Genomic DNA, 1,143,466 nt, shown 5'->3' with positions numbered 1-1,143,466 from the left:
CAACCATCTCTTTAATTGTAATGTGGAATCAACGCCTCTAACACCCCTTTCCTTATGGTCCACCCCTGTTGAAACAACAAGTTTCCTTGGACTCCCGTTAGAGGATATTGAATACAATTTGTGATCGGTCGCGGCTGTTAGGTGGGGCGAAGCATTGCTACAACAACAACAACATGTATTTGAGTCTACTTATAGATGATATCTTCAGCCTACTATCTTATTGGTTTTTAATTTTTGAATATATACAATTATATTAGCTATCATCCGGTGGCAAAATCCTGAGCGAGATAAATAAATTTGCATGTAAATGCAACAACAACGATTTGAGCCAGATAAATCCAGATAGAAGTCTGGTTCAATTTGTGAGCCAGATAATTTGTTAATTACTTCTTTTTAGGTTGGCAACGCGGCCTTTAATATACCTAGTTTTTCAAAAATAGATGTCGCTGCTTAGTCTTTCGCCGTATGAGTTAAATGAAAAACAGCGGCGACATCTGCCTATCACATTTCACGTGTGCGAAAATTTCACATCTGCTTCTCAAGTCTCTCAATGATCCAGAGCATTCCCGTGAGAATTGAGCGTGAGCCGGAGCTGTAAAACTCACTGAAAGACGGCAATTGTTTTGGTCATAATGGGAGGGAGGAGTCCAAAAATAAATTTTTTGCCCGGGCGCAAGAAAACCTCACTACGCCACTTGCATACGTTAACATGAGTAAAAATGTAATATTTAATTATGTATCAATAAAGCTGGAGTCATTGGTGCCGTATGTCGTATCGCTGTATCCGTATCCCTAACGTAATCAGCTGTTTATCGTTACGACGGTAAAGCTGGAGTCATTGGTGCCGTATGTCGTATCGCTGTATCCGTATCCCTAACGTAATCAGCTGTTTATCGTTACGACGATAAACCAAAACCCAATTGGTTGGCTACGATACGGTTACGACCTTAAGCCGGAGTCATTGGTGCCGTATGTCGTATCGCTGTATCCGTATCCCTAACGTAATCAGCTGTTTATCGTTACGACGGTAAACCAAAACCCAATTGGTTGGCTACGATACGGTTACGATCTTAGCGGCACCAATAATCGATTGCATTGATTCTCATAAGGTTGGTCGAATCAGCTGTTAAAAGGTTACCGATACGGTTACCGATAAAGCACCAATGTCTCCAGCTTTAGCGGCACCAATAATCCATTGTTATAATAGTACCAGCACAAACGAAATTGCTGGAAGACTCTTAAACCAAGACCTCCGCCTCCAGGGCCAGCAGTCCGCTGCGGCGTAATACAACGAACGCCAAATTAGCACTAAATCATCCAGGTCGTAAAAGTCAACACGAAGTTTTATTGCCACCAGGTTCACTCGATCACCTCGTACCAGAGCGCAACAACCACCAACAGTACCAACACAGCGCGCCCAAGACCGCGCACCACAACCAACAACAACGTTTGAAACCGGGTGAGTCCGTTCCAACTCGGGGAAATTATATTATGTATTTATATGAAGTGATAATATTCGTCACTTACAGACTATCGTTTAAAATTTTGTAATTCACTCCAAACACACTTAATGAACCTAAAGACCCTTTTCTGTAACTCGATTCGAAAATACGGTATATGAATTCGGACATTTTGGTGCTCTTAACTCTATTGACCCGTCGGATATGTGCAATGTAAAACCAGTTCTGTAATCTTGCGAGTAAGAAACATTGTTCTGTAAAGCTTGTGAAAAGTCAATACAGTCAAGAAATCGAAAACCAAAATTATAAAAGTTCGAGTTCTGCGAATTATTTTATTCAAGTTCAGTTGCAGAATAGTGTCGCCGGTATATATATAGTAATTTACATATTTAAATGTGCCACTTTGAAACATAATTTTTTTTTATATACATGTGAAAGCCATGGAAATACGGTATATGAATTCGGACATATTGGTGTTCTTAACTCTATTGACCCATGGGGTATGTGCAATGTAAAGCCGAACACCGTAATCTTGCGAGTAAGAAGCATTGTTCTGTAAAGCTCGCGAAAAGTCAATACAGTCAAGAAGTAGAAAGCCAAAATTATAAAAGTTCGAGTTCTGCGAATTATTTTATTCAAGTCAAGTTACAGAATAGTGTCACCATTATATATAGTACTTTACATATTTGAATGTGTCACTCTGAACCATATTTTTTTATATATACATATATATATATACATGCGAAAGCCATTTGAATGGGTAATGCATTACACATTAGCGACATATGCCTTTCCGCGAGAAATTAGAATCTAGTCGCAACAAGGGATAGAGGATTTATGCCTTTGTGATCATGGACCAATAAACTATAATTTTTTTTAAATATTTTTTTACTGCTCCACTGTTGCGACTGAAACGTTACCTAAAAATTCATAAACTGCATGATCTCTATATGATCACACGGCGCAAGTTGGTATGTACTAGAGATATACGCCGCCGATAAACGCCGCCGCCGCCGCCGATTTTCGTCGTTTTCGCACGCCGCCGCCGAATGTCAAAAATATCGGCGTGGCGGCGCGGCGTCCGGCGCGTTACTATATTTTCTACTCGCTTAAGACTGTTTAGGCCATTTATTGTTCATGTCGAAAATTGTTCGGATATGGTCGAAAGTGGTATCAACGGATGCGCATCACTGCCAGTTATAAGAAACTAATTACGAAATTTAACTCTTTATAACTATTCAAAAGTTATTTAAAATAACAAGCGCTTTCGATGTCACGGACTTTCCATCATCCAATTCACCAAGTTATTAAAACAAAATACTAAAAGAAAAGTTATATAATAAATTTATATGCTCACTTTGCATTTTTGAAAAAATTAGTAATGAACAATTAATTCAAATAAAATGACTCAAGGCGAACATGTTTTTAAACTGTCCTCAAGAATAAGCGAAATCAGTGATGCAAAATCCTTTAGTAGGTTCTACGGGCATAAACACTCCTTTGAAATTATTCTTAACTCATACTTAAGTTGAGGATATATGTACTTATGAGAAGGGTTTGAAAAATCACTTGGGCTTACATTCAAACATCTGTTGTTTATTTGCGAAACTATACAATAGCGTCTGAAATGTTAATTTTGATTTTCACACTTCATCCTTCAACACCCAAGTCTCCCGGAGAAGATACACAAGACATAGCCGCGACTTACTTATTATGCCTATGACACAGATAATTAGTTTTAGTTTGACAAGTTTACCATATAGTGATGGTAGCATTTAATTAATTTTTTGTAAAGTAATAATAAAATCGTTTTTTAAATACCAATGTGAGTGAATATAAATAATTGTTTATGAAGTAATATTTCATGTAAAATTCAAATTTATAATTGTGAAAAACTTTGTTTGAAACTATGTAATTTAGATCGTTTAATTTTATTTCTAATGTTGTTTTTGTCTTTTGTATTTTGTTATAAACAAATATAGACCGCCCCTGAAGAAGATAAGGATAATTATCGAAACGTTGGGCTAAATGGTGGAATAAATAACATTTTATTTGCACTTGACCCTAATAGATCAGTAAAGCTGAAAAACTACATAAAAATGAATTTAATCCAATTGTACTTGCAAAAAGACAAAGTATGTATTACATTCAGAACATAGAACATTGGTATGCAATTTAAATGCAATCATAGAAGTTCCAGATAATATTCTAAGATTAGGTTAGACCACTAAAATTTGTAAGTTGTACCTAAACATTTAGTTAAGAAGTTTCGCATTCCAAGGGGTTGGGTTCCTTTTATTTTCCTTCCACTTGGGCTTCAGTAACCCTTACTTCTAGTTTTGCTACCTTCGGAATTGTCTTTATATATATATATATAAATAGTGCGTACAAATTTGATGCACACGGGCGGGCGTTGTCGCATTTAGGACACTGCAGTCTAACTACTGGAGCGTAGTTCCAGTTGACTTATTTAATTAAAGGCAATTTTTTTTTGCATTCTCTTACGTATTAGCGAAATGAAATGGAATTTATTGTAACCAAATTAAATACGTCAACATAAGGATAGAAAATAAAACGAGCTCCATATTGAAACGACATACTTATGTTCGAAACAGTATATTATATTTGGTAATGCCTTGAATTTAAAGATGTATAAATAAATAAAGTGTAATTAAAATGGGAATGCTGGCGTCTACATTCTTTTAGAAGGCACTTAGGTAAATCAGGTAAGGGGCCACCGAAAAATAGGTGCATCGGTGGCCATGGATTTGAGGGTGGGCAATGCACCGGGCGTCGCAACAACACCCGCGGCGCCCCCTATATATATTCGGCCCTCTTTGTTTATTTTCCTTTAATTTTTCAGCAGTTTTTTTTTTATTTTGATTTTGAGCTTGTGGTAACTGGTCATGTCCGGTTCGGTAATTTTTTTTGCGTTTAGTTTTTTTGAACTTTTAAATTTTGAATTTAACGGTCTGTCCGTGGCTTCCGGTTCGACCGGATGTTGTTTTAGTCCATTTGAGCGTTTTGAATTTAGTTCTGCGCTTTTTTGTCAGTTTTTTTTTAAAGGCATGATAGGAACTTTTTTCTGATTATGGCGCAGGAACAGTAAGGTTAGCAAGGACCCGCCCCAGCCGACAATGACTAGCCACTGTGCACCACCACATCATGCCGACCACCTTCCTTACTGCTTCCATCATAGATGCGATTCCATAACAGATGGCGTCCAACGTGGCACCTGAGGCGCTGGCCGCGAGGGTCAGTCGGGTTAACCTGTGAAGTTGACCATCCCACCAGTCTGAGTGAGCAGCCACAGGAGCTGCCACCTACGTTGCGATGGGATGGTTGACAGATCATGTTGTCCGGGCTGGTCATCGGGGGCAGTAGGCGCCATGTGACTACACGTCGTGTCCTCCGGATTTTTGTATTCACCCGATGAGGCAGTGCTGAACGCACTTAGTTTTTTTTGTAATTGGGGTTTTTTTTTTGTTTTCCCGGAAGTTGTCCGTAGTCGGCTTTGGAAATATTTTGTCAGCTAAATTGGGTTTTTTTTTTGTCTAATTTTTATAGTTTTTTTTTTAAGTTCTCAGCCGAATTTGTGTCGCCAGGTATGACTGTGTGCGTGAATTGTAAGGACCCCAGCTCATTCCACGTCTCAGGTGGTAGCACCGAATACCACCTGGATTGTGACGGGTTGCGCTGGAATTCAAAGTGGCACTCCTTCCTGTCCCACCAGACTGGGGGAGCGGCTCCGAAACCGCTCCACCCACAGCGGCGGAGGCAGGAGGGGTGTCCAGTGAGAATGGACGGGAGGCCTCAACACCCCCAGCCACTCCCAGGGGCGAGCCCCTGAAAACAGCCCCTGCGTTGCGGCTGGGCGTGTTGAGACCAACCCGTGTGTGCCTGGAACCGACCCTAGTGGCCGCAGCCAGTCTCGGAGGGGGGCCTTAAGACCCCCTCGCATTGCGGTTGGGAGCACTAGGGACATGTATGAATGTATCTGTGTGTTTATTTTTTTATTCTGTAGAACTATTGCCTTCTAATGATGGGATGTCAGCATTCCCATCACCGCCTATATTGTATATTTTACTAACTACTTTTTTCAGCTCTGAACTTTGTCGATACGACAGTCGAACAAAGGACAATAGTATTTGTTCGCGCGATTTTTTTCCCACACAAAATTTTTTTTTCGCATTTGTATATATATATACACATTTTTTTTAAACAAATCATCGTCTAAAATATAAGGTGAAGGGGGAATTCTGATCTTTTTTTTTTGACCCCTAACCGCGTTACGCGGCAAAAGTTTTTTTTCTCTCCAAAACTACCACACAACTAGTTACATTTTTTTTTTATTTTTTTTCACCGGACTATGTCGCGCGAGCAGTCGTACGGCCAACCGGGCCGAAATACTCCGTTCGGGAGTGCGGGAAGCTTTCGGGGGAGCCAGAATCGGGGCGGTAATAATAGGGGGGCTTTCTCCAAGGCCAGGCGTCCCTTGGTGGTGCACACCCCAGTAGGTGGACCATATGGAGATCCCGCGGGACCGAATATGGGCTCGGACCTGAATGACCCTCGCGATAAACTGGACAGACCTGGAAGCACTAGTAATCCGAATGCGCCCCTATTAAACGCGCATGATATCTCGGGGCTAATGACCAATGTGTCGACCTACGCACCAGATGGGGCTGGTGCTTTACCACCAAATTATGGAATGGGAAATATAAGAGAAGCTGCAGGTGACCGGGCGAATACCCCAGGAATGCAGGACGAAGCTACTCGTGGAGGCTCGTGGTTGGACGTGCTACACCAGCTGTTCCAGGCTTCCCAGGAGGAAATGCAGAGAGAGATGGGGTCAATCAGAAACAATATGGACCAGCTGAACGCCGCTCTCTAATCTGCGCAGCAATCAGCGAATCAGAACCGGAACGCGAATAGGATGGACCGTAACCCACTTCCAACAGTAATACCACCAATGTACCCTGCTCCGAGCAGCATAGTAGTGAAACCGCAGCAGTGGAAAATCTCGTTCGACGGCACTGGGAGCGTAGCAGATTTCCTTTTTAAGCTGAACACCTTGTGTGAGCGCACACAATGCACGGACGAACAAATAATGGCTAGTTTCCACCTGTTTCTTTCCGGGCGGGCCGAAGAATGGTACTGGCTTTTCACGAAACAAAACCCAAATGCGACATATGCCTTTTTGTGCTACTCATTGAAAAGAGAGTTCGGTACTTTGAAAACGGACCACGAGATCATGATGGAGATCTCCATGCGCAAGCAGAAAGCAAGCGAGTGCTATGACGTGTTCCAAACGGACATAATTTCCTTGAACGCGCGCTTAAGAGAACCCATGTCGGAGGTTCTACTGATTGACATAATAAAAAGAAACGTCAACAGTAGCCTTAAGCTGATGCTTTTCAACGCAGATGTAAGGACCCTTCATGATCTACGCGATGTAGCACGCAGAGGTGAACAAGTGCTGAAAGAAAGGAAGCTGTTGGGAGCCACTTACCCAGGACGGCATGTAAACGAAGCACGCGTGACAACCCCGGACATGAGGATGGAAGGCGAGGATTGCGAATTGGATCCGCAGATAGAGGCGCTGGAATATCGACGCAACAGGAGACCGGACTATTCGGGAATCCAATGCTGGAATTGCCAGGCAATGGGCCATTCATACATATACTGCGAGGAACCCATTAGGAATCCTTTTTGTTTCAAATGCGGCCATAGAGGAGTGTTAACTCCAAAATGCCCTAGGGACCATCGCAGGCAGGGAAACCAGTACCCGAGCGAGAAGGCGGGGGAACCTTGTTCGGCTTCATAGCTCCCACACCAGCCGGTGCTCGAGATGTCGTCCCGTGCACCGAACCAGAGGGTGAATCTCTGCATGGAGGTGGTGAGCTTCCGAGGTGCAGTAGTACCCTGGCAGAAGAACCCTCAAACGTGATAATAACTTACCCTGACAGTACGGACAATTCGAATAATTCTGAATCCGAGAGTCAAACGTCCTCATGCGCGATGGGCGAACCGACCAGAACGCCAGCATAGGGATGTCGCTTGCCAGACGCATTTTTCACCAAGTCTAGAAGAAAGGGAACCTAGGTATGAGCGAATAAGACATACCATTTTTGAACAATACCCGGTTTCGGACAATATTTTGAAGTGCAGGAAGAGATACCACAGGAGAGTACAGGAGCGTAGACTACTGCAAGCCACCACGTTAACGCTTACAGAGGATGAAAAGCCCCTCGTAAAGGCTAAGATTAAGGATAGTTTTCTTGTAGGGCGGTTGGACTCGGGAGCCAACGTCTCCATCTTAGGAAAAATTGATTAGAATTCCTAGAGGATAACGGCTTCGATTATCAGCCCTTACATGCGTTCGTATATACCGCGGGCGGCAACAAGCAAAACATTTTAGGCTCAGTATCTCTACCGGTCACCTTTAAAAATATCACAAAGGTTATTCGTTTTTACCTTGTCCCTTCACTTCTCCAAGAAGCCTACTTCGGGGTAGATTTTTGGGGCGCATTTGCGTTAGCTCCCGAAATATTTCCAAGCGTAGAGTGCATAGAGATTAGATCTGAAAAGGAAGAAGAACTTAACCTCCATGAATTGTCACCAGCCCGGAAATTAGAATTACAAAAGGTCATCGAGACGTTTCCTTCGTACCAGAAGTTAGGCCTAGGGCAAACTAAATTAGTAGAGCATCACATTGACACCGGTGATGCCGTTCCCATAAAAAGCAAACATTTCCCTCTTTCGCCACCGAGGCAAGCCGAAGCTTTCAGCGAACTAGACAGGTTACTCGAATTAGGAGTTATAGAAGAATCAAACTCCCCGTGGTGTAGTCCTGTGGTACTGGTTCGAAAACCAGGCAAAGTTAAGCTGTGCATAGATTCCGGGAAGGTCAACGCGGTGACTAAGAAAGACTCATACCCCCTGCCTCATATCAACGGCTTATTGAGCAGACTGAAAGATACGAATTTTATTAGTGGCATTGATCTGAAGGGCGCGTTCTTCCAGATCAAACTGACAGAGTCCTCCAAGGAAAAAACAGCATTCGCAGTTCCGGGGAGGCCTCTGTACCACTTCAAGGTAATTCCCTTTGGTCTGTGCAATGGACCGCAGACTATGAGTAGGCTGATGGACAAGGCAATCCCCTCGCGCCTGCGGGATAATGTCTTCGTCTACCTGGACGACCTGATGGTATGTAGTACAAATTTTGAAGACCACCTGAAATTGCTGGCGGAAGTGGCAAAATGTTTGACAGACGCAGGTCTGACAATAAACGTAAAGAAAAGCAAATTCGTTACTTAGGGTACTTGATAGGCAGCGGGTGTTTGAAGGTGGATCCAGGAAAAATAGAAGCGATGCAAAGCTTCCCGATCCCTAAAGCCCCTCGGCAGGTGCGGAGGTTTGTGGGCATGGCGAATTGGTACAGGGCATTTATTACCAATTTTGCTGACTTGGCAGGTCCCTTGACCGACTGTCTCCGTAAATCATCAGGCCCGTTCAAGCTTACCTCTGAAGCTATAGAGGCCTTCGAAAAACTAAAAGTAGCCTTGAGCTCCGCTCCTGTCTTGACCCAGCCAGAATTTTCCAAAGAATTTGTAATACAATGCGACGCTTCCAAAATAGGTGTTGGCGGAGTGTTGTTCCAGGTCGATGATGAGGGCGCTGAGCATCCAATCGCGTTCGTGTCGAAAAAGCTGAATAATGCTCAACGCAATTATTCAGTAACCGAGCTGGAATGTCTCGCCGCCATAATCAGCGTGAAGCGTTTCCGACCCTATGTTGAAGGATTACCGTTTCGGATTATCACGGACAACTCCAGCCTCAAGTGGCTGATGACGCAGAAGGACTTGAGCGGGAGGTTGGCGAGGTGGTCACTTCTGCTGCAAAGATACGATTTTAAAATGGAACATCGTAAAGGCACCCTGAATGTATTACCCGATGCGCTTTCGCGGTTTGATGCTGATGAGTTAACTTTCACTACCACACCCATGGAAATAGATTTAGTCTCTCCCGAATTTAGCAGTAACGAATATTTAGACTTGATTCGGACCCTCGCCGAAAACGAGAAATCACTTCCGGATTTACGAGTGGTGGAAGGGGTAATTTTCAAAATTTCGTCAGGGGGTGGAAGGGGAAGAAGACTCGCTGTGGCGATTATGGTTGCCGAAAGGGTTGACTGAGGAAGCAGTGAGATTAGCACATGACGCTAACCCGAGTTACCATGGCGGGTGGCAGAAAACCTTAGAACGTGTTAGGCAAAAGTACTTCTAGCCACAGCAGGCTAAGGACGTCGGGGACTACGTCCAGCGTTGTGATACCTGCAAAGTTGTAAAACCCACTAATCAACAGTCGAGACCACCTATAGGGAATACCTTTGCATCAGAGGCAATTTCAGCGATTATATTGCGATTTCCTAGGGCCGTATCCGAGATCTAAGCGGCGAAATCAATTTCTTTTTATAGTACTAGACCATCTTTCAAAATACGTTTGGCTAAAGCCCATGCAGAGAGCCACCACTGTTAACGTTATAAATTACTTCGCCTCAGAAATTTGTCCAGCTGTAGGGGTCCCTGAGTTTATTCATAGCGACAATGGTAAACAGTTTATCTCGAAGGAAATGAATCAATTTTTAGTAAACTACGGGGTGACGCACGTGAGGACGGGGTTATATTCTACTCAAGCGATCGCATCCGAACGCGTTAATAGAGAAATTGTTTCGAAGATTAGAATTTTCCTGAAGGATAAACCTCACCATACCGATTGGGATAAGCATATACCCGGGATTTTATCAGTTTTGAGAAGTGATTTTCATACGGCGATTCAGTGCTCTCCATACTTTGCATTATATGGCCAAAATATGGTCCAACATGCCTCAGCGTACAGTATATTAGAGAAACTCGGCAGACTTCGGGAAGACCAGGTTACGATAGTGAGCAGAACGGACAAGTTGACTAATATTCGCGAGCAGATCCGCAGAAATTTAGATCAGGCCAAGGATAGGGGGATAAACACCTATAACAAGCGCTCTAGGCAAGTCAACTACAAGGAAGGCCAAGAAGTTTTCCCGAAAAACTTTGCCTTAAGTAACTTCAAATAGGGCATTAACGCCAAATTCTTGCCAAAATACCTTAAGTGTCGCGTGCTTCGAAAAATAGGCAATGCACTGTATGATCTCGAGGACCTAAACGGGAAATTGATAGGTCGCTTCCATGCTTCGGATATACGTCCACAATGAACCAACAAGAACTTTTTTTTTGCTAAATTACAAATTAACCTTTTTTATATAAACCTACCAATCGGACTTTTTTTGTCTGGGCGTCTTGGCGGTCGGGGACATCTCACCAAGTATTCTCCCCGAGCAATGACCTCATAGGATGTTCACACGCGTACTCACCGAGAACCGTGAACATAACAAATGTCTAACTGCCGCAAAGCCTTAAACTAAGAAACAAAATTAATTCTCTACTTGACTTAACTTTTTTTTTGATGGACCTATGTTGCCCGGCTAGCTTCGCGGTAGAACTTTGAGACTCTTATCTTAGGGGTGAGTCGTGCCCCACGTTGCTTGTCGTCGGAGGTTCCTGGCAGAGGCTTCCCACAGATCATCCGGTTTCCTGTTCGCTTCATCGTCAGGTCTTCAAAGCGAAGCAGGTTTGTTATGGTCCGCTTGGGATAGTCACCTTTGGAACGCACCTAGTGGCTAGTGATGGCAAAGGAAAGAACCCATGGCAATTTTAATCGAAAGTGGACACTAGAGGTCGCCACGGCCGCGAAAATGAGGATCTCTAAGAGGAAGCACGCTGTTTCCGGGAAGAAGAAAAAAAAATCGACAGCGCCGGCAGGCAGAGGAAAATCGCGGCAAGGAAACAATTAAACATTCCTGCCGAAAAAATCATATATTCTCATTTCACATGTGCTACGGATACTGAAAATATTAGATTCGTGTTTGCAGCTGTTAAGGATACAATCCTTCAATAAAATCTGAAGGAATATAATTTGGTCTGAAGTGTATTCAGATGTACGGACAATTTTTGTGATTTTATTATATTCACGATTCCCTTTTCGTATAATAAATTAACTAATTAGGTGCTGGCAGCAGATTTTATGAGCCAAATTAACGAAAACAAACAAGCACTAAGTTATTAGTGAACCGGCTTGGTACTGCTGTGGCTTTGGTCTTTTTACGCTAAACAACGTGTATTGCGGAGTCCCATTCCGACACAGGAAAAGTTGAGAATCAGTCATAAGAAGACAACAGCAAACCGAAGTAGCCAAAAAGTAACACGACCGAGAGAAAATTAAAAATCAACCACTTTGTATATGCTTGGAATTGTCAAGAGCAAAGTTTAATCGAGGAAATCGGCAATTGGAATAAATGTTTGTCCAATCGTGTTAAATTATCACTTTCACGATTGAGTGTATACGGATGTAGGTAATCCCTGTGAACTGCGCCCACTTTGCGCCCCCTACACGGCATACAGTATCTTTGTTAACCTATGAATACATATATGAGCACTTTTGCAATCAGTGTATAACACCTAAACAGCGCACAGTGTTTCGTGTAGAACAAGCTAGCTGTACAAAATTATTTCATGAGATTTTCCGTTTCATATGCAGTCATTTATTACAACTACGTCATTTTTTTCAGCCATATTTTCTTTTTTTTATTTTTTTCCAAAATTTTACTTCTATGCATACATTTGCTTATTTCATATACAGTAACTCATGTGAGTAAGTGACATAGGTCCAACAAAATTTAAAGGACTTAAGAATATTACTTTATTGCACTTAAACTGAATGGACTAAAAATCTCAATACTCTAAAAAAATTTAAAAATTCCGAAAAAAAATTAAATTTTTTTATGAAAATTCGTCGAATTTTTCAAACATTTTTTAAATATAATTTAGTTTTTGTTATAGATCGTGACACATTTTCTTATGGGAAATTAGTTAAAATAAATTTGCGAAAGCGAAAATTGTAAGAATTGTCCAAAAAGGGGTGTCTACTTATTTATGTGAGTGACTGTACATATGTACATACATATTTTTTATTTATTTGAGTATTTATCCTGGCACTACAATTTTTACAAAATTATTTTATAGTACCTGTCAGGAATGTAAAAGTGAATTACAATAACAATAATAATAACAATGTAAATAATTAAATTAATTATGTGAAAATTACTTATTACAAAAACTTAAAAGTAAAGTATCATACAAAGTAGAAAAGACAATAGATTTAAATTAAATAAAACCTGATCCAACAAAAAGTTATAGGGTAGGTTATCTTTTATAATTATGTTATTATTCGCTATCATCACTTTCATTCGATGAGTTACTTGTGGAATAGTCATGAGCATCAGCAACACTATTGTGAAACAACTGGGGTATTTTTTGACTCCTCAACATTATCGGGGGACAGTAAATTTAAAACTTCTGAAGTCAGACATTTAAATTTTTTCTTAGGTATCTCCCAAAAAATGTTAACTAAAGGATCCGATATTATAACATATTCATAAGATCTCTATTCGTGGCTTCACGCGACTGCTTTTGTGTGTTATCGTCCCTGAATCGTCTCAAATCTTTGTTACGGGCTTCCTCAGAAAGTTGACCAATAGGTAAAATTGCTGATTGTATAATATCAGTACTATGCACTAAGATTTTATGAACTGTAACAGGCATATTAAACCATGGATATAGATCTATATATAGTTTTTTAGTCTCGACCGCAAATTTTTCAAATCTTTGGATATTTATATTGTACGCAGATGCTAATGCGCGAAGGAGAGTGTCGAATCTTTTGATGAGCGTTACATCCAATCCCGTATCCTCAGCACTAGCTTCAGAATTTTCGAACAACATACGAGCAGTGTTGCCGTCATCGGTATTTCCGAAACCTGGTTTTGGTTTATCTACTATCAATCCAAGTACACTTTTAAATTTATTCTGGATTTCGTTGGAACGTAGCTTTACACTCTCTTTATCTGCCTCATCCTAAGCTGCCATTTTTTTACTTCAAGGCGATAACTTATGTGAAGCAAGCATTCAAAACATATTATCCATGCATGGAGAGTAGACAAACCAAAACCAAGATTATCTAGGTTAGGCGTAAAGTCCCGTAACTCATTGTTCATCTCTTTTGGAGTGGCACCACAAATATAACACTTTTGTGCGGAAGAAGTTTCAGTCAAAGCATTGCAAACTTTTCCGTCAATCATTGTTAGAAGCATATTGTGATTTACGGAAACTTCGTATTCTTCGAGCATGTACTTTGTTGGCAACAACGCATTTATCTCCTCAAAAACTTTGTTCGTTTCAAAAACAATAAAATCTTTTGTTTCTTTAGAAAAAATAAATTTAATTGGTAGAAGAAGGTCGAGGATTCTTCCAAACAGTGTTACCTTTTTCATCCTGTAATTGAAGAGGAACGAAAGAAAATATAAACAAAAACTCATCAGTGTCAGAACTGCACGTAAACTTTTGCTTATATGTGCTATGGCCAGAGCTTCCATCGCAACCCCACTTGCTGATTAAAGTATACGTCAAGTTTGTAGGTAATAAACTAACAAAAACTTCTTGATTTGCTAAAACTAAACGCTCAAAAGTTTTATCTAATACGGACTGGACTTTAATTTCCGCACGTGTTTCACCCACATCAATTTCATTTGGATAGCATTCTGCCTTAGCTTTTCTTAGACTATAAAATGATGGATAAACCTTATGGCCTGCCTTGATGCTCCACTTCCAAGTCGTTTTGTACCCATGAGTCGTCGACTTGCTATCTACGTAGTATGCTAAAGCTTCTACATTGCTCAATTATCTTGCATCTGGCTCACATGTCATCTCTTTGCCGGATATTTGAGTGGTTTCCTGTGATTTTTTTTATAATGTTAGCAACATTTCTGTTGCCGGACATACGCGTTGATACTTCTGCCGCATAAAGTAACTCACCAGGACTTCTAGATTGCAAGAGGTCATCCACTCGACGCCGTTTGGTTTTTTCACTGCAGCTAACAAAGTCCTTCTTTCGTTTCCGGAGTGGGGGTTACCTGAAGAAGTGGTGGGTTGGTCTGATGGCAACTTTGAATCCACCGGTATTGTAAATGTGAAGTCTGGACTCGAAAGCCACTCCGAGTTTTTATTCAAAAATCGCTCCTTACGTCTTCCAGAAGTGTTCCACTTTTGATCCAGCTTCGACGAATATGCCGATATTTGTAAGCTTAAACTTTTTATCGAATACTCGGCTGCTTCGCTTAAATCGTACTTAAGTACAACAAAACTCAATAATTCTTTATATCTGGTTTCCTTCGAATGTTGAACGCAAATGTCAAAAAACTCCGTTCTTGGTACGGTTATAACTAAACTGCTTTGTGTTGTTGATTTTCCGACAGGGTAAATAGCTGATGATTATTGTGCTGCCATCTTAAGTGTCGTTGATCGTTCTGATTTGTTATCAGTTGTGCAGTATTTATATTACATTCAGGTATTGGCGTAGATGCTACCAAATGGGGTTGTTTTGTATGTACCTGTTTTTATGCCTTGGTGACTGGTGCGGTAGGTTGTAGCAGGTTGAAGTCAGTGATCTTCGCCTTTTTACTTTTGGTGTGCTCTGGTTGACCTTGCGCGTTTATTTTTGTGTGTTTTATGGCTACGTGTGTGTTCCCTGTACCTGGGAATTGGTTTTGCCGTTTGTAGATCAGCTTTAAAGGTTCAAATATCTCGTCGGAGCTGGTACGTACATACATCCTATTGTATATGTGGAGATAACAAAATCTACAAAAAAAAAAAAAAAATTATAAATAGATGTGCAAAGAATTCGCAATGGGTTTTTCTTTCTACTATTAGAGAATACTTCCGACTATAACATATGTAAAATTTAGCCCGGATGTCCGCGGATGTATGTAACTTTTTTGTCCCTAAATTTAAAAATATAGAGAAAAAATACCTTTTCTTATTAATAACGGAATGTTAAATATATTGAAAATACTCTTATTGCAAAAGAATTACTATTAAACAATTTTACTTACCTTCGGGCTTAGAATGCATCAAAAAAATTATATAAAAGTGTTCACTTAAAAGAAATATGAAGCTTAATATTCAACAAGAATTTTGCAAATTAATCAATGCATTTTACGGTCACTCCTGCCTTCTTACTTCAATTACTCAATATATATGAGCAAAAATATCAAAAAAAAGCAGAAATCCCGTTATTTTGTTTATTTTCTTTCATTTCTCATTACACTTTTCTTGGAATAAGAACTTTGTTTTTGTCCAGCTAGCTTGTTCTACACGAAACACTGTGCAGCGGTGGGGAAAATGATAGGTGTTCCACGTTGAAACTCATACCAGCAAGACGTCGTATCGAGCACGACAGCAATTGAGCATAAACAACTTAAGATACCTATACTGCTGCACTCACCACCCTAGAGCGCAACCACCACCAACCGCGCGTTAACACCATCATTGCGTGCAACACCGCGCCAGCGATAGCACTAGCAACCAAGCGCGCTACCATCCGCTATAGCGCCAACGAAAGCACCGGACGTACCACCAATAACATCTACGTTGGTAGCAACCACCAGCGGGGCCGACCCATACAGGCCGCTATAACATCGACTGTGACCACAACAACCAGCAGGGCCGACGCATTTAAGCCGGCCGTAACAGCCACTGGGGCAACAGCAACCAGCAGACCCAGCCGTGACACCAAGACCAGCACGAAAGCGGTGAGTTCGTTCCGGATACGGAAAACCAAGTTTTTTTACCTACCTTTAAATTTGATAACGTATGTTAGATTCAGTAGATAATACTATTTAAATTATGCTTAAAATTATGTATATACTTGAGATGTAAAGGGTGGGGGGGGGGGGGGGGGGGGATTACGTATCGTCGGGAGAAGGGTGTACCCTGGATGGGATTATTCTTGACTAATCAGTCGCAAGCCACATTTTCTTTTCCCCTTTATTCGTTTCATCACCATATGTGATATGTCATTTTATTAGCTTTCACAATTTTTTTTTTTATCGTATTTAACAACAATTATCAATCATATAAAGTCATGTTGTGGAATCATTTGTGAATACGATTACGATTCATTTTTCCATCCTATTTAGTGCGTAATTCAATACTATATTATAAACATATAATTACCAGCGGTTTCAACACATCGGAGCTTCCGAACAACGGTTTCATATACTGTAACCTGGTTTTTTTTGAAAGACGTGTCGGCAGAAATGCTATCGGACATCGTAGTCTAGGAACAGCATCCACATTTCCTTAGGTCTCGAACATATTCTTCTATAGTCATAATTTTTTTTTTGTGAATTTATTTATCGAGAGGTGTGAGCATAGGAAGGCAATCGGATTTTCAATGAATAGTTGGTTCAATTGTTTAACAAAATCGATATTTAGTTGCAAGGAATAATCAAGGCGTATTGATACGGAAGTAAATTCGTCATCCAGATGCTGGGTCATTATAGAAGAATTACGGCATACCCAATTTTAAATCTCGGATTATTAAATTTTAAACTAAGGTTAACATAGTTAAAGAATTAATGTCAACAGCTGAAGCATGATAAGCCTATTAGTATGTAAATACATACGAACTTCAAACGTAAATTATGAGTAAAAAGAGTACTTAAATGTTTTTGAGAAACGTAAGAAGCGTTAATAAGCTTAAAATCTATAGCACCTGCGTTGTTCGCATATATACGGATATGCATACATACATGAAATTACATACATAAAAGTGAATATGTTCATAGACATGCAAACCTTATTATACATAATAGTAAAAGTAGGCAATTTAAAAACAGTTTCTGAAACTTCCAAACACAGCAACTATATACAATCAAAATAAATTAGTCATATATGTTCAGACACATTTTCTTAAAGGCGAATAAAATAAGATAAAATAACATAAAACAAAATTAAATTAAATCAAAAGGAAATAAAATGAAATTAAATTAAATAAAACTAAGATAATATAACATACCACAAATTACAATAAAATTAAACCAAATATACCCAAAAATCACAGAATCGATAGTAAAACACAATATAATGGGATAACTAAGACTATAAATAACAATAATAAAACCTTTATATCTTGGCTTACCAATTATCTGTTGGTTATCTACGTATTAAACTATTTTTACATTTTCACCCTGTTCTCTGTCACGGTTCTGACTATTAATGTAAACTACTTTTGCTAAATTGTTGTGTTAGGAAGAATTTAATAAATACAAAACACAAATACCAATCAAAGGTAGATTACACTAAAATACCATAAGATAGCTTAATATTCCTCCTAATTGATTATTGCTAGGAATTAAGTCGTACCCTAAGTTTTGTAACCTTGGATTTTTATATAATGAGTTGTAAATAAAATATAGTAATAATGGGAATGCTGACTTCCTTATTCATTTAGAAGGCATAGGGTAATACAGGTAAGGGGCCACCGAAATTTTAGGTGCGACGGTGGCCATGGTTTTGAGGGTGGGAATAGCACCGGGCGTCGCAACAACATCCGCGGCGCCCCTATATATATTCGGCCTTTCCCTTCCTTTCTATTTTCAGCTTTTTTTTATTTGTATTTTAAATTTTAGCAGTTAGAAACCGGTAATTTCCGGTTCGGTTAGTTTCGTCTTCTTTTGCGTTAGATTGTTTTTTTTTGAATTTCCCTTTTTTTAATTTCAAATTTTGAATGTTTAACGGTCTGTCCGTGGCATCCGGTTCTGCCGGATGTCGTTGTAGTTTGAATTTATAAGCGTTTTGAGTCGGCTCTGCGCTTCTGTCAGTTTTTTTGAATTTGACAGCTGTTAGTTTTGAAAGGCATGATATGATTTTTTTTTGTTATGGCGCACGAACAGTAAGGTTGGCCAGGACCCCACCCAGCCGACATGACTAGCCACTGTGCACCACCAGATCATGCCGACTGCCTTCCTTACTGCTCCATCAAAGATGCGAAACCATAACAAATCCTTTGATCTTCTGCGTGCACTTCCATTTGAAGATACGCTTTCGTGAGGTTGATTTTCGTGAATTTCTCACCACCAGACATTTGTGAAAACAATTCTTCGATAGACGGCAATGGATGTTCGTCGATGAGAATGAAAGGGTTTATGGTGATCTTATAATCGCCGCAAATTCTAACTTTGTCGTTACTTTTAGGTACTGGAACAATTGGTGTTGCCCATTCGCTGGTGTCAACTTTTTTTAATACGCCATTTTGTACCAAGTCGTCAATTTCTTTTTCGATTCGTGCTCGCATTGAGAACGCTGGTCGCCTTGCTTTCTTGAAAATTGGTGTTACGGTTAGCTTGCCCATTGATGTTGTGTCGACCACTCGTGGATACTTGTGCCTCAATGTTTCTAAAAATATTTTGGCATCGATTTTCGCGAGTGTAGGCTCGCCACGAAAAACTTTGTTCCAGTCCAACGGCAATAGGTTTAGCCACTCACGCCCCAATAATGGATGGCGTTTTGATTCGACAATGTATAATCGTAGCTCATACGTTTTCCCCTTAGAAGCGACTTTGACATACACGAAACCGAATACTTTCATATTATTTCCAGTGTAGCTGACCAGGTCTATGTCCGGTTCGTGTAGTTGTTGTTCTTCAATGCGTCCAATTTGCTGATTGTAATCGAGTTTTCTCATAATTGCGACCGGTGCGCCGCTGTCAATTTCAAAATCTATAAAGAAAGAGTTTACTTGCATTGTAATCCAAAATTATTTCCGTGGTGTGTGCTTAGCTTTGTTTCCAATGATATGGCAGATCTCCTCCACTTCACGATGCTCAGCGTAGTTAGCCTCCGTTTGGTCCTTCTGCTTCCGCTTCGTTTTGATGCAAACTTTTTTTTGTGTGTCCGGATATGCGACATTCCGTACAGTATAAATTTTTTTCTGTACATTGTCGCGAAATATGCGCCACAACGATAACAGCTTTTTTTGATTCTTTTCCTAAGTTTTTTATTTTATTGGTATTCTTCGACCGTTGCACGTTTTGTTTTTTCCTTGAGTGATACTTGCCCAACATCTTTGAGGTTATGTGTCATTTCGGCATTATTTTTTCAGACAGTTCCATTGCACGTGCTGTCTTTAATGTGTTTTCGAGTGTTAAATCCGTTTTTTCTAGCAACCGATTTCGCATAACTTTGCTTTTCAACCCGAAAACTATTTGATTTCTTAAGGCTGTCTCGAGAAATGAACCGAAATTGCAATTCGTAGCTATTTTCTTCAGTTCAATCAAAAATTCGTCCACCGACTGATGGTCATGTTGCCGGCTTAGGTGGAAACGATAATTTTCCACGATTTCTAGCGACTTTGGCTCAAATATTTCAGGCAGCGTTTTACAAATTTCGTCGTATTTTTTTCTTTTCAGGTTCGGCCGGCGCTAACTTGTCGTACAATGTATTGTACGTTGCATAGCCGATGTGATGTAGCAGCAAATGAACTTTTTTGTTTTCCTGCGTTTCATTTATAGCAAACGCGCTTTCTAAGCGTTTTTGCCAACTAATCCATTGTATTTTTTTCCTTGTCAAATTCCTCGAGTTGTCACCATTTATAGGACTTTGCTGTGATTGAGTCATTTTAATTTTGTATAATGATTGAGGACATAATTTTTGATTTGTCCGAGTAGCGGTGGTTAGACAAAAATGGACAACAGTTGGATATATCCACGTGTAATTCTACCGTCCTCGTCGCCACTTTGTTGTAATGCTGTAGAATCACTTACTTTATTTCAATAAAGTAAGGTAAGCAAGGTAATTGAAAACTTAGTATCTTGAAGAAGAAGCACAAGAAATATTTTAACTCGAAGACAGAAGGAAGCAAATGCTAAAGATATTTGATTTCGGAAGAAATGTTTTGTATAAAATTATTCCCGTAGGTGCTAGAAGAACCCCTGAGGCCTGAGATCAAAACTCACACTTACTGAATCTAGGCTCTGATATGAAGTTTAAACGTTAAGGGAAAAAGTAAGCATCTATAAAAATAGCACTTAATAATTAAGATTTAAATTTATAAGAAAATGAAATATGTAAAAAATAATGTTTTTAGTTTGAAGTAAGCCGTTACTATTTTTTAAAATGTATGCTTATTATTAAATTGAGTAAAATATATATATTTATTAAGTAGTTCAATTTAACATCTAAATTTTGTAGATTAGGCCCTATTAAAAATTAACATTAATAGTTTGTTTAGTTTGGCCTTCATTGGCATGTTCTTAAAGTAGGTTTATATTTAAAGATTATTTTCGGCTATCAATATAATTAATTTTTTGTATACTCTATGGTTCCTTTCAACAGTACCAACAGTTCCGTGGTGATAAGCTGTTGAGAAATCATGATTAATTTTTAAAAGTTGTGTTAATTCCGATAATAATTCATTTTTGTATTCCGTACCTAAATCGGATCTAATGGCTTTCATTGTACCATATGTTAATATAAAGGTTTCAAAAATAGTACATCCCTACAAGACAGGTACCCGTTACCTAATCGATTACTTAATCGTTACCAATAACTGGGTCACCAATTATCGTCTAACGCCCCGATTCTAGTGTGGTAACAACATTCTTTACCACGGTAACGAAATCATGTGGAAACTTTTACACCCTTTTGGTATTCTATCCGCGAAAGTAGCCGGATAATTTTTTACCCACAAAAGTAGGTGGTTACATCGAAATAACCAAACAACAGCTGTTGTTTAGAAAAAGGCAAAACTGAAAAATAAAGAATTGTAAGCGCAAATAAGTAAAGATAATAGTAAAATAGTGTTGCCTCTTGCTATATATTATATATTTGTTTACATTATGTACTTTCACAGAATAAATTACAATATAACTACGTAAAATCTTATGCATGTATGTACATATATACACATCGTTTCGTTTATTTGTTAACCTCGTATCTACGAGTGACACATTTTCGGTAAAGCCATGGCGGAACCATACAAGGTGACTGCATGGTGACATACCTACAAACATAAATAAAAATTCCATGTACTTTGTTTTTGTAAATTCGATGGACGAATGTCAAAATCTAACTGCGCCGGAAGTTGATGTATCAAATCAAATAAAAAAGTTTATATTCAGCTGTCGCATGCTCCCATTTTGTATCGTTCCGCCATGGATAAAGCGAAGAAAACCAACTTTTAAATTTCGCCACAGACATTGGTGAGTTTTTCGATGATGACAGCGTTACCACTTTGGCCAGAATCGCGAATAAAAGAACTGGAAACGATTTTCGGTTACATAATGTTCTGGGGACTATTTTACCGGTAACGCTCAGAATCGGCCCGTTAATGACTTTTACATTGCTGTCGTGAAAAAGGTAACGCATGCGCTCTCTCAAAATAGTGTACGTGTGACTCGCTTTCTCGCTCTTACCTATTGTGTTTTCGACATTCCTTCTCGCTCGATGTTATTTACATTTTTAAGTTACTTCACAGGTTATGTTTTCGTTGTCGCTAACCAAAACATATGCAACAACAACAACACGGCTAACTGGCCTATGGGTTACCCGTATCGGTTACCTTCTGTCAAATCGTTTTTTCCATGAATGGAACGCGTCCTTTTTGTTCAGATAATATTTAATTATAAATAATTCATATATACAACGTTTTTTTACAATTTAAATTATTCCCTTATTACTCTAGTGTACTTTACATATGTGTATATTGATATGTACAAGCTAATTAAGTACAATAACGTCTATTAATAGCTGTGCCCTCTCTGAAACTTTCGAAGCTCAGTGATGACGCCCAATTTTTCCTGCGCTGGTGGTGTTGGTCAACATCAGTTTGCAGAGCCATATGAGTTTTGTAGGGATAATACCGGAAGCCCCAATTCGTGCTATCAAAGTCGATTTATACATAGGTGATATTGATCCTTTGGTCTTGACCCTTTCCCATAGTATGCTTGTTAGCGCCTTATCTGTGGTACTAAAAAGGCGGGGGGTAGTTGTCGCAGTTTTCTTATAATTTGAGCAAATTTATGTTCTTCCTTCAGCTACAGCTGGCATATTTGGAATATTGCTATGCGCACATCGTCAAAATCTAATTACCTAGAATGAGAAAGAAACTAATATCAGTAATGATAGATTAAAGTTTTTAATATATTTAACCCGGAAAGTGTTCTATAAATAGGGCTCCACAATTAGCTCTTTTCTGAGAGGCCAAAGGCACAAGGGACTCAAGGAGATTTCAGATAACGCGAATCAGGGGTACCCGAAGATACTTCGCTGTTGCATTCATAGAGAACACAACATAACAAGGGTTTATTGATTGATGTTACGAAGGAAATTAGACGTGCTACAAAAACAAACAAATGCAGATGACTGTTTAATTCAACAACAACAACAGCAACAACAACAACAACAACTGTTTAATTCATTATCCGAAGTTCTTGTATGGACGTGCAGTATGAAAAGTGCAAAGTACTGCTAAAACTGATTTCCCCGAGTAATCCGGGAACGAATGGATGTGACTACGCCTATCCTTATTTAGCAGCAGGGTCTAGAACCAGTTCCCTGTTAGACAGGAAAGTAAATGTTTGGTTATCTCCAAGCTGATCATATGCTATTACAGAATATACTCGTTTGCTGCATCCGACCAGTACATCCAACTTTCCCAGATTTTCTGGGCTCAGCAAGGGTATCCTCCTGAATGGTGCATTTGTTGCACGCTGCTTCCTGGCCGCTCACCCAACAACACAAGACACGACGGAACTTTCCTTGGGACACCTAAGGTCACTAACGCTTCTCATGCCTCCAGCGGGTTAGGGGGTTTAGAGTATACCCGCGGTAGGCATGCCTGCGTAAGAGGCGATTAAAATACCAAATTGGTTCAGGGGGCTGTGTAGCGCAACCCGTTCAATGGGTTGCCAGCGCAATATATAGCTTCTCCAACCCAATTGTGAACCTCACCTACCCGTGGCGAATCCTGTTCTTTAACAGCCGAGGCTCTGGCGACCCCATGTTCCTTATGGATCTACATTTGCAGGCGCTTAGTTAGCTGACATCGCTTACTTAAACGGTTGATTCTAAAGTAAAAACCAAAACAAAATATAGATTAGGTTGAACTGGCGGGTTCATGGCGACCTCAAATAGACTGAATGAGTCCGTAGTGTTACCAGAAGTTTGTTTTAACGACCAAGCTAAAAACCCTATCAACAACCAGGACATGTTTTAAAATAACCTCGTCCTCTTGACAAATACCAGAAGCTTCCTAGAACTTAAGCCACTTGCTGCTTCTAGATCTGACAGCTGTCACCTGGAGTCTTAGCCTGGCAAGCGCAGGGCACGAGCACAGAACGTAATCGATCGTTTCCTCCTCCAACCCGCACTTCCTACATCTGCTATCACTAACCAAGCCTAATTTAAAGGCATGTGACGCCAGAAGGCAGTGTCCAGTAAGAATACCCGTCATGAGTCTACAGTCTACAGTTTAATGATAATGAAAATATAAGAATCAGTGTTTATGAATAACATATTTTAATTAATCTCTTACAACAACGTGATCGGTGGCTAAATCGCCATGTAGATAGTGTGGTGTTCCACCTTGTATAAACGTAGGTACTGTATGTGCTCAACCGTGCAAATGGACATAAGCAGTAACATTATTCACATAAAAATAGCTTGGTATTTGTGCAGGTATCAATATAGCATACATTGGTCCAGTTCGGTGTTCACCAGCCACTGGTACAAACACTTTTGAATGCATAGCTATATATAGCATATAGATTGGATGTCCAGCAGTGCTCCGGTTGTGCCAAAATGTAATGGGCTGCTCAGTCTCTTGGTACGGCTGTATAGGTATGGGCGGGTGCAATGTATTACTAGTCTGCTCAAGATCGTATGGTACATAGATGGCTCGAAGACGCCAGAGGGGATTGGAGCCAGAGTTTTCGGACCCAGAGCCAAAATATCAGTAATCAAGTATCAGTAATGAGCAGGCGGACTCAGTGGTTAAGTTATTGCGTCCCTCCCACAAATTGTCATCCTCCCAGCAGATCCTTGCTGCGGGTCTGCGCCATACTCTCCTCTTCCGGGAAGGTATCGACCCCAATCCGGGTCCTTCTCCTGACCCCGGTCCTGAGAAATGAGTTTGCTGCGTTTGCTGGAAAAGAATCTTTTTAGGACGGTCATATATATCAGGGCCTGAAATATTTCAATGAACTTCCTAATCACATAAAATGTAGTAATAACTTCAATACTTTTAAAAAAAAGTTTATTGGAGCATTGTAAAACCCTTCTAATAAGATAAAGTTTTTCTCCTCTTATTTTTTACATGATATAATGAATGGTAATATTGGAAGCAGCAAAATACAATGCATCCGGCCCTAAGGAAAAGAAAATCGGTCGCCACCTGTAACTGCAGACATTTCCAACAACTAATTTCGCTGGAATTCGGTATTTCCAGCTGGTATTTACTGTTGCTGATCGGAATCACTCGCATTCCGACAGCATTAATATAACAATAAAATTATATAATGTGTAACAAAAATAACGAAAATAAGGCCAAATAAAAGTTGGAGCAGGGGGGATTGGAAACATGTCCTTTTCAACCTCCCATTATATGTTGAGCTGTTCTAATCGGAATCTTCATGCATTCCGACAGCGTCTTTACTAAACAAAGTTGAGGGGTGATTGGATACACGTTATTATCAATTTCCAACATCCAAAGACATGTTTAGATGTGTTGATCGGAGACGAATACATTCCGACAACTTAAAATACACATATAATTGAAAAATATAAGTTCCAAATTTTGTTGCCTTAAGCTGGGAGCAGTGGAGGATTGGAAACGCGTCCTTTCCAACCTTCCTAAAATGAGTGGCTCCCAGACTCGTCCCTTTGTCACGCTAGTAAATATGCTGATCGGAATCACATGGCATTCCAACAGCATATTCAATAGAAATAAGTGATTATAAAAATGAATTGTACTTAGTAGTTTAAGTTTTAGGCCTAAACAGCCGTAATAATAAATAAATTAAATTAAAAAAAAAAAACTGTAGTCAGTGTTTCACGTGCAAGGGATGGATGCATCGGACAGGTTGCTCTGGGCTAGATTCCAAAATCCAGCGTCCTCGTAACTTTTATAAATCTTTTGTGGCTCTTGTTGTTCACGGCCTCATTACATTATGAGGAAACACGGCACCTGAGAACACAGCCGTATGAAGCTTAAAAACACAAGCATGTCTTCAGTGAACTCCACAAACAGGCGTCGGACCTCTATGCCGGTGATTCCTGTACTCAAAGAACAAAACTAGCAGAGGAGGAACGCACTCTCCCTAGGGAAACGAGAGTAGTCACTCTAGCTCAACTTCGAGCTGGATAATGTAACAGGTTAAACTCTTACCTATCCAGAATCAACCCCGACATACAAAACATTGTCCTGCTTGTAATGTGTCCCCACATGACACCAACCATCTCTTTAACTGTATTGTGGAACAAACGCCTCTAACACTCCTCTCATTATGGTCCACCCCTGTTGAAACAGAAAGTTTCTTTGGACTCCCGTTAGAGGACATTGATGACAATTTGTGATCGGTCGCACCTATTAGATGGGGCGAAGCACTGCTACAACAACAACAGCAGGCGAACAACACGAAAAGAGAGGCAGCAACTGCATGACCCATCGATCTCGAGCCGTTCCTGCCAGTTGGCCCACAGGGGCATTTATTAGCAGAAGGGTGGGAAAAGAGAGAACACTGGCGCAATATGCCAGGCCTGAGTCAATCTAAGTTACTGTTAGGGGGTTACAGCACAACTCGATATAGGGTATTAATAGGCCTCTCAAAAAGATAACCTAAGAACCCTAACGGCTATTCTTACAAGACACTGTAGGCTGAACAGTCACATGCAAAAGCTGGGTATAATATCGAACAACACATACCGATTTTGTGATGGATCAGCAGACGGTGGACCATATCCTTCTAGATTGCGGCGCAATTTCAAGACGTAGGGCTAAGTTTATGGGCTCACCATGGCCAGAGCATTCCCACATTTAATCCCTCAAGCTAAGAACACTGCTGGGGTTCATCAAGGAAGTCGGCTAGGATGAGGTGCTGTGAAGGAGATGTGCAAGTCACTGTGCAATCCTCAATAAATTATCTATCTATCTACGTTCCGGTAACAAGCACCATTGTGGTACTAGCCCCACCATCTCGGGAACTATTGATATGACTACATTAAACCTTCTAGGGATTGAATATTAATAATGCCGGAAATGCGAAAGTCTGCTAAAATGTACCATTCTCCATGGAATGCTCGATATATAACTTTCCACGTTTTGAAACAGTGATGAAAAGAGCAAAATTTACTAAAATTTTAACTAGCTGTGGGTAGTAAGGTGTTGATGTCCTCTCTTAACGCAATGTAATGACAACTGCGATGCAGGGAAAATGACAAAACTCTTGCAAGTCTACTGATAATAATTAATTTTTCCTCCCTTCTATGCAGTTCTATGCATACATATGTGTTTTTCTCCCAGACGCTAATTAAAAAAATTAATTGGTTTTCACATGAACTTCGAACTCTGTCGTATTTGCATTCTTCAGTTGATTATCAACAAAAGCATGACAAATTATCACTAAAAAATTCATACATGTTCCTTATATATTTAATATGGTAGCCAATTTACTTACCCTTTCTGGTGCGATGATTCCTGGACAATCGGGCCTGACTAGACACGATTTTTTTTTTGCCTTAAGAGAGCGTGCTTAACGCGAACCATATCATGTTATGGCACACCTTTGGTGATGCAAAAAATCAAAGACATTTCTGCTTCTAATACTTCTAGGATAGCAGCAGCAGCTCCCGCTGGCGCCACATAAATACCAGTTGCATGCCGATCAGTTGCCTTTTTTGCTCCGGCTACCTATTCAATTTTAATTCACATTACATTATCTACTATTGCAATTTTAATCACTACAAATCAATATAAATTACCGAAGCAAATACTGGCAAACCAAGATGCGTAGTTCCACCCTTTTTTAGGGAAATACATCCAACCAGTTTGGTACCGTATTCCAAAGCATGTTGCTTGTAAAGTACCTTGTATCCTTGGCAAATGACACGTGAATCTGCATTTAATTGTAGATTTCCTCTGATTTTGGCATATTCTGAGCTGAATCGCAACCCGGCGGAGATGCTATCTATTAGAATAATATAACATTTTTTTATTATTTAAAAATGCACATATGTACGTATTGTAAGGAATTTGCTTGCAAATCCTCTTATTTGCAATCCTCTGCTAAGTTCGAATCACTAAACTGTTGAATAAATAACTCCAATTTGTAATAATGCAAAATGGCCTTTATTAAAGTACTTCACAAACTGTGCAACGAATAGCTTGCTTAATAACCACACTGATTGATAGCTCAATGAAACTCTACTATTCAAAATAACACTGCTATTGCTCGCTAGATATCGTCTTAATCAAACTGCTTGACAACTCAAATCAAACTGAATTACATTTTACTCGCTTGTGCCGCTTTTATAGTTTACGCTGCATACATCTAGGCTCTTCTATTTCCAGAACTTACCAACTATTTCGAGTGTTTATAGTTCTCATATAGTTTCTACTTGTTTACAATTTTCTACTTTTCAGCGTCTCTCAGATGTATGTGAGTTTGTAGTTTACAGTCTCTCGCACACACATAGGCGTATAAGTAAATGCATCTGTGTGTGACATCGCTCGGCTGCCTTATATATGTGTATACATGATTTGATTATTGACGTAAACATCGCTTAGCATCGCCTTAGTGATGGTATAGCTTAGGGATGCTAATATCCGTGACACTGCCCTCCACCTAAGTCTGATCGTCCCGATCAGACAGATCTCTCGATCTAAACGCTGCTAGCATCGCCAAATGTACCACTCTTTTACTCCGTGGTTTCTCAATGCTTTGTATGCGGTAGATGGTATCACTGATCTTCTTCACAACCTTGTACGGGCCTTCCCAACTGCACCGAAATTTGGATGGAACACCTTTCCGCCGGTGAGGGTTGTATAACAGTACCAAATCTCCCGCCAAGAAACCTTTCGAATTATTTTCCTTGTCGTACCTGTGTTTCATCTTACTACTCATTATCCTGGATCGTTCCCTCGCACTCTGTTGCTTGACCAATGAAGAACTACTTCGCAGAGCTTGCGCTGGACGGATTTCCTTTGCATAATCAGTATCGTTCCGACGCTTCACAACAGTAGTGTGCCTTGGCTTGAAACCACCCTTGCATTCTTTCTTCGTTTCAGTACGTCCGTTAGGGCTTTTCAATGCCAGTGTTTCTCTCACAGGTACCTTCGGTTTTGATTTGTTTGGCCCATTTGTTCCATCAACCTTTACCTTTGAATTTCGTGGCCTTCGTCGAGTCTTCTCCACCAGTACCCGATTACTGCTGAACCCTTTTTCCAAACTAAAGTTAAGTGGCACATCTTGGTTCTCATAACACATCACCCTTCTCTGCATATCGATCTTGATGTCATGGTCAACCAAGAAATCCACTCCCAATATAACTTCATCAACAATCTCCGCCACAACAAATTTGTGTAGAACCATGACCTTCCCAATCAATACTTCACATATCACTTCTCCCTGAACTTGGTTATACTCGCCAGTGACCGTACGCAACTTTGCTCCAGGTAACGGTTTTACTCTCCTGTTGACCAAGTCAGATCGGATCAAGGAATGAGATGCGCCCGTATCTACAGTCAGTACTCGTTCTTTGCCATCCACATTCCCTCTGACGGTAAGACTGCTCGATTTTCTACCAATTTGCGACACAGATATCACAGGGCATTCAATAGCTGGATCTAGCTCTCTACCTCTTACTCGCTCTTGCTCATCTCCTCCAGCTTTGCGTTTACGGCCACCCACATTGTTGGAACTATTAAGACCAAGATCGCAATGACGTGCTATGTGACCGGACTTCCCGCATTTGAAGCATTTGATAACTTTTTCACTTCGCTTTTGAGATCCTTTCAGTGCCTCCAATATTGCGTCTACCCACTCTGGCCTTTCTACTTCCACACGGCGTGCTTTGAAAACTGGCTTACACAGAAGCGACGCCGTTTCCTGAATCAGAGCTTGTGACACCGTTTCTGCGAATGTTGGCTTTGGGTTCGCGTATGTGGCTCGCTTCGTTTCGACGTCCCGTATGCCATTTATAAAGCTCTGACTCTTCAATCTTTCCGTGTATTCCACGGGTGCATCCGCATTTGCAAGATGAGCCAATCTTTCAATGTCCGAAGCAAACTCCTGCAAAGTCTCGTTAGCTTTTTGGTAGCGGTTTTGCAATTCTATTTGAAATATCTGTTTCCTGTGTTCGCTTCCGTATCGCCGTTCTACAGCAGCCATCAATGCGTCATAACTGTTCCGTTCGTACTCTGGAATAGTCTGTAAGATTTCGGCAGCTGGTCCTTTCAATGCTACGAAGAGCGCGGCAACTTTATCTTCCACATTCCAGTTGTTCACTGCTGCGGTCTTCTCAAACTGTAGCTTAAAGACCTGGAAAGGAACAGAACCGTCAAAGGATGGTGTTTTTACCTTTGAATTACTCGCTGAAACTGCTGGACGATTTAATTGTAACTGCTCCATACGACCCTTCAAATCATCGACTTCTGCCTGAAATTGAGCGATTTTTGCATCCTGCGCTTCCAGCTTTGATGTTACCCTTGCTTCCTGTGCTTCTAACTGTGAAGACATTTGTGCCACCTATAATGATAAGCGCTCTTCTTGTTCTTCCATCTTTGATGTTATGCGTGTCTCCTGCGATTCCAGTTGGGATGCCATATATGTCTTCTGTTCTTCCATCTTTGATGTTATGCGTGTCTCCTGCGATTCCAGTTGGGATGCCATATATGTCTTCTGTTCTTCCAATTGCGTTTCCATCTTGGATGTAATCTGTGTCGACATTTCTGACATTCGCGTTTCTTGTGCTTCAATTTTCGATGTTACTGTCGACGTTTGTGCAGATATTGCAGCCAATATCACGTTCAAGTCTGTGCTGGTAACCGTTTGCGATGTTTCGTTTTTCTCTTCAATTTTTGTTGTCTCCTCGCCATCAAGATGAAAGACATGCTCTTCCACATCAATTCTTTCTGCTTCCATTGCCTTTCGTAGCCGTGCCTGAAGTTCAAGTTTAACGCCGCTTGCATTCAATCCACGGGTCTCCAACTCCTTCTTTAGTTGCTGGATCTTCAATTCACTGAACTTTGCCATGTCCTTGTTGTCCTTTGGAATTTATTCAACAATTCCTCTTCTGACACCAATTGTAACGAATTTGCTTGCAAATCCTCTTATTTGCAATCCTCTGCTAAGTTCGAATCACTAAACTGTTGAATAAATAACTCCAATTTGTAATAATGCAAAATGGCCTTTATTAAAGTACTTCACAAACTGTGCAACGAATGGCTTGCTTAATAACCACACTGATTGATAGCTCAATGAAACTCTACTATTCAAAATAACACTGCTATTGCTCGCTAGATATCGTCTTAATCAAACTGCTTGACAACTCAAATAAAACTGAATTACATTTTACTCGCTTGTGCCGCTTTTATAGTTTACGCTGCATACATCTAGGTTCTTCTATTTCCAGAACTTACCAACTATTTCGAGTGTTTATAGTTCTCATATAGTTTCTACTTGTTTACAATTTTCTACTTTTCAGCGTCTCTCAGATGTATGTGAGTTTGTAGTTTACAGTCTCTCGCACACACATAGGCGTATAAGTAAATGCATCTGTGTGTGACATCTCTCGGCTGCCTTATATATGTGTATACATGATTTGATTATTGACGTGAACATCGCTAAGCATCGCCTTAGTGATGGTATAGCTTAGGGATGCTAATATCCGTGACAGTATGAATGAAAATCAGAAAGTAAATAATGTTGTTGTTGTTGTAGCGATAAGGACACTCCCCGTTATCGACTTTGTTGGTCCTTTGCCGGATGCAGATCGAGTACGTTCCGGGAACCATTAAAGTACTAGCCCGACCATATCGGGAGCGATTTAGTTGACATGACCTTGTAGGCCATCCCGTCGATTCTATACAACTTAATATGGTAACGATTTAAAAGACGGTGCACCACCTAATTTTTATCAAAAATTATCAAACGTGGAATCAAAAGACGCGCCTCGAGCTCCGTTTTTATTATTTGATGTTTTTAAATTGGTGGTGTACCGTCTTGTAAAACGTTACCCTTAATATTATTTTGGGCGAAGGCCGCCAACGCAAAGATGGTCTCTGCAGCAAAAATTTTTAATTTCCGTCACATGTCACAACTAAAATTAACTTAATGTTATTTTGAGCGAAGGCCGCCAACGCAAAAAGGTGTTCTCTGCAACAAAATTTTTAATTTCCGTCACATGTCACAACTAAAAGCACAAGATATTTTTCGTTGTAAACAAATATATTTTTTTTTGTGTTTCAATGTTTTCCGGAATAATTAATGGACTGTCGTTTCGATGACAGCATGAAACGTCGATGGGTTAGTGGAGAGCGAAAAAAGCTTTGAATGTGTGGGTGAACTGGTTACCTCCGTCTTGTAGGGATGCGATAGTTTTTGCTGATTTATCTGGTACAGCTACTGTTACCAGGTATTTAGAAAAGTCACAAATCATAGTAACAGCGAACTTGTTACCATAGTTTGATTCTGGAAGTGGACCTATTGTATCGATAATTACTATGTCAAATGGTTTACAGGGTGTTGGATTTTCTTTTGTTTTGGGTCTCACTTTATTTAAAAGACATTTATTGCAATTTTTCACAAATTTCGCTATATCACGTGTGATGTGTTTCCAGTAATATTTAGTTCTTAATTTGGCATATAACCTTTTTGTTCCGCAATGACCTCCTAACACTGGATCTTCGTGATAAATTGTCATAAGTTTTTGTTTCTGTTCATTGTCTGTTACGGTCTCTACAGGGTCCGTCAATATTATTTGTAATGATTTAAAAATTTCATTTCCGCGGATTTAAAAATTTGTAATTGTATAATTATTGAAAAATATATCGCTTTTTGGCCATTCTAATTGTTTAATATTGTGATTGCCGGCTGCTTTTTCCAGCCTCGAAAGTAACTCATCTAAATTCGTTATTTCGTTAACAGTCACGAGATTAAGTAAATTATATTTTTTATGTTTTAAATGCCCATAAATTTTTAAATTGGAGATCTCCTTATTTTTATTATATTGTATATTTCTGTGGCAACAAATCATAACAACTTAAGTCGAGTTAAGAAATTATACCAGTTGAAATTTCCTCCAGCGATTTTTTAAAAGAAAACTGCTTCATAAATTAGCCAAAGGTATTAGATTTAATGGTCTAGAAAGCAAATAATATAAAACCGTTAAAGTTCTACAAAACTAAGCTTTTTTGTTACTAAAAACCGTCAGAAGAAATTCTGATTGGTCTAATTTCTTAACTCGACTTAAGTTATTATGATTTGTTGCCACAGATTTGATTTTACTCGCGGTATCTTTTTTGAAAAATCGTATGAAAATTTATCATATACTTGTACTTTATTATCATTAGAAGTCGTATCATTTAAACTTATTTTTTCGTTTTGTAATTCTTGTTTAGTCTGTGATCGCGTTTTAACGGCTAAAACGTGTTTTGTCGAATCTTTAATCGCGTCTATACTTATACGGGAAAGAGCATCAGCCACGACATTCGATTTTCCTTTAATATATTCAATTGTAAAATTGTATTCTGATAAATCTGATTATAGAGAGTTTCGACGAAGGATCTTTCATATTAAATAGATAAACTAATGGTCTGTGGTCTGATTTTACAATGAAATGTGTACCGTAAACATACGGCCGAAAATGTTTTATAGCAAAATGTATTGCTAAAAGTCTAATTCTATGATTGCCTTTTTCTGTTCGGCTTTGTTGAAAGATTTTGATGCAAAGCAAATCGGTAAATCATTATCTCCATGCTTTTGGCTTAATATAGCCCCACAACCACTCTTAGATGCATCTACAGTGATGATAAATTCTTTTGAAAAATCAGGGTATTGTAATAGTTGAGGAGACATTAATGATAATCTTAATTTTTCGAAAGCATTTTCGCAAACATCATCCCAAACAAATTCAATTTGTTTTCGATTTAGACGATTTAAAGGGGCTGCCAGTGACGCAAAGTTAGGTATAAAACGCCTATAATAATTTGCAAATGCAACGAATCGCCTAACAGCGTCTTTGTCTTTAGGCTTATTGTATTTTTTAATTGCGTCTATTTTTGAGTCATCTGGCAGTAGGCCTTTTGAGTTGCATTTATGGCCTAAAAAAGTTACTTCAGAACGAAGGAAATTCCATTTGTTGGGGTTTAATTTTAAATTGAATTTCCTACATGTTTCGAAAACTTTTTCTAAATTTTTGAGGTGATGTGTCTCGCTACATCCGATGACGATAACATCGTCAATGTACATAAAAGCTTGATTTGGCGAAATGCCTGAAAATGCTAATGACATCATACGTGAAAAAGAGTTTGGTGCTATATTTAAACCGAAAGGTAAAACTTTCCAACGAAAAGCTCCTCGATCTGTACTGAAAGATGTAACTTCTCTAGAATTAACATGAAGTGGTATTTGGTGAAAACCAGAAAAAAGATCTAAAGTCGAAAAATATTTGGTCATACGATCAGTTTTTAAAGCGAATACATCGGCATATTTTAAGCATAAATCTAGTAATTGTTTTTGAGCATAACCCGGCATTTGATTTTTCAAAATTTTCGTTAATTCCTCTAAGCGTTTTTGATCTTTTGAAGTTTCATTGATTTTGTAGACATTGTAGTTGGTGATATCTTCCGTTACGATATTGCAATTGTTGACATGTTTTACTTCGTCGGTAACATTTAAAATTTTTAGAACTGGATTATTCGTGTCAACAATGCACTTTGCCGTAAAAACACCACTACAGATTTCTTGCTAGTCTACTAAAACAGGATTATCGCATTTTGGTAATTTAAATAACCGATAAACTTCACATCTCGGAGGAATAACTAAAGAATCGGTACTTGTGCCGTGTAAAATTGGTATATTTGCATTATCTAAGCCGGTATTAATAGTTATGCTATCGCTTGCATAATTAATAATGCATTTATTTAATTTTAAAAAGTCTTTGCCGAGTATTCCGTCTGAAGGTATATTGAAATCGTCGTTAACTACATGTAAGGTATGCGGTATTAAAAATTTATATGCAATTAATTTGGTTTTTAAGGTTCCTAAAGTTGAAATTGTTTCTGCTGTTACGCCTGTTATATTAATAATTTCATTACTATTAAAGTTACAATTTTGAGATAAACTTTTTTAAATTTTGATTAAAGAAATATCTGCTTGAGAATCTACTAGAAAAGTACATGGTTTGTAGGAATCGCTACATTGAAGTTCAATAAAATCTGAATAATTAAGGTTCAAGCAGTAGATGGATTTTAATATTTTTGGAAAGGATTCGTTTAATTGTCTAAATCGTGATCCCCATTCCCCAGCGAACGCTCCTGAGGGTCGTTCACGTTTAAAGCGCGTACATTGGCATTACTTCGCGAATTTGAACGTCTATCATTATTATTAGCATTATTGTTACTACTACTAGGCTGATTGTTTCTATTAGTGCTATATCTGTCATTATTACCTCTATTAGATTTATTGTACCCGTAATTATTATTGTTATAGTTATTTCTATTGTTGTTGTTGAATCTTGCATTTGGATTGTTATACCTATTATTGAAATTATTACCCCTATAATTTCCTCGAAAATTATTTTGCCAATTACCACGAGTACGGAATGCTAGTACTTGTCTTTCTTTTACCTCATTATTACGTTCGACTATCATTTTTGCAACTACGTCTTTTAAATCACTGAAGGTAGTTGAAGCCAGGATGGATTTGACCAATTCTGAACGAGTGTTCAACCTGCACACATTCACTGTTTGCTCTACGGCCATTTCATGTGCCTTGGCTTGTGTCATACCTTCAATAATCAAAGAACGTTCCAATGCGTCGGATAGTTCTTCAACGCGCTTAGCAAAGTCTGAGTAGTTATTATTGATGACATGCAAAGACGCGATTTTACCAGAAACAACTTTCGAGTTGTCGGGTTTTATTCTATTTCTCAAGGCAGTCTTTATGTCATCGACTGAATTTATTACGGTTGGTAGTGCTTCGCGTGCTTTTCCCTCAAGTTTGGATTTCAAAAATGCAATAAAAGTGCTATTTAAATTTTCATCTGAAAAGACTTCAATTAATTTTATTTTGTCGATAAAAGATTCTAATGCCAGTGGATCGCCGCTGTAGTTGTCCCTAATAATTGAGGCGCAACTGGTAATGAACACCTTTTTCTGTTCTGAGGTTGCCATGATTGAAATATTGTTATTCGATTGTAAATCTGAAGAATTATTTGTTGAAGGCAAAGCAGAAGAATTTGAAGTAGAGTGAGAATTGGAAAAGTCAGCTCCTGGCTGAAAATTGGAAGTGCTAGTTAGTAGGTTGTCTGAATTATTAGACGACTTTGCTGAAGGCTGAGTGTTTATAATATTAGTTACTGACTGAAAATTTGAATTATTATTTTCTGCGATATCTGAGTCATTAAATCCTAAAAAATCTTCTTGACGAGGTAGTGAACACCTTCCTTTAGACCTTGATTTATCGCTGGAATTGCCCTCAGAATCGGACATGTGTTTGAAACAGGGTAATTTTATTGAAAATTATTTTAAAAGAAAAAATTTTGTAAATCAGGTAAATATTTTGTAAATCCGAGTATTATTTGAAAATCCGGTTAATATTTGTCGCTTTTGGTATAAATTTTATAAAATGGTAAGTCTGGTTAAGAAAATTATATAATTTGTTTTTTTTTTTTTTTGAAAACAAAGGAACATCCGGTCTGCGGATTTTCTATAAATTATAGGCTAGAGAAATGCCTACCCCCTTCCGTGCCGAACTTAGTCGGACTTACCGACTGTCCCCCACTAGGTTAGCCCCGCTAGCTAACCAATGGACAGGCTGTCCTAAAAAGGACACTTGGTCTGTGGTTTCTCGCCCCCCAGAATGGGCTTTGCAAAAGGAAATAGGCAAGCGTGTTCCGGTTTTCTTTTATTTTGTGAAAAACCGAAACAGGCTGGTATATTTTTTTTCCGTATTGGAAAAAAATATAAAAAAAACCGCACTTGTTTTCACAAGCCCAACCAAAATGTTTCCGAATATACGGCGATGTTTACGACCACATCGCTTTATATTGAAGGTATGAAAAGTATAACGTATATTATATCATGGACGCACCGCTTTCTATCAAAAAAAGTCTATTATATCACGGACGCACCGCTTTTGAAAAAAAATTTCCAAACTGTTTCACGAGAACATATATATCACATTTCTACAGCAAACGAATTGCTTTGTTTAAAGTGCAGTTAATGAAAATATTTTAATTTTTTTCATATTAAATTCACGTGTTTTATGTATACGAAGGCAAAAATTTCATTTTATGGCATTCATATTTAAGAAAAGAGGGGAGCTCAAGATTTTGTGCAAATGGTCATTGAATTTACAAACTGGTGTAGTAGTGTTACACCAAAACGCGAAAAATGTATGTGGCTATGCATTAGCAACATCATGGCAAAAACGCAACATCAAAACCGAAGTAAATGCACAAAACTCTGAACTGCCTAATGTGTTTTAATTAATATATATATATTTTTTTTTTTCTCACAAAATATGTTACATTTCAGTAGTAATATCTCAAAATATTTTTAAAAGACACCAAGGAAACTCTGTGATATATCATAAATTCAGTAAATTCAATTTTGATATATTTAAATTTAAATGTAATTTAAATGTTTATAAGTATTTAATCTGTGCAATGTAAATTGTAAATGTTTACAAAAATTACGAAAACTATTTTCCAACTTTTTCTGACGGAAACTTCTAAAACGTGGAAATGGCACTAATTGAATTAACTACAAAAATGCATTATTTAAAAAAGCATTAGAGAAATATTTGCATAAAACTGTAGAAAAAGCTTTATTTTAGCAAAAAAAATTTTCAAGAGAACGAGAAATTCAATATTAAATTTTTAATATATTTTGATTTTTTCCAAAAGCATTTTGTATTGAGGGTAAATGTACAAATAGGAAAGTTTATCGCTTTGAAAAGCATGCGAAAAATATGTATATAAAAAAATCTTTATTTTAGCAAAATTTTTTTCGCTTACCATTAAAATAAGATATGTTTTTAAAATAGAATACATACTTTACATTCACGTCGCCAGTTGTGTTGGTATGAGATGTGCTGCGTGCTGGTTAAAAATTTGGTCGATGATAGGTCTGGTCTCAAATTATTCGTGGTTCATCTCCCAATTGTTATCTTCACCCATACCTGTTTCTAATTCTAACATAGCTAACGCTGTTGTCCACGCTGTTCACAGTGCGATGATATTTAAACATTTAATTTGCATTCCACATGATGTATTTTATTTGATTCATATTTTTCGCAGGCTAAATTATTTATAATGGGCGTAGTTTGATGCACCCATAATATAACAATAGCGTCGATTTTGCAAAATTTTTTGTAATTGTAATTTTTCAATCAATTCATAATGCGAACGCGTCGGCTTTATAACAAATGTTGTTGTAAGCCGCAAAATGTTTGAAAATGTTTTAGCCGTAAGTAGGAAATTAGCACGTGGCACCCGTCTAATCGTTCCAATTCCTCTCGTGCATTTTCCGGTTTGATGGCATCTGCTAGAGCTGGATTTCGATCCATTTCTTAAAAAAAGATTGATTAAATCGATTATCTTTTTAGACACATTCGATTTTTGGCCTCCAAAGTTTTGACCAAGTATTTATTGAAAAAAACGTTCAGAAAATATGTTTGGTGTAATTTTTATATAAATTTGGCTCTTTTGCTCCGGTCGCCATGTAAAGTGGCATACCGAGGCCACTCGTTTTTGGCAATTAGCCCAACGCACGCCCACACAAACGCACAATAAAAACTATTTTAATTTTTAACTTTAGTTTCTTTTTATTTAGGTTCACTTTTAAGTTTTTTCGTACGATTAATGTCTTTAGGTTTTTATTCTAACAATTTAGTTTTGGTCCTTCTTATTTGTACCAATTACAAATTTAGTTTCACTTTTTCGTTTTTTTCTAATTTGCGCGTCGGCCGGTTTACTTCAAACTCCACTCAATACTGAAAAACTGCTGACGCTTCACAAAGTGCATAACGGGAAAATCGTTTGATGCTATAGCTAGTAACGGGAGATTCAGCCAATGGGGTTGAATCTCCGCGTCATTCCTCTCTAACATTTTAAGTGATGCCAAGTGTTAATATGAGTGTTGCATCTTTTTATTTATTAGAGGGGGAGTTGCCAGACTTAAAAGCAGTAACCCAATTTGACACTACAGGGACGTCCATGTTGTAAATAAGGTCGCCGATGATTTAGTCGGTGATCATGTCAGGTTTCGCGAGGTGAAAAAACTGGAGAGATCAGGGAGGTAGCCGTTTATTTTGTTGCAAAGCTCATCGATCTGTGGGCCTGAGCCTGTGGCCATTATTGTGCAGTCATCGGCGTAGGAAACGATAGTAACTCCTTCTGGTGGCGAAGGTAGCTTTGATATGTAGAAGTTAAACAAAAGTGGGGATAGGACACCACCCTGTGGCACCTCTTGTTTAATTCTTATTGGTTTTGACGTTGCGTTTCTAAATTGCACCGATGCCTGCCGGCCACCCAGATAATTTGCGGTCCACCTTTTAAGACTTGGGGGAAGGGTAGACCCTTCCAGGTCTTGGAGTAACTTGCCATGGTAGACCGTATCAAAAGCTTTTGATAGGTCTAGCTCAACGGGTTGTTGTTGTAGCAATGTTTCGCCCCACCTAATAGCTGCGACCGATCACAAATTGTCATCAATATCCTCTAACGGGAGTCCAAGGAAACTTGCTGTTTCGACAGGTGTAGACCATAATGAAAGGGGTGTTAGAGGCGTTGGTTCCACATTAAAGAGATGGTTGGTGTCATGTGGGGACACATTGCAAGCGGGGAATACACTTTGTATGTCGGGGTTGATTCTGGATATGTAAGAGTTTAACCTGTTACAGTATCCAGAACGAAGTTGAGCCAGAGTGACTCGCGATTCCCTGGGGAGTATGCGTTCCTCTTCCGCAAGTTTTGGGTATCGTTCCCCGAGTACTGGATTCACCGGGCAATTCCCGGCATAAAGGTCCGACGCCTGTTTGCGGAGTTCACCAAGGACCTGCTTGTGTTTTTTTGCTTCATACGACTGAGTTCTCAGGTGCCGTATTTCCTCAAAATGCTTACGGAGATGACTCCTTAAGTCCCTAGGCAGTGCTGGCTCATCAATCAGATGTCTGTTGTGATGCCCAGGTTTCTGGGTATTCAACAGGAACTGTTTGGTTAGCATCTCATTTCTCTCCCTGATGGGGAGTATTCTCGCCTCATTATGTAGATGGTGTTCTGGGGACATAAGAAGACAGCCCGTGGTGGTTCTGAGCGCAGTATTTTGCAGGCCTGTAGCTTCTTCCAGTGGGTAGTTTTTAGGCTTGGCGACCATATAGGGGACGCGTAGCACGCAAACGGCTGGCCAATTGTTTTGTATGTGGTAATGAGCGTTTCTTTGTATTTTCCCCAAGTACTGCCAGCAAGGGATTTGAGGATTTTATTACGGCTCTGGATTTTCGGAAAAATTGCGGCTGCGTGCTCACCAAAACGTAGCTCCTGTTCAAACGTCACACCCAAGATTTTGGGGTGTAGGACAGTCGGTAGCGTAGTGCCATAGACGTGGATATTCAAAGTGGTCGACATTTGGGACGTCCAAGGTATAAATAGGGTCGCGGATGATTTAGTCGGTGATAATGCCAGATTTTGCGAGGCGAAAAGACTGGAGAGATCAGGGAGGTAGCCGTTTACTTTGTTGCAAAGCTCATCGATCTTTGGGCCCGGGCCTGTGACCATTATTGTGCAGTCATCGGCGTAAGAAACGATAGTAACTCCTTCTGGTGGCGAAGGTAGTTTTGATATGTAAAAATTTAACAAAAGTGGGGATAGGACACCACCCTGAGGCACCCCTTGTTTAATTCTTCTTGGCTTTGATATTTCGTTTCGGAATTGCACAGATGCCTGCCGACCACTCAGATAATTTGCGGTCCACCTTTTAAGACATGGGGGGAAGGGTAGACCCTTCCAAGTCTTTCAGTAACGTGCCATGATTGACTGTATGAAAAGTTTTTGATAGGTCTAGCGCTACGAGTACTGTTCTATGGTGGGGCTTCTGATTTAAACCACAATTTATCTGGGTGCTATTAGCATTCAGCGCGGTGGTGGAGTTTTCTAAAGCCATGCTGATGATAGGCTAGCTGCAAATTTGCTTTAAAGTGGGGGAGCAAAATGGCTTCAAGCGTCTTGGCTACTGGCGATAGGAGAGATATCGGGCAATATGACTCTCTTATGTTAGCTGGTTTCCCAGGCTTTAGTAGCGGTACCATCTAGGCCATTTTTTTTTCCATTTTTCGGGTATGACAAAGGTGGAAAGAGACAGGTTGAAGACATGTGCTAAATATTTGAAACCCTCTTTCCCTAGGCTTTTAAGCATCGGCATGGCTATGCCGTCTCGGCCCACTGCTTTAGATGGTTTAGCATGACCGACGGCATCCTCAACTTCTTTGGCGGTGATGGTAATTGGTGACGCGCTGAAATTATGTTTACGTGCGTGTCTGTTGGCCCTCCGTCTATTTTTGTCGACCGTAGAATGCATTATGTATTGTCGGCAGAAAGCGCTCGCGCATTTTTTTGCATCCAACAGCACTTTGTCGCCAAAGGCGATGGAAACTTTATCATTGTGCCTAGACGGATTCGATAGGGACTTTACAGTGGCCCAAAGTTTACCTACACGGGCAGAGAGGTTACAACCGCTTAGGTGCTCCTCCCATTTCGCCCGCTTGTGTTCATCCACAAGCAATATGATGCGTTGGTTTATATCCCTTATTTGGGGGTCGCCAGGATCGAGCTGTCTTATAAGGTAACGTTCTCTCGCTAAACTTGCGGCCTCCGCCGGGAAGTGGGCCGAATTTCGGAAATTCCACCGGCGGGAATGAAACGAGCCGAGGCGGATTCAATGACCTTGCGGAAAGCACGCTCCCCTTGGCGGACATCAGTTGGGATAGGGGGGGGGGGGGGGCAGCAAAGCGGCTGTCTGTAAAGGATTTGTATTCGTCCCACTTTCCTTTTTTAAAGTTAATGAAAGTGCGTTTTTCTGCTACCATGAAGTAGGCGGGACGCTCGAGCGAAATAAGTATAGGCAGGTGGTCGGGTGCCATCGGCTGCCAGTTGACGCAGTTTACGAGTTCTGGGCTCACGATTGAAATATCCGGCGAACTGTGACAGCTTCCTACCATACGTGTGGGGGCGTCTCCGTTTATAGTGCAGAACGTCGTTTCTTCTATTTGATCTGCTAACATCTCACCCCTACTGTCCACCCGCAAGTTTGAATGCCATAGATCGTGATGGGCATTGAAATCGCCTAAGATAATGCGATTGTTTCCAGTGAGTACGCCGCTGATATCAGGGCGGTATCCACTGGCGCAACAGGTGACGTTCCTTGACGTTCTAAGACACTGTCCCTGCGGTCGATGTCGGGATCAAATATATGATATTGCACAGTGTGGTATATGATAAACGTGAGGCCGCCTCCATTTGCGCTCTCGCGATCTTTTCTGTGGACATTATACCCAGAACAGGTCTGCAATGCAGATCTTGCTGTGAGTTTAGTCTCTTGAATCGCAGCAATGCGGATGTTGTGCCGCTTCATGAAGTCGACTATCTCCGTGATCTTCCCAGTTAATCCATTACAGTTTAACTGCAGAATTCTGAAGTACATAGGAGGAGACGTCGTCACTCTGGGAGTAAGTGACGGGTGACTACGCCTGGGTTGTGGAAGGCCAGAACGCCATTGCTGTTGAGGCCCTGGGACTGGACGTCGTTGGGTAGGCCTTGGGGTACCCGGTGTATTTGGGTATGCGGCCTGGCAACATGGCGCAATGAAACCCGTCGGGGCATAAAGCGAGCGGAGGCGGATTTAATGACCTTGCGGAAAGCACGCTCCCCTTGGCGAGCATCAGTCGGCCTTTATATTCCGGCCTTGACTTTGACAGAAGATTTCAGCTTTTGTGCGGTCTTGCTACACAGGGAGTAATTCACCATTTTATTCTGAAATTTCGGAAAGCTCTTTTACGTTAAGTATTCACTGAAGTGTTCCGGATAAAATGTTAATTTAGAATATTCGGAACACGTTCGTTTGATACTACCTCACGAGGTCCGAATATATAAAATAATTATATACATAATATTCCAAAAATAAACCAATTCCCCAAATTCGGAAATAGAGATGAATGTTCCGAACATATGGAATGAATAAGTTAACATGCTAAAGGGCTAATTAATGGTGACTTATAACCATAAAGCTATAACCAGATAAAACAGCTGATCGAACCTACCGATTAGTGGTGCCATACCATAACGTGGTGCCATACCATAACGCTAACTCGATTACATTGATTTCCATAAGGTAGGTGTCATCAGCTGTTTTATATGGTTATGGTTTACGGTTATAAAGTCTGAGCATTACCGGTAAAATAGTACCCAGAACATTATGTAACCGAATATCGTTACCAGTTCTTTTGTCCGCGATTTCGGCCCAAGTGGTAACGCTGTCATCACCGAAAAACTCACCAGTGTCTGTGGAGAAATTTGAAAGGTAGTTTTCTTCGCTTTCATGGTAGCCACTTTGGTCCATTTGGACCAAAATGGTTCCTTCCAACCCCATTTGGTCCGCGTCCCTTTTCTTCAATTTTGGTCTTTTCTAGGCAGTAGCCACGATTGGTACTTTTCTTTCTTTTTCACTCAGGTAAAAATTCACAATATTATCAATGGAACTCTCACCATAAAAAATTGCTCAGTCAATAAAATGAACCAGAACAATAACATTTCACCTGGAATATAATTTATGCCAGGCATTAAAAAGAAAAGTGTTGGCAAACACATTGTCGTTAATTGTTGATGAAAAACCGACTAATCAAAAAAAAATCTTGTTTTATAATAATATTAATAACGCCTAAATATTTCGAACGGTTATACAACGCTATGTAAAATATATGAAAATAAAAATTGCTTCTCGACGAGCATAGCTTATAGCGAGCACTCTGCCGTGAGCCTAACACTTTCAAAACTTATCCAAAGAAATTCGTAGCATTACTTCTCGTTTGGCACGTTGATATTTAAATCTATCTCACCCAGCTCAAGGAATTCCAGGACTATTGTGGTGTTAAGAAATATTTTAACTCGAAGACAGAAGGAAGCAAATATCAAAGAGATTTGATTTCGGAAGAAATGTTTTGTATAAAATTATTCCCGTAAGTGCTAGCAGAACCCCTGAGGCCTTGGATCAAAACTCACAATTACTGAATCTAGGCTCTGATATGAAGTTTATACGTTAAGGGAAAAGTAAGCATCTATAAAAATAGCACTAACAAAATTGCCTAGTTTCATTTATGATTTACTGAGTTTTCCACATACCTAGTTCGGCAACACCAGAACGCAAATTTTACCGTTTCTTACTAAAACCAAACTGCACTATACATTTTATTTCATTGCAATCAACAACATAATGCTAGAACCAAGAGCTTTGTGACCAAAACTAGGTTGACAACGTTTGGTTGGTGGAAGACATAGACTTATCCTATGTCAAAATATAGTACCATTTTTGGTTGCATGCACATATATTTGTTTGTTCAGTTTGAATTAAAGGAAAGTCTTCACTATGTTCAGTAAAATTTTATATGGAAACATCCTAAAATTTTGTATTTTATACTAATAAAATAAAACAAAAATTGGTCCTTTTTTCGATGAATTTTAGTCCCAAATGAAAACATGGTGTGGCAACCGTGTTCGCTTAACCGGAAATGTCTCACTTGTAGATACGAGGTTAACGAATAAACGGGACGATGTGTATATGCATATTATGCATGATAAGTTTCTACATAGGTATATTGTAATTTATTCTGTAAAAGTACATAATGTAAACAAATATGTATAGCAAGAGGCATCACTTTTTTACTAGTATCTTTATTTATTTGCGCTTACAATTCTTTATTTTTCAGTTTTGCCTTTTTCTAAACAACAGCTGTTGTGTGGTTATTTCGATGTAACCACCTACTTTTGTGGGTAAAAAATTATCCGGCTACTTTCGCTGGTAGAATACCAAAAGGGTGTAAAAGTTGCCGCATGATTTCGTTACCGTGGTGAAGAATGTTGTTACCACACTAGAATCGGGGCGTAAATTAGTACATTTCGTTATGGCATCTCCATTATTTACTAATGACATTTTTACGTGAATGGAATTACTACCATGTGAAAATGCTCCACGTCATTTGACTAGTCGTTTTACGGCCATTGTGACTTTTGCCAGCGGCTATATTCATAGTCACATTTGCATGGGCGTGATTAGGTTTTGTGGCCAAATTTTCCGTTTCTTTCCTATTAATGTGATCGTGCATTCCGCTCCCACCTATAGGATGTGAGCATAGTATTGTGCTGCTCACACACGTCACAATCCTCGTCAAATGGCGGTCATTTCTCCGTCATTTCACTCTACATTTTCGAGTCATTTGACAATCAATTTTACTGCGGTTTTACCATTTATATAACCGCCATATAACATGAATTTTACCTTCAGATTTACTTTACCTGGAGCAGCCATATGATTAAAATTATTTTCAATAATATTATATATGTACATGAAATTGGAACTTATATTAATATAGTTCATATAAAAAAGAAGTAAGTACTTTAATAATAGCCGTGTTTTTTAACACGCGTATATCCGTTTACGCTTAAACTTTATATTGACTGCTAAGCGACAAACTATAAATACACCTCTGAAATTGCTGCGCATAAATTTTGTCCTACTAAATTTCAATACGCATTATACTCAGATGTAACTGAAATATGTGGCTTTGTTTCACCCTCTACACTAATTCTATGTATTCTATGTGTGTCCACAATTCATCGCAACTGATTCAGCTATATGTTATACCCTATGGCCATCAGAGCGTTGCGTCTCCGCTTTTCGGTACACCCTGTTGCTGTAGCTAGTTGTTTAACCACAGCCGCTAGATGGGTCTCCTAAGCATTATCTAAGCGAAGATAGGCGTTTTTTTACACGCGAAAACGAAACGTATATGCGCGTGTTAAAAAACACGGCTAATAAATAAACTCGCTTAATTGGTTTTTGTTTTTCAATTGAAATCTTTTCCAAGCGAGCAGAAAATAATTTTAAGCTTTAGAAAAAACTCCAATTATTTGAATAATATACAACTTAAAGCTTAGTAGAAATTCAGATTAGGTTTACTTTTTTTTTCAGATCAAGAATATTCAAAGGTGTCGTGGAATCAGATTGCTGTCGTAATTGGTGAACTTAAAAATGTACGACTAGTAATTGAGTCAGACTTATTATTGTTCTAAATCTAACCATTCCAGCAATAATTCTACAACGCTTAGCAGAAGTATTAATTGGTTTCAAATCTAATTCCAACAGCAATCGTACCACGACATACTTTATTATATATGTACATGAAATTGTAACTTAAATTAATACAGTTCATATAAAGAAAAGTAAGTATTTTAATAATAAATAAACTCGCTTAATTGGTTTTCGTTTTCCAATTGAAATCTTTTCCAAGCGAACAGAAAAATTTTTAAGCTTTAGAAAAAACTCCAATTATTTGAATCAATTTAAATCTACAACTTAAAGCTAATTAGAAGTTCAGATTAGATTTACTCTTTTTTTTCTGATCAAGAATATTCAAAGGTGTCGTGGAATCCGATTGCTGTCGTAATTGAATTTGAAAGTAATAAAGTAAAGTAAAGTAAAATATGAATTTAAAAATGTAGGACTAGTAATTGAGTCAGACTTATAATTGTTCTAAATCTAAGTATTCCAGCAATAATTCTGCTACCCTTAGCAGAAGTATTGATTGGTTTCAAATATAATTCCAACAGCAATCGTACCACGACATCCCTTATTATATATGTACATGAAATTGTAACTTAAATTAATACAGTTCATATAAAAAAGAAGTAAGTACTTTAATAATAACATAAACTCGCTTAATTCGGTTTCGTTTTCCAATTGAAATCTTTTCCTGTGCAAGCACATCGGTAACCTGTGTTGGCAAAAGATATGATTATACTGTCTTCGATAGATAGTCGGACGAGCCGCTACTCGGCGAAGTAGAGATGACCGTTGTGTCGGTGGCAGCAGTTTCAACAGCAGTTTCTAACTTTGCACCATCCGTACAGTGTGATGAATGCTTCACTGCCTTTTCCAATTGCTTGGCGCCAGCAATTTTTGCTGTTTGTAAAGCTTTAGCTGTAATGCAAATATATAGATGGGTTAAAGTGGTTTTCGTATGGTATTGTCACGGATATTAGCATCACTAAGCTATACCATCACTAAGGCGATGCTAAGGCCATGCCAAGCAGTATTTACGTCAATAATCAAATCATGTATACACATATATAAGGCAGCCGAAAGAGATGTCACACACAGATGCATTTACTTATACGCCTATGTGTACTCGAGAGACTGTAAACTACAAACATTCACATCAATAATTCAATCATTAGGTATCTACATAAACGAATAAATAATTGCGTCTACACATATGTACGTATACGAGCATCGGAGCGGCAATGCACAAACACATGCATATATCTTATCTGAGTTGTCACAAGAGAGGGCAATAATTTGTGCACGTAGTTGTGGCTGGCGATTTTGTAGCCGAAACTAACTAGTAACTTCTGGAAATAGAAGAGCCTAGATGTATGCAGCGTAAACTATAAAAGTGGCGCAAGCGAGTAAGAAGTAATTCAGTTTGATTTGAGTTGTCAAGCAGTTGCGATTAAGACGATATCTAGCGAGCAATAGCAGTATTATTTTGAATAGTAGAGTTTCATTGAGCTATCAATCAGCGTGGTTATTAAGCAAGCTATTCCTTGCACAGTTTGAGTGTTATTGTGAAGTACTTTAATAAAGGCCATTTTGCATTATTACAAATTGGAGTTATTTATTCAACAGTTTAGTGATTCGAACTTAGCAGAGGATTGCAAATAAGAGGATTTGCAAGCAAATTCGTTACAGTATTCAACAACTCACCCTTTACCATCATCACAGCCTTCTCATCGATTTTGAATATGTGAACTGTTTCAGTATTCAGACCTAGTTCGTTTGGTGCAATATTTTCGATTTAATTATGTATACTATCCGTTAGGCAGACAATTAGTTGTGTTCGATTCATTCATATACTGTGGGTATTTGAGCCGTAGACGCAATGGCAGATATTTTGATTCTTTTTGAAGTGTAACATTTATAAACAGTTGGGTTTCTCTGCTGCCACCATCACCGCTAGAGAGCTATTGAAGAGACGCTCCGAGGCACGCTGTGGCCACCTTGTCACAGTTACTGATGGAGATAATGCGAAGCCATCTTTACCATTTAATAAGTAAATTGAGCTGTAGAGGAAGAAACATTTTATAAAATTTAATAAAATCAAAAAATGATAGCTGTGTCAAAACGGGGTAAATTATTGTATGTTAAAGTATAGCGAAGTTTGAATAGGTTTTATTCTTCATTCTTAGAAACATGTACGAAGGTACCTGATAAGATATTAAAAATCCTCAACGTTTTTTTTTTGCAATAACTTAAAAAAACTCATATTCAAACTACTGCTTAACTTCTACATATCAATAGCTACCTTTACCACCAGGAGTCACTATTGCTTCTACGCCTATGCTATTTTTTCCTACACCGATGAGCTTTGTAATAAAATAAACAGCTATCTCCCCAATCTCTCTAGTTTTGTCGCCTCGCGAAACCTGATATTGTAACCAACCAAATCATCGGTGATCTTATTTAAAACATGGCCGCGCCAAATGTCGACCATATGACATTACCCTACCTACTGTCTTACACCTTAAAATTTTGGGTGTGACTTTTGATCAGGATCTACATCTTGGAGAGCATGCACTAGCACGAATACTAGTAACGAAAATCCAGAGCTGTAACAAACATTTAATATAATTCGATAAATCGGCAGTACTTTGGGTAAATATAAATAGACGTTTGCATGGTACGCGTCTCCGATATGGATCCAAGCCTAAAGGTTACTCACTGGAAGAAAATACAGGCCTGCCAAAATGCTGCCCCACAAACAGGCGTCGGACCTTTATGCTAGGAATTGCCCGGTGAATCCAGTACTCAAAGAACAGTACCCAAAACTTGCGGAAGATCGCGTACTCCCCAGAGAAAAGCGAGTCACTCTAGCTCAACTTCGTTCTGGATACTGTAACAGGTTAAAATCTTACCTATCCAGAATCAACCCCGACATACAAAATGTATGCCCCGCTTGCAATGTGTCCCCACATGACACCAACCATCTCAATTGTAATGTGGAACCAACGCCTCTAACACCCCTTTCCTTATGGTCCACCCCTGTTGAAACAGCAAGTTTCCTTGGACTCCCGTTAGAGGATATTGATGACAATTTGTGATTAGTCAGACCTATTGGATGGGGCGAAGCACTGTTACAACAACAACAACAACCAGTGCTAAAGTTGATTTTATTTTAATTACTTGCAGTTGGGGTATGCCCTCATTCTCTACTGTGCTCAAAACTATCGCCTCCAAATGGCAATCCAATCAAGATGAGCTAAAAGTAACAGGCAAACATGTTATAGCAGCATGAAACCTTCAAGGCCATTCCGCCCTCTCACCCCAAAAGCTATGAGGTCGCCAGAGCTCCAGTTGTTAAAGAAACAGGATGCACCATGCTTAGGGGAAGTTGACAATTGGTTATAGTATCTATATATTGCGCTGGCAACCCCTTGAACCAATTTGGTATTTTAGTCGCCTCCTCCAACAGGCACACCTACCGCGTCTATATTCTAAGCCCCCTAATGCACTGGGGATAATAGTGCTTGTTACCGGAGTGTACGCATCTATATCCGAAAAAGGACCATCTACATCGTTAACACTGCCTAAAACCTTCGAGTGTCTTTATCGTACAACATCAACATCTTTAATGAGATATGGTATGACTTCACAAGGTCTTTAGGATTATTCCAACAAATGATTATAAAAATAAAAGCTCTTGCCTGCATACCTTTAGTGCCTGTTACAACAGCTGTAGGTTTTCCATTGATAAACTTTTTAGCTGGCGAGCCACAGTTGCTTTTTGCTTTTTTCGGCGAATACGTAAATGTTTTTTCACGTTCCTGTAATGGTTTCACCACCATTTGGGTTTCATTTACGGTTGGCGATAGATTACCCAGTTTTGTTGTAGGTTCAGCGGCTTGCATATACTGCATACCTTTTTTCATCATGTACTCAACTTCTTCCATGGTATCATTGACGTGCAATGATTTTTCGGTACTCTCATTGAACAAACTACGATTTTCTTTATCATTTTCAAATGATTCTTCAAAGTCAATAGAACTCTTGTTATGGTAATTACTGAGCATGCTTTCCGCATTTCGTGCTATTGGCTCTATTGCAATTTCCTTCTGTTGTTGTTCTTTCTCCTCTTTAATAAAGACACTTTTGTTTAAATTTCCGCCCGTTTCATCTGACTCATCATCCGACAACTCAATTGCTCCTAAAGAATCATCAAAGGACGCGCTGGAAGATAGTTTTTCACTGCCATGCATATTTTTATTATCATTGGTGATAAGTTCAGTCACAGTTGCATGCTCATTTGCTGGCGGCTCTAGTGTGTTATCTAGGTTTATCAATATTATACTTTTTTCCTGTTCATGCGATTCTTCGGAGGACTCGCTTTGGGTATAATGTGAAACTTTCCTGGGTGCGCTTGCACCTGTGGTGTCATGTGCTGTTTCATAACAGCTTGTTGTCGCTGAAGTTTCACTGCCTTTTTGAGCGCTTTGAAAGCTTATGTGTGATGATACATCATCACCACCCAAAGAACTATTAGACTGATCTTCGCAATTTTCCCCAGTATAGTAGATGGTCTGAGAAGTCTCACCATTTTCGAAGGTGAAGTTTGTAAAGTGGTATCGCCCACTATTGTGGAGTCCCACATTTTAGATGGCGCTTCAATATCTTCTAGGAGTGTTACATCAATACTTTTTAAAGGAGTTTCACTATTCAATTGATGCTGCTCCTGTACGCATAAGTAATGCAATAGACGTTGCAATGATTGTGCTTTGTTATGGTAACGCATCTTTGGTGGAAGCAGTAAGGAAGGCGGTCGGCATGATGTTGTGGTGCACAGTGGCTAGTCATTGTCGGCTGGGGCGGGTCCTTGCCAACCTTACTGTTCCTGCGCTATAAACAGAAAAAAGTTCCTATCATGCATATTCAAAACTCAACTGTCAAATTCAAAAAACCTGACATAAGCGCAGAGACCGACTCAAAACGCTTATCAATTCAAATTAAAACGACATCCGGTCGAACCGGATGCCACGGACAGACCGTTAACATATTCAAAAATTTAAAATTCTAAATTCTAAAAAAAATCTAACGCAACAATAATTACCGAACCGGAGACGACCGGTTACTAACTCTGAAAATAAAAAAAAAACGCTGAAAATTTAAAAGAAAAAAGAACAGGGCCGAATATATATAGGGGGCGCCGCAGGTGGTGTTGCGACGCCCGGTGCTTTTCCCACCCTCAAAATCCATGGCCACCGACGCACCTAAATTTCGGTGGCCCCTTACCTGCTTTACCCTATGACTTCTAAATAAAGGGCGACGTCAGCATTCCCATTATAAATACAATTTTTATTCAATACTCATTATTAATGCCTTAAACCTTTTCTCTGAAAAGTCATTGAATTATTAGTTAAATTCTAATATAAACCATACTCTCTAACAACAAAGGATTTAAATAATTTGCTTATATTTTGTTAACAAAAATATATATATAAAGTTCTGTTTTGGTTATTGTCATAAGGGGTTGCTCTTAAAGTACATTGTTACGATAATCACTTATTATCTGTTTTTGTTTTTTTTTTTCACTTACAAAAATTATTATTATGTTAGAGTAGAACTTATTTTGCGGGTAACCTAATATCAAATTGGTATAATGCTAGTGCGCATAGTATAATGATAATAATATCTAATATGTACTAAGAAGAGTGTTTACAAAAGCAATAAAGATGAAATTGCGATAGCAATATGTATTACGTGCACGTAGATTACTTTCGTCTTGTTGTTCGAAAGATATTGCCCGCAATATGGGTCATATGTATATTAAAAAATATATATGTATATATATATTGCATTTGTAAGATGTAAGAAAAAAAAATTTTATTCAAAATCCTTTTGCCAATTCGTGCATAATCGACGAATGGCTGCTGTCGCAAAAAAAAATTCTTTAAATTTATGGTTGAGCTCCCAAAATGAATCGCTAAAATGTTTCACGTGATAGCGACGGCTTATTATCAATAAAATTTATAGAGCTAACTTCAAACATTTTAAAGCGACAAAATATATTCTTAAAATGATAAAAAAAAAATGTATGCCTTTTGTTTTTTTTGTAAAGCTAATGCTTAGGTAGGTATTAGGTAAACGGAATTATACTCGTAAATTGCTGAATACAATTTTAGTTACATTTAAAGAGTTTTGTTCAATATAATGTATATAAGATGCATTCTCAAATAAACGGCGTATGTTGGAATTAGTGTTGAGCGTTCTAACACGTAAGTGCTGCTTGACCTGACTGAGACAAAGCTGCCTGTTTATTTGGGAACAACCCTTTTAAAATGTGTAAATAATTTTGCATATTAAACTGTTGTTGCATTCTTTAATAGGACTCATGAAAGCATATAAACTTATAAGGTGTAAAATTATATCCATTTACACACGCTGTTATATGAACGCACCTAGTAATACTCTTGATAAACTTGATTATTTATCAGCTGTATTATTGCCAAACAAATTTATTTTGATTGTTATACAAATTAAAAAATGCCAAGATTAAGTGAAAAATCAAAACTAAAACGCATTTACTTGCTGATGTTGGAGATTTCTGATGAAAATGCCTGCTGTAATATCTGCAAGGTTGCATTCCTTTGAGTTTATCTCGTTTCCACAATGAAATGTGCGCGTAAATTTATACAAATTGTGTAAATGATTTTTCATACAAAATTTGACAGCTGGTTTACGCACTAGATAAATTTATACGTTTACACACTTTATAAGGCATTTATACGGTTACATGAGTCCCCCTAATATCTTGTCAAGTTGAAAAACATAAGTGTTCATGTAGTAATTCTTTTGGTTAGATAATTAATACAAGCTAAACTTAAATAGTGGAAATCATTTATGTGTAACTTTTTTTTTCTATAATAAGTTAAACTGTCCCTTCGTCGTTTATGTTGATAATTATTAAAAAATGCCGTAATTTTGACAAAAAAAAAAGATCGATCCTTGTCGAATGGTTTACCCGGGCTGTATAAAACCCTCTAAGTACCACTTGGAAGTTCCTTTAACTACCCTGCAAAAATGCTCTCGTCATTCCACGCCGTTTGACTAGTTATTATACAGTCATAGGTTATATTCCTAGTCACATTTGCATGGGCGTGGGTAAGTTTCGTGACCAGAATTTTTTGTAGGGTAATCATATCTAAAGTTATACCTTGCTGGTACTTACATGGCCGACAGAGTACGTACCATGGGTCTCTGCCGGCGTGTTGTCGCTGGTGAAGGTGACTTTGCCGGTGAAGCCGACGCTGTTGTTGGTTGTGGTGCGCGGTCTCGGGCGCGCCGTGTTGGTACTGTTGGCGGTTGTTGCGCTCTGGTCCGAGGTAATCGAATGAACCTGGTGGCGATAAAGCTTCGTGCTAGCCTTTACGATCTGGATGACTTGGCCACTTTGACGTTAGTTGTGTTACGCGGCAGCGTACTGCTGGCCCTGGAGGCGGAATTGGGGGTCAGAAGCTTTTCCGAAGGTGGTAGGGTACTTCGTAACGTAGAGAAAGGGGTTTATCTTCGGATTGCAATGGTTCTCATCAACATTTAGCTCAGTGCCGTCCGAATCCGTATCGGAATCACTAACACCTTCCTCACTAAGTGTGGCTGTGAAACGCCTAGATATTATATACGTTGCGCTTGTGTCAACACGACACCACCGTGATAAGGTTTATTACCACTTGTTTGTTCTTCTGTTGTTGTTGTTGTTGTTGTTGTAGCGATTAGGTTACTCCCCGAAGGCTTAGGGGAGTGTTATCGATGTGATGGTCCTTTGTCGGATACAAATCCGATACGCTCCGGTAACACAGCACCATTAAGGTGCTGGCCCGACCATCTCGGGAACGATTTATATGGCCATATTAAACCTTCAGGCCGTCCCTCCCTCCCCATACCCAAGTTCCATGAGGAGCTTGGGGTCGCCAGAGCCTCGTCTGTTAGTGAAACGGGATTCGCCGCTCGAAGGTGAGGTTGACAATTGGGTTGGAGAAGCTATATATTGCGCTACACAACCCCTTGAATCCCGGTTTATTCTTCTAGTAGTTGGGCCTGCAATTCCTCGTTGCAGTCTTTTGGTTCTTCCACAATGCTCGTTTGAATACGTGCACAGCCGGCTAGGGTGTTTGGCGATTCGTTAAAAATAAGTGGGAATGTGCAGTTGACGAAGCAATATGGTTAATAAAGCAGTTGGCACCTTGCTATTGAAGTTGTGTCAACCGATGTTACACGATCCCTTTTTTTTTATATCGCCAGGCCGTCACAATTTTAGCTGCAGCCAATCACACTTTTTTCCGGAAACTCATTCCCAATCTTTTCTCTAGTGATGGCCGGTCTGTTTTTTCCTTGTTTTCCGATACTTTTTATCGCAAATTTCGCCCCATCACTTGGTGTGTTCGCGCTAACACGCTCCCAAGTGGACCGTAACCGTAGACCGTAGCAGCAGACCCTAGCAGCTTCTTCATCTATTTCTTGTAGTTCTAAAATTATATTATTAAATTTAAACCACACAATCTTATCAACTTTCAATATGTTGTATATTCACTTAACTTGTTTACAAGGGGTTTTAATATCGTTTCCATCGGCGCTGCGCTTTTTAGCATCTTCTATAACCATATCCTTGTTCTCGCTATGTATGTACTTAAATAGTGTGCTGTCAGGATCGGATGCTGTTTTATCACACATTTTTTCCAAAGCCATACAACTTTCATCAGACGTACATTGCTGTTGGCATTCGAATATAGTTTCGTCACAAGATGCCTTCGTTGAAAAATTATAAGGAATCTTCTTTATAGTGTTTGCATTGTTGGATTTATTTTCATCATCCTCCATTTCAAATATTTTGTTCATTGCATTTCCGCTAACAGCAACGTTACTTTCGTGTTGATCCATATTCGCTACACGAGGAGCTGCGCGTGCTTCTAGCAAAGTTTGTAGATCCTCCTCTAAATCCAAGCTAAAGCGTTGGCAAGATACCGGCTCTTTAGCAGGCGTTGTAGCCTTTCTAAATGTGTTCGTAAATCGAGAAAAAATTGTTGAAAATATTGTTTGTATTAATTTTTAATAATAGGTATATATTACCGCATATATACCGCATTTTACTTCCGCATTGCCTTTATCTGAGATCTTGCTTTTAACAATACCCATAGGCTGTAGCATATAGGTATCACAACCAGAGCATTGAAATATCATTGATTGTTTGCTGTGTTCATAATATAAAGATATGGTACGTAATTGGATTGTGGTAAAAGGCCAAAATACTGTATACCAACCTCATGCTATATTTACACTTCGCTTGACTACTATGCACACGCACAAATACGCGTATATAAACATCGGCAGAAATGCTCAAAAGTGGCTCAATATATTTTCCATAACGATTAGCGTGCGTTTCAATGCAATGCAATAGTATACGCAATCCCATCTCATGGCAGCATTTCATACGCAAAGGCACAGAACTACATTTGGCATAGCAGGCTTCAGGCGTATTGCCAGCCAGCACAGCCATATCAGTCGCAGTTACAAGTAATAAACCCCCACTCGTCAGTGATTGTATAGCGCCATCCAGAAAGCGATTCGGACAACCATAAGGATCTAGGTCTATAACATCGAAACGCTTCTCATATGAAGTTGAAAGGTACATGAGAGTCCTATTGCGAATTTTATTATTATTACAGTTAAATCACTAGCTATTGATTCGTATATCAAACCTACATTGCATACCCTTCGCTTGGCACAATTAAATGTTCCACTCCATTGTGTCGCATATTTACGCTAATGGAATCTACTGCCACCTTAGATAGATCGTTTGCAACAATTTCACGCACGCCTGCTACTTCTTTTGCATAACGTAGGCTACGTAAACCTGTTGTAGCAAGCGCTTCCAATATTCGCAGTCCATCGTCGTATTTTACATCAGCCGTGTATGGTTTCTTGTCATTAGCATTGCTTTCGTTTGTATTTTGTGCATTTTTATGCGCCGCCGCTTCCCGCTCTCTTATCAACCGCTTTGAGTACATTAAGTACCGAAATACTTAAATCACGATTAAATTCTTGTACTGGATTGTAGAATACGGCCCCGCCGGCAATAAATTCTGTAGTGCTTTCTTTGATCACACGTTCGGGTGCTTTGTCGTTCGTAGCGATCTGTTAATTCATAAAATTTAGGGCGATTTTGTTAATAACGCGAAACATATATTTACCTTATTTTCAGCTATTTCCCCAACTTCCACTTTGGCCTTTAACTGCTGTGCATGCACGTTTTTGTTATCAGCTGTTCGGTGTTGGCATACGCTGATCTGCTGCTTTCGTTGAACAGTGAATCGTGGAAACTGTTTCAACAGACGAATATATTTAAGGATTACAGATGCATGACACTGTTTTTTTTATAAATCAACCATGATAGCCAGCCTGGGGAGGTTGTTGCTGCTGCTATCGTGGCATTGCATTACCTGGTTGCTGTTGTGGTATATACCTTGGTATAACTGGATGTGGCGTCATTACCCCACCTGGTCCAGTTGATGCGGACCACGAACAACAACATTGTAAACTTTACCAAGTAGCGCAACTAACAGCTGATCGCTCAAAATTTGCACACCCACACAAACATCACTAATGGCCATATTACGGAAATCTTAGGGAAATTGAAGTTAAATTTGAAAACAGACATAAAATGTTATAATTTAGGAATATATAGTATCTAGGACACCTTAATTGCAGTAATTGAAAGAAAATGTTTGCTTATTCTCAAGTATTTAATTCTTTTTTCTAAATTTATCTTTAATATTGATGCAATGATTGATCCAATGCAACTCTGGTCTTCCTACTGTTCTTCATTCCACTCCATTCGAGTGCCTATTTTCACGGCCTGCGAGTGCATTCCACTCTATTCGCAACATAACCTCGAATTAAGCTGCCAAACTATATAGTAAACAATGAACAACACCACCACGACCTACACTGTTTGGGTTCACTTTGTTGCTGCAAACACACCTCCGTCACAATAATTAATGGAGACCATGGATGGGTATCTCAACAAGAGAGGCTATTTTATTGCACACATAGTCGTTTTTTACACCGAATTTTCTAATAATTTTTTTCAATTTTGGATAATAAATCTTAATGGTATGTATTTTGTAAGTAGATCCATATAGGCACTGTACCAAGAATTTTTTTCTTGTATGTATGTGGAAATCAAAATTTACTATTCTGCATTAGAATTGCTCACGATTATTTATACTATGCAATTACATATTTCACTTTCTTTCTTTATAAACATGCACACATTGATATGAGTTTTTTTGCTAAAACACACTTTAGTAGACCAAAAAATATTAAAGAATGCGTATATTAATTTCTGCAAAATGTAGTAAATACAGGTTGAAAAAATTAACCAAAAAATCGATTTGCCTTGCTGTCTGCTGAATTAGAAATGGCGGATTTTTTTGCACGTAAAAATTACGTATTTTGCTATCCCTATGAAAATAATAGGTGCGAGAGCGCACGATACATCGTGGGAAAGCAAAATTTGTCAGCATGCTATTTCATCTGCACAATTTTTCATTCCAAATCGTCACCCGTGTCACAAATTCGTGTGGCTGTGTGCGTTTTTGGTCACACGATTTTTGCAGGGTACCACCTACTTATCCACAATGATCGATAATGCCATCGATAGCTACAACAACGTAGTTTTGAAGCTCTAAAGTCTCTATTACCGGCAAGTAGTGATGGACGATATGGCTTTTTTGAGCTATCAGTGAAAATAGATATGGCTATTTTTGAATCACGGCTATTTTTTATAGCTATAGCGATCGCTTTATTTTAACAAGCTATTCTATACAGAAGATGTGATGGGCGATACAGCGATTTTGAGCTATCAGTGAATATAGATATGGCTATTTTTTACAGCTATGGCGATCGCTTTCATTTATCTTTGATAAGCGAATCTGCAATTATTTGTATACTTGGATATAAAAATTGAATGTTTAAGTTTGTTTACCGGAGTAGATTGAATGTTATACATTAATTTAATTTAGTATACAGAATATATGACAAAATTGGAATAAAAAGACGAAAATATGTACCTTTTATAGTAAACTGTTGTAATGTGAAATTCTTATATGTTCAGTCTCGTATTACACTCAATGAGATGAAACTAGCTGAAATAGATATCTATGCATCTTTGTTTTATAAATTTTGCTAATTGAAAATGCTTTGATTTTTAAATGTAAGATGAATCAACCCGAAATAAATCTGTATATGTAACACCATAAAAACATGATTTATTTACTATATTATACTACACCGATGTATTCAGAAATACTCCGTATGAATTTATTCTGAAAGTTGTATTTGGTTGCATAATATTTGTATAGTAAAGTGAATCAATTTTTAATGAAAAATACAGAATAAAAATATAGCAAATTCTTCAAACTATTATAAAAATATTCTTTAGCAGAAAATTAGCCACCCACTTCAGTGCCCTAGAAATTAGCCGGAGAATTCAACCATATACAAACCATATGACAAAGCTTAAATTGCATTCTCCCAAAAAACTTAAATTTTGAGTTAATCTGTTTACAATAAGACGAGTGATATATGTTTCTATAATTCTTTTATTATTCCATCAAGAACAATTTTATAAAACTGTTAACGGCTACAGCCTAGAAGTATTAACTTATGAATAACACATGCATCAGTTTCATGTCCGAATCAGTTTTAGCAAGCGAAAAAATGCTATTGTTTCTTTGTTTAGGCCAACGTCCCATCTTATTTCTATACCCTCCTGTGTATTTGTTTGCGATCCTTTTAAATTTGTATCGTATTCTGTTTCTAGGCGCACAAGTGGTCCAAAAACTATCTCGTATTGATAACCATCTTCATAACGCAATAGCACTTGTGATGGTTCAGTGTCTATATCTGGCTTCTCTAAATCCTGAAATGTTGCATCGATATTTTATTTGTATTTATTAGGCAATTCATCCTAGCACAACAATTTGGCAAAAATTATTTTATTGTGCTAGTCGGTAAAAGGCATAAAATAGGAACAATTTAAACTTGAAACTTAAAGCTAATGACTATGGCTAAGAAAAGGTTACAATAAATAATATATTTAATAAATAGTAAATAAATAAAATAAACGAATGATAGAGAACATTTGCTTAGAAAAATCAGTATTTTAATTGTCTAGGTTATTATAGAAACTTGTTAAATCTTTATTGAAGAGCAGAGCATTGCTTATAAGCCTAAGTCTAGAAGGGAGCGAGTTCCTTCCATAATTCCTCTACTCACCGAAATTTGGGCCAAAATTTTCGAGTGAGGTATGAAAAGACGCGTATTCACGTCTAGATCAAGAATCCGAAAGCGGAAGTTAACTTTTTTTTACCGGTTCTAAAGGTATTAACGAAAACCCGAAAAAAGACCCGCGATTCCCTCCGAAACCGGGGGTGGGATCCATAGTATTTTTGCGCAGAACACCTTTATGCGTTGGCGGCCTTCGGCCACGCTTATAAAAAATAACCCTGGGCTACGCCATGCCAAGTCCGGGTGTGTGGTATAACCGTGGCTACCGCCACGGTGATGCACAATTTTTTTTAAAATCGCCAACTTCAACTGCAAATATCTCCGGACAGAGATAAAATGGTAATAGTCTAGTTGAGGGGTCGACTGCTAATACGCCACCAAAAATATTAAAAGACGTGTATTAATCTCGAGAACAATAATCCGATGGCGGAAAAGAAAAATTTTATCTATGTCAGGAGATATTTGCAGTTGAAGTTGGCGATTTGCATGTGGTTGTTGTTTTGTTTGTACCCACAAAAAAATGTGTGCATCACCGTGGCGGTAGCCACGGTTATACCACACACCCGGACTTGGCACGGCGTAGCCCAGGGTTGTTTTTTATAAGCGCGGCCGAAGGCCGCCAACATAGAAAGCTGTTCTGCGCAAAAATACTATGGATCCCACACCCGGTTTCGGAGGTACCCGCGGGTCTTTTTCGGTTTTTCGTTAATATATTTTGAACGAATTAATATTTTAATTTTCCGCCTTCGAATTATTAATAGTGATATCAAGGCGCGTCGTCTGACACGTCTCTCGATATTTTTGGTAGCGTATTAGCAGTCGACCCCTCAACTAGACTATTACCGATAAAATTTTTTTCCGCCTTCGGATTATTGTTCTCGAGATTAATACGCGTGTTTTAATACCTCACTCGAAAATCTCGGCCCAACTTAGAGTGGGTACCGTAAACTGCACTACTACCATTTGTGCTGCTGATATTTGTCGTGCACGCCGCTGCTCTAGCTCGGTAGGCACCTTAACCAAACACGGCAAAAACGAACGATCAGTTATAAGTGGCTTCCATTGTTCTTGATCCCAATTCGTATACATTACGTACGCCACAAGAGTAAAATTTTAGTACTGTTTCTCGAAGTGGACCTTCAGAATCTAGGGTGACTTCCCTATGTTTAGCCCTCACCGAAAGTTTAACAATTTGGGATCCAGATGTGCTTCCACGCCCATTGCAAAACCATTTTTTGCAATTATTGCACATCACTTCGTCGTCGAAATTGTTGTTGCACAAGTTTGCTTTGTTCCGTCCGTAGTAAATAAATAAAATAAACGAATGATAGAGAACATTTGCTTAGAAAAATCAGTATTTTAATTGTCTAGGTTATTATAGAAACTTGTTAAATCTTTATTGAAGAGCAGAGCATTGCTTATAAGCCTAAGTCTAGAAGGGAGCGAGTTCCTTCCATAATTCCTCTACCCACCGAAATTTGGGCCAAAATTTTCGAGTGAGGTATGAAAAGACGCGTATTCACGTCTAGATCAAGAATCCGAAAGCGGAAGTTAACTTTTTTTTACCGGTTCTAAAGGTATTAACGAAAACCCGAAAAAAGACCCGCGATTCCCTCCGAAACCGGGGGTGGGATCCATAGTATTTTTGCGCAGAACACCTTTATGCGTTGGCGGCCTTCGGCCACGCTTATAAAAAATAACCCTGGGCTACGCCATGCCAAGTCCGGGTGTGTGGTATAACCGTGGCTACCGCCACGGTGATGCACAATTTTTTTTAAAATCGCCAACTTCAACTGCAAATATCTCCGGACAGAGATAAAATGGTAATAGTCTAGTTGAGGGGTCGACTGCTAATACGCCACCAAAAATATTAAAAGACGTGTATTAATCTCGAGAACAATAATCCGATGGCGGAAAAGAAAAATTTTATCTATGTCAGGAGATATTTGCAGTTGAAATTGGCGATTTGCATGTGGTTGTTGTTTTGTTTGTACCCACAAAAAAATGTGTGCATCACCGTGGCGGTAGCCACGGTTATACCACACACCCGGACTTGGCACGGCGTAGCCCAGGGTTGTTTTTTATAAGCGCGGCCGAAGGCCGCCAACATAGAAAGCTGTTCTGCGCAAAAATACTATGGATCCCACACCCGGTTTCGGAGGTACCCGCGGGTCTTTTTCGGTTTTTCGTTAATATATTTTGAACGAATTAATATTTTAATTTTCCGCCTTCGAATTATTAATAGTGATATCAAGGCGCGTCGTCTGACACGTCTCTCGATATTTTTGGTAGCGTATTAGCAGTCGACCCCTCAACTAGACTATTACCGATAAAATTTTTTTCCGCCTTCGGATTATTGTTCTCGAGATTAATACGCGTGTTTTAATACCTCACTCGAAAATCTCGGCCCAACTTAGAGTGGGTACCGTAAACTGCACTACTACCATTTGTGCTGCTGATATTTGTCGTGCACGCCGCTGCTCTAGCTCGGTAGGCACCTTAACCAAACACGGCAAAAACGAACGATCAGATATAAATGGCTTCCATTGTTCTTGATCCCAATTCGTATACATTACGTACGCCACAAGAGTAAAATTTTAGTACTGTTTCTCGAAGTGGACCTTCAGAATCTAGGGTGACTTCCCTATGTTTAGCCCTCACCGAAAGTTTAACAATTTGGGATCCAGATGTGCTTCCACGCCCATTGCAAAACCATTTTTTGCAATTATTGCACATCACTTCGTCGTCGAAATTGTTGTTGCACAAGTTTGCTTTGTTCCGTTCGCCGTTTCCACAATTTCTCTGCACAAAAAGCATACTTTTTCGCCCTTATTTACCACTAACTGTTGAGAAATTTTTTTCGTTGTGCAGTTCTTAAGACAACTATCCCCATTTCTCGTTAATAGCTGGCAAACTTTTGTAAAAGTATATTTTTTCTAATTTTCGAGAAAATTATTCCCTTTTGTCGCCAATAAAATTTTTTACTCAGTCGGAAAGCAAAGCACACAGATGAGTAGTGATGAACGATATTTCACTATCGATGATTGCATCCATTGTACAGGTTTACAAGTATGATATGTATGAGAGGGAAACAATTTCTTTCCCTTTCTAACACACGGCAGTTTGACACTTCGGTCAGTGTCAAACTAGCGTGGAACCCAGTGGAACCTGCGTGGAACATGAGTTTTGACACTGAACGAAGTGTCAAAATTACCGGGGTTGCTTCGTCGAAAGCGACACAGGGAAGCAAAAAAGGGATCGGAATATCAGATATGGGTTGCTGTGATGGTAAATTTCTTATAACGAATTTAGTAGGAAATTTTAAGTGCACCCATGTGGGTCCTTCAGAAAATTATAAAAGTCTTCAATTGGGGTATCTGAGGACGCGTAGTTATTTCAGTATTAAGAATACAAACACGGGAGTTTAGTTTTTCTACCCGTTCAAAAGTTCTCCGCGAAAAACAGTTTGAAACCGAGGTCGACTGCAATAACCCGTCCAAAAAAGCGGAAAGAAAAATGAATAGTCGCGTTTTGTCCTGTTGTCAATAGTCCGAAGAGAAAAAGTATTCGAATTATTGGAAGCGAGGCAAAAACGCGTCTATTAATACCTCCCCCGACGGTTTTGGTCGTGTTTTAGCAATCGTCCCCGTAAAAAAGTATCACAATTTGTTAATTAAAATTGTCCAAAATATATGGTTATTAAAGAGAGATGTAATTAAGTGCTCGTTTGAAAGTAAATAAGTATATTTCTTTGTAATATAAGAAAAAAAAATTTTAAGCAGTTTTCGATAGCAGCTACTAAACTTTGTTTGGTCCTAAGAAGTACAACAGTGCCAAATAGCATCCACAAAAAAAACGAACAAGAACAAGCATTTTATCAGGTGAGCGTGGCTGTGTATGTGCGTGCTGCTACATATCCTACTTGTAGACCTGTACAATGGATTGCATCCCCACTATCAATATTAGTATTAGAATTTCATGCTAAAGGAAATTCGCCAATTGCTATAATCGCTATTGGCGATATTCTGCCAGAGGCATTGTACAGGTCTACAAGTAGGATATGTAGCAGCACGCACATACACAGCCACGCTCACCTGATAAAATGCTTGTTCTTGTTCGTTTTTTTTGTGGATGCTATTTGGCACTGTTGTACTTCTTAGGACCAAACAAAGTTTAGTAGCTGCTATCGAAAACTGCTTAAAATTTTTTTTTCTTATATTACAAAGAAATATACTTATTTACTTTCAAACGAGCACTTAATTACATCTCTCTTTAATAACCATATATTTTGGACAATTTTAATTAACAAATTGTGATACTTTTTTACGGGGACGATTGCTAAAACACGACCAAAACCGTCGGGGGAGGTATTAATAGACGCGTTTTTGCCTCGCTTCCAATAATTCGAATACTTTTTCTCTTCGGACTATTGACAACAGGACAAAACGCGACTATTCATTTTTCTTTCCGCTTTTTTGGACGGGTTATTGCAGTCGACCTCGGTTTCAAACTGTTTTTCGCGGAGAACTTTTGAACGGGTAGAAAAACTAAACTCCCGTGTTTGTATTCTTAATACTGAAATAACTACGCGTCCTCAGATACCCCAAGTGAAGACTTTTATAATTTTCTGAAGGACCCACATGGGTGCACTTAAAATTTCCTACTAAATTCGTTATAAGAAATTTACCATCACAGCAACCCATATCTGATATTCCGATCCCTTTTTTGCTTCCCTGTGTCGCTTTCGACGAAGCAACCCCGGTAATTTTGACACTGCGTTCAGTGTCAAAACTCATGTTCCACGCAGGTTCCACTGGGTTCCACGCTAGTTTGACACTGACCGAAGTGTCAAACTGCCGTGTGTTAGAAAGGGAAAGAAATTGTTTCCCTCTCATACATATCATACTTGTAAACCTGTACAATGGCCAGAGGTGATTGCCATTCAAAAGAATCGAATGAAGGAAAATCGCCAATCACTGATATTTTTGGATTGCAAGAGTTATAGCTATCAGCGATTTGTCAATAGCGGCGATGCAACCACCAATAGCGAAATATCGTTCCATCACTACCGGCAAGGAAGACATTACCGGCCTGCAAACTTGGAAATTTTACTGATTTCTGTAAAAAAAAAAAATCAACAACGCACCTAAAAATAAGAAACCATGCCAACATCTGCAATACTTCCAATTGTTTTTTTATTACCAATCAGTATACGCTGCAGTGATGTGCCTGTGAAACCAATTGTGGGCATGCACCTGACCGATACTGGCCTGCATCGGTAATTATTTATTAATCAATACTAAATTGGTTTGAACTCAAGTTAATCCCTTGCATTTTCAGTGAATTATCCTATTCTGTGCAATTCTCTGATATTTTGCACGGCAAGGATTGTGAGTACATTCTTGAGCAGCTGTTGCCAGCTGGAGTCTACATAAGTGTTGATCAATTGAATGATCTAAAACGTTTAAAGAAAGTATTAATGATATTTTTTTAACAAAGCTTTAATTGACTTCTCTTTTACTAGTTAAATGCTATGTATCCGCCATTCGTGGATATTGAATTGCCGACCGAAAAATCAAAAGCCTTTACTATACTTTTGAAGGGTATCCCACAACATTTGGAAGTTATAAAATTACCATTGCACTATCGGTACCATGCGCCAAGCAAGAAGAGCAAGTATGATGGAGCAATTAAATGCATATATATTGGTCCTTTTAATTCGAATAATTATTATTTCAGTAAACTTGTCCCTGTTGAAATACCAATTCCAAAACTATACATTAAATGTGTTGCGCAGGAAGCTGATTCTATTGAAGATTTATTGGAAACAGCGTCTAAATATAAATTTTGCTTAAATGTACGTGATATAAACTTTGTACAACAATCAAACGAAAATGATAGTAGCTCTACTATAAAATCTACTTACTCAGAAAGTTTTGAAAACTGCGAATGGTACCTCACTGATGTTCATTTCCAGCTCAAAAGTGATCTGCGTGCGGATATACCTATCGGATATGAAACATCTTTTCCACCAGTTCTTTATGCTACGATCATTATAAGTTGGGTTGTATCTTTATATACGGTATATCGCACAAACGCGAATCCACGACGAATTAATTACAAACTAGAAGAACAACGAATATTACAAAATAAAATTAAATAATAATGCTAGTTAATATATATGTAATATTGTACATTTCAGTAAAAAAACAAGAAATTCGACTGGTTAGTATGAAAAAAAATTTAAGAAGCATTTAAAGCTTTAAAGCGAAGTGGGTAAAAGTGCCAAAGCCTTCGGGGAGTAACTTTATCTCTACAACAACAACAACAACGCTTTAGATAAATTATGTGGTACTAGCGTACCCTTATAGTGAAGTGGCGCTGCCCACTTTTCCAAAATATAGTTATATAGGAAAGGGTTTTCAAATGATCCAAGAATAATTCCGAAATAACAACGACCCGCTCCTAGACGGATCCAGAGAACCACACAAAAATGATCCCTGAAGGGTTTCCAAATAATCCCGAAAAAGTTCCGAAATGTTCCTGACGGCTTCCCGAACACCATCCAGAAAATATTTCGGAAGGGTCCCCAAATGATGTTGAATTAGTCCTGAAGAAAATACCGAAACGACCGTTACGGGATCCCGGACGAATTCCGAAAATGATCCCGGAAAGGTAACCAAATATTCCAGCAAGTCATGAAGTGACCCCGAAGGGATCGCGGAAACTATTCCGAAATGATCCCGAAAAAGTCCCGTTTGCTATACTGGCAATAAATACAGTGAATCAAATTTCAGTAATGGAAAGTCTAGAACAGGCAAACATTTTTGAAGATAAAGGTGTTGCATGCGCGAACTTCAGTGGAAAGCAGCGGAGCTTCACAAAATTCTAGTAGGTCACTTCCACCACACCACAAGTTTTAACACGATTTTTAACATAATTTAAGCACACAAAATACACCGGTTGTAGTTTTTGAGTGTAAAAATGTGAATTCTGAACACATTAGCTGAATAAAGTGTTCAAAAAATTGTTAAATAATAAATACAGACAGTGGTAGTTTAACAAATTCTGCTGTGGTAAGTGGTGAACGTGACCTACTAGAATTTTTTGAAGCTTGCTTTACACTATTTTTCGTCCCTGCAATGTCTCTATGTTAAAATTCTCTCTGGAACAGGTGTCGACTGCTAATACGCCTCCAAAAATATCGTCAGAGGTGTCAAACGACGGGTCTTGATATCAGTAATAATAATCCGAGAGCGGAAAATAAAAATTTTAACTCGCTCAAAATGTATTAACGAAAAAGGTTAAAATGAACCGGTGTCCCTACGAAACCGGGGCTGGGATCCATAATCATAGTACAGGGGCCCTATTCGCTAACTGTGAGTTTTAAGGTGTACACAAGAAATTGTGTAAACTTTGAAAGTCTGATTCTGTAAAGCAAAACTGTGAACCATTGTTTACTATATAGTTTGGCAGCTTAATTCGAGGTTATGTTGCGAATAGAGTGGAAGTCACTCGCAGGCCGTGAAAATAGGCACTCGAATGGGGTTGAATGAAGACCAGAGTTGCATTGGATCAATCATTGCATCAATATTAATGATAAATTTAGAAAATATAATTAAATACTTGAGTATAAGCAAATATTTTCTTTCAATTACTGCAATTAAGGTGTACTAGATGCTATATATTCCAAAGTTATAACATTTTATGTCTGTTTAAAAATTTAACTTCAATTTTCCTAAGATTTCCGTAATATGGCCATTAGTGATGTTTGTGTGTGTGTTACAATGCTGTGAACAAAAGAACACTGATAAAAACTTTGTGAGTTTTCTTGGCAGCCAGCATGGTTCAATTATGTACAGGTTGGCTCATCTCATCAGCTGATTTTATTTATGTCATTGCATGGTCGAAGGGATTGTCAAAAGGAGATGGCAAACTCAAAATGAAACCAACCCATTGGCAACATTTTACTTAAGCCCCCATTACTGATACTTAGCATAGACTTGACTTGACTTGGCGTAAACTTGGCAACTTAGCCACGATTATACTCCACTTGGCGCATAAAATCTGGCATCATAATCAGCGTTGAAATTTATTTTTAAATAAATGTCAATTTGTATGACAAAATGTTAAAATGAAATGGAAACAAACAAATGGCATCTCAAAATGTAACCGTCACTTAGAACTTACATAGAAAATCAAAATTCAACAGACTTCTAAGTCAAGTTAAGTTTTGAGTAATCAGAAACATGCAATGTTAATTTAACAGAACTGTAAGTGACAGTTCGCAAGCCAAGTCAAGCCTATGCTTTATGACAATTTGAACAGACATATTTTGTTGCTTTACAGATGAGCCAACCTGTATATAGTTGAACCATGGCAGCCAGTGAACACTTTTATGACATTCAAAACTCATATGCACTGTTACAGAATGACATTTTTGTTTTCATGGCGTTTGATGAATATTTTCTCACTGACATACATTCAGCGCTCATTCAGCAAAACAATGTGCACAATAGTTTACAGAATCGCATGAAAATTTAAAGTGTAAATTGTGTGTGCAAATGAGTTTTCAATGAGTGTACATTTTTCAGTTTTTCACAGTTAGAGAATTGACCCCCAGGTCTATGTCCATAATCTTTTTGCGCAGAACACCTTTCTGCGTTGGCGGCCTTCGGCCACGCTTAAGGTGTAGATAATGGTGACATAACCATAACCAGTTAAAACAGCTGATCGAACCTACCTTATGGAAATCAATGAAATCGATTCATGGTGCCATGCCATATCATAGCCAACCAATTGGTTTTTGGTTTCTCGCCATATCCATGACCTAAAAATGTTTGAGTTGGTGAATTTAATAACTTTTTGTAGATTTTATTCATTGTTTTGGATACGTTATGACTAAAAGACTTATTTTTTGTGGAATTTGTTAGTAATTTTTTGCGTTTTCTTCATTTTTATGAAATTTTCACGATTTTTAGGTTAAGGCACTATTAATCGATCACATTGGAGATGGTTATGGATGTAGGTAGGTATGGTTATGTCTATGGCGTTAGGGTTAAGGAAGTTTAATTAGCGCTTTAACCCTAACGCCATAGTCGTAACCATACCCAAATGCATACCCATCTGCAATGTGATCGATTAACGGTGCCTTAACCTAAAAATCGTGCAAATTTCATAAAAATGAAGAAAACGCAAAAAATTACAAACATATTCTACAAAAAATAAGTTTCTTAGTCATAACGTATCCAAAACAATGAATAAAATCTACAAAAAGTTATTAAATTCACCAACTCAAATATTTTTAGGTTATGGATATGGCGAAAAACCAAAAACCAATTGGTTGGCTATGGCGTTAGCGTTATGGTATGGCGCCATTAATTGATTACATTGATTTCCATAAGGTAGGTTCGATCAGCTGTTATATATGGTTATGGTTTTATGGTTATAAGCCACCATTAATTAGCCCTTTAAGCTGCCAAACTATATAGTAAACAATGCTGGGCATTAAGCAATAATCGGCTGGCAAGTTTTTTACTGTGAAATTTCGGTATTTTGTTGACACGTCATTCGACAAGGAAACGAATGCAATTGTAATAAAAATAAGAAAAGGGAAATTTAAGCAAACTATCACATAAAGTAAATTTCCGTAAAATAGAAGGCTTCTTAAATATATAATGGCGGTAAGAACAAAACCAAATAAACATTTACACTTATAAATTATAAAACTTGTTTCATTGTTGTTCGATAGCCAACGCAAAAAGGCAAACAAGGTTCAAAAGGAGCTAAACAGATCGTTGAAGAAAACAAGGCCACATTGAAATTTTACAAGACCATGGCAATAGGATGCTCTGCAGGCGCTACACTTTTAAATGTGATATTTTTTGGATTAAGCCAAGTATCAGTGGTATTGTCTGGCATATTTATTTTGGTAAACCTCTAGAACAGGGTTAGACTGCTAATACGCGTCCAAAAATATCAAACGACGCGTATTGATCTCGACAGTAATCTGAAGGGGCGATTCGCGTTTTCGTTGTTGGTGTTGTTGTTGTTATTATTGTTGTTGTTGTTGTCGTTATTATTGTTGTTGTTGTTGTTGTTATTGTTGTTGTAGCAATGCTTCGCCCCACCTAACAGCCGCGACCGATCACAAATTGTCATCAATATCCTCTAACGGGAGTCCAAGGAAACTTGCTGTTTCGACAGGGGTGGACCATAATGAAAGGGGTGTTAGAGGCGTTGGTTCCACATTACAATTAAACAGATGGTTGGTGTCATGTGGGGACACATTGCAAGCGGGCATACATTTTGTATGTTGTTGTTGTTGTTGTTGTTGTTGTTGTTGTTGTTGTTGTTGTTGTAGGTTAGGTTAGGTTACTCCCCGAAGGCTTTGGGGAGTGTTATCGATGTGATCGTCCTTTGTCGGATACAGATCCCATACGGTCCGGTAACAGCACCATTAAGGTGCTAGCCCGACCATCTCGGGAACGATTTATATGGCCACATTAAACCTTCAGGCCATCCCTCCCTCCCCAACCCCAAGTTCCATGAGGAGCTTGGGGTCGCCAGAGCCTCGTCTGTTAGTGAAACGGGATTCGCCGCTCGAAGGTAAGGTTGACAATTTGTATGTCGGGGTTGATTCTGGATAGGTAAGAGTTTAACCTTTTACAGTATCCAGAACGATGTTGAGCAAGAGTGACACGCGTTTCCCTGGGGAGTATGCGTTCCTCTTCCGCGAGTTTTGGTTACTTTTTTTTAGTACTGGATTCACCGGGCAATTCCCGGCATAAAGGTCCGACGCCTGTTTATGGAGTTCACCAAGGACCTGCTTGTGTTTTTTCGCTTCATACGGCTGGGTTCTCAGGTGCCGTATTTCCTCAAAATGCTTACGGAGATGACTCCTTAGGCCCCTAGGCGGTGCTGGTTCATCAATCAGATGTCTGTTGGGATGCTCAGGTTTCTGGGTATTCAACAGGAACTGTTAGGTCAGCATCTCATTTCTCTCCCTGATGGGGAGTATTCTCGCCTCATTATGCAGATGGTGTTCTGGGGACATAAGAAGACAGCCCGTGGCAATTCTGAGAGCAGTATTTTGGCAGGCCTGTAGCTTCTTCCAGTGGGTAGTTTTTAGGCTTGGCGACCATATGGGTGACGCGTAGCACGTAATCGGTTGGCTAATTGCTTTGTATGTAGTCATGAGCGTTTCTTTATCTTTTCCCCAGGTACTGCCAGCGAGGGATTTGAGGATTTTGTTACGGCTCTGAATTCTCGGAACAATTGCGGCTGCGTGCTCACCAAAATGTAGATCCTGATCGAACGTCACACCCAAGATTTTGGGGTGTAGGACAGTCGGTAGCGTAGTGCCATCGACGTGGATGTTCAAAATGGTCGACCTTTGGGACGTCCATGTTGTAAATAAGGTCGCGGAAGATTTAGTCGGTGATAATGCCAGGTTTCGCGAGGCGGAAAAACTGGAGAGATCAGGGAGATAGCCGTTTATTTTATTGCATAGCGCATCGATCTTTGGGCCTGGGCCTGTGGCCATTATTGTGCAGTCATCGGCGTAGGAAACGATTGTGACTCCTTCCGGTGGTGAAGGTAGCTTAGATATGTAGAAATTAAACAAAAGTGGGGATAGGACACCACCCTGTAGCACCCCTTGTTTAATTCTCCTTGGTTTTGATGTTTCGTTTCTAAATTGCACCGATGCCTGCCGACCACCCAGATAATTTGCGGTCCACCTTTTAAGACATGGGAGAAGGGTAGACCCTTCCAGGTCTTGCAGTAACGAGCCATAGTTGACCGTATCAAAAGCTTTTGATTTAAACCGCAATTTATCTGGGTGCTAATGGCATTTAGCGCGATGGTAGTGCTATGGAGTTTTCTGAAGCCATGCTGATGAGGGGCTAGCTGCAAATTTGCTTGGAAATAAGGGAGCAAAATTGATTCAAGCGTCTTTGCCACTGGCGATAGGAGAGATATCGGACGATACGACTCACCTATGTTAGCTGGTTTCCCAGGCTTTAGTAGCGGGACCACCTTGGCCATTTTCCATTTCTCGGGTATGACAAAGGTGGAAAGAGACAGGTTGAAGACATGCGCTAAATATTTGAAACCCTCTTTCCCTAGGCTTTTAAGCATCGGCATGGCTATGCCGTCTGGGCCCACTGCTTTGGATGGTTTAGCGCGACCAATGGCGTCCTCAACCTCTTTAGCGGTGATGGTGATTGATGACGCGCTGAATTTGTGTTTGTGTGCGTGTTTATTGGCTCTCCGTCTATCTTTGTCGACCGTAGGATGCATTATATATTGTCGGCAGAAAGCGCTCGCGCATTTTTTCGCCTCCGACAGCACTTTGTCGCCAAAGGCGATGGAAACTTTGTCTTTGTGCTTAGTCGGATTCGATAGGGACTTTACGGTGGACCAAAGTTTACCCAAACCGGTAGAGAGGTTACAACCTCTTAGGTGCTCCTCCCATTTCGCCGCTTGTGTTCGTCCACAAGCAATCTGATGCGTTGGTTTATATCCCTTATTTGGGTGTCGACTGGATCAAGCTGTCTTATGTATTTAATTTTAATTTTTAATTTATTTATTATTACGGCCGTTTAGGCCTAAAACTTAAACTACTAAGAACAATTCATTATTATATCATTTATTTCTATTGAATATGCTGTTGGAATGCCATGTGATTCCGATCAGCATATTTACTGGCGTAACAAACGGACGAGTCTGGGAGCCAGTCATTTAAGGAAGGTTGGAAAGGACGCGTTTCCAATCCTCCAGGGCTCCCAGCTTAAGGCAACAAAATTTGGAACTTATAGTTTTCAATTATATTTGTATATTAAGCTGTCGGAATGTATTGGTCTCCGATCAACACAGCTAAACATGTCTTTGTATGTTGGAAATTGAAGTGTACCCAATCACCCCTCTACTTTGTTTAGTAAAGACGCTGTCGGAACGCATGAAGATTCCGATCAGCACAGCTCAAAATATATTGGGAGGTTGAAAAGGACGTGTTTCCTATCCCCCCTGCTCCAACTTTTGTTTGACCTTATTTTGGTTACACATCATATAATTTTATTGTTATATTAATGCTGTCGGAATGCGAGTGATCCCGATCAGCAACAGTAAATATAGGCTGAGAATACCGAATTCCAGCGAAATTTGTTGTTGGAACTGTCTGGAGTTACAGGTGGCGACTGATTTTCTTTTCCTTAGGGCCGGGTGCATTGTATTTTGCTGCTACCAGTATTACCATTCCCTTTTCGCGCTCCAGTATCGGTATGTCATGTAAAAAATAAAATAAAAATAAAAAAAAAAAACTTAACTTATTGAAAGGGTTTTACAATGCTCCAATAAACTTTTTTTAAAAGTATTGAAGTTATTACTACTTTTTATGTGATTAGGAAGTTCATTGAAATATTTCAGGCCCTTATAAAATATATTTTGCTTGTTCTGTTTTGAAAAGAGGTAATCTAAAATTATTGTTTTCTCTGATTACGTATGAATGTGCATCATTTACATATCTAAGCTTTTTGCTGAGGTATGTTGGTAATTTACCGTGCTTAATATTAAATACAAATTTCATACTGTGGTAGAATATGAGCTGTTTTATACTCAACCAGTTTAGTGCTTCTATCGCTTCCCAAGGCAGTCGGTTCTATGTACCGGAGCGACTCGGGATTTTTCTCGACCAAGGACTGTCATTTCAGTGTGACCCCATTTAATTTGTTTCGTCCCTCCCACAAATTGTCATCCTCCCAGCAGCTCCTTGCAGCAGGACTGCTACATATTCTCTTACTCCGGGAAGGTATCGAACCCAATCCGGGTCCGTCTCCTGACCCCGGTCCTGAGAAATGGTTTTGCTGCATTTGCCAGAAAAGAATCTTTTTAGGACGGTCATACTCTGTTCAGTGTGTCTCGTGCAAGGGATGGTTGCATCGGACAGGTTGTTCTGGGCTTGATCCCAAAACCCGACGTCCACGTAACTTTTATAAATCTTTTGTGGCTCCTTGCTGCTCACGCCCAAGGGCGTCCCGTAGTCTACGCCTAAGCGCCCCTCCACTACCTTCCAGCAGCCTCGCTGCTCAGCAAGCCACAACAAGTACCCGCTGCTGCTCGCGCCCCACGGCGCCAACAACTCAAACAGCTGATACCACTCATAACTACTACCTTCGTAGTAGAGCTGGTAGCAATGCTGAGCATCAGCCCCTGCCCCCGTCTTCTTCTCCCCCCACCCCCCCCCCCCCCCCCCTCTTTTCTGGCAGCAATCGTGCAGGTCAGGGAAACAGACTCTTAGTCCCTACCTCCGTTTGCACCGTCTGCCAGCACAGAATATATAGGTTTGCGACATCCGCTCAATGCAGCTCCTGCCTTGGGTGGTGCCACTTTCCTAGATGTTCTGGTCTCCGCGACGGCAACCCCTCGACGGGTTTCATCGCGCCATGTTGCCAGGTCGCAAACCCAAATCATCCGGGTACCCCAATGCTTGCCCAAGGGCGCCCAGTCCCAAGGCCACAACAGCAATTGCGTCCTGGCCTTCCACAACCTAGGCGTAGTCACCCGTCACTTACCCCTAGAGTGGCGGCGTCACCCCTCATGCACTTCAGAATTCTGCAGTTAAACTGTAATGGACTAACTGGGAAGATTACGGAGATAGTCGATTTCATAAAGCAACATCCGCATTGCTGCGATTCAAGAGACTAAACTCACAGTAAGATCTGCATTGCAGACCTGCTCTGGGTATAATGTCCACAGGAAGAACCGCGAGAGCGGAAATGGAGTCGGCCTCGCGTTTATTATACACCACTCTGTGCAATATCATATATTTGATCCTGGCATCGAGCGCAGGGACAATGTCTTAGAACGTCAAGGCCTATCTGTCCGGTCAGGCGATGCAAATCTAGAAATCATCAACATCTACATCCCTCCTGTCACCTGTTGCCCCAGTGGATACCGCCCTAAAATCGAGGCCTTACTCACTGGCAACAATTGCATTATCTTAGGCGATTTCAATGCCCATCACGACCTATGGCATTCAAACTTGCGGGCGGACAGTAGGGGTGAGATGTTGGCGGATCAAATAGAAGAAACGACGTTCTGCACAATAAACGGAGACGACCCCACACGTATGGTAGGAAGCTGTCATAGCTCGGCAGATATCTCAATCGTGAGCGCAGAACTCGTAAACTGCGTCAACTGGCAGCCGATGGTAACATTGGCATCCGACCACCTGCCCATACTTATTTCGTTCGAGCGTACCGCCGACTTCATCGTCACCGAAAAACGCACTTTCATAAACTTCAAAAAAAGGAAAGTGGGAAGAATATAAATCTGCAACAGACAGCAACTTTGCTGCCCTTCCTATCCCGACTGATGCCGCCAAGGGGAGCGTGCCTTCCGTAAGGTCATTGAATCCGCCTCGGCACATTTCATTCCCGCCGGGAGAATTCCCGAAATCCGGCCCCACTTCCCGGCGGAGGCCGCGAGCTTAGCGAGGGAACGCGACCTTATAAGACAGCTTGATCCAGGCGACCCCCAAATAAGGGATATAAACCAACGCATCAGATTGCTTGTGGACGAACACAAGCGGGCGAAATGGGAAGAGCACCTAAGAGGTTGTAACCTCTCTACCGGTGTAGGTAAACTTTGGTCCACCGTAAAGTCCCTATCCAATCCGACTAAGCACAAAGACAGGTGGCAGGAGGGATGTAGATGTTGATGATTTCTAAGACATTGTCCCTGCGGTCGATGCCAGGATCAAATATATAATATTGCACAGAGTGTTGTATGATAAACGCGAGGCCGCCTCCATTTCCCCTCTCGGGGTCTTTCCTCTGGACATTATACCCAGAGCAGGTCTGCAATGCAGATCTTGCTGTGAGTTTAGTTTCTGGAATCGCAGCAATGCGGATGTTGTGCCGCTTCATGAAATCGACTATCTCCGTAATCTTCTGAAGTGCATAAGGGGAGACGCCACCACTCTGGGGGTAAGTGACGGGTGACTACGCCTGGGTTTTGGAAGATCAGGACGCAATTGCTGTTGTGGCCCTGGAACTGGGCGTCCTTGGGCAAGCATTGGGGTACCCGGATGATTTGGGTTTGCGACCTGGCAACATGGCGCGATGAATCCCCTCGGGGGGTTGCCGTCGCGGGGACCAGAACATCTACGAAAGTGGCACCACCCAAGGCAGGAGCTGCATTGGGCGGATGTCGCAAACATATTTATTCTGTGCTGGCAAACGGTGCAAACGGAGGTAGGGACTAAGAGTCAGTTTCCCTGACCTGCACGATTGCTGCCGGAAAAGGGGGGGGGGGGGAGAAGACGGGGGCAGGGGCTGATGCTCAGCATTGCTACCGACTCTACAACGAAGGTAGTAGTTATGAGTGGTAGCAGCTGTTTGAGTTGTTGGCGCCGTGGGGCGCGAGCAGCAGCGGGTTCTTGTTGTGGCTTGCAGAGCAGCGGGGCTGCAGGAAGGTAGTGGGGGGGGGGGGGCGCTTAGGCGTAGACTACGGGACGTCCTTGGGCTTGAACAGCAAGAGCCACAAAAGATTTATAAAAGTTACGTGGACGTCGGATTTTGGGATCAAGCCCAGAACTACCTGTCCGATGCAACCATCCCTTACACGAGACACACTGAACATAGTATGACCGTCCTAAAAAGATTCTTTTCCGGCAGATGCAGCAAAACCATTTCTCAGGACCGGGGTCAGGAGACAGACCTGGATTGGATTCGATGCCTTCCCGGAGTAAGAGAATATGGAGCAGTCCTGCTGCAAGGAGCTGCTGGGAGGATGACAATTTGTGGGAGGGACGCAACAAATTAAATGGGGTTACACTGAAATGACAGTCCTTGGTCGGGAAAAATCCCGAGTCGCTCCGGTACATAGAACCGACTGCCTTGGGAAGCGCAAGTCCCTAGGCGGTGCTGTCTCATCAATCAGATTTCTGTTGGGATTCCCAGGTTTCTGGGTATTCAACAGGAACTGTTTGGTTAGCATCTCATTTCTCTCCCTGATGGGGAGTATTCTCGCCTCATTATGTAGATTGTGTTCTGGGGACATAAGAAGACAGCCCGTGGTGGTTCTGAGCGCAGTATTTTGGCAGGCCTGTAGCTTCTTCCAGTGGGTAGTTTTTAGGCTTGGCGACCATATAGGGGACGCGTGGCACGCAAACGGCTGACCAATTGCTTTGTATGTGGTAATGAGCCTTTATTTGTCTTTTCCCCAAGTACTGCCAGCAAGGGATTTGAGGATTTTAATACGGCTCTGGATTTTCGGAACAATTGCGGCTGCGTGCTCACCAAAATGTAGATCCTGATCAAACGTCACACCCAAGATTTTGGGGTGTAGGACAGTCGGTAGCGTAGTGCCATCGACGTGGATGTTCAAAATGGTCGACATTTGGGACGTCCATGTTGTAAATAGGGTCGCTTCCCAAGGCTGCCGGTGGTATGGAGTTTTCTGAAGCCATGCTGATGAGGGGCTAGCTGCAAATTTGCTTGGAAATAAGGGAGCAAAATGGCTTCAAGCGTGTTGGCTACTGACGATAGGAGAGATATCGGGCGATATGACTCTCCTATGTTAGCTGGTTTCCCAGGCTTTAGTAGCGGGACCACCTTGGCCATTTTCCATTTTTCGGGTATGACAAAGGTGGAAAGAGATAGGTTGAAGACATGTGCTAAATATTTGAAACCCTCTTTCCCTAGGCTTTTAAGCATCGGCATGGCTATGCCGTCTGGGCCCACTGCTTTGGATGGTTTAGTATGACCGATGGTATCCTCAACCTCTTTGGCGGTGATGGTAATTGGTGACGCGCTGAACTTATGTTTACGTGCGCGTCTGTTGGCCCTCCGTCTATGTTTGTCGACCGTAGAATGCATTATGTATTGTCGGCAGAAAGCGCTCGCGCATTTTTTCGCATCCGACAGCACTTTGTCGACAAAGGCGATGGAAACTTTGTCATTGTGCCTAGACGGATTCGATAGGGACTTTACAGTGGACCAAAGTTTACCTATACCGGCGGAGAGGTTACAACCGCTTAGATGCTCCTCCCATTTCGCCCGCTTGTGTTCATCCACAAGCAATCTGATGCGTTGGTTTATGTCCCTTATTTGGGGGTCGCCGGGATCGAGCTGTCTTATAAGGTCACGTTCTCTCGCTAAACTTGCGGCCTCTGCCGGGAAGTGGCCGAGTTTCGGGAATTCTACGAGTCGGAATAATGACCTTGCGGAAAGCACGCTCCCCTTGGCGGGCATCAGTTGGGATAGGGAGGGCAGCAAAGCGGTTGTCTGTATAGGATTTGTATTCGTCCCACTTTCCTGTTTTAAAGTTAATGAAAGTGCGTTTTTCTGCGACGATGAAGTCGGCGGGACGCTCAAACGAAATAAGTATAGGCAGGTGTTCGGATGCCAATGTTACCATCGGCTGCCAGTTGATTTGCTTTTGGCTTCAATATGACAGGTGCTTTTCCCGCCACTCCACCTTTTAATTTGTCTGCGTAAATCGCTCTTACTTCGACCCGGCTCTCTTTATTTTGGAGTGTGATTATCTTTTTAATTTGCTTTACAGTTTCATTTTGTATTTTGTATTTTATTAAATTTTTCCTAACACAACAATTTGACAAAAGTATTTTATAGTGCTAGTCAGAACAATGGCGAAAATTCAAAAAATGTTTCAATAACTTAGATAAACAATAGATAATTTGTAAAATAAGACTTAATGGTTACAATAAATTTTAAAGAGCTTAGCCTAGGGACACAGAAAAGAAATAAGAATAGAGGGGACATTGCAAGGGTAGGTAGTACAGTAATAATATTAGGTTCTATCCTTTGAGGAAATAGGAGGTGGCAAGAAAAACGGATAGAAGATCAGTAAAGAGAGTCAGTTGAAGAAGGAGAGGTGAGTCAATTAAAGAACAAGATTAATTCTTTTTTGAAATGCAGTGCATTACTTATTTGTCTTATTCTGGCTGGAAGGGAGTTCCAAAGAGGGATCGAAGTAACGAAGAATTGGCGTTCAGAAATTAGCATACGGTGCTTAACAAGTGCAAGAACTATTGTCCTCGTAGAATGAAGAAATTGAAGCCTTCGATATAGGTAATAACGCTCCTTCGTGTAGATTATCTTATGCAAGGTAATAAGTTTTCTAAACTTTAAAAGATTGTCAAAAGAAATGTCTAGCAACTTTGCAGAATAACAGGAAACGTGATCAAGTCTATTCAGCCCGTAAACGTATCTAGCAATGTTATTGTAGGCAACATTAAGCTTCTTTTTACTCACAGCGTCACAGTTAGAAAAAATCTCACAGCCGTAGAGGAGCGTAGGTATTAAGTACGCTTTGGATAAAAGTAGTCGAATATAATATGTAGCGGAGTGAAATACTGTGTCAACCACAGTGTACGGAGCATACCGTACACTTTTCCTACGGTTCTAAAGATATGGTCTCTCCAGGACAATCTTTTGTTAAAAACTATGCCAAGATTTCTTGCCGTGTCAACATATTCTATAACAGAATTTTCAAAAATAATATTGTTTAAGCCATTTGTAGCTAGCGGCTTTCTACGGATAACAATGCACTTCGACTTTCTAGGATTTAGACATAAACCATTCATGGAAGCCCATACACCTATTTGACTAAGGTCTTGATTCAAGTTACTTATACATAAACTCATACAATCGACAGGACAGCACGTATACAATTGAACATCGTCAGCATAGATGTGGACGTCACAATACTTAAGAACACAAGGCAGGTCGTTAATGTACAATACAAAAAACAAAGGACCAAGGATTGACCCTTGGGGTACACCACGCGAAACGTCTAACAAGTTTGACTTTATATTATCTACACATACTGCCTGCGTTCTGCCGTCTAGATAAGATCTGATTAGGTTGGTTGCATGACTGGAAAAATTAAACATGTTTTCCAACTTTTTACATAGTAGGGTATGGTCAACAGAGTCAAAGGCTTTAGAGTGGTCAAGAAGGGTTAGGAATGCCGTAAAGTTATCATCTATGCGTTCCCGTATATCTTCTACCACAGAAATAAGTACAGCTCCTTTTTGGTCTGAAACCGGACTGATGATCCGTTAAAAGTTTATTTGCATGCACATATGTAGCGATCTGCCCATGTAGGATGCGCTCAACGACCTTCGAAAGAAAAGGCAGTATGGCTATCGGCCTGTACTCTTTGTTTTGTTTGGGGATGGGGATAACTTTAACAGCTTTCCAACATGTTGGAAATACATAGGTGGTTAGGATAGAGTTTATTAAAGAGGTTATATGGGGCAGGATTACGGGTAGAATAATTTTCAGAAATCTTGCACATATTCCGTCTAAGCCTATAGCGGTGGACTTCACAGAAAGTATGGCTTTCACAACATCACAGTCATCGACACGAACAAACTCGAGAGGACTAGCATCAACATTTACACGATCACCGTAGTTGTCAATACATACATTAGCAGCCGAGGGAAGTAACTTTAAAAAACTATCATTGATATCGTTAACATCTACATCAGGGGGGGCAGAGAGATCGGCCTTGGATTTGCCAATTCCAATTTTCTTGATCCTATTCCAAGTTTCTTTTGAATTTAAAGCGGTGCTGAACTTATTTTCGTAGAAATGTACTTTAGCCGATCTTATGGCTTTATTGGCAGTGACTCGTGCAGCTTTGAAGCGCATGTGCATTTCCACAGTTCTGTATCTTTTCCACCGGGAATAAGCTAGATTACGCAAGTGAATTAGATGCATAATACTGGCGTCAAACCATGGATTGCTATTGTGTTTCGTCACCTTAAGTTTCGTAGGAACGTGGTCGTCGAAGAGCTTATTTATACTGTCTTGAAGGAATTTAGCTTGCCCATCCACCGATGCCATCGTCCGAATCAATCTCCAGTCGACAGACTCCACTGCTTCAGCAAGTGCACTATAATTTATACTTTTAAAGTCACGATATGTAAACGAGCTCGGTGTAAACAACGTTTGAAAGTTGTAAGTAATGAATAGGAGGTCGTGTTTAGAAAAATTGGGAGCAGACAGCTGATCGTAAAGAAGTACTTTCTCTGAGTCGTTTACAAAGAAGAGGTCTAGCAGCGAGGAACTAGTGTTGGTAAAATGCGTTGGTATGGTAATGTTAGCCGAGAAGAGTCCCAGAGATTCCGTACTTAGCTTAAGACTTGAATCTGTGAGCAGGTTGCTATTGAAGTCACCAGCTAGGACTATATTTTCGTAACTTAAGAGTAGAGGTTGCAGAAAATCAGTAAAGTCAGCAAAATTTACTTGGCGATTAGGTCTATATGCGCAGCCGACAAGGAGCTTATCACCCTTTGATGAAAAAACATCAACGAACACAAATTCTTCAGAATCACCGGTACAAGAACTACAACGTAATTTACAGGACAAACTACTTTTAACATATATAGCGACACCACCACCGTGACCACTTCTGTCAGCTCTGAAAAGTCGATAGCCATTTAGTTTCACCATCTCATCGTTATGGCGTGAAGAAAACCAGGTCTCGGAGATGCAGATAATATCTATATCGGAGGCCTCGCAAAGATATCTTAACTCATCAAGTTTTCTACAGAGGCTTTGCGCGTTAATGTGTATGATATTTATACCTTTCGCACGCCTGCTAAGTATGCGCAGCAACGTTCGAGAGCAGTCTTTGAAACTTGGGGACTTATAATAATTTAGCACCAGAGATATAAAAAGGTTTGGCAATAAGCTTTGCACTGCTTTTGGTTAAATGCAATTTGCTATGGCATATGAAGGTGAAAGAGGAAAAGAGACAGAAAGGAAAGAAATGACTTATACGTAATATACTTATTACACTAAATACGTGGAAGCCCGTTCTGTGCATTAGTAGATCGATTAATGGATTCGTCTCGAAAGGAGCTACCATCATCTGGGCTTGAATTCTCAAGGTCCTTGAGTGACTCCAAGCTAGGGATTTTATCGGGGTTATCGTTGGCTTTACGCTTTATGTGAACTATGCCTCTGATTGTGAAGACGGCGGCTACTTTTTTCCTTCTTTTAAGGCGGATCGCTGGCTTGAATATTTCATAATTCCGTTTCGTCAGCGATGAACGGAGCTTCGGAGTTTATACCCACATCTACTAGACGGAGCCCTCGTTTACTTTTATTTTCAGGGTCCGGACGCCTGAAGCTCGAAATTGTTTTTAGGAGGGTATTTCTATCGGATGGAGACTTGAACCTTATGACGATGGTTGGATCAGTGACACTGTCGCGTAATTTCCGAGACCGAAAGATGCTGTTTATGGGGGGGAGGGGGGGGGGGGGGGCTGCAAGTTCAATGTGAAACACAAATGGTGGAAAATGCTTTGGAGATTTTCCCCTTCCTCAGCTGGGATACCATGAACCCGGACGCCGCAAGCAGCTACTTGGTTTTCTATTTCGCTCTCTTGTGTGGTCAGCTCTACCTTTAGGACGGATATTTCATCCTCCAGATGCCCAATGCGCACGAGTGCTGTCTCCAGACGAGAAACTTCTTCCTCGAGATGTCCTAAACGATCAAATACAGCGTCCAGACGGGATACTTTATCGTTCAGCTCATTTAAATCCTGCTTTAAGCCCACAAATTTGTCCTCTAACTTTAAGCTTTCAAATTTGTCTTCTATCTTTTTACCGACAAACTAAATAAGTCTTTTTTCAGAGTCTAGAATTTGTTTCGTTATAAACTCGTTATTTTTAAGGATGCGCTGATCAATGCTTTGGATGAGGCTCGGGGAGGATTCACTGATGCGAGGAGCTTTGATAACTTCCATCTCATTATTCATTGCTTCACCGCGACGCTTAGTGGAGGTCAGAGCCATTTTCAATAAGGACCAAAAAAGAAACTATCCAAAAATACTACAATAGAAACAGTTTCTTACTGACTGGCAGCACGGAAAAAATGAGTGACGTTTAGCAAAAACACAAACCACGTTATGTGTGCGCGGGCAATGCAGTAGTTGTTGTGGCTTTTACCGGCAGCAAGAACAACAAACACAGGTCACTGCTGTGGTTCCAATTTATTGGCTTTTTGTTCACGAGCAAAAGTATATGTACGTTCACCTGATCGAGTGATTCCCTGATGTGACACAGATTGTATGGCACTTGTTTTAAATGTTTATAAATGATTCATTCACTTTACTTATTTTTTCCTCCACGATACTTTCACATTTTTTTCATTATCTTTAATTAAACTTATCAACTCTTTGTAAAATTTATGCGCACCATCAATATAATCAATGCATGCATCACATAAAAATTTTAAGTTTGAATGCTTTAACAAGGCATCCGTCTCATACTTGGAAAAACCAATACATTTAATGTGAAATACGCCTCCACATACACCATTGCACGGAATAGTGGCCTCCCGCGACCCACATTTACACTTTCCGCACCTCAAATCCATGTCAGTGCCTCACTTATAATTGTCAAATCACAAAATGCGTCCTTTTCGCTTTATTTTTATTTTTATTTTCGAGTGTATTTATTTTTCTTTCCGCTCACAAAACACGTCTAACCTCTACGACATTCTTCTTCTGATATCAGGGCGGTATCCACTGGGGCAACAGGTGACAGGAGGGATGTAAATGTTGATGATTTCTAGATTTACATCGCCCGACCGGACAGACAATCCTTGACGTTCTAAGACACTGTCCCTGCGGTCGATGTCGGAATCAAATATATGATATTGCACAGTGTGGTGTATGATAAACGCGAGGCCACCTTCATTTCCGCTCTCGCGATCTTTTCTGCGGACATTATACCCAGAACAGGTCTGCAGTGCAGATCTTGCTGTGGGTTTAGTCTCTTGAATCGCAGCAATGCGGATGTTGTGCCGCTTCATGAAGTCGACTATCTCCGTGATCTTCCCAGTTAATCCATTACAGTTTAACTGCAGAATTCTGAAGTGCATAGGAGGAGACGTCGTCACTCTGGAAGTAAGTGACGGATGACTACGCCTGGGTTGTGGAAGACCAGAACGCGATTGCTGTTGAGGCCCTGCGACTAGACGTCCTTGGGTAGGATTGGGGTACCCGGTGTATTTGGGTATGCGGCCTGGCAGCATGGCGCAATGAAACCCGTCGGGGGGTTTCCGTCGCGGAGACCAGAACATCTAGGAAAGTGGCACCGTCCATGGCAGGAGCTGCATTGGGCGGATGCCGCAAACGTATATATTCTGTGCTGGCAAACGGTGCAAAGGGAGGTGGGGACTAAGAGTCTGTTTCCCTGACCTACACTGCTGCCGGAAAAGAGGGGGAAGAAGACGGGGGCAGGGGCTGATGCTCGGCATTGCTCCCGGCTCTACTACGGAGATTGTAGGTATGAGTGGGAGCAGCCGTGTGAGTTGGTGGCGCCGTGGGGCGCGAGAAACAGCGGGTACTTCTGGCTTGCTGAGCAGCGGGGCTGCTGGAAGGTAGCGGGGGGGGGGGGCGCGCTAAGGCGCATTCTACGGGACGTCCTAGGACGTGAACAGCAAGGAGCCACAAAAGATTTATAGAAGTTACGTGGACGTCTGGTTTTGGGGTCTAGCCCAGAACGACCTGTCCGATGCAACCATCTCTTACACGAGACACACTGACAAGAGTATGACCGTCCTAAAAAGATTCTTTTCCGGCAGATGCAGCAAACCATTTCTCAGGACCGGGGTCAGAAGACGGACCCGGATTGGGTTCGATACCTTCCCGGAGTAAGAGAATATGGAGCAGTCCCGCTGCAAGGAGCTGCTGTTAGGATGACAGTTTGTGGGAGGGACGCAACAAATTAAATGGGGTTACACTGAAATGCCAGTCCTTGGTCGGGAAAAATCGCTGAGGTACATAGAACCGACGGCCTTGGGAAGCGCTGAGAGTTTAACCTGTTACAGTATCCAGATCGAAGTTGGGCTATAGTGACTCGCGTTTCCCTAGGGATTATGCGTTCCTCTTCTGCAAGTTTAGGGTATTGTTTTTTGAGTACTGGATTCACCGGGCAATTCCTGTTGCTGTTGTTGTTGTTGTGGTAGTAGCGATAAGGACACTCCCCGAAGACCTTGGGGAGTGTTATCTGTGTTGATGGTCCTTTGCCGGAAGCAGATTCGGTACGTTCCAGTACCAAGCCCGACCATCACTTTTATCATGTTAGGAGTTCTTTTATCATTACAAAAACCACAAGGCCTGTTCTAGACTTTTACCTTTATTTTTACCATTTTTATATACGTTTTAATATAAATTAGTCCATTTTTTTCTGATGATTTTGTTATTTTAAAGATTATGGGCATTATTGCTGTGCTGTCCCTTGCTGCTGCTGTTCAGTTTATGGTTTTTATGTCACGACCGAGATACTCAGAAAATGGCGCGATACTCGATTCTGGCAATGATTTAAACATGGAAGGTGGAATAGCGGAGTAAATAAAAATTTACCTAATTAAAATATTGAAGTGTTTTTTATAAAAAATTTTCAATGCAGAAATGTTAAAGATCTAATAATTCTCACATCGGGCACATTAATATTATCTTTATTATCCAATTACTTTTGGTTCCTTTTACTATTAGCACCATTGCGTGCAATCTGGATGTTATGGGGTAGCATTATAAAGCCTTGGCTGGCTCAACGCAACTCAGGCGAACATGAGCCCGAAATAGACGAAAAGAAACAACGCAAAATGGAACGTAAAATGCGTCGTATGAGGTGAATATTTTAATGTAATAACTTAAAAGGTCAGGCCATTCAAAAGTAGCTAATAAGTCAAAGCTTAAAACGAAGCAAAATGTATTAAGAATGCCGATAATAAAATTAAATCCAATGCTCATACGGCAGGCGTTTGGAGAGGGTTTTATAAATAATGTTTTCATATTTTTACATTTGTATTTTATTTGCGTTTTAAGCATTTTTTCCCAAATGTTAAATAGGGTGGTTTTTGTTTTACATGTAAGCATTGGTAAGAACCATTTGCAGAACGGCAAGTTTTCTTTTTTACGCAGTGTTTGTGAAAAATGTATGAGTTTAACCCCTCATTTCAGGTTAATTCTGATTTAAAAAGATAACTTTGCCGTTCTGCAAGTGGGCCTAAGAGATTTTTTTGTATATAAAAAAGAGATTTATTTGTAAAAAATTAAAATTAAAAGACATATGTATATAAAAAGAAACGCTAAAATTTGTTATTTTTTAGTAGGCCTCTACATAACGATATAAACGAAAAAATTTCATTTTGTTGATTATCAAAAAATATTTCATTAAAAATTTGCTGACCAGTTTGGAATTTATTTGAATTTTATTAGGTTTTGCTGGTCTAGTATATTTAGTCCAAGTAAAAACTCGTACTTTTTCTCCAATATCACCCAACGTTTCGTCAAGCTCTTTGGCATCCTCAGGGGTATAATCTGTATTTTAAACAAAAGTAACAAAAAGGCAAAACAAAAACAAACAGAAAATCAATTTTTGAAAACACATAAATCACTATAAGAATATTTGACAAACTTACATAAAAAGTATTAAATTAACGTGTAAACAGCACACAACATCAAACAACAAACACTTAAAACTAAAAACAACAATGGGCATTGGGTACTTTTGTCATACTAAAATGTCATAAACAAGCCAAATAGCTAGCAGTAATAAACTTGGTGTCTTCTTTTCTGTTCGTCGTTCTCTCCCTTCATTGTAATGTGTGTAAGCTTTCCAATGTGTATCTCGTCTATTCTCTCTTCTCCCCGTCTATTATTGTTGCATTTTTTAGATCAGGTGTGTGTCCGTGTGTTTGTGCGTGTTGAGCAAGTGCAGTGCTGGTCTTCTTCATTCTTATATCGACGTCGTGCTCTGCCAATCGAGTTCCTAGTGCCCTTTTCGTTGTTCCAACGTAGATTTTGTTGAAGTTCTCGTTATCTCCACCTTTGCATTGAATTTCGTAAACCACGTTGTTTTGTTGGTATAGTTCTATACGGCCTTTTGTACGTGTAAAAATGGTAGAGTGTGCAGTTCGATTTGTATGCGAGAGATATGTTCCGTTTTTATTTTTTTCATATCTTGATTGAAGTTTTCCGTAAGCTTGAGAATCCCTGCAAAAATCGCGAGTACTCCATGCATGCATGTATGGAGTACTCGCTATGGACCAAGCGAGTGCTCCAAAATTAACCACAATTCATACAAAAAATATGGTCCAATTAACATCGTGATGTCCTAGGACTGGACCATATACTCCAGCTCCGCATTACATCAGAGTAATCCATGGAGTACCCACAGTCCAGTAAACATCGTGTAGTGATTACCCTGCAAAAATCGTTGGATCATGTGGTCCACTGGAGTACTTACCATTATACTCCACTATAATGCAGCAATGTGTTGTACCCTGCAAAAATCCCGAGTACTCCATGCTCGAATCGAACCTTGAACCGTAAATATTTTGTGTATGAGGCTTTTTGGTGTATTTAATTTGTATTTTGTGGGCTGCGATGATAGAAAGTTTATTATTCTGCCGGAGGATATGGGTTTAGAATACCATTCCAGCACTATTTCGTTGTTTTTCCTGTGAATAAGGACATCCAAAAACGGAATCATCACCAGCAAAGCCTAATAAAATTCAAAAAATATTTCGTTTCGTTACAGCGTTATTACTACCCTGCAAAAATCGTTGGATCATGTGGTCCACTGGAGTACATACCATTATACTCCACTGTAATGCAGCAATGGACCAACTCATGTTTCTACACGAACATATTCCCTGCAAAAATCGCGAGTACTGCATGCATGCATGTATGGAGTACTCGCTATGGACCAACCGAGTGCTCCAAAACTAACCACAATTCATACAAAAAATTGGGTCCAATTAACATTGCGATGTCCTAGGACTGGACCATATACTCCAGCTCCGCATTACATCAGAGTAAAACATGGAGTACCATTGCTCGTTTTTAACAATTGTAATCACTACACGATGCTTATTGGACTGTGGGTACTCCATGGATTACTCTGATGTAATATGGAGCTGGAGTATATGGTCCAGTCCTAGGACATCGCAATGCTAATTGGACCATATTTTTTGTATGAATTGTGGTTAATTTTGGAGCAGTCGCTTGGTCCATAGCGAGTACTCCATACATGCATGCATGGAGTATTTGCGATTTTTACAGGGTAATGTTAAATTATGTACATATATCGCGTGCTGATTGGAAAATTAACTTATCTCGGCCTCCGTTTTGAAAGCAACCTATCTCTGAAAACTTTTGAATAACGTCATTTTTCAGAATTTGTTTTAAAAACGGTATAGCCATGGCTCAATTATATGTTTGGCTCATCTCATCAGCTGATTTTATTTATTTCATTGCATGGTCGATTGGATTGTCAAACGGAGATGGCAAACTCAAAATGAAACCAACACATTGGCGACATTTTCTTACACATACAAAAACTGCTAAGTTTTATGTCTACATTCCATACCATTCGCACCAACACCAATACACAGATTTTGACAATTTGAACAGACATATTTTGTTATTGTACAGATGAGCCAACCATATAGTTGAAACATGGGTCTAGCTCAGAATTCGGTTGAAGAACTCTCTACCTCAATATTTTTTTCACAAACACCCAATTTTCTGTATAAAATATTGAGTTTAATCTCAAATAGGTAGAGATGGGAAAGAAGTAAATACTGAAATGGTAAATACCCGGCAAATTGGTTATATATGGAAAAAATGGGTAAATACCCATATATTTACCCAATAGAAGGGTAAAAATAATCTTTTGGGAAATATGGGAAACAAACACACAAATTAAATCCAAATTGTCCTATATTGGTGGGTAGTTATCCATTACGCTATCGGTTGAATTAGTTTTAATCAGTAATCCAGCGTTTTTCAAAAATATTCAGCCAATAATGCATGCCGTTGCAAAAATTTAAGTTTACCCAGTAAACATTTTAAGTCAAAAAAGAGTCGGAAAAACATCTAAATTGGAGCGTTGACAGTCGGTATGTGCTCATTTGGGAGGCCGAAACCAATGTATTTCCTTCTTGCAATGGTCGTCTTATATGAGCCTATTAACGTATGTATATCATTTGAGCCTACATAAGAGTCTGACATAAGTCTTAAAAGACATTTAAACAGCTCATATTATACTCTACTGGAACTCTCCGGCGTCATTTTTAACTCTAATAAACTGTTATTATCTGACACCTTTATAGCCTATTTATTAGGCATCATCAGCGCTTATTGGGGTCATATATAGTTCGACACACCTGGACAGAGCGTGGCAGCGTTGCGGTCACTTACAACAATGTCGAGAAGCGTCCATGAGCGGAAAAACGTCGATACGAACATAAATAGTTGATAAATGATAATTTTTGCATGCTAGGTTAGGAGCTTTTAGGCCGTTAAATAAAAGACAAAAATTAAATTTTCTTTTAACCTCCTACGCGTTTCGACGCTTTTCTGATTCCTACATTGCCCGCTTATTTTGGACTCGTTTCCGATTCTTAAATTATGAGCGATGTGAGCATGTTTGGTGGTAGCTGTGTTTGCGTAAATATGTGTACCCTATAAACACTCTCTTACAGTTCTGGAGTTCAATAGGCACAGAACTTTGACATCTGAACGTCAATTCTTTATTAATGCGGTACGTCTTTGGAACTCACTCCAAGTTAGTTTAAGACTTCTCTCGAACACACTGCAATTTAAAAATAAGGTCACTACAGCTCTTTTAGTTATATATACTTTTCTCGAACCTGCCACGACTTATGTAATCGTGTTCTCATATTGTTGTTATTATTATTATTAAATACTGTACTCTACTCTCCCTTGTACTTCCTCTTCCCTTTGTTACATTCCTCTGTTTGTCTTTCCCTTCTCTTTCCTTGCTAATACTACATTAACTACTCGTAAATCTAAGGAAATGTATTTATGTTATAAGCGACTGACACTGTAAAATAATTTTTGTTAAATTGTTGTGCCAAGATAAACCATATTAATAATAAAATGACAAAAAAAAATTACAATATGGGTCCGAAAAATATCAGCTATCACCTTAGGGGGTTTTATGACTCCAATTTGATGAAATTATGAACAAACGAAAAATATTAAAATCAGTAAACTAGGCAGCTCCGGAATAAAAACTCAGACATTTTTCTGTGACAATTTATTCTAAATAAATAATTAATTCAACTAATACTTATTTCATTTCTATCTTATTTCATTTCTATCATTGGAGTTTTATCACGATAATTTGCTCCCCTATGTTTTCCGCTTCCGATATATGTCAAAAATTCTTCCTAAAAGCCCTGAAGTAGTGCCATTAAAAGACTCAAAATTAGCAGTATACATAAGGCTCATATATGATATCGGAAGGACGCCTGTATAAGACTTATGTAAGAGGCAAAATATGAGCATATACAATTCGCTTCAGGCTCCTAAATGAGTTCAAAACGAGTGCAAACGATCCAAAGTTTGTACTCCTTTCAGACTAATTGTTAACTCCGAGTGTTTGCTGGGTTGTTTGTTTAAAATCAAAACGAAAATTTTTTAATTTCAAATGACGTATAAATTTAATTAATGAATTGTAATTCCAAGCAGCCTCGATTCAAATGACTTTTAAATACCCAAAAAAAAGATACAAAAAAAGGAATATACCCGGTATTTTCCTGGTATTTACCCATAAAAATGGTAAATACCCGATAGAATCCCAACTCTACAAATAGGGCATTTTGAAAACAAATTCTAGATAAAGCGATCTTTAACCGAATTATGAGATAGTCTTCTGAGATATAGCTATTGCGAAACGCCAGACGAGATAGGGTGATATTCCATTAAGCAGTCTATATAGAGTATGTAGAATGCTATATAAGCTATAAATTATAATTGTTAATTATTAGTTATAAATAGCAAATACAAATTCTATAAGGAAAACGATGGATGATGGAGTTTATCAAAGGCTTTCCACATCTTTGATCTCACCTAATTGCCCTATTGGGGAATTTTTATACGATCCAATCGACATACTCCTGGATACTAAATTACAACCATTGGCCTATAGATAAGCTATAGAATGTACAAACCTTTTGCAAGGTTTCCAAAGTAATTTTTTTAATTAATATTTTTCTTAATCTTCCCGTTAAGCTCTTGTTCCCTTTACTTTTCCGACTTCCCACCAAACTTCCTCTACTTTTCCTTCTCCCTTTTCCGTTTTTTCTTTTCTCTTTTCTACTGATTTCCTTTTTCCTATTTATAGATATACTCAATTTGGCCTTTTCTGCACATTTCATTCCTAATGTAGTAACAAAAATTTCTTTGTGTATTACCTTAAAATTCATGGCCGGATTATGATGGCCGTATAATTTTTGTTGCTGCTCTGATAACTAGCGTTTTCCTAGCGGAATTTGCAGCGATTAAGGATGCAGAGGATGAAACACTACCCAGTGCTACTTCGGCTGGGGAATTTAACAACTACTCGAATTTAACACCTAGCGATCGAAGATGGTCTTTTTCGAACTTTTCTGGATCCCCGGGCAACTGCCAAACGGATGTCTTAGCCCGCATCGGTACAATTGAACCGGATGAAGATGGCTTTAAAGATTTCAGGATTCCGCTGGCCAACCAATCACACATCACGTTATCATCAACTAAGAGCAGAAGCTGTTCGCTTCCCAAGGCAGCCGGTTCTATGTACCGGAGCGAGTCGGGATTTTTCTCGACCAAGGGCAGTCATTTCAGTGTAACCCCATTTAATTTGTTGCGTTCCTCCCAAAAATTGTAATCCTCCCGGCAGATCCTCGCAGCGGATTGCGACATATTTTCCTGCTCCGGAAGGTATCGAACTCAATCCGGGACCCCCATCTAACCCCGGTCCAGAGAAATGGTTTTGCTGCATATGTCGGAAACGAATTTTTTAGTCCGCTCCTACTCATAACTACAACCTCCGTAGTTGTAGCAGTGAGAGTTGTTGTAGCAGTGAGAGTTGGTAGCATCAGCCCTATCCCCCGCCTTTTTCTCCCCCTCTTTCCGGCACTAGCATTCGAGTAGGTCCTTACCACATTTTGCACCATTTGCCAGGACAGAATATATGTATATGTTTGCGACATTTGCGCAACGCAGCTCTTGGCTTGGACGGTGCCACTATCCTACATGTTCTGGTCTCAGCGACGGCAACCCCCCGACGGGTTTCATTGCGCCATGCTGCCAGGCCGCAAACCCAACTACACCGAGTACCCATATGCTTACTCCTGGCCTTCCTCAACACACGCGTAGTCACCCGTCACTTACCTCCAGAGTGACTACGTCTCCCCCGTTGCACTTAAGAACTCTGCAGTTAAACTGTAATGGGTTAACTGTCAAGATCACGGAGATAGTAGATTTATTGAAGCGGCATAACATCCGCATTTCTGAGATCCAAGATTAAAACTTAGAAATCATTAACATCTACATCCCTCCTGTCACCTGTGGCGCCAGTGGATACCGCCCTGACATCAGCGCACTACTCACTGGTGACAATCGCATTATCTTAGGCGATTTTAATGCTGACCACGATCTATGGCATTCTAACCTACAGGCGGACAGCAGGGGTGAGATGTTGGCGGACCACATAGAGGAACACAATAAACGGAGGTGCCCCCAGTCGTATGGTAGGAAACTGTTACAGTTCGCCAGATCTATCCATCGTGAGCGCAGGACTCGTAAACTGCGTAAACTGGCAGCCGATGGCAACATTGGCGTCTGACCACCTGCTCATACTCCTTTCGCTCGAGCGATCTGTCGACTTCATCACCACTGAGAACCGCACTTTCAACAACTTTAAGAAAGGATTGATGCCCGTCAAGGGGAACGTGCTTTCCGCAGGGCCATCGAATCCGCCTCAGCCCGTTTTATTCGCGCCGGAAGAATTCCGGAAATGTGGCCACATTTTCCGGCGGAGGTCGCAAATTTAGCAAGAGAACGTGACCTTATAGGACAGCACGACCACCAAATAAGGGATATAAACCAACGCATCAGACTGCTTGTGGAGAAACACAAGCGGGCGAAATGGGAGAAGCATTTAAAGAATTGTAACCTATCTGCCGGTGTGGGTAAGCTTTGGTCCACCGTAAAGTCCCTATCGAGTCCGTCTAAGCACAATGACCATCGCCTTTGGCGATAAAGTGCTCTCGGATGCGAAAAAATGCGCGAACGCTTTCTGCCGTCTACGGTTGACAAAGTTAGACGGCGGGCCAACAGACGCGCACACAAGCATAAATACAGCGCGTCCCCAATTACCATCACCGCCAAGGAGGTTGAGGATGCCATCATTCATGCTAAACCATCTAAAGCAGTGGGCCCAGACGGCATAGTCATGCCGATGCTTAAAAGCCTAGGGAAAGAGGGTTTCAAATATTTAGCACATGTCTTCAACCTGTCTCATTCCACCTTTGTCATTCACGAAAAATGGAAAATGGCCAAGGTGGTACCGCTACTAAAGCCTGGAAAACCAGCTAACTTAGAAGAGTAGACTGGGTCGAAAAAAAATTTGCCAATGTCCGCCGCTAAATTTGAAGATTATGTTGAGAGGGTTTCGGAAAAATTTTTTTTTAATTTTTTGGATCATTCGAAATACAGCCGAAGAGGTTTTTTCGTTGTAACTTGGTTATTTGACGTCCCATTTTTAAAATTGATGTCATTATTTTGGCCTTGAGAAGCTTCACGTTTCCGTTTAATGTCCTTTTAAGCTATGAAGTCGTTTTCACATGAATAGGTCAGCTAACAAAATAAGAAGAGGAAGAGACTTCCGTTTTGGCGATTAATTAGGAACGACGTGTTTTATTCAAAGCAAGATTCAATCTAGTAGCATCGCCTTCGCAAGTACACTACGCCAATAGTCGCTAACCTGGACGATGAAGTGATGGCCCCGAAGAAATGATTAGAGGTTTTAAAGCTTATGAAGCAGATAGAAGAGCTCGAATGTAGAGGTTCCATGAAGATCAGACTCCGCCTAGACTTCAGTGACATCGAGCACGCTCTGCCTAAATTTAACGGGGATGATGTATCTTATCCAGTGCATCATTTTCTTTGTGACTTTGAAGAAATTATGGACTCGTCAGGAGCAGACGACAACTTCAAGTTGCTTGCCCTCCGATGGTCCTTAACAGGGACGGCACGTATCTTTTTATCAACTATGACAGCGTTAAATTATGACGCATTAAGACGGGCGCTTGTAGCCGAGTTCGACATCGCGGTTTCACGCCAAAAAATTTATAAAATGCTCTCGCAGCGCCGATGGAAGAAAAAAGAGGAGTATATGCACTGCTACGTATTACATATGCAAGCGTTGGCAAAGCGTGCCAATATCTCTGAGACTGAAGTAATAGACCTTAATTCCCAACGTTCAAATTTTATTGACGGCACGTACACTGGACGAATTGAAAAAGTTGATAAGCCGATATCAAAACAAATACTTTGGCGCCAATATCACTGGCACGCACGCTGGACAATCAACAACGACCGCAAAAGAGCCGACAACAACAAATCCGAAGCAATCCACCACAAAGCCAAAGAAAAACCCAATGCTTTGTTATAATTGTTCGCGCAATGGGCATACGAAACCCAACTGCCCATATCCAATACGTCCAGATGGATCCTGTTTTCGGTGCTGGGGAATGGGACACGACGATCGCTCCTGCCCGAACCCGCCGAAGGTACTCAAACCACGAGACGAGGTAGGTTTGGTCCGAGAACGCAGCATATGAGCAAGATGCCATAGGAGCGAGTTAGTATCTAACACTTTTTTTCTCTCTTTGACACCGGCAGCCCGGTTAGCTTTATAAAGGCGTCACCTGTCCCAAAACAGTTGGTTGGCCAAAAGATCAGCGGATCCATATCTAAATACAAAAGTATCGGAGGAAAAAATTTGTTCATTATTAACAATGTAAAGTGTAAAATTAAATTTAGAAACAAAACAAATGAAATCGAATTAAATATCTTGCCAGATAAGAGCATGACCATACCTATTATTTTGGGACGTGACTTCCTCAGAGTTTTTAATATTAAATTGAGAGATCTTGGTGAAAAACACCTCAAAGAAAAATTAATAGGTTTAAGATGTGAGCCTGGTATTCCCAGAGGGACACAATCCGTTACTGGTCCCGATGCACATTCTGTTGTTGTTAGCCCGACGCACCTTAATCAAGAATATAAAGAAAGTGAACCTAATGCCGTGGAATCCTGGGAGCCTAAGAATCCCACTGCCGCTGACATGCCTGAAATATTTAGAATAGATGTTTCTCATGACGAAGAAGATGTTGACATTAGTTTTAAGTTAGCTGAAGGCCAGCGTGATGATCTAAGACGACTCATTAACAATACCTATATTAACCCTGACATTGAATCTGAATCATATAAGTACGAAATGAAGATACATGTAACCAGCGATGTTGCATTCCATTGCGCTCCTCGGAGACTTTCATACGCTGAGCGCAGCCAAGCGCAATCGATTGTAGAGGAACTGAAACAAGAACACTGCCTCGAATACGTAGAAAATAAAAAGTTCTTCTCTGTCCTTGATTTAAAAAGTGGATACCACCATGTACAAATGGCCCCTGAGTCAGTCAAATTCACTGCGTTCGTAACTCCTAACGGTCAATATGAATACCTAAAAATACCTTTCGGTCTAAAAAACTCACCTGCGGTATTCCAACGTTTTATTAATAACATTTTTCGAGATATGATTGACGATGGGAAAATAATAATCTACATGGATGATATCCTTGTTGCTACAGCCGGATTTGAAGAGCACAAGAACCTTCTAAAATCAGTACTAGAACGACTTACCCTACGAGTTCTGAAATTAAATCTGGGTAAATGTAGATTCGGGATACACTGTTACCCGTGCAGGGATATTGCCGAATAATTCCCACATCAAAGCCATTCAAAAGTTCCCAATACCAACTAACCAAAGACAACTGCAGTCATATCTTGGGTTATTTTCATACTTTCGCCGATTTGTGCCCTCCTTCTCCCAAATTGCAACACCTCTACAGAATCTGCTTAAGAGAAAATCACAATTCGATTTCGATGAAAAATGTCTCGACGCTTTTCATGAGTTAAAGTCCAGATTAGTGAAAAGCCCTTTCCTAGCCGTATATAGTCCAAGACGAGAGACAGAAATTTCTTTGTGACGCCAGCAGCATAGGTTTCGGTTCGGTGCTCCTACAGCGCCAGGATGATAATAAGTTCCACCCCGTCTCATATTTCTCCAAAACTGCTTCGAGCGCTGAATCGAAATATCACAGTTTCGAACTGGAGACCCTATCCATCATATATGCTCTTAGAAGATTTAGACACTACTTGGAAGGTATCCCGTTCACGATAATTACAGATTGTAATTCGTTAACGATGACTCTTCGGCCGAAAACAGTTAAATCCCCGAATAGCCAGATGGGCACTGAAACTCGAGAATTATAACTACAAGATACGGCACAGGAAAGGAACATCTATGGGTCATGTCGATGCTTTGAGCAGGAGGGAAATTGCCTCAATCATAAATACGGACGACGTGGAGTTTCAATTGCAGATTGCTCAGGAGCGTGATAAGAATATTGAATCAATACGAAGTCGCCTGGAGAATGAAGACGTACCAGAGTACGAACTAACGGACGGGCTTGTTTACAAAAAGAAATCAAATGGTAAAAGAGCATTGTGTGTTCCTTGTGAAATGGAACACAACGTAATACAGGTGATACACGAGAAGTTGAGCCACTTGTCGGTGGATAAAACCCTCGACAAGCTTTCCCTTTATTATTGGTTCCCGAATATGAGAATGAAGGTAGAGAAGTACATCAGGAATTGCCTGAAATGTATCATGTACGCGACACCCCCACAAGCCAAGGAAAGGACCTTGTACACTATCCCAAAAGAACCACTGCCGTTTCATACTATCCACATTGACCACTTCGGGCCGTTTCCATCGATTAGGTCTAAATGAAAACACGTTCTTGTGGTGGTGGATGCTTTCACGAAGTATGTCAAACTTTATTCAACTAACTCTACGAGCACTCCGGAAGTGATTGCCTCCCTTGAAAAATACTTTAATTATAACAGCCGACCAAATAGAATCATAAGTGATAGAGGGACTTGCTTCACCTCCTTGGAATTTGGTGCCTTTCCAAAGAAGAAAAACATAAGTCACATAAAGGTTGCAGTTGCTTCTCCGCAAGCTAACGGCCAAGTCGAAAGGGTAAATAGGGTGTTGAAAGCCATGTTAGGTAAGCTAACTAATGAAATAAACCATAACGACTGGGTCAAGAAGCTGCTTGAAGTGGAATATGCAATTAACAATTCAAAGCACAGTACTTCTCGCGATACACCGAGTCGGCTCCTTTTTGGTGTTGAACAAAAGGGTGTGATCGTGGATGAATTCACCGAGTTTTTCCACGACAACATATGCCCTGATGACGGACGAGATTTAGCCCAAATACGTAAACATGCATCTGACTCTATCTTAGCTAGGCAGGCGTGTGACGCTAAGCGGTTATCGAGTGATTATCCCCGGACCAAGACCTACAGCGTAGGTGACTACGTTGTAATCAGAAATGTTGACACCACAGTGGGTAGTAATAAAAAACTAATACCACGCTACAAGGGCCCCTATGTTATTCATAAAGCATTAGCGAATGATAGGTATGTCGTCAGAGACATTAACAATTGCCAACTGACCCAACTCCCTTATGATGGAGTGGTGGAGGCTCATCGTATCAGGATGTGGCGGCAACAACTCGAAGGATGTGCTGACGAACTGGAATGCGATTCTCTGGGATGAATTAAATAAGTTCCTCCTTCATGATCGGGGTCGATCCTTTATCAGGATTGGCCGAGCTATAAACCAGCGCCATCTAGATTTTAAGTTAAGGTGCGACATAAACACAACTATGTACAAACCACAGCTAACTATAAGATGTAAAATAAACACAACCATGCATAAACCACAGCTAACTTTAAGATGTAAGGAAATGACTAATGAATAAAGAAGAGGAAGAGACTTCCGTTTTGGCGATTAATTAGGAACGACGTGTTTTATTCAAAGCAAGATTCAATCTAGTAGCATCGCCTTCGCAAGTACATTTTTGTTGAAATTTAAAAAACAAAGAAATTATAGCACTTTCAATATTTATTGCAGCTGTTATTTTACCTGATTCTTATTATACTTAGACCTGAAACTCATGATATTTTTGGAGGAAAAATTGCAGGGTTTGCTTTGAAAAGTTAATAAAGCTATGCCAAATATCATGAATAGGGGAAGTCAAAGTAAATAAGTGAGTCAAACCTGTTGTTTCGTATTTATAATAATAACGCTATGCGACAAAATCAACTTTTTTTCAGGGTATTGGACAAAACCCACTTTTTTGTAGAGATTGAGGCTTAAGTAAACAAAGTACTATCTCCGTTTTTCGAACTTAGCCTCCAAAAAATAGATATCGGCTTACGAAGCTCGAAGTTCGAAATTCTACATTTCGAAATTTTATTTTTTTGTTAACGCGTTCAGCGTTCGACCATTTTGAACATCCACCTCGATGGCACTACGCTACCGACTGTCCTACACCCCAAAATCTTGGGTGTGACGTTTGATCAGGATCTACATTTTGGTAAGCACGCAGCTGCCATTGTACCGAAAGACAAAGAAACGCTCATGGGATTTCTGTTCTTTTGAAATTGCCAGTGAAAACTGTTAAGTTAACAGACAGCGAAATCTGTAGAAATGACAGAGATTTTTGTTCATTCGAAATAACCAGCGTAAACTGTCAAATTAACAGAGTTTATTGTGGAAATGACACCACCAGTGAAATCTATTGAAATAACAGATATTTCTATTTTTTCTAGATTAATATCGTAAACTTTTACATCAACAGAGTTTTCTGTTCATATGACATTAATACATATATGTATGTAATACTCCTATCATATATGCATTAATACCTGTGGAAAAAATAAAAGCCGGATAAATATATATTTAAACTTCCGTAGTTTTTGGTTATTTGTATAAATTGCAGATAGGTTAGGATAGGTTGAACTGGCCGGTCCATGAGGACCTCACATAGACCCAATGAGTCCGTAGTGTTACCAGAAGTTTGTTTTAACGACCGAACTGAAAAACCCTATCCAAAACCAGGACCTATGTTATAAAATAAATCCGTCATCTTGGAAAATATTAGAAACTTCCTAGGACGTAAGTCACTTGCTGCTTCTATATCTGACAGCTGTATCACTCTTAATAGCTGGAGTCTTAGCCTGGCAAGCGCAGGGCACGAGCACATAACGTGCTCGATCGTTTACTCCTCCAGCTCGCACTTCCTACATCTTCTATCACTGACCAAGCCTAATTTAAAGGCATGTGACGCCAGAAGGCAGTGTCCTGTCAGAATACCCGTCATCAGTCTACAGTCCTCTCTTTTTAATAATAGAACCAACTTTGTTAGTCTAAGGTTGTAAGACCTACACATAATATTCGACACTTTACAGCCCCGCGCTTGAACGTACGCCTTTCCTGCTTCGTCGATCATGTGCACCTCTCGCCTTCGCTTAATCTCGCCCAGTCTAATTGGGACGTCTACGGAGCAAGCTTCAAGGGATGCGCCCTTTTCAGCTAGTTCATCCGCTTTTTCATTCCCATCTATTCCCATATGCCCTGGGACCCAATATAGATGTATGCTTCTCCCTGTCCCGATTATCTCCAGGGACTGCTTACACTCTAACACGCACTTAGATGCTGTGCTATGCGGGATTGTTGCCTTAATTTCTGCTTGACTTCCAATACAAAAGTTAACACGGTTGCAGCTTAAGCTATTCTCTTCCAGGGTTTCTACCGCTTTGGTTACGGCTACTATTTCCGCTTGGAAAACGTTACAGTAATCCGGCAGCCTGTAGGATCTGTTTATTTCCGGATCAGCACAGTATACCCCAGACCCCACTCCTTCTGTGTACACATGTATCGCCTAGTCCGCCATTTGAGCACCCTTGCGCCAACCGTCCACCTATAATGTGGCTTTAAGATCGCACACGAAGCGCAGATAGGGAATCAGGTAGTCTGTTCGCCTTGTGATTGATGACGCTATAATACTATGGCCGTATGGTCGGCGCTCAAGCTCTCCCGAGGCACCGAGCCTGGTTGCAGTTGTTAACGCTATGTTCTTTGCTACCAGGTCTACAGGTGGAATGTGCAGAATGGCATACAGTGCAGCCGTCGTATTTTTTTTCAGGGCTCCCGTAATGCTAAGCATTGATAGTCTGCATACCCCCTCTAATTTTTTGGGGTAGGTTGTTTTTTGTGTGGCTTTCCACCAAACAAGAAATCCATAGTATAGAATAGGGCTTACAATCGCTGTAAAGACCCAATGAAAAAGAGAGGGCGATAAGCCCCATGTACACTCCAGCATTCTTTTACATGTATAAAGTGCCGTTGAAGCCTCCTTCACTGCCTAGAATGATTCCTAGATATTTTGTGCAAGGTTTCTCCTGTAGGGTCACCCCTCCTAACTTAGGCCAGATCCAATTTGGGACCTTGTACCCATTTGTAAACAAGACCATATACGTATTCTACGCGTTGACTTTAAACCCGACACTTGATGCCCAGGTATGAATATTCTGAAGCGCCCTATCCATCAAAGAGCTTATCGTTGTAAGACACTTTCCACTTATGACAATTGCAACGTCATCTGCGTAAGACGAAAGTTTTACGGGTCCTCATCGAATCGCCTGAGCAGTTGGTTGATGACCAGCGTCCACAGCAGAGGTGATAGCACCCCTCCCTGCGGCATACCACTCGCCCATTTAGAAATAGTATTGAAAGCTCCGGCAATGTCTAAGAAGACTCCTAGAGCATATTCCTTATATTCCAGGGCTTTCTCTATGCTTATTACCACCCTATGCAATGCGGTGTCTACCGACTTGCCTTTGGTGTACGCATGTTGTATTGTGGATAGCAGCTTTTCATTCACGTTGGACTTTATGTACACATCATTCAGCCTCCCAAAGGTTTTCAGCAGAAATGATGTTAAGCTAATGGGTCTATAGTATTTGGAATACACGTGACCGATCTTCCCCGCCTTTGGTAGGAAAGCTACATGAGCATTCTCCAAGAGTGCGGTATATGATTCAGTCTTATGTACCCATCGAATATTATTTTAAGCCATTCCACCACCGCTCTACTTGAAACTTGTAGCACGGCCAGGAATATACCACCTGGGCCCGGCGATTTAAACTTAGAAAACGTCTTCTGCCCATTCGATCTTGGTATCAGTCACAAATACCGGCACTACCCGCTCCGTGATCGAAGTGTGAGTGCTGTCTGACGGCTCTTCTAAACCATCTCCCGATGGGAAATGTGTATCGAGATCCTCACTATTACGTGACCATTCCCCGTTTTCTTTCTTTATCAGTCCCTGGACTATTCGCTGGAGCACTCTATGTCCATACAGAAACTTTTCCATGGGATTCTCTTCGCCGCTTGTAGATCCTATGTAGATCCCTGTACTCGTCCCGACACGCTTCGCTTTCCGCGGAGCCGGAGTCTACGCGTTATCTGCCTTTGGGTTATCTCCTACTTCCGAAGTTGGAACTTCCCTCTGACTCGCAGCTTTCGAGATAGTTGCTACCTCGCTATTGGGGCCCATCTGTCTTACAGCTTTGGGCCTACTTGCCTTGTCTATGCGACTGTGGGGGAAATGGTTGGGATAAATAAAGAAAAATCCATTCGCAGAACTTAAAGGGACTAAGTTTCGTGTCAAGGTGACATGCGATTTTCTTTTTCTTTAACTAAATAGCGTAAGTTATTTCGGAAGGTTGCGCCTCTTTAAAGCAATAACGCCGTAACACGCGAAACTCGTTTTTAATAATTTTTTTTTAGTCAAGGGTATATCCTCGCTTCAGGCATCTTTCATATTGTTACGAATATTAGCAACACTAAGGGGTACTGTCATCTCTAAGCGATACTAAGCAGTGACTTGTATGCACATCAACAAATGAATAATTATGTCTACCCATATGTCCATACAAGCAGCGGAGAGAAAACGCACAAACACATGTATATATCTGAGATGCTCACAAAAGTAGGCAATGGTTGTGCAAGTATCACTCTCAAATACACGGGCATATGAGAAGCTAGAAAGGTAGTAATTTTGTAGCAGAAAACTAACTAGTAAATTCTAGAATAGAAAAGCCCAGAACTATGCAACGAGGAAACCAGACAGTATAAAAGGCAGCAACAGTATAGGCACGACAATCAGTTTGATTTAAGACGCTATCTGGCGAGCAATAGTAGTGTTATAGTGAAGAACTTTAATAAAGGCCATTTTGCATTATTGAATAGTGGAGTTATATATTCAACAGTTTAGTGATTCGAACGTTTGCAGAAGGTTGCAAATAAGCGGAATTTCAGTAAATTCGTTACAATTGGTGTCAGAAGGGGAATTGTTGAATAAATTCCGAAGATTGTGAATATAATTTGGACATGGCAAAGTTGTGTGAATTAAAGATCCAGCAACTGAAAAAGGAGTTGGAGAACCGTGGATTGAATACAGTCGGCAATACGATCGAACTTTAAGCACGGCTACGAGAGGTAATGGAGTCGCAAGGAATTGATGTGGACGAGTGTGTCTTTTATCCTGATGGGGACGAGACAACAACAAAAATTGAAGAGAAAAACGAAACATCGCAGACAGTTACGAGCACAGACTTGAACATGATTTTGGCTGCAATATCTGCACAAACATCGACAGTAACATCAATGTCGTCGCAAATGTCATCTCAACTGGAAGAACAGAAGACACACATCGACAGAAATAATATCGAAGATTGAAGCACAAGAAACACGTATTTCATAAATGTCGACACAGATAACATCCAAGATGGAAACTCAACTGGAAGAACAGAAGACATATATGGCATCACAACTGAAAGAACAGAAGACATATATGACATCTCAGTTGGCTGAGCAGTTGAAAGCACAGGAGGATCGCACATCCTCGCAGCTGGAGGCACAGGAAACAAAATTATCATCGCAGCTGGTGGTTTTTAGTGAAAGACAAGATAAAATGGAGGCCGAGATGGATGCTTGGAAAAATCGGATTCAGGAGTTACAATTGAACCGTTCAATCATTTCAACGTCTACTCTGAAGGTAAAATCCCCAACGTTTGATGGTTCTGTTCCTTTCCAGGTATTTAAGCTTCAATTTGAGAAGACGTCAGCAGCGAACAACTGGAATGCCGAAGATAAAGTTGCTGCATTGTTCGTGGCTCTAAAAGGACCAGCTGCAGAGATATTACAGACCATCCCAGAGTACGAACGTAACAGTTATGAAGCATTGATGGCCGCTGTAAACGACGGTACGGAAGCGAGCATAGAAAACAGATATATCAAATTGAGTTTCAAAACCGTTGCCAAAAAGCAAATGAGACATTGCAGGAGTTTGCTTCGGATGTTGAAAAGTTGGCTCATTTGGCAAATGCGGACGCACCCGTGGAATACACTGAAAGGGTAAAGATTCAGAGCTTTATAAATGGCATACGGGACGACGAAACAAAGCGAGCTACATACGCAAACCCAAAGCCAACATTCGCAGAAACGGTATCACATGCTCTGATTCAGGAAACAGCGTCGCTTCTGTGTAAGCCAATTTTCAAAGCACGCCGTGTGGAAGTAGAAAGGCCAGAGTGGGTAGACGCAATTTTAGAAGCTTGAAAAGGAACGCAGCAGAAGAATAATGGTGCAAACAAATGTTTCAAGTGCGGTAACCCAGGTCACATTGCTCGTCATTGCAGCACCGGTCCTGGTAGTTCCAACTTGGGTGGCCGTAAACGCAAAGCTGGGGGAGATAAGCAAGAGCGAGTCAGATGTAAAGATCGAAGAAGATTGCTCCAGCTATTGAATGTCCTGTGATATCCGTGTCGCAAATTGGAAGGAAATCAAGCAGTCTTACCACCGGAGGGAATGTGGATGGCAAAGAACGTGTACTGAGTGTAGATACGGGCGCATCTCATTCCTTAATCCGATCTGACTTGTTCAACAGGAGAGTAAAACCGTTACCTGGAGCAAGGTTGCGTACGGTCACTGGCGAGTATAACCAAGTCCAGGGAGAAGCGATATGTAAAGTCTTAATTGGAAAGGTCACAGTTCTTCACAAATTCGTTGTGGCGGAGATCGTTGATGAAGTCATATTGGGAGTAGACTTCTTAATTGACCATGACATCAAGATCGATATGCAGAGAAGGGTGATGTGCTATGAGAACTAAGATATACCACTTAACTTTAGTTTGGAGAAAGGGTTCAGTAGTAAACGGGTAATGATGGAGAAGACTCGACAAAGACCATGAAAGTCAAAGGAAAAGGTTCATGGATCGAATGAGCCAAATAAAGCGAAATCAAAAGTACCTGCGAGAAAACACCGGAATTGACAAACCCTAATGGACGCACTAAAACGACTGAAAGAATTTTTCAGAAATAATGCAAGGGTGGTTTCAAGCCAGCGCGCACTACTGTTGTGAAAAGTCAAGACGATAATGATGATGCAAAGTCGATCCGTCAAGCGCAAGCTCTGCGAAGTAGTTCATTCGCCAAGCAACAGAGTGCGAGGGAACGATCAAGGATAATGAGTAGTAAGATGAAACGCAGGTACGATGAGAACATTACTTCGGAAGGTTTCTTGGAGGGAGATTTGGTACAGTTATACAACCCTCACCGGCGGAAAGGTGTTCCAGCCAAATTTCAGTGCAGTTGGGAAGGCCCGTACAAAGTTGTGAAGAAGATCAGTGATACCATCTACTGTGCTGTGTAAACATCTTTTTGGTGTTTATAACTTTGTTGTTGATAATTTCATTCATTTATTAATATTTTTTCTATTTTCACAACGGCATTTCCTTAACAATTTCGCCTTGTTGCACAAAACTGTGACAATAAATTTTTTTCTGCACAGAAGAAGAGTACCGTGAAGAGTAAACATACAATGGAAAAAGTAAGATCTAAAAATTTCTGTTAAACGCAAATAAACTTTATTATTGGTTTAATATAATACAAATGCATAAATATGGAACACCGAGTAATATCTCCCATTTCTTACTGAAAATAGTCAAAACCACATTTCATTCGTGGACTGGCGCTTAACCGTCCAGACGAAAGCGCGTCAATCATTCCTTTTTCGCTATAGCTCTTTCTGAAAATGCCAATAGATGCTATTTTCCACTTTACTTGATAGAATTTGACATTTCTTTGCCTAGAACAGCCGTCCATAGGCATCGCATACAGCTCTATAAGTCTTTCAGATTTGTATTTTTTGGCCCAACCACTTTTTCCATCTGGAACAGTTGCAGAAGAATCACGAATCGGGCTTTCCTTCCAATTTAACCCTAGCTATTTTAAAATTTTTCCGATAGATTGTCGGTGCTTCGAATAGCATCCGCAAGGCAGATGAGTTTTTCACCGTTGGAGGTGTTCAAATTATCCTTCTTGAGACGGCCCAAGAAAGTTCGCCTTATTAGTAGACAGTACCTCGATCCCTCTAAAAAACTGTATTTATGACCACAATACATCCCGGAATATTGAACGTGAAAGGAGTATGTACTTCAGAGCTCTGCAATCGGAAGAAACTAGAGTTGTGGTGCAAGGAGCAGCTTACCAGTGTTAGGACATCAAATGACTAGTGGCGTTTAGCGAGTTCTATTAAAAAAGTTCACCTCAAAGTTAATAATAACCATTATTTATTCAAACTGGTTCTAGGTCAATAAATTAAACACGTTGCTGTTGTTTTTATTCCAATATATTTCTATCTCCAACGGATATCGTCATCGGGGAATGAGTTCAGATCTCGAACTGATTAGACCCTGTCCACCTAACATCTCATAATTAATTGGAAAAAAAAGAACAACAACGTGTTTAATTTATTGACATAGAGCCAGTTTGAGGAAATAATTATTAAATTTAATCTCGCCAAAAATCAAAATTTGTTAATAATAACCTCAAAATTACCAGTTCTATTTGCGTTGGCGGCCGACGTGGTGTGTTGGTAGAGCACGCTTCCACACCGAAAATCCCGGGTTCACGCCCCGTGCAAAGCAACTTCAAAATTTTAGAAACAAGGTTTTTCAATTAGAAGAACATTTTTCTAAGCAGGGTCGCCCTCGTCAGTGTTTGGCAAGCCCTCCGAGTGTATTTCTGCCATGAAAAGCTCTCAATGAAAACCCATCTGCCTTGCAGATGCCGTTCGGAGTCGGCATAGAACGAGTAGGTCCGGCTCCGCCAATTTGTAGGAAAAATTGAAATGGAGCACGACACAAATTGAAAGAGAAGCTCGGCCCAAAATCGCTTCGGATGTTATCGCGCCTGACACTTTTTTATTTTTATTTGCATTATAAAGATCTAAGATACGACTCCACGTAACACTTTCTTTACAAGCTAGCCTCTTATGATCACTCAACTCATGTAATTGAATTTATATATTTGATCAACGCGAATACGTCTAGCAAAGTTCTGGTCGATAGCAAAATGTAATAGTCTTCTCCTGTAAACCACGGAGTTCGTCAAAACTGTCTTCGAAGTAATTTTTTGTTCTCATTACACTTAAATGGCCTAAATGACAATCTGTGCGAATGTGTTAGGGTTGATAACAGAAATGTGAAGCTACTCATGCACATTGATCATCGGATCTTACTTTCTGATTCCCTGAAAAGCTACAGTAAATGATAAACTCCGTTCGCAACTACTCTAGGGAATGGGCACTACTAACATTCAACTTGAACCAACCAAAAATCTTGATGGAAAGTGGTAGATGTGCTTGCTACTGGAAGTGGGTTTATTGAAGGTAAGTTATTGAAGTTGTTAAGGAATACAAATACTTGGGTGTTACCAGGGCCGTAGAGAGAAAATCCTGGCCCGGGAATAAACAATTTATAGGGGGCCCCCCTATAAAAAATCCACTAATACATTTGATTAATTTGAATTAATGACGTCTCATTCGTGAATAATTATTAATGGATTACATCAAAAAATGTTTGCCACATCAACTAAATGATTTTTGGACTAAGAGCTGAAAATAAAATTAACACAGAATATTTACTAAGTACTACTAAGAGGTGAACCTCTAACTGTACCTGAAGACCCTTACCATCCTTCCCTGGAAATAGTATACGAATTCGAAACAAATTCTCTGAGTAGCGCTGTCTCTAAATACGACTCTAGTTTCAGATTTGACTTGGCGAAGGCTAATTTTAGCAAACTTAATCAAACCTTATCTACAGTGGCTTGGCCCAAATACGGTGGAGATATTGACCAAAATGTTTCTGACTTTTATACCATCGTTTACGGTATTTTGGAAAAACACGTACCTAAGCGAAAACGTGTGCCTACCGAACCAGTCCAAATATGGTTCACTAAAGAGCTGAGGTCGTTAAAAACAGAAAATCGCGCTTCTTCAAATTATTCAAAAGGTCGGGCTCTCACTCTGATTACTTGCAGTACTCTATTTTGCGTCATAAATATTTTAAATTAAACAAAAAGTGCTATAATACGCACATTTGTAAGATGAAAAGGAAAATAACGTGCAATTCGAAAGCCTTCTATGGTTTCGTGAATTCTAAACGAAGGGTTAAAGGGTTTCCGTCTGCATTAAAATACCAGGAAGATTTTTCTAGCGACGACCCAGATATTGCTAATCTCTTTGCACAATTTTTCAAGTCCAGCTATTCCGCTGAACTTAACTCTTTTTCAAATGAATATCCATTTCAACTTAACTCACTTAACACTCCTCCCCTCATGAAGTTTTTTCATATTTAACGTCTTTGAAGGAGTCTTACAAGTACGGTCTTGATTTAATTCCCACTTGCTTTCTTAAAAAATGTGCTGAACACGTTTATCAGCCCCTAACTGATTTATTCAATCTGTCCCTAAAACGTGGAAATTTTCCTTCTGTTTGGAAGGAATCTTTTCTCATACCCCTCCACAAAAGTGGCAGTAGGTCGTGTGTTGAAAACTATCGAGGAATTGCAAAGTTGTCGGCCATCCCAAAGTTGTTTGAGGCTATAGTCACCAACCAGCTAACTTTTTCCATTTCTACTTTGATTGCAGAACAGCAACATGTATTCTGTAAAGGCAAATCTACCATTACTAATCTACTTGAATTCACAACTCATGTTTCTAATGGATTTAGAGAAAATCTTCACACCGATGTTATTTATACCGATTTTAGTAAAGCATTTGACAAAATATCCCACTCGTTACTTATCTACAAGCTTAATCGGCTTGGTTTCAAATCTGGTCAAGTGGATCTCGTCGTATCTCTGCGCTCGAACGCAAAAAGTTATTTTTAAAAATACTCTTTCTAATGTCATTGGTGTTCCCTCTGGCGTCCCACAGGGCAGTCATCTAGGTCCAATTCTGTTCTTGCTATTTATTAATGATATTTGTACCACAATAAAATATTCCAAAATCTTAATGTATGCCGATGATGTAAAACTTTTTAGGTCTTATGCGTCTATCGAAGAACGTCCCTTGCTTCAAGCGGATCGTGAATTCAATGCCGCTTAACCTCAATAAATGTAAATTCATGTCCCTCTCTCGGAGTTCTTTGCCAGCAGCCTCTTATGTAATTAATAATTTTTGTCTTCTATCAGTAAACTATTTTGTGGACTTGGGAGTCACGATAGATACTAAACTTAGTTTCAACCTTCATATTAATGGCACTGCCAATAAGGCTAGAGGTGTTCTTTCATTCGTGAAACGGTGGTCCAAAGAATTTAGTGACCCTTATGTAACTAAAGCACTTTTCACCACTTTAGTTAGACCAATACTAGAATACGGATCAATAGTCTGGAATCCTAAATATCGAGTTCATGCAGATAGACTTGAATCAATACAAAAGCAATTTCTACTTTTCTCTTTAAGAAATTTTCAGTGGGACTCTGCGTATAATCTTCCCATTTATACTAGTCGGTTGAAGCTTATCAATCTTCCAACTCTTGCAAGTCGTAGAGAAATGCTAGGCGTAATATTTATGGCTAAACTACTGAATGGATTGATTTCTAGCCCAATTCTCTTAAACGAAGTAAACTTTAACGTCCCATCACGAGTGTCAAGACATTACAAACCTCTTCTTTTGAGGCAGTGTAGAACTAATTGCGAAATAAATGAACCTTTTCGGTGTTTGTGTCATGATTTCAACGCTCATCCTAGTTCTTTTGATATAACGGATTCACTTTTTACCATAAAGAAACCTGTCAACCACAAAAATAAAAAAAAATAAAAATTTTACGTACTAAAGAGTTCACTTACTTAACAATGTAGTATATGCATAATTTCTAACTGTTATTTATAATACTCAGCTGATGATTTTTATTCTGTAGCTGAGCAGTTTTAGATATCAACGCTTAACAAACCTCCGCTTATCAACAACTCGGCAAAAACAAATCCGCGCGTCATGCGGATGCGCCCCTCGCGTCGGCTGGGCGGGCTTTGGAGGGTATTAATCCGTTGGGTATTATTATTATTATTATTTATACTATTTTATTGTAACGTAGAAATAAACAGCCACATATTGTTTCAAATAATCTTTTCTAGTTATTTGGTAACATTTTAATACATTTCTGATAAATTTAATAATGATTATAAATTTTAATTATTCAATATAGAAATTTCGGATATCAAAGAGTGGCTCTCTTGCTTTTTTCGCTGCAAAATTTTTTATAATAATATCAAGATGTAACTGGCTTGCCAAAACGGATTCAAAACAAAGCATGGCAAGTCCTGAAACTCGCTCTTGAGATGAACACGATCGATGAAAGTTTTTGATCCTTGAAAGGACGCTGAAGGAAAGTTCTGCACTAGCTACAGTGACAGGTATAGTGCAGAAGATACGTAAAGCAACACAAACGTTGGGGAAAATTGTATACAGATTTTGAACATATTGTAACGAATTTACTGAAATTCCGCTTATTCCAAATTCTCTGCTAACGTTCGAATCACTAAACTGTTGAATAAATAACTCCAATATTTAATAATGCAAACTGGCCTTTATTCAAGTACTTTCAAAATAACACTTCTATTGCTGGACAGATAGCGTGCTTAATTGAAACTGATTCTCGCGCCTCTACTGTTGTCGCCTTTTAAACTGTCTGATTTCCTCGTTGCATACTTCTAGGCTTTTCCATTCCAGAACTTACTAGTTAGTTATCAGCTACCAAATCATTGTAAATTTTACCAAGTAGCGCAACTAACAGCTGATCGGTGAAAATTCGCACATTCACACGCACAGTTCTCGACTCAGTTTCAAAAAAAAACTAGATTATTTAATTCAAATTTTAAAGTGAGATAAACCTTACAAATTTATGTATACAGAATATATATGGCGTTTTTGTTGTTTCTAAAACAATAGTTTTTTTTATATTAAAGCTTTTATCATTTTTTTTTTTAACTTTGAAAAATCTCCGAACACCATTCCTTCATTATATGACATTCGACTGCCTAGTCCACTGCCTTCCACTCTATTCGCAACATAACCTCTACTTAAGCTGCCAAACTATATAGTAAACAATGTACTAAATCACCAGCCACAACTACATTTATAGCTTCTAATATGCGCGTGAGTAATACTTGCACACATTATTGCCCTCTCTTGTGAGCACCTCAGATAAGATATATGCATGTTTTTGTGCGTTGCTTCTCCGCTGCGTGTACGTACATATGTGTAGACATAATGATTGAATTATTGATGTGCATCAAATCACTGCTTAGCATCGGCCTAGAGATGGCAGTACCCCTTAGTGTTGCTAATATTCGTAACAATATGTATGCAGATTAGACTGGGCCGATTTACTAACCGATATCGCGCCATCGATTTTTCGATTGGATTTGGGCTCAGGAAAAAAAGTTGCACTACGCGTACCCAAAAAAATAATTTTCGAGCCTGCGAAATGGCGAAAGGGTAAATTTTTCGACCAAACCACTCCCCAAAACCCAAAAAATATTTTTTTTTTCAAAAAACTTTTATCGCCAATGTTTTTACAACAGTTTTTTGAAATAAAAAACATATTTTTTGTGTTTTGGGGAGTGTTTTGGTAGAAAAATTTAGCCTTTCGCCATTTTTTTTTTTGCAGGCTCCAAAATTATTTTTTTGCGTATGCGTAGTGGAACTTTTTTCCTGAACACAAATCCTATCGAAACGTCGATGGCGCGATATCGGTTGACCTTCTTCCATACAAATCGACCCAGGTTAATGTAGATGGCATTTAGCAGTTCCAATGGTGACAGACCTTTATCAAAATTTGCTTCGTAGATGTGTTCCAAGTGAATTATTTCGCATTCTAAGCTTTGAGAAATGTCCGACTTGTATTTTGCGACACATTTTGCTGCGCTCGCCCGAACCGTAGTTGCATCCATGTCTTCAAATTGCCACAAAAAGGAAAACGTCTCGCTCAAATTTCTCATAGCTGCAAAACGTTCAGTAATGCCAGTGACTACCGAATCAACGATCACCAGGAATGTATTGTTTTTAAAATCAGACTGAATCATCCGTAATCATCTCATTTAAATTATCTTCAGAACGTCTTTTGGGCTTTCTCTTTCGAATGTCCGGAAACTTTGGCGAGATGTTCAATTGAATAGCAACTGTTTCGCATTCGTTTAAAGTTGTTTCCCATTGGTTCCTGATCAACTTCAAATCAGCTAATAAGGCATCTAGATGTCGGACCTCAACATCCATGGTGGCGTCTCTAGCTTGGAGAACCCCGTTTCTTTCATTAATGGTAACCAGCATTTTGAACCAAATTAAGGACAGCAAGATACATTCGAAATTGTTGATGTACTTGAGAATGCCGGTAACATCTCCGTATGCTTACGCAGTCAAATTTGGCTTTTGTCTCAAAGACTATGAAGAGAGCTCAGCTCATTTTTTTTAAGGATGTCTCATCGTTATGGACTGCTGCTGAAAATAGTAAAACATTTTTATACAACTCCGAAGAAAGTAATTGCAGCCGTACAACATTCTGCAGCATCAAGACCAAATAAATTCAGACTGTAGGTTGCACAAGGCGAGTAATCAGCATTCGAGTTTTTGTCGGGAATATGAAGTTGTGCTCCGTTGTAAGCTCCTTTCATATTGTCGCCCTTATCGTATCCGTGTGCACGACAATCTTTTAATGGGATTTCATGTTTGTCTAGAGTATGGCAAATTAAATCAGTGATTTCGTATTGTAATTGTAACAATTCACGAAAGCCAAAACCCGTTCTTGAATTGTAAAATTTGTTGCTTTCGAATTGAAATAGAGTTAGCGCAAAATGAACGTAGTCAACGTGACTAGCATCAGGCATAGCATCAACGATATTAGCACAATTCTAGGTCTTATTGCGTTAATCTAATATAGTTTCCCTCATGTGTTTTGCACTAATTTCTATAAACTCGTTCTGAATGTTTGGGGAAAGATAGTGAACTTGTAAACGTTTGTGCTGCTGTTGTGAAATCATAACTTTCTCCAAATGATCTCTAAGTATCGGATCATAATGGCTTATGAGATCTTAGATGCCCAAAAAATGTCCATTGTTTCGTTCACCAAGATATATACTTTCGCCTTTGAAAGCAAGGCCTCTTTCATTATTCACGGTACTGATATCGAAGTCGTTTAAATAATCTCGATTTTGATACAGAGTTGGTGGTATTGTTGGAAGACTCTTTGAAGATGAACCTTCATCAGTGTCACCACGAAAACTTTACGATTTCCGATTCATGTAAACATACATTTTTGTTTAATGTTTTTATTGCCTCCTCACTGTTCGAAGGCCCAGCAAAAATCATTATCAATATTCGTTGCTTTTGAAATTCGGCTTAAAATTTGCACATGGAACAACTAAAGACTCTCCTGAATTAAAAAAATGTTTTAGTACCTCTAAATCGCGGGACCCCTGAGAAACCCCGGGCCCGGGGGAATCCCCCCATTCCCACTCCCCTCTCGTTGGGCCTGGGTGTTACCCTCATTTGTCAGTTACCTTTTATTAAGCTCTTAGATTCAAAGTTGTCTCATGCGAAAAACGCCATTAACGCAACCTGGTTGAGCTATGCCAACAACCCTCGTAATTGATTGTGGCAGAAAATAAATATTTTTAATGCTGTATCTAGGCCCATCATGTTTTCCGGCGCACAGGTTTGGGGAATTAAATAGTTCGATTAAATTGAAAAACTCCCTATCAAGAATATTTGAAGTGCCACTCGCAAGTTTGGAAAAACATCTTCTCCCATACGAGATTATGAAAGTAAGATATTCTAACGGAGTTTTAGGTTCAATTTCTTTTATACGGGGAAGTAATATTTTGCAGTTACATTTTTCGATACAAAGTTCTGTTCCATCGAAATCTGTATTATAAAATTCACCCAAGTTCTTACAATTTCTAACATGCCAACCTAATAAAACCGCACTGCGTTTTTTTAGCGCACGCAAAAAACCGGCGTTTTTTACCCTAACCCAAATAAGCATGCGTTGCGACAATGTAAAGCATGTGTGCAAACGTCAAATCTAAATGTCACGCAGAACATAAATTGGAAATCGAGTTAGGTTTTCATGCAGCAAATTCAATTTTGGTTGCTCTCATACAAGTTGTATGTGCATGAGACATTTTTGACAGAAAATGACTTGCGTCGTTTATATTAGGTTGGCATGTAAGGCGTTACTATCCTTGTTTAACAAATTTCCAACGTCTATGAGAAATCCAAATATAAAATTAAGGTAATTTAGTCGTGTAAATATTGTGCGTATTTCTTGTTGGAGAAGATCAAGAAAACTTTTCATAACGCGAGAAAGTTCACATTCTGCGGAAAGACCAATATCTCTAGCCGATTCTCCGGGCATTTTGCGGCGCCTTCTTACACGTTTAACTAGATCAATATCCCATTTTTCACAAAGAGACTTCGCTTTTTCTAGAGTGTCTCGAATTTCGGATAGTTCAGTCACTAATGATTTAAGATCATGATACGCTTCTCTAGAATTCATCCCCGAATCTTGTAATCGGAGCTGCACACGATTAATCCTACTTAAGATTTCATTCCAGAAATGAACTAATGTTATGAAACTAATGGTGTTTTCTTTTCTACACGAAAATGTCGCCTTCACGCCAACCCACAGTGTTCCTTGTTGATCAAGCTAGCTGGACAAAAATATTTGCTTAGGTTTTCCGTTCCCTTTGGAGTTATTTATTGTAATTATGTAATTTGTTTTTGCCCTGTGCTTTATTTGTTGGTGTTTTTCTAAGGTTTAATTTGTTTACATATTAATGAATATTTCTGTATATGATGAATTTCATATCAAAACTGATTGAATTGGCCCCCTCATATGCTGATGAAATTTTGCATAGAGATCCATTTTACCTATCCAGACACAGCCTCATTTTTAGAAATTGCATTTTTGGAAAATTGTGGGAGTGGCAAAGTATCGGATTTTTTGAAAAATTCCGTAATATGTACTTTTAAGCTGTGATAATTACGGAATGGCCCAACCGATTTCAAATATCTTTGTACCATTGGAAAGGTATACAAATCGGCTTTCGAAAGCATACACTGTACATTTTTTTTTACACTGAAACTTTTTTTCAAAAGTAAAACTTTATATTTACTTTTTTTTTTTATTTCAAAACCTAAACTTATCCTTATAGTTAGTCATCATCAGAGTCTTCTGAAAATCTGCAGCTGGGTAAATAATATTCAGTTTCACCCAAACTTAGAGGTAGAATTGTTTATTTTATTTTTTAATCAAAAACGAAGAACAAAATTTTATTTCAAAATCTTAACTTATCCTTATAGTTAGTCATCATCAAAATCTTCTGAAAATCTGCAGCTTGGTATATAATATTCAGTTTCACCCAAACTTAGATGTTCTTACATGTTTATCCTATTTTTTAATAAAAATCGAAAAACAGAAAATTTTATTTCAAAACCTTAATTTAGCCTAACAGTTAATAATCATCAGAGTCATCTGATGAGTATTATCGTCACCATTTTGTGGTATTGTGCTAAAATATGATGACGATTCTTCTGTACTAGGTCTGACAATTATCTTTAATACTTGTGTACATACATATTTTATCCGGTTTTTTTGGGAATTACTTGAAGGCTATTGATCAAAGATCGGATGTTATAATTAACGTGGATAGCAAGTCTCTGTTCGGGGCAACACGAGAGCATTTGGGAGTATTGTATTCCCGAACTCTGCGGCAATCTTTGTTCCGTACTTCCTGAGCCTCTTCGGAAAGCTGCCCAATTGGAAGCAATGCCGCTTTGATGACCTCTGTACTGTGAATCAATATTTTATGTACAGTAGCTGGAATATTGTACTTCGAATAGAGACTAAGATAATGTCATCTGATTTCAAGTCCAAATTTATTGAATTCTTCCAAGCTTATCTCGAATCCAGAAGATAATGTCCTCAAAATAACATGAATTTTTTTTATTATTTCAACATAATCTGAGCACTCATCTCAGTATTCTTGAAAAAGTGACGGGCTGTATTTCCGTCATTTGAAGAGCCGAATCCTGGCTTTGGTTTATCTACAATGAGTCCCATCTCAGTTTTAAATTTCAGCTTGATTCCGTCGGTACGAATACTGATATTTTCTTTATCTTCGTCGCTTCTAGCCTGCCATTTCTTAATATTTAACTTATTATAGCTGATATGTAAGAGGCATTCCAAGCAACGAATCCAAGCATGAAGTGTACATAAACCAAAGCCAAAAGTTCCTTGGTTGCTATTAAACTTCGCGGGGTCATCGTTCATGGTCTTGGGGGTGGAGCCACAGATGAAACACTTCTGAGATGAACGAGTTTCGGTTAATGCGTTACACACCTTTCCGTCTGTCATTGTAAGCAAAAGTTCATGTTTCAAAGAGATTTGAGAATCACCAACGTTAATAAGTGTTGGAAGAAGAGCACTGATTTCGTCCAACACTTTATTTGTATCCGCTAATTTTAAGCCGGCCGTTTCTTTAGCAAATATAAATTTTATTGGACGGCAGTACAAAGTTGATGAAGGCCGAGGATTTTGCCAAATGATTTTGAAACCATCAAATAACCTAAGGGGAACTAAAGAAAATACGAAAAGAAATTCATCCGTGCCGTCAGTGTTCTCAAATCTCTGTTTGCATGTGCTGTACCCAGAACTTCCATCACATCCCCATATAGTTACAAGTATGAACGATGAAATTGTTGGAAGCACACTGCTGATAACTTTATTCTTTCTTTCTAATATGACGGAAACACATTATGTCCTGCCTTCATTGCCCATTTCTTAGTTTGTTGGTATGAATGCGTTGATGACTAACTTTAGACTTAACAATATTTTGTTGAGTCTCACCAATACCTCTAATTTCATTTGCAATTTTTCTTTGCCCTGCGGAACGCGCAGCAATTTCGGCAGCAGTTATTAACTCACTGACACTCCGAGATTCTACTAAATTCGCGACGCGACGTTTCTTCGTTTTACACAGCAGCACTTGATGTCGAAGGTTGTGGCACAAAAGTACTCACAGTGAATTGTATGTCCTTTTCATCCAGCTGAGCTTTATTATTAAATAAGAAACGCTCCTTCTAGTTGCACGAAGCCAATCATTTGTCACCAATGTTGTAAAGTTGGATATCTTTCAGTAATGTAACGAAAGTGATATTTTGTAGACAAATAGTCATATTTGTGCGATTTTTTTGTGTTTTTCTTGTGTTTAACCACTCCTCGAAAAAATCTACTCTTGAAATAGAGTATACGTGTTCTGAAAGAAATATTAAAATAAAATCTTGTACTGAAGAGTGCTGAACCACGCATGTATTTTTACAAAGAATTTAGATACCCCTACGATATTGAAACTTTGTATTTTAAAATAATACGATTGATAATTTATTTTAAGATTTTATTTTCGCTGTAGATTATTTTTCGACCATTCTCTTTGATGTTCACCGGAAGAAGAAGGAACCAGAACAAAAGCGAAGTTGGTTGCATTTCCGGCAACAAGTGACATTTACCATCTGTCAGAAATGCATGGTATAATAAGCATGGCATAATAAAAGGGTGACATGACAGAATAAATATAAGGACATTACATCTCGGCCAATCTGAATTATTGATTGACTTCAATCAGTTTACAATTCATTCAGGTGGTGTGGCCTTAAGCTGTTGATGACTGCGGAGATTCGGTTACAATATAAGTTGGCAAGCACCACTTTCGAATTTTAATGGCTTCGACAACGCCGTCGTATGGCAAATGTGTCAGTTGGCAATTTTCTATATCTCTTATAACATAGCGGTCGTTGGGCAACACTTTATGTATAAATAAGTTTCTTGTTAGTTCCTACCGTTGTGTATACGTGTTTTATTACAACAAAATCTCCTATCGAATATGACTTGGCAGGTACACTGTGTTAAGAAGTACTGACGATTATACTCTTGCGATCGTTCTATATTTCCTAGTGCGCGCTGTCGGATTCCATCAAGGTCCCTAGTAGTTTCAGTGGACAGCTTATCTTCTAAAAGTTCCGTAAACTCATCGACGATACATCCCCGTTGGGTTACGCCAAAGAGCAGTTCACTTGGTGCAAGCTTCGTTGTGGAGTGGACACTGTTGTTCATGGCATATTCTATCTGGGACAAATGTAAAGTTCAGTCAGCATGTTCGGTGGACTCAGTAAGTTTACTCAACATGGCCACGATTCACTCTCTCGACCTGACCATTGGCTTGTGGCGATGCCACTGCTACCTTCACATAGCCTATGTTCCTCTTCAGCAGATAGACACTAAATTCGAGAGAGGTGAAGCAAGTACCTCGATCGGTTATGACACGCCTGGGGCGGCTATAATAACTTAAGTATTTATCTAGAGAACAACACACTTCTTGAGTACGAGTAGAATTTATGGGGTACAACCTGAAAAACTTCGTGAAAGCATCGATAACAACGAGTATGTGCTTGCGTTTCGACTTAATTGCCGGCAGGAGGCCAAAGTGGTTCAAATGAAGAGTGTCAAAAGGTATATGCTTTTTGGGTATATATTAAACATATTATGCTCATTAGAACGAGCTGGTGCAGAGTAGACAATGCATTTTATATAATATTGTATAAATTTGTTTATCTTATCTTTCATGTTTTCGAACCAATAAGTTTTACGTATCTGATTATAGCACTTTTCTGTACCTAAGTGACCTATTTTTTCATGCATGGTACGAATTACGTTTATCTGCATTTCTGTAGGAACGCAAAGCATAACCGTCTCGTCCACCTTACGACATACCAATCCGTCTACGAGTTCATATCCCGCAACCACACCCTTCTCTAACTTATTCATAAGTTCTTTGAGCTTCTCGTCCCTATTCTGCGCGATCCGGATCTGAATGTCAATATCGTCCAAATCTACGACAGCAATTTGTTTATTTTCGCCTTTATAATCACTATTACCTTTATAGTTGGGCAATGACTCAGGTTTTATAGTATGGGTGTTGATGCACTCGCATTCTTTTCCTGACAATGGGCTCCTGCTGAGGGCATCTACGTGCCCAAGACTAGTTCCGCTCCTATGGTGTATAGAATAGCTAAAGTTTTCCAATTCCAGTGCCCAACTGGCGATTCGGGGGTTAATTTGTTTTTTTGTTTAAGGTCATAGTTAGTGAATTACAGTCCGTGATAATTTTGAATGGCACACCCTCTAAATATATTCTGAATCTACGGAGGGCATAAATGATTGACAAAGTATCCAGCTCGAAGCTATGATACCTGGACTCGGCCGGCGTAGTTGTCTTCGAAAAATATGCAATTGGATGGAACCTTCCATCACCCTGCTTTTGTAGTAGAACAGACCCAAAACCTAAGCTGCTTGCATCACAGTGAAGTTGTGTTTCACGATGGCGATCATAAATCGCCAATAACGGTGTACTAAATAAGATTTCCTTTAAATCCCTAAAGGCTTTTCAACAGTATTCCGAAAATCTTCGACCTTCGAAAAGGATGGCACAAATGTTTGGAAGTATGAAAACAATCCGATGCAGGAACGAAGCTCTTTTTGATTCCTAGGGATTGGATAGTTCGCAACTGCTTTAATGTGGGACTCTGAAGGTTGTATTCCCGATGAGGTAACCCGATAACCTAAGTATTCAACTATGTTGTAACAAAACTTGCACTTTCTAAGCTTTAGCTCTAGATTTTTATCATAAATTCTCCTCAGGACTTTCCTAAAGGTCTCGATATGGCTTTCAAGGTCACGGAAAGTGATTAATATGTCATCAATGTAAACGCAGATTTCCTTAGCATTGATCAGATCCCGAAAGATATTATAAACGAATCTCTGAAAATTGGCTGGCGCATTCTTAAGCCCGAATGGCATTCTAAGATACTCAAATTGCCCGTGTGGCGTCATGAAAGAAGTCAGTGGAATAGAACTCTCCTCCATTGCTAGTTGATTAAACCCATCCTTTAAATCAAGAAGTGTAAACCACGTTTTCCCTGACATATAATCAATGCAGTCTTCTATCAGGGGTAGTGGGAAATTATTCCTAATTGTTTTCTTATTGAGAGCCCTATAATCTATACACATACGGGTTTCTATACACATAGGGTTTCTTATCAACCGAGGTGGGGGACAAATAATCGCTAACTAGGATCTGCGCTACGGTGTCACGTTCACATTTATTTAAACCTGGTCCTATGTCTACCTCTGACTGGACTACACTTTCCTCGATGGCACCCATATCCCTCACGGCTAAATCAAACAAATCATATTCGTTATCTGAACAATCTTTAAATTTTCCTACGTCCCTATTCTCATCGTATTCCTGATCGAATTTCTCACACACATTGTTTAATATTTCCTTATTATCAACCGATACTTTACCACAATTATCATCAGCTTTACAATTAATCGAATCAGATGCATAGGGTTTACATTTCTCTTTATTAAATTCATTTATTTTCAATACATTATTTTCCCCTTTATTAAATTCAGAGCTGGGGAGATTTACTTTTATTAAGTGAATATTAAATTGTGTCAAAAAGTTTCGACCAAGAATTAAAGGTATAGTTAATGTTTCATCTGGAACTGCAAGTATGTTGATGTGTTTAATAGTTTCTTGAAATTTTACTGCACACAGTATAGTGCCAAAAGAATGAATTCTGCTTCTACCGACTCCAACTAACTTCGTAGGCTTTGCAATATTTGATAGCTTCAGAAATAGTTCAGCAATCGATTTCCGTACAATACTAATTGAACTGCCGGAATCAAAAAGAGAAATAGTATTTGTAAACCCTGACCATCTACCTCGATTTTGTTCATAAAAGGCCATACTTGCCTCTTGCTTAAATTCTAGATAATCATATTCATCACTGGAAATAGCTGCAACACTGGTCGTCTGGCTCTTTCTTCGGGCAATCGGTGCATATGTCCAAGCTGGTGACAGGTAAAGCACGATCCGACTGGCCGCTGTGGTTTCGGGCAGCTGCTTTGGTAGTGCCCGAAACGTGAACAGTTAAAACAGCGTACCGCAGAGAGATCTTCCGAAGCATCCACTTTTGTTTCGGTACGTATCGAAGAAGTATTCGATGGCCTACCCAAAGTAGCATTCTGCCGCCGTTGTTGTCCGGGATCCCGTCAATGATTAAATCGACTAACTCCTGCTCTGCTATGTCTGATTGTGCGGCGATTGACTGCATTGCAACGACGAAACTCACGCAAGATTCTGGCGATTTTAATTTACGGGCTCGTAGCTGGCGGTAAACCTCTTGCCGGGAGCAATTGCGTTTGAACATAGCACATATTAACGTTTTTAGTGTTGGATAATCTGCAAGCCCTTGATTCAATACGAACTCTTTAGCTGTGCCAGACATACATCGAATCAGAGCTAAGCACTTATGTCGTTCGTTAAAATTATTAGCGTCGGCGTAGTCCTCAAATAGCAAAAACCACTTATATATGTCGTAATGGTTGTCACCACTGAATTTAGGGACCGCTGCATCGAGCTCATCAAAATGATTAAATTTATGGAGGCGTATGTCAGAATGAATGTCTGGTTGTGGCAGAGATTGCAGCTCTGCTAATTCGCGTTTTAGTTTCAAAATTTTTAGCTGCTCCTGAAGGTGGTTTACCTCGTCGGACGGGACCATTTGGGGTGCATTGTAGCTAACAGCGGGCACTGAAATGCCAGGAGTGACACGGTCGACGTTAAACATAAATGAGCCATCACCAACGTCGATTTCAGGGCTAGCAGCTACAATAGCCCTATTCATTTGGCATTTGGAATAGCATTGGTGGTGATCGTACTGACAGCAGCGGAATTTGTAGTGGTAGCGGTGGTGGTTGTACTAATATCGGGTAGCAACAGCGGCAAAATTGATAATATTGGCAGCGGTGGTGGTTGTAGCGACAGCGGCAGAGTTGGTAGTGATAGCGGTATGAACAGAAGTGGAATCGGTGGGGGCTGAAGCACTGGGTGCACCAGGAACTCTGTAAACGGAGGCAGCAGTTACATTTTTCACATCTGCAGGTTTTTGGCCAGCTTTATTGCTTTGAATAGCACTACCGCTGACTGCTGCTTTCATATTGGAACGTGTATTATGAATTTTTTTCATAGGTTAAGTTTTTTTTTTCTTACAAAATCTTCAAATAGCGAAATTATAATGTGGGAGCAGTAGGTAAACACCCCACACCTGAGGCTGAAATCTTGTCTTTTAAAATAATACGATTGATAATTTATTTTAAGATTTTATTGTCGCTGTCGATTATTTTTCGACTTTTCTCTTTGATGTTCACCGGAAGAAGAAGGAACCAGGGCAAAAGCGAAGTTGACTGCATTTCCGCCAGCAAGTGACATTTACCATCTGTCAGAAATGCATGGTATAATAAGCATGGTATAATAAAAGGGTGACATGACAGAATTAATATAAGGACATTACAATATATTTAAAAACTAGCCCAGACAGAGGTGAATATCTGTATTTTTTGAACTATCAAGCTTATTTTTACTAGAAAAAATACACTCAATTTTTTATTATTTTGAAAAAAATTACTGAGGAATCATTTTAAAGGGTTTAGACTTGAAAAATATATTAAAACATAATGATTACCCTCAAAAATAATATCCATCACAAAAACTTTTACAATATTACTAATAAGTCACTAAGAACCCGTACGGTAGTGTCGATAAATTGCAATTTTTTTCTTCACTTTTTTCATTAAACCTAATTATCTCACTTCTGAACTCTATGTATGACACGTTAATTAAGAATTTGACAAGCAAATAAATCTCGGAATTATGAGTTTGGGGATGGTGTTGACTTTTACGATTAAAATCTTTTGAAAATAATAACATGAATTGTGTCCACCTAGCACGTTCTAAACGAAACACTGTGGAACCCTTCAAAAAGTTGTGCTCTGTTATAAAATCAGCTTAGCCTCAATAGAGGGCATCATTATCTTTTCTCAACAACCTTGCCAAAAATGCAACATTACTTGCCCTCGCTGGCATTGACGGTGCAGAAAACAGCCCTGTCAATTAGCTGATTAATCACACGAAGCTGAAGCGAATGCTATATATGTACGTATGTGTCGCATCATGCCTCACTCAAAAGCATTTTGCGATCACAGCTGACAGCGAACAACCACATGAACTGCATTTTTTTGTAAAAACGGTTACAATTTTTGTTCTTTTCAAGTCATGAAGGGGGGCACTGACCATTTTAAATGACTACAATTTCACAGGGCGAAGTGAGAATCTTAAAAATGTTTGCCCCTGAAAGTGGCGACATTTTCATGTAGAAAAGAAATCACCATAAAATTCAGTATATTTTGCAACAGGAATTTAGCTTCGCTTCTGGTGTCACTTGTGGTGTTAGTGTCCTCTGCTAATTTTTTTAAGTGTTCTACTACATTCTCTAGCCCATCGACGATAACGCTAAGCACTTTGCATTCTGGCGCTCCATCGTGTTTCAGATTCACGTTTGACAGTTTTTGTTAAAGCATTTTTTAATAATTCCCATCGTAACGTTGAACGTGAAAAAAAGATATATGCTTTCAATTATTCCACATCCTGTCGCAAGTGTTCCGCATATATGCATGCATTTTATAGTATAGAAAATTTTTTCCAGAAATCAATATTTTCCAAAAATCTGTTATAATAAAAATACAAATTATTCAGGAAGCTCTGCTTTGCGGACCATTTGGCACCCCCTCACTACGCCTCTTTTCGATTATTTAAAAAGAAACCTAATGGCAAATAAAAATACTTTAAAAAGTTGTCAAATTTAAATAAATAATTTTCTTTTATATAAAAAATAATACTCAAATTAAAACAACGAGAAGCGAACCATCTCCAAGAATGGAGGCTAAGCCAGAAGAAATGCATTTTTACATGCCCAGTATAACCAATATGGAACGTGACTTCGGTTACATTTCGACTATGCTGAGATGGAAGGATATTCGATTTTTCGGACCTCCACCGAGAGATTACTATCAAGCCGCCGACTTTTTCACGGAGAACGCCACTCAGCGTATTATGGTGCGCCAACGCGAAGCCGATGTTACGGTTATTGCTTATGCCGAGTTCAGTTTCTATCCATTAATAGGAGCGCTACCAGCCGATTGTTGGATACATTGGTTAAAGCAACATTTTTGGTACGTACCGGAGTGCATATTATACTCTCATACATTGCATGTAAACCGTCTTCTACTTAATGTAATAGCACCAGCGATAAATATCCTTTGACTTGGGGTGACACAATGTTCTTTACACGCTTCATATTCTTCCCGAAATATAATCCAACGCTTTTGAATCGCATACTTGAAGAATTCTTTCATCGTGAGTTCAAAATTCGGTATGTTGTGGTTTTGCAAATGCCTGACGATGACAGCTTGCTACCAGAAGGTAAGTGGACTAAATATGCTACAGGACATAGGAATATAAAAAATTACTTACAGATACACCATGCTATGATATGTTAGAAGGCCTGAGTACGGTTTTATACCCGCGTAATTTTAGCGTACAACAATGTCACAACGTTCAGCGGTTACACATAATCCATCGTAATAAAGTTATAGAAAGCATGCGCTTCCGAAAAGCTTTGTAAGTATTTTAGGATCAAAAACTAAGAGAACTTCATTCAGATATCTATTGCCTAGTTATTTTGGTTGGGCATAAAATAAAGTTATTACTGATCGGTAGATGCCCGCACTTGTGGGTAAACAGTAGGAGTTCTACTCAGCTCCGCTTCTTGCGAACTCGTTTGCACCCTCTGGGCAACATAAGCAACATATGTTCGTGACTAACCTTGAACGAAGGCCGAAAGAGAGGGAGCCACCTGCACGTCAGTTGATTAACTCATGTGGGGCTGCAATCGTGGGCCTGTCTTAGATCAATTGTTTCGCTGCATAAATGTTTATCGTTTTGCCCGGACGGTAGGACGGGTTTGGGTCCACAGGGTTAAAAACACTGGTCCTGAAAGAATCTTAAAACCATCTTGTGAGGCCAAGCTTTTTTGATGTGGTACCGGCTGTCACGGAAAAACAAACTCTTCTTCGAAAGAAAATATGCGGCCTACAGTGCTACGTTAAAGGGAGAGCAACAAGAAGAGTGTGGGAGGCGAGCCTCCTTTACAGGAAGGAAAAAGCAGACACAAAGGCGTGAGTCCCCTTGAGGTGGTAGCATCAGAAAAAACGCCCGCAAATTTTACGACAGACGGAAGGTCTTAAGTCCGGGGCAAACTCTTTTAACTGATGTCCAGACAGTTCTTAGATTACGGAGGGAACACTTCCCTGCTCTCCTAAATGTAGACACCGATATAGCACACGGAGGATGAAGCGGATCACGCAATCGAATACGATCGAATTAATGTCTCCCATCCGATTATGATGAAGTCAGAATAGCAATAACCAGATAAAAAACAAGGCCGCGGTAATGTAAGCCACATGCATCAGCTTCTTTCCAAAATATGGTCGGACGCAGGCCTGACGAGAGGGGGGAGGGGATTCCCCCCGGGCCCGGGGTTTCTCAGGAGGCCCGCGATTTAGAGGTTAGGTTAGGTTGAACTGGCCGGTCCATGAGGACCTCACATAGACTGATTGAGTCCGTAGTGTTACCAGAAGTTTGTTTTAACGACCAAACTGAAAATCCCTATCAAAAACCAGGACCTATGTTATAAAATAACTCCGTCCTCTTGGCAAATACTAGAAGCTTCCTAGGACTTAACCCACTTGCTGCTTCTAGATCTGACAGCTGTATCATTCCTAATAGCTGGAGTCTTAAGCCTGGCAAGTGCAGGGCACGAGCACAGAAGGTGCTCGATCGTTTCCTCCTCCAACTCGCACTTCCTACTTCTGCTATCACTGACCGAGCCTAATTTAAAGGCATGTGACGCCAGAAGGCAATGTCCAGTCAGAATACCCGTCATGAGTCTACAGTCCTCTCTTTTTAATGAAAGAAGCAACTTTGTTAATCTAAGGTTGTAAGATCTACACATAATCTTCGACACTTTACAGCCCCGCGCTTGAACCCACGCCTTTCCCGCTTGGTCGATCATGTCACCTCTCGCCTTCGTTTAATCTCGCCCAGTACAATTGGGACGTCTACGGAGCAAGCTTCAAGGGATGAGCCCTTTTTAGCTAGTTCGTCCGCTTTTTCATTCTCATCTATTCCCATATGCCCTGGGACCCAATATAGATGTATCCTTCTCCCTGTCCCGATTCTCTCCAGAGACTGCTTACACTCTAACACGCATTTAGATGCTGTGCTATGCGAGATTATTGCCTTAATTGCTGCTTGACTGTCAATATAAAAGTTAACACGGTTGCAGCTTAAGCTATTCTCTTCCAGGGTTTCTACTGCTTTGGTTACGGCTAATATTTCCGCTTGGAAAACGCTACAGTAATCCGTCAGCCTGTTTGTTCTGCTTATTTCCGGATCAGCACAGTATACCGCAGACCCTACTCCTTGCACTACTTTGGAACCATCTGTGTACACATGTATCGCCTCGTCCGCCATTTGCGCACCCTTGCGCCAACCGTCCACCTCTATTGTGGCCTTAAGAGCTCCCTCAAAGCACAGATAGGGAATCAGGTAGTCTGTTTGTCTTGTAATGATGATATGATAATGATGACGATATACAACTATGGCCATATGGTCGGCGCTCAAGCTGCCCCGAGGCACCGAGCCTAGTTGCGGTTGTTAATGCTATGTTCTTTGCTACCAGGTCTACAGGTGGAGTGTGCAGAATGGCATACAGTGCAGCCGTCGGGGTTGTCTTCAGGGCTCCCGTAATGCTAAGCATCTATAGTCTGCATACCCCCTCTAATTTTTTGAGGTATGTTGTTTTTTGTGTGGCTTTCCACCAAACAAGAGCTCCATAGCATAGAATAGGGCTTACAATCGCTGTAAAAACCCAATGAGAAAGAGAGGGCGATAAGCCCCACGTACACCCCAGCATTCTTTTACATGCATAGAGTGCCGTTGAGGCCTTCGTAACCCTCTCCTCCACGTTGAGCTTCCATGACAGCTTACTGTCTAGAATGATTCCTAGATATTTTGTGCAAGGTTTCTCCTGTAAGGTCACCCCTCCTAACTTAGGCCTGGTCCAATTTGGGACCTTGTACCTCTTTCTAAATAAGACCATATCCGTCTTCTCCGCATTGACTTTCAACCCGACATTAGATGTCCTGGTATGAATAACCCGAAGCGCCCGATCCATCAAAGAACTAATCGTTGGAAGGCACTTTCCACTTATGACAATTGCAACGTCATCTGCGTAAGCCGTAAGTTTTACAGGCCCCTCATCGAATCACCTGAGAAGTTGGCTGATGACCAGCGGCCACAGCAGAAGTGATAGCACCCCTCCCTGCGGCGTGCCCCTGTCCACTGATTTCGTGGCCTCGTACAGTCTCCATTGTGATGTAATCTTTCTGCAATTTAACATGCAGCCGAACCATCTGATTACGGCAGGATGTACTTTAATGTAATTAAGACCAGTCATAATCGCCCATTTTGAAACATTATTGAAAGCCCCGGCAATGTCCAAGAAGACTCCTGTATACTCCTTATATTCCAGGGATTTCTCTATGCTTATTACGACCCTATGCAATGCGGTGTCTACCGACTTGTCTTTGGTATACGCATGCTGTGTTGTGGATAGCAGCTTTTCATCCACGTTGGACTTTATGTACACATCTATCAGCCTCTCAAAGGTTTTGAGCTGAAATGATGTTAAGCTAAGGGGTCTATAGTCTTTGGGATACACGTGACCGATCTTCCCCGCCTTTGGTAGGAAAGCTACACGAGCAGTTCTCCAAGAGTGCGGTACATGATTCAGCCTTATGCACCCATTGAATATTATTTTAAGCGATTCCACGACCGCCATACTTGAAACTTGTAGCATGGCCGGGAATATACCGTCTGGGACCGGCGATTTAAACATAGAAAACGTTTTCACTGCCCATTCTATCTTGGTATCGGTCACCAAGCCCGGCACTACTAGCTCCGTGATCGAAGTGTGAGTGATGTCTGCTGGCTCTTCTAAACCGTCTCCCTATGGGAAATGTGTGTCGTGAAGCACCTCAAGGGATTCCTCACTATTACGTGACCATTCCCCGGTCTCTTTCTTTATTAGTCCCTGGACTATATTTCCCCTTTCTAGGACTTTTTTCAACCGTGCTGTTTCGCTGGAGCACTCTATGTCCGTACAGAAACTTTTCCATGAATTTCTCTTCGCCCAGGTAATTTCACGCTTGTAGATCCTCAGTAAATCCCTGTACTCGTCCCGACACGATTCGCTTTCCGCGGTCCTTGCGAGCTTAAACATTTCTCTTACCTGTCCTCTTAGAAGACTCAGCTCATTGCTCCACCATGGCGGCTTTGCTTTTCCTCTGAATCTTCTTAGAGGGCAAGCTTTGTTATACGCAGTCGTAACGTCCTTGTTAGGAATTCATTCGATTCCTCCAGTTTCTCCACATTGGCATCCTCTTTGGGTTGTCCCAGTTTTGTTTCTACATGTTTCTGGAATTTAGTCCAGTTCGTTGACCTAGGGTTTCTAAAGGTTCCTCCCTTCTCTACCCTCTTTAGGGGGATGCTGAAGCTGATATACGCATGGTCGGAGAAGGATGGTCTATCAAGAAACATCCAATCATACCTTGATATATCACGCTCGGAGCTCAATGTAATATCCAGAACATTGCTGGATGTTGGACCAATGTATGTAGGGACATTTCCCCTGTTGGCTATCTGCAAATTGGTTTGCAGGATGTAACAAAACAGAGATTCGCCTCTCTCGTTCGTATCTGCTCTTCCCCACGCATTGTGGTGCGCATTTGAATCTGCGCCTATGACCAACGGCCCTTTGCGCCCTTCCTCCTGTAATAGCCTTTTTCACTCCATCGGTGGAACCTCCGCAGCTTGGGCCATGTAGCGGGACGCCAGGATAAATGCCTGCTTATTCTTTTGGTCAACGGCCACCGATACGAAGTCCTCAGTTTTGTAATTAGGCAGCATATATGAATGCAGCTGTTTCCTTACCATTACTAAAGCTCGCACCCGTCCTTCCGTTTGCGCGTAGTAAACGTCAAACCCGCGCGCGCTCAAGGGTTAGGAGGAGTTCGCTCGATGCCACTTTACTGTGTTGGATGTTTATCTGTAGGACTCGCAGCACCATTGGGCTGTTTGTCCCCCTCCAGCACCTTCGTCGTGACATCGTCGTCCTCCACTTGCCCTTTTTGTTTAGAGTATTCGAGGCCCCCTTCAGCCTCTCGTTACTGTTGTGCCGGGTGTTCCTCTGTGCGAGTCACAGCACCATTTGGCAGTTGGTGCTCTTCTGACACCTTCGTGGTGACGTCGGGGACCTCCACCTGTCTTTTTTCCCTTAGGCTTTTGAGTTCCTTTTCGACTTCGCCCACCTCTAGCGTGTTAGGGTTTTTATCCGCGGGACTTCTTTTCCTGAGTCGCATGTAAATTTTGCCAGTGTCAAAGTACATTTTGCCAAGCTGCGTGTACAAAATATCCTCCGCCTGCTCGTTTATTTGGAAGATGTAACTGACCATCCCCGGTAGGCCGAGATACAGTAAGTACCTTCCAATCCTGTGTCGATATGTTTGGATTCTGATTCTGCAAAAGTCGCAGTGTGTCCTCCGACTTCAGCACGCATGGTATCCATACCTTAACTTTTGGTACCGTGGGGATTTGCGCTTTATCCACCACCTCAAACCGGGCGTTCGGGCTTTGCCTTTGGAGGTTTGGAACCACTTCCTCCAGCCACAGCAAGCTCCCGATGTTGTCACACGCTACCATCTTCACACCATTATGCCATCCCCCCGAATCAAAGGTTGGAAGGGGCTTACTTGGTTGTTCCCGCATCATCTTAAGCATTAAGCTAATAAGCTCCCTTTCCACAGATCTCCATCTTTGAGTAGTAATTTGTACGATCAACCAGCGCCACAGTCAATGACTGCTTTGCCACATCACTCACCTTCTCGGGAAAAGCCGGAGTCTTAGTGTTATCTCCCTTTGGCACCTCCGAGAAAGCCGGAGTCTTAGCGTTAACTACCTTTAACATCTCCGAGAAAGCCGGAGTCTTAGCGTTATCACCCTTTGGCTTATCTCCTATTTCCGTAGTTGGAACTTCCCTCTGACTAGCAGCTTTAGATGTACTTGCTACCTCGATATTGGGGCCTACTTGTCCTGTCTATGCGACTGCTCTGCCGGTTCTAGGACTGGGTCCTCTCTGCCTCTTGCAGACTTGTCGCCTTCCGCCGAACATTGCATCTTCATTCTGCATCTTCATTCTGCTTCCTCCTCGTACCGGTTGCAGAACCGAGGGTTTCTCACAGCAAACCCTTTGAACTGCCTTCGATCTACTTCTACCGCCTTATGGGCCTATTCCCAGCGCTCGATCTCCACTTCTGTTGGATCGACCACTACTCCAAAGCGTTGTACATTCTTAGTGCTATACGATACTGCGAGAGAGCTCTTTTACTTCCTCTGCTTCGTACCCTTCTCCACTCTTCTACTCCGTTTTCATTTGTGTGCTTCTCCAATACGGAGTTCATTGAATCAGCACTACTCTCGCTCCCCGAGTCCGACGCATCGCTTAATTCGTATTTGTCGCCCTTGGATTGCGACTCAGTCCTCCTCTTTACATCGTCTTTCATCTTGGTCGTACGAGCACCTGCCCGACAAGGCAGGCTCAGCGGTCCAGTATTATATACGGGGAAAGAATTGTCCGCCACAGCAGCGCCCCTTACTGTGGTAAGGCCATAAATACTTCCCGAGGTGACCCGGTAGCGGGAATACAGCCGAATTTATCCCCTGGCTGCAAATCGTCCAATAGGCACGGTCGCATAACACCCTGGATTAGGGGGTTGGCAGTTCTTGCTCACCAACATCCCGCCGCCCTCCTATGAGGCGAAACGGCGTAGATGTCAGTCCTAAACAGCTCCGCCTCATAGTCGGGCGTTATGGAGTTCGGCTAAGCCCTCACACCAACGACAAGGTGCATACCCTAGTGGGGGGCGATTTAGAGGTACTAAGAAATTTTTTTTTTCACGGCGGTCACTGTGGTGTGATGGTAGCGTGCTCCGTCTACCACACCGTATGCCCTGGGTTCACACCCCGGGCAAAGCAACTTCAAAATTTTATAAATAAGGTTTTTCAATTAGACAATTTTTCTAAGCGGGGTCGCCCCTCGGCAGTGTTTGGCAAGCGCTCGGGGTGTATTTCTGCCATGAAAAGCTCTCAGTGAAAACTCATCTGCCTGGCAGATGCCGTTCGGAGTCGGCATAAAACATGTAGGTCCCGTCCGGCCAATTTGTAGGGAAAATCAAGAGGAGCACGACGCAAATTGGAAGAGAAGCTCGGCCTTAGATCTCTTCGGAGGTTATCGCGCCTTACATTTGTTTTATTTATTTATAAGACATTTTTTTTTAATTCAGGAGATTCTTTAGTTGTTCCATGTGCAAATTTTAAGCCGAATTTCAAAAGCAACGAACATTGATAATGATTTTTTGCCTGGGCCTGAGGAGACAATAAAAACATCAAACAAAAATGTATGTTTACATGAATCCGAAATCGTAATTTTTCGTGGTGACACTGATGAAGGTTCATCTTCAAAAAGTCTTCCAACAATACCACCAACTCTGTATCAGAATCCAGATTATTTAAACGACTTCGATATCGGTACACTGAATAATGAAAGAGGCTTAGCTTTCAAAGGCGAAAGTATATATCTTGGTGAACGAAACAATGGACATTTTTTGGGCATCTAAGATCTCATAAGCCACTATGATCCGATACTTAGAAATCATTTGGAGAAAGTTATGATTTCACAACAGCAGCACAAACGTTTACAAGTTCACTATCTTTCCCCAGACATTCAGAACGAGTTTAAGCAAATTTGTGCAAGACACGTGAGCGAAACTATATTAGATCAACGCAAGAAGGCCAAGAACTTTGCTATTATCGTTGATGCTACGCCTGATTCTAGTCACGTTGAACATACTACGTTCATTTTGCTCTACCTCCATTTCAATTCGAAAGCAACAAATTTTACAATTCAAGAACGGGTTTTTGGCTTTCGTGGATTGTAACCAAAAAACTGGTCAGGAAATCGGTGATTTAATTTGCCATACTCTAGGTAAACATGAAATCCCATTAAAAGATTGTCTTGCACAAGGGTACTATAACGACGCCATTATGAAAGGAGCTTACAACGGAGCACAACGTCACATTCTCGACAAAAACTCGAATGCTGATTACTTGCCTTGTGCAACCCACAGTCTCAATTTATGTGGTGTTGATGCTGCAGAATGTTGTACGGCTGCAATTACTTTCTTCGGAATTGTGCAAAAATGTTTTACTATTTTCAGCAGCAGTCCACAACGATGGGACATCCTCAAAAAAAATGTACCGAGCTCTCTTCACAGTCTTTCAGACACTAAGTAGGCGGCTAGAATTGAGGCAATTAGACCATTCGCAAACCATGTTCCAGGATTAACACAAGCACCAAACGCATTACTTAAGCTAAATTTGACTGCACACGCATGCAGAGATGTTACCGGCATTCTCAAGTACATCAACAAGTGCGAATGTATCTTGCTGTCCTCAATTTGGTTCAAAATACTTACTACCGTTAATGAAAGAAACGTCGTACTCCAAGCTAGAGACGCCACCATAGATGTTGAGGTCCGACATCTAGATGCCTTATTGGCTGATTTGAAGTTGATCAGGAACCAATGGGAAACAATTTTAAACGAATGCAAAACAGTTGCCACTCAATTGAACATCTCGCCAAAGTTTCCAGACATTCGAAAGAGAAAACCCAATAGACGTTTTGGAGATAATGGAAATGAGATGATTACGGATGACTCAGAGTCTGATTTTAAAAACAATATATTCTTGGTGATCGTTGATTTGGTAATCACTGGCATTATTGAACGATTTGCAGCTATGAGAAATATGAATGAAACGTTTTCCTTTTTGTGGCAATTTGAAGGCATGGATGAAACTACGTTTCGGGCGAGCGCAGCAAAATTTGTCGAAAAACCGGTTAGTTTGGCAAAAAATCCGGCTATACGTATATCCGGATTCACAAATGGGAAATAATACGTAAACGCAAAATCTGGATATCCGTATGTCCGGATACTGGAATATAAAAGTTGAATATCTGCGTATCAGAATTGAACGAAGCAAACATCGAAAAATTATTCACAAAATATGTTTGTAGATTATTAAATTAACGTCAAAAATTAAAAAGCTACAATTTTACAAACAAGTGAAAATAGGAACAGTGCCATTTGTTTATATTGTGAAAAAACTCTGTTAATTGATTTAAATGCCCCACGAATTTATTGTTATTAATGTTAAATGCCTTGAGCTCGCACCTGGACTATGATATTTTTGTTCTCGTTGAGACGTGGCTAAACGAGAGTTCTTTGATAATGTACATATATTTCGATTCGAATTTTTACAGTGTGTTTCGAAAGGGCCGTGAGTATATTAAAATTGGTCACAGTAGAGGCGGAGGTGTTCTTATAGCAGTTAATCGGAAATTTCGCTCGTCACTCGTGACATTGAAGAATTATGATATACTATTGGATCAGCTCTGCGTGGCAGTAAAAGGCGTTTCAAACATTTTAATCTGCGCTTCTTATATTCCTCCGACAAGCAACGATATACTATACCGAGCACATGTGAACAATATTTTAGCATTAGCATCTAGTCATAATAATATATGTGTCATGGGTGACTTCAACTTGGGCAATATTGTTTGGTCTTATATTGATGATAGTAATGAGCTATATGCAAATAACGTAAATAGTATATCTGAATCCTACTTGGTTGATAACTTATCCAGTTGCGGCCTTTCTCAGATAAATTGTTTTCGAAATCTGCTTTCTCGCATTTTAGACTTAATTTTTGTCAACGATAATGTATATTTTTCTTTATTTGAATGCATTGATCCTTTATCTACTCTTGGTATTCATCATATACCATTCGTTTTAAAGGTCGAATTCTATTAGTTTAATTCGGCTCATTATGACGAAGAAGTTACTAGTTTCTGCTTCAGTCGAATGGATGCCGATATGGTTAACATTGCAGTTGATGCAATTGATTGCAATTCAATATTTTCCAACGTTGATGTTGCCAACTGCTTTGAAATCTTTAAATATAAGTTAGGTGAGATCTGCGTTGATCATATCCCAATCCTTAAGAAACCCAGATATAAAATACCTTGGTATACAAAACGATTGTTAAAACTTAAAAATTTAAGAAACAAATATTTCAAGAAATTTAAATTATCCAAATCTGTTATATATAAATAGAAATTTCTGCTTTATTCAAGTAAATTTAAATCCATGAACAGGGACTTGAAGCGTAATTATACTCGTAAGTTCGCATCGGATATAAAGCAAAACTCGAAATCATTTTGGAGATATGTCAATTCCAGAAAATCGTGTTCGTGTATACCTTCTGATGTCTATCTCAACGGGACCAAAGCGCACTCCACTATTGAAACTGTTAATCTCTTTGCTCATTTCTTCAAGTCAAACTTCGAAGCTGGCACTGACTTTGATCAGGTGTGTTACACGAACATAAATTCCCCGATAAATTTTGGATCGCTAACCCTAACACTCGCTGATATTGAAGAAAGAATCCGAAAACTGAAGATGTCTACTAAAACTGATGTGGGTGGGTTGTCTTCATACCTATAAAATAAAATAATTAAAAATAATTTTTAAGGTTAACGGTTTTATTGAAAACAATACTTACATAAAGTAATAATAATACTAAAAGCTAGAAAATAATTAGGTAGGTCCTAGGTACTAGTCATCACACTCCTCATCAATCTAGGGCGTTGATCAGACAATTAAATAAAAGCATTAGGCGCGTGAAATTTCTAAAAATGTGAGGCGTAGCATAACCTGATTAAAGTTCAGTTGGTCTTATATATGATTATCAATAGAAATTTGACGCGTCCAACGCTTTTATTTAATTGTCTGATCAACGCCCTAGATTGATGAGGAGTGTGATGACTAGTACCTAGAACCTACCTAATTATTTTCTAGCTTTTAGTATTATTATTACTTTATGTAATGTTTTCAATAAAACCGTTTAACTTAACAATTTTTTTTAATTATTTTATTTTCAAGTTTTTAGTCTTTATTTAATTGCCTATTATTTCTTATTCTATTTAGTTCATTTATTGACTCATTATTATAGGGACTCTTTCCTGACAATTTTTTACAATATAAGTCCTCAGTACATAATCTTTCCAAAGACTTTACTCGACTCTGCGCCACGTATGCTTGTCCCTCCTTCAACTCCAAAATATTTTGATGTCACTTCTATCGGACTGTATGTAATATTTGTTCCACATATGGACCAAATCGGACCACAAAATATCTCGATCTTTGCGCCACCTAGCGGCGATTTTTTTCATAGGTCGCTTTCTATTTTTGTATGTATTATGTGTTCCAAATATGAGCCAAATCGGACCACAAACACGATTTTTGTGAATATCTCGATCCTTGCGCCACCTAGCGGCCATTTTTTCATAGGTCGCTTTCTATTCTTGTATGTATTATGTGTTCCAAATATGAGCCAATTCGGACCACAAATACGATGTTTGTGTATATCTCGATCCTTGCGCCACCTAGCGGCGATTTTTTTCATAGGCCGCTTTCTATTCTTGTATGTATTATGTGTTCCAAATATGAGCCAAATCGGACCACAAATACGATTTTCGTGAATATCTCGATCCTTGCGCCACCTAGCGGCGATTTTTTTCTTATTATTGCATTGTCATCGGGTTCAAATTTCAACCTTGTAGCTTATCGGGAAGTTACTTAAATTTCAATTACAAAATTCGTGCCAGCCAGCCATCCAACCAACCAGTCTGTCAAGTCAAGCTAAATAAAACCGTTTAAAAAATGTTCTGCCCTTGCTTCCCCATTGTTGGTTCTGCTCAATAAATCACTTGAACGAGGAGCGTTTATTGATGCGTGGAAAGTCAGTTCTATCACTACCATGGTTCAACTATACATGGTTGGCTCATCTGTAAAGCAACAAAATATGTCTGTTCAAATTGTCAAAATCTGTGTATTGGGGTTGGTGCAAATGGTATGGAATGGAAACATAAAACTTAGCAGTTTTTGTATGTGTAAGTAAAATGTTGCCAATGTATTGGTTTCATTTTGAGTTTGCGATCTCCTTTTGACAATCCCTTCGACCATGTATCACTACAGTGTTTAAAAAAAGAACGATATTGCGAATTATCGGCCAATTTCAAAGATATCCTCAGTCTCAAAACTATTTGAGGCTATAGTTAAAAATAAAATTTATTTTGCGGTAAATCGCTTGATCTCCGCTCCGCTTGTTAAAGGTCGCTCAGCAGTTTCAAACATCGCCGTATTTTCGGAATACTGCATTTCTGCGTTTCAAAATCGCCTTCAAGTTGATTCAGTTTACACAGACTTTTCAAAAGCTTTTGAAAAGGTGACCCACACAATTTTATTATTGAAACTGAGAGATCTGGGATTTTATTCCACTCTTTTAAAATGGCTTGAATCCTATCTCTCCTCTCGTAAATGTGTGGTTACTGTTGATGGGACATCATCGGATCCTTTCATTGCGACTTTTTGGGGTTACACAGGGTAGCATACTGGGCCCGCTTCTATTCGTAATTTTCATCAATGATATAACCAGCTGTTTAAATTACGCAAATTTTCTGTTATACGCTGATGATCTTAAGATTTTTTCGACAATTACCAGCAATGAAGAAATGGTAAGGCTCAATCTTATATAGAGATAATGTTCCCGACTGGTGTCAACGTAATAAGTTGAATCTTAATATAAAAAGTGCTCACATGTTTGCTACTAAAAGTCTCGCTATCCGTTACCCACATGGTATACAATCGATGGTCTTCGATTATCCACTTTAAGTGAAATTACTGATCTTGGTGTTGTATTCGATTGTAAATTTCTGTTTCAAACCCATTTGAATTACATAATTGCGAAGGCATATTCAACACTTGCCTTCATTAAACATTTTAGCTCGGATCTTACCGATCCTTACAAATTAAAATTGCTATACACCTCTCTTGTGTGGTCTAAATTAGAATACGCTGTCTTTATCTGAAGGCCATTCTATAATTGTCACATTACCAGGCTTGAACGTGTGCAAAAAGTTTTTGTTCGCTTTGCCCTACGGTCGTTGTACTTCAATGACCCGATTACTTCTTACAGTAGTCGCTGTTTGCTTATAAAGCTGCAGACATTGGTGCTTTATCGGTAACCGTATAGGTAACCTTATAACAGCTGATTCGACCAACCTTATGAGAATCAATTCAATCGATTATTGGTGTCGTTAAAGTCGTAACCGTATCGTAGCCAACCAATTGGTTTTTGGTTTAGACGGCCCATACATGACACAAAAGCCATGCGCAAATATAAAGCGACGGAATTTGTACAAATGAAAATTTTGACATACACGGCTCAAAAACACTGCGCAATATTCATTTTTAATGTAGTGCAACAAATGAAAGATGTGTTTTAATTGTGTAAAAAGGCACTAATTTTATAAAAAAAACACTATTTTTTTTCCACAGTGCTGGTAATTTACAGTATAAGTCGAAAAACTCGCACCAGAAGCGTTTATTTTCCATTGTATTAATAATATATATTTTTTAGTTGCAAGACCAGCTCAACTCATTGCAGCACTGCGCATAATTCATTTTTCAACTAGCGTAACAAAAGAAACATATGTTCTAATTGTATAAAAAATTATTATGTATTATTGAATTTATGTGAATTCCTGTTACAAGCTAGAGATGGTCCTTACGCCTTCGATATTAACATTTTTAAGCAACAATTACTGATGTTATATTATCAGAAGCCACAGGTAAACTGTATAACATTCACCACACACGAAGAAAAAAGCATGTGCAATATTTGCAGACATGCGTAAATATCAAAATCGTTTTGATTTTAGCGCAGTTCTCTGCGCAAATAGCGCAACCAGTGCACACACCGGGCAAATCCTTGTGCAAATTGGTAATTGGCACAAGGATACTTGAGCCGTGTAATTGGCGTATTACCGTCGTAACGATGAACAGCTGATTACGTTAGGGATACGACTACAGCGATACGACAAACGGCACCAATGACTACAGCTTTAGCCTAAAATCGTTAAACAGCAGACGTTCTATTCTGTCTCTCACCTTTGTTTTCGACTTGATAAGTGGAGCGATTGACTGCCCATTTCTGATAGCCAGAATTTGTTTCAACATCCCACAGAGGAGTTTACGCAATCACGATACTTTCTGGCTGGACACGGTTAGAACAAATTACGCATCTAATGCTCCAATTTCAAGAGCTTTAAAAGAGTTTAATATGCTTTCAAATCCTGTGGATCTTGACTTTTCCTCCACAAAACATATGTTTAAATCAATATTAAATGACTTATATACGTAAACTTTTAGTTAATTTTTGGTTTTTACGATTAAATAACTGTGTGTCTATTTTTTTTTCTCTTGTAATCTGTATGAAAATGTTCACATTTTCTAGATTAATACGAGATAAATAAATAAATAAATAAATAAATATACATATATGGTACATCAATTTGTTGATTTCACTGGATATCCAAAAATACGGTTCTTAACAGGATCTTCATAAATCCGGATAGTTTCACAAACAAATATTAACCGCATATCCATGTCGACGGATTTTATCCGTGTCAACGGATATCCGTTTGGATATCCGAATATTCGAATATGCGGATAGTCACAGCTCTAATAAATAGTAAATATTCTGTGCTAATTTTATTTTCAGCTCTTAGTCCAAAAATCATTTAGTTTGTGTGGCAAACATTTTGTTTCATGTAATCCAATTTAATCAAATGTGTTGGTGGATTTTATATAGGGGGCCCTGTCAAGCGTATTGTGCTAAGATTGAGTCCCAGCGAGAATCGGCTGATTAATCAGTGCGGCTTCAGACCTGGTAAATCTACAATCGATCACGATATTCTCTCATAACGTATACGGCTGTGCAAAATGACGTTGAGCAACACCATCAGCTCAGTAAAAATTGGAATGACCTCTCGGAGCCGTTCGAAGCTAAACGAGGTTTTAGACAGGGTAACCTGCTATCGTGCGGTTACTTTAATTTGATGATGGAGAAAATTTACTAGCTGCAGAACTTAACCGCTATGGAACAATATTCTATAAAAGCATCCGCGTCGTAAGTTCTGCTTACTCCAAACTGGAAAAAGAAGCGGAAAAGGTGGGCTTGATGGGGAATGAGGACAAAACGAAATACCTGATGTCGTCAAGAAAGGAGTCAGCCATTATTTCGAAGTAGTAAAAGACTTCGTTTACTTGAGAACCAGCGTTAACACCAACAATATCAGCTCTGAAATCCAACGAAGAATCACTCTTGCCAATAAATGCTACTACTAGGTTGGCAATTGAAAAGTAAAGTCCTCCCCCGGCAAACGCAAATGATGCTCTACAAGTCACTTATCCTAGCCGCCCTGCTGTATGGTGCAGAAACATGGACCCTGGCAACATCAAATAAATCGGCTCTGGGAGTGTTGGAAAAGTTCTTCGAAAGACTTATGTGCCTCTACGCGTTGGAGATGGCGAGTATCGAAGATGATTTAATTATGACATCAACAAAGTTCAACGAGTTAAACGCAGCGATCCCGCTGGCTTGTCCATGTTTTGCGAATGAAAGTTGATGATCCGGCCAAGAAAGTATTTTTATTGGAACCCGCCAATGGAAGCAGAGCTGCAGGGCGGCCCCCACTCCGCGCGTCTGTTTGGATGGTCATAGCCGTTTAAACGGGAAAGCGCCAACTAAGTAAGTAACATATAAACGAGAAATTGAAGCGACAAAGGAAAAGAAGTAAATGTAAAAATGATGAAACAGAAGAATAAGAGGAAGAAAAAGGGCAGTATACATAATTATAATGTCGATAATGATGTGTCACGATGTCGATAATGAATGACACGGTTGGGAAGGCAAGACATGGCAAGAAAAGACAAGGAAAGGAAAAGGAAGAAAAGGAATGAAGAGTCAAGGAAAAGAAAAGAAAGACAAAGTAAATTAAGGGAAAAGGGCAGAAAAGGAGGTGAGATGAGAGGAAGAAAACAATTATCGACAGGATATATGCGTGTTATCCATTCCTTACCTACGAGCTATTGGTGTGCTATAGAGTGGATATAGACGTGTTATCGAAAGCAAGTGTATAACACTTCGATAACACGTCTATATCCATTTATTATTTGTTATAGTTTTCTATTATTTATCGAAAATTTGTCGATTAATCATCGATAAGCTATCGATATGTCACCCAAAGAGTTATCGATTATTATCGAAGTATTGCAGAAATGTGTTGAATTATTATCGAAACTTTATCAGTTATTTACCGCCATTTATCATTAGCTTTCAAAGAAGATATTGATTTGCTATTTAAAAATTACTGATTTGATAACGAAAGATTATTAAAATGTTACCAATATGTTATCCGTGTGGTATCGCTTTGAAAATATTCTGAATGTGGCTTTTCGGAACTGCCTGTATGCTAAGAATGTGGGAAAATCTCAGATGCTATATAACCGCTCAAAATATTGTTATCTTCACCCCATGTTTTTCAAAAACGTTTACATCTAAGGAACGTGAGAACGCCCTGAATCGGAACTGTTCCCTATCAAAAAGTGACCTATCTTGAAACGAGTGTTTTGTAAAATACTTTTGATCACTCGATCTTCGCATAACACCCCACTCTCCTTATTTCGATGTATGCGTCTCTCATCCTTCCTTTCCGTACTTTAACACTCCTTCATACTCCGTGTTATACAAAACCGGCATCAGTGCACGGACTTTATCACTTTATTGGTAGATCTACCAACTTTTTAGCCCATTTTCATTTTCTACCACTTCTACCACCAAAGCCCAAAAATCTACCAACATTTGCCTTTGTAAGGAAATTAAGAAACGATTGTTCCCGTACTTAAAGTTTTTCCATTCCATAAGACTTCCATGGAAATTCTTAATAACGAATGGCGATCATTAATGTTATATGATAAGGAAAAAATAGAAAAGATATTTTCCGAAGATATTCTTAAAGGATGGATAAAATTGGGAACTGAAAAGGGTCTTCTAGAAGAAAGTTTGTTTGAAAATTTGAGTGAATAAATGTGCTCCTTAGCAATATTACCTCATAGTAGTGCAGCCGCAGAAAGGTCGTTCTCTATAATGAACGACATAAAAACCGCCAAGCGTAATGGATTAAAAATTTCAAGCATTTCCAATCAAATATTAATGAAAGAGTATTGTATCGGACGGACTTTATTTCAGCCTCCAATTGAATTAATAAGATTTTGTAAAAAATTTTAATTTTTAGAAGGTGATTTTGTTCCTTGTATTTAACAACACCCATGTGGCAATCCATTTTTCTTTTGTTTTTTTCTGACATTTTTTTTGTTGTTGAAAATTTGGTTTTTATTTTGAAAAATTTGTGCACAAATACAATACAAGAAATAAATACTCGCAAATATTTTCCTGCGCTATTTTCATCAGTTTTTTACAAGGCGAATCTATAACAGGTGGTGGCAAAGCGAATTCAATCAATTCGCCGTGCAGATGAATGTCAAGTCAAAAGAAAATTTTCATAGATTTCGATTAACTGACATTTTGTTGTACAAGGCTTTGTATGGAAAATTATCAAGAAGAAGCAATCAGCTGATGGGATAACAACACTTGGTTCTGAATTCCCCTTGGTTTTTTATGAATAATTTTGAACGAAAATAGAAATAAGAAAAATACTGTTACATTTGACAATTGTTGTTGTAATTAGAGGAATCAGCAAAGTTTACATGTTTTTTTTTAAGCGTTATTTCCGTGAAATTTGCTTTATTTGTTTTACAATAAAATATGAATTGTTTTGTACAAATATAAAGTGCAGCTATTGTTTTCTTGGGAAAAAATCTACCAACTTCTACCACTATTTAAATTTTTCATCTACCAACATTCTCTTTTTAAAGTTCCGTGCATTGGCCGACATCCTTCCTTTTCAAAACAGTGGAGTATTCATTATCGTGTCAGATTTTCGCCCGAGCTTGCTGAAAGCCAACGGAATTCGGTCTATTTTAACTTGCGTAATCCATTCCTCGACGTTAAGTATTCCTTGTAATCCCGAAGATGTTCCTGACATTGATCGCAATGTGACTAATTCGTTTTCCCCTTTTTTAATTATTTTTTTCACGCTGATACCTGGTAAAGACGGTTCAGGCACCATAAAATTGCCTTTATCATCAGTGAAAATTGACCTTTCGTTCGTTTTTTGTTGTCGTACAATGTATTAAATATAAATTGATTTTTTTAGACCCGAAGATAATGATGACATCGTAGAAGTAATTGACGTGGAACGTCCAGATTTACGAGAGGAATATGGCGATTTTTACATAGCCGAAGAACTGCAAAAAGAAATTGATGAAAATGATACACACAATACATTTATAGCATGCGAGGTAAATATTGAAAGGCATTCACCTAGGACCTCCCTGTAGTTTTGGGATCATTTTTGGACTATTCGGGGAGAGTTTTCAGCTTCTTTTTGGATTGGTATCGAGGTAATTTCGGGACTATTTTGAGGTAATTTTCAGGAATACTATTTAGTTATGTTTCGGCACTACTCGAAATCGTTTAAGGACTAGGTATTTCGGAATCTTTTCGCGATAGTGAGTGTTTAAAGCTTTTTCTGGGGCTATTTAAGGACTATTATGGGACCGTTTAAGAATTGTGTTAAGGCTTTTTTCGAGACTGAATGATTTCGGTTTCTTAATTGTTCCCGAAATAATATCGCAATCATTATGAAATTTTTTCGATACTATTCGCAGATAATTTCGGAATTATTTTCGGAGCCATTTCGAGATTGTTTTCAACATAATTTTAAGATACTTTAAAATTATAGCCGGATGATAATTTTGAGATTGCTTTCGAAACTATTTCAAGATGATTTCAGAACTATCAAAGGCTATTTGGGATTGTTGTCTGGATAATTTCGGATCATTTTGAGATCGTTTCGGAACCATCTATAGATTATTTCGCAATTGCTTGCCTTAATAATTTATGACTGTTTCAAGAGTATTGAGTGATGACTTCGAAATTGATTTAGGGACCTTATCCAAGCTATGTTGCAATAATTTTTGTTTGTTTGTAAATCCTAGTACTTTATATTTTCAAAGTATTTGCTTTTTCATGTAGTTACAACATCAAACGGTCGGTTTTATTTGGCTAAATGATGATGTCAGTATCCAAACACTGGTGGAGAATTTCGATTGTGAAGGCTATGGAAATATGATACGATTTTCACACGACAAACCATATCTAGAGAAGCGTATGACAGTTTCGTAAGTATGATAAGTAAAAGCGAAAAGTACCTTGACATATTGGAAACCAAAGATCTACCGGTGATGCACTGGCAGTTTTACTAAAAACACAGCTGTGATAACGACTTATTCCAAAATTATTTATTTGAGTGACAAAATTCTAATTGTTATAAAGTTAAGTGGAGAAATAAAGTCGGTGAGGGAGGTTATGTATCAGTATGGTTATGGTTTGCAATAGTTAATTTTTTTATCGATTTATATACATATCTGTATTATAAACTTTTTTGTTTAGCGGCATCGAGAAAAAGCCTTACCACAAACTCTTCACACCAGAAGTAGTCAATGAAATATATGATGAAGATTTGGAGAGACTAATTATCAAAACTCTTAAGGGACATACAAAGTAAATCAGATATTTAAATTAATAAACGATAATTGGATTTCTGTAATCATACATTTTTTATATTAGAGATTTTACATGCACACGTCCTACGTGTCCGGGAGTACAAGCCAAACTGCAAATGGGTTGCGGAGCAGGCGATACGGATGATAAATACTTTCTTTTGCGAGAAGAATTTCTACGAAAAATGCAGCTGATAGAAACTTGTATGTACATACTATAATGCTAGAATTTACACTACTTTTTGTTCAATCATTCCGACTTTTTGATGACTTTCTATGCAGATTTTGCTAGTCCGGAACACTACCAAGTAGGCTTCCGTAAGCGTCTGCGTATTCTATACAACGTGCCACAATCGTATAACCACGCTGAAGATGGTGAATTCCCATTTGATACATATTCCAATGTATTCGCCATAAAATTGTTGGGATTGAATGAAACTACAGATATGCGATATGCATCTCGCCTAATAGCGACTGCTTTCACAGCACATCCAGAGCGAGATTACTGCATCATATCCATACCGAATAAGGTTCAAATATCGAGAAGTGTTGCAATGTTGCTTGGCATTTTTGTGGTGAGTTTGAATCTTGATGATGTGGTTGTTGTTGTTGTTGTAGCGATAAAGACACTCCTAGGAGGTTGGAGTGTTATCGATGTTGATGGTCATGTATTGCGTTTATCAACCCCTTGAACCCCTTGCTTTCGACAACAAACATAAACTTATGAAACTTAACATTTTATTTTTAAATTCTTCAATTTAGAGTCTCGTTCCACGTCCTGGTTCTAAAATCGATGATAATGTTTATATAATTAATCGGAGCACAATTTTCGGGTACATGGGCGCTATGAATATATTGCCGGAGGACGTCGCCTATGTTGAAAAAATACTGGAAAAATCAAATGCTATGCTTAATAAACGTGCCTCAACTTACTCGGTAACAATCTCGCATCATATTATTTTATCGCCGGAAGCAATGGCTGAAACTAGGCTCGTGCAAGCCGTATTAGCCGATGTATTTGATAATCCAAACAGTGACTATCATTTCTTAACAATACGTTGTGGTGATTCGATGCGTTCTATGGAATCAACTACCATTGTAGGATTTGTTATAATTCGGTAAAACTCCAGCTAAATTTGAGGAAATGCAGATATCTTATTAGAAAATTTATAATTCTTTTTTTTCATATTACAGACCCTTCTATAGACAAGTTGAGCTTGGATATAAATATTATTTTATGCTCAATGAGTTGAGTTTTAAACGCACTCCAGGTGAAATTGTTTTATTAAGATTACATCCAAATTTCATGTGGGAATCCGATGCAATTTTTCGCCACATATCCTGCGCTACGGGTTACTGGGAATTTTATTACTTGGCACCAACATTGGTAAGTATTTAAAACCAAACGAAACGACGTTTATATTCAAATGTACAGTATGAGACGCTGTGGCCTATAACGCCATGCCCATGAACTTTTGCAATTTGTATATTGTCACTGGTCCTTTAGTGGTCTACAATGTTTAACTTACATGTTACAGCATCAAAAGATAATTATTAACGGCATTGTTTGCTTTATAAAAGATTATTTTAATTTATTTAATAATTTGGGAAAAATTTAAACAACGTGACATCAGGACGGACAAGGCGACAGATGTTTCGATTATACCTTGTAAATCTCTTCAAAGCCTTTTCTCCCGAGAGTGGGAGTCGAACCCGCACTCCTACGATAGTTGAAAATGGTTACAAACGCATTCAGCTACGTCATGCCTTAGTTGTTGTAAAGTTTTTCCCAATTGCTTTCTTTCGCATATATTATCTTCTACACATCACATAATTCGTATGTAGTTATGTGTTGAAGTTATGCATGTTTTTAAGGCAGTTTTCAGAGAAACTTGGTATTTGTTGTTGGTTTCGTTCTATTTATAGAACTACGACGAATTAACCAAATGTTGTCTACTTATATGAGTTAACCGGGGACAAACTTTACAACAACTAAGCAAACTCATATAAAAAATATTATTTTATTTTGCTGAGAACGCCATGATTCTCAAGTTAAGCCACTGTTTCTAAACAACTCTTGAGACTAAAAGCTTCCCAAGGCAGTCGGTTCTATGTACCGGAGGGACTCGGGATTTTTCCCGACCAAGGACTGTTATTTCAGTGTAACCCCATTGAATTTGCTGCGTCCCTACCACAAATTATCATCCTCCCAGCAGCCCCTTGCAGCGGAACTGCTCTGCATTCTCTTGCTCCGGGAAGGTATCGAACCCAATCCGGGTCCGCACTTTCATAAACTTCAATACAGGAAAGCGGGATGGACACAAATCTTTTACAGACAACCGCTTTGCTGCCTTCCGTATCCCGACTGATGCTCGCCAAGGGGAACGTGCTTTCCGCAAGGTCATTGAATTCGCCTCGGCTCGCTTCATTCCCGCTGGTAGAATTCCCGAAATTCGGCCTCACTTTCCGGCGGAGGCCGCAAATTTAGCGGGAGAACGTGACCTTATAAGACAGCTCGATCCCGGCGACCCCCAAATAAGGGATATAATCAAATGCATCAGATCGCTTGTGGATGAACACAAGCGGGCGAAATGGGAGGAGCACCTAAGCGGTTGTAACCTCTCTGCCGGTTGTTGTTGTTGTTGTTGTAGCGATAAGGTTGCTCCCCGAAGGCTTTGGGGAGTGTTATCGATGTGATGGGCCTTTGCCGGATACAGATCCGGTACGCTCCGGTACCACAGCACCATTAAGGTGCTAGCCCGACCATTTCGGGAACGATTTATGTGGCCACATTAAGCCTTCAGGCCATCCCCTCCCTCTCCACCCCCAAGTTCCATGAGGAGCTTGGGGTCGCCAGAGCCTCGCCTGTTAGTGAAACAGGATTCGCCGCGGATAGGTGAGGTTGACAATTGGGTTTGGAGAAGCTATATTTTGCGCTGGCAACCTGAAGGGTTGCGCTACACAGCCCCTTGAATCTGGTATTTTAGTCTCCTCTTACGACAGGCATACCTACCGCGGGTATATTCTGACCCCCTAACCCGCTGGGGCCCTATCTGCCGGTGCGGTGCGACACCTCCCATTTGAAAAGGTTGGCCGCATCCCTTAATTGTGGCAACACAAGTCTGAGATTACAGAAGGATTGAAGAAACTGCCTCTTTGCCGGTGTAGGTAAGCTTTGGAACTCACTCCGGGTCCGCACTTTCATAAACTTTAATACAGGAAAGTGGGATGGATACAAATCCTTTACAGACAACCGCTTTGCTGCCCTCCGTATCCCGACTGATGCTCGCCAAGGGGAACGTGCTTTCCGCAAGGTCATTGAATTCGCCTCGGCTCGCTTCATTCCCGTCGGTAGAATTCCCTAAATTCGGCCTCACTTTCCGGCGGAGGCCGCAAATTTAGCGAGAGAACGTGACCTTATAAGACAGCTCGATCCCGGCGACCCCCAAATAAGGGATATAATCAAATGCATCAGATTGCTTGTGGATGAACACAAGCGGGCGAAATGGGAGGAGCACCTAAGCGGTTGTAACCTCTCTGCCGGTTGTTGTTGTTGTAGCGATAAGGTTGCTCCCCGAAGGTTTTGGGGAGTGTTATCGATGTGATGGTCCTTTGCGTGATACAGATCCGGTACGCTCCGGTACCACAGCACCATTAAGGTGCTAGCCCGACCATCTCGGGAACGATTTATGTGGCCACATTAAGCCTGCAGGCCATCCCCTCCCTCTCCACCCCCAAGTTCCATGAGGAGCTCCCAGTTGAAAAGGTTGGCCGCATCCCTTAATTGTGGCAACACAAGTCTGAGATTACAGAAGGATTGAAGAAACTGCCTCTCTGCCGGTGTAGGTAAGCTTTGGTCCACCGTCAAGTCCCTATCGAATCCGTCTAAGCACAATGAAAAATTTTCATCGCCTTTGGCGATAAAGTGCTGTCGGGTGCGAAAAAATGTGGGAACGCTTTCTGCCGGCAATATGTAATGCATTTTACGGTGGACAAAGTTAGACGGCGGGCCAACAGACGCGCACACAAGCATAAATACAACGCGTCCCCAATTACCATCACCGCCAAGGAGGTTGAGGATGCCATCATCCTTAGCGCCCAGCTTTGCTCAAAATACAATCTATTTTTGTAGAGCGAGTTAAAACCACTTGCCAATGATTTGGTCAAACAAATGCAGCCCATTGAACCCCGCCACATTGCACAAATACACCGTAAGGACTACACGAAACCTCCACCCGCCGCCATTGAAGACCTCCAAGTTGACGAAAATATAACCTATAGCATCTATTATCACAACTTATTGCCATCGAAAACATTCGGTAATTCTGATCCCATCATAATAATTGGCTTCAATAATTTGACGCGCGCTCTTCTCCGTAAACTTCTTTTCAACTTTACAAATTCAAGGTAAAATTTAATACAAACGTTAATATGAATATATGTATTTAATTAGCGAGACATGCTCATATTGCTTTATATAATTGTTTTTGTTATTGATAATAGAGAAAAATTACAAAGTTTACAAACGGCTATGGTTACTAGGTCATGTTTCTGAATTTCACTCCTTCATCAGCTAGCTTTTCGGGATCTGAGTATTGAACTTAAAATCCCCAACATTCATAATTTATACTACTGTAAAGGCTCTGGAGGGTGCGCATATAATTATTCCACACAATTAGGATTAAAAAAGTATAAAATTAGTATGTACCCAATGGTGTATAAAGGAATAGCAAAAATAGGCAATACTTAGAGGCCAATTGCAAAGCGAGCAACGGGAAATTCATATGGCTGAGTGATTAAAGGCATCTGATTTACACTAGTATATAAAGTATGAATGTTGGAGATTTCAAGTTCCATACTCAGCTCCCGAAAAGCTAGCTGATGAAGAAGTGAAATTCAGCAAGAAAGTCCTAGTAACCATCGCCGTTTGTAAACTTTGTAATTTTTCTCTAATATCAATAACAATGTTAATATTAATAGTTTGATATATTTTTTTTCTCATTGGAATTTCTCAGCGTCAGAAAAGGCCATTGTTGCCTGCCACGACTCCGTGTTATCGTCATTGCAGCGGTTGGACTGCTAGAAGGGGCGTATGACAGTAATTTTAGATGCGGTGTATGTGATAATCAGGACGATTGTTATATTAATTTTGAAAATAGTCATAGTTATGTGCGGGATACCACGCGTTGTATGGATTTTCGTAAATTTTTCTCTTTTGTCAGTTCGAGCGTGGAGGAAATTAAAAGGTAAGGGAGCCTTAAGATATTTATTATATTACTCTGAAAGACTACAGACTTCCTTGTCCACAAATGGCCCACAAAGTCAAGTAGAGCGAACGCACGTTGAGAAAGTCGAAGCCGAAGATCACATAAGTCAGTTTCCGAAAAAACTTTGCTTAATGATAATTCTATGCCCAGCCCACAAGGAGGGGGATCCTGCAAACTGCGCCAACTATCGCGGAATCAGTCTCCTTAATATCGCATATAAAGTCTTATCAAGCATCTCGTGCGAGAGACTGAAGCCCACCGTGAATCGGCTGATTGAAACTTATCAGTGCGGCTTCGAACCTGGTAAATCTTCCATGGACCAGAGCGCTAAATCTTGGAAAACCACCGAAAAAAAGAATTGACACACATCAACTCTTCGTCGATTTTAAAGCCGTCATCGACAGCACGAAAAGGAGCTACCTATATGCCGCTATGTGTGAATGTGGTTTCGCCGCAAAACTTTTACGGCTGTGCAAAATGACGCCGAGCAACACCATCAGCTCAGTCATAATTGGGAAGGACCTTTCCGAGCCATTCGAAGCTAAACGAGGTCTTAGAGAAGGTGAGCTCCTATCGTGCAGTTTCTTCAATTTGATGCTGGATAAAATAATACAAGCTGAATATTTTTTTGCGCTATGGAACACCATCCTATGAAACCGTGTAACTACTGGCGTATGCTGACGACATTTATATCGTCATTCTGCCTAATTCAAACTAGAAAGAGAAGCGGAAAAGATGGGTTTGACGATGAATGAGGACAAAACAAAATACCTGCTGTCATCAAGCAAAGACTCAGTGCATTTGCGCCTTGGCAACTACGCCACTTTTGGCAGCCATAATTTCGAAATAGTAAAAGACTTCGTTTATTTGGGCACCAGTATTAACACAAACAACAATATCAGCTTTGAAAACCAACGAATAATCACTCTTGCCAATAAATGCTAGGTAGGCAATTGAAAAGTAAAGTCCTTTCTCTGCAAACGAAAATCATTCTCTACAAGTCGCTTGTCGTACCCGTCCTACTATGTGGTACAGAAGCATGGACCATGACAACATCAGATGAAGCGGCTCTAGGAGTGTTCGAGAGAAAAGTTCTTCGAAAGAATTACGGACCTCTACGCGTTGGCGACGGCTAGTTACGAAGAAGGTTTAATGATGAGGTGTACGAGCTTTACGCAGACATCAACATAGTCCAGCGAATTAAAGCGCAGCGGCTACGCTGGCTAGGCCATGTTATGCTAATGAAAGACAACGCTCCGGCTAAGAAAGTGTTTCTATCAGAACCCGGAAGGAAAAAAAAGATCCGTTAGGGGGCGCACGGTTCGAAATAATTAGATAAGAATTTGAAAATTTTCAAACAGCTTTTAAGTAACTTCTCGATGAGCTAGAGGGTTGAAATTTTAATTCAGAGGTCGATGACACGATACAGAAAGATTCACTAGGGGGCGCACGGTATGAGATATTTAGAAAAATCGTACGAAACGGAGGGAATTTTGGGATTGATTTTTATGTAAGTTCTCATTGAGCTACAACTGCAAAACTTCACAGATAGGATAAGACCCCGAGAAAATTTAAGAAAAGGAGTAAAAAACTCCGTTAGGTGGCACACGGATCGAAATATTTAGATAACAATTCGGAAGTTTTGTGTTTTGAGATCGATTTTAAAGTAACTTCTCATTGAGCTACAAACATGAAACCTCAGAGACAGTTTAAGACACCGTGACAAAGGAACAAAAGGAGCAAAAATTCCGTGAGGTGGCGCACGGATCGAAAAAATTAGATAATAATTTGGAAATTTGAAACCGGGTTTTAAGAAACTTCTCGATGAACTAGAGGCTAAAAATTTAGAGCTTAATTCAGAGATCGATGATAGCGGATGACACGATACAAAAAGTTTCGCTAGGGGGCGCACGGACTGAGATATTTAGAAAAATCAAACGTAACGGAGCGAATTTTGGGATTGATTTTTATGTAATTTCTCATTGAGCTACAAGCGTAAAATTTAATAGATAGGTTAAGACACCGAGAAAATGTAAGAAAAGGAGAAAATAAAAATAAAATAAAAAAATTGTAAGCACTTCTTTTATATAAATGGACAAAAATCAGTGAGCATATTCTTGCTAAACTTTGATTTTAAAATTTTGACATAGAAATTGCAAAAATATTTATGAGAAGTAAAAATATTGTAACGAATTTGCTGCAAATCCTCTTATTTGCAATCCTCTGCTAAGTTCGTATCGCTAAACTGTTGAATAAATAACTCCAATATTGAATGATGGAAAAATGGCCTTTATTAAAGTACTTCACAATAACACTTATACTTTGCTACTCGCTGGCTTAATAACCAAACTGATTGATAACTCAAATGAAACTCTACTATTGGCCGCCAGATCGCGTGCTTAATCAAACTGATTGATAGCTCAACTCAAACTGAATTACTTTTTACTCGCTTGTGCCGCTTTTATAGTTTACGCTGCATACATCTAGGCTCTTCTATTTCCAGAACTTACCAACTATTTCGAGTATTTATAGTTCTCATATAATTTCTACTTGTTTACAATTTTCTACTTTCCAGCGTCTCTCAGATGTATGTGAGTTTGTAGTTTACAGTCTCTCGCACACACATAGGCGTATAAGTAAATGCATCTGTGTGTGACATCTCTCGACTGCCTTATATATGTGTATACATGATTTGATTATTGACGTAAACACCGCTTAGCATGGCCTTAGTGATGGTATAGCTTAGTGATGCTAATATCCGTGACACTGCCCTCCACCTAAGTCTAATCGTCCCGATCAGACAAATCTCTCGATCTAAAGGCTGCTAATCTCTCCAAATGAACCACCCTTCTATTTCGTGGTTTCCCAATTGTTTGTATGCGGTAGATGGCATCACTGATCCTTTTTACAACTTTGTACGGACCTTCCCAAATGCACCGAAATTTGGCTGGAACACTTTTCCGCCCGTGAGGGTTGTTTAACAGTACCAAGTCTCCCTCCAAGAACCCTTCCGATTTATTGTTCTCATTGTACCTGCGTTTGATCTTACTACTCATTATCCTTAGTCGTTCCCTCGCACTATGTTGTTTGACCAATGAACTACTTCGCAGAGCTTGCGCTTGACGGATTGGCTTGACAGTATCCTTCCGCCGTTTCCCAACAGAAGTGCGCGATGGCTTGAAACCACCCTTGCATACTTCCTGCAAAATTCTTGCAGTCGTTTTAGTGCGTCCATTAGGGTTTGTGAATGCCGGTGTTTTTCTCGCAGGTACTTTTGATTTCGCTTTGTTTGGCCCATTCGTTTCATCAACCTTTACCTTTGACTTTCGTGGCCTTTGTCGACTTTTCTCCACCAGTACTCGATTACTGCTGAAACCTTTTTCCAAACTGAAGTTAATTGGCACATCCTGGTACTTATAATGCATAATCCTTTTCTGCATGTCGATCCTGATGTCAGAGTCAAATAGGAAATCCACTCCCAATATGACTTCATCAACGATTTCTGCCACAACGAATTTGTGAAGAACCATGACCTCCCCAATTAAGACCTCACATACCACTTCTCCCTGGACTTGGTTATACTCGCCAGTAATCGTACGCAATCTTGCTCCAGGTAATGGCTTTACTTTCCTGTTGACCAAATCAGATCGGATCAATGAATGAGATGCGCCCGTATCTACAGTCAGTACACGCTCCTTGCCATCTACATTTCCTTTGACGGTAAGACTGCTCGATTTCCTTCCAGTTTGCGAGATAGGTATCACACGACATTCCATAGATGGGGCAAGTCCTCGATTTTTACATTTGACTCGCTCTTGTTTATCTCCTCCAGCTTTGCGTTTACGACCAGCCAAGTTGGAACTACCATGACCGGTTCTGCAATGACGTGCAATGTGACTTGGATTACCGCACTTCAAACACTTCATAACTCCGGCATTATTTTGTTGTAATCCCTTCAGTGCTTCCAAAATTGTGTCTACCCAATCGGGCCTTTCCACTTCCACGCGATGAGCTTTGTATGCGGGCTTACTCAAAAGTGACGCTGTTTCCTGAGTCAGTGCATAGGATACCGTTTCAGCAAATGTTGACTTTGGGTTCGCGTATGTGGCTCGCTTCGTTTCGACGTCCCGTATGCCGTTAATAAAGCTCTGAATCTTTACCCTTTCTGTGTATTCCACGGGTGCGTCCGCATTTGCAAGATGAGCCAACCTTTCAACATCCGAACCAAACTTCTGTAACGTCTCGTTTGCTTTTTGGTAACGGTTTTGCAACTCAATTTGGTATATCTGTTTTCTATGCTCGCTTTTATAACGTCTCTCGACAGCGGCCATCAATGCTTCATAGTTGTTCCGCTCTTCTTCGGGAATCGTCTGTAGGATTTCGGCTGCTGGCCCCTTCAATGCTACGAATAGAGCAGCCACTTTATCTTCAGCATTCCAGTTGTTCACTGCTGACGTCTTCTCAAATTGAAGCTTGAATACCTCGAAAGGAACAGAGCCGTCAAAAGATGGAGTTTTTATCTTCAGATTGCTCGCTGGAACAGCTGAGCGATTTAGTTGTAACTGTTGCATAAGACCTTTCAACGCTTCTATCTCGGCATCAATTTTGTCCTCGAGTTGTAAAATTTTTGCATCCTGCTCGTCCAGTTTCGCAAAGAGCTGCGATGATACCTGTTTCGAAATGTTTGTCGACATTCCAGATATACGTGCCTCTTGCGCTTCCAAATGAGATGACATATATGTCCTCTGTTCTTCCAATTGAGATGACATTTGCGACGCCATTTCGGAAATGCGTGCCTCCTGTGACTCCAGCTGAGATGCTATTGCCGATGTTTGTACAGATACTGTGTTCGTCACTGTCTGCGGTGTTTCGTTTTTTTCTTCCATTTTTGTTGTTGTTTTGTCGCTATCATAATGAAAGTCATACTCCTCAGCATTGTAGATTCCTTCAAATACCATAGCTACATTTAGTCGTTTTTGTAGCTGGGATTTATCGCCAAAAGTAGCCACTCCACGGACTTCCAACTCCTCCTTCAGTTGCTGGATCGTCAATTCACTCAACTTTGGCATGTCCAAGTTTATTCGAAGTCTTCGGAATTTATTCAACAATTCCTCTTCTGACACCAATTGTAACGAATTTGCTGCAAATCCTCTTATTTGCAATCCTCCGCTAAGTTCGTATCGCTAAACTGTTGAATAAATAACTCCAATATTGAATGATGGAAAAATGGCCTTTATTAAAGTACTTCACAATAACACTTATACTTTGCTACTCGCTGGCTTAATAACCAAACTGATTGATAACTCAAATGAAACTCTACTATTGGACGCCAGATCGCGTGCTTAATCAAACTGATTGCTGATTGATAGCTCAACTCAAACTGAATTACTTTTTACTCGCTTGTGCCGCTTTTATACTTTACGCTGCATATATCTAGGCTCTTTTATTTCCAGAACTTACCAACTATTTCGAGTGTTTATAGTTCTCATATAATTTCTACTTGTTTACAATTTTCTACTTTTCAGCGTCTCTCAGATGTATGTGAGTTTGTAGTTTACAGTCTCTCGCACACACATAGGTGTATAAGTAAATACATAAGTAAATACATCTGTGTGTGACATCTCTCGGCTGCCTTATATATGTGTATACATGATTTCATTATTGACGTAAACACCGCTTAGCATGGCCTTAGCATCGCCTTAGTGAGGGTATAGCTTAGTGATGCTAATATCCGTGACAATATAAATATAGCACAATTGATTGACTAATAATATCTCCTTTCCTACCAACTTTCCAATCCAAGTAATGTGCGCTCCACTTTTATATTTTTACTCCTCATAAATATTTTTGCAATTTCTATGTCAAAATTTAAAAATCAAAGTTTAGCAAGAATATGTCCTTATATAAGGAGACATTTTTCGCTGATTTTTGTCCATTTATATAAAGGAAGTGCTTAAACTGTTTTTATTTTATTTTTATTCAAATTAAATATGGCAAGATTAGTCGTATGGAATACAAACAATTAGACTTCAAAAAATTTAGGTTTCCGTCAAAAATTCCCAAAGGAGTTTACCTTGAAATTATTATTAGCCGTGTTTTTTAACACGCGCGTATACGTTTCGTTTGCGCGTGTTAAAAAACGCCTATCTTCGCTTAGATAATGCTTAGGAGACCCATCTAGCGGCTGTGGTTAAACAACTAGCTACAGCAACACGGTGTACCGAAAAGCGGAGACGCAACGCTCTGATGGCCATAGGGTATAACATATAGCTGAATCAGTTGCGATGAATTGTGGACACACATAGAATACATAGAATTAGTGTAGAGGGTGACACAAAGACACATATTTCAGTTACATCTGAGTATAATGCGTATTGAAATTTAGTAGGACAAAATTTATGCGCAGCAATTTCAGAGGTGTATTTATAGTTTGTCCCTTAGCAGTCAATATAAAGTTTAAGCGTAAACGGATATACGCGTGTTAAAAAACACGGCTATTATTACCATGCAGTGGTAAAACACTGGTCTTAAAAGTGTCGTAGAAACAGGTTTATTTATCGGGCCGACCTTTTATTCGATATCTTCGATACGGGTTGAGGAGTCCAATAGGTAAACACTACGCACTGCAGTACTCTATAGCGTCTTTTGTTTCATACTTATATTGTAGAAACAGCCTTAGGGCCTCAAAGGGACAAGCTTTTGGTCAATAACTTGTAATATCGAAATTGGCCTTAGGAACTGAACTCTTTGGTGACATCTTTCAGGTTGGTCGTTTATTTCGCTCGAGCCCCTGAATTTTGAAAAGGTATTCTATGGTTTCGTATCACGATTTGTTGAATAATATGTCCGCAAGTACTGTCTACAATGATTCGATATATTCGCAAGTTATAATAGTAGCACAACTTCACGCTTTAAGGTATTTCGCCGTAATTTACTTACAGCAACAGCAAGTTAACATCGAACTGATCATCCTGCGTTGGTTGAATGCCGCTTGTGGGTATACGCTGTGAGTTGCCTCACGCCTTGTTTGTGCTTTGTAGTCTGTCCTTTCATGCGTAACATTCTCTTATTCGGTCGTTTTTTATACTCAGTTGAGCAGAGCTCACAGAGCATAGATGAATGGATTTGCAACTCTTTGTTTCGAGAGAGCGCTGTCAAAATGCACATTTTTTATAACATTTATCAATGATGCCACTCCAAACAAAAATGAATAGATCTGAAAATGGGGATTTTTGACATACATTTCGGCGATTATAGTTTCAATCATTTAATAAAATGATAGTCGTAAAATATTTATTTCCTTAAAGTTATTTTACAATAATACGACTAGTTAGAGTTAAATATAAACAAATCTAAGTAAAATTTACATTTCGATTAAATTAATTAGTCAAATAATGTAACGCATTTAACTCGCAGTGGAAACCATATATTCTTTTGAAATTGCAGTAAATCGGACCTATGATATAATAGTTAACATTATTTAATGGATAGGGCTTATCCTACATGTCTGGCGTTCCAGGTTCTGTGATCAAAATGGACTGGTTGCATCGGAAGTTCATATTTACAAAACCTATTTTTAGTGATAACTTTTGAATGGAAAATAATATTTACCCTCCGCCTTCGAGCTAATAATACTTACACTAAAACAAGTACATATTTTAATCCTTTTTTCCATAATTTTTGAACGCTATTCTACAGTTGTAGATCAAACTAAAGTGTACCAAAATTTTTGGCACGTTTTTCGTTTTGGTTGGCACATTTTTTGTTCTGGCACCCGCTTCAGCTGGCGCGAGGGATTTATCTGTGATTGTTGCCAGCAACAACTAGAAGATAAATCCCTCGTGAGAGCGAAAATATGAGAGCGTAAGCAAAAGATTCGTATCAATCTAATCTATGTCACAGAGTATATAAACTTTGATTGGATAACGGTTGGTTGTACATGTATAAAGGAATCGAGATAGATATAGGCTTCCATATATCAAAATCATCAGTATCGAAAAAAAATTTGATGGAGCCATGTCCGTCCGTCCGTCCGTCCTTTAACACGATAACTTGAGTAAATTTTGAGGTATCTTGATGAAATTTGGTATGTATGTTCCTGGGCACTCATCTCAGATCGCTATTTAAAATGAACAATATCGGACTATAACCACGCCCACTTTTTCGATATCGAAAATTTCGAAAAACCGAAAAAGTGCGATAATTCATTACCAAAGACGGATAAAGCGATGAAACTTGGTAGGTGAGTAGAAATAATGACGCAGAATAGAAAATTTGTAAATTTTTGGACAATGGGCGTGGCACCGCCCACTTTTAAAAGAAGGTAATTTAAAAGTTTAGCAAGCTGTAATTTGGCAGTCGTTGAAGATATCATGATGAAATTTGGCAGGAACGTTACTACTATTACTACATGTATGCTTAATAAAAATTAGCAAAATCGGAGAATGACCACGCCCACTTTTTAAAAAATTTTTTTTTAAAGTCAAATTTTAACAAAAAATTTAATATCTTTACAGTATATAAGTAAATTATGTCAACATTCAACTCCAGTAATGATATGGTGCAAGAAAATACAAAAATAAAAGAAAATTTCAAAATGGGCGTGGCTCCGCCCTTTTTCCTTTCATTTGTCTAGGATACTTTTAACGCCATAAGTCGAACAAAAATTTACCAATCCATGTGAAATTTGGTAGGGGCTTAGACTCTAGGACGATAATTGTCTTCTGTGAAAAAGGGCGAAATCGGTTGAAGTCACGCCCAGTTTTTATACACAGTCGACCGTCTGTCCTTCCGCTCGGCCGTTAACACGATAACTTGAGCAAAAATCGATATATCTTTACTAAACTCAGTTCACATAATTATCTGAACTCACTTTGTATTGGTATAAAAAATGGCGGAAATCCGACTATGACCACGCCCACTTTTTCGATATCGAAAATTAGGAAAAATGAAAAAAATGCCATACTTCTATACCAGATACGAAAAAAGGGATGAAACATAGTAATTGCATTGTTTTATTGACGTAAAATATAACTTTAGAAAAAAACCTTTGTAAAATGGGTGTGACACCTACCATATTAAGTAGAAGAAAATGAAAAATTCCTGCAGGGCGAAATCAAAAGCCCTTGGAATCTTGGCAGGAATACTATTCGTGGTATTGCATATATAAATAAATTAGCGGTACCCTACAGATGATGTTCTGGGTCACCCTGGTCCACATTTTGGTCAATATTTCGAAAACGCCTTCACATATACAACTAAGGGCCACTCCCTTTTAAAAACCTTTATTCCTTTAATTTGATACCCATATCGTACAAACACATTCTAGAGTCACCCCTGGTGCGCCTTTATGGCGATATCACGAAAAGGCGTCCACCTATAGAACTAAGGCCCACTCCCTTTTAAAATACTAATTAACACCTTTCATTTGATACCCATATCATACAAACATATTATAGAGTCAGCCCTTGACCACCTTAATGGCGATATCTCGAAAAGGCGTCCACCTAGAGAACTAAGGCGAACTCCCTTTAAAAATACTTTTTATACCCAGCTGTACTTGTACACAGGGTATTATAACTTTGAGTGGATAACGGTTGGTTATTAATCATAAATCTGAAATCACCTATCATAACAAAATTCGGCAGAGAAATTGCCTTTACTATAAGGAATGCTTTGAAAAAAAAATTAACAAAATCGGTTAAGGATCACGCCCACTTTTATATAAAAGATTTTTAAAAGGGTCGACGAAAATAATAAGCTATATCTTAGCGAAAGAGAGCTTTATATCAATAACATTTGACTTTCTAAATTGAATTATTACATTAAATTGGAAAACACTAAAATTTTAGAAAATGGGTGTGACATCGCTCCTTTTTTGTCTAAGCACTTTTCAATTTTTCAGGAGCCATAACTCGAAGAAAAATAAACATATCCTAACAAAATTGGGTACGCATATTTTCCTAATAGGAGGAAATATTTCTAGTAAAAATGGATAAGATTGGTTAAAGACCACGCCCACTTTTATATAAATGACTTTAAAAAGGGTCGTAGGCAAAAATAATATGTTTAATCTTAGCGAAAAATAGTCAATATAAGAAGAAATGAGACAAAATTTAAATCTTGAAAAATGGACGTGACACTGCCCCCTTTTTATAATGCATTTCCCAATGTTTCTGGAGCCATAGCTCGACGAAAAATTTGGTGCACATGTATGCCTTTTAACAGGAAATATTTTCAGTAAAAATCTACTAAATCGGCTAAATCGCCTACTTTTATATAAAAGATTTTGTAAAAGTGCGTAGATGCAGGTAATAGGCTATTTCTAGTAAAAGTTGGAATTTTCGTTAATTATCCTGCCCACTTTTTTGTAATTATTTGTTCCATCCTAAATCCCCTGCTCAAGCAAAATGATTTATTGAAAGTAATAACAACACATATTTATATCCCCGCCAATACAATAAGTGTCAAACGCCTATTCTATGGTAAAAATGTAGGCCAATATCCCCAAACCTAAGTGGGTTTTTGAAATAATAACCCTCCCATATTGATAACCTCTTCAATACCTTTTGATTGATATCCACAGTGTCGAAACTGCGTTTTTCACAGATTTGATATGGGTGCAATTTAAAGACGAAATATAGATAAAAGCTTCATAAAAACTTTAAATTGCCGACTAAAGAAAGTTTGAGAGTTAGTAATGAGTCGGATAAAAACTATACTCATTAAAAAATTCAAAATTTTATTGATATTGAACAATGAAATTACATTACACAATATTAAAATGGAAAAAAAGTCGAATCACAACTAGACCTTCCCTTCCTTATTAATAGGAACAGAAAATATTTTACCTCTGAAAGCAGTCGAGGTTCATGTGTATATATAATGATTAACCTTGATGTATTAGATGACCTGCAAAGAAAAGAAACATTTGGACCAATTTATGTATGTAAGTCAGCACACATGCTAATTTCATCACTGCGATGTTTATTAAATCTTATTATGAAAGTCAACCTTTTGTATGTTGTAATCACTAGTTAGTACATTTTTTATTTTTTTATTTTCAATACAATACACTTAAAGCTTTAATTTCGATTAAAAAGTTTATATTTACTTAAAACTAAGGCTTCTCTTATTTGTGTAAATTAATAATATTGATAATATAATAAATCTTAAGAATCAGAAAAATATGTACCGAATTAGCTCCAGTATATAAATATCTTAATCTATCTTAGTTAGTTTCACTATTTTCATAAAAAGAGGCGCATATGCTATCGTGGTAGCTATATACCGTTTCATAAGTGGTAGCTTTAACATGGGTTGTATTAATATTTGAAAATGCCCAGTCAATTTGTGTACCTGCAGGTGTGGTGAAATACTGGGGGTCTAGCAGTGAATTAAAGTTATTATCTCTCAGCAGATGTTGAATTATATTATCTCCAGACTTAAGGCATAGATTAAAGTCACCCAAAATTAAGAAATTTTTTTCATGCAGATCTGTCGTGAGAATTTCTCGCAGTTCTGATTCAAAATGCCTGATATGAAATGTGGAATTCCTATAAAGCACCAATATGTGATAATCTTTGCATTTGAATACAACGATTTCTAAAACCTTGCGACCAGAGCAAATTTTTTTCACCTTACATAATTCGATTGCGGAAGCAATGTTAGGTCTCGCATACACTACAACGCCTCGCTTATTTCTGTTTTCCGTTTCGGTGCTGTCTATACGTAAAGCATTTAGTGAAATAAACCCAGGAATTTCAAAGTGTTCAGATGGATAACTCCATGTCTCGACAAAGCACAGGATATCCGAAGATAGCATCAAGATGTCATTATTTATATCATTTATGTGGGCATGAAGACTCTGGACGTTATGAAATATAATTTGAAGGCTCGATGTTCGAGAAAGCATAAAGTTGAATGTTGGGGCCAAAGCTTTTGTTGTGGTCAAATCAGTCAACTGCCTAAAAACAGGATCAGATTCACAAAAGGGATTTGGTGGAATGAAGTTACCTAATATAAATAGACCATCAGCACTAGTAGCTCGACTGCAGGCTACTTATAAAGATGATCTAGGCATTCTAGGTCGGGTGTGAACAACCACTTTGTTATACGTAGCACCCTAACTTTTGTGAATTGTTATTCCCTCAGCGGGGACAATTGGAAACTGGTTTCTTTCAATTGTTATCTGCTCATTTCTTTTATACTGAAATGCTCTAACAGTCTTATCAATGGGTGTCCACGAAGGTTCGTTGGGATGGGTCTTTTTCGATCTAGCCATCAAACCAACAGAAGGCTCCAAAAATTTTATCCACAATGTTATTGGAACTGATGAATCTAAATCTATCTGCATAAGCTGGCCAGTTGCACCATTGGCCAAACCGTCGCCTGTGTTGATATTCACTGTCATCATATATTTGGCCGTGGTTTTTAGTGTTAAGCTATACATAAGACCCTGCGTTTCCGAAGTTTTGAATAACTTGACCCGTTCTAAGATATTAGCATTTTGGCCACTAACGGCAATTCCTTTAACGACATCTTACGCAGTTGAGAAAATTGCTGTAGAAGGAATTTGACCCAATTTAAGGGCATTATAGTTGGCAGATTCCTCATTTGACCAAAATAAGTGAATTGCTTCTTCAGGAACCTGGTCAGAGTTAACGACCCTACTTGCAATCAAAGATATGTCATTGCTGGTCATAGTCCCGGAGGCCATATTATTCAAAGCAATAGCAAACGGTTGATCTCCACGCTGTCTCATTATTTCATTCAATTCATAATATTTAAAGAGCTCCCATAATGGCGAACCGACTAAGACGCTGTAATTATCGCTCGGATTTGGTGAAAAAATCCATCTATCGCCTACAGGAGACAAATGTTTCAAGTCTCCAAAAACAATAACAGGTATACCATCAAATGGAATATTACTTCTGAAAATCTGCTTTAGTCTGGCGTCAATAAAGCTAAATATTCGAGCGCCAACCATTGAAATTTCATCTATAATTATCAACTTCAAATCACATAGTCTAGTATACATTGAGTTGATAATATCGTTGCTAAGCGGCCGGAGTTCTCTATTGGACTGATTCACAGGTAGTGAAAATATAGAATGCAGTGTCAAGCCGCCTATCCCAAAAGCTGCTTTTCCCGTAGGAGCACAAAGAAGTACCTTCAAAGAGCTTGGATTTGATCCAGGTATGCAATTAAAACGGTAATTGAGAGTCTGATATATTGATGATATAAGCCGGCTTTTTCCAACGCCTGCCCCACCACCTACAAAGTCATAAAATGGCTGATCCTTTTTGAAATTGTGTAGCAAATGAGTTAAGTACATTCTCTGCCTCATATTCAGCATCCGAACGGATGCAAGCAGGTCCTCAACGGGAACTAAGGGAGGAAGTTTAATGAGCCTATGAGTGCCATTGGAGTCATTCTCATTTATTTCGGGATCACTATCGTGAAGGTTTAATAAATTTATATCAGGGTTTATTTCGGGAAGGGCCAGGACCCTGAATTCATTGTCAACAATATCCGGCCTATCCATTTCAGCTGGTATGAAAACTTCCTCCTCCCTTAATCTATTCAGAACATTTTCGAGCTCCCTCTGTTCAAACACGTCATATTTTTTTCGATTTTCCTCTATAGGAACTCGATTTTCTACGCAGGTTTGCTCATTATTATCTATAATATCCCGTTGTTCATCCCGCCGCGGTTGGTAGAGCATCACCATTTCTCTGAAATAATCATCTCTGGCAGTGTCTGGACTAAACCTTCTTGACCGAACTACACACGGTCTGGTACGTTTCCTTACATAACCACTACCATCCCTCAATGGAATTGCTACTCGTCTAACTAAAGAATTATCGTCTTCTATATCTTCTTCATTATCGGAGTCACCTTGTGCCGTTCTAGCTGATTTTACAAATGTAAACATAGCTGCGAAATCAGCTAGACAAACATTCTCGAGAAGAGAAGGTCTTTCAGCATAATGCTCTAACAAATCCGCCACAAAAATATCGGTAGAACCTTCAGAAAGATTCTGAAGTTATGCCCTGGGTTTCACTATTCGCACTCGTTCTTCAGGTCGAGAGGTATTAATAAATATTTCTGCATTGCTAGCTTCCGAAAGATGAAGACCAATGCAGCAATAAACTGCCTCTTGGGCGGAAATTTCTGTTCCGGAAATAAATTTGTGACCTATATGCTGAAGTTTCTGCTTGACAGTGTAGTTTCCTGCATTAACTTCTATCATTGCCTCATTTAAAAGCATAGAGATACCCCTATTTGACTTATTTATATAATTTATTATGTAGGAACAGCAAGCGTATGCATCCAATATGAACTGAATATCCATATTGGCCCTATGTAGTTCTAAGATAACGGGGTTATAAGCATTAATTGAGCGGCCTTGGAACTTTCTTTTAAGAAAAACTTTAGGTTTGGTTAAACTTGATCTGAGAGCAAGTAAATATACATCGAAAGACAAATTTATTCTCGTATCAGAGAGAAAAGCCTCAAAATCATTTAAACAGGAAATATCTGAAGATGTTAAATTAGCATTTAAGAGATTTTGAATCTTTGAATAGTTTTCCCTATATGTTTCTAAATTTTCAATATCATCTGGAAGTGGCAATAATATTTGGGTGGAAGGCATGGGCGGATATGGGATACCAAATCGGCAAACTTGCTGTCCTCTTATTTCCCTGGTACAGGACCGACTATGGTTATGTCTTTGGTACTCAATGAAGTTTTCTAAATGACTTGTGGATCCATCTGTAGAGACATATTTGTCAATGAAGCTAATAGCATTTGGAAAAGACTCAGGTTCGCTAAGATCGATCTTAGGAGCATTCTTGAGCCAATGCATGCCATGCACGCGAGGTGAGCCCCTTTGTTGGAATTCAATTCGCCAGTAAAAGTGCTCAACAAAATGCTCGTCGAAAATACCTCCATTTTCTTTAAAAAGCTTTAGCAACTGACGGTAACGATAGTCGAAATATCTAGCGCATGTGACTGCATCTGATCGAATCAGACGATATTTTTCTTGTGTAGGTAAATTACTGGCCTCTTCTTCAGAAATACTTCTTGAGTCCACAGTTTTAGCCAAAATAACCAGTAATTCTATCCAATGAGATTCAGCAGCAGATAACGTTATAACAAAGGTTGGAAGACCGAATTGGCGAATCATGGCAATTGCTTTTTTTTTCTGCCTCCCAGTGAGCTGGGGAAGATCTTACACCTTTAAGAACCTTATATCCATCGTCATGCTGTATCAAATTTTGAACAAAATTTTCATTTAAAATATTTTGGGCCGTAACTCGATTACTTCCAGAAAATTTTCGTAGACAAATCGATGTACTATTCTTAATCTGAAGCAGTTCTAACTTCTTGTACTTATAGAAAATCTTAGGAATAGTACAAGCCCTTCTATCGTAGCGACGAATCTCAGAGCGAACAATCTTGCCATATGTCTCTTTACAAGTTCGCTTCTGCCCAGCGTAAATGATTGCGAAAGAGAGTTCCTCAGAGTTGTTATCTTGAATGATATCCAGGGGTCTTTGGCCTTCACCTGGTGCAATAATCAAGCGATTAATGTCAAAATTTTCTACTGGAACAGGTTCTAGGGGGGGGGGGGGGGGGGATTATTCTCTCCTGCACAATTTTGAAAATTTTGAAGAACGGGTACATCTTCAATAGATGCAATAAACGGAATTTCTTCATTATCACTAAAACCTGCAACCCACTCTTCGTTAATTTGAATATTGTGCTCTTGATATAATGGGGTATTCACTAAATATCGCAAGGCTTCCATAATTTTCACAGGGCGTATGGTATCAGTCATATAATCATGATTATACTCCATACGTCTTCTTAAATGGATTTGAATCACATGCGCTTGATCGAATGATCTTGGGAGAGAACAATTTCGTTAACCGAAATAGGAATGCTTACTACCGCCCCCCTTAATGATCTCTGTCCTTGGTATCCCAAAGGTCGAATAGTCATAAAAGGTAATCTGGGCATTATTAAGCGTTCCTCTAAAGGCGTGAGATCTTTTAGGCATTCTGGGAGCTCGGGAAAATCTAAACCATTAACCAAGCATATCTTTGGAAGAGTATTTCTTTTAACTGCGTTTCGGCAAGTAACACAGAATTTATAGCTACCATCTTCAGCGGGAAATTTATCAGATAAATAAAAGGCAGATGCAACGTCTGGATGACTTTGAGAAATTAAATTGAAATTTAAGGACTGTAGTTGGTACGGAAACCATAGCCCACCACAGCAAACGCAAATCTCTGTCGGTCCCTTCTTAATATTCCTAAAATATATTTGTCGAAAATCTGGTAGTCCTAATTCATTTACTATATCTTCGTTCTCCCGACCCTCATTTTCTCTCATTGAGCGATTTCTCACAGCTTGCCTTTCATTTTCATTTCATCTATTTTGTAAATTTACTCTATGGCGATGTATTCGGAATTGACTTTGACGTCTTTGTCTAGAATTTTCTACATGAGCTCTTCTACGGACTGTTTACGAGCAAGAGTATTTCTAAGTTGTTCTCGATGTCTATTCCCTGGATTTCTACGGCGGGATCGGTGCTCACAAGTATTTTTACTTTGCTCGATAGAGCGATTGGAGGAGTTCTCGCGACGTGATCTATGTTGCCGTGTATTGATTATTCGCTCAGCTGACCGAACCTCTGGATTTTCACGGCGAGACCTATGTTCAGAAGTATTTCTACTTTGCTCTATAGAGCGAATTTCTGGGTTTTCGCGACGGACTATGTTGCCGTGTATTGATTATTCGCTCAGCGGTGCGAATCTCGGGATTGTCACGGCGAGCCCTATGTTCGGAGGTATTACGACTTTGCTCTGCAGAGCGAATTTCTGAGTTTTCGCGACGGACTCTATGTTGCCGTGTATTGTTTATTCGCTCAGCGGCGCGAATCTCGGGATTGTCACGGCGAGACCTATGTTCGGAGGTATTACGACTTTGCTCTGCAGAGCGAATTTCTAAATTTTCGCGACGGACTCTATGTTGCCATGTATTGGTTATTTGCTCAGCGGCGCGAATCTCGGGATTGTCACGACGAGACCTATGTTCGGAAGTATTTCGAATTTGCTCTGCAGAGCGAATTTCTGAGTTTTCGCGACGGACTCTATGTTGCCGTGTATTGGTTATTCACTCAGCGACGCGAATCTCGGGATTGTCACGGCGAGACCTATGTTCGGAGGTATTACGACTTTGCTCTGCAGAGCGAATTTTTGAGTTTTCGCGACGGACTCTATGTTGCCGTGTATTGGTTATTCGCTCAGCGGCGCGAATCTCGGGATTGTCACGGCGAGACCTATGTTCGGAGGTATTACGACTTTGCTCTGCAGAGCGAATTTCTAAGTTTTCGCGACGGACTCTATGTTGCCGTGTATTGATTATTCGCTCAGCGGCGCGAATCTCGGGATTGTCACGGCGAGACCTATGTTCGGAGGTATTACGACTTTGCTCTGCAGAGCGTATTTGGGAATTTTCGCGGCGGGTTCTGTGGTCTTACGTATTTTGGGTTTGTGACTGTTGTCTATATTCTTCGTCTCCACGAAGAACATGCATTCCCCTCCTAGCTGCGACTCGTCTCAGATTACCAGATTTTCTACTTAGCCTAGGCATGGTTTATGAAAAATATTTATATATATGGTTTAATGTCACTAAATATAAACTGTATGTATTTAAAATATTTATTAATAAATTTTGTTTTACTTAATTCAAAATTTCTGGTGATGGTGGTAAATCCGTTCTTCCTTTTGCCTTCTTCCTCACGATGTTGATAATAACGCACAAATATATTTATTAATTATTTTTGGTTTTTATACGTTTTGAAAAAAAAAACGCATTTGATTTATTATTTTATTTAACTATTAACCGTTCTTCCTTTTGCCTTCTTCCTCACGATGTTGATAATAACGCACAAATATATTTATTAAATAATTTTTGGTTTTTATATGTTTTGAAAAAAACGTATTAGATTTATTATTTTCTTTAACTATTAACCGTAACTACTAAGCGATCAAACAATACTAAACTAAAATTTTACTTTTCACTCAAACAACTGCGTCGCTCGTCACACATTTCCATAAACATTTAACAGGTCAATGGCTACCAACAATTTCAATTCCTCAGTTAACAAAAGCCAAAATTGTTCACTACCTGCTACTATGAAACACACAGTACTATTGCAGCGATGCTGTTTTAGTAAGTGCAGAGCTAGGTAAAAAACAACCCTTAGGGAGCAATAACGCTTTTTAGTACAATGACACTAGTGTGTTTATGTTTATTGTTCTCTTATATCTTTATTTTAAAATAAACAGTAGGGAAATCCCAATATCTGAAGGAAAACTGCATTATTACCCGCTCAAGGTCATTGGTGGTAGCCTCTGTATCATTTTTGCTTCTTTTAAGCGAAAATTTGTTCAGAAAAGAATCATATACATATGTATTATTGCGCAGGCTTGTAATTCTATTAAGCATACAAAACGAACAACAACAGCATTTAAAGTGTAGAGATGGGTATGTAATGTTCTTCACCAGAACTTAGACTTCCTTACTTGTTATTACATATATTTAAAAAAAAAGAAAAATTAAAAATTAGTAAAAATCCGTTTGTGTTAAGAAACTACTATGTAGATTAGTATTATATACCTCATTACAGTCAATACAAAAAAGGCCCCCCCCCCCCCCCCCCCCCCCCCTTATTTTGTCTCCATAGCTCTGAACTGAGTATGTAATGTTCGGTTACACCCGAACTTAGCCTTCCTTACTTGTTTAACTCTGATTCTTTTGTTCCTCCTATTCGTATATGTGGGAGTGTGTGTTTGTCTTTTCGGGCCGTCTTATGCTGGCTGTTACTTAATTTGCGCTTACCCGTTTAAAGGGCTATGGTCGTCCAACAAGGTGTGCCAGTCGCTTCTTCATTGGGTTAATTGGCGCCATTTGGTCACAACAAGGAAATTGAAATCTTTCTCCTCTGCATCCATATGCGGGTTCCGATAAAAATACTCTCATTCGCAAAACATAGCCCAGCCAGCGTAGACGCTTTGTTTTTTTTGCAAAATGTTGGTGTTGCGTAAAGCTCGCTAATTCTTCCTCGGTACACGCCGTCGCTAACGCGTAGTTCTTTCGAAGAACTTTTTGCTCGACTACACCCAGAGCCGCTTCATCTGATGTTGTCGGGTACGATAAGTGAATCGTAGAGCATGATTTCTTCGAGAGAGGACTTTGCTTTTCAATTGCCTACATATGTAGTTCAAAGTAGCATTTATTGGCAAATGTGTTTCTTCGCTGGATTTCAAAGCTGGTGTTGTTGTTTGTGTTAATGCTGTTAAATATAGATAATGATATAAGTAGATGTCGCCGACTTTGAAGTAGTTTGTCTTCTCCTGCGCCTTGTTTCAAACATGGCCTAACTTAGATCTCCAAATGCAGTTGAAGAACGAGCTTTATACAAGTCTCCTGTGTTATGGCAAAAAATTCATAATAGCTCGACAAAGCTTTTTGGTATATTGAGGCGCTGTGTGTACAGATATATCATTGAAGCAGTGCGGATTAAAATCCAACTTGTTAGAATTTATGAATGCCTTATCTAAAAACAAATTTAACCGATTTTTAGCCGAATGTGTCTTTTAAACAAATTCTTAGATAAGGTGACGATGTTTAATAAATTTACGAATCGAAAGCTTAGAAATGGCAATATTCTAACTCAGTGGTCGTAATGTATATGGAATAATTTAACAAGTATTATTTAAATTTTCATTCGCAGAGATGAGCATACTGTGGTGTTGGCCAACGGATGTGAACTTTACTATAGTAAATTGATCCTTTCTTTAAATCAGCGTTTTGGTCTACCACCAGCAGTACATGATAATTCATATCCAACAAATTATGCACAAATTAATCATCGCGTCGATAAAATTAAAATGTATTATAAACTGGAAGCTATTGTAAATGACCGTATTGCCAATGATATTAACATCATTGTCTTTGGGGCACATATACAATCATTTGAATTTATCGATTTCCTACTTAAACACAAAATTTCACCTCACGCCATTACAATGATTATACCTTGGAATCCGCAAGTCACAGAAAATTCTATGAAATATAATATTAGTCATATTGATTTGAATATTGAATTGATACTCCAACAGATGATCGAAGATTTAGGCATAAAGGTACAAACTCAATGGATATTGAAAAATTATATATTTTATCATAATGAATATATAATATCGCACGTAACCTTTGAACGTTACCCCGATGGGGACTTAATGACATTACCTTGCGATTTATTTGTTAGTTTTACTTTAAAGGATACCGTATTGCCAACACAAGGATGTAAGCATATTAATTATTATATTTATATTTATTTTATACAGAGTATCACCCTATTGAAAGCGCCCCCGCCTCAGCATTTTTTTTGTAAAATTCCCTGTATCAGAAATTGTTTGATGAACGGCCCACCTCAGAAATTGTTTCGTACTGTGCGTCGTATCACTTTTGTCATCCTCAGAGCAGCCTAACCGAAATGTCTTATGTATATAGACATTGGGGTTGAGTGGGACTAAAACACGCCATGAAGGCATTTTTGGAACAAATTCTGATATATGATATATTATTATATATACACATACGCCAATTGTAACCCAGCGGGTCAGGGGGTTAGAATATACCCGCGGTAGGTATGCCTGTCGTAAGAGGCGACTAAAATACCGGATTGGCCTGAAGGTTTAATGTGGCCATATAAATCGTTCCCGAGATGGTCGGGCCAGCACCTTAATGATGCTGTGTTACCGGAGCGTACCGGATCTGTAAACGGCAAAGGACCATCACATCGATCACTCCCTAAACCTTCGGGGAGCAACCGTATCGCTACAACAACAACAACAACATATGCCAAATGTAACGAAGCTTTTTCGTGCCCCGTTGCTTCTTTGATATTTGCTGGGGTATACTCGCCGTGCCCAGGGTTCGTTTACAATAAATTTGTATTAAAGGGGCACCTTGCAAATCGATTTCATATAAAATTCACTTTATTGCTTTAACTCTATATACTACAACTGTAAAAATATAATAAAAGAAAGATTTGTGTATACTCTTCACTTCGCTTTATGCTTGCTCCGTGATTGGTGGTGGGCTAACGGTCCTCGCGTCCCGTTAGGATCGTTCCGTTAGGACGCCCTGCTGGGTATGTGTAAATGTATCTCAGTGACGCCGTGCGTCGGCGTGTTTCTCTTACGGTTAGCGACTGCGTATCTCTGCTGCGGCCAACGTCGTATGTTAGTGTTGCGCTGCTGCGACCAGCGTCGTATGTTAACGTATCTCTACTGCGGCCAACGTCGTATGTTAGCGTTGCGCTGCTGCGACCAGTGTCTTATGCTCGTACAATTCTGCTGCGGTGCTCTGTCGCGCCTTACGTCGGCGTCTACTTGTGTTGCTGAGGCGATGCTCTGTCGCCGTGTTCCGTTAGACGGGTTCCGTTAGTATGTGGCGTCGGTGCCTTGACACGCCTTACGTCGGCGTCTCTCTCTTCTGCGGTGCTCTGTCGCGCCTTACGTCGTTGCCGCTCTGTTGCGGCCTCTGCCGGCGTACTTCTACTGACGGAGGTGATCGGGTGACACCTGTCGCGGTTGCGCGTTACTGTGGCGGGGCCTTTGGTCTTTGGAGGGTGATGCGTAGAGAAGGTCAACCGCAATCACCATTCCACGACTCGCTCCTATGAAGTGGATTCCTATTGCATAGAGTAGGTCAACTGCAATAGGGATATACTTCGCTAGTAGCTCTGGTCACGACCACAGCTCCGTGCTGACTTGAAGCGTTTACTTGTATTACTCTGCTGGTGTACCTCTACTGACGGAGGTGAGCGGGTGTCACCTGTCGCGGTTGCGCGTTACTGTGGCGGGGCATTTGGTCTCTGGGGGGTGATGCGTAGAGAAGGTCAACCGCAATCACCATTCCACGACTCGCTCCTATGAAGTGGATTCCTATTGCATAGAGTAGGTCAACTGCGATAGGGATCTACTTCGCTAGTAGCTCTGGTCACGACCACAGCTCCGTGTCTGATATATGATATATTATTATATATGATATTATTATATATGATATATGATACATTATATATATATGATATTCAAATAAACTCTAACATAGAAAGCTGTTAAAAAGACCGCCGAGACAGAGTAATGTGGAAGCGAATTCTTGTTCTGTGAAAAGCAGAAGTGAAACAAAAAGTTTCGTACGTTTTTATAAACATTTTTTTCATTTCGCCACATCACAGAACAAGAATCCCCCCTGGTAGTGCAAAATAAGTAAACAAGTTGATTGATTTTTATGTTTTTTTTTTTATTTTTTGGAGTGATGTTGAAAACGGGTCTAGAAATGGAGGATAATTGCGTATTAGTTGACGAAAGCTTTTGTACAACCGATCCAGACATTTACGCAATAGGAAATTTCACGAGATTGCGAAATGAAGTAAACCATCAATATTTAAATGTATCAAACGAAGAAATTGCATCTAAGGTATGGTATATAAAATACTGTTTTTTTTTTAACAGTCGACAAATAAAAAAAAAAAAAATTTAGAACCCTGTCTAAGACCAGGCGTTACTGTAGAGTTTTCTGTAGGAAAACTTTACAGATAAATGACCACAAGCTGAAGGCAATGGGAGTAAAATTCAATTTTCTCTTGAAATAGTACTACGCATTATTCCAGGATAAAAGAAAGTCAGTACTTACAATTCCGAATCACGTTAGAAAGAATTTATGTAGTATAAACTTCGAACAAGTACTTTGGTTTGCAATGAGTTATTGCTTTCCTTCATGCGGACAAGAAAATATAGTCTAAAATTATATATCCGGCTGAAGAGCTGGTTCGTTAATTTTGCGAAAACTTGCTTTGCTATGGCTACGACGTTCCACAAAACGAACTGTGTACTGGGAATGTAACAGAGCTTCGGTTCCGTTTACGATTGATACGTACTTCCTATTCCGATTTAAGTTAAACTTTTACTTATCTGGAATCTACCCCGATATACCAAATGTATGTACCGCTTGTAACGTGTCACATATGACAACAACTACCTTTTCAATTGAATTTTGAAACCAACGTCTCGCGCAACCAACACCTCTTTTTGTCCAACCCTGTTGAACTACAAGCTACAAGTTTCCTCGGACTCCCGTTAGAATAACAATTTGTGAGTGATCGCACGTGTTAATTGGGCGAAGCACTGCTAAAACAGCGAAAATAACAAAAACATAGGTATTGTACTCCATTTCGCCTCTGAAATACGTTTCAGAGTTCAAATCTTTAGCTCCTCGGGAAGTTACTTAAACTAATCTTGTATGAATTTTCTTTTTAGCGCAATTTTGTCTCCTTTTGTTGGATTGTCACGGTGCCCAGAAGTGTGAAGTTTCAATTTTCTAGCTCAATGAGAAGTTATGTATATAAAATTCGAACGCAATAATCTGTCTGTTTTACATTGCTTTTCTAAAAATCTCCTAATATATCCATCCCTGCTCCATCTAATAGGATTTATGTATGTACTGAATATTGCAATATAACAGGGCTCTAAGTTATGTTTCAAGTTGCATATCGCTTGACTGCTAAATTTTCTAACTCGAGTTTTTATATCACGTTTTCGGCCCCACATAGGGACAGTGGATTCCAGCTCTACGGGAAGTTACTCAAAAATCTATTAGAAGATTTCCCGAGTTTGTACTGAAATTTGCGAACAGACATGAAAGTGTCTAATATTAAGGGACAAGGCGTAAAATACGACAAAATATATATGGGGTATTCCATCCCATTTCGACCAATTTTGAATCCGACTCCTTTAGAATTGGCTGAAAGTTTTTCTTCTTTTTCTAGCTTACGAAAGACGTTTTGCAGAAGTTTTTCAAATTTTTTCATCCAACTCAAAAAAAGTTATGAATTTAAAAAAAAAACCGTTTTTGTTTTCAAAATGCTATAACTTTTTCAAAAATTGACCGTTTGGTATCTTTTTTTTTTTTAAAAAATTTGTTTTTAAATGTACTTTTCGGAAAAAATTCAAAAAAATGTTTAAGGTTTTTTTTTGTAATTTTTCAGTTTTTCGAGATTTTTCGAATTTCGCCCCTTTTTTTATCATAAAAAACTCCAATCAATTCTGCAATCATCCCCACTAATCCCGGAGTGGGCCGAGAATTTTTTTTTTTTATTTAATTGAAAAAAAAAATTTTTAATTTTTTTTGTATTTTTTCCGAAAAGTACATTTAAAAACATATTAAAAAAAAAATGATCCGAAACGGTCAATTTTTGAAAAAGTTATAGCATTTTGGAAAAAACACCGTTTTCCAACTCAAAATAAGTTTTAAATATTTTGAAAAAACCGTGATTTTTTCGGAATGCTATAGCTTTTTCAAAAATTGACCCTTTGGGATCATTATTATTTTTTTTAATATGTTTTTAAATGGACTTTTCGGAAAAAATACAAAAAAAATTAATTTTTTTTTTTCAATTAAATAAAAATCAAAAAAATTCTCGGCCCACTCCGGGATTAGTGTGGATGATTGCAGAATATATTGAAGTTTTTTATGAGAAAAAAAGGGCGAAATTCGAAAAATCTCGAAAAACTGAAAAATTACAAAAAAAAAATTAAAAATTGTTTTTGAATTTTTTCCGAAAAGCACATTTAAAAAAAATTTAAAAAAAAAAAAGATCCCAAACGATGAATTTTTGAAAAAGTTATAGCATTTTGAAAACAAAAACGGTGTTTTTTTAAAAATTCATAACTTTTTTTGAGTTGGATGAAATACTTCTGAAAAACGTCTTTCGTAAGCTAGAAAAAGAAGAAAAACTTTCAGCCAATTCTAAAGGGGTCGGGTTCAAAATTGGTCGAAATGGGATGGAATACCCCATATATGTATAAGAATTTGACTGTGTACTACATAGCTCTTAGCAAATGTAAATATTTCACTTACATTTTATAAAACAAAGTTTTCTCCCTTTTTCAGCTAATTTATTGTCTTAAATTAAATGAAGACGTAGATACAGAGTACTCACTGAAATATTCAAGACCAATTTTTTTCCAAGCTCAATTACCTAAAGGCTATTATATGGCCAAGGTAGTTCTGCCAAAACGATATATAGCTAATCATCTAGATAACACTTATTCAGTCTCGCTAACTACATACGATGGAAATTTCTCACGTGTACGGCTCAATGAGCATGGAATCGTGGAAGAAGTAGTCTGTGTTACGCAAACTGTAGGTTTATTTTAATATATTTGAGTTACAATTAGCCTAGGAGCCAGCTGCTTTTTGGTAATTAATTAGAGAAGTAAACCACGCACAAATTTTAGCTTTAACAACAACAAATCTCGCAGCTGCCTGCTGGGTCCTTTCGACGGCTGAGTGGAGTAATAAGGCATACTCGAACCTACATTCGAGTGAAACAATCATCCACACAGTCATCGATATATATGTACATTAGGGCGGGTCGATTTAAAATCGCTCATTGCTCTATGAAAATCGTATTCTAGGGATCAAAATAAGAAACTTTACCGAAGGAACCATACCTCTAAAACGAATTCTGATGTCCTCCCCTCCCCCCTTTGGGCCGAACTTTTGGGTAGCGGCAATTTCAATTCTACCTGCTGTGTCTTGTGGTGGCTTAAAAAAACAACACAAGCAATTTTAAGATCTGCAATTGTGTCACAGTGATACCTTCATTTTTTAAAACGGTTGAATAAAAAACCAACACAACTATGTTTACGACATGCAAATGCATCACAGTGATGCCTTGGTTTTAAAAGTGGGTTGTAAAAACGCTAATTTCTAATAATTTTTTTTTAATTTCTTTTCTATTACTAAGTTAAATTCATTTTTTCATTTACATATGTTCTGACTAAATAAATTTCTAAAGAGAAAAATAAACTCCAAAAAGAAAAAACATAGGCATTTCAAAGTGGGATTTTTCAAAATTTGCCCCTACGACCCAAAGAGGGAGACATCAGAATTCGTTTTAGAGGTATGGTTCCTTCGGCAAAGTTTCTTATTTTGATCCCTAGAATATGATTTTCACAGAGCATTGGGCGATTTTTTTGCCTCCCCACAAATCGACCCGGCCTAATGCATGTACATATATTTATATCCAGCTGTACTTGTACATAATTTTGATTGGGTTGGTTGTACAGGTATAAAGGAATCGAGATGGATATAGACTTATATACATAAAAACCATAAGTGTGGAAAAAAAATTTTTTTGATTAAGCCATGTCCGTCCGCCTGTCTAATAACTTGAGCAACTATTGAGATATCTTCACCAAATTCGGTATACGGGTTTATCTGTACCCAGAAGAGATTGATATTGAAAATGAGCGAAATCGGACTATAACCACGCCCACTTTTTTGATATCGAATAGTTAGAAAAATGGAATAAATGAGATAATTGTCAAACTAATACCGTTAAGCTAATGAAATTTAGTAGGTGGGTTGGCTTTATGATGCAAAACATAAATTTCAAAAAAATTTGGAATATGGGAGTGGCACCACCTAAATTTAGAAGAAGAAATTTGGAAGTTTAACAACCCGTATATCAAAATCCGTTAAAGATATTACATTGAAATTTGGCAGAGACACTATCCTTGCCAAATCATAAAGACTGAGTGGAGATAATCAAAACCGGTTAAAGACCACGCCCACTTTTCCTAAGGTCTAACCTTAACATAGTTTGCAATAACTTTATGGTATTTGACTGATATTCTACCTCAGTAGTGGTATGATTGAGCTAAGAATAAAACTTAAAAAATTTTTTAGAATGGGCGTGGCCCGCCCCTTTTTTCTTACTCTTTCCTAAATACTTTTAATGTCATAAATCGAACAAAAATCTCCCAATCCGAACAAAATTTGGAGTAAACATTTTTTTCATAGCTAGAACTGTTTTCTGTGAAAATGAGCGAAGCCACTCCTGAAAGCCTTGCACAGCCTTTTAACACTATTAATCACAACACAAAACAACCAACAATAGCGTCTCAAGTGCACAGCTGGGTATGTAGTGTTCGGTTTTACCCGAAATTGGACTTTCTTACTTGTTTTTAATATATTCAGGGCTGTCATGGAGTCCAATGGTTGTCGGAATTAGATTTGAAAACGAAAAACAAATTGCTTTGATGTCTTGAAATATAATGTTATCGGTTTTATGTTCGAATCGGAAATAGTGTCGGTTTTAAGTGTCAAAGAATCCAATAATATTGATTTTTGTATCGGAAATAATCCAGTTATTGGACATTGTGGATAAAACAAGTGTGATATCTTATCCGTCAAGTGCCTGACAGGATGTTCAAGATGGCTACTTTTTGGCGCTTTGGCAGCGCTGTGATAGGATGATCAATATGGCGGCGCATACGGTCGCTGGTGATAGAAAGAAATACACTATAGTCTCCTTGAAAATCAGGTGATCCATTCTATTTGTAATTTTGACGTCTACTCAGAAGTATATATATATATATATAACTTACAGTTCTCGAAAGGGGAACTGTTAAAAAATTAAAGTTGCGGTGAACTCACTGTTCACCGACCAAAGGAAATACACAAATTTAGTTAAGTTGATACTGAGCTAGATTTATTGTGCACTCGTTGCACTCACTAACACGACTAATCTTAAACATATTCTTTTGTTACCAACTAACTTTCAAGTCTAACTTACTTATGCCTACGTTGCAGATCCCACCACCAGCCGACATTTCATAATCGATGAGTTGAGTGTATAGGCCAATGCTGCTTATGCTGCACTTCTCACGCCTTATTGGTTGTATTGTGTTACCGATCGCTTGCGCGTGTACTGAGTCAGCGAACGTGCTATTTGAGGCAATGAAGAAGTCACATGCACGGCAACGTGAGTAAAGGGTGCGCCATTAGTTAGTATTGGGATTACAGGTGTGATAACTCCTCCCCCTTTAAAGATCTGCGTCTCGCAGATCAAATGAAAAACATGAGGGGGTTATGGTATGTACCGAATGGCTATTACTTTCTGCTGGTACGCTAACTTCTGGGTAATCAATTTTATATGTGGATATGCCCTTCGTGATCTTATTGGTGTTCGTGCCACAGCTCCAATGTTCAGATTTCTGGGAGGTCTGGTTTTCTAATGTACCATCTCCATAGGATAGCAGCGGCCACGATTATTGCGCATATTGTTAGGGCTTCTGTAACGATAGAAAAATTGATCTTCTCATTAACGTATCCTAGATACTTAACATTCTCCATCGTGATGTCGTGCACATATTCTAGGTTGACCTTCATTTTGTGATTCCTGACATTCGGAAGGACGGCTGGCAACGCCTGCGCTGTCATTACCTCGTTGCTGGAAAATACTTGGTCACCTATCTTGACTGTTTCGTTGCTTAGTTGGATGATGTAGGTGCCATTAATAGTGCTTGAGGCATTGCTGCTACTGATCATGCCTTGGTAGTATGAGAGGAATATTGTGTTGTCGTTTACCAATTCTATAATTGATCCGTTTCGTCTGGTGAACTGGCAGCTAGCGTCTCCACCTTTTAGTAGTCGTGGAATGCAGCTGTCCTCTTCCAATTTCGACAAGGATTCTGACTTACATATTGTAGATGAACTGATTACCATGCAATTTCCCGTCACTCCGTACACTCCTCTTGGTTTACGAGCATCCTGTCAAACGGTAGATCAAGTTGCTTATGTTCGTAGATGCCAGCGCGAGTGATCAGAAAATTATATTTGTTAGCTGTTACTTTTGGCATCGAGAGCACGTAGAGGAGAAATGTCCCATTCGTGTATACTGATGGTTGACCGTATTCAATAGCCTCGATTACGTTCTGGTATGGAAGGGTCTCTACTTCTGACAGTACCTGGTTGACCTCATCTGTGTCAAGTAGATTCGTGTTGACAATGCCCCGTTTTGCCAGTTGACATGCCCGCACAATTTCGTTTACCTCTTCGCGAATGAGCAGGATGTTGTGTAGTGCATTTCGATCAAATTCCGTCGCCTCATTTTCTTTCGCTATGTAGTTAGTGCGATTCACCACCTCGTCGATTTTCTTTAGGACTTCCTGGGTGGCGGCTAAGAGTTTTTCATTGATCTTATATTGGTGGTTATTGCTTTGAATGACTTCATTTTGGCTGTGGAGAATGTAGTTCCAGTCGGTTGCATCTGGTGATCCTACTAACCATTTCCATGCTGAGCCTATCCAGTCTATAGAGCGACTGACCCTTGCTTTACCTGTGCTACCCGTAAGTTCTTCAAGTCGTTCCAATGTTTGGTTGATGTAGAGATGCGCTAAAATCTGGTCGTCAGCGGTTTTCATTAAACGGTTTGCCAAACTTTCCATTTGCGTCATAATTGTAACATATTGCTGTAGATTAATAACGTGAACCAGCTTGAAGGATCCACCAATGATCCATCCATTCCCGTTTTGGATAGTTATGATTGGGGTTTTATAGTGAAATATATGGAGGGCGCTGATGGCTGATGCCAGCAGTGGGAATCTGGAAGGATGTTATTAGTGTTAGTGTGTTAGTAATTGTTAGCTTAATCACAAATATTTGTTTTACAAGATTGTTTGTATTTTTTCTTTTTTCTTCTAAGTTTAAAATTGAAGTTAATTTCAAAGGAATATGTTTGTTTCGGAATTTTAGTGTTATGACATTGCAAGAGAGGAACAATTTTATGTTCATTTATTCTTGATTATACTTTACATTTTATGATTGTTAATTGCTTTAGTTTCGGTTAGTGTGTTAGTGTTAATTTAAATAAAAAGAAGGAAAAAACATTTTTTTAGTTAGATGCAAATAACTAAATAAAAGGTGAAAAATTAAATAAAATATAGTGAAGTGAAAATAAGTAAATCAAAAGCAAGAAAAAAAATTTTTTTTTTTCTTGCGGATTAGGCGCAAGGAGTATCAATATGCGTTTTGCGGATTATATTTATCTTTTTGCTTAGCGGATTAGGCGCATAAGCTTAATATTTTTTTCTTTCTTTCACTCAACGGATTAGGTGAAGAGGATAATTTTTATCTTTCTTTCACTCAACGGATTAGGCGAAGAGGATAATTTTTTTTTTTTAGGCGCAAGCTTGCAAATACAATTATTCTTTCATTGCTTTCTTTTTTATCAGTATTTTTTATAACATTTGCTTTTTTCATCGCAAGGATTAAGTACCAATATATGTTATGCGGATTAGGCGCAAAGCTATTTTCTCTTTTTTCGTGCGGATTAGGCGCAACTTTGTATAAATTCGGTTTAAATTCTTTTGTAGGATAGAGGTCCATACTGTTCTCGAACTAGCTATGGGGGATCGTGTGATCCGTTTTGAAGGCAGCGTAGCCATTTGTCAAATTCGATGGCGCCACCCGCTACTAAGGTACGATTTGTCCCACTAATAAGCCGGGCTCTTGTAGTAATGAACATGTCCTTTGTTTCAATAAAAAAAGGTTTTTCTGAGAATTAATTTATCTCTGTATCTTTGGTTTTTTTAATGTTTTTTTTGTTTTCTTTATTTTTTATTCAAACAAATAAATATCATTTTCAGTTTCAAGTGCTAGGATGTGTATTCCTGCGTTTGACATTTCTAATGTGGGTTTTGTGGATTTTTTTCCCACTAACTGTGGTTACGGACACCTTGTTGTCTTTTGCGACAATTTCTTTTTTGTATATTGGTTTTTGTTTTCCCTTGATCTGTTTGTCCTTCACGTATATGATATCATTTTCATCATAACGCTCCGGTAGAGATCTTCTTTTATTGTGCCGTTCAATATACTCTAGTTGTTTCTGAGTTAGTAAGGTTTTTAAATAATCATTTGTTTTCTTGCTTTTTTGGAGGAGTTCCTGGTAATTAGCCGCTTTTGCGCGATTGAAAAATACCTCAGTGGGTTTCCGGTTTATAACGGAACGAATGGAGTTATTATAGCGATCTACTGCTATATTTACTAGCTCTTTGATTTTTAACCTGTGGCTATCTATCTTCAGGCATCTGATAATTTCGATTAAGGTGGAATGAAGCCTTTCGACTTGACCGTTCACCTCGCTTCTCTGAGAAGGTGTACGATACAACATAACTCCCAATGACTCTAAAAGATTTTTTATTATTGGGCTAATAAGACCGCGCTCGTTGTCGGTCACGAGGATATCTGGGGTCGTAAAGTAGTGCAAGAGTTTGACTATTTTGTCCTTGAGGTGCAAAGTGGACTTATTCTTAGGTGAAAGAGTTTTGCGAACTTAGAAAATTTGTCAATGCAGCTCAGAAATTTTTCTCCTTGTATTTCGAATATATCGACGTGAATTATTTCGCAAGGACGCGATGGTATAGGTGTGTTTTGTAACTCCGGTTTATTGGGACGTCTGTCATATTTACTGATTTTACAAGTTTCGCAAGACGAGACATAGCCCCTTATTATGCTGCTCATTCTTGGAAAGTAGTACCTCTCTAGAATTTGTTTTTTATTCTCATTGGCGTTGCGATGAGCTCTTTTGTGCTCCGCCCATACTACTTCACAGATTCTGTCGGGATCTCTTAGATCCTCTACAATGCACTGAGCTACTCGGATCTTATATTGCATGAAATTTTCCAGGTATACTTTCTGAAGAAGTGCTAATTTACTCTCTGGATTTTAATTCCGTTAATAACGTTTGGCCTAAGTTTTTCCTTCAGAACATTATTGAGCTCATCTTCGCCGACTCCATCTATCTTTAAATAATGTATCGAGTAACCTGGATGGGGTTCTTCAAATATTTCTAGCCTACCCCCAAATAAAATCTGCTTTCTAAATACGTTTATGGGAACTTCAACGAAGGGTATAAGGTTGGAGTTGTCCCGTTCTGCACTATGTACGGTATCACCGTCCTCGCTTCCAGAATCCGCTGTTGACCCTGTGGTTGCATTTTGACTAGCGGCATCGTATGTGGACGTTGTAAGGGGGTTTGCATGAGGTTTGAGTCGGGACAGTGCGTCAGCCACGACGTTAGATTTGCCAGGTTTATAAATTATTTCGTAATTATATTCGTCGATCCTGGCCTTCCAACGTTTTAGCTTGGCGTTGTAGTTTCGGTTACTTAAAGAGAAGGTTAGGGGTTGGTGATCTGTAAATATTCGTATTTTTTTTGCTCCATACAGGTAGTTCCGAAGGTTATCCAAAGCCCACACGATAGCAAGCATTTCTTTTTCTTCTGTAGTGGTTAGGCTTCTTGATATGAATGCTATGGGCTTGTCTTTGCCATCATAGTCCTGTGATAGCACCGCTCCAATAGCGAAATCGGAGGCATCGGTCGTAAGGTTAAAAGATTTGTCGAAGTTAGGGAAAGTCATGACCTCGGAGGTCGTCAGTATCTCTTTGAGATTCGCGAATGCTTCCTGTGCTTCCTTGTTCAAGTTAATGGGTACCTTTTTCGATTGTGTTGCCCTTACCTGTGCGTGTTCTCCTCGTGTGAGGTTGGTAAGAGGTTTTGCAATTTTTGCATAATCTCGAATGAATTTACGATAATACGATGTTAGTCCTAGGAAGCTCTTAAGCTCCTTTAAGTTAGACGGAGGCAGCATGTTTTTAATGGAATTTACTTTCTTTGGGTCAGGAAGTATTCCCTCAGAGGTCACAATATAGCCAAGAAATTCTACGCTTGTTTTTAGGAAGTGCGTCTTCTCAAGGTTAACCTTGAGACCCGCGGCTAGGAGCCTGGCAAGGATAGTCTCAATGTCCTTTAGATGAGTGGTTTCATCCTTACTAAAGATTATAATGTCGTCGATGTATACAAAGCAAATACGACCTATAAATTCTTTTAACACGTCGTCTATCATGCGCTGGAAGATAGAGGGTGCATTTTTGAGACCGAAAGGAAGCCGCAAAAATTCGTATTTTCCATTCATGGTGGAAAATGCCGTTTTTGGTATATCACTTTCTTTCATTGGGATCTGGTGAAATCCCGAAGTTAGGTCAAGTGTCGTAAAATACTTTGCACTACCGAGACTCGCAATGGTGCCATTAATGTCAGGTATGGGATAGGTGTCAGGGATGGTTACGGCATTTAGCCGTTTGAAGTCTATCACCATTCTATACTTTTTTTCCCCATCTGCCTGAGATTTCTTTGGGACAATCCATATGGGTGAGTTGTAGGGACTTTTTGAAGGACGAATTATGCCTTCTGCTAGTAAGTCTCGGATTTGCTTTTCCACCTCCTCGCGCATATTAACGGGGTAGGGGTAGCTTTTAGTGTAAATGGGGTTTTCGGTTGTGGTTCTGATTTCTGCCTGGACATTGGTTTGGATTTCCATGCCTCGGTCAACTGGGCGGAATAATTTTTCATATCGATGTAGGATCTCGTAGAGTTTATTTTTTGTAAGGTTCGTGATATCATTGCCGAAAGTAATGTTTAAGGTAATGCTGTTGACCTGCTGCGCCTCCTTCCGCTTAAGGGGCAACACAATATCTGGTTTTAAAATGAGAGTGTTGAGCTCTCTGTCTAGGACTGCTTAAATTTCCGACAGCGTGTCATCCCCTATTATCCCATCAAATGATCTAAGCCCTGGAAGAACAAAAAATGTGGTGGGAATATCTATGCCTACGAATTTTAAAAAATGTCCGCATATTTTCCTGTCTACATTTATAGTTCCTCCTGCGGAAGTTACCTTAAACGGTTTTTCTACTGGCGTAGTATTTTGGGCTACGCGTTCGCTTATATAATTTTTGTTCGCCCCTGTATCCACTAGAAATTCTAAAATACCTAAATCCTGCGTTGCGTACTCTAGATAAGGTACGCCGGACACGAGGCTCCCATGGTAAAATTTACTTGGTCCCCCGTGGTTTGTTCTTTGTTGGTTTCGATTTGTTCTTCATCAACCGGTACTAGATGGAAAAGTTTCTGTTGCTTGCTAGCGTTTCTGTCTGAATATCCTGGGGAACTTGTACCCCTCTTGGCGCTGTCATATCTGGAAAATCGAGTGCCACCTGTCTGGCGGGTTTGAGTTGATGATTCTGCTTCTGCTCTTACCACCGCCAATTGGGTGCTGTTGCTTCTCCAATTTTGGGTAGACTGATTGCTTATTCGGGTTTGCGCTGATCCTGAGTAGGAAGGTCTAGGCCTTTGTTGGTTGCCATTCTGCCACACGCGGTTGCCATTTGGTTGAACTGGATTTCTTTGAGCGGGATAACCCTGGTCGTGGTTGGAATAATTCCTTTTAAAAAATTTTGGGGCTGAAGGTTGGTAGTTGTCATTAAAATTTGTATTATCCCTGTGGAAGGGTGGGCGGTAAATAGAGTTCCTGCGGTCTACATTTAAAATTTTCAGACATGCCGAATATGCTTCGGGTAGTGTTTTCAAGTTCTGAACTAGGAGAAGGGCAGGCAGATCCCCGTTTAGGCCCCTAATGAAGACATCTAATGCTCTTCGACGATGTGCCTCTGCCAATGCCTCTACTGTTTCCCCGTGTGCATACTTTTCGGCCTTTATGGTATTAATCATTAGGGACAGTTGGTTTTGAACCTGCGCATAAAAGTCGGACATCTTCTGACGTCCTTGTGACATTAACGTCAATTGCTGCTCCAACGTTTCTATATCCCTTATATCAGCGTAATGCAGAGAAAGAATTTCCTTTACCCTGCCCCAGTCGGAATGTAGTATATTGTGCGCAAGTAATGCAGAGTCTGCTGCGCCCCTAATCTTCCCCCTAATGTGCCTCAAGATGGCTGCGTAAATCGGCTTATGCCGCACTATTTCGTAATCCTGTATTACCTGTTCTACACTATGGACCCAGGAGCCGTAGTGCTCCCGTGATCCATCGAATACCTGCAACTCTTTTACGCAGTCCGGCAGTTTAGCCACCTCCGCTATCTCGACCTCCGTCCGAGGACTAACTAGCGGTTCTACAGCCGGTTCTGGCCTGCTATCCGATGACTGCCTGCGCACTTCCTCTACTTGGGCTTCTAGCCTCTCCAGATTACTACTGAGCCCTGACAAAGACTCATCGTTATTTTTCGACTCGACACTTTTGAGCCTTTGGTCCATTTTCTTCAGTTGGGAGAGAATGGCATTGATAGCCCCATTCGTCTCCGTTAGCGACTTCCTGATTTCCTCAGAGTCCATGATTTTATTACTGTAAAAATAGGAGAAGAAAAGAGAAATATAATGTGATTAGATTATACTCACAAAAACCAGTTTCTCATTGGATTAAAACTATTTGCTTTTTTATATTTCTCTTCTTGAAGGGCTTTTGTCCCTTTTTTCTAAAATAGTTCACTTAATTACTGGGCTTTTAATTTCTTTGCCCTTTTTTTTCTCCACTTAAACGCTTTTTTGAAAAAAATTTTTTTTTTGAATACTTCACTTAGTTTTTTTGGGATTAAATTTTTTGTCTATTCTCGACTAAACACTTAAACACTTTTTGTCCACTTTGCACCCGCTGTCTCGGGCGCCACTTACAGTTCTCGAAAGGGGAACCGTTAAAAAAGTAAAGTTGCGGTGAACTCACTGTTCACCGACCAAAGGAAACACACAAATTTAGTTAAGTTGATACTGAGCTAGATTTATTGTGCACTCGTTGCACTCACTAACACGACTAATCTAAAACATATTCTTTTGTTACCAACTAACTTTTAAGTCTAACTTACTTATGCCTACGTTGCAGATCCCACCACCAGCCGACATTTCATAATCGATGAGTTGAGTGTATAGGCCAATGCTGCTTATGCTGCACTTCTCACACCTTATTGGTTGTATTGTGTTACCGATCGCTTGCGCGTGTACTGAGTCAGCGAACGTGCTATTTGAGGCAATGAAGAAGTCACATGCACGGCAACGTGAGTAAAGGGTGCGCCATTAGTTAGTATTGGGATTACAGGTGTGATAACTTATATATATATATATATATATATATATATATATACTTCAGTTTGAACGCCAATTGTTCCCTCCCTGTACTATTTTACATTGCATCCTTATGCTTTTCTTTTTTAATAAATAAAAATATAAATGCATTAATATTTATTTTTATAAAATAAACCTGCATTTACTCACATTTTCACAAAAAACTAACTGCTTTTAGAAAACAACTATATATATATACTAGAAGACCCGGCAGACGTTGTTCTGCCCTAAATTTGGCCTATCTGCATACATTTTAATAAGCTATCTCTATCTATCTATCTCTTTCTCAATCTCCTTCTCTCTTCTCTCATTCTTCTGCATCCCTTATTGCCTGTCCCAGAGGGTGGTATGTATTTTATTCCAGTCCCATTCCCAAACCCACTCCGAGTCTCAGTCCCAGTCCTAGTCCTAATCCAAGTCCCAGTCCGTCTCTGGATAATATATTAATCTGTACTACAGCCCTCATCAACAGCTTTCATTTGATATCCATATTGTATAAACACTCTCTAGGCATTCACTGGCCCACGTTTTGGCCTATATCTCAAGACCCTAGTCACCCAGGGGTATGAAAATTACCCTCTACTAAAGCTTTCATTTGTTATCCATATTCTATAAACACATTCTAGAAGTACTCGGGTCCACGTTTCGGCCTATATCTCGAGACTCTGTGCGTCGATCGCAACCAAACCTATGTAGTAACCACCACGTAAGGTTTACGCAACTTGTGTGAAAGTATGAACAAAATCGACCGACGCATCTCTTCAAACACCGGCGACCAACTAACACACATTTTAGCCTTTCTTTCTATATAAATAGATTTTTATTTTTCACACTTCACTATAATATTAAAAAGAAATGCAGATTTTCGTTGCTTTTGAAATTAGGCTTAAAAATTGCACATGGAACAACTAAAGACTCTCCTGAATTAAAGAAAATGTCATATTACTTCTAAATCGCGGGCCCCCTCAGAAAGTTTTCGTCAATACTCAGTTTGATGATTTTAATGTGGGTTCCTTCTATGCAACCAACTGTTAAGGAAATTTTATATTTTGAATGGAAATAGTCTCTTGATCTACGTTGTAAGTTGCAGTCCATTTCCAGTTTTATACACTGTGGACAAATGAACTGATCTAACATGGTTAATACTGGGCGTCTGCCTACGCTAGTGCGTCTGAAAACTAGAAACTCAACTAAAAATTGCAACGAAGCTGAAAGCGGGAGCACTGGTGGGAGAACATGTCTAGCACCCTGTAATGATGTCAAGTACCATTCGAAAATCCTCTTTATTTAGGCGATAATATGCTATGCACCTGCAAGCTCTCTATAAACTTTTATAAACGCACATTAAAAAAAAAATTTTATCACGCTGTCTCGAGCAGCTCAAATGTGTTACTGCAATCTCGCAACTGGGTAGTAACGATTACTTTAGGTATTCAATTACCGCCCAATTCCTTAAAAAAAAAAAAAAAAAAAATAAAATACCAAAAGTAATTTCGTTTTTTTGAGGCTCGAGTACACAAAGATTTTTGTGTGCAATTGAAAATAAATACTTTGCTCAAATGTAATTTCTGCCCCAGTACAGTTTTCCAATTATATTAAAAGGAATGCCAAAAGTAATTAATAATTTGCCATTCCTCAAAGGAATTGCAAAAGTAATTGAAAAATTCTTAGTATAAAAATATTTTAGCGATTCAAGCGGTGATTTTATGAGGTCATAGTAACTTATTGGACCATAAGAAAACTTTTGTACAACATAAGCACTGTCTTCTATGATTGGCAATTCATTTCTCATCGCCACAAATGAGAACAGGTATGGTAAGATTGTATCATCGTAGTTAAGTTTTGCTGTTGAGCAGCCAGCCAATTGCTTTGTACGTGGCTAGCAACGTTTCTTTATCTTTTTCCCAAGTGCTACCGGCAAGCTACTTAAGGATTTTGTTGCAGCTATGCACTTTAGATACAACTTCGATGGCATACGCCGATAGTACGGAGTAGAGTGCCGTGGTTTGATAGCGCTGGTAGTGCTATGCATTTTGCGGAGGCAATGCTGAGTAGCAAGGCGAAGATTCGGAGTAAGCTGAGGGAGCAAGAAGGTTTCCAATGTCTTCGCTAGTGGCGAAAAGAGTGATACCGGCCGTTATGACTTGCCTTCGTTAGCGGGTTTTCTAGGCTTGAAAACGCGCGCCAGGTAGCTTACTCCCTCAGCGCTAAGATGAATTGGATTGGGCCTATTGATTAAGAGGGTTTGGCTCTTTTCATGGCTTCTTCAACCTCTGTAGGGGTGGTGATAACGGTTCACACGAGTTTCTCAAATAATAAGCTGGTCAAGGAAGTACCCCGTACCAAATTTCAAGGAAATCTCACCATAAATAAATTTTATTTAGAATATGTCCCTGGTCCCTGGTTCATATCCGGGAAAAATAAGAAAGAAAACGGATAAAGCTATGAATCTAAAGCATCTGCAGTTCCCCTGGCAGGATCGCCAATATATAGTATAACTATATTTTTAAGCAAAACTTTATTTATAAATTTAATAATACCATTCACATTTAAAATCTAAAATTAACTTTTTGAACCATTATTCAAAATAAATTAAATATATTATATTTAAATAAAGTAGATAACCCTACACAGACAAAACAGCTGATTCGAACATCGGCATTGTTGACATTCGAAAAGAACAAAACCAATATGGTTTCTTGACACCAAGTGAAATCAATATTATCAATATTATTAAGCGTCAAACTTTAAATACACCCCTGAAATTGCTGCGCGTAAAATGTGTACTACTAAATTTCAATACGCATTATACTCAGATGTAACTGAAATATTTGTCTATGCTTCACCCTCTACACCAATTCTATGTATTCTATGTGTGTCAACAATTCATCGCAACTGATTCAGCTATATGTTATACCCTATGGCCATCAGAGGGTTGTGTCTCCGCTTTTCGGTACACCCTGTGGCTAGTTATTTAACCACTGCCGCTAGATGGGTCTCCTAAGCGTTATCTAAGTGAGGATAGGCGTTTTTTTTACGCGCAAACGTAAACGTATACGCGTGTATAAAAAAACACGGCTATTAATTTTTAATTCCGACAAAGCGCCAAACCGACTTATGCTGGCTGGCAACAGAACAAAAAATGCTGCTGGTAACCATCAACGGGTGGTTGTGTGCGTATCGGGTGATTGTCGCTTGCCCGGCCACCACACAAGCAGAAAGCATCAAGCGCCATTTGTATTGAAAATTCGTAGCGTGCGGACGTAAACATGTCATCGGATGACGATTTTTTATTGCTTGTAACTGCAGTTGTTTTGGCGGAAAAAAAGAAAGATGAAAACTTTGTATGCAAAACGTAAACAGTTTACGCATGTTGTTGCATTGGGGTATCTTTGTTTATACAATTCGAGCAGAATATCATATTGTTTATTTTTTTCATCACGGTTGGAATATGCTTCACACTTTACATTCCACAATGCTGGTAAGCATTCGTAGGTTTCAATAAACCGCAACGTAAAATCTTTTTCTTCTGCGAACTTGCTCATTTCACGTTCTCACAAAACTAACACACTAATACTTGTCAATCACGTTGGCCACGATCAAATAAAGTCAAGCGAAAAAATCTAAAAATACTGATTTTCATCAACGCGAAGCGGACAACAAACAAGTACGTGTGAGACGACTAGCGCCGATTGCTATGGTAACCACCCGTTGCTATGGTTACCAGCAGCATTTTGTGCTCTTGCCAGCCAGCATTAGATTTCATGATAGCCCTGACTAATGAAAGTGTAATTAATTACTAATTTTTCCCTCAACAGCGCCGCAAATTCGACCATCTTCAATATTTTGTGGGCCAACATGAGTCATTATTGAATGATTTGCATTCACGTTGGTATTTAAATGAGATCCCAAGTATCGTTGATTTCTTTGAGGAACCTTGGACTGAGCTGATTATGCATCCGAATTATAATGATTTACGACGTAGAATTCGTACGTTTACCATAGACTCGGCGAGGGAAATAATGCGCGAGGTAAAGTCTATCCAAATATTAAAATATTAAGATATTCTTGAATTTATTTGTGTACCTTTTGCACAGCATCCTCACATGGATCGCAAATCACGTAAGGAATACATGAAGCATTATATGACACATTTTCAACATACTACTGAAATCGAGAAAACATTATTACGTTTCTTACGAAGACATCGTGATGATTTTGTCTATCCTTTTGCACTACCCGAAGACTTTCAACTCAATTTAGCTGGAAAATTGAACATGTAATATTTTGTATTTGTGTACTTATGTGTGTTTATATGTATATTTTGAATTTTTTAGTTAATAATTTACATATTTACTTTACTATACTTACCTATGCTGCCGTTCATAACAAAAAGGAAGTAGAGTTCACTTAATGCCTTTTGGGAATTTTGATCCCAATAAGTAAGTTTCTGCGATATAATTTGGTTTGAGTTCCCGATCTTTAATTTTAACAAAAATATAAATAAAGTTTGGGTTACAGAATGTGTGATTGCATTTCCCAAAGATGTAGTAAGCAACGAGCTTATTTTTGATATACTTTCCCAAGAAAACCCAGTCATAGCTTTTACTTGCTCCTTGGACATATCGTGTTCGTTCACTCTACAGAATAACGACAACTGTGATTTCTTTGACGTTGTATTAAGGAATAACATAAGTTCTGTTTTTTTCTATTTCACTAGTACAAGAAACAATCCGAAGCTGCGCTAAATCTTCTTCATAAAAATAATTTCCCATTAAATGCTCGGACAACGCCGGTAACCTTTTGGTATAAATATTTGCCTTTTAATAAATAATTGTATTCGTGCTTGTAATAGTATTAACGTAGTACCATTGGCTTTTTGAAATATTACGCAATATTTTTGAATAGATGCAACTCTTTGGAAGGGAATTTCAATATAATCATCATTACTTTGGTGTTTATATTCAATTTCACTCCACTGGTATCAAAATCCTCCATTCTCACATTGGTTTCTTCTGTGCTTGAACAATATTCAGCAGGTGATGTACATTTCGCATTAGAGACTGTTTTATTCAAATATGGCAAAAGTCGACACTTGTAACATAACAGAAATTACAATATTTGCACTTGTCCGCCATTATTAGCTAATATATTGTAACGAATTTACTTGCAAATCCTCTTATTTGCCCTTTTGCTAGGTTCGTATTGCTAAACTGTTGAATAAATAACTCCAATATTGAATAATGGAAAAATGGTCTTTATTAAAGTACGTCACAATAACACTTATACTTTGCAACTAGCTTGCTTAACAACCAAACTGATTGATAGTTCAAATGAAACTCTACTATTGCCCGCCAGATTGCGTGCTTTATCAATAACTGCTTGATAGCTCAACTCAAACTGAATTCCAGCGCCTCTACATTTGCTGCCTTTTATACTCTCTGATTTCAACGTTCGCATCTTCCAGGCGCTTTCAGAATCTACTAGTTGCCATCAGCTCTCAAACTTCTCAGCTGTAACTACAATTGCACGATTTTATAGCTTCTCTCATTGCATACTTTCAGGAGTATCTCAGATATATGCAAGTTAACAGTACACTTCCCACAGTGCCCTTATGGCAATCATAAACAAATATTCCATTTCTCAAGCCACTGGCGTTTCAGTAAGCAGACTAAACAATTATTGTATTCTCAAGCCACTGGAATTTCAGTAAGCAGACTAAACAAAGATCATATTTCTCAAGCCACTGGCATTTCAGTAAGCAGACTAAACAAATATTATATTTCTCAAGCCACTGGCATTTCATTGAATAAACATTCCATTTCTCCCGCATCGGTTTTCAAGGGCAAATCCGATGCAACGCTTATATTGTAAATATTGAATTAAGTTATAAATAAGAGCAATTGTGGAAAATAAAGTCAGTTTGGATTCTGAGTTTGGTGTCAATGTTACATTCTGTAACTAACCATACAAAATTCTTATTATTTTTTAAAAACCCCTCCTAAAGTAGGAGGACGATAATTGGCGCCCAACGTGGGGCACGCGTTGTAAAAATAAGTATCGTCAAAGGACGAGAAAAAATAAAAAAACACAAAAGTTAAACAACAAAGTTTTTTAAAAAAAGTATCGTCAAAGGACGAGAAAGAACAAAAAAAAAACCCAAAAGTTAAACAACAAAAATTTTTAAATAAGTATCGTCAAAGGACGAGAAAGAACAAAAAAAAAAATACAAAAGTTAAACAACAAAATTTTTTAAATAAGTATCGTCGCTGGACGAGAAAGAACCAAAAACACAAAAGTAAAACAACAAAAAATTGTTTTCAAAACTTTAACAAACTACCATTGTGAATTCATACAAGTGGTTTGAAAAAAACATTAACAATAGTAAACAGCTTCAATCATCTGTTGAATCGCTGTTCGAATACTTAAATCATTTAATGTGAAGTTCGTGGGTTGAAATTTGAAAATTGACAAGAAAAATACAAGTGAGCAGCTAACAGCAAAATAAGTCCATGGAGAAATAAATTTAATAGAGTGTGCAAAAACAAAAACAAATTTAAAAACGTAATTCTTGAATTACTCGTATCACAACAACAACAAAACAAACATACAACCATAACGTTGAATAAGAGGAAGAAGTAAACGAGAGGAGAAGAGCAGTTCAAAAAGGAGCAGAGAAAAAAAGGAAGCTGTATATAAATTTGATGTTACAGGACCAGTGAGAGCAGCAGTAACAAAAACAATTACTAAAAATATTTAAGTGTGGATTTGTTGATACAAGTATTTAGAAATATGCACCCAGAAGAGATTAATATTGAAAATGAGCGAAATCGGACTATAACCACGCCCACTTTTTCGATATCGAATAGTTAGAAAAATTGAATAAATGAGATAATTGCCAAACTAATACCGTTTAGCTAATGAAATTTAGTAGGTGGGTTGGCTTTATGATGCAAAACATAAATTGCAAAAAAATTTGGAATATGGGAGTGGCACCACCTAAATTTGGAAGTTTAACAACCCGTATATCAAAATCCGTTAAAGATATTACATTGAAATTTGGCAGAGACACTATCCTTGCCAAATCATAAAGACTGAGTGAAGATAATCAAAACCGGTTAAAGAACACGCCCACTTTTCCTAAGGTCTAACCTTAACATAGTTTGCAATAACTTTATGGTATTTGATTGATATTCTACCTCAGTATAGATATATGATAGATGTGTACATAAAGTCCAACGTGGATGAAAAGCTGCTCTCCACAACACAGCATGCGTACACCAAAGGCAAGTCGGTAGACACCGCATTGCATAGGGTGGTAATAAGCATAGAGAAATCCCTGGAATATAAGGAGTATGCTCTAGGAGTCTTCTTGGACATTGCCGGGGCTTTCAATAATGTTGCAAAATGGGCGATTACGGATGGTCTTAATTACATTAAAGTACATCCTGCCTTAATCAGATGGATCGGCTGCATGTTAAATTGCAGAAAGATTACATCACAATGGGGATTGTACGAGGCCACGAAATCAGTGGACAGGGGCACGCCGCAGGGAGGGGTGCTATCACCTCTGCTGTGGACACTGGTCATCAACCAACTGCTCAGGCAATTCGATGAGGGACCCGTAAAACTTACGGCTAACGCAGATGACGTTGCAATTGTCATAAGTGGAAAATGCCTTCCAACGATTACTTCTTTGATGGATCGGGCGCTTCGGGATATTCATACCTGGGCATCTAATGTCGGGCTGAAAGTCAATGCGGAGAAGACGGATATGGTCTTGTTTACAAAGAGGTACAAGGTCCCAAATTGGACCAGGCCTAAGTTAGGAGCGGTGACCTTACAGGAGAAACCTTGCACAAAATATCTAGGAATCATCCTAGACAGTAAGCTGTCATGGAAGCTCAACGTGGAGGAGAGGGTCAAGAAGGCCTCAACGGCACTCTATGCATGTAAAAGTATGCTGGGGTGTACGTGGGGCCTATCGCCCTCTCTTTCTCATTGGGTTTTTACAGCGATTGTAAGCCCTATTCTATACTATGGAGTTCTTGTTTGGTGGAAAGCCACACAAAAAACAACATACCTCAAAAAATTAGAGGGGGTATGCAGACTATCGATGCTTTGCATTACGGGAGCCCTGAAAACAACCCCGACGGCTGCACTGTATGCCATTCTGCACATTCCACCTGTAGACCTGGTAGCAAAGAACAAAGCGTTAACGACCGCAACCAGGCTCGATGCTTCGGGGCAGCTTGAGCGCCGACCATATGGCCATAGTAGTATAGCGTCATCAGTCACAAGACGAACAGACTACATGATTCCCTACCTGCACTTTGAGGGAGATCTTAAGGCCACAATAGAGGTGGACGGTTGGCGCAAGGGTGCGCAAATGGCGGACGAGGTGATACATGTGTACACCGATGGTTCCAAAATAGTGGAAGGAGTAGGGTCTGCGGTATACTGCGCTGATCCGGAATTAAGCAGATCCTACAGGCTGCCGGATTACTGTAGCGTTTTCTAAGCGGAAATATTAGCCGTAACCAAAGCAGTAGAAACCCTGGAAGAGAATAGCTTAAGCTGCAACCGTGTTAACTTTTATATTGACAGTCAAGCAGCAATTAAGGCAATAATCTCGCATAGCACAGCATCTAAATGCGTGTTAGAGTGTAAGCAGTCTCTGGAGAGAATCGGGACAGGGAGAAGCATACATCTATATTGGGTCCCAGGGCATATGGAAATAGATGGGAATGAAAAAGCGGACGAATTAGCTAAAAAGGGCGCATCCCTTGAAGCTTGCTCCGTAGACGTCCCAATTAGATTGGGCGAGATTAAGCGAAGGCGAGAGGTGCACATGATCGACCAAGCAGAAAAGACGTGGGTTCAAGCGCGGGGCTGTAAAGTGTCGAAGATTATGTGTAGGTCTTATAACCTTAGACTAATACAGTTGCTTCTATCATTAAAAAGAGAGGACTGTAGACTCATGACGGGTTTTCTGACTGGACACTGCCTTCTGGCGTCACATGCCTTTAAATTAGGCTTGGTCAGTGATAGCAGGTGTAGGAAGTGCGGGTTGGAGGAGGAAACAACCGAGCGCGTTCTATGCTCGTGCCATGCACTTGCCAGGCTAAGACTCCAGCTATTAGGAGTGATACAGCTGTCAGATCTAGAAGCAGCAAGTGGCTTAAGTCCTAGGAAGCTTCTAGTATTTGCCAAGAGGACGGAGTTATTTTATAACATAGGTCCTGGTTTTTGATAGGGTTTTTCAGTTTGGTCGTTAAAACAAACTTCTGGTAACACTACGGACTCAATCAGTCTATGTGAGGTCCTCATGGACCGGCCAGTTCAACCTACCTACCTACTTACCTCAGTAGTGGTATGATTGAGCTAAGAATAAAACTTAAAAAATTCTTTAGAATGGACGTGGCCCGCCCCTTTTTTCTTACTCTTTCCTAAATACTTTTAATGTCATAAATCGAACAAAAATCTCCCAATCCGAACAAAATTTGGAGTAAACATTTTTTTCATAGCTAGAACTGTTTTCTCTGAAAATGAGCGAAGCCACTCTTGAAAGCCTTGCACAGCCTTTTAACACTATTAATCACAACACAAAACAACCAACAATAGCGTCTCAAGTGCACAGCTGGGTATGTAATGTTCGGTTTCACCCGAAATTGGACTTTCTTACTTGTTTTTAATATATTCAGGGCTGTCATGGAGTCCAATGGTTGTCGGAATTAGATTTGAAAACGACAAACAAATTGCTTTGGTGTCTTGAAATATAATGTTATCGGTTTTATGTTCGAATCGGAAATAGTGTCAGTTTTAAGTGTCAAAGAATCCAATAATATTGATTTTTGTATCGGAAATAATCCAGTTATTGGACATTGTGGATAAAACAAGTGTGATATCTTATCCGTAAAGTGCCTGACAGGATGTTCAAGATGGCTACTTTTTGGCGTTTTGGCAGCGCTGTGATAGGATGATCAATATGGCGGCGCATACGGTCGCTGGTGATAGAAAGAAATACACTATAGTCTCCTTGAAAATCAGGCGATCCATTCTATTTGTAAATTTGACGTCTACTCAGAAGTATATATATATATATATATAGTTTGAACGCCAATTGTTCCCTCCCTGTACTATTTTACATTGCATCCTTATGCTTTTCTTTTTTAATAAATAAAAATATAAATGCATTAATATTTATTTTTATAAAATAAACCTGCATTTACTCACATTTTCACAAAAAACTAACTGCTTTTAGAAAACAACTATATATATATATAAATACTAGAAGACCCGGCAGACGTTGTTCTGCCCTAAATTTGGCCTATCTGCATACATTTTAATAAGCTATCTCTATCTATCTATCTCTTTCTCAATCTCCTCTCTTCTCTCAATTTCTTCTCATTCTTCTGCATCCCTTATTGCCTGTCCCAGAGGGTGGTATTTATTTTATTCCAGTCCCATTCCCAAACCCACTCCGAGTCTCAGTCCCAGTCCTAGTCCTAATCCAAGTCCAGGCCGTCTCTGGATAATATATTAATCTGTACTAAAGCCCTCATCAACAGCTTTCATTTGATATCCATATTGTATAAACACTCTCTAGGCATTCACTGGCCCACGTTTTGGCCTATATCTCAAGACCCTAGTCACCCAGGGGTATGAAACTTACCCTCTACTAAAGCTTTAATTTGTTATCCATATTCTATAAACACATTCTAGAGGTACTAGGGTCCACGTTTCGGCCTATATCTCGAGACTCTGTGCGTCGATCGCAACCAAACCTATGTAGTAACCACCACGTGAGGTTTACGCAACTTGTGTGAAAGTTTGAACAAAATCGACCGACGCATCTCTTCAAACTCCGGCGACCAACTAACACACATTTTAGCCTTTCTTTCTATATATAGATTTTTATTTTTCACACTTCACTATAATATTAAAAAGAAATGCAAATGAAGATTTTCGTTGCTTTTGAAATTAGTCTTAAAAATTGCACATGGAACAACTAAAGACTCTCCTGAATTAAAGAAAATGTCATATTACTTCTAAATCGCGGGCCCCCTCAGAAAGTTTTCGTCAATACTCAGTTTGATGATTTTAATGTGGGTTCCTTCTATGCAACCAACTGTTAAGGAAATTTTATATTTTGAATGGAAATAATCTCTTGATCTACGTTGTAAGTTGCAGTCCATTTCCAGTTTTATACACTGTGGACAAATGAACTGATCTAACATGGTTAATACTGGGCGTCTGCCTACGCTAGTGCGTCTGAAAACTAAAAACTCAACTAAAAATTGCAACGAAGCTGAAAGCGGGAGCACTGGTGGGAGAACATGTCTAGCACCCTGTAATGATGTCAAGTACCATTCGAAAATCCTATTTATTTAGGCGATAATATGCTATGCACCTGCAAGCTCTCTATAAACTTTTATAAACGCACATTAAAAAAAAATTTTTATCACGCTGTCTCGGGCAGCTCAAATGGGTTACTGCAATCTCGCACCTGGGTACTAACGATTACTTTAGGTATTCAATTACCGCCCAATTCCTCCAAAAAAAAAAAAAAAAAAAAAAAAAAAATACCAAATATCAAAGGAATTGCAAAAGTAATTGAAAAATTCTTAGTATAAAAATATTTTAGCGATTCAAGCGGTGATTTTATGAGGTCATAGTAACTTATTGGACCATAAGAAAACTTTTGTACAACATAAGCACTGTCGTCTATGATTGGCAATTCATTTCTCCTCGCCACAAATGAGAACAGGTATGGTAAGATTGTATCATCGTAGTTAAGTTTTGCTGTTGAGCGGCCAGCCAATTGCTTTGTACGTGGCTAGCAACGTTTCTTTATCTTTTTCCCAAGTGCTACCGGCAAGCTACTTAAGGATTTTGTTGCAGCTATGCACTTTAGATACAACTTCGATGGCATACGCCTTGAAGGTGAAAGTGTTACCGAATTTTACCCCTAACAACTTTATGTGACTGACAGTCGGTAGCGTAACATCATCGACGTGAACGTCCAATATTCCACGTCATAAACAGAGTAGCCATGGATTTGGTCGGCTAAGTGCAGATAATTTGACAGGGTGAACCTTCTATAGCTTGGAGTAGAGTGCCGTGGTTTGATAGCGCTGGTAGTGCTATGCATTTTGCGGAGGCAATGCTGAGTGGCAAGGCGAAGATTCGGAGTAAGCTGAGGGAGCAAGAAGGTTTCCAATGTCTTCGCTAGTGGCGAAAAGAGTGATACCGGCCGTTATGACTTGCCTTCGTTAGCGGGTTTTCTAGGCTTGAAAACGCGCGCCAGGTAGCTTACTCCCTCAGCGCTAAGATGAATTGGATTGGGCCTATTGATTAAGAGGGTTTGGCTCTTTTCATGACTTCTTCAACCTCTATAGGGGTGGTGATAACGGTTCACACGAGTTTCTCAAATAATAAGCTGGTCAAGGAAGTACCCCGTACCAAATTTCAAGGAAATCTCACCATAAATAAATTTTATTTAGAATATGTCCCTGGTCCCTGGTTCATATCCGGGAAAAATAAGAAAGAAAACGGATAAAGCTATGAATCTAAAGCATCTGCAATTCCCCTGGCAGGATCGCCAATATATAGTATAACTATATTTTTAAGCAAAACTTTATTTATAAATTTAATAATACCATTCACATTTAAAATCTAAAATTAACTTTTTGAACCATTATTCAAAATAAATTAAATATAGTATATTTAAATAAAGTAGATAACCCTACACAGACAAAACAGCTGATTCGAACATCGGCATTGTTGACATTCGAAAAGAACAAAACCAATATGATTTCTTGACACCAAGTGAAATCAATATTAGCCGTGTTTTTTAACACGCGCGTATACGTTTCGTTTGCGCGTGTTAAAAAACGCCTATCTTCGCTTAGATAATGCTTAGGAGACCCATCTAGCGGCTGTGGTAAAACAACTAGCTACAGCAACAGGGTGTACCGAAAAGCGGAGACGCAACGCTCTGATGGCCATAGGGTATAACATATAGCTGAATCAGTTGCGATGAATTGTGGACACACATATAATACATAGAATTAGTGTACAGGGTGAAACAAAGACACATATTTCAGTTACATCTGAGTATAATGCGTATTGAAATTTAGTAGGACAAAATTTATGCGCAGCAATTTCAGAGGTGTATTTATAGTTTGTCTCTTAGCAGTCAATATAAAGTTTAAGCGTAAACGGATATACGCGTGTTAAAAAACACGGCTATTGTCAATATTATTAAGCGTCAAACTTTAAATACACCCCTGAAATTGCTGCGCGTAAAATGTGTACTACTAAATTTCAATACGCATTATACTCAGATGTAACTGAAATATTTGTCTATGCTTCACCCTCTACACCAATTCTATGTGTGTCAACAATTCATCGCAACTGATTCAGCTATGTATATGTTATACCATATGGCCATCAGAGGGTTGTGTCTCCGCTTTTCGGTACACCCTGTGGCTGTGGCTAGTTATTTAACCACTTCCGCTAGATGGGTCTCCTAAGCGTTATCTAAGTGAGGATAGGCGTTTTTTTTACGCGCAAACGTAAACGTATACGCGTGTATAAAAAAACACGGCTATTAATTTTTAATTCCGACAAAGCGCCAAACCGACTTATGCTGGCTGGCAACAGAACAAAAAATGCTGCTGGTAACCATCAACGGGTGGTTGTGTGCGTATCGGGTGATTGTCGCTTGCCCGGCCACCACACAAGCAGAAAGCATCAAGCGCCATTTGTATTGAAAATTCGTAGCGTGCGGACGTAAACATGTCATCGGATGACGATTTTTTATTGCTTGTAACTGCAGTTGTTTTGGCGGAAAAAAAGAAAGATGAAAACTTTGTATGCAAAACGTAAACACTTTACGCATGTTGTTGCATTGGGGTATCTTTGTTTATACAATTCGAGCAGAATATCATATTGTTTATTTTTTTCATCACGGTTGGAATATGCTTCACACTTTACATTCCACAATGCTGGTAAGCATTTGTAGGTTTCAATAAACCGCAACGTAAAATCTTTTTCTTCCGCGAACTTGCTCATTTCACGTTCTCACAAAACTAACACACTAATGCTTGTCAATCACGTTGGCCACAATCAAATAAAGTCAAGCGAAAAAATCTAAAAATATTGATTTTCATCAACGCGAAGCGGACAACAAACAAGTACGTGTGAGACGACTAGCGCCGATTGCTATGGTAACCACCCGTTGCTATGGTTACCAGCAGCATTTTTGTGCTCTTGCCAGCCAGCATTAGATTTCATGATAGCCCTGACTAATGAAAGTGTAATTAATTACTAATTTTTCACTCAACAGCGCCGCAAATTCGACCATCTTCAATATTTCGTGGGCCAACATGAGTCATTATTGAATGATTTGCATTCACGTTGGTATTTAAATGAGATCCCAAGTATCGTTGATTTCTTTGAGGAACCTTGGACTGAGCTAATTATGCATCCGAATTATAATGATTTACGACGTAGAGTTCGTACGTTTACCATAGACTCGGCGAGGGAAATAATGCGCGAGGTAAAGTCTATCCAAATATTAAAATATTCTTGAATTTATTTGTGTACGTTTTGCACAGCATCCTCACATGGATCGCAAATCACGTAAGGAATACATGAAGCATTATATGACACATTTTCAACATACTACTGAAATCGAGAAAACATTATTACGTTTCTTACGAAGACATCGTGATTATTTGTCTATCCTTTTGTACTACCCGAAGACTTTCAACTCAATTTAGCTGGAAAATTGAACATGTTTGTATTTGTGTACTTATGTGTGTTTATATGTATATTTTGAATTTTTTAGTTAATAATTTACATATTTACTTTACTATACTTACCTATGCTGCCGTTCATAACAAAAAGGAAGTTGAGTTCACTTAATGCCTTTTGGGAATTTTGATCCCAATAAGTAAGTTTCTGCGATTATAATTTGGTTTGAGCTCCCGATCTTTAATTTTAACAAAAATATAAATAAAGTTTGGGTTACAGAATGTGTGATTGCATTTCCCAAAGATGTAGTAAGCAACGAGCTTATTTTTGATATACTTTCCCAAGAAAACCCAGTCATAGCTTTTACTTGCTCCTTGGACATATCGTGTTCGTTCACTCTACAGAATAACGACAACTGTGATTTCTTTGACGTTGTATTAAGGAATAACATAAGTTCTGTTTTTTCTATTTCACTAGTATAAGAAACAATCCGAAGCTGCGCTAAATCTTCTTCATAAAAATAATTTCCCATTAAATGCTCGGACAACGCCGGTAACCTTTTGGTATAAATGATTGCCTTTTAATAAATAATTGTATTCGTGCTTGTAATAGTATTAACGTAGTACCATTGGCTTTTTGAAATATTACGCAATATTTTTGAATAGATGCAACCCGTTGAAAGGGAATTTCAATATAATCATCATTACTTTGGTGTTTATATTCAATTTCACTCCACTGGTATCAAAATCCTCCATTCTCACATTGGTTTCTTCTGTGCTTGAACAATATTCAGGTGATGTACATTTCGCATTAGAGACTGTTTTATTCAAATATGGCAAAATTCGACACTTGTAACATAACAGAAATTACAATATTTGCACTTGTCCGCCATTATTAGCTAATATATTGTAACGAATTTACTTGCAAATCCTCTTATTTGCCCTTTTGCTAGGTTCGTATCGCTAAACTGTTGAATAAATAACTCCAATATTGAATAATGGAAAAATGGTCTTTATTAAAGTACTCCACAATAACACTTATACTTTGCAACTAGCTTGCTTAACAACCAAACTGATTGATAGTTCAAATGAAACTCTACTATTTCCCGCCAGATTGCGTGCTTAATGCTTGATAGCTCAACTCAAACTGAATTCCAGCGCCTCTACATTTGCTGCCTTTTATACTCTCTGATTTCAACGTTCGCATCTTCCAGGCGCTTCCAGAATCTACTAGTTGCCATCAGCTCTCAAACTTCTCAGCTGTAACTACAATTGCACGATTTTATAGCTTCTCTCATTGCATACTTTCAGGAGTATCTCAGATATATGCAAGTTAACAGTACACTTCCCACAGTGCCCTTATGGCAATCATAAACAAATATTCCATTTCTCAAGCCACTGGCATTTCAGTAAGCAGACTAAGCAATTATTGTATTCTCAAGCCACTGGCATTTCAGTAAGCAGACTAAACAAAGATTATATTTCTCAAGCCACTGGCATTTCAGTAAGCAGACTAAACAAATATTATATTTCTCAAGCCACTGGCATTTCATTGAATAAACATTCCATTTCTCACGCATCGGTTTTCAAGGGCAAATCCGATGCAACGCTTATATTGTAAATATTGAATTAAGTTATAAATAAGAGCAATTGTGGAAAATAAAGTCAGTTTGGATTCTGAGTTTGGTGTCAATGTTACATTCTGTAACTAACCATACAAAATTCTGATTATTTTTTAAAAACCCCTCCTAAAGTAGGAGGACGATAATTGGCGCCCAACGTGGGGCACGCGTTGTAAAAATAAGTATCGTCAAAGGACGAGAAAAAATAAAAAAACCCAAAAGTTAAACAACAAAGTTTTTTAAAAAAAGTATCGTCAAAGGACGAGAAAGAACAAAAAAAAAAACCCAAAAGTTAAACAACAAAATTTTTTAAATAAGTATCGTCAAAGGACGAGAAAGAACAAAAAAAATACAAAAGTTAAACAACAAAATTTTTTAAATAAGTATCGTCGCTGGACGAGAAAAAACCAAAAACACAAAAGTAAAACAACAAAAAATTGTTTTCAAAACTTTAACAAACTACCATTGTGAATTCATACAAGTGGTTTGAAAAAAACATTAACAATAGTAAACAGCTTCAATCATCTGTTGAATCGCTGTTCGAATACTTAAATCATTTAATGTGAAGTTCGTGGGTTGAAATTTGAAAATTGACAAGAAAAATACAAGTGAACAGCTAACAGCAAAATAAGTCCATGGAGAAATAAATTTAATAGAGTGTGCAAAAACAAAAACAAATTTAAAAACGTAATTCTTGAATTACTCGTATCACAACAACAACAAAACAAACATACAACCATAACGTTGAATAAGAGGAAGAAGTAAACGAGAGGGGAAGAGCAGTTCAAAAAGGAGCAGAGAAAAAAAGGAAGCTGTATATAAATTTGATGTTACAGGACCAGTGAGAGCAGCAGTAAAAAAAACAATTACTAAAAATATTTAAGTGTGGATTTGTTGATACAAGTATTTAGAAATATGTCGTTAGAAAGTGAAAATGAAGCCCTAGTGTCTAGGTTAATAGCCGCGACTAACGCTTAGCGGAATTGCGCAGGCAAATCGAGGGGATGACTCAGGCAGCTACCATTGCGGAGTACAAGCCTGAGATCATCAACCAGCAAATAAAGTGCGAGGAGTCTTTAGAGATAATAAAGTCTTTGCCCGAATTCACGGGAAAGCAAAATAAATATGTTAGTTGGAGGGAATCCGCTAATAACACAATGAGTTTATACGTTAGAGGCAGCCGTAGGTATTTCGCTGCACTAACTATATTAAGAAATAAGATTACCCAGGAAGCCAATGATTTGCTATCAAATCATGGGACAGTGCTAAATTTTGATGCCATTTTGGCACGATTAGATTTCGCATACGCCGACAAGAGGCCAGCCCACATTATTGAACAGGAGATGAGCATTTTGAGACAAGGCTCTAATTCAATAATTGATTATTATAATAAGGTTAACGATAAATTAACGTTGTTGATAAATAAAACGATCATGACCTACGGTACTGACAGTTCAGTCACTAGGGAACTTAATGCCAAGAATAGGCGAGATGCTTTACGCATATTTATAACCGGATTGAATGGGAATTTATCAAATATCCTGTTTTCACTGTCACCAAGTGATCTGCCGAACGCTTTGGCAAAGGCCCAAGAATTGGAGTCTAACAATATGCGAGCAAATTTTGCTTTACAATTCGGTAGGCCGAACCATTTTTCGCCTTCAGCAAATAATGGGCAAAATAATTATAACCATAGAAGAAACTTCAATAATAATCTGAGGTTTGCACAAGAACAGCCTCAAAGAAATGTCGACCAAAGAATTGATAGGGTGCAACCACGATCGACCCCAATGGATGTTGATTCCAGCATCAGGGTACAAAATCGGCCGCAGCTAAAACCTACTTATAATTACCAAAATAATAATCAAAGTGGTAATATAGAAAAAAGACCACATGGAAGCACGCAGCAGACCGTGCAACCCCCCAATAAGGCATTACGTGTCAATAATATAAATGAGGATCATTTTTTAGACCAAAATTAGCTTTGGCATACATTTTCTTGTAAGACAGGGCAATAGGTAAAAATTTTAAAATATTAGTTGACACAGGTGCAACTAGCTGTTATATAAAGTCAGGTATTTACAAGAATAGAAATGAGTTGGCTATACAAAAAAGAGTTAAAACAATTAACGGCTATTCAATAATACGTTACTATCATTTTATAACTTTGTTCGGTAAAAAGCAAATTTTTTATGAAATTGAAAATTTAGAAGCAGATTTGCTGATCGGATATAAGTTCTTTAGAGATATAAAAGCGGTAATTAATCTTGAAAAGAGGAGGTTGATAATAAATAACGATAAAGAAGCAGAAATATTTAGCTTGGGAAGTGAATCCGAGCGACAGGAAAATTTAGGAAATGAAAATACTTTGGGAGCAAGGACTTCTAAAGTGCCAGCCGATGGTAATATCGGCAAAAGAAAGGAAGATAAAGAGGAAAACACTCGGGACAAAGAAATCCTGAGACGCCAGCCGAAGAGAATTCCGGCAAGTTTTAAAATAAAACACGTTAATAAAAATAATTTGAATATAAAAAATTCGGGAGAAGATCCTGAAAAGCCAGTCGTTGAATTATCCGACAAGATACATAGTGAAAAGGGAGCGTTGAATACAATTACTTTGGAGGAAGAATCCTTTGAAGCACCAGCCGATGTATGTTCCGGCAATGCAGAAGATAATTACAAACCCTGTAGTAGGAAAGGGTCAAATAAATTTATTGTTATGGAAAAGGAAAACGAAATAATAGCGGAAATTAAGAAAATTCATTCTGGAATAGATATGAATTTACCGTTTAGGACAGATGTTAGAGCGGAGATTCGTACTACGACTAATACTCCGGTTTGGAGTAAGCAGTATCAATATCCGCTAGGTGCAAATAGCTTTGTTAATGAGGAGATCAGGGCTTTGTTACAAGATGGTGTGGTTCGTCCAAGTAAAAGCCCATACAATTCACCCATCTGGGTTGTACCAAAAAAAGGCATAAATGAAGATGGTACACAAAAGTTGAGGATGGTTGTGGACTTCAAAAAATTAAATGAAGTAACAGTTTCGGATAAATATCCAATTCCAGACAGCAATGTCATACTGTCTAATTTGGGGGGTTCTAAATACTTTTCTACAATTGACCTTGAGTCGGGATTTCATCAAATTTTGATGAAGGATAGTGATGTGGAAAAAAATAGCATTTTCAGTTAATAACGGCAAATATGAATTTCTAGGAATGCCTTTTGGACTGAAAAACGCACCTAGTATTTTTCAGAGAGCTATGGATAACGTTCTTAGGGATTACATTGGCAAATTTTGTCACGTATATATAGATGATATCATTGGGTTTTCCAAAACATTTGCGGAGCACACGGAGCATTTAAAGACGGTTGTTGATACGTTGAAGAAAGCAAATATGAAAATTTCATTGGAAAAATCGAAATTTTACAGAAAGAAAGCAGAATTTTCAGGGTATATTGTAGCTAACAATATTATTAAAACCGATCCGGAAAAGATTGAAACGATTTCGAGGTATCCATTACCTAAAACAGTGAGACAACTTCGTAGTTTTCTGGGGATGACAGGTTATTATAGAAAGTTTATTAAAGATTATGCAGCGATAGCAAAACCATTGACGAAGCATTTATCAGGGAAAAATGGCCATGTGTCACAGCACATGTCTAAAAAAATCGAGGTTATATTAGAACAAGACGCAATTATGGCTTTTGAAAGATTAAAGAAATTACTCGCAAACCAAGTCAAACTAACTCAGCCGGATTTTACAAAAAAATTTATATTGGCAACAGATGCCTCAAATGACGCATTGGGAGGAGTATTAAGTCAGGAAGGAAAGCCCATTACTTTTATATCGAAAACATTAAATTCAACAGAAAGAAATTATGCGACAAACGAAAAGGAGCTTTATGCCATAGTTTGGGCATTAAAAACTTTAAGAAATTACCTTTATGGGGTATCAGATCTGGAAATTCACACAGATCATCAACCATTATCTTTTTCGGTTTCTCCAAGAAACCCTAATGTTAAAATGAAAAGATGGCACACTATAATCGAGGAATATGCTCCAAAAATAATTTATAAGCCAGGTAAAGTGAATATAGTAGCAGATGCGTTATCTAGGCAATATTTAAATCAGGTATCTGATGACTCATCGGATCGTGCTACGCAGCATTCCGCGGAAAGCTCAGATAATGTGGAGATTCCGTAGACAAAAAAACCGTTGGATCAGTTTAAACAGCAGATATTGCTGAGTAAAGGACGTTTTACCATACATGAGTCAGTGATAAACTTTGGTAGGACAAGACATCTTATTGAATACGACACGGTGGAAAATTTGAATAACAATTTTAAAGGAATTTATACAACCCAGTCTTGTGACTGCAATTCACTGTACACTAGAAGATCTCTATGAGATTAAAACTAAGTTAAAGGAAACGTTTACAAATAAATTTTTGTATGCCAGGAATTTTCCTATAGATGTAACAAACAGGGAGGACCAAGGTGCGATAATACAGCAAACACATAACAGAGCACACAGAAGTTTTTAAGAAAATATAAAGCAAATTTGTAAGATGTACTATTGGCCTGAAATGCATAAGCAATTCAGAGAGTATATTAGAAGCTGCGATATTTGCAATGGAAATAAATATGATAGGCACCCGAAGAAAATACCGATTGGAGAGGCCCCTGTACCTAATGAGGAAGGAATACAGATTCATATGGATATATTTTATGCTCAATCTTTGAAATTTATTACATGTATTGACGCATATTCAAAGTTTTTGATTATTAAACGAATTAAGGATAAGACTGAATTGGAAGATAAAGTATTGGAGATGTTACAGGGTTTCCCTAATGTAAAGATGATAACACTAGATAATGAACCAGGATTTACTACTGTGCAATTTAAAACATTGATGGAGAGACTTCATATTGAGATTTATTTTTGTAACCCAAATCACAGTACTACAAATGGACAGGTGGAGAAGGTTCATTCAACGATAATTGAGATTGCGAGATGTATGAAGCAGGAATATGAGTTGATCAGTTTTTCTGAATCGGTATAAAGAGCGGTTCAGCAATATAATAAACCAATACACTCCGTGATTGAGAATAAACCTTTTGAGGTACTGTATAATAAGATTAAACATGATACTGTGCCACAAAAATTAGTACTGGCGCAAGCAAAAATGTTAGACAGACAAAATAAAAACAGGAAAATAAAAACGTATTCATGTGGTGATATTATACATGAAAAAATTATAGATAAGACCTAGGTATAGGAAACAGATAGTAAAGGAGGATTTAGGTAATAGGGTTAGGATTAATCAAAGAAATAGAATAGTGCATAAAGATAATATAAAATCTTAATTATACATTTTTAGATGATACCAGTAATAATTGTATCACTAATTGCTCTAGCGATATCAGACATAGTAGACTATACACGGGAGGATTATGTACTGATAGAAGATGGTGATGTTGCTCTATACCGCAGCTTTGGAACAATTTTCCACATAACCAATTTGACTTATTTTGAAAATCTCATAATGGCAGATAAAAAATTGTACAACAAAAAATTCAGATACAATAATATAGAGGAAACGTCTGAATCACCAGATATTAAGAACTCAGACAGAATTTGAAACCGGTTTAATAGAAACCTTATTGGGGCAACTACAAAGAAAGAGTGGAAGAAATAAAAGGGGTATTAATGAATTAGGGACAATATGGAAATGGATAGCGGGATCACCAGACCATGATGATTTGGTGTTAGTAAATAACAAATTGAACGAATTAACGGATAATAATAATAAACAGTACACTACAAACTCTGAAATTTTTAAAGAAATTTATAGATTAACTGAAACAATAAAAAGCTTAAATGGAGACGAATATGTTAAATTACTTATAAAACGAAGAAATGAATTTTTAATGTCGGAATTACAAAATCTCGTTAATACTATAGCAATGGAAAAAGTAGGAATTTTAAATCCAGTAATTTTACATTTTGATGAAATATAGAAGATAACCGAAAATGAGCACGGACGACTGTCTATATCAGATATAATAGACGTATCTACTTTTAAAATATTGCAAAATGAAGATGTAATAGTTATTTACATAAAATATCCAAAACTTATATTTGATTGTAAATTGCTTGAAGTAAGGCCAATTGCCCAAATAGATGGTAAGCTACTAATTGCAAAAGAAATTGCAAAATGTAACGACAAATATGTTAATGTTGAAAATTGTAAAAAAGAATTAATAAACACCTATTGTAAAATTAATAATACAAATAGTTGCTTGTCAGATATTTTAACTGGAAATAAAGCTAAATGTAAAAAAATTAAAGAAGGCAATAAAAAAATAGATGAAATAAAACATGGTGCTATATTAGTTTCAGTGAAGCATATTATCAATAATCAGGAATTAGATGGAATTTATTTAGTTACATTTGAAAATCAAACAAATATTGATAATGTTACATATGAAAATATAGATTCAAAAATATGGCAGTACGTCAGGAATAGTAAAGTAATTTTGAAATTGTAGATTACATTGAGTCAAAAGAAATGAAATACAATCACATCCTGTATATTGGATTGTCATTGTATTAACATGTATTATAATTATAATATATATATTTTTTAAGATCAACAAAGTGGTTGAGAGATGGAAAACAAATAGACAGTCAATAAAACAAGAGGAAATTTTTAATGAATTAACCGTTAAAATTAATCAACTTACAAACAAAATTACAGAATCGGGGCGATTCTTTTAAAGAAAGGGGAGAGTTAACAGTACACTTCCCACAGTGCCCTTATGGCAATCATAAACAAATATTCCATTTCTCAAGCCACTGGCATTTCAGTAAGCAGACTAAACAATTATTGTATTCTCAAGCCACTGGCATTTCAGTAAGCAGACTAAACAAAGATTATATTTCTCAAGCCACTGGCATTTCAGTAAACAAACTAAACAAATATTATATTTCTCAAGCCACTGGCATTTCATTGAATAAACATTCCATTTCTCACGCATCGGTTTTAAAGGGCAAATCCGATTCAACGCTTATATTGTAAATATTGAATTAAGTTATAAATAAGAGCAATTGTGGAAAATAAAGTCAGTTTGGATTCTGAGTTTGGTGTCAATGTTACATTCTGTAACTAACCATACAAAATTCTTATTATTTTTTAAAAACCCCTCCTAAAGTAGGAGGACGATAATTTGCATGTGTTTGTGCATTGACTCTCCGCTGCTCGTATACGTACATGGTACATATGTGTAGACGCAATTATTGTTTCATTTATGTAGATACATAATGATTGAATTATTGATGTGCATGATATCACTGTTTCGCATCGGCTTAGAGATAGCAGCACCCCTTAGTTTTGCTAATATTCGTAACAATATGTTAAATTAGAAACTAACTAAGACGACTAACATATATTTTTTCGTCATTGTAACTCTCAGAGATCGTGAAAAAAAATAGTTTTATAGTTTTGTCTTTTAACATTTTTAATGAAAAATATATTCCTAAAATAAAAAAAAATCGGTAACATGCCTCGTTAAATGACCTAAAGCCCCGCGTTTATTTGAACCCTCTAGCAATTTCAGTTTCCGATATATAATTTTTTGAAAAAAAGTTACTCATACGCATATTTTGCTTAATATCACATCACCAGGTAAAAGGGCAAGCCGGTCCTGAAAAGTACATGGATAGAGTTTGTTCGTCGAGTAGTTTTTGAAACATAACCTCCGATATAGGTTACTATCTTGGGGCACACTTCTGCTATACCCTTTAATGTTTACTTGAAAAATCTAAATATTTCGAGCAAAAATTAAATTTTTTGTGTTTTAGTTAACCCTGAAATATCATGAGCTATGGACCCAAGACCAGATTAGGGCAGACGGTGTCTAAGACGAGATAATCAGCTTTCGGAAACAATGAGGCGGACGATTGAACCCGGAAAACTGAAGGCGGCCAAAGGTCGTAGTAGGGAACTGACCAACCGCGACTCTGAAGTGACAGAGCACGTACCAATAGCGGAACTGGATGGATTGGGGCGATAAAGGTGGGATTTTGAAGACCGGTCTTTAACTATTAGCTGTGGCCGTTCATCCAAAGATAGTCGTCGGTGTTAGATACCGTTCAGTGAGGTGGTTGTCTTTATAAAGAACTGCAAATACACATGTTAGTGCTGACTTACACGCGGGACACCACCGAAAGAAGCCTTGTCGCGTAGTCAAGCAAGTCCTCTCACTTAACCAGGTTGCGAGATAGAAGAAGTCCGAGTCGATAAATACCTCGAAAAATGGGCTTATCCAGAATGAGTTCTTCGTTTTTACAAATGTACCATGGTTTATTTGTGCGTCTTAATTTTACGAATTGATTATATAGCTATGTATGTACATATGTATGCATGGTTTTGTGTATGTGTTAGGCACCCAAGGAGCATTGTGTTACAAATTGTTTTGCCAATGCACATTGCTCATTCTCAGTCCAGTGATGTGCTGGACAATTCTTAAAATACTCCAAATAGGTGCACCCAAGCATCATTCCTGAGAATGGACTGCATCCACGCCCAAATGCAGCAGCACCACCAAGTGGAATTTTTTGGAGGATTTTTATCTTTTCATGAACCACTGGTTCACAACAGTGATACGCATTCATTATGGTGTCAACATAGACGGTGTCATTGCTGTGTTTGGCCTGTAATTGTGTTTGTATTGATTCGAAGTTAAGCTTCTCCGGTTCTTCCATATATTTCGGCGGTTTGAGAAAGCACTGAAAAGAAATAATGTTTGTTGAATTTATATCGTCGGTCCAATGCCAAAGTCACGAATGTGCATATTTGATATTTTGAGAAAAACGCATTTGAAACATTGTAGACATTGTTAAAAATTGAGATTTAATTTTGTATTTTTCAACCACTATTGGAAGGTTTACTTTTGTAAACCACTGACTAATGTTAATTGAAAAATGTTGATTTTTAATTTTTTCCAAAAAATGCACATTCGTTGTTTTGGCTTTGCAAAATTTGACATATATAATATTTCGTTAAAACAAAAATGGCACATTCGTGACTTTGGCGTTGTACCGACGATATGTTCGAGGTATTTCTATTAGGATGTCCGTTACGCATTCACCAAGTGGCCTTTTTTCGCTTCAGTAAATGAGCTCTAGTGTGGCCAAGTGCGGTAAACACAATTTTAATTTTTAGGACGTACAATTCACGTAACTACTTTTTGGTATTTAAAGTACCAACACGGAAATAATGGACACCCTAATGATCATATTTAGTACCTATGTTGACGTCTGGCATAATATAACCATACATATCTAGGCTGGCAGTTCGAAAAACCTCTATCTAAAAATTTTTTTGAAGGAAATTTTATTCGAGTTTTTTTCTTGAAACTCCTCAGGTTTGACTTAACCCAAATACGTACGTAGCTATTTTCAGTGCTTTGCAGTTATATTTAGTAACAATTACGATGAAGAGATATTGTTCTTATGGATTTCGAAAAATCTTTGTGAAAAAAACAAGTAAGAAAGTCTAAGTTCGGGTGAAACCGAACATTCCGTACCCAGCTGTGCACTTGAAACCAGTGGCGTAGTGATGTTTTCTTGCGCCCGGGCAAAATATTATATATTAGTAAATACATATGTCAAAATCAGTTTTAATTTGCTGAATGAACGTTCGTAGCTAGTAATTGATACTGGGATTGTTCAGGGTATTTGAAGTGCCACTCGCAAGTTTGGAAAAACATCTTCTCCATATGAGATTATAAAAGTAAGTAATTCTAACGGAGTATTAGATTAAATTTTTTCTACTGAGAAGTAATATTTTGTAGTCAAATATTTCAATAAAAAGTTCTGTTTCATCGAAATCTGTATTGTAAAATTCACCAAGTTCTTACAATTTCTTTCCAAGTCGTTATTATCCTTGTTTAACCAATTTCAAATGTCTACGAGAAATCCAAACTTAAAATTAAGGTAATTTAGACGTGTGAATCTTGTACGTATTTCTTGTTGGCGACGATCGAGTTTACTATATCAATATCCCATTTTTCACAAAAAGACTTCGCTTTTTCTATAGCTTCCTCACAGTGAGTGTCACGAATTTCGGATAGTTCAGTCGCCAATGATTTGAGCTCATGACACGCTTCTCGAAAATTCATTCCGGGATCTTGTAGCTGTTTACGATCAATCCTCTTTAAGATTTCATACCAGAAATGAACTAATGTTATGAAACTAAAATTTAGTATATTTTGCAACAGAATTATAGCTTCGCTTCTGGTGTCACTTGTGGTGTTAGTGTCCTTTGCTAATTGTTCTAAGTGTTCTACTACATTCTCTAGCCTATCGACTGTTAATGCTCACCACTTGTATTCTGGCGCTCCATGGTGTTTTAGATTCACGTTTGACAGTTCTTGATAATTCCCATCGTAACGATGAACGTGAGAAAAAAAGATATATGCTTTCAATAATTCCACAACCTGTCGCAAATATTCCCGATATATGCATGCATTTTTTAGTATAGAACAGTTTTTCCAGAAATCAGTTATAATAAAAATACAAATTATCCAGGAAGTTCTGCTTTGTGGACCATTTGGCGCCCCCTGCGAGTAGCGCCCGGAGCAAGAAGGAGTAACAAAATTTGTTTAAGTTTTGTTCTTAGATCAACCATACCGCTACTGAGGTTGAATATCACTTAAATTAAATACCATAGAGTTATTGCAAACTTTGTTAAGGTTAGACCTATAGGAAAAGTGGGCGTGATCTTTAACCGATTCTGATTATCTTCACTCAGTCTAGGGTAGTGTCTCTGCCAAATTTCAATGTAATATCTTTAACGGCTTTTATCATATGTATTTAATTAGCGAGACTTGCTCATATTGCTTTTACTGTAATATCAATTAACGGCTTTTGATTTACGGCCTGTTATACTTCCAAATTTTCTTCTAAATGTGGGTGGTTCCACGCCCATATTCCAAATTTTTTTAGGAATTTAAGTTTTGCGCCATAAAACCAATCCACTTACCAATTTTCATTAGCTTAGCGGTGTTTGTTTTTGAATTATCTCATTTTTCTAAATATTCGATATCGTCCGATTACGCTCATTTTAAATGTCAATCTATTCTGGGTCCAGAAAAGCCCGTATACCGAATTTAGTGAAGATATCTCAATATTTGCGTAAGTTAACGGACGGATGGACAGATGGACGGACATGGTGTAATAAATTTTTTTTCGATACTGATATATGGAAGTCTATATCTATCTCGATTCATTTATACGTGTACAATCAACCCTTATCCAATCAAAGTTATAATACCCTGTGTATAAGTACAGCTGGGTATAATAAAAATCTTGCGGACATAGCATATTGTCAACCGGTTTCAGAAAATTTATCAGAGGAATACAATTTTTATTGAATATGAGTAAAATTCATATTAGAAAGCAACAAGAAGTAAAACAACATGTTAAATAATTATAAGTTGTACAACAGCTAACAATATTAAAGTATGTAGTTTGTGTTTGCATTAATTAGTACTAGCTAACTAGTCAAGCGAAAAGTCCGTCATTGATTGCCTTCTAGGACTATAAACAATGCCTGTTAAGGAAAATAAACGCTCTACTGGGGCGGAGGAAGCTAAGGGCGTATTCATTTTGAGTGATAGGTCCTTCATAAGACGATAACTCTGAAGCATATTGAAATCTGTTGATGTAGATACCTTTAAAACTCTTCCTCAACAGTTTTGTTAAAGTAAGGTGATCGTAAGGTTGCTGGTTTCTTCGAATAGCTCATCTATTTTAACAAATTGAGGGTTAGTAAACATATAATTTTCACAAATGCATACGAAGGTAAAGAATAAGTTATTAATACCTAGAGTTTTTTATTGATGATAAGCTCATGGGAAAATGCGTATTTTGTGATGCACGCCTAAAAGACAAAAAAAATTCGTCGAATTTTTGAAGCACCTGCGTATAAAACACCCGGTTGAGAATGCGGGGCTTTAGCACTCAAGCCGTACAACAATTTCATTAGGTGGGAAGAAGTTTGCTGACGGAGTGATGAGCTTCACCACTCTGAAATGTAGAAATGAAATCATTCCAACAAATGTTGAAAGGAACTTCGCTAAAGGTGATTATACGTTCAAATTAATGACTAAATTAGCTAACGATTTACAAAATTTTTTAGTATTGTCACGGATATTAGCATCACTAAATTATCCCATCACTAAGGCGATGCTAAGGCCATGCCAAGCAGTATTTACGTTAATAATCAAATCAAGTATACACATATATAAGGCAGCCCAGAGAGATGTCACACACAGATGCATTTACTTATATGCCGATGTGCGCGCGAGAGACTGTAAACTACAAACATTCACATCAATAATTCAATCTTTATGTATCTACATAAACGAATAAATAATTGCGTCTACACATATGTACGTATACGAGCAGCGGAGCGGCAATGCACAAACACATGCATATTTCTTATCTGAGTTGTCACAAGAGAGAGGAATAATTTGTGCACGTAGTTGTGGCTGGCGATTTTGTAGCCGAAAAAACTAGTAAGTTCTGGAAATCGAAGAGCCTAGAAGTATGCAGCGTAAACTATAAAAGCGGGGCAAGCGAGTAAGAAGTAATTCAGTTTGAGGTGAGCAATCAATCAGTTATTGATTAAGCACGCGATCTGGCGGCCAATAGTAGAGTTCAATTTGAGTTATCAATCAGTTTGGTTATTAAGCCTGCGAGTAGCAAAGTATAAGTGTCATTGTGAAGTACTTTAATAAAGGCTATTTTTACATTATTCAATATTGGAGTTATTTATTCAACATTTTAGTGATTCGAACTTAGCAGAGGATTGCAAATAAGAGGATTTGCAGAAAATTCGTTACAGTATCATAAAAGGATCTCATAGTTGTGGAAAATACCGTTTCGATCAGTAGTTGAGCTGATTGTAAAAAAATATTATTTGACCCGCTTCAAAACCGTTCAATGCTTGTCAAAGTACTTCGAAATTACTTACAAGTACTTTACTTGTACTTCAACAATTCAAGTACAAGTACTTTGATACTTAGGTAAGGTTAGGTTAGGTCAGATTAGAGTGGCCACCGGTGCGAGCACCAGTGCACTTAGGCCCAAAAAGGTCCCATTGTGATACCATGTGGATCTCTCACCCTACTCAAACCAACAGCTCCATACAGCAAATGTCAGGAGTTTCTTAGGTTCCAACTTAGTCAGATCACAAAGATCGTGAAAGAAGGGAGATCCCAGAGATTTCTTCCCCTTGCGCCAAAACGCGGAACATTTTGTCCTATTTCTATCTCCTCTTCGTATTTGCAGCTCCGGCAGTACTCCTTATAGGGAGCACCCAGCCGTTTTGCGTGCCTCCCGTTTGCTATGTGGCCGGTTATAAGTCCAACCACCAGAGATATGGCCCCTACCAAGAAGAAGGAGACTTTTTGTGCGTCTCGCGTCCCATTCAGGCCACACAAGCTTGCAGTGGTAGCAGGATTCAAGATTGCTCCATCTCACACCCGCTTCCCTAAGGAAAATCCTTTTCAAAATGAGCTTACAGGTAGCGAGCGGCATGCTCAATCCCTTTCAGGACGACGAAAGCGGAACGGATGTGCCCCCTCTTGCAAGTTCGTCAGCCATCTCATTGTCCGGTATATTCGAGTGTACAGGCACCCATACCAGACTGAGGGAAGTTTGCTCAGCGATCTCGTTAAGAGATTACCGGCACTTCTGTACTATCCTGGACTTACATGTGACCGATCCAAGTGCTTTTAGTGCAGCCTGGCTGTCAGAATAAATACAAATTTGGTTATAACCGTGAGCAGCCTTTCCCAGGTGATCAGCGGCTTCATTTATAGCAGCCACCTCCGTCTGAAAGACGCTGTAATGATCGGGCAGGCTAAATGATAGATTCCACCCTAGTTGAGGTGCAAAGACACCGCTACCCACCTTATAATCAAGTTTGGAGCTGTTAGTATATATCTGCAGCCTATCGCTCAGGCGGCTCCTTCAACCAATGATCCCTATCCGGGATAATAACCTCGTACTTCATATTGAAAAATACAGTCGGAGCGCAATAGTCCGACGAAGGCGAATTCAGATATTTAAGGATAGCTGCATGGCCATCCACATTGTCTCTCCATCCGGATAACTCTCGCAGCCGCAGAGCAGAAAAGGCCGCACATTGCTTGGCCATTAGATCTATTGGCAACACATTAAAAATAGGGTCGATCGACTCCGCAGGGGTGGTGCGCAGGGACCCCCACGTAGATTAGAGCACTACTTTGTACCTTCTGGAATACCCTTAGGTTTGATGTAAGCTCGTCCACCAGACCACTGCCCCGCATAAGAGAATTGGTCTAACCACAGTGGTGTAGAGCCACAGGGTAATAAAAAAAAAAATAAATGTAAGGCGCGATAACCTCCGAAGAGATCTAAGGCTGAGCTTCTCTTATCCGGTGATAATCCCCATCTTCGCGAAATAGCTCTCCTACAGCTGTACAGTGCCACCATTGCTTTTTTACACGCTCCTGAGCGTTTTCCCTCCTGGATATTTTCCTATCCAAAATTACTCATTTGTATTTGGCAGAGTCCCTCAGCATCAGGGTAATACCCGCTAGCACCGGCAACTGATACTTGTACTTGGACTGGTACTTTTTTTTACAGGTCTGCTAGCTGCAGAACTTAACCACTCTGGGATAATATTCTATAAAATCGTGCAATTATTGGCCTATGTATTCTGATGACATTGATATCATCGACCTGAGTTTTGCTTACTCCAATCTGAAAAAAAGCGGTAAAGATGGGTTTGATAGTGAATGACGACAAAACAAAGTACCTGCTGCCATCGAGCATATGCGCCTTGGCAACCACGCTACTATTGGTAGTCAAAATTTCGAAATAGTAACATACTTCGTTTACTTGGGAACCAGTGTTAACACTAATAACAACATCAGCTCTGAAATCCAGCGAAGAATCACTTTGCTACTTTGGACTAGGTAGGCAATTGAAAAGTAAAGTACTCTCGGCAAACGAAAATTATGTTCTACAAGTCACTTATCGTACCCGTCCTGTTATATGGTGCAGAAGCATGGACCATGACAACATGAGATGAAGCGGCTCTAGGAGTTATCGAGATAAAAGTTTTTCCGCATGATATATGGACCTTTAAGTGTTGGCGATTGCGAGTACCGAAGAAGATTTAACTATGAGCTATATGAGCTTTACGCAGACATCAATATAGTCTAGCGAATTATAACGGAGCGGCTACGCTGGCTAGGCCATGTTATGCGAATGAAAGTTGACGCTCCGGTTAAGAATGGTTTTTTTATCCGAACTCCATATGGAAGCATAGGAAGAGGGCGGCCCCCACTCCGCTGGAAGGATCAGGTGGAACACGATTTAAACTCTCTTGGTGTGACCAATTGGCGCCAGTTGACAGAGCGAAGAAGCAACTGGAGCGCCATTTTGGACGGCCATAACCTTTTAAACGGTTAGCCGCTAATTAAGTAAGTAATGTCCTCAGATTTATCTGAAAAAAAGCACTATTGTTTCAGCTATTATATATTAAACTATTTCACATTTAAATACTATTAAGTTTTATCAAACCAACAAATGCAACTCAGCTTAAAGAGATTTGCATCAGGTGAGCGAGGCTGTTGACAATTTCGAAATTATCCCTTAGTTGAAACTTTTTGAAGTTTATCTAAATTGGATCACTACTTAACTGTGGGTGGGCCGGCCACAAAGTGTATATCATTATCTTCAAACATTTATTCGCCAGATGTCAGTTGGAGTTCGCGTTAAACACTTACCTCAAAAACTTGAAATAAATAGAGTTTCTCCGACAGCGAGAAAAATGGGATTTACGCCTTTAATAGATTTTTGAAACGATAATAATTAGATTTATTTATTGAAATACGTTTTATCGGTGTTCTATTTTTCAAATAAAAAGAAAATCCAATTTCCTTAGAAACTAGACTATAGTCAGGCTTTATTTATCTTATATCCCCTTTAAGTTTCGGTAATGTTTATTTTTATTTACCTTAGGGATAAGACTTATTTTTAGTTTAAATAAACCTAAAATAAGGCGTTATCATAAGGCTTATGGTGTACCCTATTCTAAGGTGCAACTGTTAGGAGTGAAACCATTATTCCTTATTGCTAACAAGAGCTGTTGCTAGTTTTTGCTGGGAATTCTAAAGATTGCATAAACTAAGGCCCAGTTTTTCAGTAGTTTGTTAGGCTAAGCTTAAACTGTAGTCAAATTTAAACTCCACTTAAACTACTCAATAGTTTTTATACTCAGTGTGCTTTGCCCACAGAGTATATTAACTTTGATTGGATAACGGTTGGTTGTACAGGTATAAAGGAATCGAGATAGATATAGACTTCCATATACCAAAATCATCAGTATCGAAAAAAAATTTGATTGAGCCATGTCTGTCCTTCGTCCGTCTGTCCGTTAACACGATAACTTGAGTAAAAGTGATATCTTCACCAAATTTGGTACACGAGCTTATCTGGACCCCGAATAGATTGGTATTGAAAATGGGCGAAATCGGATGATAACCACGCCTACTTTTTATATATATAACATTTTGGAAAATACAAAAAACCTGATTATTTAGTAAATAATACACCTAGAATGTTGAGATTTGACGTGTGGACGGATATTGAGACTCTTGATAAAAATTTTAAAAAAATGTTTAAAACGGGCGTGGCACCGCCCACTTGTGATAAACTAAATTTTACAAATAATATTAATCATAAATAACAAAATTCGGCAAAGAGGTAGCCTTTACTATAAGGAATGCTTTGAAGAAAAATTAACGAAATCGGTTAAGGACCACGACCACTTTTATAAGAAAGATTTTTAAAAGGGACGTGGACGAATAAAATAAGCTATATCTTTGCAAAAAAGAGCTTTACATCAATGGTATTTCATTTCCCAAGTGGATTTATAAAAATAAAAAGGAAAAACTTCAAATCTAAAAAATTGGCGTGACACCGCCCCTTTTACGACTAAGCAATTTTCTATATTTCGGGAGCCATAACTCGAAGAAAAATTAACATATCGTAATGAAATTGTGTACATATGTATATTTTCCTTATAGCAGAAAACTACTTGGATATAAAACAAGTTTCAACCCTTTTAAACTAGACTAGAAAATAACTTAGCAAAAAATAGTTTTGGATCAATGATATTTCACTTATCAAGTTTTATTGCAAGAAGTAATGGAGAGAAATATTTTTTTTAACGGGCGGTGCCACGTGTTATATAGAAAAGTAATTTATCTGAAATGAAATGTACAATTAAAGTCTACGCTGAGTATATAATGTTCGGTTACACCCGAACTTAGACACCTTTACTTGTTCAGTCACTGTTTAAGGCCTCCTTTAGGTAGGCTTTTTTGTGCGGTAACATTGGTTTTTTATTAGCTAGATAATTTGTAGATACGGCAACAGCTGGATTTTGTTTACCCAACAAACATGGAAAAACATTTCTTCGGCAAAATATATCTAGTTCCAGAGGTGATATCCAATACATCATTATTTAATTATTCTTAAACCATATTGTTCTCTAGTTGATATCCAACTTCATTCTCCAAACACTATCCAACCTTTGAGAAATTTTGTAAAATGTATAGTTCTCGAATCTCCAACGTCGAAACCTTCCTTAAGACGTCGTTCTTAGATTATTTTCCGACCTTTGAGAGATTTTGAGAAATGTGCAGTTTTTAAATGAATATTCAACACATTTCTCCAGTAGATGTCCTACATTGGATATCGAGTTGAGGTTAAGTTGAAAACAAAATCTCCAAGGAAGTACATACCACCAAAACCAAAAACTGTTTATTGTGAGAAATAAACACCTGGTTAATAGCAGTAACGAAGCGTGATTAATCTAAAATAAATTATATATACATAGCTATTTTATTTTATTTTCGTGAAAATATTGTGGAATGGAATCTTACATTCGAGTCCAGTTAGAGAGCCACAAGTTGGGAATTACATTTTTTCATCTAAGTCATACCATTTTTTATTATATAAAAAATTCCTCTTTTGCTGAGTACGCTATGATTATCAAGTTGAGCCACTGTTTCGAAACAACTCTTTATATTTTAGAAGTATGTCTAGTTTTCAACATGAGTCTAATGGTACTCAAGCCCAAACTAGAGTTTAACCCTGTCCGATCGGCCGCTTAAGCTCAGTTAAAGTAGACTGAAAAACTGCAGAATGAGGTTAAGCGTAGTTTAACTCACAAACTGAGTCAAACTTGTACTGAAAAACCGGGCCTAAATGCGGCAAATAAGAGATATTATCACAGCACTATCCGCATTTATCTCTTCATACAACATTTCCGCACAAACTTAAATGCGCGAAACAAACACAAATAAGTACAAAATCTTAATTCATTTGAACTCGCCTCTGAATTTTTCTAATTGATTTTCCCATGCTTTAAACAATGCATATTTAGAACAAGAACAATAATATTTACAGTGTTTTTGGCAAATAAATTTCATAATACCTTGCTGAAATTTTCATATTTGTGATCTGCCCCGGCCCACCTCACAAATTAGTGACCGATTTTGCTAGATTGGAGATGCGAGACAGATTACAAAATAGCAAATTGTCTCAAAACTGAGTTTCACCCGAAAATGTTTCTAATAGTGACTAGAGACGGCTCAATGAAATCAGCTAAAAATCTCTAACAAATTAACATCACTAACAATTTACACAAGAAGTTAATTATACTTCCGGGTCTAGATAGATCTAAATAAATCAACTGTCTGTATTGAGTTTTAAGAGTACAGTTATTGTACAAATATTACGCAACATTTCTCAGCTTAATACAAAAACTCAACTGTACAAATAAATCAATAAACAGTTATAAAGAAATGCTCTTTTGAAAAGAATAACTAAATATTTTTCCAAAGCCACGCTCATATCATTTGGCTGAGATATATGTATGTACGCAAAGGCCTTGAATTTGTTTATTTGGTAGAGCTAAAATTTTCTAACTACAGTAGACCGAGCGAATGAAAAAATTTACATTTACCTTTTATAGCTTAAACTTAATCTGGGTGCGAGTTTGCTCAAATTGTAGGTACCTAAACTAATATTTCTTACTTACTTACTTTATTGGCGCTTAACCGTTTAAACGGCTATGGCTGTCCAACAAGGCGCGCCAGTCGCTTCTTTTCTCTGCCAACCGGAGCCAGTTGGTCAGACCAAGGGAGTTTAAATATTTTTCCACCTGGTCATTCCAGCGCAGTGGGGGCCGCCCTCCACCTCTGTTTCAATAGGCGGGTTCCGATAGAAACACACAGGCAAAATTTACATGCGACTCAGGAAAAGAAGTCCCGAGGATAACAATCCTAACACGGAATTTGTTCAAAGCAACAGCCTTTGAGCCAAATATGCGCAAATGACCAAATAAGGTTTTCTTCCGTTCCAAATTTCATACGGGGTTTTGTTACCAATAGCTTTTGATGGACACATGTTTCTAATATATGCTGCAGTCGCAACTGCTTCCGCCCACAACTTCGGGCTGAGGCCAGCATGAACCAGCATTGAACGCGCTGGCGACACCATTTTGTTGCGGTGTATATGGAACCGACAACTCCCGACGAATACCGTGTTGCTGCAAATAATCTGTAAACTCTGGGCGAAGTCGAAAAGGACCTCAAAAGCCTAAGAGAAAAGAGACAGGTGGAGGTGCCGACGTCAGCACGAAGGTGTTAAAAGAGGACCAACAGCCAAATGGTGCTGCGAGTCGCAGAGAGGAACACTCGGCACAGCATTTACGACCAGAGAAAAGAAGTTCCGAGGATACCAATCCCAATTTGCAAGAAGTGGGAGAGGCTGAGGAGGGCCTCGAAAACTCTAAACCAAAAGGGCAAGGGGAGGACGAAGACGTCATGATGAAGGCGCTGGAGGGGGAAAAATAGCCCAATGGTGCTGCTGGTCTTACAGATAAACCTCCAATACAGTAAACCGGCATCGAGTGAACTTCTCCCGCCCTTGAGGTGGGCTCGTTTGACGTGGCACCGATCCAGGAGCCGTGGCTCTCATCAGGAGGAAAGGTTTCTGGACTCAGCGCGCGCGAATTTGGCGTTTACTACGCGCAACCGATGGAAGCTCCTAGTATTTGCCAAGGGGACGGAATTATTTTATAACATAGGTCCGGGTTTTTGATGGGGTTTTTTAGTTTGGTCATTAAAATAAACTTCTGGTAACACTACGGACTCATTCAGTCCATGTGAGGTCTTCATGGACCGGCCAGTTCAACCTAACCTAACAGAAGCTCTCGCGTATGAGGTTGACAATTGGGTTGCAGAAGCTCTGAAGCTATAAAGGTTTGTATTGCGCTTATCAATTCCTTGATTCCCAGCTAATGATAGGAAATTTGAGGCATTTAAAATTGAAAAGGCATATCTATCGGTATAAATGGAATCCTTGGTTTTGAACTTTTTTTTTGGCCCTTTCTCGAAGCCATTTATAGTTTGTAAAGATGCATTCAATATTTGGAAAAAACATTAGCTATTAAAGCTTCAGGTGATGTCATAATTTCGCAAAAACTTTCAGGAAAAGAAATCAAATCTGATAGTAAAGAAATAAGAATAATGCCATAATCAATTTCAAGAAGTAGTTTAGCAAAAGCTGCTGCTGAAGTGGTTCCGCCAAAATGCGCTTTCATATTTCTAAAGAGAATACATTTTTGTACGTAAAACCATCGATAGACGAAAAAGCACGCATTTACTTCATCTGCGGCTGTTCCAACAAGTAAGAGGAAAGCACCACCCTTGGGATAATCATTACACCTGAAATCCTTAATGGTTCAGTGTATAACTTGCAGCGACTGTTTATGAGTCATGGTGCACTCATCCCACACACTCACTTTTTCCCGACCGTTTGCTTATGTTGCACATCGGTGTATCAGATGTTTGCTGACAGTGGTAATTTAAATGCGGAGTGAGCTGTATGTGCACCACACAAAGGGTGTCCGCGGTACCTGAGGAAGCAACTGTCATAGTGATTTCTTTTTTTTGCTCTTACATCAATTAATATCAAATATAGCCGAAATGTTTTTTTCCGGTTCCTCCAGGCGCATCCAAAAATACTAACCCTAAAGATAACAAACCCCAAAATAATACTAAAGTAATAATAGCCAAATCCAGCTCTGCAAACAAACATTACGTGGTGGAATATTCTAAGTTTTTACGGCGCCCAGAGTTTTGAAAAATTCCATTTATCTTCTTTTTCTCAATTCCATACAATACTGGTGCTGTTAGGACTTAACGCCATATAGCTCCATACCAATTTTCATTATTCTACCATTACCAAATCCACATATGTATATGCAGTATGAATTATTCCATTTGTATGGGTGGTGTTAGGGATTGATCTCATTACTGAATTTCAATGTTCTTGCAGGAACCCTTCCAGAGTTATGCTGTATCTAACATCCCATTTGTATGGTAGGTGCCACGGTTTCTTGTGGGTGATTCATATTTGGTTGTGATCGGCCGATCCGTTTAAGGCGCAACCCGATTTATACCTACATACAAACATACATAATTTGAATTTTATATATACGAGCCGGACCCGTGCGCATCTTGCGCAACAAATATAAAAGTCTCATATCAAATATAAACAGAAATCAGCTGTTCTATCAATCAAACATCTATAAATTTACATCCGCTTGCGCTGCCATCTGGCGAATGCTAGCAACTGTCGGTAATGCAGTGTTAGTTCTAATCAAATATTCACAATAGTGCCATAGTACAAATAGATTTCTTTGTGTGCTCACAATCGTTTATTTTTAACAAATTATTCTAATAAAATAAAGCTAAACCAAAGCACTACGACTAATAATACCCAAAGCTCGCTAATAGCACAATCCCCCATCTTTACAACCAACACTTTATTTATAGATTTGCATTCCAAATAAGAGCGAAAAAGGACCTGCACATAAAAACTGCAAAAACAGGTTTCACCCCACGTTTCTATAAAAATATGCAAAATAAATAACACAAATTTTAAGGTTGTGTTTTTCGAAATTAGGTACAGGTGAAGCCATAGGATATACAATGTTTTTTTAAATATTAGTTGGAGTATAAATAAAAAGATTTTTCGATGCGCCAACTCTGGAGCAGGCTACGTATAATTGGCCATGGGTGAAACATGAGTCGGTAAGATTGAATCCTAATATAGCTAATGACTGTACTTAAACTTTATTGATAGACATTGCGAAAGCCAACCTAATAGGAAATTGGAGGCGTTTAAAATTGAAAGTGTTGATACCGACTGTTTTGTTTTTATTTATAATTTTCTATATTCGGGTTTTCAGTCAAAATAATTGGAAAAACGCCTTTATTATTTAGTTGCCGACGTTTCCACCGTTTATTGTGGTCTTCTTTAGGGCCTAGTTCCAATTTATAAGGAAATTAAAATAACTTAATTTAGTTTAGCAGTTCTATAGAGTTAAAGTTACATATATAGATATACTAGCAGACCCGTCAGACGTTGTTCTGCCCTAAATTTGGTCTATCTCCATACATTTTAATAAGCTGTTTTCCGTATAGCTCTGCCCCCCCCCCCCCCCTCCTAACTTTTTCTTAATCATTTTATTCACTCCTCCCTTCTTCTTCATCCCTTATTGCCAGGAAAATCGAATAGGACGTACGTAAATAGTTATGTGGGTATTATTAATTCATGTCTTTATTTCGGCTTCGCATGCACATTTATCAGTTTTGCCAGGTTAATGCAACTAAATCGAATATCACAATGAAAATTACTTTAAAGCTCTCAGCCACAACTTTCATTTGATATCCATATTACACACACATTCTAGGGGTATCCGGGTCCAGGTTTTGCCCATATCTTGAGACCCTAGTCACCCAGCGGTTTAAAAATTACTCTGTACTAAAGCACTCATCAACAGCTACAATTTGATACCCATAATGTAAAAACACATCCTAGTGTTACCCTGATGCACGTTTTGGCCTATATCTCGAGACCCTTCACAAATAGGTATGAAAACTACCCTGTACTAAAGCACTCATCAACAGCTTTCATTCGTTATCCATATTCTATAAACACATTCTAGGGGTACCCGCGTCCACGTTTTCGTTTATATCTCGAGACCCTAGTTACCCGCGGGTACGAAAAATACCCCGTATCAAGTACTCATTCGATACCCATATTGTACAAACATATCCCAGGATTACCCACGTCCACATTTTGATCTCAAGACCCTATCCATAACGGGATAAAAATTAGCCTATGCCTGTCTCCTGGTTCTAAGCTACCCCTCCACCAATTTTCAGCCAAATATGTTCATCCGTTACTTCCTCTTCAGTCACTCTTTATCTATTAAAAAAAAGCGCATCAAAATCCGTTGCGTATTTTTAAATGTTTAAGCATTCAAAGGGACATAGGGACAGAAAAACCGACTTTGTTTTAGGCTCTGGGATGTTAGCACCCCATTTCTGGAATTTTATAACAAAACATATGCCAAATAATTGGTCACTAATTGGTCATAATTGGTCAGCAGGTTTCAGTAATTGGTCAGCATTAGAAAAAATTTTATGGAAATTTTAAAATTTTCATGGTCGGGTGTGGGATGTTAGCACCCCATTTCTGGAATTTTATAACAAAACATATGCCAAATAATTGGTCACTAATTGGTCATAATTGGTCAGCGGTTCCCACTAATTGGTCAGCCATAGACAATTTTTTATGGCCATTTAAAGTTTTCCAAGGGAAAAACAATTTTCCTGTTTAAACACCGTGTATACATAAATTTTCCAAAAAAAATTATGCCAATTAATTGGTCACTAATTGGTCATAATTGGTCACCAGGTTTCGTTAATTGGTCAGCCATAGGAACTTTTTAATTAATTTTTAAAGTTTTCTTTGTTATCGGATGTTACCCTGTTATCGGATGTTAGCACCCCATCGGTGGATTTTGAATTCGAAAAGCATGCCAAATAATTGGTCATAATTGGTCAGTGGGTCCCACTAATTGGTCAGCCATAGACAATTTTTTATGGCCATTTATAGTTTTCCAAGGAAAACCAATTTTCCTGTCTAGACACCCTGTATACATAAATTTTCCAAAAAAAATTATGCCAATTAATTGGTCACTAATTGGTCATAATTGGTCAGCAGGTTTCGTTAATTGGTCAGCCATAGGAACTTTTTAATTAATTTTTAAAGTTTTCTTTGTTATCGGATGTTATCGTGTTATCGGATGTTAGCACCCCATCGGTGGATTTTCAAATCGAAACGTATGCCAAATAATTGGTCACTAATTGGTCATAATTGGTCAGGGGGTCCCACTAATTGGTCAGCCATAGAAAATTTTTTATGGCCATTTAAAATTTTCGAAGGGAAAAACAATTTTCCTGTCTAATCACCCTGTATACATAAATTTTCCAAAAAAAATTATGCCAATTAATTGGTCACTAATTGGTCATAATTGGTCAGCAGGTTTCGTTAATTGGTCAGCCATAGGAACTTTTTAATTAATTTTTAAAGTTTTCTTTGTTATCGGATGTTACCCTGTTATCGGATGTTAGCACCCCATCGGTGGATTTTGCAATCGAAAAGCATGCCAAATAATTGGTCACTAATTGGTCATAATTGGTCAGTGGGTCCCACTAATTGGTCAGCCATAGACAATTTTTTATGACCATTTGAAGTTTTCCAAGGAAATCAATTTTCCTGTCTAGACACCCTGTATACATAAATTTTCCAAAAAAAATTATGCCAATTAATTGGTCACTAATTGGTCATAATTGGTCAGCAGGTTTCGTTAATTGGTCAGCCATAGGAACTTTTTAATTAATTTTTAAAATTTTCTTTGTTATCGGATGTTATCGTGTTATCGGATGTTAGCACCCCATCGGTGGATTTTCAAATCGAAAAGTATGCCAAATAATTGGTCACTAATTGGTCATAATTGGTCAGGGGGTCCCACTAATTGGTCAGCCATAGAAAATTTTTTATGGCCATTTAAAATTTTCGAAGGGAAAAACAATTTTCCTGTCTAATCACCCTGTATACATAAATTTTCCAAAAAAAATTATGCCAATTAATTGGTCACTAATTGGTCATAATTGGTCAGCAGGTTTCGTTAATTGGTCATCCATAGGAACTTTTTAATTAATTTTTAAAGTTTTCTTTGTTATCGGATGTTACCCTGTTATCGGATGTTAGCACCCCATCGGTGGATTTTGCAATCGAAAAGCATGCCAAATAATTGGTTACTAATTGGTCATAATTGGTCAGTGGGTCCCACTAATTGGTCAGCCATAGACAATTTTTTATGGCCATTTAAAGTTTTCCAAGGAAAACCAATTTTCCTGTCTAGACACCCTGTATACATAAATTTTCCAAAAAAAATTATGCCAATTAATTGGTCACTAATTGGTCATAATTGGTCAGCAGGTTTCGTTAATTGGTCAGCCATAGGAACTTTTTAATTAATTTTTAAAGTTTTCTTTGTTATCGGATGTTACCCTGTTATCGGATGTTAGCACCCCATCGGTGGATTTTGCAATCGAAAAGCATGCCAAATAATTGGTCACTAATTGGTCATAATTGGTCAGCGGGTCCCAATAATTGGTCAGCCATAGAAAATTTCTTATGGCCATTTAAACTTTTCCAAGGGAAAAACAATTTTCCTGTTTAAACACCCTGTATACATAAATTTTCCAAAAAAAATTATGCCAATTAATTGGTCACTAATTGGTCATAATTGGTCAGTGGGTCCCACTAATTGGTCAGCCATAGACAATTTTTTATGACCATTTAAAGTTTTCCAAGGAAAATCAATTTCCCTGTCTAGACACCCTGTATACATAAATTTTCCAAAAAAAATTATGCCAATTAATTGGTCACTAATTGGTCATAATTGGTCAGCAGGTTTCGTTAATTGGTCAGCCATAGGAACTTTTTAATTAATTTTTAAAATTTTCTTTGTTATCGGATGTTATCGTGTTATCGGATGTTAGCACCCCATCGGTGGATTTTCAAATCGAAAAGTATGCCAAATAATTGGTCACTAATTGGTCATAATTGGTCAGCGGGTCCCACTAATTGGTCAGCCATAGAAAATTTTTTATGGCCATTTAAAATTTTCCAAGGGGAAAACAATTTTCCTGTCTAAACACCCTGTATACATAAATTTTCCAAAAAAAATTATGCCAATTAATTGGTCACTAATTCTTCATAATTGGTCAGCTGGTTTCGTTAATTGGTCAGCCATAGGAACTTTTTAATTAATTTTTAAAGTTTTCTTTCTTATCGGATGTTATCGTGTTATCGGATATTAGCGCCCCATCGGTGGATTTTCGATTCGAAAGGTATGCCAAATAATTGGTGACTAATTGGTCATAATTGGTCAGCGGGTCCCACTAATTGGTCAGCCATAGACAATTTTTTATGACCATTTGAAGTTTTCCAAGGAAAATCAATTTTCCTGTCTAGACACCCTGTATACATAAATTTTCCAAAAAAAATTATGCCGATTAATTGGTCACTAATTGGTCATAATTGGTCAGCAGGTTTCGTTAATTGGTCAGCCATAGGAACTTTTTAATTAATTTTTAAAATTTTCTTTGTTATCGGATGTTACCCTGTTATCGGATGTTAGCACCCCATCGGTGGATTTTCGATTCGAAAGGTATGCCAAATAATTGGTCACTAATTGATCATAATTGGTCAGCGGGTCCCACTAATTGGTCAGCCATAGAAAATTTTTTATGGCCATTTAAATTTTTCCAAGGGAAAAACAATTTTCCTGTTTAAACACCCTGTATACATAAATTTTCCAAAAAAAATTATGCCAATTAATTGGTCGCTAATTGGTCATAATTGGTCAGTGGGTCCCACTAATTGGTCAGCCATAGACAATTTTTTATGACCATTTAGAGTTTTCCAAGGAAAATCAATTTTCCTGTCTAGACATCCTGTATACATAAATTTTCCAAAAAAAATTATGCCAATTAATTGGTCACTAATTGGTCATAATTGGTCAGCAGGTTTCGTTAATTGGTCAGCCATAGGAACTTTTTAATTAATTTTTAAAATTTTCTTTGTTATCGGATGTTATCGTGTTATCGGATGTTAGCACCCCATCGGTGGATTTTCAAATCGAAAAGTATGCCAAATAATTGGTCACTAATTGGTCATAATTGGTCAGCGGGTCCCACTAATTGGTCAGCCATAGACAATTTTTTATGACCATTTGAAGTTTTCCAAGGAAAATCAATTTTCCTGTCTAGACATCCTGTATACATCCTGTTATCGGATGTTAGCACCCCATCGGTGGATTTTGCAATCGAAAAGCATGCCAAATAATTGGTTACTAATTGGTCATAATTGGTCAGTGGGTCCCACTAATTGGTCAGCCATAGACAATTTTTTATGGCCATTTAAAGTTTTCCAAGGAAAACCAATTTTCCTGTCTAGACACCCTGTATACATAAATTTTCCAAAAAAAATTATGCCAATTAATTGGTCACTAATTGGTCATAATTGGTCAGCAGGTTTCGTTAATTGGTCAGCCATAGGAACTTTTTAATTAATTTTTAAAGTTTTCTTTGTTATCGGATGTTATCGTGTTATCGGATGTTAGCACCCCATCGGTGGATTTTCAAATCGAAACGTATGCCAAATAATTGGTCACTAATTGTTCATAATTGGTCAGGGGGTCCCACTAATTGGTCAGCCATAGAAAATTTTTTATGGCCATTTAAAATTTTCGAAGGGAAAAACAATTTTCCTGTCTAATCACCCTGTATACATAAATTTTCCAAAAAAAATTATGCCAATTAATTGGTCACTAATTGGTCATAATTGGTCAGCAGGTTTCGTTAATTGGTCAGCCATAGGAACTTTTTAATTAATTTTTAAAGTTTTCTTTGTTATCGGATGTTACCCTGTTATCGGATGTTAGCACCCCATCGGTGGATTTTGCAATCGAAAAGCATGCCAAATAATTGGTCACTAATTGGTCATAATTGGTCAGCGGGTCCCAATAATTGGTCAGCCATAGAAAATTTCTTATGGCCATTTAAACTTTTCCAAGGGAAAAACAATTTTCCTGTTTAAACACCCTGTATACATAAATTTTCCAAAAAAAATTATGCCAATTAATTGGTCACTAATTGGTCATAATTGGTCAGTGGGTCCCACTAATTGGTCAGCCATAGACAATTTTTTATGACCATTTAAAGTTTTCCAAGGAAAATCAATTTCCCTGTCTAGACACCCTGTATACATAAATTTTCCAAAAAAAATTATGCCAATTAATTGGTCACTAATTGGTCATAATTGGTCAGCAGGTTTCGTTAATTGGTCAGCCATAGGAACTTTTTAATTAATTTTTAAAATTTTCTTTGTTATCGGATGTTATCGTGTTATCGGATGTTAGCACCCCATCGGTGGATTTTCAAATCGAAAAGTATGCCAAATAATTGGTCACTAATTGGTCATAATTGGTCAGCGGGTCCCACTAATTGGTCAGCCATAGAAAATTTTTTATGGCCATTTAAAATTTTCCAAGGGGAAAACAATTTTCCTGTCTAAACACCCTGTATACATAAATTTTCCAAAAAAAATTATGCCAATTAATTGGTCACTAATTCTTCATAATTGGTCAGCTGGTTTCGTTAATTGGTCAGCCATAGGAACTTTTTAATTAATTTTTAAAGTTTTCTTTCTTATCGGATGTTATCGTGTTATCGGATATTAGCGCCCCATCGGTGGATTTTCGATTCGAAAGGTATGCCAAATAATTGGTGACTAATTGGTCATAATTGGTCAGCGGGTCCCACTAATTGGTCAGCCATAGACAATTTTTTATGACCATTTGAAGTTTTCCAAGGAAAATCAATTTTCCTGTCTAGACACCCTGTATACATAAATTTTCCAAAAAAAATTATGCCGATTAATTGGTCACTAATTGGTCATAATTGGTCAGCAGGTTTCGTTAATTGGTCAGCCATAGGAACTTTTTAATTAATTTTTAAAATTTTCTTTGTTATCGGATGTTACCCTGTTATCGGATGTTAGCACCCCATCGGTGGATTTTCGATTCGAAAGGTATGCCAAATAATTGGTCACTAATTGATCATAATTGGTCAGCGGGTCCCACTAATTGGTCAGCCATAGAAAATTTTTTATGGCCATTTAAATTTTTCCAAGGGAAAAACAATTTTCCTGTTTAAACACCCTGTATACATAAATTTTCCAAAAAAAATTATGCCAATTAATTGGTCGCTAATTGGTCATAATTGGTCAGTGGGTCCCACTAATTGGTCAGCCATAGACAATTTTTTATGACCATTTAGAGTTTTCCAAGGAAAATCAATTTTCCTGTCTAGACATCCTGTATACATAAATTTTCCAAAAAAAATTATGCCAATTAATTGGTCACTAATTGGTCATAATTGGTCAGCAGGTTTCGTTAATTGGTCAGCCATAGGAACTTTTTAATTAATTTTTAAAATTTTCTTTGTTATCGGATGTTATCGTGTTATCGGATGTTAGCACCCCATCGGTGGATTTTCAAATCGAAAAGTATGCCAAATAATTGGTCACTAATTGGTCATAATTGGTCAGCGGGTCCCACTAATTGGTCAGCCATAGACAATTTTTTATGACCATTTGAAGTTTTCCAAGGAAAATCAATTTTCCTGTCTAGACATCCTGTATACATAAATTTTCCAAAAAAAATTATGCCAATTAATTGGTCACTAATTGGTCATAATTGGTCAGCAGGTTTCGTTAATTGGTCAGCCATAGGAACTTTTTAATTAATTTTTAAAATTTTCTTTGTTATCGGATGTTATCGTGTTATCGGATGTTAGCACCCCATCGGTGGATTTTCAAATCGAAAGGTATGCCAAATAATTGGTCACTAATTGATCATAATTGGTCAGCGGGTCCCACTAATTGGTCAGCCATAGAAAATTTTTTATGGCCATTTAAATTTTTCCAAGGGAAAAACAATTTTCCTGTTTAAACACCCTGTATACATAAATTTTCCAAAAAAAATTATGCCAATTAATTGGTCACTAATTGGTCATAATTGGTCAGTGGGTCCCACTAAGTGGTCAGCCATAGACAATTTTTTATGAACATTTAGAGTTTTCCAAGGAAAATCAATTTTCCTGTCTAGACATCCTGTATACATAAATTTTCCAAAAAAAATTATGCCAATTAATTGGTCACTAATTGGTCATAATTGGTCAGCAGGTTTCGTTAATTGGTCAGCCATAGGAACTTTTTAATTAATTTTTAAAGTTTTCTTTGTTATCGGATGTTACCCTGTTATCGGATGTTAGCACCCCATCGGTGAATTTTCGATTCGAAAAGCATGCCAAATAATTGGTCACTAATTGGTCATAATTGGTCAGTGGGTCCCACTAATTGGTCAGCCATAGACAATTTTTTATGGCCATTTAAAGTTTTCCAAGGAAAACCAGACGAGGCTCTGGCGACCCCAAGCTCCTCATGGAACTTGGGGGTGGGGAGGGAGGGATGGCCTGAAGGTTCAATGTGGCCATATAAATCGTTCCCGAGATGGTCGGGCCAGCACCTTAATGGTGCTGTGTTACCGGAGCGTATCGGATCTGTATCCGACAAAGGACCATCACATCGATAACACTCCCCAAAGCCTTCGGGGAGTAACCTAATCGCTACAACAACAACAACAACATCAAGTTTAAACCTTAATAAAAAATCTTCTATGGATGATCAATTTGTGAAACGTCAATTCTCTAAGCAAATTAAACAACATTTCATATTGTATTCTCTGTTTAGCTGCTTTTTTATTTTTAAGTGATTTTGTAACACTTTTAACAATACTTGTACTTGCTTTATGTCTACATATGATTGTTTAATTTTGAGATTAAGCTAAAGGTATTTAATTTGGTGCTGTAAGCAGGTTTGTGTTGTATACGTCTATAACATATGATTGTTATATTTAATTTGGAAGGAAAATAATATATTTTAAATAAAAATAATCCTTAAATAATAAAACTATTAATTAAAAAAATATGTTAAAAGAATTAAATGAAAAAAAAAATAATAATAAAATAGACGGATACGAACCTGCGAACGAATCCATTTAGGCGCAAATCTTATTATCTCTGCTATGCTTCTTTTCTATGAAAATAAGCAATGTTGTATTTAAGCTTTACCCCTTCTGCGCGCATTTTTCGACTGTGTTGCCACGTAAGATAAAAATAATTATTAAGAAAGCATTATGGAATAACGAATTTTTTAGTGTAACCGGGAAAAATTGTTGAAAACGCTAACCGCATTTTCTTTATGGTTAGGGGATAAATAATTGACCTACTACTGAGAAATTATAAAGAATAAGTGAACATTTAACTGGCATATTTTTTTTTGGAAATTCCATGTGTACAGGGTTTCTAGACAGGAAAATTTTATTTAACTTAAAAATTTCTAAATCGCCATAAGAAATTGTCTATAGCTGACCAATTAGTGGGACCTACTGACCAATTATATCCAATCAGTGACAAATTAATTAGCATAATTTATGGCTGACCAATTAACGAAACCTGCTGACCAATTATGACCAATTAGTGACGAATTAATTGGCATAACTTGTATTGGAAGATTTATGTATACAGGTATCTAGGCAGGAAAAATATTTTTCGCTTGGAAAATTTTAAATGGCCATAAAAAATTTCCTATGGCTGACCAATTAGTGGGGCCCACTGATCAATTATGACCAATTAGTGAGCAATTATTTGGCATACTTTTCGATATGGAAATCCGCCGATGGGTGCTAACATCCGATAACAGAGTAACATCCGATAACAAAGAAAACTTTAAAAATTAATTAAAAAGTTCCTATGGCTGACCAATTAACGAAACCTGCTGACCAATTATGACCAATTAGTGACCAATTAATTGGCATAATTTTTTTTGGAAAATTTATGTATACAGGGTGTCTAGACAGGAAAATTGATTTTCCTTGGAAAACTTTAAATGGTCATAAAAAATTGTCTATGGCTGACCAATTAGTGGGACCCACTAACCAATTATGACCAATTAGTGACCAATTAATTGGCCTAATTTTTTTTGGTAAATTTATGTATACAGGGTGTTTAAACAGGAAAATTGTTTTCCCTTGGAAAATTTTAAATGGCTATAAAAAATTTTCTATGGCTGACCAATTAGTGGGACCCGCTGACCAATTATGACCAATTAGTGACCAATTATTTGGCATACTTTCCGATTTGAAAATTCACCGATGGGGTGCTAACATCCGATAACACGATAACATCCGATAACAAAGAAAACTTTAAAAATTAATTAAAAAGTTGCTATGGCTGACCAATTAACGAAACCTGCTGACCAATTATGACTAATTAGTGACCAATTATTTGGCATACCTTTCGAATCGAAAATCCACCGATGGGGTGCTAACATCCGATAACACGATAACATCCGATAACAAAGAAAACTTTAAAAATTAATTAAAAAGTTCCTATGGCTGACCAATTAACGAAACCAGTTGACCAATTATGACCAATTAGTGACCAATTAATTGGCATAATTTTTTTTGGAAAATTTATGTATACAGGGTGTTTAGACAGGAAAATTGTTTTCCCCTTGGAAAATTTTAAATGGCCATAAAAAATTTTCTATGGCTGACCAATTAGTGGGACCCACTGATCAATTATGACCAATTAGTGACCAATTATTTGGCATACCTTTCGAATCGAAAATCCACCGATGGGGTGCTAACATCCGATAACAAAGAAAACTTTAAAAATTAATTAACAAGTTCCTATGGCTGACCAATTAACGAAACCTGCTGACCAATTATGACCAATTAGTGACCAATTAATTGGCATAATTTTTTTTGGAAAATTTATGTATACAGGGTGTTTAGACAGGAAAATTGTTTTCCCCTTGGAAAATTTTAAATGGCCATAAAAAATTTTCTATGGCTGACCAATTAGTGGGACCCACTGATCAATTATGACCAATTAGTGACCAATTATTTGGCATACCTTTCGAATCGAAAATCCACCGATGGGGTGCTAACATCCGATAACAAAGAAAACTTTAAAAATTAATTAACAAGTTCCTATGGCTGACCAATTAACGAAACCTGCTGACCAATTATGACCAATTAGTGACAAATTAATTGGCATAATTTTTTTTGGAAAATTTATGTATACAGGGTGTTTAGACAGGAAAATTGTTTTCCCCTTGGAAAATTTTAAATGGCTATAAAAAATTTTCTATGGCTGACCAATTAGTGGGACCCGCTGACCAATTATGACCAATTAGTGACCAATTATTTGGCATACTTTTCGATTTGAAAATCCACCGATGGGGTGCTAACATCCGATAACACGATAACATACAATAACAAAGAAAATTTTAAAAATTAATTAAAAAGTTCCTATGGCTGACCAATTAACGAAACCTGCTGACCAACTATGACAATTAGTGACCAATTAATTGGCATCATTTTTTTTGGAAAATTTATGTATACAGGGTGTCTAGACAGGAAAATTGATTTTCCTTGGAAAATTTTAAATGGTCATAAAAAATTGTCTATGGCTGACCAATTAGTGGGACCCACTGAGCAATTATGACCAATTAGTGGCCAATTAATTGGCATACTTTTCGATTTGAAAATCCACCGATGGGGTGCTAACATCCGATAACACGATAACATACAATAACAAAGAAAATTTTAAAAATTAATTAAAAAGTTCCTATGGCTGACCAATTAACGAAACCTGCTGACCAACTATGACAATTAGTGACCAATTAATTGGCCTAATTTTTTTTTGGAAAATTTCTGTATACAGGGTGTTTAAACAGGAAAATTGTTTTTCCCTTGGAAAACTTTAAATGGTCATAAAAAATTGTCTATGGCTGACCAATTAGTGGGACCCACTGACCAATTATGACCAATTAGTGGCCAATTAATTGGCCTAATTTTTTTTGGAAAATTTATGTATACAGGGTGTTTAAACAGGAAAATTGTTTTTCCCTTGGAAAACTTTAAATGGCCATACAAAATTTTCTATGGCTGACCAATTAGTGGGACCCGCTGACCAATTATGACCAATTAGTAACCAATTATTTGGCATACCTTTCGAATCGAAAATCCACCGATGGGCTGCTAACATCCGATAACAAAGAAAACTTTAAAAATTAATTAAAAAGTTCCTATGGCTGACCAATTAACGAAACCTGCTGACCAATTATGACCAATTAGTGACCAATTAATTGGCATAATTTTTTTTGGAAAATTTATGTATACAGGGTGTTTAAACAGGAAAATTGTTTTTCCCTTGGAAAACTTCAAATGGTCATAAAAAATTGTCTATGGTTGACCAATTAGTGGGGCCCACTGATCAATTATGACCAATTAGTGACCAATTATTTGGCATACCTTTCGAATCGAAAATCCACCGATGGGGTGCTAACATCCGATAACACTATAACATCCGATAACAAAGAAAACTTTAAAAATTAATTAAAAAGTTCCTATGACTGACCAATTAACGAAACCAGCTGACCAATTATGACCAATTAGTGACCAATTAATTGGCATACTTTTTTTTGGAAAATTTATGTATACAGGGTGTTTAGACAGGAAAATTGTTTTCCCTTTGGAAAATTTTAAATGGCCATAAAAAATTTTCTATGGCTGACCAATTAGTGGGACCCGCTGACCAATTATGACCAATTAGTGACCAATTATTTGGCATACTTTTCGATTTGAAAATCCACCGATGGGGTGCTAACATCCGATAACACGATAACATCCGATAACAAAGAAAACTTTAAAAATTAATTAAAAAGTTCCTATGGCTGACCAATTAACGAAACCTGCTGACCAATTATGACCAATTAGTGACCAATTAATTGGCATAATTTTTTTTGGAAAATTTATGTATACAGGGTGTTTAAACAGGAAAATTGTTTTTCCCTTGGAAAACTTTAAATGGCCATAAAAAATTTTCTATGGCTGACCAATTAGTGGGACCCGCTGACCAATTATGACCAATTAGTGACCAATTATTTGGCATGCCTTTCGAATCGAAAATCCACCGATGGGGTGCTAACATCCGATAACAAAGAAAATTTTAAAATTAATTAAAAAGTTCCTATGGCTGACCAATTAACGAAACCTGCTGACCAATTATGACCAATTAGTGACCAATTAATTGGCATAATTTTTTTTGGAAAATTTATGCATACAGGGTGTCTAGACAGGAAAATTGATTTTCCGTGGAAAACTTCAAATGGTCATAAAAAATTGTCTATGGCTGACCAATTAGTGGGACCCACTGACCAATTAGTGGCCAATTAATTGGCATAATTTTTTTTGGAAAATTTATGTATACAGGGTGTTTAAACAGGAAAATTGTTTTTCCCTTGGAAAATTTAAATGGCCATAAAAAATTTTCTATGGCTGACCAATTAGTGGGACCCGCTGACCAATTATGACCAATTAGTGACCAATTATTTGGCATACTTTTCGATTTGAAAATCCACCGATGGGGTGCTAGCATCCGATAACACGATAACATCCGATAACAAAGAAAACTTTAAACATTAATTAAAAAGTTCCTATGGCTGACCAATTAACGAAACCTGCTGACCAATTATGACCAATTAGTGACCAATTAATTGGCATAATTTTTTTTGGAAAATTTATGTATACAGGGTGTCTAGACAGGAAAATTGATTTTCCTTGGAAAACTTTAAATGGTCATAAAAAATTGTCTATGGCTGACCAATTATTGGGACCCACTGATCAATTATGACCAATTAGTGACCAATTAATTGGCATAATTTTTTTTGGAAAATTTATGTATACAGGGTGTCTAGACAGGAAAATTGATTTTCCTTGGAAAACTTCAAATGGTCATAAAAAATTGTCTATGGCTGACCAATTAGTGGGACCCGCTGACCAATTATGACCAATTAGTGACCAATTATTTGGCATACCTTTCGAATCGAAAATCCACCGATGGGGTGCTAACATCCGATAACACTATAACATCCGATAACAAAGAAAACTTTAAAAGTTAATTAAAAAGTTCCTATGACTGACCAATTAACGAAACCAGCTGACCAATTATGACCAATTAGTGACCAATTAATTGGCATAATTTTTTTTGGAAAATTTATGTATACAGGGTGTTTAGACAGGAAAATTGTTTTCCCCTTGGAAAATTTTAAATGGCCATAAAAAATTTTCTATGGCTGACCAATTAGTGGGACCCGCTGACCAATTATGACCAATTAGTGACCAATTATTTGGCATACTTTTCGATTTGAAAATCCACCGATGGGGTGCTAACATCCGATAACACGATAACATCCGATAACAAAGAAAACTTTAAAAATTAATTAAAAAGTTCCTATGGCTGACCAATTAACGAAACCTGCTGACCAATTATGACCAATTAGTGACCAATTAATTGGCATAATTTTCTTTGGAAAATTTATGTATACAGGGTGTCTAGACAGGAAAATTGATTTTCCTTGGAAAATTTTAAATGGTCATAAAAAATTGTCTATGGCTAACCAATTAGTGGGACCCACTGACCAATTATGACCAATTAGTGACCAATTAATTGGCATAATTTTTTTTGGAAAATTTATGTATACAGGGTGTTTAAACAGGAAAATTGTTTTTCCCTTGGAAAACTTTAAATGGCCATAAAAAATTGTCTATGGCTGACCAATTATTGGGACCCGCTGACCAATTATGACCAATTAGTGACCAATTATTTGGCATACCTTTCGTATCGAAAATCCACCGATGGGGTGCTACCATCCGATAACAAAGAAAACTTTAAAAATTAATTAAAAAGTTCCTATGGCTGACCAATTAACGAAACCTGGTGACCAATTATGACCAATTAGTGACCAATTAATTGGCATAATTTTTTTTGGAAAATTTATGTATACACGGTGTTTAAACAGGAAAATTATTTTTCTCTTGGAAAACTTTAAATGGCCATAAAAAATTGTCTATGGCTGACCAATTAGTGGGACCCGCTGACCAATTATGACCAATTAGTGACCAATTATTTGGCATATGTTTTGTTATAAAATTCCAGAAATGGGGTGCTAACATCCCACACCCGACCATGAAAATTTTAAAATTTCCATAAAATTTTTTCTAATGCTGACCAATTACTGAAACCTGCTGACCAATTATGACCAATTAGTGACCAATTATTTGGCATATGTTTTGTTATAAAATTCCAGAAATGGGGTGCTAACATCCCAGAGCCAAATGATGTTGTTTCGTTTTCTGCCATATCAAAACGAAATCAAATCGTTTATGCTGATTATTAATTTCAAACTATGCTGGCAAAGCTGCTTGATGGCGGAGTCATTAAAGGTGAAAGCATTAGCCAAGCTGATTGCAACTTTTATCATGAATTTTGACAGCTCGGAGATTTCTCAGAGTATTTTTGACATTCCCACCAACGAATTACACAAACAAATTACATGGAGTTTGCGTTTGTATGTCCGCTCGCTGTTACCATCTTACGGCTTCACCATGGCTATAGCATTGCCAGCACAATTCAAACATAAAGAGTCACGTTTTTGTTAACGTTTTTAACGTTAACGAAGGCTTTTCGTTTAGGTTAAAAATGAGATACAATATATCTTGATAATTTCTTTATCGATAATATTTCGAAGTGTTTCAACGGAAACAGTGGACATTTTTTGATAAACGATTAGCTTAACGTTAATGTGCATCCATGTTGTAGACCTTTACAATGCTATTAATCAGTGGATGATGGTTATGCCATTTATTCTTACGGTTTACAAGTAGGATATGTCTGTTTGTTTCTCTTTCCAACATACTGCCCTTTGGCACTGGCGGAAGTGCCAAACCAGTGCGGAACAGATGGGTGACACTGAACGAAAAAGGGAGCGGAATTTCAAATATGGGTTGCTGTGATAGTAAATTTTAAATTTAAAGAATCCAAACACGGAAGTACAGACATCAACATAGTCCAGCGAATTAAAACGCAGCGGCTGCGCTGGCTAGGCCATGTTACGCGAATGAAAGATGACGCTCCGGCCAAGAAAGTGTTTCTATCGGAACCCGCCTATGGAAGCAGAGGTAGAGAGCGGCCCCCACTCCGCTGGAAGGACCAGGCGGAGAACGATTTAAACTCCCTTGGTGTGACCAATTGGCGCCAGTTGGCAAAGAAAAGGAGCGACTGGCGCGCCTTGTTGGACAGCCATAGCCGTTTAAACGGTTAACACCAATTAAGTAAGTAAGTAAGAAATATTAGTTTAGGTACCTACAATTTGAGCAAACTCGCACCCAGATTAAGTTTAAGCTATAAAAGGTAAATGTAAATTTTTTCATTCGCTCGGTCTACTGTAGTTAGAAAATTTTAGCTCTACCAAATAAACAAATTCAAGGCCTTTGCGTACATACATATATCTCAGCCAAATGATATGAGCGTGGCTTTGGAAAAATATTTAGTTATTCTTTTCAAAAGAGAATTTCCTTATAATTGTTTATTGATATATGCACATATTTGGACAGTTGAGTTTTTGTATTAAGCTGAGAAATGTTGCGTGATATTTGTACAATAACTGTACTTTTAATAACTCAATACAGACAGTTGATTTATTTAGTTCTATCGAGGCCTGGAATTATAATTAACTTGTTGTGTGAAATGTTAGTGACGTTAATTTGTTAGAGATTTTTATTAAGCCGTCTCTAGTCACTATTAGAAACGCTTTCGGGTAAAAATCAGTTTTTAGACAATTTGCTATTTTGTAATCTGTCTCGCATCTCCAATCTCGCAAAATCGGTTAATCGTATGTCAAAGTTTGAAATTTATTTGACAAAAATGCTCTAAATATTATTGTTCTTGGTCTCATTGTTTAAACCATGGGAAAGTCAATTAGGAAAATTCAGCTGCGAGTTCAAATGAACTAAGATTTTGTGCTTATTTGCCGTGTTTGTTTTGCGCATTAATGTTTGTGCTGAAATGTTGTATGGAGAGATAATGCCGATAGTGCTGTGATAATATCTCTTCATGCAAAAAAAAAAGCACGAACAAAATGTGGTCAACGGAAACGCGGCCGTTCTCAAAAATAAAAACTATGTGCTCATTATTCCATGAAAATGAGTGGAAGTACAAAAGAAAAAAGTTTATTGATACTGTAACGAATTTACTGCAAATCCCCTTATTTGCAACCTTCACGAATTTACTGTAAATCCTCTTATTTGCAACCTTCTGCTAAGTTCGAATCACTAAACTGTTGAATAAATAACACCACTATTCAGTAATGCAAAATGGTCGTTATTAAAGTACTTCACAATAAATAACTCTACTATTGCTCGACAGATAGCGTCCTTAATCAAAACTGATTGTAGCGCCTCTACTGTTGCTGCTATTTATACTCTTTGATTTCCTCGTTGCATCTTGTAGGCGCTTCCAGAATTTACTTAGTTACTGCTGTAAAATTATAACTACAGATGCACGTGTATAGCTTCTCATATCAGGGTGTATTTGTGAGCGACACTTCCACAATTATAATTGCAATTTGGGAGCATATCATATAAGATATCTTTATGTGTTTGTGCTTTGCTTCTCCGCTGCGTGTGCGTACATATGTGTAGACATAATGATTGATTATTGATGTGCATCAAGTCACTGCTTAGCATTGGCTTAGAGAAGATAGTATCTCTTAGTGCTGCTAATATTCGTTACACTGCCCTCCACATAAGTCTGATCGTCCCGATCAGACAAATCTCTCGATCTAAACGTTGCTAGCATCTCCAAATGTACCACTCTTCTATTTCATGGTTTCCCAATTGTTTGTATGCGGTAGATGACATCACTAATCCTCTTCACAACTCTGTACGGGCCTTCCCAACTACACCAAAATTCAGATGAAACACCTTTCTGCCGGTGAGGGTTGTATAGCAGTACCAAATCTCCCTTCGAAAACCTTCCGAATTCTTGTTCTCGTCGTACCTGTGTTTCATCGTACTACTCATTACCCTCGCTCTTTCCCTCACACTCTGTTGTTTGGCCAATGAACTACTTTGTAGAGCTTGCGCTTGACGGATTTGCTTTGCATAATCAGTATCGTTCAGACGCTTCACGAGAGTAGTGTGCCCTGGCTTGGAACCACCCTTGCATTCTTTCTGCGAAATTCTTTCCTTCGTTTTAATGCATCCGTTAGGGCTTTTCAATGCGAGTGTTTCTCTCACAGGTACCTTCGGTTTTCATTTGTTCGGCCCATTTCTTCCATCAACTTTTGTTCGATCTACTTTCCTTAACTTTCGTGGTCTCTGTCGAATCTCCTCCACCAGCACTCGCTTACTGCTGAACCCTTTTTCCAAACTGAAGTTAAGCGGCACATTTGGTTCTCCTAACGCACCACCCTTCTCTGCACATCTACCTTGATGTCATGGTCAACCAAGAAGTCCACTCCCAATTTGACTTCATCAACAATCTCTGCCACAATGAATTTGTGTAGAACCATGACCTTCCCAATTAAGACTTCACATATCACTTCTCCCTGGACTTTGTTATACACGCCTGTGACCGTAGGCAACCTTGCTCCAGATAATGGCTTTACTCTCCTATTGACCAAATCAGATCGGATTAAGGAGTGAGATGCGCCAGTATCTACAGTCAGTACACACTTCTTGCCATCCACCTTCCCTTTGACGGCAAGACTACTCGATTTTCTACCAATTTGCGACACAGATAACACAGGACATTCAATAGCTGGAGCTAGCTCTCGATCTCTACATCTTACTCCCTCTTCCTCATCCCTTCCATCTTTGTTATTAAGACCACCCATGCTGTTGAAACCACTAGGATCAAGATCGCAATGACGTGCAATGTGACCGGGCTTCCCGCATTTGAAGCATTTGATAACTCTCTCACTCCGCTTTTGCGATCCTTTCAGCGCCTCCATATTGCGTCTACCCACTCTGGCCTTTTTACTTCCACACGGCGTGCTTTGAAAACTGGCTTACACAGAAGCCACGCTGTTTCCTGAATCAGAGCTTGTGAAACCGTTTCTGCGAATATTGGCTTTGGGTTTGCGTATGTAGCTCGCTTTGTTTCGACGTCCCATATGCCATTTATAAAGCTCTGAATCTTTACCCTTTCAGTGTATTCCACAGGTGCGTCCGCAGTTGCAAGATGAGCCAATATTTCAACATCCAAGGCAAACTCCTGCAAAGTCTCATTTGCTCTTTGGTGACGGTTTTGCAATTCTATTTGGTACATTTGTTTCCTGTGTTCACCTCCGTAACGTCGTTCTACAGCAGCCATCAATTCTTCATAGTTGTTCCGCTCTCCTTCGGGAATCGTCTGTAGGATTTCGGCTGCTGGCCCCTTCAATGCTGCGAATAGAGCTGCAACTTTATCTTCAGCATTCCAGTTGTTCACTGCTGATGTCTTCTTAAATTGAAGCTTAGACACCTGGAAAGGAACAGATCCGTCAAAAGATGGAGTTTTTACCTTCGGATTGCTTGCTGAAATAGCTGGGCGATTTAGTTGCAACTCCTGTATACGACCTCTCAAAGCATCCACCTCGGCCTCGATTTTTTCCTCAAACTGCGTTATTTTCTCGTCCATACGCGTTTCGACTTTTGATGATATACGCGCCTCTTGCGCTTCGAGTTGTACTGTTATACGTGTCCCTTGTTCTTTCAGTTGTGCTTACATCTTTGATGTAATCTGTATCGAAATTTCTGTAATACGCGTTTCTTCTGCTTCAATCTTCGATCTGTATCTCCTGCGATTCCAGTTGAGATGCCATATATGTTTTCTGTTGTTCCAGTTGAGTTTCAATCTTGGATGTTATACGTGTCTCCTGTGATTCCAGTTGAGATGCCATTGTCGATGTTTGAGCAGATATTGCAGCCAAAATCATGTTCAAGTCTGTGCTCGTAACTGTCTGCGATGTTTCATTTTTCTCTTCAATTTTTATTGTCGTCTCGTCGACATGGAGATGAAAGACATACTCTTCCACGTTAATTCCTTCTGCTTCCATTGCCTCTCGTAGTCGTGTTTGAAGTTCGAGTTTACTGCCGCTTGTATTCAATCCACGGATCTTCAATTCACTCCACTTTGCCACGTCCAAGTTGTATTCGAAGTCTTCGGAATTTATTCAACAATTCCTCTTCTGACACCAATTGTAACGAATTTGCTGCAAATCCTCTTATTTGCAACCTTCTGCTAAGTTCTATAGGTGGACGCCTTTTCGAGATATCGGCATAAAGGTGGACCAGGGGTGACTCTAGAATGCGTTTGTACAATATGGGTATCAAACGAAAGGTGTTAATGTGTATTTTAAAATGGAGTGGGCCTTAGTTCTATAGGTGGTCGCCTTTTCGAGATATCGGCATAAAGGTGGACCAGGGGTGACTCTAGAATGCGTTTGTACAATATGGGTATCAAATGAAAGGTGTTAATGAGTATTTTAAAATGGAGTGGGCCTTAGTTCTATAGGTGGACGCCTGTTCGAGATATCGCCATAAAGGTGGACCAGGGGTGACTCTAGAATGCGTTTGTACAATATGGGTATCAAATGAAAGGTGTTAATGAGTATTTTAAAATGGAGTGGGCCTTAGTTCTATAGGTGGTCGCCTTTTCGAGATATCGGCATAAAGGTGGACCAGGGGTGACTCTAGAATGCGTTTGTACAATATGGGTATCAAATGAAAGGTGTTAATGGGTATTTTAAAATGGAGTGGGCCTTAGTTCTATAGGTGGACGCCTTTTCGAGATATCGGCATAAAGGTGGACCAGGGGTGACTCTAGAATGCGTTTGTACAATATGGGTATCAAACGAAAGGTGTTAATTAGTATTTTAAAATGGAGTGGGCCTTAGTTCTATAGGTGGACGCCTTTTCGAGATATCGCCATAAAGGTGGACCAGGGGTGACTCTAGAATGCGTTTGTACAATATGGGTATCAAATGAAAGGTGTTAATGGGTATTTTAAAATGGAGTGGGCCTTAGTTCTATAGGTGGACGCCTTTTCGAGATATCGGCATAAAGGTGGACCAGGGGTGACTCTAGAATGCGTTTGTACAATATGGGTATCAAACGAAAGGTGTTAATTAGTATTTTAAAATGGAGTGGGCCTTAGTTCTATAGGTGGACGCCTTTTCGAGATATCGCCATAAAGGTAGACCAGGGGTCACTCTAGAATGTGTTTGTACGATATGGGTATCAAATTAAAGGTATTAATGAAGGTTTTAAAAGGGAGTGGTGGTAGTTGTATAGGTGGTCGCCTTTTCGAGATATCGGCATAAAGGTGGACCAGGGGCATTTTTTTCATTTTTAATAATTTTCCATATCGAAAAAGTGGGCGTGGTCATAGTTGGATTTCGGGCATTTTTTACACCAATAAAAAGTGAGTTCAGGTAAGTACGTGAACTGAGTTTAGTAAAGATATATCGATTTGTGCTCAAGTTATCGTGTTAACGGCCGAGCGGAAGGACAGACGGTCGACTGTGTATAAAAACTGGGCGTGGCTTCAACCGTATTCGCTCTTTTTCACAGAAAACAGTTATCGTCCTAGAATCTAAGCCTCTACCAAATTTCACAAGGATTGGTACATTTTTGTTCGACTTATGGTATTAAAAGTATCCTAGACAAATTAAATGAAAAAGGGCGGAGCCACGCCCATTTTGAAAATTTCTTTTATTTTTGTATTTTGTTGCACCATATCATTACTCGAGTTGAATGTTGACATAATTTACTTATATACTGTAAAGATATTAACTTTTCTTTTAAAATTTGACTTAAACAAAATTTTTTTTTAAAAAGTGGGTGTGACCGTTCTCCGATTTTGCTAATTTTTATTAGGCACACATATAGTAATAAGAGTAACGTTCCTGCCAAATTTCATCATGATATCTTCGACGACTGCCAAATTAAAACTTGCAAAACTTCTAAATTACCTTCTTTTAAAAGTGGGTAGTGCCACGCCCATTGTCCAAAATTTTACTAGTTTTCTATTCTGCGTCATAAGTTCAACTCACCTACCAAGTTACATCGCTTTATCCATATTTGGTAATGAATTATCGCACTTTTTCGATTTTTCGAAATTTTCGATATCGAAAAAGTGGGCGTGGTTATAGTCCGATATCGTTCATTTTAAATTGCGATCTGAGATGAGTGCCTAGGAACCTACATACCAAATTTCATCAAGATACCTCAAAATTTACTCAAGTTATCGTGTTAACGGACGGACGGACGGACCGACGGACATGGCTCAATCGAATTTTTTTTCGATACTGATGATTTTGATATATGGAAGTCTAAACTTATCTCGATTCCTTTATACTTGTGCAACCAACCGTTATCCAATCAAAGTTAATATACTATGTGAGCTCTGCTCAACTAAGTATAAAAATGGAGGACCAATTAATTGGTAAAAATTCAATAAATGACTAAATATTTAAAAATAAAGTTTCTGCATTTAAACGAATATGCACCTGTTCGTAGTAGTATTTTTGAATATGTGATGATAAGAGTACAACAACAACAACGAAAGCCGGTTTTTTGGGTCAGTCAAATTTCCGTTAGGTTACCAAAGAATATGGGCCAGAAATTTTTGTTATAAATGCATAAACAAAAAGAGCGGTTAAGTTCTGCAGCTAATATAATTTTCTCCAGCATCAAATTAAAGAAATCGAACGATAGGGGGTCACCCTATCTGAAACCTCGTTTAGTTTCGAACGGCTCGGGAGGTCCTTCCCAATTCTGACTGAGCTGATGGCGTTGCTCAACTTCATTTTGCACAACCGTATAAATTTTGCAGGGAAACCAAATTCAGACATAGCGGAATATAGGCAGCTTCTTTTCGTGCTGTCGAAGTCGGCTTTAAAATCGACGAAGAGGTGATGTGTGTCGACTCTTTTTTCGCGGGGTTTTTCCAAGATTTGGCGCATTGTGAAAATCTGGTCGATGGTAGATTTACCAGGTCTGAAGCCGCACTGATAAGGTCCAATCAGTTGATTGACGGTGGGCTTCACTCTTTCGCACAATACACTTGACAGGACCTTATATGCGATATTAATAAGGCTGATTCCGCGATAGTTGGTGCAGTTTGCAGTATCCCCCTTCTTGTGGACTGGGCAAAGAACACTTAGATTCCAGTCGTCGGGCATGCACTCGTCCGCCGATATTTTGCGAAGAAGCTGATGCATGCGCCTTACCAACTCCTCGCCGCCGTAATTGAATAGCTCCGCAGGCCCGCGGCCTTGTTGTTTTTCAATCCGGTTATTGCTATTCTGACTTCGTCATAATCAGGTGGGGGACATTTATTCCATCATCATCGATTGTGGGATCGGGTTCGTCATCTCTGTGCTGTAAATCGTTGTCTCCATTAAGGAGAGCAGAGAAGTGTTCCCTCCATAATCTAAGTACTCTCTGGGCATCAGTTACAAGGTCGCCGTTTTCGTTCTTACAGAAGTTTGCCCGGTCTTAAAAACTTCCGTATGTCGCCGAATTTTTTGGTAAAATTTTCGGGCGTTATTCCTGGTGGCTAGAAGCTCAAGCTCCTTGCACTAACACCTTTCTGCCTCTGCTTTTTTCTTCCTGAAAAGGCGTCTCGCTTCCCTTTTTAACTCGCGGTAGCGTTCACACACTCCTCTTGCTGCGCTCGCCTTTAACGTAGCCCTGTAGGCAGCGTTCCTTCTTTCGGTTGCAACGCGGCATTCTTCATCGTACCAGTTGTTTCTCCGCGGCCGCCGGTAACCAATTTTTTCCTCGGCGGCAGTACGAAGTGCTTTGGAGATATGCTCCCACTGCTCTCAGAGAGCAGATGTGAGAGTCTAGTTGCGAAATCATTGGCAGTCTGTTGCGATTGCAGCCTTTCGACGTGTAACTTTCCTTGTGTTTTTTGTTCTTTGGCTTTAGCCGCGCAGAGGCGGGTGCGTATTTTGGCTGCAACGAGATAACGATCCGAGTCGATGTTAGGTCCTCGGATCGTGCGCACATCTAAAAAACTGGAGGCATACCGTCCGTTTATCACAACGTGATCGATCTGATTGCGAGTATTTCGATCGGGGGACAGCCATGTAGTTTTATGTATCTTTTTATGCATGAACCTCGTGGTGGATATGACCACGTTTCGAGCAACGGCAAAGTCAATCAGCCTCAGTCCATTAGGAGAAGTTTTATTGTGTAGGCTGAACTTTCCGACTGTAGGGCCAAAAACACCTTTGCCCACCCTGGCGTTAAAGTCGCCAAGCACGACTTTAATATCATGGCGGGGGCAGTGCTCATATGTGCGTTCTGATTGTTCATAAAAAGCGTCTTTCACCTCATCGTCTTTATCCTCTGTCGGCGCATAGGCAGATGAATGATATATTAAAAAATTTTGCTTTTATTCGGATAGCGGCGAGACGCTCGTCCACAGGCGTGAACGCCAATACTTGGCGACAAATTATCTCTCCCATCACGAATCCGACGCCGAAACTGCGCTTATTTGTATGGCCACTCCAATAGATGTCACAATTTTTAATCTTCTTTCTTCCTTGCTTCGTTTAGCGCATTTCTTGGATGGCGGTTATGTCAGAGGCTCGTTGTTGTTTTTCATTGGAGTATTGTTTGACGTGGCGGGTCCCAAGCCCAGCGCACAACCCGCTCAGCGGGGGTGAAAATATTACTTGCACGTTTATATAGCGAGCCGCTTGCTCCAAGACAGGCGCCCGCTTGCAGCCGCACCTAGTGGTGAACAGACGCTGCCGATGGAAGATCCCGCGGCTAGTCCTTAAACCGATTATGTCAGAGTGGCCTAGCCTGGTTGTCGCCTTCTCACATTAGCTACCCAGAGGATACTTGGCCGCAAGCGACCGAAAGTAGTGAGCTGATTGAACCGCATGCAAAAGAATCGCTCTGGCCATTCCCAGGTGAATGGCGGTCAGAAGCTTTCCCCACTTTCGTGGACTTCTACACACGGCAACAACATACAAAAATAAAAATACAAAAATTAAAGAAAATTTCAAAATGGGCATGGCTCCGCCCTTTTTCATTTCATTTTTTCTAGAATACTTTTAACGCCATAAGTCGAGCAAAAATTTTCAAATCCTTGTGAAATTTGGTAAGGGCATAGCTTCTACGACGATAACTGTTTTCTGTGAAAATGGGCGAAATCGGTTGAAGCCACGCCCAGTTTTTATACACAGTCGACCGTCTGTCCTTCTGCTCGGCCGTTAGCACGATAACTTGAGCAAAAATTGATATATCTTTACTAACCTAGTTCACGTACTTATCTGAACTCACTTTATCTTGGTATTGAAAATGGGCGAAATCTATGACCACGTCCACTTTTTCGATATAGGAAATTTCGAGAAATGAAAAAATGCCATAATTCTATACCAAATACGAAAAACGTGATGAAACATGGTGATTCGATTGGCTTTTTGACGCAAGATATAACTTTGGAAAAAACTTTGTAAAATGGGTGTGACACCTACCATATTAAGTAGAAGAAAATGGAAAAGTTCTGCAGGGCGAAATCAAAAGCCGCTGGAATCATGGCAGGAATACTGTTCGTGGTATTATATATATAAATAAATTAGCGGTACCCGACAGATGATGTTCGGGGTCACCCTGGTGCCCATTTTGGTCGATATCTCGAAAACGCCGTCACATATACTACTACGGGCCACTCCCTTTTAAAACCCTCATTAATACCTTTAAGTTGATACCCATATCGTACAAACATATTCTAGAGCCACCCCTGGTCCACCTTTATGGCGATATCTCGAAAAGGCGTCCACCTATAGAACTAAGACCCACTCCCTTTTAAAATACTCTTTAATACCTTTCATTTGATATCCATGTCATACAAACACATTCCAGGGTTACCCTATGTTCATTTTCCTACATAGTGATTTTCCCTTATTTGACAAAGGATGAAGGAAAATCGTTCCAAGAAACGTCACCCTTGGTCTACAATTTGGTCGATATTTCCCAAACGTATGTGATATGGAATTAAAAACTACTTATAAACTATCTACGAAACCCTACGAAACCAACGCAGCTATAATTACATTCAGATGCGCAGAGCTCACAGAGTATATTAATTTTGTGCGCATAACGGTATTCTGTAACGGTAAAAACTAATCGCGATAAATTTAGACTTCCATATATCAAAATTAAAAATACATTCTTGGCTTACGCGTCATAATTTCCACCTTATAGGCGTCATATATGAGACTTTTATGATTATAGGTTTAGATTTTCTCGAGGCACATATTTCTCACATATTTCGGACTCCTATCGGACTCATAATTAAGAGCGCTTCGAAAATATTTCAGGTGTGATTTAGAAAAATTTGATAAAGAAATGCGTTCAAATTTAACCAAATTTTCATATTTAAAAAAATATTCAAATAAAACGAATTGGTAGCTGAAGAAAGATAGCAAAGGCAAAATGCTCCACTTTTTAGTATTACCATTTGTATGTATCCATGAAAAAGACAATTTTGTCTCCAAAGCTCTTAGCTGAGTATGTAATGTTCGCTTACTAAAGTTTCTAATGTGATTTCATAAATACATCTATACTTATATATAAAAGAAAGTGGTGTTAGTTGCATTATTTATAACTCAAGAACGGATAAACCGATTCGGCTGAAAATTGGTGGAGAGGTGGCTTAGAACCTGGAGACGGACATAGGATACTTTTTATGCCGTTCTGGCTATGGTCTTGAGATCATATTGTGGACCTGGGTAATCCTGGGATGTGTTTGTACAGTATGGATATCAAATAGAAGCTGTTTATGAGTACTTTGATACGGGGTATTTTTCGTACCCCTAGGTGACTGGGGTCTCGAGATATAGGCCAAAACGTAGATCAGGGTAACACTATGATGTGTTTTTACATTATGAGTATCAAATTGAAGCTGTTGATGTGTGCTTTAGTACAGTGTAATTTTTATACCGCTGGGTGACTAGGGTCCCGAGATATAGGACAAAACGTGGACCCAGATACCCCTAGAATGTGTGTGAAATATGGATATCAAATGAAAGCTGTTGCTGAGAGCTTTAGAGTAATTTTCATTGTGATATTCGATTTAGTCGCACCAACATGGCAAAACTGATAAATATGCATGCGAAGCCGAAATAAATACATGAATTAATAATACGCACATACCTATTTACATCCATCTATTCAATTTGCCTGAAATTTGGTATATAAATTTGCCTATATAAGTATTTACGATCCTTTTTTCCTGTAAGTAGACCAGAGACAGACTGGGACTGGGATTAGGACTAGGACTGGGGCTGAGACTCGGAGTGGGACTGGAACATAATACATACTACCCTCTGGGACTGGAAATATGGGATGAAGAAGCGATGAATTTTCATAATTGATTTTCCCATGGTTTAAACGATGAGACCAAGAAGAATAATATTGTCGCAAGTTGGGTTGTGTATAAGTATATAGATTTACTTATACACAGCTTCTTAAACTCTCTCTTCAAAGATACCTATTTATTTATAGTTGTATTTCTTTTCATTGTTAAACTATTATTTATTGTAAATCAAGTAGTTTTACTTTTCATGTAAAAAACTGACTATTAAATTATTTTGAAATGATATATATGGATTCATTATTAAAGAACTCTCTAACGAAGCAGACGTATTCTTAATTTTGTCGGAATCTTACAACATTTAGAGCGTTTTAGGCAAAAAAATTTCACACTTTGCTGAAATTTCATATTTGTGATCTGCCCCTGCCCACCTCATAAATTAGTGATTGCTTTTGCGAGATTGGAGATGCCAGACAGCTTACAGAATAGCAAATTGTCTCAAAACTGATTTTCACCAGAAAACGTCTCTAATATTGACTAGAGACGGCTTAATGAAATCAGCTAAAAATCTCTAACAAATTAACGTCACTAACAATGTACACAAGAAGTTAATTATACTTCCGGGTCTAGATAGAACTAAATAAATCAACTGTCTGTATTGAGTTATTAAAAGTACAGTTATTGTACAAATATTACGCAACATTTCTCAGCTTAATACAAAAACTCAACTGTGCAAATATGTTCATATATCAACAAACAATTATAAGGAAATTGTCTTTTGAAAAGAATAACTAAATATTTTTCTAAAGTCACGCTCATGTCACTTGGCTGAGATATATGTACGTAAAGGCCTTGAATTTGTTAGTTTGGTAGAGCTAACATTTTCTAACTACAGTGGGCCGAGCGAATGAAAAAATTAACATTTACCTTTTATAGCTTAAACTTAATCTGGGTGCGAGTTTGTCGAAATTGTAGATACCTAAACTATTTCTTACTTACTTAATTGACGCTTAACCGTTTAAACGGTCATGGACGTCCAACAAGGCGCGGCAGTCGTTCCTTCTCTCTGCCATCCGGCGCCAATTGGTCACACCAAGGGAGTTTAAATCGTTTTCCACCTGGTCCTTCCAACGGAGTGGGGACCGCCCTCGACCTCTGCTTCCATAGGCGGGTTCCGACAGAAACACTTTCTTGGCCGGAGCGTCATCATTCATTAGCATAACATGGCCTAGCCAGCGCAGCCGCTGCGTTTTAATTCGCTGGACTATATTGATGTCTGCGTATAGCTCGTATAGCTCATCGTTAAATCTTTTTCGGTACTCGCCATCGCCAACACGTAGAGGTCCATAAATCTTTCGAAGAACTTTTCTCTCCAACACTCCCAGAGCCGTTTCATCTGATGTCATGGTCCATGGTGGACATGGACCTTATATGCGATATTAACAAGGCTGATTCCGCGATAGTTGGTGCAGTTTGCAGTATCTCCCTTCTTGTGGACTGAGTAAAGAACACTTAGATTCCAATCGTCGGGCATGCACTCGTCCGGCCATATTTTGCGAAGAAGCTGATGCATGCGCCTTACCAACTCCTCGCCGCCGTATTTGAATAGCTCCGCAGGCAATCCACCAGCGCCCGCACCCCTATTTTTTCAATCTGGTTATTGTTATTCTGACTTCGTCATAATGTGGTGGGGGACATTTATTCCATCATCATCGATTGCGGGATCAGGTTCATCATCCCTGTGCGGTAAATCGCTGTCTCCGTTTAGGAAAACAGAGAAGTGTTCCCTCCATAATCTGAGTACTTTCTGGACATCAGTTACAAGGCCGTTTTCGTTCGTACGGGAGTTTGCGCCGGCCTTAAAACCTTCCGTCTGTCGCCGAATTTTTTGGAAAAATTTTCAGGCGTTTGGTGGCTAGCAGCTCAAGCTGCTCGCACTCACACCTTTCTGTCTCTGCTTTCTTCATCCTGAAGAGTCGGCTCGCTTCCCTTTTTAACTCGCGGTAGCATTCACACACTCTTGCTGCGCTCGCTTTTACCGTAGCCCTGTAGGCAGCTTTGTTGTTGTTGTAGCAGTGCTTCGCCCCACCTAATAGCTGCGACCGATCACAAATTGTCATCAATATCCTCTAACGGGAGTCCAAGGAAACTTGCTGTTTCAACAGGGGTGGACCATAATCAAAGGGCTGTTAGAGGCGTTGGTTTCACATTACAATTGAAGAGATGGTTGGTGCCATGTGGGGACACATTGCAAGCGGGGCATACATTTTGTATGTCGGGGTTCATTCTGGATAAGTAAGAGTTTAACCTGTTACAGTATCCAGAACGAAGTTGAGCTAGAGTTACTCGCGTTTCCCTGGGGAGTATGCGTTCCTCTTCCGAAAGTTTTGGGTACTGTTCTTTGAGTACTAGATTCACCTGGCAATTCCTGGCATAAAGGCCCGACGACTGTTTGTGGAGTTCACTGAGGACCTGCTTGTGTTTTTTGCTACATACGGTTGAGTTCTCAGGTGCCGTATTTCCTTATAATGCTTACGGAGGTGACTCCTTAAGCCCCTAGGCGGTGTTGGCTCATCAATCAGATGTCTGGTGGGATGCCCAAGTTATTAAACAGGAACTGTTTGGTTAGCATCTCATGTCTCTGCCTGATGGGAAGTATTCTCGCCTCATTATGTATATGGTGTTCTGGGGACATAAGAAGACAGCCCGTGGCTGTTCTGGGAGCAGTATTTTGGCAGGCCTGCAGCTTCTTCCAGTGGGTAGATTTTAAGCTTGGCGACCATATAGGAGACGCGTAGCATGCAATCGGCTGGCCAGTTGCTTTGTATGTGGTAATGAACGTTTCTTTGTCTTTTCCCCAAGTACTGCCAGCAAGGCATTTGAGGATTTTATTACGGCACTGGATTTTCGGTACAATTGCGGCTGCGTGCTCACCAAAATGTAGATCCTGATTAAACGTCACACTCAAGATTTTGGGGTGTAGGACAGTCGGTAGCGTAGTGCCATCGACGTGGATGTTCAAAATGGTCGACATTTGGGATGTCCATGTTGTAAATAAGGTCGCGGAGGATTTAGTCGGTGATAATGCCAGGATTTGCGAGGCGAAAAAACTGGAGAGCTTAGGGAGGTAGTCGTTTATTCTATTGCAAATCTCATCGATCTGTGGGACTGGGCCTGTGGCCATTATTGTGCAGTCATCGGCGTAGGAAACGATAGTAACTCCTTCTGGTGGCGAAGATAGCTTAGATATGTAGAAATTAAACAAAAGTGGGGATAGGACACCACCCTGTGGCACCTCTTGTTTAATTCTACTTGGTTTTGATGTTTCGTTTCTAAATTGCAAGGATGCCTGCCGACCACCCAGATAATTTGCGGTCCACCTTTTAAGACGTGGGGGAATGGTAGACCCTTCCAGGTCTTGCAGTAACGTGCCATGGTTGACCGTGTCAAAAGTTTTGATAGGTCTAGCGCAACGAGTACTGTTCTATGGTGAGGGTTTTGACTTAAACCGCAATTTATCTGGTAATGGCATTTAGCGTGGTGGTGGTGCTATGGAGTTTTCTAAAGCCATATTGATGACAGGCTAGCTGCAAATTTGCTTTGAAGTAGGGTAGCAAAATGGCTTCAAGCGTCTTGGCTACTGGCGATAGGAAAGATATCGGGCGATATGACTCTCCTATGTTAGCTGGTTTCCCAGGCTTTAGTAGAGGGACCACCATGGCCATTTTCCATTTTTCGGGAATGACAAAGGTGGAATATTAAATATTAAAAACCCTCATTTCCTAGGCTTTTAAGCATCGGCATGGCTATGCCGTCAGGGCCCACCGCCTTAGATGGTTTAGCTTGACCGATGGCATCCTCAACTTCTTTGGCGGTGATGGTAATTGGTAACGCGCTGAATTTCTGTTTATGTGCGAGTATGTTGGCCCTCCGTCTATATTTGTCGACCGTAGAATGCATTATATATTGTCGGCAGAAAGCGCTCGCGCATTTTTTCGCATCCGACAGCACTTTATCGCCGTAGGCGATGGAAATTTGTCATTGTGCCAGACGGATTCGATAGGAACTTTACGGTGGAGTAAAGTTTACACACACCAGCAGAGAGGTTACAACCGCTTAGGTGATCCTCCCATTTCGCCCGCTTTGCTCATCCACAAGCAATCTGATGCGTTGGTTTATATCCCTTATTTGGCTGTCGCCGGGATAGAACTGTTTTATAAGGTCAAGTTCTCTCGCTAAATTTGCGGCCTCCGCCGGAAAGTGGGCCAAATTTCGGGAATTCTACCGGCGGGAATGAAGCGAGCCGAGGCGGATTCAGTGACCTTGCGGAAAGCACACTCCCCTTGGCGGGCATCAGTCGGGATAGGAAGGGTAGCAAAGCGGTTGTCTGTAAAGGATTTGTATTCGTCCCACCTTCCTTATTTAAAGTTTATGAAAGTGCGTTTTTCTGTGACGATGAAGTAGGCGGTACGCTGGAGCGAAATAAGTATAGGCAGGTGGTCGGATGCCAATGTTACCATCGGCTGCCAGTTGACGCAGTTTACGAGTTCTCCGCTTACGATTGATATATCCGGCGAACTGTGACAGCTTCCTACCATACGTGTGGGGGCAGAACGTCGTTTCTTCTTTTTGATCCGCCAACAACTCACCCCTACTATCCGCCCGCAAGTTTGAATGCCATAGATCGTGATGGGCATTGAAATCGCCTAAGATAATGCGATTGTTGCCAGTGAGTAAGGTGCTGATATTAGGGCGGTATCCACTGGGGCATCAGGTGGCAGGAGGGATGTAGATGTTGATGATTTCTAGGTTTACATCGCCTGACCGGACAGATAAGCCTTGACGGGGGCAGCGGCTGATGCTCGGAATTGCTCCCGACTCTACTACGGAGATTGTAGATATGAGTGGCAGCAGCTAGTACTTGTTGTGGCTTGCTGGGCAGCGGGGCTGCAGGAAGGTAGTGGGGGGGGGGGGGGGGGGCGCTTAGGCGTAGACTAAGGGACGCCCTAGGGCGAGAACAGCAAGGAGCCACAAAAGATTTATAGAAGTTACGTGGACTTCTGGTTTTGGGATCTAGCCCAGAACAACTTGTCCGATGCAACCATCCCTTACACGAGGCACACTGACAAGAGTATGACCGTCCTTAAAAGATTCTTTTCCGGCAAATATAGCAAAACCATCTCTCAGGACCGGGGTCAGGAGACGGACCCGGATTGGGTTCGATACCGGAGCAAGAGAATATGGAGCAGTCCCGCTGCAAGGAGCTGCTGGGAGGGATGCAACAAATTAAATGGGGTTACACTGAAATGACAGTCCTTGGTCGGGAAAATCCCGAGTCGCTCCGGTACATAGAACGGACTGCCTTGGGAAGCGCAGTAGGCAGCGTCTTTTCTTTCGGTTGCAACGCGGCATTCTTCATCGTACCAGTTCGCAAAAAAATCTATGTTTGTGTCTAGATTTGACAAAGACACCTCTGTTAATAAAATTAAGTCCCATGTGGCCTCAAAAATAAAGGCTGACGGCATGACGATAAGAAAACTCTTGTTTAATTATGAAAGAAATATTTCCTCGTTTAGAATTGATGTTTATTTAAAAGATTTCCAAATCCTTTTAAATAGCTCGTTTTGGACGTCCGGGGATATTGTTTGCGAGTTCCTTCATAAGACAAATGAGAATATCGCCCAATTTCCTCGCCAAAGCTCTGATCCAAAAAACTTAATTTGAAATCTACCTTCAGTATATATTACCAGAACGTTAGAGGTTTAAACTCAAAGTTAACCGTATTTAAAATATTTTCACTGTAATTACAATATTATTGCTTTTACTGAAATTTGGTTGAAACCACATGTTTTTAATTCCGAAATTCTTTGTGACAAGTATCAGTCTTATAGAAATGATCGCTTAAACAGAACCGGGAGTGGTGTTTTACTGGCTGTACAATCTTCAATACCATCCGAGGAGGTTAATTTACCAGCTACTGATGACATCGCATTTAAATGTGTCCGAATACTGCTAAACATAGGACGGATTTACTAAGTAGTTTGCTACATTCCTCCCTCATCTGATCAGTCAGTGTATATGCAGCATGTTTCACTGATAAAAACTGCTTATTCGATGATAAAGCCATGCGACTCAATGTTGGTCTTGGGCGATTTTAACTTGCCGCATAAATCATGGAACACATATGATCATAATATTGTACCAGTCTCATCTAAAACGTGTAACAACGACTTTTTGTATGAAATATCCGACCCTTGTCTTAATCAGATCAATATTTTTCCAAATGAATACGGACAATTTTTAGATTTAGCCTTTGTGGATGAGGTATCTAAGTTCTCGGACGTGGATCAGAGTGTTTTTTATTTTAATAGTATCATTTATAACTTATTTGAAAAGTATGTGCCCAAACGTATTTGTTCATATGATGAACTAATGCAAGCCTGGATTACTATAGAACTAAAATCTTTGAAAAACAAAACGCCACGTCACATTCCGATTACGTTCGTTATGCTATTCTCGGTCATAAGTACTTTGAACTTAATAAAAAGTGCTATAAAAGTGCTGTAAAATTAAGAAGAAAATTATATGGAACCTGAGTTCATTTTATGGTTTCGTAAATTCTAAACGTGGGGTAAAGGGTTTTCCTTCCGCTATGAAGTTTAATGGTAAAATTTCTAGCGGCAATCAAGAGATTGCGAATTTCGTCGCTCAATTTTTCAAATCTAATTATTCTGGCGAGGATGCTTTGCCACCTGGGAAATATCCTTATGAACTGCATTCAAGTAATTCAATCTCTGCACCACACTTATTATCTGAAGATGTTTTATTGTACCTAAGGACCCTAAAATAATCTTTAACATACGACCCTGATTTAATTTCCACATGCTTTCTTCAAAAATGTGCAGAATTCATCTACCCAGCTCTTACTGATCTGTTTAACTTATTTTTGAAATATGGAATTTTCCTGACGGCATGGAAAGAATCCTTTCTTATCTCTCTCCATAAAAATGGCATTAAGTCGTCAATTGAAAACTATCGTGGCATAGCTAGACTGTCCGCTATTCCAAAGTTTTTCGAAGAAAATCAACCATAATTAATTTACTTGAGTTCACAACTCACATTTCGAACGGGTTCAGAGAAAATCTTCACACCGACGTTGTATAGACATTCGATAAAGTATGCTACTCTTTACTTGTGCTTAAACTCGACATGGATGGATTTCAACCTAGTCTCATCATTTCTGTTTTTTAATCAAAATAAAGAACAAAAATGTTTGTGCACTAAGCTGAAGCTAAAGTATTTTCACCAACAAATTTAAATTATAGTGAAATTATTTTCAGCTCTACTACCAACTACTGAGTGGGGCTGCCAGTTTACCACTCAGTACTCAACTATTGACGCATTAATGCACTGGATGGCTAAAGTGAGTTGAAAAAAATAAAAGGTTGTTAAATTTCGACCACAGACAATACTAGTATAATTATTACATAAGGCTGCATAGGTTAGGTTAAGTTGAACTGGTCGGTCCACGAGGACCTCACATAGACTAAATGACTCCGTAGTGTTACCAGATGTTTGTTTTAAACTACCAAACTGAAAACCCCTATCAAAAACTAGGACCTTTGTTATAAAATAACTCCGTCCTCTTGGCAAATACTAGAAGCTTTCTAGGACTTAAGCCACTTGCTGCTTCTAGATCTGACAGCTGTATCAATCCTAATAGCTAGAGTCTTACCCTGACAAGGGCAGGGCATGAGCACAGAACGTGCTCGATCGTTTCCTCCTCCAACCCGCACTTCCTACATCTGCTATCACGGACCAAGCCTAATTTAAAGGCATGGGACGCCACAAGGCAGTCTCCAGTCAGAATACTCGTCATGAGTTTACAGTCCTCTCTTTTTAATGATAGAAGCAACTTTGTTAGTCTAAGGTTGTAAGACCTCCACATAATTTTCGACACTTTACAGCCCCGCGTTTGAACCCACGCCTTTCCCGATTGGTCGATCATGTGCTCCTCTCGCCTTCGCTTAATCTCGCCCAATCTATTTGAGACGTCTGCGGAGCAAGCTTCAAGGGATGCGCCCTTTTTAGCTAGCTCATCTGCTTTTTCATTCCCATCTATTTCCATATGCCTGGGATCCAATATAGATGTATGCTTCTCCTCGTCCCGATTCTCTCCAGAGACTGCTTACACTCTAACATGCATTTAGATGCTGTGCTATGCGAGATTATTACCTTAATTGCTGCTTGACTGTCAATATAAAAGTTAACACGGTTGCAGCTTAAGCTTTTCTCTTCCAGTGTTTCTACTGCTTTTGTTACGGCTAATAATTCCGCTTGGAAAACGCTACAGTGATCTGGCAGGCTGTAGAATCTGTTTATTTCCGGATCAGCACAGTATACCGCAGACCCTACTCCGTCTCTAGAAAGCATTCAAAACGTAGAGTTTTCATATTGCTGTGAAAAGTTTTCAAACGCAGCAACAAAATATATGTGTAATAGTTTATAGGATTTCTTAATTTTCTAAGCCCAAGTCCATATATATTTGAGGAGTTCCAAACCAAAACGCAATAAGTGGCTCATAACAACTACATTTGAAGTTAAGACAGAAAGCTGTTTTTAATTTTTGCGTTTTAGTATGAAAAAAATTATTTTTAAACGGTTTTATTTAGCTTGACTTGCGTGGCGGCACGGCCATTGTGAACGAATTTTGTAATTAAAATTTAAGTAACTTCCCGACAGTGGCGGATCTAGGATTTGGTACTGGGGGAGGCTTGAAATTTTTTCACTATCAAATTTTGTTTTTGTTTTACATGATGTGTTAAATAAATGTATACAGAATATAAAATGACATGACAAAACGAGGATTTTCAAAATTAAAAAAAATTAAATAACTTACTAATAAAGTACAAGCAATATTTTCTGAAATGAAGTTCTTCTTTTATTCAGCACACTCGAAATATTGATATAACAACCATATAAAAATAGTCATAAAAACCTTTCTTTCAAACCCACTTATTGCTGGTTCAATCTTCTATCGACCAATCCAAAGATTCGAGTCGTCGGTGCTTCGATTTACAGAAAAGATAGGTTATTTCTTCAATGTCCGTTTCTATTTCTTTGTGGACGTTCCCTAGTGCCAGACCAGTCAGTCGATTTTCAGACATGTCGACTCTCAAATAAGTCTTCAAGCGCTTTAGAACAGAAAAAGAACGCTCTGCCTTCGCTGATGTCACGGGGATAGTCGCAAATACTTGCAACAGTGTCGTCACGTTTGGAAAAAATGAAGAAGAGTGTGCTGATTTAATGATTTTCAGGGCATCAATAGCTGTTTGGGCACTCTTGAATGGATCACTTTTGCAATGGTTATGCCACAATAAAATCTCATTTTTCAGCACTGTCTCATTGTGACTGGTGAGATCTTCTTTATAAACTTTAGCAGCAAGTACAATTTCTTCAATCGTTACTCCTGCAGAGTATGCTGGAATCAGTCTCTCCAGAGGCAGTATCTTCAAAAATTCACCTTTGAACCTTGACGTCAATGAAGAAATCATGTAGTCCAGGAAAGGGTAGTAAATTGTAGCTCTGTAAGTACAATGTCAACGAATCATTCACCCCTACTAAAAACGTAAATAAACGCATTTAATCAACAAGAACTCACCGGAAAAATTCGAGAGGAGCCTTACTCTTAGTTGGAACATTGGAGCGGTGCTTTTTTCGGCCACAAATGCGTGGAATTTCAAGTTTGATTCCCAATTCACATGCTTTTTCCTCGGCTCTCTTGAAGACTTCATAGAACGATGTTTCGTCTTCACGCGTCTTGACAAAAATCATGATTATATGATCAATATGAGCACAGGCCGATTTCAGTTGCAATTCAGGTTGTTGAAGTGTTCTACTGAGAGTCACAATCGGCGACGGAGAGCGATCAGAAATTCGGATTTCTCAATAGCACTGAGAAGTTGCGATGCTTTTGAAGGCGTTTCAAGATCTTTATCGAACTTCAAGTTACCTAACACTTCAGCAATATGTGGGAGAAATTCACAAACGGTTTCCACACTATCGTGTTTTTCAACTATCGAGTGAGGCAAAGTGTTCTGAGGCGAGTTTTCTGTGATTCGGGTGATTTTTCTTTGATTTCATCCTCAAGTGCTTGCGTTCTTTTGTGTGATGATGTGAAAAAATGTATTACTGCAGACACGGTTCCAAGCATATTTCGAATTTCGGGAACTTCACACGCCTTGCATACACAGAGACTCAAGGAATGGTTGAAGCAGTGAGTGTAAAATTCAAGTGGTTGCTATTTCAAAATCAATGCGCCAACTCCATTTTCTTTTCCAGAGAAATTCGATCCCCCGTCGTAGCCTTGTCCTCGAAGATTGATTAGATCCAGTCCTAGGACGTTCAATTCTTCAAATATTCGCCCCTTCACGTCTTGTCCAGTAGTCGATGTCAACAATATAAATCCTAGAAAGTCCTCGCGTAGAAAAATGTCCTCCACATCGACATACCGGATGCATAAGGTGAGCTGAACTTTATGATTTGCGTCTGTTTTTTATTCTCTCCACAAGTTTAGTTCGAACGGAGAACACATGATACAGCTCTGGGAGGGAGGCTTTAGCCCCCATAGTGCCTCCCCCTAGATCCGCCGCTGCTTCCCGATAAGCTACAAGCTTGAAGCTTGGAATATAGTTCACAACCCGATGACAATGCAATAATAAGAAAAAAAACTCCGATAGGTGGAGCATGGATCGAAATATTTCAAAAAATTTTATTTGGGGTCCGATTTAGTTCATATTTGGAACACATAATACATACATGAATACAAAGCGACCTATGAAGAAAAATCGGCGCTAGATGGCGCAAGGATCGAGATATTCAAAAAAATCGTATTTGTGGTCCGATTTGGCTCATATTTGGAACACATAATACATACAGGAATAGAAAGAGACCTACGAAAAAAAATCGTCTCTAGGTGGGGCAAGGTTCGAGGTATTCAAAAAATCATATTTTTGGTCCGATTTGGTTCATGTTTCGGTAGAAGTGACATCAAAATATGTTGGATCTCGAGGAGGAACTAGCATACGTGGCGCAGAGACGAGTAAAGTCTTTGGAAGAATTATGTATTGAGGACTTAAATTGTTACAAATTGTCAGGAAAGAGTCCTTGTAATAAGGAGTCACTAAATAAAATAAATAGAATGAGAAATAATAGGCAATTAAATAAAGACTAAAAACTTGAAAATAAAATAATTAAAAAAAATTTTTATTAATTAAACGGTTTTCGTGAAAACAATACTTACATGAAGTAATAATAATACTAAGAGCTAGAAGATAATTAGGTAGGTCCTAGGTACTAGTCATCTCACTCCTCATCAATCTAGGGCGTTGATCAGAAAAATATATAAAAGCGTTGGGCGCGTGAAATTTTTAAAAATGTGAGGCGTAAATTAAATTATTAAGGTTCAGTAGGTCTTATATGTGACTACCAATAGAAACTGGACGCGTCCAACGTTTCAGCTATTATATATTCAACTATTTCATATTTAGGTAAATACAACTAAGTTTTATCAAACCACCAAATGCAACTCAGCTTAAAGAGATTGCATCAGGTGAGCGAGGCTGTTGGCAATTTCGACGATTATCGCTTAGTTGACACTTTTTATACTCAGCGTGCTTTGAACACAGAGTATCAGCCCAATTCTAAATATTCCCTCGGAATTTTGTTCTCCCGGATTTTTTTATTCCCGCGGAAAAATTTCTCCAATTCTTTTCTCCTAGGGAGAACAATAATTGGGGAACAGGAATTTCGAATTTTCGAAGACAGCTCTTTTGTTTATTTGGTTTAAAAAATTTCAAAGTTTAATTATTGTTGCGAATTTTTTTGAAATTAAGGAATAAAATGAAACAATGCGCAGTATTGCATTTCATGTGGTATTGAAATGAGTAATGAATTGGTGCCACAGCAACATCAACAGAGGAGCGTAAGAAGAAGAAGACGGCGGGATAACACAAATCCGCCGGAGTTGCCTGCTTCCATTCAGCAAAGCAATTTCTGGTGGCCAAGTAGAGTTGAATTCGTCTTTCGTCCTATGCCAAAATCTATTTAATCCTTCTTAAAAAGTCCTTGCGCAATTTCTGGATGGCTGCATTAAATTTACCAAAAGCTTTTCCGTTGCTTATGATATACTTTTCGACTTAAAATAAAGAATATTGTGGTAGAATGTACATATTTTAGCACTTTGTACAAATAAGTGTTCTTTCTTAAAAGAACCAATTTTTTTAACTATTTCGGTGCATTCCCTTTAATTTAACAAGTAAAAAAACACCTAAGAAACGGCAGAAAAATCTCCCTCTCACTCACATTCATAATACCTCCTGATTATTTAGTAAATAGTACATCTAGAATGTTGAAATTTGGCATGTGAACTGATACTGAGACTCTTGACACAAATTTGGAAAATTTTTTTAAAATGGGCGTGGCACCGCCCACTTGTGATAAATCAATTTTACAAATATTATTAATCATAAATCAAATTTTTTTTTTTTTTTTTAAATCAAAAATCGTTAAACCTATCGTAAGAAAATTGAAGAAAAATTAACGAAATCGGTTAAGGACCAAGTCCACTTAGCAAAAAATAGGTTTGAATCAATGATATTTCACTTATCAAGTCATACTATAAGAGGAAATGGGGAGACATTTTTTTTTAATTTTAAACGGGCGGTGCCACGTGTTATGTAGACAAGTAATTTATCTGAAATGAGATGCAGAATGAAGCTCACGCTGAGTATATAATGTTCGGTTACGCCCGAACTTAGTCACCTTTACTTGATGAAGTTTATCTACTTAACTGTGGCAAAAATTTTTGAATATAAAGATATTGCATGCGCGAACTTCGGTGGAAAGCAGCGGAGCGTAACAAAATTCTAGTAGGTCACTTTCACCACACCAAAAACTTTAACACAATTTTTAACATAATTTAAGCACAGAAATACACTGATTGGAGTTTTAGTGAGTAAAAGTTAAAATTCTGAACACATTAGCTGAATAAAAAGTGTACAAATAATTATTAAATAACAAATACAGACAGTGGTAGTTTAACAAATTCTGCTGTGGTAAGTGGTGAATGTGACCTACTAGAATTTTGTGAAGCTTGCCTCACACGATTTTTCGTCTATGCAATGTCTCTATATTATATCGTTTCTGACTGTGGTTGGGTCGGTCACAAACTGTATATCATTCTCTTCAAGTAAAAAAATAAATAAATACATAATAAATAAATATAAATAAGTTATTTATTGAAATACGATTTTTCGGTGTTCTATTTTTCAAATAAAACGAAAATCCAGTTTCCTTAGAAACTAGACTATAGTTAGGGTTTGTTTATCATATATCCCGTTTAAGTTTCGGCAACGTATATTTTTTTGCCTTAGGGATAAGACTTATTTTTAGCCTAAATACTATACTATAAGGCTTATGAAGTACTTTATTTACCTCATTCTAAGGTGTATCGGTCAGGAGTGAAACCAGTATTCCTTATTGCTAACAACAGTTGGTTTCTAAAGCTTGAATAAATTAAAAGCCCTGTTGATGTCCAACTTCATTCTCCAATCACAATCCAACCTTTGAGGAATTTCGTAAAAAATCTCCAACGTCGAAACCTTCCTTAAGACGTCTTTCTTAAATTATTTTGCGACCCTTGAGAGATTTTGAGAAATGTACAGTTTTTAAAAGAATATTCAACGCATTTCTCCAGTAGATGTCCTACATTGGATATCGAGTTGAGGTTAAATTGAAAACAGAATCTCCAAGAAAGGACATACCACCAAAACCAACAGCAGTTTATTGTGAGAAATAAACACCTGATTGATTAAATTAAATTATATATATTTTATTTTATTTTCGTGAAAATATTGTGGAATGGAATCATAGATTCGAGTCCAGTTAGAGAACCGCAAGTTGGGAATTAAATTTTTTCAACATAAGATATACCATTTTTTATTTTATAAAAAAATCCCTCTTTTGCTGAGTACGCTATGATTCTCGAGTTGAGCCACTGTTTCGAAACAACTCTTGATATTTTAGAAGTATGTCTAGTTATCAACATGAGTCTAATGGTAATCAAGCCCAAATGTTCGTTGGGTATATTCGACGCCATTTCGAACGAACGCAAATAACTGATTGGTTAACTAGAGTTTAGCCCTGCCAGATCGGCCGCTTAAGCTCAGCTTAAACTTCAGTTAAAGTAGACTGAAAAACGGCAGAATGAGGTTAAGCGTTGTTTAACTGACAAACTGAGTGGAACTTGTATTGATAAACCGGGCCTAAATGTGGCAAATTATTTGTAGTACAAAGTTTTGTAATAGCTCTGTTATCATTTAACGGTAAACGTGCGAAAAATACAGCAAAAGGAACTTCTAGCATTTTGGAAAATTCCACATTTCGTCTTACACTTATTTAATGAAAGAACCAATTGCAAAATGAGAGAGAATCGGCTTCCTCACCACACTCCGGACATAGTATCAATAAACTTTTTTTTTGTACTTACCTTTGTACTTCCACTCATTATCATGGAAGAATAAGCACATATTTTTTATTTTTGAGAATGGCCGTGTTTCCCTGAACCACATTTTGTTCGTGCTTTCAATTTGGATGAAGAGATATTAGCCGTATTTTTTTTTACACGCGTATACGTTCCGTTTTCGCGTGAAAAGAACGCCTATCCACGCTTAGATAATGCTTAGGAGATCCATCTAGCGGCAGTGGTTAAACAACTAGCTACAGCACAGGGTGTACCGAAAAGCGGAGACACAACCCTCTGTTGTATTTCTGTGTATACCTTATAGCTGAATCAGTTGTGATAGTGGACGCGCATAGAATACATAGAATTAGCGCAGAGGGTGAAACATAGACACATATTTCAGTTATATCTAAGTATAATGCGTATTGAAATTTAGTAGTACTAATATTTTGCGTAGCAATTTCAGAGGTGCATTTAAAGTTTGTCGCTTAGCATCCCATATAAAGTTTAAGCGTAAACGTATATAGGTGTGAAAAAAACAGCTATTATCACAGCACTATCCGCATTTATCTCCCAATACAACATTTCAGCACAAACATAAATGCGCGAAACAAACACGGCAAATAGGTACAAAGTCTTAATTCATTTGAATTCGCCGCTGAATTTTTCTAATTGATTTTTCCATGGTTTAAACAATGAGACCAAGAACAATAATATTTGGAGCGTCTTTGGCAAATAAATTTCATACTTTGCTGAAATTTTCATATTTGTGATCTGCCCCGACCCACCTCACAAATTAGTGACCGATTTTGCGACATTGGAGATGCGAGACAGATTACAAAATAGGAAATTGTCTCAAAGCTGATTTTCAACCGAAAACGTCTGTAATGGTGACCGGTTAATGAAATCTGCTAAAAAATGTCTAACAAATTAACGTCACTAAAGGTGTGTCCACACCAGTAAAAAAACGTGTTAAAAATAGTTATATAAACAGTGTTATGTAACTTGTTAGAAATTCAACTGAAAAATGTTGTATAACACGATGTTGTGTAACTTTTTTTCTGTTTTTATTGCAGGTTACATGTTACCCAGAGGTTGTCGGTAAAGATCAAAGGAATTAGATAACTTGGTTGTATGACAAGTTGCAATTGTTTTAAAACAATTTTTATACAACTTTACTATTTCGTTACCGGTGTGGACGTACCTTAACGATTTACACAAGAAGTAAATTATACTTCCGGGCCTAGATAGAACTAAATAAAACAACTGTCTGTATGTCTGTAAAAGTACAGTTATTGTACAAATATCACGCAACATTTCACAGCTTAATACAAAAACTCAACCGTGCAAATATGTGCATATATCAATAAACAATGATAAAGAAATTCTCTTTTGAGAAGAATAACTAAATATGCAAAGGCCTTGAAATTGTTAATTTGGTAGAGCTAAAATTTTCTAACTACAGTGGACCGAGCGAATGAAAAAATTAACATTTACCTTTTATACAAAGCTTAAACTTAATCTCGGTGGGAGTTTGCCCAAATTGTAGGTACCTAAACTAATATTTATTACTTACTTACTTAAATGGCGCTTATTCAGCCGCTGCGTTTTAATTCGCTGGACTATATTGTAACGATTTTACTTGCAAATCCTCTTATTTGCAACCCAATGCTAAGTTCGAATCACTAAACTGTTGAATAAATAACTCCAATATTTTATAATGCAAAATAGCCTTATTAAAGTACTTCACAATAACACTTATACTTTGCAACGAATAGCTTGCTTAATAACTAAACTGATTGATAGCTCAAATGAAACTCTACTATTCAAAATAATACTGCTGTAGCTCGCTAGATAGCGCTTAATCGAAACTGCTTGACAGCTCAAATCAAACTGAATTCCAGCGCCTCTACATCTGTCGCCTTTTATACTCTTTGATTTTAACATTCGCATCTTCTAGGCGCTTCCAGAACCTACTAGTCCATTAGCTCTCAAACATCTCAGCTGTAACTACAATTGCACATTTTTATAGTTTTTCTCATTGCATACTTAGAGGAGTATCTCAGATATATGCATGTGTTTGTGCATTGACTCTCCGCTGCTCGTATACGTACATGGTACATATGTGTAGACGCAATTATTTATTCGTTTATGTAGATACATAATGATTGAATTATTGATGTGAATGTTTGTAGTTTACAGTCTCTCGCGCACACATAGGCGTATAAGTAAATGCATCTGTGTGTGTGACATCTCTCGGCTGCCTTATATATGTGTATACATGATTTGATTATTGACGTAAATACCGCTTAACATGGCCTTAGAATCGCCTTAGTGATGGTATAGCTTAGTGATGCTAATATCCGTGATAATATTGATGCCTACGTATAGCTCGTACAGCTCATCGTTAAATCTTCTTAGGTACTCGTCATCGCCAACGCGTAGAGGTCCATACATCTTTCGAAGAACTTTTCTCTCGAACACTCCCATAGCCATCCTGTCGAAACGACAAAAAGTAGCCATATTGAACATTGACGGATAATATATCAAACTTGTTTTATCACGATGGTACAAACTGTTAGTTGACAAAAAACGAAACTATAATCATATATTAGAAAACTTAAATAATTCGCATAAAAAAGTCAAAATAAACAAATTATAAAAGACAATCTTTTCGTTATTTAGTGCATATTTTAGCCAAATCTAGCATTTTAAGTTTGTGGTGAATTTTTTGCCTAAACAGTGTTTCTTGAGATGTTTTCTGTTGGTTGCGCCAGCTTGCTCCATCTGCTCGTTTTGGATTCGATAAATGGGCCTTACGATTGGTAAATAATAAGAAATTTCAAAATTGGAAAGTTTGTTATGCTGGCAATATTTCAAGGAAGCCAATATAATTCAAATACATCAAGTAATAAGACCACCTCCTTGTCGGCTTAGTGCAAAGGTACGTCCAATACCACCATGTTGTTTGAACGGGGCATGCTTAAAGCGCCAAATACACGACACGAACATTTCCTCGAACATTCCCGTTATGTCATGTTTCTGCGACCTTTTCTGTCGTGTATGGTGGTGTTTGCCAGTTCGCGCAAATGTTCGCCAAAAATCAAAATATTTTAATTTTTGGCGAACATTGGCGCGAACTGTTCGTGCGTGTATGGCGAAATAGCTCATAATCGTAGTAATTTCTGAACGGAACAGACGTGCGCGGAAAATTAAAATGGACAATAAAAAATTTCTGAGTGAATTTATTGAAATGTATAAATCTTTGCCATCATTGTGGCAAGTAAAAAGCAAAGATTATTGTAATAGAATTAAAAAGAATAATGATTATGCGACTTTAATCGAAAAATTAAAAGAAGTAGATCCTGATGCCACAAAGGATACAGTTATAAAAAAAATAAGTAGTTTGCGGGCGCAATTGCTGTAAAAAATGTTAAGTCTTCAAAGCTATTGCCACTAGCTAGAAAGCGCAAAGTTAAAGCAAGGCGGTGATGAGGGGGAATCGATTCTCTCATTATTGTATCCCGTTTCGATATGAGTGGCAACATTTTTTGTAAAAGTTGGTCAAATGTTGCCTTGCTCATACCAACGTAATTTTTAAAATCATTTTGTGACGTGAATTTCAGTTCTTTAATAAGCTCACTTTGTCCAAGAACTGCTCGTTTTTTAAACCATTCTTTGCACCAAATTCTTTTTTGCGATCTTCTCTCTTTTTTTACGCTTAATTGCCACAGCGAGCAATATTGCTGCAGCACAATTGTTGTCCGTATTCATCGCTGTCTGAAAGAGAACTAATGTTCGGCCAAAAGTTCGTATGGTGTATGGCCAAAGCTGCGAACAAGATTGCGGAATGTTCGCGGAAATGTTCGTGTCGTGTATTTGGCGCTTAACCAACAAACCGATATCATTTCCTTACGATAATTAACGTTAATAAACGAAACAAAGTCATTTCGTTTCGTTTATTAACGTTAAGAACGTCAAATTAACGAAATGATTTTGTTTCGTTTTCTGCCATATCAAAACGAAATCAAATGGTTTATGTTGATTATTAATTTCAAACTATGCTGGCAAAGCTGATTGATGGCGGAGTCTTAAAGGTGAAAGCATTAGCCAAGCTGATTGCAACTTTTTTCATGAATTTTGACAGCACGAATATTTCTCAGAGTATTTTTGACATTACCACCAACGAATTGCACAAACAAATTACATGGAGTTTGTTTGTATGTCCGCTCGCTGTTACTACCTTACGGCTTCACCATGGCTATAGCATTTCCAGCACAATTCAAACATAAAGTATCACGTTTTTGTTAACGTTTTTAACATTAACGAAAGCTTTTCGTTTCGGTTAAAAACGAGATACAATTTATCTTGATAATTTCTTTATCGATAATATTTCGAAGTGTTTCAACGGAAACGGTGGACATTTTTTGATAAACGATTAGCTTAACGTTAAGGTGCATCTCTGGTTTGAACTATGATATGACTAACACTCGGCATGCAAACACACTAGGTCTACATGGCGGCCATTGTGTGCAGATTATGCTGCGCCTTTGATCATTGTGCTGCTGTAGTGTAGTAGTGTGTTTAGAAACCATAGATGAATGGATTTGCGACTCTTCGTTTCGAGAGAGCGTTGTCAAAATGCACATTTTTTATAACATTTGTCAATGATGTCACTCCAAACAAAAATGAATAGATCTGAATATGGGGATTTTTGACATACAATTCAGCGATTTTATGGTTTCAATCATTTAATAAAATGATTGTCGAAAAATATAAACTTTTTTTAAACTTATTTTACAATAATCCGACTAGTTAGAGTTAAATATAAACAAATCTAAGTCAAATTTACATTTTGATTAAATTAATTAGTCAAATATTGTAACGCATTTAACTCGCAGTGAAAACCAAATCTTCATTTAAAATTTGAGTAAATCGTACCTAGGATATAATAGTTAACATTATTTAGTGGATAAAGCTTATCTTACATGTGTGACGGTTCCAGGTGCTGTTATCAAAATGGACTGGTTGCATCGGGACTTCATATTTACAAAACCTGTTTTTAGTGATAACTTTTGAATGGGAAAAAATATTTACTCTCCGCCTTCGAACTAAATATATCTACACTAAAACAAGTCTTCTTATCTTTTTTCCCATAATTTTTGAACGTATTTCTACAGTTTTAGGTCAAACTAAAGGTTACCGTAATTTTTGGCCCTTTTTTCGTTTAAGCTGGCACATTTTTTGTTCTGGCACCCGCTTCAGCTGACGCGAGGGATTTATCTGTGATTGTTGCCAGCACAAATTTGAGATAAATCCCTCGTGAGAGCGCAAAAAATGAAAGCGTAAACAAATGTTTCGCATCAAGTCATCTTTGTTAGAAACTGTAACACTGTTTTTCGCGGATAATTTTTGAACGTCTAGAGAAACTTTATTTCCGTGTTTGGATTCTTGATATTGATATAACTTTCGATAGGTCGCAATACAATACAATATACATTTTCATACTAAATTTGTCCAAATAAATTTACTATCACAGCAAGCCACAACTGAAATTCCGCTCCCTTTTTCGTTCAGTGTCAACCATGGTATAAATATTACCAGGTAAAACCATTTACTCTTCTTGGAGGCCATAATGGTTTTTTGATTTAAAAAAAAATTTTAAAATCACTCTCTTAAACTTTGTGGAAATGCCAAACCAAAGTAAACGAAAAAAAAATGTTGGTTTGACTTTTTCATTTTTTTTAATGCCAAAAAAATAAAATGTTTATGAAATAAGTGGAAAAATATTTCGAAAAATTTTGAAATCGGTTTTTATGTATATGGCAAAGAAATGAATTACCAATATAATGGATGCCTCAACACGTGCTATTTTTGCAAAGGGACAAAAGAAAACCCCTTATTTCTTAACCTCTTCTAATTAAGAAGATAATGTTAGGTACCACACCTACCGATTTTACATTCATCCTTCACTTGGTTGATACGTCTTTAACCCTTAAATATGCTGTAACTTCACTTTATAAGAGATCACCAGTCTCAAGTGTCTTCACTTCTGCGAAAAAAAGATCTTGAAGATATTCTTTGGTTTGTTTTGGTCCTTTTCCTCGCGGTTGGAAGATACATTTTTAAATTGGCGCTTAATCGTTTAGGAGATGCTGGTCGTTGCGTAACAATTCACTCCAGCTAACCCTGTTTCGCGATAACTGACGCCAACAGGGGGCACCAAGAGAGAGCTTCTCCGAACCCAGTGGTGATCTTCCCATAATTTGCCCACGCCAGCAAAAACGCTGTAGCTCTTCGCAGCTTAGCTAAACATCATCGCCCAGTTGGAGTATTATAGTTCGTGGAGGCTGAATTTACCGGCTGAACGGTCAAAGTCTGCCGCCGTGGTGTAGAGCTAGTGTGTTGACCTATCCATTAAAAATATTTAAGAAAATTTGTATAAATGGTATTGATTGTCCATCGGCATTACCCTGGCACCAAAAGTTCGTCCGAATTAGCAGATACATTTTTGGGTCGGCACAAAACATGTATTTTGGTGAGGCAGTTCGTAGAAAAACGAATACACGATACGTAGCCTTCGAATTAGATGGAAAGCTAGACCTTGATCTCCTCAGATATATATCACACCAAATTGTTATTATTAGTAGATATGTATCTCTTCCGTAAACCTTGGCGTTAAGTCGGGGTTTTCTTCTCGTCGCGCAGACGCTGATACATTTCTAAACAATTTGTTGAAGAAAATTCCTCAGAAGAGGATCGTGGCCTGGGGCCCTATTCAGTAACTGTGAGTTTTAAAATGTACACTTTTCCTTCATATAATTTGTATGAAAGAAAAATGTATATTTCAAAACTCATAGTTACTGAATAGGGCCCCTGATGCTTCCTTTTGCGGTAAACCACAATACAATTCTTGAATTGAAAATTCTAGAATGCGGTTGACCGTTGAGATTTCTTATTTTCTGGTTATTTCCACCAATAAAAAATTCGGTTTTGAATAAAATATCATAAATTAATGTTAGAACGCAAAAATATATGGTAATTCTATACGACAGCATGACACTGGTAATACGAGTCCAAAAATACCGAGAGAGGTGTCAAAAGACTCGTATTGACCTCGACAACAATAATCCGAAGGCGGAAAATAAAAATTGTAGATCGTTCAAAAGATATTAACAAAAAAACCGAAAAATTACCCCGGAGTGCTCCGAAACCGAGGATGGGATCCATAGTATTTTTGCGCAGAATACATTTCTGCATTGGCGGCCTTTGGCAGCGCTTATAAAAAATTACCTTGGGTGGGTCCAACACCGGTTTGGGGACCAAAACTCTATCCGCGGAAAACACCTATGTTCACAATTTTTTTTGTGGGTACCACAAAATTACAACAACCACATGAAATTTTTCAAAATTTCTTTTGCAAATATTCTTGACATACCCAAAAATGTTTGCCACCGTTTCCGGATTTGCGATCCTGGATCCAAAACGCGTCTTTTGATACCCCTCTTAATATTTTCGGACGTGTATTAAGAGTGTCATGCTGTCGTAGAGAATTACCAAATATATTACAGTTTGTTATATTTTTGTTATGAAAACAACACCAAAATAAAACAAGTAAGGAAGGCTAAGTTCGGGTGCAACCGAACATTACATACTCAGTTGAGAGCTGTGGAGACAAAGTAAGGGAAAATCACCATGTTGTAAAAAGAACCTAGGGTAACCCTGGAATGTGTTTGTATGACATGTGTATCAAATGGAAGGTATTAAATAGTATTTTAAGAGGAAGTGGGCCATAGCTCTATAGATGGACGCCATTTAGGGATATCGCCATAAAGGTGGACCAGGCCTGACTCTAGAATTTGTTTGTACGATATGGGTATCAAATGAAATGTGTTAATGATAATTTTAAAAGGGAGTGGGCCTAAGTTCTATAGGTGGACGCCTTTTCGAGATATCGCCATAAAGGTGGACCAGGTGTGACTCTAGAATTTATTTTGTACGATATGGGTATCAAATGAAAGGTATTAATGAGTATTTTAAAAGGGCGTGGGCCTAAGTTCTACAGATGGAAGCCTTTTCGAGATATCGCCATAAAGATGGACCAGGGGTGACTCTAGAATTTGTTTGTACGATATGAGTATCAAATGAAAGGTGTTAATGAGTATTTTAAGAGGGCGTGGGCCTTAGTTCTATATGTGGACGCCTTTTCGAGATATCGCCATAAAGGTGGACCAGGGGTGACTCTAGAATTTGTTTGTACTATATGGGTATCAAATGAAAGGTGTTAATGAGTATTTTAAAAGGGAGTGGGCCTTAGTTCTATAGGTGGACGCCTTTTCGAGATATCGCCATAAAGGTGGACCAGGGGTGACTCTAGAATTTGTTTGTACGATATGGGTATCAAATGAAAGGTGTTAATGAGTATTTTAAAAGGGAGTGGGCCTTAGTTCTATAAGTGGATGCCTTTTCGAGATATCGCCATAAAGGTGGGCCAGGGGTGACTCTAGTATTTTTTTTGTACGATATGGGTATCAAATGAAAGGTGTTAATGAGTATTTTAAAAAGGAGTGGGCCTTAGTTCTATATGTGGACGCCTTTTCGAGATATCGCCATAAACGTGAACCAGGGGTGACCCTAGAATGTGTTTGTACGATATGGGTATCAAATTAAAGGTATTAATGAGGGTTTTTAAAGGGAGTAGCCCTTAGTTGTATATGTGAAGGCGTTTTCGAGATATCGACCAAAATGTGGACCAGGGTGATCCAGAACATCATCTGTCGGGTACCGCTAATTTATTTATATATGTAATACCACGAACAGTATTCCTTCCAAGATTCCAAGGGCTTTTGATTTCGCCCTGCAAAACTTTTTCATTTTCTTCTACTTAATATGGTAGGTGTCACATCCATTTTACCAAGTTTTTTTCTAAAGTTATATTTTGCGTCAATAGACCAATACAATTACCATGTTTTATCCCTTTTTTTCGTATTTGGTATATAATTATGGCATTTTTTTAATTTTTCGTAATTTTCGATATCGAAAAAGTGGGCGTGGTCATAGTCAGATTTCGGGCATTTTTTACACCAATACAAAGTGAGTTCAGATAAGTACGTGAAGTTATCGTATTAACGGCCGAGCGGAAGGACAGACGGTCGACTGTGTATGAAAACTGGGCGTGGCTTCAACCGATTTCGCCCTTTTTCACAGAAAACAGTTATCGTCCTAGAATCTAAGCCTCTACCAAATTTCACAAGGAGTGGTAAATTTTTGTTCGACTTATGGCATTAAAAGTATCCTAGACAAATTAAATGAAAAAGGGCGGATCCACGCCCATTTTGAAATTTTCTTTTATTTTTGTATTTTGTTGCAACATATCATTACTGGAGTTGAATGTTGACATAATTTACTTATATACTGTAAAGATATTAATTTTTCTTTTAAAATTATAATTAAAAAAATTTTTTTTTAAAAAGTGGACGTGGTCGTTCTCCGATTTTGCTAATTTTTATTAAGCAGACATATAGTAATAAGAGTAACGTTCCTGCCAAATTTCATCACGATATCTTCAACGACTGCCAAATTACAGCTTGCAAAACTTCTAAATTACCTTCTTTTAAAAGTGGGCGGTGCCACGCCCATTGTCCAAAATTTTACTAGTTTTCTATTCTGCGTTACAAGTTCAACTCACCTACCAAGTTTCATCGCTTAATCCGTATTTGGTAATGAATTATCGCACTTTTTCGATTTTTCGAAATTTTCGATATCGCAAAGTAGGCGTGGTTATTGTCCGATATCGTTCATTTTAAATAGAGATGAGATGAGTACCCAGGAATCTACATACCAAATTTCATCAAGATACCTCAAAATTTACTCAAGTTATCGTGTTAACGGACAGACGAACGGACGGACGGACGGACGGACATGGCTCAATCGAATTTTTTTTCGATACTGATGATTTTGATATATGGAAGTCTATATCTATCTCGATTCCTTTATACCTGTACAACCAACCGCTATCCAATCAAAGTTAATATACTCTATGAGCTCTGCTCAACTGAGTATAAAAAATAAAAATGTGAGAGCAGTGAGAATTGAAAAATGTTTTTAAACGTCATTTTGGCTCTCACCGGTTTTACATTCTAATCAGTGTTGCCAGGTTAGCCTTTTCGAGGCTAGATTTAGCCTTTTTTTTTGCCTTTAGCCTCGAAATTTTGGGTTTAGCTTCGTGACTTTTTTCTAGCCTTTTTACTCCGAATGTATTTTTAAAAATTTCTAAAATAAAATAATTTCAATAGTTCCTGTGAACACCTAATAACTAATAATATGAGTTCTCTACAAAAGATTAATTCTTTTTCTGCTGAAAATTCGTTGAAAATTTCAAAGCCAGATGTATTTTCTTACTTTGAAAAAGAGAAGTATAGTTATTCTTCAAGTCAAATAGCATTAATAGAGCTGCAGTGGCGAAAACTTATAACTATACAATGGAAAAATGTACACTCCACCATGGAATTTTGGTCGGAAGTCCGAGAACATAAAAATGCATTAAACGAACCTCGTTTTTTAGAACTCGTCGAATTAATTTTTAGTTTTTTAGTATTACCACTCAGTAACGCGGAAGTTGAAAGAATTTTTAGTGGCATGAAAATTCTGAAAACTAAATTAAGGAACAAACTAAAAATTAAAATGCTTAATGCGCTGCTTTATATTAGATGCTCGTTAAAACGCTTATCTAAATGTTGTAATGACTTTGAAATTACCGATCATCTCATATCTATGGTAAATGGCCAAACTTTATACCCAGACTTAAGCTCTTCTGATTCCTCAGACGGGGAATATTTTATATAAATTATTAGTTTTTAATATTTTTTTTATGTACATATATACACATATGCAATCATTTAAAGTAATTCTATGTGCTAGTCAAGGAAAATGTGCCTGATATGTTTTGAAACAGGAAGTTATGCTTAAGTTATGTTTATAAGTTTTTATTTACAAATGTGTAAACTAAAATATAAAAAAAGTTTAATGAATTAACCAAAAAATTTCTCGCCTTTTTTTAGCTTCTTTTTTTACTAAATTTAGCCTTTTCTAACCTTTTTTTTCGCCAATCTAGCTTCTTTTTTTTGCATCACCTGGCAACAATGCTTCTAATATCTATACCATGGTGTCAACGAAAGGTGTTAATGAGTATTTTAAAAGGGCGTGGGCCTTAGTTCTATAGGTGGACGCCTTTTCGAGATATCGCCATAAAGGTGGACCACGGGTGACTCTAGAATTTGTTTGTACGATATGGGTATAAAATAAAGGTGTTAATGAGTATTTTTAAATGGAGTGGGCCTTAGTTCTATATGTGAATGCGTTTTCGAGATATTGACCAAAATGTGCACCAGTTTGACCCAGAACATCATCTGTCGGGTACCGCTAATTTATTTATATACGTAATACCACGTACAGTATTCCTACCAAGATTCCAAGTGCTTTTGATTTCGCCTTGCAGAACTTTTTCATTTTCTTCTACTTAATATGGTAGGTGTCACACATTTTACAAAGTTTTTTTCTAAAGTTATATTTTGCGTCAATAAACCAATCCAATTACCATGTTTCATCCCTTTTTTCGTATTTGGTATAGAATTATGGCATTTTTTAATTTTTCGTAATTTTCGATATCGAAAAAGTGGGCGTGGTCATAGTCGGATTCCGGCCATTTTTTATACCAATACAAAGTGAGTTCAGATAAGTACGTGAACTAAGTTTAGTAAAGATATATCGATTTTTGCTCAAGTTATCGTGTTAAGGGCCGAGCGGAAGGACATACGGCCGACTGTCTATAAAAACTGGGCGTGGCTTCAACCGATTTCGCCTTTATTCACAGAAAACAGTTATCGTCCTGGAATCTAAGCCCCTACCAAATTTCACAAGGATTGTTAAATTTTTGTTCGACTTATGGCATTAAAAGTATCCTAGACAAATTAAATGAAAAAGGGCGGAGCCACGCCCATTTTGAAATTTTCTTGTATTTTGTATTTTTTTGCACCATATCATTACTGGAGTTGAATGTTGACATAATTGACTTATATACTGTAAAGATATTAAATTGTTTGTTAAAATTTGACTTTAAAAAACGTTTTTTTTTTTTTAAATGGGCGTGGTCGTTCTCCGATTTCGCTAATTTTTATTAAGCATACATATAGTAATAGGAGTAACGTTCCTGCCAATTTTCATCATGATATCTTCAACGACTGCCAAATTACAGCTTGCGAAACTTTTAAATTACATTCTTTTAAAAGTGGGCGGTGCCACGCCCGTTGTCCAAAATTTTAGTAATTTTCTATTTTGCGTCACAAGTTCAACTCACGTACCAAGTTTCATCGCTTTATCCGTCTTTGGTAATGAATTGTCGCACTTTTTCGGTTTTTCGAAATTTTCGATATCGAAAAAGTGGGCGTGGTTATAGTCCGATATCGTTCATTTTAAATAGCGATCTGAGATGAGTGCCCATGAACCTATATGCCAAATTTCATCAAGATACCTCAAAATTTACTCAAGTTATCGTGTTAACGGACAGACGGACGAACGGACGGACGGACATGGCTCAATCAAATTTTTTTTCGATGCAGATGATTTTGATATATGGAAGTCTATATCTATCTCGATTCCTTTATACCTGTACAACCAACCGTTATCCAATCAAAGTTAATATACTCTGTGAGCTCTGCTCAACTGAGTATAATTATAATTTTCTTTTTTGCCAAATTTCACTTAAAATTTAGATTGACAAGTATGCTGAAAAAACTTTCAAGTTTTTTTCTTTTGCACTGCAATATTGACAGTTTCGAGCAATTTAAGTTTTTTCTCAATTTATGTAGACATTTAGGTAAACTCGCACACAGCTTTAAATTTAGAAGTGTTTTTATACAAGTTTGTGTAAATTTCCTGGAATCTAGAAGAAAAAGTCTTTGTTTATTTTTTATTCACTTGATCCAGTATGTATAAATAGCGCCCACAAAAGTTGTTTTGCTTTACTGTATACTTAACAAGCTGCTGAAAGAGTCACAATCGCGATGAATTTACACATTAATTTTGAGCTCCTGCTTGTTGTGCTGCTCTTCGGTTTTACCTATACGAGTTCCCGATTTCGCATCGTAAAGGGCAGTCTTGCGGATATAAAAAAAATGCCATACATTGTAGCGTTAATATATGATGATTGTGAACACGCGTTTTGTGGTGGTTCATTAGTCACTATGCAAATAGTGGTCACAGCTGCTCATTGCCTGGTAAAAAGGGCACCGAACCGCATCACCGTTATTGCTGGTGTGGACAATTTAATGATTACTACAACCAGTAGCAAAGTAGAGAGTACATTTCATTCATGCAGTTTTAATCCTAAAACATTACAAATGGATATAGGTGCAGTTAAATTGCGAACACCCTTTAAAGAAAGTCCTTGGGTACAAGCAATACCACTTTGCAATATCGACTTAAAGCCGGGCACAGAAATGCACGTCAGTGGATGGGGTTCAACAAATCCATATGAGGAGGATTACCAATTGTTACTCCGTACAACTGTCAGGCCTATAACAACAGAGGAGATTTGTAAGACCCGGTTTTCGTTTGAAAATCAACCTATATATAAATCAATGATGTGTGCTTCAAATGAAGGAAGTGGTCCGTGTTATGGCGATTCTGGAGGACCGGGCGTTGTGGACGGACAACTATGTGGGGTGGTATCATTAACATGGGGTGATTGTGCGACATACTTTTATCCGACTATATATATAAATGTAACATATATAGGAGTTCAACGTTTTATACAAAATGTAATAAAATGTTAATTGGAAGGTTTTGTTATTGATAGACTGCTGTGAATAATATAACCCTACTTCGGCTGAACACCCCATTTCAGAAGGCGGTTTTGAAACCAATACTGAAGTAGGACGTTCTTCAAATAAAGCGTTGTCAAAAGTTTCCTGACGGCACGGCAGCTGAGATAAGGTGATAATCCACTCAGTAGTCGAAATAGCAATATTTTTATATTATATATCTAAAAATAAATATTTATTACTGCGATTTAATTTTTGTGCATTTAATTAGCGAGAAAGGAATATTTACAGACTCGCTGCTAAAAATCCAATATTACTAAGTTCTTATTGCGCCCCTATAAATATTCCACACAATTTGGATTAAACAAATATAGTGCTAGCTTATGCCCGTAGGTTTTACCCCATGTTTCTATAAAAAAATCTTCAGGCTACGCGTAATTGGCCATGGGTGAAACATGAGTTGGTAAGATTGACTTCTGCTACAGCTAATGGCTGTTGTTGTATGATACATTCATATTTGTAACAGGATTCCCCTCGCGTACCCTCACTAGGGTGGTACCTTTTCGTTGGTGTGAGGGCTTAGCCGAACTCCATAACGCCCGACTATGAGGCGGAGCGGCTTAGGACTGGCATCTACGCCGTTTCTCCTCATAGGAGGTCGGCGGGATGTCGGTGACCAAGAACTGCAAACCGCCTAATCCAGGGTGTTATACGGACCGTGCCTATTGGACGATTTGCAGCCAGGGGATAAATTCGGCTGTATTCGAACGAAGCCTTCCCGAATCTGGGCCACCTCGGGAAGTATTGATGGCCTTACCACAGTAAGGGGCTTCGCCGTATATAATACTGGACCGCTGTGCTCGCCTTGTCGGGCAGGTGGTCGTACGACCAAGATTAACGACTCATTACCTAATTGTAATAAGGACGATGATAAGGGGAGGACTGAGTCACAAGCTAAGGACGACATAAACGCATTAAGCGATGCGTCGGACTTGGGGAGCGAGAGTAGTGCAGATTCAATGTACTCCGTGTTGGAAAATCATACAAATGAAAACGGAGTAGTAGAGTGGAGAAGGGTACGGAGCAGAGGAAGTAAGAAAGCTCTCTCGCAGTACCGTGCAGTACTAAGAATTGTTCAATGCCTGGGTGCAGTGCTCCACCCAACAGAAGTGAAGATCGAGCGCTTGAAATGGGCTAATGACGCGGTAGAAGTAGGTCGAAGGCAGTTCAAAAGGTTTACTGCGAGAAACCCTCGGTACTACAACCAGTACGAGGAGGAAGGAGCGTCGAATGACAGCATAAAGAGGGGGGGGGGGGGGGAGAAGGGATTATGGTGTGAAGATGATAGCGTGCGACAACTTCGCGAGCTAGCTGTGGCTGTAGGAAGTGGTTCCAAGCCTCCAAAAGCAAGGTACGAATGCGCGGTTTGAGGTGGTGGATAAAGCGCAAATCCCCACGGTACCAAAAATATGGATGCCATGCGTGATGTAGTCAGAAGATATACTGCGACTTCTGCAGAATCAAAATCCGAACATACCGACACAGGATTGGAAGGTACTTACTGTATCTCGGCCTACGGAGGAAGGTGTGTTTTACATCTTCCAAATAAACTAGCAGGCGGAGGATATATTGTACACGCAGCTTGGCAAAATGTCCTGGGGTACAAGCAAAATTTACATGCGACTCAGGAAAAGAAGTCCCGAGGATAACAATCCTAACACGCTAGAAGTGGGCGAAGTCGAAAGGACCTCAAAATCCTAAGAGAAAAAGGACAGGTGGAGGTAACCGACGTCACCACGAAGGTGTTAGAAGAGGATCAACAGGCAAGTGGTGCTGCGAGTTGCACAGAGGAACACCCGGCACAGCATTAACGGCCTGAGAACAGAAGTAACGAGGATATCAATCGCAATTTGCAAGAAGTGGGAAAGCCTGAAGAGGGCCTCGAAAACTTTAAACTAAAAGGGCAAGAGGAGGACGAAGACGTCATGACTATGTGAGGTCTTTATGGACCGGCCAGTTCAACCTAACATAAGGTTTGTATTGCGCATATTAATCCCTTGATTCCCATCTAAAGACCGTACTTGAGCTTCATTGGTAGGGATAGGAAATTTTAGGCATTTAAAATTTAAAAGGCATATCTATCGGCATCAATGGAATCCTTGGGTTTACAATTTTTTTGGCCCTTTCTCGAAGCATTTATAGTTTGTAAAGATGGATTCAATATTTGGGAAAAACATTAGCTATTAAAGCTTCAGGTGATGTCATAATTACGCAAAAACTTTCAGGAAAGGATATCAAATCTGATAGTAAAGAAATAGGAATTTTGCCATAATCAATTTCAAGAAGTAGCAAAAGCTGCTGCCGCCAAAATGCGCTCTCATATTTCTAAAGAGAGTAAATTGTTGTACGTAAAGCCAAAGTGATAATTTAAGCGGAGTGAGCTATACGCGGACCACACAAAGGGTATCCGCCTTACCTGAGGAAGCAACTGCCATAGTGATAACAAACCCCAAAATAATACTAAAGGAAGAACAGCCAAACCCAGCTCTGCAATAAAAATTTACGTGTTGGAATATCCTAAGCTTCTACGCCGCCCTTAGTATTGAAAAATTCCATTTATCTTCATTTTCTCAATTTCATAGATTACTGGTGCTGTTAGGACTTAACGTCATATAGCACCATACCAATTTTCATTATCCTACCATTACTAAATCCAGAGATATGTAGTATAAAATACTCCATTTCTATGGGAGGTGCCACGCTTCTTCTTACTCACCCCTTTTTTTCTTAGTGGTGTTAGGGATTGATCTCATATAACTCTTTACTGAATTTCAATGTTCTTGCATGAATACTTCCAGAGTTATGCTGTATCAAACATCACATTTGTATGGTAGGTGCCATGCCCCTTTTTGAATTGAATTTATGTTTAGCCTATGACGATCCTTGGAAGGTTTCTTGTGGGTGATTCATAGTGGTTGTGAACGGCCGCTCCCTTTAGGGCGCAACTAAATTTATACCTACATACAAACATACATAATTTGAATTTTATATATACAAGCCGGCCCGTGAGCATCTTGCGCAACAAATATAAAAGTCTCATATCAAATATCAACAGAAATCAGCTGTTCTGTCAATCAAACATCTATAAACTTACATGCGATTGCGTTACCATCTGGCGAATGCTAGCAACTGTCGGTAATGCAGTGTTAGTTCTAATCAAATATTCACAATAGTGCCATAGTACAAAAAGATTTCTTTGTGTGCTCATATCGTTTATTTTTAACAAATTATTCTAATAAAATATAGCTAAACACAATCACTACGACTAATAATGCCCAAAGCTCGCTAAAAGCACAAATCCCCATCTTTACAACCAAAACTTTATTTATAGATTTGGATTCCAAATAAGAGCGAAGATAGGGCCTGTACATAAAACCAGCAAAAACAGGTTTCACCCCACGTTCCTATAAAAATATTTAGGTAATGCTGAAAACCATAGGATATACAATATTTGTTTTAATATTACTTATAGTATAAATAAAAAGATTTTTCGATAAGCCAACTCTGGAGCAGGCTACTTATAATTGGCCATGGGTGAAACATGAGTTATTAAGATCCTATATCTAATGACAGGCCTCGTGATATGGGCTATGGGCTCTCTGACTTCGAACACTCTAGCCTTCTTACTATGTTCGACTTTATCCCGGAGAGGACGGACTATTGTATGCCGATAGCTGCTCCATATACAATCTTCACCCCAGAGAGAAGAGTGGGGAAGAGGATTCATCTGGGGCAGGTGACCGGTTAACTTGTTCACGGATGGGTCGAATTTGGCCGGAAAGGTTGGTGGGGGAGGGGGCCTTTGTCAAGAGCTAAATGTAAGCCGCAAGTTTAAGTTGGCTGATCATTGCAGTGTACTCCAAACGGAAGTTGCTGCGGTTAAGGAGGCGATGGATAAAATGCTGTATGGTACTTTTATTATATTGTTCTTGTTATTTTAACTTTAATACAACTTAACTCATGTTTCACTTTGAACTGTTCTAATACTTATCAAGTTGTCTATATATTTATTTTTCAAATTATTCTTTCAAAAATTTTCATTCAATTGTAAAATATAAAATAAAAACATGTAAGTACCATACTGTTTTCGGCTGTGCTGAAAACTTCATATCTTTCATGAATGGGGCTGAACAATAATCTTATCCCGTTCGTAATCTCCAAATAAGCGGATGTATAAGATAAGTAAAATACAGTGAAAAGATGTACATACCTAAACGATTTTTAAGATAAATATAAAATTAACAAGTAAGGAAGGTTAAGTTCGGGTGTAACCGAACATTACATACTCAGTTGAGAGCTATGGTGACAACATAAGGGAAATCAACCATGTAGGAAAATGAACCGAGGGACACCCTGGAATGTGCTTGTATGACATGTGTATCAAATGAAAGGCAGTAAAGAGTATTTTATGAGGGAGTGGGCCATAGTTCTATAGGTGGACGCCATTTAGGGATATCGCCATAAAGGTGGATCAGGGTTGACTCTAGAATTTGTTTGTACGATATGGGTATCAAATGAAAGGTGTTAATGAGTATTTTAAAAGGGAGTGATCCTTAGTTCCATAGGTGGACGCCGTTTCGAGATATCGCCATAAAGGTGGACCAGGGGTGACTATAGAATGTGTTTGTACGATATTGGTATCAAATGAAAGGTGTTAATGAGTATTTTAAAAGGGAGTGATCCTTAGTTCCATAGGTGGACGCCGTTTCGAGATATCGCCATAAAGGTGGACCAGGGGTGACTCTAGAATGTGTTTGTACGATATTGGTATCAAATGAAAGGTGTTAATGAGTATTTTTAAAAGGGAGTGGACCTTCGTTCTATAGGTGGTCGCCTTTTCGAGATATCGCCATAAAGGTGGACCAGGGGTGACTCTAGAATATGTTTGTACGATATGGGTATCAAATGAAAGGTGTTAATGAGAGTTTTAAAAGGGAGTGGTGGTAGTTGTATATGTATCGACCAAAATGTGGACCAGGGTGACCCAGAACATCATCTGTTGGATACCGCTAATTTATTTATATATGTAATACCTGCCAAGATTTCAAGGGCTTTTTTATTTCGCCCTGCAGAACTTTTTCATTTTCTTCTACTTATTATGGTAGGTGTCACAACCATTTTACAAAGTTTTTTCTAAAGTTATAGTTCGCGTCAATAAACCAATCCAATTACCATGTTTCATCCCTTTTTTCGTATTTGGTATAGAATTATGGCATTTTTTTCATTTTTCGTAATTTTCGATATCGAAAAAGTGGGCGTGGTCATAGTCGGATTTCGTTCATTTTTTATAACAAAAAAAGTATCCTAGACAAATTAAATGAAAAAGGGCGGAGACGCGCCCATTTTGAAATTTTCTTTTATTTTTGTATTTTGTTGCACCATATCATTACTGGAGTTGAATGTTGACATAATTTACTTATATACTGTAAAGATATTAAATTTTTTGTTAAAATTTTACTTTAAAAAAATTTTTTTATTAAAAGTGGGCGTAGTCCTTCTCCGATTTTGCTAATTTTTATTAAGCGTACACATAGTAATAGGAGTAACGTTCCTGCCAAATTTCATCATGATATCTTCAACGGCTGCCAAATTACAGCTTGCAAAATTTTAAATTACCTTCTTTTAAAAGTGGGCGGTGCCACGCCCATTGTCCAAAATTTTACTAATTTTCTATTCTGCGTTATAAGTTCAACTCACCTACCAAATTTCATCGCTTTATCTGTCTTTGGTAATGAATTATTGCACTTTTTCGGTTTTTCGAAAATTTCGATATCGAAAAAGTGGGCGTGGTTATATCCGATATCGTTCATTTTAAATAGCGATCTGAGTTGAGTGCTCAGGAACCTACGTACCAAATTTCATCAAGATACATCAAAATTTACTCAAGTTATCGTGTTAACGGACGGACATGGCTCAATCAAATTTTTTTTCGATCCTGATGATTTTGATATATGGAAGTCTATATCTATCTCGATTCCTTTATACCTGTACAACCAACCGTTATCCAATCAAACTTAATATACTCTGTGAGCTCTGCTCAACTGAGTATAAAAACGGCAAAAAACTCCCTTATCTGAACGATCGGTTGTTGGGATATCGAAATGATTTTTACAGGAAATCTTCTATGATATATTAGAATAAATATCACCATGTTTAACGTTTTTATATTGGAAATTAAGGGAGAAATTGCCAAAAATCTTTCTATTTGAACGATCGGTTGTATGGGTTATATACTATATATAGCTCCGATCAAAGTGATTTTTTCAGAAAATTAAGGGAGAAATGGCCAAAAATATTTCTATATGAACGGTCGGTTGTATGGGATATAACTATATACAGCTCCGATCAAAGTGATTTTTTTAGGATATCTTCTATGATATATTCGAATATATATCACTGAGTTTCACGTTTATACATTGGCGATCCGCCAGTCTGTGAAACGTAAAAAGTGAAAACTTTATAAATTAATTGGACTAATGTTTTTTTAACTAAAAAGAATCCCAAACTAGCTATGGAAGTAAAAAGCAAATATAGTTTATTGTGTATTTCTGCATAGAAAAAGTTTGTGCAAATCAATCAAAACATTTCTACTACTACCACCGCTCCTCATGGAACTTCGGGGTGGGGAGGGAAGGAATGGCCTGAAGGTTTAATGTGGCCACATAAATCGTTCCCGAGATGGTCGGGCTAGCGCCCAAATGGTGCTGTGGTACCGGAGCGTACCGGATCTGTAACCGGCAAAGGACCATCACATCGAAAACACTCCCCAAAGCCTTCGGGGAGCAACCTTATCGCTACAACGACAACAACTACTACCACCGCTTTCACCACTAATCGTACCAGAACAAGAACAATAGCTAGAAGAGAACGACTGTAAATAATAAACGATGGTACAATTGATGCAGTGGCTTAAAAGGTCATAACGGTTGGGGCATTTAATAAATTAAATGCTGATAACGCAACTATCAGTCAACAGCCGCAACAACAAAATCTGCAACAACAGGAATCGTATGCAGAAGGCCGATCTCAATTTGAATTACCATCAAATTTAAGCAATGCTCAACTGTCACAGGGTGTTACGCGACAAGCGAACGTGACCGAACACCTCCACCATCACTGCCATTAATGTTGCAGAAGGAGGACGAAGAACGAGACGGAGAAAATATTAACGCTGATATAGATCAAGATCCAGACGACGAATTGAACATAAGCGCTAGCGGCGACCAACAAGTTGAAGCACCAAAATCATCATCAGCTGCTTAATCTTCTTACGCTTCTGCTTTTACACATCATCCATTCACGCATCCACTAGATTCTAGTGACTAGAACAACAACATTAATCAACTCTAAAGAAGAACCAAATGCCATTGCAAAAGTAAGCAACTTCAAGCATAATAAAACCAACAACAATAACTACAGCTAAACATTTTATTTATAAAATTTGGTGAGCTGTATCATTATATCTAATTATATATACATATATACATACATATTTAGAATATTTTAAATGCTTCATATGTTTCATATTTTCGAATGTGAACTCCCTTCTCCGATTTTAAGTTTTTAGTAATTTTGTACTAATTTACTTTCGTAATTGAGGTGAGCTTTCGTTTTTGCTACAAATTTTATTCTGGAGGCAAGTAAGCAATTTATTTAATATTTTTCGATCAAACGTTTTGCTAATTTCTTTGCGCGAATATTGTCAAATAACTTTCGTTTAATATTCTGTTCTTCACAATGTATCGTACTCCACAATGCGACACAAGTACACCTGCAAACACACATAATCATAACCATTGCCTTATTGATTTGAATAACCATGAAAACGAGGTACCACATCCTTATGTCAATATGAATAGGAACGAAATTTTTGCGACATCTGTTAAATTGCCACAATTTTGGACACGTTGCCCAGAGGCATGGTTTATTCATGCGCAAATGCAGTTTAGTATAAACAAGTAAAGGTGTCTAAGTTCGGGTGTAACCGAACATTATATACTCAGCATGAGCTTCAATATTACATTTCATTTCATATAAAATACTTTTCTACATAATACGTGGCACCGCCAGTTTAAAAAAAAATGTCTCCCCATTTCCTCTTACAATAAAACTTGATAAATGAAATATCATTGATTCAAAACTATTTTTTGCTAAGTTATAGCTTATTATTCTAGTCTACGACCCTTTTAAAAATCATTTATGTAAAAGTGGGCGTGGTCTTTAACCGATCTCGTCCATTTTTTCTAGAAATATTTGTGTAACCATTTTTTTACGATCCGTTAATTTTTCTTCGAGTTATGGCTACCGAAACATAGAAAATTGCTTAGTCATAAAAGGGGCGGTGTCACGCCCATTTTTCAAGTTTAAAGTTTTTTCTATTTATTGTTATAAATCCACTTGGGAATAGAAATACCATTGATATAAAGCTCTTTTTTGCAAAGATATAGCTTATTTTAAAAAAGTGGGCGTGGTTCTTAACCGATTTCGCTAATTTTTCTTCAAAGCATTCCTTATAGTAAAGGCAACTCCCTTACCGAATTTTGTTACGATAGGTTTAACGATTTTTGATTTATGATTAATAATATTTGTAAAATTGATTTTATCACAAGTGGGCGGTGCCACGCCCATTTAAACATTTTCGTTTTTTAATTTTCATCAAGAGTCTCAATGTCAGTCCACGTGTCAAATTTCAACATTCTAGGTGTATTATTTACTAAATAATCATGTTTTTTGTGTGTTTCCAAAATGTTATATATATAAAAAGTGGGCGTGGATATCATCTGATTTCGCGCATTTTCAACACCAATCTATTCTGGGTCCAGATAAGCTCGTGTACCAAATTTGGTGAAGATATCTCAATATTTACTCAAGTTATCGTGTTAACGGACGGACATGGCTCAATCAAATTTGTTTCGATACTGATGATTTTGATATATGGAGGAAGTCTATATTTATCTCGATTCCTTTATACCTGTACAACCAACCGTTATCCAATCAAAGTTAGTATACTCTGTGTGCAAAGCACGCTGAGTATAAAAATATAACACAAGGAACGACAAAATATGAACATATTATTACTGTACTTCCGCAAGATGGAATCATATCAATTCTAGATTTTATTCAAAATCTCACTGATAGTAATAAATATACGGCATTAAAAAATTCCCTAAGTGAAAATACGAAGCTAGATAACATTTTTTATGATTCGGAAATGGGAGATCGTAAACCTTCCGAATTCTATAGGTCTTTAGTACTTATTTCGGGTTCTATTTTTAGCCAACACATTCTTAAAAAACTGTGGATGAGAAAATTACCTAAAAATCCGCTGATATGAATAAATTGACTTAACTTGCTGACAATATTTAGGAAGCAATTAACAAATCTGAAATATAAGCTATTAGTAATTTTCAAAATTCTAAATTACCAAACCCAATCCTTGACAATTTAGTTAAAACTACTAGTATGATGTGTGAAAATTGTCAAAAACTCTCACTAGAATTACATTCTTTGAGGCAAGAAGTTAGTCAAAATTCGTCATCTAGGACATATAATAGGAATAATTATAGAAGCCCTTTTAGACATCGGTGGAAATCTCAAGATAAAACAAATTGGTTATATAGATTTCATTATAAATTTGGAGAAAAAGCTCAAAAATGTGAACAACCCTGTACTTTTTCTAAAAATAAGAATTCGTCAAAGTAAAATCATCCGTTGTTGCGGCGACAAACAACAGAAATTTAGACACTTCTTTCTACACGTCGCTTATTTATTTTTGATAAAACAAACAAATTGAATTTTTTAATTGATAGTGGGCGGAAATATCGGTGTTCATGATTTCAACATGAATCTTAGAAATAAGACCATATTTCCGAAATTAGATTTGGTAAGAGCTTATCACCAAATTCCAGAACGTTTTTTGACTTTCGTGAATTGTAACCAAAAAACTGGTCAGAAAATCGCTGATCTAATTTGCGATACTTGATTGAAGATTGTCGTGCACAAGAGTACGATAACGGCGCCAATGTGAAAAGAGCTTACAACGGAGCACTACGTCACATTCTCGACAAAAACTCGAATGCTGATTATTCGCCTTGTGCAACCCACAGTCTCAATTTATGTGGTGTTGATGCTGCAGAATGTTGTACGGCTGCAATTACTTTCTTGGGAGTTCTACAAAAATGTTTTACTATTTTCAGCAGCACTCCACAACGATGTGACATCCTAAAAAAAATGTACCGAGCTCTCTTCACAGTCTTTCAGACACTAGGTGGTCGGCTACAATTGAGTCAATTAGACCATTCGCAAACCATGTTCCAGGGTTACCACAAGCACTAAACGCATTACTTAAGCCAAATTTGACTGCGCAAGCATACGGAGATGTTACCGGCATTCTTAAGTACATCAACAAATCCGAATGTATCTTGCTGTCCTCAATTTGGTTCAAAATACTGACTAACATTAATAAAAGAAACGTCGTACTCCAAGCTAGAGACACCACCATAAATTCAGAAAACAAAAATTTGGAAAATATTAGTCAGAACCCTTTTTCAGAAAGCCAAAATTCAGAAGTCAAAAATCCGGAAACAAAAATTCAGAAATCAATATTCAGAAGTCAAAATTAAAAAGTCAAATCTTGCACAAAATTTTATGTTTTTTGCTGTCTGATACTTTCTGAATTTTGACTTCTGAATTTTTTTCAGCCTGGAACACAGCAACGTCGAAAGAAGGCGTCATATCCAATCGAATTATGGAATATATATAATATCACCAAATTGGGTGACGTCCGTACAAATAATTATATATAAACGTGGCACAGCGTCATTCGAAGTGCGTTTGGGACATACCGTAACATATTTAATTTCATAAATAAAATAAACAAGTAAGGAAGGTTAAGTTCGGGTGTAACCGAACATTACATACTCAGTTGAGAGCTATGGTGACAACATAAGGGAAAATAACCATGTAGGAAAATGAACCGAGTGAAACCCTGGAATGTGTTTGTATGACATGTGTATCAAATGAAAGGCATTAAGGAGTATTTTATGAAGGAGTGGGCCATAGTTCTATAGGTGGACGCCATTTAGGGATATCGCCATAAAGGTGGATCAGGGTTGACTCCAGAATTTGTTTGTACAATATGGGTATCAAATGAAAGGTGTTAAAGAGTATTTTATGAGGGAGTGGGCCATAGTTCTATAGGTGGACGCCATTTAGGGATATAGCCATAAAGGTGGATCAGGGTTGACTCTAGAATGCGTTTGTACGATATGGGTATCAAATGAAAGGTGTTAATGAGTATTTTAAAATGGAGTAATCCTTAGTTCCATAGGTGGACGCCGTTTCGAGATATCGCCAGAATTTGTTTGTACAATATGGGTATCAAAAGAAAGGTGTTAATCAGTATTTTAAAAGGGAGTGATGTTTAGTTCCACAGGTGGACTCCGTTTCGAGATATCGCCATAAAGGTGGACCAGGTGTGACCCTAGAATTTGTTTGCACGATATGGGTATCAAATTAAAGGTATTAAGGAGGGTTTTAAAAGGGAGTGGGGGTAGTTGTATAGGTGGTCGCCTTTTCGAGATACCGCGATAAAGGTGGACCAGGGGTGACTCTAGAATGCGTTTGTACGATATGGGTATCAAATGGAAGGTGTTAATGAGTATTTTAAAAGGGAGTAATCCTTCGTTCTATAAGTGGACGCCGTTTCGAGATATCGCCATAAAGGTGGACCAGGAGTGGCCCTAGAATTTGTTTGTACAATATGGGTATCAAAAGAAAGGTGTTAATGAGTATTTTAAAAGGCAGTAATCCTTAGTTCCATAGGTGGACGCCGTTTCGAGATATCGCCATAAAGGTGGACCAGGGGTGACCCTAGAATTTGTTTGTACAATATGGGCATCAAACGAAAGGTGTTAATGAGTATTTTAAAAAGGAGTGGGCCTTAGTTCTATAGGTGGACGCCGTGTCGAAATATCGCCATAAAGGTGGACCAGGGGACACTCTACAATGTGTTTGTACGATATGGGTATCAAATTAAAGGTATTAATGAGGGTTTTAAAAGGGGGTGGTGGTTGTTGTATAGGTGGCCGCCTTTTCGAGATATCGCCATAAAGGTGGACCAGGGGTGACTCTAGAATGCGTTTGTACGATATGGATATCAAATGAAAGGTGCTAATGAGTATTTTAAAAGCGAGTAATCCTTAGTTCCATAGGTGGACGGCGTTTCGAGATATCGCCATAAAGGTGGACCAGGGGTACCCTAAAATTTGTTTGTACAATATGGCTATCAAAAGGAAGGTGCTAATGAGTATTTTAAAAGGGAGTAATCCTTAGTTCCATAGGTGGACGCCGTTTCGAGATATCGCCATAAAGGTGGACCAGGGGTGACCCTAGAATTTGTTTGTACAATATGGGTATCAAAAGGAAGGTGCTAATGAGTATTTTAAAAGGGAGTAATCCTTAGTTCCATAGGTGGACGCCGTTTCGAGATATCGCCATAAAGGTGGACCAGGGGTGACCCTAGAATTTGTTTGTACGATATGGGTATCAAATGAAAGGTGTTAATGAGTATTTTAAAAGCGAGAAATCCTTAGTTCCATAGGTGGATGCCGTTTCGAGATATCGCCATAAAGGTGGATCAGGGGTGACCCTAGAATTTGTTTGTACAATATGGGTATCAAAAGGAAGGTGCTAATGAGTATTTTAAAAGGGAGTAATCCTTAGTTCCATAGGTGGACGCCGTTTCGAGATATCGCCATAAAGGTGGACCAGGGGTGACCCTAGAATTTGTTTGTACGATATGGGTATCAAATGAAAGGTGTTAATGAGTATTTTAAAAAGGAGTGGGCCTTAGTTCTATATGTGGACGCCTTTTCGAGATATCGCCATAAACGTGGACCAGGGGTTAATCTAGAATGTGTTTGTACGATGAGGGTTTTAAAAGGGAGTGGCCCTTAGTTGTATATGTGAAGGCGTTTTCGAGATATCGACCAAAATGTGGACCAGGGTGATCCAGAACATCATCTGTCGGGTACCGCTAATTTATTTATATATGTAATACCACGAACAGTATTCCTTCTAAGATTCCAAGGGCTTTTGATTTCGCCCTGCAAAACTTTTTCATTTTCTTCTACTTAATATGGTAGGTGTGACACCCATTTTACCAAGTTTTTTTCTAAAGTTATATTTTGCGTCAATAGACCAATAAAATTACCATGTTTCATTGCTTTTTTTGTATTTGGTATATAATTATGGCATTTTTTTCATTTTTCGTAATTTTCCATATCGAAAAATTGGGCGTGGTCATAGTCGGATTTCGGCCATTTTTTACAATACAAAGTGAGTTCACATAAGTACGTGAACTGAGTTTAGTAAAGAGCATCCTAGACAAATTAAATGAAAAAGGGCGGAGCCACGCCCATTTTGAAATTTTCTTTTATTTTTGTATTTTTTTGCACCATATCATTACTGGAGTTGAATGTTGACATAATTTACTTATATACTGTAAAGATATTAAATTTTTTGTAAAAATTTGTCTTTAAAAAATTTTTTTTTTTAAATTGGGCGTGGTCCTTCTCCGATTTTGCTATTTTTTATTAGGCGTACATATAGTAATAGGGGTAACGTCCCTGCCAAATTTCATCATGATATCTTCAACGCCTCTCAAATTATAGCTTGCAAAGGTTTTAAATTACCTTCTTTTAAAAGTGGGCGGTGCCACGCCCATTGTCCAAAATTTTACTAATTTTCTATTTTGCATCATAAATTCAACTCATCCACCAAATTTCGTCGCTTTATCTGTCTTTGGTAATGAATTATCACACCTTTTCGGTTTTTCGAAATTTTCGATATCGAAAAAGTGGGCGTGGTTATAGTCCGATATCGTTCATTTTAAATAGCGATCTGAGATGAGTGCTCAGGAATCTACATACCAAATTTCATCAAGATACCTCAAAATTTACTCAAGTTATCGTGTTAACGGACAGACGGACGGACGGACATGGCTCAATCAAATTTTTTTTGGATCCTGATTATTTTGATATATGGAAGTCTATATCTATCTCGATTCCTTTATATATGTACAACCAACCGTTATCCAATCAAACTTAATATACTCTGTGAGCTCTGCTCAACTGTGTATAAAAAGTAACATGCAATAACAGAAACAAAACTGCAGCAATTTTCAGCTGGAGGAAAAGGTGTGGTTTCTCGATTTACATATTTCTATCGTTTCGTCTCACTGATTTGTTGAATAATAGCCATGTTTTTTAACACGCGCGTATACGTTTCGTTTGCGCGTGTTAAAAAACGCCTATCTTCGCTTAGATAATGCTTAGGAGACCCATCTAGCGGCTGTGGTAAAACAACTAGCTACAGCAACAGGGTGTACCGAAAAGCGGAGACGCAACGCTCTGATGGCCATAGGGTATAACATATAGCTGAATCAGTTGCGATGAATTGTGGACACACATATAATACATAGAATTAGTGTACAGGGTGAAACAAAGACACATATTTCAGTTACATCTGAGTATAATGCGTATTGAAATTTAGTAGGACAAAATTTATGCGCAGCAATTTCAGAGGTGTATTTATAGTTTGTCTCTTAGCAGTCAATATAAAGTTTAAGCGTAAACGGATATACGCGTGTTAAAAAACACGGCTAATATGTCCGCAAGTATAATGATTCGATTTATTCACAACTTATAATAGTAGCACAACTTCACGCTGTAAGGTATTTCGCCGTAATTTACCCACAGCAAGTTAACATCAAAATGCGTTGGTTGAATGCCGCTTGTGGGTATACGCTGTGAGTTGCCTCACACCTTTGTTTGTGGTCTGTACCATTCATGCGTAACATTCTCTGCTACGGTAACTCTGATCCTTTTATTCCTCCTATTAGTATATGTGGGAGTGAGTGTGTGTTCGTCTTTTTGGGCCGTCTTATGCTGGCTGTTACTTAATTGGCACTTACCCGTCCAACAAGGCGTGCCAGTCGCATCCTCATTGGGTTAACTGGCGCCATTTGGTCACACAAAGGAAATTGAAATCGTTCGCCTGTGCTCTGATGTTGTCGGGTACGATAAGTGAATCATAGAGCATGATTTCTTCGAGAGAGGACTTTGCTTTTATTGCCTACATATTTCAAAGTAGCATTTATTGGCAAAAGTGTTTCTTCGCTGGATTTCAAAGCTGGTGTTGTTGTTTGTGTTAATGCTGTTAAATATAGATAATGATATAAGTAGATATCGACAACTTTGAAGAAGTTTGTCTTCTCCTGCGCCTTCTTTCAAACATGGCCTAACTAAGATCTCAAAATGCAGTTGAAGAACGAGCTTTATAAAAGAGTTTTGGGTTATGGCAACAAAATTCATAATAGCTCGACAAAGCTTTGAGCAGTGGTATTTTGAAGCGCTGCGTATACAGATACATATATCATTGAAGCAGTGCGGATTAAAATCCAACTTGTTGAAAATAATCATATAATTTCGTTTATGAATGCCTTATCTAAAAACAAATTTAATCGATTTTTAGCCGAATTTGTCTTTTAAACAAATTCTAAGATAAGGTGACGTTGTTTAATAAATTTTCGAAACGAAAGCTTAGAAATGGCAATATTCTAACTCAGTGGCCGTAATGTATATGGAATTATTTAACAAGTTTTATTTAAATTTTCATTCGCAGAGATGAGCATACTGTTGTGTTGGCCAATGGATGTGAACTTTACTATAGTAAATTGATCCTTTCTTTAAATCAGCGTTTTGGTACCGCCAGCATTACATGACAATTCCTATCCAATAAATTATGCACAAATTAATCAACGCATCGATAAAATTTAAATGTATTATAAACTGGAAGCCATTGTAAATGACCGTAATGCCAATGATATTAACATCATTGTCTTTGGGGCACATATACAATCATTTGAATTTATCGATTTCTTACTTAAAAACTTCCCTGTCCAATGAGTCACATGTGCCTCACAAGAGCGTATTGAAATGAGTTCGTGTGTCACATGTGACTCATTTCTTTATACAACTTAAAGACGCTTTCTTGGTATGAAATATTTGTGAATTCTATGTGAGCGTATATCAAAAGACCTAAACCTTAGGAAAATGAAAGAAAATTTCGAAATTTTTTTTCTGATACCTTTTTCTCATTTTCTTCGAGTTTTGTATATACTTCTAACTTCAATTAAACAAACAAGCACACTAATACACGCTTTTGACATTTATATATCAATTTACCGTTATTGTGATTCGAAAACTTAAATTATTTCTTATGGTCCTATATGTTTACATGTGACTCATTCAGTACAAACTCAATGGATATTGAAAAATTATATATTTTATCATAATGAATATATAATATCGCACATAACTTTTGAACGTTACCCCGATGGGGACTTAATGACATTACCTTGCGATTTATTTGTTAGTTTTACTTTAAGGGACACCGTATTGCAAACACAAGGATGTAAGTATATTAATTATATTTATATTTATTTTATACAGAGTATCACCCTATCGAAAGCGCCCACGCCTCAGCATTTTTTTGTAAAATTCCCTGTATCAGAAATTGTTTGATGAACGGCCCACCTCTGAAATTGTTTCGTACTATGCGTCGTATCACTTTTGTCATCCTCAGAGCAGCCTAACCGAAATGTCTTCTGTATATAGACATTGGGGTTGAGTGGGACAAAAACACGCCATGAAGGCATTTTTGGAACAAATTCTGATATATGACTATATTGAAATAACCTATAACATAGGGAGCTGTTAAAAAGTTCGCTGAGACAGAGTAATGTGGAAGCGAATTCTTGTTCTGTGAAACGCAGAAGTGAAATAAAAACGTTTTTATAAACATTTTTTCATTTCACCACTTCACAGAACAAGAATTCCCCCTGGTAGTGCAAAATAAGTAAACAAGTTGAATGATTTTTATGTTTTTAAAACTTTTTGGAGTGATGACGAAAACGGGTCTAGAAATGGAGGATAATTGCGTATTAGTTGATGAAATCTTTTGTACAACCGATCCAGACATTTACGCAATAGGAAATTTCACGCGATTGCAAAGTGAAGCAAACCATCAATATTTAAATGTATCAAACGAAGAAATTGCATATAAGGTATGGTATGTAAAATATTGTTTTTTAAATAGTCGACAAAAAACAATAAAAAATCTAGAACCCTGTCTAAGACCAGGAGTTACTGTAGAGTTTTCTGTAGGAAAACTTTAGAGATAAATGGACAAAAGCAGAAGACAATGGTAGTAAAATTAAATTTTCTCTTGAAATAGTACTCCGCATTATTCCAGGATAAACGATTGTCAGTACTTACAATTCCGAGCCACGTTAAAAAGAATTTATGTAGTATAGACTTCCAACAAGTATTTTGGCTTGCAATGAGTTATTGCTTTCCTTCATGCGGCCCAGAAAATATAGTCTAGAATTATATATCCGGCTGAAGAGCTGGTCCGTTAATTTTCGAAAACTTGCTTTGCTAGGGCTACGACTTTCCACAAAACGAACTGTGTACAGAGCCTGGGTTCCTATTCCGATTGACATATACTTCCGATTCCGATTTAGGTTAAACTTTTACCACATACCAAATGTATGTACCGCTTGTAACGTGTCCCATATGACACCAACTATCTTTTCAATTGAAATTTGGAACCAACGCCTCGCACACCCAACACCTCTTTTTGTGCAACCCTGTTGAAACTACAAGTTTCCTCGGACTCCCGTTAGAATAAGAGTTTGTGAGTGATCGCAACTGTTGATTGGGGCGAAGCACTGCTACAACAGCAACAATAACAAAAACATAGGTATTGTACTCCATTTCGCTTCTGAAATACGTTTAAGAGTTCAAATCTTTAGCTCCCCGGGAAGTTACTTAAACTAAACTCGTATGAATTTTCTTTTTAGCTTAATTTTGTCTCCTTTTGTTGCATTGTCACGGTACCCAGAAATGTGAAGTTTAACTTTTCTAACTCAATGAGAAGTTATGTATATAAAATTCGAACGCAATAATCTGTCTGTTTTACATTGCTTTTCTAAAAATCTCCTAATATATGCATCCCTGCTCCATCTAACAGGATTTTTATACTGAATATTGCAATATAACAGGGCTCTAAGTTATGTTTCAAGTTACATATCGCTTGACCGCTAAATTTTCTAACTCGAGTTTTTATATCACGTTTTGGGCCCCATCTAGGGACAGTTTGTAGATTCCAGCTCTACGGGAAGTTACTCAAAACTTGATTAGAAGATTTTCCGAGTAACCATCAAATGATAGAATAGAAATAATTAAAAATTTTGATCCAATTTATTTTCTGAGTTGCGTGGCGTAGATTCCACATTCTAATTGTTCATTTACAAATTTTGATTTGAGAGTGAAGACAAATTGCTATGTGCACGTGTGTACATTAGACTGGGTCGATTTTTTAACCTATATCGCGCCATCGATTTTTCGATAGGCTTTGGGCTCAGGAAAAAAAAGTTCCACTACGCATACCAAAAAAAAAAATAATTTTTGAGCCTGCAAAATTTCAACGATTTTTTCGATTTTTTATGCATTTTGCATTTTCAAGGCTCCAAATCATTTTTTATGTATTTTTGGTAAATGCAGTTTTTTCAAAAAAAAAAAATTCTTTTATGGAGATTTAGAAGAATTTTGGTGGAAAAATCGATTTTTTTTGCAGGCTCAAAAATTATTTTTTTGGGTATGCGTAGTGGAACTTTTTTTCCTGAGCCCAAATCCTATCGAGAAATCGATGGCGCGATATAGGTTAACTTTCGTCCATACAAATCGACCTAGGTTAGTGTACATATATTATATATCAAAAAAAATTTTTTTTTCTCGGACGTTGTGGCAGCGCACTGCCCTCAAGTGGCCCGATGAAACCAGGCTAATCCAGTTTTTTTTTTTTAATTCAGACATACTTTTTTTTTTTTTTTGTATCCTAATTCTTACTTATGTGTTATTTATAATTTTTTTGTTAACGAGTCTTTGAGAGGCAGTGGCTTCTTAAGCGCCGAGATCTAAGACCGCTCAGCTACAGAGAAACTCATCAGCTGAGAAATATAGATTCACAAAATGCAATAGATTAAAAGTATAAATATAATTTTTTAATTATTAAGAGAAGATAGAACCGTCTTTTTTATGGCAAAGAGCAAGTCCGAAACATCAATTATTCTCGAGTGAGAGTTATAATCTTCACACAAACATAGAAAAGGTTCGTGTAGTTGGAAATTGCTTCTGCATTGTTTACTTCGTTCAAAAGAAATGGGCTTGAAATCGATCCATTTAAAAGTCTAGCCATAAATAGTACAACTAGCATTTCTCTGTGACTTGCAAGGGTAGAAAGATTTATTAGTTTTAATCGATTAGTGTAAGGAGGAAGATTATACGGAGAGTCCCATTGAAGATTTCTCAAGGCGAAAAGTAAAAACTGTTTTTGAATTGATTCTAGTCTATCGACATGAACTTGATAACGCGGATTACAAATTATCGATCCATATTCTAATATCGGCCTCACCAATGATGTAAAAAGGGTTTTTGTAACGTAAGGATCACTAAGATCGTTTGCCTATCTTTTCACAAATGCTAAAACTCCTCTCGCTTTATTGACTGTGGCATTAATATGAGGGTTGAAACAAAGTTTGCAATTCATTGTAACTCCCAAGTCGACAAAAACATCAACGCTTTCCAGAGTTTGGCCATTAATTGTGTAGGAAGCTGGCTGTATGTTCCCACGTGAAAAACACATGGATTTACATTTTTCTATGTTGAGAGGCATAAAATTCGCATTACACCAAGCAACTAAACGATTTAAATCCGCCCGGAGTACAGAACGTTCTTCAACCGACGCGTATGACTTAAAAAGTTTTACGTCGTCGGCATACATTAAAATTTTAGAATATTTTATAGTTGTGGAAACATCGTTAATAAATATCAACAACATAATAGGACCGTGATGGCTGCCCTGAGGCACACCGGAGGGAACATCGATGACATTCGAAAAAATGTTTTTAAAAATTACCCTTTGAGTTCTACCGCAAAGATAGGAGGACATCCATCGAGTTAGGCCAAGTTGAAAACCAAGCAATTCGAGTTTATAAACAAGTAATTAGTGGCGTACTTTGTCGAATGCTTTGCTGAAATTAGTGTATATAACGTCGGTATGATGATTGTTTCTAAACCCATTAAAGACGTGAGTTATAAAATCAAGCAAATTGGTTGTGGTTGATTTGGCTTTACAAAAGCCATGCTGAGAACTATCTATCAATGTAGAAATCGAAAATGTAAAGTGATTCGTAACGATTGCTTCGAAAAGCTTAGGGATAGCGGAGAGCTTTGCTATTCCACGATAGTTTTCAATAGACGACTTGCTTCCTTTTTTATGGAGTGGGGTAAGAAAAGATTCCTTCCAAGCCGTCGGGAAAATGCCATGATGATGATATACGTATAACGAACACAATTTTGCGTTAACTACGCCTTATACATTCACGTGGATCTCCTGGCAGGATCGCCAATATATAGTATAACTATATTTTTAAACAAAACTTTATTTATAAATTTAATAAAACCATTCACATTTAAAATCTAAAATTAACTGACAATAACTTTTTCCTTTTGAAACATTATTCAAAATAAATGAAATATAGTATATTTAAATAAAGTGATAACCCTACACAGACAAAACAGCTGATTCCAACATCGACATTGTTGACATTCGAAAAAAATAAAACCAATGTGGTTTCTTAACACCAAGTGAAATCAATATTAATTTGTAATTACGACAAAACGCCAAACCGACTTATGCTGGTGTAGTGTACACAGCCAACACTTTCAATTCGAAATATTTAAATCAGTTAATATGCTACCCTGTAACAAAAAGAGTCTAATAGCGTTTTCTTTTCTGAAATAAATTCCTATAGAACTAAGACCCACACCTTTTTAAAATATTCATTAGTATGTACCTTTCATTTGATTCCCATATCGTACAAACAAATTCTAGAGTCACCCCTGGTCCACCTTAATGGCGATATCTCGAAAAGGCGTCCACCTATAGAACTGAGACCCACTCCTTTTTAAAATACTCATTAACACCTTTCATTTGATTCCCATATCGTACAAACACATTCTACAGTCATCCCTGATCCACCTTTATGGCGATATCTCGAAAAGGCGTCGATATATAGAACTAAAGCCCACTCCACTTAAAAATACTCGTTATCACCTTTCATTTGATACCCATATCGTACAAACAAATTCTAGAGTCACCCCTGGTCTACCTTTATGGCGATATCTCGAAAAGGCGTCCACCTATAGAATCAAGACCCACTCCTTTTTAAAATATCCATTAACACCATTCATTTGATTCCCATATCGTACAAACAAATTCAAGAGTCACCCCTGGTCCACCTTTATGGCGATATCTCGAAAAGGCGGCCACCTATAGAACTAAGGCCCACTCCCATTAAAAATACTCATTCACCTTTCATTTGATAGCCATATCGTACAAACAAATTCTAGAGTCACCCCTGGACAACCTTTATGGTGATATATCGAAAAGGCGTCCACCTATAGAACTAAGACCCACTCCTTTTTAAAATACTCATTAACACCTTTCATTTGATTCCCATATCGTACAAACACATTCTAGAGTCATTCCTGGTCCACCTTTATGGCGATATCTCGAAAAGACGTCGACCTATAGAACTAAGGCCCACTCCCATAAAAATACTCGTTACAACAAATTCTAGAGTCATCCCTGGCGTCCACCTATAGAACTAAGGCCCACTCTGTAATAATAGCTTGATAATGTAACCACCATATTATATACGATTTACAATATTACCAAAATAATCGAACGCGTTTCCACCAAATGTGAACTGGCCTATACACACATATAATTTTACTTACTTACTTAACTTAACTTGTATGCTACGTGGCAAACACCACATGTTAAACTTAGAGAATTAAAGTACTATATTAAAATAACAATCGTTGTTGTCTTTAATCACTCAACATAGCACTTAACACAACCACTTGTTACATGGTGTCAGAAGTGGTGAAGTCAGCATAACGTACAAGGATTACAAAGATAAAGTTTGATATTTTTCAATATGGCCACCGAACGGGCGCTGAAAGAGTTGGATTGCACTAATATTTCGAAGGAATGGCCGGCATGGAAAAGCGAATTTCTTATGTACATGTTAGCCACAGATAAAATAGGCGGGGCCGAGGAAAAAAAGATTGCAACATTCTTGTGGTTGGCCGGGCGTCAGGCCCGAGAAATATATAACACTCTTTACCCAAATGATGGAACCGCTACTAGCATATTGGGAAGCCAAAATAGCAATCAAATAGCAGGAGGGGACGAAAGTAATGGTGACTCAAGCGACACTGTCAGCAACAGAAAATTAGAAGATATTTTGAAGGAGTTTGATAAATTCTGCATTCCCAAAAGTAATCCAACACTGGAGTCCTTCAAGCTAAACAACATTGTACAAAAGGAAGGTCAACCGTTTTCAGAATTTGAGACCGACCTTCGCAAGCAGCTCCAGTTGTGCAATTTTAGCTGCCGTTGTGAGTGCGGAAAAGTATTAAAATATGAAGAACGCATACTTAAAGATCGTATAATCATCGGAGTTCGAGATATGAAGCTGCAGTTAAAGTTATTAGAGGGTAGCAATGAATCGTTACAACGATTCATCGACTCTTGTAAAGCATTTGAAGCATCAACTGCCAGTAAAGCGCTGTTAACGAAAACCGCACAACCCTTTGTAAATAGTGTCATTGAAGAGGAAACATCAGCTGACAGCGTTAATGCAGTTGTTCGCCGATGTTACAACTGTGGTCAAGTTTTTACATCAACGCATTTGCGCGTATGCAAACCAAATAATGTCATTTGTCGGGCATGTGGGCGAAAAGGCCATTTTGAACGTTATTGTAAATCCAAGGGAAAACAAGCAGATGGAAAAGATGGGAAGGATAACAACTTTAAGAAGCAAGACGATAATCGGAAAACGGATAAAAAAAATTTAAATATCAGCAACACTCTATTAACTGTGCCAGTTCAGGTAATGTTAAAATCATTGGTGGAAATGTGAGTAGTTGTAGTAATGTAGACAATTTTTTTAGAATAAATTCGAACGAAAGTGGGTATCAGAAAAAACGTTGGTACAAAGAATACGAAGTGGGAAATATAACAATTAGATTTAAGCTTGATACTGGATCGGATGTGAATTGTATTCCAGTCAAAACATTCAAACGTCTTAATATTGAATTGAACAATAAAAATAACCTTTTAATATCTGATTACAATGGAAATAGAGTTAAAGTTTTTGGCACTGTGAATTTGAAATGTATAGAAAAAAAATCAAGAAATGTATGGTGTTCTCGCTTTGTTGTTGTAGATGATACGTGCGAGCCGATACTGGGCCTGGAAGCGTGCGAAAAATTTGGGTTAATAGCAAGAGTGGATGTTAATTCTGTGACCATCTTACCTAAAACAAAAGAAGCCTTTGTAAAAGAAAATCGTGATATTTTCGAGGGTATAGGGAAGTTTCCTGGAACCTTTTCAATTAGGTTGACGGATGATTCAAACCCTGTGTTGCACTATAAAAAACGTATACCCTTGCAATTGATTGATAAATTAAGAGAAGAACTTAACGTCTTAGTGAAGGATGGGATAATCTCTGAGGTTGACTATCCAACACAGTGGGTAAATAATTTATAGATAGTAGAGAAACCTAATGGCAAACTGCGAATTTGTCTCGATCCGAAGCCTTTGAATGCGTGTATCGAACGCGAACATTTTCTCATTCCTACAGTTGATGATTTTACCTCACGATTAGCAAAGAAACGAGTTTTCACAGTTCTTGACTTAAGTAGTGGGTTCTGGCACATGGAGTTGGATGCTTCGAGCTCTAAGCTCACTACTTTTATGACCCCGTTTGGTCGATTTAAGTTCAATCGTGTTCCGTTTGGTCCCAACTGTGCCCCTGAGATGTTACAGCGTAAAATGGTGGAAATATTTGGAGACATATCAGGAGTAATCATTTATTTTGATGACCTAGCAATAGTGGCGGAAACCGAAACGGAGCACGATCGGATTTTGGCGACTGTGATGGATCGAGCAAGGAAAAACGGAATCAAGCTCAATGCCACTAAAATTCAATACCGGAAATCTGAAGTAAAATTTATGGGTCATATTTTGTCTGAGGGTACTCTTAGGCCAGATAGTAAATATAGAGAAGCAATTTTAAACATGCAGAAACCAAGAAACAAGCAAGACGTAATGCGTCTCTTGGGTTTATTTAAGTATCTAGCTAAATTCATACCAAATTTGTCACAACGCTCAGCTGCACTACGGAGCTTGACACGCAACGACGTTGAATTTGATTGGACGGATGAACATGAGCAAGAAATGAAAAGTTTGTTGCAAACTATAACATCTGACCCTGTCCTAATAGTATACGATGCTGACAAGCCGGTGATAGTGCAGACAGATACATCCAAAAATGGTCTTGGATGTGTATTAATACAAAATGGGCATCCGGTAGCGTTTGCCTCTCGTACCCTGAGCAACAGTGAGCAGAAATGGGCGCAGATTGAAAAGGAATTGTTAGCCATAGTTTTTGTCGAACGCGTTTCCACCAAATGTGAACTGGCCTATACACACATATACCCAGCAAAAATGTGCCCGTAAATTGACTAGGAAAATGACTAACAGCTGTGTCGATGGAACACGTAAATCGCTAAGTAGCATTTGTACAGGGCAGCAGTAACATTTGTGACCAGTCCATTCCGTCGTACCTATTTATGTGATTGTCCATACTGCTCACACATATACGGTTTTAGGTTATCGAAAAGTAAACAAACTATAGTGCTGTACTGTTCTTACATTCACGTTCTGGCAATCATTTTTTGAGTTATATACCTGTAACTTTACGAGTATTTTTACGTTAATATGACCGTCTTTTGACTAGTGTTATGACCGTTTTTTTACTTGGATTATACTGCTATATAAATAAAATATTTCTTTAATTCAAATCTATTAACATTTCTTTTATTAAACATTTTTACAATATATTACATTATTTATAATAGTTGTAAATTATTAACTATAAGTCTTAAGGAATAGTTTTTCAGTCTTGTTGGTGACCCATAAATACAAATTTTATTGTATGCGATTGTATGCGATTGTATGCATACAAAGTTAAGGGAAACTTAAATAAATTAATTAATGATATAGAAAACAAAAGAAAAGAACTAACAGAACTATTTGTTGCAGTAAACCATCAAATCGTGAGTAGGCAATTCACAATTTGGGTAAGTTGACTTGTAATTCGCCAATTTTAATGCTATAACTTTTTTATTTTAGTTCAGAAAGCTGCAATTGAGGTTCGAAAGTTACAATTGAAGTTCAAAAATTTCAATTCAAGTTCAGAAAATTAAATTCAAGCTCAGAATTTCAATTTGTAGTTCATAAAATTAAAATTGAAGTTCAGAATTTCTGTTTGTAGTTCAGAAAATTATAATTGAACTTAAATTGTTATTTTCTGAACTTCAGTTGTAATTTGCTGAACTGCAGTTGAAATTCCTGAGCTTCAATTATAATTTACTGAACTTCTATTGAAAATTGTGAACTTCAATTGTAATTATTTGAACTTCAATTGAAATTTCCGAGCTTTCAGAACTTCAATTGCAACTTTCAAATTTTTTTTACATAAAATGAACAATTTAACATTTTTTTGACAGTTAAATTGGTGAATTGCCTACCAGTGGTTTGAAACCACTTACATTCGTATTGGCGCTTCTCTATATCATTAATATAACAATATCTTTTTAATAATTCAATTAATACACAAATATAAATTTTTTCCCTTTACATTTTAGAACTGTGTACAAAAATATGTAATTTTACATATCACAACCTAAACCAAAAAGTATTTCAACTCATAATCAGAGAAGATTTGTGTTGAATGTTGATTTATACCACGAAAATAACAAAATTGGTAACAAAACCAGGCTAAACGATAACGTTAACTACCAAAAAAAAAGTTATTTCACGATGCTTTCATGGATCGATTTACACTTAAATACCGATCTGAAATTTTTTTAAGTTTTCATATTTTTTAGTTTAAAATGCGATATATGCATTCTGTGGCATAATTTTAGATTGAATGTACTTCATGCAATTTTCTTTCTTCGTGATTTTGCAATAATAAACGTAGGTACTCATAGTAATTTTTTGTTTTGAATTATGTGATTACAATATTTATAAGGACTATTTAGTTGATGGTATTGGTACTGTCAGTTAAATTCATCAGCAATTATTTATATTCAAAATATTTTTTTGTTATACATCTATTTTATAAATTTTGGTTAAAAATTATTGACAAATTCGTTGCAATTAGATTGCTTTAAAAATCTTTGCAAACTTTGTGCGATTGTTGAATATTCAGGCAGGTTCTGAAATTCGAGTATTATTTTAATTAGAGCATAAAAAGCTTAGTAACGTAGGAAAAAACTTAGAATTATTTCAGTTAAGTTCATCACAAATATTTATAGTCAAAATACTTTTTTCTTATACATTGCATTTAAATTGCTTTAAAAATCTTCGCAAACTTTGTGCGATTGTTGAATTTTATTTTAATTAGAGCATAAAAAGCTTAGTAACGTAGGAAAAAACTTAGAATTATTTCAGTTAAGTTCATCACAAATATTTATATTCAAAATACTTTTTTCTTATACATCTAGTTTATAAATTTTTGGTTAAAAATTATTGACAAATTCGTTGCAATTAAATTGCTTTAAAATTCTTTGCAAACTTTGTGCGATTGTTGAATATTATTTTAATTAGAGCATAAAAAGCTTAGTAACGTAGGAAAAAACTTAGAATTATTTCAGTTAAGTTCATCACAAATATTTATAGTCAAAATACTTTTTTCTTATACATTGCATTTAAATTGCTTTAAAAATCTTCGCAAACTTTGTGCGATTGTTGAATTTTATTTTAATTAGAGCATAACAAGCTTAGTAACGTAGGAAAAAACTTAGAATTATTTCAGTTAAGTTCATCACAAATATTTATAGTCAAAATACTTTTTTCTTATACATTGCATTTAAATTGCTTTAAAAATCTTCGCAAACTTTGTGCGATTGTTGAATTTTATTTTAATTAGAGCATAAAAAGCTTAGTAACGTAGGAAAAAACTTAGAATTATTTCAGGTAAGTTCATCACAAATATTTATAGTCAAAATACTTTTTTGTTATACATTGCATTTAAATTGCTTTAAAAATCTTTGCAAACTTTACGAGATTGTTGAATATTATTTTAATAAGAGCATAAAAAGCTTAGAATAGGAACGTAGGAAAAAAAGAATTATTAGGTTCTTCTATAATTTTTAATCAAGATTATTTCAGTGTGTCTTGTTCGTTTGTTGTAGGTAGGTTTATGCTGTTGCAGAGCTGGATTTATTGATCAGATACCGCCTTTGTTTATGCCGGTTGTGGCTCAGCGTTAAACACCGTCTCATGCTGTCTTCGAAGTTGATCCTGCCTTGCAGTTTGAAAACGTCTAAATTAATAGGAATGGACAATGTTAGTAATAACATTTTAAAGCAATTTAAATTACACTACCAAAAAGTACGCTGTTCACGAGTTTCAGTTTAGATAAAGATCGTTTGCCCTGTACTCCGTCCCAGTTAAAATTGAAAAGAACGTTGTCAGAGAAAAGTTTTCTCATTACTCCAATAATGTCTGATAATGCACCTTTCAGCATAAAGATATATGATTTCTAAATGAAAACCACCAATTTAAGTTATGAAACACAATTAAAAATATTCAAAAATACCATTGATTCTTGATAATCATCTGAGTCCAACTTTTTCTCAATGTCATAAACTGAATCCAGCGATGTTAGTGGCATAACGATAGAGAGCTCGGTGTGAGTATCATTTTCCGTTTCTCCGCTGATACGGCATACTATTTTGTGCGTTTTCTTAATCAGAACTTTTGAGTCACGCATGACCTTGTAGATAGCCATGACTTCTGCCAATTCTGGAAGCTGAAATGATAGCATAAATAATAATTAAAGAGAATCAAGGTATTGCGGCTACAATTGCTAGGGTTTCACAAATAACAGTTCAATATTTCACTACGCACCTTTTCTTCAATCTTAGTCAATCTAAATTCCAGGTCGATATGCTTCTGTAATATTGTTTGTAGTATTGCCATTATATTTTCGTTTGTTGTAGGGAATGTTCCTTCGTTGGTTAAGGAAGTAGCCGCATTATTCAAAACGGTACTCGTTGTATTTAAGGAAGAGTGAAAGGACGCGCTGTGTTGTGCTACATCGATGAAATCGGCGTTTGCTGAATCGGAATTGGAGGGAAGTAAATCAATCAATTTGTTGTGTGTTTGGTTGGTACTAGAGCTGGACGAATTATTGAAATTGTTGTTTATAGCTTTTGAGCTAGATGGAAACGGTTCGCTGTGTAGTGCTACATCGACCAAATGCGCATTTGTTGCATTGAAGCCCTTTGACAAGTTAAACCTTCGGAATTTTGGCGTATATGGTTCGCTGGTTGTGGCGCTAGACGGATGACGGAGATTGGCGTTCTTTGCATATAATTTAGATGGAAACGGTTCGCTGTGTTGTGCTACATCCACGACATGGGGGTTTATTGCAATATAATTCGAAGCAAATTCATCGACCAAATTGGCATTTACTTTGCCCTTCACCAGCTTTACCTTTTTAATTCTTAGTTGGTTGGCTGTAGAGCCAGACGAACTATGAAAATTGGCGTTATTTGCATACAATTGAGATGGAAACGGTTCGCTGTGTTGTGCTACATCCACGAAATAGGGGTCCGTTGCATTGGGAGCGGAGGGAAGTACATCTACCATACCCTTGAATGTTTGGTTGGTAGTAGAGCTAGAAATATTTAAAAAGGCGTTGCTTTTCCTATTCGAAGTAGAGGTATACATATCTATGTCTTCTTCAAATATGTCCTGGCTCGCCATTCTTTCTGATCATATGTTCTCCATGAAAAAAAAGAAATACAATTACGAGTAGCATTTATAGTAATTTGTTTGAAGGTCCTCACTGTAGGGTTATTATTTTTATTTAACTTTGTGTTTAAGTTACTTTGAACTTTGTAATTTTTGAATTTTTACATCAAGAAGATATTATGTATGTGACTATTCATATTAATAAAAAATAATAAAGCATACTACACTCGCCAAAACGTAACATTTCATTCATATGTGAATTCGAGTAAATTGATAAAGTTAATTTTACCATTGATGCCTTAGGAAAGCTTCTTACGAATATAATATATATATATTTTCCAAAATAAACATTTTGGAAATGTTACGTTTTGGTGTGGACCTCCGCATGTCATCAAATTGGAGCAAGCGATAATATAAGAATATTAGTTAGAAAATTTGTGAAAAAGGTTATGAAGTAAGGGTATGAGAAGATATTTATTTTCAAAAGGAATACAAAAATACTTATGTTCAATATCTTCCCAGGAAATTTCAAGTCTCATTTCATCCAACCTACTTCCAACCAATATACCAAGGGCTGAAAGTGACTCAAGTGGTGCTTCGTAATAATTATCGACTTTAAGAAATGCGTTCGCTACTACCACGTCCTTTCCCGATTCGTTTATTGTTTCTATTATTTTTATTGGACCTGTCCCCTTACTAAAGAAATATGAATCTTTCTCTTTTTTTGGATCAATAATAAGAGAACCATAGTTTGATGTTTTTTTTATTTCTAGGCATTTTCTCTCCTGAAGGCGAAAATAAAGTTGCTGCAAAATTTGATTGGGCTTTTTTATCAACTTTTTCAGGAATTGCATAAAATTTTCAAATTTGTATGCAGAGAATTGATCCAAAGTCCCATTATCTCTGGCACACGCAGGCAAATGCAACAAACAGTGGATGTTAAAGCTAATTAAATCGTCACCGTAAATTTCACCAAAGAGGTTGACAAATTCGTCTAACATTTCTTGTACAACATTGGTTTCGGTTTCGCAAAATGTTCCACAAGAAAGGATTCGTATGCTGGCATGTAAAAGAAGGAAATGATAATACAAATTATCATCAACGCAATCTTTTAAAACAAATATCCCAGAATAAAGTAAAAACTGTCTGTACTCTGTTGATTTCCAGTTTTTATTTTCTTCTTGTCCTTGTACTCCAGAAATAAAAGCTCGTGCGGGTGAATCGCATATAAATAGATGAACATCAAACCGTTTCAAATCGGGGAATGAGCCTACTTTCAAGCCATTTATCCTTAATAGACTAACTTCCTCCGCGAAGTCTTTCAAAAAACCGTTTGCGTTTGTTGGTTTTTGTTTTCCTGAAAAACACGCAATCAAAAAAGGACGCTCAATTGCATTACCGACAATTGATCCTAGAATCGGCCATAGCACTCTCTTCGAACTTTCAAATGGTTTGAGACCATCAATTCCCACATCTATTAATACTTGTGTAGCGTTTTTTAGACTAGGAAACAAACTTGACTCGAAGTAGGACTGAATGCCATAGTATGCAAACTCACCACCGAGAATATTCTGTACTTCCACACTATTTTTGGGTGTTTCAAGAATTGTCTGTGCCGACAGCGGCAGATTTTTCACTCCAATAATTAATAAGGTCCGAACGAGATCATTTAATGCTTCTTGGGTAATATTATGTCGCATGGCCCATGACTTTATATAATACAATTTTTCTGCAGTCGAAAGTTCAGAAGGGAAGCTGTCGAACGTATTCTCAGCATCTGTTGCACATTCAGAAGATTGCTGCGGCAGAAAGAGCTTTCACAGGTGACACATCTGTCGCAACTGCATTAAAATCAGCATCTGCCCGAGCAAATTTTGAAATATTGGCGTATTCGGCTACACTGCGCTTAAATTCTTGATTTTCCTGACTGCAAAGGTTATAAAACGTTCTTCTCTTCATATTTCTTACCTGATATAGGACACGTTCAGAAACACAAAAATAGCGCGGACCCAAACACGCGAGCGTAAAAATTCTGCTTCCACTGCTGATATACTTAACCTTTTCCAAAGTATATGCTTGCCTAAATATTGAATAAAAAAATGTAAATGTTAGCCAAATGACTGTGTAGGGGCGACCCTGCTTAGAAAAACTTTTGAAATTGAAAAAACTTGTTTCTAAATTTTTGATTTTTTCAGACTCAACTTTATGGACTTGAATAAATTATAAACCATGTCCCTCAAACAATCGTGCCTCCCTTCAACCTTGAATTATCTAGCTCTACACTGGATACAACAATATCCGAGCCAAGCAACTAATTGATGAGATTGTGAATTGAAAGTATATGTTATTTATAAGCTGCCCGAAGCCTTCAGGCTTGTTGCAGTTGCTAACGCCATATCTTTGGCCATTGTGGTTAGCATTATTAATCTGCAAACCACCTCTAACCTTTTGGTATGCATACTTTTTTGTGTGTCTGTCCACCATAGTCAAGGACTTTTCACCTCCTTCTCCACGTTGAGATTCCATGAAATCTGAATATCTAGAGGGATTACTATATACTTTTAAACTATAAGTTTGCGCACTTTAAAATATATATATATATTTGTGATCGGGAGAACTCCCTCTTTAATTTGATATCAAGTTCAACCCAGAAATCGGGGGGTGCTAAACTAAATCGCTGCCATCTTGGGGTAAGTTCTGTTGTATTTTGTTGTATTAAAAACTGGTACCAGGCCCGACCATCTCGGGAACGATTTGTTATGGCCACATGCGACCTTCTAGGCCATCCCACCGCCTAGATCCATGAGGAGTTCGGGGTCGCAGAGCCTCGGCTGTTAATGAAACAGGACTCGCCACAACTGCTAAAACTCGTCCAAAAATATTGCGAGGTGTCAAAGACGCGTTATGAACCCAGGACCACGAATCCGAAAGCGGAAATTAAATAATTAGTTTCTGTCAAAAGATATTTCCAAACCCGAAAAATGGCCCTGGGGAATTCCGAAACCGGGGGTGGGATCCAAAGTAATTTTGCGCAGAACACCTTTCCTGGGTCGGTCCAACACCGGTTTGGAGACCAAAACTATATCTGCGCAAAACACTTTTACCCAGCTTTTCTTGTGGGTTCAACAAAAGCATCAAAATTACAACAACCACATGAAAATTTTCTAATTTGTGATCCTGGGCCCAAAGCACGTCTTTTGAGACCCCTCCCAATAATTTTGCACGTGTTTTAGCAGTGAGCTAAAGTAAAGAATTACCCTATGATTTAATCAAATTATATATTTGAAACAATGGAAACAACTGAAAATTTTACATGAATACCACTCTTATGATTTGCCCAAGTGAATCTGTAGATGGTGTTCTGGGGACATAAGAAGATAGCCCGTGGCGGTTCTGAGAGCAGTATTTTGGCAGGCCTGTAGCTTCTTCCAGTGAGTAGTTTTTAGGCTTGGCGACCATAGAGGGGACGCGTAGCATGCAATCGGCTCGCCAATTGCTTTGTATGTGGTAATGAGCGTTTCTTTTTCTTTTCCCAAAGTACTGCCAGCAAGGGATTAGAGGATTTTTTTACTGCTCTGGATTTTAGGTATAATTGCGGCTGCATGCTCACCAAAACGTAGATCCTGATCAAACGTCACACCCAAGATTTTGGGGTGTGGGACAGTCGGCAGCCACGACCAGCGCTAGTACTTCAACCACTTACTCATCCATAACGTCTGCACCAAAGAACAATAAGATTAACTCCAATATTGAATTTTACACACTACTTTGGTTGTTGCTTTTTTCAGTTATTATTGAAGTTACTTTCCATTCCATAGCTCTACTTTACCTGCGTTGTTGCCGATGATACACCAGTCAATCTGTCAATGCCAACCCAATTTACAACTTTCAAGTTTTATTTCTATTATTTTAACTTTTTTCTTTTCTTTGTGTTAGCAAATTCACTTCAAATTTTCAACTCATTCTAATTCTTCTAACACCTTTTCATAAGCAGTTAATGCTGCAAATGCTAGTTTGTTGTCTATATTTTCATTTGATCACATAAATATTGTTTTTTGATTATAGATTTTTTTGCAAGAAAGAAATTCCTTAGCAAACTTACCTGCAAAGCATTAGAAGTCTCAGCAGAAGCATAAATTAATTTTGTCTCCACTTTCTGCGTAGCCGACAATTTCTTAAATTCTTCATCTGAACGACGAGCTACTTGTTTGAAATTATATGCTGCCTGCAAATTATCTGTACAATTTACTTGTTTGAAATTATATGCTGCTTGCAAATTATCTGTACAATTTATGCATACAATTTTTGGAAGATTATCAATTGATGTTGCGTGCAACTATGGTAAACGGAATGGCTGATTCGCAGAAAATTTTTGTGACGTATTTGAGGGTACATAGCATGTAAGAAAAGGCAAGCATATATGTATCGGGCATTTCAATTACGCCATCTCATTCTGCCATACTAACAATTGTGGAACAATGTGGGATATTTTGTTGTTGGTCGCCATCTTTGGTCACTAGATTTTTGCTGGGTAATTTTACCAGGCATGCTTAACCAACGAAACGATATCATTTCGTTACGATAATCACCGTTAATAAACGAAACGAAGTCATTTCGTTTCGTTTATTAACGTTAAGATCGTCAAATTAACGAAATGATTTCGTTTCGTTTTCTGCCATATCAAAACGAAATCAAATCGTTTATGTTGATTATTAATTTCAAACTATGCTGGCAAAGCTGATTGATGGCGGAGTCATTAAAGGTGAAAGCATTATCCAAGCTGATTGCAACTTTTCTCATGAATTTTGACAGTACGAACATTTCTCAGAGTATTTTTGACATTACCACCAACGAATTACACAAATTACATAGAGTTTGTGTGTGTATGTGCGCTCGTTGTTGCCACCTTACGGCTTCACCATGGCTATAGCATTGCCAGCACAATTCAAACATAAAGTATCACGTTTTCGTTAACGTTTTTAACGTTAACGAAAGCTTTTCGTTTCGGTTAAAAACGAGATACAATTTATCTTGATAATTTCTTTATCGATAATATTTCGAAGTGTTTCAACGGAAACGGTGGAAATTTTTTGATAAACGATTAGCTTAACGTTAAGGTGCATCCCTGAATTTTACTTACTTACTTAACTTAACTTGTATGCTACGTGGCAAACACCTAATGTTAAACTTAGAGAATTAAAGTACTATATTAAAATAACAATCGTTGTTGTCTTTAATCACTCAACATAGCACTTAACACAACCACTTGTTACACACTCCCATTAAAAATACTCGTTAGCACCTTTCATTTGATAGCCATATCGTACAAACTAATTCTAGAGTCACCCCTGGTCCACCTTTATGGCGATATCTCGAAAAGGCGTCCTTCTATAGAACTTAGACCCACGCCCTTTTAAAATACTTATTAACACCTTTCATTTGATACCCATATCGTACAAACAAATTCTCGAGTCAGGTCTGGTCCTCCTTTATGGCGATATCCCTAAATGGCGTCCATCTATATATCTATGGCCAACTTCCTCTTAAAATACTCTTTAATACCTTCCATTTGATACACATGTCATACAAACAAATTCCAGGGTTACCCTAGGTTCCTTTTACAACATGGTGATTTCCCTTACTTTGTCTCCACAGCTCTCAACTGAGTATGTAATGTTCGGTTACACCCGAACTTAGCCTTCCTTACTTGTTAAAATACTCATTAACACCTTTCATTTGATTCCCATATCGTACAAACACATTCTAGAGTCATCTCTGGTCCACATTTATGGCGATATCTCGACAAGGCGTCGACCTATAGAACTAAAGGCCCACTCCCATTAAAAATACTCGTTAACACCTTTCATTTCATACCCATATCTCTCCAACAGCTCTCAACTGAGTATGTAATGTTCGGTTACACCCGAACTTAGCCTTCCTTACTTGTTAAAATACTCATTAACACCTTTCATTTGATTCCCATATCGTACAAACACATTCTAGAGTCATCTCTGGTCCACATTTATGGCGATATCTCAAAAAGGCGTCCGTCTATAGAACTAACACCCACTCCTTTTTAAAATACTCATTAACACCTTTCATTTGATTCCCGTATCGTACAAACACATTCTAGAGTCATCCCTGGTCCACCTTTATGGCGATATCTCGAAAAGGCGTCCACATATAGAACTAAGACCCACTCCTTTTTAAAATACTCATTAACACCTTTCAATTGATTCCCATATCGTACAAACACATTTTAGAGCCACCCGTGGTCCACCTTTATGGCAATATCTCGAAAAGGCGTCCACCTATAGAACTAAAGCCCACTCCCATTAAAAATACTCGTTAACACCTTGCATTTGATACCCATGTCGTACAAACAAATTCTAGAGTCACCCCTGGTCCACCTTTATGGCGATATCTCGAAAAGGAGTCGACCTATAGGACTAAGACCAACTACCTTTTAAAATACTCGTTAACACCTTTCATTTGATACCCATATCGTACAAACAAATTCTAGAGTCACCACTGGTCCACCTTTATGGAGATATCTAGAAAAGGCGTCCACATATAGAACTAAGACGCACTCCTTTTTAAAATACTCATTAACATCTTTAATTTGATTTCCATATCGTACATGCACATTCTAGAGTCACCCCTGGTCCACCTCTTTGGCGATATCCCGAAATGGCGTCCACCTATAGAACTAAGACCCACTCCCATTAAAAATACTCATTAAAACCTCTCATTTGATACACATATCGTACAAACAAATTCTAGGATCACCCCTGGTCCACCTTTATGGGGATATCTCGAAAAGGCGTCGACCTATAGAACTAAGGCCCACTCCCAATAAAAATACTCGTTAACGCCTTTCATTTGATTCCCATATCGTACAAACAAATTCTAGGATCACCCCTTGTCCACCTTTATGGCGATATCTCGAAAAGGCGTCGACCTATAGAACTAAGACCCACTCCCAATAAAAATACTCGTTAACGCCTTTCATTTGATTCCTATATCGTACAAACAAATTCTAGGATCACCCCTGGTCCACCTTTATGGCGATATCTCAAAAAGGCGTCCGCCTATAGAGCTAAGACCCACTCCTTTTTAAAATACTCATTAACGCCTTTCATTTGATTCCCATATCGTACAAACAAATTCTAGGATCACCCCTGGTCCACCTTTATGGCGATATCTCGAAAAGGCGTCGACCTATAGAACTAAGGCCCACTCCCATTAAAAATACTCGTTAACAACTTTAATTTGATTCCCATATCGTAGAAACACATTCTAGAGTCACCCCTGGTCCACCTTTATGGCGATATCTCGAAAAGGCGTCCACCTATAGAACTAAGGCCCGCTCCCATTAAAAATACTCGTTAACAACTTTAGTTTGATTCCCATATCGTAGAAACACATTCTAGAGTCACCCATGGTCCACCTTTATGGCGATATCTCGAAAAGGCGTCCACCTATAGAACTAAGGCACACTCCAATTAAAAATACTCGTTAACACCTTTCATTTGATACCCATATCGTACAATCAAAGCCTAGAGTCACCGCTGGTCCACCTTTATGGCGGTATCTCGAAAAGGCGTCGACCTATAGAACTAAGGCCCAATCCCATTAAAAATACTCGTTAACAACTTTAGTTTGATTCCCATATCGTAGAAACACATTCTAGAGTCACCCATGGTCCACCTTTATGGCGATATCTCGAAAAGGCGTCCACCTATAGAACTAAGGCACACTCCAATTAAAAATACTCGTTAACACCTTTCATTTGATACCCATATCGTACAATCAAAGCCTAGAGTCACCGCTGGTCCACCTTTATGGCGGTATCTCGAAAAGGCGTCGACCTATAGAACTAAGGCCCAATACCTTTTAAAATACTCGTTAAAACCTTTCATTTGATACCCATATCGTACAAACAAATTCTAGGATCACCCCTGGTCCACCTTTATGGCGATATACAGAAATGGCGTCCACCTATAGAACTAAGGCCCACTCCCATTAAAAATACTCGTTAACAACTTTAATTTGATTCCCATATCGTAGAAACACATTCTAGAGTCACCCCTGGTCCACCTTTATGGCGATATCTCGAAAAGGCGTCCACCTATAGAACTAAGGCCCACTCCAATTAAAAATACTCGTTAACACCTTTAATTTGATTCCCATATCACCCCTGCTCCACCTTTATGGCGATATCTCGAAAAGGCGTCGACCTATAGAACTAAGACCCACTCCCAATAAAAATACTCGTTAACGCCTTTCATTTGATTCCCATATCGTACAAACAAATTCTATATTCACCCCTGTTCCACCTTTATGGTGATATCTCAAAAAGGCGTCCGCCTATAGAGCTAAGACCCACTCCTTTTTAAAATACTCATTAACGCCTTTCATTTGATTCCCATATCGTACAAACAAATTCTAGGATCACCCCTGGTCCACCTTTATGGCGATATCTCGAAAAGGCGTCGACCTATAGAACTAAGGCCCGCTACCTCTTAAAATACTCATTAACGCTTTTCATTTGATTCCCATATCGTACATGCACATTCTAGAGTCACCCCTGGTCCACCTTTATGGCGATATCCCGAAATGGCGTCCACCTATAGAACTAAGGCCCACTCCCATTAAAAATACTCGTTAACAACTTTAGTTTGATTCCCATATCGTAGAAACACATTCTAGAGTCACCCATGGTTCACCTTTATGGCGATATCTCGAAAAGGCGTCCACCTATAGAACTAAGGCACACTCCAATTAAAAATACTCGTTAACACCTTTCATTTGATACCCATATCGTACAATCAAAGCCTAGAGTCACCGCTGGTCCACCTTTATGGCGGTATCTCGAAAAGGCGTCGACCTATAGAACTAAGGCCCAATACCTTTTAAAATACTCGTTAAAACCTTTCATTTGATACCCATATCGTACAAACAAATTCTAGGATCACCCCTGGTCCACCTTTATGGCGATATCTCGAAAAGGCGTCGACCTATAGAACTAAGGCCCACTACCTTTTAAAATACTCATTAACGCCTTTCATTTGATTCCCATATCGTACATGCACATTCTAGAGTCACCCCTGGTCCACATTTATGGCGATATCCCGAAATGGCGTCCACCTATAGAACTAAGGCCCACTCCCATTAAAAATACTCGTTAACAACTTTAATTTGATTCCCATATCGTAGAAACACATTCTAGAGTCACCCCTGGTCCACCTTTATGGCGATATCTCGAAAAGGCGTCCACCTATAGAACTAAGGCCCACTCCAATTAAAAATACTCGTTAACACCTTTAATTTGATTCCCATATCGTACAAACACATTCTAGAGTCACCCCTGGTCCACCTTTATGGAGATATCTCGAAAAGGCGTCCACCTATAGAACTAAGGCCCACTCCAATTAAAAATACTCGTTAACACCTTTCATTTGATACCCATATCGTACAATCAAATTCTAGAGTCACCCATGGTCCACCTTTATGGAGATATCTCGAAAAGGCGTCCACCTATAGAACTAAGACCCACTCCTTTTTAAAATACTCATTAACACCTTTCATTGGATTCCCATATTGTACAAACATATTCTAGAGTCACCCATGGTCCACCTTTATGGCGATATCTCGAAAAGGCGTCGACTTATAGAACTAAGGGCCACTACCTTTTAAAATACTCATTAACGCCTTTCATTTGATTCCCATATCGTACAAACACATTCTAGAGTCATCCCTGGTCTACCTTTATGGAGATATCTCGAAAAGGCGTCCACCTATAGAACTAAGACCCACTCCCTTTTAAAATACTCATTAACACCTTTCATTGGATTCCCATATTGTACAAACATATTCTAGAGTCACCCATGGTCCACCTTTATGGCGATATCTCGAAAAGGCGTCGACTTATAGAACTAAGGGCCACTACCTTTTAAAATACTCATTAACGCCTTTCATTTGATTCCCATATCGTACAAACACATTCTAGAGTCATCCCTGGTCCACCTTTATGGAGATATCCCGAAAAGGCCTCCACCTATAGAACTAAGACCCACTCCTTTTTAAAATACTCATTAACGCCTTTCATTGGATTCCCATATTGTAAAAACATATTCTAGAGTCACCCATGGTCCACCTTTATGGCGATATCTCGAAAAGGCGTCGACCTATAGAACTAAGGGCCACTTCCTTTTAAAATACTCATTAACGCCTTTCATTTGATTCCCATATCGTACAAACACATTCTAGAGTCACCCCTGGTCCACCTTTATGGCGATATACCGAAATGGCGTCCACCTATAGAACTAAGGCCCACTCCCTTTTAAAATACTCTTTAATACCTTCCACTCATTGACACCTTTCATTTGATACCCATGCCATACAAACACATTCCAGGGTTACCCTAAGTTTATTTTCCTACGTGGTGATTTTCCCTTATTTTGACTCCAAAGCTCTCAGCTGAGTATGTAATGTTCGGTTACACCAGAACTTAGCCTTCCTTACTTGTTTTAGTTAATAATTTACATATTTACCTTACTATACTTACCTATGCTGCCGTTCATAGCAAAAAGGAAGTAGTCACTTAATGCCTTTTGGGAATTTTGATGCCAATAAGTTTCTGCGATTATAATTTACTCATTAGCTAAATAAACACAGACAAAATTTAATAAAAATCTAAAATTTTCGAGCAAAAATTCACTTCTGGGTTTTAGATAAGCCTGAAACATCATGAGTTATGGACCCAAGACCAGATTAGGGCAGACGGTGTCTAAGACGAGATGATCAGCTTTCGGCAACAATGGGGCGGACGATTGCGGGAGAAGCCGGAAAACTGAAGGCGGCCAAAGGTCGTAGTAGGTGACCGACCAACAGCGACTCTGAAGTTACAGAGCACGTACCAATAGCGGACAATAACGGTTGGATTTTGAAGACCAGTGTTTAACTATTAGCTGTGGCCGTTTATCCAAAGATAGTTGTCGGTGTTAGATACCGTTCAGTGGGGTGGTAGTATTTAAAAAACAACTGCGAAGACACAGGTTATTGCTGGTTTACACGCTAGACATCACCGAAAGATGCCTTGCCGTGTAGGATAAGGCGGCAAGCCCTCTCACTAAACCAGACGGATTTGTGGACTGAAAGAGTGGGGAACCTATAGGCGCAGCAGTAGACCCTATCGCTCACATATCCGTGTAGTTTTGGGCGCAGGTGAAGTTGTGTGGAGGGTCTTGATGTTGATGGCACTCAAGGAAGCATCCGCGTGGTTCTCTGTGTGTACTCTTGATGTCAACTCAATTAGACCTTCTAGTACAAACTTTCACAGTGTATAGTAGGATTCCTCCCATAATTTATGTACGATGTGAACATTGGTTGCGGGGTAGACATTGATTTTTTCATCGGCCACGATGTTAAATCATAGAAGAAGTCCGAGTCGATAAATACCTCGAAAAATGGGCTTGTCCAGAATGTAGTTGGTTTCGTTTGAGTTCACCGTTTTTACAAATGTACCATGGTTTATTTGTGCGCCTTAATTTTACGAATTGATTATATAGCTATGGATGTACATATTAGGGGGACTCATGTAACCGTATAAATGCCTTATAAAGTGTGTAAACGTATAAATTTATCTAGTGCGTAAACGAACTGACAATTCTGTACGAAAAATCATTTACACAATTTGTATAAATTTACGCGCATATTTCATTGTGTAAACGCGGTAAACTCAAAGGAATGCAACCTTGCAGACATTACAGCAGGCATTTTCATCAGAAATCTCCAACATCAGCAAGTAAAGGCGCTTTAGTTTTGATTTTTCACTTAATCTTAGCATTTTTTAATTTGTATAACAATCAAAAAAAATTTGTTTGGCAATAATACAGCTGATAAACAATCAAGTTTATCAAGAGTATTACTAGGTGCGTTCATATAACAGCGTGTGTAAATTGATATAATCTTGCACCTTATAAGTTTATATGCTTTCATGAGTCCCCCTATTGTGACGAATATTAGCATCAGTAAGCTTAGTCAATAAACGCACAACAAAAACAAGTAAGGAAAGCTAAGTTCGGGTGTAACCGAACATTACATACTCAGTTGAGAGCTGTGGAGGCAAAGTAAGGGAAATCACAATGTTGTAAAAGGAACCTAGGGTAACCCTGGAATTTGTTTGTATGACATGTGTATCAAATGGAAGGTATTAAAGAGTATTTTAAGAGGAAGTGGGCCATAGATCTATAGATGGACGCCATTTAGGGATATCGCCATAAAGGAGGACCAGGCCTGACTCGAGAATTTGTTTGTACGATATGGGTATCAAATGAAATGTGTTAATGAGTATTTTAAAAGGGCGTGGGTCTTAGTTCTATAGGTGGACGCCTTTTCGAGATATCGCCATAAACGTGGACCAGGGGTGACTCTAGAATTTGTTTGTACTATATGGGTATCAAATGAAAGGTGTTAATGAGTATTTTAGAAGGGAGTGGGCCTTAGTTCTATAGGTGGACGCCTTTTCGGAATATCGTTATAAAAGTGGACCTGGGTTGACTCTAGAATGCGTTTGTACAATATGGGTGTCAAACGAAACGTGTAATAAGTGTTTTAAAAGGGAGTGGGCCTTTGTTCTATGGGTGGACGCCTTTTCGGGATATCGCCATAAACGTGGACCAGGGGTGACTCTAGAATGCGTTTGTACAATATGGGTATCAAATGAAAGGTGCTAATGAGTATTTTAAAAGGGAGTGGGCCTTAGTTCTATAGGTGGACGCCTTTTCGAGATATCTCCATAAAGGTGGACCAGGGGTGACTCTAGAATTTGTTTGTACGATATGGGTATCAAATGAAAGTCGTTAATGAGTATTTTAAAAGGGCGTGGGTCTTAGTTCTATAGGTGGACGCCTTTTCGAGATATCGCCATAAAGGTGGACCAGGGGTGACACTAGAATTTGTTTGTACGATATGGGTATCAAATGAAAGGTGTTAATGAGTATTTTAAAAGGGCGTGGGTCTTAGTTCTATAGGTGGACGCCTTTTCGAGATATCTCCATAAAGGTAGACCAGGGGTGACTCTAGAATTTGTTTGTACGATATGGGTATCAAATGAAAGGTGTTAATGAGTATTTTAAAAGGGAGTGGGCCTTAGTTCTATAGGTGGATGCCTTTTCGAAATATCGCCATAAAGGTGGGCCAGGGGTGACTCTAGAATTTTTTTGTACGATATGGGTATCAAATGAAAGGTGTTAATGAATATTTTAAAAAGGCGTGGGCCTTAGTTCTATATGTGGACGCCTTTTCGAGATATCGACATAAAGGTGGACCAGGGGTGACTCTAGAATTTATTTGTACGATATGGGTATCAAATGAAAGGTGTTAATGAGTATTTTAAAAAGGAGTGGGCCTTAGTTCTATATGTGGACGCCTTTTCGAGATATCGCCATAAAGGTGGACCAGGGGTGACTCTAGAATTTGTTTGTACGATATGGGTATCAAATGAAAGGTGTTAATGAGTATTTTAAAAGAGAGTGGGCCTTAGTTCTATAGGTGGATGCCTTTTCGAAATATCGCCATAAAGGTGGGCCAGGGGTGACTCTAGAGTTTTTGTGTACGATATGGGTATCAAATGAAAGGTGTTAATGAGTATTTTAAAAGGGTGTGGGCCTTAGTTCTATAGGTGGACGCCTTTTCGAGATATCGCCATAAAGGTGGACCAGGGGTGACTCTAGAATTTGTTTGTACGATATGGGTATCAAATGAAAGGTGTTAATGAGTATTTTAAAAGGGCGCGGGCCTTAGTTCTATAGGTGGACGCCCTTTCGAGATATCGACATAAAGGTGGACCAGGGGTGACTCTAGAATTTGTTTCTACGATATGGGTATCAAATGAAAGGTGTTAAAGAGTAAGGGAGTGGGCCTTAGTTCTATAGGTGGATGCCTTTTCGAGATATCGCCATAAAGGTGGGCCAGGGGTGACTCTAGAATTTTTTGTACGATATGGGTATCAAATGAAAGGTGTTAATGACTATTTTAAAAAGGCGTGGGCCTTAGTTCTATATGTGGACGCCTTTTCGAGATATCGACATAAAGGTGGACCAGGGGTGACTCTAGAATTTATTTGTACGATATGGGTATCAAATGAAAGGTGTTTATGAGTATTTTAAAAAGGAGTGGGCCTTAGTTCTATAATGTGGACGCCTTTTCGAGATATCGCCATAAACGTGGACCAGGGGTGACTCTAGAATGTGTTTGTACGATATGGATATCAAATTAAAGGTATTGATAAGGGTTTTAAAAGGAAGTGGCCCTTAGTTGTATATGTCAAGGCGTTTTCGAGATATCGACCAAAATGTGGACCAGGGTGATCCAGAACATCATCTGTCGGGTACCGCTAATTTATTTATATATGTAATACCACGTACAGTATTCCTTCCAAGATTCCAAGGGCTTTTGATTTCGCCCTGCAAAACTTTTTCATTTTCTTCTACTTAATATGGTAGGTCTCACACCCATTTTACCAAGTTTTTTTCTAAAGTTATATTTTGCGTCAATAGACCAATACAATTACCATGTTTCATCCCTTTTTTCGTATTTGGTATATAATTATGGCATTTTTTTTATTTTTCGTAATTTTCGATGTCGAAAAAGTGGGCGTGGTCATAGTCGGATTTCGGCCATTTTTTACACCAATACAAAGTGAGTTCAGATAAGTACCTGAACTGAGTTTAGTAAAGATATATCGATTTTTGCTCAAGTTATCGTGTTAACGGCCGAGCGGAAGGACAGACGGTCGACTATGTATAAAAACTGGGCGTGGCTTCAACCGATTTCGCCATTTTTCACAGAAAACAGTTATCGTCCTAGAAGCTAAGCCTCTACCAAATTTCACAAGGATTGGTTAATTTTTGTTCGACTTATGGCATTAAAAGCATCCTAGACAAATTAAATGAAAAAGGGCGGAGCCACGCCCATTTTGAAAATTTCTTTTATTTTTGTATTTTGTTGCACCATATCATTACTGGAGTTGAATGTTGGCATAATTTACATATATGCTGTAAAGATATTAACTTTTCTTTTAAAATTTGAATTTAAAAAACATTTTTTTTAAAAAGTGGGCGTGGTCGTTTTCCGATTTTGCTAATTTTTATTAAGCAGACATAAAGTAATAAGAGTAACGTTCCTACCAAATTTCATCATGATATCTTCAACGACTGCCAAATTACAGCTTGCAAAACATCTAAATTACCTTCATTTAAAAGTGGGCGGTGCCACGCCCATTGTCCAAAATTTTACTAGTTTTCTATTCTGCGTCATAAGCTCAACCAAGTTTCATCGCTTAATGCGTATTTGGTAATGAAATTTTCGATATCGAAAAAGTGGGCGTGGTTGTTGTCCGATATCGTTCATTTTAAATAGCGATCTGAGATGAGTGCCCAGGAACCTGCATACCAAATTTCATCAAGATACCTCAAAATTTACTCAAGTTATCGTGTTAACGGACAGACGGACGGACGGACGGACGGACATGGCTCAATCGAATTTTTTTTCGAAACTGATGATTTTGATATATGGAAGCCTATATCTATCTCGATTCCTTTATACCTGTACAACCAACCGTTATGCAATCAAAGTTAATATACTCTGTGTGCTCTGCTCAACTGAGTATAATAAAGCAAGCTGCCACTCTTGTACGTAAACAAATTAATCATCATTTACACACATACCTACAAGGCGACGGAGAGATACTCACAAACACATGTAATCATCAGCCGAAGTAGTACCCACACATACACACGCATATAGCTACAAACTACTAACGAAAAATATACATATATATGGCTGGTAACCAAGCATGAAGTTCGCGAATTTACTAGACCATAGGAAAAATTTGAACGAGGAAACCGAGAGTATAAAAGCAGCCTAAGCTGAAGCATAACTAATCAGTTTTGATTTAATCACGCTATTGGTTGTGAAGTATAAGTGTTATTATGAAGTACTCTCAAAGTAATCTTAATAAAGTCAGTTTGCAATACTAAATATTGGTGTTATTTATTCAACCGTTCAGCGATACGAACGTTAGCAGAAGGTCTCAAATAAGCGGAATTTCCCTAAATTCGTTACGATATATATGCATGGTTTTATGTATGTGTTAGGCACCCAATGAGCATTGTGTTACAAATCGTTTTGCCAATGCGCATTGTTCATTTTCAGTCCAGTGATGTGCTGGACAATTCTTAAAATACTCCATATAGGTGCAACCAAGCATCATTCCTGAGAATGGACTGCATCCACGCCTAAACGCAGCAGCACCGCCAAGTGGAATTTTCTGGAGAATTTTTATCTTTTCATGAACCACTGGTTCACAAGAGTGATACGCATTCATCATGGTGTCAACATAGACGGTGTCATTGCTGTGTTTGGACTGTAATTGTGTTTGTATTGATTCGAAGTTAAGCTTCTCCGGTTCTTCCATATATTTCAGTTGTTTGAGAATACACTCAGCGAAGCACTGAAAAGAAATAATGTTTGTTGAATTTATATGTTCGTTGTATTTCTATTAGGATGTCCATTATTCTCCAAGTGACCTTTTTTCGTTTCAGTAAACGAGCTCTAGTACTAGTGTGGTAAAAACAATTTTCGTTTTTAGGACCTACAGTTCACGTAACTACTTTTTGGTATTAAAAGAACCAACATGGAAATAATGGACACCCTAATGATCATATTTAGTATGGTGACGTCTGGGATAATATCATACATATCTAGGTTGTCAGTTCGAGAACCCTCTATCTAAAAATTTGTTTGAAGGAAACTTTATTCGAGAATTTTTTCTTGAAACTCGTTATTCAGGTTTGATTTAACCCAAATACGCCCATCAGTAGCACTTTTCAAAGTACTTTGTAGTTATATTTGGTAACAATTACGATGAAGAGATATTGTTCTTATGGATTTCCAAAAATCTTTGGGAAAAAACAAGTAAGAAAATCTAAGTTGGGGTGAAACCGAACATTCCGTACCCAGCTGTGCACTTGAAACGCTGTTGTTGTTTGCTTTGTGTGGTTAATAGTGTTATAAGGCTGTGCAATAAATAATACATAAGTATATGGTTCTATTCTGAACTCATTTTCGTTCAAAAGAAGCAAAAAGGATACAGAGGCTCCCACTAATAAACTTGACCGGGTTAAATGCAGTTTAACAGTTGGACTATGAAACAAATGTTAATGCCAAATTTCTTTCGGATTGGGAGATTTTTGTTCGACTAATGGCATTAAAAGTATTTTGGAAAGAGTAACAAAATTTGTTTAAGTTTTGTTCTTGGCTCAACCATACCGCTATTGAGGTTGAATACCACTTAAATGTAGTTAAATTACTTACTTACTTACTTAATTGGCGCTTAACCGTCTAAATGGTTCTGGCCGTCCAACAAGGCGCGCCAGTCACTCCTTCGCTCCGCCAACCGGCGCCAATTGGTCACACCAAGGGAGTTTAAATCGTTTTCCACCTGGTCCTTCCAACGGAGTGGGGGCCGCCCTCTACCTCTGCCGGAACATGACCTAGCCAGCGCAGCCGCTTCGTTTTAATTCGCTGGACTATGTGGATGTCTGCGTATAGTTCGTACAGCTCATCATTAAATCTTCTTCGGTACTCGCGATCGCCAACGCGTAGAGGTCCATAAATCTTTTCTCTCGAACACTCCCAAAGCCGCTTCATCTGCTGTTGTCATGGTCCATGCTTCTGCCCCATATAGCAGTACGCGTACGATAAGTGACTTGTAGAGTATTTTCGTTCGCTGAGAGATTACTTTACTTTTCAATTGCCTACCTAGTCCAAAGTAGCATTTATTGGCAAGATTGATTCTTCGCTGGATTTCAGTGCTGATGTTGTTGCTTGTGTTGATGCTGGTTCCCAAATAAACGTAGTCTTTTACTATTTCGAAATTATGGCTGCCAACAGTGGCGCGTATGCGCTGACTCTTTGCTCGATGACAGCAGGTACTTCGTTTTGTCCTCATTCACCATCAAACCCATATTTACCGCTTCTTTTTCCAGTTTGGGGTAAGCAGAACTAACAGCGCGGGTGTTTACGCCGATGATATCAATGTCATCTTCGCTCTATCTGTCGCTTTTATAGAATATTGATCCAGTGCAGTTAAGTTTTGCAGCTAGTATAATTTTCTCCAACATCTAATTAAAGAAATCGCACGGTAGGGGGTCACCCTGTGTGAAACCTCGTTTAGTTTCGAACGGCTCGGAGAGGTCCTTCCCAATTTTGACTGAGCTGATGGCACTACTCAACGTCATTTTGCACAGCCGTATAAGTTTTGCGGGGAAACCAAATTCAGAAATAGGGGCATATAGACATCTCCTTTTCGTGCTGTCGACGGCGGCTTTAAAATCGACGAAGAGGTGATGTGTGGCGATTCTCTTTTCACGGGTTTTTGGGATTTTGCGCATTGTGAAAATCTGGTCGATGGTAGATTTACCAGGTCTGAAGCCGCACTGGTAAGGTCCAATCAGCCGGTTCACGATGGGCTTCATAATACACTTGAAAGGACCTTATATGCGATATTTAGAAGGCTGATTGCACGATAGCTGGTGCATTTTACAGTATCCCTTGTGGACTGGGCAAAGAACACTTAGATTCCAATTGTCGGGCATGCACTCTTCCGCCCATATTTTGCGAAGAAGCTGCTGCATGCGCCTTACCAACTCCTCCCCGCCGCACTTGAATAGCTCCGCAGGCAGTCCATCAGCGCCCACGGCCTTGTTGTTTTTCAATGTGGTTATTGCTGTTTTAACTTCGTCATAATCGGGAGGGGGGAAATATATTCCATCATCATCGATTGCTGGATCGGGTTAGTCATCTCTGCGCGGTGAATCGCTGCCTCCATTTAGGAGAACAGAGAAGTGTTCCCTCCATAATCTAAGCACTCTCTGCACATCAGTTACAAGGTCGCCGTTTTCGTTCCTACAGGAGTTTGCCCCGGTCTTAAAACCTTCCGTATGTCGCCGTATTTTTGGTAAAATTTTCAGGCGTTATTCCTGGTGGCTAGAAGCTCAAGCTCCTCGCACTCACGCCTTTCTGCTTCTGCTTTTTTCTTCTTGAAAAGGCGTCTCGCTTCCCGTTCAACTCACGATAGCGTTCACACACTCTTGTTGCGCTCGCTTTTAACGTAGCCCTGTAGGCAGCGTCTTTTCTTTCGGTTGCAACGCGGCATTCTTCATCGTACCAGTTGTTTTTTCTTGGCCGCAGGAAACCAATTTTTTCCTCGGCGGCAGTACGAAGTACACCGGAGATATGCTCCCACTGCTCCTGTATTTCTTCAGGCTGAGTTGTGCTCTCAGAGAGCAGGTGGGAGAGTCGAGTTGCGAAATCATTGGCACTCTGTTGTGATTGAAGCTTTTCGACGTCTAGCTTTCGTTGTGTTTTTGTTCCTAGGTTTTAGCCGCGCTGAGGCGGGTGCGTATTTTGGCTGCAATGAGATAATGGTCCGAGTTGATGTTGGGTCCTCGGATCGTGCGCACATCTAAAACACTGGAGGTATGCCGTCCATCTATCACAACGTGATCGATCTGATTGCGAGTATTTCGATCAGGAGACAGCCATGTAGCTTGCTGTATCTTTTTATGCATGAACCTCGTGCTGGATATGACCATGTTTCGAACCTCGACAAAGTCAATCAGCCTTAGTCCGTTAGGAGAAGTTTCATTGTGTAGAGCCAAAAACACCTTCATTGCCCACCCTGGCGTTTAAGTCGCCAAGCACGACTTTTATGTCATGACGGGGGCAGCGCTCGTATGTGCGTTCTAATTGTTCATAAAACGTGTCTTTCATCTCGTCGTCTTTCTCCTCTGTCGGCGCATGGGCGCAAATGAATGATATATTAAAAAATTTTGCTTTTATTCGGATAGTGGCGAGAAGCTCGTCCACAGGCGGGAACGCCAGAACTTGGCGACAAAGTCTCTCTCCCACCACGAATCCGACGCCGAAACTGCGCATATTCGTATGGCCACTCCAATAGATGTCACAAATGTAGTTAAATACCATAGAGTTATTGCAAACTGTGTTAAGGTTAGACCTATAGGAAAAGTGGGCGTGATATTTAACCGATTTTGATTATCTTCTCTCAGTCTAAATAATTTGCCAGGATAGTGTCTCTGCCAAATTTCAATGTAATATCTTTAACGGCTTTTGATTTACGGCTTGTTAAACTTCCAAATTTTCTTCTAAATGTGTGTGGTTCCACGCCCATATTCCAAAATTTTTTGGGAATTTAAGTTTTGCGTCAAAAGCCAATCCACCTACCAATTTTCATTAGCTTAGCGGTATTTGATTTTGAGTTATATCACGTTTCTAAATATTCGATATCGAAAAAGTGGGCGTGGTTATCGTACTAATCTAGTGACGATATCTCAATATTTGCTCAAGTTATTGTGTTAATGGACGGACAGATGGACGGAGATGGCATGATCAATTTTTTTTTCGATACTGACGATTTTGATATATGGAAGTCTATATCAACATATCTCGATTCATTTATACCTGTACAACCAACTGTTATCCAATCAAAGTTATAATACCCTGTGTACAAGTACAGCTGAGTATAATAAAAATCTTTCGGGCATAGCCTATTGTCAACCGGTTTCAGAAAATTTATCAGAGGAATTTAAAAAGCAGTTATTCTGCAGTTTATGTTGGACATTTGTTTTTTGAAAGCATAACTGTTGATCAATCGTTGAGTGATACCGTCCTGAAGTCACTACACTTTCTCGATGTGTTTATTCGCTTTTCTGTAAGTTCTTTAACATTTTAAAGTATTGGTTATGAATAGAATTTTTTCTCCTAATATTATGGTGAAGCGTAAGATTAAATAATCAGGAAATAATTTTACTTAAAATTTGGCAGTTGGTTCAACTTGCCGAACAAATTTTCCATTCCTCAACAGACGGAAACATGTTTGCAAAGTATCAACGAAAATAGTGTTCCCTGAAAACGCACATTTACCCATAAAGTTCTATTTCTCCGGGATGACTATCTGTAATTCTCATTTGTTAATAACTGTAAAAGTAGCAGAAAATCGTTGGGTGTTTAGAAAACGGTATCCATTTGAAATTTTTTTTAAAAAGTGGGTGCGTTCGCCATCCGATTTTGCTAATTTTTATTTAGCGCACATATAGGAATAGGAGTAACACTCTTGCCAAATTTCATCATGATGTCTTCAACGACTGCCAAATTACGGCTTGCAAAACTTTTAGATTACCTTCTTTCAAAAGTGGGCGGTGCTACGCCCATTGCCCAAAATTTTACTAGTTTTCTATTGTACGTCATAAGGTCAACCCACCTACCAAGTTTCATCGCTTTATCCGTCTTTGGTAATGAATTTTCGAAATTTTCGATATCGAAAAAGTGGGCGTGGTTATAGTCCGATTTCGTTCATTTTAAATAGCAATCTGAGATGAGTGCCCTGGAACCTACATACCAAATTTCATCAAGATACCTCAAAATTTACTGAAGTTATCGTGTTTACGGACGGACGGACAGACGGAGGACGGACGGACATGGCTAAATAAATTTCTTTTTTCGCCCAGATCATTTTGATATATAGAAGTCTATATCTATCTCGATTAGATTATGCCGTTACGGATTACCGTTATGCGAACAAAGTTAATATACTCTGTGATCTCTGCTCGGCTGAGTATAAAATTGCCCTATTTGGAACTTGTGATGAACACCTTATCTCAGCTCAAAATACATACTATTAAATTTATAATGAGATGTAACGTTTCTGAGAAAAGGCGCTGCTCATCCAAACTCTGAGATTGTTCAATATTGCGTTTTGAAAAAAATGTGCTGAGGTTTTTTAAATAAAATTCTGGTGTAAAGTATTTTCAGAATGTTTTCTGAGGTAAGGCGTTCTCGAAACCACAGCCAAGATAGGACGATCTTCTCAGCATACAATATGGATTTTCTTACAGTAGCAGTCTCCATTGTTGGTGGGGCATTATTGCCTTGGTCCATCATACCCATACGTTGAGCACAAGATTCTATGGACTGATCACGACCGCCATTTTTACAGCAAAGAGTTGGATCCTGTAGGTTGTAAAAGGATAAAAGAAGCATGCATTAGAACAATAAATATTTGTTTTTCATTAACCTTATACGGCAAAATTGGTTTAGTGATTTGGGTATATAGGTATAAAAAATTTTACTTTGTCACATCTGTTTCGATTTTACCGTTAAATCACTACAAGACATTTTCGCCTGCGATTGAGCTTATAAAAAAAGGAAAAATTATTTTCTTAAGCAAAATTGGGCGAAAACTGCAAAAAAATTTTTTAGATGCAAGAACCATGGCGTAATAACCAGGTGAAATAAGTCAATTGTCTCGCTCTAAATTCTTCTTTTTTCTGTCACTCGGCTATCTGAAAATTTTTCAACAATATTGTCTCCGAACAAGTGTAGTTTTTTGCATTTTTGAGGAGTAAAATATTCCACTTTTAGAACTTTTTTCACATTAACTATTAGGTGAATATCGATGGACCTTTACGGATTTAATTAAAGAGATTCATCATTTGGGTAGCTTTGGTGTTGGCTTCCATAAGTAACGCCGTGCTGAACTATTGCATCCATATTGTTGGTGTTTCCATTTTATATGTATGTTTAATTTGTTCCCAAAAAAATTTAAACAAGTCTTTGGTAAAACAAACTATTTGTATTCACGCCATATCCCCTGTCCAGCGCTACCGGAGATTTCCGAGGAATGTTTTTGCCATTCCTACAACGAGAACACAAAAAATTTCGTATTATATCTTATTTATGTAAAAAAATCAGACCACTAAGATAAGAGAAATGTTATAGTTATGGATTGTAATTTAGAATACATGAATCAGGCTCGCTTCGGATCAGCATCTTCTACTAGTATATCCCCTGACATATTTTAGTAAATAATAACTTGATGGAATTAACAATTGATCTTTAGGGATGGAAGCACATTTAGAAGTATGACGATTACTTCCAAGTGTGACTGTAAAACTCTTCATAGATCTCGAAACCCATTTAAATGCCGCAAAGTCAGAAAAGTTCAACTAAATAATGGATAACACCTCTCCCTTTTATGTCCGCGTTTTTAATGAAAGTTTCAACTACATTTGAAGTTAAGGTTAGTTTACTTTGGACGCATCAATTGAATTTTACTGCTCATCACAGCTTAAGTGGCCGAATTGAATTTTTTATTTTTATTCGATGCTAAAAGTAATTTAAACTCGCACTGGTCATATGTATCCCCTTTTGCGTTGGCATTAGGTGGCATTGGTATGTTGAAAAAAAAAAAAACAGTTTCTGTAATGGCTTTCGTAGCAAGGTATTTATTTTTCTACTCCAATTTGATCTAAGCGGGTGGAAATTTTACCCTTTTCTGACCGTTTAAAATACATCCCTACCGTTTCAGACAGCGTACATCTTCTGTCTTTTTTTATTTACTTCACCTGGTGATTCCACCATGGCAGGAACATTCTCTGCAGAGTGGATTACACGTCAAGTCGAATTCAGTACCAGGTGTTGTTAACCCAACAGCTGATTGCTTCTTCTTGATTATTTTCCATACAGTGCCTTGTACTTTAATATGTCAGTTAATCGAAATCAATTAAGTTTTTCTTTTGACTTGACATTTTTCTGCACGGCGAATTGGTTCGCCTTGATTACATGTTCAAATGATTGCGCTCTTTTTATTTCAAAAAAGTCCCCGGTGGACCATTTTCAATCCGATATTTTACTGTCATGGAACCAAAATAAAGGTACAAAAGCGCCGCAGCACAATCGTTTATTCAACATTTTTATTAAACATTTAGTCAAGGCGAATCTATACCAGGTGGCGGCAAAGCGAATAAAATCAATTCGGCGTGCAGAAGAATGTCTGGTACTGAATTCGCCTTGCATTAGTTGTGTGAATTCCTATTTCTTTACTGATAGATAGAAATGGTGTATTGTAGGCTTCACATTTATGCATCAAGCCAAATCAAAATTTGTTGCAGTATCCTACTAAGGATGTGCCTAAAAATAGAAAAAAAATTATTTATATTTTATTCAGTTCTTTTGACCTGCTTTGAAAGCTAAAAACTTGAACCTGTTTTTTTTAATGTAACATCTACAAAAGAATGCTCTAATGGATTATGGTCTAAGCTTTATTTATGCATTTAACATATCAATATTCAACCCATAAATTTAACTTGCCTACATATTAAAATAAACATTTTTAAATTCCCCGTTTGCTAAGATTTCTTCATTCAAATAGCCTTGAAAGTGCCTGGCCCTTTTTCATAGAACTTCACTGAAATCAAAATTTTGATTTCATACTCTTGGTAGGTCGTAGATTTAAAACGCGTCTTTCGACCACTAGTTAGCTAAATAAACCAATAAATATGATAGAGAAATATCTTAATGTAGACAAAGCTATATTCGGCACTGATTAATATATTAGGGAAAATTTTAGAATAGCACTCCCCGAGTTCGGGGTAAAACTTGGTATCAAATGAAAGAGGGAGCTGTTCCGATCACAAATATATATATTTTAAAGTGCGCAAACTTATAATTTAAAAGTTATTTGTTGTTAAAATTTGCAAATTTAGCAAATTTCTATAGCACATTAAATTACAATTTACACATTTTTCAAAACCTTAATCCACATACATATCTATATAAATTGGCAACGATAAACTTAAATTGCATTTTTGTATATTCCACGTTTCATTTTTGCATTGGTTTTACTTATTATAAATGTTTTTATTAATTCAATCGCGCTTTTGTAGCAACATGCACATTTATATATTTTATTGATGACATTACAAAGCTGTGCTGCCACATAAACAAAAAAAAAAAAAAACAAGTAAGGAAGGCTAAGTTCGGGTGTAACCGAACATTACATACTCAGTTGAGAGCTGTGGAGACAAAGTAAGGGAAAATCACCATGTTGTAAAAAGAACCTAGGGTAATCCTGGAATGTGTTTGTATGACATGTGTATCAAATGAAAGGTATTAATGAGTATTTTAAAAGGGCGTGGGCCTAAGTTCTATAGATGGACGCCTTTTCGAGATATCGCCATAAAGATGGACCAGGGGTGACTCTAGAATTTGTTTGTTCGATATGAGTATCAAATGAAAGGTGTTAATGAGTATTTTAAAAGGGCATGGGCCTTAGTTCTATAGGTGGACGCCTTTTCGAGATATCGACATAATGGTGGGCCAGGGGTGACCCTAGAATTTGTTTGTACAATATGGGTATCAAATGAAAGGTGTTAATGAGTATTTTAAAAGGGAGTGGGCCTTAGTTCTATAGGTGGATGCCTTTTCGAGATATCGCCATAAAGGTGGGCCAGGGGTGACTCTAGAATGCGTTTGTACAATATGGGTATCAAATGAAAGGTGTTAATGAGTATTTTAAAAGGACATGGGCCTTAGTTCTATAGGTGGACGCCTTTTCGAGATATCGACATAAAGGTGGACCAGGGGTGACTCTAGAATGCGTTTGTACAATATGGGTATCAAATGAAAGGTGTTAATGAGTATTTTAAAAGGGAGTGGATGCCTTTTCGAAATATCGACATAAAGGTGGGACAGGGGTGACTCTAGAATTTGTTTGTACAATATGGGTATCAAATGAAAGGTGTTAATGAGTATTTTAAAAGGGAGTGGGCCCTAGTTCTATAGGTGGATGCCTTTTCGAGATATCGCCATAAAGGTGGGCCAGGGGTGACTCTAGAATTTGTTTGTACAATATGGGTATCAAATGAAAGGTGTTAATGAGTATTTTAAAAGGGAGTGGGCCTTAGTTCTATAGGTGGATGCCTTTTCGAGATATCGCCATAAAGGTGGGCCAGGGGTGACTCTAGAATGCGTTTGTGCAATATGGGTATCAAATGAAAGGTGTTAATGAGTATTTTAAAAGGGAGTGGATGCCTTTTCGAGATATCGACATAAAGGTGGGCCAGGGGTGACTCTAGAATTTGTTTGTACAATATGGGTATCAAATGAAAGGTGTTAATGAGTATTTTAAACAGGAGTGGGCCTTAGTTCTATATGTGGACGCCTTTTCGAGATATCGCCATAAACGTGGACAAAGGGTGACTCTAGAATGTGTTTGTACGATATGGGTACCAAATTAAAGGTATTAACGAGGGTTTTAAAAGGGAGTGGCCCTTAGTTCTATTGTTGGACGCCTTTTCGAGATATCGACCAAAATGTGGACCAGGGTGATCCAGAACATCATCTGTCGGGTACCGCTAATTTATTTATATTTATTTATTTATTTATTTATTTGTTTGTTAAAGTCAACACAGACACAAAGCGGTCGACTACTGAATATAAGATACAATACATATAATAAGGAAAGAAAACATAAGCGTAAAAAACAAAATTTAAAGTAAAAACTTAAATAATAAACAATCAAACTAATTAAGTTAAATTTCAATTAATACATAAATCAAATCAAAAATAAAGATTAGTTAAAATTAATATTGAAATAAAATTGACATCTTATTTAAAAATCTTTAAAAATATCATGCCAGACGTGAGAGTATTTCCTTACGGATAGCAGAAATCGAATACTCAAAACTAATGCAGTTGTACAATTCGTTATAGCGCGAGCACCAATTGCGAAGAGGGCTATATTTGGCAAAATTACGCCGTAGAATGGGTAAATGAAAGAGTACATAGTGTCTTGTAGTTCTCGCAGGAACGGAAAAATTCAGTCTGCTTACAAGGTCAGTGGAGTCTATCTCACCGATAATCAGTTTATGAAGGAACATTACCCCGAGTAATGTTCTTCTATTCTCTAAAGTTGTCAAACTAATGAGAAGAAGTCTATTTCTATAAGGTGGAAGATGTTGATTTGATTCCCAGTTAAGACCGCGTAAAGCGAAGATATGAAACTGCTTCTGTGCCGATCAATCCGATCTATATGATTTTTATACCCCGGGGACCAATTACAGGAGCAATACTCAAGTATTGGGCGAACCAAAGATGTGTAAAGGGTCTTGGTTAAATAAGTATCATCAAATTCTTTAGCCCATCTTTTAATAAATCCGAGTACACCCGATGCCTTGTTTACAATAGATGAAATATGCATTTTAAAGCTCAATTTCGCATCAAAAAGAACACCTAGGTCACATATTTCAGATATACGCTCCAAGGGAGCACCATCTAGCATATAGGTAATTAAAACTGGGTTGACTCTGTGAAATGTCATTAGTTTACATTTGCAGCAGTTCAAAACTAGTAGATTTACTGTACACCATAATTGAAATGAGTCCAAATCGGCCTGAAGTAAATCCAAACGGGAAGAGTCATATATGTAATACCACGAAAAGTATTCCTTCCAAGATTCCAAGGGCTTTTGATTTCGCCCTGCAAAACTTTTTCATTTTCTTCTACTTAATATGGTAGGTGTCACACCTATTTTACCAAGTTTTTTTCTAAAGTTATATTTTGCGTCAATAGACCAATACAATTACCATGTTTCATCCCTTTTTTCGTATTTGGTATATAATTATGGCATTTTTTTCATTTTTCGTAATTTTCGATATCGAAAAAATGGGCGTGGTCATAGTCGGATTTCGGCCGTTTTTTACACCAATACAAAGTGAGTTCAGATAAGTACGTGAACTGAGTGTAGTAAAGATATATCGATTTTTGCTCAAGGTATCGTGTTAACGGCCGAGCGGAAGGACAGACGGTCGACTGTGTATAAAAACTGGGCGTGTCTTCAACCGATTTCGCCCTTTTTCACAGAAAACAGTTATCATCCTAGAATCTAAGCCTCTACCAAATTTCACAAGGAATGATACATTTTTGTTCGACTTATGGCATTAAAAGTATCCTAGACAAATTAAATGAAAAAGGGCGGAGCCACGCCCATTTTGAAATTTTCTTTTATTTTGTATTTTGTTGCAACATATCATTACTGGAGTTGAATGTTGACATAATTTACTTATATACTGTAAAGATATTAACTTTTATTTTAAAATTTGAATTTAAAAATTTTTTTTTTAAAGTGGGCGTGGTCGTTCTCCGACTTTGCTAATTTTTATTAAGCAGAGATATAGTAATAAGAGTAACGTTCCTACTAAATTTCATTATGATATCTTCAACGACTGCCAAATTACAGCTTGCAAAACTTCTATATTACCTTCTTTTAAAAGTGGGCGGTGCCACGCCCATTGTCCAAAATTTTACTAGTTTTATATTCTGCGTCATAAGTTCAACTCACCTACCAAGTTTCATCGCTTAATCCCTATTTGGTAATGAATTATCGCACTTTTTCAATTTTTCGAAATTTTCGATATCGAAAAAGTGGGCGTGGTTATTGTCCGATATCGTTCATTTTAACGATCTGAGAAGAGTGCCCAGGAATTTACATACCAAATTTCGTCAAGATACCTCAAAATTTACTCAAGTTATTGTGTTAACGAGCAGACGGACGAACGGACGGACATGGCTCAATCGAATTTTTTTTCGATACTGATGATTTTGATATATGGAAGTCTATATCTATCTCGATTCCTTTATACCTATCCAATCAAAGTTAGTATACTCTGTGAGCTCTGCTCAACTGAGTATAAAAACAAATATAAATATTACCTTACCACCTTTCAGTTAATAAAGAAAAAGGAAAATATATATTTTTACTACTCATTTTGAAAAGTTGAAACACCTTTCCGCGTAGGCGGCCTTCGGCCGCGCTTATAAAAAATAACCCTGGGCTACGCCATGCCAAGTCTGGATGTGTGGTATAACCGTGGCTACCGCCACGATGATGTCCTTCTGCGTAGTACAACCTTCTGCGCAGTAATTCTGCGTAGAACACCTTTCTGCATAGGCGGCCTTCGGCCGCGCTTATAAAAAATAACCCTGGGCTACGCCATGCCAAGTCCGGGTGTGTGGTATAACCGTGGCGGTAGCCATGCGCACTTTAAAATATATATATTTGTGATCGGGAGAACTCCCTCTTTCATTTGATACCAAGTTAAACCCCGAACTCGGGGGGTGCTAAACTAAATCGCTGCCATATATTTTTTTATGAAACTTCAAAAACTGCATTTATTTGCGCTGAAAAGAACATAACAAATTGTTCCTGGATAGTGATAGAACTTTTAGAAAAAGTATCGATACCGGTACTCATATAAGATACTCGGATAAAAGTATCGATGCTAGTACTCATACTCAGTAAAGGGTATCGAGTATACTCGATCGGAATTTTTACCAAAATCCAAGAAACTTTTTTTAAATGAGCTTAAACGTTTTGAATTTAGAAGAAAACAAGTAGGGAAATTTAAGTTTGGACGAATACGAACATTATAACCCATTTGTGTGCCCTCACAAGTGTTTCAAGGATACTGTTTCAAAATAGAATCCAAGGACATCTTCAATAATCTCATCATTAATGGCATGGCAACTCTAACGCATTTAAGATTTGGTACTAAAACGACCATAAAAACAAAGTTTTCGCTATCACTTTGTGTTTGTCATCCGATTTATAAAATAAACCTTGTACCTACTTTTTGTCTTTCCGCCAAGAGTCATCCTACAATAAAGTCTTTCTAAAAACAATTCGGAGAATCATTTCAGTGGAAGCAAAAGGTTAGTAAAATCATCAACAGATACATTTAAAGAGAAATGCCACGAACATAAAATGATTTAAAATATTATTTATCGACTTATGGAATTAAAAAAAAATTTAGTTAGAAAACAGTTTTTCTAAACGGGGTCGCCCCTTGGTAGCGGTCGCAACCACTCCGAGTGTACTTCTCCTATGAAAAGTTTTCCAGCAAAAATTCATCTGCCTTGCAGATGCCGTTCGGAATTGGCATAAAATATGAAGGTCTCGTCCCCTCAATTTGTAAGGAAAATTAAAAATATCACAACGAAAATTGGAAGAGAAGCTTCAAGTATGTTTTGATCGTATTAAACGTTTTGTGGAAAGGTTAACAAAGTAGAAGGGGATCAGAACGATTTTAATTTTTTTATTTAATTTTTGCACTTTGTACTACCATATTTTCTACTGGAGGTATTGTTACCTACTATACATTTATAGAATGGAAATTTTGTTATTTAAGTTTAACGCGGAGCTTTTGTCGCGTCGTCGAAGATCTCAGTTAAAGCTCAAGTTATGGTGTTAATGGCTGAACTTTGTTGATCTTAAACATATAGATCATCGGCACTTGGTAAAGTATCGAGGAAAAGTACCGATACTTTACTTGGAAAAAAAGCATCGAAATACTCGGGTATTTTTTGGAAAAGTATCGATACTACTCACTCAGTTCTCGTATCATTTCACTGCTCCTAGATGAAAAACTTTATTAATTAAATTTTGAAATTATTATAGGGCCAACAGTACTGTATAGGGCAAGGAAGCGTACACAATTCGAATTTGAAGCATCTAATAAATAAAGTTCTTTTCTTAAGTCCTTCGTTTATGTATATACAAAAATTGCGTACACATCTTTGGTGCTACTGACACTTTTATATGCATTTAGCAACACTTTACCACTTACCACTAACTGTGGTGGCCGCTGACAATCAATTTCCACTGCAAAAAAGCACTGCGAATTCAAGAAATATTTACGTATATCAAGACAAATTGCATTAAAACAACTCTAATCCATTACTCAGTTGTAATGAATTAAACAAAAAAAACTCACTTTGCAATTCATAAATAAAAGCACGCAGGATATAATAAATTTAGATGAAAACATTTTGTATGTAGCAAGAATTAAGTTTATTTATTTGAAGTAATTATTAATGTCTGATGGTCCGAGTTGAGGTACTGACGAATTTCACAAGCTCATATTACAAATAACTGAAATATGGAAATGTACCGTTGCTTTTATAGGTCAAACCGCAGTGTACGGTAAAGCGACAAACCTAAATTTTAAAATTTACTTTCAATTGAAATAAAATTTCTTTTTTTTTTTTTTTTTGAAATGAAACGCTGAAATTTTCAAGCGGCGTAGTGTGTGGAAATATTTAGTTGGAGAATGCAGTCAACTGTGGTACTCTCATGAAATTTATACAAAAAATTAATTAATATTAAAAAACCGAAAACAAATTTTACAACAATGTATAAACAGTGGTGAACGTTTGGCACATGATAATTATCATCATAACATTTTTTTAACGATTTCCATCGTAGTTGTTAATTACAAATTCTTTTAACGTACCTATAATTTGATTATACCCAGTTGTGCAGGAAGATTAAAATGTGGTGTATTTATTATATTTATATTAAGACTAGCTTTACCCGGCGTACGTTGTAACGCCAGAGATCGAATGAATGTAGCGTAATTTTTTCTGTTTTGTTTGTTGATAATTTAGTTTAATGTTCTGTAAATTGAATTGAATTATGTACGCATATTTGGTGAAATTTTCGTTTAAAACATTTTATTATTGTATCTTATTGTAATGCAAGTGGGTACACAATATTTTTGGCCTTCTCGTTCGGTGCAAAGATAAACAAATTTTTTGGCGCTCCAACTCTAGAGCAAGCACATATAGCTGGCCATGAGAAACACATGGACTCTCTAAATTTAATCCTGCAACAGTAAGCGATTGTCCTTCGTTGCTTCGATTACATTCGGCATTAATTTCTTAACGCAGAGTCGGGTTCCATTGCACAATTTTGGTGGGTTTAAATTCCGAAGAAGCATGATTGGTGGTTCTAAAGAGTTTGGAAATTCAATTGGATAATTCACAATTTGATCTTCATCTGTAACTGTGTCGATCGATTTATATTTCGTCACTTCACCAGGTATTTGGTTTTGCATGCGATCATTGATTTTGTTAACATGATAATTTTTGGGAGGTAAGATTGCTCGTTCGCATAGCAAAAAAAAATTTAATTTAAAATTCTTAATTCTGAAACATGAAAAACCTTCGTCTTGATCGAAGGAACCTATAGCCAAAATTTGCTGATGATTGAAGTTTGGGAAATACGTTTCCGTAGCGAACACACACATACACACACACAGAATTTGATATTTATATATATAGATAAGCACTCAAACTTCAGCTAAATAAGGTGTAGGTTGGTTGGTTCCCTCAGCATACAGGTCATGCGGCCAGTGGTCCGTTATTGTACTGAACGATGCATCTCGACCGCCTCCAGGAGTTCCTCTGCCCATACAAGTTCGGTTGCCTTCACGTTGACGTCGATGTTCCTGTGACCAGGTACCAAAATGGGCGAATAAAATTTACTTTGCCGAAAGATGAGGTAGAACTTAGTCAATTTGGTGTCAAGTTTAGGACCCACAAGCTGACACACACACACACACATACGACTTAAAGTAAGGAGGGCTTCAGTTTTCCGTACCAAGAGAGTGGGGAACAATAGAGCGAAGTGATCTGGCTACGACGAATGGATTAGTCTAGGGCGACGATAAAAGAATTTATTTCTATGGTGCGAAGAGGGGTATTTGGCAACTGGCAATATCGGGATGGCAGCAGGTGCGTGGAATGATAGTAGATGGCTGCAGATGAATAACGGAACGAATAACGGCCGTGATAGCAACGGATGAAACCGAACGACAACAACTGAGCGGCAGTAGGATAATCGGAGGCAGCAGCTGAGTAGCGGCGCAACGCATGGTCGCAGCAACGATTGAGTAGCAAAGCGCGTACCAGGAGTGTAGGTATGTGAGTATAAAAAGTCACTCCCGGAGACAGGCACTTACTATTAGGCTAAAGATTCTAACTTCAGTATGCTGGATTTCTCTCTGAACACCACCGCCTCCAAATTCACACGCTACTTGGTAAGTGTCACAATGGGGAAAGGAGATTTGTACCAGCTGGACACCACAGGCCAACCGGTGAGCTGAAGTACCCTGCAGTCACAGCGCTTGTTGGCGGGCGGTGGTACACCAACTTTTATTGGATGGGACGGTTCGAGGGTGCTCGCATTATGCTGAAAGCCTCTATGCGTCCCAATAAGCAAACCATCTGCGAATCAGTTCCAATCGGGGAGGATCTGTTATGCCGAGGAAATAATTTCTCCTCCCGGCCAGTCGGTAGAGTAGCTACCACCAAATCCATCATTTCCTACTGAGTGACTCAAGGAGACTCCGTGTAAACACAAATATACTCCCCGAAAGTTAGGGGCTGTAAAAAATCTCTTGGAGATAACATTTTCTTGTGTTACTGCGCACATTTACTGGCTGACACAAGGTGATAGTCGGAGCAGACATTTGGAAACGAAAAAACTCTTCACTCTGTATCACATCCTGTTTAATCAAAAAGGATATCTATCGCGATGATATCTATCAACTTTTTTCTCTCTTGGTTTTCCTCGCTCTGAAAGGACCACTATGAATAAATAAAGTGAAAAAGGGAAGATACCTGAAAGTCGTCGTACCGCATTCTCAAGAAGTTTTACCTCCAATAGGGATATTTTCTGTTGTTTTGGAAATGGGACCACCCTTGTCTCGTTTTTTCAGTGTCCTAATTTCTTCATTGAGTTTCTTAATTCAAACACTTCATCACGGCTTCTAAGTAGATGGTGTGTTATTCCTCCGGTTTGTAGTGCAATAAATCGGCGGAACCGATTCTACTTCGAGACATTTTCTAGCTCAGTAAATACATATTTAGAGAGAGAAAGTTTTTGCCGAATATTTTTCTTAATTTTTTTACTTCATAGAACTTGAAAAGTTCTCGAATTCGAAACGGGCCGCGGGTTCATTTCACGTGAATTGCCCAGCAGGTCAGTATAATTCAACAATCAATTCAGATGTAAATCACAATAGAGCTATTAAGTGAAAAAAAATCAAACGCCACAATCGGGTATTGGAGATTCAGCGTCACCTAAACCTAGACTTTTTTACTTATTTGTCATTTTTAGTTGACTCATATAAGAGCAGCAACCACGCATGACCAATGACCAACATTCATTTGGAGACGTTAGCCCTTTTAGCGAGCACAGGGATAGGCGGTATTTTGCATGGACGGAGGATTGCAGCATTGATCTTGTTGTGCCGTGTTTGCTGTTCAATGCGGTCTGATATCAACCAACAAAATTCTGCTGGCGTTTGATTTATTGCAATTTGTCGGCTATTAGCGCCTATGCGCCTAGGGCAGTTTTTCCCATTTGTCCATATGTTATCAAATCATATAAATATTGACTCTCTCATACGCTGCAAAATTGAAGCCAATTTTATAGTGAACCAATTTTTTTTGTAACATTTTTTAATGAAGTTGAAAAATAGCCATTTTCCCATCGAATGGTTAACCTTGACGTTAAGAAAAGATTAAACAAAAGTTTTTATTTCATATATAATCGGCCCACAACACAACGGTCGATTCAATAACAGGGTCAATTAATTCCTAATTGTTATATGTATTTTGTTTTTGTATTTTTTCTTGACCTTCATTAGCGGAACGATTTTTGTTATTTTATTTTTTTGAAATAATTGTGAAGTTTTAAAAGGCAAGGATCTCTCGGAGCCGTTCGAAACAGGGTGAACCCAAAGTACGATTTCTTGCGTTTGATGATACAAGCTGCAAAATTTAATCGCTCTGGAACAATGTCTTATAGAAGCGTGCAGTTAATGGCGTATACATACCTAGGTGTTTAATTTCATTGGTCTGAACACCCGCACATTTTATCTGCTTACTCCAAAGTGGAAAAGGAAGCGGAAAAGGTGAGTTTGGCGGTGAATGAGGACAAAACGAAGTACCTACCTAAACAAATAGTCAGGGCATTTGCGTTTTGGCAAGCACGCCAATCCAATTAGTAAAGGACTTTGTTTTATTTCAACGAATTTGCCGCCACCCTGTACTTACTGAGGGCAATTACAATGGTCAAAAATGTCTCCGAGGGGAAGTGTGGGTATAACCCACACACGCCCTCTTAACCTAATCTTAACCTAACCTTGTTTTATTTGGGAACCAACCTTAACACAAGCAACAACGTCTAGTGATAGAACTTTTAGAAAAAGTATCGGAACCGGTATTCATATAAAATACTCGGATCAAAGTATTTATGCTACTACTCATACTCAGTAAAAGGTATCGAGTATACTCGATCAAAATGAGTACTTCGGAATTTTTACCAAAAGAAGACATTTTTTTTTTTTTTAAATGAGATCTTATGTTTTGATTTTAATAGAAAACAAGTAAGGCAGTTTAAATTTGGACGAAACCGAATATTATATACCCATTTGTGTGCTCTTACATATATGTATTTTAAGGATACAACATGAAAACATTTTTGATCGGCTTCTGGCGTTTAAAGAAAATTCCAGTTAGAAAAGTATTTTTCAACAGGGTCGTCCCTCGTCGGGTTTTGGCAAGCACTCCGAGTATACTTCTCCCATGAAAAGCTTCCCCGTGAAGATTCAACTGCCTTGCAGTTGCGGATTCGTCATATAATATGTAGCACGACGCAAATTGGAATAGAAGCTGGGTCTAAATCTTGTTATGGTATCGCATCTACAACGGAGCAGTAAGGAAGGCGGTCGGCATGATGTGTTGGTGCACAGTGGCTAGTCATTGTCGGCTGGGGCGGGTCCTTGCCAACCTTACTGTTCCTGCGCCATAAACAGAAAAATGTTCCTATCATGCCTATCAAAACGAGCAGCTGTCAAATTCAAAAAACCTGGCAGAAGCGCAGAGACCGACTCAAAACGCTTATCAATACAAAATAAAACAACATCCGGCTGAACCGGATGTCACGGACAGACCGTTAACATTCCAAAAATTTAAATTCAAATTCAAAAAAAAACTGACGCAAAAAAATACTACCGAACCGGACATGACCGGTCACTAACGCTGAAAATCAAATTCAAAAAAAACCGCTGAAAAACCAAACAATAACAAAAAAGCTGAAAAAATTAAAAATAAAAAGAAAAGGGCCGAATATACATAGGGGGCGCCGCGGGTGGTGTTGCGACGCCCGGTGCTTTAACCCACCCTCAAATAACCATGGCCACCGACGCACCTATAATTTCGGTGGCCCCTTACCTGTCTTACCTTATGCCTTCTAAATGATTGGCGACGCCAGCATTCCCATTTCAATTACAAATTTATTTATAATTCATTTTCATTACGGCTTATTATTTAGGATTGTGATTTAATTTATATAAGTTTACAGCTAGGTACATTAAAGTGAGCGAAATGATGCCGTACAAAAAGGAGGTTCACTAGGAGTGATTAGTAAGAAAAAAAAGTATGTACATATATTCATTCCTTTTGATATAAACTTGATTTAGATCCAGGTCATATTTACTTTGGTACTGAATTCAAAAAAAAGTAGACCATCCCAATTGGAGGGTAGGCAGGGGTATACATGGAAGCTTCCTTATACCTGCTCACTTTGTTGTGGGCATATGCCGAATAGCATTGTTTTAAATGAATATGCTTAGTTATACGTAAAGACAGACCTATTTGTTCTTACAAATCTCTCGTTTTAAACCACGAACTTTCTTCAAAATACCCTGAAACATATGCAGGTTAGAATTGACCAATAAACGTTTAGCGTTTGACGCAATACTTCAAAGTCTGTACTTAAAATTTACATTTTTGTTTAGGTGTACTGTGTAAATTAGGCTTTTATTTAACGATTAAAATACATAAAAAATAAATAAATACTAGGCGCGCTGTACCATCGGGGGGGATACAGACCGACTTCCCTAAATTAATTATCTAAAACATGTTTACTTGCGAAGTTGAAAAGTAAAGAAAACTCCAATATACATATGTATGTATGAATATACTAATTTTCAATAAGAACAAATAAAAATAATCTGACACCTTTTAAATATTATATTTAACTTTACATTTCAAGTATGGGTATATAACATACAAATTGGCATGTCTAGTCCTTTAAGGCTAAATATACATACATAGTCAAGGTATTTATCATCATGCATATGCATCTGATATCAAATCTTTAATTGTATTTATCTTGATTTTAAATTTAATAATCCGAAATTTCCAAATTGGGTATGCCTTCTTGGTTGTCTTTCGTTAATGCAAACCTTACCTAATCTTAGTCAGAAAATTCTATACGAAATTGGCATAGCCAGGACATATGCGAAATTTTATTTAGGGTTACCACAAAGCATAGCATTAGTTTTGCGTATTTAACGCAAAGGTACAATAGTGGTGGAATTCAAACGTAATACAACGGCTGGCATTCTCCAGCTGACTAAACTTAGGCAAGTATTTCATAAGGGGGGGGGTTGCATACATATGTGCAACCTAAGTGGTCATATGCTTATATGTACATATACCCCTACTCACTACGCACCTTGGTATATTTTCTAGGTGGCTGCACTCAACGCGCACTCTAATTGGGTATATGTCTATATATGCATATAACTATACCCAATTTAGGTAGCTAATCATACGTGTAAATGGGTGGCGATTAGATGTAAATAGTGTTTGTGTCGTATATCATGTTTCGTGTGCCTACCCTTATGTACGTGTACCTAGGAGTGTATGTAAGCTCCACTCAAGGGGCTTTGGAACGGACTCACCCCTTTATGTGGTTATTGCGGTAGTTGTTCTGGTTGAGGTGGCCGGCTCTGGGTGTGCCCGGCTTATTTCGTTGGGCCTATAGGTAGCGGCCTTTGCTGCTGCGGTTGAACTTGCTGTTGTTGATGCTGCTGATACTGCCGATTCAATTCATTGGCTGTTGTTGTTGAATTTTACCATTTGTTATTTGTGCCAATACGTTCATGTTGCCAAAGACCGTTTTACGTATTCAATACAAAATCGATTTTATAAAGTTGCAATTAATTTAAAAAAATTTCCCCGGTTTGTTGTTGTTGCCGTTTCAACGGGCACATGAGCATATAAAGAGTTTGCCACAGGTGGTTGTAATTCTACTGCATCCACATTCATGTACACATAACCGCTTGCAAATGTGTGAACAAATTTTTCAATTGTAGTGAGACTCCTCGCTGTTTTTAATGCGTTCAGCAAAATTCGTATATTTTATACTTAGTAAGATATGATTGATTGAACATAAAATGGAAGTTCTGCTTTTTATAGTTGATAGTAAAGAAATGTATTATAAAACTATTGCCAAATGTTGTCCTTTTTGATCACTTTTATTTTCCTGCAGATTGATTGATAACGTTGCCGATATCTTTCTGTAACTTCGGTAATAATTTTTTTCTTTTTCTGCAAAGATATAGCAAATATCACTTTTCTGGTGTGTATCGGGCGGAAACTCATGCTAGAAGAGAAAAATTTTTCTTCGTCATGGCCGGTCTGTCTGTTCCCTTCCTTTTGATATTTTTTCTTTTTATCGCCACTTTCACCACATCGCTAGGTGTGTTCGCGTGAACACGCTCCCAAGGGGATCATGGCCGTAGACCGCAGCAGCAGACCGTAACAAACCTGCTTCGCTTTGAAGACCTGACGATGAAGCGAACAGGAACCCGGATCCTCTGTGGGAAGCTACTGCCAGGGATCTCCGACGACAAGCAACGTGGGGCACGACTCACCCCTGAGATAAGAGTCTCAAGTCCCACTACGAAGCTAGCCGGGCAACATAGGTCTATCAAAAAAATTAAGTCAAGTTGGGAGTAATTTCTGTTTCCTAGTTATACGGGCTTTGCGGCAATTAGACATTTGTTATGGAGAACTCGTCAAAACTCCGAAAGATGATTCCTAGAGGTTATCGCTCCCACCGGAATGCAAGACAAAAAAAAAGGTGTAGACATTTTGATCCGGAGAACTCGTCCAAACTCCGAAAGGCTAGTCCGACCTAAGCGTGGACTGCCAGGGTGTTCACGGTCCTCGGTGAGTACGCGTGTTAACAACCTATTAGGTCACTGCTCGGGGAGAATACTGGGCGAGATGTCCCCGACCGCCAAAACGCCCAGACAAAAAAGGTCCAATTGGTGGGTATAGAAAAAAAATCAAATTGTAAATTGGTAAAAGAAACGCCCTTGTTGGTTCATTGCGGACGAATATCCGAAGCATGGAAGCGACCTATCAATTTCCCGTTTAGGTCCTCGAGATCATACAATGCATTGCCTATTTTTCGAAGCACGCGACACTTCAGGTATTTGGGTAGGAATTTGGCATTAATGCCCTGTTTAAAATTACTTAAGGCAAAGTTTCTCCGAAAAACTTCCTGACCTTCCTTATAGTTGACGTGTCTAGAGCGCTTGTTATAGGTGGTTACTCCCCTATCTTTGGCCTGATCTAAATTTCTACGGATCTGCTCACGAATATTAGTCAACTTGTCAGCTCGGCTTGCTACCTTGACCTGGTCTTCTCGAAGGCTGCCGAGTTTCCCTAAAATGTTGTACGTTGAGGCATGTTGGACCATGTTTTGGCCATATAACGCAAAGTATGGAGAACACTGAATCGCTGTATGAAAATCACTTCTCAAAACTGATAAAATCTCGGGTATATGCTTATCCCAATCAGTATGGTCAGGTTTATCTTTTAGGAAAATCCTAATCTTAGAAACAATTTCTCTGTTGACGCGTTCGGATGCGTTCGCTTGGGGAGAATATAGCCCCGTCCTCACGTGCGTCACCCCGTAGTTTGCAAAAGATTGGTTCATTTCCTTCGAGATAAACTGTTTACCATTGTCACTGTGAATAAACTCAGGGACCCCTACAGCCGGAAAAATTTCTGAAGCGAAGTAATTTATAACGTTTACAGTGGTGGCTCTCTGCATGGGCTTTAGCCAAACGTATTTTGAAAAATGGTCTAGTACTATAAAAAGAAATTGATTTCGCCGCTTAGATCTCGGATACGGCCCTAGGAAGTCGCAATATAACCGCTGAAATGGCCTTTCGGATTCAAAGGTACTCCCTATAGGTGGTCTCGACTGCTGATTGGTGGGTTTTACCGTTTTGCAGGTGTCACAACGCTGGACGTAGTCCCTGACGTCCTTAGCCTGCTGCGGCCAGAAGTACTTCTGCCTAACACGTTCTAAGGTTTTCAGCCATCCGCCATGGTAACTCCGGTTAGCGTCATGTGCTAATCTCACTGCTTCCTCAGTCAACCCTTTTGGCAACCATAAACGCCACAGCGAGTCTTCTTCCCCTTCCATCCCCTTACGAAACTTAACTCTTTTGAAAATTACACCGTCCACCACTCGTAAATCCGGAAGTGATTCCTCGTTTTCGGTGACGGTCCGAATTAAGTCTAAATATTCGTTGCTGCAAAATTCGGGAGAGACTAAATCTATTTCTCCGGGTGTGGTAGTGAAAGTTAACTCGTCAACATCAAAACGCGACAGCGCGTCTGGTACTACATTCAGAGTGCCCTTACGATGTTCCATCCTAAAGTCGTATCTTTGCAGTAGGAGTGACCATCTCGCCAACCTCCCGCTCAAGTCTTTTTGTGTCATCAGCCACTTGAGACTGGAGTGGTCCGTAATAATCCGGAAAGGTAATCCTTCGACATAGGGTCGGAAACGCTTCACGCTGATTATGGCTGCAAGACATTCCAGCTCGGTTACTGTATAATTGCGTTGAGCATTATTCAGCTTTTTCGACACGAATGCGATTGGATGCTCAGCGCCGTCATCATCGATCTGGAACAACACTCCGCCAACGCCTATTTTGGAAGCGTCGCATTGTATTACGAATTCTTTGGAAAAGTCTGGTTGGGCCAAGACAGGCGCCGAACTCAAGGCTACTTTTAGTTTTTCGAACGCCTCTATAGCTTCAGGAGTGAGTTTAAACGGGCCTGATGACTTGCGGAGACAGTCGGTCAAGGGACCTGCCAAGTCAGCAAAATTGGTAATAAATGCTCGGTACCAATTCGCCATGCCCACAAACCTACGCACTTGCCGAGGGGATTTAGGGATCGGGAAGTTTTGTATTGCTTCTACTTTTCCCGGATCCACTTTCAGACACCCGCTGCCTATCAAGTACCCTAAGTAGCGTATTTCCTTCTGACAAAATTTACTTTTTTCCACATTTATTGTCAGACCTGCATCTCTCAAACAGTTCGCCACTTCCGCTAGCAATTTTAGATGATCCTCAAAATTAGTGCTACATACCATCAGATCGTCCAGGTAGACAAAGACGTTCTCTCGCAGACGCGAAGGGATCGCCTTGTCCATCAGCCTACTCATAGTCTGCGGTCCATTGCACAGACCAAATGGCATCACCTTGAAGTGGTACAGAGGCCTCCCCGGAACTGCGAATGCTGTTTTTTCCTTCGAGGACTCTGTCAATTTGATCTGGAAGAACGCGTCTTTCAGATCAATGCCACTAATAAAATGCGTATCTTTCAGTCTGCTCAATAAGCCGTTGATATGAGGCAGGGGGTACGAATCCTTCTTAGTCACCGCGTTGACCTTTCTCGAATCTATACACAGCCTGACTTTGCCTGGTTTCCGGACCAGTACTACAGGACTACACCACGGGGAGTTGGATTCTTCTATAACTCCTAACTGTAGTAACCTGTCTAGTTCTCTAAAAGCTTCGGCTTGCCTCGGCGGCGAAAGAGGAAAATGCTTGCTTTTTATAGGCACAGCATCACCGGTGTCGATGTGATGCTCCACTAATTTAGTTTGCCCTAGGCCTAACTTCTCGTACGAAGGAAACGTCTCGATGACTTTTCGCAATTCTGATTTCTGTTCTGGTGACAATTCATGGAGGTTAAGTTCCTCTTCCTTTTCAAGCCTAGTCTCTAAGCACTCTACGCTCGGGAATATTTCGGGAGCTAACGCAAATGCTCTCCAAAAATCGACCCCGAAGTATGCTTCTTGGAGCAACGAGGGAACAAGGTAAAAACGAATAATCTTTGTGATATTTTTAAAAGTGACCGGTAGGGATACTGAGCCTAAAATTTTTTGCTTGTTGCCGCCCGCGGTATATACGAACGCATGTAAGGGCTGATATTCGAAGCCGTTATCCTCTAGGAATTCTAATCCATTCTTCCCTAAGATGGAGACGTTGGCTCCCGAGTCTAACAACCCTACAAGAAAACTATTTTTAATTTTAGCCTTTACTAAAGGCCTTTCGTCCTCTGTAAGCGTTAACGTGGTGGCTTGCAGCAGTCTACGCTCCTGTACTCTCCTGTGGTATCTCTTCCTACATTTCAAAATATTTTCCGATACCGGGTAGTCTTCAAAAATGGTATGTCTTAGGTGTTCGTACCTATGTTCCCTTTCTTCTAGGTCTGGTGAAAGTTGCGTCTGACAAGCGACATCCCTATGCTGGCGTCGCAGAATTCTAATCGGCTCGCTCATCGCGGATGAAGACGTTTGACTCTCGGCTTCAGAACTATTCGAATCGTCAGTACTATCGGGGAAGGTTATTATTACAGTCGAGGGTTCTTCTGCCAGGGTACTACTGCACCTCGGAAGCTCACCACCTCCATGCAGAGATTCGCCCTCTGGGTCAGCGCACGGGACGACGCCTCGAGCACTGGCTGATGTGGGAGCTATGAAGCCGAACGAGGTTCCCCCATCTTCTCGCTCGGGTACTGGTTTCCCTGCCTGCGATGGTCCCTAGGGCATTTAGGAGTGAATACACCCTTATACCCACATTTAAAACAAAAAGGACTTTTTATGGGTTCCTCGCAATATATATAGGAGTGCCCCATTCCCTGGCAATTCCAGCACTGGATTCCCGAGTAGTCCGGTCTTCTGCTGCGTCTATATTCCAGCGCCTCTATCTGCGGATCTATCTCGCCGTCCTCGCCTTCCATCTTCATGTCCGGGGTTGTCACGCGTGCCTCGCTTACATGCCGTCCTGGGTAAATGGCTCCCAGCAGCTTGCTCTCTTTCAGCACTTGTTCACCTCGGCGTGCTACATCGCGCAGATCATGGAGGTTCCTTACGTCCGCATTAAAAAGCATTAGCTTAAGGCTACTGTTGACGTTCCTTTTTATTATGTCAATCAGTAGAAGCTCTGACATCGGCTCCCTTAAGCGCGCGTTCAAGGAGATTATGTCCGCGTGAAACACGTCATAACACTCACTTGCCTTTTGCTTGCGCATGGAGATCTCCATCATGATCTCGTGGTCCGTTTTCAAGGTGCCAAACTCTCTTTTTAAGGAGTAGCACAAAAAGGCATATGTCGCATTTGGGTTTTGTTTGGTAAATAGCCAGTACCATTCTTCGGCTCGTCCCGAAAGGAATAAGTGAAAACTGGCCATTATTTGTTCGTCAGGGCATTGTGTGCGCTCACACAAGGTGTTTAATTTGAAGAGGAAATCGCTTACACTCCCAGTGCCGTCGAATGCGATTTTCCACTCCTGCGGTTTTACTGTTATGCTGCTTGGAGTCGGGTACATTGGCGGTACTACCGATGGCAATGGGTTACGGTCCATCCTGCTTGCGTTCCTGTGTTGCTGGTGTGCTTGCTGCGTGGATTCGAGAGCGGCGTTGAGCTGGGCCATGTTGGCTCTAATTGAGCCCATCTCTCTTCGCATTTCCTCCTGCGAAGCCTGGAACAGTTGGTGTAGCACGTCCACCCACGAGCCTCCACGAGTGGCTTCGTCCTGCATTCCTAGGAGGTTCGCCTGATCGCTGGTAGCGTCCCCAAAATTTCCAACCTCTTGATTTGGTGGTAAGGCACCCGCTCCATCTGGTGCATAGTTCGACACATTGGTCATTATCCCCGAGATGTTGTGTGTGTTTAGCAGCGATGCATTCAAATTGCTGGTGCCTACAGGTATGTCCAATTTGTCGCGGTCGTCGTTCCGGTTTGGGCCTATATGAGTCCCCGCGGGATTTCCGTAGGATCCTCCTACTGGGGTATGCACCACCAAAGGACGCCTTGCTTTCGAAAAAGCCCCCCTATTAGCACCGCCCCGGTGCTGGTTCCCTCGTAAACTGCCCGCACTCTCGAACGGAGTGTTCCGGCCCGTTTGCCCGTAGGACTGGTCACGCGACATAATCCGTTAGAAAAAAAATTCTTTGTCAAATAGTATTCAAAAAAAAAACCTTCTGTTCCCAGAAGATGGTTTGTTAAAAGAGGAAAAAAAGTTTATATATCTATATATAAAAAAAATTGTGCGAGAATTAATGCAATCATTTATCAATGATCGCACCAAAATAGAAAAAAAAAAAATTCAAAAACTAAAAAGAAAACGGTTAGTTATCTATAAATTTTATATGAACAATGTAGGTGGTGATGGGAACGCTGACATCCCATCATCAGAAGGCAGTAGGCCAGGCAAAAAAAAAAAAAAATTGATACAAACACATTCATACTTGGCCCTAGTGCTCCCAACCGCAATCGAGGGGGTCTTAAGGCCCCTCCGAGATTGGTTGGGGCCACTAGGGTCCGTTCCAGGCACCCACGGGTTGGTCTCAACACGCCCAGCCGCAACTCAGGGGCAGTCTCCAGGGGCTTGCCCCTGGGACTGGTTGGGGGTGTTGAGGCCTCCCGTCCGTTCTCACTGGACACCCCTCCTGCCTCCGCCGCAATGGGTGGAGCGGTTTCGAAACCGCTCCCCAGTCTGGTGGGACAGGAAGGAGTGCCACTCGGAATCCCAGCTCAACCCATCACCATCCAGGTGGTATTCCAAGCTACCACCTGGGACGTGGGATGAGCTGGGGTCCTCACTACACGCACACACACATTCACCCTGGACAACACAAATTCGGCTAACGGAACCTAAAAAAAACTACTTTACAAAAAAAAACCCAAGTTAGCGGACATATTGTTACCAGGGCCGACTAACGGACAAAACATCCGGCAAACCAAAATCCCAACTACAAAAAAAAATCAAGTGCGTGCAGCACTGCCTCATCGGGTGAAATGGAAAAAAAAATCCGGAGACTTGACGTAAAGTCTCGTGGCTCCCTCCGCTACTGCCCCCGATGACCAGCCCGGACAACCTGATCCGTCTAACCATCCCACCGCAACGTAGGTGGCAGCTCTGTGGCTGCTCACTCGGACTGGTGGGATGGTCAACCTCACAGGTTGACCCGACTGACCCTCGCGGTCAGCGCTTCAGGCGCCACGTTGGGCGCCATCTGTTATGGTATCGCATCTACAACGGAGCAGTAAGGAAGGCGGTCGGCATGATGTGTTGGTGCACAGTGGCTAGTCATTGTCGGCTGGGGCGGGTCCTTGCCAACCTTACTGTTCCTGCGCCATAAACAGAAAAATGTTCCTATCATGCCTATCAAAACGAGCAGCTGTCAAATTCAAAAAACCTGGCAGAAGCGCAGAGACCGACTCAAAACGCTTATCAATACAAAATAAAACAACATCCGGCTGAACCGGATGTCACGGACAGACCGTTAACATTCCAAAAATTTAAATTCAAATTCAAAAAAAAACTGACGCAAAAAAATACTACCGAACCGGACATGACCGGTCACTAACGCTGAAAATCAAATTCAAAAAAAACCGCTGAAAAACCAAACAATAACAAAAAAGCTGAAAAAATTAAAAATAAAAAGAAAAGGGCCGAATATACATAGGGGGCGCCGCGGGTGGTGTTGCGACGCCCGGTGCTTTAACCCACCCTCAAATAACCATGGCCACCGACGCACCTATAATTTCGGTGGCCCCTTACCTGTCTTACCTTATGCCTTCTAAATGATTGGCGACGCCAGCATTCCCATTTCAATTACAAATTTATTTATAATTCATTTTCATTACGGCTTATTATTTAGGATTGTGATTTAATTTATATAAGTTTACAGCTAGGTACATTAAAGTGAGCGAAATGATGCCGTACAAAAAGGAGGTTCACTAGGAGTGATTAGTAAGAAAAAAAAGTATGTACATATATTCATTCCTTTTGATATAAACTTGATTTAGATCCAGGTCATATTTACTTTGGTACTGAATTCAAAAAAAAGTAGACCATCCCAATTGGAGGGTAGGCAGGGGTATACATGGAAGCTTCCTTATACCTGCTCACTTTGTTGTGGGCATATGCCGAATAGCATTGTTTTAAATGAATATGCTTAGTTATACGTAAAGACAGACCTATTTGTTCTTACAAATCTCTCGTTTTAAACCACGAACTTTCTTCAAAATACCCTGAAACATATGCAGGTTAGAATTGACCAATAAACGTTTAGCGTTTGACGCAATACTTCAAAGTCTGTACTTAAAATTTACATTTTTGTTTAGGTGTACTGTGTAAATTAGGCTTTTATTTAACGATTAAAATACATAAAAAATAAATAAATACTAGGCGCGCTGTACCATCGGGGGGGATACAGACCGACTTCCCTAAATTAATTATCTAAAACATGTTTACTTGCGAAGTTGAAAAGTAAAGAAAACTCCAATATACATATGTATGTATGAATATACTAATTTTCAATAAGAACAAATAAAAATAATCTGACACCTTTTAAATATTATATTTAACTTTACATTTCAAGTATGGGTATATAACATACAAATTGGCATGTCTAGTCCTTTAAGGCTAAATATACATACATAGTCAAGGTATTTATCATCATGCATATGCATCTGATATCAAATCTTTAATTGTATTTATCTTGATTTTAAATTTAATAATCCGAAATTTCCAAATTGGGTATGCCTTCTTGGTTGTCTTTCGTTAATGCAAACCTTACCTAATCTTAGTCAGAAAATTCTATACGAAATTGGCATAGCCAGGACATATGCGAAATTTTATTTAGGGTTACCACAAAGCATAGCATTAGTTTTGCGTATTTAACGCAAAGGTACAATAGTGGTGGAATTCAAACGTAATACAACGGCTGGCATTCTCCAGCTGACTAAACTTAGGCAAGTATTTCATAAGGGGGGGGGTTGCATACATATGTGCAACCTAAGTGGTCATATGCTTATATGTACATATACCCCTACTCACTACGCACCTTGGTATATTTTCTAGGTGGCTGCACTCAACGCGCACTCTAATTGGGTATATGTCTATATATGCATATAACTATACCCAATTTAGGTAGCTAATCATACGTGTAAATGGGTGGCGATTAGATGTAAATAGTGTTTGTGTCGTATATCATGTTTCGTGTGCCTACCCTTATGTACGTGTACCTAGGAGTGTATGTAAGCTCCACTCAAGGGGCTTTGGAACGGACTCACCCCTTTATGTGGTTATTGCGGTAGTTGTTCTGGTTGAGGTGGCCGGCTCTGGGTGTGCCCGGCTTATTTCGTTGGGCCTATAGGTAGCGGCCTTTGCTGCTGCGGTTGAACTTGCTGTTGTTGATGCTGCTGATACTGCCGATTCAATTCATTGGCTGTTGTTGTTGAATTTTACCATTTGTTATTTGTGCCAATACGTTCATGTTGCCAAAGACCGTTTTACGTATTCAATACAAAATCGATTTTATAAAGTTGCAATTAATTTAAAAAAATTTCCCCGGTTTGTTGTTGTTGCCGTTTCAACGGGCACATGAGCATATAAAGAGTTTGCCACAGGTGGTTGTAATTCTACTGCATCCACATTCATGTACACATAACCGCTTGCAAATGTGTGAACAAATTTTTCAATTGTAGTGAGACTCCTCGCTGTTTTTAATGCGTTCAGCAAAATTCGTATATTTTATACTTAGTAAGATATGATTGATTGAACATAAAATGGAAGTTCTGCTTTTTATAGTTGATAGTAAAGAAATGTATTATAAAACTATTGCCAAATGTTGTCCTTTTTGATCACTTTTATTTTCCTGCAGATTGATTGATAACGTTGCCGATATCTTTCTGTAACTTCGGTAATAATTTTTTTCTTTTTCTGCAAAGATATAGCAAATATCACTTTTCTGGTGTGTATCGGGCGGAAACTCATGCTAGAAGAGAAAAATTTTTCTTCGTCATGGCCGGTCTGTCTGTTCCCTTCCTTTTGATATTTTTTCTTTTTATCGCCACTTTCACCACATCGCTAGGTGTGTTCGCGTGAACACGCTCCCAAGGGGATCATGGCCGTAGACCGCAGCAGCAGACCGTAACAATCTCCACGGAGGTAAATCGCGTCAAGTATTTTTTTATGTCATCAAATGTTTTGTGGGGAGATTAACTAAACAGAACTTTAAATAGAACTTTTTTTGTTCTTCTACATACAGCTGTGATCTCCTGTGGCGTATTTCTCCATAATGCTTGCGGAGATGACTTCTTAAGACCCTGGGAGGCGGGGCCTCTTTAATAAGATGTCTGTTGGGATGCCCAGGTTTCTGTATATTCAACATAAACTGTTTGTTCAGCGTTTCATTTCTCTCACACTATGTAGGTGGTGCTCTGGGGACATAAACAGACAGACCGTATCAGTTCAAAGAGAAGTGTTTTGGATAGCCTGTATTTTCTTTCAGTGAGTAACCTTAAGGCTCGGCGACCATATCGCGACGCGTAGCATGCAAGCGGCTGGCCAATTTCTTTGTAAGTGGAATTGAGCGTATCTTTATGTTTACCCCAAGTGCTGCCGGCAACAGATTTGAGAATTTTATTACAGCTCTGGATTCTAGGTACAATTGCGGATGCATGCTCGCATTAATGTAGATCCTGATCAAACGTCACACCTAGTATTTTTGTCCAATATGGTCGACATTTGTTTTGTGCATGTTGTAAATAAGGCCAACTATGATTTGGCCGGTGACAATGTCAGGTTTCGCGACTGGAAAGACTGGGAAACCAGCTAACATAGGTGAGTCGTATCGTCCGATATCTCTCCTATCGCCAGTGGCAAAGACGCTTGAAGCCATTTTACTCCCTTATTTCCAAGCAAATTTGCAGCTAGCCCCCCATCAGCATGGCTTCAGAAAACTCCATAGCACTACCACCGCGCTAAATGCCATTAGCACCCAGATAAATTGCGGTTTAAATCAATACCCCCATCATAGAACAGCACTGATTACAGCTGAACAGCTTTTGATACGGTCAACCATGGCTCGTTACTGCAAGACTTGGAAGGGTCTACCCTTCCCCCATGTCTTAAAAGGTGGGCCGCAAATTATCTAGGTGGTCGGCAGGCATCGGTGCAATTTAGAAACGAAACATCAAAACCAAGGAGAATTAAACAAGGGGTGCCACAGGGTGGTGTCCTATCCCCACTTTTGTTTAATTTCTACATATCTAAGCTACCTTCACCACCGGAAGGAGTCACAATTGTTTCCTACGCCGATGACTGCACAATAATGGCCACAGGCCCAGGCCCAAAGATCGATGCGCTATGCAATAAAATAAACGGCTACCTCCCTCATCTCTCCAGTTTTTTCGCCTCGCGAAACCTGGCATTATCACCGACTAAATCTTCCGCGACATTATTTACAACATCGACGTACCAAATGTTAACCATTTTGAACATCCACGTCGATGGCACTACGCTACCGACTGTCCTACACCCCAAAATCTTGGGTGTGACGTTTGATCAGGATCTACATTTTGGTGAGCACGCAGCCGCAATTGTTCCGAGAATTCAGAGCCGTAACAAAATCCTCAAATCCCTCGCTGGCAGTACCTGGGGAAAAGATAAAAAACGCTCATGACTACATACAAAGCAATTAGCCAGCCGATTACATGCTACGCGTCACCCATATGGTCGCCAAGCCTAAAAATTACCTACTGGAAGAAACCACAGGCCTGCCAAAATACTGCTCTCAGAATCGCCACGGGCTGTCTTCTTATGTCCCCAGAACACCATCTGCATAATGAGGCGAGAATACTCCCCATCAGGGAGAGAAATGAGATGCTGACCAAACAGTTCCTGTTGAATACCCAGAAACCTGGGCATCCCAACAGACATCTGATTTATGAACCAGCACCGCCTAGGGGCTAAAAGAGTAATCTCCGCAAGCATTTTGAGGAAATACGGCACCAGAGAACCCAGCCGTATGAAGTGAAAAAACACCAGCAGGTACTTGGTGAACTCCATAAACAGGCGTCGGACCTTTATGCCGGGAATTGCCCGGTGAATCCAGTACTTAAAGAAAATTGTCCAAAACTCGCAGAAGATGAACGCATACTCCCCAGGGAAACGCGTGTCACTCTTGCTCAACTTCGTTCTGGATACTGTAACAGGTTAAACTCTTACCTATCCAGAATCAACCCCGACATACAAAATGTATGCCCCGCTTGCAATGTGTCCCCACATAACACCAACCATCTCTTTAATTGTAATGTGGAACCAACGCCTCTAACACCCCTTTCCTTATGGTCCACCCCTGTTGAAACGGCAAGTTTCCTTGGACTCCCGTTAGAGGATATTGATGACAATTTGTGATCGGTCGCGGCTATTAGGTGGGGCGAGCATTGCTACAACAACAACTGGAAATACTGGAGAAATTAAGAAGATAGTTGTTTATTAAATTGTATAGGTCATCGATGGGTGGGCCGGGACCTGTAGCCATTATCGCGCAGCCATTGGCATAGAAATAATGGTAATTCTTCTGGTGGCGAAGGGAGTTTCGATATGTAGAAGTTAAACAAAAGCGGCAATGGAAAACCATCATGTTTAATTCTTCTGGGCTTAGAGGCTCCGTTCTTGAATTGCACCGATGTCTGCCGGCCAGACAGATAATCCACCTTTTGAAATTAGGAGGAAGAGGGGACCCTTACAACTCTTTCCAGTAACGTGCCGTGTTTGACTGTATCAAAAGCTTTTGATACGTCTATTTCTACTGGTAGTATTGTTACGTACCATAAATGTGTATACATGGGAAATTTTGTTAAGAATAAAACTAAAAGCCCCATTTCTTCAAAGTAGGAGTGGTCCTCATCCGCTTGTGATTGGATCAATATATAATACCAAGGACTATATTTCCGGCGGCAGCCGTGGTGCGATGGTAGCGGGCTCCGACTACCACACAGAAGATCCTGCCATGAAAAGCTCTCAGTGAAAACTCATCTGGCTAGCAGATGTCGTTCGGAGTCGGCATAAAACAAAAAGGTCCCGTCCCGCCAATTTGTAGGAAAAATTAAAAAGAGCATGACGCAAATTGGAAGAGAAGATCGGCTTAAAATCTCTTCGGAGATTATCGCGCCTTACATTTATTTTCGCCTCATTGCAAAGTGATATCATCGGCTTTTGTTAACGGTTTGCAAAACTTTTAAATTTGCTTCTGCATAATGTAGGCGGCGCCACGCCAATTTTACAAAATTGTAATAAATTTATATTGTACATTGTAACTTTTTTTTATCCACTCATCAAGTTTCACCATTTCAGCAGTATTTGTTAAAGTATTGTCCCTTTTTTCCCATTTTTTGAAAGTAGGCATGGATATATTCTGACTTCGACGATTTTCAATACCAATATATCGTCGACGATCCTGTAAAAGCTGCTAACTCCATCCACTAAAATTTCACAGTAGAACGAAAAAGCTCTTTTGCATGACAGGTTAAAATGTATTAAAATTTTATGGAGTTAGCAGCTTTTCATAATTTTGTAGGAGTTAGTGATTCTGGACAATAAAGGCATACTTTTCTTTTACCACCATATGCAGAAATCGTCCCACTCCACCATCATCAAAAAGTCGGTTAAATGCGGAGCTATTACCGCATCGTCGACGATCTCAATTTATGCTCAAGCTATGGTGTTAATGGACTGAACTTTGCTGAAGCTTTTTCTTAAACCCCGGTCTACAATCGGCACTTGGTAAAATATTGGGGAAAAGTTTCGAAGTAGAGTATCGATACTTTACTCAGTACTTGGAAAAAAAGCACCGGGTACGAAATACTTGAGTATTTTTTGGGAAAAGTATAGATACTCTCACTCAGTACACGGATCGTTCTATCACTTAGAACGTCAATAAATGCTACTTTTGATTAAAAAGGCAATTGGAAAGTTAAGTCCTCTCTCAGCAACGGATATCTTGCTCTACAAGGCAATGTATGGTGTAGAAGCCTGGACGGTGACAACATCTACGGGCGGCGACGGCGAGTAACGAAGAAGATTAAATGATGAGCTGTACCAGCCTTAGACTGGCTGGGCCATGTTATGCGAATGAAGAACGAAAGGCCGACCAAAAAGTACTCGTATGGAAATCCGCGGAGGCACAGAAAAAGCGGCCACCATTCCGCTGGAAAAACCAGGTGGGAAAAGAATTAAATTTTATTGGCGGTTACTAGTTGGCGCTAGTTGTTGTTGTTGTGTTGACAGTGCTTCGCCCCATTCAATGTGTGCGAAAACTCACGTTTGTCATCAAAGTCCTCAACGGAAGTCCAAGGAAACTGGCAGTTTCAACAGGGGCGGACCATAGGGAGATTTTTGTTAGAGGCGTAGGTTCCGTCCTACAATTGAAAACACATATGACACCAATGAGGACACATCGAATGCAAGACATACATTACGTACTTCGGCCAAAACCATTTAAACGCTTAAGTGCGAATTAAGTAAGTGTGTATATAAGTAACTAGTGCATACTGTGGATGAAAGTCCAGCTCTCTCTTATATAGATACGAGTTACGTAGAGATCTTTCAAGATTTAAGCCAAGTAGAGCCCCTGTTATGGCCCACTTGGGAGATTCACTATTGGAACGTACCAGTGGCTAGTGATAGGGAAAAGGTTAGGATTCACCCTCACTCATGTTTGCCTGGGGTGGTTAAAACAAAATTTTGTTAGTTTCGTGCGGGTGGTATCGTCAAAAATTCCCATGACATTAACGAGTTTTCAATAACACCTGGCTCAATTGTGTAAGTGGCTCATCTCATCAGCTGATTTTATTCGTTTCATTGTACAGGCATAGAGATTGTCAAAAGGAGATGGCAAACGCAAAATGCAACCGATGCATTGGCAATTAATGCGCTGTCGTGGTGGTAAAATTTTACCTAATTTAGCGCACAACGTTCCCACAACACACAAAAGTTGCAAAGTTTTACGCTTTCTCTACGTTCCATTCACCTAACATCAACACAAAGGTTTGACAGCCGGAACGCGACATGTATAATGCTGTAGGGATGAGCTAACCATAACAATGAACCAATCGATAATCGCCGCCACAGTTGGATGACTGCGTTTTTCCATCCCTGAATGGAATAGAAACATTTTTCTAACAACGCCAGGACGGCATTGTGCGCCATTTGCGGAAAGGAAGATAGAAAAGTGCGTTGAGTGTGGTCGGCCGCGAAAATTATTGCTCCCGAAAAAGAGGAGAACAAAAAAATTTGGCAAAGGTGGTGGCCGAAAATTGAAAAATCGGCAAAAGTTTTTGTAGCGCGTGCTAAACCCGTATAATTATTAAAAATATTTACTGAGCGCAGTTTGTCGATAATTTGTTGTTTAATTACGCGTGTATTATACCGCCAGCTAGCGAACAAAAGCTTTCGTGCGGACATTACCGTATTACAGCCACACGTCGCCATTCGACAAAGCAAGCACAAGAAATCCTGTGTGCGTTTCGTAAGTGTGAAGGGACCTTTTTAGGAACAGCATATCATCAAGCACGCTCTTTAAGTGTGCTTAGCGCAACCACCACCAACTGCGCCAACCACCATCGCCAGTGGCCACAACAACCACTGGACCGCGCAACCACAACCGCAACCCCATCGGCAGCGCCAACCAAACGCGCCGCATCCACTAGGCTTACCACCAGCACCAGGTATAACAACCACGGTAGGGCCGCTGAATATAGGCCTTCGGCAACAACACCAGCAGAGCCGCTAATCATAAGCCTGCTGCAACACCAGCTACAACAACAACAGCATGGCCGCTAAGCATAGGCCTGCTGCAACATCAGCTACAACAACAACAGCAGGGCCGCTAAACATAGGCCTGCTGCAACACCAGCTACAACAACAACAGCGGGGCCGCTGAACTTAGGCCTGCTGCAACACCAGCTTTAACAACAACACCAGCAGGACCGCTAAACATAGGCCTGCTGCAACAACACCAGCCTTAACAACAACAACAGCTTGAACAACAACACCAGCAGGGCCGCCGAACATAGGCTTGCTGCAACACCACCAGCTTTAACAACAACAACAGCAGGGCCGCCGAATATAGGCCTGCTCCAACAGCACCTACAACCACAACAACGTTTGAAATTTGGTGAGTTCGTTCCGGATACGGAAAACCCCATTTTTTTGTTACCTTAAGTTTAATGAACTTATATTAAATTTCTAAATTAAAACCATCTTAAATATACCTAAATGTAGGTATATGCCAACATCAAAGAAAAAAGAGAGAGGGAAAATACTTGATATTTCGGTTCTAATTGTCCTTTTAGTTCATTTGTTCCTTTAGTTCGGTTTATCTATGGTATTCCTTCTCACTTCTCGTTCGCGAACATTGTAAATTCATACATACATACGTAGGAATTCTGAGCACAAATGTCAATGAGGCTACCTGCGTGTGGTATTCTTTGTGTGTGGCATTGCTGCAACAATATATGTATGAACTAATTATGGGAAACATCTTTTGTAAAAAACTAATTACATTCCTTAAACTTGAAAGGATCATATTTACATTTGGTGTCTGGGCTCTTCCAATTTCCTCGATCCTCCGAAAGTTGTAACTTCTTTTTTTGAAGTTAATTAACCATATATGTATAAATTACTTATTTACTCATAACTCATTTAAATATACCTACACCAGGCTTTTAATACTATGCACGTATATGACGCCTAGGGCGCATTCGTTTTAAATATAATTAGATTGCAAGGAATAACACTTTTAAAAGGCGTGAATTATTGCCGCTGACGGCCAATAAGCACTGAACTTTTTGCACCATCTGTGAATGATTGTCGAAACGTTAATATTTACTGCAAACCCAAATTGGAAAATTAAATTTAAAATTATTATTAGATTTAAAATCAAATGAATAATTATAACAAAGAATTTGGTATCAAATGCATAGTCATGATAAATGCATTGACTGTATATGTAAATTTAGCTTGAAGAGACTATATACGCTAATCCGTACGCTATATACACATATTAATAAAGAGTGTTCAACCATTTCCATTTTCCTTTATCGAAGATTAATACATTTATACATAAATTGATATATAAGAGCTTCTCTGATTTTCAACTTCACAAGCAAACATACTATATGTTCTAGATAATTAATTTAGAAAAGTTTGGTCTGTACCTTTCTGATAGTGTGAGGCCCATTCTGAACTGCATACAAGCTTTTAATATAGTTTTTATTACATAACTTTCTTAGGTGGTATACACAATGCGTATAACAGATTTAAATGAAATAATTAAACGCATTGAAAACATACAGGTACTTCTTTTTGTCTAGATGCAGGTAAAATGTACTCAACATTCTCAAGGATACTGCTTAAGTTTGATAACAAATGCAATTGTTTGAAAGCCTAATATATTTATCGCTAAATCTGCGAAGACAAGAAGCTATTTCTTATTAAAAGCCTAGAATTCTTCTTTAACTTTTCCCTTTTCCAGAAAAATTTAGTATGTACAAATATAAGAATTGCTCCCATGCGCTGTAGGGTTATTTTATGTAAACCCAAAACAAACAAAAATTGTATCGTTTGGATTTTTTTTTGGAATGAATTGTGAATAAAAGCCTTGTAATAATGCGAATGCTGATGTCTAGACTTATTTAGAAGGCATAGGGTATGCAGGTAAGGGGCCACCGAAATATAGGTGCGTCGGTGGCCATGGATTTGCGGGTGGGTCATGTACCGGGCGTCGCAACAAGTCCCGCGGCGCCCCCTATGTACATTCGGCTCTTTTCTATTTTTATTTTTATTTTCAGCTGTTTCAGCTTCTTTTGTTTTAGCAGTTAGTAACCGGTAATTGCCGGTTCGGTAATATTTTTTGCGTTTACTTTTTTTTTGAAGTTTTGAATTTGAATGTTGTAACGGTCTGTCCGTGGCATCCGGTTCTGTCGGATGTTGTTTTAGTTTGAATTTGAGCGTTTTGAAATAGTTCAGCCCTTTTGACAGCATATTCAAGGTAAGAAGCGCCATCGGCTATGGGGTACTATTCATAAGTGGTGGGCGTGGCATCTGGCTAGGCGGATCTGATAATATGAAGCTAAATAGCTCAATCAAGCACTAGATAATACCAGCCCGCATAAGAAAGCTTAGCAATCAGAGAACCAAATAGTTGTATTTTTTGTGAGCTTAGAAAATCGCTTGAGAACGAGGAATTGTTGACCAAAAAACTTAGATGGTAATAAGGAAAGTCTACATGTAGGTCCGACTTCGCTAATTTGCAGGAATAAAAAAGAAGCACGCTGCAATCGGAAGTGAGGCTCAACTTAACATTCAGGCGTATATCGCGCCTTGTATTTTTCTTATTTTCGATATTCTAAATGACGGAGTGTCCAATGATTATAGCCATGGCCCAGAGGGAGTGCGAGGTTGGATGTAGTCTCGAAAGCGTGTATACTATACCGTATCATCTTTGTGGGGTATTTCAAAGAGGAGGAATGTCATTCTAACTGGGAAACCTTCAAGTTAAATCAGACTGGAAATATTTCCATTACAAGCTTTTTAAATTTAGTGGAAAGATTTTCAGTTTCAGGACCGCTATAATTGACTGGGTCTGCTAATTTTGCACTAACCACTCAACTGTGAGTAAATCGTTGTGTATATATGCACTACCCCTAACTGTGCTAATAAAAAAACTCCGGCAAGGTCGTAAGCTTAATTACTATTTGCTAGGCGGCGTACGTGTAACCGACTCAATTGTGGCCACTAAGAAGTGACCTTATTCTCACTTGTGGGCTTTAGCTACTGTAAAATCTATACTCGGAGAAAGATTATTAACATCATGCAGCAACCTCACTCTCAGTATATCAGGAATCTTGCATGTATCCATCGTAAGTGCAGTTGTCTGGAAAGCAGGAAATCCATGTACTTATCCAGATTCAGATATGTGGTACAAGGATAATTAAAAATGTGAGAATAGAGAATAAACCACTGTTCTATAAGCGGATCTACATAATACTTTCCTCTTCTCCTCGTGGCCATAAAGACACTCACCAACTCTTGGCCGGATAGTGATCCGGTACGTTGCAGAATAAAGCACCATTAAGGTGTTAGCCCGACTCGTCGTTCTAGAAGCTGGTTGATGAATAGTTACTCTCCTTAGCGATTTGGAAGCCTAAAACGAGAACAAAAGGTCGTTAAATTATCTTACCGGTTCATACCAAGCGAAACTCCGTTCTTAAAAGAAACACACTGGAGAAAGCTGCAGGCTTGTCAAAGCATCACCTACTCAGTGAGGGGGAAAGTCTCTTAATAAAGGAGAGATATGAAATACTGAAAAAACAGTTTATGTTCCAACTATTTTGAACTGCAAGTTTCCTTTGACTTCCGTTAGAGGATATTGATGACAATTTGTGACTGATGGAAAATTTTGCATGGGGCGAAGCACTGTTTCAAGACCGAGTTTTTCAGTGCAAGTTTAAACTTCAGTTAAAGCTGACTCCAATTTAACATTACCGCTTTGCTCGATAACATAAAATTTTACACTTCATCTTAGTTTAATCGGCCAAAGTGGTCGAAAGAATATCATCAAAGAAGGTGAAATTATATATAATAAAATATAATTATAATAATAAATATATATATATAATAATAATATTTAATTTCTTTGGTATCATTCTGTACGGAGCTTTGTGAATTCAAAAACATATTGCCCACACTTTATTTTACCCCTGTTGACTACCCTTGTTGACTAGCCAAGGCGCGTTGTTTACCAATTGACGTCGCTGTGCGAAAACTCCACTCACCAATTTCTCAGGTCGAAATAAACAACTATTATCTAATAACTCTCTGTGTCACCCTGTGCAATTGAACCATAGATGCAACATGTAGGTGGCGCATCTACGTTTTATTTTTAAACGTGAACAAAAGAGAACGCAATCAGCTGTAAATGGACTGTCAAATTTCATTAGTTTTTTCTCTGTTGTGTTTTGGTATTCGCTCCAAATTTTTTGGCTTAATGTGCCGTGTCACCAAAAATGTATAATTTTTAACAAATACAATTGCAAATAGTGTAATGGCAAGCGATAAACAATTATAAAGTGCTGATAAATAATTGCATAAAACGAATTCCAAAAGTGCATTGTCATACGGTTGATAATCCACAGCGATAGGTGACTTCTTGCAAGTGTCCTTTTGGGCATTTGTACTGTTTGGTTCATTGATCTCCCCTCAAACCACTTTGTTTATGAAAGGTGAGTCAATCAGAATGTGCAAAATATGTGTTTATAATTAAATTTTGCTAATAACTTCGTACTAGCAACAATCTAGAGCTGCTGTTGTTGTTGTTGTTGTAGCAGAGCTGCTCTCGGCTTATTATGTACATATGTAAGGCAATGTACATATTCTAACTAGACCCAGCAATCGCTTAACTCTGGCCAATGTTTTTGTTGTGTTAACAGTGACAATCATGAATGAATGCGGAGTGTCCCCACATGGCACAAACTATCCCAGTTATTGTTGTAGTAGCAGTGCTTCGCCCCATCCAATAGGCACGACCAATCACAAATTGTCATCAATACCCTCTAACGGGAGTGCAAGGAAACTTGAAGTTTCAACAGGGGTGGCTCATAGTGAGTGGGTTGCTAGAAGCGTTCGACACTGCAATTGAAGAGATGGTTGGTGTCATGTGGGGACAATGCAATCAGGACATACATTTTGATTCTGGATAGGTAATATTTTAACCAGTTACAGTACCCAGATCTCCCAAGGGAGAGAGCGTTGCTCTTCTGCCATTTCTGGGAATTTTTCTTAAAGAACTGTATTCGTCGGGAAATTCGTGGCATAAAGGTCTGACGCCTGTTTGTGGATATCACTCAGGACTTGCTTGTGTTTTCTTTTTTCTGCTTCATACGGCTGTTCTCAGGTGCCGTATTTCCTCATAATGTTTACGGAGGTGACCCTTAAGCCCCTTGGAGGTGTGGTCTCATCAATCAGATGTCTGTTCGATTGCCCAAGTTCAACAGAAACTGTTTGTTCGGCGTTTCATTTCCCTCCCTCATTGTGTAGGTGGTGTTCTGGGGATATAAGTAGACAGCCCATAACTTTTCTGAGGGCAGAGTTTTGGCAGACCTGTATTTTCGGCTAATTGCTTTGTAAGTGGTTGTTGTTGTTGTTGTAGCACCTAATAGGTGCGACCGATCACAAATTGTCATCAATATCCTCTAACGGGAGTCCAAGGAAACTTGCCGTTTCAACAGGGGTAGACCATAATGAAAGGGGTGTTAGAGGCGTTGGTTCCACATTACAATTAAAGAGATGGTTGGTGTCATGTGGGACACATTGCAAGCGGGGCATACATTTTGTATGTCGGGGTTGATTCTGGGTTGGTAAGAGTTTAGCCTGTTACAGTATCCAGAACGAAGTTTAGCTAGAGTGACTCGCGTTTCCCTGGGAAGTATGCGTTCCTCTTCCGCAAGTGGTAATGAGCGTTTCCTTGTCATTACACCAAGTGCTACCAGCAAGAAATTTGCGGATTTTATTACGGCTCTGGATTTTCGGTACAATTGCGGTTGCATGCTCTCCAACATTTCGATATTTGCAGTGTCCATGTAAATGAGGTCGCCGATGATTTGGTCGGTGAAAATGTCAGGTTTTGCTATGCGAAAAAATGGAGAGTTCAGGGAGATAGCTGTTTATTTTATTACATCAGCGTAGGATACAAAACTGACTCCTTCTGGTGTTTATGGTAGCTTCGATATGTAGAAGTAAAACAAAAGTGGGGATAGGAAACCACCCTGTGGTACCCCTAGTGTAATTATTCTGGGTTTAGATGTTATGTCTTGAATTGCACCGATGCTTGCCGACCAGACAGATAATTTGTGGTACCCCTTTTGTGACTTGGGGGAAGGGAGAACCCTTCCAAGTCTTGCAGTAACGTGCCGTGGTTGACCGTATCAATAGCTTTTGTTAGGTCTACCGCAAATAGTGCTATCCTGTGGTCGGATTTTTGATTTGATCCGCAATTTATCTGCTTGTTAATGGCGTTTAGCGCGGTGGTAGTACTATTTAGTTTTCTAAAACAATGCTGATTATTGGCAAGACGCAAATTTGCAGTGAAATAGGCAAGCAGAATGGCTTCAAGTGTCTTGGATACTAGCGATAGGGGAGATATCGGACGATAAAATTCTCCTATGTTAGCTTGTTTCCCAGTCTTAAATAGCGGGACCACCCTGGCTATTTTCCATTTTTCGGCGATGACGAAGGCGGACTGGGACAGGTGAGTGAAGAGTGAAGAAATGTGCTAGATAATTAAATCTCTCTTTGCCTAGGTTTTCAAGCATCGGCATGGCTATGCTGTCTGGGCCTAATGATTTAGAAGGTTGTGGACATTGGAAACCGTTCTGCTCCCTCATTTCACGGCAAATCTTTGCCTAGCCACGCACCAACTTGGCTTCCGTAAAATGCACAGCACCACCACCGCGTTAAATGCCATTAACACTCAGAGTAATTACGGATTAAATCAGCAAAAACCCCATCATAGGACGGTGCTCGCTTTTGACACAGTCAACCAGGGCACGCTGCTCCAAGACATAGAAGGCTCACACCTTGCCGCTTGTCTAAAAAGATGGACTGCTAATTATATGAGTGGTCGGCAGGCGGCGGTTCAATTTAGGAACGAAATTTCTAAACCTAGAAAAATTAAACAGGTGATTCCACAGGGTGTTGTCCTATCCCCGCTTCTGTTTAATTTTTACATATCAAAACTTCCTTCCCCACCAGAAGGAGTCATAATGTTGTTGTTGTTGTTGTTGTAGCAGTGCTTCGCCCCACAACAGCTGCGACCGATCACAAATTGTCATCAATATCCTCTAACGGGAGTCCAAGGAAACTTGCTGTTTCAACAGGGGTGGACCATAATGAAAGGGGTGTTAGAGGCGTTGGTTCCACATTACAATTAAAGAGATGGTTGGTATCATGTTGGGACACATTGCAAGCGGGGCATATATTTTGTATGTCGGGGTTAATTCTGTATAGGTAAGAGTTTAACCTGTTACAGTATCCAGGACGAAGTTGAGCTAGAGTCATAATCATTTCCTATGCTGACGTCTGCACGATTATGGCTACAGGACCTAGCCCGTCAGTTGATGAATTAGAGTCTAAAATAAACAGCTGTCGCCCCGATCTTTCCAGTTTCTTCACCTCGCGCAACTTGACATTATCACCGACAAAATCCACGGCCACCCTGTTTACGACGTGGAAGGAACAGATGTCGCAAATATTGGACGTACGCGTCGATGGTGTCACACTACCGACTGTCAATCACACAAAGATCTTAGGGGTAACGTTCGATAATACTCTAACCTTCAAGGCTCATGCCACCGAAATTGCTTCTAAAGTACAAAGTCGCAACACAATCCTTAAGTCGCTTTCCGGCAGCACATGGGGAAAAGATAAAGAAACGTTGTTAACCACTTACAAAGCAATTGGCCGGCCGCTCATGAGCTACGCGTCACCAGTCTGGTCGCCTGATCTTAAAAATACACACTGGAATAGGCTACAGGCCTGTCAAAATGCTGCAAACAGAACTGCCACTGGATGTCTCCTTATGACTCCCGAACATCATCTACATAGTGAGGCCAAAGAGCTCAATATGAAAGAGTACAACGGAATGCTGAAAAAGCAGTTCTTGCTTAATTATCACAAAACAGGACATCCTAGCAAACAACTGCTTGATTATGTTGAAAAAATAAAACGATAATTTTCGGTGATATAAACTTTAATACGATACGAAACTTCTAGTACATTTATGTCCTAACGTTAAATATTTGCTTGTTTTATAATTGTGTTGCTTGGCACGTCTACAAATCTAATACAATGTTATCCCTATATTTTGCCTTTTATATCTTAAAATCGTATGATCAAATTCCGTTAATTAAATACATATATGTATGTCAAGTTATACAGAGTAAAGTATATGGACAAATACAGAGTAAAGTAAATGGACGAATACAATGCAAACAAAGAATACAAAAATTATGGAATACATGAAATGTCACAGGGTGACCTAACACCCCACCCCCCGTGGATCGCTCGAAAATTCACCATCAAGCATAAGCCTGGCAAGGCGAGAGGCCGGTCTGCGTAGACTTCCGTTAATTGTATTAACTTCCACCACTCGTACCTGGCCGTCTCTAGCTGGGAAAACTTGGGTAATGCGGCCTCGTTGCCACAATCTGCGAGGCAATGCCGAGTCGATCAAAATAATCAAGTCGCCGACTTGAAGGGGAGGCACTGCTTCCTGCCACTTTGTTCGGCAAATCAACTGAGGTAAATTATCTCTGGTCCAACGTTTCCAAAGGCGATCTTTTAAGCTCTGCGCAATATCTTCTCATCAACGGGATGAGGCGTTTGAGTCGAATTGACACAACCTATCATAAAGTGATTCGGGGTAAGTGTTTCATCCTCTTCGTGTGATATAGGGAGATCTGTTAGTGGGCGTGAATTGACAATATTTTCTGCTTCTATTAGAACACTTTGCAACGTATGTTCCTTTGGGGCTACTTGCCGGAGGGTTTTATTAAGCAGCGATTTGACAACTCGTATTAAGCGTTTCCAACAGCCACCGGAACTAGGATTTGCAGTACACTTAAATATCCACTCGATTTGGTGCTTAGTGGCTTCGTCTCGAATGCGGTCTGTGTCTAACAGCTGTTCAGCGGATGCCAGCTCTCGTTGTGCCCCAATGAAATTGGTGCCGTTGTCGGTTCTCAGCCTTACTGGGGTACCACGTCGATTCACAAAATTACATAGGCACAAAATGAAAGCGTCGGTGGATAGATTTTCCGCCAGCTCGATGTGGACGGCTCGTATTGTTAGGCATGTAAATATGACACCCATCTCTTTTCTCTGCGTCTACCGATTGAGACATCAAACGGCCCAAATAAATCAACGCCAGATTAAGTAAACGGACGTACAAACGGCTTTACTCGGTCGGGAGGCAGCTGACCCATTAGAGAAGCTTTCGGTTTCGCTTTATCGATACAGCATACAAGACATCTACTTTGAATTCTCTTGTGAAGCGACTTCAGTTTTGGTATCCAAAATTTTTATTTAATAGCATTGATAGTTACTGCCACATTTTGATGATGATTCTTCTCATGATAATGTTGGACGATAATCTTTGAAACAATATGTTGGTGTGGCAATAAAATAGACCGACGTGCTTGAATTGCAAATACGCTCCCTCATCAATGCGACCACTCAGGCGCAAGATGCCACTATGATCCAAGTGCGGTGATAATTTTTACAGTGAACTTTGTTTTTTAAGCTTACGTGACGCGGACAGCTCGGTAATTTCATTTCCAAAATGTTCATGTTGCACCGCCTTACATATGGTATATTCGGCCTTTTCGATTTCTGCTGTTGTAAGCTGTGGTGGTAAACGCACTCTTTCCATACTTGCTCGGAACAGCTTCGTTGCTCTAAGAACCCAAGCTGCAGTGCGTTGCAACTTCCAATAAGAGCTAAATCTTTCAAAATGTATGATTTTGCTGGCCGGCTGTATGTGTAATATGCGATTCAGAACCTCTTCCTCAAGTAGTGACGATGACGGCTTAATTGTCATGACAGGCCAATATTGTTCGTCCAGCTTTAAACAATCGGGACCCTTAGCCCATATACTATCACAATTAAATTTCGGTGGACTACACGGGCGTGTCGCAGCGTCTGCGGGGTTTTGGCATGTTGGCACCCATCGCCACTGATCTTGCGAAGTTGAGCCGAGTATTTCAGCGATTCGATGACCTACAGATGGCTTGCACTTTCGTTCGGCCGAATTCAACCAACGCAACACTGTATGTGAATCGCTCCAAAAAACTACCCGTTCAGCTGTAAACTCATGGGCGTTTACCACTAACTTGCCTTGTAACTCTAGTCTCGGGATGGACAAGAGTTTAATATGTGCCGTACACATTTTTCCCATGACAAAACTTAAATCAACAACGTCTTTGTGAGCTACTCTTATGTACCCAACTGCAGCAAACGCAACCTGACTCGCATCGACAAATATGTGAAGTTCAATTTGACTGTTGTTCGAGATATGTGTAGAGTAGCATCGTGGAATCTTGAACAGGCTCGCTTTATTGAACTCTTTTAACCAATGTAAACACTTTCTGTTCAGTTCCGCTGACATTGCTTCATCCCACCCGATATCAAATCTCCACATATCTTGAATGAGAAGTTTAGAAAATATCAAAAAATCAAGCAACATACCGAACGGGTCGAACACCGCCATCAGCGGGTAAGGGGGTCAGAATATACCCGCGGTAGGTATGCCTGTCGTAAGAGGCGACTAAAATACCAGATTCAAGGGGTGTGTAGCGCAACCCTTCAGGTTGCCAGCGCAATATAAAGCTTCTCCAAATCCAATTCTCAACCTCACCTATCCGCGGCGAATCCTGTTTCACTAACAGACGAGGCTCTGGCGACCCCAAGCTCCTCATGGATCTTGGGGGTGGGGAGGGAGGGGATGGCCTGAAGGTTTAATGTGGCCACATAAATCGTTCCCGAGATGGTCGGGCTAGCACCTTATTGGTGCTGTGGTACCGGAGCGTACCGGATCTGCATCCGGCAAAGGACCATCACATCGATAACACTCCCCAAAGCCTTCGGGGAGCAACCTTATCGCTACAACAACAACAACAACAACAACACCGCCATCACTATTTGTAACAGCTCCCGCTTTGTAGGGGCCCGTGTTCCCTCCAATACATCCTTGGGAACTCCATGGAACTTAGTGTGGAAGTCAAATGTGTCGTCGCAGGTATTCCAGTATAGGCCAAGATCTTGGAACGAAACTCCTAAGTTGGAACTCTGCTTCCTGATGAATTTTCACAATTTCTCGGCTGACTTCTTTGGCTTGCTCTGGCGAATTGAAACTAGCAACCATATCATCGACATAGTGTTTGTTTATTATGATTGGTGACGCTTCAGGATACTCCGACTTAAAGAGATTTGCACTTTTGTTTTTCACGTACTCAGCAATAGAGGGCGAGCAAACGGCGCCGAATATCATCGATGTCATCATATGCTCTTGAATGGGTTGGTTGATGTCACCATTTCTCCAAAGATAAAGCTGGGCATGTTGGTCGATTGGACGTACTTTAATTTGCGAAAACATTTCTCGTATATCTGCTGCAACTCCAATACGACCTTGTCGAAATTGTAGGAAAATTCGCATTAAAGGCTGTACCTGTTCGGGACCCTTCAGTAACGATGAATTTAGAGATGTACTATTTGCAGTAACTGCTGATTCGAAAACGATACGAAGTTTGCTTGGCTTGTGTGGGTTGCAGACAGCAAAATGGGGCAAGTCCCAAGTTTGAGCATACGACTCGGTGACTTCTTCTTGCGTTACTTTTCTTGCATACCCCTTTTCCACGTACTTAGCCATTTCCTCTTTGTAGCGTTCGGCGAACTTCTCGTCTTTATGCATACGCTTCTCAATCGATAACAAACGTCGTTCTGCCATTTCTCTGCTGCTTGGACGTTGCGGCGGAAACTTTTTCCAAAGCAGTCCTATTTCATAATGTTTATCGGGTCGGAGTATTGTTGTTTCTAGTATATGACGTGCTTGTTTATCTTCGTCCGACTCCAATTGTTCCGACGTTGGATTTACGCCGAAGCTATCAGCCTCAAAATAATCTGAAACCGTCTTATGTAAATTTTGTTCTTTTATGACCATAACTCGAGGACTTGACCTTGTTGACGATTTAGTTGGGCCATAGGCAACCCAACCCAGTGATGTTTTAGCGGCAATAGGGCTGACGTTATCGGCTTGTATCCAAGTTGTAGTGACATCTAGATACGCTTGATTTAAACCAATTAGCAGACTAGGCTTCGTGCTACTATAATTTTGTAAGGGTGCATGCTCGAAGTGTTCGAAGTTTTCTTTCGTGAATGACTGTTCAGGCAGATTCAGGTAATTCACGGTCTACGCATCCTTAAGCGTGAACTTCTTTTCTTCAAAACGGCTTCCAATTTCTACGTTGCCTTTAAACGATTGTTCCGTGACCACCCGGTCATCGTACCAGTGAAAAGTCAGCGGGTGACTTTGACCTCGAACCCCAATCTTTCTGGCGATATCCTCCTCCAAAATAGTAATTGCAGAGCCTTCATCGTACATTGCTAGGATTTCGTATTTACCATTTGGCCCGTAAATGTCGATAGGTAGCATCTTAAACAGTTGATTAGACGATTCATTGGGGAGGCGGCAGTTTAACATCGGTTGCACACTTCTATCACGCTGACCAGTTTGTAATGGCATCGTCGATAAGATCTTGTCGTTGTGTAAAAGCGAATTGTGGTAACGCTGACACCCGTCTATGCCACACATCTTCTTTGATTGGCATTTACCTGTAATGTGACCTTTTTTCAGGCAAGAAAAACATAACTTATTATTCTTTACATAGTCCCACCTGGTTTGTACATCATCGGATTGGAATGAATCGCACTTGGTGATCATATGATCACCCCTGCAACGAAGGCACGTTGGTGTTTCTGATGATATTTCTTCTTGTATGTGCATTATACGTCGGGGATTGGAAGATGTGACATTACCTCTGAGGCTGTGTGAACTTGTCGGCATCAAACACACAATTCTGGCCAACTCGCTTAGCCATTTACTGAAATCTTCTATTGTGGCGAACGGTGAAATGGTTACTGAATGTTTTGCCCACTCAAACTGCTTGTTTTGTGGTAGTTTGCTTACTGCTTGTTCTACCAAAGACACGTTTGCTAGCTGTTGGTGGCAATTTGCAGATTTCAGAAATGCGACTACGTTGCGCACTCTGGAAGAAAACGTCACCACCTGCTCAAGTTTTTGATCTGGAATTGGCGGGAACTGCTGTAGTTTTTGAAGCTGATGTTTGACCAGAATATCTGGCCGACCAAATCTAAACTCTATATATATATATATATATATCAGCATAGCAGCCACTGCTTCCTTTGCGGGGCCTACATGACACTTTTGCAGCCGCATTAAGTTTTGGCGATGGCTGTATTCAAATGCCTCCGTGGTATCGTTAAGATTGGCAAAAAACAGCGGCCATTTTCTGCATTACCGGAAAAGGTTGGCAAGTCATAGAGTTTTATTGTAGAATCGGTCGACGGCGTTGTGACTAGGCTTGATTCACGTTGTATTGGCTGTGTTACTACGCTTTGCTCACCCATATCCTGCGTACGAATATTCTCGCGCAATCTTACAATGTCCCTTTGACTTTCGACAGCGCTGTTCCTCAATTGCTCAAATGATGCTCTCAAGGCGTTTAACGTGGCGATTATAGATTGAATTTGACCATCTCCGGCAGCACCCACTTGACTTGACTCTTCCATTTCCGTACTTTCAAAGATGATTTGTTTTCACTATTGTTTAATATTTCAGGCGCACGGCTTCGCAAAAAATATTTGTCGGACTGCGACATGCGCTTAATAATTTTAACTCGTGTACATACGATCAGACAATCGCAATAATTTCCCGCAAATTTCAACAATTTATCACCGTATACGAACAAGCAAGACGTGCCAAGAAATTATAAAACTGTTATGGCTATTATGTTGAAAAAATAAAACGATAATTTTCGTTGATATAAACTTTAATACGATACGAAACTTCTAGTACATTTATGCCCTAACGTTAAATATTTGCTTGTTTTATAATTGTGTTGCTTGGCACGTCTGCAAATCTAATACAATGTTATCCCTATATTGTGCCTTTTATATCTTCAAATCAAATGCCGTTAGTTAAATACATATGTGTCAAGTTATACAGAGTAAAGTATATGGATAAATACAGAGTAAAGTAAATGGACGAATACAATGCAAACAAAGAATACAAAAATTATGGAATACATAAAATGTCACAGGGTGACCTAACAACCCCACTCGTATGGTAGGAAGCCGCCACAGTTCGCCAGATACATCAATCGTGAGCGCAGGACTCGTAAACTGCGTCAACTGCCAGCCAATGGTAATATTGGCATCCGACCACCTGCCAATACCTATTTCGCTCGAGCGTACCGCCGACTTCATCGTCACCGAAAAACGCACTTTCATAAACTTTAAAAAAGAAAAGTGGGATGAATACAAATCGTTTACAGACAGCCGCTTTACTGCCCTCCCTATTCCGACTGATGCTCGCCAAGGGGAGCGTGCTTTCCGCAAGGTCATTGAATCCGCCTCGGCTCGCTTTATTCCCGCCAGAATAATGCCCGAAATTCGGCGGAGGCCGCAAATTTAGCGAGAGAACGTGACCTTATAAGACAGCTCGATCCCGGCGACCCCCAAATAAGGAATATAAACCAACGCATCAGATTGCTTGTGGATGAACACAAGCGTGGGAAATGGGAGGAGCATCTAAGTAGTTGTAACCTCTCTGCCGGTGTGGGTAAGCTGTAAATAAATAAAAAATAAATGTAAGGCGCGATAACCTCCAAAGAGATCTTAGGCCGAGCTTCTCTTCCAATTTGCTTCGTGCTCGTATTTTCCTACAAATTGGCGGGATGGGACCTACTTGTTTAATGCCGACTCCGAACGGCAACTGCAAGGCAGATGAGTTTTCACTGAGAGCTTTTCATGGCAGAAATACACTCGGAGTGCTTGCCAAACACTGCCGAGGGGCAACCCCGCTTAGAAAAATTATCTTCTAATTGAAAAAATTTGTTTCTAGAGTTTTTGATGTTGATTTTTCCGGGGCGTGAACCCAGGATCTTCGGTGTGGTAGGCGTAGCACGCTACCATCACACCACGGCGGCCGCCAAGCTGTGGTCCACCATAAAGTCCCTATCGAATCCGTCCAAGCACAATAACAAAATTTCCATCGCCTTTGGCGATAAAATGCTGTCGATTGCGAAAAAATGCACGAGCGCTTTTTACCGACATATATAAAGCATTCTACGGCTGACAAAGTAATGGAAAATGGCCAAGTTGGTCATGCTACTAAAGCCTGGGAAACCAGCTAACATAGGAGATTCATATCGCCCGATATATCTCCTATCGCCAGTAGCCAAGAAACTTGAAGCCAATTTGCTCCCCCGACGTCCCAAATGCCGACCATTTTCAACATCCACGTCAATGGCACTACGCTACCCACTGTCTTACACTCCAAAGTCTTGGGTGTGACGTTTGATCAGGATCTACATTTTTGTGAGCATGCGCCGCAATTGTACCGAAAATCCACAGCCGTAATAAAAACCTCAAATCTCTTGCTGGCAGTACTTGGGGAAAAGATAAAAAAAACGCTCATTACCACTTACAAAGCAATTGGCCAGCCGAAAGACTACACACTGGAAGAAGCTACAGGCCTACCAAAATACTGCCCTCAGAACCGCCACGGGTTGTCTTCTTATAATAATACCTAATGGCTTAATACCTTCCAAAGCCCACCCGACCGGCGCGAGGGGAGTATCCGCATGACGCACCTATTTGTTTTTGCCGAGTTGTTGATGGGCGGAGGTTTGTTAAGCGTCGAGATCTAAAACTGCTCAGCTACAGAATAAAAATCATCAGCTGTGTACCATACATAACAGTTAGAAATTATACATACATATATATATATATATTTTTGTTTGTTTGTTACGAGTTAAGGTAGGATAAGACAGTTTTCTTTATGGTAAAAAGTGAATCCGTTATATCAAATGAATTAGAATGAGTGTTAAAATCATGACACAAACACCAAAAAGGTTCATTCAATTCGAAATTAGTTCTACACTGCCTCAAAAGAAGAGGTTTGTAATGTCTTGACACTCGTGATGGGACGTTAAAGCTTACTTCGTTTAAAAGAATTGGACTAGAAATCAATCCATTCAGGAGTTTAGGCATAAATATAACGCCTAGCATTTCTCTACGACTTGCATGAGTTGGAAGATTGATATGCTTCAACCGACTAGTATAACTGAAAATTCCTTAAAGAGAAAAGTAGAAATTACTTTTGTATTGATTTAAGTCGATATTGTGGATTCGAGACTATTGATCCGTATTCTAGTATCGGATTAACTAAATTGATGAAAAGGACGTTAGTTTCATAAGGGTCACTAAATTCTTTGGACCACCGTTTCACGAATGAAAGAACACCCTTAGTCTTATTGACAGTAGCATTAATGTGAAGGTTGAAACTAAGTTTATCATCTATCGTGAACCCAAGTCCACAAAATAGTTTACTGATAGAAGACAAAAATTATTAATTACGTAAGAGGCTGTTGGCAAAGATCTCCGAGAGAGGCATATGAATTTGCATTTATTGAGTTTCAGCGGCATAGGCAGTTTAAATCCGCTTGAAGCAAGGGACGTTCTTCGATGGACGCATAAGGTCTAAAAGGTTTTACATCATCAGCATACATTCAGATTTTGGAATATTTTATAGTGGTAAAAATATTATTAATAAATAGCAAGAACAAAATTGGACCAAGGTGACTGCCTTGTGGGACGCCAGAGGGAACATCGATGACATTTGAAAGAGTATTTTTAAAACAACTTTTTGCGTTCAACCGCAGAAATACTACAAGATCCACTGGCTGAGACCAGATTGGAAGCCAAGCCGATGGCCCCAGAACGCCATCTACATAATGAGGCGAGGATACTCCCTATTAGGGAGAGAAATGAAATACTAACCAAACAGTTCCTGTTGAACATCCAGAAACCTGGGTATCCCAACAGACATCTGATTGATGAGCCAACACCGTCCAGGGGCTTAAGGAGTCATCTCAGTAAGCATTATGAGACAATACGGCACCTGAGAACACAGCCGTATGAAGCCAAAAAACACAAGCAGGTCGTCAGTGGACTCCATAAACAGACGTCGGACTTCTATACCAGGAATTGCCCGGTGAATCCTGTACCCAAAGAACAATACCCTAAACTTGCAGAAGAGGAACGCACACTTCCTAGGGAAACGCGAGTCACTCTAGCTGAACTTCAATCTGGATACTGTAATAGGTTAAACTCTTACTTATCCAGAATTAACCCTGACACACCCAATGTGCCAGAGTGACGTGCGTCTCCCCGGGGAGATTGCTTTCCTCAACTGCAATATTCTGGTTGGCTATTTGGCATTTAGAACGAGTTCACCAGGCAATTATAGGGATAAACCTGTGGCGACTCATCATGGATGAGACTGAGGGCCTCTTTATTCTCATCAAGATCAAACGGCTAAACTTTTATGTGTGGAAGATGACTTCTTAAGTTCCTGAGAGGCGGAGTCTCTTCAATACGATTTATGGGTATTCAACAGAAACTGGTTGTTCAGCATTCCACTTCTTTCCTTTATGGAGATTATCCCGCCTTGCTGTGTAAATGGTATTCTGGTGATGTTAGAAGACATCACGTGGCAGTTCTGAGTGGCCTTCGTCATGAACAGCAAGGAGCAAGTTTAAAAAATATTGTGGGCTAGCAAAGAATAGGTAATAGGAACTACCTAGAATACACCGGTGCAACCAGCCTTTGGCTTAGAGAGGTTTAAGGATACGGAAATCTCTCTATGAACAAACGATGGGATCGATCAATTGGTTAGGAGCTTAGAATATACGCGCGGCAGGTATGCCTGTCGTAAGAGGCAACTAAAATACCCAGTGATTCAAGGGGTTGTGTAGCGCAAACTTCAAGGGGTTGCCAGCGCAATTTGTAGATTCTCCAACCCAATTGTCAGCCTCACCTACCCGTGGCGAATCGTGTTTCTCCACAAAACATTCGGGAAGTGTCTTTATCGCTACAAAAACAACAACAGCAGTACATAATCAATCAACCGGGAAATTTTGCGGTTTACAGACAGGTGACGCCTCAACAGTTCCAAGTGTCTTAATCTCAATTTAAATATAGAGTACACTAAACCCAACGTTTTTACATGAGATTATATAACTCAACTAGGATAATATAATTTTTGAGCTGAAAATTTGAAAAACTAAAAAGCAATATTTTTAAGACATCTGTTGATACTTAGATGCTTTCGGAAGTTTGTCCAATTAGGGGTTGACAGAAAAACTATGGGTCGCAAAGCCGCTTTTGCTTCGGCTTTGCAACCCAAGTAGGTTCGACATGGTAGAAAAAAATAGTTTCCGGAACGTACTGGATAAATATTAGGCAAAGGGCCGTCATCGGCGATAATGCTCTCTAAAGTCTTCAGGAGTGTTCTTATCGGTACAAAAAGAAGAGAAAGTGTACTCCTCTACTTATTAAAAGCTTTCTACATTGACTTTCGGAACTAGCGATATCCTTTCGGCACAGTGGTGTATACACGAAAGAGTTCCAAACTAGCTATATTAACAAAATAAAAATGATCTTAAGCTAAGGGTTAGTTCGAAAATGCTTATAGACAACATCAATACTTACTTAAACAAAAGTACAAACAAAACTGCCTATTCAATGAGCATTAACACGCAATTAATCACACCAACAATATACTAATCGTAATTGATACGACAGCCAGTCAGTGGAACGGGGTTGCGGGCGCATCATGGCAAATGGTCGAGCATAAAAAGTGATGGAACCCTTCTATCAGATCAAATTAGTATTTGTAATGTGTCGAGTGCATTTGACCGCAAAGCAAACGTTAAACAAAAAAGAATTGCAAGCGCATTCTAAGCAATTAGAAACAGGGAAAGTTTGCTGCAAGATTAAAAAAAGAGTTTTTCTCAATTGAACACTGACACTTGAACATTATTGTTGACACCCTAACGAGATGCACTTTTGATTGCTTGCCAACAATAATGGCGTTGATGATGATAATTTTTATTAAATTATTAAATTAACGTTGTTAGAAATTCTGTAAGTTTCACTGCACAAATACCTAATCGCATGTTTAGTAAGGCAGGGCTGGATCAACCATCTCGAGGATCGATAGAAGTACAAGGCAACCAAAACCTTCCTTTTCCTTTCTCCCGATTTATGCGTCAATGATGGTTTGGTGTCAAGTTTAATCCAATTGATTAAAACTTCTATGATAGTTTGCTGTCGAACGAATTTAACACTGTCAAACAGTACGAGCGATATTATCCTAATTGAGTTTGGCTAAATTCAGCAATCAAGTACCCCCGAGTTAACAGAGCTAGCTCTGTTTTGCAAGGGACGACAGCTTATCCGCATAATTCAGGCAAGTTGATCGCGACACTTTCGTGACCCTGTAAAACGTTCGTTAGTGTACTCAGACATTTCCTGTTGACAAGTATTTCCAGGTCTACGGCTTGAAGCAGGTCGTTCATTACCATAACCCAGTCAGCAATCTGCTGATGAACTCTACCAAAGTCGAATTAACTCTCAATTGAAGGAGCCCTTTTCAATACGCGCTGGTATAATATTATTAAAGGCTCTTTTCATATCATAAAAGGGACTCATCACAAATTCTTTGCTTCCAATGTTTCCCTGTAACAGGTTGATATCGTTATGAAAAGTCGTTCCGTAATCCTGCGCTTACAATAGGCGTGTTGAAATACCGAAAACCGCTCTCAATTTATCCCGCTCCTTACAAAAGATCAAGCAAACTTTTCGACGTTATTAGAAGGAGCGAGGATAGGCTAATTTGTCTATTTGGCTTATGATGTTGACTTTGACCATATTGAAAGACTTGGGGACATGGTCAAACATGGACAGACAGTTGGCGTAAATGCGATCCCGCCAGCTGCAGACACCTCTTCAAAATCTCAGAAGTTGTACAGAAATTATTCCGTCCGGCAAAATGGCTTTGTCCAAGGGGGGTGGATGGCATTTCTCATCGACTAGCAATCGTGAGCTGTGAAGTAGATTCCTGGGCAACTGGGGCATTGGGTGTCCATTAGAAACTTCAATGAAGCAGGATCCCTCAGGAGAATCTTCCACGAACTTATCCACCTCGGATGATGGATGGTCTTAATTACATTAAAGTACATCCTGCCTTAATCAGATGGATCGGTTGCATGTTAAATTGCAGAAAGATTACATCACAATGGGGATTGTACGGGGCCACGAAATCAGTGGACAGGGGCACGCCGCAGGGAGGGGTGCTATCACTTCTGCTGTGGACGCTGGTCATCCATCAACTGCTCAGGCAATTCGATGAGGGACCCGTAAAAATTACGGCTTACGCAGATGACGTTGCAGTTTTCATAAGTGGAAAGTGCCTTCCAACGATTAGTTCTTTGATGGATCGGGCGCTTCGGGATATTCATACCTGGGCATCTAATGTCGGGTTGAAAGTCAATGCGGAAAAGACGGATATGGTCTTGTTTACAAAGAGGTACAAGGTCCCAAATTGGACCAGGCCTAAGCTAGGAGGGTTGACCTTACAAGAGAAACCTTGCACAAAATATCTAGGAATCATCCTAGACAGTAAGCTGTCATGGAAGCTCAACGTGGAGGAGAGGGTCAAGAAGGCCTCAACGGCACTCTATGCATGTAAAAGATTGCTGGGGTGTACGTGGGGCCTATCGCCCTCTCTTTCTCATTGGGTTTTTACAGCGATTGTAAGCCTTATACTATACTATGTGGTTCTTGTTTGGTGGAAAGCCACACAAAAAACAACATACCTCAAAAAATTAGAGAGGTATGCAGACTATCGATACATAGCATTACGGGAGCTCTGAAAACAACCCCGACGGCTGCACTGTATGCCATTCTGCACATCCCACCTGTAGACCTGGTAGCAAATAACAAAGCGTTAACGACCGCAACCAGGCTCGGTGCTGCGGGGCAGCTTGAGCGCCGACCATATGGTCATACTAGTATAGGGTCATCAATCACAAGACGAACAGACTACATGATTCCCTATCTGCGCCTCGAGGGAGATCTTAAGGCCACAATAGAGGTGGACGGTTGGCGCAAGGGTGCGCAAATGGCGGACGAGGCGATACATGTGTAACCCGATGTTTCCAAAGTAGTGGAAGGAGTAGGGTCTGCGGTATACTGGCTGATCCGGAAATAAGCAGATCCTACAGGCAGCCAAAGCAGTAGAAACCCTGGAAGAGAATAGCTTAAGCTGCAACCGTGTTAACTTTTATATTGACAGTCAAGCAACAATTAAGGCAGTAATCTCGCATAGCACAGCATCTAAATGCGTGTTAGAGTGTAGGCAGTCTCTGGAGAGAATCGGGACAGGGAGAAGCATACATCTATATTGGGTCCCAGGGCATATGGGAATGAAAAAGCGGACGAACTAGCTAAAAAGGGCGCATCCCTTGAATCTTGCTCCGTAGATGTCCCAATTAGATTGGGCGAGATTAAGCGAGGGCGAGAGGTGCACATGATCGACCAAGCGGGAAAGGTGTGGGTTCAAGCGCGGGGCTGTAAAGTGTCGAAGATTATGTGTAGGTCTTACAACCTTAGACTAACACAGTTGCTTCTATCATTAAAAAGAGAGGACTGTAGACTCATGACGCGGATTCTGACTGGACACTGCCTTCTGGCGTCACATTGCTTTAAATTAGGCTTGGTCAGTGATAGCAGATGTAGGAACTGCGTGTTGGAGGAGGAAACGATCGAGCACGTTCTGTGCTCGTGCCCTGCACTTGCCAGGCTAAGACTCCAGCTATTAGGAGTGATACAGCTGTCAGATCTACAAGCAGCAAATGGCTTAAGTCCTAGGAAGCTTCTAGTATTTGCCAAGAAGACGGACTTATTTTATGACATAGGTCCTGGCTTTTGATACGGTTTTTCAGTTTGGTCGTTAAAACAAAATTCTGCTAACACTACGTACCTGGTTCAACCTACGTACCTATCCACCACGGCATTCACAGCAGTTTCGGAAAGCACTGCTCATGCCGTAGGTGGGATATGCATAAACCCTCGTTTAAAATAAAAGCAAAAATGACTAACTACTAGCATTGATAAATCCGCCACCTGCCCACATTGCTTCAGTATTGATTTTGCTGATAAATTGTGGCAGCGGTCCGATGCATCGCAGTGGGCCATGTATGCCAAGACCAGCCACAAATTCTTTTCGCCACTTTTATGGGCTGACTTTTGAAACGTTTAAAATCAGAATTTGAGCACCCACCCATTATTACAATTTTCTTGGAGGACGCCTTATCTCGGAATTGGTTTCTAAATCGCCCTTTCCTACTGAAGATATTTTCACTGATATGATATTAATAAGAAATTATATTTTCAAGTATTAAGTTGAAATATGTATATTGGTATGATTTCCTTCTATGCGGGGCCTCCTTTCTGCGCAAACTTTCATTTTCTCATGGTTATTCCAGCTCTGTGTATATATGTATGTATGTACGTAAGTGCTTGTGTAATTCTAACTGTTGAATGCGTACAAATGACCAACAATTAAAAATGCACCAAATGCGAACAAACAAATAGACGAGCAAAAAAGTTCAAAGAATCATTAATGTGGACTTTAGCCGATCTTCAGTCATTAATGCTTGCCACATAGCAGACAACAGACATTCATTCATTCATTCTTTAACTCTTTACGCGCCGGTCTGCAGTAGAGCTGCAAAAGTATCGATATAAATATCGATACATCGATACCAGGTTCTTTGTTGCGATTATCGATGTTTTTTTCTAAATATCGAGTACTTTATTCCCATTTCTTACTCCTTTTTCTTGCGGCGAAATTACCAGCGTCTAAAACCTTGGTAAGACAAATAAAACGTGAATAAATAAAATTACATACATTATGTCAGATTTGTGTTTATTTTAGATGAATATCTAACAATTTGGTGGCTCTGAATATTGTAAAATTCTTACAAAAATTCAATGTGAAAGTTACGTTATTTTTATACTCAGTTGAGCAGAGCTCACAGAGTATATTAACTTTGATTGGATAACGGCCTTATCCGTCCGTCCGTTAACACGATAACTTGAGTAAATTTTAAGGTATCTTGATGAAGTTTGGTATGTAGGTTCCTGAGCACTCATCTCAGATCGCTATTTAAAATGAACAATATCGGACTATAACCACGCCCACTTTTTCGATATCGAAAATTTCGAAAAACCGAAAAAGTGCGATAATTCATTACCAAAAACGGATAAAGCGACGAAACTTGGTAGGTGAGTTGAACCTATGACGCATAATAGAAAATTAGTAAAATTTTGGACAATGGGCGTGGCACCGCCCACTTTTAAAAGAAGGTAATTTAATACTTTTGTAAGTTGTAATTTGGCAGTCGTTGAAGATATCGTGATGAAATTTGGCGGAACGTTACTCCTATTACTATATTTATGCTCAGTAAAAAAAAAAATTTTAAGTAAAATTCTAACAAAAAATTTAATATCTTTACAGTATATAATTAAATTATGTCAGCATTCAACTCCATGCAGTAATGATATGGTGAAAATGGGCGTGACTCCGCCCTTTTTCATTTCATTTGTCTAGAATACTTTTAATGCCATAAGTCGAACAAAAATTTACCAATCCTTGTGAAATTTGGTAGGGGCCTAGATTCCAGGACGATAACTTATTTCTGTGAAAAAGGGCGAAATCGGTTGAAGCCACGCCCAGTTTTTATACCGTCGACCGTCTGTCCTTCCGCTCGGCCGTTAATACGATAACTTGAGCAAAAATCGATATATCTTTACAAAACTCAGTTCACGTACTTATCCGAACTCACTTTGAATTGGTATAAAAAATGGCCGACATCCGACTATGACCACGGCCACTTTTTCGATATCGAAAATTACGAAAAATGAAAAAAATGCCATAATTCCATACCAAATACGAAAAAAGGGATGAAACATGGTAATTGGATTGGTTTATTGACGCAAAATATAACTTTAGAAAAAACTTTGTAAAATGGGTGTGAAACTTACCGTATTAAGTAGAAGAAAATGAAAAAGTTCTGCAGGGCGAAATAAAAAACCTTTGAAATCTTGGCAGGAATACTGTTCGTGGTATTACATATATAAATAAATTAGCGGTATCCCAGATGATGTTCTGGGTCACCCTGGTCCACATTTTGGTCGATATCGCGAAAACGCCTTCACATATACAACTAAGGATCAATCCCATTTAAAACCCTCATTAATACCTTTCATTTGATACCCATATCATACAAACACATTCTAAAGTCACCCCTGGTCCACCTTTATGGCGATATCTCGAAAAGGCGTCCACCTATGGAACTAGTGCCCACTCCCTCATAAAATACTCTTTAATGCCCTTAATTTGATACACATGTCATACAAACACATTCCAGGGTTAACCTCGGTTCATTTCCCTACATGGTTATTTTCTCTTATGTTGTCACCACAGCTCTCAACTGAGTATGTAATGTTCGGTTACACCCGAACTCAACCTTCCTTACTTGATTTCATATTATATACACATATATACATGTATTCGTATATGTAGATATACACGCAACAGAAGACATCATTGAGTTTGAATACGAATATTGTGTTGCCAAAAAGCTACGAAGTACAAAGTCAAGCATTTGGACCCATTTTGACAAAATCAGTAATATTATTGCAAAAAATGTTATACATCTAGTGGTAATACGTCCAATTTGTTTCACCATCTAGAACGATCGCATACAACTGCAAATTTAGATTCACATAACTCGCCAAATAAGATTATTTTATATAAGAAAAAATATATGAAGATCCATCATCACGTAAAAGGCTTTTGCCAGCACCCTACTGGGGTTTAGCCACCGCAGACGTTCGACCTTTTCCCATAGTGGATGACAAAGGGTGTCGTAACTTTGTATATACCCTCGCTTCGCTGTATAAGCTACCATCGCGCACAACTTTGCAGAATGTGTTTTATGATCGTTTCGAAGATATGGAGACAATATTACATATATATATACATGTATATATTGTATTTACATAAATGTCTGATATATACCTGCTATTGCTTTTAAATTGAGTAAGCGATTTTCACTATAACAAAAAATTCGATATATATCGCGATATATCGATACCCTCCCTCTTAAATATCGAAAATATCTAGTAAGCCGAATATCGATACTTTTGTAGCTCTAGTCTGCAGTGGAATCGCAAACTTACAACTATACAAATATTAATTATCAAATACAGTTGTTGTTGTTACATGAAGTAGCAATCTTCAAATCGGTTGCTTGAGGTCAGCTGGCACTTTGACTGTCGAAGTTGCTTGTGAGCCTAGAATTTGATTAGATTAAGGCAAGAAAAATGTATTTGCAGTTAATTCGTGTTCATGTTGTATCCCATTTAACGACTCGAAAAATTATGGCTTTTTAATTAGACAAAATGCAACTGTCTAAAGGCACACTTCAAAATTAAACGAAAAAAAAAATGTTATTTAAGATTGTGAAGAGCTCTCTGGCAATTCGTATATGGCTGGTTAGGTAAAATATCGATTGTGACATTCTTTATCAACTCCTTAAACAAGATTTGTAGAAAGGAATAAGATTTCCGTGAAGGAGTGATGCTTCCACTTTACCCTATAACCTTTTTCAGAGCGAGACCGACTAGTACTTATGACAATTAAAGCCAAAAACAATAAAGGGAGTTTCACAGCAAGCTGAATATACAGAAATGGGACATCTATCTCTGATCTTTTTACTACGGAAGTGCAAATACTCATACTGTGAGAGATAAAGATTGTGACCGCGTTGGCCTAAGGAATGTTATTGCTGGAATTTTATTTGGGTCAAGTAATGTATCGTAAAAATGCGGAAAACAACGAATGCGATTCTTAAACATTCTCGAAATTGTAATGAAAATAATCCCAAAATTTTCCCGAATACAATCTCGAAACGGTCTCGAAATGCTTCCGAAAACGAAACGCACCCGAAATAGGCTGTAAATGACCCGATGATTAACGTAAAACTGTCCTAAAATAGTATACAAATTATGCCGAACACAATTCCGAAACGGTTCCGAAATCGACCCGTAATAATTCCGAAACTATCCCGACCACAAACTTGAAACTCTCCGGGAATTATTCCAAGTACAAACCCGAAATTATCACTTAATAAAAAAAAAATATTCTGCGCAATTACCTCTGAGGAGGTGAAGACAGATGTCTTCTGCCCCAGCGGGTTAGGGGATCAGAATATACCCGCGGTAAGTATACCTGTCGTAAGAGGCGACTAAAATACCAGATTCAAGGGGTTGTGTAACGCAACCCTTCAGGTTGCCAGCGCAATATATAGCTTCTCCGAACCCAATTGTCAACCTCACCTATCCGCGGCGAATCCTGTTTCACTAACAGACGAGGCTCTGGCGACCACAAGCTCCTCATGGAAATTGGCGGTGGGGAGGGGAGAATGGCCTGAAGGTTTAATGTGGCCACATAAATCGTTCCCGAGATGGTGGGGCTAGCACCTTAATGGTGCTGTGGTACCGGAGCGTACCGGATCTTTATCCGGCAAAGGACCATCACATCGATTACACTCCCCAAAGCCTTCGGGGAGCAACCTTATCGCAGATGTCTTCTAACGAAGCCGTAAGGTTAATCACGTTCCAGGGAACTCAAGGAGATGGAGACTTAAATCGAGTTCAGCAGATTGTTGTTTCTCAACTTTTCGAGTCTTTCAACGGTATTATAAGCCGTGTTTTTTAACACGCGTATATCCGTTTACGCTTAAACTTTATATTGACTGCTAAGCGACAAACTATAAATACTCCTCTGAAATTGCTGCGCATAAATTTTGTCCTACTAAATTTCAATACGCATTATACTCAGATGTAACTGAAATATGTGTCTTTGTTTCACCCTCTACACTAATTCTATGTATTCTATGTGTGTCCACAATTCATCGCAACTGATTCAGCTATATGTTATACCCTATGGCCATCAGAGCGTTGCGTCTCCGCTTTTCGGTACACCCTGTTGCTGTAGCTAGTTGTTTAACCACAGCCGCTAGATGGGTCTCCTAAGCATTATCTAAGCGAGGATAGGCGTTTTTTTACACGCGCAAACGAAACGTATACGCGCGTGTTAAAAAACACGGCTATAGTATGATTCAACAGTTGTAACTCTTCTTTGTAATAAAATAGCTAACTTAAGATCGTATCAACTACTAGACATCATCATCAAGTCACAGCAACTATAACTGACGCCGATTGGGAGCAGCAAGGGAGGTCAAGTCTTCTTCCAGCTAACTCTCCCAACTCAATGGAGGTCTACACTTCCTCTGCTTCCAAACCGCGGAGTCGATTCAAATACTTTCTTGGCCGGAGCATCGTTTGGGCTTTTATTCGTTGCCATATCTCCATATATGCATATATACGCATGCGTAAAGCTAAAACCGCGCAGTATTATACTCCAATGGCCATCTCAACACAGGTATGATGAGCGACTTGTAGTAGTTCTTCACTATTAATGATGGTGCGCGCGAAGTTCTTCACATTTGATGCACGATTCTTAATTGAATGTGGACAATTACTCCCTTATTTTCCTTTCCAATTAAAAAATCATATCGAAGGAAGTCGCCTTGTTCAAGCCTTATTTTGTTTCGAATAGCACGGAGATGTACTCTCCAGTCCTTACGAAGGTGGTTGTTGTTGTGTTATTGTCATTAAATAACCCTTATTAACTTTACAAAGAACTTAAGTGCAGACCCAGCAGCATACAAGCAACTCCTTTTTGTGATGTCAAAGACTACATTGAAGTTGGCGTTCTGTTTACCAGTTCTACAGCCACTCTAAAAATTCCCTACCAGTTCATTCTCCTTTGGCTTCAGTCTTTTGCCCATACGCTAGATAATCAAAACATCATACATGATAATTTGCAGGGTGATAGCGCGGTCCTGTGGATAGAGAAAGCACAGTTAATTTCCAATTTCATACCTCATTAAAAAGGATAAAATAGGCTTTGGAATTTTAAATGACATCTTAGTTTCAGGAAGACATGACTAGATTATATGAAGAAAAACAAGGTCTACTTTAATCAAATTTTTTATTGGAAATCATGAAAATAACTCAAATCGTAAAATTTTACATGAATACGACATTCTTTAGAGTTGCCCAATTATTTCCGGAGTTCAGTAAAATAATCCAGATCTTCAATGCTTAAATTAGACAAGACCTATATATATATACATTTCGGATATACCGTTGGCTGAATTACCTAACTTCTTTACCTGCGTTGTTCGGTAACGGTATCTGGGCTCATTATGCTTTAACCCAGTCAGCTAGCTATGGCTAGCTATGGCCATACATTCATAGTCTGTGAACTTATCAGCGCGTCTTAAATATTTACGTTGTATGTACCTAATCATGCAATTTTCTTCACCTTACTAGTGCGCCTGCGCACCTCATTGTTGTTAAGTTTAAGCTTTTGGCAAATCTTTAACGCTGCGCTGGAGTTGCGTCAGATATGCATTATTTATCTTTTCAAAGTCTTGTCTATGCTTGCTCATTTTCTTTGTGATCTTGTACGATCCGCTTTTGCTATTTTGACCAATTTTCTTATTTTTTGCTTAATGATCAATAGAGACAAAACAATACGCGCCCACCGATTCAATCTGAGCAAGTTATTCGTATACACCAGTAATGTTGATTATATTTGTGGCTTTCTTTTGATGCCGCCAATGGCAATGGCAATGGCTTTTTGGCGAAATTATCGATACATTGGATATAAATAAAGTGTGTGTTTAAATCTCTTTTTATGGAATTTGAGCCGAGTTGAAGCAATTTTTTTTAGCACATTAGGATGCGAGGGTTCTAAAGACCCACAAATTCACGAAATTTGGTTGGGGGTGAAATACTAAACACAGCCAAGGCATTTGTCTCACTGTCGTTACGCTCAACTCGATATACATCCATGTGCCGGAATGTCTCGTCAATTGCAACCCCATGAGTGGAAAGCGCTTAAAACGCCTGAATCTCTCATTGTCAATCTCATCCCTTGCACCACCAAACATTTTGTGAGACTGCGAATGGACTGACACTTTTGTGGTACTCCCTTAAACTCTGCCAAGATTTATTGCTGTTAAAAGAACAACACTGAAAGCTAAAAAATGGACCCGTATCGTATTATACGACCCATTTTTCAAATCACAATATCTCGTAATTGGTGAATCGGATTAATGACATACATGAACCGAGTGGCCACGTGTACTCATTCGATCCATAATAATTTTCATCAATTTTTGACAGATTCATATCGCTTGAGTGAAATTGGTTTTCGATCCGTGATCGTATAACACGTTAAGGGCTCTGATCTGACGAATCTTGAGTCGAAATTATATGAAATTAAACAAAATTATCCGCTATCCGGAGATGTCGAAAACGATCCTAAGGCTTAAACAAAAACTTAAACTTTCTGCTAGATTATAACTGAGTTTAAGGACCTTTGGAGCTCTCTTTTCCTTAGAACAAGTCATCCACTCCTAGATCCTGAAGGAAATCCAGTATTTGCTTTGGACATAGAGTGCACGCTCTTATGTTCTGTCTAAAGAAGGCCAAGATGTTCTGATTTCCGTTACTTCCCATTATTTCTTAGTTTATAGCTAGTAGAAGGCGTGCCTATAGCTGGGGATTTTTAAAGTCCGATGGGCATTGTAGCCGCCCCTTTGCACGAAGATTCGAGATGCTTTGGTGTTACCTCTTCCGATGCTCTCCTGCGCTATTTCGAACAAGGTTCCATTAGCTGTCTGGTCTATGACTATGTGGGGCCAGCTCCACTATCACCTCTATAGCAGCTTTGTCTTAATATGACTGAACAGCTTTTCTTGTGTCCATACAATTAAAGCGCACCCTATTACTCAAATTTACATGCATTTCTAAATAATGTAGAAAGCTAAGAATTCCGGTGAAAATGCTGGGATTGCAATTTTAATTTGGTAAGTTTTTCTGCTTATTTATAGTTTATTTTCGTATCAAATCAACGCATCTGTTGTTGCTCCAGCCGAACGAAGCCAAGTCCCTCTCAACTTTATCTCTCTCTAGTGATAGGATAAACAAGAAGAGAATGTAGAGCATCCTGACTTTTTCAAATTACTTGGTCCAGCTAATGCAGCAGTTAACCTGCTTTTGGCGAAAGTTTTCTCTGTACTACATTATAAAGCTTTCATCTGGTAATATCACCAAGATTTTTTAAACTCAGCTGAGCAGAGCTTACAGAGTATATTAATTTTGTTCGCATAACGGTACCCCGTAACAGCATAAACTAATCAAGATATATATAGACTTCTATATATCAAAATAATCTGGGCGAAAAAAGAAATTCATTTAGCCATGTCCGTCCGTCCGGCCGTCTATCCGTTAACACGATTACTTGAGTATATCATCTGAGTATCTTAATGAAATTTGGTATGTAAGATCCTGGGCCCTCATCTCAGATCGCTATTTAAAATCAACGAAATCGGGCTATAACCACGTCCACTTTTTCGATATCGAAAATTTCGAAAAACCGAAAAAGTGCGATAATTCATTACCAAAGACGGATAAAGCGATGAAACTTGGTAGGTGGGTTGACCTTATGACGCAGGATAGGAAATTAGTAAAATTTTGGACAACGGGCGTGGCACCGCCCACTTTTAAAAGAAAGTAATTTAAAAGTTTTGCCGGCTGTAATGTGGCAGTCGTTGAAGATATCATGATGAAATTTGGCAGAAGCGTTACTCCTATTACTATTTGTGTGCCAAATAAAAATGAGCAAAATCTATTGACGAACACGCCCACTTAAAAAAAAACAAAATTAAGTCAAATTTTAACAAAAAATTTTATATCTTTACAGTATATTTGTAAATTATGTCAACGTTGAACTCCAGTAATGATATGGTGCAACAAAATACAAAAATAAAAGAAAATTTCAAAATGAACGTGGCTCCGCCCTTTTTCATTTAATTTGTCTAGAATGCTTTCAATTGCATAAGTCGAACAAAAATTTACCAATTCTTGTGAAATTTGGTAGGGGCATAGCTTTTGTGACGATAACTGTTTCTGTGAAAATGGGCGAAATCGGTTGAAGCCACGCCCAGTTTTTATACACAGTCGACCGTCTGTCCTTCCGCTCGGACGTTAACACGATAACTTGAGCAAAAATCGATATATCTTTACTATACTTAGTTCACGTACTTATCTGAACTCACTTTGTCTTGGTATTGAAAATGGGCGAACTCCGACTATAACCACGCCCACTTTTTCGATATCGAAAATTTCGAAAAATGAAAAAAATGCCATAATTTTATACCAAATACGAAAAAAGGGATGAAACATGGTGATTGGATTGGTTTATTGACGCAAAATATAACTTTAGAAAAAACTTTGTAAAATGGGTGTGACACCTACCTTATTAAGTAGAAGAAAAAAAGTTCTGCAGAGCGAAATCAAAAGCCCTTGGAATCATGGTATTACATATATAAATAAATTAATGATGTTCGGGTCACCCCTGGTCCACCTTAATGGCGATATCTCGAAAAGGCGTTCCACCTGTAGAACTAAGACCAACTCCCTTTTAACATACTTATTAACACCTTTCATTTAATACCCATTTCATACAAACACATTCCAGAGTTACCATAGGTTCATTTTCCTATATGGTGATTTTCCCTTATTTGACAAAGGATGAAGAAAAATCGTTCCAAAAAACGTCACCCTTGGTCTACAATTTGGTCGATATTTTCTAAACGTATGTATTATCGAATTAAAAGCCACTTCTAAGCCATCTACGAAACCCTACGAAACCAACGCTGCTATAATTATTATTTATCCATGAAAAAAACAATTTTGTCTCCAAAGCTCTCAGCTGAGTATGTAATGTTCGGTTACACCCAAACGTAGCCTTTCTTACTTGTTGTAGTATAATTTTACTTATGAGTAAACCCAGAAATACCGAGCGCATTTCCATCATATGCAGAGTCCCCATGACATATTGAACTAAATATAAGACAACTTTGTCACCGTGGGCCGAATGCATAATGCTAGGCGTAGTAGGTTAAGTTGAACTGGCCGGATCGCGAGGACCTCACATTGACTTAATGAGTTCATAGGACTACCAGAAGTTTGCTTTCTAGGACATATGCTACTTGTTGCTTTTCGTACTCGATCGTTTCCTCCTTCAATTCGCACTTTCTACATCTGCTATCACGACGATTAAATACTAAGTATGCCATGCTGAATGCACTTAATGAGGTTTGCCTGCCGAAATTTTTCCTTTTTGAGAATATTTGTTGTTATTTACACAAATGCAAAAAATGGACTCAGTGAATTTTGCTGAACGTCAACGATGTGATAGACGTAGAGAGCGTGATTTTTGTTCTTTTCGCTTGCCTACTTGGTCCTAAGTGAAATTTGTTGTCAGCATTCTTCTTTCTATTGCGATATTTTGTTTGCAGAACTTTTGAATTCTTTGCTCACTTAAGGCGATGCCTTGAGTCTAACTACACCACACTACTGAATGTATAAAATATACAAAACTTTCTCACTGTTACCTGAAAAAGAGCTGCAATCGGCCTCACTACACAGACAAACTACAATATAAAGCAAAACAAGTAAGGAAGGCTTAGTTCGGATGTAACCGAACATTACATACTCAGCTGAGAGCTTTGGAGACAAAATAAGAGAAAATCACCATGTAGGAAAATGAATCTAGGGTAACCCTGGAATGTGTTTGTATGTCATTGGTATCAAATGGAAGGTAATAAAGAGTATTTTAAAAGGGAGTGGACCATAGTTCTACAGGCGGACGCCTTTTCGAGAAATCGCCATAAAGGTGGACCAGGGGTGACTCTAGAATGTGTTTGTACGATATGGGTATCAAATGAAAGGTATTAATGAGGATTTATATGGGAGTGAACCTTAGTTGTATATGTGAAGGCGGTTTCGAGATATCGGACCAGGGTGACCCAGAACATCGTCTGTCGGGTACCGCTAATTTATTTATATATGTAATACCACGAACAGTATTCCTGTCATGATTCCAAGGCTTTGGATTTCGCTCTGCAGAACTTTTTCATTTTCTTCTACTTAATATGTTAGATGTCACACCTATTTTACAAAGTTTTTTCTAAAGTTATATTTTGCGTCAATAAACCAATCCAATCACCATGTTTCATCCCTTTTTTTGTATTTGGTATGGAATTATGGCATTTTTTTTTTTTCATTTTTCGTAATTTTCGATACCGAAAAAGTGGGCGTGGTCATAGTCGGATTTCGCCCATTTTTAATACCAAGATAAAGAGAGCTCAGATAAGTATGTGAACTAAGTTTAGTAAAGATATATAAATTTTTAATCAAGTTATCGTGTTAACAGCCGAGCTGAGGGACAGATGGTCGACTGTGTATAAAAACTGGGCGTGGCTTCAACCGAATTCACCCATTTTCACAGAAAACAGTTATCGTTATAGAATCTATGCCCCTACCAAATTTCACAAGGATTGGTAAATTTTTGTTCGACTTATGGCATTAAAAGTATTCTAGACAAATTAAATGAAAGAGGGCGGAGCCACGCCCATTTTGAAATTTTCTTTTATTTTTGTATTTTGTTGTACCATATCATTACTGGAGTCGAATGTTGACATAATTTACTTATAACCTGTAAAGATATTAATTTTTTTGTTAAAATTTGACTTAAAATTATTTTTTTTAAGTGCGCGTGTTCGTTATCCGATTTTGCTAATTTTTATTTAGCACACAAATAGTAATATAGGAGCAACGTTCCTGCCCAATTTCATCGTGATATCTTCAACGACTTCCAAATTACAGCTTGTAAAACTTTTAAATTACCTTCTTTTAAAAGTGGGCGGTGCCACGCCCATTGTCCAAGATTTTACTAATTTTCTATTTTGCGTCATAAAGTCAACCCACCTACCAAGCTTCATCGCTTTATCCGTCCTTGGTAATGAATTTATCGCAGTTCTTCGGTTTTTCGAAATTTTCGATATCGAAAAAGTGGGCGTGGTTATAGTCCGATTTTGTTCATTTTAGATGGCGATCTGAGATGAGCGCCCAGGAACGTACATACCAAATTTCATCAGGATACCTCAAAATTTACTCAAGTTATCGTGTTTACGGACGGACGGACATGGCTAAATGAATTTCTTTTTTCGCCCAGATCATTTTGATATATAGAAGCAGGCATGCTTAACCAACGAAACGATATCATTTCGTTACGATAATCAACGTTAATAAACGAAACGAAGTCATTTCGTTAACGTTAATTATTATTAATTAATTTGACGTTCTTAACGTTAATAAACGAAACGAAATGACTTCGTTTATTAACGTTGATTATCGTAACGAAATGATATCGTTTCGTTGGTTAAGCATGCCTGTATAGAAGTCTATATCTATCTAGATTAGTTTATGCCGTTACAGGGTACCGTTATGCGAACAAAAGTAATATACTCTGTGAGGTCTGCTCAGCTGAGTATAAAAATATATATGAAATCAAAAAAGGTTCCTTCCGGCTGCCCTTTATTTAATGCCCCAATCGTTTGCTGCCCTAAGCGCTTTTGCTTTCACTCGCTCGATAAATTTAAATATTTTATTTAAGTTAATTTAATGCTAATTAAAACCATTAAACCAAAACCGCAGCTATCGGTTGCAAACAATTCTCATGGATAAAAGTGAATACACTGCAAGAATTACGATAAAAATAAATTCAATCGCTACTTAAGCGAAGGCACGATCGCTGCATATAAAAAAGAAACAGGAATAGAAACGATAGATCGTCCGTTGTGCTCGTTGTACGATCTCATTTGGCAATGAGGAAAATTAATGCAGCCATTTAGCGTAATTACGCTAGTAAAATGTATAAAATACGGCCCAACTTACACACATTTTCTTTAAACACATCGGTCGCCAAACCCACGATCACTCGATTGCGATCAAAAGCGAAACGAATTGGTGAGAAAAAATTCAAGTGATTAAGCCCTTAAAAATATTTGTTTCGCACCGCACGTTCCTTGTTACTTTCGTTCTGTTAGTTTTTATGTATTCGTTTATTTGCACCCATTGACACAGCGGACAACGGTAATGATCGTAGCAGCTACTTCAGCGGCTATCAAAGCGCATGCAAGACAGGACGTTCCTCGATCACCTCGCTGTCAGTCAATACCTGTCAGGTATGTAAATATTTAGCACAATGACTGCGCTGTCAAAAGTCCCTTTTGGGGGCGCAACCGCAAAAACAAATCAGCAAAGTGAAAAAGCAATTTGCGCTTTAGACACTTTAGCAAATAATAAGCAATTACACCGAAGAAATATTCCAAATGATTTGCGCCACCATCGCAAGAAATAAACAACTACAAAGGTACCAACAAACGTTCGATAATTTCGTATTTATTCTTGTCCAGCAGGAAAAGAAGCTAGTTCCAAGCTAACTAGAAATTAGTCTCAATGAACTAGTATGCACTATCATATCTTTACTTTGTTTGAAAAAAGCTAAGGCAATGCCTGCAAAATAGTGAGAAATGGTTATTTCTACAAAACTTATCAACCAAAAAAAGTAAAAGACTTCGTTTATTTGGGAACCAGCATTAACACAAACAACAAAATCAGCTCTGAAATCCAGCGAAGAATCACTCTTACCAATAAATGCTTCTTTGGACTAGGTAGGTTAGGTTAGGTTAGGTTGAACTGGCCGGCCCATGAGGACCTCACATAGACTGAATGAGTCCGTAGTGTTACCAGAAGTTTGTTTTAATGACCAAACTGAAAAACTATCAAAAACCTGGACCTATGTTATAAAACAACTCCGTTTTCTTGGCAAATATTAGAAGCTTTCTTAAGCAACTTGCTGCTTCTATGTATATCTGACAGCTGTATCACTCCTAATAGAGTCTTAGCCTGGCAGGCGCGGGCACGAGCACAGAACGTGCTCGATCGTTTCCTCCTCCAGCCCGTACTTCCTACATCTGCTATCACTGGCCAAGCCTAATCTAAAGGCATGTGGCGCCAGAAGGTAGTGTCCAGTCAAAATACCCGTCATGAGTCTACAGTCCTCTCTTTTTAATGATAGAAGCAACTTTGTTAGTCTAAGGTTGTAAGACCTACACATAATCTTCGACATTTTATGTGCAAGAGAAAAGTTCTTCGAAATATTTACGGACCTCTACGCGACTTAATGATGAGCTGTTCGAGTTTTACGCAGACACCAACATAGTGCAGCGAATGAAAACGTGGCGGCTACCATGACTAAGCCATGTTATGCGAATGGAAGATGATGCGCCGGCTTAGAACGTATTTTTTTGCAACTCTCCTATGGAAGCAGAGGAAGAGGCCGGCTCCGACTGCGCTGGAAGGACCACGTGGAAAACGATTTAAATTCCCTTGGTGTGACCAATTGGCGCCAGTTAACCCAGCGAAGAAGCGACGGGTGCGCCTTGTTGGACGGCCATTATCATTTAAACGGTTAAGCGTCAATTAAGTAATAACTGCTAATCAACTATTTTTATCTCAAAATAAGCATTGAATGAGATTTGGGCATAGGACGCAAAGTAATATAACTTCTTAGAAACTGCTAAGTTCCAAAAAATTCTGGGATAGCGACAAATTGTTTCCCATATTGAATTTTTTTAAATTATTTTATGACCACAGTGGTGGCCATGGCAAACTTGAACTACTTTCCAACAAGTTAATAGCCGACTTTTTGTAGTCAAATAGGAGTGAGTTACTTTCTAGAATCTGTATTTAGCAATTGTATTTTTATGCAGGATAAAAAAAAAATTGATGCAACATTGTAAAACCCCCTCACTTTTTCCTAAGCGTACATTGTGATGGGGCTTATAGAACTACAAGAAGCTTTTGGGAGCCGTTTGATGAACCTGATATAGCTGGCCCGATATCAGATATACATATATACATATATATGAACACGCCTTTACACGCAGGAAGCAAATGAAACCAAACTAATGAGATATAAACCCAGTATCTTCCTTACATCAGTTCTGAAACAGTCCAGAGAAAAATCTTGAAAAAGTCTGAAGATAAAACCGAAAAAATAAATAGATGGTTCCGAAATCAACGATTCCATTAGAAGTCTCAGAATGGCTTCGGCGTTAACTCCATGATCAAAAAAAAAAAAAACAAAAAAACGATGCGGAAATCATTTCGAAACGATACCAAAATAGTCCCGAAATTATCCGAAATAGCCGCAAAAAGACCTGAAATAATTCAAAGAATTTCATGAAATTATCCAGATATATGTATGTACACCAGAAATTATCTCGAAGTACCGATAGACTTAATTTTTTTGAATAAAAAGGCGGAGATTTGTGACGTAGTCTCTGTGATCGATGCTAGCAAAAAAATCTTTATTTAAAATTTCGTTATAACGATTTAATGGTTCCAGCCTGAACTTAAATGCCGTATCCCTGTAAAAGAAATACAAACAAAAACAAATTACTAGAAAGGCATTTTCGAACCGGCAACCGAGATACAGTAATCTTCCACTCAGCTGACCGGATGTTTATTAGGTTTGACTAGTCGATCCGTAAGGAGCTCACATAGACTGAATATATCCATAGTCTTAATGAAAATAATAAATAAATAAACAAACCTAGTACTTTATTTTCAATCTCGAGGCTGGGTATTCCAAGAAAGTTTATAACCTTGATCTGGGCAACCAAATTTATTTTGGAAAAGTTTGGCACTAACACATCTACTCTCTTAAGGCATCGCTAAGTTTTGTTCGTGTATTTCAGTGACAGCTTAATATTCGTCATATAGAGCCACTGTAAACAAGCCTAATTAGTCGGCGATCATTCTTTATGAGAGTCATGGATTTTGGTTAACTTTTAACAACAGAAAAAACGATCTTTTCTGAAATCACTGGAAACCAGATGGATAGATATATGACATAATTTCGAAAATAGTGATAGGGGTTTTAGGATATCATCTGGTTATTGTCTCGTTGGCATTTTGTTACGCCTGCTTTGTCGTGCCTGGATTGTGCCTTAGGGAGATTTCTGAAAGCTTGCTGAATTATTTTGGATTGTTAAGTGCATTTAAGTAGGAAATAAAAATCTATTTCACATTTAATATGATATCCGAACTTCAGATAATATTTACTTGTAAATTCGATTTTATGAAAATCACCCCAACTTGACTTGTATTACAACTAATCGACCTTTAGTTAGTAGCCTGCTCCATAAAAACATTAACCAAGTATTGATCAGCGAGTATGTTTGGTGATCGTGGCGCTACTCATTCGTGGCATTTGGCATCATCAGTAACCTACGCCAAACCAAACCAATCCAAGACAATCAAATGTGTTCAACCAAGGTCTGACATCAGTCTCAAATTGATCCTGAACCCATTGTAAACTGATGAAGTTTAAAGAATCTGTGGCACCTTGCTGCCATTACTCCGATATGGAGATTTGGTTGTGGCCGGCCACAAATTGAACCTGAACCCATGGCTCTCTGTTACATTGATGATTTTTGTGTGCGGTTACTTACTTATTATTTTTATAGGTATGTTTTGTAGTTGTGGTGTTTGTGAAAGGTGTGCAAATTATGATTTTGCGATTTGCACCTCATCGCCGTTTTGGATAATTTCCATATTTTTCTTTTAGTTCTTATACTCTTTTTTTCCATTGCTTGTCTATAGAAAATTATTTATGCGAAAATTAGCAATTTGGTAGTTATTTGCTTATGCAACATAAATTACTGCGCAGGCGCATATAATAAAAATGCATTTGACGTCTCAAATCGTTTCACAGCTCATTCTCCGCTGACCGTTGGTTGTCTCTTCAGGGATTGTCGATGCTTCTGACACTCATTTGGTAGTTAAGATTTGAAAAACTTGTTAACACAATTGATTGCAGCGCAAAAAAAAAATAAATGAATATGCATATAGCAGGTTTTTTGTGCGATTATTTTATGGGTACACTGAAAAGAATGTATGCACATTGGTCGCGACTTTAAACAATAAGCCATCAGCCCAAGATTATTATATTAGGTTTCCTGGGCTTGCAACTACTCAAAGTCAGTATAACCCCGCAGTGATTTAAGTTAACGCGAATGTATTCAACGATAGAATTTGGTGTCAAAACGAAAATATGAAGATCCTTCAATCTAATAAAACTTAGGAAAAAAAATATTGTATGGATATTTTACATTCACATTTTGCCCTAACAGGCTTATGTATGGTCCGGATGTCATCGGCTCTTAGTGGTGACTGATTAGACATAGTTCGTGTAGTCGAAGGGTTTCGGTTTCGCTATTTTCCCAACTCTTTCGGAGTCGGCATCGATACCTGGCCTTTCGGCTAGTTGATGTCGTTGTGAAGGCAAAAGTCACATAACCGCCTTGCGACGTCTACTACAGTGGCTATATACAAAAATGCCAATTTGCGTCGTGGTCCTTTAATTTTAACTGTAAAAACCTGTTTACAAATTCTGTTGTTGCGGCCATTATATGAACAGAAGCGTAATTGGGATCGAGGGTGTAGGTTTTATTTTGGTAAAGAGACTTCCTCTAGCATTTCTCTCTCATTACGCCGCGTACTTTCGATCACGGCTGTGAACGAGCGCCTCGACGAGATCCGCATCAAAATTATGCATACACAAGAAGGCGTGTTCCCTCGCCCGTGGAAACGACAAAGACTTGTCCTATTGCTGAAACTTGGTAAACAGCCGGAGCAACCATCCTAATATAGGCCACTTTGTATGCTGGATTCCCTAGGAAAGATTTTCGAGCATATAATTAGCGAGCGCCTACAGCTGACTCTAGAAAGCCCAGGTGGCTTATCGAATAGTCAATATGGATTTCGCAAATCAAGATCCACCGTAGATGCAATACAAACGGTCGTCAATATAGCAAGAGAAGCTATCTCTGGAGGCCAAAATAAAAGGAAGTTTTGTGCACTGATTACGTTGGACATCAAGAATGCTTTTAGTGCGAACTGGATGCAGATAATGGCAGCGCTGCGAAGCTTCGGCACACCAGCTTACTTACGTAGAATAATAGGTAGCTATCTTAAAGACAGAGTACTTCTTTTTGGCACGGATCAAGGAGCAAAAGAGTACAAAATCACTAGAGGCGAACCACGCGATCTGTTGTCGGTCTAACGCTTTCGAATGTAATGTATGACGGGGTGCTAAAGATTGATTTACCAGAAAACACGCAAATTGTGGGATATGCTGATGATATTGCAGTGGTAGTAGTGGCCAAGAAACTGGACCTGCTTCAAGCATTAGGTAATGACGCCGTAGGAGGAATAAATGAATGGCTGACCAATACGGGACTGGAGATGGCTAACCAAAAGACGGAAGTGGTATTAGTAAGCTCCAAACGGTCGGCGAACAAGTTAGTCTTAACTGTCGGATATCATCGAATCACTTTAAAGGATTCTCTAAAATACTTAGGAGTGCACGTTGATTGTAAGTTAGCTTTCAAAGAGCACTTTAGAGCGGTGGGAGAGAAAGTTATATAATGCCTAACATTGGTGGTCGGAGCGAAGGTACACGTCAGCTATTGTCCACAGTAACCAGCTCAATAATACTATATGCAGCACCAGTGTGGTATGGATCTAAACGGACCCATCAAAAAGATATATTAGCAGCGTACCGACTTGCTGCTTTAAGAATAGCAAGTGCTTATCGGACGGTGTCCGACGACGCGATCCTGGTTCCAACCCTGAAAATCCCAGTGGACTTACTGGCAAGCTAAATGGCCGATCTGTATAACACTAATGTCGAGCGACCATCTGAAGAAGCCAAGAACAGAGCACGGAGACAAACAATAGCTAAGTGGCAAGAACGGTGGGCGGCCCCGAGTAAAGGGCGTTGGACCTTCACGCTAGTTTGGAACGTAGCTCAATGGAATGAGCGGAAGCACGGCGAACTGAACTACCATCTCGACGGCAGCAATTATGGTGCATTCGGCATTTTTCAGCCCTCACGCAAAAAAAAAAGCTACAAAAGGGCAAAGGGTCTTTAGCCCTACAATCGGAAAATTCAGCCTCCACGATATAACATCTCCCAACGGGAGGAAGATAACTGGATTGGTTGGAGATAACTCTCAGAATGTAAAGGCGACCTGGAAAATGACGTACAAGAGGAACCGTTTCTTCTCATTTCTAGATAACGAGGGAGAAGTTGAGCCCGATACATCAATCGCTGATGAAGGCATGTTCCGCCATCCAACAATGACGAAGTTAAAATGGCAATAGCTCGCTTAAGGATAACAAGGCGCCGGGTAACGACGTGAACTTTTCAATTACGGAGGCGAACAGATGGCCGGACGAGCGCATGCCTCCAAATTTGAGTTTAAGTGTGCTCTGTCCAATCCACAAGACAGGCAATACTGCAAATTGCGTTAACTACCGAGGAATCAACATGCTTAATATATATAAGGTGCTATTTAATGTGCTATTTAGCGTATTGACCGAAATGCTGAAGTCCAAGTCAATAAGCTAATTTGATCTTAAGGCGGATTTACATAAACGCTTTAGTCGCATCAAAGCGAACAAAGCGACAAAGCGTTCCATTGTTTTCCAATGGCGCTCTAGAAACGAATCAATGTAACCAAAGCATTTATGTAAGTCCGCCTTTAGTAGTGCAACTTCAGACTTGGTTAATTTGCTTAAAATTGCTACTGTGAAACGAATTGAAAAGTAAATTCCTCTTTGGACGAAACAATCTATCTTTACAAGTCTTTCCTCTTACTTGTGCTGATGTATGCTCTGAATCATGGACAGTGTCGAGAAAGACGAATAATTTTCCTCCCTGTGGTGCCGACGACGAGTATGGAAGGAGGTTGATGATGAGCCTATGAGCTTTACGCAGATACTAAGATAGCATAACGATTAAAAGCTCAAGTACTTCGCTGGCTAGGTCCTGGTATGCGAACGGGCGAAGATTCTCGGGTCCAGAAAGTGTTCCTATTGACAAACATATTTAAAAGAAGAGGAAGACTTGATATCCCTCGGTGCCGTGACTTGGAGTCAGCTTTCCATGATAATTAATATCGGTAACAGTTTCAGTTTCTATTTTATATACTTTTTTTTTATTTTTTTTTTTGTTCATAAGCCAACAATTTCTTGCAGTGTACAAGAGCAATTCAAACGCTTCAAACTATTTATTGCATGCTTGCTTAGCATTAATACTTCAATTTGAAATAAATCTAAAGCAGCATGATCTGAAAAACTTTTTAATGTGCGAGGAATAATTTGTTTCGTCGCTAATTATAGTGTCACTCGGCCAACCCCCTGCCTACCCCACAATGGCCATCCATAGCATGATTGCACATATGTTTGTAATGTTACGCTCCAAGCCAACTTGGTCAGCGGATGGAACTGTATCCTTCGTTTGACTATATTTACTCCTCGTAATTAAATGTTTTGGAACAAGATAGAGTTTGACTTCTCGATCCTTTTCGAATGTGTATTTTTGTAGGTGTTCATGTGTCATTGTTGACAAACCATAGCTTTGTTAGCTGACCAATTGCTTTTTGACTAATTGATAAGCCGGCATAGAGCGTCCAGTACGAGGATGTCAATTTGTCGTTTCATCGGTCTGTCTTATTGCAAATGCCTACAGTAAAACAGACATTACACTATTAGCTCTGGCTTGCCGGTAGATAAAACAAGTAAGGAAGGCTAAGTTCGGGTGTAACCGAACATTACATACCCAGCTGAGAGCTTTGGAGACAAAATAAGGGAAAATAACCATGTAGGAAAATGAACCTAGGGTAACCCTGAAATGTGTTTGTATAACGTGGGTATCAAATTGAAGGTATTAAGGAGGATTTTAAAGGGAGTGGGTCATAGTTCTATAGGTGGGCGCTTTTTCGAGAAATCGCCATAAAGGAGGACAAGGGGTGACTCTAGAATGTGTTTGTACGATATGGGTATCAAATGAAAGGTGTTAATGAGTATTTTAAAAAGGAGTGGGCCTTAGTTCTATACGTGGGCGCCTTTTCGAGATATCGCCATAAAGGTGGACCAGGGGTGACCCAAAACATCATCTGTCGGGTACCGCTAATTTATTTATATATGTAAGACCGCGAACAGTATTCCTGCCATGATTCCAAGGTCTTTTGATTTCGCCCTGCAGTACTTTTTCATTTTTAAACGGTTTTATTTAGCTTGACTTGACAGGCAGGCCGCACGGCCGCATGTACGGCCGTTGTGAACGAATTTTGTAATTGAAATTTAAGTAACTTCCCGATAAGCTACAAGCTTGAAACTTGAAATATAGTTCAGAACCCGATGACAATGCAATAATAAGAAAAAAACGCCGCTAGGTGGCGCAAGGATCGAGATATTCGCAAAAATCGTATTTGTGGTCCGATTTGGCTCATATTTGGAACACATAATACATGCAAGAATAGAAAGCGACCTATGAAAAAATCGCCGCTAGGTGGCGCATGGATCGAGATATTCACAAAAATCGTATTTGTGCCCGATTTGGCTCACATTTGGAACACATAATACATACAAGAATATAAAGCGACCTATGAAAAAAATCGCCGCTAGGTGGTGCAAGGGTCGAGATATTCACAAAAACCGTATTTGTGGTCCGATTTGGCTCATACTTGGAACACATAATACATGCAAGAAAGACGAATAATTTTCCTCCCTGTGGTGCCGACGACGAGTATGGAAGGAGGTTGATGATGAGCCTATGAGCTTTACGCAGATACTAAGATAGCATAACGATTAAAAGCTCAAGTACTTCGCTGGCTAGGTCCTGGTATGCGAACGGGCGAAGATTCTCGGGTCCAGAAAGTGTTCCTATTGACAAACATATTTAAAAGAAGAGGAAGACTTGATATCCCTCGGTGCCGTGACTTGGAGTCAGCTTTCCATGATAATTAATATCGGTAACAGTTTCAGTTTCTATTTTATATACTTTTTTTTTTTTTATTTTTTTTTTTTGTTCATAAGCCAACAATTTCTTGCAGTGTACAAGAGCAATTCAAACGCCTCAAACTATTTATTGCATGCTTGCTTAGCATTAATACTTCAATTTGAAATAAATCTAAAGCAGCATGATCTGAAAAACTTTTTAATGTGCGAGGAATAATTTGTTTCGTCGCTAATTATAGTGTCACTCGGCCAACCCCCTGCCTACCCCACAATGGCCATCCATAGCATGATTGCACATATGTTTGTAATGTTACGCTCCAAGCCAACTTGGTCAGCGGATGGAACTGTATCCTTCGTTTGACTATATTTACTCCTCGTAATTAAATGTTTTGGAACAAGATAGAGTTTGACTTCTCGATCCTTTTCGAATGTGTATTTTTGTAGGTGTTCATGTGTCTTTGTTGACAAACCATAGCTTTGTTAGCTGACCAATTGCTTTTTGACTAATTGATAAGCCGGCATAGAGCGTCCAGTACGAGGATGTCAATTTGTCGTTTCATCGGTCTGTCTTATTGCAAATGCCTACAGTAAAACAGACATTACACTATTAGCTCTGGCTTGCCGGTAGATAAAACAAGTAAGGAAGGCTAAGTTCGGGTGTAACCGAACATTACATACTCAGCTGAGAGCTTTGGAGACAAAATAAGGGAAAATAACCATGTAGGAAAATGAACCTAGGGTAACCCTGAAATGTGTTTGTATAACGTGGGTATCAAATTGAAGGTATTAAGGAGGATTTTAAAGGGAGTGGGTCATAGTTCTATAGGTGGGCGCTTTTTCGAGAAATCGCCATAAAGGAGGACAAGGGGTGACTCTAGAATGTGTTTGTACGATATGGGTATCAAATGAAAGGTGCTAATGAGTATTTTAAAAAGGAGTGGGCCTTAGTTCTATACGTGGGCGCCTTTTCGAGATATCGCCATAAAGGTGGACCAGGGGTGACCCAAAACATCATCTGTCGGGTACCGCTAATTTATTTATATATGTAAGACCGCGAACAGTATTCCTGCCATGATTCCAAGGTCTTTTGATTTCGCCCTGCAGTACTTTTTCATTTTTAAACGGTTTTATTTAGCTTGACTTGACAGGCAGGCCGCACGGCCGCATGTACGGCCGTTGTGAACGAATTTTGTAATTGAAATTTAAGTAACTTCCCGATAAGCTACAAGCTTGAAACTTGAAATATAGTTCAGAACCCGATGACAATGCAATAATAAGAAAAAAACGCCGCTGGGTGGCGCAAGGATCGAGATATTCGCAAAAATCGTATTTGTGGTCCGATTTGGCTCATATTTGGAACACATAATACATGCAAGAATAGAAAGCGACCTATGAAAAAATCGCCGCTAGGTGGCGCATGGATCGAGATATTCACAAAAATCGTATTTGTGCCCGATTTGGCTCACATTTGGAACACATAATACATACAAGAATATAAAGCGACCTATGAAAAAAATCGCCGCTAGGTGGTGCAAGGATCGATATATTCACAAAAACCGTATTTGTGGTCCGATTTGGCTCATACTTGGAACACATAATACATGCAAGAATAGAAAGCGACCTATGAAAAAAAATCGCCGCTAGGTGGCGCAAGGATCGAGATATTCAAAAAAATCGTATTTGTGGTCCGATTTGGTCTATATTTGGAACACATAATACATACATGAATATAAGCGACCTATGATGCCCGATTTGGCTCATATTTGGAACAAATATTGCATACAGTCCGGTAGAAGTGGCATCAAAATATTTTGGAGTTGGAGGAGGGACAAGCATACGTGGCGCAGAGGCGAGTAAAGTCTTTGGAAGGATTATGTATTGAGGACTTAGGTTGTAGCAAATTGTCAGGAAATAGTCCTTGTAATAATGAGTCACTAAATGAACTAAATAGAATGAGAAATAATAGGAAAATAAATAAAGACTAAAAACTTGAAAATAAAATAATTTAAAAAAAATTTTAAGTTAAACGGTTTTATTGAAAACAATACTTACATGAAGTAATAATAATACGAAAAGCTAGAAAATAATTAGGTAGGTCCTAGGTACTAGTCATCACACTCGTTATCAATCTAGGGCGTTAATCAGACATTTAAATAAAATGGTTGGACGCGTAAAATTTCTATTGATAGTCATATATAAGACCAGCTGAACCTTAATAAGGTTATGCCACGCCTCACATTTTTAGAAATTTCACGCGCCTAACGCTTTTATTTAAATGTCTGATCAATAACTGATTGATAAGGAGTGTGATGACTAGTACCTAGGACCTACCTAATTATTTTCTAGCTTTTCGTCTTATTATTACTTCATGTAAGTATTGTTTTCAATAAAACCGTTTAACTTAAACATTTTTTTTCTTCTACTTAATATGGTAGGTGTCACACCCATACACACCCGACTATGACGGATTTCGCCCATTTTTATTACCAAGATAAAGTGAGTTCAGATAAGTACGTCAACTAAGTTTAGTAAAGATATATCGATTTTTGATCAAGTTATCGTGTTAACGGCCGAGCGGAAAGACAGACGATCGACTGTGTATAAAAACTGGGCGTCGCTTTAACCGATTTCGCCCATTTTCACAGAAAACAGTTATCGTATAGAAGCTATACCCTTACCAAATTTCACAAGGATCGATAAATTTTTGTTCGACTTATGGCATTAAAAGTATTCTAGACAAATTAAATGAAAAAGGGCGGAGCCACGCCCATTTTGAAATTTTCTTTTATTTTTGCATTTGTTGCACCAAAACATTACTGGAGATGAATGTTGACTTAATTTACTTTATAATGTAAAGATATTAAATTTTTTGTGAAAATTTGACTTAAAAATTTTTTTTGTTTTTAAGTGGGTGTGTTCGTCATCCGATTTTGCAAATTTTTATTTAGCACGCATATTGTAATAGGAGTAACCTGCCTGCCAAATTTCATCATGATATCCTCAACGACTGCGAAATTACAGCTTGCAAAACTTTGAAATTACCTTCTTTTAAAAGTGGGCGGTGCCACGCCCATTGTCCCCAATTTTACTAGTTTTCTATTGTACGTCATAAGGTCAACCCACCTACCAAGTTTCATCGCTTTATCCGTCTTTGGTAATGAATTATCGCACTTTTTTAGTTTTTCGAAATTTTCGATATCGAAAAAGTGGGCGTGGTTATAGTCCGATTTCGTTCATTTTAAATAGCGATCTGAGATGAGTGCCTAGGAACCTACATACCAAATTTCATTAAAATACCTCAAAATTTACTCAAGTTATCGTATTTACGGACAGGCGGACGGACGGACGGTCATGGCTAAATGGATTTCTTTTTTCGCCCAGATCATTTCGATATATAGAAGTCTATATCTATCTCGATTAGTTTATGCCATTGCGGGTACCGTTATGCGAACAAAGTTAATATACTCTGCGAGCTCTGCTCAGCTGAGTATAAAAATATACGTGCTTGTGTATAAAGCTATTTACTTAAAACTGGATTTACTTCAAGCCATTCATTGCACTTCGTTCACTTGGTTGCTTGCACTTACCTTCTCGGCTAATGGCAGTGTTGGCTTTCCTTGGGCTTTGTGTATTTTAGTGATGGAAAATTAATGGAAGGCATATATTAATATCTTGCAAAGGGGGCGTAGTAATTTAGTATCGTAGTCTGCATATAAATACCAAATATAAAAACAAGTAAGAACGAGCTGTCTTCGGCTGTGCGGAAGACTTCATACTTTCCATGAATGTATCATTGTATGGGATATATTTTAGACGACTGATCTCTGTGATTATTTCATAAAACATTATATACTGTATACGTAATCATTTGGTGAAATTTGAAGTTTCTATCGTATAAATTGAGGAAGATATATCAAAAATCTTCTTTTCTGGAAAACCGGTTTAATAGGGGATGCATGATTTAGTGGTTCGATCAGGTCTGCCCCGAAAAATGTCTGATCGGACACTAAAATATACCCACTCGCCAAATTTCATGAAGATATATCAAAAATTGAGGGACAAGTTTGCGTTCAAACAGATCATTTCGGTATACACTAGCTGACGGCCGCCGTGGTGGCAGCGTGCTCGGCCTACCAAACCGAAGATCCTGTGCCCGCGCCCCGCACAAACAACATCAAAATTTAGAAACAAGTTTTTTCAATTCGAAGAAAGTTATTCTATTCGGGTCGCTCCTTGGAAGTGGTTTTGCAAGCACTCTGAGGGTATTTTCCGCCATGAAAAGCTTCTCAGTGAAAACGAATATGCCTTGCAGATGCCGTTCGGAGTCGGCATAAAACATGTAGGTGTCGTCCCGTCAAATTGTAGGAAAATCTAGAAAACTAGGAAAAAATAGAAGGATATCGCGTCTTAAATTTATTTATTTATTTAACTAGCCTTTACCCGCGGTCCCGTCCGCAAGGAAAATTTTAAATATATGGGCTATTCGCGTTAGCCTGCTTATTATCTGTTTAAAATTTTGTTTTCTGTCTAATGCATTTTATTTTTGTAATTGAGTAAAAAAAAGAACTAAATGAGCTGATAACCTGATAGTTTCCCAAATGATCCCGAAATTATCCAGAAAAAGCTACGAAATTACCCCAACGCTATCGCGGACGGATCCCGAAAACCATCCAGAAATGCCCCGAAAGGGTCTCCAAAAGTTCCCCGAATAGTCCCAAAAAAACCCGAAATGAGAGCGACACGATTCTAGACGTATCCAGAGAACCACACAGAAATGATCCCTGAAGTTGTTCCAAAATGATCCCGAAAAGGTTCCGAAATGACCCTGACGGGCTCCCGGGCGGATCTCAAAAACCATCCAGAAAATATCCAGGAAGGGTCCCTAAATTATCCCGACTAACTCCAGAAAAAGTTCCGAAATGGCTCCGAGGGGATCCACGATGGATCGCGAAAACCATACAGAAATGATTCCGGAAGGATTCAAAAATGTTCCCGAAATAGTCCGGAAATGACCCAGATGGGATCCCGCACAGATCCAGAAATGATCGCGGAAGGGTCCAAAAACTATCCCGGAAAAGTAACAAAAAATCCCGAAATGGCTCCTACGGCATCCCGGACGGATCCAGAAATGATCTCGGAAGGGTCCCCAAATGATCCCAAAATGGTCCCGAAATGACCCTGATGGATCCGGCAAACCATCAAGAAATTATGCCGGAAGGGTCCCCAAATGATCCCGAAATAAAACAGAAAAAGTCACGAAACGACCCCTAGAGGATCCCCAAATGATCACGTATTAGCCCCGAAAAAGTCCCAAAATGACCCTGACGGGATCCCGAAAGGATCCCGACAACTATCCAGAAATGATGCCGAAAGGACCACGACGGGATCCCGGACGAATCCCAAAAACCATCCAGAAATGATGCCGGTAGGTAGCCCAAATTATCCCGAAATGACCTCGTCGGCATCCCGGACGGATCCCGAAAATTATCCAGAAATGATGCCGGAAAGGTTCCCAAATGATCCCCTAATAGTCCCGAAATTACCTTAATGGGATCCCGGACGGATCCCGAAAACCATCCAGAAATGATGCCGAAAGGGTTCCCAAATGATCCCGTATTAGTCGCGAAAAAGTCCCGAAATGACCCCGACGGGATCCCGGACGGATCCCGAAAACCATCCAGAAATGATGCCAAAAGGGTTCCCAAATGATCCCGTATTAGTCGCGAAAAAGTCCCGAAATGACCCCGACGGGATCCCGGACGGATCCCGAAAACCATCCAGAAATGATGCCGGATGAGCCCCAAAATGATCCCGAAAAAGTCCCCAAATGACCCCGACGAGATCCCGGACGGATCCCGAAAACCATCCAGAAATGATGCCGGAAGAGCCCCCAAATGATCCCGAAAAAGTCCCCAAATGACCCCGACGATATCCCGGACGGATCCCGAAAACCATCCAGAAATGATGCCGGAAGAGCCCCCAAATGATCCCGAAAAAGTCCCCAAATGACCCCGACGAGATCCCGCGCGGATCCCGAAAACCATCCAGAAATGATGCCGGAAGGGTCCCCAAATGATCGCGAAATAGTCCCGAAATGATTCCGGAATAGTCCCGAAAATGTTCCAAAATAACCCCGACGGGATCCCGTGAACTATACAGAAATGATCCCGGAAGGGGCCCAAAATGATCCCGAAATAGTCCCGAAAAAGTCCCGAAATTACCTCGGTGTAATCCCGGACCGATCCCGAAAACCATCCAGAAATGATCCCGGAAGGTTCTCGATATGACCCTTACGGGATTACAAATAAGGTGAAGCTAATTATAAAACCATGTTAATAAGGCAGCAGGCGCATTGGAGCGAATGAAAAGTTACATAGAAACATACAGCTAAAGCCAATAAAAGCGTGCTAATAAAAACAATTGAAGGAGGGCGGATGTTGGGAGTAAAAGGAGAGGACCACTGATCGTTCCTCCAAAATTGTCCAGATCTTGATCTGTATGTGCCAGATACCAAAAACTATTGATTTAGGAGAAAATTTATATTGAGTTATAATAATTTATAGATTTTACACCAGAGTGGGTGATAAAGGGGGGAGGGGTGCGGAGGGTGTCACTACTTACTTTGTAAGCCCTCGATTTATTTGACTCTTTGAGTCTGTGATATTGGTGAAGGCCAGTCACAAAGACAAACGTCTGGACAAACATCCAAACATCCAAACATCTAAACATCCAAACATCCAAACATCCAAACTTTCCCATTTATAATATACTAGCCTTTACCCGCGGCCCCGTCCGCAAGGAACATTTTAGATATATGGGCTATTCGCGTTAGCCTGCTTATTATCTGTTTAAAATTTTGTTTTCTGTCTAATGCATTTTATTTTTGTAATTGAGTAAAAAAAAGAACTAAATGAGCTGATAACCTGATAGGATCCCAAATGATCCCGAAATTATCCAGAAAAAGCTACGAAATGACCCCAACGCTATCGCGGACGGATCCCGAAAACCATCCAGAAATGCCCCGAAAGGGTCTCCAAAAGTTCCCCGAATAGTCCCAAAAAAACCCGAAATGAGAGCGACACGATTCTAGACGTATCCACAGAACCACACAGAAATGATCCCTGAAGGTGTTCCAAAATGATTCCGAAAAGGTTCCGAAATGACCCTGACGGGCTCCCGGGCGGATCTCAAAAACCATCCAGAAAATATCCAGGAAGGGTCCCTAAATTATCCCGACTAACTCCAGAAAAAGTTCCGAAATGGCTCCGAGGGGATCCACGATGGATCGCGAAAACCATACAGAAATGATTCCGGAAGGATTCCAAAATGTTCCCGAAATAGTCCGCAATTGACCCAGATGGGATCGCGCACAGATCCAGAAATGATCCCGGAAGGGTGCAAAAACTATCCCGGAAAAGTAACAAAAAATCCCGAAATGGCTCCTACGGCATCCCGGACGGATCCAGAAATGATCTCGGAAGGGTCCCCAAATGATCCCAAAATGGTCCCGAAATGACCCTGATGGATCCGGCAAACCATCAAGAAATTATGCCGGAAGGGTCCCAAAATGATCACGAAATAATATAGAAAAAGTCACGAAACGACCCCTAGAGGATCCCCAAATGATCCCGTATTAGCCCCGAAAAGGTCCCGAAATAACCCCGACGGGATCCCGGACAAATCCCGAAAACCATCCAGAAATGATGCCGGAAGGAATCCCAAATGATTCCGTAAAAGTCCCGCATTGATTCCGACGGGATCCCGAACGGATACCGAAAATCATCCAGAAGTGATGTCGGAAAGGTCCTCAAATGATCACCTAATAGTCCCGAAATGACCCTTAAGGGGTCATGGACGGATCCCATAAACCATCCAGAAATGATCCCGATATAGTCCCGAAGAAGTCCCGAAATGACCCTGACGGGATCTCGAACGCACCCCTAAATGACCCTGACGGGATCCCGGACAGATCCCGAAATCCATCCAGAAAAGATCTTGGGAGGGACCCCAAATGATCCCGAAAAAGTCCCGCAATGATTCCGAGGGGATCCTGATCGGATACCGAAAACCATCCAGAAGTGATGCCGGAAAGGTCCTCAAATGATCACCTAATACCAAAATGACCCTGACGGCATCCCGGACTGATCCCAAAATCCATCCAGAAATGATGTTGGGAAGGTCCCAAAATTATCCCGAAATAGTCTCGGAAAAGTTCAGAAATTACCCTGACGGGTTCCCGGACGAATACTGAAAGCCATCTCTAAATGATTCCGAAAAAGTCCCGAAATGACCCTGACTGGACCCCGAAAGGATCCCGAAAACTATCCAGAAATGATGCCGGAAAGGTCCTCAAATGATCTCCTAATAGTTCCGAAAAGACCCTGACGGGATCCCGAACGGATCCCGACAACTATCTAGAAATGATGCCGAAAGGGCCCGCAAATGATCCCGTATTAGTCGAGAAAAAGTCCCCAAATGACCCCGACGGGATGCCGGACGAATCCCAAAAACCATCCAGAAATGATGCCGGAAGGGACACCGAATGATCCCGAAAAAGTCCCGCAATAATTCCGACGGGATCCTGAACGGATACCGAAAACCATCCAGAAGTGATGCCGAAAAGGTCCTCAAATGATCACCTAATAGTCCCAAAATGACCCTGACGGCATCCCGGACAGATCCCGAAATCCATCCAGAAATGATCTTGGGAGGGTCCCAAAATTATCCCGAAATAGTCTGGGAAAAGTCCAGAAATTACCCTGACGGATCCCGGACGAATCCTGAAAACCAATATTAAATGATGCCGGAAAAGTCCCGAAATGACCCTGATGGGACCCGGAAAGGATCCCGAAAACTAACCAGAAATGATGCCGGAAAGGTCCTCAAATGATCTCCCAGTAGTTCCGAAGAGACCCTGACGGGATCCCGAACGGATCCCGACAACTATCCAGAAATGATACCGAAAGGGCCCGCAAATGATCCCGTATTAGTCGAGAAAAAGTCCCGAAATGACCCCGACGGGATGCCGGACGAATCCCAACAACCATCCAGAAATGATGTCGGAAGGGACCCCAATGATCCCGAAAAAGTCCCGCAATTATTCCGACGGGAATCTGAACGGATACCGAAAACCATCCAGAAGTGATGCCGGAAAGGTCCTCAAATGCTCACCTAATAGTCCAAAAACGACCCTGAGGGCATCCCGGACAAATCCCGAAATCCATCCAGAAATGATCTTGGGAAGGTCCCAAAATGATCACGAAATAGTCTCGGAAAAGTCCAGAAATTACCCTGACGGGTTCCCGGACGAATCCTGAAAGCCATCCTGAAATGATCCCGAAAAAGCCCCGAAATGACCCTGACGGTATCCCGAAAGGATTCCGAAAACTATCCAGAAATGATGCCGCAAAGGTCCTCAAAAGATCCCCTAATAGTTCCGAAATGACCGTGACGGGATCCCGAACGGATCCCGACAACTATCCAGAAATTATGCCGAAAGGGTCCGCAAATGATCCCGTATTAGTCGAGAAAAAGTCCCGAAATTACCCCGACGGGATCCCGGACGAATCCCAAAAACCATCCAGAAATGATGCCGGTAGGTATCCCAAATGATCCCGAAATAATCCCGAAATGACCTCGTCGGCATCCCGGACGGATACCGAAAATTATCCAGAAATGATACCGGAAAGGTCCAAAAATGATCCCCTAATAGTCCCGAAATTACCCTGATGGGATCCCGGACGGATCCCGAAAACCATCCAGAAATGATGCCGGAAGAGCCCCCAAATGATCCCGAAAAAGTCCCCAAATGACCCCGACGAGATCCCGCACGGATCCCGAAAACCATCCAGAAATGATGCCGGAAGAGCCCCCAAATGATCCCGAAAAAGTCCCCAAATGACCCCGACATACTCCAGAAAAGGTTCCGAAATGGCTCCGAGGGAATCAACAACGGATCGCGAAAACCATACAGAAATGATTCCGGAAGGATCCCAAAATGATCCCGAAATAGTCCGGAAATGACCCAGATGAGATCCCGCACAGATCCAGAAATGATCGCGGAAGGGTCCAAAAACTATCCCGGAAAAGTAACAAAAAATCCCGAAATGGCTCCTACGGCATCCCGGACGGATCCAGAAATGATCTCGGAAGGGTCCCCAAATGATCCCAAAATGGTCCCGAAATGACCCTGATGGATCCGGCAAACCATCAAGAAATTATGCCGGAAGGGTCCCCAAATGATCCCGAAATAAAACAGAAAAAGTCACGAAACGACCCCTAGAGGATCCCCAAATGATCCCGTATTAGCCCCGAAAAAGTCCCAAAATGACCCTGACGGGATCCCGAAAGGATCCCGACAACTATCCAGAAATGATGCAGAAAAGGTCCGCAAATGATCCCGTATTAGTCGAAAAAAAAGTCCCGAAAGGATCACGACGGGATCCCGGACGAATCCCAAAAACCATCCAGAAATGATGCCGGTAGGTATTCCAAATTATCCCGAAATGACCTCGTCGGCATCCCGGACGGATCCCGAAAATTATCCAGAAATGATGCCGGAAAGGTTCCCAAATGATCCCCTAATAGTCCCGAAATTACCCTAATGGGATTCCGGACGGATCCCGAAAACCATCCAGAAATGATGCCGAAAGGGTTCCCAAATGATCCCGTATTAGTCGCGAAAAAGTCCCGAAATGACCCCGACGGGATCCCGGACGGATCCCGAAAACCATCCAGAAATGATGCCGAAAGGGTTCCCAAATGATCCCGTATTAGCCGCGAAAAATTCCCGAAATGACCCCGACGGGATCCCGGACGGATCCCGAAAACCATCCAGAAATGATGCCGGATGAGCCCCAAAATGATCCCGAAAAAGTCCCCAAATGACCCCGACGAGATCCCGGACGGATCCCGAAAACCATCCAGAATTGATGCCGGAAGAGCCCCCAAATGATCCCGAAAAAGTCCCCAAATGACCCCGACGATATCCCGGACGGATCCCGAAAACTATCCAGAAATGATGCCGGAAGAGCCCCCAAATGATCCCGAAAAAGTCCCCAAATGACCCCGACGAGATCCCGCGCGGATCCCGAAAACCATCCAGAAATGATGCCGGAAGGGTCCCCAAATGATCGCGAAATAGTCCCGAAATGATTCCGGAATAGTCCCGAAAATGTTCCAAAATAACCCCGACGGGATCCCGTGAACTATACAGAAATGATCCCGGAAGGGGCCCAAAATGATCCCGAAATAGTCCCGAAAAAGTCCCGAAATTACCCCGGCGTAATCCCGGACCGATCCCGAAAACCATCCAGAAATGATCCCGGAAGGTTCTCGATATAACCCTTACGGGATTACAAATAAGGTGAAGCTAATTATAAAACCATGTTAATAAGGCAGCAGGCGCATTGGAGCGAATGAAAAGTTACATAGAAACATACAGGTAAAGCCAATAAAAGCGTGCTAATAAAAACAATTGAAGGAGGGCGGATGTTGGGAGTAAAAGGAGAGGACCACTGATCGTTCCTCCAAAATTGTCTAGATCTTGATCTGTATGTGCCAGATACCAAAAACTATTGATTTAAGAGAATATTTATATTGAGTTATAACAATTTATAGATTTTACACCAGAGTGGGTGATAAAGGGGGAGGGTGCGGAGGGGGAGGGTGCGGAGGGTATCACTACTTACTTTGTAAGCCCTCGATTTCTTTGACTCTTTGAGTCTGTGATATTGGTGAAGGCCAGTATACGTAAAGTTATAATGTGTAAAAATTATTAAAAAGTAATTGCTCGAAGAGGTCGTGGCACCCCACCCCTCTTTCCATGTTCGAAAAAAATTTGGCTAGTAGACTACTGTCTGTGTCCCAAATTTCATCAAAATCCGTGTAGCCATTCCGGCGTGATTCAGTCGCAAAACGAAAAAATATAATAATTAAATTATAACTGTTCCTAGGGGGCGGGGCCCACGCCCTTTTTCAAAAATATATAGCTAGTAGATCCTTCTAGACTATTGGCTATATGTGTGCAAAATTTCATCCAAATCGGTCCAGCCGTTCTTGCGTGATTGAGTCACAACGACAAACGTCTGGACAAACATCCAAACATCCAAACATCTAAACATCCAAACATCCAAACTTTCCCATTTATAATATATACTAGCCTTTACCCGCGGCCCCGTCCGCAAGGAGAAAATGAAATATGTGGGCTATTCACGTTAGCCTGCTTATAAAGTTATCTGTTTAAAATTTTTTTTCTGTCTAATGCATTTTATTTTTGTAATTGAGTAAAAAAAAGAACTTTATGAGCTGATAACCTGATAGGATCCCAAAATGATAACGAAATTATCCAGAAAAAGCCACGAAATGACCCCGACGCTATCGCGGATGGATCCCGAAAACCATCCAGAAACGCCCCGGAAGTGTTTCCAAAAGTTCCCGAAGTAGTCCCAAAAAAACCCGAAATGACAACGACACGATTCTAGACTTATCCAGATAACCACACAGAAATGATGCCTGAAGGGTACCAAATTGATCCCGAAATAGTCCCGAAAAAGTTCCGAAATTACCCTGACGGGCTCCCGGACGGATCTCAGAAACCATCCAGAAAATATCCAGGAAGGGTCCCTAAATTATCCCGACTAACTCCAGAAAAAGTTCCGAAATGGCTCCGAGGGGATCCACGATGGATTGCGAAAACCATACAGAAATGATTCCGGAAGGATTCCAAAATGATCCCGAAATAGTCCGGAATTGACCCAGATGGGATCCCGCACAGATCCAGAAATGATCCCGGAAGGGTGCAAAAACTATCCCGGAAAAGTAACAAAAAATCCCGAAATGGCTCCTACGGCATCCCGGACGGATCCAGAAATGATCTCGGAAGGGTCCCCAAATGATCCCAAAATGGTCCCGAAATGACCCTGATGGATCCGGCAAACCATCAAGAAATTATGCCGAAAGGGTCCCAAAATGATCCCGAAATAATACAGAAAAAGTCACGAAACGACACCTAGAGGATCCCCAAATGATCCCGTATTAGCCCCGAAAAGGTCCCGAAATAACCCCGACGGGATCCCGGACAAATCCCGAAAACCATCCAGAAATGATGCCGGAAGGAATCCCAAATGATTCCATAAAAGTCCCGCATTGATTCCGACGGGATCCCGAACGGATACCGAAAATCATCCAGAAGTGATGCCGGAAAGGTCCTCAAATGATCACCTAATAGTCCCGAAATGACCCTTAAGGGGTCATGGACGGATCCCATAAACCATCCAGAAATGATCCCGATATATTCCCGAAGAAGTCCCGAAATGACCCTGACGGGATCTCGAACGCATCCTAAATAACCCTGACGGGATCCCGGACACATCCCGAAATCCATCCAGAAATGATCTTGGGAGGGACCCCAAATGATCCCGAAAAAGTCCCGCAATGATTCCGAGGGGATCCTGATCGGATACCGATAACCATCCAGAAGTGATGCCGGAAAGGTCCTCAAATGATCACCTAATACCAAAATGACCCTGACGGCATCCCGGACTGATCCCAACATCCATCCAGAAATGATCTTGGGAAGGTCCCAAAATTATCCCAAAATAGTCTCGGAAAAGTTCAGAAATTACCCTGACGGGTTCCCGGACGAATCCTGAAAGCCATCTCTAAATGATCCCGAAAAAGTCCCGAAATGACCCTGACTGGACCCCGAAAGGATCCCGAAAACCATCCAGAAATGATGCCGGAAATGTCCTCAAATGAACACCTAATAGTTCCGAAAAGACCCTGACGGGATCCCGAACGGATTACGACAACTATCTAGAAATGATGCCGAAAGGGCCCGCAAATGATCCCGTATTAGTCGAGAAAAAGTCCCGAAATGAACCCGACGGGATGCCGGACGTATCCCAAAAACCAGCCAGAAATGATGCCGGAAGGGACACCAAATGATCCCGAAAAAGTCCTGCAATAATTCCGACGGGATCCTGAGCGGATACCGAAAACCATCCAGAAGTGATGCCGAAAAGGTCCTCAAATGATCACCTAATAGTCCCAAAATGACCCTGACGGCATCCCGGACAGATCCCGAAATCCATCCAGAAATGATCTTGGGAGGGTCCCAAAATTATCCCGAAATAGTCTGGGAAAAGTCCAGAAATTACACTGACGGATACCGGACGAATCCTGAAAACCAATCTTAAATGATGCCGAAAAAGTCCCGAAATGACCCTGACTGGACCCGGAAAGGATCCCGAAAACTAACCAGAAATGATGCCGGAAAGGTCCTCAAATGATCTCCCAATAGTTCCGAAAAGACCCTGACGGGATCCCGAACGGATCCCGACAACTATCCAGAAATGATACCGAAAGGGCCCGCAAATGATCCCGTATTAGTCGAGAAAAAGTCCCGAAATGACCCCGACGGGATGCCGGACGAATCCCAAAAACCATCCAGAAATGATTTTGGAAGGGACCCCAATGATCCCGAAAAAGTCCCGCAATTATTCCGACGGGAATCTGAACGGATACCGAAAACCATCCAGAAGTGATGCCGGAACGGTCCTCAAATGCTCACCTAATAGTCCCAAAATGACCCTGAGGGCATCCCGGACAAATCCCGAAATCCATCCAGAAATGATCTTGGGAAGGTCCCAAAATGATCCCGAAATAGTCTCGGAAAAGTCCAGAAATTACCCTGACGGGTTCCCGGCCGAATCCTGAAAGCCATCCTTAAATGATCCCGAAAAAGCCCCGAAATGACCCTGACGGGATCCCGAAAGGATTCCAAAAACTATCCAGAAATGATGCCGGAAAGGTCCTCAAATGATCCCCTAATAGTTCCGAAATGACCGTGACGGGATCCCGAACGGATCCCGACAACTATCCAGAAATTATGCCGAAAGGGTCCGCAAATGATCCCGTATTAGTCGAGAAAAAGTCCCGTAATTACCCCGACGGGATCCCGGACGAATCCCAAAAACCATCCAGAAATGATGCCGGTAGGTATCCCAAATGATCCCGAAATGACCTCGTCGGCATCCCTGACGGATACCGAAAATTATCCAGAAATGATGCCGGAAAGGTCCACAAATGATCCCCTAATAGTCCCGAAATTATCCTGATGGGATCCCGGACGGATCCCGAAAACCATCCAGAAATGATGCCGGAAGAGCCCCCAAATGATCCCGAAAAAGTCCCCAAATGACCCCGACGATATCCCGGACGGATCCCGAAAACCATCCAGAAATGATGCCGGAAGAGCCCCCAAATGATCCCGAAAAAGTCCCCAAATGACCCCGACGAGATCCCGCACGGATCCCGAAAACCATCCAGAAATGATGCCGGAAGAGCCCCAAATGATCCCGAAAAAGTCCCCAAATGACCCCGACATACTCCAGAAAAGGTTCCGAAATGGCTCCGAGGGAATCAACGACGGATCGCGAAAACCATACAGAAATGATTCCGGAAGGATCCCAAAATGATCCCGAAATAGTACGGAAATTACCCAGATGGGATCCCGCACAGATCCAGAAATGATCCCGGAAGGGTCCAAAAACTATCCCGGAAAAGTAACAAAAAATCCCGAAATGGCTCCTACGGCATCCCGGACGGATCCAGAAATGATCTCGGAAGGGTCCCCAAATGATCCCAAAATGGCACGAAATGACCCTGATGGATCCGGCAAACCATCAAGAAATTATACCTGAAGGGTCCCCAAATGATCCCGAAATAAAACAGAAAAAGTCACGAATCGACCCCTAGAGGATCCCCAAATGATCCCGTATTAGCCCCAAAAAAGTCCCAAAATGACCCTGACGGGATCCCGAAAGGATTCCGAAAACAATACAGAAATGATGCCGGAAAGGTCCTCAAATGATCCCCTAATAGTCCCGAAATGACCGTGACGGGATGCCGACAACTATCCAGAAATGATGCCGAAAGGGTCCGCAAATGATCCCGTATTAGTCGAAAAAAAGTCCCGAAAGAACCACGACGGGATCCCGGACGAATCCCAAAAACCATCCAGAAATGATGCCGGTAGGTATCCCAAATGATCCCGAAATAGTCCCGAAATGACCTCGTCGGCATCCCGGACGGATCCCGAAAATTATCCAGAAATGATGCCGGAAAGGTTCCCAAATGATCCCCTAATAGTCCCGAAATTACCCTAATGGGATCCCGGACGGATCCCGAAAACCATCCAGAAATGATGCCGAAAGGGTTCCCAAATGATCCCGTATTAGTCGCGAAAAAGTCCCGAAATGACCCCGACGGGATCCCGGACGGATCCCGAAAACCATCCAGAAATGATGCCGGATGAGCCCCAAAATGATCCCGAAAAAGTCCCCAAATGACCCCGTTGAGATCCCGGACGGATCCCGAAAACCATCCAGAAATGATGCCGGAAGAGCCCCCAAATGATCCCGAAAAAGTCCCCAAATGACCCCGACTATATCCCGGACGGATCCCGAAAACCATCCAGAAATGATGCCGGAAGAGCCCTCAAATGATCCCGAAAAAGTCCCCATATGACCCCGACGAGATCCCGCACGGATCCCGCAAACCATCCAGAAATGATGCCGGAAGGGTCCCCAAATGATCGCGAAATAGTCCCGAAATGATTCCGGAATAGTCCCGAAAATGTTCCAAAATAACCCCGACGGGATCCCGGACGGATCCCGTAAACTATACAGAAATGATCCCGGAAGGGTCCCAAAATGATCCCGAAATAGTCCCGAAAAAGTCCCGAAATTACCCCGGCGTAATCCCGGACCGATCCCGAAAACCATCCAGAAATGATCCCGGAAAGGTCTCGATATGACCCTTGCGGGATTACAAATAAGGTGAAGCTAATTATAAAACCATGTTAATAAGGCAGCAGGCGCATTGGAGCGAATAAAAAGTTAGATAGAAACATACAGGTAAAGCTAATAAAAGCGTGCTAATAAAAACAATTGATGGAGGGCGGATGGCGGGAGTAGAGGAGAGGACCACTGATCGTTCCTCCAAAATTGTCTAGATCTCGTTCTGTATGTACCAGATACCAAAAACTATTGATTTAGGAGAAAATTTAGATTGAGTTATAACAATTTATGGATTTTACACCAGAGGGGGAGATAAAGTGGGGCGGGCGGAGGGTGTCACTGCTTACTTTGTAAGCCCTCGACTTATTTGACCCCTTGAGTCTGTGATATTGGTGAAGGCCAGTATACGTAAAGTTATAATGTGTAAAAATTATGAAAAATAATTTCTCGAAGGGTCGTGGGACCCCGACCCCTCTTTCCATGTTCGAAAAAAATTTCGTTAGTAGACTACTGTCTGTGTCCCAAATTTCATCAAAATCCGTGTAGCCATTCTGGCGTGATTCAGTCGCAAAGACGAAAAAATATAATAATTAAATTATAACTGTTAGTAGGGCGCGGGGACCACGCCCCTTTTGAAAAATATATAGCTAGTAGATCCTTCTAGACTATTGGCTATATGTGTGCAAAATTTCATCCAAATCGGTCCAGCCGTTCTTGCGTTATTGAGTCACAAAGACAAACGTCTGGACAAACATCCAAACATCTAAACATCCAAACATCCAAACTTTCCCATTTATAATATATATTAGATATTAGATTAGATTAGATTAGATTAGATTGATGAGTGTATCTCTTCTTAATATACCATTTCATTTTCTTGAAAGGTATAAAAAAAAATTTATAAAAATCAGTTTTATGCTGCTCGTTAATTTAACAACAATTGACATTCTTCAATAAAATATAGAAACTGCATATTTGATAAATTAAACTATTAAGTAAACATGTTTATGACTAGATTAGAAAAGCTAGCAAATCCTAAATGCATTGAGGCTATATTTCTTGTAAGTATGTTATAAAGGTCTTGACAAAGCCGTATTCCACCTTCGGTCATGAGTGGGAAAATAATTATAAAGCCGTGGGGCGGTTTTTAATTTTCTTTGTGCGCATGTAGACCCTGTCAGATATTAAGTCATCTTCCCATTTGAGGCTAGCGTTGACATTAAATTATGTAACAGGTCTCACACCCGCGGAAGCGATACGCAAAAAATTTGTTAGATTGAAGTTTTTGTGTAACCCTGATTTTATTCATTTAAATTGTAGTGTGAGATGTTTTGATCATATCGAAGACGTAGTATGGATACTAGGGCGGGTCGATTTAAAAATTGCTCATTGCTCTGTGAAAATCGTATTCTAGGGATCAAAATAAGAAACTTTGCCGAAGGAACCATACCTCCAAACGAATTCTGATGTCCCCCCCCCCCCCCCCCCTTTGGGTCGAACTTTTGGGTAGGGGCAATTTCAATTCTACCTGCTGTGTCTTGTGGTGGCTTAAAAAAACAACACAAGCAATTTTACGATCTGCAATTGTGTCACAGACCTTCATTTTTTAAAACGGTTGAATAAAAAACCCACACAACTATGTTTACGACATGCAAATGCATCACAGTGATGCCTTGGTTTTAAAAGGGGGTTGTAAAAACGCTAATTTCTAATAATTTTTATACTCAGTTGAGCAGAGCTCACAGAGTATATTAAGTTTGATTGGATAACGGTTGGTTGTACATATATAAAGGAATCGAGATAGATATAGACTTCCATATATCAAAATAATCAGGATCAAAAAAAAATTTGATTGAGCCATGTCCGTCCGTCCGTCCGTCCGTCCGTCCGTCCGTCCGTCCGTCCGTCCGTCCGTCCGTTAACACGATAACTTGAGTAAATTTTGAGGTATCTTGATGAAATTTGGTATGTAGGTTCCTGAGCACTCATCTCAGATCGCTATTTAAAATGAACGATATCGGACTATAACCACGCCCACTTTTTCGATATCGAAAATTTCGAAAAATCGAAAAAGTGCGATAATTCATTACAAAAGACAGATAAAGCGACGAAACTTGGTAGATGAGTTGAACTTATGACGCAAAATATAAAATTAGTAAAATTTTGGACAATGGGCGTGGCACCGCCCACTTTTTAAAGAAGGTAATTTAAAACTTTTGCAAGCTGTAATTTGGCAGTCGTTGAAGATATCATGATGTAATTTGGCAGGAACGTTACCCTTATTACTGTATGTACGCTTAATAAAAATTAGCAAAATCGGAGAAGGACCACGCCCACTTTTAAAAAAAAAATTTTTTTAAAGTAAAATTTTAACAAAAAATTTAATATCTTTACATTATATAAGTAAATTATGTCAAGATTCAACTCCAGTAATGATATGGTGCAACAAAATACAAAAATAAAAGAAAATTTAAAAATGGGCGTGGCTCCGCCCTTTTTCATTTAATTTGTCTAGGATACTTTTAATGCCATAAATCGAACAAAAATTAACCAATCCTTTTGAAATTTGGTAGGGGCATAGATTTTATGGCTTTAACTGTTTTCTGTGAAAATGGGCGAAATCGGTTGATGCCACGCCCAGTTTTTATACACAGTCGTCCGTCTGTCCTTCCGCATGGCCGTTAACACGATAACTTGAGCAAAAATCGATATATCTTTACTAAACTCAGTTAACGTACTTATCTGAACCCACTTTACCTTGGTATGAAAAATGAACGATATCGGACTATGACCACGCCCACTTTTTCGATATCGAAAATTGCGAAAAATGAAAAAAATGCCATAATTCTATACCAAATACGAAAAAAGGGATGAAACATGGTAAGGTAATTGGATTGTTTTATTGACGCGAAATATAACTTTAGAAAAAACTTTATAAAATGGTTGTGACACCTACCATATTAAGTAGAAGAAAATGAAAAAGTTCTGCAGGGCGAAATAAAACACCCTTAAAATCTTGCCAGGTATTACATATATAAATAAATTAGCGGTATCCAACCGATAATGTTCTGGGTCACCCTAGTCCACATTTTGGTCGATATCTGGAAAACGCCTTCACATATACAACTACCACCACTCCCTTTTAAAACTCTCATTAACACCTTTCTTTTGATACCCATATTGTACAAACAAATTCTAGGGTCACCCCTGGTCCACCTTTATGGCGATATCTCGAAAAGGCGTACACCTATAGAACTATGCCCTACACCCTTTTAAAATACTCATTAACACCTTTCTTTTGATACCTATATTGTACAAACAAATTCTAGGGTCACCCCTGGTCCACCTTTATGGCGATATCTCGAAACGGCGTCCACCTATGGAACTAAGGATTACTCCCTTTTAAAATACTCATTAATACCTTTAATTTGATATCCATATCGTACAAACGCATTCTAGAGTCACCCCTGGTCCACCTTTATGGCGATATTTCGAAAAGGCGACCACCTATACAACAACCATCACTCCCTTTTAAAATCCTCATTAATACCTTTAATTTGATATCCATATCGTACAAACACATTCTAGAGTCACCCCTGGTCCACTTTTATGGCGATATTTCGAAACGGCATCCACCTATAGAACTAAGGCCCACTCCCTTTTAAAATACTCATTAACACCTTTCTTTTGATACCCATATTGTACAAACAAATTCTAGGGTCACCCCTGGTCCACCTTTATGGCGATATCTCGAAACGGCGTCCACCTATGGAACTAAGGATTACTCCCTTTTAAAATACTCATTAACACCTTTCATTTGATACCCATATCATACAAACGCATTCTAGAGTCACCCCTGGTCCACCTTTATGACGATATCTCGAAACGGCGTCCACCTATAGAACTACGGCCCACTCCCTTTTAAAATACTCATTAACACCTTTCGTTTGATGCCCATATTGTGCAAACGCATTCTAGAGTCACCCCTGGTCCATCTTTACGGCGATATCTCGAAAAGGCGTCCATCTATAGAACTTAGGTCCACGCCATTTTAAAATACTCATTAATACCTTTCATTTGATACCCATATCGTACAAACGCATTCTAGAGTCAACCCTGATCCACCTTTATGGCTATATCCCTAAATGGCGTCCACCTATAGAACTATGGCGCACTCCCTCATAAATTACTCTTTAATGCCTTTCATTTGATACACATGTCATACAAACACATTCCAGGGTTTCCCTCGGTTCATTTTCCTACATGGTTATTTTCCCTTATGTTGTCACCATAGCTCTCAACTGAGTATGTAATGTTCGGTTACACCCGAACTTAACCTTCCTTACTTGTTTAAATTTCTTTTCTATTACTAAGTTAAATTCATTTTTATACTGAGTTGAGCAGATCTCACAGAGTATATTAAGTTTGATTGGATAACGGTTGGTTGTACATATATAAAGGAATCGAGATAGATATAGACTTCCATATATCAAAATAATCAGGATCGAAAAAAAATTTGGTTGAGCCATGTCCGTCCGTCCGTCCGTCCGTCCGTCCGTTAACACGATGACTTGAGTAAATTTTGAGGTATCTTGATGAAATTTGGTATGTAGGTTCCTGAGCACTCATCTCAGATCGCTATTTAAAATGAACGATATCGGACTATAACCACGCCCACTTTTTCGATATCGAAAATTTCGAAAAACAGAAAAAGTGCGATAATTCATTACAAAAAACCGATAAAGCGACGAAACTTGGTAGATGAGTTGAACTTATGACGCAGAATAGAAAATTAGTAAAATTTTGGACAATGGGCGTGGCACCGCCCACTTTTAAAAGAAGGTAATTTAAAACTTTTGCAAGATGTAATTTGGCAGTCGTTGAAGATATCATGATGAAATTTGTCAGGAACGTTACTCCTATTACTATATGTACGCTTAATAAAAATTAGCAAAATCGGGGAAGGACCACGCCCACTTTTAAAAAAAAATTTTTTTTAAAGTAAAATTTTTACAAAAAATTTAATATCTTTACAGTATATAAGTAAATTATGTCAACATTCAACTCCAGTAATGATATGATGCAACAAAATACAAAAATAAAAGAAAATTTAAAAATGGGCGTGGCTCCGCCCTTTTTCATTTAATTTGTCTAGGATACTTTTAACGCCATAAGTCGAACAAAAATTAACCAATCCTTTTGAAATTTGGTAGGGGCATAGATTTTACGACGTTAACTGTTTTCTGTGAAAATGGGCGAAATCGGTTGATGCCACGCCCAGTTTTTATACACAGTCGTCCGTCCGTCCGTCCGTCTGTCCGTTAACACGATAACTTGAGTAAATTTTGAGGTATCTTCATGAAATTTGGTATGTATGTTCCTGGATACTAATCACAGATCGCTATTTAAAATGAACGATATCGGACAATAACCACGCCCAATTTTTCGATATCGAAAATTTCGAAAAATCAAAAAAGTGCGATAATTCATTACCAAATACGCATTAAGCGATGAAACTTGGTGGGTGAGTTGAGCTTATGACGCAGAATAGAAAACTAGTAAAATTTTGGACATTGGGCGTGGCACCGCCCACTTTTAAATGAAGGTAATTTAGAAGTTTTGCAAGCTGTAATTTGGCAGTCGTTAAAGATATCATAATGAAATTTGGCAGGAACATTACTCTTATTACTTTATCTCTGTTTAATAAAAATTAGCAAAATCGGAGAACGACCACGCTCACTTTTTAAAAAAACTTTTTTTTAAATTCAAATTTTAAAAGAAAAGTTAATATCTTTACAGCATATAAGTAAATTACGCCAACATTCAACTCCAGTAATGATATGGTGCAACAAAATACAAAAATAAAAGAAATTTTCAAAATGGGCGTGGCTCCGCCCTTTTTCATTTAATTTGTATAGGATGCTTTTAATGCCATAAGTCGAACAAAAATTAACCAATCCTTGTGAAATTTGGTAGAGGCTTAGCTCCTAGGACGATAACTGTTTTCTGTGAAAAAGGGCGAAATCGGTTGAAGCTACGCCCAGTTTTTATACACAGTCGACCGTCTATCCTTCCGCTCGGCCGTTAACACGATAACTTGAGCAAAAATCGATATATCTTTACTAAACTCAGTTCACGTACTTATCTGAACTCACTTTGTATTGTTGTAAAAAAGGGCCGAAATCCGACTATGACCTCGCCCACTTTTTCGATATCGAAAATTACGAAAAATGAAAAAAGTGCCATAATTATATACCAAATACGAAAAAAGGAATGAAACATGGTAATTGTATTGGTTTATTGACGTAAAATATAACTTTAGAAAAAAACCTTTTTAAAATGGGTGTGACACCTACCATATTAAGTAGAAGAAAATGAAAAATTTCTGCAGGGCGAAATCAAAAGCCCTTGGAATCTTGGCAGGAATACTATTCGTGGTATTGCATATATAAATAAATTAGCGGTACCCGACAGATGATGTTCTGGGTCACCCTGGTCCACATTTTGGTCAATATCTCGAAAACGCCTTCACATATACAACTAAGGGCCACTCCCTTTTAAAAACCTTTATTCCTTTAATTTGATACCCATATCGTACAAACACATTTTAGAGTCACCCCTGGTCCACATTTATGGCGATATCTCGAAAAGGCGTCCACCTAGAGAACTAAGGCGAACTCAATTTAAAAATACTTTTTATAGCCAGCTGTACTTGTACACAGGGTATTATAACTTTGAGTGGATAACGGTTGGTTATTAATCATAAATCTGAAATCGTTTACTATAAGGAATGCTTTGAAAAAAAATTAACAAAATCGGTTAAGGACCACGCCCACTTTTATATAAAAGATTTTTAAAATGGTTGTAGACGAAAATAATAAGCTATATCTTAGCGAAAAAGAGCTTTATATCAATAACATTTGACTTTCTAAATTGAATTATTACATTAAATTGGAAAACACTAAAATTTTAGAAAATGGATGTGACATCGCTCCTTTTTGGTCTAAGCACTTTTCAATTTTTCGGGAGCCATATCTCGAAGAAAAATAAACATATCCTAACAAAATTGGGTACGCATATTTTCCTAATAGCAGGAAATATTTCTAGTAAAAATGGATAAGATTGGTTAAAGACCACGCCCACTTTTATATAAATTACTTTAAAAAGGGTCGTAGGCAAAAATAATAAGTTTAATCTTAGCGAAAAATAGTCAATATAACAAGAAATGAGACAAAATTTAAATCTTGCAAAATGGACGTGGCACTGCCCCTTTTTATACTCAGTTGAGCAGAGCTCACAGAGTATATTAAGTTTGATTGGATAACGGTTGGTTGTACATATATAAAGGAATCGAGATAGATATAGACTTCCATATATCAAAATAATCAGGATCGAAAAAAAATTTGATTGAGCCATGTCCGTCCGTCCGTCCGTTAACACGATAACTTGAGTAAATTTTGAGGTATCTTGATGAAATTTGGTATGTAGGTTCCTGAGCACTCATCTCAGATCGCTATTTAAAATGAACGATATCGGACTATAACCACGCCCACTTTTTCGATATCGAAAATTTCGAAAAACCGAAAAAGTGCGATAATTCATTACAAAAAACCGATAAAGCGACGAAACTTGGTAGATGAGTTGAACTTATGACGCAGAATAGAAAATTAGTAAAATTTTGGACAATGGGCGTGGCACCGCCCACTTTTAAAAGAAGGTAATTTAAAACTTTTGCAAGATGTAATTTGGCAGTCGTTGAAGATATCATGATGAAATTTGTCAGGAACGTTACTCCTATTACTATATGTACGCTTAATAAAAATTAGCAAAATCGGGGAAGGACCACGCCCACTTTAAAAAAAAAAATTTTTTTAAAGTAAAATTTTTACAAAAAATTTAATATCTTTACAGTATATAAGTAAATTATGTCAACATTCAACTCCAGTAATGATATGATGCAACAAAATACAAAAATAAAAGAAAATTTAAAAATGGGCGTGGCTCCGCCCTTTTTCATTTAATTTGTCTAGGATACTTTTAACGCCATAAGTCGAACAAAAATTAACCAATCCTTTTGAAATTTGGTAGGGGCATAGATTTTACGACGTTAACTGTTTTCTGTGAAAATGGGCGAAATCGGTTGATGCCACGCCCAGTTTTTATACACAGTCGTCCGTCCGTCCGTCCGTCTGTCCGTTAACACGATAACTTGAGTAAATTTTGAGGTATCTTCATGAAATTTGGTATGTATGTTCCTGGATACTAATCACAGATCGCTATTTAAAATGAACGATATCGGACAATAACCACGCCCAATTTTTCGATATCGAAAATTTCGAAAAATCAAAAAAGTGCGATAATTCATTACCAAATACGCATTAAGCGATGAAACTTGGTGGGTGAGTTGAGCTTATGACGCAGAATAGAAAACTAGTAAAATTTTGGACATTGGGCGTGGCACCGCCCACTTTTAAATGAAGGTAATTTAGAAGTTTTGCAAGCTGTAATTTGGCAGTCGTTAAAGATATCATAATGAAATTTGGCAGGAACATTACTCTTATTACTTTATCTCTGTTTAATAAAAATTAGCAAAATCGGAGAACGACCACGCTCACTTTTTAAAAAAACTTTTTTTTAAATTCAAATTTTAAAAGAAAAGTTAATATCTTTACAGCATATAAGTAAATTACGCCAACATTCAACTCCAGTAATGATATGGTGCAACAAAATACAAAAATAAAAGAAAATTTCAAAATGGGCGTGGCTCCGCCCTTTTTCATTTAATTTGTATAGGATGCTTTTAATGCCATAAGTCGAACAAAAATTAACCAATCCTTGTGAAATTTGGTAGACGCTTAGCTCCTAGGACGATAACTGTTTTCTGTGAAAAAGGGCGAAATCGGTTGAAGCTACGCCCAGTTTTTATACACAGTCGACCGTCTATCCTTCCGCTCGGCCGTTAACACGATAACTTGAGCAAAAATCGATATATCTTTACTAAACTCAGTTCACGTACTTATCTGAACTCACTTTGTATTTTTGTAAAAAAGGGCCGAAATCCGACTATGACCTCGCCCACTTTTTCGATATCGAAAATTACGAAAAATGAAAAAAGTGCCATAATTATATACCAAATACGAAAAAGGGAATGAAACATGGTAATTGTATTGGTTTATTGACGTAAAATATAACTTTAGAAAAAAACCTTTTTAAAATGGGTGTGACACCTACCATATTAAGTAGAAGAAAATGAAAAATTTCTGCAGGGCGAAATCAAAAGCCCTTGGAATCTTGGCAGGAATACTATTCGTGGTATTGCATATATAAATAAATTAGCGGTACCCGACAGATGATGTTCTGGGTCACCCTGGTCCACATTTTGGTCAATATCTCGAAAACGCCTTCACATATACAACTAAGGGCCACTCCCTTTTAAAAACCTTTATTCCTTTAATTTGATACCCATATCGTACAAACACATTTTAGAGTCACCCCTGGTCCACATTTATGGCGATATCTCGAAAAGGCGTCCACCTAGAGAACTAAGGCGAACTCAATTTAAAAATACTTTTTATAGCCAGCTGTACTTGTACACAGGGTATTATAACTTTGAGTGGATAACGGTTGGTTATTAATCATAAATCTGAAATCGTTTACTATAAGGAATGCTTTGAAAAAAAATTAACAAAATCGGTTAAGGACCACGCCCACTTTTATATAAAAGATTTTTAAAATGGTTGTAGACGAAAATAATAAGCTATATCTTAGCAAAAAAGAGCTTTATATCAATAACATTTGACTTTCTAAATTGAATTATTACATTAAATTGGAAAACACTAAAATTTTAGAAAATGGATGTGACATCGCTCCTTTTTGGTCTAAGCACTTTTCAATTTTTCGGGAGCCATATCTCGAAGAAAAATAAACATATCCTAACAAAATTGGGTACGCATATTTTCCTAATAGCAGGAAATATTTCTAGTAAAAATGGATAAGATTGGTTAAAGACCACGCCCACTTTTATATAAATTACTTTAAAAAGGGTCGTAGGCAAAAATAATAAGTTTAATCTTAGCGAAAAATAGTCAATATAACAAGAAATGAGACAAAATTTAAATCTTGCAAAATGGACGTGGCACTGCCCCTTTTTATACTCAGTTGAGCAGAGCTCACAGAGTATATTAAGTTTGATTGGATAACGGTTGGTTGTACATATATAAAGGAATCGAGATAGATATAGACTTCCATATATCAAAATAATCAGGATCGAAAAAAAATTTGATTGAGCCATGTCCGTCCGTCCGTCCGTTAACACGATAACTTGAGTAAATTTTGAGGTATCTTGATGAAATTTGGTATGTAGGTTCCTGAGCACTCATCTCAGATCGCTATTTAAAATGAACGATATCGGACTATAACCACGCCCACTTTTTCGATAACGAAAATTTCGAAAAACCGAAAAAGTGCGATAATTCATTACAAAAAACCGATAAAGCGACGAAACTTGGTAGATGAGTTGAACTTATGACGCAGAATAGAAAATTAGTAAAATTTTGGACAATGGGCGTGGCACCGCCCACTTTTAAAAGAAGGTAATTTAAAACTTTTGCAAGATGTAATTTGGCAGTCGTTGAAGATATCATGATGAAATTTGTCAGGAACGTTACTCCTATTACTATATGTACGCTTAATAAAAATTAGCAAAATCGGGGAAGGACCACGCCCACTTTAAAAAAAAAAATTTTTTTAAAGTAAAATTTTTACAAAAAATTTAATATCTTTACAGTATATAAGTAAATTATGTCAACATTCAACTCCAGTAATGATATGATGCAACAAAATACAAAAATAAAAGAAAATTTAAAAATGGGCGTGGCTCCGCCCTTTTTCATTTAATTTGTCTAGGATACTTTTAACGCCATAAGTCGAACAAAAATTAACCAATCCTTTTGAAATTTGGTAGGGGCATAGATTTTACGACGTTAACTGTTTTCTGTGAAAATGGGCGAAATCGGTTGATGCCACGCCCAGTTTTTATACACAGTCGTCCGTCCGTCCGTCCGTCTGTCCGTTAACACGATAACTTGAGTAAATTTTGAGGTATCTTCATGAAATTTGGTATGTATGTTCCTGGATACTCATCACAGATCGCTATTTAAAATGAACGATATCGGACAATAACCACGCCCAATTTTTCGATATCGAAAATTTCGAAAAATCAAAAAAGTGCGATAATTCATTACCAAATACGCATTAAGCGATGAAACTTGGTGGGTGAGTTGAGCTTATGACGCAGAATAGAAAACTAGTAAAATTTTGGACATTGGGCGTGGCACCGCCCACTTTTAAATGAAGGTAATTTAGAAGTTTTGCAAGCTGTAATTTGGCAGTCGTTAAAGATATCATAATGAAATTTGGCAGGAACATTACTCTTATTACTTTATCTCTGTTTAATAAAAATTAGCAAAATCGGAGAACGACCACGCTCACTTTTTAAAAAAACTTTTTTTTAAATTCAAATTTTAAAAGAAAAGTTAATATCTTTACAGCATATAAGTAAATTACGCCAACATTCAACTCCAGTAATGATATGGTGCAACAAAATACAAAAATAAAAGAAAATTTCAAAATGGGCGTGGCTCCGCCCTTTTTCATTTAATTTGTATAGGATGCTTTTAATGCCATAAGTCGAACAAAAATTAACCAATCCTTGTGAAATTTGGTAGAGGCTTAGCTCCTAGGACGATAACTGTTTTCTGTGAAAAAGGGCGAAATCGGTTGAAGCTACGCCCAGTTTTTATACACAGTCGACCGTCTATCCTTCCGCTCGGCCGTTAACACGATAACTTGAGCAAAAATCGATATATCTTTACTAAACTCAGTTCACGTACTTATCTGAACTCACTTTGTATTGTTGTAAAAAAGGGCCGAAATCCGACTATGACCTCGCCCACTTTTTCGATATCGAAAATTACGAAAAATGAAAAAAGTGCCATAATTATATACCAAATACGAAAAAAGGAATGAAACATGGTAATTGTATTGGTTTATTGACGTAAAATATAACTTTAGAAAAAAACCTTTTTAAAATGGGTGTGACACCTACCATATTAAGTAGAAGAAAATGAAAAATTTCTGCAGGGCGAAATCAAAAGCCCTTGGAATCTTGGCAGGAATACTATTCGTGGTATTGCATATATAAATAAATTAGCGGTACCCGACAGATGATGTTCTGGGTCACCCTGGTCCACATTTTGGTCAATATCTCGAAAACGCCTTCACATATACAACTAAGGGCCACTCCCTTTTAAAAACCTTTATTCCTTTAATTTGATACCCATATCATACAAACACATTTTAGAGTCACCCCTGGTCCACATTTATGGCGATATCTCGAAAAGGCGTCCACCTAGAGAACTAAGGCGAACTCAATTTAAAAATACTTTTTATAGCCAGCTGTACTTGTACACAGGGTATTATAACTTTGAGTGGATAACGGTTGGTTATTAATCATAAATCTGAAATCGTTTACTATAAGGAATGCTTTGAAAAAAAATTAACAAAATCGGTTAAGGACCACGCCCACTTTTATATAAAAGATTTTTAAAATGGTTGTAGACGAAAATAATAAGCTATATCTTAGCGAAAAAGAGCTTTATATCAATAACATTTGACTTTCTAAATTGAATTATTACATTAAATTGGAAAACACTAAAATTTTAGAAAATGGATGTGACATCGCTCCTTTTTGGTCTAAGCACTTTTCAATTTTTCGGGAGCCATATCTCGAAGAAAAATAAACATATCCTATCAAAATTGGGTACGCATATTTTCCTAATAGCAGGAAATATTTCTAGTAAAAATGGATAAGATTGGTTAAAGACCACGCCCATTTTTATATAAATTACTTTAAAAAGGGTCGTAGGCAAAAATAATAAGTTTAATCTTAGCGAAAAATAGTCAATATAACAAGAAATGAGACAAAATTTAAATCTTGAAAAATGGACTTGGCACTGCCCCTTTTTATACTCAGTTGAGCAGAGCTCACAGAGTATATTAAGTTTGATTGGATAACGGTTGGTTGTACATATATAAAGGAATCGAGATAGATATAGACTTCCATATATCAAAATAATCAGGATCGAAAAAAAATTTGATTGAGCCATGTCCGTCCGTCCGTCCGTCCGTCCGTTAACACGATAACTTGAGTAAATTTTGAGGTATCTTGATGAAATTTGGTATGTAGGTTCCTGAGCACTCATCTCAGATCGCTATTTAAAATGAACGATATCGGACTATAACCACGCCCACTTTTTCGATATCGAAAATTTCGATAAACCGAAAAAGTGCGATAATTCATTACAAAAACCGATAAAGCGACGAAACTTGGTAGATGAGTTGAACTTATGACGCAGAATAGAAAATTAGTAAAATTTTGGACAATGGGCGTGGCACCGCCCACTTTTAAAAGAAGGTAATTTAAAACTTTTGCAAGATGTAATTTGGCAGTCGTTGAAGATATCATGATGAAATTTGTCAGGAACGTTACTCCTATTACTATATGTACGCTTAATAAAAATTAGCAAAATCGGGGAAGGACCACGCCCACTTTTAAAAAAAAAATTTTTTTAAAGTAAAATTTTTACAAAAAATTTAATATCTTTACAGTATATAAGTAAATTATGTCAACATTCAACTCCAGTAATGATATGATGCAACAAAATACAAAAATAAAAGAAAATTTAAAAATGGGCGTGGCTCCGCCCTTTTTCATTTAATTTGTCTAGGATACTTTTAACGCCATAAGTCGAACAAAAATTAACCAATCCTTTTGAAATTTGGTAGGGGCATAGATTTTACGACGATAACTGTTTTCTGTGAAAATGGGCGAAATCGGTTGATGCCACGCCCAGTTTTTATACACAGTCGTCCGTCCGTCCGTCCGTCTGTCCGTTAACACGATAACTTGAGTAAATTTTGAGGTATCTTCATGAAATTTGGTATGTATGTTCCTGGATACTCATCACAGATCGCTATTTAAAATGAACGATATCGGACAATAACCACGCCCAATTTTTCGATATCGAAAATTTCGAAAAATCAAAAAAGTGCGATAATTCATTACCAAATACGCATTAAGCGATGAAACTTGGTGGGTGAGTTGAGCTTATGACGCAGAATAGAAAACTAGTAAAATTTTGGATATTGGGCGTGGCACCGCCCACTTTTAAATGAAGGTAATTTAGAAGTTTTGCAAGCTGTAATTTGGCAGTCGTTAAAGATATCATAATGAAATTTGGCAGGAACATTACTCTTATTACTTTATCTCTGTTTAATAAAAATTAGCAAAATCGGAGAACGACCACGCTCACTTTTTAAAAAAACTTTTTTTTAAATTCAAATTTTAAAAGAAAAGTTAATATCTTTACAGCATATAAGTAAATTACGCCAACATTCAACTCCAGTAATGATATGGTGCAACAAAATACAAAAATAAAAGAAAATTTCAAAATGGGCATGGCTCCGCCCTTTTTCATTTAATTTGTATAGGATGCTTTTAATGCCATAAGTCGAACAAAAATTAACCAATCCTTGTGAAATTTGGTAGAGGCTTAGCTCCTAGGACGATAACTGTTTTCTGTGAAAAAGGGCGAAATCGGTTGAAGCTAAGCCCAGTTTTTATACACAGTCGACCGTCTATCCTTCCGCTCGGCCGTTAACACGATAACTTGAGCAAAAATCGATATATCTTTACTAAACTCAGTTCACGTACTTATCTGAACTCACTTTGTATTGTTGTAAAAAAGGGCCGAAATCCGACTATGACCTCGCCCACTTTTTCGATATCGAAAATTACGAAAAATGAAAAAAGTGCCATAATTATATACCAAATACGAAAAAAGGAATGAAACATGGTAATTGTATTGGTTTATTGACGTAAAATATAACTTTAGAAAAAAACCTTTTTAAAATGGGTGTGACACCTACCATATTAAGTAGAAGAAAATGAAAAATTTCTACAGGGCGAAATCAAAAGCCCTTGGAATCTTGGCAGGAATACTATTCGTGGTATTGCATATATAAATAAATTAGCGGTACCCGACAGATGATGTTCTGGGTCACCCTGGTCCACATTTTGGTCAATATCTCGAAAACGCCTTCACATATACAACTAAGGGCCACTCCCTTTTAAAAACCTTTATTCCTTTAATTTGATACCCATATCGTACAAACACATTTTAGAGTCACCCCTGGTCCACATTTATGGCGATATCTCGAAAAGGCGTCCACCTAGAGAACTAAGGCGAACTCAATTTAAAAATACTTTTTATACCCAGCTGTACTTGTACACAGGGTATTGTAACTTTGAGTGGATAACGGTTGGTTATTAATCATAAATCTGAAATCGTTTACTATAAGGAATGCTTTGAAAAAAAATAACAAAATCGGTTAAGGACCACGCCCACTTTTATATAAAAGATTTTTAAAATGGTTGTAGACGAAAATAATAAGCTATATCTTAGCGAAAAAGAGCTTTATATCAATAACATTTGACTTTCTAAATTGAATTATTACATTAAATTGGAAAACACTAAAATTTTAGAAAATGGATGTGACATCGCTCCTTTTTGGTCTAAGCACTTTTCAATTTTTCGGGAGCCATATCTCGAAGAAAAATAAACATATCCTAACAAAATTGGGTACGCATATTTTCCTAATAGCAGGAAATATTTCTAGTAAAAATGGATAAGATTGGTTAAAGACCACGCCCACTTTTATATAAATTACTTTAAAAAGGGTCGTAGGCAAAAATAATAAGTTTAATCTTAGCGAAAAATAGTCAATATAACAAGAAATGAGACAAAATTTAAATCTTGAAAAATGGACGTGGCACTGCCCCTTTTTTATAATGCATTTCCCAATGTTTCTGGAGCCATAGCTCGACGAAAAATTTGGTGCACATGTATGCCTTTTAACAGGAAATATTTTCAGTAAAAATCTACTAAATCAGCTAAATCGCCTTCTTTTATATAAAAGATTTTGTAAAAGTGCGTAGATGCAGGTAATAGGCTATTTTTAGTAAAAGTTGGAAATTTTCGTTAATTATCCTGCCCACTTTTTTGTAATTATTTGTTCCATCCTAAATCCCCTGCTCAAGCAAAATGATTTATTGAAAGTAATAGCAACACATATTTATATCCCCGCCAATACAATAAGTGTCAAACGCCTATTCTATGGTAAAAATGTAGGCCAATATCCCCAAACCTAAGTGGGTTTTTGAAATAATAACCCTCCCATATTGATAACCTCTTCAATACCTTTGATTGATATCCACAGTGTCACATAAACTCACAACACATTTTTCGAAACTGCGTTTTTCACAGATTTGATATGGGTGCAATTTAAAGACGAAATATAGATAAAAGCTTCATAAAAACTTTAAATTGCCGACTAAAGAAAGTTTGAGAGTTAGTAATGAGTCGGATAAAAACTATACTCATTAAAAAATTCAAAATTTTATTGATATTGAACAATTAAATTATATTATACAATATTAAAATGGAAAAAAGTCGAATCACAACTAGACCTTCCCTTCCTTATTAATAGGAACAGAAAATATTTTACCTCTGAAAGCAGTCGAGGTTCATGTGTATATATAATGATTAACCTTGATATATTAGATGACCTGCAAAGAAAAGAAACATTTGGACCAATTTATGTATGTAAGTCAGCACACATGCTAATTTCATCACTGCGATGTTTATTAAATCTTATTATGAAAGTCAACCTTTTGTATGTTGTAATCACTAGTTAGTACATTTTTTATTTTTTTATTTTCAATACAATACACTTAAAGCTTTAATTTCGATTAAAAAGTTTATATTTACTTAAAACTAAGGCTTCTCTTATTTGTGTATAATAATATTGATAATATAATAAATCTTAAGAATCAGAAAAATATGTACCGAATTAGCTACAGTATATAAATATCTTAATCTATCTTAGTTAGTTTCACTATTTTCATAAAAAGAGGCGCAGATGCTATCGTGGTAGCTATATACCGTTTCATAAGTGGTAGCTTTAACATGGGTTGTATTAATATTTGAAAATGCCCAGTCAATTTGTGTACCTGCAGGTGTGGTGAAATACTGGGGGTCTAGCAGTGAATTAAAGTTATTATCTCTCAGCAGATGTTGAATTCTATTATCTCCAGACTTAAGGCATAGATTAAAGTCACTTAAAATTAATACATTTTTTTCATGCAGATCTGTAGTGAGAATTTCTCGCAGTTCTGATTCAAAATGCCTGATAGGAAATGTGGAATTCCTATAAAGCACCAATATGTGATAATCTTTGCATTTGAATACAACGATTTCTAAAACCTTGCGACCAGAGCAAATTTTTTTCACCTTACATAATTCGATTGCGGAAGCAATGTTAGGTCTCGCATACACTACAACGCCTCGCTTATTTCTGTTTTCTGTTTCGGTGCTATCTATACGTAAAGCATTTAGTGAAATAAACCCAGGAATTTCAAAGTGTTCAGATGGATAACTCCATGTCTCGACAAAGCACAGGATATCCGAAGATAGCATCAAGATGTCATTATTTATATCATTTATGTGGGCATGAAGACTCTGGACGTTATGAAATATAATTTGAAGGCTCGATGTTCGAGAAAGCATAAAGTTGAATGTTGGGGCCAAAGCTTTTGTTGTGGTCAAATCAGTCAACTGCCTAAAAACAGGATCATATTCACAAAAGGGATTGGGTGGAATGAAGTTACCTAATATAAATAGACCATCAGCACTAGTAGCTCGACTGCAGGCTACAAATAAAGATGATCTAGGCATTCTAGGTCGGGTGTGAACAACCACTTTGTCATACGTAGCACCCTGACTTTTGTGAATTGTTATTCCCTCAGCGGGGACAATTGGAAACTGGTTTCTTTCAATTGTTATCTGCTCATTTCTTTTATACTGAAATGCTCTAACAGTCTCCTCAATGGGTGTCCACGAAGTTTCGTTGGGATGGGTCTTTTTCAATCTAGCCATCAAACCAACAGAAGGCTCCAAAAATTTTACCCACAATGTTATTGGAACCGATGAATCTAAATCTATCTGCATAAGCTGGCTAGTTGCACCATTGACCAAACCGTCGCCTGTGTTGATATTCACTGTCATCATATATTTGGCCGTGGCTTTTAGTGTTAAGCTATACATAAGACCCTGCGTTTCCGAAGTTTTGAATAACTTGACCCGTTCTAAGATATTAGCATTTTGGCCACTAATGGCAATTCCTTTAACGACATCTTTCGCAGTTGAGAAAATTGCTGTAGAAGGAATTTGACCCAATTTAAGGGCATTATAGTTGGCAGATTCCTCATTTGACCAAAATAAGTGAATTGCTTCTTCAGGAACCTGGTCAGAGTTAACGACCCTACTTGCAATCAAAGATATGTCATCACTGGTCATAGTCCCGGAGGCCATATTATTCAAAGCAATAGCAAACGGTTGATCTCCACGCTGTCTCATTATTTCATTCAATTCATAATATTTAAAGAGCTCCCATAATGGCGAACCGACTAAGACGCTGTAATTATCGCTCGGATTTGGTGAAAAAATCCATCTATCGCCTACAGGAGACAATTGTTTCAAGTCTCCAAAAACAATAACAGGTATACCACCAAATGAAATATTACTTTTGAAAATCTGCTTTAGTCTGGCGTCAATAAAGCTAAACATTCGAGCGCCAACCATTGAAATTTCATCTATAATTATCAACTTCAAATCACATAGTCTAGTATACATTGAGTTGATAATATCGTTGCTAAGCGGCCGGAGTTCTCTATTGGACTGATTCACAGGTAGTGAAAATATAGAATGCAGTGTCAAGCCGCCTATCCCAAAAGCTGCTTTTCCCGTAGGAGCACAAATAAGTACCTTCAAAGAGCTTGGATTTGATCCAGGTATGCAATTAAAACGGTAATTGAGAGTCTGATATATTGATGATATAAGCCGGCTTTTTCCAACGCCTGCCCCACCACCTACAAAGTCATAAAATGGCTGATCCTTTTTGAAATTGCGTAGCAAATGAGTTAAGTACATTCTCTGCCTCATATTCAGCATCCGAACGGATGCAAGCAGGTCCTCAACGGGAACTAAGGGAGGAAGTTTAATGAGCCTAAGAGTGCCATTGGAGTCATTCTCATTTATTTCGGGATCACTATCGTGAAGGTTTAATAAATTTATATCAGGGTTTATTTCGGGAAGGGCCAGTACCCTGAATTCATTGTCAACAATATCCGGCCTATCCATTTCAGCTGGTATGAAAACTTCCTCCTCCCTTAATCTATTCAGAACATTTTCGAGCTCCCTCTGTTCAAAAACGTCATATTTTTTTCGATTTTCCTCTATAGGAACTCGATTTTCTACGCAGGTTTGCTCATTATTATTATCTATAATATCCCGTTGTTCATCCCGCCACGGTTGGTAGAGCATCACCATTTCTCTGAAATAATCATCTCTGGCAGTGTCTGGACTAAACCTTCTTGACCGAACTACACACGGTCTGGTACGTTTCCTTACATAACCACTACCATCCCTCAATGGAATTGCTACTCGTCTAACTAAAGAATTATCGTCTTCTATATCTTCTTCATTATCGGAGTCACCTTGTGCCGTTCTAGCTGATTTTACAAATGTAAACATAGCTGCGAAATCAGCTAGACAAACATTCTCGAGAAGAGAAGGTCTTTCAGCATAATGCTCTAACAAACCCGCCACAAAAATATCGGTATTGTGACCTATATGCTGAAGTTTCTGCTTGACAGTGTAGTTTCCTGCATTAACTTCTATCATTGCCTCATTTAAAAGCCTAGATATACCCCTATTTGACTTATTTATATAATTTATTATGTAGGAACAGCAAGCGTATGCATCCAATATGAACTGAATATCCATATTGGCCCTATGTAGTTCTAAGATAACGGGGTTATAAGCATTAATTGAGCGGTCTTGGAACTTTCTTTTAAGAAAAACTTTAGGTTTGGTTAAACTTGATCTGAGAGCAAGTAAATATACATCGAAAGACAAATTTATTCTCATATCAGAGAGAAAAGCCTCAAAATCATTTAAACAGGAAATATCTGAAGAAGTTAAATTAGCATTTAAGAGATTTTGAATCTTTGAATAGTTTTCCCTATATGTTTCTAAATTTTCAATATCATCTGGAAGTGGCAATAATATTTGGGTGGAAGGCATGGGCGGATATGGGATACCAAATCGGCAAACTTGCTGTCCTCTTATTTCCCTGGTACAGGACCGACTATGGTTATGTCTTTGGTACTCAATGAAGTTTTCTAAATGACTTGTGGATCCATCTGTAGAGACATATTTGTCAATGAAGCTAATAGCATTTGGAAAAGACTCAGGTTCGCTAAGATCGATCTTAGGAGCATTCTTGAGCCAATACATGCCATGCACGTGAGGTGAGCCCCTTTGTTGGAATTCAATTCGCCAGTAAAAGTGCTCAACAAAATGCTCGTCGAAAATACCTCCATTTTCTTTAAAAAGCTTTAGCAACTGACGGTAACGATAGTCGAAATATCTAGCGCATGTGACTGCATCTGATCGAATCAGACGATATCTTTCTTGTGTAGGTAAATTACTGGCCTCTTCTTCAGAAATACTTCTTGAGTCCACAGTTTTAGCCAAAATAACCAGTAATTCTATCCAATGAGATTCAGCAGCAGATAACGTTATAAAAAAGGTTGGAAGGCCGAATTGGCGAATCATGGCAAATGCTTTTTTTTTTCTGCCTCCCAGTGAGCTGGGGAAGATCTTACACCTTTAAGAACCCTATATCCATCGTCATGCTGTATCAAATTTTGAACAAAATTTTCATTTAAAATATTTTGGGCCGTAACTCGATTACTTCCAGAAAATTTTCGTAGACAAATCGATGTACTATTCTTAATCTGAAGCAGTTCTAACTTCTTGTAATTATAGAAAAGCTTAGGAATAGTACAAGCCCTTCTATCGTAGCGACGAATCTCAGAGCGAACAATCTTGCCATATGTCTCTTTACAAGTTCGCTTCTGCCCAGCGTAAATGCTTGCGAAAGAGAGTTCCTCAGAGTTGTTATCTTGAATGATATCCAGGGGTCTTTGGCCTTCACCTGGTGCAATAATCAAGCGATTAATGTCCAAATTTTCTACTGGAACATTATCGAGAAGAGTCTCAAGGCCACCTGGATTTATTTCTTCAATTGCAGGTTCTAGGGGGGGATTATTATCTCCTGCGCAATTTTGAATATTTTGAAGAACGGGTACATCTTCAATAGATGAAATAAACGGAATTTCTTCATTATCACTAAAACCTGCAACCCACTCTTCGTTAATTTGAATATTGTGCTCTTGATATAATGGGGTATTCACTAAATATCGCAAGGCTTCCATAATTTTCGCAGGGCGTATGGTATCAGTCATATAATCATGATTATACTCCATACGTCTTCTTAAATGGATTTGAATCACATGCGCTTGATCGAATGATCTTGGGAGAGAAGTAACAATTTCGTTAACTGAAATAGGAATGTTTACTACCACCCCCCTTAATGAGCTCTGTCCTTGGTATCCCAAAGGTCGAATAGTCATAAAAGGTAATCTGGGCATTATTAAGCGTTCCTCTAAAGGCGTAAGATCTTTTAGACATTCTGGGAGCTCGGGAAAATCTAAACCATTAGACAAGCATATCTTTGGAAAAGTATTTCTTTTAACTGCGTTTCGGCAAGTAACACAGAATTTATAGCTACCATCTTCGGCGGGAAATTTATCAGATAAATAAAAGGCAGATGCAACGTCTGGATGACTTTGAGAAATTAAATTGAAATTTAAGGACTGTACTTGGTACGGAAACCATAGCCCACCACAGCAAACGCTAATCTCTGTCGGTCCCTTCTTAATATTCCTAAAATATATTTGTCGAAAATCTGGTAGTCCGAATTCATTTACTATATCTTCGTTCTCCCGACCCTCATTTTCTCTCATTGAGCGATTTCTCACAGCTTGCCTTTCATTTTCATTTCTTCTATTTTGTAAATTTATTCTATGGCGATGTATTCGGAATTGACTTTGACGTCTTTGTCTAGAATTTTCTACATGAGCTCTTCTACGGACTGTTCTTCGAGCAAGAGTATTTCTAAGTTGTTCTCGATGTCTATTCCCTGGATTTCTACGGCGGGATCGGTGCTCACAAGTATTCCTACTTTGCTCGATAGAGCGATTGGAGGAGTTCTCGCGACGTGATCTATGTTGCCGTGTATTGATTATTCGCTCAGCTGACCGAACCTCTGGATTTTCACGGCGAGACCTATGGTCAGAAGTATTTCTACTTTGCTCTATAGAGCGAATTTCTGAGTTTTCGCGACGGACTCTATGTTGCCGTGTATTGTTTATTCGCTCAGCGGCGCGAATCTCGGGATTGTCACGGCGAGCCCTATGTTCGGAGGTATTACGGCTTTGCTCTGCATAGCGAATTTCTGAGTTTTCGCGACGGACTCTATGTTGCCGTGTATTGTTTATTCGCTCAGCGGCGCGAATCTCGGGATTGTCACGGCGAGACCTATGTTCGGAGGTATTACGACTTTGCTCTGCAGAGCGAATTTCTGAGTTTTCGCGACGGACTCTATGTTGCCGTGTATTGGTTATTCGCTCAGCGGCGCGAATCTCGGGATTGTCACGACGAGACCTATGTTCGGAAGTATTACGACTTTGCTCTGCAGAGCGAATTTCTGAGTTTTCGCGACGGACTCTATGTTGCCGTGTATTGGTTATTCGCTCAGCGACGCGAATCTCGGGATTGTCACGGCGAGACCTATGTTCGGAGGTATTACGACTTTGCTCTGCAGAGCGAATTTCTGAGTTTTCGCGACGGACTCTATGTTGCCGTGTATTGGTTATTCGCTCAGCGGCGCGAATCTCGGGATTGTCACGGCGAGACCTATGTTCGGAGGTATTACGACTTTGCTCTGCAGAGCGAATTTCTAAGTTTTCGCGACGGACTCTATGTTGCCGTGTATTGATTATTCGCTCAGCGGCGCGAATCTCGGGATTGTCACTGCGAGACCTATGTTCGGAGGTATTACGACTTTGCTCTGCAGAGCGTATTTCGGAATTTTCGCGGCGGGTTCTGTGGTCTAACGTATTTTGGGTTTGTGACTGTTGTCTATATTCTTCGTCTCCACGAAGAACATGCATTCCCCTCCTAGCTGCGACCCGTCTCAGATTACCAGATTTTCTACTTAGCCTAGGCATGGTTTATGAAAAATATTTATATATATGGTTTAATGTCACTAAATATAAAATGTATGTATTTAAAATATTTATTAATAAATTTTGTTTTACTTAATTCAAAATTTCTGGTGATGGTGGTAAATCCGTTCTTCCTTTTGCCTTCTTCCTCACGATGTTGATAATAACGCACAAATATATTGATTAATTATTTTTTTGTTTTTACACGTTTTGAAAAAAACGTATTAGATTTATTATTTTCTTTAACTATTAACCGTTAACCGTTCTTCCTTTTGCCTTCTTCCTCACGATGTTGATAATAACGCACAAATATATTTATTAAATATTTTTTTGGTTTTTATATGTTTTGAAAAAAACGTATTAGATTTATTATTTTCTTTAACTATTAACCGTAACTACTAAGCGATCAAACAATACTAAACTAAAATTTTACTTTTCACTCAAACAACTGCGTCGCTCGTCACACATTTCCATAAACATTTAACAGGTCAATGGCTACCAACAATTTCAATTCCTCAGTTAACAAAAGCCAAAATTGTTCACTACCTGCTACTACAGTACTATTGCAGCGATGCTGTTTTAGTAAGTGCAGAGCTAGGTAAAAAACAACCCTTAGGGAGCAATAACGCTTTTTAGTACAATGACACTAGTGTGTTTATGTTTATTGTTCTCTTATATCTTTATTTTAAAATAAACAGTAGGGAAATCCCAATATCTGAAGGAAAACTGCATTATTACCCGCTCAAGGTCATTGGTGGTAGCCTCTGTATCATTTTTACTTCTTTTAAGCGAAAATTTGTTCAGAAAAGAATCATATACATATGTATTATTGCGCAGCCTTGTAATTCTATTAAGCATACAAAACGAACAACAACAGCATTTAAAGTGTAGAGATGGGTATGTAATGTTCTTCATCCGAACTTAGACTTCCTTACTTGTTATTACATATATTTAAAAAATGCCCCCCCCCCCCCCCCTAGAAAGTAAAAAAGCAAGAAAAATTAAAAATTAGTAAAAATCCGTTTGTGTTAAGAAACTACTATGTAGATTAGTATTATATACCTCATTACAGTCAATACAAAAAAGCCCCCCCCCCTCCCTGTAACCCCGCATCACCTAGGTTCATTTTCCTACATGGTGATTTTCCCTTATTTTGTCTCCATAGCTCTCAACTGAGTATGTAATGTTCGGTTACACCCGAACTTAGCCTTCCTTACTTGTTTCATTTACATATGTTCTGACTAAATAAATTTCTAAAGAGAAAAATAAACTACAAAAAGAAAAAAACATAGGCATTTCAATGTGGGATTTTTCAAAATTTGAATCCAGCAAATAAAGAGCTTTTGGAAGCTAGGAAAACTGCGAATACACAGCGTGTGCACGTTACCTGCCGTAAACAGTTTTCAGCTATATCATGCTCTTTAAAATTTTAATTTGACGTGTGATCCCTAGGCCAAGATATCTCTTCACATCAAGAGCATTGTTTTTGTTGTTTTAAATGCAAGCACACTCGCTTAGGAGAGTTTTACGGATATGCATAGTCGTTGCCGCAACGCACCTTCTCTTACTAGCCCGTTGCTCCGCCTTTGGCAAATTCTTCATTGCCGAATACCGACTGATTAAATGCATTTTTGGTTAAACGGCCATATGAAAGAGTTGGTGAGCTCTCAGCTAAGATCGGATTCCACCTTTAATTCGAAAAGAGTTTCGTTAGTCGATTCCTAAAAATATCGTTCAATGAGTAACAAATAGTAAATAGCGGTATCGCTTACAATTTTCCTTCGGTCCTTGTACATCGTGGCCAAAATGTCAAAAAATATCGTTTGATGCAACGTTTGAAAAGCCCGTAGCAACCAATGGAAAGCGACACAACCTTTGGCTTCAAGAAAAGCTTAAACTCTTGCCTAAATTTCCGAAAATATTGTGGTGAATATTCGTTTTTATTCGTTTTATTAAATGCACAACAATTAAGCAAGCAGGCACACTTATGTACATGTACACATCAAAGCAAGCAGCGAGGCAAACAGCGAAGAGAATATTTAACATGCATACATGTAGGCAGTAGCTAAGAGCAAAATTTATTACTCACACATACACACTCATATAACTAAAGGCCAAAACGTTAATTCAGATACATACAGGAGAAATAAATAAGCAGCTGTTCGCGAAAATTCTAGACCTTAGGAGAAATATGCGAACGAGGCAGCAGAGAGTATAAAAGCACGGAAAGCAGAAGAATTATGAGTCAGTTTTGATTTTAAACGCTATAATTGAAGAACGCGATTATTGTAATTGTGAAGTACTACTCCCAAAGTAGTCTAAAAAAGGAAATTTTGCCATACTGAATATTTGAGTTATTTTTTGGACAGCTCAGCAATTCAAACGATAGCAGAAGGTGCATAATTATCAGGAATTTCCCAAAATTCTTTACAATATAATATTTACTTCCTGTCATCCAAGAAAGTGTAGGCAGCCCCGTCACTGTTAACAGATATAAATTCGAGACTGTGAAGGACTTCGTATTTCCTGGAAACCAGCATCAACAGCATTAACCTAAGCAAGTGTTACTTTGAACTGTGTAGGCAATTGAATAGTTCAATCCTTTCTCACCTTACAAATGTCACGCTCTATAGGTCGATAATCAGAATGAACGGTATCGAGAGACGATGAGATGGCGCTTGGAGTGCTGTATTGTAGAATATGCCCCATGTAGCTTTACTGGCCGTAAAAGGCGAACAAAATACCAAAAGTCTATCCAATCTTGGTGGTGATAACTCTAAAGGGAGCAATGCAGACAAGTGTATCACTTGCGCCAACCTCTCACGGCCGATAAAAACTGTACCGAGGAGAGCACGAAAAGCCAGATGTGACCTATATATAATGTATCACATGATGCTTGTATGCAGGTCTCATCTCCTGTCCTTGGAAATTCCCTATGGCTGTGATGTCATCTCGCATGGTTGGTTTTTTCCTTTCATGCGAGGGAGTTCACTGCGGTCTTCTTCGCAGTAAAGTTTGGCTTGGTCCGCCCACAAGGGAAAAGCGGCGTCTTTATCTATTCTAACCGAAGCATACATTTTTCAAATTTTCTTCTGCGAAAGGTTAAAGGTTGAACACATCCCTAAATTGTGCGAAGTATCTTGGATGTTAGTGGTTGACGAAGGAGGTCCCTATCGTTTGTGGATAACAATTGATAATTGTAAGAATTAGGTATGTGCTCATTCTTTCATTGGGATCTAGAGTAAATATGATTAGTAGCTGTAGTAGTAGTAATCAGATCCATTAATTTTATTGCAGACTATCGTGCAGCTCGGAAAATGTTGTACACAGCCCTTAATTGTGGAATTTTATCATATATCTGGCGGTGGCCCAAACATCAGAACTGATGCAGCGAATTATTTATGCTTAGAATAGAATGGTAATGGAATTCAAGGTGGAGTTGCCTTGTAGCCGGATGCCATTGTGCTTAAAACGGTAGGGGATTTTGATAGACTCCGTATCTTGCCAAGGTAATACCTTGTGATTGTACACCCGATTACAAGCTTATTTGGTACCAAAAAGATCGTGCAATGAATCGTTTTACGTTGGAAACATGGAAGCGATCGTTTGGCCGCTGATCACGCAATTAGATCCGTTTCCAACTGTGAGGTTGAGCCTTAAAAAAATCGGTAAGCATACATTTATCTTTGTCAAAATTGGCTCGCCATTCTGCAACCAAATGAAAAATGACACTGAATGTAGCACAACGCCGAAAACGTTTTTTCTTCAAACCAAATTTGATAAGCAATGACGAAATCCGTTCCCAATATACCTGAATTATCCACTCTGTCGAAAAATCAACGGACTTTTGTTTTTCAGAGTTTTGCACTTATAAAGAAGCTTTACGCAAGGCCAAAGGAAAAAAAATCACATCTTTCCGTTTAATGTACAGAGTATCCCAAACATTGCCAATAAAACGTGCTTTTTACGTTTTTGTGCAGTAGGCAAAACGTCAAAAAGGGACTTTTCGCCATGCACCGCTGGGGTTGGCGATTTTGAATACTATTAGAATAGCTTTGTAGAATCGCATGCTATCATTTAAAGAGGAAAATTAGATATATCCCGCTACTTCAAGCTAACACGCTTCATTCATAGGCAATTAATTGCCATTTTCAATTTTGAAGTAAAGAAATGCCTTAAGGGACATGTTGCAAATGTAATGTAAGCGTTTTATTCTTCCCTTGTATACGCCCATGGAAATGGAATATGCGCCAACAAAAAATTTGAACCTTATTTCATATCATGCTTATGGCATCAGGCATTAATCCTATAAAGAATAGTACCTGGGCGACAGAGCTTTGCTCGGCAGTCTTCGAGTATGCCGCATAACTTACTTTGTTCTACATGTCATCATTAATCAAACTCTACTTTTTTTATAAGCACATATATTATATATTTTTACTTACCAATATTTGATTTCATTAAAAATAGATTTCAAAAACATATCAAACACTAACCGCAAAATGAACTGGAATGAAAAATTTTAAATGGGTAATTCCAACCTATTGTATAAGGAATTGTTATGACAATTAGTGAAATCGATAACTAAGTTATTTATTATTAATTTCAAACATTTTTTAGTTATACACTATGAAAGTCTCACAATTTTATTACATTCCAAAAACTTGTAAACTTCACGAATGACAACTATCAGTTATGACAACTATGAGGTAGTTTATTTAAATATCAACTTACTTCCCTAAGCGCCATCTGTTGGTTAGTAGTTAAATGGTTAGATATCGTTTTCAAATTGAACATATGCCTCTAATGTACAACGGTAGAAAATTACCTGGGTGAGAGATATCTTTTTGCTACGGTGAGAAATCTTTCTAATAGTAATCTGTGAGAAATTGCAATTATTAATTTCATATTTGCCAAAAATATGCATTTAAATATATTTTGCTAGAATTTGCCACGGTGCTTTGATATTGCATTTCAATTTTATTAGCGTGTATGAAATTTAAAAAATTAAGTCGAATCATGTGTAAGATTTTTTTACGAAGATTTTTAACTTTAATGTTCTCCTTTAAAGCTTTAATAGAATATGAGTAAGTAGTAGGGCGGGTCGATTTAAAAATCGCTCATTGCTCTGTGAAAATCGTATTCTAGGGATCAAAATAAGAAACTTTGCCGAAGGAATCATACCTCTAAAACGAATTCTGATGTCCCCCCTTTGGGTCGAACTTTTGGGTAGGGTAATTTCAATTCTACCTGCTGTGCCTTGTGGCCGCTTAAAAAAAACAACAAGCAATTTTACGATCTGCAATTGTGTCACAGTGATACCTGCAAATGCATCACAAGGATGCCATGGTTTTAAAAGGGGGTTGTAAAAACGCTAATTTTTAATAATTTTTTTAATTTCTTTTCTATTACTAAGTTAAATTCATTTTTTCATTTACATATATTCTGACTAAATAAATTTCTAAAGAGAAAAATAAACTCCATAAAGAAAAAACATAGGCATTTCAATGTGGAATTTTTCAAAATTTGCCCCTACGACCCAAAGGGGGGACATCAGAATTCGTTTTAGATGTATGATTCCTTCGGCAAAGTTTCTTATTTTGATCCCTAGAATATGATTTTCACAGAGCAATTTCTTTTGCCTCCCCACAAATTGACCCGGCCTAGTAAGTAGAGTACTGTTTCGTCTAACTGCCCCAACCCTAAATGGTAACCCTACTTAAAAATGTCCCTTTTGTAATGCGGAGTGAAATACCTTTCGTTTGATACCCATATCGGCATATCTCAAGCAATTTTTTTTTATTCCGAATAGGTGACATCCCTAAATGAGAACCCTTCTCAAAAATGACCCTATTGTAATGCGGAGTGAAATACCTTTCGTTTGATACCCATATCGGCATATCTCATGCAATTTTTTTTAATTTCGAATACGTGGCAATCCTAAATGGCAACCCCACTCAAAAATATCCCTATTGTAATGCGGAGTGAAATACCTTTCGTTTGATACCCTTATCTTCATATCTCATCCAATTTTTTTTTAATTTCCAGTAGGTGGCAACCCTAAATGGCAACCCTACTCAAAAATGTCCCTATTGTAATGCGGAGTGAAATGCCCTTCGTTTGATACGCATATCGGCATATCTCATGCACTTTTTTTAATTTCGAATAGGTGGCTACCCTAAATGGCAACCCTACTCAAAAATGTCCCTATTGTAATGCGGAGTGAAATACCTTTGGTTTGATACCCATATCGGCATATCTCATGCAATTTTTTTTTAATTTCGAAAAGGTGGCAACCCTAAATGGCAACTCTACTCAGAAATGTCCCTATTGTAATGCGGAGTGAAATACCTTTCGTTTGATACCCATATCGGCATATCTCATGAAATTTTTTTTAATTTCGAATAGGTGGCAACCCTAAATGGCAACCCTACTCAAAAATGTCCTTATTGTAATGCGGAGTAAAATACCTTTCGTTTGATACCCATATCGGCATATCTCATGCAATTTTTTTTTTAATTTGGAATAGGTGGCAACCTTGTGAAACATTCTGAGTGGCAACACCTAGGTAGAAAGTCTTAGAAAGTGATACATTATCTCTGTGCCAAATTTCATTTAAATGGGTTGAGCCGTTCCCGAGATCGTTCGGCTATACAAACAAACAAGAATTGCTCGTTTAAAGTTATAAGATTAGTTGGATAGTTGTATTACTTATAATACTCCTTTTTTCTGTTCTTATGTCATCAGCCATAAGGTTTATCTGAAAGATAGCGTTATGTATAAGCCTTATGCGCCAGATAAAATAAGGTTTACATAAAGAATTGTTGTAAAATATTAGGAGGAAGTTAACAGATTTATTATAAGGCATAATGATCTATTACAGTAAGTCTTACATAAGGCCTTACAATAAGATACTTGCTGTATTATGACTTTTTTATATGTATTAAAGCTATTGCTGTTTGAAAAAAATAAAACACGTTTAACCGTGTCGCTGCATAGTACTCTCATCATGCCGATAACTGGCTCCCATTGGAAACAGCCAGGGATTCTGAGTCATACCCCAAATGTTTTGTTTCGAACACAGTAGTGACAGTAGTGATTGGAACACCTGTTTTGCAATATTTGCTCACACAACTCTTCCTTAAATTTTCTTCGATACCCGCCATTAACATACATAGCTGAGGGGTTCTTTCAAATTGAAAAAGCTTTTCTCTAATTTTTTAATGATGCTTTGCCCTGGTAGGCGGAGCAGGCTTCCACCACATAATTGACCGTTTACTGAGCGGTTTAGTACTGCTGTTCGAATTATCTTGTACATCGTCACGGTCTGTATCGTGTCATACGATCACGGATGAAATGATAAATATAAGTCTCTCAATTTTTTTATAAAAATTTTAATAAAACGTCAATCAAATAAGTGCATATGGTCACTACGCAGTAAACATATGTAATTCAATGTATTCATCATATAAGAGCTATTGTGATTTAAAAAGTGAATTTCGGTCACGGATCGTATTAAAATAATGAAGCACACGGAGTAATCCCCTTTTAGTTCCTAATAACTCTGAGCTGTCCTTCCCAATTCGAATGGACGTCTTTGTGTCACGGAACGTCTTTCAGTAAAGGCGCATAAGTTTTTTAGGGAACTAAATTCATATATTGTCACATTTAAGGTGTTCGTTCAAGTTTTATAATATTTGGAGGGACATTTATATCAAAACCTCACTTTCCGCACTTTTTCATTGATAACACTCCCTTGAACATTTCGGGCACATGCTCCCATGGACTCATTGTAAACATTTGATTAAAGTACAAACACACAGAAAAAGCTCAGCAAGTTGGCTGTCCAAAATGGTTATGGATAATGTGATAAATGTTCTAAATTTGTAATATCATTTTTCAAATTGTAACTCATACTGTGACGTACTAGAACGGAAGGCAGCTGTTAAATTATACTTACTGGCTGAAAAGATTCTACGATGACAATGAATGCTGTCTGAAGATATATGCATATGTAGACACTGATTTTAAACATTACCTGACCACAAGAGCTGACATTTTTTAATTTTACTTTCTATGCGCGCTTGTGCAAAAAGAAAAATGTTCAAGTGCAAGATTTTTTTACATATGTGCATTAGGGTGCCACAACAAACACAAAACCCCCTTAAACAGAATAGGAAGATAAGTCGACTCAACATATCCTTTATCGAAGTCCAAAACTGTTGACAAAGCATCGGAGGTTTCTGGAGTGGCGTTTCCTCTATAGTATGTCGGTAATAAGGGCAGTTGACTTTGCTCTCATACAAAATTTAGTGGTAAATGCAAAGATATATCTCATAAATTGCTGTTAAACATAAACTAAAAAGTCAATTATTGAAATTGGATATTTAAACTTATAAATTATTGAGACAGTGACTCTTAAAATAAAAAAAAAATAAAAATAAATAAAATTTTATGATGCCTCAGCTAGAGTGTAAAGATTGCACAGCAAAAATACTGCAAGTGGAAGATATGCTAACATGCAGTGGGGGCTGTGATAATGTTTTTTGTGTGAAGTGTAGCAATTTAAAAAGAGCAGAATTAAAATTTCTAAATGAAAATTTAAATATTAAATGGTATTGTAACCAGTGTAGCTTATCAAACATAAATACAAAATTTATTGAAATAAAACATTCTATTGAAAAAAGTGAATCAAAAAACTTAAAAAGATCAGATGTTAAAGAAATAGTGGAGGATGCAATAACGAATAAAATGCAAAAAATGAAAAATGACTTTACAGTTGAAATAAATGCAGTAATAGAACAAATATTTAGTGAAAAATGCAAAATATTGAAACAGGAGCTCATAAGTGAGATACATAAGAGTCTGAACAGCAGCTGCGATAAATTAAGTGAAATTCGGGCTGAAAAGAAACAAATAAATGCAAAATCATCATATGCAGAAATGGCAAAAAGAAACGCAAACAAAATAGTTATTAAACCTATAAACAACAAAAATACAAAAGAAACTAAGAAAGCACTAAAAAAAGTAATCGAACCAACCGAAGGTCTTATCACGACTGTTACTAATATAAATAAAGGTGCGATAATAGTTGAATGCAAAAACAGTGAAGCAGTAGAAGAAGTACAAAAGAAAGTAAACAAAGAAATTGGTCAAGAATATGCTACGGAAAAATTGAGAGAAACGAAAAAGCGGAGAGCGTTAAAAATAGTGGGGCTCTCAACAAAATTAAATGATGAGAGAATTATTGAGTGTGTAAAAAAACAGAACGATATCGAAGATAATAAAGAGTTAAAAATTATTAAGGTTTATGAAGATCGCAATAAAAGAGAAGAAAGCTATAATATTATTATAGAAACAGATTGTGAAACGTATGAGCATCTAATTGAGAAGAAGAGAATAAAAGTTGAATGGGATAGTTGTAGAGTTTTTGAACATATAAATGTACCTAGATGTTTTAAATGTCTAGGTTTCCAACATAAAGCTAGTGATTGTGCATTTAAACAAGCATGTAGCAAATGTGGTGAACAGCATGATGTTAAAGAGTGTAACTCAAACATCATAAGATGTGTTAACTGCTTTGACTTGGTGAGAAGAAAAGTTATAGATGTTGAAGTGGATCACTATGCCTATAGTACTAAGTGCCCTGCATATATACGCTATCTGCAGAGCAAAAAAGCGAAGAAATAGCAACCAAATAAAAACTTTGAATTTAAATGTATCTATTTAAATATATGTAGTATTATTTCTAACAAAAATGAACTAGAAAATCTTATTGTGGAGCAGAAACCTGCGTTACTATTGTGCTCGGAAACATGTGCCACGGGTGATATTAGAGAAGCAGAGTTACATATTAATGCCTATACGGTAATTAGATGCGACTCACATAGCAGACACACAGGAGGTGTCTTAATATATGCTCACAACTCTGTGAAATACAACGTTATATATAATAACAGCATTAATAATAACATTTGGTGCATCGTAATAAAACTAAAAGAGTGCGATAAAAAATGGCAAATAGGGGTTCTATATCACTCACCTAATACGAGTGATTCTGACTTCTTAAATTATCTAAATGAAATATTGTTGGAAAAAGTTGAGTTAAGTGTGAATTGCTTCGTGGTTGGAGACTATAACATTAACGTTAATAATGCCAACAACACCTATAGCAAGAAATTAACAGATATGTTTAATGATTTGGCAATGAGCCAAAAAATACTCTTCAACACACGTATCACAGATACAACTGAAACAAAAATCGACCTTCTATACTCAAATTCGAATGATGTTATTTGTCAAAACATGGACAAGTATAAAATATCAGATCATGAAACGATAGAAATAAAAATTAATACATCAGCACCATATAAAATGAGAACAACAAAAACAATTACCTCATGGGAGCTTTATAATAAAGAAAATCTACTTAACTTGTTGCGCGCATGCAGTTTTGTGATAAATGATTCAACCAGTATAGAATCCCATTTAGACATAGTAAACAATGCAATTCTACAATGTATGACAGGATTAACATTCGAAAAAGTAGTGAAAGTAAGACTTATGAATAAGTGGTATGATCATGAGCTTACACAATTAAATAAACTTAAATATAATCTTTTAAATGAGTCTAGGAAAACAGGAAATTGGGACGATTATAAAGAAATAAACAAAAGATACAAAAAACTTATCAAAAAGAAAAAGGCGAAATATATGGAAAACAAAATCTTAATTAGTAAAAATAATAGCAAAGAAATGTGGAAAAATCTAAAGCAAACCATAAACCTAAAAAAAGATCATCAAGAAATAAACAAAATTCAAATATTAGATAAGCAAATCGAAGAAAAGATCGAAATTGCGAATGAGCTCAATAACTTTTTCGTAAACAGTGTTTTAGAAATAAACCAAAGTATCGAACATTTTGATTTAAATTTAACCGTATCTGATAGCAGTTCGACATTCAAATTTAATAAAGTTGTAGCAGATGACATTGTCAAAATAGTTCGGCTATTCAAGAACAAAATTGGTGGCAAAAATCTTTTATCAGAAGGAGTTTTAAAAGATTCAATAGAGTATACAGCTTATTTTTATGCAAAAATTATAAATGAAAGCATGGAAACAGGCATTGTACCACAAAGATGGAAAACGTCGACCATTATACCAGTAAAAAAAATAAAAAATACGTATAAACCTGAGGAAATGCGACCTATAAATACACTACCATGTGACGAAAAAATTATGGAAACAGTTATAAAAAATAAGTTAGAAAATTACTTGGAAGACAATAAATTAATAATAAGTGAACAATCGGGATTTAGAAGAAAACACTCATGTGAAACGGCACTGAATATAGTGATCTCTAACTGGAAGGAAGATCTAAATAACAAAAAAGACACTGTTTGCGTTTTCCTGGATCTGAAAAGGGCATTCGAAACAGTGGACCGAGACATTTTGCTCCAGAAAATGAAAGCCATGGGAATTCAGGGTATAGAATTAAAGTGGTTCCAAAATTACTTGACTGGCAGAAAACAAAAAGCCATAATCGGTGATGAAGTATCGAACGAAATTTCGGTCCCATTAGGGTTACCGCAAGGTTCTGTATTGGCTCCTTTATTATTTTTGATTTATATTAATGATATTGTTAAAGCTGTAAAGTACTATAACATAAAACTGTTTGCGGATGATGCTCTGCTTAGAATAAGTGAAAGTAGTTTAACAACTGCATTGACAAAAATGCAGTGTGACTTAGATAGTTTATATAAATGGCTATGTGGTAACAGACTTAAACTTAACGTGAGTAAAACAAAATATATGGTTATTAGCCGAAAAATCGAAAGCGAAGTTGCGAGTATTCAGCTCAGGGTGAAAGATGAAATGTTAGAGCAAATAAAATCAATAAAATATCTTGGAATTGTAATTGACAACAAACTCAAATTTGATGAACATATTCGATACACTGTAGGAAAGATAGCTAAACAAGTCGGTTTTATGCAAAGAACCTGTAAATTTATAAATAGAGAGTTTAAGGATATTGTATACAAAACATTGATTGAATCTAATTTTAAATATTGCCCATCAGTCTTATTCATTATACCAGATACAAAAATAGATAGACTTCAGATATTGCAAAATAGATGTATGAGATTTGTGTTACGGGAAAAGTCAGATGCGTCGATAAGCGACATGCTAATAAAACTAAAATGGCTAAGTGTCAAACAAATTATTTTTTATTATACTATGAAAATGATCTTCAATATACGAAAGGGAAATGTACCTGAATACTTAACAAATAATGTTGTATATATAAACGAAACCCATAATTTTAATACCCGTAGAAAAAATGATTTTAAACTGCCACTCTATAGAACTGAAGTGGACAAACAAAACCTTTTCCATAAAGGATTTAAAAACTTTAATGAATTGCCTAATGAAATAAAAAATTGTGAAGAAATTTATGTATTTAAAAGCAGACTATATGAACATTGTAAAACCTTACCTATAAGATAAGTTCTACAATGTGATTTAATAAATATTGTTCAAACTAGGCTTACGCTGTAATAAATAAATAAATAAATAAATAAATAAATACGTAAGTTCAATTATGAGTTGTTATTAGGAAGGAAATATCTGTTTGGACGAATTTGCCCCAATGTACCTGAGTGCCATTCAGCTAAGAGCATTCGCAACAGCACAAGTGTACCCAAGTGAAAGTGTGCGAAGTGCCATGCACACGCTCTCAGCCTAAATTAACCTTAAATACACAAATATTCCAATATCAACGGAAGAAAGGCCGACATTCTTATGTGCACACCATCATCATTATTAATCAGCGCTTAACCGCCTAAGCGATTTTGGCCGTTTCGTAACAAGTCACGACAGCTATCTCTGTTTCGCGATAATTGACGCCAATTGGGAGTATCGAGCGAGGTCAGGTCTTGCTCCACCTGCCCTCCCAACTCAATGATGGTCTCCCCTTCCCTCTCCTTCCAAACAGCAGTGTCGACTGCAATACGTCCTTGGTCGGAGCGTCTTCGTCCATTCGCATAACAGGACCTAGGCAACGAAGTCTTTGGGGTTTTATTCGCTGAACTATCGTCATTTCTGCGTATAGCTCATACAGCTCATCATTATAACTCCTTCAACACTCACCGTCGGCATCACGGACAGGACCATAAATCTTCCGGAAAACTTTTTTCTTGTACACCCTAAAAGCCATCTCATATTCTCTCAACACCGTCCTTGATTCCGGGCCATATATCGACAAGCACTTTCTCATGACCCTATTACCATTCCCAATATCAGTCCTCTTCCGTGGATATTTTTCAGGGCATTTAGTTTACAATGTGGGCGATGTTGAGAAAAAGTATACCCCTAAGTCTGCAGTGTGTGGTTTGTTGAGAAATGGTGTATCCTAATGTTTTCAGTGTGTGGCAGGACGCCCTTGTGTAAGGGCAAGGCTGTGATATTTCTCAAAGTTTTTATTGCGCTATGTGTGGCAGGACGCCACCTCCAATGACGTGCCAATGTTAAAAGAGCATATGAAGTATATAGACGGGGAGTACCCATAAAGAGTGAAAGAGTTCTCATGCATAGTGGCGGACCCGCAGAACTACAGGGTTATTATAGATATAATTTTTTTTTCTCTTTTTAACCAATTTAAAAGCGTGCAGTAAAAACTCACGAATAACTGTCGGTAGTCCTTTTCGCGTACCTCTTAAGAATTCTGCCAGCAAATAATTTATTTAGATAACCGATACTACGAAGTGCGGGTTGGAGGAGGAAACGATCGAGCACGTTCTGTGCTTGTTGTTGTTGTTGTAGCGATAAGGACACTCCCCGAAGGTCTTGGGGAGTGTTATCTAGTTGATGGTCCTTTGCCGGATGCAGATCCGGTACGTTCCGGTATCAAGCCCGACCATCTCGGGAACGATTTGTTATGATCACATGCGACCTTCTAGACCATCCCGTCCTCCCACCCCCTAGATCCATGAGGAGTTCGGAGTCGCCAGAGCCTCGGCCGTTAATGAAACAGGATTCGCCACTGATAGGTGAGGTTGACAATTGGGTTTGGAGAAGCTATATATTGCGCTGGCAACGTGAAAAGGTTGCGCTACACAACCCCTTGAATCTGGTATTTTAGTCGCCTCTTACGACGGGCATACCTACCGCGGGTATATTCTAGCCCCCTAACCCGCTGGGGGTACACGTTCCGCTCTCGTGCCCTGCGCCTCCCAGGCTAAGACTCTAGCTATTAGGAGTGATACAGCTGTCAGATCTAGAAGCAGCAAGTGCTTTAAGTCCTAGGAAGCTTCTAGTATTTGCCAAGAGGACGGAGTTATTTTATACCTGGTTTTTGATAGGGGTTTTCAGTTTGGTCGTTAAAACAAACTTCTGGTAACACTACGGACTCATTCAGTCTATGTGAGGTCCTCATGGACCGGCCAGTTCAACCTAACCTAACAGATACTACTTAAGTCATAGTTTAAATCACTGCAAAATATGCAACTCTGACACTCCGAGGGACAAAAAGAAGTAAATTCGAAACTTGATGAAACTGTTACAAACGGAGTTTTGAGAGTAGGTAACGTACCACAGATTTGGAATCGAAATATGTATAGGTTTATAGGTCTGTTTAGAAGTACAGCTAATTTCTTGTATTTTCACACCGATCTATTGAGTTGGTATAGAAAAAAAGGAATAAAAATCTATGTTTTTGTAAGTGTGTCAAAAAATGGTTGAACGTCGACACTTTTCCGAATTTTGTAAATCTTTTTGTGGTCATCGTGAATATTTTTAGTCTAGGAATTGAAGGGGAGGTTAAGTTCTTTCCAACATGCCATATTCGAGCTTTCCTCGGTGAAAAAGTCCGTAATCCACCGAGATGGAATGAGTAACAAAGCTGACATGACAGATTTGAGCAACCATTTCTCGAAAAATTGGAATGAAATTTAAAAAAATTTATCCAATGTTGTTTGCTCGTTCTATGGAGTATGTGGGCCAAGTTTGTAAACGCAGTTTTGAATCACCTTTTATATTCCTACTACTTGATTATCCTACTAATGATATGATATGCTAGATGTGATATGATATAGATATGATTTCTTATGATATGATGTATGATTTATGCCTGGGAGTAAAGTTTGTAAGCTTACTGCGGTCGAAGAATTAAACATTTTCATTCAGTAGTTAAATATAGGTTCTTTGCACACATGTTACACATTATATCCTACCTTCTTTTTCATTACTTTCCTTTTAAAGTTTCCTTTCAATCCGTTCGGAAGCAAAAGCTGAGTAGTACAAGGGGTAAAGTTTGATGTTGTTATAGCAGTTCTTCGCTCCATCTACTAGGTGTGATAGCTCCAAAGAAACTTGCAGTTTCAACAGGGTTGGACCAAAGATAGGTATTAGAGGCGTTGGTTCCACATTGCGATTAAAAAAATGGTTGGCGTCATGTGTAGCCATATTACATGCAGGACAAACATACATACATACCCCGCGTATGTCGGGTTTGATTCTGAATAAATAAAATTTTAATCTATTACACCCATCCTAAGTGTTACATTAGCTTGTCGAAAATAAGCCAAACTCCTTATGGTAGTTGAAGCAGATATTACTTCGGCATATACATGTTGACTTGGCGATGAGGCTCGCATATTTATAAGTAGAACTTTTATAACATCGGAAAAATTGTTTAAAGCGATGGAAGGTGAAGTGTTAGTGCCAGATATAAAAATGAAAGTTCTAGCCAGCTTCATGTACATTGCTAGCAAGGCTGATCGCCGGCTGGAGTGGGAAGCTCATTTTCGGAAGGGGTCTGGTGAACTTCTTTTGGATGCAAGCAAGACGAAAAGGAGGGCATTAGGGCCGAAAGCTGCCATGAGCTCAAAAAAATAAAAAGTAAAAATAAATGTCAGGCGCTATAACATCCGAAGAGATTTTAGGCCGAGCTTCTCTTCCAATTTGCGTTGTGCTCCTTTTAATTTATCCTACAAATTGGCGGGACGGTACCTACTTGTTTTATGCCGACTCCGAACGGCATCTTCAAGGTAGATGAGTTTTCCCTGAGAGCTTTTCATGGTAGAAATACACTCGGAGTGCTTGCCCAACACTGCCGTGCGGCGACCCCGCTTAGAAAAATTTTCTTCTAATTGAAAAGTCTTGTTTCTAAAATATTTGATGTGGCTTTGCCCGGGGCGTGAACCCAGGATCCTCGGTGTGGTAGGCGGCTGCCACGCTCAAAGACATCCAGAAATTCAGGCTGCCCAATCACTGCAGAGTCTTCTAGGCGGAGGTCGCCGCTATTATTGACTCCGAAATGGATGCTATACAGCGCTTTAACTTCCGGGGAGTTTGTAACCTGGAGGAAAAGAAGATAAAAAGAGATTAACTACACATTGGTGTAAAACCAGTGAAATTAAATAGTACGCGTTATTATGTGATTGTTCTATCTGAAACAAAGCTATGGCGATGACCCAAACAAACAGATTTGATTACCCTGCATAACATGACAACCAAAAAGTAGTGAACGGTGGCTACTTTTATGGCAACGTTGCATTGCTTGATAACCAGTTTAATAGATTTTTTTTTATAGTTAACTTAAATTCTTGGTATCCCCGTAAAATAGTCAACTACCAGCGATTTCGAAAATATTCAGCGAATGACTGTCCTCGTGTGTATGCCGAAATCCCTGTGTAATCGCTGGACGGATTTAGCAGATTTAACGCGTTTAAAAGTCCGAATTAATTATTAAAGGCAAAACGTTTTAAAAACGGAATAGTTACGAACGGTTTATTCTGCTGTAGTTTGTCCGGCTGACGACCAACGATTCATTCCAAATTAAATTCGTACAAACTATCAGCAGTAGAAAAAATATGACAGTACATTGACACGAAATTCAAATAAAAGAAATTATATGCTAAGCTCTTATGATCTATAAAAAATTTCAAAGTATAAGTATATATGACAAAGTATCTCATCAACAACATTCCCACCCCCGTGAATCAACTGGATTCACTAATTACAAGAAACGTCCAGAACGGCCAACTTAGACACAGCTCGCCGTTTAACTCCTGTATTCGTTCGTACGTCGACTTGTCGTATCTCACCATCGTGGCCAGGATATACTTCCTCCACTACACCACGACACCATTCCCTTCGTGGTATGTTGGGATCACATAGAAATACCAGATCACCTTTTTTGAGAGGATTCGTCCGCTGGCACCACTTCACGCGACGTGTCAATGTGGGAAGATACTCGGATATCCAGCGCTTCCAGAAATGGTCGCGGAGTTGACGAGCAATTCGCCATTGTTGACGCATTGAGAAGGTATCAGTTGAAACTCCGGATGCACATGGTGTCTGTGCGGTATTAGCCGATCCCAATAAGAAATCGTTTGGCGTTAACGGCTGCTCCTGATTCGCATCTACAGGCAAGTGTGTGAGAGGGCGGGAATTGACAACATTTTCCGCCTCAATCAAGAAACTGTTGAAAGTATGTTCCTTTGGCTTGACTTCTTTCATTGTTTGTTGCAAAACTTTCTTGACCGACTGAACCATACGCTCCCATGCTCCTCCTTCGGCCGGATTGTGAGGTGAATTGAAATACCACTCGACACCTCGTTTCGATAACTCACTTTGTATTCGATTGCATTCGAAGACTTCGTCGAAACGTTTGGCTTCGTTGTTGGTGCCAACGAAGTTTTTTCCGTTGTCGGATCGTAGACGTTGTGGCACTCCTCGGCGATTTATAAAATTTCGAATGACGGTTATACAAGAGTCGGTACTTAGATCGTGAGCAATCTCTAAATGCACCGCGCGTATGGTAAGGCATGTGAAAAGAGCCACCCATCTCTTTTCTGTACTGCGCCGAACCGTCACGGAAACAGGACCGAAAAAGTCGAGGCCTGTGTATGTGAACGGCCTGACGTATGGCGTCAATCTGTCTATGGGAAGTGGTCCCATCAGCGGGTTGATCGGGGCAGCTTTTCGAAGACGGCACACTTGGCAATTGGCTATAACGCTTCGTAGAAGGGTTCTCAATCGTGGTACCCAATAGACACGGCGTACGGAACATATGGTAGCTTCAATGTTTTGATGGCCCATAAGCATGTGGCAATTCAGCACTACCAGTTTCGTAAATGTGTGTGTATGCGGCAATATTATGGGGTGTCTAACGTCCATTGGCAACCAACTGGCAGCATCAATACGACCTTGTACTCGCAGGATTCCTTTTTCGTCTAGATATGGTGACAGTTGTACCAGAGAGCTTTGATGTGATATACTCTGCCCATCACGAATTTGTTGAATTTCGGTATTGAATGCCGCGTTTTGGACGATACGACATAGAAGGTGTTTTGCTGCTTCCAGATCACTGGCAGTCAATCCGTAGCAGTTACTCAAAATTGGAACTTGGCGTCGACATCTTTTAGAAAATAGGATTACCCAGGCTGTGGTTCTTATCAACCTGCTGAGAGACGAAAAACGATCAAAACTTATGAAGTCACAATTTATGATGCTCAAAGTGTATTGTGATCGCACTTCCTCATCTGGTTCATCGAGTTCAATAGCAGAAATGTCTTCGGATGGCCAGGTATTCTCAGACTGGCGCAGGAAAATCGGACCATTAACCCAACGACTTGTCGTGGAAAACTCAATTTTGTTGTTGGTATGTGTAGCTTCGTCGGCCACATTATCGGCAGTAGGGATCCATTGCCAATTGGATACTTTAGTGGAGGCAAGAATCTCTGAAATCCTATGTTGCACGAATGGTTTGTATCTTCGGTGTTTGCTTCGTATCCAATTTATGACGGTTTTGGAGTCACTCCAGAGGACGCACTTGTCGATGGTTACGCTGTGCTCCTCGATCACTGTTTGCATAAGTCGTGTTCCCAATATAGCAGCTTGCAGTTCTAGTCGCGGCACCGTGAGAGGCTTTAGTGGTGCGCACTTGGATTTAGCGCTGATGAAACTGACTCCAACTTCTTCCCGGGCATTTGTATACCTCCAATAGGCAACAGCAGCAAATGCGTTCTCGCTTGCATCCACAAAAATGTGCAATTGTAATTTTTCAGGCTTACCTCTATGAAAATAATAGCGAGGAATGGCATATTGGTTAATTGATGAAAGTTGCTTGCGCCATCTTTCCCACAACTCGGCAACGTAGTCGGGCAACGGCTCGTCCCAGCAGGCTTCTTGACGCCACGCCTCACGCATGAGAAGCTTTGCGCCAATTACGAAATGCGCGATAAATCCGAGTGGGTCAAAAACTGACATGACCACACTTAGTAGTTCCCTCTTGGTAGGTCGTCTCTTACCTTCAAGTACGATCTCACTGACATTGTGGAACTTCAAGTTAAATTTGAAACAGTCTAAATTTGGCTGCCAGTACAGACCCAGCACCTTTTCTAATGCTAGACCTTCCTTCTTTACGAGAATTTTTGTGACATCAACGCCATCCAAGGCAGCGAGAACTTCCGATGAGCTAGACGTGAAGTTACGGAGCTCGAAACCGGCATCCATGTGTATGGACTTCACTTGGCTTGAAACTGCGATAGCTGTATCTGTCGTGTCAAAACTGTCGACGAAATCATCAACGTAATGGTACTCTAAAATGGATTCAACTGCACGGGCTGTGCATGGATTTTCATTGCGATGTTCCAAGGCGTTTCGAATTTTGACGTAATGCGCGACACATGGCGAGCACGCCGCTCCAAACGTCATCACGCACATTTCATACATGTCTGGTTGTCTATCGAGGTCACCATCTCTCCACAGGAACTTCTGGGATTGTCTGTCTTCTGGACGTACCAACACCTGGTGAAACATTTCCTTAATGTCACCGCAAACGCCCACCGCTCCTTCACGGAAATGGAAAAGAATTGATGGCAATGGTCTGTATTCTTGAGGACCTTTCAGCAAACAATGATTTAACGAAACACCTTTAACTTCAGCGGCTGCGTCAAAAACAATTCTTAACTTGTTTGGTTTGTTAGGGTTCGTCACTGGAAAGTGTGGTAGATACCAGGTGCGCGGTGTTGTGAAATTTTCTTCAGGGTGTTCAATCTTACGTGCATAACCTTTTTCGACGTAAGATTCAATCATGAGCTTGTATGCTGCGGCCAAGCTAGGTTCGCGGTTCATTCGTTTCTCCACGCTTACTAGTCTCCTTAAGGCCATATCATAACTGTCTGGCAGATGCATGTTGTCGTCTTTCCACAGTAGTGCCGTTTCGAACCTTGCACCAACACGGCGGGTCGTCGACTGCAAAATGCTCCTTGCGCGTATATCTTCGTCACTTTCAATACGCTTTGCAGCTCTCACACCGAAACTTTCAGTGTCGAAGAAGTCGGCTACCATCTTGTGGAGATCTTCATCCGTCTTGCTATTCATCAAAAGGCATGTATATGGCTTAGGTGTAGTGTTGTTTGATGGCCCAAACACTACCCAACCCAATTCTGTATTGGCGGCATACGGACCATTCTTACGCATCGCAAAGGTTTGGGATGCAATACCCAAGTGACAATTGTCAATTCCTATAAGTAGTCTCGGCACTATACTGGATTGTGGCTGCAGTGGTAACTGACGCACTTGTTCTTCATCGCACATTAAGTCGGAACGACTAAGACTTTGTGATGGCAATTGAAGATTCTTGACAACGTACACATTCTTCAATTTGTGTTTCTTTGACATACCTGTACCACTGACACTAATGTTAACCAAAGAAGTTGGTTCCTGCACCGCATGACCACCAAACCACTGGACGTTGAGGTGGTGGGGTTGTCCACGCAAATTCAGTTCTTCAGCTAGGGTGTTGTCAAGCATGGTTATGGATGAACCTTCGTCCAGCAGAGCATACGTGTTTACATTTTGTTGCTTTCCGTATACTGTCACTGGGAGAATACGGAACAACAGCTTACCTTCTCTCGAATCGGCGGCGCAGCTAAGCACTGAAGCTGTTGGATCATTACCTTGTGTTTGCGGCGATGGCTGAGATGATTTGGGTCGAACGAAGTCCTTTGAGGACGATGATGATTGAACTGGCGAATTTACTGACTGGGTTTCGTGAAGCAATTTGTTGTGCATGCGTTTACATCCATCGATGCCACAAACCTTCCGTTGTCTGCATTCTCGAGAGGAGTGACCTACATTAAGGCATGCGAAACATAGGTGATGCGATTTTACTTCAGCCCACCTGTTAGCAACTGTCGCGTCAAGAAGGCGTTTGCACTCGTATGGTTTGTGCGGACCCTGGCAAACTAGACATTTGTATGGTTGTTGCTTTTTGTCCACTTGTAGAAGCACTCGACGTTTCGGGTCACGTGCGGCAAACTGGCTTTCGTCCTGTATAGAACAGATGACATCGGCAAGTGATGTTAACCAATCACTGAAATGTGCTGTTGTAGCTCTTGGCTGTACGGTGGCTGCATACCGGCCCCATTCGATGCGCTTACTCATCGGTAGTTTCGAAACTAAATCATCGAGCAACATCGGGTTGGATAAGTGATGGTCGGCGTTTGCGGATTGTAAAAAGGCGCAAATATTTTTGACCTTGGTTGCGAAAGGCACGAGCTTTCCCAATGCTGTCTCCGAGATCGGCGCGATCTCCTTCACTTGTTGTAGTTGGCTTCGAACGAGCTGCTCCGGGCGTCCAAATCGACTCTTGAGTTGATTTATAATGCAGTCAACGTTGTTAGGGTGAATAAGTAGAGATTCAACCATCTCGCGTGCGTCACCCTTGAGGCACTTTTGTAGCCGTTGGTTGTTATCGAAATTGGAGTATCCATACCTTAACGTTGACTCGACAAAAGCTGTATAAAAAACTGGCCACTCTTCTGGACGGCCACTAAACTCTGGCAAATCTAATAACTTCCGCGGCATGTATGCGGATGATGATGCGGTTGGCGCTGTATAAAATTGTGTATTGGAATTAGGCGGCGGCATAGATACATTGGGCAAAAATGGTGTGTTCATATTGTTGGCTGACGATACTAAACGAAAGGCAGTAGGTTGCGAGTAAAGGTCATAACGAGGTTCGGTATATAGTTGACCTTGAGTTGGCATTGAACTCATTCCATGAAAGGAATCTGCATATAGTCGGCTTTGAGTTATTGGCTGTGAGCTGACATCGTAACGAATTCCAGGATAGAGTTGACTTGTAAAAGTATGTGCACTTGTCAACGGAGCTGGCATTGACTGCGGTATCGCTGGCTGCGACACGGCTACTGCGCTGCTGACGTGTGTGGCTGTAAAGCTGGCGCTACGTAATAGTTCTGTCCTGAGGGTTTCGTTTTGCATGTCACGCTCCCTTAATTGCACTTGAGTGGCTCTCAAATTGCTTTCCAACAAAGCTAAACGTTGCTCCATGGCGTTGAAATCAAAAACTGAATGGGCCGGCGGGTCCATTGTGTTGTTTCTGGATGCTTCGGTGGCGCTAGCATCCGTGGCTAAATTTGTGGTTATTCCACTATCGGCATCAGACGTGGGTACAGTTATGGCGACTGATGTACTGATATCTGGCTGGATAATGCTTGTAGTACTGGAAGATTCCTCGGGAATTGGACCTAAAGTGACGTTATCCATACTATTTTGGCTAGTTGTGGTTGGCAAATTGTTGTTTAATCGAGGGCTACTTCGTGGTGGAGTGCGAAATAGCATTTGCGGAGATAGACGGGCGGCGGAAATGACTTACTACACAAATGCAAAAGTTGCAGCAAATTTTCACACGGGAAACAAGCAGAATAAAAATTGTAATCGCTGGACGGATTTAGCAGATTTAACGCGTTTAAAAGTCCGAATTAATTATTAAAGGCAAAACGTTTTAAAAACGGAATAGTTACGAACGGTTTATTCTGCTGTAGTTTGTCCGGCTGACGACCAACGATTCATTCCAAATTAAATTCGTACAAACTATCAGCAGTAGAAAAAATATGACAGTACATTGACACGAAATTCAAATAAAAGAAATTATATGCTAAGCTCTTATGATCTATAAAAAATTTCAAAGTATAAGTATATATGACAAAGTATCTCATCAACAACACCCTGGAAACTACAAAACCGACCTCTTGGTTGCAGCAGCCATACGTGTATTGGGCGTGGTTGCCAGAAGTCAATTTGGAATTTCGCTGGGCACTTGTGGTAGTCTATTTCGGGACAGGAGGGCTGCTAAGCAAAAACACCCAAACTTTACGTACCGCCTTCTCTATGTTTGATCATGATGTGGTTTGCAATTTGTTGCCCTATCTGGAGGCCAGCTTATTTTAACTTAAAATGCGTATGAGTGTCCTCCTCAAGAATGTATACTAAAGTTTTCCTACCAGGCCTTTACCAAAAACTCTTCATACCGTATTTAGAATACAAATTTTAGATAAACGTTGTACAAAAATACTTTACTATTATTGATTACAAATTGATCGAATCGATTGTAAAATAAATTTATCATTAAGGCTTAGCCAATGAGTACAAAAACAAATGATTGTGAAAACGCCCAATAAATCGACTGACCAACATGTACCGATAGGATTTGCTGAGACATAGTACATACATCTCAGCTTTGGTTAGACAAACTTAGGCATTGACTTTGGCAAGATTTCCAAAAATAAATTTCCTAACATACGTAAAATGATTGGTCATTTGCAAAAACGCAGCAGCAGCCATCCAACTTAATGTATGTATGTACAAAATAATCTCTGCACGTAACTGCAAAACCGGCGCCATGAGCAACACAAGTGAACTGACCAATTCTAATGTGGTTTGGTTGCTAAAAGTTGTTGCAAACTTTAAGGCAATAATAGGCAAAAAAAAATAATGTGCCAGCTGCGGACATTTCTGTCATTCTCAATTTCCGGTGATGGCAACCAACAATTAAAGTGGCAGATTGCAATTAATAATTTTACACTTTGTGCTGCGTATACATTTATAATTTATTATTATACTTAGTTATTTTATGTATATACATATGTAGCATTTGCTGTCATCCAGTGAGTTTTACAGCTCTGGCTCACGCTCAATTCTCACGGGAATGCTCTGGATCATTGAGAGACTTGAGAAGCAGATGGCGTGAAATTTTCGTACACGTGAAATATGATAGGCAGATGTCGCCGCTGTTTTTCATTTAACTCATACGGCGAAAGGCTAAGCATCTATTTTTGAAAAAGTAGGTTTATTAAAGGCAGCGTTGCCAAACTAAAAAGAAGTAATTAACAAATTATCTGGCTCACAAATTGAACCAGACTTCTATCTGGATTTATCTGGCTCAAATCGTTGTTGTTGCATTTACATGCTAAATTATTTATCTGGCTCAGGATTTTGCCACCGGATGATGGCTATTGTATCTCATGCAGTGTTGCCAAGAAAAACATTTCTTTGGGGCTAGAATCTAGAAAAAAGGGCTAGAAAGAGCAAAACTTCTTCAAGAAAATCCAAAACCCGTTGCAAAAAGAGCTAAAAGTATATGTATATTTTTCAATGTAAGATTTCACATTTATTTCAAATCTCACTTAAAATTATAAAAAAGGTACAGTAAACTCACAAAAAAAAGGTACAATAGAGGTACATAAATAATACTGTTTTCATAGTTCATCTTATACTTCTTAACAACAAAAATACGTTTTATTTTTTAACTTTTGTTTTGTCATTTGGCGGTAAGATATCATTACCTGATTTTTTTTTACATCTATAGACGTTTACGCTTAAACTTTATATGGACTGCTAAGCGTCAAACTTTAAATATACCTCTGAAATTGCTGCGCATAAACTTTGTACTACTAAATTTCAATACGCATTATACTCAGATGTCACTGAAATATGTGTATATGTTTCACCTCTAAAAATTGTGTGTATCCAGTATTCATCGCAACCGATTCAGCTATGTGTTATACATTATGGCCACCAGAGGTTTGTGTCTCCGATTTTAGGTACGCCCTGTTCTGTAGCTAGTTATTTAACCACTGCCGCTAGATGGGTCTCCTAAGCATTATCTAAGCGAGGATAAGCGTTTTTTTTACGCGCAAACGTAAACGTATAAGCGTGTAAAAAAAGCACGGCTATTGTATCTTATGGTATAGCACAGCTGTAGTGATACAAATTGGCACACTTAGTATGTTAAAATCGTAGGTTACTCTTTGAATGAAATGTAAACGAATGCATCCTACCCTAAACCCGTTAAACCAAGAAGTATCGTGAAGCCCGATCAATGCGTCTACAGTTTCTTACAGTAAGTTAAAAAAACGACTGACGAAGTCTGTGGCCAGATTTTCAATTGCGTTAGAACAGAGGATCGGAACGGATCAAATTAAGGTACCTTAATATCTCTTTTAAACATAGGCATTTCCCTTTAAAAGAAGACGGAACTATAATTCTGTACTACTACTATAAAGATGCTTCCTAAATCAAATAGGATATAAAAGCTTCTATTCCATCCAGCGGAGTGGTGGCCGCCCTCTTTATCTGCTTCCGTAGGCGGGTTCCGATAATAATACCTTCTTGGCCGGAGCATCATCAACATGGCCTAGCCCTCGTAGCCGGTGTGTTTCAATTCGCACGTACAGCTCATCATTAAATCTTCTTCGTTAGTCGCCGTCGCATACGCTCAGAGGTCCGTAAATCTTTCGAAGAGTGTTTCTTTCGTACACTCCCATATATTTGGACGGGTACCATAAGTGACTTATAAAGCATGATTTTCGTTTGCTAAAAGAGGACTTCACTTTTCAACTACCTACTTGGTCCACAGTAGCATTCATTGGCAAGAGTGGTTCTTCGTTGGATTTCAAGGCTTGCGTTGCTCGTTGCTGTTTGTATTAATGCTGGTTCCCAAATAAATGAAGCCTTTTACTATTTCGAAATTATGACTACCAACAGTGACGTGGTTGCCAAGACGCAAGTGCGCCGACTCTTTGCTTGATGACAGCAAGAACTTCATTTTGTGTTTATTTACCATCAAACCCGCCTTTCCGCTTCTTTTTCCAGGTTTGGAGTAAGTAGAACTTACGGTACGGGTGTTCAGGCCGATGATATCAATGTCGTCAGCATACGCCAGTAATTGCACGCTTTTGTCGAATATTTTTCCAGAGCGATTAAGTGCTGCAGCTTGTATTATTTTCTTCAGCATCAAATTTAAGAAATCGCATGATAGGGGGTCACTCTGTCTGAAACCTCGTTTAGTTTCGAACGAATCGAAGGTCTTTCCCAATTCTGACTGTGCGTTGCTATACAAGTTTTGCTGGCTAACGAAATTCAAATAAAGCGTATATGGCGCTCGTACGCGTATAGGCAACTCATTTTCGTTAAAAAACGACGAAGTGCGCATAGACAAAATCTGGTCGATGGCAGATTTACCACCTCTGAAGCCGCGCTGATAAGGTCCAATCAGGCGATTTACACAATACGCTTGACAGGACCTTTTATGCCATATTCAGAAGGCTGATTCCGCGATAGTTGGCGCAATTTGCAAAACCCGCCTCTATTGTAGACTGGTCAAATAACACTTAAATTCAGATCGTCCGACAATATTTTTCAAAGAAGTTGATGCCTGCGCCTTGTCAACTCCTCCCTGGCATATTTGAATGGCTCCGCAGGCCATCCATCAGTGCCCGAGATCTTCTTCCTTCTTCTTTTTTAACCTAGTTATTGCTATTCGTAATTCGTCATAGTCGGGTGGGGTAACATGAATTCCATCATCGTCGATTGCCGGCTCGGATTCATCATCTTCCCTGGTTGCCTCGTAACTCTCTCTATTTAGGAGCACAAAGAAATGCTCCTTCCACAATCCAAGTATTCTCCGAGCATCAGCTACAAGGTCGCTGTTTTCGTTTTTAAAAGAGTTTTTTCCCGGGCTTAAAACCTTTCATCTGTAGACAAGTTTTTTTAGTAAAATTTGCTGGCGTAATTCCTGGTGGCTAGCAGCTCAAGTTGCACGCACTCACGTCTTTCTGCCTATGCTTTTTTCTACCTGTAAAGGCGGTTCGCTTCCCTTTTCAACTCGCGGTAGCGTTCACACACTCTTTTAACGTAGCCCTGTAGGTAGTAGGCGTCCTTTTTTTCGGTTGCAACGCGGCATTCTTCGTCATAGTAATTGTTTTGTTTGTTTGTGGTAGCCGGTAACCAATTTTTTCCCCGGCGGCAGTGCGAAGTGCTGTGATAGTCTAGTTTCGAAATAATTGACAGTCTATTTATATTGCAGCTTTCCTTTCTCCTTTTTTATCGCTTTTAGTTTCTAAAAGGCTGATTTTTGATAAATTTTGTAAATTCTTTACGGTATCATTTGAATTAATCATTAAACCCGCCTTCATACTTTTTGTTCGCCCAAAAAACTGGCAGGTGATTTCCGTTTTCGTCTTCGCATTCCGCTTCGTATAGCACTACTAGTATCTTAGTTCGACACTCTCCGGAACTAACATAGTCCGGAACTGGTACCTCAAGATACTAGCTCCCGACTATATCGGGAACGATAGGTTATGACCACATCGAACTTTATAGATAATTTTACTACACTCGAGAGGCTATCCCAATCACTGCCGAAGAGCGACCGCGTTTAGAAAAATGTCTAAAGTATTTCTTTAATAAGATGTCTCATCGCTTGAACAAGGGGCGTACATCACACTACCTCTACGCAACTGCCTCCGCCATTTAAATTACATTGAATGATAAATTGCCCAACTTATCGAGGCGACCACTGTTTCCGAAAGCTTAGTAATCAAGTGATTTTCCTTTGAAGGAAGTCAATTGTTAGAGGGCGCAAGTACTTCCGATGCCAACACCGTCAATTTAGCTGTCAATTACAAATGTCACGAACGCGACCAATTTGATTAGAAATTTTTAACCCAAGCAAGAGCAAAATTGCAAGATGAAGTGAGCTATCAGCAAAAAGTTTTATTTGCGTTAATTGTCTCAAATAGCAAATGTAGTTTGTAGTAAGAGGAGCAATTACCACTTGATTTCATTCATAAAAAGTTAGATGGCTATAGGATGGGCACCGATCTCCGAGTAGAGCCCTTATAGCATACTGAGTATTGCGCTATTCATTGTGTTGTTTTACGGATGGAACAATCGGCCAGTTTGAATAATTAAAGCGAAGATTCGCGTTACGTTAAAACAATGAATATTGGTGACGAAGGCAGACCGGAAGTAGTCATTTGATTTTGCACAACTGACTACGATACTAATTGCTCTTAACAGTTGCCACACAAGCTTTCATTCATTTTGTTCAAGTTTATTATCAGCGCGAGTAATAGTTCAAGCGTGTTAATTGAAGCAAATCGTGTTTGGGTGATGATGATGATCCAGAGATACAGAACTCGATATCATTTAGGAGAGGCATTCTATTTTTTTGCAATATTTATAGTACACATACATATATCAGATTTGCATGCAGTTTTAATTGTATTAATGTCAACAACTTGTATAGAATTATTTACTCGTTATTTATGATTTCCATGAAATTTGATTTCAGTATCATTTTGTCATACAACTGCAGAAATATATATGCATGTTCATCAGATCGTATCATAAAAAAAAACTGCGATTGGTACCCACGAAACAGTCAGGCCGCCGTGATGTGGATGTCCTGGATTCAAGTCCCAGAAAAAGCCTATGAAAAAAGTTTTTCAAAATCATAATTCATCAACATTATGTTTGTGCAGTATTGCCATTCTACCGGATTTTCGGCTAGATTTACCCGATTTGGAAATGAAACAGCCGAGCTACGCTTCTCGCAATAAATTTCTTAATTGTTTAATGTAAAGGTCTAAGACATCAACATGCAAAATTCAAGTTTTGAATCAACATTGTTGTTGTTGTTGTATCAGTGCTTCGCCCCATCCATAGATGCGACCGATCACAAATTGTCATCGAAATCCTCTAACGCAGGGATGGGCCTATTTTCGGCTCCTAAATCAGTTTCAGTGCCAGCGAGTGCTAGGTGAGACGTTTGTGTGTTTTGGGGTGTTAGAGGAGTAAAAAAATACATTGGAAATATCGTACGCTTCATCTCAAACGATATTCATCGCAAGAAGGTTGCGGAAACACTAAAAAACTGAAATGAAAATATTCTCTCTCAACCTCGAAAACCAATTCCCAAACTGTGTTGCAATAGTACGAAAACAAAAACATACATTTTTGGCAAGAAATTCGAAAAACGGAAGAACCATAGACTGAAGTCGACTTTATGTTAAGCAGCGCATTATTGACATTCATTTCGCCTTCACATACATTTAATTATATGCAAGCCGATTCATTTTGCAATATATACATAAAAGTATTTAAAAAAGTATTTTTAAAGTAGTAGGATTAGAGGAAGTAGTAGTAGAAAAACGTACTAATGCACGTTTCGTATACAATCGTGGGAAAACGAAACCCTTTTCAGACTTGTTGGCAGTGTTGCCGTGATCCTAGAAAGAAATCTATCAGTTTACAAATAAAAAAAAGGTACCAATCGCATAAAAAACGAGTAATTTTACCAGTTTTATTATAAACAAAACTGCTTTCATTTATAAATTTCAAATTATGGAGGAATTTTCAAATTTCTTCAGCTCACATACACATATCGTTAAATCCACACTGCAAAAATTGTTGGAGCATGTGTTGCATATGTGTTTAATTTACGGCGACCATTTTTATAATTTTAAAACTTGCTTTGTTTATGATTTGAATCATAAAGGAACTTTTAAAATTACAACTGAAAATTCAGTTCGAGTTGTGAAACAGAAAAGCGACATTACATATTTGTGGCGTTTAGTGCGAGCGAAGCCGCCGGTAAATAAAGGCTAGTTTATCCTAAAACGCTTAATAATTTGGACAAAATTAGAGCAATGGCAGCTCTATTTTCCACATATGTATACGGCCAAAACCTCTCTCTTTATCAATTTTATGTGTGCTTGTATATTATTCTCTTCCTGTGTTCTTCGCCTCACATACCTGCACTTGATCATCCCTCACCTAGCACTTAAATGTGCAAAGCGAGCCGTTTTGCCCATCGGGGCTCTAACGGGATTCCTAGGAAACTTGCTGTTTCAACGGGGGTGGACCATAATGAGATGGGTGTTAGAGGCGTTGGTTCCACAATACAGTTGAAGAGATGGTTGGTGTCTTGTGGGGACACGTTACAAGCAGGACATATGTTTTGTATGTCGGGGTTGATTAACCTGTTACACTATCCAGATCGAAGTTGAGCTAGAGTGGCTGGCATTTCCCTAGGGAGTGTGCGTTCCTCTTCTGCAAGTTTTGGGTATTGTTCTTTGAGTACAGGATGTGGAGTTCACTGAGGACCTGTTTTTTTTTCTTGCTTGTGTCTTGTGTCCTCAGGTGCCGTATTTCCTCATAATGCTTACGAAAATGACTCCTTAAGCCCGTGGGCGGTGTTGGCTCATCAATCAGACGTCTGCTGGGATGCTCAGGTTTCTGGGTATTCAACAGGAACTGTTTGGTTAGCATTTCATTTCTCTACCTAATGGGAGTATTCTCGCCTCATTATGTAGATGGTGTTCTGGGGACATAAGAAGACAACTCGTGGCGGTTCTGAGGGCAGCATTTTGGCAGGCCTGTAGCTTATTTCAGTGAGTAGTCTTTAGGCTTGGCGACCATATCGGCGACGCGTAGCATGCAATCGGCTGGCCAATTGCTTTTTATGTGGTAATGAGCGTCTCTTTATCGTTTCCCCAAGTACTGCCAGCAAGAGATTTGAGGATTTTATTACGGCTCTGGATTTTCGGTACAATTGCGGCCGCATGTTCACCAAAATGTAGATCCTGATCAAACGTCACACCCAAGATTTTGGGTTGAACCCCATTTGAATCAACATTGTGTTTCGAATGCTCGATAAATTTCCTCATTTTGAACTCGAAGCGGCAAAAATAAAAAGGCTGACCGAACACGGAGAGGAAGCGAAATGCGATGATGTATTTAATATAATGATAGCAAACTATGAGGTCCCTAGCCTTTTAAATTTTTTCACCTCGCACTATCAACGGCCAAATCTTGGCCGACCATACATGGACTGCTCAAGTGTCAGAAATATTGGACATCTACGTCGAATGGCCTACATTTTGGCGAGCATGCAGCCGCAAGTCCCTCGCTGGGTCAAAGACAAGGAAACGATAATAGCTACTTACAAAGCAATTGGCCAGTCGTATGTTGTTTGGCCGCCAAACTGGAAATAAACACCCTAGAGAAAACTGCATATCTGTCAAAACACCGCGCTCATATCTGCCGCTGAATGTTTTCTTATCATCAACATGAAACAAGGATTCATAAGTATACATATATAAAAGTTTCAATAAAATAAAAGTTGATGGTGTTTAGTGCTCATGAATTAGAACAGAGACAACAACATTTCCTAAAATGCATATTATGAAATGTTGCATAATGCGGGGTGTAAAACACAAATCGAATAAAAAGTAAACAAAATTAATATTAAAATGATAGATAGATTAAATATAAAAACCACGTATATTAAATCAAATTGCTTAATTATACAAAGCTGATAAGTAAACATATAGCATTGCTTTAAGTCTACATGACAGGCCGCAACAGAGTTTCAATGTCATCATGATTAAACCAAAAAGTCAAAATTTCACCTCCTTTAAAAAGCGGCTGTGCTTCTAATAACTTTAATTTAATATTGAAAGCCATACAAGATAGTATAGTACATAAGTTACGAAACAGGGTGCTGTGAGAGGCAGGAACTGCAACATTTGAACTAGAACTGCTTTTTAACATGTGTGAAGTATATTGAACTATGTACTTCTCAAACAATTTTTTTAAAACTTTTTAGTAGTACAAGTGTCTCACCGGAAGAATATGGAGTTTTTTTTTTATAAAGGTTCATAGAGTGCGCTAGACGGCTATCGTTACATATTCTTTTTATGAGACACTTCTCCATTTTTAGCACACTTTAGAACACTGTTAGAACATAATTTTTTGAGACTATAAAATAAACGAGCTCCTGATAGCACATATTGCTTCATAGCAGAGATATGCGATGACCAACTCAAGCATTGATCAGCTGTAACTCACAAGTACTTAAAATGTGTAACTGTTTCGACATTGAAATAGATTTCGTTACATCCGATCTCTGGTGCATAATAAGCACCAGGCTCTTGCTCATTACATGTATGGCTATATAGTTTGTGGCACATACAGCTTTCAGAGTGAAAGACTAAAATATATAAATTTTGTGTTATTACTCGCAATGAGCTTATGACTAGCGTACCACTCTCTTAGCAAATGCACGCCGTGATTTATATCCACATAAAGATTCAATGCATTACTTCATCCATAAGCAATCGCCAAATCATCAGCAAAAGCCGTAACTTTTCCCACGAAACGCAGTAAAAACAGCGAGTTATCATAAATGAAAAATAAAATTGGTCTCAGCACTGAACCTTGAGGAACACCCACCCAACTCCGTTATTTAGTTGCGTTGAGATTATTTTTTATTTTCACCCGTCGAACTCTTAAAGTTTGGTATGATTTAAACCAATTCAGAATGTTACCTCGGAAACCCGCTGAGCTTAGTTTATTTAATTTGAGATTTTTGGGGACCTTTAAATTTCTAACTTTATGTTGTTATGCTAGCTCGAGGTCAGGTTTTCACAATAAAAAAAAAAAACTATTTCGTTTTATTGTGAAAACCTGACCTAAAGCCAGCATAACAACATAAAGTTAGTTTTGTTTAAAATAATTTTATGTTCGACCATATCAAAGGCTTTTGTTATATCCACAAAAAGCCTAGCATAATATTTTTATTTCATCCATTCCTTTATATATCAAAGAGCAGAATTCAAAAAGAGCGTCTTCAGTAGAAGCTCCTCACCGGAACCCAAATTGTGTTGGATGAAAATAATTGGTTTTATTTAAATATTCCAAAACTCTAAACTTCACAGCTTTCTCAAAAAAATTCGAGATATATGACAAGAGAGAGAAGGGTCTGTAAGTATTTGTATATTTTCTATTCCCCCTTTTATTAAGTGGAATAACTATAGCTCATTTTAGATCAGCTGAAAATACTCCTCTGACTATACTATAATTATATATATGACTTAAGATAGGGAGAAACGTTTTTCAAAATGCCGCTCGATATATATCCAATCTTAAATCCTTGAGCCAGAGATAGGCTCAAAAAAACTGCTTCCAGGAGAAGTGATTTCGGAGTACAATGATCGGTTGTTGCACGAGCAGTTAATAACTGTATTACTTGGCACGAAAGCTTTTCCCAAACAAACAAACAGTTTATGTTAATTACTTAGAAATTTGGGCATCCTAACAGACATCTAATTGAAGTGGCCTCGTCTCGCAATACTCATTGTTTTAATATGAACTTTGGATCTCGAAAAAGCAAACAAACCTTATATTCCACTATACAATTGATGTATATTGGAACGATTTTCCGTCATCACTTGTTAAATTTGATTTCGAGACAAACCGGTTTCAACGTTGTGCCATCATCAGGGTCGATTTTCGATCTGATCTGTTGTTGTCGTTTGTCTTGTATTTATAGTACATGAGCAGGTATTGCCAAAATTGATGCTTGTGTATATTTAAGTGTATGCGCTGTGTGTTCATTCAGAACCGGGGTGGTTTTTACTGATTGATTTGTGTTGCTGACTGAGACAGGTAAAAGTCAGTTATTCTAGTCATTTGACCTTCTCTATGGGTTTGTTGTTTTGTTGCGTTTATTGTTTTGTGTTTATTTGTTGTTGTGTGTTTATCTGTTGTACCTGTGTGATTACTTTGTTTCTTGTAAACAAGTTTTGGAGGCTCAAATATTGTGTTTATCTGTTCGTTTATTATTCTACCGTCGAATGTTTTCTGTTTGAAGATTTTCATGTTTTCGACTACGGTCAGACGTCGGCCTTCAGCTTGTGCCCTAACTGTTTTATTGATGTTTGTTGGGGAACATTCATTTTCGACCATGTGATTCGCGAAGTTAGACTCTGGTATAATATTTGGATTCCGTGTTTTTTGTTGTAATATCTGTTTTCCGAACCTCGTTCTTATTTGCCGTCCTGTTTGGCCTATGTAACTGTGTTGGCATCCGCAGGTAAGCTTCTTTACACCGTGGCTGCTAAACGGATCCTCTGAGTAAGTGTTAGTTCTTGGTTTTTACCCTAGATTATTCGATGTTTTGAATGCTATGTTAATGTTGTATTTTTTAAAAAAGTTTGCCAATTTATATGTTGCTCCTCCAGTATATATCATAGTCGCGCAGGTGTTACTATTTTCCTTTTCATTATTTCTTTTTGGTTCTCCATGCGTCCTTCTGAGCTTATGTACTAGTGTTTTTTATATCTGTTGTTTGCAGCTATGTTATAAATTACTTCAAGCTCTCTCTTATTTGCTTCTTGTGTAAGAGGTGTTCTTTCCAGTCTATGTACCAAATGCTTCAATGCTGCATTTTTATGCTGTTGGGGGTGATTTGAGGTATTATGTATTATTGTGTCGGTGGCCGTTGGCTTTCTATATGTATATGTCGCACTTAAATCTTTTGTCAAGTTTATCAATATTTATCGTGAGGAGTTGATTTCTCCGTCTTTTTCGGTTAGCATAAAATGACACACCTAATTTGGATTTCAGCTCCTGTATGTAGTTTTCTTCCAGATTTAGCATGAACACTTCCATAAGAATGGCTGATGTGGGGCTTCCCATTCCAAGACCGTTTGTTTGTCTATATATTTTATTGTTCAATTGAAAATAGTTTTGACGTAAAGTGGTTCTTAGCGTATTTGTGATTTGCATACTTTTCACTTTGTTTTATTGTAGTATGAACTATTATTGAGCTAACTATGTCCAAAGTCTCCGATAGTGGTATTGGTGGGTATAAATCTTTTATGTCAAAAGATACCAATTTGCTGTTCTTTGTTAGCGCTACGGTCTCAAGTTTCTCTATTAGCTATTGCATATTCTATACAACCTTTTCCGGCCTGAGCATGAACTAAATAGTTTTCAGAGTTGTGAGAGAATGTATTTATTACACAGTAAATAGGGCAAAAACGAGTGGTACAAGTTAAGACAAATGTAATTTTTTTTTTTCATTAATTAAGCGGAGGTTGCCCTTATTGCTTTAAATGTATGAAAACATTTATTTGAAGCAATTTTTAATTTATAATTTATTTAATAATTTGGGAACAATTTAAAAAACGTGACATTAGGACGGACAAGGCGACATCTGTTTCGATTATACCTTATAAATCTCTTCAAAGCCTTTTCTCCCGGGAGTGAAATTTGAACCCGCACTCCTACGATGGTTGAAGTGTTACAAACACATTCAGCCACGTCATGCCCTAGTTGATGTAAACGTTATCCGAATTGTCTTCCTTGCATATTTTATTATTTTGCACAGTACATACAATTGGGATAAAGTTTACAACAACTAAGACATGACGTGGCTGAATACGTTTGTAACACTTCAACCATCGTAAGAGTGCGGGTTCAAATACCACTCCCGGGAGAAAAGGCTTTGAAGACATTTTTTCCTTCACAGGATAAAAGGGTATTTTTCGTACCCCTGGGTGACTAGGGTCTCGAGATATATGCGAAATCGTGGACCCGGGTACCCCTAGAATGTGTTTATAGAATATGGATAACAACTGAAAGCTGTTGATGAGTGCTTTAGTAGAGGGCAATTTTCATACCTATTCATAACTATGGTCTCGAGATATAGGCCAAAACGTGCACCCTGATACCCCTAGAATGTGTGTGTAATTAGATGGAAAAAGCTTATTAAGATGTATGCAGATAGACCAAATTAAGGGCAGAACAGGTCTGCTAGTTTAAAATAAACCAAGGTGCATATATGTGTACCCCAAGCTTTACGAGGCTAGTATATATGTATATCAAATTCAATTTTTGAAATCATATTATGCGTTTTTGAAAAAATTGGATTAAAAAGTGCTTAATATGAACTTTGATCATTAATAACTCTTCTTGTTATTGTTTCCCCCCAAAATGATATGTTTATATTCACCTTAATAATATCTATTGATCTCTATACCATTTTCAATTTAAGAGTTTAACGTATTCTGAATTTATGCTTTTATTTTTTGCAACGAATATTCTCGTTGATATTTGGAAGCATTAATCAATCGAGTGTACAATTCGAAATTTCAGATTTTTCAATTAGCTTTCTTCTGATGTAATTTTCGATGTATGTATGCTTAAATAAAATGTTCGGGTCCAACTGAACCTAGACTTATTTGTGAAAGTTTTTAGCTTGAAAATGTTCTTTGCTGCGCAAAATATTTTATGTAAATTAAGGAAATGGTAGTACAGTGGAAACCAATTTTAGCGAATAACACTTTTGTTCAAATCTTTCAAAGTTTGCACAAAATAAAAAGTGACATGACAAATGATGGGTTTGTACACTTTGGTGAATATAAATATTCATTTATTTTTCTGTCGGTGCTGAATCAGGTGTATTAGTACTTATATTTACACATAGTTAATGCATCATTCACACATTGTAATAATAGTAAAATTATGACGCTAAGTACCTTCGTGGAGATTGAGGCCAAGCTTCTGCTCCAATATGTGATATGCGATGTCCTATTTTCAATTTTCGCCTACCTATGGTTTTTATGCCGATTCCGAAGATCATCTGCTATATTTACTGAATCTATTTGCTTTTTGGTGCTAGCTGCAATAGGATAATAACCTGGAACCTTCAGCATAGTTCGCAAGCACAGTACCTCTCTACCAGCGGCTTATACAATATCCGTTAAAAAATAAAATGCAGCACTACGCTGTTGCAATTGCTCAATGCAAACGAGGCTGTCAACAAGGCGATATGTTTAAACGATCATTAACTACCATGTTTCCGGCATTAATCAAGTTGTGTATGCCTGAATACATACATGAGGACCATATTTATACTTGTGAACGACCAGAGACCAGAGACAAGTCATTATAGGTTTCTTCAATGTGAAGCTAACTCTTGGGGGATTTTGTAAACTGTAATAAAATTATACCCTTATTCACAAAAATACAATAGGTGAATGAAATTTTTTCAAAAGAAGTTTTTACTAAAGTTTGAAATTGTTAGACCTTCAAAATGTATTTTGTTCTTTTCGTTGTCTGCTAATAAAGCTAAACAGTCTATAATAAAGCGCTCCAATCAATTCGTTTTCGCAATAAATAATGCCATTTAGAAATACTGAGGTAAACCGGGTTAGCTATCGTAGTTTTCCCCCACAAGTCGTCAACATGGTTTTGGTAGCTGAATGTACGGCGGCAGAATTGAATACCAACCACAGGCTATTCTCTAACCGCCTAAGATGCTTACCATAAGATAATATGGGCTGCTATACAAATAGATAAGTCATACGACGTCTCTCGAGGTATACCATCTCGATGGCTGCATTTCGTAGGTTATACTTCCAAGTTTGAAAAGATTAAAACAAAGGGACCTACAGAATGGTGTTCTGCCACAGCTTTTACCGATACAAGATAGTCTTTAGCAAATCGATTATGAAGTCAGAGACTAGTCTTACGGTGACCACATTTTTGATATTAGAATACAGAATAGCACTGCTTTGTTTATTAAATTGTTGAATGTCTAGCCAGATGACTGCGGCGAAGCTAGGCCCTGTTTCAACAAAAAGAAAAAACTAATTTAAGTAGAACAAGTAAAGGTGTCTAAGTTCGGGTGTAACCGAACATCATATACTCAGCGTGAGCTTCAATTGTACATTCAATTTCATATAAATAACTTTTCTACATAACACGTGGCACCGCCCGTTTAAAAAAAATGTCTCCCCATTTTCTATCACATTAAAACTTGATGAGTGAAATATCATTGATTCAAAACTATTTTTTGCTAAGTTATAAATAAAAAATGTAAGGCGCGATAACCTCCGAAAAGATCTAAGGCCGAGCTTCTCTTCCAGTTTGCGTCGTGCTCTTCTTGATTTTCCCTAAAAATTGGCCGGACGGGACCTACATTTTTTATGCCGACTCCGAACGGCATCTGCAAGGCAGATGAGTTTTCACTGAGAGCTTTTCATGGCAGAAATACAACCGGACCGCTTGCCAAACACCGCCGAGGGGCGACCCCGCTTAGAAAAATTGTCTTCTAATTGAAAAACCTTATTTCTAAAATTTTGATGTTGCTTTCCCCGGGGTGTGAACCCAGGGCAGACGGTGTGGTAGGCGGAGCGCGCTACCATCACACCACGGTGGCCGCTTTTTTGCTAAGTTATAGCATATTATTCTAGTCTACCACCCTTTTAAACTTGTTTTATATCTAAGTTGCCGTGATCTTTAACCGATCCCGTCCATTTTTACTAGAAATATTTTCTGCTATAGGGAAAATTTGTGTACCCAATTTTATTACGGTCCGCTAATTTTTCTTCGAGTTATGGCTCCCGAAACATAGAAAATTGCTTAGTTATAAAAGGGCGGTGCCACACCCATTTTTTTGAATATGAAGTTTTTCCTATTTATTGTTATAAATCCACTTGTGAAATGAAATACCATTGATATAAAGCCCTATTTTTGCAAAGATATAGCTTATTTTATTCGTCCACGACCCTTTTAAAAATCTTTTATATAAAAGTGGGCGTGCTCCTTAACCGATTTCGTAAATTTTTCTTCAAAGCATTCCTTATAGTAAAGGCAACCTCTCTGCCGAATTTTGTTACGATAGGTTTAACGATGTTTGATTTATGATTAATAATATTTGTAAAATTGATTTTATCACAAGTGGGCGGTGCCACACCCATTTAAACTTTTTATACCTTTCATGAAAATGAAATGGTATATTAATTTCGTCACGAAACCCAAAATTGTAAGTCGTTAAAGGGAAATAGATAGACCCACCATTAAGTATACCGAAATAATCAGTCCGTCTGTCTGTTTGTATGCAAACTAGTCCCTCAATTTTTGAGATATCTTGATAAAATTTGGTGAGCGGGTGTATTTGGGTGTCCGATTAGACATTTGTCGGAACCGGCCGTATCGGACCACTATAGCATATATCCTCCATACAACCGATTTTTCAGAAAAAGAGGATTTTTGTCATATCTTACTCAATTTAACAGATTGAAGCTTCAAAACTTCACCATATAATTTCGTATATTGCACATATTGTTGCCTGAAAAAATTGATGAGATCAGTCGTATATATAGTATATATCCCCCACAACCGATTGTTCAGATAAGAAACTTTTCGTAATTACTGCCCTATTTTAAGAGCTAGAGGCTTCAAATTTCAACGAATGCTTACGTATATAGCATATATTGTAATCTGAAAAAATCATAGAGATCGGTGATATATATAATATATATATGATGGTATATATAGTATATATATTTTTTTTTTGCGATTTCGGCATAAGATTATTGTTCAGCCCCATTAATGAAAGGTATGAAGTCTTTGGCACAGCCGAAGACAGTCCCGTCCTTACTTGTTTTTTTTTAATTTTTATCGAGAGTCTCAATATCAGTCCACACGTCAAATTTCAACATTCTAGGTGTATTATTTACTTAATAATCAGGTTTTATGTGTTTTCCAAAATGTTATATATATAAAAAGTGGGCGTGGTTATCATCCGATTTCGCTCATTTTCAATACCAATCTATTCTGGGTCCAGATAAGCTTGTGTACCAAATTTGGTCAAGATATCTCAATATTTACTCAATTATCGTGTTAACGGACATACGGATGGACGGACAGACAGACGGACGGACATGGCTCAATCAAAATTTTTTTCGATACTGATGATTTTGATATATGGAAGCCTATATCTATCTCGATTCCTTTATACCTGTACAACCAACCGTTATCCAATCAAAGTTATAATACTCTGTGTACAAGTACAGCTGGATATAAAAACGCATGTAGAAAGAGCTTGAGCTGGAGCCAAAGTATTTGTCCTTAGTTCTAAAAAGCACAGGCGAACTCTTTTATCCGATGTCCATAGAGCGCTTTATTTATGATGGACTACTCCTCTGGAATTTTGGACGGGACATGATCCGACAATTGAAGATAATACACTTAATATTCTCAACGCGAATATGTCGAGGTACCAATAGCAACATTTCGATAAAAAACGAAAAAGCAAAGAGTTCGTTAGGCTGATGCATAAACTTTTGTGGAAATTGTGGTCACTGTCGGTCTTAGTAACTCCATCAAGCTGATTAGGCGAAAAACTAAAGGCGAATTTACATAAGCGGTTTATTCGCTTCAAAGCTAAAAAAGCGGCAAAGCATTTCATTGTTATCTTGTGGCGCTGTCAAATCGACCAAAGCGCTTATGTAAACTCCCGCTTAAGCCCTATGGTGAAGTGATCAAGCCAATGACAATGTGGTCAATACTTTCCGAATTTTAGAAAAAGTGTTGAAATAGACGAAAAACCTCTTTGTCCCTTTTAAAACACTTTCGATAACATACAATGGAATCGAATCAATGAAGATCCCCAAACCCTGTGGGTATTTTTATCGACACCCACCTCTTAAATCAGAAGAGTCCGAAGGACAAAACCCAAGTAAGTAAGTAAGTAAAATTACACAACCAATTTTTTAGACATTTCTGTTGATTTTTAAACAAAATAAGTGTAAAATTTTACACAAATTATGTCTAAATGTTGATTACCTTTTGAACATAATATGTTCAATTTTCTGCATTTCTTGTTTAATAAAAACAAATACAAAGATATTTTTGTATGTATACATATGCATATATACAGTACCGAGCGAAAGAAAAGTAATCAGCCTATTTTCTAAATGTATATTTTCATTATATATAATATAGTTAATATAAAATAGGATGATTGCTTTACGATAACACGGTACAATTTATTTTTTGAAATTTTATTTTACACTAATATAAGACAAACAAGAATTATAATTACATTTTTATATGTTCTTAGGAATAAGCAAATACTTTTTCATAAGTTTCGTTACAGTTTTAGCCAATTTTGCCGTATTAAAGCTTAAAAAAATCAATTTTATCAGGAAAGAAAACTTCATATATCTTTTTAGATAAAAATTAATACTCATTTGACAGCGCAAAATTTTTTATGTTATGTTTTTTTTTTACTAAAGTTTTATTTAAATATAACTTATGGGAATTTTTTAGATAACTTGGTCTAGTTTTCTAATAAGTGTATTAATTTTTCTTAAATTATTTATATGCGGTTTTTTTCCTCGCATTTGTGAGGGGTAAAATAAAAAAAAAATATCTCATTAAGCATTCAAAAGTTTGTGATATTTGCTTAGGATAAACTACATTAAAAACATAATAGTAGCAGAACAGCTGTAATACTACATCCACAATATTAAAATCTTCCTCCTTAAATGTAGTTTCCTTTTCAAACCAAATATAAGTTACCTGGGCACAGCTACCCAGTGGTGATATCGCTAGGAATTAAAAAAATAGAAAAAATAAAATAAAATTGGAAAAATGTATGACTAAGATCGTTTATAGAATGGAAATTTACCAACTATTGATATCCAGGGAGTTGGTTCTTCTATGTCGCTTTTTATTTCTTCGATTGTTGATTCAAACTATAAATAATGAACAACGGATCTGTGTATTATAAAACAACTCTTTCTCTCGGAATCCCTTTTTAATGGGGTGACTTGGGCTGAAATGCACTTCATACGAATTATAATTTCCCACATTTTGAAAACAAACACTTGAACACCTTGACCTTTTCATCTTGGTGGCTGTACAGATGTATATTATAATTTCTTAGCTTAACAAAACTTTTTTCAGAAATTTTACATATAACCATTTTTAACAAATAATACTTTGAACTTAATTGTATTATACGTATAATAACAACAACCAGCATCGAATGAATCTGCTCCAAAAATTATATAGACAGGTATAATAAATTCTGGAGAAATTTACTTTTTAAGTGCTGCTAGTTGACGTGCACTTCTACGAAAAATTCTGCGAATGACAAAATGGTGAGATTCATCAGCTGATTACCTGATATTTAGACAGCAATACTTAAAATTCAACAACATTTGCCCAAATTCAAACACTTTAGGTTTAAATTCGTATTATTGCGGAAAATTACGCAAATTGTGATTAAAATTAAACAACATCTGCCAAAATACAAACAATTTAGGTGGGAAATTGGTATTATTGTGGGAAATTACGCAAATTGGGTTTTTTTATTTCGACTAGAGTCAAAATGATTGTTTTTTTAGACAAGAAGCACATTTTTAACAAAAATTTACACCTAAAATGATCCTAAATTTTGGTAAAAAATTTAGAGTGTAGTTAAGGGGTTCGGTGCCCATTAAGCACATTGAAACCTCATTAAGCACGACCCTGACTTGTGTGCATATATAGATATGCAAATGAATATTAAGTAATTTTTTTTTTTTTTTTCTTAACTAACCAACACTTATTTAGCTTTGCCTTCCTATTGGGCAGTCACGTGATTTTGAATATCACTCCCTCACATCATTTATTGTCAGTCAAATATTCGAAAATCAACTCGATGACAGTGGCCAATTTTTAGTTGGTCCATATGCGAGTTTTCGATGGCTGCAACACCAACTCAGCGTTTATGCCAACAGCAAAACGTCGCAACAATTGTCAGTTGTCAGTCAACGGCATAGTTTTTCTTTACAAAATTTTGCTATCCTCTGGCTGCGTTTGTGTGTCGGTCTGGTATTTTTGACATTGCATTGCCGCCACATTTAGGTCATTAAAATAACTCCATAATCACCTTTTTGTGGTTATATTCCGTATTTCGGTCGTATTTGTGCACTTCGCATTAGAAATCGTCGCTACGGTGATGTGCGTTAACCTCTTCGTCGTCCGTGGGCATTTCGACCTATTAAAAAAGGAAAAAAGATACGGCAAACAGACATGCAGACAGACATGTACTCAAAGGAAGCAAAAACATTTCGTTATTTCTTTGCGTTGTCATAAATTTTCTAATTTTCCACAAATTTCTTCCTTTTAGTGTTTTCGTGTAATAAAATCAATTAAACCATTTTATGACACTCTAAATGCCACAAATCTCGGTGTGTTTTAGCGACACACCGCAGCAGTACCCCATACGTTTTTGGGATGCTGCGGAAGTGAGTCTACCGTAAGCGTTGTTGCACTCGAAATCGAAATTGATTGGGAAAGTTGAAGCAAATTACAAGAAAAACTTATTCTACTCAACTTAATGCCTGTCCCATTTCTTCATTACTCGATGGGCTACTAATGAGTAAAAAAAAAAAACAATTTGTTGCCTAGGTTAGCTGCGTTTGAACAACGCCAATATTGCGGCGGGTAAAATTCCCACCGCATTGACGGCTAGGTCATATTTTGTGAATAAGTAAATATATTTCTGTTCTGAAGCTATTCCCATCGACACTCGCCTTAAGGAACTAGGGAAAAAGAGATCTTCACTAGGTTGAAAAAAAACAAGCCGAGGCGTTGGTTTTGATCTAATTTGGTTCTCCCGAGTGGCGTCAGTTACGGATAAGATGGGATAATTTTTATACGAGGCAGTCAAAGCTGCTCTAGCATTCAAGCGTTGAATAATGATGGAAATTAGATCACTTGGGCTTCAAATCGGTCCTTTTTTAAATCTCGCTTCACTAAAATCAAATTGGAATCCTAAATCGAATCAATGGAATATTTCGATCTTTGAGTTAACTGTTCGTGAAGTTCCAGAAACGTACAAATCTCTGCGCTTGCGTATGCGCTTTGTTGTTGACTCTTCTATGGCATGCATTGAAACCGTTTTTTGCACGCATGCACGTGTGGCCGGCTTAAAAACAAAAGCTAAATACAACAACCACAGCTTAGATGTGTGAAATAGAAAAAAACTGTGGCAAATTATTTCCCGAAGAAAAAAAAAGAAATAAGAAATCGTTTAAGGACTATAAAAGTTCAGTTCAACTTTGAGGTGGCACAGTGGGATTTTTCATTTGCCTAAAACCCTCAGGCATGCAGCTTGTCTGATAGACTTCATTCTTACTTATCGTCGGCGTCCAAATGCACGGGGGTTGTAACCGCAAAAAAGCTGATCGCAGGTTCAGGGGTGTGCTACGGATATAGGCAGTACTTTGCTCGATATGGATCCGGTACGCTTCGGTAATCTCAGCTTCTGATACTAGATCGACTACTTCAAGAAGGATTTTTTAACGTGCTTAAATTGTATATCAAAATTAAAGTCAGATATAAATTATGAAAGCAAGCGAACTGGAGCCAAAATGGTGTAGTATCAGGCAATGTTGAGGTCTTCCAATTATTGTCTGCACGATTGTATCGGCTATAGTAGGCTTTGTGGTGTTTGAAACTAAGTCCCTAGGAACTCGGCATTCTATGTAAACATTCGTTTTCTAATTTAAGTCAATCCATCACAAGTACCTGGCTCTGACACCTTCTATGGTTATAAGTTAATTATATGTCATCCGAGTTTTAAAATTTAGAAGCTTTTATTTTGGTATTGAGTAGTCTAAGGCCCACTTGCAGAGCTGAAAGTTATCTATTCAACTCAGAGTTAACCTCTCATTTAAACTCATACATTTTTGACAAATTTATCAAATTAACTCTAAGTTAAAAAAATAATTTGCCGTTCTGCAAGTGAACCTAATTATGTGTCTTAATTTAAGTTTTAGGTATGTTCCTCTTCTTTCAAACTATATAAAAATACCGCAGAACTTGAAAGAATGTTAGAAGAATTTATAGTGCCTCTCAGGGCAAAAACAAATTAAAAAAGTTGAAACGTCAGTGCTTATTATGAATAATATTTTCATCGTTTCCCAAAGTTTTTAGAAAACTCTCCAACATAGTTGCAAGCACCTTTTTGGGCATTCAGTTCTGCAATTCTTACCACAGTACTCAATGAAACATTTGCTGCTGCTACAGCATCAACTATGCTATGGTTTTATCGCTTTTGCCAGCTTTACGATCTGCCTCTATTATACCTAGTGTACGTACTCATTTTATGCTTTTAGTGTGTGCGCCAGGTCGACCACACGTCTTTTCAGATCGAAGCGGTTATAAGCTGTGTGGCAGAGCTCTGGCATTCGGTCGATTGTTCATATGTTGTTTTTGTGTATTAGAACTACCTTTAAAGCAGCTTTGAGCAAGCGCCTGCTTCATTCGCCACCACCACTGCACACCATCATCACCTGCATTACAGATTATAGCATTGCCATTGTTCCGCGCTTCATGCACTATTCCCATACGGTCAATTTTAACAATTTTAATGGGCTGGTTCGCTCAGCTGGTTTCGTAAACTTTTACAAAACAATCAAAAACAAGACCATCAGACATTTGGCGGCCACACTTGAAATATTTGCAATTATCGCTACAATTAAGTAAGTTTGATAAGTAAAAATTTGGTGCACTTTCAGGCGGGATGATAAATTACAGATTCAGATTATTTTGAACCTTCACGGAAATCGAAACTTCCCAAAATAAGTTTACTCTTAAGCTGAAAGTGTGTGCAACATAAATTAATTAGCCCGATCAATTCCATTTTTTTCTGTTTAAACATTGCCAAAGAAGATAATGCGCGAGTGTGTGACTTTCACTTATTCTAAGCGCCAGCAGCATTTAAAATTCTAGTCTCAGTGCATTCAAATGTGTGTCACACCTCTTGTCTGTTACTGGCTGCCGTGGTGAAATTTTACCCTCTCTACCTACCAACAAATGCCATTAACTTAAATCATCAACCTGATGAATTTTAAAACGGGTCTTTGTTGCCGCTTTATCACACCGCATTATCATAAGGAATTTCCACTCGAAAATCTACTCAACTGATAAGAACACCGACAACTATGTGACTTGCTCGCACTTACAGTGGGACAATTGCTGCCCAACCAACAGCCAGTTGACGTATGCTGGCTGCTCTTTCTACACCTACATATGTATGTATGCACTCACAAAAGTCCCACACACATGCATGCATGCATATGCATAAGTTTTGACTCATTCAAAATTTTCACAGCTTAACCCTTTCCTACCCTGGTGTTCATATGCCAAATTCTCCATACATTATCTGGACTTCAATTTTCCTGTACTCAACTGGGTGTCCAATAAGGCAGACACTGACTGACTGACCATTATAACTTGTACTCTCCCACCACTACTTGCGTGTGTTTGCTCTTAGACTGTAAGACGAGTTGTTGTTTGGATTGTCCGTATCGTTTCATTGTGTTGCTAAAATATACAATGTTGAGCGATACCAAAGCAGCGAAGTTTGTACGTTTCCAGTGAGGTCTTTGTTGTGTTCGTTTTCTGTGACATGTGTGGCGCTGGTATAGCGGTGGAAGCTGGAAAGGAAGAATAGGCGAGAAGCGGGAATGATATAAGGAGATGGAGGATGAGAAAAGTTGAAAAAATTTGAAAGAAGAATAGTCGGAGGGGAGAGTGTGGGAAAGTAGGGTAGGAGAAGAGTAGAAGAAGTGGTAAAAGAAAGGAATTGGAGGAAAATAGGGAGAGGAGTACTAGTGAAAAAACGTTATGTATGTAAAAGTCGGGATAAACAGTCGCTTCGTATAGAACTAGGTTATACAAAGCATAAATTCGCAGTTTTGTAGCCTATTTAGTTAAATATAGGTAACTTTTATTGACTTAAACAACTTATTCGAAAAATATTCCAGAAGAGAATATCTTCATAACTTCATCCCTCTCCATTAGATAAATTTAGGCCAACATTCCATAGGAGATGCAGCCAAGCCAAACTCTCCCCGGAGGTTTCTGAGAGTGTTTGTTAACGGGTAGAACTTTTCGCAACGTTAATCCGATAAAAAAATAAAGAGAAGTGGAACATTAAGGGGTCAGTCAAAGAGATTGTGAATGGTATAAAAAGAAGGAATGGAATAACCTAAATGAGCGTAAACAAAAAGTTAACGTTTTTCCAGCTTATTTGAGAAAACTTTTTATAAACTTACATTGCGTTTACTTTTATGGTATAAAAAGAGGGAATGGAATAACCTAAATGAGCGTAAACAAAAAGTCAACGTTTTTCCAGCTTATTTGAGAAAACTTTTTATAAACTTACATTGCGTTTACTTTTCTTATTGTCATCGATATCAAGCGGAAGTCCAAGCAAGCTTTCGGTTTAAACAGGGTTGTGTCAAAGAGGCTTGGCTGTTAGAGGCGTTGGTTCACATTTTAATTAAAAAGATAGTTGACATATTACATGCAGGACATACACTGCATATGTCGGGGTTGATTCTGGATAAGTTGTGCCAGGGTGTCTCGCGTCGGTCTGGGAATTCTACTTTCTGTTTGCCGACTCTTTGTGGGTAACTCTGAGGACGTTTTTATGCTCTTTTGGTTCAAACAGCTGTATTATTCGTAGTGCTTGCGGAGATTACTCCTTATGTTCCTGGAAAGCAGGGCCCCTTCGATCAGATGTCGGTTAGGATGCTCAGGCTTCTGAGAAACTGTTTGTTCAGCATTTCTTTTCTCTCCCTTATGGGGAGTATTTCGGACTCATTTTGTAGATGATGCTCTGGCGACATAAGAAAACATCCTGCGGTAGTTCTGAGCGTGGTGCTTTAAGAGGCCCTCGGTTTCCCAATTTGATTACCTTAAGCTCAGCGATCATATTTGGGACGCATAGCATACACGCGGCTAATCAAGTGCCTTAGAGGTAGCTACGTCTTTGTCCTAAGTGCTGTCAGGGACTTCGGGATATATTTTGCGGCTTTAAACTTTAGGTACTATTGCGGCTACATGCTCGCCGAAATGCAAGTCATTATCTCTCTTGTGTCGTCCATAAAAATATCTTTGGTTTAGCGACTGAACTTTTTCCGAACGAAATAAAAAAACTCAACTTTTGTAAAAGACGTTCTGTATTAAACTCGTCACAGTTAAACTCCCGCCATATTACATACTTTTATTACATATTAGCTGTTTTTTTTTTACATCTATATACGTTTACGCTTAAACTCTATATGGACTGCTAAGCGTTAAACTTTATCTACTCTCCTGAGATTGCTTGCTCAGAAAATTAGTACTCCTAAACTTCAATACGCATTATACTCAGATACAACTGAAATATGTGTCTTTGTTTCACCTCTACAAATGGTGTGTGTCTACTATTCACCGCAGCCAATTCAGCTATAGGTTGTACAGTATGGCCAACGTAGGTTTGTCTCTCCGCTTTTCGGTACAACATGTTCTGTAGCTAGTTGCCGCTAGATGGGTCTCCTAAACATTATCTTAGGCCCGGGTTTTCAGTAGTTGGTTAGGCTAAGCTTAAACTAAGTTTGCTTAAACTCTAGTCAAATTAAAACTCCAGTTAAACTACTGAGCAGTTTTTCAGTCACAGTTTAAGGCCGCCTTTGGGGCAGGCTTTTTTGTGCGACAACAGTGGTTTTTTATTATCTAGATAATTTGTAGATACGGCAACAGCTGGGTTTTGTTTACCCAACAAACATGGAAAGACTTTCTCCAGCGAAATTATATATATAGTTCCGGAAGTGATATCCAACATCGTTATTTAATTATTCTTAAACCGTATAGTTCTCGAGTCGATATCCAACTTCGTTCTCTAATCACTATTCAACCTTTGAGACATTTTGTAAAATTAAAAGTTTTCGAGTTGATCTCCATTGTCATTAATATTTTCCAATTAATATCCTAATTTCGAAAGATTTTGAGAAATGTACAGTTTTCAAATGAATATTCAACACATTTCTCCAGTTGTTATCCTACATTGGTGGAGCTGAAAAAAATCTCCATCGTGGTACCACCAAAACTGCTGTTTGTTCTGAGAAATAAACACCTGGGGCCCTATTCACTATCTGTGAGTTTTAAAGTGTACACAAAAAATTGTGAAAACTATGAAATTCTGATTCTGTAAAGAAAAACTGTGAACAAGAAACTTTTCTTCATAGCCAATGTACACTATTATGACATTCAAAACTCTTACGCACTGTTGCAGAATAACTTTTTTCTTTTCATGGCGTTTGATAAACATTTTCTCACTGACATATGACTTTTACATTCAGCACCCATTCAGCAAAACAACGTGCACAATACTTTACAGAATCGCATGAAAATTTAAAGTGTAAATTTTGTGTCCAAATGAGTTTTCAATAAGTGTACATTTTTCAGTTTTTCACAGTTAGGGAAATGACCACCTGGTTGATAGCAGTAATGAAGCGTAAGTAATCAAAAATAAATTATATAGGCGGCCGCCGGGCAAAGCTATATCAAAATTTTAAAAACAAGGCTTTTCAATTAGTATAAAGTTTTCCTAAGCGGGGTTGCTCCTCGGCAGTCATGAAAAGCTCTCAGTGAAAACTCATCTGCCTTGCAGATGCCGTTCGGAGTCGGCATAAAATAAGTAGGCGCCGTCCCGCCAATTTGTAGGAAAAATTAAAAGGAGCACGTCGCAAATTGGAAGAGAAGCTCGGCCTAAAACCTCTTCGGGGGTTAGCGTGTCGCATTTATTTATTTTTAAAATTATATATATTTCATTAGTATGGAATCTTACATCTTAGTCCAGTTAGAGAACCACAAGTTGTTAATTAAATTTTTTCAACTTAAGTAATAGCATTTTTTGCTTTACAAAAAACTCCATCTTTTGCTGAGTACGCTATGATTCTTGAGTTGAGCGACTGTTTCGAAACAACTCTTGAGATTTTAGAAGTATGCCTAGTTATCAACATGAGCTCGAATGGTACTCAAGCCGAAAGGCTTGTTGGGTATATTCGACGCCATTTTGAACGAAAGAAAATCACCGATAGGTTAACTAGAGTTTAACTCTGCCAGATCGGCCGCTTAAGCTCAGCTTAAACTTCAGTTAAAGTAGACTGAAAACCTGCAGAATAAGTTTACGCGTAGTTTAACTGGCAAACTGAGTTGAACTTGTACTGAAAAACCGGGCTTAAGTGAGGATAAGCGTTTTTTTACCCGCAAACATAGACGTATATACGTTTAAAAAAAAAATAATTAAAAAAATTCTTAAGGTAAACGGTTTTATTGAAAACAATACTTACATGAAATATTAATAATACTAAAAGCTGGAAAATAATTAGGTAGGTCCTAGGTACTAGTCATCACACTCCTTATCAATCTAAGGCGTTGATCAGACAATTAAATAAAAGCGTTGGTCGCGTCAAATTTCTATTGATAGTCATACATATATAAGACCAACTGAACCTTAATCAGGTTATGCTACGCCTCACAATTTTAGAAATTTCACGCGCCCAACCTACCTAATTATTTTCTAGCTTTTAGTATTATTATTATTTCATGTAAGTATTATTTTATTTTCAAGTTTTTAGTCTTTATTTAATTGCCTATTATTTCTCATACTATTTAGTTCATTTAGTGACTCATTATTACAAGGACTCTCTCCCGACAATTTGTTACAATCTAAGTCCTCAATACATAATCCTTTGAAAGACTTTACTCGACTCTGCGCCACGTATGCTTGTCTCTCCTCCAACTCCAAAATATTTTGATGTCACTTCTACCGGACTGTATGTAATATTTGTTCCAAATATGGACCAAATGGGACCACAAATACTATTTTTTTGAATATCTCGATATTTGCGCCACCTTTTTTCATAGGTCGCTTTCTATTCTTGTATGTATTATGTGTTCCAAATATGAGCCAAATCGGACCACAAATACGATTTTTGTGAATATCTCGATCCTTGCGCCACCTAGCGATGATTTTTTTTCGTATTATTGCATTGTCATCGGGTTCTGAACTATATTCCAAGTTTCAAGCTTGTAGCTTATCGTTCACAACGGCCGGCCGTGCGTTCACCTGACAAGTCAACCTAAATAAAACCGTTTAAAAAAACACTACTATTAGCAATTATACAACACAACACTGTAGATGTGCATCCCTGTTTGAATCTGTGCCTACCTCATCTTTGAAGTAGTTAAAATGTACACATTGACATACACACAAACGCATTGTACCCAGAGTCAAATTTGTTATTGTTGGCTTTGTGACCGCAATTGTTGCCTTAACCATCATTAATTTGTGTAATTGTGTGCCTTAGTTAATAAGTGACTTCGTATTTGTATGCGCAATCCCTTGACTCAATACCGAGACTCGTTTGCACACACATGACCAATAATTGGCAACTGGCTTAGCTCAACCAGCTCCTCGACTCAAGCTGCGCTCAACTTAAATTCAGTCCGGTTTTGAAATTGTCGCTGAGCGCAACGTCTCAAGAAAACTCGTACTGTTGCAGTGGAAAAATTTTCCAAAACGTTAAGTTCCTACGCCTCCCAACTAGTGATTGATGTGGTAAATTTTGTGGCTTTTGATTTGCTAACTCTAGCATAGCCGTCGGGGTGTGATTATTAGCGAATTGTGTGTGAAAAATATCAAAAAAAACACATATTTAAGTGAAAAATACTATTCACGAATTAAGTTTGCTCTAAAGCAGAAAAAATCAATGAAACAATCATAAAATTCAACAAAAAACAAACTACTAAAAAAGTCAAAGTAAGTGATTTTTTAAAACAATTGAAAATTAAAAAGAAAAAATAGAGACAAACATTTGATGTACATAAATTAAGGGTTTAATTTCGGGGTTTCCAAACACGTTCTTAATTTTTTTAAACAACAATCTTTTCATAAGTGTGTGTGTCTTTATTCGACTTATCAGCTTTAGGACTTGTTTTCTTTTAAGTGCCTACATGTCGCGCACTTAGATCTAAACAGTGATCAAGTAAAAAAAAAACACATATATCTTGGAAAACCCGAAAAACTAACCACTTTTCTTTTGCGCTCCTACCACGACTTTTATCAGTTAACAGTGCACCTTTGACCGGAACTTTTATACAGATTGGTCGTTAATAAATTCATGATCCCGTATTTGAGTTATCTCTCTTCAGATCTATTTGGTGGCATCCTACCTTTAAATATTATAGGTTAACGGCGAAAGACTAAGTCAACTGCCTTAGGAACGTTTCTTTCAAGACAAGAGAGAATTGATGTAGATAATGTCAGCGCAAAGCATTTTATCAAACAAACCCCAGCGGATTAGGGGTCTTAGATAATACCTGCGCAGGAATGTCTGTCGTAAGAGGCGAATAAAATATCCAAATGATTCAAGAGGCTGTGAAGCGCAACCAATTGGCAACCTCACCTACCTCTGGCGAATTATGTTTCTAAGCAATTGAGGCTCTGGCGATCCCAAGCACCTCATAGAACTAGGGGTGGCAAGGGAGATGGCCTATAATGTTCAATGTGGTCATATTAAATCGTTCCCGAGATGCCTAGGCTTGTACCTCAATGGCAGGCATGCTTAACCAACGAACCGATATCATTTCGTTACGATAATTAATGTTAATAAACGAAACAAAGTCATTTCGTTTCGTTTATTAACGTTAAGAACGTCAAATTAACGAAATGATTTTGTTTCGTTTTCTGCCATATCAAAACGAAATCAAATCGTTTATGTTGATTATTAATTTCAAACTATGCTGGCAAAGCTGATTAATGGCGGAGTCATTAAAGGTGAAAGCATTAGCCAAGCTGATTGCAACTTTTCTCATGAATTTTGACAATACGAACATTTCTCAGAGTATTTTTGACATTACCATCAACGAATTACACAAACAAATTACATGGAGTTTGTGTGTGTATGCCCGCACGCTGTTACCACCTTACGGCTTCACCATGGCTATAGCATTGCCAGCACAATTCAAACGAAAGTATCACGTTTTTGTTAACGTTTTTAACGTTAACGAAGGCTTTTCGTTTCGGTTAAAAACGAGATACAATGTATCTTGATAATTTTTTTATCGATAATATTTCGAAGTGTTTCAACGGAAACGGTGGAAATTTTTTGATAAACGATTAGCTTAACGTTAAGGTGCATCCCTGCTCAATGGTGCTTGTTATCGGAAGGTGATGGATCTATATCCGGCAAAGTACCATCAGCATCGTATGTATTTAACATGATTTATAAAACCCGCATTTAAAGAGCGTAAGCACGCAACAAAACTGATCCCAAGAAAGATTCTAATATTTTAATAATGTAGAGTCGGAAGGGATTTAAAAAAATAGTTAGTTTCTGATAAGCGCGTGAAGTTTCCTGTTTACAAGTCTTATGTAGTGTTACACAGTCCCGAACTGACTTTCTTAGGACTGTTTAAGTGTTTTTCTTAACTGTTTCTCAATGTTCGCAAAGTCTCTTGTGTGACAGGACCTACACGTTTTATGCTGACTCTGAACGGCATCTGCAAGGCAGATGAGTTTTCACTGAGAAGCTATTTATGGCATAAATACACTCGGAGTGTTTGGCAAATCACTGCCGAGGGGCGACCACGCTTCTAATTGAAAAAGACTTGTTTCTAAAATTTTGATGTTGATTTGCCCGGGGCGTGATCTCAAGATCTTCGATGTGGTAGGCGGATCACGCTACCACCACACCACGGCGGCCGTTGCTTGAGGTATAAGGTGAAAAATGTGCTTATTACTTCCTTTGTGCTAGGTCGGTTTCATTTTTCAAATTATGGAATCTTGCAGTCAGTTTTTGAGTAACTTTACGTAACAAATGACGAAAGCAATCTGTTCTTTTGACAAAAAACTTGGTGGATTTAACCTTAGTGCAATCAATTTGGCAGGTCAATTTGAGAACAACAAACCCTATTTGTTATTTTTTTAGCGTCGTTTCTTCCTAAGTCAGTATAAACTAAATACAGCAACAACACATAAGTTAATACATATTCAATGAATATCCTTCTTAGTTTTACAGCTATCCAAGACTCAATTTCTATCAGCGGCGTTTCCTTGCTTTCCGGATCCGATCCACACACCTAGTTTTTCGTAGCAATCCTTTTTGGTTACCAGCACAATTTATAGCTTCTAAAACCCAATTGTTAACATAACTCGTGCGTTACGATTCTTCTTTATTTAGCAAGGGGCGTGAACTCAACTGGGGACCCAAGTTCCTTTTAGGGAAAAAGGGAGTTGGTTGGCCTAGAAAAATGCTTGTCGAGATATCAATCTTTCGGATTTACGCCGTACTTCTCTTTCAATTTACGCCGTGCTCATTTTAATTTTCCCTACAAATTGGCAGAACAGAGTACATATTTTATGCCGACTCCGAACGGCAGCAGCAACGCAGACGAATTTTCACTGAGAAATTTTCCATTGCAGAAATACACTCGCTGTGTTTGCCAAATCACTGCCGAAAGGCGACCCTGCTTAGAATAAATTTTTCCTAAATTTCCGATGTTGCTTTGTAGCTTGAACAGAGGACTTTCGGTGTCGAAGGCGAATCGCTCTACCACCAAACCACGGCGGCCGTACTGCAAAGGACCATAAACATCGATAAAACTTCGCGAAGTTTCCATATTGCTGCAAGAAGAAAAAGATTACTTTTGGCATGAAATCGTAACATTCGATCACGGATCGAAAACTATTTGCATTCAAGCGATAAAAATTAGGCTATCCGAATATTTCAAAAAATAAGAATATATTGTAACGAGTTTTGGGAAAATTCCGCTTATTTGAAATCTTCTGCTAACGTTCGAATCGCTAAACTGCTGAATAAATCACTCCAATATTCAGTATTGCAAACTGTTCTTTATTTAGATTACTTTTGGAGTAGTACTTCACAATTATACTTCACAACCAATAGCGCGTTTAAATGAAAACTGATTAATCGTTCCTCAGCTAGCGCTGCTTTTATACTCTCTGTTGCCTCGTCCGCATATCACTACTAAGCTCTAGACGCTTCGCCTTCTAGAACTGCTGTATCTTCTGCTTGGTAATTGAGCTTACATATGTATTTGCGTGTACATGTGTGAGTAACAACTTCGGATGATGACTACATCTGTGTGTGTCAGGTATCTCTTCGTTGCCTTGTACATAAACGTGGCTAGCTTTAATGTGTACATATACATAAGAGTGGCTGCTTCATGTTTTTGTTGTTGCGTGATTATTAACTAGCCTAGTGATGTCAACATTCGCCACAATATTATGGATCTAGAGAGTACGCGTTGTCCTTAGTTCACACATTTCATTTATCCGATACACGATTTCGAAGCTATTGTGATTTAAAAAACGGTATTTGATCACGGATAGTATGTAACGATTCGGCCCATGCATTTAATTCAAGTGGAGATAAACACAAACAAACACAAATCCTGCGTTATTTTGGGAAGCACACTGGAACATAGACCTGTACTGAGTTTGTATCCTGCGCTTGCCCATTAACGTCAAAAGGAAGACCCATCTGTCAATAATACATACATTTTCCCAAACGCGTTGACAATTAGGTTAAGCCCTTAAAAGTTAGTTCGAAAGAGTTGTTTGTTATCACATAAATAACAAACAACTCTTTCAAACTATCTTTAAGAAATCCACTTCTCTATCAATATTCATACTTTTATTTTATTGACAACACTCGTTTTTCTTTTACACACATATTTAATTTAAGAATAAAACTTAATCAAACAATTTTTTTATTAGTATGGTATTAAATTTTATTATTGTCAGTACAACTGTATATATGTGTGTACATATGTATGCATATAAATCTATTGATAAGGAAATTATTGCTTAAGTAACTAAAAAAGAAGCATAATCAGTTTCAAATATGGAAAAAACTTCAGTGATTGAGAAAATGTGAACGTGTCTCCGATTCCTCGCGCAATATATTTTTGTGTGCCTTTATCAGTTATGTTGTTTTGGTGTTGGTATTGGTGATGAGCAATGCCATAAATGTCAATAGCTCGTCTTCCCATTCGAACACTTAATTATTCATCACAAAACTACAAATCCCACACAGCTTAGTGGAGCTCTTGATCAGGGTGAAAAAGGAAATTCATTCTGTAAACGCCATAAATTGAGTAAGTTTTGAGATATCTTGTTGAAATTTGGTATATGGATTCCTTGGCACTCATCACTACTCAATATGAGCGAAATCGGACGATAACCACGCCCACACTTTAGTATATCAAATTTTAGAAAACACGAAACACGTAATTATTTAGTAAAAAATGCAGCTACAATAATAAAAAAATTCAAATATTATTGCTCATAAATAAAAAAAAAAGTTGTTATAACAAAACATTGTAACGTGATTGACCTTGACATAAGAAAGAAGTCTGGGAGAAATGAACGAAATCGGTGAAGGTCCATGCACACTTTTATATAAAACATTTTTTAAGAGTTTATAGGTGAATGTAATAGGAGATAGCTCAATTTATTTCCTTTGAAAATTGGCAAAATCGATTAAGAATCACGCCCACTTTCGATAACACTTTGTGTCAAAAAACTGAAGCTAAATCTACAGCTGATTATTTAATAATCGGTTAAACCCAAACTTATGCTTGGTTTTCACTACCTCAAACTTAACCACAAGCTTCGGCATATCAATGGCGTCCGTTTTGACTACAAAGTGACAATTAAATTGAAAAAATTAGTGAAAAGGATAATTTCCCAACTCTATGGTAAATGTGACATTTAAATTTCAATTCCTAATATCTTGGCAATTTGTCTTCTTTTGCCAACTGGTGAGTGTGAAACACCGGGAAATAATGAAACGGGTTTTGGAAGGTTGAGATAGTTTGAACTGGCCGGTCAAATAAGACCTCACATTGACTGAATGTGTACATGGTGTTACCAGAATTTGTTTGACGGCCAAACATTAAAACCCCAGCTAGGTACCAGGACTTCTGTTATAAAATAACACCGTCCTCTTGACAATTATTAAAAAATTTCTAAGACCTAGATTAATAGCTGACTCGAGATCTGGCAATTCTGCCGCTCCTAGTAGCTGGAGCCAAAACGTGCCCAACGAAATTTGGCAGCCCCGCGCTTCTGTTCACCCCTTTCGTTCTTGATGGATTATATGCAACTCCTGTCTATTTTTAATTTCCCCCAAACAGATTGGTACATATACCGTCGAATCAGCGAGTGCTGCACCCTCCACATTCTTTTCGTTAACTTCTATCCCCTTATAACCGGCCTGAACATATATATATATATATATAGTGACGCGACTACAGCTTAACAACGCTTCTCCACAATTTCTGCTGATTTATTCACGGCTACAATTTCCGCCTGAAAGACACTGCAGTGATCTGACAGCCAGTGGGATCTACTTATTACTGGATAGGCACACTAACCAGCAGACCCGACCCGTTAATTTGGAACCATCGTGCACGTGCATATTGTGCTCCGCACGCTTTCGCCAACCCCTTGGCTCTTTTGTGGCCCCAAGATGTCCTTCGAAGCTCAGGTACGGAACCATATAGTCCGTTCGTCCTTTATTAGATGGCAGTTTGCTGCTATGGCCATAAGGCACTCAAGCTGCCCCGAGGATCATCACAGAGCTGATTGTTTACATATACTTACCGTTTTTGATTACTGATACGTAATCTGAATATGTCGTTAGTTTGCCTGGTCCTCTGTCCAACCGCCTAAGCTATTGGTTATTGACCAGCGTTAACAGGCAGTATTTGATGACTGATTTTCATCTAATGAAAACCCACCATTTGATACCCTTACTTTTTCCCTTTTGTTTCTAAAACCGATCAAATGCTTTATTTAATTCCGGTCTACTGATTTATATCAAATTGGTAAAGATATAGCCTAGTAATACGAATATTATTTGAATTGTTCCGTGTTGATGGGTAGGCTTAGTACCGAATACGACAATTTTGCAAAGTTTGAGTGATTCATTCTGTATTGCGAGCGATAGCTCAGACGAACGATTCGCCTCCAAACGATTTCGTCTAGCAATGGTATTCTTGATTATTTGCGCCCGGCCTTTGCGTTTTTTACTTTATGTCAAACTGGAAGGCGAAATCAATTGTAAATTGATATGTTGCTATCTGTTGACATAGTGCAAATACACTAGCGATTCGTCTCTGAGGCGAAATGATTGTTCGTTTTCATCAGAATTAGGCCTTAAGTTTGTTGCTAAGGGGTAACGCAAATCGTCATTTGAAATTTTCCACAATTCACAATACTTATGTCCGGCTTTTTAGTGCGAGTTTAAGTTCTAGGTAAAGTTGTCTAGAGTTTAACCTTGCCACTTTGTTCGATAACATAAAATTTTGCTGCTCATCTCAGCTTAAGCACTCAAAGTAGCAGGGTTAAACTCTAGTTAATATTAACTGTAGTTTAAACTCGCACTGAAAACCCGGGTTTTAGTAATAAAATATTGAGAGCCCCTCTGCATCGATTGTTTACCAGCTTTATTGCACAAGTAATTATTATCACCAAAACACATAAATATTGTGTTCAACGAAATATTTTACTTTAATGATGCTCAACTGATAAGATTTAAAACATTCATCCTACACAAATATATGCGTGATTTTTTTATACAGACATACATAAATATCTACATATGTATTTCCATATATGTACATCCATAAATGTTGCGTACGTTTTGTTTATAAACTTTCCCTTCCACTCTTTTTCTTCGACATACTTTGAATGCGAACCTCAAGTAACCAAAGAAGAGCCGTGATTTAATTGTTGACCTAGAATTCTTCCTAGAGGTAAAGAAAAATATATAACAGTGATAGCTCTCCTGTGAAAATATCATGATTTACCATCGGTTTTAAGAAAGAAATCCATCCTTTAAAACTTTGTCCTGTTTACTAATGTCAGTAATCAATACATACCAATATTGAAATAACCGAGAAAATGTTTTTCTGCACTGAAGGCCTGAACCATTTTTTAAATATTGAAAAAAGTATGTAAACGCAGCCTTTACATTCTGCCTTACTCAGAACTATGTATTATCTTTTAAAATTTGGTAATTTAATTTTCAGTGTAGATCCGGTTTTTCAGTAATTGGTTATGCTAAGCTTAAACTAAGTTTGCTTAAACTCTAGTCAAATTTAAACTCAAGTTAAACTACTGAGCAGTTTTTCACTCACAGTTTAAGGCCGCCTTTGGGGTATGCTGTTTTGTGCGGCAACATTGGGTTTTTTATTATCTAGATAATTTGTAGATACGGCAACAGCTGGATCTTGTTTACCCAACAAACATGGAAAAAATTCTCCGGCGAAATATATATCTAGTTCCGGAAGTGATATCCAACATCATTATTTAATTATTCTTAAACCAGATAGTTCTCGAATTGATATGCAAAAATTTTAACAGCGTGACATCAGGACGGACAAGGAACAGCTTTTTCGATTATACCTTGTAAATCTCTTCAAAGCCTTTTCATTTAAAGCAATACGGGCAATCCCCGCTTAACTCATACAAACAGACAATATTGGGTAATTCGTTGCAGTTCTATGAATAGAACAAAAACAGCAACAATACCAAGTTTCGAACCTTGAATCATTTATCAATAGGCCGATAAAAACAAAAACAATTGTTAATAAACCATGAGCACTTGGGAATGTCAAACAAAGTAATTGACAATAAACAAAAATCCAGCATTATCAGTGATTTGCACCAGATGGCGCAACACTGAATAAATATAGTTGGTAAAAAGGAACAGAAGTAGCAAATTTGCCAGTCAAACAAACCACCGCTGTATAGCTAAATGGTTAGCGCAGCATGCCTAAAGCGTACTGATGATGAAGGCTTAGCACCCTTCGAAATGGATCTATCTGCGCAGCTATGGCAGGTTGTCTGAAAAATTTTCTACTTACTATTCCAAAAACAAACTACAATTTTTCAAATTTAGAAAAATTAAAAAAATAACAATAATTATCGTTAGGAAAAAAATTATTGTTCTGGCCTTGAGCTCGAATCGAACCTTGAATCAAATACCAAGTTTCTTTGAAAACCGCCTTACAAGCATAACTTTAACACATAATTAGATACGGAGTATGTGATGTGTAGAAGAATAATATATGCAAAAGAAGGCAATTGGGAAAAACTTTACAACAACTAAGGCATGACGTAGCTAAATGCGTTTGCAACCATTTCAGCTATCGTAGGAGTGCCGGTATAATAGAAACAGCTGTCGCCTTGTCCGTCCTGATGTCACGTTGTTTAAATTTTTCCCAAATTATATAAGAAATTATAAAATTAAAAATTGCTTCAAATAAATGTTTTCATACATTTAAAGCAATACGGGCAATCCCCGCTTAACTCATACAACGTCATTAATATTTTCCAATTATTATCCTAGTTTCGAGAGATTTTGAGAAATGTACAGTTCTCAAATGAACATTCAACCCATGTCTCCAGTTGATATCTTACATTATATATCGAGTTGAGGTGGAGTTGAAAAAAATCTCCAAAGAGGTGCCACCAAAACCAATAGCTTTTTATTGTGAGAAATAAAACCTGGCTGAGAGCAGTAATGAAGCGTAACACAAGTTTACAAATTCAGGTCAACTTTTGGATCTGAGCAGATAAGAATGATTCTTAACTATATTTGATATGCTGAATTCGAATCTGCATTCAGTTTATAAGATTGATTCTAGTTTCCGAGTTCTCGCATGATAGCACCATTGTGCTGTTATAGCAGCTTTTAAATAGTGGCACTGCTTGATAAGTCATTTCAACTGTAACTGTAAAATAATATAAGTGATTAGAGCAAATAAAAATGCAGAGACAGTGTTTAAAAGTTGTTTAACGCCCGATGAAGCAGCCGCATGGGCATCTTTTCAAAATATCGTTCACCACTTTCTTGGTAATCGCAAATCCCCTAATTTTAAGGAAAAGGCGATATATTGGAAAATTATCGAAAGATTGGAGCTAGAATGTCTCTAAAGATGCATTTTCTGCATTCCCATCTCGATTTTTTCCCGAAAACTTGGGTGATAAGAGCGACGAACAAGGAGAGCGGCTACACCAAGATCTAGCCAACATTGCAAGACGATACCAAGGATTTTGGGATGAAGGCATGACGAACGACTACTGTTTGATTCTAATACGCGAAACAGATACTAAACAGTACAAAAGGCAAAATTCCACCAATCTTCATTTCTGATTTGTTAATTTTAAGTTAATAAAATGAATATTATTTGACAAAAATCTTTAAAAATTAATTTATTGACTGTATTAAAAAGTGTAATCAATCTTAAAAAACAGAATGAAGAATCGGATTCAGCGTCATAAACTGTCTTAAAACCCACTTTTAGTTGCCTAGATCCGTGTAAAACCGTGTATACTTGTGTAATTAATCAAGAATAAGTTATATAGGCGGCCGCCGTGGTGTGATGGTAGCGTGCTTCGCCTACCACACCGAAGATCCTACATCGACATCATTGAATCTTACATTTGAGTCCAGTTAGGGAACCACAAGTTTTTAATTACATTTTTTCAACTTAAGTAGTAGCATATTTTGCTTTATAAAAAGTTACCTCTTTTGCTGAGTACGCTATGATTCTCGAGTTGAGCCTCTGTTTCGAAACAACTCTTGAGATTTTAGAAGTATGCCTAGTTATAAACATGAGCTTTAATGGTGCTCAAGCCCAAATGCTTGTTGGGTATATTCGACGCCATTTCGTACGAACGTAAATAACTGATAGGTTAACTAGAGTTTAAACCTGGCAGATCGGCCGCTTAAGCTTAGCCTAAACTTCAGTTAAAGTATACTGAAAAACTGCAGAATAAGTTTAAGCGTAGTTTAACTGACAAACTGAGTTGAACTTGTACTGAAAAACCGGGCCTAAACGTTTTCCAGTTGATCGCCGGCGTCATTAATATTTACCAATTATTATCCTAATTTCGAGAGATTTTGAGAAATGTACAGTTCTTAAATGAATATTCAACACATTTCGCCAGTTGATATCCTACATTCAGTGGCGGATTTACCATATAGGTAACATAGGCTAGAGCCTAGGGCGGCAAAATTGAGGGGTGGCAAAATTCGAGTCGATTAATTTAAAAAAAAATTGCATTCGGATTTTGCTGCACTTAAAATAGTATTTTTGTCTGTATATTATAATAAATAATTCATTCCTTTTTATGCATTTCGAAACTATAATGAAGCTGTAAATTATTTTACCGCATAGCAGTCGTAAAAATTTGCATAAAACTTCTAATCACGCGCCTTAGAAACCATACGATAATAATATAAGCAAAAACTTTGTTTGTAAAAGTTGATTTTCTTATTTATTAAATATTGCATGCAAACAAGTCAAGAGTAAATTTTAACATTTTTTTTGTTCAAAACGTTATATGCATGTATGTATGTATGTGTATCTACCTATATATTTACCTAATTAAAATGTCGTATTGAATTTAAAAAAATGTTTAAACATGATGTGCTAAATTAATCGAGTGCGGAGGGGGAAGATGAATAAAGAGTATGGAGGTTGGAATATATTGGAGCAAAGGTAAGGAAAGGGGACCTGCAGAGTGAAGCGAGCGGTTCAAGGAAGTATGGGCTTCTTGAGAGGTGATGTGAGAGAAATTATGGATTGATTAATTGTAACATCCGCCTGAATCAAGGTGGAAAAGGGTTAAGAATCGCGACTCCATATACTGAGCTAGCTCGGGCGATTCCACCTTTGTTGCGTAAATGCATGTGCACCTTACACGCGCCTGTGCGTGGCGTAAAGAAACAGCCGACCCGCAAACCTGAGAATCAGAATCATCTAAGAGGTTACCACACCTGACATCACTGCCAAAAAACTAGCGTACATTCCATGCAAATCTTCAGTTCAAGCCCTTCTATTCCTCACATGTATATTCTAATGCATAAAATCTGAAGGTCAAGTGTGGTCGTACGGGAAATAATAGGCAGTATATAGCCTTCTGTTTGCCTCGCGCGATAAATTTTCTCTTATCACTGATATGAAACATCTAAGCAACGAAGAATTACGTAAGAAATCCACGATATTGAGCAACTATCTACTACACCCAAGATCTTGAGGAAAATTCGGGAAGTGAAATGCTCTTTTTCAAGGCATACTGCATCGAAAACAACATTTCAATTTATTATCCGCTGGAACTGTTGAAAATGCTGAGACAGAATAATTTACATATCTCTTACCCTAATGTTGACATTGCGTTGCGAATGTTTGTTTCAATTCCTATTGCAAATTGTAGCGCAGAGATATTTCGTTTTGTTTTAAAACGCTTGAAAAACTACCTCAGATCTTCATTGGGCGAAGACAAACTGAATGCTCTTTCGTTGTTGACGATAGAATAAGAAGATTTTGATGATGTCGTTTGCGAATTCGCAGCTCAAAAATCTAGACGCAAAGAAATGTAAATGAGGAATGTTTGAAAAAAAGTTAAGGTTAAATTAGTAACAAACTACACTGTAATAAAGCACTGAAAATCGCAATCATTGTGTTAAATATTGTTATTGTGAAAATAAGAGCGGCAAGTTATGTATTGTGTAGGGGCGGCGAATATTCAAATACGCCACTGCCTACATTGCATGTCGAGTTGAGGTGGAGTTGAAAAAAATCTCCAAGGTGGTACCACCAAAACCAAAAGCTTTTTATTGTGAGAAATAAACACCTGGTTGAAAGCAGTAATGAAGCGTAATTAATCAAAGATCCTGGGTTCCCGCCCCGGGCAAAGCTACATCAAAATTTTAGAAACAAGGTTTTTCAATTATTAGAAAATTTTTCTAAGCGGGGTCGCCCCTCGGCAGTATGTGGCAAGCACCCCGAGTGTATTTCTGCCATGAAAAGCTCTCATGAGCGTTGCAGATGCCGTTCGGAGGCGGAATAAAACAAGTAGGTTCCGTCCCTCCAATTTATAGGAAAAATTAAAATGAGCACGATGCAAATTGGAAGAGAAGATCGGCCTAAAATCTCTGCAGAAATTATCGCGCCTTACATTTATTTATTTTTTAAATTATATATATTTCATTTTATTTTTTATTTAAATACTGTAGTATGGAATCTTACAATTGAGTCCAATTAGAGAACCACAAGTTGTTAATTAAGATTTTTCAACTTAAGTAATAGCATTTTTATACTCAGCTGAGCAGAGCTCACAGAGTATATTAACTTTGTTCGCATAACGGTAATCCGTAACGGCATAAACTAATCGAGATAGATATAGACTTCTATATATCAAAATGATCTGGGCGAAAAAAGAAATTCATTTCGCCATTTCCGTCCGTCCATAAACACGATAACTTGAGTAAATTTTGAGGTATCTTGATGAAATTTGGTATGTAGGTTCCTGGGCCCTCGTCTCAGATCGCTATTTAAAATGAACGAAATCGGACTACAACCACGCCCACTTTTTCGATATCGAAAATTTCGAAAAACCGAAAAAGTGCGATAATTCATTACCAAAGACGGATAAAGCGATGAAACTTGGTAGGTGCGTTAACCCTATGACGCAAAATAGAAAATTAGTAAAATTTTGGACAGTGGGCGTCGCACCGCCCACTTTTAAAAGAAGGTAATTTAAAAGTTTTGCAAGCTGTAATTTGGCAGTCGTTGAAGATATCGTGATGAAATTTGGCAGAAATGTTACTCCTATTACTATATGTGTGCTAAATAGAAATAAGCAAAATCGGATGACGAACACGCCCACTTTAAAAAAAAAAATTGTAAGTCAAATTTTAACAAAAAATTGTATATCTTTACAGTATATAAGTAAATTATGTCAACATTCAACTCCAGCAATGATATGGTACAGCAAAATACAAAAATAAAAGAAAGTTTCAAAATTGGCGTGGCCCCGCCCTTTTTCATTTAATTTGTCTAGAATACTTTTAATGCCATAAGTCGAACTAAGGCCCACTACGTCTTAAATAGTCATTAACACCTGTCACCCTGGTCCACCTTTATGGCGATATCCCGAAATGGCGTCCATCTATAGAGCTATGGCCCACTCCCTTTTAAAATACTCTTTAATACCTTCCATTTGAAACCCATGTCATACAAACACATTCCAGGATTACCCTGGGTTCATTTTGCTAAATGGTGATTTTCCCTTATTTTGTCTCCAAAGCTCTCAGCTGGATCGCAAGAGCCTCGGCTGTTAATGAAACAGGATTCGCCATGGATAAGTGAGGTTGACAATTTGGAGAAGCTATATATTGCGCTGGCAACCTTAAAGGGTTGCGCTACACAACCCCTTGAATCTATTTGGTATTTTAGTCGCCTCTTACGGCAGGCATACCTACGGCGGGTATATTCTAACCCCCTAACCCGCTGGGAGTCATAGTGTGTGGTATTGGTATGCTGTATGGAATTCCAGAGAACTTGACGTTAATTGTTCGCCTTGAAACTATACAGACGTATACCTGTATGTTTACACATTGAACTTACCAGGTACTGGGTACTCACACCTTTTTTAAACTAAAATAATCAATTTTCACTAATCGAATAGTTGGTTGCATTTGATTAGTGACAGATTCAATGTTTTAGTTTTAAAATCGATGTGAGTTCAGAACAACTCTGATTATTTTAGAGTAGAATGCAAAAAATGTATTGTGACGAATATTGGTATCACTGCGTGATGCTCACATCGCTAATCTGATACTAAGTAAATAAATGCACAACACCAATAAAGCAGGCTGCCACTCCTGTGTACGTAGACAAATCAATCATCATATACTCACATACATACAAGGCAACGGAGAGCTACGCACAAACACATGTAATCATCAGCCGAAGTAGTACTCACATATACACACGCATATGGATACAAACTACAAATATACATGTGTAGCATGAAGTTCACGAAATTACTAGACCTTAGGAGAAATGGATGAACGAGAAAACAGAGAGTATAAAAGCAGCACAAGCTGAGTAGTCAGGGAGCAGTTTGATTTAAGCACGCTATTGGTTGCGAAGTATAAGTGCTATGTGAAGTACTTTCAAAGTAGTCTAATAAAGACCATTTGGCTTTATTGAATATTGGAGTTATTTATTCAACAATTTAGCGATACGAACGTTAGTAGAAGGTGTAAAATAAGCGGAGTTTCCCTAAATTCGTGACAGTATGTATGCTTTATAAAAACATGTTTGGCGACAAATCCGAAGCTTTGGTATGTATATACTAGGGCGGGTCGATTTGTGGGGAGGCAAGAAAATCGCCCATTGCTCTGTGAAAATCATATTCTAGGGATCAATATAAGAAACTTTGCCGAAGGAACCATACCTCTAAAACGAATTCTGATGCCCCCCCCCCCCCCCCCAATTTGGGTCGAACTTTTGGGTAGGGGCAAATTTTGAAAAATCCCACTTTGACCCATTTAGAGTGCTGCAATCGAGTCCAAATGTATGACCGACCCCCACTAACTTTAGAGGCCCGACCCACCGATGCCAGTTGCACACCCCCTGGAACCCCCCTGGGGGTTCACCATACAAACATTTTTGATCCCTAGAATACGATTTTCACAGAGCAATGAGCGATTTTTAAATCGACCCGCCCTAGTATATACCCTGCTAGGCTAAATATATTGAGAATAAAGCTCAGTGTATTCTCCGTAAAATTCGTTTGTGTTACAAACACTAAAAAAAAACACAAAGTTGTTGTGAAACCTGGCAAACAATTTGCCATATAACACAAGACTACACAACAAAAACAACAAACAAAGTAAACTGTTGGGAACAACCAAAGATTTTGAATATATGCAAAAAAAAAAACGAGTGAAAAAGAGGCGAGGAAGACCGCATAACATTTTGTAGCTTCCTTGTTGCCGCGAACTTGTTAAATAAATGTTTGTTGCGACTTTTATTTGCATTGTACAACCACGCGTTATTTACACAACATACATAACTAACAACTGGCGGATAAAGGGAAAAAGATGCAACAAATGCAAAATGAAACGCTGACGGCTGTGGTGCGAGGGTACACCAGGAAGAAAGCTAAGAAAAAGGGCAAAAAAAAAAGAGAACCCAGCGGTTAAGCACAGACAAATTTGCACTGATCTGCGAAAAAAGTGCAACAGTTGAATGAACAAAACGACTATAATCACCGACCATATAAACCTTCATGATGTGGTGGATGGGTGGGGATGGTACAGTCACAGGGCTGCTACGCAGGAGTGTTGTGCATTCTCAACGAAATTACTTCTACATATTTATGTATGTATGTATGTGTTCATGTATGAAGTTATGTTGCTGGCAAGCCTAGGCAGCACTGAAAAGCTTGTAAAATTTTTGTGAAATAAACTTACAACAATGCTAGGCTACCAACAAAAAACAGCAATACAAAAAAAAAGAGAGAAAAAGAAAAAGAAAAGTGACAAAGACAACCAAAGTAATTTTTTGCATTCTTCAGTTAGGTTTGTGTTCGAGTCCGCCCTCTAGTAGAATAAGCTGTTAGAAAAATCAGCTTGACTTAGAATATAATCACTACAACATAACAACAAAGCGGTGAAATGCGTTAGATTCGTTAGCGAAATTGATGTTAACTTCAACAAGTTAATACAAAATACAGCAATCAAACAAACCGAGGCAAAAACAACAGCAATGATATCTTTAACAGAATATATTTCACGTTCTCCACCCATCTCATCACTGTTTCTAGTTCATTGATTAGTCCACAACGCTACAGACGCGTTGGTTTCGGGCATCATAATGACTTTTGGAAAGGAAACTATTACCTTATCAGCTTTGTATGCAATTCTTGCGGCCTGTCAATTCTAGAAGTAATAATGAGGGGAACTTTTATAACCTGATGAGATAGATCCCTTCTCATAAAACTTCAAAAATATGGAAAATTACGTGATTGTCAAGAGCTTAAGATGCTTGGAAAGAGGTATTATGATAGTAAATGTTTCTTTGAAGCTCAGAAGAAGTCAAGAAAAAGAAAAAGTTTCAAGAGCACTACGCCAAAGCCCCAAAATCCATAGGCCAAACCGGCATCGCCTCATCCTTATCCGTCCCGAAATTCGCGAAAACTGCACCTACGAAACTTCGGGCACCAGCTAGCTATTCAAGGAAAGTCTTGTCGTCCGTAATCGATTTTTACCAGTAGCACAGATCCGCCTTAACAATAGGGCGACCCTCATTGCACTCGACTTTTGGACAGTTTTCGTTACGTCCAAATATGCAACGGCTCCTTAAAACATTGACGGTAACCGGCTTTGTCGATCGAAAATAACAATATCAGTGCTCCACAAATCCCACCCGAAAGAGTTACCATCAATTGATTTCCAGAAGATGTGTCGACTGCCTTTGCCACCCAAAGTACAGAGAAGTAACAAAGTCTTCACGTCTTTTGTCGGGCATAAGACGAAGAATGCTTGCTGCCAACATATAAGGTAAACCAGCAGCCGGTGCCAGCTTTTTTCGTATAGTATTACAATGATTTGACCAACTCGTTCCTCGAATATCTGTTGATCGTGCCTCTAATGGTAGCATTTGAACACCGTGAGTATTCTTTGAGAGGCCCGTATCTAGTCAATTGTAATAATTCAGTACTGTGCCTCTCCAAATCTTCTAGATCTCAATTATTTTATCTTTAACATCTTTGATTGGTTTCGCTGTTCATTTGCCCCGTTATTAATTTTCGCAATTCCCCGCCAAGCCCCTCCCTCTTGCTCTCTTTACCACAGCAGAGGCTACTCTCATACATCCTGCTCCCTTAATAGATGTTAGGCGTTTACAGTAGTTGTCTAAATAATTAACTATCTTCGTTAAGGCTATATTTCCAGAGGTTTCGAAGCTAAATTATATCAGTATGTGCTTTTTTGTGATGATTATAAGCTCTGCTTTTATGCTGCCGTCCTGATGAAGCTCCCGTCTCTAATTCTCCTGCAAATTCGTCTGTCTATCAGATATGGACATTGGAAGATTTAATAAATGCATTTTAGCTGTCGTTTCATTGATCAGAACTGAGAATTAATCCCAGTGTGGTTCGGCTTTGATGGTCCCGGAATGCGATCTCTATGACTTCTGATTACCTAATCTTTTACCTAAAGCAATCAGTATATCTGCTAATTTCGGGATGTTAAAAGAGTTTCTTACGTCTTAGGTTGCGGGAAGGACAATTCGTCTGGATTAGGTTCAACCCTGCTACGACTAAAAGCTTCTTAGATTGCGTCAAAAGTGTATTTTTAAGCTCTGAAGGTGTGTTCCCTAAGTGATAGTCCTCTTACTTGTTCAATATGGAGGTTTAGAAGTCTGCAAATATTTTTCCTTCTGAATCGAGCATTCATAAGGCCGGTATGCTCATGACAACTAACTCCTGCATCTTCCAAATATTTGGTCCACAGCAAAAGCCAGGTCCAACGCGAAAACACAAATGACCTAATCTGTGAGAAACGGAGCTACCAAGGAGAAACATACCAAACCTTTCGTGACTTTTTCTCCAATTGAATGCTGTATTTTGTAGTTAACTATAATTGAGTTTCTTCCAGACATCGCGTGAAATAGTCTACTGCCACACAGTAATCGGCTCTGAATTTATTCAAGACTGCGAAGAAACCCTACCGCAAACCTTTTTAATAGTCGACGGGAAGTTGTTGAAGTCAGAAACGTTCCTCTCTTTTAAAGTTTCACATATTTTGCGCTAGATTGTGTAATATAGTTTTAAGGACAGAAATATTAAAACGACTATGAGAATGCTGTGCTATGAAAATTTCGTCAAACGACTCTCGTTACGAAAATGAGATAAAATGTTGTGTGGGCCAACGACATTGTCGGCGAGAGGAAATCTTGCATACTTGATGCTGACCACTGGTGCAAATCTGTCCTCCCTGGCCGACATCGAGTGCGAAAAACTTCGGTTTTGATCCCCCCGTTATCGGATATCGTTAGTTTTAGTAGTGTTAGCATATGGGGATAAATGCTCATGATAGCTTTCAATCATGAAATATGTACTAAGTTCTGGAAAATCATTATTTGAGTTAACTTAAAATGGGCATTTGGGTATGTGATATTCGCATTCTCCCGAGCTTTTTAAGTCTTATTACTCGTTTGCAGCCGACCTCGTCTCATTTTCTACGCTTGATGATCTGTGCGATTATCCTTCCTCTTCTTCTGTAAAACGTCTTCTTATAGCGATCATAACGTAAAAATTTAGTTTTTTTCTCGTTTTGGTCATACATATTTCTTTTACGGATGATTTTGGCGCAAAATTTTTATTACCATGCTGCAATTTTTCGGCAACAGCACATTTTGTTGTACAATCTTTTAATCTGGCGTTGGTGATCTTTATTACGAATATGTTGCGAAGCGCATTCATGCGATCGAACGCTTCGCTGCAGACCGCATATGGATGGTCTCTCCTCTGTGTTGTACGTTTCTTAGCTGCTGCAGTGGCGGTCACTTTGTCTGTTGTTGGACAATTGTTGCTTGTCATCCGCATACAACAATTTCGCTGCTGTCTTGCATTTTTTCGTGTGTTTTTTATTTAGCTTTTTTGTTCTTTTTTCTGTCGTATGTGGACACTTAATTTACATAATTATTGAGTGAGCTGCCGGAACTGTGGGAACACAGATAGTACTATAAAGATGAATGAAGTCATTGGACAGTTGTTCAAAAATGCGTTGTTTTAGCAGATAAACATGGGAAAAGGAGATGAGGAGATTTCGAACTTATAAGATTAGTGCAAGACAATTCAATAACACATGTTTCGTTAAAAAAAAAACTATTTAACATCAGACTGTAATATTTAGATAAGGTTTGCTTCCAAGTTCTTCTTTCAATTCCCTTACACTGACAGCTTACAGTTAGAAGCTCAATCACCAGTAGAAATAGGGACTTGCTGAGTTAATATCTTGCAATGTCTTTTAATTTGGACAGGAGAGGCAAGATATCCTCTAAAACATACAATTATGAATCAAAAATTTAAAGAACTAAGCAAAACACTGAAAAAACGTTAGAAGGTGCTATGAGTCCGCGATACTCAGAAAAATTCTCTACTTACTTCATGGATACTTGAGAAATGGACAAAGGCTGGTTAATGAGTTGTGAAAAAATTTTTATGGACTCCAATTTTCTTAAGTTTTGAAAGCGGGGAAACCAACAATAGGCGTGCTCTGCTATCACATTCTATGATCTGGGTTCAAGTCCTAGGAAAGGCAACTTCAAAATACTTAAAACAAACAGTTTTTCTAAGCTGGATCGCATCCAGGCAGTAGTTTGCTATATACTTCGAAGATATTTCTGCCATGAAAAATTCCTCAGCAAAGTTTTATCTGTTTGCAAATGTCGTTCGAAGTCGCCAATTTGTAGGAAAAATTAAAAAGCAGCACAACGCAATTTGGAAGCGAAGGTCGACCTAAATCTCCCAGGAAATATAGAGGCGAAGTATTTATTTAATTTTATCTTCTGCACTCTATACAACCTACGAGTTCCTTTAAAATTTATTAAAGGCTCCATTGTCTGAGCTTGTTTAATCATCATTTTCCGGGCCGCGTATATAACCATCAGAATGGGGAAGGGCTAACGGCAAGGGCAAGTGGATATTCACATATTAATACATCTGCATCCGTAAATTCAGTTCATTGGTTGTTAGTTGTATTCACAAGTAGCGAGTTTAATTTTCCAACAATGGTATGCTCGGAGTTGTAGATACGAACCGCTAAATAAGCTAATTAAGTGCAACTCAATGGAGCCTTGTATTTCTTAACATCAATATCCTTCACTTCTGGTGATATCTGTTTGGAGATCTTATAATCAAAGAGAGCTGACCTAGAGACTAGAGATCAAATCGAATCATAACGCAACTGTCGAGCTAGTATGAGTAGGTGAAGAACGACTTTCACTCTGCCAACAGTCTAAACAATCTTCGTAGAGAGCTCTGTCAGAAACAAACAACTATTAGTCAAATTAAAATACAGCCGGTCATAGGGCTCAGTTAAACAAACGCTGTACTGACATCACACCTGGCCCTGATGGGAGGTTTACCTGTGTTGAAGTATTGACTCTTGAGTTATTAGTCGAAATTCTTTGGTACACTTTGGTGATTTTTTTTTGTTTGCTAGTTGGAGGTTCTGCAGGTCATTTATTCTATGCACAATCCTTTATCTAGCAGCTGCATGGACATTGACGAAAATAAATAATTTAGTCAGTTTTAGTTTAGCTACCCAGCATTTGCGCGAACAGCAAATAAACAAGATCAGTGGGCGCAACCGTATGCTCGGTGAATCAAATGAATCGGTGCCGCGAAAGTTGCCCAGGCAACAACCAAGGTTCATAATCATCAAGGGACTGTCCGCTTCGGTAACATTCCCCTTAGAGCTTCGTTTTATGCTTTAACAGCAACAACAACCACTGTATCCAATTGAGCTTTTACTTATCAAGTTCAGCTGCTAACCAAACCTAACCCAAACACAAGGACCAAACTACCTAGCTAAAGCTACTTTGACCTTTGAAATTATACTTTTTATGTTTCTAAGGCTGAATACTCTCTTAACGATTCTACTTGAAAACGATGCCTTCAAATTTATTAACAATCATTTAAGCAGACCTCCTAGTGTAGAGGCAGTCTCATGGCCTACCATACCGACAAGAAACATTATTTATCTCGATAACGGCTAGACTGATTGGAATGAAGTTTTATAAATAGGTAGTGTATTCATTCTTAGTCATTCTATTTGAATGCGGTTGCTACAAGGTTGCCAAATATTTCAATAGGTTAGGAGGCCACGTTTTATTTTGTATTTGTTAACATCCGCTACTTCTTCCTCCTCTTCTTCTTGTACCGATAAGGGATTACGTGATAGTTTGGGGAAGGTTTTTGAATGGTACTTTCCCGAAACAGCACCATTAAGGTGGTAGCGCGACTATCGCTGAAGTGATTTGATATGATCACGTTGAACCTTGTCATGCCACACTCCCTATCATGAGGAATTTAAGATCGCCACAGCCTCGGTTAATAATTAAAAAAGATTCTAGGAATAGCTGAGGTCGAAAATTGGTATGGTGAAGTTATAAATTGTGTTGACAATTCCTTGAAAGGATTGCGATACACAATCCCCTTCTTACTCAGGTGACGCTACTTAGAATATATTTACATAGTTACCACTTGTTCTTAATAAAATGCATAAATAAACAAGTAAGGAAGGCTAAGTTCGCGTGTAACCGAACATTACATACTCAGCTGAGAGCTTTGGAGACAAAATAAGGGAAAATCACCATGTAGGAAAATGAACCTAGGGTAACCCTGGAATGTGTTTGTATGACATATAATTTGTTTGTACGATGTGGGTCTCAAATGAAAGGTGCTAATGAGTATTTTTAAAGGGAGTGGGCCTTAGTTCTATAGGTGGACGCATTTTCGAGATATCGTCATAAAGGTGGACCAGGGGTGACTCTAGAATGTGTTTGTATGATATGGGTATCAAATTAAAGGTATTAATTAGGGTTTCAAAAGGGAGTGATCCTTAGTTGTACATGTGAAGGCGTTTTCGAGATATCGACCAAAATGTGGACCAGGGTGACCCAAAACATCATCTATCCGGTACCGCTAATTTATTTATATACGTAATATCACGAACAGTATTCCTGCCAAGACTCCAAGGGCTTTTGATTTCGCCCTGTAGAACTTTTTCATTTTATTCTACTTAATATGGGAGGTGTCACACCCATTTTACAAAGTTTTTTCTAAAGTTATATTTTGCGTCAATAAACCAATCGAATTACAATGGTTCATCCCTTTTTTCATATTTGGTATAGAATTATGGAATTTTTCGTAATTTTTGATATCGAAAAAGTGGGCGTGGGCATAGTCGGATTTCGGCCATTTTTTGTGCCAAGATAAAGTGAGTTCAGATAAGTACGTGAACTAAGTTTACTAAAGGTATATCGAGCGGAAGGACAGACGGTCGACTGTGTATAAAAACTGGGCGTGGATTCAACCGATTGCACCCATTTTCACAGGAAACAATTATCGTCATAGAATCTATGCTCCTACCAAATTTCACAAGGATTGGTAAATTTTTGTTCGAATTATGGCATTAAAAATATCCTAGACAAATTAAATGAAAAAGGGCGGAGCCACGCCCATTTTGAAATTTTCTTTTAATTTTTGTATTTTGTTGCACCATATAATTACTGGAGTTGAATGTTGACATAATTTACAAATATACTGTAAAGATAATCAATTTTTTGTTAAAATTTTACTTTAGAGAATTTGTTTTTAAAAAGTGGGCGTGTTCTTCATCCGATTTAGCTAATTTTTATTTAGCACATATATAGCAATAGTAGTAACGTTCCTGCCAAATTTCATCATGTTATCTTCAACGACTGTCAAATTACGGCTTGGAAAACTTTCAAATTACCTTCTTTCAAAAGTGGGCGGTGCCACGCCCATTGTCCAAAACTTTACTAATTTTCTATTCTACGTTATAAGGTCAACCCACCTACCAAGTTTCATCGCTTGATCCGTCTTTGGTAATGAATTATCACAGTTTTTGGATTTTTCGAAATTTTCGATTTCGAAAAAGTGGGCGTGGTTATGGTCCGATTTCGTTCATTTTAAATAGCGATCTGAGATGAATGCCCAGGAACCTACATACCAAATTTCATCGAGATACCTCAAAATTTACTCAAGTTATCGTGTTTACGGACGGACGGACGGACATGGCTAAATAAATTTCTTGTTTCGCCCAAATCATTTTGATATATAGAAGTCTATATCTATCTCGATTAGTTTATGCCGTTACGGATTGCCGTTATGCGAACAAAGTTCATATACTCTGTGAGCTCTGCTCAGCTGAGTATAAAAATAAAATATGGATATTAAACGAATATTAATAATTACATTATTTAGGCGAAGTTAATATCTAATAAACTTGTACCAAGTTTTAAAAAAATGTGGCTACTATTGCAATGTATAATTTTGAGCTCCGTGTGAAGCCCCCTCGCATCGGTAGTGAGATAGCTTCGGAAATTCGAAGATGTTGGTTAAATTATACACTAAAACATGCTCTCAATAAGACCTTGCTTGAGTCACCACAAATCCTTTGAGCTTCGAATTATTTATTTCACATCCAATTAAATTTCAATTGATTTCAATCCCAAATTTAGTTGAATTTGTGTTGCAACTATCAATTATCGTTATGGCCACTAAAAATAACATTAAAAGAAATAATATAACAGTTTCGTCCACCACTTTGCGATTTATTTTTCCGCAAACTGGACTGCATTCCGTTTCCATCGAAGCTCATGTTCAAGTTATTAAGATAGTTAATGATGCAGACACCACGCAATAATGTCCACCACCACCAACAACTGTCTACGAGTACACATTGCTGGGGCAATAGGTAGTATCATCATTGCCGATAGCATTGATCAACCGATCACTTTTGGTCAGTCAGTCGACTCGCTTATATATAGACTTTCAAAATGCGCGTAGTTGGTGTAACTGCCAGTTAGTCATAGTCTTACAATCTCAGCAGCTATCGATAGACAAACCCACTCTGGAATTTTTTCGTATTACCTCTGCTGCTGCTGAAATATCATGTATTCAAGCTTAATGTAGCCACAAACAATAATAATGATAATAATGATTCTTGATACTTCAATGGATGATGGTTGATCGCGCATTGTGCAGATCACCAGCTTTGACGATGATCTCAGTAAGCTTGTTCTACACGCTGTACTATGCGTGTAGCAATTTCTTACTTTTTCTTACTTTTTCTAATTTTAGTACTTAAGCATATTTTTTTTTCTTATGTATTGCCAGCTTATTATAACATTATACATACATATATACATTTTTATTTTGCTTTTTTTTGAAACGAGACAAAAACAAATCACCATCCTATAATATGTAATGCGTCGCCATGTGTTATCCGTGACGATCAATCAATTTTGTACGATTAAGCTGCAGCGAAGGAGACCGTCTGTTGTATAACAAACAGACTTTTCTTTAGCAACAGTTCTTTAACGAGCTTAAGTGAGAGAATGTATTGGATGCATCGCTTGATGAACGCCAGGTGATCGTGCGCACGCGCACCTTGCATGCCGTCAAATGTTCGCCCTGATGAAGATACCATAATTCGAATGCAAGCAAACGATGCTTTTAGGTTTGATCATCTCTTTGTGCTGATCATGACAATCATGTGCTGATTTTTTTTTTTGCAATCGCAAAACGCACGTCTTATACTTATTATTAAGAAGAAAAGTGCCTGCTTCTTATATGTTTTTGTACAACTCATAAAAGGATCATGGATAAAATGGTTTAACTTATGTCAGCTCAATCGCTTGAAAATTAACTTGTTCGACTTGCTGTAGGGCCGTGACTGATATGAGTATGAACAGTGGATTGAGTTTGAGGTAGAAAGTGTATTTTTTAAGCTGAGGCGCTTCTACGTCACTTGGTGTTAAAATTAGCGTTTTCGCAAGATTCAAGATTACTTATTTAAATACTGACTTTCATTACTAGAAAATTATAAAACGCCTATTATTTCAAATAAAGGTTTTTCTGACTACATCCAAAAAAATAGGTGACGTGTAATAGTGTCAATGGACATTAATTCGCATTTGAAAGACACCTTAATTCCAAATCTGAAAGAGAACTAATGCAAATTGGCTTAAGTTCGCTTTGTGACTATTTAACGCCGGCCACCCAAAAAGGAGCTAGGAGAAATAAGACTGTGATCTGCGTTGCGGTTGTTAGACCGTACAAATCTGGCGTTGAGTCGGCCAAATTTATATTTTTTGTATACGCTTAATAAAATAAAAAGCGCTGAAGGTGAAAATTTGCAATAAAAAATAGCGCGATTCTTGATTCCCAATTTTCGTTACATGTTTTGATACGAGATATTTACAAGCATTCATTTCTCATGATCTAATTACTAGAGGTTTGTTCTCCAATGATGACAGAACTTTGACGCTCCCAAATTTAAAAATCTGGGCGGGTCGCTTTTATGAAGTAAGGAAAACGGGGAATAATTCAATCCCCTTCAGCGAAAATTGCACTAGGAAAGTACCTTTAGTAGTATGTTAGTAATGATAATAAATTTGTAAATGCCAACAGGTTTTAGGGGAAATAATTAATTTTCTCTTAAATATTTCGTGTGAATTGATGAAGAGTTATGTTGGTTTGGTCATTCTTTCAGAATTTGTTTGAAGAATGCCGTCCGTTAGAATTTTATTCAAAAATACACTATCTCAAATTTTTTATCGAAAAACTCCCTATGTGAGCATAAGTTCAATGCATTTTGAGATAAGAGGGAGTTAGTGAAAGCATTCTGAGATAAGGCGTTCTTTAATATAATTCTAATGGCATCGACAAATTCGTATGCCCTACAGTGAAAATTTTCCTTTGCACTGTTATATTTTTTTTTCGAGTTTATTGTATAATAAAAAATGAGCAGGGTGGAAAATGTAGACAATTTAATAAAAAGCGTTTTTGTGACAAATTCTGAAATGAGAAATTTTTTAAAAATATTTTGAGATAGGACAATTTTGAACAGGCAGCCGACATGGGGTGATACTCCACTCGGCAGCCGCAATGAACTGACAAAAAAATAAAAGAAAATTGTTTATTGTCTTAGAATTTTATATTCCGGCCTTGACTTTGACATAAAAGAAATTGTACGGTTCTGCTACACACGAAGTATTCACCTTTTTATTCTGAAATTTTGGAAAGCTCTTTACCGTTTAAGTATTCATTGAAGCGTTCCGGATAAACTTTTAATTTAGAATATTGGAACACGTTCGTTTGATACTACCTCACGAGGTCCGAATATATAAAATAAGTATATATGTACATAATATTTCAAAAATAAACCGATTCCACAAATTCTGAAATGGAAATGAAAGTTCCGAACATAAGGAATGAATGCCTAATGAGTACATTTCGTTATGGCATCTCCATTATTCACTAATTTCATTACGTTAATCGATTTAGTGGTCGAGTTTTTGTCGTTGAACGATGAATTTTGAATTGGTTTTGGTTTCGTTACTTTGGTGTCCGTACTTTTCATACAATTACCTATTTTCCGCCACACTAATAGATAATGGCATAGTTACCAAATTCATCATGAAATTAAATAAAATAATTTAAAAAAAAAAGCTTGCCAAAAAAAGCTCATGCATTCTTAAATATAAGTATAAACTGAACACACCATTAAACAAACATACATAAACATGTTTAAGTTAAACGGTTTTATTGAAAAAAATCAGAGGTTGAAACTGTTATTCCTTTTATAATATAATTTCTTGCAAAACTATTATTTTTGGAATTTAAATATATTTGGATCAAGATAAAAATTATTTTCTGATTTTTGTTTTTTGAAAAAAAAAACGGCTTATCCGAATTAAAAATTTTTTTTTATTTCGGATAAGCCGTTTCTTTGTTATCAAGCCAAAATAAAATTTGGCTTTAAAAATAAAAGTACGGATTTAACTTTTATTTCCAGACTTTTATTTTTAAAAGTCCCAGTTTAACTAGTTCTATCGGACCCAAAAAATAAAAATACAGATTTTACTTTTATATGTGGACTTTTATGGAAAAAGTTCGAAAAATAAAAAGGATGCACGATTCGACATGATATTGCTATATGGATACCTGGGAATTCAACCATTTTCACCTAGGACAATTTTTTGACCAGGACTTTTTCGACTCCGAAAAAAAAATTATTTTCCGTCCCTGAAAAAAAATACTTACATTAAGTAATAATAATACTAAAAGCTAGAAAATAATTAGGTAGGTCCTAGGTACTGGTCATCACACTCCTCATCAATTTAGGGCGTTATCAGACAATTAAAAAAAGTGTTGGGCGCGTGAAATTTCTAAAAATGTTAGGCGTAGGATAACCTTATTAAGGTTCAGTTGGTCTTATATATGACTATCAATAGAAATTTTACGCGTCCAACGCTTTTATTTAATTGTCTGATCAACGCCCTAGATTGATGAGGAGTGTGATGACCAGTACCTAGGACCTACCTAATTATTTTCTAGCTTTTAGTATTATTATTACTTCATGTAAGTACTGTTTTCAATAAAACCGTTTAACTTAAATTTGTATACCTTTCATGAACATTAAATGTTATATTAACTTTGGTCCGATGTTTGTAACGTTGAGAAATATAGAAGATAGACTCACCATTAAGTATACCGAATTGATCTAGGCGTCGAACTGAGTTGATATAGCCATGGCCGTCTGTCCGTCCGTCTGTCTGTTTGAACGCAAACTAGTCCCTTAAATTTTGAGATATCTCAACGAAATTTGGCACAAGGATGTATTTTTGTATTATATTTGACATTTGTCGGACCCGGTAGGATCGGACCACCATAACATATATCTCCCATACAACCGATCGTTCAGATAAGACGATTTTGGTCATTCCTGCCGGAATTTAGAAAGTATAACCGTGAAACTCGGTGATATATATTTTAATATATCATAGAAGATTTCATGAAAAAAATAATTTCGATCGGCACAGCCGAAGACAGTCCCGTCCTTATTTGTTTTTTATTATTTTATTTTCAAGTATTTAGTCTTTATTTAATTGCCTATTATTTCTCATTCTATTTAGTTCATTTAGTGACTCATTATTACAAGGACTCTTTCCTGACAATTTGTTACAATCTAAGTTCTCAACACATAATCCTTCCAAAGGCTCTACTGTACTCGGCGCCACGTATGCTTGGCCCTCCTTGAACTCCAAAATATTGTGATGTCACTTCTACCGGACTGTATGGAATATTTGTTCCAAATGTGAGCCAAATCGGACCACAAATACGATTTTTTGAAATATTTCGATCCATGCGCAACCTATCGGATTTTTTTTTTCATATTATTGCATTGTCATCGGGCGCTGAACTATATTCCAAGTTTCAAGCTTGTAGCTTATCGGGAAGTTACTTAAATTTTAATTACAAAATTCGTTCACAACGGCCGTGCGCCCGGCCGGCCTGTCAAGTCAAGCTAAATAAAACCGTTTAAAAAATTATTCTAAGGAATAATGCAGTTCGCTACTTATCGGGTGTTTGTAAACTGATTGCTTCCTATTTCTACTACCAGTATTTTTCGAAAAATCGCAAAGAAACAACACAGTTAACGGATGACAATTCGATTTGGGAGAAAAATGGCTGCAATTGTAAAAAAATTTGTCAGCCGAGCAAACCTCTTGTGATTAAATCGTGTTAATTTCTTAAATAAACAAAATATTGGAAAAAGTTTGTTTTTTAAACTTTGGAAAGTAATAAATAATAATATCGTAGAAAAATACGAATAGAAAATTTGAATGCAATTATAAATCGCGGAATTTTTCTTTAAAATTTTCGACTGCGGCGTTTTTGTTTTCTTTTAATAATAAATTCTATTAAAACTTTTTATATTTTATCGTAATAGACAACTAATATTTGGAGTCAAAATTTGTTATCGTAATAGACAACTAATATTTGAAGTCAAAATTTGTGCGACTTTTATTCTAAAGTTCGGTGGTGGTGTCCATAAGAATTCTGACATTAATACGCTTTTGCAAAGAGAAATAATGTCAATGGCGAGAAAAAGTGTTCTTGATATTAATTCGATCGTGTATAGAGAAATAATGTCAATGACGTTAACTCAAACATGATTCTGACATTTATTCTCTTTCGGATTTGGAATTAATGTCATTGACATTGGTTCTCTTTCAAAATCTAATTAATGTCAATTAACGCTAGTTCCATTGACACTATTACACATCGTCAAAAAATAAAACAAATAACGGAATCTATTCGAATGTTATACCGTCAGCCGTAAGCATCTTCATTTAGATTCGGCGGTCTTCCTTCTACAATTTTACTAAAGTCAATAAATGCTACTTTGGACAAAGTAGTCCTCTCTTGGCAAACAAATATCATGTTCTACAAGTCACTTCTAGGAGTGTTCGAGAGAAAACTTCTTTGAAAGATTTATGGACACCACTCCGCTGGACGGACCAGGTGCAACATGATTTTTTAAATTCCCTTGGTGCTACCAATTAGCGCCAGTTAGCCCAGCGATTGGCACCACTTGTTGGCTGGCCGAAGCCGTTTAAACGGTTGAGCCCCAACTAAGGAAGAGGTTTCGGGTTATAAAAAGTGGTTTTGGTTATTAAATGATTTCGCTAACTGTTTTAGAAACTTTTGTCGTTATAAAAAAAATAATATATGTATCAAATTTTACGCAAATTCTTCAATGGGTTATGATTTCCGAAACGCTGGAAATACCTTGGTAACTGGAGGACGGCGCCATGCCCATTTTAACATTGTTACACAGTTAAAAGTTTGAGCCTAAATCCGAAATTTGGTTTTACTACATAAAAATATGGCCAAACCAGAAATGGTTTAAAATTAAGATTACATCAATTTCTGTGAAAGTGAACACAAGTGTCTCCCAACAAGGTGACAAAGGATGACTGAAAATAATTCCAATATACATAAATTAACCGCCCTGTCGCAAAAAGAACATATCAAAGCGAACACACATAACTTGGTTTCACTTTTAAACCTTGTATTAAAAAATTGCGCTATCCGTTGGTAGATTTCGATTCGAAGTGCTCTGGCTCAGAGTCGTGTCGACGAGTTCGAAATTTCGATATCGATTTCTTTTAAAGTGAGCGGGCCGCCAACCGATATTGTTAATTTTCATAGCGTGTAAATACATTTAATAACAAGAACAACCTTCAACGCCTTTTGATTTCCGGCTTCAAAACTTTTTTCACATGCCTATTTGCCAAAGTATTACCACAATTCTATTTTTTGTCATAAAGTTAACCCACATTTCAAGTTTCTTCTCTTTATCGGTCCCCAGTAATGCACTATCGTATTTTTCCATTGTTCGAAATTTCAATATAGATTTTTTTCAAATGTATGTATAATAGCAAGGTCAACCTCAATGCCAAATTTCAACATGATATCTCAAAATATTTTTGAAAAATCTTTCTTCTAAATCTGGCCGCTGCCACACCCATTTCCCAGAATTCATATTTTGAGTCACAAGACCAACCAAAGTACCAAGCTTCATCACTTAATCGGTTTTTGGTAACGAATTATCGCTTTTTTCCTTTTTCAATAACGAAAAAGTGGGCGTATATGACGTTTGATTTCGCATTTTAATCACTTATAACCAGTTTTTTAAAAATGTCTCAATTTTTACTTCAGTTTCGTGTTAGCACACGGTCAGGCAGACATGGCTCAGTCAACATCTTTTTCGACCCTCATAGCTTTGAAATAAGAAAGTCTATATCTATCTCGATTCCTTTAAGTCACTCGTTATTATAAATGAGTCGATTCATATCAAACCTGCCTAAGTCCACCATAAGGCAATTTTGGAAAACGAATACATTTAAGGCGCGATGACATCCGAAGAGATTTTAGGCAGAGGTTCTCTTCCAATTTGCTTAATACTCCTTTTAATTTTTTCTACAAATTGGCGGGACAGGACCTACTTGTTTAATGCCGACTCCGAACGGCATCTGCAAGGCCGTGATTTTTCACTGAGAGCTTTTCATGGCAGAAATACACTCGGAGTGCTTGCCAAACACTGCCGAGGGGCGACCCCGCTTAGAAAAATGTTCTTCTAATTGAAAATAAAACTTGTTTCTAAAATTTTAATGTTGCTTTTCCCGGGGCGTGAACCCAGGGTCTTCGGTGTGTTTTGCGGAACACGCTACCATCACACCACGGCACCGGTCAGTATATACCGCAATACAAATCTAGAAAAGTGTCATATATGAACTTAGGCAGTCTTGATTTGTATCGACTAAAATATTAAGCAACCATTATTAAATTATGTAACATTTTATTTTTATTTTTAAAACGTGTAAGGAACAAACATGCCATATTTGAACTATTACAGCCCTTACCTTATCAACCACATACATACAGCAGCGAATACGAAAATAGCAGTGATTATCAAATCTCGTCAATGAAACTCTTTTTATACCTTTCATGAAAATGAAATGGTATATTAATTTCGTCACGAAACCGAAAATTGTAAGTCCTTAAAGGAAAATAGATAGACCCACCATTAAGTATACCGAAATAATCAGGTTGAAGAGCTGAGTTGATTTAGCCATGTCCGTCTGTCCGTCTGTCTGTTTGTATGCAAACTAGTCCCTCAATTTTTGAGATATCTTGATAAAATTTGGTGAGCAGGTGTATTTGGGTGTCCGATTAGACATTTGTCGGAACCGACCGGATCGGACCACTATAGCATATATCCTCCATACAACCGATTTTTCAGAAAAAGAGGATTTTTGTAATATCTTACCCAATTTAACAGATTGAAGCTTCAAACTTCACCATATACTTTCGTATATTGCACATATTGTTGCCTGAAAAAATTTATGAGATCGGTCGTATATATAGTATATATCCCCCACAACCGATTGTTCAGATAAGGAACTTTTCGTAATTACTGCCCTATTTTAAGAGCTAGAGGCTTCAAATTTCAGCGAATGCTTACGTATATAGCATATATTGTTGTCTGAAAAAATCATAAAGATCGGTGGTATATATAGTATATATATGGTGGTATATATAGTATATATATATAGTATATATATATATATTTTCGCAAATTTTAGCCCCATTTTAACAGCTAGAAGCTTCAAATTTCACCCAATATTTACTTATATAGCATATATTGTTGTCTGAAAAAATCATAGAGATCGGTTGTATATATAGTATATATCTCATACAACCGATTGTTCAGATAAGAAACTTTTCGCAATTTCTACCCCATTTTAACAGCTATAAGCTTCAAATTTCACTGATTGCTTACGTATATAGCATATATTGATGTCTGAAAAAATCATTGAGATCGGTGGTATAAATAGTATATATCTCATACAACCGATTGTTCAGATAAGAAACTTTGCGCAATTTCTGCCCCGTTTTAACAGTTAGAAGCTTCAAATTTCACAAAATGCTTTCGTATATAGCATATATTGTTGTCTGAAAAAATCATAGAGATCGGTGGTATATATATTATATACTTCATATAAACTGTCATATTGACCCCTTTTTTACGGCTAGAAGCTTCAAGATTCATCAAATTTCATCAAATAGTTACGTTTACGTCATATATTTTTGAAATACGTGATTCGTAGCCATAGTTTTTACATGCAGACCACAAAAAACGTGAAGCATTGCATCCTCACACAGATTACCTACCTATTTTTTATTTTATATTTATCTTAAAAATCGTTTAGATATGTTCAAATTTCACCAAATGCTTACGTGTATAGCATATATTGTTGTCTGAGAAAATCATAGATACCGGTGGTATATATAGTATATATCCCATACAACCGATTGTTCAGATAAGAAACTTTGCGCAATTTCTTCCCCATTTTAACAGTTATAAGCTTCAAATTTCACCGATTGCTTACGTATATAGTATGTATTGTTGTGTCAAAAAATCATAGAGATCGGTGATATATATAATATATATATGATGGTATATATAGTATATATATAGTATATATATATATTTTTTTTACGATTTCGGCCCCATTTTAACAGCTAGAAGCTTCAAATTTCACCAACTGCTTACGTGTATAGCATATATTGATGTCTGAAAAAATCATTGAGATCGGTGGTACACATAGTATATATCTCATACAACCGATTGTTCAGATAAGAAACTTTGCGCAATTTCTGCCCCGTTTTAACAGTTAGAAGCTTCAAATTTCACAAAATGCTTACGTATATAGCATATATTGTTGTCTGAAAAAATCATAGAGATCGGTCGTATATATATTATATACTTCATATAAACTGTCATTTTGACCCCTTTTTTACGGCTAGAATCTTCAAAATTCATCAAATTTCATCAACTAGTTACGTTTTCGTCATATATTTTTGAAATACGTGATTCGTAGTCATAGTTTTTACACGCAGACCACAAAAAACCTGAAACTTTGCATCCTCACACAAAGTACCTACCTGTTTTTATACCTTTCATGAAAATGAAATGGTATATTAATTTCGTCACGAAACCGAAAATTGTAAGTCCTTAAAGGAAAATAGATAGACCCACCATTAAGTATACCGAAATAATCAGGTTGAAGAGCTGAGTTGATTTAGCCATGTCCGTCTGTCCGTCTGTCTGTTTGTATGCAAACTAGTCCCTCAATTTTTGAGATATCTTGATAAAATTTGGTGAGCAGGTGTATTTGGGTGTCCGATTAGACATTTGTCGGAACCGACCGGATCGGACCACTATAGCATATATCCTCCATACAACCGATTTTTCAGAAAAAGAGGATTTTTGTAATATCTTACCCAATTTAACAGGTTGAAGCTTCAAACTTCACCATATACTTTCGTATATTGCACATATTGTTGCCTGAAAAAATTTATGAGATCGGTCGTATATATAGTATATATCCCCCACAACCGATTGTTCAGATAAGGAACTTTTCGTAATTACTGCCCTATTTTAAGAGCTAGAGGCTTCAAATTTCAGCGAATGCTTACGTATATAGCATATATTGTTGTCTGAAAAAATCATAAAGATCGGTGGTATATATAGTATATATATGGTGGTATATATAGTATATATATATATATTTTCGCAAATTTTAGCCCCATTTTAACAGCTAGAAGCTTCAAATTTCACCGAATATTTACTTATATAGCATATATTGTTGTCTGAAAAAATCATAGAGATCGGTTGTATATATAGTATATATCTCATACAACCGATTGTTCAGATAAGAAACTTTTCGCAATTTCTACCCCATTTTAACAGCTATAAGCTTCAAATTTCACTGATTGCTTACGTATATAGCATATATTGTTGTCTGAAAAAATCATAGAGATCGGTTGTATGTATAGTATATATCTCATACAACCGATTGTTCAGATAAGAAACTTTTCGCAATTTCTACCCCATTTTAACAGCTAGAAGCTTCAAATTTCACAAAATGCTTTCGTATATAGCATATATTGTTGTCTGAAAAAATCATTGAGATCGGTGGTATAAATAGTATATATCTCATTCAACCGATTGTTCAGATAAGAAACTTTGCGCAATTTCTGCCCCGTTTTAACAGTTAGAAGCTTCAAATTTCACAAAATGCTTTCGTATATAGCATATATTGTTGTCTGAAAAAATCATAGAGATCGGTGGTATATATATTATATACTTCATATAAACTGTCATATTGACCCCTTTTTTACGGCTAGAAGCTTCAAGATTCATCAAATTTCATCAAATAGTTACGTTTACGTCATATATTTTTGAAATACGTGATTCGTAGCCATAGTTTTTACATGCAGACCACAAAAACCGTGAAGCATTGCATCCTCACACAGATTACCTACCTATTTTTATACCTTTCATGAAAATGAAATGGTATATTAATTTCGTCACGAAACCGAAAATTGTAAGTCCTTAAAGGAAAATAGATAGACCCACCATTAAGTATACCGAAATAATCAGGTTGAAGAGCTGAGTTGATTTAGCCATGTCCGTCTGTCCGTCTGTCTGTTTGTATGCAAACTAGTCCCTCAATTTTTGAGATATCTTGATAAAATTTGGTGAGCAGGTGTATTTGGGTGTCCGATTAGACATTTGTCGGAACCGACCGGATCGGACCACTATAGCATATATCCTCCATACAACCGATTTTTCAGAAAAAGAGGATTTTTGTAATATCTTACCCAATTTAACAGATTGAAGCTTCAAACTTCACCATATACTTTCGTATATTGCACATATTGTTGCCTGAAAAAATTTATGAGATCGGTCGTATATATAGTATATATCCCCCACAACCGATTGTTCAGATAAGGAACTTTTCGTAATTACTGCCCTATTTTAAGAGCTAGAGGCTTCAAATTTCAGCGAATGCTTACGTATATAGCATATATTGTTGTCTGAAAAAATCATAAAGATCGGTGGTATATATAGTATATATATGGTGGTATATATAGTATATATATATAGTATATATATATATATTTTCGCAAATTTTAGCCCCATTTTAACAGCTAGAAGCTTCAAATTTCACCCAATATTTACTTATATAGCATATATTGTTGTCTGAAAAAATCATAGAGATCGGTTGTATATATAGTATATATCTCATACAACCGATTGTTCAGATAAGAAACTTTTCGCAATTTCTACCCCATTTTAACAGCTATAAGCTTCAAATTTCACTGATTGCTTACGTATATAGCATATATTGATGTCTGAAAAAATCATTGAGATCGGTGGTATAAATAGTATATATCTCATACAACCGATTGTTCAGATAAGAAACTTTGCGCAATTTCTGCCCCGTTTTAACAGTTAGAAGCTTCAAATTTCACAAAATGCTTTCGTATATAGCATATATTGTTGTCTGAAAAAATCATAGAGATCGGTGGTATATATATTATATACTTCATATAAACTGTCATATTGACCCCTTTTTTACGGCTAGAAGCTTCAAGATTCATCAAATTTCATCAAATAGTTACGTTTACGTCATATATTTTTGAAATACGTGATTCGTAGCCATAGTTTTTACATGCAGACCACAAAAAACGTGAAGCATTGCATCCTCACACAGATTACCTACCTATTTTTTATTTTATATTTATCTTAAAAATCGTTTAGATATGTTCAAATTTCACCAAATGCTTACGTGTATAGCATATATTGTTGTCTGAGAAAATCATAGATACCGGTGGTATATATAGTATATATCCCATACAACCGATTGTTCAGATAAGAAACTTTGCGCAATTTCTTCCCCATTTTAACAGTTATAAGCTTCAAATTTCACCGATTGCTTACGTATATAGTATGTATTGTTGTGTCAAAAAATCATAGAGATCGGTGATATATATAATATATATATGATGGTATATATAGTATATATATAGTATATATATATATTTTTTTTACGATTTCGGCCCCATTTTAACAGCTAGAAGCTTCAAATTTCACCAACTGCTTACGTGTATAGCATATATTGATGTCTGAAAAAATCATTGAGATCGGTGGTACACATAGTATATATCTCATACAACCGATTGTTCAGATAAGAAACTTTGCGCAATTTCTGCCCCGTTTTAACAGTTAGAAGCTTCAAATTTCACAAAATGCTTACGTATATAGCATATATTGTTGTCTGAAAAAATCATAGAGATCGGTCGTATATATATTATATACTTCATATAAACTGTCATTTTGACCCCTTTTTTACGGCTAGAATCTTCAAAATTCATCAAATTTCATCAAATAGTTACGTTTTCGTCATATATTTTTGAAATACGTGATTCGTAGTCATAGTTTTTACACGCAGACCACAAAAAACCTGAAACTTTGCATCCTCACACAAAGTACCTACCTGTTTTTATACCTTTCATGAAAATGAAATGGTATATTAATTTCGTCACGAAACCGAAAATTGTAAGTCCTTAAAGGAAAATAGATAGACCCACCATTAAGTATACCGAAATAATCAGGTTGAAGAGCTGAGTTGATTTAGCCATGTCCGTCTGTCCGTCTGTCTGTTTGTATGCAAACTAGTCCCTCAATTTTTGAGATATCTTGATAAAATTTGGTGAGCAGGTGTATTTGGGTGTCCGATTAGACATTTGTCGGAACCGACCGGATCGGACCACTATAGCATATATCCTCCATACAACCGATTTTTCAGAAAAAGAGGATTTTTGTAATATCTTACCCAATTTAACAGGTTGAAGCTTCAAACTTCACCATATACTTTCGTATATTGCACATATTGTTGCCTGAAAAAATTTATGAGATCGGTCGTATATATAGTATATATCCCCCACAACCGATTGTTCAGATAAGGAACTTTTCGTAATTACTGCCCTATTTTAAGACCTAGAGGCTTCAAATTTCAGCGAATGCTTACGTATATAGCATATATTGTTGTCTGAAAAAATCATAAAGATCGGTGGTATATATAGTATATATATGGTGGTATATATAGTATATATATATATATTTTCGCAAATTTTAGCCCCATTTTAACAGCTAGAAGCTTCAAATTTCACCGAATATTTACTTATATAGCATATATTGTTGTCTGAAAAAATCATAGAGATCGGTTGTATATATAGTATATATCTCATACAACCGATTGTTCAGATAAGAAACTTTTCGCAATTTCTACCCCATTTTAACAGCTATAAGCTTCAAATTTCACTGATTGCTTACGTATATAGCATATATTGTTGTCTGAAAAAATCATAGAGATCGGTTGTATGTATAGTATATATCTCATACAACCGATTGTTCAGATAAGAAACTTTTCGCAATTTCTACCCCATTTTAACAGCTAGAAGCTTCAAATTTCACAAAATGCTTTCGTATATAGCATATATTGTTGTCTGAAAAAATCATTGAGATCGGTGGTATAAATAGTATATATCTCATTCAACCGATTGTTCAGATAAGAAACTTTGCGCAATTTCTGCCCCGTTTTAACAGTTAGAAGCTTCAAATTTCACAAAATGCTTTCGTATATAGCATATATTGTTGTCTGAAAAAATCATAGAGATCGGTGGTATATATATTATATACTTCATATAAACTGTCATATTGACCCCTTTTTTACGGCTAGAAGCTTCAAGATTCATCAAATTTCATCAAATAGTTACGTTTACGTCATATATTTTTGAAATACGTGATTCGTAGCCATAGTTTTTACATGCAGACCACAAAAACCGTGAAGCATTGCATCCTCACACAGATTACCTACCTATTTTTATACCTTTCATGAAAATGAAATGGTATATTAATTTCGTCACGAAACCGAAAATTGTAAGTCCTTAAAGGAAAATAGATAGACCCACCATTAAGTATACCGAAATAATCAGGTTGAAGAGCTGAGTTGATTTAGCCATGTCCGTCTGTCCGTCTGTCTGTTTGTATGCAAACTAGTCCCTCAATTTTTGAGATATCTTGATAAAATTTGGTGAGCAGGTGTATTTGGGTGTCCGATTAGACATTTGTCGGAACCGACCGGATCGGACCACTATAGCATATATCCTCCATACAACCGATTTTTCAGAAAAAGAGGATTTTTGTAATATCTTACCCAATTTAACAGATTGAAGCTTCAAACTTCACCATATACTTTCGTATATTGCACATATTGTTGCCTGAAAAAATTTATGAGATCGGTCGTATATATAGTATATATCCCCCACAACCGATTGTTCAGATAAGGAACTTTTCGTAATTACTGCCCTATTTTAAGAGCTAGAGGCTTCAAATTTCAGCGAATGCTTACGTATATAGCATATATTGTTGTCTGAAAAAATCATAAAGATCGGTGGTATATATAGTATATATATGGTGGTATATATAGTATATATATATAGTATATATATATATATTTTCGCAAATTTTAGCCCCATTTTAACAGCTAGAAGCTTCAAATTTCACCGAATATTTACTTATATAGCATATATTGTTGTCTGAAAAAATCATAGAGATCGGTTGTATATATAGTATATATCTCATACAACCGATTGTTCAGATAAGAAACTTTTCGCAATTTCTACCCCATTTTAACAGCTATAAGCTTCAAATTTCACTGATTGCTTACGTATATAGCATATATTGATGTCTGAAAAAATCATTGAGATCGGTGGTATAAATAGTATATATCTCATACAACCGATTGTTCAGATAAGAAACTTTGCGCAATTTCTGCCCCGTTTTAACAGTTAGAAGCTTCAAATTTCACAAAATGCTTTCGTATATAGCATATATTGTTGTCTGAAAAAATCATAGAGATCGGTGGTATATATATTATATACTTCATATAAACTGTCATATTGACCCCTTTTTTACGGCTAGAAGCTTCAAGATTCATCAAATTTCATCAAATAGTTACGTTTACGTCATATATTTTTGAAATACGTGATTCGCAGCCATAGTTTTTACATGCAGACCACAAAAAACGTGAAGCATTGCATCCTCACACAGATTACCTACCTATTTTTATACCTTTCATGAAAATGAAATGGTATATTAATTTCGTCACGAAACCGAAAATTGTAAGTCCTTAAAGGAAAATAGATAGACCCACCATTAAGTATACCGAAATAATCAGGTTGAAGAGCTGAGTTGATTTAGCCATGTCCGTCTGTCCGTCTGTCCGTCTGTCTGTTTGTATGCAAACTAGTCCCTCAATTTTTGAGATATCTTGATAAAATTTGGTGAGCAGGTGTATTTGGGTGTCCGATTAGACATTTGTCGGAACCGACCGGATCGGACCACTATAGCATATATCCTCCATACAACCGATTTTTCAGAAAAAGAGGATTTTTGTAATATCTTACCCAATTTAACAGATTGAAGCTTCAAACTTCACCATATACTTTCGTATATTGCACATATTGTTGCCTGAAAAAATTTATGAGATCGGTCGTATATATAGTATATATCCCCCACAACCGATTGTTCAGATAAGGAACTTTTCGTAATTACTGCCCTATTTTAAGAGCTAGAGGCTTCAAATTTCAGCGAATGCTTACGTATATAGCATATATTGTTGTCTGAAAAATTCATAAAGATCGGTGGTATATATAGTATATATATGGTGGTATATATAGTATATATATATAGTATATATATATATATATATTTTCGCAAATTTTAGCCCCATTTTAACAGCTAGAAGCTTCAAATTTCACCGAATATTTACTTATATAGCATATATTGTTGTCTGAAAAAATCATAGAGATCGGTTGTATATATAGTATATATCTCATACAACCGATTGTTCAGATAAGAAACTTTTCGCAATTTCTACCCCATTTTAACAGCTATAAGCTTCAAATTTCACTGATTGCTTACGTATATAGCATATATTGATGTCTGAAAAAATCATTGAGATCGGTGGTATAAATAGTATATATCTCATACAACCGATTGTTCAGATAAGAAACTTTGCGCAATTTCTGCCCCGTTTTAACAGTTAGAAGCTTCAAATTTCACAAAATGCTTTCGTATATAGCATATATTGTTGTCTGAAAAAATCATAGAGATCGGTGGTATATATATTATATACTTCATATAAACTGTCATATTGACCCCTTTTTTACGGCTAGAAACTTCAAGATTCATCAAATTTCATCAAATAGTTACGTTTACGTCATATATTTTTGAAATACGTGATTCGTAGACATAGTTTTTACATGCAGACCACAAAAAACGTGAAGCATTGCATCCTCACACAGATTACCTACCTATTTTTATACCTTTCATGAAAATGAAATGGTATATTAACTTCGTCACGAAACCGAAAATTGTAAGTCCTTAAAGGAAAATAGATAGACCCACCATTAAGTATACCGAAATAATCAGGTTGAAGAGCTGAGTTGATTTAGCCATGTCCGTCTGTCTGTTTGTATGCAAACTAGTCCCTCAATTTTTGAGATATCTTGATAAAATTTGGTGAGCAGGTGTATTTGGGTGTCCGACTAGACATTTGTCGGAACCGACCGGATCGGACCACTATAGCATATATCCTCCATACAACCGATTTTTCAGAAAAAGAGGATTTTTGTAATATCTTACCCAATTTAACAGATTGAAGCTTCAAACTTCACCATATACTTTCGTATATTGCACATATTGTTGCCTGAAAAAATTTATGAGATCGGTCGTATATATAGTATATATCCCCCACAACCGATTGTTCAGATAAGGAACTTTTCGTAATTACTGCCCTATTTTAAGAGCTAGAGGCTTCAAATTTCAGCGAATGCTTACGTATATAGCATATATTGTTGTCTGAAAAAATCATAAAGATCGGTGGTATATATAGTATATATATGGTGGTATATATAGTATATATATATAGTATATATATATATATTTTCGCAAATTTTAGCCCCATTTTAACAGCTAGAAGCTTCAAATTTCACCGAATATTTACTTATATAGCATATATTGTTGTCTGAAAAAATCATAGAGATCGGTTGTATATATAGTATATATCTCATACAACCGATTGTTCAGATAAGAAACTTTTCGCAATTTCTACCCCATTTTAACAGCTATAAGCTTCAAATTTCACTGATTGCTTACGTATATAGCATATATTGATGTCTGAAAAAATCATTGAGATCGGTGGTATAAATAGTATATATCTCATACAACCGATTGTTCAGATAAGAAACTTTGCGCAATTTCTGCCCCGTTTTAACAGCTATAAGCTTCAAATTTCACTGATTGCTTACGTATATAGCATATATTGTTGTCTGAAAAAATCATAGAGATCGGTGGTATATATATTATATACTTCATATAAACTGTCATATTGACCCCTTTTTTACGGCTAGAAGCTTCAAGATTCATCAAATAGTTACGTTTACGTCATATATTTTTGAAATACGTGATTCGTAGCCATAGTTTTTACATGCAGACCACAAAAAACGTGAAGCATTGCATCCTCACACAGATTACCTACCTATTTTTATACCTTTCATGAAAATGAAATGGTATATTAATTTCGTCACGAAACCGAAAATTGTAAGTCCTTAAAGGAAAATAGATAGACCCACCATTAAGTATACCGAAATAATCAGGTTGAAGAGCTGAGTTGATTTAGCCATGTCCGTCTGTCCGTCTGTCTGTTTGTATGCAAACTAGTCCCTCAATTTTTGAGATATCTTGATAAAATTTGGTGAGCGGGTGTATTTGGGTGTCCGATTAGACATTTGTCGGAACCGACCGGATCGGACCACTATAGCATATATCCTCCATACAACCGATTTTTCAGAAAAAGAGGATTTTTGTAATATCTTACCCAATTTAACAGATTGAAGCTTCAAACTTCACCATATACTTTCGTATATTGCACATATTGTTGCCTGAAAAAATTTATGAGATCGGTCGTATATATAGTATATATCCCCCACAACCGATTGTTCAGATAAGGAACTTTTCGTAATTACTGCCCTATTTTAAGAGCTAGAGGCTTCAAATTTCAGCGAATGCTTACGTATATAGCATATATTGTTGTCTGAAAAAATCATAAAGATCGGTGGTATATATAGTATATATATGGTGGTATATATAGTATATATATATAGTATATATATATATATTTTCGCAAATTTTAGCCCCATTTTAACAGCTAGAAGCTTCAAATTTCACCGAATATTTACTTATATAGCATATATTGTTGTCTGAAAAAATCATAGAGATCGGTTGTATATATAGTATATATCTCATACAACCGATTGTACAGATAAGAAACTTTTCGCAATTTCTACCCCATTTTAACAGCTAGAAGCTTCAAATTTCACCAACTGCTTACGTGTAAAGCATATATTGATGTCTGAAAAAATCATTGAGATCGGTGGTATAAATAGTATATATCTCATACAACCGATTGTTCAGATAAGAAACTTTGCGCAATTTCTGCCCCGTTTTAACAGTTAGAAGCTTCAAATTTCACAAAATGCTTTCGTATATAGCATATATTGTTGTCTGAAAAAATCATAGAGATCGGTGGTATATATATTATATACTTCATATAAACTGTCATATTGACCCCTTTTTTACGGCTAGAAGCTTCAAGATTCATCAAATTTCATCAAATAGTTACGTTTACGTCATATATTTTTGAAATACGTGATTCGTAGCCATAGTTTTTACATGCAGACCACAAAAAACGTGAAGCATTGCATCCTCACACAGATTACCTACCTATTTTTTATTTTATATTGTAACGAATTTGCTTGCAAATCCTCTTATTTGCAATCCTCTGCTAAGTTCGAATCACTAAACTGTTGAATAAATAACTCCAATTTGTAATAATGCAAAGTGGCTTTTATTAAAGTACTTCACAATAACAAACTGTGCAACGTATAGCTTGCTTAATAACCACACTGATTGATAGCTCAATGAAGCTCTACTATTCAAAATAACACTGCTATTGCTCGCTAGATATCGTCTTAATCAAACTGCTTGACAACTCAAATCAAACTGAATTCCATTTTACTCGCTTGTGCCGCTTTTATAGTTTACGCTGCATACATCTAGGCTCTTCTATTTCCAGAACTTACCAACTATTTCGAGTGTTTATAGTTCTCATATAGTTTCTACTTGTTTACAATTTTCTACTTTTCAGCGTCTCTCAGATGTATGTGAGTTTGTAGTTTACAGTCTTTCGCACACACATAGGCGTATAAGTAAATGCATCTGTGTGTGACATCTCTCGGCTGCCTTATATATGTGTATACAGTATACATGATTTGATTATTGACGTGAACATCGCTTAGCATCGCCTTAGTGATGGTATAGCTTAGGGATGCTAATATCCGTGACACTGCCCTCCACCTAAGTCTGATCGTCCCGATCAGACAAATCTCTCGATCTAAACGCTGCTAGCATCGCCAAATGTACCACTCTTCTACTCCGTGGTTTCTCAATGCTTTGTATGCGGTAGATGGTATCACTGAGCTTCTTCACAATCTTGTACGGGCCTTCCCAACTGCACCGAAATTGGGCTGGGACACCTTTCCGCCGGTGAGGGTTGTTTAACAGTACCAAATCTCCATTCCGGAAACCTTCCGAATTATTTTCCCTGTCGTACCTCTGTTCCATCTTACTACTCATTATTCTGGATCGTTCTCTCGCACTCTGTTGCTTGGCCAATGAAGAACTACTTTGTAGAGCTTGCGCTGGACGGATTTGCTTTGCATAATCAGTATCGTTCCCACGTTTCCCCACAGTAGTGCGCTCTGGATTGAAACTACCCTCGCATTCCTTCTCGAAAATTCGTTGCTTCATTTTCCTACGTCTTTTAGGTTTTGTCAATGCCAGTGTTTCTCTCGCAGGTACTTTTGATTTTGATTTATTTGGCCCATTCGTTTCATCAACCTTTACCTTTGACTTTCGTGGCCTTTGTCGACTTTTCTCCACCAGTACTCTATTACTGCTGAAACCTTTTTCCAAACTGAAGTTAATTGGCACATCCTGGTTCTTATAATGCATCGCCCTTCTCCGCATATCGATCTTGATGTCATGGTCAACCAAGAAATCCACTCCCAATATAACTTCATCGACAATCTCCGCCACAACGAATTTGTGTAAAACCATGACCTTCCCAATTAAGACTTCACATATTACTTCTCCCTGGACTTGATTATACTCGCCAGTGACCGTACGCAACCTTGCTCCAGGTAACCGCTTTACTTTCCTGTTAACCAAATCAGATCGGATCAAGGAATGAGATGCGCCCGTATCTACAGTCAGTACACGCTCCTTGCCATCCACATTCCCTCTGACGGTAAGACTGCTTGATTTCCCTCCAATTTGCGACACAGATATCACAGGACATTCAATAGCCCGGTCTAGCTCTCTACCTCTTACTCGCTCTTGCTCATCTCCTCCAGCTTTGCGTTTATGGCCACCCACATTGTTGCAACTATTAGGACCAAGATCGCAATGACGTGCAATGTGACCTGGGTTGCCGCACTTGAAACATTTAATAACTCCGGCATTCTTCTGTTGAGATCCCTTCAGTGCTTCCAAAATTGTTTCTACCCACTCTGGCCTTTCTACTTCTACACGATGAGCTTTGTATGCTGGTTTACTCAATAGTGAGGCCGTTTCCAGGGTCAATGCATGTGATACCGTTTCAGCAAATGTCAGCTTTGGGTTTGCGTATGTAGCTCGCTTCGTTTCCACGTCCCGTATGCCATTTATGAAACTCTGGATTTTTACCCTCTCGGTGTATTCCACGGGTGCGTCCGCATTTGCGAGATGAGCTAACCTTTCAACATCCGAGGCAAACTCCTGCAAAGTCTCATTCGCTCTTTGGTGACGGTTTTGCAACTCAATTTGGAATATTTGTTTCCTATGCTCGCTTCCATAACGTCGTTCTACAGCAGCCATCAATGTTTCATAACTGTTCCGTTCATACTCTGGAATCGTCTGTAAGATTTCCGCGGCAGGACCTTTCAGTGCCACGAACAGAGCTGCAACTTTATCTTCAGCATTCCATTGGTTCACTGCTGCGGTCTTCTCAAACTGTAGCTTAAAGACCTGAAAAGGAACAGAACCGTCAAAGGATGGTGGCTTTACCTTTGGATTACTCGCTGAAACTGCTGGACGATTTAGTTGTAACTGCTCGATACGTCCTCTCAAAGCATCCACCTCGGCCTCGATTTTATCCTGTCGACCACTGAAGCCTTCATGAAACTTGGTTAGTTTTTCTTCCATATGCGCTTCCAGTTTAGATGATATACGGGCTTCCTGCTCTTCTAGTTGTGTGGAGATCTGAGATGATATCTGTGCTGAAATTTGTGCTGACATTTCCGAAATACGCGTTTCTTGTGCTTCAATCTTTGATGTTATACGTGTCTCTTGGGATTCCATCTGTGATGACATATACGTTTTCTGTTCTTCTAGTTGAGATGACATATACGTTTTCTGTTCTTCTAGTTGAGATGACATATACGTTTTGTGTTCTTCTAGTTGAGATGACATATAAGTTTTCTGTTTTTCCATCTTGGATGTTAAACGTGTCTCCTGCGATTCCAGCTGAGATGCCACTGTCGATGTTTGAGCAGTTATTGCAGCCAATATCATGTTCAAGTCTGTGCTCGTAACTGTCTGCGATGTTTCGTTTTTCTCTTCCATTTTTGTTGTTGTTTCGTCCCCATCAGGATAAAAGACAAACTCGTCCACATCAATTCCTTGCGACTCCATTACCTCTCGTAGCCGTGCTTGAAGTTCGATCTTATTGCCAGTTGTATTTAATCCACGGTTTTCCAACTCCTTTTTCAGTTGCTGGATCTTCAATTCACTGAACTTTGCCATGTCCAAGTTGTATTCCCAATCTTCGGAATTTATTCAACAATTCCTCTTCTGACACCAATTGTAACGAATTTGCTTGCAAATCCTCTTATTTGCAATCCTCTGCTAAGTTCGAATCACTAAACTGTTGAATAAATAACTCCAATTTGTAATAATGCAAAGTGGCTTTTATTAAAGTACTTCACAATAACAAACTGTGCAACGTATAGCTTGCTTAATAACCACACTGATTGATAGCTCAATGAAGCTCTACTATTCAAAATAACACTGCTATTGCTCGCTAGATATCGTCTTAATCAAACTGCTTGACAACTCAAATCAAACTGAATTCCATTTTACTCGCTTGTGCCGCTTTTATAGTTTACGCTGCATACATCTAGGCTCTTCTATTTCCAGAACTTACCAACTATTTCGAGTGTTTATAGTTCTCATATAGTTTCTACTTGTTTACAATTTTCTACTTTTCAGCGTCTCTCAGATGTATGTGAGTTTGTAGTTTACAGTCTTTCGCACACACATAGGCGTATAAGTAAATGCATCTGTGTGTGACATCTCTCGGCTGCCTTATATATGTGTATACAGTATACATGATTTGATTATTGACGTGAACATCGCTTAGCATCGCCTTAGTGATGGTATAGCTTAGGGATGCTAATATCCGTGACAATATTTATCTTAAAAATCGTTTAGATATGTTCAAATTTCACCAAATGCTTATGTGTATAGCATATATTGTTGTCTGAGAAAATCATAGATACCGGTGGTATATATAGTATATATCCCATACAACCGATTGTTCAGATAAGAAACTTTGCGCAATTTCTTCCCCATTTTAACAGTTATAAGCTTCAAATTTCACCGATTGCTTACGTATATAGTATGTATTGTTGTGTCAAAAAATCATAGAGATCGGTGATATATATAATATATATATGATGGTATATATAGTATATATATAGTATATATATATTTTTTTTACGATTTCGGCCCCATTTTAACAGCTAGAAGCTTCAAATTTCACCAACTGCTTACGTGTATAGCATATATTGATGTCTGAAAAAATCATTGAGATCGGTGGTACACATAGTATATATCTCATACAACCGATTGTTCAGATAAGAAACTTTGCGCAATTTCTGCCCCGTTTTAACAGTTAGAAGCTTCAAATTTCACAAAATGCTTACGTATATAGCATATATTGTTGTCTGAAAAAATCATAGAGATCGGTCGTATATATATTATATACTTCATATAAACTGTCATTTTGACCCCTTTTTTACGGCTAGAATCTTCAAAATTCATCAAATTTCATCAAATAGTTACGTTTTCGTCATATATTTTTGAAATACGTGATTTGTAGTCATAGTTTTTACACGCAGACCACAAAAAACCTGAAACTTTGCATCCTCACACAAAGTACCTACCTGTTTTTATACCTTTCATGAAAATGAAATGGTATATTAATTTCGTCACGAAACCGAAAATTGTAAGTCCTTAAAGGAAAACAGATAGACCCACCATTAAGTATACCGAAATAATCAGGTTGAAGAGCTGAGTTGATTTAGCCATGTCCGTCTGTCCGTCTGTCCGTCTGTCTGTTTGTATGCAAACTAGTCCCTCAATTTTGAGATATCTTGATAAAATTTGGTGAGCAGGTGTATTTGGGTGTCCGATTAGACATTTGTCGGAACCGACCGGATCGGACCACTATAGCATATATCCTCCATACAACCGATTTTTCAGAAAAAGAGGATTTTTGTAATATCTTACCCAATTTAACAGGTTGAAGCTTCAAACTTCACCATATACTTTCGTATATTGCACATATTGTTGCCTGAACAAATTTATGAGATCGGTCGTATATATAGTATATATCCCCCACAACCGATTGTTCAGATAAGGAACTTTTCGTAATTACTGCCCTATTTTAAGAGCTAGAGGCTTCAAATTTCAGCGAATGCTTACGTATATAGCATATATTGTTGTCTGAAAAAATCATAAAGATCGGTGGTATATATAGTATATATATGGTGGTATATATAGTATATATATATAGTATATATATATATATTTTCGCAAATTTTAGCCCCATTTTAACAGCTAGAAGCTTCAAATTTCACCGAATATTTACTTATATAGCATATATTGTTGTCTGAAAAAATCATAGAGATCGGTTGTATATATAGTATATATCTCATACAACCGATTGTACAGATAAGAAACTTTTCGCAATTTCTACCCCATTTTAACAGCTAGAAGCTTCAAATTTCACCAACTGCTTACGTGTAAAGCATATATTGATGTCTGAAAAAATCATTGAGATCGGTGGTATAAATAGTATATATCTCATACAACCGATTGTTCAGATAAGAAACTTTGCGCAATTTCTGCCCCGTTTTAACAGTTAGAAGCTTCAAATTTCACAAAATGCTTTCGTATATAGCATATATTGTTGTCTGAAAAAATCATAGAGATCGGTGGTATATATATTATATACTTCATATAAACTGTCATATTGACCCCTTTTTTACGGCTAGAAGCTTCAAGATTCATCAAATTTCATCAAATAGTTACGTTTACGTCATATATTTTTGAAATACGTGATTCGTAGCCATAGTTTTTACATGCAGACCACAAAAAACGTGAAGCATTGCATCCTCACACAGATTACCTACCTATTTTTTATTTTATATTTATCTTAAAAATCGTTTAGATATGTTCAAATTTCACCAAATGCTTATGTGTATAGCATATATTGTTGTCTGAGAAAATCATAGATACCGGTGGTATATATAGTATATATCCCATACAACCGATTGTTCAGATAAGAAACTTTGCGCAATTTCTTCCCCATTTTAACAGTTATAAGCTTCAAATTTCACCGATTGCTTACGTATATAGTATGTATTGTTGTGTCAAAAAATCATAGAGATCGGTGATATATATAATATATATATGATGGTATATATAGTATATATATAGTATATATATATTTTTTTTACGATTTCGGCCCCATTTTAACAGCTAGAAGCTTCAAATTTCACCAACTGCTTACGTGTATAGCATATATTGATGTCTGAAAAAATCATTGAGATCGGTGGTACACATAGTATATATCTCATACAACCGATTGTTCAGATAAGAAACTTTGCGCAATTTCTGCCCCGTTTTAACAGTTAGAAGCTTCAAATTTCACAAAATGCTTACGTATATAGCATATATTGTTGTCTGAAAAAATCATAGAGATCGGTCGTATATATATTATATACTTCATATAAACTGTCATTTTGACCCCTTTTTTACGGCTAGAATCTTCAAAATTCATCAAATTTCATCAAATAGTTACGTTTTCGTCATATATTTTTGAAATACGTGATTCGTAGTCATAGTTTTTACACGCAGACCACAAAAAACCTGAAACTTTGCATCCTCACACAAAGTACCTACCTGTTTTTATACCTTTCATGATCATGAAAATGAAATGGTATATTAATTTCGTCACGAAACCGAAAATTGTAAGTCCTTAAAGGAAAACCAGATAGACCCACCATTAAGTATACCGAAATAATCAGGTTGAAGAGCTGAGTTGATTTAGCCATGTCCGTCTGTCCGTCTGTCCGTCTGTCTGTTTGTATGCAAACTAGTCCCTCAATTTTGAGATATCTTGATAAAATTTGGTGAGCAGGTGTATTTGGGTGTCCGATTAGACATTTGTCGGAACCGACCGGATCGGACCACTATAGCATATATCCTCCATACAACCGATTTTTCAGAAAAAGAGGATTTTTGTAATATCTTACCCAATTTAACAGGTTGAAGCTTCAAACTTCACCATATACTTTCGTATATTGCACATATTGTTGCCTGAACAAATTTATGAGATCGGTCGTATATATAGTATATATCCCCCACAACCGATTGTTCAGATAAGGAACTTTTCGTAATTACTGCCCTATTTTAAGAGCTAGAGGCTTCAAATTTCAGCGAATGCTTACGTATATAGCATATATTGTTGTCTGAAAAAATCATAAAGATCGGTGGTATATATAGTATATATATGGTGGTATATATAGTATATATATGGTGGTATATATAGTATATATATATAGTATATATATATATATTTTCGCAAATTTTAGCCCCATTTTAACAGCTAGAAGCTTCAAATTTCACCGAATATTTACTTATATAGCATATATTGTTGTCTGAAAAAATCATAGAGATCGGTTGTATATAGTATATATCTCATACAACCGATTGTTCAGATAAGAAACTTTTCGCAATTTCTACCCCATTTTAAACAGCTATAAGCTTCAAATTTCACTGATTGCTTACGTATATAGCATATATTGTTGTCTGAAAAAATCATAGAGATCGGTTTGTATATATAGTATATATCTCATACAACCGATTGTTCAGATAAGAAACTTTTCGCAATTTCTACCCCCATTTTAACAGCTATAAGCTTCAAATTTCACTGATTGCTTACGTATATAGCATATATTGTTGTCTGAAAAAATCATAGAGATCGGTTGTATATATAGTATATATCTCATACAACCGATTGTTCAGATAAGAAACTTTTCGCAATTTCTACCCCATTTTAACAGCTAGAAGCTTCAAAATTTCACCAACTGCTTACGTATATAGCATATATTGATGTCTGAAAAAATCATTGAGATCGGTGGTATAAATAGTATAATATCTCATACAACCGATTGTTCAGATAAGAAACTTTGCGCAATTTCTGCCCCGTTTTAACAGTTAGAAGCTTCAAATTTCACAAAATGCTTTCGTATATAGCATATATTGTTGTCTGAAAAAATCATAGAGATCGGTGGTATATATATTATATACTTCATATAAAACTGTCATATTGACCCCTTTTTTACGGCTAGAAGCTTCAAGATTCATCAAATTTCATCAAATAGTTACGTTTACGTCATATATTTTGAAATATGTGATTCGTAGCCATAGTTTTTACATGCAGACCACAAAAAACGTGAAGCATTGCATCCTCACACAGATTACCTACCTATTTTTTATTTTATATTTATCTTAAAAATCGTTTAGATATGTTCAAATTTCACCAAATGCTTACGTGTATAGCATATAGTGTTGTCTGAGAAAATCATAGATACCGGTGGTATATATAGTATATATCCCATACAACCGATTGTTCAGATAAGAAAACTTTGCGCAATTTCTTCCTCATTTTTAACAGTTATAAGCTTCAAATTTCACCGATTGCTTACGTATATAGTATGTATTGTTGTGTCAAAAAAATCATAGAGATCGGTGATATATATAATATATATATGATGGCATATATAGTAATATATATTTTTTTTACGATTTCGGCCCCATTTTAACAGCTAGAAGCTTCAAATTTCACCAACTGCTTACGTGTATAGCATATATTGATGTCTGAAAAAATCATTGAGATCGGTGGTACACATAGTATATATCTCATACAACCGATTGTTCAGATAAGAAACTTTGCGCAATTTCTGCCCCGTTTTAACAGTTAGAAGCTTCAAATTTCACAAAATGCTTACGTATATAGCATATATTGTTGTCTGAAAAAATCATAGAGATCGGTCGTATATATATTATATACTTCATATAAACTGTCATTTTGACCCCCTTTTTTACGGCTAGAAATCTTCAAAATTCATCAAATTTCATCAAATAGTTACGTTTTCGTCATATATTTTTGAAATACGTGATTCGTAGTCATAGTTTTTACACGCAGACCACAAAAAACCTGAAACTTTGCATCCTCACACAAAGTGCCTACCTGTTTTTTATACCTTTCATGAAAATGAAATGGTATATTAATTTCGTCACGAAACCGAAAATTGTAAGTCCTTAAAGGAAAATAGATAGACCCACCATTAAGTATACCGAAATAATCAGGTTGAAGAGCTGAGTTGATTTAGCCATGTCCGTCTGTCCGTCTGTCTGTTTGTATGCAAACTAGTCCCTCAATTTTTGAGATATCTTGATAAAATTTGGTGAGCAGGTGTATTTAGGTGTCCGATTAGACATTTGTCGGAACCGACCGGATCGGACCACTATAGCATATATCCTCCATACAACCGATTTTTCAGAAAAAGAGGATTTTTGTAATATCTTACCCAATTTAACAGATTGAAGCTTCAAACTTCACCATATACTTTCGTATATTGCACATTATTGTTGCCTGAAAAAATTTATGAGATCGGTCGTATATATAGATATATCCCCCACAACCGATTGTTCAGATAAGGAACTTTTCGTAATTACTGCCCTATTTTAAGAGCTAGAGGCTTCAAATTTCAGCGAATGCTTACGTATATAGCATATATTGTTGTCTGAAAAAATCATAAAGATCGGTGGTATATATAGTATATATATGGTGGTATATATAGTATATTATATAGTATATATATATATATTTTTCGCAAATTTTAGCCCCATTTTAACAGCTAGAAGCTTCAAATTTCACCGAATATTTACTTATATATCATATATTGTTGTCTGAAAAAATCATAGAGATCGGTTGTATATATAGTATATATCTCATACAACCGATTCTTCAGATAAGAAACTTTTCGCAATTTCTACCCCATTTTAACAGCTAGAAGCTTCAAATTTCACCAACTGCTTACGTATATAGCATATATTGATGTCTGAAAAAATCATTGAGATCGGTGGTATAAATAGTATATATCTCATACAACCGATTGTTCAGATAAGAAACTTTGCGCAATTTCTGCCCCGTTTTAAACAGTTAGAAGCTTCAAATTTCACAAAATGCTTTCGTATATAGCATATATTGTTGTCTGAAAAAATCATAGAGATCGGTGGTTATATATATTATATACTTCATATAAACTGTCATATTGACCCCTTTTTTACGGCTAGAAGCTTCAAGATCATCAAATTTCATCAAATAGTTACGTTTACGTCATATATTTTTGAAATATGTGATTCGTAGCCATAGTTTTTACATGCAGACCACAAAAAAACGTGAAGCATTGCATCCTCACACAGATTACCTACCTATTTTTTATTTTATATTTATCTTAAAAATCGTTTAGATATGTTCAAATTTCACCAAATGCTTACGTGTATAGCATATAGTGTTGTCTGAGAAAATCATAGATACCGGTGGTATATATAGTATATATCCCATACAACCGATTGTTCAGATAAGAAACTTTGCGCAATTTTCTTCCTCATTTTAACAGTTATAAGCTTCAAATTTCACCGATTGCTTACGTATATAGTATGTATTGTTGTGTCAAAAAATCATAGAGATCGGTGATATATATAATATATATATGATGGCATATATAGTATATATATATTTTTTTTACGATTTCGGCCCCATTTTAACAGCTAGAAGCTTCAAATTTCACCAACTGCTTACGTGTATAGCATATATTGATGTCTGAAAAAATCATTGAGATCGGTGGTACACATAGTATATATCTCATACAACCGATTGTTCAGATAAGAAACTTTGCGCAATTTCTGCCCCGTTTTAACAGTTAGAAGCTTCAAATTTCACAAAATGCTTACGTATATAGCATATATTGTTGTCTGAAAAAATCATAGAGATCGGTCGTATATATATTATATACTTCATATAAACTGTCATTTTGACCCCTTTTTTACGGCTAGAATCTTCAAAATTCATCAAATTTCATCAAATAGTTACGTTTTCGTCATATATTTTTGAAATACGTGATTCGTAGTCATAGTTTTTACACGCAGACCACAAAAAACCTGAAACTTTGCATCCTCACACAAAGTACCTACCTGTTTTTTATTTTATATTTATCTTAAAAATCGTTAAGGTATGTAGATCTGTTCACTATATATTTCTTATCTTATACATCCGATTATTCGGAGATTACGAACGGGATAAGATTATTGTTCAGCCCCATTCATGAAAGGTATGAAGTCTTCGGCACAGCCGAAGACAGTCCCGTTCTTACTTGTTTTTTTTTTATTTTCGATAATTCACGAAAAACTTCCATGAATTTTGTTACTGAAATTCGAAAAAATTTTGCGAAAATTTAGAACTCTATATTAAAAGTTTTTTGAATTTTTTGAGGCTCCAGAGTTTTATTGGTCTTACTAAGGACTCTCATGGCGGCCACCGTGGTGTGATGGTAGCGTGCTCCGCCTATCACACCGTATGCCCTGGGTTCAACTCCCGGGCAAAGCAACATCAAAATTTTAGAAATAAGGTTTTTCAATTAGAAGAAAATTTTTCTAAGCGGGGTCGCCCCTCGGCAGTGTTTGGCAAGCGCTCCGGGTGTATTTCTGCCATGAAAAGCTCTCAGTGAAAACTCATCTGCCTTGCAGATGCCGTTCGGAGTCGGCATAAAACATGTAGGTCCCGTCCGGCCAATTTGTAGGGAAAATCAAGAGGAGCACGACGCAAATTGGAAGAGAAGCTCGGCCTTAGATCTCTTCGGAGGTTATCGCGCCTTACATTTTTATACCTTTCATGAAAATGAAATGGTATATTAATTTCGTCACGAAACCGAAAATTGTAAGTCCTTAAAGGAAAATAGATAGACCCACCATTAAGTATACCGAAATAATCAGGTTGAAGAGCTGAGTTGATTTAGCCATGTCCGTCTGTCCGTCTGTCTGTTTGTATGCAAACTAGTCCCTCAATTTTTGAGATATCTTGATAAAATTTGGTGAGCAGGTGTATTTGGGTGTCCGATTAGACATTTGTCGGAACCGACCGGATCGGACCACTATAGCATATATCCTCCATACAACCGATTTTTCAGAAAAAGAGGATTTTTGTAATATCTTACCCAATTTAACAGATTGAAGCTTCAAACTTCACCATATACTTTCGTATATTGCACATATTGTTGCCTGAAAAAATTTATGAGATCGGTCGTATATATAGTATATATCCCCCACAACCGATTGTTCATATAAGGAACTTTTCGTAATTACTGCCCTATTTTAAGAGCTAGAGGCTTCAAATTTCAGCGAATGCTTACGTATATAGCATATATTGTTGTCTGAAAAAATCATAAAGATCGGTGGTATATATAGTATATATATGGTGGTATATATAGTATATATATATATATATTTTCGCAAATTTTAGCCCCATTTTAACAGCTAGAAGCTTCAAATTTCACCGAATATTTACTTATATAGCATATATTGTTGACTGAAAAAATCATAGAGATCGGTTGTATATATAGTATATATCTCATACAACCGATTGTTCAGATAAGAAACTTTTCGCAATTTCTACCCCATTTTAACAGCTATAAGCTTCAAATTTCACTGATTGCTTACGTATATAGCATATATTGATGTCTGAAAAAATCATTGAGATCGGTGGTATAAATAGTATATATCTCATACAACCGATTGTTCAGATAAGAAACTTTGCGCAATTTCTGCCCCGTTTTAACAGTTAGAAGCTTCAAATTTCACAAAATGCTTTCGTATATAGCATATATTGTTGTCTGAAAAAATCATAGAGATCGGTGGTATATATATTATATACTTCATATAAACTGTCATATTGACCCCTTTTTTACGGCTAGAAGCTTCAAGATTCATCAAATTTCATCAAATAGTTACGTTTACGTCATATATTTTTGAAATACGTGATTCGTAGCCATAGTTTTTACATGCAGACCACAAAAAACGTGAAGCATTGCATCCTCACACAGATTACCTACCTATTTTTATACCTTTCATGAAAATGAAATGGTATATTAATTTCGTCACGAAACCGAAAATTGTAAGTCCTTAAAGGAAAATAGATAGACCCACCATTAAGTATACCGAAATAATCAGGTTGAAGAGCTGAGTAGATTTAGCCATGTCCGTCTGTCCGTCTGTCCGTCTGTCTGTTTGTATGCAAACTAGTCCCTCAATTTTTGAGATATCTTGATAAAATTTGGTGAGAAGGTGTATTTGGGTGTCCGATTAGACATTTGTCGGAACCGACCGGATCGGACCACTATAGCATATATCCTCCATACAACCGATTTTTCAGAAAAAGAGGATTTTTGTAATATCTTACCCAATTTAACAGATTGAAGCTTCAAACTTCACCATATACTTTCGTATATTGCACATATTGTTGCCTGAAAAAATTTATGAGATCGGTCGTATATATAGTATATATCCCCCACAACCGATTGTTCAGATAAGGAACTTTTCGTAATTACTGCCCAATTTTAAGAGCTAGAGGCTTCAAATTTCAGCGAATGCTTACGTATATAGCATATATTGTTGTCTGAAAAAATCATAAAGATCGGTGGTATATATAGTATATATATGGTGGTATATATAGTATATATATATAGTATATATATATATATTTTCGCAAATTTTAGCCCCATTTTAACAGCTAGAAGCTTCAAATTTCACCGAATATTTACTTATTTAGCATATATTGTTGTCTGAAAAAATCATAGAGATCGGTTGTATATATAGTATATATCTCATACAACCGATTGTTCAGATAAGAAACTTTTCGCAATTTCTACCCCATTTTAACAGCAACCAACCCAATAGAATCTCTGCTTAATTTTCTCGAGTGTCTTCGTGATTCCAAGATGGCCTCCACTTGGACCATTGTGCAACTCGCTGAGCACGTCAGGAATCCTCTTTCTGGGAACAACTATAAGTTTCTTCTTGCACTGACCATCCTCACTCTCCCATACTCGATGCAAGCAACCGGATATCAATTCCAAACTGTTCCACTGTGCCCAATATGACTTCGCAATGGGACTCTCTGCTGACATATCCTCTCTGCTTGGTCTTTCGTTTCGTTCGAGCCCTTGCATAACATGTGACAGACCTGTATCTTCTAGCTGACACTTTCTTAGTTGTTCCTTGTCCCATTCATCCGTACACGTTATAGTCATTAGCCGGACATCTATAATGTCTTCTTTAGCCTCGGCCTTTGAACAGTGCTTGCATTCCAAACTACATGGCCTTCGTGACATTGCATCGGCATTTCCATGGGTACTACCTTTTCGATGCTTAATGGCAAAGTCATAGCTTTGAAGTCGCTCGATCCACCGTGCCAATTGTCCTTCCGGATTACGGAACTGCAGAAGCCATTTCAATGCTGCGTGATCTGTCCTGACATGGAATCGCTGGCCGTAGAGGTATTTGTGAAAATGTTTAATGCACTCTACCAATGCCAACAGCTCTCTCCGCGTAACACAGTAGTTCCTCTCTGGTTTTCCAATCGAACGGCTGTAATATGCAACTACCTTCTCCTGTCCATCGACCAGTTGTGATAAAACGCCTCCTATAGCATATCCACTTGCATCTGTATCTAGAATAAATGTTGCTCCTGGAATCGGATATGCTAACATTGGGGCAGTGCACAAACGCTCCTTCAATGTTTGGAAAGCCACTTCTTGCTCCTTCTTCCATTCAAAAGCTTTGTTTTTTCTTGTAAGCTCATGGAGGCTATGGGCTACGCTGGAAAAATTTGGTACAAATCGGCGGTAATATGTGCACAGCCCAAGAAAACTTCTCAATTCATGTAGATTCTGTGGTCTTGGCCAATCCTGTACAGCCTCTATTTTTTCGTTCGCAGTGCAGATGCCCTCTGTCGTTACCTTGTGACCCAAATAATTGACTTCCTTTTTAAACAGCGCACACTTTTTGGGACTTAACTTCAGACCAGCGCCAGCTATTCTCTGGAAAACTTCCTCCAAGTTCTTAAGATGTTCATCAAAGTTCTTGCCCAATACGATGATGTCGTCCAGGTACACCAAGCATGTTTTCCAATGTAGTCCTTTCAGTACCTGGTCCATGAGTCTCTCATCACTGTAAATTGCCAAAGACCATCACCGACACTGAAGGCTGTTTTCTCTTTATCTTCCTCCTTCACCTCCACTTGCCAGTAGCCGCTTTTCAAGTCCAGCGTGGAAAACCATTTCGTACCAGATAGCGAGTCCAGAGTGTCGTCAATTCTTGGCAATGGGTAGCTATCCTTTTTCGTTACGTCATTCAACTTCCGGTAGTCCACGCAAAACCTCATTTTTCCATCCTTCTTTTTTACAAGTACTACCGGTGAGCTCCATGGACTAGCTGATGGTTCGATGACGCCGCTGTCGTTCATTTCTTGAATGATTTGACTCACAACTTCCCGCTTCGCCAGTGGAACACTACGTGGAGCTTGACGGATCGGTCTCGCATCTCCAGTGTCAATTTGATGTTTCACAACATTGGTGCGGCCTGGTTTGGAACCATCCTGGTCAAATATGTTCGCGTATTTTATGAGCAGTTGTTTTGCCTTACTCTGATAGGCTTCCTCTAGCCCATGCGTCCATGCCGTGATATCATTTGAAAGATCAGTATTACTAGATGAAACGTGTTCCTGGAGCTGTTCACAGTTAATAACTACTTCGGCCTCTTGGCATCTTCCCAAAATAGCTCCTTTGGTCAAATTGAATGGTGACTTGAACTCATTTAGTACTCTTACCGGAATACGTCCATCTTGTTTTGTCATAGCCAGGGTTTTTCCTACAAGTATGTTCAGTGCTGATTTATTTGCTGCTTCGACAACCCACAATTTGTTTGTCCCACAATCTCCATCAACCTTTGCCCAGATGACTGCTTCTGATTTTGGTGGTATTTGCTGACTCTCTTCCACCAGCACTCGTTTACTACTGTAGCCTCTCTCGTAGCCGAAATTAAGTGGCACATCCATGTTCTTATATCGCATCGTCTTGCTTTGCATATCGATTTTGATGCCTTGGTTGATTAAGAAGTCCACTCCAATTATGATTTCATCAACAATATCTGCCACTATAAAATTGTGTAGTACCGTGACGTTCCCGATTGCTACTTCACATTCTACTTCTCCAATTACCTGGGTGTCTTCTCCAGTGGCTGTACGCAATATTGCTCCATGCAATGGTCTTATCTTCTTGTTGACTAAATCCGCTCGAATGATGGAATGAGATGCACCCGTATCTACAGTCAGTAAACGTTCCTTTCCATCCACATTTCCTCCGACAGTAAGATTGCTCGACCTTCTTCCAATTTGTGAGATAGAGATTATGGGGCATTCAATTGAGGGAGTCAGCTGTCGCCCCTTGCTGCTGACTCGCTTTAGTTTAACGATTGATTTGTCTTGGAGATTTGCTCATCTCCTTCTGCTCTGCGTTTACGACCACCCACATTGTTGGAACTGTTAGGGTTGGTGTTGCAATAACGCGCAATATGCCCTGGCTTTCCACACTTAAAGCATTTGACTGCATCATTATTCTTCTGCTGCGTACCCTTCAATGCTTCCAAAATTGCGTCTACCCAGTCTGGCTTTTCCACTTCCACGCGATGAGCTTTGTACGCTGGCTTACTCAAAAGTGAGGCTGTTTGCTGAGTCAGTGCAAACGTTTCAGCAAACGTTAGTTTTGGATTCGCATATGTAGCCCGCTTCGTTTCCACATCTCGTATGCCATTTATGAAACTCTGGATTTTTACCCTTTCAGTGTATTCCACGGGTGCGTCTGCATTTGCAAGATGAGCCAATCTTTCAATATCTGAAGCAAACTCCTGCAATGTCTCATTTGCTTTTTGGTAGCGGTTTTGCAACTCAATTTGGAATATCTGTTTCCTATGCTCGCTTCCGTAACGTCTCTCTAAAGCGCTCATCAATGTTTCGTAGTGGTTCCGCTCGTACTCTGGGATGGTCTGTAAGATTTCCGCGGCAGGCCCTTTCAGTGCCACGAACAGAGCTGCAACTTTATCTTCAGCATTCCATTGGTTCACTGCTGCGGTCTTCTCAAACTGTAGCTTAAAGACCTGAAAAGGAACAGAGCCGTCAAAGGATGGTGTCTTTACCTTTGGATTACTCGCTGAAACAGCTGGGCGGTTTAGTTGTAACTGCTCCATACGACCTTTTAACGCTTCTATTTCGGCATCAATTTTGTCCTCGAGTTGTAAAATTTTTGCATCCTGTTCTTCCAGTTTCACAAAGAGCTGCGATGATACCTGTTCCGAAATTTGTGCCGACATTGCAGATATACGTGCCTCTTGCGCTTCCAGTTGAGACGCCAAATGTGTCTTCTGTTCTTCCAATTGTGATGTTATACGGGTTTCCTGCGATTCCAGTTGGGATACCATATACGTCTTCTGTTCGTCAAGTTGTGAAGAAATTTGTGTTTCCTGTGCTTCAATCTTCGATGTTATTCGTGTCTCTTGGGATTCCATCTGTGATGACATATACGTTTTCTGTTCTTCTAGTTGAGATGACATATACGTTTTCTGTTCTTCCATCTTGGATGTTAAACGTGTCTCCTGCGATTCCAGCTGAGATGCCACTGTCGATGTTTGAGCAGTTATTGCAGCCAATATCATGTTCAAGTCTGTGCTCGTAACTGTCTGCGATGTTTCGTTTTTCTCTTCAATTTTTGTTGTTGTTTCGTCCCCATCAGGATAAAAGACAAACTCGTCCACATCAATTCCTTGCGATTCCATTACCTCTCGTAGCCGTGCTTGAAGTTCGATCTTATTCCCAGTTGTATTTAATCCCCGGTTTTCCAACTCCTTTTTCAGTTGCTGGATCTTCAATTCACTGAACTTTGCCATGTCCAAGTTGTATTCCCAATCTTCGGAATTTATTCAACAATTCCTCTTCTGACACCAATTGTAACGATTTTACTTGCAACTCCTCTTATTTGCAATCCTCTGCTAAGTTCGAATCACTAAACTGTTGAATAAATAACTCCAATTTGTAATAATGCAAAATGGCCTTTATTAAGGTACTTCACAATACACTCAACTGTGCAACGAATAGCTTGCTTAATAACCACACTGATTGATAGCTCAATGAAACTCTACTATTCAAAATAATACTGCTATTGCTCGCTAGATATCGTCTTAATCGCAACTGCTTGACAACTCAAATCAAACTGAATTACTTCTTACTCGCCTGCATCGCTTTTATAGTTTACGCTGCATACTTCTAGGCTCTTCGATTTCCAGAAGTTACTAGTTGTTTCGGCTACAAAATCGCCAGCCACAACTACGTGCACAAATTATTGCTCTCTCTTGTGACAACTCAGATAAGGTATATGCATGTGTTTGTAGTTTACAGTCTCCCGCACACACATAAGCGTATAAGTAAATTCATCGGTGTGTGACATCTCATCTCTCGCTGCCTTGTATGTAAATGTTGCTCGTCGGAATGTGTACATATGTGTAGACGCAATTATTGATTCGTTTATGTAGATACATAATGATTGAATTATTGATGTGCATTCACGTCACTGCTTAGATCGGCTTAGAGCTGGCAGCACTCCTTAGTTTTGCTAATATTCGTAACAGTATATATCTCATACAACCGATTGTTCAGATAAGAAACTTTGCGCAATTTCTGCCCCGTTTTAACAGTTAGAAGCTTCAAATTTCACAAAATGCTTTCGTATATAGCATATATTGTTGTCTGAAAAAATCATAGAGATCGGTGGTATATATATTATATACTTCATATAAACTGTCATATTGACCCCTTTTTTACGGCTAGAAGCTTCAAGATTCATCAAATTTCATCAAATAGTTACGTTTACGTCATATATTTTTGAAATACGTGATTCGTAGCCATAGTTTTTACATGCAGACCACAAAAAACGTGAAGCATTGCATCCTCACACAGATTACCTACCTATTTTTATACCTTTCATGAAAATGAAATGGTATATTAATTTCGTCACGAAACCGAAAATTGTAAGTCCTTAAAGGAAAATAGATAGACCCACCATTAAGTATACCGAAATAATCAGGTTGAAGAGCTGAGGTGATTTAGCCATGTCCGTCTGTCCGTCTGTCCGTCTGTCTGTTTGTATGCAAACTAGTCCCTCAATTTTTGAGATATCTTGATAAAATTTGGTGAGCAGGTGTATTTGGGTGTCCGATTAGACATTTGTCGGAACCGACCGGATCGGACCACTATAGCATATATCCTCCATACAACCGATTTTTCAGAAAAAGAGGATTTTTGTAATATCTTACCCAATTTAACAGATTGAAGCTTCAAACTTCACCATATACTTTCGTATATTGCACATATTGTTGCCTGAAAAAATTTATGAGATCGGTCGTATATATAGTATATATCCCCCACAACCGATTGTTCAGATAAGGAACTTTTCGTAATTACTGCCCTATTTTAAGAGCTAGAGGCTTCAAATTTCAGCGAATGCTTACGTATATAGCATATATTGTTGTCTGAAAAAATCATAAAGATCGGTGGTATATATAGTATATATATGGTGGTATATATAGTATATATATATAGTATATATATATATATTTTCGCAAATTTTAGCCCCATTTTAACAGCTAGAAGCTTCAAATTTCACCGAATATTTACTTATATAGCATATATTGTTGTCTGAAAAAATCATAGAGATCGGTTGTATATATAGTATATATCTCATACAACCGATTGTTCAGATAAGAAACTTTTCGCAATTTCTACCCCATTTTAACAGCTATAAGCTTCAAATTTCACTGATTGCTTACGTATATAGCATATATTGATGTCTGAAAAAATCATTGAGATCGGTGGTATAAATAGTATATATCTCATACAACCGATTGTTCAGATAAGAAACTTTGCGCAATTTCTGCCCCGTTTTAACAGTTAGAAGCTTCAAATTTCACAAAATGCTTTCGTATATAGCATATATTGTTGTCTGAAAAAATCATAGAGATCGGTGGTATATATATTATATACTTCATATAAACTGTCATATTGACCCCTTTTTTATGGCTAGAAGCTTCAAGATTCATCAAATTTCATCAAATAGTTACGTTTACGTCATATATTTTTGAAATACGTGATTCGTAGCCATAGTTTTTACATGCAGACCACAAAAAACGTGAAGCATTGCATCCTCACACAGATTACCTACCTATTTTTATACCTTTCATGAAAATGAAATGGTATATTAATTTCGTCACGAAACCGAAAATTGTAAGTCCTTAAAGTAAAATAGATAGACCCACCATTAAGTATACCGAAATAATCAGGTTGAAGAGCTGAGTTGATTTAGCCATGTCCGTCTGTCCGTCTGTCCGTCTGTCTGTTTGTATGCAAACTAGTCCCTCAATTTTTGAGATATCTTGATAAAATTTGGTGAGCAGGTGTATTTGGGTGTCCGATTAGACATTTGTCGGAACCGACCGGATCGGACCACTATAGCATATATCCTCCATACAACCGATTTTTCAGAAAAAGAGGATTTTTGTAATATCTTACCCAATTTAACAGATTGAAGCTTCAAACTTCACCATATACTTTCGTATATTGCACATATTGTTGCCTGAAAAAATTTATGAGATCGGTCGTATATATAGTATATATCCCCCACAACCGATTGTTCAGATAAGGAACTTTTCGTAATTACTGCCCTATTTTAAGAGCTAGAGGCTTCAAATTTCAGCGAATGCTTACGTATATAGCATATATTGTTGTCTGAAAAAATCATAAAGATCGGTGGTATATATAGTATATATATGGTGGTATATATAGTATATATATATAGTATATATATATATTTTTTCGCAAATTTTAGCCCCATTTTAACAGCTAGAAGCTTCAAATTTCACCGAATATTTACTTATATAGCATATATTGTTGTCTGAAAAAATCATAGAGATCGGTTGTATATATAGTATATATCTCATACAACCGATTGTTCAGATAAGAAACTTTTCGCAATTTCTACCCCATTTTAACAGCTATAAGCTTCAAATTTCACTGATTGCTTACGTATATAGCATATATTGATGTCTGAAAAAATCATTGAGATCGGTGGTATAAATAGTATATATCTCATACAACCGATTGTTCAGATAAGAAACTTTGCGCAATTTCTGCCCCGTTTTAACAGTTAGAAGCTTCAAATTTCACAAAATGCTTTCGTATATAGCATATATTGTTGTCTGAAAAAATCATAGAGATCGGTGGTATATATATTATATACTTCATATAAACTGTCATATTGACCCCTTTTTTACGGCTAGAAGCTTCAAGATTCATCAAATTTCATCAAATAGTTACGTTTACGTCATATATTTTTGAAATACGTGATTCGTAGCCATAGTTTTTACATGCAGACCACAAAAAACGTGAAGCATTGCATCCTCACACAGATTACCTACCTATTTTTTATTTTATATTTATCTTAAAAATCGTTTAGATATGTTCAAATTTCACCAAATGCTTATGTGTATAGCATATATTGTTGTCTGAGAAAATCATAGATACCGGTGGTATATATAGTATATATCCCATACAACCGATTGTTCAGATAAGAAACTTTGCGCAATTTCTTCCCCATTTCAACAGTTATAAGCTTCAAATTTCACCGATTGCTTACGTATATAGTATGTATTGTTGTGTCAAAAAATCATAGAGATCGGTGATATATATAATATATATATGATGATATATATAGTATATATATGGTATATATATATTTTTTTTACGATTTCGGCCCCATTTTAACAGCTAGAAGCTTCAAATTTCACCAACTGCTTACGTGTATAGCATATATTGATGTCTGAAAAAATCATTGAGATCGGTGGTACACATAGTATATATCTCATACAACCGATTGTTCAGATAAGAAACTTTGCGCAATTTCTGCCCCGTTTTAACAGTTAGAAGCTTCAAATTTCACAAAATGCTTACGTATATAGCATATATTGTTGTCTGAAAAAATCATAGAGATCGGTCGTATATATATTATATACTTCATATAAACTGTCATTTTGACCCCTTTTTTACGGCTAGAATCTTCAAAATTCATCAAATTTCATCAAATAGTTACGTTTTCGTCATATATTTTTGAAATACGTGATTCGTAGTCATAGTTTTTACACGCAGACCACAAAAAACCTGAAACTTTGCATCCTCACACAAAGTACCTACCTGTTTTTATACCTTTCATGAAAATGAAATGGTATATTAATTTCGTCACGCAACCGAAAATTGTAAGTCCTTAAAGGAAAACAGATAGACCCACCATTAAGTATACCGAAATAATCAGGTTGAAGAGCTGAGTTGATTTAGCCATGTCCGTCTGTCCGTCTGTCTGTTTGTATGCAAACTAGTCCCTCAATTTTGAGATATCTTGATAAAATTTGGTGAGCAGGTGTATTTGGGTGTCCGATTAGACATTTGTCGGAACCGACCGGATCGGACCACTATAGCATATATCCTCCATACAACCGATTTTTGTAATATCTTACCCAATTTAACAGGTTGAAGCTTCAAACTTCACCATATACTTTCGTATATTGCACATATTGTTGCCTGAAAAAATTTATGAGATCGGTCGTATATATAGTATATATCCCCCACAACCGATTGTTCAGATAAGGAACTTTTCGTAATTACTGCCCTATTTTAAGAGCTAGAGGCTTCAAATTTCAGCGAATGCTTACGTATATAGCATATATTGTTGTCTGAAAAAATCATAAAGATCGGTGGTATATATAGTATATATATGGTGGTATATATAGTATATATATATAGTATATATATATATATTTTCGCAAATTTTAGCCCCATTTTAACAGCTAGAAGCTTCAAATTTCACCGAATATTTACTTATATAGCATATATTGTTGTCTGAAAAAATCATAGAGATCGGTTGTATACATAGTATATATCTCATACAACCGATTGTTCAGATAAGAAACTTTTCGCAATTTCTACCCCATTTTAACAGCTATAAGCTTCAAATTTCACTGATTGCTTACGTATATAGCATATATTGTTGTCTGAAAAAATTATAGAGATCGGTTGTATATATAGTATATATCTCATACAACCGATTGTTCAGATAAGAAACTTTTCGCAATTTCTACCCCATTTTAACAGCTAGAAGCTTCAAATTTCAGCGAATGCTTACGTATATAGCATATATTGTTGTCTGAAAAAATCATAAAGATCGGTGGTATATATAGTATATATATGGTGGTATATATAGTATATATATATAGTATATATATATATATATTCGCAAATTTTAGCCCCATTTTAACAGCTAGAAGCTCCAAATTTCACCGAATACTTACTTATATAGCATATATTGTTGTCTGAAAAAATCATAGAGATCGGTTGTATATATAGTATATATCTCATACAACCGATTCTTCAGATAAGAAACTTTTCGCAATTTCTACCCCATTTTAACAGCTATAAGCTTCAAATTTCACTGATTGCTTACGTATATAGCATATATTGATGTCTGAAAAAATCATTGAGATCGGTGGTATAAATAGTATATATCTCATACAACCGATTGTTCAGATAAGAAACTTTGCGCAATTTCTGCCCCGTTTTAACAGTTAGAAGCTTCAAATTTCACAAAATGCTTTCGTATATAGCATATATTGTTGTCTGAAAAAATCATAGAGATCGGTGGTATATATATTATATACTTCATATAAACTGTCATATTGACCCCTTTTTTACGGCTAGAAGCTTCAAGATTCATCAAATTTCATCAAATAGTTACGTTTACGTCATATATTTTTGAAATACGTGATTCGTAGCCATAGTTTTTACATGCAGACCACAAAAAACGTGAAGCATTGCATCCTCACACAGATTACCTACCTATTTTTATACCTTTCATGAAAATGAAATGGTATATTAATTTCTTCACGAAACCGAAAATTGTAAGTCCTTAAAGGAAAATAGATAGACCCACCATTAAGTATACCGAAATAATCAGGTTGAAGAGCTGAGGTGATTTAGCCATGTCCGTCTGTCCGTATGTCCGTCTGTCTGTTTGTATGCAAACTAGTCCCTCAATTTTTGAGATATCTTGATAAAATTTGGTGAGCAGGTGTATTTGGGTGTCCGATTAGACATTTGTCGGAACCGACCGGATCGGACCACTATAGCATATATCCTCCATACAACCGATTTTTCAGAAAAGAGGATTTTTGTAATATCTTACCCAATTTAACAGATTGAAGCTTCAAACTTCACCATATACTTTCGTATATTGCACATATTGTTGCCTGAAAAAATTTATGAGATCGGTCGTATATATAGTATATATCCCCCACAACCGATTGTTCAGATAAGGAACTTTTCGTAATTACTGCCCTATTTTAAGAGCTAGAGGCTTCAAATTTCAGCGAATGCTTACGTATATAGCATATATTGTTGTCTGAAAAAATCATAAAGATCGGTGGTATATATAGTATATATATGGTGGTATATATAGTATATATATATATATTTTCGCAAATTTTAGCCCCATTTTAACAGCTAGAAGCTTCAAATTTCACCGAATATTTACTTATATAGCATATATTGTTGTCTGAAAAAATCATAGAGATCGGTTGTATATATAGTATATATCTCATACAACCGATTGTTCAGATAAGAAACTTTTCGCAATTTCTACCCCATTTTAACAGCTATAAGCTTCAAATTTCACTGATTGCTTACGTATATAGCATATATTGATGTCTGAAAAAATCATTGAGATCGGTGGTATAAATAGTATATATCTCATACAACCGATTGTTCAGATAAGAAACTTTGCGCAATTTCTGCCCCGTTTTAACAGTTAGAAGCTTCAAATTTCACAAATGCTTTCGTATATAGCATATATTGTTGTCTGAAAAAATCATAGAGATCGGTGGTATATATATTATATACTTCATATAAACTGTCATATTGACCCCTTTTTTATGGCTAGAAGCTTCAAGATTCATCAAATTTCATCAAATAGTTACGTTTACGTCATATATTTTTGAAATACGTGATTCGTAGCCATAGTTTTTACATGCAGACCACAAAAAACGTGAAGCATTGCATCCTCACACAGATTACCTACCTATTTTTTATTTTATATTTATCTTAAAAATCGTTTAGATATGTTCAAATTTCACCAAATGCTTATGTGTATAGCATATATTGTTGTCTGAGAAAATCATAGATACCGGTGGTATATATAGTATATATCCCATACAACCGATTGTTCAGATAAGAAACTTTGCGCAATTTCTTCCCCATTTCAACAGTTATAAGCTTCAAATTTCACCGATTGCTTACGTATATAGTATGTATTGTTGTGTCAAAAAATCATAGAGATCGGTGATATATATAATATATATATGATGGTATATATAGTATATATATAGTATATATATATTTTTTTACGATTTCGGCCCCATTTTAACAGCTAGAAGCTTCAAATTTCACCAACTGCTTACGTGTATAGCATATATTGATGTCTGAAAAAATCATTGAGATCGGTGGTACACATAGTATATATCTCATACAACCGATTGTTCAGATAAGAAACTTTGCGCAATTTCTGCCCCGTTTTAACAGTTAGAAGCTTCAAATTTCACAAAATGCTTTCGTATATAGCATATATTGTTGTCTGAAAAAATCATAGAGATCGGTGGTATATATATTATATACTTCATATAAACTGTCATATTGACCCCTTTTTTACGGCTAGAAGCTTCAAGATTCATCAAATTTCATCAAATAGTTACGTTTACGTCATATATTTTTGAAATACGTGATTCGTAGCCATAGTTTTTACATGCAGACCACAAAAAACGTGAAGCATTGCATCCTCACACAGATTACCTACCTATTTTTATACCTTTCATGAAAATGAAATGGTATATTAATTTCGTCACGAAACCGAAAATTGTAAGTCCTTAAAGGAAAATAGATAGACCCACCATTAAGTATACCGAAATAATCAGGTTGAAGAGCTGAGTTGATTTAGCCATGTCCGTCTGTCCGTCTGTCTGTTTGTATGCAAACTAGTCCCTCAATTTTTGAGATATCTTGATAAAATTTGGTGAGCAGGTGTATTTGGGTGTCCGATTAAACATTTGTCGGAACCGACCGGATCGGACCACTATAGCATATATCCTCCATACAACCGATTTTTCAGAAAAAGAGGATTTTTGTAATATCTTACCCAATTTAACAGATTGAAGCTTCAAACTTCACCATATACTTTCGTATATTGCACACATTGTTGCCTGAAAAAATTTATGAGATCGGTCGTATATATAGTATATATCCCCCACAACCGATTGTTCAGATAAGGAACTTTTCGTAATTACTGCCCTATTTTAAGAGCTAGAGGCTTCAAATTTCAGCGAATGCTTACGTATATAGCATATATTGTTGTCTGAAAAAATCATAAAGATCGGTGGTATATATAGTATATATATGGTGGTATATATAGTATATATATATATATTTTCGCAATTTTAGCCCCATTTTAAAAGCTAGAAGCTTCAAATTTCACCGAATATTTACTTATATAGCATATATTGTTGTCTGAAAAAATCATAGAGATCGGTTGTATATATAGTATATATCTCATACAACCGATTGTTCAGATAAGAAACTTTTCGCAATTTCTACCCCATTTTAACAGCTATAAGCTTCAAATTTCACTGATTGCTTACGTATATAGCATATATTGATGTCTGAAAAAATCATTGAGATCGGTGGTATAAATAGTATATATCTCATACAACCGATTGTTCAGATAAGAAACTTTGCGCAATTTCTGCCCCGTTTTAACAGTTAGAAGCTTCAAATTTCACAAAATGCTTTCGTATATTTATTTATTTATTTATTTATTTATTTATTTATTTCTTATTTAAAGTCGACAACAAACTATGGTCGACTGCATAATATAAAAGATATATAAATATACAACTCAAAAGATAAAATTTAAGATATATCGAGCTTTCAACAATGTTATATTACAAACAAAGAAATATTAATGAACAATAATATTTAATTTCAGAATATAATAATAATAAGAAATATGAGCAGAAATAAGATCTTATGCCGAAATCTTATACTGGCGGAATGCATCAGATTCCGATCAGCATGATTTCGGAATGCAGTGGATTCCAATCTCCCTGTTGGAATGCAACAAGATTCCAATCAGCATGTCATGGGAATCCGGCACTGCTAAGAGTAGTGTAATGAGGATACGCCATCACAAGGCATAAAAAAGTAACATGACCTGTGTTGTTGGAATGCACCGGATTCCAATCAGCTCGATGTCTGACCCATAAGATTATACTGCCGGAATGCATACGATTCCGGTCAGTGACTCATGAAAAAGCATGTTTTTTACGTTGTTGGCATATATTGTTGTCTGAAAAAATCATAGAGATCGGTGGTATATATATTATATACTTCATATAAACTGTCATATTGACCCCTTTTTTACGGCTAGAAGCTTCAAGATTCATCAAATTTCATCAAATAGTTACGTTTACGTCATATATTTTTGAAATACGTGATTCGTAGCCATAGTTTTTACATGCAGACCACAAAAAACGTGAAGCATTGCATCCTCACACAGATTACCTACCTATTTTTTATTTTATATTTATCTTAAAAATCGTTTAGATATGTTCAAATTTCACCAAATGCTTACGTGTATAGCATATATTGTTGTCTGAGAAAATCATAGATACCGGTGGTATATATAGTATATATCCCATACAACCGATTGTTCAGATAAGAAACTTTGCGCAATTTCTTCCCCATTTTAACAGTTATAAGCTTCAAATTTCACCGATTGCTTACGTATATAGTATGTATTGTTGTGTCAAAAAATCATAGAGATCGGTGATATATATAATATATATATGATGGTATATATAGTATATATATAGTATATATATATTTTTTTTACGATTTCGACCCCATTTTAACAGCTAGAAGCTTTAAATTTCACCAACTGCTTACGTGTATAGCATATATTGATGTCTGAAAAAATCATTGAGATCGGTGGTACACATAGTATATATCTCATACTACCGATTGTTCAGATAAGAAACTTTGCGCAATTTCTGCCCCGTTTTAACAGTTAGAAGCTTCAAATTTCACAAAATGCTTACGTATATAGCATATATTGTTGTCTGAAAAAATCATAGAGATCGGTCGTATATATATTATATACTTCATATAAACTGTCATTTTGACCCCTTTTTTACGGCTAGAATCTTCAAAATTCATCAAATTTCATCAAATAGTTACGTTTTCGTCATATATTTTTGAAATACGTGATTCGTAGTCATAGTTTTTACACGCAGACCACAAAAAACCTGAAACTTTGCATCCTCACACAAAGTACCTACCTGTTTTTTATTTTATATTTATCTTAAAAATCGTTAAGGTATGTAGATCTGTTCACTATATATTTCTTATCTTATACATCCGATTATTCGGAGATTACGAACGGGATAAGATTATTGTTCAGCCCCATTCATGAAAGGTATGAAGTCTTCGGCACAGCCGAAGACAGTCCCGTTCTTACTTGTTTTATTTAAGGACTCTCATAATCAATACGAGGATGTTTTAAATTTTTTTTTTGAGGAGTGTTCCATATTATCTTCTAAAATTGATTGGGCTACAAAAATTGCATACTCGAAAATATTAATAAAACTAAATAAAAAATTTAATTGGCGGCCACCGTGGTGTGGAGGTAGCGTGCTCCGCCTAATACACCGAGGATCATGGGTTCACGCCCCTGGAAACAACATTAAATTTTAGAAACAAGTTTTTTCAATTAGAAGAACGTTTTTCAAAGCGGAATCGCCGCTTACTTTCAATTACAAAGCTCACGGAAGTTGTTTCTTTAATTATGGAAAAAACCAAAAAGAAAAAAAAAAAAAAAAAAATTTAATTGAGCCAATTTGATAAAAATTGCCTCTGCTATATTCGTGTTCGCTGCTATTGTATACAGAATTCGATTGTGAATGTAAAAAAAAGTTATAGATCGAGAGATTATTATGTATAAGGCCCGGTTTTTCAGTAGTTGATTAAGCTAAGCTTAAACTAAATTTGCTTAAGCTCTAGTCAAATTTAAACTCCAGTTAAACTACTGAGCTGTTTTTCAGTGACAGTTTAAGGCCGACTTTGGGGTAGGCTTTTTTGTACGGCAACATTGGTTTTTTTTATTATCTAAATAATTTGTTGATACGGCAGCAGTTGGATTTTGTTTACCCAACAAACATGGAATTAAATTTCTCCAGTTAAATATATATCTAGTTACGGAGGTGATATCTAACAACATTATTTATTTATTCTTAAACCAAATAGTTCTCGAGTTGATATCCAACTTCGTTCTCCAATCACTATCCAACCTTTGGGAAATTTTGTAAAATTTAGAGTTTTCGAGTTGAGCTCATTAATATTTTCCAATTATTATCCAACTATCGAGAGGTTTTGAGAAATGTACAGTTCTCAAATGAATATTCAATACATTTCTCCAGTTGATATCCTACATTGAATATCGAGTTGAGATGAAGTTGGAAAAACTCTCCAAGGTGATACCACCAAAACTAACAACTGTTTATTGTAAGAAATAAACATCTGGTTGATAGCAGTAATGAAGCATAATTAATCAAAAATAAATTATATATATTGTTCGGCCGTTTTTTGGTAATAAAACAAAAATTTATTGCTTTTTCATACCTACGCGTTTCGACGCGACAGCGTCATCCTCAGGGTATTCTGTTTCATTAACAAGCAACAATCACACAGCTGATTTCACCAACGCTAAAATATTGGACATAGAGTGGAAAGAAAAATGACGACTAACACTGGAAACCTTACGTATATAACAAAAGCTGAGAAACGTCATAAACTTCAAAGAAGATAGAAAAAACACAAATAGTGCATATACTGTGGTGATAAAGTAAAATTAATAAACTTGACAATCAAAAGGGAAAAGAACTGTGATATATTTTTAAATTAATGTTTAATGTACTGGTGTCAGAAATGTTATATGTATTAATGTTTTTGTGATGTTACAAAATCATGTAGGCTCATTCCATTTCAAGACACCCGGTCCGCGCAGGACATTATTTTTGATTTCGATGAAATTTTAATATGTTGTTCTTTGGTCAAAACACGTGTTTTTTTTTTTTTTGCCTCAAAAAATTTTTTTTCGCATTTATCGGCAATTGAGTTCCATAAAATGCAATCGGTATTTTATTCACCAATTTTTTCAACTGTCAATAACTTTGTCAAAAATTAACCGGTTCTAATGATTTTTTCTTTGAAATGTTCGTTATTACTTTTGCTTTTATATAAATTTATAACCAGTAGCATATAGTTTATATAGAAAAAGTTTAAACAAAAAACAATAACCGTTATTTGAAATATTATTTAAAAAAAACAAGTAAGGAAGGCTAAGTTCGGGTGTAACCGAACATTACATACTCAGTTGAGAGCTGTGGAGACAAAGTAAGGGAAAATCACCATGTTGTAAAAAAACCTAGGGTAACCCTGGAATGTGTTTGTAGGACATGTGTATCAAATGGAAGGTATTAAAGAGTATTTTAAGAGGAAGTGGGCCATAGTTCTATAGATGGACGCCATTTGGGGATATCGCCATAAAGGTGGACCAGGCCTGACTCTAGAATTTGTTTGTACGATATGGCTATCAAATTAAAGGTGTTAATGAGTATTTTAAAAGGGCGTGGGCCTTAGTTCTATAGGTGGACGCCTTTTCGAAATATCGCCATAAAGGTGGACCAGGGGTGACTCTAGAATTTGTTTGTACGATATGGGTATCAAATGAAAGGTGTTAATGATTTTTTTAAAAGGGCGTGGGCCTTAGTTCTATAGGTGGACGCCTTTTCGAGATATCGCCAGAAAGGTGGACCAGGGGCGACTCTAGAATTTGTTTGTACGATATGGGTATCAAATGAAAGGTGTTAATGAGTATTTTAAAAGGGCGTGGGCCTTAGTTCTATAGGTGGACGCCTTTTCGAGATATCGCCATAAAGGTGGACCAGGGGTGACTCTAGAATTTGTTTGTACGATATGGGTATCAAATGAAAGGCGTTAATGAGTATTTTAAAAGGGCGTGGGGCTTAGTTCTATAGGTGGACGCCTTTTCGAGATATCGCCATAAAGGTGGACCAGGGGTGACTCTAGAATTTGTTTGTACGATATGGGTATCAAATGAAAGGTGTTAATGAGTATTTTAAAAGGGCGTGGGGCTTAGTTCTATAGGTGGACGCCTTTTCGAGATATCGCCATAAAGGTGGACCAGGGGTGACTCTAGAATTTGTTTGTACGATATGGGTATCAAATGAAAGGTGTTAATGAGTATTTTAAAAGGGAGTGGGCCTTAGTTCTATAGGTGGATGCCTTTTCGAGATATCGCCATAAAGGTGGGCCAGGGGTGACTCTAGCATTTTTTTGTACGATATGGGTATCAAATGAAAGGTGTTAATGAGTATTTTAAAAATGAGTGGGCCTTAGTTCTATATGTGGACGCCTTTTCGAGATATCGAGATGGACCAGGGGTGACTCTAGAATTTGTTTGTACGATATGAGTATCAAATGAAAGGTGTTAATGAGTATTTTAAAAGGGCGTGGGCCTTAGTTCTATGGGTGGACGCCTTTTCGGGATATCGCCATAAACGTGGACCAGGGGTGACTCTAGAATGCGTTTGTACAATATGGGTATCAAATGAAAGGTGTTAATGAGTATTTTAAAAGGGCGTGGGCCTTAGTTCTATAGGTGGACGCCTTTTCGAGATATCGCCATAAAGGTGGACCAGGGGTGACTCTAGAATTTGTTTGTACGATATGGGTATCAAATGAAAGGTGTTAATGAGTATTTTAAAAGGGCGTGGGCCTTAGTTCTATAGGTGGACGCCTTTTCGATATATCGCCATAAAGATGGACCAGGGGTGACTCTAGAATTTGTTTGTACGATATGAGTATCAAATGAAAGGTGTTTATGAGTATTTTAAAAGGGCGTGGGCCTTAGTTCTATAGGTGGACGCCTTTTCGAGATATCGCCATTAAGGTGGACCAGGGGTGACTCTAGAATTTGTTTATACTATATGGGTATCAAATGAAAGGTGTTAATGAGTATTTTAAAAGGGCGTGGCCTTAGTTCTATAGGTAGACGCCTTTTCGAGATATCGCCATAAAGGTGGACCAGGGGTGACTCTAGAATTTGTTTGTACAATATGGGTATCAAACGAAAGGTGTTAATAAGTGTTTTAAAAGGGAGTGGGCCTTAGTTCTATGGGTGGACGCCTTTTCGGGATATCGCCATAAACGTGGACCAGGGGTGACTCTAGAATGCGTTTGTACAATATGGGTATCAAATGAAAGGTGTTAATGAGTATTTTAAAAGGGTGTGGGCCTTAGTTCTATAGGTGGACGCCTTTTCGAGATATCGCCATAAAGGTGGACCAGGGGTGACTCTAGAATTTGTTTGTACGATATGGGTATCAAATGAAAGGTGTTAATGAGTATTTTAAAAGGGCGTGGGCCTTAGTTCTATAGGTGGACGCCATTTCGAGATATCGCCATAAAGGTGGACCAGGGGTGACTCTAGAATTTGTTTGTACAATATGGGTATCAAACGAAAGGTGTTAATAAGTGTTTTAAAAGGGAGTGGGCCTTAGTTCTATGGGTGGCCGCCTTTTCGGGATATCGCCATAAACGTGGACCAGGGGTGACTCTAGAATGCGTTTGTACAATATGGGTATCAAATGAAAGGTGTTAATGAGTATTTTAAAAGGGCGTGGGCCTTATTTCTATAGGTGGACGCCTTTTCGAGATATCGCCATAAAGGTGGACCAGGGGTGACTCTAGAATTTGTTTGTACGATATGGGTATCAAATGAAAGGTGTTAATGAGTATTTTAAAAGGGCGTGGGCCTTAGTTCTATAGGTGGACGCCTCTTCGAGATATCGCCATAAAGGTGGACCAGGGGTGCCTCTAGAATGTGTTTGTACTATATGGGTATCAAATTAAAGGTATTAATGAGGGTTTTATCGCCCTTAGTTGTATATGTGACGGCGTTTTCGAGATATCGACCAAAATGTGGACCAGGGGGATCCAGAACATCATCTGTCGGGTACCGCTAATTTATTTATATATGTAATACCACGAGCAGTATTCCTTCTAACATTCCAAGGTCTTTTGATTTCGCCCTGCAAAACTTTTTCATTTTCTTCTACTTAATATGGTAGGTGCCACACCCATTTTACCAAGTTTTTTTCTAAAGTTATATTTTGCGTCAATAGACCAATACAATTACCATGTTTCATCCCTTTTTTCTTATTTTGCATATAATTATGGCATTTTTTTCATTTTTCGTAATTTTCGATATCCAAAAAGTGGGCGTGGTCATAGTCGGATTTCGGCCATTTTTTACACCAATACAAAGTGAGTTCAGATAAGTACGTGAACTGAGTTTAGTAAAGATATATCGATTTTTGCTCAAGTTATCGTGTTAACGGCAGAGCGGAAGGACAGACGGTCGACTGTGTATAAAAACTGGGCGTGGCTTCAACCGATTTCGCCCTTTTTCACAGAAAACAGTTATCGTCCTAGATTCTAAGCCTCCACCAAATTTCACAAGGATTGGTAAATGTTTGTTCGACTTATGGCATTAAAAGTATCCTAGACAAATTAAATGAAATAGGGCGGAGCCACGCCCATTTTGAAATTTTCTTTTATTTTTGCATTTTGTTGCACCATATCATAACTGGAGTTGAATGTTGAAATAATTTACTTATATACTGTAAAGATATTAACTTTTCTTTTAAAATTTGATTTAAAAAAAAATTTTTTTTTAAAAAGTGGGCGTGTTCGTTCTCCGATTTTGCTAATTTTTATTAAGCAGACATATAGTAATAAGAGTAACGTTCCTGCCAAATTTCATCATGATATCTTCAACGACTGCCAAATTACAGCTTGCAAAACTTCTAAATTACCTTCTTTTAAAAGTGGGCTGTGCCACGCCCATTGTCCAAAATTTTACTAGTTTTCTATTCTGCGTCATAATTTCAAGTCACCTACCGAGTTTCATCGCTTAATCCGTATTTGGTAATGAATTATCGCACTTTTTCGATTTTTCGAAATTTTCGATATCGAAAAAGTGGGCGTGGTTATTGTCCGATATCGTTCATTTTAAATAGCGATCTGAGATGAGTGCCCAGGAACCAACATACCAAATTTCATCAAGATACCTCAAAATTTACTCAAGTTATCGTGTTAACGGACAGACGGACGGACGGACGGATGGACATGGCTCAATCGAATTTTTTTTCGATACTGATGATTTTGATATATGGAAGTCTATATCTATCTCGATTCCTTTATACCTGTACAACGAACCGTTATCCAATCAAAGTTAATATACTCTGTGAGCTCTGCTCAACTGAGTATAAAAAGTCATACATTTTTACTAAATACTAAACAAATATTTTTGTTTTAACTACATGCAGTTGGTTATAAATTTATATAAAATTAAAAGTAATAGCGAACATTTTGAAGAAAAAATCATTAGAATCGGTTAATTTTTGACAAAGTTATTGTATGCTGTAATGCATTTCATCAATAAATGGGGGAAAAAATGTTTAATATTTAAAAATTCATATCTCGAAAACAATAAGTTTTCGCTAATAGGCATTTAGCCAAGTTGAAATATAAACTGTTCAATCAATATAGAAAAAGTTTAAACAACAAAAGAGTAACCTTTTTGAGAAATTGATTTTTGAAAAAAGTCATAAATTTTTACGAAATACTAAACAAAAAATTGTTTAAACTATATGCTATTGTTTATAAAGTTATATAAAAGTAAATGTAATAACGAACATTACAAAGAAAAAATCATGAGAATCGGTAAATTTTTGATAAAGTTATTGACAGTTGACAAAATAGGTGAATAAAATACCGATTGCATTTTATGGAATTCAATTGCCGACAAATCGGAAAAAAAAATTTTTTGTGGCAAAAAAACACGTGTTTCATTATCTTGACCAAAGAACAACATATTAAAATTTCATCGAAATCAAAAATCATGTCCTGCGCGGACTGGGTGTCTAGAAATGGAATGAGCCTGTACAAAGTAAGGAGAAACTTACGGATTAGCTATATATTTTTGCAAATACCATTACATGGTGAGTCAACACGCAATGAAAAAATATTATATTGAGAGAAAATTATTAAGTGTGTTTATAACTAATCGTTATTTTCATGTTTATTGTTAATAAAAGCAGAATACTCATTAACACCTTTCATTTGATACCCATATCGTACAAGCACATTCTAGAGTCACCCCTGGTCCACCTTTATGGCGATATCTCTAAAAGACGTCCACCTATAGAACTAAGGCCCACTCCCTTTTAAAACACTCTTTAATAACTTTGATTTGATAGCCATGTCATACAAATACATTCCAGGGTTACCCTAGGTTCATTTTCCTTCATGGTGATTTTCCCTTATTTTGTCTCCAAAGCTCTCAGCTGAGTATGTAATGTTCGGTTACACCCGAACTTAGCCTTCCTTACTTTTTTGTTTTAAAAAAATCTCTCGTTTGCTGAGTACTCTATGACTCTCGCATTGAGCCACTGTTTCGAAACAACTCTTGAGATTTTAGAAGTATGCCTAGTTATCAACATTAGCTCTAAACGTACTCAAGCCCAAATGCTTGTTGGGTATATTCGATGCAATTTCGAAAGAACGCAAATAAGTGATAGGTTAACTAGTGTTTAACCCTGCCAGATCGGCAGCTTAAGCTCAGCTTAAACTTCAGTTAAAGTAAACTGAAAAACTGCAGAATAAGGTTAAGCGTAGTATACACTGAGTTGAACTTGTACTGAAAACCCGGGCCTAAGTGTGAAGTACCTATAAACTTAAAGATAGCAAGCATCCTTGCTCGTCTGTTTTCACCGTTAGTCTCTTTCTATCACCCGTTTAAGATGACGGCATGTCAAAACGCGTGTGCTGTCAAATGTTTGGCAAATAACATAATACCTACACTTTGTCATTATACAAAACTTGCGAAAATTCGCGAAGCCATTGTAGTAAAAAATCTCCAGTTCTAGATATCCAATCACATAAACGATTTCCATCACATTAAAAAGTTCGATTATTGTCTTAACCGCCTGAGATATTTGTAGATTTATGCGAAAAACAGATTTATGCACAACTTCAAGTCAGATCGTGATACAGTGGAAAATATATCGATAAGGGACCAAATTTAATGTTCTTGGACCTATCATAAAAATGAAATGATAATACTATGTTTGGTCCGAATTTGGTCTGAAAAATTATTCAAGATCAGGCGCATATATGTATAGTATATATCCTATACAACTGATTGTGCAGACACTAAAAATTGTTGATTATTAATTGTTCATCTCCACTTCCATTATACCTAGCTACATTTAGCGCATCGCTACTGTAAATGCTGCGTATTTTCCCACAGTCGGAGGCTGTTACTCGGGGAACAATTGCATATGGAGACAAATTTTGATGAAGATAACTTAAGGCACCAAAACCTGGTGATAACTGTTTTACGTACGGCTTTCTAGTTGAAGCGCCTGCTGCCTATCACCCCGAGTAGCTCATGGCTTTCAGCACCGTCAAAGCTTCATGACGGCATGTATCAACTGCATTAGAGCAAACAAAGATCTGAATATGGGACTAGATATAAACCACGATAATATGGATAGATTGTGCCCTGTATATCAGCAGAAGCTGAATGTTAGGAAAAAACATATGGGATACTAGCAACAAACCAAATATAATGTGACTATATCACGGAAAACTAAAGCGTATACTACGTACATACTAAGGAAGGCTGTATCCTGCAGTGCATGTATCTTAATATTAATAGTATTGTATCAAATAAAGTAGAACTAGAACGTCTTATCGAAGTAAAACAACCAGCCTTAGTAGTGTGCTCCGAAACTTGTACAACAGATAATATAATGGACTCCGAGTTAAATATTTCTACATATAAATTAATCCGTTGTGATTCACACAGTAGGCACACGGGTGGTGTGTTATTTTATATACATGAACAAGTAGAATTCAACGTTGTATGCAATAAGTCTTTCGACATGAACATATGGTGTATTATTATAAAAATTAAAAAAATGCGCTCTAAAGTGGAAATTTGGAGTAATCTATCACTCACCTAGTAGCAGCGATGCAGATTTTGTTAAATATTTAAATGAGATCGTCACAGAGCACCTTAAAGATTCGGATAATAATCTAATTATTGGGACTTTAATATAAACATGAATATACCATCCACGTACTCTAACCAGCTTACAAGTGTGTTTGCACAAATGGCCATGGTACAAAAAATTGATTTTAATACGAGAGTAACGGAGCACTCAGCTACAAATATTGACCTACTATTTGCCAATAGTGACCAGATCAAAATTGAATGTGCCAGCGAATATAAGATATCTGATCATGAGACAATCTGCTTTCAAATGCCTACTTCAAAATATTGCAGAATGAGAAAATATGCTAATGCCGTCTGTTGGGAGAACTACAGCGCGGAGAACCTGATAAATCTGCTGTGGATATGTGATATAAGTTCTATATCTAATATAGTGTTAGAAAATAGGGTTCAGGCTTTGAATGATATCTTGTCTGAAGCCATGACATACGAGAAGAGGATCAATATACAATTGCGAAATAAGTGGTACGACCGTGAACTAACAGTACTACATAAAAGAAAATTTGAATTATATAAAACTGCGATTAGCACAGGTCATTGTGATGATTATAATGCCGTTAAAAAAATATATAAAAAACTATAATACTTAAAAAGAAAAATACATGGAAGATCAAGTGATTATTAATAAAGGAAATATGAAATCCATGTGGAAATGTTTGAAAGATGCTGTGGAACTTGCAGACAATAAAGAGCATATTAAAAAAATAGTATTTAGCGGTGAATGTCTAGAAAATAGCAATGATATAGCTAATGTCTTGAATTGTTACTTTGTTCAGAGCATAATCCAAATCAATGATAGTATTGAAACAATTGAACTTGTTGATGAAAGTGAAACAAACAACTCGGTAGCAACATTTGAGCTCACCAGTATCGAGTTAGAAGATATAATGAACATAACAACATCATTTAAAAACAAATATGGCGGTAAAACCTATTGTCAGAGGGTGTTATCAAGGACTCTATGGTGTACATTGCACACTTATATAAGGACATTATAAACGAATCGTTTGATAGTGGCATTGTTCCCAGCTGCTGGAAGATATCCACAATAATACCAGTGGCAAAAGTAAAAAATACAATGAAACCTGACGAGCTGCGTCCGATTAATACGCTACCTATTGATGAAAAAATTATGGAAACAGTGGTGAAAAAGCAACTAGTAGCATACCTAGACGATCATAATATAATCATACCAGAGCAATCAGGCTTCAGGAAAGGCCACTCCTGCGAAACAGCATTGAACATGGTAATTGCAGAGTGGAAAGAGGCTGTTGCTGATAAAAAGGTAGTAGTATCTTGCTTCTTATACTTAAAGAGGGCGTTTGAAACAATCGATCGAAATGAATTGCTGAAGTTAATGGATAAAATTGGGATCAAGGGAAAAGCTTTGGAATGGTTTCGTAGTTACCTGAGTAACAGAAAGCAGAGGACGGTAATTGGAGACGCAGTTTCATTGGTTGTTGATGATAACATTGGGCTGCCATAAGGCTCAGTACTTGCTCCGATATTGTTTATAATTTACATCAATGATATAAAAACTTGCTTGAGAAATTGTAAAAATAAGTTTTTTTGCGGATGATGCATTAGTTAGCATTAGTGACAAAAATGTAGATTGCGCTGTCATGAAAATACAAGAAGACTTAAATAATTTATTTAAGTGGCTGTGCAGTAGAAAGCTAAAACTTAATATTGATAAAACTAAGTATATGATATTTAACAAGAACCACAATGACTTAATCCAATCTAGTCTGAAAATAAAAACCAATGCAATTGAAAGAGTAGATCAAATGAAGGTGTAATAATTGATGAGAAACTAAGTTTCACAGAACATGTGAATCATTTAGAGAAGAAAATTGCACAGAAAAAAGGATTTATGTATCGAACATGTAAGCATATTAGCCAACATCACAAAATATTAGTATATAGATCAATTGTAGAACCACATTTTATTTACTGCCCATCAATACTACTAGTAACAAATGATACGTTAATTAATAAGCTCCAAATACAGCAAAAAAAAGCAATGCGTTTGATACTAAAATAACTATAATAAAATAATAATAATACTAAAATAAACTAAATCATATAGAACATCAAAAAGTAGTATGCTTCCTATGTTAAATTGGCTTAGTATTAAACAATTAATCTGTTATTACTCTTTGAAGTTTATACATTACATAACACAGGGAATGTTACCAAATTATCTGAGTGATAGGATACAGTACAATCATGAGATCCATAACTATGGAATTAGGAGTAGCAGAAATTTAAGACTGCCCAAAGTAAGAACCGAATTCGCAAAAAAGACCTTAGAATACGTAGGCTATAAAACGTATAATGAACTACCAACAGAGATAAAAGACTGTGAAAACGTTGTTAAGTTTAAAGAAAAACTATTTCTATATAGTAAAAATTTAAATATGTAATACTAGTTAAACAATGAATTTACTCATTTCTTGTTAATGAAATAGTTTTAAGAAACAATTATGAATTTTGTAAATTGTATTATACAAAGAATTAGGTTTTTTGGCCGTAATAAATAAAATAATAATAATAACAGTTGACCACTGGGTACGCTTGCTTTATGCACGAGCTAGCTCGCTTCCCACTGCAGCCGGTTCTTTGTACCGGAGCGACTCGGGATTTTTCCCCCGAAAATGCATAGAAGGCATTTTATGCATATCTCGTCCAAAAAAACCAGCGACTACCTCAAAGAAAACATCGAGCAATTGGCTACGAGTAGCAGAGTGACATATCTTATTTTAATTTATCCTCTTTGCTCCGATTTAAGTAAAAGCAACAATTTCAGTCCGGTTCAGTTCGATGAAATTCGACACCTGATTGATGATATATTATTTTTCTCCTGATGTGGGAAACTTTATTGATTGACTTTTTAAGGAAGTTGTAATTTTGATCACGTCTGATTGTGAAGACGACCGAACCAGAAAGAGAAGCGAAAGTCGAGAAGATTCTTAAGGTAATCAAAATGACACAAGTCATGATCGGGATGCGTTCGCAATGCAATTTCACTCGCCCGATGAAAATTTATTTTAAGGTGGACAGGGTGACCATAACAATTGTAACACACGAAAAAAACTCCCTATACTCAAAGTTATTTGACGTAAGTGTACGTAATTGCTTGAAGACACCTTATCAGTTTTAAGTATGTATTTGTTCCAGACAGAAATAATTTATTTCAAAGCACATTGGTTTCATAAATTTTGAATTTATGATAATAAATTCAGCAAAAAAGGTATAGGCAATTTCGTTAAATAAATACATATATAAATATTTAGCAGGATTTTATAAAAAATCATGTATGTATATTTTTTGCTGCAGTTCTAAAACCCCCCTATTATATTTAAAGCACCATAGAAATCATTTTTATACTCAGCGTGATTTGCACACAGAGTATATTAATTTTGATTGGATAACGGTTGGTTGTACGGTAGACTGGGTCGATTTATTAACCTATATCGCGCCATCGATTTTTCGATAGGATTTGGGCTCAGGAAAAAAAGTTCCACTACGCATACCGAAAAAAATAATTTTTGAGCCTGCAAAATTTCAACGATTTTTTATGCATTTTTACATTTTCAAGGCTCCAAATCATTTTTTATGTATTTTTTTTCGTGTCAATTGGCAAATGCAAAATTGGTAAATTCAGTTTTTTGAAAAAAAAAAAAAAAATCTTTTATGGAGATTTAGAAGAATTTTGGTCGAAAAATCGATTTTTTTTTTGCAGGCTCAAAAATTATTTTTTTGGGTATGCGTAGTGGAACTTTTTTTCCTGAGCCCAAATCCTATCGAAAAATAGACGGCGCGATATAGGTTAACATTCGTCCACACAAATCGACCCAGGTTATTGTACAGGTATAAAGGAATTGAGGTAGATATAGACTTCAAAATCATCAGTATCGAAATAAAAATTTGATTGGACCATTTCCGTCCCTCCGTCCGTCCGTTAACACGATAACTTGCGTAAATATTGAGATATCTTCACCAAATTTGGCACACGAGCTTATCTGGACCCAGAATAGATTGGTATTGAAAACGAGCGAAATCGGATGATGACCGCGCCAACTTTTTATATATACATATATAACATTTTGAAAAACACAAAAAACCTGATTATTTAGTAAATAATACACATAGAATGTTGAAATTTGACATGTGAACTTATATTGAGACTCTTGATAAAAATTTGAAAACAATTTTTAAATGGGCTTGGCACCGCCCACTTGTGATAAAATCAATTTTAAAAATATTATTAATCATAAATAAAAAATCTTTAAACCTATCGTAACAAAATTCGATAGAGAGGTTGCTTTTACTATAAGGAATGCTTTGAAGAAAAATTAACGAAATCGGTTAAGGACCACGCCCACTTTTATATAAAAGATTTCTAAAAGGGTAGTGGACGAATAAAATAAGCTATATCTTTGCAAAAAAGCGGAAAAACTTAAAATTTAAAAAAATGGGCTTGGCACCACCCCGTTTATGACTAAGCAATTTTCTATATTTCGGGAGCCATAACTCGAAGAAATATTAACGGATCATAATAAAATTGGGTACAGAAATGTTCCCTGTAGCAGGAAATATTTCTAGAAAAAATGGACCAGATCGGTTAAAGACCACGCCTACTTTTATATAAAAGATTTTTAAAAGGGTCGTAGACTAGAATAATAAGCTATAACTAGCGAAAAATAATTTTGAATCAATGATATTTCACTTATCAAGTTTTATTGTAAGAGGATATGGGGAGACATTTTTTTTTTAAACGGGCGGTGCCATGTTTTATGTAGAAAAGTAATTTATCTGAAGTGAAATGTACAATTGAAGCTCACGCTGAGTATATAATGTTCGGTTACACCCGAATTTAGACACCTTTACTTGTTTTTTTTTTATAAATTTGTGTTCACATTTGAATATAAAACCTTATTTGTAGGTATAGCACTAAACGACTATTTTACAAACGCTTCTTCGGTAAGCCAAACAAATGTCAGCTCATCAATAAAAGTAAACTTTGCCCAGTAGTCTCAGAAGCAACATTAATACTTCCGGAAGTACATATATACATAAATATGTACTCACTTGGCTCCCAAAATTAAACAACAACAACAAAATTTGTCGTCTAACATCCTTTAAATATTTGAGATGAATGACAGGTATTAGGACAGATTACATGAATTGGCTAATATGAAGTCGAAGACAATGGTGTGGTGTTGCGTTTTGTGTGAATTTGCCATCGATGTATATATGTACCCAGTAAGAAAGCTGTATATTTATAAACAAAAAATGTAAGGCGCGATAACTTCCGAAGACATTTTATGCCGAGCTTCGCTTCCAATTTGCGTCGTGCTACTCTTCATTCTTCCTACAAATTAGCGGGGTGGGTCCTACTTGTTTTATGCCGACTCCGAACGGCATCTGCAAGGCAGCTGAGTTTTCACTGAGAGCTTTTCATGGCAGAAATACTCTCGGGTTGCTTGCCAAATACTGCCGAGGGGATACTCCGCTTAGAAAAATTTTCTAATAATTGAAAAAACTTGTTTCTAAAATTTTTATGTTGCTTTGCCCGGGGCGTAAATCCAGGATCTTCGGTGTGGATGGCGGAGTACGCTACCATCACACCACGGCGGCCGCCGTGTTACTGTCTATAAGCGAGAGTTTAATTTTTTTCGTAAAGCGAAATTAATATAAGTAGAACTTCGAAAAACGTTCTGCACAATTTTCATACAAAATCATTAGGGGATTTGAAGCGAGTAACAGACGCCGCCGTGATGTGGTGATAACGTGCTCTGCCTACCACACCAAAGATCCTATGTTCAAGCCCCGGACCAACTCACACCAAAAATTTAGAAATAATTTTTCTGTAGGTCCCGTCCCCCCAAATTAGCAGTGAAAATAAAATGGAGCACAACGCAAAGAGGAAGAGAAGCTAGGCCTAAAACCTCCTTTGAGGTAATCGCGCTAATTATTTATGTATTTATTTTAGTATAATTAAAACAGTAGGCAGATAAGCGAATCGCATATAAAGCAACAAAACAAAGTAAGCAAGTTAAGCTGGCTAAGCGGTTTGAGGTGAAATCGCTTAATCAACAGGATAGAATTAGAACCAAAAACAACAGAGTTATGTCACTTTTAAAAAGTAATTTCTTCATGTATTGAATATAAAATTAAAATGTATTTTTCTTCTCCTGTGAAATTCTAAATTTGTTGATTAGGGCCTTTGTGCATTAAGCTAACGATGCATATGTATCCGTCTTGAAACCTTTTATTTCCAAAGTTATCACCAAAGATCGAAAACTCAGGTCCGTAAACTGAAAAGAATTGTGAAAATCGATTGCCCCCTCCATCATCCTAGGTTTTATAGATTCGGATCATATCAGATTTATTAAATTTTTACCATATGCATTTTCCTAGTGGGAATTAACCCTTCACTCGTATGTGTAGATGTGTAGTGATTTATACGTGTGAGGTAGCTTTAAATCGATGGCCATTGACAAATTAAAGTTTGAAAGTAATTGGACAACAAATGGACAAGAATTTTATAATGAAATGTTGAAGAGGTAGGAGCGTGATTTGAGATTTCGACAGTTGTGTAAAATAATCTTGTTTTTGGATTTTGAATTTGTGTTATATTGGAAATGCTATATTTTGTATGTTTGTATGTATGTAATTGTGCACAAACAATTTAATTAATTTGCATGGGGTTTAGTTACAAAATGCTCTTGTTGCTGCCGAATGGAATAAGAGTGACAGCTACTTGAAAGGGGTGTATTTGGTCATTTAATATTGAAACACACACACTTACATATGTACATGTGTTTATGTAATACTAAAACTATCAAATTAACAACTTTGGTTGCCTTGCCTTGAATAAAGTAGACTATTCAAATTTACAGGTAAGCAGAGTAAACGAAATTTTCTGAGTGGCGGACAACTGGAGCAGCAATTTTTAGTTGATTTTTACTTGACATTTGACTTTCAGCGCTATAAAAGAAACAAACATAATACGTCAATGCTAAAACAAAACCACTTACAGAAAAGTGTCTTAAAATACAGTTAAAAATTTCATAGACTAACCTAAAATATGTTAACTTGTCCATTTTTTAAGCTCTGGCTACTGGGCATCTTAAATTCGCCTAAGCATCTCATCTTTTTTAATTTTTTCGTAATTGTTGCCTATTTGTGTTTGACATCATCCACTCAATGATGAGCAAGTCGATCTGTGGCACAATCACTACGTGCCCGTGACAACGAGAACAAAGCAGTTATAAAAAATATAAGCACTTTTTGCCATAATGAAATCATAGAAATTGTGTTAAGTTGTTAAAACGCAAAAAAGCTATAAAAAATTATATACAGTCACTGCAAGGAAAATGCGGAACAATCAACCTTTTAACAACCTCGCAATATTCACGTAACTCAAATGATCAGCTGGATTGCTTATGTGGAAAAAATTTTACTGAGATAAGTTGAGCTAACGTGAATACCCCAACCTTTTCGTCAATGCAAAAATTGTTGAAATAGCAAAAGTTTTTATAAAGTGGAATCGCTGGCCTGCGGCAAAATATCCGCTTTACGCTGCTCATGCCTACGGGCCTTTTAGTAATTTTAAGGCAAACGAGCGATCAGGGTATACATATACACTGCAAATGAACGTTTGTGGGATATCATTCCTCCCAGCAATCATCTGAGAGAAGATTCTCGACATGGGACAAGATTGTGTCCTGTAACCGCTTCAGTTAAACCTGGATAAGGGCCTCCGCAGTACGGATGCCAACGAGAGCGTATGATCTTACTGAAAGGTATACGATAAGCCGTTTGAGTTTTTGAGTGTGGCGTTTCCTCTGACGTTATTTGCCCACCTTTTAGCGGGTCTAGTTTCTCTATCGTAGCTGAAAGGCCGCCATCTACACTCAAATCATAAGGGATAGTTCTTGGAGTCCTTGAGGTAAGTGTCCGCTATTCCATAGGATTCCTTCGCCCTTTTTAATGGGTACCTCGTTCTCGATCTCTTTTTCATTTTGTGCTCTCCTGCGCCCTTGTCTCTATCTTCGCTTTCGTCTTTATTTTGCGTTTGATTTCGACTTTCCCTTTTTTCTTTATTTATTTCTTTTTTTTATTTATCCTTGTTTTCTATTTTCCCTCGTGCTGTTTTTGTCCTTTCACAGGCGAATCTAAAGATTATTTTCCTTCCGAATTCAGTACCAGGAGTTGTTATCCCAATAGCTGATTGCTTCCTCTTCATTATTTTCTATACAATGTCTTGTACAACAATATTTCAGTTAATCGAAATCAATGAACTTTCTTTGGACTTGACATTCGTCTACTATGCCATCACCTTGTACGGATTCGCCTTGTCTTTGCCTAAGAGAATAGTATTTAACGTTCTTATAATACAAGCAAGGTCCTCACACAGCCCCGACGCATATCTAACAGCATACAACTTATAGATTAGAAAAGCAAAAATCTTTAGGACTGTGAGGAAATAGAAGCTACTTCAGAGGCAGAAAGCCCTGGTCAAGGAGCAGATGGAAATGAAGTCATCGATAAAAGATGTAGAAAACACCTCGCTTGCAGCCAACTTCCAAAACGGGACCATAGTTATGACTGAGATAGTGACTTGAACTGACAAGTGAAAATAATGAGGTTACAATAGACCTACAGATCTGTCTATACATCAGGTATGGCTGATTTTGTATGATTACGTAAGAGTTTGAGCTAGTAGAGTATCCGATCCAAGTTGTGATGGAGGGACCCTAGGTAGGTCGAGATCTTGTTCGACATTAGATAGATTGAACACTGTTTCGGCGATCTTCCAAAAACGGGATTTTACGAAATAATTTACAATACCCTCTTGAATGTAGCTGGCGCCTCGCTGGATCCAACGATCCTCTAATTTGTCTGGGTACGGACTTGCGTCAATCAGTTATCAATTGGGGCGTCCTCCTTACTGGCAGCCTAGCAAATCTGTATTTTTTAACATTCCCCTTTAAATTGAACATTTGTTTTTTGGCGGTTAAGTGAGGTTCTGGCTTCATGAAGAGATTGATAGTTTATATTACACGAGATTAAAAAACTAGAGCTATCGGGGGGATTTGGTGCAGAGGTATATAGATGTCCCGACTCCCTCTTATTAAAAGATCTGCCAGCTTCGCTTAGCTATCAATGGCTGATCTCAAAGTTAGAAAATTTGGTGTAAAGCAGTTTTGCCTTCGTTCTTCCTCAGACGGTTATGATTTTGGTTCAAACAATTTTAAAAGTTTCCGACTTTTGTTTGAGTATACTTTTAATATATAAAAAGATTGTCTCTTTTTTTTTGAGCGACTGTGTCTTAATGAGAACTGAAACCCCCATAAAGAAGTCACTTGCTTAAATTGGTCTATAAAAAGTCTTAGTACAAGTAATTATTGTAAATAAATACAACAATTACGGTTGGGACTTTATAAACTGCTTATGTTGGTGCACACTTACTCCACTTTGCGCAGCATCTGCTTTATCGGCCTCTGTATAGCTCATGGCTTCGCCCTTCACCTATTGCCTAATAAGACATACACACATAAATAACTTTTTAAGCAACTCATTTACAGCTTGTTACCAAAATTGTTCACTTGAAATCGCCATCATATATTTTTTTTTACTTTACGATAGCTCTAACCATCTTTGTTTAGCTGAAATTAGCACATGCTTATTACTAAAAACTATGAGCGCATTAGCCAACAAGTTCTTGAATTTGAAAGATATGGCTTATAGGTGCAAGTTTGTTCAAGAGTTGAGTTTTGTTATATTTTAGTTTCAGCAAATAATAAAGAAGCTCTGAAATACTCAAAGTAACTGGATCTGTTTCTGGTTATATTCAACAACTTCGATTTAGTGTGAATCATGGCGAGTTGATACTTCACATCAATGGCAGTGCAGTATCCGTCTCGTGCTTATTGTATAGGTTTGCAGGTAAAATATGTTTGTTTCCTTCTCTTTATAGCACACTGCCGTTTGACACTGAGGGAAGTATCAAACCAGCGGGGAACGAACGTTTCACTGAACGAAGTTTCAAATAACCGGAGTTACTGTCATCGGGATCGAAGCACGTATCCAAAAGTTTTTGAAAAAAGGAATGGAATTTCATATATGGGTATTTAGTATAAAATGTATAGTGCATTATATGGGAATTATCCAAAATTTTACAAAGGTCGTGGAATGGGGTATCTAAAGACGCGTAGTTATATCATATCATAACATTAAGAAACCAAACACATAGGTAATGTTTTTCCACCAGAACAAAAGTTATCCGCGAGAAACAAAACTACGGCTACAACGCTGCCGCATAGCCTATACAAAAAAGGAGATAAACAAGTATTATGATCAGGTGATCGTAGTTGTGAACGAACAGCTGACACATATCTTACTTGGTAACCTTTACAATGGGCGCTTTAATCGAACACAATTTTTTTGACACGTTGCATACATAATTCCATCAATTGAGTGATGGAAAATTTGTTCTATGAAAGGCGTATGGAGCCAACTGCCAAATGTAATAATTTTTGCTAAATTGCAAGGCATTATGGATAAAACAAGTGTGATATCTTATCCGTCAACTGCCTGACAGGATGTTCAATATGGCTACTTTTTAGCGTTTTGACAGCGTGTTCAATATGGTGGCGCATAGGGCCGGCTATCATCAGCGGGTGATAGAAAGGGACACAAAATGAGACAGCGATAGTCAATTACAAATCAGGTGATCCATTCTATTTGTAATTTTGACGTTTATGCAGAAGTTATCACACTTGTCTTATCCGCAATGTTGCAAGGGAAGGACTTCTCAAATTTTTATCTACACTTTGCTACAAAAATAATAGAAAAAATGTTGTTCATAACCAACACTTTAAAATGTCAAAGAATTGTTAAATAAGCCGAACAAACACTTTGAGCGAATGTAGCGAACAAATTGATGCTCAGTAATTTGACGTAAATCCCAACCGTTGAGTGGATCAAAAATAATCAACGGTACGTTCAGAAAGTTATCAATCAACGATTGATCAACAGTCGTTCTCGCTGAAAGCGCACAATGTTTATCCAGCTAGACAGAGCTGACGGAAACGCCAACACATTACAGAATTGTTGACATCACTAATACACTAGCATAAATTTTTCCTTTTATTCATATGGAAAACCATGGTATGTATGTGTATGCATACACGTATACAGAATGTTTACATCAGGTTTGTCATATCGCTTCTAACAACAACCTCATAGAAACTTTGCTTTACGCTGTGATGTAAATTTCCATCAGCCATATCTGTCAGTTGATGCCTCAAATGACTGATAGCTGTCTAGCAGGGTATGCTTTTGACATTACCACTTTAGTAAACATAAAGAAGAGCGACAGCGGCGAACCTCACGTGTCTGACCACGTGACGCAATATTTTGGCTTGCGTCACACAAACACTACTAGCATAATCAATTTTTGACAGATGAATATAGCTGTCATCTGTTCAGATCTGACTCTTATTCAATGGAAGCTTTGCCACTGAGGCGTAGCTCGTGGCGTGCCGGGGATGCGTTAAATTGCTAAAGATAAAAAAGGGAACCTGAAACTTGGAAGGAGCGAGAGGAGCTTTAAATGCTGATTGACAGTTATACCAAAAAGTCACTTCTCTGAATATAATGAGCCTGACAATCCAATTTCTAACTACGGCAAATATCGCCCACTACCCGCCTATGACGAAATAAATATGTTAGGTGATAGCTGTCCCATCAGAGGAAACTCACTTGGACAGCATGAAGGTCCGTTGTGATACCACATAAATTAACGGTGACATAGCTATAGCTACTTAGAGAATCGTTGCGTAGCGATGATCTATTTTCTAATGAGACCGATCTCAAATCCTCCGGAGATCCAAGTGAGTCGCAACCGCGGTATAGGTGAGCCTAAGCGAACCCAATTACTTCTGCAGACCTCCTGCCATTCTTCGGGCCATCCTTGCTACCCTGCAAGGAGTGGTGTCCGCCTAACTGTTGTTGAGCTGACTCCAGGCCTATCTATGCAGCAGAAGACTACAGGTGGACAGCAGAATCTCGAAATATCTTCATTTGGTTCAATTGTACCGATGCGAGCTAAGAGATCCGTTTGACTGTTGCCCGGGATATCAGTATGGCCCGGGACCCAGATAATCTTATTCGTAAATTAGGTTCGGTGCAATCGCAAGCGAGGTCAGGCAGTCCTAGGTCACCCTCGATCGCAGAATAGTTGAACTCAAGGCCTTGATAGCTTCCTGGCTATCAGAGTAGATGTTAAATTCCCTAACCGTAGTAGCAAAGGATGGCAATTCATCCACCGCATCCTTAATCGCAGAAACTTCGGCTTGGAAGACGCTGCAGTGATCAGCCAATTTAAACTTGCGGCTTAAATTTAGCTCTTGACAAAAGACCCCACCCCAGCAACCTTTCCGTTGAACTTAGACCCATCCGTGAATAAGCTAACTGGTCGTCTGCCTCAGATGAGTCCTCTCCCCCATTCCTTTCTCGGAGAAACGACTTTTGTGAGGGTTGCACAGGGAGCAGTAATCGGCAGATAATAGTTTGTACTGTCAGTGATAAAGTCGAACGTGGTAGGAAGGATAGAGCGTCCCAAGTCAGACTAACGACCGGGCCACGGCCGCCTTTTCCGCAATGTCTACTTGGTGTATGTCAGCATGCCAATCAGTGCCGAGGTAGTTGTTGTTCTAAGACCGCCGCTGATCCCAACCTGCGTCGTCCGTTGTACGAAATAAGTAAGTATTACTTCAAACATTTTAAGGCGCGCGATGTCATACTTGCTTTCGCAGACAGAGCCTGCGAATTCCAAGGAGCATCACTCTTCCTCCTCATCGTGAGACTAATTAATCATGAACTATAAGTATTTCTTCCATACCAACGGTTACAAGTTTCATATCAAATGTTGCTCTTTTGAAAAAGGAGTTCGCCTCCCTCCCCCCCCCCCCCCCCCTCAACAGCACTGTAAACACGCCCACTTTTTCGATATCGAAATCTTCGAAAACCCTAAAAGGTGCCATAATTCATTACCAAAGACGGATAAAGCGGTGAAACTTGATTGGTGGGTTGACCTTATGACGAAGAATAGAAAATTAGTAAAATTTTCGACAATGGGCGTGGCACCGCCTACTTTTAAAAGAAGGTAATTTAAAAATTTTGCAAGCTGTAATTTGGCAGTCGTTGAAGACATCATGATGAAATTTGACTGGAACGTTACTCCTATTACTATATGTCTTCCTAATAAAAATTAGCAAAATCGGATGACGAACTTAAACTAAAAATTTTAAAAGTCAAATTTTAACAAAAAATTGAATATCTTTACAGTATATAAGTAAATTTTGTCAACATTCAACTCCAGTAATGATATGGTGCAACAAAATACAAAAATAAAAGAAAATATCAAAATGGGCGTGGCTTCGCTCTTTTTCATTTAATTTGTCTAGAATACTTTTAATGTCATAAGTCGAACAAACATTTACACATCCTTGTGAAATTTGGTAAGGGCATAGCATCTACGACGATAACTGACGATGGCGAAATCGGTTAAATCCACGCCCAGCTCGGCCATTAACACGATAACTTGATCAAAAATCGATATATCTTTACTAAACTTAGTTCACGTACTTATCTGAACTCACTTTATCTTGGTATTGAAAATGGGCGAAATCCGACTATGACCACGCCCACCTTTTGGATATCGAAAATTTCAAAAAGTGAAAAAAATGCCCTAATTCTATAACAAATACGAAAAAAGGAATGAAACATGGTGATTGAATTCGTTTTTTGCCGCAAAATACAACTTTAGAAAAAAACTTTGTAAAATGGGTGTGACACCTACCATATTAAGCAGAAGAAAATGAAAAAGTTCTGCAGGGCGAAATCAAACGCCCTTTGAATCATGGCAGGAATACTGTTCGTGGTATTACATATATAAATAAATTAGCGGTACCCGAAAGATGATGTTCTGGGTCACCCTGGTCTACAATTTGGCCGATATTTCCCAAACGTATGTGATATGGAATTATAAACCCTACGAAACCAACGCAGCTGAGCTCTCAGCTGAGTATGTAATGTTCGGTTACACCCGAGCTTAGCCTTCCTTACTTGTTACTTTTAGGAAGAGATGAAATCGAAAATTTCATGCAAAGTTCGCTCTAAAACTTATAGAAATTATTTTCGTGCCAAAATTTAAAATTTGAACAAGAGTCATCTCAAAATAGAAACCACAAGAGGGCAGGCCAAATTGTAGTATAAATTTACAAAACTCTGATTGGATATATGTACATATATCCACATTACGGCTCGACCAATCAGAAACAGCTTGTGCGCTATAAATAAATAACAGCTCTCTAATAATAAACCTCGTACATATAAACTTGCAAGTAATACAATTTACCTTCTGCATAGTTAGACATATTCGTATATTAATTATTCAAGTAGTTAACATAGCTAACAATTAATTACTTAATTAATAAACAAACGGCATAGTAATTTTGTTGATAAGTGGGTAAAAAAATTATTAGCTATACAAATTGGGCGCCATTTGATAAAGCTAAGGAATTTGCTTAACTGATTTATGATAAAAACTTGATTAGGTTTGTATACATCACAGTCAGATATTCTCAGCACGCTTAGTATATCAGCTTTATTGGCTTAATGGAAGATTAAACGGCATATACGAATTGTAATAGATATATGTACATATGTATGTATACTTCTATTGACATCAAAACGTTCAGGAAGAGTTGAGAAATCGATAAAGCAATGTGTGCAGAACATGTTATGTAAGGATAGGTTAGGTTTGGTTGAACTGACCGGTTCACAAGAGCCTCGCGTAGACTGATTGCGTTCATAATGTCACCAAAAGTTTGCTCGACGACCAACTGAAAAACCTCTTAAAAAACCAGGTATTTGTTACCAAATAACTTCATTCTCTTGACAAGAATAACAACTTTCTCAAATCGATTAGTGAAATGGGCAAATGTATTTGGGAAATAGGCAAAGGTATTTGAGAACCTTTTGAACTCTTATGGTGGGATGACCTCCACGTTGTGAGCCATGTAGTAGGATGCCAAGATAAGGGCCTGTTCTTTCTTCCGCTCGATGCCTACTACCGCCTGGTCCTCAGTGCTTCAGTTAGTGAATCATAAAGGGTTCATTAGAGCAGACGTCGCCAAATAGTGAAACAATCGTTCACACGTATCCTTAAGCCGCAGTTACCCACCGACGTGCGTATGCCGTACGTACACACATTTGAGCGAAATTTATGCCCGTAGTGGCAACGAAAAAAATGTTGCTATTGACCTGTTTGAATGCATGCTTATGGAAACATCAACTTTTTCTATTTTAATTTTTGATGTTGTAAAAGACTGGAATTAGTTTTAAATAAGTATAAATAGATTACGTATTTATAATCTGCACTTTTACATAATTATTTCGAATTATTTTCACAATTTTTCAAATATTAATTAGGTGTTTTTGCATAAAACTGCAAACGGTCAAAAATTGGCGCTCAAAGTTTACTAAGCGACTCTGTCTAGTCTAGAGAGAGCAATCAGCTGCCACATTCTTACGGAAAAAATCATAATTGTTTTGATTTCTGCGTTCCGGGCTACGTACGTACGGGCGTTGCACGTCGGTGAGTTTTCGTTTACATTGCACACTCATAAGATAGGTCGTGTCAGCTGACACGTGTTTGGTACGTACGTTCGTGAGTAACTGCCGCATTATTCTCTTTAGTTTAGTAGTCGCTGAGCATCATTGTTTACTATATAGTTTGGCAGCTTAAATAGAGCTTATGTTGCGAATAGAGTGGAAGGCAGTGGACTAGGCAGTCGAATGTCATATAATGAAGGAATTGATGTTCGGAGTTTTTTCAAAATTTGCCCGAAATCCCGAATCACAAAAGGGAGTGCACTTAAGTACGAAAATGAAAAAATGTAGTTAAGTTTTGCTCCCTTTTTAGCAGGAGATTTTCATTTTGAAAATGTAATATAAAAACCAATGTTCATTCTATTACTTTTTTAGCAGGAGATTTTCATTTTAAAAATGTAATATAAAAACCAATGTTCCTTCTATTACTCATTTTATCTATGGAGCTTCACATGCACTTCATAAAAAGTGCTTTTTATTTTTACGAACTTATTTCTCAATGAAAATAAATGAAACACGTATTAATGTAAGCATTAATCATGTTTCTTACTTCTTAAATGTTCTTCTTAAATATTATAAATGTGTTAAAAGTAGCAGGACTAAAATAATATCGACAAATCTGATATGTCGAACTAATTTTATATAATAAAAATGATTTCATAAATTGCATGCATTTTATACATAAGCATTATATTTTAAATTTTCTCTAACTATTCGTTTTGTGCTGACAAAATTTTGCTTATGCATAACTTTCTTTGGCAATATAAGATAACAATTTCAGGGGCCGTTTTCACCATCTTCGGTGAACGCTAACAAATACTTTATTTGGAAGAAATCGTTCAGTGATTCGTGAAATAAGGGTTACTTTAAAATAACGGACGTTAAAAGTTCCCCTGTCACATGAGGAAAAATTAAATAAAACTATTTTTATAACATGAAGAATCTTCATTGAAGATAGATAGAAAATTTATTGGGGATTGCACTGCCACCGTTGATGTATTGTGCCCTCATCAGATTGCGTCGCGTTCCAGGAGGATATGTTCCACCGTCTTTCCTGATCGATCACGAAAACGACATGAATACAAAATTATGTTTTTTATTTAGTTGAACGGCGATAGAAATTCTTATATTTTTCAAGAAATCCAGGAAACATCAAGAAGAATCCTAAGTTTTTAATTATTTGTGTTTTGCTTTGACGTTGGCGGTGCGTTGCTTATAGATTGAAGCAATTAAAGCGCATGTGTTCAAAGTCAGATGTAGACGCAACGCAAGTGCCAAAACGACACAAAAGTCACCTTAAGCTTAGTTGCTTCACGTGTTATTTAACATTATTAATTAAAAATGTTGGATCTCGTAAGAAGCTAAACTTAGGCAAGATACACACGAGACATAGCTTCGTAGACGCGTACAAAATATGGAATACAGCTACGATTTTCTACGCCTCAAGATTTCTTATGCTGTACCTAATACGCGTCTATGAAGGTAAGCCTCGTGTGCATCTTCCCTTAGATTATTTTCAAAGAAAAAATTCTTTGTTTTTAAACTTTGCTAATATTCACATACATGTCTAATACAATGACTGTCGCTTCCATACTAATATTTCATTATTAAAAAAAAATTAGTTCTGAAAAATGCAACCTTGTCACATGCGTTCTCAAACACGGTTGCCACACCATGTTTCCGTTTAGGACCAAAATGCATCGAAAAAAAGACCAGATCTAAAAAAAAAGGACCAAATTTTAGGTTTTTTATTGGTATACAAACAATTGGGATGTGCATAGCGCAGTTAGGTTTTATTAAAGAACAGTTAAAAAATTTGCGCTGTGGTAAACTCAGTAAATCGTAAATAAACTAAGCAGTGGTGTTAATGCTATTTTTATAGATGTTTACTTTTTCCCTAACAGTTTAAACTTCATACCAGAGCCTAGATTCAGTAAGTGTGAGTTGGAACTCAGACTAAAAATCAAGCGTCTTAAATGTTTCAACTGTGTAATAACTGAATACCGATCGAAATATCTAACCACTAAAACAAGTATTTTTTCTGATAAGTCCGTTTTTTGATCAAAAATTAATGACAACGTGTTTGCCCGAACATTCAACACTTCCCTTTTTAATGCTTGCCTAAATTATCTACAGGGTGAAATGTCATTGTTCTGCTACATTTTACAGATAGAGCAATTTTCGTGGTAAAAATTCCATGGAAGTGTAAATTGGTTAGGTAGGTAGGTTGAACTGGCCGGTCCATGAGGACCTCACATAGACTGATTGAGTCCGTAGTGTTACCAGAAGTTTGTTTTAACGACCAAACTGAAAAACCCTATCAAAAACCAGGACCTATGTTATAAAATAACTCCGTCCTCTTGGCAAATACTAGAAGCTTCCTAGGACTTAAGCCACTTGCTGCTTCTAGATCTGACAGCTGTATCACTCCTAATAGCTGGAGTCTTAGCCTGGCAAGTGCAGGGCACGAGCACAGAACGTGCTCGATCGTTTCCTGCTCCAACCCGCACTTCCTACACCTGCTATCACTGACCAAGCCTAATTTAAAGGCATGTGACGCCAGAAGGCAGTGTCCAGTCAGAATACCCGTCATGAGTCTACAGTCCTCTCTTTTTAATGATAGAAGCAACTGTGTTAGTCTAAGGTTGTAAGACCTACACATAATCTTCGACACTTTACAGCCCCACGCTTGAACCCACGCCTTTTCTGCTTGGTCGATCATGTGCACCTCTCGCCTTCGCTTAATCTCGCCCAATCTAATTGGGATGTCTACGGAGCAAGCTTCAAGGGATGCGCCCTTTTTAGCTAATTCGTCCGCTTTTTCATTCCCATCTATTCCCATATGCCCTGGGACCCAATATAGATGTATGCTTCTCCCTGTCCCGATTCTCTCCAGAGACTGCTTACACTCTAAAACGCATTTAGATGCTGTGCTATGCGAGATTATTGCCTTAATTGCTGCTTGACTGTCAATATAAAAGTTAACACGGTTGCAGCTTAAGCTATTCTCTTCCAGGGTTTCTACTGCTTTGGTTACGGCTAATATTTCCGCTTGGACAACGCTACAGTAATCCGGCAGCCTGTAGGATCTGCTTAATTCCGGATCAGCGCAGTATACCGCAGACCCTACTCCTTCCACTATTTTGGAACCATCGGTGTACACATGTATCGCCTCGTCCGCCATTTGCGCACCCTTGCGCCAACCGTCCACCTCTATTGTGGCCTTAAGATCTCCCTCAAAGTGCAGGTAGGGAATCATGTAGTCTGTTCGTCTTGTGACTGAGGACGCTATACTACTATGGCCATATGGTCGGCGCTCAAGCTGCCCCGAAGCATCGAGCCTGGTTGCGGTCGTTAACGCTTTGTTCTTTGCTACCAGGTCTACAGGTGGAATGTGCAGAATGGCATACAGTGCAGCCGTCGGGGTTGTTTTCAGGGCTCCCGTAATGCAAAGCATCGATAGTCTGCATACCCCCTCTAATTTTTTGAGGTATGTTGTTTTTTGTGTGGCTTTCCACCAAACAAGAACTCCATAGTATAGAATAGGGCTTACAATCGCTGTAAAAACCCAATGAGAAAGAGAGGCCGATAGGCCCCACGTACACCCCAGCATTCTTTTACATGCATAGAGTGCCGTTGAGGCCTTCTTGACCCTCTCCTCCACGTTGAGCTTCCATGACAGCTTACTATCTAGGATGATTCCTAGATATTTTGTGCAAGGTTTCTCCTGTAAGGTCACCGCTCCTAACTTAGGCCTGGTCCAATTTGGGACCTTGTACCTCTTTGTAAACAAGACCATATCCGTCTTCTCCGCATTGACTTTCAGCCCGACATTAGATGCCCAGGTATGAATATCCCGAAGCGCCCGATCCATCAAAGAACTAATCGTTGGAAGGCATTTTCCACTTATGACAATTGCAACGTCATCTGCGTAAGCCGTAAGTTTTACGGGTCCCTCATCGAATTGCCTGAGCAGTTGGTTGATGACCAGTGTCCACAGCAGAGGTGATAGCACCCCTCCCTGCGGCGTGCCCCTGTCCACTGATTTCGTGGCCTCGTACAATCCCCATTGTGATGTAATCGTCCTGCAATTTAACATGCAGCCGATCCATCTGATTAAGGCAGGATGTACTTTAATGTAATTAAGACCATCCATAATCGCCCATTTTGCAACATTATTGAAAGCCCCGGCAATGTCCAAGAAGACTCCTAGAGCATACTCCTTATATTCCAGGGATTTCTCTATGCTTATTACCACCCTATGCAATGCGGTGTCTACCGACTTGCCTTTGGTGTACGCATGCTGTGTTGTGGAGAGCAGCTTTTCATCCACGTTGGACTTTATGTACACATCTATCAGCCTCTCAAAGGTTTTGAGCAGAAATGATGTTAAGCTAATGGGTCTATAGTCTTTGGGATACACGTGACCGATCTTCCCCGCCTTTGGTAGAAAAGCTACACGAGCAGTTCTCCAAGAGTGCGGTACATGATTCAGTCTTATGCACCCATCGAATATTATTTGAAGCCATTCCACGACCGCCCTACTTGAGACTTGTAGCATGGCCGGGAATATACCATCTGGGCCCGGCGATTTAAACTTAGAAAACGTCTTCACTGCCCACTCGATCTTGGTATCGGTCACCAAGCCCGGCACCACTAGCTCCGTGATCGAAGTGTGAGTGATGTCTGCTGGTTCTTCTAAACCGTCTCCCGATGGGAAATGTGTATCGAAAAGCACCTCAAGGGATTCCTCACTATCACGTGACCATTCCCCGTTCTCTTTCTTTATTAGTCCCTGGACTATGTTTCCCTTTGCTAGGACTTTTTTCAACCGTGCTGTTTCACTGGAGCACTCTATGTCCGTACAGAAACTTTTCCATGAGTTTCTCTTCGCCCTGGTAATTTCACGCTTGTAGATCCTCAGTAGATCCCTGTACTCGTCCCGACACGCTTCGCTTTCCGCGGTCTTTGCGAGTTTAAACATTTCTTTTACCTGTCTTCTTAGAAGACTCAGCTCATTGCTCCACCATGGCGGCTTTGCTTTTCCTCTGAATCTTCTTAGAGGGCAAGCTTTGTTATACGCAGTCATAAGCGTCCTTGTTAGGAATTCATTCGACTCCTCCAGTTCCTCTACATTAGCAACCTCTTTGGGTTGTCCCAGTTTCGTTTCTACATGTTTCTGGAATTTAGTCCAATTCGTTGCCCTAGGGTTTCTAAAGGTTCCTCCCTTCTCTACCCTCTTTAGTGGGATGCTGAAGCTTATATACGCATGGTCGGAGAAGGATGGTCTATCGAGAACCATCCAATCATACCTTGATATATCACGCTCGGAGCTCAATGTAATATCCAGAACATTGCTGGATGTTGGACCAATGTATGTAGGAACATTTCCCCTGTTGGCTATCTGCAAATTGGTTTGCAGGATGTAACAAAATAGAGATTCGCCTCTCTCGTTCGTATCTGCTCCTCCCCACGCATTGTGGTGCGCATTTGCATCTGCGCCTATGACCAACCGCCCTTTGCGCCCTTCCTCCTGTACTAGCCTTTTGCACTCCATCGGTGGAACCTCCGCAGCATGGGCCATGTAGCAGGACGCCAGGATAAATGCCTGCTTATTCTTTTGCTCAACGGCCACCGCTACGAGATCCTCGGTGGTGTAATTAGGCAGCATATATGAATGCAGCTGTTTCCTTACCATTACTACAGCTCGCACCCGTCCTTCCGTTTGTGCGTAGTAAACGCCAAACCCGCGCGCGCTAAGTCAAGAAACCTTTCCTCCCGATGAGAGCCACGGCTCCTGGATCAGCGCCACGTCAAACGAACCCTCCTCAAGGGTTAGGAGGAGTTCGCTCGACGCCACTTTACTGTGTTGGAGGTTTATCTGTAGGACTCGCAGCACCATTGGGCTGTTTGTCCCCCTCCAGCACCTTCGTCTTGACGTCGTCGTCCTCCTCTTGCCCTTTTGGTTTAGAGTATTCGAGGCGCCCTTCAGCCCCTCGTGAATGTTGTGCCTTGTGTTCCTCTGTGCGAGTCACAGCACCATTTAGCGTTTGGTCCTCTTCTAGCACGTTCGTGGTGACGTCGGGGACCTCCACCTGTCTTTTTTCCCTTAGGCTTCTGAGGTCCTTTTCGACTTCGCCCACTTCCAGCGTGTTAGGATTTTTATCCTCGGGACTTCTTTTCCTGAGTCGCATGTAAATTTTGCCAGTGCCAAAGGACATTTTGCCAAGCTGCGTGTACAAAATATCCTCCGCCTGCTTGTTTATTTGGAAGATGTAGAACTGACCATCCTCGGTAGGCCGAGATACAGTAAGTACCTTCCAATCCTGTGTCGGTATGTTCGGATTCTGATTCTGCAGAAGTCGCAGTGTATCCTCCGACTTCATCACGCATGGTATCCATACCTTAACTTTTGGTACCGTGGGGATTTGCGCTTTATCCACCACCTCAAATCGCGCGTTCGTGCCTTGCCTTTGGAGGTTTGAAACGACTTCCTCCAGCCACCGCAAGCTCGCGATGTTGTCGCACGCTATCATCTTCACACCATTATACCATCCCCCCGAATCAAAGGTTGGAAGGGGCTTACTTGGTTGTTCCCGCATCATCTTAAGCATTAAGCTAATAAGCTCCCTTTCCACAGATTTCCACCTTTCAGTAGTCATTCGTCCGAACGGACTGCTACGATCAACCAGCGCCACAGTCAGTGACTGCTTTGCCACATCACTCATCTTCTCGGGAAAAGCAGGAGTCTTAGTGTTATCTCCCTTTGGAACCTCCGAGAACACCGGAGTCTTCGCGTTAACTCCCTTTAGCGCCTCCGAGAAAGCCGGAGTCTTAGCGTTATCTCCCTTTGGCTTATCTCCTACTTCCGTAGTTGGAACTTCCCTCTGACTGGCAGCTTTCGAGGTAGTTGCTACCTCGCTATTGGAACCCATCTGTCTTACAGCTTTGGGCCTACTTGTCTTGTCTATGCGACTGCCCTGCCTCGCGGCTCTAGGACTGGGTCCTTTCTGCCTCTTGAAAGCAGGCTTGTCGCCTTCTGCCGAACGTTGCCTCTTCATTCTGCCATTCGACGCTTCTTCCTCCTCGTACCGGTTGCAGAACCGAGGGTTTCTCGCAGCAAACCTTTTGAGCTGCCTTCGACCTACTTCTACCGCTTCATGGGCCCATTCCAAGCGCTCGATCTCCACTTCTGTTGGGTCGACCACTGCTCCCAAGCGTTGTACAATTCTTAGTGCTGCACGGTACTGCGAGAGAGCTCTTTTACTTCCTCTGCTCCGTACCCTTCTCCACTCTTCTACTCCGTTTTCATTTGTGTGCTTCTCCAACACGGAGTTCATTGAATCAGCACTACTCTCGCTCCCCGAGTCCGACGCATCGCTTAATTCGTATTTGTCGTCCCTGGATTGCGACTCAGTCCTCCTCTTTACATCCTCCTTATTACGTTCAGGTAATGAGTTGTTCATCTTGGTCGTACGACCACCTGCCCGACAAGGCGGGCTCAGCGGTCCAGTATTATATACGGGGAAAGAACCGTCCGCCACAGCAGCGCCCCTTACTGCGGTAAGGCCATAAATACTTCCCGAGATGGCCCGGTATCGGGAAGGCTCCGTTCGAATTCAGCCGAATTTATCCCCTGGCTGCAAATCGTCCAATAGGCACGGTCCGCATAACACCCTGGATTAGGGGTTGGCAAATTGGTTAGGTATTTCAATTATTTTATACGATGTTTAATGATTAAGTTGAAACACGACTTTTATAGTCTTTAGATTTACCGGAAGTGCCGGCCACCATATTTATTTTCAAGGTTGCCCTCTATTTTCATATCGATAGTTTTATAATATTTACAATAGGGTTGCTTAACTTCTAATAACTTAAGCTACATGTACATAATGGGTTTACAGAAGTAAATTGAAAATTATGTGTGGGTAATAGATTTGCCGAAAATTTTATTAGCAGTATTTTGATTTTTTGTTTCAGTGAAAAAGAGATAAAAGTACCAAATCCGTGCCGAAAAGAACAAAAATAGAGAAAAAGGAACCAGCGGACCATATGGGGTTGAAAAGGGCCATTTTTTGTCCAAATGGACTGAGGTGGCAACCGTGTTCCCAAATCCAAGCTTTCACATCAAATACATACACATATAAGTACTTCGACATTATGAAATACATTGTCGCGTTGTAAGCCAAAGTATTTTTGCATAAAACCTTTTTGACCACCACAATACCACAGATTAAGTGTAAAATTTCACAAAAATAATACATTTCTTCGTAAAATCACACCGAATAACTGCAGTCCTTGCTTACGAATTTAGAAACAATGAGAATGACAAACACGAACGAGTATGAAATATAATGTCAAAACGCATATGCACATGGTTGTATTTCAATGTACGAAAATGCTTTAAAAATGCATGAAATTGTTAAATTAAAGTTGAAAACAAAAATGTTAAAAGCTTTAATATAAATAAAAAGCTTCTTTTAATAACAACAAATACGCCTTATATATTATATTTATACATCAATTGGTAAGGTTTATCTCACTTTAAAATTTAAGCTAAATAATCTAAAGTTTTTTTTTAAATTGAGTCGAGAACTGTGCGTGTGAATATGCGAATCTCACCGATCAGATGTTGCCTAGTAAACTTTTGCGCCCTAATTTTTGACCGTTTGCAGTTTTTATGCAAAAACACCTAATTAAAGTTTGAAAAATTGCTGAAATAATTCGAAATAATTATGTAAAAGTTCATATTATAAATAAGTAATATATTTATACTTATTTAATATTAATTCCAGCCCTTTACAACATCAAAAATTAAAATAGAAAAGGTTAATGGCAACAATTTTTTCTTTACCACTACGGGCATATATTTCGCTCAAATGTGTGTACGTACGGCAACGTATACGTACGTTACACACGTCGGTGGGTAACTGCAGCTTAAGAAATGCTAGGGATTTTTCATACTACCTCTCTCTACCGGCTCTGCGGCTTAAGATCCAACAGTGGAAAAGAAAATGACGAACGTTTGCGGTGTTTCAAGTTCGGAGCAAACGTAATTTTTCACTGAATACGAGCGTGCATGATAATATTTTCCGGCAGGTGCAACTCTAGGACAGGTGTTGCGTTCAAAATTTGCCTGGAACAGCTTGTTAACCGTCAAAAAATAGACCAAAAATTAGATAAAAAGAGACAATTAGAATTTGAAATCAAAATATCGTTTTAAGGAGTTTATTTTTTAAGGATATGGTAGCGCTGTTTCAAAAGGGATTCATAAAACACTATTTATGTCAACTGGCGGCAATGGCAGAGAAGAAGAAGAAGAAGTGGAACTACCTCTCTATATTTGTATCATGCTCTTAACTATGTATACTTTCGTAGTTATAAAACTATTCTAAATCATTTTTTTTTGTTCGTGGATTCACCAGACACACTTTCAAACAGCTTTTAAATTCAATCAATTTTAATTTCCTGTTTTAAACCGTACGTTATCCCTTTTAACTAATACAGAAATCTGCGCTCACAACCTTGCCAGGAAATTAGTTTAAATATTCAGGTTTGATAACTTTTGTTAAGCTGATTGACTTTTGTCTTTTATTTTGTTGAAAACACATAGAAATTATTATTTTTGCATAACACACAAAAATAAAGGGTGTGTCAATTGAGTCATCGGATGCTGACGCATTTGGCTCTAAAAAACTTGTTTTTAAACAACCTTAAAGCCCCGACACATAAGCAGTTTTTCATATAGATGAGTTTAACACAAGCTTATGCATTATGAGTAGATTGCACGTACTTTTATGGAGAACGGTAGAATGAGCGACACTGGCGCCTTCTGATATTGAAAAGTAGCCAACTCCCAAATTTTCTTGCAAGCATATCATAAGAAGAAGAATTTGACATTTGCTTTGGCTAAGGGTGTTGGCACACTTTGCAAGTGAAATTATTTTTCCCACTGGTTGGTAAATTTTCCAACATTTTTTTACATTTTAAAAACTGCAATATAACAATCGAATACGACAAAAATATGTTAGCAAGTATTTTTGTTGTTAGCAAGTATTTTTGTTGTATAGGGAGAATGTTTATACCAGTGCTTGGCGAAATTTTGAATGTGAATGGGCAAGGCGAAATAAACTTCAATTGCTAAGTCTGAAGTTCCTTCATATTTACAAAGGCAACATCTTGGTTGTTTGTGGCGATGTTATTGGAATGCATAAGCTTGTGTTAAACGCATCTATATGAAAAATGTCATTGTGCCGCGGCCTTTAACGATATGTAAGCGCAATATTGCTAGGAGAGATATCCCAACTTTGGCCTTATTGGAAAACCCTGTCAATGTGTCAACGTGTTATTTGTTCTTATGTATTTTGTATGTGCTTGATTGAATTTATAATTCAATTAGTTTTATTTACAACTACACTTTTTAACTATTTTTTTCTTAATCCTTTTTTACAGTAAAAATTAATCAAATATAAAGGATACATACATACATGCATAAAAACACTGAAATAGATTCGATAAGTAAATGTAAAAGGATGTGCTTTGGTGGATATTCACCGTCTGTCTGTGTAAGGAATTGAAATTGAAGGTGAGTGATAAATAAGTCAATTTGATTTTGAATTAAAAAACAGAATTGAACATGGGAAAAATCGGTTCTACAAATCGGTTAAATAGTTTTCTTTAAAATGTCTTATTGTTTGTATGTATTTAGTGTTTCGTCTATGACGTCAATGACTCTTTGTCAGAATTATTCAACAATACATGCACAAAACAGCAAGTTTGTTTTTGTTGTTGTAACGATAAAGACACTCTCCGAGGGTTTTGGGGAGTGCTATCGATGTTGATGGTACTTTGCTGGATATAGATCCGGAACATTCCGGTAACAAACACCATTAAGATACTTATTTGCACTTCAATTAAGCCTTATCCCTCGGGTATATAAAAATAAAAAAAATAAATGTAAGGCGCGATAACCTCCGAAGAGATCTAAGGCCGAGCTTCTCTTCCAATTTGCGTCGTGCTCCTCTTGATTTTCTCTACAAATTGGCCGGACGGGACCTGCATGTTTTAAGCCGACTCCGAACGGCATCTGCAAGGCAGATGGGTTTTCACTGAGAGCTTTTCATGGCAGAAATACACCCGGAGCGCTTGCCAAACAATGCCGAGGGGCGACCCCGCTTAGAAAAATTTTCTTCTAATTTAAAAACCTTATTTCTAAAATTTTGATGTTGCTTTGCCCAGGGCATACGGTGTGGTAGGCGGAGCACGCTACCATCACACCACGGTGGCCGCCAAGTTGCCTAAACTTAAAGAATGTATGACAAATAGCACCTAACTTTTGTCGATGAGTTTTCGTGATATTTAACATGAAACTGAATATTCTTTTTATTTGAAAAACTAGAACGCCGATAAAACTAGTTTCAATAAAATATACTTTTTATCCTTTCAAGAAAAAAAAGATATAAATTCTATATTTCTCTCTAACCGTGCAGCTCTATTTCAAGTTTTTGTGTACTTCTTCTTTATCCTTCCCGCACATTCGCGGGAGCTTCGCGTTTCCTGTCGACTCCAATTTACAACTGGGAAATCACATTTGGTAAGATAATTTTTGACGAGAGTATGGGCTGGCCGAACTACCGCCCATTTAGAAAACCTTTCGAAATGTATTTTTATACTCTGTTGAGCAGAGCTCACAGAGTATATTAACTTTGATTGGATAACGGTTGGTTGTACAGGTATAAAGGAATCGAGATAGATATAGACTTCCATATATCAAAATCATCAGTATCGAAAAAAAATTTGAATAAGCCATCCGTCCGTCCGCCCGTCTGTCCGTTAACACGATAACTTGAGTAAATTTTGAGATATCTTGACGAAATTTGGCATGTATATTCCTGGGCGCTCATCTCAGATCGCTATTTAAAATGAACGATATCGGACTATAACCACGCCCACTTTTTCGATATCGAAAATGTCGAAAAAATCTATATGTATGCTTAAAAAAAATTAGCAAAATCGGAGAACGACCACGCCCACTTTTAAAATAAATTTTTTTTTTAAATGAAATTTTTACAAAAAATTTAATATCTTTACAGTATATAAGTAAATTATGTCAACATTCAACTCCAGTAATGATATGGTGCAACAAAATACAAAAATAAAAGAAAATTTCAAAATGGGCGTGGCTCCGCCCTTTTTCATTTGATTTGTCTAGGATACATTTAATGCCATAAGTCGAACAAAAATTTAACAATCCTTGTGAATTTTGATAGCGGCTTAGATTCTACGACGATAACTGTTTTCTGTGAAAAAGGGCGAAATCGGTTGAAGCCACGCCCAGTTTTTATACACAGTCGACCGTCTGTCCTTCCGCTCGGCCATTAACACGATAACTTGAGCAAAAATCGATATATCTTTACTAAACTCAGTTCACATAATTACCTGAACTCACTTTCTATTGGTATAAAAAATGGCCGAAATCTGGCTATGACCACGCCCACTTTTTCGATATCTAAAATTACGAAAAATGAAAAAAGTGCCATAATTCTATACCAAATACGAAAAAAGGGTTTAAACATGGTAATTGGATTGGTTTATTGACGCAAAATATGACTTTAGAAAAAAACTTTGTAAAATAGGTGTGACACCTACCGTATTAAGTAAAAGAAAATGAAAAAGTTCTGCAGGGCGAAATCAAAAGACCTTGGAATCATGGCAGGATTACTGTTCGTGGTATTACATATATAAATAAATTAGCGGTACCCAACAGATGATGTACTGGGTCACCCTGGTCCACATTTTGGTCGATATCTCGAAAACGCCTACACATATACAACTACCACCACTCCCTTTTAAAATTCTTATTAATACCTTTAATTTGACACCCATATTGTACAAACACATTATAGAGTCACCCCTGGTCCACCTTTATGGCGATATATCGAAAAAGCGTCCACATATAGAACTAAGGCCACTCCCTTTTAAAATACTCATTATCACCTTTCGTTTGATACCCATAATGTATAAACGCATTCTAGAGTCAACCCTGGCCCACCTTTATAACGATATCCCGAAAAGGCGTCCACCTATAGAATTAAGGCCCACTCCCTTTAAAAATACTCGTTAACACCTTTCATTTGATACCCATATCGTAAAAAAATTCTAAAGTCACCCCTGGTCCACGTTTATGGCCATATCTCGAAAAGGCGTCCACCTATAGAACTAAGGCCCACTCCCTTTTAAAATACTCATTAACACCTTTCATTTGATACCCATATCTTACAAACAAATTCTAGAGTCATCCCTGGTCCACCTTTATGGCGATATCTCGAAAAGGCGTCCACCCATAGAACTAAGGCCCACCTACTTTTAAAATACTCATTAACACCTTTCATTTGATAACCATATCGTAAAAATTAATTCTAGAGTCACCCCTGGTCCACCTCTATGGCGATATCTCGAAAAGGCGTCCACCCATAGAACTAAGGCCCACCCACTTTTAAAATACTCATTAACACCTTTCATTTGATACCCTTATTGTACAAACGCATTCTAGAGTCACCCCTGGTCCACCTTTATGGCGATATCTCGAAAAGGTGTCCACCCATAGAACTAAGGCCCACCCACTTTTAAAATACTCATTAACACCTTTCATTTGATAACCATATCGTACAAACAAATTCTAGAGTCATCCCTGGTCCACCTTTATGGCGATATCTCGAAAAGGCGTCAACCCATAGAACTAAGGCCCACCCACTTTTAAAATACTCATTAACACCTTTCATTTGATACCCTTAGTTTAAAAATGCATTCTAGAGTCACCCCTGGTCCACCTTTATGGCGATATCTCGAAAAGGCGTCCACCTATAGAACTAAGGCCCACTCCCTTTTAAAATACTCATTAACACCATTCGTTTGATACCCATATTGTACAAACGCATTCTAGAGTCATCCCTGGTCCACCTTTATGGCGATATCTCGAAAGGGCGTTCACCCATAGAACTAAGGCCCACCCACTTTTAAAATACTCATTAACACCTTTGATTTGATACCCATATCGTACAAATTAATTCTAGAGTCACCCCTGGTCCACCTTTATAACGATATCCCGAAAAGGCGTTCACCTATAGAACTAAGGCCCACTCCCTTTTAAAATACTCATTAACACCTTTTATTTGGTACCCATATCGTACAAACTAATTCTAGAGTCACCCCTGGTCCACCTTTATAACGATATCCCGAAAAGGCCTAAGAACTAAGAAAAGAACTAAGGCCTACTCCCTTTTAAAATACTCATTAACACCTTTCATTTGATACCCATATAGTACAAACAAATTCTAGAGTCACCCCTGGTCCACCTTTATGGCAATATCTCGAAAAGGCGTCAACCCATAGAACTAAGGCCCACTCCCTTTTAAAACACTCATTCACACCTTTCGTTTGATACCCTTATTGTACAAACGCATTCTAGAGTCACCCCTGGTCCACCTTTATAACGATATACCGAAAAGGCGTCCACCTATAGAACTAAGGCCCACTCCGTTTTAAAATACTCATTAACACCTTTCATTTGATACCCATATCGTACAAACAAATTCTAGAGTCAGCCCTGGTCCACCTTTATGGCGATATCTCGAAAGGTGTCCCCCTATAGAACTATGGCCCACTCCCTCTTAAAATACTCTTTAATACCTGCCATTTGACACGCATGTCATACAAACACATTCCAGGGTTACCCGAGGTTCATTTTCCTACATGGTGATTTTCCCTTATTTTGTCTCCATAGCTCTCAACTGAGTATGTAATGTTCGATTACACCCGAACTTAGCCTTCCTTACTTGTTAGTGTTACTTATTCTGTAACTTAATGTAGGAATTGAAAATGAAATTTCGAAGATAGGTTACCAATTATGTATACTTAAAGCTTTGAAATAGGTGATTATAAAGATAAATAAAGGACTTGGAAAGCCAGGTGTTGGTTCTTTAATATGTCCTATGCATGTCTGATTTTATATGTTCAATAAGATTTATAATTAGGTTAAAATATGGCATACTATTCCTAATTCTACTAACCTTATCGTCAGGTGTTGTACTCGAAGTATTATAACAACGCCTTATGTAAGCCTAATTCTTAGTAAGTTATAAGCCTTATATCAGAGGTCCTAGTATAGCAAGTAATATGTTATAATAAGGCGTCATATAAGCCTTATTTTATTTGGTTCATAAGTCTTTTATTAACGTTGTTATACTCTACCTTATGGCTTATGTTGTTGTTGTTGTTTTTGTATTGATAACGACACTCCCCGAAGGCCTTGGGGAGTGTTATCGATGTTGATGGTCCTTTTCCAGATGCAGATCCGGTACGTTCCGGTAACAAGCACCATAAACGTACTAGCCCAACCACCTCAAGAACAATTTGGAATAACTACATGAAACCTTCTGGGCCATCCCGCCCGCATACCCCTTAGATCCACCAGGAGTTCGAGGTTGACAATTGGGTTGGAGAAGCTGGCAACCCAATGAGAGGGTTGCGCTACACAATCAATTTGATAGTTTAGTCGCCTCTTACGACAGGCATACCTACCGCGGGTATATTCTAAGCCCCCTAACCCGCTGGAGGACCTTATGGCTTATAATAATTCCTTACATAAGCCTTATGCATAATATTATCTTTCAGATAAACCTTATGCCCGATACCATAAGTACATTAAAGTAAGGAGTATTATAACTAATAGGTCATACAAATAATATTCCTTATAGAATTTAGGCCTGATTATTTAAGCCTTTTGGCCATATGCATAATAAGGCTAAAATTTTTTGCTGGGTAAACATTTCCTCACATGCCCATATTTTCTAATGTCCAATTCTGACCAGCCTATTCTAAATGATTCTCCTTCCAAAAGCAATGAATGATAGAAACAATTGGTGTTATAGAATCTTACGTGAGCGTTCTGCAGCGGAACTACCCCTCAGCTGTTGTTCAATAAAGCGAAACAGCATTGCACCAACTATAAAGAGTTTCACAGCAACAACAACATTTGATGAACGCGGAAAAAGTTGCTCCACAGACAGCAAATAAAAAGCTTGCTCGTCAATGGCTCTGCATTCGTCGGCAAACTAGATCGCAGATCAGCGATAGAGGCGTGTCTTTGGCATTCACTGCAATAGCATCCAACAACAACAATAACAAATTAAGTGGAAAGAGATCTGACTGGAGTCTATGCCGCGTTGAATGTTTGGTTGAAATTTTATAATAGGTACGACGATGTCGCAATACGCTCGACCAGACCAAGTAGAGACAGAGGGGGCGCTTAAATGATATAAATTATAGTTTCAGCCTAGCGGCTTTTGCTTGCCTCATTCGCTATTACCACCCGCTCAAACTCAGTATAAGTTTACAATTTTATTTACTCTTTTGTTAATACTGCGCAGGCGCACATTGGTTGTTTCACTTGAATTTAAATGTATGTATGTTTGTAAACAGGTATGGATTGTATGGCAATAACTCTAGGTTGCTAACTCACACTGGGGCAAATAGCAGCAAAAACGAAGGTTAATTGTTTCCGGAAAACCCTTCCTAATGGACCAAGTTACCTTCCTCCCTTAGTTGGGCAAATTCCCAGAAGGTAAAGGCAGAGCATATCTTCTGAAAAAAATTTATTAAATGAGTGTCAGTCCAATTGAAATTCGATTGTAATTCTTTTATGTTTTGGCCATTGGAAAAATCTTTGGTCCGGCTCAAACTAATATTTCGTGACATCGAATTGGAGAAAATAGTATTGAGAAGTAGTTTTTCCAAACTTAAATTTAGGCTATCAGAAATTTCTTAGTCGTCGGTTTTTCGTACCATCACCCTACGGTGCATCTCTCGCTGTGAGCTATTTCATATGTTTTTGTTGCTTTCACTTTGTGTTTTATGCAATGCAGCTAATGCACAGCAAAAACTCATGACAGAGGACAAGACTTATACCGATTAGCATGCACATCCCGAATTAGCAAGTACAACAAATACGAGACTCAATTCCTCGGCAGCATGATCAGATCATCCGGCCATAGTAGTATAAAAAAACAAATAAATGTAAAGCGCGATAACCTCCCAAGAGATTTATGACGAGATTCTACTCCAATTTGCGTCGAGCTCCTTTCAATTTTTCGTACAAATTGGTGGACGGTACCTACATGTTTGCTCCTTGACCTTGCGGCTTACGTAGCTCCTGATAGAACCACACCACCCTTCCAGTATGTGTCCCTGTTGAACCCCGCGCACAGGGGGCAAATGTAGCCACACAAAGACTGTTTCGCCGGCGATAAAGTCGTAGTTGGCAAAATAAATCTGGGGTGGTCGAAATCAGAAAACGTATAACCCCCATTAAGAAACCGGACCAAAAACAACTTGCCCGCAATATCCACCATTTGTATATTTAACACAAGATTCTTGTATGTCTTCTTAAAGAGATCACGGAAAATATCACGCGGGTTTCCAGAAATTCTCCCCTAAAGAGGATCGCCATATCATATGCGCAGGCAGCTCCTTTGATCTATCTCCACAATAAGCTTGTTTGCTACAAAATCCAAAATGGCGTCCACCTACACAGCTTTTTCATGATTGTGGTCCCTCCAGGCTGCGTTGCGATATTTTCATAGATTAAAGTTTACTAATGAAATCATCCAGTGAGCCAATCGAGATGAAACAGAAAAAAATCAAAATTTATGGAATTAAAATATTTAATTAATTTGTTCGAAGTCTCTGAAAAGTTGTCCCTCTTTTTGAAAATATATTCAGCGCTCACATTCAATGAGAAACATTAATTTTTGGCCGGTAATATTTGCATCGAGAATTCGCTAATCGTATCAAATACAGAATTCATTTCCATGGTACAAAGGGAGTTCACTTGAACTCAACATTTTCGTCGTTTTTTGTACGCCGCCGCCGAATGTCAAAAATATCGGCGGCGGCATCCGGCACGGTACTATATTTTCTACTCATTTAAGACTGTCTAGGCCATTTATTGATCATGTCGAAAATTGGACGGATATGGTCGAAGGGGTATCAACGGATGCGCATCACTGCCAGTTATAAGAATCCAATTGGGAAATGTAACTCTTTCTACCCGTTCAAAAGTAATTTAAAAAAACAGACGCTTTCAATGCCAGCCTAACACGGATTTTGCATCACCCAATTCACCAAGTTATTAAAACAAAGCACTTAAAAAAAATATATAAAAAATTTAAATGCTCACTTTGCATAATTAAAAAAAAAAATTAAAAAGGAACAATGAATTCAAATAAAATGACCCAAGTCGAACATGTTTTCAAATTGTCCTTAAGTTGTTAAAAAAGCAAATTACCAGAAAAAATGCTGATTTTTTTCAAAAATTCTATATTCCGTAAATAATAAGCCAAATCAGTTATGCAAAATCCTTTAGTAGGTCCCGGGGTTTAAACTCTCCTTTGAAATGATTCTCACCTCATACTTAAGTTGAAGATAGAAAGGTCTGAAAAATCACTTGGCCTTATATTGAAACATCTGTTGTTTATTTGCGAAACTAAAATAACGTCTGATGTGTTAATTTTGATTTTCACACTTCATCATTCAACACCCAAGTCTCCCCTTTTGACATTTCCTATAGTTGGCGGCCCTATCCCAACTAGTCCTTTGGAGTGAATCACATTGATTATAGCCTATCAACCAAGTTTGAATATCACCTACACGTTTCGGCTGCTGTTACATATGTGAAAACGTAGGCACATACATATATTTACCAGGTGAGGTTTTGTCCTTCGCAAGAACACTAAAAATGGCCAAGCAAAAGTTTTCCCCAGACAGTCGAACAAATGACCGGGTATGCTACTATGTACTCTAACATAATGGACAATCGAACTAGTTTGAAAACTGAAGCCACGCGGTTATTCATAATGAATTCTTGTATCAAAAGGCCGGAAAACAAGAGTTTGAACTGAGCGTATAACCTTAACATCTTTCAACTTAAAATCGGTCGACTTTCATCCTAAAATATCGTTTTGGTTTAGCGAAGACTATTGAAATCAATATTTCGAACACAAACGTCTGCAAATTTTGGTCTACATTTAAAAAGGTATCCAGGGTCCTTTTAAATTTTAAATTATGTAGGATTATTTTCACCCCTGAGTTACGCAATAATATCCACTTGGACTGCTTATGATTTCGAGGGCGGCATCCTTGGCCGAATAGTTACTCCCTGACGTTTCAAGGTGTTTCTCTGGTAGTGCTCGGTAGTATAGCGCGAAAAAAAAATCCGTTAGAAAGTCTTCGGAGCTATACATAGAGCTTCTAGTGACATGCACGAAGGAATGAGTTCGAAGTCGCAGTCCTATAGCTTCTGTGCTGGCATTTTGTACGAAGGCCAGGAGGCGTGGTAGGGACTGGTGGTGGACAGAATTGCTACTGTTCGCACTTCAGGAATTATAGCTCTTAAAACAGCCGAAAAAACTATATGCCCCCTTTGGCGTGATTAACAATAGGCCAGCGTTGGTGCTCATCGTTAAAACTGTGCCATCAGAGCCATGAGTATTAAAAGAGCATTAATAGCAACCGTAAGTCACCTTTGTGCGTGACCAGCAAGGGGTCACAAATAATTTAAAGAAATCGTGTCGATAACGAGTATTAGAAGTTAGACCAGAACATTTCCTTCGGTGAAACTACGCTTTGTACGAGACATACAGACAAAAGTGTGACCATTTAAATACTTCAATTTTGTTCGGCAGACGCAGCAGTACCAGTCCCGTAGACCGGGGCTAGGTTCGAAGCCTCCCTGAAGTAAGTGAATGAAGGACAGTCTCTCCGCAGGAGCTGCTCTTGAAATTTTTTGAACGATCCGCGAGACTTTGAGACAATAGCCCCGGATCTTTCCGAAATCGAGAAAACGTTGATTCCCATAATTACATACAAACAATGCATGCATGTATGGAGTACTCGCTGTGGACCAAGCGAGTGCTCCAAAATTAACCACAGTTCATACAAAAAATATGGTCCAATTAACATTGTGATGTCCTAGGACTAGACCACCACATGATCCAACGATTTTTGCAGGGTATTCGCGTAATTCACTTACTGCGCTGCTTATGTGGCACTAATGTGTACGCATTGCACTATCGCAAATATCTCTCTAGTCTGAATCACCATTTTAGAGCTACATATGTATTGAGATTTAAAAAATGTAATTCGATCACGGATCGTAAGACACGACACGGCTCCTGGATTACCACACCGTCTGTCTAACCTATAGGATTTTTTTGAATGTGTTTACTTTTCACTCACTTTGTGGTGGCTGTGGGTAGCGAGCAATCAAACAAACCAAAACTACAAACGATATTAACACCGATCATTACAATGAACAACTTTTGTCTGCGGAAAATTGGAACACAACCAAAGAAATTTATGAGTGGCTACATAAAAGAGGAGGCGTCTGGCAGCGCATGTGTTCTGTGGTTTAGCATTAAGTAACAAATACCTACCAATGGGTTGTTGTTGCTTCTGGTAAACTTAAATGGGAACGCGTCTGCGCTGTACAACTATTTTAATAGATTCGAAATGCATACAAAAATACATACATACATACTAGACTGGGTCGCTTTATTAACCGATATCGCGTCATTGATTTGTCGATTAGATTTGCACTCAGGAAAAAAAGTTCCACTACGCATACCCAAAAAAATAATTTTCGAGCCTGCGAAATTTCATGTTTTTTTTTTTTTTACTTTTTTCGACTTTGATTTTTAAGGTTTCTTTCATGACCTACTAAAAAAATTTTCATCGATATATTTTTTTTTTAAACTGTTATCGACAACGTTTTTAGCGGACATTTTTGGGTCGGACAGGGTATACATATGAAAATTTTTTAGTAGGTCATAAAAAAAACCCTTAAAAATCAAAGTCGAAAAAAGTCAAAAAAAATGAAATTTCGCAGGCTCGAAAATTATTTTTTTGGGTATGCGTAGTGGACATTTTTTTCCTGAGCCCAAATCCTATCGAAAAATTGATGGCGCGATATCGGTTAAATTTCGTCCATACAAATCGACCCACCCTAATACATGCACTATTCGCCAATTTTTGGTAAAACAAATGAAGGAAAATAATTTTAACCATGTTACAAGTTTTAGTTATATTTTTATTCTTTCTGCACTTTACCGAAATCTTTTTCTCTTACCGCTCAAAATGTGCATCTTTTCGATATTTTTTATTGGATTTCTTGCCAATTTTATGTGTTCATCTCAAACATTTGCCTCTTACATAAGTGTACATATATATATTTTTTTGGGAGTGTTATGCGCGAAAAACTCTTAACGGGAAAACATCACAGTTTACACCTACAATCACGCACCTCAGCGCGATTCAAGTATGTGTTTAACTCTACAAGCGTCCATAAGATGGATTAGCTGGTGTCTGGCCGCCTTCTGCGGCTCGGCATAAATGATTTGAGAGTGGACTGTCTGTCATTCGTGCGCTTGGCAATTTTACCCTCCCCTCCAATTTTTAATTCAATTTTTTTTTTCTTTGCTTCCTTGCTTCTGCTTAGTACATGTGTTTTGAAGGTGTTTCCGGAAATGTTAGATTTATTTTAAAAATATTTTCACAATTAGTATTAGCAACAGAATTCAGCGCAAATTAGGGAAACATATTTGGTAGAGTTCATATTAATAAAAAAATAAATAAACTTTTAGGGGCCGTATTGTGTCATAAGATCCGTGATCGAATGTCATTTTTCAAATCACAATAGCTCCGAAATGGTGTATCGGATTAATAAAATTTATGAACTAGGTACAAAGCGTACTCACTAGATCCGTATAATATTTTTTTTTTCTAAATAGTTTGATAGCCTCGTTTTTATCGATTGAGTGAAAATAGTTTTCAATCCGTGATGTATGTTACAATTCGGCCCCAGGTTTTGCCGTAGTGCTTTTAAGCTCAGTGGTAAAACCATTCTACTGCGTAGCCGTGTTCGTTGTAAATTTCTATGTTGTTTTCATGGTTTTCAATAAAACAATTTATTATAACATAGGATATACGAATTCACTTTGTGAATTGCTTGTATATGAAACCAATTTCGAAAGCGTTTGGACAAAATTTATTAGCGAGAATTTTGTAATTTTTGGTTACGATTTCATGAACGTTTTTGAGCATACAATTTCCTTCAAAAAGTATTTTAAATTTTTCTCTAACTAAAAAACCGGGACAAATCGGATTGATTGTTCTTGAATCAACAGACACACGATAAAATTTATCGCACAATGGTTCATTCAGTCGAGTTAAATTTTCTGTAAATATGAAAATTCGTAATCAGAACATTTAATTTTTTGTTAAAATAACAAATTTCGTTGGTCATTTCAACAGCGAAGAACTATCATTTTTACGCTAGGTCATCTAGCTAGTTTTAAAGAGAAACTTACGCTCAAGGTGCTCACTAATATGTTAACTAACGACCAGAGTGCCGCAGAAATCTGTAAATATTATAAAATAAAGTCGCTAAAAAACGTTGAACCGTTGAAATGCCATAACTTCACATAGAATATTAAAACTTAAGATATTAAAACTGTTATTTTTTCTTTTTTTTTGCATTTGAAATCTTAGCCACGGGAGATGGACAATTTCAAAATCATAATATTTTTGTTCACGCAGCTATAAATCAAAAACGGATGAATCGATTGGAATATTTGTAAAGATTTGAAATATAACATACTTGATTTCTAATATGAGCAAAATTGTTTAAACAAGAGTACAATTTTTTCGAAAAAATGCAGTTTGTGTGTTTGTTCGCTGTGCACTGTACGAGTAAACTTGCTTTGAGTGGAACCCATCACATTATGCGTCACATACATATTGAATTATATCAAATGGTGAAAAAAGCCACCATGCGCTAGCGTTATTTACATTTTGCAGTGCATTCATAGGTATGTTTGGATGTAAGTATCCATTTTCATTTCATATCAGCTTGACATACATATTTAAGCGTGTTGCCAAGCTAATGCAATATAAATGGTTAAGAATGCAAATATCTCTTGAAAAATACTCTGTCGTTTAAAAATTTGAATCTTTTCGTTAAAACTGTTAAACAAAATTTCCATTTTTTTGTGTATGTATATGCAAAAAAGATATTTACTCTATTCTTCTTCTATATACATATGTGAACTGGGACTTATTGTGCGAAAATACTGTTGTTCGCTTTTAAATCGCAAATAAAGTAAATCGGACCACAAGTACGATTTTTTGAAATATTTCGATCCATGCGCCACCTATCGGAGATATTTTTATTATTGCATTGTCATCGGGTTCTGAACTATATTCCAAGTTTCAAGCTTGTAGCTTATCGGGAAGTTACTTAAATTTTAATTACAAAATTCGTTCACAACGGCGGGCCGCTACACAGAGTCAAGCTAAACAAAAACTTTAAACGCGTTTTTATCGAAAACTTGTTTTCGCACAATATATCCCTTTCATGATTCAAGGTCAAATATTCAAAGAAAATGGTTTTTTGTATGCAGCTTATGGACTCCGAAATTTCCAGGATAGCTTTACAGCAAACCAGAGAGTGTTCCTGTGAAGCTTCTTTCCAGGGAGTAGACCAGGGAGCAATCTGCTCGAAAAAATTCTATTCACGGTTCGAAATTTGTTATATATGTAGGTAGCCCTCGCCCTAAACCCTAGATTAGTATTTAAGAAACTTTTTTTTCGGAAAGCGGACCAAGGACCAATATTTTCGTACAAATTCTTCAATTCGCTTGAAATTTTGTCTACCTAGCCTTTTGCCTACATATATTAGTATTTACAACATTTTTTTCCGTGAAACGAACCAGTGAATGAGTAGGGCTAGGACCAGGACTGGGACTGACAGAAAAGAAAAGAGGGAAGAGTGAGAAAGAGATAGAGTCAGACGAAGATATAGAGATTGGGATAAATGGAGCGGAAAAGAAGTGAGGGAAAGATGGAAAAGGAGAAAGAGGCGCAGAGAAAGAGAAAGTAGTGTTATGCTATGTGGGGGAATTAAAAATGTTGGTAAAGGCGTAGTATGTGGGATTGTTATGCTGTATTGGGTGAATGCAGAACGTAATCGTAACCCTACTCTCTAGCTACACTCTAGCATTATGTGGCAACAATGCACGTGGCAGAAAGATATGAGCGAAATCAGACAGCAAATCAATTAGTGGAAATTGACAACGACAGAAAAACAAATCGATGATATATGGGATTTTTAATTGTAACTATCGCGACACTTTTGTGCAAAACTTGAGGTAATAACTGGATTAATAAAAGCAAAAAATAGATCAGATAACTTACATCCGATAAAAATAATTGGTAGTGCCTAAAAAATGCCAAAGAAGAGCGTAACGGTAGCAACATTAAAAAATTGATAAATTGTGGGGAACTCATTTGCAAACCATACACCAGCCGCTTTTTTTTTTGCAAGCTAGTGGAAATAAAACGCTAGTTAGATTAGGGAATTGCCTAGAAAGCAACAACACAAAGTAAGCTATTTCAAATGGCTAGTCGGCTTGAAAATAAATCGCTTAAGCAACAGTCGACCAAAAAGGGCACTATTGTGAACGAGCGAATGAAATGTAAATACGAATGCGCCATGTACATATATTGTTTTTGTAACTCTTTGGTTAAGTGTCAAAAAAGTAATGCGCAGAAAAAGAAATGTCAAAAGTGCCAATTAGCTGATATACTTCCACTACCTATATGGTTCCGCCATGATAAAACTGTGTATCTTCGACTGTTCGACTGCTGAGAAATATATCGCCCTATTTCGGCTGCCAGTTTGAAAACGCCCCATCTTAGGACTGTTTCAATAACGACACATCTCACATTTCGCCTTGAGTAGATTACTCTTTTCCGATTTCATTCTCGATATGGTCAAACAGTGCTAACTAGGAAATTACTGTACTATACCGTAAAGATAAGTTGGATGGCAAGTAGTTTATGCTTTTCACATTTCTTAATACTGGAAAAGCTTACGTAATTGCCCACCACTTATACGCGAAATGGCATACATATGTACATATTTGTGATATATCTCAACAATAAAAGACATATTTATTCTATAAGGGATCGCCAACCTTTTGTTTATTTACTCTCGTATCATCGAAATTTCATGGCCTGTGGGACGACTGTTAGAGAGGCAATTTAGTTGAGTTTCTATATGCAAACGAGTACCTATGTATTTGCTTATTTTCCTGTAGGAGTGCATTTTAAACACTAATAGTTCTTATATGCTTAGAAAAGAATTCGAACACTTCGCAAACCTGATGCCAAGCGAAAAAATATTTTCTATTGCAATTTACCTTAAGCTACGATCGTGCAAAAAACCCAACCCAAAATACTCCAGAGCGAAAGAAAACAATATTTTTTTACGCTTACTTTTAATACTATGGGTAAAATAAGAATGACCGAAAGTACAATTTTGTCATCATGGAAAATCGTGATGTCCCTGTAAGATGTTGGTTAGTTTTAATGTAGACAGTTGATTTTGCTCTTGGCAATGTTCACATTATCTCTGTTTTCGATGCTCATGGCTTGTTTGTTTCGCCATCTACATCTACATAATTGTTGTCACCGTGACATGAACCAAACTCTTTGTAGCTGTTCCTTTTGTGATTTCAAAACTGGACAGTACATTCCGACATCTGCTATATTGAATGGTGAGAAGATCGCGAGATTTATGAGTATTTCGAGAAACGATAATCTCGCGAAAACCCGAGTTCTCAATTTCTCAGGCCTCAAAATTCTTGCTTGTGAGCGAGAATAAATCGTATGCTCTTATTTCGTTGTTGATTTCAATGAGTGATATATATTTGTACAGATATTCATTCAGGGCACAATTCAATTGAAAAAGTCATTAACCTGTGTGGCCATGTTGTACCTTCAACCAAATCGGACCATTCGCTTCAGAGTTACCGAGTCCACTTATTTTAAAGTAGTTTTCCTACGCTCAGAATCCTCGAAGTGCAAGCAATAACCTGACGAAGTTTTATTGCAAGCGGATAGGCTACATCTAAATCCCTTAAAATCTCGAATCCTTACATTATTATTCTTATCTATTCCTTATTCCATTTACTTCCCTTCCACTCTTGCTCGCATTCCCGTTCCAATTGCTGCTACCACTCGCACTCCCATTCCCATTCTCTCAACCTCTCCCACCTCAATTTCCTCATATATATCTATATACCAAATATTTAGTAGCTCCTTCAAACAAATTTATTAAATTTTTCTTAATAGGAGGCGTGGCACCGCCCACTGTTCCAAATTCGATACAGATTATGTGTAAAGTACATATACTCAAAAGTCAATAGTTGGAGCCAAACAGATTCGAATTTTTTGCAAGATAAAATTTATATTGCCTTGAGGCGTCGTACTGTCCAATTTTCCAAAAGTGTTTGTGAATCTTATTCATTCTCAAATCCCCTTAAACACACACAAAAAATTACATTAAAATAAGTCGAGTCCCTTAGGAGGTGCTCACTGGCAAGCATACCTACCCAACACCTCAAGCGGCGACATTTGTCGCTTACACTTAAAATTACTAATCTCTTATTTAAAACTTTTTTATTATTCCATTTTTTGTCAAGTTTTTCCTAAACTAACCTTAGACTCTGACGAACGAAACAAAAAAGAAATTATCGGAATCGGTCAAGCCGTTTTTGAGTTTTAGCGAGACTAACGCAAAGCACTTCATATAAACATATGTATGAATGTATATAGATAGGGAAAGCTACCCCAACTGATCTCGTCGCGTATTATTTTTGTTGAAAAAATAATAAATACTGTATAGTTCTTTTTCATCACGATTGATGTGACCGTCTTTATAAGTCCACTCAAGTACGAAAAGAGTGAGAGAGAAGGGTGTGATCCTCTTCCATGTGAGCGCCCGCCGCTAAAAATCCTCTGAATAGCCTTTAGTAGTGAGCTGAAGTGATAAGGCGACAACCTGACATAACCGGTGCTCGTAAAATGATTACATCAAGCACCACGACTAAACATAAAAACATTCATCAACCAACGTGTCTGCTTTCCGATAGAAAAACACGTTACGGATGGCATGTCTTCAGTGTTTAAAATGTGGGCACGATTCGAAGTCCCAACGTGGGCTCGGATCTTTATCTCCGATAGAAAAATCCGCAACAGATGGCAAGCCTCCACTGTTTAAAATGTGGGAACAATTTGAGGTCTCCACTTCGACATAAGTCACTATTTTGTCGCACCTAAAAACCTTGCTCCAACCTGCTCAGCTTAAAGCTAAGGTAGAAAAAGCTACAATCAGAACAGACTGTCGCTATTGAGTTCTAACATCTGCTCCCTGATAGCACAAGTTAACCCGAAGGAGTGCATGAGCAGTAGGAGCATGCTTGTAGAGCACATCGTACCACAAAAAGAAATAACAATAATTACCGACCCTCACCAAAAACAAAAAACAACTGGAACCATGGAAATGCCGCGTGGTGCAATAAAATGCGATAAAGTGAGTGTACAAGCGCTACCATGAGTAGAAAAGGGAACCGAGATGTATTTAAAAGATAAAAAGGTAGCGGCAGAAAGACGTGGGTGCAACGACCTTGAGTTACTAAGCAACAGGAATAATGGCCCTCATACAGAAGGCTTAAAGCAATAATGAAGTACCCAAGGAAAGATGCTGAGCCCGAGCCAACCATCAAAGACGTTAAAATTAATGTTTCGTTGAGGTACGAATAGCAATATCGTGCGAATCTATTCAAATACGGAGGCTAGGACTTTCGAAAGCGCATGTATGAAATTTTATTCAAAATACGGTCAAAAGAGTTCTTTTCCCAATTCACAAGAAAGGGGTTCCAACAAACTGCAATAGTTATCCTGAAATCAGCCTTCTGTGTAGCGTATATAAGATCATGTCAATCATAGTGCAAAAGATTGAAACCAACTGATTGCATCTTATCGATGCAGCGAACTTTTCGAAGCTAAACGAGGTTTCGAGAAGGTAATTCGATCTAAGTAAAATTATACAAGCTGCGAATCTTAAAAGCCCTAGAACCATATTTCCTAAGATCGTGCAATTACTGGCGTATACCACATTGAAATCATCTGCCTAAATACCCGCGCTATAAGTTTTGATTACTTTAAGCTGCAAAAATAAGCAGAAAAAAATATGTATTACTAGCCTTACCCGCGGCCCCGTCCGCAAGAAGAAAATAAAATATATGTGCTATTCACGTTAGCCTGCTTATCAAGTTGTCTGTTTAAAAATTTTTTCTGTCAATGTATTTTATTTTTTAATACAGTAAAAAAAAGAACTAACTGAGCTGATGGGCACGCTTACATGAATAGTACAATACACTTTTTTCGAATTAAAAAAAATACATTTTGTTTCTAAGTTAAATTAATTGATATGACAGGGGTGAAAGAATTACTACTCATAGAACAAAGGAGTGAAACTACAATTAGCTAAAACCAAAAAGAAGTTTTTAAATGAAAGCAGTGTTGCTTTTTCGGGTATTTAGTTGGTTAAAATATTACAAAAATTTTAATTATAGTTGTAATAGTTCATTACAGGATTCATTTAAAAATAGAACGAAAAAGCTGTGATATATTAAAGATAAAACATACCGAATTTTAATTACGAATAATTTGCCGTAAATCCACGGCCATGTGTGCTGAATTACCGGTTTCGAAGAGACCTAAAATGATCCCGGAAGTGTCCCTAAATGACACCAAATAGTCACGAAATGATGCCGACGGGATCCTGGAGAAATCTCGAAAACTATCCAGAAATGATGCCGGAACGGTCCCAAAATAATCCCGAAGTAGTCACGAAAAGTCCCGAAATGACCCTGACGGGATCCCGGACGGATCCCGAAAACCATCCAGATTTGATTCCTGAACGGTCCGCAAATGATCCCGATATAGTCCGAAAAAGTCCCGAAAAAACTCTGACGGGATCCCTGACAAATCCCGAAAATCGCCCAGAAATTATCCCGGAGGAGTCCCAAAATGATTCCGAAATAGTAGTCACGAAAAAGGACCGAAATGATCCTGACGGGATCCCGAAAACCATCCAGAAATGACTCTGGAGGGATCCCCAAATTATCCCGGAAAAGTCCAAAAACCATCCAGAATTGATCTCTGAAGGTTCCGCAAATGATCCCGAAATAGTCCCGAAAGTCACGAAAAACTCAGACCCATCCCGAAAATCATGAAGAAATTATCCTGGAAGGGTCCCAAAATTACCCCGAAATAACTCTGACGGGATCCCGGACAGATCCCGAAAATCATCCAGAACTGAGCTCTGAAACGTCCCCAAATAATCCAGAAATAGTCCGGAAAAAGTCCCGAAAAAACTCCGTCGGGATCCCGGACAGATCCCGAAAATCACCCAGAAATTATGCCGGAGGGGTCCCAAAATGATTCCGAAATAGTCCCGAAAAAGTTCCGAAATGACCTTGAGGGGATCCCAGACCGATACCGAAAACCATCCAGAATTGATCTCTAAAGGGTCCGCAATTTATCCCAGATAAAGTCGCGAAAAAAATACGAAGGGTTCCCGAACAGATCCCGAAAATCATAGAGAAATTATCCCGGAAGGGTCCCAAAATGATACCGAAATAGTCCCGAAAAGGCGCGAAATAACCCTGACGGGATCCCGGACGGATCCCGAAAACCACCCAGAAATGATCTTTAAGGGCAACTGACCCCGAAATAGTCGTGAAAAAGTCCCGAAATTACCCCGACGGGATCCCGAAAACCATCCAGAAATTATCCCTGAAGGATCCCCAAATGATCCAAGAACAGTCTCGAAACTCCCTGACATTTTCCCGAAAAATTAAAAAAATAAACCCAACGGGATCTCGGACGGATCCCGAAAACGATCCAGAAATGATGCCGGAAGGTACCCCAAATGATCCCGAAAAATTCCCGAAATTCCCCCCATGGGATCCCGGACGGATACCGGACCATCCAGAAATGATGCCGGTTGGTACCCCACAATGATCCCGAAATAGGCCAGAAATGACCCCGTCGGGATCCCGGACGGATCCCCAAAAGTATACAGAAATGATGCTGGAAGGTGAAATGATCCCCTTAAAGAAAGATGAAAAATGAAATGATCCCCTTATTGTTCCGAAATGATCCTGACAGGATTCCAGACGGATCCCGGAAACTATCCAGAAATGATGCCGGAAAGGTTCCCAAGTTATCCCCAAATAGTCCCGAAATTACCCTGACGGTATCCCGGACGGATCACGAAAACCATCCGGAAATGATGGCGAAAGGGTCCCCAAATGATCCCGCATTAGTCGCGGGTTCCGAAATGACCCTGACGGGATGCCCGAAGGATCCCGGAAACTATCCAGAAATGATGCCGGAAAGGTTCCCAAGTTATCCCCAAATAGTCCCGAAATTACCCTGACGGTATCCCGGACGAATACCGAAAACCATCTAGAAAAGTGGCCGGAAGATACCCCAAATGATCCCGAAAAAGTCCTGAAATGATCCAGACGGGATCCCGGATGAATCCCGAAAACTATCCATCTAGGTACCCCAAATGATCCCGAAATAGTCCCGAAATGACCCTTCATCCAGAAATGATGAAGGTAGGTACCCAAATGATCCCGAAATAGTCCCGAAATGAAATAGTCCTGAAAAATAGTCCCGAAATGATCCAGACGGGATCCCGGACGAATCCCGAAAACTATCCATCTAGGTACCCCAAATGATCCCGAAATAGTCCCGAAATGACCATTCATACAGAAATGATGAAGGTAGGTACCCAAATAATCCCGAAATAGTCCCGAAATTATCGCGACGGGATCCCGGACGGATCCCGAAAACCAACCAGAAATGATGGCGGTAGGTACCCCAAATGGTCCCGATATGACCCCGTCGGGATCCCGCACGGATCCCTAAAACTATCCAGAAATGATGCCGGAAAGGTCCCCAAATAACCCCCTAATAGCCCCGAAATTACGCCGACGGAATCCCGGACGGATCCGGAAACCATCCAGAAATTATGCCGGAGGAGACCCCAAATGATCCCGCTAAAGTCCCAAAATGACCCCGACAGGGTCCCGGACGGATCCCGTAAACCATCCAGAAATGATGCCGGTAGGTACCCCAAATGGTCCCGATATGACCCCGTCGGGATCCCGAACGGATCCCTAAAACTATCCAGAAATGATGCCGAAAGGGTCCCCAAATGATCCTGTATTAGTCGATAAAAAGTTCCGAAATGACTCCGACGGGATCCCGGATGGATCCCGAAAACCATCTAGAAATGATGCCGGAAGAGACCCCAAATGATCCCGCAAAGGTCCCAAAATGACCCCGACAGGATCCCGGACGGATCCCGAAAACCATCCAGAAATGATGCCGGAGGAGACCCCAAATGATCCCGCTAAAGTCCCAAAATGACCCCGACAGGGTCCCGGACGGATCCCGTAAACCATCCAGAAATGATGCCGGAAGAGACCCCAAATGATCTCGCAAAAGTCCCAAAATGACTCCGACAGGATCCCGGACGGATCTCGTAAACCATCCAGAAATGATGCCGGAAGAGACCCCAAATGATCCCGCAAAAGTCCCAAAATGACCCCGACAGGATCCCGGACGGATCCCGAAAACCATTCAGAAATGATGCCGGGAGAGACCCCAAATGATCCCGCAAAAGTCCCAAAATAACCCCGACAGGATCCCGGACGGATCCCGTAAACCATCCAGAAATGATGCCGGAAGAGAACCCAAATGATCCCGCAAAAGGCCCAAAATGACCTCGACAGGATCCCGGACGGATCCCGTAAACCATCCAGAAATGATGCCGGAAGAGACCCCAAATGATCCCGCAAAAGTCCCAAAATGACCCCGACAGGATCCCGGACGGATCCTGAAAACCATACAGAAATGATGCCGGAAGAGACCCCAAATGATCCCGCAAGTCTCAAAATGACCCCGACAGGATCCCGGACGGATACTGTAAACCATCCAGAAATGATGCCGGAAGAGACCCCAAATGATCCCGCAAAAGTCCCAAAATGACCCCGACAGGATCCCGGACGGATCCCGAAAACCATCCAGAAATGATGCCGGAAGAGACCCCAAATGATCCCGAAAAAGTCCCAAAATGACCCCGACAGGATCCCGGACGTATCCCGAAAACCATCCAGAAATGATGCCGGAATGGACCCCAAATGGTCCCGAAATGACACCGACGGGATCCCGGACGGATACCGAAAACCATCCAGAAATGAAGCCGGCAGGTACCCCAAATTATCCCGAAATAGTCCCGAAATGACCCTGACGGGATCGCGGACGGATTCCGAAATTCATCCAGAAATGATGCCGATAAGGTCCCCAAATGATCCTGCATTAGTCGAGAAAAAATTGCGAAATGACTCCGACGGGATCCCGGACGGATCCCGAAAACCATCTAGAATTGATACCGGAAGGTACCCCAAATGATGCCGAAATAGTCCCGAAATGACATCGACGGGATCCCGGACGGATCCCGAAAACCATCCAGAAATGATGCCGGAGGAGACCCCAAATGATCCCGCTAAAGACCCAAAATGACCCCGACAGGGTCCCGGACGGATCCCGTAAACCATCCAGAAATGATGCCGGAAGAGACCCCAAATGATCCCGCAAAAGTCCCAAAATGACCCCGACAGGATCCCGGACGGATCCCGTAAACCATCCAGAAATGATGTCGGAAGAGACCCCAAATGATCCCGCAAAAGTCCCAAAATGACCCCGACAGGATCCCGGACGGATCCCGAAAACCATCCAGAAATGATGCCGGGAGAGACCCCAAATGATCCCGCAAAAGTCCCAAAATGACCCCGACAGGATCCCGGACGGATCCCGTAAACCATCCAGAAATGATGCCGGAGGAGACCCCAAATGATCCCGCTAAAGTCCCAAAATGACCCCGACAGGGTCCCGGACGGATCCCGTAAACCATCCAGAAATGATGCCGGAAGAGACCCCAAATGATCCCGCAAAAGTCCCAAAATGACCCCGACAGGATCCCGGACGGATCCCGTAAACCATCCAGAAATGATGCCGGAAGAGACCCCAAATGATCCCGCAAAAGTCCCAAAATGACCCCGACAGGATCCCGGACGGATCCCGTAAACCATCCAGAAATGATGCCGGAGGAGACCCCAAATGATCCCGCAAAAGTCCCAAAATGACCGCGACAGGATCCCGGACGGATCCCGTAAACCATCCAGAAATGATGCCGGAAGAGACCCCAAATGATCCCGCAAAAGTCCCAAAATGGCCCCGACAGGATCCCGGACGGATCCCGTAAACCATCCAGAAATGATGCCGGAGGAGACCCCAAATTATCCCGCAAAAGTGTCAAAATGACCCCGACAGGATCCCGGACGGATCCCGAAAACCATCCAGAAATGATGCTGGAAGAGACCCCAAATGATCCCGCAAAAGTCCCAAAATGACCCGGACAGGATCCCGGACGGATCCCGTAAACCATCTAGAAATGATGCCGGAAGAGACCCCAATTGATCCCGCAAAAGTCCCAAAATGACGCCGACGGGATCCCGGACGGATCCCGTAAACCATCCAGAAATGATGCCGGAGGAGACCCCAAATGATCCCGCAAAAGTCTCAAAATGACCCCGACAGGATCCCGGACGGATCCCGAAAACCATCCAGAAATGATGCTGGAAGAGACCCCAAATGATCCCGCAAAAGTCCCAAAATGACCCCGACAGGATCCCGGACGGATCCCGTAAACCATCCAGAAATGATGCCGGAAGAGACCCCAAATGATCCCGCAAAAGTCCCAAAACGACCGCGACAGGATCCCGGACGGATCCCGTAAAGCATCCAGAAATGATGCCGGAAGAGACCCCAAATGATCCCGCAAAAGTCCCAAAATGACCCCGACAGGATCCCGGACGGATCCCGTAAACCATCCAGAAATGATGCCGGAGGAGACCCCAAATGATCCCGCTAAAGTCCCAAAATGACCCCGACAGGGTCCCGGACGGATCCCGTAAACCATCCAGAAATGATGCCGGAAGAGACCCCAAATGATCCCGCAAAAGTCCCAAAATTACCCCGACAGGATCCCGGACGGATCCCGTAAACCATCCAGAAATGATGCCGGAATAGACCCCAAATGATCCCTCAAAAGTCCCAAAATGACCGCGACAGGATCCCGGACGGATCCCGTAAACCATCCAGAAATGATGCCGGAAGAGACCCCAAATGATCCCGCAAAAGTCCCAAAATGACGCCGACGGGATCCCGGACGGATCCCGTAAACCATCCAGAAATGATGCCGGAAGAGACCCCAAATGATCCCGCAAAAGTCCCAAAATGACGCCGACGGGATCCCGGACGCATCCCTAAAACCATCCAGGAATGATTACGGAAAGGACCCAAACTGACCCCGAAAAAGTCCCGTAATGATCCCGGAAACCATCAAGAATTTATCTCTCGAAGGTACGCAAATGATCCCGAAAGTACCCCGACGGGATCCCGGACGGATCCCGAAAACCATCCAGAAATGATGCCGGTAGGGTCCCCAAATGATCGCGAAAAAGTCCCGAAATGATTCCGGAATAGTCCCGAAAATGTCCCAAAATAACCCCGACGGGATCCCGGACGGATCCCGAAAACTATACAGAAATGATCCCGGAAGGGTCCCAAAATGATCCCGAAATAGTCCCGAAAAAGTCCCGAAATTACCCCGGCGTAATCCCGGACCGATCCCGAAAACCATCCAGAAATGATCCCGGAGGGTCTCGATATGACCCTTACGGGATTACAAATAAGGTGAAGCTAATTATAAAACCATGTTAATAAGGCAGCAGGCGCATTGGAGCGAATAAAAAGTTACATAGAAACATACAGGTAACGCTAATAAAAGCGTGGTAATAAAAACAATTGATGGAGGGTGGATGGCGGGAGTAGAGGAGAGGACCACTGATCGTTCCTCCAAAATTGTCTAGATCTCGTTCTGTATGTACCAGATACCAAAAACTATTGATTTAGGAGAAAATTTAGATTGAGTTATAACAATTTATGGATTTTACACCAGAGGGGGAGATAAAGGGGGGCGGGCGGAGGGTGTCACTGCTTACTTTGTAAGCCCTCGACTTATTTGACCCCTTGAGTCTGTGATATTGGTGAAGGCCAGTAATGTAAAGTATAATGTGTAAAAACTATGAAAAATAATTTCTCGAAGGGTCGTGGGACCCCCACCCCTCTTTCCATGTTCGAAAAAAATTTCGCTAGTAGACTACTGTCTGTGTCCCAAATTTCATCAAAATCCGTGTAGCCATTCTGGCGTGATTCAGTCGCAAATACGAAAAAATATAATAATTAAATTATACCTGTTCCTAGGGGGCGGGGACCACGCCCCTTTTGAAAAATATATAGCTAGTAGATCCTTCTAGACTATTGGCTATATGTGTGCAAAATTTCATCCAAATCGGTCCAGCCGTTCTTGCGTTATTGAGTCACAAAGACAAACGTCTGGACAAACATCCAAACATCCAAACATCCAAACATCCAAACATCTAAACATCCAAACATCCAAACATCTTAACATCCAAATTTTCCCATTTATAATATATATTAGATATTGTGAAAGAGAACGAAAAGTGGTACTTGTTGACATACATCAAATAGTCGGTCCAGTTGAGTCTTGGCAACTAAGTTCTGCGAGATAAGTTAATCGAATTTTATATAATACATTGTCAATTATTTTGGTTTTTCAACGGTTTTATGTAGCTTGACTTGGCTGGCTGACCGGCACGAATTTTGTAATTGAAATTTAAATAACTTCCCGATAAGCTACAGGCTGGAAACTTGGAATGTAGTTCAGAACCCGTTGGCAATGCAATAATAAGAAAAAAACTCCGATAGGTGGCGCAAGGATCGATATATTCAAAAAAATTGTATTTGTGGTCCTATTTGGCTCATATTTGGAACACATAATACATACACTCAAAGAAAAAATCGTTCTAAAACGAACGAACCAAGTTCAAAATTAAGAACATTCGATGACAAAAGTCTGTTAAGGTTTGTTTTAAGAACAGTTTCCCAAGCACACCATTCGTATTTTATGACCAGTTTGGTATTGATGTGTGAAACTTCTGTGCTCATATCGAGCACTACTTGGGCTTGATTTAAGATTTTTCGTTCGCTTCGAGAACGATTTGGGCTCGATTTAACATTTTTCGGTCTCAATTCACGAACGGTTCGTGCTTGATCTTTGGTGGGAGGGGAAAGTATTTTTTCAATAGGTACCCATTTGTTTTTTATTAATAATAATTTTTTTGTTATAAATAAAAAATATTTATAACAACAATTTTTTTATTAAAACTCAAAAGTTTAAGAAAATGCATAATATGCATTTTTTCATACATTTATCTCATTGTGAAATTATTCTTATTTGAAGTCATAATTTGCATATATACTTAAAACATTTCATAACAAGTTTGAGAATTGCCTGTGCATATGTGAATGGAACTGAACGAAAAAAAAAAATAGAACATAAAAAAATTGTTTTAAAAAAATTCAGAGTTTGACGGTGAGGTAACATTTTTTTAATAATCTGATGAAAATTCAGTATTACAATCATCCCTAAAAAGCTTTTCACTTACGAGATGGAAGACCATATTTTATATGCTGAGCTCAATAAAAAAAAAACTGGACGGGAATAACTAGTATTTTGCAAAACAAACTACAAATATCAAGACTAAATGGTATTAACTTAAGCTATGTGGAGGGAATTTTGAAAGTATTGGAGGTTTTCGAAGAATCCTCAAAGGCACTGTAAGGTGAAAACTATCCAAACCTGCATTTGGTCCTTCCACATGTCTACAGACTAAATTTGTAGAACAAATAAGGTTGACTTAACATTCATTAAACAATTTAAAGATAATCTGAATGATTTGTTGGACACTACTGTTTTGGAAAATCTGATCATATAACACAAGTTACGTGTATTTTTGTTGCCCCCAACGAACAAGCTAACATTTTTTAACGAAAATGATAAGCTTCTAATCAGAAACGACGTTGATGAGGGCCGACAAAGAACAGCAAAGTACTTCGACGATCGCAACAGCAACATCATAGCCGCTGGGCCACTACAACTGCTTGGTAGCTCGTGCCAAATGTTGTATTTAACATTGTAGTGTACACGAATTGTACCGTTTCTTTTTTCTTGAACTTAATTTAAGAACATTGTTCTTATTTTAAGAAAATTCGTCCTCATTAATAGAACGTTTGTTCATAATTTAAGACAGCCGTTCTCTTTTCAAGAAAATGGTGTCACTTGAAGAACAAGGTTGTTGTTTTAAGAACAGGTCGTTCGTTTTTCAAGAACAAAAAAGTAAGAACATGAAGAGCTTGAATTGAGTCCGGTGGTGCTGGAATTTAGAACGGTGTTTTTCTCTGAGTGTACATGAATAGAAAACGGCCTGTGGAAAGATCGCCGGTAGGTGGCGCAAGGGTCGATGTCCGATTTGGCTCATATTTGGAACAAATATTACATACAGTCCGGTAGAAGTGACATTAAAATACTTTGGAGTTCGAGGAGGGACAAGCATACGCGGCGCAGAGTTGAGTAAAGTCTTTGGAAGGATTATGTATTGAGGACTTAGATTGTAACAAATTGTCAGGAAAGAGTCTTTGTAATAATGAGTCACTAAATGAACTAAATAGAATGAGAAATAATAGGGAATAAAATAAAGACTAAAAACATAAATATAATAATTAAATAATAAAAAAAATGTTAAGTTAAACGGTTTTATTGAAAACAATACTTACATGAAGTAATAATAATATTAAGAACTAGAACATAATTAGGTAGGTCCTAGGTATTAGTCATCACACTCCTCATCAAGCTAGGGCGTTGATCAGACAATTAAATAAAAGCGTTGGACGCGTCTAATTTCTATTGATAGTCATATATAAGACCAACTGAACCTTAATAAGGTTATCATACGCCTCACATTTTTAGAAATTTCACGCGCCCAATGCTTTTATTTAGTGGTCTGATCAACGCCCTAGATTGATGAAGAGTGTGATGACTAGTACCTAGGACCTATCTAATTATTTTCTAGCTTTTAATATTATTATTACTTCATGTAAGTATTGTTTTCAATAAAACCGTTTAGCTTAAAAAATGTTTTTAATTATTTTATTTTTCACTCATTTCAACCGAAGAACCATTTAAGAGAAGCGGTTTCCAAAAAATATTTAAGAAGCACCTACCAGCTTTGTTAGAACCCTTGGAAGGTAAATACTTTTTAGGACATTTTGTTTGTCATTTTGCTTCACTATCTCTTTTGTTACATGCTTGTTCACTTGAAGCTTTTTTGTTGTTGTTGTTTACTCTTACCCAAACTGTTATTCTGTTCGAAGGTGAAGATTTGTACGAATCTAATTTATAGGAAATTCTATGCATTTCAAATGCAATGTGCAATTTGTGTTGATCACGTAATGTTGCCAGTTATATTATTTAATTTTATTTAATTTTCTCCTCTCACAAGCTAAAAAGTTGCGCAAACATTTACTGTATCACATTTGAATAATTCATTACATTTTAACAGTGTTGTTATATACAACACCATCCACGCGGGCAAACCAATTGCACTTAAGCCTTATGAGCTCAGCAGATACAGTCCGTCACTGTTACGAAGTACTCCATTTTTCACTAACAGCACGACTGACGTATATTTAGTCATAAAATTTTAGATTCCATTATCAAAATAATAATAGTTGTGGCTGGTTTTTCAGTGCGAGTTTAAACTCTAATTAAAGTTGACTACAGTTTAACCTTGCGACTTTGTTTGATAACATGAAATTTTGCTGCTCATCTCAGCTTACGCGGCCGAAGTGGCAGAGTTAAACTCTAGTCAACTTTAACTGGACTTTTAACTCGCAATTAAAAACCCGGCCTTAGTCACTTAATAGCATACCTTAGTTTTAAACAACAATTTTTCATACTCGCGTTCTAAAAATGGCAAAAAAATAATGTGCAACAAACAAGACGTGACTGAGTTATTTCATAAGTAGAACGTTGGCAAAGTATGAAGGATGCGACGACTGATACGTTACCTATGTGGCTTTTACAATTAAAATAAACGCAGCCAACTTTGTTGTCAGTTTCTTCCTTTTTCCGCCAAGTTAATGAGGAATTGTATCTGCTTAAGCCATTATGTACGAGAAATTACGCCTTTGGCGATAAGGTGCTGTCGGATGCGGAAAAATGCGCGAGTGCTTTCTGCCGACAATATATAATGCATCCTACGGTCGACAAAGATAGACGGAGAGCCAATAGACACGCACATAAACACAAATTCAGCGCATATCTAAGCTACCTTCACCACCGGAAGGAGTCACAATCGTTTCCTACGCCGATGACTGCACAATAATGGCCACAGGCCCAGGCCCAGAGATCGATAAGCTATGCAATAAAATAAACGGCTATCTCCCTGATCTCTCCAGTTTTTTCGCCTCGCGAAACCTGGCATTGTCACCGACTAAATCTTCCGCGACCTTACTTACAACATGGACGCCCCAAATGTCGACCATATTGAACATCCACGTCGATGGCACTACGCTACCGACTGTCCTACACCCCAAAATCTTGGGTGTGACGTTTGATCAGGATCTACATTTTGGTGCGCACGCAACCGCAATTGTTCCGAGAATTCAGAGCCGTAATAAAATCCTCAAATCCCTTGCTGGCAGTACCTGGGGAAAAGATAAAGAAACGCTCATGACCACATACAAAGCAATTAGCCAGCCGATTACGTGCTACGCGTCACCCATATGGTCGCCAAGCCTAAAAACTACCCACTGGAAGAAACTACAGCAGGCCTGCCAAAATACTGCTCTCAGAATCGCCACGGGCTGTCTTCTTATGTCCCCAGAACACCATCTGCATAATGAGGCGAGAATACTCCCCATCAGGGAGAGAAATGAGATGCTGACCAAACAGTTTCTGTTGAATACCCAGAAACCTGGGCATCACAACAGACATCTGATTGACGAACCAGCACCGCCTAGGGGCCTAAGGAGTCATCTCCGTAAGCATTTTGAGGAAATACGGCACCTGAGAACCCAGCCGTATGAAGCGAAAAAACACAAGCAGGTCCTTGGTGAACTCCATAGACAGGCGTCGGACCTTTATGTCGGGAATTGCCCGGTGAATCCAGTACTTGAAGAAAAATATCCAGAACTCGCGGAAGAGGAACGCATACTCCCCAGGGAAACGCGTGTCACTCTTGCTCAACTTCGTTCTGGATACTGTAACAGGTTAAACTCTTACCTATCCAGAATCAACCCCGACATACAAAATGTATGCCCCGCTTGCAATGTGTCCCCACATGACACCAACCATCTCTTTAATTGTAATGTGGAACCAACGCCTCTAACACCCCTTTCCTTATGGTCCACCCCTGTTGAAACGGCAAGTTTCCTTGGACTCCCGTTAGAGGATATTGATGACAATTTGTGATCGGTCGCGGCTATTAGGTGGGGCGAGCATTGCTACAACAACAACAACAACAACAGAAATTAGTAGCGAAATCTATAATACCACTTCTGCATTTCACTTTGTTCTGAAGAAAATCACACCGACATTCAATAAAATTTGCTTGAATAGCTTCCAAATTGGATGGAAAATAAAAGTACTCGTATATTATAATAAAAACGTGAAAATGGCAAAATTTAGAGCTCAAACCATGATTAATGATGATCGTTCTCAACTGTTGACATTGACAAGATCATTTCTTTTCATTCACACTCAAAAGCTCTTACATCCAAGTTTCTGTATGAATGAATGAATGGTGGACTGCAGCTAAGTATTTGCTGCAGATGTATGACCATTTTATTTGTTGTTGCTTTTTCACAACTTTTTTATAGCCCATCTACTTTTGTTGTGGATTTAATTTTCTATACATTAGTGAGCCATTCTTTATTCTTTCATTCAAAACTTATCCGTTATTACTCTTTCAAGGTAACAATAAAGTAAAGAATTTAAAATGAGTGTGGCAATGTGTAGAAAACTATTGATGTTGGGATTGTATGTTTCGAATTTTTGTAAGCTAGATGAAGTAAATTTGTAGTGATCATCAATATGTAATGGGTTAATGTACTGTATATGGTGTTTTGAAAATATGAAACTCGCACAGCTGGTCATTATATTATAGCATACACTCGATTTCGTATAATTAGTTTTTATTGATTTGTAATTTTGGAATAGTTTTGCAAAGAAATTAACAGGGACTGAAACTATTATAAGTTTTGTAATAAAAATGTTTTTTCAATTATTGAGTTTTATTAATTTTTTTTTAACAATTGAGGGGATGTGTGGAATAATGGTATAAGTCGAGTTACACCGTTTTTCCATAAATCAACTAAATAAAAAGAGCACGACTACATACACATACCATATTAATCTTAGAAAATAATAGTGATATTTAACAAAGATATTAGCTTCATTTATGGAAAAACGGTATAACTCTCTAATAAAATTTTGCAGTAGTGAAGCATCGAAATGGTATGAAAATATATTCAATGTCGTAGACCAGAAAGAACTGAAAAATAAAAGAATTGAAGTGGTTTCAAAAACGACTAAGCAGACAGAGAACTCCATTGTTAAAAATAGAAAAAGTCTAAAAATGATAAAAGTAGTAAAAACAAGTAAGGAAGGTTAAGTTCGGGTGTAACCGAACATTACATACTCAGTTGAGAGCTATGGTGGCAACATAAGAGAAAATAACCATGTAGGAAAATGAACCGAGGGTAACCCTGGAATGCGTTTGTATGACATGTGTATCAAATGAAAGGTATTAAAGAGTATTTTAAGAGGGAGTGGGCCATAGTTCTATAGGTGGACGCCATTTAGGGATATCGCCATAAAGGTGGATCAGGGGTGACTCTGGAATTTGTTTGTACGATATGGGTATCAAATGAAAGGTGCTAATGAATATTTTAAAGGGGCGTGGGCCTTAGTTCTATAGGTGGACGCCTTTTCGAGATATCGCCATAAAGGTGGACCAGGGGTGACTCCAGAATTTGTTTATACGATATGGGTATCAAATTAAAGGTGTTAATGAGTATTTTAAAAGGGAGTGGGCCTTAGTTCCATAGGTGGATGCCTTTTCGAGATATCGCCATAAAGGTGGGCCAGGGGTGACTCTAGAATTTTTTTGTACGATATGGGTATCAAATGAAAGGTGTTAATGAGTATTTTAAAAAGGAGTGGGTCTTAGTTCTATAGGTCGACGCCTTTTCGAGATATCGCCATAAAGGTGGACCAGGGGTGACTCTGGAATTTGTTTGTACGATATGGGTATCAAATGAAAGGTGTTAATAAATATTTTAAAAGGGCGTGGGCTTTAGTTCTATAGGTGGACGCCTTTTCGAGTTATCGCCATAAAGGTGGACCAGGGGTTACTCCAGAATTTGTTTTTACGATATGGGTATCAAATGAAAGGTGTTAATGAGTATTTTAAAAGGGAGTGGGCCTTAGTTCCATAGGTGGATGCCTTTTCGAGATATCGCCATAAAGGTGGGCCAGGGGCGACTCTAGAATTTTTTTGTACGATATGGGTATCAAATGAAAGGTGTTAATTAGTATCTTAAAAAGGAGTGGGTCTTAGTTCTATAGGTGGACGCCTTTTTGAGATATCGCCATAAAGGTGGACCAGGGGTGACTCCGGAATTTGTTTTTACGATATGGGTATCAAATGAAAGGTGTTAATGAGTATTTTAAAAGGGAGTGGGCCTTAGTTCCATAGGTGGATGCCTTTTCGAGATATCGCCATAAAGGTGGGCCAGGAGTGACTCTAGACTTTTTTTGTACGATATGGGTATCAAATTAAAGGTATTAATGAGGGTTTTAAGAGGGAGTGGCCCTTAGTTGTTTATGTGAAGGCGTTTTCGAGATATCGACCAAAATGTGGACCAGGGTGATCCAGAACTTCATCTGTCGGGTACCGCTAATTTATTTATATATGTAATACCACGAACAGTATTCCTTCCAAGATTCCAAGGGCTTTTGATTTCGCCCTGCAAAAATCTTTCATTTTCTTCTACTTAATATGGTAGGTGGCACGCCCATTTTACCGAGTTTTTTTCTAAAGTTATATTTTGCGTCAATAGACCAATACAATTACCATGTTTCATCCCTTTTTTCGTATTTGGTATATAATTATGGCATTTTTTCATTTTTCGTAATTTTCGATATCGAAAAAGTGGGCGTGGTCATAGTCGGATTTCGGCCATTTTTTACACCAATACAAAGTGAGTTCAGATAACTGCGTGAACTTAGTTTAGTAAAGATATATCGATTTTTGCTCAAGTTATCGTGTTAAAGGCCGAGCGGAAGGACAGACGGTCGACTGTGTATAAAAACTTGGCGCGGCTTCAACCGATTTCGCCCTTTTTCAAACAGTTATCGTCCTAGAATCTAAGCCTCTACCAAATTTCACAAGGATTGGTAAATTTTTGTTCGACTTATGGCATTAAAAGTAGCCTAGACAAATTAAATGAAAAAGGGCGGAGCCACGTCCATTTTGAAATTTTCTTTTATTTTTGTATTTTGTTGCACCATATCATTACTGGAGTTGAATGTTGACATAATTTACTTATATACGGTAAAGATATTAACTTTTCTTTTAAAATTTGAATTTAAAAAAAAATATTTTTTTAAAGTGGGCGTGGTCGTTCTCCGATTTTGCAAATTTTTTTTAAGCCAAATTTCATCATGATATCTTCAACGACTGCCAAATTACAGCTTGCAAAACTTCTAAATTACCTTCTTTTAAAAGTGGGCGGTGCCACGCCCATTGTCCAAAATTTTACTAATTTTCTATTCTGCGTCATAAGTTCAACTAACCTACCAAGTTTCATCGCTTAATCCGTATTTGGTAATGAATTATCGCACTTTTTCGATTTTTCGAAATTTTCGATATCGAAAAAGTGGGCGTGGTTATTGTCCGATATCGTTCATTTTAAATAGCGATCTGAGATGAGTGCCCAGGAACCTACATACCAAATTTCATCAAGTACCTCAAAATTTACTCAAGTTATCGTGTTAACGGACAGACGGACGGACGGACGGACATGGCTCAATCGAATTTTTTTTCGATACTGATGATTTTGATATATGGAAGTCTATATCTATCTCGATTCCTTTATACCTGTACAACCAACCGTTATCCAATCAAAGTTAATATACTCTGTGAGCTCTGCTCAACTGAGTATGAAAATTGCTAAAAATAAACGGAAATAACAAATAGTTATAAGCACATCTAAATAACAGAATATAATGTATTTAACAATGGTTATTAATGTATCTACTATTTTGTTTAATATAGTATCTCAATCAAAATATTTGATATTCGATCTATGGAATAACGGTATAACTCAAAAAAAAGAAATCATCAATTTTCTAATAAAATTATGTATATATAAAATTTGTTCCTTTTTCTTATCAAAGAATCATACTATCTAAAATCCTACCAAGTAGGATTATTATAAATTTATTTTTACCTGCATTGCTAAGTTTTTTTTCACTTTTCTCAAAAGGTTGATTCTTGAGTTATACCGTTATTCCACACTTCCCCTCAATTTTTGTTGTTATATCGGTTTACTGATTTGTAAGATCGCTGGTTCGAATTAAGCTCAAGGCCTGACAATAATTTTTATATCATTATTATTGTTATGATGAATTTTTTCCCAATTGAACAAATTTTTTAAATTAGAATAGAAGAAAGAAAAAATTTAGACAACTGCCAAAGCTCGTTGTATAGGTCCGTTTCGAGAACTGCTAAATTCCTTCTTCGGCAGCATTTAGGCGCCGCTGCTATTCAGCTATCACAGCAGTTGTTTGCTTGTCTTCATTATTTCTACAAATAGTCCAGGAGCCAGCGACAGTTTAGGGTTAGTCATTTTACAAAAGCTGAAAATTTGTCCTAAGCTTTATTTGGTATCACTAGTAAGTGAATGGACCACCAGCTCGCACGGTTCCGGGGGGTGTAGCTGCGGCAGCCTCCCACACACGTAAAATAACAATAAAAAAAACTAATACCGCAAAAGCTGAAATTTTGTTAATATGTGTATTATGTTATAAATAAATGAAAAAACGTGTCCAGCCGAATTTAGAGTGGGGGATTATGCTCCAGCTTTTCACATAAAGAAGTGAAAAATATGCGCTGAGTAAACTGATACTACAAAAGCTGAAATTTTGTAAACTAATAGTTAAATTAATAACTTAAACGAAAAAAAACATCCAGCTTTAAATTTAGTGGGGGAAAAGTGTCCAGCTGATGCAGTGAAGGATGCTGCGCACGGGTATGCGCTCGGGCGCGTCGTATCTTTGACTGCATCGGCTGGACACTTTTCCCTCACTAAATATAAAGCTGGATATTTTTTTCGTTTAACTTATTTAGTCAGCTATTGTATTACCAAATTTCAGCTCTTGCGGTATCAGATATCTATACTTTTCTCATTAAACACAGCGTTCCATCCATGCAGTTATTGGATGATAGATACGTATAACTTTTCTGCTCTAAAGGAGGATAATAAAAAGTAGGTTTACTATTAATTACTTAAAAATGTATTATTTATTTACAAAAAGCATACTAAAATTCAAAATAAATATACATAGTGTGCTAATACGTGAATAGCTAATATTTTAAATTTCGCTTTCTTCGGATTCATCGCCATCGTACTCATTATCGCTGTCATTATCACTGACAGCGATGTCGACCCGTGAAAGATCTTCGTCAGGATCTGTAAACATATATAATAATAATATATTAAAAGATATAGATGATAATAGTATATAAACATTTAACACGCAAGAGCAAAATTTTAATTCAAATCTGATTATAAATTACAAAAAAAAGGTGACATGCTATCCAAAATTGTTACAAATATAACTCAGTTTTATTTTTAAATTAAAATTGTATGATAAAATTAAACAGAAAATAATCAAAAATTGAAACTGACAAATAATGAAATGAGAGAAAAATATATCAGTATTATTCTAACCTTCAGTACTTTTTTGGTCATAGCCATCATCGATAGTTATATCACCAAGGGTAGCGGGTAGCTGGTCACCCTCGAACCATTTAAAATTGAATTTTCCCTCATCTTCTTCCCATCCAAAATCAGTCGGATGTAATGCCGTTGGAACCTGAAGATGAGCATGTGCCCAAATATTTGCTATGTATGTTGTCCGCAGCAAATGTTGGTGCAGCTCAATTTTGCAGGGAGGCAGAGCTGATCCGTCGATATTATTCTTCGGTAACCGGAATATGTCATCGTTTTGTAAAACCTTGTACGTCTTCAAAAATGTTGCAACTCGTGCTTCATTGACTTTGTTGATTTTTTTGAATCCATACATACGACAAACATATTCTTCTATAATATCAAACGTATTCTGCAACTCGTCGTCAGGTGCGTTGCTTAGTTTGATAAAACTATCGATAAAACGTTCTGAGTTTTGTAAAATTTTATACGGCCGGCTTTTTCCTTTCTTGAAAAATGACGGGTTATAGTCGCAACCCGTCAATGCATGGAAAGCCGGCAGCGCGGCGCTTAATTTAGGGTCCAACGTTTCATACAACTTGCTAATGTTAATAAAGCGCTGATTATTACCGACTCCGGCTTCCATTGAAACTTTAACATCAGCGTTACTTAAGGCACTTATGTTAGAAAGCATTATAATGGCCACGTCAGTATCCGAGCATCTTATCGTGACATGTGCGTCGTAATCTATTTGACAGACGTGGAAAACTATCTTCGTATCCGCTTCTTCATGCGCTGGGCAGCTTAATAAAACATCGTGTGTCCTTTCTACATGGCCATTATTTACTTTATATTTATAGCACTGATCATAATTAATATAAATAGTTTTATTGCCAATGAAAGGTGCTGCGTGATCAAGTGTCCAGTGCTGTATAATAAAATTCACTGACGCCTCTTTAAAATTAGCGTTTTTCAAGTCGTTACTGAAATCAGAAGAACGTATTTGATCTGGTCCCTCGATGTGGAATTATGTGACTTGCATTCCTCTTAAAGAATGTTCATTATCTTTGATTGAAGGAAAAATGTACCTATCAAAGGCGATTACTACAACTTCCGCATTATTAGAACAAAACATACTTAAAATTTTAGTAGATATGTTTCCGTAAGTAGCTGGAATTTCCCTCATCAAATGAAGCATAAAAAATCCATCGAACACCTTCACGTTAGTATGCTCCGGAGTATGCGGCTCAATCTGCTGCTCGAGTACTTTTAATAGAGCTGCCTTATTAGTTTTGCAAATAGATCCATCCATGTGACACATTGATAATGGCACTGGCGTTAGAGGATATATTAAAACTTTATCTATATCTAGAGATTTTTGCAAAGATATGCATAAAAATTGGCCAAACAAGTCACGTTGCATACGCAGTTCAACAACTTTTCCTGACACTGTCATTTTCTTTTTTTGCATATTGTCTGTAAAATTAAGCACTTTATTTTGTTTTATGGGTTTTTCAAATCTTTTTTCATCTTCTGCACATTGTGTAATAAAATTTTCTCGTTGTTCATTACCCATTGTTTCGACATTAAGTAAGAATCTTTCGATATTTTCTTGTACCGTTTGACCTGTCGAAATATTAAATAAATAATTGTTATCTAAATCAGGAGCAAACGGATTAATGTTTTGTTTAATATTATCAATAAAATTACTAAGCTGTTTAGAATTTTTAGTTATTCTGCTCGGCTGCAAGTCGGCAGTGATACCCTGAACTTTTCTCAGCCCTGTCTGCTCCATCGTATGACTTATTATTGTAGATCTTAAAGTGTGACTTTTGCACCAACGCTGTCGAGCAGATATCGAATTTGTCGTGTGACTCACACCTGTAAGCTTATTGGCAGCATCGGCATTTATTGTTTGCTCTAAAGTTAAATCAACGGGTTGTCTTGAGTTTGCTTTGTCAGTTCTCTTCACACCAAATGTTCCCTGGATGAGTTTCATCAACTTTCAGCAGATTATCATGGTACTTCACTAAGTATCTTGAGTAGTTTTGTTGATTAAAAGCAAAACACAAGTTGGCTATTTTAGGCAAGATAGATATAAAAAGTTGTAAATTCCCACTTCGTATGCTTGCATACAGTGTTAAGTAATAGTCAATAAAACTAACGTACATCATGTAAAATTGTGGAGTTTTGCCATGCTCTCCTTGCAGTGTTTGCTGTTTAAATTGTTCATATTTATCTAATAAATCCTGTAGGTTTCGTGGAAGTACTCGAGGTTCATCAGATCTTTCTTCCTTATATTTCAGTAAATATGTTTTCATGTCGTCGCTACATTCAATATTTTCCCGCTTCAAAAATTCTTCGAAATGTAAAATTTGCAGAGCTAATGATACCATTGGATGCAATCGTTTGCACCTATTAAAATGTTTTCCTGCAATATAACTGTTAACAGATCCATTCGCTAGCATTTCCGCGTTGACCATAATGGTCGTAATACCACAGTTTTCAATAAATTTACCAACAGCTCTAAAATAACACATCATTATGTGGAAGGGTCCAACATGAATAAATAAGTCGTTGTAACGCGGTTTTTCGGTCGATTGAATCTGAAGTGCAACTTTAGTTATAGCAAGATCATATGTTACTTGCATATACTTCTCGCCGCATTCCTTAGCGACCTGTTGACTCTGCATCGTAGTTTCTACAACAACTGATTTATTCGTCGGTGAAGAGTTGATTGTGGTTAAGTAACAGACCTTTTGCGTTGGAGCTGTATCCTTGTAGATCAAGCTATTAAAACCAACCCACATCGGTGTTTTGGGTATTTCAAGGTAGTGGGAAAGCATGAACACGAAATTAATTTGTTGTAACCATTTTGAGTTAGGGTTTGATAAATTTGATAAAACATCCACAGGCTGTAAACGTTCGTAAATTTTCGGTGTCTTATTGTACGGTTGTAATTCGTGAGTAATTGTGTCGAAAGTCCGTCTTCGTTTTTTATTACTGTTTTCGGAAGGGCCTGGTGTAATTATTTCAGGGCTGTTGTCCTCAATATCATCCTCAATATCATTCTCAATATCATTGTCAATTTCATCCTCAGTAGAATTATCAATATTTTGAAAAATAATACCCACGGTGTCGTGCAGTGTGTTGTGGCCGCCTGACGTATCGACGTGTCGATCGAAATTATTAAATGCGACACCTGTGCATAGATTTCTTGAGCGAACGATGCCTTCAGGACAAATATCAGAACGCACAGAAGAAGTAAACGTGGCTTCAGTCTCGATACCCTCGAGAATTGTATAGCTACAGCAGTGGCCATATCGGTTCATAATATTAACAATCTTCTTGCTATTAGTTAAACTTTTTAGACTCAAGCCAAGGCATATATGTTTAGAAGGTTTTATTTGCCCATTTGACACTGCATATATCATGTCCTCGGAAAAAGATTTTGCTAATCTATTTGATCTGTCGCCGCGCCTACTACGAGAATTTGGTCCACAAAGTAAATCTAAATAAAAATTAAACAGGTTCTCTGGAACATCACACTCTCCTTTGATTAAATCAGCAGAAGTGAGCTGATCTGGCAATTTGTTTTGTTCAATATTCTGTATTTCCTGTCTTAAAATTAATGCTGCATGCAATAAAACGTCCTTTCTTTCTAGTTGATTAAATTGTTGCTGTACAAGAACGCCTTTGTAAGGTTTTACAATTTTTTTATTGTTGTGCAACACGACGGTTATTTTTTTTTGGGAATGTAGCTAGAAGCCGATTTTCTAGATGATACGGCTTCATCGTATACACATCTGTGTTTGCCTTGTGTTGTTCCAAATAATCTATAAATATCGTGTTTAGAGACGACAGGAAAAACGACTGATTCTTGGCGATGATATTTTTCGACACAAACTGACATATTTCCTCATACGCTTGAGAATGAACATTGCGAGCTGTATGCCACCCTGTTTTTGGCTTCTCTTTGCTTTTTTTCGCTGAGATTCTATTTTCATATTTTTTTCGGCATATCGCATGATAAAATATTAATTTTTCTTCTAACCACAAGTTATGCAATTTTTCAATAAACTGTACATCGTCTAAATCCATAGCGATTTGCTGTATATTCTCCAATGCCTTTTCCTTCTCTAATACATGCAATTGTTGCTCGTGGCCTTGATGTTTTTTCCTACTTTTATCACAAAAAATACAAGTAGGATTATTTGATACCTCTTGAGCAACTTCAGATACGTCAGCATCGTCATCTACAGTGTTATCGACTGGATTAATGGCATCCTCGCCCCCATCGACATCGTCGCCTGCATCCACATTTTCGGGTTCAGCAGCAACCTCGCCTTCTCCTTGAACTGCAGCCTCGCATGTACCGTCATGGACGCCTTCAGCAACGTCGTCGTTTGTAGCGAAATGCTCGCCTTCCACAGCACTATCGTGAATAAAAAAAATAATGAATAATGCATAATAGAAAAGAGTACGACTAAAAATATTAAAAAGACGCAAACGCTATGCGAAAAATATAAGTAAATACATTTTGCACAGCACAATTACACGCTAGCTATATAGCCAACGAATATAGACTGCGTATAGAAGAACACTCTGCATTGGCGCCAGGGTCACACTTTGAAATACATGTAGAGCCTATACTACACTATAGATGTGTACCAGGACTATACAGGAGAAACCTATAACGCACTATACCTGTGTACCAAGATTTCGTCCCTCGGTTTTAACCCGTGACTTTTCTTCTATAAGAAGTCTATATTCGTTGATATAGCTGTATAGCTATATAGCTAGGTATATACCAAAAGTATATATTTCATTAAAAAATACTATTTGCAACAAAAATATAAGTACTTACTCTGTACTAGAAGATGAAGATGCCTGCTTTTTGGGATCATATCCTCGTTGTTTAGGCGGTAATGCTGTAAAACGGTTATGGCACTGGCTGTGGTATCTTTGAAAATTGTTCGGCTGTTCCGGCAACACAACGTTGGAGAAAGTCAAATCACCGTCTTTCCGAATTTTTAATATCGATAAACACTTATTTAATTTGGCCGCATCAAAAAGATGTAATTTTCCGCTTTTTTTGGAGCAATATACACAAAAGGGATGTACGTTAGACATTGTGGCAGCTCCGATTTGAACAAGTTCAACGGTCGCACTGGATAGCTTGGCGTCACTCTGGCAAATTCGGAGCAGAGCGGGAGAGACAAAGACAGAGCATCCAAATTTTAGTAGGAGAGGGGATAGAGCCGGTTCACAGCTGTTCATCTGCTCGAATTCTATGCCGAATCTGAGGACGGTGTGGTGGGGAGAAAGGAGCCTTGAAATATTAGATACAATAGACTCACCGCCGTGCGGTCCGCTTCTAGAAGTTTCGGTCGCTTGGGCTATAATATTCGGTAAAACTGCCATATTCAATCTTGGCTCAGTATTATGCAAAGTGGCTTTCTATATATTTACTATTGGCACTCTTATGTCCGCATATTTACTTTTTATGTTATGTATACATATTTAAATGTGTAAATATTTACTTTAAATTCAAAAACAGGTGAGTGAGTATAATAACTGTATGGACTGCACGCTGTGTTTAATGAGAAAAGTATAGATATCTGATACCGCAAGAGCTGAAATTTGGTAATACAATAGTTGACTAAATAAGTTAAAGGAAAAAAATATCCAGCTTTATATTTAGTGAGGGAAAAGTGTCCAGCCGATGCAGTCAAAGATACGACGCGCCCGAGCGCATACCCGTGCGCAGCATCCTTCACTGCATCAGCTGGACACTTTTCCCCCACTAAATTTAAAGCTGGATGTTTTTTTTCGTTTAAGTTATTAATTTAACTATTAGTTTACAAAATTTCAGCTTTTGTAGTATCAGTTTACTCAGCGCATATTTTTCACTTCTTTACGTGAAAAGCTGGAGCATAATCCCCCACTCTAAATTCGGCTGGACACGTTTTTACATTTATTTATAACATAATAAACATATTAACAAAATTTCAGCTTTTGCGGTATTAGTTTTTTTTTATTGTTATTTTACGTGTGTGGGAGGCTGCCGCAGCTATACCCCCCGGAAGTGCGCCAGCTGGTGGTCCATTCACTTACTAGCGATGCCAAGTAAAGCTTAGGACAAATTTTCAGCTTTTGTACTTTTGGTCACTAAAAAATGTCGCTGGCCCCAGACTAAAACTTCGACCGCGTTTTGTGCTGTTGTGATTTAAACGCAACTTTTTTTTTTTAGTAGGGCTCAAGATGATCCTGAAACAGTCAAAAGTTCAACTAAAATCGGCTCAGCAGTTATACCATCAACATTTCAACTGCTGAGTATAATATCACCCTATCTCGGCTGCGAGTTCGTAAAAGCCCTAACCCAGAATATTTTTCAAAAAACCCCCTGTCTTTTCCAAACTTTGCTACTTGCTTTGCACGGCTGAAGTCACAATAATGAGGTCCAATCAGTTCTAGTGCGCTAGACGGTATCTTATACGCGAGTGCGCGGTAATTGGCGCGGTTTGCGGTATCGCCTTTCTTGTGATTTGGGCAGAGCAAAATGTGAGTCAATAGCTGAAAGTATGCTTTGCATAGGAGTTGATGCATGCTATTTAAAAACTCCTCGCCCTCGCCACCTACGTTGCCTGGTGCCTTGACATCATTAGCCGGGATATTTCGATTCTCACTTCATCATAGTATGGTTACGGACCGAATATTCCGTCATCCGCGTTTGGGGTATCGCGATCGTCTTCTCCATCGCTATTCAACAGTGATAAGTTACATCAAGTCTGTTAGTTAAATCTAATTTTCGAGCAGTTGTACTTCCCTTGATGTAGCAGGGTTGGCACCCACAATCACTTAAAAGTAAAAAGTACATGTATCAAGTAAAGGTGTCTAAGTTCGGATATAACCGAACATTATATACTCAGCGTGAGCTTAAATTGTACATTTCATTTCAGATAAATTACTTCTCTATATAACACGTGGCACCGCCCGTTTAAAAAAAAATGTCTCCCCATTTCTTCTTACAATAAAACTTGATAAGTGAAATATCATTGATTCAAACTATTTTTTGCTAAGTTAGAGCTTATTATTCTGGTCTACGACCCTTTTAAACTTGTTTTATATCTAAGTTTCCGTGGTCTTTAACCTATCCCGTCCATTTTTACTAGAAATATTTCCTGCCATAAGGAAAATATGTGTACACAATTTCATAACGATCCGTTAATTTTTCTTCGAGTTATGGCTCCCGAAACATAGAAAATTGCTTAGTGATAAAAGGGGCGGTGCCACACCCATTTTCAAAACGTTTAGTGTTTTCCAATTTAATGTTATAATTCAATTTATAAAGTAAAATTCTATTGCTACAAAGCTCTTTTTCGCTAAGATATAGCTTATTATTCTCCTCTACGACCCTTTTAAAAATCTTTTTTATAAAAGTGGGCATGGTCTTTAACCGATCTCGTCAATTTTTTCTAGAAATATTTCCTGCTATAGGGAAATTTGTGTACCCAATTTTATTACGATCCGTTAATTTTTCTTCGAGTTATGGCCCGCGAAACATAGAAAATTGCTTAGTCATAAAAGGGGCGGTGCCACGCCCATTTTTTTAAATTTTAAGTTTTTCTTATTTATTGTTATAAATCCACTTGGGAAATGAAATACCATTGATATAAAGCTCTTTTTTGCAAAGATATAGCTTATTTGATTTGTCCGCGACCCTTTCAAAACTCTTTTATATAAAAGTGGGCGTGGTCCTTAACCGATTTCGTTAATTTTTCTTCAAAGCATTCCTTATAGTAAAGGCAACCTCTGCCGAATTTTGTTATGATAGGTTTAACGATTTTTGTTTTATGATTAATAATATTTGTCAAATTGATTTGATCACAAGTGGGCGGTGCCATGCCCATATTAAAAAAATGTTTTCAAATATTTGTCAAGAGTCTCAGTATCAGTCCACACGTCAAATTTCAACATTCTAGGTGTATTATTTACTAAATAATCAGGTTTCTTGTGTTTTCCAAAATGTTATATACATAAAAAGTGGGCGTGGTTATCATCCGATGTCGCTCATTTTCAATACCAAACTATTCTGGGCCCAGATAAGCTCGTGTACCAAATTTGGTGAAGATATCTCAATATTTACTCAAGTTATCGTGTTAACGATGGCGATGGCGAGTACCGAAGAAGATTTAATGATGAGCTGTACGAGATGTACGCAGACATCAACATAGTCCAGCGAATTAAAACGCAGCGGCTGCGCTGGCTAGGCCATGTTATGCGAATGAATGATGATGCTCCGGCCAAGAAAGTGTTTCTATCGCAACCCGCCTATGGAAGCAGAGGTAGAGGGCGGCCCCCACTCCGTTGGAAGGACCAGGTGGAAAACGATTTAAACACCCTTGGTGTGGCCAATTGGCGCCGGTTGGCGGAGCGAAGGAGCGACTGGCGCGCATTGTTGGACGGCCATAACAGACGGACGGACGGCCGGACGGACATGGCTCAATCAAATTTTTTTTCGATACTGATGATTTTGATATATGGAACTCTATATATATCTCGATTCATTTATACCTGTACAACCAACTGTTATCCAATCAAAGTTAATATACTCTGTGTGCAAAGCGTGCTGAGTATAAAAACTTCATTTAATAAAAACTCAACGAAAACTACATATATTTTGAAAATGCCGTTAGGTTACAGATAACAATGTTTTTATATTCCTGTAGTGGATAAGGAAAAATGATCGTGGAAGATGACAAAAAGCCATAGTCGTAACTGAACATCGCACAAGATTTGCATGCCGCCAATGCTCAGGCGAATTGAAAAGCACGTGTAACTAACTACAACAACCATAAACAAATAAATCACCAAAATGAAACTACAATACCAACTTATAATAATAAAATAAAACCAGAAGCTTTTCAATATTATGAGAAACCGAAATGGCAGCAGCAATATTGAGCATTAAAATACCTTACGAGCGTGCACTTACCTTTGGCTAACTAAGTATAAGCCTTTTGGCCAAAACTCAAGCATAACTAACCAGCATGGCAATCAGCTTAAAGTAAGCATACAAGAAGAGCCGAGGCAGACAACAACAACAACATCGTCTATGCATTGCCAAAGACACAATTTATAATTGGCGGTTGATGACATCCTTTTCGGTTGCTGATACCAGCAGCAGCGGCACGTTTTTGCTCGTATGCTTAATTGTGTTGTTGCTATTGGTGACTCTTTTTTCATTTTTGGTGGAGCAGAGACAAATCTCAGTTTTTGTTGTTGTTGTAGTTAGTCAAGATTTGCTATGAAGCAATTTCGCATAATGAAAAAAAAAATATTTTGCTAACTGGCTACCTTCCTGCTTTTGCTGTCTCCGGAATGGACAGAATGGTACTGTGAAAGAGATGAGAGGAGAATGTGGTTTCCTTAGAAATGCAAAATATTTATAATTTTCCTGTGACTTCAAAAGTGAAAATGACAATAACAAGCGTCGGATAAGAAGACAACCCTTAACTGATTACGACCATGCCAAATGTTTTAAGGATCAATAGTTACGAACTGGAATATTGTTGAGAAAAAGGCATTCTCATATGTAGTGGCAGCTCGTTAAAGCTGGTAGCAGTTTTTTGTCGGTAGTATATATCCCAAAAAATGTATATGTTATATATGAAATATAAAAATCCAAACTGTCGATTTTATAACTGCAAATCTAGCTACTAACAAACTAGTACTTATTTGGCACTCTAGGTCTAGTTCCGAATCAGAATTTCGTAACACTAGTTACTGACTTCCCTTGAGGGTAATTAACTAATAGCATATGAAGTTGGAATAGGCTCCTCTTCTTTTGGTACCGTTTTGCTTATATTCTTTGGTCATATGCCCCATATACTTCAGCTCCGCGGTCAACTATCTATTTTAATTTTATTTATGAATCAATTGTTTTTGAATGTGCATGTAATATTTTTAGCTTAGTGTTTTTTTTTTTACTGAAGCCTTTTTGTTCATTAACACTCACTTGGGTGGTAGGAAAGATAACGTCGCCAAACTAAAAATAGTGCAAAATATTGAAAGAATTCTGTTTTTTAATCAAAATAATGAACAAAAATGTTTATGCACCAGCTAAAGTATTTTCACCAACAACTTTTAAATTATAGTGGAATTATTTTCAGTTCTAGTACCAATTACTGAGTGGGGCTGCTATTTTACCATTCAGTGCTCAACTATTAACGCGTTAATGCACTGGATGCATAGAGTGAGTTGGAAAAAAAATAAAAGTTTGTCCAATTTCGACCACAGGCGATACTAGTATTATTTATTACATAAGGCTGCTTCTCTTAGTCTAGAAAGCATATAAAACGTAGAGTTTTTCATATTGCTGTGAAAAGTTTTCAAACACAACAACAAAATTTTTGTGTAAAATAATTTCTAAGATTTCTCAATTTTCTAAGCCCAAGTCCATATATATTTGAGGAGTTCCAAACCAAAGCAATAAATTACTCATAACCACTACATTTGAAGTTAAGACAGATATTTGTTTTTAATTTTCGCGTTTTAGTATGAATTTATTATACTTTGATTGGATAGCGGTTGGTTGTACAGGTATAAAGGAATCGAGATAGATATAGACTTCCATCATCAGTATCGAAAAAAAATTTGATTGAGCCATGTCCGTCCGTTAACACGATAACTTGAGTAAATATTGAGATATCTTCACCAAATTTGGTACACGAGCTTATCTGGGCCCAGAATAGTTTGGTATTGAAAATGAGCGACATCGGATGATAAGCACGCCCACTTTTTATATATTTAACATTTTGGAAAACACAAAAAACCTGATTATTTAGTAAACAATACACCTAGAATGCTGAAATTTGTTTAAAATGGGCGTGGCACCGCCCACTTGTGATAAAATCAATTTTACAAATATTATTAATCATAAATCAAAAATCGTTAAACCTATCATAACAAAATTCGGCAGAGAGGTTGCCTTTACTATAAGGAATGCTCTGAAGAAAAATTAACGAAATCGGTTAAGGACCACGCCCACTTTTATACAAAAGATTTTTAAAATGGTCGTTGACGAATAAAATAAGCTATATCTTTGCAAAAAAGCGCTTTATCTCAATGGTATTTCATTTCCCAAGTGGATTTATAACAATAGGAAAAACTTCAATTTAAAAAAATGGGCGTGGCACCGCCCCTGTTATGACTGAGCCATTTTCTATGTTTCGGAAGCCATAACTCGAAGAAAAATTAACGGATCGTAATAAAATTGGGTACACAAATTTTCCCTATAGCAGGAAATATTTCTAGAAAAAATGGATAAGATCGGTTAAGGATCACGCCCACTATTAAATAAATGACTTTAAAAGGGTCGTAGGCAAAAATAATAAGTTAAATCTTAGCGAAATATTATAACTCGGCACGTTTCATTCCCGCCGGGAGAATTTCCGAAATTCGGCCCACTTCCCGGCGGAGGCCGCAAATTTAGCGAGAGAACGTTACCTTATAAGACAGCTCGACCCAGGCGACCCCCAAATAAGGGATATAAACCAACGCATCAGATTGCTTGTGGATGAACATAAGCGGGCGAAATGGGAGGAGCACCTAAGAGGTGGTAACCTCTCTGCCTGTGTGGGTAAACTTAGGTCCACCGTAAAGTCCCTATCGAATCCGTCTAAGCACAATGACAAAGTTTCCATCGCCTACGGCGATAAAGTGCTGTCGGATTCGAAAAAATGCGCGAGCGCTTTCTGCCGTCAATATGTAATGCATTCTACGGTCGACAAAAATAGACGGAGGGCCAACAGACACGCACATAAACATAAATTCAGCGCGTCACCAATTACCATCACCGCCAGAGAGGTTGAAGATGCCATTGGTCACGCTAAACCATCCAAAGCAGTGGGCCCAGACGGCATAGCCATGCCGATGCTTAAAAGCCAGGAAAGAGGGTTTCAGATATTTAGCACATGTCTTCAACCTGTCTGTTTCCACCTTTGTCATACCCGAAAAATGAAAAATGGCCAAGGTGGTCCCGCTACTAAAACCTGGGAAACCAGCTAACATAGGAGAGTCGTATCGTCCGATATCTCTCCTATCGCCAGTAGCAAAGACGCTTAAAGCCATTTTGCTCTCCTACTTCCAAGCAAATTTGCAGCTAGCCTGTCATCAGCTTGGCTTCAGAAAACTCCATAGCACCACCACCGCGCTAAATGCCATCAGCACCCAGATAAATTGAGGTTTAAATCAAAACCCTCACCATAGAACAGTACTCGTAGCTTTTGATATGTTTAACCATGGCACGTTACTGCAAGACCTGGAAGGGTCTACCCTTCCCCCATGTCTTAAAAGGTGGACCGCAAATTATCTGGGTAGTCGGCGGGCATCGGTGCAATTTAGAAACGAAACATCAAAACCAAGAAGAATTAAAAAAGGGGTGCCACAGGGTGGTGTCCTATCCCCACTTTTGTTTAATTTCTACATATCTAAGCTACGTTCACCATCAGAAGGAGTCACTATCGTTTCATACGCCGATGACTGCACAATAATGGCCACAGGCCCAGGCCCACAGATCGATGAGCTCTGCAACAGAATAAACGGCTACCTCCCTGATCTCTCCAGTTTTTTCGCCTCGCGAAACCTGGCATTATCACCGACTAAATCTTCCGCGACCTTATTTACAACATGGACGTCCCAAATGTCGACCATTTTGAACATCCACGTCGATGGCACTACGCTACCGACTGTCCTACGCCCCAAAATCTTGGGTGTGACGTTTGATCAGGATCTACATTTTGGTGAGCACGCAGCCGCAATTGTTCCGAAAATCCAGAGCCGTAATAAAATCCTCAAATCCCTTGCTGGCAGTACCTGAGGAAAAGATAAAGAAACGCTCATTACTACATACAAAGCAATTGGCCCTCCGTTTACTTGATACCCGTCACCCATATGGTCGCCAAGCCTAAAAATTACCCACTGGAAGAAGCTACAGGCCTGCCAAAATACTGCTCTCAGAATCGCCACGGGCTGTCTTCTTATGTCCCCAGAACACCATCTACATAATGAGGCGAGAAAACTCCCCATCAGGGAGAGAAATGAGATGCTAACCAAACAGTTCCTGTTGAATACCCAGAAACCTGGGCATCCAAACAGACATCTGATTGATGAGCCAACACCGCCTAGGGGCTTAAGGAGTCATCTCCGTAAGCATTTTGAGGAATACGGCACCTGAGCACCCAGCCGTATGAAGCAAAAAAACACAAGCAGGTCCTTGGTGAACTCCACAAACAGGCGTCGGACCTTTATGCCGGGAATTGCCCGGTGAATCCAGTACTCAAAGAAAAGTACCCAAAACTTGTGGAAGAGGAACGCATACTCCCCAGGGAAACGCGTGTCACTCTTGCTCAACTTCGTTCTGGATACTGTAACAGGTTAAAATCTTACCTATCCAGAATCAACCCCGACATACATAATGTATGCCCCGCTTGCAATGTGTCCCCACATGACACTAACCATCTCTTTAATTGTAATGTGGAACCAACGCCTCTAACACCCCTTTCATTATGGTCCACCCCTGTTGAAACAGCAAGTTTCCTTGGACTCCCGTTAGAGGATATTGATGACAATTTGTGATCGGTCGCGGCTGTTAGGTGGGGCGAAGCACTGCTACAACAACAACAACAGTAGAAAATATAGTAACGCGCCGCACGCCGCCGCCGCGCCGATATTTTTGACATTCGGCGGCGGCGTGCGAAAAACGATAGAAATCGGCGGCGGTGTTTATCGGCGCCGTATATCTCTACTAAACACCCGCGCCGTTAGTTCTGCTTACTCCAAACTGGAAAAAGAAGCGGTAAAGATTGGTTTGATGGTGAATGAGGACAAAACGAAGTACCTGCTGTCATCGAGCAAAGAATGAGCGCATATGCGTCTTGGCAACCACGCTACTGTTGGCGGCCATCATTTCGAAATAGTAAAATACTTCGTTTATTTGGGAACCAGTATCAACACTAGCAACAACATCGGCTCTGAAATCCAGCGAAGAATCACTCTCGCCATCAAATACTACTTTGGACTAGGTAAGCAACTGAAAAGTAAAGTCCTTTCTCGGCAAACGAAAATCATAATCTACTAGTCACTTATCGTACCCGTCCTGCTATATGGTGCAGAAGCATGGCAACAGCAGGTGAAGCGGCTCTAGGAGTGTTCGAGAGAAAAGTTCTTCGAAAGATTTATGGACCTCCACGCGTTGGCGATGGCGAGTACCGAAGAAGATTTAACGATGAGCTGTACGAACTATACGCAGACATGTTATGCGAATTAAAGATGACGCTCCGGCCAAGAAAGTGTTTCTATCGGAACCCGCCTATGGAAGCAGAGCTGGAGGGCGGCCCCCACTCCGCTGGAAAGACCAGGTGGAAAACGATTTAAACTCCCATGGTGTGACCAATTGGCGCCGGTTGGCAGAGAAAAGAAGCGACTGGCTGGCGCGCTTTGTTGGACAGCCATAGCCGTTTAAACGGTTAAGCACCAATTAAGTAAGTAAGTAAGAAATATTAGTTTAGGTACCTACAATTTGAGCAAACTCGCACCCAGATTAAGTTTAAGCTATAAAAGGTAAATGTCAATTTTTTCATTCGTTCGGCCCACTGTAGTTAGAAAATGTTAGCTCTACCAAACTAACAAATTCAAGGCCTTTACGTACATATATCTCAGCCAAGTGACATGAGCGTGACTTTAGAAAAATATTTAGTTATTCTTTTCAAAAGACAATTTCCTTATAATTGTTTGTTGATATATGAACATATTTGCACAGTTGAGTTTTTGTATTAAGCTGAGAAATGTTGCGTAATATTTGTACAATAACTGTACTTTTAATAACTCAATACAGACAGTTGATTTATTTAGTTCTATCTAGACCCGGAAGTATAATTAAATTCTTTTGTAAATTGTTAGTGACGTTAATTTGTTAGAGATTTTTAGCTGATTTCATTAAGCCATCTCTAGTCACTATTAGAGACATTTTCGGGTGAAAATCAGTTTGCAGACAATTTGCTATTCTGTAAGCTGTCTCGCATCTCCAATTTCGTAAAATTGGTCAAAGAGAATTGAGTATTCCTTATTGCTAACAACAGCTGTTACTAGTTTTTGCTGGCAATTCTAAAGCTTGTGTGTGAGGTCACTACGGCAGGATCATTTGCATAAACTAAAGCCCGGTTCTTCAGTAGTTGGTTCAGCTAAGCTTAAACTAAGTTTGCTTAAACTCTAGTCAAAATTAAACTCCAGTTAAACTACTGAACAGTTTTCAGGCACAGTTTAAGGCCTCCTTTGGGTAGGCTTTTTTGTGCGACAACATTGGTTTTTTATTATCTAGATAATTTGTAGATACGGCAACAGCTGGATTTTGTTTACCCAACAAACATGGAAAAAAAATTCTTCATCGAAATATATCTAGTTCGGAAGGTGATATCCAACATCATTATTTAATTATTCTTAAACCAGATAGTTCCCGAGTGGATATCCAACTTCGTTCTCCAATCACTATCCAACCTTTGAGACATTTTGTAAAATGTATAGTTGTCGAATCTTCAACGTCGAAACCTTCCTTATGACGTTATTCTTAAATTATTTCCGACCTTTGAGATATTTTGAGAAATGTACAGGTTTTAAATGAATATTCAACACATTTCTCCAGTAGATGTCCTACACTGGATATCGAGTTGAGGTGGAGTTGAAATCAAATTCTCCAAGGAAGTACATACCACTAAAACCAACAGCTGTTTTTTGTGAGAAATAAACACCTGGTTGATAGCAGTAATGAAGCGTAATTAATCAAAAATAAATTATATATATTTAGATCCACAAGTTGGGAATCACATTTTGCAACTTAAGTCATACCATTTTTTATTTTATAAAAAAATCCCTCTTTTCCTGAGTACGCTATGTTGCTCGAGTTGATCCAGCTCTTCATATTTTAAAAGTATGTCTAGTTATCAACATGAGTCTAACGGTACTCATTCCTAAATGTTTGTTGTGTATATTCGACGCCATTTCGAACGAACACAAATAACTGATAGGTCAATGAAATCAGCTAAAAATCTCTAACAAATTAACGTCACTAACAATTTACAAAAGAATTTAATTATACTTCCGGGTCTAGATAGAACTAAATAAATCAACTGTCTGTATTGAGTTATTAAAAGTACAGTTATTGTACAAATATCACGCAACATTTCACAGCTTAATACGAAAACTCAACAGAAAAGAATAACTAAATGCAAAGGCCTTGAAATCGTTAATTTGGTAGAGCTAAAATTTTCTAACTACAGTGGGCCGAGCGAATGAAAAAATTAACATTTACCTTTTATACATAGCTTAGACTTAATCTGGGTGCGAGTTTGCCCAAATTGTAGGTACCTAAACTAATATTTCTTACTTTCTTACTTAATTGCCGCTTAACCGTTTAAACGGCTATGGCTGTCCAACAAGCGCCGCCCTCTACCTCTGCTTCCATAGGCGGGTTGCGATAGAAACACGTTCTTGGCCGGAGCGTCATCTTTCATTCGCATAACATGGCCTAGCAAGCGCAGCCGCTGCGTTTTAATTCGCTGGACTATGTTTATGTCTGCGTAGAGCTCGTACAGCTCATCGTTAAATCTTCTTCGGTACTCGCCATCGCCAACGCGTAGAGGTCCATAAATCTTTCGAAGAACTTTTCTCTCGGACATTCCCAGAGCCGCTTCATCTGATGCTGTCATGGCCCATGCTTCTGCACCATATAGCAGGACGGGTACGGTAAGTGACTTGTAGAGTACGATTTTCATTTGCCGAGAGAGGTTTTTACTTTTTAATTGCCTACCTAGTCCAAAGTAGCTCATCTACAAAGGGAAATAAAACCACATGCATTATTTTCCTCTACGTTATTTCATACTGAAGACTGGCATAAATGTAGTAATTTTTTATGTTACTGTAAAAAAATTTATTGTTGCTGATAAACTCAAAGCAAAACTAAGTTATCAGGGCGACTCCATTTTGTTATATTGATTTCCATCTGTCTAGTTTTATTGCCTAATGACAAAGTATAAACCATTGATATATTGTACACGCAGCTTGGCAAAATGTCCTGGCGTACAGGCAAAATTTACATGCGACTCAGGAAAAGAAGTTCCGAGGATAACAATCCTAACACGCTAGAAGTGGGCGAAGTCGAAAAGGACCTCAAAAGCCTAAGAGAAAAGGACAGGTGGAGGTAGCCCACGTCACCAACAGACAAATGGTGCTGCGAGTCGCACAGAGGAACGCCCGGTACAGCATTTACGACCCGAGAAAAGAAATCCCGAGGATACCAATCGCAATTTGCAAGAAGTGGGAGAAGCTGAAGAGTGCCTCGAAAACTCTAAACCAAAAGGGCAAGGGAAGGACGAAGACGTCATGACGAAGGTGCTGTAGGGGGACAAGCAGCCCAGTGGTACTGCGAGTCTAACAGATAAACCTCCATCCATAGTAAAGCGGCGTCGGACGAACTTCTCCTAACCCTTCAAGAGGGTTCGTTTGACGTGGCACTGGTCCAGAAGCCGTGGCTCTCATCAGGAGGAAAGGTTTCAGGACTCAGCGCGCGAGGATTTGGCGTTTACTAACGAAAGAAGCTTCTAGTATTTTCCAAAGAGGACGGAGTTATTTTACAACATAGGACCTGGTTTTTGATAGGGTTTTATAGTTTGGTCGCTAAAAAAACTTCTGGTAACACTACGGACTAATTCAGTCTATGTGAGGTCCTCATATACCGGCCAGTTCAACGTAACTTAACAGAAGCTCTCGCGTAGGTGAGGTTGACAATTGGGTTGCAGAAGCTCTGAAGCTATAAAAGTTTGTATTGCGCTTATCAATCCCTTGATTCCCAGCTAATGACCGTCCTTGAGCTTCATTGATAGGGATAGGAAATTTAAGGCATTTAAAATTGAAAAGGTATATCTATCGGTATCAATGGTATCCTTGTTTCTAAACCTTTTTTGGCCCTTTCTCGAAGCCATTTATAGTTTGTAAAGATGGATTCAATATTTTGAAAAAACATTAGCTATTAAAGCTTCAGGTTATGTCTAATTTCGCAAAAACTTTCAGGAAAAGAAATCAAATCTGATAGTAAAGAAATATGAATATTGCCATAATCAATCTCAAGAAGTAGTTTAGCAAAAGCTGCTGCTGAAGTGTTACCGCCAAAATGAGCTCTCATATTTCTAAAGAGAGTAATTTTTTGTACGTAAAGCCATCGATACTTCTTATATGACGTAAAGCCGTCTATAGACGAAAAAGCACGTATTTACTTCAACTGCGGCTGTTCCATCACATCAAGTAACGGGAAAACACCACCTTTGGGATGATCATTACACCTTAAATTCATAAGGGTTCGGTCTAAAACTTGCAGCGACTGTTTATGAGTCATGGTGCACACATCACACGCCCTCACTTTAACCCGACCCTTTGCTTATGTTGCACATCGGTGTATCAGATGTTTGCAGACAGTGATCATTTAAATGCGGAGTTGTACGTCCACCACACAAAGGGTATCCGCGGTATCTGAGAAAGCAATTGCCATAGTGATTTCTCTTTTTGCTCTAACATCAATTAATATTATATTAAACAGAAATGTTTTTTTCCAGTTCCTCCAGGCGTATCCAAAAATAGGAACCCTAAAGATAACATAAAAGAATACTAAAGGAATAACAGCCAAACCCAACTCTGCAATCAATCTTTACGTGTTGAAATAACCTAAGTTTTTAAGGCAGCCATAGTTCTGAAAGTCCCATTTGTCTTGTTTTTTTTGTCAATTCAAAGGCCTTGAAATCGTTAATTTGGTAGAGCTAAAATTTTTTAACTACAGTGGGCCGAGACAATGAAAAAATTAACATTTACCTTTTATACATAGCTTAGACTTAATCTGGGTGCGAGTTTGCCCAAATTGTAGGTACCTAAACTAATATTTCTTACTTTCTTACTTAATTTCCGCTTAATCGTTTAAACGGCTATGGCTGCCCAACAAGGGCCGCTCTCCATCTCTGCTTCCATCGGCGGGTTCCGATAGAAACACTTTCTTGGCCGGAGCATCATCTTTCATTCGTATAACATGGTCTAGCCAGCGCAGCCGCTGCGTTTTAATTCGCTGGACTATGTTGATGTCTGCGTAGAGCTCGAACAGCTCATCGTTAAATCTTCTTAGGTAGTCGCCATCGCCAACGCGTAGAGGTCCATAAATTTTTCGAAGAACTTTTCTCTCGAACACTCCCAGAGCCACTTCATCTGATGCTGTCATGGCCCGTGCTTCTGCACCATACAGCAGGACAGGTACGATAAGTGACTTGCAGAATATGATTGCAGAGAGAGCGCTTTACTTTTCAATTGCCTACCTAGCCAAAGTAGCCCATTTACAAAGGGAACCGCATGCATTTATTTCATACTGAAGACTGGCATAAATGTAGTAATTTTTTATGTTACTGAAAAAATTTATTGTTGGAGATAAACTCAAAAAGCAAAACTAAGTTATGAGGCCGACTCCATTTTGTTATATTGATTTCCATATGTCTGGTTTTATTGCCTAATGACAAGGTAGAAACCATTGTGGATAAAACAAGTGTAATAACTTCTGCATACACGTCAAAATTACAAATAGAACCGGTCACCTGATTTTTAATTGACTATCGTGGTCTATTTCTATCACCCGCTGAAGATAGCCGGCCCAATCCGTAGACATATTGAACATCCAGTCAAAACATAAAAAGTAGCCATATTGAACATCCTGGCAGGCAGTTGACGGATAAGATATCACACTTGTTTTATCCACAATGGTACAAACTGTCAGTTGTCAAAAAACGAAACTATAATATATGATTAGAAAACTTAAATAATTCGCATAAAAAAAGGTCAAAATAAACTATTTATAAAAGGCAATATTTTCCTTATTTAGTGCATATTTTAGCCAAATCCAACATTTTAAGTTGTTGTGAAGTTTTTTGCCTAAACAATGTTTCTTGGGATGTGTTCTGTTGGTTGCAGCAGCTTGCTCCACCCGCTTTTGGCAGCTACTCTGCTCTGCACTTGTTTTGGGTTCGATAAATTGACCTTATGATTGACAAATAATAAGAAATTTCGAAATTGGAAAGTTTGTTGTGTTGGCAATATTTCAAGGAAGCCAATATAATTCAAATACGTCAAGTAATAAGACCACTTCCTTGTCGGCGTAGTGCAAAGGTACGTCCGCTACCACCATGTTGATTGCACTGTGATATGACTAACACTCGGCATGCAACACACACTAGGTCTACATAGCTGGCCAATAAATCATTTCGAGACACCGCCCACAGCCACACAATATTGAAAACTGCTACGGTAGCTACACCAACCACAACACCAGCCATTGTAAGGGTTTAAAAGTAAGATTTCGTATCAGCTGTTTGTTCACAGCTAAGCTCACCTGATCAAAATGCTTGATCTAGTTAAGTATTTGTGGAGGCTATTCGGCAGCGTTGTACTTTTGAGGTACAAAATAGAGTTGTAACTGTAGTAGTAGTGTGTGTAGAAACTGTAACACTGTTTTTCGCGGATAATTTTTGAACGTCTAGAGAAACTTTACTTCCGTGTTTGAATTTTTTATACTGATATAACTTTCGATAGGTCGCATGTAATACAATATACATTTTCATATTAAATTTGTCCAAAATATTTACTATCACAGCAACCCATATCTGAAATTCCGCTCCCTTTTTCGTTCAGTGTCAACTATCTGTTCCACACTGGTTTGGCACTTCCGCCAGTGTCAAAGGGCAGTGTGTTAGAAAGAGAAGGAAACAAACATATCCTATTTGTAAACCGTAACAATGGCATAACCATCGTCCACTTATCAATACGGCACATGCTAATACGCAAGTTACATATTAGCAAAACAAAATTAAAATTAAATTATAATTCTCTTTTTTTCAAATTTGACTTAAAATTTAGATTGAAAAGTATACTTGCACTAAAAGCAATTTTATGGTCAAGGAAAGCCTATCATATAACAGAGAAATAAAAACTTTCAAGTTTTTTCTTTTCCACTGCAATATTGGCAGTTTCGAGCGATTTAAGTTTTTTCTCAATTTAGTTAGACATTTCGGTAAACTCGCACACAGCTTTAAATTTAGAAGTGTTTTTATACAAGTTTGTGTCAATTTCCTGGAATCTAGAAAAAAAGTATACTTGTTGTTGTTTTACTGTATACCTAACAAGCTGCTGAAATAGTCACAATCACGATGAATTTACGCATTAGTTTTGAGCTCCTGCTTGTAGTTCTTAGCCTTCGTTTTACCTATGCGAGTTCCCAATTTCGCATCGTGAAGGGCAGTCCTGCGGATATAAATAAAATGCGACACATTGTAGCATTAACTTATCATGGTGAAATTCCCGCGTTTTGCGGTGGTTCACTAGTCACCATGCAAACAGTAGTTATAGCTGCTCATTGCCTGGAAAAAAGGGCACCGAGCCGCATCACCGTTCTTGCTGGTCATGTAAGTTTACTCTATCCTGCACAATGGCGCAACATTTCATTCATGCAGTTATGATTCTAAAAGATTGCAAATGGAAATAGGTGCGCTTAAATTGGAAGCACCCTTTCACGAAAGTCTTACGGTACAAGTAATACCACTTTGCAATATCGACTTAAATCCGGGCACACCAATACAATTCAGTGGATGGGGTGCAACATGTTCCGAGAAGGATTACCAAACAATACTACGAACATCTGTCAGCGATATAATAACAGAGGTGCGTTGTAAGTGGTATTATGAAAATGCTATATATAAATCAATGATTTGTGCTGAAAATGACGGAAGTGGTTTCTGTTTTGGCGATTCTGGAGGGCCGGGCGTTGTGAACGGACAACTATGTGGGGTGGTATCATTTACAGAGGATAGTTGTGCGACATCCCTATATCCGCTTGTATATACAAATGTAAAATATATAGGAGCTCTACGTTTTATACAAAATGTAATGAATTGTTAATTGAAAGGTGTTGTTATTGATAGACTGCTGAGAAGAATATAACCCTATCTCGGCTGAACACCCCATTTCAGAAGGCGGTTTTGAAACCAATACTGAAGTAGGACGTTCTTTAAATAAATCGTTTTCAAATTTTTCTTGAAAAAAAAGCGCTTTCGAAACGGCAGCTGGGATAGGGGGATATTCCACTCAGTAGTCGAAATGGCAATATTTTGTTATATTATCTAAAAATAAATATTTATGACTGCGGTTTAATTTTTGTGCATTTAATTAGAGAGAAAGGAATATTTAAAGACGCGCTGCTGAGAATCCAATGTTACTAAGCTCTTAAAGCGCGCCTGTAAATATTCCACACAATTTGGATTAAAAACATATAGGAAACATATGTACCAAAGTTGTGTATAAACGGAATAGGAACAAAAGGGAAATATTTAGAGACAATTTACAAAGCGTGCAACGCGGCATTCATATGGCTGAGTGGATCTGCCACAACACCTGTATAAAGTATGAATCTTGGAGATTTCGAGCTTCGAGTTAAGAAGCATGTCTTAGTAACCATCGCCGTTTGTAAGTTTTGTAATTTTTCCAAAGTGTATTCAGCAAAGTGCGATTGACATTTGTTGAGGGACTATTGTGTCAGAAGTTGTAAACAAACAGAATTAACCCATTGTGGTGTAACTCATACTCATGTACTAAATACACATTTCATGAAAATGAAATGGTATATCAAGTTTTCCACGAATCCCAAAATTTTAAGTCCTTAAAGGAGAAGAGATAGACTCACCAATAAGAATACCGAATTGATTAGGTTGACAATCTGGTTTGATTACGCCATGTCCGTCTGTCTGTTTGAACGCAAACTTGTCCCTCCATTTTTTAGATATCTTGATAAAATTTGGTGAGCGGGTATATATTAAGTTGTCCGATTAGACATTTGTCGGGACCAGCTGGATTCGACGACTATAGCATATACCCCCAATCAAACGATTTTTCAGAAAACAAGTTTTTTTTATCATATCTTCCTCAATTTATGAGATATAAGACTCAAATTTCACCAAATGCTTACGTATGCGGCATATAAATAAATAAATGTCAGTCTTCAGTGGATGTCCATAGTGATCGGTGGTTACTGCAGTTACTCTCCGCGATTTAAAGTCAATGCGTTACACGTATGTCGGAAATTTTAAGAAAAAACGTGTTCACTAATGGAAGAAGGTATTACGCTATCGGCCCCCCATAGGGGCAGTGAAAGTAGCTATATGCAACTAATTTTTGATAAATCAATTGAAATAAAAAATCCTGGACCTAAATTTCTTCTAATGAAAAGAATTAAAAACATCAGTGAAAATTCATCAGAACCAGTTAAAAAAGACAATAACAAAAGTGTATTGAACGGAAATTATAACGGTGCAATCAACGAGATTGAGAATAAAGAGAGCAGCTTAGACAATATTTCCCGTTTTCTTATTAAAAAATGTATAGACAAAACTTGTGGAAGTGAAGTGAGTGAATGTATAAAACTCAACAATGGAATGCGTTTAATTAAAACAAAAAACTTAGAGCAAGCTAAAAAAACTCTTATCACTCACTGCTCTCAATGAACAAATATTAGTGGAAGTGTCAGAACATCCCACTCTAAATCATACTAAAGGTGTTATATACTCCAATAATTTACGTGGTATTGACGAGAAAGAGATAATAGAAGAACTTAAGTCATCTTTTGTTGTTGACGTCCAAAAAATAAAAAGAAAAGTTAATGATCAGTTAATCGAAACTGGGCGAGTAATACTTTCTTTCTCCTTATCATCACTACCAACTCATATATATATTGCATATGAGAGAAAACCAATTCGACCATATATACCGCGTCCAATACGCTGCAATAAATGCTTCCAATACGGACATATTTCCAAATTTTGCAAAAATAATGAAATCTGTATTAATTGCAGTCAAGCTTCACACATAAACAAAGAGTCCAATGATAAATGCACAAGAGAAACGGTTTGCATCAACTGTAAATCTACCGACCAGAAATTTGATCACTTCGTCTTAAGTTCCATATGTCCCATATTTTTAAAAGAGAAAGAGCTTCAAACTATACGTACTCTTCAAAAGGTTAGACATAAAGTAGCACTCAAAATATACAACGACCGGCATATTTTATCTTATACATACTCTGATGTAACAAAAGGAAACAACAACAACTCACGTACATTACAAATCTGTGATGATATCCCATCGCAAGCGGAAATTCACACAGCTGAAAACAGCACTCTCAACCTAGCAACGTTAAACAAAAACAGAACCAGTTGCTGTAGTAAAGCAACTGAAAGCAGCACTCTTACCTCAGCAAAGGTAAGCAAAGACACAAGTGATACAGTTCGCGCAAGTATAAGCTCGGGAAGCAGCACAGCAAAGAAAATCAATATACTGCCTAAAAATGCATCAAAGGCAAATAAAAATTGCCCGTAAAGCTCAATCTGCATTGAGAAAAAAGTCTGAGAAGACAATTGAGGCGATGGAGGAAGAGTTCAATTTCTCTGACTCAATTTAATGGCATAGTTCATACTCTTTTATTTTAGAACGTAATTCTCACTAAACCTTTTTTATTCCTTTCTTACATAGTTTTACTCTCTATTTTTTAAGTTTGTCAGAATGAACTGCAGTATAATTCAGTGGAACATAAGAGGCTATTTGAATAATTACAATCAGTTATTAATATTGATAAAAGAGAAATCACCAAAAATCATCAGTCTCCAAGAAACACATTTGCAATCTACAATAAATATACCTATTCCAATAAATTATAATTTATTCATTTCTAAAAGTTCTAACTCTTTTGGTGGAGCTGCACTTTTGATACATAATTCTGTGCAGCATAACTTAAATATAATTAACAATAATATGACCGATATAATCTCTGCAACAGTTACTTCAAAAATTAAGTTTACAATTATTTCTGCTTACATTTCTCCAAATAAATCATTTAATATCACAGATTTGCAAAACACAATAAATATAACTAGACATCCAACTTTGATAACAGGCGATTTTAATGGATGGCATACAAATTGGGGATCATATAAAAATAGAGGGAAATGCATTGCTAAATTTATAGATGATAATAACTTTATTTTACTAAACAATAACTCACCGACACACTTTAGTACGCATGGAACTTTTAGTTATATTTATCTAACATTTTGTTCTCCGCAATTAGCAGTAGATTACACTTGGCATACAGCAAGTTCATACAAAATCCATTTTTATGGAGCTTTTTAAATCAGCAAACACTTTTTTCTATAAAAACGAACCAAAATTTAAATTAAAAAGTACTCACTGGCCTAAATTTCCGGCAAGGGCAGAAAAAGTTAGTTTAGAACGCCCAGTTAGCAGTAATATTAACAAAGAATGTGCTAATATACATCGCATTATCTTGACCTCTGCCAATGAAGCAATTTCACAAACCAATTTGAAAAAATAAAAAATATGTACCATGGTGGAATGACAATCTTAATAATCTAAAAAAGAAAAAAAAAAAACAGACTTCAACGTACTTAAGCATAATATTTCGAATACCAATATTATCAACTACAAGAAGGCAAATTCTAAGCTCAAAAGAGAAATAAAAAAGGCTAAAGCCGAATCTATTAATGAATTTACAAGTCAAATCAGTCCGAGTTCTTCTTCTAGCCAAATTTGGTCAAACATTAGAACATTTTGCGGCCTTCATAAGTCAAAAGACATCCATTGTATTACACCCCTATATAACCAATCAGTAACCATTATAGACAAAAATTTAATTGCTGAAGAATTTGCGAAGACTTGGTCAGATACTGCAAAACAATAAACTTCTTTCAAATATTGTCAAGAGAATAGATTCCTCAAAAAAAGCACCAAAATATAAATCCGCTATACAAAAATGTATTGAGTTATGTAAAAAGATAGGCATACCATATATAGCTTCAAAATCAGTTACTGAAAGATACCCTCAGTGGTTTTTAAATGGCGAATGCATTGACGACGGCCTAAGTTATTTTATGAAATCAGACACAGCCCCAGGGATCTACCGTAGTAAATTCAATTTTATTCGGAATAGATACAAAAACTATAAATTTATATACACTGATGGATCAAAGTCAAATGAGAGCATCACATTCAGTATTACAACAAGCAAAACCATTTTAAATGTAGGCATACTCCCTGAGTATAGTTCTGTCTACTCGGCTGAAATATTAGCTATTCTCGAAGCATTATTGTTAATAAAAAATAACAATAGTAACTATATTATTTGCACTGATTCACTTGGAGCTATCAGTTCCGTTAAAAATTTAATAACACAAATTTTTATTCGAATCAAATAAGAACAATTTTAATCAATAATTTCCCAAAATTTATTCTACTTTGGGTACCCGGGCATGTAAATATTATTGGTAATGAATTCGCCGACAAGATCGCTAAAGAAGCTCACAAATCACCTACCTTCTTAAATAAAAACATTAACAACGCAGATATTATAAGATTATTGAAAACAAAACTACAAAGTCAACATTTCTAGTTTCAATAAAACTTCAAACTGGTACAAAAGATCTAACCCACATAAAAACAGCGTAATAAATAAAATTTCCCGTATAGGACAACATAATTTAAAACGACTGGATTTGATCAAATATATCCGATTAAGATTAGGGCATACTCGAGTGACACACCAATACCTTATGGATGAAGTTATTCAAACTTATGTAAATTTTGTAATTGTTCAACAATAGCCTCTATTGACCACCTACTTTTACATTGTACTAAATTCAGATACGTTAGACAAAAAATATTTACGAATCATAATATATTAGATTGTTTAACTGATCCCACTGACATAAATATAAAATCTGTAATTGAATTCTTAAAAGAAACTCATCTTTACTTCGATATTTAATACTCCTCTTAGCTTAGCAAAAAATAGACCTTAAAATTAACCATTACTATTAGTTTAAAAGCTTGTAAAATATAGATTCAGTATTAGCTATAAACATTATGTATTAATTAGCCTAAGGCCCTTGCTGCTATGGCTTTATAGCTATATTATAATTTCATATTATAATTTTAGTTTTTGAATAAATAAATGTGAGGCGCGATACCTCCGAAGAGATTTTAGGCCAAGCTCCTCTCCAATTTGCGTCGTGCTTCTTTTCATTTTTCCTACAAATTGACGGGACGGGACTTATATGTTTTATGTCGACTCCGAACGGCATCTGCAAGGCAGATGAGTTTTCATTGAGAAGCTTTTCATGGCAGAAATACACTCGGAGTGCTTGCCAAATCACTGCCGATGGGCAACCCCGTTTAGAAAAACTGTATTCTAATTGAAAAGCTTATTTCTAAAGCTTTGCTGTTGCTTTGTGCGGGGCGTGAACACGGAATCTTCGGTGTGGTACGCGGAGCAGGCTACCACCCCACCACGGCGGTATGCGGCATATATTGTAGGTAAAAAAAATTGTGCAGGTTAGTCGTATACGCAGTACATATCCCTTACAAACGGTTGCTCAGATAGCAATTTTTTCACAATTTTTGTCTCCTATTAGACGATAGGGGTGGATCCGTGTGTTGAAGTGGGGAAGCTTGTGACCGTCATTCACCCGGGAATGGCCAAGGCGATTCTTTTGCTCACTACTTCCGGTCGGTTGCGCCCAAGTATCCTCTGGGTAGCCCCTGAAAATCCGTTAAGTGGTGAGCTAATATGAGAAGACGACAACCTAGCTAGGCCACTCTGACATGCTCGGCTTAAGGGCAAGCTAGGGAAATTTTATCTGCAGCGTCTGTCCACCACAAGGTGCGGCCGTCTGTCTTAGATCAAGCGGCTATATAAACGTGCAAATAATATTTTCATCCCCAATGAACGGGTTGTGCGCTGAGCTTGGGACTTGTCACGTCAAACCACACTCCAATGAAAAACTTAACAAAGCCTGGAATAAGAAGACTACCCTTAACTGATCCACTTGGAATGTTCGTTCCCTTAATGGGATTGTGTAGATTCCAGGCTGGTGATGTCCTCGTCAAAGCAAAAGTTGACATCACCGCCATCCAAGAAATGCGTTGGACGAAGCAAGATATTAAGAAGATTAAAAATTGTGACATCTACTGGAACGATCATACAAATAAGCGCTGTTTCGGCGTCGGATTCGTGGTGGGAGAGAGACTTTGTCGCCAAATACTGGCGTTCACGGTTGCGGTCGTACGTCTCGGCGCTATCCGAACAAGAGTAAAATTTTTCAATACATAGATATATGATTCATCTACGCCTATACACCTACAGAGGAGAAAGGCGTTGAGGTGAAAGACGTCTTCTACGAACGTTTAGACCACACATACTAGCGCTGCGCCTGGCATGATATACAAGTTGTGCATGGTGACTTTAACTCCAGGGTGGGCCAAGAAGGTGTTTTTTGCCTCACAGTCGGAAAAATTCAGCCTCGTAAAGAAACTTCTCCTGATGAACTGAGGCTGATTGACATTGCTGGTTTTCGAAACATGGTCATTTCCAGCACCTCGTGCATAAAAATATACATCAAGCTACATGGCTGTCCCCCGATCGAAATACACGTAATCAGATCGACAACGTTGTGATAGACGGACGGCATGCCTCCAGTGTTTTAGATGTGCGCACAATCCGAGGACCAAACATCGAGTCGGATCATTATCTCGTCGCAGCCAAAATAAACACCAAGGAACAAAAAACACAAGGAAAGCTGGACGTCGAAGGGCTGCAATCGCGACAACCTGCCAATGATTTCGCAACTCGACTCTCACACCTGCTCCCTGAGAGCACAAGTCAACCCGACGGAATGAAGGAGCAGTGGGAGTATATCTCCAAATCACTTCATACTGCCGCTGGGGAAGGAATTGGCTACCGGCGACCACGGAAAAACAACTGGTAGATGAAGAATGCCGCGTTGCAACCGGAAGAAAAGGCGCTGCCTACAGGGCTACGTTAAAAGTGAGCGCAACGAGAAGAGTGCGTTAACGCTACCGCGAGTTGAAAATAAGCGAGACGCCTTTTCAGGAAGAAATAATTTTAAGTTACACGGTTTTATTGAAAAACATTACTTACATTAAGTAATAATAATACTAAAAGATAGAAAAGGTAGGTCCTAGGTACTAGTCATCACACTCCTCATCAATCTAGGGCGTTGATCAGACAAATATATAAAAGCGTGGGTCGCGTCAAATTTATCTTGATAGTCAACCGTTCATATCTTTACAAACCATATTTTCATATATGTATAAGTAAGACCAACTGAACCCTAATCAGGTTATGCTACGCCTTACGTTTTTAGAAAGTTCACGCCCCCTAGATTGATGAGGAGTGTGATGACTAGTACCTAGGACCTACCTAATTATTTTCTATCTTTTGTGTATTATTATTACTTAATGTAAGTATTGTTTTCAATAAAACCGTTTAATTAAAAATGTTTTCTTTTATTATTTTATTTTTGAATGTTTTCGTTTTCTTATTATTCGGAACCATGTTGTCCTTCGAATTTCACTTACAAAAAGGTGTCACTTCTACCGGGACTTGAGTTTAAATTTGAATTTCACTTCCAACATTTTAACTTATGTGCTCCAAAGTATTTTGACGTCACTTTTACCGGAACTTTAATTATACTCAGTTGAGCAGAGCTCACAGAGTATATTAAGTTTGATTGGATAACGTTTGGTTGTACAGGTATAAAGGAATCGAGATAGATATAGACTTCCATATATCAAAATCATCAGGATCGAAAAAAAATTTGATTGAGCCATGTCCGTCCGTCCGCCCGTTAACACGATAACTTGAGTAAATTTTGAGGTATCTTGATGAAATTTGGTATGTAGGTTCCTGAGTACTCATCTCAGATCGCTATTTAAAATGAACGATATCGGACTATAACCACGCCCACTTTTTCGATATCGAAAATTTCGAAAAACCGAAAAAGTGCGATAATTCGATGAAGCTTGGTAGGTGGGTTGAACTTATGACGCAGAATAGAAAATTAGTAAAATTTTGTACAATGGGCGTGGCACCGCACACTTTTAAAAGAACGTAATTTAAAACTTTTGCAAGCTGTAATTTGGCATTCGTTGAAGATATCATGATGAAATTTGGCAGGAACGTTACTCCTATTTCTATATGTACGCTTAATAAAAATTAGCAAAATCGGAGAAGGACCACGCCCACTTTAAAAAAAAAATTTTTTTAAAGTACAATTTTAACAAAAAATTTAATATCTTTACAGTATATAAGTAAATTATGTCAACATTCAACTCCAGTAATGATATGGTGCAACAAAATACAAAAATAAAAGAAAATTTCAAAATGGGCGTGGCTCCGCCCTTTTTAATTTAATTTGTCTAGGATACTTTTAATGCCATAAGGCGAACAAAAATTAGCAATCCTTTTGAAATTTGGTAGGGGCATAGATTTTATGACGTTGACTGTTTTCTGAAATCGGCGAAATCGGTTGAAGCCACGCCCAGTTTTTATACACAGTCGTCCGTCTGCCCTTCCGCATGGCCGTTAACACGATAACTTGAGCAAAAATCGACATATCTTTACTGAACTTAGTTCACGTACTTACCTGAACTCAATTTATCTTGGTATAAAAAATGAACGAAATCCGACTATGACCACGCCCACTTTTTCGATATCGAAAATTACGAAAAATGAAAAAAATTCCATAATTCTATACCAAATAAGAAAAAAAGAGATGAAACATGGTAATTGGATTGGTTTATTGACGCGAAATATAACCTTAGAAAAAACTTTGTAAAATGGTTGTGCCACCTACCATATTAAGTAGAAGAAAATGAAAAAGTTCTGCAGTACGAAATAAAAAACCATTGAAATCTTGGCAGGTATTACATATATAAATAAATTAGCGGTAACCAACAGATGATGTTCTGGGTAATCCTGGTCCACATTTTGGTCGATATCTGGAAAGCGCCTTCACATATACAACTACCACCACTCCCTTTTAAAACTCTCATTAATACCTTTAATTTGATACCAATATCGTACAAACACATTCTAGAGTCACCCTTGGTCCACCTTTATGGTGATATCTCGAAAAGGCGTCCACCTATAGAACTAAGCCCCACGCCCTTTTAAAATACTCATTAACACCTTTCATTTGATACCCACATCGTACAAACACATTCTAGAGTCACCCCTGTTCCACCTTTATGGCGATATCTCGAAAAGGCGTCCACCTATAGAACTAAGCCCCACGCCCTTTTAAAATACTCATTAACACCTTTCATTTGATACCCATATCGTACAAACATATTGTAACGAATTTACTTGCAAATCCTCTTATTTGCCCTTTTGCTAAGTTCGTATCACTAAACTGTTGAATAAATAAAAATAACTCCAATATTGAATAATGGAAAAATGGCCTTTATTAAAGTACTTCACAATAACACTTATACTTTGCAACTAGCTGGCTTAACAACCAAACTGATTGATAGCTCAAATTAAACTCTACTATTGCCCGACAGATTGCGCTCTTAATCAAAGACTGAATATAGCGCCTCTACCGCTGGTGCTTTTATACTCTTTGATTTCCTCGTGGCATCTTCTAGGCGCTTCCAGAATTTACTTAGTTGCCGCCATATAATTATAACTACAGATGCACGTATATAGCTTCTCATATGCGTGTATTTGTGAGCGACACTTCAACAATTACAATTGCATACTTTTGGGAGCATCTCTTCTCTGCTGCGTGTACGTACATATGTGTAGACATAATGTTTTATTCGTTTATGTAGATACAAGTGACTGTCTGCTTTATTGTTGTTGTGACTTCATTTACTTAGCATCCGATTAGGGATGTGAGTATCACCTAGTGTCACTCATATTCGTCACAATATTCTAGAGTCACCCCTGGTCCACCTTTATGGCGATATCTCGAAAAAGCGACCACCTATAGAACAAAGACCCACTCCCTTTTAAAAATACTCACTAACACCTTTCATTTGATACCCATATCGTACAAACAAATTCTAGAGTCAGCCCTGGTCCACCTTTATGGCGATATTTCGCAACGGCTTCCACCTATAGAACTAAGGCCCACTCCCTTTTAAAATACTCATTAACACCTTTCGTTTGATACCCATATTGTATAAACGCATTCTAGAGTCACCCCTGGTCCACCTTTATGGCGATATCTCTGAAAAGGCGACCACCTATACAACTACCACCACTCCATTTAAAAACCCCCATTAATACCTTTAATTTGATACCCATATCGTACAAACAAATTCTAGGGTCACCCCTGGTCCACCTTTATGGCGATATCTCAAAACGGCGTCCAGCTATGGAACTAAGAATCACTCCCTTTAAAATACTCATTAACACCTTTCTTTCGATACCCATATTGTACAAACAAATTCTAGGGTCACCCCCGGTCCACCTTTATGGCGATATCTCGAAACGGCGTCCACCTATGGAACTAAGGATTACTCCCTTTTAAAATACTCATTAACACCTTTCATTTGATACCCATATCGTGCAAAAAAATTCTAGAGTCAACCCTGATCCACCTTTATGGCCATATCCCTAAATGGCGTCCACCTATAGAACTATGGCCCACTCCCTCATAAAATACTCTTTAGTGCCTTATCTTGTTTGGTTGATTTTCCGACAGGGTGGATAAATGATGTATATTGGAACGATTTTCCGTCATCCCTTGTCAAATTTGGTTTTGAGACAAACCGGTTTCGGCGTTGTGCCATCATCAGTGTCGATTTTCGTTCTGATCTGTTGTTGTCATTTGTCCTGTATTTATAGTTCGTAGGTATATGAGCAGGTATTGTCAAATTGATGCTTGTGTATATTTAGTTATGTGTATGTGCTGTGTGTTCGTTCAGAACCGAGGGTGGTTTACTAATCGATTTGTGTGGCTGACTGGGGTAGGTAGAAATCTGTGATTTTAGTCGTTTGACCTTCTTTGTCGGTTTTTTGTTTTGGTGCGTTAATTGTTTTGTGTTTATTTGTTGTTGTGTGTTTGTCTGTTGTACCTGTGTGATTAAGTTGTTTCCTGTAAACAAGTTTTAAAGGCTCGAATATTGTGTCAGAAATTGTGTTTATCTGTTCGTTTATTATTCTACCGCCGAATGTTTTCTGTTTGTAGATTTCCATGTTTTCGAGTACGTTGAGACGTCGGCCCTTTTCTTGTATGTGAAGAACCCTAACTGTTTTATTGATGTTTGCTGGGGAACATTCATTCTCGACCATGTGATTCGCGAAGTTAGACTCGGGTATAATGTTTGGATTCCGTATTTTTTTGTTGTAATCTCTAATATGTTCTCTGAACCTCGTTCTTATTTGCCGTCCTGTTTGTCCTATGTAACTATGCTGGCATCCGCAGGTAAGCTTGTATATGCCGTGGCTGCTAAACGGATCCTCTGAGTTAATGTTAGTTCTTAGTTTTCGCCCTAGATTGTTCGATGTTTTGAATGCTGTGTTAATGTTGTATTTTTTAAAGAAGTTTGCCAATTTATATGTTGCTTTTCCAGTATATGTCATAGTCGTCCAGCTATTACTTTCCTTTTCATTATTTCTTTTTGGTTCTCCATTTTCCATAAGCTCAGAAGGACAAATTCCACATTTTTGACGCTGAGGTCACTAACAGTAAAATTGTAAGAATTAATTCTACTTTTATAGTAGAAAGATGTAAAGCCTTTTGGCAAGGGTTAAACCGTCTGTAAATCATATACAGCTACATTTTTTTATCCATATCTTTTTCAATACGGCATAACTCTTTCTCTTCTTGGTATGTGTCGAACTCTCTTCGTGTTTCTCTTTTGCCGTTTTCGTCTGCATGAAGGAAAGACTCGCAGATATCATATTGATCTTTCTTTGGTTACAAAAAAGAAATATTGAATTCTGTGTTGAATTTTACTGCCGAAATGTAAATTTTCTCCTTCATGAGATTTTTTATAATCTTGGTATAGATCGGCAATACTTTTACCATTTTCAATGAACTCCCGCGATGTTTGAGCACGCAAATAATGAGACTCAATTCTTGGAATTTTTTCAATAAATTCTTTAATGCTGTTCATAATTTCAAGACAAACTTTAACATGATTGTCATGCTTTCCACGACGGTCAATTTCAACAAAACCTTCACCATTTTTTTTTTTTTCAATCACTGTACGTATGACCTTGTCGTTTATATCTAGAGTTGTTTTCAAAATGTCTTACATACTCTTATGAGTTTCGAATCCACATCTAATAAAAAGGCGTTGTTTAGATTGCGTATCCCTTGCGTGCAGCTGTATCTGTACCTTAGATTTATTACTTTCATGTGGCTAGCTATGAACTCTCTCTATCTCTGCAAATTACTTAGATTCTAAAAGTTGCTAAATATTTTAAAGCGGAGTTGCATGGAAATTTCTTCATTGCATCGTAAGCGGCATTTTTCTCCGCACGATGAGCGTATTTTCCTAGGACTTACAATTTTTTTGACATGGAAAGAGAAGTATAAGAAAGTCCAGCGTCCCTCAATGATCTTTGTTTCTTTTGTTTCCTATCCTGGCTAGTATATTTACCGCGTAGTATATAATTGAGCTGCTATCAGACATAGGACTATTATGACGAGCATCTGTACCTGGATTAAATATTTCCACAGCGCTTTAATAATATTCAATATTTGGGATATTAAATATTTCCTTACGATTTTCTATTGAATATTTTTCCATCTCTCTGCATTTAACATTTTTATAGTATGGGAATAATGTTCAATACTTGGGCATGATATTTTCGAAAACTAAAACAATAAATTATTTATTAATTTGGGAAAAATTTAAACAACGTGACATCAGGACGGACAAGGCGACAGCTGTTTCGATTATACCTTGTAAATCTCTTCAAAGCCTTTTCTCCCGGGAGTGGGATTTGAATCCGCACTCCTACGATGGTTGAAGTGTTACAAACGCATTCAGCCACGTCATGCCTTAGTTGTTGTAAACCTTATCCCAATTGCCTTCTTTGCATATTTACGTTATTCATAGTAGTAGTACTCCACAACCAATAGCGTGCTTAAATCAAAACTGATTCATTATTCCTCAGCTTGCGCTGCTTTTATACTCTCTGTTGCCTCATCCGCATATTTCTACTAATTTCTAGACGTTTCGCCTTCTAGAACTTTTGTATCTCCAGCTTGGTTACCATCTATATACATATATATTTGTAGTTTATGTTTATATTATAGCCATATGCAAGTGTATGTGTGAGTAACTACTTCGGCTGATGATTACGTGTGTTTGTGAGTATCTCTTCGTTGCCTTGTATGTACGTGTGTAAATGATGATTGATTTGTCCATGTACACAAGAGTAGCAGCTTGCTTTATTGTTGTTGTGCCTTTATTTACTAACAACATAGTGATGCTAAAATTCGCCACAATATCTAGGTTCCTTACATATAATAAGGCTCCAGAGAAAAATACAATTTCTGGCCTTCAGATAGTCAGCTATTTCACACCCTAGTAATCGTGTTCTTACGAAATATGGTCAAATTTGTCTAACCCGAACACATAGCGCGTAACGTGGTTGAAGCTACATACGTTGATCTTAGGGGCAGAATGCGAGCTCAGCTTGCTGTATAACAGTTCGGAGTAGCATGGACCGGCAAAAATAGCTGTATTGCAAGCTTTCTCCTAACATGGGAAGGATTAAGCGCCGCTGACTTTCGAAGGTTCCTTAATATATTGTTACGAGTATTAGCAAAACTAAGGGGTGCTGCCATCTCTAAGCCGATGCTAAGGAGCGCCTTGCATGCACATCCATAGATCAATCATTATGTATCTACATACACGAATAAAACATTATGTCTACACATATGTACGTACACGCAGCAGAGAAGAGATGCTCCCAAAAGTATGCAATTGTAATTGTTGAAGTGTCGCTCACAAATACACGCATATGAGAAGCTATATACGTGCATCTGTAGTTATAATTATATGACGGCAACTAAGCAAATTCTGGAAGCGCCTAGAAGATGCCACGAGGAAATTACAGAGTATAAAAGCACCAGCGGTAGAGGCGCTATATTCAGTTTTGATTAAGACGATATCTAGCGAGCAATAGCAGTATTATTTTGAAAGTCAGTTTCATTTAAGCTATCAGTTTGGTCATTAAGCCAGCTAGTTGCAAAGTATAAGTGTTATTGTGAAGTACTTTAATAAAGGCCATTTTTCCATTATTCAATATCGGAATTATTTATTCAACCGTTTAGTGATACGAACTTAGCAAAAAGGCAAATAAGAGGATTTGCAAGCAAATTCGTTACAATATTGTACACTTTGCAGACAACAGAGTTTACATGATCATCGCATGCCAGCCAAGATTGGTCACTTTTGGCTCCAGTTTTAGAACGCTACCAACAATATATAAAAGGGGAATATTTGAGAAAGCAATAGTTTTTTTAGATATAGGGAGGAAGTACGACTTATCACTATTAAAGCACAAATAATTTCTCGCAGCCCAATCCAAAATGGATGCTAAGCCATTATTGAACCTTCCACAAGGATGGCTGGTATCCTCATACCTTCCAGATAGATATAATAGAATGTCATCAGCGTAAGCGTTCATATTGGTATTCTGGCAGATATAGAAGATGACATTTATGAAAAGACTAAACAATAAAGGACCTAGAATAGATCCCTGTGGAACACCAGTCATCAGTGGTTTAAGGCTAGACAATTGTGAACCAGTTTTGAGTTCTACCCCCTAAATAGCTCCGCATAAGATGCGTTGCGGAAAGACCAAAACCAAAATAATTTGTTAGCTTCATGCAGAGTAATTCATGGTTTACTGAGTCGAAAGCTTTGGAAAAATTTAAAAGGCAGAAGGAAACCTAATGTCATCCAGGATTTTGAATACGGCAGAGGAGCAGCTATGTTTTGCTCTAAAGCCTGACTGAAGCGAGGGCAGCAGTTTCAGTTTACCAATATGCTCGGGTATTTGCTCAAACAACAACTTTTCGAACTCTTTAGAAAGCGCAGGTAAGATGCTTATAGGCCGAAAGTCGCTAGGACTACTTGCGGACTTGGTTTTTGCAATTGGTTGCACCGTAGCGATCTTCCAAGCATCAGGAAAACACGATGTACATGGTTATGCTGTAATTTATGACGTGTGTGAGCGTTGGTAAAATACATGGCACGAGCATTTTTACGAATTTTATGGGAATGCAATCATCACCAATTGCATTCGATTTTATTATACGGATACATTGCGCTATTTCGACTTCTGAGACGATTCTGAACTCCAACATTTGACAAGCAGGCACAGAAGGTGAGAGGCAGTTTAAAAGCAGCCTTGTTATGCAAAGACAAAAGTATTCCACCAGTCCCACAAGCGTACAATACAGACAGGCTTGATACATACAACAACTTTAAACTCCTTCTCAATTATATACAGTACGAGCAATTCCAGTGGAGAGTGCAGACATGAAAGTAGTAGCCACTATCATGGGACTGCCATCGTCTGGATGGCCAGGGAATATGTGCTTTATTTGTTTGTTGGAAACGCGTTATACCGGAGACCAATACAATAAAAAAGATTGGCCACTTCGATACGAATATACTGCTGGGAAAGCAAACGTCATAAACAGTCCTCTAGTAAGTCGTGAGAAAATCTTGATTTCGCCACTACTTATAAAATTGGGACTAGTAACAAACTTTATCAAGTCATTCATTAAAACCAATGTTGCCTCAAAAGCGTATCTGAGACAAATGTTTCCTAAACTTTCTTGCGCCAAAATTGAAGGATGTTCGTATTTAAATTACATATTCACATGCCTTTGATTTACATATTTTAATACATGTTTAGGTATTTTTAACGGTCCGGACATTCGAAAACCTTAGATACTAATGCTGCGATTGCTTGTGGTGCGTTAAGGGTTGTTATTAACAAGGTTCTTGGAAACCAGCGTGATGACAATTTTCGAGAGTATGTCAACGACCTAGTGGAAGCCTTTTCAAAAGCACACGTTCATATGTCTTTAAAAGCGCATTTGATGCATGCTCATCCCGACTGGTTAGAGAGACAACGTTCTACCGAATCCGATGAACAGGGAGAATCCTCCACCAAACAGCTATACCAATGGAGTCTCGATACAAAGGCAAAAAGCTAAACGCCATGATAGCTGATATATGTTGGTGGCTAAAGATTGCTGAGGAAAGCTTGGACGAGGGTGAGAACGAAATTGACGGTGACCAAGGCCTTAACGGTGTAGATTAAGAAAATAATCTTGTTTCAAACAATATGTAAAATCATTTGTAATATGTATATTAGGGTGGGTCGATTTGTATGGTCGAAAGTTAACCGATATCGCGCCATCGATTTTTCGATTGGATTTGGGCTCAGGAAAAAAAGTTACACTGCGAATACCCAAAAATAATAATTTTCGAGCCTGCGAAATTTAATTTTTTTCACTTTTTATCGACTTTGATTTTTAACGTTTTTTTCATGACCTACTAAAAAATGTTCATATGAGCCGTTTATTTTTAAAGTGGCATAAGTCATTTCCAACTCATGGTCTTAAATGCATTGTTATTTTTGAACGAATGCATATAAAGATGGTTCTACAATTATAAAATAATAATAAGAATTGCATCTTTTGGATATTGGACTCTAACAAACTGGAGGCGAGGAGAGATACAAACAAATTATCACTGAACCTAAACGACATGAAATGACTTATGCCACTTTCAAAATAAACCGCTCATATGTATACTCTATCCGACCCAAAAACGTCGCTAAAAACATTGTCGATAACAATATAGGTACATGAAAATTTATAATCAAATACAAATTTTTTAGTAGGTCATGAAAAAAACCTTAAAAATCAAAGTCGAAAAAAGTCAAAAAATAAAATTTCGCAGGCTCGAAATTTATTTTTTTTGGGTATGCGTAGTGGAACTTTTTTTCCTGAGCCCAAATCCTATCGAAAAATCGATGGTGCGATATCGGTTAATAAATCGACCCAGTCTAATATATATCCTTTAATAAATTTTGCTTAACAAAAGACAAGTTTAACTGCAGTTCTACTGTCTAGTCAAGCTTTATTTTATTATTTTTATGTAGGGACTGGTTTAGGTGTCGTTTTTACACACAGAAGTATGTAAGTATATAAGACAAGCTGGCCATAGTTGCGCGATGCTTCGCCAGGCGGCAATGTATGTGTGTAAATTAGACTGGTTCGATTTATTAACCGATATCGCGCCATCTATTTTTCGATAGGATTTGGGCACAGGAAAAAAATTCCATTACGCATACCCAAAAAATTATTTTCGAGCCTGCGAATTTTTTTTTTTTGTTTTTTTTTTTTTGACCTTTTTAAGGTTTTTTTCGTGACCTACTAAAAAAATGTTCATGTATACCCTGTCCGACCCAAAAATGTTCGCTAAAAACGTTGGCGATAACAGTTTTTTGAAAAGAAAATTATCGCCAACGTTTTTAGCGGACATTTTTGGGTCGGACAGGGTATGCATGCAAATTTTTTTAGTAGCTCATGAAAAAAACCTTAAAAATCAAAAACAAAAAAAAAAAAATTCGCGGGCTCGAAATTTATTTTTTTGGGTATGTGTAGTGGAACTTTTTTTCCTGAGCCCAAATCCAATCGAAGGATCGATGGCGCGGTAACCTGGGGTTAGTGTACATTAGACTGGGTTGGTCCCCATACAAAAAAAAATTGCAAATGTCCGCCCCTAAGTTTAAAGATTATGTCGAAAATTTTTTTTTGATATTTCGAAATACAGCCGAAAAGGCTTATTCGTTGTAACTTGGTTATTTGACGTCCGATTTTTAAAATTGATATGTCATTATTTTGTCCTTGCGAAGCTTCACTCTTCTTTCTAATGTCCTTTTAAGCTATGAAGTCGTTTTCACATGATTGTCTCCCGTGCTTACTCTAATACTTAAGATATGCATCACACAAACAGCCGGTCGGGATGCTCAGCTCTTGCAAAAGATCGATGGTCACAGCACCTTTATCTAGCAATAATTTTATGAACAAGCGAAAAATTCAATTTTTTCCTATTGCTAATACCTATGCATATGTATTTTTTCTATTTTTCATGTATTTTTTCTATTTTTTTCTTCAATTTTTGTCGCACTCCCTCCTAATACGGCTTCAGTACGGGTGTAAATGTGTAAGCTATATTCCAAAAAAAAACAAAGAAAATACAAGAAAAATACAATCTAGTTTATTAAAAATGAAATGCGCTAGTTTTTTTGACATTCACAATTTTGTTTTTATTTAATAACTAGAAGACCCGGCAGACGTTGTCCTGCCCTAAATTTGGCCTATCTGCATACATTTTATTCACTCCTTCCTCAGTCTTTTTCGCTTCATCTATCTCCATCTTCGTCTCATTCTATCTCTTTCTCAATCTCCTTGTCCTTATCTCTTTTCTCTTCTCTCAATTTCTTCTTATTCTTCTGCATCCCTTATTGCCTGTCCCAGAAGGTGGTATGTATTTTATTCCAGTACCACTCCGAGTCTCAGTCCCAGTCCTAGTCTTAGTCCTAATCGAAGTCCCAGCCCGCCTCGGGATAATATATTACTCTGTACTAAAGCACTCATCAACAGCTTTCATTTGATATCCACATTCTATAAGCACACTCTAGGGGTATCCGGGTCCAAGTTTTGGCCTATATCTCGAGACCCTAGTCACCCAGTCACCTATCCTATATTTCAAGTTAGATCAAAATACACACGGGGTGCAAAACAAATTCAAAATCGGTTCAGTAGTTTAGGAGTCCATTGGCCTCAATTGTGTGACACGTGTTTTTTATATATTACGATTTGGGAAAAATGTAAACAACGTGAGATCAGGGCGGACAAGGCGACAGCTGTTTCGATTATACCTTGTAAATCTGAAAAAGCTTTTTCTCCCGGGAGTAGGATTTGCACACGCACTCCTACGATAGTTGAAGTGTTACAAACGCATTCAGCCATGTCATGCCTTAGTTGTTGTTAACTTTATCCCAATTGCCTTCCTTGCATATTTTATTCTTTGCACAGTACATATTTTGTATCATATGTTAAAGTTATGTTTTTTGTTGGTGGCGGTTTTAACGAAACTGTTATTTTTGCCATTTTTCTATTTATAGAACTACAAAGAATTAACCAATTTTGTCTATTTGTATGAATTAAGCGGGGATTGCCCTAATTGTTTTTAAATGTATGAAAGCATTTATTTGAAGCAATTTTTTTATTTATAATTTATTTAATAATTTTTGGAAACATTTTTTTAGTTTGAAAATTTTGTGCATACACAACTAAAATGAGCTTTCGTGTGAAACAAGTAACCCCCCAGAGCGTGAAATAATTATTTCGTGTTATTTGCATTGTTTTTGTTGTGAAAAATGTTAATGCAAAAATAAAATTTAAAGCATAAACAAAAACATGTCAAATTATATTATTTTGTGGACAATATTGGTTTCTCTTTCTCCTCTTCGCAATTGTAATTTATTTTCCGATAATGTTCCGCCAATTTTTTGAGCTTGGAATCAAGCAAAAATAAACAAACCCAATTCTAAATATTCCCCAGGAATTATTTTCTCGCGGAAAAATTCCTCCAATTCTTTTCTCCTAGGGAGAAGAATAATTGGGGAATAGGAATTTCGAATTTTCGAAGTCAGCTGTTTTGCCAATTGAAATTTTTTTGAGCATTTCTATTTTTGTTTAAGAAATGGAAAAGATTAATTATTGCTGCGAGTTTGTTTAAAATTTAGAAATAAAATATTAACAATACACAATATTGCATTTCATGTGGTATTCACTGAAATGAGTAATGAATTGGTGCTACAGCAACATCAACAGAGGAGCATAAGAAGAAGAAGACGGCGGGATAACACAAATCCGCCGGAGTTGGCTGCTCCTATTCAGCAAAGCAATTTTCTGGCGGCCAAGTTGAATTGAATTCGTCTTTCGTCATATGCCAAAATCTATTTAAGCCTTCTTAAAAAATCCTTGCGCAATTTCTGGATGGCTGCATCAAATATACCAAGAGCTCTTCCGCTGCTTATGAAAAGTATTCTACTTAAAATAAAGAATATTGTGGTAGAATGTACATATTTTAGCCCAAATTTGTACAAATAAGTGTTCTTTCTTAAAAGAACCAATTTCCTTTAACTATTTCGATGCATTCCGTTTAATTTAACAAGTGAAAAAACTCCTAAGAAATGGCAGAGAAATCTCCCTCTCACTCACATTCATAATACCTACTTTTCTCCCATAACCGGTTTCCGCTTCTTCGAACATTGTTCAGTATAGGAGCAAAGGGAGAAGTGAAAAAACTCACAAGGAATTTTTATTTAGAATTGGGCTGAAAGTAGTGTCATACAAAATAAATTTAATTTAATTTAATAAAATAAATTTAAAATAAATTTAGAAACATGAACATTTCAAAATTCGATATCTCAGCAAAAGAATATGATATTTGAGCAAACTCAATGCCATTTGAAAGAAGAAGACTTGTATTTAAAGATGCCATCCATTAATTTTGTTGAAATTAAACATCTGCAAGGCTACATAACCTTAAATATGGGCAAAAACGGTGTTTTTTGCACTTTTAGGTTGGGATATCTCGAAAACCAGAGCTGATAGAGCAATTTTGAGGCCAGATTTCGCTTCATGGCATCAAAATCCTTCGAAAATATATAGTCCGGTTTCTGGGTCTGAGATGCTGCCGGCCTGTGTTATTATTCAAAAAAATACCTATATTTTCGTTTGAAAATTATTACAAATCAACGCTTTTGACAAATTTTTGAATTCAGGCAACGTTTTCAATTTCAAAATTTGAACGGTTTGATTTAGCTTGACTTTGTGTAGCGAACAGAATTTTGTAATTGAAATTTAAGTAGCCTCCCGATAAGCTACAAGCTTGAAACTGGGAATATGGTTCAAAAACAGACAATGCAATAATAAGAAAAAAACTCCGTTATGTGGCACATGGATCGAAATGTTTCAAAAAGTCGTATTTGTGGTCCGATTTGGTTCATATTTGGAACTCATATTACATACAGAAATAGTTTTATTTATTTGTCTGATTAACGCCCTAGATTGATGAAGATTGTGATGACGAGTACCTCAGAACTACCTAATTATTTTCTATCTTTTAGTCTTATTATTACTTAATGTAAGTATTGTTTTCAATAAAACCGTTTAACTAAAAATTTTTTTTATTATTTTATTTCGCATATTTTTAAAATGGCGTACAAATTTCTAGTTCCAAATTGTACACAATAACTTATTGACGATATAGTAGTCAAGCCGATTCTTTTCTAAAGTGTTCTGGTCCAGCGAAAAGCACTAGGCGCTTCTTCCACGATCAAAAGTTTTGAAGCAGTGCAAGTATCGGTGATGGTTGGGATGCTAAATCTATATCCCGTTGACATCGGGCAATGTGGCGCAGCCCGGTTGGCAGTCCACTTTTGTGACGAGGGATATAAGCTTGTGAATTACGGGCACTCAAGCATTCTGACCGACATCGACGTATTCCTTTGCAAAGCAGCATTCCGCTCCTGTTACTACATTTACCACTGATATTCCTTGAAAGGATGAATGGAGTGAGAAATTTTTATGGGACGGGAGTCTCGTGTACCTCTTTACGGATGTATACAGGCTGGACGCGAGGGTTGGGTATGGAGTATTCTGAGTAATTCTAGGAATTTGGACTGGCCGATTAGGTCGAGGGTTTTGAGGGATTGCGGTGTCATCTATTTCTGGGCATAAGGATATCCTTTGCAACAATCAGGCTTATCTCTTCGCTCGGACCGGCACGTGCCAGTTGAATGTGTCTTTCCGTGTAGATTTTGAGGTTCCTCTGGCCACTTGCTCTCTGCTTCTGGACAGTTAGGCCCGGGGTCTTTCTGGCCCGCGGAGCTCTTGGGGTATACAGAAGCTCATCTATTCATGGTTATGACAGTATTAACAGGGTGCTTCCCATGGGACCAATGCGGCACGCCTTAATATCCTAGACAGCCCGAGCTGGGTTAGTTATCTGAAGTACGACTAGGTCGAATCATCATTTATGCTCAGTTATGCAGACTTTGCGATGCCTGTTCGGGACACATTACACTATCTGGAGGAAATTCCCAAAATCGATATAAGCCTTATTCAAAGCTCTGCCGTTTCACCATAGGAGTATATAGTATCACAACGGACTAAGAAATTGGAAGTTCCCCTAACCTAGTGATTTGGTATTCGCCACGTTTACTGCACCACATATTATATTGCAATTTTATCCAGCTCATAAACGCGGAATTAATATACTTAGATAATATCATATGGTAAGACATATGGTAAAACACTGGCGATTGGACGTCGATAGCATTTCCTGCGACTGAGGGTCCTTAAATGCTTTGGCCTTTCACATTACTCTTCTGAAACACGAAACGCCAGTGTAGAACTATTCATTTGTCATATTCGAAATGAACTAGAGAATTAACGGTAGAGACGGTATTGCGCGCACAGCTATTGCTTTTATTGTTATTGCTTACCGGAAACAGTTCTTATGTTAAATATTTTTAAATTTGCGTCCTAGAAATTTGAAATTGTCAATGCATTCGTTTTTTTGTTGTGACATATGTACCTAAATTTGAATTTCATTTGCTATTTACGTATTGAATATTTGACTTGCAAATGCCAAATACTCCAAAAGCTAATTATCATAAACGGTTTGACGTTGTGTTGTGTATCAGTTTCTCCTATTTTTTCCAGATTTGTTGCTGGGTTTATAACCCTCGTTGCGCAATTGTCTAGTACTCGTATGTGCAAGGGAATACAAACAATTTATAGTGCACATATTTACATATGTATGTACATCGTACTATTGATGCGAAGAACCGTAACACCGAAACCGATGAAATGGGTTCTTAATTGGACCGACGGGTCTAACAACAATGAGAAGTTGTTCTAAAGCTGCTCGAACTCAATTCCCGAAAAACCAAGGAAACAGTTTCAAAACACACAAAAATATATGTCGCTTTGTAACCACACAGTATGAAACGCATAACACGAAAGTTCGTTAAATGACTATGTTATATCTCTGTAATTACGTAAGGTCGATTTAAGTGTATTTTCTGGCTAAAAGTTTGTGGTTTAGTTGTTGTTGCTGTTGTAGCAGTGTTGAAATGACAGCCCTTGGTCGGGAAAAACTCCGAGTCGGTCAGGTACATAGAACCGGCTGCCTCGAGAAGCGCGCTTTAGTGTTCTTAACCTCCTAACAGGCTTGTGTGTACGTTTCCAAAAATAATTCCCTCTGACTTAGAGGAAAAAAGTGGCAATATTTACAAATTCAGGAGTTCTAAAGCTGGAGCCATTACGTGACGTTGTTGAGGAGCTACATTTTCCGAGGACAAAACTGGTTTCCAAAAAAGAAAACGCCATAAATGTGTGCAGGAACATATTCTCACGATAGTATCAGTTAAATAGGGAGCCTTACATCCTGCTGTTAAAGGTTAAGTTATCTACCAGGGATGCAATTTGTTCAAATACTCCGTTGTTATTTGAGCTGAACTAGAAAGAACCGGCACAGTATGTACAAGTTAAATAAATACATGAGTGTGTTGGTCTTTTTAACAATACAATAATAAAAAATATAATAACAATTTAACCTAAAATTATAATAACAAAAAGTATATATTTTTAAAATAAACGAGCACAATGATACCATTGAACAAGTAAGGAAAACTAAGTTCGGGTGTAACCGAACATTACATACTCAGCTGAGAGCTTTGGAGGCAAAATAAGGGAAAATCACCAGTTAGCAAAATGAACCTAGGGTAACCCTGGAATGTGTTTGTATGACATGTGTATCATATGGAAGGTGTTAATGATTATTTATATCGCAATAAAGGTGGACCAGGGGTGACTCTAGAATGTGTTTGTACGATATGGGTACCAAATTAAAAGTATTAATGAGGATTTTAAAAGGGAGTAGCCCTTAGTTGTAGGTGAAGGCGTTTTCGAGATATCGACCAAAATGTGGACCAGGGTGACACAGAACATCTTCTGTCGGGTACCGCTAATTTATTTATATATGGCATACCACGAACAGTATTCCTGCCAAGATTCCAAGGGCTTTTGATTTCGCCCTGCAGAACTTTTTCATTTTCTTCTACTTAATATGGTAAGTGTCACACCCATTTTACCAAGTTTTTTCTAAAGTTATATTTTGCGTCAAAAAACCAAACCAATCCAATTACCATGTTTCATCTCTTTTTTCATATTTGGTACAGAATTATGGCATTTTTTTCATTTTTCGTAATTTCCGATATCGGAAAAGTGGGCGTGGTCATAGTCGGATTTCGGCCATATTTTATACTAAGATAAAGTGACTTCAGATAAGTACGTGAACTAAGTTTAGTTAAGATATATCGTTTTTTTCGCAAGTTGTCGTGTTAACGGCCGATCGGAAGCACAGACGGTCGACTGTTTATAAAAACTGGGCGGGGCTTCAACCGATTTCGCCCATTTTCACAGACAACAGTTATCGTCATAGAATCTATGTACCTTTCACAAGGATTGGTAAGTTTTTGTTCGACTTATGGCATTAAAAGTATTCTAGACGAATTAAATGAAAAAGGGCGGAGTTACGCCCATTTTGAAATTTTCTTTTATCTTTGTATTTTGTTGCACCATATCATTACTGGAGTCGAATGTTGACATAATTTACTTTTATACTGTAAAGATATTAAATTTTTTGTTAAAATTTGACTTAAAAAAAAATTTTTTTTTTAAAGTTGGCATGTTTGTCATCCGATTTCGCTAATTTTTATTTAGCACACATATAGTAATAGGAGTAACGTGCGTACCAAATTTCATCACGATATCTTCAACGACTGCCAAATTACAGCTTGCAAAACTTTTAAATTACCTTCTTTTAAAAGTGGGCGGTGCCACGCCCATTGTCCAAATTTTTTTTTATTTTCTATTTTGCGTCATAAGGTCAACGCACCTACCAAGTTTCATCGCTTTATCCGTCTTTGGTAATGAATTATCGCACTTTTTCGGTTTTACTAAATTTTCGATATCGAAAAAGTGGGCGTGGTTGTAGTCCGATTTCGTTCATTTTAAATAGCGAGCTGATATGAGCGCCCAGAAACCTACATACCAAATTTCATCAAGATACCTCAAAATTTACTCAAGTTATCGTGTTTACAGACGGACGGACGGACGGACGGACCGACATGGCTAAATGAATTTCTTCTTTCACCCAGATCATTTTGATATATAGAAGTCTATATCTATCTCCATTAGTTTATGCCGTTACGGATTACCGTTATGCGAACAAAGTTAATATGCTCTATGAGCTCTGCTCAGCTGAGTATAAAAAGTAAATTGTAACAATGAAACAATCATGTCGCCATTTTAGTTTCGTTCCTATCCTATTCCACTTTGCTTAGTGGGCCTTCATATATAGACATAAATAAACATATTATTTCATACCCCATAACAATATTTACCAGACTAAAGGCCGCCGCACAATGAAATTTTTCATATAGCTGCGTTTAACACAAGCTTATGCATTGCAGTAACATCGCCACAACCAACCAAGATGCTGCGTGTATAAATATGAAGAAACTTCAGACTTGGCAATTGAAGTTTATTTCGCTTTGCCCATTCATATACAAAATTTCGCGAAGCATTGTTATAAACATTCTTGCTAACATATTTTGTGTCGTATTCATTTATTATATTTCCAGTTTTTAATTGTGAAAAATTTTGGAAAAGTTACCAAGGAGTAGGAAAAATAATTTCACTTGCAAAGTGTGCCAGCACCCTTACCCAAAGCAAATGTCAAATTCTTCTTATGCTTTGTTTGCAAAAAAGGTTTGCAAGTTGGCTACTTTTTCATGTCAGATGACGCCAGTGTCGTTCAATCTAGCGTTCCCCATAAAAATACGTGCATTCTACTCATCTATATATATAAAATGCAAATTATGTATGTATGTATGTAGGTATAGATCGAGTTGCGTCCTAAACGGATCGGCCGATCACAACCAGATTTGCACGACCCACTAAAAACCTTCCAAGGATGGTCATAGACTAAAAATAATATCGATATATAAAAGGGCGTGGCACCTCCCATGCAAAATGAATATTTGGTACTACATAACTCTGAAGATATTCACGCAAGAACATTGAAATTCAGTAAGGAGGTATATGAGGTCAATCCCTAACACCCACAAGAAAATGTAGGGTGGTGGATAAGGGGGCGTGGCACCTGCCATATAAATGGAATTTATCATACTGCATATCTCTGGATGTAGTAATAGTAGGATAATGAAAATTGGTAAGGAGCTATATGAAGTTACGTCCTAAAACCTCCAAAAAAAGGTAGAATTAGGGAAAAGGGGGCGTGGCACCTTCCCTACAAATGGGATTTTTCAGAACTATGGCTGCCGTACAAACTTAGGTTATTTTAACAGCTAAAGATTGACTACAGAAATGAGATTGGCTGTTATTCCTTTTGGACGTTTAGTAATCTACCGCCGTTGAATTTGTTTGTCAAATTCAGTCTCTCTACATCTTCTATATCTATATAAAATCAAAATTTCGAAAACAACAAAGTTTTCATACCCAGGATTCCATTAATACCGACAGATATACCTTTCAATTTTAATCGCCTCCAATTTCCTATTAGGTTAGCTTTCGGAATGTCTATCAACAAAGCTGAAGGACAGTCATTAGCTGTAGTAGGAGTCAATCTTACTAACTCATGTTTCACCCATGGCCAATTAGTAGCCTGCTTCAGAGTTGGCTCATCGAAAAATATTTTTATTTATACTCCAAATAATATTACAAAAAATATTGTATATCCTATGGTTTTCAACAATACCTAAATTCGCACATACACAACTTAGAATAAGTTTAAAATTTGTGTTATTTAGTTTGCACATTTTTATAAAAACGTGGGGTGAAGCCCACGGGCATAAGCTAGTAATGCATAAGATTGAGTAAAACGCATCTATATGAAAAACTGCTTATGTGACGGGGCTTTAAGTGAAGCATGTCAGATATATTTTAAATCTATTGTGACTCCAACATCTCTTTCGTAGCTCAGGCAAGGGGCTATGTGGTATATTCGACTTATTTTAAATGACGCTATACTGCTATGGCTATACGGCCTACCTTGAATCTGCCCACATTAGGTCTTCAGGTGGAATGTGCAGAATGGCTTGTAATGCTGCTTTCTGGGTAGCTTTTAAGGTTTATCATTGATAATCTGCATACACCCTCTAGTTTTCTAACATAAGTACTTTTGGCTTGGCTATTCCCCAAACAAGGACTAACTTTTATATCGCAGACTTTAGTTAATCATCAGATCGAATCTCTGCAATTATTAAACCCTTAGAAATATGGTAGCAGAACAATTCAGTACATTGCAAATTTACGTTTGTCCGTAAAAAATGTTAAGTTAAACGGTTTTATTGACGCGTCCAACACTAGATTGATGAGGAGTGTGATGACTAGTACCTAGGACCTACCTAGCTGTAAGTATTATTATTACTTCATGTAAGTGTGTCGTTTTCAATAAAACCGTTTAACTAAAATTTTTTTTTAATTATTTTTTTTTTCAAGTTTTTAGTCTTTATTTAATTGCCTATTATTTCTCATTCTATTTAGTTCATTTAGAGACTCCTTATTACAAGGAATCTTTCCTGACAATTTGTTACAATCTAAGTCCTCAATACAAGTTAAGCCCAAAACATTGAAGACCACCCAAGTAAGCTGACCGTTCTTTGATGTCTACTCTGACATCATAATAGTAACAGCATCGCTCATATTTGCAATGCAAGAATGCGCCGACTGCTGGGAGAGCGGTCCGTATGGATGGCAGCGCAAATCATGCTAACGGTCGCCTTTATCGAGTTGCTCTTATTGGAATGAGTGTAACAAAATATAAATGTGCGGTATTCTTATTGAAACAAGTCCAATTAGAATTTACCGAGTAGTTTAATTGCAATTGGAGTGTCACGTCATCAGTGCAGAGCATGCACTATTGAGGGTCGCAAAAGATATGCACCTTTTTCTATTAGTAAAGCACATACTCATCTTTCATTTTACGTAATATTAATAAAACACATGCTGTACTATAATTAAAGCAAACGCCGTAATTATTTATTACATAATAGTTTTCAATATATTAAAACTATTATCTATTGGAAACTTACATAATCCTTCCAAAGACTTTACTCGACTCTGCGCCACGTATGCTTGTCCTTCCTCCAACTCCAAAATATTTTGATGTCACTTCTACCGGAATGTATGTAATATTTGTTCCAAATATGAGCCAAATCGGACCACAAATACGATTTTTTGAAATATTTCGATCCATGCGCCACCTATTGGAGTTTTTTTCTTTCTTATTATTGCATTGTCATCGAGTTCTGAACTATATTCCAAGTGTCAAGCTTGTAGCTAATCGGGAAGTTACTTAAATTTCAATTACAAAATTCGTGCAAATCAGCGAGCCTGTCAAGTCAAGCTAAATACGAGTAAAACCGTTTAAAAAAAACAGCCCTTGTAAACAGATGAAGTTCAAAATTAAATTTTTTTGGAAATACACAAAATTAAATTTTTCACAAAGTTTCAATACAACATTGAAACTGCGGTCTTTTAGCCCCTTGGAGTATTCTATACCTCTGAGCATAATCTCAACAGCCGGTTATTTTGTGGTTTTATACTATCTACGGGCGTTATTGCACTGCACCATTTTCCTTAACTTAGTATAAGAATTTTCGATTTTACTTATAGCTTTCCTTGTTTTTAGAAAAATGTATTGCTTTGAAGAAGAAACTCCTATGGCGAAAAACCCTTCTCATTTTGAAAAAAAAAAAATTCTTTGAACGTAAGAAGAACAGGGCTAGGACAATCTAATGTGCAGCAAATAATATGTGCTACTTACAAGCATCTGAATGAAGTGGTTAAAGTCAAAGTATATTCCTTTCAACATGCATCTGACATGGTCATTTTTTTTTTTTAAACTCTTTTTTCCCATTCTAAGTTGAGAGACTGTGATTTGCTAAGCTGGGAATTTAATCTTCGCTGCGCTTGATACGGACAAATCAATACGAATGTATATTTAAATACTTGGATCTGTGCTTGTGCGTGCAAGATTATAATCCATTAACTTAGTTAATAAATCAATTGACAATATTATTAATAAAAATTATGCAAAAGTATCTGACTTAAATTGCCAATAAAACTGGCAGTTACAGTGAATAATTGATTTTGATATTTCACTTGAGGTGTTATTAACGACCATTCCGGCACACCATACATACATAGGTGCTAGGCGCATACATATTTATATCGGGTGTTTCATTTAGCGATAGTTTTTTCAGAAACAAAACTAGTTCTAAACTTATAAAATCGATGTAGCATACTTAATTCCAAAGTCGTTAGAAGTAACACTGCAGCGAATATGGTAGGCAGTCACGAAAAGCGACATTTTCACACTACAAGTTTAATAACTGCCTCCGAACCGAATCTAATCGAATGCAGGACGGCACAGTTTGTAGCCACACTTGTGTAAATTAAATAAACAAAGCTGCGTCTATCTCAGCATCACCTACGACTGAACTAGCTAAGAACGCATTCAAAAGGTCTGATAATTGCCAAGGCCATCACAATGTTGGAAGTGTCAGTTGAAAGCACTGCGAGGGGACAAAATTAGAGCTAGTACTGTCTCTTAATGCTTCTGTTCTGCGCTTGTTCGTAACTAACGCGATTTGCTGTAGGGAAGCCACACACTAAATTTCAGATGAAAAATGTATCATTAACGAATTTCTACCAACAAAAGATCTCACATAACTTTATTTACCTCAACTTATGCTACCCCTAGAACCTACATTTAAAATGCATGCGACTGTTGAGGACATGGCGGAACCAAACAGAGTGGCGGCAGGGTGACATACATAAAAAAATAAATACTTGGCGTGTTATACCTGCCGAAGAGATTTATGCCGAGCTTCTCTTCTAATTTGCGTTGTGCTCTTTTAAATTTTTCCTACAAATTTGCGGGACGGTATGTACATGTTTTATATCGGTACCGAACGGCATCTGCAAGGCAGATGAATTTTCACTGAGAAGCTTTTCATTGCAAAAAATACACTGAAATGTTTTCCAAATCACTGCCGAGGAGTGACCCCGCTTAGAAACACTTTTCTAATTGAAGGAACTTTTCCAAGTTTTCAATGTAGCTTGCCCGCGACTAGAACACAAGACCTTCGATGTGGTAGTCGGAGCACGACATCGTGTACTTTCTTTTTGTAATTCGATGGATTAATGTCAAAATCGTACAGCGCGGGAAGTTTAAGTGTCCAGTCATATTAAAAAAGTACCAATCACTTGATTTCTGGCCGTCACCTGTTTGGTTCCGTCATGGATCCATTTAGCCGATTCCTGAAAATACCATTATAAACTATCGGCGGAATAGGTCGATATCGAGCCCTAATGAGAAGTGGCCAAGTGTTGCGGCATCACTTTAGTTGATACGAGATAAAATTCTTATCAATAAAAGTAGCCACTGAAGGAAACACCCTATATTTGTTCAGACCACATACTTATAGATACATAAATGTATGTTATATTCGCTTTTGCAGTGTGTGTGTGTGTAATGTGTACAATAGTGGACTGATGCAATTTTGTAATATGAACGATTGGTTTGCTGAGGCTGCTTAGTTAGTTTGTTGGCTGGCTAAAATGGTGCGGCGCTCACAAGAGAAATACAAGCATTATCGTAGTAGGAAATTGTTCACTTATGCCTTATTAAATGCATATCCTTTTATAGTAAATGTCATAATGCTTCTAATATTTCTTGCAGGGTATTCATAACGTAGTACTATTACTACTTAATATACCGGACAAATATTAATAAATAATTTCCTGTCGTTGATTAAGTGTTTGCGTTATGAGTTCGTGTTATAAATTGTATGAAAGACTTCAATGAACGGTATATTTTTCACCAATATCTACATACATGGGCAGATATACCTATTTGTCTGCGAAAAGTATTAGTTTTTTTGCTTAGGACCGTTAAGAGATAGAACGATTGAAATGGTCATACAAAGTGATTGCTAAGAATTTCCTATGGTTTTATGTATACACGGAACACACGATATACAAAAAGAGCTAGGTCGACTCAAATAATTAATGTAATCGGTTTTTTCTACACACACAAACATTTTGGAGTCAAAGCCGCACTGTGTGATGTATATAAAAACCAAAATGGTATGAATATGAATTTCACTATGCTAAAAACAAAATTTAAATTATAACCATCATCATCATCATTAATTGGCGCTTAACCGCCTAACTGATTTTGGCTGGGTCGTAGCATGTCACGACAGCTATCTCTGTTTCGCGATAACTAACGCCATTTGGGAACACCAAGGAAGTCAAATCTTCCTCCACCTGCCTCTTCCAACTCAGTGAAGCCCCCCCCCCCCCCCTTCCTCTGCTTCCAAACTGCGCTGTCGACTGAAATACTTTTTTGGTCGAAGCGTCTGCGTCCATTCGCATAACATGACCTAACCAGCGAAGTCTTTGGGTTTATGTTCACTGCACTATCGTTATATTTGCGTAAAGCTCTTACAGCTCATCATTATACCTCCTTTCTCTAGAACACTGCAGGAGCCATCTCATCTTCTCTCGACGCCGTTCATGATTCCGAGCCATACATCAAGATAGGTATGATGAGCGTCTTGTAGAGCGTGATTTTTTGTTCTACGACAGAGGACTTTACTTTCCAATTGCCTACTCAGTCCAAAGTAGCTCAAGTTGGCAAGAGCTATTCTCCTTTTGATCTCTAAGCTAACATTTTTTTGCTGTTAATGCTGGTTCTCAAATAGGCAAGATCCTACACAGCCTCGACACATGTATGCCAAGGCCTGAAATAGCTTATTCTTTCTTGGGTGACAACAAGTACTTCGTATTGCCCTCATTAACTGGTTTCGAATGACTCGGAGAGGTCCTTCCCAATCCTTACGGAGCTGGTGGTGTTGCTCAACGTCATTTGGCAGAACCTTTTTAACTTTGCATCATCATCATTAATTGGCGCTTAACCGCATAAGCGAGTTTAGCCGCTTCGTAACAAGTCACGCCAGCTATCCCTATTTCGCGATAACTAACGCCAGTTGCGATGACCAAGGGATGCCAAGTCTTCCTTCACCTGCTTCTCTTAACTCAGTGGAGGTCTCTTCCTTCCTCTGCTTCCAAACTGCGCTGTCGACTGAAATACTTTTTTGGCCGGAGTGTCGGCGTCCATTCGCATAACGACATAGCCTGCAAGGCTTTTAGTGTTTTATTTGCTGCACTATCGTTATATCTGTGCAAAGCTCGGCGTCGGCAAGTATCAATTCAAACAATCTGTCCCTACCAATCAAAAATAGTGTGCTTAATCCCTCCAGAGAGTGGTATGCGATTGATCTATTTGTCTATATTGGAATGCAATTGATCCCCTCCCTTTTAGGTATGGTTGAAATAGGGAAGAAAGAGAACTTATCGGGCAGTACTCCTTGGCGAACAAAGAAGACCCGTAAGCGTACGAAGGGAACCTCTCGAATAATAGCCTTAAAAGTCTATGGTAGACTTGAAGAAGTGCATGTCCGACAGTGCCTTTAGGAGTATAAAGATGACCAGTCTGACTCTACGTTCAGGCAGAAATATGTACAATTGGTCTCTCCATAGGACATTCTCAAACAAAATGGATCATTCCAACCCATATAAAGAGATCGAAACAGATTATAATAGCATTTTTTGCAGGGCGCACACTTCTTCTTCGTACTTCTTGTCGCTCATTCAGCCAGAAAAGCTGCAATTAATGATAGTCGGGTAGGTGCTTTTGAACTGTTCGTACTTTAGAGCTGGATCACAGAAACCTCATTTGTCTAAGAATACATGCTATTACCGTCTCAGTAGTTACCTGGAGAGTTTCCAGATGAAATCATCTCACTCACTCAATTAACACTAGATATAAATCTCTAAGCTAGTTTCTGTGCCCTTTTAGTGTGGTTCTGCAGTACATAGCCGGAGGTAGCTTCTCTTTACAATCGCATGACGCAAATCTCAATTTCATTGACTAAATAAAAAAAAAATTAGTTGAAGCAATTCAGGTCAAGCTTCTGCGCACGTTGCAAATTGGTGGAATCATCTACACTGAAAGATAATAACTAGGTAAATCAACCGAATAACGGGCCAACGCAATCGAAATTTCTGTAAGTTGTTAGCCACAGCAACTTTTCGCACAAGCTCTTGATTCTAAATTAACCGTTTCAAAAGTCAAACCATCAAAAAAATATAGATTATACGTAAGCCATAGTCTGTTAACAGTTAAAATAACAGTAGTTAGCGCTGTGAGTGTTAGTCTCTCTTTAAAATTAGCGTATGCATTAGCATGATACTGGCAGCTGTTAGCTGTTCTTGGTGTTATTGTTGTAGCGATAAAGACACTCCCGGAAAGTTTTGAGGAGTGTTATCGATGTTGATGGTACATTGCCAGATATAGATCCGGTACGTTCCGCTAACAAGCACCCTCAAGGTACTAGCCCGACCATCTCGGGAACGACTTAATATGACCACATTGAACCATCCCGCCACCGGCCGCTAAATTTCATGAGGAACTTGTTCGCTGTCGAAATTAACAGTGAAATCAGAAATAAGCATCTGTCATTTTAATAGAGCATTGTTAACATGAGACCAACAGTTTCTTTTCTGTTGAAGTGATTGGACAAATTAGTTTTATTGAAAACAAGTAAGGAAGGCTAAGTTCGGGTGTAACCAAACATTACATATACTCAGCTGAGAGCTATGGAGACAAAATAAGGGAAAATCACCATGTATGAAAATGAACGTAGGGTAACCCTGGAATGTGTTTGTATGACATGTGTATCAAATGGAAGGTATTAAAGAGTATTTTGAGAGGGAGTGGGCCATAGTTCTATAGGTGGACGCCATTTAGGGATATATCCATAGGGGTGGACCAGGGGTGACTCTATAATGTGTTTGTACGATAAGGGTATCAAATGAAAGGTGTTAATGGGTATTTTAAAATACCCATTAACACCTTTCATTTGATACCCATATCACCTTTTCGAGATATCGCCATAAAGGTGGACCAGGGGTGACTCTAGAATTTGTTTGTACCAGGCATACTTAACCAACGAACCGATATCATTTCGTTACGATAATTAACGTTAATAAACGAAACAAAGTAATTTCGTTTCGTTTATTAACGTTAAGAACGTCAAATTAACGAAATGATTTTGTTTCGTTTTCTGCCCTATCAAAACGAAATCAAATCGTTTATGTTGATTATTAATTTCAAACTATGCTGGCAAAGCTTATTGATGGCGGAGTCATTAAAGGTGAAAGCATTAGCCAAGCTGATTGCAACTTTTCTCATGAATTTTGACAGTACGAACATTTCTCAGAGTATTTTTGACGAACTACACAAACAAATTAAATGAAGTTTGTGTGTGGATGTCCGCTCGCTGTTACCACCTTACGGCTTCACCATGGCTATAGCATTGCGAGCACAATTCAAACATAAAGTATCACGTTTTTGTTAACGTTTTTAACGTTAACGAAGGCTTTTCGAGATACAATTTATCTTGATAATTTCTTTATCGATAATATTTCGAAGTGTTTCAACGGAAACGGTGGAAATTTTTTGATAACCGATTAGCTTAACGTTAAGGTGCATCCCTGGTTTGTACGATATGGGTATCAAACGAAAGGTGTTAATGAGTATTTTAAAAGGGAGTGGGCCTTAGTTCTATAGGTGGACGCCTTTTCGAGATATCGCCATAAAGGTGAACCAGGGGAGACTCTAGAATGCGTTTGTACGATATGGGTATCAAATTAAAGGTATTAATGAGAGTTTTAAAAGGGAGTGGTGGTAGTTGTATATGTGAAGGCGTTTTCGAGATATCGACCAAAATGTGGACCAGGGTGACCCAGAACATCATCTGTTGGGTACCGCTAATTTATTTATATATGTAATACCACGAACGGTATTCCTGCCAAGATTCAAAGCCCTTGATTTCGCCCTGCAGAACTTTATCACTTTCTTCTACTTAATATGGTAAGTGTCACACCCATTTTACAAAGTTTTTTTCTAGTCATATTTTGCGTCAATAAACCAATACAATTACCATGTTTCATCCCTTTTTTCGTATTTGGTATAGAATTATGGTATTTTTTTCATTTTTCGTAATTTTCGATATCGAAAAAGTGGACGTGGTCATTGTCGGATTTCGGCCATTTTTTATACCAATACAAAGTGAGTTCAGATAAGTACGTGGTCTGAGTTTAGTAAATATATATATAGATTTTGGCTCAAGTTATCGTGTTAATGGCCGAGCGGACGGAGAGACGGTCGACTGTGTATAAAAACTGGGCGTGTCTTCAACCGATTTCGGCCTTTTTCACAGAAAACAGTTATCGTCATAGAATCTATGTCCCTACCAAATTTCACAAGGATTGGTAAACTTTTGTTCGACTTATGGCATTAAAAGTATCCTAGACAAATTAAATGAAAAAGGGCGGAGCCACGCCAATTTTGAAATTTTCTTTTATTTTTGTATTTTGTTGCACCATATCATTACTGGAGTTGAATGTTGACATAATTTACTTATATACTGTAAAGATATTAAATTTTTTGTGCTATTACAGCTTGCAAAACTTTTGAATTACCTTCTTTTAAAAGTGGGCGGTGCCACGCCCATTGTCCATAATTTTACTAACTTTTTATTCTGCGTCATAAGGTTAACCCACCTACCAAGTTTCATCGCTCTATCCGTCTTTCGTAATGAATTATCGCACTTTTTCGGTTTTTCGACATTCTCGATATTGGGTTATAGTCCGATATCGTTCATTTTAAATAGCGATCTGAGATGAGTGCCCAGGAACCTACATACCAAATTTCATCAATATACCTCAAAATTTATTCAAGTTATAGTGTTAACGGACGGACGGACATGGCCCAATAAAATTTTTTTTCGACCCTGATGATTTTGATAAGTGGAAGTCTATATCTATCTCGATTCCTTTATACCTGTACAACCAACCGTTATCCAATCAAAGTTAATATACTCTGTGAACTCTGCTCAACTGAGTATAAAAACCGTGATTGAATTAACAATAGTAAAATCTATTTCACCGAATGTCTGCTCATTCGAGAACTACAAACCCGTAATTTGTTTCGGTGTGAACTTCTAATGCCGATTCCATTCAGCACCTCCAAAGGAGATACATTTTTTGTTTGTCTTGAAAAGGTTTCTCTGGATTATTTTCATGTTTAATGTTACTTGCTCTGGATACCAACCTTGGATCTTTCGTATAATAGACGCGTCATTGTTAAGATGTACAGTTCTGTGTTAACGATATGTTGTTATATTGAAAATATTTCAAAAATACATCTTTATTAATTTTGTGTTTTAAACGCTTATACGAGCGGCTGAAATTATTTGCAACGAATGCATTTTGAATGCAAATTAAATGCACTGATAGAATCGATTATAAACACACAATAACAATAAAAAGTTTTTAAAATAATTAATATTTTTTCATGCAAAATTAATCACAAGCGGTGATTGGTCTCCGCATAAATATTTTTTAAAAAGATAATTTAACAAGTGGAACAAGAAATTTGCTGCGCCAATCAAAATAAATTGAGTTGTTGCAGCTTTCATATCTAGAAAAAGATGTAACGAGAAATTCAACTTGACTATTCATATTCAATCAACTCATTCAAACACAATGATTTTCCAAAAATAATTGCTATTGCTATCAACAACATTTTTAATCGCATTAAGTGCACCACATCACATGATACGTCTGCGCATGCGCTCTACATCATCAACGCATTTCCCGACTGTGTAACTTTTGATGCAAACAAATTGATAGATGGCTATCGCTAGCAGTGTTTATCGGCGCCGCATCTACAAGACACATCAGTGTCAGCTAGCCAACATGATATTGTTTGTAACAGCCGGAGGGCCAACAACTCAATCCATCGATCGATCGCTCGTGCGAGGTATTTGCGATGTCATACATATTTTGTTGATCGTTGTATAATAGCTTGTTTGATTGGTTATTTCGCTGTTGGTAATTTACGTATATAATCGGTGAATCGGTTTTGGTTTACATGTGTGGAACGGCTTTTTAAACATATTATTAGTAGTAATTTAATGCTGCCTACACCTGGGTTTTTAAATTGCTGTTCAAATCGTTAGTAAATATAATCGGATTCAAAACATTAAAGCAATATTACCCTATGGCCAAAGGAGCACTTCGGTCATAAATAAAAGATGTTTTAGCTTCGTGTTTAGACACCTCAATGATTTGTTCTTAAATATCTCGATTTGTGATTGCAGCGCAAGTTGTGCCTTCAAAATATTTCTTAAGCCGATTGAGAATTGTAAAATAATTCAAATTAGACTCCCCTGGTGTTAAGTGTACTTTGCCTACAATGTCCTCGCATTTGTTATATATATTCAACAACAGAGTAGTTTTTATACGAAGAGTCCTAATGCTTCGAACCAAAGCAATGGGCTGCTTTTTTTTGGTGTAACTTCGCACAAAAAAATAAAGTGCGGTTTTAACACTTTTCAGAGTAATATCAAAACTAATTTTAGTGCACCTTTAAAAATAAGCACCGAAATAGTTCAATGTGAAAAAGTTTAGACGTATCGGTCTAACTAAAGTGATGAAAAGGGTTTTAGTTACATAGGCGTCACTAAATTCCTTGGACCACCGTTTCACGAATGAAAGAACACCCTTAGCCTTATTGACAGTAGCATTAATGTGAAGGTTGAAACTAAGTTTAGCATCCATCGTAACTCCCAAGTCCACAAAAGAGTTTACTGATGCAAGACAAAAATTATTAATTACGTAAGAGGCTGCTGGCAAAGATCTTCGAGAGAGGCACATGAATTTGCATTTATTTAGGTTCAGCGGCATTGAACTTACGTTGCACCAAGTAACTAGGCAGTTTAAATTCCTTGAAGCAAGGGACGTTCTTCCATGGACGCATACGAGTTTTGCATCATCAGCATACATTAAGATATTGGAATATTTTATAGTGGTACAGATATGATTAATAAATAGCAAGAGCAGAATTGGAACAAGATGACTGCCCTGTGGGACGCCAGTGGGAACATTAATTACATTTGAAAGAGTACTTTTACAAATTACTTGTTGAGTTCTACCGCAGAGATACGAAGATATCCACTGGGTGAGACCAGGTTTTAAGCCAAGTCGATCCAACTTTTGGATAAGCAAGGAGTGGGATACTTTGTCAATGATTTAATGAAATCAGTATAAATAACATCGGTGTGAAAATTTTCTCTAAATCCATTAGAAACATGAGTTGTGAATTCAAGTAGACTTGCATTGGTAGATTTTCCTTTACATAAACCGTGTTGCAGTTCTGCAGCCAAAAGAGAAATAGAAAATGTTAGCTGATTGGTAACGATAGCTTCAAGGAGCAAATACTGTTCACACCAAAATGAACAAAATCCAACAGCTTCCAAGCCAAAACGCAAAAGTTCCAAAAGATTTCGAACCAAAACGCAATAATTACAATTATAAATTCTATGTCATCATAAGTAAAAAAAAAGCAAGTAAGGACGGGACTGTCTTCGGCTGTGGCGAAGACTTCGTACCTTTCATGAATGCGTCTGAACAAAAATCGTATCCCAATCGTAGTATCCACATAATCGGCTGTATAAGATATGAAATAGTGAACAGATGTATACCTATACCTAAGGGAGTTTTAAGATAAATACAAAATAAACTAGTTTGCATATAGCGTTCTGTGTTCATGTCCTGCGCTCGCCAGGTCAACGTTCCAGCCGTGCCAAGAGGACGGAATTATTCTACAACATATGTCCTAGCACCTGATTGGGGTTCTTCCGTTTGGTCGTCAAACACATTCTGGTAACACTATGGACACATTCAGTCTATGTGAGGTCTTTATTAACCGGCCATTTCAACCTAACCTATAGGGGGTCGGAACCCATTCGATTTGACCTACTTATTTAAGGTAGTAAGCAGATATTTTTTAATTCCGAATATCGAGTCGCAAGAGAACAGCGGACGCATTCGAAGGAGAAATAGGCGCAGCGAGAGTTGTCGATGTTGAAGATTTAACATTATTAGCCGTCGGTACCACTGACCATAGGAGTGTTAAGCGGAGGAGCGGCAGCCTGCGAACGGGGAAGAGTAGGCAAAGGCGAAAAAGTAAATAAATATATTGTTGCAGGAGGAACATCTACTTTATTATTGTTATTCTAAATAGTAGCGCGCGAACTAACATCTGTTTTTAACGCACTCATTTCGGCAGCTAGTACACCAATATTAGTATCATTGTTGTTAACACATTTAGTTTTACCTTCGTTAGAAATGGATTTTTCTTTCGCGTTATTCTTGTTACGACTCTTCGCTTTTGCATTACTCGTTGAAGATATGTTATTGGCAATTAAATTCCTCACATCATCCAACTGCAAAACAAATCTTTAAATTTCACTTCAAATGCCATCATGATGGCTTCTAGCCCCAGTTTTAGCGAGGCAAGAACAGAATCAAATGCTTTAGATAATCTGTCAGGCGCATTCACACACTCAGGACACAAGTAGCGAATGTGGTAATTAGCTTTTATAATGACATCGTACTCGGTAATTTGACCATCACAACAGGCACGGTGAAAACGCTTCTTACAGAAGCCATTGTAAGGCATAGTAGTCGTGTCATTACGGCCAAAACCTTAAAGCAAATCGCCGGCAGGAAAAACGAAAAAAAAAACATAGCTCACAGCTAAAGTACCAATTCTGTCTATTCAAGAATAAATTCACTTTCAACTGATCCGATGATGACTTTATATGTCCCAGGTGTATTGCACTTTATTTTATGTTGTAAAGGTTAATACCTCAATAGCGTCACAAAAAACTGAACAAATTTGATAAATTAGCAGATCGATAAAAAGGCTTTCCTTTCACGCACCAAAAGTTACCAACTATGCTTAAAAAATTTTTTTCTTAATTTTTGATGTTGCTTCACGTAGGATTTGAACGCAGGATCTTCGGTGTGGTAGCTACCATCACACCACGGCGGTCGCCAGAATCACTTAAAAATGTGGCTGTATTTAAGGCGTGTTGGACTTATTCAGTCTATGTAGGGTCCTCACAGACCAGCCAGTTCAACCTGAGACTGGGCACCTTTTCTCATTTAAACCGAATACACAGACGAATGAAGCGAATCTCTGACCGCCATCAAAGCCATTTATCAATTATCAGAAGCCGTTTTTGCTTTTTTTTTTTCTTAAAATTGCATTGTTTATGGGAAATAGGCGCTCCAGCGCTGACGAACTTGCCATGCGTCCGCTGTCAATAGGATTTATCTAGTTCACGGGAGGTAGCCAGAAATATTTTTGTATTCGTTTTTTTTTTTTAGGTTTTTGTCTACTTTTTTTAAGGAAATGAAAATAAACGCCAGCGCTTTTAAGCTACAATCAAATCGAATGCATCTTTACCTTAAATGACACCGTTTCAAATAAGTTTATAGCGAATGGTGCACCGTGTGCTATTGGTTGGTAGGTTGGTTGCACACGAGTGCCATTGTTGTGGCACGATCCGAGCGGCAGCATCAGCGAAACAACCAAACGCTTCCAGGTATCGAGTGCTTGCAATGTGGCATGTTTTGGTTGGTGTTGTTGGTGCGGCGAGCGCGGTTGTTGTTGCCCGTTTTTACCTGCAAAAAGGATCGATCGATCGTTGGCATACCGAATTGCAATGCGCATGCCGTTTTGGTGCTTCCTCTTTTCAATGTTGTTGATACCTTTACGCTATGCTATCGTTGCCAATATTTAATTTTTTTTGGCCACTTTGCTGTGGTGGTACGTTGCCACATTAATTCTTTTGAATCAAAAATGGTTCCCACTGATCCTCTTTTATTTGTTTCGGAATTTGGTCGTATTTCTGATGCTATCTAAACATTTTGACAAAGGCTAAGTGAGTTTGTAGATAAAGAGAGACATACCTTCGTGTGTATCTTAGGTCCGTATACAAGATCAGTTTAGCAAATAAGATTTCTAAAGAAAAAACTGAATCAATGCTGCATCTCTGACTGCAGGGACTTAGAGGGGAACTGAATATCGGATGAATTTATCAGCCAAGGATTGAGCAAGTAGCTTCTTCTGAAAAGAAAAGCCGTTGACACGCAAATAAAATTATCGGAGAACCAACTGAAATCGAGCGGACCGAATATATAGTGGGGGCTTGCATTAATTTCCCTGCCGAGTCAATCCCTTACTGGAACTCAAACAATTTTATAATGACGGTAAGATAAGTCTGTAGGACAAAATTTAACTTCGATTATACAGTAGAGGTAACTTTCGATAATAAGCCTGGCGGTGACTTCGGAACCTGCAGTTCATATCTTCTTCATATAGAAGACACTGGTGCGTTCTCCGCTACCGTACCTAAGGGGTCTGACCACCGAATTCGCCGGTGACTTTTAATAGGCGTTTACCAGTCACCGGTTATTTTGGATATCGGCTCACTGTTCAAGGAATCACTTATAATTTTGAATTTCGCCTTCATCATTCACCCATCTGTGTCCACGGGCTATGTTGTCACCAATCAGGAACACACCGTTTCACCTTCCCTCTTCCATTATTTATCACCAGTATCCACCGGTCATCGTTTACCAATCCTGGCGTGCTACTTCTACATATTTTGGCACTGATCTAGCACTTGCCGTTTCACCATTCACTCGATGGCCTCCAACCATCCACGAAGTTTTCTGAACACCAACCAACTGCTCACCGAAAATGGTGCATATCCGTCTACTGGTTAACCATCCTACCTCAAATATATTGTTCTCCGATTCTAGCGACAGCTTTGGCACCGACTTCACCATTACCTGCACTCATATCCCTCACTTTCAAGAGGGAATTAGTCATCTACCACTCATCTTTGCAACATATTTATTATTCTACGTCATGTTTTATGGGTTGACTGAAATAACACCAATAAATTAACGTGTAAATAGAGTGGGACTCCTACTTGACTCTGGGTTGGCTGAGTGGTACACCAGTTTTATAACCTGTCCAAAAACCTTACATCGAAGTTGTGCTTATCGTAATGCGGTTCGAACTGTTTAGATTACGTTTATCTTCTGCAACGGGTGGATGGAGCTCAAATCAAGGCCTTCGGTGAATGTAGTCGTTGCTTACCTGTAAATACACTGTGGTTTTCGAGTCTGATCAATACGCTCGGCCTGCAAGTACGTCCAGCGTACCGATTATCCCCGTGGGTTGGTGTGATCCATTCGTGGTCTGATCCTCATTTCATACTATCCTTGTGAATTTTTTTAATAGTCTCGTAAAATAATATTTGGAACCTTCTATACTATCTCAACTCGCCCTTCCATAACGGAGGAATACGAAACTCATCCCAACTGCTTTTCATTTTGCAAAATGTTGGTTTTTCTTGCAAAGTTTTGTTCCTTGTAATAGTAAATTTTGGTTTCGCGAAAATGGTTAGTGTGGCAACTGTGACCTCAATTGCGGTTGGCAGCTGACTCGCTGTCTTTTCCATTTATTTGTTATTGCTGTAGTCTGCACGTCTCTTCACCCATAGATCACTCCCTTGGAAATGTTTTTTATGTTTTTGAAATTATCTTTATGCCTTACCTTGGTTGGTTTGTCATTTTGTAGTTTTTTTCTTACCATTTTTATTTCGCTCTTTTGTTGTCCTCATATCTCAAACTGTCATCATTTTCAAATTATTTCCCGTCGAACATCTAATCGAGATTCATGCATGATCACGGCCGATATTGCTGTTGTTGCCTATTGCTTATTGCTGTTAGCTGCTTTTGTTGTTTCTTTTGCTGCTGTTGCAGTTGCATTAAATTGCATTTTGTTACAAACTTGCGCTATTTTATTACCTTCCAATGTTACGTTACCTATGAGTATTGTTGTTGTGTTTTTGTATATTTTTTTAGTGGAATCGCCTGTGGCCTCCAGCGAATGCGGAGCACGTACAAAGCCTCAAAGTAAACAATGCAGTACCTAAATATGAGTATAGTTACATACATACAAATGAGCCTTTCTTAAACAATTTCCAAGTAGATATTTGAAATATGGTTCGAGCTATGTCGGAGTGCTACCAAAATTCCGACAAAGGAAAACAGGTTGGTTTAGGGACCAGAAATCTCGTAATATAAACTATCAATTAGTGGGAGTCTCTATTTTGGAGGATGTCAAAACTACACACAATTTCAGAAGGCTCATGGGAGGAGTGCAAAATAGTCATGAAGAAATTGCAAGCGACCGATGGGAACCATATAAGAAATATAGAGGGCGCTCCGCTCATTCCCTATCTAGCCAAAGAGGAGGTAGCAAGTTACCCAAAAAACCGAAAACTGGTACTATTCAGAGCCTGAGAGAGCCCGAGGGCCTTATGGAATGCCCTAGCAGGCATATAAACTAACAGCCAGCAACTGTTCGGAGCATTCGAAGCGAGAATTTTACCAGCCAGATGGAAAATACGGCGAGTCGTTCTTATTCCGCATGGCAAACGAGACCTAAACTCTAAATAGTATGTTGTTGTTGTAGCGATAAGAACACTCCCCGAAGGCCCTGGAGAGTGTTATCGATGTTGATGGTGGTTTGCCGGATGCAGATCCGGTACGTTCCGATAACAAGCACCATAAAGGTACTAGCCCGACAATCTCGGGAACGATTTGGTATGAGCACAGGAAACCTTCTAGGCCATACCGCCCTCCCACCCCCTAGATCCATCAGTAGTTGGGGTCGCCAGAGCCTCTGCTGTTAGGTTAGGTTGAACTGGTCGGTCCATGAGGACCTCACATAGACTGAACCAAGCCTAATTTAAAGGCATGTGACGCCAGAAGGCAGTGTCCAGTCAGAATACCCGTCATGAGTCTACAGTCCTCTCTTTTTAATGATAGAAGCAACTGTGTTAGTCTAAGATTGTAAGACCTACACATAATCTTCGACACTTTACAGCCCCGCGCTTGAACCCACGCCTTTCACGCTTGGTCGATAATGTGCACCTCTCGCCTTCGCTTAATCTCGTCAAATCTAATTGGGACGTCTACGGAGCAAGCTTCAAGGGATGCTCCCTTTTTAGCTAGTTCGTCCGCTTTTTCATTCCCATCTATTCCCATATGCCCTGGGACACAATATAGATGTATACTTCTCCCTGTCCCGATTCTCTCCAGAGACTGCTTACATTCTAGCACGCATTTAGATGCTGTGCTATGCGAGATTATTGCCTTAATTGCTGCTTCACTGTCAATATAAAAGTTAACACGGTTGCAGCTTAAGCTATTCTCTTCCAGGGTTTCTACTGCTTTGGTAACGGCTAATATTTCCGCTTGGAAAACTCTACAGTAATCCGGCAGCCTTTAGGATCTGCTTATTTCCGGATCAGCGCAGTATACCGCAAACCCTACTCCTTCCACTACTTTGGAACCATCGGTTAGCCTCTGCTGTTAAGCTATATATTACGCAGACAACTCATTGAGAGAGATTGCGCAACACAGCCCCTTTGAATGAATTTGGTATTTTAGTCGCCTCTTACGACAGGCATACCTATCACGAGTATATTCGAAGCCCCTAACCCGCTGGGGTCTCTAAATAGTCTCTCTGCCCTCTTTGCATCGTGAACACTGCTGCAGAAATGTTGTATATCCCCTTAAAAGACCACCTTTAGACGATGATGCTAATAAATTCACTGCTGAACGGCATCTCAAGCGTGGAATTATCAAAGTTCTTAATTGGTGGCTCAAAACCATTCTTATTTAAGGTTGCCTGGACTAGCTTTGAATCCTAAGCTATTGTTTCCACATTGCTTCAGCCTACAGCACAGTTTCCCCGGGAGCCGCCTGTGTTTTTGAGTTGACCATACCGATATACGCCTTCGGTGAGTAAAGTAAATCAATTTACCAAGTCAGCACAGAAGTTTGTAGAGATGCTGTTGTTACTGTCGTGCTAAGAAATGATCTGACGAAGAAGAATCGATCCACTGCAGACTATTGGAGAAGAACATGCCCACAAAAACTATCCGATGGCCGGACAAAGGCGGTTCTTAAGTAATAGCCACGGAACTTCTCCGGTAGGGCTACCGCCCTTTATAGGCTGTTGATTAATTAAACCGAAAAAATGGATAGACTCATACATACATACATACATACATATTTACAATGTAATTGTGTGCAATTGATATAGACAACTGCAACTAACGCGCACCCCCAATTATCAAACAATTCTTCATGCATGTACTACCGAACCTACGAATATGAATTCATTTGGCATAACATTTTTTTTATCACTGCTGTTTGATTATGCTTCTGCATTGGCTTGAATTGTATAATTCCAGGCTATTTTGTTGCGCTTCTCCAGCTACCTTTTTCTTGCCAAAGACATCTCGGTAACAACTGCGCTATCTCACCTCCTTAGGATGCTGCCTCCATTTCCACGGCATCACTACTTATTACTGTTTCTTATAAGCCATTCTTAGTAAATAATAAAACTACTTAAATTAATTTATATATACAAGGGTAGTTCTAAAAATACCCAATCTAACATAATATCGCATTTGCACAAGTGATGGATATTCGAGATACATTACAACTCTCTGTCCCATTTAATTAAATATAGCGGCTTCATCGTGAATCTTAAATAGAAAACAAGTAAGGAAGTCTACGTTCGGGTGAAACCGAACATTACATACCCAGCTGTACACTTGAAATGTTGTTGTTGTTTGTTTTGTATGCTTAATAGTGTTACAAGGCTGCGCAATAATACATATACATATGGTTCTATTCTGGCGGCCACCGTGGTGTGATGGTAGCGTGCTCCGCCTATCACACCGTATGCCCTGGGTTCAACTCCCGGGTAAAGCAACATCAAAATTTTGGAAATAAGATTTTTCAATTAGAACAAAATTTTTCTAAGCGGGGTCGCCCCTCGGCAGTGTCTGGCAAGCGCCCCGATTGTATTTCTGCCATGAAAAGCTCTCAGTGAAAACTCATCTGCCTTGCAGATGCCGTTCAGAGTCGGCATAAAACATGTAGGACCCGTCCGGCCAATTTGTAGGGAAAAATCAAGAGGAGCACGACGTAAATTGGAAGAGAAGCTCGGCCTTAGATCTCTTCGGAGGTTATCGCGCCTTACATTTATTTTATTGTTTTTTTTATGGTTCTATTCTGAACTAATTTTTCTTCGAGTTATGGCTCCCGAAACATAGAAAATTGCTTAGTCATAAAAGGGGCGGTGCCACGTCCATTTTTTTTTTTTTTTTAATTTGAAGTTTTTCCTATTTATTGTTATAAATCCCCTCGGGAAATGAAATACCATTGATATCAAGCTCTTTTTTGCAAAGATATAGCTTATTTGATTTGACCGCGACCCTTTCAAAAATCTTTTATATAAAAGTGGGCGTGGTCCTTAACCGATTTCGTTAATTTTTCTTCAAAGCATTCCTTATAGTAAAGGCAACCTCTCTGCCGAATTTTGTTACGATAGGTTTAACGATTTGTAAAATTGATTTTATCACAAGTGGGCGGTGCCACGCCCATTTAAAATTATTTATTTTTTTTCAAATTTTTATCAACAGTCTCAACCAGTCCACACGTCAAACTCCAACATTCTAGGTGTATTATTTACTAAATAGTCAGTTATTTTGTGTTTTGCAAAATGTTATATATATAAAAAGTGGGCGTGGTTATCATCCGATTTCGCTCATTTTCAATACCAATCTATTCTGGGCCCAGATAAGCTCGTGTACCAAATTTGGTGAAGATATCTCAATATTTACTCAATTCATCGTGTTAACGGACGGACGGACGGACGGACGGACGGACGGACGTGACTCAATCAAATTTTTTTTTCGATACTGATGATTTTGATATATTGAAATCTATATCTATCTCGATTCCTTTATACCTGTACAACCAAACGTTATCCAATCAAAGTTATAATACCCTGTTCACAAGTTCAGTTGGGTAAAATTAGATGAAGTAGTAAGCTTTCAAGCACGGCAATGCATGGAGTTCTTGTTTCGGGACCCGCTGATCCTTCATCATACCTGTTAGCCTTCGTTAAATACAAACGCCCTTAATCACTCAGCTACCACTAGTGCTATTCTATTCTATATCCTTTACTTATTTCTGTAAATCACACTTTACATCGTCTTTCAAAAATCAAATGTAGTTATTTTGCTTATACGCAGGTTATATCGTGTTACTCTATTTGTTCCATTTGTTATTTCCATTCATTAAGTTACTACCCTCCTTTTCGATACATCTTGCACGGTTATCCAATAGATTAGGCGCATAGTGATACATATTATCGGATGTTGTTACTCTTAGTTCGCCGGCTACTGATGTATTTGGGTTGGCAGACCTTAGTAGATTTTTATAAAGTTTATAGATGGCCCTGAGATTTATATCCTATTCAAAATTGCCACCATGTACACAAAACTACTTAATCCATAAAAAAATGCATTTTTTGTCCTCTTTGTCGACTGTCAGTTAAGCGCCAGGCTAAAGTGTAAACAAAAGTCAACTGTTTTGTTGGTTTTTAGGTACTCATAATTTTGGGTATTCCGCAGTAAATGTTCAGCAATTAATTTCTCTGCTTTATAGGAACTATTCTCGCCTCACTGTTTAGGTGATGTTCCGGGGACATAAGAAAATATCCCGCGGCAGCTCTAAGCGCGGTGTTTAGGTAGGCCTGAAGCTTTCCACTGTGGATTTCGTTTCGTAGCATACAAGCGACCGGCGAATTTATATGTAGCCATGAGAATTTCTTTATCTTTGCCCCAAATGCTGCCGATAAAATACTAGAGGATTTTGTTACGACACTGGACTTTAGGTACAATTGCGGCTGCATGCTCGCCAAATGATAGATCCTGATCAGCCGGGAATTGGTCGACGGCAGTGTCAGATTTCGAGGGGGTTAATACGTCGCTTAGAGATATAAAATATAAAGCTTAAGTTTCTGCTGAAAGACAATCAAATAAAAAGCTGTTAAAACTGGACATACCCACAGATAAATACATGAGGACCTGACATTGCACAAACAAATTTCAATGCATGATCCTCTGTAAACAAGAAGAAGAAATAGGGTTATAATCTAATCCGAGGTATTTTTTTAAACCACAATTTATGACCAATCAGTCGTCCCAACTATTGAAAATGGAACACAGGCAGGTATTTTCATTTTTATATTGCTCACGTAGCTCGATTCTTTGTAGAGTGAAGTATTCCTACACGGCACCTCAATGGTACATGTGTTCTAAAAAATATATGTGGTATAGACTCCATCCACCATACTCAACGTAGCCCAGCACCGTAAAGATAGCAAACACTTGATTTTGGAATGCCTACTCCTTAAGCTACTGTGGTGACCATCATATTACAAAAATAAGAATTTATTTATTTTTAAATGATGGAACTCTTGGATCTTTGGTCTTTCATATCAGAAAGAATATTTTCACGAATTTCCCAGCAATGGCCCATGCATTCATACAAGTCGTTGCGGTACATTTTGAAAGTTTTGTCCCTAGCTGTCGGTTAAAAATCCGCCCATATGTATGTATGTCTATGTCAAATCATCACGCACTTTTGGGGCGAACCTCGTACATATGATTACTTACATACATATTGATTTATGCTGATGCCCGTACCGCAGCAGTATTTACATACATTGTGCTTTACCTTTTTATTAGGTCCCTCTTTTGTGCCAGTCTATAAGCCAGATCCCCGTCGTAGCGGCGGTTTTGCACGTCCCGCAGCGCTGTAATCACAATCCGCCACATCTGCCAAGCGGCGAACGTGCAGAAAATTGCTAAGTAGTTAATTTCGTGGTTCCAACCTGCACCCTCCAGTTTGGCTACCCGCCTCCATTTTTTAACAATAAATATTTCTCTCGTTGGTCTTCTTGCTGTTTTTTTGTTATTTGCTGTCTACTGAACTTTAACTCGATATGACTTCAATTAATTGAACGCTGTGCAAAAGTAAATAATTCAATTGCACTTGTCACATACAATTTTCATGCAAGTCAAGAGGAAGACACGAGCAACGAGAACTACTTAACTTGAAAATTTGGCAAACTTCATAAAAGTTTAGATGCTTTATACCTAAAGTATGAACTTTCTAATCTGGGTGAACACACCTTCTTTTCAGATGTAAAAAGGATAATTAAAAATATAATCAAATGCTCGGTATTGTTGCAGCGATGAACAGATTATAGCTTTCGGGGTCCATTGATCCTACATCAGACAGTTTTCGAGTACTGGGATTCGATACCATGTTCCACTTGTTAACGTTAAATGATTTATCTAATCTAATTTTTGCAAATCTGTTATCAACATAAAAACAATTTTGTAATAAAAGTATGGAGACCACACTGTAATAATTTAAATTTCAAGATTTGCAAATGCACTTGTGTGCCATTAAAAAGAATGTCAAAGGTAACTGCAAAACTCATACCGAAAGATCATGAAAGAAAAGTATAGAATGGCAAAAAGATTGAGTCAGTGACTGAAACAAAAGCTTGTTTGTCGAGTGACTGAAGGTGTTGGCATCTACGAACTGCTTGAGGAGCTTTAGCTACTAGCCACCAGGAATAACGCTCGCAAATTTTAACAAAAAATTCCGCAACGGACGGAAGGTTTTAAGTCCGGAGCAAACTCATGTAGAAACGAAAACGGCGACCTTGTAACCGATTACAGAGAGTACTTAGATTATGGAGGGAACACTTCTTTGCTCTGCTAAATGGAGACATCGACTTACCGCACAGGATGATGAATCCGATCCCCCACAATCGATGACGATGGAACTAATGTCCCCCCCCCCCCCCCCCCCCCGATTAAGACGAAAATAGCAATAGCGAGATTAAAAAACAACAAGGCCGCGGGCGCTGATGGATGGCCTGCGAACTATAAAATTTCGAAGGCGAGAAGTTGGTCCTGCAAACTGCGCGAACTATCGCGGAATCACCCTTCTTTATATCGCATATGATGACCCACCGTAAATCTACTGATTGAACTTTATCAGTGCGGCTTCAGACTAGGTAAACCCGCGAAAAAAGAACTGACACACCGCCTTCGACAGCACTAAAAGGAGCTGGGTATATGCCGCTATGTCTGAATTTGGTTGGCTGTGCAAAATGACGTTGAGCAACATCATCAGATCAGTCAAAATTGCGAAGGAACTCTTCGAACCGTTCGAAGCTAATCGAGGTTTCAGACTGGAGAAAATAATACAAGCTGCAAAACTTAACCGCTCTGGAACAATATTCTATAAAAGGGTGCAATTACTCTCGTATGCTGACGACATTGATATCTATCATGAACACCCGCGCCGTAAGTTATAAAAATAAATTAATAATAAATGTAAGGCGCGATAACCCCTGAAGAGTTTTAGGTCGAGCTTCTCTTCCAATTTGCTTCGTGCACCTTTTAATTTTTCCTACAAATTGGCGGGACGGGATCTACATGTTTTATGCCGACTCCGAATGGCATCTGCAAGGCAGATTCGAATTTTCACTGAGAAACTTTTCATAGCAGAAATGCATTCGGAGCGCTTGTCAAAACACTGCCGAGGGGCGAACCCGCTTTGCTTTGCCTGTGGCGTAAACCCAGGATCATCGGTGTGGTAGGCGGAGCATGCTACCACCACACCACGGCGGCCGTAAGTTATACTTACTCCAAACTAGAAAAAGAAGCGGAAAAATGGGTTTGATGGTAAATGAGGACAAAACGAAGTAATTTCTGTTATTAAACAAAGAGTCAGTACATTTGCGCCTTGGCAACTACGTCACTGTTGACCGTTTATTAGGATAGGAGGAAATCCAACGAGTGAGACTAGGTTAAGAGCCAAGCATGTCGATTTTATAGACAAGTAAGGAGCGGCATAATTTATCGAATACTTTACCTACTAAAATTGTATATGACGTCGGTGTGGAGATTTTCTCTGAACCCATTCGAAATGTCCGTTGTGAACTCAAGTAAATTGGTTATGATTGATTTTCCGTTACAAAACCAATGCTGAGAATGGTGGATATATGTTATATATATGACCGATCCCTATGATTCTTTCACACAACAATATAGATATTTTGCATATGTACGATTTTGGTGAAATTTGAAGTTTCAATCTGATAAATTGAGGAAGATATGACAAAAATCCTCTTTTCTGAAAAATAGGTTGTATGGGAGATATATGTTAAAGTGGTCCGATCTGGCCTGTTCCGACAAATGTCTAATCGGACACCTAAATATACCCGCTCACGGAATTTTATCAAGATATCTCAAAAATTTAGGGACTAGTTTGCGTTCAAACAGACACACGGACAGTCCAACATACAGACAGACAGACAGACAGACATGGTTAAATCAACTCAGATCATTATCCTGATCAATTCGGTATACTCATTGGTGAGTCTATCTCTTCTCCAACATTTTAAAAGGTAGAGCCTAATTGTTATAAGATCGTGGGTTTGCTGTTGTTGTTGTTGTTGCGATAAGGCTTTGGGGAGTGTTATCGATGTGATGGTCCTTTGCCGGATACAGATCCGGTATGCTCCGGTAACACAGCACCATTAAGGTCATAGCCCGACCATCTCGGGAACGATTTATATGGCCAAATTAAACCTTCAGGCTATCCCTCCCTCCCCACCCCCAAGTTCCATGAGGAGCTTGGGGTCGGCAGAGCCTCGGCTGTTAATGAAACAGGATTCGCCACGGATAGATGAGGTTGTCAATTGGGGTTGGAGAAGCTATATATTGCGCTGGCAACCTTGAATCTGATGTTTTAGTCGCCTCTTACGACAGGCATACCTACCGCGGGTATATTCTGACCCCCTAACCCGCTGGGGGTCATAGTTGGGCACAGTGTACTTTCTAATGCCACTAAATTAATTTGCAACTAAGTTTTAAATTTAGTAGTGGACCTATATGTTTTATACCAACTCGGCAACTGCATCTGCCAAGCATAGTTGTGCACCTACAAAAATGTACTGGAAGTGGTATTGAAAATTTAGTGCACTGCGCCCACTTTACACTATCGTGTAAAGGGAACTTAGTCGAACAATTACTATGTCGAAGACAGACCACACAAAGTAGCTCCCTATGACGTCATAGGCAATCTTCATCCCAGTACACGTTTTTCACATATTACAAACAAGTACTATTACTCATACTCTTAAGCTCTACGCACTATTCCCTAAACATTTCGGCAACTGTTTAGAACCTTGAAGAGTAATGTCAAAATATTTTTTTTTCTTTTCTTAAACATACTTATGGCCGTTCGCACCATCTTCATTTGGTTATTTATTTATAAGTTATGGCAATTCTCGTTTACTCCATGATAACTGAAACATCGCACAGTGGTCGGTTCCATAGGCCAAAAATAAAAATCAAAGTGAAAAGTTTGTCCCTCAAATTCCTGTGCAGAAAGCTTTCAGTAATTCAACAATCGCATTCGCGCCATCTATCGGTTGATAGCCTAAAATAAATTATACCATCTACGCCTGTGCTGCCACCTGGTTCCAACTCATCTATTTTTTGGAGTATTTTTTTGGAACACTATGTCTCAAAATTCTGGAAAGCGTCGTGGCGAGACCTTGGGCAATGAAGCTGAAACAATTAAAAAGGCTCCTCGTCTAAGCGATACATCTCCTAACCTCATCCGTACAATCGACCAACGACTCATAAAGTACAATGACTCGTTGTCCAATAAAATAATGGAAGCAGAAAAGCGTATGATGGAGTTTACATGCAGAAAACTGGAAGATAAATTTGAAGGCCTGAAGAAGGAGTTAAACGAGTTAAGTGGTAGAATTAATCGCATGGAGGGTATGTTTGAGAGGATTGGGCACCTCGAAAATGAAATAGCCACACTAAAACAGAGAGTATGTAAGCAGGAAAACTTTATATCCAAGCAAGAACTCCAAATTGCTGCATGCGACGTCCGAGTTCATGGGATTCCCTTCGAGGAAGGGGAAAACTTACAAAAGATTTTCCACCACCTCTGCTTCACGCTAAACTTACAGCCACCCCCCCTAAAAAGTGTTTTTCGGCCGAAACGCAAACTACCCCACGGTACGGTTGATCCCGCCGTTATCATTAAATTTTACACACCCGCGGACCGAAATACGCTGTTGAAAACGATTGCGAGCTTCAGGCGCCACAACAACACCAAAGGGCTGCGACTCGTGCATGTGGGAATAAATTCCAATGAGCCTATCTTTGTTAATGCATCGCTGACCAAAAACAACTATGAGATCTTCAAGGCTGCGATCCATCTAAAGAAGAGGAAAAAGGTTTCATCGGTGTTCACAATGCGGGGTGTGGTGCATATAAAGCGAAAATTCGGCGACCGACCCGAAGCAGTCCCCAGCCTGAGTTTTCTCGAGAGTCTCGACCTGGAAAACAATACTTCCTTTCGTGAAGACGTCACGCCGGTTGCGAACAACGCCCTGGAGGGCCACCAAAGGCTTAACTAACAGCCCCCTGCTAATAAATATTTCTCTTTGCTCTCTTCTAATCTATTCCTTCTCTGTCTTTTTCTCCACCTACAACATCACAAAATCATTAATTATGTTGTTAGCCAAATTCAGTGTAAATCATTCACTTAATTATTTTTATAATGTTGGTCTCCGATAATGAGTCCCCGAGTTCCAAAGACTGTCTATCTACTTTGTTGCGCATAGTCAGCAAAAAAGCCAACGGGCTGAAAGTTATTCACATCAATGCGCAAAGCCTTTATAAAAAGCTTGACGAGTTGAGGTTTCTGTCAGAAGGCTCCGATATTGATGTCATATGTGTTTCAGAAACATGGTTTTCTTCGTTTCATAGAAATGATATGGTGAAGATAAATGGCTACCAACTTTTCAGAGTTGATAGAAGTGGTCATGGTGGTGGTGTTGCGATATATGTAAAAAGTAGTGTGTCCTGTAAATTGTGTTGTTGTTCTAGTCCAGGTGATCCTGTGGAATATGTGTTTGTTCATATGTTTTCTGATAATAATAGTAGGCTTCTTATCGGCTGTGCATATAGACCGAATCAACTAGTAGACTTTTCCGCGTTTATTGAATTTCTTCAATCGTTACTATTAGACTATGACAATATTATCATCGCTGGAGATTTTAATAGTAACCTACTGGTGGATGCCACTTTAAAACAAAGCATGGAATATCTGGGACTTTTTCCCACAAACTGTGCTATACCAACGCATTTCACAAATACTAACTCTTCTCTATTAGATTTATTTTTTGTCAATGATCTTCATAAAATGATTCACTACACGCAGCTATCCGCCTCCTGCTTCTCAAAACACGACCTGATATTCCTAAACTACAACTTCCAAATATCATGTAGGCCGAGTTCGTTCGCGTATCGCGATTACAGAAGTATAGATTATTATTCCCTTGCTGAGTCCGTTGAGTCGGTTGAATGGAGCTTGATTCGTACGTTAACATCGGTTGATGACCAGACAAAGTTTCTGCAGGATAATATAAATAAGTTATTCGATGATCACGTTCCACTAAAAATAAAAACACCTAAATACAAGAATAGCCCTTGGTTCAATGCTACATTAAAACACCTTATCCACCTTCGTAACCAAGCCTACTCACGGTGGAAAAGGTACAAAACAGTCGAAGCGCATAGCTGCTTTAAAACAGCTCGGCTTATTGCAAACAAAGCCATAAGGCTGGCCAAGGCAAATTATTTTAAGTATAAGTTTAGTTCTGCTTTGAATACAAAGGAAAAGTGGAACAAAATCAAACAAATAGGAATTGGTAAGCCCAAAAGTGACCTGTCTCATCCCCCTGATGTCGACATCAACGAATTAAATAATACTTTTGTAAGACTACCAAACTCAGCCGACAATGTGTGTATTGATAACTACTCCGTGCGTGTTAATGTTGACACTAGCCCTTTCGAGTTTGTTTGTGTCGATAATTGTGATGTTCTCCAAGCCATACTTTCTGTGAAGTCTAACGCAATGGGGCTTGATGGTATATGTTCAAAGTTTTTAAAAGTCATTCTTCCCAAAATCCTTCCCCACATTACTTACTTGGTCAACTCAATTTTGACGACCGGTGTCTTCCCAATATACTGGAAAGCTGCAAAAGTTATTCCAATCCGTAAACAAAATAATGAGTATCGACCAATAGCCATACTCCCTTTCCTCTCTAAGGTCGTTGAACGTATTCTACATGGGCAAATCGTATCATATGTACATGAATACAAGCTCCTGTCAGATAGTCAGTCCGGTTTCAGGTCAAAGCGGAGCTGTACAACGGCACTATTATCTGTGACAGAAGAAATTCGTTTCCAATGATAATTGTTGTTATTTTTTAAAAATTATTGTTCTGGCCTTGAGCTCGAATCGAACCTTGAATCATTTATCAATAGGCCGATAAAAACAAAAACAATTGTTGTGTTTTGTTTTTTTTTTTTTTTTTGTTATTTAAAATTTCACCAGTGCTTTTATTAGTGTTTATTTGCACAAATATTTCAATTTCAGCTAAAGTTTTAGTTGGGTTCCTCACCGATCCTCACGTTGGGACTTATATCTTATTATTAGTCAAAGTTTTAAGATTCTAAGGTGTTAATATCAGTTGCCACTTTCTGCCACTAACTATGTTTTGCGAGAGTTTTCTGATAGCGTCACACTGATAAATTATTGTCGTATGTTATATGGGCTCACATGTAACATACGACATTATTCTATCCAGTCGACGATATGCAAATGTAAACTTTTGTTTGTGTTTGCTGTTTTATTATTGTTATGTATGCAAGACCTTTTAATAACTTTAATTTCTTTATTTAATCCTATTAAACATTGTATTTGCAATAGACACATCTTACCACTTTTCCCCCACATCTACGTACTTTTTGTATGCATGCGGTGAAAGTGGGTGGTTATGGGTGGTATGAAGGTATCACCCGCACCAATTTTATGAAGAAATAATTCTCACATATTTGTAAAGCCGTGACCAAAGTTTCACGTTGATATCTCTACTGGAAGTATTTTTGGCCTCCAACTCCATATAAGACCGACCAGTGTGCATCGTATCGGTTAAATGTTAGGCAAAAGTGTAAGCAAAAGCCAGCTGTCGTGTATTTACAATAGATTTTTTCGATTTGTTTTAGGAAATATTCATAATTATAGATATAAATGGGAGTAAATCGCTATTACCTATCCCTATTCTATCTATTACCTGTCCTCTCTGGATTATTAGGATAGGAAGAAGATATGAAGCCCCTAATGTTTTTTTTTCAGAGGAGGAAGCATCGAAAGCATTGAAGTCAGTGTAGGACTCGTTCTGCACTAAATCTCCTACCGTCGCAAGTACCGATCTTCCGGCATTACCGTCAAGAAGAGATCTTATCTAAAATCCGTGCGTTCTTCTTTTAAATTATTATCACCTGAGATCTGTATTAGATAGATGGAGAGGATTATCTCCAATCCATCTCATGTTCTTTTTTTCGTTGCCGCTGGTCTCACGTGCCTCAGCTGATCCTGATTAAACGATTAATCAGCACTGCTTCTTAGGCTTATAGATCGATAGGACACATTCCTGCGATTACCAGGGCTGCTTTATTTTATAAAGTTTCGAAGGGGCCTTTTCATAAGCGTACTCTAGGTGGGTTCTGTCTATCACAATGCCCAAATACTTTACTATTATCGACGTGTCGAGGTCATGGTTGCAAATTTTAGTAGTGATCCTGTCTACCAGGTATGTAGGGCGATAATACTTGTCCTTTTGGTCGCTCTTTTTTTGAAAAGCACTTTTACTAGGATTACCTATAAATGAACTATTTATGTACGAACGTGATGGAAGAATATATTTTTTTGTTATAACTACAATAGAGCAGTACGAGCTTCTAGCATACATCTACACAGTTCGACGACCAATATTCCATCGGCCATGCTGGCAGTGTTATGTTATGCGAACAAATGAAAATACACCGGCCTCGAAAGTGTTTCTTTTGGCATCTATCGGGAAAGATCTGGAGGACACTTATTTGCGAGAAGGTCTCAATTATTTTGGACAAGAAAAAACCTGTGTTTTGTAGAACAGGATCAAACTTTCCTGGAGAAATTAAAGTAAATTAATAAGAAGAAGCCGTTTACATGAAATCATAAATGCAGATGCCACTCTCTTAGTTTAAAAAAAATTTGCACTGTTTTCTTCATAATGGTATGTGTCGGAATTTGGCATGAAAAAAGTTGACAGCTCAATCATATTTAAATTGCATTACTTTCTAGTTCTAGACCTGAGGCTACGTTAGGTACAATTTGCTTCGATCACATACATGTGTATGTATGTATGTAGAATATGAGTGTTTGCTTAACTCCTGGCAATTATGTCGTGGTCCATAGATTGCGAACGACTAACACAGCACACCAGACAATCCGCAAATATGGGCTCATGTCAACGATTTATGGCAGACGATGTATACAACGTACACAAACATGCTATTGTATAACTTTTGTCCTCAGGCTCTATTGCTTGCCAAGTACATTTACATAAGTATAAGTTTGAATATTCGTTTGCCTATTTCAATCCAAATGCAGCAACGTCAATTGGCCTATGTGAATTTGCCTAGCTTTAGCGGTAATATGGCGCATAAACCGAAAGGCGCGCCAATAGATAGCCATCGCATAGTTGAAAAAACAGCTCATTCTTATGTTCAACTAGAACGTCGTAGTTTTGTGCTTGACTAGACATCACATGTGATATCGGGACTAATAATACACATTTGAAAAAAAGCCTTCCGATCTCAAAAATTGTGTTAAATTAGATAAATATTTTACGATACGATATGTTTAGGATATCTGCACCCGCTGGTCATGCGTTGGAAGTTATGAAAAGCTTGACAAGGGGAGGATCGGTACACAAACTGTCGGAACAAGTGTCTTAGGCCGGGTTTTTCAGCGCGAGTTTAAACTCCAGTTAAAATTGACCAGAATTTAACCTTGCCACTTCGGCCGCTTAAGCTGAGATGAGCAGCAAAATTTTATGTTATCAAACAAAGTGACAAGGCTAAACTCTAGTCCGCTTTAAATAGGGTTTGAACTCGCACTGAAAAACGAGGCATTAGGCGCAGATTCTAAGCATCAAAAAATGCAGGGTTAAAGTCCTGCCAAGCTTAACTAAAAGGCTAAAATCGCACTGATAATTTGGGTCTTAAAGGCTCCTTAATTGTGTTTCATTATGAAATCGGGGCGAAATATTTAGTCCCGAACTAATCCCTAAATTCGACTACCTTATGATTCGTATTTGTTTGTCCGTATCTGCATATATTTATATTTAACTGCCACTGCGCTGCGGTCAATTGTTGCGGTGACATTTTTATTAAATTATTGAAGAAAATTGTTGACTTGTGCTCTTAATTGTTATTAACTGGACAATTCTTGTTCGTTGGCTAGTTTGTTGTTCATTCATTTATTTATTCGTCTTGTTGTTGCTGTCATGTCGATACATTTCTTGGTTGTTTTTTTGAACTAAAATAGCTGGTTTTTGTTGTTGTTCTGTGGTGTGGTGTCATCGATTGACACTTCCCTTCATTGATTGTGACAAATGTTAGGCTCTTAATATGGTCAAATGTGTTAATTGGTGGTGCAATGTGTGAGGAATAATAATTTGATTAGATACAAGAACTGCTAATAATGCTATCCAGCTTTTTTACGGAAATTTGTATGATATCGGAGTACCTCCACTCCCCTTTGTTTTTCCCTCGTTGTTGCTGTTTTTGTTGTAGCGATAAAGATACTCCCCGAAGGTTTTGAGGAGTGTTTTCAATGTTCTTTGCCGGGTATAGATCCGGAAGTTCCGGTAAGAAGCACCATTAACGTATACGCCCGACCATCTCGGGAACGATCTTATTTTACCACATTGAATCTTGTAAGCCATCCCGCCCCATCCCCTATTTCTACATATAAGAGATTTGGGGTCGCCAAAGTTCCTCCTGCTTAGGAACAAGATTTGCCACGGGTAGGTGAGGTTGAAAATTGGGATGGAGAAGCTATAAATTGTGCTGGCAACCCCTTGAAAAGATTGCCATACACAACTGTTACAGGTATATTCTAAACCCATTAACGCGGCTGGCTGCTCTTCAGTTGTCGAACAAATTGTTTCACTTTTTCCCCCATCCAATCCTGAAACGTATTGATATATGCAAATGAAAGCTACCATATGCCAACTTTCTGCGTCAGCATACTTTCGATATACATACAAACACATTTACATGGAAAAAGCTTATGTTTCATTGTCTTAGCCTGACAAACTGATTTTCTTGGGCCTAATTTGCGAAGTGTTAGTTCTACCGAACATGCTTCCTAAACTCAGAGAGATGCGATCGCATCGTCAACGTCAATGTTACTTTTATTCAGCATTGAGACGGGTTACAGTCGTTGCGGCAATCAGGTAAGGTTCTGTTATGAACCAGAATCTATATTATCAAATAACGTTAACCTCTTCGCAAGCACCAGCTGGTTTTTGGGACCACCTTGCTTACTGGTAGCGGGAGTCTTCTTATGCCAACGAAGGACATAAACACATTATATGCTTAAACGTTTCATTCTGCAGCAATCACTTTCTATATCTGCAATCACTGGCCAGATCTAAATTATGCGCGTTTAATGCGAAAAGGCAATGACTTGTAAGAACGCCCATCATGAGCCTTCAGTCCCTTCTTTTTAATGATAAGACTTAAACATAATCTTCCAGCCTTTCGCTGGGTTTCACGTCTCTCCTCCTGAGTTGATCATGTGCAACTCTGGCCTCCTTTTTATCTCACTCAATCTATTGGGATAGCTACCGAATTTTCAATGGTTGCACTCTCCAGAGAACCCAATATATGTATATTTAAATTCCTCCCTGCCCTTGTTCTTTTCAGGGCTTTTCTGCACTCTAAGACACTTATAGACTGCCACTGTGATGCTTTGATTACGTCTAACATATCAGCCTGAAGGCCATTGAAGTATCTGGCTCATTGTACAATGTGGTCATTACTGGCTGAGCACATTATACCGCAGACCACACCCTTTTCATTAGTTTGAATCCATCTTACGCCATTTCTGATGGCCTTGCTATACCCTTCCACCATCTTAGAGCCATAAGATCCCAATCAGAGCGCAGGGATGATGTCAGGTAGTCTGTCTGACCAACGTAAAACAAAGCCGAAACAATAAGCTAATATAATAGCTATATGTGTTAACGGCCACTAGATCTACAGGCGGTGTGTTCATAATTTTGTACAGTTTGTTATGGATATCGCATTTTCGATGGAAGTAAGGAAGGCGGTCGGCATGATGTGGTGGTGCACATTGGCTAGTCATTGTCGGCTGGGGCGGGTCCTTGCCAACCTTACTGTTCCTGCGCCATAAACAGAAAAAAAGTCATATCATGCCTATCAAACTAGCAGCTGTCAAGTTCAAAAAATAACCGACAGAAGCGCAGAGACCGACTCAAAACGCTTATAATTCAAAATAAAACAACATCCGGCCGAACCGGACGTAGGCTTGCTTATCATCGAAAGTGAATTTGGTTTTGATTGTTAATTAGGATTATAGAAGAAAACTGAGTCTGTTTAGATGTTGATTTTGTAAGATAATATTCCTTGCAAACGTTCTGACATAAAACCTAGATACATAAATTCAAAGAATTAGGTACTCAGACGTTGCATACATCAATTTCACATTTCAGGTTGATAGAGCGAGAGCTAAGGTCATCTCGATACAACTGTGATCATGATAGTTTGAAACCTTGTTTTTAAAATAATAGTCTGAAGACAGTTGACTTGAAGTCGAAACACCGGATCCTGTCGCTTCGATCGCAGCCCGACTGGTCTACATTGGTCAACTTCAAAATCAACTCAATTCTTCCTTTGGTTCCCTTTTCCTTTGAACTTGGTGTAAAAGCGTTTAAAGGTTACTGCCAATGTGATTTGGGAAGTTAGTTGCTAACTGGTTGGAGCAAAAAAAAAACTTTCTAGAACATTGATCAAAGTTGCATCAATTGGCCGACTACTCATAATTTCCTCACCTACTATACAAATTTACTTATCACTATTACATTGTATGTCTGTGTTGCTATTGTTCTGCACCGCACTGTAGGTGCTTGCGACCTTTGCACTTATCTAGGCCCTGGCCGAAATACCTACTCCGAAAAAAAAAATATTGGTTGCTAGGTTAGAGGAAGGCCCTAGATGTAACCAGTAAGAAAGGGAGGGGTACCTAAAAAAAATTTTGGTATTTTATTTTAGTTTGTTTTGCGGTAGTTTATTTTATTTTATTCTGTTTTATTTGAGTTTTATTTCTTTTCTTTATTTTATTTATGTTAGGTTATTTCCTTTAGTCTATTTTATTTCAATTACTTTGTTTTAGGTCAGGTAACTTTATCCTGATTTAATATTCATTTTTGTTTGATTTTACCATTACTTTCATTTTAACGTATTTTCCCCCTCCTTTTCCCCTTTTCCCAGCTATAAACATTTCCTTGTCAATAATTTATATTTTCATCCAAAAAAGCTTTTATGTTAACTTAGCAAAATTTCGCAACGGTAAGAACCTGTATGCACCTATAAATTCATTCTTCTCTAGAGTACCAATTCATCCGTGATTTAGACTAATAGCTATGTATGCTTATCTAGGTAGTAGGCCGTGCGTCAATCGCGTAGACCTACTTATGCGGTTTTCGAGATAACTTAATAACCAAGTTAACGTTTATAACGCACATAATGTATAGTTTGAAAATAATTTTTTTTTTTTGCAATTTTCTTTTAGTGTATTCCTAGTAAATATATATTCAGTTAAAACTTAAACTTTTAAATTTGTGGTAAATCATACTCCTTGAAGAAATTGGTTTACATATTCAGGTAAAACGTAAACTTTAAAAAAAAAAAATGTAAGGCGCGATAACCTCCGAAGAGATCTAAGGCCGAGCTTCTCTTCCAATTTGCGTCGTGCTCCTCTTGATTTTCCCTACAAATTGGCCGGACGGGACCTACATGATTTTATGCCGACTCCGAACGGCATCTGCAAGGCAGATGAGTTTTCACTGAGAGCTTTTCATGGCAGAAATACACCCGGAGCGCTTGCCAAACACTGCCGAGGGGCGACCCCGCTTAGAAAAATTTTCTTCTAATTGAAAAACCTTATTTCTAAAATTTTTGATGTTGCTTTGCCCGGAGTTTTAACCCAGGGCATCCGGTGTGGTAGGCGGAGCACGCTACCATCACACCACGGTGGCCGCCGAAAACTTTTAAATGTATAGTAAATCATACTCATTAACGAAATCGTTTTACATATTCAGGTAAAACGTAAACTTTTAAATTTATAGTAAATCATACTCATTAACGAAATCGTTTTGCATTTAACAGTCAGTGCTGGTATTGTTTTGTTTTTTTTTCTTGCTTCTAAATTAATTAAACTTCTTTAACTTAACTTTACGTTACGTCTACATTTTTAACTTTGCAACAAGTGGATGCTGCTTGCTCTCTTTAACTTAGGTATATGCATGTATGTATGTATTACGTGTTAAGATTCTATACTAGGGTTGTAGCCTTAAATTTTAATATGTTTGTATATTAATACTATACGTTGTTGCAGAGTCAAAAAATGAAAGAACAAGGTTGAGAGTACAAATACGTATATTTAGTCAGTATCGGAACGAACTCACCGCTTTAACCGCAGATATTCGTTCGTAATCGGGATGGCCGCAGACCTATGTTCGCGGCCTTGCGGTTGTTGTTGTAGCTGGTATTGTTACGCTGGGATTGTTGTAGCCGGTATGGTCGTAGCTGATATGGTTGCGGCTAGTATTGTTGTCGGTGGTACCGCCTGTTGTTGCTGTTAACATTAGTGGCCGCAGGCCTATGTTCAGCGGCCCTGCTACGTGCGTTGCAGCTGGTGGTGGTGGTACGTCTGGTGGTTGTCGCGCTCGTGGTTGGCGCTATTGAAGGGGTTGGGGGAGGTACTACCGAGGGTGATGCTCGTGGTAATAATGGTCGCGGTTGATGGTGGTTGGCGCGCTGAAATGGTTGTGGTTGTCCTGACGATGGTGATGCTCGTGGTAATAATGGGCGCCGTTGGTGGTGTTTGGCGCGCTGAAATGGTTGTGGTTGTCCTGACGATGGTGATGCTCGTGGTAATAATGGGCGCCGTTGGTGGTGGTTGGCGCGTTGAAATGGTTGTGGTTGCTGGTGGTTGTGGCAAGTATGCGCGTTATCAAAAATGATTGCGTCGCGTTGATTTTGATAGTGAACGGGAGGGTTGGTTCTACGCCCCAGATCCCAATTGACACCTACTGTTTCCTGGCGATGTATAGATTTAGGGCGTCTGGGTTTCAGGCATGGCGCGACAGGGACGAAACTTGATAGGTCTAATGCCTCAATATAATGTACGAATTCTTATCAAAATCGGTTCTCAGGTCCAGGTTGCCGATTAAAATTATTTAAGTGCTCCTCGAAAATATCTTCTGCGTACGGTTACCCTTGCCCAGCTTTTGCAAAATGCTTTTACCATCTTGTAGCCAAATAAGTGAACCACGCAAGAATTGGAAAACAGTAGTGCCTGCGTTGTTTTATTAGCCGTAGCAAAATGTGTGAATCAATATGAAATAGAAAAAGAAATGTAGTGCCTGCGCTGTTTCGTCAGCTTCTAGCAAGAATAGTGAGTCACATATGAAATTGAAAAATTGTAGTGCGTGCGATGCCTTGTCCGCTTGTAACAAAATGTGTGAATCAATATGGAATTGAAAAATTGTAGTTGCACATCACTTGTTTGTGCTGATCACCATAACCATGGAAGCGCACCATCCATGTCTTGGTCAAATCCACCACTTATTCGTGAAATTATTTTAGCATTCTCAGTATAATCTTTCTATGTGTTAGATTGCTGTTTCCAATGCCACTTACACGCAATAAAAATTTAGCTTGACCACTTACTTGCACCTTACTTAAATTTATTAAATTTATTTTGTTGACTCAGCCTTGGTAGTACCGGGAAGAAAAAACCCCAACCTCTCGAGTCGAATCCAGCAGAAAAAGAAAAAACCCAAGCCCGCTTCCGTATATGATTCCGCTATCTATCCCACCGATCAATCGATACTTCGATGTTTTTATCGGTTCGTTCAACCCACGGTTGGCTCATGTCCCTGTCACACATACCATGTTCCGATTTTAAAGTCGTCGTGTTGATGATAGGCGTATGGGATTTAGGGGAAACAACTTTTGTGTCGTGAGAGAATAGTGACTACCAAGGTGTTGATTATGTTTTACTTTTGCCATCTCTTTGTGGCAATCTTTGTACCAGTGAAAATACAAAAAAAACATAGAACCAGCTGATGAGATGAATTACCCAGCAAAGTGTTGAACCACCCCAGGCAACCATGAGTGAGGGTGAATCCTAGCCCTTTTCCTATCCTCCGCCAACTGGTACGTTCCAATGGTGACTCTCCCAAGTGGACCATAACAAGTTTTTGTGTGGGAGCGATTTTAAATGTCCCATAATTCTAATCATTGTTAGTCTGCATACTCACACTAATTAATTAGTATATGCTTTTTTATGTGGTTGTACATCAAACAAGCACTCCCCATAAATGGCTGTGTATACCTTACTTACTTACTTAATTGGCGCTTAACCGTCTAAACGGTTATGGCCGTCCAACAAGGCGCGCCAGTCGCTCCTTCGCTCCGCCAACCGGCGCCAATTGGTCACACCAAGGGAGTTTAAATCGTTTTCCACCTGGTCCTTCCAACGGAGTGGGGGCCGCCCTCTACCTCTGCTTCCATAGGCGGGTTCCGATAGAAACACTTTCTTGGCCGGAGCATCATCTTTCATTCGCATAACATGGCCTAGCCAGCGCAGCCGCTGCGTTTTAATTCGCTGGACTATGTTGATGTCTGCGTATAGCTCGTACAGCTCATCATTAAATCTTCTTCGGTACTCGCCATCGCCACCGCGTAGAGGTCCATAAATCTTTCGAAGAACTTTTCTCTCGAACACTCCCAAAGCCGCTTCATCTGCTGTTGTCATGGTCCATGCTTCTGCCCCATATAGCATGACGGGTACGATAAGTGACTTGTAGAGTATGATTTTCGTTCGCCGAGAGAGGACTTTACTTTTCAATTGCCTACCTAGTCCAAAGTAGCATTTATTGGCAAGATTGATTCTTCGCTGGATTTCAGCTCTGATGTTGTTGCTAATGTTGATGCTGGTTCCCAAATAAACGAAGTCTTTTACTATTTCGAAATTATGGCTGCCAACAGTAGCGTGGTTGCCAAGGCGCATATGCGCTGACTCTTTGCTCGATGACAGCAGGTACTTCGTTTTGTCCTCATTCACCATCAAACCCATCTTTACCGCTTCTTTTTCCAGCTTGGAGTAAGCAGAACTAACAGCGCGGGTGTTTAGGCCGATGATATCAATGTCATCAGCATATGCCAGTAATTGCACGCTTTTATAGTATATTGTTCCAGTGCGGTTAAGTTCTGCAGCTAGTATAATTTTCTCCAGCATCAAATTAAAGAAATCGCACGATAGGGGGTCACCCTGTCTGAAACCTCGTTTAGTTTCGAACGGCTCGGAGAGGTCCTTCCCAATTCTGACTGAGCTTATGGTGTTGCTCAACGTCATTTTGCACAGCCGTATAAGTTTTGCGGGGAAACCAAATTCAGACATAGCGGCATATAGGCAGCTCCTTTTCGTGCTGTCGAAGGCGGCTTTAAAGTCGACGAAGAGGTGATTTGTGTCGATTCTCTTTTCACGGGTTTTTTCCAAGATTTGGCGCATTGTGAAAATCTGGTCGATGGTAGATTTACCAGGTCTGAAGCCGCACTGATAAGGTCCAATCAGCCGGTTCACGGTGGGCTTCAATCTTTCGCACAATACACTTGAAAGGACCTTATATGCGATATTAAGAAGGCTGATTCCACGATAGTTGGTGCATTTTGCAGTATCCCCCTTCTTGTGGACTGGGCAAAGAACACTTAGATTCCAACCGTCGGGCATGCTTTCGTCCGCCCATATTTTGCTAAGAAGCTGCTGCATGCGCCTTACCAACTCCTCGCCGCCGAACTTGAATAGCTCCGCAGGCAATCCATCAGCGCCCACGGCCTTGTTGTTTTTCAATCTGGTTATTGCTATTCTAACTTCGTCATAATCGGGCGGGGGGACATATATTCCATCATCATCGATTGCGGGATCGGGTTCTTCATCTCTGCGCGGTGAATTGCTGCCTCCATTTAGGAGAGCAGAGAAGTGTTCCCTCCATAATCTAAGCACTCTCTGGACATCAGTTACAAGGTCGCCGTTTTCATTCCTACAGGAGTTTGCCCCGGTCTTAAAACCTTCCGTCTGTCGCCGTATTTTTTGGTAGAATTTTCGGGCGTTATTCCTGGTGGCTAGCAGCTCAAGCTCCTCGCACTCACGCCTTTCTGCTTCTGCTTTTTTCTTCCTGAAAAGGCGTCTCGCTTCCCTTTTCAACTCACGATAGCGTTCACACACTCCTCTTGTCGCGCTCGCTTTTAACGTAGCCCTGTAGGCAGCGTCTTTTCTTTCGGTTGCAACGCGGCATTCTTCATCATACCAGTTGTTTTTTCGTGGCCGCCGGTAACCAATTTTTTCCTCGGCGGCAGTATGAAGTGCTTTGGAGATATGCTCCCACTGCTCCTGTATTCCTTCAGGATGAGTTGTGCCCTCAGAGAGCAGGTGTGAGAGTCGAGTTGCGAAATCATTGGCAGTCTGTTGTGATTGAAGCTTTTCGACGTCTAGCTTTCCTTGTGTTTTTTGTTCCTTGTTTTTAGCCGCGCTGAGGCGGGTGCGTATATTGGCTGCAACGAGATAATGGTCCGAATCGATGTTAGGTCCTCGGATCGTTCGCACATCTAAAACACTGGAGGCATGCCGTCCGTCTATCACAACGTGATCGATCTGATTGCGAGTATTTCGATCAGGAGACAGCCATGTAGCTTGATGTATCTTTTTATGCATGAACCTCGTGCTTGATATGACCATGTTTCGAGCACCGGCAAAGTCAAAGCTGTGTATACCTACTCCTAGATATTTTGTACTATGCAACTCCGACTGGGCTATCCCTCCTATGTTATGTTTAGTCCAATTCGAGACCTTATACCTCCTAGCAAACGGGACCAGATCCGTCTTCTTAGCATTGGGCGGTTCGCTATGGCATATCTTAAACTTTTCAGTCGAATAATGTTTTGCGTTTTATACCACGCCCTCAATGAGTATTAGGTGGGCTATTTATGGGACTGGTTGCGTACCCATATGGACTTGAAAAGAGGCGATTAATAGGCTTTTATTGCCTGTGTAAGGCTTACAAGAAAATGTCATCTAGAAATTTGAGTTGAGAACGTAAAGAACTTACTGGTTTATATACATAATGTTCAGGGTGATTGGAGCGTTGGCGAGCACTCTCCGATGGGAATCCATGCGGTGCAGCTCAGTATTCTGTAGAACCTCAGCTGTGTTTGTTGCATATAGGATGACGAGGTGGAGTTATTAAGACATGTGTCATCATGCTTAAGATGCGCAGCTTTTGCAAGAACATGGTTTAAATATCTCAGTAGGGATGTTTTCGAATGCCCGGAGAAAATTTCGTGGATCGATGCTTACCTTAATCAGAATTATATCGTTGTTATGCATAAATTCACTTACTGATCAGAAAGAAGTGTCACAGTAAATTATTACAACGGACCGTTAGTGTTCAAGTGAGTTGTTTCCACCTAATTGAAGCAACGGCCTCCTCACCCTGTCTCTAAATATGAACGCATCTTCAATAACGATGCATCTGAACTCTTTAGCATTCTTGAAAAGCAAGAAAAGGTACAGCGATCTGCCTTCAGCGCAGCCTTCTTCCCGACAACACCAACTCTTATACAAAGCATAATGATGTAACAGCTTACCAAGAAGCTTAAAGAGAACACTTAAAGCGGGACTATACAAATGGTGAATTAAGAAAAATATATGTCCAAAAAAAATAACGAGTATTAAGCTCCGGAGTCATACAAAATCGGGTACGCATAACTTCCTCTTGAACATTGAACAATATAGATTTAGTCAATCAGAACAAAAAATAATGATCGACGCAACAATCGTTACTGGTTGCAAAGCAGACTACTCAAAGTGCGTTTCAAACGAATCGAGTTTCCAACGGGGCTAATCCGACCTAAGCATCCACAATGTCGTATAACAATAAATTCAATTTTAATTTCAACGACATATAAAACATAAATTTTAACACCGTCTTCGCCATCGCCTCCTGTGTACAGTGTACACATTTTCAATTTGGCATAATTCACGTAACAAAGTGAACAATCAAAATCAGTGAGATGGCAGGACAACATAAAGATGTAGAAGCAGTTGAGCAACAGAGTTCTGCTACACTGAAAGAAAAATACTGGTAAAATCAACCGAAATACGGGTCAATTCAACCGAAATTTCTGTCAATTTTTATCCATCGCAACAAGATGTTGAATCAACTGGGTCAATTCAACCGAAATTTCTGTCAATTTTTATCCATCGCAACAAGATGTTGAATCAACTGCGCACATATCGTTGATTCGTAATTGACCGTTTTAGCAGTCAAATGAACAAAAAAAGTTGTTGTGACTGCTTTGTACGAAAGTGCCTATTTTGCCATATACATACATACATACGTAAATATGTGAATACATATATACGCACTTACTAACAGAACTTCAATTGGGCGTACATATTAAACATTATACACTTTATTATTTTGTTTTATTAAACGCACTTTCAACAAATTTTATATATTATAATTTATTTAATTTATAGTTTTGAACTTCGCTTTGCAAATAGAAATGAAAAGAGTAGTCACAAAACTGATTCTCAATTCTTTCAGTTGCAGCTCAGCTCATTCTCAATTTCTTCTCTCGCATGTAGTTGCCACACTTGATTGTTTCGAACAAAACTTTTAGTATAAATGTTTGACATAACATTTTAAATAGAGAACTTGTAAGTTATAGAAAAGTAAAGAATCAAATCGCTAGAAGGTAATTCCCCACTGGAGTAACTTTACATGTAATTCGACAAGTTTAATTTTCGTAACACTTTAAGTTGAAACGATTCCAAAACAACCCAAACTTTTATGTTGTCGGAAACATCAACATTAAAAAAGGATGTTTTTTATGATCTTATTAGATTCGTTCGCGATTCGTAAAAACTTGAACAAAATGTTGACTAACTTTGGAAAAATCCTGTTCGTTGCAACAAGAGGGCGCAATTTTGCATTTCGCTTGGAAGAGAAGTTGCAAAATTGTACCCGATAAATAGGTGTCCCGGTATCTCATAATTTTTTGCACAGTAAATTCAAAAAAGGGTTTTTCGTTTTGTATTGATAACTGAAAAACTAGTTTTTTATGTTTTCCCATTTTGTGTGTTTTTTCGATTTGGTGGTTTTCTTATTTTGGTGTCTTTTTTTTTAACAAGGGGCACCATCATAAGTACAAAGTAGAGAGCGCAGTAAGCGTAAAATTCTCTTTGAAATTTGCTCATGCATTGACTGTTGATCGCTGTTGAAATGACCACTGAGATCAGTTGCGTTAACAGAAAAATGAGTTAGTTGATTAGGAATCTGTCAATTTTACAGAATTTTGTTAACTTAAGAGCGACAATTTCTCTTCTGTTGAAATGACTAAACTAATTTGTTCGCTTGACAAAGAACTCGGTCGAATTAACCATAATTCGATCAATTTCACCGAATCTCCGTTAAGTCAAGAACAACAGAACCGATTTGTTGATTTTACTAGCACCATTTCTTTCAGTGTAGCAGAAAAGCATTATAATGACAAATTTTGTATATGAAAACATAAGAAATTTACGATGCAAGTGCTAGTGGCACCGAAATTAAAGTTAGGACAATCAAGTGAGATTTAACCGATTTAACCGATTCTCCTCCTTTGCTACTTGAAAATAAGGGCTTCCCACTTAGATGTAGTTACTTCTCACATTTGTGACAAGTATTTTGTGAGAGAAGTGAACAACCCTTAAATATTAATAATATTCCCGTATTAAATTTTAATTTTATCATTTCTCTCTTTCACAGATTTAATCTTATTCAATCAAATAAAACAAATACAGCAAGAAGATTTACAACGTCAAAAATACGAAATTCAGCAACAAGAAAAAATTCCTTTTAGAAAAATTCTAATAATAGAAACAAACAAAAATTTGGAAATATGGTGTTGGTATTGAATGGAGTTCTACAGGACGATTGTCCAATGGATACAAACAGTCTATTCCTACAGCACCCTGTATACAGAGATTATGCCCAACAATTACTATCAATACCGACAAAATCAGTGGGTCCAGTGGGTTTATTATATGTGGGCCAACGTGAAATGGCCGCAGCTGCGCCGCACGACAAAAACATCAATATTATTGGCGCTGACGATGCCACAACATGCATTATAGTTGTGGTCAGACATTCAGGTATGTAACGCACATATTATTTACAAAAACATTGAAAGCTTAGACAGTAGTTGAAGCCTTTGTACAAATTGGCTTCATTTTATCCAAGACGTAAGATGATTTTCTTTTCTTTTCTTATTTACTTGATATTCATGTAACAAAAGTATTTCTTATGTCTGCCCAACGTTGATCCTTTTTAATAATTTTCATTTTATTATTATTTTTTTTTGTCATTTTTGATATTACACAGGTTCAGGCGCTGTAGCTTTGGCGCACTTTGATGGCACCGGTGTAGATGAGGCTGTTTGCACAATGGTTGCACGCGTACAAGAGCTGGCCATAGGTTATCCAGAAGGACGTATTGAGTTGCAATTAATTGGTGGCTATCGAGATCCTCAAGGATATGGCGAGGATGTTTTCTATAGCATAATGCGTAAGTAAATTTGTAATGTGTATGTAGTGCAAGTGTTATTTGATGAAATAAGAAAAGAAGCTTGAGCAAATGAAAGAAAGCGAAAGAAGTTATTACAAAGATACATAAGTAAAATATTATCATGGAGTCAGGTCAATATTTAATGTAAACCAAGGACGTGAACCGGATCTGAGCTGATAAACTGTTTTTTTTCTATTAAACAAATGAAGCATTAAGCGAGTCGAAATCGTCCACAAATATTTGATCCGAATCGAAAACCGAACCACTTTTCGTTGCGGTTCAGTGGTTCATTCAATAAATTTTTGATAGATACTTTTACAATTTTATCATTTCATTTTGTCAATTTGTCATTTTCATTCATTCACCACCATGATTCAACTACTCAAGGCGAATCCACAGAAGAATGTCAAGTCAAAAAAAAAATTTCATTGATTTCGATTAATTCTTCTTTGTTCTGTCGTTCGGCTATCTGAAAATGTTTCAACAATGTTGTCCCCGAAAGAGTGTTGTTTTTTGCATTTTTCGGGAGTAAATTGTGCCACTTTTAGTACTTTTTCACATAAACGTATAAGCTGAATACCCATCCCCCACATATTGCGGTAAAATTGGTAAATATACATATCTTGAATTCAACTGGCGAAAGTTTTTGGAGGATCTTCTGATAACGTTTGTATTACCTATTAGAGGGACAAATGTCTTACTTTCTACAAATCAACAAATTTGCTCGAAAGGTGTAAAGATTTTTAGGGATAAAGACATTTGAAAGGATTACTTTCACCATTATTACGACATCAGTAGTCGATCCCGAAACTCATTCTAGTGCCGCAAAAGGCAGTAAAGTTTAACTCAATAATAATAAAAAAAACCTCCGTACATATAAATGCATGACGACTCTTCCTATTATAACCGGTTTGCGAGTGGAAGCTTGAACTGAAGTTGAAGTTGCGCTCAGTTTACATGAGTTTTGATTTTTTTTTAAGCTAACAGTAATTTAAACTCACACTGGTATTTAGTATCCACTTTTGCACTGGCTTTAGGTAGTACAGCTAAGCAACAAAATGCAGTTTTTAATGTCCATTTATTTTTCTACTCCTATTTTTTCAATGCGATTAAAAATGTTACCCTTGTCTAAACGTTGAAAATACACCCGTGCCGTTTCAGATAGCGTACTTGTTCTGTGTTTTTATATTTACTTCACCTGGTCATTGCACCATGACCTCTACTACCCGAGGGGAATCATGTAACAAATATGAATGTGTCCTACAAACATTTAGCAGGCGAGGCTCTCAAGACGCGGAGTTTCTCATGGAACTCATGTGGGGATAGCCTAGAAGGTTCAATATGGTCATATTAAATCGTTCCCCGAGATGGTCGGGCTTGTACCTAAATGGTGCTTGTTATAGTACGTACCGGATCTATGTTCGGCAAAGAACCATCAACATCGATAACGCTCCCCAGAGTTTCTATCGCGACAACATCAACAACATGAACTTGTAAGCTGAGAAATATTTTAAGTGTATATGCACCTTCTTTTCTTGACGTGTTGTTATCGCAAATGATGGTGTTTTATTTAAAAATTCAAAATATCTTTCACAAATTTTAAATATTCAAAAATTGTCTGAAATGGGCTAATATTTTTATCTTTTTGACATTATAGTCCAATTTTTTATGAGACTTGGTGTAATGTAGGTGAAGTCATTCACAAAACCTAACTTTTTAAGCAGATCTATTTTGATTGCTTCATCTTTCGATGGCAATTTTCCTGAGCGGGGTGTATGAAAAGCCTATAAGCTATGCAATCATAATGGACTTCGAGTTATAACCAGTTAAATAAATGTTTCGCCTTTGGGCGTGCCACGGTCTACTTTGGAATACATTTTTCTAAATTGGTCCAAATTACAATCGGTTTAATTTCAAGACGTTAAGCAACCACTTCATTCTACTTCTCATTAATTGATTTACTTTCTTCATTCATTTATTTAGAATCATTCCACAAGCATCATCTTGAAATCGACCTGACTCAAGCCTGCGTCGGTGAGCTAAATACATTACTACGAGGCGACATCAATTTCCCCATAATTTATGGTGTTGGTGTGAATATTAAAACCGGGGAAATATTTCCAGCTACATTCCCTGATCGAGGACCAGATAGACAATTGCGTGATGCACGAAACTTTATGGGTGCCCAAACGGTAAGTGAAAATTAAAAGTATTTATTTTTTTAAATAAATCTTAAAAGCAGTACAAATCCCAAGTTATGATATAAAAACTGCATCAAGCAGCTTTGGAATTGTAGTGTCTCACTATAGTGCCAATCAAAAAAAACTTACAATGCACTGAATATGGGAGACAATCAAGCGAAACGACAATTTCGCTCTACTGGTTATTGTCCATCTCTGAACTAGTGCTAATCAGTTGCCCAGGGGGGGAACAGTTGATAGCCCCACTTGTATGAACAGCGCTCAACTCTGAACTATATGTATTAAATTAATCCACCAAAGGCAACGACTATCTCAGAACCACCTACAACTGAACCAGTTGAGAACGCGTGCTAAAGGTCAGCATAGGGGGTAATTTCCATTTCATAGGACAGCAAAATGTTAAAAGCATTGCGAGGGGACATACTTAGTACTATAGTTTTGCGCTAAGTATACCCGGAAAACAGTTAGCGGCCAAGAGGTATATAATGGCATCGACTGGACAGTAAATTAGATCCTGCTGTTGCTGTTCTAGCAGTGTTTTCCTCATTCAAAAGCACAACCACTGAAGAATATTATGCAATATTCTCCAACGCAAGTCCAAGGAAACTGTTATTCAGCAGTTTTGTATTATAGAGAGGTGGCTGTTAGAAACCCTGGACCCTGGTCTTCGCCACGTTGGGGTTATGGGATGTGATTTCAGGATGAACAACTTTTCCGAACTAACTATGGACGATCTCTCGTCAATGTGCTTGTACATATTGTTACGAATATTAGCAACACTGAGGGGTACTGTCATCTCTAAGCCGATGCTAAGAGTGACTTGTATGCACATCCATAAATCAAACCTTATGTATCTACATCAGGGCTATTCATTTCATAGCACAATTGTGCCCTCTCAATTCACACGCATATGATTCGCTCTGTCGGCGCTTGGCACTTGGCGTAGCAACATCGGTGGTGGGTATCGGCTGATCGGTATCAAAATATGTATGAAAAAAATTATGGGCGATACATATGCTTGTTGTTAGCTCGTTGCTTGCTACTAAGCGACTAAATGAAAAATCAATTCACCCGCATGATTGCGCTCTCACTAATACAGGTGCACTTTCAGTTTTGAATAGCCCTGATCTACATAAACGAATCAATCATTATGTCTACACATATGTACGTACACGCAGCCGAGAAGAGATGCACAAACACATGCAGATATCTTATCTGAGATGCTCCCAAAAGTATGCAATTGTAATTGGGGAAGTGTCGCTCACAAATACACGCGCATATGAGAAGCTATACACGTGCATCTGTAGTTATAATTATATGGCAGTAACTAAGTAAATTCTGGAAGCGCCTAGAAGATGCAACGAGGAAATCACAGAGTATAAAAGCACCAACAGTAGAGGCGCGAAAATCAGTTTCGATTAAGCACGCTATCTGTCGAGCAATAAAAGTGTTATTTTGAAAGGCCATTTGGCATTATTAAATATTGGAGGTATTTATTCAACAGTTTAGTGATTCGAACTTAGCAGAAGGTTGCAAATAAGAGGATTTGCAGTAAATTCTTTACAATTGGTGTCAGAAGAGGAATTGTTGAATAAATTCCGAAGATTGGGAATACAACTTGGACATGGCAAAGTTGAGTGAATTGAGGATCCAGCAACTGAAAAAGCAGTTGGAGGACCGTGGATTGAATACAACCGGCAATAAGGTCGAACTTCAAGCACGGCTACGAGATGTAATGGAGTCGCAAGGAATTGATGTGGACGAGTATGTCTTTTATCCTGATGGAGACGAGACAACAACAAAAATTGAAGAGAAAAACGAAACATCGCAGACAGTTACGAGCACAGACTTGAACATGATTTTGGCTGCAATATCTGCACAAACATCGACAGTAACATCAATGTCGTCGCGTATGTCAGAAATGTCGACACAGATTACATCCAAGATGGAAACTCAACTGGAAGAACAGAAAACATATATGGCATCACAATTGGAAGTACAGGAGGCACGCATTTCAGAAATGTCGTCACAAATGTCGTCCCAACTGAAATCGCAGGAGACACGCATCACATCGAAGATTGAAGCACAATTGGATGAACAGAAAACACACATGGCGTCACAAATTGCAGAACAATTAAAAGAGCAAGAGGCACGCATAACATTACAACTCGAAGCACAGGAAGAGCGTATCTCAACGAAGCTGGAGGCACAGGAAACAAAAGTCTCATCGCATCTGGAGGCTTTTAGTGAACGACAAGATAAAGTGGAGGCCGAGATGGATGCTTTGAAAGATCGTATACAGGAGTTGCAACTAAATCGTCCAGCAGTTTCAGCGAGTAATCCAAACGTAAAAACACCATCCTTTGACGGTTCTGTTCCTTTCCAGGTCTTTAAGCTACAATTTCAGAAGAGCACAACCGTGAACAACTGGAGTGCTGAAGATAAAGTCGCTGAACTCTTCGTAGCATTGAAAGGACCAGCTGCCGAAATCTTACAGACTATTCCAGAGTACGAACGGAACAATTATAACGCATTGATGGCTGCTGTAGAACGACGTTGCGGAAGCGAACACAGGAAACAAATCTACCAAATAGAATTGCAAAACCGCTACCAATTATCTAACGAGACTTTGCAGGAGTTTGCTTCAGACATTGAAAGATTGGCTCATCTTGCAAATGCGGACGCACCTGTGGAATACACTGAAAGGGTTCAGAGTTTTATAAATGGCATACGGGACGTCGAAACAAAGCGAGCTACATACGCAAGCCCAAAGCAAACATTTGCTGAAACGGTATCCTATGTACTGACTCAGGAAAGAGCGTCACTTTTGAGTAAGCCTGCATACAAAGCTCATCGCGTGGAAGTGGAAAGGACAGATTGGGTAGACACAATTTTGGAAGCACTGAAGGGATTACAACAAAAAAATGCCGGAGTTATGAAATGTTTCAAGTGCGGTAACCCAAGTCACATTGCACGTCGTTGCAGCACCGGTCATGGTAGTTCCAACTTCGCTGGTCGTAAACGCAAAGCTGGAGGAGATAAGCAAGAGCGAGTCAAATGTAAAGATCGAGAACTTGCCCCAGCTATTGAATGTCGTGTGATACCTATCTCGCAAGCTGGAAGGAAATCGAGCAGTCTTACCGTCAAAGGAAATGTGGATGGCAAGGAGAGTGAACTGACTGTAGATATAGGCGCATCTCATTCTTTAATCCGATCCGATTTGGTCAACAGGAGAGTAAAGCCATTACCTGGAGCAAGATTGCGTACGGTTACTGGTGAGTATAACCAAGTACAGGGAGAAGTGGTATGTGAAGTTTTAATTGGTTGGGTTGGAGGTCATGGTTCTACACAAATTCGTTGTGGCAGAGATCGTTGATGAAGTCATATTGGGAGTCGATTTCTTAGTTGACTATGACATCAGAATCGATATGCAGAGAAGGATTATGCAGTATAAGAACAAGGATATGCCACTTAACTTCAGTTTTAAGCAAGGCTTCAGCAGTAAGCGAGTGCTGGTGAAAGAGATTTGACAAAAACCACAAAAGTCAAAGGCAGCAGATCGGGCAAGGGTTGATGGAACGAATGGGCCAAACAAATCAAAACCGAAGGTACCTGCGAGAAAAACACTGGCATTGAAAAACCCTAATGGACGCAATGAAACGACTGAAAGAATTTTCCAGAAAGAATGCAAGGGTGGTTTCAAACCAGCGCGTAGTACTGTTGTGAAACGTCAAGACGATACTGATGATACAAAGTCAATCCGTCGAGATCAAGCTCTGCGAAGTAGTTCTTCATTGGCTAAAGAACAGAGTGTGAGGAACGGCCCAGGGTAATGAGTAGTAAGATGAAACACTGGCATGACAAGAACTTTAATTTGGAAGGTTTCTTGGAGGGAGATTTGGTACTGCTATACAACCCTCATCGGCGGAAAGGTGTTCCATCCAAATATCGGTGCAGTTGGGAAGGCCCGTACAGAGTTGTAAAGAGGATCAGTGGTGTCATCTACCGCATACAAACAATTGGGAAACCACGAAATAGAAGGGTGGTTCATTTGGAGAGGCTAGCAGTGGTTAGATCGAGAGATTTGTCTGATCGGTATGATCAGACTTAGGTGGAGGGCAGTGTTACAAATATTAGCAACACTAAGGGGTACTGTCATCTCTAAGCCGATGCTAAGAGTGACTTGTATGCACATCTATAAATCAATCATTATGTATCTACATAAACGAATCAATCATTATGTCTACACATATGTACGTACACGCAGCGGAGAAGATATGCACAAACACATGCAGATATCTTATCTGAGATGCTCCCAAAAGTATGCAATTGTAATTGTGGAAGTGTCGCTCACAAATACACGCGCATATGAGAAGCTATACACGTGCATCTGTAGTTATAATTATATGGCAGTAACTAAGTAAATTCTCGAAGCGCCTAGAAGATGCAACGAGGAAATCACAGAGTATAAAAGTACCAACAGTGGAGGCGCGAGAATCAGTTTCGATTAAGCACGCTATCTGTCGAGCAATAGAAGTGTTATTTTGAAAGTACCTGAATAAAGGCCATTTTGCATTATTAAATATTGGAGTTATTTATTCAACAGCTTAGTGATTCGAACTTAGCAGAAGGTTGCAAATAAGAGGATTTGCAGTAAATTCGTTACTCATCAATTACCCACCTCAAATACTTAGTTAGGATTAATAGTTGACTTAAAATGTCTGCATTCGCACTGCTAAGGTTCATACAGATCTTTGACCGTAACTATCAGTATTTCTTACAATATGCTCCTTATATTCGATATTCCAAAACTGCTACCGCGATAATTGGTCTTTTTATGGACTTCGTAAGGCACATTATAAAGCGATCGCGAAGCGTTCATTCAACTGACAATAATCTGCACAAAGGCTTGGTACATGCCCTTTATCAACTCTTCCGGTAACTGCTTGAACAGCTCGGTGGCTAAGCCGTCTTTTCTCAGTCATTTTTTCAAGCTGATTCGGTTAGTGTAACGCAGGCTTCGTTGTTTTTCGTTTGGGGTATCATGTTCATTACCTATTCCGATAACTAGCAATTACTTAAGTACTGAATGTCGGTAACCAGGTCGCATTATTTTTGCGTCGGGAATTCGCCGCCTTCTGACATCGATCGAATTTACTGGTAAACTCATCCTATTGGTCGGCATCTAACTAGGCTTACCGCTCCCCTTAGTGTGTAGTGTGCTCTTACCGCTTAGTTATATCGTTCTGAGCAGATTGTGGACGTCATCCTTTCAATGGACTTACAACATCTTCTTCTACACGGGTGTGAATATCTTAGCTGCCAGAAGATGCTGTTTATAGTCGATATTACCAACATGAACCGGCAGATAACCTTTTATGTTGGGTCCTTTGGTCCAGATCGGGGGATATTTTATTGAAGAGGCTAAATTTTGTAAAACTACAGGCATCTTGGCCACAATCTTGCAAGGAATCCGTGGTCGCATTGACTTTCGCATACTTTGTGGAGTAAATACTAATGCACAATGTGTTATGTACATTGATGCAAATCATGGCGAGCTCTCGCCCTTCTTGTAGTGATAAAGACATTCCACCAAGATTTTGGGAAGTGCTGTGGATGTTGGTTATTTGCCGGATATTCATCCGGTACTCTTCGGCAACTAGCACCGGTGAGGTTCCAGTCCGCCCATCTTGCGAAAGATTTGATATGGCCACGTCCAAACTTTTAGGTCATCCCACCACCTCCTTCCGCTGTCAAATTTTGGTCGTTACGTACACGCCTACTAAATACGTGTATGATACCTTATATTTGTAACAGGATTCGTCACGCGCAGGTGAGGAAGCCATAAATTACACGGAACAACCCCCTCAATTATATTTTCTACGACATTCAACTGCAAGTTGTTCTATTCCCTATGCGCCTATAGTTGATCTCCCCATGCCCTTTCCAAGTAAGGGGCCGGTTCATCAAAAAGAAGGTGGTATAATCCGATGTTTTGCTTTGTTTTCATTGGCCTTTACGGCCATTAATTTGCCAGATACATATTTCTCTATTATTTAAATAAATTTCATCTTCTTTGTTTTCATTGGCCTTTACGGCCATTAATTTGCCAGATACATATTTCTCTATTATTTAAATAAATTTCATCATCTTTTGCAGGTTTTGGACATTTATGATTCATCATTGGGCATGTTGCGCATCGGGCCCTTCAACTATGATCCATTAAGGGGCGCCGATTTGTGGTTATCACAGACAGATGAATTCTTGCTACAGCATCTATCAACAAGTCCGGATGTCGAGCCGCCCCATTTCACTATGCAGGTTGGAATTTTTCTGTTAGTTTTATAATTTGCATCTTAATCAGTCCAATTTTTCCTCAAATAGATACGTGCAACTATCAAATTCATACAGGATAATCAATTCCCCGCAATCACAGTTTTTAGGGACAATCGGCCACGTTACTATCGGCGTGATGAGACTACGGGCTGCTGGACTTTGGTTAGATATTAATTACAAAAACAAAATATTCTCGCATATTTGCGTATTTGCTTAAAACGAATTCACTTAGTGCTGTTAAGTTGCTTTAGTTTTTGTATTTTTTGTTTTTATTTTTTTTTCTGTTGTTTTGACTTTGTTTCTGCTGTACTTTTGTACTTGAATGTAAATTTTATTTTTTTTTTTTTTTTCCTTTTCTTATATGAATATACATACATACTATGTTAAGCACTAGAACTTGCATCAATATGCATGTATGTATATGTGCTTAAATCATGTCAATTAAATGTAGTAGAAAATCGTTAAAATTTTTATTTCTTCAATTATTTTATTTTTGTAGTGCAAGTACGTAGATACACTGGAGACTGCGTACATCGTTTTGCGTACTTTGTTGGTGTACACTGGCGTCCAGGCAAACCATGTATGTAGTAGGGTTTGCCAACCCAATCGATGCCATCGATAGTTTTGAATTGTCTATCGATAGTTTTCTTTATAGTTTTTATTTTAGACTAACTGGGATGGGTCACTACTCTGCAGTACTTAAGAAAAAGCAAAGAACCAAAAAGGCATTCGGTAGGCTGATGTTACACTTTGCGTTGTTTTTAGGGTAGAACGAACGGAAGGGACGAAGTTGAAAATCGGTCAGAATGCCACTCTCAGAAAAGAGGGATAGTTTTTCGAGACAAAGAGGCTGCGCACGCAGACGTAAACCCTTTATTTTTTATCCTAGTGGTCTACGCATTATAGTAAAAATTCCCAAGTAGACCGATGAAATCGGACAACATTGAAAGCACCAGCATTACCCGCCGGTTTATCGTCAGGCTCGGTGTGGAATGTTGTTGTTGTTGTAGCGATAAGGACACTCCCCGAAGGCCTTGGGTAGTGTTATCGATGTTGATGGTCCTTTGCTGGATGCAGATCCTGTACGTTTCGGTAACAAGCACCATTAAGGCACCTGCCCGACCATCTCGGGAACGATTTACTATGGCCACATAAAACCTTCAAGGCCATCCCGCCCTCCCACCACCTAAATCCATGATGAACTTGGGGTCGCAAGAGCCTCTTCTGTTAAGGTAACAAGATTCGCCACGGGTAGGTGAGGTTGACAATTGGGTTGGAGAAGCAATACTTTACGCTACACAACTCCTTGAGTCAATTTGGTATTTTAGTCGCCTCTTACGATAGGCATACAATCCGCTGGTATATTCTAAGCCCCTTAACCCGCTGGGGCTCGGTGTCGAATTAAAGTACTTATCGCCAAACGCAGCATATTCCAAGAGACACAGGCGCAATCTGGATTTCAAGTATCTAAAAAAGAGGATATATATAATACGATAGTGGCCATAGTTACTAAGTTACCATACTGCCCCTATTTTTCTCAAAACAAACTTATACGGCTGCTGGCCAATCAGAACTCAGCAATTCATTGCACCAAGCTTCGCTCTGGATGCAAGGCACAAAACGGAACAAAAAAAAAACAAAACACAATAACAACAAGAAAATAAAATATGTATAGCCAAAAATGTTCTTTTGTCCAACAACAACGAAAACATCGATAGTCACACAAAACTATCTATTGCGGCGATAGTGCCGGACTATCAATCCTATCGATAGTTTGCCAACATTAGTATTTAGGTCCGTTAATTTGTAGGAAAAATTAGTAAAAAGTGCATCATCAATTTGAAGACAATCTCGGTCTTAATATCATTGGACGTATATCGCGCCAAATTTTTATTATTATTCCATTGAACATGTTATGATTAACCTAACCTTAAATGTAGAGTGGAAGAAAAAAAAAATAGAAAACGACATCCGAGGATTTGCGTAGCCTTTAGTGTACTTGCAATTCTTTCAGTTTGTTTTTTTACATCCATTTGAATTCAACCTAAGTAATTTTTTTGGTTTTGGTGTATAATCATAAATTAAGTTTTTAATTTAGGTTGTATTTGATAATATTGAAGGAGTAAAGGAGTGGAAAAACATACATGAGCTTAGCGCTTTATACGATTTTAATCAAATATATTTGTAGCTAAACATAATCTTGATAACAACATTCATGAAATTAAATTTCTAATTATATATGAACGCTTAAATGTAAATAGGTATGTAAGCTAGTAAAATACTCTAAAGTTTCTGTTAAAAAAAAAACAAATTCCCATAAAAATCAAGCACACATGCAGAATCACTGCATCGATTCTGTATCTTGACAATGGTAAAGAAAAATTGTACTAATTTCATTTATGAACGAAGCTTTACTTTATTTCCTAGGAGATGATTAGTAGGCTTCAAAACTGAGTTTCTTACGCAATGGCCCCGTGGAGCAAGGTGACTGGAAAACATACGATACATCAGCTCTGAACATAAATATTCAGGCCCCTTCCAATTCCTTCACATTTTTTAAACAAGCCTGAACTGGCCGCTTTTAACTCAAGACCTCAAATATTATTTTAAGAAAATATTGAAGTTTTGTTGTTGTTGTTGTAGTAGCAGTGCTTCGCCCCATCCAAAAGAGCTGGATTTCGATTCGATTCTTAATCGATTTTATCGATCTTTTTTTTAGTCTCAGTCTGTAGATGAGCGAAAAAAAACAACTGGATTGTGCTTTCATTAGAATGATTGCCACAGATATGCAACCCTTTAGGATTGTCGAAGATAACGGATTAAGATCTTTTACACAATACTTGGATCCTCGGTACGTTTTGCCTTAACGAGTAACATTAAGATCGATTCTATTGCCGTAAACGAAGCGAGAACATTATACATATTGTAATAATAAGTATTAAAGTAGAAAGTGTATTGGTTAATGTTCCCAAGGTTGGTTTCCCTACATTTTGAAATAAGAGATTCAAAAAAGCACAAAAAGTATGACATTTCGGTAAAGACTATGCTAACAATCTCACTCCGATGAAAGGATCAAGTGAAGAGCCATGTGACATTCCTTGATGCTTCCAATTTTGTCGGCAGGCAACGAAACGAGAGAGAAACTGTTCAGCTTTATTTCTCGGGAAAAATCGTGTAAATGGTTAAGTACGTAAGCAAGTACGCCGTTACAGAGAATAAGCAAAATTTAAATAAACTTTGTTTGGTTCGATTTAATCGATTTTTTATGGAATCGAATCGAAAAAATCGAATCCAATCCAGCTCTACCATCCAATAGGTGCGACTACTCACAAATTACCATCAATATCCTCTAATGCGAGTCCAAGGAAACTTGCTGTTCAACAGGGGTGCATCAGAGTGAGAGGGGTGTTAGACACGTTGGTTCCACATAGCAATTAAAGAGATGGTTGTTGTCATGTGGGGGCACATTGCAAGCAGGACATACATTATGAATGTCTGGGTTGATTCTGGATAGGTAAGAGTTTAACCTGTTGCAGTATCCAGATCGAAGTTGAGCTAGAGTGACGAGCGTCTCCCTAGGAAGAGTGATTTTCCTCTACTGCGAGTTGGGGGTATTTATCTTTAGGGATGGTCCGACGCCTTTTTGTTGATATCAGTTTTATTTATATATCTATGCGTGAGCCTATGAACAAGTGCCTATTTGACCAAAACTGAGTTAACTGCACTTTTTGAAACTTCAGCATCATGCCTACCTAGTGTGCATTATTTGTAAGCGAGTTATCAATAATGACGGCTCAGAAGCCAGTGGAAATATTGTTAACGTTTACAGGCAATCGCCTCTAAAAGACAAAATATGCTGTCCTGAAAACCTTGAAATTTGTCACTTATCACAAGTGTGCGCTCACCCATCGATATGCTCAGAAGTATCGAAACCTAGATCCCTTAATGTAGGACAATATCTACATTACTTGTATAAAGTAAACTTTGAGCTATAGTCACCAAAGCAGGCCTGCGCCAGTAAGTATGATAATTCAATTTACTGCACACCTCTTTATTCCCTTGGTATGTTGGTAGCTCTGTATTAGCTTACCGATCTCGGCTACTTGTTCAAAAACACCGTATCTCAGAAATGGTTTAAAGCCGAGCTGGATTTTGATTCGATTTTCAATCAATTAAACTGATCTTTGTTTAGCGAACGAATTTTATTTTATATTTTATAAATTGAGCTTTATTGGCGCATAGTCATAGTCAAAATAAAATAGTTTTTCAATTTTTGACAGATAGCTCATAGGACCTTATGTCAAAAAGCTGCAATCCCCTCACCATCGATCTTCGCTCAACAGTCTAAGAGATTTTAGCGTTGTGTGACAAGTCACGCCATATATCCCCCTTTAACATGACTGACACCAATTGCGAACACCAATGAAAATCAAGTCTTGTTGGTGGTGATCTACCCCTTCGCCTGCTTCCAAATGCTTCTCCTATTCGATTTAGAGGAAGCAGAACTTACGTAAGAAATTCCTGCGCACACAATTGGTTTTTCTTAAAAAAAAGTTGTATATGCTCCTTGGTACCTGATACTCGATTTTATTGATTAAGTTGATTTTTTTGAGTATCGATTCAAAAAGACCGATTCTCCAAAAAAAATTTAATCGAATCTAGCTCTAGCTTGAACAGCGCATTGTCTGAAAGTTGCCCATTCTTTTATACCCGTTCGTTTTACGCCGCGAACGTATTCATTTGCTTCAAGGCGAATTCAGTACCAGGTGTTGTTATCTCAACAGCTGATTGCTTCTTCTTGCTTATTTTCCATACAGCGCCTTGTACTTTAAAATGTCAGTTAATCGAAATCAATTAAAATTTTCTTTTGACTTGACATTCTTCTGGACGGCGAATTGGTTGAACTCGCTTTGCCATCACCTTGTATAGATTCGCCTTGCTTTCAAGGACCGGCCACATAATTTTTTATTTGAATGGCAAGTCAAGAGAAAATTTTCATTGCTTTCGATTAACTGACTGAATTCGTGTTGCTAGAAAGGCAACTTCTGTGGCCATCTGTCGAGGGTCCAACTTGGCTTTTTCCGTCGTTAGACAAAACTAGTTTGGCCTATCCGTAAGCATTACAGAACTGTAATGGCCTTGCTTTGCTTTCTTTCGTGGAAGGCCCATAATTTTAATTGTTTAAAGTTAATATTTGTGAGACACACTCCAGACATCTCAGAGGCGTATCATGTTAAACGATCCGTGATCGAGTGTAATTTCTTAAATCACAATAGATCCGAAATGATAAATCTGAATAATGAAATGTGACTCAGACAACGAGTAGGTACTAAGTAGATTCATAATTTATTATTATTTTTCTAAAAAGTTTGACAGTCTCGTATTTACCGCTCGAGTGAAAATAGCTTTCGATTCGTGATCGTAAGTGACGATACGGCCCAGGATTTATTATTTTTTTTTTTTTCAAAATCACTCCGTTATTTTATACACTCCTTTGCATTGACTGCAATTTTAGTTAAAACAAAGAGGATAAATACAATAAGAGCCGTCACTCGTTATATTTTTGGCATTTACTTGATGTATACTGAGAGGTAGTCGCTACTTTTTTTTTAGGCGAGATGTTTATAAATGTCTTCTATACATTTTCATGGGGTATTTGTGTTTATTTTTCGACTGTATTTAATTAATTTATTTAATTCTCTTTCCAAAAATCACAGTTGCACAAGGGGCCTACACGGCATGGATAAGGCGAATCCTGTTTCACTAACAGACGAGGCTCTGGCGACCCTAAGCTCCTTATGGAACTTGGGGTTGGGGAGGGAGGGGATGGCCTGAAGGTTTAATGTGGCCACATAAATCGTTCCCGAGATGGTCGGGCCAGCACCTTAATGGTGCTGTGGTACCGGAGCGTACCGGATCTGTATCCGGCAAAGGACCATCACATCGATAACACTCCCCAAAGCCTTCGTGGAGCAACCTTATCGCTACAACAACAACAACAACAACGGCATGGATAAATGCGAGACAATTAAAAATGTCCCTCTCAGAAAACATTCGGCATCAATTTTTTCAATTTCCAGCGAGATACTCACCACAAAATAACGAGTGACGGCTCTTATTGTATTTATCCTCTTTGGTTAAAATAAAAAACAATTGCCGGTACACTTTGGCTACGGTCCGGTCCGTTTCCACCATATCCAGTTAACGCCCTTTATTTGACAGAAATCGTTCGGTGATCTGTCAAATAAAGTGTCAGTTAAACACAAATGGTGAAAACGGCCTAATAACGTCCAACTTTTTACCACAAGTAAAAGTCCTATCCTATCAGCTGGGGCATTACCATACTTTTTTTGGTTTCCCTCGTAAATACTTCTACTATGGCAATGACGGCGCTAATTACACTTCCGTCACCTGAAGGGTATTAAATGTACAGATACAACTTTAGAGGGAACTACAAATTATTAAAAACGTTTTTTTAATACACAAAATGCAATAAAACAAAAACTTTGGATTATGATTATGTACATAATACATTGGAAAGTCACTTATTGCATAAATTCAGTGTAAACTTTAATTTAGATCTATGTAGATGAAAACTTTTGTAAATAGTAAAACCCTTGCAATGCTTTTTTTTAATTTTGCAAAATTAAATAAAACCCAATGAATGTTTGATTTTAGGTCAGTGAGTGAAACAAAATAAGCGTACATCGCGAATAGTTTCTATATATGTAAATTTTTGCCACGAGCCTTGAAAAAATGTAAATTTTAAAAATCAAAAATTTTATTAAAATAAAAATTAGTTAAATATTTTGCGAGGAGTAAATAAAATTTGTAATTGCTATTATAATAACAAAGATATTTACAAAATATTTACAAATGTATGCACCTGCATTGAAGTGAAAGCAAACTTTGAAAAAGTTAGTTGGAAATTTGTATACAAATTTATTGCAATTCATTATTATTATAAAATAATTATTTATGAGCTCAATGTAAGCCTTTAAATATAAAGTGTTCTTTTGGATAATATATGATTAATAAACGTAAATTAATTATAATGAAATCAAATCTAAATTCTTTGATATAATGATAGTTTGATCGCTATTGCAGCAGTATATGTGGCCCAGCCTATGAAAAGGTGGCTTATGACTCAAACAAGAAACAGCTGTTAAAGATAAACGATGCATTTCTTCAGTTTCTTAGTTTTTTTTGCATTATTTTTTTTTGGGTCATAAGCCACCTTTTCATAGGCTGGGCCACATATATCTAATACTGTGGCGAATGTTGACATCACTAAGCTGTTAGTACCCTGCAAAAAAATTATGCGATTAATCCCTAAAAATATTGGTCTCTGATTGATCTATTTTGTCTACATTTGTGCATAATAGTCCCTTTCGGGTACAGTTGAGATTAGTGATTTTGAAATCTATGTAACCTATTATAAGAAATATTAAAAAAAAACGGCAAAAAAATGAGAAAAATATAAAAGATTACACGGGATTGAATCGAATTATTGAAGAGCCCTATACCGAACCTAAATTACTAGGACTTAACGACCACGCCGAAGTTAGGGTTAAATTTTCAAGGAACATTTTTTTTTATTCCTTATGAGGTGGGTTTTGTCTAAGGCTGGGGTAACGCTCAGTCAATCCAGAGTCGAGTAAAGGTCCCACAAACCCCTACTGAATAAATACACAATATTTATGTGTTACGAACACACAGCTGGCGATAGTAGGCGGGCAGCAGCTTTACGTCGCAAGATGGCGAGGGGCGGAGCGGCGGCTAACGGTCGTTGGAGTAGAGGCGGTTGAACGGTCGGGTAATGGACGGATTGGTACGGTTGTACGGAAGCAGCGGCTTAGCGGCGGTAGGATGGCAGACGGCGAACGGTCGTCGTAGCAGCTTAACGGCGGTAGGACGGCGGACGGCCAACGGTCGTCGTAGCAGCGGCGGGACGGGTGCAGCGGCTTAACTGCGGTAGGATAGTGGACGGCCAACGGTTGTCGTAGCAGCGGCTTAACAGCGGTAGGATGGCGAACGGCCAACGGTCGTCGTAGCAGCGGCGGCTGAATGGCGATAGGACGGCGAACGGCCAGTGGTTGGGTTTGCAGCGGCGGCACCAGCAAGGCGGGATGGGTACGGCGGTAGTATGGCGGACGGCCAACGGTCGGCGTAGCACCGGCAGGATGGAAGCAGCGGCGGCACCAGAGGGGCGACGATGCGACGGCAGCGGCGGTGGGCTACGGAGCGCGTACCAGGGCCGTGGTGAGAGGGGAAGTAGGCTAGCGATGGTGTTTGCCTGGACAGTGGCGGCTCGTTCCGGGCGGGGTCGGTTGACGGTATCGGATTGATCGGTAGTCATCGGCCGGATCGGAAACGCTATTGGTTGTGAATTATAATTGTGAAATACTACACTCAAAGTAATCTAAATAAAGATCAGTTTGCAATACTGAATATTGGAGTGATTTATTCAACAGTTTAGCGATTCTAACTTTAACAGAAGGTGCATAAGTATCAGAAATCCGCAGAGTTCGTTACAATAGAGTTAATTTATAAAGTGTCGTCGAGTGTTTGAATATGATGTCCCATTCATATTTCAGACTCCAATTCATCATTAGTTACCGCATAACCGACTGAGTGATCTGGCAATTTCTCAACAAGTCACACCAGCTATCCCTGTTTAATGTATGATAAGCGACTTGTAGAGCGTGATTCTTGGTCGGGAGAGGACTTTACTTATAATTTGCCTACTCAGTCCAAAACAGCATTTCTGTGGACTTTTGGAAAAACAACTTAAGTCTAAAGCTCAAATTTTACAGGAAAGCGTAAAACACCTCTCGCTGCGTACAAAATCGTTGTTGGTAATGAAATAGAAATAAAGGCATTATATGATGAAACCATGATCTTCCATACCTCTTTTAGTTAAATTTCTTTTCTATTCTATACGTAACGTTTTTTTTTTAAACAAATTTCAGAAAATTTAGTTCTTTTGCCAAAATGATTTTAGAAAAAAATCACTTCTTGTAACATTTTTTTAAAATTTGGTCACGTAAGATGACTTGGGTTTCTTTTGCAAACAGAATATTGGAAGAATAGACAAAATAAAATACATATATAACTTATAATAGGAAAGAAAATAAAATGTTTTAATCCAATACTCTTGAAATATACATGCACATAATAATACATTGATAATTGTTTTAATTTCCATCGATTCAATTATACATGAGTTATTTTATTCAACTTCATCCAAATCTGAATCTATTTCAACTTCTTGTTGTTGTCCTTTCACCTTAATGTTTTGGTAAAAATTATGCAGCTCTGGTTTGATCAATGGCTACATATCAAGTAAATCGCGCTTTTTGTTAACAGAAATCGGAGGAGGACCTGTATAACATTTGAGAGCTCGAGAACTCTTTGAATGAATCGTTCATTTCAAGAGAATATTTGTACCGTATCAGTACAGGTTCCTTTTTTGCATAACGCAACCACCTTACCAGCTTCCACTCAAACTTTTCACCTAAAAATACGAATAATGATTAAACAAGTAAGGATGTCTAAGATCGGGTGAAACCGAACATTACATACCCAGCTGTACACTTGAAATGCTGTTATTGTTTGTTTTGTGTGCTTAATAGTGTTAAAAGGCTGCTCAATAATACATATACATACATATGGTTCTAATCTGTATTAATTTTTCTTCGAGTTATGGCTCCCGAAACATAGAAAACTGCTTAGCACATTTTTTTAATTTGAAGTTTTTCCTATTTATTGTTATAAATCCACTTGGGAAATGAAATACCATTGATATAAAGCTCTTTTTTGCAAAGATGTAGCTTATTTTATTCGTCCACGACCCTTTTAAAAATCTTTTATATAAAAGTGGGCGTGGTCCTTAACCGATTTCGTTAATTTTTCTTCAAAGCATTTCTTATAGTAAAGGCAAACTCTCTGCCGAATTTTGTTACGATAGGTTTAACGATTTGTAAAATTGATTTTATCACAAGTGGGCGGTGCCACGCCCATTTAAAATTATTTATTTTTTTTCAAATTTTTATCAACAGTCTCAACCAGTCCACACGTCAAACTCCAACATTCTAGGTGTATTATTTACTAAATAGTCAGGTATTTTGTGTTTTGCAAAATGTTATATATATAAAAAGTGGGCGTGGTTATCATCCGATTTCGCTCATTTTCAATACCAATCTATTCTGGGCCCAGATAAGCTCGTGTACCAAATTTGGTTAAGATATCTTAATATTTACTCAAGTTATCGTGTTAACGGACAGACTGACGGACGGACAATCAAATTTTTTTCGATACTGATGATTTTGATATATGGAAGTCTATATCTATCTCGATTCCTTTATACCTGTACAACCAACCGTTATCTTACTTACTTACATAATTGGCGCTTAACCGTCTAAACGGTTATGGCCGTCCAACAAGGCGCGCCAGTCGCTCCGCCAATTGGTCACACCAAGGGAGTTTAAATCGTTTTCCACCTGGTCCTTCCAACGGAGTGGTGGCCGCCCTCTACCTCTGCTTCCATAGGCGGTTTCCGATTGAAACACTTTCTTGGCCGGAGTATCATCTTTCATTCGCATAACATGGCCTAGCCAGAGCAGCCGCTGCGTTTTAATTCGCTGGACTATGTGGATGCCTGCATAGAGCTCGTACAGCTCATCATTAAATCTTCTTCGGTACTCGCCATCGGCAACGCGCAGAGGTCAATAAATCTTTCGAAGAACTTTTCTCTCGAACACTCCAAAGCCGCTTCATCTGCTGTTGTCATGGTCCATGCCTCTGCCTCATATAGCAGGACGGGTACAATAAGTGACTTGTTGTTATGATTTTCGTTCACCGAGGGAGGACTTTACTTTTCAATTGCCTACCTAGTCCAAAGTAGCATTTATTGGCAGATTGATTCTTCGCTGGATTTCAATGCTGATGTTGTTGCCAATGTTGATGCTGGTTCCCAAATAAACGAAGTCTTTTACTATTTCGAAATTATGGCTGCCAACAGTGGCGTGGTTGCCAAGGCGCATATGCACTGACTCATTGCTCGATGACAGCAGGTACTTCGTTTTGTCCTCATTCACCATAAAACCCATCTTTACCGCTTCTTTTTCCAGTTTGGAGTAAGCAGAACTAACAGCGCGGGTGTTTAGGCCAATGATATCAATGTCATCAGCATATGCCAGTAATTGCACGCTTTTATAGAATATTGTTCCAGTGCGGTTAAGTTCTGCAGCTAGTATAATTTTCTCCAGCATCAAATTAAAGAAATCGCACGATAGGGGGTCACCCTGTCTGAAACCTCGTTTAGTTTCGTACGGCTCGAAGAGGTCGTTCCCAATTCTGACTGAGCTGATGGTGCTGCTCAACGTCATTTTGCACAGCCGTATAAGTTTTGCGGGGAAACTAAATTCAGACATAGCGGATATAGGCAACTCCTTTTCGTGCTGTCGAAGGCGGCTTTAAAATCGGAGAAGAGGTGATGTGTGCCGATTCTCTTTTCATGGGTTTTTTCCAAGATTTGGGCATTGTGAAAATCTGGTCGATGGTAGATTTACCAGGTCTGAAGCCGCAATGATAAGGTCCAATCAGCCGGTTCACGGTGGGCTTCAATCTTTCGCACAATACACTTGAAAGGACCTTATATGCGATATTAAGAAGGCTGATTCCACGATAGTTGGTGTGGACTGGGCAAAGAACACTTAGATTCCAATCGTCGGACATGCACTCGTCTGCCCATATTTTGCTAAGAAGCTGCTGCATGCGCTTTACCAACTCCTCGCCGCCGTTATTGAATAGCTCCGCAGGCAATCCATCAGCGCCCACGGCCTTTTTGGTTTTCAATCTCATTATTTATATTCCAACTTCGTCATAATCGGGCGGGGAGACATATATTCCATCATCATAGATTGCGGGACCGGGTTCGTCATCTCTGCGCGGTGAATCGCTGCCTCCATTTAGAAGAGCAGAGAAGTGTTCCCTCCATAATCGAAGGACTCTCTGGACATCAGTTACAAGGTCGCCGTTTTCTTACGAAGTGCTTTGGAGATATGCTCCCACTGCTCCTGTATTCCTTCAGGCTGAGTTTTGCTCTCAGAGAGCAGGTGTGAGAGTCGAGTTGCGAAATCATTGGCAGTCTGTTGTGATTGAAGTTTTTCGACGTCTAGCTTTCCTTTTCCCTTGGTTTTTGTTCCTTGGTTTTAGCCGCGTTGAGGCGGGTGCGTATTTTGGCTGCATCGAGATAATGGTCCGAGTCGATGTTAGGTCCTCGGATCGTACGCACATCTAAAACGCTGAAGGTATGCCGTCCGTCTATCACAACGTGATCGATCTGATTGCGAGTATTTCGATCAGGAGACAGCCATGTAGCTTGATGTATCTTTTTATGCATGAACATCGTGCTGGATATGATCATGTTTGGAGCACCGGCAAAGTCAATCAGCCTCAGTCCGTTAGGAGAAGTTTCATTGTGTAGGCTGAAATTTTTAAAACCTAGCCCGAATTCATTCAACGTCTTTAAATTGAATCTACACCAACTGTTTATCTAGATTTTCTAAAATTTTGAAATAGAGTTAAAAAGAGCTAAAAAAAATTTTGGAAAAGGCGGAAAAAATCGTAAAGCTAAATCGCAATTTTTCAAGCTTAACTGAGAAAAACGCTAAATCTAGCTTGAAAAAAAGCTAAAATGGCAACACTGGTTACTACTTACCTATAGTGGTCTGTACCAAAATCCTAAAAAAAATTGTTCCAAAATAATTTTTAGCACACAAAAAACCTTAAATAAAACCAATTTTTGACCGGCCCACTTTTTGGGCAAATTTCACTAAACACGTAAATACATAGGTCTTTGTTGGAAAAAATTTAAATACTTTCACACACGCGAAATAAATCGTGACTTTAGGGACGTTTTCACCATCTCCAGTTAAGTTAGATTTTGCCTGGGGGATAGCCTACTATCAAATACCCTCCCTGCAAAAATTGTTGGATTACGTGTTCCATTTTCTTCATGTTGGAGTACTCTAACAATACTCCTTTGCAATGCGTTTGCGGACCACCATCAGCCGATCATTGCTCGTTTTTAACGACTGTGATCACGACACGATGACGATCGAACAGGGTTGCCAAAAGTAAAATATTGCATACAAATAACTGATAATAAAATTTTACTATGGCAACTCTAATAAATAGCAACCGCTTTATGTATACATACTATAGTATAGAGAAATATTGTTTTCTTTATTAACGCAAATGCTAAATAACATAAGAATATTTGTAGTAAAATATATAAAATTTGTATTGCCCCTCTTCATTTACTTTCATTTTAAATTAAATTCACTCCGATATTTCTTTCCGACACAATTCCTCTTTAGTACTTTGGCACATGATCCTCTGTGGGTGCTCCATGGAGTACTACAGTGAAAGTACTTTGAAAAGTACTCTCACGAATGTACTCTATGGAATACTCACAAACAAAGCGAGAGTGGGATCACCTACTCCTCTCCTAGGACATCGCAATGTTAATTGGAGCACATTTTTTGTATGAATACAGATTAGTTTTGGAACACTCCTATACTCCTAAAGGAGTATTCCTTACACTATTTATGGTGTACTCGCGTTTTGTGTAGGGTTCTTTTGAAATTTTCGTTTTTACCACACTGGGTACCGTTGTTAAATCGATAATTGAGATTATTTTGTGGAACAAATCGCAGAAATCGATTGTGAATACACGAAAACTGGCTAAACAGCTGACTTTTGTTTACAGGTCATCAGTGGTTTACAGTTTTTCCATGGATTCAACTGAAACACGGAGCTTCAGTCATTGTACAGGTCTACAAGTAGGATATGTAGCAGCACGCACATACACAGCCACGCTCACCTGATAAAATGCTTGTTCTTGTTCGTTTTTTTTGTGGATGCCATTTGGCACTGTTGTACTTCTTAGGACCAAAAAAAGTTTAGTAGCTGCTATCGAAAACTGCTTAAAATTTTTTTTCTTATATTGCAAAGAAATATACTTATTTACTTTCAAACGAGCACTTAATTACATCTCTCTTTAATAACCATATATTTTGGACAATTTTAATTAACAAATTGTGATACTTTATTACCGGGGACGTTTGTAAAACACGACCAAAAACGTCGGGGGAGGTATTAATAGACGCGTTTTGGCCTCGCTTCAAATAATTCGAATACTTTTTCTCTTCGGACTATTGACAACAGGACAAAACGCGTCTATTAATTTTTCTTTCCGCTTTTTTGGACGGGTTATTGCAGTCGACCTCGGTTTCAAACTGTTTTTCTCGGAGAACTTTTGAACGGGTAGAAAAACTTAACTCACGTGTTTGTATTCTTAATACTGAAATAACTACGCGTCCTCAGATACCCCAATTGAAGACTTTTTTATAATTTTCTGAAGGACCCATATGGTGCACTTAAAATTTCCTACTAAATTCGTTCAAAAAAATTTACCATCACAGCAACCCATATCTGATATTCCGATCCCTTTTTTGCTTCCCTGTGTCGCTTTCGACGAAGCAACCCCGGTAATTTTGACACTTCGTTCAGTGTCAAAACTCATGTTCCACGCAGGTTCCACTGGGTTCCACGCTAGTTTGACACTGACCGAAGTGTCAAACTGCCGTGTGTTAGAAAGGGAAAGAAATTGTTTCCCTCTCATACATATCATACTTGTAAACCTGTACAATGGCTTCAGTTAGCATGGAGAAAACAAAAATTTCCATAACTTAAATATATATGAACAACTGAAGATGGTGAAAACGGCGCTTAGACGCTAATTTGCTCGTAAGGACGAACTTAAGCACTTTCTGTTGGGCATAAGCAAATATACCAGGTGACATGTTGGTAATTTGTATTTGAGTTCTCATCTTCACGAGTCTTGGGAAGACGATTTGGTACTTCATATTGGGCACTTCTCCAACCAAGTGCTACTCACTCGTAAACATTGGTACTAGCTTGCCCACAACTGCACAGTTGGAAATTATGTATCGTTATTTAGCTTTATTTCGCAGTTTATGTAATTTTTTTTGTTCATTTTGTAAGATGAGTGTGTAACATGTTCATGTTTATGAACATGCACGCATACAGCCCGTTTGTTTACCTCAATGTGCACGACGCTCAGTAATGCGCATATTACTTGTCGGTCTTCCTACTTCTCTGCGGTGCATTTAATTCAGCGCCTTTAAGGGGCTACTCAATTTTCCGTGTTGATATTTATTTATTTATTTATTTCGAGATTCGTCTCACCTCTTATTAATTTCTGCAGCTTGTTTTGTTCCCTGTGCACTATGAGTTCCGAATTGTTTAGATGGTTGTTGGCGTTAGTCAGGGAAATTTTCACGTGGCTATCTCTTCATTGTGTCTTATGCGAATTATCTTACTGCGTTTTCGCGAGTGTCAAACCACTTTATTGTTACGCGCGTACTTTATTAAACGTTTAAATTTTCCTTTAAGCACTAATTTACAAATTGCAAATTGCAGAGCGCCTGTCCCCAGTTCTTTATGGTGCGATTTGATTTTTCTTTTCCCTCACACATTCTCGCATTTCCCCCTGTTGCAAGTGTCGATCGCAGTAGATAGTCGACCGCTGAGCTATAATAGATTATATTTATAATGAAAAAAAATATTATATATACATCAAAATATTAAAAACAAAAATATCAAAATCTGTTTCGTATACGCTGTTTATAATAGTTCGAAGATTTAGCGATAAGCTTCCGTGCCCTGCAAAAACGCTCCACGTCATTTTACTAGTCATTTTACGGTCATTGTGACTTTCTGCAGCGGTTATATTCATAGTTACGTTTGCATGGGCGTGATGAACTTTTGTGACCAAATTTTCCGTTTCGTTCCTATTGTGATCGTGCATTCCGCTCCCACTTATAGGATGTGAGCATAGCACTGTGCTGCTCACACACGTCACAATGCTCGTCAAATGGCGGTCATTTTTCCGTCATTTCACTCTACATTTTCGAGCCATTTAACAATCAATTTTACTGCGGTTTTACCATTTATATAACCGCCATATAACGTGAATTTTACCTGCAGATTTACTTTACCTGGAGCAGCCATATGAATAAAATATAAACCAAAAAAATTGAATTTTCAATATTTATTATTTTCAATATTATTATATATGTACATGAAATTGGAACTTATATTAATCCAGTTCATATAAAACAGAAGAACTTTAATAATAAATAAACTCGCTTAATTGGTTTTTGTTTTCCAATCTCTTCTAAGCGAGCAAAAAGATAATATTAAGCTTTAGAAAAAACTCCAATTATTTGAATAATCTACAACTTAAAGCTTAGTAGAAATTCAGATCAAGAATATTCAAAGGTGTCGTGGATCCGATTGCTGTCTTAATTGAAGAACTTAAAAATGTACGACTATTAATTGAGTCAGACTTATTATTGTTCTAAATCTAATCATTCAAGCAATAATTCTGCAACCCTTAGCAGGAGTATTGATTGGTTTCAAATCTAATTCCGACAGCAATCATATCACGACATCCCTTATTATATATGCACATGAAATTGTAACTTAAATTAATACAGTTCATATAAAGAAAAGTAAGTATTTTAATAATAAATAAACTCGCCTTATTGGTTTTTATTTTCCAATTGAAATCTTTTCCAAGCGAACAGAAAATAATTTTAAGCTTCAGAAAAACTTCCAATTATTTGAATCAATTTAAATCTACAACTTAAAGCTAATTAGAAATTCAGATTAGATTTACTCTTTTTTTTCAGATCAAGAATATTCAAAGGTGTCGTGGAATCCGATTGCTGTCGTAATTGATGAACTTAAAAATGTACGACTAGTAATTGAGTCAGACTTATTATTGTTCTAAATCTAATCATTCAAGCAATAATTCTGCAACCCATAGCAGGAGTATTGATTGGTTTCAAATCTAATTCCGACAGCAATCGTATCACATCCCTTATTATATATGTACGTGATATTGCAACTTAAATTAATACAATTGATATAAAGAAAAGTAAGTACTTTAATAATAACATAAACTCTCTTAATTGGTTTTTGTTTCCCAATTGAAATCTTTTCTAAGCGAGCAGAAAATAATTTTAAGCTTTAGAAAAAACTCCAATTATTTGAATAATCTACAACTTAAAGCTTAGTAGAAATTCAGATTAGGTTTACTCTTTTTTCAGATCAAGAATATTCAAAGGTGTCGTAGAATCCGGTTGCTGTCGTAATTGATGAATTTAAAAATGTACGACTTTTAATTAAGTCAGACTTCTTATTGTTCTAAATCTAATTATTCAAGCAATAATTCTACAACCCTTAGCAGGAGTATTGATTGGTTTCAAATCTAATTCCGACAGCAATCGTATCACATTCCTTATTATATATGTACGTGATATTGCAACTTAAATTAATACTGTTGATATAAAGAAAAGTAAATACTTTAATAATAAATAAACTCTCTTAATTGGTTTTTGTTTTCCAATTGAAATCTTTTCCTGTGCAAGCACATCGCTAACCTGTGTTGGCAAAAGACATGATTATACTGTCTTCGATAGATAGTCGGACGAGCCGTTACTCGACGAAGTAGAGATGACCGTTGTTTCGGTGGCAGCTGTTACAACAGCAGTTTCTAACTTTACACCATCCGTACAGTGTGATGAATGCTTCACTGCCTTTTCCAATTGCTTGGCGCCAGCAATTTTTGCTGTTTGTAAAGCTTTAGCTGTAATGCAAATATATAGATGGGTTAAAGTGGTTTTCGTATGTTATTCAACAACTCACCCTATACCATCATCACAGCCTCCTCATCGATTTTGAATATGTGTACTGTTTCAGTATTCAGACCCAGTTCGTTTGATGCAATATTTTCGATTTGATGAATATGTATACTATCCGTTAGGCAGACAATTAGGTGCGTTCGATTCATTCATATACTGTGGGTATTTGAGCCGTAGACACAATTGATATATTGTAACATTTGTAAACAGTTGGGTTTCTCTGCTGTCACCATCACCACTAGAGAGCTATTGAAGAAACGCTCGACCAAGATATGTTGCGATTTACGCGCATAGATTTTTTCCACCTTGTCACAGTTATTGATGGAGAAAATGCGAAAGCCATATTTACCATCCAATACGGAAATGGAACTGTGGAGGAAGAAACATTTTATAAAATTTAATAAAATCAATAAATGATAGTTGTGTTAAAATGGGGTAAAGTATCGTATGTTAAAGTATAGCGAAGTTTGAATAGGTCTCATTATTCATTCTTAGAAACATGTACGAAGGTACCTCGTAAGATATTAAAAATCCTCAACGCTTTTTTGCAATAACTTAAAAAAAACTCATATTCATCAAATTTCTGTTTAACTTCTACATATCAATAGCTACCTTTACCACCAGAAGGAGTCACTATTGCTTCTACACCTATGCTATTGTTTCCTACACCGATGAGCTTTGTGATAAAATAAACAGCTATCTCCCCAAATCTCTCCAGTTTTGTCGCCTCGCGAAACCTGATATTGTAACCAACCAAATCATCGGTGATCTTATTTAAAACATGGCCGCGCCAAATTTCGACCATATGACATTACCCTACCGACTGTCTTACACCTTAAAATTTTGGGTGTGACTTTCATCAGGATCTACATTTTGGTGAGCACGCAGCCGCAAATGTTCCGAGAATTCAGAGTCGTACCAAAATCCTCAAATCCCTCGCTGGCAGTACCTGGGGAAAGGATAAAGAAACGCTCATGACTACACACAAAGCAATTAGCCAGCCGATTAAGTGCTATGCGTCACCCATATGGTCGCCAAGCCTAAAAATTACCCACTGGAAGAAGCTACAGGCCTGCCAAAATACCGCTCTCAGAATTACCACTGGCTGTCTTCTTATGTCCCCAGAACACCATCTGCATAATGAGGCGAGAATACTCCCCATCAGGGAGAGAAACGAGATGCTGACCAAACAGTTCCTGTTGAATACCCAGAAACCTGAGCATCCCAACAGACATCTGATTGGCCAACCAGCACCGCCTAGGGGCCTAAGGAATCATCTCCGTAAGCATTTTGAGGAAATACGGCTCCTGAGAACCCAGCCGTATGAAGCGAAAAAACACAAGCAGGTCCTTGGTGAACTCCATAAACAAGCGTCGGACCTTTATGCTAGGAATTGCCCGGTGAATCCAGTACTCAAAGAAAAGTATCGAAACCTCGCGGAAGAGGAACGCATACTCCCAGAGAAAAGCGAGTCACTCTAGCTCAACTTCGTTCTGGATACTGTAAGAGGTTAAACTCTTACCTATCCAGAATCAACCCCGATATACAAAATGTATGCCCCGCTTGCAATGTGTCCCCACATGACACCAACTTTTGAAAGCTTATGTGTGATGATGCATCATCACCACCCAAAGAACTATTAGACTGATCTTCGCAATTTTCCTCTAGTATAGTAGATGGTCTGAGAAGTCTCACCATTTTCAAAGGTGAAGTTTGTAAAGTGGTATCGCCCACTATTGTGGAGTCCCACATTTTAGATGGCGCTTCAATATCTTCTAGGAGTGTTACATCAATACTTTTTAAAGGAGTTTCATTATCCAATTGATGCTGCTCCTGTACGCATAAGTCATGCAATAGACGTTGCAGTGATTGTGCTTCTTCATCTATTTCTTGTAGTTCTAAGATTATATTATTAAATTTATACCACGCAATCTTATCAACTTTCAATATGTTGTATATTCACTTACCTTGTTTACAAGGGATTTTAATATAGTTTCCATCGGCGCTGCGCTTTTTAGCATCTTCTTTAACCATATCCTTGTTCTCGCTATGTATGTACTTAAATAGTGTGCTGTCAGGATCGGATGCTGTTTTATCACACATTTTTTCCAAACCCATACAACTTTCATCAGACGTACGTTGCTGTTGGCATTCGAATATAGTTTTGTCACAAGATGCCTTAGTTGAAAAATTATAAGGAATCCTCTTTATAGTGTTTGCATTGTTGGATTTATTTTCATCCTCTATTTCAAATATTTTGTTCATTTCATTTCCGCTAACAGCAACGTTAATTTCGTGTTGATCCACATTCGCTACACGAGGAGCTGCGCGTGCTTCTAGCAAAGTTTGTAGATCCTCCTCTAAATCCAAGCTAAAGCGTTGGCAAGATACCGGCTCTTTAGCAGGCGTTGTAACCTTTCTAAATGTGTTCGTGAATCGAGAAAAAAATGTTGAAGATATTGTTTGTATTAATTTTTAATAATTGGTATATATTACCATGCTAAAGTGATTTATCTTTTTAAAAGTAAAGTAATAAAGTTCTACAAGCTAGTAGCTACTTTTTAGTCAAAGATCTGGAAAAATTTCAAATTCTTATATAGTAAGCCAATTTACTCTACAGTATTTAAAACATCCATCTCCATGCTCACTCGAATGGCTCATCATAAACAAGCATACAATTTTAATGATATATTTATAAGCATTTACCGTTGCATGACAAGTAATTTCTTGACTTTTGCACGCCAAGCTTTATTTGCTTGAAATTTTTCCAATCCAGACATTTGTATTCAGGAAAATTGAAAAAGAGCAACAAACATCCAAGTTATATTTTGTTGAACCACAGCAGACAAGGAGCGGTAATCTTCCAGGGTTTTCGTTACGAAATATCTTTTCCAGATAAGCTTATACCACTTGAGCACGCTACGTTGTGTTATTATTTTATCCAATAGTTTCTTAATGGTTGCCCCATCATTTGAAATTGTGGCCTTACCACTGGAATCAACAATATGCTTGTCCATGTTACGTGAACCCAATGTAGTGCGTACAGCGTCCACAATTGAATGCGAGGTATTGATGTTGGATATGATGAATATTTTTTACATAAAAACTCATGTACCCAATACAAGTTCAGGCATACCGCCGATAACACACCTTTTAAACGACGTTGTGTGTCCAAATCACTTAGCGGTTTTTCTTCTATGATTTGTAGCAATTCTTCAACAAACGTTGGATCATGTATGGGATGCGACCAAAGTGGACCGCCCATCTATATTTGGGAATATAAGAAACAATTTGGTGTGAACAATTGGTGCCAGTTAACCCTCTGAAAAAGCGACTGACGCGCCTTTTTGAACGGACATAACCGTTTAAACGGTTAAGCACCAATTAAGTAAGAAGGAAATAATTTGATTGTTTCGAGTTTAAATACTTAAGTGGGATAGTTGAAACTTACATGATGTTTATCACCGCAATGCGCACAATTTGTATTAACATTTGGTCCAGTTGGTATACCGAATTATACTTCCGCATTGCCTTTATCTGAGATCTTGCTTTTACAATACCCATAGGCTCTAGCGTATAGGTATCACAACCAGTGCATTGATATACCATTCATTGTTTGCTGTGTTCATAATATAAAGATATGGTAAGTAATTGGATTGTGGTAAAAGACCAAAATGCTGTATACCAACCTCATGCTATATTTACACTTCGCTTGACTACTATGCATACGCACAAATACGCGTATATAAAAATTTGCAGAAATGCTCAAAAGTGGCTCAATATATTTTCCATAACGATTAGAGTGCGTTTTAATGCAATGCAATAGTATACGCAATCCCATCTCATGGCAGCATTTCATACGCAAAGGCACAGAACTATATTTGGCATTGCAGGCTTCTGGCGTGTTGCCTCCAGCACAGCCATATCATTCGCAGTTACAAGTAATGAACCCCAACTCGTCAGTGATTGTATAGCGCCATCCAGAAAGCGATTCGGACAACCATAAGGATTTAGGTCTATAACATCGAAACGCTTCTCATATAAGTTGAAAGGTACATGAGAGTCCTATTGCGAATTTTATTATTGATTATTACAGTTAAATCACTAGCTATTGATTCGTATATCAAACCTACATTGCATCCCCTTCGCTTGGCACAATTAAATGTTCCACTCCATTGTGTTGCATATTTACGCTAATGGAATCTACTGCCACCTTAGATAGATCATTTGCAACAATTTCACGCACGCCTGCTACTTCTTTTGCATAACTAATGGTACGTAAACCTGTTGCAGCAAGCGTTTCCAATATTCGCAGTCCATCGTCGTATTTTACACCACCAGCCGTGTTTCTTGTCATTAGCATTGCTTGCTTTCCTTTGTATTTTGTGGATTTTTATGCGCCGCCGCTTCCCGCTCTCTTATCAACCGCTTTGAGTATACATTAAGTACTGAAATACTTAAATCACGATTAAATTCTTGTACTGGATTGTAGAATACGGCCCCGCCGGCAATAATTTCTGTAGTGCTTTCTTTGATCACACGTTCGGGTGCTTTGTCGTTCGTAGCGATCTGTTAATTCATAAAATTTAGGGCGATTTTGTTAATAAGGCGAAACATATATTTACCTTATTTTCAGATATTTCCTCAACTTCCATTTTGGCTTTAAACTGCTGTGCATTCAAGTTTTTGTTATCAGCTGTTCGGTGGTAGCATACACTGGCTGCTGCTTTTGTTGAACAGTGAATCGTGGACACTGTTTCAACAGAGGAAATATTTAAGCATTAAAGATGCACAACACTGTTTTTTTTATAAATCAACGATGATAGCCAGCCATGGGAGGTTGTTGCTGCTGCTATCGTGGCCTTGCATTACCCGGTTGCTGTTGTGGTATATACCTTGGTATAACTGGATGTGGCGTCATTGCCCCACCTGGTCCAGTTGATGCGGACCACGAACAACAACCACCACGACCTACACTGTTTGGGTTCACTTTGCTGCTGCAAACACACCTCCGTCACAATAATTAATGGAGACCATGGAGGGGTGTCTCAACAAGAGAGGCTATTTTATTGCACACATAGCCGTTTTTTACACCGAATTTTCTAATCTTTTTTTTTCAATTTTGGATAATAAATCTTAATGGTAACAAGAATTTTTTTCTTGTATGTATGTATGTGGAAATCAAAATTTACTATTCTGCATTAGAATTGCTCACGATTATTTATACTATGCAATTACATATTTCACTTTTTTTCTTTATAAACATGCACACATTGATATGAGTTTTTTTTGCTAAAACACACTTTAGTAGACCAAAAAATATTAAAGAATGCGTATATTAATTTCTGCAAAATGTAAATCACACAAATTGAAAAAATTGTCCACTTTTCTGTAGAATTAGAAATGGCGTAAAAATGACGTATTTTGTTATCCCTATGAAAATAATAGGTGCGAGAGAGCAGGATACATTGTGGGAAAGCAAAATTTGTCAGCATGCTATTTCATTTGCACAATTTTTCCTTCCAAATCGTCACCCCTGTCAAAAATTCGTGTGGCTGTGTGCGTTTTTGGTCACACGATTTTTGCAGGGTGGTAACAAAATTAAATAGAAAGGACATACACCCTCTCGATGATTTTGCGCACCCTCTCGTCCCTTTTCCACACCCTTAACTCTACCTGACATCTGGAAACCTCTTACCACAAAAGCTCTTTCATGTCACTTTTCTCTGTTTTGTCATTCCTCCATCATTAACACCAGGTGGTGGCAAAGCGAATTAAATCAATTCGCCGTGCAGATGAATGTCAAGTCAAAAGAAAATTTTCATAGATTCCGATTAACTGACATTTTGTTGTACAGGGCTGTGTATGGAAAATTATCAAGAAGAAGCAATCAGCTGATGGGTTAACACCACCCAAGGCGAATCTATACCAGGTGGTGGCAAAGCGAATTAAATCAATTCGCCGTGCAGATGAATGTCAAGTCAAAAGAAAATTTTCATAGATTCCGATTAACTGACATTTTGTTGTACAGGGCTTTGTATGGAAAATTATCAAGAAGAAGCAATCAGCTGATGGGTTAACACCACCTGTAATGAATTCGCCTTGATATTACTCTTTACATTTTAGCTGTATTTTATTGTTTTAATGTTATTATTTTCAGGTATGGGAGCGGGACAAATAATTGGGCATCTCTGCATTTATGACAGGATAACGTGGGGAGCACCCACAATACTGACATGCTTTGCAGTTCAACTAATTCGCCGTGCAGAAGAATGTCAAGTCAAAAGAATATTTTAATTGATTTCGATTAACTGACATATTAAAGTACCAGGCGCTGTATGGAAAATAATCAAGAACAAGCAATCAGCTCTTCGGATAACACCACCTGGTACATAATTCGCTTTGCGTCACATATATTTTATATTCGATATTTTGATAACAAGGCGAATTCTTGAATTCTTGATTATTTTCCATACCGTGCCTTTAATATGTCAATATAGGTGGTGTTATCCCATTAGCTGCTTGCTTCTTCTTTATAATTTTCCATACTAAGCCTTGAACAACAAAATGTCAGTTAATCGAAGTCTATGAAAATTTTATTTTGACTTGACATTCATCTGCACGGCGAATTGATTGAATTCCACCACCTGTTATAGATTCACCTTGATGTCAGTTAATCGAAATCAATTCCGCCTTGTTTGATAGTTAACATCAGTGTTGTGAAGTTGATAAAAATTATGAGATAGTTGAATAAAATACCTACACCTCTATTATGAACTCATACGATACACGATTAACGCTTGCAATCTGTTATACCGTATTAGGAAATAAATTCTAGCGTGTGAAACCCGATCGTTAGCGTTTATCATTTATCGTGGTATTGTCATACGCTAACTATCGCATCAGCTGTTCAATTTTCTGCGCTACTGTCGTTGATAAATTTTTGCAGGGTTGTCAACCTCACCTTCGAGCGGCGAATCCCGTTTCACTAACAGACGAGGCTCTGGCGACCCCAAGCTCCTCATGGAACTTGGTGGTGGGGAGGGAGGGATGGCCTGAAGGTTTAATGTGGCCATATAAATCGTTCCCGAGATGGTCGGGCCAGCACCTTAATGGTGCTGTGTTACCGGAGCGTATCGGATCTGTATCCGACAAAGGACCATCACATCGATAACACTCTCCAAAGCCTTCGGGGAGTAACCTCATCGCTACAACAACAACAACAACAACATAAATTTTTGCACGATATGTTGGGAGCTTTTTAAATAAAAGTAAATATAAAATTTTACAAAATCCAAAAGAATTCAACTAAAGCCTTTGTTGTATAACTGACTGTTGGGGTAAGGCGGAGGTGGCATTTGGCATGCTGGCAAGCCCCTGCTAGCTCGTCGGGAGGGGTGAGTTTTTGCTCACTCGCATTACCTACAGTTATACAAGCAAAAAGAGGGGTTCATGCCTGAAATCTACGAAAGAAAAGCTGCAAGAAAAGGTCTGTCCGTGTCAGGTGGAGTCATCCCTCCCCTTCTGCGTAAAACCTTGACGCAGCATTGGGCGTTGCACTGACTCCGAAACTTTAGCAACGCCCCCTTTGCCTGACATTTGTCTGTACGTTACGGTCCCATGTCCCTAGTCTATCTAGTCTGTCACAGTCGCCTCACACCCACGTCCCCTACATTGCGCTCGTTTAACACCCACACCAATTTAAAGTATTTAGCTGCTCATTCTGAGATAGGCTCAACCCATTTAACTAATGAACACGATAGTTGGAATTTCTTCGTAAAACGTTATAAAACTCTTTATTAACTAGTTATACTAAAATAATGATCACAACAATTCAAAACTTCCCTGATATCGAATTTTCCTTAAGGGTAATGGTTTGAAACTAATTCTATCTAATTATATGTATAATAAAAAAATATAAATGATGAAGGTAAGGTTGCTAAATTGAAGATAATAGAGAAAAGGAAGTGGAAGCTGGGTTGTAAAATTGCCGCGAGAAGCACGTTACGTAATTCAAAAAAATCAAGACATCGAAAGTCAGAACGATCAGTTTGTTTGCTGGCAGAATTGAGAATGAAAAACAAAAAATTAAAAAAACCCAATGGAAAATCAAAAATGAAAAGGGTTTTACGTAAAAAAGGAAAATTGGACAGTGCACCAAAACTGAACTTGAAAATTACCGAATAAAAATATGAAACTCTAGCGTACAAAAATTAAAATTGAAAATTACTAAATGCTAATAAGACTGTCGTTATCGGACCGCCACTGTATCCCAATAACTCCTTAGCCTCTGCTGGCTTCCCGCAGGTTTGTTTACAATTTGATATATACGTATGTTTGTATTTAAACCAGGGATGCACCTTAACGTTAAGCTAATCGTTTATCAAAAAATTTCCACCGTTTCCGTTGAAACACTTCGAAATATTATCGATAAAGAAATTATCAAGATAAATTGTCTCTCGTTTTTAACCGAAACGAAAAGCTTTCGTTAGCGTTAAAAACGTTAACAGAAACGTGATACTTTATGTTTGAATTGTGCTGGCAATGCTACAGCCATGATGAAGCCGTAAGGTGGCAACAACGAGCGCACATACACACATAAACTCTATGTAATTTGTTTGTGTAATTCGTTGGTGGTAATGTCAAAAATACTCTGAGAAATGTTCGTACTGTCAAAATTCATGAGAAAAGTTGCAATCAGCTTGGATAATGCTTTCACCTTTAATGACTCCGCCATCAATCAGCTTTGCCAGCATAGTTTGAAATAAATAATCAACATAAACGATTTGATTTCGTTTTGATATGGCAGAAAACGAAACGAAATCATTTCGTTAATTTGACGATCTTAACGTTAATAAACGAAACGAAATGACTTCGTTTCGTTTATTAACGTTGATTATCGTAACGAAATGATATCGTTTCGTTGGTTAAGCATGCCTGATTTAAACTATTTATGTAGGTAGTTAATAACTTATAACTCTAGTGCGGCAGTTACCCATAGTGTACAAGTACAAGTGTGTTGACTTATCTGTCAAGCATTCTGACAGGCACTCGCTGGATTCGGAATGACAGCGAATTCAAAATGGATACCATTACCGAGTGCGCCGAATGATTGAAAAATTGAAAAAATCGATACGATTGGTAGTCAAAAATGTTGTCGTTGAGACCAAAAATGCGACTCTAGACCTGAGATTTCCATCAGGTGAGCGAGGCTGTTTGTAGTTTTGACGTTTATCGCTTAGTGAACACACTTGGTATAGGTACACTATGCAGTTACCCACCGACGTGTGCCGTACGTACGGACGTTTGTCGTACGAAACACGTTTGACCGAACTCTCAAGCCCGTATGAATCAATGTGTGCGTCTGTGTACATGTACATAACATATTTGTGTGTGTATTGTTTACAGATAAGCACTGTTGCCATTGACCATTTTGCATGTATGCTTATGGAAACATCAACTTTTTCCAATTTAATTTTTGATATTGTAAAAGGCCGGAATACATATTAAATAAGTATAAATAGATTGCATATTTATAATCAGCACTTTTACATAATTATTTCGAATTATTTTCAGAATTTTTCAAACTTTAATTAGGTGTTTTTGCATAAAATTGCAAACGGTCAAAAATTAGCGCACAAAAGTTTACTAGGCAACTCTGTCTAGTGAGAGAGCGATCAGCTGACACGTTCTTACGGAAAAAATCAAAATTGTTTTGATTTCTACGTTCCGGGCTACGTACGTGCGGGCGTTGTACGTCGTTGAGTTTTCGTTTACATTGCACACTCATAAGATAGGTCGTGTCAGCTGACACGTTTTTGGTACGTACGTTCGTGAGTAACCACGGCTTAATGCCGCATAGCACTTATGCGGCAGTTACTCACGAACGTACGTACCAAAAACGTGTCAGCTGACACGACCTATCTTATGAGTGTGCAATGTAAACGAAAACTCACCGACGTGCAACGCACGTACGTACGTAGCCCGGAACGTAGAAATCAAAACAATTTTGATTTTTTCCGTAGGAACGTGTCAGCTGATCGCTCTCTAACTAGACAGAGCTGCCTAGTAAACTTTTGTGCGCTAATTTTTGACCGTTTGCAGTTTTATGCAAAAACACCTAATTAAAGTTTGAAAAATTGTGAAAATAATTCGAAATAATTATGTAAAAGTCCAGATTTATATTTATTTAATATTTATATTTATTTAATATTAATTCCAGCCTTTTACAACATCAAAAATTAAATTGGAAAAAGTTGATGTTTCCATAAGCATGCATGCAAAATGGTCAATGGCAACAGTGCTTGTCTGTAAAAAATACACACACAAATATGTTATGTACATGTACACGGATGCACACATTGATTCCTACGGGCTTGAGAGTTCGGTCAAACGTGCTTCGTACGACAAACGTCCGTACGTACGGCACACGTCGGTGGGTAACTGCCGCATAACCGATCAATCCCGCGACGGAGGCGCCTGCGTCGAAGAGAGAGCGTGGCTGCAAAGAACGTACATATACATCTACCTACAAACCTATGCTGGAAAGTCGATCGGTGGAAGAGGTGATAATGAAAGATAATAAATTTATTCGGGCATGCGGTTGCGGCCCGGATCAAAGAATGTATGCGCGTGAAAGATAATTCAATAGTGCGACACTAAATATAACTTGAAATCGGAAATTTAACTAATATGTGAAAAAAATGAAACTGAGGGTAAACAAAAAAATCGAATAGCCTTGCAAAAAAAATATATAAGCGCAAAAAGAAAACGTAACGCAAAAGCTAGAAGTGAAAAATAGCAGAAGAATGCGCTTATTAGAAACAACAAAACGCAACACGTACAAAAAGGCAAAGAGATAAAAGTGTTAGGAAGATGGAACCGAAATTGGTAATCTTTAAATTAAATGCAAAAAAGTGAACGCAAAAAGTGGAAAACTCATGTAGAAACAGAATGCTTAAAAATTAGGTATTTTAGAGGAGAAGCGGTACGCGAGAAAAAGGTTAAATGTGCGAATGTGTGGGTGTGGGAAAATAAGTTAAGGAAATAATAGGTAGATGGGTAACAAGTGGGATTTTGAAAGGATAGAGAAAAATGAGAAGAAGTAAGAAACTGGAATGAATATGAAGGTAGAAATGCTTATAATTATAAAGTTATAAAAATTTCAAAAATAAATTCATCGCAAATGGAAAAAAAACTCACAAGCAAATCGGAAAATAATTAGAATTGAGTTAAATTAAACCTTAACGAAAATAAACTAAAAATTCAAATTAAACAATATCGTAGTCTACTGATTAAAAATTAACAAAAAAAAAATAATGATCCCTAATGAGTTCAAACAAATTCAACTGAAAACAATATAAATTCCGGCAGCGGCGCACGGATAATTATGTTCCCCTTTTAGGCTCTCTCCTTGACTGTTTTTCTCCTCCAATTAGTGATTGTATCTGCAGCTCCAATTTAATGATCGCGGTGCCAGGACAGGAGCGCTCAGATGCCCCTTTACTCCCTTGACGTCTAGCCTGGCACCGTCTGTATGCTTCCCTTTCCTCTATATGAAATACTACCCCGCTTTGTGTATTTCGGATTGTATTGGTGGCTGGTGGTGCAAGTTCCTTTAACTTAAATACTACCCCGCTTTATTTTTGCGTTTGTGGCTGGTGATGGTGGACAGCTTAAATTTTTGCACAGCAATCTAGATGTGTAGAGGGGAAGAATATTAGGGACAGGGGTCATGGCGGCAGAGGAAGACACATTAGGGTGCATGTGACCTTATTTTATTTAGTGACTTTTATCTACTTATTTCATTTTACCTATTTATGTCATTTTATTTATTCATTTGGTTTTATTAATTTTACTTGATTTTATCCAATAGATTTTTATTAAATATCTGGCTTTATTTATTTATGTATGTAATTTTAGTTATTTTAATTAGTTTTATATGTAATTTTATTTTATTATTTTATTTAACTTATTTTAATTTTATTTTATTTTTAACTTTCATTATTTTATCTAATTTTTTTACTTAATTTTATCTTTGTATATAATTTCATTTATTTCACTAAATTTTATTGATTGTAGGTATGTAGTTTTATTTAAATTAATTTCCACTTTTAACATTTTTTTTTTTAATTTATTTTCACTATTAGTCCACATGCACCCTGGACTGGGGAAAGGAGTTTCACTGGACTCACCTGGGGCTGTTGTCAAGCAGGGTATGAGATCCCGGTTCATCCTTGGGATTCCCCTAAATTACCCGTTAGCACGGTTTTATGAAAAAAAAAATCGCGAACTTTTTTTTTCGCAAAAAAGTATATACAATTAAAACTTGCTTCCGCACTCACTTAAGTCAACTTTTCTTTTGAGACATTCTCTGCAATCGTTTGGCGGTCGTACCCCATAAATCAAAAGCCTTTCTTTCTCACCACTTTCACTCAAGAACGGAAGACACCAATACATACTGTAACGAATTTACTTGCAAATCCTCTTATTTGCAATCCTCTGCTAAGTTCGAATCACTAAACTGTTGAATAAATAACTCCAATATTGAATAATGAAAAAAATGGCCTTTATTATAGTACTTCACAATGACACTTATACTTTGCTACTCGCTGGCTTAATAACCAAACTGATTGATAATTCAAATTGAACTCTACTATTGGCCGCCAGATCGCGTGCTTAATCAATAACTGATTGATTGCTCAACTCAAACTGAATTACTTCTTAAGCCCCCATTACTGATACTTAGCATAGACTTGACTTGACTTGGCGTAAACTTGGCAACTTAGCCACGATTATACTCCACTTGGCGCATAAAATCTGGCATCATAATCAGCGTTGAAATTTATTTTTAAATAAATGTCAATTTGTATGACAAAATGTCAAAATGAAATGGAAACAAACAAATGGCATCTCAAAATGTAAACGTCACTTAGAACTTACATAGAAAATCAAAATTCAACAGACTTCTAAGTCAAGTTAAGTTTTGAGTAATCAGAGTCAAGTCTATGCTAAGTATCGGTAATGGAGCCTTTACTCGCTTGACCCGCTTTTATAGTTTACGCTGCATACTTCTAGGCTCTTCGATTTCCAGAACTTACTAGTTGTTTCGGCTACAAAATCGCCAGCCACAACTACGTGCACAAATTATTGCTCTCTCTTGTGACAATTCAGATAAGATATATGCATGTGTTTGTGCATTGCCGCTCCGCTGCTCGTATACGTACATATGTGTAGACGCAATTATTTATTCGTTTATGTAGATACATAAAGATTGAAATATTGATGTGAATGTTTGTAGTTTACGGTCTCTCGCGCGCACATAGGCATATAAGTAAATGCATCTGTGTGTGACATCTCTCTGGGCTGCCTTATATATGTGTATACTTGATTTAATTATTAACGTAAATACTGCTTGGCATGGCCTTAAGCCGTGGTTACTCACGAACGTACGTAGAAAAAACGTGTCAGCTGACACGACCTATCTTATGAGTGTGCAATGTAAACGAAAACTCACCGACGTGCAACGCCCGTACGTACGTAGCCCGGAACGTAGAAATCAAAACAATTTTGATTTTTTCCGTAAGAACGTGTCAGCTGATCGCTCTCTCACTAGACAGGGTTGCCCAGTAAACTTTTGTGCGCTAATTTTTGACCGTTTGCAGTCTTTTACAAAAACACCTAATTAAAGTTTGAAAAATTGTGAAAATAATTCGAAATAATTATGTAAAAGTGCAGATTAGAAATATGTAATCTATTTATATTTAATTAATATTAATTCCAGCCTTTTACAACATCAAAAATTAAATTGGAAAAAGTTGATGTTTCCATAAACATGCATGCAAAATGGTCAATGGCAACAGTGCTTATCTGTAAACAATACACACACAAATATGTTATGTACATGTACACAGACGCACACAATGATTCCTACGGGCTTGAGAGTTCGGTCAAACGTGCTTCGTACGACAAACGGCCGTACGTACGGCACACGTCGGTGGGTAATTGCCGCATTAGCATCGCCTTAGTGATGGGATAATTTAGTGATGGGATAATTTAGTGATGCTAATATCTGTGACAATACAATCCTATTTTGGCGGGAAACGACAGATATAAACTTTCACGAACTAACTTCACGCATACTAACAGATACATGTTCGAACATCTATCCAAGTGTTTACTAACACATGTAAACGTAGCTATGCTGGTATATGCACACAGATACATACGTAAATGTTTGAACATCCTTACCATCGCATTAACCCACATGCTGCCGCTACACCTTATTCCCAACACTCTGTTGCAACACGCTGGGCAAGAAATCTTAAAGTAGCACAAACCTTCAAAATATTTCCGATGGATGACCTATTTTTATGCGCGCAAACTGCCTTCTACCTCTGTTAAGACATCTTCTGAAATCTATTTTTTTATTAAATTTTTTTCACTTTCAGTATATCAAGTACTTACTGTGTAGAGTTCATTTCAAGAAGATTGGAAGGATCTCTCAATTTTCTTCTTTCTATGGCCTCTATACGAGTCTCGTCTATTTGTTCATTTGAGTTTATATAAAAGGCATCAAAGGTTGCAGAAACCATTTTATTAATGGCGGAAACACAATCAAGTTTTTCATACAGATGCGTTCAACGCAATGTTATGCATGCCAGTAACATCGCCCCAAATAACGCAAGATGTTGCGTTTTTGAACATGACGAAACTTCAGCAATTAAAGTTTATTTCGCCTTGCCCATTCACATACAAAATTTTGCGAATAACTAACTGTGTTTTTTTTTTTACATCTATAGACGTTTACGCTTAAACTTTATATGGAGTGCTAAGCGTCAAACCATAGCTACTGCTGAAATTGCCGCGCGTAAAATTAGTACTACTAAATTTCAATCCGCATTATACTCAGAGGGTTGTTCTTCGCTTTTCGGTGCACCCTGTGCTGTACTTAGTTATTTAACCACTGCTGCTAGATGGGTCTCCTAAGCATTTTCTAACCGAAGATAAGATAACGTATACACATGTAAAAAACACGGCTACGGTTAGAAACATTCTCACTGTACAAGAAATATGCTTGCCAGCATATTTTGTGTCATATTCATTTGCTAAATTACAGTTTTTAACTGTGAAAAATGTTAGAAAACTTACCAACGAGTGGGAGAAATAATTTCACTTGCAAAGTGTGAACGCACCCTTAGCCAAACAAATGTCAAATTCTTCTTCATATGCTTTGCTTGCAACAAAAGTTGTAAGTTGGCTACTTTTTCATGTCAGATGGCGCCAGTGTCGATCAATTTGTCATTCTCCATAAAAATACGTGCAGTCTACACATAATGCATAAGATTGAGTTAAACGCATCTATATGAAAACCCGCTTATGTGACGGTGCTTTAATTATATAACTAGATTTCCCACATAAGTTTTTCCCTTCTATAATTATGATCAAGTTTTAGAAATGCGAATTTCTTAATTGAAAAAGTTCAACCTCTAGGGTGTAATCTCAAATCGGAAGCACAAAATAAACAAGAAATCTAGTCCTCAGTCATATGTCATATAATTGAAAAAGTTCAACCTCTAGGGTTTAATCTCAAATCGGAAGCACAAAATAAACGAGAAATCTAGTCCTCAGTCATATGTTAACATGTTGACTATCTATTAACAATTTTTTGTTGATTAAGGCAGGTGTAAATTCGTTCTAAACCCCTTGATTATTCTTTTAAAAGTTGCTTGCAAAAAATCACAACTACTGATTCTTCTGGCGATAAGCCCAATGCGTCGATCTTAAATTCAAAAGCTTGTTGGGTATTCATTTCCGCATTCACCACAAATCACACATAGAAGATTGCGCATTTCGCATGTAAACAAAAGATCAGCTGTTTTTTATGGGCAATTTAACGTCATTTTACTTTAGCTCTTGTTTTTTCTCTCTTTCTTTCATTTGCTCAAGCAGTCAAGTGTGACCAAGGCGAATTCAGTAGAGGTGGTGTTATCCCAACAGCTGATTGCTTCCTCTTGATAATTTTCCATACAAAGCCTTGTACAACAATATGTCAATTAATCGAAATCAATGAAAATTTCCTTTTGACTTGACATTCTTTTGCACGGCGAATTGGTTGAATTCGCTTTGCCACCACCTGGTATGGATTCGCCTTGAGTGTGACGTAAATGCGTAGAACGAAGCAATTTTGAACTCGTGAATTCGCAATCTTAAAACTGTGATTTGTGCCCATTCACAATCAATCTGTAGTTGGCATCATTGTGAATGATAACTAAGTGTGATATCTTATCTGTCAAATGCATGACAGGTTGTTCAATATGGCTACTTTTAAGCGTTTTGACAGGGTGTTCAATATGGCGGCGCCTATCTTCAGCGGGTGATAGAGAGAGATACAGAATGAGACAGCGATAGTCAAATACAAATCAGGTGATCCAATCACTTTGGAATTTTGACGTCTATGCAGAAGATATCACACTTAGTTATCATTCACAATGGTTGGCTTATGCAACATTGTAAGATAGAACTGTCTACTATAACTTCTCGAAACCCGATTGCTTAAAGATAATTGACTATCTTAAAATGATGCAAACGAAATTTAAAACATGCATATCTTTCGATAAATTTAATGCCCAAAAATTTGTCCACTGAGGGGCCTTTTTATCTACAAATGGAGACATTTTTCATAGCGCCAGGTGATCTGGTTCTAAAGTTAAAATTAAAGAGGGCAACATAAGGGTAAAATTTTTTTCCAGAAAAGGAAACGCAATGGCGCATAGTCATAGTCAAAATAAAATAGGTTTTAAATTTAGTTACAGCTTTTTGACATAATTTTCTATGAGCTATCTATAAAAAAGCTATTTAATTTTGACTATGACTACCCTGCAAAAATTGTTGGATTACGTGTCCATTTTCTTCATGTTGGAGTACTCTAACAATACTCCTTTGCAATGCGTTTGCGGACCACCATCAGCCGATCATTGCTCGTTTTTTAACGACAGTGATCACGACACGATGACGATCGAACAGAGTTCCCAAAAGTAAAATATCGCATGCAAATAACTAATAATAAAATATTACTTTGGCAACACTGATAAAATGCCACAGCGCACTGGTTTTATGTATACATACTATAGTATGTATAGAGAAATATTAGTTTCTTTATTCACGCAAATGCTAAATAACATAAGAATATTCGTAGTATAAAATATAAAAGTTGTATTGTCCCTCGTCATTTACTTTCATTTTAAATTAAATTCACTTCGATAATTCTTTCCGACACAATTCCTCTTTAGTACTTTGGCATATGATCCTCTGTGAAGTACTTTGGAAAGTACTCTCACGTATGTACTCTATGGAATACTCAAAAACAAAGCGAGAGTGGGATCACCTACTCCTCTCCTAGGACATCGCAATGTTAATTGGAGCACATTTTTTGTATGAATACAGATTAGATTTGACGCAGTCCTATACTCCCAAAGGAGTATTCCTTACATTATTTATAGAATACTCGCGTTTTTTGAAGGGTATGCGCCCATAAGTTTATCAAATTTAATCGACATTGTTCCCGATAGAACCGATAAAAAGTTTCACAACTCTAGCTGGCAGTCCATTTTGTCCATAGATGAATGGATTTGCAACTCTTTGTTTCGAGAGAGCGCTGTCAAAATGCACATTTTTTATAACATTTATCATATATTATAAATGCCACTCCAAACAAAATTGAATAGATCTGAAAATGGGGATTTTTGACATACATTTCGGCGATTATAGTTTCAATCATTTAATAATATGATAGTCGTAAAATATTTATTTCCTTAAAGTTATTTCACAATTATACGACTAGTTAGAGTTAAATATAAACAAATCTAAGTAAAATTTACATTTCGATTAAATTAATTAGTCAAATATTGTAACGCATTTAACTCGCAGTGAAAACCATCTATTCTTTTGAAATTTCAGTAAATCGGACCTATGATATAATAGTTAACATTATTTGATGGATAGGGCTTATCCTGCATGTCTGGCGTTCCACGTTCTGTGATCAAAATGGACTGGTTGCATCGGGAGTTCATATTTACAAAACCTATTTTTAGTGATAACTTTTGAATGGGAAATAATATTTACCCTCCGCCTTCGAATTAATAATACTTACACCAAAACAAGTATTTTTATCCTTTTTCCCATAATTTTTGAACGCTATTCTACAGTTGTAGGTCAAACTAAAGTTTACCAAAATTTATGGCACGTTTTTCGTTTTGGCTGGCAAATTTTTTGTTCTGGCACCCGCTTCAGCTGGCGCGAGGGATTTATCTGTGATTGTTGCCAGCAACAACTAGAAGATAAATCCCTCGTGAGAGCGAAAATATGAGAGCGTAAGCAAAACATAGTGTACAAGTACAAGTGTGTTGACTTATCTGTCAAGCATTCTGACAGGCACTCGCTGGATTCGGAATGACAGCGAATTCAAAATGGATACCATTACCGAATGCTCCGAATGATTGAAAAATTGAAAAAGTCGATACGATTGGTAGTCAAAAATGTTGTCGTTGAGACCAAAAATGCGACTCTAGACCTGAGATTTCCATCAGGTGAGCGAGGCTGTTTGTAGTTTTGACGTTTATCGCTTAGTGAACACACTTGGTATAGGTACACTATGAAGCAAAAGATTCGTATCAATCTAATCTATGATTTTGTGATTCGCAGCCATAGTGTACCTATACAAGTGTGTTCACTAAGCGATAAACGTCAAAACTACAAACAGCCTCGCTCACCTGATGCAAATCTCAGGTCTAGAGTCGCATTTTTGGTCTCAACGACAACATTTTTGACTACCAATCGTATCGACTTTTTCAATTTTTCAATCATTCGGCGCACTCGGTAATGGTATCCATTTTGAATTCGCTGTCATTCCGAATCCAGCGAGTGCCTGTCAGAATGCTTGACAGATAAGTCAACACACTTGTACTTGTACACTATGTTCGCAGCTAGACGTGTGTGAGAAGCGCAGGTGCATATTTCTTTTGTTTTACATTTGTGTTTTCTTCCAAAAGCTTTTCGAAAAGTGCAAAAATTATTTATATTACCATTTAAAAGTTACTAGCAATATAAAGAACATAACGTTATTTAGAATAAAGTGTTGTGCATAATCGGTTTAATAGCGCTTGAGTGCGTCAATGCGGTCTTCGTCATGGACATTGCCATTACGTGCCCATACAAAAAAAAAAGAAATATAAAACTTATAGACTGCAAAAGTGGCCATAGGCAACCAATTTAACTGACTACTAAAATATCTCGTACAAAAGGAAATATTGCAATAAAATTAGTACTTCAATTGTAATTGCATAAAAACGTTTTTGTAGGTGAAATTAATCACTTCTACAACCCACTTGATGAGATGACTTTTTACTGATAGATAACAAAAGAAAGATAAAGGAGACGCAAAAAAGTAAATGGAAAAATCTACAAATAAGCTCTACAGAAGAAGAAGCTACGAGAGGGAGCAATTGCATCAGTTGATTGGATTGTTTGCATTGTGAATAAGTAAGTTGACAGACAAATGAAATCAAAATTCGGTAATAGTCTAGTTGAGGGGTCGACTGCTAATACGCTACCAAAAATATCGAGAGAGGTGTCAAATGACGCGTCTTGACATCAACTGAACCGGCCTTGACCGAAGGCCGCCAACGCAGAAAGGTGTTCTGCGCAAAAATACTATGGATCCGACCCTCGGTTTCGGAGGCACCCCCGGGTCTTTTTTCGGTTTTTGAATATCTTTTGAACGCGTTAAACTTTTTATTTTCCGCCTTCGGATTATTAATACTGATGTCAAAACGCGTCGTTTGACATCTCTCTCGATATTTTTGGTAGCCTATTAGCAGTCGACCCCTCAACTAGACTATTACCCAAAATTTTTCAGGTATGCAGTAAAAAATGGAAGCTTTCAGCTAACACATTTCTTATAGATACGTTGCAAAACAATTACAAGGTATAGCCGTAGGTAGACTATACATTAAGGGTCCAAGAGGAAGCGGTTGATGGTTGGGGACGGGGTGGGGCGTTGATTCCCGATCCTAAAAACAGCTCCCCAACCACAGGATGCTTATAGTCGCAATTTCATATTAAAGTTGCCAAAAATGTGAGAAAACGCAGTGAATTGAGCAAATATGGTGCTACCAGACTTCAAAATATGTATAAATAAAAAACGACTCAATGTGTTTTAATCGCCCGATTTTATATTCCAATTTTTATTTTTTATAAGCGCGTCTGAAGGCCGCTAAGGCAGAAGTGTTCTGCAAAAAAATACATTGAACTGCGTTGAAGCCGATGCTTACTTTAGCATCTGACCACCTGCCATACTCCTTTCAATACAGCGACCGGCCAATGTCATCAGCTCTGAAAAGCGGAATTTTATTAATTTAAAAAAAAAAAGCTAACTGGGAAGGCTACACAACCTTCACAAGTCAATTTTTTTCTGCTCTCCCAATTCCGAATGATGTCCTGCAAGGCGAGCGTGGGTTCTGCACGGTCAATCGCTTCAGCTTCTGCACGCTTTACTCCGGCCGGTAGAATACCTGAAATAATACCGCATTTCCCGGCTGGAGCTGCAAACTTAGCAAGAGAACGTGACCTGGCGAGAAATCTTGACCCTAGATACCCCATATTAGGAGTCTCAACTTGGATATTATGCGGCTGGTAGATGCACACAAAGGTACCAAATGGGAGGAGCATCTAAAGAACTGAGGGCGTTGGTAAATTGTGGTCAAACGTCATATCCCTGTCCAATCCAACTCAACGCAACGATAAAGTATCCATCGCCCAGCAGGTTAGGGGGCTTAGAATATACCCGCGGCTGGTATGCCTGTCGCTCAAATTTCAATCACTTTCTACAAACCTTCTGTAATTTCAGACTTGTATTGCCACAATCAAGGGATGCGGCCAACCTTTTCAACTGAGAGGTGTCACACCGCCGTCATAAGAGGCGACTAAAATATCAAATTGATTCAAGGGGTTGTGTAGCGCAACCCTCTCAAGGGGTTGCCAGCGCAATATATAGCTCCTCCAACGCAATTTGCAACCTAACCTACCCGTGGCGAATCCTGTTTCATTACCAGCCGAGGCTCTGGCGACCCCGAACTACTGATGGATCTAGGGGTGGGAGGGCGGTATGGCCAAATCGTTCCCGAGATGGTCGGGCTAGTACCTTTATGGTGCTTGTTACTGGAACGTACCGGATCTGCTAAAGCTTTTGATACGGTCATCCATGACACTTTACTGCAAGACCTGGAAGGGTCTCCCCTACCTCCAAGTCTCAAAAGGTGGACCGCAAGTTATCTGTCTGGTAGGCAAGCATCGGTGCAATTCAGCAACGTAACATCCAAACCATGGAGTATTAAAGAAGGTGGTGTCCTCTCCCCACTTCTGTTTAACTTCTACGTATCAAAGCTACCTTCACCACCAGAAGGTGTTACTACCGTTTCCTACGCCGATGACTGTAGGATAATGGTCACAGGCCCAGGCCCACAGATGTTGTTGTTGTTGTTGTTGTAGCAGTGCTTCGCCCCACCTAACAGACGCGACCGATCACAAACTGTCATCAATATCCTCTAACGGGAGTCCAAGGAAACTTGCTGTTTCAACAGGGGTGGACCATAGGGAAAGGGGTGTTAGAGGCGTTGGTTCCACATTACAATTAAAGAGATGGTTGGTGTCATGTGGGGACACATTGCAAGCGGGGCATACATTTTGTATGTCGGGGTTGATTCTGGATAGGTAAGAGTTTAACCTGTTACAGTATCCAGAACGAAGTTGAGCCAGAGTGACACGCGTTTCCCTGGGGAGTATGCGTTCCTCTTCCGCAAGTTTTGGATACTTTACTTTGAGTACTGGGTTCACCGGGCAATTCCCGGCATAAAGGTCCGACGCCTGTTTGTGGAGTTCACCAAGGACCTGCTTGTGTTTTTTCGCTTCATACGGCTGTGTTCTCAGATGCCGTATTTCCTCAAAATGCTTACGGAGATGACTCCTTAAGCCCCCAGGCGGTGCTGGCTCGTCAATCAGATGTCTGTTGGGATGCCCAGGTTTCTGGGTATTCAACAGGAACTGTTTGGTCAGCATCTCGTTTCTTTCCCTGATGGGGAGTATTCTCGCCTCATTATGTAGATGGTGTTCTGGGGACATAAGAAGACAGCCCGTGGCAATTCTGAGAGCAGTATTTTGGCAGGCCTGTAGCTTCTTCCAGTGGGTAATTTTTAGGCTTGGCGACCATATGGGTGACGCGTAGCACGTAATCGGCTGGCTAATTGCTTTGTATGTAGTCATGAGCGTTTCTTTATCTTTTCCCCAGGTACTGCCAGCAAGGGATTTGAGGATTTTGTTACGGCTCTGAATTCTCGGAACAATTGCGGCTGCGTGCTCACCAAAATGTAGATCCTGATCAAACGTCACACCCAAGATTTTGGGGTGTAGGGCAGTCGGTAGCGTAGAGCCATCGACGTGGATGTTCAAAATGGTCGACATTTGGGACGTCCATGTTGTAAATAAGGTCGCGGAAGATTTAGTCGGTGATAATGCCAGGTTTCGCGAGGCGAAAAAACTGGAGAGATCAGGGAGGTAGCCGTTTATTTTATTGCATAGCTCATCGATCTGTGGGCCTGGGCCTGTGGCCATTACTGTGCAGTCATCGGCGTAGGAAACGATTGTGACTCCTTCCGGTGGTGAAGGTAGTTTAGATATGTAGAAATTAAACAAAAGTGGGGATAGGACACCACCCTGTGGCACCCCTTGTTTAATTCTCCTTGGCTTTGATGTTTCGTTTCTAAATAGCACCGATGCCTGCCGACCACCCAGATAATTTGCGGTCCACCTTTTAAGACATGGGGGAAGGGTAGACCCTTCCAGGTCTTGCAGTAACGAGCCGTGGTTGACCGTATCAAAAGCTTTTGATAGGTCTAGCGCTACGAGTACTGTTCTATGGTGGGGGTTTTGATTTAAACCGCAATTTACAGGCCCACAGATCGATGAGCTTTGTAACAAAATAAACAGCTATCTCCCTGATCTCCCCAGTTTCTTCTCCTCGCGAAACCTGACATTGCACCGACCAAATCATCGGCTACCATATTTAGAACATGGACGCGCTTAATGTCGACCATATTGAACATCCACCTCGATGGCACCGCGCTACCGACTGTCTTACACCCTAATATCTTGGCTGTGACGTTCGATCAGGATCTACGTTTTGGAGAGCATGCAACTGCAATTGTACCGAAATTCCAGAGCCGTAATAAAATCCTCAAGTCTCTTGCCGGCAGCACTTGGGGTAAAGATAAAGAAACGCTCATCACCACTTACAAAGCAATTGTCCGGCCGATTGCATGCTACATGTCCCCGATATGGTCACCAAGCCTAAAGACTACTCACTGGAAGAATATACAGGCCTGCCAAAATACTTCCCTCAGAATAGCACATGACACCAACCATCGCTTTAATTGTATTGTCAAATGTGGAACCTACGCCTATAACACCAATCTCTCTATGGCCCGCCCCTGTTGGAACAGCCAGTTTCCTTGGACTCCCCTTAAGGACTTTGATGACAAGTTGTGGGTGGTCGTGCCCATTGAATGGGGCGAAGCACTGTTAACACAACAACAACAACATACTATGGATCCCTCCCTTTTTTCGGAGGGACCGCATCATTTTTTGGTTCATCGTTTTTGGACGCGTATTAGAAGTCAATCCCTGCTTTGTACTTTTACCCTTGATACAATAAGGATTAAATCATATAAATTCTAAGGCTCTGGCGGGCAATAATTTAAAAATAAGGTCGACTGCAAAAAAGCACAGCTACAACAACAGCTGCTAATAAGCGTCCAAAAATATCGGGAGACGTATCAAAAGACGCATCTTGGCCTCATTTTAGTCGTTCAAAAGATATTAACAAAAAACGGAAAAATGATCCCGGTATCCTCCGAAGCCGAGGGTGGAATCCTTATTTATGTGCAGAACACCTTTTTGCGTTGGCGGCCTTTGGCCGCGCTCCACCAATCGTGGCCGCGCTCCAAAATCGTGCAAATCCCTTTGTACACAAAATTTTTTCCTGTGTACAACAACCAAAAGAAGTATGCCAAAATCAACTGCAAACTATCCAAAGTCAAAATGTGTATTTTTCGCCTTCGGATTATTAATAATGAGGTCGAGACGCGTCTTCCGACATCTCTCCCGATAATTTGGACGCGTTTTGCAGTCGACCGCTGTTCTAAATACATATCGGGAGGGTGCCAAAAGACGCGTTTTGCGAATCTGAATTTAGAAGCTAAACATTTTGAGTCTGTGAATTGATATTTGCAAAAGAAATTTAAACAAGAAGTATACAAGAACATCTAAAAACGTTCACTTACAGGGGGGAAATAAAAAAATTCTCCACCGTTTTCTTATGATATGGATACCGGGCTTTATTAAAAAGTTAAACAGACCAATTCTAAATATTCTCGTGGAATTTTGTTCTCGCGGATTTTTGTATTCCCGCGGAAAAATTCCTCCAATTCTTTTCTCCTAGGGAGAAGAATAATTGGGGAATAGGAATTTCGAATTTTCGAAGTCAGCTGTTTTGTCAATTGAAATTTCGTTGCGCATTTCTTATTTTGTTTAAAAAACTGAAAAGTTTAATTATTGTTGCGAATTTGTTTGAAATTAAGAAATAAGGTATAAACAATGCACATTATTGCATTTCATGTGGTATTCACTGAAATGAGTAATGAATTAGTGCCACAGCAACATCAACAGAGGAGCATAGGAAGAAGACGGCGGGATAACACAAATCCGCCGGAGTTGCCTGCTTTCATTCTGCAAAGCAATTTTCTGGCGGCCACGTCGAGTTGAGTTCGCCTTTCGCCATATGCCAAAATCTATTTAAGCCTTCTTAAAAATCCTTGCGCAATTTCTGGATGGTTGCATCAAATATACAAAGAGCTCTTCCGTTGCTTATGATATACTTTTCGACTTAAAATAAAGAATATTCAGCCCAATTCTAAACGAAAATTCCGTGCGAGTTTTCTCCCTTCTCCCATTCCTGTTATTCTAAATAAAAATTCCTTGTGAGTTTTTTCACTTCTCCCTTTCCTCCTATTCTGAACAATGTTCGAAAAAGCGGAAACCGGTTATGGGAGAAAAGTAGGTATTCAGCCCAATTCTTAACGAAAATTCCGTGAGAGTTTTCTCCCTTCTCCCATTCCTCGTATTCTAAATAAAAATTCCTTGTGAGTTTTTTCACTTCTCCCTTTCCTCCTATTCTGAACAATGTTCGAAAAAGCGGAAACCGGTTATGGGAGAAAAGTAGGTATTCAGACCAATTCTAAATATTCTCGCGGAATTTTGTTCTCGCGGATTTTTTTATTCCCGCGGAAAAATTCCTCCAATTCTGTTCTCCTAGGGAGAACAATAATTGGGGAACAGGAATTTCGAATTTTCGAAGTCAGCTGTTTTGTCAATTGAAATTTCGTTGCACATTTCTTATTTTGTTTAAAAGATTGAAAAGTTTAATTATTGTTGCAAATTTGTTGGAAATTAAGAAATAAAATATAAACAATGCACAGTATTAATTGCATTTCATGTGGTATTCACTGAAATTAGTAATGAATTGGTGCCACAGCAACATCAACAGCGGAACATAAGAAGAAGACGGCCGCATAACACAAATCTGCCGGAGTTGCCTGCTTTCGTTCAGCAAAGCAATTTTCTGGCGGCCAAGTTGAGTTGAATTCCTACTTCTTCATATGCCAAAATCTATTTAAGCCTTATTAAAAAATCCTTGCACAATTTCTGGATGGCTGCATCAAATATGTATACCAAGAGCTCTACCGTTGCTTATGATATACTTTTCGACTTGAAATAAATATTGTGGTTGTTGTTGTTGTTGTATTAACATTGAGAATATTGGGGTAGAATGTAAATACATATTTTAGCACAAGTTTGTACAAATAAGTGTTCTTTCTTAAAAGAACCAATTTCCTTTAACTATTTTGATGCATTCCCTTTAATTTAACTAGTGAAAAAACTCCTATGAAATGGTAGAGAAATCTCCCTCTCCCTCACATTCATAATCAGCCCAATTCTAAACGAAAATTCCGTGCGAGTTTTCTCCCTTCTCTCATTCCTCGTATTCTAAATAAAAATTCCTTGTGAGTTTTTTCACTTCTCCCTTTCTTCCTATTCTAAACAATGTTCGAAAAAGCGGAAACCGGTTATGGGAGAAAAGTAGGTATTATGAATGTGAGGGAGAGGGAGATTTCTCTGCCATTTCATAGAAGTTTTTTCACTTGTTAAATTAAAGGGAATGCATCAAAATAGTTAAAGGAAATTGGTTATTTTAAGAAAGAACACTTATTTGTACAAATTTGTGCTAAAAGATGTATTTATATTCTACCACAATATTCTCACTTCTAATACAACAACAACTACAACCACAATATTCTTTATTTTAAGTTGAAAAGTATATCATAAGCAACGGTAGAGCTCTTGGTATACAAATTTGATGCAGCCATCCAGAAATTGCGCAAGGATTTTTTAATAAGGCTTAAATAGATTTTGGCATATGATGAAGGACGAATTCAACTAAACTTGGCCGCCAGAAAATTGCTTTGCTGAATGAAAGCAGGCAACTCCGGCAGATTTGTGTTATGCGGCCGTCTTCTTCTTATGTTCCGCTGTTGATGTTGCTGTGGCACCAACTCATTACTCATTTCAGTGAATACCACATGAAATGCAATAAATACTGTGCAATGTTTTATTTTATTTCTTAATTTCCAACAAATTTGCAACAATAATTAAACTTTTCAATTTTTTTAACAAAATAAGAAATGTGCAACGAAATTTCAATTGACGAAACAGCTGACTTCGAAAATTCGAAATTCCTATTCCCCAATTATTGTTCTCCCTAGGAGAACAGAATTGGAGGAATTTTTCCGCGGGAATAAAAAAATCCGCGAGAACAAAATTCCGCGAGAATATTTAGAATTGGTCTGAATACCTACTTTTCTCCCATAACCGGTTTCCGCTTTTTCGAACATTGTTCAGAATAGGAGGAAAGGGAGAAGTGAAAAAACTCACAAGGAATTTTTATTTAGAATACGAGGAATGGGAGAAGGGAAAAAACTCGCACGGAAATTTCGTTTAGAATTGGGCTGATTATGAATGTGAGGGAGAGGGAGATTTCTCTGCCATTTCATAGGAGTTTTTTCACTTGTTAAATTAAAGGGAATGCATCAAAATAGTTAAAGGAAATTGGTTATTTTAAGAAAGAACACTTATTTGTACAAATTTGTGCTAAAAGATGTATTTATATTCCACCACAATATTCTCACTTCTAATACAACAACAACTACAACCACAATATTCTTTATTTTAAGTTGAAAAGTATATCATAAGCAACGGTAGAGCTCTTGGTATACAAATTTGATGCAGCCATCCAGAAATTGCGCAAGGATTTTTTAATAAGGCTTAAATAGATTTTGGCATATGATGAAGGACGAATTCAACTCAACTTGGCCGCCAGAAAATTGCTTTGCTGAATGAAAGCAAGCAACTCCGGCAGATTTGTGTTATGCGGCCGTCTTCTTCTTATGTTCCGCTGTTGATGTTGCTGTGGCACCAATTCATTACTCATTTCAGTGAATACTACATGAAATGCAATAAATACTGTGCAATGTTTATATTTTATTTCTTAATTTGCAACAATAATTAAACTTTTCAATTTTTTAAACAAAATAAGAAATGTGCAACGAAATTTCAATTGACAAAACAGCTGACTTCGAAAATTCGAAATTCCTATTCCCCAATTATTGTTCTCCCTAGGAGAACAGAATTGGAGGAATTTTTCCGCGGGAATAAAAAAATCCGCGAGAACAAAATTCCGCGAGAATATTTAGAATTGGTCTGAATACCTACTTTTCTCCCATAACCGGTTTCCTCTTTTTCGAACAGTGTTCAGAATAGGAGGAAAGGGAGAAGTGAAAAAACTCACAAGGAATTTTTATTTAGAATACGAGGAATGGGAGAAGGGAAAAAACTCGCACGGAATTTTCGTTTAGAATTGGGATGAAAATAATTGATATTATTCAGGTTGTAAAGTCGCCGTTTACACACAAAAAATTGTGTTGCTGCCATAGGGCCATAGTTCAACTCATTGTTTACTATATAGTTTGGCAGCTTAAGTAGAGGTTATGTTCGAATAGAGTGGAAGGCAGTGGACTAGGCAGTCGAATGTCATATAATGAAGGAATGGTGTTCGGAGATTTTTCAAAGTTAAAAAAAAAAATGATAAAAGCTTTAATATAAATAAGGTAATAGTGCAGTTTACGGTACCCACCGAAATTTGGGCCAAAATTTTCGAGTGAGGTATCAAAAGACGCGTATTCACGTCTGGATCAAGAATCCGAAAGCGGAAGTTAACTTTGTTTACCCGTTCCAAAGATATTAGGGGGACTCATGATAGCATATAAACTTATAAGGTGTAAAATTATATCCATTTACACACGCGGTTATATGAACGCACCTAGTAATACTCTTGATAAACTTGATTGTTTTTCAGCTGTATTATTTCCAAACAAATTTTTTTGATTGTTATACAAATTAAAAAATACCGAGATTAAGTGAAAAATCAAAACTAAAACGCCTTTACTTGCTGATGTTGGAGATTTTTGATGAAAATGCCGTCTGTAATGTCTGCAAGGTTGCATTCCTTTGAGTTTACCGCGTTTACACAATGAAATGTGCGCGTAAATTTATACAAATTGTGTAAATGATTTTTCATACAAAATTTGACAGCTCGTGCGTAAACTAGATAAATTTATACGTTTACACACTTTATAAGGCATTTATACGGTTACATGAGTCCCCCTATTAACGAAAAACCGAAAAAAGACCGCGGGTCCCTCCGAAACCGGGGGTGGGATCCATATTATTTTTCCGCAGAACACCTTTCTGCGTTGGCGGCCTTCGGCCGCGCTTATCAAAAATAACCCTGGGCTACCCCATGCCAAGTCCGGGTGTGGCTACCGCCACGGTGATGCACTATTTTTTTTGTAGGTATAAGCACAACAACAACCACATTAAAGTCGCCAACTTCAACTACAAATATCTCCGGACAGACATACAATTTTTCTTTTCCGCCTTCGGATTATTGTTCTCGAGATTAATACGCGTCTTTTGATACCTCACTCGAAAATCTTGGCCCAACTTTAGGGTGGGTACCGTAAACTGCACTACTACCATAAATAAAACTATTTTTTTAATAACAACAAAAACGCCATATATATTCTGTATACATAAATTTTTAAGGATTATATCACTTTAAAATTTGAATTAAATAATCTAAAGTTTTTTTTTTGAAACTGAGTCGAGAACTGTGCGTGTGAATGTGCGAATTTTCACCGATCAGCTGTTAGTTGCGCTACTTGGTAAAATTTACAATGGTTCAACTATTGATGACTATTGCTGATTATCGTCAACTTCTCTTTTAGAGTTGCGTATCATATCATGGTGAATGATAACTCATTCACAATGTATCATATTTACACACGGCCATGGCGGAACGATACAAGGTGGCAGCATACCTACAAACAAATGAAATTTCCATGTAAATTCGATGGACAAATGTCAAAATCGTACTGCGCCGGAAGTTCATGTATCAAATCAAAAAAAAAAGTTTATAATCAGCTGTCCCATGCTGCAACCTTGTATCGTTCCGCCATGCACACGGCGACTATTTATATGTAACAATTGCCGGCTTTCAGTGAGTTTTACAGCTCCGGCTCACGCTCAATTCTCACGGGAATGCTCTGGATCATTTAGAGACTTGAGAAGCAGATGTGAAATTTTCGCACACGTGAAATGTGATAAGCAGATGTCGCCGCTATGTGATAGGCAGATGTCGCTGCTGTTTTTCATTTAACTCATACGGCGAAAGGCTAAGCAGCGACATCTATTTTTGAAAAAGTAGGTATATTAAAGGCCGCGTTGCCAACCTAAAAAGAAGTAATTAACAAATTATCTGGCTCACAAATTGAACCAGACTTCTTTCTGGATTTATCTGGCTCAAATCGTTGTTGTTGCATTTACATGCAAAATTATTTATCTGGCTCAGGATTTTGCCACCGGATGATAGCTAATATGACAATCATACATTTGGGTAATTGTGCAGTTTAGGGGCTCCACCCTAAAATAGGGCCTTTTTTTGAGTGAGGTATCAGAAGACGCGTATTCACGTCTAGATCAAGAATCGGAAAGCGGAAGTTAACTTTTTTTACCCGTTTAAAAGTTATGTCCGAAAAGCTGGTTCGTCTTGTTCATATTGTTCTCGCACATTTACAATCTTTTAATCACATTCTGTTTTGCTTTTCAATGGATTAATACAATTTGATATTCACGAATAGGAGAAAAAAATGTGTCCAATTTTTCTAATACATATGCAATTAGCTAATAAATATACAGAAAATACACTCTAATCACTTGATTCGATGTTGAAGAAAAACACCTGATGGTGAAGAGTGCTGCCAGATGAGCAATAATAGAAATTAACTGAACAAAAAATTACTCTTACTTTTCTCAAGTCATCTGCGTAGAACACCCTTAGTCGATCCAACACCGGCTGCGCCATGCACAGTAATTCTGCGTAGAACACCTTTCTGCATAGGCGGCCTTCGGCCGCGCTTATAAAAAATAACCCTGGGCTACGCCATGCCAAGTCCTGGTGTGTGGTATAACCGTGTGTTGGATCGGCTAAGGGTGTTCTACGCAGAATTACTGTCTATGTTTAATTAAGCCTTTTTTGAAAAAAAAAAAAAAATAAAATTAAAGTATTTTGTCAATAACACATTTTTTCGACTTATTATTCGATTTATGATAAGCTAGCAATCATTTCCCCATAAAAACATAATTTTATTATAGAAATTTCTTCTAAATATAGATGTTTTACATATCAAACAAAACCTTTTTTTATTACCTGCTGAGCTGGCAACACTGTTCACTTTCATATGTTTTCATTTGGACAGAAATTTTTTGCAATATTTGTGTTGATATTTTATAAGTAAATTAGTGAAATTTAACATAATTTTTTCGTTAATTCGTGCAAGTTGTTGTTGTTGTAGCAGTGCTTCGCCCCACCTAACAGACGCGACCGATCACAAACTGTCATCAATATCCTCTAACGGGAGTCCAAGGAAACTTGCTGTTTCAACAGGGGTGGACCATAGGGGCGTTGGTTCCACATTACAATTAAAGAGATGGTTGGTGTCATGTGGGGACACATTGCAAGCGGGGCATACATTTTGTATGTCGGGGTTGATTCTGGATAGGTAAGAGTTTAACCTGTTACAGTATCCAGAACGAAGTTGAGCCAGAGTGACACGCGTTTCCCTGGGGAGTATGCGTTCCTCTTCCGCAAGTTTTGGATACTTTACTTTGAGTACTGGGTTCACCGGGCAATTCCCGGCATAAAGGTCCGACGCCTGTTTGTGGAGTTCACCAAGGACCTGCTTGTGTTTTTTCGCTTCATACGGCTGTGTTCTCAGATGCCGTATTTCCTCAAAATGCTTACGGAGATGACTCCTTAAGCCCCTAGGCGGTGCTGGCTCGTCAATCAGATGTCTGTTGGGATGCCCAGGTTTCTGGGTATTCAACAGGAACTGTTTGGTCAGCATCTCGTTTCTTTCCCTGATGGGGAGTATTCTCGCCTCATTATGTAGATGGTGTTCTGGGGACATAAGAAGACAGCCCGTGGCAATTCTGAGAGCAGTATTTTGGCAGGCCTGTAGCTTCTTCCAGTGGGTAATTTTTAGGCTTGGCGACCATATGGGTGACGCGTAGCACGTAATCGGCTGGCTAATTGCTTTGTATGTAGTCATGAGCGCTTCTTTATCTTTTCCCCAGGTACTGCCAGCAAGGGATTTGAGGATTTTGTTACGGCTCTGAATTCTCGGAACAATTGCGGCTGCGTGCTCACCAAAATGTAGATCCTGATCAAACGTCACACCCAAGATTTTGGGGTGTAGGACAGTCGGTAGCGTAGAGCCATCGACGTGGATGTTCAAAATGGTCGACATTTGGGACGTCCATGTTGTAAATAAGGTCGCGGAAGATTTAGTCGGTGATAATGCCAGGTTTCGCGAGGCGAAAAAACTGGAGAGATCAGGGAGGTAGCCGTTTATTTTATTGCATAGCTCATCGATCTGTGGGCCTGGGCCTGTGGCCATTACTGTGCAGTCATCGGCGTAGGAAACGATTGTGACTCCTTCCGGTGGTGAAGGTAGCTTAGATATGTAGAAATTAAACAAAAGTGGGGATAGGACACCACCCTGTGGCACCCCTTGTTTAATTCTCCTTGGCTTTGATGTTTCGTTTCTAAATAGCGCCGATGCCTGCCAACCACCCAGATAATTTGCGGTCCACCTTTTAAGACATGGGGGAAGGGTAGACCCTTCCAGGTCTTGCAGTAACGAGCCATGGTTGACCGTATCAAAAGCTTTTGATAGGTCTAGCGCTACGAGTACTGTTCTATGGTGGGGGTTTTGATTTAAACCGCAATTTATCTGGGTGCTAATGGCATTTAGCGCGGAGGTAGTGCTATGGAGTTTTCTGAAGCCATGCTGATGGGAGGCTAGTTGCAAATTTGCTTGGAAATAAGGGAGCAAAATGGCTTCGAGCGTCTTTGCTACTGGCGATAGGAGAGATATCGGACGATACGACTCTCCTATGTTAGCTGGTTTACCAGGCTTTAGTAGCGGGACCATCTTGGCCATTCTCCATTTCTCGGGTATGACAAAGGTGGAAAGAGACAGGTTGAAGACCTGCGCTAAATATTTGAAACCCTCTTTCCCTAGGCTTTTAAGCATCGGCATGGCTATGCCGTCTGGGCCCACTGCTTTGGATGGTTTAGCGCGACCAATGGCGTCCTCAACCTCTTTAGCGGTGATGGTGATTGGTGACGCGCTGAATTTGTGTTTATGTGCGTGTCTGTTGGCCCTCCGTCTAACTTTGTCGACCGTAGAATGCATTATATATTGTCGGCAGAAAGCGCTCGCGCATTTTTTCGCATCCGACAGCACTTTGTCGCCAAAGGCGATGGAAACTTTGTCTTTGTGCTTAGTCGGATTCGATAGGGACTTTACGGTGGACCAAAGTTTACCCACACCGGTAGAGAGGTTACAACCTCTTAGGTGCTCCTCCCATTTCGCCCGCTTGTGTCCATCCACAAGCAATCTGATGCGTTGGTTTATATCCCTTATTTGGGGGTCGCCTGGATCAAGCTGCCTTATAAGGTCACGTTCTCTCGCTAAGTTTGCGGCCTCCGCCGGGAAGTGGGGCCGGATTTCGGGAATTCTCCCGGCGGGAATGAAACGTGCCGAGGCGGATTCAATGACCTTGCGGAAGGCACGCTCCCCTTGGCGGGCATCAGTCGGGATAGGGAGGGCAGCAAAGAGGTTGTCTGTAAAGGATTTATATTCTTCCCACTTTCCTTTTTTAAAGTTTATGAAAGTGCGTTTTTCGGTGACGATGAAGTCGGCGGTACGCTCGAGCGAAACAAGTATAGGCAGGTGGTCGGATGCCAATGATACCATCGGCTGCCAGTTGACGCAGTTTACGAGTTCTGCGCTCACGATTGAGATATCTGGCGAACTGTGACAGCTTCCTACCATACGTGTGGGGGCGTCTCCGTTTATTGTGCAGAACGTCGTTTCTTCTATTTGATCCGCCAACATCTCGCCCCTACTGTCCGCCCGCAAATTTGAATGCCATAGATCATGATGGGCATTGAAATCGCCTAAAATAATGCGATTGTTTCCAGTGAGTAAGGCTCTGATATTGGGGCGGTATCCACCGGGGCAACAGGCGGCAGGGGGGATGTAGATGTTGATGATTTCTAGGTTTGCATCGCCTGACCGGACAGATAGGCCTTGACGTTCTAATACGTTGTCCCTGCGGTCGATGCCAGGATCAAATATGTGATATTGCACAGAGTGGTGTATTATAAACGCGAGGCCGCCTCCATTTCCGCTCTCGCGATCTTTTCTGTGGACATTATACCCAGAGCAGGTCTGTAATGCAGATCGTGCTGTGAGTTTAGTCTCTTGAATCGCAGCAATGCGGATGTTGTGCCGCTTCATGAAATTGACTATCTCCGTAATCTTCCCAGTTAGTCCATTACAGTTTAACTGCAGAATTCTGAAGTACATGAGGGGAGACGTCGCCACTCTGGGGGTAAGTGACGGGTGACTACGCCTGGGTTGAGGAAGGCCAGGACGCAATTGCTGTTGTGGCCCTGGGACTGGGCGTCCTTGGGCAAGCATTGGGGTACCCGGATGATTTGGGTTTGCGACCTGGCAACATGGCGCGATGAAACCCGTCGAGGGGTTGCCGTCGCGGAGACCAGAACATCTAGGAAAGTGGCACCACCCAAGGCAGGAGCTGCATTGGGCGGATGTCGCAAACATATATATTCTGTGCTGGCAAACGGTGCAAACGGAGGTAGGGACTAAGAGTCTGTTTCCCTGACCTACACGATTGCTGCCGGAAAAGAGGGGGGGGGGGGGGAGACGGGGGCAGGGGATGTTGCTCAGCATTGCTTCCGACTCTACTACGAAGATTGTAGTTATGAGTGGTAGCAGCTGTTTGAGTTGTTGGCGCCGTAAGGCGCGAGCAGCAGCGGGTACTTGTTGTGGCTTGCTGAGCAGCGGGGCTGCTGGAAGGTAATGGGGGGGGGGGGGGGGCGCTTAGACGTAGACTACGGGGCGCCCTTGGGCGTGAACAGCAAGGAGCCACAAAAGATTTATAAAAGTTACGTGGACGTCGGGTTTTGGGATCAAGCCCAGAACAACCTGTCCGATGCAACCATCCCTTACACGAGACACACTGAACAGAGTATGACCGTCCTAAAAAGATTCTTTTCCGGCAGATGCAGCAAAACCATTTCTCAGGACCGGGGTCAGGAGACGGACCCGGATTGGATTCGATACCTTCCCGGAGCAAGAGAATATGGAGCAGTCCTGCTGCAAGGAGCTGCTGGGAGGATGACAATTTGTGGGAGGGACGAAACAAATTAAATGGGGTTACACTGAAATGACAGTCCTTGGTCGGGAAAAATCCCGAGTCGCTCCGGTACATAGAACCGACTGCCTTGGGAAGCGCGTGCAAGTTAGATTATGTTAATATACCAAGTATAAAAAGTAAAGTGATGTGTGCGCTTAAAAGATTGCAAACATGCGGGAACAATATGTATCACACAAACCTGTTTTGTCCGATAACTTTTGAACGGGTGAATAAAGTTAACTTCCGGATTCTTAATCTAGGCGTAAATGCGCGTCTTTTGATACCTCACTCGAAAATATTGGCCCAACTTTAGGGTGGGGCCCCTAAACTGCACTACTACCAACATTTGTTTTATTTATTAAAAAATTATTAAGAAATATTAGATATATTAATAAAAATTATAAAGTTCCTCGATAAAAAAAAAACTCAAAAGCAGAATTCCACAAGAAACTCGGTGCCCGCCCATTGCAAACATATTCCAAAAAATTGCAAACATATTCCACAAAAAATAAGTCTCTTAAGCGGCAATTACCCACCGACGTGTGCCGTACGTACGGACGTTTGTCATACGAAATACGTTTGACCGAACCCTCAAGCCAGTAGGAATCAATGTGTGCGTCTGTGTACATGTACATAACATATTTGTGTGTGAATTGTTTACAGATAAGCACTGGTGCCATTGACCATTTTGCATGCGTGCTTATGGAAACGTCAACTTTTTCCAATTTAATTTTTGATTTTGTAAAAGGCTGGAATTAATATTAAATAAATATAAATAGATTACATATTTATAATGTGCACTTTTGCATAATTATTTCGAATTATTTTCCAAATGTTTCAAACTTTAATTAGGTGTTTTTGCATAAAACTGCAAACGGTCAAAAATTAGGGCACAGAAGTTTACTAGGCAACTCTGTCTAGTGAGAGAGCGATCAGCTGACACGTTCTTACGGAAAAAATCAAAATTGTTTTGATTTCTACGTTCCGAGCTACGTACGTACGGGCGTTGCACGTCGGTGAGTTTTCGTTTACATTGCACACTCATGAGATAGGTCGTGTCAGCTGACACGTTTTTTCTACGTACGTTCGTGAGTAACTGCCGCATTAAAGTCCGTGCACACTAAAGGCCGTAACACAATTACATTTTTCATAAAGATGCGCTTAACACAAGCTTATGCATTCCAATAACATCGCCACAATCAACCGAGATGTTGCGTTTGTAAATATGAAGGAACTTCAGACGTGGCAATTGAAGTTTATTACGCCTTGCCCATTCACATACAAAATTTCGCGAAGCACTGTTATAAACATTCTCCCTATACAACAAAAATACCTGCTAACATATTTTGCGTTGTAATCTATTGTTATATTGCAGTTTTTAATGTTAAAGTTAAAAGTTAATGTTAGAAAATTTACCAACCAGTGGGAAAAATAATTTCACTTGCAAAGTGTGCCAACACCCTTAGCCAAAGCAAATGTCAAATTCTTCTTCCTATGGTTTGCTTGGAACAAAATTTGGGAGATGGCTACTTTTCAATATCAGATGGCGCCAGTGTCGCTCATTCTACCGTTCTCCATAAAAATACGTGCAATCTACTCATAATGCATAAGCTTGTGTTAAACTCATCTATATGAAAAATTGCTTATGTGTCGCGGCTCTAAGCGACGCGACACATACCGACACTTTCCACAAAATATTTGCGGCATTTTTGCCTAATTGGCCAACTTGGTCGTGTCGTGTCGCCCGACTGTCGCAAAAGGCGGTGACACAATGACATTTTTCATATAGATGCGCTTAACACAAGCTTATGCATTCCAATAACATCGCCACAATCAACCAACTTGTTGCGTTGGTAAATATGAAGGAACTTCAGTCTTGGCAATTGAAGTTTATTACGCCTTGCCCATTCACATACAAAATTTCGCGAAGCACTGTTATAAACATTCTCTCTATACAACAAAAATACTTGCTAACATATTTTGTGTCGTATTCGATTGTAATATTGCAGTTTTTAATTGTGAAAAATGTTAGAAAATTTACCAACCAGTGGGAAAAATAATTTCACTTGCAAAGTGTGCCATCACCCTTAGCCAAAGCAAATGTCAAATTCTTCTTCGTATGATTTGCTTGGAACAAAATTGGCGAGTTGGCTACTTTTCAATATCAGATGGCGCCAGTGTCGCTCATTCTACCATTCTCCATAAAAATACGTGCAATCTACTCATAATGCATAAGCATGTGTTAAACCAGGGATGCACCTTAACGTTAAGCTAATCGTTTATCAAAAAATTTCCACCGTTTCTGTTGAAACACTTCGAAATATTATCGATAAAGAAATTATCAAGATAAATTGTATTTCGTTTTTAACCGAAACGAAAAGCTTTCGTTAACGTTAAAAACGTTAACAAAAACGTGATACTTTATGTTTGAATTGTGCTGGCAATGCTATAGCCATGGTGAAGCCGTAAGGTGGTAACAGCGAGCGGACATACACACACAAACTCCATGTAATTTGTTTGTGTAATTCGTTGGTGGTAATGTCAAATATACTCTGAGAAATGTTCGTACTGTCAAACTTCATGAGAAAAGTTGCAATCAGCTTGGCTAATGCTTTCACCTTTAATGACTCCGCCATCAATCAGCTTTGCCAGCATAGTTTGAAATTAATAATCAAAATAAACGATTTGATTTCGTTTTGATATGGCAGAAAACGAAACAAAATCATTTCGTTAATTTGACATTCTTAACGTTAATAAACGAAACGAAATGACTTTGTTTCGTTTATTAACGTTAATTATCGTAACGAAATGATATCGTGTCGTTGGTTAAGCATGCCTGTGTTAAACTCATCTATATGAAAAACTGCTTATGTGTCGGAGCTGTAAGTGTGCATTGTTCCATAAGAATACATGCAAAGAATATTTTGTCGGTACGTGTCGCGTAGTGTGCACGGACTTTTAGTCATAACGTATCCAAAACAATGAAAAAATCTACAAAAAGTAATTAAATTCACCCACTCAAATATTTTTAGGTTATGGATATGGGGAGAAACCAAAAACCAATTGGTTGGCTATGGTATGGTTACCGCGTTAGCGTTATGGAATGGCACCTGTGCACGGACTTTTAAAAAAAGAATGTTGGTAGACGAAAAATTAAAATAGTGGTAGAAGTTGGTAGCTTTTTTTTTCAAGAAAACATTAGCTATGTACATTTTGTATTTGTAAAAAAGAATTCATATTTTATTGTAAAACAAATAAAGCACATTTCACGGAAATAACACTTGAAAAAAAATTTAAACAAAACAAAAAAAATCATGTAAATTTGTATATACATAGCTAATGCCTATATCACACTTTCTTTTTTCCTGTATTTTGAGCTTGAAATACTGAGGAAACTTTACCGATACGTCTCATTTTCCAATGTACCCATATTTTTCTGCCACAAAATAACCGACTTTGGTATGTTATCGTTTACTTAAAATTTTTTTTATTTTCGTTCAAAATTATTCATAAAAAACTGATGAAAATAAAGCAGGAAAATATTTGCGAGCTCATTTACTACATTTCTTTCATAAACAAATTTATTCCTTGTTTGAATTTGTGCACAAATTTTTAAAAATAAGAACCGAATTTCAACAAAAAAAATTGTTAGAAAAAAACAAAAGAAAAATCTAGTTCCATATGGGTGTAATTAAACACAAGGAACAAAATCACCTACAAAATAAAAATTTTTAAAAAATCTTATTAATTTAATTGGAGGCTGAAATAAAGTCCGTCCGATGCAATGCTCTTTTATTAATATTTGATTGGAAATGCATGAAATTTTTAATCCATTACGCTTACTACCTTTCTGCGGCTGCACTACTGTGAGGTAATATTGCTAAGGAGAACATTTATTCACTCAAATTTTCTTTTAGAAGACTCTTCAGTTCCCAATTTTATTCAACCTTCAAGAATATTGTCGGAAAATATCTTTTCTATTATTTCGTTATCATATAACATTAATGATCGCCATTCTTTGTTAAGAATTTCCATTCAATCATTGTCATTTGACTAGAATTAATAATTTTTTCATCAACGTTTTCCAAAAGGTGTAACTTTTCGTCTTCGAAATTGAATCGATTCTTAATTTCCTTACAAAGGTAAATGTTGGTAGATTTTTGGGCTGTGGTGGTAGAAGTGGTAGAAAATGAAAATGGGCTTAAAAGTTGGTAGATCTACCAATAAAGTGGTGAAGTCCGTGCACTGTATGGCACCATTAATCGATTACATTGATTTCCATAAGGTTCTTCGATCAGCTGTTTTATCTAGTTATGGTTAGGTCACCATTAACTGGTCCTCTAAACGCTAGCCAACTTTAACTGTGGTTTAAAACTGGCGCTGAAACACCCTGCCTTTAAGGGGCTCGGAAGTAGCCATGCTTCCGCATTGGGATGTATGATGTGAAATTTCACCATGTTAAGCTCCTAATTGTACATTCGCTGTAAATTTGAATTACCGCAACAGAATGCATTGTGCGCAAAAGTGTAATGGCTTATCCATAAACTGCCTGACAGGATGTTCAATATGACTACTTTTAACCGTTTTGGCAGCATTTTGAGAGGATTTTCAATGTTATGTTCAATGCTATCTTCAGCGGGTGAAAGAAATACAGGATGAGATTATAGTGTTAAACTATATTTTTATTAAAAATTTATTTGATATTCAAATTAAATATTTTACACATTTTAACAATTCTAAAATAACTGATTTGAAAATTTTCATTTTGAAATAACATTAAAAATAAAATAACATAAAAATAATTTACAAAATTAAAGTATATTTTACAAAGTAGATAACCCTACAGAGATTACGATAGTTAAAACTTTGAAAATTAGGTCGTCCATTCTATTTGCGTTTTGAAGTCGACGTAGAAGATATCACACTTGTCTTATCCACAATTTTTTGTCGACAATCAAAAATTAGTAATTGATCAATTGATTGTTGCTCGAAAGCACATCGACTTCTGAATGGAATATCGCCCTATCTCGGTTGCCGTTTCGAAAACACCCTATCTCAAAAAACTTTTGAATAACACCTCATTTCGGAGTTTGTTTCAAAAACAAAAATTCGGTTGAAGAATGCCCTGTATGAGAGGTTTCTTAAAAAACGTCTTTTTTGAACTCAAATTCAATACACTTTGACGTTGGGTGGGGCGATATTGAAACAAGTTTTGAAATGAGGCGTCATTCAAACGTTTTTTGTTAGATAAGGTGGCAGCCGAGATAGTGTTTTATTCCACTCAGCAGTCGATATCCAAATTAGGACCAATAAGGGTTCAACCTTCTTAGACATAGCTTACATAGAACGAGATTATGTTCATTTTCGTACTTAACTCCTAATCGTTAATTATATAACAAAATTTCCCATATACATTTTAACCTCTATAATCGGTAATTATGAACAAGCCTTAGAGATGCGGATTTTTTTCATAGAAAAAATTCTACCTCTAGAGTGTAATCTCTAATTCGAAGCACAAAGTAAAAAAGAGACTTATGCCCCTATTACTGTTTACAACTCAACTCTGGTTGGGTTGAAATTTCGCAATTTGGTATTACAGATTACAACTCAACCTGTCAAAAAAAATTTCGGTTGAGTTGTCTAGCCTTACAACTTTTTGTGGCATTGCCGTTTACAACCTTGTGTTGGTGTAGTTGTCAAAGACGTCAAAATCTTACAACTGCTTACTAGCAGTTGTCTCATACAATTTTGCAGTTGTTTTGAAAAAATGTCACGTTTTAGAAAACGGTTCACCACCTAATTTTTAACAAAAATTTTCAAAGTTGGTATCAAAAGACACGTTTCGACCTCCGATTTAAGAATCCGAAAACAAAAATTGTAATTCTTTACGACGGCATGACACTGCTAATACGCGTCCAAAAATATCGAGAGAGGTGCCAAAAGACGCGTATTAATCTCGAGAACAATAATCCGAAGGCGGAAAATAAACATTTTATCTCTGTCCGGAGATATTTTCAGTTGAAGTTGGCGATTTTCATGTGGTTGTTGTAATGTTGTTGTCTTTTTTCGGTTTATGTTTAATATCTTTTGACCGAGTTAAATTTGTATTTTCCGCCTTCGGATTATTAATACTGATGTCAAGACGCGTTGTTGTTGTTGTAGCGATAAGGTTGCTCCCCGAAGGCTTTGGGGAGTGTTATCGATGTGATGGTCCTTTTCCGCTCCGGTACCATATCACCATTAAGGTGCTAGCCCGACCATCTCGGGAACGATTTATGTGGCCACATTAAACCTTCATGCCATTCCCTCCCTCCCCACCCCCAAGTTCCATGAGGAGCTTGGGGTCGCCAGAGCCTCGTCTGTTAGTGAAACAGGATTCGCCGCGGATAGGTGAGGTTGACAATTGGGTTTGGAGAAGCTATATATTGCGCTGGCAACCTGAAGGGTTGCGCTACACAGCCCCTTCAATCTGGTATTTTAGTCGCCTCTTACGACAGGCATACCTACCGCGGGTATATTCTGATCCCCTAACCCGCTGGGGGGTCAAGACGCGTCGTTTAATACCTCTCTCGATATTTTTGGACACTTATTAGCAGTGTCATGCTGTCGTAAAGTATTACCACAAAAATTAATTCTAATAAAATCTAATTTCATGTGGTTGTTGTATTTTGCCAGATTTTTGGTACACAGCAATGCAGAAAGGTGTTGGACCCAACCAGGATTATTTTTACGAATCGCGGCCAAAGGCCGCCAACGCAGAAAGATGTTCTGTGCAAAAAAACTGTGGACCGGGCCTCATATTTCGGACCCTCTCGGGCCATTTTGGGGGTCTTTGTAAATATCTTTCGAAAGAAATCAAATTTTTATTTTCGCTTTCGAATCCTAAAAACGGAGATGGAAACCCGTCTTTTGATACCACCTTTGATAAGAGTTAGATGGTGCACGGGCTTATAAAACGTTACCAAAAAAACAAAAAATTTAAAGCCGGTAGTTAAACCTTTTTTGATCAAACAATAATCAACAATTTTGTACACATTTCTAGAAAAACCAATGTTTAAATGAATTACATTGAATAACTTTTTGACTTTATGTAGCGACATTCCATAGTTGGACGAGGCTGCTCGCAGTTCGGATGCAGCCAAAATAGGTGAAATTATGCGAGTCCCATTGATACTAATCACTACTCTTGGGAATCCTATTTGAGTAAAATACAGTTTTTTCTGTTAGGGATTTAATCAACTTCGCACAAATACGCTCCTCAATTATATCTAAAACCAGTCCAACACCAAAATCATTTCCACAGCGTATTTGATAGCTGCCGTCAGCAAGGAATCGGAGTGTGGCGCATAATTTTAAAATACGAACGCGTATGCGGAAATGGTCCTTAATTTTGTTTAGTAATGAGTAAAACGCTTCCTTTCCAATCTGCAAAATAACTTCATATGAAGCTCATTATTTGTCACTTAAACATTTTCTTACTTGGTGCTTTGTAGTTCCAAGGGATTGGAATGATCACGCGAATGTTTTCCGTATTCGCGACATGTCAATCACCAACATTTTCGCCATTATAAAATAGATTTCATATAACATTAATCAAAAAATCACATTTGAAAATGCTTAAATTTCCGCCACAAATTGATCAGCTGTTCATTTATCTGTCAAATCATCACTTTCTTAGCTTGGCAGCACCAATTCAACTTCAACTGAAATAAGTTGTAATTCGTAATACCAAACAGGAGTTGAGTTGTCTGAAAGTTGAGTTGTTTTAACTACAACCCAACCAAGTTGGCTTGTGTACCGTAATAGGCCCTTTAAAAATTTGACAGAAAATTATCTAGTTTCCATGGTTGTAATATATGTAAACGCATAGATTATCTATTGAAGGTTTATTGTAGATTAAGGAATGTGTAAACGTGGTCCTTCGCTTCAAATTTTCGATTGACATCGATAAATTCACTAATCCTACCATCGATAAATATTAATAGCGGCGAGTCATGGCCGAACGATACAAGGTGGCAGCATGGGACAGCTGATTATTAACTTTTTTTATTTAATTTGATACATCAGTACGATTTTGACATTTGTCCGTCGATTTTACAAAAACAAAGTACATGGAATTTTTATTTATGTGTGTAGGTGTCACCATGCTGCCACTTTGTATCGTTCCGCCATGCGGCGACTGCAGCATGGTTCAACTATGTATATGGTTGGCTCATCTACAACAACATACCTTTGCTAAGATTGTCAAAATCTGCGTATTGGTGTTAGGCGAATGGAATGGAGTGAAAACAAAACGTTGAAATTCTTGTGTGTGTGACAAAATAATGCATTGTGAAATTGTTTTAATGTACTATCAAGGCATTAAATAATTGTCAATATGTTGGTTACAATCGCGTTTGCATATATTTTTGACACTCATTACGCCAGCCAAGAAAAAAATAAAATCAGCTGATGAGAATAGCTAACCATATCATTGAGCCGTGGACTGTAGAATGAATAACGGTTCCGTTGTCATCTTTGATTCCGTTTAACACCAACGCTAGAATTTTATATTTTCTTCTGCATTTGCTTTTTTGCCAAATATCTTTGTACTCAAATTACTATTAATTGTGTTCCGATTTTTAAGCCAGTTGACTCCATAAAACATAAAATAAACAAAAGTACGTTGTGAGAAATCCAATGAAGCTTTAAGGAGACATTGCATCTAACTAGTCTACATTCTATTTTGTTTCCACGATTGACTACATAATATTTGCTATACATATATTTTAATTTCTTTCAGGCGCTGTGAACTTCGAATTATTTTTTCAATAAAAAAAGTGAGAAAATTTATTCAATAAAAAAAATTTCGCTTTGCAAAAAAATGCGAAAAGACTTTGACTATTTTATAATAAAATAAACGACGAAATAACGAAACGAAACTAATAAAACCTAAACGTATACTACATTTAAAATCAGCGCACTTAATTGGAACACAAGAGCTTTAACAGAACACTGAAACGACAGAATGACTTCCGTTTCATCATCCACGACTGATGCCACCAAAAGACTTCATATCACACACGTCGACGCTTTTGGTCCGTATTTGCGTATATACGGCCATGCGAATCCGGACGCTATGACAGTTGTGCGCAATAGAATTCAACAAATGCTGCCCACATGCCTAGCCATCGATCCAACATGGCCGGTGCAGCGGCAGTTGGTACCGCTACGCACTGGCGCAATGTGTCTTTATAAGAGCATGAATGGATCAACACCTACTGACTTTGAATTCAAACGGGTGCTCATTTTGGATGTTATAACTAATAGTGCTCAAAATGGGACGCATGGACAAAATCCGATCGTCAAGGTGGAAGTAGAGTTTGTTGATTACGGCGGAAAAGCACTAGTTGCGAGTTTTGAGGTAAGAGCATAATGTTTTAATGGCAGGGTTGTGTAATCTTGATTTGAATGAATCACGAATGCAAAAATAAAATTAATTTTGAGTTACGTTTTACAAGACGGTGCAGCACCACCAATTTTTTTTATCAAAAAGTATCAAAGGGGATATCCAGATATCCAAAGACACGATTCGACCTCCGATTTTAGAATCCAAAAGCGGAAATTAAGAATTTTATTTCTGCCGAAAGATATCTGCAAACAAACTTGTCAGCAGGTACGGCCATGAAATGAGCCAAAGTAAACGCAAAATTCCATCAACAAAATTGTTGTTGTAGCAGTGCTTCGCCCCATCTAATAGGTGCGACCGATCACTAATGAGAGAGGTGTTAGAGGCGTTGCTTCCATATTACAATTGAAGAAATGGTTGGTGTCATGTGGGGACACATTACAAGCGGGGCATACATTTTGTGTCGGGGTTGATTCTGGATAGGTAAGAGTTTAACCTGTTACAGTATCCAGATCGAAGTTGAGCTAGAGTGACTCGCGTTTCCCTGGGGAGTATGCGTCCCGTAGTCTACGCCGTCTACAGCTCCTGCCTTGGGTGGTGCCACTTTCCTAGATGTTCTGGTCTCCGCGACGGCAACCCCCCGACGGGTTTCATCGCGCCATGTTGTCAGGTCGCAAACCAAATCATCCGGGAACCCCAATGCTTGCCCAAGGACGCCCAGTCCCAGGGCCACAACAGCAATTGCGTCCTGGCCTTCCACAACCCAGGCGTAGTCACCCGTCACTTACCCCCAGAGTGGCGACGTCTCCCCTTATGCACTTCAGAATTCTGCAATTAAACTGTAATGGGCTAACTGGGAAGATTACGGAGATAGTCGATTTCATGAAGCGGCACAACATCCGCATTGCAGCGATTCAAGAGACTAAACTCACAGCAAGATCTGCATTGCAGACCTGCTCTGGGTATAATGTCCACAGGAAAGGCCGCGAGAGCGGAAATGGAGGCGGTCTCGCGTTTATCATACACCACTCTGTGCAATATTATATATTTGATTCTGGGATCGACCGCAGGGACAATGTCTTAGAACGTCAAGGCCTATCTGTCCGGTCAGGCGATGCAAACCTAGAAATCATCAACATCTACATCCCTCCTGCCACTTGTTGCCCCAGTGGATACCGCCCTAATATCAGAGCCTTACTCACTGGCAACAATCGCATTATCTTAGGCGATTTCAATGCCCATCATGATCTATGGCACTCAAACTTGCGGGCGGACAGTAGGGGTGAGATGTTGGCGGATCAAATAGAAGAAACGACGTTCTGCACAATAAACGGAGACGCCCCCACACGTATGGTAGGAAGCTGTCACAGCTCGCCAGATACCTCAATCGTGAGCGCAGAACTCGTAAACTGCGTCAACTGGCAGCCGATGGTAACATTGGCATCCGACCACCTGCCCATACTTATTTCGCTTGAGCGTACCGCCGACTTCATCGTCACTGAAAAACGCACTTTCATAAACTTCAAACGGAAAGTGGGAAGAATATAAATCCTTTACAGACAGCCGCTTTGCTGCCCTCCCTATCCCGACTGATGCCCGCCAAGGGGAGCGTGCCTTCCGTAAGGTCATTAAATCCGCCTCGGCACATTTCATTCCCGCCGAGAGAATTCCTGAAATCCGGCCCCACTTCCCGGCGGAGGCCGCAAACTTAGCGAGAGAACGTGACCTTATAAGACAGCTTGATCCAGGCGACCCCCAAATAAGGGATATAAACCAACGCATCAGATTGCTTGTGGATGAACACAAGCGGGCGAAATGGGAGAAGCACCTAAGAGGTTGTAACCTTTTTACCGGTGTGGGTAAACTTTGGTCCACCGTAAAGTCCTTATCGAATCCGACTAAGCACAAAGACAAAGTTTCCATCGCCTTTGGCGACAAAGTGCTGTCGGACGCGAAAAAATGCGCGAGCGCTTTCTGCCGACAATATATAATGCATCCTACGGTCGACAAAGATAGATGGAGAGCCAATAGACACGCACATAAACACAAAATTCAGCGCGTCACCAATCACCATCACCGCTAAAGAGGTTGAGGACGCCATTGGTCGTGCTAAAACATCCAAAGCAGTGGGCCCAGACGGCATAGCCATGCCGATGCTTAAAAGCCTAGGGAAAGAGGGTTTAAAATATTTAGCGCATGTCTTCAATCTGTCTCCACCTTTGTCATACCTGAGAAATGGAAAATGGCCAAGGTGGTCCCGCTACTAAAGCCTGGGAAACCAGCTAACATAGGTGAGTCGTATCGTCCAATATCTCTCCTATCGCCAGTGGCAAAGACGCTTGAAGCCATTTTGCTCCCTTATTTCCAAGCAAATTTGCAGCTAGCCCCTCATCAGCATGGCTTCAGAAAACTCCATAGCACTACCACCGCGCTAAATGCCATTAGCACCCAGATAAATTGCGGTTTAAATCAATACCCCTACCATAGAACAGTACTCGTAGCGCTAGACCTATCAAAAGCTTTTGATACGGTCAACCATGGCTCGTTACTGCAGGACTTGGAAGGGTCTACCCTTCCCCCATGTCTTAAAAGGTGGACCGCAAATTATCTGGGTGGTCGGCAGGCATCGGTGCAATTTAGAAACGAAACATCAAAACCAAGGAGAATTAAACAAGGGGTGCCACAGGGTGGTGTCCTATCCCCACTTTTGTTTAATTTCTACATATCTAAGCTACCTTCACCACCGGAAGGAGTTACAATCGTTTCCTACGCCGATGACTGCACAATAATGGCCACAGGCCCAGGCCCAAAGATTGATGCGCTATGCAATAAAACAAACGGCTACCTCCCTGATCTCTCCAGTTTTTTCACCTCGCGAAACCTGGCATTATCACCGACTAAATCTTCCGCGACCTTATTTACAACATGGACGCCCCAAATGTCGACCATTTTGAACATCCACGTCGATGGCACTACGCTACCGACTGTCCTACACCCCAAAATCTTGGGTGTGACGTTTGATCAGGATCTACATTTTGGTGAGCACGCAGCCGCTATGTTCCGAGAATTCAGAGCCGTAACAAAATCCTCAAATCCCTCGCTGGCAGTACTTGGGGAAAAGATAAAGAAACGCTCATGACTACATACAAAGCAATTAGCCAGCCGATTACGTGCTACGCGTCACCCATATGGTCGCCAAGCCTAAAAATCACCCACTGGGAGAAACTACAGGCCTGCCAAAATACTGCTCTCAGAATCGCCACGGGCTGTCTTCTTATGTCCCCAGAACACCATCTGCATAATGAGGCGAGAATACTCCCCATCAGGGAGAGAAATGAGATGCTGATTGATGAACCAGCACCGCCTAGGGGCTTAAGGAGTCATCTCCGTAAGCATTTTGAGGAAATACGGCACCTGAGAACCCAGCCGTATAAAGTGAAAAAACACAAGCAGGTCCTTGGTGAACTCCATAAACAGGCGTCGGACCTTTATGCCGGGAATTTCCCGGTGAATCCAGTACTTAACGAAAATTATCCAAAACTTGCGGAAGAGGAACGCATACTCCCCAGGGAAACGCGTGTCACTCTTGCTCAACTTCGTTCTGGATACTGTAACAGGTTAAACTCTTACCTATCCAGAATCAACCCCGACATACAAAATATATGCCCCGCTTGCAATGTGTCCCCACATGACACCAACCATCTCTTCAATTGTAATGTGGAACCAACGCCTCTAACACCCCTTTCCTTATGGCCCACCCCTGTTGAAACGGCAAGTTTCCTTGGACTCCCGTTAGAGGATATTGATGACAATTTGTGATCGGTCGCGGCTATTAGGTGGGGCGAGCATTGCTACAACAACAACAACAACAACTCCTTAAGCCCCTGGGCGGTGTTGGCTCATTAATCAGATGTCTGTTGGGATGCCCAGGTTTCTGGATATTCAACAGGAACTGTTTGGTTAGCATCTCATTTCTCTCCCTGATGGGCAGTATTCTTGCCTCATTATGTAGGTGGTGTTCTGGGGACATAAGAAGACAGCCCGTGGCGGTTCTGAGAGCAGTATTTTGGCTTCCAGTGAGTAATTTTTAGGCTTGGCGACCATATAGGGGACACGTAGCATGCAATCCAATTGCCGGCTATTGCTGGCCAATTGCTTTGTAAGTGATAATGAGCCTTTCTTTGTCTTTTTCCTAAGTACTGTCAGCAAGAGATTTGAGGATTTTATTACGGCTCTGGATTTTCGGTACAATTGCGGCTGCATGCTCACCAAAATGTAGATCCTGATCAAACATCAAACCCAAGATTTTGGGGTGTAGGACAGTCGGTAGCGAAGTGCCATCGACGTGGATGTTCAAAATGGTCGACATTTGGCCAGGTTTCGCGAGGCGAAAAACGAGAGATCAGAGAGGTAGCCGTTTATTATTTGTTTATTTGTCCATCAACAAAATCGTGTGGATAGGTGGGGTTTCAACAATAAATAGGTTTTAAGAATACATTGCAACCAAAATGTCATTTTCGCTCAAATGTGGGCATGTGCCCTTTTAATAATAAACCATTCAAATTTAACGACAGTATTAAAAAATATTTCAATATCTGGGAAAAGTAACTTGAAGTTTTAAAAATTTACGATTTTTCAAAATGTTTTTAATTTGCTTCATATAATAATCTTTTTTTTGAAATTGTAAATCTGCCTTTCGGTTGCACTTCGGTAAATCTAATAAAGTAGCAACGATTCTACTTCAACCGGTGCTGAGGAAGGCAAATCTGTATTATATCTCAGAAAAATGTCTTGAACTGCAAACGAAATTTTGAAGGACATTGAGCAAAGTTTAACTTTGATTTAAAAAGTGCCTGATCTTGTATTCCTCTTTAAGTAACAACGTAAAGTCTTCATTAACGTCCAGTTTTTCAGTGCGAGTTTAAACTCCAGTTAAAGTGGAGTAGAGTTTAACCTTGTCACTTTGTTCGATGACATAAAATTTTGATACTCAGCATAAGCGACCAAAGTATATAGCAGTGGTAAACTCAATCAATTAAACTGTAGTTTATACAATTATTAGGTAATAGTCTAGTTGAGGGTTCGACTGCTAATACGCGTCCAAAAATGTCGAGAGAGGTGTCAAACGACTCTTTCAAAAGATATTAACGAAAAACCGAAAAATGGCCCGTGGGTCCCTCTGTAACCGGGGGTGGAATCCACAGTATTTTTGCGCAGAACACCTTTCTGCATTGGCGGCCTTAGGCCGCGCTTATAAAAAATTACCCTGGGTAAGTCCAACACCGGTTTGTAGACCAAAACTATACCCGCGAAACACTTATGTTCACAATTTTTTTTTGTGGGTACGCCGACGCACAGTGGCGCCTCTGCCGTTAAAGCATGGCAAAAATCAAAAAAATCATGAAGGCGTTCGCTAAATCTAATACATGTTTCTAATAGAGAATTTTCCAGCGATCAAGATTATACAACTGTTTTTTCACAGAAAATAGTTTACCAGGTAGAGCCGCTCAAAGTTGACCAATTTTCAACATTGGGAAAAATTTGAAATTTTTCTTCTTTTTCGTTGTATTTAAAATGGTTTTGTGAGTGAATAAGACGACCGGTTGTCGTTTTCTTGTACAGCAATTAAAGATAATTTAATTTAGGATTGAAAAAAAGAAAAAAATGTTTTTTTTTTGGTAAATGTTGGCGGTAGTATACCTGTTTTTCAAAATGCCTATTTTTAGGCCCTTTTTAAAACTTTTATGGAAAAAAAATGTTAAAATATGTGCTCCGTCAAATTAACAGTAGTTATTTGTGAAATATTCGTTACCTAAATTAATAAAGTCTACCTGCGTCCAGCTGCAACTTCACTTTTTACATCAAATAAAGTTAAACAACCTTGGGCATAAATACGCGCCTGGTATTTATACTTCAGTACGGCCGTAAGGTCGTTTTTGTTATTGGAACTTGTTAACATACATTTTTTTTAGTTACAAATTGTATACCTGAAATTCATTTTAATAATTTGATTAGGTATATAAAGCTATCATACAATGCACATTATCATTCGCCTTTGGAGATTAAGGAACTAAGTATTCTGTTTACTTAAATAAAGTGAATAGTATTTTTAAATATAGTTCACAGTTTAATAGTTAGTCAGATACACTCGAAGCCAATTCTAATATTTATCTAGAAAACTCGAAACTATTTGCGGTGTTTAAATCTGCAAAGTCAAGACGGGACTTCGTTGAGGGTATTATGAGAGAATTAGCGAGTGAAACAAGCATTAAAGAAAAGGAAGGCCTGGAAGAAAAAATTGGTTTACAATACATTATGATAGAAAGAAAATGGAAGGACGTCTATCGTAACAATTCAAAATTTCTAAGTAAGTATGAAAAGTGGCTATCTGACAAAACTTTTTTGGACGAAGAAACGCCAGCACGTCAAGCAATCCAAGTAGAGGGAGACCAACAAAACCCATAGAAGAGTGTTCTACCTACACAAGGAAAAGGAAGCTGTCTGATACCTGGCTATTAAATATAAAAAAGACGAAGAAAACGTGAAGTCTCATATTACAGAAGCAGTTGCGGTAGCAAGTCCAGTGCGACTGATGAGGATCAAAAACATCATTCCCACACCACCAAATGCGCTACTTAGGAAATACGCTCCCGAAGAAGCTTTGGCGCTGTTTATAGATCTCGGTTTAACGAAAAAAAAAAATATTATATTGCGTAAGTCATTATTGCAACGTAATGTCGATATTTTACCTGGATACAAAAAAATTACTCAAGCCAAGAAAGAAGCAGTTCCTCTAAGTTCCAAAATAACCGAAGTATCAGCTGAAATTGAGCTACAAAACCTAGTGGATCATACGTCTACACGACTCCTTCAAAGTTTTACTGAAGAAAAGTTGAAATCACTGCCAAAGGAGCTAGCATTGATAACTAAGTGGGGCTGTGATGGATCATCAGGACAAAGCGCATATAAACAAAGAATAAATGTAGACGATGAAACAGTTACAGATAGTAATATATTTATGGCTTCTATTGTTCCATTACGACTAAAAGATGAAGCTTCAGAATATTGGAAAACTCCACGTCCTTCATCAACTATATTGTGCCGCCCAATATTTTTTAAATACGAGAAGGAGTCTTCGGAACTCATAAAAGCTACAGTGAGTGATATAAAAAATCAAATTGCCAAATTAGAACCAACAATAATTGAAATTGAAGAGGGGAATGTCATTACAATAAAGCACGTTTTTCTTCTAACAATGGTCGATGGAAAGGTTTTGAACTTAATAACAAATACGACATCTACAATGAAATGTCCAATTTGTAAGAATACCCAAAGGGACTTTGAAAATCTTGATGATTCAATAACTGACAAACTAAATTATGAGTATGGAATATCTCCTTTGCATACTAGGATAAGATGTATGGAATTTGTTTTGAAGCTGGCTTATACACTACCACAACAAGGAGAAGTTTTCGATGACAATACAACATGTAAGGAGAAACAAAACAGGAGAAAAAAAAAATAATTCAGGATGCATTCTATAAAGAGAGACCCCAGCGGGTTAGGGGATCAGAATATATCCGCGGTAGGTATGCCTGTCGTAAGAGGCGACTAAAATACCAGATTCAATGGGCTGGGTAGCGCAACCCTTCAGGTTGCCAGCGCAATATATAGCTTCTCCAAACCCAATTGTCAACCTCACTTATCCGCGGCGAACCTGTTTCACTAACAGACGAGGCTCTGGCGACCCAAGTTCAGGGTTTAATGTGGCCACATAAATTGTTCCCGAGATGGTCGGGCTAGCATCTTAATGGTGCTGTGGCACCGGAGCGTACCGGATCTGTATCCGGCAAAGGACCATCACATCGATAACGCTCCCCAAAGCCTTCGGGGAGCAACCTTATCGCTACAACAACAACAACAACAACATTGGCCTTAGAGTTGACTGTCCAAAGTATGGATACGGAAATACGAATGATGGTAACTCCTCAAGAAGATTTTTTGAAAACGATGAAGTGACTGCTCGCATAACAGGAGTTGATAGAAATATTGTGAAAAGATTGGGAGTAATTTTAAATATTTTAAGCTGCCATGAACCAGTTAATGGACCCAAAATTGGAGAATATGCATCCAAAACTACAGAGTTGCTGCATCAAAAGTATCCTGAGAAGAAACTTACACCAACGGTACATAACATTTTAGCACATGGAAAAGATTTAATAGAGTACCAGTGCTTACCATTAGGAGAATTGTCTGAAGAAGCTCAAGAATCTAAGAACTACAAAGGACTACAAAAGATATAGATGTATGAACACCTGCAAAGTATCACGAGTTAGACAAAACGAATACCTTTTTAACATGGTAGCTATCTCTTTTGATCCAGTCATAGCATCTATGAGGTATGTAAGAACACAAAAAGATCTTACAGATGCGTATAGCTCAGAAATGGTTGCTTTGTTAGATATACGTTCCAGTGACGATGACTATGTTAAGATAAAATAAGTTTCTCACTTATCACAACAATGAAAAAGAGATTTACTAATCAATTTTGTTACTTTGTTGAAAAATAAGATATCTTTGTACAAGTTAATTTTTTATTTCAAATAAAAGAATTAATTAATTTAGTAGTTTATGAATATATACTTTTCGTTATTGCATTTCTCAAAAGTTTATCAAATTTATTTTAAAGCTTAGGCATTTCGCCTTCAAACGAGTATTAAATTTTTATAGAAATCAATACGTCTATCGAGTTTGGTACAAATTGGTAAAGTAGTTACTAAGATCAAACTTTTTAGCATAAATGGGCAGTGCCACTCCCCTTTTCCAAAATTCGTTGGCTGTTTAATCTTTAGCTCAAATAAAATTTCATTGAACCACTTTCAATAACTTTTAGTTATTAATAAAATACATATTTGGCTTGTAAATTCAAAAAAAAAACATGTACAATTTTACGATGAATTTTGAAGCACCCTGTTATTGTGGCTCCAAAAACGGACATTTGAGTTTTATAAGAGTATTGCCATTTAAAAGAAACAATACGTCTATCGATTTTGGTAGGTATTGATTACGTGACTACTTAGATACAACTTTTTATCATAAGTGGGCAGTGCCGCGCTATCTTATCAAAATCATTAGTTTATCTTATTTAATGCTTAAATACGTCATTATAAGACAAATATCATTTTATTTTTTACTAAAAAACGTTCTGTTTTTGCATTTTTCTAAAAATTTTCGACTTCGTCGAATTGTTTTGAAGCACCCTGTATCTGTGACATTCTGATCTTTCACACAATAAAACTTCAAATAATTAGCTTTCATACGCATTTTAAATTTTTAAAATATCTTCATTGGTTCAAAAGTTATGATTTTTGCAACGAAAAAACTCAAAATGCGCCCTGTGCGACGTTACAACAACCACAAGAAAATCGCCATCTTCAACCGCACATATCTCCGGACAGAGATACAATTTTTATTTTCTGCCTCTGGATTATTGTTGTCGAGATTAATACGCGTCTTTTGACACCTCTCTCGATATTTTTGGTAGCGTATTAGCAGTCGACCCCTCAACTAGACTTACCAATTATTATGGCTTAAGATACAATACGTTATTTACTTGACGGATAAGGAAGAAACTGACAGCAGAGCTGGATGTGTTAATTTGAATGGAAAACGCCAGATAGGCAACGTATCGGTCCTCGTCATTAGTCCATATTTTGAAAGGTTGGCATATCCTCTATAATAGAGTTATCATATATGTAATACTCCTATATTGCTACGAAAGGCTAAGTACATTTCCAAACATCAGAGTGCTGATATATTGCTATTTTACGTTTTTGTTTTTGTATTCAATAATCGAATGTACCTAAATTTAAATTTTTTTCTTGTCAGACTTATACTGCTACAATCAAACATTTTATAGGCTGTCTTGTTTTGATTTAGAATTCAAAACACATTGCGAGCATTTTCTTTTAGCAATATAGGAGTAATGCATATATGGTTCTTATAATATTTTACAGCTTTCATTCTAGGAATATAATATAACAGTTCCACATCGTAATAAGAGCTACGTCCTAAATAGTGCCTTAACGCTCCTAGCTTTTTCGGATATTCCATAGATTTCCATACACATTCGCATTTTGTTATAACACCGTTAGGGAGATTTTTTTTACGAAGATTCTTCCATCGCACAGGTGGTGGTAGTGCGCTAAATTTTGATTGCATTACACTATATTGGAAGAATTTTAGTGCACACTTTTTTTATCACTATAGTGATAGTGCTAGTGCTGCGTTTCTCCACTAAGAACTAAAAAAATTATTGCAGTCAGCAATATATCCCACTAAATTAGAAAAGAATAAAATTGTCACATTTGCACGCCTACAGCTCGGCCACACAAACAGAACACACTCACACCTGCTTAACACCCAAAGCAGCGGCAACTGTCTACACTGCAACACTCGCCTCACTGTAAGCCACACACTTCTTGAATGTCCAATGTACCAAAACCACCGATCATCCAACCTAAATAATCAAAACTCCATCAACCTACTGAAATCAGCCATCAACACAAAAATATAACTCATTATTTTACTTTACCGACACAGCCAATAGCCCTGGTAGCTAGCATTGTAACCTAATCTTATAATTTACTATAAATTTAATTGAACAAATAATAATAATATTTTTATTTAAAATATCTTTTTTATTTGTGATTTGATTCTTCAGCCAAATCAAAGAAACTTCTCACGGAACTTGGGAGTGGGGAGGGAGGTATGGTCTGAAGGTTTAATGTGGCCATATAAATCGTTCCCGTGATGGTCGGGCTAGCACCTTAATGGAGCTGTGTTACCGGAGCTGATCTGTATCCGGCAAAGGACCATCACATCGATAACACTCCCCAAAGCCTTCGGCGATCAACCTTATCGGTACAACAACAACAACATAAAAACTGTAATTCCGATTGTTACCTAAACTCTGCTCATTTAACCTTTGGTTATGCATACTTTTTTGCAAGTGTCAAGTTTGCCGGGCGGAATATAATAAATTTTGGTCTTGTAAAAAGCTGTGCAAAATTGGCCTATAAGGTTTAATGTAGCCATATTAATCGTTCCCTTGATGGTCGGGCTAGTACCTTAATGGTGTTTGTTACCGGAATGTAAAGGATCTGTATCAGGCAAAGGACCATCAACATCGATAACACTCCCCAAGGCCTTCGGAGAGTGTCCTTATCGCTACAAAAACTAAGAAGTATGCCTTAGGGGTCTTCTTAGACATTGGCTTTCAACAATGTCTCTAAAAGAGGCTATCATGGATGGTCTTAACTACATTGAAGTACATCCAACCTATGGTGGAATCACCAGGTGAAGTAAACAGAAACAGACAGAACATGTACGCTATCTGAAAGGGTATGGATGTATTTTCAACGGTCAGACGAAGGTAAAATTTTTACCCGCATTGAAAAAATAGTAGAAAAATAAACGGACTGCAGCTTAGCAGTGCAAAAGGGGATACTAAGACCCAGTTTGAGTTTAAATTACTCTTATCTTTAAAAAATATTAAAAACTTATATAAATTGAGCGCTAATTCAACTTCAGCTCAAGCTTCCTCTAAAAAACCGGACATAATAGGGAGAGTTGTTGTCCATATATGCGTAACGGACGTACATATTATTGAGCTAAATTTCGGTTTTGCATACGACTCTCAAATGTGTTTATATTTAAAAATTTTTACAACTTTCTAGCAGACTTATTGATTTGTGAGAAGTTTGACATTTTTCCTTCTTATAAGTAATAAAAACTTTATCTTGTATGGATCTTCTACCAAAAACTCTACAGTTCAATACGAGATGTATTTGACAGTTTTATCAAAATATTGTAACGAATTTAGTGAAATTCCCCTTATTCCAACCCTTCTGCTAACGTTCGAATCGCTAAACTGTTGCATAAATCACTCCAATATTTAGTATGACAAACTGGTCTTTTTTCTTAGATTACTTTGGAAGTAGTACTTCACAATTATACTTCACAACCAATAGGGTGCTTAAATCAAAACTGAATAGCTATTACTCAGCTTGCGCTGCTTTTATAATCTCGGTTTCCTCGTTCATCCGTTTCACCTAAAGTCTAGTAATTTCGCGAACAGTTGTAGCTCATGCTTGGTTAGTTACCAGGTATATAAGTACATGTATGTTTGTAGTTTATAGCCATATGCGTGTGTATGTATGAGCAACTACTTCGTCTGATGACTACATCTGTGTGTGTGAGATAGGTGTTCGTTGCCTTCTACATAAGTGTTGCTTTAATGTTTTTGTTGTTGCGTGATTATTTACTAACAGCCTAGTGATGTCAACATTAGCCACAATATGTTTATTATATTTAGAATCTTTTACATATACATATACATTACTCTTTTCGAATACTGACGATATAGTATGTGAAAAGTTAGATGAACACCAAATATCAGATCATGAAACCATCCAATTTAAAATTAAAAGCAGTCCTAGGTCAAAAATGAGAAGCCTTAAAAAATTACTTTTTGGGAGTATTATAATACGGAAGCACTGATTAATCAATTGCGCTTGTGCGATTTTAGCAACTTTAATAGAATTGATTTAGAGTCCAAAGGTAGTACACTTAAAGTTAATTAATAAATGGTATGACAATGAGTTAGCCAACATGAATTAATATAAATAAGAACTTTATAAACTATCTCAAATATCCGGAGAATGGGATGAGTATAGAAACATAAAAAAAGAATATAAGAAGCTGGTAAAAATTAAAAAAATTAAGCATATGGAGCATAACAAACAAATGAATAGTAAAGATAGTAAAGCGATGTGGAAATATTTGAAATTCGCAATAAGTAGGGTTAATGAAGACTCTTCTTTCAAGAAAATTTTGATATACGGTACAGCATATATGAATGAATCTGAAATTGCTAACAATCTAAATAAATATTTTGTTGATAGCATTGAGGATATTTGCAATAATATAGAAGAATTTTATACAGAAGTAAATTTTCCTATTCAGTTAAATGGGATTTTCAAATTTGTAAAAGTTGGTACAAACGACGTCATCAAAATTGTCATGACGTTTAAATCTAAGCGAGGTGGTAAAAAGCTGTTATCAGAGGGTGTTCTTAAAGACATGATATCATATCTGGGATACTTCTATGCGCAAATCATAAATGAAAGTTTAAGTAGTGGCATACTTCCGGGTATTTGGAAAACTTCTACCATTGTGCCAATCGAAAAAGTTAATAACACAATAAAAGCAGAGGAGTTACGTCCGATAAATACACTGGCCAGTGATGAAAAGATTTTCGAACTTGTGGTAAAAAACCAGTTGGTTCAATACTTGGAAGAAAAAAATATACTCATACCTCAACAATCAGGATTTAGAAAAAAACATTCCTGTGAAACAGCTTTGAATATGGTTTTAGCTGAATGGAAAGAAGAACTTAAGAATAAAAAGGCGATAATAGCAGTTTTCATTGATCTTAAAAGAGCCTTCGAAACTATAGATAAAAAAATATTATTGCGAAAATTGGAAGGAATTGGTATTAGAGATGTTGAACTGGATTGGTTTAAAGATTTCTTAAAAAATCGCAAACAAAGAACAGTAATTGGTTCGATAATATCAGACGAAGTGGATGTTAAGATTGGCCTACCCCAAGGCTCTGTTCTTGCACCAATTTTATTCAACATTTATATTAATGATATAAATTCTGATTTGAAATTTAGCTCCATAAAACTTTTCGCTGATGATGCTCTAATTTCTATAAATGGCAAAAATGAAAATGATATAAGAATCAAGTTACAAAGTGACTTAAACGCACTTTATATCTGGCTGTGTACAAACAGAGTTAAAATTAATATAGAAAAAACTAAATACATGCTTACTTCAAGAAAAAACATTGCTAATTTTTAAATTATTACAATAAATAATATTGAAATAGAAAAAGTAAATACGATTAAATATTTGGGTGTTCAGATTGATTGCAAAATAAAATTTTATGTTGACTATTCAGTAAGTAAAATAGCAAAAAAATTATGGTTTATTCAAAGAATTTGTAAAAACTTAAGTAATTATTACAAAGTAAAGGTTTATAGATCCATAGTTGAGCCTTACTTTATTTATTGCTCAACAATATTTTTTATTATGAAAGATTCGCAAATTGATAAGTTGCAAAAAATGCAAAATAAAGCAATGCGCTTTATTTTAAGCAAACGTTATGATACTCCTATAAAAGACATGCTTCTAAGTTTAATTTGGATGAGCGTTAATCAAAAAATATTCTTTAACACAATGAAATTTATTTATAATATAAAGCACGGAATTTTGCCAGAGTAACTCAGAACAGGTATTACATTTAATTACGAGGTCCATGATATAAATACAAGGCAGAGAAATAATTTTAAATTGCCAAATTATAAAACAGAATCGGAACAAAATAGTTTTTTTTACAAAGGGCTGAAATACTTCAACGAACTACCTGAATATATATGTAAAAACTTGTGATAGAAACTTATTTAGCAGCCGGTTGTATGACTACACCAAATCTAGGCCGTTTAAATGATATAGTCGTTGAGATTTAAATGCATTAGTGATACATGTGTCATAATTAAAAATTTTTTTTTTTTAATTTAAAAATTTAGATTAAGTACACATTGTTAATTAATGCAATCATATTTTTAAGTTTTGAACTAGGCTCTTAGAGGCGTAATAAATAAATATATATATATAAATATATAATATACATATTAGGTATAAAACGAGAGTTTTGCTGTTATTGTGGTATGAATGACAAAGACATTTTTTTGGGACCAAATTAAACATATTTGATGGAAGCGTCAGAAATATTATCGTAATGTTTAACAGGGCTTTACTCATGAAAATATCCAGATGATAGATTTCTGTAATTAAATTCAGTTAGGATGCATCGACATACAGCTTATACGTTTGTGTGAAAAAGTACTAAAAGTGGCATATTTTACTCCTGAAAAATGCAAAAAGCTACATTTTTGCGGGGACAACATTGTTGAAAATTTTCAGAGAGCCGAATGACGGAACAAAAAAGAATTTAGAGCAAGAAAATTGACGGCTTACTTCACCTGTAGTGGAATTCACTAACTTTTTTAACCACATTTGCCATCGCTTTATTTGCGAATCGATAACTATAACGATTTCGGTATTCAGTAACTATTTTGTATCGATATTTGTTTATAGACGATCAGCTGTGTTGTTAAACACACGGCAAGCAAATTGGTTGCGTTAAAAATCACGAAATTAATTTCTGGCAATTTTAGTTAGAAAAGAAAATCGGAACTTTAATTAAATACTTTCAAACACGAAACGCTGCTTTATAAATCAAATGGCATTTGAGTACTTGGCGTCCGTTTTATCACAGGATGAAGAATTTATAAGTCCATCGCCAGTGGACAGACACCTTCTTAGAGAAGTAGATAACCCATTCCACTTGAATGCAACGGAGTTTCGAAAGCTGTATCGACTAACCCCAGACTTGGCTCATGATATTATTTCTCAACTTGATGGTCAATTAAGGGGTACAAGAATAACTGCGATATCAACAGAGAAAAAAGAAAATACCGGATTTACTTACCCTTTGTTAAAATACGTAAAAACTTGCACAATAAAGACTTAAAAGCAGTTAGTATACGGAATTTATTATAAGCTTTTATTTACTTTCACTTGGCTGTTGTATGTAATGAAATCTTGCAAGTTAAATTTGATACACTTCCCGGTGTCCGATTGAGCTGAAATTTTGCACACATGTATAACTCCGATGACAATGCAATATTACTTTGCGATAATTCGATAAATTAATCGATAACAGAGTTATCGGTAAAGATTTGTATTCACAAGAGAATAACAGCCTAAGTCGTCAAGAACGCAGGTACCTTCGCATTGTTTGTGTATGCAACAAACGTAGAAGTTAGGCTGTTATTACTCAATGTTGCATACTTTTCTGCGCACTTGATTTTGTTTTACAGATTTTTGGCGATCACGGTTACCACTTTGGGTCCATTTGGACCAAGAATGGTCCCTTCCAACCCCATTTGGTCCACTGGTCCATTTTTATTCAATTTTGGTCCTTTTTAGGCAGTTGCCACGATTTTGGTACTTTTCTTTCTTTTTCACTCAGGTAAAAATTCACAATATTGCCCAAAAAATTTGCAGCACATTCGTTAACCCACATATAATTTTCAATTTACTTGAATGGATTTCTCACCACAAAAAATTGCTCAGTCAATAAAAATGTACGAGAACTTCAGCGAGGAATTAAAAGGAAACGTGTTGGCAAACACACTGTCGTTAATTGTTGATGAAACAGCCGACTTACGAAAAAAAATCTTGTTTAATATTTACAATAATAATGACTAGATATTTCCATCGGTTATTAAACACTTAGTGAAAGATTTTTGTTACTAGTAGAGCTAAAAGTATGTATTTCAAATGTACTTGCGCCTCTAAGAAATTTGACAAGACTTGTAACTGATGAAACGTGGAGTTTAATGAATTGAAAACTATGTAAAAGAATGAAACTAATTTATTTTGTATTAAGTGTAATTATAAATAAAAAAAAATAAATGTAAGGCGCGATAACCTCCGAAGAGATCTAAGGCCGGGCTTCTCTTCCAATTTGCGTCGTGCTCCTCTTGATTTTCCCTACAAATTGGCCGGACGGGACCTACATGTTTTATGCCGACTCCGAACGGCATCTGCAAGGCAGATGAGTTTTCACTGAGAGCTTTTCATGGCAGAAATACACCCGGAGCGTTTGCCAAACACTGCCGAGGGGCGACCCCGCTTAGAAAAATTTTCTTCTAACTGAAAAACCTTATTTCTAAAATTTTGATGTTGCTTTGCCCGGGAGTTGAACCCAGGGCATACGGTGTGATAGGCGGAGCACGCTACCATCACACCACGGTGTACTTGCCACTTACTTAATTCAAGCCTACCGAGAGATATTGAGAGTTTGTGAAGGCACGTCGATATTTAAATCTTTTTCACCTAGCACAAGAAATATTTTAACTGGAAGGCAGAAATACTTCTTGAAGGCGATAACTTTATAAATGTACAACGAATGCGATTAAAAAAAATTGTATTTTTATATTCAGCTTTTGAAGCAAATGCAAAAGAGATTTGATTTTGGAAGAAATATTTTGTGTAAAATTATCCCCGTAGGTGCTAGCATTAACCCCTGATGTCAGGTATCAAAACTCACACTTACTGAATCTAGGCTATGATATAAAGTTTAAACGTTAAGAGAAAAATTAAGCATCTATAGAAATAGAACTAACAAAATTGCTTAGTTTCATTTATGCTCTACTGAGTTTTCCACAAAGTTCGACCAGAACGCAAATTTTTAAACCCTTCCTTACTAAAACTTAACTGCGCTATACATTTTATTTCATTGCAACTAACAACATAATGCTGGAACTAAAAGCTTTGTGAGCAAATCTAAGTTCACAACGTTAGGTTGGTGAACGACATACACCTATTCTAGAAATAATATAATACCATGAACTACATTTTATTTTTGTTTGTTCCTTGAATTTAAGCAAAGTGTTTATTATGTCCAGTAAAATTTTATATAGGAAACCATGGAAACATCCTAAAGTTTTGTATTTTACAACGAATACGACCTCCTTATATACCAATAAAATAAAACAAAAATTTGGTCTTTTTTTTAAGATTTGGTCCTTTTTTTCCGTGAATTTTGGTCCCAAATGAAAACTTGGTGTGGCAGCCGTGTTGGCGATGGAACAGAGCAGAGATCTGCAATGAGTAGTTGTAAACTGAACGCGACATAGGAAAAGTCACAATAAAATATGATTTTAAGTTAGTTAACACTCGAATAAAAGAACTTGACTGTTCAAAGTTGACTTCGAAGAAACCTTGTAATGTTGATGCATTACACTGAAAAAAATGGTGCTAGTAAAATCAACAAATCGGTTCTGTTGTTCTTGACTTAACGGAGATTCGGTGAAATTGATTGAATTACGGTTAATTCGTTCGAGTTCTTTGTCAAAAGTACAAATTAGTTTAGTCATTTCAACAGAAGAGAAATTGTCGCTCTTAAGTTAACACAATTCTGTAAAATTGACAGATTCCTGGTCAATCTAACTGATTTTTCTGTTAACACAACTGATCTCACTGGTCATTTCAACAGCGATCAACAGTTCATACATGAGCACATTTCAAAGAGAATTTTACGCTCACTGTGCTCTCTTCTTTGTACTTATGACGATGGTCACTTGTTTAAAAAAAATACCAAAATAAGAAAACCACCAAATCGAAAAAACACACAAAGTGGGAAAACAACAAAAAACTAGTTTTTCAGTTATCAATATAAAACGAATTACCCTTTTTTGAAATTACTGTGCAAAAATTTTTGAGATACCGGGACACCTATTTATCGGGTTCCATTTTCGCATGGATAAAAATTAACAGAAATTTCGGTTGAATTGACCCGTATAGCGGTTGATTTTACCAGTCTTTTTCTTTCAGTGTAAAAGAAATGGATAGGATGAGAAACGTTACAAATAACTAAGTAAAGATTACATAACTAATTTAAACAATATTTTACCTTACTAAAAATTAAAAAAAATTCATATTTAATAAGAACAAGCTTCTATTACTTGTTAATAAAACGAACTAAAAAGTAAAAAATAAAATTAAAGAAAAGAAAACATTTTTAAAAATAAGCTTTTATTATTGGTTAATAAAATTAACTAAAAAGTAAAAAATAAATTGATTGTAAGGTAATATAACACTTTATAAGTTCATTGTAACCTTTAACGATAATTAAGCTTTTTCGTCTGCGACAAAAAAATTCCATATTGTACATAATTATATATTTTTAACATTAAAACTTTACACCTAAACTATTAAATCTTACAGTTTATATCACAGTCCTAATTGTTCTAATAAAAGCGTGTTACATTGTGATAGCAAGAAAAGGAGGTCCTAAATGTTCTTAATTATACCATCAAAATTTAACACGCTTTTTATTAGAACAATTAGGACTGTGATATAAATTGTAAGATTTAATAACCATCTCAGAAGATGTGGCCGAAATACTTTCCTTATATACTGATCGTAAACCCAGAAGTATTATCGGTAACTCATCGTACCAACTACTTTTTCCATTTTTAGCCATAATCGTAGTCTTTAACTGCCTATGGAACCTTTCTGCCATACCATTTCCTTGCGGATGATATGCAGAAGTTGTAATATGATGACTACCAAGCAATCTCATTAATTCAGCAAAAAATTTTGACGTAAATTGCGCACCCTGATCAGTAGTGATTTGCAACGGTACTCCAAACCGTGAAACATATTCCCTAACAAATTTATTTACTACTTCAGATGCCGAAATTTCCCTTAGTGCATAAGCCTCTGGCCAACATGCAAACCTGTCAATTATTGTTAATATATAACATTCAAGGTTCGAATCGAGCTCAAGGCCAGAACAATAATTGTTTTCTAATGATAACTATTGTTATTTTTTAATTTTTCTAAATTTGAAAAATTGTATTTTATTTTTGGAATAGTAAGTAGAACATTTTTCAGACAACCTGCCATAGCTGCGCAGATAGATCCATTTCGAAGGGTGCTAAGCCTTCATCATCAGTACGCTTTAGGCATGCTGCGCTAACCATTTAGCTATACAGCGGTGGTTTGTTTGACTGGCAAATTTGCTACTTCTATTCCTTTTTCCTAACTATATTTATTCAGTGTTGCGCCATCTGGTGCAAATCACTGATAATGCTGGATTTTTGTTTATTGTCAATTACTTTGTTTGACATTCCCAAGTGCTCATGGTTTATTAACAATTGTTTTTGTTTTTATCGGCCTATTGATAAATCATTCAAGGTTCGAATCGAGCTCAAGGCCAGAACAATAATTTTTTTCTAATGATAATTATTGTTATTTTTTAATTTTTCTAAATTTGAAAAATTGTATTTTATTTTTGGAATAATAAGTAGAAAATTTTTCAGACAACCTGCCATAGCTGCGCAGATAGATCCATTTCGAAGGGTGCTAAGCCTTCATCATCAGTACGCTTTAGGCATGCTGCGCTAACCATTTAGCTATACAGCGGTGGTTTGTTTGACTGGCAAATTTGCTACTTCTATTCCTTTTTACCAACTATATTTATTCAGTGTTGCGCCATCTGGTGCAAATCACTGATAATGCTGGATTTTTGTTTATTGTCAATTTTTTTGTTTGACATTCCCAAGTGCTCATGGTTTATTAACAATTGTTTTTGTTTTTATCGGCCTATTGATAAATCATTCAAGGTTCGAATCGAGCTCAAGGCCAGAACAAGATGCACCAGATGGCGCAACACTGAATAAATATAGTTGGTAAAAAGGAATAGAAGTAGCAAATTTGCCAGTCATAAACAATAATAAAAATATTAACGAAGTCCCTACATGTGGCACCGCCCCTTTTATGACTAAGCAATTTTCTATGTTCCGGGAGCCATAACTCGAAGAAAAATTTACATATCGCTACACAATTGGGTACACATATTTTCCTTATAGCAGGAAATATTTCTAGTAAAAATGAACGGGATCGGTTAAAGACCACGGCACCTTAGGTATAAAACAAATTTAAAAGGGTCGTAGACTAGAATAATAAGCTATAACTTAGCAAAAAATAGTTTTGAATCAATGATATTTCACTTATCAAGTTTTATTGTAAGAGGGGAGACATCTTTCTTTTAAACGGGCGGTGCCACGTGTTATGTAGAAAAGTAATTTATCTGAAATGAAATGTACAATTGAAGCTCACGCTGAGTATATAATGTTCGGTTACACCCGAACTTAGACACCTTTACTTGTTTAGGTTGCGTTAAGCTGTGCTGCCGAGGTATAATCATATTCATGGTTTCTTTGCTAACGTCCTTGGCGTGTTCGTGTCGACGAAAACACTCCCGCAAGTTTTGGGAGTGCTGCAGGTGAGGGTAATCTTTTCGAATATGAGTCTGGTACGTTGCGGTACTGCGGGTAGTATGTAGTCAACCACCGCGCACATATCTGGATTTTATTGAGATACTTTGACGGGGAAAATAATTACCTTAATTTAACAAATTTATAGATGGGACAGAGTTCTGTATCATCCCTCGTTTAAAGGTTTGCGATTTGTTCCAGAACCTCGATAATGGGCAGTTCTTGGGCCACACATTTCACTTTCGAAAAGAACCGTGGGAGCCCGTGGCTTAGATGATTGTACCAAACATTGTTAAAATTTGTTAAAGTGGTAGTGCTGCTGTGCGCTTGGCCGAAAAAAAAACACTTGGCGCGATATACCTAAGGAGATTTATGTTGAGCTTTACGTCCAAATATCGTCGTCCTATTTAATTAAACGGTTTTATTTAGCTTGACTCTGTGTAACGAACAGAATTTTCTAATTGAAACTTAAGTAACTTGCCGATAAGCTACAAGCTTGAAACTTGGAATATAGTACAGAACCCGATGATAATGCAATAATAAGAAAAAAATCGTCGTCAGGTGGCGCAAGGATCGATATATTAAAACCAATCATATTTTTGGTCCGATTTGGCTCATATTTGGAACACATATTACATACGGTATATTGGAATGATTTTCCGTCAACCCTTGCCAAATTTGGTTTCGAAACAAACCGGTTCTGCGTTGTGCCATCATCAGTGTCGATTTTCGTTCTGAGGTGGAACAACGCCGAAACCGGTTTGTCTCGAAACTAAATTTGACAAGGGATGACGGAAAATCGATCCAATATACATCAATTACCCAACCTGTCTGGGAAAATCAACAAAACAAAATGAGCTTCTTCCTAATGTTGACGGCCAAAGTTGCCGATAATCTAAGGTTCCTCAGAACATTGTACACTTTACAGACAACCGCATTCACATTGTTGTCACAAGTCAATGTTGTATAAGCCAAGATTGGCTATTTGGGTACTAGTTTGAGGCATTTATCGGAAATGAACACATATTACATTCTTTAATAGAAATCGCTTTGTAAAAAAAACTCCCGCTAGGTGGCGCAAGGTTCGAGATATTCAAAAAAATCGTATTTGTGGTCCGATTTGGCTCTTATTTGGAATAAATATTACATACAGTCCTATAGCAGTGACATAAAAATAGTTTGGCGCTGAGTCGAGTAAAGTCTTTGGAAGGATTATGTATTGAGGACTTTGATTGTAACAAATTGTCAGGAAAGATCCTTGTAATAAGGAGTCACTAAATGAAGTAAATAATAGGCAATTAAATAAAGACTAAAAACTTGAAAATCATCAATCAATATTAGCGACACTAAGGGATACTATCATCTCTTAGCGGATACAAGCAGCGGAGAAATACTCAAAAAAGTATGCAATCATCAGCGAAGTGTTCTCCCATATACACACGCATATGGCAATGCGAGAGACTATAAACTACAAATTCACATACATATATCTGAGATACTCACAAAAGTGTGCAATCATCGGTGGAAGTATTACTCACATATACCCGCGCATATGGCTATGCGAGAGGCTATAAACGTGTATCTGTAGTTTATAGCTGGTAACCAAGTAGAAAATTCTATAAACACCTAGAAGTATGCGAACGAGACAGCAGAGAGTATAAAAGGAGCGAAAGCTGAGTAAGCATCAATCAGTTTGATTTAAGCACGCTATTGGTTGCGAAGTCAAGTGTTATTGTGAAGTTTTTTCAAAGTAGTCTAATAAAGGCCATTTTTGCACTATTGAATATTGGAGTTATTTATTCAACAGTTTAGCGATTCGAACGTTAGCTGAAGATTTGGAATAAGCGGAGTTTCCCTAAATTCGTTACATTATTTTAATTAGTATGTATTGTTCATATTGCTTTATACAATTGTTTTGTTATTGATATTAGAGAAAAATTGCAAAGTTTACAAACGGCGATGGTTACTGAATTTCACTTCTTCATCAGCTAGCTTCTCGGGAGCTGAGTATTGAACTCGAATCTCCAACATTCATACCAGTGTAAAGGCGGATGCCTTTAACCACTCAGCCGTTGCTCGCTTTGCAATTTGTCTCTAAGTGTTGGCTTTGTTGTTATTCCTTTTATTCACCACTAGATATAATTCTATATACTGTTAAATCCTAATGGTGTGGAATTTTTAGGCGCGCTTAAATGCTTAGTAACAATGGATTTTTACAGCATTTCTTTTTTCATTAGCAGTGCTTCCGCTGTTAGAGCTATTGTATCAATGTTATCATCTGAATTTTAATTAGCGGTTTTATTGAAAACAACGGTTTGTTGAAAACAATTTTTACATTAAGTAATAATAATACGAAAAGCTAGAAAATAATTAGGTAGGTCCTAGGTACTAGTCATCACACTCCTCATCAATCTAGGGCGTTGATCAGCCAATTAAATAAAAGCGTTGGACGCCTGAAATTTCTAAAAATGTGAGGCATATCATAACCTGATTAAGAGATTTACACTTAAGACCGTGCCAAGGGGCAACCAAATTTTGAAAAAATTCTAAAGCGAGGTTATGTACATATGTTTTGATTTGATATTTTAGACCTTTATTAGTTTAAGATTACCATATTTCTTCTGTGGAAAAATATGCCTTCGAAGAGATTTACACTTAAGACCGTGCGAAGGGGCAACCAAATTTTGAAAAAATTCTAAAGCGAGGTTATGTATGTTTTGATTTGATATTTTAGACCTTTATTAGTTTAAGATTACCATATTTCGCTGCTCGTTCAAAGTCCTACTATTCTCAGGCTACTCCCAGTTAAACACTGCTATAACAATAACTACTTTTGTGTAAATTTTGTATATTCATTCATTGTTTGCAAATAGGTATACATATCTACATTTGCTTAGTAATAGGTTTATGTACGAAACGATGTGGTTATGCTTTGCCATAAAAAGAGTTGTTGGTGGAAAGAGTGGTATCACGTTCAAGGTATTCAATAAATTGAAATGCACCAGCTTGCGCTTCAACTTGCAAAAATTTATTACAACAAACATATCGAAAACCAATAGAGAATTTAATGTAAGCTATAAAAATTATTATTTTTTTGTCAGCAGAAGTCTTAAGGCCTCCGGCGATTTACAACGAGATTGACTGAATTTTTGTATGTGTGCGTGTCGGGTATTTGACGCTTGCCCCGCGACTATCAAATAAAAAGCCATCAATCAACATTTCCATTGAGAAACCATAGCGTTCGGACGTGAATATGTCGTCATCGGATAATGATTTTTTTACTTGCAATTACAGCAGTTTTATTAAATAATAAAAAAATAAAACTTTTATTGAGTAATAATAAAAGCTTTACATTCCATAATGCTGGTAAACATTGATAATTTTCAATAAATTTTAATATGAATTGCTGTTCTTCCGCGCACTTGTTCATTTTTAATGTCAAAACAAACTAAATACAACACTGCTGTTTTGTCAATCACACCCCGCGACTATCAAATAAGCAAGCGTCAAATGAAAAAATCAAAAATTTTTGTTTTTCATCAACGTGTAGCCGACAACAAATACGTGTGTCACGAAGCCACCCGACTGCACTAACACACACAAAATTCAGTCAATCTCGTTGTAAATCGCAGGAGGCCTTTAAGAGACATGTTTAGAAAAAAATGTCAACTACATTTTTAAACGGTTTTATTTAGCTTGACTTGACAGGCCGGCCGGCGGCCGCACGGCCGTTGTGAACGAATTTTGTAATTGAAATTTAAGTAACTTCCCGACATGGTTCAATTATGTACAGGTTGGCTCATCTCATCAGCTGATTTTATTTATGTCATTGCATGGTCGAAGGGATTGTCAAAAGGAAATGGCAAACTCAAAATGAAACCAACACATTGGCAACATTTTACTTACACATACAAAAACTGCTAAGTTTATGTTTCCATTCCATACCATTCGCACCAACACCAATACACAGATTTTGACAATTTGAACAGACATATTTTGTTGCTTTACAGATGAGCCAACCTGTATATAGTTGAACCATGCTTCCCGATTAGCTACAAGCTTGACACTTGGAATATTGTTCAGAACCCGATGACAATGCAATGAAAAAAAAAAAAATGCCAATAGGTGGCGCATGGATCGAAATATTTCAAAAAATCGTATTTGTCGTCCGATTTGGCTCATATTTAGAACACATATTACATACAGTCCGTTACAAGTGACATCAAAATATTTTGGAGTTGGAGGAGGGCCAAGCATACGTGGCGCAGAGTCGAGTAAACTCTTTGGAAGGATCATGTATTGAGGACTTAGATTGTAACAAATTGTCAGGAGAGAGTCCTTAGAATGAGAAATAATAGGCAATTAAATAAAGACTAAAAACTTGAAAATAAGGTACTAGCCAGACCATATCGGGAACGATTTATATGACCACATGAAACCTTCTAGGCCATCCCACCCTCCCACCCCCTACATCCATCAGGAATTCGGGGTCGCCAAAGCCTCGCCTGTTAATGAAACAGGATTCGCCACAGGTAGGTGAGGTTGACAATTGGGTTGGAGAAGCTATATATTGCGCTGGCAACCCCTTAAGAGGGTTGCGCTACACAACCCCTTGAATCAATTTAGTATTTTAGTCGCTTCTTACGACAGGCATACCTACCGCGGGTGTATTCTAACCCCCCTAACCCGCTGGGGGAATAGAGTGCTACAGCGAAACAGCACGGTTGCAAAAGGTCCTAGCAAGGGGTAACATAGTCCAGGGCCTAATAAAGAAAGAGAAGGGGGAATTGTTACGTAATAGTGAAGAGTCCCTTGAGGTGTTTTTCGATACACATTTCCTATCCGGAGATGATTCAGAAGAGCCAGCAGATAGCACTTACACTTCGATCACGGAGCGGGTAGTGTCGGGCTTGGTGACCGATACCAAGATCGAATGGGCGGTGAAGACGTTCTCTAAGTTTAAATCGCCGGGCCCGGCCATGTTACAAGTTTCAAGTAGAGCGGTCGTGGAATGGCTTAAAATAATATTCGATGGGTGCATAAGACTGAATCATGTACTACTCGTGTAGCTTTCCTATCAAGGGCTTCCTCGCTTGGTCACATGTATCCCAAAATCTGCTCAAAACCTTTGAGAGGCTGATAGATGAGCACATAAAGTACAACGTGGATGAAAAGCTGCTCTCCACAACACAACATGCGTAAACCAAAGGCAAGTCCGTAGACAATGCACTGCATGGGGTGGTAATAAACATAGGGAAAGCCCTGGAAAATAAGCAGTAGCTCTAGGAGTTTTTTTTAGACAATACCGGGGCTTTCAACAATGTTTCTGGCGGTCTGTCATCTCCCAGTTAAAAAGGTTGGCCACATCTCTTAATTGTGGTAATCTAAATTGCTTCTAATGAAATCTAAATCTAAATCTAAATGGGTGATCATGGATGGTCTTAATTACATTAAAGTACATCCAGACATAACCGGATGGATCGGCTGCATGTTAAATTGCGGGAAGATTACCTCACTATGGGGATTGTACGAGGCCACGGAATCAGTGGACAGGAACACGCCGCAGGACGGAGTGCTATCACCTCTGCTGTGGGCGCTGGTCATGAACCAACTGCTGAGGCGGTTCAATGAGGGACCCGTAAAACTTACGGCTTACGCAGATGACGTTGCAATTGTCATAAGTGGAAAGTGCCAACTATTAGCTCTTTGATGGAGCGGGCGCTTCGGGATATCCATACCTATACATCTAATGTCGGGGTGACAGCCAACGCAGAGAAGACGGCTATGGTCTTGTTTACTAAGAGGTACAAGGTCCCAAATTGGGCCAGGCCTAAGTTAGGAGTGGTGACCCTATAGGAGAAACCTTGCACAAAATATCTAGAAATCATCCTAGACAGCAAGCTGCCGTGGAAGCTCAGTGTGGAGGAGAGGTTGAAGAAGGCATCAACAGAACTTTATGCATGTAAAAGAAAGCTGGGGTGTACGTGGGGTTTATCGCACTCTCTATCTCATTGGGTATTTACAGCGATTGTAAACCCTATCCTATACTATAGAGTTTGTGTTTGGTGGAAAGCCACACAAAAAAGAACCTACCTCAAAAATTAGAGGGGGTGTGCAGGCTATCAATGCTGCACTGTGTGCAATTCTGCTCATTCCACCTGTAGACCTGGTGGCAAAGAACAAAACGTTAACAACTGCAACGAGGCTCAGTGCCTCGGGTCAGCTTGAGCGAAGACCGTACGGTCATAGTAGTATAGCGTTATCAATTACACAACGAACATACTACCTGATTCGCTATCAGCGTTTCGAGGGGGCTCTTAAACCCACAATAGAGGTGGATGGATGGCGCAATGGTGCTCAAATGGCGAACGAGGCGATACATGTGTACACAAATGGTTTGAAAGGAGTGGAACGAGTAGGGTCTTCGGTATACTGTGCTTATCCGGAAATAAACATATCCTATAAGCTGCCAGATCACTGTAGCGGTTTCCAAGCGGAAGTATTAGCCGTGACCAAAGCAGAAGAACTAATGGAAGGGAATAGCTTAAACTGCAGCCGTGTTAACTTTTATATTTACATCCAAGAGCAATTAAGGCAATAATCTCGCATAGCACATCATCATCTAAAAGTGTGTTAGAGTGTAAGAAATCCCTGGAAAGAATCGGGACGGGAAAAGCATAAATCTACGAGTATACTTAGTCCTAGGGCATATTGGAATAGATAGGAATGAAAAAGCGGATGAACTAGCTAAAAAGGACGCATCCCTTGAAGCATGCTCCGACGTGGGGGTTGGAGGAGGAAGCGATCAAGCACGTTTTGTGCTCGTGTCCTGCGCTGGCCAGGCTAAGACTCCAGCTATTAGGAGTGATACAGCTGTCATATCTAGAAGCAGAAAGTGGCATATGTCCTTGAAGGCTTCTAGTATTTGCCAAGATGACGGGTTTTTTTTTATAACATTGGTCCTGGTTTTTCAGTTTGGTCGTTAAATAAACTTCAGGTAACACTACGGAGTCATTCAGTCTATGTGAGGTCGTCATGGACCGGCCAGTTCAACCTAACCTAACATAAGCGTGGTCACCAAGACGAGGTTTCCGTAATTCCTTTAATGATGACTCTTTACGTAACGTAAGCCTCATCTCAGATAGCCTAATATATTACAAAGGCTGAACCAAACCGTAAATGAACCTATTCGGCATGATTTTCTTCATACTCACATACCTTGAGAGCATCCGCCATTTTGCTCAAAGTAACAGTAGATAGTCCTAAACCGAGCTGCTTATAAACTGGTATATCATCTTAAATTATGTCAAATACAGTAAAAGAGAGTTCGAAGGCTTTGCTGGATACTTGATCTTGGTACAGTCCGATGGAAGCCATTTTGATAAAAAGCTTATTAAAAACCAGGGTTCAGAGAATGTTTGAAATATATTTTTTTTCACAAATTATTCTTTATGGCAAATACTTGCTTCGAATTTTTTTGTTCTTGTCATTCCCAAATATTTGAAATGTATTGAAGTATTTTTACAGCTGGAGTACAGGTTCAACCATGATACAAAAAAGAAGGTAGTTCCACTCAAAATTTTTTGACGTATTTGGGGACTTTTGAAGTTTCATAATGTTTGTTGTTTTGCTAGAAGCGTTGCCATACCGTTACAATTTAAGGCGAAATTGTGGATTTTCGGGATGGAAATTTCCTTCAGTATGAAAACGCAATGGTCATCTGAGACAATAATAATATGCTTTAGCACGGTTTATCTGCATATATATATACCGAAAATGCTGTGAAACATGTTATTTTATTTAGAAAAAAAATCGATAATGACTCATAAATATGTTTTATATACTTACTTTCATGGCAGCCTGACCCTAAATTTGAAAAAAAAAATGTATGTACTCGTATGTGCGTCTTTATGACCTTTTTATTCAATAAATTAAATACTTGACAAAGATACCATCAAGTTGTGATTTTTCTCATTTTGTTATTTCCATAGTAAATTTTAGTTTATTTTAGATGTAAATTTAGATGGCGAAGACGAAAAAAGGCGCTCCCTAAAAAAAAAACGTTTAACAATTACGTGCAGCTCATGTATAATTAGATTAAAAATAGTACTTGCTGCCATGTTCATATCAAAATTATAAAATATGGGTGCTTCCAATTTCCACGTAAATACCGCACCATAGCGACCTGAACCTTTCGCGATGGGGGCAAAATTACGTCATTTTTTCGATCAAAAGCCCATTCTTCCCGGACTTTCATCTCGTCAAATGACAAACACACACAGCTTTTCTTCGGATGGTATATCACATACTTAACTTCATATGCGATATTATTTGCATCATAGTGGACTTGCATTTACTGCGGAGCTCGCTATAAATAAGTATATATATTTACTTTTCATATTTTTAGAGGCAAGTTCATATATGAGCCGTTTATTTTGAAAGTAGTATAAATCATTTCCAACTCATGATCTTAAATGCATTGTTATTTCTGAAAGAACGTATATATAGATCGTTCTACTATTATAAATTAATAACAAGAATTGCATCTTTTGGCTATTGGACTATAACATACAGGAAGCGAGCAGAGATACAATCAATCACCCTTGAACTTAAACGACATGAAATGAATTATGCCACTTTCAAAATAAGCGGCTCGTATGACTGTGACATCATATCTAGGGTCAAAATAACACGAGATTTCTAAAAAACGGACAAAGCAATGCACTCGTAGTATATAAAAATGTTATCATACCCTGTTTGTGTGCTGATAGAGGTATTATATTTCCACTTAACCTTCCATGAGATCCCATTTGTTGTATCGCATGTTGTTGTCTTGTTTTGCCTTGAAATAATAGAGCAAAGGTTAAAACATTTGTATGTATATAATTGAAACTGATCAAAAACTTACCCTTCCATAAATTCAATATACTCATCTAAATATTCTTCCTGTTCGAAAACTTCGCCACAGTCTTGACTGGAAAAGAATGTACACATTATTTAGTACTTAACATTTCAAACCATAAAGGATTGTTTTCCTTACCGTTCATTTCGCGGTACTCCACTTTTTAAAAGAACAATTTTATTCCCACTATTACTTATGTCTCTTCCCTTACTTCGCATGCTTCGAGCCATTGTTGTTTTATAAACAGAATTTTTGGTAACTTGAAAAACGAAATACCTTTTTTTGCATTGGTATTTTGTATTTGCGCATTTCCAATGCGCACAGCTCATTTTTTCGCGTTTATTCAAAAAAAAAAAAAAAAACAATTAAAATATATAATATTCAAATCCATCAAAATCACAAAAAACTTTAACTTTTTTCAATCTGGTAACTAGACTTTTATGAAATTGTCACGGTCCCCGCAAAAGTCAAGTGGCTAATGTCACACGAAATGGAGCTACCTCCATTTTTTGTATCATGGGTTCAACTAATATCCCAAATAAAAAAATTTGAATTTTCAGAAAGCACGGGAATTTGTTCTCAAATGTTTGAAATTTTTTTTATTTATCTTTTCATTTGTAATACGAGTTAATTGAAAAACAAACATTTGTTTTCATTCTCCAAAGAGTTTGCTTCATTGCTCACACATAAGATTTTTTATACGGTGTTTTGTGTGATCAACGCATCCAAACTCTGCTTCATTGGTCACACATAAGATTTTTTATACGGTGTTTTGTGTGATCAAGGCATCCAAAGTCTTGCTTCGCGATGTACAAGAAATGCAAAATGAGTTCGTGGACTATGCTTTCAGTGCTTTACCAATTATCCTTATAAAACAGAGAGCAAATCTAAAGGCTTGGTTTCCTCCAAAAGCGGTACCGCTATGTTACGACCGCTAAAGAGCGGCCGGTATACTCACCGTTTCTAGCGGCAACGCTTTGTTGGAAACTACGAACTGTTACGGCAGACGAGTTGCAAAAGTTAATTTTACATTTTTGCACGTCTTTTTTAGTTTTTTTTATAATTTTTCTTTTAATAAACTCGCAAGAAAAAAATTTCAATTCAAAAATGTTGTTTATTTTATAAATAACACTGGACCACGAATTTCAACTTTTTTCTTTACCAGAAACGCCGTTATGAAATTCGTATATAAAACCACCCCCTGATTTCGAAAATCGAGTTCATTTTTGATTCTATGGTACCGTTTTTGAGATATTTGCAATTTACCGTTATTCGAAAAAACCAAAAATATGGCTCCCTTTAATTACGTATATCTCACGAAGGTGTTAAGCAATTGTGGCAAAATGGAACACAGAATCGGAAAGACGATAAAATTTACTATAAATGCATCATACATTGTTTTTTGCTCAACCATATAGTTTTCGAGATATTAGCTCATCATTTCAGATTTTTGTTTTTTTTTTTATGAAAAAATATGAAAAAAATTACTTTTTGCGAGGGCAGCATTCCAAACCCACAACTTTTTTTCCAAATATTTTTTATTTACGCAAAGCTCTGTTTAATTAGAAAAAAGATAAGCTATCATCGAAGAAAATCGATGCAAAACTACGTAAGTTATAAGCGATCAAATAAAAATACCCAGGTTGCGCAATATCAACGTATACCTCAAAACGTATGTATGGTATAAAGAAGAGTGAAATATCTAGCTATGCTCTGTTTCTATTTAGTTAAAAGTTCAATTTATGAATGAAATTACCCATATTTTTAACTTTTTTTTTAAATTTATTTATGTTTGTACTATATATAATGTGAGTGCAGAAAGTGAATTTTTAACGACATATTTACGCCTGGAAAGAAAATATTAGTTAGGTAAACAAGTTATAGAATTTTGGGAAATTAATTTTAATAGGCCTTTAATATTTACCCATTTTCGCATAATTATTGATTAAGCCATTCACTATCTGCTCGTAGTTAGGGCTTTTGTGTCTACCGAGAAAAGAAGCAACGACCTTTTCAAAGGATTCCCACGCTGCTGCCTCAACTGATGAGAGTAGTCCTTTGAATTGATTATTGTTGATCAACTTTTTTATTTGTGGTCCGACAAAAATACCTTCCTTTATCTTGGCTTGAGAAATATCTGGAAAAATTGTTTTCAAATAGTCGAATGCTTCGCCTTCTTTGTCCAAAGCCTTAACAAAGTTTTTAATGAGACCGAGCTTGATGTGTAAGGGTGGAATTATGATTTTCTCTTTCTTGACAAGAGGGGTGTATTTGATGTTATCCACACCAACGGTAAACTCGACTCTTTCCGGCCAATCCTTTCTGACGTAGTGGTCCTTACGAGCTCGGCTATCCCACTTGCAGAGGAAGCAGCAGTGCTTGGTGTAGCCACTTTGTAGACCGCATAGCATTGCAACGACTTTGAGATCAGAACATATTTTCCAATCATGCTCTTCATATTTGATAAATTTGAGAAGTTTTTGCATTTCCTCGTAGGATTCCTTTGTATTTACTGCATGTGCGATCGGGATAGAAGGCTTTTTGTTACCAATATGCAATAATACAGCCTTCAAACTCAGTTTATTGCTGTCTATGAACAATCGCCACTCTTTTGAATCATATATTTGACCAAACTCTTTGAATAAACCAGGAATGTCGTTGCAGTAGCATATACTGTCTTTCTTGGTATAGTGTTTGGAAAATAGTTCGTGACGAGTTCTACAATATATCACCTTAACATCGGATGTCACAAATTTAAATTGTTGCATACGAGAAGTGTGGATCTCGGCCTTTACCTTGGATAGTTCCAAATCTCTTATCCAATCATTAAGTTGTGCTTGTGACAGAACGTTTCTCTCGTTTCCCATGCGAAATTCAGTACAACTTGATTCCCCGCACTCAGATATTACTGTTGACAATGGAACTGGATCCGCAACTGCCGTTGAATTTAGTACTGGTAATGTCACTGTAGTTTATTTTTTTTTTTAATAAATCACGGTTTTGTAATTTGACTTATGAACTGAACTATCTCCGGCGAGCCTTGCAGATGTTATGAAGTTTAAAGGCGCATTAACTCATATTTATACTCGGAACAAGAATAAAATTGAAAAAATTAAATCTTACCTAGACAGAAAGGTTCCTTTTTATACGAAGTCGGGAAAAGAAAATACTACCTGCTTTAGATGTAGGCTTTAAAAATTTTCTGTGTCTAATAATTTTGAAAATCTACCTGCATACTTACCCATAAGTGACGGAAATACATGTTTATAACTACATGCCTACAGCAGGTTTCGAACCCAACCACTCTTCCTTTCGATGCAACCACTCTACCTACTATAAAACAATTCGAGTATTAAAAGTACTATTTGATTTATTTAAAGAAAAAGTATTATCATTGCTATGGTGTTATTCGTTTATCCGGAAAATATCCCATTTCCACTTTATACCTTTTATATATGTATGTATACATACATTGAAGTTGCGCAACCTGGGTATTTTTATTTGATCGCTTATAACTTACGTAGTTTTACATCGATTTTCTTCAGTGATAGCTTATCTTTTTTCTAATTAAACGGAGCTTTATGTAAAGAAAAAATATCTGAAAAAAAAATTGTGGTTTTGGAATGCTGCCCTCGCAAAGAGTAATTTTTTTCATATTTTTTCATAAAAAAAAACAAAAATCTGAAATGATGAGCTAATATCTCGAAAACTATATGGTTGAGCAAAAAACAATGTATGATGCATTTATAGAAAATTGTACCGTCTTTCCGATTCTGTAAACTTATTTGCAATTGCTTGACCCGTTCGTGAGATATACGTAATTAAATGGAGCCATCTTTTTGGTTTTTTCGAATAACGGTAAATTGCAAATATCTCAAAAACGGTACCATAGAATCAAAAATGAACTCGATTTTCGAAATCAGGGGGTGGTTTTACATACGAATTTCATAACGGCGTCTCTGGTAAATTTTGGCTGTCGACCAGTGTAATTTTAAATATTTGACAAAATATTCACCGCTTTGACAATAGCGGTGGGAAAAAACGGTGACGAACGAGTTTCTACCGTCATGACGGCAGGGTTGTTTTATGCCCGGCCGCTATATTACGTTACGGTGAACTTCACCGTCTTCTTAGTTTCCACATAATTACTTTTACATTGCAATATTTTTGACAACGTACTCTACCGCCTTAAGTGGCGACTGAATCAACAATCTCTTAACTGTTAAGGCTTGGTTTCCTCGAAAGCGGTGTCGCTATATAGCGCCCGTTACGTAACGGTAGAGCAGGCATATTTAACCAACGAACCGAATGGCTTTGTTTCGTTTATTAACGTTAATTGTCGTAACGAAATGATATCGGTTCGTTGGTTAAGCATGCCTGCGGTAGAGTACGTTGTCAAAAATGGTACAATGTAAAAGTAATTTATATAGAAAGTAAGAAGACGGTGAAGTTCACCGTAACCTAAAGTAGCGGCGGGGTAATAAATATAAGGCCGTCATGACGGCACAAACTCGTTCATCAACGTTTTTTCCCACCGCTATACTCAAAGCGGTGAACATATTGTCAAATATTAGAAATTATTTATAAAATAAACATCATTTTTGAAGCTTATTTTTTCTCAATATGTTTTTTCATGAACCAATGCCTAAGAACCCGTAATGCCACAACCGTGTATTTGTAATTTAATTTAGGAAAAAAGTTACTGTCAAATGACGTAACGCTTTTGAAGTTTTTACGTTCCTTCAATTATTATTTTTCATTGAATTGTCATTGACGATTTTCCTTAACGAACAAAAATTTTAATTTCGTAAAAGTTGATTTTTTCCTTGCGATTGTTTATTATTTTCAATCAAATTCTAAGCCAGGGGACTTTTAATCGTTTGTGGCGATGCATAGTATTCGGTCCAGTTCAGGAACCTTACATCAAAACCAAGAAGAAATAATTAAGGGATGCCGCGGGGCGTGTTCCATCCCCACTATTATGTAATTTTTACATATCGAAGCTGCCTTTCCCGCCCGAAGCACTTACCATTGTTTTCTACGCCAATGATTACACGATGTAAAATTAACAACTATCTTCCTAGTCTTTGGTGTTTTTTCGCCTTATGAAATTTGGCATTATCATCGGTGGTCAATTCTTCAGCGACCATATTCACCACGTGGACCAAAAACGCGTCGGAAATGTTGTAGCCGATAAATGCCAGGCGAACCCCGTTCTCAGAGTACAATATCCGAAGCTCACAGTGGAAAAAGCCAAATTGCCAGGGAATCACTCTGGCACAACTTCCAGCTGAATACCGTATAGGTAAAACTTTTTTTATCTATACAGAATCAACCCCTATATACATAATGTATGTCCTGTATGTACGAAATCAACCACCTTTTCAGTTCCAATGTGGAATGAACGCCTTTAACTTTCTTTGGTAAAAAATAGATGAAACACTAAGTTTCCGTGGAATTCTGTTAGATGATCTAGCAATTTCTGAGTTCTCGCACCCATTGGATGGGGCAAAGCACTGCTACAATAACAACCAAACGGAAATACACGACATTTATGGCGTTCTATCTTGATATCATACATCGGGATATCTCCGCATCTGTCCCCTTTTTGTCACGATATGAAAAATATATTTTGAAGGTGTTTGAATTATGGAGCTCACAGTGGGTGAATAACAAAGGACACTGTGTAGAATTGCGTAAATCATTGTGTGTTATTTGCTGGAATGTCATAAGGAGACAATCCTCCGCAGGTATGAGCGCAGTATTCTGACAGACCTGAAACCTTCTCCTTTGATTTTCATTTAAGTCAGGCGGCTGATGTTTTTTCGCACATACGCATTTACAAAAATATAAAGAACCTAAAAAACAAGCGAAAATGAAAAATTTTAATTTACGGGGTCGCCTGCCGTAAGTATTCGTTGTTTCCAACAAAACTGCACCACGGAAAACGGTGAGTATTTTTCATTTCATTTATTAAAAGTAATATATATTAGTACAATAACATCATGTATGATCTTTTATAGTACAACAGACATTAAATAACAGGATAATGATAAAACATTCAAGTTTTAAATATAACACATTAACCTAACCTATTTAAGGTATATAAAATAATATATGATGGAAACCAAAACAGATTCATAACAGAATATGCTCACTACAATTCATAAAGAAAAACAAGTAAGGAAGGTTAAATTCGGGTGTAACCGAACATTACATACTCAGTTGAGAGCTATGGAGAGAAAATAAGGAAAATCTCCATGTAGGAAAATGAACCTAGGGTAACCCTGGAATGTGGTTGTATGACATGTGTATCAAATGGAAGGTATTAAAAAGTATTTTAAGAGAGAGTAGGCTATAGTTCTATGGATGGACGCCATTTAGGGATATCGCCATAAAGGTGGACCAGGGCTGACTCTAGAATTTGTTTGTACGATATGGGAATCAAAAGGAAGGTGTTACTGAGCATTTTATGAGGGAGTGGGCCTTAGGTCTATCGGTGGACAACTTTTCGAGATATCGCCATTAAGGTGGGCCAGGGGTGACTCTAGAACAGGGCTATTCATTTCATAGCACAATTGTGCCCTCTCAATTCACACGCATATGATTCGCTCTGTCGTCGTTAATTGAGTTAGTCGTCGATTGGCACTTGGCGTAGCATCATCAGTGGTGGGTATCGGCAGATCGGTATCAAAATATGTATGAAAAATTATGCGCGATACATATGCTTCTTGTTAGCTAGTTGCTTGCTAGTAAGCGACTAAATGAAAAATCAATTCACCCGCACGATCATCGCGACGATTGCGCTCTCACTAATACAGGTGCACTTTCAGTTTTGAATAGCCCTGCTCTAGAATGTGTTTGTACGATATGGGTATCAAATGAAAGGTGTTAATGAGTATTTTAAAAGGGAGTGATCCTTAGTTCCATAGGTGGACGCCGTTTCGAGATATCGCCATAAAGGTGGAACAGGGGTGACTCTAGAATGTGTTTGTACGATATGGGAATCAAATGAAAGGTGTTACTGAGCATTTTAAGAGGGAGTGGGCATTAGGTCTATAGGTGGACGCCTCTTTGAGATATCGCCATTAGGGTGGGCCAGGGGTGACTTTAGAATGTTTGTACGATATGGGTATCAAGCGAAAGGTGTTACTGAGCATTTTAAGAGGGAGTGGGCATTAGGTCTATAGGTGGACGCCTTTTCGAGATATCGCCATTAGGGTGGGCCAGGGGTGACTCTAAAATGTGTTTGTACGATATGGGTATCAAATGAAAGGTGGTAATGATTATTTTAAAAGGGAGTAATCCTTAGTTCTATAGGTGGACGCCTTTTCGAGATATCGCCATAAAGGTGGACCAAGGGTGACTAGAATGTTTGTACGATATGGGTATCAAACGAAAGGTATTACTGAGCATTTTAAGAGGGAGTGGGCATTAGGTCTATAGGTGGACGCCTTTTCGAGATATCGCCATTAGGATGGGCCAGGGGTGACTCTAGAATGTGTTTGTACGATATGGGTATCAAATTAAAGATATTAATGAGGGGTTTAAAAGCGAGTGGCCCTTGGATGTACATGTGAAGGCGTTTTCGCGATATCGACCAAAATGTGAACCAGGGCGATCCAGAAAATCATCTGTCGGGTACTGCTAATTTATTTATATATGCAATACCACGAAGAGTATTCCTGCCAAGATTCCAAGGGCTGTTGATTTCGCCCTGTAGAACTTTTTCATTTTCTTCTACTTAATATGGTAGGTGTCACACCCATTTTACAAAGTTGTTTCTAAAGTTATATTTTGCGTAAATAAACCAATCAAATTACCATGTTTCATCCCTTTTTTCGTATTTGGTATAGAATTATGGCATTTTTTTCATTTTTCGAAATTTTCGATATCGAAAAAGTGGGCATGAGAAAGTCGGATTTCGGCCATTTTTTATACCAAGATAAAGTGAGTTCAGATAAGTACGTGGACTAAGTTTAGTAAAGATATATCGGTGTTTGCTCAAGTTATCGTGTTAACGGCCGAGCGGAAGGACAGACGGTGGACTGTGTATAAAAACTGGGCGTGGCTTCAACCGATTTCGCCCATTTTCACAGAAAGCAGTTACCATCATAGAATCTATGCCCCTACCAAATTTAAGAAGGATTGGTAAATTTTTGTTCGACTTATGGCATTAAAAGTATTCTAGACAAACTAAATGAAAATGGGCGGAGCCACGCCCATTTTGAAATTTTTTTTTGTATTTTGTTGCATCATATTACTGGAGTTGAATGTTGCCTTAATTTACTTATATACAGTAAAGATATTAAATTTTTTGTTAAATTTTAACTTTAAAAAAATTTTTTTTAAAAAGTGGGCGTGTTCTTCATCCGATTTTGCTAATTTTTATTTAGTACATATATAGTAATAGTAGTAACGTTCCTGCCAAATTTCATCATGATATCTTCAACGACTGCCAAATTACAGCTTGCAAAACTTTTAAATTACTTTCTTTTTAAAGTGGGCGGAGCCACGACCATTGTCCAAAATCTTACTAATTTTCTATTCTGCGTCATAAGGTCAACCCATCTACGAAGTTTCATCGCTTTATCCATCTTTGGCAATGAATTATCGCATTTTTTCGGTTTTTCGAAATTTTCGATATCGAAAAAGTGGTCGTGGTTATAGTCCGATATCGTTCATTTTAAATAGCCAGCCATCTGAGATGAGTGCCCAGGAATCTACATACCAAATTTCATCAAGATATCTCAAAATTTACTCAAATTATCGTGTTAACGGACGGACGGACGGACGGTCATGGCTCAATCAATTTTTTTTCGATACTGATGATTTTGATATATGGAAGTCTATATCTATCTCGATTCCTTTATACCTGTACAACCAACCGTTATCCAATCAAAGTTAATATACTCTGTGAGCTCTGCTCAACTGAGTATAAAAAAAAGAAGAAAAAAAAAGAAAAGTTTAACGTTAGCAAATATTCGCTCCCAACGCTTACGAACGCTTACGAAAAACAATTAGGAAAATAAAAACGAACTTAGTATTAAAATCGGTTATATCTAAATATACAGTAAGCCATTTTCGGAAACAGAATTGCTAGTTGGGTACCAGAATACTTAAGATAATAATAATAATTGACTAGAAGATATGTAGGTAAACTCAGTTTCGAATCAAGACATTCATTCACGAAAGAACGAATATATAACATGTTGTTGTTGTTGTTGTAGCAGTGCTTCGCCCCACCTAACAGACGCGACCGATCACAAACTGTCATCAATATCCTCTAACGGGAGTCCAAGGAAACTTGCTGTTTCAACAGGGGTGGACCATAGGGAAAGGGGTGTTGAGGCGTTGGTTCCACATTACAATTAAAGAGATGGTTGGTGTCATGTGGGGACACATTGCAAGCGGGGCATACATTTTGTATGTCGGGGTTGATTCTGGATAGGTAAGAGTTTAACCTGTTACAATATCCAGAACGAAGTTGAGCCAGAGTGACACGCGTTTCCCTGGGGAGTATGCGTTCCTCTTCCGCAAGTTTTGGATACTTTACTTTGAGTACTGGATTCACCGGGCAATTCCCGGCATAAAGGTCCGACGCCTGTTTGTGGAGTTCACCAAGGACCTGCTTGTGTTTTTTCGCTTCATACGGCTGGGTTCTCAGGTGCCGTATTTCCTCAAAATGCTTACGGAGATGACTCCTTAAGCCCCTAGGCGGTGCTGGCTCGTCAATCAGATGTCTGTTGGGATGCCCAGGTTTCTGGGTATTCAACAGGAACTGGTTGGTCAGCATCTCGTTTCTTTCCCTGATGGGGAGTATTCTCGCCTCATTATGCAGATGGTGTTCTGGGGACATAAGAAGACAGCCCGTGGCAATTCTGAGAATTCTGAGAGCAGTATTTTGGCAGGCCTGTAGCTTCTTCCAGTGGGTAATTTTTAGGCTTGGCGACCATATGGGTGACGCGTAGCACGTAATCGGCTGGCTAATTGCTTTGCATGTAGTCATGAGCGTTAATTTATCTTTTCCCCAGGTACTGCCAGCAAGGGATTTGAGGATTTTGTTACGGCTCTGAATGCTCGGAACAATTGCGGTGTAGGACAGTCGATAGCGTAGAGCCATCGACGTGGATGTTCAAAATGGTCGACATTTGGGACGTCCATGTTGTAAATAAGGTCGCGGAAGATTTAGTCGGTGATAATGCCAGGTTTCGCGAGGGGAAAAAACTGGAGAGATCAGGGAGGTAGCCGTTTATTTTATTGCATAGCTCATCGATCTGTGGGCATAGGCCTGTGGCCATTACTGTGCAGTCATCGGCGTGGGAAACGATTGTGACTCCTTCCGGTGGTGAAGGTAGCTTAGATATGTAGAAATTAAACAAAAGTGGGGATAGGACACCGCCCTGTGGCACCCCTTGTTTAATTCTCCATGGCTTTGATGTTTCGTTTCTAAATTGCACCGATGCCTGCCGACCACCCAGATAATTTGCGGTCCACCTTTTAAGACATGGGGGAAGGGTAGACCCTTCCAGGTCTTGCAGTAACGAGCCATGGTTGACCGTATCAAAAGCTTTTGATAGGTATAGCGCTACGAGTACTGTTCTATGGTGGGGGTTTTGATTTAAACCGCAATTTATCTGGGTGCTAATGGCATTTAGCGCGGAGGTAGTGCTATGGAGTTTTCTGAAGCCATACTGATGGGAGGCTAGCTGCAAATGTGCTTGGAAATAAGGGAGCAAAATGGCTTCGAGCGTCTTTGCTACTGGCGATAGGAGAGATATCGGACGATACGACTATCCTATGTTAGTTGGTTTACCAGGCTTTAGTAGCGGGACCACCTTGGCCATTTTCCATTTCTCGGGTATGACAAAGGTGGAAAGAGACAGGTTGAAGACCTGCGCTAAATATTTGAAACCCTCTTTCCCTAGGCTTTTAAGCATCGGCATGGCTATACCGTCTGGGCCCACTGCTTTGGATGGTTTAGCGCGACCAATGGCGTCCTCAACCTCTTTAGCGGTGATGGTGATTGGTGACGCGCTGAATTTGTGTTTATGTGCGTGTCTGTTGGCCCTCCGTCTATCTTTGTCGACCGTAGAATGCATTATATATTGTCGGCAGAAAGCGCTCGCGCATTTTTTCGCATCCGACAGCACTTTGTCGCCAAAGGCGATGGAAACTTTGTCTTTGTGCTTAGTCGGATTCGATAGGGACTTTACGGTGGACCAAAGTTTACCCACACCGGTAGAGAGGTTACAACCTCTTAGGTGCTCCTCCCATTTCGCCCGCTTGTGTTAATCCACAAGCAATCTGATGCGTTGGTTTATATCCCTTATTTGGGGGTCGCCTGGATCAAGCTGCCTTATAAGGTCACGTTCTCTCGCTAAGTTTGCGGCCTCCGCCGGGAAGTGGGGCCGGATTTCGGGAATTCTCCCGGCGGGGATGAAACGTGCCGAGGCGGATTCAATGACCTTGCGGAAGGCACGCTCTCCTTGGCGGGCATCAGTCGGGATAGGGAGGGCAGCAAAGAGGTTGTCTGTAAAAGATTTATATTCTTCCCACTTTCCTTTTTTAAAGTTTATGAAAGTGCGTTTTTCGGTGACGATGAAGTAGGCGGTACGCTCGAGCGAAATAAGTATAGGCAGGTGGTCGGATGCCAATGATACCATCGGCTGCCAGTTGACGCAGTTTACGAGTTCTGCGCTCACGATTGAGATATCTGGCGAACTGTGACAGCTTCCTACCATACGTGTGGGGGCGTCTCCGTTTATTGTGCAGAACATCGTTTCTTCTATTTGATCCGCCAACATCTCACCCCTACTGTCCGCCCGCAAATTTGAATGCCATAGATAACGATGGGCATTGAAATCGCCTAAGATAATGCGATTGTTGCCAGTGAGTAAGGCTCTGATATTAGGGCGGTATCCACTGGGGCAACAGGTGGCAGGGGGGATGTAGATGTTGATGATTTCTAGGTTTGCATCGCCTGACCGGACAGATAGGCCTTGACGTTCTAAGACATTGTCCCTGCGGTCGATGCCAGGATCAAATATGTGATATTGCACAGAGTGGTGTATTATAAACGCGAGGCCGCCTTCATTTCCGCTCTCGCGATCTTTTCTGTGGACATTATACCCAGAGCAGGTCTGCAATACAGATCGTGCTGTGAGTTTAGTCTCTTGAATCGCAGCAATGCGTATGTTGTGCCGCTTCATGAAATTGACTATCTCCGTAATCTTCCCAGTTAGTCTATTACGGTTTAACTGCATAATTCTGAAGTGCATGGGGGGGAGACGTCGCCACTCTGGGGGCAAGTGACGGGTGACTACGCCTGGGTTGAGGAAGGCCAGGACGCAATTGCTGTTGTGGCCCTGGGACTGGGCGTCCTTGGGCAAGCATTGGGTACCCGGATGATTTGGGTTTGCGACCTGGCAACACGGCGCGATGAAACCTGTCGGGGGGTTGCCGCCGCGGAGACCAGAACATCTAGGAAAGTGGCACCACCCAAGGCAGGAGCTGCATTGGGCGGATGTCGCAAACATATATATTCTGTGCTGGCAAACGGTGCAAACGGAGGTAGGGACTGTAGGGTCTTTATTAAGTTGTTTATTTTATTTATATTAATACTTTTACTCGTTTCTTACTTGTGATTTTTCAATTGTTTTAAAATAATTAAGTAACCTTTTTTTAAATGAAAATTTTTGAAGTTATCAAAATAAGAAAATTTTGGAGTTTATAAAATTTTGTTAAACAAACTGATTTTTAAATAATTAAATAAAAATATTTATATTTAAATTGTTTATTTTAAATACTAGCTATATATGGCGATCCTTCCATCGAACCAAAGGAATTGTATAAAAACTATCCTCGAACCTTTTAGTGTACTGCGTATTTTCATTAATATATTTAAAACTTGTGTGCAATAACAATGCATCCATCTTATACTACAAGTTGATTGCTCGCTGTTTGTCATATTTAAATACCCTATAAACTATAAATGACGATCTTCGAACCTTTTAATATAATACGTAACTAATGAACATGTACCAATAGTGGACAAAAGTGAACATATAAAATACCAAGCAAAATAGTGTAAAATGTAAAAATAAATCGACGTCCAAGCAACTCATTCGTTACAACAAAACAAAACTAACCAGACATTTTAAACTTTTTATCTAACAATTAAATATATTGTTATTTACAACATTTAATACAATATGCTGTTTAAGTTAGTTCAGTTATGAGAAGCAGAAATCACCGATCCTAAATAATTTAATTAAATAAATATTAAATCAATTATCTTACAATTGAAACAAATGAAAATTAAAGTGTATAGTCCATTTGAAAAATATTTGCCAAAATTAATTCATCTATACATGGGAACAAACTAACCTATCCTGATTTACTGCACAAATAAGAGTTAATACATATTAAACAGTTTCGAAAGTCTCATCTTCAAGTAATATTACGTCACTCTCAAGTACTTCCTACCTATAAACGACTCTTTTATTCGTTTATTTAATATTTTTATTGCTGTTACAACGTATGCTTCATTTTGTTTTTATTAATTAATTACACATAATATCGACGTCTAATTTTGATCTAAATGCGGATGATCTCATACAGCAGTTCTTTGAACGAAAATTACAATGAAATTTTTATAAATGAAAGCCATTGCAATACCAACAATCAACAATTTAAATATAAATAATTTATAAATATCACTGTATGTAAGTACGAATATAAATATATATTGTTATATGAATAAAAATTTGTAATCAAAATTAAATAATATTAAATTTATATATATATATATATATATTTATATTTATTTATAAACAAATTATTTTAATTTATTATAAAATTTTATTTTTTTTTTTTGTTTTGTTTTTAACTTTACTTCACGTTAAGTATTAGTTTTTCTCTTGTTAAATTCCTTTCCAGGGAACAATTGCATTTTTAGATTTTAATGGTTTTACGTTCACCAATTAAAACTCGTTCTTTTACATCTTCAGAGAATTTAAATAATAACTCGAATAACGCAATGTCTTTAAATCAAACACAAAATACAAACATTAATAGTATTCCAGAAACACATTCAGACAATTCTACACAAGGAGATCACTTTAGATTCCATTCAAATAAATCCCTTAAATTACCTCAATTTTGGTCAGATTGTCCTGAAACATGGTTTTTACTTATTGAAGGACAATTTGAAATAAATAACATTATTGATGATAATATCAAATTTCAAAATGTTCTTATTTCACTTCAACAAGAAACAATATCCAAAATTGTTGATGTTATCAATCCTCCTCCCTCTATTAATAAATATGATACAATTAAAAAAATTCTTTGTGAAAGATTTTCTCTAAGTGAAGAAAAAAGACTTGAAAAATTATTTTCAAATACTGAATTGGGAGATAGATCTCCATCTGAACTTTTTAGATATATGAAATCACTAACAAGTTCATCATCTATTTTTAGTCAGGAATTACTTTTCAAATTATGGATCAGAAAATTACCACAATATATTCAAATACATTTAACTTCAAGTAATATTAAAAATATTACTGATATAATTTCACTTGCAGATAAACTTTTTGATTTAGTTAATAAACCATATTCTTCTAAAATTTCTTCAATAGCTAGTATTGAAAACAATATTCTTACACAATGTGTAAAAAATTTAACTGATTTAACTACTACAATTTTTCAAAATTTAAATCAAATTACTACCGATATCAATGAATTAAAAATTCGATCTAGATCTAGAGAAAGAAATCAATCTAACTTCAGAAATTTTTCTAGATCTAGAAGTTTTAATAATGATAATAATATATGTTGGTATCATCGAAAATTTAAACATAATGCTTACAAATGTATTAAACCCTGTAATTTCAATGTAAATAAAAATAATCTAAATTCAAAATCAAATTCTTTAAACTAAAAAAATCCGTTATGACTGTGGGTAATAATGGAGTTAATAATCAATCGTCCCACCGTCTATTCATATTTGATAAATTCAATAAATTAAATTTTTTAATTGATACGGGTGCTATAGTTTCAGTTATTCCTTCTTCAAAATTTAAAACTTATAAACGTTTTTCTGACCTTAAACTTTCGACAGCTAATGGATCTAGCATAGAAACTTTTGGAACAAAACTTTTAAAAATTGATTTAGGTCTTAGAAGAGATTTTGAATTCCCTTTCATTCTTGCAGATATTTCTACTCCCATTATCGGTGCAAATTTTTTAGAAAAATTTGGTATTTTGGTAGATATTAAAAATAAAGAAATTACAGATTTGAAAACAAAATTAAAAGTGTCTGGATCTTCTGGTTTTTGCGATATATTTTCCCTTAAGATTCCTATTTCAGAAAATAAATTTACAAATATTTTAAATGAATTTCCTCTTATTACGTGTGAACCTAATTATACTGAAAAAGTACAACACAAAACAGTTCACCTAATAGAAATAAAGGAGTATCTCCTCGTCGCCTAGATCCTATTAAATTAAAAATAGCAAAAACTGAATTTGAATTTTTAGTCAAAACTGGTATATGTAGACCTTCTAACTCTCACATCGCTTCTCCACTCCATCTGGTCCCTAAGAAAGATCCAAATGACTGGATACCTTGTGGAGATTACAGACGACTTAATTTTATAAAAATACCAGATAGGTATCCCTTACCTCATATTCATGACCTTAACATAGATTTAAAAAATAAAAAGATATTTTCAAAAATTGACCTCATTCGTGCATATCACCAAATACCAATGGCAGAAGAAGATATTCACAAAACAGCTATAACAACTCCATTCGGAATGTTTGAATTCGTACGAATGCCATTTGGATTACGAAACAGTGCTCAAACATTTCAACGTTTCATGAACGAAGTATTTTCAGGTTTAGATTTTGTCTTTGTCTATATTGACGACATATTAGTAGCTAGTAACAATGAGGAAGAACATATAGAACATTTAAAACCAGTTTTTAAAAGACTTGAGAAATATAATTTAAATATTAAACCTACAAAATGTATTTTCGGAGTTGAAAAATAGGACTTTCTAAGTTATGAAATTTATAGTGAAGGAATCAGGCCTTCTCAATTAATAAATTACAAAAAATTTTAGGTATGGTGAATTATTACCATAGATATATTAAAATGTTAGCAAAAGAACTTAGTCCACTACATGAAATGCTAAATTTTGCTATCAAAAATAAACTTAAAGAATTTAATTGGACAGAAAAAACTACTTCAGCTTTTGAAAATGTTAAGAAACTTTTTACACAAAAAACACTACTCACTCACTTTGATAAAAATGGTCAACTATCACTTGCTGTAGATGCATCAAATGTTGCAATTGGAGCAGTTCTACAACAAATAAGTAACAACTCCTTAGAACCACTTGCATATTTTTCAAGAAAATTAACTCAAACTGAAATAAATTATTCTACTTTTGATAGAGAACTTCTAGCAATATACAACTCTATTAAACACTTTAGACATTTTCTTGAAGGAAGAACATTTACTATATACACTGATCATAAACCTTTAACACATGTTCTTAATTCAAAAACAGACAGATCACCTCGTCAAACTTGTCATCTTGAATACATTGCACAATTCACCAATGACATTCAATACATTTCTGGCAAAAATAATACAGTAGCTGATACTCTCTCACGGATTCCAGATATTACTACAATTTTAACAAAAGATATTAATTTTCAAACATTATATGATGAACAACAAAAAGATAAAATTCTTAAAAAATTAATTTCAGATCTTAGTTCCAAAAATAATTTAAAAGAAATTGATATTCCTCTTCTAAATCTCAATATTTGATGTGACATTACTCAAAAACCTTTTAGACCATATGTTCCTAATTCAATGAGAAAAATTATATTTGACAAAATTCATTGTTTATCTCACCCAAGTGTTCGAACAACTAGACCTCTCATACAATCTAAATATTTTTGGCCAGAAATGCGTAAGGAAATTAATAATTGGGCTATTAGTTGTATCAATTGTCAAAAATGTAAAATTTCTAAATATACGAAAAGTCCTATTCAAAAAATTGATATTCCTTCAGGACGATTTGAACATATACATATGGATCTAGTTGGTCCACTACCTATATCTAAAGAAAATCGGTATATATTGACTATTATCGATAGACATACACGTTGGCCAGAAGTATATCCATTAAAAGATATTTCAGCAAAAACAGTATCAACTACATTTGTTCAAAATTATGTTCCTCGTTTCGGTATTCCACTCAAAATTACAGTAGATCAAGGTTCACAATTTACATCTAAATTATTCACAGAATTAACTGTTTTATTAGGAGCTCATAAAATTCACACTTCTCCATATCACCCACAGTCAAATGGAATGATTGAAAGATTTCATAGAACTTTAAAAACTGCAATTACAGCTTCGGACGACTCCACACATTGGTTAGAGATTTTACCTTGGATACTTTTAGGTTTACGAACTTCTATTAAAGAAGATTTGAAATGCTCTTCCGCTGAACTTGTATATGGACAAACAATTAGACTTCCTGGTGAATTAGTTGTTTCTAATTATAATAATGAAATTGATAACACAAATGAAACTCTTACTAAACTTAGAAAACATTTCTCAATTGTTCGATCAAAAATAACTCATCATATCAAAGAAAATGATTTTATTCCCACTTGTGAATACGTATTTCTTAAAGTTATTCATAAGTCTAATTTACAACCACCTTACGAGGGACCATTTAAAGTTATTTCCAGACAAAATAAAACATTCAAAATTCAACATGGTAATACTATTAAAACTGTTTCCATAGATTTACTTAAACCTGCACATACAATTATGACTAATACACGAAACAAAAATACACTACACTCCACAAAAAAAATTTCATTTAACATTAATTAATATTTAATTTTATTGATCGTTTCACTGGAGGGGGAGTAAATGTAGGGTCTTTATTAAGTTGTTTATTTTATTTATATTAATACTTTTACTCGTTTCTTACTTGTGATTTTTCAATTGTTTTAAAATAATTAAGTTACCTTTTTTTAAATGAAAATTTTTGAAGTTATCAAAATAAGAAAATTTTGGAGTTTATAAAATTTTGTTAAACAAACTGATTTTTAAATAATTAAATAAAAATATTTATATTAAAATAGTTTATTTAAATACTAGCTATAGGGACTAAGAGTCTGTTTCCCTGACCTACACGATTGCTGGCGGAAAAGAGGGGGTGGGGGGGGGGGGGGGGGGAGAAGACGGGGGCAGGGGCTGTTGCTCAGCATTGCTTCCGACTCTGCTACGAAGATTGTAGTTATGAGTGGTAGCAGCTGTTTGAGTTGTTGGCGCCGTGGGGCGCGAGCAGCAGCGGGTACTTGTTGTGGCTTGCTGAGCAGTGGGGCTGCTGGAAGGTAGGGGGGGGGGGCCGGCAGATGCAGCAAAACCATTTCTCAGGACCGGGGTCAGGAGACGGACCCAGATTGGATTCGATACCTTCCCGGAGCAAGAGAATATGGAGCAGTCCTGCTGCAAGGAGCTGCTGGGAGGATGACAATTTGTGGGAGGGACGCAACAAATTAAATGGGGTTACACTGAAATGACAGTCATTGGTCGGGAAAAATCCCGAGTCGCTCCGGTACATAGAACCGACTGCCTTGGGAAGCGGATATATATCATTCTTAAAGTTGCCTTTACTTAAGCTATTGCGAATTAAGTTCGGGATGGAGTTCCATATGCGGATAGCATTGACAAAGAATAGCCTTGCAGAGTTCAAATAGTTGTAGTTTGGTAAAATTATGTCACATATGCGAGCAGACTGCGAGAGAGTCAACTTGTTATATAAGTAACTGGGCACTTTATCTGCCATAATACGATAAAGGAAAATGCAGTTCCTCGCTCTAAGGTAATCAGAAACCTCACAACCCAACAAACGAGTCCTCCATTCAGATACATGGTATAAGCCAAAAACATATCGCGTTACATGATTGAAGGCTACATCAATTTTGTGTGCAGACGTGGAATCTAGTTTGCTGTATACACATTCCGCATAACAAATACTAGGCAATATTAATTGTATAGCCAGCTTTCTCCTTATTTCTAGTGCCGATACTCTAAGTTTCGTAGGGTATAGTAAACTTTACTGATGACAGGATTAACGTGATCAACACAGGACAGATTAGAATTTATGACGAAGCCCAGATTCGTCGCTTTAGAAACATATTTCAGACAGTTAACATTAATGTAGAGATATGGTAGATCCTGAAAGTTAATATGCTTTTTTGAAATGGGAAGTACATACGATTTAGCACTGTTAAGGGCAAGGAGATTCGTAGATGCCCAATGGGATAAAGATGACAGGTCACTGTTAAACTTGGCACAAAGTTCAGAGGCTTGCCCCTGCATCGCTGACATATAGATCTGGATATCATCTGCGTAGGCATGTATCTGCACATGCTGGCAGGAGCTGAAGATGCCATTTATAAATAGACAAAATAATAGCGGTCCCAATATAGAACCTTGGAGTACACCAGCGAGCAATGGCCTAATGTCAGATATTTCCGATCCAACCTTAACACGCTGCGCTCTACCCCCCAAGTAGCTCATCATTAATTTTACCGCAGAGTCACTAAATCCGAAGTAGGCTTTCAGCTTCATACATAGCAAACTAAGGTTAACTGATTCAAATGCCTTTGAAAAATCGAGCATACACAACAACGTTAATTGATTTTTGTCATAGGATAGACGTATGTCATCAAGAATTTTTATAACAGCTGTGGTGCAGCTGTGCTTAGATCTAAAACCCGACTGCATCGGTGAAAGAAATTTGTATACAGTTATATACGAGTGGATTTGTTCGGATAACAAGGACTCAAGGGTCTGCGATAGAGCGGGAAGGATGCTTGTGGGACGGAAATCAGACGGACTACTAGCACTTCTATTTTTAGCTACCGGAAGAATGATTGCAAGCTTCCATGCATCAGGGAAGCGCGAAGTTGTAATACAATGGTTGATGATATGTGTTAGGGTTGGCAAAATATGAGGAAGAATTATTTTTAGAAATTTTAGCGGGATTCCATCAGCACCAATCGCGTTTGAGCGGATCTTACAAACACATCTTGCAACATCAATCTCCGAGACGGCACAAAATTCAAATTGCTGAACCGATGCAGGTGGATAGGGTATGTGCTGGGAAATGTTGGCGCTGGGTGAGGAAGTACGATTTACAAATACATCATTAAGCTCATCAGGGTTAAGGTAACAATTTGAATTATCTTTAGCATACACAGGAAGTCTCTTAAATTACGCCAGAGGACATTATTTGGCAGCTCGGAATTTAACATTTTACCAAAATACTTGCGTTTTTCACGTTTGATAATGGCAGTAGTTTCATTTCGAACATTCTTATAGGTATGCCAGTTCAAATCTATCCGATTCTTTTTCCACACTGCATAGGCCTTGTTGCGTTTTTTAATCATAGTACGAACAGTTGTGTTGAACCATGGGCACGAGGACGATTTTCTTTGAAAACAACGCATTGGTACATGGGCATAGTAAAGAGTGAGTACCGTTTCATTTAAAAATTTGAGTTTATCGTTCACATCAGATAAGCTCCAGCAATCGGCCCAGTAAAACACGAGATATGTCAGCAGTCAAGCTGTTAAGGTTAAGCGAGCGATAGTCAGGGAAGCTATATGTGACAGGTAATGAATTATACTGGCAAAGTCAAAATCAAACGAACAAAAAATTAAGTCATGGTCAGAGATAAATGATATTTGGTCAAATTTTAAAACGGAGGACGGATCGGAGACAAAGAAATAATCAAACAGACTGGGACAACAGTTATTCGCGAACCTTGTTGGTACTGATGAGTTAACTAAAGAAAGACCAACACCAGACACATCGTCCAACAGACGGGAGCTATACATGTCACGACATAACACATTAACATTAAAGTCACCACACACAACGATATTATCAAAGTCAACTGTGAAAGCAGATAGCATGCTACAAAAATCACTTACACTAGAACACCTATTAGGATTATACGCGCATGACACAAGGATTTTTGACGCAGAACAAGACACTTCAATAAGTACAAACTCAGTTGTACTCTCAACAGAATAGGAAACTATGCGAGTCTTCAGATGAGATTTGCTATACACCGCCACTCCTCCACCCTTTCTATTACGTCTATCATTTCGATATAATTTATAGCCCTCTATTTCAAAGTGTGCGTCTCTTAAGTCATGTTTAAACCAGGTCTCAGATACGCAAATAACATCCACAGACGACCGCTCAAACGTTCTCCTAACCAGATCCATTTTCTCATAATTAAGACTTAATGCATTAAAATGTACAACATTAAATCCTTTTTGGCTACTGCACATGATATTTAAAAGTGCAAGACTATTTTCAACAATGCTATTCATTCCACTGTTTAGAATCATTTATACAGCATAAGTTAAAAGCAACTCCAAGTTAATTACAAATAAACCCAAGTAAATATACCACACAGTGACTGAGCTTAACTACACTTACAAAATATATACATATATACAAAACAGAAACGACAACATACCATTACTATATTAAATACAACTCTAGCGAAACTGCTGCAAATCATCAACACCGGCCGCTCTTTAGTGGTCGTAATAAAGCGGCGCCGCTTTTGGAGGAAACCATGCCTTTAAATTGAATGAAAATTTGTTACATATTGCCCACTTTTAAACAAATTATAAATACGAATACGTCTTCATAATTATTATCCTTCATAACTAATTATAGCGGTTATAAATAAAGTCGAGTGACGAAACCACAATTCGGCCGTACGTTAATGTGTACATTATCTTCTCCTTTAGTACTTAAAAATGAAGAAAAGTATTTCTTACATATGTAGCTCACAGGTATGGAAATTGTCATCTAATCGTACATAGGAACAGTTTATGATCGCTTAGTGCGGCTGTGCGGTAGCGTGACAAGGCGCGAACCGAAGTACTTCAAGTCTCTATCCCAATACAAATCCAGCACCACAAATGCTCTCATTTACATGGACACTGTAATAAGAGAGTGATATCAGCCTTTGTTTCCATTAGGAAATCAACGATTGTAAGGTCCTTATTAAGTTGTTTATTTTATTTATATTAATACTTTTACTTGTTTCTTACTTGTGATTTTTCAATTGTTTTAAAATAATTAAGTTACCTTTTTTTAAATGAAAATTTTTGAAGTTATCAAAATAAGAAAATTTTGTAGTTTTATAAAAATTTTGTTAAACAAACGGATTTTTAAATAATTAAATAAAAATAGTTTATTTTAAATATTAGCTATATATGGCGATCCTTCCATCGAACCAAAGGAATTAGTAAAAAAAAACAATAAGAGAATGTTAATTGTGCAATAAAAGAACAAAATAAAACGAATCTAACAAACAAAAATTGGTGTACACAAATACAAAAACACAAAAGCGAATAATAAAAACAAAACGACACGCAACTGTGACGAAGTATCATCATCTGTTTCGAACCAAAAAGCAAGCAGTAAAGAGATAATCGGCAGATAAGACGAATTAAATGAAAAGTAGAGCAGTAATACAGAAAAATTTATAGGAAACACAAGCCAACGCATGTTAAAGGACATCAACAAAAGCTAAATAATAAATACCAAATAACAACAAAAACAACCAAAAAAGGAACACACGTGAGAACATCGTTTTTAGAAACGCTGAGAGGGAATGCTTCGTTGGAGGCAGCAGAGATGCATTGGAAATAATACAATTTTTAGTACTTAGTATTTTTGTATCAGTGTTTAATATCAACCAAAAGAAAGCTCGAGTGAAATAAAAATTATTTAAAAGTATTCTTCACACACGCGAATAGTACGCAGCACACTTAAAAGTCATAGTTTAACATTAGAGATTAGAAATAATTAATGTTCTCTTAACCGATTTGGTCTCACCACATAAACAGCAACAACAACGTATGTTTCCTTTTGTTTTTATTGATTAATTACACATAATATCGACGTCTAATTTTGATCTAAATGCGGATGATCTCATACAGCAGTTCTTTGAACGAAAATTACAATGAAATTTTTATAAATGAAAGCCATTGCAATACCAACAATCAACAATTTAAATATAAATAATTTATAAATATCGGCCACTGTGGTGTGATAGTAGCGTGCTCCGCCTATCACACCGTATGCCCTGGGTTCAACTCCCGGGCAAAGCAACATCAAAATTTTAGAAATAAGATTTTTCAATTAGAAGAAAATTTTTCTAAGCGGGGTCGCCCCTCGGCAGTGTCTGGCAAGCGCTCCGATTGTATTTCTGCCATGAAAAGCTCTCAGTGAAAACTCATCTGCCTTGCAGATGCCGTTCGGAGTCGGCATAAAACATGTAGGTCCCGTCCGGCCTATTTGTAGGGAAAAATCAAGAGGAGCACGACGCAAATTGGAAGAGAAGCTCGGCCTTAGATCTCTTCGGAGGTTATCGCGCCTTACATTTATTTTTTATTTTTTTTTTAATTTATAAATATGTAAGTACGAATATAAATATATATTTTTATATGAATAAAAATTTTAATCAAAATTAAATAATATTAAATTTATATATATATATATATATATATATATATATTTATATTTATATTTATAATCAAATTATTTTAATTTAATTATAAAATTTTATTATTATTATTTTTTTTTTGTTTTGTTTTTAACTTTACTTCACGTTAAGTATTAGTTTTTCTCTTGTTAACTTCCTTTCCAGGGAACAATTGCATTTTTAGATTTTAATGGTTTTAGGTTCACCAATTAAAACTCGTTCTTTTACATCTTCAGAGAATTTAAATAATAACTCGAATAACGCAATGTCTTTAAATCAAACACAAAATACAAACATTAATACAACTCCAGACACACATTCAGACAATTCTACACAAAGAGATAACTTTAGATTCCATTCAAATAAATCCCTTAAATTACCTCAATTTTGGTCAGATTGTCCTGAAACATGGTTTTTACTTATTGAAGGACAATTTGAAATAAATAACATTATTGATGATAATAACAAATTTCAAAATGTTCTTATTTCACTTCAACAAGAAACAATATCCAAAATTGTTGATGTTATCAATCCTCCTCCCTCTATTAATAAATATGATACAATTAAAAAAATTCTTTGTGAAAGATTTTCTCTAAGTGAAGAAAAAAGACTTGAAAAATTATTTTCAAATACTGAATTGGGAGATAGATCTCCATCTGAACTTTTTAGATATATGAAATCACTAACAAGTTCATCATCTATTTTTAGTCAGGAATTACTTTTCAAATTATGGATCAGAAAATTACCACAAGATATTCAAATACATTTAACTTCAAGTAATATTAAAAATATTACTGATATAATTTCACTTGCAGATAAACTTTTTGATTTAATTAATAAACCACATTCTTTTAAAATTTCTTCAATAGCTAGTATTGAAAACAATGTTCTTACACAATGTGTAAAAAATTTAACTGATTTAACTACTACAATTTTTCAAAATTTACCGATATCAATGAATTAAAAATTCGATCTAGATCTAGAGAAAGAAATCAATCTAACTTCAGAAATTTTTCTAGATCTAGAAGTTTTAATAATGATAATAATATATGTTGGTATCATCGAAAATTTAAACATAATGCTTACAAATGTATTAAACCCTGTAATTTCAATGTAAATAAAAATAATCTAAATTCAAAATCAAATTCTTTAAACTAAACAAATCTGTTATGACTGTGGGTAATAATGGAGTTAATAATCAATCGTCCCACCGTCTATTCATATTTGATAAATTCAATAAATTAAATTTTTTAATTGATACAGGTGCTATAGTTTCAGTTATTCCTTCTTCAAAATTTAAAACTTATAAACGTTTTTCTGACCTTAAACTTTCGGCAGCTAATAGATCTAACATAGAAACTTTTGGAACAAAACTTTTAAAAATTGATTTAGGTCTTAGAAGAGATTTTGAATTCCCTTTCATTCTTACAGATATTTCTACTCCCATTATCGGTGCAATTTTTTTAGAAAAATTTGGTATTTTGGTAGATATTAAAAATAAAAAAATTACAGATTTGAAAACAAAATTAAAAGTTTCTGAATCTTCTGGTTTTTGCGATATATTTTCCCTTAAAATTCCTATTTCAGAAAATAAATTTACAAATATTTTAAATGAATTTCCTCTTATTACGTGTGAACCTAATTATACTGAAAAAGTACAACACAAAACAGTTCACCGAATAGAAATAAAAGGAGTATCTCCTTTTTCTAAACCTTGTCGCCTAGATCCTATTAAATTAAAAATAGCAAAAACTGAATTTGAATTTTTAGTCAAAACTGGTATATGTAGACCTTCTAACTCTCACATCGCTTCTCCACTCCATCTGGTCCCTAAGAAAGATCCAAATGACTGGAGACCTTGTGGAGATTACAGACGACTTAATTTTATAACAATACCAGATAGGTATCCCTTACCTCATATTCATGACCTTAACATAGATTTAAAAAATAAAAAGATATTTTCAAAAATTGACCTCATTCGTGCATATCACCAAATACCAATGGCAGAAGAAGATATTCACAAAACAGCTATAACAACTCCATTCGGAATGTTTGAATTCGTACGAATGCCATTTGGATTACGAAATACTGCTCAAACATTTCAACGTTTCATAAACGAAGTATTTTCAGGTTTAGATTTTGTCTTTGTCTATATTGATGACATATTAGTAGCTAGTAACAATGAGGAAGAACATATAGAACATTTAAAAACAGTTTTTAAAAGACTTGAGAAATATAATTTAAATATTAAACCTACAAAATGTATTTTCGGAGTTGAAAAATTGGACTTTCTAAGTTATGAAATTTCTAGTGAAGGAATCAGGCCTTCTTTTGAACGAGTTGAAATAATTTCTTATTTTGAAAAACCTTTCTCAATTAATAAATTACAAAAATTTTTAGGTATGGTGAATTATTACCATAGATATATTAAAATGTTAGCAAAAGAACTTAGTCCACTACATGAAATGTTAAATTTTGCTATCAAAAATATACTTAAAGAATTAAATTGGACAGAAAAAACTACCTCAGCTTTTGAAAATGTTAAGAAACTTTTTACACAAAAAACACTACTCACTCACTTTGATAAAAATGGTCAACTATCACTTGCTGTAGATGCATCAAATGTTGCAATTGGAGCAGTTCTACAACAAATAAGTAACAACTCCTTAGAACCACTTGCATATTTTTCAAGAAAATTAACTCAAACTGAAATAAATTACTCTACTTTTGATAGAGAACTTCTAGCAATATACAACTCTATTAAACACTTTAGACATTTTCTTGAAGGAAGAACATTTACTATATACACTGATCATAAACCTTTAACACATGTTTTAAATTCAAAAACAGGCAGATCACCTCGTCAAATTCGTCATCTTGAATACATTGCACAATTCACCAATGACATTCAATACATTTCTGGCAAAAATAATACAGTAGCTGATACTCCTCACGGATTCCAGATATTAATACAATTTTAACAAAAGATATTAATTTTCAAACATTATATGATGAACAACAAAAAGATGAAATTCTTAAAAAATTAATTTCAGATCTTAGTTCCAAAAATAATTTAAAAGAAATTAATATTCCTCTTCTAAATCTCAATATTTGGTGTGACATTACTCAAAAACCTTTTAGACCATATGTTCCTAATTCAATGAGAAAAATTATATTTGACAAAATTCATTCTTTATCTCACCCAAGTGTTCGAACAACTAGACGTCTCATACAATCTAAATATTTTTGGCCAGAAATGCGTAAGGAAATTAATAATTGGGCTATTAGTTGTATCAATTGTCAAAAATGTAAAATTTCTAAATATACGAAAATTCCTATTCAAAAAAATTATATTCCTTCAGGACGATTTGAACATATACATATGGATCTAGTTGGTCCACTACCTATATCTAAAGAAAATCGGTATATATTGACTATTATCGATAGACATACACGTTGGCCAGAAGCATATCCATTAAAAGATATTTCAGCAAAAACAGTATCAACTACATTTGTTCAAAATTATGTTCCTCGTTTCGGTATTCCACTCAAAATTACAGTAGATCAAGGTTCACAATTTACATCTAAATTATTCACAGAATTAACTGTTTTATTAGGAGCTCATAAAATTCACACTTCTCCATATCACCCACAGTCAAATGGAATGATTGAAAGATTTCATAGAACTTTAAAAACTGCAATTACTGCTTCGGCCGACTCCACACATTGGTCAGAGATTTTACCTTGGATACTTTTAGGTTTACGAACTTCTATTAAAGAAGATTTGAAATGCTCTTCCGCTGAACTTGTATATGGACAAACAATTAGACTTCCTGGTGAATTAGTTGTTTCTAATTATAATAATGAAATTGATAACACAAATGAAACTCTTACTAAACTTAGAAAACATTTCTCAATTGTTCGATCAAAAATAACTCATCATATCAAAGAAAATGATTTTATTCCCACTTGTGAATACGTATTTCTTAAAGTTATTCATAAGTCTAATTTACAACCACCTTACGAGGGACCATTTAAAGTTATTTCCAGACAAAATAAAACATTCAAAATTCAACATGGTAATACTATTAAAACTGTTTCCATAGATTTACTTAAACCTGCACATACAATTATGACTAATACACGAAACAAAAATACACTACACTCCACAAAAAAAATTTCATTTAACATTAATTAATATTTCATTTTATTGATCGTTTCACTGGACGGGGGAGTAAATGTAGGGTCCTTATTAAGTTGTTTATTTTATTTATATTAATACTTTTACTTGTTTCTTACTTGTGATTTTTCAATTGTTTTAAAATAATTAAGTTACCTTTTTTTAAATGAAAATTTTTGAAGTTATCAAAATAAGAAAATTTTGTAGTTTTATAAAAATTTTGTTAAACAAACGCATTTTTAAATAATTAAATAAAAAGATGTCATGGTATCACCATCGCGGCCTTTCCTACTACCTTTCCTACTCCCTGTCGCTTCATATGCTTGTCATAGCATTTTTACATTTGTCAAGGTCGTCAAGAAAACGCGGTCGGATCATACGAGGTTTTTTCTTTTCGCAATTCATTGCAACTGTTTTCAATATTGAAAGTCCAAAATCTAAAGGAGAACTCTGTAATACACGCGTCACTTTATAAAGCAAACCACTTATACCCTTACAGGCGCCCATCGTGGTGAACAGCAGGCGAATATTTCGGAGTGGACTCATTGAAGCTCAGCTAAAATCTGAATCTCCATAATCTTTATGTTATTGTGTCCCAGAAATAGGTTGCTTATCTTTCTCAGGGCGGTGGATCGAGAACGCAATAGCCCTTGCAACACATATATCTGCTGAAATACCTGATAAATAGGGGGGAATGTTTGCTTAAGAATGAAGAAAAAACGCATTCAGTTGTATAAAAGAAATGGAAGCAGAATATCTGTAAAAATTGTGTAAAGGCATAAATGAATGTAAAAAAAAAATTGTTTTTTTCCGAATTTATAGAATATTTAATTCATAGATGTTAAGTAATGATTAGATAATGCTAATGATTGCTAATTAACCTTCATTTGCGAAATTCTCTAATTAATTAAATAATTAGAATTAGTTCAACTAATTGCCATTAGATAATTGAAATTTTTATTCCAATGGTAAATCTAATTGCAATTAGTTGCCATTAGCAAAAAAAATTGGTTTACCTTTACAATTAGAAATTTAATTGACTTCTGCTAATGCAATTAGATATTCAATTAGCTCGAATTAGAATCAATACACCATGCGTGTATGTTGTTGTTGGACATTTTTATGTCTATATTTGTTTGTGTAATTTCGTTGTTCAATACTTTGTTAAGAAATAGTTTTTTGGTTTTTTCTAGTTGCTTTTTTACTTGGTTGGACGTGGTGTTGATTGTGATATTTTTGATGGCATTGTTGAGAACGCTCCATGCTACAACATGTCTAGGTATGTAGGAAATATACTTAAAAGTTTAGTATCTAATGAGCACAACATTAAAAATTCCTTCGAGTTTAAAGAACGGCTGAATGCCATAAAGGTCAATGACGAAGATATATTAGTTTCCTTTGATGTAGTATCACTATTTACGAACATTCCAACTATTCTTGCTACAAAAATAATTTTAAAAAAGTGGGGGGAAATAGAAAAAACAACAAACATACAAAAGAGAAATTTCCAACAAATGCTAGAATTCTGTCTTAAAGAAAACAACTACTTCGTTTGGGGTGAAAAACTGTATGCCCAAACATTTGGGATGCCCATGGGCAACCCTCTGTCACCAACCATCGCAGATATAGTCATGGACGACTTACTCAACGACTCCATATCTAAACTAAAAACACTACACAACATCGAGATAAAATTATTGGTTAAATATGTAGACGATATCTTCGCGATAGTGAAAAGAGATGATGTGGATACTATCCTAGATACACTAAATAAGTACCACAATAAATTAAAGTTCACTCTTGAAACCGAAACGAATTTTAGCATACCCTTTTTAGATACACGGGTTCATAGATATAATAACATTCTGACATTAGATTGGCACACAAAACCTACCTCGTCTGGCCGCCTGATAAACTTTCTATCAGCCCAACCCTTCAAATACAAAATAAATACCGCAAAAAATCTTATCAACAAAGTCTTAACTATTAGCCATCAAAACTTCTGGGAAGCAAACATAAGAAAAATTAAACAAATTCTTACAAACAATAACTTTCCAAAAACACTTATACAGCCTAGTTCGAGAGAAAATGTCAAATGTTGAAAATAATATCAATACAAATACAAGAAGAACCACAACTGATCAACCCAAACAGTATTACAGTGTTAAGTACATACCTAGATTAACCGAATACTTCTACAAGCACATTACGTCTGACAACAATAACATATGTTTAGCATACACATCGAATAATACATTATCTAGTATCTTCACAAAAACCAAAACCCCTCAAAACTTCACAACAAAATAACATTGTCTATGAAATACCATGCAAAGGTAAAGAAAACGAAAGCTGCGATAAAATATACATAGGCACGACTAAGCGAAGTCTAGGAGTACGCCTAAATGAGCATGAAGCAGACATAAGGAAAAAGAAAATCAACACAGCGCTATCGCAACACACCACATCAAGCGGTCACTCAGCTGATATGAAAAATGTCAAAATATTAGACAAAGAGAAACGAACAAAAATCAGATACACTAAGAGAGCTTACGAATAATGGAGAAAAGGAACAAAACAGTAAACATAAAAGAAGACACGGATTGCATTTCCGCGGCTTATTTGTTATGCCTTTAAATTCTGTTGTTTAGTTTGACAATTGTACCACATATAGATGGTATAAGCGATAGGTTTTTATAATAGAAAATTGAACATATATGTATATGTATGTAAGTCCATTTTCGTTTATTGTTTTTTGTTTGGTTTTAATTTTTGGACATTGTTGAAATCTTAAACAACTATTTTTATAATTTCATGTCAAATTACGTTGGTAAATTGAAAAAATATTTAAATAAATGCAGTTTCGCCCCTGAAGAAGGTAAGGTGCTTAGCGAAACGTTGGGACGTAATAGTGGAGTTTTACTTGCACTAAAAGCAACATTATGGTCAAGAAAAGCCTATCATAACACAAAAATATTTATTATTATTATTATTATTGGTTAGGTACTGGTATGAATATGAGAACTAACTAAAAGAGCATTGGCTACTCAGGCCATCAGCTCAATTTTGATGATTAATTTGTTTTTTGTTAAGGTTTTGGTTCTTTAAATAATCATATCTATGATTTTGATGAATTTTGAAATTTTTTCAATATTTTCCTTGCTAGGTGTATTTAGGATGCTGTTTAAGTTGTCCGTGTTGAAAAGCGTTATTTTTAAGTTGCGATGTTTTGCACATTGGTTGAGGATGTGATCCAAGGTTTGGTAGGTATTGCAGCTTGTACACATTGGTTGGTTTTCTCTTTTTAAGATATGTTGGTGAGTGTTTGTAGTGTGTCCAAGTCGGAGTCGTGAGAAGAGTCTAGTTTTGAAGCCGTGAATATTTGTTGGGTATTGTGGGACGGTCCCATCTTTGTTGACTATGGAGTAATGATCATGTCTGTGGGTTGCTCGCGATTGGCGTAGTTCGTCCATTATGATGCATCTGATGTGTCGTTTTACATCTACCTTTTCGGTTTTTGATGTGTGTATTATTGGTGCATTGCAAGCAAATTTTGCTGCTTCGTCGGCGTATTTGTTGCCACTGATTTCTGCGTGTCCCGGTATCCATAGCAGTTTTAGTTTTTTCTTATTTTTTATTATTAAGTCTCTTATTTGATTAATTGTTTCCCAATTGTTGCAGATTGGATTTTTGACTGCCTGAAGCACCGACAGACTGTGAAGGAAAAATAAAAACTAAACTTTGATAAGAAAATGTTATTGAACAAAAATTTTTAAATTTTCATTCAAAAATTATTATGAAGTAACGTTTATGCCGCAAAACTTATAACTATTATGTCGCTGTTTTTCCCAAATACTTCGCTTCTCTCAGTTCTTTCCCTCGCTAGTTTTCGGGATTTGCTGCGTAATACTTTTGTTGTCAATTAGCGATAAAGAGAGTCCCTTACAAAATTGCCACAACAATTTCCTTCAGCTCTCCTAACACAGTGCCAACTCATTCTCTTCACAGATAGCTTTGACACGGTACTAGTTTTTATTCTTCTTTTATATGTGGTTCGAATTATCCAATAGTCCAAGAAAACTGACGAAAATTTTCAATATGTGACCAAGTAGTCGTTTCATTATGTAAATGGTGCTCAGGTCTCATAAGGAGATATCTCGTGTGAGCTCTAGGCGAAAAGTTTTGGCAGGCCTCCAGCGTGTGCAGAAATGACACAACGGAAATAAGAAGAGTAGTTAAAAAATTGCAAACGCTTCCTTTCCCCACTTAACCTAGTACAAAAGATATTTGAAATGCTATGTTTATGCTAATTTTCTATTCTTCCTATTATATTATAGCTCCTCTTCTTCCAACAACAAGACTCCTTGTCGACTATGGCCACGATATGCACCTCGTACATCTTACTGGGTATTTGCAAAGACTTCAAACCCGCTGAGCTGGATGAGATTTCACGCATTATCCTGCGGCAAACTCTAGACATATCCATCGATTTTGAAGTAAGTGTTTTATATATTTCCTTTTGCTATTGCGAAAATATTGCGAGCAGCCAATACTACCTATAATTTCCTTTTTTGTAGTATAAACAATTTAAATTCATAAGTATGAAATGGAAGGAATTCAATTTTGCCGAGTTTTTAATACATCAAAAGAATATTGGTGCTCCTATCGCAAACGATTTGCTACGTGATAATTTTGCGAAATTTATCAAACAACAATCGCCGAAGCAACACCAGATACATCAACCAAAACCAACACCAGCAATGCAGGCACAACAAACACAACATTTAGCAGCGTCACAGCAGCAACAACAACACCAACTTCAAAAGCAAACAATGCAAATGTACGCTGCTAACAGCGGCAATATTAACAATAATAATTACTATGCCATTAACCATAACAATAATTTAGCAACAGCTAGCGGTATATATCCGTCGGTTGGTCGTTCCGTAGCCTCGCGTTTACATCAGTATCAGTTACAGCCGCAGTTACAACAACAACAACCACATTTAGCGATGCAATCACATATGATGGTATCTCATTATCTAACACTTCTACTCTTCCGTTTTAATTTTAATTCATATTTGTTGTGTATGTTTGGAATTTACAGCGTCCCATGCAACCTCGTATGCCACATACCGTTGGTAACTTGCGTTCGCTATATGTACCTTATATGGCTTCTAATTATCACCAGCAAACTGCTTATAATGGGTTTTCCTCAAACGTTGCTACTCCACAAGACGCTACAACACCAATTTCGAATGTACAATATGCCAATTCTTTTAATACTCGCTATCAACGTCCACAGCCATACCAGCAGCCCGAGGACGTTGCTTCAAGTCTAAACAGCAGCAATAAATCTAATACTTCGCCACGTCGAGCAACCACTGCCACTTTTAAAACCAACAATCTTACTGTTGGTAAAACCTATGACGTATATGTTAGCTTTGTAGAGAATGGTCCATGCTTGTTTTCGGTACAATTGGCAAAGTCACAAGATAACTTAACGGAAATGATGAATCGTATTGAACGTGTACAACTGAATCAATTCTCTGAAAAGCCCATTTTGGGCACAGCTTGTATAGCTCGGTACTCGGAAGACGGTCAATTATACCGTGCACTTATTACTGGCGTTCAAGCAACAGCATGCAAAGTTGTTTATATTGATTATGGTAATGCCGAACTCGTAAAATATAAAGACTTATATGAAATACCTGACGAATTTTTGGAGGCTAAAGCTTTTGCCATTCGATTTACACTTTCCGGCCATAAAGATTTGGAACCAATAGATGAGAGTTTAAAGAAAGCATTTAAAGACTTAATGATGTATAAAAATTGTCAATTGAAAGTAATGCCATTAGAAGGTCCACCATTGGTACAATACTGCGAGTTATATTTACAGGTAAGCGATTGAAATAATCCACAAATTCGAATCAATCTCATATAGTTTTTATCTTATTTAGCAGCAAAGTAACGTACTCAATGTTTTGAAGGAAATACAAAAGTGTCGATTAGTATATCCAAAAGCTGAAAGCTTAAATAATAATGATTTTGTTGAAATTCGTTACATTGATTCGCCGAAACATTTTTATGTGCAAAAAGTAGATAATATTGAAAAATTTGAACAGCTTATGGACGATATGTATTTGTATTATAACAAGAACCAATTTGTGCCAAATCATTTAGCACTTGGCTCACCTTGTATAGTGAAATACGATAAGGAATGGTATCGCGCTGAAGTGATGCGTGCTGATTCCACCGCAATAATTGTGCGCCATGTCGATTTTGGTTATGAACAAAAGGTAACTAAAAATTTACTAAGCATAATTGCTGAAAAACATTTGAAACTGCCTCGTCAAGCAGTACAATGCTGTCTTAAAGGTTTTGAAAATAATGAACTCAATAAAGACTTGGCAACTAATCAATTTGAAATGCTTGCTGAAGAATCAAATCGACAACGCCGCACGTTCACTGTTAAAGTCTTCCGTATACAGCCTGACGGTGTACATTTCGTGAACCTTTGTACCAAAGAACTGAACGTAATGAAAAAGCTGTATAAGCTTTCCATGCCATTTGAACAATACTTAACTTTAGAGAAAGAGGAATTTAATATGCATTTACAAAATGGAAACCAGAATAAAAACAGTGGCGTGCTGGAAAATGGCAATACAACTCCCTCGATTGCTTCCTCACATGATGTTGCATCGTTACGTTCGAATAATAAAACTGCTCAAATTTTAAACTCCACTACTCTTCAAAGCGATGAACATTTGCAACAAAAGTCACAACAACAGCAACAAACTCGAAAATCAAGCCCACGTTATGTTAATAGCAAAGCAGGAAGCGTTGGTGCTAGTGCACCAGCTAGCAGTATTCAAGGCACTGTTTCCGTAGAATGGGACAAACAGAGTTCTGCCAGTTCAATGGAAAATCGTGATTCGCGTTCGAGTTCGAGTGAAATGAAACAGGGCAAGCGGCAACAACAGCAGCGCCAAGGCCGCAATGCACAACATACACTACAAACCACACAAACTAACTTAAATGTTAGCAATGCCAGCATCGCTGGTGATAGACACAGCGTGGGTAGTGGCGCTAGTAGTGTTTCCAGTTACAATCAGAAACCGCGTGGCGGTGGTCATCAGATACCGCCACGTTTCCAAAATGAAAATCGGTATATAAAATTATACTTACGTTTCAAGCCATTGCTTTATTTAATATTTTGTTATTGTACATTACAGTCGCCAAAAGAAGGAGAAGTCGGTACCAGCAACTCCAAAACGTGAGCAGCGTCCACAAAATGCGCCACAAGGCTATTCACAACAGCGTTACAAGACTGATGCTTCCTCCACTGAGTCAACCCAGCGTGAAAATGACGTGGGCTCTGAAGTAGCCAACAATGCAATTGAACCACCACAAACAAAATTATCAGAAGAGTATGTTGCATTAAATCAACCATTCCCTGTACAATATTTGGACACACCATCACGTGATGAAGTAATTATTTGCTGGTGGATATCACCTCACCAGTTTTACACGCATCTTAAATCTCGCCTTGCTGATTTCGAGAGTTTGATGATTGATATACAAGAGTTTTATAAGCAAAAATCTTTGCAGCAGTTGCAATTGAAAGTCGGTTCCTATGTTATTGCCCGTTATCGCAAAGAGAATCGGCTGTACCGTGCACGCATACTTGCATGCAATCAAATGCTGCGTAAATATAAAGTACATTTTGTGGATGTTGGCAATCAGTACACTGTCACCTCCGAGGATATATGGCAAGTGGAGAAGCGATTCGCTTCTTTGCCTGTAATGGCATATCTGTGCAGCTTTAGCGGCATCGTCTCTAACTATGATCATCTTTACATAATCGATCGCATGGAAAAATATTTGCCTGTAGGTGCAACTTTAAATTGTGAATATATTGAGCGCGAACAGGAAATGTACTACGTTAATGTCAAAGTAAATGGTACATCATTGAAAGATACACTCAAATCGGAGGGTCTTATTACAGAAGTAGGGCCAGGTGGGTTGTAGTAATTTGTATTTTTTTTTTCGTCATTATAAAATGTGTATTAAATACAGATTTGCGTTTGGGCTTATTGGCTGGTCAACAGATTCGTGTTAAAATAACTTATGTTAAAGATATGCTACATTTTAAAATACACGTGACAGGTCTAAAGGATGATGTTCAATTACTCAGCTCTTTCGATGATGTACGCTATGTAAAATCGAATCCAGACGTGGCTGCGAAGTTCCAAAAATTTTACGAAGGAAAATCATGTGTGGTCAACATTAAGGATGTTAATGACAATAAAGTGTAAGCTCTTTTATAACATTTTCTGTGATAATGAAATGACTTAGTGCTTTTGCAGCATTCTCTTACGACCACTTGTACCCTTGTTGAAGGACGATGTTTCAGAGTTTATCTGTCAACAGCCAATTGTGTTGGAGCGTTTCGAGGCGCGTGTTGTTCATGTGGTGAATGCCTATCGTTTGTTTGTACATACAATTGCCGCAGAAGGAAATATGAGTTCACTACTGAATGATATGTATGAATACTATGAAAATGGAGGTAAGTAACAAATTTCAAACTTTTGTGAGGTAATACAGTACTGTTGGCACGGGAATCACAGCTAAAAATTATAATATAAGATTGAGGTATTTTGAGGATCTTCACCAGAAAACTTGGACTGAAAGCCGAGATCTTTCAGCATGGACTCAGTGCCAGTGCCAATGAATTTGAAGACTTTAGCCTCCGTGCTGGGTTCTTGAATCTCTGGCTAGAGAGGACGGTGCTTCTTTGTTTTTATTTTTGCGCAACGGTATACTACATTTATTCGATAAACATCTATTAATTTAGTAATTGTGTCTTTTTGTGACTGTTTCCTAAAACTACGATTATTTGGTCAATTACCTGCCTAGTGCTTATAATAGATAAGCATTTTCGAAGGGTTCTTCAGAAAAGAACAAATTAAATTCGGAAAGACAAATATATTTCAGAAAAGAGCACTGAAGAGCTTCATATTTAGCCTCTCGGACGTAGAATTTTACCTCCTTTGTCAGCTATTCCCTTGTTGTTATTGTTGTTGTGGTAGTGCTTCGCCCCATCCAATAGGTGCGACCGATCACAAATTGTCATCAATATCCTCTAACGGGAGTCCAAGGAAACTTGCAGTTTCAATAGGGGTGGACAATAGTGAGAGAGGTATTAGGGGGGCCTTGGTTCCACATTGCAATTGAAGAGATGGTTGGTATCATGTGGGGACACATTGCAAGCAAGACATACATTATGTACCCCAGCGAGTTAGGGGGTCAGAATATACCCGCGGTAGGTATGCCTGTCGTAAGAGGCTACTAAAATACCAGATTCAAGGGGCTGTGTAGCGCAACCCTGCAGGCTGCCAGCGTAATATATAGCTTTTCCAAACCCAATTGTCAACCTCACCTATCCGCGGCGAATCCTGTTTCACTAACAGACGAGGCTCTGGCGGCCCTAAGCTCCTCGTGGAACTTGGGGTTGGGGGGAGGAGATGGCCTGAAGGTTTAATGTGGCCACATAAATCGTTCCCGAGATGGTCGGGCCAGCACCTTAATGGTGCTGTGGTACCGGAGCGTACCGGATCTGTATCCGGCAAAGGACCATCACATCGATAACACTCTCCAAAGCCTTCGGGGAGCAACCTTATCGCTACAACAACAACAACAACATTATGTATGTCGCGGTTGATTCTGGATAGGTAAGAGTTTAACCTGTTACAGTACCCAGATCGAACAGTGAGGCGCGTTCCCCTAGGGAGAGCACGTTCCTCTTCTGCGATTTCTGAGTATTTTTCTTTATTAACTGGATTCGCTGGGCTATTCGTGGCATAGAGGTCCGCGGCTGTTTGTAGATATCACTGAGGACCTGTTTGTGTTTTTTTGCTTCATATAGCTGTGTTCTCAGGTGCCGTATTTCTCATAATTCTTACGGAGATTTCCTCGTAATCCCCTGGAAGGTGTGGCCTATTCAACCAGATGTCTGGTGGGATGCCCAGGTTTCTGGGTATTCAACAGAAACTGTTTGATCAGTATTTCATTTCTCTGCCTAATGGGGAGTACTCTCGCCTCATTGTGTAGGTGCTAGCTATTCCCTTCATATGTATATGTATGAACGTTATTAGAATTTAAGTTTGTGCTTTCGGGTTATAAATATTAAGTTTGTGTATAAACGTGTGAAAAAGTATTAATTTTCGACGTTAACTTACAGGGACTCCTCTAGCTGAATTTGAACCACAACAACTCTGCGCTGCATTGGGTAGCGATGGAAATTGGTATCGCGCACGTATAACACCTCAGATTACCAAAGATGACATCGAAGTACGCTACATCGATTATGGAAACACGGAGCTCGTAGACGCTGCTAAGTTAAAAAAATTGGAAGAAAAATTCTATGCCAATACCAATACATATGCCATTGAATTGAATCTTCCAGTACGTACACTGGCCGCAGATGCGCGGCACAAAAGTTCTAAATCAAAGAAAACCAATGTAGCAACCGATTCAGATGCAACTGTAATAGATAAGGTAAAGCAGCTGACATTAGTGGATGAGCCTGTATTGACCGTGAGGGCATTGGAAGTACAACAAAATCATTTGATAGCTGAACTTTATTTGTCCAATGGTGATAATGTTATTGACGTTCTGCTGAACTCGCAATTAATAAAATCACGAGATGTGGACTTCATGCGCAAGCAATTGGAAAATGATAATTCAAATATGTTCGAATATATTGAATTGGTGGATTTGACACTTGAAGAGGAAGACGAAAGCGAAAAGAAAGGATCAGGTAGGGCTAGGAACTCTCCTAAAAAGAAGAAACAAGTAAAATCCGAAGAAAAGGAAAGGAAAGAATCCGTGCAAACAACCATAAAGGACAACGTAATCAATACGCAGGAAGACGCTGAAACACCAGAAGTTGTAGAAGCAAATTCTATTCCAGCGCCGGTCATACTAACAGAAACACCGCCGCAGACACCGCCAGAGGCGATGACGTTAATTCCAACACAGGTTGAAACTATTGCGCCACATCCTACAAAGCTTTCACCATCACCAATGCCATCCTCAACTCCATCTCCAATACCACCCCCAACGGAAAATGCTATATCCGAGCCTGTTGCTGCAACAGAATCTGAAACAGAATCGGCTGATCCGTATGCTGACATGGAACATGCTGTACTAAGTCACTGTGACAATCCCGGACAGTTCTTCGTACATCCCTACGACAAATTGGATGAGTTGCGTTCATTACAAGAGAATTTGCAAATTGTCGCACAATCTTTGCCGCCATTGATGAGTGTAGTTGATGGTGCTTATTGTATTTCATTGTACTCTGTGGATAAGCAATGGTATCGTGCAAAGATTATTGATGCTGAGTTAATGGTATTGAAATTTATTGACTATGGAAATACGGATTGTGTATCAGATACAACAGATGTTAAAGAAATGAGCGTCTTTCCTAACATCGAACCGCTTTGCATGCCGTGTGCTCTGCCTATCAAACCGAATGGCACGGCCGACTGGGTGGATGCGGCTAATGCAATATTTAATGGTTCTTATGGCAAAATTCTTAATTACGAATATATAACACGTGGGGATAAAAGTAAGCGCAGTTTCGTTCATCTTTTTATTGACGGTATAAATATTGCTGAACGTCTAGTGGAAGATGGGTTTGCTAAGCATTTGGAACTAGTTGACACGGATGAAAACTGTTTCATATCACATGTGAATAACATATCCGATTTCTGTATACAATATGAAAAGGATTCTAAAGCCCTTGAACTAATTGAAATTTATTTAGCTGAAAATGATAAATTAACTAAAATCCAAAAATTCGACTATGCTAAAATAGTTGCAGCACTGTTTCCCGATGACGAAATGTGGTATCGCGCCAAATTATTAAAGCAGGTGCCAAATGAAGGTTATGAGGTATTATTCATAGATTACGGCAATACATCGATTAGTCCAGAATGTCGTGAAATTTCCGAAGAAATTGCAAATTTACCGCCATTATCAAAGAAGTGTGCATTAGAAGTGCCTGAGAATTGTTTAGCTTGGTCCGAAGCAGCCGAGAAGAAATTTGCCGAGATAGCCGCTCAGGGTGAAACTATTTTTACAGTGGAGCTGCGTGAACCAGCCGATAATCATGCTTTAGTGCACTTGTATATCGATGGCCATAACATAAATGATGATCTTGAGCCTATGTGCGAACACAAGCCCGTCGAGGTTGAACTAAATACGAGCATCGGCACAACTGTACAATCCTCAGTTTTCGACAGTGGCAAATTATATGATGCATTTATTTCACATACGAATTCTCCCACCGATTTCTACATACAATTCAGTAAAGATACAATTCGTCTGGAGGATGTTACCAAAAGTTTGAATGCGCTTGGAATGGATGAGCTAAAGGAACCCAAAATTGGTCAATTATGTGCGGCTGTGTATAATGAAGATCAAGCACTCTATCGTGCCCGCATATTGGGACGTGTCATGGGTGAATCTGGTGCGAAGACACAATATCGCGTGTTATTTATTGATTATGGAACCATAGCCAATACAGAAGATGTACGTATATTGCCACATGATTTACAAGCTTTGCCAGAATTCGCCAGGCATTGCCAATTGGCTGGTATAGCTGAAGAGATAGATGTAAATAAAATAGATGTATCAATTGAAGCTTTTTTACAACTTGTGGATGAGTGTGAGGCTTTGGTAAAGATTGAATTTATGGAAAATAACGACAACGCAACACCTGCACCAGTAAAACTATACACAGTTAGTAGCGGTAAAGATTTGGGCGAAAGATTATATTCCCTAATTCAAAGTCTTAGCGCAAATGCGTCGACTGTGGTCACGGCACAAATTGGTGATAACACTTGTGTCATATCACACGCAAATTCACCAACGCACTTCTACATACAACCAAAAATAAATTCATTGAATATGGAATTGGTGGCAAAGACGCTTACAAAATCTGATGCTGAAAAATTGAAGTTACTAAGTACTGTTGAGGTGGGATGGGTATGTTGCGTTTATAGCGCTGAAGATGATTGCTACTATCGTGGCAGAGTGTTGAGAGTGTTGGCAGGCGATGGTGGCTATGAAATATTCCTAATCGATTATGGCAACATCATTAATGCGACAAATACGCGCGAATTACCAGCAAGTTTGTGTGCCATACCATCACTAGCGTGGAAATGCAAATTGAATGCAATTCCCGATGCACCAGAAACACTACTAAACGATTGCTTTAGCGCACTTGTGGATGCTCATTTTGGTGAAATCTACGATATCGAAGCAGATGAAATAGAAATGGATGCAGATGAACGCATACACATTGTTAAATTGCACGTAAGCTTTAAGGATTTGGCTGAAGAGTTGGCGGAAGCTGTGTCAAAAGGTGATGCCGAGATGGCAGCGGCAGCTCTGTCTAGCGTGCCGACGCTACACGATTGCAGCATAATACATGTCAATTCGCCTGCATCATTCTATATTCAGCTCGCTGACGATGTGCCCGCGGTGGAGGAAATCACCGATGTGCTATTGGATGCCGAAACCAGTTTTGATGCGTTCAACAACATTGAAGTAGGTGCCCTTTGCGCTGCACAGTTCCCCGAGGATTTGGCATTTTACCGTGCAGAAATTGTGAAAGTACTGGACGGCGGTGAATGTGAAGTACATTACCTGGATTTTGGCAATAATGCTGTTACTAGTCAATTTCGTACACTGCCACAGAATATGCTAGATACTGAAGGCTATAGCAAACATTGTGCTTTGGATGTAAACTTCGCTGGTAATGAAGCAGCGTACAGCATATTTACACAGCTTATTGATTCGCGCTTTTCCGAAACATTCCAAGTTGAGTTTTTAAAGACAACAGCCGATCCAAACATCTGTCGACTTTTCTACCAAGATAAAAATATTGCAAATGAGGTGATGCAATTGTTGAAGAAGGGTAGCTTTGATGGTAATGAGCTCACCAATGGTTTAGAGGAGGAAAATTGCATGTCCTGGGATGGTAAAGAAAATTCGGCTGCTAAGAGTAGTAAAGGTTCCGTCGCGGTTACGCATTAAAATGCGTTTTTTGAGCTTATGAAGTGTTGAATTGTTTTTGCTATGTTAAGCTGCATGACTTGTGAGACTTCTAAGTAAGCAAGAGTAAGTGTGATTAAGTGTACCATTTTCATATGGCGGCTTTTTCTATTTACCGTTTGCTGTGGATTACGGTAGAGTGGTGCAAGAATTGTGATTTTTTAGCGCCTAAAAACTGGAATAGACAATATGCAAACGCGTAAATAAAAATTTGTGTGATATATTAATTCTTTATTGTATGAAACTGAATAGCGCATCATGTCCGCGCGCTTTTTTAAAACCCAAAAAATGAAAAAAAAAAACGTATGAGTTAATTTGCTGGAAATTGGATTTCTAAATGTGTAATGTGTGAAATTTTTTTCAATTGCTGCTTTGGAAGAAACGGTTAGCTAGTTAGTGATGAGCAAAACATTTTTAAAAATGACAAATAATTTATTACTTTTTCTATTATTTCTTTAAATACAAAATAAAAAAATTTTTTAAATGAAAATTATCAAGTAAAAGGATGAGCTGGAGAGGTTTAGCTCCAGAAAAACTTTTTAAGTATTTTTTTTATATTCAATGAATAAAATAAAAAATGTCGATGAAGGATTATAAAAAACTTCTTAAATGGAATCGATTTGTACTGAAATGAAGATGTAAATAAATAAATACGATTAATGTTTAATAAATTGTCGAGCTTTACATTTGGAAATGAGAATCTGCAATGTAGATCTCAAGAAAAGTAATTGAAAGTAGATTTGTAAAACGATTTTGATCTAAAAATATGAAAATCTCGAAGGGGAACAAAAAAAGTAAAACGAAGAAGAAAAAAAATTTTAACAAATACATATATAAAATACAGGGCCCGCACCGCGTTATACGAGTACTTATCGAAAACCATTTTCACTCCAACGATAAAGATGAATCTGTTAAACTAATCTTAAAAATGATAGTACATTATGGATCTAATAAGCACTGGGGGAATGGAATTGAAATGTCAGGCCTTGGTTGTGAAAAATCCTGAGTCGCTCCGGTACATAGAACCGGCTGCCGTGGGAAGAGTCTAACAAGCACTCGTAGCCTCTGTTGCACGTATGTATATTCTTAAGCAATTCAATTCGATCACGGATCGTATAACGCGATATTCTTAAGCAATTCAATTAGATCACGGATCGTATAACGCGATACGGCCACAGATAATAAATTCATCACTGTTAATACAACAACAACCTAATAAATTCATTAAAAATGCAAACACACTAAAAATAATAAAAAAAAATTTGCTCAACCTATATATGTATGTACGAGAAAGAAATTAATTAATTACCACATACACATATGTAACTGTAATACAATAAAGCTGAAAAAGCTAAATTTTGCTAAGCAAAAATGAAAACGTTGCAATAATGTATCGCTTAGCGAAATGAAATTTTGCAATATACATATATAAACTGCGTGAAAATCGCTTTATATTTTTCTTCAAATACATTTATATTAATTTAAAAACTGAACAAAAATAACACAACGTCCATTTAATCATATAGATACATACTACATATGTAAGTGGTGAGGAATTAACGAAGAAAGCACTTGTAATGCATTTTTAATTTTGTTAATAGGCAGCTGTAATGCAAATGTGGCTGTTTTTTTATTTTTTTTTTTTTAATCTGAATGGTTTATATAATTTTTTTTGTCAACAATTTCCATTATTTATTTATATATATTAGCAAAGAAATATTACTCTATTTATTATATACAAACAATACTTTAGCCAAAATAATGTTTTTTGAGAAAAAATAAAAATGAAAATGTATGATTTCTATTATATTAATTACTATTATTACTATTACTCAAATTTTTTGCATTTCAAATTTTAAAATTAACTTTTGTTTTATTATTATACTTGTATAACATTGAAATTTATAATAAAATTATATACATACACACACACATACTCAGCAAAAGAAATACAACATACTCTGTACACGAAATTAAAAAAAAATTGAAAAGCAATAAAAATCAATAAAAAAATCGATAATACTAAAAAAAAGTCAGAGGGGTTTTATAATTTCAGCAAAGAGTTTTTATTTGTTAAGAGCCGTCACTCGATACTTTGGCAACAACAAAGCAACCAATTTATGCCGAATGTTTTCTCAAGGAAGTTTTTGTTTTCTTTAACTGCATCCTATATATATTTATGCGGTGTAGTGACTTTGTGCAATTGCGATTTTTGGAAAGAGAATTAATTAATTAACTTAATGCAATAATTAAAATGAACAGATGTACGCCACGAACATGTATAGAAGGCATTTTTATAAATATATCTGACAAAAAAAAAAAAAACAGCGACTACCTTGAGAAAACCTCGAGCAACTTAAGTGAGAGAGCATGACCTTTTAAGACAGCGAGACCCTGGCGACGTGGTAAACTTCGGTCAACCGTAAGGTATCTATCAAACCGGACTAAGCTCAGCAACAAAATATCAATCGCCTTTGGCGATAAAGTACTGTCGGATGCGAAGAAATACGCCAGCGCTTTTTGCCGGCATTACGTAATGCATTCCTTGGTTGGCAAATCTAGACGGCGGGCCAACAGCCGCGTACAAAATCGAATCCCCTATTACCATCACCATCAAAGAGGGCGCCGCTACTTCGTATGCGAATTTCTCTGCGCTCCCTTTCAACATGCATCAATTTCGTCATTACTATATAGGCCATCTTGCTCACAGCAATCCAACAATCTATTTGTCCGCATATTCGTGGAACTAAATTCCTAATGGAAGGCTCCTCTCCAAAAACTCTGTTTACAGACAGTCTTTCGCCGTGAAAACGAGGGCAGTGAAATATTACATGTTCTGCGCTTTCCAATTCGGAGGGACAGTGTGGACACAAACGATCCTCTATCCCACGCTTATGTAGATATTCATTGAAGCCGCCGTGCCCGCTCAATATCTGCGTTGGGTGGTAATTTAGTTCGCCGTGTTTTCGCTCGTACCATTCCGCTATATTCCGGAATAGCATGAAGGTCCAGCGCCCTTTTCTCGAATCTTCCCACCGTTCTTACCGCCTAACTATTGTTCGTGACCTTGCTCTTTCCTTAGCATCTTCAGATGGTCGGCTGATTCCTATGCCATATAGGTCGGCCATTTCACCTGAGAGTAGATCTTCCGGGGAATTTCCTGGATAAAACATGGATCGCGTCGTCGGACACCGTCCGATAAGCACATGCTATTCGTATAGCAGTAATGCGGTAGGCTGCTAGTATATCTTTTTGGTGGACCATTTTAGATCCGTGCCATACTGGTGCTGCTTATAATATTATCGAGCTGATTACGTTGGATAATAGCTGATGGGTAGCTTCGCTTGGGCCGCCGATATTGGGCATTATTCGCGTTAGGGCTCCACTAACTAGAAACTCTCCCCCACCGCCCTGAAGTGCTCCCTATAAGTTAGTTTTGAACCAATGATTACTCCTAGATATTTTAAGGAAGGCTTTGAATTTATTTGATAATTTCTTATGTTTAGGACCAACTCATCCACAGTCCGCTTTGACCTCACCAGAACCACTTCTGTCTTATTGCTAGCCATCTCCAGCCCCATGTTCGTCAGCCATTCCTTTATTCTTCCCACGGCGTCATTACATACTTGAAGCCGTCCCGCTTGTTTATTTCACCGCAACCTAGCTTCCGAAAATAACATAGCGTCAACACATAAATTGTGGACTGAATCAAGAACCCCGCCGTAGAACAGTACTCATAGCGCTAAACTTATCAAAAGCCTTTGATACAGTCAATTATAGCAATATACTGCAAAACTTGGAAGGGCCACCCTTCTTCCCAATCTTAAAAGGTGGAGCGCTCAGGGTTTAACTTTTACTTTTGTTTAACTTTTACATATCGAAGTTTCATTCCCCACCAGAAGGAGTTACCATTGTGCCATACGCCGATGACTGCACTATGATGGCAACAGGTCTTGGCCCACCCGTCGATGAGCTATGCCATTAAATGAACGACTGTCTCGCTAATCTTTACAGTTTTTTCACCTCATGAAATCTGACACTGTCATCGACCAAATCCTCGGCGACCTTAATTTCGAACATAATGGACATCCACGTCAATTGCATTACACTACCGACTGTCTTACATCCAAAAATACTGAAACGCTCATAACCACCTACCGCCCCCAATATGTTCGCCGAGCCTAAAAGAAACACACTGGAAGAAACTTCAGGCCTGTCAACACACCCCGCTCAGAACTGCCACGGGATGTCTGATGAAGAGAAATGAAATGATGAACAAAAAGTTTCCCTGATTCAGGAGGTCCAGCCTCCCAGGAACTTAAGAAGTCATCTCCGTAAGCACTATGAAGAAATCTGGCACTTAAGAATTCAGTGCGTCGGACTTCTAAGCCGGGAATTGCCCGGTGAATTCCTTTCTTAAAGACAAATACCCTAAACTCGCAGTTCCGGAAAGCAACCTCCCCAGGGAGACGGACGTCACTCTAGTTCAACTTCGATCTGAATACTGTAATACTCTTACTTATCCGTAATCAACCCCACTTACCCAAGGCATATCCCGCTTGTAATGTGTCCCAACATGACACTAACCATCTTTTCAATTGCAATGTGGAACCAACGCCTTTAACATCCTTATCTCTCTGGTACAACCCTGTTGAAGCTGCAAGTTTCGTCGGACTCCCTTTAGAGGATATGGATGGCAACTAGTGCGTGGTCGCGCCTATTGAATGGTGAGAAGCCCTGTTATCTCAATTCAAATTCAGATGTTTCATCTGCAAGTCCAGAAAATTACAATGAAAGTTCAGAGCTTCCAATTTGAACTCAGGTTCAAGTTCCGGAAATTACCATCTAACTCAGAATTTTCAATTCAAATACAGAAAGGGAATAGGAATGGGATACGGTTAGTGGGAATGAAAGAAAAAAATGGTCTTTGTTTGGTTGCCAGGCACGTAAAAAAGAACGTATGCTAAGAAACCAGAGCGGGGATGCAGATTACCAATAACACCCCTACGATAGCACTGTATGACCGCTTCCCAAGGCAGCCGGTTCTATGTACCGGAGCGACTCGGGATTTTTCCCGACCAAGCGCTGTCCTTTCAGTGTAACCCCATTTAATTTGTTGCTTCCCTCTCACAAATTGTCATCCTCCCAGCAGATCCTTGCAAGGGGCTACGTCATATTCTCCTGCTCCGGGAAGGTGTCGAACCCAATCCGGGACCTGTACCTGACCCCGGTCCAGAGAAATGGTTTTGCTGCGTATGCCGGAAAAGAATATTTTTAGGACGGTCACACTCTTGTCAGTGTGTTCCTTGCTGTTCACGCCCAAGGGCGTCCCGCATCGCTCCATGCTGCCAAGCCGCAAACCCAACTACACCGGATAGCCCAATGCTTACCCAAGGACGTCCAGTCCCAGGGCCACAACAGCAATTGCGTCCTGACCTCCCTCAACTCAGGCGTAGTCACCCGTCACTTACCCCCAGAGTGACGACGTCCCTCCGTTGCATTTCAGATGTACGCAGTTAAACTGTAATGGGTTAACTCGGAAGATCACGGAGAGAGTTGATTTCATGAAGCGGCATAACATCCGCATTGCTGCGATCCAAGAGACCGAACTCACAGCAAGATCTGGGCTCGAATCGTAACATACGATCACGGATCGGCAACCATATGAAAGAAAATTACGTGATACGATACGTCAAACGTACTTATAAACAAAATGGGATTATAACATACGATAGCAAACGGAACGTAATTTATTTTCAATTCACAATAAATTTTATAATCCACATTAGGTTGGATTGTATTTTTAGCTCACAATAGATTTTGGTCTGGCAAATTGGTTGCCAAAAATATAAAAAATAAAGTAAAACACTGCGATGGATCCAATTTTATTGTAATAGCGAAGGCGATGAAAAGATAGTCCGAAGCATGGCGGAACGATACAAGGTGGCAGCATGGAACAGATGATTATCCACTTTTTTATTTGATTTGATACATCAACTGCCGGCGCAGTACGATTTTGACATTTGTCCATCGAATTTACAAAAACAAAGTACATGGGATTTTTATTTATGTTTGTAGGTATGTCACCATGCTGCCACCTTGTATCGTTCCGCCATGGTCCGAAGGCGGTTAAGAGAGTGCAGTAACCCTTTGGACTTATCGAACAAAGCGTAAGCATATCATTTATGTATTATTTCTTTGTAACAAAAAATTATTGCAGTTTCGTGAAGAGATTTCGCTTAATTTAAGAAGCTTTTAGTTACTTTCTAGAGAAGTTAAATTTGAAGCAAGCCGATACCAAAGCGTGTGTCTCGCCATCAATTCCGCCAATATTTCCTCTTGGCTTGGACTAAGCTTGTTTGAATTCGACCTTTGTTAATAATAAGAGTTTGAAAGTTATTATATTATATTTATTCATCTATTTTAACAATTTTCTTACATTTTCAATGAAATTTGTTCGATCGCCAGTTTGTGTTCGAATGAAATGAATTTACAACTTGCCAATCAACAGCATGGCTTTCGAAAACTACATAGCACTACCACCACGCTAAATACCATTAGCAGTCAGATAAATTGCGAATTAAACCAAAACCACTATAGGACAGTACTCATTGCGTTAGAGTTGTCAAAAGCTTTTGATACGGTCAACCACGCACGTTACTGCAAGACCTGGAAGGGTCTCCCCTTCCCCAAGTCTCGAAAGGTGGACCGCAAATTATCTGTCTGGACGGCAAGCATGGGCAGGAACGTAACATCAAAACCAAGAAGAATTAAACAAGGGGTGACACAGGACGGTGTCCTATCCCCACTTCTGCTTAACTTCTACATATCAAAGCTACCTTCACCAACAGAAGTGGCTACTATCGTTTCCTACGACTATCTCGGGAACGATTTGTTATATAATCACATGCGACCTTCTTGGCCATCGCGCCCTCCCTACCCCTAGATCCATGAGGAGTTCGGGGTTGCCAGAGACTCGGCTGTTAATGAAACAGGATTCGCTACTGATAGGTGAGGTTGACAATTAGGCAATATAGCTTCTCCAAATATATTGCGCTGGCAACCTGAAAGGGTTGCGCTACACAACCCCTTGAATCTGGTATTTTAGTCGCCTCTTACGACAGGCATACCTACCGCGGGTATATTCTGACCCTCTAACCCGCTGGGGGATGCGCATCACTGCCAGTTATAAGAAACTAATTGCGAAATTTAACCCTTTCTAACTGTTCAAAAGTTATGTAAAAAAACCGGCGCTTTCGATGTCAGCATAACACTGACTTTGCATCACCCAAATCACCAAATTATTAAAACAAAACACTAAAAGAAGTTTTATAATAAATTTATATGCTCACTTTGCATATATATTTTTTTTAATTAATAATAATCAATGAATTCAAATAAAATTACCCAAGGCGAACATGTTCTCAAATTGTCCTCAAGTTGTTAAAAAAAGCAAATTATCCAAAAAAGTCACGATTTTTAAAAAAAATTACATTGCTGAAAGAATGGCGAAATCAGTGATGCAAAATCCTTTAGTAGGTTCTAGGGGCATAAACACCACTTTGAAATGATTCTTACCTCATACTTAAGTTGAAGATATATGATAAAAAGTGAAAAATCACTTGGGCTTACATTCAAAGATCTGTTGTTTATTTGCGAAACTACAATAGCGTCTGAAATGTTAATTTTGATTTTCACACCATCATTCAACACTCAAGTATCCAGGTTTGCAATTTCCTAAAGTTGGCGGCCCTATCCCCAACCAGTCCCTTGGAGTGACTCACATTGATTATAGTCCATCAACCAAGTTTAAATATCACCTACACGTTACGGCTCTTTTTACGAATGTGAATACTTAGGCACATATATTTACTAAGTGAGGCTCTGTCCTTCGCAAGAACACTCAAAGTGGCGAAGCAAAAGCTTTCCCAAGATAGTCGAAATAATGACCGTGTGTGATACTATCCTAACGTAGTGAACAGTCGAACTAGTCTGAAAACTGAAGCTATGCGATCATCCATAATGAGCTCTTATATCATAAGGCCGGAAAACAGCAGTTAACATCTTTCAACTTAAAATCCTTCGATTTTCATTCTAAAATATCGTTGAAATCAATGTTGTGAACGCAAACGCCTTCAAACTTTGGTCTACATTTTAAAAATTTTATCCAGGGTCCTTGTAAAATTTTAATTATGTAGATGCGCCGAGGATTATACGATTTTCTTCCATGAGTTACGCAATGACATCCGAATAGTCACTCCCTAACGTTTCAAGGTCTTTCTCTGGTGTAGCTCGGCAGCATAGCACGACAAAAACGTCCATTAGAAAGTGTTCGGAGCTACCTACACCTAGAGCTTATAGGAAAGTGACATCGACGAAGGTACATATGAGTTCGAAGTCGCTGTCCTATAGCTTCTGTGCTGGCATATGGTGTGCGGGTCAGGAGGCGTGGTAGCGACTGGTGGTCGGGATTGCTACTGTTCGCACATCGGGAATTGTAGGTGGACAAAACCTTTCCTAAATATTATTTTTTTAAATAGAAAAATCAAGCTTTTTAAAGTAAGAATACCGGCGTACGCCGGCGCGCCGCTCACGCCGCCGCCGCCGCCGATAAAGTGATCGGCGTAAACCTCTAATTCGTATGTCTCGGTAAAGTTGACATGAATGTGATAATTAAGAATGTTACATTTAACAGCCGCATGATAACAGGAGACTGTGCTTAAACTAAAGTGGAAAACTAGGTTATTATCGAGATTTGGAACCTCATATATATAAACAGGGCCAGATTAACCTTCAACGGGGCCCTAGGCAACCATCAATTTGGGGTCCTTTCTTTTCACGTCCGTTCCCTTCTTTTTTCGATTAAAAAATAAAAACTAATATCTTTCATAAAAATTTTATTGTCACAATGTAATTTTAGCTGTGTTTTTTTCAAGTGTATATACGTTTACGCTTAAGCTTTATATGGACTGCTAAGCGACAAAATTTAAATACACCTCTGAAATTGCTACGCATAAAATTAGTACTACTAAATTTCAATACGCATTATACTCAGATGTAACTGAAATATGTGTCCATGTTTCACCCTCTGCTCTAATTCCAAGTATTCAATGCGCGTCCACTATCTCTCACAACTGATTCAGCTATATGTTATACACGGAAATACAACAGAGGGTTGTGTCTCCGCTTTTCGGTACACCCTGTAGCTGTAGCTAGTTGTTTAACCGCTGCCGCTAGATGGGTCTCCTAAGCATTATCTAAGCGAGGATAGGCGTTTTTTTTTCACGCGCAAACGAAACGTATACGCGTGTAAAAAAAAACACGGCTATTATCAATAAAATTACTACATACATTTTAAACATGTCGTTTTCTACATTTGTTTTCGGCAAATTCATGACGTATATCATCAACATCGATTTTGTTCAATAAATCTGATTTTTTGGAATTGTTTCATTTCAATGAAAAATTCTTCCAAATCTCTGGAATAAAAACGAACTAAGTTATTTATAGCTTCGTGGAAGTCTCCATCAGTTAGAGAAAAGTTGATGAGAAATGCAAATCTCACTGAAACGTCCATATGCACTTTCGCACGTCGTTTGATATCACTGTGAAGATTGTCGATGATTTCGAGGAAACGTTTTGTCCCAATAATCATAGCGAGGCGAAAATTCTACTTCTGGACTTCTGGAGCATTTCCGCCATAAGGTTGGTATTTTCTACGAGTACGTTGTACGATTTCTGTATAACCTACACCAGGTAATAATTGTTTTGTTTTTTCTCGATATCATTGAACTTTTCACGGAATGAAGCTAAACTTTCTTCTAACAATCCGTACAAAAAACCACACGTTTGCAAATCTGCTTTTTCACTTTGCAATGACTTACTCACTGAACGCATAGCAGTCAAAATAGAGTTCCATAAAATCAACATGAAACCAAATTCGAATTTTTGCATTTTATTCGCGATACACGTCGCCTCATAACGAGTATCAGTATTTTGTGATTCATCATCAGCAATGATTTCTAGAGCTTCTAATATGATATCAAATGAATCGTAAACGGCATTCGTCGCATGCGAATGTGCTTCCCAGCGTGTAGTTGAAAATGTCTTCAAAGTTTTCTCATTGTTTAGTTTATTTTTTAATACGCCCCAACGATAGGTGGAAGCGGAAAAAAATTATATAATGTCTGCATAACGGCGAAAAAATCTACTGAATAAAAACAGCACTTCACAGCATGCTCTCCAACCAAATTAAGGGAATGCGCAGAACAGGGAACGTAGATCGCATTTACATCCAAACTCAATATTCTTACTTGCACACCTTTATACTTCCCGGACATGTTTAATGCGTTGTCATATTATTGTCCTCTACAATTTTGAATACCTAAACCACAGTATTCAGTAAGACACTTAAAAGTTTGATCCGCTAGACTTTCACCAGTATGACCTTACAACTGAAGAAAAGTTATAAATCTTTTTTATTATTCAATATACTCTCCTTTCACTTCGATACACTTCCTTGCACGCTCATACAATTTGTTACATGAGTCGGAAATGTTCTTTTTAGGAACCTAGTTTGTCGGTCGTCGCCTTTTGAATGCGGTCAATTGAGTTTTTATTTATTTGAGTAAAATTTATTTTCAGTTCTGGGCCCGTATTACGTGTTACGATCAGTGACTGAATACCATTTTCACTCAAGCAATAACTATGCAACTGTCAAACTTTTCCTAAAAATTATAATAAGTTATGGATCTAACGAGTACTATTTGTCACTAGTTCAAATATGCAATGAATCCCTGATTATATTTTTCTTTCACTCTCTAGAATTTTATGTTTGTAAGAAAATTTTAGAAGTCTTTTTCATTTTTCGGGGGCCCCCTAAAATTGAGGGCCCAGGTAACTGCCTATTCCGCCTTCTTATTAATTCGGCCCTGTACATAAATATGTATTTATACACTAATGGGCATGCACATACATATGTATATCATATGTTCGTGTGCAGCAAAGGTGAAATTCTATTAACTCATATACATACATACATTTATACATGCTAAGTCTGAAATCGTGTACTAATTGTTAGATGCTTGCAAATAAGAAAAAAATCGGTTTAAATCAAATCAAGGGAGGACAGTGATGACCTTTTCATTGGACTCGACTTTCTAAGTCTGGAACCTCTGAACAATGTTCGCCCCGAATAGTTTTTCAAGGTAATGGATGTGAATGACACCTCCTATGTCCCAAAAAAACTAACTTGCTCGCACGTTATTGTGATACAATAAAATCAGGTTTCGTCTAGATGACAGTGAAGAAGGAGCCGCTTTTGTTAATTGAAGGGGCAAAATGGGCCAAAGCACGCCGAAGGCCATTATAATTACAGGTTCCAGCCAGTTAACTTTTAGAAAGGCTGGGAAATAACTTTAGACTCAGCAGACCTCATTCATAGAATGTCAGCTACGATGGAATTTTCAATCTTCATCAGTCGGGTACACTGCTGACCGTACCGCAGCCCCAGAGAAAGAAGAAACTCACAGGAAGCTGAACCAGATCTGTACAAAGGAGTGGCCAGATGCGCACCTTGAATCCACAAAAGATCATGTAGTCTTAACAACGAAGCACTTACTGCCAATAGTTGGTTCCACAACCTTTTCTGAAAATATAGTAGGTATTCTCTTTTTAGGTGTAATTAGACTCCTGACTGACTTAATCACCTGGACGTAAAATCGTTGACTGCTGTGCACAAAGTTTGCACTCTAAGATCAAGTCCTTCTGTAATTATTTGTCCCCGTAACATGAGCTCATCTGCGAGCCTTTCGGACTTTATTCATACATGCGTAGATCTCGTCCAGCTCATCACTAAATTTCCTCCGATACAAGCCGTTGGCATCACAGCAAAGACTATACATCTTTTGGAGAACTGTTCTCTACCCCGTCTTCTTATATCACAGAGAGATCCTTCCCAATACTTTTGAATTCGATGTTGTTGTGGTTATTATTGAAGGAGTGTTACGAAATTCGGCCGCCAGATATTAATCCCGTATGCCTGCCGCGGAAGGCATTTTTGCACACCCTGAACCTTCTCCCTAACCTGTTGGGATCTCGTGGTGTTGCTCAACGTATAGTAAGCAAACGCAGAATATAAATCCACAGCCAAGAATCGGTTTACTCTACAAGAACTCCATCTTATAAAAGGAGGTAGATTTTTCATCGAAAATCATCAGGACTTCTGAGGCTCATTTCCATCTTAACCGTTAGATGAGTAAGCAAAATTAACATTTACGTGGCACCGAAAGTCCATGCACCATTTAGAAAGGACTATTAAATCCGCTCAAAGTTACTGCAATGTGTGTTAGCGAACACCGCGGTCCGGAAAACGATGAATGTGAACGGCGGGCTACATATGTAGCTACACAGGAGTCACCTAAATTGAATTAATTGGGACTGGAGAAAATGTTTTTCCAACGAGACGGTGCAACCGCACATACTGATGGAATGAACCTTTTTTGTGTCGATCAATCTCTCGTTTCGGCGATTTCCATTGACCAGACATATAAGCTGATTCAACCGTTCCAGACACCGTTTTATGGGGCTTTTGAGGTTGCGAGCTTACGCCAACAAGTCTATGTCAAGAATAAGAAAACCTTTTGCCCGAATTCTGGCAAAAGTGGCTGCCATTTGGCCTACATAACGAATTTTGGAAAATCCTGCTTATTTTGCACCTTCTGATATCGTTCGAATCGCTGAACTTTCGATTAAATAACTCAAATATTCAGTATAGCAATATCTCCTTTATAAAGACTACTTTGGGAGTAATACAATTACAATACTCGCGTATTTCGCTAAAGCTTGTTAAAATCAAACCGATCAATTATTTCTCAGCTTACGCTGCTTATATACTCTATGTTGCCTCGTTCGCATATTTCTCCTAAGGTCTAAACATTTCACGAACATGCCTTTTGGAACAGTTGTATCTCATACTTGGTTATTTAGTAACAACTTAACCCTCAAACGGGCAAAATCGTAATACTGTTCAATATTTGTTCATATTTTGCGGGCATGTAAATGTTGGCTATATATGCTTATAAATAAGTTTTCACTAAAAAATAATGTCTGGAAAAATATTTATGGGAGAAATAGTGAACACCGTTTCCAGACGGTCTTGCCGGTTCACGTGTGTATAAAATTACTAAAAAGGAGGCACGTGCTTTTAAAATATTTTTATTTTGAAAAGATCGTAATTCGAACGATATTCTTTAAATAAAGCTTTCAAAAACATAAAGTAATAATGCGCTAAAGCTTGGCCTTAACAACGAAAAGTAACACAACATATATGTAGATATTTTTAATTCATTTTGAAATATTATGGGGGATGGGCACGACTGGTTTCATTTTAAAATTTATTTATTTTTGTGATGGTAGTCCCAAAAACAATTTTTGTCTGTTTTCAATATAAATGCAGATTACATTTGGAACAAATGGCTGGTTATTCGACTGTTTGCAATGTTTGTAGCGTTTTTTCCCGTTTCTATCCATCCACTTTAGGAAGTGATCATGGCCGTCAAATCGCGCATCATCGAGAAGATGAAGAGCCCTTTTCCTACCATTGAGAGACCAGCCTGTGCTGATAGTGAGCGATCAATACTTTGCTCCGATGTCTGTCTACCAACTGCCCGCTTTTCTTTGAAAAGGACGAGACCAGCAGCTATTTCCTCATGGAATTGCGGAGGATTGTACTGGTTTTTTTCTTCGGACATATTGCTCAAATCGTTTGCTTTCTCAGAGCGCATACGTTTATGCAAAACATAAGCATTTGTTGCTGCCATGTCCACAAAGTGATAAAAAATTCTAACCATAATATTTCGGCTTTTAGTCTGAATATGAAACGACCGATAAGACTGTTCATCAGATCGACTCGGCCCATATGAGCATGTATTCTCTAATGATTTGGGGAAAGTTTCCTTGCATGAAAAGCTTTTGTTTTCTATAATATCTTGATACTTTCGCTGGTTGAATATCAGTATTCGCTCTCAAAAAAGGTTCAATACCAGCATATGTAGATGTCAGACGTACACATTTATTTTCCTTCCATAACACCATGGTCACACCGGCTCCTTGAAATAAGGTCACACAATCAACGGAAAATCCTCTGCTTTCTTTGCTCACGTCAGCGCCAGTTGGCAGCTTGCAACCAGGAATGCGATTGACCAAGAAATCCCATACTTCTCATTGTACCCAAACTATATATTGCACGAGTTCGAAGTATACTAACAGAGGTAATAATTTATAAAAATTATCAAAATATAATATGTGATGTACAAGATCGGGAATCGTAAGCGAATGACAATATTTGATATGGCTCCAAGATCTCGTGTGATAGGCAAGGCAACGTTATCGCCGGTACCATTGTATATTTCGAAACGGTAGGCAAAGTCGTTCGTGTCCATAGCACAAATAATTTTCCACCTCATTTGTGCGGCTTATTTAGCATATATTGTAAAACTAGGTTGAACTGGCGGTCCAGTAGCTTCAACTGTTGGTAATGGAGATCGAGGCGTTTTGGACGATCTTAACGATCTTTTTGCTATGGGTGTAGACGATGTGTATGGGGTTTGTGAACCAATTGATTCGTCGAAAATCAGTGTTGATCTAGCTACTGGTTGTTTGATTGAACTTATATGCAGCGACGAATTTACAGTCTCGTATCCTGAGCCTCATTCATTTTATTTATACATTCTGCAATTATCTGTTCAGCTGAGTCATTACCCTCACTGTTATCAGCGACATAGTCAGTGTTATCGAAACTGTCATCATTGCTGAAAGTTTCGTTTCCGACACCCACGGAATCGATGAATTCTATCAATTCTTCATCGGAAAATCCTTCCAAATTTATTTTTCCTTTTTGTAAGAATGTCCAGAGCGATCCATATTTACCACAAAACTATATATTCCCCTGCAATGAAAGCACATCTTTATGTCAATATGGAATAATTTTTTACCCACAAACCGCTAAGACGTCCTTGAGACGGCCTTACTTTTTTCGAATCCAAACCCAACTATAAATTACTTTTTCACTTCAAACCATTTTTAAAAATCAAAAAGAATATGTAAGGTACTTACCGTAAAATTATGAACTTGATTGTTTTATTCAAATGTATATCTTTTTAAAATGAAAAATGCAAAACTGGATAACCAATGTTTAACGCTACTTCACTCGTTCCCCTCACTTCATTGAGAATAACTTTGAAATGCATTGTCACAATACATTAAATATTCCATCAACATACTACTAAAAGTAATTTGCACCTATTTACCGTAATTTTTGGCGACAAAAATGTGTATTCTGGACTCTGAAGGCAAAAAGAAGAAGACTGTTTTGAGACGGTCTTACCCGTTTGAGGGTTAAGCTCTTAGCTGAACGTGATGTGTGATTGTTTTTTTTCATCTTCGCTCTTATCTGCTGACTGCATATGTGTATGTGAAATAATCTCTCTGCTTCAAGCTGCTGTTATGAGTGTGTGTGGCTCTTTGCTTTGATGTGTTCATGTACATAAGTGTGGTTGCTTGCTTTATTGTTGTGGATTTGTTTAGTAGCAGCATAGTGATGTATAGAATTGCTAATATTCGTCACAATATACTAATACTAATTTTATTATAGAAACTTGTTTACATTTGGCTATTCAAAAATTTTTTTCTTCCTCGAGTACGTAATTAAACCCAAGGAAATTGATCTTCATAAGCTATGCAAAGTTATGTAGTTAATTAATTTACTTATATCAATTATGTAAAAGTTAGTGATAGCAGATGTAGGAAGTGCGATTCGGAGGAGGAAACAATCGAGTATGTTTTGTACTCGTTCCCTGCACGCAGCAGGCTAAAACTCCAGCTATTAGGAGTGATACAGCTATCAGACCTAAACCAGCAAGTGGAATAGGTTCTGGGAAGCTTCTGCTGTTTGCCAGAGGATATAGTAACTTTATAACATTGGTCCTGTTTTTGATAGGGTTTTTTAGTTTTGTCTTTAAAAATACTTCTGATAACACTATGGACTCATTCAGTCTAACCTAACAGACAGCTGGGCATGGCTTCCAAACGATTTCGTCGGCTTTTGTTTTGGGGCTTACAAAAAGTTTCAAATTTTCTTCTATTAAATATAGGTGGTGCCACCTCCATTTTTATTTTCAAATTGTACTTAACTTCTATTTTGCGTCATAAAGACAATCAACTTTCATCAATTTATCGGTCCTTGGTAATCAATTTTCGAATTTCTGGAAAAATTCGATACCGAAAAAGTGAGCGTGGTTACTGTTCGATTGCTTCCCTTTTCTATTTAAAGGGAGACACTCACAATGTCGAAAATCAAGATCCAGACACACCAAAATATCGACAACTCTTAATTTAGACAAATCAAAATACAGATTCAGAAAAATCAAAATACAGACCAATCATAATACGGAAATTCCTAGACTCTCCATTCAAAAATAAATGTGATTTCTTGAATAAGTACATACTTTAAAGGACTATGGATTTTTATTTCAATTAATATTTTGTATCTTCATAAATGAAGATAAACCTATGTATGTTTAAATAAGTTCAGCGAGGGGATCGCGTAGGCGGTGTTGCATCAGCAAAAGGTTATTTTTTTGAAGCGCGACCGAAGGCCGCCTACGCAGAAAGGTTGTTCTGGGCAGAAATACTGGGGATCGCGTAGCCGGTGTTGGATCGGCTAAGGGTTATTCTTTTGAAGCGCGGCCGAAGGCCGCCTACGCGAAAAGCAAGAAACACTGTGGATCGCGTAGCCGGTGTTGGATCGGCTAAGGCCTATTTTTTGAAGCGCGGACGAAGGCCGCCTACGCAGTAAGGTGTTCTGCACAAGTACTGTGGATCGCGTAGCCGGTGTCGGATCGGCTAAGGGTTATTTTTTTGAAGCGCGGCCTAAGGCCGCCTACGCAGAAACATGTTCTGCACACAAATACTGTGGATCGCGTAGCCGGTGTCGGATCGGCTAAGGGGTATTTTTTTGAAGCGCGGCCGAAGGCCGAATACGCGGAAAGCAAAATATGCTGTGGATCGCGTAGCCGGTGTTGGATCTGCTAAGGGCTATTTTTTTGAAGCACGGCCGAAGGCCGCCTACGCGGAAAGGTGTTCTGCACACAAGTACTGTGGATCGCGTAGCCGGTGTCGGATCGGCTAAGGGTTATTTTTTTGAAGCGCGGCCTAAGGCCGCCTACGCAGAAACATGTTCTGCACACAAATACTGTGGATCGCGTAGCCGGTGTCGGATCGGCTAAGGGGTATTTTTTTGAAGCGCGGCCTAAGGCCGCCTACGCAGAAACATGTTCTGCACACAAATACTGTGGATCGCGTAGCCGGTGTCGGATCGGCTAAGGGGTATTTTTTTGAAGCGCGGCCGAAGGCCGAATACGCGGAAAGCAAAATATGCTGTGGATCGCGTAGCCGGTGTTGGATCTGCTAAGGGCTATTTTTTTGAAGCACGGCCGAAGGCCGCCTACGCGGAAAGGTGTTCTGCACACAAGTACTGTGGATCGCGTAGCCGGTGTCGGATCGGCTAAGGGTTATTTTTTTGAAGCGCGGCCGAAGGCCGCTATAGTGTTAACTACTTTGTACTCTTTACTTTAATTTTTAAAATAATTTTAATTGAGTTTTCGTGTTAACTTAAAATTTTGAATAACTTCAAAAAAAGAAAATTCTAATTAGTTGGAAAATATCTAAACTCAAAAATAAACAAAAATAATATTTTATACTTCAAATAAATAACATAATATTTTTAAGAAATAAATATTTAAATATTTGGTTAACCACCAAATATATTGGCGATCTTACCAACGATCCTGCAATCGAATCAATTAAACCCCAATAAGTTCAAGAACGATATAATTTTCGTTTGACAAAAGTGGTGTAGTACTTCCGCGCAACCAATTTTTCTCATCTAGCTGAAAGTAGCTACCAACAGAAGCTCATGCGAAGTTTCAACCGTCTTCAACCGTCATCTTGCCAATATTAAATGCAAAACTTAAAATATAAAAGACACGTGTGGTTCAAGTTATCATGAATGTTTAACGCAACTTAAAAATATTATGTTATTTATTTGAAGTATAAAATATTATTTTTGTTTATTTTTGAGTTTAGATATTTTCCAACTAATTAGAATTTTCTTTTTTTGAAGTTATTCAAAATTTTAAGTTAACACGAAAACTCAATTAAAATTATTTTAAAAATTAAAGTAAAGAGTACAAAGTAGTTAACACTATATTTATCTTGGAGGGGGAGTAAATATAGTGTTAACTACTTTGTACTCTTTACTTTAATTTTTAAAATAATTTTAATTGAGTTTTCGTGTTAACTTAAAATTTTGAATAACTTCAAAAAAAGAAAATTCTAATTAGTTGGAAAATATCTAAACTCAAAAATAAACAAAAATAATATTTTATACTTCAAATAAATAACATAATATTTTTAAGAAATAAATATTTAAATATTTGGTTAACCACCAAAGCCGCATACGCGGAAACGTGTTCTGGGCAGAAATACTGTGGATCGTGTAGCCGGTATTGGATCGGCTAAGGGTTATTTTTTGGAAGCACGGCCGAAGGCCGCCTACGTAAAAAGCTGTTCTTAATGGAAGAATCATATTTTGGTACCAACAAGGTACCATTTTTTGGTTTGTCTGTATTTTTATTTGTCTGCATTTTGATTTGTCTGCTTTTTTATGTCGACATTTTGAGTTTTGGGATTTTGATTTTCTGTATTATGTTATACACCCTTCCTTAACGTCTCTAATGAAAATGAAAGCATTGCCATTAAGGTATCGAGTCAGAAAGATCTTTTATAAACCTGGTGACAGTCCGGTCCCAGGATTTTTCGGGATTATCCAGACACTGTTAATTTTCAGTTTTGATTCAAAAATAATAATGTTACGCATTCACATATAAGTAGTTTAACAAAAGAACTTATTTCACTCCAATGTTTTAAAAATAATTCAAAACAAATTTTATAAGCATAAGCATATGAGAGCATCTAAATATCTGAAAGGTCAGATCTTAAGAGGCCGTTGAGAAACATCTTTCTGGCTCCAAACTCCAAACTATTAAGGGAATTTGTTGATGGCGCCGTTTATAAATGTACACCACGAGATCCACCGGATGGAAAAATGTCTATTTCCTTTGAAATCAGATAATTGAGATTTGTAACGTCTAAAAAAATCTGTACTTTACCAGGAAAGGAGTATTTTCTGTGATTTCAATTGGAACTTGCTAAAATAATAAAACAGGGACATGAATTCAGGTTTTTAAATTTGCAATATAAGATCTCGAGAAGCTCCCGAAATCCAGGGATTTTAACAAACATAATACCGATATTTGAGGATGGAAAAATAACTCCATGCCTTAATTGCATTTAACACCTAAACATGTGTTATTGGTTTGAATAAGTGCTGTTATGTTATCACTAACAGTTTTATTTCTTTAGTGCGTCAATGCTAGCTTTGCTGTAAACCACAGAGGCACATGCATACCTATACATAATATACATACATATGTATGTAGTTATTAACAGCATATGTGGTTTTGAATGAAATTTTCCAAATTTTCCAGTTAACAGCATATTTAACATTTAGCCACTGGCGCTGTTTGCTTCAGCTTATCACTCGGGTTCACGGTTGCCACTTAAGTTCATTTAGACCAAAAATGGTCCCTTCCAACCCGATTTGGTTCGCTGTTGTTGTCGTTGTTGTAGCGATAAGGGCACTCCCCGAAGGCCTTGGGGAGTGTTATCGATGTTGATGGTCCTTTGCCGGATGGATATCCGGTACGTTCCGGCAACAAGCACCATAAAGGTACTAGCGCGACCATCTCGGGAACGATTTGGTATGACCACATGAAACCTTCTAGGCCATACCACCCTCAAACCCCCTAGATCCATCACGAGTTCGGGGTCGCCAGAGCCTCGGCTGTTAATGAAACAGGATTCGCCACGGGTAGGTGAGGTTGACAATTGGGTTGGAGAAGCTATATATTGCGCTGGCAACCCCTCGAGAGGGTTTCGCTACACAACCCCTTGAATAATTTTGGTATTTTAGTCGCCTCTTACGACAGGCATACCTACGGCGGGTATATTCTAAGCCCCCTAAAACGCTGGTCCCTTTTTTTCAATTTTGGTCCCTTTTTTTTGGTACACTTCTTTTTTTACTGAGAATTCACAACACTGCTCACAACATTTGCCACACTTTCATTAACCCACATATAATTTTCAATATACTTCCATGAATTTTTTACCACAAAAACTGCAAAGTCAATAAAATATAGCAGAACACCTAAGAGATAATTTAGTCAAGGCCACCGTGGTGTGATGGTAGCGTGCTCCGCCTACCACACCGTATGCCATAGGTTCACACCCCGAGCAAAGCAACATCAAAATTTTAGAAATAAGGTTTTTCAATTAGAAAAAAGTTTTACTAAGCGGGGTCGCCCCTCGGCAGTGTTTGTTAAGCGCTCCGGCTGCATTTCTGCCATGAAAAGCTCTCAGTGAAAACTCATCTGCCTTTGCAGATGCCGTTCGGAGTCGGCATAGAACATGTAGGTCCCGTCCGGCCAATTTGTAGAGAAAATCAAGAAGAGCACGACGCAAATTGGAAGAAAAGCTCGGCCTTAGATCTCTTCGGAGGTTACAGCGCCATACATTTATTTATTTATTCATTAAAAAGAAAATCTTAGGGCAAACACATTACACGGACATATTAGAGTATTATTTTAGTGGTTAGATATATCGATCGGTTATCAAACACTTTTCTTCAAAGATTTTTTTGACTTATGGAGCCATTACAATGGCCGTCGAATTTTATCAATTGAAAACTAAGTAAAAGAATGAAGCTAATTTGTTTTATGTTTGGTGTACTTGCCATTCACTTAATTCAAGCATACCAAGAGATAATAAGAGTTTGTGAAGGAATAACTATGCATATCAATGTGCCAAACAAAAATTAAAACCTTATCTTTCATTCTCATATTAAATCATTCTCACATAGCTCAAAGTAGCTTAATGAGTTGAAATAATTCCAGGACTATTGAGAACTAAGTAGTTTGACAAAAGAAATATTTTAACTGGAAATATGGCAGAAATACTTCTCGAAAGTGATAACTTTATAAATATACACCTAACTGAGAATAAAACGAATTGGTTTTTATATTCGGATTTTGAAGCAAATGTAAAAGAGATTTGATTTCGGAAGAAGTTTTTTGTGAAAAGTTATTCCTGTATGTACAGAACTCCATAAACTTCAAACCCAACACTGTTAACTAAATTCTAGTACCTAATTGAATGTAATCAGGCTCCGTTATGGTACGGTTAAGACTTTTAAGAAGCTTGATTTTAGATCCGAGGCCTGGGGCCTGTGAGTTTTTCAAAAATTATACTCACTGAATCTAGGTAGGCTCTTGTATGAAATTTTAACGTTAAGGGGAAAAATGAAGCATCTATAATAATAGGTTAGGTTAGGTTTAAGTGAGTGGCGTCCGCATCGGAGCGGCACACCTAGCCTTTTTAGGACCATTGTGAAACCACACGGATGAAACCACTTCGTTGAGTTTGTGAAGCCAACTAAGCGTCGTGTATTGACCTCAGCTATATAAGTCAGATCTACGAGAAACATCTTGCCCATAAAACTTTGCCTTCTTCTACCGAGCGCTGGACATTCGCAGAGTAGGTGCCTAACAGTTTCAGACTCTTCCTCGTTGCCGCAGCTTCTACAATAGTCATTAAATGGAGCGCCAATGTTTTCAGCATGCGGTCCAATACAAACGTGACCAGTGAGAAGAACTACAACTAAGGAAAGATCCCTCTTACGAAGGGTAAGAAGCTCTCGCGATCTTTTCTCATTCCATTCCGGCCATGTGAGTTTTGCCGTGTGGCTTCTGTATGATGCCTCCACCTGGCTCCGGCTTCCATCAGTAGAGCCTCCTTTATTTTGAGCTTGCAGGTGGACAGCGTAGTATTAACAAAACTGCTTCGAAGAATCGTTTGGTTTCATTTATGATTTACTGAGTTTGCCCCATAGTTCGGCAAAACCAGAACGCAGATTTTTGAACAGTTTCTTACTAAAACCTAACTGCGTTATACATGTTATTTCATTGGTTGGTGAAAGACCTATACTTATCCTAGAAATGTGAAAATGTAATACCAAAAAGTACACTTTCTTTGTGCAATTTGAATTAAAGCAAAGTCTTCTATTCGCTATTTTCAGTAAAATTTTGTATAGGAAACGATGATATCATCCTAAAATTTTATATTTTCAACGAATTGTGAATTGCCGAACTGATTGTGTCTCAAAAAAATAAAACAAAAATTTGGTCCTTTCTTTCGATGAATGAAAACATGGCGTGGCAACCGTGCTCGGGTTTCTGTTACATTTTCTCTGCAATAGTCGGTTACTCGGCTGCTCGGCCAATCAACCATTCAGCCATGATAAAAGTTCTCGCTGTTAATGATCGTTCTGTTTGCCTGGGGCGTATGAGATGCAATGATCGCCTTTTCGGTTTAATTTTATGTGTGCAACGGTACTTACCGGGTTGATTAGGTCGTGTTGAATGCGTTGAAACGACATTTAGGAAATTCGAATAAAATAATAAAACAAAAAACTACTAATAATAAGTGCAAACGAAATCACCGTCGCAGAAAGTGAAAGTGTGTGAATTGTGTTCTATGGATTTTTGAACGAAATTAGAAGGTGAACATTTTGATAATTACATACCTACTTATGTACATAAGTACGTACATAGGAAAAAGTGCATCAATTTTGAAAGAAAAAACAGTAATTTTCATTTTGTTTGAGAGCCAAAAAGTTGAATGTCATTCAAAAATTGATAAGTTAAAGTGCCAAAAGGCTGAAATTAGTGATAACGATGTCACATTCGAGATTAACAATAATAACAAGAATCCGGCATATTATAGAGACGAGATTTTAGAAGGTACAAAAAAATACTTGCTAGCTACCTACATATGTATGTATGTAGTTTAAGTGTCGTGGATAATAATAACGCTTTCGTTTTGCAAATAAAAATTAAATGCTTGTGAAATATGTTTATTATTAAGTTTTTAGCTTCCATAGTTTTGCTTTGACATTACACAAGAAAAACTTTGAACTTTGATAAAATGGAATGTAATAATGGAGTCTTGTCAGGTCATTGATGAAGAACTTGCTTTCGAATTTCCCCACTTTCTAATCAGCATAAGTATACCTGCTCGGTGCCTCGGGGCAGCTTGAGCGCCGACCATAGGGCCATAGTAGTATAGCGTCATCAATCACAAGACGAACAGACTACCTGATTCCCTATCTGCGCTTCGAGGGAGATCTTAAGCCCACAATAGAGGTGGACGGTTGGCGCAAGGGTGCTCAAATGTCGGACGAGGCGATAAATGTGTACACAGACGGTTCCAAAGTGGTGGAAGGAGTAGGGTCTACGGTATACTGTGCTGATCCGGAAATAAACAGATCATACAGTCTGCCGGATTACTGTAGCATTTTCCATTTTCCAAATATTAGCCGTAAACAAAGCAGTAGAAACGCTGGAACGGAATAGCTTCAGCTGCAACCGTATTAACTTTTATATTGACAGTCAAGCAGCAATTAAGTCAATAATTTCGCATAGCACAGCATCTCAAAGCGTGTTAGAGTGTAAGCAGTCTCTGGAGAGAATCGGGACAGGGAGCAGCATACATCTATATTGGGTCGCAGGGCATATGGGAATAGATGGGAATGAAAAAGCGGATGAACTAGCTAAAAAGGGCGCATCTCTTGAAGCTTGCTCCGTAGACGTTCCAATTAGACTGGGTTAGATCAAGCGAAGGCGAGAGGTGCACATGAACAACCAAGCGGGAAAGATGTGGGTTCAAGCGCGGGGCTGTAAAGTGTCGAAGATTATGCGTAGGTCTTACAACCTTAGACTAACACAGTTGCTTCTATCATTAAAAAGAGAGGACTGTAGACTCATGATGGGTATTCTGACTGGACACTGCCTCCTGGCGTCACATGCCTTTAAATTAGGCTTGGTCAGTGATAGCAGATGATGAGCACGTTCTGTGCTCGTGCCCTGCACTTGCCAGGCTAAGACTCCAACTATTAGGAGTGATACAGCTGTCAGATCTAGAAGCAGCAAGTGGCTTAAGTCCTAGAAAGCTTCTAGTATTTGCCAAGAGGACAGAGTTATTTTATAACATATGTCTTAGTTTTTGATAGGGTTTTTCAGTTTGGTCGTTAAAACGAACTTCTGGTAACACTAGGCACTCATTCAGTCTATGTGAGGTCCTCATGGACCGACCAGTTCAACGTAACCTAAGTATACCCGTATTAGAAAAACTGCATTTGGCCTATCTATATGGCTAGGCACGAAATATCGGATGAAAGATATCGATCTTCACCACTTCCAGTTGTAAATGAGAAAGCGCCAATTGCAATTGAGAATAGTCAGTTGTATATGAGAATAGTCAATTGCAAATGCAAAATCTCCATATGGAAATGAGAATTGTAAATTGTTAATGAGAAAACATAAAATGAAAATGCGAAAGCGTAATTTGCAACTAAGAATATAAAAATAGTTAGAAAGGTGAGTTATGTAATCATTCTCCAAAGGATAATAATACTTGATAAGAATTTTGCTATGTACACACTGTCATATGTTGGAGTGAGAGATCATTTCCATGCAATGATGTTGTATGCTGGAATGCTCTCGGGCAGCCTCCTTCAGTTGCTGATCTCTTCGCTCCATCCCTGATTTTCGTATCGATGGTCATCAGTATTGGGGAGCACGGTACTAAATGCAGCACATCCGTTTGGCTATTTTAAACATCATCTACTGTGTGTCATAGCTCGTTGTCGCACACCAAAACTAAGTCATTTAAATCGTTCCCCTGCTCTTCCCAGTATTAAAGAGCTGACTTTACTCAAGTGGAGCATGTGCTCATCCCAACAGACACTTTTGTTTGTCGATTGACGACACTCCAGACACTGATATAGTGCCGAACAAACGAATGTATGAGCCTCGTCCAAATTACTAATTATGATTTCGCATATTAAGTTTGTGTTTTTTCACTTAAACCTGACTATTCTCATTTCGATATGACGCTTTCGCATTTACATCTGACACTTTCTCACTATAATTTTATGGGAATGAAATGGTATGTAGAAGTCAAAAAAGAAAAGGCCAGTATGCATGGTGGAATCACCAGGTGAAGTAAATAAAAAAATACTGACGATGTACGCTATCTGAAACGGTAGTGATGTATTTTCAACGATAAGAAGAGGGTAAAATTTTTACCCGCTTTGAAAAAAATAGGAGTAGAAAAATAAATACCGTGCTACGAAAGCCATTACAGAAACTGTTTTTTTCAGCATATCAGTGCTACCCTACGCCAAGGCAGAAGGGATACATAGGACCAGTGCGAGTTTACATTACTTTTGGCATCGAATAAAAATAAAAATAAAACTTAAACAGTGAAGAGGAGTAAAATTCAATGAATGTGTCTAAAGTAAACTGATCTCAACTTCAACTGCTGTTGAAACTTTCATCGAAAACCCGGCCATGAAAGAGAGAGGTGTTATCCAATATTTAGTTGAACTGTAGTAACTTTGCGCACTTAAATGGTCTGCTTTGGTAAAAAGTGTTACAGTCCCACTTGGAAGTGATCATAATACTTTTAAACGCGTTCCATCCCTAACAATGCAATGATATTGACATATTGCCCTGTTGATTTGTCGTTGAGAGTCGGAACTAAAATACGGCATATGTTTATACAAACTTGAACAGAAGATCCCCCAAAAACTCCTGATAGTTGAATTCATGATGTATTACTATTGTTATCAGGTTATTAATTACTAAAATATGTCAAGGGATAGACTAGCCCAGCGGCAGTCGGCCTAGAACCACAAGATGCTGATCCGATCGAGCCGGATTCATATATTCTATATTACAATCCATAACGTGTAAGATTTCTCTTAACCGTTTAAACGGTTATGGTCGTCCAATATGGCGCGCCACTCGCTTCTTCTCTCTGCCTACCGGCGTCAATTGGTCCTCTTATCTTAGTGCTCTAATTTTTAGGGCAAAGCAACAACAGTGAGTTAAAATTTGTTGTAACTATATTTAGAATTCCAGTGTTTTAGCGAAGTTTTAACATAAATAAGGTATAATACAACAGTTTTGGTGTTCTTGTTGTAGGAAAGACAAAAACATTCCTCGAAAGTCCTCAGTAGCGCTGCACAGGCGAAAACACTTAGTTGGATATGACGTAAATACAAATTGTTTGTTTTAACATTTATTTTTTTGGAACTAATTAAATATACGCATATAGACGTAATATTTTAGCACGGCATTACTTATGGAAGCCAACACCAAAGATACCCCAATGATGAGTCTCTGTAATTAAATCCAGTAAAGGTCCATCGATATTAACCTACTAGCCTACTAGTTTATGTGAAAAAGAGTACTAAAAGTGGATTATTTTACTCCTGAAAAAATGCAAAAAACAACACTTTTTCGGGGACAACATTGGCGAAAAATTTTCAGATAGCCGAATGACAGAACAAATAAGAATTTAGAGCGAGACAATTGACGGCTTACTTCACCTGGTGATTCCACCATGGCCGGTATCATGTTTACAGATTTCGGAAATGAAAGTACTACCGTTTCAGTGGTGGATCGCCAGACAGACTTCTGTAAATTTAGAAACGAAAAATGTAGACCAAAGAGAATCAAACAGGTTGTGCCCAGCGTTGAGGCACCACCTTTGTTGAAGTTTTACATATCCGAACTCCCTTCGCCACTAAAGTTACTAAATTCTCTTATGCAGATTGCGAGCCCTGCTACAGATGAGCTCTACTCCAAAACAAAAAGTTATTTCTCTTGTCTCTCATATTTTTCCTCCTCACGCAACCTAAGACTGTTGCTGACTAAATCCACTGCTAAATTCTCTGCAAGCACTTGGAAAAAAGGAACACTGCGGGCGACGCATAGAGAAATTGGTCAGCCGATCTTGTGCTAAGCGTCGCCCGTCGATCTTGTGCTGGGCTCCAGATCTACACAACACCTAGTGAAAAACGTGTCAGGCCTGTTCTAAATGTGCACTCAGAATTTTTACGGGATGCCTCCTTAAAACGTCTGTACGCCACCTCCTTAGCAACGCGAAAGTGCGTCCTGCTAAAGTCTACAACGAAATGCCGAAGAATCAGTTCCTGCTGTATTGTATCAAAACTGTACATCTGAAGAGACAACTGCTAAGTTTGTCCGCCCTCCTATATGGATAAAAAAAAACATCTCCGTAGCACAATAATAAGACCCGGCCTCACATTACTCAGTCAAAGGGGTTTCTCAAAGCGTCAATCCCCATCAACCCCGTTATTAAAACCGGTTTACCAGACATCGCAGAAGAAGAACGCACAGGTCCCAGTTAGTCGCGTCTCATTTTGGCTCAGCTTCGATCTGTATACTGTAAAAGGTTAAACTTGTAGATCTCCAGAATCATCTGCGCCATATGTGATGTATGACCTCCATTCGGTGTGTATCCACACTAAACAAACCATATGGTATTCAATTACTTATAATGTCAAACCAACACCTCCATGATAATTTCTTGAATGATCGCGAATATTAAGCGGAACGCATAATTTTTACAGCATCAGCAGCTATTTTCCTAAATTGTAGCAGTGATAAAATATGACAGTACCAAGCGGTATACGGCCGCCTTGGTTTAGAGATAATGAGCTGGCCTAGCATATCGGAGGTGCAGGGTTCAAGTAAAAAATATTTATAAAATTTCCTTAAACGGGGTCATCGCACAGCAGTGGTTTTGCAAGCCCTCCGAGGAGAATTTCTGTCATGAATGGAAAAATACATCTGCCTAACTAGAATGCCATTCGGAGCTATCATAAAACATATAGATCCCGCCCATTTGTAGGAAAAATTCAAAAGGAGCACCACGAAAATGGGAAGAGCTCGGCCTAAATCTCCTCGGTGGTAAATCGCGACACATTTTGAGGGCTGGCGTTGCCAAAAGGCAATCTCCTCTAAGGATGTCAATTAAAACCATGGGTAGGAAACTGCTATTTACATAACTTATCCATTAATGCTTCCTCAAATAATTTCCATAAGGACATTATCTAGAGCACCCATCTTTTCTAACCGTCAGTGTTTTCACTTGCGTAAGAAAGAGTCGTCAACTCCTAGTCCCCCACACCGTGTGCTTCGTATGTCAGCTAAAAATATTTACGACCGCGACATCGGTCCAATGCAGCTCATGCCTTGGCCCATGCCACATTCATAGATGTTCTGGGCTTAGAAATGGCAACCGTTTGACCGATGTGAAAACACAAGTACCAACTCATCGACACCAGGTACTCCAGCAGGAATCGGACAGCAGAGTCAACAAAGCCTATATCCTTCAAGGCGCCTTCACCCATCTCTGACGAGTGACGACTGCCCCCCAGTCGACAGCAGGGGCAGACAGCTAGCAGAGCAAATAGACAGTACGACTTTCTGAACGATAAACGGCGATGCCCCCACCATAATTTCAGGTAATTGTCACAGCTCGCCTGACATCTCAATCGTCAGCGAAGGGCTCATAAACTGCGCTGAATGGCAGCCGATGCTCACTTAAGTATCTGACTACCTGCCCATACTCCTTTCAATACAGCGAACTGCAAATTTCATCACCTCTGAAAAGCGGACTTTTTTAAACTAACGGACTGATTTAAAAAAAGCTAACTGGGAAGGCTACACAACCTTCACAAATCAATCTTTTGCTGCTCTCCCCATCCCAACTGATGTCCGGCAAGGCAAGCGTACGTTCCGTAAGGTCATCGCTTCAGCTTCCCAGCTGAAGCTTCAAATTTAGCAAGAGAAAGCCATCAGAGGACGGCGATTTGGCATTTGACCTGTCAAAAGCTTTTGACACAGTCAACCACTGTACGCTACTTCAAGACATAGAAGGCTCACACCTTCCCCCTTGTCCAAAAAGATGGACCGCAAGCGTCGGTTCAATTTAGGACCGAAATCTCAAAACCTAGGAAAATTAAACTGGGGGTACCGCATGGTGGTGCCCTATCCCCGCTTCTGTTTAATTTCTATTTATCAAAACTCCCTTCCCCACCAGAAGGAGTTACAATCATTTCCTATGCCGACGAATGCAGGATTATGGCAACAGGACCTGATCCTTCAATTGAGGAATTAGTTTCTAAAATAAAAAGCTATCTTCCGGATCTTTCTAGTTTGTTCACCTCGCGCAACCTGGCATTATCACCGATAAAATCCATGGCCACTCTGTTTACGACGTGGAAGAAACAGATGTCGCAAATATTAGACGTTTACGTCGATGGTGTTACACTACGGACTGTCAGTCGGCCAACGATTTTAGGGGTAACGTTCGATAATACTCTGACCTTCAAGGCGCATGCCATCGAAATTGTATCTAAAGTACAAAGCCGCAACAAAATCCTCAAGTTGCTTGCCGGCAGCACCTGTTGAAAAGATAAAGAAACGTTGCTAACTACGTACAAAGCAATTGGCCGCCCGCTCATGAGCTACGCGTCACCAGTTTGGTCGATTGGTCTTAAAAACACATACTGGAAAAGGCTGCATGCCTGTCAAAATGCTGCTATCAGAACTACCACCGGATGTCTCCTTATGACCACCGAACACCATCTACATAGTGAGGCCAAAGAGCTCAATGTTAAAGAGCACAACGAAATGTTAAATATTCAGTTTTTGCTAAATTGTCATAAACCAGGACATCCTAGCAAATAACTATTTGATCTAGCCCTGCCTCCACGGGGGTTAAGGGAACATATCCATAAGCACTATGGCGAGATCCGGCACTTGCCAACACAACCGTTTGAGCCAGACAAGCATAAGCAGGCCCTAAGCCAAATCCACACAGAATTGGTAAACGCGTTTGCCAGTACGCACCCAGTGAACCCTGTTATTAATATCCCGTCCTATGGTCCGCCCCTGTTGAAACTGCCAGTTTCCTTGGACTCCCGTTAGATGACTTTGATGACAATTTGTGAGTGGTCTTGCCCATTAAGTGGGGCGAAGCACTTTTAACACAACAACATGAGCTATATTGACCGACATCAAATCGGATTTTTCTATAACATTCAATTCCCTCTTAAAACATAGAACGATCATTTCACTATGATCATCACGTGAAGCTATGATTTCTTGATGGATGCTTATGTGTGCTGGTATTTTTACGGCAGCAACTGAGAGCCCAGCTAAGAAAATACTTTTGGAAAATAATGGACACCCTAATATGAATGCATTCCAGATATGTAATTCTGGCGGTATTCGTTATAAAAATAAAATGCCAGAAATTTTATCAACAAAATTTGATAAACTACTGAAAAAATTCCATATATGTTATTTTATGTATTTTATGTTAAAAAAATATTTGTCAAAGGTTATTCCAAAGCAAATAGAATGTAGTGAAGATTTTCCTCATATAACCACTTTTGTAGGAAGATTAGAAATGATGTAACGAGCGCAAGGAAGTAAATAAAGAACATAATAAGTTAAATTGGTTTAAATTAAAAAAGAAGAGCGGTATACAAATACACATACACATACAAACCCACCAAAAAATGCGGACCTTATATAATGCTTATTTCATATGGCCAAAGGGCTTATGGACTCAGCTTTTGTTCTATAAGGAATATAAGTTGTATGGTGTATCTCTTATAATACTCCTTATTTTTCTGTACCTAGGTCATGCGGCATAGGTCTTATCTGAAAGATAACCGTTACATTAGGAATTATTATAAGACATTAGATAGAACATAACAGCCTTATTATAAGTCTTATAGATTAATTAAAATGAGGCTCACATCAGGCCAAACTATAAGATACTACATGGCCACCGTGGTGTGATGGTAGCATGTTCGGCACCACAAGTCCCGTGCAAAACAACGCCAAAAATTTAGAAACAAGTTTTTTCAATTAAAAAAGCTTTTTTAAGCGGGTTCGGCCCTCGGCAGTAATTTGACAAACACTCCGAGTGTATTTCTGCCATGAAAAACTTCCGAGTGAGAACTTATCTGCATTGCAGGTGCCGTTCGGAGTAGGCTTAAAACATGTGGGACGGCCTAAATCTCTTCAGAGAAAAACCGGGCCGTTTTTTATTATTTATAAGACAGATGGAATCAACCGTACATAACAAATGGAATCAGCCGTATAGAGTTCTCGGTATAAGCTATGCTAGGCGAGAAGCATTTTCTATGTTCATATATTTTACAAGCTTAAAACGTGTCTGGCACTCTGACATTTTGTAAAATTTTCCATAACAAACAATTATCAAAGCTTTCCATCTTTATATTAAAGCAATGCCTCTAGCCGCTATATAATAAAAAAATTTCTCGGGACACTTAATTTGCCAAATGTCATTTCCTGGATGTTCTTTGTAGTCTGCTTGAAATACGTAGGTCCCGGGAATGTGCGGGAAAGGTAAAAAGCAGTATACCAAAACCTGAAAATAGAGTTCCTAAGACAGCGAGAAATATATTATTCCCTGAAACGAAAAACAAGTATACTTATTTATTTAAAATCATTTTATTGCCGTTATAATTTTTCAAAACAAAAAAATCCGTTTCCGGAATAATTTAAAAAACTGCACAGCCGATATTTCCCTAAAAATATTACAAAAATTTATCGACTACAGTTCGGCTTCTTTATAATGTATCCTGTTTAAGTCCAAGCAGCATTTAGAATTTGTCCCGTACCAGCTATAAAAATTGTGGCTAAGTATTGTATAAAAATAAGTGGGAATACGATTTGATGTTTTGCTATTTCCCGCTATTTGATCTTTTGGTTATTCTCTATGTTTAGGTTAGATCGGGTTGACCTGGCTCTGGGGACATCACATAGACTGTTTTCTATGTCTTAGTAGTAGAAACATTTGTTAGGTCATGTAGAAAATGGAATAAAAAGTAAATATTCATAAACTTCAAAGTGCATATATGCCGTTATAAATACGAGCGTCAGAGTTTCCTATACAGACCTAAATATATTGTGACGAATATTACCATCTCTAAGGTTATTAAATAAAGGCACAACAACAGAATCATTAAGCAAGCTACATAAACACATTAATCATCATTTACCCACATACATACATACCAGACAAGGAGGAGATAACTCGCATACAGATGTAGTCATCGGTGGAAGTAGCACTCACATATACACGCGCATATGGCTATGCGAGAGGCTATAAACGTGTATCTGTAGTTTATAGCTGGTAGCATATAGCTCTTAACCAAGTAGAAAATTCTAGCAGAAGAAACGTCTAGACATTTGGGCACAGAGTATAAAAGCAGCCAAAGCTGAGTAATCTGAAATTAGTTTGATTTAAGCACGCTATCAGTTGCGAAGTGAAGTTTAATTGCGAAGTATTTTCAAAGTAGTCTAATAAAGACCATTTTGTAATACAGAAAATCGGAGTGTTTTATTTATTAACAATTTAGCGATACGAACGTAAGCATAAGGTTGCAAATATCGTAACGTCATTATAAGACGGATGATGTACCATATTTACCCTTTAATAAGGTTGATCTATAAGGAGGGAAACCAGCACTTCTTATGGCTTACAACCGTTTAGGCCTTACAACCGTTTATGCCAGCTTTCGCTGGGTAATTATGTATATGTACATATATCGCACACCCAGATCCAAATGCCGATCAACTCAAAACAATACTTTGTTCAGAAAACGTTGAAAACTAACTGCCTTTATCATATCCATTAAGGTAATTTCCACTGTTCTACCAAGTCTTTACTCAGTGATTACTGGAGATATGACAGACTCGATTAAACGGATATATCCACTGTAAACTTGTCAATATGGTAGTATAAATAACTTCAAAAATTAAGATTTTTGAGTTAGATGGAGGTATGCGATATGTAGCTGTCACCAAAAAAGGTAGTAAACGATTGCATGATTCAATTACACGAGGTTTCGCATTTAGCTTTTTTAAAAATATGACACTCCGCACTCAAGGTTGTTTTTAATAAGAAGTGGAGAAGAGAAAAAATTAAATCCCCTTTTTCAAAATGCACAAATTCGACAAAATCTCCCTTTGAAACATGACGATTGATAAAGCTTTAGCTTGTTTGAGAATGTAGCCATAAACAACCTGTTAGTCATATTTGACACTGAGGAAAAATGATGGTGTGCATAACGCGTCATAGATAAATCCTAAGATGGATATATGGACTGCGGTTTAGAAGCTGAAAGCTTCTCAGCAATTTTAGCTGTCGCTGTCAGCGCATCTTTCAAACTCGGCTAGTATCTTCCAAGCAGAAGTCCTGGGGTCTTATCCTGTAACTATATTCGAAGAAAAATGTTTTCAAAAGCTTTCAAATGAAACATTTTTTTAATCCGAAAAAAATTTCTTTCGAACAGAGTTACATAATAACACACCTGAGCACTTACTCAAGCAGCGCTCATGACGCTTAACTCCCCCATCAGTTCGTCCAAGATCGTCAGCAGCTTCAAGAGGTCGCTTTAGGCTGCAGCTAACTACACAACAGGCACCGATGGATGCAGCATAGGTGGCCAAGATGCATCATTTAAGAAAACAAATTTTTAGGATCATGGCCGCAATCACTGACCACTGGCCTGCATGAATAAAGAACGGAGATCCCTTTTTACAGCTTTGGCAGGAGCTGCGTCAAGGAGAGCTGCAAAGAAACAGTCACGCACTGCCTTTAGCTATGCCCAGCGCACGCTAGGTTTCAAACTATTGGCAGTTACACACAGCCGGAACTTCCGGAAATTGTTTAGTACTCCGTAAACGAGATCTTGAAGTTCAAACAGCCCAGCCAAATGTTTTGAAAAGAGCGCCGAACATCCTTTTGACTAGCAGCAAGAAAGTGCATCTAAACAGCACCTGGTTTTTTACTTGCGGGTCTTTAGCATTCGGGCAGCACAGCAACCAGGATTTGCGCTTATTTGTGGCATCTTCAAAATAATTTCAAAGTTCAAGTACTCAACAAAATTGCGTTTTTATTAGTAATTTACCCAAAAATTTACAGCAAAATTATACAATTTTTCACGAATGTTATCAAAAGAAACTATCAAAACTAAAAAAGTGTACCCAAACTTTCAGTACTGTTTTAAAGTTTTGATCATTATTCAGAAAGGAGTTTGAAAAGAAATAACACATCTCATTTTTAGGAGCGACTTGGGAGTTTGGAATGTGAAAAGCACAGGGTGGTCTAAGGCTACATGGGCAACCTTTAATAATTAAACCATGAACGATTATAAGAATCAATGAAAACGAATTCAGCAATACTTTCCTGCAAATAATGTAAACATTTAATTTTGAATTTTTTTGGTGTTTTTTTATTTTTGTAAACCTTATCAAGTAGCGCAAATCACAACTGTAGTGGAATTCACAAACTTTTTTACCACACTTGCCATCGCTTTATTTGCGAATCGACTATAACGATTTCGTTATTCAGTAACTATTTTGTATCGTTATTTGTTTATCGAAAGCACGAAATTAATATTTCTGGCAATTTTAGTTAAAAAAGAAAATCGGAACTTTTCTTAAATACTTTCAAACACGAAAAGCTGGTTTATTTATAAATCAAATGGTATTTGAGTACTTGGCGTACGTTTTATCACAAGATGAACATTTCGCCCCCCTTTTTGTCGCATTCGGCTTTTCCATTCAGCTTTAAAAACCTAGATCCCGCTAATACTGGAGTTTCCATCAAATAGTCCACCAACTGACTTGGCTGCTTTGCTGTGGTACGGCTTCTTCTTTGAGTGCTATTACTTGTTGCGCCATTCTATTTTAATGTGAGAAATTGTTTATGTCGAGAAATATGAAATTAACACCGCATTTACTTACCTTTTGTTAAAATGGGTAAAAACTTGCACAATAATTACTTTTAAAAGCAGGAACTTATTTATTATGGAATTTATTTATTTTTGGCATTCCTTTTGTGCTTTTCGCATTTTTTAGGTTTTGTTTAGCTGTGCTGCCACCTTTCTACTATTAAAACGAAATTTAAATATCAACTATTTCGAGTCGTTAAATCTAAGTTAGTGAATAGTACAATCGATAAGGCAAGCGACAAAATCGTTAATTAAAATCTCGACAAATCGCATCGTTATAAGTTAGTGAATTCCACTACTAATCGCTCAAAATAAGCAGACACACACACAAACATTACTCGACTCCATATTACAAAATTCTTTTAGAAAACTCAAGGTTAATATGATACCTTATGTGCAGTTATCAATAGAAAATTTTAGTTTATATTTAAGTATTTACGTATTTTGCAAGATTGATTCAAAGATTGAAGGTATGTATATTGTTGCAACTCCTTTTGTTCTTTATTCCACTCCATTCGACTGCCTTCATCTACTGCCTTTCACTCAATTCACAACATAACCTCATTTTAAGTTTTAGGCTTTAATGTAGAAATGTTATTGTTGTTGTTGTTGTAGCAGTGCTTCGCCCCACCTAACAGCCGCGACCGAGCACAAATTGTCATCAATATCTTCTAACGGGAGTCCAAGGAAACTTTGTTTCAACAGATGTAGAAATAATGACTAATTATTTCATTAGCCTCCTGTGTGGAATTGGTATTAAGGGCTATTTGATTAAATACCCAAATTCATATATACATACATATATACGCCGCCGATTATCCTCGTTTTTCGTACGCCGCTGCCGAATGTCAAAAATATTTTCTACATATTTACGACTGTCTAGGCCGTTTATTCTTCATGACCAAAATTGTCTGAAGTTATTAAAAAAGCAAGTTATTGGATAACAACGAAAAATGGTGCAGATTTTTTCACAAATTCTATATCCCTATTGGCTAAAAACATAAGCGAAATCGGTGATGCAAAACCCTTAAGTAGTTTCTAGGAGTGTAAATACTCCTTTGAAATGATTCTCACCTCATACTTAAGTAGAAGATATATGTACGTATGAGAAGGGTTTGAAAAATCACTTGGTATCCCGGTTTGACATTTTTTAAAGTTGGTGGTCCGATCCCCAAATAGTCCCGTGGAGTGAACAACATTGATTATAACCTACCAACAAAGTTTAAATGTGACCTACACGTTCCGGCTCCTGTTACAAATGTGAATAAGTAGGCACATATATTTACCAGGTAAGGCTATGCCTTTCCGAAGAAGATTCAAAGTGGTGAAGCAAAAGCTTTCCCAAGATAGTCGAACAAAAGACCGGACGTGCTACTACCCTTACGTAGTGGACAGTCGAACTAGTCGGAAAACTGAAGCTACGCGGTCATCCATAATGAACTTTTATATCATAAGGCCCGAAAACAACATGGACTGAGCATATAACTTTAACATCTTTCAACTTAAAATCGGTTGAATTTTATTCGAAAATATCGGTTTGATCTGACGAAGACGATTGAAATCAATATTTCGATCAGAAACGTTTGCAAGTTTTGGCCTAAATTTAAAAAAATTTATCCAGGGTCCTTCTAAAACTGAAATTATGTAGATGCGCCTAGGATTATACGACCATGAGTTACGCAATGATATTCATTTAGACAGCTTATTATTTCGAGGGCGGCATCCTTGGCCGAAGGTTTCAAGGTGTTTCAGTGGTGTACCTTGGCAGCATAGCTCGACAAAAACATCCGTTAGAAAGTCTTCGGAGCTACACCTAGAGCTTCTAGGAAAGTGGCGTCGACGAAGGTATTAGTTCGAAGTCGCAATCCTATAGCTTCTGTGCTGGTATATGATGTGAGGTCAGGAGGCGGAGTAGCGACTGATGGTCGGAATTACCTCTGTTAGCATTTCGGAAATTGTATCTGTTAAAAAAAGCAGAAATTACTATCAACAATAGGTCAGCATTGATGTTAATCTTTAAAACTGTGCCACGATAATCATTGACTATTAATAGACCATTAATAGCGGCCGTAAGTCGTCCTTGTGCGTGAACAGCAAGGGGACACAAATGATTTAAAGAAATGGCCAAAAGGTCGATTTCCTTAAGTACATAAGTAAAAACAAAAAATTTGCTAAATAATGTTTTTTTAAATAGAAAAACACAATGGATGCTACGCCGCCCCCGCCGATAAACTGATCGGCGTAAACCTCTAATATATAACCCATACAGAGTTGACATCTTTTAACCAAGATTCCAGCTATTGAGAGTGATACAGATATCAGCTCAGGAGCAAGCAGGATATGTCCTGGAAAATTTCTATAATTTATTTCAGTTTGGTCGTCGAGCAAACTTTTAGTAACATTAGGAACAAATGCAGTCCATGTGATGTCCTCACGGACCGGCCAGTAAAACCCAAGCTTACCATTTAAGTGTTGAGGGCAATCAATGGCTAGATCATCTACAACTATATATACTTCATTTACTAAGACAAATTCAATCCTGAAGTGACAGTCTTACATAATAATTGAAGAACAACGTTTACTGAGGATAAAAAAAGTTCAGAGTGTTTTTCATGGGTCGAAGCGACATGCGTACTGTGAGCTGACACAGCAGCCAAGGCATTTTTCTCAGTGTATAAGTTAATTGAACAGTAATGATGTTTAAATAGATAAACTAATAATCATGGTGACGTGAACAGACCAATTGATTTTCAAATTTTTAATAATTTTTAATAACAAACAATCGTAACATACGATCAGTGATCGAATGCCGTTTTTTAAATCACAATAGCTCCGATATGGTGTATCGGATTAATGAAATATATGAAAAAGGGACAACGAGTACTCACTAGATCCATAATTTATTAATATATTTATTTTTTAATATTTGAATAGCATAATTTATATGGCTTGAAAGACAATAGTTTTCGATCCGTGATCGTATGTTACGATTCTATAGCAGCTTTGTAGCTTATGTTTAGCCAAAGCCAGCCTTTGGGAACTTTTAGAATTATTTCCGATGTCATTTTATTCATATAAAACTGAAACATGATTTCATGTTTGATGGAAGAAATTGAATTATATCTTCAGAAAACAATGATTCAACTTAAATGCGATTCCAGGGCGACTTAATACCCAAATGGGACACAAAGCCGCATTTACGTTTGATATATTCTTTGTTTTTTGAGGTAAAATAAAAAATTTCAAATATTTAACCCCCTTAGGCCCACTTAGAGATCCCAGTCTTTTTTTCTCAAAGTTAATTTTGCAATTTGTCGCAAATGTAAGAGTTCAACTCTTCATGAGAAATGAGTACAAATTATAGCTATGTTTATAAAGCTTTTTAAAATGATATTTCCATACAAAAGTCCTATATGTATAAAAGCTTAAAAACCTAATTTATTATATTTTTTGAGTATTTTGACTTTTTCAGACTTTTCAAAAATATACATTTATATATAAGGCTTTTAAATTAGATTTTTATTAAAAAAAATATTACAAGAATTCGTTGAAAAGTGTTGGTTATAAGTAGGTGTACATTTTTTGGTGGGTATGTTGATAACATAAATGATCAACAAACGAAAATCTAAAACAAACAACTAAATTATATATAACGAATAAAAATGCAACAATACCATAGAACAAGCTGGTGAAAAATATACATTTGTATGGATATCCATACATACATATATCCACTTATTAGGGTAGGTTAGGTTAGGTTCAACTGGTTGTTCAATTAAGGGCTTCATTCTCTATTGCGAACAATAGCTTAGACGAACAATTCGCTTCCAAACGATTTGCCCTAGCAATGGTATTCTTTATCATTTTGGTTCGGCCTTTACGTTTCTTACTTTGTGTCAAACAAGAAGGTGGAAGCAATTGTCAAATGATACGTTGTCATCGTTTAACACAGTGCAAATACACTAGCGATTCGTCTCTGGGGCGAAACGGACGTTCGTTTCGTAATAGAGAATGAGGCCCTAAGACCTCACATAAATTGAATATATCCATAGTGTAACCAGAAATATTTTGATAGCTTTGTACTCTTTTAGTGACACACGGATTAATGCCTATCACCTCTTACAAACAATCTCCTGCATCTCCTCTGGTGGCACCGTTAACTCGAAATATCTTTTTTAGAACAGATAATCAAAGACAAGTCGAACTGAAGGTGACATGGGATGAACTAGAAGGTTCAACGTGCTGTTGTTGTTGATGTAGCGATTAAGACAATCCTGGAAGGTTTTTGGGAGTGTTATCGATGTTTATGTTCCTTTACCAGACATAGATCCAGTACGTTCAGGTAACAAACACAATTAAAGTGCAAGCCCGACCATCTCCGGGACGATTTTATATGACCACATGTAACCTTCTAAGCCGTCCCACCCCCATCCTAGTTCAATGAGGAACTTGGGGTCGCCAAAGCCTCGGCTGCTAAAGAAACAGGATTCGCAACGGTTTGGTGAGGCTGACAATTGGATTGGAGAAGCTATAAATTGCGCCGGCAACCCTTGAAGACCCGTGAAGACAAGAGCTTTTTTATATACATAATTAAAAGTTATTTCCAAAGGCAAATACATATCGTTAGCTTAATTCACAATGCAAATTTTAAACGGTTTTTGCTTTTCCGGTAAATTTTTAAATTTGTTGGTTAGGGCCTTCGTGAACTAATCTCTCAGTGAGTGCATGCTCGCTTGATAACTCAAAAGTTGGTAAATATCGCGCACCCTAATGTACATATTAATCGGATTTGTTACAGAACCAAGCATCAACCTGGGTCTTTTTCCTGCGATTACTGACTACAGATACCGAGGCAAGCCATAACAGACGAGTCTTAGCACTGGAACGGCTTGCGTTCATTTCCCAGTCAAAGACTAACACTGTCAAAATGCTCACCCAAAATCTGTTTTTATTTTAACAAAATACATTGGAAATGCCAAGCCCTATCCACTTAATATTCTAACGCTCTGCGGGTTCCACTTCGTCTATTGCCATAGGATAGTGATGATTTCTGGGCGTAACATGAGTTACCCAACAAATCCGATGAATCTTTATTGCATTAACTTTGTCGATGTCTGCTTAAAGCTCGTATACCATTTTCAATCGATCTGACTTTCCTATACCGATGCTTTCTTCCAACACCTGAATTTTTCCTACAAATGGACGAACCTACATCTTGACTTCGAAAGACATCTACCAAGTCACTGTCGATCACTCTTGAGAGGAGTCTAGATAAATTTTGTAAAGAATTTGTCATGTTAGGTGTCCCTTCACTGGAACTTTTGGTATCGTCAGCCAACACGCCACTCTATACCTTAGTGGTCGATAGTTTTTGTTATATTGTTAGTATTAGTTTCGGGCAGAGGTTAAGGCGTTCAACCTTACCCCATCAGAAGACTTAACATCGTGGAGGATAAATTTCCGAGACCTTAGACCCAAAAGACGCTGTCCTTCCCCTCCCGCAGACTTCGTACGTGGATTTAAACTGTTCTCGGATATAAAAAAAAAACCTGGGGCGGTCTCTTCATGAAAAATACATGCACTAGAGCATATGTACATACTTATGCGCATAAAATCGATATACGGGGAATCTCGCTCTTATGCGGATCGTGGCGAGAAGCCCATTCGCAGTTGTGATTAATGGGTAGTACTACACGGTGTAGTGTTTGTTTCACAATCGTTGCTTGCCTAATTGACATCTTGCCTAGCCCCATCCTTCGCGGGTCAAAAGCGAATATTTTAAAGTTGACCTTGAGCATAGTGGTACAAATTTAGCTGCCTCCCTAGATGCACAATCAAGCCCCATTACATTGACAACTAATGGTGAGAAAGGAACTTGACAGCTACGGTTACCACTTTGGTCCATTTGGACCAAAAAAGGCCCCTTCCAACCACATTTGGTCCGCTTGCCCATTTTTTCAATTTTGGTCCTTTTTAGGCAGTAGCCACAATTTTGGTACTCTTTTTTTTTACTGAGGTAAACATTCACAAAACTGCTTACAATATTTGCCAAACCTTCATTCTTACCAAAAACATTGCGAAGTCAATAAAATATAGCAGAACACCTAGGAGATAATTTAATCGAGGCATTAAAAAGAAAAGTACTCGATCTTAGGGCAAACACAAGGGTTTGCCACTGATGGAGCCATTACAATGACCGTCGAGTTTAATAAATTGAAAACTAAGTAGAAGAATTAAGCTAATTTGTTTTGTTTGGTGTACTTACCACTCACTTAATTCAAGCATACCAAGAGATATTGAGAGTTTGTGCATATCAACGTGCTAAACAAAATGTAACACCTTCAAAATTTTTATAAACAAATTCTATGTAAAAATTGCACGACGATATTTAAATCATTCCCACACAGTTCTGAGTAGCTTAATGAGATCAAATAATTTCAGAACTATTGAGAACTAAGTAGCTTGATATAAGAAATATTTTAACTGGAAGTAGGGCAGAAATACTTCTCGAAAGTGATAACTTTATAAACGTACAACTAATTGCGATTAAAATCATTTTATTTTTATATTCAGATTATAAAGCAAATTGACTTCGGAAGAAGTCTTTTGTGAAAAGTTATTCCCGTAGGTACAGAACCCCATAAACTTAAATAACAACACTGTTAACTAAATTCTGGTACCTAATTAAATGTAATAAGGTTCCGTTATTGCACAGTTGAAATTTTTAAGACGTTTGATTTTAAATCCGAGGCCTTGGGCTAGATTCAGTAAATGTGAGTTTTTCCAAAAATTACACTAACTGAATCTAGGAAAGCTCTGGTATGAAATTTTAACGTCAAGAGGAAAAATGAAACATCTATAATAATATTATTAGCAAAACTGCTTCGAAGAATTCTTTGGTTTCATTCAGGCATGCTTAACCAACTAACCGATATCATTTCGTTACGATAATCAACGATAATAAACGAAACAAAGTCATTTCTATTCGTTTATTAACGTTAAGAACGTTAATTTAACGTTAATTTGACATTATTAACGTTAATAAACGAAACGAAATGACTTTGTTTCGTTTATTAACGTTAATTATCGCAACGAAATGATATCGGTTCGTTGGTTAAGCATGCCTCGTTTCATTTATGATTTACTGAGTTTCCCACATAGTTCGGCAAAACCAAAACACAGATTTTTTAACCGTTTCTTACTAAAATCTAACTGCGCTTGCTTTGTCAGCAAAACTAGATTCTGGTTAGTGAAAGATATAGACTTATCCTAGAAATGTGAAAATGTAATACCTAAAAGTACACTTTATTTTTGTTTGTGCAGTTTGAATTAAAGCAAAGTCTTTTTCGCTATTTTTAGTGAAATTTTGTATAGGACACCATGGAATCATCGTAAAATTTTACATTTTACGTCACTCTTTTGAATTGCCGAACTGATTGTGTCTCAATAAAATAAAACACAAATTTTATCCTTTTTTTTTGAGAATTGGTCCTTTTTTTGGATGAATCAAACTTAGTGTGGCAACCGTGTTGACAGCTCTAAATCATGGAAGAATAAATGCAATATTTTTTATTAAAATTTATGTCTTCGGAATTAATCTAATCGACATGAAGTAATAAAATAGTCTCTGTGTATTGCCATTAATTTTTCTTTTCAAGTAATTTGACAATCTCCATGGCAACTTTATCATTTTCAATTGACAAGTGTGTTTCATTACCAAATTTTCAACGCCCTGCTGTTCATAGACATAGTCATACATCAGCTGACAGGTGATAAATTCAAGAAGCGAAGATTTTATGAGCATACCATGGGCGAAGAGTTTTACGGCATTCAAGGTGGTCACGGCGGTGCTTATAAAAACCATATGTCATTTTATTTCCAGTATAAGAAACGCTATGCATCTTAAACTATGTATATGAAATTCATTAAAACAATAAATGTACACTAAATATATTTTTATTACAATCACGATTTACGTTGATAAAAGTGTTCTATACAAGCAAATGCGCATTAGACCAAAGAGAAAAGCGATTGCTTAAGGCCCGGTATCCTCCAAAGAGGTGCCGCTATATAGCAGCCCTAACATAGCGGTAGAGTACGTTGTCAAAAAAAATTGCAATCTAAAAGAAATTATATATGCGCAAAGTAAGAAGACGGCGAAGTTCACCGTCACGTAATATAACGGCAGGGCAATAAATATTACGGGCGTCATGACGCTATAAACTCCTTCATCAACGTTTTTTTCCCACCGCTATACTGAACGCGGTGAACATTTCGGCGAGTATTTGAATTATTTCATGAAACTAAAAAACAAGTTTTGCTCATAATGCAATAACAATAATGCAGTAATAAAGGTAAATTGGAAAAAACCCGCAAATAAGAATCGACACACATCACCTCTTCGTCGATTTTATAGCCGCCTTCGACAGCACGAAAAGGAGCTGCCTATATGCCGCTATGTCTGAATTTGGTTTCCCCGCAAAACTTATACGGCTGTGCAAAATGACGTTGAACAACACCATCAGCTCAGGAAGAATTGGGAAGGACCTCTCCGAGCCGTTCGAAACTAAACGAGGTTTCAGACAGGGTGACCCCCTATCGTGCGATTTCTTTAATTTGATGCGGGAGAAAATTATACTAGCTGCAGAACTTAACCACTCTGGAACAATATTCTATAAAAGCGTGTAATTACTGGCATATGCTGATGACATTGATATCATCGGGCTAAACACGCGCGCTGTTAGTTCTGCTTACTCCAAACGGAAGCGGTAAAGATGAGTTTGATGGGGAATGAGGACAAAACGAAGTACCTGCTGTCATCGAGCAAAGACTCAGCGCATATGAGCCTTGGCAACCACGCTACTTTTGGCAGCCATAATTTCGAAATAGTAAAAGACTTCGTTTATTTGGGAAACAGCATCAACATCAGCTCTGAAATACAGCGAAGAATCACTCTTGCCAATTGTTGGGAAAAAATCAATACTATATGCTTGATAGCAATTAATATTTCTCAATATTATAGACATGGATTGCTATGAAATATAAAAATTACAGTTTGAACAGCAAGTATCTGTACAGCAAGTGTCTGTAACACCAATAAATGCTAATTTGGACTAGGTAGGCAATTGAAAAGTAGAGTCCTCTCTCGGCAAACGAAAATCATACTCTACAAGTCACTTATCGTACCCGTCCTGCTATATGGGGCAGAAGCATGGACCATGACAACAGCAGATGAAGCGGCTCTGGGAGTATTCGAGAGAAAAGTTCTTCGAAAGATTTATGGACCTCTACGCGTTGGCGATGGCGAGTTACGGAGAAGATTTAACGATGAGCTGTACGAGCTATACGCAGACATCAATATAGTCCAGCGAATTAAAACGCAGCGGCTGAGCTGGCTAGGCCATGTTATGCGAATGAAAGATGATGCTCCGGCCAAAAAAGTGTTTCTATCGGAACCCGCCTATGGAAGCAGAGGTAGAGGGCTGCCCCCACTCCGTTGGCAGGACCAGGTGGAAAACGATTTAAACTCCCTTGGTGTGACCAATTGGCGCCGGTTGGCAAAGAGAAGGGCGACTGGCGCGCCTTGTTGGTCGGCCATAACCGTTTAAACGGTTAAGCGCCAAATAAGTAAGTAATAAAGGTAATGCCAACAACATAACCTCACTTTTTTGGCAGCTCTATTTGCCAGTATTTACTGGTATTACACAAGTATTAAATTTTGAATGCATAATTTTTCGTACAAATTTCTACAAAGAAATTAGTTTTCTGCAAAATTGTTTCTATATATTTTTTGGGAAATACAAAGTTACGTTAATCTCTAAAAAATTCTAGTAGCGGCTTATATACAAAGTTATTACATTTCTAAGCATTTAGTAAAATCTGCTCCGATCGTAGATCTCAACAACCCGATCGTAGTAGAAGTCGACTTACTTACTTACTTAATTGGCGCTTAACCGTCTAAACGGTTATGGCCGTCCAACAAGGAGCGCCAATCGCTCCTCCGCCAACCGGCGCCAAGTGGGAGTGTTATCGATGCTGATGGTCCTTTGCCGGATGCAGATTTGGTACGTTCCGGTAACAAGCACCATTAAGGCACCAGCCCGATCATCTCGGGAACGATTTAGTATTACCGCATGAAAGCTTCAAGGCCATACCGCCCTCCCACCCCTTAAATCCATGAGGAACTTGGGGTTGCCAGAGCCTCGGCTGTTAAAGGAATAGGATTCGCCACGGGTAGGTGAGGTTGACAATTGTGTTTGAGAAGCTATATTTTGCGCTGGCAACACCTTGAAAGGGTTGCGGTGCACAACCCCTTAAATCAATTTGGTATTTTAGTCGCCTCTTACGACAAGCATACCTGCCGCGGGTATATTCTAAGCTGGGGGTTCATATTTTCTACTCATTTAAGACGGTCTAGGCCATTTATTGGTCCGATATGGTCGAAAGGAGTATCAAAGAATCCAATTGCGAAATTTAACACCTTCTAACCGTTCAAAAGTTATTTAAACAACAGGCACTTTCAATGCCAGCTTAACATGGATTTGGCATTACTCATTTCACCAAGTTATAAAAAAAAACACTAAAAGTAAAGTTATATAAAAAATTTAAAGGCTCACTTTGCATACATTTTTCAAAAGATTAATAAAATATTCGAATAAAATGACTCAAGTCGAACGTATTATCAAATTGTCCTCAAGTTGTTATATAAGCAAGTTACCCGAAAAAAGTGTAAGTTTTTTCCAAAATGCTATATTCCGATTGGCTAAAATAATAAGCGAAATCAGTGATACAAAATCCTTTAGTAGTTTCCAGGGGTTTAAACACTCATTGAAATGATTCCCACCTCATACTTAAGTTGAAGATATATGTACGTATGAGAAGGATTTGAAAATCACTTTGCCTTATATTCGAACATCTGTTGTTTATTTGCGAAACTTTAAAATAGCGTCTGAAATGTTAGTTTTTGATTTTCACACTTCATCATTCAACACCCAAGTCTCCCGGTTTGACATTTCCAAAAGTTGGCTGCCCTATTTCAACTAGTCCCTTGGAGTGAATCACATTGATTATAACCAATCGACCAAGTTTAAATATTGTAACGAATTTTGTGTGACTCCGCTTATTTGAAACTTCTGCTAACGTTCGAATCGCTAAACTGTTGAATAAATCACTGCAATATTTAGTATTGCAAACTGGTCTTTATTTAGATTACTTTGGGAGTGGTACTTCACAATTATACTTCACAACCAATAGCGTGCTTAAATCAAAACTGATTAGTTATTACTCAGCTTTCGCTGCTGTTATACTCTCGGTTTCCTCGTTCACTCATTTCTTCTAAGATCTAGTAATTTCGCGAACAGTTGTATTTCATGCTTGGTTAGTTGCCAGCTATATACATGTATATCTGTAGTGCACGCGTCTCCCATAGCCATATGCGTGTGTATGAGTGAGTAAGTGCTTCGGCTGATGACTACATATTTGTGTGTGTGAGTAGCAGCTTAGTGATGCTAATATTCGTCACAATATGTACATATGTGAATACGTAGGCCAGGCCAAAATTCAAACCGTGGCTGTGTGAGTAAAACTAAAATCATTTTATTGGTAGTGGTTTAGTTGTTGATGAAAAATCAATGCGTACGTCACGCATGTTTGATAACATACAAAAAGTAATTCGTAAACATGTCATATAAATACTACTTTATTGCTGGAGTCTATGGAAAATTTTAAACAAAATAAATTGTTAACATGAAACCATTAAAACATTCTGCGCATGAGCGTTTGTTTGCAAAATATCTTTTCGCAAATGCGCAAATAAACAATAGCCTTACCCGATGTTACTACTCTGCTTGTTCAGCGACAACTAAACACGAATAAAGACGAAAGATAATAATAATACGTGTGAAGTGGTGCCAATAACTATTCAAATATATGGGGACCGCTGACGTAGGCACATATATTGACCAGGCAAGGCTTTGTCCTTCGCAAGAACACTCAAAGTGGTGAAGTAAAAACTTTCCCAAGACAAACGAACAAATGGCCGGGTATGATATTACCCTAACGTAGTGGACACTGGAACTAGTCTGAAAACTGAAGCTGCGCGGATATTCACTCTTGTATCAAAAGGCCAGAAAACAACAGTTTGGACTGAGCAAACCTTAGCATTTTTCAACTTTAAATCGGTCGACTTTCATTCTAAAATATCGTTTTGTTTTAACTAAGACTATTCAAATCATTGTTTGAACACAAACGTCTGCAATTTTTGGTCTACATTTTAAAAAATGTATCCTGGGTAAAATTTAAATTATGTGGGATTATACGATTTTCACCCATAAGTTACGCAATGATATCCAGTTGGACTGCTTATGATTTGGAGGCCGGCATCCTTGGCATAATCGTTACTCCGTAATATTTCAAGCTCTTTCTCTAGTAGTGCTCGGAATCATAGAGTGGCAAATAATATCCGTTAGAAAGTCTTCGGAGCTGGACTTAGAGCTTCTAGGAAAGTGACGTTGATGAAGGTACATATGTTTTCGAAGTTAAAAGACTATTTATAGCAACCGGAAGTCGCCCTTGTGCGTGACCAGCAAGGAGCCGAAAATGATTTAAATATAATAGTGCCTACTCCACCGCCTCCGATAAAGTGATCGGCGTAAACCTCTAAAAGGCATGCAGGGCCCTCAACCGATCTTTCTTAAATATTCACAACAGATGCATTTGGCCATTTTACCATATAAGTGTGGTAAAGTAAGCGAAGCCACGCCCGTGCTAAGAAATAACGGCATCCACTATATCCTCATGTGGAAACTCAAGCTTCGCGTACAATGTATAATTTTTCTAAAATGAGCAAATATGAGCAAGTAGAGAGAGGTAAATACATGTTTGCAAGCAATTTGGTAGCACAAAAATATAGATTTGGTTTTTCATATAGGTATTAACAACAAAAAAATGGTTTAACGACATGTAAATGTAAACAAATGAAATGGGAAATTCCGCTTATTTGAATCCTTCTGCTAACGTTCGAATCGCTAAACTGTTGAATAAATCACTACAATATTCTGTATTGTAAAATGGTCTTTATTAGACTACTTTTGGAGTAGTACAATTATACTTCACAATTATACTTCACTTCACAACTGATAGCGTGTCTAAATCAAACTGATTACTTTTATACTCTCGGTTTCCTCGTTCACCCATTTCTCCTAAGGTCTAGTAATTTTGCGAACTTCATGCTTGGTTACCAGCTATATATATGTACATATATTTGTAGTTTGTAGCCATATGCGTGTGTATGTGTGAGATGAGATATCTCTTCGTCGCCTTCTACTTAAGAGTGGCTGCTTTATTGTTGTTGTGCATTTATTTAGTAGCAGCTTAGTGATGCTAATATTCGTCACAGTATTTACTAATAATTGTTTCATAGAAAACCTTAGCATGCTTTTTTCCAATTTTTTTTTTATTTAACGTTGCCGCTTACTTGCCTATTGCTTATATGTTTTTTACTTCCGTGAAATTAAATTATTTAGTACAACAACAAATGTAATACTCTTATTTTTTATATTTAGCTCATTTATATATCGGTGGAATCCAGTTATGAACGTTTTGCGAAGTTGTAAGTAAAAACAAATTAAAAGTAGTTTTATCTCGAAAATGAAGCAAGTCGCATGAAAGCCCCATATTTCTTCTTAAAAATAATATATTTTATCTGAAAATGCTTTTTTCAACCTTGATGTATTGGTATGTGACACATACATATGTGTTTTTCCGCAGTAGTAGTCGTACTAAATACCTGTTTGCAATTTTTGTGTAAACGAAAAACAAAAAATTAAAACTCGCTGCAATAATAAGAAGTCTTCCCTGGATAACTTAAGCACGTCACACGTCAGTACGTGGTCTTGGAACCTTCTGTGATCATGTTTCTTTTTGTAATAGCCCTTTCGGCGACGTCTGTGAAAATTAGCGAGAAATGTGTGTCGGTTATATCGACAGGTCAAAGATTGTTCTCAGTGAGAAGCTTCTCGACGGCAACCTTTCCTTAGCTCGCGTACTCTTCGCTGCACAGAGTCGTGTTCGTATGTTGGGTGCCGAAATCCAATGGTACAAGCCGATATTTGGACGTCGTACAGTGCGCGTATCCCAGAGTGAGCTATCCAGCCGTCGACCTCTAAGAGATTAATTTCGTTTCGTTTTTTTGATGAAGAGACAGACATGTACATATATTGCTTGATTTATTTTTTATGCTGAAAGCGGGTACTTCTATTTCGAGCCTCTGCGAAGTCAATCAGCCTAATGTGAGATGTGATATCGGTCATCATCCAATGTCTTTTCTCGTTTATCCTTGTCAGTTTTATTGTTTATTGATATGTAGGCGCAGATAACTGTTATATTAAAAGTCCTCGCCTTAATGCGGATAGCGACGAGACCTCTGTTCACAGGGATTCAAGTGATTGATAAGCACAATACAAAGCTTTATAGCTTCAAAACTTTCGCAACCCAATTGCCAGCTTCACCTACTCGAGGGGAATCCTGTTACAAATATGAATGTGGGATGGCCTAGCGCAATACAAAACTTCATAGCTCCAGAGCTTCCGCAACCCAATTGTAAGCTTGACCTACTCGAGGGGAATCCTGTTACAAATATGAATGTGGGATGGCCTAGAAGGTTCAATGTGGTAATGTTAATCGTTCCCGAGAGTGCCGTGCTAGTACCTTAGTGATGCTTTCTTACCGGAACGTATCGGATCTATACCGGCAAAGAAGCATCAACATCGATAACACTCCTGTGTGCAATAACAACTACACGTTTGTTCACAGCCGTGGACGATTGTGTTCACGGCTAAGTCCCTTTCTCGCCACAAGCCAAAACCGTGACTACTTTTCGGGCCTCCCATCTTCTGGGCATAACAAGTTTCTTTTTCTTTCACTAATTTGCCTTATTTGATGGGGTTTTACAAGCCCATTAATAATAAGGCCGCGGGGCTCCGAATTATTTATACATTAATCCAAGTGATCCCCTCTCTCTCTCTCTGTGGTAATCCTAGTTTTATTTATGAGCAATGACTTTTATATTAAAAGTTTGGATTCGTGGGTCATGCATAATTTTTGTTAGCAAAGAACTGCCCAAAAAAATATTTTTGTGGATTCGGGCCTGTAGTGACATTGTCGTCTAAGATGGTGTAAATGATAAACGAAATGCCATGGAAATGTCATCAAATGATAGATTGCTGTATTTCTGCCTATGCGACGTCATTTAATTAGTGCTAAGTAAATATCTTTGTAAACAAGTGCTGAGAAAAAATAGAAAAATCTACAACTAAACAATCTTCTTTAAACGTCATGTCCTACAAAATATTACGACAATCTATTAATTGTTTAAAATAATTTTCAAGTTACACTTGGCACGTGGATGCACCTGCTATTATAATAACTGAATTTATTGCTTACATAAAAATAAAACATACAATGAAAGTAAAACAAAATATGGTAATAATTACACCATTCAGTCCTTCTGCGCGATAACTGACGCCAATTGGGAACACCAAGAGAGGTAAAGTGTTCCTCAACATATCTCTCCCAAATCAAAAGAGGGCTTCTCCTTCCTCTGTTGCCTCTAAAGGGTGTCGATATTAATAATTTCTGGGACGGAATTATTTGCATCCATTGACGTGTCATGACCTAGCCAGCATATCCTTTGAGCTTTGATTCTCTCTAAGGGCTATATGAAACTTACGCAGATATGAATATAGTAGATAAAGCTCATACAGCTCTTGAAGGTGTTCCGGCCCAGAAAATATAGCTTAATATCAATACCAGTTTTTGATAGCATAGGAATACCTCCTTTTGCATCATATATAGAACCTTGAATCTTTCGAAGAATTTTTTCTCTTCCCCGCCGTCAACGATCAAGACGGGTATGATGAGGAGGACTCATAGAACTTTGATTTTGTTCGTCGAGTGAGGACCTTACTTTTATCATATTCAATAAGCTAATTTAATTGTTTTGCTTTGTTTTACTTTTGATCATAACCATTTTGACATGTTTTAAGTGAATAATTCAAGGTTAATCATGCCTGATTATACGCTCCATTTCTACTCTCGCGCATTTCTGCAATCTGAAATATTTCTTTCATATTGCATGAGTATAGACTTATCGTTTACTCATAACCGCCTGGTACCGCGGTCTAAGTACTCCATGCCCAATTACATTGAGGAGTTTCGATCAATTTAATTTACTTACTTTTTCCGACAACTAACACATTTACAATCAATTATTATATGTGTACAAAGTATGAACATTAGGATGGACCAATTTGTATGCAGCGATTGTTTTACTTCATTTATGCGCTGTTCTCTAGAAATTGAGGAGTTCCGTGCAAACCGGATCTTCTTTGAAAATTACGCTTTGAGATTTTTGTGTTTTAAACGATATCTTTCAAATAAATATTATGCCTTTTGACACAAGTACAGAAAAACAGGGATTATCCCATTCGTGTGGATGTGTGACTTGCAACGGGGTCGAGTCCGTCGTTTTCGCAGCATATACATATATATGTCATTCCATACCTCTTTTGCCTACATGTGGACTTAGAAACCCAATTAAATGTTTCTGAAACCAAAAATTCAATTTCACTCGGAAGCGGTTTCGAAGCAGATGAAAAAAGGGCGAATTAAACTTCCTTAACCCTAACGCCATAGTCGTAACCATACCCATATCAATAACCATATCCAATATGATCGATTAATGGTGCCTTAACCTAAAAATCGTGAAAATTGCATAAAAATGAAGAAAACGCAAAAAATTACAAACATATTCCACAAAGAATAAGTCTCTTAGTCATAACGTATCCAAAATAATGAATAAAATCTACAAAAAGTTATTAAATTCACCAACTCAAATATTTTTAGCTTATGGATATGGCGAGAAACGAAAAACCAATTGGTTGGCTAGGTATGGTTATGGCTTTAGCGTTATGGTATGGCACCATTAATCGATTACATTGATTTCCGTAAGGTAGGTTCGATCAGCTGTTTTATCTGGTTATGGTTTTATGGTTATAAGTCACCATTAATTGGCTCTAAAGTCATAGAATCGAGTGGCAAACACGCGGAACGAAAATGATATTAGGTTGATGTTGCTTTAATAAAGTTACTACGCCTCGATTTCTGCCCACCATAATGCCTACATTATCTGTTCCTTAGCCTCTCAAATATTTAAATCTAGTCCAAATTCATTCAATGTTGTTAGAATTGAATCTACATAAAACTGTTTATCAGCTAAAAAGAGCTAAAAAATTTCGAAAAAAAGCTGAACAAAGCTTAAAGCTTAATCGCAACTTTTCAATTAAACGGAGAAAAAAAAGCTAAATCTAGCTTTAAAAAAAGTTAAATGGCAACACTGCCCGGGACTGTAAAATTTTTTCTTGTTTGAGTGCGCTAACTACGATGATGCGATCGTCTTCAGCAGTTGCTAAGTGTTTTCGTTTCATTCGCTTACGAATTCGTTGCTTTTACTTAATTGACTTTAATTGAAATAAACTACTTAAATTTTTCGATCGGAGTCATGAGTTTATTTACCCAGAATATTGTAATACCGTTAGTTTAGTTCTTCGTCAACAAAATGCATATAATAATAACATGGTGGAAATTTTAACGCTGGCGAGTTTTATGCCGACCTTGTGCTCCAATTTGTAGTGTGTTTATGTTGAAGCTAAAATGATCTCCCCTGTGTATGTGTATAAGAAAGTTTGGTGTCGAAACGCTGATCACAAATATACAGATGCCAATCTTCTTGCCCTCTCACAGGAACGTCAACAGGCCTTCATTTCCCTCTCTAAGAGAAGACTAAATGCCATCTTTTTCTCGGAGAGAAAAACCGCATCTACAAAAGCAAGATGCTTTTGTTGCTATTGTAGCTTTATTGGCCCTGCTGCCGCCGTGGTGTGATGGTAGCGTGCTCCGCCTACCACACCGAAGATCCTGGGTTAACGCCCCGGGCAAAGCAACATCAAAATTTTAGAAATAAGATTTTTCAATTAGAAGAAAATTTTTCTAAGCGGGGTCGCCCATCGGCAGTGTCTGGCAAGCGCTCCGATTGTATTTCTGCCATGAAAAGCTCTCAGTGAAAACTCATCTGTCTTGCAGATGCCGTTCGGAGTTGGCATAAAACATGTAGGTGTCCCGTCCGGCCAATTTGTAGGGAAAAATCAAGAGGAGCACGACGCAAATTGGAAGAGAAGCTCGGCCTTAGATCTCTTCGGAGGTTATCGCGCCTTACGTTTATTTTTTTTAAAGCAACATCAGAATTTTAGAATTAAGGTTTTTCAATTAGAAGAAAATTTTCCTAAGCGGGATCGGCCCTCGGCAGTGTTTAGCAAGCACTACCAGTGTATTTCTGCCACGAAAAGCTCTCAGTGAAAACGCATCTTCCTTGAAGATGCCGTTCGGAGTCGGCATAAAGCAAGTAGGTCCCGTCCCGCCAATTTGAAGGAAAAATTAAAAGGAGCACGATAGAAATTGGAAGAGCCTAAAATCTCTTCGGAGGTTATCGCGCCTTACATTTATTTATTTGTAGTTGAAGCGTATACGTTTAAATTGCTATCGAGATCTAGTTTTTGCAAACGTTCTGTATTAACAAGGAGATATCAGAGTTAGTTTCAAATCACGTGGTGAGTCTTTGCATGCAGGAGCTACATGGGATATGTGAGCTCTCAAAGATTAGCGGCGAGCAACTCGGCGGCCATCTACCAAGAAGACACTTTTCATCTTCCCTTATCAATCTCTTGCTTTCCTTCACGTTATTTTACTCTGATAACTTCAAATATCTTTCGGGAAACATTCATTATGGGGAGGTCAAAAAATTTTTTTTTTCTCGCGGCAGATGGGCTAGTACCGGAAGTCCGAGTACCGGATATATACTGCAAAGCACTACCCCTATTCGCAACACTTGCAGCAATAATAAAAACACTGAGTTTGGAGATGTTTAATATAGATATGAAAGAGATCTAAGTTGTGACTGTGTTATGGGGTCTCGCGAAGCTAAATTTTACCTCCACAATTGGTGGCGATTAGGCTCCGACTACAGAGTTTAAACAAAAAACGTTAAACTCTTAGGGAATGTCGCTAAGTTTTTGGCTGGCACATATATTGCCGGGTTTCATCATACTCCTTATGGTCATGCTTCCTTATGTGCATGGAAGGCCATTTTGCAATTCTGCGAGCGGTGCCTTAATATACCTTTCATTGCTTTTTCCGCCGATCATACATACTGCAACGAATTTACTGAAATCCCGCTTATTTCAAATCTTCTACTAAGGTTCTAATCACTAAACCGTTGAATAAATAACTCCAATATTTAATAATGCAAATGGCCTTTATTCAAGTACTTCACAATAAATAACTCTACTATTGCCCGACAGATAGCGTGCTTAATCGAAACTGATTCTAGCGCCTCTACCTGTCGCTACCTTTTATACTCTTTGATTTCCTCGTTCGCATCTTCTAGGCGCTTCCATTTCCAGAATCTACTAGTTGGCTATCAGCTATCAAATTTCTCAGCTGCACGATTTTATAGCTTCTCTCATTGCATACTTTCGGGTGTATCTCAGATATATGCATGTGGTTGTGCGTTGCTTCTCAGCTGCGTATACTTACATATGTGTAGACATAATGTTTGATTCGTTTATGTAGATACATAATGATTGATTTATGGATGTGCATACAAGGCGCTGCTTAGCATCGGCTTAGAGATGGCAGTACCCCTTAGTGTTGCTAATATTCGTAACAATACAATGAGTAGTCCAAAGTTGGCAATCGCTGATTTGCAGTACGCAGCGTCTCTTTTGGCTGTAGGCATTGTCGCACTGTGGCTTAACGATTAAGATCTGTACTTTGAGCGCAATCGTAAATAGGATAGTGTTAAGGCAGGATGGTTGACAGTTGACGGCACATAGATGCTTCGACGCGGACTTACAAGTAGTCGCTGACAATTTCATACATCGAAAAATCCTGAAAAAACGTGAGAGGTTGGAGAGATAATTGCTTATTTTTGAACCTAGCTCACCAGCCCGTCTTTATTATCGCGCAGTTATCAGCATGAAAGATTATAGTGGCTTCTCTGGGTTTGGTTTAAGCAAAACTGGAAACAACTCTTGCCAATAGATGCTACTTTGGACAGAGTAGGCAATTGAAAAGTAAAGGCCTCTCTCGGCAAACGAAAATCATGCTTTAAAAAAATTGCTTATCGTACCCGTCTTGCTATGTGGTGCAGAAGCATGGACCATGAGAACGTCAGATAAAGCTGCTCTGTTCGAGAGAAAAGTTTTTCGAAAGATTTACGGACCTCTACGCATCGGCTATAGCGAATACCGAACAAGATTTAACGATTAGCTCTACGAGCTTTACGCAGACATCAACATAGTCCGGCGAATTAGAACGCAGCGGCTACGTTGGCTGGGCCATTTTTTGAGTAACGTATTTGAATTGATCGCCGATCAACAGGATGTACCTGTGTAAGTATCTGCATTAAAATAAAAATATTTTGTTAAACTTTAAATTAATAAATAGCAGAGGCACGCGCAAACTTTCTCCAACTGAGCATTCCACATTAGTGCCTTCAGACAGACAGTTGCACCTGTTAAATAAACATTTATTACAATGTTAAAATCAATAAATTTGACATATGTCGACCACTAATTGTGCACAAATATTTGTACATAAATATGTGCATACATACCCGATTAGAAAATATGCTCATAAATCCACTCACAAATATTTACCTAGTAATTAAAATATTTGAAGCTAATTCCATAACCACCCCCGTTCTTGTAAATTTAGGTACATATGGATATGTACAGATGTAATACATTGAATCACAAACTGTTTTTTCCAATACATACATACATATGTATGTATGTATACAGACAAAAGCTTCCTTTGCTGAAGAATACGGCCCAAAAAGAAAATTATGCGCTAGTAAAGCATGTGGGAGCTTCCACCAAATCATGCTCCTCTGAGTTAGTAAACAAATTCCATCTAAAACTATCCAGAAACTTTTACATGCGTTCAAGTAAGGCTACTCCATTATAATTTAACAATTTTTTGCATTTGGATATTGTGACGAAGACGTAAGCTCAGCTCAAAGTTGATAGCAAGATAATTTGAAAATCTTCTAACGCAACGATACTGGAAGTTTTAGCAAAGGTCGTCAACCGAGAGTTAGTTGTAGGAAATTGGTAGTTCCGCAGAACAGTTGAATAGATGGTTTGTGTCAGACGTCCACATTCAGGTAACATGTACATTATGAGGTTGAGTCAGAGAAACGCTTCTCCTCTGATAACGGTGCTTTCCGTGCTGGATTTAACAGCAGAAATACTACCAATTCCGTATCAATTTCTGAGTGAAATATCATTCGATTTCGAAAACGCCCTATTACAGAAATCTTTAGAAAACGCTATCTACATACGTGAAATTGTTTGAAGAAAGCTTAACTTCAGAAGCGTTTTCAAACGAATGCTCTCAGAATTTGTGTGTATAAAACACTATTAGGATTGTCGTGGAATCCGATTATTGTTGGAATCCGATTTGAAACCAATACAAATATCTTCCATAATTTTTTCGCTTTGATGTTCAAAAAAGATTCTGAAACTAGCAGCCGTTGTAGGATGATATTCCACCCAGGTATCGATATTGATAAGGTTGAGCGTATGCTGGGGGAGTGTCTTTATTGTTACAACAATATAAACATAAAACGAGTGTTTTACGTTTTGCCAGATATCATATCATATGGTTTTGGAGGTGTGCCCTTACTTTCCTAGACGGCGGACCTTGCATCAAGAGGGTATCCCAAAAATTCTCCCGTGTGTATATTGTTGAAGCGTTATACATAATCGACTGGTTGTTTTGGTTTTTCCCAAAGTGGCTGACAGCTGGGTCCTCTTTACTGTGCACACTGGTCGGTCTTATATGGAGTTGGTGGCCAAAAATACTTCCAGTAGAGATATCAACGTGAAACTTTGGTCACGGCTTTACAAATATGTGAGAATATTTTTTTCATAAAATTGGCGCGGGTGATACCTTCATACCGACCCACAACCACCCACTTTCACCGCATGCATATACATGCGCGATATTTCGCATTGGTAAAATGTTTCTATCGCAAATACAATGTTTAATAGGATCAAATAAAGAAATTAAGGTTATTAAAAGATCCTGCATACATAACAATAAAAAACAACAAACACACACACAAAAGTTTGCATTTGCATATCGTCGACTAGATAAAATAATGTCGTATGTTACATGTGAGCACAAATAACATATGACAATAATTTATCAGTGTGACGCTATCAGAAAACTGGCGCCAAACATAGTTAGTGGCAGAAAGTGGCAGCTGATATTAATACTTTAGAATCTTAAAACTTTGACTAATAATAAGATAAAAGTCCCAACGTGAGGATCGGTGAGGAACCCAACTAAAACTTTGGCTGAAATTAAAATATTTTTGCAAATAAACACTAATAAAGGCACAGGTGAAATTTTAAATAACAAAAAATAACACAAGAAGCTAAAGACACTAAAATTATTTCAAAATGAAGTAAATATCTTTGAATTCAATATTTATTTTAATTTATTTCAATACAATGATATATTATGTATTTTTAAATAGCAGCTTAAACTAGCACTTTATTTCTAACTTGCTCACACTGCAAAAACCTACTAATACCATAACCTCACTTTTGAAGCTATGCTTAAAGAGTACAGTTCGCATATAACAAAAAAAATATCCTTTTTAAAAGTCTGTTCTAATAAGAGATACCAACGACGCATTTGGTGACAAACTTTTCACTTTGATTTTTTTTATTTTTAGCCTATGGAACCGACCACTGTGCTGTGGAGGCAACTAACTACAGGTACATGTGGATTAAAGGTCTAAGGCAGACACAATATTTCTTAGAGGGTCGTTAAATAACATACATACATACTTTCATATGTATGTACTTTTGAATTCAGATGACAGATGTTTGTACACATGCATTTTGATAAACATACAAACCTAAATAAATTGCAATATCCAAATTCTTCCTCTACTTCATTTCAATTCGCGCTATAGCTTTTGGACCCATTAAAATGCCACATGATTTAAATCAATTGAAATATCGCGCTGGAAAACCAAAACGAAAGATCGGTTTCCTTTTCAAAGAATAACAACAAATTTTTTAAAAACATCCGCCAGCATATGGATATTCATAAACATTTCATATTTGAATGAAATTTGTTTTATTTATTTTCGTTGGCTAAAAATTAATAGGCCAAGATATGAAAAATTGTGTAAAGTTGTTACCATTTATTGTTTATTTTTGTTTAAATTGGCGCCAAATGTGCACAAAGCACTTCTATTGGAAACTTAAAAGTGGTTGTTGTTGCCGTGTACAATCAAAAACAAAAAACATTTTTTTTGGAAACATTTCAATTGAGATGAAAATCATAAATTTGATACACGCAGATGGTAATACAGGGTGTAAAATATCCTGAGTAGGTCCAATACTCTGATAACTACATGAGATTTTTTTTTTCAAATTTTAAAAATAAATGCATGTACCTAAATAAGTAGGGCTGACGAAAGTTTTCATGCATTTTTCCCAGTTTCATAATGAAAGAGGGAGGGTGGGTGCGGCCGTCAGCAAACACCAGTCATCAACCACCTACACACCTATATGTACATTAGACTGGGTCGATTTATTAACCGATATCGCGTCATCGATTTTTCGATAGGATTTGGGCTCAGAACAAAAAGTTTAACTTCGCATACCCAAAAAAATAATTTTCGAGTCTGCGAAAAAAAAATGGCGAAAGGGTAAATTTTTCGACCAAAATACTCCCCAAAACCCAAAAAAAATATATTTTTTAAACTATTGTAAAAACGTTGCCGATAACAGTTAAAAAAAAATAATTTTTGGGTTTTGGGGAGTATTTTGGTCGAAAAATTCACCCTTTCGCCTTTTTTTTCGAAGGCTCGATGGCGAGATCGGTTAACTTTCGTCCATACAAATCGACCCAGGTTAATGTACATATCTAAATGTTTATGAGTTTAATTTTATGAATGCATCTTTATGGTAATAAAATTGTGTGCTCTTAGAACGTTATTATTTTATTTTGTTTGCTAGGGAATGTAATACGAAAACAAAAACGATTTTTTATGACTTTTAGACCAACTTCAAAAGTTGGACAGGCTATTCAGTATTATTGCGGTTAAATGTTGTAAACTATTTTTTGCCACTGCACATTTGCGTATTTTATTTGTATATCAGTGTTGAAACTACCGAAAGGCAAATCGTAGTCAATGCCAATATACTTAAGTAGTAAAAATTTGAATCTGAATATAAACAGCTTCAAATTGAGCTAAACAATTAACTTTATGCTTCAAATAATTGAATTTCTTTAAATTTTAATTGCTATGTCGCTTTTCGTTCCTATTTTTAAGTGCTCCCTAATTGAGGTACCCTAGCAAGGGGTTACGCCCTACCAGGCTTTCCTGGCGTACAGCCCTTGTTGGACCCACCAAACATGGTTTCTTTTGTTTTTATGCAAATATCTCTTAACAGACGCAACAATTTTGCTTTCTGAGATACGGAGGTCAAAATGCGTCTTTCGATATCCCTGCCGACATTTTTGGACTTGGTTAAGCGGCCAACACCTCATCTAAAGTATTACCTTTAAGCCCACTTCCATATCGGTAAGTTATCTTTTAAACTAAATAGAGTTACAGGAGTGGATTAAAATCGTACATTTTTGGCAAATTTTAAAATTAGCTGTGAAGCAAAAAGATAACTTGCCGTTCAGCAGGTGGGTCTTCCTTGCAATTAATGGCACTCAACGAAATTTGGGATTAATATTTGAGCAAGGAGTCAAAGTGCATTGGGTTTCAAAAATAATTCTTAGCTGGTCCAAACACCAGTTACACAGGTCAAGGAATTTCTGCGCAGAACATTTTTCTTCTCGGTCGGCATCCCGATTAAACGGATTTGCACGGATAACTTTTGAGTGGGAAAATATATTTGGTTTTCGCATGCCCAAATATGATTGGCAGCAGTGGCCAATGTTACGAAAAATAAACCTTTTCGCGTGCTCTCAGAGAGTAGTCTCCGAGGGTATTCAGACCGAGTTACTCTTCTTCTTGCAACGTGATCCTTTTTAATTTTCCTTACAATTTGGCGGAACGGGACCTACATGTTTTATGTTAACTACGAACGGCAGCTGAAAGGCAGATTAATTATCTCTGATGAGCTTTTCTTGGAATAAATATACTCAAAGTGTTTACCAAAATTAGGTTCTGCCGAGGTGACCCCGCTTAGAAAAACTGTTTTCTAATTGAAAACCTCTGTTTCTAATTAAAATAAGTTTTTTCTAAATTCTTGATGTAGCTTTGCCTGGCACTTGAACCTAGGACCTTCGGTGGAGTAGGGGGAGCACGCTACCACGACACCACAACGGCCGCTGTCTATATTTCCTTTTGTCAACGTTACTTTCTTTTTGAGATTCAAATCAGGTCCGCGGGCATTATTTCCACTTTTTGTTGGCGTTAGGTCTCCAGGCATTATTTACTGCACTAGATTTACTTTGCTGCAACATTCAACATTTTAATAGACGGAACTGAATCTCTGCATCTACCTATCTTCTTGATCCCACTATCTTGATCTCCCTCTGTTAATTTCCTCTTAATTTTAATTAATTTCCTGCCTATTTCAAATTTACCGCCATCGACCCACTGAAATTCCCTATCCCTTTCATTTTTTGGTCCGTAGTAGATGTAAAAATTAGTAAAACGAAAGATTTTTAATTTAAAACAAGTAAAGGTGTCTAAGTTCGGGTCTAACCGAACATTATGTACTCAGCGTGAGCTTCAATTGTACATTTCATAACTTTTCTACATAACACGTGGCACCGCCCGTTTAAAAAAATGTCTCCCCATTTCCTCTTATAATAAGACTTTATAAGTGAAATATCATTGATCCAAAACTATTTTTTGCCAAGTTATAGCTTATTACTCTAGCTTATAATTATTCAAGTCTACGACCCTTTTAAATTAGTTTTATATCTAAGTTGCCGTGGTCTTTAATCGATCCCGTCCATTTTTACTAGAACTATTTTCTGCTATAAGGAAAATATGTGTACCCAATTTCATTACGATACGTAAATTTTTCTTCGAGTTATGGCTCCCGAAACATAGAAAATTGCTTAGTCATAAAAGGGGCGGTACCACGCCCATTTTTTAAAATTTGAAGTTTTTCCTATTTATTGGTATAAATCCATTTGGGAAATGAAATACCATTGATATAAAGCTCTTTTTTGCAAAGATATAGCTTATTTTATTCGTCCACGACCCTTTTAAATATCTTTTATATAAAAGTGGGCGTGGTCCTTAACCGATTTCGTTAATTTCTCTTCAAAGCATTCCATATAGTAAAGGCAACCTCTTTGCCAAATTTTGTTACGATAGGTTTAACGATTTTTGATTTATGATAAAAAATATTTGTAAAATTGATTTTTTCACAAGTGGGCGGTGCCACGCCCTTTAAAAAAATTTTTTTTCAAATTTTTATCAATAGTCTCAATAACAATCCACACGTCAAATTTCAACATTCTAGGTGTATTATTTACTAAATAATCAGGTTTTTTGTGTTTTCCAAAATGTTATATATATAAAAAGTGGGCGTGATTATCATCCGATTTCACTCATTTTCAAAACCAATCTATTCTGGGACCAGATAAGCTCGTGTACCAATTGTTGGTGGATATATCTCAATATTTACTCAAGTTATCGTGTTAACGGACGGACGGACGGAAGTCTATATCTATCTCGATTCCTTTGTACCTGTACAACCAACCGTTATCCAATCAAAGTTAATATACTCTGTGTGCAAAGCACGCTGAGTATAAAAAATTATTAAAACTACTGTGCTTATAGCATAAGCATATGTACATGAATAAACCTGTAAAATTTGTAAATTTGTGATTTAACATAACAGTTGCGTGCAACATGTGGCATGCTTCAATAAACAAGCAATGAAACAACAAGCTAGAATGTGCTAGAGCTGGTAGTGAGTGACTGTTTCTTTGCTGCCCTTGTCGCCGCAGCTCCTGCTAATGCTGTTAAAAAGCATCCCGATTCTTTCAGCATGCAGCCCAAGCGGCTAGTGTCCCGTGATTGTGGCAGTGATCCTAAAGATACAAGTTGGTGACTGCTAACTCTTTGAATCTGCTATGTATGTTTCTTTCCAATCCAAAAAAGCAGGGAATTAAGTAAGCAAATCACAGGCCCAACGAAGGCTACATGTATGCTGACGCCAAACACTTCTGTGCACACCATTGCCACCAAAAGATTGTTTTAGGCAGTACAATAAACAATTTAAGTGGTGAGATACGAGATCTATCTAAGGCCTCTTTCATTTTATGGGTAGTAACATCAGGTTGCACGGCAGTTCCACTGTGACTTCTGAGGACTGTTTCAATGCTATTATTAAATTGTTTGCTGTATCTTGATCTAACCCTTGGCGATAGCTGTCAGATCAAGATCCGATTCCACAATAAAATACAAGTATTAAGAGATACGAACAACCTTTTCTAACAGTCGTAATAGCAAAGGCCGTTCGCTTCCAAGTTATAAAATGTCTACATCAACAAGTAACCGCTGTTTTCATGATTTGAGCATAGCCTTAATCGGTGTCAAACACCACAATTACAGTTTGTTATCACCGTTTTTTTTTACCGGTTTAATGCACTAAATGGATGTGAACAACATTTTCACTGACCTTCAAATAAGACTCCGTTAAAAATTGAGAATAGCTAAGATAGCAGCATCGAGACTACTTCTCCCGGGTGGCACAACCTCAACGGAAAACCTTACTGTCAACTTATAAATATCCCTAAAAAGGCCGTTCACACTAACAGGAGAGTGAAATCTGTGTTATTCCTGGGCTTCGCGGTACCACTTTTTATCGACCATGGTGGGTGTCGCCAAAGGTAAACGCGTGATAGCTTGCTACCTTTTGGGTAAAGAACCTTACTCCGGTTTCAGTTTTTGGGACGCCTTTTACGTCAGGGGGTTGTCAAGAAGAAGTGGAACAAGATGTCTGAGTGGAATATCACCACGCGTCCTATGAACTCCTATGAGCCCCAACTGAGAAGTTACCGCTGAGTACCGAAGCTAGTCTGAATATATACCTTCTGTTCATCTTTAGAACTCGTAAAGATCGTTTGGTTATCCAAAAGCACCATATCCAATCAATAATTAAATAGAGAACGTGTTCATTGCTTTCAGCAGAACAATATTGAATGCTTCTTCTATGCGCAAGAACGCAGATTGAACGGTTTGTTCTGAAGGGACGACTCGAACTTGTGGCCACTACATACTGCGCACTCTCTGTTGAGCAGCCCCTGAGATGGGCAACTAATCTTTCAAAAGTTTTTAAAACAAACGACAAAAGGCTGATGGGAGTGAAGTCGTTAGGTTTTCATTGACCCAGCCAAGGCATCATTCGTAAACAGAAACCCAGACACGGAATCAAAATCTTCACGGGAAAGGAAGCTGTAGCCAGCTTCGAGAAATTAAAAGTATTAAAGAAGTTGTTATTTAAAAACTATGTTGCAGTTGAAAAGCTTAGTATAGCTTCAGCAGATTCGGCGCGGGGACACCTAGTCACGTGAGGGAGGTTTCAAAGTTCTTCGTGCCCTAAATTAATTTTCAAAAACTTTGCGACTGAGTTAGAAGTGCTGACTCCATATTAAGATTCTTTGACTTAAAAGTAACCTAATATGAAAATATTAGGCTTTAAAAAATATATTTTCAGTTTCGACCCTGGAAGAATGAACCATTAGAATTACGCAAACGGCCTGACTGTCGCCCAATGGAAAACATGAAACTACATCAATCGATCAGGCGCATAGCGACAAGATATCATAATAGGAATAATATACGAGTATTTTACTAGAAAATTTATTCAAGCTTCTTCAGGAACAATACTGAAAATCTGGAAGGTGAGGTGAAATGATTTTCCTTAACAATTGAGGTCACACTTAAATACTTTGGCCCTCATTCCCCGTCGAGGATGATAGAACCTACGTTATACCAGCATAGAAAACAGAGAGGCTGGCTCAAACAAAGCAAATTCCAAAAAAGTACAGACTACCCGCCGAATAATTCTAGAACGTAGGTGTGATGAGTTGATAAAGTATATGCATATGCATATTATGTCCCGAAAACCAGAAAATTTATTAATTTGAAATGTTTTATAGACTGAGGGCTGGATGTGTGTTATAAGCTAATCAGAGATTTTTTCAGAGATTTTAAAATCCTCGACCTTACTTGAAACCCTACTGCAACTATTTTAGTTCTCTTTGGGAACATTATTCACAGCTTCTTATATTCTCATTCTTTATATTATAGAATAGCTTATCCGTTTCAATCTTTCGTCAGCACCAGTTCAAAAAGTACTTATGTATGTACATACTTAAAGGGCGCAAACACTTGGTTTAATAGAAAATATATTTTTTAATAATAAAAATGAGCGAAAGTTGTTTTTACAAAATTTGCCATTATTACAGCCAACATAAAACAGCGAGCAAATTTTCATATTTATTATTACAAATGTATTTTTAGAAAATCATATTTTCGTGTAATTTCACATCTGTGTTGTGTTTCTAAAAATATTTTTTTATTTTCCGTACTGGATTTGATATTTGGACTCGACCAAAAGGTACAAGTGACTTGAGAAAGGCGGCCGTGATATCTGAGGTAATGGGAGGTGGGACAAGTTGACGATGTGCGGTGGCTAACATAAGAAATATTTAAAATTAGTGCAATGACATGTTAACATATAGTTTTGTACATTAAGTTAATACTATTAAAAGTAAATTCACATTCATGTGTTTAGACTCTAACAGAAGGCACAACATTTGTTAATGTTGTCGAATGAGGTCAGATTATGTTCTGGTAAGTAGGTGCATAAAAAAATGTCGCCTCTCGGAAGAAAATCTATTTCTAATCTAAATGTTGCCTAGTGTGTTTAAATTGGGAATTAGTCAAATGTCATTATCAAAAAGAATTTACGTAGAAATAAATATGACAGGTTGGATTTGAGAAAAATGAGAATTACTGATTATAAACTGTATACTTTGTGTTAATAAATCGTTGGTATATATTTATTAGTCATATCAAAGAAATACCTTTGTAGGAATAATGACTTATCAACAATTTTTAATCCCCAATTTAGTACATACATTTTACCTACTGAGTAAGAAAGAAATAATTATTTACCGTTTTGATAATAAGTAACAAATTAAGCAATGATATATTTGCTATTTACTCTTACACATTGTTACGCGATTTCTAATAAAACATTGACTGTTCTCATCAAAAGAAGAAAATGTCTCCCCATTTCCTCTTACAATAAAACTTGATAAGTGAAATATCATTGATTCAAAACTATTTTTTGCTAAGTTATAGCTTATTATTCTAGTCTACGACCCTTTTAAAAATCTTTTATATAAAAGTGGGCGCGGTCCTTAACCGATTTCGTTAATTTTTCTTCAAATCATTCATTATAGTAAAGGCAACCTCTCTGCCGAATTTTGTTACGATAGTTTTAACGATTTTTGTTTTATAATTAATAATATTTGTAAAATTGATTTTATCACAAGTGGGCGGTGCCACGCCATTTTAAAAAATTTTATCAAGAGTCTCAATATCAATATGTTATATATATATAAAAAGTGGGGGTGGTTATCATCCGATTTCGCTGATTTTCAATACCAATCTATTCTGATAAGCTCGTGTACCAAATTTGGTGAAGATATCTCAATATTTACTCAAGTTATCGTGTTAACGGACAGACAGACTGACGGACGGACGGACATGGTTCAATTAAATTTTTTTTCAATACTGATGATTTTGATATATGGAAGTCTATATCTATCTCGATTCCTTTATACCTGTACAACCAACCGTTATCCAATCAAAGTTAATATACTCTGTGTGCAAAGCACGCTGAGTATAAAAACAATTGTATAATGTATAATGTATAGAGATAGGCCCATATATCGCTAATTAAATACACATAAATTTGGTACTTTCGCTTTTTTCAGCCCTAAAAAATCAGTATACTTAAGTACAATTTTTTGTAAGTACAAAATTATGTGTTAGTACCTAAATTTGAGCCGCAAAGTGACGCGGTTATATTTACTTATGACATCATAAGTATAGTTTTTCCATCTACAACTTGCTACCTTCAAGTACGAATTTGAAAATAGATCAATCGTAGCTAAACCTAATTATATACAACTAATTGAAATATCGAGACTCAAAGTTCTAAGTCTCTGGCTTAGCGGATACCGGATACTTAGATAAAAATATTAAAATATCCTGATAAACATAAAAACAAGTGAATAACATAGGTGTAATAATATTCTAACTGAAGCCTATCTTTTTGATACATTTAAGGCCTGCTAAAATTGATCTCTACTTTAAACACAATCTCATTAATAAATCAATAAAAAAATAAATGTAAGGCGCGATATCCTCCGAAGAGATTTTAGGCTGAGCTTCTCTTCCAATTTGCGTGGTGCTCCTTTTTAATTTTTCCTACAAATTGGCGGGACGGGACCTATTCGATTTTAGCCGATTCCGAACGATATCTGCAAGGCAGATGAGCTTTCACTGAGAGCTTTTCATGGCAGAAATATACTCGAAGTGCTTGCCAAACACTGCGGAGGGGCGACCCCGCTTAGAAAAAATTTCTTCAAATTGAAAAACCTTAATTCTAAAATTCTGATGTTGCTTTGCCCGGGGCGTTAACCCACGATCTTCGGTGTGGTAGGCGAAGCACGCACACCACGGCGGCCGCTATATTTATGCTGTAGCAAAGACTCTATAAATATAAGATGGGACATTGTAGAGTACTAAAGCTTTGTGGAAATTGTGGGACGGCTGTACCAGGAATTCACCATACTTTTTGCTATGCTGTCCGCCTCAACATAGCTGATTTTATAAGGCTGTTTAACTTTGTAATTTATTTTGCCTTTGGAAAAATTACCTATTTGAAAATAAGCTGGCTGAAAAATATTGGCATAACAGGTTAAGTTAAATCAACAAATGAAAATCTCAGCCAAGCGATTTGTAAAAAAAAGCTAAGTTGTCTATTTCTTACTTTCTCGATATAGGGTGTGTTCGAGCTGCAGCAGTGTTACTTTTTATGACAGCGGATAACGTTCTTCAGCAACATTTGAGCAGATGTGGCAATTTCCCGCGTTCGTTGAACGAAATGTTGACCAATCTATTGATCATCTCTAGGAAATTAGCGACATTCCATCAACTAAGCAGCACTTTAGCAATACTACTGTTATTATTTGGCTGCTCAAACACACCCATATAAATTGTGCATTAAATCTAAAATATAAAACTCAAAAATGACTCTGCTTGTTATGTCCGCAACATTTATTTAGTTCAAAGTCACAGCCAATAATAGCCAAAGCCATAATAATTTACACGGGTCATCAATTCTTTCTCTGATTCAAAAGCTGAACTACCAGCGCTACCGTCATCAGCTCAGTGTCATCATTGCCAGTAGCGCCAATAACACCAAACTCGTGCCTGACACACAAAAGTCGTTTCACACAATAGCGCAAGTGAAATGTACTACGCACTCACTACTAAGTAGCGTCAAAAATTCGCTTGGAGTAATTGCGACAATGAGTTACCATTGAGCTGGCACCGCATTGGCGCTGGCGCCATGCAATTTACATCACTAAAATTGCGGGAATACTCAGGCTCATGACTTTTTTAATCCCGATGGTGAAAACGAAACAGGTGCAAAATGTATGGTGTATTCCTGGTGTAGCCGTTCCACTTTGTGGAGAATGAACGACTCTACAATGCTCCCTCTTATTAATTTACTCTCTTTGGCTGTAGCAAAGAGAGTAAATTAATAAGAGGGAGCATTGTAGAGTCGTTCATTCTCCACAAAGTGGAACGGCTACACCAGGAATACACCATACATTTTGCACCTGTTTCGTTTTCACCATCGGGATTAAAAAAGTCATGAGCCTGAGTATTCCCGCAATTTTAGTGATGTAAATTGCATGGCGCCAGCGCCAATGCGGTGCCAGCTCAATGGTAACTCATTGTCGCAATTACTCCAAGCGAATTTTTGACGCTACTTCGTAGTGAGTGCGTAGTACATTTCACTTGCGCTATTGTGTGAAACGACTTTTGTGTGTCAGGCACGAGTTTGGTGTTATTGGCGCTACTGGCAATGATGACACTGAGCTGATGACGGTAGCGCTGGTAGTTCAGCTTTTGAATCAGAGAAAGAATTGATGACCCGTGTAAATTATTATGGCTTTGGCTATTATTGGCTGTGACTTTGAACTAAATAAATGTTGCGGACATAACAAGCAGAGTCATTTTTGAGTTTTATATTTTAGATTTAATGCACAATTTATATGGGTGTGTTTGAGCAGCCAAATAATAACAGTAGTATTGCTAAAGTGCTGCTTAGTTGATGGAATGTCGCTAATTTCCTAGAGATGATCAATAGATTGGTCAACATTTCGTTCAACGAACGCGGGAAATTGCCACATCTGCTCAAATGTTGCTGAAGAACGTTATCCGCTGTCATAAAAAGTAACACTGCTGCAGCTCGAACACACCCTATATCGAGAAAGTAAGAAATAGACAACTTAGCTTTTTTTTACAAATCGCTTGGCTGAGATTTTCATTTGTTGATTTAACTTAACCTGTTATGCCAATATTTTTCAGCCAGCTTATTTTCAAATAGGTAATTTTTCCAAAGGCAAAATAAATTACAAAGTTAAACAGCCTTATAAAATCAGCTATGTTGAGGCGGACAGCATAGCAAAAAGTATGGTGAATTCCTGGTACAGCCGTCCCACAATTTCCACAAAGCTTTAGTACTCTACAATGTCCCATCTTATATTTATAGAGTCTTTGGCTGTAGACAAATTTAACAGGCAATCAATCCACCCGTTGAAATTTGTCGCTTCGAGAGCGCCATCTGTTTTGCTTATACCCAAGAAACAGCAGCGAATTTTTTTCATTTCCTGTTTCACGCCACTGCATCCGGCTTTGTATTAGGTTCTTAATTTCTTCGATTAAGGCCCGGTTTTTCAGTATAAGCAAAGAGAGTAAATTAATAAGAGGGAGCATTGTAGAGTCGTTCATTCTCCACAAAGTGGAACGGCTACACCAGGAATACACCATACATTTTGCACCTGTTTCGTTTTCACCATCGGGATTAAAAAAGTCATGAGCCTGAGTATTCCCGCAATTTTAGTGATGTAAATTGCATGGCGCCAGCGCCAATGCGGTGCCAGCTCAATGGTAACTCATTGTCGCAATTACTCCAAGCGAATTTTTGACGCTACTTAGTAGTGAGTGCGTAGTACATTTCACTTGCGCTATTGTGTGAAACGACTTTTGTGTGTCAGGCACGAGTTTGGTGTTATTGGCGCTACTGGCAATGATGACACTGAGCTGATGACGGTAGCGCTGGTAGTTCAGCTTTTGAATCAGAGAAAGAATTGATGACCCGTGTAAATTATTATGGCTTTGGCTATTATTGGCTGTGACTTTGAACTAAATAAATGTTGCGGACATAACAAGCAGAGTCATTTTTGAGTTTTATATTTTAGATTTAATGCACAATTTATATGGGTGTGTTTGAGCAGCCAAATAATAACAGTAGTATTGCTAAAGTGCTGCTTAGTTGATGGAATGTCGCTAATTTCCTAGAGATGATCAATAGATTGGTCAACATTTCGTTCAACGAACGCGGGAAATTGCCACATCTGCTCAAATGTTGCTGAAGAACGTTATCCGCTGTCATAAAAAGTAACACTGCTGCAGCTCGAACACACCCTATATCGAGAAAGTAAGAAATAGACAACTTAGCTTTTTTTTACAAATCGCTTGGCTGAGATTTTCATTTGTTGATTTAACTTAACCTGTTATGCCAATATTTTTCAGCCAGCTTATTTTCAAATAGGTAATTTTTCCAAAGGCAAAATAAATTACAAAGTTAAACAGCCTTATAAAATCAGCTATGTTGAGGCGGACAGCATAGCAAAAAGTATGGTGAATTCCTGGTACAGCCGTCCCACAATTTCCACAAAGCTTTAGTACTCTACAATGTCCCATCTTATATTTATAGAGTCTTTGGTATAAGTTCAACTCAACGAGTAGCTCATTGATGGATTTGGCGCTTCGGGAAATTCATACCTGGGCATCTAATGTCCGGTTGACAGCCTACGCAGAGGAGACTGATATGGTCTTGTTTACTAAGAGGTACAATATCCCGAATTGGATCAGGCCTAAGTGAGGAGGGGTGACCCTGCAGGAGAAACCTGGTAAAAAATATCTATGAATCTTCCTAGACAGTAAGATATCGTGGAAGCTCAACGTGGAGGAGAGAGTGAAGAAGGACTCGACGGCACTCTCTCCTATACTATGGAGTCCCTGTTTGGTGGAAAGCCATACAAAAAAGAACGTACTCCAAAAAATTATCCACGCTGTCAATGCTTAGCATTACGAGAGCCCTGAAAGCAACCTCGATGCCTGCGGTGTATACCCTTCTGCACATTCCACCTGTAGACTTGGTAGCAAAGAACATAGCGTAAACAACTGCAACGAGGCTCAGTGCCTCGGGGCAGGTTGAGCGCAGAACATACGGCCATAGTAGTATAGTCGAACAGTCTACCTGATTCCCTATATGCGCTTCGAAGGGGCTCTTAAAGCCACAATAGAGGTGGATGGTTGGCACAAGGGCGCCCGAATGGCGGACGAGGAGGTACATGTGGACACCGATGGTTCCAAAGTAGTGGAAGCAGTAGGCTCTTCGGTATAGTGTGCTGATCCGGAAATAAACAGATCACTTTAGCGTTTTTCCGGCGGAAATATAAACCGTAACCAACAGCCAAAAGTATAAACACTGGAAGAAAATAGCTTAAACTGTTGCCATGGCAACTTTTATATTGACAACCACGCAGCAATTATGGCAATAATCTCGCATGGCACAGCATCTAAAAGTGTGTAAGAGTGTAAGCAATCCCTGGAAATAGTAGTTACAGGGAGCAGCATACATCTATATTGGGACCCAGGGCATATGGGAGTAGATGGGAATGAAAAAGCAGATGAACTAGCTAAAAAGGGCTCACCCCTTGAAGCTTGCTCCGTAGACGTTCAATTAGGTTGAGCGAGATTAAGGGAAGGCAAGACTAACAAAGTTGCTTCTATCATTAAAAGGGAGAGGACTCATGACGGGTATTCTGACTGGACACTGCTTTCTGGAATGACATGCCCTAAATTAAACTTGGTCAGTGATAGCAGATGTAGGAATTGCGGGTTGGAGGAGGAAACGATCGAGCATGTTTTGTGCTCGTGCCCTGCGCTTGACAAGCGAAGACTCCAGCTATTAGGAGTGATCAGAAGTAGCAAGTGGCATAGGTCATAGAAATCTTCTAGTATTTGCTAAAAGGACGGAGTTATTTTATAGCATATGCTGGTTCTGGTTGTTGATAGGGTTTTTCAGTTTGGTCGTTAAACAAACTTCTGGTAACACTACCATGGACCGGCCAGTTCAACCTAACCTAACCTAACCTATCATGTCGATAAACTTATCTGCCAGTTGCTTAATCCCCACATTAACAGGCAGCCGAGATTCAAAATGAATTCATTCATCATAGGAAATTGTAACAGCCTACAATACTTACAGCAATGCCAAATAGAGAGAGATCAAACAAAATATATTGATTCCGTGAATATGAAAATTATGATATCATCAGAATCTTGTAAAATAACTTCAAAAGTTTTCCGACTAAAAGTGTTGAGATGGAAAAATCAGTACAAATTTCTGGAATATCAGGACATTGGCGTACTTAATTTGGAATTGAAAAAGAAATCAGTGCAGTGAATGAAAACTCAGTATTGTACTTCCTTAATCAGTGTTTCTGGCAAAAAAACTTAAAGGTATTCGGTAAACTTTTTTCATTTTTAGTTGTATCGGTCGCTTAAATTACTTTTCATTTGACTCACTCTATATTACTTTTTATTGTTCGTAAGAAGAATGGGTCTTTGTTTTAAACATACCGTTTTAATCATTTTATAATTTGCTATCAAAAGCCTTAGTCACTAATATTTTTTTAGTTCTTGTGTTTTATATCAAATAGTAAATATGTTTATATTAATGTGATGTATCGCAGTTATTTATTAAAGACTGAGTATAAATATGCGATAAGAACCAGTAACGATATTAGTAGATACAGTATTACTGTGCTAATTGTAATTAAAACGCAGCTGCCTACAACTTTTTTAAATATTAAAACGTAAGACGCTTTGTTGATAGGAAATAGAGGTATTTTCTATTATTATTATTTATTTATCTCAAAGTACATTAAGACTTGGGGTCTTTTCATTGCATATGTTCAAGAGATTAATTTCAATTTTTCTTCTTAAATTTAAGCCTAATCTAACATTAGTTCTAGAAAATACGACACAGGCGTGGTAGATAGGTAGGTTGAACAGGAGGAGAGGGTTAGTGTTTGAAAATATCTGTTACTGACGTTTTGAGGCATCCATACGACTTAATGCATTTTATTGGAATAGGTATAGAATTCCACAATTTTACAGCACTAACAAAGAATAATCTAAAAGCCGCTACTGTGTTATGCCTGGGGACTACGATGTTGTGAGTTCGCGAAGATTGCACAAATTTTAGTTTCTCATAAAGATATCTAGGTTGTTTAGATAACACAAAACATTTCGGAAATTTAGATAGACTTCTATGCTAAACCCAAGTATATTTTTTGAGTATGGTGAAGTGTGGTTAAACTTTCTTTTACAATAAATGAATCTTGCCACGTTGTTAATAGTCAAACTTAGTTTATTTTTAGATTCGCAGTCTAAATCTCCATACACATTTTCAAAATAGCTTGTTTGAGGCACAATCAGAGCCTTAGCTAATTTAAGTTTTATGTTATGAGGTAGACAAAAACAAGTATGCCACAGGTTTCTTAAAGTATTGTATATTTTTGATATACTAGCCGTGTTGTTTTACACGCGTATACGTTTACGTTTGCGCGTAAAAAACGCTTATCCCCGCTTAGATAATGCTTAGGAGACCCATCTAGTGGCAGTGGTTAAATAACTAGCTACAACACAGGGTGTACCGAAAAGCGGAGATACGAACCTTTGTTGTATGTCTGTGTATAACCTATAGCTGAATCAGTTGCGATGAAATGTGGACAGGTACCATTTTAAGAGGTGATATATAGAATTAGTGTAGAGGTGAAACATAGACAAATATTTCAGTTACATCTGAGTATAATGCGTATTGAAATTTAGGCCCGGTTTTTCAGTAGTTGGTTAAGCTAAGCTTAAACTAAGCTTGTTTAACTCTAGTCAAATTTAAACTCCAGTTAAACTACCGAGCGGTTTTTCAGTCACAGTTTAAGGCCGCTTTGGGGTTGGCTTTTTTGTGCGGCAACATAGGGTTTTTATTATCTAGATAATTTATAGATACCGCAACAGCGAAATATATATCTAGTTTCGGAGGTGATATCCAACATTATTATTTAATTATTTTTAAACCAGATAGTTCTCGAGTTGATATCCAACTTCATTCTCCAATCACTACAAAATTTTCAGAAATTTTGTAAATTTAAGAGTTTTCGGGTTGATTTCCAACGTCACTAATATTATTTTATTAATTATTATCCAACTTACGAGAGATTTTGAGAAACGTACAGTTCTCAAATGAATATTCAACACATTTCTCCAGTTGATATCCTACACTGGACATCGAGTTGAGAAAAAATCTCCACGCTGGTACCACCAAAACCAACAGCTGTTCATTGTGAGAAATAAACACTTGGTTGTTAGCAGTCATAAAGCGTAATTAGTTAAAAATGAATAACACATATTTTATTTTATTTTCGTGAAAATACTGTAGTATGTAATCTTACATTTGAGTCCAGTTAGAGAACCACAATTTGGAAATTAAATTTTTTCAACTTAAGTAATATCATTTTTTTGCTTTATAAAAAATTCCCTCTTTTGTGAGTACGCTATGATTCTCGAGTTCATAGTGGCCTTCATTCAAATTGTGTCTTGTAGGGTGGTTTTTGTTTGTCACTTGGTAAATGCTATGGTGATTTACTAAAAGCTCCGACACATAAGATGAATTTAACACAAGCTTATGAATTATGACTAGGTTGGACGTATTTTTATGGAGAATGCTAGAATGAGCGACACTGGCGCCATCTGATATTGAAATGTAGCCAACTCCCAAATTTTGTTGCAAGCAAATCATAAGAAGAAGAATTTGACATTTGCTTTGGCTAAGGGTGTTGGCACACTTTGCAAGTGAAATTATTTTTCCCACTGGTTGGTAAATTTTCTAAAATTTTTCGCAAATAAAAACTGCAATATACTAATCGAATACGACACAAAATATTTAAACAAATTTACTGCAAATCCCCTTATTTGCCCTTCTGCTAAGTTCGAATCACTAAACTGTTGAATAAATAACTCCAATATTGAATAATGAAAAAATGGCCTTTATTAAAGTACTTCACAATAACACTTATACTTTGGAACTAGCTGGCTTAATAACCAAACTGATTGATAGCTCAAATGAAAACTCTTTCAAAATAATACTGCTATTACTCGCTAGATAGCGTATTAATCGAAAACTGCCCATAGCGCCTCTACCGCTGACGCTTTTATACTCTGTGATTTCCTCGTGGCATCTTCTACGCGCTTCCAGAATTTTACTTAGTTATAAATTTCTCAGCTACAACTACAGATGTATAATTTCTCATTTGAGTAATACTTGCACAAATTATTGCCCTCTCTTCTGACAACTCAGATAAGATATATGCATGTGTTTGTGCATTGCTTCTCCGCTGCTCGTATACGTACATATGTGTAGACGCAATTATTGATTTGTTTATGTAGATACATAATGATTGAATTATTGATGTGAATTCACGTCACTGCTTAGCATCGGCCTAGAGATGGCAGCACCCCTTAGTTTTGCTAATATTCGTAACACTGCCCTCCACCTAAGTATGATTGTCCCGATCAGACAAATCTCCCGATCTAAACGCTGCTAGCCTCTCCAAATGAACCACTTTCATTTTGGTTCGTGGTTTGCCAATGGTTTGTATGCGGTACACTACCTCGTTGATACGTTTTACAACTTTGTATGGGCCTTCCCAGTTACACTGCAATTTCGGGGACAAACCTTTTTTTCGTTGTGGGTTGTATAGTAGCACCAAATCTCCTTCCTGAAACCCTTCCGAATTAATTGCTTTATCGTACCTCGCTTTCATCTTGTCACTCATAATCTTTGCTCGTTGCCTTACCAGATCGTGTATCTCTCTCAGCTCTTCTTCCAAGACACCAGTGGATTTCTTGACATTCCTCTCCGCATCGGCATCTATCCCATACTTCAAATCAGCTGGCAGTCGAAGGTCATTGCCAAAAATTACCTTTGCGGGAGTTTGGCCCGTTGTCTCATGTACTGCCGATCGGTAGGCCATCAAGAATAATGATATGTGTGTATCCCAGTCCTTATGGTACTTGTCTACTACTTTCCTTAAATGCTCCTCCAATGGTCAGAATTTAACTCCATTGGTACACCATACCTTGCAACCAATTCGTTTGTAACCACTTCTGCTACTGTTTCTGCTTCTTAGTTTGAGATTGGGTATACCTCTGGCCATTTACTGAAATAATCCATAACCACCAGTCCGTATTTGTTTCCGCGGTTGCTAGTAGGAAATGGACCTGCGACATTCATGGCGATCCTTCCAAATGGTGCACCTGAAATATACTGCTTCATCTGGCCATGACTTCGTGTTTTGGGCCCTTTCGCTCTGTTGCATACCTCGCAGTTGGCAATCCACTCGGTGACCGACTGACGGCAACCAACCCAATAGAATCTCTGCTTAATTTTCTCGAGCGTCTTCGTGATTCCAAGATGACCTCCACTTGGAATATTATGCAGCTCGCTGAGCACGTCAGGAATCCTCTTTCTGGGAACAACTATCAGTTTCTTCTTGCATTTACCATCCTCACTCTCCCATATTCGATGAAGGCAACCGGATATCAATTCTAAACTGTTCCACTGTGCCCAATATGACTTCGAAATGGGACTCTCTGGTGACATCTCTTCTCTGTTTGGTCTTTCGTTTCATTTGAGCCCTTGCATAACACGTGACAGATTTGTATCTTCTAGCTGACACTTTCTTAGCTGTTCCTTGTCCCATTCATCTGTACATGTTATAGTCATTAGCCGGACATCTATAATGTCTTCTTTAGCCTCGGCCTTTGAACAGTGCTAGCATTTCAAACTACATGGTCTTCGTGACATTGCATCAGCATTTCCATGGGTACTACCTTTTCGATGCTCCATGGAAAAATCATAGCTTTGTAGTCGCTCGATCCACCGTGCCAATTGTCCTTCCGAATTACGGAACTGCAGAAGCCATTTCAACGCTGCGTGATCTGTCCTGACGCGGAATCGCTGGCCGTAGAGGTATTTGTGGAAGTGTTTAATGCACTCTACCAATGCCAACAGCTCTCTCCGTGTAACGCAATAGTTCCTCTCTGGTTTTCAAATTGAACGGCTGTAATATTCAACTACCTTCTCCTGTCCGTTGACCAGTTTTGATAAAGCGCCTCCTATAGCATATCCGCTCGTATCTGTATCTAGAATAAACGTTGCTCCTGGAATCGGATATGCCAACATTGGGGCAGTGCACAAACGCTCTTTCAATGTTTGGAAAGCTACTTCTTGCTCCTTCTTCCATTCAAAAGCTTTATTTTTTCTCGTTATCTCGTGGAGACTATAGGCTACACTGGCAAAATTTGGTACAAATCGGTGGTAATATGTGCACAGCCCAAGAAAAACTTCTCAATTCATGCAGATTCTGTGGTCTCGGCCAATCCTTTACTGCCTCTATCTTTTCATTCGTTGTACGGATACCTTCTGTCGTTACCTTGTGACCCAAATAATTTACTTCCTTTTTAAACAGCGCACACTTTTTGGGACTTAACTTCAGACCAGTGCCAGCTATTCTCTGGAAAACTTCCTCTAAGTTTTTAAGATGTTCATCAAAGTTCTTGCCCAGTCCAGGTACACCAAGCATGTTTTCCAATGCAGTCCTTTCAATACCTGATCCATGAGTCTCTCGAAAGTAGCTGGTGCATTACATAGTCCAAAGGGCATTACTGTAAATTGCCAAACACCATCTCCGACGCTGAAGGCTGTTTTCTCTTTGTCTTCCTCCTTCACCTCCACTTGCCAGTAGCCGCTTTTCAAGTCCAGTGTGGAAAACCATTTCGTACCAGAGAGCTAGTCCAGAGTGTCGTCAATTCTTGGCAATGGGTAGCTATCCTTTTTCGTAACGTCATTCAACTTCTGGTAGTCCACGCAAAACCTCATTTTTCCATCCTTCTTCTTTACAAGTACTACCGGTGAGCTCCAGGGACTAGCTGATGGTTCGATGACGCCGCTGTCGCTCATTTCTTGTATAATTTGACTCACAACTTCCCGCTTCGCCAGTGGAACACTACGTGGAGCTTGACGTATCGGCCTCGCGTCTCCAGTGTCAATTTGATGTTTCACAACATTGGTGCGGCCTGGTTTGGAACCATCCTGGTCAAATATGTTTGCGTACTTTAGGAGCAGTTGCTTTGCCTTACTCTGATAATCTTCCTCTAGCCCCTCCGTCCATGCCGTGATGTCATTTGAAAGATCAGTATTACTAGATGAAACGTGTTCCTGGAGCTGTTCACAGTTAATAATTACTTCAGCCTCTTGGCATCTTCCCAAAATAGCTCCTTTGGTCAGTTTGAGTGTTGACTTGAACTCATTGAGTACTCTTACCGGAATATGTCCATCTTGTTTTGTCATGGCCAGGGTTTTTCCTACAAGTATGTTCGGTGCTGATTTGTTTGCTGCTTCGACAACCCACAATTTGTTTGTCCCACAATCTCCATCAACCTTTGCCCAGATGACTGCTTCGGATTTTGGTGGTATTTGCTGACTCTCTTCCACCAGCACTCGTTTACTGCTGTAGCCTCTCTCGTAGCCGAAATTAAGTGGTACATCCATGTTCTTATATCGCATCGTCTTGCTTTGCATGTCGATCTTGATGCCCTGGTCGATTAAGAAGTCCAATCCAATTATGATTTCACCAACAATCTCTGCCACTATAAAATTGTGTACGACCGTGACGTTCCCAATTGCGACTTCACATGATACTTCTCCTAGAACTGTGCTGTCTTCTCCAGTGGCTGTACGCAATCTTGTTCCATGCAATGGTCTTATCTTCTTGTTGACTAAATGTTCCTTTCCATCCACATGTCCTCCAACAGTAAGATCGCTTGACCTTCTTCCAATTTGTGAGATAGAGATTATGGGGCATTCAATTGAGGGAGCCAGCTGTCGCCCCCTTTCGGCTGACTCGCTTTAGTTTGACGATTGATTGGTCTTGGAGATCTGCTCATCTCCTTCAGCTCTGCGTTTACGACCACCCACATTGTTGGAACTGTTAGGGTTGGTGTTGCAATAACGCGCAATGTGCCCTGGCTTTCCACACTTAAAGCATTTGACTGCATCATTATTCTTCTGCTGCGTACCCTTCAATGCTTCTAAAATTGTGTCTACCCAGTTTGGCCTTTCCACTTCCACGCGATGAGCTTTGTATGCGGGCTTACTCAAAAGCGACGCTGTTTCTTGAGTCAGTGCATGGGATACCGTCTCTGCGAATGTAGGTTTTGGGTTTGCATATGTCACTTGCTTCGTTTCTACGTCCCGTATGCCATTTATAAAACTCTGGATTTTTACCCTCTCGGTGTACTCCACGGGTGCGTCCGCATTTGCCAAATGTGCCAACCTTTCAACATCCGAGTCAAACTCCTGCAAAGTCTCATTCGCTCTTTGGTGACGGTTTTGCAACTCAATTTGGAATATCTGTTTTCTATGCTCGCTTCCATAACGTCTCTCGACAGCGGCCATCAATGCTTCATAGCTGTTCCGTTCGTACTCTGGAATAGTCTGTAAGATTTCGGCAGCTGGTCCTTTCAATGCTACGAATAGTGCAGCAACTTTATCTTCCGCATTCCAGTTGTTCACTGTTGCGGTCTTCTGAAACTGTAGTTTAAAGACCTGAAAAGGAACAGAACCGTCAAAGGATGGCGTCTTTACCTTTGGATTATTCGCTGAAACAGCTGGGCGATTTAATTGTAACTGCTCCATACGACCCTTCAAATCATCGACTTCTGCCTGAAATTGAGCGCTTTTTGCATCCTGCGCTTCCAGCTTTGATGTTACCCTTGCTTCCTGTGCTTCTAACTGTGAAGACATTTGTGCCACCTGCAATGATAAGCGCTCCTCTTGTTCTTCCATCTTGGATGTTATGCGTGTCTCCTGCGATTCCAGTTGGGATGCCATATTGGATGTAATCTGTGTCGACATTTCTGACATACGCGTTTCTTGTGCTTCAATCTTCGATGTTATTTCTGACGACATTTCTGCAATATGTGCCTCCTGTGCTTCCATCTTGGATGTTATTTGTGTCGACATTTCTGACATACGCGTTTGTTGTGCTTCAATCTTCGATGTTATGTGTGTCTCCTGCGATTCCAATTGTGATGACATGTTGGTAGATATTTGTGATGACATTTCGGACATTTGTGCCGATATTGCAGCCAATATCATGTTCAGGTCTGTGTTCGCCATTGTCTGCGGTGTTTAATTTTTCTCTTCAATTTTTGTTGTTGTCTCGTCCCCATCAGGATAAAAGACATACTCGTCCACATCAATTCCTTCTGCTTCCATTGCCTCTCGTAGCCGTGCCTGAAGTTCGAGTTTAACGCCGCTTGTATTCAATCCACGGCTCTCCAACTCCTTCTTTAGTTGTTGGATCTTCAATTCACTGAACTTTGCCATGTCTTTGTTGTCCTCTGGAATTGATTCAACAATTCCTCTTCTGACACCAATTGTAACGAATTTTACAAGTTGTTAGCACAACTAAGGGGTGGTGCCATCTCTAGGCCGATGCTAAGCAGTGACGTGAATTCACATCAATAATTCAATCATTATGTGTCTACATAAACGAATCAATAATTGCGTCTACACCAGGGCTATTCATTTCATAGCACAATTATGCCCTCTCAATTCACACGAATATGACTCGCTCTGTCGTCGTTAATTGAGTTAGGCGTCGCTTGGCACTTGGCGTAGCAACATCACTGATGGGTATTGGCTGATCCGTATCAAAATATGCATGGAAAATTAAGCTGGAGACATTGGTGCTTTATCGGTAACCGTATCGGTAACCTTTTAACAGCTGACAACCTTATGAGAATCAATGCAATCGATTATTGGTGCCGCTAAGGTCGTAACCGTATCGTAGCCAACCAACTGGGTTTTGGTTTACCGTCGTAACGATAAACAGCTGATTACGTTAGGGATACGGATACAGCGATACGACATACGGCACCAATGACTCCGGCTTTATGCGCGATACATATCTTCGTTGTTAGCTCGTTGGTTGCTAGTAAGAGACTAAATGAAAAATCAATTCACACGCACGATCATCGCGACGATTGCGCTCTTACTAATACAGGTGCACCTTGAGTTTTGAATAGCCCTGGTCTACACATATGTACGTATACGAGCAGCGGAGAAGCAATGCACAGCCACATGCATATATCTTATCTGAGTTGTCACAAGAGAGGGCAATAATTTGTGCAAGTATTACTCAAATGAGAAATTATACACCTGTAGTTGTAGCTGAGAAATTTATAACTAACTAAGTAAAATTCTGGAAGCGCCTAGAAGATGCCACGAGGAAATCACAGAGTATAAAAACATCAGGGGTAGAGGCGCTATGGCAGTTTCGATTTAGACGCTATCTAGCGAGCAATAGCAGTATTATTTTGAAAGTCAGTTTCATTTGAGCTATCAATCAGTTTGGTTATTAAGCCAGCTAGTTGCAAAGTATAAGTGTTATTGTGAAGTTCTTTAATAAAGGCCACAACGCTTTCTTTAATAAAGGACGCAACAAATGAAACATGTATTTTAATTGTATAAAAAAGGCACTAATTGTATAAAAAATCACTATTTTCCACAGTGCTGGTAATTCACGCGCACAGAAGCGTTTATTTTCCATTGTATTTATAAAATATATATTTTAATTGCAAGACCAGCTCAACTCATTGCAGCACTGCGCAATATTCATTTTTCAACTAGCGCAATAAATGAAACGTGTTCTAATTGTATAAAAAATTATTATTTATTATTGAATTTATGTGAAATCGTGTTACAAGCTAGAGATGGTCCTTACGCCTTCGATATTAACATTTTTAAGCAATAATTTCTGATGTTATATTATCAGGAACCACAGGTAAACTGTGTAAGATTCACCACACACGAAGAAAGAAGCACGTGCAATATTTGCAGACATGCGTAAATATCAAAATCGTTTTGATTTTAGCGCAGTTCTCTGCGCAAATAGCGCAACCAGTGCACACACCGGGCAAATACTTGTGCAAATTGGTAATTGGCACAAGGATACTTGAGCCGTGTAATTGGCGTATATGTATTTCATTATGATAGCGACAAAACGACAACAAAAATGGAAGAAAAAAACGAAACACCGCAGACAGTGACGAGCACAATATCTGTACAAACATCGACAATGGCATCTCAGCTGGAGTCACAGGAGGCACGCATTTCAGAAATGGCGTCGCAAATGTCATCTCAATTGGAAGAACAGAAGACATATAAGTCATCTCAACTGAAAACGCAAGAGGCACGTATATCTGGAATGTCGACAAAAATTTCGGAACAGGTATCATCGCAGCTCTTTGCGAAACTGGAAGAGCAGGATGCAAAAATTTTACAACTCGAGGATAAAATTGATGCCGAGATAGAAGCGTTGAAAGGTCTTATGCAACAGTTACAACTAAATCGCCCAGCTGTTCCAGCGAGCAATCCGAAGGTAAAAACTCCATCTTTTGACGGCTCTGTTCCTTTCGAGGTATTCAAGCTTCAATTTGAGAAGACGTCAGCAGTAAACAACTGGAATGCTGAAGATAAAGTTGCTGCTCTATTCGTAGCATTGAAGGGGCCAGCAGCCGAAATCCTACAGACGATTCCCGAGGGAGAACGGAACAATTATGAAGCATTGATGGCCGCTGTCGAGAGACGTTATGGAAGCGAGCATAGAAAACAGATATACCAAATTGAGTTGCAAAACCGTTACCAAAAAGCAAATGAGACATTACAGGAGTTTGCTTCGGATGTTGAAAGATTGGCTCATCTTGCAAATGCGGACGCACCCGTGGAATACACTGAAAGGGTAAAGATTCAGAGCTTTATTAGCGGCATACGGGACGTCGAAACGATGCGAGCCACATACGTAAACCCAAAGCCAACATTTGCTGAAACGGTATCCCATGCACTGACTCAGGAAACAACGTCACTTTTGAGTAAGCCCGCATACAAAGCTCATCGCGTGGAAGTGGAAAGACCAGATTGGGTAGACACAATTTTGGAAGCACTGAAGGGATTACAACAAAACAATGCCGGAGTTATGAAGTGTTTCAAGTGCGGTAACCCAAGTCACATTGTACGTCATTGCAGCACCGGTCATGGTAGTTCCAACTTGGCTGGTCGTAAACGCAAAGCTGGAGGAGATAAACAAGAGCTAGTCAAATGTAAAGATCGGGAACTTGCCCCAGCTATTGAATGTCGTGTGATACCTATCTCGCAAACTGGAAGGAAATCGAGCAGTTTTACCGTCAAAGGAAAGTGGATGGCAAGGAGCGTGTACTGACTGTAGATACGGGCGCATCTCATTCCTTCAACAGGAAAGTAAAGCCATTACCTGGAGCAATATTGCGTACGATTACTGGCGAGTATAACCAAGTCCAGGGAGAGGGAGAGTGGTATGTCAAGTCTTAATTGGGGAGGTCATGGCTCTACACAAATTCGATGTGGCAGAGATCGTTGATGAAGTCATATTGGGAGTGGATTTCTTAGTTGACTATGACATCAGGATCGATATGCAGAGAAGGATTATGCAGTATAAGAACCAGGATATACCATTTAACTTCAAGTTGGAGAAAGGGTTCAGTAGTAATCGAGTAATGGTGGAAAAGACTCGACAAGGGCCACGAAAGTCAAAAGAAAAGGTTGATGGATCGAATGGGCCAAATAAAGCGAAATTAAAAGTATCTGCGAGAAAAAGACCAGCATTGACAAACCCTAATGGACGCACTAAAACGACTGAAAGAGTTTTCCAGAAAAAATGCAAGGGTGGTTTCAAGCCAGCGCGCACTACTGTTGTGAAACGTCAAGACGATACTGATGATGCAAAGCCAATCCGTCAAGCGCAAGCTCTACGCAGTAGTTCATTTGCCAAGCAACAGAGTGCGAGGGAACGATCCAGGATAATGAGTAGTAAGATGAAACACAGGTACGATAAGGAAAATAATTCGGAAGGTTTCCGGGAGGGAGATTTGGTACTGCTATACAACCCTCACCGTCGGAAAGGTGTTATATCCAAATATCGGTGCAGTTAGGAAGGCCCGTACAGAGTTGTGAAGACGATCAGTGATGTCATCTACCGCATACAAGCAATTGGGAAATCACGAAATAGAAGAGTGGTACATTTGGAGATGCTAGCAGTGTTTAGATCGAGAGATTTGTCTGATCGGGACGATCAGACTTAGGTGGAGGGCAGCAAAACTAAGGGGTGCTGCCATCTCTAGGCCGATGGTAAGCAGTGACGTGAATTCACATCAATAATTCAATCATTATGTGTACATAAACGAATCAATAATTGCGTCTACACATATGTACGTATACGAGCAGCGGAGAAGCAATGCACATACACATGCATATATCTTATCTGAGTTGTCACAAGAGAGGGCAATAATTTGTGCAAGTATTACTCAAATGAGAAATTATACACCTGTAGTTGTAACTGAGAAATTTATAACTAACTAAGTAAAATTCTGGAAGCGCCTAGAAGATGCCACGAGGAAATCACAGGGTATAAAAACATCAGCCGTAGAGGCGCTGTGGGCAGTTTCGATTAAGACGCTATCTAGCGAGCAATAGAAGTATTATTTTGAAAGTCAGTTTCATTTGAGCTATCAATCAGTTTGGTTATTAAGCAAGCTATTCGTTGCAAAGTATAAGTTTTATTGTGAAGTACCTTAATAAAGGCCATTTTTTCCATTATTCAATATTGGAGTTATTTATTCAACAGTTTAGCGATACGAACGTTGGCAGAAGATTGCAAATAAGGGGAATTGCAGTAAATTCGTTCAATATGTTAGCAAGTATTTTTGTTGTATAGGAGAATGTTTATAACAGTGCTTCGCGAAATTTTGTATGTGAATGGGCAAGGCGTAATAAACTTAAATTGTCAAGTCTGAAGTTCCTTCATATTTACAAACACAACATCTTGGCATCTTGGTTGATTGTGGGAATGTTATTGGAATGCATAAACTTGTGTTAAACGCATCTGTATGAACAATGTCGTTGTGCCGCGGCCTTAAGGTCACTCATGATATGGTGCATCTTCATGCAAATGCATAACTTTGTCACCTCATATGCAATTATTTGTGAATTACCTTAGTAACTGTAACAAATATAAAACGTTTGCACATATTTGAAGAAAATGAGCTGACAAAGCAGTTAACATACCTACATACATACATAATTTGTCGACATGCATTTGCAATAACTGTGATGAGCGAAATATGAAATTAAAATATATGATAAAAACAAAAAACAAAACACGAACCGGAAAAAAAACAAAAAACACATATGTATGTAGTTTTTTGCAAACTCATCGGAAAACGGTATTTAATACACATTACTACCCTCCCTCTCACACGAAATGTAACCCTTGGCATTTTCCTTAATTTACAGTTATAATTACTATTGTACACATATTTTTCTATTTTTATTTTTGATTTGTACATTTTTACTAAGTAACGCGTTATTAAAATGCATGAACTCCTTTCTCGTTTTGTTTATTCAGCAGTTTTGTAAATATTGAAAATTGTCATTGAACGTTTTACTTGCTACTTCATAGAGAAGTTCTCGACTGAGAAGATGTCTCGATAGTATTTATTTATAGCTTTGTTGCTCGAATTGTCTTTCTTTAATTTATAATTATTGTTGTAATTAAGTTGAATAAAAGGTAAACAATACTATTTGTGAATACTTTTTTTTAAGAATTGTGTCAGTGATAAAAAGCGCGTTCGAATCAATTGATAAGATAAATAAAAAAGTGAATGCATTTCGATCAAATACTCGAATCAAATAACAACCAAAAGAACGAAGTAAATTTTAAGCTTTAATTAATTTTGAGGTCATCAAATGCGTAATTTTAATTAAAAGACTGGCGATAAAAAGCAAAATTATATTTGAAGCTACATATAAAAGAATAAACATATCAAATGGGTTGTAAAAGTGGACAACTCTGTGAAAAGTCATTTGAAAATTGTATGGGTTGTCCACATTTTACTGAACTTGAATTTGGAGTGCATAGCGAAAAAGCACTAAACGAAAAAAAAAAATCGACAAATGCTACAGATTGACAATCGAGAGAGAAAATGGGTGTCATCGGTTGTGTAACCAAGTCCACTTTTTATACATATATATGTATATCGAAGATTATCCATAAGTAAAATCGTTCCATATTTTATTACCTTCAAAGTGGGCACGTAGGTTCATTATGTGGAGGTAACACAAAATGCATGTATGTAAATTAAAATAAGGCGTGATAGGGCCTACTAACCACATATTAGTACTTACTTATTTCAAAAACTTTCGCTAGTGATGTATTTAGAACAGTTAAAGGTAGTGATATAGTATTTGGTATGTAATATTCAAAGGAATCGGTATATAACCACGCCCACTGGTCTCTATTAAAATACAAAAATACGGAGTTGATACTCAAATTACGTGTATCTCTGTAATTTATAAAGCTACAGAGCCAAATTTTTAGAGGAAAACTATTAACAAATTCAAATCTTTTAAAAGAGTTTTACATCGATTGCGATATCTCCAGAACTTTTAAGTAAACTTTCATGAAATTTGGTATGCCGCTTCTATATTCAAGGGTTAACTGCCTACATCACGAAATCCAGTTGATCACTACACCTTCTTTTTATATAGGGGGACTGCGGCAAGCTGGTATAGCGTTTGGTTTCGTGTCATCTAAATTAAATGTACAGGCTTTATCGTGATGTTGTTGTTGTTTTTGTAGGGATAAGGTTGCTCCCCACAACTTATCGCTTTATCGTGATCATTCCTTACTATTCCAGAAGTGTGGAATATTGGTTAACAAATATGTTTGACTGAAATACATATATGCAAACCTGGCTGACGACCAGTTCCATTTTCTTAAATAAAGTTGTTTGTAATCTTAACAAAATTTCCGATATATTTATGTTCCGGAGCTTCATTACGTATAATGATATGACAAAGTACGAAAATTAAAAAACAAAAAATTAAATGTGTTTTTCCTTGCTCCTTTTTACTTATTTATCTCCACAACACTTTGAATGTCATAAGTCGAACATAAATCCACAAATTCTAACGAATTGGTAACAAAATTGTTTTTAATAATGTTCGGTTTTGGCAGATTTATGGTGTTTCCTTTTCTGAAAATGATGTCTCCCTGTTGATTTTTCTCAGCTCTCTCGTTTATTTATTCCTTTCATATATTTCATATTTTTACGGAATGAAAAAATTGGTATGAAGACCTATAAATGGTCAGGTGCCATAGTTCAAAAGTTAGATCTTATAAGGGTAACATTATTTTCAGGGAAAGAAAGCGCCATTACTTGTTTAGATTAGGGTTGAGGTTATGTCAAATTCTTTGCTTACACCTGTTCGCACAGGCCCACCCCCACGAGCTCGGTGAATCCGATAGAACTTTAGTATAAAGTTCTTATAGCCGTGAACTAGTATGCCGCAATTGTTGTATTTTTTTTTATTTTTGTATATTTGTTTATTTTGTGTATTGTAAATACTTGACAAGTTGAATGCGCTGTGCCACTTGACGAATTGTAGCGTTGACATTTGTAATGAGTTCGATAATTTGATTTCAATAAGCCTTTTAATTGTTCATTTGTTGTTACTTGCACTCGTAATAGAGTCAATGATTTATTTTTGTAATTGTTTATTTACAGTTGAATTGACTTAATACGAGGCAGAGAGCTGCTCATCATTGTTTAGGCAGCTGTTTTTTTTATTCCTGTAAGTGTATTCAGTTTCAGAAGTCGCGTAATTCTATGAATGAAATAACAACTATCAGTAAACTGCAATTGTTGTTATGCTTCATTGCATTTTGATTGTGCCACCTATGCCGCCCCAAACTGCCAGCGAGATAACCTCTTTCACGGGGTGGAAATGTAGACAGAATCCGGCGTTTGAATGTCACACCTATGCACGGCAAGGCCAACTTTGTATTGTAATTTATTTATTTACTAATCACGCATACACGTAATGGTGTACATATGTATTTCCATACATATTTTTTACTTATTTTCTGAGGCCCATTCGATGTATGCCAAATAATGCATTCCTTTATGTTCAAACATGCTAAAACGTTCTGTTTTGGATGTGCCATGGATATAAAAGCGGAATTTCCTGATATAGGAATGTTCTTGGTGGAAATAATAAAATGTTTCATTTAAGAAATTACAAAAAAAAATTCTCGGAAAATCTATCCTGTGTAGTTATTCCCTATGATAGACTACTGTTTCAACGGCCTAGAAAACTTCCATCTTGGGAAACATATGTTTGCATATTTATGGTGAATATCTCGTATATTCTATAGAGAGACTAGCTAGACTATGGGACGTATTCTGGCTAAGTACAAAGTCTATCTCGGTGCTGAAAGCGGACTGTTTACTTTTACACTCACCCAAAATTCTAACTTTTGAACTAGATCACCTAGCTCTGAGCAAAATGTGCAAAGAACATACAAACTCACGACAGAGAGGAGAGGAATCAACATCGTGGCATTATGCTCAGAAATGAAAACGCCATAAGTAAACATCAATTGTATTTCAAACAATCTCAATTGAACATCGCATATCAGTTATTCCAATTATTTGTCAACAAAACCTCAAGAAAAGGTCAAATATAATTCAGAGAAAGTCAACTGTATTTCCGCTCTATCAAATGTATTCCAGAAAACGTCAAATATACTTCAGAAGATGGAAAATGTTTTTCAGAAAATATATTTCGAAAAAGCTCAAATGTATTTCTTTTATGAAACTTAAAAAAAAACAAAAAAACACAATAGGGGTATTCTACCTAGCTAAAATCCAAAGAAAACGTAGAAAGTTTTTCATTTTAGTGTCAAAAGTTTCCAAAACGCAACAACAAAATATACATATATGCGTAAAATTTTCTTCAGTTTCTACATTTTCTTTACTTAACCCCATAAGGCAATTCAGAGTTTTGTGTATTTGATATTGGAAACGTTGCAATAGCAAATATAAGCTACGGATCGTTAACAACTTTTTTAATTAAAATTTTTTTTTTTGCACATTTCGTTTTGGATTGACAGTTGCTTATTTGCTATTCTATGTTGAAAAAATATACTTCAGTTGTTAATGTTGCGTATTTGCAATGACGTAGCAAATGCATAGGCTTATATTTTATTGTTGCAGTTTACAAATGCAATGATGCTAGACCATTTGTGTCCAAATGCTGATCTGCCCTAATGTATATTTGAATATTAACTATAGTTTTGACAAATACATGTTGAATACTGAAACTGGGCGGCAGCTTCTATGAATGTTTTATTGCGGAAAATATGCATTTTATAATTTTTCTTTGCCGCTAATTCCTTTTTTAAATCGAAAAGGGAGGTGTGTGTGTTAAAATTAGCCTAGAAAAGGTGCAAAATATTTTTATTAAAATTAACTTCAGGCAACGTTTTGACGGATTTAGTTATTGTATGCTGCAAAATGTTGTGTGCTCAGTTGTTGGATGTCCGTTATAGTAGCTCAGCAACCAACTTGTTCAGGTCTGGGACTATTCTCCCCGACGCTTAACCCAATTGAAAATGTATGGTAAAAATAAAATAACTCGTAAAAACGAATACTGCACTTCGTAAAATGAATGGTGGAGGAGTAATTGGAAGACGTTTTATATATTACAAAGAAAGCATTATTTGACAAAGAAAAAACACAGTTGCACTCGTTCTATATAGCTCTCAACTACTTATTTCAGATGCTCGTCACAAAGTCAACCCACTGAACAAATTTTATCACTTTATCGATATCTGGTAATGCGTTCTCGCATTTTCCATTTTTCGATATCGATTTTTTTTTAAGTGGGTCTGATCTCTAACCAGTTTTTTTTTTAATAAGTGGTTATTTTTCGATTTCGCCAATTTTCAATACCAATCTATTCTGGATCCAGATAAGCCAGCCTAGAAAGAAAGATAAAGAGATTTACAAGGTATAATCGAAACGTCCTGATGTCACATTGTTTAAATTTTTCTATTAAATAAATTATAAATTTATCCTGTTAACGGACGGACGGACATAGCTAATTTTTTGCGCTGCGATAGTTTTGATATAAGAAAGTCTATGTAATTTACCTCGATTCCTTTAAGCCGTTAAGTACTGCTATTATCCAATCAAAGTTATAATACCCTTGTGTACAATACACGCTGGGTATAAAAATGATAATAATAATAATTTAAGTATCTAATGAGAACACATCGTCACTAGTGACCATATGTCATAAATCAGATACATTAGCAAAATAAAAAATAAATGTAAGGCGCGATAACCTCCGAAGTGATCTAAGGCCGAGCTTTGCTTCCAATTTGCGTCGTGCTCCTCTTGATTTTCCCTACAAATTGGCCGGACGGGACCTACATGATTTTATGCCGACTCCGAGCGGCATCTGCAAGGCAGATGAGTTTTCACTGAGAGCTTTTCATGGCAGAAATACACCCGGAGCGATTGCCAAACACTGCCGAGGGGCGACCCCGCTTAGAAAAATTTTCTTCTAATTGAAAAACCTTATTTCTAAAATTTTTGATGTTGCTTTGCCCGGGGTTTGAACCCAGGGCATCCGGTGTGGTAGGCGGAGCACGCTACCATCACACCACGGTGGCCGCCAGCTAAGCTTAAAGTTAAGGTGATTAAAAAGTTGATTTCGAATACAGATCGTGCAACACGTTACGGGCCCCTGTCTAATGTATGTACATAAGCTATTAGCATTGATTTTGAGTTGCAACTCTAACATTTTTGTTTCCTAAATGTACACTTTACTTATATAAACAATATTTTATTGCAATTACATACGTCGCTATTTTTCTTTATGCAATTATATTTAGCTAAAATGAATTTGTTTACAAAACTCCTTTTTTGTTTTCGTATGCCATTTCTTAGCTTTCATTCCTAAGAATTGGCGTTGTTTTTAAATTTGAGATCTGCTTAAATATGTAGGAAAATCACAGCAAATATAAGCAAGCTAACGCAATTTTTGCTGACCAAGCTATTATGCTACCTGACGCTCCGAATAAGTAAGTATCCCTGTAGAAAGTTAATTGCTAGCAATGAAAATTTCTGGAACAGAACTAGACCAAATAAGTAATAGTGATAGTAAGCCGATTTTATCTAGTTCAAAAATCGACAAATATTTGATAAATATGCTGCTACTAGCTTTAAGGAGCATTGGCTATTTGTACGCCTTCTTTCCTACACTTTAAGGCCGTTCCTTTACTTCGCCATAGATTCAACATTGTACATTTAGACCAGGCATGCTTAACGAACGAAACGATATCATTTCGTTACGATAATCAACGCTAATAAACGAAACGAAGTCACTTCGTTTCGTTTATTAACGTTAAGATCGTCAAATTAACGTTAATTTGTCGTTCTTAACGTTAATAAACGAAACGAAATGACTTCGTTTCGTTTATTAACGTTGATTATCGTAACGAAATGATATCGTTTCGTTCGTTAAGCATGCCTGATTTAGACAATGACATCCAACTTATATTTGAGTCAATTTATATTTAACATACCTAAGTCTATCAGAGGGCAATTTCGTGAAATCCGAAGTACTTAATCCTTTTCTCGCAGTCTATTTTATGTACATAGCTGATGCAGAATAGGAAAGGTGTCTTCAAACCCTGTCTTAAAGCAGTATATTAAAATTAACGAATAGTTAAACCATATTTGAACGTCTTAAGGTAAGGAACAGAGTTATGTGTGAAGCTCAAGTAAGGCAGTAAAAATAGTGCAACGCATTGCAGGTCTTTTTTGTATTTCTGCTTTTATACAGCTTACAAAATTATACAACTTGATTTTCATTAGGTCATAATGAAATTTGCCATGCCGTTGAGCAACTGTCGTTTTCACTTATTGTTCAATTCAATTGTCCTTTGTAGTCAAAACGGACGCCAAACGCATTTGACGTTGTGTGACAAGCCGTTTTTATGATATGGCCAAATCTGTGGTCAATTTCACCTGCTGAAAACCAAGCTTTGATCTTATTTTACTCCAGGAATTAATTTAAAGGAAAGAAGTTTTTACGTTTAGTTGGTACGTAGGCAGTTTTGACATGGTATTGGCAGAAATTGAAATAAATTAACACATCTTCAGCGCTACATTTAATTTTTACTATTTTAACAAATTTTAAATTTAAAAGCGCCATTAAACCCACTAAACTTTTCCAGTTTAAGTTCAGAAATTTACAACTGAAGTTCAGAAAATTGCAACTCAAGTTCAGAATATTGCAATTCAAGTTCACAAAATTACAATTCAAGTTCAGAATTTCCAATTTAAATTCAGAAATTTACAATTCAAGTTCAGAAATTTACAATTCAATTTCAGAGTTTCCAATTAAAGTTCAGAAAATTACAATTCAAGTTCAGAAATTCCAATTTAAATTCAGAAAATTACAATTGACGTTCAGAAAATTGCATTTCAAGTTCAGAAAATTACAATTCAAGTTCAGAAAATTACATTTCAAATTCAGAAAATTACAATTCAAATTCAGAAAATTATAAGTAGGGTGTTATTTTCAAAAGTTATTCCAATTCATACTACGTAATGTAATGCCTCTATTTTATTTGCGGAGGTATTGATGCTTCGTTGACAATGGTGGCTTGGATATACTGTACCCCAAGGCGTTTACATCCCGAGCTAAGAAATCAAACGGAGGATAACTCTTTGTAACTAGTGCAAGACGACGCTGCGGCCATGAAAGTACTTCAGTCGACACCGCAGTTTGGAAACAGTGGAAGGGGGAGACCTCCACAGAGTTGCGAGAGGCAGGTGGAGGAAGACTTGATCTATGCACATAGTACTTATACGTTACTTGTGGGATTGTGGACGCTCCGTTGATTTCGTCGTCACTGCTGTCATACTCAATGCAGATCAATGCTTGTAACCTTTACAGAGAATATAGCTGGATCTCCTTGTAACTGACCTCTTATGAGAGGAGGAGAGAGAAGAGAGGAAACGGTTTTTTTCGCTATCTCCTTCATGTGAGCAAAATTGATTTAAGTGAGTTAAGAAGTCCAATTTCTTAACAGATAGTAGGCCTTCATATCCTTGAATCAGATTATTAGCGCCAACATTTACCATGTTACATACTTTAATTGTCATTGTATGAAAGAAAAAATTACTGACAAACTTTCTCAACTTGAATTGTAATTTTCTGAACTTGAGTCGTAATTTTCTGAACTTGAATTGTAATTTTCTGAACTTGAAATGTATTTTTCTGAATTTGCATTGTAATTTTCTGAACTTAAATTGGAGTTTCTGAACTTGAACTGTAACTTTCTGAATTGCAAATTTCTGAATTTAAAATGGAATTTCTGAACTGAATTGTAATTTTTTGAACTTGAATAGGAAACTCTGAACTTGAATTGTAAATTTCTGAACTTGAATTGGAAATTTCTGAATTTAAATTGGAAATTCTGAACTTAATTGTAATTTTCTGAACTTAACCTGGAAAAGGTGTAGTTGGGAACTACAGAAAAGTTAATGCATCCCCCCTCCACCACCAAGGACAAGGCCATTTTAAATCCGCCAGTTCAAAGCATGTAAAAGAAATAGAGGCGAACTAGTAGTTTCTCCGATTGCAATAGAAGCGCGCCAATTTTGAACTAGATATTTTCCCTACAAAGATATTAGACTGCCCTATTGTCTTCGAAATGAAATCGGTAATCATCAAATCATCACACATTAAAAAAATTGAAAATTACTTATGCTTCCCTTTTCCCTAATTCCAAAAAAGTGGGCAATCCCACATAAAAATGTCCGGCTACAGTTGGGAAAGGTTATGTAATGAGATTATCGTTTAGTTTGAGGGTTGGAGAAACGGTTTGAAAAAGGACTCTAAGGGCAAGCATACATATTTTTCAAACAAATTTTTTTTATGATTTCTCGATACCGTTGTGAAACAGCAGTTTCTCTGGCGCAATAATGCCAACTCATACATAAACACTCAGACACATGCAGTAAATACTCGAACTCATTTTACATATGTACATTCTTTGCTGGGTTAATTTTAATATATGTAATGGGCAATTATTGTAGCCGAGGTCATATCAAATGCACCGGAAAATAAGGATCACTCAGAAGCTCTCAGTATAACAGGAGCTCCTCATTCGTCTAGTTGCAGGAAGAAACGATTGAGCACGTTCTGTGAGCGCTGGCTAGATTAAGACGCCAGCTTGCTCGTTTCGAAGCAGAAAATGCTGTAAGTCGTGGTTCTTAATGGCGGTCTAAAGGTTCTGTCGTAGCACTCTGAACATAATCAGTCTGTATAACCTTTTTACGGACCGGCCGGTTCAACCTAGCTTAACCTGAACTCTTCCACCATCTGCAACGTGTATAAGCTGAAAAAGACTCCTGTGGCTATATTAGCCATTTGCTCAGTTTGGCGTGCAGTTTTAATCTTTAGTTATTTTGTTTTTCTTCTTGTAGCATTCAATAATTAGTTATCTTAGTGCTTTGTAGAGGATGCCTTTTGAACCTGTGTCTTCAACTTTACTAAAAAAAGTACCCCGGATCCTACTAACCATTTCACCGGCATTGATATCCATCTTTCAGTGTGTACTAATGAATGCCACAGACTAATTTCGTATTAAATTACACACAGACGTACGTACCATACATATAAACATACTCATATATCAAATGACAACGAAATTATATGTGATTCAGTAAATCTCTTAAATTGCAACGACAATAAATGAATCATTATTGCATCACTTAATTGTGGAAACAATGCTCCTGTAGCGCTGAGTTCTATGTACTTGCCATCGAGTAATCCTTTCGATTTCAATATTTATTACTTCCTTTATATTAAATTGGAGAATCTTGCAATCCACTTTTGAGTAACTTCCCGGAGAGCTAGAGTCTTGAAACTTGGAAAACCCATAGGAAACCGATGACGATTTAATAAATAAGCATAAACGTAAGGCGCGATAACCTCCGAAGAAATTTTAGGTCGAGCTTCTCTTACAATTTGCGTTGTGCTTCTTTTAATTTTTCCTACAAATTGGCGGGACAGGGCGTACTTATTTTATGCCGACTCCGAACGGCATCTGCGAGGCAGATGAGTTTTCACTGAGAGCTTTTCATGGCAGAAATACAGTCGGAGTGCTTGCCAAACACTGCCGAGGGGCGACCCCGCTTAGAAAAATTGTCTTCTAATGAAAAAAATTGTTTATAAGATTTTGATGTTGCTTTACCAGGTGCGTGAACCCAGGATCTTCGGTGTGGTAGGCGTGGCACGCCACCATCACACCATGGCGGCCGCCAAGGATCCTAAAATTTCTAAAAATCGTCCGAACCTGGGATTTGTTTCAAGGAACTTCCCAATAACCCAGAGATCTGATACTTTAAACGAAGATTTGGGCTCTATTAGGTTGTAATATTTAGGTTAAAAGAGTTTTCTAGATGGGACAGGTATCGAGATATTTGGAGACACATATTTAGAAAGTCCATTTACAAAATGAGGAATCTAGTGACCGCTATTTGAGTAACTTTCGTGGAGAGCTAGATTCTTGAAACTAAAAACATACTTAAGAATTCTATGACAGTATAACATGTGGGGGAAAATGATTCACTAAGTGATCCAGGGATCGTGAAAATTCAAAAATCTTCCTAGCTTGGAAATTTCCGTTTTAACGAACTTCCCGAAAACTTAGTGACCGGAAAATTTGAATATAGCTTCGGGCTTTATAAAGTTGTAATATTTATGATAAAAAAAGTTTTTTAGGTGGGACAGTGCTCGAGATATCTAGAGAAACTTAGAAAGTTCATTTACAAAATATAGGCTTACGACCGCTATTTGGGTAATTTCCCGTAAAGCTAGATTTTTGAAACCAAGAACATCATTCAGAGCACGATGACAGTATCACATGAAAGAAAAAAGTTTCGCTAGGTAGCCAAAGGTTCGTGAAAATTCAAAAAATCGGTGGAACTTGGAAATATTGTTTTCAAGTTTTAAGGAACTTCCCGAAAACCCAGAGACCTGAAACTTTGCACGAAACTTCGGGTTTTATAAGGTCGTAATATTTGGAATAAAAGAGGTTAGATGGGACAGGGATCGAGATATCAAGATGAATTAAGAAGTCTATTTAGGATTGTGGAATCCTGCGATCGATTTTTAAATAACTACTCATTGCGCTAGAAATATGAAACTTTACTTATAGTTCAGGTTACCTTCACAATGCAACAAAAAGGGAATATAAAAAGAAGATACAAAATTTGTTTAGTACTGCTTTTATATAAATGGACCAGAGGAAAAAAATGTCTCTTTAAACGAAGACATAATCTTGTTGAAATGTTTATAAGGAACAAGAGTATAAAGGTGGAGTGCAATAAATACACTTTCGATATAATAGTTAGCTGTGTTTTTTTTTTTACATCTATATACATATATATACGCTTGACCTTTATATGGACTGCTAAGCGTTAAACTTTATCTACACTTCTGAAATTGGTCCCAGAAAATTAGTACTACTAAATTTCAATGCGCATTATACTCAAATGCAACTGAAATATGTGTCGTATGTCTCACCTCTACACTACTATGTTCTAGTTCTATGTATTAAATTGGCCGGACGGGACCTACATGTTTTATGCCGACTCCGAACGGCATCTGCAAGGCAGATGAGTTTTCACTGAGAGCTTTTCATGGCAGAAATACACTCGGAGCGCTTGCCAAACACTGCCGAGGGGCGACCCCGTTTAGAAAAATTTTCTTCTAATTGAAAAACCTTATTTCTAAAATTTTGATGTTGCTTTGCCCGGGGTGTGAACCCAGGGCATACGGTGTGGTAGGCGTAGCACGCTACCATCACACCGCGGCGGTGGTTATACACTATACACTATATGACCAACAGAGGTGGGGAGGTTGGTGTCTCCGCTTCTCGGTACAACATGTTCTGTAGCTAGTTATTTAACCACTGGCGCTAGATGGGTCTAATTGAGGATAAGCGTTTTTTTTTACCCGACTAAGGGAACATGCGCTCTACCTTTATATATTTGTTCCTCATACAAATTTGTACATTGATTATGTTAAAGTTCAACAAGATTATCACACCAATTCTAAATATTCTCGCGGTTTTTTTGAAATTAAGCAATAAAATATAAACAAGGCATAGTATTGCATTTCATGTGGTATTCACTGAAATGAGTAACGAATTGGTGCCACAGCAACATCAACAGAGGAGCATAAGAAGAAGAAGACGGCGGATAACACAAATCCACCGGAGTTGCCTGCTTTCATTCAGCAAAATATTTTCTGGTGGCCAAGTCGAGTTGAATTAGTCTTTCATCATATGCCAAAACCTAGTTAAGCCTTCTTAAAAATCCTTGCGCAATTTCTGGATGGTTGCATCAAATATACGAAGAGCTCTTCCGTTGCTTATGATATACTTTTCGACTTAAAATAAAGAATATTGTGGTTGTTGTATTAACAGTGAGAATATTGTGGTAGAATGTAAATACATATTTTAGCACAAATTTGTACAAATAAGTGTTCTTTCTTAAAAGAACCAATTTCCTTTAACTATTTTTATAAAAAAATAAATAAATGTAAGGCGCGATAACCTCCGAAGAGATCTAAGGCCGAGCTTCTCTTCCAATTTGCGTCGTGCTCCTCTTGATTTTCCCTACAAATTGGCCGGACGGGACCTACATGTTTTATGCCGACTCCGAACGGCATCTGCAAGGCAGATGAGTTTTCACTGAGAGCTTTTCATGGCAGAAATACACCCGGAGCGCTTGCCAAACACTGCCGAGGGGCGACCCCGCTTAGAAAAATTTTCTTCTAATTTAAAAACCTTATTTCTAAAATTTTGATGTTGCTTTGCCCGGGGTGCGAACCCAGGGCATTCGGTGTGGTAGGCGGAGCACGCTACCATCACACCACGGTGTGAAAAAACTCCTATGAAATGGAAGAGAAATCTCCCTCTCCCTCACATTTATAATACCTACTTTTCTCCCATAACGCGTTTCCGCTTTTTCGAACATTGTTTAGAATACGAGGAAAGGGAGAAGTGAAAAAACTCACAAGGAATTTTTATTTAGAATACGAGGAATGGGAGAAGGGATAAAACTCGCACGGAATTTTCGTTTAGAATTGGGCTGTATGTCTTTGTTTAGAAACACATTTCTCGTTTCTTCTAGTTCATTTATATAAAAGAAGTAATACAAAATTTGTAACTTGCTTTTAGTTTAATTTTATGGTCATCGTACGATTGTATGATGCAATTTTTTATTTTCTTTAATTTATTTAATTCTTATTTTTTTCGTATGTTCCACCTATCTATAATTCCTATATTTTACATTTTTATTCTTCTTCATTTCATGTACCACTCATTCATGGGTTTTACTTTGCCCACAGTATGGAATTGTATGCGGTTGCAGTAGTGTTATTGGCTCTAATCACAATCAAATTCAAAATGATGATGCCATTCGGTTATGCTGGTGTAGTGCAGGACGAACGAAAATGTCAGTACTTCAGACCATCGCGGATGCTAAAAATTCGTTGTTTTGATATGAATTTGAAAGAAGTGCCACAGTTCTTGAAATCATCTGTTGAGGTGAGTGCGCAATAACGGTGTATTTATTATTCGTTCGTATGTATGTACATATGTATGTGTGTTGATGGGATTAATTTAAAATCAATTGACTTAAGGTATGACCTGAAATTATAGTGAGACGAGCAGCGAATTAAGTTGACTTGTGGTAAAATGCAAATTTTTTATTTGCACACTGTATGGCTCGTCTGCAAATAGGGTTAATTTGGATCAAATTGTTTTTATAAAGTGAATTTCTCATTCGTTGCCGTTTATCTGAAGTTGGTTGTGTTACACTTTTTTCCTTTTAAAAGTACTTGTTGTAATTTGAACTTGCTCTCGCCATTGTGAATATACATATAAAGGGTGTTTATTTAGATTGATGAACATTAGATTGCAATAAATTAGTTTCAGCAAACTGGAAAGGTAAAAGAAAACTACTCCTTAGATCTGCATCTTAGAAAGTAGTTCGGCTGTAGTCATGAGCCCAGGCTAGTCAATAAGTAACGAGACTTTGAATTCCGACTAAAGCGCTTGACTGATACTTGGGGATGCAATGTTTAAAGAAATATATCGACCAGAGTAATACGTAATACTTATTTTAATTACCGGATGCCCAACTATATTGCAGAAAAAAATACATTTAAAGTATAAGTAGGTATCAGTTTTAGAAAGCAGTGTTTTCTTTATCGAGGAAGCCCATTAATAACGATCAGACCAAATCTTAATATTCTCGCGGAATTTTGTTCCCGCGGATTTTTTATTCACGCGGAAAAATTCCTCCAATTCTTTTTTCCTATGGAGAAGAATAATTGGGGAATAGGAATTTCGAATTATCGAAGTCAGCTGTTTTGCCAATTGAAATTTTGTTGAGCATTTCTTATTTTGTTTAAGAAATGGAAAAGTTTAATTATTGCTGCGAGTTTGTTTAAAATTTAGAAATAAAATATGAACAATACACAATATTGCATTTCATATGGTATTGAATAAAATTATTAATGAATTGATGCCACAGCAATATCAACAGAGGAGCCTAAGAAGAAGCAGACGGCAGGACAACACAAATCCGCCAGAGCTGCCTACTTCCATTCAGCAATATCCTGGCGGCCAAGTCGAGTAGATGCATTCCCTTTAATTTAACAAGTGAAACAACTCCTAAGGAACGGCAGAGAAATCTCCCTCTCCCTCACATTCATAATACCTACTTTTCTCCCATAACCGGTTTCCGCTTTTTGAACATTGTTCAGAATAGGAGGAAAGGGATAAGTGAAAAAACTCACAAGGAATTTTTAATTAGAATACGAGGAATAGGAGAAGGGAAAAAACTCGCACGGAATTTATGTTTAGAATTGGGCTGGATGTATAACGGCCCGGATGAAAACGTAGATCAATAGGCTATCACAAGAGCTTTTCAGCTGCATAAGTCTCTTTATTTAGCTAAAATATATACTACTTATACCCATGTAAAGATCGTCTTTGATAAGAAGCTATAAAACAGTTACTGACATAGAAACAATGTCCTTACCACGTCTCGTTTAGTTTGGTCGCATTTTGTTCGACTTTGATATTAAAAGTTTTGTGAAGAGCTTAATTGAAGGGGACACTATGCAATTTCTTTTTGGAATATTCGTACTCTTCACTACCATATCTACACAGGTTATGCAGTGTCATTCATATATTGCCAATTTTTGTATAGTTCAAATTTTAAGCAACTTAAACGCAATTGGAATGGTCGTTAACGAATTTTCCTTAGATCTAAATATAATACCAAGAACCATAGCTTTGCCAAATTGCAAAGTAATACTAACAGCTTCTATTCCCGGCTGACAAATATTTTGAGTTTTCTTCTCTTAAATATGGGCAGTACCGTGCCCATCCAAAATTTTACTAAATATATATTCTGTTTTTTGTTTAAAAACAGTTCTTATACCAAATTCCGTGAGGATTGGTCGATTTTTGTTCGATTTATGGCATTAATAGTATTATAGAGTGGTTTCCTCAAAAGGAGGCTTTTATCCAAAATTTGAAAATTTTCATTCTTTGCTACATCATTCTGCCATTGAGATAAAATATCAGTAAAATTTATTTATATACCGCAAATATATAAAATTTTTTGTTACCATAAGGCTTAACAAAAGAAATTTTTTTTAAGTGGACGCGGTCATCATGATTTTGTTAATTCATGATGATTTTGTTAATTTTCACAATGTCGAATTTCAACATGATATCTTGAATGGCTTTTGATATACTTTTAAATCTTTTTTTAAAGGTAGTCGGTACCACGCCAATATTCCAAAATTTTACCAAATTTCTATTTTTGTCATAATGTTAACCGACCCATCAATTATCGCATTTTTTCCATTTTTCGAAATTTTGATATTGTTTCAAGTTGGAGTGGTCGCCCATTTTTTTAATTTTCATAGGGTGCAAGGACAACCACCAACATGATATCTTCAACGGCTTGGAAAACTTTTAAACTTTCTTATTCTAATGACACGCCTATTTTTCAAAATGTTCAGAAATTTCAATTTTGAGTCATAAAGTCAACCCACATATCAAAATTCGTCACTTCATTGGTCGTTGGTAATAAATTATTGGATTTTTTTCATTTTTCGAAATGTTCAATATCGAAAAAGTGGGCGTAGTTGTCATTCGATTTTGCCCATTTTCAATATCAACCTATTCTGGATACAGGGAAGCCAGTATCGATTTAATGGACGCACAGACGGACATGGCTCAATAAAAGTCTTTTTCGATCCTGATAATTTTGATGCAAGGTAGTCTGACAATCTCGACTCCTTTATGACATTACGTACTCCCGTTATCCAATTAAAGTTATAATATCGTACAGGCACACGCTGGGTAAAATATTACAGATATAAGAGTTGAGTGAAGTGTCATTGGAAAGGAAAAAATGAACAAAAAACCGTAAGTAAAACAAGTAAGGAAGGCTAAGTTCGGGTGTAACCCAACATTACATACTCAGCTGCAAATTACTGCTTGCAAAACTTTTAAATTACCTTCTTTTAAAAGTAGGCGGTGCCACGCCCATTGTATACAATTTTACTAATTTTCTATTCTGCACCATAAGGTCAAGTTTCATCGCTTTTTCTGTCTTTGGTGATGAATTATCGCACCTTTCCGGTTTTTCGAAATTCGCGATATCGAAAAAGTGGGCGTAGTTATAGTCCGATTTCATTAATTTTAAATAGCGATCTGAGCTGAGTTCCCAGGAACTTACATACCAAATTTCATTAAGATACTTCAAAATTTACTCAAGTTATCGTGTTTACGCACAAACGGACGGGCAGACATGGCTAAAAGAATTTCTTTTTTCTCCCAGATCATTTTGATATATAGAATTCTATATCTATCTCGATTAGTTTATGCCGTTATGGGGTACCGTTATGCGAACAAAATTAATATACTCTGTGAGCTCTGCTCAGTTGAGTATAGAAACAAAGTGCATAAGTATTGCAAATATAGGGACTCAATTGAATGTCTAGAATCTGGCAAGATTTACGAGTGTCTCGAGATACGAAAATCTAAGCCTAATTCTCGAGTATAGAAATTCTCGCAAAAACTTGTACTGCCGCAAAAAATAGAGCCTCTGAAAATACACCCTCTATGTGAACGGAGGCTACTTTGCTTAAGTGTATATGCATGTGGTTGGTGCGTAAACGACAGTTTTGTGCGTCAGACTGAAACTTAATTGACTTTAATTGATGGCACAAAAGAAGTTGAGGTACCTAAAATAAAAAATAAAGGTACCTAATTTCCAAAAATAAGGACAAAAGGAATGAGTATACAATATTCCATTTATATATGAACATACATTTCTCGTATATAAGTATGTATATTAATTTCTTCGTTGGTATGCCTCCAGCAGACTTTATTTAACAATGATAAATGATTTATTCAGGAATATATTAGGTATGTATAGTATATGAGTAGAAAATTGTTTACCAAAAAGTATAAATACTTATAGTTTAATGTTAATTACATTATATTTGTCTTATTACAGATTCTCGACCTAGCATTCAATCGCATTAAAAAGCTTAAACATAATTCATTTGAACGTTACACAAGCATTAAAATATTGGTGCTCTACGAGAATAAGATACAGTCGGTGGAACCTGGCACATTTGCGCCCCTTACATCAATGGAGGTAAGTAGAAACTCCATGTACATATAGGATGTACCTTAGTTTTTACTTCTGTTTGAGCTATAAAGCAGGACCTGCAAAAATTTACAACATCGGATAACGTCAAGAAGTACAGTATCGTAATAGAAGTAATGGTATTTTGTACTTACAGATGACTTAAATTGTCTCAAACATTAAAATAATTATTGTTTTAAAGCTGAAACTGATAGAAGTTGATGCCCGCTGGTTCGTTATTAGTATACAAAGTTTTATTAAAAAGAGGTTTAATATACATATATTGTACCACGAATTCCATGAATTTTCGAGTATTCAGGTACGGTTAATGAAGTACGGTGTTTCGAGAAAGAAATTTTTCCCATACAACTTTTTTTCTTGGGTCTAAGGAAAGCTTGCTTTGTGTCCTATAAAAATGTCGAAAAAGCGAAGCCTAATGTACTTACATAAATATATTAGTATGCGATCGGATCAATGAGTGCATATGTAACTTTGTCATTACATGCATTGCTAATTGCATGCACTCCATAAAATCGTTGTAATCGGTAATTAAACGAAATTAACGTTCCGATGCCTTTGTGAAACTAATTAGTAAATTGTACTATTATCACGAGAGGAAAGAATTTATGGCGAAAAAGCAAGTTTCGCTGATAAGCATTCTGAGCTCATATTTAGACAGCGTCGTTCACATTGGTTGCGAGTGATTTTACGTATTTCAACATACAATTTTAGAAAAAAGTTTTCGATGTATTGAAAATCTGTCCACTTCCGTTTTGCGATTGACTGTGATAACAAGAACCGTAAGATCAAGTAGAAGTGATCTTTCTACTAAGACCTTCTTATGTTAAAGCCAAACTTTAACACTTTTCTGTTATACATTGCTAAAGCTTGGCTTAAGCATCCTAAACCAGCACCATCCACCATACTTTCATATATAGAATGCTAGAAGACCAAGCAGACGTTGTTCTGCCCTAAATTTGGCCTATCTGCATACATTTTAATACGCTTTTTCCGTCTGACTCTTCCTTCCCATCTCTTCAGTTTTTCCTAATCCTTTTATTCAGTCCTCCCTCCGCTTTTTCGCTTCATCTATCTCCATCTTCGTCTCATTCTATCTCTTTCTCAATCTCCTTCTCTCTTTTCTCTTCTCTCAATTTCTTCTCATTATTCCGCATTCCTTATTGCCTGTCCCAGAGGGTGGTATGTATTTTATTCCAGTCCTAGTCCTAATCCCAGTCCCAGTCCGTCCCTGGATATTACTCTGTACAAAAGCACTCATCAACAGCTTTCATTTGATAACTATATTGTATAATCACTGTCTAGGCATTCACTGGCCCACGTTTTGGCCTATATCTCGAGACCCTAGTCACCCAGGGGTATGAAAATTACCCTCTACTAAAGCACTCATCAACAGCTTTCATTTGTTATCCATATTCTATAAACACATTCTAGGAGTACTCGGGTCCACGTTTCGGCCTATATCTCGAGACCCTGTACGTCGATCGCAACCAAGCCTATGTAGTAACCACCGCGTGAGGTTTACGCAACTTGTGTGAAAGTTTGAACAAAATCGACCGACGCATCTTTTCAAACACCGGCGACCAATTAACACACATTTTAGCCTTTCTTTTTATATATATATATTTTTATTTTCCACACTTCACTATAATAGTAAATGCAGATTTTCGTTGCTTTTGAAATTCGGCTTAAAAATTGCACATGTAACAACTAAGTTGGCGGCCACCGTGGTGTGATGATAGCGTGCTCCGTCTATCACACCGTATGCCCTGGGTTCGCACCCCGGGCAAAGCAACATCAAAATTTTAGAAATAAGGTTTTTCAATTAGAAGAACATTTTTCTAAGCGGGGTCGCCCCTCGGCAGTGTTTGGCAAGCGCTCCGGGTGTATTTCTGCCATGAAAAGCTCTCAGTGAAAACTCATCTGCCGGAGTCGGCATAAAACATGTAGGTCCCGTCCGGCCAATTTGTAGGGAAAATCAAGAGGAACACGACGCAAATTGGAAGAGAAGCTCGGCCTTAGATCTCTTCGGAGGTTATCGCGCCTTACATTTATTTATTTTTATATTTCAAGTTAGATCGAACTACACATGGGGTGCAAAACAAATTCAAAATCGGTTCAGTAGTGAGTCCATCGGGAACAAACATAGTGACACGTGATTTTTATATATTAAGATATGAAACTGGCATAAGCGGTTGTAAGCAATAAGGAATACTGGTTTTGCTCCGGTTAGATAAACCTTATAGAAAGGTACATCATACGCCTTATAATAACACCTTATTTCAGGCTTTTTTACTACAAATAAGCCTTATCAATAAGGTTAATAACAATAAAATATAAATGTTGTCTAAACTTAAACGGGGTAATGATAAATAAAACCCAACTTTCGTCTATAAATTTTCGTAATTTAAAAAAAAACAAATTTTTCTAGGCTAGCCGAACCACTGCCGTATTTTAATGTTACTTGTCCCGTAAATTGATCATGGGAACTGAAAATGAGTTTTCAATTATAGATTACCACTTTATACTTAAATAAAATTTTGATTACAAAGACTAATAAAGGAATTCAAGTCAGATGGTGTCTTCTTCTAAGTCCTATGCAAGCCAAATTTTGTATATACAATAAGACATATAATTAGGTTAAAATTTGGCATACTGTTCATTGTTCTACCTGATTCCTAAACCTATAATAAGGTGGTCCTTGGCGGCCACCGTGGTGTGATGGTAGCGTGCTCCGCCTACCACACCGTATGCCCTGGGTTGACACCCCGGGCAAAGCAACATCATAAAACATGTAGGTCCCGTCCGGCCGATTTGTAGGGAAAATCAATAGGAGCACGACGCAAATTGGAAGAGAAGCTCGGCCTTAGATCTCTTCGGAGGTTATCGCGCCTTACATTTTTTATACTCAGTTGAGCAGAGCTCACAGAGTATATTAAGTTTGATTGGATAACGGTTGGTTGTACATATATAAAGGAATCGAGATAGATATAGACTTCCATATATCAAAATAATCAGGATCAAAAAAAAATTTGATTGAGCCATGTCCGTCCGTCCGTCCGTCCGTCCGTCCGTCCGTCCGTCCGTCCGTCCGTTAACACGATAACTTGAGTAAATTTTGAGGTATCTTGATGAAATTTGGTATGTAGGTTCCTGAGCACTCATCTCAGATCGCTATTTAAAATGAACGATATCGGACTATAACCACGCCCACTTTTTCGATATCGAAAATTTCGAAAAATCGAAAAAGTGCGATAATTCATTACAAAAGACAGATAAAGCGACGAAACTTGGTAGATGAGTTGAACTTATGACGCAAAATATAAAATTAGTAAAATTTTGGACAATGGGCGTGGCACCGCCCACTTTTTAAAGAAGGTAATTTAAAACTTTTGCAAGCTGTAATTTGGCAGTCGTTGAAGATATCATGATGTAATTTGGCAGGAACGTTACCCTTATTACTGTATGTACGCTTAATAAAAATTAGCAAAATCGGAGAAGGACCACGCCCACTTTTAAAAAAAAAATTTTTTTAAAGTAAAATTTTAACAAAAAATTTAATATCTTTACATTATATAAGTAAATTATGTCAAGATTCAACTCCAGTAATGATATGGTGCAACAAAATACAAAAATAAAAGAAAATTTAAAAATGGGCGTGGCTCCGCCCTTTTTCATTTAATTTGTCTAGGATACTTTTAATGCCATAAATCGAACAAAAATTAACCAATCCTTTTGAAATTTGGTAGGGGCATAGATTTTATGGCTTTAACTGTTTTCTGTGAAAATGGGCGAAATCGGTTGATGCCACGCCCAGTTTTTATACACAGTCGTCCGTCTGTCCTTCCGCATGGCCGTTAACACGATAACTTGAGCAAAAATCGATATATCTTTACTAAACTCAGTTAACGTACTTATCTGAACCCACTTTACCTTGGTATGAAAAATGAACGATATCGGACTATGACCACGCCCACTTTTTCGATATCGAAAATTGCGAAAAATGAAAAAAATGCCATAATTCTATACCAAATACGAAAAAAGGGATGAAACATGGTAAGGTAATTGGATTGTTTTATTGACGCGAAATATAACTTTAGAAAAAACTTTATAAAATGGTTGTGACACCTACCATATTAAGTAGAAGAAAATGAAAAAGTTCTGCAGGGCGAAATAAAACACCCTTAAAATCTTGCCAGGTATTACATATATAAATAAATTAGCGGTATCCAACCGATAATGTTCTGGGTCACCCTAGTCCACATTTTGGTCGATATCTGGAAAACGCCTTCACATATACAACTACCACCACTCCCTTTTAAAACTCTCATTAACACCTTTCTTTTGATACCCATATTGTACAAACAAATTCTAGGGTCACCCCTGGTCCACCTTTATGGCGATATCTCGAAAAGGCGTACACCTATAGAACTATGCCCTACACCCTTTTAAAATACTCATTAACACCTTTCTTTTGATACCTATATTGTACAAACAAATTCTAGGGTCACCCCTGGTCCACCTTTATGGCGATATCTCGAAACGGCGTCCACCTATGGAACTAAGGATTACTCCCTTTTAAAATACTCATTAATACCTTTAATTTGATATCCATATCGTACAAACGCATTCTAGAGTCACCCCTGGTCCACCTTTATGGCGATATTTCGAAAAGGCGACCACCTATACAACAACCATCACTCCCTTTTAAAATCCTCATTAATACCTTTAATTTGATATCCATATCGTACAAACACATTCTAGAGTCACCCCTGGTCCACTTTTATGGCGATATTTCGAAACGGCATCCACCTATAGAACTAAGGCCCACTCCCTTTTAAAATACTCATTAACACCTTTCTTTTGATACCCATATTGTACAAACAAATTCTAGGGTCACCCCTGGTCCACCTTTATGGCGATATCTCGAAACGGCGTCCACCTATGGAACTAAGGATTACTCCCTTTTAAAATACTCATTAACACCTTTCATTTGATACCCATATCATACAAACGCATTCTAGAGTCACCCCTGGTCCACCTTTATGACGATATCTCGAAACGGCGTCCACCTATAGAACTACGGCCCACTCCCTTTTAAAATACTCATTAACACCTTTCGTTTGATGCCCATATTGTGCAAACGCATTCTAGAGTCACCCCTGGTCCATCTTTACGGCGATATCTCGAAAAGGCGTCCATCTATAGAACTTAGGTCCACGCCATTTTAAAATACTCATTAATACCTTTCATTTGATACCCATATCGTACAAACGCATTCTAGAGTCAACCCTGATCCACCTTTATGGCTATATCCCTAAATGGCGTCCACCTATAGAACTATGGCGCACTCCCTCATAAATTACTCTTTAATGCCTTTCATTTGATACACATGTCATACAAACACATTCCAGGGTTTCCCTCGGTTCATTTTCCTACATGGTTATTTTCCCTTATGTTGTCACCATAGCTCTCAACTGAGTATGTAATGTTCGGTTACACCCGAACTTAACCTTCCTTACTTGTTTTTTTTTAATAAGGTCCTAATATAGCAAGTTGTATCTTATATAAACGGCTTATGTGCATTAATCCTATTTTATTTGTTCTATAATCCTTATAATAAGGTTGTTATATTCTAGCTAATGCGCTATTATGATACCTTAAGTAAGCCTTTCTTATATGGTCTACAAGCCTTATTTATGGCGGCCGCCGTTGTGTGGTGTTACCTCACCGAAGATCATGGTTGCAAGTACCGGGCAAAGCAACATCAAAAATATAGAAAAAATTTTTTTCAATTAGAATAAAAGTCTTTCCAAGCGGGGTCACCTCTCAGCAGTGATTTTTTATGCGTGAAAACTCATATGCTGTTCGGAGTTGGCGTAAAGCATATAGGTCCCATCCCGCCAAATTGTAGGAAACATTAAAAGGAGCACGACGCAAATTGGAAGAGAAGCGTGGCCTAAGAAAATGCATTGCAGTAATTTCATTTCTCCACTATCACTCAGCTGAGTGAAATAAAAATTAAATTATTGGAAGTTTTCTGGCACCTCTGAAATGAGTGAAGGAAACATTTTGTGCACTAAGATTAAAATATATTTATTACTAGCTTTTACATTTTAGTGAAAATTTTTTCAGCTTCACTTCCACTACAGCTGAGTGAGGGTGATATTTTTTGCATTACCACTCAACTGTGAGTACCTGATGACATAGGACATAAAAATAAGGAGTAATATAAGGAATATGCCATACAGCTAACATTACCATAAGCCTTTTGAGGTCCTTCTATAAGGTTCAAATTTTTGGAGATCTACTTGCAAATATGTACATTGATCCCCATATAATAATACATACAAAACTAGCTAACGGGGCAAGCGTTGGTCCTATTCGAAAATAAGCTTGCCTACATTTAAAAAAGTATTTTGCGCGTCTCTTTTCTCCATCTCTTTTCCTCTACAACAGCTAACAGCTAAAGACTTCGTTTAGCTGGGAGTATACGTATATCCGAATATCCGGATATCCACCCGGGTTATTCCGGAAGCATGGATATCCGGCTAGTATTCATTTGTGAAAATATTTGGATATCCGGATTAATACAGATCCGGACACACCAATAATTTGTTTATCAGGATAGTTGAAAAATCCGTATGAAACTCCCAGCCTACTTGGAGCAATAAAGCAAATAATGTCAACCTAGAAATCCATTGAAGAGTAGTATTTGTTAACAAGTGCTACAATTGATTGAGTGGACAAATGAAAAGAAAATATAAACATACATACCTTGGTACTTTTCGCGGATCGTCGTGCTACATATGTAGAGCAGAAGAACGGATCTTGTCAGATGTTGTTGTAGCGATACGAACACACCTCGGAGGCCTTGGAGAGTGTTATCGATGTTGATGGCCATTTGTCGAACGCAGATTCGATACGTTCCGGTAACAAACACCATTAAGGTTCTAGCCCGACCATCTCGGGAACGATTTGGTATGACCGCATGAAACCTTCTGGGCCAATCCGCCCTCACACCCCTAGGTCCATGAGGATTTCGGGGTCGCCAGAGCCTCGGCTGTTAAAGAAACATGATTCGCTACGGGTAGAAAGGTTGACCATTGGGTTGGGGAAGTGATATATTGTGCGGGCAACCCCTTGTAAGGTTTGCGCTATACAACCCCTTGAATCAATTTGGTATTTGAGTCGCCTCTTACGACAGCCATACTTGCCGCGGGTACATTCTAAGCCCCCCCAACCCGCTGGGGCTGATATTGTCAGATGAGGCAGTTCTAAACTTTAGAATTTAAAGTATTGGAAAGAAAATGTCTGCGAAAAATTTATAAAGTGAACTTTTAATTGCCTGGAACATGGCATATCTCTTTTTTCTAGAGTTATTTATAACCAATTTGATGCTCAATGAAAACATAAACCTATCCTGCCTGCTACTGACGTCGGACTTCGATTCTTTGGATTTCAGTCGAATCTCTCGACAGGCATGCCGATATCGATATGTAAAGTATCCATACGGTACTCATATCAAGTATTGCTTTACAAGTATCGGGTACCCGTTAATATCGAATCAAGAAGACTCGATACTCAAAGTATCGATACTAAGTTGATGAGACAAATGCGCGCATCAATAATAAACCCTGAAATTAGATCTCAATATCTCTTTGCCTTTGTAAAATACTTTTTGCAATAAGGCTGAATGTACAAAGAACGCTCTGCCAAGAGCCTTAACTTTGCCATAAGAGTCCTCAACTTCTCAAATCGTTTTACGTTTAATAAGTTTTGTACAGCAATACGGAGTCCAAACTATAAAAACTCATCTATCAAAGCGAAGCACTGAGCAAAGCGTTCTATGTAAATCCGGCATATAAATGATGAATAGTAACTTTGATTGTGAAGTTAATTGTTAAAACAACTAACTGAACAACTAAAAATTCTTCATTGCAAAATTTATTCCGATTCGCGAAAAACTTGTTTCTTATTGAAAAAACATGCTTCTAAATTTTTGATGTTGCTTTGGCGGGGAATGAACGCAGGATCTTCGGCGAGGTAGGCGGAGCACGCTACCAATACAGCGGCCGCCGATTTGTTGAAGTATCGTATCGAAACTCGTTTCCCTAGACATGCTTTAACGCGGAAATATTCAAAACCCGTTAACCCTCTTAGGCCTAGAAAGCTTCATGATGATTTGGTTGCGAACTTTAGAAGCCCCTAGAAGACAAAGATATACATACTGTAACGAATTTTGGGGAAATCCTAATTATCTTACACCTTCTGCTAACGTTCGAATCGCTAAACTGTTGAATAAATCATTTCAATATTCAGTATTACAAACTGGTCTTTATTTAGATTACTTTGGTAGTAGCACTTTACAATTATACTTCAGAACCAATAGCGTGTTTAAATCAAAACTAACTCGTTATTACTCAGCTTGCGCTGCTTTTATACTCTGTGTTTCCCCGTTCACCTATTTCTCCTAAAGTCTAGTAATTTCGCTAACAGTTGTAGCTCATGCCTGGTGAGTTATCAGCTATATACATGTATATCTGTAGTCCACGCCTCTCCCATAGTCATTTGCGTGTGTATGTGTGAGTAACTACTTCGGCTGATAACTACATATTTGTGTATGAGATATCTCTTCGTCGCCTTCTACATAAGAGTGGCTGCCTTATTGTTGTTGTGCATTTATTTAGTAGCAGCTTAGTGATGCTAATATTCGTCACAATACATACATATGTTCATTGTTTTTTTTATAACATGAGGACAGATTTGTTCTGAGATGTATCAATTTCTTTACTCGGGAAAATCCCGAAGGTGGGGAAAATGTGCATTTTGAAACGGAATTCCGTTAGGGTTTCCACTTTCCATAGTCGATTTAAAAAAACAAAAAACAGCGATATTTTTACAACTCTAGGTTCAATACTATCGAGCTGAAAGCCTCATTGTAGCAACAATGTATATATTTGTATCAGTGTGAAAATAAATTAAATGAAACGGTTTATTGCTTAAATATTAAAATTGTATTGTTTTTAATAGGAGATTGATCTGTCAAATAACGCGCTAGTCACAATACCGTTGGAAATTTTTCAATTACCCTCGCTGCGCAATCTCTACGTTGATAGCAATGAGCTTTTCAATTTGGAACGCGATTTGCAGGTTCGTATACATTTCACACATATTTATAATTCTTTGACCAAATTTGTAATTTCCCTGCAAAAATCGCGAGTACTCCATGCATGCATGTATGGAGTACTCGCTATGGACCAGCCGAGTACTCCAAAATTAACCACAATTCATACAAAAAATATGGTCCAGTTAACATTGCGATGTCCTAGGACTGGACCATATACTCCAGCTTCGCATTACATCAGAGTAATCCATGGGGTATCCACAGTCCAATAAACATCGTGTAGTGATTACAATCATTAAAAACGAGCAATGATCGGCTTACAATGTGTTCGTGTGGAAACATGAGTTGGTCCATTGCTGCATTACAGTGGAGTATAATGGTAAGTACTCCAGTGGACCACATGATCCAACGATTTTTGCAGGGTTATTATCACATACTTTTTACATATGTACATACACTGGTATGTTTGTTTTGGGTTTCTAATAAAAAAATGTATTCTATCTTTATTTAAGGGCCTTGATACACCAATACAAGCACCGTTGGAATACTTAAATGTAGCCGATTGTGGTTTAGAAAGCCTACCCAATTTGGGTGTTCTGCCAAGTGAGTACATAAATAAATACATATATGTACAAGTCAACAGGCCTTGATCTGTTATGAAAATAGGATTTCAGTTTTTATACTCAGTTGAGCAGAGCTCACAGAGTATATTAACTTTGATTGGATAACGGTTGGTTGTACAGGTATAAAGGAATCGAGATAGATATAGACTTCCATATATCAAAATCATCAGTATCGAAAAAAAATTCGATTGAGCCATGTCCGTCCGTCCGTCCGTCCGTCCGTCTGTCCGTTAACACGATAACTTGAGTAAATTTTGAGGTATCTTGATGAAATTTGGTATGTAGGTCCCTGGGCACTCATCTCAGATCGCTATTTAAAATGAACGATATCGGACAATAACCACGCCCACATTTTCTATATCGAAAATTTCGAAAAATCGAAAAAGTGCGATAATTCCTTACCAAATACGGATAAAGCGATGAAACTTGGTAGGTGAGTTGAACTTATGACGCAGAATAGAAAACTAGTAAAATTTTGGACAATGGGCGTGGCACCGCCCACTTTTAAAAGAAGGTAATTTAGAAGTTTTGCAAGCTGTAATTTGGCAGTCGTTGAAGATATTATGATGAAATTTGGCAGGAACGTTACACTTATTACTATATGCCTGTTTAATAAAAATTAGCAAAATCGGAGAACGACCACGCCCACTTTAAAAAAATTTTTTTTTTTTAATTCAAATTTTAAAAGAAAAGTTAATATCTTTACAGTATATAAGTAAATTATGTCAAATTTTCAAAATGGGCGTAGCTCCGCCCTTTTTTCATTTCATTTTCTAGGATACTTTTAATGCCATAAGTCGAACAAAAATTTACCAATCCTTGTGAAATTTGGTAGAGGCTTAGACTCTAGAACGATAACTGTTTTCTGTGAAAAAGGGCGAAATCGGTTGAAGCCACGCCCAGTTTTTATAAACAGTCGACCGTCTGTCCTTCCGCTCGGCCGTTAACACGATAACTTGAGCAAAAATCGATATATCTTTACTAAACTCAGTTGACGTACTTATCTGAACTCACTTTGTATTGGTGTAAAAAATGGCCGAAATCCGACTATGACCACGCCCACTTTTCGATATCGAAAATTACGAAAAATGAAAAAAATGCCATAATTATATACCAAATACGAAAAAAGGGATAAAACATGGTAATTGTATTGGTCTATTGACGCAAAATATAAATTTAGAAAAAAACTTGGTAAAATGGGTGTGACACCTACCATATTAAGTAGAAGAAAATGAAATCAAAAGCCCTTGGAATCTTGGAAGGAATATTGTTCGTGGTATTACATATATAAATAAATTAGCAGTACCCGACAGATGATGTTCTGGATCACCCTGGTCCACATTTTGGTCGATATCTCGAAAACGCCTTCACATATACAACTAAGGGCCACTCCCTTTTAAAACCCTCATTAATACCTTTAATTTGATACCCATATCGTACAAACACATTCTAGAGTCACCCCTGGTCCACGTTTATGGCGATATCTCGAAAAGGCGTCCACATAAAGAACTAAGGCCCACTCCTTTTTAAAATACTCATTAACACCTTTCATTTGATACCCATATCGTACAAACAAATTCTAGAGTCGCCCCTGGTCCACCTTTATGGCGATATTTCGAAAAGGCGTCCACCTTAAGAACTAAGGCCCACGCCCTTTTAAAATACTCATTAACACCTTTCATTTGATACCCATATCGTACAAACAAATTCTAGAGTCACCCCTGGTCCACGTTTATGGCGATATCTCGAAAAGACATCCACCTATAGAACTAAGGCCCACGCCCTTTTAAAATACTCATTAACACCTTTCATTTGATACCCATATAGTACAAACAAATTCTAGAGTCACCCCTGGTCCACGTTTATGGCGACATCTCGAAAAGCCGTCCACATATAGAACTAAGGCCCACTCCTTTTTAAAATACTCATTAACACCTTTCATTTGATACCCATATCGTACAAACAAATTCTAGAGTCACCCCTGGTCCACCTTTATGGCGATATTTCGAAAAGGCGTCCACCTATAGAACTAAGGCGCACGCGCTTTTAAAATACTCATTAACACCTTTCATTTGATACCCATATCGTACAAACAAATTCTAGAGTCACCCCTGGTCCACCTTTATGGCGATATCTCGAAAAGGCGTCCACCTATAGAACTAAGGCCCACGCCCTTTTAAAATACTCATTAACATCTTTCATTTGATACCCATATTATACAAACGCATTCTAGAGTCACACCTGGTCCACTTTTATAACGATATTCCGAAAAGGCGTCCACCTATAGAACTAAGGCCCACTCCCTTTTAAAACACTATTTAAAACCTTTCGTTTGATACCCATATTGTACAAACGCATTCTAGAGTCAACCCTGGTCCACTTTTATAACGATATTCCGAAAAGGCGTCCACCTATAGAACTAAGGCTCACTCCCTTTCAAAATACTCATTAACATCTTTCATTTGATACCCATATAGTACAAACAAATTCTAGAGTCACCCCTGGTCCACCTTTATGGCGATATTTCGAAAAGGCGTCCACCTATAGAACTAAGGACCACGCCCTTTTAAAAAACTCATTAACACCTTTCATTTGATACCCATATCGTACAAACAAATTCTAGAGTCACCCCTGGTCCACCTTTATGGCGACATCTCGAAAAGGCGTCCACCTATAGAACTAAGGCCCACGCCCTTTTAAAATACTCATTAACATCTTTCATTTGATACCCATATTATACAAACGCATTCTAGAGTCACCCCTGGTCCACTTTTATAACGATATTCCGAAAAGGCGTCCACCTATAGAACTAAGCCCCACTCCCTTTCAAAATACTCATAAACACCTTTCATTTGATACCCATATAGTACAAACAAATTCTAGAGTCACCCCTGGTCCACCTTTATGGCGATATCTCGAAACGGAGTCTATCTATAGAACTTAGGCCCACGCCCTTTTAAAATACTCATTAATACCTTTCATTTGATACCCATATCGTACAAAATAAATTCTAGAGTCACCCCTGGTCCACCTTTATGGCGATATCTCGAAAAGGCGTCCACCTATAGAACTTAGGCCCACTCCCTTTTAAAATTATCATTAACACATTTCATTTGATACCCATATCGTACAAACAAATTCTAGAGTCAGGCCTGGTCCAACTTTATGGCGATATCCCTAAATGACGTCCATCTATAGAACTATGGTCCACTTTCTCTTAAAATACTCTTTAATACCTTCCATTTGATACCCATATCGTACAAACACATTCCAGGGTTACCCTAGGTTCTTTTTACAACATGGTGATTTTCCCTTACTTTGTCTCCACAGCTCTCAACTGAGTATGTAATGTTCGGTTACACCCGAACTTAGCCTCCTTACTTGTTTATTATTAATTTGTAGTAGCTATGTATGTATGTATATAGAGCAGCACATAAAATTAGTTTCAATGGCACGACCACTCACAAAGTGTCATCAAAATCCTCTAACGGGAGTCCAAGGAAACTGGCAGTTGCAACAGGGGCGGACCATAGGAAGATTGGTGTTAGAGGCGTAGGTTCTACAATATTCGATACAATGGAAAAGATGGTTGGTGTCATGTGGGGACGCATCTCATGCAGGACATACATTACGTATGTCGGGGTTGATTCTGAACACGTAAGAGTTTAACCTGTTGCAGTATCCAGAACGAAGTTTGACCAGGTTAACTCGTGTCTCCGTTGGTAGTTGCCGGATCTCATCATATTGCTTATGGAGATGTTCCCTTAGGGTATCCTGGTTTTTGATAGTTTAGCAAAAACTGCCTTTTCAGTGTTTCGTTGTGCTCATTAATTTTGAGCTCCATGGCCTCACTATGTAGGTTGTGTTCAGGGGTCATAAGAAGACATTCCGTGGCAGTTCTCTTCTTTAAATTACGTAAGCTAAACGGCGCAACGATTAATCTCTCGCCTGGAGCCAAATATTTTGCTATTGTACTCGACTCCAAATTAACCTCGAAAAGCAACCTTGAAGTGAGATCAAAGAAAGCTCTGACGGCATACTTCATCTGTAATAGGGCTTTCGGGAGGAACTGGGGTCTGTCACCGCATATCATCCACGGCATGTTTAAAACAGACATTCGACCGATACTAACGTATGGAGCTCTCGTCTGGTGGAAGGCGATAGACAAAAAGACCAATCAACATACGGTTGAGAAGGTGCAAAGGCTATTATGCATGAGTATGTCAGCCGCGGTGAGCAGCGCACTTTATGAAGGCTTAAACTATTTTTTTTACTTGATGCCTGTGCAAGTGTTCGTGCTCGGATTGGCAGGGAAAGGGGCTCTACGACTAAAAGAATGTGGAAGTCTTGCGAATACGGGCACACGAAGATATTGGATGACATGACACACCGACCATTTCACGGTGGTTTTTGAAACAGATGCAAAACATAAGATATCCTTTAAGAGAGGAATGGGAGGAAGGCCTAGACAGTGATAGAGGCATTACAATCAACATTAATGGCTCGAAAAGGGAACTGGAGTTGGAATGTACTTAAGGCATCTGCAGGAAGATCAATCTTACTGACTTTAAAGGCATTAGAATCCTACGAGATAAAGTCGGATATCGTGTGGAAGTGCCGAGACCCGCTGACTGCCATAAGGCACATATACTTCTCCCTTTGCTGGTTCCCGGGGCACAGCGATATTGTATGGAATGAATTTGCAACAGACGCGCTGTGGACCTACCGAGATGATTGCGAGGTCTCAAGGCTCTTATGCCATGTTTGGATAGGAAAGGAGTTAGCTCTCTTCGCATGCTAAAAAAATCTGCAGAGTATTTACGGGTCTCATCACAGGACATTGCGCTATTGCACCATTGCTCCGACGGTGGCGCATACCAACAAGCTTCCTAATTTGTGGACAAAAATATCTCCTAACCTATAATACATTTAAAGGTATAAAGTTTAAACAATTATTTTACAATTTAATTTTTTTTCTACAGAACTTTGGCAAATAAATGCCTCATCCAACCCATTGACTGAACTCACCATGGACACACTAGCCAATATGTGCAATTTGCGAACGATGGATTTGACGAAAACGGAAATTAATGACTGTGCCTGTCAACAAGTGAATCGATATTTACGTTACGTTGGCGCAAGTGCTAAATTTGTACCAATTTGTATGGGTGAGTAGTGAACGCAAAGTTATTATTATTTTTTATACCTTTCATGAAAATGAAATGGTATATTAATTTCGTCACGAAACCCAAAATTGTAAGTCCTTAAAGGAAAATAGATAGACTCACCATTAAGTATACCGAAATAATCAGGATGAACAGCTGAGTTGATTTAGCCATGTCCGTCTGTCCGTCTGTCTGTTTGTATGCAAACTAGTCCCTCAATTTTTGAGATATCTTGATAAATTTGGTGAGCGGGTGTATTTGGGTGTCCGATTAGACATTTGTCGGAACCGGCCGGATCGGACCACTAAGCATATATCCTCCATACAACCGATTTTTCAGAAAAAGATGATTTTGGTCATATCTTACTCAATTTAACAGATTGAAGCTTCAAACTTCACCATATAATTTCGAGTATTGCACATATTGTTGCCTGAAAAAATTGATGAGATCGGTCGTATATATAGTATATATCCCCCACAACCGATTGTTCAGATAAGAAACTTTTCGTAATGACTGCCCTATTTTAAGAGCTAGAGGCTTCAAATTTCAATGAATGCTTACGTATATAGCATATATTGTTATCTGAAAAAATCATAAAGATCGGTGGTATATATAGTATATAGGTATATGGTGGTATATATAGTATATATATATAATTTTAGCCCCATTTTAACAGCTAGAAGCTTAAAATTTCACCGAATGCTTACGTATATAGCATATATTGTTGTCTGAAAAAATCATAGAGATCGGTTGTATATAGTATATATCTCATACAACCGATTGTTCAGATAAGAAACTTTTCGCAATTTCTACCCCATTTTAACAGCTAGAAGCTTAAAATTTCACCAAATGCTTACGTATGTAGCATATATTGTTGTCTGAAAAAATCATTGAGATCGATGGTATACATAGTATATATCTCATACAACCGATTGTTCAGATAAGAAACTTTGCGCAATTTCTGCCCCGTTTTAACAGCTAGAAGCTTCAAGTTTCACCGAATGCTTACGTATATAGCATATATTGTTGTCTGAAAAAATCATAGAGATCGGTTGTATATATAGTATATATCTCATACAACCGATTGTTCAGATAAGAAACTTTTCGCAATTTATACCCCATTTTAAGAGCTAGAAGCTTAAAATTTCACCAAATGCTTACGTATGTAGCATATATTGTTGTATGAAAAAATCATTGAGATCGATGGTATACATAGTAAATATCTCATACAACCGATTGTTCAGATAAGAAACTTTGCCAATTTCTGCCCCGTTTTAACAGCTAGAAGCTTCAAATTTCATTGAATGCTTACGTATATAGCATATATTGTTGTCTGAAAAAATCATAGAGATCGGTTGTATATATAGTATATATCTCATACAACCGATTGTTCAGATAAGAAACTTTTCGCAATTTCTACCCCATTTTAACAGCTAGAAGCTTAAAATTTCACAAAATGCTTACGTATATAGCATATATTGTTGTTTGAAAAAATCATAGAGATCGGTGGTATATATATTATATACCCCATATAAACTGTAATTTGTGCCCCTTTTTTACGGCTAGAAGCTTCAAAATTCATCAAATTTCATCATGACGTTTACGTCATATATTGTTGAAATACGTGATTCTTAGTCATAGTTTTTACACGCAGACCACAAAAAACCTGAAACTTTGCATCCTCACACAAAGTATCTACCTGTTTTTTATTTTATATTTATCTTAAAAATCGTTTAGGTATGTAGATCTGTTCACTATATATTTCTTATCTTATACATCCCATTATTCGGAGATTACGAACGGGATAAGATTATTGTTCAGCCCCATTCATGAAAGGTATGGAGTCTTCGGCACAGCCGAAGACAGTCCCGTTCTTACTTGTTTTCTTTTTTTTTTAACTAACGGTGTTCCAATTCGAACGTTTCTCGAAATCGGTTCAAAGAGGTTTTCTGCTTTCTTGTAATCGATAAAAAATTTCGATTTAAGTTCGGATAGCAACTGAAACAATTAACTGAAGGTAGCTCAAAAATTGTACTAGGACAGCAAACAACAGTTCATAAGATGTGATGCAAAATCGATTTGAATCCTTTTGTATAAAGCGTTTACATTCTGTGAAGTAATAAATTAAAAAAAAAAAAATATTCAATCAAAAATTGATTTAAATATATTGACATATTTTTCATACCATCACGGCACAGAAAGAGAATTGTCCTCAGCAAGACACCCTTTAAAGATCTTGTAGTAGATTCAAAAATTTCTAAATGTTACTTAGAAAAAGTTTAGCATAGTTTTAGGCATGATGCACAGCGATTCACCATGTTTGATGATGTTAATTATTTTGAATACGCTTTAAAGTCATTAAATTTAAAAAGAAATAAATGTAAGGCGCGATAACCTCCGAAGATATTTTAGGCCGAACTTCTCTTCCAATTTCTATCGTGCTCATTTTAATTTTTTCCACAAATTGGCGGGACGGGACCTACTTGTTATATGTCGACTCCGAACGGCAAGGCAGACGAGTTTTCACTGAGAGCTTTTCATGGCAGAAATACACTCGGAGTGCTTGCCAAACACTGCCGAGGGATGACCCCGCTTAAAAATTTGCTTCTAATTGAAAAACTTGTTTCTAAAATTTTGATGTTGCTTTGCCCAGGGGGCGTGAACCCAGGATCTTCGGTGTGGCAGGCGGAGCACGCTACCATAACACCACCGCGGCCGCCACTCTTTAAATTTACGAATGTAATAAATGAATCTTTTGCACTACCTTACCGAAAGTTTCCAGCATGACGCAATAAAGCAGACAAGTCATTATTACAAAATGCAGTCGAAATTGACAGTACTCGCCCTGTTTTTCTGTTTTAGCGATAAGGACACTCCTCGAAAGCCTTGGGGAATGTTACCGATGTTGATGGTCCTGCCGGTACCCGGTACGTTCCGGTAAAAAGCACCATTAAGGTACTAACCCGGCCATCCCGGGAGCGATTTAGTATGACCACATGAAACCTTCTAAGCCATCACGCCCTCCCACCCCTAGATCCATGGTGAACTTGTGGTCGCCAGAACCCCGGGTGTTTATGAAACAGTCAGGTTGACAATTGGGTTGGATAAGCTATAAATTGCGCTGGCAACCCTTTGAAAGGGTTGCGCTACACATCCCACTTGAAATCTGCAGCTTTGATTTGTTTAATGTCATAAAAAATGCTACATTAATGCCTTTCTGAAATATGATGTTATTTCCTTTTACTGAGAGGAAATGGAAAAATTTTAGTCAACGAAACTGAATGACTGGAATTTCAGGATATTCCATTGTACACAACTAGGGAATAGGGAAAAAGACTTTTGACGTCAATGAGATGATTGACGATCTGGAATGATGTCATGAAATTGCGGATGAGTATTTGGGAGCCTTGTAATACGAAAGCTCGGGGTTATCAGTAAAAGGTGCCAAGACCCAACATTTATCTATGTGAGATAGGCACATGGAGCAGAAAAATGTGGCTGGCGTAAACATATAAAGCGGCAGAGTTGTTACAGCAACGATGCTTAAAAAAATCAGAGCAGAGCTTATAGAAATTCATTGATGACGAAAAAAGTATTATGGGGCTTGTCAGAAGTTTATTTTAAACAGCTCTGGCGGACCCTGGAAACGTTTAGACAAACATGAAATAGCCGTATGATCAAACCCGAAAGACATGGTTTAGACTTTCTCTATCTGTCCACCTGCCTCTCCTCTGGCTAACGCTATTTTTCCTCTCTGATTTCCTCTCCCCTCTGCATTTTCTACTTTACCTTAATCGGCTCATTCAACTTCCCCATACCTTCCCTCCAGCTTTCTCTACCTTTGCTCTGTTTTCTTCTTTCTTTTCTTTCGTGTCCCGTTTCCAATGTGGAGATATATCGAGTTTGGCTTTATTCTGCACAGTACATTATTTAGGTAGCAAAAAATAGCAAAATAGTGCCAAAAATTTTCCCTCCGTACTACTTTAAAGTTCATGACCGGATTATGAGGGCCGCCAAATTTTTGTTGTTGTACTGATGATTTCACCTGTCTGGTTTTACTGCGTCATGGCTTCTAGTAATTTAGGGTTTTCTTATAAATTTAGGTAGCAATTAGGCGAACTCACACCCAGCGTAAAATTGTTTAGTTAAAAAAAATAATGAGTTGCAAAAAGAGTGCATAGAGCTGTCACGAGAAAGGAGAGAAAGTTTGTGGAGCAAGTGGAGCCCTAACGCGAATAATGCCCAACATCAGCGGCCCAGACGAAGCTACCAGTCAGCTATGACCATACGTAATCAGCTCGATAATATTATATGCAGCACCAGCATGGCACCGCTCTAAAATGGCCCACCAGAAAGATATGTACCTAGCAGCCAACCGTATTACTGCTATTCGAATAGCATATGCTTATCGGATGGTGTCCGACGACGCAATCCATGTTTTATCCCGAAAAATTTCAGCAGATCTACTCTCAAGTGAAATGGCCGATCTGTATGGCATTGAAATCGACCGACCATTTGAAGATGTGATGAAAAGCGCAAGGTCACGAACAATAGTTAGGTGGCAAGAACGTTGGGAAGAATAGAGAAAAGGGCGCTGGACTTTTCATGTTAGTTCGGAATATACTAGAATGGTACGAGCGGAAGCACGGCGATGTTGAGTGGGCAGGAGTGTCTATCTACATCTATACAAGTGTAGGATAGAGGAGAACCCATTCTGTTCGCACTTGCCCAACGAATTGGAAAGCGCAGAACATGTAGTGTTTCCCTGCCGTCGTTTTCATGGCGAAAGATTCTCTGTATACGGAGTTTTTGGGGAGGAGCCTTCCATTAGGAATTTAGTTCTCTGAATGTGCAGACAAATAGATTGTTGGACTGCTGTGAGCAAGATGGTCTTTCTAGTTATGACGCAATTGATGTATGCTGAAAAGGAGCGCAGACGTTATGCGGGGTGTGGACTCATCATGACTAGCCTGGTTTCATTTGGTCACTTGAGGGCAGTGCGCTAGCCCAACGTCCAATAAAAAAGGGCGATCACGAATAAAACGGTTACGGATATATTAATGTCAATTTCACACAGAGACTTAATTAAATAATTAGTCAAGTTTTCAACATTAAAGCCCTAATCGAACTCAATCTTCCAAAATACAAATTCTTAATTATCTCATGATTGCTTTATTGAATGCCTAATCGAGTGAAAAATCCAGTCGGTTTTGCTTGGTGCTTCGAATTTTATTGTCAATGTAACAAATGACAATCAAAAATAAATTAATCTTCAATAATTTACGAAAAGAGAAAAACACGAAAAAATTCAAAATTTAATTTTAGCTGCATTTGCTGCAAAAGATAATATGGCTTTTTGCAAAATAGGCACATATTTGGTTAGGTGCAACATTTACGGGTAGTTGCGCATGCATTTTATTTTGATTGTATTTATAGTTAAGAAGGAAACGGCTGCTTTCCATTTTAACTATTTTTTGTAAAAACGAAATATTTTTTTTGGGGCTGCTGACAGATGTTCGCTTAATGAAGCAAAAGGTCCTGTATGAAAAGGGAAACTTAATTATTTCATTAAACAAAATTGTGATTCGATTAAGTTTCTGTGTGAAAACGGTATTAAAGCTGTAAACAGAAATTTAGAAATATTTGATTTGATTATTCCTCCGATATACCCAAACGAATATAGCAGCAACACAATGAAATTTTACATTGATTTCAATGAAAACATTCATTAAAAACGTACCAACGAACAAAATCATAATAATTTAATGATCGATATTCATAAATTGTAAAATTTATGAACGTTATTTATCATTATGAAAGAAATTAACGAACGCTGTTCATAAAAATTTTATGAACGGGTTCATAAAATTTAATAACGTTTTTCATAAATTTTTTGAATTTATCCGTAGATTTTAATGAGCATATTCATAGTGTATATGAATTAATTCGGAGATTTTAATGTATTTTTTCATAGACTTTAATGAAAAGATTCATAAGCTTTATGAATATTTTCAATAATTTTCGCCCCCCAAAAAACCAGCAAAATCTTTTATTTGTTTACAAATTCATTTTATTAATCCTTAACTACCTTCGTTATATATATAACTACATTCGTGGGGTAGCTTTTACCGCAATACATTTTTTTACATATTGTGACGAATATTAGCGACAATAAGGGATACTATCATCTCTAAGCCGATACTAAGCAGTCACTTGTATCTACATAAACAAACCATTCATTATGTCTACACATATGCTCGTACACGCAGCGTACAGAAACGCACAAACACATGCATATATCTTATCTGAGATGCTCACAAAAGGAGGCAATCATTTGTGCAAGTATCACTCACACAAACACGCGCATATGAGAAGCTATATACGTGCATCTATCTGTAGTTATAGCTTGTAATTTTATAGCTGGTAGTAAATTCTAGAAACGCCTAGAAGTATGCGAACGAGAAAATTGAAGAGTATAAAAGAGCGCCAGCTGAGGCGTGGCAATCTGTTTCATTTAAGCACGCTATATGTTGAGAAGTAGAAGTGTTGTTGTAGTCTAATAAAGACCATTTTGCATTATTGAATATTGGAGTTATTTATTCAACAGTTTAGTGATTCGAACGTTAGCAGAAGGTTGCAAATAAGAGGAATTGCCCTAAATTCGTTACAATATTCTTCAAGGCAGTTAATTAAAAAAAGTTTTAACACCAAATAAAACAATACGCCCTCAAAAATTCACTCTTAAAAATGTAATTAATTTCTTTTGTCAAAAAAACTTTTTAAAAGTGATTTTAAAAAACATTTGTTGGTAATTCATATTAAAGAAATATACTTCAAAATAACGGTAAAACAAAAAATGTTTTAGAAAATTACATACAAATTCTGACAAGGTGCTTTTTCGCATATTCAATATTCAAGGAAATCTTACAAATACTATATAAAAAAAACTGATTTCATTTATCACATGTGATGTTCTTCTGCGTAGTATACCCTTCTGCGTAGGCGGCCTTCGGTCACATTTTAAAAAAATAACCCTTAGCCGATCCAACACCGGCTACGCCATGCCAAGATTCCGGAATTTTGACTTCCAGAATTAAACATGCAGAATTTTGAAAAAGCAGAATTTTAGAAAGCAGAATTTTGTTCAAGCAGAATTTTGTAATACAGAATAATGACACGCTCCCTACATATTTCTACTTCCTTAGAATGAGTTTTAAAAATATATATAAATATACATATATATTTTTTTGTAAAATTTGTACATACAGGCACTAGCGATGAATACTGAGCGTTCAATAATTAATAAAAACTAAATACATAAAATAAGTCTCCTTTAATTCATAGCTAAAAAATTTGTTTATAAGTGCCAAGAAAGAAATTTCAATAAGGGTGCTCCATTTGTACAATACACTTCAAAACACAAGTTCTTTGACGTTTATTGTAAAAATTTATTTCGAAAGCACTGATGCTTGACCATTTGCTCAAGATTGTGAACACCTAAAATAAAAAATATACACTGGCTCACATGTTATTTCAACCACTAAGATTTTCTAAAACTTTGTTCGAGTAAATAAAAAGGGGCTATTTTCGATAATTTTCGATTAAAATATAGCAAATTCTATAAGCGAAACCGCATTAAAAAAAAATTCGGAGTTTATGTAAAATTCTGGAAAATTCAACAATGTTTGGAAAATGGCCATCAAAATTTTCAAATTTTTTTTTCAGAATTTTTAGAAATTCTTTGGGTATGCAGTTTTATAGCCCATTCAATTTTAGTATAATAATGTGCAGGTTAGAAGTGCCTCAGAATTTTTTCCGTATTTTCAGAATTTTTTTCGTGTGGGTATTGTGGGTATTTGGGAACATTACTGCGAAATCAAGATCGATCTGAAAAAAAAATTTTAAGTTTTTGTTAGTAAATTGCAAACACAAAACCTCTGATTTAAGATTTATTCACCAGACGATATCCACCAGGTTTCTTATATTCTGCCCACTCGCGAAATATTTGGTTTTTGTTTTGAAATTTGGTTGGGATTGATTTATTCTATCATTGCCGCAAGCTTACCAAGCGTTTTGAAACTCCTCCAAGGTCAAATTGTCGAACTTCACACGCTGAACCATTTCTTCAGCACCAATTTGCGGAACTCGAAATGAAATAAAAATTAAGTAAACGAAAAATTACGTAATATACTGCAACACCTACCGTTTTCTTCGACCTCTGGAGATTCCATACGACGTTGTTTAGCTTCCGACCTGTAGCTTTTGATGCTTCTTTTCATGTCGCAAAATTTGGTGTACAGTTTTCCTCTCTTTTCGGTTGGATAGAAACTTAATTTCTCGTTTGGGAAAATTTCCAAGAATTTCACCTTCTAAGCAGTGGCTACTTTGAACCGACATATGGATGTCGTTGTTGATGAATTGCTATTTTCACCGGCTTCAGAATCACAAAACAAAATGAAATGCTTACGCTGTAAATGCCTTTTATAAATATTAACACTACCAAATAATTGTTGGCAAAATTGGCACCATAGTCTGACGCTGTCAAATGTCGAACAAAACCGTCAATATTTTCATATTCCTTCTTACACAAACCACAGATCATTTTATTTCACAAACAAATTTATGCAGTTTTATTTTACATTTTTTCAATCAACAACTGATGATGCGAAAATCATGCGATTATTTGCACAAAAGAATTGATTAGCAATACTAACACCATCAGTTTTATGAATAAATTCTTTGATTTTATGAAATGTTTCATGAACTCAATGAATAATTTCATAGAAGTTTATGAAAAGCATTCATAAACATTGTTCATAAAGCATAAAAACTGAATTTTGTTCTAAGACTACTTCATGACCTCCATTACCTTTGTGAGTATTTTCATAAATTTCTATGAGATTATTCATTTAATTTATGAAAAATGCATTAAAATCAATGAACTTATTCATAAAACCAAGGGCAGAATGTTTATGAACGCCGTTCATGGAAAATTAATAATTTATTTTTATCCGTGAACAATTGTTTACATATTTTATCAGTTATTTTCCCCTTTTATTTATTTTCCTTAATTTTAGAAAAAAGTTTAATGAATTTTGTAACTATAACTATACAAGCTTGTCTCAAAAACTTTTCGAAAAAATTCGAGAAATGTTAACAATCTGCATCGATGTTGGTCTAGCAAAGTTCCAGTTACCTACAAATCTTCCAAAATTTCCATTAATTTTGGACATTTTTTTGCAAAAGGTGTTTGAAACTTTTTTTATATAAAACAAAAAATAAATGTATGCGTTCTGTAAAATCAGAAAAATGCTTCTTTTTTCAAGAAGTGAGGAAGTCCACTTATACTTGTAATAATACTTCTCTTTTACAAGTTTGCTGTTTATGAACAAATACAACTAAATTTAATTGCACTTATTTTATTTTTTCTATTATTAGACATTCTCGACAGTAACGTCTGTCCAGATCCATATAATACAACTATTGATTCCGTGGAATTCCAAAGCTGTAAATCGGAGGCTGAATTGGCTAAAGCGCTTAGCTGGCGATGGCTGATCATTGCGGCTGCTGCGGCTTTAGTGGCGCTCGGTACGATACAATCAATTATAAAGCAATTATCAAATTAATTGAATTTATTGTTGTTTTTTTTTCCAATCATGTGCAGTATTAATTTGGTATTGCTATCAGCGACGGGCGAAAAAGAAAAAACCCAGAGCCAAGGCCAAGTCCAAATCCAAAGCCAAAGCTTTGCCGGCCAAACAACAACCACTTGTCTCACCCACGCTTGCGCTTAAATGTCATAACGATCGTACGACGCTGCAGGACTGTGATTGTGCGTAATTTATAGTTACTATTAGCTATTAGTGTATTGGTCAACAAATAGTCTAAAAATAGCCAAAAATTAGTAAGTAATTAGCTAACGAATATAACTATTATTAGAGCAAAAGAAATTGTTACTACTTAAATGTTATTGCTTTAAAGGTAGGTTAGCAAGGAAGTAAATTAAATTTAGTTTTTAATTTCGAATAAATTTATATTTGCCATACAGCAAAATGTTGCCAAAAATGTAGTTATGAAACAAAGAAATTGAGCTAAAATAAAACGAATGTGAAAATATTTCACTTAATACTAAGTAAGAAAGCGATTGCGTAAAGAAATGTACAGTGTATATGTACATACCCAGTCAACATTTTTGTTTGAAATTAAGTTGAGACGAACTTTAAACCAAATTTTCGAGTTTTTAAGTATTTATCAAATTGAAAACCTATGAAGTAGGGCGGTCCAATGGGCCATCACGATCAAATCTTACTGGAACGATCCGGAGCAGTACTATAAGAGTTGGCAGCACCGAACTCATGTGTACACATAATAGGGTTGCTGTTATTTAAAAAAAATTTCCCGAATCGCCCGAATGTTTCTTAAAAATCTAGAACAAATTATCAAACTAATAACTTAGCCACAAATGTGATGTAATTTTCATTTAAAATTATATGGAATTTTGCTCTTAAAGAAAAGCTAGAGTACTAACATTAAACAAAGGTTCGACAGTTAAAACACGTCCACGGAGATGTATCTAAAGGCGCGTTTTGAACCAAATAACAATCGTCCAAAAGCTGATATTAAAAAATTGTAATTCTGTCCGGAGCTTTGTGCAAAAAACCCTCACACTTTTTGTTGTCGTTTTTGTATTTTTCATATATTGTTGTATATACTCAAGTGAATACTTTATGGTTTTTCAAACATGGTTAAAATGAATATAAAGTAACCCATTTTATGGCCTTAAAGACTTGTTTCCAGACTTAAAATAAAAATGTATGGGTTGAAGAGTGGAAAAAATTTGGCAAATATTGGATACTCTAGTGCATACATATGTCTATAAGTGCTACCAAGTGAAAAGGGTTGGCTGTTAAAAAATTTCCACAAAAAACGAAATTAATCCAGATATATATCAGGACCACATCGTTATTGTTGCATTCGCACGATAAATTTTTTTATTGAAACTCCGCTAATTTTTAATTTCGCCTTTATGGCCGAGACACAATGAAGTTTTTTATATATGTAGATGAGTTCAACGCAATCTTATACATGCCAGTAACATCGCCACAATCACGCTAGATGTTGCGTTTGTAAATATAAGGGAACTTCAGCTTTGGCAATTGAAGTTTCTTTCGTCTTGCCTATTCACGTACAAAATTTTGCGAATTACTGTTATAAGTATTTTCACTATACAAGAAATATACTTGCTAACATATTTTGTGTCATATTCATTTGTTACATTGCAGTTTTTAACCGTGAAAGATATGAGAAAAGTTACCAACGATTGGGGAAAATAATTTCACCTGCAAAGTGTGAAAGCTACCTTAGCCAAAGCAAATATCAAATTCTTCTTCTTATGCTATGTTTGCAACAAAAGTTGGAAGATGGTTACTTTTTCATGTCAGATGGTGCTAGTGTCGCTCGATCTGCCGTTCTCCATAAAAATACGTGCAATCTACTCATAATGCATAAGATTGTGTTAAACGCATCTATATGAAAAACTGCTTATGTGATTTAGAAGACACACCACTTGGTGGTGAAATTGAGTGAAACCAAAAAAATATATGTACATTAGACTGGGTCGTTTTATTAACCGATATCGCGCCATCGATTTTTCGATAGCATTTGGGCTCAGGAAAAAGTTCCACTACACATACCCAAAAAAATAATTTTCGAGCCTGCGAAATTTCGTTTTTTTGACTTTTTTTCGACTTCGATTTTTAAGGTTTTCTTCATGACCTACTGAAAAAATTTTCATTTGATTGTAAAATTTTCATGTATACCCTGTCCACAAAAAAAGTTGTCGATAACAGTTTAAAAAAAAAAAATATTTTTGCCCATAGTGTAACAACATTACGACAGGCCTGTATATATACCAGAGACAACATCCACTTAAATATGGGAAAATCGAAAATCTGTATATCTCCAATATTCAAAATTTCATTGTAGAGTTCATTACCGTTGCAAAAGGAGTGAGCGAAATATGAGCGGATGGCAGAGTGTAGAAAGTTGGCTTTTTTCCTCGAAATTTGTTTTATACCATCAAATTTCAACGTACAAAATTCTTGTGGCATTTTTTCCGAAATTTTCCTAAAGAAATTGATAAATTTTTGCATTACGGACCGGTTTTAATTTTTTTAGTGTTGCTCAAACTAAAGCCCAATTATTCCCCTACAAAAAGTATATAGGTCGTATTGTGGGGCAACGAAACTGTGGCGCTATGAACTTGTAGCCCAAAATCTTCAAAGCGAAAAGGCACAAAAAAAAGGGAATTGCCCTACAAATTAACCTATTTTTTTGGTGTCACAAGTAATACATATATCCTTCAATTAAAATATTTTCACCAACTTTGGGGTCGATTTTCAAGTGGGAACACGACGGTAAAAGCTTCATATACGAAAATTTAAATTTTAGACATAAATTGGCAGGGAGCGCCATCTAATTTAGATTAATTTGATTATATCATTCGAAAGAATATTTTTTCTTTAAATGATATTTGATATATTTTTTGTTTTGAAGTTCTGGCTTTTGAATGATTAATTTCATTAATTTGGAAATGATTAATTTCAAATATTCGAATCGAGGTCTTAAAGTCAGTTTAAGAATTAAAAGTTATCAAACATTGGATAATATTTCGTCTCGTGCTTATTGGGTGTGTACATATCTAGAAAATATCATTCGAACAAGTAATTAAGATTAGTTAGGTTTAGTTAAGGTAAAAATTTCCATGAAGTGTTAAAAATATACATACATCTAAATTAATATAGAGCAAATTTTATATATTTAAGAATATATTACAATCAAAAATATTTACCGATATGTATACATCTAGATAGCGAGCCATAACCACAAAAAGAGCTTAACCGACATGATTTTCGGTTTTTGATAGAAAGAAGTCCATTAGATATGGTTTGTACCCAGCTCCCATAAATTGAAATTCCTACGACATATCGTTACGAAATGATAGACAAAGCAAGAGTCAAATTTACCAAAAATTGGTATATGGTATTGTGCCGGCAATATCGTCCCGTTTATTCGGTAAACTCGTATCTATAATTTACACATTTCAGGTAAAGCAAAGAAAACTACGTGAACAGCTTGCAAAAATAATTCCAAAACTTTTTCTTGTAATTTAGCCCCTTGGAAGCAAAAACCTTCCCCTGCAAAATTTTATTTTTTTGCTTATACTAAAGTTGATATTAGGACTGGAAATGCAGACCAATATAGTTCCAAGTGGTTTCAAAATAGGGATCCAAATATGCCAAAAACTCGATTTTACAACAGCTATTGGAGTCAAGCGAAAAGCATGTGACAGACACAGGCCTTATTTAAGTTTCTAAAATACGATGAATCTCAACCATTTTCGATATCAGCGATTAAAATGCGGACCAAGTATGCCCATATGCTGATAGTATATTATGATACTAATAAGAACTGTAGTTAAGAGCGAATGTCCGACTCCGAAGTAGATAGAAAATGGAATATAAAACTACTCTTGCCATATAGAATACCGAATACGAGTTAGTAGTGAAGATACGCGCCTTTGCTAGTAATCCTGCAGGTTTCGAACTGATGTATACAGCGTCGTAGTCAAGCGCAATACGCTCTTAGCAAAGACAAATTTAAAATAATTTTCGCTTATATATTTGTTACTAGCAGGTATTGTTCTGGCCTAACTTTGATTTATCTGCATGACATTTAAGAAGTTGTTATCATTGTGGATAAAACAAGTGTGATATCTTATTCGTCAACTGCCTGACAGGATATTCAATATGGCTACTTTTTCGCATTTTGGCAGCGTTTTGACAGTGTGTTCAATATGGCGGCACATGGGGCCAGCTATCTTCAGCGGTGGATAGAAAGAGATACAGAATGAGAAAGCGATAGTCAAATAAAAATCAGGTGATCCATTCTATTTGTAATTTTGACGTCTATGCAGAAGTTATCACACTTGTTTTATCGACAATGGTTGTTATGTCTTTCCTCTTTCTTTTATTCGCTCCTCTCTCTCCCATTCTCTCTCCCCATCTGCGCCTTTTACTCTCCCCCTCTATCTCTCAGTAACCAACTCTCTCTAGCTATATTTCCTTCTCCCGCTTCCTCTAGCACTCGACTATAGACAATTGACAAATAAGTTGATATTGAACTGACGTGAATCCTCAAATTACGTAAAATTGTTCTACTTATTCTCTCCATGTGGGCAGAACCGCCGGTAAAAGCGAATACAAAGTATCAATATTTCTTCTTTAAATCGAAATAAAAATATTGAGTTGTATCAAAAAAAGGATTTATGTATAATAAAATGTGCCCTTTATTGCTTTTAATGTAATTTGTTAAGCGGGGAGTGCCTTTTGTGGTCGACACCGTGGTGTGATGGTAGCGTGCTCCGCCTACCAAACCGAAGATCCTGGGTTCACGTCCCGGGCAAAGCAACATCAAAATTTTACAAACAAGTTTTTTCAATTACAAGAAAACTTTTGTAAACGGTGATTGGCAAGCACTCCGAGTGTATGCCGTTCGAAGACGGAATAAAATAAGTAGGTCCCGTGGCGCCAATTTGTAGGAAAAATTAAAAGAAGCACGACGCAAATTGTAAGAGAAGCTCGGCCTAAAATCTCTTCGGAGGTTACCGCGCCTTACATTTGTTTTATTTTAATTTAACAGTACTCGAATAGTATTTTTTTTTGGAATAAAATTCCCGAATAAGGCCACGTTGTCTGAATTTTTCCCAATTAATAAATAAAATAAAAGAAGAATTTTGTTCCAAAGTTTTCAAATGCTTCTTTTTAGTATTCTATTCTGGCTTAATCGACATGTTTGAGTAAAAAAGCGACAAATGCACTGTCTATACAATAAATTTGAACCTTTATATAGTACATTATCTAGCATTATCGGCGCCCAAGCAAAGGTCACTAAGTCCGTTTTTTTTTTAGTTAGTGACATGAAATATTCCCAAAAAGGAACTATTTAGTCATCAACTCAACTTGTATGACAGGCTCAAGTCATTAAATCATTTATTTACCTGAACGTCGATGTTATATACCCTGAAGGGAAGTCATAGAAATTTCTGGGTCTGAACTAGACCTACAGTCCCAAATAAGAATTTGTTCTTTAGCAACTAGATTTTCTCCATTTATAAAATCGAAAGTTTGGACTTTTATACATCGTATTTAGGCTGGGTGTGAGTTCGCCTAAATTTTAGGTACCTAAATTTAGGTTCCACTGGAACTTTCCAGCACTGCAATAATTTAGGAAAAAGCTGTCAAAACTGTGCGAGTTGATTTAAAAACCTAAATTGTTTATTTCTGCTAAGAAAATAACAATACGGGAAATTTGCTATTTTTGATGCGTTTTCACGCTTAAAAAGAACAGAGGCCAATTAGAGTCCAAGGTAAGTACCTATCCCAAGATAGCAGTTCAAGAAAATGCAGTGGCTCCGTTTTATAAGGCTTTTTTTCGGGCATAGTGGAGCACGTGCACAGTGACCTTTTCCGCAATCTCGAATTCAATACTGTGATGTTGGTACGCCTCCAATAACTTCTTTAGGCCAATTAGTGCACTTGGCTGCCAAATATGTTCAGATTGCGGTCCATATTTGTGTTGCCAACATCTGCTTGAACAAAATTGGGCTCACCATCACGTACAACCGATCGGACCTTAATTGCAGCAGGGATCATCGCTCTATGATCTATGATTTACTTAAATTGAATGGACAAGAGCCATTTATTTGCATATACTATGTACATATGTATAATATTGAAAAATGAATATTTTTGTTTTTGAAATTTGACATTTGAATTTAGGTTGTAAAGTATGCTCATAAAAATTCTAAATTTTTATTTTACACTGCCTTACCGACAGTTTCCAGTGACTAAGTTTTTTTTCTATTTAGGTAGAAATTTAGGTCAACTCGCACACAGCCTTAACATCCATTTAAGAAATAGGCCACCAACAAAAAAAACTGCTTCGACTATAAGTATGCCTTTTTTCCCCAACTTTCTCACCCACCGGTTCGGAACTATCGAAAAACGGATTATATCGTACTTGAAACAATATGTAGAACTTCGGTCCAGTTCGGAGCCAATGAAATAGTACCAAGAAAAGAACTAGAGTGAAGCTGTAAATTTTTACACTAGTTAGGAACTATCGAAAAAGTGGTGATCAACAACTATTTCTAAATTGGTAATAGTTATCTAGTTCGGAACTAGAGAAGTAATGATGCAACAGGGACAATTTCCACTGCTTAGGACATCGCCATGTTAAATTCGCCAGTTGAAAACATGCAAAAGATATAGATGGCGAACTAGTAGTGGTTCGGAATGCACTAGAAGCGGGTTAGTTTTGAACTAGGATTTTTCCTGCAGGGTAGTAGTTATATGTACGACTTTCATGTTACTATCTATGATAATCGTCACATAAGCAGTTTTTCATATAGATGGGTTTAACACAATCTTATGCATGATGGCGGCCACCGTGGTGTGATGGTAGCGTGCTCCGCCTATCACACCGTATGCCCTGGGTTCAACTCCCGGGCAAAGCAACATCAAAATTTTAGAAATAAGATTTTTCAATTAGAAGAAAATTTTTCTAAGCGGGGTCGCCCCTCGGAAGTGTTTGGCAAGCGCTCCGATTGTATTTCTGCCATGAAAAGCTCTCAGTGAAAACTCATCTGCTTTGCAGATGCCGTTCGGAGTCGGCATAAAACATGTAGGTCCCGTCCGGCCAATTTGTAGGGAAAAATCAAGAGGAGCACGACGCAAATTGGAAGAGAAGCTCGGCCTTAGATCTCTTCGGAGGTTATCGCGCCTTACATTTTATTTTTTATGCATGATGAGTAGATTGCACGTACTTGTATGGAGAACGGAATATCGAGCGACACTGGCGCCATCTGACACGAAATGTAGTAAATTTTTGTTGTAAGCAAAGCATGAGAAGAAGAATACGACATTTGCTTTGGCTAAGAGCAAGTGACATTTTAATTTTTCCCACTCGTTGGTACTTTTCTAAAATGTTTCACAGTTAAAAACTACAATTTAACAAATGAATATGACAGAAAATATGTTAGCAAGTATTTTTCTTGTATAGTGGGAATGTTTGTAACAGTGCTTCGCGAAATTTTGTACGTGAAGGGGCAAGGCGGAATAAGTTTAAATTCCTAAGTCTGAAGTTGCTTTTGCATTAAACGTATCTAAATATATTAAAAACATCACTGTGGCTGGGCCTTAATATAGAAAAACAAGTAAACTTGTCTAAGTTCGGGTGTAACCGAACATTATATACTCAGCGTGAGCTTCAATTGTACATTTCATTTCAGATAAATTACTTTTCTATATAACCGCCCGTTTAAAAGAAAAACGTCTCCCCATTTCATCTTACAGTAAAACATAATAAGTGAAATATCATTGATTCAAAACTAATTTTTGCTAAGTTATAGCTTATTATTCTAGACTACGACCCTTTTAAATTTGTTTTCTATCTAAGTTGCCGTGGTTTTTAACCGATCCCGCCCATTTTTACTAGAAATATTTCCTGCTATAAGGAAAATATGTGTACACAATTTCTTTACAATATGTTAATTTTTCTTCGAGTTATGGATTTCGAAGCATAGAAAATTGCTTACTCATAAAAGGTGCGGTGCCACACCCATTTTCAAACATTTTAGTGTTTTCCAATTAAATGTTATAACTCAATTAACGAAGTAAAATTCTATTGATACATAGCTCTTTTTCGCTAAGATATAGCTTATTATTTTCGTCTACGACCCTTTTAAAAATATTTTATATAAAAGTGGGCGTGGTATTTAACCGATCTCGTCCATTTTTTCTATAAATATTTCCTGCTATAGGGAAAATTTGTGTACCCAATTTTATTACGATCCGTTAATTTTTGTTCGAGTTAGGGCTCCCGAAACATAGAAAATTGCTTAGTAATAAAAGGGGCGGTGCCTCCCCCATTTTTTTAAATTTGAAGTTTTTCCTATTTATTGTTATAAATTCACTTGGCAAATGAAATACTATTGATGTAAAGCTCCTTTTTTGCAAAGATATAGTTTATTATCGCAAATATCTCGAGAAGTATCAGAGATACAGGATTTCTGCCCCCGGATATCGTGTATTAGCAGTCGACCCCTAAACTAGACAGGCCCCTTTTACATTTATTAAGGAAATATGGATCACTAAAACATATAAATAAATAACTGAAGACAATCAAGAGCAGAAATAATTGCAAAACAAATTGAAGTTATTGTGGAGCTTCATCGACAACATTTTGAGGCGAATTTAAATCCGAGCGAACGTCCCCTCGTAACGCTGACTAAACCCCTTTTTAGTTTACTACTTGAAATTCACCCTGGCATAAATATTATGAAATTCATAGGAAGAGTGTATTCTGACTTTGCTGCAGAGGGTGAACAAAACAGAGTTAGCATAGGTACGCCAGTAAATTCGGAAAATATAATTGATGTTGAAACCGGTGATGACGAAAACGGAGCTTTGGGTTGCATAGGTAAACCGGCCGATACACAAATGGCTCTACAACAAACCCCTTTAAGAAATGTCCCGAATTAAATTTGGGAGGATGGATCAAGACGTGGCAAACGTGTTCGCGCATCGGATATGTAAATCTTGATGAACTTATTTATTTTAGTCTTTCCAATTCGGATGTTGCTGTTGTTGTTGCATTAACGATAAAGACACGAAGGCTTTGGCGAGTGTTATGTTGTTATTGTTGTTGTAGCAGTGTTTCGCCCTATCCAATAGGTGCGACCGATCGCAAATTCTCGTCAATATCCTCTAACGGGAGTCCAAGGAAACTTGGTGTTTCGACAGGGGTGGACCATAATGAGAGGGGTGTTAGAGGCGTTGGTTCCACAATACAGCTAAAGAGATGGTTGGTGTCATGTGGGGACACATTACAAGCAGGACATATGTTTTGTATGTCGGGGTTGATTCTGGATAGGTAAGAGTTTAACCTGTTACAGTATCCAGATCGAAGTTGAGCTAGAGTGACTGGCGTTTCATTCGCTCATTTTCAATACCAATCTACTCTCAAGTTCTATTTAATCAAGTTATCGTGTTAACGGACAGACGGACGGACATGGCTCAATCAAATAAAATTTTTTTTGTTACTGATGATTTTGATATATGGAAGTCTATATATTTCTTGATTCCTTTATACCTGTACAACCAATCGTTATCCAATCAAAGTTAATATACTATGTGTGCAAAACACGCTGACTATAAAAAGTTTGCCGAAGAACTAAATTCATGGTGGTTCAGCTATTTTACGGTTATGGCTCAATATGTACGTATATTTTTAAAGTTTTGTATATAGGAACTAGAACTCAGTTTGGAGTAAGCCAATCGAAAAGGTGCCTTAAATTGCATTATCGCATTGACATTTATTTTTTTTTTTTTTTTTAAGCTTCGTATTAGTGTTACAAAAGCTGTGTTTTTTTACATCTGTAGACGTTTTCGCTTAAACTTTATATGGACTGCTAAGCGTTAAACTTTAAATATACCTCTGAAATTGCTGCGCATAAAATTAGTACTACCAAATTTCATTACGCATTATACTGAGATGTAACTGAAATATGTGTCTCTGTTTCGCCTCAACACTAATTTTATGTATCACCTCTTAAAATGGTACGCGTCCACAATTCATCGCAACTGATTCAGCTATATGTTATACACTATGGCCACCAGAGGGTTGTGTCTCCGCTTTTCGGTACACCCTGTGCTGTAGCTAGTTGTTTAACCACTGCCGCAAAATGGGTCTCCTAAACATTGTCTAAGTGATCATAAGCGTCTTTTTTACGCGCAAACGTAAACGTATACGCGTGTAAAAAAAACACCGCTAATATTTAACATATTTTTAAACTTCTTAAACATAATGATTTAATGTATTTATTTATTTTGTAATTAACAATAAACATACTTATGTATGTATAAGTTGAATAAGTGGAATAGTGCTTTATGTAAGTTGAACAATATTTTTTTTTGTAATAAATTTGAAATTTATATGAAGTTGTGTTTTGCAGGATAAAATCGAGTTATCTCAGTTCATAATGTGAAAAACCTTGTTTTTCGTTGGAAGTATCAGAAGTCGCAGAAAAGGATCGATTGAGTGCCCTTTCAATAGTTCTAGATACGTGTTTGTTTCATTCTGCCGTGTGAAGTTTCTTCCTCCTCACAGTGGTTGCAGTACTGAATATTTCTCGCAAAACTCTTGAACAGCATTCGGCCTACCTTTACCACCTCTCGGGCCCATGCAAAGCGCTCACTCTCTTTGTTTGTTTTTTCAATTACTGCTCCTAAGAGATAGACAATTTTGAGTGCTGCACGGTTAATCACTCTTATCCGTACCCTTGTCCGCTCTGCTTCTCTGATTGGACTAAGCTGTCGTTCTATAACGGACCTCATACATTTTTTAATTCTTACGCTTTTGTCTGCTCTCGCTTATAACTCAATTTTACCTCTCTCCTCCTTGCTATCACACAAGGTATAGAGAAGGAGAGCCACAGTCACACAGAGTCACCGAAATCCAGTCGCCCTCGGTGTGGATGCAATGTGCTAAATCTCTCAGAAACATAGTCGAATGCTATGGAGTTCGGCTAAGCCATTACACCATCGACAAGGTGCCTACCTCTAAGCCTCTAGTAAGCTAGTAGTAACAAAAGCTAAAAAAATCATATTTCGACTAATTGAAGTTAATAATATCATGCAGTTTTCCATACATTTCATATAAAAAAATGTAAGGCGCTATAACCTACGAAGAGATTTTAGGCCGAGCTTCTCTTCTACATTTGATATGGTGTCTACAAACGTAGGCTACCGGCTGAGAGATGATTTTTTAAATAAGGCCTGGGGGTCAGGATATTAACAGTTCGAATGATACTATGCACTTAATCCACTTAGAATAGATGCTTAGGACGCTACTATGACTTTTCAAAATTTGCTACAAATGTAGACCACCGAGCACATAAAGGTTAAATATTGAATTATCACAGAACTATATTTTTTTTTGAAAAAACATTAAATAATGCCCATTTTTAGATCGTTTCTTATAAGAAGAAGTAGTATGTTAAGTTCAATCACAATACAATTCTTTGAGTGATAGTTATAGCACAAAAGCATGTGAGGATGACTCATCGTATGGAAAGGTTAACGGATGGATCGATGAGCAACACCAGTTTTTACGGTTTACTTAAATCAGCTCAAAAAAAAAAAAAATCGCTAACCGATACTACCGATCAATTCGATACAGGCTACCGAAAAAATCGTGCCATTCTGAAATATGAAATAATGCCTGCGATCTGTATTTCTTTCTATGGGCGGGTGTTATTTCCTCTTTGTATATGAAATAAGAACCGCCGGTATTACCTCCTATTTTCAGGCGTTAATCCTGCGGGCATTATTTAATTGCACCAGAACTACGGCATTGAATTGCTCGATCTTCAGAGTATCTCATTGTCCACAAATAAGGAATATGGCAACTGACCGTTAACGTCAATGAGGTGACTGACGATCTGAAACAATATTATAAAGTTGCGAATGAGTATCTGGGAGGCTTCTAATACAAAAACTAGGGATTGACGGTATACGGTCCAAGACCCAACATTTACAAATGTAATCCAACCGTTAAGAGATAAAGCGGTAGAGGTTTTACCGCAACGAAAAAATCGGATTTTACTTATAGGATTACCTGATGGCCTTGGAATTGACAGTTCGGGGTAACCCTGGAAATGTTTAGAACAACATGAAATACCCCGAGTCGTTTGATAAAGCCCGGCAGACGTTGTTCTAACTTTCTTTCTATCCACCTGCCTCACCCTCTTCTTCATATCTTAGTTCTTATTCCCCATACGTTTTTCCAGTTTTCCTTAATCGGCTTACTCAATTTCCAATCCCTTTCATTCTTTTGCAAATCTTCCACCCTTTCTTCTTACTTCCCCAGCTCTTGCTCTGAGTTAAGACTAACTCTCTATTACTCTCAATCTTATCCTAGCATTATTCTTACACATCCTGTTAACCTTTTACTCCTACTTTTCCTTAAACCACATCGCGTATTTTTATACTTTTACATCCACTCTTTCTCCTGTTCCCTTTACTTTTCCGACTTCACTTCAACTTCCTCTACTCTCACTTCTTCATTCCTTCTTTCTTCTTTTCTTTCGATTTCCTTGTTTTCAGTGTGATGGAATATCGAGCTTGGGTTTTTTGCGCACATTGCTATACTAAAGAAGTAAAAAATAAGCAAAATTTTAAAGTCCTGACGGGATTATGAGGGCCGTCAAATTTTTGTTGTTGTACTACCGACTTGACCTTCAGGTTTATAATTTTGAAGCTCATTTGGCGCTCCTTTGTGAGTAGCGCTGGGGCATGTTTAAAATTTCTCCAAAATATTTAATACAAGAAAACTTTTGTTTCGTAAAAATGAGTGTTTTTCACGAGCGTCTGGATGGTTAAGATGAAAATTTCCCCAAATGAAGACTTTGTTTCTATTTCGGATTGTCTACTATCCTGTCCTAGAACACAATCCTGAAATACAATACATATCATTTGATATCCAGAAAGTTGCAACTCATATTCAGAAAATTAAAATTCATATTCAAAAACTTGCAATTGATATTCAGAATATGAGATTCGTATTCAAGGCTTACATTTCATATTCAGAAAACTACAAATTATTATGGCGGCCGCCGTGGTGTGGTGGTAGCGTGCTCCGCCTACCACACTGAGGATCCTGGGTTCACGCCCTGGGCACATCAACAGAAAGCTTTTCTAAGCGGGGTCGCTCCTCGGAAGTGAATTAGGAAGCAATCCGAGGGATTTTATGCTATGAGAAGCTTCTCAGTGAAAACCCATCTGCCTTGCAGACGCCGTTCTGAGTCGGCGTAAAACAAACATATATGTAGGTCCCGTCCCGGCAATTTGTAGGAACAATTAAAAAGGAGCAAGAGGCGGATTGAAAGAGAAGTTGGGCCTAAAATCTCTTCGAAGGTTATCTCGATTTGCGTATATTTTAATTTATTTAAAATTCATATTAGGAAAGTTGCAATTCCAATTTAGAATTTCAATTCCATGTTATTAAATTTAAAAATATTATTCAGAAAACTACAATTCATATTCTGAAACTTTCAATTGATATTCAGAAAAATTGTACAGTATCTTTTATATCTGGAATTCTGTGGAATGTTAGACATTAAGTACCTAGATATGGGTGCGGGTACTTAACAACGTTGAAGGGCATGATGGGCCACCGTGGGTAACAGTGTGATTTAAAGTAAAATAGTATCTCCAATTTCGCCGTTTTTGCAGGGATATTTAGAGTAAGAGGGTGAGGGAGAAGGTGGGAAATAGAGATAGGAAGACGGAGAAGGAGATGGCAAGGGAAATGAGGAGGATGGGGTGGTGAGGATGAGAGTGAGGAAGAGGAAAAGAAAAGACCTCAAGAAACACGATAATTACACATGCTCTCCAGTTTGCTTAACATTGGGCACGTCTATATCAGACTTGACAATGGACTTTATTTTAGACCATAATGCCTTTACTATATTCAACATAGGAGAATATGGTCCCAAACGTAGTACACTTGCTAGTTCAAGGCCGAGTGAGGAAGAGGAAAAGAGAAGACCTCAAGAAACACGATAATTACACATGCTCTCCAGTTTGCTTAACATTGGGCACGTCTATATCAGACTTGACAATGGACTTTATTTTAGACCATAATGCCTTTACTATATTCAACATAGGAGAATATGGTCCCAAACGTAGTACACTTGCTAGTTCAAGGCCGAGCTTCTCTTCCCATTGTCGTCGTGCTCTTTTTTAATTTTTTCTACAAATCGACAACTCCGAACGGCAGATGCAAGGTCGATGAATTTTCACTGATACTTCTGAGGGGCGACCCCGCTTATAAAAACTTGTTTTCGAATCAAGAGGAGCACGACGCAAATTGGAAGAGAAGCTCGGCCTTAGATCTCTTCGGAGGTTATCGCGCCTTACATTTTATTTTTTATGCATGATGAGTAGATTGCACGTACTTGTATGGAGAACGGAATATCGAGCGACACTGGCGCCATCTGACACGAAATGTAGTCAATTTTTGTTGTAAGCAAAGCATGAGAAGAAGAATACGACATTTGCTTTGGCTAAGAGCAAGTGACATTTTAATTTTTCCCACTCGTTGGTACTTTTCTAAAATGTTTCACAGTTAAAAACTACAATTTAACAAATGAATATGACAGAAAATATGTTAGCAAGTATTTTTCTTGTATAGTGGGAATGTTTGTAACAGTGCTTCGCGAAATTTTGTACGTGAAGGGGCAAGGCGGAATAAGTTTCAATTCCTAAGTCTGAAGTTGCTTTTGCATTAAACCAGGCATGCTTAACGAACGAAACGATATCATTTCGTTACGATAATCAACGCTAATAAACGTTTCTTCGTTTCGTTTATTAACGTTAAGAACGTCAAATTAACGTTAATTTGACGATCTTAACGTTAATAAACGAAACGAAGTGACTTCGTTTCGTTTATTAGCGTTGATTATCGTAACGAAATGATATCGTTTCGTTCGTTAAGCATGCCTGCATTAAACGTATCTAAATATATTAAAAACATCACTGTGGCTGGGCCTTAATATAGAAAAACAAGTAAACTTGTCTAAGTTCGGGTGTAACCGAACATTATATACTCAGCGTGAGCTTCAATTGTACATTTCATTTCAGATAAATTACTTTTCTATATAACCGCCCGTTTAAAAGAAAAACGTCTCCCCATTTCATCTTACAGTAAAACATAATAAGTGAAATATCATTGATTCAAAACTAATTTTTGCTAAGTTATAGCTTATAATTCTAGACTACGACCCTTTTAAATTTGTTTTCTATCTAAGTTGCCGTGTTTTTTAACCGATCCCGCCCATTTTTACTAGAAATATTTCCTGCTATAAGGAAAATATGTGCACACAATTTCTTTACAATATGTTAATTTTTCTTCGAGTTATGGATTTCGAAGCATAGAAAATTGCTTACTCATAAAAGGTGCGGTGCCACACCCATTTTCAAACATTTTAGTGTTTTCCAATTAAATGTTATAACTCAATTAACGAAGTAAAATTCTATTGATACATAGCTCTTTTTCGCTAAGATATAGCTTATTATTTTCGTCTACGACCCTTTTAAAAATATTTTATATAAAAGTGGGCGTGGTATTTAACCGATCTCGTCCATTTTTTCTATAAATATTTCCTGCTATAGGGAAAATTTGTGTACCCAATTTTATTACGATCCGTTAATTTTTGTTCGAGTTAGGGCTCCCGAAACATAGAAAATTGCTTAGTAATAAAAGGGGCGGTGCCTCCCCCATTTTTTTAAATTTGAAGTTTTTCCTATTTATTGTTATAAATTCACTTGGCAAATGAAATACTATTGATGTAAAGCTCCTTTTTTGCAAAGATATAGTTTATTATCGCAAATATCTCGAGAAGTATCAGAGATACAGGATTTCTGCCCCCGGATATCGTGTATTAGCAGTCGACCCCTAAACTAGACAGGCCCCTTTTACATTTATTAAGGAAATATGGATCACTAAAACATATAAATAAATAACTGAAGACAATCAAGAGCAGAAATAATTGCAAAACAAATTGAAGTTATTGTGGAGCTTCATCGACAACATTTTGAGGCGAATTTAAATCCGGGCGAACGTCCCCTCGTAACGCTGACTAAACCCCTTTTTAGTTTACTACTTGAAATTCACCCTGGCATAAATATTATGAAATTCATAGGAAGAGTGTATTCTGACTTTGCTGCAGAGGGTGAACAAAACAGAGTTAGCATAGGTACGCCAGTAAATTCGGAAAATATAATTGATGTTGAAACCGGTGATGACGAAAACGGAGCTTTGGGTTGCATAGGTAAACCGGCCGATACACTAATGGCTCTACAACAAACCCCTTTAAGAAATGTCCCGAATTAAATTTGGGAGGATGGATCAAAGCGTGGCAAACGTGTTCGCGCATCGGATATGTAAATCTTGATGAACTTATTTATTTTAGTCTTTCCAATTCGGATGTTGCTGTTGTTGTTGTATTAACGATAAAGACACGAAGGCTTTGGTGAGTGTTATGTTGTTATTGTTGTTGTAGCAGTGTTTCGCCCTATCCAATAGGTGCGACCGATCGCAAATTCTCGTCAATATCCTCTAACGGGAGTCCAAGGAAACTTGGTGTTTCGACAGGGGTGGACCATAATGAGAGGGGTGTTAGAGGCGTTGGTTCCACAATACAGCTAAAGAGATGGTTGGTGTCATGTGGGGACACATTACAAGCAGGACATATGTTTTGTATGTCGAGGTTGATTCTGGATAGGTAAGAGGTAACCTGTTACAGTATCCAGATCGAAGTTGAGCTAGAGTGACTGGCGTTTCATTCGCTCATTTTCAATACCAATCTACTCTCAAGTTCTATTTAATCAAGTTATCGTGTTAACGGACAGACGGACGGACATGGCTCAATCAAATAAAATTTTTTTTGTTACTGATGATTTTGATATATGGAAGTCTATATATTTCTTGATTCCTTTATACCTGTACAACCAATCGTTATCCAATCAAATTTAATATACTATGTGTGCAAAACACGCTGACTATAAAAAGTTTGCCGAAGAACTAAATTCATGGTGGTTCAGCTATTTTACGGTTATGGCTCAATATGTACGTATATTTTTAAAGTTTTGTATATAGGAACTAGAACTCAGTTTGGAGTAAGCCAATCGAAAAGGTGCCTTAAATTGCATTATCGCATTGACATTTAAATAGAATGTAAGCTTCGTATTAGTGTTACAAAAGCTGTGTTTTTTTACATCTGTAGACGTTTTCGCTTAAACTTTATATGGACTGCTAAGCGTTAAACTTTAAATATACCTCTGAAATTGCTGCGCATAAAATTAGTACTACCAAATTTCATTACGCATTATACTGAGATGTAACTGAAATATGTGTCTCTGTTTCGCCTCAACACTAATTTTATGTATTACCTCTTAAAATGGTACGTGTCCACAATTCATCGCAACTGATTCAGCTATATGTTATACACTATGGCCACCAGAGGGTTGTGTCTCGACTTTTCGGTACACCCTGTGCTGTAGCTAGTTGTTTAACCACTGCCGCCAAATGGGTCTCCGAAACATTGTCTAAGTGATCATAAGCGTCTTTTTTACGCGAAACGTAAACGTATACGCGTGTAAAAAAAACACTGCTAATATTTAACATATTTTTAAACTTCTTAAACATAATGATTTAATGTATTTATTTCAGGGATGCACCTTAACGTTAAGCTAATCGTTTATCAAAAAATTTCCACCGTTTCCGTTGAAACACTTCGAAATATTATCGATAAAGAAATTATCAAGATAAATTGTATCTTGTTTTTAACCGAAACGAAAAGCTTTCGTTAACGTTAAAAACGTTAACGAAAACGTGATACTTTATGTTTGAATTATGCTGGCAATGCTATAACCATGGTGAAGCCGTAAGGTGGCAACAACGAGCGCACATACACACACAAACGCTATGTAATTTGTTTGTGTAAATCGTTGGTGGTAATGTCAAAAATACTCTGAGAAATGTTCGTACTGTCAAAATTCATGAGAAAAGTTGCAATCAGCTTGGATAATGCTTTCACCTTTAATGACTCCGCCATCAATCAGCTTTGCCAGCATAGTTTGAAATTAATAATCAACATAAACGATTTGATTTCGTTTTGATATGGCAGAAAACGAAACGAAATCATTTCGTTAATTTGACGATCTTAACGTTAATAAACGAAACGAAATGACTTCGTTTCGTTTATTAACGTTGATTATCGTAACGAAATGATATCGTTTCGTTGGTTAAGCATGCCTGATTTATTTATTTTGTAATTAACAATAAACATACTTATGTATGTATAAGTTGAATAAGTGGAATAGTGCTTTATGTAAGTTGAACAATATTTTTTTTTGTAATAAATTTGAAATTTATATGAAGTTGTGTTTTGCAGGATAAAATCGAGTTATCTCAGTTCATAATGTGAAAAACCTTGTTTTTCGTTGGAAGTATCAGAAGTCGCAGAAAAGGATCGATTGAGTGCCCTTTCAATAGTTCTAGATATGTGTTTGTTTCATTCTGCCGTGTGAAGTTTCTTCCTCCTCACAGTGGTTGCAGTACCGAATATTTCTCGCAAAACTCTTGAACAGCATTCGGCCTACCTTTACCACCTCTCGGGCCCATGCAAAGCGCTCACTCTCTTTGTTTGTTTTTTCAATTACTGCTCCTAAGAGATAGAAAATTGTGAGTGCTGCACGGTTAATCACTCTTATCCGTACCCTTGTCCGCTCTGCTTCTCTGATTGGACTAAGCTGTCGTTCTATAACGGACCTCATAAATTTTTTAATTCTTACGCTTTTGTCTGCTCTCGCTTATAACTCTATTTTACCTCTCTCCTCCTTGCTATCACACAAGGTATAGAGAAGGAGAGCCACATTCACACAGAGTCACCGAAATCCAGTCGCCCTCGGTGTGGATGCAATGTGCTAAATCTCTCAGAAACATAGTCGAATGCTATGGAGTTCGGCTAAGCCATTACACCATCGACAAGGTGCCTACCTCTAAGCCTCTAGTAAGCTAGTAGTAACAAAAGCTAAAAAAATCATATTTCGACTAATTTAAGTTAATAATATCATGCAGTTTTCCATACATTTCATATAAAAAAAATGTAAGGCGCTATAACCTACGAAGAGATTTTAGGCCGAGCTTCTCTTCTACATTTGATATGGTGTCTACAAACGTAGGCTACCGGCTGAGAGATGATTTTTTAAATAAGGCCTGGGGGTCAGGATATTAACAGTTCGAATGATACTATGCACTTAATCCACTTAGAATAGATGCTTAGGACGCTACTATGACTTTTCAAAATTTGCTACAAATGTAGACCACCGAGCACATAAAGGTTAAATATTGAATTATCACAGAACTATATTTTTTTTTGAAAAAACATTAAATAATGCCCATTTTTAGATCGTTTCTTATAAGAAGAAGTAGTATGTTAAGTTCAATCACAATACAATTCTTTGAGTGATAGTTATAGCACAAAAGCATGTGAGGATGACTCATCGTATGGAAAGGTTAACGGATGGATCGATGAGCAACACCAGTTTTTACGGTTTACTTAAATCAGCTCCAAAAAAAAAAATCGCTAACCGATACTACCGATCAATTCGATACAGGCTACCGAAAAAATCGTGCCATTCTGAAATATGAAATAATGCCTGCGATCTGTATTTCTTTCTATGGGCGGGTGTTATTTCCTCTTTGTATATGAAATAAGAACCGCCGGTATTACCTCCTATTTTCAGGCGTTAATCCTGCGGGTATTATTTAATTGCAACAGAACTACGGCATTGAATTGCTCGATCTTCAGAGTATCTCATTGTCCACAAATAAGGAATATGGCAACTGACCGTTAACGTCAATGAGGTGACTGACGATCTGAAACAATATTATAATGTTGCGAATGAGTATCTGGGAGGCTTCTAATACAAAAACTAGGGATTGACGGTATACGCTCCAAGACCCAACATTTACAAATGTAATCCAACCGTTAAGAGATAAAGCGGTAGAGGTTTTACCGCAACGAAAAAATCGGATTTTACTTATAGGATTACCTGATGGCCTTGGAATTGACAGTTCGGGCTAACCCTGGAAATGTTTAGAACAACATGAAATACCCCGAGTCGTTTGATAAAGCCCGGCAGACGTTGTTCTAACTTTCTTTCTATCCACCTGCCTCACCCTCTTCTTCATATCTTAGTTCTTATTCCCCATACGTTTTTCCAGTTTTCCTTAATCGGCTTACTCAATTTCCAATCCCTTTCATTCTTTTGCAAATCTTCCACCCTTTCTTCTTACTTCCCCTGCTCTTGCTCTGAGTTAAGACTAACTCTCTATTACTCTCAATCTTATCCTAGCATTATTCTTACGCATCCTGTTAACCTTTTACTCCTACTTTTCCTTAAACCACATCGCGTATTTTTATACTTTTACATCCACTCTTTCTCCTGTTCCCTTTACTTTTCCGACTTCACTTCAACTTCCTCTACTCACACTTCTTCATTCCTTCTTTCTTCTTTTCTTTCGATTTCCTTGTTTTCAATGTGATGGAATATCGAGCTTGGGTTTTTTGCGCACATTGCTATACTAAAGAAGTAAAAAATAAGCAAAATTTTAAAGTCCTGACGGGATTATGAGGGCCGTCAAATTTTTGTTGTTGTACTACCGACTTGACCTTCAGGTTTATAATTTTGAAGCTCATTTGGCGCTCCTTTGTGAGTAGCGCCGGGGCATGTTTAAAATTTCTCCAAAATATTTAATACAAGAAAACTTTTGTTTCGTAAAAATGAGTGTTTTTCACGAGCGTCTGGATGGTTAAGATGAAAATTTCCCCAAATGAAGACTTTGATTCTATTTCGGATTGTCTTCTATCCTGTCCTAGAACACAATCCTGAAATACAATACATATCATTTGATATCCAGAAAGTTGCAACTCATATTCAGAAAATTAAAATTCATATTCAAAAACTTGCAATTGATATTCAGAATATGAGATTCGTATTCAAGGCTTACATTTCATATTCAGAAAACTACAAATTATTATGGCGGCCGCCGTGGTGTGGTGGTAGCGTGCTCCGCCTACCACACTGAGGATCCTGGGTTCACGCCCTGGGCACATCAACAGAAAGCTTTTCTAAGCGGGGTCGCTCCTCGGAAGTGATTTAGCAAGCAATCCGAGGGTTTTTATGCTATGAGAAGCTTCTCAGTGAAAACCCATCTGCCTTGCAGACGCCGTTCGGAGTCGGCGTAAAACAAACATATATGTAGGTCCCGTCCCGGCAATTTGTAGGAACAATTAAAAAGGAGCAAGAGGCGGATTGAAAGAGAAGTTGGGCCTAAAATCTCTTCGAAGGTTATCTCGATTTGCGTATATTTTAATTTATTTAAAATTCATATTAGGAAAGTTGCAATTCCAATTTAGAATTTCAATTCCATGTTATTAAATTTAAAAATATTATTCAGAAAACTACAATTCATATTCTGAAACTTTCAATTGATATTCAGAAAAATTGTACAGTATCTTTTATATCTGGAATTCTGTGGACTGTTAGACATTAAGTACCTAGATATGGGTGCGGGTACTTAACAACGTTGAAGGGCATGATGGGCCACCGTGGGTAACAGTGTGATTTAAAGTAAAAGAGTCTCTCCAATTTCGCCGTTTTTGCAAGGATATTTAGAGTAAGAGGGTGAGGGAGAAGGTGGGAAATAGAGATAGGAAGACGGAGAAGGAGATGGCAAGGGAAATGAGGAGGATGGGGTGGTGAGGATGAGAGTGAGGAAGAGGAAAAGAAAAGACCTCAAGAAACACGATAATTACACATGCTCTCCAGTTTGCTTAACATTGGGCACGTCTATATCAGACTTGACAATGGACTTTATTTTAGACCATAATGCCTTTACTATATTCAACATAGGAGAATATGGTCCCAAACGTAGTACACTTGCTAGTTCAAGGCCGAGTGAGGAAGAGGAAAAGAAAAGACCTCAAGAAACACGATAATTACACATGCTCTCCAGTTTGCTTAACATTGGGCACGTCTATATCAGACTTGACAATGGACTTTATTTTAGACCATAATGCCTTTACTATATTCAACATAGGAGAATATGGTCCCAAACGTAGTACACTTGCTAGTTCAAGGCCGAGCTTCTCTTCCCATTTTCGTCGTGCTCTTTTTTAATTTTTTCTACAAATCGACAACTCCGAACGGCAGATGCAAGGTCGATGAATTTTCACTGATACTTCTGAGGGGCGACCCCGCTTATAAAAACTTGTTTTCGAATTAAAAAAACTGTTTTCTAAATTGTTGGTGTTGCTTTGCACTGGGCTTGAGCCCAAAACGTTCGGTTTGGTAGGTAGCTACGGCGGCCGCCTTTCACAATCGTACAGTGAAATTTTCTGGATATGAATTGTAACTTTCTGGATATAAACTGAATAAAAAGAAGATACAAAATTTATAAGTACTTTCTTTATATAAATGGACCAGAAGAAACGAAAAATTTCTCTTTAAAAAAGACATAACCTTGTTGAATTTTTATATTCAAATTTTAACATAACCACTGTAAACATTTTTAGATATAAAGGTGGAGTGCAATAAATAGACTTTCGATATAATCTTTACCTAAGTTCGGCAATGTGGTCTTCATCTGTATATTCTTGTTCCTCAAAATTTTTTACAGTGGTTGTGTTAAAATTTGAATATAAAAATTTAACAAGGTTATGTCTTTTTTTAAAGAGACAATTTTCGTTTCTTCTGGTCTATTTATATAAAGGAAGTACTTAAACAATTTTATTATTCTTTTTATTTTATCCTTTTGTTGCATTGTAAAAATGTCACGTTTTAATGAGTAGTATTTAAATATCAATCGCAAGATTCCAGAACTCTGAATGGAGTTTTTAATACCTCTAAATATCTTGATCCCTGACCCATTTCGAAAACTCTTTTATTCTAAACATTACAACCTAATAAAGCCAAAATGTTCGTTTAAAGTTTCAGATCTTTGAGTTAGCTCAACGGGAAGTTACTCAAAGAGTAAATGGACTTTGTTAATATCTCGACCACTGTCCCATCTCGAAAACTGTTTTATCCTAATTATTACAAACTACTAAAACCCAAATCTTCATTCTAAGTTTTAGTTCTCTGAGTTATCAGGAATTTCCTTAAAACTCGAAAGCAACATTTCCAATTTCGCATGTTTTTTAGAATTTTCACGATCGGTGGACCACCTTGCAATGTTTTTTCCCCCTCATGTTAAATCGTCATCTCGGGTTCCAAATGGTGTTCCAAGTTTCAAGCCTCTAGCTATCCGGAAAGTAATTCAAAAATGGCTTGCAAGATTCTCCAATTTTGTATAGAAATTGGCGGAATTAAGGAATTAATATATTTTTTCGTAGAGTATGCATGTTTGCGAGGTCATTGCCCTTTGACTCTATCGGTGAACTTAGACTTTTTGTTTCAATTATTACTGCATTTGAACCAGAAATATGAAAACGTCTCGTTTTCCTTCCTATGAAACTCCTATAATATACATACATATGTATGTATGTGCATATGTATGTAAATTTTTACATATTGTTCTTGCTAGCCGGAATCAAATTTGCTACTAACATGCAAACTATAAATTTTGCATAGATTTTTCATTGTTGTAATTAAAATCACGTAACATGCAAAGGATACCTACCGGAAAAACAGGACAATACAGGACTCGTACAAGCAGTTGTGCTCAGTTGGGATTTTACGCTCGCGGCAGACAAACGTTAATTCTATATAAAATTTATCGCTTGAATTTGAAGGTTTGCTTAAGGTTTGGTATAAAACAAATCTCCATGAATTTACTACGTAAAAAAATATTATGGCGCATATTTTTGCTAATATCGTGCTGTCAAATAATATTAAGTGATGCATATTTGCGTAGCGTACGCATTGAGGAGATACCATTTAATTTGGCAGATGCACCTGTCAAAGTTCGTCAAAGCGAAGAACTAAAGATGGCTGGTTTGGATGAAAGAGCAGGCATACATGCGATTTCTAGTTTGGAGAAGCGAAGAAGTTTCTTTCATGTTTTCCATATACCACGTACGTCAACATTTAAATATTTCCAAGATAAAACATCCAACATGTTTATACTTACTATATGGTACATACTAAAAGAATTTTTTTTTCGTAAGCAAGGTCTATTATAGGCTTTCAAATGAGTTGATATTATTTTCTTTGGGTGAAATCGTTTAAACGTTTGCAAAGGCTCTTTGAATTGAACTAATATTTCTCATATGACAACGCGTCTTAAAACTTAAAAAAGCAGAGCATCAGAATAAACAGTTTTTAACATATGACACAAGATATCCTAAAAGCAGATCTAAATAATGACTACACCGGCATACAGAAAAAAAGTGATATGTTGGCTTGGCTTTCCATTTGAGAACCAATTTTGTTCTAATGCAAAATATTCATTATTTTAATACTACTTTGAGTCTTAACATTTCCTATGGAATGCTCAACTACATGTAGCACACCGCTCTAAAAGCGAGGAACTTCATATATAGCAGATCCTAAGAAATGCTGTCACTCTTTTGTGCTACTTCTATGCTCTGCTCACGTTCATTCAACTCATTCGAAACGGCTCGACAGATGCTGATGAAATTTTTTGAAGCTCTGAGAATTGGCTAACATCTATTTCTCATACCCCTGCATGGTAAACGTGCTCCACCCAAAAAAACAAAATTTATGGTTTTAATTTATGGTATAAAAATCAATACTTTATCCCCGCAAAGATTTAGTATAGTTTCGTGATGAGGAAAATGAGTTGGGAGAGGTGGGAGTAGTGCGATTGGGCGTATTATAGGGTGTGGAGTTGGGGATGGGAGTCGGAGTAGGAATGTTAGTGCGAGAGGGAGAGGGAGTGGCAGTGAGACTGGGATAGGAACTGGGACTGGGTATTGAACTTGGACTTGAGCTGGTACTGGGACTGGAGATAAAGAATGAAGAAGAATAAGAAGAACTAGAGAAAATAAAAAAGAGGGAAGTAGAAAGAGACTGATAAAGAGATTGATTTAGACGAAGATAGAGAGATTGGGATAGATGGAACGGGCGAGGAAGAAGTGAGTAGAAAGATCGAGAGTGAAAAAGAGACACAGAGATAGAGAAATCAGGAAGATAAGTGAATAAAAGGATAAGGAAAGCAGGAGAGGAGGCGAGAGAGAGTAAGAGGTTAAAACTTCTTAAAAGTTATGCAGATAGACCAAAGTCTGGGCAGACCAACGTCTGCCGGGTCTGCTAGTTTATTATAAATAAATTCATTAAAGACTTTTAATTCATACGTTCGCGTCACTCTAGCTCAACTGAAGTTTTTAGTGAATATAATACATATAAAGCAAGGACAATCGCCATGTCAAATTTTAACATGATGTCTTTAATAGCTTTTGATTTACGGGTTGCAAATCTTTCTAGTTTTCTTATCCTAAATGTAGGGGGAGCCACGCCCATTTTCAAACATTTGACTATATTTCTATTTTGCGTTATGTAGGTAAATTAATAGCATCATACGGGCTAACAGTTTTTAAACTTGTTTGTGCTAAATGTAGGCGGTGTCACGGCCATATCTTTAAATTTTTCCAAATTTCTATTTTGTGCGTCATTACGTCAACTTACAACTTTGTTATTTTTCATAAAATGTATACTTAATGGCAAGGACAACCTCCGTACACGATGGGTATAAAAATGAAGCTACTTTCATATATTCGTCGAGTTAAGGTAATAAATATTTGCATATTGGATAGTGTCTAGTTGATGTAGCGCGTTACCAGATGTGATACCTGCTGGGCGAGGGTGCAAGCACCTACAAAAACAACAGCGGACATTTTCCGATGTTGCCGGTGAGCGGAAGGCGAGATATATTTATCTAAGACATTAAAAATAATAAGTATCTTTAATTTGGATGGCGGATTACGTCGCAATTGAAAATTATCTTTGATTTGGCTGAAGAATTAAACAAAAAATATAAATATCTGTGATTTGAAAAAATGGTCATATAATAACATTTTAACTGCGGATCCGTGTTTCATTCAAATCAAAGTGACGCAACCCAACAACAATTCAGTAAGTGTGAGTTATGAAATGTACATCTTTCATAGATATTATACGAAGAAAAAGTGTACATTTCAAAACTCACAGTTACTGAATCTACCCCCAGGTTAGTAAAAAAACGTGATAGTACACAATATTATTTTAATAATAAAATTGATCAATAAATCAGAACTGAATAACAATAAAAACAAAAATCCACCAATCACTCTCCATTGCTGTGTCCAAGAGGAAAATGATTTCAGGTCCATTAGTGTTTATATCGCGCTTTGTTGCACGCGTAGTGGTAGTTCCGCACTAAGTCTAATGACTACCTCCGCTCCGGCGCTAATCGGATTCCCAGTTTGGCCGAAAATGTGGAATACATTTAACGATGTATTGTATAAGGAACATTTTTTGTATTTTCTGTTGCAAAGATGTAAAATTACCCAGCCTTGAGAAACACAGCTACATAAAGTGCGTCTCATAACTTACTTACTTACTTAATTGGCGCTTAACCGTCTAAACGGTTATGGCCGTCAAACAAGGCGCGCCAGTCGCTCCTTCGCTCCGCCAACCGGCGCTTATTGGTCACACCAAGGGAGTTTAAATCGTTTTCCACCTGGTCCTTCCAACGGAGTGGGGGCCGCCCTCTACCTCTGCTTCCATAGGCGGGGTCCGATTGAAACACTTTCTTGGCCGGAGCATCATCTTTCATTCGCATAACATAGCCTAGCCAGCGCAGCCGCTGCGTTTTAATTCGCTGGACTATGTGGATGTCTGCGTATAGCTCATACAGCTCATCATTAAATCTTCTTCGGTACTCGCCATCGCCAACGCGTAGGGGTCCATAAATCTTTCGAAGAACTTTTCTCTCAACCACTTCCAAAGCCGCTTCATCTGCTGTTGTCATGGTCCATGCTTCTGCCTCTTATAGCAGGGCGGGTACGATAAGTGACTTGTAGAGTATGATTTTCGTTCGCAGCGAGAGGACTTTACTTTTCAATTGCCTACCTAGTCCAAAGTAGCATTTATTGGCAAGATTGATTCTTCGCTGGATTTCAGTGCTGATGTTGTTGCTAGTGTTGATGCTGGTTCCCAAATAAATGAAGTCTTTTACTATTTCGAAATTATGGCTTCCAACAGTAGCGTGGTTGCCAAAGCGCGTTTGCGCTGACTCTTTGCTCGATGACAGCAGGTACTTCGTTTTGTACTCATTCACCATCAAACCCATCTTTATCGCTTCTTTTTCCAGTTTGGAGTAAGCAGAACTAACAGCGCGGGTGTTTAGGCCGATGATATCAATGTCATCAGCATATGCCAGTAATTGCACGCTTTTATAGAATATTGTTCCAGTGCGGTTAAGTTCTGGAGCTAGTATAATTTTCTCCAGCATCAAATTAAAGAAATCGCAAGATAGGGGGTCACCCTGTCTGAAACCTCGTTTGGTTTCGAACGGCTCGGAGAGGTCCTTCCCAATTCAGACTGAGCTGATGGTGTTGCTCAACGTCATTTTGCACAGCCGTATAAGTTTTGCGGGGAAACCAAATTCAGACATAGCGGCATATAGAGCTGCTTTTCGTGCTGTCGAAGGCGGCTTTAAAATCGAAGAAGGGGTGGTATGTGTCGATTCTCTTTTCATGTGTTTTTTCCAAGATTTGGCCATTGTGAAAATCTGTTCGATGGTAGATTTACCAGTTCTGAAGCCGCACTGATAAGGTCCAATCAGCTGGTTCACGGTGGGCTTAAATCTTTCGCACAATACACTTGAAAGGACCTCATATGCGATATTAAGAACGCTGATTCCACGATAGTTGGTGTGGACTGGGCAAAGAACACTTAGATTCCAATCGCCGCCCATATTTTGCGAAGAAGCTGCTGCATGCGCCTTACCAGTTCCTCGCCGCCGTACTTGAATAGCTCCGCAGGCAATCTATCAGCGCCCACGGCCTTGTTGTTTTTCAATCTGGTTATTGCTATTCTAACTTCGTCATAATCGGGCGGGGGACATATATTCCATCAACATCGATTGCGGGATCGAGTTCGTCATCTCTGCGCGGTGAATCGCTGCCTCCATTTAGGAGAGCAGAGAAGTGTTGCCTCCAAAATGTAAGCACTCTCTGGACATCAGTTACAAGGTCGCCGTTTTCGTTCCTACAGGAGTTTGCCCCGGTCTTAAAACCTTCCGTTTGTCGCCGTATTTTTTGGTAAAATTTTCGGGCGTTATTCCTGGTGGCGTCTTTTCTTTCGGTTGCAACGCGGCATTCTTCATCGTACCAGTTGTTTTTCGTGGCCGCCGGTAACCAATTTTTTCCTCGGCGGCAGTACGAAGTGCTTTGGAGATATGCTCCCACTGCTCCTGTATTCCTTCAGGCTGAGTTGTGCTCTCAGAGAACAGGTGTGAGAGTCGAGTTGCGAAATAATTGGCAGTCTGTGGTGATTGAAGCTTTTCGACGTTTAGCTTTCCGTGTGTTCTTCGTTCCTTGGTTTTAGCCGCGCTGAGGCGGGTGCGTATTCTGGCTGCAACGAGATAATGGTCCGAGTTGATGTTGGGTCCTCGGATTGTGCGCACATCTAAAACACTGGAGGAATGCCGTCCATCTATCACAACGTGATCGGTATGATTGCGAGTATTTCGATCAGGAGACAGCCATGTAGCTTGATGTATCTTTTTATGCATGGACCTCGTTCTGGAAATGACCATGTTTCGGGAACCGGCAAAGTCAATCAGCCTCAGTCCGTTAGGAGAAGTTTCATTGTGTAGGCTGAACTTTCCGACTGTAGGCCCAAAAACACTTTCTTTGCCCACCCTGGCGTTAAAGTCGCCAAGCACTACTTTTATATCATGAGGGGGCAGTGATCGTATGTGCGTTCTAATTTTTCATAAAAAGTGTCTTTCACCTCATCGTCTTTCTCCTCTGTCGGCGCAAGGGCGCAGATGAATGATATATTAAAAAATGTTGCTTTTATTCGGATAGCGGCGAGACGCTCGTCCACAGGCGTGAACGCCAGAACTTGGCGACAAAGTCTCTTTCCCACCACGAACCCGACGCCGAAACTGCGCTTATTCTGAGCCTCATAACTATATCCCACATTTTTCCTTATAACTAGCATACAACTAGCTGCTGGGAAATTTTTGTGATACTCAATTGTAACAAAATAAGAATAAGGAAAAGTGCAGCTGTTTGTCCTCTTTCATTTTAACATCTGATTTTTCGAATTACTCTCTTCCATTAATGTTAACGTGAAACAAAAACAAGTAAGGAAGGCTAAGTTCGGGTGTAACCGAACATTACATACTCAGCTGAGAGCTATGGAGACAAAATAAGGGAAAATCACTATGTAGGAAAATGAACCTAGGGTAACCCTGGAATGTGTTTGTATGACATTTGTATCAAATGAAAGGTGTTAATGAGTATTTTAAAAGGGTGTGGGCTTAAGTTCTATAGGTTGACGCCTTTTCGAGATATCGCCATAAAGGTGGACCAGGGGGGACTCTAGAATTTGTTTGTACGATATGGGTATCAAATGAAATGTGTTAATGATAATTTTAAAAGGGAGTGGGCCTAAGTTCTATAGGTGGACGCCTTTTCGAGATATCGCCATAAAGGTGGACCAGGGGTGACTCTAGAATTTATTTTGTACGATATGGGTATCAAATGAAAGGTATTAATGAGTATTTTAAAAGGACGTGGGCCTAAGTTCTATAGATAGACTCCGTTTCGAGATATCGCCATAAAGGTGGACCAGGGGTGACTCTAGAATTTGTTTGTACTATATGGGTATCAAATGAAAGGTGTTTATGAGTATTTTGTAAGGGAGTGGGCCTTAGTTCTATAGGTGGACGCCTTTTCGGAATATCGTTATAAAAGTGGACCAGGGGTGACTCTAGAATGCGTTTGTACAATATGGGTATCAAATGAAAGGTGTTAATGTGTATTTTAAAAGGGCGTGGGTCTTAGTTCTATAGGTGGACGCCTTTTCGAGATATCGCCATAAAGGTGGACCAGGGGTGACTCTAGAATTTGTTTTTACGATATGGGTATCAAATGAAGGGTGATAATGAGAATTTTAAAAGGGAGTGGGCCTTAGTTCTATAGGTGGACGCCTTTTCGAGATATCGCCATAAAGGTGGACCAGGGGGGACTCTAGAATTTGTTTGTATGATATGAGTATCAAACGAAAGGTGTTAATGAGTATTTTAAAAGGGCGTGGGCTTAGTTCTATAGGTGGACGCCTTTTCGAGATATCGCCATAAAGGTGGACCAGGGGTGACCCTAGAATTTGTTTTTACGATATGGGCATCAAATGAAGGGTGCTAATGAGAATTTTAAAAGGGAGTGGGCCTTAGTTCTATAGGTGGACGCCTTTTCGAGATATCGCCATAAAGGTGGACAAGGGGTGACTCTAGAATTTGTTTGTACGATATGGATATCAAATGAAAGGTGTTAATGAGTATTTTAAAAGGGAGTGGGCCATAGGGGGTGAACGCCATAAAGGTAGACCAGGGGTGACTCTAGAATTCGTTTGTACAATATGGGTATCAAACGAAAGGTGTTAATGGGTGTTTTTATAAGGGAGCGGGTCTTAGTTCTATAGGGGGACGCCTTTTCGAGATATCGCCATAAAGGTGGACCAGGGGTGACTCTAGAATTCGTTTGTACAATATGGGTATCAAACGAAAGGTGTTAATGAGTGTTTTAAAAGGGAGTGGGCCTTAGTTCTATGGGTGGACGCCTTTTCGAGATATCGCCATAAAGGTAGACCAGGGGTGACCCTAGAATTTGTTTGTACGATATGGGTATCAAATTAAAGGTATTAATGAGGGTTTTAAAAGGGAGTGGTGGTAGTTGTATATGTGAAGGCGTTTTCGAGATATCGGCCAAAATGTGGACCAGGGTGATCCAGAATATCATCTGTCGGGTACCGCTAATTTATTTATATATGTAATACCACGAACAGTATTCCTGCCAAGATTCCAAGGGCTTTTGATTTCGCCCTGCAGAACTTTTTCATTTTCTTCTACTTAATAACTTACAAAGTATTTTTCTAAAGTTATATTTTGCGTCAATAAACCAATCCAATTACCATGTTTTATCCCTTTTTTCGTATTTGGTATAGAATTATGGCATTTTTTTCATTTTTCGTAATTTTCGATATCGAAAAAGTGGGCGTGGTCATAGTCGGCTTTTGGCCATTTTTTAAACCAATACAAAGTGAGTTCAGATAAGTACGTGAACTTAGTTTAGTAAAGATATATCGATTTTTGCTCAAGTTATCGTGTTAACGGCCGAGCAGAAGGACAGACGGCCGACTGTGTATAAAAACTGAGTATAGCTTCAACCGATTTCGCCCTTTTTCACAGAAAACAGTTATCGTCTTAGAATCTAAGCCCCTACCAAATTTCACAAGGATTGGTAAATTTTTGTTCGACTTATGGCATTAAAATTATCCTAGACAAATTAAATGAAAAAGGGCGGAGCCACGCCCATTTTGAAATTTTCTTTTATTTTGTATTTTATTGCAAAATATCATTACTGGAGTTGAATGTTGACATAATTTACTTATATACTGTAAAGATATTCAATTTTTTGTTAAAATTTGACATACATTTTTTTTTTTTTTTAAGTGGGCGTGTTTTCTACATCCGATTTCGCTAATTTTTATTTAGAACACATATAGTAATAGGAGTAACCTTCCTGCCAAATTTCGTCATGATATCTTCAACGACTGCCAAATTACAGCTTGCAAAACTTTTAAATTAGCTTCTCTTAAAAGTGGGCGGTGCCACGCCCAAAATTTGACTAATTTTCTATTCTGCGTCATAAGTTCAACTCACCTACCAAGTTTCATCGCTTTATCCGTCTTTGGTAATGAATTATCGCACTTTATTGGTTTTTCGAAATTTTCGATATCGAAAAAGTGGGGGTGGTTATAGTCCGATATCGTTCATTTTAAATGGCGATTTGAGGTGAGTACCCAGGAACCTACATATCAAATTTTATCAAGATACCTCAAAATTTACTCAAGTTATCGTGTTAACGGGCGGACGGACATGGCTCAATCAATTTTTTTTTCGATACTGATGATTTTGATATATGGAAGTCTATATCTTTCTCGATTCCCTTGTACCTGTACAACCAAACGTTATCCAATCAAAGTTAATATACTCTTTGAGCTCTGCTCAACTGAGTATAACAATCTGTGCCCAAGTTGGGTATATAAAATTGGTTCATAGCTATAGCCCATTAAGAGAATATTACAAAAATTCGGTTTTTTTTTTGATATCTTCAGTTTATTAGATTTCCATTTTGTTGAATACATTTAAAAAGTGATTAAGTTCAGATGAATAAGCTATTTTCAGAAAAAAAATTTTTTGTCTCGCGGCTCACATGTATGGGTACATTGTGCTGCTGGAAAGTCGAATGTTTTCACTAATTGACTACATTCAAGTACATTTACGAAATGTGCACTTTTCATTTTTAAGCTCACAAAGTGCAGCTACAGTACGGCGTTGACCAAAAATACTCCCCAAACCATCAATGATACCCCTCCGAAAATTCACTTTGAGAAAATTTGATGTGCTTTCTCGAAAGCTGTCCAACATCGCTTAATTCCGTCCGGCCCAACTTAGTTCCATTTTTTCTCATCTGAAAATATAAGTTGCAACAAAATGTGGGAAATAAATATGGGTATAAAAAGACCAGTACATTTTCATATGTTTTATGACGAACTTAATGCGAGCATTGTAATGTCACTCTATTAAAAAAAGAAGCGATCTTCAACTTTTTGGGCTTCTTGGGAACTTTTCATACTGTTGAATATATTTCTACGTATCTCATTTCTACTGTAGAAATTTTAATTATTTCTTTTTTTTTTTCGTCTACCATAGATATTGTTTGCTTCTTTGCTGCCAAAGGCAAATGGCCATTCATTCCGTCTTTCATGCAACCACGCGTCGATGAAGCGGCTCGAACATTCTTTAAATACAATGACAGTTACATACAACAATTTTGTCAAAAGTTTATACAAATTAAGGAGTGTTTTAGACCGATATTTGGTAAACCTGAGAAAACAGTATAACATCATTACTGATGATTGGATTCGTGGCGTTGGGACTTATGACACACAATTGGCGTGGATCTTATAAATACATTCAAATGAAGGGTAATCGCGAAAAACGTTGTTAGCGGCAATCATAAGTTTTTTAAGGAAAGCATCTCAATTTTTTTTTATTTTTTATCTCAGTTCCTTTCGTATTTAATTTCAGCAATGAAAGCGGTTAAAATTAACGGTTATTTGCAAACCGCAATTGCTTGCAGAAATTGGCGCTAGCTTTTCGCGATTATCCCTTAAATGTAGTTCGGGAGGAAGCTGGAATTTCACAGCCTTCCTAATATCAAAAGTAAACATTTTGTAGCCTTCCATTGAGTAAAGTCATCGTGGAAGACGCTATCTATTAGGATATAAAGTTGTATTTCGTGTGCAATCGTTAAAATTTTGAGATTATGGTTATATGAAGTGTTTTTTAATTACGCTTCTGCATTTATAAGAGGCTTCCAGCTGACTGAGTGACAATTTTAATTTAAGTTAATTATTATTACAACTGTTTAGGTCTATGACTTATAATACTAAATGTAATTCATTATCATAGTTTCATTACTTACCTCTATTGAATATGCTGTCGGCATGTCAATTGATTCCGATCAATACATTACAAGCATAATGGACGAGTGTCGATTTTCTAATCCTCCATTGCTCCCAGAATAAGCTAACAAATTTTGTAACATCTAGATTTTCCAATTACCTTTGGTATTTCATGCTGTCTGAATGTTTAAGTTTCGATCAACAATGCTCAACATAATATAACAAAATATATTATATTGGTAGGTTGGAAAGAACGTATTTCTAATCCTCACATGGTCCAATTTTTTGTTTGACCTTATATTCGTATAATATTATTTTAATGCGGTCCGAATACAATTGTCACAGCAAATATTGGCGAGGCTCTGGCGACCCCAAATTCCTCAATTAACGAGGGGGTGGAGGGACGGGATGCACTAGAAGGTTCAATATGGTCATATTAAATCGTTCCCGAAATGATCAGGCTAGCAAATTAATGATGCTTGTTATCGGAACGTACCGGATCTATATTCGGCAAAGGACCATAAACATCGATAACAGTCCCCAACACTTTCGCGGAGTGTTATCATCGCCACAACAACAACAACCTCTGAACCCAACACTATTGCGCCTACCAAAATGTCAGCTTTGTTATTGTTCTTAACCAAAATTGGCAGCTAGCTCCGAACTAATATAACTCGAAAATTTGTGTGATTAAATGATAAACGCTAATCAGGTTGTCGTCCCACGCCAAAGCAATCATATTATTTTGTAATAACCATTTATTTTTTCCATCAAGCAGGATCGAATTCCTTTAATGACGTCGATCAGTTCGGATCGGTCAAGTCCACACCATGTACATGCGCCAATGAACCTATCATTTACTTCGATAGGGATCATATTGGCAATGTTGGGAAGGATACTATTTTGAATACGATTGAGTTCTTGGAAAACTTTTTAGAAGCACCACCACCAACGCCCACAAAAAGGAGGAAAAACAATCGTGTACGTAGCAGATTGGATGAAATCGATATTGAGTGAAGAGCTTTTAAGAGCACATTGGAACATGCATTTATTCATAATAGTCTTATCTGTTAAGTTTGTATGGGAGGATTGTCGATCGATTTTTATACAATACAAAAGACAATGCATTTTGGAAAAAAATGTATTAGGTCTCCTATTCATCGTATGAGCTATGCTTCAATAAAATTGTATATTTGAACCCTGGAAACAACATAAAACCTAAAATTTTACGACGAATACGAGGCTCTCGTGAATTTCTCGATATTTTGCAACAACCACAACAGAAATTGCAATACATTTTTTTAAACACATTACATATAGGAGTATCCCTGAATGAAAAAAGGCAAACATTTTTTAATATACCCGTGAATAAATTTCGTTTCATAATAACATCGTAAAAATAGTTAAGGAATACACCTGGTCCATATTTTCGCCTATATCGCGTAAACGGGTTGATATATTCCAAAATTTTTTTTTTTTTTTTGTTAAAGCCATCATCAGAGGCGTTCATTTGGTATCCATATTATACAAAAACATTCGATAATTACTCGGGTTCATACTTTGACTCTCAAGACTCTAGGCGATTAAGGATTTAAAAATTATCCTAAATTAAAGGTTAGAGCCCGGCTGATGTGGAATAAAATTTGCACTCACTTCTAAGCAGTGCTTGATGCGAGCACAAACATATAGACAGGCAGTGTTGATTTGGAATGAGTGCGTTTAATAATGGGCCCTCCTATAAATTTTTCTTGAATAACTTCAATATACAGATGTCGGCCTGTCACAATTACTCTATGTTTTGAGAAATGATATGGGTAATGAATGTTTTAGTTCATTTTAGTTTGGCACAGTGCGAGTTTGAAATCTCGAAAATTTCGCATTGATTTTTGTCAATCTCTTCTCTAAAGAGTGTTATAGATGTTCTTTCATATAAAAAAATCATACTTTGTTAAGAAGGAAATCTAAAACACCCTTCAGAAAATATATTGTCGACAAGCAACGTCTTATAACCAAGCAAACTTGCTTTGTAAAGAAGTCTTAGAACAGAAAAACTAACAAAGTGTGTATACATATTAGGATACAAGAATTTCTCACAATATTGGCACTTGTTTACTAAAAAAAAATCGTTCACATTTTCATTTAATTCTTAATTCAGATTTTTAGTTTTTTTGGAATTCAGAAAAAAAAAATACATATATATGTACTTTTAAGCGAGGTGTCTATGTAAATCGTGCTTTTTTGTGTACATTGATATAGGAAAATGTTTCTTAAGTTATTCCAGTTTCTAGTGGAAAATTCTTATAAACAAGGTGCATGTAGGCGGGAAATACTGTGCTGAGAAGTTCTCTAATCCGTTTCTATCTATGTATATCTTCCAAGGGAGCCATCTAAATCAATCTCTTGTATTAATAGATACACCTGTCAATACTTTTAAGATACTAGTTTACTTTCTTGAATTTTGCGTCTCTCTCGCAACCAATATGGTTTCAGTACTGGTGTAAGCATGGCTCAATTATATGGTTGGCTCATCTCATCAGCTGATTTTATTTTTTTTCATTTCACTGGTAGAGGGATTGTCAAAAGGAGATGGCAAACGCAATACATTGACAATTATTCACTGCCGTAGAGTTAAACTTCTTATAAAAAAATAGTTCCGCATCACTATAAGTTATTTTTTAGTGAATGGATATATTTTTTAAGTTTTATGTTTTCTGTCCATCCCGTTCGCCTAACACCAGCACGCAGATTTTGACAATCTGAACAAAGGCATGTTCTTGCTGTAGAGATGAGCCATCTATATAGTTGAACCATGGGTGTTAGTGTGTTAATAGCCGTGTTTTTTTTACACGCGTATACGTTTCTTTTGCGCGTGAAAAAAACGCCTATCCTCGCTTAGATAATGCTTAGGAGACCCATCTAGCGGTTGTGGTTAAACAACTAGCTACAGCAACAGGGTGTACCGAAAAGCGGAGACACAACGCTCTGATGACCATAGGGTAAAACAAATAGCTGAATCAGTTGCGATGAAGTGTGGACGCACATAGAATACATAGAATTGGTGTAGAAGGTGAAACATAAACACATTTTTCAGTTACATCTGAGTATAATGCGTATGGAAATTTAGTAGGACAAAATTTATGCGCAGCAATTTCAGAGGTGTATTTAAAACTTGTCGCTTAGCAGTCCATATAAAGTTTAAGCGTAAACGAATATACGCGTGTTAAAAAACACGGCTAATATCGACTGACAATTGAAAATTTTGTTTTAATTTGAATATTTTGTGAATACCCAACTAAAATAAATATGTTTGCTACAGTTTTTTTTTTTTTGTGTTATTAGCATTACGGCAGTGCTCCCAGTCTAGGAAATGTAGTAAACGTAGAAAATGTTCCATGTTTTCTATACCAAATATACCACACTCAGAGAACGCAACACTTACGCAGGAAGTATGTTTTTGATCTGATCCAGCATTTAACACGCAAAGATAAATAAGGAAAGTATATTTTATGCATTCAAAATGTTTACAAAACTATCGCGCACAGAAAATTGTTGTTTTTTTGATTAAAAATTCAGTTTACAACTTTCTTCTCATGTTTATAAGTTTTCTATTCAAAAACACCTGAGTTTGAGAATAGAAAATGTAGATACCGTAGAAAATGTTTCACAATCGTATTTTGTTCCTGCGTGTAGAAAACTTTTGACAGTAAAGTGGAAATTGTTTTACGTTTTCTATGGGTTTTAAACAGAGAGAAAAAGTATCCGTATTGTTTTCGCTGTGAGATATTAGAAAAAAATATTATTTTAATAGTCAACAATAAGACGTCAAACTTAGTTTTTTTTTGTATTTACTGTGGTCTCGCTTTTGCATATGGGTAAATTGTTTTTGTAATATTTGTTTACCGACAAAGTTTCGTCAGTATTTCAAATGCGAAATACAAGCAAAATTAAACTAGTTCATATACATAAGTCCAACATTAAATTTTTGTATTTTAAAAAAAAGTGGACTTATTGTACATACATAAATATTTATGGAATCTAAGCAAAACAAAGATATTCCTTCTAACAATTATATATTCTTTATGGCTATGTACATATATATGTAGAGCTACTTACATAAGTGCACAATACATTTAAATATGTAGTAAAAATGTTTTAAACAATTCTATGTGTATTCATACATAAATAAAAAATTTAATGCGAATATTAAAAAGCAGTTTTCTTAAATCTTCCGCCTGCTCGGTAGTAGGTAGATAAAACGCCTCATGCAATTACTACGAGTGAATGACGTTGACAGCTTCTTAGTCCGCCATCTTGAACTCCCTCAGAAATAAGAATGTTGTCTCTTTACAAAACTACTTTCTAGTGTCCTAAAAACTTCGTAAATAAAATTTTTTTCTCCAATTTTAGCTGTGTTTTGTTTTATATGTATATACATATTGTAACGAATTTACTGTAATTCCTCTTATTTGCAACCTTCTACTAATGTTCGAATCACTAAACTATTGAATAAATAACTCCACTATTCAATAATGCAAAATGGCCTTTATTAAAGTACTTCACATAACACTTACACTTCGCAACTGATAGCTTGCTTAAATCAAACTGATTGATGTGCCTCAAATTTTGCTGCTTTTTATACTGTTTGGTTTCCTCGTTGACATATTTCTAGGCGCTTCTATTTCTAGAATTTACTAGTTAGTTATCAGCTATAAATTTCTCAGCTATAACTACAGATGCACGATTTTATAGCTTCTCTTATAGCCCATGCGCGTTTATATTGAGTCATACCTGCACAAATGATTGCATACTTTTGGGAGTATCTCAGATATATGCATGTGTTTGTGCGTTACTCTCCGCTGCTCGTATGGACATATGGGTAGACATAATGATTGATTTGTTGATGTACATACGAGTCACTGCTTAGTATCGGCTTAGAGATGATAGTATCCCTTAGTGTTGCTGATATTCGTCAGAATATATACATTTGCTTTTTAACTTTATATGGAGTGCTAAGTACGTAACTTTATCTACACTTGGGAAATTGTTGCGCATAAAATTAGTACTAAGAGGTGCGTGCCTCCACTATTATTTTTCAATTTTGGTATGCGTTGTACACTATGACTGAAAAGGGTTTTGTCTCCACTATTTCTCCATACACTACTATCTACTAAGTGTAATTGTCGATGAGCGTTTTTTTAGTCACAAATGTAGATGTATATACATGTAAAAAGAAAGTACGGCTTCCGTTTTGTGTTGACTTTCCCATCACTCAAATCTGTGGCAATTCTGATATAATTACTTTGTTTATTTGTATTTGTTGAAATTATAGCAATCTTTCATTTTGATTTTTGGCTAGAACAACTATACTGTCTTATTTTTTCTTTACGTGGTTTTTCCTGTACGTTTTTAATACATTCTATTTAAAAAATTTTATCTGCGTTTATTAAAAACACCTAGATCTTTAATAGCGGATATTGACTGAAAAGATTAAAATGTCGTATCATCAAAGTAATGACATTCAGAATACTGTGTTCTCTAGCAACAAAAGTTTCCAGAAGAAGGTTAAATTTCAAAACAAATGTTCTAAATGTGGTAAATTTGGCCATAATGCTAAAGATTGTAAGAAATCAGTCGCAGCTAGGAATACTACCGAGAAAAAGAGGACTGAAAGTATTTGTTTTGTTCCGGGTGGGGGAAATGATACCCGAGAAAATTACAGCAGGAAAATTTTATTTAAATTGGATTCGGGTGCAAGTGACCATTAGGCGAAAATTTGCCATCAGTGATGAAACTAAAAATAGCTGGCGTGGATGTAATATTCTGCAAGGATAAAGCAAATATTAGTTGCGTGCCAATGAAGCGTGATCCATATACGGATAGAAAATTTAACATATAAATGCAACAACAAAATTTGTTTCACTCGACAACCCAAACATTTTAACTTTAAGTATGAAAACAAATTATCAAAGCCATAAAATAATTACATCACATTTATGATAGAAAACCTATACATTTTTAGTTTGAAAAATACAAGAACCACAACAAAATGTGCAATTGCTTTTTGCACAAGGCGCCTAACAGAATTAGGTATTTAGTTCAAAACGCTTCTTTTGGCACCTCTCCCAACATTTTTGGACGTGTTTTAGCTGCCAAGCCCTTTGTTTAATATTAGTACTCTAGCATTTTTTAAGTGCAAAATCCCATACAATTTTATATGGAAAATATATCGCATTTGTGGCATCGTTTAAATAATTTTCAGAAGATTCAGAAGAAAAGCAAAGCCGCCATGGAGGAGCCATGAGCTGAGTATTTTCAGAAGAAAGGTAAAAGAAATGTTTAAGCTAGCAAAGGCCGCGGAAAGGGAAGCGTGTCGGGACGAGTACAGGGATCTATTGAGGATCTATAAGCGTGAATCTTCCAGGGCGAAAATAATCTCATGGAAATCTCTGTGCGGACATAGAGTACTCCAGCGAAACAACACGGTTGAGAAAAGTCCTAGCAAGGGGAAACACAGTCCAGGGATTAATAAAGAAAGAGAACGGGGAATGGTCACGCAATAGTGAGGAGTCCCTTGAGGTGATTTTCTATACATATTTCCTCTCGGGAGATGATAAGAAGAGCCAGCAGACAGCACTCACATTTCTACGGAGCGGGTATTGCTGGGTTTGGTGACCAATGCCAAGATTGAATGGGCGGTGAAGACGTTTTCTAAGTTTAAATCGCCGGGCCCATATGGTATATTCCTGGCCATGATAAAAGTTTTATGTAGAGCGATCGTGGAATGGCTTAAAATAATATTCAATGGAGGCATAAGACTCATGTAGCTTTCCTGCAAATGGCGGGGAAGATCGGTGACGTATATCGCAAAGACTATAGACATATTAGCTTAACATCATTTCTGCTCAAAACCTTTGAGAGGCCGATAGACGTATTCATAAAGTGCAACCTGGATGAAAAGCTATTCTCTACAACACATCATACGTACACCAAAGGCAATTCGGTAGACATCGCATTGCATAGGGTGGTAATAAACATAGAGAAAGCCCTAAAAGTCTTCTTAGACATTACCGGGGCTTTTAAAAATGTTTATAAATGGGCGATCATGAATGGTCTTAATTACATTAAAGTACATCCAGCCTTAATCAGATAGATCGGCTACATGTTAAATTTGCAGGAAGATTACCTAGCAATGGGGAATAACTATATGAGGCCACGAAATCAGTGAACAGGGGCACGCCGCAGGGAGGGGTGCTATCAACTCTGATGTGGACGCTGGTCATCATCCAACTGCTCAGGCAATTCGATGAGGGACCCGTAAAGCTTACGGCTGGGGTGTACGTGGGGTTTAGCGCCCTCTCTTTCTCATTGGGTTTTTACAGCGATTGTAAACCCTATTCTATACTATGGAGTTTTTGTTTGGTGGAAAGCAACCTACCTCAAAAAATTAGAGGGGGTATGCAGGCTGTCAATGCTCAGATTTACGGAAGCTCTGAAAACAACAATGACGGCTGCACTGTATGCCATTCTGCACATTCCACCTGTACACCTGGTAGCAAAAAACATAGCGTAAACAACTGCAACCAGGCTCAGTGCCTCGGGGCAGCTTGAGCGCTGAGCATACGGCCATAGTAGTATAGCGTCATCAATTACAGGACGAACATACTACCTGGTTCTCTATCTGCGCTTCGGAGGAGATCTTAAAGCCACAATAGAGGTGGACGGTTGGCGCAACGGTGCTCAAATGGCGCACGAGGCGATACATGAGTAAACAGATGGTTCCAAAATAGTGGAAGGAGTACGGTCTTCGAGCAAGCAGTAATCCCGCATAGTGCAGCATCTAAAAGTGTGTTGGAGTCTAAACAGTCTCTGGAAGGAATCGGGGCAGGGAGAAGCATACACCTAAAGTGGGTCCCAGGCCATATGGGAATAGATGGGAATGAAAAAACAAATGAACTAGCTAAAAAGGGCGCATTCCTTGAATCTTGCTCCGTAGACGTCCCAATTAGACTGGGCGAGATTAAGAGAGGGCGAGAGGTGCACATGATCGACCAAGCGGGAAAAGCGTGGGCTAAAGCGCGGGGCTGTAAAGTGTCGAAGATTATGTGTAGGTTTTACAACCTTAGACTAACAAAGGTGTTTCTATCATTAAAAAAAGAGGACTGTAGACTCATGATGGTACTCTGACTGGACACTGCCTTCTGGCGTCACATGCCTTTAAATTAGCCTTGGTCAGTGAAAGCAAATGTAGGAAGTGCGGGTTTGAGGAGGAAACGATCGAGCACGTTTTGCGCTTGCCAGGCTAAGACTTCAGATATTAGGAGTGATACAGCTCTCAGATCTAGAAGCAGCAAGTGGCTTAGGTCGTAGAAAGCTTCTAGTATTTGACAAGAGAACGGAGCTTGATCATTAAAATAAACTTCTGGTAACCCTACGGACTCATTCAGTCTATGTGAGTTCCTCATGGACCGGCCAGTTCAACCTAACCTAACCTTTCCCTACTGGGTATTTACATTATATTCAAAAAGTATAAAAAAAAGAGTAATAACGTAATTTTCTCTCAAGTGGTATTGAAGATAGGGAATCATGAAATATTTAGCACAAACATCTTTTTAGGTTCTTTGTGCTGGACTTACACGCGCTTATGACCTAAATTCAATATCTTGTCGCAGAATGTCTCATAAGCTGTTATCACTGCGTTTTTCGAGTGGGTGGAGTAAACGAAGCTGAATTTTCGCTCCGATTTAATACATTCATAAGTGAATGTGTAAACGAATTTAATATGTATAAGGCAATGAATATGTTAAAGGCCGGCACGTGAAAAGGTCAGTGAGAGCACAAAAGAATTTGCGAGTTGTCTGCAATAAAGGCATCAATGCTGTAAAAAAAAGCGAAATGTATATTATTAAAAAGGTGGTGGTGGCGGTTTTCCGGCTTTTGTTCTAAATTGGAAATATGTCAAGTACAGGGCCGGTTTAACAAGTAGGCAGAATAGGCGCTGCCTGGGGCCCCCGATTTTGGGGCCCCGAAAAATGAAAAATACTTCTAAAATTGTCTTACAAACATAAAATTCTAGAGAGTGAAAGAAAAATATAATCAGAACTGAAAATAATTTTTACTCAAATAAATAAAACTCAATTGACCGCATTCAAAAGGCGACGACCGACGAACTAGGCAAGGTTCCTAAAAAAGATTTTTCCGACTCATTTGACAAATTGTATTAGCGTGCAAAGAAGTGTATCGAAGTGAAAGGAGAATATATTGAATAATAAAAAAGAATTATCTTAAAATGTACACTGGTTGTTTTTATTTTGAAAAATTTCGGTTATTTTTTTTGACTGCTAGCGTTCAGTGAGTAAGTCATTGCAAAGTGAAAATGCAGATTTGCAAACGTCTGGTTTTTTGTACGGATCCTTAGAAAAGAGTTTAGTTTCATTCCGTGAAAAGTTCAATGATTTCAAGGAAAAAACAAAACAATTATTACCTGGTGTTGGTTATATAGAAATCGTGAAACGTACTCGATGTAGAAAAAAAGAACCTAATGACGGAAATGCTCCAGAAGTAGAATTTTCGCCTCGCGATGAATTTATGACAAAAGGTTTCCTCGAAATCATCGACAATCTTCACAGTGAAAGTATATGGAAGTTTCAGAGAGATTTGCATTTCTCATCAACTTTTCTCTAAGTGATGGAGACCTCCACGAAGCTATAAATAACTTAGTTAGTTTTTATTCTAGAGGTTTGGAAGAATTTTTCATTGAAATGAAACAATTCCAAAGGTACGTGAACTCCAGATACACTGATGCACAAAAAAACGATGAGTCATTTTTATAAGATTATAATGAAAGATCAATTAGCCGGTGTATTTCCTAACACAGAAATAGCTCTTCGGATTTTTTTAACATTAATGATCACCAATTGTTCTGCCGAACGATCCTTTTCGCTATTAAAATAACGAAAGCTGCTGAAAGAGCTACAACGCGACAAGAGCGACTCGAGATGTTTGGTATACTTTGCATTGAGTCAGATTTATTGAACAAAATCGATATTGATGAATTTGCCGAAAACAAATGTAGAAAACGACATGTTTAAAATTTAGATAGTAATTTCATTGATATTATTACATTGGGACAATACAATTTTTATGAAATATATTAGTTTGTAAAACACGTAAAAAAAGGGCCCCCAAATTGATGGTTGCCTAGGGCCCCGTTGAGGGTTAATCTGGCTATGGCCAAGTACATATTCAATCTCAAAGTCTATAAGATATATGATACTAAAACTAAAAAAATTTTTTACAACTAAGAAACCCGGTAAATGTTTCCTTGCACGAAAGTAAGCTTGCCTATACTTGAAAATTCGGTCATGACCCTCTCCCTACTATTTTAATCACAATGCTCTTCTTCTCTAGTTTCAATTTCTTCACTCCAAATACCAATACCAATCCCACTACCCATACCTTCCCCACCCTAGATCCCTCGTTTATATAATCCCTACACCAAATATTGTATCTCTCATTCGAATAGTTACACAGCTATAGTTAGTTTAAGCTTATCCACAAAAGGGACGTGGTACCACTTAGTTTTCCGAATTTCTATACAAATATCATTTACTTTCAAAATTCGAAAATTTTACTGCCGCCCACTTTTCCAAATTTATACAACATCATCATAATTAATTGGCCTTTAACCACCTGAGCGATTTTTGTCCGTAACATGCTCTTCGTGTTTCGCAAAAATCTAGGAAAACTAGGATTCTCTCCCAGCTCAATGGTTGTTTCCTCTATCTTCTGCTTCGAAATATGTATGTGCACAGAAATATGTTCTAGCTGGAACGTCTTCGTCCATTCGCATAACTTGACATAGCCAGCGAAGCCTTAAGCTTTTATTCTTAATTTCTGCGTTAAACTCATGAAGGTCATAATAATACCTATTTCGATATTCCTCATCTGCATCGTGCCATCGACAGGTATGGGCTTCTTGTATAGATTGTTCGTCGAGAGAGGATTGTCCTGTTTTTTTCTTCGCGCCTACTAAGTCCAAAGTAGCACTCGTTAACAAGAGTTATTTAGCGTTTGATTTTTAAGTTAACATTGTTATTGATGTTAGTACTTCGTCTTGTCTTCGTTTATGGCAAGGCTCACTTTATTTACCTCTGTATTAAATGCAGAGAAGGCAGAACTTACGGCGCATTTGTTAAGGCCAATTATATCAGTGTTATTAGCAACCGCCACAAAACAAACAAGCGAGTTGGTTGTCTGAAGTCTATTTTTAATTGAAATGCCTCGAATATTGCTTTCCCAATCCGTATGGAGCTGACGGTAGTGCCAATTCAATCAATAAAAATAATGTACGATTTGAGGAAAAGCTGTATGATCTTTATTCAGACATTGGCATAGTTCAACGAATCAGTACCTAGTTGTTGTTGTTGTATTAACGATAAAGACACTCCCCGAAGGCTTTGGGGAGTGTTATCGATGTTGATAGTCCTTTGCCGGATATATATCCGGTACGTTCCGGTAACAAAGCACCATTAAGGTACAAGCCCGATCATCTCGGGGACGATTTATATGACCACATTAAACCTTCAAGGCCATTCCTCCCTCCCCACCCCCTAGTTCCATGAGGAGCTTGGGGTCGCCAGAGCTAGCTATAAATTGCGCTGGCAACCCCTTGAGAGGGTTGCGCTACACAATCCCTTGAATCCCAATCAGTACCTAGCGGCTGTGGTTATGCCATGTTGTGCGAGTGGAGGAAGATACTTCTTTCTTATTGGTACCTGCCTATGCAAGCAGAGGAAAAATGAGGCATCCACGAAGTGGAGAGGGGTTTAACATCCATTGAAATCTCCAATTGCAACCAGGCGGCAAAAGAGGGGTGACATTCGCGATTTGTTAGACGGCCAAAATCCTTTAAGCGATTATGGATCAAGTAAGTAGGATAAATGTAAATGGGTGGCGGATACTGCATAAACTAACAAAGTACATAAATGCTCCCAAGTGCAATCTTGGAAAGTCTCGACAACATAACCTAACATAGTCTTTTACTTTCCGACTTTTTTCACCTTGATATTGCTTTGCCTGAAAACAGCAACAGACAAACTAATTTTTTTATTTTGACTTTGGCTTTGCTGCTTACTATCTTGTAAATTTTGCCAGCAAAACCAAAGTCGAGAAAAAGGACATGTGGCACTCGGGGTCTGCCGCGGTAAAGCTATTGCATATTATCAACTTATGCAATTATAATATTTATGCAACATTTTGTTTTCTTTGATATTAATTGAAGTTTTGTCTTTGATATTAATTCAAGTTACACTTTATAAGCGTGGTGACCGATAAGAAACTTTAACTTTATCTTTAACTTTAACTTTAACTTTAACTTCAACTTTAACTTCAACTTTAACTTTAACCTTAACTTTAACTTTAACTTTAATCGTAGGAAAGTGGACTAGGGAACTAATCCCTGAACTTGATCCATGGTTGAAGCGACCGCACGGAGAGGTAGACTTTTACCTGACCCAGTTTCTAACGGGACATGGTTACTTCCGCAAATACCTACACAGAATGGGTAAGGTTGATAGCCCGAGCTGTCTGTACTGTGGGGAAATAGACGATGTACGCCACACCTTCTTCGAATGCAGGCACTTCTCCCATCAGCGAAGGAGGGTAGAAGAGGTACTTGGCGACCTATCCCCGGGCAGTGTCATTAATAACATGACCTGTCGAAGAGACAGATGGGATACGGTCAGCACATATGTGAGGCATATACTTACCAGTAAACGAGAAGACGGATGCCTAGCCCATTAGCGTGAGAGTAGCCATAGAGCTCACGTAGCGCGCACCCGTACCCGAAGTAATGCTAAACGCGGTCCCAGGTACGGGGATTTGCGCGGGCCGTGGGAGGTTAGGTTTTAGTGGGTAGGCCTTCATGGCAGAAGGGAGTCCTACACTCGGAGAGTCTCGCAGTGAGGCTTAAATATCCCGGTCAGTGCATAAAGCATTTCCTCCTTCCACGAAACACAAAAAAAAAAAAAAAAAAAAAAAAAAACTTTAATTTTAACTTTAACTTTAACCTTAACTTTATCTTTAAATTTAACTTTAACTTTAACCTTAACTTTAACTTTAACTTTATTTTTAACTTTAACTTTCACTTTAACTTTAACATTCACTTTAACTTTAACTTTATTTTTAACTTTAACTTTAACTGTAACTTTAAATTTAACTTTAACTTTAACTTTAACTTTAACTTTGACTTTAACTTTGACTTTAACTTTAACTTTAACTTTAACCTTAACTTTAACTTTAACTTTAACTTTAACTTTAACTTTGACTTTAACTTTAACTTTCATTTTAACTTTAACTTTAACTTTATTTTTAGCTTTAACTTTAACTTTCGCTTTAACTTTAACATTCACTTTAACTTTAACTTTAACTTTAACTTCAATTTTAACTTTAACTTTAACTTTAACTTCAACTTTAACTTTAACTTTAACCTTAACTTTAACTTTAGCTTTAACTTTAACTTTAACTTTAACCTTAACTTTAACTTTGACTTTAACTTTAACTTTAACTTTAACCTTAACTTTAACCTTAACTTTAACTTTAACTTCAACTTTAACTTTAACCTTAACTTTAACTTTAACTTTAACTTTAACTTTAACTTTAACTTTCACTTTAACTTTAACCTTAACTTTAACTTTAACTTTAACTTTAACCTTAACTTTAACCTTAACTTTAACTTTAACTTTCACTTTAACTTTAACCTAAACTTTAACTTTAACTTTAACTTTAAGTTTAACTTTAACCTTAACTTTAACTTTAACTTTCACTTTAACTTTAACTTTATTTTTAACTTTAACTTTCGCTTTAACTTTAACATTCACTTCTCGTTGAGGAAAGAAAAACAATATATGACAACGGATCGCAAGCAAGTAGAGCTGCTGTTGCCATGCAGGCGCGAGAAGAATCGATCCGACGCTGGCAAGATCAGTGGAGCAACAGCATCGTATAAAGTGGACTAGGAACTAATCCCTGAACTGAATCCATGGTTGAAGCGACCGCACGGAGAGGTAGACTTTTACCTGACCCAGTTTCTAACGGGACACGGTTACTTCCGCAAATACCTACACAGAATGGGTAAGGTTGATAGCCCGAGCTGCCTGTACTGTGGGAAAATAGACGATGTACGCCACACCTTCTTCGAATGCAGGCACTTCTCCCATCAGCGAAGGAGGGTAGAAGAGGTACTTGGCGACCTATCCCCGGACAGTGTCATTAATAACATGACCTGTCGAAGAGACAGATGGGATACGGTCAGCACATATGTGAGGCATATACTTACCAGTAAACGATAAGACGGATGCCTAGCCCATTAGCGTGAGAGTAGCCATATAGCTCACGTAGCGCGCACCCGTACCCGAAGTAATGCTAAACGCGGTCGCAGGTACGGGGATTTGCGCGGGCCGTGGGAGGTTAGGTTTTAGTGGGTAGGCCTTCATGGAAGTCTCGCAGTGAGGCTTAAATATCCCGGTCAGTGCATAAAGAATTTCCTCCTTCCACGAAACACAAAAAAAAAAAAAAAAAAAAAAACATTGACTTTAACTTTAACTTTATGATCCGGGGTGGGCGTGAGCTTAGCACCTGCTAACAAGCCAACCTAATATAAACGCACGCAAGTCATTTTATGTCAAAAATGTCTCATGCACATACAACTTGTATGAGAGCAACTCAAATTGAACTTGCTGCGTGAAAACCTCGATTTCCAATTTTTGTTCTGCGTGACATTTAGATTTTACGTTTGCACACATGCTTTACATTGTCGAAACGCATGCTTATTTAGGTTAGGGCAAAAAATGCTGGTTGTTCGCGGCGCTAAAAAAAAGCAGTGCGGTTTTATTAGGTTGGCTTGTAAGCGACCATATATGTATACGATAAGTGATAGCACAATGGCTACTTCGTGAAAATCAACGACAGCTCTTTTAGTTTGATTTCGATGGTCGTGCGGGGAGGAAGTGTCGCACGCGCGCTTAAAACAGAGCACCAAAGAGTGCGTGTGACACGTGTTCACCATTCAAGCATTGAAATCAAACTCATTGTGAATGATGACTAAGTGTGATATCTTCTGCATAAACGTCAAAATTCCAAAGTGATTGGATCACCTGATTTGTAAATGACTATCACTGTCTCATTCTGTATCTCTTTCTATCACCCGCTGAAGATAGGCGCCGCCATATTGAACAGCCTGTCAAAACGCTGAAAAGTAGCCATATTGAACAGCCTGTCAGGCAGTTGACAGATAAGATAACACACTTGGTCATCATTCACAATGATCAAACTAAATAAATAATTGATTTTTCTTTCGTGCTCGCTACGCGTTCGTGTTTACTAACACATTCTCAATTTGGTAACCGTGTAAATGTAGTGGTGCCCACCGCTGTTTATGATAGAGATCCAATTTTATCGAACCTTTTCGAGCCTTTTCGGATCTTTTTTGACAAATATCCTTTACGGTTTTTTTTGATTTAGTCGCCAAGCCCGCTATAAAATCTATGCAATAGCTTAAAAAGTAAACGAAAGTATGAAAATCATTTCAAACCGTGTTTGTACGCCTATAAAATATAACCACAAACGTTCATTTGTATGCCAAAACTGAGGGCATTGTGGATAAGACAAGTGTGATATCTTAAGCATAGAAGTCAAAGGACAAATATGTAGAAACGATCACCTGATTTTTAAAGATACGTCAAAATGCTGCCAAAACGCTAAGACGGATAAGATACCTCATTTGTTTTGGGCACAATAACTGCGGATATTTGAAAACTAATATTATTAAAATTTCAAATCGATTTTGAATTCACTTCGAACGATTTGTTCTTAACTGGTATAGAAACCGTTTCGATTTTTACCGTTTACCTTCTGATTTGTTAGATGCTACTCATGCTTTAAAACCAAAACGTGTTACGAATTTAGGAATTTCAGTAAAGGTTTTTAAATCAAATTCGAGAGACCAGAACATTAATGCTTTTTTTATGCCGACTTCGCTTAAGACAAGCTGAGGTACTGTTTGTAGAATATAGTATGAATCGCTAAAGGGCAATCATAGGCCTTTCAAAAAATAACCTAAGAATTCTAACAGCTATTCTTAAATGACACTGTAGACTAAAGAAACACCAAAACTAACTCATGAACACCTTTCTACATCTCCCTCCCAATGCCCTTTCTGCAACAACCACCTCAACCTTTTACACATTCTTGATACGTGTGCAATCTTACAAGCTAAACGTACACCCTTATTTGGTTCCACAAAACCTTCAACACTTTTAAAAACTATCACAGAAGACAATGTAATAAAAATATTTAACTATATAAAAAATATTGGTTTAGTTGAAAAACTGTAAATTTTTATAACTAAATATTACGTACCTGATAAGAATACAAGTATTATCTACTAAGAAACCAAGCACTGAAGGCCAATGTAGCTAGTGTGCTGTTAAATTAGTGTAATATTTTATATTATCCTAATAAATAACAATAATAATAAACAAACACATGCATATAAATTCGGCATACAATCGAGTAGCACCTGCCGGTTCCGTAATCTTCAGCGGAGAGGGGGGAACATATCCTCTTGGAATGCGATGCAATCTCTAGTTGTAGGGCCAAGTTTTTGGGCTCGCCATGACCAGAGAACTCCCACATACAAACCTCAAACCATGGGAACTATTCGGCTTCATCAGGGAAGTCGGCTTGGATAAGGTGCCGGGAGGGAGATTAGGCCACAATAGAGCAATGGTCGCAGTGAAGTCGTGGCTAGAGGGCTCATTATTGCACTTGTTACATCGGTCCGGTACCTTAATGGTGCTTATTACGGTATCGGACCTATATCCGTAACGAAGCATCAACATCGATAACTTGAGGGTAGTCTCCTTAAAATAACAACCGCATACCACGCTGCCGTGAAAAAAGTTATGAAAAATATTTATTTTTATTTTTTTTACTTATAAAAGCTTATACAATGTTAATTAACATACATATGTACAACCTAAAACATGCAGCGCTAGCATCAGAGGCTATCAGCTGATACCGTGAACATATGTAACAACAACAACAACATATTTCAAATCCATCAAAATCTACCGGCTGTGTTGAAATAAAAATACTCTACAGTAAATGAAATATAACGTTAGCTTAATGTGAAAATGTGCTAAGTCAACTTTTACGAATTTTACAGGAGACGAAAAAAAAATGAATAATTTTTGAAATAACCTTATTTATTCAAAAATGGGAATGATTAATTGCAATACTTTTGAGTGTAGGAGCTTTGAAAAAGATAAATAAAAATCATGTATACTTATCCAGCAGCTATTTTATGACTTGGCACAATTTCCGCAAATTTTTTCTCCTGACTTAGCACTTTTTACTCAATATGTTTCCCCTTCACATCTCCCCTTTGATGATTGAAATATAACACAAAAACTATATATTTCACAAAAAATACTATTTATTTGTCAAAAATTTATAACGGTTTTGATCTGGGCTCCTTTGCCGGATGGTGAGCAGAAAATAATTTATTTTTAAATTCAAACAAATGCTGTGTTTTGTCTTATTCCAAAAAGACAACTCCCACATACTTTATCTACAAACTAAATGCTAAATCTCTTAACCGTTGTCAAGAGAGTAAAGACTTGGGTGTAATTTTTGACTCCAAACTCTCTTTTTCTAGTCACATTGACTTCGTTGTTTCAAAATTTTTTGCAATGGTTGGGTTCAGTAGACGTAACACCAGTGACTTTAAGGACCCTATGACAGGGCATTTTTTAAGGATTTTTCACTAGGTGGCCAAAAGAAAAATATCTCCTCGAACTGAGATGTCGACTCTTGATAAGTGGTTAAAAAAAGTTGATTTGAAGACCTCGACGAATCAAGATCAAAACAAAGGAAATAATGACCTGAAGAGAGTAAGTACATATTTCACTGATACATTTTTTCGACACCTGTAATTCACCGATAAAGCTAATTGTCTGTTTTCGTATGTGTTTAGGACGATTCCAAAGAAGATATAAAAGCGAATAACGACGATGGAGACAGTTCTCCTCAATTTAAAGAGAATGAAATTATCGGTAAGTATTTACGAATCTTGCTCATTGAAAATGAATGTATTATATGAGCCGTTATTTTTGAAAGTGGCACAAGTCCAATTTTTCACGATTCGAGATATTGAATGTTTTGCGTTTGGACTAATTCAAAAATATTGTTAACGGTTAATAAATGTGAGTTTTGCTCTTTACGTTGTAGATATGTTAAATATGTATCAAAAAAATTGTAATTGTCTAGTTTAATGCCCTATTATATTAGTAAATGCCAAAAAAATAACGAGTGACGGCTTTTATTGTATTTATCCTCTTTGCTGCAAGCTGCAAGACAGGAGAATTTTTCTGCCACAAAAAAATAAAACTCGCGTCATGCGCTACATCTGTACGTTCTCCCTTTTTTAAAAAACCTTTTTCTGTATTTTCTCTCAGTTTTTTGAACTAAGTTCGGACTGGAGCAGCTAAGCTAGACACTGACTACTATTTTATTTCAAAACTTGTTTGACTTCAAAGTTTTTTATTCTGTATTTATGTTAATGTTGGCAAGAGAATAGTGGAATGGGAAAATTTACTTTAGGTTTATTATATATTTTTTCAGTTGGTGTTGATGATGAAGCACCAGGGACATCAAAAACGACATCCGGCACGTAGTACAAAGGCTACAAATTAGACCTGTCATGGATGTTGCAAAACTATGGATTTCTTCAAAAAACAATCTAACTTGATGGAAAAATAAATCGACCATTTATTTGCTGTTCAATCTGGAGAGAATTCAAAAGTGAAGCCGCCTAAGTATCTAAAAGAGGAACAGTTCCCCTTGCTGAAGGAATTCGAGTTGACGGGGAACAAAAATAGAAGATAATTGTTGGTCACATTGAGTCCAGTGTCCACTCCTTTGCAGCATAAGCTCAAAAGTCGGCTGAATTATGGAAGCAACAGTCCGAAAAACATCCATGGGTAAATACTCTGAACAAAAATCGTGCGGGAGTATTAGATGATCTAATTTCATTATGCCTGGATGTCTACAATGCTTCTTTGTTAGAAACACGCACAGCTCGATCTTGGCACGCTCGTTCGCTTGCAACAATACGCGCAAAATCAATACAAACACAACTCAACGATGCAAATGACTGGGATATTCAACTTGACGATGTTCAACCTAAAGCCCCCATTACTGATACTTAGCATAGACTTGACTTGACTTGGCGTAAACTTGGCAACTTAGCCACGATTATACTCCACTTGGCGCATAAAATCTGGCATCATAATCAGCGTTGAAATTTATTTTTAAATAAATGTCAATTTGTATGACAAAATGTCAAAATGAAATGGAATCAAACAAATGGCATCTCAAAATGTAAACGTCACTTAGAACTTACATAGAAAATCAAAATTCAACAGACTTCTAAGTCAAGTTAAGTTTTGAGTAATCAGTAACATGCAATGTTCATTTAACAGAACTGTAAGGGACAGTTCGCAAGCCAAGTCAAGTCTATGCTAAGTATCAGTAATGGAGCCTTAACACATCAAGTCTTCATTATAGAGATCCAGTGGTTTATGCTGAAACGCTTCACATTGTGGGAGAGTTGGAGATGAGAAAAATTGGAGAAACTCTCAAATCTGCTATTTGCGTGTCTTTGCAAATTGATGGGAGTGTTGATCGTCAGAACAAAGACATGAAATATATCGTCGCAAGGTACGTGACCAAGGAAAATCCAACAGTCGTCGAAAATCTCTTCATCGGAGCGAGGCAACCAGAAAAGACAGGTGCTGAAGGATTGAAGCTACAGTTACGTCGTGTGAAGCAAATAATGGTCCAACTGATGCATTAGTGGGAGTTACGACTGGTGGTGAAGCTGCTAATACAGGATCTGGAGCGGGCCTGTGGAAACTTCTCGAAGATCACTTGGGACACAAACTGATGACAGTTTGGTGTTTCTGTCATAGATCTGACCTGACTTGCCCAAACATTTTTTATTATATGCTGACAAAAATCCTCGAGCACCTGCAGAATTTGTAGAATTTATATATGTCACGGAAGTCGTGAGTACATATGTTCTCTTCCATATAAATCCTCATTGACAGTATATTTGATGAACTATCATTCATTCGTTGATAAATTTCTTCGATTAGCACCAAAAAACTTCATTAGAATTAGCAAGTTATATATTTTTTGACATTTTGGGGAAATCATGTATGTTCAGAAAATTTCTGACATTATTTCAGTTAGGTGTTGTTCACGCATTTTCGAAATTTAGTTGTGGCCATATTATGATTACTACGTGGCCATTTGGCCACGTTCGTATTACTTAAAAAATGCCCTGCCCTATGACGTTGAAGGCACTTTATATATCCTTGTGCAGAAGTCGTCTTGAATATAGCTCAATAATATGGAATCATTTCTATGAATAAAATTGAGAAAGTTGAAACAAATTTTGCAAAAATTGCTTTACGTATGCTTCACTGGCCAGACGGCCATCATATACCAGCAGGCACAAATTGCTTGGCCTTGAGGCTTTACATGACAGAAGAAATTTTATCTCACTCATGCTTGCCTATAATGTAATAAACTGTAGCACGAATTGCTCTGATTTATCTAATTTGTTCATTCCATATATTCCACTGCGTGATCTTCGGCATTATATATTATTTATCGAAATCTTCTATAAATCTTATAAAATAAAGTCGCTAAATGCCATGTATGCACATAACTTCACACAGAATGCTCCGATTTTATAACGTTTATTTGCATTTGAAAGCTTAGCTACGTGAGATGGTACAGTTACTATAATTTAAAGGTATATATTATAGGGGCGAGGCAAATTGCCAAAATGTAGTAAAAAATCACAAAATTTTTGTTTACACAGCTATAACTCATAAACGGAAGGATGGATTTGAAAAATTCTACCTTTCACTAAAACTTTGAAATATTTACCTTCGTTCTGCATCAAAAAAAATACTTTATACCTTTCTTATATCAGCCAAATTGTTTAAACAAAAGTAACATTTTTACCAAAAAATTCGAGTGTGTGATTGTTCGGTGTCAACTGTGCGCGCTAATTGCTTTTGAGTGAGCCATGATGCGACACACACGTACATATGTACATAGCATTCGCTGCGTTATTTAACTTCGGGCGCAGGTTTATAGGCATGTATGCACATATGTATGTATTTTCATATCACATACATAAGCCTGACATATGTATGTACATACATACCAATGCAACATAAATGGTTAAGAATTCATACATCTATTGAAAAATACTCTTTCGTTAAAAATATTAAACATTTCCTTAAAATTCTTCAAAAAAGTTTTTTTTTTTGCTATTTTTGCATGTATCACTATCATTACATATTATAAAACAAAGTCGCCTTTTCTGTCCCATGTCCCTTTGAATGCTTAAATCTTTAAAACGACGCAACGGATTTCCATGCGTTTTTTTTAATAGATACGAGTGATTGAAGTTTGTAGATTGTATAATAACATCCATTAAATAGTGGAGAAATACTGTTATTTTGGAAGTTTCTAATGTGATGTACATATATACATATATAAGAGAAAGTGGTGTTAGTTACACTATTTATAACTCAAGAACGGATGTACAGATTTGGCTGAAAATTGGTGGAGGGGTAGCTTAGAACCAGGAGACAGACATAGGATACTTTTTATCCCGTTCTGGAATAGGGTCTTGAGGTCAAAACGTGGACCTGGGTAATCCTGGGATATGTTTGTACAATGTGGGTATCAAATGGAAGCTGTTTATGAGTACTTTGATACGAGGTATTTTTCGTACCCGTGGGTGATTAGGGTCTCGACGATATAGGCCAAAATGTGGACTCGGGTACCCTAGAAAGTGTTTATACAACAAGGATAACAAATGAAAGCTGTTGATGAGTGCTTTAGTACAGGGTAATTTTCATATCTATTTGTGACTAGGTTCTCGAGATATAGGCCAAAACGTGGATCAGGGTACCACTAGGATGTGTTTTTACATTATGGGTATCAAAGTGAAGCTCTTGATGTGTGCTTTAGTACAGAGTAATTTATACCGATTTATTATTTACGATCCTTTTTTCGGGGAAGTAGACCAGAGACGGGCTGGGAATGAGATTAGGACTAGAATTGGGACTGAGAATCGGAGTGGCACTGGAACTCGGAATGGGACCGGAACAAAATACATAACACCCTCTGGGACTGGCAATAAGAGATAAGAAGAATGGGAAAAACTTGAGAGAAGAGAAAAGAGGGAAGGAGAAGGAGACTGAGAAAGAGATAGGGTGAGACAAAAATAGAGATAGATGAAGCGAAAAAGACGGAGGGAGGAGTGCATAAAATTATTAAGAAGAAGAGAAGAGGGGTAGGGCAGAGTTAGAGGGAAAAAGCTTATTCAAATGTATGCAGATAGACCAAATTTGGGGCAGAACAACCTCTGACGGGTCTGCTAGTAACTTATAAAACGAATTATGCTACGCATGAACCTATAACTAGGACTATACATCTAGCAAATCGATTCAGTAGTGTTATTAATTTTAATAACAGCTTATATAAGTTTAAGCTTGAATTGTTTTCTATATTTAACTAGTCTGTAAGAAAGCATGTAGTTATCGACATGTAAGAATTGAAGGAGATTATGGTCAGCGCAAAGCATTTATAAAACACCAAAGGCATGTCTCAACTGGGTGAATCCAATTTCAAGGGGCTGTCTGGCGCATACCTCTCCAAACCCAACTGTCGACCTCACCTATCCGTGGCGAATCCTGTTTCACTAACAGACGAGGCTCTGGCGACCTCATGGAACTTGGGGTGGGGAGGGAGGGATGGCCTGAAGGTTTAATGTGGCCATAAAAACCGTTCCCGAAATGTTCGGGCTAGCACCTTAATGATGCTGTGTTACCGGAGCGTACCGGATCTGTATCCGGCAAAGGATCCAAAGCCTTCGGGGAGTAACCTTATCGCTACAACAGCAACAGTGTCTTTATCGTTAATGCAGTAACAACAACAAAGCATGTACTTTTAGACCGAATGAATTAAATAAACAAGTAAGGAAGGTTAAGTTCGGGTGTAACCGAACATTACATACTCAGTTGAGAGCTATGGTGACAACATAAGGGAAAATAACCATGTAGGAAAATAAACCGAGGGAAACCCTGGAATGTGTTTGTATGACATGTGTAACAAATGGAAGGTATTAAAAAGTACTAGTATCGCCTGTGGTCGAAATTCGACCAATGTGTATTTTTTTCAACTCAGTCTATGCATCAAGTGTTGGAAATATAGCAGACTGGTCTAACTTACTTAACTTTTTCTGTAAAATTTTGAATTTTATCTAAGACTTTGTACTTTTTGATTGTATTTTCTTAAATTTTCTACAAACTTTTCACATGTAATTATAACGTTTTGGTATGGAGCTCCTTAAACAAAAATATAAAAATTATGTAAAATCAAATGAAATTGACATAGAATTATGGTGAAATTACTTGAAATTAAGTGAAGTGAACAAAAACGCAATAAGTGCACTTAGACTTTTTTCCGGGTTTTAATGTGATCATTGTGGAAATATGAAGATTCTAATCTTCGGATAGAGCACTTACATAATTTGTCCAAAGATGGCGCGCTAATTGTTATAAATAAATTAGTCAGTTTCAACAAAAGTTAACTCCTTATTTGCGATTTCATGGTTTTTTGTAAACAACTAAAATAAAAAACAAAGAATCTGTTAAATAAAGACTTATGTATTTACGTGTAAGTGAAATTTGCAACAAAAAATGGGCAGGTCAGAAATTAATTCTATTTAAGATTTTTTGGTACGCTACAAATTATTTTGGAACAATTATTTAGGATTTTGGTAGAGGCTATTATAGGTAAGTGTCAACAATGGGAAACCATGTTTTAATCTTTCACGCTTATGTAGGTTTGTGGCTTATAGCATTTACATAATTTGTCCAAAGATAGCGCGCTTTTTTGCAAGAAAGTAAATATCCATATTTGGAGAGATTGTTGGATTCACAAAAAAACTTTTTCTTGTGTCTTAGAGCACTTACATAATTTGTCCAAAGATGGCGCGCTTTTGTGCAAGATAGTAAACAGGCATGCTTAACCAACGAAACGATATCATTTCGTTACGATAATCAACGTTAATAAACGAAACGAAATGACTTCGTTTCGTTTATTAACGTTAAGATCGTCAAATTAACGAAATGATTTCGTTTCGTTTTCTGCCATATCAAAACGAAATCAAATCGTTTATGTTGATTATTAATTTCAAACTATGCTGGCAAAGCTGATTGATGGCGGAGTCATTAAAGGTGAAAGCATTATCCAAGCTGATTGCAACTTTTCTCATGAATTTTGACAGTACGAACATTTCTCAGAGTATTTTTGACATTACCACCAACGAATTACACAAACAAATTACATAGAGTTTGTGTGTGTATGTGCGCTCGTTGTTGCCACCTTACGGCTTCACCATGGCTATAGCATTGCCAGCACAATTCAAACATAAAGTATCACGTTTTCGTTAACGTTTTTAACGTTAACGAAAGCTTTTCGTTTCGGTTAAAAACGAGATACAATTTATCTTGATAATTTCTTTATCGATAATATTTCGAAGTGTTTCAACGGAAACGGTGGAAATTTTTTGATAAACGATTAGCTTAACGTTAAGGTGCATCCCTGATAGTAAATATCCAAATTTGGAGAGATTGTTGGATTTACAAAAAACTTTTTCTATTAATTATAGACAAATTGAATAATATTTGTTAACAAAAATAGGCCAATGCACTGCGGCTGATCTATACGAATCGATTAATATCACTTTTATATGATTTTACGTATGCTAACTATGCGAAACCGCCTGTCAATTGTTTGTATGGAAATTTTCTTAGCGTATTAATATATAGATAGTGGGTAATAAACTGCCTACACAATACGGCCGCCACGATGCCGGTTGCCGTTTTGCCCTAAAATCAAAAACGTTTTTGGGACGTTTTTTTCATTTAATATACAACGTGAAATTTCCCGATTCAGTTAAGTTGCATTTAAATAATAAAACCTAAGTTGAAATAAAAGAATATATAATAAAATAAGAAATAAAATAAATTAGCATAAAAGACAATATAAACAATTTAATGTTATATTTTTGTAACTTTTTTTTTTTTGTTCAGTATAAGACGTACTTTATCTAAAATGATGATTAAATCTACAAATGCAAAATCATTTTGGGGCAAATTTACCATTAATTGTTATAAATAAATTAGTTAGTTTCAAAAAAAGTTAACTCATTATTTGCTGTTTCATGTTTTTTTGAAAACAACTAAAATAAAAAACAAAGAATCTGTTAAATAAAGACATAATGTATTTACGTGTAAGTGAAATTTGCCAAAAAATGGGCCGGTCAAAAATTAATTCTATTTAAGATTTTTTGGTACGCTACAAATTATTTTGGAACAATTATTTAGGATTTTGGTAGAGGCTATTATAGGTAAGTGGCAACAATGGGAAACCATGTTTTAATCTTTCACCGTGTAGCGCGTACGCTTATGTAGGTTTGTGTCTTAGAGCACTTACATAATTTGCCCAAAGATGGTGCGCTTTTGTGCAAGAAAGTAAATAACCATATTTGGAGAGATTGTTGGATTTACAAAAAACTTTTTCTTTATTTTATAATATTTGTTAACAAAAATAGGCCTTTGCACTGCGGCTGATCTATACCAATCGATTCATATCACTTTTATATGATTTTACGTATACTAACTATGCGAAACCGCCTGTCAATTGTTTGTATGGAAATTTTGTTAGCGCATTAATATATAGAAAGTGGGTAATATACTGCCTATGCAATACGGCCGCTATGATGCCGGTTGCTGTTTTGACCTAAAATCAAAAATGTTTTTGGGACCTTTTTTTGTTTCGTTTAATATACAACGTGAAACTTTCCGATTTAGTCAAATTGCATTTAAATAATAATAAACAAATTTGACATAAGAGAATATATAACAAAATAAAATAAGAAATAAAATAAATTAGCATAAAAGGCAATATAAAAAATTTAATGTTATAGTTTTGTAACTTTTTTTTTTGTTCAGTATAAGACGTACTTTATCTAAAACGAGGATTAAATCTGCAAATGCAAAAACATTTTGGGACAAATTTGCCATTAATTGTTATAAATAAATTAGTTAGTTTCAACAAAAGTTAACTCATTATTTGTGATTTCATGTTTTTTTGTAAACAACTAAAATAATAAACAAAGAATCTGTTAAATAAGGACTTATGTATTTACGTGTAAGTGAAATTTGCCACAAAAAATGGGCCGGTCAAAAATTAATTCTATTTAAGGTTTTTTGGTACGCTACAAATTATTTTGGAACAATTTTTTAGGATTTTGGTAGAGGTTATTATAGGTAAGTGGCAACAATGGGAAACCATGTTTTAATCTTTCACGCTTATGTAGGTTTGTGTCTTAGAGCACTTACATAATTTGTCCAAAGATGGCGCGCTTTTGTGCAAGAAAGTAAATATCCAAATTTGGAGAGATTGTTGGATTTACAAAAAACTTGTTCTATTAATTATAGACAAATAGAGTAATATTTGTTAACAAAAATAGGCCTATGCACTGCGGCTGATCTATACGAATCGATTAATATCACTTTTATATGATTTTACGTATGCTAACTATGCGAAGCCGCCTGTCAATTGTTTGTATGGAAATTTTGTTAGCGTATTAATATATAGATTTTATGAGGGAGTGGGCCATAGTTCTATAGGTGGACGCCATTTAGGGATCTCGCCATAAAGGTGGATCAGGGTTGACTCTAGAATTTGTTTGCAGGATATGGGTATCAAATGAAAGGTGTTAATGAGTATTTTAATAGGGAGTAATCCTTAGTTCCATAGGTGGACGCCGCTTCGAAATATCGCCATAAAGGTGGACCAGGGGTGACTCTAGAATGTGTTTGTACGATATGGGTATCAAAGTAAAGGTATTAATGAGTATTTTAAAAGGGAGTGGGCCTTAGTTCTATAGGTGGACACCTTTTCGAGGTATCGAAATAATGGTGGACCAGGGATGACTCTAGAATGTGTTTGTACGATATTGGTATCAAATTAAAGGTATTAATGAGAGTTTTAAAAGGGAGTGGTGTAGGTTGTATATGTGAAGGCGTTTTCCAGATATCGACCAAAATGTGGAGCAGGGTGACCCAGAACATCATCTGTTGGATACCGCTAATTTATTTATAATGTATTATTGTAATACCTGCCAAGATTTCAAGGGGTTTTTATTTCGCCCTGCAGAACTTTTCCATTTTCTTCTACTTAATATGGTAGGTGTCACAATCATTTTACAAAGTTTTTTCTAAAGTTATATTTCGCGTCAAGAAACCAATCCAATTACCATGTTTAAGCGTTAAATAAAAGATGCGTCCGCTCGGTTTAATAGTTCGATTTATTCTGACTTCAACTGTACAAGGTTTGCTTCTACATACTCATGCAATCGTACGTTACAATATGGCTTCTTTGGTTGCCATGCCTACTGCGTCGCTTCTATATATATTATGTTGCACATACTAGGATGCTATCGTAGTACATACACTTATTTGTAGTAGTTGTATATTTATATATCCTATATATATACTGACATGCAGTAGTATTACATGTAGAGTATTGTGGCTGTCATTATACCACGGTCACATACCTATGCAATGGTATGCGAAAGAGCTGCTACAACTCGGTCATCCTGACCAGAGAGATCTCCCGATCTCTTAGGTCAGCGTTTACGCTCCCATTGAACCATGGACGCATGTTTCCTACTGCCCATACGCCTTTATAAGGTACTCTCGACTGCTGAAATCCCTCTACATCTTCCAACATGTATCTATCGTTACCTAGCACTTTATAAGGACCTTTAAATTTTGGAATTAATTTCTTTGACGTGCCTGAATTTGAATCAAAGTTTTTGACGACGACGTAGTCGTCCACTCTATATATATGTGGGCTTTGCCTTTTTTATTTACGTAATTTCTATTGTATTCTTGTAGCTTTTCTTCATTTCTGGCTGCTTTTGCTCGTATTTCTGCATGACTTTTAGATTCTGAATCGGACCCATTTTCCGTTAATTTTTCTTTTAGGGCATCTTCGACCAGACCGCGCAGTCTTACTCCAAAGAGCATCACGCTTGGATATTCCTTAACTGTCCTATGTAAAGTGTTATTAAGGGCATACTCAACGGATTCTACAACATTATCCCAGTGTATGTTTCTCTCAGGGTCTGTCAGTTTCGCAATCATTGGCGCCAAGTTTCTATTAGCTCTCTCCACTAGTCCATTGGCTTGTGGTGAGCCCGTTGCAATTTTTATATGGCGCACGTTTTCTTTGTCTAGGTACTGGTGAAATTCCCCTGATGTAAAGCAACTACCTCTATCCGACACGATATATTTTGGCTTGCTATATGAACGGAAATATTCCATCAATGCATTTATAACCTCTCTTGTATTTGTTGTCTTAGTCGGGTATAACCTCACAAACTTTGTGCTGGCATCGATGATAACTAATAAGTACTTTTTCGCTCTTCCATGATCAACAGGACCTAGACCATTGTATTACCTCGAATGGTTTACTACCCTTCGGAATGTTGTGCAAATAACCTTCTTCACGCCCATGCTTTGAAGAATAAACAATGCATTTTAGACAATTTCGGATGTGGTTCGCAATTTTTTGCTTCATATTTTGAAACCAGTAGTTTTTAGAGATAAGATCCAACGTTTTGTCGATCCCTGTATGACCCAGGTAATCGTGATATTTGTGAAATATGTGATTTTCCATACCCTCCGGTACGTAAAATAGTAATCGATCATTTTCTTTTTTTCTATACACCACCCCGTTGCGCATTTCGTACTGACTGTTTTCACTTTTTTGCAATATTTTACGTAACTCCCTAATCTTAGTATCTTTTCCTTGACAAATTATAAGATTTTCTTCAAACGTATTCGATTCTAACACTAAAATATTGTTACATCTGCTAAGAGCATCAACGTGTTGCATACGGGTTCCTGAACGATGCTCCAGAATGTAGTCGTAATTTTGAAGCTCCAAGGCCCACCTAGCGATTCTTGGGTTTAGCTCTTTTTTATTTAATGTCATTGTCAGCGAATTGCAATCTGTGACTATTTTAAATTTTAAACCCTGTAGGTAGACCCTGAAGCGTTGTAAAGCATAAATTATCGACAAAGTTTCAAACTCGAAACTATGGTATTTCGATTCAGCTTCACTTGTTCGCTTCGAAAAATAAAATACTGGATGCAATTTGGAATCACATTTCTTTTGCATCAGAATTGCACCGAAACATGTCGCGCTGGCGTCACAGTGCAATTCTGTTGAGTCTGAGGGATCATACAAAGCCAGTATTGGTGCCTCTAAAAGCTTTTGCTTTAGTGTTTCGAAGCTCCTCAGCTCCTCGGTTCCAAATACAAACTTCTTATCTTTTCTTGTCAAATCGTAAAGAGGCTTGGCTATTATGGAGAAATCTTTGACAAACCTACGGAAATAGGAACACAAACCTATAAAACTCTGTACTGAATGGGCCTTCGTGGGGATAGGAAAATTTTTTATTGCCTCGAGACCTCTCTCGTCTGCTCGGATACCATTTTCCGTGATGGTGTACCCTAAGTACTTCACTTCCGATTGGAGAAACTCACATTTGTCTAACCTTAATTCCAGTTTATTATCTACTAGTCTACGAAAAACTTCTTTAAGAATATCAAAATGTTGATCTAAATCTTCGGTGGCTATCATTATGTCATCTAAGTATATTATAACCCTCTTGTCCATGACCATGTCTGCAAAAATTTTATTAGCAAAGCGCTGAAATGTGGACGGAGCATTTTTAAGTCCAAACGGCATACGAAGAAATTCAAATTGCCCTAATGGGGTGGTAAACGACGTAAATTTAATTGCATCCGGATGCATAAAGACGTGAAAGAAGCCATTTTTCAGATCGAGTTTAGTAAACAATTTCTTTTTAGCTAGCCTATCTATTAAATCATCAATTAGGGGAATCGGATAATTATCCTTTGCCGTTACTTTATTAAGGGTCCTGTAATCTACACACATTCTTAATTCGCCTGTCTTCTTTCGTACCAAAACAACCGGAGATACGAATTCCGATTCACTGGGTTGTATATACTTTTTTCCCAAGTATTCGTCTAACACCTTTTTCAGCTCGCCCTTTTCAGCGTACGACAACCTTCGCGGTGGGCAGTTGAACGGTTTCACATTATCTAAAGTTAACTTCATTTCGCATTTCACATTCGGCTCAATGGGACGCTTTGGTTCTAAATAATAACCGCTAAATAATTTATTCAACTTTTGCTTATGAAAATTGCTAATATCTTTTCCAATTTTTATCGATAATATGTCTTTTTCATCATATGGCTCAAGCGATAGCAACTCTTTGAACAACTTAGCATTTTCTATAGCTTTCTCATCATTCACTCTTATTCTATCTTCATTCTCTATGGTGTTTAACTTTTCGCCTATCTGTTGTCCATCACATACATTTATTACTTCAGGTTTTGAATCTACTATTTTATCATTTTGCTGATTAACTACTTCGCATTCTTCCTCGCTTATTAATTTATACTTACATACCCGAAGGAAATCTCTTCCCAGAACTGCCTCATAGGTCATTGTTTCGTCAGCAACAATAATAAAATTAATTTCAAAATGGTTATAATTTATTATGATTGAACATGGAAAATTTCCGTATATTTTTACTTTTGACTTATTTAAACCAAAATACATTTCATTTTCAAATTTAAGAACATTTTTAAGGAATTTAAAATTTAGTTTGGATTGTACGATTGACCTCCGTATGAAGCTTATTGGGCTGCCGGAATCTATGAGGCATTCTAGGGAAAAATAAAATAAACTTTCGTTCTTAATAGTAAATATAAAACACCTTACGTATTCGCCATCGTCAATCAACTGGACCCGGTTCTTACGTTCTGGACACTGCGACCCGGTGCGTCATCTTCCCACAAGCGTAGCACGCAACTTTTTCCCTTTTTGCCTTCTTACAATCAGAAGCGTAGTGGCCCAAACAATTGCAGTTGAAACATCTTTTCGTCTATGTGGTAGTTGCGGTAGAAACATTTGCTTTACTGGGTTTTAAATTAATCTTCGAAAATGCTTGTAGAAGCTGTGCTTTTGACGCATAACACTGCAAGTACGCCTGTGTCCGGAGCTGTTCATCGCTTATGCCTTCAATAAGGTAGTCCACTATCTCATCGTCTTCGAAGTGAAACAAATTTGACAGGGCAATTTTGTCACCGTAATATTGTAAAAAACTTTCGCCAGCTTTCCATTTCCTGACTTCGAACTTTCTACGCAATACTAATTTGCTTTCATTCGTGCTAAACGCTTCCCGCAGTTCAGCCAATAAATTTTGTAGCTCTTCTGTTACAAAGTTTGGTTTAGAATGCATCCACGATAAAGCCTTGCCCTTCAGCTTGCTTAACAGCAAAACGCGCTGTAGATTGTCGTCGATACCATAGGCCACGCTTACACTCTGCAACTGTGATAGCCAAATGTCTACGCTGGCTTTCCCATCGTACTCGGGTACTATATTTAAAATAACGTCAATGGGGACTTGGCTTGGTCGTACTGGTGCTGTTTCGCTGGCCACCACCGTATTCATGTTGAGATCTGCCATCCGTCGTAGAATTTGCACCTCTTTCTCTAATATTTCTTTTTCACGCCTCATTAGTTCGTCTTTCATATGCCGCATCTGTGATTTGGTCACTTTGTCTCCGTTTACATGTTCATCGCCCCCGTTGTAATTACCGCCAGCACCTGCACCATTGCTATCCTCATCGTTATCATTATTGTTGCTCCGCTCATGTACGTCGGTGGTTGGTTCAACAATTTCGACTCCATCGCTTCCAACTATCGGACCAACTATCGCTCTTTGCGCCACTCGTTGGAAAATTCAGCTGCTGAAGCCAAGCACGCAATTGCTGGCTTGTAAAATCATTCACACTGATCGTTTCCATACTTATTAAATTGCAAATTTTTATATTCTTTTCAGTTCAAATTAATTTGTCTGTCCGCTTAAAACGTGTTATTTTCACTCATTTGTTTCTATCATTTGCTTCACTATTTTGTTTTAACGCTCAATATTTTTCTTTTTAAATGTCCGCCACAAAACCAACTTTTATTTTATTAAGAAAAAAAAAAATCAGGAAAGGGAATGCGATCTCACTTCTGAGACGTTAAGCGTTAAATAAAAGATGCGTCCGCTCGGTTTAATAGTTCGATTTATTCTGACTTTTCAACTGTACAAGGTTTGCTTCTACATACTCATGCAATCGTACGTTACAATATGGCTTCTTTGGTTGCCATGCCTACTGCGTCGCTTCTATATATATTATGTTGCACATACTAGCATGCTATCGTAGTACATACACTTATTTGTAGTAGTTGTATATTTATATATCCTATATATATACTGACATGCAGTAGTATTACATGTAGAGTATTGTGGCTAGTGTTGGGAACTATCGAATGAATTCAACTATCGATAGTTAGTTACTGAATGATTTTAACTATCGAACGAATTTTTTCATTCATTCATTCATTCATTTAATTTGTTCTTTAGCTTGCCAGAAGCCAAAAGAACAAATTCTGGATTGTTTTAGTTACCCCTAGGGGTAGCTAAAGAACAAACCTATATAAGACAAAAAACGTCGTGTTCCAATGAAACGTGATCCAGATACGGCTAGAGATTTAACATGCAAATGCGACAACAATGTGAACCATATTGATCAATTTGTTGTTGCATTTGTATGTTAAATTTCTATCCGTATCTGGATCACGCTACATTGGAACGTAACAAAAACGTTAAATATGACTAAAATGGTGTAAATTGTGCTTCAAGTAAATAATGAAAATATTCAATTTAAATGCCTTTGTTACATGTTATGCAAAGCGCATGAATGATATGCAAATGACCTTGGTTCGCAACCCACAGAGTTTTTTGGTCTCCCCAAACCTGTGGGGAGAGTTTATGCCTCTACAACAACAACAAGAACGACAGGAAGTAAGGTTACTTAAAATGGATTTTTATCTGTATTATTCAAATCTGTTTCAGAGGCATTATTGATTGCCTTAACTTATACATAAGCTACTGTTTTTTTTTTCAAAATTCAGGTCACGTTTAATTAATATAAAAATTGCACATTAAATTTCACTTATAAAAGAAACGTAAAACAAATATTTCAAGCACTTAAATACTAAAAGTCGCTATAGTTGTTCTAGCCAAAATCGGATAGTGCATGAGGGTCTATATTAAATTTTCGCCGCAGATATGGCAACTGATTGTGTTATTAAACCCCTAAAAAAATTGATTGTAAAGTAAATAATACAAGTATGTACATCGAGTTGACATGAAAAATACCTTCAATGTTTAAACTGCTGTTCAAAAGTATTATCATATCCAGTTTATCTCCTTTAAGTCGGTTTCTCCTGTCGTTAATTATTTGCCCTGCTTTCGAGAAAACTCGTTCTGACGGAACCGATGTTTCGGGTATACATAAATATTTTTTCGAAAGCATATATAGTTCCGGAAATGTTGACTGGCTACGATTCCAATAGTCTAGGGGATTATTTGAGCGATCAACAAAATTTTGCCTTAGATATTGCTCCAACTGAATATTTGCATTGACATTGGGCGCGTTTTGACAAATTGTTTTTGCTTCAGCAACTTTTTCATCGCGAAGGTCCCAGAGAGATACTTCGCTTTTATCGACCGATACTTCTCTTGGGCTGTTGGTAGAAACACTTGTGTTTTGTTGCCGTATTAGGGAAGTTACTTCTTCCACTAGCCTTTTTGTTGTATTATTTGCATTAATTTCATTACCGAACGCAATTTTTTTAAACCAAGGATCTAGGAATGATGATTTTGCGAACATTTTGTCAGACTCCAACTGCCCTAATCGTCTCCAAACTACCTCTAACAATCTGCTCTTCAAACTTTCTCCCTCTACAGTTTTCATTTTGCGATTTCGTACTGCGTATTGAAGATCTCTGATTAGGGGCACTACCAGTGACATCGTGGGATAATTTTCTCCTGACAATTCGGTTGTCATGGCCTCTACGGGCTTGAAAAGATTAGTGTAGTCCAACAATGTTTCCCATTCTGATGAATTGAGGAAATCAGGTGCATTTGGTAAAGAAGTTATTATGGCAGAGAGTGGTTCTTTTACCAAGCATATGCGCTCCATCATTATAAGGGTGGAATTCCACCGGGTAGGGACATCTTGTTTTAACCTCAGTTCAGTAACGCCCATTTGCTTTTGCATATTTTTAATTTTTCCGTCGCTTGAGAACTATGGTTAAAGTAAGTGACTATGGCACGACACTTGTTTATGAGCACAGTAACTTGTGGAACAGCTTTGACGGCATCAATTACACATAAATTTAATGTATGCGCTACACATGGGAGGTGGTGCTTCTGTAGCATTTCAATTATATCCTTTTTAATATTAGCCCCGTTATCACTTACTACAGTAACTATTTTGTCAAAAACGGACCACTCCTCAAATATTAACTTCAATTCTGTAGCTATATTTTGGGAGGTATGATTTCTAAGATTTCCTTTGTTGATAAAACTGCAGAAATCATTTTGTTATCCCGAACGAAATGACTAGTAACTGACAAAAAAGATTTTTGACTATCAGAAGTCCACATATCAGTTGTAACTGAAATATGTGTTACAATGTTGAGCAAGTCATGCAGTTTCTTTCTTACTTCATTGTATTTAAAAGGAAGCATTGTATTTGATAAAACTTTTCTGTTTGGCAAGGAATATAATGGCTGAAGCTTTTTTGTATATTCTACAAATCCTAAATTGTCAACGATGAAAAGCGGCTGCAAGTCTTTTGTTATCATCTTTAAAAGAGATTCATCAATATTATTTTTTTCTTGCTCTGAGAGCTCAGAACGTGTGCTGGTAACAAATAATTTTGTTTGAACAGTCCTTCTCAAACATCCACTATTGGAAATGTCTTCGGTAGGTACTGTTAACGAACTGCGCGCTGCACTCCCTGCAGTAGTTGACGAAAGAGAAGTGGAACTATGTTCCTCTTCTGAAATTACTGGCGCTATTTCTCCTGAAGTTAGATTCCTATTTTCTGAGGAAGACGGATGCTTACGGCGTAGATGGTCATTTAAATTTGATGTGTTGCCAGAAAATTTAAAAATTTTTTTGCATATATGGCATTTAACTTCATTGCCATTTTTGGTAAAAAAAACTCCCAAACAGAAGATCTCTTCAATCCAGGCCGCATTATAAATATCTACACAAATTAAATCGTTAAAATCACTTCCTCAGTTAAAAATATTTAACAATTACCACGCTTAAAACGTTTGTCGATTAGGTTGACGTATGCTAAATTTATTTTAATATCTTTTTCACACTGATATATGCACAGCAAAAATTTAAATAGAACGAATGATTCGAAGAAATAGTAATAAGCGAATCATTCATACCAAAAACTAGTAGTTCGATAAAATAGTAATGAACGAATCATTCATATATAAAACTAGTAACTCGAAAAAATAGTAGTGAACGAATCATTCATGCCTAAAACTAGTAATTCGAAAAAATAGTAATGAACGAATCATTCATACCTAAAACTAGTAACTCGAAAAAATAGTAGTGAACGAATCATTCATACCTAAAACTAGTAACTCGAAAAAATAGTAGTGAACGAATCATTCATACCTAAAACTAGTAATTCGAAAAAATAGTAATGAACGAATTTCAAATGACTATCGAATGAATGAAAATTAGTGAACTATCGAATAACTCGATAGTTTTCATTCGATAGTTCCCAACACTAATTGTGGCTGTCATTATACCACGGTCACATACCTATGCAATGGTATGCGAAAGAGCTGCTACACATGTTTCATCCCTTTTTTCGTATTTGGTATAGAATTATGGCATTTTTTCATTTTTCGTAATTTTCGATATCGAAAAAGTGGGCGTGGTCATAGTCGGATTTCGTTCATTTTTTATACCAAGATAAAGTGAGTTCAGATAAGTACGTGAACTAAGTTCAGTAAAGATATTAAATTTTTTGTTAAAATTTTACTTAAAAATTTTTTTTTTGAAAGTGGGCGTGGTCCTTCTCCGATTTTGCTAATTTTTATTAAGCGTACATATAGTAATAGGAGTAACGTTCCTGCCAAATTTCATCATGATATTTTCAACGACTGCCAAATTACAGCTTGCAAAATTTTTAAATTACCTTCTTTTAAAAGTGGGCGGTGCCACGCCCATTATCCAAAATTTTACTAATTTTCTATTCTGCGTCATAAGTTCAACTCACATACCAAGTTTCATCCTTTATCTGTCTTTGTAATGAATTATCGCACTTTTTCGGTTTTTCGAAATTTTCGATATCGAAAAAGTGGGCGTGGTTATAGTCCGATATCGTTCATTTTAAATAGCGATCTGAGATGAGTGCTCAGGAACATACATACCAAATTTCATCAAGATACGTCAAAATTTACTCAAGTTATCGTGTTAACGGACGGACGGACGGATGGACATGGCTCAATCAAATTTTTTTCGATCCTGATGATTTTGATATATGGAAGTCTATATCTATCTCGATTCCTTTATACCTGTACAACTAACCGTGATCCAATCAAACTTAATATACCCTGCAAAAATCGTTGGACCATGTGGTCCACTGGAGTACTTACCATTCTACTCCACTGTAATGCAGCGATGGACCAACTCATGTTTCTACACGAACATGTTGTAAGCCGATCATTGCTCGTTTTTAACGATTGTAATCACTACACGATGTTTATTGGACCGTGGTTACTCCATGGATTACTCTGATGTAATGCGGAGCTGGAGTGTATGGTCCGGTCCTAGGACATCGCAATGTTAATTAGACCATATTTTTTGTATGAATTGTGGTTAATTTTGGAGCACTCGCTTGGTCCATAGCGAGTACTCCATACATGTTGGCGGATCAAATAGACGAAACGACGTTCTGCACAATAAACGGAGACGCCCCCACACGTATGGTAGGAAGCTGTCATAGCTCGCCAGATATCTCAATCGTGAGCGCAGAACTCGTAAACTGCGTCAACTGGCAGCCGATGGTAACATTGGCATCCGACCACCTGCCCATACTTATTTCGTTCGAGCGTACCGCCGACTTCATCGTCACCGAAAGACGCACTTTCATAAACTTCAAAAAAAGGAAAGTGGGAAGAATATAAATCTGCAACAGACAGCAGCTTTGCTGCCCTCCCTATCCCGACTGATGCCCGCCAAGGGGAGCGTGCCTTCCGTAAGGTCATTGAATCCGCCTCGGCACATTTCATTCCCGCCGGGAGAATTCCCGAAATCCGGCCCCACTTCCCGGCGGAGGCCGCGAGCTTAGCGAGGGAACGCGACCTTATAAGACAGCTTGATCCAGGCGACCCCCAAATAAGGGATATAAACCAACGCATCAGATTGCTTGTGGACGAACACAAGCGGGCGAAATGGGAAGAGCACCTAAGAGGTTGTAACCTCTCTACCGGTGTAGGTAAACTTTGGTCCACCGTAAAGTCCCTATCGAATCCGACTAAGCACAAAGACAAAGTTTCCATCGCCTTTGGCGATAAGGTGCTGTCGGATGCGAAAAAATGCGCGAGCGCTTTCTGCCGACAATATAGAATGCATCCTACGGTCGACAAAGATAGACGGAGAGCCAATAGACACGCACATAAACACAAACTCAGCGCGTCACCAATTACCATCACCGCTAGAGAGGTTGAGGACGCCATTGGTCGCGCTAAACCATCCAAAGCAGTGGGCCCAGACGGCATAGCCATGCCGATGCTTAAAAACCAGGGAAAGAGGGTTTCAAATATTTAGCGCATGCCTTCAACCTGTCTCTTTCCACCTTTGTCATACCCGAGAAATGGAAAATGGCCAAGGTGGTCCCGCTACTAAAGCCTGGGAAACCAGCTAACGTAGGTGAGTCATATCGTCCGATATCTCTCCTATCGCCAGTGGCAAAGACGCTTGAAGCCATTTTGCTCCCTTATTTCCAAGCACATTTGCAGCTAGCCCCTCATCAGCATGGCTTCAGAAAACTCCATAGCACTACCTCCGCGCTAAATGTCATTAGCACCCAGATAAATTGCGGTTTGAATCAATATCCCCACCATAGAACAGTACTCGTAGCGTTAGACCTATCAAAAGCTTTTGATACGGTCAACCATGGCTCGTTACTGCAAGACCTGGAAGGGTCTACCCTTCCCCCATGTCTTAAAAGGTGGACCGCAAATTATCTGGGTGGTCGGCAGGCATCGGTGCAATTCAGAAACGAAACATCAAAACAAAGGAGAATTAAACAAGGGGTGCCACAGGGTGGTGTCCTATCCCCGCTTTTGTTTAATTTCTACATATCTAAGCTACCTTCACCACCGGAAGGAGTCACAATCGTTTCCTACGCCGATGACTGCACAATAATGGCCACAGGCCCAGAGATCGATGAGCTATGCAATAAAATAAACGGCTATCTCCCTGATCTCTCCAGTTTTTTCGCCTCGCGAAACCTGGCATTGTCACCGACTAAATCTTCCGCGACCTTATTTACAACATGGACGCCCCAAATGTCGACCATATTGAACATCCACGTCGATGGCACTACGCTACCGACTGTCCTACACCCCAAAGTCTTGGGTGTGACGTTTGATCAGGATCTACATTTTGGTGCGCACGCAACCGCAATTGTTCCAAGAATTCAGAGCCGTAATAAAATCCTCAAATCCCTTGCTGGCAGTACCTGGGGAAAAGATAAAGAAACGCTCTTGACCACATACAAAGCAATTAGCCAGCCGATTACGTGCTACGCGTCACCCATATGGTCGCCAAGCCTAAAAACCACCCACTGGAAGACTCTACAGGCCTGCCAAAATACTGCTCTCAGAATCGCCACGGGCTGTCTTCTTATGTCCCCAGAACACCATCTGCATAATGAGGCGAGAATACTCCCCATCAGGGAGAGAAATGAGATGCTGACCAAACAGTTTCTGTTGAATACCCAGAAACCTGGGCATCCCAACAGACATCTGATTGACGAACCAGCACCGCCTAGGGGCCTAAGGAGTCATCTCCGTGAGCATTTTGAGGAAATACGGCACCTGAGAACCCAGCCGTATGAAGCGAAAAAACACAAGCAGGTCCTTGGTGAACTCCATAGATAGGCGTCGGACCTTTATGTCGGGAATTGCCCGGTGAACGAAGTACTTGAAGAAAAATAGCCAGAACTCGCAGAAGAGGAACGCATACTCCCCAGGGAAACGCGTGTCACTCTTGCTCAACTTCGTTCTGCATACTGTAACAGGTTAAACTCTTACCTATCCAGAATCAACCCCGACATACAAAATGTATGCCCCGCTTGCAATGTGTCCACACATGACACCAACCATCTCTTTAATTGTAATGTGGAACCAACGCCTCTAACACCCCTTTCCTTATGGTCCACCCCTGTTGAAACGGCAAGTTTCCTTGGACTCCCGTTAGAGGATATTGATGACAATTTGTGATCGGTCGCGGCTATTAGGTGGGGCGAGCATTGCTACAACAACAACAACAACAACAACTCGAAAACATATATGAATACTCCTATGTTGCTACAAAAGGCTAGGTACATTTCCAAACATCAGAGTGCCGATATATTGCTGTTTAAACGTTTTTTTTTGTATTCAATAATCGAATGTAGTACCTAAATTTAAATTTTTTCTTGTCACACTTATGCTGCTACAATCACAAACATTTTATATGCTGTCTTGTTTTGATTTCGAATTCAAAACACATTGCGTGCATTTTCTAATAGCAATATAGGAGTATTACATACATACATATATGCTCGAAAGTGATTGTAGATTGTAAAGGCTCCATTACTGATACTTAGCATAGACTTGACTTGGCTTGCCAACTGTCACTTACAGTTCTGTTAAATGAACATTGCATGTTACTGATTACTCAAAACTTAGCAACACTTAACTTGACTTAGAAGTCTGTTGAATTTTGATTTTCTATGTAAGTTCTAAGTGACGTTTACATTTTGAGATGCCATTTGTTTGTTTCCATTTCATTTTGACATTTTGTCATACAAATTGACATTTATTTAAAAGTAAATTTCAACGCTGATTATGATGCCAGGTTGTATGCGCCAAGTGGAGTATAATCGTGGCTAAGTTGCCAAGTTTACGCCAAGTCAAGTCAAGTCTATGCTAAGTATCAGTAATGGGAGCTTAATTCTTACAATCAAAAAAATACGATCACATGTCACCAGAAGTTTTAACTGCGAAATACTATTGAAGTATTATAATTGTGCAAGTTTCCTATCTTTCAAGGCAGATGAAGATGAAATTTGTATAACTTTCGGGTGTACATAAAGGAATGCTATTTCAAAGTTATTTCCTCACGGAACATACGTATGTAAGTTATCATTTATAAATAAGCAAGTTGTTTTATTGAAAATAATGGTGGGATTATTTTCGAATTATCTATAAATCTTATAAAATAAAGTCGCTAAATGCCATGTATGCACATAACTTCACACAGAATGCTCCGATTTTAAAACTTTTTTTTTTTTTTTGCGTTTGAAAGCTTAGCTACATGAGATGGTACAGTTAATATATTTGAAGGTATGTATTATAGGGGCGTGGCAAATTGCCAAAATGTAGTAAAAAATCATAAAATTTTTGTTTACACAGCTATAACTCAATAAACGGATGGATGGATTTAAAAAGTTCTACTTTTCATTAAAACTTTGAAATATTTACCTTCGATCTGCATCAAAAAAAATACTTGATTCCTTTCTTATATCAGCCAAATTGTTTAAACAAAAGTAACATTTTTATCAAAAAATTCGTATGTGTGTTTGTTCGCTGTGAACTGTCCGCGCTAATTGCTTTTGAGTGAGGCTTGATGCGACACACACATACATATATAGCATTCGCTGCGTTATTTAACTTCGGCCGTAGGTTTATAGGTATGTATGAATGTACATTAGGCCGGGTCGATTTGTGGGGAGGCAAAAAAATCGCCCATTGCTCTGTGAAAATCATATCCTAGGGATCAAAATAAGAAACTTTTTCAAAGGAACCATACCTCTAAAACGAATTCTGATGTCCCCCCTTTGGGTCGTAGGGGCAAATTTTGAAAAATCCCACTTTGAAATGCCTATGTTTTTTTCTTTTTGGAGTTTATTTTTCTCTTTAGAAATTTATTTAGTCAGAACATATATATGTAAATGAAAAAATGAATTTAACTTAGTAATAGAAAAGAAATTTAAAAAAATTATTAGAAATTAGCGTTTTTACAACCCCCTTTTAAAACCAAGGCATCACTGTGATGCATTTGCATGTCGTAAACATAGTTGTGTGGGTTTTTTATTCAACCGTTTTAAAAAATGAAGTTATCACTGTGACACAATTGCAGATCGTAAGATTGCTTGTGTTGTTTTTTTTAAGCCACCACAAGACACAGCAGGTAGAATTGAAATTGCGCCTACCCAAAAGTTCGACCCAAAGGTGGGGACATCAGAATTCGTTTTAGAGGTATGGTTCCTTCGGCAAAGTTTCTTATTTTGATCCCTAGAATACGATTTTCACAGAGCATTTTTAAATCGACCCGCCCTAATGTACATATGTATGTATTTTCATATCATATCAGCTTGACATAGGTATGTACATACATACATATTTATGTAACCTAAATGGTTAATTGTTAGTGCAACATAAATGGTTAAGAATGCATACATCTATTGAAAAATAATCTTTCGTTAAAAATATTAAACATTTCCTTAAAATTCTTCAAAAAAATTTTATTTTTTGGTATTTTTGCATGTATCACTAGCACTACATATGTATTATAAAACAAAGTCGCTTTTTCTGTCCTATGTCCCTTTGAATGCTTAAACCTTTAAAACTACGCAACGGATTTTCATGCGCTTTTTTTTTAATAGATAGAGTGATTGAAGTTTGTAGATTGTATAATAACATTCATTAAATAGTGGAGAAATACTGTTATTTTGGAAGTTTCTAATGTGATGTAAGTATATACATATATAAGAGAAAGTGGTGTTAGTTACACTATTTATAACTCAAGAACGGATGTACAGATTTGGCTGAAAATTGGTGGAGGGGTAGCTTAGAACCAGGAGACAGACAACGGATACTTTTTATCCCGTTCTGGATAGGGTCTTGAGATCACAACGTGGACCTGGGTAATCCTGGGATATGTTTGTAAAATGTGGGCATAAAATGGAAGCTGTTTATGGGTACTTTGATACGGGGTTTTTCGTACCCGTGGGTGACTAGGGTCTCGAGATATAGGCCCAAATGTGGACCCAGGTACCCCTAGAATGTGCTTATAGAATATGGATAACAAATGAAAGCTGTTGATGAGTGCTTTAGTACAGGGTAGTATTCATACCTATTGGTGACTAGGGTCTCGAGATTGAGGCCAAAACATGGACCCTGATACCCCTAGAAAGTGTTTATACAAGAAGGATAACAAATGAAAGCTGTTGATGAGTGCTTTAGTACAGGTTAATTTTCATATCTGTTTGTGACTAGGGTCTTGAGATATAGGCCAAAACGTGGACCAGGGTAACACTAGGATGTGTTTTTGCATTATGGGTATCAAATTGAACCTGTTGATGAGTGCTTTAGTGTAGGGTAGTTTTCATACCTATAGGTGACTAGGGTCTCGAGATATAGGCCAAAACGTGTACCAGGGTAACACTAGGATGTGTTTTTACATTATGGGTATCAAATTGAAGCTGTAGATGTGTGCTTTAGTACAGAGTAATTTATACCGCTGGGTGACTAGGGTCTCGAGATATAGGCGAAAACGTGGACCCTGATACCCCTAGAATGTGTGTGTAATATGGGTATCAAATGAAAGCTGTTGCTCAGAGCTTTAAAGCAATTTTCATTGTGATATTCGATTTAGTGGCATCAACCTGGCACAACGGATAAATATGCATGCGAAGCCGAAAAAAAGCATGAATTGATAACACCCACATACCTATTTGCATACGTCCTATTCGATTTGTCTGAAATTTGGTATATAAATTTGCCTATATTAGTATTTACGACCCTTTTTTCGGGGAAGTAGACCAGAGACGGGCTGGGAATGCGATTAGGACTAGGATTGGGACTGAGACTCGGAGTGGACTGGAACTCGGAATGGGACTGGAACAAAATACATACCACCCTCTGGGACTGGCAATAAGGGATGAAGAAGAATGGGAAAAACTTGAGAGAAGAGAAAAGAGGGAAGGATAAGGAGACTGAGAAAGAGATATAGCGAGACGAAAATAGAGATAGATGAAGCGAAAAAGACGGAGGAGGGAGTGAATAAAATGATTAAGAAGAAGTGAAGAGGGGAGGGCAGAGTTAGAGAGAAAAAGCTTATTAAAATGTATGCAGGCAGACCAAATTTAGGGCAGAACAACGTCTGACGGGTCTGCTAGTATTCGAATAAACGTTATTCGAATAAACGAATAAATTTATTCGTTTCGAATATTTATTCGAACTTTTTATTCGAACCTTTTATTCGTTTATTCGAATTCCTTTCCATATTATTCGAATAGTAAAATAAAAAAATCTGTTTATCCTAGACGGCCCATATATGACACAAAAGCCATGCGCAAATATAAAACGACGGAATTTGTGCAAATGAAAATTTTGACATACACAGCTCAAAAACACTGCGCAATATTCATTTTTAATGTAGCGCAACAAATGAAACATGTGTTCTAATTGTGTATCGTATCGGGATACGAGTTCATGATGGCTGGCAACCTTATATGTATTACATTTATTAATAAAACTAGTCTGGCAATACTGCGCTTGCCAGACTAGAAATTGACATGTTCAGATTGACTTTAGATGTGAAAGAGTTCAGTTGTTATTTGAGTGATAGAGAGAAGAATTGATTGTGACAGGTTGTGATTAAAGTAAATAAAGAGTTGGGTTTTTTTATAACCATTTTTTCCCAACTATAAACTTTGGCCGTTATATTCTTTATTGTGAGAAAGGGTAAGTTCCAAATTATACATTGGTCCACGTAGAGCCGGATGGACAAGCGAAATGTAGGAGCTAACAGAGAATAGATGCGAGTAAGTGCGTCAAAGAATCTATATATACATGTATTGTACATACATACGCGGATGCAGCGATAGAAGCCGCCTGACTGGCGGCAGTTACTTGTTAAAAGATTTGCAAGAATCCACATGCATATGTACGATACATACATATGTCCATGTAGAATAGCGATAGAAGCCGCCTGACTGGCGGCTGCTACTTGTTGAAAAATATGCAAGAATCCAAACGCATGTGTGTGATGCACACATACATATGCATGCGATAGAAGCCGCCTGAAAGAAGCGACAGAAACTTCCAGAAAATGGTGTGTCGTTTGATACATATATACAGATGAGATAGATAGAAAGAAAATACATTACGCATGGCAGCGTATGTATAAGTTGTAGAGAGAGTGCGCATTTACGCATTAAACGTTATGCGTTCATGCTGGCATACAATACATAACGTGATAGAGCGCCTTGCGCATATACAGGGATAGGAATGCAACATGTTGAGCGCTGCATATCTACATTTTGGAATGAGAGTATGTTGAGTGAGAGAGACACAAGCTGCTGAATACGGTTAGCAATATAGTGTTTATGAACATATTGAGAAAGGGGAATGCGGCTGGTTGAGCACAAAGGGCTCGCTGGCATTGTGAAAGGAAGATGATTTTCATTCGTAAAAGTATTTTCGCAGTGAAAAGACGTAGAAAACAAAGTATTCTTTCGTTATACCAAATCTTGCAAAGTGAAAAAAAAGGCAAAACTAAATCTTTATTGGTAAGAGAAAGGTTTTACAGTCCACTAAATGTGAAAGAAAATAGAATATGTGAAAGTGCCTTTATTCTGTTGTTGCGATAGTTTGAAGAAAGCAATTACGTTGTTTATTTGCTATACGAATAGTGACAGAGTGTAAGAAATATATACACATTGTGATGCGTCTGTGCTAGTGACAGAGTTGGTGCCGATTGAGCAAAATACAAGAAACACCCTTCTAGTATGGGGGTGAAAATGCTTGGTATCCATTGTGTGAAAGTTGTGAAAAGGTACCTGTGCAAGATAAGCTCCTATTGAGTAGCGCACGCATAGAGTGATAGTGTGAAAGGGCCTGTGCAAGATAAGCTCCTATTGAGTAGCGCACGCATAGAGTGATAGTGTGAAAGGGCCTGTGCAAGACAAGCTCCTATTGAGTAGCGCACGCATAGAGTGATAGTGTGAAATGGCCTGTGCAAGATAAGCTCCTAATGAGTAGCGCACGCATAGAGTGATAGTGCGAAAGGGTCTGTGCAAGATAAGCTCTTATTGAGTAGCACACGCAGAGAGTGATAGGCGAGAAGGTGCGTGTGCAAGAAAACTTTATATTAAGTAGCATACGCGTAATACAGCAGAGTGATAGAAATTCTCCGAATCCTATTAGTGATGTTCACTTGTGAATGTCATTGATATACGATTCGATAATATATGTTCTTTGAGAAGTGATAGAGTGATTGATCGATAAACCCATGATGGTATTCGATAACTATTAGAACTTGCTCGCGTGTGAAAGAAGATTTTTGATAAATAATATCTAGAGATAAATTCCAGAGAAATATAGCAATATTGTTTATTTAAGAGAAAGGTGCGCAACAGAATAAAGGTATTCAGAGTTATTGTTAACTGTGAAAGGCTTGCAAAGTGAGAGGCTTACTAAATACTGTTTTGATTTGTGATTTCTCATTTTTCTTTTAACAGAAAATGGCTGAGTTAAACAAGCACACGTCTGCATTACAAGCAATACGCCGTGTCGGGGAATTTGTGAGAGGGCCAAGCTTCGATCGTGCCGACTTGATAATGGTGAATGCGAGGCTTGAGAGGTTAGAGGAGCAGTGGGTGCGCTTCAATGCCATTCATGAGGAGATTATAGGCAGCATCGCTGCAAGTAATATGGCAGAGGTAGAGATAGAGCATGCGATGGAGCTAGCTGAGGAGGTGTATTTTAGCACCAAATCAGCTCTAAAGCGAAAGATGGAGGAGCTTTGCCCTCAAGAGAGAGCAGCTTCAATAGGGACAGGGGAGCAGCAGCCCATCAACGTGCAGGTGAATGTGCCCTACCACCAACACGACTTAAAAAATACCTGGGGTTAATTCGATGGGAACATCCTGAAGTGGCAGGGGTTCAGTGATAGATTTGTGGCAGCGATCCACAATAATGAACAGATCGCCCCAGCCTACAAGTTCGCGTACTTGAAGAAATCTATGACGGGAAAGGCAGCCAGGACCCTTGGAGAGTGGCAGCTCACTGATGGGAATTATTATGAGGCATGGGAAAGGCTAAACCAGTTGTATAATAAAAAATACCCAATATGTAGGGAGCACCTCAGGCAGTTCATAAGATTACCGGTTTTGCAAGGGAATCCCAGGGCGGATGAGCTACAGAAAATGTCAAATGTGACACACGAGACATTACGGCAGCTTCGTGCTCAGGGACTGCCGGTGGAGCACTGGGACATGTTTATAGTTCACATGCTTCATGAGAGATTAGACCCCGAGACAGGGAAGCAGTGGGAACTGCAGCGAAAGAATGATACGCCAACTACTCAAGAGATGTTAGAATTCTTAGATAGGCAGGCAGCTGCATCAGCTGGTCCAAGTGAGAGGAGATTCCGTGGGTTGGGGATAGGTACGAGTAGACAAGCAGGCCCACAACGAGATAGATCGATTGGCATGCAGCCATCTACAAGTGATAGAGCCAGGAAGCCGGGAAAGACGTTCCCATGTGAGGCTTGCGGAAGTGACAGGCACCAATTGTTCGAATGCTCGGACTTTAGGCTATTAAGCCTTCGCGCTAGAAAAGATCTCGTGCAGCGACGCAATTTGTGTGAGAATTGCCTCAAGAAAGGGCACAAGATAAATCAATGTTACCAGGGTGGATGTATGCGCTGCCCTGGTAAGCCGTTCCACAACAGCACGTTATGTCCCTCGGGAGAGATGGCGAAGCCTGTCCTATCGCTACAGGAGCGGGATGAGAGAAAGGGAGAGAGTAAGAAGATCACAACCCAAGGAGGTCGAACTGTCAAATATAAGAGGGATGACGGGTCAGCACCAGCCTGACTAGCACCGAAGAGAAAGAAAGTGATAGAGAATAACGTTGGCGGTAGAATAACTTCATTAGAGCAGCGAAATGAAGCATTAGAGAATAGGCTTAAGGCATTATCTATTGAAAAAGAAAATAACCTTATTGCAAATAAAGATGTAAACCAGACTTTATCATATTCAACTTGTTTTAACTCGAGGGAGGATCCCAGCATGGCTCTTCTGCCAACAGCAAAGGTGAGAATAGAAGTGAAGGGTATTAGGTATGGGCCATTTCGTGCCTTGTTAGATACAGGTGCACAACCTAATCTTGTTCAGCATGACATAGTTCGATCATGTCAGCTGATGGTGTTTTCAGCATCGACCAAAATGATTGGTATCAATGGGAAGAAAAACATTCAATGAGAAGAAAAACATTCATAAAAGTCGTACCATGGTTCGACTCGGATGCATGTATAGAAGATGAGTTCTGTGTTATACCAAGAGAAAGTAACTGGCAAATGGAATTGCCAGGTGTAGGGATAGATCTTTCACCAAAGGAGAATCCAACAAAAATCCCATTTGCTGACCCTGAATATTGGGTGAATGGCTCAGTAAGTATGTTGTTGGGTGTCAAGTTTCTTGCTAAAGTAATAGTGAAAGTTGTGACTAGAGAAGTAGATTCAACCATCCTTATGGAAACACTCCTGGGAATTATAGTGTTTGGCCCACACTCACAACGATACAACGAAGAGACAGGCGCTGTGATTGGAATGATAGAGTGCCAAGGCTGTGAGGAATTGAGTCAGCTAGTCAAGAGATTCTGGGAGATAGATGTGATAGGAGGCTGTCCCAGACTTACGGCGGAAGAAGAGAAAGTTGAGCAAAATTTTCTGAAAACATATAAAAAAGATTTGGAGGGCCGGTTTGTGGTCACAATTCCAATTAGAGAAACAGAGCTGGGTAGTTCCAGGAACATAGCATTGCGGCGATTTATGTACCTGGAGAGAAAGTTAGAGAAAGAAATTGAGTTAAGAGAGAGGTATATTGAATTTATGAGAGAGTATCAAAGTCTCGGACACATGCTAAAGGTTACGGAGGCAGCTAAGCCAGATGAAATGGTGTACTACATACCACATCATTGCGTGACCAAGAAATTTCGCGTTGTATTCGACGCAAGCTGTAAAACAGAGAGAGGAATATCACTTAATGATATCCAGATGCTCGGTGAAAAGCTACAGAGAGATTTATCGGAGATTGTAATGGGATTTAGAAGACACAGAGTGGCAATTAGTGCCGACATCAAGATGATGTTTCGGCAGGTGAAAGTAGCAAAAGAGCAGTGGAATCTGCAAAGGATATTTTGGCGTGAAAGCCCAAGAGATAGGTTGCAGGAATACTGGCTAACCGTTGTTACATATGGCATGACATCGTCGGCTCATAACGCGGTAAGGGCAGTTATTCAGTGTGCTAGAGATGCCAGGGATTCTCTTCCAAAGGCAACGAGAGTGATAGAAAATGATTTTTATATGGACGATCTTGTGACAGGCGAAGATGAGGGGAAAGAGGCTATCAAATTAGCGAAAGAAATCGATGCTATCCTGAAAAGCGGAGGCTTCGAATTGCGAAAGTGGAAGTCCAATCACAGAGAATTAAGAGAAGCAATGAGTTCTGACGCGAATGAATCAATGATGCTTATGGAAAACGAAAAAGCGTCAGTTCTTGGACTTAGATGGTTAATAGAGAAAGATACATTCACATTTGTTGTTAAGACACCTGAAATAGAAGGGAAAGTTACGAAAAGATCAATATTGAGTTGTGTAGCTCAATCCGAATGGATACATCTCCCCAGTTACCATTGTGGGCAAAATAATCATACAAGACTTATGGAGATTAAGCCTTGGTTGGGATGAGAAGGTCACTGACCACTTAGAAGAGAAATTTAGAGAATATTGGCAAGAGATAGTTTTGCTGGAGCACTTCCAGATAGATAGGTGGCTGGGCACAGCCAGGAACAGTAAGATAGAGATTCATGGTTTTTCTGATGCGTCCTCGACAGCATATGGCGCTGTCATTTATGTACGATCAGAAAACCCAGAGGGGAAGGTAACGAGCAAGCTCGTGGTTTCTAGAACGCGGGTTGCTCCATTACGAACAGTTACTATACCGAGATTAGAGCTAGCAGCGGCAGAGCTGCTAGGTAGACTCTTAACAGAAGTAAAAGGTTCAATGGAATGGCAGTCAGTAAAGTATACTTTATGGACGCATTCATTGGTCACATTGCACTGGATACCTAAGCTCCCATGCAATCTAAAGCCATTTGTGGGTAATCGGGTTGCGTCTGTGCAAACAAACACTAACATTAATTGTTGGAAGTATGTGAACACAAAAGAAAATCCAGCCGACTTGTTGAGTCGAGGGTTAAAACCGGGAGAACTGGTGGAGAACAGCTTGTGGAAGCATGGCCCCAAGTGGTTGTGTATGCCGATGGAACAATGGCCAATGGCAGAGATAGGGAAAGATGTGCCAAAGAAATTGAGATAGAAATGAAAGTGCACGTGGTAATGGCTTTCAAGCCAGGCCTTTCAATAGTTGATGGTAAGTCTGGAAGGGAGAAAGTTTCTGCTTTAAAGTATATGTTGAGAAAGGCCCAACAGGAAATTTATGCGAAAGATTACGCTGCACTGCAGTGTGGCAAAGAGTTGCCTGAGAAAAGTAAGCTAGAAGCATTGAAACCAATAATGGATAAGAATGGGCTTATTCGGGTTGGTGGCAGGATATCAGCAGCAGGGATAGAGTATGAGATGAAGCATCTTGCAGTCATTCCAAATGGTTCCAGGTTAGCGTGGCTTATGATAGACTATGCTCATAGGAAGACAAAGCATGGCGCCACACAAATCATGATGTAGCACATCAGGCAAAAGTATTGGATTCCGAAGTTACGTAGTGAGATAAGAAATTACTTGCATAAATGCATAGTATGCGTGCGGTATAATCATCGATTTGAGCAGCAGCTCATGTCTGACTTGCCAGGAGATAGAGTACAAGTAGGAAAACCATTTCTGCACAAAGGAGTTGACTATGCAGGTCCCTTTGAGATAAGAGTGATAGATAGAGAAGGCATGATTGAGAAGAGGAAGCACTGGGTAGCTATTTTTGTTTGTCTCAAAACGAGAGCAGTACACATTGAAGCAGTCGGAGGGCTGACTTCAGTAGCCTTTTTAGCCTGCTATGACAGATTTATCAGCAGGCGAGGTAGATGTGAAAGGATGTATAGTGACAATGGCACAACATTTGTCGGAGCTGCGAAAGAATTGAAAAAGGCGATAGAATCATGGCGAACAAAAGTGGCGAACAGAGGTGCCAGCAGCACCTCATCAAGGAGGTATATATGAAGCTGCGGTTAAGTCCATGAAGCATCATCTGGTCAGAGTGATAGGGATGAAAATTATGGTATATGAGCAGTTTATCACATTGTTGACAGAGATAGAAGGCATACTGAATTCTCAACCGCTCCATCCACTCAGTGATGACCCAACGGACTGTCAAGCGTTGACTCCAGGTCATTTTCTTGTCGGAGAGCCAATCATTTTGCCTCCACCTTATGCGATAGAGAAACAGCCTGGTACGTATGGTGTTAGGCTGTGGAGAGATAGACAAAGGATGTTGGAACATTTCTGGAAGCGATGGAGTGAAGAGTATTTAGTTACCTTACAAGAGAGAAAGAAATGGAGAAGAGAAACAGAGCCAGTCAAGATTGGACAGTTAGTATTATTGAAGAGCGAAAACTTTCCGCCAGCACAGTGGGCGATTGCAAGAGTGATAGAGGTCATTGAAAGTAAAGATGGACATATCAGATCGGTGATCGTGAAGACTGCAACCGGGAAACTCACAAGGCCTGTTCAGAAAATTTGCATACTACCAGTTGAAGTGACAGATCAAGAAAACTAATATGCCATAACAATGAATCAAACAGGAAGGCGAATGAGAAAGGAGACGAAGATCATAATGGAAAACAATCCGTTTTCGTCGGCACTGTATCGTATCGGGATACGAGTTCATGATGGCTGGCAACCTTATATGTATTACATTTATTAATAAAAATAGTCTGGCAATACTGCGCTTGGCGCAGTGCTGTGCTTGTGCGCAATGCTGTGCTTGGAATTGACATGTTCAGATTGACTTTAGATGTGAAAGAGTTCAGTTGTGATTTGAGTGATAGAGAGAAGAATTGATTGTGACAGGTTGTGATTAAAGTAAATAAAGAGTTGGGTTTTTTTATAACCATTTTTTCCCAACTATAAACTTTGGCCGTTATATTCTTTATTGTGAGAAAGGGTAAGTTCCAAATTATACAAATTGTATAAAAAATTATTATGTATTATTGAATTTGTGTGAATTCCTGTTAAAAGCTAGAGATGGTCCTTACGCCTTCGATATTAACATTTTTAAGCAATAATTACTGATGTTATATTATCAGAAACCACAGGTGTAAGATTCACCACACACGAAGAAAAAAGCATGTGCAAAATTTGCAGACATGCGTAAATATCAAAATCGTTTTGATTTTAGCGCAGTTCTCTGCGCAAATAGCGCAACCAGTGCACACACCGGGCAAATCCTTGTGCAAATTGGTAATTGGCACAAGGATACTTGAGCCGTGTAATTGGCGTATTACGCTCATCGTTTGTACATATGAGCATGCACATGTGTGTATAGATGCATAGGTGCATATATTATTGTTTGGTTGGGGTTGCTTTGTTAATATTCATTTATTTAGTTATATATACGTAACCAAAGTTGTGCTTGAGTCTTAAGCTAGAAATATCGGGGTCGTTATCCACTGTACTAATTATAGTACTTTGTTTATTAGTAAACAAGAGTGTAATATTAAACCTACACTGAAGGAAAAAGACTGGTCAATTCAACCGAAATTTCCGTCAATTTTTATCCATCGCAACAAGATGTCGAATCAACTGCGCACAAATCGTTGATTCGTTATTGACCGTTTTAGTAGTCAAATGAACAAAAACAAGTAAGAACGGGACTGTCTTCGGCTGTGCCGAAGACTTCATACCTTTCATGAATGGGGCTGAACAATAATCTTATCCCGTTTGTAATCTCCGAATAATCGGATGTATAAGATAAGAAATATATAGTGAACAGATCTACATACCTTAACGATTTTTAAGATAAATATAAAATAAAAAACAGGTAGGTACTTCGTGTGAGGATGCAAAGTTTCAGGTTTTTTGTGGTCTGCGTGTAAAAACTATGACTACGAATCACGTATTTCAAAAATATATGACGAAAACGTAACTATTTGATGAAATTTGATGAATTTTGAAGATTCTAGCCGTAAAAAAGGAGTCAAAATGACAGTTTTTATGAAGTATATAATATATATACGACCGATCTCTATGATTTTTTCAGACAACAATATATGCTATATACGTAACCAATCGGTGAAATTTGAAGCTTCTAACTGTTAAAACGGGGCAGAAATTGCGCAAAGTTTCTTATCTGAACAATCGGTTGTATGAGATATATACTATGTGTACCACCGATCTCAATGATTTTTTCAGACGTCAATATATGCTATACACGTAAGCAGTTGGTGAAATTTGAAGCTTCTAGCTGTTAAAATGGGGCCGAAATCGTAAAAAAATATATATACTATATATATATATTATATATATATACTATATATACCATCATATATATATTATATATATCACCGATCTCTATGAGTTTTTGACACAACAATACATACTATATACGTAAGCATTTGGTGAAATTTGAACATATCTAAACGATTTTTAAGATAAATATAAAATAAAAAATAGGTAGGTAATCTGTGTGAGGATGCAAAGCTTCACGTTTTTTGTGGTCTGCATGTAAAAACTATGGCTACGAATCACGTATTTCAAAAATATATGACGTAAACGTAACTATTTGATGAAATTTGATGAATCTTGAAGCTTCTAGCCGTAAAAAAGGGGTCAATATGACAGTTTATATGAAGTATATAATATATATACCACCGATCTCTATGATTTTTTCAGACAACAATATATGCTATATACGAAAGCATTTTGTGAAATTTGAAGCTTCTAACTGTTAAAACGGGGCAGAAATTGCGCAAAGTTTCTTATCTGAACAATCGGTTGTATGAGATATATACTATGTATACCACCGATCTCAATGATTTTTTCAGACATCAATATATGCTATACACGTAAGCAGTTGATGAAATTTGAAGCTTCTAGCTGTTAAAATGGGGTAGAAATTGCGAAAAGTTTCTTATCTGAACAATCGGTTGTATGAGATATATACTATATATACAACCGATCTCTATGATTTTTTCAGACAACAATATATGCTATATACGTAAGCAATCAGTGAAATTTGAAGCTTATAGCTGTTAAAATGGGGTAGAAATTGCGAAAAGTTTCTTATCTGAACAATCGGTTGTATGAGATATATACTATATATACAACCGATCTCTATGATTTTTTCAGACAACAATATATGCTATATACGTAACCAATCGGTGAAATTTGAAGCTTATAGCTGTTAAAATGGGGTAGAAATTGCGAAAAGTTTCTTATCTGAACAATCTGTTGTATGAGATATATACTATATATACAACCGATCTCTAAGATTTTTTCAGACAACAATATATGCTATATAAGTAAATATTCGGTGAAATTTGAAGCTTCTAGCTGTTAAAATGGGGCTAAAATTTGCGAAAATATATATATGTATACTATATATATATACTATATATACCACCGATCTTTATGATTTTTTCATACAACAATATATGCTATATACGTAAGCATTCGCTGAAATCTGAAGCCTCTAACTCTTAAAATAGGGCAGTAATTACGAAAAGTTCCTTATCTGAACAATCGGTTGTGGGGGATATATACTATATATACGACCGATCTCATAAATTTTTTCAGGCAACAATATGTGCAATATACGAAAGTATATGGTGAAGTTTGAAGCTTCAATCTGTTAAATTGGGTAAGATATTACAAAAATCCTCTTTTTCTGAAAAATCGGTTGTATGGAGGATATATGCTATAGTGGTCCGATCCGGTCGGTTCCGACAAATGTCTAATCGGACACCCAAATACACCTGCTCACCAAATTTTATCAAGATATCTCAAAAATTGAGGGACTAGTTTGCATACAAACAGACAGACGGACAGACGGACATGGCTAAATCAACTCAGCTCTTCAACCTGATTATTTCGGTATACTTAATGGTGGGTCTATCTATTTTCCTTTAAGGACTTACAATTTTCGGTTTCGTGACGAAATTAATATACCATTTCATTTTCATGAAAGGTATAAAAATGGTTGCGACAGCTTTGTACGAAAGTACCTATGTTGCCGTATACATACATACCTAAATATGTGAATACATAAATACGCATGCATATGTATATACGCACTTAGTAACCGAACTTCAATTGGGCGTACCTACATCAAATATGCTGGCACACATTAAGCATTATACACTTTATTATTTTGTTTTATTAAACGCACTTTCACCAAATTTTATATTTTCTAATTTATTTAATTTATAGTTTTGAACTTCGCTTTGCAAATAGAAATGAAAATAGTAGTCACAAAACTGATTCTCAATTCTTTCAGTTGCAGCTCAGCTCCTTCTCCATATCTTCTCTCGCATGTAGTTGCCACACTTGTTGATTGTTTCGAAAAAACTTGTAGTATAAATGTTTGACATAACATTTTAAATAGAGAACTTGTGAGTTATAGCAAAGTAAAGAATCAAATCGCAGGAAGGTAATTCACCACTGGAGTAACTTCACATGTAATTCGGCAAGTTTAATTTTCGTAACACCCTAAGTTGAAACGATTCCAAAATAACTCAAACTTTTATGTTGTCGGAAACATCAACATTAAAAAGGATGTTTTTTATTATCTTATTAGATTCGTTCGCGTGAGTGAAAATTCATAAAAACTTGAACAAAATGTTACTAACTTTGGAATAATCCTGTTCGTTCAAACAAAACTTTTGCAACAAGAGGGCGCGATTTTGCATTTCGATTGGAGGAGACGTTGCAAAATTGTACCCGATAAATAGGTGTCCCGGTATCTCATAATTTTTTGCACAGTAAATTCAAAAAAGGGTTTTCGTTTTGTATTGAAACTAGTTTTTCGTTGTTTTTCCATTTTGTGTGTTTTTTCGGTTTGGTGGTTTTCTTATTTTGGTGTTTTTTTTAACAAGTGGCACCATCGTCATAAGTACAAAGTAGTGAGGGCAGTGAGCGAAAATTAGCTTTGAAATTTCCTCATGTATAGTTAATCATTTTATAGTGATCGCTGTTGAAATGACCTGTGAGATCAGTTGTGTTAACAGAAAAATCAGTTAGATTGATTAGGAATCTGTGAATTTTACAGAATTTCGTTAACTTAAGAGCGACAATATATCTACCCTGCAAAAATCGTTGGATCATGTGGTCCACTGGAGTACTTACATTTATACTCCACTGTAATGCAGCAATGGACCAACTCATGTTTTTACACGAACATATTGTAAGCCGATCATTGATCGTGTTTAACGATTGTAATCACTACACGATGTTTATTGGACTGTGTTGCCATGCGGGAAAAATCAAATAATTCATTACAAAATTTATATTAATAATCAAGTAAAACCTTTTGATAACTAATAAAAACAGTTACTTTAAATTTGGGTTTTTGACACTCGGACCTTATATATTTAGTACTAAATTCATATGCTTTAAATCGGCGCGTCTCACCAGATACATTATTTTCAGTAAATCTCTAATAACGGCAACTCTGGCATCATGGAAGTGCGCAACTGGTTCTAGGTGTAGAGAATTTCTGAAAGTGAAATTGAGTTAGAAGGAATATCGTTGTGAAAATTTTAAGATTTAACTATTACATAATTAAAATAATTAAATATTAGAAACTATTAAATAATAAAAAGAGGTATGGAGTTCAGTGCGCGTCACAGAAGACGAGTTCTTCAACAAGAAAGACAAAACTTTGTTCAAAGGTTGCAAAATGCAAATGCAACTGGGGAATTTGTAACAATTTATGAAGAAGAAAATGTTGAATCGATTGGCTTCGTTAATAATATAATGGCAGAAGAAATTTCCTTGAATCTAGAATTAGATGAATCAGCAAACTCAAAAACAAAACTAATAAATGATTTAGGGAAATGGCAGATGAGGAGTAGGACATCTCATGAAAATGTGAGAGAGTTATTGATCCTTTTAAGAAGCAATGGCATAGATGTACCTCTTTCTCCAGCGGCGCTTCTGGAAAAAAGTGCTTCAAGTGCGAATGTGGTCTCTGTGCAACCTGGCCAGTATTCACATTTCGGTATAAAGCAAAGTTTATTGAAAGTCGCATATATTTTAGAAAATTTTGATGAAATTATTTGTGATGTTAATATTGACGGTTTGCCAATTTTCAAAAGTTCAAAAATTCAGCTTTGGCCGATATTAGTTAAAGTAATTAATACTGAAAACATAAAAGTATTTCCAGTAGGTATATATGTTGGAAAGCAAAAACCAAATGATGTGAATAAGTTTTTAAACCAATTTGTAGAAGAAATTTTAGATTTACAGCAAAATGGTTTCACAGTCAATGGCAAAGAAATGTTATTTAAGATACGGGCGGTAGTATGTGACGCTCCAGCAAAGTCTTTTGTTTGTGGAATCGCTCACCATTCTTCAGCGAATGGTTGTTCGAAATGTACACAAGTTGCAAAAAAAATAAAAAATGTTCTAACTTACACCACAGAAATATCGGAGGTCATAGGGGATGATGATTTTGCCAATAGAAAATTTAAAAATCATCATCAACCACGATTCTTAAACACTCAAACACCTTTTGAAAAAATTAATTTAAAAATGATTAGCCAAGTTCCATTAGATCCCATGCATGTTATTGACTTGGGCGTAACCAAGAAAATGCTTAGCAAACTTTTTAAAAATAAAGTAAATGAAAAAATTTCAATTTCGAGTAAGCTAAATATATCTAGGTTATTGGTTACACTAAAAAAAAGTATTCCCAAAGAATTTAATAGATTACCTCGAGGTTTGGACGAACTTTCTAACTGGAAAGCTATAGAATTTCGACAATTTTTACTGTACACAGGTATTTTGGTTTTAAAGAATAATGTTGGTGATGACTTTTACTATACATTTCTGCTCCTACATTGTGCAATAAGGTTATTATCGTGCCCAAAAAATTTTTAAAACAACATCGAAGTTGCAGCAGAATCATTAAGGCTTTTCGTCCAAAACTTCGGGACAGTATTTGGACCACAAAGTGTTACTTACAATGTTCATAGTTTGCTTCACATATGTGCTTGTGTCAGACAGCAAGGCGTGTTATATAACTTTTCTGCATATGATTTCGAAAACCACTTACAAATGATTAAAAAAGATGTGCGCAAGCCCACTAATATTTTGCAACAATTGTATTTAAAAAATGTTCATACAAATATTATAAAGGAACAAAAAGTGTTAGGGCTCAGAGAAAAAAATGACATCATTTATAGCTACACATGCAATGACTATTACTTGAGTTTGAAAGCTCCAAATAACCTTTGCCTTCTAATGCCCTATGCATCTTTTAAAATTATTGGTTTTAAACGTGATGAAAACAATGACACTTTAGTAATAGGCCGCCGTTTCAAAAATATCCGCCCATTTTTCCAAGACCCTTTAGATTCAATATCGGCATTAGGTATTTCTTCTGCCGATAATTTACTAGAAGAATTAGATGAAATATTTAACGCAAATAACATTAGCTGCAAACTTCTCTCCTTCCCTTATGAAAACAAAGTTATTTTAATACCAATTTTACACTGCACATAAAAATAATAGCAAAATAAAATATATACCCACACATAAAATACAAAATATAATAAAAATTAAAAAAGAATATAGAATGGAGAACGAACCAGGAAAACTGAAAAGATTCAATGCTTGTGTAGGAAATGAACCATTAAATTGTGAGTATCCTCATTTCAATTTACTTCACATTAGACGTTTTGCTTTTCAGACCGTACAACGAAAGCGCCATGTAATTTCTGCATCCAACTCAAAGGTAGTCTATTTAAAATTTAACTAATGGATTAAAACTTCCAATAATACTTTTTTCTATTGTATATTGTAGACATGATCGAAAAACAGCACAAAATAATTACCGAAATGATGGCCGAACAAAAAAGTTTAAAAGAAAACTTGTCGAAATTGCAAGGTGAGTTTAGTACTAATGTTTCATATCACACCTTTATTAGTCAAAAGAAATATTTAAAAAAAAAGTAGAACTCTCTACTTTACATTAGAAGTACATAAAGGTTCTTTTTTCATACTGCTGTTTGTGTTTGATTTAAATTAACCTCTTCACGGTTTTTTTTTTTTTAATTAAGAAAACTAAAGTCTCAAAAAATAAAAATTTGGATCTCTTTATGGTCAATTAAAAGTTCGATATAGCTTAAAATATATAAAAATTGTTTTTCTATAATCAAGAATCTAATTTTTACTCAACGTAACCGATATTCCAAACATTCGCAAAACATATTTCTGGCCCGGTTGAAACGTCGATGGGAACTTATATCTTCTTATAAATTTTTTCTGATACCTATATTTTACAAAGCGTTTCAAAATTATCCTACATTTGTAAAACCGATTAAGGTATCGAAATAGAAACCACTTATATTAGAGCCGTCCTTAGCACGTTCCCTTATTGATTAAATCATGTATGATTACATATTCACATTAATCATAACAAGGCCCTAGTGAATGCAAATGAGCACATAAGTTTACCCATAATATCATACCAGCGTTTCTTAATTAATGGTTTATTGGTTTAGAAATCAATAGCGGCCACAGAAATAGGCAAAAAGACATTCATAAATATCATTTCTTTGATTTTTTTAGCAACCACAGAAAATCAGAACAAAGTTATAGTAGAAATGATGGCCGATCAAAAGGTGCAGCTACAAGGGTTTAACAAAAGTCGCCAAATAGAAACTAAAATTACCACAATCTTTCCACTAAAAACAGAAGAAGATATCCAAAAGATGGAAGCTGATATAAATCAAGCTAATGAGGAGAAATACGTAATTTTCAGTACTATTTATACATTTTTCACATTTTAAAAAGCATTTTTCCGTTCACTATCTTCTTTTAGGTATCTGCTGTGAAATATTTGCTCGATGGGAGCACTATTAAAAATTTAGAACGGATATTTTCCCGTGAACTGTGCATGGCATACAACACAGATGGAAACTTCGGCAAAAAAGTCTAAGGAATAACAAAAATATATTTAGAGTTATTTTAGGTACGTATAGCAATTTTATATACTATTTACATTCGGTAAAAGTCTAGTTGAGAGGTCGACTGTTAATACGTTACCAAAAATATCGAGAGAGGTATCAAACCTTCGGCCGCGATTATAAAAAATTACCCTGGTTGGAGACCAAAACTGTATCCGCACAAAACACTTATGTTTACACTTTTTTTTTGTGGGTACAAAACATTAAAAACCACCAAGAATCGCCAACTTCAAAGGCAAATATCTCCGGACAGAGATACAATTTTTATTTTCCACCTTCAGATTATTGTTCTCGAGATTAAAACGCGTCGTTTGATACCTCTCACGATATTTTTGGTAACGTATTAGCAGTCGACCCCTCAACTAGACTTTTGCTTTACAATCTTCCCCGTTTGATTAGCACTCATCAAGTTTTACCTTGGTTTAGTGACAGTCGTGTTGCAAACTGATGGTTAACCATTCACTGTATAACTTTAACATTTTGCTCTTTTTTTATCTTAAATGTACGATAGCTTATCGTTTATAAATAATTTCCTTAGAATTAATTTGTTTGGCTTTGACAACTCTAAATATTTCAGAATAATGTGACAGATTAGAAATGGCAAGTCAAGATGACCGATTAACCCAATTGTTCGATAGAAATATCGCGGTTCGCTGTTGCCATATCGTGAGGGTAAAAATATGCGCGATTCATTCGAGATCATGTTGGATGGTTCAATTTGAAATTTGTGTTTGTATGAAAGCCATAAATATTGGAAAATGAATTTTTTGTAATAATTTAAATGAAATACTTCGCTTTGAGGTTTTGGGATCTTCGAGCTAATAAGAAAAAATTTAATGAAAGCGTAGATAGGGAAATAGGAATTTGTATGGGGGAATGGGTGATTTGCGTTTGTTCGCATAACTCATTTGCTTCAAGGTAAATGTTCTATAAGAGAGAGTGTTACTACAACGGGGGTTTTTAAGCCAAGTAAAATACGATTTCATCTTGAAATTGTTAAAACCAATAAAATATTCATGAATATATTTATTTCAGCTGCAATAAGTGATAATTGCCCAAACGCGGAAAAAGAATTGCGAATGGCACTCCAAGCAGTGAAAAAACGTCACTTTCGAGTCGTGTCCAGCCAAAAAAAGAAGCAGTAATTTTAAATTATGTACATATATATATGCAATTATTTTTTTTTAGAAATTAAGATGAAAACTTTTTTATTATTGAAGTAAAATGGAATAAGTAAGAATATGTACAGCTAGTTTTAAGTAATAGTTTTAAGATACAAGCATGAATTTGTGATATTCTTTTAACAATACTTTTATATTATTTATACATTTTAAAATGAAGTTTTTTTTGGTTTTTATTAATTGAGTTAAATTGATTTCATACAAATATGTACAGCTAGTTTTAAGTAAAAAGTTTGCATTACAAATATGAATTCGTGATTATGCATGTAGACATAAGGTAAGAGAACTATTTTGAAGTCTTCGATAATGAACTTGTGATATTTTAAAAAATTCATTACTCTTATTACAACTTAGTAAACAAAAACTTTTAAATTAATAATCAAAAAATAGTACAATGAATTGCCTGATTAGTTTTGAGGAAATGAAAAAAAACCTTTCGCCTTTCATTATGAATATCAATAATAATGTGAATATATAAAACTTTTTTAAGATTTTTTTTATATTTTACTATAATATTAGTTTTATCAGATACCTAAACGAATTTCAATAGAAATTACAAAATGAAGTGTGATAATTTTTTCTAACAATACTCAAAAGCTATTAAACCAAAACAGAAACATCTAAGACTGAATGAAATCAAAGCGAATGACAAAATAATTCTATTTGTTACTGGAGTTGTGTGTGCAATTCGATACATAATTGTAGGTCTAACGACAAAAGCGACATTGAACTTCAAATGTGAGTTCGAATTACGTCCAGTATAAACCTGCCTTAAATAAATAAACAATTTATGTTTTTTTCGCAGCTGTAAGCATTTAATTAACTTAAAAGCATAAAAAATTTTGTTTTCCGTATAAGTATTTAAAAACTTGTATGATTATGAATAAATAAAGTAAAGTTTTTAATAATTTTAGTTTTTATTTGTTCCTTTTCCTTAAGCGACTTGAACTAAACAGCAAAAAGTATTTTGGTATCTACTCATCTGCATATGCTCCATGGAGTAGCATTTTGGAGTGGTTTCAAAACTAATCTACCGAAGTTAGTCCATGGTGTAATCCATTAGAGTAGTTTTATAACTAGTCACCCGTAGATACTCCATGCTGTAGTACATTGGAGTAGTATTAAAACTAATCTCACGTAGGTACTCCATGGTGTAATCCATTGGAGTACTCCATGGATTACTCTGACGTAATGCTGAGCTGGAGTATATGGTCCGGTCCTAGGACATCGCAATGTTAATTGGACCATATTTTTTGTATGAATTGTGGTTAATTTTGGAGTACTCGGTTGGTCCATAGCGAGTACTCCATACATGCATGCATGGAGTACTCGCGATTTTTGCAGGGCCCTGCAAAAATCGTTGGATCATGTGGTCGACTGGAGTACTTACCATTATACTCCACTGTAATGCAGCAATGGACCAACTCATGTTTCTACACGAACACATTGTAAGCCGATCATTGCTCGTTTTTAACGATTGTAATCACTACACCATGTTTATTGGACTGTGGGTACTCCATGGATTACTCTGATGTAATGCGAAGCTGGAGTATATGGTCCAGTCCTAGGACATCGCAAAGTTAATTGGACCATATTTTTTGTATGAATTGTGGTTAATTTTGGAGTACTCGGTTGGTCCATAGCGAGTACTCCATACATGCATGCATGGAGTACTCGCGATTTTTGCAGGGTATAACAATAAATAGGAAAAACTTCAAATTTTGTATGTTTCGGGAGCCATAACTCGAAGAAAAATTACTTCAGAATAGAACCATATGTACATGTATTACTGCGCAGCCTTGTAACACTATTAAGCACACAAAGCAAACAACAACAGCAATTCAAGTGTACAGCTGGGTATGTAATGTTTTCACCCGAACTTAGACTTCCTTAATTGTTTTTATTAGTTGGTATACCTACATGCAAACATAAAAGTGGAGGTAATATAATTGTGTTGAAAATAGTTTTTATTTTTATTATGGCGAACCCCTCTTTAGCGCGGTTCTGAAACACACAAATTAGATACCAAATGTGCGCTTTCTCATGTTATATCAACATGTTTATAAACACTTATGTATATGTAAATATGCTTTATATGTACGTAAATTAGACTGTTTCAAATATTCCAATAAAGATTGGCTAGCCGCTAAGCCTTGATATTTTGCATATTTATTAAAAAATACATTAAACGTTTTGGCTCTAATTTTTTTGATCCCTACACTTTACAACTGCTATACATCTCTCTAGTGTGATCCAAGTATGAGTAAGCTGTTTCTATCTGCAGACCATATAACTAGGCCGGCGCAAGTCCAAAAAGTATTTATCCGCTACGCTTTACGGTCGTTACACTGCCAATTCCTTCGATTAGTAGTCACTGTTGCTTGTTTAAATTGTAGAAGGTCCATTCTTTCAGAGATGCTCAAATTTTTAAATCTCTGAAAATGTTTTATTCGCTTTTGAATCCTGGAATTATTGATTTTGCTTCCACAAAATATACATATATTTAAATTGTTTTTAAATTAATTATTTGTTTAACTTTTTCTAAGCTCAAATAATAGTGCATATTTTGGTTTTCTCGTGGTATGTGTGAAAATTCTCCACAGTAAATATAGAAGTTGCTGTTGGTACTTTAAGCTCCTGTTTTTAACTAATGGCTTTTGGAACAAGTATCGATGTTAGCATACAGATAAGCCAGAAATTACTTGATATAAGGACAGCACCTGTACTGTCGTATTTCGGACGGCGGATACTAACGCCAATATTGAGAACCAATCTGCCGGACAAGGCTACGTCCGCGTAATACAACAAAAGTCAGCTGCAACATGCTCGTGACCAACCCCATTCAAAAGCCCAGGGACAATTTTAAACTTATTAAAAATGATCTGAGGGACCTAACTTAAACGCAAAACCCGTCCAATGGGCAATGTCCCAGACTAGCGCACGAGGAAAGTTGTTTGAATGGCAGCCATGCTTGGCCTGAAATTACTCAATACTAGCATGACGTCAAGATACTAACGGCCGGGCTTTAGATACTCTATTACCGATGTAGCCTCAGTCTCTGAGAGCCTTCTACCGAACGCTACTGGGTGGAGAGTTACGGGAGGCCTAACTGGCAGCGATCTCAAGGAATTCACTTTCCAACTTAATGATCCTGGTCAGAGGGAGATACCGAACCATGAGCTCAATTAATATGCATATAATTATATTAGTATGCCTTTTCTTTTGGATTCAGTTATTTATGACCTAAAGACAATACAATTTTCCCATCTGGTTGTGTTATAAATGTGTATTCCCGTTACGGACTGACTCACCATCTCAATTCTCTTTGGGGAACTAATGTCGAAAACAATACAAAGATAGATCGGCAGTTGCGGTGTTTTCCATATTCGTTGTGGTGTTTTCCATATTCCAAGGGTTAAATTTTATAATTCGTTCCATCTTTGTTTAGTGATCGCCGTCTCCAATGCACAGTTTGTCATTACAACATGAACCATTGCTAGCTAGCTAGGGAGAAGACGAACACGATGCCCCAGTCGCCGAAGATCAAAATACGTTCCGGCACCCGACTATGACGAAGTTAGAATGACAGTATCCCCGCTAAAAAATCACAAGATGATGGCGGAAATAAGCATGCAACAAGTCTCATGCAAAATATGTTCGGATTAGCGCATGAATCCAGGTTGAAATTTAAGTGTGCTCTGACCACACCGCGGAGTCAGCGTGCTTAATATCGCGTGTAGGGTTTTACCTAGCGTACTGTGCGAAAGACTGAAGCCCATAGAGTCAGCAAGCCTTATCAGTGTGGTATAAACAACTTTTTATAAGAAACATCGAAATCACTGAGCAATAAAAATCCCAAGTGTTTTGTAGAGCTGTTCTTACAGTAGGAGCCATATCTTTCACAAAATATGCGAAATCTCAAACCTCATTTGAAGTCTAAAATCTTCATTGGTATCGTTTAAGCCAGTCCAATGTACAAATCTCATCTTTATGTAAATATTTGCCACGTGTGCCCGTGCTAGGTATGCGAATTAAAAAAAAATTTGTTTTATTTGATAAGCTTTGGCAATACCATTTAATGGAAAATAACTTTTTTCAATTGTATTGACTTTACATTGCTGATAAGCGCTTATTAATACATAAGTGGCAAAAGCGTGATGCTAGGAATTTATATTAATTTTTTAAAAAAAGGCCATAAGGCATTTTCCCACGTGCTTGTAAATGGCATTGAATGTTTTATTTATTAAATGCAACAATTAAAATATAAATAAAAACAAACAGAACCCGGTAAGAAAGATCTGAGGACAATTGCGATTACATAGGGCATAACAATGATGAGTGCGTGTTGAAAGCACCGGAAGGGGATAGAATTATAACTCGTACCGACTCACAGTGCTGTAGGGAAATATTTTTTAGTATTTATTTGCAGTCATATCAAATAACATCGCCAAAGTAGATCTAACGCGCCCTACTACTGTTAAGCTTAGGTCTTGCCATTGGGAATGTTCTATCAAAACTGACATCTCTTTTATGTTGTTTAAAAATTCAGGATAATATACCATACATTAGAGGTTTACGCCGATCACTATATCGGCGGCGGCGGCGTGGGCGGCGCGCCGGTGTACGCCGGTATTCTTGCTTTAAAAAGCTTTTTTCTATTTAAAAAAATAATATTTAGGAAAGGTTTGGTTTGTATGTATTTAAGGAGATCAACGTTTTGGCGATTTCAGAAAGATCCGGGGTTTTTGCCGCAAAGTCTCGCGGATTGTTCAAAAAATTTCAAGAGCAGCTCCTTGCGGGAGGGTTCGAACCTAACCTCGGTCTTAGGGACTGGTACTTAAAAGAGTCACTTTTGTCTGTATGTCTCGTACAAAGCGTAGTTCCACCGAAGGAGATGTTCTGGTCTAACTTCTAAAAATCCTTATCGACACGATTTCTTTAAATTATTTGTGACCCCTTGCTGGTCACGCACAAAGGCGACTTACGGTTGCTATTAATGGTCTTTCAATATTCATGGCTCTCATGGCACAGTTTTAACGATGAGCACCAACTCTGGCCTATTGTTAATCGCGCCAAAGGGGGCATCTAGGTTTTTCGGGGTATTTTAAGAGCTATAATTCCCGAAGTGCGAACAGTAGCAAACCTGTCCACCACTCGCTCCCACACCTCCTGGCCCTCATACAACATGCCAAGACAGAAGCTATAGGACTGCGACTTCGAACTCATACCTTCGTGAACGTCACTAGAAATTCTATGTATAGCTCCGAAGACTTTCTAACGTATTTTTTTCGTCGCGCTATACTGCCGAGCACTACCAGAGAAACACCTTGAAACGTTAGGGAGTAACTATTCGGCCAAGGATGCTTCCCTCGAAAACATAAGCAGTCCAAATGGATATTATTGCGTAACTCATGGGTGAAAATAGTATAATCCTACATAATTTAAATTTTACAAGGAGCCTGGATACCTTTTTTTAAATGTAGACCAAAATTTGCAGACGTTTGTGTTCGAAACATTGATTTCAATAGTCTTCGCTAAACCAAAACGATATTTTAGAATGAAAGTCGACCGATTTTAAGTTGAAAGGTGTTAAGGTTATAAGCTCAGTACAAAATTTTGTTTTCCGGCCTTTTGATACAAGAATTCATTATGAATAACGGCGTAGCTTCAGTTTTCAAACTACTTCGACTGTCCACTACGTTAGAGTAGTAGCACACCCTTTCATTTGTTCGACTATCTGGGGAAAACTTTTGCTTACCACTTTTAGTGTTCTTGCGAAGAACAAAGCCTCACCTGATAAATATATGTGCCTACGTATTCACATATGTAACAGGAGCCGAACCGTGTAGGTGATATTTAAACTTGGTTGATAGGCTAGAATCACTGTGATTCACTCCAAGGGACTAGTTGGGATAGGGCCGCCAACTTTAGGAAATGTCAACCTACTAAAGGATTTTGCATAATTGATTTCGCTTATTATTTACGCCAATTGGAATATAGAATTTTTGAAAAATCAGAATTTTTTGCGGTAACTTGCTTTTTGAACAACTTCAGGGCGATTTGAAAATAAGTTCGACTTGGGTCATTTTATTTGAATTCATTGTTCCTTCTTTATTTTTTTAAAAAATTATGCAAAGTGATTGATGATGCATTTAAATTTTTTATATAACTTTTCTTTTAGTGTTTTGAATTATTATAATTGGCAGTGATGCGCATCCGTTGATACCCCTTTCGACCATATCCGTCCAATTTTCGACATGAACAATAAATGGCCTAGACAGTCTTAAATGAGTAGAAAATATAGTACCGCGCCGATATTTTTGACATTCGGCGGTGGCGTGCAAAAAACGACGAAAATCGGCGGCGGCGTTTATCGGCGGCGTATATCTCTACCATACATGCAGTGTTGTACAAAACAAATGCAGCAAATTCAATGCAAATATATGTATTGTAACGAATTTTTGGAAATTCCTGATTATTCTGCACCTTCTATTAAGGTTCGAATCGCTGAACTGTTGAATAAATAACTCAAATATTCAGTATGTGAAAATGTGTTTTATTTAAAACACTACTGTGGCAGTAGTACAATTACAATACTCGCGTTCTTCAACTATAGCGTTTAAACTCAAACTGATTCCTTATTCCTCAGCTTGCGCTGCTTTTAGACTCTCGGTTACCTAGTTCGCCCATTTATCCTAAGGTCTAGACTTTTCACCTTATTGAACAGCCGCTTATTTATTTCTCTTTATGTATCTGGTATTCACTTTTGTCTTCTAGTTATATGCATGTTTATCGGAGTAATAACTTCTGCTCTTAGCTGCCGACTACATGTATGTATTTGAAATATTCTCTCTTAGCTGTTAGCCTGTATTGGCTTCTTGCTTTGATTTTTACATGCGCATATGTGTGGCTGCTTGCTTTACTGTTGTTGTACATTTATTTATTAGCAGCATAGTGATGTATCGAAATGCTAATATTCGCCACAGAATAGTTGGCTGTATTTTTCATGCTTATCAATTTAACGCAACGGGTTTTAAAAATACATATACATATAGTAATGGTACTTGACTAGTCAACTATTTATAAAACACTGCTATTCGACCAATTCAATATATTAGATGAGGAATATCAAAATTAAAGATTGTATTGGGATTTCTAGTAGAAGAGGTACATACAAATTTCTCTTAATTTGTGATGGCTCCACAACCCCTGTCCCATACATACATTCTAATCTTTTGTACAACCCGGTGTTTATGATGAGTACGACCAAACCAAATTTCAATAACCTGTTATAAACAGCGATGTCTCGTTTTTGATATTTCAGCCATTTGTACAAAATTTTCAAGATAAAACTATAAAATATCAGTTATGCCAAGTTGGTGTAATGTGGCTTTTCGGGATATGTTATAAGGAAAGAAAAATTTTTATGTGGGACACCACACCCTAATTTTCAATTCTTCCCACTTTTCCCCACTGATATAATGTCGCTGTTGGGCATCTGCTCGCCAAGTATCATTGCGTTGGTATTACTATCAACATATGAGAGGTTGTTATACTTATCAGACGCCACGCCCCCTTCATACTAAAATTACGCCATATGCACTAAAGAACTCAATGTCCTACAAATTGGTATACATTTCAGCCTAGTCGGCCAAACGGTGCGTTCAAAAAAGGAGTTGAAAAATTTGCGTGTGGCGTATGTATGATTAAAGGTTCGATTCGAGATAAAAACCAGAACAATATTTTTATAATGATAATTGTTTTTTTTAATTTTTCTATATTCGAAAAATTATTTTTTATTTTTAAAAATGTTTGTAAACAACATACAATATTAAATAACACACAACAACTCGTCGACCGGGTACATGCAACGATTCCTGAAAATGACTTCTAATTGAAGTCGAAATATCGATAAATAAAAAAAAAACGGCAATATTCTCGATTATTTTATACCTGTACAACCAACGATTATCCAATCAAAGAGTACAAGTACAGCTGGATATAAAAAGTATGTTTTGTATGTTTTCTACGTTGGTAACCAAATTATGACACTAACAAGTTATTCCGCCTGTGAGAGACCCTGCTACAAAAAATAGTTTATGTCAATGATAAAGGGTTATCATCGTCGAGTTTTCGATTTGTTATCAGCAGGTTCAGTCGGCTTGTTATCGAAGGGTTACACAAGTGTTATTGGTTTTTTATTGAATTTTGTTAGGTATCTGTTTTCTAAAAAAAAACAATGAGACGTCGATAAGAAATCGGTAGAGCTCCGATAAGAAATAGCTTTTCCAAAACAAATCGATACATTTTTGATAGCAAAATCGGAAATTTTTTGATAACACGCCGATAAAAAACTGGTAATACCCCGATAATGAATCCATAAGTTTCCGAAAAGAAACATAAATCCATTTGGTAACATATCGATAACTTTTCGATAATTAATCGATATTTTTTTAATAACAAAGTTATAACTCCTCGATTAAAAATCGATTTAGTTTAAGTAAAATTTATTTGATTTAATTTAATTGAATTCTAATTTAGTTGAAGTTTACTTTTATTTTCTAATTTTATTTTATTTTGTTTTATTTTATTTTATTTTGTTTTATTTAATTTTATTTTTTATTTTATTTTATTTTTTTTTTTAATTTTATTTCAGTTCACTTCATTTAATTTCTTTGCTCCTGGTCCGCTCTTCACAAAATTTTAATACCAATGACGAACAGAGAGCGGCAAATTTTATCGGGATTTGGTAAGAACATTGTTTCTAAGACAGTAACGTTTCTATAGCTTCTTCATTCAATGCTCTTGACATTTCTCTTGTAATGTGCCTTGTCCTTAATTTACATATGAGAGCACACAGCTGGGTATATAATGTTCGGTTTTGCCCGAATTTTACTTCCTTACTGGAATTAGATGTCTGTGATCCGCTTAGTTCAGACACTCCGAAGCTCGAATGAAATTGCGAAAAACTGGTTAAACGCTTTCGTTTTGTGTAACAGTGTAACTGACAAACAAATACACCCTGTATTGTTGCATATACATTTGCGCATACCCATTAAGCGCGTGCTAAAAGTTACTTACACGGGTCGCTTGAAACTTAGTTAGACATAACTAATTAGGTTCATACTATTTATATATTTCCAGTTGGGGGTTTTGCCAAAGGTGGATTGTTTTGTACAACAATAATTTTCCATTATATGTATATAAAACTCTTGGCAATCTATTTGATAAATAAACGGAGGGTCTATAATAATGTTGGGACGTAGTCGTGATATTTTTGATATAGCCAAACAATGCCGTCCTTACGTACATATCTGAAAAAAAATTTTTTTTTTGTTTTACGCCCCGATTCTTCACCACGGTAGCGAAATCATGTGGCAACTTTTACACCCTTTTGGAATTCTACCTGCGAAAGTTGCCGGATAATTTTTTACCCACAAAAGTAGGTGGTTACATCGAAATAACCACACAACAGCTGTTGTTTAGAAAAAGGCAAAACTGAAAAATAAAGAATTGTAAGCGCAAATAAGTAAAGATAATAATAAAAAAGTGTTGCCTCTTGCTATACATATTTGCTTACATTATGTACTTTCACAGAATAAATTACAATATACCTATGTAGAGACTTATCATGCATAATATGCAGGGCCGCAGAGAGCCGAGCCGGGCCCCTGGGACAGTTCGCGTTTACGGACCCCGCTAAAAAATAAACTCAATCCAGTAAAAAAAAAAACACAACATACATAAATTTTTCAATTCATATTGTCAGTTTTATTTCATATAAAATAAGATTTACTGGAACACTTACATAAATGAAATGTTAGATTTCATTGTTTGATTTACTTACATTAACTTTTTCTAAATATGTACATTTTAAGAGCTTGAATCAGCCAAGGAAAATCTTCCGTGTTTTTTGGTCTGCGAATATGGAAACTACCGATTCAAAACTAATGCTGCGATCAAGGATAGACTCCAACGCCAATGTTCCAAGGCTTGTCAAGCGATTTTGGCTCATAGTACAACGTAAAAAATTTTTCACGCGAGACAATATACTAAAAGAACGCTCCCCTTCAGCCACACTGACTGGAAGTGTGGAAAATATTCTTAATACTATGCAGATGTTAGGAAATAATACTTCCATCTTCAAGTCATGAAATTTGTTCAGAAGTTGAAATGGTGGCAGCGAATCACATCCCAAATTTACTAAGTGGATGGCTTTGAGATGAATGATTTCATCTATACTGCAAACATTTTAGTTTACTTTTAATACCAATTTGGCATTTATATATAACAATGCCAGAAAGTATAATACGAAAACCGTGCTGGTTTTATCAAAGAGAGGGAACTTTATTCAAAAATTCTCTCTGAAAAACAAACCATGGGACTAATTTCTATATATTTCATGGTTTTAAAATAAAACTAAAATGGGTTTGGATCTATCCGTGTACCGAAATAGATTTAATAATAACTAGAATTAAAGTTAAGCCAAATTAGAATTGGATGTAGTACATTATTGGTATTAAAATAAACCCATAACTGATATTTTAATGCCAGAGAGGCATTGAATCCAAGGGAAAATTGTACTGGATTTAATACTTTTTTGGTATTGAAATAAGCCAATAAATGTTATTTTAATGCTAAAAAGGCATTGAATTTAGTAATTGAATGTAATTGAATTTAGTAAATTTTTGGTATTAAAACCCACCCGGAATTTTTTTCAACGTACAGTGGTCAACAAAATTATTAGCCCATACATAGTCCTCTTCAAGTAAAATTTAGAAGAAATTCTACTGAAATCTTTGAAATTTGATATTTATTAAAATGAGTATTATTTTGAAGAGTGCTGAAAATAAGAACCCAATTTAATTATTTAAATAGAAATGCATGTTTTATTTATATAAATTATATAACGAATACTAAATTTATATATAAGTATAACTAAATTTTATTCTATTATTTCACAGCGCATTAACAAACACATTTTCGAATGTATATTGTGGACTTCAAATGGTCTTACATTTTTTAGGCTATATAAACCAACTACTTTCAAATATTCTGTTGAAGAAATTTCATAGCACTCTAAGATGGAATTAAATTTCTTAGTGACAAAAATTTCTAAACTTAAGTAAATTTCATTGTCGATAAGATATATTTTTTTTTATTTGTCCGAATGTAAGAATTCCGTTTTCTTGTCTTAAATTTAACATAAATTCTGGCCTATAAAAATATCCATATTTACATTTAAACTTTTTTATTATTAATACCTGAGGCATTTTATTTTTATCAAATGTCTACGATAAAAACTTCTGTGCACTTAAATCTAAATCTTCAAAACTTAAATTACATAGTGGATCACAAATAATTTCATTCTCAAATGTCATACTTTCCCATTTAATACTCATTTTTGTTTGATATCTATTAGCAAGGGATTTACATATATTTTTGTAATTATTGATACATGAAACATCCCTGATAAATTCGCGATGCTTAGCCTCGTATCTCATTGCCCACGTATGAATCAGAGGACCCATTTTTTCTAAAACTGGAGGATAGTGGGTCAAAAAGTGATGTTTTGAGAGCAGGGTATAGTGTTAACTACTTTGTACTCTTTACTTTAATTTTTAAAATAATTTTAATTGAGTTTTCGTGTTAACTTAAAATTTTGAATAACTTCAAAAAAAGAAAATTCTAATTAGTTGGAAAATATCTAAACTCAAAAATAAACAAAAATAAATTTTTATACTTAAAATCAAAATAAAAGATTTTTTAAATATCAACTTGAATGTTGATATATTGGCGATCCTACCAATGATCCTACAACTTTAAAACGAACTTTAAACCGAACTTTAAAACTAAAATCAACTTGGATCATAGACGAATTTATTTTGCTTTTATGTGATTTCGCAATATATAGTAACGTGATGTAATTAAAGAAAACTGGGATCATTAATGTACATAACTATCCCTCCATATTTGTTATAATTAAAATAGCATAATGCAGTACGCGCTGAAGAATTAACTAAATAAAAAATTTAATAAATAGCACTATTGAAATTCTTGTGCATATAATTTAATTATATTTGTGTTCCCTATCCATTTGTGAACAAGAAGCAATACAACAACATTCTGTGCAAATTTCATATAACAGTCGCTGTAAATTATATATACGAAACATTAAAACATAGAATAAATGTTGAAAATCAAATTAAAAACATAAAAAACTCTAAAAACGTGTGTGTAAACAAAATAAAAACATTTACAACCTAATACTCTTAAAAGCAACGATTGGGTTATCCAAGCCACAACAACAATTTTGCACGCAATACACACAAGAACAGATTTAAAATGAAGACATCACGATGAAAATTAAGAGATTTACAAAGAAAACAACAAAGTCATTGCATATTTTAAAAGCATTACGATATCAAACAATCCAGATATTAATTTCAAGATATTTTTAAACAATCATCAATCAACTACTTATTAATTTTAATATTTTTTTATTAAATTTAATTTTATGTAAGTATAATTTTTATTTTAATATTAAATTTAAAATTTTTCAATTATAATTTAAATTAAAATTTTAAACCTTTTAACTTTCAAATTTATTTTAAGATTATTTTTATATCTTAAAAATTTTAATATAAGTTATTTAAATTTATTTATTTTTTATATAAAATTAAATATTGTATTTAAATTGTTAACTCCCTTTCCAAAAAATTCTTAAATATTTTCTTATTTTCAAATTTTTCATTTAAATTTCTTTTCATATGGTTCTACGTTCACCAATATGAACTCGTAAATTTACAAATTCAGAAAATCAAAATATCAACCATACAAATAACATCATGACTCACAATACAACTCAAAATTCTAACATTAATACAACACAAAACAACATCTCTAATACAACACAAAATACTTCAACACAAGATAACTTTACAAATTTTCCTTCTACTAAATCTATTAAATTACCACAATTTTGGCAAGATTGTCCTGATGCCTGGTTTTTGCTTGTTGAAGGACAATTTGAAATTAACAATATCAATGATGATAATTTAAAATTTCAAAATATTCTAATTACTCTTCAACGAGATACTATATCTAAAATTTTAGATGTTATTAACCCTCCTCCTCTTTTTAATAAATATGATACAATCAAAAAAATTATATGTGAAAGATTTTCTCTTAGCGAAGAAAAACGATTAGAACAATTATTTTCAAAAACTGAACTTGGTGATCGTTCACCATCTGAATTATTCAGATTTATGAAATCACTTATAGGTTCTGACTCCATAGTTAGCCAAGAATTACTCTTTAAATTGTGGATTCGTAAATTACCACAAGAAATACAAATTCATTTGACTTCCAATAATAATCAAAACAGAGATGAAATTATTATTTTAGCTGACAAACTTTTTGATTTAATCAATAAACCGCATTCTTCCAAATCTCCTGTAGTCTCAAGTATAAATAATAATATTTTAGAACAATGCGTTAAAAATTTAACTGAATTAACCACTGCTATTTTTCAAAATTTAAATAAAATTTCTAATGATATTAATCAATTACAAATCCGTTCAAGATCTAAAGATAGAAATAGATCTAAATCTCGAAATTTTTCAGGATCAAGAAATTTTTCAAACAATCGTAATTTTAATTCACAAACTACTATTTGTTGGTATCACAAAAAATTTAAGAATAACGCTCTCAAATGTATACCCCCATGCAATTTTAATCAAAATCATAATTCAAATTACGAACAAAATTTAAACTGAAACGATCCATTATGACGGTGACGGATAATGGAACTATTATTAAACCTACTCGTCGCCTATTCATATTTGATAAATTCAATAAACTTAATTTTCTTATCGATACCGGCGCAGTTGTATCAGTTATTCCTTTTTCTAAATTTAAAATTTATAAAAGAAATTCGGATCTTACTTTGACCGCAGCAAACGGTTCTTCAATTGAAACTTTCGGTACAAAACTACTTAAAATTGATTTAGGTTTAAGAAGAGATTTTGAATTTCCATTCATTATTGCGAACATTTATACACCAATTTTAGGAGCAAACTTTTTAGAAAAATTCGGAATTATTGTCAATATTAAAAATAAAGAAATAATGGATTCTACTACAAAAATTAAAGTTGCTGGATCTTCTGGATTTTCTGATATTTTCTCACTCAAAATTCCTATTGTCGAAAATAAGTTTTCGAAATTACTTAATGAATTTCCATCTATTACCTGTGAACCAGATTATACTAAAAAAGTTAAACACCATACGGTTCACAGGATAGAAACAAAAGGTGTTTTACCATTTTCGAAACCCAGACGTCTTGATACAATCAAACTTAAAATTGCTAAAGCTGAATTTGAATTTTTAGTTAAAACGGGTATATGCAGACCCCAAATTCACCTATTGCATCTCCACTTCATCTCGTTCCTAAAAAAGAACCAAATGATTGGAGACCTTGCGGAGACTATCGAAGACTTAATTTTATTACTACACCAGATCGTTATCCTTTACCACATATCCACGATTTAACAATTGATTTAAAAAACAAACAATTTTTTTCCAAAATTGATCTTGTGCGTGCCTACCACCAAATTCCAATGGCAGAAGAAGACATTCATAAAACTGCAATAACTACCCCTTTTGGAATGTTTGAATTCGTAAGAATGCCTTTCGCTTTACGAAACAGTGCTCAAACTTTCCAACGATTTATTAATGAAGTATTTTATGATTTCGATTTTGTATTTACATACATTGATGACATTCTTATTGCCAGTGATAATGAAGATCAACATATAAATCATTTAAAATCAGTTTTCAAAAGACTTGAAGAATATAATTTAAATATTAAACCTTCAAAATGTACTCTCGGTGTAAATAAATTAAATTTCTTAAGTTACGAAATTTCAGGCGAAGGTATTAAACCATCTTTAGATAGAATTGAAATCATAACAAATTTTGAAAAACCAATTTCTATAAATAAATTACAAAAATTTTTAGGTATGATAAATTACTATCACAGATATATTAAAATGTTAGCAACAGAACTTAGTCCTCTTCATGAAATGTTATCACATGCAATTAAAAACAAATTCAAACAATTAAATTGGACAAATGAAACCACAACAGCTTTCGAAAATGTTAAAAAACTTTTTGCTAAAAATACTTTACTTACACATTTCGACAAAAATGGTACTTTATCATTAGCAGTAGATGCATCAAATGTTGCTATTGGAGCAGTTCTTCAACAAACTAGCAATAATATACTAGAACCCTTAGCTTATTTTTCAAGAAAATTAACTACAACAGAAACTAAATATTCAACATTTGATCGTGAACTTTTGGCAATTTATACTTCAATTAAACATTTTAAACATTTTCTTGAAGGTAGAACTTTTACTATTTATACTGATCATAAACCTTTAATTCATGTTCTAAATTCTAAAGTAGATAGATCTCCTCGTCAACTACGTCATCTTGAATATATTGCTCAATTTACTAATGATATTCAATTTATACGTGGAAAAGACAACATAGTTGCCGACACACTTTCCCGTATTCCAGAAATAAATGCAATTTCAACTCAAAATATAAATTTAGAAACTTTATATAAAGAACAGCAAACTGATACATTTTTACAAAAAACCATTTCTGATCAAAATTCTAAAAATAATTTAAAGGAAATTCATATTCCAGTTATTAATTTAAATATATGGTGTGATGTTTCTCTACAACCTTTTCGACCTTATGTTCCACATTCTATGAGAAGAATTATATTTGACAAAATTCACTCATTATCTCATCCAAGTATAAGAACAACTAGAAAATTAATTCAAAATAAATATTATTGGCCTAACATGCGTAAAGAAATTAACGATTGGACTTCATCTTGCATCAATTGTCAAAAATCCAAAATTTCAAGACATACTAAATCTCCTATCCAAAAAATTCAAATACCATCAGGCCGTTTTGAACATATTCATATGGATATTGTTGGACCTCTTCCAATTTCAAATGGAAATTGTTATATTTTAACAATTATTGACAGATTTTCACGTTGGCCTGAAGCTTATCCACTTAAAGATATTTCAACAAATACTATAGTAAAAACTTTTATTCAAAATTATATACCACGATTTGGTATACCATTAAATATTACAGTAGATCAAGGTTCACAATTCACCTCAAAATTGTTTACAGAATTAACTAAACTTTTAGGTTCTCATAAAATTCATACATCTCCTTACCATCCCCAAGCAAATGGCATGATAGAGAGATTTCATCGAACTTTAAAAGCAGCAATTATAGCATCAAACGACTCGGTTCATTGGTCTGACATTTTACCATTCATTCTACTTGGTTTACGAACTTCTATTAAAGAAGATTTAAAATGTTCATCTGCTGAACTTGTTTATGGCCAAACACTTAGAATACCTGGTGAATTAATTATTTCAAATAGTAATAAAGAACATGATTTTTCTAATGACGCTCTTCATAAAATAAGAGAATATTTTTCACTTGTTCGTTCTAAAGTTTTTCATCATAACAAAGGAAATGTTTTCGTTCCTAAACAATTAGAAAATTGTGAGTATGTTTTTGTTAAAGTTCTTCGTAAATCTAATTTAGAATCACCTTATGAAGGACCTTTTAAAGTTATATCTAAGAAACATAAAACATTTACAATTCAATACAATAATACAATTAAAAATATTTCAATTGATTTACTTAAACCAGCAAACATACTTATTAACACTAATTTAAATACAAATACATTAAACAACAAAAAACAAAAAAAGGTTACATTTAATATTAATTAATAATTTGTTTGTTTCAAATTTTCTTGGAGGGGGAGTAAATATAGTGTTAACTACTTTGTACTCTTTACTTTAATTTTTAAAATAATTTTAATTGAGTTTTCGTGTTAACTTAAAATTTTGAATAACTTCAAAAAAAGAAAATTCTAATTAGTTGGAAAATATCTAAACTCAAAAATAAACAAAAATAAATTTTTATACTTAAAATCAAAATAAAAGATTTTTTAAATATCAACTTGAATGTTGATATACAGGGGTTCTTCATAAACTCCTACTATACATTTCAAATGTAACTCTATATCTTCTCTAAGAGATTGTATATGGTGTTGTTTTAAGACGGGAGACAATGTAAGTTTTATTATTCGAATAAGCGAAGTAACGCCATTCCAGAAATGTGGCATAATATCATAAAAGTTAAAAAAGATAAAAGGCATATGCAAAATAAGACATAAGTTTTGAGAGGCTGACAATCCAATGGATGTTCGGCATTTTTTATCAAGAGTGATTTTTGATGGGAGGCATGTACTTTGTAAATATCCGATATTGAGACTTTTAATTTTATCGTTAATATCTGTTATTGACAGGTATTTGCTTTCCGCAAGCTTCTGAAAAAAGAGTTTTAAAATGAAAGGTAGAGCGCCTTCCAAAATATCGTGCATTACATCAACATTAAGACTTTCAAAAATTTTGTAATGAGATAATTTGTAATTATCCCCCCATTGAGTATTTACCCTCTCTGTTTTTGACATTGGTTCAATTTTCTTCGCTGGAATTTCGCTGTTCATATTTATAGGAATGCAAAGCTTGGAATGTCTACTTAACGAGCTAAATGTATTAAATACTCTTTTACATGTTTTAGGGGAAGCGCACCTCAACTTTAATCCATGAGACTCGGATAAGAAATGTTCATTTTTTAAATGAAATACAACATTTGCAACAGTTTCAAATTCTTTGTTACATGAAAAGCAAAACTTTGCCATTGTTAGTTAATGCAAAACTTAATTAAAAAATTCCTTAAACTTATTCTCGAACTTTGATTGTACTTCTAGTAACCTAGAACTTGGATTTTTTTTGTCGTCTATTTTGTAAATAAATATTGCAACAAATTCCAAAAAGTTCGCCAAAGTAGCATCAAATTGTATATTAAATACGTAAAATGCTTTAAAATAAAGATCGAATACTTGTCTATACTTGTCGTCTTACCATCAATGGTAATAAAATATTGGCAAATTGTGGCTTTATCTTGTCCAACTGCAACGATGTTGGGCTGACTAGACGGCACAATAAATTCTGTTGTTGGGGTGTTGAGCTGCAAAAAAATAAACTTGTTATTTGTGTTGATTAAGAATAAAAACATTGATTGCAAATCAGTTTTCAAAAGACTCGAAACCATCGACAGATTTTTGGAAGTTTTTTTTTTTTTTGGCCACGTGCATTTACAGTAGATGGCAGCAGCTTTAAAAAAATCAAATAAGGTAGCACTTCAGAGGACCAATCAGTATGGTTTCCCAAATTAGATCCGCCACTCGCATCAATGAAAATGCTTTCCACACAGGTTTCATACTTTTCACAGTTTTCTTAAAAAACCTTTCGAAATCGCTCCAAACTTGCTGTTAGTAAACTTATAAACTGGAAAAAGACGTATCACTGATTCAGCTAGTGCAATTTTTTCCTCACGCTTAGGGTAATTTCCACAATGCTTTCGTAAAAAGTTGGTACACTCGCGCACTAAGGAACGCGGTAGCTGTCACTTAAATTGTTCGTTTTTTTTTGTATTCCTCAAGAATGCACGAGAAATCTCCACATCGGAGGTAGTTTTGCAACTCCTGGTGAATACTCTACCATTAAAATAAACTTTGGCATTTATTCTTATACTTACCTCGTGATTTAAACTCTTAGCAACTGGTGATCCCTTCTTTGGCAAATTTTCATTTATTTCCAATATAAAAACCAGCTACAGTTTTTATATTGGCAAATAATTTCTTGGAAATCGTCCACAAAAATTTCAGCTCCATCGCGGTCTCTCAATGTTATTGCACAATCGATATTAGAGTAAAGTAGGCAAATATGGACCACCAATCTTTTCTTGGTAAACAATTCACCAAATACATGAGATAATACAATGAAAATAATTTTATTGACTTTAAAAAACAATTCATTTTTATTTTTTATTGCAATAACATAAATCCAAACTCAAAAAATATAAAAAAAATGTAAAAAGTTAAAAATACCCAGAAAGGCGAAAAAAAAATTAGGGGGTAATATGGACCAGGTAGTTCATATTAGCCGCAGTGTTTACTGTGTACACATGTCGCATATAAATAGATCTTGTTCACAACCAGCACATTCTTCATGGTTCCAATTGTTGCAAGAGACGCATTGAACCCATATCTCACCAGATCGATCGTCCGAATAAAAAGTAGAGCAATATAGGCATTTCGCATCCTCTTTCTCAGCGGCGTTTGCAAATTCTAAAAATTCGTCAGATTCGTCCCGGACGCTATAACTATCATCCAAATCCGAAGAGGATGATGAATTTGTCTTCTTCCTTTTTCCTGAAAAGAAATAAGAAGAAGACGATATTATAAATACTAAATCAAAACCTTTACTTTAATAACTTTACCTGGGCATTTTTCTCTTGCGGAGTTCATTGTTTTCATAACTGATTTGGAAGTGCTGGATTCTTGAATGAAAATAGAGCACGAATGTTTTACTAATTTAATCAAAATTTTTGCTTAAGCAGTCTTACCTGCGAACTTTTCTTTTGCAAAATTAAATTTTTTAATATTTTTCTTGGAGGTGCTGGGCTTATTAGAATGACTATCTTGACGTTTTTTGGTTTCTCTTAGAGGTTTGCTTTCAGCTGCTTTTTCCAACGAAATTTGTAGTGATTTCTTATACGGAGAAGACGTTAATAAAGTCGACTTTCCTGCTGGTCTGCCACGATTAGAACGCTTCGTTTTTTTATAGGAACCGGAGATATTTCCATCGGTGTTATTACCCGAGACGTGGTTTCTGATTCTACTGTGCTTCGTTATTCAGTATTTCTTCGGGTGCTTCGCAAGCGCTTTCACAAATTCGAGGAGGAGAATGTGGTTCTTCCTCATCGGCAGCTAAAAACTCATCATCACGAAATATATGCCTGTTCAGGGGAAATATACCGGTGGTGCGAAATCCATTGATTGCGATTTCCCCACTCTGAACTCGCATATACGCCTTTCCATATAGGTCTGCCATATCGAAGTACGTCAAAGCTCTGCAATTCGAACGCATCCAAACACGTATTTCTTCCGAAAGATATCTTTTAAGAGGCCCCATGAAAGTTTTATCTAGAGGCTGTATTTTGTGGCTTGAGTGAGGAGGGATGGATACGATAGATACGTGGTTTTCTCTAGCCAAATCAAGAATCTCAATATTTCTTGTATGACTTGAATGACCATCTAAGACGAGCAATATTGGCGAAGCAGCTGATGGTTTGACATGTGTTATGAAGTGCTTAAACCATATTGTAAAAATATATGTTTGCACCCAGCCGGACGGATGACATTCGTATATTGATCCTGGCGGCGCTCCTTTTAATAACAAGTCTGAGCGCTTCTTGCGTGGAAATATAGATAGTGGGTGAACAAATATTCCACTTGCACTCATACAAACAATAGTTGTGATCGTAGATCCCCTCTCTGCAGATGTTAGGCTTCCAATCTGCCTTTTACCCTTCCTTGACAATACTTGGGGTAATTTCGACGGGACGACGCTTATGCCTGTTTCATCAACGTTAAAAACATTGTTGGCTGAATAAATAAAATTATCCATTTCCTTTTCAAGAATATCAAAAAAGGTATTCACATTATCTTTTGTGAAGCCTCGTGCTCTTGCCAAAGAAGTTCCCGTTGGAGAGCGGAACGCTAAATTTGGGTTCCTCTTTAAAAAACCGCGCAGCCAATCTTTACCCGCAAGCTGATTTTCTTTTGAAAATGGGTTCATAATATTATTTTTTTCAGCCAGTTGATAGGCTAAGTACTTAACATCCATTCTGCTTAGTCCAAATAATTTCGATTCCATCGTCAGAACGTAATCCACCAGCATCTTTTCAAAATGTTCTGGAAAAACTGGCTTACGCCCTAGTTTTGTATTTACGACTTCTTCGATTTCGGAATCTTCCTTTAACACCAGACTTATTAAAGTTGACTTAGGAACATTGTGCAATTTAGCTGCTTTTAAATAACCACAGGTATTAGATCGTACCGCTGTAATCGCTTTTTTCATGTCCTCGGTGTTCCAGTTTTTACGCTTTCCAGGAGCCATATCCTACATTAATAAAATCTTAATGAACTCAAGGATAATAGAGCGAAAAGAGCAAGAATTTTTTCTGCGGGTTATATGGACCACTAGTCCATATTAGCCCCTATAGTGGTAGTCCATATTACCCACAACACGTGCTGTCGAAATAACTGGGTTTAATTCGAACGCTAACGATGTTTAATAAACTATAGCCATTTAAAGTTAGCAAAACATATTTATTAAACGCATGTTATTCGTCCATTTGTTCGTTGCACAATAAATTTTAAATAAAAACGCAAATTCCACTTACTGACATATAATTATCAGCAAACACTATTTCACAAAAAATACTTTTACTCGAATACCCGCACTTGCTGAACGACAAATTCAAACTGAGGAAACTAGCGCGAATAGACAAAGAAATTAAACGAAAATAACGGAGGATGTAACGTCTGAATTTCAAGATAACTGGGTGGACCATATTACCCGCGTGGTCCATATTACCCCCCTTTACTCTAATGTTTAATTGTTCCACAACTGGCAAGAAACACAATTTACTTTTGCAAAATTCCATTAATTATTTACATTACTTATTTGATACAATTGCTTCGTTCGTCGAGAACTCACGACTTTCAGGATTTGTGATTTTAATGAAACGCAATTGTCCCTCGTGTTTAATTTTCAGAAACATCGTGCACATGACGCTTTCCCAATAGTCGGACAAGTAATACTGGTTTTTCTTTTAAGCCAATAGTACAATGAATATAACTCGGAGTAAGATAATTTCTTAATACTTTTTTGGTTTCGTTTTAAAACCAAAAATACTTAAAATATCGGAGAGAGCATCTTAATGCCTTTCTGATCTCAAATTAAAACTAAAAAGTATTAAAGTTTGGGAGTGAGAGCACGTCTTAGTACTTTCCTGGTTTTACTTTTAAGCCAGTCGTACTAAGAAGCCGAGTAACATTAATATAATTGAGAGTGAGAGAATTTCTTAATACTTTTTTGGTTTTGTTTTTAAACCAATGATATTTAAAATATTAGAGAGCGAAATTTAATATTTTTTTGTCTTAGATTAAAACTGCAAAGTATTAATATTTTTAAAACGCGGCAATCAGCATTGATTAAAGTTTTGTTTCAAAAGCATTTTGGATTAAAATTTATTTCAATAATATTTCATAGTCTTAAAATAAAACTTTTTAGAATTAAAACACAAATTTAATACCAAAAATATCTAAGTTCAATAGCAACTGGTATTAAAAGTAAGACTCAACTTTTTACTGTGTATTAGATCCGTAGAAATATCGATGCTACAAATCGCGCAGAATGCCAGTGCCTTTTCTCTGAGCTCTTCTTCCGTCAGATCCTGATACTTCCACAAAAAACTAAATTTAATCGTCATCTAAGGCTTCGAAATGTCTTGTCATGTTACCAATCAAGCAGTCCAAAAGAACGTAAAAAACCTGTTTCGGAATTCCACTCAGGTGATTCGCCAGGTAATTCATCGAAATGGCGCTTCCTTATCTTCTTTCTTTTATTTAATAGATTCTTACTTTTAAATTTTATAAATCAGTGATTAACGTCTTAAGAAGGCCCGTGAAGAAATACAACCGAAATTATATTCACAAATTAAAAAACTTACCAATAATTGCACCACTGAAAAAAGAAATCGAAGCTTGCAACAATTAACGTAAAACCAAAGAGAGTAAATTAATAAGAGGGAGCATTGTAGAGTCGTTCATTCTCCACAAAGTGGAACGGCTACACCAGGAATACACCATACATTTTGCACCTGTTTCGTTTTCACCATCGGGATTAAAAAAGTCATGAGCCTGAGTATTCCCGCAATTTTAGTGATGTAAATTGCATGGCGCCAGCGCCAATGCGGTGCCAGCTCAATGGTAACTCATTGTCGCAATTACTCCAAGCGAATTTTTGACGCTACTTAGTAGTGAGTGCGTAGTACATTTCACTTGCGCTATTGTGTGAAACGACTTTTGTGTGTCAGGCACGAGTTTGGTGTTATTGGCGCTACTGGCAATGATGACACTGAGCTGATGACGGTAGCGCTGGTAGTTCAGCTTTTGAATCAGAGAAAGAATTGATGACCCGTGTAAATTATTATGGCTTTGGCTATTATTGGCTGTGACTTTGAACTAAATAAATGTTGCGGACATAACAAGCAGAGTCATTTTTGAGTTTTATATTTTAGATTTAATGCACAATTTATATGGGTGTGTTTGAGCAGCCAAATAATAACAGTAGTATTGCTAAAGTGCTGCTTAGTTGATGGAATGTCGCTAATTTCCTAGAGATGATCAATAGATTGGTCAACATTTCGTTCAACGAACGCGGGAAATTGCCACATCTGCTCAAATGTTGCTGAAGAACGTTATCCGCTGTCATAAAAAGTAACACTGCTGCAGCTCGAACACACCCTATATCGAGAAAGTAAGAAATAGACAACTTAGCTTTTTTTTACAAATCGCTTGGCTGAGATTTTCATTTGTTGATTTAACTTAACCTGTTATGCCAATATTTTTCAGCCAGCTTATTTTCAAATAGGTAATTTTTCCAAAGGCAAAATAAATTACAAAGTTAAACAGCCTTATAAAATCAGCTATGTTGAGGCGGACAGCATAGCAAAAAGTATGGTGAATTCCTGGTACAGCCGTCCCACAATTTCCACAAAGCTTTAGTACTCTACAATGTCCCATCTTATATTTATAGAGTCTTTGCTGGTAACGATATTGGGTTACATAATGTTCTGGGTACTATTTTACCGGTAACGGGGCGTTAACGTCAAAGTCGACAGTAATTGTGCCGTATCCGGGCCATCATGCGAAAGCTAACGCGCACGACCCACTATTTCTACTCGCCGTGTAAATTCAACAGCATTCGAGTTAGGGACCTTTCCTCTCGGAGCGCTACATTTGATTTTTTCACTATCGAGCTGCACACCAAACACAGTGACAACTTACGAAATGCATTTTAAATTCCATAGGTATTTCGGCACGTGCTTATTCTGAATTAATTCAGATTTTGAAGTAACCCTTAAAATATTTTAAGCATATTTTATTGGTTTGATCACGTCTCCATAACTTGGTATCGATAACGCTTACTGTATCTGACTTGGTTTCTTCTGATCGCTGTTGGGCCATAGGAATCGTTTCCCAAATACTTTGTAACATGATCACGTTCAAACCACCACCTCTTTATCCACATTGTGGTGTCGTCACTGCTATATTTCACTAAACGTATACTTATTATGGTTTCATTATATTTCTCTATGAAAATATGTTTTCACAAAATTTTGGATCGAACATCGTTTATGTTTTCCGACGAGCTGTGCTCTACATTTATCCTTCACCCACTTTTGTTTGTCACAAAACCTCTATGGTTAGATGCACATACATAGGTATAAGGCCCAGTCTCAACAGATGGACCATTATCTCTGAAATCCACGACACTCGACCTTCTGAAGCAAATTTCGAAATATGTAGATGAAAAAACGTGCGAAGCTTTCTTTGATCCGTCACCTTTGGTAAAGTTTGTAGCATACAAATACAATAATGTTTCAAAAAATCCGCCTAAGTATTACAGTTTGGTTAAGAAAACGTATACTAAAGTAAGCAAATAAATAAATTAAGTAATTATTTATGTACTTAAATGAATAGAGTAATAATTTGTTATTACTCACACATGCATGCAGGTAAATATTTACATAAATATTTAGAGTCAATAAATAAATCCCCGGCTCAGATATTATTCACAATGTGAGGATAGATTGATATACATACACATATAGGAATACACGCATGTACTTATGTAGATTAGACCGTTTCAGAAAAAAAAATGTGTAAAACCAGTAAGGAAGTCTAACTTCGGGTGAAAACGAACATTAAATACATAACGTGTGCTCTCATATGTATATATGTATATCAAGATACATTTAAAGAGGAATGTCAAGAACAATAAATGGTATGAAAGCTGAAGCATACTACCAAGATATATGCAAATATCATTTTCCTTAAGCAGCTATAAAACAGTTACTACCATTGAAACAATAGGGGGACTCATGTAACCGTATAAATGCCTTATAAAGTGGGTAAACGTATAAATTTATCTAGTTTACGCACGAGCTGTCAAATTTTGTATGAAAAATCATTTACACAATTTGTATAAATTTACGCGCACATTTCATTGTGTAAACGCGGTAAACTCAAATGAATGCAACCTTGCAGACATTACAGACGGCATTTTCATCAAAAATATCCAACATCAGCAAGTAAAGGCGTTTTAGTTTTGATTTTTCACTTAATCTTGGTATTTTTTAATTTGTATAACAATCAAAAAAATTTTTTTTGGAAATAATACAGCTGAAAAACAATCAAGTTTATCAAGAGTATTACTAGGTGCGTTCATATAACCGCGTGTGTAAATGGATATAATTTTACACCTTATAAGTTTATATGCTATCATGAGTCCCCCTAATCTTCTTAGCAAATTTCGTTAAAACTCGGTCGCTTTGTTGCGAATTTGATGTTAGAAGTTTTTTGAAGAGCTTAATTAAAAGGAGAGGTCATGGACCATTTACAATTTTCTTAAACTTTTTCTACTTTACACTAGGTGATCCAGGGTGTTTGCTATTGTGAACGTTTATTTTTTTCAAACATTCGCCACTTGTATGAATTCACAATGATTATATCAAAAACCATAGTTCTTCTTTTAACAGCAGCAAAACTGCCGTTGGCTCTGACACAACCATTTTCCAAAATTTTTACTTTTTATAATATGCCGCAAGGGTGTCGAATTTTTTGCAACCATTTGCCTTTTAAAACATATGTTATTAAATGGGCGTGGTCGCAAAGCAATTTTGTTAATTTACCATACTCAATGGCTTTAGATTTACAGCTAGCAAATGTTTAAAATAGTAATAAAGTCAACCAACATATCAAGTTGAAATGAAATATCGCATTTTTTCTTATTTTTCGAAGTTTCGATATTGGTTTCGGAGTGTTTGCCAAATCACTGTGGAGGGGCGTTTAGAAAAAAGTTTTCTAAGCCTTTTAATGATGCTTTCGCCATAACATACACCCAGACCTTCGGTGTGTATGCAAAATTAGCGACAAAATGAAACTGAAAACTCAGAAAGGCTGAGCTGTGTAACTGACCGATGAAATATACAAACCAACAATGTCATGGTCAGACCGCTGGATAACAGTACATAAGTGGTGATTTCCTTTATAAGTCATGGCCTCTTGAAAAATGTGAAAAAAGTTTTCTAAATGCTCCTTCTTTCACATTAGACTGGATTTCTGTAATAGAAAGTGTATTTAGAGACTCTAGGTACCACGTAAGGTTGCATTGGGATGTTAGTAAGGTTGCCAAATTGAGCGGTTTCTTGAAATTTACCTTCTTGAAACTGGGAATGGGCACAGGCCTAGGAAATATAATATTATGCGAGAATTCGAACTGTGAAAAAGCGTTGCCGTCCCTCGGTACTGCGGCAGTTTAAAGCGAGCTTTATGCGACCTCCTGTATTATAAAGAATAAATATCCATGTATGTAATGTGTATTTGTAAAGCGGTAGTTCAATATAAACTTGTATTTTTAAATATACAAAATAAAGTGAAATATGTATGTCATTTTCATTTTCATTTTAGAGGTCATTTATTGTATTGTTTTTTACTCGAAATTATCAGAATTCCATTACTTTAATTTCTTTGTTTATTTAAGTTAAGATATTGGAAAATAATTGAAAGTATTTGAAATAATTGATCAGGAATTGAAAAAGATGTATTCATTACCAAGTCCCACTGAAAGGTAATTGTCATTGATAATTAAATTTTTCATTTATCAAATATTTGTAATTGACCAATTACCATCACCAAATATATTCGTTACTGCCCAGTACAGGTTTTTGGTCAAAGGCGGAAATGTGCTCTATTAAAAAAAGAAAATTCAATTAAAATTTGTATAAGAAATTTATATTTGTAGCTGGCGGGCATACAAAAATCAAGTAGACAATGCTTGGCTATTGTTTTAATCAACGTTTACTTTATCGTGGTTGTGGTCTGTAGCCGCCGTCTTCAATTTAATCGGCTATATGGAGAGATAAGCGCGCATTGTCTTGTGCGGTTATCTCTTCATAGACGCAACCACATCATATTCACAACTAAAAGTCCATCAGCTTAAAATCTTTACTCAAAGAGATCCAAGACGAACCATGGAGTAAGCCTTTTTTAATCGCGGAAGAAGCAGCGAAGAAATCAAATAAAGAAGGCCTCTCCCAGCATAGAAATAATAACATCAAATCATGTAAAAAAATAAATAAGAGTACTTCATGCACCACTCCATAAAAAATCCGATGCGGAGAATCTTCCGCTTAATATAGACTCCCGATTTCGATTTCGGTTACGGCTATTTGTAATCCGGTGTTAAACGAAAGTCGATCATACGAAGGCTTAATAGAAGATGTGTGTTCCTCATGCTCAGTTTCTCAGCAATTTATAATACCAGCTTTAGCCCTTGACTAGAGCAGTTTTTAAACGGTTTTATTTAGCTTGACTTGACAGGCCGGCCGGGCGGCCGTTGTGAACGAATTTTGTTATTAAAATTTAAGTAACTTGCCGATAACAATACTTACATGAAGTAATAATAATACTAAAAGCTAGAAAATAACTAGGTAGGTCCTCATGTCCTCATGTTGTTGTTGTTGTTGTAGCATTGCTTCGCCCCATCCAATAGGTGCGACCGATCACAAATTGTCATCAATATCCTCTAACGGCAGTCCAAGGAAACTTGCTGTTTCATCAGGGGTGGACCATAATGAGAGGGGCGTTAGAGGCGTCGGTTCCACAATACAGTTAAAGAGATAGTTGGTGTAATGTGGGGATACGTTACAGGCAGGACATATGTTTTGTATGTCGGGGTTGATTCTGGATAGGTAAGAGTTTAACCTGTTACAGTATCCAGATCGAAGTTGAGCTAGAGTGACTCGCGTTTCCCTAGGGAGTATACGTTCCTTTTCTGCAAGTTTAGGGTATTGTTCTTTGAGTACCGAATTCACCGGGAAATTCCTGGCATAGAGGTCCGACGCCTGTTTGTGGAGTTCGCTGAGGACCTGCTTGTGTTTTTTGCTCAGGGCTCAGGGCCGTATTTCCTCACAATGCTTACGGAGATGACTCATCAATCAGATGTTTGGTTATAATTTTATTTCTCTCCCTGATGGGGAGTATTATCGCCTCTTTATGTAGATGGTGTTCTGGGGACATAAGAAGACAACCCGTGGCGGTTCTGAGGGCAGTATTTTGGCAGGCCTGTAGCTTCTTCAAGTGAGTAGTCTTTAGGCTTGGCGACCATATAGGGGACGCATAGCATGCAATCGGCTGGCCAATTGCTTTGTAAGTGGTAACGAGCGCTTCTTTGTCTTTCCCCAGGTACTGCCAGCAAGAGATTTGAGGATTTTATTACGGCTATGGATTTTCGGTACAATTGCGGCTGTATGCTCACCAAAATGTAGATCCTGATCAAACGTCACACCCAAGATTTTGGGGTGTAGGACAGTCGGTAGCGTAGTGCCATTGACGTGGATGTTCAAAATGGTCGACATTTGGGACGTCCATGTTGTAAATAAGGTCGCCGATGATTTAGTCGGTGATAATGTCAGGTTTCACGATGTGAAGAAACTGTAGGATCAGGGAGGTAGCCGTTTATTTTGTTGCAAAGCTCATCGATCTGTGGGCCTGGGACTGCGGCCATTATTGTGCAGTCATCGGACTCCTTCTGGTGGCGAAGGTAGCTTTGATATGTAGAAGTTAAACAAAAGTGGGGATAGGACACCACCCTGTTGCACCCCTTGTATAATTCTTCTTGGTTTTGATATTGCGTTTCTAAATTGCACCGATGCCTGCCGACCATCCAGATAATTTGCGGTCCTCCTTTTAAGACTAAGTAGAAGGGTAGACCCTTCCAGGTCTTGCAGTAACGTGTCATGGTTGACCGTATCAAACGCTTTTGATAGGTCTAGCGCAACGAGTACTGTTCTACGGTGGGGGTTTTGATTTAACCCGCAATTTATCTGGGTGCTAATGGCATTTAGCGCGGTGGTGCTGCTATTGGCGAGCATCAGGCGGGATAGGGAGGGCAGCAAAGCGGCTGTCTGTAAAGGATTTGTATTCATCCCACTTTCCTTTTTTAGGGCGCGAGCAGCAGCGGGTACTTGTGTGGCTTTCTGAGCAGCAGAGCTGCTGGAAGTTAGTGGGGGGGGCTAAGGCGTAGACTAGAGGACGCCCTTGGGAGTGAACAGCAAGGAGCCACAAAACATTTATTCAAGTTACGAGGACGTCGGGTTTTGGGGTCTTACCCAGAACAACCTGTCCGATGCAACCATCCCTTGCACGTGACACACTGACAAAAGTATGACCGTCCTAAAAATATTATTTTCCGGCAGCCGCTGCGAAATCATTTTTCAGGACCGGTGTCAGGAGACGGACCCGGATTGGGTTCGATACCTTCCCGTAGCAGGAGAGTATGGCGCAGTCCCGCTGCAAGGAGCTGCTGGGAGGGTGACTATTTGTGGGAGGGACACAACAAATTAAATGGGGTTACACTGAAATTACAGTCCTTGGTCGGGAAAAATCCTGAGTCGCTCCGGTAAACAGAACGACTGGTCATCAATCTAGGGCGTTGATCAGACAATTAAATAAAAGCTTTCGGCGCGTGAAATTTCTAAAAATGTGAGGCGTAGCAGAACCTGATTAAGGTTAAGTTGGTCTTTGTTATGACTATCGATAGAAATTTGACGCTTTCAACGCTTTTATTTAATTGTCTGATCAACGCCCTAGTTTGATGAGGAGTGTGATGACTAGAACGTAGGACCTACCTAATTATTTTGTAGCTTTTAGTATTATTATTACTTAAAGTATGTATTGTTTTGAATAAACCCGTTTAACTTAAAATTTTTTTTAAATTATTTTATTTAATATTATTTCATTTGTATTATTTTATGTAATCACCATTCACATGAATTTAGCAGATATGTGTCGCATGCACCCTGGTTTTATCAGCAATATCACTTCCGATTCCGGTTTGTAAGTTCGATTTCGGTTACTGTAATTCCAACACCCCCCTAGCAGAGAAAAGCTCTCATCAAAACTCATGTATTTCGACGTACTGAATCCGAGTCTGTTTACACCTGCAGCCACGGTTGCCATTTTGGCCCGTCTGGTACGCTGGCCCATTTTTGGCATTTTTGGTCCCTTTTAGGCAAGTATACACGATTTTGATTTTTTTAAACTTTTTCACAGAGAAAAAAATACTGAATGCGTCCAAAAACTTGCCTGATTAAGCAGATTTTTAATTGCAATTCATTTCCATCATTCCACATACAATCTACCATTTACTTAAATGGACTTCTTCCCACAATTGATTAATCATTAAATTTTAGCAGCACAAAGGCAACTCCGGCAGCAGATACCTCAGACAAATGCCGTCTTCCAGTGAGTTTTACAGCTCCGGCTCACGCTCACTTCTCACGGGAATGCTCTGGATCACTGAGAGATTTGAAAAGCAGATGTAAAATTTTCGCACACGTGAAATGTGATAGGCAGATGTCGCCGCTGTTTTTCATTTAACTCATACGGCGAAAGGCTAAGCAGCGACATATATTTTTGAAAAAGAAGGTTTATTAAAGGCCGCGTTGCCAACCTAAAAAGAAGTAATTAACAAATTATCTGACTCACAAATTGAACCAGACTTCTATCTAGATTTACATGCAAAATTATTTATCTGGCTCAGGATTTTGCCACCGGATGACGGCAAAAGACACACATAAAAGCATGGTTCAACTATATGGTTGGCTCATCTGTACAATAACAAAATATGCCTGTTCAAATTGCCAAAATATTTGTATTGGTGTTGGTGCGAATGGTACGGAATGGAAACATTAAACTTAGCAGTTTTTGTATGTGTAAGAAAATGTTGCCAATGTGTTGGTTTCATTTTGAGCTTGCCATCTCCCTTTGACAATCCCATCGACCATGCAATGAAATAAATAAAATCAGCTGATGAGATGAGCCAACCATATACATAAAAGATTAATTTCGTATTTTACAAAAAACCAATTTTCAATAATAGTTAATGAAAGCTTTAGCCAAGGGCTTTGTTAGAGAATGTGGTCGCAATAAACAATCTGTTAGTCACATTTGACATTTAGGGAAAATGATGGTGTGCATAACGCGTCATAGATAAGTTCTAAGAAGGACATATGGACTTCGGTTTAGGAGCTGAAAGCTTCACAGCAATTTTAGCTGTCGCTGTCAGCCCGTCCTTCAAACTCGACTAGTATCTTCCATGCAGAAGTCCTGGGGTCTTATACTGTAACTATATTCGACAAAAAACGCGTTTCAAAAGCTTTCAAATCAAAAAAAATTGTTTTTAATCTGAAACAATTTCTTTAGTATCATTGCCACAATCACTGGCCACTGGCCTGCATGAAGAAAGAACGGATATCCCTTTATACAGCATTGGCATGAGCTACGTCGAGAACAGCTGCAAAGAAACAGTCACGCACTGCCTTTAGCTATGACCAGCTTGAACACACGCTAGGTTTCAACTATTGGCAGTTACACACAGCCAGAATTTCCGGAAGTTGTTTAGTACTCCATAAACGAGATCTGGAAGTTCAAACGGACGTTATTTCACAAAAATGTTGAGTATAATTGCGTTTTTATTTATTTATTTATTTAAAGTCGATAACAAACGAAAAATGGTCGACTGACATGATAAAAATAGACGTACATATGTATGTATACAGTTCAAAAGCTAAAATTTAAATAAATATATCGAAATTTCAACAATATTATAGTACAACAAATAATATAACAATACAATTAAATTTCTGAATATATAGCTAGAAATAAAAGAAAACAAGATAAAATCGTATGCTGGCGGAATGGATCAGATTCCGCTCAGCAAGCATTCGGAATGCGCAGGGTTCCAATCGGCTTCCTGTGGGAATGCAAACAAGATTCCAATCAGTATGTCGTCGGAATGCGGCAGAACTCCGTTAGAATAGTGTCGTATGTCTTCACAATGCATAAAAAAGTGACACGACTTGCGTTGTTGAAATGTACCGGAGTCCAATCAACTCGATGCCTGACCCATCAAATTATACTGCCGGAATGCGATTCCGGTCAGTATCTCGTGAGAAATCATGTTTTTAACGTTGTTGGAATGCATCAGATTCCAATCAACACAGTATTGTCTTGTTTCTTTTTAATGTTCCAGGTTGAAGAGTCAATGTATCCAACCCATCGTTATACGATATCGTATCTGGGTTTTTTGCGGGACAAATAATGCCGGCGTGTAAAAAAAATAAATTAGATGCTACCTATCAGGTTAGACAGGCGAGTATTGCATTACATAAAGTGGCAAAAGTACATTCAAGACTAATACAGCTATACAAGTTATTGTAGTGCGAACACCAGATAAGCAGAGGATTATTTTTGGCAAAGTTTCGACGACAAAGGGGTAAATGAAAAGGTACATAGTGTCTGGATACTCTAGGAGGGACAGCAAAATTCAATTGGCTTAGAAGGTCAGCGGAGTCAATTTCTCCAATAATGAGTTTATGGATAAACAATACCCCAAGTAATATTCTGCAATTTTCTAGAGTGGGTAAGTTAATAAGAAGAAGCCTTCTTCTGTTTGGTGGTAGGTGAAGATTTGAGTTCCAATTAATACCACGTAATGCAAAATGTGGACAAAATTTACAAACAAAGAAAAAGCAGCCGAATGTCAAACAACCTAACGAAATACAAACTGGCTTGTTTGCTTTTAATGAACCAGGTTGTATATTTCTGGTATTTCGTTAGTTTTTTGGAATATAGTTTACACACTTACACCAATGCTTAGGGCGCATTAGGAGGGAGGGCGACAAAAAATTGAAGAAAAAGTACAGGAAAAATCCAGAAAAAATACAAGAAAATAAAGTAGTGTCTTATAGGTATTACCAAAAAAATTGTGTAATTAAAATTCATACAACACTAAATTTAAAATTCATTTAAAGAAGCACGTGTGCCTCTTGATCATTAAAAATAATTAATTAGAAAAGCTTGTCATTGTTTAATTTTACATTAAATGCAACTCACCGAATGTACATATGTTCAAGCTGTGCATTCAAGCATATCGACGATATTGAGAGTTTGTGTAGCAATATATAGACGTGTCATACGAAATGTAATATTTTCAAAATTTTTTGCCCTCTCTTTGTAAAAAATTAGTTCAAGGAATTTCACTAAATGGTGGCGTTCAGCTATACTAATATTTAGCATATCTGTTACTTGTTGGCCCACGATAAGCAGTGGGAGCCGATTTGGCTATATTTTCTAGCCTCGTTCCTGTAAGTTTGTGGCGATATTCATACGTCAAGAGGCGTCACTCGATACTTTTGTTGTTGCCAAAGCAAATTACTCGATGTTTTCTCAAGGTAGTCGTTGGTTTTTTTTATCAGATGTATTTATAAAAACGCTTTCTATACATTTTCGTGGGGTATTTGTGTTTATTTTACTGATTGTATTAAATTAATTAATTAATTCTCTTTCAAAAAATCGTAATTATGCAAAGTCACTTTACCGCATAACTATATAGGATTCAATTAAAAAAAACTGAACAAAACTTCCTTGAGAATCACATTCGACATGACAGGGTTGCTTTGGCAACAACAAAGTATCGAGTGACGCCTCTTAACAAATATATACTCTTTGACCATGGGTAAAGAGTTCCAAGCAGAAAATTTTTTTCTCTGCCGTATGCCATCTAATTATGGAATATGTCAAGTCCATTTTGAGTTGAGCTTTGAAGACAAAATTGTCTTTTCATGGATACATACAAATGGTATTACTAAAAAGTGGATCAACTTGCCTTTGCTATCCTTTTCAGCTATCAATTCGTGTTATTTGAATATTTTTTTAAATATGAAAATTTGGTATAATTTCAACGCATTTCTTTATCTTTTTTTTTAAATCACCCGTGAAATATTTTCGAAGCGCTCTTAGTTATGAGTCCGAAATATGTGCCTCGATAAAATCTAAACCTATAATCATAAAAGACCATATATGACTCCTATAAGGTGGAAATTGTGAGCCGTATACCAAGAATGTATTTTTATTTTTGATATTTGGAATTATAAATGTATATCGATTAGTTTATTCCGTTACGAAATACCGTTATTAATATACTCTGTGAGCTCTGCTCATCTGAGTATAATTATAGCTGCGTTGGTTTCGTAGGGTTTCGTAGTTGCTTTATAAGTGGTTTTTAATTCCATATCACATATGTTTTCGAAATATCGACCAAATTGTAGACCAAGGGTGACGTTTTTTGGAACGATTTTCCTTCATCCTTTGTCAAATAAGGGAAAATCACCATGTAGGAAAATGAAACTAGGGTAACCCTTCAATGTGTTTGTATGACATGGGTATCAAATGAAAGGTATTAAAGAGTACCTATTTTAAAAGGGAGTGTTAAAGTTATATTTTGCGTCAAAAACCAATCCAATCACCATGTTTCATCCTTTTTTTCGTATTTGGTATAGAATTATGGCATTTTTTTAATTTTTCGTAATTTTCGATATCGAAAAAGTGGGCGTGGTCATAGTCGGATTTCCGCCATTTTTATAACAAGATAAAGTGAGTTGAGATAAGTACGTGAACTAAGTTTAGTAAAGATATATCGATTTTTGCTCAAGTTATCGTGTTAACGGCCGAACGGAAAGACAGACGGTCGACTGTGTATAAAAACTGGGCGCGGCTTCCACCGATTTCGCCCATTTTCACAGAAAAGAGTTATCGTCATAGAAGCTATGCCCTACCATATTTCACAATGATTGGTAAATTTTTGTTCGACTTATGGCATTAAAAGCATTCTAGACAATTTAAATGAAAAAGAGCGGAGCCACGCCCAATTTGAAATTGTATGTTGTTGCACCATATCATTACTGGAGTTCAATGTGGACATAATTTACTTATATACTGTAAAGATATTCAATTTTTCGCTAAAATTTTACTAAAAAAAAATTTTTTTTTGAAAGTGGGCGTGTTCGTCATCCGATTTTGCTAATTTTTATTTAGAACACATATAGTCATACGAGTAACGTTCCTGCTAAATTTCATCATGATATCTTCAACATCTGACAAATTACAGCTTGCAAAACTTTTAAATTACCTTCTTTTAAAAGTGGGCGGTGCCACACCCATTGTACAGAATTTTACAAATTTTCTATTCTGCGTCATAAGGTCCATCCACTTACCAAGATTCATCGCTTTATCCGTCTTTGGTAATGAATTATCGCACTTTTTCGGTTTTTCGAAATTTTCGATATCGAAAAAGTGGGCGTGATTATAGTCCGATATCGTTCATTTAAAATAGCAAACTGAGATGAGTGCCCAGGAACTTACATACCAAATTTCATTAAGATACCTCAAAATTTACTCAACTTATCGTGTTGACGGATAGACGGACGGACGGACATGGCTAAATGAATTTCTTTTTTCGCCCAGATAATTCTGATTATAGAAGACTATCTCGATTAGTTTATGCCGTTACGGGGTACGGTTATGCGAACAAAATTAATATACTCTGTGAGCAGCTAAGTATAAAAATATTCAATCAATATTCCATTGCTACAAAATGGAAGTTTTTAAGACCATTGGAATTTAACTTCAAGCCTGATAAAGAGCATCCCTATCACAAAAGTTCACTAGAACAAAGTTTTATAGTTCGTTGGCAGCATAGCCAAAATTGATTTGTGTACAAGTGTTTTTATTGCTAGCATCAAAATAAAGTATTGAACTGGGTCGGAAAAAAGTTTTACATTTTTTTCCCTCGAAGCGGTCTAATGTTGATATATACATATATCTCGTAAATATTTATATAACAAATAACTAGAGTAGCTATTGGAGTTTGTGTTCTCGCCGGTTTTGTTGATATGTATTTATTTTCTTTTTGCTTTTGTTGTTGTAGCAGCTTACTACTTTTCACTGTAATCAAAGAATGAAACCAATTTTGCTAGGTCTAAAAGTTGTCAGAAGTATTCGGAAAGTCATATTAAATGGTTGCGCGAGAAAATATTCGTTCGGTATAATTGAAAACGATTTTATGTGCTGGTTTTTGCGATACGCTGCCAAGATTACAAATAATGGAAAATTAATAACTTAAATGCTTATAACGAAGTGAAGTATTTTTGTGCAGTGTAGTGTACTAAAGTAGGCACATTTGCACTTTGGAAAAGATATAACGAAGGAAGAACTAAACAAAGAACGAAATGTGCTATCCATCCTCGGGAACAACGAACTGTGCTAGCCTTCTATGCAAAGCACGAACTTTGGTCATTTTTCACTAGAATATTGAAATATGTTATTCTTGAGGTAGTATTCATACCAAGGCCCGGGAAACCCAAGCAACTGCCCTCGTCGGTACGACCGATTTGTCTTAGTTCGTATCTCCTAAAGGGCACGAAGAAAGCATAAGATAAGCTCACTAAGGAGGTTAGCCTAAACCAACTCCCTAGGTGTAGGACTCAGTATACCTCGCTCTTATTGGTATCCCAGAGCTTTTCGATAACACGAAACAACAAGCCATCGATCAAGCTAAGATTGGCAAGGATATAAGCCCAATGATCATTCGCTGGGTGCTATCCATGCTAAAGAAAAGAACAATCAGTGTTCAGCTGGGAGGAAAACTTGTGCCCAAATCCGCTTTTCAATGAAAGCAAAATACATAGGGAGTACACTGGCCAGAACCCTCACGTGGAATGCTCATATAGATACTATTCTAAACAAAGCAACAAGAGCTTTATTCGTATGCACTCGACTTTATAATGCCTATCTCCCAATATGGTATACTAGACATTTAATACTGTTGTAAAATCAATAGTCACTTATGCTTCCTGAGCTTGGTGGTCGAAGACCACCCAAAATAGTTACGAGTACAACGTGCCTTCTTTATGCACTTAGTTAGTGGAAATACCTCCCTTCCCTATTATAATAGAGAAAGTGGCAGCACTTAGATTTCAAAATATCTCTGAGCTAAACAGCGGAATTATTACAGATCATATGAAAGTAGAAAGGAAATTCATAGGAAATCCTTTATTGCAACTACGTGGTGCAATGGTCCATACGCTCACAATCTCTCGGAATTTCGAGGTGACAAAACTCTCTGTTTCCCAGAATCCATATATTTTTGCAGTAGAGAATGCGAGGTAGCCTTACATACATTTCAGTCTTACACAATTACTTCTAAGCTAGTGAATGAAAGCATTGGAGTGCTAAATGATCAGTGAGCCAAAAACAAAGTTTTGTTGGGATGGGTTTCCGGGGCATCAGGGACAAGAGGCTAATGGACAGGTAGCCGACCTAGTTAAGCAGGGTGTTTTAGCAGCAATATACGGTCTAGAGTCCTTATGTGGACTCACAAAGCACACACTGGTAAAATCATTAGTAGCTCGGAAGCAAAGCAGTTTCCGACGACACTGGATTGTACACCGAGAGTAACTTAACCTAAGCAGAGTGGACTTACGAACTCTTACTGGGTCTAAACGGGACAGACACTATAGTGTACGATATCACATAAATAAGTTAAATCTCTCGGATACACAAATCCGTCGCTTTTGTGAGCTGGAGGATAAAACGCCGGTTCACAAACTCTACGAATGCGCCGCTCTGGCAGGGCAGAGACGTTCTCATCTAGGTGGCGTGATTCTTTGTCCTTTCTTGTTATGAAGCTTCAAAGAGAAAGCTTCAAGAGATACAAAAATACATTAAAAGCCACCGCCCACAAAAATTAGCTAAAAGTCAAGCAGAATAGATCTAAATTGAGGTCGCAGTACATAGAGGCCTCATAATAAAGTTGTTCTTCCATGGAACCGACGATATGTTCATGTCCATATTCTTTATTCTGAACGATAAAATAGAACAAATAAACCGAGAGTTAAAGAGGTCTTGAGAGTTTTAGGTCATCAGACCAACCTATGTATTGTCTCAGAACGTTGCATTTAATTTTTACAGTGAACTACAGTTTGCCTTATATGATTTGACCTTTGATCTTATATAAATTCGCCAAGGAAGGATTTTCGTTCAACTGCGCTTGCGCATTGACAGAATAAAAGTAATCAAAAATTATTCATAAAAGCGCCTCTACTTTGCGAGTTTAATTTCAAAGTGGGCTAGGTGCTGTAATCCCCTGGGAAGCTATTGTTATTTGTAGTTCCACATTACAACTTAAAAAGATCCGGCGAAAATGAGACCAAATAGATCATGTAATGATCAACGGCTGCGGTTTACAGTGTCTTGCATTTGGACACTATCCGATAATTCAATATAGACCTAAATGCCTCGTTTTTTCACATACGAGGTACGCAAAAGCTTTAGAGAATGCCCAGGGGTGCAAGCAAAGTGTATCCTATAAAAGCTGCTCACGGAGCAGACAATTAATCGATTCTCCTCACCTCATTTGCTTTCTGAGGGTAGTATTGTACTGCACTTTGTACCCGAGCAGAGCAGTGGGAGAATATTTCTCATTCACTTGGTACCGTTGCTAAGTACATTATATCCATACTCAAACGATGAGGAAAGGGGTCTTATAACTCCAGACCCAATTTGGAGAGCAGATAAGCAATGCGAGTGGACCCAATGTTTGAAGGGTTCACACAAATCGTTCACGTCGGGCTAGTATCGGGGCGACTTGCATCCATATCCGACATAGAACTCCAAAAGTGTGTTTTTATGGCAAAAATATCAACAAAAGTAATATACATCTTTCTGAGGAAAAATACGAGTAATGCTTCTACGGAGGTATCAGTTTATTAGAGGGAAACAACACGTCACTCTTTGTCATCACCTTATCTATTTGGCAACTGCTATAATACTGTCAGTTTTGTTAAGAGTATAAATCGAAGAGAGCACATATCCTGCAAATAAGGGCTGATGGTGATTGAAATATAAATGGTTTGACTTCCCTTCGTCCATGACAACCAAGCATTGTCATGATTTTCTGTTATCATTTGTCAAAATTAGTTTGGAGACAAACCCGGTTCGACTTGGTGCCAACACAAGCTCTAACATATTTTTTTTGACATCCGATTTTTTAAATTGATGTGAAATTATTTTAGTCTTGAGAAGCTCCATCTAACGTGATTAAAGATCTGCACGCGTTTTTATTTAGCTTGACTGGACAGGCTGGCTGGTTGGCACAAATTTTGTAATTGAAATTTAAGTAACTTCCCGATAACCTACAAGCTTGAAACTTGGAATATAGTTCAGAACCCGATGACAATGCAATAGTTAGAAAAACACTCCGATAGGTGGCGCATGGATCGAAATATTTAAAAAAATCGTATTCATAGTCCGATTTTTTTCATATTTAGAACACATAATATATAAATGAATAGAAAGCGACATATGAAAAATGCCGCTAGATGGCGCAGGGATCGAGACATTCAAAAAAATCGTATTTGTGGTCCGATTTGGCTGATATTTGGAACACATAATAGCGACATATGATGTCCGATTTGGCTCATATTTGGAACAAATGTTACATGTAAGACAACAGTCTTTTAAAAGTACATAAACCAAAATTAATTAACATACTTAATAAAAGTTACATCAAAATATTTTGGAGTTGGAGGAGGGACAAGCATACGTGGCGCAGAGTCGAGTATAGCCTTTGGAAGGATTATGTATTGAGGACTTAGATTGTAGCAAATTGTCAGGAAAGAATCCTTGTAATAATGAGTCACTAAATGAACTAAATAGAATGAGAAATAATAGGCAATTAAATAAAGACTAAAAACTTGAAAATAAAATATGTAATTAAAAAATTTGTTTAGTTAAACGGTTTTATTGAAAACAATATTTAATAAAATAAATGTAAGGCGCGATAACCTCCGAAGAGATTTTAGGCCGAGCTTCTCTTCCAATTTGCGTCATGATTCTTTTAATATTTCCTACAAAGTGGCGCCACGGGACCTACTTGTTTTATGCCGACTCCGAACGGCATCTGCGAGGCAGATGAGTTTTCACTGAGAGCTTTTCATGGCAGAAATACACTCGGAGTGCTTGCCAAACACTGCCGTGGGGCGACCCCGCTTACAACAAATTTCTTCTAATTGAAAAACCATATTTCTAAAATTTTGATGTTGCTTTGCCCGGGGTGTGAACCCAGAGCATTCGGTGTGTTAGGCGGAGCACGCTACCATCACACCATGGTGGCCGCCGAAATTAGGACCTACCTAATTATTTTCTAGCTTTTAATATTATTATTACTTCATGTAAGTATTGTTTTCAATAAAACCGTTTAACTTAAAAATTTTATTTAAATTATTTTATTTTTGTTTCTTATGGCAAAGCACCCGGTCTTATGTATACATATATGTACCTCTGTATGTAAAAACAATTTAGTATAGGAAAGCTGCGAGCGCCGAAGGATGTAACTGCAACTCGAACTTCACCGCAAACAAAGAAAAATAGTCATAATAACAGTAAACAAAGCTTGGCCTTCTAGAAGCATTGGCAACGGGTCTCGCCTTCAAGTTCCTCTTGTAATATTACAATCATGCAATCACCTCATAATATTTGGCAAACAATTCTTATGTTCACATTACTATGCTTTCAACCAACAACAACGAACATAACGAAAGTTACCACCAAATCATTGGTGGAGGAACCAGTGTCAAAACATAAATCATTCGATGCACCCAAAATTTGTGTAGGCACTTTAGGCTGTTTACAGGGCAAATACATGAGCGGATTTGAAGGTGAAAATTTTGAAGCATATCTAGGTATACCGTATGCTTTACCGCCAGTGGGAGAATTACGATTCGCTGTAAGTTGGTTGCTCGAGATATAATTTAAGGAATGAAACCGTAAGCGTGACTTCATAAATTTCTCTAAAATTTCGATTTGCAAAATTGACGATTCGGTAACCGTCTCAGGCGAAGGGACTAGTATCAGTCGGTTTCTGTAGACTATATATAAAATCAAATGTAGTTTTGGCTAATGTATATTCCCTTATAAATCTACTTCTGAGGGGAATATCTTAAGAAATTCTCAAATAGGGTTGAAATAGGACATTTTCCAAAAGTTTTTTAAGTTAAGTTAAATAAAAACCGAGATAGGATGATATTTCACTCAACCGATATGGCAGGTACCTAAAGTTAGTATCAGATAGGGTGGATTCTTCTTCTTGTAGCGGTAAAGACCATCCCCGCAATTTTTGGGCAGTGTTATCGATGTTGATGGTCACAATTAACCCGACTATCTTGGGAACATTTTAATATGGTCATTTTAAACCTTCTAGCTCACCCCATGCCCTTCCTCCGTAAGAAAATTTGGGTCGCCAGAGTTTTGCTTGCTAAATATATACGCATTCATTTTTGTAACCGGATTCGCCTTGCTTTTTTTGTTATATTCACATTTGGACATAAAAATGGCTCTTTTTCATAAAAAAAAACTTCCTCACTGTAACACCTATTTCATAAGTTCCAAAAGAATACATACATAGCTCCAAATAAAACTGACACCCACCATGGATGGATCTTTTATAGAATCTACTGCGCATAAGTCAAAGTACTCCTGCCTTTTCATTGCAAAAGCGAAGCAGTTAATCAGAGAGTGATCTTATCATTCGTTCCCGGTGTGCGATTAGCGTTAACAACTGCAACTAGGCTCGGTGCCGCGGAGCAGCTTGAGTGCCGACCATACGTAGTATAGCATCATCAATCATAAGACGAACATACTACCTGATTCCCTATCTGCGCTTCGAGGTAGACGGTTGGCGCAAGGGTACTCAAATGGCGGACGAGGCGATACAGGTGTAAACAGATGGTTCCAAAGTAGTGGAAGGAGTAGGGTCTGCGGTATACTGTGCTGATCCGGAATTAAACAGAAACTACGGGCTGCCAGATTACTGTAGCGTTATCCAAGCGGAAATATTAGCCGTAACCAAATCAGTAGAAGCACTGGAAGAGAACAGCTTAAGCTGCAGCCATGTTGACTTTTATATTGACAGTCAAGCAGCAATTGAGGCAATAATCTCGCATAGCATAGCATCTAAATGCGTGTTAGAGTGTAAGCAGTCTCTGGAAAGAATCGGGACAGGGAGAAGCATTGATCTATATTGGGTCCCAGGGCATATGGGAATAGACGGGAATGAAAAAGCAGATGAACTAGCTAAAAAGGGCGCATCCCTTAAAGCTTTTACCATGGACGTCCCAATTAGACTGGGCGAGATTAAGAGAAGGCGAGAAGTGCACATGATCGACCAAGCGGGAAAGGCGTGGGTTCATTAAAAAGAGAGGACTGAGACTCTTGACGGGTATTCTGACTGGACACTGCCTTCTGGCTTCACATGCCTTTTAATTAGGTTTGGTCAATGATAGCAGATGTAGGAAGTGCGGGTTGGAGGAGTAAACGATCGAGCACGTTCTGTGCTCGTGCCCTTCGCTTGCCAGGCTAAGACTCCAGCTATTAGGAGTGATACATCCGTCAGATCTAGAAGCAGCAAGTGGCTTAAGTCCTAGAAAGCTTCTAGTATTTGCCAACAGGACGGAGTTATTTTATAACATAGGTCCTGGTTTTTAATAGGGTTTTTCAGTTTGGTCGATAAAAACAAACTTCCTCAAGGAACGGCCAGTTCAACCTAACCTAACCTCTCGGTTTGCTCAAAGCAGTGCCCTACAGTTGAAGAGCATTACTTGGACTATCGTAGATTAATAGCCTGTCGTAAGGATAAAAAAAGTCGCTCCTACGCCAGTCGCTCTAGTACCACATGGTGCTGATGCAACATAGGTCCTAGTTTTTAATAGGGTTTTTCAGTTTGGTCGATAAAAACAAACTTCCTCAAGGAACGGCCAGTTCAACCTAACCTAACCTCTCGGTTTGCTCAAAGCAGTACCCTACAGTTGAAGAGCATTACCTGGACTATCGTAGATTAAAAGCACGTCGAAAGGATAAAAAAATCGCTCCCACGCCAGTCGCTCTAGTACCACATGGTGCTGGTGCCGGAGCATACCGTATTCAAAACTCGCCCACGCCTGCAACCATCCCTAAATCTTGTTTACGGCTACAAAAACCGATTCAGTGTCGGCTTTGTCAAGGTTTTTGGCAGTACTTGAAATGAGAGTTGATAAATGTTCATACACCTTTGATTTAATCACTGCGACGAAAAGATCGCAGTCAAATACGGCGACAGTTTCGAAGAAACTGCAGTGACTGATGACAGTGCCGGCAACTAGGCTGCGATAGTATGAGCCAATAAGCCTGTGACTTGTGCAGCCGCTAAGTGGCACTAGATGTCGCAGTAAGTTGATCCTCGCTCGCAGCTTTCTACGGCAACTAAAAGAAGATAGATGCAAAAATCATGGTTTCATTTATTTATATTGTCGTAGGTAACTGTCATGCAGTGAGGATAGGATCTTATTATTGGCAAGCCTGATTGCGAACTACAATTTAGGTCTTATTTCTGTTTTATCACTATTACGGATAAAAAGCGTTGCGACACAGTCGCTGGATCTGTCAACCCTTTTGCGTTATATCCTCGATAAAAGAATAGACAACAACTTGATGCAGCTCCCCTTCCAGGCAAATAGGGGAACGTGTCCGAAAGCATTCTGAGGAGTCAAATGTCCACCTACGGCAGTAGAAGAGCTGGTGGGGACACAATGCACCGGGTTAAACTTCTACGTGGTGATAAAACAAATAGTGAGTTTTGCCAGTCCTTTTCTTATTGCAAAATGTTTGGCCAAATTTGTTTCTTATATTTTCATTACGAAATAAAGCCAAAATTATTTTTGAAAATCAAAACCAAAGCCGAATTTTTGCATCGGTTCATTCCTAAACATTTTTCCGTACTTTTTCCATTTCACAAATCAAATTTGATCCACAGAACCCCAAAGAGTTCCGAGGTTGGAATGGCATTTTAGATGCAGCCAAACCAAAACCGAATTGTTTGCAAAAAAATTATATATTACCGGTTCCTGTGGTGGATGGAGTTGAGGATTGCCTTTATTTGAATGTCTACAGCCCAATCGTAAGTTGACTTGCATTATCTTCAACCACAAGACTCAATTGTTTTTAATCAATTAGATTGAGTCCCAGCGTTCATTACCAGTAATGGTTTATATTCATGGCGGTGGTTGGTTTAGTGGTACAGCCAGCCCCCTCTTTCATGGACCGGAGTATTTAATGGATACAAACGAGGTCATATTGGTTACAATCGCATATAGATTAGGGCCGTTTGGTAAGTAAGCACCAAAAGTGTTTGCAGAGACTCTTGTCGTTTACTTATATTTTTCCTCTTTTCAGGTTTTCTCTCAACAAACGATGCCAACATGCCTGGTAATTTAGGTCTTAAAGATCAAAATCTTGCACTACTTTGGATAAAACGAAATATCGTTGAATTCGGCGGTGATCCAGAAAAAATTACCCTGTTTGGACAGAGTGCTGGTGCTGTTTCTGCGCATCTGCATGTATTAAGTAAACAATCCGAAGGTGAGTAAAAGTCTCTCTACTCATACAAAATATGTTAAAGAAATAACAAACAATTGCAGGCCTGTTCCGCAGTATAATTGCAATGAGCGGCACAGCAAATGTTCCTTTCAGCATCACGGAAAATCCTCTTCAGCAGACCCGCACATTTGCTAAATTTTGTAATATTAGCCATTCGGATGAGCTGAGCACATCCGAGTTGGTGCAGGAATTACGTCACATGAACGCCACTGATTTGTTGAATGCGGGTGACGGCCTCAAGTATTGGCACATTGATCATATGACTAATTTTCGTCCGATTGTGGAAACGCATGGCACACCTGATGCCTTTTTGACTGACCACCCGGTACGATTATTGTCTGAGGGTAAATACAAGGCTGTACCATGGATGACAGGTATCGTTCTAGGAGAGGGCGCCGTACGTGTTCTCTCGATACTAGCAAATGAAACCTTGCGACAAGACTTTAACTCAAATTTTCGCGAGTTACTACAAAAATTACTCGACTTTCCAAAGTTCTTTGATCATGGACAACGGGCGGCTAAAACTCAACAGATTATCGATGAATATTTCGATGGACAAGCTGAATTGAACAATATAACGGCCCATGGTTTTCTCGAGGTGAGTAAATGAGTTGAAATGGCTAAGGAAAACTTTTCTCCCTATACGCACAGTGAGACGGCACTGGGAGTACCGAAGAAGATTTAAATATGAGCTGTATGAATGATTATAGTTGACAGAGCCAGGGAAGTATTCTTATCGGCACCCTCATATAAAGGAAGAAGAAGGGTAGTACCGATTGGGACGATTCCTTGATGTTTCCAATTGGCGCCAGATGTCGAAGAGAAGAAATCCAGTGGGTTAAGGGGCTTAGAATATACCCGCGGCAGGTATGCCTGTCATAAGAGGCGACTAAAATACCAAATTTTTTCAAGGCGTTGTATAGCGCAACCCTCTCAAGGGGTTGCCAGCTCAATTTATAGCATCTCCGACCCAATTGCCAATCTCACCTAGCCGTAGCGAATCCTGTTTCTTTAACAGCAGAGGCTCTGTCGACCCCAAGTTCCTCATGGATGTAGGAGATGGGAGGGCGGAATGGCCTAGAAGGTATCATGTGGTCATACTAAATCGTTCCGATATGATTTTTTTTTAGCGCCAATTAAGAAGGAAAGTGAGAGGAAATCTTTTACAGCTCCTTTGCGGTACTAGCCTAACAGTCTCGGGAGTGATTTTTTTTACTTATTGAACCTTCGAATCCGTGGAGTTTAGTTGCTTATGAAAAGCATGACCTCCTCGAACATATTCCGATCCCTCTCTGTGTCAGGCCAATTGACCGCTTCTTAGCGATTCACTATTAGATTACCGGAAAATTATATGTGAATCTACTTAAAGTCGCCAAATTTCAATTCTACGATGTACTACATCCCAAAAGTATATCGACTACGTCGTGGCCCTAAATACAGTAATCCGAAACAATTGATTCAGCAATAAATATCTAAAAACAACTTTATCCTCTTCAGTTCAAAAAACGCTGAACCAAATCTTTCACGTTGTGAAAACTGTCGTAAATTGGAAACACTAAGGGAGACGAATCCATCATCCACCTCTTTTTCTACTAAGTTAGGCCACCCTTTTCATCTGCGGGCTAAGTTGAGCGTCGACTCGAATGCCTTCTAACTAGAGCATGCCCTAGCTAAAGAAGGTGCCGAATTTTAAGTGGTGCGTTTTATTCATATCTACATATAGCTTGTACAGCACTTCACTAAATTTATGGGCCCACGGGAAGAATCATAACTCTTCACTCCAATACTCCAGGGAGCACCTCATCTTTTAAGTTTTTTAATTCGGACACATACTTGAGGGCCGATTTGTTCAGTTTTTAGAACCTGATCTTTGCCCTTATGGAGAAAAAATTTTTCAGCAGTTGCCTGGCCAGCTTACAGTAGCAAATAGAAAAAGTCTGTCACAACGTCAATATTATAAAACAAAATTATAATATTAGGCATTTAAATTTATAATAGCCCTAAAATGATTAGCGTCATTATAAGTATGATCTCTTTTTTCCTGCTTAACAGTGCATCACAGATCGCGCTTTTCATCAACCCTTCTATAATGTTGTCAATAATTATATACGTACAGTAGATGCCAAGAGATATCCCATATATTTATACCAGTTCAACTACAAAGGCCCCTACAGTTTTGCCAAATTTTATACTGGCGGCGTTTCGATTGGTGATTTTGGTGTGGTGCACTGCGATGATTTAATTTACACCTTTCGTGCACCGGCGCTATATCCAGATTTTCAGAAAGGATCAAACGATGCTAAATTTGCAGCGCTTTTTGTTGGGAATCTGGTGCACTTTGCTAAATATGGGTAATTTCAATTGGTGGCTATTTGAATATTGACATACAAAGAAAAGGTGTTAATTGATAAAATACTTTGTTTGCAGCAAACCCCGAAACGCGGATGCTTTACGACCATGCACTGAGGATACATTTGGAAATGAGTCGGACAGTATTTGTGATTATCAGGAGTTTATAAATGCTGAACCAAATGAATTGCAAATCAGAACAAATAACAAATTTAATGTTAGACGAGCGAAATTATGGAATAGTATTTTAGATATAGAATCATCATGCACAATTATTTGAGAGCTTGAAAGAATCACCAGAGTGTACAATGAAACGAACTTTAAACACAAATTATGCACAATGACGGCATTAACAATACGTAAAGTTTAGTGTATTCAGCTACAAACGTGTGTAATTGGGAGTTTCCACCAAATCAGACCTTTCTGAGCTAATAAACAAATTCCATCTTGCACTATCCAAAAATGTTTACATCCGTTTACGGAGCGCTACTTCATTATAATTACAAAAATTTTTACATTTGGGTATTAGCCGTGTTTTTTTTACACGAATATACATCTACATTTGCGGGTAAAACAACGCGTATCCTCAGTTAGATATTGTTATGAGACCCATCTAGCGGGAGAGGTTAAATAACTACTACAGAACGGATTTTACCCGCGGAGACACACACCTCTGTTGGCCATAGTGCATAACATATAGCTGAATCGGTTGCGGTGAATAGTGGACACACACCATTTGTAGAGATAATTCATAGAGGTAGTGTGGAAGTAAAACATAGACATACATTCCAGTTGCATCTGAGTATAATGCGTATTGAAATTTAGTAGTACTAATTTTCTGCGCTGCAATTTCAGAAGTGTAGATAAAGTTTAACGCTTAGCAGTCCATATAAAGTTTAAGTGTATATGTATATAGATGTAAAAAAACACACAGCAATCGAAGTCGTTGTTGCAAAGATTAGTTAAGAAGTTGGCCTATTTTTACAAATATCAAATAAAGCTGCTATGAATTTTAGATACTTTTTTCATAATTCCAAACAAATCTCTAGATCTTTGGAAGAAAGGTCGAGTCACAGGAAATTTTGAAACTTTAAAAGAAATGTTGGAAAAGGGGAACAAGTTTAATATTATAAGCGGTTTGATTTATTTGTAACTTTTTATACTTATCGATACCGTAGCATTTGGTATATTTTCTTTGAGACTGAAGTCACAATACTTAAAACTAAAGTCTTTTTAATGAAGCGGGAAATGGGACAGATTTCAATTATGCCAAGTCCACTGTCTTAGTGGTACTAATCATTTTTATAAGCTTTTATTATAAGCTTTTATTTACTTTCATTTGGCTGTTGTTTGTAATCAAATCTTGAAGTTAAATTTGATACACTTCCCGGTGTCCGATTGAGCTGAAATTTTGCACACATGTATAACTGCGATGACAATGCAATATTACTTTGCGATAATTCGATAAATTAATCGATAACAGAGTTATCGGTAAAGATTTGTGTTCACAAGGGAACACAAGGGATGGTGAATAACCTACAGCGGCTCAAGAACGAGGTTGCTGTTGTTGTTGTTGTTG

General features: G+C 37.8%; 14 protein-coding genes, 3 long non-coding RNA genes and 1 pseudogene across 68 annotated transcripts; 10 read left to right on the top strand and 8 right to left on the bottom strand.

The window, feature by feature from the left end:
- Positions 1–22,090: 22,090 nt before the first annotated feature.
- Positions 22,091–38,644, bottom strand: LOC137244669 (uncharacterized). Its single transcript, XR_010951146.1, has 4 exons — positions 37,729–38,644; positions 27,431–27,636; positions 27,127–27,359; positions 22,091–22,543 (listed from the first exon to the last, which is right to left on the bottom strand). It is a non-coding gene; the product is annotated as an uncharacterized lncRNA (long non-coding RNA).
- Positions 38,645–49,582: 10,938 nt separating this feature from the next.
- On the bottom strand, positions 49,583–51,151 carry LOC137246059 (uncharacterized; annotated as a pseudogene).
- A 279-nt stretch (positions 51,152–51,430) lies between these two features.
- LOC137244665 (tRNA (guanine(26)-N(2))-dimethyltransferase-like) lies at positions 51,431–57,600 on the bottom strand. Of its 4 annotated transcripts, none has more exons than XM_067773997.1 (6): positions 56,992–57,600; positions 56,234–56,362; positions 55,746–56,177; positions 55,304–55,681; positions 55,113–55,233; positions 51,431–55,031 (listed from the first exon to the last, which is right to left on the bottom strand). In XM_067773997.1, the coding sequence occupies exons 3-6, from the start codon at positions 56,048–56,050 to the stop codon at positions 54,573–54,575; spliced, it is 1,263 nt and encodes a 420-aa protein (XP_067630098.1). In that variant the 5' UTR covers positions 56,051–56,177; positions 56,234–56,362; positions 56,992–57,600; the 3' UTR covers positions 51,431–54,572. The 4 variants fall into 4 exon arrangements, with proteins under 4 accessions (XP_067630098.1, XP_067630099.1, XP_067630100.1 ...); XM_067773998.1 differs by lacking the exon at positions 56,992–57,600 and adding an exon at positions 56,483–56,526; XM_067773999.1 differs by having other exon boundaries at positions 55,755–56,177; positions 56,234–57,600.
- A 6,646-nt stretch (positions 57,601–64,246) lies between these two features.
- On the top strand, positions 64,247–65,555 carry PIG-X (Phosphatidylinositol glycan anchor biosynthesis class X). 2 transcript variants are annotated; one of them, XM_067773996.1, is made up of 4 exons: positions 64,253–64,611; positions 64,674–64,806; positions 64,858–65,009; positions 65,073–65,555. In XM_067773996.1, exons 1-4 carry the CDS (start codon positions 64,496–64,498, stop codon positions 65,494–65,496), a joined length of 825 nt encoding a protein of 274 aa, XP_067630097.1. In that variant the 5' UTR covers positions 64,253–64,495; the 3' UTR covers positions 65,497–65,555. The 2 variants fall into 2 exon arrangements, with proteins under 2 accessions (XP_067630096.1, XP_067630097.1); XM_067773995.1 differs by having other exon boundaries at positions 64,247–64,611; positions 64,858–65,555.
- Positions 65,556–68,832: 3,277 nt separating this feature from the next.
- Positions 68,833–85,473, top strand: LOC137244662 (transmembrane protein 208). 4 transcript variants are annotated; one of them, XM_067773993.1, is made up of 4 exons: positions 68,833–69,016; positions 69,085–69,231; positions 84,595–84,731; positions 84,794–85,473. In XM_067773993.1, the coding sequence occupies exons 1-4, from the start codon at positions 69,011–69,013 to the stop codon at positions 85,017–85,019; spliced, it is 516 nt and encodes a 171-aa protein (XP_067630094.1). In that variant the 5' UTR covers positions 68,833–69,010; the 3' UTR covers positions 85,020–85,473. The 4 variants fall into 4 exon arrangements, with proteins under 4 accessions (XP_067630094.1, XP_067630095.1, XP_067630093.1 ...); XM_067773994.1 differs by having other exon boundaries at positions 68,834–69,016; positions 69,085–69,207; XM_067773992.1 differs by having other exon boundaries at positions 68,834–69,016; positions 69,085–69,237.
- Positions 85,474–122,624: 37,151 nt separating this feature from the next.
- LOC137244666 (cilia- and flagella-associated protein 61-like) lies at positions 122,625–198,865 on the top strand. 5 transcript variants are annotated; one of them, XM_067774004.1, is made up of 18 exons: positions 122,625–122,925; positions 122,994–123,175; positions 123,229–123,373; positions 141,171–141,315; positions 142,052–142,197; positions 142,469–142,579; positions 142,646–142,782; positions 142,861–143,153; positions 143,341–143,696; positions 143,773–143,965; positions 146,711–146,985; positions 147,594–147,824; positions 167,656–168,230; positions 170,248–170,411; positions 172,884–173,135; positions 198,104–198,316; positions 198,375–198,555; positions 198,608–198,865. In XM_067774004.1, the coding sequence occupies exons 1-17, from the start codon at positions 122,630–122,632 to the stop codon at positions 198,537–198,539; spliced, it is 3,879 nt and encodes a 1,292-aa protein (XP_067630105.1). In that variant the 5' UTR covers positions 122,625–122,629; the 3' UTR covers positions 198,540–198,555; positions 198,608–198,865. The 5 variants fall into 5 exon arrangements, with proteins under 5 accessions (XP_067630105.1, XP_067630103.1, XP_067630104.1 ...); XM_067774002.1 differs by lacking the exons at positions 198,104–198,316; positions 198,375–198,555; positions 198,608–198,865 and adding exons at positions 187,569–187,781; positions 187,848–188,029; positions 188,147–189,484; XM_067774003.1 differs by lacking the exons at positions 198,104–198,316; positions 198,375–198,555; positions 198,608–198,865 and adding exons at positions 187,569–187,781; positions 187,848–188,029; positions 188,088–189,484.
- A 78,231-nt stretch (positions 198,866–277,096) lies between these two features.
- Positions 277,097–278,150, top strand: LOC137246800 (seminase-like). The gene has a single exon (XM_067777809.1). It carries the CDS (start codon positions 277,140–277,142, stop codon positions 277,908–277,910), a length of 771 nt encoding a protein of 256 aa, XP_067633910.1. The 5' UTR covers positions 277,097–277,139; the 3' UTR covers positions 277,911–278,150.
- A 21,752-nt stretch (positions 278,151–299,902) lies between these two features.
- LOC137244668 (uncharacterized) lies at positions 299,903–308,142 on the top strand. Of its 2 annotated transcripts, none has more exons than XM_067774015.1 (2): positions 299,903–301,047; positions 307,763–308,142. In XM_067774015.1, exons 1-2 carry the CDS (start codon positions 300,091–300,093, stop codon positions 307,940–307,942), a joined length of 1,137 nt encoding a protein of 378 aa, XP_067630116.1. In that variant the 5' UTR covers positions 299,903–300,090; the 3' UTR covers positions 307,943–308,142. The 2 variants fall into 2 exon arrangements, with proteins under 2 accessions (XP_067630116.1, XP_067630117.1); XM_067774016.1 differs by lacking the exon at positions 307,763–308,142 and adding an exon at positions 301,109–303,112.
- On the bottom strand, positions 303,008–891,435 carry LOC137244667 (uncharacterized). Of its 7 annotated transcripts, none has more exons than XM_067774009.1 (7): positions 311,092–311,403; positions 309,192–309,540; positions 308,958–309,069; positions 306,141–307,019; positions 305,830–306,042; positions 305,616–305,772; positions 303,008–305,553 (listed from the first exon to the last, which is right to left on the bottom strand). In XM_067774009.1, the coding sequence occupies exons 4-7, from the start codon at positions 306,999–307,001 to the stop codon at positions 305,429–305,431; spliced, it is 1,356 nt and encodes a 451-aa protein (XP_067630110.1). In that variant the 5' UTR covers positions 307,002–307,019; positions 308,958–309,069; positions 309,192–309,540; positions 311,092–311,403; the 3' UTR covers positions 303,008–305,428. The 7 variants fall into 7 exon arrangements, with proteins under 7 accessions (XP_067630110.1, XP_067630108.1, XP_067630112.1 ...); XM_067774007.1 differs by having other exon boundaries at positions 309,192–309,528; XM_067774011.1 differs by having other exon boundaries at positions 309,451–309,528.
- On the bottom strand, positions 323,059–337,855 carry Obp47b (Odorant-binding protein 47b). Of its 2 annotated transcripts, XM_067777807.1 has the most exons (4): positions 337,688–337,855; positions 337,541–337,588; positions 328,971–329,087; positions 323,059–323,508 (listed from the first exon to the last, which is right to left on the bottom strand). In XM_067777807.1, the coding sequence occupies exons 1-4, from the start codon at positions 337,739–337,741 to the stop codon at positions 323,149–323,151; spliced, it is 579 nt and encodes a 192-aa protein (XP_067633908.1). In that variant the 5' UTR covers positions 337,742–337,855; the 3' UTR covers positions 323,059–323,148. The 2 variants fall into 2 exon arrangements, with proteins under 2 accessions (XP_067633908.1, XP_067633909.1); XM_067777808.1 differs by lacking the exons at positions 337,541–337,588; positions 337,688–337,855 and adding an exon at positions 331,683–331,811.
- Positions 364,746–744,915, top strand: Ntan1 (N-terminal amidohydrolase 1). Of its 4 annotated transcripts, none has more exons than XM_067773979.1 (7): positions 364,746–365,011; positions 602,215–602,347; positions 730,015–730,400; positions 730,630–730,812; positions 732,796–733,004; positions 739,173–739,334; positions 739,398–744,915. In XM_067773979.1, exons 3-7 carry the CDS (start codon positions 730,148–730,150, stop codon positions 739,521–739,523), a joined length of 933 nt encoding a protein of 310 aa, XP_067630080.1. In that variant the 5' UTR covers positions 364,746–365,011; positions 602,215–602,347; positions 730,015–730,147; the 3' UTR covers positions 739,524–744,915. The 4 variants fall into 4 exon arrangements, with proteins under 4 accessions (XP_067630080.1, XP_067630082.1, XP_067630079.1 ...); XM_067773978.1 differs by lacking the exon at positions 364,746–365,011 and adding an exon at positions 495,603–495,921; XM_067773980.1 differs by lacking the exon at positions 364,746–365,011 and adding an exon at positions 573,818–573,991.
- LOC137244661 (uncharacterized) lies at positions 755,485–762,865 on the bottom strand. 8 transcript variants are annotated; one of them, XM_067773989.1, is made up of 9 exons: positions 761,776–762,810; positions 761,284–761,719; positions 760,840–761,215; positions 760,602–760,769; positions 759,857–760,493; positions 759,118–759,569; positions 758,846–759,048; positions 757,155–757,519; positions 755,485–757,095 (listed from the first exon to the last, which is right to left on the bottom strand). In XM_067773989.1, the coding sequence occupies exons 5-8, from the start codon at positions 759,928–759,930 to the stop codon at positions 757,496–757,498; spliced, it is 753 nt and encodes a 250-aa protein (XP_067630090.1). In that variant the 5' UTR covers positions 759,931–760,493; positions 760,602–760,769; positions 760,840–761,215; positions 761,284–761,719; positions 761,776–762,810; the 3' UTR covers positions 755,485–757,095; positions 757,155–757,495. The 8 variants fall into 8 exon arrangements, with proteins under 8 accessions (XP_067630090.1, XP_067630091.1, XP_067630089.1 ...); XM_067773990.1 differs by lacking the exon at positions 758,846–759,048 and having other exon boundaries at positions 761,776–762,631; XM_067773988.1 differs by lacking the exons at positions 755,485–757,095; positions 757,155–757,519 and adding an exon at positions 762,849–762,865 and having other exon boundaries at positions 758,654–759,048; positions 761,776–761,903.
- On the top strand, positions 776,113–875,463 carry tud (tudor domain containing protein). 4 transcript variants are annotated; one of them, XM_067773977.1, is made up of 10 exons: positions 776,113–776,689; positions 801,006–801,626; positions 863,642–863,800; positions 863,882–864,334; positions 864,412–865,203; positions 865,268–866,472; positions 866,540–867,324; positions 867,384–867,618; positions 867,674–867,873; positions 869,548–875,463. In XM_067773977.1, the coding sequence occupies exons 2-10, from the start codon at positions 801,231–801,233 to the stop codon at positions 873,411–873,413; spliced, it is 8,091 nt and encodes a 2,696-aa protein (XP_067630078.1). In that variant the 5' UTR covers positions 776,113–776,689; positions 801,006–801,230; the 3' UTR covers positions 873,414–875,463. The 4 variants fall into 4 exon arrangements, with proteins under 4 accessions (XP_067630078.1, XP_067630075.1, XP_067630077.1 ...); XM_067773974.1 differs by having other exon boundaries at positions 865,265–866,472; XM_067773976.1 differs by having other exon boundaries at positions 776,113–776,693; positions 865,265–866,472.
- A 4,511-nt stretch (positions 891,436–895,946) lies between the features above and the next one.
- Lapsyn (Leucine-rich repeat activity-regulated protein at synapses) lies at positions 895,947–1,038,114 on the top strand. 7 transcript variants are annotated; one of them, XM_067773965.1, is made up of 9 exons: positions 895,947–896,407; positions 921,885–921,931; positions 971,337–971,535; positions 975,536–975,679; positions 984,722–984,841; positions 985,328–985,418; positions 990,421–990,606; positions 1,033,246–1,033,413; positions 1,034,776–1,037,331. In XM_067773965.1, the coding sequence occupies exons 3-9, from the start codon at positions 971,338–971,340 to the stop codon at positions 1,035,015–1,035,017; spliced, it is 1,149 nt and encodes a 382-aa protein (XP_067630066.1). In that variant the 5' UTR covers positions 895,947–896,407; positions 921,885–921,931; position 971,337; the 3' UTR covers positions 1,035,018–1,037,331. The 7 variants fall into 7 exon arrangements, with proteins under 7 accessions (XP_067630066.1, XP_067630068.1, XP_067630065.1 ...); XM_067773967.1 differs by lacking the exon at positions 921,885–921,931 and having other exon boundaries at positions 1,034,779–1,037,331; XM_067773964.1 differs by lacking the exon at positions 921,885–921,931.
- Positions 1,032,637–1,094,254, bottom strand: LOC137244656 (uncharacterized). The gene is made up of 3 exons (XR_010951145.1): positions 1,094,093–1,094,254; positions 1,090,117–1,090,201; positions 1,032,637–1,033,003 (listed from the first exon to the last, which is right to left on the bottom strand). It is a non-coding gene; the product is annotated as an uncharacterized lncRNA (long non-coding RNA).
- LOC137244652 (uncharacterized) lies at positions 1,090,015–1,095,244 on the top strand. Of its 4 annotated transcripts, XM_067773963.1 has the most exons (6): positions 1,090,015–1,090,309; positions 1,092,398–1,092,442; positions 1,092,512–1,092,595; positions 1,093,279–1,093,460; positions 1,093,532–1,093,681; positions 1,094,712–1,095,244. In XM_067773963.1, the coding sequence occupies exons 3-5, from the start codon at positions 1,092,514–1,092,516 to the stop codon at positions 1,093,646–1,093,648; spliced, it is 381 nt and encodes a 126-aa protein (XP_067630064.1). In that variant the 5' UTR covers positions 1,090,015–1,090,309; positions 1,092,398–1,092,442; positions 1,092,512–1,092,513; the 3' UTR covers positions 1,093,649–1,093,681; positions 1,094,712–1,095,244. The 4 variants fall into 3 exon arrangements, 2 of the variants coding, with proteins under 2 accessions (XP_067630064.1, XP_067630063.1); XR_010951144.1 differs by having other exon boundaries at positions 1,090,015–1,092,442; XR_010951143.1 differs by having other exon boundaries at positions 1,090,015–1,092,595.
- Positions 1,095,245–1,113,849: 18,605 nt separating this feature from the next.
- On the bottom strand, positions 1,113,850–1,115,282 carry LOC137246798 (uncharacterized). Its single transcript, XR_010951702.1, has 3 exons — positions 1,114,440–1,115,282; positions 1,114,314–1,114,373; positions 1,113,850–1,114,245 (listed from the first exon to the last, which is right to left on the bottom strand). It is a non-coding gene; the product is annotated as an uncharacterized lncRNA (long non-coding RNA).
- Positions 1,115,283–1,126,743: 11,461 nt separating this feature from the next.
- Positions 1,126,744–1,143,006, top strand: LOC137244646 (juvenile hormone esterase-like). Of its 11 annotated transcripts, XM_067773939.1 has the most exons (9): positions 1,131,079–1,131,390; positions 1,134,399–1,134,839; positions 1,135,432–1,135,855; positions 1,138,916–1,139,059; positions 1,139,116–1,139,269; positions 1,139,335–1,139,520; positions 1,139,580–1,140,136; positions 1,141,591–1,141,889; positions 1,141,966–1,143,006. In XM_067773939.1, the coding sequence occupies exons 3-9, from the start codon at positions 1,135,586–1,135,588 to the stop codon at positions 1,142,165–1,142,167; spliced, it is 1,812 nt and encodes a 603-aa protein (XP_067630040.1). In that variant the 5' UTR covers positions 1,131,079–1,131,390; positions 1,134,399–1,134,839; positions 1,135,432–1,135,585; the 3' UTR covers positions 1,142,168–1,143,006. The 11 variants fall into 11 exon arrangements, with proteins under 11 accessions (XP_067630044.1, XP_067630046.1, XP_067630043.1 ...); XM_067773943.1 differs by lacking the exons at positions 1,131,079–1,131,390; positions 1,134,399–1,134,839 and adding an exon at positions 1,126,744–1,126,778; XM_067773945.1 differs by lacking the exons at positions 1,131,079–1,131,390; positions 1,134,399–1,134,839 and adding an exon at positions 1,127,473–1,127,518.
- Positions 1,143,007–1,143,466: the final 460 nt, after the last annotated feature.

This window comes from Eurosta solidaginis, chromosome 3, assembly GCF_040869045.1.
Source record: "Eurosta solidaginis isolate ZX-2024a chromosome 3, ASM4086904v1, whole genome shotgun sequence".
Lineage (NCBI taxonomy): Eukaryota > Metazoa > Arthropoda > Insecta > Diptera > Tephritidae > Eurosta > Eurosta solidaginis.
Note: the sequence above shows the minus strand (reverse complement) of the source record. Positions and strands in the feature narration are given on the sequence as shown.

Bases quoted from the DNA above. Each gene is read 5' to 3' on its own strand.
- LOC137244665 (XM_067773997.1), bottom strand. From the start codon at position 56,050: ATGTACTCAAAGCGGTTGATAAGAGAGCGGGAAGCGGCGGCGCATAAA. The intron at 55,682-55,745 runs GTAGGTTTGATA...AATTCGCAATAG, and splicing joins CCAAGCGAAGGGTATGCAAT to GACTCTCATGTACCTTTCAA. The intron at 55,032-55,112 runs GTAATATATACC...ACATTTAGAAAG, and splicing joins TAAAATGCGGTATATATGCG to GCTACAACGCCTGCTAAAGA.
- PIG-X (XM_067773995.1), top strand. From the start codon at position 64,496: ATGCCAACATCTGCAATACTTCCAATTGTTTTTTTATTACCAATCAGT. The intron at 64,612-64,673 runs GTAATTATTTAT...TTGCATTTTCAG, and splicing joins ACCGATACTGGCCTGCATCG to TGAATTATCCTATTCTGTGC. The intron at 64,807-64,857 runs GTATTAATGATA...CTCTTTTACTAG, and splicing joins ATCTAAAACGTTTAAAGAAA to TTAAATGCTATGTATCCGCC.
- LOC137244662 (XM_067773991.1), top strand. The intron at 69,241-84,594 runs GTATTGTCTGGC...GTTATTTTAAAG, and splicing joins GATTAAGCCAAGTATCAGTG to ATTATGGGCATTATTGCTGT. The intron at 84,732-84,793 runs GTAAATAAAAAT...TTTTCAATGCAG, and splicing joins ATGGAAGGTGGAATAGCGGA to AAATGTTAAAGATCTAATAA.
- LOC137244666 (XM_067774002.1), top strand. From the start codon at position 122,630: ATGGAGGCTAAGCCAGAAGAAATGCATTTTTACATGCCCAGTATAACC. The intron at 143,966-146,710 runs GTAAGTATTTAA...CTATTTTTGTAG, and splicing joins ATTACTTGGCACCAACATTG to AGCGAGTTAAAACCACTTGC. The intron at 173,136-187,568 runs GTAGGTTTATTT...TTCCCTCAACAG, and splicing joins TAGTCTGTGTTACGCAAACT to CGCCGCAAATTCGACCATCT.
- LOC137246800 (XM_067777809.1), top strand. From the start codon at position 277,140: ATGAATTTACACATTAATTTTGAGCTCCTGCTTGTTGTGCTGCTCTTC.
- LOC137244668 (XM_067774015.1), top strand. From the start codon at position 300,091: ATGGCCACCGAACGGGCGCTGAAAGAGTTGGATTGCACTAATATTTCG. The intron at 301,048-307,762 runs GTAATGTTAAAA...TTTTATTTCTAG, and splicing joins TATTAACTGTGCCAGTTCAG to GCATTTTCTCTCCTGAAGGC.
- LOC137244667 (XM_067774009.1), bottom strand. From the start codon at position 307,001: ATGGCGAGCCAGGACATATTTGAAGAAGACATAGATATGTATACCTCT. The intron at 305,773-305,829 runs GTATTTTTGAAT...GTTTTCATTTAG, and splicing joins ATGATTATCAAGAATCAATG to AAATCATATATCTTTATGCT. The intron at 305,554-305,615 runs GTAGTGTAATTT...CTATTAATTTAG, and splicing joins CGTGAACAGCGTACTTTTTG to ACGTTTTCAAACTGCAAGGC.
- Obp47b (XM_067777807.1), bottom strand. From the start codon at position 337,741: ATGTTTTCATCTAAATTTATTATATCCTGCGTGCTTTTATTTATGAAT. The intron at 337,589-337,687 runs GTGAGTTTTTTT...TTGAATTCGCAG, and splicing joins TTTTATTTATGAATTGCAAA to TGCTTTTTTGCAGTGGAAAT. The intron at 323,509-328,970 runs GTAAGAAAATCC...ATTTCTTTTCAG, and splicing joins CAACAATGGAGACTGCTACT to TGCTTCGCTGAGTGTATTCT.
- Ntan1 (XM_067773979.1), top strand. From the start codon at position 730,148: ATGGTGTTGGTATTGAATGGAGTTCTACAGGACGATTGTCCAATGGAT. The intron at 730,813-732,795 runs GTAAGTAAATTT...TCATTTATTTAG, and splicing joins TGTTTTCTATAGCATAATGC to AATCATTCCACAAGCATCAT. The intron at 739,335-739,397 runs GTTGGAATTTTT...TTCCTCAAATAG, and splicing joins CGCCCCATTTCACTATGCAG to ATACGTGCAACTATCAAATT.
- LOC137244661 (XM_067773988.1), bottom strand. From the start codon at position 759,930: ATGTCTGGATTGGAAAAATTTCAAGCAAATAAAGCTTGGCGTGCAAAA. The intron at 759,570-759,856 runs GTAAATGCTTAT...GAACACATTTAG, and splicing joins AAATTACTTGTCATGCAACG to AAAGGTTACAACGCCTGCTA. The intron at 759,049-759,117 runs GTAAGTGAATAT...ATATAATCTTAG, and splicing joins TAAAATCCCTTGTAAACAAG to AACTACAAGAAATAGATGAA.
- tud (XM_067773974.1), top strand. From the start codon at position 801,231: ATGACTTCCGTTTCATCATCCACGACTGATGCCACCAAAAGACTTCAT. The intron at 867,619-867,673 runs GTAAGCTCTTTT...GTGCTTTTGCAG, and splicing joins GATGTTAATGACAATAAAGT to CATTCTCTTACGACCACTTG. The intron at 867,874-869,547 runs GTAAGTAACAAA...GTTAACTTACAG, and splicing joins TGAATACTATGAAAATGGAG to GGACTCCTCTAGCTGAATTT.
- Lapsyn (XM_067773964.1), top strand. From the start codon at position 971,338: ATGGAATTGTATGCGGTTGCAGTAGTGTTATTGGCTCTAATCACAATC. The intron at 990,607-1,033,245 runs GTGAGTAGTGAA...CGTCTACCATAG, and splicing joins ATTTGTACCAATTTGTATGG to ATATTGTTTGCTTCTTTGCT. The intron at 1,033,414-1,034,775 runs GTAAACCTGAGA...TTTTCCATCAAG, and splicing joins GTGTTTTAGACCGATATTTG to CAGGATCGAATTCCTTTAAT.
- LOC137244652 (XM_067773963.1), top strand. From the start codon at position 1,092,514: ATGATCGAAAAACAGCACAAAATAATTACCGAAATGATGGCCGAACAA. The intron at 1,092,596-1,093,278 runs GTGAGTTTAGTA...TGATTTTTTTAG, and splicing joins AAACTTGTCGAAATTGCAAG to CAACCACAGAAAATCAGAAC. The intron at 1,093,461-1,093,531 runs GTAATTTTCAGT...ATCTTCTTTTAG, and splicing joins AAGCTAATGAGGAGAAATAC to GTATCTGCTGTGAAATATTT.
- LOC137244646 (XM_067773943.1), top strand. From the start codon at position 1,135,586: ATGCAATCACCTCATAATATTTGGCAAACAATTCTTATGTTCACATTA. The intron at 1,135,856-1,138,915 runs GTAAGTTGGTTG...TTTGATCCACAG, and splicing joins TGGGAGAATTACGATTCGCT to AACCCCAAAGAGTTCCGAGG. The intron at 1,139,060-1,139,115 runs GTAAGTTGACTT...TTAATCAATTAG, and splicing joins TGAATGTCTACAGCCCAATC to ATTGAGTCCCAGCGTTCATT.